The sequence below is a fragment of the Myotis daubentonii genome, chromosome 13 (genome assembly GCF_963259705.1).
Source record: "Myotis daubentonii chromosome 13, mMyoDau2.1, whole genome shotgun sequence".
Taxonomy (NCBI): Eukaryota; Metazoa; Chordata; class Mammalia; order Chiroptera; family Vespertilionidae; genus Myotis; species Myotis daubentonii.
The window spans coordinates 16,151,789-17,305,221 of NC_081852.1; the positions used below are offsets into that span (position 1 = coordinate 16,151,789).

The 1,153,433-nt window shown below is 45.6% G+C and overlaps 2 protein-coding genes and 1 non-coding gene across 26 annotated transcripts in view; 1 reads left to right on the plus strand and 2 right to left on the minus strand.

Annotated features, from left to right (window-relative positions):
• The first annotated feature begins 87,382 nt into the window (after window positions 1–87,382).
• On the plus strand, window positions 87,383–792,123 carry KCNMA1 (potassium calcium-activated channel subfamily M alpha 1). 24 transcript variants are annotated; one of them, XM_059662282.1, is made up of 31 exons: window positions 87,404–88,497; window positions 292,513–292,674; window positions 448,524–448,585; window positions 504,895–504,988; window positions 505,778–505,889; window positions 551,984–552,059; window positions 565,427–565,502; window positions 567,995–568,165; window positions 569,960–570,051; window positions 587,109–587,219; window positions 589,758–589,863; window positions 591,941–592,023; window positions 595,765–595,834; window positions 601,449–601,604; window positions 634,164–634,273; window positions 646,833–646,901; window positions 656,023–656,109; window positions 662,263–662,339; window positions 672,551–672,724; window positions 703,431–703,524; window positions 717,404–717,527; window positions 721,073–721,297; window positions 724,983–725,175; window positions 754,984–755,097; window positions 755,833–755,913; window positions 759,819–759,949; window positions 771,283–771,477; window positions 773,637–773,755; window positions 775,303–775,527; window positions 777,847–777,875; window positions 784,761–792,123. In XM_059662282.1, exons 1-31 carry the CDS (start codon window positions 88,135–88,137, stop codon window positions 784,913–784,915), a joined length of 3,936 nt encoding a protein of 1,311 aa, XP_059518265.1. In that variant the 5' UTR covers window positions 87,404–88,134; the 3' UTR covers window positions 784,916–792,123. The 24 variants fall into 24 exon arrangements, with proteins under 24 accessions (XP_059518264.1, XP_059518262.1, XP_059518263.1 ...); XM_059662260.1 differs by lacking the exon at window positions 777,847–777,875 and having other exon boundaries at window positions 87,407–88,497; window positions 784,761–784,934; XM_059662261.1 differs by lacking the exon at window positions 777,847–777,875 and having other exon boundaries at window positions 87,407–88,497; window positions 784,764–784,934.
• A 182,545-nt stretch (window positions 792,124–974,668) lies between these two features.
• LRMDA (leucine rich melanocyte differentiation associated) overlaps window positions 974,669–1,153,433 on the minus strand; it is a 1,007,721-nt gene continuing 828,956 nt past the window's right edge. Inside the window, exons 7-8 of the mRNA XM_059661903.1 lie at window positions 987,202–987,283; window positions 974,669–975,463 (exon numbers count right to left, since the gene is read on the minus strand). Of these exons, the coding sequence (XP_059517886.1) occupies window positions 987,204–987,283 (80 nt within the window). The 3' untranslated portion in view covers window positions 974,669–975,463; window positions 987,202–987,203. The remainder of the gene's footprint in view (window positions 975,464–987,201; window positions 987,284–1,153,433) is intronic.
• LOC132215099 (U6 spliceosomal RNA) lies at window positions 1,151,084–1,151,190 on the minus strand. The gene has a single exon (XR_009448451.1). It is a non-coding gene; the product is annotated as a U6 spliceosomal RNA (small nuclear RNA).

The window sequence follows — 1,153,433 nt, forward strand, 5'->3', positions numbered from 1 at the left end:
TATACATTTTACTAATTTTCTTTCATCTCTGACACTTCTATTATAGAGAAAGGACGAATAGTGTTATTAAAATATTTCTTATAATTAATTTCCTTTCCCGAATCTGTGCCTCGGGCCACTGGTATATAATAAAACTATTTACTTAAAAACATCTTAAGAGATTTAAATATATTTTTTATTGATTTTTACAGAGTGGAACAGAGAGAGATAGAAACATCGATGAGAGAGAAACATTGATCAGCTGCCTTTTGAATGCCCCCTACTGGGGATGGAGCCGGCAACCAAGGTGCATGCCCTTGACCGGAATTCAAACCCAGGACCCTAGTTCTCAAGCCAACGAGCCAAACCAGTTAGGGCAAGAGATTTATATAACCAAATACAACATCAACATTGTAAGAGACATTTGGGAAACAATTGAGATTTGAATACGGAGTTAGACTGGAATGATACTAGGGAATTGGTTAGGATGTTAGGGTGCTAATGGCATTGTGTAGGGGAATATGTGGCAATGCATGCTCAACTCTTCAGAGGTGCAGTGTCTAAAGTCCTTTGAAATGCTTCAGCAAGATACAGCTGATGCGCATGGCAGAATGTTGTAGCTTTAGGTCTGGACAGTGAGCCTGGCTTTTCATCCCCGAACAGCAGGCTGGTGCGTTTGAACTTCTCACACTAATGCTTAGAAAGGAGAGACTTTTATCCATCCTCAGTTGCCCTTCCTTCATGGAACCACCGGGACAGTTTGTGTCTACACAAGCAGAAAACAGATTTGAACCCCGCTTCCTATTTTTACCTAAACAAAGCCACAACCCACCGACCCAATCTTTCCCCACCCAAAGCCACAGAGGTTTTTCTGTATGGTAACATGTGGATCTGCCTCGTTCCTTTCACAGCTACAAGCAGAGTATTTATTGGCATGAAGGAACCATCACTTATTTAATATTGGTGACTTAGTTTTCCATAGCTTTTCTGCTCTTAAAAGCATTTATCTAATTCTACTCTTAAAGGAACAGTGAAGCCTCGCAGTGTTAAAGGAAACAGGCTGGTTGCTTGCCCCGTAAGAGAGAGGACCAGGTTTCGGGGCCAAGTTCACAGAGCTTATAAAACCAGTGCTCCTGGCAGCCCATCTTTGGGGACCGTTTCACCTTTGGCCTCTCAGAGACGGACCTGTCACTTGTCCATCACTTTGGGGCACTTCATCAGGAGTCAAATCACCTCAGCCATTGTTCTGGACCAACGATAGAGGTCACCTTAAATACCCATCTCTGGTTTTTATGTGGGGAATTTCCCAAAAAGAAGGGAGGATATAAGTGGGGCTGCTACTTCCTTACAACCATAAGCGAATGTCTCTGACAGATGAGGAACAGGCGGTGTTAGGATACACTATCCCTGGCCTCTCCCGCTGAAATATTGTAATTTTTTTTCATATCTCGAAGCACACAGCCTGCACCTGCAGAGGATAAGATACATTCCCCGGCTGACTCGGGCACCCCTTCTGCCCGACCGAGCTGTGTGTCCCTGAACAGGACATCCTGCTATCTCCCAAGGACGTCCTGTTATTCAGCAGCAACCCCCCCCCCTCCTCCCAAGGCTGGCACAGCCCCGACCCAGGCCCTGTAGGAGAGAACAGACACTCCCGCGGGGCTGACCCCCACACACTGGGCTCAGCCGGCTGTGAGAGAATGCAATAACATGTCTTAAACTCTCACAATGTCGCTTGGTCTGGCTCCTGTGGGCGCGGACCTAACAGGCAGGACCACTGCCTGGGAAGCCCAGCATCTCTGTCACCGCCAACGCCAATGGCAGAAAACGTGCCCCACACAACACACTGCTCTTTCTAAGTTAGGTTTTCTGCATGTGGAACCAGGAGGGTCATCCATGCTCCCACCTTCGAGGGGGCCTGAGAAAATGTGGGTTTGTAGCTTGGGAGGCGGGGCCCACCAGTGTGGGGGTTTCCCAAGTGGAAGGAAGGATATTCAAAGCATGCTGGGCAGTTCAGGCGTAACAGATGCACACCATGAATCCAAAAGTCTTCGGATAAGATAATGGTGCATTCATTACATGCGATAGGCAGCCGTTTCACAGGCCCGCTTTGAAGAACATGTAGTAGCATGGTGGAATGCTCAAAATGTGTAATACGAAAAGATATAGGAAACCACACATTGAGAGTGGCTTCCATTTTTCAAAGGATGCACAGGGGAAAAGCCCTAGAACACAGCCGGTTCCCCTGCAAAGCAGATGCCAACATGGGATTAGACATACAAGAGGTTTATTGGGGAAATGCCTGTGAAGGACCAAGGGGGTGGGTGGGCATGAGAGGAGCCTGGGAGCTGGAGTTAGATCCGCCTCCTGCGGGGGAAAGCAGGAAGGCAGGACTGAGGTGGAAGATCCTCAAAGCTGCAGTACAATTCGGAGAAAATCTCAGCCAGGCCAAAGGCTCTGAGCAGAAGCTGTTCTTCGGAAGAGCCCCATATTGGCAGGAGTGAGCCCGCGCTCCCGCTGCCTGGCTCAGTCGCTGCCCGCAGCAGCCGGAGCAGCCCCAGGGGAATGGCCTCTGGAGCCCAAAGTTGTCTGTGGGGAACTCTGTACCCACAGCAGGTCCTCTTGAAGGAGATCGAGTGGCACGTCTGCCTGGCCACCACAACCTGTTCATAGAATCAGGGGTGACTCTTGAGCTCTGACTCTGCACACAAGAAATATTGTATAGCAATCGATGGTTAACTGCCCAAGTAACCCGTTAGCTGCTCTTTTGGAATCTGTATTGCTGAGAAATGTCACGCACGCACACAAGGTACATAAATTACAAAGATATAGACGATTCGCATACATCGAGCAGAACCTAAGCAGCATTTGTGTGGGTGACCCCGTACCGCCAGCCCCTCTCCCTGGTGCCCCAGGCTCAGATGGCAGAAACACAGTGCAGAAGCAGGCGTGAGAGGCCCGTGTAGAAATGACTGCTAGGCTGTCTTTTACATTTGAGCCCAGTTAGCTAGTGGGAGCCCTTCTTGTAGGCACCTTCTCTCTCAGGGTCCACAGTGATAACGACGAGTTGAACAGTGCTGCTCTGCACGTGGCCTGCAAGAGTAACTGTCCTAGCAGACAGAAAAGAAAGTACCAGTTTACCTCTGACAACCAAAGCAGGGCGGCTCGAATTTGGCCTTACAACGTGAGCAAGAAGAACAGGCCTCTGTTCTGCTGGACAGTGTGGGATCCTTGGTAAGGGTGAGCGCGTCTCTGGTTTCTGTGCATCAGATCTGAGATCTTCACACTAGTTTTCTGTCACAGCCATGCATGAGCAACTAGAAGGGGTGGGTGAAAAGCTATGGTGTCCCGAGGAAGCAGCAACAAAGGCAATGACCACCGTTACATGGTCCCTACCATGTGCCAGGTACTTCCCTAAGTCCTTCATCGAAATTAACTTGCAGTCCTATTTGGTAAGTATTATTATTCCCCATTTACAGATGGAAAAACGGAGGCACAGAGAAGTTGGGACACTTGCTTAAGGTCATACAGCTAGAGTCTGTGCTCTTGACCCCCTTCCTAGCATGCCTGCTGGGAGGTTGAGACGTGGCCATCCTCAAACCGGACCTGGAGACTGGGCCAGGCCTCGGGGGAGGACGATGTCTGGAAGAGCAGGTGGGTGGGCTTCCCTAATCTCGGGACCTGAGGAAGCAAAGGGAAGTGGGAGCCAGAGGAAAGAGAACCAAGCAGGACCCGGAGCCAGTCCTGGTGAGCACCAGGGGGTCTGAGGTCCCCTTCCCTGTGGGACATCCTTAGGGCAGGGACAGCTGCCTTTCCAGTTCATACGCCCTGCCCCGAGGGTGGGCCCGCAGGGCATGTCTGTGCTGGCGAATGACATGGTTGGAGGCCGGATACAGCCAACCTTGCCTAAGTCCGCTCCCAACACGGAGGCAGTGTTATTGGTGGAGGGGGAGTTCTTGGGGTTCCGCTGGAATAAGCATTTGTGGAGGCCCCCACGGGAGGATGAGATATGGTAGAAAGCTTTATTGTCATGGAATTACATTATCGGGTTTCTAAAGTCCCATTTCCCTCAATCCAGTCACGGAAGACGTGCACCTGGGGTTTCAGTTGAGCTCGAAGCAGCCTGTGTCCAGAGTTTCTTTTCCATGTTGGAGCTGGGACCAGTCCAGCCTCCAGCCTTTCAGCCTGGACTCAGGCTATTACGTTCCATTAGTCCTTTGTGGGTGGGGTCCACACCACCAGTGGCCACGTGGGTGAATGCAGGAGAGCATGCCCCAAGCAACTAGAGTCCTGAGAGTCCCGGAAGCACAAGAGAGCAAATTCCTTTGTTCATGGATTAGATCTCTCAAATCTTCCAGTGCTTGCAGTGGCCACGCCCATTCTGGCCAACCATCTCCGTCTCCAGGTGTGACTGACAGACAACTATCGTCCCTATGTCACCCCAACTTCACTGGGTATGCGTCCATCTTCCCTCTGTCCAGCCCTCTCCCCGCAGTGTTTTGCCAGTGTCTGGCCTTCCCCTTGCTCCCCTCCTGTTATCAATAACTAGCTTAATTACATCGGTATCGGCAGGACTGACATGCGCCATTAGGGGAGGGCAGAGGGCTGTGGGCCTTTGCTATGCCATGACCCCCTGTACTACTAAATGAGGCCCAATCTGCAGACAGAGAGGCATCTTTCAGTTAGGACAGTGACACCAGGACTCAAAATGCCACCTCACAAGAGGCCCTCTGGTTTTAGAACTGGCAACGCATGGTACCCCCTCTTCCCTTTCACCCCTCCAGCCCCAGCCCAGCCCCAGACACAGGTGGTGGAGGCGGTCCACTTCCCCAGGGGACCTCATTGACTGTGAGAGTGAAAAGCTCCTTTAAAACACCCTTTTGAGGGTTTATTTTCAAGAACAGTTTTTTAGACTTTAACTAGAAGGGACTGCTAGAAATAGACATGTAGTCGGCTGTCTGGTGGAATCGATGTATCTTTTAAAATTTAATCAATAAAGCTGCAGTTTTTACGAGTCCTGCTACTTCTGTGTGTAGGCGGGAGCTCAAGTCAGGGTGTTTGCTTGGGAGAAACCTCCGGGGAAATCCCCCTTGGCTGTGTCCCTGTGAGATGAATGGGCAGCCTGGACCATACGCGGTAACAGGTCGCAGACAAAACCCCAGGTCCCGAGATTAGGGAAGCTCAGGTGCGCGCGCCTGTGGGGAGGCAAGTTCCTTGGTGTTGTTCGCAGCTGTAGGCCTTTGCAGCTGAGGGCTGTCACAAGGAAAGGTATCCAGGGAGGCGTTGTCATGGCCCGCGGCTAAGCCCCAGAAAGGCGGAGCAGCTGAGCACATGGGATTCTGATACCGCTTGTGTCTTCAGTGAGGATCTGAACCATCAAGAACACCATCCTATTTGTGGGCACAAGTGTCTCACTGTTTGGGTCAGTGGTCAGCAGCAACACGGTATAGAAGCAGCGGCAGCAAATAAACGGCAACACTGCGGCTGGTTCCTGACTCTCACCCCCAGAGGCCAGGGACCCGGCGGAGCAATCTCGGGGATTCTCAGGCGAGTTCAATGGCACAAGGAGTCCCCAGGGGGAGATCCTGGGCCAGTCTACCTATCTGGAAAGTGTAAGGTCAGGAGTAGGTCGACCCGAAAATCCTACAAAACGTGCTGTGAGCCTGAACTGACCGAGCAGGCCATGTGCTTGCCCTGCGCAGGAGCTGAGCAGCGCCCCCCCAGCCCCTGCCGCTGTCCTGGGAAGGCCTCGCACAGACCCTGAGGATGAGACACGAGACGTCTTAGGGGAGTGTGATGCTTGGCTTCGAATGTCAGAACCAAGCGCCAGGAGAGAATCCTGGAGGAAGATGCCAGCTTCCCAGCCACTGCACCTGTTCCATGGCCAAGTGAGGCGGGGAGATCCCAGGTGGGGCGCTGGCAATTGGCTGGGCTGCATGGCCCCAATACCATGTCCCTCACTCCAGTCCCATTCCTGGCTGGGATTCCAGGTGCAGCTCCACTACACGGAACTAGTCTGAGGGAATCACAAAGGAGCCCGGGACCCACTCCTTCCCCAGATGGTCCTCCGCGGCCCTTTGCAGGTAGGCAGCCCTTCAGCCTGGACTGGGGCCTTCCACCCGCTCTGTGGGCTCCCAGCCCCCAGGGTGGGACTGCTTCCGCCAAAGGGAACCCAGGATGAGGCAGAGTTCAAGTTGTCCTCTGCAGTGACGCTTGGGAATATATGTTTGGGTTGCTGAAGGTGAGCCCTGCTGGGAGGAGACGGAACAGCCTGCAATGGCCAATTAGTGCCTATTTCTTAAAAATGACAGCTAAAATGACTTCTTAATGACACTACTGGGAAGTTGAGGCACAATGAAGAGTTCTCTTTCTGACACACAGGAGAGTTCTTTTTTTTTTCATATTAAAATGTATAAATTCATTTTTTATTTTGGGGGGGCTATAGAAAGCTTTATTGTTCCCATCTGGGTCCAGGCATGGGAGAGGGCTTCAGGGTGGTTAGAAGGAGGCCTAATAGGCTCAGGCAAAAGCCAGACTCCAGGGGGATGCAGAGGGGCCCTCAAAGGCCTCTGGCTCCAAAGGCTCCTAGTCCTGCTTGAGGGTGAGCCTTTCGAAGAGATACACGCACAGCCCCGCCTGGGGGCCAGCCTGCAGAGGTGAGTCAGGTGCTGCCCATCTTCTAGATGAGTTTCACCTGCTCACCCAGGCAGTAGTTCTCCAGGAAGTCACAGAGCTGAGGTCTGTGTGGGTAGAACCTGGGCCTGCAGCTCCAAAGAGCCTGGTTCAGGTTCTTCTCCAAGGCCACGGCGGCTTCCATGGCGTCCTGAGTGTTACCCACTCATCTGGGGAAGGCCCTGCACACCCTGGAGGAGAATGCGGCCACCGCGCAGGTTTTGCCTCTTTAAGAGACGCTCAGCGCCCTCGCACTTCTGTACCAACCGGGGAAGAAGTGCCCACGCCCTCCAGAGCCACATGTCGTGGTCAAAGTAGAAGCCCAGAGAGAGGTAGGTGGGGAGGCCCGCAGGTGCAGGCAGGCCAGCGGTTGACCGCAGCCTGCACCTCGGTGGAATAACTGATGAATCTGGGAGCTCATGGTTGTTTGGCAATGGGAGTTAAGGTAGAAAAACAGTGTTGGCTGGTCTCAGAGGCCGAGGAGGCTGAGGTGGTTCCGAAGGTGGTGACTGGAAAAGAGGTTGGAGGGCAGTCGGAGGCTGGAAGAAGGGATGTCCCTGGTCTGTTCCATCCAAACACTGTTGAAGCAAGAGACAGACCTGGGACCGCCGAGGGCCCTGCCTATCAATTCATTTTATAAAAAAAGTCTTTTACAAGCAGAGCTGAAAAAAGCCCACATTACAAAATAAAATGTGCAGGCAGCCTGAGGCAGGATGAGAGTTCTTGGAGTTACTTCCTGAAACCAACCTGGAATCTGTTCAGCTAGTAAAGTTACATCCTAATCAAGTTATATTGATGAGAAGTGCTGTGCTCGCTGTTCGGCCGAAAAGGGCACCTGCCTCCTACAAACTGTCTTCTAAAACACACTCTTTTGAAAATGAAAACATTTCAAATGTTTTTAAATTCAGAAGTGTACTGGAAAGCTGCTTTGGGACTGAGGCTTCCCAAAGACGGCGCAGGCCCTCTCAAATGCGGGGGGAGGCCCTCTCCCTCTGTCTCGGACATGGACTTGCAGAGCTGGCGATGGGCAGGCTGTGCTGGGCCAGGGGAGCGGGCGTCGCTCCTTGCCTCTGGACTGAGCCTGCTGCGTGGCCCAGGTAACATCCCCTTTAACAATATGTTTGAGGGCACAAACAAATATCCATGTTATTTATGGAGTCACACAGTAGAGCTTGAGTATAAAATGATGCATGGGAATTATCAAGAATTTCCTGGTTACTCTTGGGGAGTTAGTAGGACAGGGGAGGGGCACAGGCTCTCAGGGCCGACAGCTGTTGCTTGACAGGGGCAGAGGGTAGTGGATAGCAGGAGAATCACAGTTGGAGTCGGGGGAAATCCGGGCCAAGGGGTGGGTTGTTTCTTCAAGTGTATGACGTCCTGGACTATGAGTTTATCTTCAGCCGGGTTTTTCTCTGTGAAGCCTGGCTTATGGGTTGGTCCTAAAGAAGGAGAGGGGCATGAGAACTATACAAGTGAACTAAAGTCAAAGTCAGGGGCCTGGTCTGTGCTGCCTGGCATGGAACTCGCCTGACCTGAGACCCAAGCAGCCCATGAGCTGCCGCTTTCAGAAAATAGAAAATGCCTGCAATGATCGATTAATAGCTCCTCCCCCACATCGTCTTGTTACCCCATTAACATAAAAGGAAAACTGGCCACGAGATCCATTACGTGAAGATTAAAGTTAACTCCAATGTTTTTCCGCTATTTCCCCATCACAGCACTTTTCCACAGAACCTATAGGTGCAAGAGCTCGACCTCTCACAAAGCTGGTTGGGGCCCCCCTTTCCTGTCTCAGGAGGAGAGTCCGCTGTTCTCTCTGGGGAGTGGCTTTTCTTGCTTATCCTCTTCGCTCAACAAAACCTATTCTCCCACGTTAACCTCCTGTCTGGCTCACGTCTTGAACTCTTTCCTACATGAAGACAAGAGCCCCCTTGGCAGTTTTCTGAGTTCCCCAAATACGAGGGTAGCATGTATGTACAGTACAAAGCCCATGAGTCCTAGACCACAGTTCAGAATTCTCCGGGGAGACTTTCCTCCCCAGCAGCTAGGCTAAGATAGACAGACCCTTTTCTTCCTGTGCAAACTTGTCTCATTTCCCCTTTAGCTGAGAGCATTGCTTTTAGAGCAATTTTACGTCTCTTAGTTCGAACACCCCCTAGCAAGGTCAAAGGCTCCTGTCTCTCTCCCTGTGTGGGCATTGAACATCAAGCTTCCTAACACAAGCCCCATCCTTCCACACGGCCAACCTGAGGCAGCCAGAGCAGCTGCCGATGCTGAATGCTCTGGTGCTCGTCCCCTTGGCATCCGGCCCCTGCAGGTTGTCCTGACCCTCTTGCAAGCTCAGCGATGCATTAAAAATATGTTTGATCAATGGTCCTCAGCATTTTCTAGGCGCTTTGTCACAGGAAGCTCTTGGGGTTCCCCTCTCTGTCCTTATGCCAGACTAGAAGCCTCATGGGCAGCAGCAGGATCTGACTTTTTAAATAAGAAGATCTGAAGAGGAAGAGTAAAATAGTAGAGTTTGCTCAAGCTGGGCAGGGAGTGTATGGTATTCATCCTCAGTATTTTTGGTTGTTGAAATATTTTATAATCAAAACATAATGGGGGCCTACTTCCTACCTAAAGTTCCTTTCTGTCTCCCATTAGGAGCTGAGCTTTACATGGTTGAACAAGTTTCCCTCAGCAGCAAGGAGGGCAGGGTTCTTTGGTGTGGGAATCTTCCGAGGGCTTGGGACTGGGTCATAGAAGTACAGGCACCTTCACTGCGGCCTCAGAGCCTCGCCTCAGGCCCTCGCCTGGATGCATGTGGGCCTCATTCGGCACTTGACAAAGTATCGTTTCATTGACCAAGAAGTGACCAGCTCTCCTTGCCAGATGGGCTACCTGTCCACTAATAGGAAGTGTGACTATTTATGGAAATGACTGAAAACCCTCGTGCTAACCACAGCACCAGCGTCATATTGTATGCTGGTGGCCAAGTGGGAATAAGTGGCAAAATTAATTTGATTGCTGCTACTTCTTAAAAATCTTAAATGATAGTTGACATACAATAATGCTGTTCTTTCTTCTTCTGGCTCTTCCTGGCTTCCCTTTAGGTGTAGAAGGTAGAGAAAACTCCTGGAGAGACCAGAGGCAGCCATGGAGACACAGAGGTCAGGACTGCTTCGGGGGGTGGGGGGAGGGGATGCCAGGCGGGCTGTGAAGCTGTGCAGTGGACAGCTTCTTCTTAAAAGTGTGCGGACACACTGCCTGGCCGGCAGGTAAGAAGAAGATCAAGCCCTCTGGATTTCAGATGGCCCCGCTTGGGTCCAAAATGCCTAAAATTAATTACCTTTTTTAAAAATTTATGCATTGTACACATTCACATACAAAGATCAAGAAGGGATATTATGAAGCGAGGACATTGAAACATCCTTCAGTGATAGAACTTAAACATGTCATACATGAGGCCACTCCTGTTTAGTTTAAGGTGCAAAAACAGCTCTAGTCAGTTCGCTGCTAAGACCAGGACTTCCACTTAGAATTTGGCCGGTTAGATGCACTTGGACATCTTGAAGTGTGCCCCACGCCTCCCTGGACCCCGGTGCTCCTCCTGATTGCCCACCCCTGCGGCCCTCCTTGCTTCCATTTCCCTTTCCAATGCTGGCCTCTTGGTGGAGCCATTCCAGGCGGAGGGAGTCACACAGGGGAAGTCAGGGAGCTTCCCCATGGGTCACCCCAGTTTTAATGCTGCTGCTACTGGGAAGGCTACCTCCTCTGTGTAGCTGAGGTTTTATGGGTTAAAGAGGATTAGCCCAGTATCAGGTACTTTCTAGTGGATGGGGTTTGGCTCTTATCTCCTAGGGCCAGGTCAGCCCTCCCCTCCCATCGTTTAGGATTCAGACCCCATCCCACCTCCTCCGGGAGTCAGGGGCCTTGCTCTAGGGTTTCTCATTCTGTGACCCGGCATCACTTTGTCTATACCACTCCTTTGACTCGAGCACCCTTGACCGCAGTACAGTCGTGGCCTCTGGGAGCACCGTTCTCTTCAGACGAGTCTGCTGTTCGGGGAGGAACACGAGTGGAGGGGGAGAGAGTGAGTGGGATAGCCTCATGGTGGCGAGTCAAAGCAATAATTCTGGAAAACAGGAGGCCAGATGTCACAGGCCACTTCCCAGTCTTGGTGGCTTTCTGTATACCCAACCGACCCTGCGCCTAACTCAGCCAGTTTCACCTCCATCTCTTCTCTCCTGATACACTCAGCTGAATTCTGCAAAGGGAGGGGGAACTTCATCTTTTACGTGCCTTTGACATCTAACACAGACCTGGGTGTGCCACATGCCACCAATAAGTGCATACTGAATGAATGAATGAATAAGTGAATACTCTGATTACCAAGTGGCAAATCTCCATTCCCGAAATGCCAGGCATCAGGTGAGCACCTCAGAATGCATGGTTCTCCCACCATCTCAAGCCCAAAAGTCTAAAATCCCCATATTTTCTCCTTCAAATCTGCTCTCCTTTTGACCTTCCCATTTTTCTTAATGGTACAGCCCTCTAATACTCCGCAGACACCGTGATCTTCTTGGAAATCTCCCCCTCTTGGTTCCTAACTCACCAAAGCCCGCCGAATTGGTTATTTCCTTTTAGTCCCACACAGCCACAACCTAGGTTCAGGCCCGTATCACCCAAGCCGGGCCTCCTGTAAAAAGCCTCCTGCTTCATTGCCTTTGCACAATACAACCGGGCTAATCTTTGTAAGCCATTTATCTATTCAAGTCACTCAATGACATTTAAAAAATAAAAACATCCATGGGTGCTGTGAGCAGTGAAATGCCATTCAGATGCCTTCGCCCGCACGGAAGCACTCCCCTCCCCGGTCTGCCGAGCTGGCGCCTCGCCTTCCTCTCCCTGCCTGCGCTTTGCAAAGCTCCTGTCCGGGTGGACGGGGCTGCTCATTGCTGCCCTGCAGGTCTCTGGCCTTCTTAAATCAGTTCCTCCAGCCACACAGCCCTTTTCATGCGCTCTTTCCAAATTCTGCCCTTTTTTCAAGGCTCACCCAGCTCAAGTGCCATCTGTTTGACACCTCCCTCAGGTACGTGCAAGGACCACAGGCTTTTTACCCTTGAAGTTCTTGAAACTTAGCCTTCAGTACCCCATATTCCCCAGCTCTGAGCCTTTTATTTGTCATCTTGCATGACTTTTCTCAATGTTCTCCCAGTTTTATGATTTCCAGCCCACCTGAAACCTACACCCATCTCTGCTTCTGACCATCGGTAACTCGTGTGCTGCTTGACTGATCAGTGAGTAGGGCTGAGTTTGCCTGCAAGTGTCTTACTACAATAGGACTGGAAACATGCTCAGAGCTCACACTGTCTCCTACTTCCTGTACTTCTGTTAGAATCAAACCCCCAAGAATATGCCGATGTAGATATTGTGCACGACAGAGCGCCTGGGTGGAGCCAAGGCAGGGAAGATCTGCCCCTGCATCAGTGGGCCTGTTGTGGAGAGGATTAAGTACAACAGGTGTGGAAGGAGGTGGGCAAAGTAAGTCTAGTAGGAGAAGTACAAAGTGCTCCGGGCCTGCCATCTCACCCACAGTGAGCCCATATCCCAGCAGGGCATCCTGGGTAGGCTGGGAGGGAGAGAACAGCAGCCAGGCCTGTGTGTGTGTATGGGGGGAGGGGGGTGGTTTGAGCCTCTTGTTGCCTGGCCTGCTGCCCTCCACCCCGTGGCCCTCCACCCCTACTGCCCCCCACCCCTGCTCCCCACCCTTGTTCCCCTCCACCCTGCAACCCTCCACCCCTGCAGCCCTCCACAGCAGCTCATGAGGCATTTATTCCCTGTGCTCCCAGCGCTCCCAGTCAGCTCCTTCCCAGCAGCTGTGGCCGGTAGAGAGGTGCAAGCGCTTCCCAGGTGCTAACTTCCCAACGTACAACGCTTTTAGGAGAGCACCCGCCACTTTTGTTTTTGTTTTTAAATCCCTAACTGTATCCACGAGTTGATTTGAATTTGTAAAAATCAATGAAAGCAAACACCCCACAGATCTATATGGTCTTCTCTGGATGGACAGAAAAAGGGACAGGAACTCAAGGAGAGGCCCTGTGAGTGTAGGGTCTTGAAGTTAAGCTTCATTAGCTTCAAGGCAATAATCTCTAGTCAATTACCTCCTTTTGAATTGAACTATTCCTCCTCTCCTTGATTCCGAACCCCTCACTATCATCTCTCTGATATCAGAGTGCCTCTCTATAGATGCTGAAAAATAGGCGGCTGTGGCTTGCTGCCTCGCTCAGGAGTCGGGAAATCACTTTCCTTTCCTGAAAAACTGGTACTGATGCTTCCTTCTACTAGTCAGAGTCTGTCACCCACCTGCTCCCTTCGCTGCCAGGAAGCTCAGAGCGACATTCTGTGCAGTGAGTTCCTCCAGCCTCCTTAGGCTAGTACTTGGCATTTTCTTCCTCTACTCCCTCACCACTACCTTCCCATTCCTTTAACCAGTGTTGGTTCTATTATATTTAATATCTGTATATAGGTCAGTCTGAAGCATTTGCCGAATCCCCCTGCCTCATGCCCCATGCTACTTCATCTACCCCTTTCATGTAACACCTGGGCCTGCCCCAGTCAGGGGCCCATGGGGCCGCTTTCCTCCCCTCAGGACTGAGCAGAGCCTTCTCGCCATCCATGGCCTCTCATGGCGGCCCCTCCCAGGCCTGGCAACAGCTCTGAGCCTCCTTCTGACCCACTTTCTGAAATATAGCTTCAGGAACCTCCTGCCTTTAGGGGACCCTGGCTCCCTAAACCCTTGAGGGGCCACCTGTTTCCCTCTCTCCCCATCTTCAAGCTTCTTTCCTGCCTCAGGGAGGGGAGCAGTACCCTGGCCCTCCTCTTTTGACTGGACCCAGTGGCAACTGGTGTTCTGGGAGGCTGGGCCAGGCTCAGCAAGCCTGGTTGCCCTGGCAATGTGGGTGGGGCTTAGCCTACCAGTTGCTGCTGACAGTTATTTAAGAACTGTCAGTTGGTCCTCACCAATGAGAAAGGTTGAACCAGCAACGACTTTTTAACTGAATTTCCCGGGGGGGGGGGGGGGGGGGTAGGGGTGGGTGGGGGGCGTGGCTTAATCAGAGACAGTTAAACTGGCATTCCAAGCTAGGTATCCTTTCTCTGAAAGCACATTACACTTTCTGCCTCTGATAGGCCAGTGCCACTTCCAGCCATCTCAGACCTCTTACCAGATGGCCAAACCTGGCCTGATCCTGGTCCTGGAGAAAAGAAATGGAAGAGGGCACGTTTTCCAAATTGTGGTCTGGGGATGTCTAGGATGCTTATTTTAAATGCCAGGTACCAGGCACCCCCTACGAGTGGGGATGGACCTGGGAAGATGGGTTTTTAAACAAGCCTCCCAAGTCCCAAGGGACTGACATTTTGAGGACCACAGATATAGGGGCTGGTATATCTGCACGGAGATATGCAGGGATGAGCAGACATTATAATCTCTTTTTCTTAAATGGTTCCAATGGTTACTAGATCACAACAGTGGTGAGAGCCTATCTGGAGCCAAAGTAGAAGGTGGAACAACCCAGCCGGTGTCAAGGACATCAGATTGAACTCATATCCAAAGCCCTTCCCCAAACAATGAAACCCGAATACTCCCAGAAGCTGTGGGCAAGCAAACACAAGTCTGAGGATTCCTCCACCTCATTGTCACTGCACTGTGGGCGAAGCATCTCCAAATAGCAATGGAGTTGCTGGATCAGTGGGGTTAGCCTTGGAGTAATAAGAACTTCCTGTGAGAAATCAGACCACCCAAACCGAGAGAGCATGCTTGGCAACAACTGGGTAAGACTACAGCCTGACAATGTGGCATCCACAGAGGCACAGAAAACACCGTCAGTTTTTGGACACACTGAGCAACACAAATCACCAGGCTCCAAATGCATAGAAGAAGCTCTTGACAGGTCCATGGGCTTATTCCTGAGTAACCCTGTGACAAGCTAAGTCTGGAGGGTCCCACCAGTGCAGGCACTTCGAAGGCACAGGGTGTGATCGCTCCTTGAATTCGGGAATTGGCACGATCATAGTAGTGCTGAGCGCTAATAAGGGTGGCACGTGAAAAGTTGGACAACACATTATCTTTGTGTAGCACCACACAAATCTTCCTCTATAACTCTCTCCAGACACCTAGCATAACTATCTTAGAAACATGGCATTGACCTCAGAAGAAGTATCACAACAGAGAACAAGTACTTCAGGCACATACACTGCTGCATATGCCTTCAGGCACACGGACAAGTGCCAGTTGGGGCTCGTGAGCAAGGACCTTACGTTGTGGTGAGCTTGACAAGGACAATTCTATGGTTTTCTTTACCTCAGTGATTGTTGTTCTGATTACACTGAGGGGCTTCAGCATCCCTGGTAAGGAGTCTAAGTTAGGCGCTTGCACACATTGACTATCAACCCTAGTCAGGTTTAGCCTCCTCATTAGCCGGGTGACATTAGGATTTATTGTTGCAATCCCTACAAGAAGTAACATAGAAATGAGCACTTCCCTGAGTGATATGTCTGGATAAGCTATAACAGGAGTCAACTTGAGTTTAAATGCTAGATCAAAGGTCTCACTGACATCAAGTAGACTATAAATGGCCTTAGGAACCCATCTGAGGGTTGGAGAAGAGTTTGGTATGTAAGAGGCAACTCTGATATACTTGGCTATGGAAGAGACTTGACCTCTATGTTGTTGCCCCAGGTACCAAAATGACACAAATATTAGTAGTCCAGGGAGAGGGGCATTATGGCTTAGGACAACCTCTCCAAGTGTTTGATTGATTGACCTGAATCAAGAAAAGTACCCAATTCTTTACCTTCTTGAGCAAATGATAAGAATATCTCTTCTGCGAGCCTAGGAGATGCTGCAATCTCTGGATCACCTTCCCGTGGCGGCATGTGAGTAGTCGTCTCAGTTGGCAGTTTTGAAAAAGGAATGTCTGTATAAATAGGGCTCTGAGTTAAGCTAAACTCGTTTTCTAAGATCTCCAGAGTGCAGGAGTTGCATGACAGTGTGAGGAGGAATGTTTCTCCTGGAAGCTCACGACCGCGCAGTATTGAGGCAAGGAGGTTAAAACCATGTATGAATGCTGCTTGAAAATGTAGTGTCTAGTCACATTGCAACTTGGCAAAGTCTGCCATGTAGTCAGAAATAAACATGACATGGGTCAATGTGATGTTTAAGGATCCAGTGAGTCCAGATCGATCATCTGAGGCTGTTGGTAGCCGGTGGGTCAGTGTTCCACCCAACACTGCTGGGTCATCAGGCAGAATCACATCTTTTTCCTCAAGCAGGCAAGATGACAATTGCTTCGAATTTGGGCCAACAGATCTGTGGAGCTTAATCCAGTCACATGTGGCTACTAGGTTTTCAGCCGTCTCGCCTATCTTTCCCTCTGGTAGACCTGTAATTGCTTTCCGGGTTATCTTAACAAATGTTCGTGAGCCTATTCCCCCTTTTAACCCAGCAGCATGGCTCCAGCAAAGACGCAGGCCTGAAGATTATTGATCTTCTCACAGATTGGGAAGTGGCTGAGTTAGAGTAGAAATTGTTCTCCTATGAAAGGCATGGTGACGCCGTGTAATTTCCTTCCCACGTTAGCTCAGCTTATCCCCAGTATCAACAGTACAGCCATGAAGAAAATCTAGAATGTTAAGGCCAATATGATTTAAGGGCCAAAATGCTAGTGATAATTTGGTCAAGGAAGGCTTTACTAGCCTCTGTGATAGACCTTAGGCTGACAGCCTGACTGTTGGGTGCGAGCTCCTCAGCCAGGGACTTGACCCTCCTCAGTGAGGGAAACTGGAAGAACACGTGTGTACAAGCAGGCAAATGGGACGTGCTTTATTGCACACAAAAGCAGCTGTAGTAGGCTGGTTGGTGACAGCTTATGTACATGCTCAAACGAACTCAAAAGAGGCACTTTGCCATCAGTATTTGCTATAGAAAGGCACGTCTGTGCAGTGTAAAGCTTGCGCCAACCTTGCACCTGCATAAAGTATCTTGGCCTTGAGTGCCCTGATTAGGCTCATGCTTAGAGTGGCCTTGAATTATCTGGCGTATTCTAGACAAGGCCCCATACTGACTTAAGGCAATGATTGTGCTTGGTTTCTGAAACTTGTCTAACATAGGCAGTACATAAGCAACATTGCTTTTATTGAACAAATAACTCAGTAACTGAGTGTATAAAGGTTCCATTGTATAGAAATCATATGGTGTATAAGCACTCCTCGGGCTTAAGGATTGAGTCTGCTTCAAGGGCTCTGCTCTCTAAAGTTTCCAGTAGCTTCTTTTTGCATTCTTCTTTGGTCGTTGTTAAAGGTGTCTTAACTATGAGAGTCTGATTGTCCCCTTGGCCCATGATGTCTCCAATGAACCCTAGTTCTTCCAGAACCAGAGCCTCCAAGCAGTTGCCATAATTGTCCATAATTTCCGTCTCATACCTTCTCCCATAGTAAGAGCACCTTGTAGAGCAGTGACCCCGTCTTCCCCAGGAAGCCCATCATCTCCTTGTTCTAGGGATTGAATCTGCCTTGAGTAATGAATGTTGTGACAGCTGGCATCCATGAACCCACCTGGAAGAAGCACTCGGATGGGAAGGGTCTGTCCAATTCAGCACAAATAGGATCCTGAAGCTCAGGCCTGAAGGCACCGCACCAAGACTCACAATGCAGGTTGAGGACAACGCATTTTGAGAGGTAATCTGCTGAGCTGGTGTGTCGAGAACATGACTCAGCTGAGTAGCAGGGGTGGTCATGGAGTGCATTCAAATATAAGGCATCACAAATTGCTTAAGGTTCAGTTCTGCCAGCACTTGGTAAAGTCTGATGCTGCAGCGGGTCTCAACCTGTGGGTCACCAACAACGAAAATATATCCTGCATATCAAATATTTACATTACAATTCATAACAGTAGCAACCATACAGTTATGAAGTAGCAACAAAAATAATTTTATGGTTGGGGGTCACCACAACATGAGGAACTGTATTAAAGGGTCGTGGCATTGGGAAGGTTGAGAACCACTGGTAGAGGAATATCTGCGGGTAACTTGATGTCTTTTTCCTTCGGCTCTAGCACTGTAAGGAAGTCATCTGCATTTAGCCTTCCCGACAAAAAGGGCCCCATTTTCTCTTTGAGGTTGTCCAAGCTTCCTGCTGAGAGGGCACGAATTAATCGCTGATGCCCTCTCATTTCAGAAAGCCGAGTCATCTTTGTGTTATGCATCACTCGCTAAGCTTCTGCATTGTAGCCATAAGTCCACCGATTCCTGTCTTCAGTCATTGCTTTGTCTGTAATGATATCGCTGAGGTCAGACTCACACTCAAGCCCATTATGAGCTGAGAACTCTAACTGCACGTGTTTAAAGTCCTTGTATCGCCAAGTCCCTCCCTTGGGCCATTCTCCAGAAGCTCTAGCAACGCTTACAGAGCGAGTAACTCCCTGAGGAGTGTGACCAGCGGCCAAACTGCATGTTTCCTCAGGTGACCATGTATGCACTCTGCCCTAAATGCAGCAAGTATACTCCGATTTTCCTGAACCGAGCTGTGTCTGCTACTTCTCTTCTCAGCCTGTAAAACTGCTGCTGACAGCCAGCAGCCAAGTTAATTTCAGGTAAGAAGAAGCATTTTGATACAGAAAACAATTCTAGGCACATTTGAGGATGATTCTTAGCAAGATCACGAAGAACAGTCGGTAAGGCAGAAGGAATAATAAGGCAGAAGGGATGGGGCTGTAAGCAAGAGTGCTCCCTGTCTATTGCTAGGACTAACGACCGAGAAAACTTCAGTATGAAATTCCCAAGCCTTTCACATTGGTACTCAGTCTCTGAGAAGGAAACTGTGAGGATCACTTCTTGCAAATGTAGATGTTTCTCTAATGTCCTCAGAAACTGTGTTGTTGAGGATGACTGGGTTATTACGCTGAACTCGAGTTGTTAGGTCGGATGAGGAGTTCCAAGCAGTGGATACAGCTGACCATATGCGCGAGGCAGCAGCAGCGAGATCATTTCTGCAAGCCTGAGGAGGATGGAGACTAAGATCTGGTCCATCCTGCGAGCAGTCATTTGGGTTGGATTCACTCGCAAGTGGGACAGGGCCCATTGCTTCCAGTGAGTAAGTTTCAGCTTCAAACTTGGCGGATAGTGATGCTTCTGTCTCCTGGTGTCAGTGAGACACTTCTTGCTGAGGTTGGTATTTCAGAACTACCAATTCGGCGCGGAGTTCATAGTATGTTTGCTCACTCCATTTGTGAAATAGGGTTACTTCTTGAGCTAAGGAGGGCTCTGTGTCTGTGGTTAAAGCAGCTGGAAGGAAGGGCATGTGAAATGTTGCGCTTGTAAGCGCTGTCTTTACGCACTGGCATGGATTTCTGGATTGAACATTGAGAACTAAGGAGAAGGATCCTGGCACCATCGTTTTGGTGGGGTCCACAAGAGGGTAGGCCGTGGGGGACAAGGCGTCCAGAAATTATAATCTTTACAGTTGACTTAAAAATGGTTTTTGTTGAGGAGTAACTTACATACAATAAAATACGCTCATTTAAAAGGGACAGTTTGAAGAGCTGTGACAAATGTTTAAACTTTTGTATAAACGTCATCATCACAATGCAGTCAAGGACATTTCGCTCAACACCCTTTGCAGTCAACCCCCACCACCTACCTCCAGCCCCACCCATCTGCTCTCTGTACAGTAAAGTAGCTTTATCTTTCTCAGGCTTTCATGTCGATAGGTTACACAGTATGTCTCTTTTGTGGCTCAGCATAATGTTTTTGAGATTCATTCATGCTGTTGCACTTGTCAATAGTTCTCTCCATTGCTGAGTGATATTCCATCATTTGGATATAGATTTTCTTTTTCCATTCACTTGCTTTGGATTGGGATATTTCCAGATTTTACTGTTATGAATAAAGTTGTTATAAGCATTACACAATGTATCCAAAGTTGATTTTTGTGTATAGTGTGAGGTAAAGTTTGAGATTCATTTTTTAAACCTAACTAGATAGGAGCATCTAGTTAATCAAGCACCATTTATTGAAAATACTCTCCTTTTCCCCATTGAATTATCTTGGCACCTGTGTTGGAAGTCAACTGATTATATATGTATGGAGTCCATTTCTGGACTTGATATCCCATCAGTCTGCATGGTTACCCTTAAGCCAGTTCCCCACTCTGCTAATAGCTATGGCTTTATAGTGAAACTTAAATCCAGGTAGTTAGTGTAAGTCCTTCCAATTCTAGTACAGGTTCTTTGCATCTCCATATAAATTGGTATCAGGGTCAGTGAGGAGAGGGAGGCTCCAGGACCTGCCATCAGAAAACCTGGACATGACACAGCCCCCAGCCCGCCTCTGGGCACCGGACTATGCCCACACACTTCGGGGGGCTAGTTGGAGTCCACAGGGCACCCTGGATTCCAGCACCCACATCCTCTGCACATCCTGTGCATGGCCTGCCCCTCTGTCTATGGTATCACAGCTATTTTCAACCTTTTTCATCTCATGTCACACACAAACTAATTACTAAAATTCTGCAGCACACACACACACACACACACAAATACATATTTTGCTGATCTGACAAAAATATACATAATTTTGATTCATACATACAAGAACTGTAGGATAATATCAAATATTATATTTATATTTAGAGTTCCTGAAATATCAGGAGAGAAAAAAATGGGGCGGATGAGATATTTGAAGGGACTATGCTTGAGAATTTTCAAAAAGTAATGAAAAATATAAATTCACAGAATTTGAAACTTAGGAAAACCCAAGTAATATCAGTTCAAAGAAACCCATACCAGCACACAGAGTCATTTTGCTGAAAACTAAAATTAAAGAGAGTATCGTAAGCACTGTCAGAAAAGATGGACACGTATTTAACAATACAATAATACGAATGATGGCTGACTTCTTGTCAAAGAGAGTAGAATCCAGGAGAAAAAGGAATGGTTTCTTTAAAATGCTGAAAGAACAAAATTATTCAGAACACATACTTCAAAAATGGAAAGCATTAAAGACATTCGCACACCGAAAAGAAGTTCTCTTGGATCTAGCAGACTTTCATTACAAGAAATCATAAAAGAAGTCCTTTAGGCTGAAGGGACATAATACCCAGTGAAGCCTGGATCAGTAGGAAAGAACACTAGAAAGGGTAAATAAGTGAGAAGGGTGTGTGCGTGTAATTATTATTGTCTTATTTGTGCAATAGGTATTGATATTTACCCACACAGGTACTTCTTTGCTCCATATTAAAGAATAATGGTATGTAGTGGTGAACTCTCTCAGGTTTTGTTTGTTGAATATATTTATTGTTGATTTTTTTCTGGACAAAGAACTCTCTGTTGTCAGTTACCTTCTTTCAGCACGTGGAGACGGTCACCCCACTGTCTCCGAGTCCCATTGTTTCTGTAGGGAATTCGGCTGTCAGGCTCTATGGCACACGCTGGGACTTGTTCTAAGGTTTCTTCTTTGTCTTTGGTTTTCTACAGTTTCTCCAGCAGATGTGTAGATGTGGGTTTCTTTTTAAAACCTCTGCCTGGAATGCCTTGGCTTCGTAAACATCTGGTTGGGCATCTCTCTCAGGCCGTTCAGGCTGTGGTAAGAAAGCAGCACAGCCCGGGAGCTTATAAACAACAGACATTTCATTTTTGCTGTCTGGAGGCTGGAAGTCCAGGACCATGGCCAGACACGGCTGGGCAAGTGTCCTCCTGGTTCCCAGCTGCACCTTCTCCATACACGGTAGAGGAGGCTAAGGGGAGCCTCTGGAGCCTAGTTTATAAGACACTAATTCCATTCATGAGGCTTAAGCACCCTCAAACACCCTACATCCTAATACCAACGTTTGTCAAAGCTCTTCAAACTGTCCCTTTTAAATGAGCGTGACACACCTGGATAGCTGTGACACACCTGGATGGCTGTGACACACCTGGATGGCTGTGACACACCTGGATGGATGTGACCCACCTGGATGGCTAGGTCTCACCTGGATGGTTGTGACCCACCTGGATGGCTGTGACTCACCTGGATGGCTGTGACCCACCGGATGGATGTGACCCACCTGGATGGCAGTGACCCACCTGGATGGATGTGACCCACCTGGATGGCTGTAACCCACATGGATGGTTGTGACCCACCTGGATGGCTGGGATCCACCTGGATGGCTGTGACCCACCTGGATGGTTATGACCCACCTGGATGGCTGTGACCCACCTGGATGGCTGTGACCCACCTGGATGGCTGTGACCCACCTGAATGGTTGTGACCCACCTGGATGGTTATGACCCACCTGGATGGTTGTGACCCACCTGGATGGCTGTGACCCACCTGGATGGCTGTGACCCACCTGGATGGCTAGGTCTCACCTGGATGGCTGTGACCCACCTGGATGGCTGTGACTCACCTGGATGGCTAGGTCTCACCTGGATGGCTAGGTCTCACCTGGATGGCTGTGACCCACCTGGATGGCTGTGACCCACCTGGATGGCTGTGACCCACCTGAATGGCTGTGACCCACCTGGATGGCTGTGACCCACCAGGATGGCTAGGTCTCACCTGGATGGCTGTGACCCACCTGGATGGCTGTGACTCACCTGGATGGCTGTGACCCACCTGGATGGCTGTGACCCACCTGAATGGCTGTGACCCACCTGGATGGCTGTGACCCACCTGGATGGCTAGGTCTCACCTGGATGGTTGTGACCCACCTGGATGGCTGTGACCCACCTGGATGGCTGTGACTCACCTGGATGGCTAGGTCTCAATTGGATGGCTGTGACCCACCTGGATGGCTGTGACCCACCTGGATGGCTGTGACCCACCTGAATGGCTGTGACCCACCTGGATGGCTGTGACCCACCTGGATGGCTAGGTCTCACCTGGATGGCTGTGACCCACCTGGATGGCTGTGACTCACCTGGATGGCTGTGACCCACCTGGATGGCTGTGACCCACCTGAATGGCTGTGACCCACCTGGATGGCTGTGACCCACCTGGATGTCTAGGTCTCACCTGGATGGTTGTGACCCACCTGGATGGCTGTGACCCACCTGGATGGCTGTGACTCACCTGGATGGCTAGGTCTCAATTGGATGGCTGTGACCCACCTGGATGGCTGTGACCCACCTGGATGGCTGTGACCCACCTGTATGGTTGTGATCCACCTGGATGGATGTGATCCAGTTCCCCACTCTGCTAATAGCTATAGCTTTATAGTGAAACTTAAATCCAGGTAGTTAGTGTAAGTCCTTCAAATTCTATTACATGTTCTTTGCGTCTCCATATAAATTGGTATCAGGATCAGTGGGTGGTGGACACATTCAGAACTTAGCATCTTTACTGTTCTGAACAATTCTCAGTCACCATTTCTTCCGTTGCCTCTCTTCGCATTATCTCTTTTTGGGGTGGGGGGAGTAAAACATCTGTGCTAGACCTTCTCACTGTATCCGCTAAGTCTTTATATGTCAGGAGGTGAGTATTTTCATGTCTCTGCACCATAGGGACTTTCTGAGCAAAACAATTAATACCTGAATTAAAGGAAGTTAAAGGGTGTTAGGACTGAAGCCATCTATTCCCAATTAAAGGGCAGTAAGACTTCTCCAAACTCCTCACCTCCCCAAGCCAAACCATTGCATACTTTCTGAGAAAATTCATTTTCATTTCAATGGGAAACGAAACTTGGAAAAATAGAGGATACATTCCACAGGATAGTGAATGACTGGAGAGCAAATGTTTCCCCTTCTGCCCAGCTCTCTCTCGCCAGAGAAAGGATGACAGCTGGACATTGTGTAGCCTGTACCGCCTGCTTGATTCACCATTTCAGGGCTTCTCTCCTGGAGTGCAAACACTGCACATGCAGGTCTCACTGCACGACTCCTATCCTGCCCTGGGCATCCTCCTCTTTTTCATCCACACCGTCCAACCCTTCTACTCAGCAGCTGAGTCAGGGGCCTCCCAGTGCTCTGGGTCACAGCCATCCAGGTGGGTCACAGCCATGCAGGTGGGTCACAGCCATTCAGGTGGGTCACATCCATCCAGGTGGATCACAGCCATCCAGGTGGGTCACAGCCATCCAGGTGGATCACAACCATCCAGGTGGGTCACAGCCATCCAGGTGGGTTACATCCACCCAGGTGGATCACATCAATCCAGGTGGGTCACACCCATCCAGGTGGGTCACATCCATCCAGGTGGATCACAAACATCCAGGTGGATCACAGCCATCCAGGTGGGTCACATCTATCCAGGTGGATCACAACCATCCAGGTGGGTCACAGCCATCCAGGTGGATCCTAGCCATCCCGGTGGGTCACAGCCATCCAGGTGGGTAACATCCATCCAGGTGGGTCATAACTATCCAGGTGGGTTACATCCATCCAGGTGGATCACAAATATCCAGGTGGGTCACATCCATCCAGGTGGATCACAGCCATCCATGTGGGTTACAGCCATCCATGTGGGTTACAGCCATCCAGGTGGGTCATAACTATCCAGGTGGGTAACATCAATCCAGGTGGATCACAGCCTTCCAGGTGGGTCACATCCATCCAGGTGGGGAACATCCATCCAGGTGGGTCACAGCCATGCAGGTGGATCACATCCATCCAGGTGGGTCACAGTCATCAAGGTGGGTCACATCCATCCAGGTGGATCACAACTATCTAGGTGGGTCCTAGCAATCCCAGTGGGTCACAGCCATCCAGGTGGATCACTACTATCCAGTTGGGTCCTAGCCATCCAGGTGGGTCACAGCCATCCAGGTGGGTCACAGCCATCCAGGTGGATCACAGCCATCCAGGTGGGTCACAGCCATCCAGGTGGGTCACAGCAATCCAGGTGGATCACAGCCATCCCGGTGGGTCACAGCCATCCAGGTGGGTCACATCCATCCAGGTGAATCACATCCATCCAGGTGGATCACCGCCATGCAGGTGGGTCACCGCCATGCAGGTGGGTCACGGCTATCCAGGTGGGTCACAACCATCCAGGTGGGTCACGGCCATCCAGGTGGGTCACATCCATCCAGGTGGGTCACCGCCATCTAGGTGGGTCACAACCATCCAGGTGTATCACATCCATCCAGGTGGATCACCGCCATGCAGGTGGGTCACCGCCATGCAGGTGGGTCACATCCATCCCGGTGGGTCACAGCCATCCAGGTGGGTCCTAGGCATCCCGGTGGGTCACGGCCATCCAGGTGGGTCACAGCCATCCAGGTGGATCACAGCCATCCATGTGGGTTACAGCCATCCAGGTGGGTCACATCTATCCAGGTGGATCACATCCATCCAGGTGGGTCACAGCCATCCAGGTGGGACCTAGCCATCCAGGTGGGTCACAGCCATCCAGGTGTGTCACAACCATCCAGGTGTGTCACAACCATCCAGGTGGATCACATACAGATGGGTCACCGCCATCCAGGTGGGTCACAACCATCCAGATGGATCACATCCATCCAGGTGGGTCACAACCATCCAGGTGGGTCACATCCATCCAGGTGGGTCACATCCATCCAGGTGGATCACAACCATCCAGGTGGGTCCTAGCCATCCCGATGGGTCACAGCCATCCAGGTGGGTCACGGCCATCCAGGTGGGTCACGGCCATCCAGGTGGATCACCGCCATCCAGGGGGGTTACAGCCATTCAGGTGGGTCACAGCCATCCAGGTGGGTCACAGCCATCCAGGTGGATCACAGCCATTCAGATGGGTCCTAGCTATCCCGGTGGGTCACGGCTATCCAGGTGGGGCACGGCCATCCAGGTGGGTCACGGCCATCCAGGTGGATCACAGCCATCCAGGTGGATCACAGCCATCCAGGTGGGTCCTAGCCGTCCAGGTGGGTCACAGCCATCCAGGTGGATCACGGCCATTCAGGTGGATCACAGCCATCCTGGTGGGTCACGGCCATCCAGGTGGGTCACGGCCATCCAGGTGGGTCACGGCCATCCAGGTGGGTCACGGCCATCCAGGTGGGTTACAGCCATCCAGGTGGGTCACAGCCATCCAGGTGGATCACAGCCATCCAGGTGGGTCCTTGCCGTCCAGGTGGGTCACAGCCATCCAGGTGGATCACAGCCATCCAGGTGGGTCCTAGCCATCCAGGTGGGTCACAGCCATCCAGGTGGATCACCGCCATCCAGGTGGGTTACAGCCATCCAGGTGGGGCACGGCCATCCAGGTGGATCACAACCATCCAGGTGGGTCCTAGCCTTCCCGGTGGGTCACAGCCATCCATGTGGGTTACAGCCATCCAGGTCTGTCACAACCATCCAGGTGTGTCACAACCATCCAGGTGGGTCACAACCATCCAGGTGGATCACATCCATCCAGGTGGATCACAGCCATCCAGGTGGATCACAGCCTTCCAGGTGGATCACATCCATCCAGGTGGATCACAGCCATCCAGGTGGATCACAGCCATCCAGGTGGGTCCTAGCCATCCAGGTGGGTCACAACCATCCAGGTGGGTCACGGCCATCCAGGTGGATCACATCCATCCAGGTGGATCACAGCCATCCAGGTGGATCACATCCATCCAGGTGGATCACAGCCATCCAGGTGGATCACAGCCATCCAGGTGGGTCCTAGCCATCCAGGTGGGTCACAACCATCCAGGTGGGTCACGGCCATCCAGGTGGATCACATCCATCCAGGTGGATCACAGCCATCCAGGTGGATCACATCCATCCAGGTGGATCACAGCCATCCAGGTGGATCACAGCCATCCAGGTGGGTCCTAGCCATCCAGGTGGGTCACAACCATCCAGGTGGGTCACGGCCATCCAGGTGGATCACAGCCATCCAGGTGGATCACAGCCTTCCAGGTGGGTCACGGCCATTCAAGTGGGTAATATCCATCCAGGTGGGTCACAGCCATCCAGGTGAGACCAGCCATCCAGGTGTGTCACAGCCCTCCAGGTGGGGCACGGCCATCCAGGTGGATCACAGCCATCCAGGTGGATCACAGCCTTCCAGGTGGGTCCTAGCCATCCAGGTGGGTCACGGCCATTCAGGTGGGTAACATCCATCCAGGTGGATCATGGCCATCCAGGTGGGTCACGGCCATCCAGGTGAGACCAGTCATCCAGGTGTGTCACAGCCCTCCAGGTGGGTCACAGCCATCCAGGTGGATCACAACCATCCAGGTGGGTCCTAGCCATTCCGGTGGGTCACAGCCATCCAGGCGGGTAACATCCATCCAGGTGGATCCCAGCCATCCATGTGGGTCACAGCCATCCAGGTGAGACCTAGCCATCCAGGTGGATCACCGCCATCCAGGTGGGTTACAGCCATCCAGGTGGGTCACAGCCATCCAGGTGGGTCACAACCATCCAGGTAGGCCAGTTGCGGCAGGAACTGGAAGACATTCAGAGTGAAATAGACCCAGGCTTCTCTGACATGATGGCTTTCTCAAAGCTCCTAAGGTGCTGATATATTTCAGTTTATTTCCATTTAAGTAGAGATGTGTGAGATTTGAAAGGTTGTTGTTGTTTTCCAACATGTCTTGACCTCCATAGATTCTATTGTCACTGAGCTGAAGCTTTTCAATTTAGATAATTTGAAGGGATTTGAAATGGAAATCAAGCCTACATTATTAAACTGAATAAATCTGAAGTTCATGAATCCAGCTGTCAAGCCTTCACTTTTTCCCTTATTTGATTTGCAATTGTCCAGGACCCTAGGAGGGGTCTGGCAGAGGCTTACCATGGAATGGGGACAGAGAACCGTGGCCCCGCCCATCGCAGGAAGCCGTCTATATATTTAACTCCTCAGTGATTCTAATGTGTAGTCAGCTTAAGAACCACTGTTTTAGATTGAAGAAAGCTTGGTCAGGATTTTGTAGCAAAGTGAATTTTAACTGAAGTTTAGCACCTTTGACTTTGCTATCTTAGGACTTCGATTTGCTTCTGATTATGGCTATACTTCAGAATTAAGGTTGATGCCTAAGATACAGAATGTTCAGTTAAATTTAAATTTCAGATAAATAACCAATAATTTTTTAGAGGAAGTTTGTCCCAAATATTGCAGGTGACATGCTTATCCTAAAAAATTTTTGGTTGTTTTTATGAAATTCAAATTTAGCCGAGTATTTGGTCTTTTTCTTTGCTAACCCTGTGACTACTTATGGTGACACCATAGGATGCATCTGATTTTCCGCGGCATCCATCAGCCTTGGGCCCTCGGTTGGATGAACAGGTTTGTTTATAGTAGATTTCAGCCTCCGATTGTCTCTACCCAGGAGAGAAAACTACACTTGTCAACCTGAAATAAGTCCACAAAGAAACCTCGCAGCTCTCCATAAGGCCTTGGCCCATCCTCACCTCTGCTGTGGGCAGCTTTTACTCCATATAGAAGAGGGTTCCTAATGGCCACAAAGAGTGTGATGGCCTCCTTACGCATAAAGAAGCTTCTAGCACTTTGCTTGTCAGTGAACTGAACTGTACACTCTGCAGCAGTCACCTGAGCCCCTGCTAGCTATGCACAGGCAGGGGAACTGACACCCCTTATCCTGCAAAAAACATACAATAGGGCATCTTGTTTTGTTTGTTTGTTTTTTAGTGTGTGTGTTTTAATCCTCACCTGAGGATATTTTTTCCATTGATTTTTTTTAGAGTGGAGAAGAGGAGGGGGGCGGGGAGAGAGAGAAGCATCAATGTGAGAGAGACACATTGATTGGTTGCCTCCTGCATGCACCCTCAGTTGCAGTGGGGGATCCAGCCTGCAATCCAGGTATATGTTCTTGATCAGAATCAAACCCACGGCCTTCAGTCTTCAGGCCAAAGCTCTAACCATTGAACAAACCAACCAGGGCAATGTGTGTGTGTGTTTAGAAAATGCTATTTCTCCCTGTAGTAGGCAGATGCAGTGGGGGTGAGCCAATTTGTACAAGTTGCCTAGTGAGGGCCTCCTGTGTGTAAACACACTTTGACCCCAAGTCCAGTTGCTCCCTGCAGCTTGGTTAGGTGGCCCTAGTGAGGTCCGTTGGCATGGCCCTGCCTGTGGCATTATGGTAGGAAAGCACCCCAAGGATTCCAAAAGGGACCCACCAGAAAGTTAACAGGTTGTGGGTTTGGAACCAACAAGGGGCTGGAAGCCCCACTGATTGAAAGCTCCCCACTGCCTTGCCTCCCCTATCCCCCTCCCCAACTCCCAGTGTGATCTAAAGAACAGTATCAAAGCACATGGGTGAGAACATAGAAGAAATTAAGCCTTGGGACCCCACTGTAGTTTGTACAGAAACCTGAACCAGTAAGAGCTCCCCACCAACAAACCACATGAACCAACCTTGTGGGATTGGCTTTCAATACTGACACCTTGTGGCAGCACCTGGCAATGACAGCAGAGAGCTTTGCTTGTTCTTTGTCCACGTGGTGCCAGGAGGCAGGACTGTGGTTATCTTCGAGCACGTGGGAGGGAGGGCCAGGGCCTCCTGTCCGCCAGGGGAGGAAGGTGCGGAGGCGATGATGAGAGGCGGCTCTACTGAATACACACCCTTGTGCTGCTCCTCTGTGAGAAGTTGGCAACTTACTGCATCTCTCTCTGCCTCAGTTTATCTGCAGAATGAGGATAGTGCCTATTCCCTAAGGTGGTGTGAGGGTTAAATGAGCTAAAGCTTGTTAGAATAGTGCCTGGCACATAGTAGGTGCTCAGCAAACGGTGGAGGCTGATGCTGTAGTTATTACTGTTAGGAAAGATGGAGAGAGATGAGGCTATACTGTCACTCAAGTGGGTGGAGACATATAGGCTCAGAAGGAGATATCATGATTCTCACTGAGCCGGGGATGTGGCTGAGTTTCAGAGAATGTAAGCGACTCGCCCACAGCAGACAGACATGATTTGAAGGCAGGTCTTCTCATCTGACTTGCGTTGGCTGGAAGCTTGACCTGAAAACCAGGTCTCCATGATTCTTCAGCCACGATCAGACACAGATGCAAAGTTATTTTTGTGGCAAATAAATCTGAAGCTGAAGTGAACCGCACAGGAGAAAAAGAGCCCTATTACTGTCGCCCCTGTCTCTCCCCTTAAATCCATCGTATCTTTTCCTTCTTCAGTGCCTCCGCCTTGATTTAATCCTCATCTCTTGCCAAACCGGTTTGGCTCAGTGGATAGAGCGTCGGCCTGCGAACTGAAATCCTCATCTCTTGCTTGGACTCTAATAGATCCTTTCCCCCTCCAACCTCCCCTCCATGCTGGGAAGGGTGACCTTCTCAGCTCCCCCCCAACCCCCACTCCCCCCCACCCCCGCCACCTCGAGCCTTCAGTGTCTCCCACGTCCTATGAGACCTCCAGGCTGTTTAGCTGCTGCAGTCGGACCCCAGTCTCCTGCTGAGCTTCTCTTCCTGCTGCTTCCCCGGGAGCTAGGCTCTCTTGCTTTCTGTTCCTGAAGCATTTGGACATTTCCACGGAGCCCCTCTCTGTGCTGTCGTGTAGCCCCGGAGACAGAGACCATCCCTAATCCACTGCTGTCCCCTTGTGCCCAGCATGGCACCAAGCTAGGGAGTGTTGCTGAAAGGGACTGGTCACCCCTGGGGCTCAGAGGTGGGCACTCCCTGAGCTCAGGGTCAAGTGCAAGTCCGCACTGTGCCATATTGATGTGCCAGTTCTATATCTCTTAAGAAACCTAAAGCATTGCAGTTTGGCTGTACACAAGAGCTCTCTAATCAGCAAGCAAAACAAAATAAAAAATATTGTCAGCATTTGTTGAGGTTCTTTGTGGGGATGTTGGTGAGCAACAGCTCAGGTTGGGAAGCTTAGACGGGGTCCAAGTGGCAGGTGAGAGGCCAGAGTGCGGGGGTGCTGGGGTACTCTGAAGATGTACGCGAGCACACTGGGGCCTCAGTGGCCCTCAGCCCTTCTGGTCCGCGGTGGTGCAGTGGAGACGTCAGGCGCTGCTAACCAGACTCCCTGGTTCAATCCTAGCTCAGTTGCACTGGCTGTTTTACAAGTTTACTCGTATGTAAATCGGGGTCGTGAGGGTACCACCCTTAGTGTCTTTGTACAGAGTTAACACCGACAGCGTCTTGAAGCTGGAAGCACTGTTAACTCTTATTAGTACCACGCAGGAGGCTCAGTCCTGTTCTGAAAACAGCACCATGCAGCCAGGTGCTGGGGAGGAGGGCTTCCTTCCCCGCACCCTCCCAGACGCCCGGAGCCCGTGCACACCCGCCAGCAGCTCTTATGCACATGAGGGCAGCTCTGGCTCGAAGAGACAGTCCTCTCCTCTCCCGGTAGAGCTGGCCGACGAGCCATATATTTCCTGTCGGAGTAATTGAAGCTGGACCGCCTGACTCATAGATCACCTTAATGCCTCTGGCCCCAGTGCCCTGTCTCTCCTGTCGCACCCCTTGGCATTGCAAGTTGAGCAACAAAAGCTCTCTGAGCTGTGAGTTACGTCTGCCTGCTCTTCCTGTTGCTCGGCCGCGCTGAAGAATGTTCTGTCTTGGGCCCTTTCATTACAGGCTCCGAGGTTCCCCCTGATATATTGTTTAGGTTGCATCAATCGCTTCATGATTTATAGGGTGCATTTCCTAGCACTTTTCCATTAGTGTCTCCTGAGTGGACTAGTTCAGGAGCAAAATGCGTCCCGTTTTCTCTTCCTGTGGCCAGCCGCTCCCCCGGTGGGTGGGATGGTGGGGAGAGCACTGGGCTTCATGGCAGGAGGGGACCTGGGTCTGGATCCCAATTGTCACCCATCAACGGCGTGGCCTCGAGCAATCCTTTATGTTTGGGGGCCCAGTGTCTTCTGTTGAAGGCGGTGTCCGGACTAAGGCTCCTTCCAGCTCAGGATTATCGGATGCTTCAGCTCTTCTCCCCACTGCTGACTCCGAGCTGACCACTCATTCGCTTAAAGGTGGGGGAGGGAGCGCCCCATCTGCTGCAGGACGGGAGGCTCGAGGTGCCAGGCAGAGCTATGAAGCCAGATTGCTCGGCCTGTGGCCCTCCCTCCCAAGATGGGCTCTGCTGGTGGCTGGCGGCGGCTCTTGCACCCTGGGATGCACAGCCGGGGAGGGGTGCTCTGTAGACGGTCAGGAAATATTGCTGAATAACGTGGCGAGTCAGTGGTAGGATGTGCCTGCTGAGAAGCCCAGCACTGCTTAGGCTGCTTAAATAGAGGCATGTACCTGGATGAGGGCGGCGATGGCCTCCCCGGTGCATGCTGCGGAGACCTCATCCAGAACCACGTTGCATTTTGATTGCTCACTAACGCTCCATGAGAGCTGGGACGGTGTTTCCCTTTTTTGGCTACTGTATTGCCAGTGAAAGCATTGTCAGACACTAGGCTTGCAAAGAGGGAGATCGTGTCCTCCCTTAAGATTAGAAGGAGGGGCGGGTGGGTCATCAGTGCACCTTGGGAAGTAGCAGAAGTAGCTGGGGGATATTTAACACACCCACCCAGCGACGCCTGGGAGTCTTCGCCAATCATCTGAGTAATGCACGCTGTTAAAGAGAACCACAATTCAACCGAGTAAGTTTTAGAGATGCCATCGGCTGTGTGCAGTGATTCATATACCAAGCAGCACCCCATCTAATAATTGGAAAGCAGCTCCCCAGAGCTGTACACGACGAGGAGACTTTTATAGACAGAAGGGGGCAGGGCAGGGAGGGCACTCGCACAGACTGGACGGTCTCAGGCACGATTACTTCCTCAGGGGACAGCAGGGGTCTCCCAGGCAGAGGACCTCGCTGGCGGCGACCAGGTCATCCCAGATTGACTGTGGTGGCGGTGACCCAGGAATCCCAGGTTAAGATTCCGCTCCCCGAGAGGCTGAAACTGTAACCAGTCTTGGTTGGGTGATGTGGGCTTAGCACCAGTGACGCCCTCATTTGGGGCCTGTTGTCACCTTTTCAATCATGTCTGTGCTTTCTCCTGCCCAGCTAGCGTCCATTCCCCTCGGAGTCACAGCACCCTGACTTGTGTGGCGATCCCCCCGAGTGCAGCCCCGTGGGCTTGCTGGTCCCATGGAGCGCAGCCTGGGTGGGACTTTCTCAAGGGGCTCAGGCTGCCCGGCTGAGAGTGGCCCACGACCCAAGCTCGGTTTCCCAGGAGCGGCGGCCCTCAAAGCAGCGGCCTGGACAGCAGCTCCAGCACCGCTCGGGCTTGTTAGAAGTGCCCCGTTCTGGAGTCCGACTTCAGAATCCAGAGCATGGTGTGGGCCCCTAACAAGCTGTGTTTTAGGAAGCCGCCCAGGACACTCTTTCCCACTTTGTATGGAATTTATTGGCGTGACACTGGTTAGCAAAACTATGCAGGTTTCAGGTGTGCAATTCTATATTATATCATCTGTACACTGTTTTGTGGGTCACCGCCCCAAGTCAAATCTCCATCCATCCCATTTACCCCCACCCAGAACCCTCCTCCACTCCCCCTGCAACCACCACACTGCTGTCTCTATCCATGAACTTTCTCTCTTTTTTCTTTTATGCTCAATTCCTCTTACTCCCCCTTCCCTCCCCCCACCCTCCCACCAACAGCTGTCAGCCGGCTCTCTGTCTATGAGTCTGTCTCTGTTTTGCTTGTTAGTTTGGTTTGTTCATTAGATTTCACATATGAGTGAAATCATATGGCACTTGTCTATCCCAGGGCATTCTGCTGTTAAAGGGGCCTCAACATTATCTGAGAGTTTAACTCATGATTTCACCAGAGAACAATTGGCACCCAACTGTCTGCTGGCGGAGGTGCGGGTGTGAAGGGTGCTGGGTGCTGGGATGGGTGTCAAGGGACCACCCAGGGATTCTTGGTCCTAAGATCCCCGGAGCCAAGTCTTCAGCTTTTCTTCAATGCAATGAGCTTCTCCAAATAAATTTAAAAACAACTTTTTTTGTTTGTTTCATTTAGGGAGAGTCAATTTTTGTTCCTTGGAATCAAAGAGCCTAATAACACTGGATGGGAAGGATCTGGTGAGTGAATGAGTCAATAAATGCCTGAGTGACAGAATCGATCTCTTCTAGTTTGAGCTCCGAGAGAATGAACCTCGGACAGGGAGAAGGAGGTGGGGAAGGTGAGTGACACTGACCCCAGGATGACGAGGGTGGTCCTGGACCAGGACTAGAACGGCACCAGGAGACCTGTTCCCAGCGAGACCTCCCTTGCTGACTGGCGGGGTGACCTTAGGGAGTCACGTGGCCTCCCTGGGTCCCAGTTTCTCTCTGGAGCAGGATCATTCTGTGCTCTTTGCTCCTGCCTCCCCTGTCGCTAACTTGAAATGCACTCCCGACTAGCAGCAGCCTTGGGGGGTGGGGGGGGGGGCGGGGAGGTGGCAGGGGGTGCTGCCTGTTGGGGTTGGGAGCAATTTGACGAAGTCTTTGTCTTAGTAATTTGGACCAGATGCTTCAGCACAGACCCTGCTGACTCTCCAACAGCCCTGCCTTCCCGAGGGCTGGGCAGGGGTCTGCGTGGAGTTAATGCCATCTGCCTTCCCAGAGGTGCCCCGTGGGGGTGGGGTGGGGGGTGGGGGCCGGGCACAGGCATGTAGGAGAGGACTCAGGTTCTGATGGATGGGCATTGTCTAGCTGGTATGGGGACTTCCTTGAAGTGAACCCTTTCCAAGGAGAGAGTGTCTGCCTGTGGAATGCAGAAGGCTGTGAAACTCACATGCATTTGGAACAGGAAGGGTTTGAAAGCACCAGATCCCCATGCTTCCTGGCTGTTGGGGGCAGTCGGGGGCAGGAGCTCCAAGCCCAGGCAGCAGAGGGTGCTGGGGGCCTGGGAGGTCGGCGCCCTGGTGCCCTGCCCGCCTCCCTCCCTCCTCGGTGCCTCTCTGTGGTCCTCCCTGGTCCTCCGGTCGCCTGGGCTTCAGCTGTGGTTTCTGCATGCTCCTGCTTTGCAGGAGCCCTTTTTGACGGCAGGTGACTACCACCAACTCATAAAAACTTGGGACGTCGGGGGAGTTCCCTGGCTCATGGAGTCAAATCCCAAAGGTAAACAACCAGCATCCGAAAGGGCAGAGTGCAGCTGGACTCCAGGCACGGCCTGGCCCAGGGCTTGCCTCTGCGGGCAGAATCCGTCTTCGCTTCTCTGGGTGATGGCTTCGCTGTCTCTCGCCGTGGCCGCACTCGTCCACACGGGGGGGATCTGGCTGCCAACAGGGCCCTTCGTTCACCTTTGGCAATTCCCGCTGGAGAGGTGCAGGATTTACTTCCTGGGTCCCATGTTGAATGAAAGAGAGAACTCAAGTGTCTAAAACAGAATCAAAGCTCAAAGTTGTGACTCTCCTGGCTCTGCCCAGGACGTGCTCCAGCTCTCGGGACAGCCATTTTCTCCCCGAGGAGTGGGGTGAACGCAGTGCCCAGACCGGAGGCAGGTGCCGTCCGGTGTTTGGAGCAGAGGCTCTGGGGCAGACTGCCCAGCTCCCACCTCAGCTTCGCTACTCGGAAGCAGTGTGGCCATGGGCTGGTCCCCCACCTCTGGTTGCCCAGCGTCCTCATCTCTAAACCAGGGACACCAAAGGCACTGCTCAGGGGTGCTGTGAGGATGGTGTGAGTTGTGCCTGGCAAACACGGGACAGTGAATGAGTCTCCCAGGCAGTCAGTACAGGCGCTGACTCCTTGCCACCCCCCAGCCCTGCAGGGTCTCTCGCGGCTGCAGCTTACGTGAGACAGACGGCGAGCTGTGGGTCATCCCGCAGCCGGTGGCCACTCCACTCCTTTCTCCCAGTCAGCGCTGAGAGGGGTGTTCGTAACAGGGATGAACTTGAATTGGTTTTAATTTATATTTTTAAAAAGTTGTTATTCCAGAGCCTTGGGTCCCTATTATAATTACTTTATTGATTTTAGAGAGCGTGAGGGAGGGAGGGACGGAGAGAAACGGATTTGTTGTTCCACTTATTTATGCATTCATTGGTTGATTCTTGTTTGTGCCCTGAGTGGGGATCGAACCCACAACCTTGCGTATTGGGACGACTCTCTAACCATCTGGCCAGAGCAGATTCCTGTTATCGAGGAATTGCACTTGAGAACAGATTCTATTCTGAGCATTGAGTCAAGTCCTCCCCGTCTATCATTTAATTCACCCACAACAACACAGCAGGGCAAGTGTTCTTCTTTAAAAATATATATATGTTTTGTTGATTTTTTTACAGAGAGGAAGGGGGAGGGATAGAGAGTTAGAAACATCGATGAGAGAGAAACATCAATCAGCTGCCTCCTGTACACTCCCCACTAGGGATGTGCCCGCAACCAAGGTACATGCCCTTGACCGGAATCAAACCTGGGACCCTTGAGTCCGCAGGCCGATGCTCTATCCACTGAGCCAAACTGGTCAGGGCTGGGCAAGTGTTCTTAATCCTCTCTCACGGGATCAGGAACTGCTCCTCACTGGGGAGGGGCAGGAGCTTGCTGGACGCCACACACCTGGCTCAGGGAGGAGCCGATTCAGACCCAGCCCGTCCAACTCTAAAGTGCATGCACTCAACCCGGGTCTTCAAGGCACCTTCTGCCTGGGAGCCTCAGCCAGGCCTTCCCTCCTGCCTCTCCCTCCCCTGCTCCCTGAGCCAGGTGGCCTGTTTGCATGTCTATCCTCTCCTGGCTGGTGTTTTGGCTTGGTCACCTTTGTGCTCCTTTGTCCTGGTGCATTTCCACAACCAGATGCTGAACTCTGTGTGGTGACTTTGTGCGTAAGTGTCTGACCCCTTCCATCCCTCACAGAGGCCAGGGATCACAGCTCTGGAAAAGCCCTGTGACTGGAGACCAAAGACCAGGAGTGCGTCAGTCCCGCTCACCACCAGGCGATGGCGCCCGTCTGCAGGTCAGGCCTGGCTCCCGCAGTGGCTGTCCCTGGTTTGGAGCTGGCAGGCAGCCTCAGGTCTCTTTAGTGCCCGCGCACCCCCTTCCCCCCAAAGCATCAGTTGTTGGCACTATCTGTGGTGCTAGGGAAGGAGAGAGGCCCGGGAGAGCACAAGTAGCAGAGAGTGCTGTCATTGCCACGCTCTGCCTGAAGGGCACGGAGCCTCCAGTGTCCCTGCTTTCCCGGGGCAGCCGGGATGTCCCTGCGGTTCTTCGGGAGCTGGGCTGTCCTGGGCTGGGCATCAGGGCTCTTCTGAGCCCGAGATGCTCTGAGCCAGGGCTGCACCCTGAACATGTTCAGTAAGAAACAACAGCTGAGGCCAGTCATGGCCTGGAGCTGGGATCAAGATCGCACTCTCCAAGGGATGGGAATCCCAGGAGCCTCCTCAGCAAGGTTCTCAGCCCCAGGGACAGCGTGGGGCTTGGTGGTGGTGCCTCAGAACCAAGGGAGCAGGCTGTCCCTTCGGGGTGGGATGATCTCCGGGGAGTCAGCCACGGGTGTCAGGGCAATCAAGGTGGTCTCTGCCCCAAGCTCCGTCCAAGCCCTGGAAGGACCCTCAGATCGATGGAAAAGCTGGTTAAACAACTCGCCAGCCCACACCTGGCCACTTACTCAGTGTTTGCAATGCTGTTATTAACGTGCACAATGCACCTCCAATTCACTTTCCTTCTCTTTGCGATATTTCCCACCTCCTGCCCTTCTCCCTGACCCAAGACAAGTGAGAATAAGAGCCAGCACTTAAAGAGCACCGGCTGTGCTCAGGCGCTGAGTGCTGAATGTGGATCGTCGCATGGAAGAGAGCGCTGTGTGAAGGAGGAGTCTGCATCACTGGGCTTTTACGTCGGTCCGAGGTCACACGCAGGGAGTGGTAGAGCCCAGACAAACCAGGGCTGTCAGTTAGACTCCAGTGGAGAGATATTTTGGGTCTTTATTGTCCAACGTGACCAGTGTTGTCCACCGACTTTGGGGTGCTGGCGATGTCCGCCCCAGGAGCCTGGACAGTTCCTTTTGTTTCCCCTGCTCTTGCCCTCCCCCTAATGAAACCTGGGGAACCCAAGTGTCCCTAAGAGAGCCATCGGCAAGTCAACTGCTGTGGCCTCCACCTTTGGCTGAGGTCAGCCCCTCCCAATCACAGCAATACTCAGCCACCCAGCCCAGGCCCTGCCATCAGAGCGGACCCTGGGGCGGAGGAGACTCCGAGAACAGTGAGTGGACATGGAAAGTTCCTCCTGTTGGCTTTTTTTTTCTGGGTGGTGGAGAGGAACAAGGAGGAATGGCGAGGGTGGGGGAGGAGTAATTCCTTCAAGCATCGGACTAGGTGAGTGAGCTTGTTTGCCTCATCTCCGTGCTCATTGCCCTGTGCCTGGCCAGGCAAGAAGGAGGCCAAGGTGATCCCAACGCCATGGAGACGTGCCCCTTCCCTTTGGGGACCCTCCCTATCTGGCACAAGACTCGCACTCTCCAAGCCTGCCAGGAAAGGAGTGATAACCCAGCCATCACAGTGAAGAGCAAATGTCTGTCAATGCTTCACATAGTTCACTCTCCCCAGAGCGGGTGAGGGGCGAGTGGGAGTTGCATTTTGACTGCAAAGTTAAGGGACCGGCCGCCACTGGTAGAATTTCAAATGCCAGTGAATGAATGTCTTGGGGGAAAGGTGTCCTGAGGCTGGATGCTGCTGCTTCTGGTGTTCTCAAAATATATTTTTTTAGATTTTAAGCTTAATTTATACTAGTAAATGCCTGCTTCAGGCCCGTACTCAATGGATTCTTATTAGATTCACTACCAATTTCCTTGGCGCTGTCCTCGGGGATCCCCGTGCTCTGCAAACACCGTGGCTTCCCCAGGGGTCTCTCCATTTGAGGGGGGTCCCCATGCAAATCCCCATTGCTGGGGGCTCTGTGCCAAGGGCCACCCCGCCTTAGCTCACAGGCTTGATGGGGACAGAGGGTGGGAGACCACTGTCACCACCCGCTTTGGTGTGAGCCCCACAGCCGTGGTTGCATCCCTGGCAGGACGTCTATAGATGCACGGCTTCTGCCTGGAGATCCACACAGGCCGTGTGGTCCAGGGGGAAGAGCACTGATCTCAGGGGAAGGAGACCTGGGTTTGAGTCCCGTCGCTGCCTGTCATTTTTCTATCATGTGATCTTGATACATTTCTAGCTCTCAATTTCCTGATCTCTGACAGCAGGTCCTTGGATAACGTTCTGTGACAACATTGGTAAGACGCTGTAGGAACCTAACTATTTTATATCACTTAGGCTGTGGCAAAAGTCGTGTGATCATACATCGTTTTGCTTAAAGTTGTTAAACCTATGATAATATTAAGCCAGGACTTACTGTTTAACTCTTGACTACTTGGAGGAGATCAAATGAGATAATATTGTTGTGCCCAGAGTTCGGGGTCCCCAATAATCCACCACCAGGGAGCCTCTTCCGATGCAAAAGCAAGGAGTCTTTAATCAATCCTAGGATTGGCTCCCAGCCTGTCCGACGCAGCGGTAAGGCGAGAGAGCGTGTCCCAGGAGAACAAAGGTTATATAGGGCTAGTTATTTGGGTGGGCTTAGGGGGTGACGTGAGTTGCAGAGATTGGTCATTTAGGTCAGGGTTTTTCATCAGGGTCTTAAGGCACAAAGGTCAGGAAGTGGCCAGCACATTCTGAGGCTTGGGCCATCCCCCTCTATAGCCTTATCAGGACCTTAGCTGCATTCCTGGAGCTTCATTGGTCCACTCAGGTGGTGGTTGGGGGAGTTAGGTCAATACCGGCATTCTTGTGGTCACTCAGAAAAGGAGGGGGCTTGGGCTGAGGGCCCAGCCCTACAAGGCAAGATAGGGGAGAAGGAGGGGAGCATGTTTCTGCTTTGTCCTTTCAAATATAAGTAAACACACTCTTAAACTGAATCGGGATCGTGTCTGCTGGGATGGTTTTAGTGAACAAGTAAAAGAAAGCCAAACCCCACTGGTTTAAATAATAAAGGAGATATATTTGTTCCTACAGTTGGAAAGTCTGAAGATTGGGCAGGCGTTTCTCTGTGCCTCCCGCTCTGTCCCCTCCTCCCCCGGGCTGGCCTCACCCTGAGGCTTGTGCTCAGTGGGTTGCAGGGTACACATGCTCATTACAACCCCAGTACAAGAGATTCCTGAGGAGGAAAACATTTCCCCAAACCACCCACCAAACTTGCCCTGGCGTCTCACAGGTCTGAACTGGGTCCCCTGTCTGTTATGGTCTCCGAGGAGGCCCCAGTAAGTCACACTCCTTGTCTCTATCTGAGCTGTAAGAGTGAAGTGTTACCTGAAGTCCTGGTAATGTTGAAGGCTCTGCCCTAGGGTAGGAACACAGAACCCCCAAACTAGGACCACCTGTTCTCCCCCTGGAGGTCCCAGCAGCTGGGCCGAGCATGCCCAGTTTATCCTCCCCATCCCCATTTGGGTGGGTACTTTGCCTCTCCCGGGGCAAGGTGGGTAAAGGGGCTGAGAGAGGTCGGAAACCACATTAATGGATTTTCCTTCAAAGGAGGGAAACATTAACAGCCTTCTCCCCTGAGCTCCTAAAATCCCTACTCCAGACCATGCACATGGTCAGGAGGATATGCGCAAATTAGCCTAGGTCTGGTGTAACTGAACTAATCAGCCTGGCAAGGGAGATGGAATCACACCAATTGGATTAGGACAATATGGGGCCAGTGGGAGGCTGTAATTAAGCTAACGTCTTCCCTCTCCTCAATTCTGTGGCTACTAATTAATGGGAGAATGGGAGAATGGGAGAAGAGACATGGAGACGGTAACTACCATGGCCACTGCAGTAATATGTAAAACATTATGTCAATAACAACAGTGATTTGTTTAGTGTTTGTTGTAGCCAAGCACCATCACAAGCTTTTTTAATCGCAAAAATCAAATACACGGCGACTTTATTTCTGGCCATGAGGGAGTAATTACACTGGCTCAACCCTCCTTCCATAAATAACTACAAAACCAGGACGATATTTGAAGAGTGGACAGCAGACAGTGGAGGACTGTGGTCTCTGAGAGAGGAGCCGTGTGACCGCTGGTTCTGCCTGGAGGCACTTCCCAGGGCCCAGCAGGAGGGGAGGGTGTGTGTCCTAGAACAGCAGCCTCACTGAGCTGGGGAAACAGTCTGGAATCTGTGGGGCAGAGTATCAGAGAGGAGAGAACTCTGCAGACGTAGAGCTCCAGAGATCTGCGGAAGGGCCCCCCTGCGGTGGTGAAAGTAATCTGGAGTTAGCGGCGCCGATGGTTGCACAACCTTGAGAGTATATTGGAATCCACTGAATCACACACTTTGAAAGGGTGGATTTGGTGGTGTGTGGATAAAAACCAAGTGTGTGTGTGGGGGGTGGGGGAGGCAAAAAAGGAACCCCTCGAGTCTCTGGCTGAACATTAAGCTGCGCACGTGCAGAGGGAGGCCCCAGAGGCCAAAGAACAGATACTGGGAAACGGACAGCAACCAGGGGCTGGATCATGACCTGAGCCCTCACAAAATTGGAAGACTTGAGTCCTGACCAACCAAATAGGGAAAACATGAACCCTGGGAGCATTCAGCATTGACTTCAGAAAGACCTCAGCTTAGAGGAGGGCCTCAAGGAGCCCCCAAGTATTGGCTAGTCCAGATGGACTTTATCAAAGCTTTGCAAAGGTGCTTTGAAAGTAGCAGGCAGACACACAAGTAATATAACTGTTGGAACAAAATAACATTTTAAAGGGAAGACAACAAATTCCAATACTCAAAACACATTTTTCACAATGGGCATTATTTAAGAATTTTTTAAATAAAAAGAGAAAAATTTAGTGAATAAAAACAGACCTAGAAATGGCAGAACTGATAGAGCTTGCAGACATTGACTTCAAGTAGCTTTTTAAAAATATGTTCAAGAACTTAAAGGGAAACATGAACTTAATAAGAAGACAGAAACGATAAAAAATTAACAAAATAAGAACTTGTACACTGAAAATAGAATATCTGAAATCAAAACTTTCCTGGATAGACATAACAGCAGATTAGACACGGCAGAGGGGAGATGACTGAATTTCAAAACAGGGAATATAAGCTACACAAATGGGAGTCTAGAAAGAAATAAAAACATTGAAAAAAATTGGCAGAGCCTCAGCGACCTGTGGAACAATATCAGCTGATCTATCAGACATGCAATTGGTTCACCAGAAAGATGATGGGGGCAGAAAAATATTTGAAGAAATAACAACTGAAATTTTTATAAATAGGAGGAAAAATATAAATATAGAAATATGAGAATTTCAACAAAGTATATGCAGAATAAACATGAAGAAAACCACACCAAGGACATCAGAGAACTGCTGAAAACTAGCGATAAAGAGAAAAATCTTAAAAGTGGCCAGAGGAAAAGAAATTGCATATGGTAGAATGAAAATAAGAATGACTACAGACTTCTCATCAGAAACAACACCAGCCAGAAGTTAATGGAAAATCTCACCAGGCTTCCTTTTGTGGTTCATAGAGATTAAGATACCTGCCTCAGTGACACTGCAGAGTGGAATTTAAACCCAGGTCTGTTGACTCTAGTTTTAGATTTTTTTTTCTTTTTCCCAATTTGCCTCTTTTTACCTTATGAGAATATCTGTAATTTTTCTCGTTAGGGAATTACATGATTATTGGTAAAAAAAAAATAAAAAAATTCAATATATGAAAGTGCTAAGAAGTAAGTAAAAATAACCTGAAATTCCTCTGCACAGTGACCAATCATTAAAATGCTGATAAATATTTTTTTTCAGGCATAGCAAGGCATAAGTGCACATATATGTATAAAATTTAATGGGCATGGGGCCATACTCCATGTTACTACCTAATTTCCTACCAAATATATATTCTCACCTTTTCCCTTGGTAACGGGACCCTGGGGAGTATGCCCAGTTGAAAAGTCCCCCTCTCCAGGCTCTCTGGAAGATAGGCAGGGCCAGTGGATGTGGCCTGGGAAAGCTGTGTGGCCCCGCCCTGAGATTCCTAGATCACAGGCATGACTGCTCCCCCCAGTGGTCATATTGTGGCCCTGTGGGTGGGAGCCACCTTCCTAGATGGCAGGACAGGGCATTCTGAGCCTCTGATGATTTCAAGGAGCTGCCAGGACAGCTGGGACTGTCTATCTCCACCTTCTTCATGTAAGAGCAGAAACCATTCATCGGCTTAAGCCATTGGGCTTAAAAAACCATGTATCCCTGTGTGCATTTTTAAACTGACATCTGACATTTTTTATAACCTTAAATCATTGCAAAGAGTGTAATTCAGACTCACTGAAACTGTTAACATTCTAAAACTGTCACATCACTTTAAAATGTATTTAAAGAAACATAAAGTTCACAGTAATTTGTTACCATCATCTATTTAAAAATACATGAGCAAAATCTTTAACAGTCAAATTTTAGATCATTCATTTTTATTCTTGAACTCTTATTTCCATTCTAAGTACATAACTTAGAGAATTTCATTTTAACATATTTTTTATGCTTGAAAGTATTTGACAGACTACTTTACCTTCTGTCTCTGGAATAAAATTACACACATCTGTATATATACACACAATTGAAAACATTCTTTTTTCATTCCTTGTGGCCATATATATATCCAAAGATTTAAAATTTGTCTGGGATTGAGCTATACTACAATCTCAATGAGTATGCACCTGAGCAAAACAATGTAGGTAAGTTAAGTTTTTATAAATAATAAACATAAAAGTAAAAAATTCAAAATCTATTTCTTAATGACATGAATTGAGCAATTTAAGAAATTAACTGGTTTGTTTATCCATGGTGGACTGTTACTTATTGCTAGCATGAGACAGGGCTCAGCTCATTTCTCTTCCTAGCGATTGTTTTCATTGAGGTAAGCACTAGGAAACCTCTCACATAAACAAGTAAATAGGATGGAACATGTTGTATTATAGCATTGCCATGTAATTCTTTGGACATTTTATGAGTTACATGCTGAGAAATCACATAATGAATCACATAAGAAATCTCTAAAACCATTTTTAACATTCTATCAGCTCATAGTTTGGCTAAGTCCTCCTTTAGTCTTGTTGAAAGTAAAGAAAGAGAAACCATTGATTTGCAAAGGATTTGCAACCCAGTCATTTGAGTAATTCACTTTCTCAACTTCTGGGAAGTTCATCAGAAAGGCTATGTATCAAGACCTGTCCAATGACCATTAATTACCCTCTCATTCCTATACAGTGGGGCATTTGTTTAAACTGACAGTCCCAAACATAAATTCCAGTCTACCCTTAGCAACACACTATTTTTGATGAAATTCTTTTGTCTCAGTGCAAGCTCTAAACATATTTTCAGGCAAACCTTTGAAAATGCCTACCAAATTTCCCAGATGGCAAAGGTGCTTCTCATTGCCAAACTAGTTAGCCAAGTCACGTTTACTTATTTTGAGCTATGACACACATTCAGGAAAGTTTACTCTGCAACCTTTATGGGTCAATAAAAAAGCAATCACACATGTAATTGTCACTTTGTGCTGGCATCCCACAAACCTCACCTCATTCCCCCCTCGCTCCCTCCTCCCCCCTTTCTCCTAGAGGGTACCACCACCCTGACCTTTAGGGGATCATGCTTTTCTTCCTTGTAATTTTGCCATATATGTACCCATCCTTAAGCAATTCAGTTTTGCTTGATTTTGTATTTTTTTAAAAATATATTTTATTGATTTTTTACAGAGAGGAAGGGAGAGGGATAGAGAGTTAGAAACATCGATGAGAGAGAAACATCGACCAGCTGCCTCCTGCACACCCCCCACTGGGGATGTGCCCGCAACCAATGTACATGCCCTTGACCGGAATCGAACCTGGGACCTTTCAGTCCGCAGGCCCACGCTCTAGCCACTGAGCCAAACCGGTTAGGGCTTGATTTTGAATTTTTATAAATAGAATCTTACTGTGTATGTCATCTTGAAATATGTGTCTTAACATTGAAATTCATGCATATACTTATAAGTGACAGTAGTGTGCCATTTTGGTATAGTTGTCCATTTTATGAAATTACCACAATATATTTCTCCTTTCTGTCATTAATGGCCTTTGGAGTAAGCTCCAGTTTGGGACTATAACACTCACGTTGCTATGAATATGCATTTGTTCTACCTCAAAGTAGAACTGCTAAATTCTAGGGTATGTCTGTCTTCAACATTAGGAGAGTGCCAGCCTGTTTTCCAACGCGGTCAAACCCAGCTAACGCTCCTTCTCTCAGTATGAGCCCCTGCGCTCCCATCCTTACCCACTCTGCGTTCATCGGTTCAAACAGTGTACTCTTGTACGTTTTTGTCACTTCTGTACATCTGTCAGTCTTTGTCCTTTTGTATTTGTGCATTCTGTGGGCATAGAGTGAAACCTCACTGTGATTTTAATTTGCATTTCTCTGATACTGAGTGGGGCTGAGGTCCTCTGTGATTGTCCGTTCAAGGCTCCTGCTTTTCTCTCTTGGAACGCTTGTTTCTTGCGGCTCTGTAGGAGGTTTTGTAGGAGTTCCCCTTCCTCCTTTCCTGCCCTTCTGGATTTATTTGGATATGATCCCATCATCAGTTACATGTGTTGCAAAGAGCTCCCACTCTGTGGTCCTGTCTTTTCAACCTTTCATGTTGTTTTTACGAACAGGAAGTCTTCATTTAATGGGGTCCTTGTTGGCTGTTGCTTTTTGTGTTCTGATTAGAAAGTGCGTTTCTAAATTGGGGCCGTCGAGATGGTTTGCCATATTATCTGCCAGGGGCTTCTTGTTTGCTTTCACATTCGGGTTGTAATGCACCAGGAATTGATTTTGGCGTGAAGTCTGAAGTAGATGTTGTTACATTTTGTTCCTCTCAGACAGATAGCCAATATTCCAGCTTTATTTATTGAAATATTATCTCTTTCCCACTCTCTCTCTTTTTAAAAATTCTTTATTGTTGAAAGTATTACATATGTCCCCTTTTTCACCCATTGACCTCTCGCAGGCTGCCCACCTCCCACCCCAGGCCTTTGCCACCCTATTGTCTGTGTCCATTGGTTATGCTTATGGGTACAAGTTCATTGGTTGATCTCTTCCCACCCATCCACCCTCCCCTGCCTTCCCTTTTCTTGTACTAACAGTTTATAAATATCCTAAATAATAAAAACCTAATATGCAAATTGACTGAACAGTGGAATGACCAGTGGAATGACTGGTTGCTATGATGTGCACTGACCACGGGGGGTGGCGGGGGGGCAGCTGCTCAACGCAGGAGTTTTCCCCAGCCCGCAGGCCACAGGCCAGCTAAGGGTGGTGCCAGTGGGGGCCCCGCCAATTGCCTTGTAGAGGGAGGCGACTAGTGGTGGAGGGCGGGGCCGGCAAGCGGGTGGCACCAGACTGGCCAAGGCAGGTACCAGAAGGGACCCCCCGATTGCCCCGCTAGTTGCCCCACAGATTGGCCCTGATTACTGGCCAGCCCTAGGGATCCTACCCTTGCATGAATTTCATGCACCTAGTATTGGGTGGCAAAGGCCTGGGGTGGGAGATGGGCCTCTAGTATTAATGATAAATTAGTAACATTAATTATTTAATGTAGTTGCAGATATACTTGAGTTTAAGTTTACCATTTTTAAATTTTTTAAATATTTTTTATTGATTTCAGAGAAAGGGAGAGAGAGATAGAAACATCAATAATAAGAGGGAATCATCACTGATCACCTGCCTCCTGCACGCCCCACACTGGGCATCGAGCTGGTAACCTGAGCACGTGCCCTGACCGGGAATTGAACTGCAATCTCCCGGTTCATGGGTCGACACTCAACCACTGAGCCATGCAGTTGGGCTAAATTTACCATTTTCCTAGGCTCTTTCTATTTTTCCTGCCCATTCTAGCTCCCCTTCCTTCTTCCCTGCTCTTTTGCATTTATTGAGTATGTTGTTATTCCTTTCATGCTCTATCATCTATCAACTTAGAAGTTAAACAAATTGTAATATTCTTCTGCTGTTTACCCTAGAAATTACCACCTTCATCCTTGATTTATACAAAAGCTAATATTGATTAGGAATATTACCATCTTTCTGGACAATGGAAGGTTATGAGAACATTTCAATTTCATTTATCCCCTTTTTGACTTACATGTTGACATATATTTAAATTTTTTTTATTGCTTAAATTTAAATTTTTTAATATTTTAAATTTTAGTGACACATTATTCTTCTTGTTGAAACAGTTTGTGGTCATTCTAATGATTTTTGTTGCTTTTTCTTCCTTCCTGCATCTCCAACTTCCAATAGGAATCACTGTTCTGTTGGAGAAGTCCCTGTTAGTGCTCCATTTGCTGGTGGAAAATGTCCTCAGATGGTCTGTAAATGTCCTTATTTTGTCTTCGTTTCGGGGGGTATTTTGTGCTGAGCACAGGAGTCTTGCTGCAGGTACTTTCAGTTCTTTAGCGCGGTCAGTCCATTCACTCCCACTTTCCTGTTGCTTCTGAAAAGTCAGTTGTTTGTCCAATGGCTGTTTCTTCTAAGGCACCTGTGGGTCGCGACCCCTTTGGGGGTCGAACGACCCTTTCACAGGGGTCGCCTAAGACCATCAGAAAACACATATATAATTATATATTGTTTTTGTGATTAATCACTATGCTTTAATTATGTTCAATTTGTAACAATGAAATTGGGGGTCACCACAACATGAGGGACTGTATTAAAGGGTCGCGGCATTAGGAAGATTGAGAACCACGGTTCTAAGGTTACCTGGTTTTTTCCACTTATCCACTTTCAAGATTTTTCTCTTTGCCCTTCATTCTCGACACTTTTACTATGATGTGTGACATGCTTTAGACCCTGTCCCTTACCACAGCCTGCTCGTTATGGGTTACAGCGATTTTTAAGCATGTGCCTCGGTGTCTTTCATCAGCATGGCAGCGCCTCAGCCATTGCACATGTAGATTCTCCTGTCGTCTCATCCTCGCCCTCCATGCTTTCAGAGACTCCAGTCACAATATGTTCGACCTTCTCAGTGTTTAGTCTGTCTCTAACCCCTTTGTTGGTATTCTCCCATGCATTTTTTTCTGTGTGTTTCTAACTGGATAATTATTTTCTAACTAGTTTTCTGATTCACTAATTCTCTGTTTAGTTATATGGATTCATTCATTGAATTATTCCTTTTAGCTGCTGTATTTTTCAGCTCTAGAATTCCTATTTGTTTCCTTCTCAAATATAATATGTCTTTTTTGGTAGAGTTTCTACTTTGCTAGCATTGTTATTGTTCATTTTAAAAAAATCTGAACAGAGGAAGCATAGATTTTTGAGGGCAAGGCCTTGTATAGGATGAACATGCCCGTGTCCTTTATTAGCTGTCTAACCCTCGCAAGTCATTTGTCCCTCTGACCCTCAGCGTCCTCATCTGTGAAATGCGGTTGCAATGCTGCCTCTCTCCCAGGGTTGCCATGTGGGTCATTCGGCTGAGGCGGAACAGTGCCTGGCGCTTAGCAAGTGATCAGTCAGCGATAGAGCCATCTCTTCTGGTGTCATCCTGGCTGCACTGGGCAGGCCGGGATTCCAGGCCTTATCTGACAGGTGGAACTAGACTGCAGCGAGCTGAAGTGACCCCTCTAGGTCACATGACTGCTAAAGGACAGAGCCTCATTCAAGCCCCAGTGCCTCTACCTGAGGTGATATGTCCTGGGCACAGCCTGGGAGCTCTCTGAACTGCCACCAAATGGAACTCTAAGTTCAGGGCCCAGAGGGCAGCCCGGACTCAGATATTATTTGATTGATATCACTGCTGTGGGTGAAAATGTGGTCACCATCTTCAGGTGGGAGCGGCAGGGGATTGGTCAACAAAATGAAGAGGAATTTTAGTTACACTGTTGTGAGAAGTCCCACTGTGTACTGATGCCCTGAAATCTTCATGTCTGTGCCAGGCACACTCGGGCTCAGGAAAAGGTCATTTATAATGTGAGACCCACACTGACAGGTCAGCACAGACTCTGGAATCGCACGGCCCGGTTCAAATCCCGGCCCCACGACCTAGGAGCTGAGCCGGGCGATGATGAAGGTGCAGTGCCTATTTCCTCAGGCGTCTATCAGTGAAGATGGGACCTGGTGAAGGCTGTGCAATGTCAGACACCTGGCACAGGGCCTGGCAAACAAGAGTTGCTTCACAGTTCAAGCTGGCGCTCTCAGACTCAGATGCCGACTTTCACACGTGCAAAGCATTGTCTTTGCCACCAAAATATCAACAAATTATTCTCCCAGGGGTGGACATGAAGGACAGCTCAGCCTGGAGCCCTGGTGTCTACACTCAGGCGCCTGTTGCCTTGGCACAGCTGGCCTCTGCACCTTGTACATCCCCATTCCCTGCCCCCTCTGCCCCAGGCGCTGTGCTCAGCACAATGAGGCTTTCCCCAAGGGTCTGCCCACTGGCACTGAATGTGCCATCCATCAGCTGGGGAAGCCGTCCCAGAGGGGTGCACAGGGGCATTGCCCAGGCACGAGGCCAAGGAGAATAAAGCCAGGAGACCCTGGTGGGAAGACAGCAGCTGTGGCTTCAGCAACGCCCTTTCTGACTGAGGGTGGAGCTTTCAGGGAACTTCTGAGACGTGTAATGACCGAAGGGAGGCGGATACACACACCAAGGTTTGATACAGCCGGTCCTGGGTAAGTCATTGTGTCCCTCTCTAACCCAGCCCTCACCTCAAAAAGTAGGAAAAAAGTACCCACCCTCCCAGGGTTTCATAAGGGTGATGCTCTGTAAATGTAAGGTCTCTCTCTCTCTCTCTCTCTCTCTCTCTCTCTCTCTCTCTCTCTCTCTCACACACACACACACACACACACACACACACACGGGATTGGTTCTTACAGGCTGGTGGGATGACAGGAGGCCCAGAAGTCCCTCTCCCCATGTGAATGCCATCCTGTGCGAGCAGCTCCCCCCTTGGCTGCAGCCCCCCGGGAGGAGGCGCGTGCTGGCAGCGGCAGCGAGACGAGTCGTTGGATACGGAGGTGAGGAGCCAAGGGTTCATCACCCACTCGGCTCAGGAAGGAGACATCTTCCAGGCGGAAGACTCAGGAGCAAACGCTAATCCCTCTCTCAGGCGACACGGGAGAGCAGTGCAGCAGGCTCCACCTCACTGGCCACGCCCTCCTCCCTTCTTGCTCGGTCCAGGCTCCACCCAGCCCTGACCTTGGGCTCTGACCTCCTGCAGCTTCCGAACTGACCCCCGGCCCCAACTCCAGTAAATAATAACAACAATAATAATAAGCTTTGCACGGAGTATTTCAGTTAATTCTCATGACATTCCAGCCAGGCAAGTACTGTATTGCTCCTGATTTACAAGCAGGGAAACTGAGGCACAGAGAGGTTAAAATGGACCACATTCCTACGTCAGGTGCCTGGGGAATGAGAATTCAAACCGGGCAGTTCACTACAGTCTGCATTTGTGCCACCACTTGGGCAGAAGGATGGAAGGAGAACACACAGGAGGGAGGGAGGGAGGGAGGGATGGGGCAGGAAGGAAGGGAGGGAAGAAGGGAAGGAGGATGGACATTTTCTAAGTTGTGAGGATGAAATGAGATGTTGTATGTGTGGAAGAGCTTTATAAAATTTAGTGTAAACATGGACCGGTGTTGCTGTTGTTAAGCCGAAGGTTGTCCCTTCGGGAAGAAGTCTGTCCTCCCTGAGCTGGGCCCGCTTTCCATCCAATGCTCTCCTCACCCCAGCCCCAGGCTTGTCTCTCTCAGGGACTGGAGGGAACAGGGCCCACTCACAACCTGTAGATTCAGGAGGTAAGGAGCTTCCTGCCCTTGGTGAGCTCTGACTTTGGGTGAGGCCCTTAGCCACCGTTGTACCCACTGTCTGCCTTTGTCTCAGAATGAGACACGTCGTGTGGCTCTGTGAGCACAGTGTGTCGCCAAGCCTGACTCAGTCACCAGGTTTCCATGGCTCCACGGCCACCTTGACAGATGGGGACCGCACTGGACAACACAGATGCAGAAAATTCCCTCCCCACAGTGTTCTGAGGGACAGCACTCTTCACTACTTACTTACAGTTCTTTTTCTTTTGAGGGAACATACGACGAAACTTATCACCCCAGAAAGCCCTCTCATGCCCCGTCGCAGCTAGTCTCTGCTCCCAAACTCAGAAGCAACTGGTCTTTTGATCATTTTTAAAAATTGATTTTAGAGAGACAGGAAGAGAGAGAGAGAGAGAGAGAGAGAGAGAGAGAGAGAGAGAGAGAGAGAGAGAGAGAACAGAGAGAAACATCTATTGGCTGCCTCCCGTACTCGCCCCGATGGGAAACAAACCTGAAACCTAGGCATCTGCCCTGGCCGGGAAAGGAACACACCACCTGTTGTGATGGTCCAGTCAGCTGAGCAGAGCACCTATGTCAGAACACACAGTAGCTGCCCAAGCAAGTCCATGACGTGAAAATTAGTAGGTCATTATGCACTTTACATAGGGAGGCTTGTACAAGGAATCCTTTAAACAGACAATCCCTGGTGACTTCTAAATACAATCCTATTTCTTCCCAGGGTGTGGTAAGGACTTAATAAGATGACCATGTTTCAATCAGATGCATTTTGGGATGGATTTCCTTTGGAAATCACTAATCTCCTTTCTGTCTCTATGGATTTACCTATTCTGAGCATTTCACAGACATGGAATCAACATATGTGGCCTTTTGTGCCTGGCCCTTTCACTTAGCATAATGTTTTCAAGGTCCATCCATGTTGTAGCACGTGTCAGAACATCATTTCTTTTTCTTTATTTTCTTTCTTTCTTTCTTTCTTTCTTTCTTTCTTTCTTTCTTTCTTTCTTTCTTTCTTTCTTTCTTTTATATATTTTATTGATTTTTTACAGAGAGGAAGGGAGAGGGATAGAGAGTTAGAAACATCAATGAGAGAGAAACATCGATCAGCTGCCTCCTGCACACTCCCCACTGGGGATGTGCCCGTGACCAAGGTACATGCCCTTGACCAGAACTGAACCCGGGACCCTTCGGTCCACAGGCCGACACTCTATCCACTGAGCCAAACTGGCTAGGGCCATCATTCCTTCTTATGGCTGAATAATATTTCCTTGTGTGCATGTGCCAAGTTTCATACATCCATTCATCAACATTTGGGTTGTTTCCACTTTTGGACGATAGTGAATAATGCTGATACGAACATTTGTGTACAAGTTTCTATATGGACATATGTTTTCATTTCTTGGGTATATACCTGGAGGTGGAATTGCTGAGTCATGTGGTAATTCTATGGTTAACGTTTTGGAAACCCTGGACTGTTTTCCACAGTATCTGTGCCATTTTACATCCCCACAAGCAGTGTATGAGGGTTCCAGTTCCTGACAGCCTCACCAGCTCTTGTCATTGTCTTTCTGTTTTACCCATCCCAGTGGGTGTGAAGTGGTATGTCCTTGTGGTTGGATTTATATTTCCCTAATGCATAGCTGGGATTTGACCTCGTCTTTCACTTCCCAAATCACTGCTTTATCCACAATACCAAAGGACAAAGATGAGGAGAAATGATTTGGGGGAAGAAAAGAATATTCTTCCATTTTCTTCTACTGTGTTTAGGAGATGGATTTGTTCAGTTCCCTGTGTGAAAGCTACATTGAACATAACAAGAGGATGGGACAGTATGTTTTATTTATATATTTCTTTTAATATATTTTTATTGATTTCAGAGAGAAAGGGAGAGGGAGAGATAGAAACATCAATGGTGAAAGGGAATCATTGATTTGCTGCCTCCTGCACTCTCCCTACTGGGGATTGAGCCCGAAACCCGGGCATGTGCCCTGACTGGGAATTGAACCGTGACCTTCTGAGCCACACCAGCCAGGCGAGACAGTATGTTTTAGATGATGCAAAAAGCTCAAACAAAAGTGACTTAGGAAGGCAAGGGCAGAGAGGACTCCATGAATGGGGAACCAATTCATTTAAGACGAAATGAATGGTAAAAAACAAGACAAAAACCATAATAGTACCCAATAGACAATAGACATTCCTGTTGCCGACAGAGTAACTGAGCGCAGTGCCTGCCTCCACTCCTCCCTCGAGCCCTCCCTGGAGGATCCCAGAGCATCTCTGCTTGGGCTGGGCTGGTCCCTCGGGGACACTGTGGCAAAATCAGTACTAGAATTGCTGCACCCGTGGCTGGTATTTCACAGGGCAACACTTGTCATCACTTTACAAGGGAGTATCAGCAATTTAAGTCTTTTCAAAGGTCAGTTACCATAGTTTTTAACCTTTGAATACTCAGTGCCTGGTATATAATAGGTTTTTGATAAATGTTTGTTGAATTCATCCATTTATCCATTTAACAAATATCCACTCAGCATCTACTTTGTGCCAGGCACTGTTCTAGGCTTTGAGGATACAGCAGTGAATAAAACGATTAAAAAGTCCCTGCTCTCATGAAACATACTGGCCAGTGGATGAATGAATAAAGTTTACAAATATGTGTTTGAGATAAAGAATATGAAGGAAATTTTTAAGCTTACATGCTACATAAAATAAAAACTATATTCACAAAGAAATAGTAATACTAGCATCACCACAGCTATGAGGAGCATTAACTGTGTGCTAGTCACTGTTCTGAGTGATACATGAGCATATGTATTACATATATATGAGGATTATATATATGAGGATTAAATGGAATTTTATATATATATACTAGAGGCCTGATGCAAGAAGATTCGTGCAAGAATGGCCTTCCTTCCCCTGGCTGCCAGCACCGCCTTTGCTCTGGCTGGAGCCGCCTTTCTGCCTTCCCAGGCCTAGAGCGGCTGGGGTGGTGTGGAACACCTGTGTCGCTCAGTGCCTGCGTATGCAAATTAACCTGCCATCTTTGTTGGGTTAATTTGCATAGTCACTCTGATTGGCTGGTGGGTGTAGTGGAGTGACACCAATTTGCATGTTTCTTTTTTATTAGTGTGTGTGTGTGTGTGTGTGTGTGTGTGTGTGTGTGTGTGTGTGTGTAAAGTGCAAATTCCTCTTAGTCCTCACAACAACCCCATGAGGCAGATGTTGTTATCATGATCTCACTTTATAGGTAAAAAGACTAAGGCATGGAGCGGTGAAGTAACCGGCCCAGGATCACATGGTGATTAAGCGGGAAAGCCAGAATTTGAACCCAGCCATTTGGCCCAGCGCCTGCGTGCTTCAGCACTAGGCCATTAAAGCAGAGGCAAGATGTCCTTCAGGACCCAGTTGATCAATCTGTCTGTCCCCACAGGGCTGTCCTCAGTCTGCACGGCCCATGCCCTCATGCCCTTGAACCTGACCCTCACAGACAGAGTACACTCCCTGGCAGCCTTCTTGCTGCCCTTCTTCTAGGTGGCTTGGTGGGAGCCTGAACTCATTCCTAGCAGCTACTGAATGACCTCATGGCTGTGGCAGGGGCCTAAGAGGCAGGACCTCACTCCCTGTGCCTGCCAGTCAGCATCCCCAGGAAGGGCCCAGAGCTGCTGGGAGCTGCAGGAGGGAGGGGAGCAAGGGGCACTGGCCTTGATCACATTTTCTCCCTGATCTGGGTGTGGATGCAAAGGATCCACATAATAAATCTGACAAACTCAGGGGAGGCCTGCATGCTAGGCCTTACAGAGTCAGAGACCTAAAGTAACCACACAGGATAGTCTGAACATAGAGGTTCCATCTTTACCTTAAGTGAGCCTGCCTGTTCTCTGTTATCTTTGTGCATCTATCTTAGATGCACGTACTTTTGAAATGTCAGGGTAATCTCCTTTCCCAGACCCCTCAGCGCACCGCCTCCCAGCAGAGCAGAGACCACCGAACCCTTTGTTGTTGTCTGGTTCCCTGAAGACCATCTCTCTGTGCTGCACATGTCAACCATCCTGTACCTACCCATGTGAAAGGAGTATGGGCCTCTCCACTTTCTCTTTAATCCAGTCTCAGAGATTCCCCCCACTTTGCTCTTCCCCACCTTCCTACTCTACCACCAGTGAATGTCATGTAACCCCCTTAGTCTCATCCTTTGATTCTAATGTATAAAATAAGCTGTAAAACAGCCATTCTCAGGAGCATCCTCTCAATCCCCTGAGATTTTGCTTCCCAACAATTGTCAGTTTGGCTCAAATGGACTCTCATAAGACTTTTTCTTAGGCTGGACGTTCTTTGGTCAACACAGGTCAGCTGTGAACGTCTGCTGGGTTTCTCCCTGTAAGAGGGGGGGCGGTCCATCAAAGGCTGATCTCTTCACTGTTGGTTCTGCCTATTTCTAACAGACCCTGGAAGTGCCTCTGAGCAGGGGCCAGGCCATGGAGAAGCACGCCATGGACTCCAAGAAGGCAGGCCGCAGTCATTCACAGCTATACTCCTCTGCCTAGCCCAGGTGGGCACATGGGAGGCACTCATGGAGTATCTGTTGAATGAACAGGTTATAAAGGAAAGTAAACCCTGTCTAGTTCAACCCTCTCATTGAACTGGGAGGAAACAGGCCCAGCAAGAGGAAGCGGCTCAGCTAAGCCAGTATTTATAGCCAACAAATGGGAGAATCAGAGGCCAGGCCAGGCTGCCAGCTGTGCACCTTAGAAGGGATGCTCTTTCCATAGCACCAGGAGGCCAGGCCCGTAGAATGCCTCTCCTCCAGGGAGTCCAAGCAGAGTCCCTGCCTCCCCCCTCCCTCTGATCTCCAGGAACCTCTGCTCATTAGCAGCCCGGCTTGGACAGCTGGGCGGCAGGGGAGAGTGTTAACCTTTGCAGTTTAAAGTGCTTTCACCAGAGGAGGGGAAGGAAGAGAAGGAACAGGAAAAAGGGAATAATGACGATAACAGTAATGGCTATGACTCATGGGAGACCCACCGGGGGCCAGGCATTGTGCACAGCTCCCTTTACATGTATTATTTTTAATTCTTTAACATTCCAAAATATATTGCTGCCCATGGCCAGATGATCCCGGTCACTGCTTAAAACAAAGCAAGTAACAGAAACTTTCTAAACAGAATGGAAAAAAATATGGGTGGGCCCAGGTACCCCAGACAAGTGCTCAGGGGACTTGTGCTCAGCCCACCTTGATGATGTGGGGAGGAGGATAACATTGATCATTGCTTTCCCTGTAGGGCCACTGGATGGGATGAGAAGAAATCCCATGCCTGCGATGAACATTTTTATCACCTTCGCAGGACGGGGACTGAGAACAGGTTGAGTTTGGTTTCAGAAAAATACTAAAAAAGGTAATGTTTCTTGTGCCTGAGTGTTGGCGTAAAATTTAAATATGCCATGGATGCCTTTTCCAGCATATTTAAGTGTCATATAACAATACTGTACCCACACCCTTTCACATTTCCTTCAATGATGTAGCCAAAGCCCTCTCATCTGATGCTCACTGCGGCTGAAGAGCAGGGTAAGAGGTAATTAAAAAATTTATGTAAACATGCTTTAAACATTTGATTCTAACTTGTAATACACGAGCATATATTCATCTGGCAATTTTTAAAACTCTTTTATTACAGAAAATTTTAAACATATGCAAAATAGGCAGACTAGTGTAATGAACTCCCTTCTGCCCATCATCCAGCCTCAGAAATTACTGAATAACGGCAAGTTTGTTTCATCTGTATCTGTCCCCCCAAAACTCAATTACTTTGAAGCAAATTCCAGATGGAATTTTACTTGATCCCTAACATTTCAGTCTGCGTCTGCTATGGACTAAACTGTGTCCCTCCAAAATTCACATGTGGAAGCCTTGCCTCTATTGTAATGGGGCCTTTGGAAGGTAATTAGGGTTAGAGGAGGGTGGGGCCCTCATGATGGGATTAGCGCCCTTTTTAGAAGAGATACCAGAAAGCTTGCTTCCTCTGTCTTCCCCTCACATGCATGGAGGGAGGAGAGGCCAGGTGAGGACACATTCAGAAGGTGCCATCTGTAACCCAAGGAGAGAGCTCTCACCAGGCACCGACATTTTGGGCACCTTGATCTTGGACTTGCAGTTTCCCAAACGGTGAGAAATAATTTAATTCCTGTTATTAAGGCATCCAATCTATGGTATTTTTGTTATGGCAAACCATGCTTACTGGTACAGCATCTCTAAAAGATAAGGATTCTTCAAAACGAACACATAACAATAATAACAGTATCACACCTACAAAATGTATCACCCGGTGAACGTGTGATGTGGGGCTAAGGCTCGGCTCTGTAGCGTGCGCCAGCCGACTGGGTCCTATATTGCCTTAAAGCGAAAACCACATCCTTCGTGCATTTGCAGTTTTGGTTCTTCAATGTGGAATGAGAATTTAAAGGTATTTTGGAAGATATGAGAACAGAACTCACCCCCCATCTTTTATAATCGTCTCACTCACACCTATTTAGACATCGTGTTTGCTTCCTTTTTAGAAACTCACTTTTATTGAGCATTTTCAAAGCATTCACCTTAGCTTTTACAGAACTGACTCTCATTTTTTGTATTAGTCTTTGTAATATTTGTTATCAATTAACAATAATAAGTACAAACTGGCATAAATAGTTTCGGGAACAAACACATTGATTCCTTCTAAGCGTCCTATGCAACTTGTTGGAGAGGGCCTTGGTATGCCGGAAGGTGAGCCGTGGTCATCACCTCGTGTTTTATGGAGGAATTAAGGGTATCACATGGTTTGGCAAGTCTGTTAGGTGAAGACTGAACAAGTGAGCTTCTTCGAATTTTGGAGACCTTTCTATATTAGCACAAATGGCTCCACAACATTCTTTTTATTTATTTATTTATTTTTTATTTTTTATTTTTTATTGCTTAAAGTATTACAAAGGGTATTACATATGTATTCTTTTTATTTATTACTTTTTAAAATATATTTTTATTGATTTTAGAGAGGAAGAGAGAAGGAGAGAGAGATAGAAACATCAATGATGAGAGAGAATCATTGATCAGCTACCTTCTGCACACTCATACTGGGGATCGAGCCTGCAACCCGGGCCTGGGCCCTGACCAGGAATCAGACTGTGACCTCCTGGTTCATAGGTCGACGCTCAACCATTGAGCCACGCCAGCTGGGCCACATCATTCTTTTTATATGCTGCATCGTAGCCATTGCACCATATGTCTTACCCCGTGTGTTTCTATTGGTAAACATAGAAATTATTTCTATTTTTGTCTCTTTATTTTGCTTTTTTGCTAATATATAAAATGCTTCAACAAGCCTCCTTATTCACATACCTTGATGTACTTTAATCCATATATCTTCAGGATACATTTCTTCGTGAGAAATTGCTGTTGAATAAAAAGATGTGTTTAAATTTTTATTGATATTGCCAAATTGTTCTCCAAAAATGTTACACTAATTTATACCCCACCAACTGTATTTAAAAGTGTGTTGCACACCCACTCCCCAACTATAACCAACCTTTTTCATTTTTACCAGTTAGATAAATAAAAAGTGATGTCTTTATTTTTTTATTTTAATTTAACTTTGAGTGAACTTTAGCATTTTTCATGTGTTTAATGGGTATTTGTACTTATTTTTTTCTATGAACGATGAGTTCAAGTCCTTTCTCTGCTTGTCTTTGTTAAATAGTTTTGTAAAAGTATTTAATTTGGCAATATTTGCCGGTTGATTTTCTGTTGACATAAACTTGCAATGAGGCCAAGATAGATGAGTGCTCATCAGAAATGTGCACTCTTTCTTCCGTTGTGTGGCGTTGGCCTGGGAAAAGGTGGCCAGATAGGGGCTCCATTTCCAGCCACTTTAGGGTAGTGGGGCCATGTGACTGAGTTCTAGCCAATGGGCTGCAAGCATGATCAATGTACATTACTGCCAGGCCTAGCACCTTAGGATTCCCACCACCTCCCCTCCTGATGCCCAGAGTTGAGGCTGAAAAGGCCTGTGCCAGGCTGGTCTCTGGATGAGAGAGTGCAGAAGCTGCCCTGTTCTGTAGGGTTAACTGAAACCACGGGGCTTTTTTAGTGAGAAATTGCTGTTGAATAAAAACTTTGCATTTTATGGTCTTTTTTTTTTTATTCTTCTTCTTCTTAGGTTCTATGTGTGGTTTTTTGTGTTTTTTTTTAAAAAAACATAGCAATTAGCCTCCCCTAACTATTACACAAAATACCTAGGAAATAGCTTTTTCTAACTTATATACTAAGTTTTGTATTGTTTGTTTTTTATTATTTCCATACCATTTACTTTTTAACCACACAGATTTAAAATGTTTTTATCACTATTTTTTTAAAAAAACATGACTTTTGAGTTTTGTGTTATACTTGGAGAGAATCTCCCTACCCCAGCATTATTTTTTAAAGCCATAGATGTACCTTTTCAGAACTTGTAAAGTTTATATTTTTATTAAATTTTTTGTTTCATCTGTGATTTATTTCAGTGTGAGATAAAAAATGGTTTCCAGCTTAATTGAATTTCCCACCCCCCTAGCTGGTTAGATAGTCACTCCCATTCCATTTATTGAATATTCTTTTTATTTATTTTTATTTTTTATCACTGATTTAAATTACATCTTTATTACATACCAAATTCCAATATACATTTGGGTTTATATATAGATTCTCCTGTTTTGTGAGTTTGTTCATCTATTAATGCATTGTGACAAGGTGTTTTATTTATTGTAGGTTTATAATAAATACTTAAAAATATCTGGTGAGGAAGCCTGTCTTTACTTTCCCCATTATTTCCCTGGGTATTCTCACACATCTATTTTTCCAGATGAACTTTAGAATAAATGTATCTAGTTAAAAGAAACTATGTCGATACTTTGACCAGGATTGCTTTGCATGAGGAAAACAAATTTTTACAACACCGACATTTTTTATTCAAGAAAATATGTGTTTTAAGTTATTCAAATATTATTAAAATTCCTCACTGGAGGTTTAACTTTTCTCATGTAGCTCCTGCACAGTTATTGTGAAACACATTCTTAGGTGTCTTATCTTTTTTCTTCTTACAAAGGGGATCATTTCTTCCCGTGTATTTTCTAACCGGCTATTGTTGTATAAGAAGAAACCACACAACTCAATTCTAGTTTTTTCCTTAAGTTTTCCAATGGATTTGTAGGCACTGTATAATCATATTATCAGCAGGTCATTTTAAATCTGCTTCCATCTGAGCCGGTTTGACTCAGTGGATCGAGCTCCGTGGACTGAAGGGTCTTGGGTTTGATTCTGATCAAGGGCACATATCGGTTGCGGCTTGATCCCTGGCCCTGGTTGGAGTACATGCGGGAGGCAACCAATAGATGCGTCTCTCTCACATCGATGTTTTTCTCTGTCTCTCCCCCCCCCACCCCCCTTTCCACTCTCTAAAAATATCAAAGGAAAAATATCCTCTGGAGAAGATTAATAAAAATAACAAAAGACCACACACACAAAAATCTGCTTCCTCCTTTGTGATATACTTACCTCTTATTTTTCTCTGTATCAGTTGTATTGGCTTACACTCCCAGAACAATGTTCAACAATGATGTTGGTGGCAGATTCCTGACCCTGAAGACCCTGCCAGGGTCTCCCTCACCATCCGTTGGCTATTATCAAACCCTCTCAGAGGAAGGAGCGGGGTTTGCTGGAGGTCTCTGGGGAACTCAGTCCTTGCTGGAAATCCCACACTCTACACACCAGTCACCCCACCTGCCTCGGCACCTCCACCCCTCCTGCTCCACCCCTAGTGGCGCTGATCTCGTGACATAGGGAGCCTCCCCTGTCTCCCCCGTGAGAGCAGCTCTTCCAGGGCAGAGGCAGGCCTCTCTGTTCTCTGCTGTTTCCCTCCAGCCTAGTGCCCTGCCTGTCACACAGGAAACATACAACCAATATGTGGTCAATGAACTGACACAATCAGATAGCCCTTCGCTGTCTCCTGTGAAAAATGCCTAATAACTGCCGCTCACAGTTTGCAGACTTTCTGGGAGCAAAGCCGTTCCTTTTCTTCTTTTTAAAATATTTTTATTGATTTCAGAGAGGAAGGGCGAGGGAGAGAGAGATAGAAACATCAGTGATGAGAGTGAATCATTGACTAGCTGCCTCCTGCACGCCCCTTACTGGGGATCGAGCCCACAATCTAGGCATGTGCCCTGACCAGAAATCAAACAGTGACCTCCTGGTTCATAGGTCGATGATTAACCACTGAGCCACACCAGCGGGGCAGCAACGCCCTGTCATATGCATAATCTTGCTTTATTCTCTCATTGAAAACTCTGAAAATCTTTCCTCGATTCTTCTTTCCCAAATACAGAAAAGGAGGTTCAGAGAAGTTAAGCGACCAACTCCAGGTTGTCCAGCTAACCCACAGCAGAGCGAGATTCCGCCGCAGCCGTCGGGTTCTGTCCTGGTGAGCTACTGCTCCCTGGCCATCCCTTGGGAAGCGGCTCTGAAAATTTCCATCTTGATAATGAAAGGTGACATTTTCAAAAGCTGTTGGCTGAGGGGAAGAGGAGCGTGAGGGAAGGCGTGCCCTTCAGAAGTTGCCACTGATTTTGCCCCTGCCAGCAAAGGGTCGGTGTGAGTGGGCGTCTGGGAAGGTGGGGTGGTGCTGGGGATGGTAGAGTGGGGGCGGGAGAGGGCAGGCCACCTGGACATTCCTCAGCTCCCAGTCCAGGTGAGCAGGCCTACCCCGTGGCCCCTGGAGCTGCGTCTGGCTCTCCTGGCTGGTGGTCCTATGGAGGGGAACGCAGGCCGGTGGGCACTGGGCAGCCCATCCTGCACACACAGGCCTATTCCAGCCGCTTTGGGATGTCCCGGAGGAGAGAACAAGCGGACCTACTATGTGCTAGGCCAGATGCTGGCCACCTCACACACATCATATTTCACTTAGTTCTCACCACAACCCAAGGATGAGCTGTAATGATGCCCCTAAACAGAGTCTCAGAGAGTGAGAGGCACAAGGTCGCCTCTCCCATCAGTGTCCGAGCTGGAATTTCAACCTGGGGGCCGGCAGCGCCATGCTCTTTGCCACCCTCCTGCAGGAATGGGTGGTCTAATGCCTACAAAGTCTAGGGTGGCTGTGCTGGGTGCTGGGTCCCATCTGGGGACAGCATCGGGGAGGCTGCCGGAAGGTGAACTGGAGGTGGCGGTCTGAATGGCGCCAGGGAAGCAGGCCGGAGGACACACAGCTCCGAGAAGGATGGGTAAACAGTTCGGTCTGGCTGTAAGAAGAGATGAGAGGGATTAAACCCAGGCTCTGTGTTAAAGGGTAGCTTCTGAGTCAGCAATACTGAAGGCCATGTGCCCTGAACAGCCAGCTTGGTGAAATAGTAATAGAGTTTGGCTACTTTTTTCACCCCCCTCCCTGAGCCCAGACTGGCTCCTGATCCCAAGAGGCCTTTCAATCAGCCACAGGTCCACCCTCTGCAGCCCACCTACATCTCCCAACCCCCACAGCGCGACAGCTCCCCTCCTGTGCCTCTCTGGATATTTTCACCAGAGAGGGTTCTCAGGGCCCTGAAGGCCTTCCAGGCTCTCTGTGGAGAGGGAATTGCATTTGCGGGGTGTACAGGCTGGTGAGAGGGTATCCCGGTAACCCTGACAATCTAAGGGATCACTTCCTATCTGCTCCCCATTCCACACGGTGATCTGTGGGAGTTAGGGTGCTCAGTGGACATCCTTTCCCGCCTTGATGCAGACTTGGAGAGAGCACTGCTGGTGGCTTTTCCCATCCTTGGCCCTGGGACAAGTCCTTCCAGTGGCATTGACTCCCTTCTAAACAAGCAAAGTGGAGCAGTAATCCCAAGTGGCTGCCTGCCATTGGGCGACTCAATTTCACTATCAGAATGGAAAATCTTCAGGAGTTATTTTGTTCCGAAGGGCTAGCCACTTCCCACCCCATCTCCATTAGTGGCTCCTTAAAAGGCAATCCAATATCCTGGTGAATATCACTTTGAAACAAAATCTGGTGTCCCCTGCCTTGCTTAATCCCTGTAAACCTCCTGCCCATTGCTCAGAGCTGACTCAGCACTGGCCCCCTGCGGCTGGTCCTAAAATGACTTGGCTCAGGAGGTGGGATAGAGTGAAAGTGGTGGCTTATACTTATGGATGGACAGCAAGGAGCTAAATCTGAGGTCATGGCCCCTAGGCACTTGGGCCCTTTAAATTGTAGACAAGCATCCGCAGATGTACATTCTCAGCAAGCATGACAAATCCTTCGTCAAGGTCATGTGAGGGCCTTGTCAAACTGGAAGATGAGGTATAAGTTATAAAACCAGATGTGGGAGCCAGTTCCCTTTAACCTTTCCCGAGGCCAAGGGCATCACTAGCGTCCTAACCTCTACCTGTTTGACCCCCAGTCCTTAACATACCCCAAAGAATGAGAGCATCAGGTGAGCACTATGAAGGCTGATCCCATTCCTTATGGGATTTACACACACACACACACACACACACACACACACACACACACACACACACACACCCTCGCCTCTCACTCCCCTGGCTAACTCCCTTTGACTTCTAAAGGAAAGTAAGACCCTGGAAGGCTAAACCAGTTCAGCGAAGTTTCTCAGAAAGAGCAGGCTTCCAAAGAGTCTGGATTGACCTTCAAAAACATTTAAACTAACTCCTCTTCTCACCCTCTGCTCTTTGCTCAATAACATAAAACAGTGCCCCTATCACCGCCTCAGAATGCCGGGAGCATTTAGAATGTGGTTACACCCTCCTTTCTTCCTGCTGTCACTTGTTTAGCTCCTTTTGCCGGGCCTGAGCCTTTCTCCCTAACTGGATTGCAAACTCCATGAGGGCATATGTTCTCCTTGCCTGTTACCCCCTGTACCTACAGCAGACATGGCACAAGTAGGCCCTCAGGAAATGCTGAATACGTAATTTGGTTTCATCTCAAAGAATAACTCCCAGTTGCTTAAAAAATTCCAAAGAAAGGAAACTAGAAGAAATATAATCAAGAAATTGGCTATTTTTCACAGGATGGTCTGAGTGCCTGCGTGTGTGTGTGTGTGTGTGTGTGTGTGTGTGTGTGTGTGTTTGCCCTCAAAGGGTATACATGTGGTACATTGGATCCAAGGCAGAATTAGGTTCATTAAGAAGATGCTTGCTGACCACGTGCATATCGGTGCGTCCCCACAGTCCTAGTAAAATTGTCCTCATTTGAGATGCCTTTTACTTCTCACATTGTAACAAGCCCACAGTAATGACAGAGAGCCGAGGCTGGAATGCCTAATGAGCTGTGGATTAAGAAATGATGCGATAGCATCTTGCAGATTGTAATTAACACATGGCCTCTATTATGTCCTATCAGAGTTGTATCTTCCTGCTGACAAGTAATTCCCCAGAACAATCACTTGTCTTTCAACATTTCCTTGTGAGGACTAATTGTGAAGAGCTCTGCCTAGAAAGACCACCTGGAGCAATTCGGGGAAATTACATGGGACCAGTAGCTGCTGGACACAATTACCTGGACTTGAATCTGGGGTGAGTGAGACCAAGCAAGGGGAATGAGGCTTTGGCCAGGCATTCGGAGAGCACCTGCCCATGGCTGCTGGATTCATAATGGATTCATGTTGCTCTAGAGTAGAAGAATAAAGTGCTCAACAGGAGTATTTGAAAGGACTTGAAAATCACTTTTTTCTTAAATGATACTAGTCATGATTATCTGTAGAAAAATTAGAAAATATAGATAAACAACAAAACCACTACCAACATCTTGTCATAATGATAGTCCATCATCATCACCACCACTACCATCACTATCACCACCATCATCACCATCAGTATCACCATCATTATTATCACCAACACCATTATCACCAACATCATCATCACCATTAACATCACCATCGTCATCACCAATACCACCACTATCATCATCACCATCATTATTATCACAAACACCATCACCATCAGCAACAATACCATTATCATCATCATCATCATCATCACCAGCACTACCATGATCCCTTTCACCAACATCACCATCATGATCACCAACATCACCACCACCATCATCATCAAAATTGCTACCATTTAGGAGCTTATACTTATTCCATATACTTTGCTAGGCACCTTAAACTTGTTATCTCTAGATCTAACAAAACTCTTGCCATATGGGCAACTATAGTTCCATTTTATAGATGAGAAAACTGACACACCTGTCTCAGTTCACACAAAACAAGAGCTATTAAAGGTGGAATTTCAATTGGAGTCTATGTCTAAAATCTATGCATATACTGCCAAGCCTATTTCTTTCCTCATCTTTCAGATGGGATGATGACCCTTTTTCTCCTGGATGCCATAAAAAGTTTTATACAGTGAGAGTAAATAAGATACTGGAGGTGAAAGCTTTGTAAGCTGTGAAGTCCAGTATAGAGTCAGGCCTTGCTAACCAGTTCATGGCATCCACCCAGATACCACGCCCAGCTGCCAAGTAAGTGAACAATATTCACTGAAAGGTGTTTAATTGGGTCTCATTGAGATGCCAAGCCCATGAGGGTCTATGCAGTCCCCCCTGGGGAAGGGGAAGGAAGGGGGAGGAACAAAGCTAGGAATGCGGGCATGACCATCAGGAGTTAAGGGGAAAGAGAGTAACTACCAGGGGTGGGCAAACTTTTTGACTCGAGGGCCACAATGGGTTCTTAAACTGGACCGGAGGGCCGGAACAAAAGCATGGATGGGGTGTTTGTGTGAACTAATATAAATTCAAAGTAAACATCATTACATAAAAGGGTATGGTCTTTTTTTTTTTTTTTTAGTTTTATTCATTTCAAACGGGCGGGATCCGGCCTGCTGGCCGTAGTTTGCCCACGGCTGAACTAGACTGATTGGAACAAAGCTAGCTCTGGGGTGTGGGAGTACCCTGATCCTTCCCATCAGCTACTCCAATTAAGTCTTTATTCAAAATCAAAACAATGTGCTTCATATGAAACTGCAGCTTCAAAACAAGTTCCCTAGCTCCTCTTTCAACCAGATTGTCAGCTTCTTATATAAAAATTCTAGATTTTTAAAAAATAGTATGCGGGAGAAGAGGAGAGGTATAAGTTTGAAGATGAAGGCTGAGCTCGGTTAAGGGTCGAATATGGGAGGTGGACCAGAGCCTGACCTGGAACAGTGTTCTCTCTGAATCTGCAATTGGCCTCTCAGCTCTCACTCTGCGTCTGTCTCTGCCTGCCTCTTGCCTTTCTCACCTTCCTTTCATTCTGAGTCTTAACTTTAGGAAACATGTAGAATTCAAAAGCTTTGTCCCGTGTGTGTGTGTGTGTGTGTGTGTGTGTGTGTGTGTGTGTGTGTGTGTTGAAATCATATTGAAAGTCAAAGGTAAAAGAAGCCCCGGCATCCTAAATGTCCACACACGAAACTAGCCAAGTGTCCTGCCAGGCTTGGACACTGAGTCCACTCCATGTTGGAGGTCCTGATGGCAATCTGAGAAATTAATTGAAGTTCTGTCGGGCAACTGTCCGCTCGGGCACCTCTCCAGCCTCCTGTGGCTTCTGCATTTGTCTTGGAAGATCATCAAACCAGGAGCGGAGTTTGACTAAAAGTAGGTGGAATTGACTCATAAGAGCCAACTCAAGCAGTTGCTACCCTCCATAAAAAGAGAAGGTAGAGAGGGAGGGAAACGGGGCAGAATGAATGAAGATAGTATTTGCTGGGAGAGGGCAAGGCTGGCTACATGCCCTCCAGCTGGGGCCAAGGCAAAAAATAGAGCCTGAACTTGACCTCCACTTCCACACATTGTGATGGTGTGTCCTCCCAGGGCCCCATCTCTCCTGGCATGCAGAAATAACCAGGCTGATGATATAATAGGAGACTATTCACACTGATCAGGTATCTTGCTGCTGGCTGTGGTCAGGGAACTGGGAAAAGTAAAGATCGAATGACTACTGTTCTTCTCATAGTTGTGTGGTGACACCCTATGGTGGACATGAGTGGCCATAAACTTTCTTGGTGCTTTGTTCTGTGTATCAAAGGCTGCCTCTGCCTGTATTCTTGAAATTGTTGCTGGGCTCAGTGGAGAAGGCATGTTGATGTGGTATTTGCTGTGGGGAGGTATTTTGAAGTAAAGAGTGATGTGGGAAGCATGGATAATGGGTAGAGGAGATTTTCTCAATGGAAAAGAATGAATGTTTAGGAAATTAAGCTGTTGACTTGCAAGTATTAGGATAATTTGAGCTGAAAAATCACATAGGACAAAAAATGTGCATACTGTCTAACTGAAGTTCAACACCAGGAATCGGCCAGCCTATTAACCACTATTAATTAGTGGGTCTCGACGCTGATGTTGTTGCTCCCCCACATGCTCTGGAGTTGGCAGGAAGCAAGTAACACTACTCTCAGCATCTCCTCTCCATTCTCTGGCACGTTGCCTCTCCATCTCATCACAGGGAAGTGAGAGACAGCTCTGGTGGGACATGGCCCCTGTAACGCGATGTTCAGAGTCTTCATATCACAGCTAAACTCTCCACCTATAGGTAGCACCCTCTTTGAGAGGGTGCTGTGAGCCTCCTTACTTAGATCCCCCAGGGATTCAGCTGTGGAGCCCTATCAAGTCTTGGCATCCTTGGCGCAAGGCTAAGCCAACAGACAGTTCAGTATTGGTGCCCTCACGCATCTCCACTCTGGAGTGAGACCTGGGAAGCCATTGCTTTGAGCCTCAGACACAAGGAATCCCTCATTTTTCATCCCATTCTCAGTCTCTGGGCCCATCAGATTCTACCTGCTCCTCAGCTATATTTCCTCTCCCTTCATTGTAGAGGGACTGCTCTCTCTTGCCTTCCTTGTTTCAATCTATCAAAGCACTTGATGAGGATCTAGAAACAAGTTTGATGAAGAATGACTGAAGAATGGTGGTATATTCCAACTGGGAAGAGGAGACGCCAAAAAGAACCATCACTGCTCTCTTCAATGTACTGATGTGTGTATATATCTGGAAGAGTAATGAGGTTCGGGTGACTCAAGAGATAGAATTAAGATCTATGGGTGGGAGCTGGAAGGGGACAGATTCCAGGTCACTATAAGGAAATCAGCAGCTCTATAGTTAGGAGCTGAGCGACCATTCAAGCAACTGATCCTGGAGGAAGTTAATCCACTATCATCATTTTCAGCATCAGCATCAGCATCAACATCTACTGAGCATTGACTGGGCGCCAGGTCCTCTGCCAACCACTTTACCTGCATGATCAGTCACTGTCCCTTCTACTTAGTGCCACCTTTTCTCTTGCAGCCTCATTATCCCCATCCCTTTGCCCCAGCTTTTGGTCCTCATGAGGTTCGAAACATGGGCCCAGGAATCTCCATAGGGCGGGAGAGTCTGGGAAGAGGGCAGTCCTGGTAGGGAGGTGCCTAAAAATGCCAGGGCTTAGAAAACAAAGTACTTGCCTGATGCAAAAATAAATTCACCCATTGTGTATCTGACAACTAGGCTTCATCTGTAGTCCAGTAACCAGATAAATGTGCCATCTGGCCCACCCTTCCCTTTCTGAGCCCCTCAACCCCACACACCATGAGATATATTAGCACCCCCACCTCCCACCCCCCACCCCACATGGAAAGCTGCATAGAGAAACGAGTTATTCACAAGTGTATGTAAAACTTAAAGATTTTGGTTTCCTTTTCCAGGGCATTTTTTGTGTGTGCATGATACCAGGCTAATCTCTCATAATACAATGAAAATCTTTGTTCCCTTATTATTAAAGGAATTTATGGTTCTGAGAGCAAGTGGGAGTATTTCAGGCGGCTTGGCAGGAGTCTTGGTTCCTTCAAACCACATGGACAGAGAAGGATGGCTAGCAGGGCAAGGCGTTATTGTTTAATGGGTACAGAGCTTTCGGTTTGCAGTGTTGAAGGCATTCTGGAGGTGGATAGTGGTGGTGGTTGCACAACGTTGTGAATGTAATCAATGACATTTAATTGCACACAAAAATGGTTGAAATGGTCAAAGAAAAGAAAAGAAACAGCGGCTAGGCATAACGTTTGGAGATATGCCGAATAACTAGCAGAGGGACCATGTATGTTGCTGGAAGGTGTGCACAATGATACTGCCTGATGCCAACAGCAGTTGGCAATATCCATCAGGATCTCAGGTGCTCATGCCCTTAGAGTCAGTGACCTCACTCCCGGAGGCCATTGCAGGACTGTGCCTGCTCTTGCACAGAATCATGATGGCTGAGGGGCTTCCTTGCAGCAGTGTCAGGAACCATGGAGACAGGCATTGGAAACAGCCCACACGTGGTTAGAAACTAGGATACAGCTACTCTATGGAATGCAATGTAGATGTGTGTGTGTGTGTGTGTGTGTGTGTGTGTGTGTGTGTGTGAGAGAGAGAGAGAGAGAGAGAGAGAGAGAGAGAGAGAGAAGATTCTTCTATACTAATGTGGAAAAAACTCCAGTGGGATCTATCCACAGTGAAGGCTTATTGTAAGGTAAAAACATCAAAGAGCAGAATCATGTAAATAGAATGCTACCTTTGTGTAAGAAAAGGGGGAAATCTGAATATATTCATGATGTATGTGCATAAAAGAACATTGGAGGATATATAGAAACTTAAGTGGTTGCCTGCAGGGGTGGTGGTGAGGCAGGGAGGCAGTGGACGACAGGGTGGGAGCTAGACTTCCATTGCATATTTGTATATTGTTTTGCTTTGATATTTTTAGCCGCATGAATGATTTAATGAGTCAGACTTTCTTAAAAAAAAAAATAAAGGCTAGGAATGCTCTTTGCAAATTCTAACACACTAAAGAGCTATGAGGAATTAACAATGAGAAAACAATAATACTCTAATACAGCGGTTCTCAACCTGTGGGTTGCGACCCCTTTGGGGTCGAACGACCCTTTCACAGGGGTCGCCTAAATACATCCTGCCTATCAGATATTTACATTGCGATTCATTACAGTAACAACATTACAGTTATGAAGTAGCAACGAAAATAATCTTATGGTTGGGGGTCACCACAACATGAGGAACTGTATTAAAGGTCGCGGCATTAGGAAGGTTGAAAACCACTGCTCTAATAGGTAGCTACCATTTCTCAAGTGTCTCCTAGGTGCTGGATGCTTGCCAAAAACTTTATATCTTTGATCTTTGATCTTTGATCACCACACAGCCTTATGGGCATAAGGATCTTAGTTTTTGGTGGATGGGGAAACTAGCAATCAGAGGAGTTCTGCGAATTGCCCAAGGCCGCACTTCCGGAAAGGCACCGCGCTGAGATCTGAACCCAGACCTGTCTGCTGCCTCGCTTCCCTTCGTGCCGTGGCTCTGTGGTAGGGGTGGTAGGTGGGGAGCTCTCTGTATTTTCCACACTGTCTAGTGTCCCCTGGCACTGATGGGGCCGTTTTCCGAGGAGAGAGCAACACTTCTGTAGTCGTCTTCTTGTGCCATCCTTGGAGAAAACCAAACACCTGGACACCACCAGGCTGCCTCAGGCCATGTGGTCAGTCTGTTTTCAGGAGATACTTTTGGTTGCACTTTTCCTACACTATCGGGACAAGGGCCATGATGAGGCATAATGCTTCACTGTGGTTGCTCCCAGCCTTCTGAAATACCCACCCAGGACCTCCACCACGTGGAGGGAGCCCAGAAGAAGCTGTTTTTGAAACGCAGCTTTAAACTGGTTAACAAGTTAGGAATAACTTGGCAGCGAAGGCAGTATACACACGTGTGCACAACAAAACCTTTTCCTGTGCTCATGCAACCTCAGAGCTGTGTGCTTAGACCTGCAAATAGGGCTGGTAATTACATGGTCCCAGAAGATACCCCACAGTTGAATGAAAAGTTGTTTGTAAAAACAATTAGGTCGCAGGCTATGTAAAACATAGGGTCCAGAGGCTCCATCTTCCTTTCACTTCAAAGAAGGGGCCGCAAGTGGAGAATATGTTGTGAAGGAAAAGCGCTGGCCTTGGCAGATTGGAATCTCAGGCTACACTTCCCAGGACACGTGTCCGCTGCTGGGTGCCCAGGTGGAAGGAGAAGCTTTCCAAAAGATTCCCTCGAGGAAGTTCACAGCTTGCAGTGCCCAGTGTGTTTCTGTAAATGGAGCCCAAACCACCCTTTCCCAGCACCATGCCCAGTGACTTGTCTCTCCCACACGGATTTTAAGTGAATGGTGCTCTGTGCCCAAAGAAGGAGACAATTGACCTGCAAATGCTTCCCCGGAGGGCTGCGTTAGAAATGTCTTGCGAAAGCTGAAGGACCTGTTTGTTTCAGGGTAAATGGCCTCATTGTGTTCTGTGTTTCTTATCTCAGCTGATTTCCCACCGCCAGCCTAGCATGTTTGGATGTAGGACTGTAGTGAGAAGAAGAAAAAGTCATGTTTTTTTGTTTGTTGTTGTAACTATCAGCTAAAGTGTCCCATCAGGCCATCTCTTCACCCAGGCTCTGAGCACAAGGTCACAGTTCAAGTCTCCCTGGCTAAACCAAGTCCCCTCTCAGAGTTTCTTGACCTCTTCCTGGTAAAGCTTGTTGGTGGCGACCTGGCTTTCCCTCTCAGTGATGGATGTGTTGAAAAGCAATGCTGCTTTCTGCAACGTTGTCAAGGGGCACACGTGCCGTGACGGTGGCGAGAACTCTGATAATCCAGTCCCTGAAACCGGATGCTCTGTCTGACCATCTCCCTGGGGCTTCCACCAGCAGCCTCAGAAGCACTGCAGGTCTCAGATACCACAGAGCTGTGGGTTGTCAGGGACGCCCAGAAGTCTCCCCAGCTAGTGACACAGTGGTAGTGGTTCTCCCATGGCCTATGCTGTGGGCAGCCTCTCTTTCTGTAGCCACCTTCAGTAAACCCATCAGCCAGATGCTGCTCGCATGATTTTGTGGAGTTTGTGGATCTTGCATATAGAGTTGCCAGCCTGCTTCCTGGCAGCTCTTTGAAGGAATTTGTTACCATGTTCCTAGTGTTGAGACGTCACTGTAGAGATACAGTTACATCTGAATCTTCTTACTCCGCCCACCCCCCCAAATGTTCCCAGGATTGCAGAGAGAATTCACCTGTCTTAGTGGTCATGTTTGATTTCAGGTGGCCCTTGGCAACAGTTTCAAATTCTCTTTCCTGTGCCCCACTGTGGGCTGAGCAGGCAAACCAAAACCCATAGATCCCCGGTGTTAAAGGCTGCTGCCTGGGATGGGCAGCACATCATCTTCAACATGACCCCAGGTCGCTTTCAGTTGGGGCCGGATAGAGAAGTGTCCTGTTCAACAAACACAACTGAGGTATAAGTGGAGAGACCAAGCTGGTCCAAAAATTTATCTATATTTTCACTGTTCAGAGGAGGGAACTCTCGCACTCTTTTCATCTGCTGAAGCAGCACAGGTCTTGATCTCTACTTTAAGGAGGGCAAGGTCTGGTGGCAGCAGCTCCATAGATACAGGAATATTGGTTTCCTATATAGCTTACCACTCCCCCATACACACTTGACCCTCTAATGCAGGCTTTCTCAACTCTTGGAACAGATAATTCTTTGTTCTCAGAGGCTGTTCTGTGCGTTGAAGTATGACTAGTAGTAGTCCTGGGTTCCACCTACTAGATGCCGGTAGCAACCTCCCCTCACCCCCACCTCCGATGTGACAGTGTCCCCAGACATCACCAAATGTCCCTGGTGAGGGGTGGGGTGGGGTGGCAAAATCACTCTGGTTGAGAACCACTGCTCCAGTGATACCAATCTGTTTAGAGTTCCCTGCACTTGTCACTCCACATGTAAGTGGATCTTTGCTCTTGTTCCTACCATCAGGGATGCTTCCCTCATGTCCAGTTCTTTGCCAGAAAACAGCTGATTTTCTTTCCACCGAGACTTTCTCTCCTGGGAAACCTTCCCTTATTCCCTCACCCCCCCCCCCCCCCGCCCCCAACCAGTGTTCCCACAGGGCCCCTGCATGGCTTTACCTTGGCTTTGACCATGTTGGAGTGATTATTGTTTATGCATCTCTATTGAGCTCCTAGAAATCCAGGACAGAGTCTTAGTCTAGTTTGAAGATGTAGAAATAATATACATAGAATAGTTACCTGTGGCCGGCAGAGTCCCTGGCACCTGGCAGGAATTCAATTGAGCAGGATCTGGGTGGCCAATATGACTGTGGGGTGTATCCTCTTCCAAGGCTTGGCACATGTGGCCACTTACGATGGTCACACATGCACCAGCCCCAAGTTTTCAAGTTGATGAACTAGCATGCCAGCACTATCTCTTGGGGGTAAGAAGTTCTCTTCTACTCTTGCTGAGGCTTTTCCTAAACCCTAGGGATTTGTGGATGCACTTCAGGAGGTCTGCAGAGTCACTATAAGTTTTGTGTATACGTGCAGAAAGGCATTGATTCTCTTTCTTCTGGTGGTGAAATCCCACAGTTTCATCAATTTTCTAAATGGCTCCATGAGTCAAAAACTTTTAAGAATAATTGCTTCAGCCAAATAACCTCAAACCAACAATCTAAACACCTAACTACTGGCTTAACTGAGTGCTGTGGCGAGGACAGGGCGACACTGGTCCACATTAGCTGTGAGACAAAGATGATTTCGGGGCTGACATGCACAGTACAAATGGTTAGTGCAAAGGGATTCTAAATAGGAGGATGAATTAGGATCCCAAGTTCATTGGTATCTGTGGAGGACCCCTGGGAGGGCCCACATGCTATAGGGTTGTTGGCTCTCAGATTCATTGTCCCAAAACTTTTAGTGACTATGAAGAAAAGTGGTCAATTGTCACTACATGCAATAGTTCCTTAAAAACATTTATCATAAATCCTGAGAACCTGCTCTGTAAGAAGTCCTATATCCATTGTTTGGAGAAAAAGTGCAGCCTTTTTTGAGGAAAAAGCTTGGTTTCCATCAGTTGTACCACGAAGGAGCTTTGGGCTTTGGACAAGTCACTTGGTCTCTGGGTCTCAGGATTTCATGTGTGAAGTGATGATAGTGAAATCCACTCTTGTGGAATCAGTCATTTTGTCAGTCTCCTTCTATTGGAGAAGTGCTCCTTCCCTACATTAGTCATGAGGTTTTGGTTGAGAGTTTTGATTATAATACTCCATGTTCTGGTCTGGGTAGACACTTTACCAACGCTGGCCCATCCACAATGGCTACCCTCCTGAGCTCACATGGGCTGGGGACTGGGGCTGCAATCAAACTTGACCACTCAGAATCCTTTCATGGGGTTTTTCTTTTCTTTCTTTTTTTCTTTTTTCTTCCATGGGGTTTTTCTTATGGGAGATCCATCTCTGTCCTTACTTTTCACTTAAATTGAGGTTGTTTTCTGCAACAAAATTGTACTGATTGACAAAGCACCTACATTGTGAGATTTATTGAAGATGTAGAAATAATGTATATAGAATAGTTAGCATGACACCTGATGCCTAGATGCTTAAAATATACATTTAAAAAATAATAGAACATAATGTTAAGAAGAATCTCTATTACCCCATCTTTGCATTTGGGTTGTTGAACTTTGTTAGGCACACTCTCTCTTTGTGTCTTTGCTCATGCAGTTTTCTCAGCTTGCAGTGGCTCCACTTCTTCACCCACCATTACACTTATGTCAGTTCTACTTACTCTTATCTTTAAGTCTATTTTGTCTGATAATAAAACAGCTAAACAAATTTCTCTTGATTAGAATTTTTCTGGTGCATCTTTCCCCAGTCCTTTACTCTCAACTTTCCTGGATTCTCAAATTATAGATGTGGTTTTGGGAAGTAGTACATTCCTAAATAGTTTAAACTTAATCAGGTAATTCTTTTTAATTGGTGAGTTGAATCCATTTACTTTTACTGTAATTTTAAATATGTTTGAATACAGTCTACCATTTTCTTTTATTATTTCTGTTTACCCTGTTTTATCTTGCCCCCCTTTCTGCCTTCTTTATTTTCCTTTTCATTCCTCTTTGGTTTGGGAGCTATCGATTCCATTTTTTATTCTTTCACCGGTTATTCCTAATATCTTACCTAGTTTACTGGACTTAATCTCAGGTTAATTCATACCTCTTATGAACAGTCTAAGATTCTTGATATGCTTAGCCCTGAGGCACTGTCTTTGTCTAACATGTTATTGTGTCTAGGATTTTGGCTCCATCTTGTTTGGCAGCGCCCACATTTATAACATTATTGTTGGTTTAGAAACAGTGCTTGTGTAGTATTTCCCATTCCGTAGTCAGTATTATTGCTCATTGATGCTGCTTTTCCGTTACTCCCTTCTGGGTTCAGTTTCTTGCCTCCTAGTGTTTATCCTTTAGAAATGCTTTCAGGAAGTGTCTGTTGGTGGCAGAGTCCTTCCATTTTCATTTGTCTAGAAACATTTATTTCACCCTCACAGCTGAGCCACAATGTAGTTCAGTATAGACTTCTAGGTTGGCAGTTATTTTCCTTCAGTCCTTTGAAGATCTGGTTCTGCTGCTCCTGGTTTCAGTTTTGCTGTTGAGAAGTCTATTAGTTGTCATTCCTCTGTAGGTACTTTCTCTTTCTCTCTTGCTGTTTTTAATATTTTACTCTTTAACTCTGGTGAACTATAGTTTGTCTACAAGGCATCTGTAGGTGGGTTTTTATTTACCCTGCTTAGAACTTGTGCTTCCTGAATTCTTGTTTTACATCAGTTCTCAGCCATTATCCCTTTGAATATTATCTCTCCCATTCTCTGTGAACTTTTTCTGGAACTCTTATTAGACATAATATATGATTGACATTCTCATTCTATCTCTTGTGTCTGCTGTGTCAGTGCTCTTATTTCTACCTTTTTGTATGGTACAATCTGGGTATATTTCTCAGATCTATTTTTATTTGCCTAATTCTTATAGTCCAACCAAGTCTACTCTGCTATTTATCCTACCCACTGAGTTTTAAAATTTCAGGAGCCATTAAAACATTTTTTACCACAAGTTTTTTGGGTCCCTTTCCCAAATTTGCTTGTTTTTTGTTTGTTTTATTATGTCCCCCTGCCACTTTCTACTTCTTTCATTTATACCTTTAATAATTTAAAGTTACTAATTTTATGTTCTCTTTCATATTCTTTTATCTCAAGTTCTTGGCAGTCTTACCTGATCTTGCTTTCCTTCTGTCTAGTGACATATGTTCATGATGTGATTCTTTTTCTATGGGTTTTGAAATTTTGGATTGTGACTTCATATTTAATGAGGTTTTATCTTTGGGAATCCTTCTCATCTTGAGTTGAGGATGTATATCTTCTTTTTAAAAATTGTATTCTCAGCAATTAATATACTTTCATTGCATGTTAGATGCCAACCAGACTCTTGTTAATGATACTGACAACCTACCAAAAAGATAGCTAGATCTCCCTACTCCCCTTTTGGGAAGGGGACCTATTTCTCTATCACATTTCCTCTAAGCAGTTTTTGTTCATGAGTCTATAAGATTTTGTTGTTGAGACATAGAAGAGAATGTATGGCCTTGGGAGAAGAAATGAGTAAGGGTCTGGAAAGGGAGGAGAAGAGATGGAACAACCCTTCAGTCACAGGAGGAGAGAGAACATTGAGAAAGCAAAGATGAGTAAACAAGAATGCGATCATGCCTGGGTTAAGATAGGGGAGCAGAGACAAGAATAACATTGTGATGAGCCACAGGGTGGAGGGAGGTTTCATTCTTATTCTTATTCTTATTCTTATTCTTTTATTCTTATTCTTATTCTTATTCTTATTCTTATTCTTGATTTTTAGAGAGGGGAAAGAAGAGAGAGAGAGATCGATGTGAGTGCAACATCAATCAGCTGCCCCCCACTCTTGCCTCGACCAGGGATCAAACCCCACAACCTTGGTATGTGCTCTGGGTATGGGAATCGAACCGCCGCCTTTTGATGTACTGGAGGATGCTCCAACCAACTGAACCACACTGGCTAGGGCAGGGGATGAAGACTGATACAGTGGGGATAGATTTATATAACCACTTTTCTTCTCTTGTTAATGATAACAAAGGACAGTAGCAGGCCAAGACTTATCGTGTGCCAGGCACTGTGCTGAGAGCTTTATCTGGTTCTTTTATTCCAGGGGCCCTCAAACTACGGCCCGCGGGCCACATGCAAATACAAATATTGTATTTGTTCCTGTTTTGTTTTTTTACTTCAAAATAAGATATGTGCAGTGTGCATAGGAATTTGTTCATAGTTTTTTTTTTTTAAAACTATAGTCTGGCCCTCCAACGGTCTGAGGGACAGTGAACTGGCCCCCTGTTTAAAAAGTTTGAGGAACCCCTGTTTTATTTGGTCCTCCTCAAACCTCATTGAGGAGGCACTTTTATTCTCCCAAATGTTCAGATCAGGAAGTTGAAATTCAAGAAGCTAAGAAACCTAACCCACACCAACAGGCAGAGAGCAGAGCAGAGCTGCCACCTGAACCCAGCTCTGGTGAACTCCTGGGCCTGAACATGTAGTCACTTCAGGCTGGGCCAGCACCTCCCCTGGGTTATGATGAAAATTCCTTTCATATACGTGGCTGCACCTCCAGGGAGCCCTCAGCAGTGTGGGGAGAGCCGCTGGGATAGGAGCACCCTGTATACTGAACCCGTCAATAGCACAGAGCACACAGCAAATGGTGGGTGGTTAATAAATATTGGCCTAATAAATAAATAATGTTTTTTCCCTTGCAGGGCGAGGAGCTGGGCCCTGGAGGAGCGCAATAGGACATGTTAGGCTGCCGTGTCTCCTCTTTTGCTCCTCCCTTGGCCTTCAGGTTCTGTGTAGCCACCTGGAGAGCCCAGTGTCTGGTCACTTTCCCGGGCAAGGAGGCCTGGCTGGGTGGCATTCTTGACACCAGTCACACTGCCGGCTGGTAATCGCGATGAGGAGTCACTGCTGGGCTGTTTGGACCTTCTCCCGGCTGGGTGGCAACTTCCAGATATTGTTTCTCCCAAGTCCTACTAATGCCAGCCCTCACCTTGGTGATAAGAATAGAAGACATCCTGAAGGGATTTCTGTCCCACCTCCTGCACTCACAGCCCGGCTCACCCCCAACCAATGCAAACCCCGAGGCTTTTAGGGCGGCTGTCCATGCTGCAGGCAGACCCAGCATCTCCAGGCTAGCCTCCCTAGGAAAGAGGACAGCCCAGAGCGATGGGAGTTTGGGGAATGGGGACGGGGGGGGGGGGTGAGGTTCACCTGCCAGGAATTTGCCACCAGGACTGCTGTGTCCTTCCTTGATGAGGGAAATGATTCGTTTCTGGCTGCTTAAGCTTTAGGACTCCTGTCCCAGCTGCCACCTGTCTGTGCTTTACCACGGAAGGCAGCACCCAGCAGAGGCCCTCAATTGGGGCCCCACTGTGTCCTTTGTCTTCCTGAATCTCTGGCTTTCTCTCTCTCCTTTAACTTTCCATTTAGCTTCTTCCCTGTCCATCTCTGCTTGCCTAGCTCTTCTCCCAGGCCACACACTAGCTTCTGTGAACTTATCTATAGCTCCTACCACCTCCCAACGCCTCTCTGCTCCAAAGGCCCAGCATGCCACCCACCCCGGCCATTCTCCCTCACCCCGCAGGCTTTGCAAAGGTCCTGCTCGCCTGCAGCTTGGGGGCTCACTCCACTGAGGTTCTGCCAAGCTCCTGCTGGGCCTCAGACAGAGGCTGGGGAGCTGGGCGGACAGGTGCCCGCTGGGTTTAAAGTCCACCGCTGGGGAGCGTTTCCTGGGCTAACTGGGATGCCCAGCCATGCAGGGTGCATAGAGGCCCAGATGACACGAAGGTGAGATCCCTGGGTGCCTGTCAGAGCCAGGGCGACTTCTGAGATCACCTGGGAGTGGGTCTCAATGGGGCAAGAGGCCCCTTGGGGCGCAGAGACCCAGATTAACACTTTAAAGAAAGGTCAGCAAGAAAGGGTTCTGAGACCTGCTGGGAGCAGAAGGCAGATGGAGGAAAGTTCACTGCCCCTCGGGTCGCCAACAGGCCCATCTGCTGACCAGGTGGCACCGGAGGGGCAGAGAGGCCTCAGAGGGAGGAAGGCGAGAGTGGATTCTAACTTCAGCGCGGTCATTGGTGAGCAAGTTTGTGTTACTTACTGTCTCTCAAGCCTCACTTTCCTGCCCTCTCAACAGAATCAGACAAAATGATTTCTCAAGTCCTCTCAGAGGGGCAGAGGGGCCGAGGCTGGGTGCCCAGGGAGGGGCAGAGGACGGATGCTGCTGCCCACCGCCCTGTGGAAAGGCCTAGAAACACCAGCTCTTTTTGTAACATTTGCCAATTTCCCATTAGCAAAGGGAGTCCAGGCCTCAGGGCAAAGGCTTTGAGTGGATGCCACCAAGTTCTGATTTTACACTGTTTTTACTCATTATGTCTAATTTTACCTGTGCCTTCTATTTATTTATTTATATTTTGATCTTATTTACTCGTTTTAATTTTGTTTATTACCATTTATTTACCTTCTATTCATGGCAATGCTGGTTGTCCATGAAAGTAGCATTCCAGAATTTCCCTTAAAATTAGTTTGGGTAAGTAAAAGGAATTAACTGGAGACCAATGCCCTATATAATAAAAGGGTAATAGGCAAACTGACCCTAATGGCAGAATGACTGGGAACAATCAGTCACTATGATGCACACTGACCACCAGGGGGCAGACATTTATGACAGCAGCTCTGGGAGCAGGCCTCAGCTGGCAGTCAGACATCCCTCGGGGAGTCCCGGACTGCAAGAGGGCACAGGCCAGGCTAAGGACCCTCCCCCCCCAACCTCCGCCAAGTGCACAAATTTTTGTGCACCGGGCCTCTAGTTAAGTAAATAATACGAAATACCATATGAAGATGCTGTAAAAACTGTGATGGCAACCTCAGAATTGTGGGAATGTTTGCACTAAGTTTGAGTGCTGATGACCCTGGAGGACCCATGGGAGAGAGCAGAGTGAGCCTCTGATGGTGCGACTCGAGGGCACTTCCTGTTCAGTCTTTAGATTTGTTCTCACTCAATGGTCTTCCCCATTGAACTTAATGAAGAGCCATTTCAATGGGCCACCAGATGACGAACCATGGGCTTTCTATGCTCATGCGAAAGGGGCTGGAATTCCCATCTGGGCCACTGTGCTTTAAACAGAATGCGTGTTTCCTGCTGAAATAAAAGCCGCTGATGCATACCAGCTAATCTGTCTCCGTACAGTGTCACCGAGACAATCCTGATGGAAGAGCCAAGCACAGGTCAAATAAAAAGCTAGAACTCTCCATCACCCCGGGAGTTGCCAGGGATGTCAGGGCAGCTTACGGGTTACTTTGTTCACCTTACACCTTTCGATTTTGTTATAAGGAGGGAGGAACAAAATGCGATGTATAGATAACCAAACGGATGTGTTTTGCACGCCTCCAAACCAGCATAGCACCGCACAGAAATGCATCGAGCACGGTGTCCTGGTGCTCCCGGAGGCTTTCTGAGAGCAAAGACTCAGCCACTGCCCCACTCTGTCCGTCCCTAACGGCCTGCACAGCGCCAGGGGTCTTTGTCAAAGGATCTGAAGTAGCTAAGGTTTATGCTCACGCAAGCTCGTGGCAGAGGTTCCGGGGTGGAAGAGCTGATGAGGCCCCCTGTGGGGCTCCCAAACATCGGTGGCCTCAGCACCTGGAGGAACCACAGGCCATTCGTCTCTGTGTCGGACTCGCCAGGAGAGCCAGGCAATTGGCACAGCTCTCCTTCTGGATTAGGACAGCCATGCGGAGTCCCCTGGGGAAATCCCGTTGGTGGCTCATTCAGGACGCAGGTCCTGGCCTCTGCTCCCTGTCCCCAGGCAGCATGGCTAGAATGGTGCTTCAGGCCTTCTGGGAATCTAACAGTGGTCTTCTGATGAAACATGGCAAGCCCCTTCCACAGAGACTTTTAATAAATTTCCTTCTTAAACTTGGCAGCCAGTTTATCGGATTGTGTCTCCTTATGGCTCATTCTTCTGCAACTCGGAGGATACTGCTAGATTGGGTTTTTATCTTGTTTTGAAAAAATATTGCAATGACAGGATTTCTTGGTTTCACACAGACAGCTTTGCCTCTCATAAAAGGACCATAGTTTATAGTTTGTGTGACACCATTAACTTCTCTCTTGTTTGGGAAGCCTGGGACCTGTGGACAGACACGGAGGCTGAAGAAGGCATGTAACTTCAAGGGAGGCTGGTCGTTCGGTGGAAGGAAGGCACCCGCTTCCGATAACATTATGCCCAAAGCAGACACCAAGGGGCGAGTCAGAATTAGGATCCAGGGAAACCCCCGCAGATGCCTGGATTTGGACTTGTCTCTTCTTATTCTCAAGAGGGCTTATAAGTAGGAAAGATGGTCTCAGTGTTGTTCTTACTTGCAAATGTGCCAGGAGCTACTAGGCAGCATCAAGCCCCGGCGCATCTGCACAGACACCTTTACCAAGTCATTGAGTCCTAGACGGCCCAGATCTTGAACCAGAGCTTTTGCAAAATCAAGTCAGGGACCATCCACGAAAAGGATTAGAAAGGCGGTTGGTCTGAAAATCAGAGCAGCAAGTGGGGTGGTACCAAGGAGAAGCTGGCCCTTCCAGTAGGAGCGGGTGGGCTGTTTTGCCCCGCCCACCTCCCAGAAGCCAGGTCTGTAGTACTGGCGCTCTGGAGGGGCAACCTTGATGAAAGGGAGATGGCGATTTGCAGATTGCTATTCTGGACGTCGTGCGGAGTGCAAGGGGATGGGATTCTAACCAGGGCACAGTGCATGAGTTAGGTCCACTTTGATGCAGGGGAATGAAGACTTTGTTCTTGCAAGTTTGTGTCTTGGCTGGCACTGGGGACAACGACTAAGGGAGATATGGTAGGACCACAGCCACCATCTTCCCCAAAGGCAATAGCTTTGATGGGTTAGAGAAGGGGAGAATTCTTCTGTTGGCGCCACATCCTGGCCCACACATTCTTCCCTCAGAAGTGGGAATAGGAGGCCAGTGTTTTGGGGCCAGGCTGGGAGATACTCCTCAGCCAGGTTGGCTCATGTGCACCCTCTCTGGAAGGCAGGTACTGGGTCTAGTATGTAAGAATATCAGTGAAAATCTTCTCCAGACGTCCTCTCAACTGTGGCTCACTTACGTGTAGTTTTAGGACTTATTTTAAAAGATGTTAAATTTTGGAATAACCAAAATGTCAGCAGTACGCCATCTAATGGAATACTCAATTCTTTTTTAAAAAGTGTTTTCTGTGATATTTAATGATATGGAGAAAAATGTTTACAATTTAATGTTCAGGAAAAATAGGATAAAAATGACATATTCAATCCAACCCTGATTTTGCAAAAATATGCATCATAGAAAAAAGTATGAAAGAAATATATAAAAATACTAGTAATTGTTATCTGTGGGTAGTGAGATTGTAGGGGATTTTTATATTTTTAATGAAAATGTTATTTTCCAAATTCTCTATGAGTCGGAGTTATTCTTATAGGCAGAAATAAATTTAAATTGAATTCTATCTACACTAATAAAAGAGAAACATGGTAATTGGTGTACGACCGCTACCCTTCCCATTGGCTAATCAGCGAGATATGCAAATTAACTGTCAGCCAAGATGGCGGCTGGCAGCCAGGCAGCTGAGAACAGGAGGCTTGGTTGCCCCAGCGATGGAGGAAGCCAAGGTTCCCCGTCTGCAGCTGTGGGGCTCTGAGCTCCTGAAGCAACAACTCCAAAAGATACAATGTTTCAATTATAGAAGCTAAAAGATGGCGGTTAATTTGCATACTCAGGCTCCAAGCAGAGCAAAGCCAAACAGCCCTGAAGCAGCAGGGCAGAGAGGCCTCAGGAACCTGGGATCAGCGGAGCTGACAGGCCTCCCGCCCGGGATCAGCGGAGCCGAGAGGCGACCCAGCCCCGTGATCAGCGGAGCCGCGAGGCCTCAGGACCCTGGGATCAGCGGAGCCGCGAGGCCTCAGGACCCTGGGATCAGCGGAGCTGAGAGGCCTCCCGGCCCTGGGATCAGCGGAGCCGAGAGGCCTCAGGACCCTGGGATCAGCGGAGCTGAGAGGCGTCCTCGCCCCTGGATCAGTGGAGCAGCAAGGCCTCCCAGCACTGGGATCAGTGTGACAGGGGGCAGCGACCAAACCCCTGATCGTCCTGCGGGCTCTGGGTGTGACAGGGCGCGGAGCCCCAACCCTCTGATCGGCCCTGCTCTGTGTGTGACAGGGGGGAGCTCCCCAACCCCCTGATGGGCCCTGCTCTGTGTGTGACAGGGTACGGAGACCCAATCCCCCTGATGGGCCCTGCTCTGTGCGTGACAGGGGGTGGCGCCACAACCTCCCTGTCAACCCTGCCTTGAGTGTGACAGGGGGCAGCGCCCCAACCCCCCAATCGGCCCTACCCTGAGAGTGACTGAGGGTGGCATCGCAACCTCCCGATCCGCCCTGCTCTGTGCATGACAGGGGGCAGTGCCCCAACTCCCCAATCGGCCCTGCTCTGAGCCCGACCAGGGGCTGCACCTAGGGATTAGGCCTGCCCTCTGCCACCCGGGAGCAGGCCTAAGCCAGCAGGTCGTTATCTCCCGATGGGTCCCAGATTGAGAGAGGGCACAGGCCGGGCTGAGGGACCTCCTCTCCCCCACGAGTGCACAAATTTTTGTGCACCAGGCCTCTAGTATATAATAAAAGCCTAATATGCTAAGTGTCCAACTTAGCATTTGATCATTTGACCAGTCACTATGACACGCACTGACCACCAGGGGGCAGACACTCCAACCAGTAGGTTAGCTTGCTGCTGGGGTCCAACTGATCTGGACTGGGTAAAATGGATTGAACCCGCCCTGGAGCCTTCCCGCAGTCCCTCCCCGGCCCCGATCTGATGGTGCACCGGTGGGGTCCCTCGGCCTGGCCTGAGGCCTCTCGCAATCCGGGACCCCTCGGGGGCGTGTTGGAGAGTCAGTTTCAGCCTGATCCCCGCAGGCCAGACCCAGGGACCCCACCGATGCACAAATCCGTGCATGGGGCCTCTACTATTTATAATAAACAACTCCTCAAAGTTTGCTCTCTGAGTCCCTCTCTTTCTCCTGGGAACCAATGCTCCTTTCTGGCAACCAGGCTAGTGCATGGTTTTAAGGAGCGGTCCACTGCAGTACTCCTCTGTCATTACAAATCATAAAGAAATACAGTCACAGGCACTCTCGTCACACCAAGTAACCTGACAGATTTAAACCTTCGTTTCCTTACCCATAAAATGGAAGAAGAGCTACTGCCCTTTCTTACATCACAAAGAGACTATAATGACTAAAGGAAGGGAAGAGATTTATTAGCCATTTAGAAGATAACACAATGGAAATTTAAGGAGCATTAGGTTATCAACGGTAGTTACAGCTTAGAAGATAGGACATTAAATCCTGGTGACAGTATGAGCCCTGTTACCACCTTGATCCCAACAGTTTCTATGTTGGTGCGAATGGCAAGTAGATATTATTATTGTGGTTTCATGTTTTTACAGCAGGACTTTCCTCTTTGGAATTTTCATACCAAGTTTCGGACTTTTAATGAACCCCTTTTTCCAACATTCACAACATAATGTCGTGCCAGGAAATGTCACCAGAGGGCGCTGCATCACTTACAGAGTCCACCTGGCTTTTCCACAGCAAAATCACTAAGGTGGATGTCAGGAGTATTGGAACTGGGTCCAGGCCTCAGATAAGTGAGACCGGGTGAACATTAGTTATGATGGTGGGCCAACATTTAATTAAGCAAGCTTCTTTGTTCCCCTTGCCTATTACTTGAACCACTCTGCCTTTTCCGTTTGTATGCTTGGGCACTTTTCTTTCTTTCTTTTCTATCAGTTGGGTTTATTCAGATTAGAGTTCTTTAGAAACTTGAAACTCCGGGCTGCTCTGAAAGCTGCCACATCATGTTCACATGATGAAGATGCTGACCTCCTCTCTGAGACATTTGTAAATGTCGTTAGAAGTAAATAAGTGGCCTGCATTGTTTTCAGAACAGAGGAGGTTGAAATTTCTACTTTAGTTGAGGCCTTCAGTTGCTTGTGCGATGGTCCTTAATTCCCAGTCTGCAGACACACCTACAAGAGGTGAAATGCCCTGGGATATTCCTAGTGTTTCTCTGTACTCTTCATGTGTCTGCAGCTGTGCCAGGCAGCGGGAGGGCAGCGAGTGGGCATGTGTGTCAGCGTTCAGAGGACCATTCAGGCAGCAGTGGCTCTGCATATGCCCTGGAGACCATCCTGGCTTGGCTGTGTGGGACCCCCCGGGCTGTCGTGTAATAGCTGCAGCAGCGGGCGGGGTAACTGGCCTCAGTTCTCATTTCAACGGAGAGAAGGGCTCTCGGGATATAGAACAGCAAAGTGGGGACAGGGAGCAACAATTTTCTGCCCGAACGCACCTCCCTCAGGGCGTGGTGCTTGCACACACAAGTGCTGGCTTGGGAGTGAGAAGCAATGGTCTGAGTTTGGCTGTCTGTTTTTGGGTCACAGTAATTACACAAAAGATCTCTATGTTTTCTGTTTTATCCTTACAAATGACCCTTGAGGTGTGTGTGTGTGTGTGTGTGTGTGTGTGTGTGTGTGTGTGTGTGTGTCAGTTCCTGTTTTTATTCAAATTTACAAATGAGAAAACACAATGAACAAAAGGTCCCCAGGTCCCTTTTAAGTTGGAAGTTCCATCTTGCCTGTGCAGAAACTCTTCCTCAATTGGTGAGGCCAGGTGCAAGGTTTGTGGAGGGGAAGAAAGCAGGAGGGAGCTGGGGAAGGCCTGGTGAGGTCTATTTCTGGTGGATGGTGTGAGTCTCATTCAGTGCCCACCAGTCAGGCCATTTGGGCAGCAGTGAAGGACTGAGATTGTAGGGATGGGCGGGCACTGACTTCCACAGCGAGGGTCTCTGATGAACACCAGCAGAGCTCAGGTTTTGATAACACAGAAGCTGCTGAAAGCTGCAATCAGCACAGGCAGGGGTGATGAAGAGAGCAGGAGGTGGTGTCTAGTGGCCTCCCGCACTCTCTGGAAGGATGATGAGACGAAGGTGATGGTAGAGGAGAAACACAGCTGGGGATCCAGCATTTGGGGGTAACAGAAGTCATAGCAACCAGTGGCCTGTTGCTAAGAGCCCCCGATGGTGTTTCAGGGGAACCCGGGTTGTGGGCAAGTCCAGGGAAGCCTGGAGGGGTTTGTTGGTTTGTAAAGCTCAGTTTTGTGGGGGAGGGAACCCATGATGGGGGTTTTATATCCCCTGGGGGAACTGTCCTATCCTTTGCTGCAGTTTTTTATGTTATGCATGTTTTGTTTTCAGATTTCAAATCTTGGACTTGACTTAAGGAAAAGCCTTAAATTTCCTGACATATATGGAGGCCCAAAGGCCGCAAACTACAGCCATTTAGAAGGCTAATAAATCAAGGAACCTCAAGGCCACAGTCATCTGCTTGCACATCCCCACAGCACCCCCACCTCCACCCCTCCACAGTGCTGGACAGACTCAGGGCCTTTGCTGGGTGGGACTGATTGGGCAGGGAGGCCTTCAGAGTGGCTGCTGGACACGGAAGACGAAGTTGGAGGTACCAAACGAATGACAATCCCATTTTCTGGAAAAGACTGCAGCTTCTTTTTACATACTGCTTTCGAGTACCAAACACCAAGAACTCTGTCTCATTCCATTTTCCCCTTTGACCTTGGCTTCTCTTTAATGGTGTGTGTCCTGAACACCATGAATACGTTCTGAATGAAGCAGGAGAAGCTGCAAACATCCCTTTCAGCCTCTCTGCCCAGCGCGGCCTCCTTTGCCAGGTCCTCTCCGGCATCCAGGGCCTTCAAGGGCGAGGGGAGGGGCTGAGCTTCGGCTCAGGCAGAGTAATGGCTATACAATGAAGGAGGCTAACTTCCCCCTCATCACAGGAAGGGCTGAAAGGAACCCGATAATTCCAATTAGACTTAAACTAATGAGCTGGAAGTGTTGGGGGAACCACTGTGGGCAGCGAGGGGACAGTGCGATCATCTTCCTTTCAATTAGCACTGGAAAAACCTGTAGCCCAGCTGGTAGCACACGGGAGCAAAGTTTCTGAGAACATCAGAAGGGGCACTCCCTCGGGGTAAAGAGATAAAGGCTGTGGAACAAACCCGGACTCTCATCTTTAAGGGGGGAGGAGGGAAGACCCTGATGGGGAAAGGTGGGCTTGAATGGAGCCTGGAGCACCCGTTCTCCTAGCTGCCCTCCTCATGTGATGGAGTCCAGCTTCAGTGGTTCTCAACCTTCCTAATGCCGCGACCCTTTAATACAGTTCCTCATGATGTGGTGACCCCCAATTTCATTGTTACAAATTGCACATAATTAAAGCATAGTGATGAATCACAAAAGCAATATGTAATTATATATGTTTTCCAATGGTCTTAGGCGACCCCTGTGAAAGGGTCGTTCGACCCCCAAAGGGGTCTCGACCCACAGGTTGAGAACCGCTGAGCTGGATAAAAGAAAGCGACTTTAGGGAACTCAACTGCCTGTTGGAGCCTGTGCCGCCCCAGGCCAAGGCCCCCCTGCCCATCCTTGCCTACTTTCTTAGGCAGCCTCTGTCGCTTCAGGAGAAAAACCACCTGCTGCTGTCAAGGCCGCAGACCACTCGCCAGCCTCCCAGCCTCCCAGCCTCCCCATGGCCCTGCCTCCACGCACAGGGCCCCGAGAATCTAGGAAGGGGGGACTGAGGAGCGAACTAAGGATCGGTGGGGGACGAACTAGCATGTGTACCTTGAAGAAGGGTCCTCCTCACTCCCGATCCCAAGGATCTAAGATCTTAAGGCGTGAGGCCTGTGGAATCCAGTCCACAGCTGGTCACCCCTCTCCTCCCCAGTGGGGTCTCCTTTGGGAAAAAAGGCCTGCGATGGGGGCCCACCCATCCTTTTCGGGACCTCCAGGGAGCTCTGTTGGGGGCTCAGAACACGGGGAAGAGTTGCGAGGTCCAGTGCCTGGGCTTAGGGTGCTCTGCCTCGGACACTGGGGGGTGGCAGGGGTGCATGCCAGGCCGATGCCGACGGGTCAACCGGCCCCCTGCCCAGCCCCGAGTCTTAGCGCCCCGCGCAGCCAGCGAGCCTCCTTCCCTCCCGCCCCGGTGGCTGAGCCGCGCCGCTCCAGTTGCTGCAGCTGCTGGCGGCCGCGGGGAGCGCGGGGCGCGCGCCGAAGAGGCTCGGGCGGCGACGAGGAGGAGCCGGAGGAGGCAGGAGGCAGCGCGGGCGGGGGCCAAGCAGGCTCCGCGGTGGCGACGCGCTCCGGGAGCGTGGCTAGCGGCGGCGGCGCCCGGCGACCGGCCGCGGGGAACCTGCCGCGGCCCAGTGCGCACAGGGGCGGGGAGCGCGAGCCGGGCGCAGCCGCGAGAGGAGGGCCGGCGTCCGGGCGGAGGGGGCCGATGATACATTATTAACGAGTTGCCGCCTCATAAGCTCAAAGCGGCTCGTCAGCAGCGCGAATTGCGCGCGGGGAGGGGGTCCCGGGCCGGAGCGCAGCGCACACGCGTGTCGCACGGCGGGCGGCGCCGCGCCGAGGGCACCCGGGCCCGCGCATAGAGCCGGGGCGCGCCCGGGGGCGGTGCAGACCCCGGGCGCGGGCGGCCCGCGGCGCCCCCTCAACAGCCGCGCTCCGGGCCAGCGCGGCTCCGGGAGAGCGGGGCGCGTGCGGAGGAGGGGGAGCGGCCCCCGCTCTCCATCCCCCTCCCCCCCGGGCGGGCGGGCGGGCCGGCGGCCGGGGGGAGGGCGGGCGGCGCGGCTGGCTGTATATATCTCCGCGCACCCCGCCAGGTCGCGCACAGCGCCCCGAGCCCAGGCGCCTCCCCGCCCCCCTCCCCGCGCTCCGCGGCGGCGGCGGCGGCAGCAGGAGCAGCAATATGGCTGTTGATGGGTGTTCGGGGTGGCGCTGGCGGCGGGTGGAGCTCCCCCGAGCCCCTGCGCCCGCTGCCCGTTGCTAGCTATGGCAAATGGTGGTGGCGGCGGCGGCGGCAGCAGCAGCGGCGGCGACGGCGGCGGCGGCGGCGGAGGCAGCAGTCTTAGAATGAGTAGCAATATCCACGCGAACCATCTCAGCCTAGACGCGTCCTCCTCCTCCTCCTCTTCCTCCTCCTCTTCTTCGTCCTCGGTCCACGAGCCCAAGATGGATGCGCTCATCATCCCGGTGACCATGGAGGTGCCGTGCGACAGCCGGGGCCAGCGCATGTGGTGGGCTTTCCTGGCCTCCTCCATGGTGACTTTCTTCGGGGGCCTCTTCATCATCCTGCTCTGGCGGACGCTCAAGTACCTGTGGACCGTTTGCTGCCACTGCGGGGGCAAGACGAAGGTAAGGCGCGCCCCGGGCGCCCGCCCCCTGCGCTAGCCCCGCCGCTCCTCGGCGTCCCCAGCATCCCACCTCCTCGCTCCTCGCCGCGCCGTGCGTCCCTCCATCCTAGCCCGCCTGCCCCTCGCCGCCTTCCCTGCCCTCCGCGCTCCCCGCGCCCTCGGATTGGGGCAGCGGGCGGCGCGCGGGAGGCGAGTAGCTGCCCCCCGCCGGTACGCCCCGGGACGCGGACGCCCAGTCCCGTCCCCTCGTTTACTGGAGGGGTCGTTTGCGGCGGCGGCCGGGGTGGGGGACGCGTGCCGCTCGGGCGCGGTGCCGCGGGGCAGGGAGAGCTAACGTGGAAGCCGGGGGCGCTGGGTGCGTGTGCCCCAGGGCTCACCGCCGCCGCCCGGCTCCTAGCGGTGGGCGAGGGGAGCACGGCAGCCCGCACTTCAGAAACCTGTTGGGAGTTGAGTTCGTGGAGTCAGAAGAAAGGGAAGATCTTTTCGGCAAAGGAGAAAACCCTTTGGACTAGGGAATCCCTGGGGAGGAACAGGGCCCGAGGAAGTGGGGGAACCTGGGTGTGGGCGAGAAAAGTTGGGGAGATGTACCCCAGTTTTGGAGGTAACTCAGGGAGGTTGGCACTTGAGGAGTGTGGCGAGGTCACACATCTGATGTCACCTCCCTCTTCATCCCTTAGATATTCTCGTGAAACACCCCCCCCCACCCCCACCCCATCTTCTGGGGCATCTGTATTCTCGCCCCCATGCCACCTCCTTTGGGTCCCTGGCAATGCCACCAGCAACGTGGAGCTGGGGTGGGAGGTCCGCCTGGGAGCCGCGGAGGCCGCGGTTTCACGCGGAGCCTCCTCTCCGACGTTTCCGGGGTGGCTGGATGTGGGGTTTGGCTATTCCTGGCGCAGAGACGCCCACCAGCACCGAGGCTCACTGGCTTTAGTTTGGTTGCCGGGCTCACTGCCTGGTCTGTCGCTGGGTCGCTACAGACTGACCGCTGCCCCCCTGCCCCCACTGACTGAAGGTTAGGGGGGCATAGAAAACTGCAGAATATAAAAGAAAGAACTGGAAAAAGTGACCCCAGCTGCCTTCTGTTTGAGTAGTTCCCATCCTGGGGGACCTCCCAGGGCCAGCATTTTCAGGGGGAGGGGAGATGGAGGGGGATAGGGGAGCAGTGCCAGGTAGAGGGACATCCCCCTGGGAATGTTCACACCTTTTCCAGGCAAGTTCATCCGAGGGCCCCTCAGACTTCTACAGGGCACAGCAACTTGTCGCAGGCTCCTTAGTCGCTCCAGGAAGAGGCAGGGAAACAGGGGCTCCGGGTGACACAGAGTGAACTGAACCCCGCTCTCCTCATTAATTATACATCCTGTTGGGTGCTGAAGCTCAGCTGTGTTTTGTGGCAGCACGTTCGTGTTTTGGAAAATACTGGTGTGTTGGAAATAAGGGAGAACAATTAAAGCCCTCACTCTCTTCCTCTCCCACTTCTCCCGGAAGCCTCCAGGTACTGGGCTGGCCTGTTTCCTTTGGAGTTACCGCCTCAGCGACAGAGGTTTCTCCTTACTTTGTCACGGTGGAAAACCTCCCAATTTCCAGAGCAGCCACCAGATTAAGCAGAACCCTAACCATGAGACCCTGAGACCATGTCCCTAGCGTTGCTCTCCCCTTTACCACCGCTCACTCACAGACCTTCTTAACCATACATTTACTCTCCTCTCCTACCCACCCCCCCCCAAGAGTCTTCATCCCTGAAGTGTACGTTCCTTTGCTGAGTTTCCGTGTCTGCCCTGAGGGGAAAGGTAGCTTATGGTTGTGTGCATCTAAAATGTTTTGTAGACTGAGTGATTTTGGTGAACTTTTTAACAGTTTTCTTATCCATAAGCGACTGAGCAATCTTGATGATAATGAAAACTTTGTTTTTCAATGAATCAAAGTAAGTTTGGGTGTTTTGTAAGTCCTGGGGATTTAAGCACTCTCTAACATCTTTCTACTCTAGGATATATACTAGTATACATAAGTGCCACTGCAGTGCCCGGGATGAAATGCTAATCATATCGTTCACATGAAGAATCTCTTTCCCGAGTGAAGACCAAGCACAACTTCTGTCAGTTTTCTCAAGATAATAGATTTTTGGCAATGATCATTAGAAAAATAAAATAATCCCTATAATTAGGCTATATTTTGTAGCTCTAAGACCTTCTGAGTTAACATAACTAGAAATTTCTACAAAAAAATCAGAGATGCTTGCAGTTGGTTGGGAAGATGTGAGGCAATGTAGAACAAGGTCTGGGCGCTTTTGAGACCATCAGAGTTCGTTTTAAACCATGCCCAGAATCTCTTACTACCTGCCTCTGGATTTGCTCAATTAAACCTTGTGTAGCCAGCTCTTTAACCAAGTGGTAAGAACTTAGGCATTTTGTAAGCTACTCTTTCTATCCTTGATGTCCATTGTAGTCATGAATTTTTTTGCCCTTCATTCTTTTTTCTTTCCAAGTATTTGGTATACAGAAGAATGCATTAGGCTTGAACTTGGAATAATTACTTTATTGCTGGGTTTCTCAAGCAAACCTGGGCTGCTTTTCCCCAGAGTTCTACTGGTCCTCACAGGTGTTCCCCCTCATCTTCATTCATTCCCAAGATGGTTTGGCCAGGAGCTGGGGTCCATTGGAAGGCTCGTCTTTTTAGCATCAGAAATTACCCTGGAGGTACGTTTTGGCAGGGAGCTGTGGAGTCACAGGCTTTGGGTCTCTGGGACCACACCATCCTTTTTGATCAAAGGAACCTGGGGCTGTGGGTGCATCGGTAGTACCTTTGGCCTCTGAATCCCAAACGGTGAATGACTCTATTATTTTGAAAAGAATTGTATGTGGGTTTTTCTTTTTAGGAAATAAAAAGGAACATGAATCACATTCCCCTCCTATTGGGACCTTGGACACAGTCATTTCAGTGCTATGCCCTTTTCTGTTCTTGGTCACATTGTGTTTTTTTTTCTGTTGCGTTTCATCAGAGCTCTCTCTTGACTGGGCCGTGACATTTTGAGGTCCAATCCAGAAGCAAACTGGAGTGAACAGGGAGCTGCTCCGGCAGCCTGAAGAAGACCGTGACCTTGAAGAAGTCACTTAACCTCTCTGGTCTCTCTTTTCTTGTGTTTAAAACGTGGTCTTTGAATTCTGTGTTCTCATGTCCCATCCTGCTCTCTGACTCAGTTTCAGGAAGTGGAAGGAGTTGAGAGACTGGGTAAAATTCTAGCTCAGAGTGTGTTTTGCGATGGTGCCGCCATTCCTTTAGGAATTCAGCCTCGGAGAGTCCCTGTGCCTTTCTCTCCATCTCCTGCCCCTCGTCCAGCACACAGTCTCCTTTTTTTTTCAATTGGTCTGGAAGCCGAGACCGACTTCCTGGGGAGCTTTGGTTTGCTGAGGGGCCTCTTGTGGTGTCCTCCCTACTGTCCTGAGCTAGAGCTGTTCCCCTGTAGAAGTTTGGGCTTGATTGAGGCTGGTCTGCATGTAGTGAATTATTGAGGTATTGTCTCCATGGTTGTGTCTGAAAAAACAACACGTGTTCTCTGTCAGGCTCCTGACTAATATAAATATCAGATCCCATTATGGCTTGGTAATTACCCAGGGTCTGGCCTGATGCATCCAATCATGGCTGGAGCCTCAGGGCCTCTGAATTCTCGATGCACATTGGCCCTCGTGTCTCATCTCGCGCGTCCTGGGGGTCAGCTGCATCGGACGACCTTCACAGGCTCCTTCACAGGATGAGATCACTTAGGCCTTGGAGAAGTTCTCAGTCCCACTCCAGCTGACCTGCTCTCATCCAGACAGCTCTTGCTTCTCGTGCCTGGCTCTCTTTATGGAAATACACACTGGAGTAGAGACTATAGTCAGACCCACGTGCAAATCCTGGATCTCACATCTATCAGTAGGGCATCTTTGTCTGGCAACCATGTCAATCCTTGAATTCTTCATCTGTAAAAAGAGCATAATGATGATTATTTTGTAGGGTTCTTACAAGGAGTGACAATAATGGGCAGGTAGCATCCAGCAAATGCCTGGCAGTTAGCAGGACTCCTGTAAATGGGACCTGCTGTAGCTCCACCGAGTGGTGAGTTTATTTTCTCTTGATGCCTTAACTTTTGGCCCCTGTAGGACACAGACTACAACAAATAGAACTTTTGAGCCAGAAAGAGTCTCAAACCCTGAATTCAGCCTGAGGTTGGGCATTTGGCTGTTGCAGGGCTGGCAGACTGGGGAAGGGCAGCCAAGGCAGGCTCTGTGGACGAGGCCTGGCACGATGGCTGGTGCATCATGGTGCGGAAGTCCCTGGATGAGCATTGACAGGATGGGGCTCCAGGAGCTGTAGACACATCAGAAGTGAAAGGTTTGTTGGGCAGGTGTGGCTGTCCCCCATCCCTTGAATTCTGGCTCCTCATGTCCCTTCCTGCTCTCTGATTCAGTGTCAGGAAGTGGAGGGAGTTGAGAGACTGTGGGTATAGTTTCAAGCTCACAGTATGTTTTGCAGTGGTGCAGCTATTCCTTTAAGAATTCAGCTCAGAGCCCTGTTAACCCCATTCTGGAGCTCACAGACCTGCTCTCCCAACACGGTAACAGTGTCTTAACCAGGATGCTCTCTACCTGGACCAGTTCTAGTGTTTCCCGAAGTGTGTTCTGTGGATCACTTGCCCTTGAAGTTACCTTGTGAGAAAATGGAGAGTCGTGGCATACCTGCGTGCCCCTGGGAGAGCCCAGGCTGGGGAATCCTGCAGGAGAGACACTGGTTAAGCTGCCCCTGACTGTGCTCACTGAGAGCAGCCGCGCCTAGAGGTCGAGCCTGCTGTGCATACCTGAGAGTCAGCCTGTGACCTTGGGCAAGGACCTTACTACTATGTGCCTCAGTTTCCTCACCTGCAAATTGGGGATTGTAATAGAGCACAGCCCTGTGGGGTAGGTACTCTCCTTAACCCCATTTCATAGCACTTCCTAGGAGGACACGGCGACTGTGAGCCATGGGCTGGCCCTGCTTCCGGTGCCCAGGGCCCTTGCCCACACAGGCATCAGGTGGAAAGGGAGAACTGCCCCGGCAGTTGGCCTGGGGGAGGAAGGATTCCTAGGTCAAGGCCAAGTGGGTCTCACCCCTGTCTTCTTCCCTGAATGGGGACATTCATTGGGTCCTGGTAGCAGGGGTAAATGCCAGCTTTGTCAGTTTCTCCTGCTTTCTCCCTGTCTCCTCACCCCCTCCGCAGGGCAGAGAGGCCTAGTGCCGAAACAATCAGGTTGGCATTGAATTGCAATGCCAGGACCTCCTTCCCACAGTGGCCAGCAGGGATGTCCCAGCTCACAGAGGCAGTGGCCACGCTACCCTGCCAATCCCAGCCGCCGCCACCACCTTCCTGGGACTCCGGGGCTGTGGAGTCCCATGGAAAAAACTATTTGTGTTGTGATGCCACAGCTCCCGGGGCCCAGCTGAGAACATTGGTCTTCATGGAGTCATGCATGGGGGTCACGCAAGATCAGGCCTGGAGCAGGACCTCTGAAATCGCACAGCCATTCTGTGTGCAGTGGGGGCAAGCGTGCCTCCTTTGTTGAAATGCTTCCCGAGTGGCTGGAATCCGGCCCTGGCCACGTGGAGAAGGAAACTCAAAGGCCCCACCCCCCAGAGGCAGGGTGACCTAGCATTCTGGATAGAAGGCTCAAGGAATATTCAACTGGGGTGTCAGCTCTCCACCTCCAAGGGCTGGATAGAGCATCTAGCCATCTAATCCTGGGGCTCCTCACACCTGAATATGCACACGAATCACCTGAGGAGCCATTGAAGTACAGGTTCCGATGCAGAAAGTCCACAGTGGGCCCCGAGATTCTGCGTTTCTGACAGGACACCGGCAGGGCCGTGCTGTGCAGACCACAGTGCGATTAGCGAGGGCCTGATCCGGGCCTCAGCCTTCAGGCAGCCCCTCCCTGAAGACAGGCCTATTTTTCAGTGTGGAAACTCCCCACTCCTCAGCGGTGGGAAGGGATGAGAAGCGGAGGGGTCACTGTGCTGGACGGCCGGGTTGAGAAGACTCAGCCTCTCTGAGGTGCTGCGGTTCAGCCTGGGCGCCTCCCGCGAAGGCTGAGCGTTTGGGCGCCTGCTCCCCAGGAACCCGCTGGCGCTACTGGTCTGGGGTAGGGTTGTGGTGGCCAGAGCAGGGTTCTGTAGATGTACAGGGTGTGGTCTGTGTGCGGCCACCATGTGGGCTCTCTCTCCTGCCAGCTGGGCACACTGCAAGGGGAGAGGCTTTCTGAAGTCCAGGATGGCAGCCCAGCCAAACCACCTTCTTGCAAAATTAAAGGCTCGTGGTATAGCCAAGGCTGTGCTGTGGTGATGCTCCAGGAGGCCAGCTGCTGGCCGCTCCCCCTGGAGTGTTCGAAGTCGGAGCAAAGCAATACTGCCAGCCTGGTTTTCCATCGGGACCTGGGTGGGCCTTCCTAAGCAGAGGTTCAACTGGAAAGGACTGAGCTGGAGGCCTGGTCACTGAGTGGGGAGAGCCGGGTGGCCCTGTGCTGGGCAGCCCTCCCGTGGCACCTCTCAGAATCCCGCTGATGAAATGGAAACTAGCTCCTCTCACCACAGCAAGGTCTTTCGCAGCTCACTCTCTCAGGGACTTTTCCTTGAGATGTGCTCTTTATGTTGTTCCATTGTCCAAGGGGAAGACCGGGAGTACACTGGACCCACGGACATCTCCAGCAGCCCAGATGGAGAAGGCTTAGTGTAATGCCGAGCAAACAGTCGGTGCTCAGATCTTATGGTTACCGTGGTTGTTGTTTCTGCTTTCATTGCACAGTAAGTGTGTGCTGCATACCGAGTTAGGTGCTAGGGGAGATACAAACCCCAGCTCTGACTTTCAGTTGACAGGGTCAGAAGGAAAAGAGCCCAGTTATCTTCTCATGGGGTATGCACATGTCTGATCTCTGAGTTGCCAGTGAACCCCTTGAGGGCGGGAAGTGAGTCATATAAATGCAAGCACGTATGTCTGTTGGGAGCTCGGTGGGGATGTAGTAGGTGCAAACACATTTTGCTGTATATATATATTTTTTTTTTGCGGGGAGGGGGTGTAATTTGTTAGAAGCTATTAAGAAACTCTGGTGAATGAGATGAGCTGATTTGGCGACCAAGTGATGCTGAATCACTCCTGGATTTTAATTGTCCACGCCGCCTGGTCTCTCTTGACCAGTGGCTGACAAGGAGTTAGTTCAGGACGAGCAGTTGTACACGAGGTGCATGAGTCAGGCAGGGGATGGAAGGGCAGCTTCCAAAGCATGGCAACTTGAAGATGAAATTTGCTTTGTGTTTGGCATTATTAGGTGATTGTCTTTGGGACATTATGTCTAATTGCCAATTTGGAAATGTAATCGGCACGCCAGGTCCACAACTCCGAGCCATCTCCCTGGAAGAGCTCATGACCTGCGTAACTAATGCTTTCCATGGCCCAAGGCGTAGTTATTCAGAACATCTCAGCGAGGGTGTTCTTTATGTTGTTCCCTTGCCCCCTACCAGGTTTTCTCAGGGGCCACATCCCCGTGTGCACTCTGGGTATTTCCAAGGTATTCAGCAGAAAAACCTACATTCCTTCCTTCTCTCCTTCCTTTTGCTCATCCTTTTCCCTTCGTCCTTAGTGGTTTCTGCCAAGTCCAGGTTCAGAGGGGCTGGAGTTTGGAGGTTAGTGGACAACAAGTAGGGGCTTGATCTTGCAAGTTTGGAAGTGCGTGGGATTACAAAGTCAGAGTGGTGGAAGGGGGCTTTGGGCCTGGTCCTGCTTCCTCCCCAGCCCCGCAGGAAGCCTCAGAACCCTGGTGTCTGGGCCACGCTGGGAGCCCTCTGCCCATCGCCAGAGCAGATGAGGGTGTCCACCATCTCCTGAGGCCACCATTCCATTGGGGATCCCCTGCCCCTTAGAATGAATTGAAAGATCTTTCTCCTTGCATTAGTCGCTCTTTGTTTTGGTTCATTTCCAGGACCCTTGGAACAAGTCTTTGTAGATGATAGGCTTCAAATTCTCAATCCAGCCCAGGAAGACCCAGAGGTGGGCGGTATTGAGGTGTCAGCAGCATTGTTGAGACATACAACACCCATAACTTGTATTGCTCTTGTGCAAGACACTTTCTCTCTCTTGGGGTGTCCTTTTGCTCCATTCTTTAAAGTTTGGGAAAATGGCCCAATCTGGCTGTTGGTTTGCCCTCTGAAATCTGTCTGGTCTTGTGCAGAAGTTGTGGGTGGAGGTTTTGGCTGCCCCCGGGCCATCAGGTCGCCTCTTCATTATGGCGCGTGCCTGTGTCTCCAAAGTTTATCTTCCTGCACAGTTTAGTGCTGGGCTTGGCCGAGAGCAGATGTAGCTTTGGGGCCATGCCAAGAATCCAGATGTAGAGTGTGGATCCTTTGTTAATAAGAAGCCCGAGTTTGGCTCTGCTTTCTGTGTGTCAGCTCTAACTAAAGGAGCGAGAACAGACAGTCTTGAGCCTCTTTTGCGTCATTTAAATGTAGGTGCCACCTAGAATTGAAGATCATGCCTGCCCAACTGCTCATCTTTTCTCTTCTCTTGGGCTTCCAGATACCGGCGCTGCCATTTCCCCTGTTGTGCAGAGCAGGAAGAAGCCAGTGTGGAAAAGAGAACATACAGGAGGAGAAGGCGAGGGAGGGCACGGGTGCAGGGAGGTGTTTACACGAAGGAAATGAGGACTTCTCTTAGGGAAGCTAGAGGTTGGATAAATATATAATTGGATGGATTTTGCTTTAGTCTCTTTGTCTTACTACATAAATGGTGACAGGGGACCTTACCCCCAAGGAGTGAAGCGATATAGAAAGACCAGTGGAAAGAGTGATTTCAGTTTTGGAAGGTTTTAGCTTTTCTAGTGGGAAGTCCCATCTGATTAGTTGCTCTGTGGGCCTGTGGGCCTGTGGCCCTGTGGCCCTGTGACCCAGGCACCAGGGTCCAGGCTTCCCGGGATCTTCCCTGTGGGCTTGTTATACAAGAGAACCTCGCTCCTCTTTGTGAGAAGTTTCTGATGGAACTTGTGACTTGGGGAGTGGACCCTTTGTGGCTCTGGCAGGTGAGAAAGTGGGTATGGGGCAGTAATCGAATGGAGAACCAGAGACAGGGCTCTGAGGCGTGGCAGCAAGATCTGAAAAAGGAGGGGGTTTATCCAGGTGCTGGGGTTTTCATGACCAACTTCAGCTGGCAACAGCTTCAGACATGGTTTTTCTTCTCTGTGCACTGGGAGCACTTTCCTCCCAGGCTTACAGGGGCTGTCCGAGGTGCCCAGAAGTCACGGCCACTCCCCCGGTGGACTGTGGCAGCACAGCTGATCAGTGGGAAGATTCTTGAAGGTTATGGGATGGCGTCTCCAGCTGAACCCAACAGAGACATCACGGGCTTGCCTCAGTCTTAAAAAAGAAACCCTTTTCTTAAGTTCATGTGCAACCCTATTTTCCCCATAAAATTTCTTTTGCAATTTCTGCGTTTTACACTTTTGTCCTTCACCCTAAATGCACAGTATATTCTTTTAAAAAAAATATTTTATTGATTTTTTTTACAGAGAGGAAGGGAGAGGGATAGAGAGTTAGAAACATCGACGAGAGAGAAACATCGATCAGCTGCCTCCTGCACACTCTCCACTGGGGATGTGCCCGCAACCAAGGTACATGCCCTTGACTGGAATTGAACCTGGGACCCTTCAGTCCACAGGCCGACGCTCTATCCACTGAGCCAAACCAGTTAGGGCCACAGTATATTCTTTTTGAAAATGTGGGCAGTGCAGAGAGGCACTGAAAGAAAAGGACACCTCACACCTCACTCCCGCAAGTGTGCCTGCTCTATCCAACCCGGAAAACAGCAAGTGGTGGTGGGGCTGGGAGCCTTGGACACCTGACACCTGTGCACTGCCGGTGGGATGTAAAGTGATGCAGCCACCGTGGAAAACAAGATGGTTGTTCCTCGAAAAATTAAAAAAAAATAGAATTATGACCCAGCAGATCCACTCTGGGCACAGATCCAAAAGAAGATATTTGTACACCTCCATGCACAGCAGCATCATTCATAACAGCCCAAAGGTGGAAACAACCCAAGTGCCCATTGGTGGATGTGGTGTATACATGCAGCGGAGTATTAGGGTGAAAAAGGAAGGGCGCATTGACACAGGCTACAACACGGATGGACCTTGGAAACGTTAAGCTGAGTGAAATAAGCCAGACACAAAGGGACAACTACTGTACGGTTCTACCTACAGAAGGTGCCCAGAGTAGTCACCGTTGATAGAGACAGCAAGTAGATTGCAGGTTACCAGGGGCTGGGGAATGGCAAGTTGTTTAATGGGGTTAGAATATCAGTTTTGCAAAATGAAAAAGTTACGCAGAACAATGCAAATATGCTGGAAAAAAAGGACACCTCACACCTATTAGTATGACTACTGTGTAAAAACTCAGAAATAATAAGTGTTGGCGAGGACGCGAAGGTTTCCACACACTGTGCACTGTTAGTGGGAATGTAAAATGATGTGTGCTCAACTGTACACTAAGAAATGGTTAAGATGGTTAATTTTGTCTATTTTACCACAATTTTTTAAAAAGGAAATTTTTTTTCAATTCCCACCTCCTAGAGATGACCCCCGTTATCTTTGGGCACATTTGCTTCCCGGACACATTCTCCACCACGGCGCTCACCTTTGTTGGTGGGGCGGCCGCCATCCTTCCTCTGAGCATTGGTAACTGGCAGTCCCAGGAGAAGTGCCAGGTGGGCCTGGTTCGATTTCGATGGCATCCACACTGGGAGCAGAAGAGCAGACGGAACAACCCTCGTTCTGCCACAGACTCTGGTTTCCTGGTGTTTATTCTTAGGGGAAGTGAAGGGACTACTGGGTTTTTTATGTTGATGTGTGCACGGCTATGGCGTCTTAGGCTGGTCACTGTCTCTGGGCCCCAGTTTTCTCATATGTTAACATGCTCTCCGACTCAATGATTTCAATACGCAGCCATTTCTTAAATCAGATTTTGATGCTCTCATTGTACCTGATGAACCCAGGAGTAACTTACTCAGGGCAGTGAGATCAGGGAGCAGTTCTAGAAATCACAAGAGTGACATGTGATTGACACCCAAAACTTCAGTATTGGCTTTGATGAGATGGCATATTTAAGAATTACAATCTGGGGACACAGACCCCATCGGAAATGCCATCAAACTTGTCATTAAAAAAGGTCTCAGAAGCAGGCTTTTGTGACTATATTGTTACTTCTAAGGCTATAGCCATACTACTATTGAGGTTTAAATTTTAAGTTTTGATGTGGAGGAAAAGTTAAAAAGGTCTTCAATTATAGGTCAGACTGTGATAGGCCTGGCTGTGTTGAGGTTGGGCATAAAAAGAAACATCTAATTAAAGAGAATGTCATGCAAATCAACTTAACTTTGATGCTTTTCTTAACCTGCCTCGGAAGCAACCCCAGAACAAGAATGTTCATCTCAGCCCTGTTCCACGGAGCATTCCAGCTGCCAGAAGGGGGGCCCAGATGACCGCAGCTTCTGTGGCCAAGGGGAGTGTCTGAAGGGGTGATTCTCCCATACTCAATCACTTCTGAACCCCCACCTCAGTCCACCCCCCCCTCTCGCAACTCATCAGTTGCTAGTACGGCAGAACTTACTGAATAGTCTCTTAGGTTACATACCATCAATTAGATTATGCTCCTGGGCCATGTATTAAATTTTAACCTGTCACAGATACCTTACACGAACACTTCCCAGAGCCACAGGGTACCAGGTGTAGCTTTGGGTATTATTGAGTGAATTGGTGATTCTGTAGGACTTGAGGAACCCCAGACAAAATTACAAAATTACTCCCTTAGCTTTTTCTGTCTTATAGTTTAACTCTTCTGGGAGGGGGTGGGGTGGGGTGGGGGTGGGGGGGAGGCAGACCTATCCTACAAGTGCTGAATACGTGATTTATGGACATGAACCAGATATGTATGACAGAGCATTTGAAAACTCGGGCAACCTCTTCATTTCCCAGTGACAGGCAGTGCAAGCACGCTATTTTTAATTGGCCCCTTCTTTAAATCAGGAGCTGAAATGTTACCATGCAAATCTCTCCTGAGTTGCATGGAAACTAATAAAATCATGAAGGCTTCTATTTGTATGCTATGAACACAGTCTGTAATGAAACTGAAACAGCTATCTCTAGGGATGATGCTATTTAAGTGCCAGGCAGGGCTTTGAAACGGTTTTAATGGTGGAAAGAGAAACTGGCGAGTGAGGCGTGCCTGTTCTCTCCTCCCCAGCTCACCAGCGCCTGCTCACTCTGCTCCTCTGTGCTTCCTGACCTCAGAGAGAATGAAGTGAAACAGAGAGCTCTCATCGCTAATATATCCTCTCTGTCACCTGCTGTAGGAAACAGCACTTGATTCTCAAACATTTCTTCTTAGCCTTTTCCTCTTCCTCCTCAGGCATCACATTGGTCTCCACACTTAGTGCTTTTTTGTTTTGGTAAGTCTTTCTATGTGGACTGGAGTTTTTTCTTTGGGAAAAAAATTTTTTTTTTTTTTTTGAATAGTTGCTATGCATCAAGCATCAAGCATTATGTTAAAACTCCTTATGTTTTTCTTATGTTACTAGGGCCCCAGTGCACAAATTTGTGCACCTTGAAAGGAACTGTGGGCTGCGAGGCTGTGGTGGGCACAGGGGCGGGTCTCAGCCCACCCTCCACGCCCCCGCCTAGTCCCTCCCGCTGCAGCCCCCAGTCCCCTTTCTGCTGGCAGCCCAGCTTCCATCACCGCAGTTCCCACACGTGGAAGGCACCGGCCCTCGCTTGCACCTGCTGACGGTGTGGAGTGATTGGGGCCGGTGCCAGCAGTGGGTGCCAGCACTGGGTGGGGCTGTGGCGCGTAGGAGCAAAGAATTTTCAGTAACCACCAGAGGCTCGCCCTGATGATAAGGACCAGCACCCCCCCTTGGTCTGGCACCCCTGCTCACCTGCTCCACCATCCCGCCGTGGCCTATGCCCGCCATGGTTCGCACACGCCCCCTGGTGGTCAGTGCACGTCATAGCCAGAGGTTGTTCGGTTGTTCTGCTGTTTGGTCTATTTGCATATTAGGGTTTTATATATATATAGATTTAAACATCAAGAACAATCCTATGGCGCAAACACGTTTATAATCCCCATTTTACAGATTAGAAAACTGAGGCATAGAGAATAAAATTATTAAAAAAGTTTTATATAGCAAGCATTGAATGCTTACTGTGTATCTGGTAGTTTCTAAGTTCTTTATTTGTGTTATCTTATTTAATCCCCACGAGAGCCCCATGATAAATATTATCACCCTCACTTTACAGACTAGGAAACTGAGGCATGGAGAGGTTGAATAACTTGCCCAGGGTCACACACTAATGAGGGGCAGAGGCGGGATTCAATCCTGGCAGGCGACAGTGGAGCCCACACATCTAACCCCTGCACTGTGTGCCTAGAATTATACCCCCTGCAACGGCAGGTCGGCTCCGCTCCGCTCAGCCCTGCACACAGTGAGAGAAGCTCAGGCCACAGATAGGACCGAAAAGAGGAGTCTGTGTTGAGACTCAAGCACCATCCCCAGATGAGATGTGAGATCCCTCTGCCTAGTTTAGAGAATTCTGTTCTATCGGGATAGAAACAAACCTTAAAGGTTACCTAGTCCTTTTAATCTCTCTAAGTCTGGCTTTCCTTTGCTGGAAAATGGGAATTACCTTTTCTACCTGATAGGCAGTGTGCTGTGTGCAGCCGTGCAGGTTGCTCACGGTACATCTCCAGGGCTGCGATGGCATTCACATCAGATAATCCAGTTGTGCTTTATGAACTATGTACCCATGTTCCTGCACCGAGGAATATGTGAGGCATGGAGTACATATTGGGGCATTTTTCTGACTGTTGGTCTTCCTTGATAAAAACACGATTTTTAACATTAACACATACATGGAAGGTATGAGGAGTAGTATGCAGAATTCAAACATATTTTTAAAATTTGAGAGGCGGGGGGGAGAGAGAGAGAGAGAGAGAGAGAGAGCGCGCGCGCGTGAGCACGCGCGCACATGCAGGAGATCTGGAGGATGGGAGATGTTTGACACCCACCAGCAGTCTTGCCCATTAGCCTGTGACCCTAACCATCCTGATGCAGAATTATGTCCACATGCCATTTGCTCATATCTCAAACTCTGAAACTGTGTGATTGAGAGCATGGGAATTCTATGAAAAGCAAATAAACATATTTGGATTCCCCGATCTCTTATAAATAAAGTACATTTCGGATGTCGGTGGGGCAAAGAATTTAATCTGCACACTCCGCAGAAGGCGGAGGGAACTCATTCAGTGGCCATGAATCTTCCCTTGCCTCAGGAAGATCGATCCTTGCCCTTCTCCACCTCCATGGCCTGGAAATGCATTATTGTATCACAATATGGATTTCTTTCTAGACCTTTGGGCACTGGGGCCTTGTGCCTGCTGAACCTCACGCGTGGAATGTTTGGAGGCAAGAAGTGAGCTGGTCAGTCCAGGAGTCCTTGTTTGCATGATTGTCCTCTTCTGAGGGCTCGGGGTTGTGTAAAACATTGTTTCTTCCCTGGCAACGCCCGTCACCACGTTGTGTGATTGCAGGGGTACCGTTCACATTGTGGTCACCAAGGATGCCCTGGAGTTGTGCAGTGCACAGCCCGCACGTCCACGGGCGTGGCTCTTCTAGGCGTCTGGCTGGGCTGGTATAATATTCTCGCCGAGAAATTAAACAGTGAGAGGCCCAACAGTAAGAGAAACATCAGTCACTTGAGATTCAGAAAAGTTGGCAAACACTGAGACTTGGTCAGACAGGGGTGGCTAGAGAGCCTGCGGTGGACATGGGGGTGTGAAGGTGGCCCCAGCCCCAGGACAGGCTGTTTCTGTGACTTCTGACCACTGCACAGCTGCTGACCTGGAGGAGGAGGCCTCCCAGGCCCCACACTTGTTCTTTGAGAAGAGAGAATGCTCAGGTACCAACCCGTGTGCGTCTTAAGGCCCACGGATGAGCAAAAACAGGTCCCCGCGGATTTAGAAAAGGCCTCTCCGTTGCCAGTTGTGCTATTTTTAGCTCGCTCCCATGGCGCCCGCTGTCCCCAGGTGTTTGTCAGCAGAGCATCCTGCGCCTGTATGGAAAATGGCAGTCCGAGCCCAGGCCACAGCAGTCGCTCTACCAGGCCTGGCAGCCAGGCCGGGTCTCTGAGGCTGGCAGCCTGCTGCGAGGGCGGTTGCATAACTGGCCTTTCTGCTGGTCATGGTGCCTGCTGGTCCTGGGTGAGGAGGTCGAGCCAGAGTAAACAGGTCCACAATCCACTGCCCCTTCCCAGGCCCTGGTGCGCTGGACTGCCGCGTAGTCCCAGTGCTGACCTGGCACGGTCAGCAGCTGGTTTTACTGCGGAGCTGCCTGGTCATCACCGCAGGGTGCCCGGGCCTGAGCCACAGGTGTTTTCCATCCACCTGAGTCAGGTCTGCTCTTTCCTGATCCTCCCGCTCTCTTTGTCCTCTCTGCCCATGTGAGCACCATCTATCTGATGCTCCTGTGGGTAGGGTCAGTCATTTTCCTCCTTTGATCTCATTTGCCTCCTCCAGGGGGTCCTGGAGACCGCGTAGTAAGGGGATCAATAAGAATGTGGCCAATAATAATAATGATTCTTAGTGTTCAAAGAATCAGTGAACACAGTGCCTGGTGTTCATGCTCATAGGCAGTCCCCTCTTTGAGTCAGGGCTAGCTCTGTGACTTGCTCATAACCAGTGGATTTGGTGGGAAGGATGCTGTGATTTCTGAGAGTATGTAGAAGGACCCGTGCAGCTTCCCTCTTGGTCTCTTGGAACATTGGCTTTTGAGAAGCCAGCCACCATATGTAAGAAGTCTGACCACCCTGAGACATCCAGGCCACATGGAGGGGCCCTGGAGGATGAGGTGCCACGTGGAGAGACTGCTCATGCAGTCATTCAGGGACCTTGGCTCCTTACACCTCTGGATCTGCCATCTTCTAGGGGGCCCTGCAGGTCTCTGCTGAATCCTCAGCATCCAACTGACACAATGGGAATGAGAAGGGAGGACCATGGGGTGTGGATCCATGGGAGTAGTCCTGGAAGTCATTCACCTCACTTCTGCCCACCCAGTCCAGTGATCCGAACTCAGTCACATGGTACCTTAGCTGCAAGGGATCCTGGGAAACGTAGTAGCGCACCCAGGAGGAATAGGGAATGGATTTGCAGAAAGGGCTCTGGATTGCCATGCTGGGGGGATACTAGGGGAAGGGCTTCTGCCATCCACAGCGGGCTCTGCTGTAGTTAATGATGACCATGACCCCGTAGCAACACTGGATGCTTATGGGGTACTGCCAGCTGTCCCATGCAGTGTGACGCACTCTCCATGGCTTCTCAGTTAATGATCTCAAAAAGCCTATGTTGTAGGTATTACTACTGTTATCTCTGTTTTATTGATGAGCTGAAACTGAGGACTGAGGTTTACAGTGCTTATGGCGCTTGTCCAAGGGGCATTGGTAAATAAGTGGCAGAGCTGCTTCGAACCCAGGATTTTCTGGCTCCAGATGCTGACTCTGAGTCGCTTCCTGTGCTGCTCTGGGCTTCCTTCAATCTCCCCTTTCGGGTCCCTGCCTTCGGCTTGACTCTGCTTCTTAAATGCCTTTAGGAACAAGGGGACCAAGGAGCTTCATTGCCTCCCACCCACATTCCAAAGAGAAAAGGGCATCTCGGCTGTGGCCACGTGACCATCCTTTCTCCTCCACCATGGTATTACCGGGTGGCGGAGTCACAGGGGCTCCTCAGGGTGGAAGCTTGGCTGCCCCCAGCTCTCTCCTGCTTTGAATATTCCCTGGAGTGGCTCTTTGCCTAGGTCACAGAGGTTCTCAACCTTCCTAATGCAGTTTAATACAGTTCCTCATGTGGTGACCCCCAACCATAAAAGTATTTTCACTGCTACTTCATAACTGTCATTTTGCTCCTGTTGTGAATCGTAATGTAAGTATCTGATATGCAGGATGTGTTTTCATTGCTCGCGACCCACAGGTTGAGAACCGCTGGATGTCACAGTAAGAGCGCAAGGGGAAGGGTTGGCAGAGGCTGGTCTTCCTCCCTGTGGTGAGGTGTGTCAGCCTTGGAGATGTGACGTTAGCCCATCCTGCCCAGTTCAGATACCATGTGTTAGCAGAGCGAGTTCAAGACTTCACTGCTGAGATAACAGGGGAGCGAACCTGAGTAAGAGCCTGAGTAATGGGGCTGCTTTTCTAAGACCCAGTGGACCAGAACCTACATGTCCAAATGAGCATCATCTCTCCTTAGTTCAGTGTCATTATCAAGAGCATGCCCTCTGGAGCCAGACTACTTGGGCTCAAACCATAGTTCTGCGACTTGCAGCCCTTGAGACTTTTGTCAAGTTGCCAAACCTCCACGTGCCTCAGTTTACTCACCTGGAAAGTGGGACTAATAATAGTAACCACTTCATGGAGTTGGGAGGATAATAGGTGTCATTGCTGAGAGTAGCACCTAATGCGTAATGAGTGCTATGTGAGCGTTTGTTATTATTTCAATTTGGTCACCTTTGGGTGACTGACTCTTTCTCTAACATGGACCATAGACCATGACTCTTCTTAACATGGACAGCCACCTTCAAGGTGGCCACTCCACCTTCCCTAACTCTTCACTCTAGTCCAGCGGTCGCCAACCTTTCGGACCTCATGGACCACCGGTTGACGACTGCTGCTCTAGTCCACCCAACTTCCGGAGGGGTGGCTGGGATGCCTGCCCCCTGCTGGCCTGCAGCGTTCCTGCAGCGTGAGACTGTATGCTGGTCATTTTTGCATCTGTGGTGCTTGGGGCAGTCGAGGCCCTCTGCAGAATTGCCTGAAGTACAGTCCCTCTGTTGAGGGCCCAAGAGGACGGGGACCTTTTTATGTTTATTTCTGCCAATGCACTTCCGTGCCCAGCATCACAGAATGCCGGGAACAAGTGCGGGCCTGACAGACAGGCTGAGTGTTGCATCCTTGCCTGGAAAGGGAGGGTCTCCCGGGAACAGGCCTGTGATGGCATCGGCGTGTTCTCCTGACTGTTCCTGGAGTGACATCTCAGCATTTTGCAACTTAGCTGGCTTTTAGGAAACTTCCCGAGGTGGTTTCCAGGCCACTGTAATGAATAAGAGAGAAAGCCAACGAGGGGAAGGTATTTCTGGTCTCCCAAATATGTGATTATGATGCATTGAATCTGAATTCTGGGCGGGGTGTAAATTTGTTGATGATTTCCAAAGAAAGTTCCAGAAATGCTTTGAGTTATTGCCGCGCTGGAGCAGACGTGTGATTCCCTGCCCCCGCCCCACCGCAGAGGGGCAGCACTCATTTGAATGCTGGCTTTGGTCTCTTAAACCCAGGCTTGTGAACTTTATAGCTGAGCTTAGAGTTGGACAAAGGCAGGCTGAATCCCAGCTCCATCTGGCACTCGCTCGGTGGCTCTGGACAATCCTCTTTACTTCGCCAAGCTCACTTTCTTCATGGGGGAAATGTGAACTCTAAAAACAGCTGCCTTGTATGGTTCTTGCGAGGATCTCTATGAGCACTCAGAACCTCTTAGGCGCTCAATAGATGGCGCCTGCTATGACAGGCGAGGCTGACTTGTTTTGGACCCCTCTCCTCCCTCCGTAGCCGTGGCGAGAATGCCACTGGGATGAGGAGGAGGCAGCGTGGAGCCAGGGGCACTGAGACGTGTCCACGCGGAGGTGGTGATTTTTCCGTGGGACACGACATAGGGAGGCAGAGCTTAGGGTTAAGAGAAAAGTGGGGCCAGAAATGCTCCCTCTCCTCCCCCTGTAGAAGGAGGAGGATGGGAAGAAACAGAGGGGAGGGGAGGGAAAGGAAGACTTTTGGAGTACCAGCGACCTCACTTTCCAACGGTTAATTCTGAAGGGCCTCGGTCTGCCCACCAGAAAGACGAGGTTGGATGAGGCGATCCTGAGGGTCTCTTATGGCTCCTGTTTTTGTAAGAACTTGGATTTTGCTCCTAAATGTTCTGCCCCGCCCCGCCCACCCTCCACAGCCTCAGGCAGATGGAGACAATGGCAGAAGGAACAAAAGAGGTAGGAAGGGATGGAGGGTTTGGAGAGTGCTTCTCCCAGAAGGCCGAGGGCCTGTGAAGAGGCGTTGGAGTCTGGTGGCCCGTCTGTCCCTGTCCTGGCCAGCCTTCTGTCCTGAGCATGCCCGCAGGGGCTGCTGAGCTGTGAAAGGGCCAGAGGACCTCTTGGGCTGTAAGGGCCAGAAGAAGGGCCTTCGCAAGCCTCAGGCTGCCCACCTGGGGAGGGGGGGGGGGCTTATCTCGTACTTGAGAGGTTTCCCTGTTTAGGTGCCCGTGTGACACACTGAGGCAGGCCCGGTGCCTACTCCCCGGTGGACATAACATCTGTTGTTGGTGCTCAGACTTGTTCCTCTCCTTGGGATTACATGTTCTGAGGCAACAAAAACATCTGTGTTCACTGACCCTTCCGGGAAGACTCTGGGCCGTCTTTCTTTCCCACCTCCCACCTCCTCTTACCTCGAGTTTATTTTGCCACATTCCTTCGGCTAAGCAAATATTTTGCTCACTGACAACTTGTCACACACCGTGCCAGGCTGTGAAGAGGATCCCTGGGTCATCGGTCATGTGGTGCTTTTCCTTGGGGGAACCCACGGGTGACTTGGGGCTGGGTGAGGGGGGACATGGGTGCTCCTTCCTCTGCTTGGGTGGTGAGGGGGGAGGGGCATGGCACTTGGGGCACAAGGACCTGGGCTCAGCTCTTGCCTCCTCCACTGATGGGCTGTGTGGTCTGGGGACAGTTGTCTGTCCTCCCCAAGCCTCAGCGTCCCTTGCCTGTAGGACACAGATCAGAGCGAAAGCTCTAGCTTGCACGCGAGAGGCACTCAGTAGGCAGCGGCCGTCGTTTTCACTGTTGAGTCCAGTGGAATGACGCCCCTTAACGGAAGCAGATGTATCCAAGTCCACTGTGGGCTCACCTTACCCCAAGCGCTATGCTAAGTGGGCGGGACAAGCTCCGGAGGGCCCCCCCTTGCTCTGCGTTGCCCAGCTCTTGTGCTAGATTGTAAGCTCCTGACTGTGGATCCTTCAGGAGTCGACGCGCTCTGGGCTGTGGGCTTCATTTACCTCTGCATCCCCGCAGCCAGGCCTGTGGAGTGGCCCAAGGTCGGCACTTGGTAGACACGGGGCACGTGAATGGACAAATGGGCATTCAACAACGCTTGCCGATGAGCTGACTAATAGGCCACACTGGTTTATGTCTTGGGCACTGAATCTCTGTCTTGTCTGCGGGTGAGGCTGGCCTGTCAGGCTGCCTTCACGGGGGCCCAGGTTTGGGCAGTGGCAGGGTGAGGGTGCCAGGGGTGGGCCTGAGAAGGTAGCCTCTCCCCATCCGTTTCCCAGCGGCTTGGCCTGGGGTGCGGAAGCCTCTCACACCCAGCTTCCCCAGGAGAAAGAGCACTTTGTCTGCTCTGCGTGTCGGACGGCGCTTCCCACCTGCAGACAGTCTCCCCCTCTGTCTGATGAAATGACAGCCCTTTTCTTCCCCATCCACCACACGTCCTTCCTTCAGTCCCCGAGTGAAGGGGCCTTTGTCAGGCCAGCCCCCAGCCGTCCTGAGAGGAGCCCAGTTCCTGGTCGCACTGTGCTGAGCCGAATTGCTGCAAATTGGACGGAGGAGGCAATTTTAGCCCGGACGCAAACATCCTGACAGAGAACAGAGCGCGTGTATTTGTTGCTGCATGTGGGAATGAACCCGGCATCTGTTTGCTGCTCGTTAACCCGCGGTGCACACTTTTGTTGCCTCGTGAGCCACCTGCAGCCTGAACTGCCTCCTCTGGGGACGGCCCTCTGGTAGCCAAACTCAGTGGGCCCAGAGGCATCCATAACCGTCTTACTTGACTTGTTACCCCCACTGGGTCTGATTTTAGACAGAAGCGTTGTTTTTGTGGCCAGATGGCTTTGAGTTCTTGAATGGGGTGCAGAGTGTATCGGAGAGGCACAGAGCACCTGGGGGTGGGGCCCGGGAGCTCCAGTCAACCAGGGTTTGGGGAGCTTCTGGGGGGTTTTAAACCCTGTGCTGTGACTGGGGGAAGGTTGGGGCCAGGGAGCTGTTTCCTGAGGGTAGAGTGAGTCATAGTTTGAGCGGGCCACTTGGCATCTAAAATTCTCACAGCAACCCAGAAGGGCAGGTGCCCTGCAGGAGCTAAGACTCAGAGAGGTCGAGCAATCACCCCTGAGTCACAGAGGCCCCCCAAGAGGTGGAAGGCACAACCCTATCGTGTGGTTAAGAGTTCCAGACCATTTGTAACTTACTCTCACAATTAACACTATACAAGCACCTATTGTATGCCTCTCTGCAGGGTGGGGCCGGCTGGTGGGGGGGAGGCCAACTTTATCTTTCTGGGAGCCAATGGCTTCAGTGGGTCTCTTTACCTTCATTGTTTTGTTTTGGGGCCATGAGTGTGTCAGGGATGCGTGGGAGGCAAGGAGAGGGGGTGGTGCCGAAGAGTGCAAGGTCAAGAACGTTCAATTTGAAACAGGCCTTGAAGGACGGAGGAGAAGGAACCTGCAAATATTTTCACTTTCATTTTTTACATTGAGGTCTACATATATCCAGGGTATGCACAGATCTTCAGTGTATGGGTTGGTGAGTTGCTACCTACGTATGCACCTGTGTAACCACCAGTTCTTGGAGGCAAGAGTCCACGCTGTGATGTGCATCTGGCCGAAGGATGGGATATATATACCAACTGTGAGCACTGGGAGGAATTCAGAGGAAATGGAGCTCAGTGATCTCTCCGCAAATCTGGTTCCCATCACAAGGGAAAAAGATGAATATCCACGCATCTTGATCTCTCTTTGCATCATTTACATTTTGCTTTATCTGGATTGCCCCCCCCCCCCCGAATAATTGATTCAGGAATCACATTCCTGCTGCATTGTGAGGAAAAGAGGGGAGAAGAAAAGAAGTTGAGGGGGTCCCAGAACGGGTCTGGGTCTCTGGCCGTGCACACAGAATGTGTGTTATGTTTGGAGTTTGTGGGACAAAGGCCTGGTGCTGGGTTCTGGTCTGCTTTCCCTGTACACAGTCTTGGAGAAAGGGTATTGGGGTCTGGACAGGCCCTGTGGGAACACAGGGAGCCAAGGAAAACCAGAAAGCCACTCAAACTCCATCTTTTTCTTGCTTGAACCCTTTCAGCTTTTGCTGTTGCATTGTTTAAATCATGTAATGAGGCAAATATATGCTTTCCTGTTTTGTGAACCTTGAGTGAGGCTTGCAGATTAGATTACAAACTCCTCTGTTGGATTATAAATTACAGAGCCCTTTTCTTCTCTTACACTCTTTCCCCGGCCTCCCTCGTCTTGTCTAAGCACACAGTAAATCACCCAGCAGTGCTGCTGTGTGCACTGATTTCAGGGCCCTCGATGAAGTTGCCTGTGGCTTCCCATTGCAGGCACATGGGATTGGGTTATAAGGTTATAAGGTAATAGTGCTCATCTCTGGACTTCTGGGTGAACATTGACCTCGGTGAAGAGCCTCGGAGAAGTTTGGAAAAAATCTCAGTAGCTCCCACTTTGAGAACTCAGATGTGTCAGGAGAGACTACGTAGCTGATTCAGTTGTGATGCTTTTGATGGTAAGTAGTGGGAATGCTGGTGACATTGACGAGCTTGATCAGTAAAGGGCTTCATTGGCTCATGTAACCGAAACAGTGGGTGACGTCAGGTGAGACTTAACCAGGCGGCTCGGTGATGTCTCTGGGACGCAGGTTCTTTCTGTCTCACAGGTGGCATCGTTCCGAGGCTGCTTCGCCTGAGTTCCCAGGTGCTGCCGCAGTTCCGAGGCAGTAAGTAAAGCACCTTCGTTAGAGCATTCCTTACACAGGCCCTGAGAATCTGATTGGACAGACCAAGGCCAGAGGGTCTGGTCAGGGTCCTCAGAACCTTAAAGACCCCATATGAAAAACAGGGTCTGCAAGGAAGGGGGATGGTGGGAGTTTCTGAAACAGTCAAACAAAGTCTCCCCTACATGTGATCAAATTTAATAGCGCCCAGGTGAGGTTGGCTCAATTATTACCCCAACTTACAGATAGGAAAACTGAGGTGCAGAGAGGCTAAGTGATTTGCCTGAGCTCCAACAGTGCAGGGTGTGAGCCAGGAGCTGAGCCCGGACAGCCTGGCCCGAGAGCCTGAAAACCTGACCACTCCATGGCGTTTCCCAGTGAGTCTTTTCTCTTGTTAATTGACATAAAATTCACCATCTTAAAGTGTACAATTTAGTAGTTTTAAGTATATTCACAAAGCTGTGCAACCATAACTACTAATTCCAGGACACGTCTGTCATTCCAGAAGGAAGCCTTGTACCCAGTAAGTGGCCACTCCCCACCTCGCCTTCTCCCAGCCCCTGGACAGTCTGTTTTCTGTCTCTGTGGACACTTGCTGTCCGTGGAATCACAATATAGCCTTTGTGTCTGGAGCTCTCCCTCAGCCAGGGGATTGTTTGTGACTGGGACGTGCTGTGCTTGACCTCCAGGATTCTGTATTCTTATCTCTCCCGTCATGAAACGGACAGGGCTGCTGGTGGCTGGGGAAGAAAAAGATTCTGTGTTTGTCGCGGGGGGTGGGTGGCGGGGCACCCATATCACAGATGGGCTCTGTGAGGGCAGGTGGGCCTTTGTCTCTGGATCCCAGTGCCTTCTGAACAGGTGCAGTGAAGGTTTTCCCTGCATTCTTGAGCACCCCATGTGCCAGGCACTGCTTAGAGCTCTGGGAGAACCCAAGGAAAAGGGCTGGATTGGGAGCAGGGATGGGGGTGGAGCAGATACTCAGCAATTGATCACTAAATGAATGAAATAACTTCTAGTGGCACAATGGAGAAAACTGAAGAGGGTGATGGGATTGAGGGACTGTGGTGTGTAGTCAGGACAGGCCTTTCTGATTGGGGGCAGCGTGCGGGGCCCAGGGTGGGACTGGGTGGCCTTTGGGCTGGTTGGAGCTGATAGTGGCTGCCACCTGGTTTCTGCTTTTCCCGAATGTGTCTTCGCTCATCCAGACATTCTTTTACCTGGAGCCTCTCCCCTGGGGTGGTTTGACCCTGGCCTGAAGGTCATGGGGAGCTTCATCTTGGAGGCTTTGGAGTTTGGGACTTTATCTCCTTCTGTCTTTTTGAAATTTGAGCTCAGACTTCTCATTGTTTCTGATTCAGGCCTGAGGTTGCTGATCAGCTGTCTTTTTTTTTTTTTAAAGAGAAATTATTCAAAGACTTTTATGCCTTTTCTCTTTAAACGTTGTCAGCCAAATTCAGAGACTATAGGTCGAGCCCAGATGAACACGTGATGTCTGTTTGTGGAGCTCGCTGGGTGGTGGGGTGCGGGTGGGTAGGAAGGGGAGGGTCTTCTCTCAGGGAGTTTGTAAAGTTGAGAGGAAAGATCTGGTGCGCACCATGCAACCCACACCCCAGCAGCGGTGGGATGGCTTGTTTTGGTAGAGACGCTAAATAAGGCAGTTCCAGGCAGAGGGGACCAAAGAGGCTCTGCCTTGGGGTGGGGATGAGTTCAGGGGTGAGCAAGACCACCACACCCCTGCCTTCAGGGCCCACTAATCCTGTTGTCAGGGCCTGGATCAAATAGATGATCTCATTCTTACACGCACACATGCACACATACATGCACACACAGACTCACACACACACGGGAGTCTAGAGGATGATGAAAGGCAGGGGCCTGTCCTCACCTGCTGCGGGCTTGGAAGGCCTTCTCTGCAGAACTGAAGGACAGGAGGCATTAGCCAGCCTGGCTAGGAGGAGGATGTACAGAGGCATCCGTGCGTTTGAAGTCTCGGGGGGCCCCAATGCAGCTTCCTGGGGGGAATGGGCTGGAATCTGAAGGATGGGGAGGACTTAGGGAGGCAGAGCTAGCAGGGTGCTGAGTGTGGAGAAAGCACCTTGACTGCTCCGTGGACGGAGGGTGTGTATTAGTTTCCTACTGCTGCTGTGACAAATTTCCACAAACCTGGTAGCTTAAACACTGCACATTATTCTCCGACCAGCCTAGAGGTGGGAAGTCTGCCGTTAGTTCCACTGGGCTAAAGTCACGGCATCCGCAGGGCTGGTTTCTTTGGGAGGCTGAGGGAGAACGCTAACTGTGCCTTCTGGAGCTTCAGAGGCCACCGGTGTTCCCGTCGGTGGCCCCTTCTGTCATCTCCAGAGCACATCGCTGCAGTCTCTGCTTCCACCATCATATCACTTACCGTCTCTGCTGTGGTCACACCTACTCTGCCTCCTCTTAATAGAGGAGACTCTCCCCACCTCAAGATTCTTTCCTTAATCACACGTACAGAGCCCTTTGCCGTGTAAGAAACTCTGGAAGGTTCTGGGGATTAGGATGTAGGCATCGTGGGGGGCATCTTAGCTGACCACTGTGTGTCAGTGAAGGAGGTTTTCAAGGGAGAAGAGGGTAGGGGTGTCGAAGGAGCATGCTCAGCAGGGGAGCAGCACCTTGCAGACAGGTGAGGAGGCCCAGTCCTTCATGTGGCGCTCGCCCGACTCCCAGCGCTGCCCTCCTCTGCCTTAGCTGCCCCGCACCTCCCCTTCTCACTGCTGGCCATTTCCTCGGAGTCTCAGAAGCACCCTCTCACCCTTCCTGACACCCAGCTTCTTCCCTACCCTGCTCTCTTGTTTTCCTTTTATCCGATAAATCCCGTGTTTGCCGAAAGGTTGCTAAAGATCACGCCTGGAGGCATCCCAAATCCAGCCTCTCACACGCCTCATTCCTGCCTGGTCTGGTTAGGTGACTCCGAATTCCTAGGATGGAGAGCTGATCCTGGCCACTGCCAAGGGCAGCTTCAGGTGGGGCCCTGGTCTCTGGGAAGGTCGGCTTCCCCAGAGGCCTTGTAGGGTCTTCCCCATGGACATGGTGCCCCAGGAGGCACGGAACGACCAAGACGGCAAGAGTTGGCTGAACTGGGTACACCCCCGATGGCTCCGCCTGCGTCAGGAAGGGAGGGCGACACTTCACTTGCTGCTTCCCTCTGCGCGAGTGGGATGGGGGTGGGGGCAGAGAGGGCTTAGGATGAAGGGGACTGCCAGGTGTAGACAGGCCTCCTTGGCTCTATGCCAGGGGTGAGCAAACTTTTTGACTTGAGGGCCACAATGGGTTCTTAAACTGGACCGGAGGGCCGGAACAAAAGCATGGACGGAGTGTTTGTGTGAACTAATATAAATTCAAAGTAAACATCATTACATAAAAGGGTACGGTCTTTTTTTTTTAGTTTTATTCATTTCAAACGGGCGGGATCCGGCCCGCGGGCCGTAGTTTGCCCACTGCTGCTCTAAGGAGTGCTGTGGCAGTGACTGCTGGGTCTGGCTTTTGTCTGGAGGAGGCGCCTGTACCTGGCCACCGCCTCCTTCCAGACGAGTGGGAGTGGGACTCGGGCAGGGCTGGGTGGCCCTCAGCTTACAGCCAGCCTGGCCTTTCAGCAGCTTTACCTGCAAAGGGCCTGAGCAGAGGGCCAGGGGGCCCAGAGGTCTGGAGCGAGGGTGGAAGGGGTGCCTGAGCAATCCTAGGCCACAGCCACTGCGGTGTGGCTGGGAGGGTGGGCACTCGGTTTCCCCTCTAGGCTGAGTGGGTATGTCCCTGAGGCCAGGTGGTGCCCAGCCCTGCTCTGCCACTATGGCTGCCTGACCCTGGACAGTTGGCCATCCTCTATAAATCTCAGTGTCCTGTAAAATGGGCACCTTCCTCATAGGCTGTGTGCCAATGCAGTGAGCTGATGTGGGTAGACACCTGGCCCTTAGGGAGCCACTTCCTCTATCATTACCATGTGTTGGACCCGAGGGCCTGCGGGGCCTGGCCTAGGACAGGGGAAGCTGGGGCCCACCCCAGCCCCGGCCATGGTGGGAGTGTGGGGAGGATGCTCCGGGCCACCCCTGTGACAGAACTGGGACTGTCCCGCGGGTGTGGGAGGCTGCCCTCTAGGCTGACGGGCCCTGTGTCGGAAAGCCACTCAGCAGAGGGCTGAGAGGCCGCCAAGTTCCGTCCTGGCATCCCCGACGGCCTGGCCCTGGGCCTCTCCAGGAACAGTTGAGAAATTGAGAGAGCGCGGGGTGGGCAAAGCCCATGTTTGGGGGCAGACAGATCTGGCCGGAAGCCCGTGCAGTCACTTCCTAGTGGTGCGTCTTCTCAGGACCTCGGTTTCCCCATCTGAAAGACAGGAATCACGCCCAGGTTTCTGGGGAGCTTTGAAGCTTAGGAGGGTTGAAGGGTACCATTCACAGAGCCTTCTGGCGGCGGGCAGGGCGCCAGGTCTCTGCTGTGCTGCCTGTGCGACCTCCTTCAGGAAGGGCCCGGCTGCAGCCCTGGCCGCTCACGAGCACCGTGAGCACCGTGAGCGCCTCTTCTTGCAGGTGCCTCCGAGGGCCTGCAGTGTGTGGCTCTGGCTGCAGCGGGTGGGGACCTGGGTGGAAACGCCCGCTGTGGTTCCCGGGAGCAGGAGCAGCTGGCGGCTTTGCTGCCCGATGGCTGTCTGTCTGCTGTTGGAGCTGCGTGTTTTTATGGCTGTTCCCTGTGCTCAACCTCCAGGCTGTTTTATGGCCGCTGTGTTCCTGCAGCCACGCCTCAGACGGGCCTGGCCTTTGAGAGCCTCGGGGGTCACGGTGGCATGTGGTGGGCCCCGAGCTGCCCGTGAAAGGGAGGGCTGGGTCGTGAGGTCGGGACATAGAGTTCCCGGGGACCAGGAGGCCTCGGAGGAAAGTGTTGCTTTTCCAGTTGCCACTTCCCATGGGAGCTGTCTGCTCATCTCAAAGGACCTGAAGAGAGAATTTGGTAACTTTTCAAAGCTAGTAAATGCCATGCCTGCTGATGGCTTTTTGAAGAGGCTTATTTTATTGTATTTTTCAATTTCTATTTCCCTGTCCTTGATGGAAAGGCACTTCTGTGCCCACGGTGGGTCTTACAGAGATGGTTTGGTGCAGGTGGTTAAAAGCATGTGCTTAGGACCCCACAAATCTTCCAGTCCTGTCCTCACCACTAACAATGTGACTGTCACGTGGACTTGGCGGGGGGGTGGGGGGGGCAGGCACTGAGAGCATTTACCTCCCCGAGGTCAGAAAGGGTCACATCCTGCCATGTAGGGGGTCCCAGCCAATCAGGAGCTGCCCGGCCGCCAATGCCAGTAGCTTCCCTGGAGACACATGCTTATGGGTCCCCAATAATCACTGGCACCCATTGCACACCTTCATGTGTCAGGCACTGTTGCAAGAGCTTCCGATGAGCCTGGTGAGGTAGGAGGGGTTGTTGCCCTTATTTTAGAGGCGGAGAACTGAGGTGAAGTCACTCATCCAAGGTCATACTGTTACTAAGCGTAGAGCCGGGATTGGAACCCAGGGAGCTGGACGCATGGTTCTGCGTGAGCGGGCAGCCCTGGGGCGGGTGCCTGTGGAAAGAGGGAGAGGTGGCACTTGCTGCTGTGTACTGGGAGGGGTGGGTGTGAGCTCAGGCTGGCATATTACCTCAGCAGGTCGCCTGCTGCCCCCACACTTTTATTGTTGTTGTTGTTAATCCTCACCCGAGGATATTTCCTCCCCATTGAACTTCAGAGAGAGTGGGAAGGGAGGGGGAGAGGCACAGAGAGAAACGTTGTTGTGAGAGAGCCACATTGTTTCGTTGTTTCGTTGCCTCATGCGCCCCAACCTGGGTGGGGATCCAGCCTGCACCTGAGGTACGGTGCCCTTGACTGGAATCAAACCCACAGCTCTTCAGCCTGTGAGCCGACACTCTAACCACTGATCCGACACTCTAACCACTGATCCAAATGTGCCAGGGCTGCCCCCATACTTTTGACTCCTTCCCTTCAATACTGGCCAGGACCCTAGAGGGTTGGGGTGGGGTCTCCCATCATTGAATGGATTTATATCCTGCCCCCCAAACTAAGAGAGATGCTCAGACCCTGTCCCCCTGAAGAGTCACAGCGTTTGGTTCTGAAGCCCTGGGTCACATCCGGAAGTGGGACATCAGAAGAAATCTGCCCCGCCTCGTGACTCGTGGAAACATTTCTCTCCGTCTTGGACTCCTTGCTGTCCCCTTGTGCTGTGGAAATCCACGCTGAAGTTGGGGAGAGAGGGAGGCTGGCCCTGCAGGACTCCTGAGAACTCTGGCATCACAAATACCAGGGCCTGGCTTTATTTTTAGCGGCTTGAGGGGCCCTGAGGGCACCAGGGGGATGTGAGTCCTATTTTTTGCTCTGCCTTGCTAATGGAACCTCCAGCAGTTTTTATGCCGGATTTGTCTCTTTTGAAGTCTGTCATCCCTGCAGCCCAAACCGTACTTGAACAGGAAGCGAGGTATCCCCCTGGTTTCATGTCCTTCCCCATCCTGGGCCTGGGGAAAAGCGTCGAGCTTCTGTACCAGATGAATAAATATTCCCAGAGGTGTTTCCTGGGAATGTTCCGAGAATGTTCCCATGCTTCATGGGAGGGAGGAGGGCAGTGGCCTGCCCAGGTCTGGGCAACGGAAGGACAGCCTGTGAGGTGCTGGTCCCACCCCTTTAAGACTGCCAGGAGCGAGGAGGATATGAGGGCCCAGTGAGGACATGACAGGTGTTAACATGTGGGGCAGGGAAGCTCCTCCTAACTTGGGACATTCATATTCTCTCTCTCTCCCATCAAAATTGAAACAAACAAACAGCTTTACTGAATTTTATTGCCATAAAGTTTACCCTTGTTAAATGGTTTACAGTATAGTCATCCACACATCATCTAGTTACAGAACATTCTAGCACCCCCAGAAGAAACTCTTTATCCCCATTCCCTCCTCACTCAGCCCTGGCAGCCACAGGCTGCTTCTGGTCCCTGTGATTGGCCTGTTCTGCCATTTCATGTAAATGGCATCATGCATTCTGTGGCCTGTCTGATCTCCATGTCAGGCTACAAGAGTGAGTCTCTGTACTTTTTTGTCTGAAGTAGACACAAGAGTTACCAGCAGGGCATCTCTCTCTTCCAACTGAGGCTTCGGTGCCAGGTGCAGATGGGAGACCCGGATGTCAGCGTTGGGTCAGGGGAGTCCAGTGCTGTGCATTTGTCTATGAAACCAAACTCAGGGGAACAATGGTGCGGTGATCTCTCGAGCTTCAGAAAAAGCATTCAACATAATCCACTTGGCACTTGATGAAAAAACATTGCAAACTTGGCATGGAAGGGGACTTCCTTAATTTGATGCTAGATAGCTACTAAAATCTATAGCAAATGCTATTTTTAATACTAGGTTAATGTGAGACACATTCTTTTCAAGTTGTGAATAAGACAGGAATGCCCACCATCACCTCTCTCATTCTACATTGAACTGTGGGCCTGAGCCAGTACAATAAGACCAGAGAAAGGTAAGAGAAACATAGCAATGGACAGGAAGAGATAAAGGTGCCTTTTTTTTTTTTTGGCTGATGATATGATCATCTGGCTAGAGGAAATCCTAGACTCTAAATCTATAAATAGTAGAAGCAATACAGTTCAGTCAATGGCCAAAGGTCAAGTACAAAAATCTATGGTTTCAATAAGAAAACAGTAATTTGGAAAGATACATGCACACCTATCTTCACTGCAGCGTTATTTACAAAAGCCAAGCTAGGGAAACAACCTAAGTGTCCAGCCATTGACGATTGGCTTAAGAAGATGTGGTATATGTATGCAATGGAGTACCACTCAGCTATAACAGAGAAGGAAATCCTGCGATATGCGACAACATGGATGGACCTAGAGGATATGATGCTAAATGAAATAAATCAGATGGAGAAAGACAAATATTTCTGCATGATTTTACGCATATGTAGAATCTAAGAAACACGCAAAACAAATACAAACTCCTGGATACAGAGCCAGCTCGGAGGTTACCAGAGGGGGAGATAGGGGGGTGGGTGGTGGGCGCAGTGGGTGAAGGGGGTCAGTTGTATGGTGAAGGATGGTAACTAGATTTTGGTGGTGACCACTTGGTCGTGTATACAGATGTCGAGTTATAATGTTATACACCTGAAATTTACTTAATGTTACATACTCATTTTACCTCAATTAAAAAAATTTCATGGCTTCCTGATAGACCAACAGCAATGAACTAGAAAGCAGAGTTGAGGAAATCAAGGCTCTATGTAGTATGGGGTTGTTGTTGTGTGTTGTTGTTTTGAGGCCCAGAGCACTTACATTTAGGCTAGAATGTAGTTTAGGTTAGGGCAGTGGTTCTCAACCTTGGGTGCACATTAGAATCACCTGGGAATCTTTTTAAAATCCTGATTTCTGGGCCTCATCCTCCAGAAATTCTGTTTCTTTTTTTACTAATGTTGTGGCCTCACCCCATAACAAAGAAACAGAAGAAACATAACAGGAGAAAACTGAAGCAGGAGAAGTCCTTCCTTTGTAATTTTGAATGAAGAGATTAGGGTAGAGTTTACTGAGAAAGAGACTTGTGTACAGAGACCTAAGGGACAGGTAAGAGACAGCCATGAAGATCTCTGGGGAGGAGGCCTGAGGCTGAGGGCCAGGTGGGGTCTGGTAATGAGCTGTGTCACCTGGAGCAGAGTGAGTGATAGGAAAAGAGGCAGGAAGTGGAATCATAGAGAAGGGAGAACTGGAGCAGGAAAGGTTGGATAGGGCAGTTTGGTTGGTTCATGAAAACGGGATCGTATGCTCTTTTTCCTCGCAGCCTGCTTTTCTTATTTAATACTACTTCATGAGCACCTCTCCCGGTCCATCGGGGGAGACCTCCTGTTTCATATGTTCATGTACCATAGTGGATGCAGCCATTCTGTTTTGACGGGCATTTGGGTGGTTGTCAGGTTGTTCCTTCCTCCACTAGCACAGTGCCTTCCACTCTGGGCTTTCATTCTCTATGTTGGAGTGCGGGGTTTCTAGGTCAAGGGCATATGCATATTTAGTTTTAACAGATATTGTTGGGTTTCCCCCCCAGAAAGGTTGTAGAACTGTTCTTAAGTCTCCGATGGCTGGCTTTGTCCCCAAGTGGCTAAATAGCTAGTCTGCAGAAAGGGCAGATCACACCTACGCAGAAGGACAGCTCCGGAATCCGTCGTCGGGTGGGAAGGTGTGGAGCCTGCTGCTGGCACCAGCATCATTTGCTCTTTTTGGGAGCTCGGTTGATGGTTGTGATGTCAAGAGAGACAGAAGATGAAAACACAGCTGCTGCTGCGCTGTTTGCATTACAGCTAATTTTCCGTGTGCCTAAAATAAGCACGACAGCGAGGAGCTGCGGGGACACGGATTCACACCTCGTCAGATCCGACTCGTGTTCCCGCGGCAGCTTAAGGCTGGGGCTGCCTCTGAGTGTCCCGTCCTGTGAGCCGGGCCTGCTGGGAGCAAGGCGCTGGGTGTGCAAGTGCTCGGCTCTCCTCCCGCCATGACGTTCCGGAGTGGGATCTTGTAAAGCTAGATGCAGCCTCCTCATTTGTTGAACAGCCGCATGTGTGAGTGAGTTGTAGGTACCGTTGGACACCAGGCTGCTTCCCACCTGTCACAGTTCAAACAGTGGATGAGGTCGTGCCTGAGCCTTTTCGCACAGGTGTCTGAGGCTATCCGTTGGGTAGATTTCTGGAAGTAGAACCCCTGATTCAAAAGGGACTTGCTGTTTCCATTTTGAGAGATGTTACCAAATCGACCTCCCTTGGTAGAGGGACCAGTGTCCCCGCCCATGGGCCATGAAAACAAGCGCCCTCTCCCCAAAGCCTCCACTACACAGGGTCTTGTCGCACTCTTTGACTTGTGCCCATCAGATGGGTGCGATGGTGAATCTCATTTCTGTTTTATTTGGTGTTTATTTCTCATGAGAAAGGGCAAATACCTGTTTAGACGTTCAGGAGCTCTTTCTGTTCTATGTTGGTGAACTGGCTTTCTAATCCTGTGCCCGTTTTTATTTCCCTGGTGGGTTGTTGGTCCCTTCTCTGGCCCCTTCAGGCTTGGCCTGCCCACCATGAGGATACTGGACACTGTGACCAGATCACCTCACCTGTCTGACCATTAGAGGTCGGTCCACAGCATCCTGATTGTCAGGAGTGAAGATCTAGGTGTTGGAGGAAAGGAAGGATGTCTAAACACCACACAGTGGATTGCACTTGCACGTCAACAGATGTGTCACCCTGACTATTCCTCAGACAGGTTAAACGCAGACATAGCGGAGAGCTGTGGGGCCCTGGCATCCATCAGAGTGGGATCATTTGTATATGGTCTCACTTTTACCCCATCACTGGTTTGCGGCAGTCTGAGGAGACTTGGCTGTTTGCTACTTTAACTTCTGTTTCCATTTGCTTGAATTTACAATAATCCCATTGTGAGAGTTTTTGAAGCAACGGCCCTGCCAGTTTTTATGTTAGTCCCGGTGGCCTAACCGCTGTCTCAGACAACCCCCTAACTTCAGTAACTTCACACAATAAAAGGGCGTCTCCCACCTCTGTAACATTTATGACGAACACCAACGTGGGTGTACCCAATGGGGCAGCTCCCCAAATGTCTGCTCAAGGGTTCAGGGTCATTCTGTCTGTGGCTCTGCCTTTTCTAGGTCCCGGGAGGCCTCCTCTGGGTCCTCTGCTGGCTGATGGGACAGGAGAGGAGAGGATGGCCTGTGGCAAGGTTTCATGGGCCAGACGCTCTGCCCACACTCCACTGGCCAGCACTGTCTTGTGTCCCATCCAAGTGGAGGGAGGCTGGGCAGTGGAGGCCAGCACGTGCCCCAGGTGGTTAGTTTTGATTCCATGTGCTTGGTGCGCCTCGGTCCCTGGGCGCCGTGCGGGACTTGTAGCTTTTCAGAGTGTCTTCTCCAGGTGACCTCACCCTGTGAAGGAGGGGTCAGAGGAAGGCCTTCCACCCCCATTTGGAGCCAAGCCTGCTGAGGCCCAGGAAGGCGGGCCTCCTTCGCAAGGGGAGACACATTGGAATGAACACAAGGTGCGTGTAGAGTGGGCTGGACACAAAGTGCTCACCGGCTGGCCCTTCTGACAGGACACGAGCACAGCACCCTCTCTGGGTGTGCCTGGGCCCCCCTCTCGCTGGGGAGAACGGGGCTGTTTGGAAAGGGGACCATGGAGGCTGGCCGGATACAGAGCCAGCTCGGAGGTTACCAGAGGGGAAGGTAGGGGGATGGGTGGTGGGCGCAGTGGGTGAAGGGGGTCAATTGTAAGGTGAAGGATGGTAACTAGATTACCTCTTACCCTGGTGAGTGGTAAGAGGCGAAGGTGTCTCTTGCCTGTTGTAAATTCCAGTCAATTGATGGGGACGACGGTACTGCTCCTGGTAGAAAGGCTCGGCCACAGTTGCCATATGGGGTAGACCCTCCATAAACCTGGAGCTTCCAGGAGCTGTCCCTCCCCTTGACTTTGGCCATTGTCCCTTTTTTTATCACTTGCATGGGACACTAGCATAGACGTCGGGGTTTCTTCCTCACACACCCGTTCCCTTTACTGAATTATTTTGAAACATCTGATGCTGCAGTGAGATCCACATGTGAGCTGTGATACCTCACCTGTTCTGTTTCGAGCGTCAGGGAACAAAGGTGGGATGCCGCCGCCACCCCTCTGTGTCTCCAGTAGCCCATTGGATGGATGAGCCAGGGCAGGGCTGGGCCCACTCGATGCTTTCCCCCTGGGTTTCCTTACAGTGTGAATGCCTTGAGCTGGTCACAGCTTATAGAGGCAGAAGCCTACTTGGTGGCATGGAGTGTGGTGGGAGCAATGACAGCATCAAGCAACAGAAAGAAGACGAGGCATCAGAAGGGTGATAGGGCCTGTTGGCATTGCCATTCCTCATTGAGTGGCTGCTGAACTTGGTTTGCTCATCTGCACAAAAGGAATACCTTTTCTCCCACTCTCACTGGGATGTTATGAGGATCACTAAGATGATGTGCACGGAAGTGCTTCATACATGGAAAAGCACTCTGCAATGTTACTTTATTAATAGTAACAACTGTCGTTTGCAATCCTTGTGATTCATTTGGGGTGGAAAACCGCAGAGCCGATCACCGCTGCCGTTACTACTCACACTGCCCTTCAGAGCTGCAATTGCCATGTGCGGTTCATTGCTGCTTCATGATCATGGAATGCTCATCCCGGAGAGAGTCGTGGGATTAACGCATTCAGCCGTATCACTTCATAGGTGGTGAAACTGATAGATACCTGGAGGGGAGAGACTTGTCTGAGGTCCCTAGAACCCGGGGCTTCAGACCCCCAGAGTGGGCTGTTACACTTTGTGGCTTGTGATGCCCTACACCTTCTTAAGAGACTGGAAACAGGAACTCTGATGCTTAGTCATGAGGTGGAGTTGCAGTGCTGACTCATGTCTGCTTGCTCACACTGGTCCCACTCCCAGCGCCCCTGCTCCAGGTTCTGGTCAAATTTGGACAGTGCTCAGAGGAGAAGCTTCGATGCTTGGGCACAGGGTCCAAGAGAGAAGGGAGTAGGAACTGAAGTATTTGCTGGCAAGAAAAGGAGACCTGGGCAATTCCAGAACATGGAAGGTGGGGGCGCCTTTGCTCCTGACCTTGGTCCCTGGGGGTCCTGCTCCCACTGTGCACTCTCTGACTCAGGAGGTGCGGCTGCAGGACTGCTAGGCTTCCTCTTGAGAGAAGGCTCAGGGGATTCAGTGATGCTGTAAGTTTCCAGAGAGCGGTCAGGCCGAGTCTGATAGGAGAGTAAGGATCAGTGGGCAGAAATCCTGGAAAGACCAGTTTTTGCCTCCTTTTCACTTAAAAGCCTCACTGCTTGGCTCCTTTATTGCCTCAAGGTCCTGTTCCCATGTCACCTCCGAGATGAGGCCTAAGGAATCCCTCAATTTCAACATGTGATTGGCACCCCCCGACATGTTGATCTCTCTTTCTGGACTGGATTCACCATCCAAAATAGAAAAGCTGCAAATTAGTACAGAGATTCCTGTCTACCCTTCACCCAGCCTCCCTAAAGCTCACATCTTAGATCAGCGGTTGCCAACCGGTGGTCCACTGGTGGTCCGTGAGGTCCGCTGTCTTAGACAACCAGGGCACAGGGCACTGCTGGACCCCAAGGGCTTAACGCTGGTTTAAACCACACAGTAAGCTGCAGACCTTCGAAGGTCACCGATTTTCTCACGAATGCCCTTTCCCTTTCGCAGGATCCAATCCAGGGCCCCACTGGATCTGTCTGTCACGTCTCCATAGTCTCTGCTAATGATCTGTGACATGACTTTATCTTTCCCGACTTTGACATTTGTGAAGAGAATGGTTTAGTTATTTTTGTAGATTGTCCTCCAGTTTGGGTTTGTCTGATGTCTCCTTGTGGTTGGCATGTATTGATTGTATTTGCTGTCCACTGGGTCTCTCCTGAACTGGGCTGTCGGCTCCCTCAGAGCAAGCGTCGTAGCCTGTCCGGTTCGCTGATGTACCCTGGTCCCTACCAGAGTGCCCGGCACACGTGCTCAGTCATTATTTGTGACCTTCCCAGTGTTCGCAGAGCGTGTGACCTGAAGTGAGGGGGACCCAGAGCAGAGCAGCTGGGCCCTGCCAGAGCCGCGGTGGCGGTGGGGCTGGATGGGCCCTGAAGCACCTTGAGCATCAGATTCTGTGATTTCCTAACACGGTGGTGACACGACCTCAAGGTCAGGAAATGCCACAGATATTAGCTGAATATATTAGCCTGCTGTGGAGCCCTGTGCTGGGCAGGTGGGGCCCTGATGGGCACCTGAGATCCAGGCTCTGAAATAAATGCAGATTCCCTGTGGACCACGAGCCCGGGGAAATGCACGGGAAAGGCCGGTGTCCGTGCTGCAGACAGCGGTCTAGGATCTGGACTCCCTGCCATTGGTTCCTGGCTCCATTCTGCTCCCGAATCACCCAGCAGACTTGGTTAAAACACAGATGCCTGGGTCTCACCTGCAGAATTTCTGATACACTTGGTCTATGGGTGGGGCCTGAGAATTTGCATTTTAAACAAGTTCCCAGGTGATGCTGATGCTGATGCTGCTGGTCCAGCGACCCCACTTTGAGAACCACTGCTCTGCCTGTGGAGAGGAGAAACAGGCCCCTGCCAGTTAGCAAAAGCCAGGAAGGCTTCATGGAGGAGGAGGTCAGGCTTAAGTGGAGTAGGATTTACCCAGGGGGGGTGGGGCTTGAATCACACACAGCCATTTTGCTGCCCCCGAATGCAGTCTGTGGGTGCTTTTTGTTTGCTTTTGCCCTGTTGGCTTCTGGTCTCACGGTGGCCTTGTCCAGCCTTCTCAGTACCATGAGCAGTCTTGGCCAGGGGAGTCTGAGACCCCAGAAGAGGAGGCTGACTAAGCTTTGACAGTTGACCTTGGCCAGCTGGGACGAATCCACTCTGAGGCCTGCATGTGTCTGGTATTGCACAGGCTGTCCAACTCTGTTTATTTTCCTGGGCCTCGCCCGCTGCCTGTTGGCACCGTTGGAGGTGTTGCTGTTGGGCTCCGTGGCTCTATTTCTGTTTTCCTGTCTGGCACCAGCTCAGCGGGGGCAGATGAGGTGTGTGGCCACCCATGCTTTCTTCCTGGCTTCACGTTCTTGGTCAAGTCGAGCAGGTGAGTCTCATTGGAGTCTGTGCTGGGAAGCAGATGGGTTCTTTACCGGAGAGAGAAAGTTTATGAAGATTGAGAAAGCCTTTAGGGAGATAAAGGATTAAATTATGTGTGGACTTCGCGCACAGTGGTGGTAAGAGGGTTTACGCATGCACCTGTATGTTTAAGCTTCCAGAATCATTTAGGAATTGCTATTCCTTTAAGAGGCATTCACACATTGATGCGAGAGGTGGGGACAGGTATCAGGAAGCTTGGAAAGACCATATTGTTTGTGCAGTTGGAAGACTGGGCAGGAAGGCCTGGGTTGTCCAAATCACGCAATGTTGGAGGAAGACGGACATCAGTGCGCCTCTGGCTCACCCCCATCACTTTAACTGAGACTTAGAATGGCTGTGCCTTGCCCTCCTTAACTGGCATCGCCTCAGCTCTCCCCGGCCAAGAACAAATTGGTCTCCCTCTCCTCTGTGCTCCAAAGTTGTTTTACTAATAACACACCTGTCTTGTTTTATAAGTAGTCATGGACAGGTTTATTTTACCCACTTAGATCAGGGGTCAGCAAATCAGAGCCTGTGGGTCCAATCCGGCCCACTGCCTGTTTTGTAAATAAAGTTTTATTGGAACACAACTGCTCCTATTTGTTTATGTATTATCCATGCTGCTTTTGCATTAACATGGCAGAGGTGAATAGTTTCCATAGAGGCCCAATGGCCTGTTCAGCTTAAAATATTGACTATCTGTCTGGTCCTTTACAGAAAAGGTTTGCCAGCCCATGTGTGAAAAGGAGAGTTCCTTGAAGGCAAGAATGGAGTTTCCATTTTTCTTTGCATCTTGCATTCCTTGCTTATAACAGGTGCTCCATAAATGTATTTTGTTACCTATTCCCCAGGTCATGCAGAAAACAGACAATTTTCATAATGGAAGATCTTCTATAACAAAAGGCAGTTATTTTATAAGGAATTAAGAAAAAGTCTTCACCAGAGGAGATGTTTTTATTGATTTTTAGAGAGAGAGGGGGAAACATTGATGTGAGAAAGAAACATGGATCAGTTGCCTCCTGTATGTACCCGACTAAGGATTGAGCCTGCAAGCTGGGTATGTGCCCTGACAGGGAATCATACCCGTGACCTTTTGGTGTACAGAGCAACGCTCCAACTGAGTCACATGGGCCAGGGCTTGTATTTAAAAAAATATTTTTTTTTAATTGATTTCAGAGAGGAAGGGAGAGGGAGAGAGAGAGAGATAGAAGATCAATGATGAGAGAGAATCATTCATCGGCTGTCTCCTGCACACCCCACACTGGGAATCAAGCCTGAAACTCAGGCATGTGCCCTGACCAGGAATTGAACTGTGACCTCCTGGCCACATGTTGCCCGGCAGACATGTTGGCTGGGCAGTAATTTTTTTTTAATTAAAAGTTTTCCTTATCTACACTAATAAAAGAGAAACATGCAGATTGACTATCCCTCCGCTACACCCACCAGCCAATCAGAGCGACTATGCAAATTAACCCAACAAAGATGGTGGTTAATTTGCATACACATGCATGGAATGAAGACTGAAGACAGCGTAGAAGGAAGCCAAGTGCTGCAGAAGGGAGCGAAGCAGTGGAGAAGGGAGTGGAGCCGAGGCAGCGGAGACGGGAGGGAGCGAGGCAGCGGAGAAGGGAACGAAGCCCGCCAAGGCAGGCCTCGCTCCCTTCTCTGCTTCACTCCAGTTGCAGGAAGCCCTATTCTTGCAGGAATCTTCCTGCAAGGGGCCTCTAGTTAAAAATAAGTGTTGACTGGGCTCTAAATTTATCAAAGATTGAGGCACAGCGCTGGAGCTGCCACCTGGCCGCCTGGTGTCTCCAGCTTTCTTCCCACTGCTGGACAGTTCTGTGCCAGTTTTCTCTCTGTAGAAAGAAGATAATATTATCTGCCTTGCTGAGTTCATTGATCTGGGGTGAGGATAAAACAGGATATTAAAGTATCTTACTAGGACCGTAGGCCTAGCTTCTGGTTTTCCTGACGATGCTACCCCAGCTTAGCACTGGACTTCTCTTTCTGAAACTCTCGCTCCCCTGCCACCTACAGGCTAAAGTACACACCGGGCCTGTCAGTCATGAACCTTCTTACTCTGATCCCACCCTACCTGTGTGTCCTGACCTTTCACTCCTCCGGTGCAGCTTCCTGTTGCAGCCAGCATCTTCTGCATGATGATGTCTCCTGCATATTTGTTGTACCTTTGCCCGGGACCCTTGCCCCAACTGACCGGCCCTCTTCCTGCTTCTCTGCTGCCTGTTCTTGAAGGTCCCCCTTGCGCTGATGCTGCTGGAGTCTTCTGACCTTGGCCTGCGTGAATGACTGTCTCATTTGCCACCCAGTGTAGTGTTTTTGTTGTTATTTCTTAATCCTTGTGAATGCTTGTTAAAAAGAACAGAAGCCCAGACCCCAGACGCATGGAGGTCAAACCTCTGAGGGTGGGACCCGGGCCTCTTAGTTTTTAACCATCTCCTCATGTGGTTTTGATCCTGAGGAACACATAGTTGGTCTAGAGTTGCTTTGCAGGAGCATTTATCTTCTTATGGGACTCTTTCTTGTCTCTTCAAATAAACTGGAAACACCTTCAGGGCAGAGCTGGGCCTCATTTTTTCTTTGCAGAATAGCACACATCGTGTGAAGGTGAGGCCGTGAGGCGATGTGCTGGTGAGATTATCTCCGGCAGCAGGCCCTGCATCTGGCAGACTCTCAGTAAATGTTTGCTTGTTGATCGATATAGATATGAAGGTGCTTGGGAAGGCAGAACCTGTTCTGAGAGCAGGGATCGCGCTCGGGAACTGGCCGGCTGTGTGCCTTCCGATTCTGCTGTGACGTCCTCAGGTTTGTGGACCTCGCAGCCCAGACACCGAGCGTCAGCCCCCTGAGATGAGCCCATCCAGCCGACTCCAGGTGCCTCTCTCTAGCTCTCTCTCTCTCTTTCTTTAATATTTTTATTTCAGAGAGGAAGGGAGAGGGAGAGAGAGAGAGAAACATCAATGATGAGAGAATCATTGCTTGGCTGCCTCCTGCACAGGCCCCAATGGGGATTGAGCCCACAACCCAGGCATGTGCCCCTGACCAGAGTCAAACCTGGGACCCTTCAGTCCATAGGCCGATGCTCTGTCCACTGAGCCAAACCGGATAGGGCTCTCTTAGCTGTCTTCTTTTTACCTTCACCTCCTAGGCTTATGCAAAAAGCCTCTCTTCTCCTTTCCCTTTGGCTTATCCCAGTAATGCAGAGCCATCGAAGTGCATGCTGCTGGGAAGAGTTTGTTTGGACATGTAAGAATGTAGAAGAGGGTTTAGCTTGGAGACTGAGTTCCGCTTTCCCATGTACAGCGATGGAGAGACGTGCAGATGGTTCACCTGTGCCCGCGAGTTCTACGGCCTGTCTTAGCAGCCTGAGCCTCAGAGAGGGCTGCGTGCCTCCTCGGGGAGGGATGGCACAACCTTGGTGTTGAGTCTCCATGCACACACAGTGCTCAGGCCTCCTGTCTGCCTCCCAGTGATGAGGCCAGAAGGTTATATTTCAAAAAAACACTTTCAAACAGCGCTTTGTTTCGAACCATTGGGCAAGGCTGTTTGGACCCCGAGGATGCCATCTCTTTGTTGAGGAACAGAGTGGGGCATAGATGGCCCATCAGAGTTGTAAACCGGGTGCTGGTCGGGGCCCTCTCACTAGAGCAGAAAATTCTTAGTCTGTGTGGAGAGGGATGAAACAATAAAAACAGAGTAAACCCACAGCGGGGGTCCGTAGTGAGGGCTGATGCAGCAGAACTACGCATTTCCTTAGGGATTTACAGCCACTGAAACAGATATGTGAACCTTGGCTTTGGCGGTAGGAGCACCAGTGGGGTGTGGGTGACAGCCTCCTTTCCTATTGTTTCCTTATTATTAGCACATGTTACGTGGAGGAAAGAAACGCAGGTTCTCAAACTTCCCGCCTCCCTCATGATTTCACTCCATTAGGATTCAGCTTAATTATTCCAATTTATTATTTTAGAGGCTTATGGCTTAATTTAAAAATTGAATGGGTTATTAGCTTTGTAATAAACAATAACACTGACTATTTACTGATGAGGGCGCAAATCATTTAATTTATTACGGCATCTCTGTTTGGTTCATGAAATGGAACAAAAGCTATTACTTACCAGAAAGTGGACTTGTTCGCTGCGTCCTGGGGATGTGGACAGTGGAGCAGCCCACGCAGCACCAGGGCATGATTCACCTGGAGCACAGGAGAGGCCGTCAGGAGTGAGGTAATACCTCAGTGTTGGACACTCGCAGCCATGTTCTCCATCGTCCCCAGGACCAAGAGCATGGGTGGGAATAGCTCAGTGACGCGACCCTGTGGCCCTGTGCTACACACAGACAAAAACCCGTCATCGGGTCTCTCCCTCCTGGCATCGGTGACTGACACCGACTGGCTTCAGGCTCAGTAGGGGTGAGTGTTACATAGCGATTTCAGGAAAACTTTGGACAAAAATGGGGGCCCTTTATTACACAGAAGAGAGAGAAAGTGTGTGCTGGTAAGCGCTGTTGGTTTGGGCATTCCATTTCATGGTGCTGTAAAGTGTGCTTTGGCAGATTGGCTTCTGTTTTTGATAAAAGTGAGGTTCTGGATGGCCGTTCTGGCTCACGTGCCCACGAGAAAGCGGCTTCAGAAAGGAGTTTGGTGTGTCCCCCCACGGATATAGCACAGCTATACGCATTCTGCCATCAGAAACGTGGCGCTGATGAGTAAAAGCAGGGATGAACTCAGTCTCTTCCTCAAGGAGCTCATGGTGTGTCGGGCATACACTCTACCTACGCAGAAGGGTGTGACTGAAGGTGGTGGACCCGTGTTCTCACTCATCTGGGGACTCAGGAAGCATGGAAGCTACTTCAGAGGTGGCATCTGAGCTCATTATTGAAGGACATATATTTTATAAACAATCAGATGCAAGAGATAAAGGGGAGAGAGAAAAGGTGGTAATGTACAGAGCATGCTCAAGCCAGGTTAATGAATATTTGGTGAGAGCCTGCCATCTGCACACTCCATTCTAGAGAAAGGACTCAGAGAAGAGCTTGGTACTAAATCAGCAATATTCCTTCACTTGTCTTCTTCACTTTTTGTATAGAAATGATTGAATACAATAAACATTGTCTTCAGTTGCATAAATTGACTTAATCGTGACAGCAACCTGATGAATGAGAACCATACTTGATATCAAATTCTAGAAGAGGAAACCGAGATGCTAGCAGTTGAGTGACTTGCTTACATTCATTCAGCTGGTTTGTCGTGAAGCAGAGCCGCATGCCTGCTAGACTGTCCCTGACCTTGTGCTCTTGATTGACTGTGGCCCCAGGCACCGCCACTTCTCACCCTGAGTGGCAGTGATTCACTTCTCTGCTCACCTCCCTCGGAAGAGGCAGAGCGTGAGCAGCTTCAGAGCAGGAATGCGTTTCTCTCCTCAGGGTCTCCTGTCATCCAGCACACTGTCTGGTGTGTGGTCTGAGCTCAGGAAAATGATGTTGAGTACAAAAGACTGGCTATGGAGATTTTTAAGGAGGGAGCAAGCACATCTTTTGGGGGACAGCTTAGGAAGGATGGGGGCGGGGAGGGCATTTCAGGATGAGAAGACCACAGGCAAAGGGCCAGAGTGGGTAAGTGAGGACTGTTCAGGGAATGAAAGATCCTGGTGTCCCTTGGGCAGGAGTGTGGGGTCCGTCCATATCCAGCTCCCTAGGGAGCTGGATATGATACTGGGAGGGGAGGTGGAGGCCAGGCTGTGGTGGGCCCTAAGTCCCTGGGAGTGGGGGACAGGCTTCTCTGTGGGACATCTCAGGGTCTGAAGGATTGAGTTTGACCTCTGACCTCTGAGGTGGTATCAGATGACCAGGCCTGCTCCCAATTTCACCTTTGGTGTCTCCATCAGAGATAGAGTCTGGGACTGACTGACCTGGGTCTGGATTCCAGGGAGCAATTCCTTGATTAAAAACATGTATTGAACAATTTAACTGTACCACCTTCTGTGTCTTGAAGGCGAATGCTCTTATTTGCATTTTGGAGTGTTGGTGTTTGTTGCTGGGGAAGAGGGGTGGTGGTGGGGACCCAGACATGGCCCAAGGCAGTCAGGGGTTCTAGAAGAACAGCAGTGTGGACGGACAGTGTTTCTCTGACCCTGTGTTGCTGACTGGCATGGTACCCAAGTCCTGCTCTCTGAGGGGTTTTGTAATAGAGCTAAGCAACTGAAGAAATCAACAAATTGTCACCAAATCAGATTCTCGTTAAAGTATGATAAAATATTACTGTGAAAGAGGAAACAGAGGTTAATCATCATACCCCATAAATCAAGCCCGCCCTCAATGGGTGTCATTTATGGATGAGGCTACTTTTCACAAATGGAAAAAATTTAAAAACTCTACATAGGGTTACACCTCCTTAGTGTCTACTGTCTGGGCGTGGTCAGGGCTTAGGGTCGGAGACCAGGATTTTAGGTAGTGGGGTTGGATGTGTTGACCTCTCCTGTGGAGCTAGTACTGAAGCTGAACTTGGAAGGTGAACTTGAATAAAGAATAACGCGCCAACACCTCATCTCCTCCCCTTGTCTTCTGCCACAAAACGAAGGAGGTTACTCCAAACCCCAGGACTAACCTTGATCCTGCTCGGCCTGTGTGGAACGTTAAGTCATTCGTCAAAGAAGGATGGACCAGTCTCCCTCAAGGATGGGCGTTTTATCACAAAGCTGAAGCTGATCACTTAGATTTCAGGTCTTAGAAATTCATATCAGCATAGGCGCTAAGGTCAAACTTTTATGATCATTCCTTCCTGGGATTAGACTCTTCGGGTGTTAGACCAGTCCCGGAGATGCTGCCCTCTGAACTGGAGTCCCCGTGTGAGAAATGGTACCCACCCAGCCTCCGTCAGCCTGTGTTTGCCAGGACCTGAATCCCAGTGGCCAGGTGTGTCCCTATTCATCTCTCTGTGAAACTGGGCCAGTGATACATTGACCTGATTTCTGATGATCTTCAACTGCTCAGAGTGGAATCAGTTCTGGTTGGGCCGGGATGGGGCTGACCAGGAGGAAGCCCAGCCTGGCACCCAGGGAGCAGAGTGAAGGGCAGACCCAGGAGGAGGGGCTGGGCTCTGAGTGGTCAGAAGTCAGCAAGAGCAGTCCTCTTGTGTGTTTGGTGTAGAGTTGTTGATTAGTCATGATTGTCCTAGACCAGTGGTCGGCAAACTCATTAGTCAACAGAGCCAAATATCAACAGTACAACGATTGAAATTTCTTTTGAGAGCCAAATTTTTTAAACTTAAACTATATAGGTAGGTACATTGTTATTAACTTGATTAGGATACTCCTAAGCTGGCCTTTGCTAAAAACGTCCTCAATCTGATTGAGGTACGTTCACTGAGGTCGACCCCTTCCAACTCTCCCATCCACACTCGTCTTGTAGCCAGTCTCACTCAACTCGTGCATGAATTGCGTGCGCCTCCCCGGAGCTGCTATCCCACGGCCCACCTGCGCGCGTCTCCCGTCGCCCGACCCACCGACACCCCCCACTTCTTCTAACGCCACTTCTTCAAAATAGACTCGCCCAGGCTGAAAACCGACTTCTGCGCATGGGCCACGAAGTTTCAATTGCACTGTACGTGCACGCCCGCACGTGGTATTTTGTGGAAGAGCCACACTCAAGGGGCCAAAGAGCTGCCTGTGGCTCACGAGCCGCGGTTTGCCGACCACGGCCCTAGACCCATGAGCGATATTTGTAGCCAAAAGATGGTTGGAGGCCCATAGCGCTGCTGACTGAAGCAGGAGGGGACGGAGATGCTGGAATTATCTCATCTCCCCAGAGTCGACTTTGCCGTGCAAGTCGGCAGATGGGGCCGGTAGCCCTTCATGGGGGCAGACAAATCACACGGAAAGCGTGGCTTCCCTGTCTGGCTGCCTGCCTGCCCCATGCTTTGGGGCCATGCCCGTAGCTAAGCAGTCACATGTCTATTAAATAAAGTTGGCAGAAAGTTCCATCTGGAAGCTAATAGGGAGCCAAACACCTGGGTGTCTGCCAGGGCCTCAACCACTCAGGTCAAGAGGCCCCCAAAGGGCAGGCGCTTCCTCGCAGTGTAGTTACGAGAGGGCAGTGCCGCTTGCTTGTCTTAGGGAGACCAGAGGGCAGCGGTTCGGGGCCTGGCAAAGCAGAGGCCGCTTCCTGGTGAGTGAGCATTTCTTCAGGTTCTTAGACACCAGCTTGAAGATAATGATATTGATTCTAATTGTCAGCAGTTGTTAAGCTCTTATTCCACTTATAGTAACTCGGTGATGCCTCCTAACAACCCTGAATGGCAGGCATTGTTATGTTGTTTTACAGAAAAGGAAGCTGAGGGATAAGGACAGTAAGAAACTTGCCAGGGCCGATCAGCCAGTGAGTGTCAGGGATCCAACCCCCGGCTGAGCAGCTCCGAGCTGTGCCCCCCCGCTTGGAGATGGGTCCTCTGTTGCCCTGCTGGGACCCGGTGGAGATGCGTTTGATCTTGCTGGAGAAATTGCCAGTCTTCTCAACCCTTGGAAAAGTTGAAAGTGCATCCTCAGGGCTGTATCCCGAGGGCAGGTCTCCTGGTTTGCTGAATTAAAAGGAAAGTTTTACTTTTTTATTGATTTCAGAGAGGGAGAGAGAGCTAGAAAGATCAATGATGAGAGAGAATAATTAATTAGCTGCCTTCTGCACACCCCCCTACTGGGATTGGAGCCTGCAGTCCAGGCATGTGCCCTGACTGGGAGTCGAACTGTTACCTCCTGGTTCATGGGTTGAAGCTCAATCACTGAGCCACATCGGCCGGGCTCCTTTTTTTTTATGGCAGGTTTTTATTTTTTATGGCAGGTTTTTTTGCCTGGATATGGGAGACTTGTCACAGCTTGCAGAACTGGCCTCTGTCCTAGATTTCTCTGACCTTGCTACAGCTCAGATGCTCTTTGAAGTCCTTCCTTCACCTGTCAAGGTGTGTGTGTATCTGGAGTCAGAGCCAGAGAGCTGGGCCAGGGCGGCAGGGCAGCCCTCACGTAGCCCCCTGCGCACATCCCAGTCACCAGCCCAAGGTTGTGATGGAGTAAATGGGGATGTGAGGATGAACATCTGTTCCCCAAGGAGGTAGAGAGTGGTGGCAAATTCGGCTCACGGGCTGATGGGCCCAGGCCACGGAGACTTTGTCCTGCCTGGGATAGAAGGCCAGACTTGGGTCTCAGACAGGTCCTAGGGTCTGTCCTGGCTTTGCCTTTTGGGAGCCTAGAATCAAGGGGGCACATCACTTCTAACTGTGTCGTAGTTGGGCTGGCAGGTGCTGGGGTCTGGTGGCCTGGGTGCCCAGTGAACCATGTGACTTGAGCCACTTTACTCTGAGCAGGGCTCTACCTAATGTGCAGGGGCCAGTGCCACGTGAAACGGGAGGCTCCTTGTTAAAAAGGATTTTGCAGTGGTGACATCAGAGCAGTGCATGGGGCCTTCCTAGGTGTAGGGACCGTGTGAACTGCAGGCCTCAGTTTCCTTACCTGCAAAATGGCTTGCTGTGATGTTTACAAAAGATGAGCCCGAGCTGGGGAGCTCAGTTGGTTGGAGTGTCGTCCACATACGCCAAGATTGTGGGTTGATCCCTGGTCAGGGCACATACAAGAAGCAACCAATCAATGCATCAATAAGTGGGACAACAAATTGATGTCTGTCTGTCTGTCTGTCTGTCTGTCTCTTTTTCTCCCTTCCCCCCCCCCTCTCTCTCTCTCAAATCAATCAGTAAAAATTTAATAAAAAGATGGTAACAGCCCTGGCCCATTTGGCTCAATGGATGGAGTGTCGGCCTGCAGACTCAAGGGTCCCGGGTTCCATTCTGGTCAAGGGCATGTACCTTGGTTTCGGGCACATACCCAGTGGGGAGTGTGCAGGAGGCAGCTGATCGATGTTTCTCTCTCATCGATGTTTCTAGCTCTCTATCCCTCTCCCTTCCTCTCTGTAAAAAAACCAATAAAATATATTTTAAAAAAAAGATGGTAACAAAACATTCGCTACCTGGCAAGGGCTTGATAACTGTTAGCCTTGATAAGGGCAATGCCAGAAATTTACAGCCTTTTTGGGGGCCATTGGCAAAGAACTGTGGAGAGTGAAGGAGCCCTCAGTAATGGCTCAGCTTAAGGAACGGCTCTGGGCTTTGTTCTCTGCCCTTACCTGCTTGGGGTTTGGGACTTTCGCCTCCTTTGCAGGGAGCCTCCTCTGAGGGAGCAGGACGAGACAGTGAGAGGCAGAGCTGCTCTTCTGCGCAGGCGCGGGCAGCCTGAGGATCACACAGGCCTTGGGTCAGAGAGTCCCTCATGGTGGCCGCGCCATCCCTTAGGCCATCTCTAGAGCCTCCCAGCATTTCTCCCCACCACAGGCCTTCACCAGCAGCCCCTGTGAGATGGAGGGGAGGCACTTCAGCAATGGATCCGGGTGACCTCTTCATTTTAAGAGGCAAGACTGAAACCCAGGGAAGTGGAATCCCTTTGTCACTGGGCTAATCAGAAGCAGAGCCAGGACCAGAATCCTGGTCTCCTGATCCTCATAGGAAAGGATCACTCATCTCCTTCTGCTTTTATGGGCGATGCCCGGAGAAATCGGTCCCCAGAATGGAGAGGCCAGTGGAGGTCGTTGGGAAACGTTTTGGACCAGCGTCCCACCCAAGAGACAGGCCCCTGGCTGAGAGTCCGCCTGCGTGTCACCAGTGCTCTTTCCTGGGTGTCCAGGTGCTCTGGCCCACACTGCTGGCCTCTGGTCCTGCCAGTGTAGTCCAGCTCCGGACCCGAGGGAGGCTGTGCTAATTATAGCCAGCCAGCCATGCTGGGAGCTATAAATAGGGTCAGAGGCACCTGTTTGCTCATTAGTAGGCATTTATCAAGGTACCTACAAAGGACTCAGCCACTGGGCTGGGCATGGTGTGGGCACAGAGAGCTCCTAGAAGCCTTGAACTGTGCCCTTACGTTGTAGTTTAGTCAGAGGAAGCCAATGGGAACAGGAGGGGGGTCCATAGTAGGACTTGGGAAACAGGCTGGCTCTTCCACCTGTGAGACCTGTGAGCCAGGTCAGTGTAAGGAACAGCTCAGATGGTCGGTCCATCCTTCAGTTTCCTCACCTCTAAATTGGAGGTCTTAATGACATCTACCTAATAAGGATGCTAGATTGAGTGTCCAGATAATATACTTTACATGTAGATTATGTATTATAATTAAACAATTATATATAGTTATTCCTTTATATAATTATATGTTTATAAATAAGTAATTTATGGCATATATATATATATACATATATATATATATATATATATAATCATTTAGAATAGCCTGGTGTCTTAAGTGTAATGAAATTGTTTGTTATTTGTTATTGTATGAAATGGCATGAGGACAACTGTGGACACAGCCAGCCCAGGAGTGACCATCTGGCATGGAAACCTTGGACTTGGAAGAAGTGCTGAGTCTTGGTTCCTTCCAGCCTTTGATGAGACAGAACAGTGTGCCAGTTAAGAGTATAGGTTTCTCTACCTGGGGTTAAATCCCAGCTCTGTGCCATCCTGTTGCTTCATGTTGTTTCCCATCTGTAGGCCTCCGTTCTCGTCAGGAAGATGTGGCACATAGTTATGAACATTTCTTGGGGTTTTGGTAGAATTAAATGAGGCGGTACCTGTAGAGCACTTCCCACAAGGCCTAGCACCTAGTAACCGCTGGACAATGGAAGTTATTGTTGTTAATACCTTTTCATTTGACGTTGGCAGGTCCAGCAGCATCTTTAGGCTGACACGTGTCACCCAGAGAACGGGGTGCAGAGGACTGCTGCCCTGCAACGCTGTGGCCTAAAGATGGGAGGCTGGGTCTTCCTCCATCGCAGTCCGCTCCTCCAGCTGTTGTGCCCCTCCTGAGGGGCCCCATGGCACCCTCTCCTTCAGTGCTGTTTGCTTCCTGCCCTTCTATCTTGTGCCCCAATGGGTTCTGAGTGTTAGCCAGTGGGGAGCTGTGTTTGCTGTGACACAGGAAGACGAGTTAAAGGGATGGGAATTGCTTGCTTTGTATGGAGAGAGATCAAGGGGTGGAGGTAAGGACAAGTTCCCTGGGAGCTGCTGGGAGAGGGACCTATTTGCCTTGTCCCGTGCCTCGGAGCAAGGACATGGGGGTGGACGTGTCAAGGGGCAGGTCTGTTAGGGAAAGGGCGAGTTGCCTGCTTGAAGTGAGAGGACAGGGAGGAACGTGGGCCCAGGAGTGAGGCATGCTGGCCTAGGCCCTGCTACTCAAAGTGTGGTGAGAGGACCAGCTGCGTGGGTCCCACTGCAGACCTGCTGAGCGCTAGACTGAGTGTGGAGAAGGCCCTAGGTGTGCACATGGAAGCTGAGGTGAGGCGACTGCTCTCGACCCGTGCTTCCAAGCCAGGAGCCTTCTCCCCAGCCCCCCGCTGAGCTCACTGAGGCCTTCCACGGGCCTGGAGCTCTGGTTCTGAGAGCTCGTTTCTTGCCTGGAGCCCCAGGGAGCGCCGGTCATTTCCCTGGACCGGCAGTGCCAGCCACACCGGGGAGTGTGTTAGAAATGGGAATTCTCAGGCCCCTGCCCAGGGCCAGTGAATCAGAACGTCTGGAGGTGGGCATGGCTGTTTTACCAGCTTCCAGATGGCTCCCAGCGCTGGTGGGACTGACAGCCAGGAGCGGGAGCCCTGGTCCTCAGCCCCAGCGGCACCCTGGAATCACTTGGGAAGATCAACAAGGCAAGTGCCTGGGTCCCCGAAGAGCCTCTGGGTGTGCCAGGGACACTGAATGTCAGAAGCTCCCCAGATGACTAATGTGCAGCCAGGATGGAGAGCCAGTCCTTAGGCCTATGAAATAAATGCCAGCATTCTTGGCTGTGAATTTGGTAGAATTGGGGAGCATAACCTGTTTGCCTGCCAGAAATGTGAAAGTGCTTTGGGGAACCCTGCGCCCTCCAGGTGTCCAGGTAGATAGGAAAGGTGTGCCCTAGATTCTGAGCTGGGGGAGGCGGGATCGGATGCCCGCTGTGGTCTCGGGGGTGGAATGTAGCGTGGTTGCTGGCTGATCCATGTACTAAGTGCCATAAAGGTGATACCCTACTTGATTCAATAGCTCCACTCCAGAGAAGAGTATCGCTAGTTCCTTGAGAGCCCAGTACTGGCATTCTCTTCTTCCCTGCTGCCCGCCTTTGCCTCCAGTGCCTAACTCTGGGGTTTGCCTTTAGTGGGGTCCTTTGCTCCTTGCTGGGGAGATGATGAAGTCTGCACTGCCCCAGGATCCCTTGGATTAGGATGGTAGGGCTGTTGGGGAGCTGGGCCCCCTCGTTCTGAGAACTGGTGGTGGCCAGAGTGAGGTTTAGAGAAATATTTACTCAAAGTAATCCCTCTGCTATGCCACTGCCCGTCTCCCAGGTAGCGGGGTAACAAACACAGAGTTCTGGTTGTAATTTATTGAGAGACCAGCTGAGCCTTCCAAGGGCTACGCCAGGGCGGGAGAGAGGTGGTGGCTACGGTCTCCAGCCCCAGTGACCAGGGCCGAGGGGCTCCTGAAAGTAGCCATGAATTCCAAATGTAAGGGTTGTCAAGCTGCATGTGCATCATAAATGCGGATTCAGTGTCGTCATGAAACACTAGACGTGGAAATTAATCATAATTTAATCTTCAAAATGAAATTACAGGCTATTCACCACGTGCCCAGAGGCACTGACCACCCATGAGCTGCGTGCCATCATTTCTCCCACTTGCCATGAGCAGCTGCTCCGGGGTCTGTGGTGGTCAGCCTCTGCATTTCACAGGTGGGGAAGCTGAGGCCAGAGGTTAGATACCTGCCCGTAGTCAGAGTGAGTGAGCAGCAGAGACAGAATTAGGAGTCAGGTCCCCATCATTAAAGCACATCTTGTAAAACAAAGAGTTTAGCGAGGACTTCTGGATTTCCAGTCTGGGATGAGTTTAATAGAATGCCTGGATTATATAATACCAGAAAAATAATGCACAGGACATTTGTTCTGAAAAGATTCACAGAAAATCAATCTAGCACAGTAAATGTGAAAATTTTCGACCATGTTCCACAATAAGAAACATATATCATGCAATGTGTATATGTGTATATTGTATATCTGTATATTATATATGCATATATACAGGGTATCCCCCCAAAATGTATACACAATTTAAACAGCTGATAGCTGTAGATTCTATTATATTTTGAAAATGAAATATACTCTGCCTTTAAATTATTCAAAGTGTGTATACATTTTTGGGGACTATATATATGTATATATACACACACAGGTACATATATACTGTATTAGGTGTATATGTGTGTGTGCATGTATGTATCTGTATATCTACTATCTACCTATCTGTGTGTATTTATATATGTGTAACATACACAATCTCACAGTAACACAAGTTAATGAAATAATGGCTGTTCTTAACACATGAGCCAACTTGATGTAGTTTGTTCTGTTCTATTCTATTCTATTCTATTCTATTCTATTCTATTCTATTCTATTCTATTCTATTCTATTCTATTCTATTCTATTCTAAAGTGTTGTTCATAATCCATTAGGTAGACTTCGTGACCAAACAGTGGGCTAAATCCTGCCACTGGTGCGCCTCGCTCTCTCACTGTGCAATAGAGGAAGCTGAAGCTTTGCCTCAGGTTATACATCTCTCAGCCACAAATCTGAGACCAGAATCCAGCCTTCCTGACTGCCACACCATGCACCGACCCTGCCATTGCACCTGAGACTTTGCTGAGAACTTCGGGCGACCTGCTGACATGTTCTGTGGTTTTGTGCCCACGGTTTCCGGCTCTCTTGAAGGCACTGCAAACCCGAGGCTTCTAGACTGAGCCAAGCTCTCTGGGCCCCGCCCGCCCCGGCAATTCACTCCTCTCCTGCTCACTGATCTCTTTTGAACACCAGAGCGTGGATTTTGAGACTGAGTCCCAAAGATTCGGGGCTGCAGCATTTCAGTGTGGGGGTATTTTTAGAGAGGATTCATTTACCCGGGTCTACAACCCCTTGTTCACAATTCTGAAATTCCCAAAGCTCTGAAAATGGAGGTTTTTATATCATTCATGTGGGGGACAAACCTACCCAGGGCTGATGTGAGGCTACAGATGGTCTTGATTCATCCCGCTGAGTCCAAATGGTCATGGTGTCACTGCAGAATTAATCGATAGCTTGTGTGACAGTGACTGCCCAAACCCCATGGGTTCACCCGATTAATTCTCCAAAATTTGAACACTTGGAATTCTGAAACACATCTGGCCCCGGGTTCGAGGTGAGGGATTGTAGACCTGTGGCTTTATTGGAATGTGTGAGTGTGTGACCGATTAATCAGTGGGTGCTGTTTGAGAGGAAAGAGTGGTAGATGGTGGCAAGCACAGAGGACCCGTTCTCAGAAAGTTGACCATTGGCAGCTATGCTCTGGGCCTTGGAGGGTTCTGGCGAGGATGAAGTGAGCGATGGCTGTGAAAGCACTTTGGAAACTATAGCGATCTGTAGCCATACAAGGTGTTCCATGTGGCCTGGCTCCTTCGGAAAACTGAACTGTAGTTTAACGATGCACTCACTTCTCCCTTTAACAAAGGCCCACGCCGCGGGGTGTGTGTGTGTGTGTGTGTGTGTGTGTGTGTGTGTGTGTGTGTGAAGGTGTCACTTTTGTTTTGTTTTGCCACAGATGAGGAATAACCAAGCAAAGAAAAAAGACAGGAATGCCTCTGCGTTCTTTGTGTATTCTTTGCACATCTGCCCTGCCCCTTTCCTCCTTCTGTCTTCCTTCTTGGTGATGTTTCCGATGCCCCTCCATAGAAACTGCTGCCTGCTCCCGGAGCACACCTTCCTTCACTATCACCCGCCTTGCAGGTCATCAAACCTCCAGGCGGCGGCTGCTTGTCTCTTTTCCGAGGAAGACCTCAACGTTTCAACCTCTGAGGGCCCTGGGGATTGTGGGCTCCTGAGATAAGAGAGAGGTACACAGTCTCAGTGTGGGACAGGAGAGGACACAGACCCAGGTCCTAAGAGGTCCTTGGTTTATGTCCCAAAGAGATCAGGCGAGGGAGCGTCAGACTCAAAACCAGGATTGCAAGTGCAGCCTTTCCGAAGGCCCAGGAGACCAGAGGGCGGGCCCTTGTGAGGTGGGAAGTTGGAAATGAGATTCCTGCATGAGGCCAGCCGCCAGGGGGTCTGCTGCCTCAGGAGCAGGTGGTCCAGCAGGCGTCTGCCAGAGGGCAAGGGAGCAGACAAGGGAAATACCCCGTTTCCCTTGGGCTTGGTGTTGGAGGACGCAGCACTGTCTTCTGAGAGTTTGTAGTCACGGCCCCCTTTGTGAAGTTCAGGTGTGAGTTTATGCTACCCGAGCGACCCAGGAAACCCCCAGCTGAGAAATTGATCTGCTGGAATTGCTGTTGTTGTTCATCCTCACTCCATTTTTAGAGAGAGTCGAAGAGAGGAAGGGAGGGAGGGGGAGATATATACATCAATGTGTCTCACAACGACGGGTTGCCTCCCACACACGCCAGACTGGGGTGAGGATGGAACCTGCAACCCACGTATGTGCCCTTGACCAGGAATGGAATGTGAGACCCTTCCGTGCGCAGGCCAACACTCTTAATCACTTACCAGCACCGGCCAGGGCTAATCTGATGTAAGTTTGAGTTGGGAGCACCGCAGAGTGTGTGTGATAATCAAATGAAAATTCTCTGGAGGGATGTACTCATGGCTCAGGCATTGAAAACTTCCTGTAGGCAAAGCCCAGCTACTCAGATACAGTTTTACCCTCACATTACAGAACACAGGGGGAGACAAGTCACCAAGAGTGAATGTCAGCAGAAACAGTACCAAAAGGGTCAGACCCCAGGGTTCAGATGTAAGACCTATTGGATATACAATGTATTTAAAATGTTAATAAAATTAAAAAAGTAGTTGAAAAATGAGCAAGAAATACTATATGAATTTTAAAAATCTGTGGGTATTTGAAGAAAAATAAAATATTTAGGAAATGAAAAACATAACTGAAATTGAAAATAGGATCTTTAGCATTAGGCATGTACATTTACAATTTCTATTTATTAGAAACATTAAGATTGGAAACTCTAGCCCTGGACGGTGTGGCTTAGTTGGTTGTGCGTCATCCCACCAAAAGGTCGCCAGTTGGACTCCTGGTCAGGGCACATACCCAAGTTGCGGGTTCGATCTCTGGTCAGGGTGTGTGTGGGAGGCAGCTGATTGATGTTTCTCACATTGCTGTCTCTGTCCCTCCCTCCCTCCCTCCTTCCCTCCCTAGTCCTTCCTCTCTCTCTAAATATCAATCAAAAATATAAAATATAAAAATAAACTTTTTTTTAAAAAAGGTAGGAATCCTGATTGAGGATACATCAAAGGCAACATTAAAAAAACTAGTTTGCACAGTTTTTCGGGTTGAATGCATTCTGACAGAAAGAACAGCAGTGGGAGGCAGACAGGCGTCCATAGCATGGCTGTGTAACCTTGGGTTACTTCTCAACCTGTCTGATTCTGTTTCCTCTTGTGGAATCTGACCCCGAGGTTCCCTCTATTACGTAGTCTTCCAAAGAGTCTTGGTTTTCCTTTTCCCTTCACTTCCCTTGTTCTGGAGACCACATAGTCTCCCCCACCTCTTTCTCTCTTGGGAAGGGTCCTGCAATTTCTCGTTTAATTAAATTGGCTCCTCAGATGAGAAAGGGGACTGTGTACATAATTGCTGATAGGGGCTCCAGGGACTTGTATATTACTCAAGAGTTACACAGGTTCATCGGGGAGCTGATGGGGGAGCCTGGCGGCTCTGTGAGGAGAGGGCAGGATGGCTGAGGCAGGCGGCCAGCCCAGGAGTCAGTTCCTGGCAGCGAGGCTCTGGCCAGGCCTCCATCCCAGGTGGTGATGGGTGGCGGGGTTCCCGATTTGAGAGGGGCCTGAATGGGGTTAATATGGTGACAGATACGGATCTTGGTCAAGCACAGCCTGCAAATCCTACCCCCAATTAATCTAATCCCAACCCTTGGGAAATCTGAACTTTGCATTGAGCTTGAACGCCATGGTAGGGCTCAGGCCCAATCTGTTACCTCGTCCCGCAAGCATCCTGTGTCCTGTACTCTCTGTTGGCTCTGCCAGAGGCGAGACCTTCCAGGACTGCCCCAGGCCGAGCTCCTGAAGGTGGGGAGCAGGGCGGACCAGCGGCTCCTGGGTAGGGATGCGCAGCCGGCAAACCTGCTTTGGACCGAGACCTTCTCCCTTCATCCTCCCTCCTTCTGTCCCTTCCCTTCTTTTCCTCTTATCACTATCTCCCCACCATTCTTCTTCTTTTTTCTCTTTCTCCTTTTCTCTCCCTCTTTAGCAGAGGAATGCCAGAACATTCTTTCATCCCAGCAAATGAGTACAGTGAGAGTTTGGGGGGTAGGTCTCTTCTGGGCTTGCCTGGGCCCAGGACAATGCTTGGCACATAGTAAGATTTTAGAAGCTGCCCCCTGGGGTTGTCCTGGACCTTGGAATAGCTTCTGGATCTTTCCTGGTGTGAGCCCAAGTCAGGACAAACAGAATCCTACTCAGGAGGGGAGCAGGGAACCTGAGCAGCGCTGGCCTCCCGGAGGAAATGGCCGGTTCCCCCTCCCCAGGGACATGGCCCAGCCCAGCCTTGGAACTCGGCTCGGTCAGGCCTGCGGATGACGTCACTGGCCTGCCGTGGGACAGCTGCAGCCAGCAGCAGGACACTCCAGAAATGCCAGCAGTAACTGGACACTTTATTTTCAAATGTTTCCCACAGCATCCATGCATGGCGAGAAGTGCTTCTGCTGCGGGACTTTCCAGGTGGCTGCCCAGAGCAGGACCCTGGGGAGCAGGGGCACCTGAAGTCAACCTCCACCTTCCCTCAGCTGGGCTTCTGGGGCCGGGATGTGGAAACAGTCCCCTGGGGGCTGCAGCTTCAAGTCAGCGGCACCCCACTTGAATAGGCCCCCTGAGCCCACGATATTCCTGAGCAATAATTTCAAGGCCCTTTCTTGCTATTTCATTTACAAAATATTTTCTTCTTATTTACCTAGCTCTAAAGCCTAATCTGCTCTGTGCAGCCGGGGAACTTAGGGAAATGAAGGGAGAGAGAAGCACAAAGAAGGATTTCAGAGAGGAGACTATTTTTTGGAGATGCAGCAGCTGCCTTCCCATCCGAAGTCTATAATGGGGAAGAGGCATCCGGTGGAGCTGTGTGCCCTGATAAGAGAATTAGGGCCGAGGGAGGCAGGCCTCATCCTGGGATTCCAATGGGGTGGGGAGCTCACATCTCCGCACCTGTGAGGGGCAGCCACAGGGCAGAGCTCTGGCTCACAAGCCTCAGGTATCAGAGGCCATTTGTGCTCTGGAGGCAACCTCTAGCCGAAGATCCTTCATCGCTGCACTGGCCACGCACCCACCGCAGGCTGGGTACTAAGTTCTGTACCGATGAACTCACAGGATTCCCAGGGCTGCCCCGTTGGGTGGGACTAGCATTAGCATCCTTCACAGATGGGGAAATTGACTCGAAAAGAGTCCAGTTGCCCCAGATCACAGGCTAGTACGCGTCAGGGGCTGAATTGGACCCCAGAGCTTCCCTCCCCCACCTCATAACCACCAGCTTTACTTCCTAATATTGTTTTAATGTGGGTGGAGCCCACCAGGCCTCTCTTTCACGCTTTCCTCTCCCTTTTTTCGGTCAGAGTCTTAGATGTCATATGAACATATTTGCTTATAAAATAGTTGAGAAAGTTGAGAAGATCCCACTGTGGGGAAATGTACTCAGCAGTGAGAGCTCTCTCTCTGTCCCCCCCTTCCTCCCCACCCTGGCCCGCCTCATCACTGTTTATCTCCTTTAAGGGAGAGCGGGCTAAGGACCTGTCATCTAAAAATGGACTGGCTGTGCTCAGAGGGACTCCGGAGGGGGAAGGTGCCCACGGCAGGAAGCGGTGCTGGGGCAGGGCAAGGGGACCAGAGGACGCTTGAGGTCCAGTGTGATGAGGACAGTCGCCGAGGGTGGCCCTTGGTGGCTCCTGCTTGGTGTAAAGACGGTGCTGCCGGAAGCGTGATGGGCTGTGGAGGCAGTGATCCCGGCCCTCTCGCCACCTGCCTGGGTCAGTGCCGCTGCCTCCGGACTGCGCTGCCAGGTTCGCTTCGCCCTGTCCTACATGCAGCTGCCGGACCCATCTCCCCAAATGCTGATTTCATGATGTCACTCCGAACTCCCTCCTCTACCCTCTGTGCTCAGAGGCCTAACCCTGCTTGCTTTCCCCACCCCCATTCCTTGTCTGCCCTCCGTGAATCCCACTCCACCTGGACTGGACTGGTGTACAGCATGCCCTGAACCAGCCCTCATAACACACTTGGCTTTTATCTGGGGTTCCCTCCTCCTCCCCTAGGTGTTCGGATTTCTGTTCATTCAGGGCTCCCTTCATTCACTCAACACATCTATTCTGAGGCAACTTGGTGCCAGGAAGAGGCTGGGAAAACTGAAACATACAAAACAGGCCCCTGCCCTTGAAGAGCTCTCAGTCTAGGGTAAGGGTGTGTATGAACGCACCTTTGGTCGACACAGTGAGAGCCACTCCAGGCTGTGTACAAAGCCTCCTCTTCCAGGAAGCCTTCTCTGATTGCTCTGTCACTGTGAATCACCCGTGGCTGGAGCCCTACCGATCTGTCTCTCTCTTCTGTTTTAGTGCCTTGTTTTCTGCCTGGAGTTATTCACTTTCTTTTGCTGCCAGTATCTCTTGGACTTTATCCTAAAGGAACATACCACTCTGTGCTGCACCATGTGCCTATTAATAGTAATATGTGTTTATATTGAGGTTAATACAAAGCACGTTCACATCCATGATTCTTCCTGATTCTCATGACAACACGATGGGTCAGGCAGGACAAATGTGATTGGCCCTAATTTGCAGAGTGGTAAGAAACTTGCTCACAGGCACCCATTAGTAAGTGGCAGAGCCAGGGCTGGGTTCTGGGATCTTGCCATGTGTCTGCCACACAAGTCTATGGAAGGACGGATGGATGCGGCCCCCTCACCATGCCCTTTACCCTGTGCCGGCAGCATGTGTCAGGGTGTGTGTTCAGGTAGGATGAGAGAGTGAAGAGGAGACTTCTGGGGCTGAAATCCAGGGGGTTCTTTAAGGATCAGGGAGGTATGGGGGTGACCAGGGCTGGTTAGATAAAGGGTGATTTGTACTCTTAATGCTTCTCATTCAGGCACTCACTCCTCCTCATCCTCCATGGGGCCTGGGAATGGCTGGGTGGAGTGAGAGGTGAGGGAATAGAGTGTGGGAGGCAGGGCTGGGGTTGGATAGGATGGATGAGCAGAGAGCAGGGGAGCAGTCAGGCGACCCATCACTGCTCCATGTAGGATGAGCCCTTGGGTTTCCTTATCACCTTATCACCCAGAGACGAGGAAACACATCAGGCCTGACCACCCAGTTTAAACATGTCAGAATTCTGTGGGGTTCTTTAAAGTATGTAGGGGAACATGGGACGAGTGTACAGGAAGTGGAACCCAGCTCCCTCTCGTCCTGGCTGTTGAATTTTGGTTTTGCTCTCATAGCAAAGGTGCTGCCACTGTGAACACTAGCTCGTCGGAAGGCTTGGGCTATTGAAGCCCAGGGGTTTGAGCTACCTGCGTGTTTTTAAAAAAATCTCACCTTGCTTTAACAAGAACAAAGTGTGTCTTTAGCCGACGCATGAATCAAAAATAGTTGAATTTTTTCTTCTTTTTTTTTCTTTTGCTCAAGTTTAAAAATAAAAAAGTTACCTTTGGGCTGAGATCAAGAATGGAAACTTTCAGGGCACAAGAGTAATGTTTTCCCATCTGCTCTGGCAGGGGACGCAGGCGTGTTGACGGAAGGTTGTGTGTAAGCCTCAGTTTGGGTCCCACTGCATCGCTGCTTTGCAAGGTCTACTTGGGTCGGATGTCTTCAACGAAAGGCCCCTCCCTCTCCTGGCACCGCTGAATATGCAGAGTCTAGGAGAGGCCTGTGGAATTGACTGTGAGCTCCTAGAATAGGCAAAGGAGGGGGTTTAATACTAACAGCAACTTTAGCTTCTACAAGGTGTGTTTCACATATAGTACAGGTTAGAACCCAAATGATCAGATGACTACCAGGCTCAGGGAATTGCTTTGGCAAGTGAGAATAAGACTGGGGACACTTGAGTTTTCATTAAAAAAAATCTGGGCAGGAAGCATCTGGACTGTCCTTGACTGCTGTGGCTAACTTTGAAGGGTGTTGTGGTTAAGACTTACTTTGAGATCCTCTACTCTTACAGTTCAGTATTAGTCAGGTATGAAGATGCTGTTTTATGTATGTCAATTTTACTGTTTCTGACAACATCTCCCGAGGAAGTATACATTTGTGCAACAGACAGCCTCGGATGTTAATGGTAAATTTAGAAGCCGCCTCCAGTGGATGCTAAAATCAGTCACACTAAATTCAGGTGCTTACTCAAAAAAAAAAAAAAATGAATACCCATGAGGCTGGCTCAGTCACTGATGGACACCCGGGCAGCTGAAGATCCGCTCCTCAGATCCCGGGATTGTGGCCTACCAGCTGTGGGCTGGGCCCAGACATGTGTATCATCAACACTTATTTACTGAGCAGAATCAGTATGGGTGGAGGAAGGGCACACCACCGTGGACGAACCCTCAGAGCACCATCCAGGTCTCCCTGTTTTCATCTGGACTCTGACACGTACCAGCTGCGTGACCGTGGGCCTGAGGCTTCACGCAGCAGCCTCAGTTTCCTCATCGATAAATTGAGGGTATTGAATCAAATGTGCTCGAGGATCCTTTCCAGACTCCCCACCCTGTAACTAACAAATCAGATTCATAGATTCAAGTAGGAGCTATAGCTCTTTTATCTGGGCTGTTTGCAGTGCTCACGATGGATGACATATTGAAAAACTCTCTTTCTGGTTACAGTAGTCACTGCCCTGAGCTCTGAATGTTTTCATCACTCGGGCTCCTTCCCTGAAAGCCTCCTGACCTCCTACTAAAGGCTCAAGGTCTTTGGCCTCGACCAACGTTCATTCTGATGGTTGTTCAGTATATTGACCTTTTCCTTTCGTATGAGTACAGTCTGTGGGTGGAGTCGACACATGATACAGCTTTTCTGGGTCCATGTTTCTGCGCCTGAAAATGGAGCTAATCATAGGGCAGGTTCTGAAGCTGGACCACCTGGGTTCAAGCCTTGGCTCTGCTACGAATGAGCTGTGTGATGTTGGGCAAGTCATGTAGCCTTTCTTATTCAATTCATTTCTTGCAAAGTGGGGATAAGCCCTTACTTTAGTGAGCTGATGGTGAGAGTGAATAATACACATCAAATGCTTAGAATGGAATAAACATGGTAGAAGCTGTTAACGTAAAAACGTTCAAGCCTGTAAAGAATTTTTGTGAGTTTATTTGAGACAAACTGTCGACAATTGCTGGGGAGCAGAATCTCAACGGATTGGGATAATGCTCCGGAGAATGTCGGCTTTTCACCTTGTTTTATACATTACAATCAAAGGAGGAGACGTAAGTGCGTTACATGAAATACATTGGTGATAGATTAGGGAGGCGGGAGAAAGCAAAAAGGGGAAACCTCTGGGATTGGATAAAAAGTAAAACGATCATACTTCTTTTACTTAGGTGGGTACAGATAGTTAACTGTCAACAATTAACATGATAACAATAACAATGAAGGAATTTATGGCTGGTGCCAGGCACATTAGGTTGTGCCCCAGGGGTTGGGGAAAAAGGGAAGTTAGAAGTTACTCTGACATATGTAATACCCTTTGTAATACTTTAAGCAATAAAAAAAAAAAAAAAAAAAAAAGAAGTTACTCTGACATTTCATATGTATGTTAATGTATGTTATCTTAGATGCAAAAACACAATAGGCTCAGTTAAGGTAAAAATTGACCTTGTCAGGGAAAATAACGGCCTAGGACATAACTACCCACTATTAACTGCTTTTAGTTACAGTTTTAATTTCAGACCATCCTTTGTGGTTACTTTAGGTCTTCAAGTTTGCAAGACGGCCATGCAGGCCTTTCCTGAGCTGGTCAGGTTAGCATGTGGCCTATTTTTTTCCCCATCCATAAAGCGATAGCTCTGGGTGTGGGCGATATTAATGTATGTCCCTGCATCACGAGCTTTATTGTATATCAGGAGCCTTTCACCTGTGCCTGGCTCTCACAAAGCACACAGTCCCCTCATTTTCCCAGCGGCCCCAGGGTGGAAGCACCCTTGAATCACATGAGCTCGAGGAGCCTTGCTGGAAGGGCCCCTGGGGCCCAGCGTCCCCACGTCTTGCTGGTGGGACTTTGGAGGTGGCAGAAGAGGATACTCCAGGTGGAGGCTGGGCCCAAACTGCACCTCACGCAGCCTGGATGAGGGGATGGGGGCCCCGACAGTGGGTCTCTCTCGGGGGTTCCTAGTCAGGGTCAGGACATCAGGGGCTAAGGTTAGTCTTCTGGTGAAAGTCACGACTGCATGAGAGGCCACTTGAATGCAGCTATGGGGACTGAAGAGCCAGCTACTTAGCACCCAGGAAACTCAGTACCCATGTCCAGAGCCAGAGCTTCTAGAGGAGGAGGGAAGGCCGGGGCCACGTGGACTGTAAACCACCCCACGCTGCACCTCTCTGGTGGCCTGGCCGTGGTCACCTGCCCTTCTGGGCTCAGTGTCCTCCTCAGGGATAGGACGGACCTAGCTAGATCGGGGGCTTACAGACTTGATTGTTTTCCTGGAGACCCACAGTCAGAGGTCCGTTTTCTTTTTCAACCCAATACACAGATCCATGTATAGACTGAACTTTTATGCGTCGGCACCTTCCACATGCAGTACTTGCCACTTTCTGTGCTGTGTTGTTCCGTTTTGGCTGAAATGTTTGTGAGCTGTTAGATTGGTTCATGACCTTTGCCTGGGCCACAGCTGGCTAGCACACCAGGCCACGTGATAGTCCGGAGCCCGGAGCGCTGTTGCTGATTCTGCTGGGACAGCAGTGGATGGAGCGGTGGCTTCTCTGTGTTTGGCTGGAGAAACACATAGTTGAAAAATTTGAAATATATAGTTGTTGATACCAAGCAGATGTTTTAATTTCAGAGGTGTAGCCAGGAGCTGCTGCTTCTGTTACTTTTCTTCCTAGAAAACGAGTGGGTATTTACATAGACTCAAAGGTGTGGATTCAGTACACGTAGGGCAGTGGCTCCTCCCCAGCATTCCCTAGTCCCGGTGGGAATGAAGGAGGATCCCTCCATGAAGAGGAGAGCTGGGTGAGCCCCTCTCACCCTGTGGAGGGCAGTCCACAGCGGTTCCCAGCTGGTTCCCAGGAGAGCTGGGTCCGTCCGCCTTCCCGCCAGTGAAGGAGGAGGGAAGGCCGGGGCCACAGTGGTCCAAGCTGCAGCACCAGGACTGGGCACACGCAGGGAGGGCACGCCCATCGGTGCACAGTGCACGGTCCGACAGCAATGCCATCCTGGAGGAGCGTCCACCTGCTGCACCAGGTGCTGACTCCTCTGCTACTGGATCATGGGAGGTCTGGGGTCATGGAAGGGGTCAAGGTGGGCACACAGAGTTCATGGGAGGAGGCTACTTACTAATATGTAAAGAGCGTTTCAGCCTCTTACCACTGTAGAGCTGTACCAGTGCACCCATCCCGTCTCTGCCCTGGGCATATGCCCTGCTGCCTTAGTTTGTTCCGAAGAGACCACCATAGACCCCACTTCATGGACCAGCTGTGGGTGGTCTGAGCACCTCTGAGCGTTTGGAGAGCGACTGGCTTTCTGGGGCTGAAGCCCAGGCAGCAACAACCCATCAGGCTTCTGAAGCCTGTGCCGGAAGTCAGTCCCTCCCACCCCGTCTTAGGGTGAAGTTGTGGCAGCGACTCACCATCTAAGGCTCATAGGTGGCTTACGGCCTCACTAAAGAGAGACTGGCTCATCAGAAATGGGTTTCTTGGGGAGGCCCTAAAGCCCAGCAAATGGGGCCGGTGCCAGGGGTTTTATCGAGACTCCTGCTTGACGCTTACTTCTGCGTCTCTCCTCCGGTTTATTTTGTGCCCTTTCCATCTTCCATGTGGACGGGCAGAGGTCTTACCTGGAACTGCAGGACTGCTGTTGAGGCCCCCTTTAGATGCAGCAGGTTCCTGATGCCAGGGGCTGGCTGTGGACAACCCCTTCTCCCGTAGGACACGGGTCATCTAAGGTGCTTCCTGGCATTCCGTTTATGCTGGTGAGCCATGGTTCAGAGTTCACGGTACTCCCTTCCCCGGCCTTGATAATCCTCCACTCCCACCTCCATCCCCCCACCTGGCCTCAGCATCACTGTGATCAAATGGATCTGATGGATTAGCTCCAGTGGTTCTCAACCTTCTGGCCCTTTAAATACAGTTCCTCATGTTGTGACCCAACCATAAAATTATTTTCATTGCTACTTCATAACTATAATGTTGCTACTGTTATGAATCATAATGTAAATATCTGATATGCAGGATGGCCTTAGGCAACCCGTGTGACAGGGTCGTTCGACCGCCAAAGGGGTCGCTACCCACAGGTTGAGAACCGCTGCTCTACACGGTGGGAGAGGCGTGGTGCTTGGCACACCCCGCCTCTGCAGGTCTGTTCTGCGAGGGAGGTGCCTTCCAGCAGCACCTGACCCAGGAGTTCTGTCGCACCCCTTGCGTGCTTGTTTTTGTAAGGCCAGAATCACAAACATTCCCGGAGTCCATTGAAATCTGGAGAAGCAAGAACTCACTTTCTGAGCTGTTTTCTACTCCTTACAAGGTGGCTGAGGATACCCACTTCAGAGGTTTTTGTGAAGGTCAAATGAGATAGAGAACTCGAGAAAGCCTTGCAAATTATTCAGGTCAAGGTGAAAGAAACTAATTTATTGTTATTAATTAGTATTGCTGTTGCTTAGCATTTCTTATAATTTGCACACTCCGATGTCTTATTTGACTGGTGCAATCTTTACATAATTTCAGACTGGGACGTTAGCTTACATTCTTAGAGAATGGTGTAAAGACAAAAAAAGTCATTTCCAGGCAGTTTGAAATTCTTTTTTTTTAAAAATATATTTTATTGATTTTTTATAGAGAGGAAGGGAGAGGGATAGAGAGTTAGAAACATCAATGAGAGAGAAACGTCGATCAGCTGCCTCCTGCACACCCCCTACTGAGGATGTGCTGGCAACCAAGGTATATGCCCTTGACCAGAATCGAGCCTGGGACCCTTCAGTCTGCAGGCCAACGCTCCATCCACTGAGCCAAACCAGTCAGGGCCAGTCTGAAATTCTTAACATGAGCAGATAACTTCATTTTTTTTTTAAACATGGGGGAGGGGGATCTCGAGGCACCCAGCCCCTCTCCTAATGGCACATTATTACTGTGTTTTCTACATCTCCTGTTCATCTCAGGAAACCCTAAAGAGGATGAGAATTATATTCTTTGTCACTGCCCAAGAGTCTCCCATGAACCATATAAACAGTATTGAACTGCACGCTTGTTTCTCATAAACTCAATTGGGCTAATATTATAGATGTGTTTCTGTCACCTCTGGTTGATTGAGTATTTGTGTTTGTCCACACATCCGTTATGCCCAGGACACATGCTATGGAGGAGGAGCTTGTGCCCTCTCAGCAGGAGAAAGCCCATCACTCATGGACTCAGCATTAAAAGGCTATTGTGGGCCTTGATTCATAGTGCTCCTGAAAGCTTTGGGGCAGGATTACACTGCCTTTTGGCAGTGATTGACAGTTGCCAAGATTGAAATAATGAGCCCAGGGCCCCGGATTCCCTACGAATCTCTCTGGAGTTAATTTCCTTGCATAGCTCTCCCTACCTTTCAGAAATCTGCCTCGTGTCCTGCTCTTTGCTCAGAGTATGTCACATCCATCTCCCCTCTTTGGCCAGACTTAATTGCCAGAATTATCTGAGTGAGTTATTTATATTAGTCTCCAACCAACCTGCACCTGCAGCTAGAGGGCCATCAAATAGCACACATGCTCAATTCCCTTGGCGGCTCTCAGACTCCGTCTCAGCCGGCCCACGGGAGATGAGTTGGAGGCATTGTGGTGTGAGTGTGCCTGTGATCTACCGGCCAGGGGTGGAGCTGGGGAGTTCCCCCGATGAGGGTGTTTTTGGCTCACAGGCATGCACTGCAGCATGACTGTTGGGTGTTGATGGAAGATGGTGCCCTGATGTTGGGCTTGAGGCACTTGGCTGAGTGTGCTCATGGCCCAGAGACTCATCGTGCTCATCTTGATCCTTTGGATGGGTCTGCCCATACCTTTAGGATCCTGGCTTCTACCTGGTGCAGCATGGTCATGCTTTGCGATGCGTGAGGAGTAACCTTATTGTATCACTGTCTTCATCATCATCATCATCAGTAGCAGCAACACGGACACTTTCAAGGAACACTTGAGAGGTGACAGAGGTCTGTCATCCGAGTTACGACTTTCAGTTCCCCCCAATCACTTTGAAAACCACAATTCCATTTTTAAAGGCGAAGAAACAGGCTCGTCTCAGTGAGGTTGGGTCACTTGCCCAACATGCCCCAGGTGGTAGGTGGTAGGAAGTGGCTTAGAACCTCAAACAGAAGCCCAGGCTCCTTCTCTCTGGTCATGCTGTGTATCCACTGTGGACTCTTGTCCAGTCTTTTCTTGAGAGGAGCTCAGAATGCTTTCAAAATCCTGCGTTTTGCTATTGCTACTGGATAGAATGTCAGTGTTTGCTTAAGTTAGTTCTTTGATAGCAACAGTTCATTGGGGTTGACCTGGTTGATTCTAGCATGGAACCACAGGCCCCCAAATGCAACCCAGATTCCTGGCTTCTCTAGCACTAACTTCATCTCTAGATGCCACCCTCCTGAGGCGTGTGTGTGTGTGTGTGTGTGTGTGTGTGTGTGTGTGTGTGAGGGGCATGGGGAAGCTAGGTTTGTAGCTCAGTACTGTTGTTCCCTTTTCATCTGTTTAGTTTAACCAGCAAAGGCTTATACCACATTCTCTGTGCCAAGTGGAAAATGATGTTTTTATATTGCTTCATACATCATTCTTAACGCCAGCGTGGGGGCTGGGATCTTGGAACACTCAAAGACACTCGGCACAGGCCTCTGCTTGAAGCTAGGAGAACCTCTTGGATTTTGCTGTTGCCGTTGTGAAGTTGGCTGAACTAGCAGAACTTAGAGTTTTACAGTTGTTTTTTACATTTGGTTCAGAAAGATACGCTTGAAAAACAAGTGTCATTGGATTGTCATTTTAGTAACTAAATTTATTTTCTTCATTAGAAGGAACATTAGCTATTCCTTGATTCTAATTTCCAGGTTCTTTCTTCCAGATCTTCATTTCTGGGATTGTTTTCCTGACCCATGGGGTCTTCAATCCTGGATACTCACTTTTTATAATAGTCTGAAGTGACTATTGATCCATAGATTTTTGTCTGGGCTCAAATCAAGTCCCGAGCGAGAAGCACCGAAGGCCCTGTGACTTTGTCATATAGTCACCTGGCCTGTGGGGAAGGGCTTTACTGATCTGTCCCTGAAGTACATCTTTCCATCTGTCTGTTCCCCAGGCACCCAGCTCACTTCCGTAGAATGAATGCCCCCCCACGTCCCCATTCTCAGTCCTGAGAATTTTTTGTCTGATACATCTTCCTGTGGTATACACCTGTGTGTATGTGTGTATGTGTGTGCGGATGTGTGCCTCAGACTGAAGAGATGGTGAGGGAAGAGGTACTGTGGGTAGAGTTTTCATGAGGGAATGGCTTTTTTTCCGAAGAGATATCCCGTTCCCATGGTGGGAGGAGCTAGTACGATGTCAATGCCAGCCAGCACACCCCCTTCGTGATGGGCTGTTCCTGCCTCTTCCTGTCTCCCACCTTCCCCAAGTTCCTCAGGAACTGCCTGTTCCAAGAGTGAGCTCAGGACGGCGGACTCCGTGGGCTTGGCGTCCCGACCACACAGTCAGGGCCTTTCAAGTGCAAGGAGTCTTTGCAGACGGCTCTGATTCCAGCACCAGGAAGGCCTCACAAAGTATGTGGGCTCATTAGTGGAGGCAAAGGTTCTTTTGGATGCTTTCTTGGTTGTCTTCATTTCCAAATTACAAAAGCGATTTCTGTAGATTCTTCCTCACTTCATCAGAGAGGACTTTGTTCTCCGGGACGGTGTTCAGGCAGCCTTGGGCAGTTTCTGTGCTGGGCCCTGCCACCTAACCTGGGCTTTCAGAGGGTTAGAGCGCCCGCAGACTCGCTGTGACTTAGCACCAGGGAAATTGTTCATCCTGCTTTGAAGACCTTATATGAACTTTTTAGTCCTCCTGCCACCCCCAGCAGGTGTGTGCACCGTGATTGTCCCTGCTTTCAGAAGAGGAAACAGACCCAGAGAATTAGATACGCTCATTAAGCTCACTCCGCTGGTAAACGGAGGAGGTGGGATGCTCACGTGGGCTGATGTTTCCTGGAGGTCTCACGTGCTGCCTTTCCCTGAAGCAGAGGCTCGCTGGTTCAGAGCCGCCCCTTTCCACACGGTCCCGCGTGCTTTCCTGCCCTGTGCACGCTGGCAGGACTCTCCCTCGAGGACTCTCCCATCTCTTCGCGGATAGTCTTCCTGGCCGGCACCCAAACCCCTTTATTGTCTCTCCACGTTTCAGATACGGCGGGAAATGACCCACTTGTCCAGGGAGTGTTTTCCCACTGTGGCTCCGGGAGGCCTGTGCCTCTGTCACTGACATTCGACCTCCTCCTTGCCGCTTCCAGCCTTTCAGTGAAGCTGGAAGTTGTAGGCATCTCTCAGCTTAAACCTGTGGTCCCCTCTGTGTAATCAACTCCCCACAGCATCCCCGGAAGGAGAGGGTGACCTGTGCATCCATGTCTGCTGTCTTAGGGATGGCTGGAGTGGATTTGCTGGCCACTGGTGACTGAGCCCCACCTCCCTCCCTCCAGAGCATAATCCATATAGTCACCCACTGTGTGCACATTTACATAATCAACTTGTGCAGATTTCCCCTGTCCTTTCATGGTGTGTGTGTGTTCTATTTAATATAAAAATGGTGTTTTCCCTCCCTATATCTTTGAATCAATTTTATACCCCAGGAGGGTGTCCCCTGAGTAGCTTGGTGTACCTTGACACCAAAATCTTGTTTGGGACCTTACTTTCTGGAGCAGAGCTTGTGCCGTGCTTGGGTTGAAGGCAGCATATAAAACTGACCCCACATGGACTGCCCTTTCTGCTTGTCTCAGGGTCTTATTCTCACAGTGCTTTAGCATCTTTCCTCACAGACTTATCAATCATGTCAAGATCTTACCATAAAACTGCTCCACTTTTGAAAATGTGCTCAAAGAGAGGAGAGCATGGAATGGTGAGCCTATTCAATAAATAGTGGATGAGAACTTCCTACACTTATGAAAAGAACAAAATCCTCAAATCCAAGAAGCAAACAGAACATCTCATTACGTCAATCCAAAGAAGCACTTGGGCCCTAGCCAGTTTGGCTCAGTGGATAGAACACTGGGCTGTGAACTGAAGGGTCCATGGTTCGATTCAGGTCAAGGGCACATGCCTGGGTTGCCGGCTCGGTCCCCAGTTGGGGACGTGCAGTAGGCAGCCTATCAATGATCTCTCATCACTGATGCTTCCATCTCTCTCTCTCTCCCTCTCCCTTCCTCTCTGAAATCAATAAAAATATATTTAAAACAAAAACAAAGAAGCACTTGGTATTAAAACTGTCAAAAATTAATGACAAAGAAAATACTCTCAAAGCATCCAGGGAAAAGAAGGAAGTGACCTACAAAGGAAAACCCATCAGATTTTCATCCGACTTCTCAGGAGAAACTCTACAAGCCAGAAGAGAGTGGAACCAAATATTCAAATGTCTGAAAGAGAGAAATAACCAGCCATGAGTAACATATCCAGCAAAATACCCTTAAATATGAAGTTGGAATAAAGACATACCTAGACATACAGAGGCTGAGGGATTTTATCACCAGAAAACCTCCATTGCAGGAAATACTCAAGGGAGTTATTCCACCTGAAACAAAGAACATAAGGTCACAACACTATGAGTAAGATCACCAAAAAACTTACCACATTAACAGGGATAATTTGTGACAACAAAATATAAAAGGTCAGGATGAAGATGAACTGGTAAAGGAGTATGACGATCAGATACACTAAAAAGAAAAAGAAACAACTCTGGTATATGCAAGTTTATTTTTTATAAACCTAATGGTAACCACACACAAAAATCCCCAAATCTGGACACACAGCTTAAAAAAAGCAGAAACAGATAGAAATGTGCTCTGAGCACGTGCAGCCCTCGCCTCTCCCCAGCCTTGCTGGCTTCTGTATGGATACGGCCAGGTTCCCCAGGGAGAGGCATGCCCGAATCTGAGATGCTTGCTGGGGAATGTTTTCCAAGGCTGCTTCCAGCTCCTCTGTTCCGTGGGTCTACATGAGGTCACACAGCTAAGACAGGCATGCTGACAACTGTGTAGATGGCACAGCAATATGTTAATCCCAGAGAAAAAGGAAGGGGAGGCAGGAGAGAACAGTGGGAAATCCCAGAGGGAGCTTGAGGTCCCGGGGACTTTCCATTACTTCCAGCAGTAGCGTGAAGGGCGAGCTGGATGCTGTGGCACTTCTCAGGGCCAAACACGCTCATGTCGGCGCTGCAGGCACCGGGAGAGGCAGCCCCAGCCAGAACCAGTATCAGATGGGAGCCTCCGGGGAGAGATGAGCCTATCTGGCCTGGGAGCGGGGCCAGTCCTGTCTTCCCCGACACCCCAACCTCCCAACCGGATGCGCCAGGGCTTCCCTAAAAGGCGGATTATGTCTCTGTCTTCTTTTCCTTTCTCCTGTGCTCATCCCGGGCCCTGGTGGTGAGCAGCCCAGACAGGAGCACCAGCGCCCGGCTCTGGAGAGTCTCTTGCATGGCTTGGATGGGGGTCCCCGCACGGCCCCTGAACCTGAATCCTTTGCTCCACACTCCATTCTCTTGCCCCGCTTAGCATCCCCCTCGTCTGTTTTACCCTTGAATACAGTAGCACTTTATCCTTCAACATTAGGAAGGGAGAAAAACGCTCCACGTGGGCCAGAGGTGGCCGTGCCCCTGACTCTCTCCAGTGTTACCTTCCTGTGGGGGGATTTCTCACTTATGAGGACTGCCACCAAGATACTAGTTTTCAGGGGGCACCGTTTTCCTGAACCGTATGAATGCAGCGTGTATGCATGGTTTTCCAACCTTTCCGTATTTCTTATGTTGTGTTGGGAACCTGGCCTGCCGCTTAAATGTTCTTTCCTGAAAAAGGGGATAGCGAAAGGGAAATCAATGGAAAGTTACATCGCCTTACAGGGCATCACTTCTCCTTCTTAGCTCATAAGCCCAGGGAGGCAGGGGTCCCTGCTCACTGCCCACAACTAGATATATGCCTTCCTGGGAATCCCCAGCCAGGACAATATGACCCAGGGGAAGGGCTGAGGAACCATCTCCTGGTCAGCTCAGGCCTAGGATACAGCTCTCCTGTAGGAAGCCGCCGTCTTGTTCGTGACTGAAACAGTGAATGAGAGCTTCCCTTCCCCACTCGGGGACACTTTCTCCTAGCTTCCTCTTCTTCATCACAACAGTCAGTTCAGCACCATTACCTGGCAGAGGAGACACCAGAAGGGGCAGGACACTCACATTCCCTTCTCAGTAGAGGCAGGGTGCGCAGTGGTTAAACGCGAGCGCCCAAGGCCAGGATGCCTGGGCTGTAGTCCTGTCTCTGCGTTTACTAGCTGTCACCCTGGGGGAGCGGCTTCCCCGCTCTGGCCCCAGCTTGCCTGTGTGTGGCGTGCGCGTATTTACGGTGCCTTCCTCAGTGCTGAGGACTGCCTGTGATTGCTGGCTTGATACTCACAAGGCGTCCAGAACAGTTTCCAGTCCGAGACTGTGGTCAGTGATTTCTTCCCAGCAGGTCTGCTCTGTGTGTGAATCCAGCCTGCAAACGGCCTGGTGTGTAAGATAAGGCCACCATCATGATACAGTGGCGAGCATCACGGTTTTCAGAGCATCCCCGTGCGCATTCCTCATGAGGTTCCATTCCAACCCGAGTGTAAGCTCCACGAGGCAGGACTCCTGCCAATCTTGTTTTTTCCTATATTATACTCAAGTTCTAGAACAGTGTCTGCACAGTAATTGTTAAATGACTAGCTCTGTGCATTAGGTATAACAGGTAGTATTAACCCATTTGACAGAAGAAAAAGCTGAGGTACAGAGATATGAAAGGAGCCTCCTGAGGTTGCATGAGGAGGCAGCAGCAGAGCTGGGATGAGACCCCAGGTCTCCTGGGTCCCGGTCCAGTGGTCCTGTCCCAGTACCCTGTTGCCACGCTCAAGAGTCATGCCATAGGTAGGCTGGAGCAGAGGCTAAATGAAAGGCGGCAGCTCTCTGGTCAGCGTCCAGATCCCACGCACCCTGCCCCCAGGGCCGATCTGTGTGCGTGCTGTGAGTTGGAGGCTCCAGAGCCGTGGTATCCGTTGCATGAAAACCTGCCAGGGCACAGCTTCAGGGCACGCTTCTCCCACCCCTGAGCCAAGTGGGGTGGAGTAGCTGCCTGCTCGCCCTCCTGCAGCAGGCACTGTCTACCTTAGGCCACCGGTGCTCGATGTGGGGCAGGATCAGGCTTCGTGGTCGCACAAGGTGTGATGGTCTGGCCTCCCCAAGATGGCGCACAGATCGCCCTTCTGAAAATATATTGAAGCACTGGGTACCAGGCACCCTGCCCCCTTTTTGTCTTCCTGTGGGGCTAGAAGAGACCTCAGGGCCATTTTTTCTATCCTTTGCCTTCCAAGCAAGACTGTACCAGATATACTCCCGAGATATTATTTGCTCTTTAAAAAGCTCCAGCCATCGACCCAACCACTTCTGAAAGTTTTTCTAAATAGAGGCTTGCAACTTTTTTTCTATAAAGGACCAGAGAGGACATGTTTTGGGCTTTGTGGGCCATGCTGTTGCAGCAACTCAACCATGCCTTTGTCGCATGGACTCAGCCATAGACAACACATCACAGATGAGCCTGGCTCTGTCCCAAGAAATCTTTATCTGCAAACACAAATGGGCCAAGTTTGACCCGTGGACCATCAGTTTGCCGACCGTTGTTTTCAATGATCATCGTTGGGGTCCGCCCATTTCCTTTGGTCTTTTTGGTCCTGGTACTACCTGAGTCAGAGAACCTATGAGGAAGGCGATCCATGTCGACTCCTCAGCCTCTGCTTTAAAACCCTCCTGCTCATGAATGGGCCTTGGAGCTAAGAAGCCTTACTGTGTGTGGAAGGGCTGACTCTCACCCCCAACCCAGTGGATCTGGCAGAGCCACAGAGGTGGTGCTGGGTGGGGGCCCTGTCTTGGCCGAGGCTGGAATACTGTAAATGCTCAGATTCTTGGGTTCTTGGCTCCATTTCCCCGCTCTGCCTTCCTAAAGCCAAGAAAAATGAAAGGCAAGGGCTGTCTGACTTGGGCATACTATTTAAGGTTTAGTGGGTAGAATAGAATATAATTGACCAGCTCTGTGCTTTCAGCCAAGCCCACAGATTTCTTAGTAACTCCTGGTGGGATTGCAGGTCAGTGGGGAAGCAGGCTTGGGAGAGGTGTCTGGATTCTGGCCTCCAAGGCAGAGCCAGCCTGCTCTTTTCAGCTCTTTTTTGCACAAGGAGATTTTTTTTAATGGCACTTTGAACACTCCCAGCTAAACACCCTTGCTGGGAGCATCCTTCATTTTGACAGAGGAGTGTTCTTCCGCTGCTCTGATGGATGATCCAGCCTGGGCTGCGTTCCTACATGGAGCCATGGGCATTCTTGAGGGAAACCATTTGGTGTGGCAGGAAGATCATGGTTTCTGGGACGATATTTATGTCTGCCGTGCATCGTCACTTGTAACGGCCTCTGGAAGTTCCTTAGCCTTTCTGAGCTCCAGGCCTCACCTGTACAAGGGGGAGAAGATACCCTCTCCACCATTGTTGGAGGACTGCATGGAAGCTGGTGTGCAAAGCAGCGAGCAGAGTGCCTGGCACATAGTAGGTGCCCAAGAAAGGAGAACAAAAATCCAGGTGTAACATCCAGATCTGGTTTAACATCTCTGAGGTTGTCTGTGTGTTTCCCTGACAAGTAACCACCCAGCAGTAATGTTCTGAAGTGTGATGGAGGCCTGACAAGGCAGGCTGTGCGTGGTGCACAGGCCTTGCTGAGAGCCAGCCTGTCCCTCCCTTCCCCACTGGAAGCCCTCAGCCAGCACAGGGGCCAGGCGGCGCCATGCCTGAGGCTCTTGGGAAAGAACCTTCTTGTGTGAGCTTTTGCAGAAGGAAGGGACAGGAGAGGCCAGGGACTCGGGTGTTTGCAGTTGCCTGCTTGAAGGGCGTGTCTTGCCCCTCTCCTTTCACTGGTGGTGTTGTCGATTCGTGGAGGCTGAAATGTTCCTTTGCTGTTCTGTCCAAACATGGTCTCCTTCTGCTTCCGAGTCCTGTGTATCCGTGCAGGGCCGAGCCCTGTGTATCTGTGCAGGCTCACCCTCTTCCTGGCGGGTGGACCAGAGCTCTCTGCAGGTTCTCCAGGAAGCTGGGTGCTGCCAGCCAGTGGGAGGCAGTAAGCTGGGGATTCAGTGGCGGCGGGGGGCCTTGAAGGCGTGGAGAGGGGGCAGGACGTGGAGAAGGAAGAGGAGGAGGAGGAGGCAGTTGAGAGCTCTCTCGCTTACGGCAGAGAGTGTGTGATCACAGCCAGCCCCACACAGACTTCCCTCCTAATGAGAAGGGAGTGAGAAATGTAATTTTAGTGTCTGGCTTTTGACTGATTCCCTGCGGAGGTTCCTTCTGGGCTGTGGTGTTGGGTGCCTCCCCTCCCTGCAAGGGACAGGCCTGCCGGGATAAATGAGGTCCCATACTGTCTGAGAGCGGCCCTGGGGAGGAGGTGGAGAGCAATGCATGTGCCTGAGGGGTTGGGGGGCTTGGGTTTCGGGACATGGAGGTGACTCCAAGAACACTGCAGAGGATTTAGGGACAGGGCAGTGGGGTCATCAGCCCAGCTGGGCTGAGCTATATTGGATCTCTGTTCCTATGCCGAGAAATGAAGCCACGTTTTCCAGGCCCTGTTCCATGGCCTGGCTGCCAACACAGGTTTGCATTAAAAAAAATTTCAGAGAGGAAGGGAGAGGGAGAAAGAGATAGAAACATCAGTGATGAGAGAGAATCATCAATTGGCTGCCTCCTGCACTCCCCCCACTGGGGAGAGAGCCGAAACGTGGGCATGTGCCCTGACCTGGAATCGAACCTCCTGGTTCATAGGTTGATGCTCAACCTGAGCCACGCCAGCTGGGCCAGGTTTGCATTTGGATGGAGGCTTGCCTAGCTCTGTTCAAAATCAAGGCAGCAGGGTCTTTCCTTGGGATAAGACCCTGCTGGGAAGTGGGCAGTCCTGGGAGAACGTGTTCCAGGCCAGGCCTGGGGCTCCTGTGCCCAGCTGCCTGGGGGGCTCCCGTAGAGCATCTTAGAAACATCGCGATTTCTTTTAAGTTCATCATCCAATGACTTTGTCACAGGGCAGAGAAAATGCAGTCTCTCCTTTTTCTTTTGCACCTGGTGTGGGATTGCTGGGTGGTGCGGGGGGGGGGGGGGGGAAGAAGGTTGGTCAGATGAGACTCACGTGATTTTTGTCTTCCTATATTGCAAGGCAAGGACATATGTAGAGCAGCTAGACTGTTCTGGTGTTTCCCAAGAGAGTGGAGCAATTCAAGGAAAAGTAGGTATTAGTGCCAGAAGATACAATAGCAGGGAAAGCAGTAGCCAGAAAATTAGCTGCCCTGTGAACTTGAAGTTGCCCTGCAGTGGGAGGGGACAGTTGGGTGGCAGCGAATGCCTCCTCACCCCCGAGATTTTGGCCACAGCTGGGTGATGGCTTCTCAGGAGTGTGCAGGGAGATTTCTGGGCGAGAGGAAGTGGTCCTCCAACTTGGCTGTGAGCATCGCAGCCACTGGGGAGATTTTCTTCTTAAAAATAATAATTGTTTTTGGAATATTTGCTTCAAATAATTCAAGCAACAGCAATATTTAGATAGAGATTTTAAGAACAATTCAAAACCTCACTCCCTAGAAATAACCCTCTGGACTAGAAGGAGAAGACCACGAAAGAATCTTTCTATGGACATCTATGGCTGAAGGATACAGAGACCATCGATTGGTAGGGTGATCTTAGAATAATAGGATCGCCCTCTATGTCCTAGTTTAAAAAGGAATATGAACCTACTTTGCTTAGGTTTTTAAGAGGATACATCCAAAAGCAGTGCTGAGTTGTGGATAACTATCTCTTCATTGAAATAGGCATTTTCTGAAAGATCTCACTAAGGTTATAAACAATATGAGGTTGAAGTCATTCCTTTCTGTTAACAACTACTTTTAATTTTAGACCTTGAGTCCTTGCTATAAAAGACGAAGAAATGAGCATTCACGCACTCCCTCCTCCCTGCCTTGTTTTAGTAATAGCATTGTTTTTACATTGTTGAGGTGGATAATATTTAATGAGTTCCAGAGTACTTTCTGAAATGATTGTTATTTTGGTCTTCAATTGGTTAGCTTTGATCTAACTTCTTGGTAATCCAACTTTCTGGTTTTATTGAACATATATTCTGATTCATTCCTCCTATTGCTTTAAGCACTGGTAGGAAATTTCCTCTGTTATTTTTGTCCTGTTTTCTTCCAGACAGGGCTCTTCATCTTCTATGTTCCTGATTTCCCCCCGAAGTCTGTGTCAGGTGCCATGATCTTGATCATGCTGAACCTGGGCAGCTTTGTCTGTTTCTTCTAACTGCTCTGATAGTGTGGGCAAGTGCTTTGTGACTCTTTCTGTAACCTCTGCGGTGGGTGGTATCTGAGCTGCACTTGGAGATGATTTGTGGTTCCTGGAGCATTATAGGGAACACGGGGGATGGAGGAGGGTAAGAGCGTGTTCCTTTGGACAGGAACACAGGAGATTTTGTTAAATGCCCTGTTCCAAGGTTCATTTTACTCTTAGGGGACGTGCTGTCCTCCGTGAGGGGATGTCCTTGACATTTAGATGATCCCCTCAATTAAGCCCTGAGCCTGGGAGCCTGTGCTGCTAGGACAGAGATTTGTTGATTTCGCGGTTTTGCAGCCACTTCCTAGTAGTTTCTCATTTGTCCCTATCAGGTCAGAAAAGGTAAAAAAATAACAGTAAGAGCAAGTTTGCTTCTCTCCAAATGTGCAGCAATTAGTGGGAAGTCTCGGCATTTTGGCCTAACAAATAGTGAATGCTTCCAGGGCGTGGGGTAGGGACAAGAACCTCACAAATCATGCCAAATCCTGTCCCCCACCCTCCACCCTGGGTCTTTAAATGTTGATGGCATTCCTTGTCTGATCGCTGGCTTTTTTTTTTTTTTCTTAATTATGCCTAGGGACATGGAGTTATTGTGATCTGACTCCATTTAGCTATCTCCCTCCAAAAGCCTTTCTGAGTATGTTTTAAAAAATGATGTCTTCCAGGCTTGAGTCAGACATATGGAATCAGATTCCCCAGGGGCAGAAACACAGAATATATTTTTACAAAGTTTCCAAGACAGTTGTAACGGTCAGCCAAGTCTAGGAGCCATTTTACGTTTCCTATAAGATTCTCTCCACCCCTAAGATTCTGTGATTCTAGTCTCTTCAAGAACCTGGGCGGGGGGAGGGGGCGCGGGGAAGCTCAGGGTTTCTATCAGCTCTTTTCTCAGATATTCCCAGTGTGGTTTCCTCTCACTGTGCAGAGGAAGGGGCCCACACACCTCCCCTTATTCTAATTTTTCTGTTTTGATTTGCAGGCAGAAGGGATGAAGTCGGAGGGTCATCTAGTTTATGCTTTTCACAGCAACCTAAAAGTACCCTTTATTTTAGTAGACTTGCCCTTGAGTATGTGTACAGGTCAGTTGTTCTCAACGCTCCCTGTATGTTGGAGTCACTTTGGAAGCGTTTAAAATACTGATGCCTGGGCCTCACCCTAGAGATGTTAATTGATCTGGGTAGGGACCAAATCACTGGCCTTTTCTTAGGGCTCCCTGCGGTGTTTTCGCTGATCTCCCTTTAGGATTGAGAACCAGTAGATTTTTTCTTTTTCTTTAGTGACTCATGACCCTTTCTCCATTTCCCTCACTCATACTCCAAGCCTTGATTATGGAATATGTATTTTCCACCCACTAAATATTTCCCAAGGTAATGCTACTTAGAACAATAGAGTGTTTTGGTCGAAAGCACGGGGTCTGGAGTAATGGAAACTTGTGCGTGCATCCTCTTTCTGCCCCAGCTGCTTGTGGGACCCCTGGCATGTAACCTAACCTCTTTGTTCCTCAGTCTCCTTCCGCAAAATAGGGAATTCAAATCCACCTTCCACTGTTTTGAAGACCCAAGGTAGTTTTGAATGACAGTAGTGACATGCCATACCAGCTTTATTTTGGTGGTGGTAGCCTGACATGTGCGTTTCTATCTCTTTATTGTCAGCCTTTTAGGAAAGTTTTCTTTTAGATATGTCACCTGTGACCATCACATAGTTGAATTTTGTTCAAATGTTTCATCTGATGATCTTAGCCTTTTAATAGGTAAACTTAATTCATTTATATTTATTGTAGTCACTGATATGATTTTTGAGCCTTTTTCCTACTGTTTTGTTTTGGGTTTCTGTTTCCAGTCCTTGTCTTTGCTCCTCTTTTCTTTTTCCTGTCTCACATTGATGGATAGTTTTGCATCCCCTTCGTCTTTCCTCTGCTGGTTCACAAGCTGTAGATCGTATTCTATTCTCTTTGTGATTGCACTAAAATTTTTAACATACGTACGTAACCAACATTTTTTCTAGGGACATTGAAAGTGATACAGGATTATTAATGAAATACTGTATGTGAAGTATCCAGCATAGTGCCCAACAGTCATTAAAATGCATAATAATTTTCAGTTCCTAGTGCTACTCTTACTACTACCAACAATGCAATTAATATTAATATCATGATCTTACCCAAAGGCCCACTAAGCATTATTTTTATTCATGAGTACATGATCAGGAAAGTGAACATCATGAAAGTTATCTAGGAGGCATTCTGGCCGGAGTAGTGACAGTTTTTCCCAAAGGAGGGCCTGCAGGAAAGGAGCGCTGAGTCCTGGTGCCATTCTTACCTGAGCTTATGACAACATCTCTTCACGTGAGCTTTCTCATTGGTAAAATGCCACACTGAGTATTCCGTGGGATAAATCTTGCAAAGCCCTAAGCATATCCTAGGTAGCTGTTATACCAAATGAACTTCCCTTTCAAACATTCCAGCCTTGACTCATTATCTTGCCTCATTCCCCTGACAGCCATTGCTTGTTGTGCATCCCTCTGGCTCTGACCCCCTACCCCAAAGCTCCTGGGCTGTGCATGGATGTGCCTGCTTCGCTCCATCTGGCTGGGGCTCAGCGGGCAGGAGGCAGCCTTGTGCTGTAAAATCAGTCATGATTCTGGAAGGAATTCTTGGTGAATTAGTGGAATGCTGGGAGGGACAGTCCAGATGGAGGTAGGTGTAAAGTAGAGCTATGCTGGATGGAGTTGTTTTTACACAACATATTGATCTCCTTGGGGTGGGAGAAAAAAGAAACGGCTCCTCGCCCCTTTCTGGAGGGGTGGCTGGGAGAGGACAGGTGGGAGTCTGTGGGCCCCCTCAGCTGGCTTTTTTTAGATGTACCATCAGGTACTGCAGCTGTATTCCCACTGCTCCCCTGGCAATGGATGCAAAGGGCACATTGCTAAGCAGGGCTGGGCTGGCAGCGAGCATTGCTCTGTTTTCCTCCTGCGGCCACAGCATTCCCAGAGGTAGATGGTGCAGAGGCTGAGAAGGGCAACACCCATGCCCGATGCCCACAGACCGAGGACAGAAAAGAGAAGTATGGCTCCCCAGTGCCCGAGGGGCCCACCTTTGATGGACCCTAGAGGCAGCAGTAGGGGGGTGAATTGGGACAACTGGGGGTGAGGGACCCTGCCAGAGTTGGGTCCCATATCACCTATTCACCCTTGAGAGGACAGAGTTCTGGTCCCCCAGCCTTGATTTTGCCTGACCTTCACAACACATTATTTGGAAAGCTAAGGTACTCCCTTAGTTGGGTGTCTGTTTCCTAACCTGTACAATTAGAATTGTAGGTATTTTAGTGGATTAGGGGTCAGAACATGAAACCTAGGTTTTAATTCCAGATCCTTCACTGTGGTGATCTTGGGAAGGGCGAATGAGAGAATCACCTTGCAGGCTCTGGTGGGGGAAAGAGTGAAAGAGAAGAGGGTTCCTTTGCTGCTTCGGGAACATCTGCTGCTTACCTAGGGTTAGGGCAGCAGGTATGTGAATGTGGCAATCTCAAAGTCCCTAGTCTCTTCCCAGTGGTCCTCCTGGACCAATCAGCCTGAATTGGAATCTGTTTAGGCCCCTGGGTAAATGCAGGGCCACAGCTGGTGACATGATGGAGACAGATCACTGTTCAGTGGGAGGAGGAACCTTCTCATAGAGCAGCTCAGCCTTGAAGATAAGTCATGTATGAAGCAGGGATGCTGAGCCAGGCCTGTGCTAACCACTTCCCATGCAGTATCCCACGTAATCAGATCTTAACAACCAGCCCCTCTCACGCGCATGGATCAATTAGATGAGGTGTTTTTGTAGAGCTGGAGCAGGATCTTGGAGGCCCCCTGTTTGGTCAGGCTTTAACCTTTAGTCTTTAGGTTGTGGCAAGATCCAGGGGGGTCCATGGAGGAGGGAGAAGGTGGCGGCACTTGTGGCTTTATAGACATGGGGCTCATGATCTGGCTGGGCTGTTGAAGACTGGCTTCATGTTGGCCCGGGAGGTTGGTGCCGGCTCTGTCCAAGACACACATGAGGAAATTAAGGTTCAGAGAGGTTAAGTGACGTTGCAAGGCCACATAGCTAGTAAGCTGAGATTTGGACTCAGATCTGGCTAATTAAGAGGTTCAGGTGGGGTTAACGATCCAATGATGGCTCTAGAGTTGGAAGGGGCCAGAGGAAAGGGTGCACAGGCCTGCTTCAGTTGCCAAAGAGCTTGAAGGGGGGGGATCCTGGCCTGAAAGACCACAGTGGGGATTTTTGGGTGCTGATGGCCAAGAGAGTAGGGCATAGCATATGTATAGAGTAGGTGTGAGTAGGCTGTAGAATAGCTTGTGCATAGCATTTGTGTGTAGGGTGGGGATTGTGTGTGTGTAGAGTATATTGGTGTCGATGCACACGTGTAGAGTATGTGAGTGTGTGTGATGAGGATTGTGTGTATGCATAGTATGTGAGTCTATCTGTGAGTGTGTGTGTAGAGTATATGCATGTGTATGTGCATGTGTACAGTATGTAAGTGTGTGTGTAGGATGAGGATTGTGTGTGTATAGTATGTGAGTGTATCTGTGTGGGTGTGTGTGAATGTGTGTGAGTGTGTGTGTAAAGTGCCTCCCCACAGGCCCCGCTCTTCCAGCAGCAGCGTGCTCATCTCTCATCTATCATCGTAACAGAAGACAATTCCATTCCCGCTGGGCCCACCAAAAAAATAGAGTGAGGGGGCGGCGTAAAGAATGTGTGCGCCCAGGAGGAGCGGCGGGGTGGGTTCCGATCTGAATGGCTCATTGTGATGATTTGGGTGACAGTGGAGTCAGATTTGCCACTGGCTCTTACTGGCTCCTTAGGCTCTGCTATGTTCTTCATAACAGATTGCTCCCAGTTTCTCAGTGTTGGTAGGGCTTACTCATTATCTATTCTTTTTAAAGCAGAATAGGAGGAAGAAAGGGAGATGGAGAACAAGAGAAACCGAGAGATTTCAGGTATCATCGAGTCAGTTCTGAAGTTCTAATAAAAAGAAAGAGAATTCGGGGTGATTTTTATTCTTCTGCAGTCATGGGAGGATCTCAATGTGGAAGACACTCGCTGAGCAAGCTCACGTGTCTCAGATGATGGGAGCGCCTCCTCAGGCCCAGCTCTGGTGCTTGTCTGTGCGGGGAAGGTGGGCCAACGGCATCCTCCATCCATGGCGTGGGCACTGCAGACTCAACGTGTTTCTGCCCAGCGAGCGGCTCTTTGGCGTCTGGTGAGGCCTGGCTTAGGACCAACTGAAAGGAGGGCATTTCTTGCCACTGAAATGAAAAGAGAAGGGGGAAGGTGGTGGAGAAGAGAAGCTTGGTTCTTGAGGGAAGTGAAAGATCTTGGGAGTATTGGGGTTAGGTGACACGGTTGCTTTCGGTTACTGGGGTTCTGTGTGTTCCCTTGCAGATTGTAGAATTGGCGATCCCCAGTGTTTAGGGCTGTCTCTGAGAAACAGCCATGAACGCAAAGTCCTAAGGGGCATCTTTGAAGGAAATGAACGAGAGTCAGGGAGGTTTTTTGGATTTCCTGCTCTCTGCCAGGCATTACACTAGGTTGTGCAAATCACTCAGAAGTGACTAAGACACAGCCTTTGCCCCTGGACCTCACACTGTGCAGTAACTTTGAGTTTGTTATGTGTTTCCTAGTCAGTGGCTATGCTGAATCATGCCTCCTCCCTGTATCCAGCAGGAAGCATTTGCCAAGACGGCTGTTGAGAGAAAGGTGCAGAGTTTGGCTGTGTTGGCAGGAAGCTGGAGATATGTTTTCTATTGAGGTTTTACCGTGGTGTTTTAGATAGTTGACTTTTAAAGTCCAGATGATGACCCTCCAAGTGACATCCCCCCCTTCAGTTGACATGGTTTCTAGTGTAATGGTGAGAGCATGGGAGACAGAGTGCCTGGTTTCAATCCCACCCCACCTCCAGCAAGCTGTAGGACCCTGAGCACGTTCTCACTTCTCCATGCCTCCACCTTGTTATGTCTAAAATGGGGGTGATAGTAATAGTACCCCCTGCTGTCCTTGAAATAGAGTGCGGTTGTAAGGAATAGGGGCATTCTCAGATGGAAGGCCCTTAGCTTTAGTATCCAGCACATTCTAAGAGCTAAAAATATTGGCATTACTATTACCAATGAGGAGATGGAAGCTTGGTGAGATAAGGTAACTTGCTTATGGTCACTTCCCAGGACCTGGTGGAGCTGGAATTTAAACTCCTCTTCAGAGGGAAGCCGAGAGTGGGGATCACATCCCAACCTTGGCCTCAACCTCTTCTGCTCTTATCAGCTAGACAGGGGAGGAGTTCTTGACTTTTGAGGTGACCTCTGCCAGAGAGAGGCGAGGCCCTCTGTCTCAGGGGACTCTGAGTCTTGGTGGCAGCATTGTGAGCAGCACTGGGAAGAAAGACGGCAGGATGTAGCTTTGGGAAAGCCCCGGCCCTCTGATTTTAGTAAGAAAGGCTGCTGTCTTCCTTCTGTTTCCAGATGCCAGCTACTCCGCCCTCACCTGAGGGACAGTTCTTTTTTTAAATATATTTTTCACTTAGAGTTGGCATACAACATTTTGTTAGTTCCAGGTGTACAACACAGTGGTTAGACATTTATATACCTTACGAAGTCATCACTCCAATAAGTCTAGTATCCATCTGACAACATACACAGCTATTACAGTATTATTGACTATATTCCCTGTGCTGCACTTTAAACAGGCACAATTCTAAATCATTGTCTCTAGACAAATGGTAGTTGCCAAAGTGAGTAATTACACAAAATGTACCTGCCAGTATGTTTTCCTTTGTCTTTTTTTCACAAAAATATTTTTATTGACTTTTAGAGAGAGAGGAAGTTAGAGGAAGGGTGGGACATGGATTGGCTGCCTCCTGCACTCTAGCCCGGATCCAGCCCGCAGCCAGGCATGTGCCCTGGAATTGAACCGGCAACCCTTTAGTGCCTGGGAAGACGCCCAACCAGTTGAGCCACACCAGTCAGGGCACCTTTGTCTTTTTTTAAAAACTGAATTAAAGCTTCTTCTCTCTATATTTTTAAAAGGAAGGTGGTAAGCTTCTTGAACCAAACCTGATAGGCCCTGAGAAATGTTGGGTAGATGAACAAGAATCACATGGTGACTTTAGATCCCTGAAAGGAATTTTCTGGTAAGTTAGCGTTGCCTTCTGGAATCAGGATCCAACTCAGTAAACTGATATGCTGTTGATATTGCAGTATGTATGTGTTCAGATTTCAAGAAACTATAAGAATTTCATGCCTCACCGTCATATACCATCTTCATGCAAAGACTGGCACTTGGGTGATCTCCGCAACCCTTATAGCTATAGGCTGTAGCCGTGGGTGTAGTTTGTAGGTATAATAATTTTTAGTTACAGGTTGTCGTTGTGGGTTATAAATGTAGGTTGTGGATATAGGTTGTAGGTTGTAGTTGTAAATGTGGGTTTAGTTTGCAGGTGTAGGTATTGGTTATCAGTTGCTGATGTAGGTTGTAGGTGTAAGTTGCAGTTTGTAGGTATAGGTTATAGGTGAGAAATAGAAACCAAGGGCTTTTCTTCTTTTAAAATATATTTGTATTGATTTCAGAGAGGAAGGGAGGAGAGAGATAGAGACATCAATGATGAGAGAGAAACATTGATAGCCTGCTCCTGTACCCCTCCCATGCCGGCCCTCCCCCCCCACTAGGGATGGAGCCTGCAACCTGGGCATGTGCCCTGACCAGGAATCAAACTATGACCTCCTGGTGCATAGGTTGACACTCAACCACTGAGCCATGCAGCCGGGCAAAATAAAGGGCTTTTCACTTCTCAGGGTCACATGCCTTTAGGAACAGACACATCTGAACCTAAGACCCAGATCTTTTGATGCCAGGTTTCATGATCTTTCTGAGCTTATGTTACTCCATGAGAAATGAGATGTGGTTCAGAGGAAATGCTTATAGCTTGCTGTTATAAATATAACTAAATGTTGATTGAGGAGGGTCCTTGTCTCTGGTCTCTCTACCTAGAGACACCTGTTGATTACCTTTTGATCCATTTCCTTTAAGCCTCTTTGTACAACTTTTCATATTATTGCAATTTCCTTAGCTATGATTGGACTCTATCCGATTTTGTATGCTGCCTCTCCCACCCTCCATTACTGTAACAAACGTTTTTGGTGCTGGTATAAGTCTGTAAACATTTTGTACGACTGCATGCTGTTCATTATGGCTGTCCAGCATTTCTCAGCCTTCTCTGGTGTGGGATGTTTAGGTTCTTGGTACTATTTGGCTTTATAATAAGACTAGCGGCCCAGTGCACGGGTGAGGTCCCTCAGCCTAGCTGACGATTGGGGCTGATCAGGGCCATCGGGGCCATCTGGTCCAGTCCCGATTGGGGCTGATGGGGGCTGCCTGGCTGGGGGGAGGGACCACAGGAGGTTGGCTGTGGGAGTGCACTGACCAACAGGGGACAGCTCCTGCATTGAGCGTCTGCCCCCTGGTGGTCAGTATGTGTCATAGTACCAGCTGGTCGTCGGGTCATCTGGTCGCCTGTCGTAAATGGTCGCTTAGGCTTTTATATATACAAGTAAGAGCAATCATCTTAGAGTGAAGTTTTCCTGAATATGGTATCTTTAGGTTTCCAGGGGGAGCGTGAGGCTGGGGATTGGTCATACCCAGGAGAGGTCGGGAAGGCCTGGTAACTCCCTGACAGGAAGCCTGGCGTGGCTCAAGTGTGCCCTTGGCAGGGGCTGCTGGCCCAGAGGCCAGCATGGGGCAGTGTAGTGGACCAGCCTGGGATAAATGGAGCAATAGGGAAGGGTTCTTTGACAAGAGTAGGATATTCAGGGGCCCCTTCATAATTGGGTGAATCTTGGGGGTAGAGGAGAGGAAGTGAGGGGCAAAGCCTGGCACGAAGAGGAGTGGGGTGGGATATGGAAGAAAGACTGGTTCTTGCACTTGAGGAGGTTGGGATCCTCAGGAGCCATTCTTCAAGCCCTGCGTGTTCCCAGCTCTCAGATGTTCTTCCTCCTTTTGTTTGGCTTTTGGAAACACAGCAGTCAAGGCTGGGAGAAGTTATTTGTCCAAAGCCATTAACCACTGAATGGGGCTGGGAAACTAGACCAGAGAGCTCCAGTTTCCCCAGCGCCATGTCTGTAGCCCCTGTGTTGGCTTGTCTTCCTTAGGCTCTCTGCTCCCTGGGGTCAGGGTTGTGTCTTACCTTGTTGGCTCCTCCACATGCACGACATGACCTTCCTAGGACACGATGGGCAGTCGCAGCCCTGGGTGGTTTCCCAGGGTGAAGAAGGCAGGGCCTGTCGTCGTGTGGATGGTCAGTTCACGTTCATCAGAAACGCACGTGCATTCATTCTACAAACCATTTTAAGCGCTTGCTATGTCTGTCCTGAGCATAACAGCCGAGTTCTATTACTGCAGAGGAGAAAGCCATCGACAAGAGTTATAGAATTAACTAGGGGCCCGGTGCACGAAATTCGTGCACTGGGTGTGTGTGTGTGTGTGTGTGTGTGTGGGGGGGGGGGTGTCCCTCAGCCCAGCCTGCCCCCTCTCACATACTGGGAGCCCTCAGGCGTTGACCCCCATCACCCTCCAATCGCAGGATCGGCCCCTTGCCCAGGCCTGACGCTCTGACAGAGGTGTCAGGCCTGGGCAGAGGACCCTCATTTCCCCCCATCACTGGTTCTGCCCCCAGCCCAGGCCTGATGCCTCTGGCCCAGGCATCAGGCCTGGGCAAGGGACCCCCAGACCCCTCCGATTGCTGGCTCTGCCCCTTGCCCAGGCCTGATGCCTCAGCCAGAGGCGTAGACCCCCATCACCCTCTGATCACCTGATCGGCCCCTTGCCCAGGCCTGACGCCTCCGCCAGAGGTGTCAGGCTTGGACAGGGGATCCCCATCTCCCCCCGATCACTGGCTCTGGCCCCCGCCCAGGCCTGAGGCCTCTGGCCCAGGAATCATGCCTGGGCAGGGGACCCCCATCTCCCTCTGATAACTTGCTCCACCCCCCGCCCAAGCCTGATGCCTCTGACCCAGGCTTCAGGCCTGGGCAAGGGGACCATCATATCCCCCCAATCCCCGGCTGCGCCCCCCGCCCAGGCCTGATGCCTCGGCCAGAGGAGTTGACCCTCATCACCCTCCGATCACCAATCACCGGATCGGCCCCTTGACCAGGCCTGAGGCCTCCGGCAGAGGTGTCAGGCCTGGGCAGGGGACCCCCAGCTCCCCGCGGTTGCAGGCTCCACCCCTGCTCAGGCCTAACACCTCTGGCCTAGGCGTGCGGCCCGGGCAGCGGGGATGCGCAGCTGCAGCGGCCCCGCGATCGTGGGCTTCGCTTTAGGCCCAGGCAAGGGACCCCTAGCTCCCGGGACGGCCAGCTTCGACAGTGCCTAGCTCCCATCGCTGGCTCCACCCCTACTTCCTGCTATCACTGGCCAGGGCAGCAAAGGCACCTGATTCTCCGATCATCGCTGGGGGGCAGGGCAAAGGCGGCCCCAGGGCCGCCTTTGCCCTGCCCCCCAGCTCTTAGCTCCCCCCTGGGTTTCTGATCACTGTCAGTGGCAGGGGGCTTCTTCCTGCTTTCCCTTTCCCCTCCCTGCATTGTGCCTACATATGCAAATTAACCGCCATCTTGTTGGCAGTTAACTGCCAATCTTAGTTGGCAGTTAATTTGCATATAGCCCTGATTAGCCAATGAAAAGGGTATCGTCATACGCCAATTACCATTTTCCTCTTTTATTAGTGTAGATAATTACAGGTGGTGGAAGAGCCAAGGAACAGAGGTGTTTCACCTTTTGAAGAGAACATATTTGGAGTGGCACAGTAGAATTTGGGAAACACCTTTCAGGATCACCCAGATGTCCTGGGCTCAGAAGTCAGGGTCCTAGGCTCATACTGTCCGGGGCAGGTTTTCATTAAAACAACTAGATTTTTCTACAGGGACTCTGGTGTTGGCTCTACTGTTGATCCTCTGGGATACTTTTAAGACGTGGTTTGCTTCTTTATGTCTTGTTTGCTTTATTTATAAGCAAGAGATTATATAAATGAAAAAAATTGTAGAATCCTGCTGTGAATAACTTAACTGCCCCACCAACTCACCTCCACTACCACCTGGTGTTGGAAACACACCAGGGAAATTCTAATTCTGCCTTAAAAACAATCAGAATAGCTCTGGCTGGGTGGCTCAGTTGGATGGAACATTGTCATGTACACCAAAAGTTTTCAGGTTCAATTCCCGGTCAGGGCACATACCTATGTTGTGGGCTCCATCCCTGTGCACGGAAGCAATTGATGGATGTTTCTCTCTCACATCAATGTTTCTCTCTCTCTCTCCCTCTCTCCCTTCCTCTCTCTTTCTAAAAAAAATCAATAAAAACATATCCTGGTGAGGATTCATAAAAAAAATCTGTACATGCAATATTTTAGTGTTTGTGTTTTCTCTTTTGAGTGGGATTTGTTCACTGGCTGGTTCTTGGTGGGTAAGACTTGGACAGAGCTGTTTTCCAGGGTTCAATGAGAAAGAAAAGAACTGGGAAGAAAGGGACTGACCACCCAGCAAACATCTGTCTTTTCATTTGCTGGTCAGTCTCATCTGCTGCCAGCCTTTTGCCCTACTCATTGGTCAGATGGTCCAGAGAGCCCTGCGCCCAGTGGGGGAGAAGCTGCCCCTTTTGCACATGTCATGAGAAGGCTCAGAGGCATCTTGTTGGAGTCAAATGACTTGTTAGCACATGCCTGCTTGGGGATCCGTCTGCAGCTGACATATTGTGTGACACACGGGGCTTTGCATGGTGCTGAAACGCATGGCGAGCCTCTTCTCTCTGAGCACCACTTCAGTGCATCCCCCTTCACTCCTTCTCGTTGGAGATTATTTCTACTGCATATTGACTTGTCACTGGGAATCGCTTCAGAGGGGTAATGAGCTGGGTCGTTTTCCTCTTCATGTTTCCTTGTTACTGTTGTTGAATTCGTATGGGTAACTGGGTTCTCCACTTACACGTATCGATTCCTGAATTTAGGGGATGGCCCTGTAATCGACAGGTTCCTCCACCCAGTGTGGCAGAGAGAAGGGCTGTACCTGCGGATGCTGACTCTGTAAGAGGCTGTGCGACTCCAGGGCCAGGGTGCTTGCCTGAGACGGGCACTTCTGTCCAGCCTGTTCTGATAAGCTGGGTGCCCTTCAGAAGGCCCTCGCTGCCTTTTTCCTGGCTCTCTTTCCCCTTGCTGCCCTAGCAGATGACATTGGGCGCTGGACCTCCCAGTTCTCACATTTTCCAGGCTGGGATGGAAGCCCTATTCTTTGCTGGCGTGGCGTGAAGGCCCCGGGCATTCCTGCATTCATGGATGACACCGCCGATCCACGTGCTCTCGCCATTGTTTGCCCAGGAGGCCTGCGGTGTGTGCTGAGTCACACGCGGGCACAGCCAGAGTCCCTTGTGACTTAGCTGTGTGTCTTCGGGAGGGCTGGCAGGGCAGAGGTGCAGCCTCTGGGACAGCCCGGGTGGGGGACACACGGTGACCTTGCCGGGGTGGGTGAGGAGCCCGTCCGTGGAGTGACCCATCTGGGCTCACGCAGTGCTCTCCTCTCCATTCCGTATTCTGGCTGTCAGCTTTGCTTATGCAGAGATGAATGACTCCTGTTTCAGATAATCATGGAAAATCTTACTGTCAGGTTCTTAGGACAGGATTAAGTAGAATAGGTGATAAAGGTCGTCAGCTTTATTTTTAATCTCTTGACTTTTATTCACCCTGTAGCCTGTGAACAGGCTGGATGCTTGCAGGAGAGGCAGAGGCTGGGGATTCCCAATCAGGCACGTCGGGTTTAAAGTCTGGCCCTGGTGGTTTCGGCCGCGTCACCTCCAACACTGGCTCCCGAGCCTCAGCTCGCCTTCTCCAGGATGGAGGTGGGGTGGGGGCGACAGCACTGCCCTGCCCGGAGAGGGCTGCTGCGGAGACAGCGAGAGCGAACGCTGTCTAGTGCATCTTCCCGGCACGGGTGGGTGCTTTCAGGTGGGGCACGGACGCCTTTCTTATTATAGTTGTGCATTTGAATGCGCTTGTGAAAAAATAGAACTAGCACATCAGAGCTCGTGATTTCACATATGTTACTGCTCAGGACAACGCTAATGTACAGTAAAGTGAGACAAAGTAGATTTAAAAAATAGGGTGCGGTGAGTTTTAGTGCAGGGCATGCCGACATGGCAGAAATCAGGAAGGTGGGCGAGTAGGACAGAATGACCCAATACAGGACACATGCTAGGAGGAGAATTCGGGCGTCTTGCCTTTTTGCGTGTTCCCGGTGCAGAGAAGGTGTAGGGTGCTGGTTTAAGAAGTGCAAAGAGCCCTAACTGGTTTGGCTCAGTGGATAGAGTAGCAGTTCTCAACCTGTGGGTCGTGACCCCTTTGGGGGTCGAATGACACTTTCACAGGGCTAAGACCATCGGAAAACACATATATAATTACATATTGTTTTTGTGATTAATCACTATGCTTTAATTATGTTCAATTTGTAACAATAAAAATACATCCTGCATATCAGATATTTACATTATGATTCATAACAGTAGCAACATTACAGTTATGAAGTAGCAACGAAAATAATTTTATGGTTGGGGGTTACCACAACATGAGGAACTGTATTAAAGGGTCGCAGCATTAGGAAGGTTGAGAACCACTGGGATAGAGTGTCAGCCTGTGGACTGAGGAGTCCCAGGTTCAATTCCAGTCAAGGGCATGTACCTTGGTTGCGGGCACATCCCAATAAGGGGTGTGCAGGAGGCAGCTGATTGATGTTTCTCTCTCATCGATGTTTCTAACTCTCTATCCCTCTCCCTTCCTTTCTGTAAAAAAAAAAAATCGATAAAAATATACTTTTTAAGAAGCTCAAAGAGAAAAGTTGACAGTAGCTCAACATTGCACTTTGCATCAGCCTGACAGAATGCTGTGCCCTCCCAGCCGAGAGTTCTGCTAAGTGATCCGAACAAATGGCCACTTTCCCTGATCCTTCCAGGACGAGTGTTCATCATTATAGAATTAGCCATGGAGCTAGAAGAGATCTTGGAGACCTCCTACTCCATTTTATATTATTTATATGATTAAAATTTATTTTACATAAAAAATGGACCCAGAGAGGCAGAGACTTACTGCAGGACACACATACAGTGGAGTGGCTGAGATAAACCATCACGTCTTTCCCCAAAGATCTGTCTTCCCTCTGTCGTGCTTAACCGTCACCGGCAATCGCTCCACTGATTGAAGTGTGTCCTTAGAACAGGAACTCGGACTGGGATGTGAAGTCCCGTGCTGCTGGGCTGTTCTGCTTCGTGACCCCTGTTTCTGTGTCTCACCTGCTGGTGAGAGGGCTGGAGAACCAACTGTTTAGACTGTGGGAAGAAGAGGAAGTGAATTTTACAATCACAAGGTCACACAGCTCCTGAGTAGTGGGTCTGGGATTTGAACCCAGGTAGACTGTCTCCAGAGCCTTTCCTGACACAGCAGATGATGCTTAGAGATGGGCGTGTCCACAGCCGAGGTCCCAGGCTGAGCCTGGGAGGTCTCTTGACTTGTGGTGGGAGGCTGTGTGTGCAGCATGGAATCCACATGAGCCCTTGGGTTTGAGGGCTGCCTTGGGGCGCACTCAGCTGTACCCTCACCCTTCCACCCTTCCATCCTTTTTCTCCTTGACTTTTCCTCCTTCCCGTCCCCTCTCCCAGCTGCTGCTAGCCTCATCTCTCTTCCTTTTAATAAATGAAAAGGGGCTATGGGCTCTCCTAGGAATAGTACTAAAGAAAGACCCTGCCCTCTGGTTGACGGGGTGAGAGGGAGAGAGAGCAAGTGCTCTCAGCAGACCTGAGGAGAACCACGGGACCACCAGCTCGGGGTGTTCATGGTGCTTTTGGGCCTCCTGCAGAGGTGCCCTGAGTTGGCCTCAGGCTCTGGAGTCTGAGGGCTCCCTGCCTTGGGGCTGTTCGCGGGACAGTCCGCTTCATCTGCGGTTGTGTAAGCGGCACCCACGGAGGATACTCCGTGTTGGGGTTATTAAGTGTGTGTTGAGCCCTCGTGGTCTCCTCTGGCTGAGGCCGAAGGTGGGGAACCCAGGGACAGGGAAGGCCCTCCTGGACCATGAAGAGGGAGCCCAAACCAGTTTGTCCTGTGGGAGCTGGCCCAGATTATGGTTTACAATGCAAATCTGGGAGCTTGCCAGGGCCATGTTAATACTGCATGAAGCAGTAAGGGGACCGCAGGCTTGAAACCGGAGCTCTGGCCTAGAATGGAACTGAGCAGGGGGCCTTGTCTTAAAGGGACATGATGAGCTCCCGGAAGCACGTGTGGCATTATTTCCCTCTAGTACTGTTTACTAGATTTGCACTTAATGCCCTCAAGGGCTTAAAAAGGAAATGGCAGTGTAAGATGGGAGGTGTTTTTACTGCACATGGTAGCACCATTTAATACTCATTGACTTAATTATTTTTCTTTTGTTACCTTGGTGAGAGGAGAGTTGGGAGTGGGTGAGAAGGGTAAAGGGGGTGTGGAGAGAGAGAGAGGGAGAGAGAGAGACGAGAGGAAGGAGGACAGCCATGTCTCTCTCTGATGCTTTGCTGAGACCTGCCTCAGCTAGTGAGCAGACTGAGAAATCTGGGACTCATTCACAGCTGGAACAAAATGAATGACACTGCAAGAGCTCAGAGCCACCAACACAACCCAGAATGCCGCCTTCTGACTCTGCTGCTCTCGTGATGGAGTCCATGGCTGTGCCCATTGTTGCCATGGAGAAGGGCAAGTCTGTGCTATTTCTTGTTGGAAATTTCAGGCCACTCATTTGTCTAGAAACTAAGCAACCACACAAAATATAAATTAATAAAATAACTACAAATAAGTGCTATTGGCTTATGAGGGAGGACGGGAAGGGATATCAGGGATTTATCTGAGGGGGCAACCTCCATCCAGAGGGTATCCCAGAACATTTTCCAGCATTTCAGGAAGATCAGCCACCTGTCTGTGCATAGCTCTGGTGTTGAGTGTGTTTCAGAATACTTTCATTCTTTTCACATTGGTGATTCTTACAGTAGTTGGGATGCTTTTGGCTGCAAGTAATGGGAAGCACAGACTCAAATAGGTTTAAAGAGTAAGGACTGTATCTCTCATAAGATCAGAGGTTGCTGGGGTCTGGGGAGGGGTGCTGCAGGTGTGGATGGCTCAGTGGCTGAGTGATGGCTGAAGCTCTGGCTCCTTCTGTTTCTCTGCTCGGCTCCTTAGGGACAGTCTCATCCTAAATCTGGCTCATCTCATGGCTGCAAAGTGGCTGCAGCAGTTCCAGGCATCACATCCGGACATCTCTTCTGGTGAGGGCCTTATAGAGAGAGGAACTCTTTCCTGGAGGCCTCCCCCGAACCCCAGTCAAGGTCTTCATCTATCTCATTGACCAGAACTAGGCCAATTGCTCACCCCAAGTCAGTCAGTGGTAGGTGGAATGGGAATTCCCACTGACAGACTAGACAGAGCCAGCAGCTGGGGAGGGAATGGGCTCAGCTTACCTGAGGCTCAAGGCGGGTAGGGAAGGGTGGGAACCTGAACAAAATGGGGCCATGCTCAGAAGAAGGAGGGGGCTGATGCCTAGCTGTCTCTTGCGTTCAGGAATAGCGAAAGGCAGCTCCCATTTTACCTGGATGCACAAGGCAACACTAAATGCTAGAACTTAGAAGGGAAATTAGAGATGATCTATTCCAATCCCTTAATTTTACAGTTAAAGAGACTGAGCCCCAAGAGTGGGGGTGACTGGCCCAAAGTCACCGCATCCACCCCGGAGCCCAGGTTCCAACCGTGCAGGTACCGTGGGCTTCGCGGGTATTCTGGCTGATGTCACACGGCTTGTGGAAGAGCGCCAGAATGCCGGGTTCGGGAAGGTTGGGAGGGCTTCTGGAGACTCCATATAGGGCCTGTCATTTTCATTAGTAACTTTACTGATCAGCCACTGGGTCTGTAACCCTGCACGCTCTGGGTGTCCTGAGAAGTGCAGTATAGAAGCTTCAAGGCATCCACAAGAGACCTAATTGCAGCCCACGAGGGCATGGTCAGAGCTGGGTATGTCTTCTCTTTTTGGGAGAGTTCTCATCCTTCGTATTCTCTGTAAGGCCCGGTTCCAAGGACTTACAACGGTGCCTGGAACACAACTGCTGCTCCATAAATACATGTCAAATAGCGTCAACTGAAACTGCATGGTGCCCAGAAAATGTTAATTTCATCTTATTTTAACCTGTACAAGGTGCCTATAAAATTTAGTCATGGTAACGATTCCTAGACATGATTGTCCAACAACAACAACAACATTAAACCACCCTCCTTCCTGAGAGCAAATCTCTCTGGCCTCATTGGGGGACCGTGGTCTTGCTGGCTGGGCATTGACTTGGTTAGGGAGTCAGGTGGTCTTGGTGGCACAGCCCCTTGGTGCTGAGGGAGGCTGGTGCTCATGTCTGTGAAGGTCTCCATGAGTGCCCTTGGCCCCAGTGCACAGAGCAGGGGTGGGCCTTTTTTTCTGACAAGGGCCATTTGGATATGTATAACATTGTTTGCAGCCATACAAAATTATTAACTTAAAAAAAATTAGCCTGCTATATTTGGTCAAAAATTTAATTCACTCACCCCTACTGCCAGACCAAATGATTTCACAGGCTTTATACGGCCCCTTGGGCCAGACGTTCCCCATCTAGATGGAGTGTGTCCTACTCTTGCCTCCTGCTTAACCCTCAGAGCACTCATCAGAGCCTCCTCTCACTGTCAGGGTGGCTCTGTGACATCTCATGTCTGATGCCAACTGCAGAAAACGTGGGTGGGGAGCAGTTCCTGAATAACGAGACCAGATCCCTCAGGCCCTGGGTGCCACCCTAAACACAGCCAAGAGGCAACTCACAGCTGCTTCGTGTCTGACTTTTTCGTTTTCTCCTCTAGAACCAAGTCACCAGGGCTGTAAATCACTCAGCGCTCAGAACAGCACACCCGTTCGTGCTGAGGTGTCTAATTCCAGCCTCTGGTTGCTCTGTGATCTTGAGAGTAAAAAACTCCAACCCATTTGAAGCAGCCTTCTTATTATTCTGAGAGAGTGTAGTTTACACACATCCCTGGCTTCCTCAGCATTGAGATGCTTGAGGCGGATCGGTCTGGGGACGGAGAACAAAGTTCATCAAAGCGGCTCCTCTGTGGAGCCGATGGAAATCTCTGCGTCTGTTTGATTACTCGGCCCTCTCGCTATCTCACCCCCTGCTGCTTGCCTTCGCACAGTGGAGACTTGTTCTCACTTTGTAGGTGGTAGCAGCCGAGTACCCTGTAGAGCGAACTCTTGTAAAACACACCCTACTCTCGCACTGACTTCACTCGGACAGTGAAGGTACCTGTCCTGGGGGGAAAGATCATTTAATCATTCCTTTTTCTTTAAATTGAACTATAAGATGAGACTGAAAAGTGAATGTACCACCAAGTCTGTGCATCCATGAAACTGAACACACCAGTGTAACCAACACCCAAATCAAGAAATAGAAGGCCATCATAATTTCTTGCAATAAACATGTAACTTGAGGTACGAGGCTCCGGTATGTTCTTACAGTAGCATTTCTGGACTCCAGCATCTTCCTTCTGACACCATCTCCCCTACGCGTCATCAAACAGTGGGCATTTCTCTCTGGCTTGCAGTTCCTGTCTTAGCCTCTGTCTTCCATATACCTCCACCTGACTTGGGATGGCCACATCTGACTGATAACCAAACCCAGTGTGTGAAAAGCCGTATTTCCCAATGAGACCAGCCGGGGACAGTCTCATTTAACATCAGTGTTGCTTTCATTTTTACTGTTCCTTCAAACGGGTGAGCTCTTCTCTTGCATTTCTATAGTAATTCACCTGTCAGCCCATAACTATTTATTAAGCACCTACTATGCAAAGCATTCTGGCAGATACTGTGGTGTGAGTGCAGTGGAGGCAAGATTCAGAGTTGAGTAAGGCATGGCTTCTCTTCTCAAGGTGTCTAGGTGGAGACAAGATGTGTGCCAGCTTGACCGTGATCTTGCTGTATACGTGAAATATCAGAAAAGAGCTGGGAGAGAGTTTGGGGGAGGAACCCCCACTTCCGGTCTGAAGGGGTGTTTCAGGAAGACCACGTGGAGGAGGGGGCATTTTACACTGCTGCTTGGAGATGCGACTCTGCCCCTTATATTTATGATGTGAACAGGAAAAGGAGTCTTACATGTTGAGAGTACCTGCTGCTATTTAATGCACGAAAATTACTCAAAGGGAAGATTTGGGGTTTATTAAAGGAAATGAGAGCTCTCTGCACTAGCAGTTCTGGAAGTTCAAAATGTGATCCAGCGGGTTTCCTTAAACAGTTGGTTGCCCTGGGACCCATTTCTTGTGCAGTTAGAAGCTTGGCAGAGTTTGAATTTTTGGAGATCACTCTCTGCTCCCTAGGTACCCCACTCCCTGCCAGCTTGCTCAAGCCCTGCTCCTGGGCAGCGAATGCTGGGAGGTGTGGGTGAGGGGCTGTTGCTAAGAAAACGATTCCAGCTTGCCTTGTCTGACATGCATGTTTAAATTAGCATCTTTAAAGGCAGTTCCCAACAGTTATTTCAATTTTGAAACTACTGAGGATTTGGCGGCAGGTGGAGGTATTGAGGGGGAGGAAAGGCGATCTGAAAAGGCAAAACATTTGGGGTGCTTTTAAAAAAGTTAAATGAAAGAAAGAATATCAGATGGGGGAATGCACCCCCGCCTCAGGCAAGGTTGCAGAGCCCCCGCAGTAGGATCACGGAAACGCCCTACTTTGCACCAGCTGCTTTGGGCAGCCCAGAGGAGTCCGTTGAAAACAGCTCATGGGAATGCATGGGAAGCCCTGAGTCCTCGTAGGCTCCCCCCAAAAGCACTGTATTGTGTGAGGACTTGGGATGGCCACATCTGACTGATAACCACCCCAAGGCTAAAGGGGTCAGGTGTTTGGGAATCTGGATGAGGTGCGGGAGTTACTGTCAATCATCCACCCAGTCATCACTCCCAGGGGCTGGGTGGCGAAGAGGAATCTAATAATAAAGGGATCTTGCTTAAATAGGGGTCATGATGCTCATGTTTATTGGGCACCTCCGATGTGTCAGGGCCTGAGCTAAGAGCTTCATGTCTTTAACTTGACTAATCCTTGCAGTAGCTCACAGAATTGCTTCTCTGTTTTCCACGATTTCTGAACTGAAGCACAGAGAGGTTAAGTAACCTTCCCGAAGCAGTCAGTGGCAGAGCTGGGGCTGAAATCCCGGCTTCCGCACTAGTGTGCACACCTTTAACCTTGCACTTTGCTGCCTGCAGGAATTAGGACAGAAACCAAGGCAAGCAGATGAGAGTGAGAAACCAGATATGGAAGTGGAGGACAAGAGTTGGGGCCCGAGAGACTTGCATCTACACCCTTTTGAAGGCTGTTTTTGGGTGAGGGTGACAGGAAGGTGTCCATCTGTCTCGGACATTATCTGGCCCTAGGATCCTGTCCACAAAGAACATGCCAGGCCATGGCATACCACAGGGCCTTTACACATGCTGTGCTCGCGGGCCAGGATCATTGTTCTACTTGCTTTTTGTGTGCTGGCTCCTCCTCATCTGTCCTGTCTTAGCTTAATGCCTAGACATGTGGGACAGAGAAGCCTTCCCGACCACCTAACAACGACCAACAAATATTTACGGTGCATCTGTACACATTGCTGTAGACACAGGCGTATGTAGCGAACAGACACAAACCAGTGCCCTCGAGGAGCTAACTTTTATGGGGGGGAGACAGAAAAAACACAAAAAACAACATATAAGTACAACCTTATTCATTTCAGCACCCCATTTGCTTCTCTCAAAGCCCTTATCACGATTTGTAATTATTTCTTGTTGAGTCCCATCATGAGGGGAGAGAGGGACCTTGGCTGTTTTGGTCACCCCTGTATTCCAAATACTGAGCCCAGAGCCTGGCATAGAGTAGATGCTCAGTAAATGTTCGCTGAATAAACAAATGAGAAGTAAAGCTCTTAGGCTTTTGGTGGAACCAGTGCACTGAGAAGTTTGGGAGAATTTTCTGCAACTGAGTCTTTTGGGATTTTGATATTTTCCAAAGCCAGGGTTTTTGGGGAAATGTTGCCCACACCAACATGGGACCTCACCTGAGCTCTAGTCCATGCCTTGCCCTCAGGGCAGTCGGTGAGAAGTTACTTGGATACAGCACATCATTATACTGGGGCCAGTGGTGCCCTTTCTTCTCAGTGAAGGACAGGAGGGAGGGCAGGAAGGAGGGTGAGGGAGTGAGCTTGACGTGCACTAGCTCCCGGAGCAGAGAGCTGAATGGTGCCTGGTGATCAGTCCCCCCCCACGCCCCCACCCCTTCACCCCCCGCCTGGTGGGAGTGCTGCACCCCAGGCTGAAGGATGGCAGAGGACATGCCATTCTCGTCTCCATTCCTATATCTGCATGGGGACCAAAGAGATCACATCTTCATAACTGAGATGTTACTACCATGAATAATAAGTGTTACAATAGGAGCATGTTGAGGGGTACTGGGCACCGTGCCAAGCCCTTTACCTGCGTCCTATCCTAGAGTCTTCATTTCCCTGTGTGATGGGAGAGCCAGCCTGCCAGGTGAAGCGACTTGCTCAAGGTCACACAGCTGTGGAGCTGGGAACCCAACCCGAGCCCGCCAAGCCCCCCACCGCACCTCACACAGATCCCTGCTCTCACGTGTAGTGTCACGGGCAGAAGGCCCTTCCGCTGTCAGGAGATCACTAGCTTGAAACATAGAAAAACACTGTTCATTTTGTGCTTCACCAAGGAAGTCCTTAACTGTTGAGGCAATAGCAGAATTCCTTTGCTTTATAAACATGCATGGCATTTACTGTTCTTGCTATTATTAATAAAAGCCACAATAACTCAGTCTTTGGGTGAGGGGGGCAGCAGGAGGGAGCTGAGTGACCTTAGTTGGATGTTAATACTCTTTTGCCGTCTCCTCTCAATGATCCAGGCTAACAGAATGGGAACCAGTGCCCACAAATAATCATAAACCCCAAAACCAATTACCTGCTCACCGGGGTGTTGGCTGACAAGTAGGAGCTAAGTCTTTAACGAGGCCGCCCTTCCCCGTGCCTCCCTTCTCCATGAGCTTTGGAGAGGGCGAGGGGAACCTGGGCACCGCAGGGCAGCACGGGGAGCAGCTGCTGCCCCAGCCTCGCGTCTAACGGCAGCCGCCATCGCGGGGCCGGTGCTGTTTTTCCCTTCCCTGAACAACTTGGGTGATGGAGCGAGTTGTCTTAATCCCCCTGAGCATTTTGCTGGCTGGCGTGGTCCATGGAAAATGTCCGCGTGCTGGCCCGGGCCAGGCGTGGCTTCGTCTGTGGGCTGACGTGGCGTGCGGCTTGAGGAATGGAAAGGTCAGAAAGCCTGGGACAAGGGAGGAGACGGAGCCAGCGCACTGTCCGGTAACGTTAGATGGAAGATGAAATTGTAGCGTGGAGCCGAGAGATGCCGGGCTGGGGAAAGAGACCTCAGCATTTTCCATGATTAACTTTCTAATAGTAACCGTGTGTGTACAGCCGGTGCCTAGCAACCGGAGATGATCTTCACTGAGTGTGCAGTAACACAAGTACGCGTGGCTTCCCACCGTTGGGTTTTCCCCATTTTGTTTCCATCCTCATCCTGCGCGAGTCACTGGGGGATTCGAACACAAGCTGGTTGTCCTTGATGCCGAAGCGGGAGACAGCTAAATCTCTCTCCTCTCCTAATGATCCCCACCCCATCCAAGCCTTCTGTGACCACAGAAACCCTCCCAGCATGTCACCGGGGACGGGTGCCTAGCGAGGTTACCCCGATTTTGAGGACAGAGTTGGGACCACTAGCAGGTCTCGTCCCCTCCGGTCCTGTGCTCTGGACAGCGGGCATGCCTTCTTCCCTCTCCACGTAGCGGGAGGAGGAGAGGCAGAGAACTCTCTTAGGTATTCGTGTCCTTGTCCTTGTCCCGTGGCCTGATGGGAGGGGCTGGCAGGGAACCGGCCTCCTTGCCTCGTAAGCCCCAGCTCAGCAGAAAGGCCAGCAGGTGGCCAGCACCTGGAGCCTGGCTGTCCCAGGCTGTGATGTCCGTCGGACGTGCGGCTAGTGGTACAGTGCCCGGTGCTGCACTGATGCCGCCCTCTGTGCCGCTGTTGCCTTGTATTCCGGGGGCTGTGTAATTGCCTCCGGGCCTGTACCGGAGGAGGCCTGGGTCCCCCTTACATTGTTTCTTCCCACGCAGCTTGCTGTAGGTCAGGGAGCAGGGGAGAGGGAGGGGATTTACTGAGGACCCAAGGCAATGCCCTCTCGGCCCCATCTCTGCCTCTCCAGCCGGAGTTTGCACCAGCACCTTCTCCTACCAACAGCCCTTCCCTGCATTCCCACCTGTGTGCACACCTGCGCGTGCTTGCCTTCTTTCCCTCTCTCTTGCCTTTTGAACACAGACCCCTGTCCACACTCACTCGTGCCCACACCCATCCTTCCCTGGCCAGGCTGGCACCCCTGCAGCTCCGCAGACACGCCTTCGAGGGTGGGCCTCTGCACCCCTTTGTCCATCCTACACTCAGATGCTCACCCTATACCTGTGCCCCTCGTAGGGACACCCCATCATATCCTCTTACACTGACACAGAGGGGCGTCCGACCAGCTCTATGGCACTGGGGCCACAGACAAGTGCAGAGGTTCACAAGGGAAAGTTCTGCAGGTGTCCTGCTCCCTATAGCAAAGGAGGAGGCGGAGGCGGAGTTAGGGAGGTAGGGGGTCAGGCGGTCCACCTGCGCCTGTATGAGGCTCAGAGGCCTTGGTTTCCTGCTGTGCTTCTGTAAGGCCCTTACCAGTATTTTCTCCTTAGATTCACCCCTTTGGCCAACATTTATCAGCCCCACCACGTGTCAGGCACTGCAGGGAACGAAGCAGATGCAGGCCTTGCGTGCACGAGTTGCTGGTTCAGGGTGGAGCAGAGGGTGCTCAGGCTGATGAAGGAAACAGGATGAGCCAGATGGTGACAGTGCAAGAGGACGAGTAAGGAGGGGAAGGAGAAGGTGGTGATGAGAGGGTGCTTTCATACAGGACGCGAGGAAAGCTCTGGGAGGTGAGATTGGAGCAGCTGGGCTTAGAGCAGAGCAGGGAGAGGGAGCAGCAGGTGTGGGGTGTGGAGTGTGGAGGAGCCGGGACAGGGAGCACAGAGAGGCCAGAGGGTGTGGCCATGGGTGGGGGCTGCAGGGGGTGTCTCCTTGGTGGGGGATTCTTAAACATCTGTCACCCCAAAGATTGTGGTTCCCCGAAGCCCCTGGATGCATGGGATTCATCTCAGTGGCCGCTGTGCCCCTCACATGGCACCTGGCACAGATCGGTGCCCAGGACCTTGGCTCCTTGACACTTTGCCTAGTTCAGTCCTACACGGAGCTGCTTCTGTGTCCTGAGGTACCGTGCTGGCTGCCGGGGATGCGGGATGGAAAGACCAGCCCTTCTCTGGCTACGCTGCCGGCAAGGGAGGCGGTCAGCCGGAAGTGTGAGCATCCTGAGTGCCCTGCGAGGCATGGCGGGCTGCTGGACCCCGGGGCTGGCGGAAGGAGCTTCGAAGGGGGTTGCTCTCTGGAGGAGCTGATACTTGAGCAGAATCTTCAGGAAGAAGAGGAATTAGCCTCGAGGGAGAGGAGGGAGAGGAAAGAGCCAGAGGGATGGCCCACAAGCATTTGGGAAATGACACCCAAAAGCATGGAGTATGGTGGGGGGTTCCCAGGCTTGGGCGCTCTCGTGCTGCCTCCTTTGGCATTCCTGCTCTGTGCTGGGCCAAGAAGGGAGCAAGGCAGCTCCCAGATACTCCATCTGTCATGGGGACAAGCCCTGTGGCTTCCCATCTCCCCCCAGCTGCCCCGCCCCAATCCGAGGGTCTGGGACCACTTGGAACAGCGACCCTGTCATCCCTGTCTCCATCCTGGTTCCCTCCTCAAAGGGTGGCAGCCGAATTTCCTGGCTCCTGGGTTGGGCCTCGCCCTCTGGCCTGTGCTGCTGTGTGACACGCAGGCCAGGATGGCCTCGCAGGGAGAAGCAGGGACGGATGGAGGCCCCTGGACGTGCTCCCCAGAATCCGTCACCCACTCTCGCTTTCCGAGGAACAGGCTGCTGGTCTGCAGGTGTGTTTGGTTTGGCTCGCACAGTTTTATAATATTTTGTTCTATTTTTTTTGCATTGATTTTTTTACATTTACAAAGTGGGAGGCTTTTTGAATTTAAAACTGGGTTTCTAGCTTTTCTAGGAAAAAAAGATTGAAGACGGACATTTGTGGTCTGGGCAGAGCCGTTGAGGCCCCTCCCGTGCAGGGTTCCTCACGTCCCTTTGTGGCCCGGCTCCCGGGCACGTGAACTTGCAGCCTGGTTTTGCATTAGGGAAACACACAGGTAGGCTCATACTCCGGCAGGTCCTCAGGGATGGCTTTTGAACCCTTTAGCATTTCCGGGTCATTCTAATCTCTCAGCTGGACGCCAGTGGGAGCCCCTCTCGGTTTCCATTTGCTCCAGAGCAGTTGCATTTTAGTGTTTATTAGAAATAATGGGCAGGGAGTGGGTGTGGGCTCTGCTGACTGGTGTAAGAATAGCGTCTGGACACGGTGCAGAGGTAGAAGGTCAGGGGTCTCCAAAACCTCAAAGGCTGAGCACAGAGCTCCGGGTGCAGGGGGCGGGCAAAGCCAGGGCCTCCTTTCTCCTCTTATTCCCACCACACCAGGGACCCAGTGAGTCTTTGTAGAAGGAGAGAAGACATGACTGGTACCCTAAGAGTCTGATGAGATGGTAACCCCTTCCTCACACCCCACAGCAGGGGGTTCCCCTTAGCTTCTAGCATTCGCAGGTGGTCATTTCCAGGAAGTGGGAAGCCTGGGGGCCTGCTGGGAGGAGGCAGGCCCTGGGACTTCCCTCTGGGGTCTGTAGTGAAGTGGGAGCTGTGTTCACACTCTGAGGAGGAGCCTGAAGTCACACCTCCAGGGCAAGCTGCTTTGATGTGGCCACTCATGGATTAGGTGTCAGATGACCACCCGGGGAACGTGCCAGCCGGGCAGCCAGGACACAGAGCGATTTGCTTCCGCCTTGCCAGTACTTTCCAAGGTCTGGTGTTTGCCTGCAGCTTCTAGTGAGGCCTAGCCAACCTCTGAGTGAGGGCAGACCAGGACACCTGTGGGTGCAGCAACCTGTAAGGTGGCTCTGCCAGGCCCTCCGGACCTTGAGCAAGGCCCGATGCACCAGGGCAGGCGGGGGGAAGCCACATGCTGCCCACCGTGATGTTTGCGGGGTGGCTCCAGGCTTGGGTGCCAGGGCAGACTGACTTTTCAGCCTGCAGAACTTCTAAAGATAGGCGCGGGTGGCGCTCTGCTGGCACGGGCTTGATGGGCCATCTGTGACTCACAGCCCCGCCTGCGTCGGGAGTGTGGGCCCCAGGCGGGCAGAGCTGCAGTGAGAAGGGTCCAGATGAAGGATGGGAGGGGTGAGTCAGTCCAGCTTGTGAGGCCAGGATCTCCTCCCAGACCACCCCACGGAGGGGCCTCTGTGCGCCTGTAATTTATGTGGTTGCTCTGGCTGGGTGGAGCAGGGGAGGCCTGAATAGAATAAAGGCATCGTCAGTACGGTTTGCAAGCCTCCCATATTTAAGAAAATATGTTGCTTGGTTTGTTTCTTCAATCACCATTTGAAGACCCTCACGTTCACCCTGACTTGTCCATCCTCCTCTTCCCTCCCCCGCCCCTCTTTTCTTTGAGTTACTTGCTTGGCTCTTTTGGGCACTTGTGGCGCTCAGATTTATGCAGCACTTTGTAAAGCATTTTCCAGGCAACACATATTCGCTAAGCTCCTTCTGGGCCCTGGACGAATTCTGGGAAGCAGCTCTCAGTGCAGCATTGACAAGCATTGCTAACGTCTAGGAACACAACAGCGTGAAGTGATAGTGTCTTTCTTTATCGTGGGTGGGACAGGCCTCTCTGAGCAGGAGACAGACCGCCAGGTGGACATTTGGGAGAAAAGCGTTAGAGCTAGTGGGCAAAGCTTGTGCAAAGACCCTGAGGTAGGAATAAGCTGTTTGTTTCAGAAACAGGAAAAAAAAAAAAAATAGCCACTGTGAACAGAGTTTAGGGCCCGGGCGGGGGAAAGTGCTACAGAAGGAGGTTGGCAGGGCCTTTTCTTGTAGGGCTTTGCAGACAGTGGTGTGGAGTCTGAATTTCCTTCCCAGTGTGATGGGGCATCGCCGGAGGGGTTTAGGAGCCTTGCATGTGATCTGACGAACCTTTCTAAAAGCTAGCTCCTGCAGCAGCGAGACCAGGGAGTGAGGGTGGGAGTAGAAGCAGAAGGACCTCTTTAGGGGCTACTGCATTTATCCTGGTGAGAGTAAGCAGGTGGCTTGGACTCTGGGGCTTAATTTCGATATACTGTCTCAATCCTTAGAGCGGTCCTGTTGAAGAGGAAAGAGGAAGAAACAGAGGTTCAAAGAGGACCAGTGACTTGCCCCATTGCCAATAAGCAGTCAGGCTGAAAATTGCAACCAGAGCCCGGCTGTGGTGTTTAGGAGGCCTTCTGCCCCTCTTGCGCGCTGTGACGCTGGGTCATGTGCTGAAGGCATCCTGTGAGCCCCTGTATTCGTCTGTTAGGGCTGCCATAATAAACACCACGGCCTGGGTGGCTGTTAGTTTGCAAATTGGCACCTGTACAAGGGCAGGCCGAAGAAAGAGGCAGGCACTCCAGCTCGGTAGGTGGCAGGTTTAATTAGCAAGGGAAATTACTTACTAAGCTTGTCTTGGCAAGCTGAGTAGACCTCAGCACTTGCTCACCAGAATCTTAAAGTTTATAGAGGCCCTAACTGGATTCAGTCATGTACACCGTCCAGATGGTCTCAGCAACACCTTACTCCATCCAGGCTACCTCCTTGCAGACGCCTCCCGCTGTGCAAACGGTGGGCAGAACATGCATCGCAAGGACAGGGGAGGGGTAAGGAGCCCCTGATTGCTCGGGTCCAGCTCACGGTCAACCAGCGGTCACGTCCTCTTAGTTACCGCCTGCATCAGTGGCTTAAACAACAGAATTTCATTTTCTCACAGCTACGGAGGCTGGAAGTCTCAGATCAAGGCGTCAGCAGGGTTGGTTCCTTCCGCAGCCTGTCTCCTTGGCTTGCAGATGGCTGCCTTCTCCCTGTGTCTTTGTCTTCACGTGGTCCCCTGTCTGTATGTGTCTGCATTCTCATCTCTTCTTCTGAGGACACTGGTCATATTGGATTAGGGTTCACTGTAATGACCTTGTATTAATCTAATGACTTCGTTAAAGACCTTGTCTCCACATACAGTCATGTTCTAGGTCCGTGGTCGGCAAACTGCGGTTCGCGAGCCACATGCGGCTCTTTGGCCCCTTGAGTGTGGCTCTTCCTAAGCCTTAGGAGTACCCTAATTAAGTTAATAACAATGTACCTACCTATATACTTTAAGTTAAAAAAATTTGGCTCTCAAAAGAAATTTCAATCGTTGTACTGTTGATAATTGTCTCTGTTGACTAATGAATTTGCCGACCACTGTTCTAGGTACTGTGGGTTAGGACTTCAATATATGAATTTGGGGGCACAGTTCAGCCCTTCACGGCCCCTTTCCTCACAGAGCCAGCTTGGTAGACACCAGGGAGCTTCGCTGTGGTTGCGCTGTGTTTTGAGCACTCTGGCCCGCCCTTGGTTTTCTCCAGGACGCTAACCAGCCAGCACTAGCAGGTACTTAGTGACCGCTGTGGGGTCTGTGTGTAGGAGGCCAGCCCAGTGCCACAAGCGTAGGAGGGCAGGTGGGTTCCGCAAAGAGAGCAGGTGCACTTTTTGTGAGGCTGTGGGTGGGAGGAGTGAACTACACCATCTCTCATAGCCACTCACTTTAAAAAGTGTCACCTGACGGCATGCATTTAAGTGCCAGGCACTCTCCCCAGCATCCTGCGTGCTTTACTTGGACATCACAGACATTCTGTGAGCTGGATGTTACTACTCTCATCCCCGTGTCAGAGACGAGGAAACTGGCTTGGAAAGCTTTAGCAGCTTGCCCGGGCTCCTCCGGCCGGCGGGGGCAGAGCTGCGATTCACAAGGCTCTTTTCTGGTCCGGAGCCTGCTTCTCAAGCTGCTCTGAAATGCGTCCTTTAAGAACCTGTCCCCGAAGAGAATGGATGTGTCAAGGTCTGAGTGAGACTCGATTTCTTTGGTGTTGCAGAAGGTAGGCGTCCTCTGTGTCTGGTGTTAAGCTTTTATGTGAGGACTTTGTACTGTCGGCCTCAGTGGTTCTCAAAGCGGAGTCACCTGAGAATTTGTTAGAGATGCAGATTATCAGGCCCTGACCAGGATCTGCTGGATCAGAAATTGAGGCCAGGACCGACCCAGCACTCTGCGGTTCAACAAACCCTCCAGGTGATGCTCACACTTGCTAAATGTTGAGGTCCACACCGACCCCCCGATACTGCAGGAGTTTGCATTTGGAAAGCCAGGCTTCAGTGCATGAGGACCAGCGCAGCGTCAGCTAAGCGGTATTTACTGGTAGGTGTGCTGTGCTCCTTCCTGTGGTGGCAGCTGTGGCCAATTCCAGAAATGAATAGGGATCAGTCCTTATCTGACATCTACTCTGTGTCAGGCACAGTGCAAGGCCCTACAATCCTAAGGGGTTGCATCATCAGTTTCAAGTAGCAGATGAGGAAACTGAGGCACAGGTGGGTGACACTGCTCTTCTTACAGCTGGCAGTGGTAGAGCTTGGATTTCACGCCAGGACTGTGTGAGCCCCACATCTCTTTTTTTTCTCGTTCTGTATCACCTCATGGAGCTTGGGCAGGAAGACGGGAGCCACTCATGGGACAGAGGACCGGACCCCCAAGGGCAGCTGTGAGGCGATGTGTGCTGTGTTAAGGGCAGGGGAGGGAGGCTTGAGTTAGCCGGCAGCACTGACGGATGAGGTGGGCAGCATCTGATGAGCCATTCCCCAGCAGGGCTCATTTTTGACTTTTCAATTGCAGTGGACATACAGTATTCTATTTGTTTCAGGTCTACAACATGGTGATTAGACATTTATATAACTTACAAAGTGATCATCCCATAAGTCTAGTACCGTCTGACACCATACCTAGTTATTATGGTATTATTGGCTCTATTCCCTATGCTCAGCACAGTTTTAAAAACAACATGAATTATGTTTTCGATTGTAAACATAACACATGCTCCTGGAAGGAAACTCTGAAAGTACATGAAAGTAAAAAAAAAAAAAAAAAAAAAAAAAGAGCATAGCCATTAATATGGCTGTTATAACCCGCTCCACAGAAAATAACAAGTGTTGGCAAGGATGTAGAGAAATTGGAACTTTTGGGCATTGCTGGTGGGTATATAAAATGGTGCAGCTGCTGTTGTAAACAGAATGGCATTTGGTCAAAATATTAAACAGAATTTTTCAGCCCAGCTGGTGGGGCTCAATGATTGAGCATCGACCAGCAAGCCATGGTCCAATTCCCGGTCAGGGCACATGCCTGGGTTGTTGGCTCGATCCCCAGTGTGGGACATGTAGGAGGCAACTGATCAATGATTCTCTCTCATCATTGATGTTTCTCTCTCACCCTCTCCCTTCCTCTCTGAAATCAATAAAATTATATTTTAAAAATAGAATTTTCATATGCTCCCACAATTTCACTATTAGGTATACACCCCAAAGAAATGAAAGCAAGGACTTCAACAGATTATTTGTGTGCTCTCGTTCATAATAGCATTATTCACAGCAGCCAAAAGGTGGGAGCAACCCAAGGGTCCATTGGCAGGAGGATGGATAAACAAAATGTGATATATACACACACTGGAATGTCATACAACTTTAAAAAGGAAGGAAGTCCTGACACAGGCTACAATGTGGAAGGGCCCTAAAGGTATTATTCTAAGTGAAATAAGCCAGTTACAAAAGCACAAATAGATTGGTCCACTTATATGGGACACCTAGGGCAGTCACATTCATAGAGAGAGGAAGTGGAAAGGTGGTTGCCTGGCGTGGGGGTTGGGGAAGGTGGAGGTATTGTGTACAGTGTGTACAGTGTGTCAGTTTGGGAAGCTGAAAAAGTTCTTGAAATGGGTAGTGGTGATGGCTACACTACAATGTGAATATGCTTAATGTCACAGAACTGTACACTTGAAAATAGTTAAAATAGTAAATTTTATGTTATGTATATTTTACCAGAATTTTTAAAAAGTATGAAAATGAAAGTAACACCCCAGAGATGATTGCTGTTAGTATTTGGATATATTTCACAGCAGCCTTATTTTAATGCAGTTAGATACATATTCGGTTCTTTCACCATTTCATCAACAATTCTCTGAAATAAACTTTTTAATGATGCATATTAGTTTCTTAAGTAGCTGCACTGTAACTTCATTAAATGCTAGGCGGTTCATCTCTGTAACATCTCCCCGTCGTTGGTCCTGGAAGCGAGTTTCGGATTTTCCCTGTTTTAGGCTGGGCTGCGGTTAAGGTCTGTGAAGAGTCGCTATCCACACTGCCAAGCTGCTTTCCAGAAAGGTCATGTGGCGTCCACGCAGCCTCACCAGGAGCGTGTGAGAACGTGTCCTTTCCCATCAGCTTCCCCGTTACCGAAAGGAAGCCTGGGGATGCACAGGGAGAAAGAGAGGCAGCGGGTCCCTTCAGATCTCAGAGCTGGCCTTGGGCAGGGAGTGGGCGCCTGCTTGGCGAGCCAGGACAGGGCTGGTTAGCTGCCTGACCGGCCAGGGGTTTGGGGCCCGCCCGAGGGAAGGAACGGCCAGTTCAGGCGTAGCCCTTGATATTGGCGCTGTGGTTTCACTAGAGATTTTTATCAGGGCCGCTTGCCAGTCCGGCTCTGGGCTGCTGTAGGGCCAGCAGTCTGCGGAGCTGGTCGGGTGGGCTTCACTGAGCCTCCTGATCGGCCCTTACATCTCCTTTCGGGGGACAAGGACATGCGAAAGCTGTCTTGTGTTGCTCTTCTCTGGTATGACGTTTTGCGGAGTGAGGGAACAGTGCCTGCTTCCTTTCTCATGGACGTTTTCTGTTCAACAGGGAACTAAGCTAAGTTGTAAGAATATATGTATCGTCCTGTGTTGTTTCATACAGCCATCTACCTTTGGAATGAAAATAATTAATTTAGAGGCTGCAAAGCATCTTCTGTTTTTTAACTTTTCATTTTTCCTTGTGGTTTGGAGAAACCAATGTTTGCTTGCCCCAGCCCATTTGGGAAATAGTGCCCTGCTTTTTATTCAGGGCCGACGGCATAAGCATGGGTCTGGAACGAATGGCCTATACCAGTGGTCGGCAAACTGGGGCTCGCGAGCCACATGCGGCTCTTTGGCCCCTTGAGTGTGGCCCTTCCACAAAATACTGACTTCTGCACATGGGCCACGGAGTTTCAGTCGCACTGTATGTGCGCGCCCGCACGTGGTATTTTGTGGAAGAGCCACACTCAAGGGGCCAAAGAGCCCCACGTGGCTCGCAAACTGCAGTTTGCCGACCACTGGCCTATACCGCTGGAAGTAAGCTCTGCGATGGGTGATAGGAGGGGCCTAGGAGATGGCTGGGAGCTGAAGGCTTCAGAGGGAACACTCTCTCTCTCCACATTTACCTCCCCCCACCCTCCAACACACGCACACGCACACGCACATGCACACACACATTTGGTACCTGGGAACATCAACTGTATGTCCTTGGTTTCTCTCTGGGTATAGTAAGCCCCAAGAAAGCTTCCTGAAGATTCCTTTTGATTTTGGATTGTTCTGGAAGGACATGTTTCCTGGCCCTAACCACGCCCAGGGGAGTGGGGCTCCCTTGAGCTGCACCTCTTGGATGTGGAGATGCCGGGAGGAAGCTGGGTGAGTCATTGGCGGGATGACCAGGGTCTGCTCCTGGAGGCTCACAGTTGGTGGTTTCAGAACCTTTAGAACAAAGTTAATTAGTTTTCTATCTCAACCAGAGCCAGTGGGCTTACATTCACCAAAGAGGGATGGGAAAAAGAGTCTCTCTCCTAAGCAGCATGGTTTTCAGGGACCAACTTTCCCTTGCACCTTTTCTAGTCTTTGCCAGATCCTCACGGCCCTCCCTCAGCTATTCCTTGAGTGCATTTCTTCTCTCCATTGCTTTTGCCTCTGGTCTAGCTCAGGCTTCCATCGCTGCCTGCCAGGACCATTGCAGTAGCGACTCTCGTTTCAGATTAGGCACACTCTGACTATCCAATTAAACTTTCAGAATGTTAGCTGATTGTTTCACTCTCCTCATCAGACGCTCTTTCATGGCTCCTCATGAGCCACAGAAAAACAAAAAGCACAAACATCTTTTCTTGGTGTTCAAAGATCTCTCTAATCCCTCCTTTTCCCCTCCTCTTTATGTTCCTGGCTGCCAGCCCACATCACTACTCCCTGTCCTTGTATCTCTATTTCCTGCCTCATGTTTTAGTTTATTCTGTCCTTTCTACTTCCTTGTCTGTGCATCTCTAAGTCCCATGAATTCTTAGCTTTGGGCCAAAGCCAGCTCTTTCTGGATGCTTCTGTTTTTGGTGCTCAAGTTAGAAGTGATCTCTCCCTCCTCTGACCAGCGCTCTCCTCCCCCATTGCCTTTTTTTAAAGCACTAAACTTTAGCACCTTCTGTTAGAGTTCTCTGGTCTTACTCCGGGAACTTTGTGACGCTCTGATTCATCATTGCCAGGGTGCATTGCCTTGCACATGGCAAATACGCAATACTATCCAGTGAATAAACGAACAGAGGGCTGAGGGTGTTCCCTGGTGATCAACCTTTATTTTCACTCTGCTCTATTTGCACTGTTTTCTCAACTTCACCATTTGGCCTGCCCTGCCTTGGACTGGTTCCTGCTGGTGACAACTTGCTGCCAAGGTACCTCTTCCCTTAAGAGCACATGTGTATTTCCAGGCACTAGCAAGGGGCAGCGGGTTAGTGATTCATGAGTAGGTGGGGGGTGAGGGCCTCGAGAGCTGCTGACTCAGCCGCCAGCCGCTAACCCGGAGCTCCTCTGGGCCATGAATGAGTGGATGGTATGAATGAACAGATGATCATGGGATCTCAAGGGATCCGTCTCCTGGATCTGTACTTCCTAACTTCAGAAGAATACAGCCTAGGGCCTCACAGGGAATAAACATGGCACATCTTCCTGGAGAACCAGTTCTTGAAGGTTTGAGAATATATATCCTTTCATATTCAGTCACATTTATCATGGGGAGGAATGCAAATATGCATACATTTTAACAGATAAAATACAACACTTTAAAGATGCTTCCTGCCTGGGGAAGGCTTCCCCCAGCTTCCAACCCAGGCTCCCAGGTAGAGAGAGGTCTGGTCAGTACTCTCGCCTTCAGGGCTGTGATGAAAAAGTTTGCAGGGATCTGGGCTAGTTCAGCTCTGCCCCTATCCCCACCACCCTGGCCGCTAGTGTCCCCATCTCTGCCTCCCCAGCACACGGCCAGCCTTGTGCAGGTGTGGACTGTAAGGCAGTCACAGCTGCAGTGGTGACTGTAGAGGGGAGGGTAGACTTGGCGAGTGCGGAAAGTGGGGTCCGAATCCCTCCTGATGTACAGACACTGCATCAGGAAGACGATGGGCAAGGGACAGTCGTGCTGTCTTTCCAGGGGAGAGACATGACTGCTGGAAATCTGATAAACTGTGAAAAGTCCACGTGGAATAGATGACATAGTGAAATGTAAGCCCGTGGGGATCGGTGTGAGAAACACACTCATTTCAAGCAGGAACAGAACCGTCAAGGGACAACTGGGAGCCGATGATGCTACTCAGCTGTACCCCCTTGTGGAGAGACCTTCCAGTGCCACCCCCGGTGGCCTGCACTCCTGCCCCTCCCTGCCCCCTCCCTGCTTTCAGTCCTGCTGGCCATTGCCTGCCTGTGTGACCTTGGCAAGTCACATGCTCCCTCCCTCAGTGCCTGACTCATTAAATGAATACCTGATGCAGAAGGGCATTGTGATGACAACTCATGTAAGAAGCTGCCTGACACCTGTGACGATTTTTCAGGGACCCCTTCCTGCACCAGGGAGTCCCACAGCACCTTCAGCAGTTCAGACAGGGGAGTGGACCTGCCATTTGCTCCTTTGGGATTCTGGAGCAACGGTTTAAAGAATGCCAGCTCCATGTGGGCAGAGACTTGCCTGGTTCACCGCTGTCTCCCTACCTGCTGGAACAGCGCCTGGGGCATAGGAGGTGCTGGGCCGGTATTGGATGGCCGGATCCCGGAAGTGATCTACTGTCTCAGGAGGGCAGTCGGGCACCAGAGGATGTGCGGATCCTCTGAGAAAGTTACTTGCTAAAATGTTGTGAATTTAGTGACCTCCTCAATTTGAAATGAAGCTATGGGGCTTTTCTGGATCTTCTTTGGGAGCTTAGAACTAAACTCTGTGTCTCATGGAATGCCTAGCTGGGTGGATGGGTGGGGGTTCCAATATATGGTTGTGTCTAGAATATAAGTGAACTGACCTCTCTCCCTCCAAGCTGCTGATATTGGGGGGAGAGGCGAGAGTGTGGTCTCTCTTTAAGGGATTGAACTACCTCTCTGAGCCTTGGAAGAAAGAAAACAATTGTGATGTGTATTAAAACAGTGTTTGAAGGGATCAAGAAATCAGTCTTTGGCCAAAATATATAAGGAACTCATACAACTTACCAAAAGGAAGACAAACAATCCAAGTAAAAAAATGGGCAAAAGACCTAAACAGACACTTCTCCACAGGGACATACAGATGGCCAAGAGACATATGAAAAAAAATGCTCAAATTCACTGATCCTCAGAGAGATGCATATTAAAACGACAATGAGATATCACCTCACACCTGTCAGAATGGCTGTCATCAACAAATCAACAAATGACAAGTGCCGGCGAGGATGTGGAGAAAAGGGAACCCTAATCCACTGCTGGTGGGAATGCAGACTGGTGCAGCCACTGTGGAAAACAGTAGGAGTTTCCTCAAAAAATTAAATATGGATCTTCCATTTGACCCAGTGATCCCACTTCTAGGAATATATCCCAAGAAACCAGAAACACCAATCAGAAAGAATGTATGCACCCCTATATTCATAGCACAATTTACAATAGCTAAGATCTTGAAACAACCCAAGTGCCCATCAGTAGATGAGTGGATAAAAAAGCTGTGGTACATTTACTATGGAATACTAAGCAGCAGTACAAAAGAAGGATCTCTTTTTTTTAAACAAATTTTTTAAATATATTTTATTATTTTTTTTACAGAGAGGAAGGGAGAAGGATAGAGAGTTAGAAACATCGATCAGCTGCCTCCTGCACACTCCCTGTTGGGTATGTGCCTACAACGAAGGTACATGCCCCTGACTGGAATCGAACCTGGGACCCTTGAGTCCGCAGGCCAATGCTCTATCCCAGGGGTGGGCAAACTTTTGACTCGAGGGCCACAAGGGGTTCTTAAACTGGACCGGAGGGCCGGAACAAAAGCATGGATGGAGTGTTTGTGTGAACTAATATAAATTCAAAGTAAACATCATTACATAAAAGGGTACGGTCTTTTTTTTTTTTTTTTTTTTTTTTTTAGTTTTATTCATTTCAAACGGGCCGGATCTGGCCCGAGGGCCGTAGTTTGCCCACGGCTGCTCTATCCACTGAGCCAAACCGGTTAGGGCAAAGAAGGATCTCTTAAGCTTTGAGACAGCATGGAGGGACCTGGAGATTGTTATGCTAAGCAAAATAAGGCAGTTAGAGAAAGACAAGTATCACATGATCTCACTCAAATGTAGAATCTAATGAACAAAGTCAACTGCTGAACAAAATAGATCCAGAGACATAGAAGCATGGAACAGACTGCGGAATCTCAGAGGGAAGGCAGGGGAGGGTGGGATGAGTGGAAATAGGTCAAGCAAAGAACTTGTATGCATATATGCATAACCCATGGACACACACAATAGGGTGGTGAAGGCCTGGGGCCGGAGGGGGGACGGGCTAGAAGAGGTCAGTGGGGAGAAAAAGGGAACATATGCAATACTTTCAACAATAAAGATTTAAAAAGAAAAAGAAAAGAAAAGAAATGGGTCTTTGGGAAGGCTGGCAGGATTCTGCTCCAGGTGGTTGCTTCAGCTGGGCCAGTGTTGACTCTGAGATAGGAGTCAGCTATTTACAATAGTCCCTCCTTACCCGTGGTGTCACTTTGTGGTTTCAGTTACATGTAGTCAACTGTGGTCTGAAAAAATTAAATGGAAAATTCCAGAAATAAACAGCTCATAAGTTTTAAGTTGCGCGTTGTCCTGAGTAGGGTGATGAAGTGTTGCTGTCCCGCTGGGCTGCCTGGGCCGTGAGTCATCCCTTTGCCCAGCATCTCCATGTGGTGTAGGTTCCCCACCCGCTAGCCACAGCAGCCGCCACTGTTGCAGCATCATGGTGCTTGTGCTCAGTCACCGTTATTTTACTTAATGATGGTCCCAAAGCACAAGACTAATGGTGCTGGCAGTTCGGGTTTGCCAAAGAGAAGCCGTAAATTGCCTTAAGTGAAAGGTTATGTGTGTCTTGGAGCACATCCTGCAGATAAGGGGGCGGGGGGCGCGGGCTGCTGTACTAGTAAATTGCTGCCACGCTCAGGTGTTTATTGATGTATTTTTCTCCTATGAATTGGGCCTCTTTCTCCAAGAAACTTGACAGCCCGGATAGAGTGAGTCTTTGGTGCCTTTGTATACTCTATATATTCATTACTAAAAAAAAAGGACATTGATCTCTACGATGAAAAGATGATAATTTCATCTATGAGCTATTCCTTGTATACTTCCCTGAGATTCTTTTTGTTGTTGTTAACCGTCACCTGAGGACACTTATTTCCATTGATTTTGAGAGAGAGAGAGAGAGAGAGAGAGAAAGAGAGAGAGAGAGAGAAAAAAACATGGATGTGAGAGAGAAACATTGATTGGTTCCCTCCCTCACATACCCCAATCTGGACTAAGGATCGAGCCTGCAACCCAGGTACGTGCCCTTGACCGGGAATCCAACCTGCCACCCTTCAGTGTGTGGGAAGATGTCCTAACCACTTAGCACACCTGCCAGGGCTCCCTGAGTTTCTTGAGGTGGCTAAGTTAATTTTTGTTTGGAAGATGGATTTCATGATTATATTTTTCAACCAAGAAGTCTGTTAGCATCCGGTCTCCTTCCCTGACCTAGAGGGTTTGGAGTTGATGTATCTGCAACATTTTAGCCAAAAAAGGTCTTACCTGTCTACACTTCTTTAATAGAGTTGCCAAGTGGTCTTGGACAAATCAAACCAAATGTAAAAGAATGTATTCTGTACTAATGATATTCATTATCATCAGCATCATCGTCCTTTTTATTATAGTGACTTCAGCTCGGTATCTCTTAGGGTGCTTGGAGCTCTGTGATAACCGAGGAGGAGGCAGTATTGCCTTTTTCCAGGTGGGAAAACTGAGGCTCAGAGAGTTTCGGTGGCTTTCCCAATTGCACCGGGTGGGTAAGTGGTAGAGGTGAAATTTGAACTTGGGGAGGTGAGAGTTCAGGCTTCGCCATCAGACAGGCCTAGTCCTCTTCTTGGTGTCCATGGGGTGTCAGAGCGGTAGGGGCCATGCTCGCTCCTTCCGGAGTAGACACAGCCTAAGTCCAAGGACAAGCGATGGTAGGTAGATGGTTAAACCCAAGCTCTGGTTCCTCCAGCGCATCATGGTGGAAGAGGGCAGAGCAAGATGAAGTGTGCAGAGAGGGCTGCCTGGAGGAGAGGGCTCTAAGGCTCTGAAATGCGGGAGATTTGGGGCAGGTAGGAGGAGGGGCAGGCATTTCGAATGGAGGAAGTAGCCTGAGGAAGGCAGCTGCTCAGTATTCTGGCCTCAGTCTCCCAGCTCCTAGGCATGTTGAACTGTGAGAGAAGCAGCACAGAAGGCATTTTTTTTTCCATGTAAGAGAAGTGCTGTAAAGAAAAGCATTTCCTGTGACAGGAGCACGATGATCAGTGGGAGTGCCAGGTAGAAGTTCTCTTCTCGTGACTTCTCTCTCCCCAGGCGCCGCAGCTGTTGCGTTCCATGGCAGCCTGATGTAGTGGAGTCCTCAGATGTCTGTTAGTCCTCGAAGCTGATGGTTCTGCTGTGTGGCCTTGGGGTTGCCTCAGAGCTCCGCTGTGCCTCCTAGGTCTCCCTGCCAGATGAGGGCTCATTTCCTTGGGCACCTGTCGCTCTAAAAGGCTTGAGCATCTGATCTGATCAGGCTGCCACACTTAGCAACAGTGACATCCCTGCCACATGGTAGATTGGAATTACAATTGTCTGAGGAGAAGAGTTGTCTCCTGTCTCTGGGACATTCTCACGTAGGACACGCCTGACTCTGGTCTGCTTACAGACACGGAGAATCTGCCCCGTGCCATGTGCCCGGGGCTCCCCTGTGTGCCGTCTTTGTCTCCTCTGTGGGGAGCAGGGCCTGGGGTCGGGGTTTGCTGCTGCCCAGCTCTGCAGACTCGCCAGGGAGGAGGAATGGGGCTGGGAGGCAGGGATGGAGGGCAGTGTGTGGGCAGGGGAAGGAGTCCTGAAATGACAAGCTCAGTGAGTCACTCAGCGTCAGCTCCAGCTGGAGAGAGTCTGGGAGGGGTATATGGTGCTGCCTATTGCAGCAGGCGAGGAACCAACCATGAGATGGCATCGATTCATTGTCAGGGGGCGGCACATCCTCCCTGGGCGCAGGCAGGAGGAGTGGGCACAGAAGAAGGTTCACTGAACTGGGAGGCAGGAGAGCAGGGGCTTCGAGGCAGGCTCTGCTGTGCATCCTGACTGCAGTTAGAGTGTTAGTGTGAGCTCCCACTGCAGGGACCATGAGTGCTTCCCAGGCGTGACCTCCTGCCACCCTCACAGCCAGACCAAAGGCGGGGGGGTCGGGCACTGTTACTTTTCTCAGTTTATGGATGATGAACCTGAGGCACAGGGAGGTTAAGCATCTTGTCTGAAGTCACCCAGCAATGACTAAATGGGGGTGGATTGCTCTTGGCATTGGGAGCCTATGGGTGAAATCACTGCATTAGTGATTCTCAGCCTTGAACCTGCATCAGAACCACCCAGAGGGCTGGGCCTCATCCCATACTTTCTGATTCTGATTGGGTCTGGGATGGGCCCGAGAACATGAATTTTTAATAAGTTTGCAGGTGATGCTGATGCTATGGGTTGGGACCACACTTTGAGAGCCGCTATTCTCTATTCTACTCATCTTCCCCACCGCAGTCTCCTCACCTGTGAAATGAGCGCGTTGGAGTCTCTATCACAAATGCCATCCTTCTGATCACTCATAATTGTGTTTCATCTTGGCCAGTTTAATTTATGAAAGAGCAGTAGCAGTTTGATAAACTCTTCCTACTACTGCTGTGTTCCTCTCACTTGTCTCCTTTCATTTTTGACAATTCTCTGTTACATGTTTGAATGCGTTCTTCATCAGTACATAAAGTCCTTGATGTTAGACACTCCAGATCATTGACTTTATCAACATAAAGCCCCTTGAATTGTCTAATTTAATGTTTATATCTTGGGGAAAATTTTTGTTGTTGTTAATCCTCACCCAAGAATATTTCCCCCCTATTTATTTATTTATTTATTATTTTTAAAATCTTTATTGTTGAAAGTATTACATATGTCCCCTTTTTTCTCCTGTTGACCCCTTCTAGCCTGCTCTGCCTCCCACCTCAGGCCTTCGGGAGGAAATGAGAGAGAAAGAGAGAGAAACATTGATGTGAGAATGTGAGAGAGACATACTGATTGGTTGCCTCCCCCATGCGCCCTCACCTTAGCCATATTTTGCTCATGGTTAATGTGCAGAATGAAACAGCGTCTTTTGACTCCTGACTCTGTAGAACAGTGATTCTCAACCTTCCTAATGCCGCGACCCTTTAACACAATTCCTCATGTTGTGGTGACCCCCAATTTCATTGTTACAAATTGAACATAATTAAAGCATAGTGATTAATCACAAAACAATATGTAATTATATATGTGTTTTCCGATGGTCTTAGGCGACCCCTGTGTAAGGGTCGTTCGACCCCCAAAGGGGTCGCGACCCACAGGTTGAGAACCGCTGCTATAGGATAATAACAGCTTTTCCTTCTTTTCATTCCCTACCCCTATAATGTTACATTCATGCCATCGTTGTATGGTTGGATATTTTAAATCTCTATTGTATTATGCTTGCATTTTACTTTTTCACATTTTTCTCTTCTCTTTAAAAAGTTTAATTTTAGGTTTCATTTTGATTTGTAATATATCACAGTTACCACAATTATCTAGACCGAATGGATCATAGCGTTCATTGCCAGACCTTTGTCACCATGGCCATCCCTATCAGTGACTTCCTTGTTTTGATTAGTCTTTGTCGGCAAAGGTTATAGAGCTTCACTCCTGGAAAATACATAGCCTTCCTGGAAAATTCATTCTGACTTACTGCGCTTCGTTTCTTCCAGCAGGAACCACAGCGTGGCCCTGTGGTTGAGGTTTGCAGGGGAGGAGTCAGAGTCTGGCCTGAGATTTCCTGTCATAGGTAACCTGCCATCTTCAGTGTGGATGCTTATACTTCATGATGACATAAACCAGTGATGGTGAACCTATGACACGTGTCAGAAGTGACACGCGAACTCATTTTTTTGGTTGATTTTTCTTTGTTAAATGGCATTTAAATATATAAAATATAAGTCTTTGTTTTACTATGGTTGCAAATATCAAAAAATTTCTATATGTGACACGGCACCAGGGTTAAGTTAGGGATTTTCAAAATGCTAACACGCCGCGCTCAAAAGGTTCGCCATCATTGTCATAAACTATACAGTAATCAGTGGGCCTTCGCACCTTTGGACCTAGGTCTGTCTTTAGTGTTGGAAAGTTTTCTTGTATTTTCATGATTTTTCTGCCTGTCCTTGATCTCTGTCATCTTTAACCTGCCACCTTAAACCTCACTGTGTTTCTGCTTATATCTTTCTTCCTCTTCATTTTGGGAGTGCTTCTAAAATTTGTCCTTCACGGCACATCCTTTCTCAGGGGGAAGTTCTCTTGACTTTCGTGGCAGACACAGTGGTAGATGGTTTCTCGATGTTTCAATTATCATAAGACTTGTTGTTCACTGAACACTTGATATGCTGTGGGCACTGTGCTAAGCTATTTGCTTGCGTTACCCCATATAATCCTTAGGACACGTCTGAGAAGCCGTGCTGTGAGTGTCCCCACTCTGTAGACGGGAAACAGATGAGCAGAGGTGGAGCCCTGCTCAGCCTCTCCCGGGTAGAGCATGCTGGGGCCAGGGTTCAGGGCTGGCTGGTTTCGCCGCAGAGCCTGTGCTGTTAGCCGTGATGACAAAATGTCTTTCTCACCAGTAACGCTGTTTCAAGTCTCTGTTTTTGAGTGCTACATTGTCTGCTTTTTGTGTTTAAGAATGATTTGACAGGTCTTTGACTGGCGGGAGAATTTTGTGTTTTTCATCCATGAACTGGGACAGTGTTGGCCTGTGACTAGGGAGTTGTGATTCCCCTGGGCCCCTTTGCTGGGCACCTCCCGCTGGTAGAATGCTCCTCCTGGCTGTTACGCCAGAGTGCTGGCTGATGGAGTGAAGACTTACAGGACCCAGCGAACTGTAAGGCGGGGCCGGTGACCTCGAGCCATGAGTAGTTCCAGAAGGGAAACTTAATCCCCGTGTTATTGCTTCTCTGCATTTGGTGAACCCATTACACCATGAGCCAACTGTTTGCATCTGGCTTGCTGTTTGACCTGGCCACCATGCCAGGTACAAACTGTGCTTGAACTTGTCCTTCTACTGGAGCTGCCACCTGCCACGTCAGGGACAAGGCCCTGCCCCCAGCTAGTTTACTCCTTGGTGCTCCTGCCATGTGATTCCTGGCCCTCCCAGGGCTGCTGATGACAAATGCTGCCGTGGATGCTCAGTGACAAGAGGAGCGGTGGGTGCAGCTTCACACCCCCGTGCCTGGCTCTCTGTCCCGTTCAGTCCTCCCCATCTAGGCAGCTCTGATGTCTCTTCTTCAGCGGCCTGTGCTCCTTGTTGCATAACCATTCTGCACAAAGTGAGGCTGCCCAAGGGGCCTCACTGCCTTCTCCCTTCATCACTTAAAAAAAAGAGAGACTCTTTTAGGATTCTGACACAGTGATGGCACCCATTCCTAGGTTTTGGAGCTGTTGCACGTTTCCCAGGCTTGCGGGGCTCATTTGGTTATGTCAATAGGAATCTGGGCAGAAAGGCATTGCAATCCTCGGCTCATGTTGCCATGGCGACTCATAAAGGGACAGTTCCCTCCAAAGCCTTTCTCCCCCCACTGCCCATGCTCGTGCGTGTGGGGATGGGAGACAAGTGCCCACTTCCTCCTGACTTCTCCTCCACTCACCTACTGGGCGCGCCTCCCTCTTTCTGCCTTTCTCCCTGACTCAGATCTCAGGTCTTACTTCTCAGGCGGAGGCCCGGGCCTCTGGATTTGACACTGAGTTGGATGAGGCCATTGCAGCCTCAGATTCTGTGACTCGGTGGCACTGGGCCTGGGCGTGTAGGTCAGGGTAAACTCTGCTCTCTTTTAGGAGATCAAGGTACTTTAGAATGAAGGGTGGGTCTTCAAGAGATCTCCCACACGGTCTCATGCTGGGAACTTGGGTTTTAGGAGCCTGGCTGGGGTTTCTGGAACTCAGGTGGGGGTATGCAGTGTCATTGGTTCACTGTGGTGTTGACTCATCGCCAGGAGGTGAGAGGAGCAGGGTCAGGAATACAGAGCGTGCCTCACTCGCCCTCAGGGTCACAAGCTTGGTGTATCACTTCTCTCCATCTGTGTCTGGCATGAGGCACCGTCGCATCCTTTAGGTTTACCTGATGGACAGTCATTTTTACCAAGGTACCGACACTCCAGAGCCATCAAATGTGATATGCAAATGGCCTTCGCTCCCAGGCTAAGAAAGGACGCTCTTTCCCCATTGGACTGTGATTACTCGTAAATGACAGTTGATCCTAAAGCACTGGCTGCTTGAGAAAATTCATTGAAGAAGGTGCAGGGTTTTTCCAGGTGAGAGGACAGAAACCAGCAGGAGGACGTGTACAGATCAGTGCTTAGCTCCCCAGGCCAGTGTGAGGTGTGCTCTCGGATGCTGCTCGCTGCCATGTTTGGGCCTCTGCACAGACCTTTGGTTTGTCTGGCCAGCAGAGTAGATGGCCATGACCGAGTGAGGAGGAAGAATTCAGGAAGAGCAAGTGCAGGGGGCAGGGCTGGTGAGGAGAGCGGGAAACTTGAGGAGGGGAAGACAGTGAGGTGAACTTGGGCGAGGTTGACTTTGAGGTACCCACGGGGCACCAGGTCCGACAGCCAGTAGACAGCAGGAGGGGGGAAATGTGCCCCTGGTGGGGCAGAGGGTGGCATGGTGCTCTAGTCACCTTGTGTTTTGACACTCCCTTGGCGGTTTTGAACTGTGGTCACCTTCCCTGTAAAATAGGAGTGTTCCTGGCACCTCACAGCGCTCTTGTGAGATCAAGTCCTCAGTACACGTGGTGTTGCTCTGTGCCCACTGGCCTGACAGAGAGCTCAGATCTCTTCTTTGAAGGGCGCTTTCTCTGGAATATTCTCTAGAACAGCTAGGAGGTGCTCTCGTACCTGGAAGTCCTGTCCCCTGGTGAGGAGGACCGATAGGGTTTTGTTGGCACTGAGGTGGCAGGGAAGAGTCTGGGGCCCAGGATGGCACCAGCGCTGGCCAGGCCGTGTGGTCGGCGGGCACAGCTGCATGGGAGATGCTTCGTGTGCCTCCTTCTGCAGCTGGGCTTCGGGCCTGCGAGGAAGGCTCTGCTCTCATCAGATTGATGCTCGCCGAGAATCTCGGCAGATGGCCTCACCAGCCTGGGTGCCTGCGAGCTTCCCGGGCAGGGACATTTCTCGAGACCGGCAGCTTTCGGGGAGAAACCACAGGGAACGAGGCAGAGGAGGCTCAGGAGGGGCTGGGTAGCGAAGTCTGGGACCTGGTTGCTGGGGAGCTCCTGGTCTGGTTGGTGAGATACTGAGATTGAACACAGGTTGCCTCTGAAAGTCAGATGCCATGCGGTGAGTTTCTTTGGGATTCACAGCCCTCCATCCCCTTCTGCTGAGGGTACTGCCATCTGCGCGTTTCATCCGCCAGCCCTTGGCTGTGTTTATTGCCTTCTCAGGTTAGATTTCATCCCCTTTATAAACTGACAAGCTCCCAGAGGGCACAGACCTCTCACCCTTGCTCAGGGTCGGCCAGCATTTGCACCGAGTTTACCTCCTGCCTCATTCAGCTGGCCGGTGGGATGTTTTATCCGTGTCGTCACTATGCAGGGGAGGAAACCCAGACTCAGGTATGAGTGGTCAGCTCATTGTTTCACAAGCAGAACTAAACACAGGGGTCCCTGGAAGATAGTAGGTTCACAACAAACATGGTACCTTGACTGGCACCATATCAGAGTTCTGTGTGTGATGGTGCCCTCAGCATGTCATAGGTGTCAGTCTTGTGCCCTCGGCTAGGACCGCAAGCCACTGGGTACAGGGATAACCTCTACGCTGCCACCCCGGGCTCCCAGCCCCGCCTCGGGCACACCTCCCCTCCTGTGTTGATTGACTGGCATGGCGTTAAACACGTGGCCTTTTGCCGGCAACTCGAGGAGGGCGATGAGCTTTATAAATCTGCCTGGTGCCTGAAATGGAGCCACACACTCCATTCACTCACACGTACTTGCGCGATGGGGCTTACATTCTCCCTGTCATCCTGTCTCCAGCTCACACTTGATGCCTTACAATGTGGACTTCTTCTCCAGCGCACGGTGGCATGTCCATCGGCCTGTCCCAAATTCCTGACCTTCAGGCTTTGGGTCCCCCCTGGGCAGCTTGCTGCCGTTGGGACACCAGGCCTGGCCCTCGGGGAGGCTTCCTGGGAGCTCTGCCCCCTTTCCTCTGCCTTCGGAGCACTGTGCCAGCCCGGACATGGGCGCAGAAGGGGGCGATAAGCCAGGGGTGCCCTGGGAGGGCCTGCAGCCAGGGTCCCTCATTTAGAAAGACTTTCCAGAAACCTAGACTTGATATTGACTTCCGTTGCAGGGCCTGCCCCATGCCAGGAATGGAGGGAAATGTCACATCACCGTTTCCAGAGAGACAAGACAGGCAACAGAAGATTCTAGTTAAAACTCACTCAGACTTGTGTTCAACCATCGGTTCAAATCTCCATCGGTTGGCTTTGACCTTAGGGGAATGATTTCACATCCGTTAACTCAGTTTCTTTGTAAACTTTTGCAAGGTTTTTGTGAGCAGCAGCATAGCACACAGGACATTGCAGGCCCCGGTGAATGCTAGGCTAAAACACTCTGGCCCCTTCCCTCCACTGCAGTGCAGAGAGCTGACCATAGACAGGGCCTGCTGTGCACCGGGCACCTTTAAAGCATTCGTTCACCCTTTCATCCTCATGGGAACCCCGGGAGAGACTGGGCACAGAGCATTGTAAATAGCTGTCTGAGATGCCAAGGTGCGGGTGGAGCTGGGGTTCGATGCCTCTATACCTTAGTTTCCTCATCTTTACAGTTGGGATGAGGGTGCCAACTAGGACGGTTGGGAGAACTCCTCGAGCATTACAAAGGGCTGGCAGATGCCTGGCTCTTCGTAAGCACTCGGTAACTGGCACAGTTCTCTCCACGTGGGGTGAGTGCGCGGGTGACCACAGGAGGCTTGGATGTGCAGTGCCCCGAAGGCGAGGCAGCTTCCGTGGTAGGTGTTCACAGAGCGAGCTCAGTGTGGGCTAGATTAGGGGGGTGGGAGGGGGTTCAGGTGAGGGGTCATCTTGGGCACCAGGGGGAGGGGGAAGTAGAGAGTGAGGGGCGGGGGAGGGGGCAGGAGCAGGTCTCCGTGGGAACGCTGAGTTGAGGAAGTTAGGTGGGACTTCGGGTAGGATTGTGGCCTGTGGGCTGTGCGGAGATCCCGAGGGAGTCGTGCAAATGGGGATCATTTCCGAGTCGTGGCCCGTGAGCAGCTTGGCTGTTAGGATGTCTCATTCATTCAAGTCCTGGCGCCCGTCCCTTGGGAACCAAGCGCTGTCACAAAGCAGGGCACGGGGTGCTCACCCATCCCCTCCGTCTGCTGTCCCAGGAGGGCGGCCCTACACCCTCAGTATATCCAAGGCTCTGAGTTTACTGCCTTTCAGCTGCTGTTTGTGTCACAAATGCCTATCCCACAAGGGGCATTAAAAATAACCCAGTGGCTAATAGCATTTCTCAAAATAACTGCTTGTAAAGTGCCCTGCTGGGGTGATTGGCTACTAAAATTAGACACCCTGGCATGTGTGTGTGTGTGTGTGCGTGTGTGCGTGCGCACGCGTGTGCTTGTGTGTGTGTGAGTTTACACCCATTTCCCCCACAGTTTGCGCCTTCTTGTTCTGTGGTTCCTTCTGTCGTTGCTGGGTGTCCCAGAGATGTGATTACCCGCTCACCCCCCGATGCCCTCTTCCATCCTCCATCCCTCTGCAAACTGGAGCGGTGGCTGCCCTACATTGCCTGGTGTCCTGCCCTGAGGAGAATTTTTAAGAATCTTGGGGGGCAGGGTGGCCTCATTGTAGCAGTGGCCTGATTCCTTGGTGTACCAGGTAATAATATCACACCATGGGGGCATCTTGCTCAGCACGCTGGCCAAGGGGGAAAGTGGGCCGCAGAACAGCAGGGCAGCCCCGCTCAAGGTGCCCCAGACCCAGGGCACGGGCATGATGTGCCAGGCCCTTGCTCCAGGCCGGGCTACCAGGCAACTCAAACCAATCATTTCTCCATTCGCTGATAATACAAAAGGGAATGTGGGTACCCTTAGAGCAAGTTACAGAACAAAGGGAATTAGCAGTGCTTGCGAAACACACTCACGCACCCCCCCCCCCCCACACACGCACGGATATGCACACACACGCACGCACACATGGATATGCACACACATGCACACACACGCACACGCACGCACGCACGGAGTTACAAAGAGTGTTTCAAGGTTAAAACAAGGTCAGGAAACATGTACAAGGTAGTGTGCAGTATGTGTGTGGCCCCCATAAAGCCTGGAGTTCTGTGTGGCCCAAGGAGAGAATGCATCCCTGACACCCTGGCTGCAGTACTGGGCCTGCTGGCCTTGGACGGTCCCCAGAGACCTGGGTCCTGGACAGGAAAACCTCTGAGTGTTTTACCCTAAAGGAGGCCCAGGGCAAAGGGAGCTTCCTCGCCCTGTGGGAACTGTGTGTGATGGAGTGTTACCACAGTGGAAAGAACACAGGCTGTGGAGGCAGGCGGGCTCTGTAACCTTGGGCATGTGGCTTCACCTCTCTGAACCTACTTTTTCTTTTTTTAATTTTTTTATTTTTATTTTTTATTGCTTAAAGTATTACAAAGGGTATTACATATGTGTCCATTTTATCCCCCCACCCTAGACAGTCCCCTAGCCTCCCCTATCCCCCAGTGTCTTATGCCCATTGGTTATGCTTATATGCATGCATACAAGTCCTTTAGTTGATCTCTTACCCCCCTACCTCCTGCCCCCCAACCCTCCCCGGCCTTCCCGCTGCAGTTTGACAATCTGTTTGAGGCAGCTCTGCCTCTGTATCTATTATTGTTCAAAAGTTTATAATGGTCTCTATTGTCCATGAATGAGTGAGATCATGTGGTATTTTTCCTTTATTGACTGGCTTATTTCACTTAGCATAATGCTCTCCAGTTCCATCCATGCCGTTGCAAATGGTAAGAGTTCCTTCCTTTTTACAGCAGCATAGTATTCCATCGTGTAGATGTACCACAGTTTTCTAATCCATTCATCTACTGATGGGCACTTAGGCTGTTTCCAGATCTTAGCTATGGTGAATTGTGCTGCTATGAACATAGGGGTGCATATATCCTTTCTGATTGGTGTTTCTGGTTTCTTGGGATATATTCCTAGAAGTGGGATCACAGGGTCAAATGGGAGTTCCATTTTCAGTTTTTTAAGGAAACTCCATACTGTCTTCCATAGTGGCTGCACCAGTCTGCATTCCCACCAGCAGTGCACAAGTGTTCCTTTTTCTCCACATCCTCTCCAGCACTTGTCGTTAGTTGATTTGTTGATGATAGCCAGTCTGACAGGTGTGAGGTGGTACCTCATTGCTGTTTTGATTTGCATCTCTCGGATGGTTAGTGACTTTGAGCATGTTTTCATATGTCTCTTGGCTTTCTGAATGTCCTCTTTTGAAAGGTGTCTATTTAGGTCCTTTGCCCATTTTTTGATTGGATTGTTTATCTTCCTTTTGTTAAGTTGTATGAGTTCCCTATAAATTTTGGAGATTAGGCCCTTATCAGATATGTCATTGGCAAATATATTTTCCCACACATTGGGTTTTCTTGTTGTTTTGTTGATGGTTTCTTTTGCTGTGCATAGCTTTTTATTTTGATGTAGTCCCATTTGTTCATTTTCTCTTTCGTTTCAAGTGCCCTAGGAGTTGTATCAGTGAAGAAATTGCTTCGGCATATGTCTGAGATTTTGTTGCCTTTGGATTCTTCTAGAATTTTTATGGTTTCCTGTCGTACATTTAAGTCCTTTATCCATTTTGAGTTTATTTTTGTGTATGGTGTAAGTTGGTGGTCTAGTTTCATTTTCTTGCATATATCTGTCCAGTTTTCCCAACACCATTTATTGAAGAGACTATCTTGGCTCCATTGTATGTTCTTGCCTCCTTTGTCAAATATTAATTGAGCATATTGGTTCGGGCCGATTTCTGGGCTCTCTATTCTATTCCATTGATCTATATGCCTATTCTTGTGCCAGTACCAGGCAGTTTTGAGAACAGTGGCTTTGTAATACATCTTGATATCTGGTATTGAGATCCCACCTACTTTGTTCTTTTTCAGGATTGCTGCAGCTATTCGGGGTCTTTTTTTATTCCAGATGAATTTTTGGAGAGTTCCTTCTAGATCTCTGAAGTATGCTGTTGGTATTTTAATGGGAAGTGTGTTGAATTTATAGATTGCTTTGGGTAGTATGGACATTTTAATGATGTTGATTCTACCAATCCATGAACACGGTATTGAACCTACTTTTTCAACTACTACCTGTGACGAAGCATGGCCTCCAGGGCTGTGGTGAGGATTAAATCACATAATGCACGCACCCTGCTTAGCCAGCTCCTGGTGTGTGGTAGGCACTCCGCACATTACCAGTATTTGTAGTAGCAGTTATGTTAGTGTTAAGCCAATAAAAACTGTGTTTGCCTGAGAAGTTCTAATAATCATCACTTTCCATCGGGGTGGGTGATTTCCTTTTGGGGCACTACCCAGTCATTGCTGTCTGTAAGACCATCGCAGGCTGGACTCACTCACTGGAATATGGTTCCGCCAGTTTCTGAATGCTGGGGTGGGAAAGGTGGGGGCACATTTACAAAAGTTTACGCGTGATCAAACTGATGTTAGATCCTATGTTAGATTCTTGATAGAGTTGGATATTTAAGAAGAATTTTTTCTTTTCTTTTTAAAAAAATACAATTTTATTGTTTTCAGAGAGGAAAGGAGAAGGGAGAGTGGGATGGAAACATCAATGACGAGAGAATCATTGATCAGCTGCCTCCTGCACGCCCTCCACCGGGGATCGAGCCCACAACCTGGGCATGTGTCCTTGGCTGGAATCGAACCCAGAACCCTTCAGTCCCAAGGATGACGCTCTATCCATTGAGCCGAACCAGCTAGGGCTAAGAGGAATCTTTTCTACAAACCCACATGTAAAGCCAAAAATGGTTGACTTTAAAGTTGGTAGGAACCTTAGACATCAGGACCTACGGTCCTCTAACCCACCAATTCTGGATCGGGCATTATTTTACCTCCTTCCCCACCCACCCACTATGGGACTTTTGGCATCACTGGGTGGCATGTTACTTCTATCTGGTGGGTAGAGGCTAAGCAGCCTACAATGCATAGGACAACCCCTGAAGGACAGTCAGCTGGCCATGCCTCAGTGCAGTGGCCTTTCTTCATGTTGACTGAGAACAAACTTTGATGTTCTTTGAGGATAACTACTTAGGGGAGTTACCACGTTGCCTGCCATCTGTGCACACCCGTGGGCCACCTGAGGACCCATGGATATACCTGGCCTGTGCTGTGCAGGTGCTCAATAAGAGCATGTTGAGCAAAGGCACAAGAGCGAACACAGTCACTGCATATGGCACAAGGTTCTGATGAAGTCACTGGTTCGCAAAGTTGAGCATCTTCTGCAGCACCTGGAGCCTTGTTAAAACAAGGTCCAGCTCCATCCTCAGCAGTCCTGGCTCCGCAGGGCTGGGGTAGGAACCAAGATCTGCATCTCTAACAAGTTCCCTGGTGATGGTGATGCTGCAGGTGAGGGCTAATTATTGCCCTTCTCAAATAATTTGCATCTCAATGTTACTTTTATTAAGTGTGTTTTAGGGACATGGTAGGCAACAACAACAACTATGCAATTTATTACCCAAGAAAAGATGTCAGTATCAAAGAAGCAAATCCCTAATGGCAGGATTTCAGGTCCAGGTGTATGTGGACTCACTGACTTGGATTCTGTTATATATGCCTCCTTCTGGGGCTGACCAGAGTGGAGACGGGCTCAAGCAGGAGGGCGCCCTCTCTAATGCAGCTGACATTTCACCTGCCAAGCTCTTAGAAAGCTCATTTCCAAGAGCCTTAAGAGGCCCTGAGCTGATGCTTACTTAGCCTGGGAACTGGGCCTGTCATGGCCCCAGGGAACATGCCCTCACAGCAGGGGGCAGAGGCCTGGGTACCTTTCTTCAGAACCAGAGGTGGGAGGGAAGCTGCTCCTGGTGACTGCTCAGGGCTATCTGTGAGCTCCAACTTGAAATCAAAGGAAAAGTGCTCCTTTTTCTGAACAGGGTCAGGAGGAACCCTCGGGCTCTGCCTGGGGCCTGGGCTGGCTTCCCTGTGACTTTCTCTCCACACACCCTGCGCTCCTCTTCTCCAGCTTCAGGAGTGGCAGACAGGAGCAGAACTAGGCCTGCCATCCCATCGTTAATAACAGAGTTATGCACAATAGCTCATACTGGCGGAGCACTTACTGTGTGCAGAGCACTGTTTGTAGAAAATACCTTCCATTCATTGCAGACTGGGAAGGCTCAAGAGAGGTTGGGAACAGTCAATATTGATGAGCACATGCTCGCAGAGGGTTCTCTGCGTATTTCACTTCGTTCAGTCTTTAAAACAACCCTCAGAAGTGGGGGTATAATTGACCCCATTTTAAAGAAAAGAATATTGAAGCTGTGGGAATTTGAGTAACTGTCTCAAGATCTCTCCAAAAATGGAAGGGTAGCATCAGGTTTAAATTCAGTGAGACTTGAAGCCTGGATTTTCCCTCTGTTGTTCTGCTCCCGAGAGTAGTGGTCTGGGGGGTGGGGGTGGGGGGTGGGGTTGGGGGAGAGAAAGATGAAGGTGAGGGAGACAGAAGGGCCTGTTTTGATTTGTGCTCAATCTGCCAACTCCTAGACCTTGGTTTCCCCATAGAGTCTATCCCGGCTACTGCAGCCTATGTTAGCTCCTCTTCTCACTCTCTATTCTGATATGATCTGGATGTTTAATTTAGTTTGGATTATTATTATTTTTATCTCTACCTGGATAGAATTGCAAAGCCCTTGACAGCAGGGATTGGCCTCAGGCTCCCTCCTGCTCTCCTGGGACACCTTCTATCAGAGGTCAGGGTGGGGATGACAAGCACCCATGCTCACCCAGGGCTTGTACCTGGTTCACATCTGGGGTGACAAGCCATTGCAGTTTAGTACCGTCAGCCTGGCATTCTGGGAAACCCTACACACCAAAACCAGGATGCGGTTGGTCACCTTATACCTCATTTGATAGGCAAGGACGTGGTGTCTGCCATAGTTATTGGTAGAAGCCGATCCCTGGCCTGCTCCCTGGTGCCTGGTGCCAGTCCACTGCTCTCTCCTCCCAATGCCGGTATAAGCGAGGCGGTGGTCTCCTGCTCTCCGCCTTTAAGACACAACTTGTGGAGGCAGCTGCTGTCTTCTCTTTGGGCTCCTCGTCCTCTTTTAGAGAAGTGGCTCCCAAAATCGAGAAGCTTTGGCTAAAAGGTCTTCACAGGACACTTGTGATGGGCTGGGGGCAGTATGTGCACTCTCAGGGCTTATAGTCAGCAAAACAGCTCACTTTTTCTGAACCACAGAGCACAGCGATTCTTCAGCAGGGGCGAGGGGGCGATGAACAAGTCCTCACGGGTGACCTGGCGGTGGGGACCGGTTCATTGTGCAGAGGGAACCACTAAATTCTAGACCAGCAGTCTCCGAAGTGGGGTGCCCAAAGCTGCTCTTGGGAAGATGGGAAGAAAACGTTAAAACATCTTTTTCTACTTACTTTTGTTATCCTTTAAGGTGACTATTTCTGTGTATATTTATATGTATGTAATGCTAGGGCAGAACGCACCTGATGCTCACGCAGACACATGTCAGGGCGTGCACCGATGGGAGCTGCTCATCTGCAGTGCTCTCCGTGCTAATGCAGAAGGCGTCTTTGATGGTTGGGGAATGGAGGTCAGGATCCCTTTCAGTAGGGGTGGCCCAGACGAGGAGCGGAGTGAGTGTTAGTGTAAATGGCTTAGAACATCCCTCAGTTGATGTGTATGTGATGCAGATGGTGCTTGCGTGTCTCAGTGGGTGATGTGTGCTCCGTTTATGGCGATGCGTCTCAAGAGAGCTGTTCTGTGCATGGGCAGGTCGCTTCCTGCAGCCACGCCTTGTGTGCACACCTTGTTTCATCACACCTCTGACAGGGTGGACCTGTTAGCTGGTGGGTGACAGGAGGCAGTGTTAGAGAAAGCAGTGGTTCTCAAAGTGGGGTCCCCAGACCTGCAGCGTGAGAATCACCTGGGAACTTTGGGAAATGCAAATTCTTAGGCCTTGCCTCAGATGTCAAAATCAGCCTGGGGGTGGGGCCCAGCACACCGTCATGAGCCCTTCAGGTGATCCTGATGCACAGGCAGAACTGAGGACCCCTGAGATACACTGGCAGGAGCTTGGGTTTGAGTCCTGGTTCGGCTCCTGTTGGTTCTGTGACCTTGGGTAAGTTACTAATGGCCCAGGGTCTTGGTTTTCTCATCTGACTTGTGAGGGTTGTAGCACCTCTCTCCCAACTTTAGTGTGAGGATTGAAATAGGAGATGACTTGGGCTGAGCCAGCTCAGCCAAGGGTTCGAAAGCCTGAGTGAGGGCAGCGAATGGATGAAGAAATGACAGACAAAGAGAATAAGCTGGGTCTAGGTGGATCTTCCTATGTCTGGCTGAGGCCACAGAGAGATCCAGAGGCAAGCTGAGCCTTTATTTTATAGCCAGAGGTAAACAAGGTAGTGGTTACCATAGTTACAGTGTTTTTGTGAGTTTCACTTGTTTTGGCAGCACTTGCTGCACCTCCCACAGCCCATTAGCTACCTAGGAAGGATCTAGGGAGCTCATAAGGTCAAGCCTAATTATGCTAAGAAGACTGTGCCCTCTAAGCTGGGACTTGTTTGTGGCTTTGCCAACAGGTCAGTCTGAGGCTTAACCCTATAGCTGCGCCCTACAATGACTGATTCAAAGTGCTTAGCACCATGTGGAACTCATAGAAGGGTCCATATCCAGCATCACTTATTATTTTGGTCACTAATTAAATTGACCTGGGATGGTAGCAACTTCCATAAGAAGGAGGCCCAGAGACATCTGGCTCCTAGTTCCTTCACTTCTAGGTCTGTTACCTGGGGCAAGTTGGTCTCTTTGTCTATAAAATGTGGATAACAACCCCGTCTAACAGGCTCAGATGAGATAAGGTGCCTAACGTGCTTTGTAATCCTATATAATAAAAACCTAATATGCTGAGTGTCCGGTCGTCCATTCAACCAATCAAAGTGTAATATGCTACTGATATGCTAAGGCCGCTCAACCACTCGCTATAATGTGCACTGATCACCAGGGGCCAGACACTCTGACTGGTAGGTTAGCTTGCTGCTGGGGTCCGGCCGATCGGGACTGAGCGAGATGGGCCAGACACGTGCTGGAGCCCTCCTGCGGTCCCTCCTGGCTGGCTGCTGGCCAACCACCCATGGCCCCTCTTCCCTGCTGGCCCGTCCCGATGGGCCTCCATCTGGGCGGGCCTGCTGGACCCCACCCGTGCACGAATTGGTGCACCGGGCCTCTAGTTTGTCAAATAATCAAATATGAGAAATTTCTAGATAATTAGTTACTGAGGTGGCTCATACTTTGTCCCTCTTGGAAAATATTTCCCTTCCTCCCAAATGATGAAAGGAAGTCAGAAGTCCCACCACACCAGCCCCAAAGGGCTTTTCTGCCCCAAGGACCACTTTGTGTGCTCTCTTTGCCATTTCTCTTCCCTCCCACCTGGATCCTACCCCCCAGATCCTGTCCTCAGCTCCTTCCCCCTGTGTCCTGAGGTTGATCCTTGACTAAAATGTCACCTGCAAGTCACGAAAACTCTGTGTGGTTTCCCGGAGGAAGGCGGGGTGGGAGACTGTCCAGCGTGTCCTTTTGTCACAGTGCTAATGGCTCCCGTGACTGTCCCAAGACATCAGATAATCTCCTACTCCCCTTCAGGGTTTCAGTGCTGTTTTGCAACGTGTCACCTCTTGTGGAGATAAGCTTTGCTTAGAATTTCACCAGGTTCTTAAGTGAGGAAAATGGGCAAACAGCTTTCCCTTCCCCACACCCACTTTTTCCGTGCCCGTGTCCAGTGACAACACATCCATCACCAGAGCCGCCAGAGCTGGCTGCAAGGGTTGCTGGAAGGTTCCTGTCTCCCCTTGAGAGTATGGCGGGCCCGTGAGGGTGTCTGCAGAGCAGAGATAGAGCCGAGATCCCGGGGGAGAGAGCCCTCCGCCCTGGTATTTCCCGGCAGGAGGCCATCGCTCTTCTCTCTGGGAGGAGAGGCGCGTCACTTTCCTCCCCGGCCTCAATGAGCCGCACGTTGATAAAGTGAGAACGGTGTCACAGCCACGCTCCTCATTAGGCCGATGATGAATAGGGACAGCAGGAAAAATGATCTGAGCTCTGCTGTGGCATTTCTCTACTTTTCCAGCAAACTGCCAGGACATCCTTCCCCTGGAAGGATGGAAGGGAGAGGATGGGAGAAGAGTTGAAGCAGGAGATTTCTGATACGCCATTAGTGGCACAGCCAATGAGCAAGAAATTAAAGCAGAAATCTCTGCTGGCTGCTGAGCGCCACCGTTTCTTCTCCTGGCCCCTCCACACCCTTGAGGAAATTCACTGGATGGTGTTGACCAGGTGTCAGCTGAATACTTAGTTGCCAGCTTTTACTATGATGGGGAGAGAGGAAGAGAGGGGAATGTGGGAAGGTAAGGGGTGAGAGGCACTGGGGGGCATGAGAGTGAGTTGGGGCAGTTCAGGGTTGAAAGCATGCTGCATGAGATTGGAGCATGTTGGGGTGGATAAGACACAATCTGCTGGAATTTCGTCTCGAAGATCAGCAAAGGTCTGGGAGAGACCTAGGCCTGGAGGAAAGAGTTTGAGGCTGTGACGCGCTCTTGCCTCCAGATTCTTCCTTCTCTGCAGACTCTAATGAGCCGTGAGGAGGACCTCTGTGCCTGCGAGTGTGGCTGGAAGGGCCGAGGGAACGGTCAAGGGCGGTCCGTGGTGCTGTTAGTTGGCAGGAAGATGAACAGGGTGACTTTGCCCTTGTTTCAGGTCACACATTTGTCTGGAAGCTTTATCCCATGTGTGGGAAAGAGACAGAAGGAGGAGGCTGTCTCCCCTCTCTGGGACCGGGCATTTTGGGTCACCCGGGCTCCTCCCTGACCTTGTGATGTCCTCAGCCTGCCTTCCCCACAACCTCTGTTTTTGGTAGCATCTCTTTAAGAATTTGGAGAACAGCAGCTGTGGCTCTTTGGCCCCGGGGTCCAGGAGGAGTGTCTCGTTGCGGTCAGGGCAGGCGCGTGGCTGGGCAGTGCCCATGGTGCCTCTGCTCCTGCTGCCTCCGCCAGCTGCTCCGACCCAGGGACAGTGTGGCCTCCTTGGGAGCGGCCCCTGGCACACACCGAGCCATAAAAAATTAAACTGCAGGGTTATCAAATATTTAATCTGCCTGATGAATGAATGCTTGCAGGTTCTTACGAATTCTTTGCTTTGATTAAATAAAATTGAAGGATGGGAACTGTCTTCTGAGCACTTGAGCAAAAGGCGAGTGAAGGCGGTTACTTCCTGCCTGGGGCCTGGTCCTCGGGAACAGCGAGTCCTGCAGGACCCACCTGCTCCATGTGCCATCCCAACTCTGCCCCGGAGGGTTGGACTTGGGCCAGGCTATGCTCAACGAGGGCAGTTCTAAGACCAGCAGCCCTTGCCAGTGTATGTGTATGAAGCATTATCCCAGCAGATCCCATCTCCAGTATTCTCAACCTTGGGTGGTCTCTGATCTTCATTTTCCTTACCAATAAAACGGGAATAATACCTTGGTTCTACAACTCTTGTGTGAGATATATAGCCAGTGCATCGTACCTAGCACCTAGGAGGTTCAAAGACATTCTTACTTTCAGTATTACTTTATTTCTGTAACATCGTGCCTGAGGTGAGTATCTTCTGGGATCTGGAAAGGCATGTTTTGGAGGAGGATGATTCTCTGTAGGTTGCTGCCCCAGTTCCTTAGGGTTATCAACTGACCAGCTCATTAACAAGCCCACTTTTTTTTTTTTTTAATCTTATAATCATTTTTTTAGAGTGAATGAAAAACTAAGATGCATTCCCTTTTTTTGGCTACCAAGTTTTTTTTTTTAATTTTATTTTGTTGTTTAAAGTATTACAAATAGTAGTACATATAAGCCCACTTTTCATCTACTCATTAATTCAAAGCTGTGGGGTTCATTCTTCTGCTAGATGCAGAAAGTGTAAGTCCTTGGACCCCAGCCCCTGAGGGAAATATGCATTCATTATGTATGTGTGTGTGTGGTGTGTGTGCCTTAATATGTTCATCATACAGGAAGAGTGGAGGTCCATAAAACTTGGGTTACTGGGCCTGGGGTTATCAGGGAGTGAAACCCGTGCATGGCAGGTGGCGGGGCCAGCACCTGGGTGAAGTCTGCAGCAGTCCCCGAGGTTTCCAAAGAATTTGGAGTGAGAGCTGCAGCCCCCTGTCTGCACATGCGAGCATCTTGTAGGCAGGCTTAGGCTTAAAGGGTACGTTAAAGGCTTCCTCCCCGGCCTGCATTTGCTGAGTGCCCTGGCCGGAGAGGGGCACTGCTTCCCTATTTGCCTGATGCTTGAATGGTACAGCAGAGTCAACATGCCCGTCTGAGTGCCTCTGGCTCGGCGGGAGGAAGATCCGCTCTGCTGCAGTTTAGGAGGGCGCCTCGCGGGTCGCAGCGGGTCAGACCAGAGTTTTATGACTGGGATTTGCCGGCTGGAGCCCTGGGTCACTGTGCCAGACCAACCGCAGGTCAGAAACTGGAATCGGATCCTCGTGGCCAGATGGGAGGCGGGCAGGGCCAGCCCTTCCCTGTCACTGGCCTGCAGCCAGCCCAGGTCTGGTGAGAAAAGTGAGGGACACATCCTGGTGTCTGAGTGCCCTGTGGTTATTGGCTGGTGCTCAGTCCTGCCGGGGACTAATGCCAACATCACAGTTGCCATACATCGGCATCCTGGTTGGCATTGGGTCAGTGGGCCCTGAAGGAGTACATCCGGCTTCTGTCTTCATTCAAGGCCAAGGCGCCCCATGGGACCATTCCCTGCTTTAACCTAGTCAATCAGTCATTCTGTGGGCAAGTATCTCCCGAGACCTGAGGTGTCAATTATGAAACAGTCTTTGGGCTTAGCTCTGGAGGAGGCACAAGGAATTATAAGGCAGGGACCCCTCCTCTGCCCAAAGAGCTCTCAGTGCAGCAAGAGAGATAACACAGGAAAGTTAAACAACTTGTACAGCCTCAAAGACAAGTCTCAGAGCCACCGTTTAGGTGTCCTAACGCAGGGTGCTCAGCTCTGGAAACATCCAGAGTGGGGCTGGCCAGCTGGGCACCGGTTAGCGTCTGCCTCCTCGGTCAGCACCTGTGTCTCTTGGTTTCATCAACTTCTCTCCATGAAAAGAGACACATTCTGTCTCTTACCAAATCCCAACAAGGGCCAGTACTGTCTGTGGACATTCGTCTCCATTTCTGAGTCCCTCCCACAGCCTGTGGAAGTCCTACAGGCACATTGTAAAGTATCTACAAAGAACAGAAGGGTGCAAAGCAGCAGAAATGAAGTCACCAGTGATCACATGCGACGGGCGTTTTTATTTATCTCCTCCCAACAACATTACCGCGCTTTTTCTTTTTGATGCCAAGATCCCAGAGCATGTGCAATTCAGTGTCTGCTTTTTTCATTAACATCATCTTTTTACCAGTATTTCCACGTGATATTGAGACTCTATAAACATATTTTAAAATGACTAATATCCCATGATATGGATACTCACTGCTTTCCCTTATATTCTTCATTTAGGTATTCCTTTTTTTTTCTATTATAAATAGAATTGCACTGAACATCTTTCTGCAGAATTATATACATCACTTCATTTGTTCGTTTAGTTTAAAAACTTGGAATATCTGCAGATTTCGAGACAATGTGCTTTTAGAGGGAGAGGACTTTTAGACACAGAGTGGGCACTGAGAACACTATGGGAAGACATAGGCAGGAACCGCCTGCAGCAGCAAACAAGCACATGTATGAGATACTTAAGAACATGCACTTAGTGATGCTGTAACCTGTAGTTGCTATCCCTGGCTGGTACTAGGACCGTGGACAGGTTAATTTTGGAGGCCCGCGTTTCCACATCTGTAACCACAGTGGGTTCTAAGCTGCCTCCGACCTCAGCAATCTGTGGTCCTACCTGCAAATGTAAGATCACCCCAGGGCCCCTCTTCCCCCAGGACTCACTGAGGCCCTTTGTGTTAGGAGTGTTCCTGGTGCAGCTGCTGGGCCTGGACCAACCAGTTCTCTTCCCTTCTCGGCCTGATCCCAGCGCTCGTTTGCTCAGCTCTCCTTTCCATAAGTCGCTCAGGCCTTGACTGCAGCCCAGCTCTCTTAGAAATCAGCACAGACTCAAAGAGTTTTATAAAATGTGAGCAGAGCCACCAAGGAAGGAAAGCTTCACCAAATGCTGCTATGCTAAGAGAGAGGTCCCCTATAAAGCTTGAGCAGGTGAATCTTGGACAAATGGGAGGAATTCCCACTACACTGAGCCATGATAAACTCAAAGAACTTATTTTCCTGAGAAGTGTTGAAGGCAGGAAGTTGCAAAGACTTTAAAAAGTGCCACAGAATGCAAGGCCAGGGGTGTCTACAGGGTATTTTACCTGGGTGATTTTATGTGGCAGTGCCCACGTTCCACAGACCCCAGATGGTGGCACCCAGGTGTGTGAGACATGTTCTCAGTTTATGAAAACACCAGAGGCCTGGTGCACAAAAATTTGTGCACTCAGGGGGGTCCCTCAGCCTGGCCTGTGCCCTCTCGCAGTCTGGGACCCCTCGGGGGATGACCACCTGCTGGCTTAGGCCCGCTCCCTGGGGGGATTGGGCCTAAGCTGGCAGTCAGACATCCCTCTGGCAGCCCGGAAGCCCTCGGGGGATGTCCACTTGCCAGCGGGGAGCAGGCCTAAGCTGCAGTTGGACATCCTTAGTGCTGCTGAGGAGGCGGGAGAGGCTCCCACCACCACCACTGTACAGGCAGCCATCAGCCTGGCTTGTGGCTGAGCAGAGCTCCCCCTGTGGGAGCACACTGACCATCAGGGGGCAGCTCCTGCATTGAGCATCTGCCCCTTGGTGGTCAGTGTGTGTCATAGCGACCAGTCATTCCCAGTTGTTCTGCTGTTAGGGTCAATTTGCATATTACCCTTTTATTATATAGGATTAGAGGCCCGGTACACAAAAATTTGTGCACTTAGCGGGGAGAGGGGGTCCCTCAGCCCGGCCTGTGCCCTCTCACAGTCTGGGACTTCTCGGGAGATAACGACCTGCTGGCTTAGGCCTGCTCCCGAGTGGCAGAGGGCAGGCCCAATCCCTAGGTGCAGCCCCTGGTCGGGCTCAGAGCAGGGCTGATTGGGGAGTTGGGGTGCCGCCCCCAGTCATGCACAGAGCAGGGCGGATCGGGAGGTTGTGATGCCACCCTCAGTCACGCTCAGGGTAGGGCCATTTGGGGGGTTCGGGCACCGCCCCCTGTCACACTCAAGGCAGGGTCGATGGGGAAGTTGCGGCGCCACCCCCTGTCACTCACAGAGCAGGGCCCATCAGGGGGTTGGGAAGCTCCCCCCTGTCATGCACAGAGCAGGGCCGATCAGGGGGTTGAGGAGCTCCCCCGTCACTCAGAGTAGGGCTGGTAGGGGAGTTGGGGCACCGCCCCCTGTCACGCACAGAGCAGGGCCGATCAGGGGGTTGAGAGCTCCCCCCTGTCACTCACAGAGCAGGGCCGATAGGGGAGTTGGGGCACCGCCCCCTGTCACACACAGAGCAGGGTGCATCAGTGGGTTGGGGCGCCGCACCCTGTCACACTCAGGGCAGGGCCGATGGGGAGGTTATGGCTCTACTCCGACACACACAGAGCAGGGCCCGTGGGGGGCGGTTGGGGCATCGCCCTCTATCACCCACAGAGCAGGGCCGATCAGGGGTTTGGGGCGCCGCCACTGTCACACTCAGGGCAGGGATGATGGGGAGGTTATGGCTCTACCCTGTCACACACAGAGCAGGGCCCATGGGGGGGGTTCGGGCACCACACCCTATCACACACAGAGCAGGGCCAATCAGGGGGTTGGGGCGCCGCACCCTGTCACACACAGAGCAGGGCTGATCAGGGGGTTGGGGCACCGCAGCCTGTCACACACAGAGCCGCAGGGCGATCATGGGTTTGGGGAGCTGCCCCCTATCAGGCACAGAGCAGGGCTGATCAGGGGGTTGGGGCGCCTTCCCCTGTCATGAACAGAGCAGGGCGGATAGGGAGGTTGTGGCCCCACCCCCTGTCACACACAGAGCCGCAGGGCGATCAGGGGGTTTGGGTGCTGCCCCCTGTCACGCTTATCCTGGTGCCGGGAGGCCTCGTGGCTCCGCTGATCCGGTGCTGGGAGGCATATTACCCTTTTACTATATAGGATAGAGGCCTGGTGCACGGGTGGGGGCTGGCTGGTTTGCCCTGAAGGGTGTCCTGGATCAGGGTGGGGGTCCCCCACTGGGGTGCCTGGCCAGCCTGGATGAGGGGATGATGGCTTTTTGCAGCTGGTCACACACCCTTCAGGGTGGGGGTCCCCACTGGGGTGCCTGGCCAATCTGGGTGAGGGGCTGAGGGCTGTTTTCAGGCTGGCGGGTGACTGAAGCTCCCAACCACTCCTTTTTTTTCTGGTTTTATTTATTTATTTATTTATTTTTTAAATTTTATTCAGGGCCAGCTTTAGCTCTGAGGCTTGGCTCCAGCTCTTAGGCCTCGGCTGCTGAAAGCAGGTATCTGGTTTGTTTGGGTTCTATATTCGAAACACTGTTTCAACTCCAGCTCTGAGATCCCAGCTGGCTGAAAGCAGGTTTCTGGGGTTTTGTTTAGCTTCTATATTTGTAACAATGTTTCAAACTGCAAGCTCAGAGGCCAGCAGCAGCAGGCGGGGAATGTTGGAGTCCTCCGTCACTGAAGCAAGCAAGCCTCAGGTTCGCTTCAAGCTGCCTGGCAGCTGGCCGCCATCTTGGCTAGCAGTTAATTTGCATATCGCCCTGATTAGCCAATGGGAAGGGTAGCGGACGTACGGCTAATTACCATGTTTCTCTTTCATTAGATAGGATGATCGAGCCCTAGCTGGTTTGGCTCAGTGGATAGAGCGTAGGCCCATGGACTGAAGGGTCCCAGGTTCGATTCTGGCCAAGGGCACATGCCTGGGTTGTGGGCTCGATCCCCAGTAGGGGGCGTGCAGGAGGCAGCCAATCAATGATTCTCTCTCATCATTGATGTTACTATCTATCCTTCTCCCTTCCTCTCTGCAATCAGTAAATATATACATGTATATTTTAAAAAAAGAAAACATGATCGAGACATGCTAGCACATTTAAACAGGGACTGAGAGACTAGCTAATTTCCTAAGGGTAACCATTTCCTGCTGAGGTCACGCCTTTACTAGTAGCTTTACTGGCTGAGAGAACTTAATTTTAACAGTTCACATAGAAGAATTAGATTCAGGGGATTGATCAAAATTCAGCTAACTCTTAAATGCCTGGAGGATGCAACTATAAATGCATACAATGAGTGTGGTTGAGTGGGAGTATCATCTGCCTGAGTCATAAATGACAGGGTGCTACCTCCTGTCCCTTATTGATCACACACATCATTAATCTATCAGGACACTTTTTCCAGCTAAGCCTAGAAGCAGGCTCAGAATCCTTAACACAGTGCTCCGAGCAGCCACTACCAAACAAATGGAGTTCATTTGCTCCTGGAGCAAAACCTTCTAATCATTCCTATGCATAAATGCATTCTTTCTCCTATGGGCAACACTATCTGGGAAAATAAATCAATGTCTAGAAGGTTCTTTGGTAAGCACAGTCACATGAGGCCTGATAAATTGTCTTTCTCTAGGGATATTTGCCCAAGGAACAGGGTGCCATCTTGAGTAAGACCAGGGAATGTGGGAAAACAGGATATTCTTTTTCTTATCAGGCATCAGAATGAAGATTGGTTCCATGTTATGAAAGATTGGTTCATGTCTATGTTACAGACATTTCCCAAAGGGCTTGTCGCTGTGTTTTATCATGTGTCTCCATAGCAACACCTGTGGGATGAGCAAGGTAGGGATTATCTCCATGGAAGAGGTGATGGAGGCTCAAGGAAGATAAATGACCCTCATGAGGCAAGGTATACAGCTCAGGGCTTTTCCTGGAAGCCAGGTGTCGCTGCCTCCAGGTGCCACTTCCCTTGGTGTTCCTTTAAAATATTTTTTGTAACCTGTCCAGTGAGTTTGTGCTAATGTGAATTCCTCTAGGGCAGGGTCATGCATTATTTATTTCTGTATCTTTGACTACTTTTCCCTTGCGATCTCAAATGCTGTGACTAAAACACAGGAAGTGCTCAAAAATATTCATGGCAGATACGTCAGCAGACAATTTATCATTCATTCAGTCTTTCAAGGAAGAACAGGCAGCTGCCCCTTCCCTTCCACGCTGGCTTTTCCTAGTCCCTTTGGTGGGGAGGGGAGTGCCTGGAGCTTTAATTGCAAAAGCAGCTCTGGCGGAGAGGCCCCCCTGGCCCAGGCACCTGTGCAGCAGATAATGACATTATCAGTCCTTGGGAGACTTTCTTCCCATAAAGAGACCGGTCCTTAAATCCTTATTTGCAGCTCCCGACAGCAGGAGTGACAAGCCACTAACCAGCTCAAGACGTGGGCTTAAAGCTGCTTGAGTCCCCAATAGAGAGTCCCTGTGCAGAAGGACTTCCGGGGGGAGTGCCAGCACCTCTGGTGCAAAGGGCAGAGGGCTGGGGATCAGGAGCCCTCAGCAGGTAGACACTGAGGCGAGGCAGCAGGGGAGAGGCCAGGGTGCACGTCCTGTCTAGAGGCAGGAGGGGTGGGGTGGGGTGTGGAGGGATGGGAAGCAGATTGGATTAGGAGCTATAGGGAGGCTGGGAGGCCGAGGAGCCCTGCTCCCCAGCCCCTCTCTGAAAGTCTTTGTTTTCTAATTTATAATCCATCTCCTTTGGGGATGGCCTTTTGACATGTGCTAATTATAAATTGTCCTTCCCTGCGTTCGGAGAGTTCTAATAATTAGAATTTCTAATTCTGGTCCTCTGAGCTTCTCCCAGCAGCTTTATTTTGCAAGAGGAACACTCCACAAATTTGCTTTTCTGCTCAAAGTCACTGTAGGAGGCCTGCATGGTGCAGCAGGGGGAAGGACCCAGATTTGGAGGAGTAGGGATGGAAACTTCTCCTCGCCACCCCAATACATGTCCTGGAAGACCTTCTCTTGGTGGTTTGCTCATTTTTACGGAGGAATATTTTCAAGACAAATGGACAGGACAGGGTGGTCTAAGGAACACATCCCGGGCTCTGGTTCTTGCCTAACCAGAGCCTCACTGTGAGACGCTGGTCAAGGGACGCTCCCCACCTCAGTTTCTTGCCTATAGACCAGGGGAATCAGCTCTGTGGTTGCAGGGCCCTCCCGGGTCTGAGAGTATTTGAATCTGTGAACTGTGGTGATAGTGTGTTCTGAATTGGAGCCTTCATAACACACAGCGATTCTGAGAGCCAGCTACACAACTTCATTTAGACGTAATTTGATAAGATATTAAACTTGTTCAAGGTCAAGCCCTGTGTCTTGCTTCACTTCCCCTAGCCTTAGTTTCTTCATCAGTAAGATGGGAGTGATAATGCTTGGGGGATAGTCTCAGTGAGGCATCCACAAGCCATCTTCATACTGTCAGTCTTGCCTTGTAGGGTCCGTCGGAAGAGGCCCATTGCAGTCCCTCCCCTGCAGCATCTCCCATAGGGTCACAGTAGTGAAGTGTCATTGGGCCTGGCAGCATTTGGTGTCCAGGACTGTGGTGGAGAGAGCTGGGCACTCCAGCCCCACCTCTGGCTGAGGACTCACGCGGTCTTGCTGGGGAGTCGCCTTGTGGGGACTCTGAGAGATGTGGACATCGGTCCTGAGAAGCTACGAGGTGCCTGCCCTTCCTTCTTGTCCGTGAATAATGGCGAGCTGGCTTGATGTGGTCGATACTGTACTGGTACATAGCTTCTATCTCCTTTATGGGTGCTGTGTGTGTGTGTGGGGGTGGGGTGGGGGGGGGTACCCAAGGCCATGCCGCCAGGAAACCGAGGAATGAGACAGGGCAGATCATGAACTGAAGCTTCTAGCTCCAAGAAACAGTCCAACAGCCCTCCCACTCCTCCCCCTCCCCCCACCTCTGTGTGCTACTCCAGAGGTCGTCCCACTCTGTCCCCCAGGACCTCTCCCTTCTGGGTTGTGCACCACAGCTGCTCTTGCTAGCTCCAGTCCTCAAGCCTTAGAACCTGAGTGTCAGTGTTGGATGTCATTTGTCATGTGGTCCAACTGTTTCAGCTAACTGATGATGGAATGGGACTAAGATGATTGAATGGTTCATGGCCACATAGCTTGTTAAAGAGCCTGGGAGGAGCAGCCCTCCCGCCCATAGGCCTGGGGCCCTTTCTCCTACACTCTTACACACCCTCCTGCCCTTATTTCCGGGAAATCCCATTCAGGCTCACACACACTGGTGCAAGCGAGGGCCAGGTCCTGCTTTGTTTGGCTGGGCTAGTCTTTCAGAAAGAGGGAACAAGAAAAATGTCAAGCCTCTAGACAGGACATGCACCAAACTTCCTGGCTGGGCTGCTGACCCAGAACCCAGGACTGGGTGGCTGGACAAGCATCTGTGTTTCAGTTCTGGAGGATGGAAGTCAGCTCAAGGTGCCGGCAGAGCTTTTTTCTTCTGAGCCCTCTCTCCTGGGCTTACAGATGGCCGTCTTCTCTCTGTGTGTTCACATGTCTTCACTCTGTGCATGAATCTCGTCTTATACCAGTCAGGTTGGCTTAAGGCCCACACACCCTAATCACCTTTTCACTCATCTCCTCTTTAAAGACCCTGTCTCCAGGTACAATCGAATTCTGAGGTACTGCGGTTAAGTGTTCCAAAATATGGACTTTGGGTGCATAACTCAGCCTCTAACACTCCCTCTCCCGTGACCTTGTGTGTGACTCACACCCTTCTGCTGTTTGGCCCCTGTGGGCACTCGTGTTTTCAACCCTGTCTTCTATTCGGAGTCTTGGTCAATGATCAAGGGAGACCCTCAGAATGCACCGAGTGTCCCAGGGATGCTAGAGAAGGGGCAGCAGAAGGGGCTGCCTTTGGCCACCCCCACCTTCATCTCGCTGCTCCTGGACCTGCTTGGAGTGAGGACGGAGGTCCCAGCCTGCTCATAGGCAGTCAGGACTGAGGGGGGAGTTGGCAGCCTATCTAGGGAGTGTAGCTGATTAAAATAATCATATTAACTGGCCCTCAAAGAGACATATTTATAGCCATGGTGACATGTCATTAAGGATCTAATTTGGATCAGGACTCTGGGAATTCTACTTTTAGGCCCAGAGGAGAGCCCTGCAGGTAGGTGACCAGGAGGTTTCCAGCAGCTTTGTGTTCAATCTGCTGAATTAGAGACTCTCAAGGTTGGAGAAAGGTCCTGTCAACCCATTTTCCCACCTGGTGCTTGTATCACTGCTCCAGTGTCCCCAGCGAGGGACCATCCCACCTCCTCTCAATGCCTCCAGCGCCAGGGAGCACATATCCATTCAAGGAGGTCCATCCTGTCCTAGGAAAGTCAGAGGAGTGTTCTTCTTTCTGCATCTTCCATCTGCTGGTCTGGTTCCACTCTTGGGAGGGACAGACAGTCTAAGCTCTTCAGAGACCGTGAAGACAGAGCTAAAGGGCTTCTTGACCTTTGCTGCCTCGGCTAAGAGCCTGTTTACCCTTCAGCAGCTCCTCTCAGGATAGAGTCCACCATGGTTTTTGAGGGATGTGAATGTTCTGTCCTGGGGTCCAGGACCTCCTTCAATGCCTGACTCACGGGGACAGCTGCAGTTCCGGGTCCAAGTGAGATATGGCCAGTAGCAGTCAACTGACCTTCATTGAGGAACTGTTGGGGAAAATGGGCTACTTCTAAAAAGAAATCACTCCTTAGGCACCTGTGCTATAGGTTTGGCAAGGAGAAAGGTGGAGGTGGAGTATTGATAGAGGGGGTTTGCCCCATGTGAGGGGCAGCGCCATGCCCTGTGGGGACCCAGGTCAGGCCACAGCAGGGTGAATAACCTAGAGCCATGGTCGGCAAACCGCAGCTCTCAAGCCACATGCAGCTCTTTGGCCCCTTGAGTGTGGCTCTTCCACAAAATACCACGTGCGGGCGTGCACGTACAGTGCGATTGAAACTTCGTGGCCCATGCGCAGAAGTCGGTATTTTATGGAAGAGCCGGTATTTTGTGGAAGAGCCACACTGAAGGGGCCAAAGAGCCATATGTGGCTCGCGAGCCGTGGTTTGCCGACCACTGACCTAGAGCATCAGATGGGTGCTTTCTCTGAGTAATGAGCTTCTGGGCAGTTCTGGTTTGTACTCCCCCCCATCTCCTGCCCAGCCTGAGGATGTGGGATCCTTCAGCCCCATTTGTAGGGGCCCCAGACAGGGAGAATGTGGGGTGCACCCTCTACAAGGTAGTATCCCTGGGCTCACAGTGAACACCATCAGTGTCACGGAAGGGTCATGTGCTCTCAAGACCCAGCTCTGCACCTGAACTAGTCTTTGTGAGACCTTGAGTGTGTGCCCTCACTCTTCTGAACCTTGAGTACTTCCTGCCCCCTTGGTGTTCTAAGATGAAATGGGCGATGCCTGTGGATACACTCAAGAGCCAAAGTTCTCCAAAATGTCACAGATGAAAGAGTTAGAAGCAGCCTTTGTGTGCACAGATATTAATATTTTAGTGCCTAACAACAATAACAGAACAAAAAGAAATCAATTTGTTTTCAGATGTCGGAAAATCAGACTTTAGAAGAAATTTCATGGGAGCCCATAGTAAGATTGGCTAATTGTCCAAACACCATTTTTTGTTTCTCCTTAAAATTCTCTATTTTCTATTAAAATCAAGAAAGCAAACTGTAGTGCATGGATATATAGTGTGTACGATGTTTCTATATGTATGATGTGTGTGTATGCAGTGTGTGCATGTATGTGTGTGTTTTGTCTATAGTTATGGAGTGTGTGTATGTAGTATGCGTGTATGTGTGTGTTTCTCTGTGGGCAGTATAGTCCTCAGACCCACTCCCACTCCCACCCAGTTTCAGCCTTCTTACCTCCTCAGCTGGCACAGTTGTGCTCACGACCTAAAGGATCACCACAGGATAATCCAAGGGTCAGGACCAATAAATGCCTGGAAATTTCACTTCTTGGGGGAAAAAACTTTTGGTGGCTCTTCTAGAGAAGTCCTTGTCACTTGAAATGAGATGAGAGTTTCCCAGCTTAGACCCCGGCAAGATGGCAGGTCCTATGGGCAGGCTTTAAAGGGATTAAGTTACCCCTTCAGTCTGATCAGGATTATAGTCCAAGTGGCTTATTTCTACTCTTCTGCTCGCTTGAAGCTAAAAATAAGATCCAGGTATTAGATTTTTCTTTTTTTGTCCTCAGCAAAGAGCAAGCTGTGTGAGCACAGGCCCTTTCCAAAGGGGAGTACCTGCCCAGAGGCCTGGTATGGCCACCGCGTTCTCCGAAGCTCTGGGTGCTCAGGATAAGGTGTGCCGCCTTTGGTTTGTGCTTCTGTGGCCAAGTTCTTCTGACATGCCCTTCCTCCAAGTGGGAACTTCATCTGGGGCACCATCATGCAATTCTGACACTAATCCTAATTTTGACCAACTATGGTTGTGGGCACCAATTACTATGTGTGGGGTTTCCCCCCACCAAGCAATACTCAGAGACACCGGCTGGGTGTCCTACAGTGCAACTCAATTCTTATACTGTTTACCGGGAGATAGTGTCAGATCCCACAGGTTAAGGGCCCAGCCCACAGACTCGCCCTCCTCCCATCATAGACACCAGTTGCAAGTCCACGTGATATCTGTGGATATCCTTGGGTTTGGTTAATTTGTAGAATGGTTCATAGAACTGACAAACATTTTACATATTAGATTACTGGTTTATTAGACAAGGATATAACTTAGATACAGCCAGATGTTCTGCTCACTTCTATGGCTATGCTCCCCCTCTGAGTGTATCCTGCGTGTGACTCGATTGGCTTATTGGCAAGGTCTCTCCTAATACCTGACATTGTGGAAAGACACACACGTGTGTGAGAGACTGCTTATGGATGCTCCCTTGCTCAGGACATATGCCCTCTCCTAGTGCACCCCTCTTCCCCCCCGTCTCCACATGTTCACCAACCTGGATGTCCTTGGACCAACTGGTTCTTTGAGTTTTATGGAGACTTTATTACACAGGCACAATTATTAAGTCACTAGAAGCCTGTTGCATGAAGAGATTCGTGCAATAGGCCTTCCTTCCCCTAGCTGCCAGCACCGGTTTTCCTCCGGCAACCGGGACCCAGGCCTTCGCTCCAGCTGCAGCAGAGAAGCCAAGCCTCTTCAGTCGTCAGTAGTCTAGTTTTCACTCTGTGCCTGAATATGCAAATTAATCACCATCTTTGTTGGGTTAATTTGCATAGTCATCCTGATTGGCTGGTGGGTGTAGCAGAATGACACCAATTTGCATGCTTCTCTTTTATTAGTGTAGACTGGCTGTTGGTTCCTAAACTCAATCATCCTCTTTTCCCACTCCTGAGGTGGGGACTGGGGTGGGACTGAGATTTCCAATCCTCTAATTAGAATGGTTGGTTCCCTTGGCAACCAGCTTCCTTAGGTGACAGGGGGCATCCCAGAGGTCATGTCATTAGCATAATAACAAAAACTTGATTAGGTGCTCAGCATTTAGGAAATTCCTAGGAGCCCTGTGCCAGGAATGGGGTTAGAGGCCAAATATACAGGGTATCCCCCCCCAAATGTATATACACTTTAATAGCTGATAGCTCAATTTTGAAAATTAAATGTATTGTGCCTAAACCGGTTTGGCTCAGTGGATAGAGCGTCAGCCTGCGGACTGAAAGGTCCCAGGTTCGATTCCGGTCAAGGGCATGTACCTGGGTTGCGGGCACATCCCCAGTAGGAGATGTGCAGGAGGCAGCTGATTGATGTTTCTCTCTCATCAATGTTTCTGACTCTCTATCTCTCTCCCTTCCTCTCTGTGAAAAATCAATAAAATGTATTTAAAAAAAAATTAAAAGTATTGTAATAAACACTGGCTTTATTATGATTCAAAGAGTGTGTATACATTTTTGGACACCCTCTATATTTCTTGTTATAAATCACAATATCACACATCCCCAGTCTTCCCTGTGCAACAACCAGTGTGACAGAATTCTGTGCTATCACCTCTTTGGATTGCTCAACCAGAATTATTCCTGGACCATAAACTTGATGAGGGCAGAAACTGAGTTCTTCTTAGTTTTCACTGTAGCCATGGCATCCTGTGGGCAGTCATTATTATGTGTGGGACAAGTGAATGTATTTCCATTGCTAAGGCCTCCAGAATTGGCCCAGGAACAGAGAATTCCACCCACTTCTTTCTCTTAGACCCATGGTCGGCAAACTTGCTCGCGAGCCACATGTGGCTTTTTGGCCCCTTGAGTGTGGCTCTTCCACAAAATACCACGTGTGGTCGCACGTACAGTGCGATTGAAACTTCGTGACCCATGCACAGAAGTTGGTTTTTGGCCTGGGCGAGTCTATTTTGAAGAAGTACTGTTGATATTTGGCTCTGTTGACTAATGAGTTTGCCGACCACTGTCTTAGACCCCTCCACACAGTCGGCACAGACCCACAGAGAAGATGGCCCTGGAGTTTCTGCCCCAGGCCCCAATCCCATGTCCTTCCTACAGAGGCCCAGAGAGCCAAAGGCACGAGTACACATCTGACCTTTGCCTCGTTGCTCTTGGTGACTGATGGGATTAATATGATCTTGGCAGCATCCATAGTCTTCATCAGCTATTAGCTGATTAATGTTTTTAACTGCATCCCCAGACAGCCCGCTCTTGATGTGGTTGAAGAAAGACAGAGGGGATATCAGCTACTTCCTGGCTTACGTGGCCCTATATTTGGCCTCGAACCCATGGTGAATTGCTATCCTTCCACTAAGCGTCAGCAGGAAAATCCATTAACAAATGAAAATTCCCTCCAGAGTCAGAGGGCTTTCGTTTCTGGGTTTCCAAATGACCTTAGTTTTAATCACCAATGCCATCCTGGTTTGGAAGCAGCCCAGTCACGGAATCGCTTGTTTGCTGAGGCAGCAAAGGACTGGGGTTTTCACATTCTGGCCAAGCTTCTGGGTTCATGGTGATCCCACTGGAAGCCTTGCTGGTTTCTGAAGGTCTTTGTGCTCCTCTCTTCATTGGCTTCTTAAGCATTTTCTCGGGCAGCTTTTAATAAGCTCACCCGCCCATGGGAAGTTTTCCATCACCTCCGGTCATTTTATTCTAGGCGCTGTGGATGAGAAAGGGGCCGCTTATTAAACCTGATGAGCTCAGGGGTGGTGGGCCTTACAAACCCAGAGGTGAAAGTAACCAACCATACAGGGTGGTCTGAACTTAAACATTCCCAACTAAATGTGGGTCATAGTCATGACTTAGGCCTATAGCTCCCTTGACAAAGGTCCATCTTGAACTGTGAAGATGTCTGTTGTCTTTGAGCATCTAAGATAACATCCCTGTGGAATGTCGGGGTAATCTCCTTTTCCAGACCCTCCAGGCCCAACTCCCACCAGAGCGGGAGACAGGACCCCTCACTGTTACTGGGTTTCACCACCTGCCATCTCTGTGCTGGAAATGTTACCTGCCCTGTACCCACCAATGTAAAAAGTCTGTGTCTCTGCGTTTTACTTTTTATCCAATCCCAGAGGTTTCTCCACTTTGCTCTCTCCCACCTCCCTAATCTATCACCAGTGGATTCCGTGTAACCCTCCTTACATCTCTTCCATTGATTCTAATGTATAAAATAAGCAGCAAAATTGCCGTTCTCTGGAGCAGTATCTCAATCCATTGAGATTTTGCTTCCCAGCAGTTATTGCAGTTTGGCTCAAGTACCCTCTTACAAGACTTTTTCTTAGGATGGACGTTCTTTTGTAATAAGCTCCCAGGAGTCCCTGCTGGTAACTGTTTCCATCAGGGGCCCTTTGTTAGACAAATTGAAAATGAGACACAACTCTCAAGCTTCCAACAGGCTGCATTATCATTGGGTTGCCAGGAGCGCTGTCCAGAGCCATGTCACTCTCCAGCTCACTTCAAAGTAAACCGTCTTGACCAGAAATCCTCCCCTGCCAATAAACTGGAAGAGGAGGCTTTCGATCCCCATAGTTTGGGGATTTGGATGAACAGTAGCTGCATCCTGTGCTCTCTGACTCTGAGGAACTGGAGGAGTCGGTGTTCCTATCTGGGCCTTGGAAAGTTCTGGGTGGGAGAAGGGGTGGGGGGTGCAGGCGGGTCCTAGAGCAGTGGTCTGTGGGAGTGACTGATGAGTGGGAGGGGCAGAAGGACAGTCCCCTGAGGGCAGGTCTGGGAATCAAACTGTTTTGCTCTGAGGTCCTGGGGTGAAGGCAAATCATGACACGTTTGGGCTTGCCTGGAGCATGTAATGTTCTCTGCTTCATCTGTAAGTCTCTGCTCCCACTGAAGAGTGAGATCAAACAGTTTGCCCAGACCAGGCTGGGTTAAGGCTGCTTGCTAGTAAGAAGTGTAAGAAACACATAGTAGCCCAACCCTCGTGGTTGAGCATTGACCGATGAACCAGGAGGTCACGGTTAAATTCCTGGTCGGGGCATATGCCTGGGTTGCAGGCTCAATCTCCAGTGGGGGGTGTGCAGCTGATCAATGATTCTCTCTCATCATGGATCTCTCTCTCCCTCTCCCTTCCTCTCTGAAATCAATGAAAAAGAAAACAACAACAACAACAACACAGAGAAACCCTGAATGCCAGGGACTGGGTGCTCAGCAGGACTCCGTGAGGAAGGGACTCTTACTCTCTGCATTTTCCCGACGAGGAGGGCAGGGCTCTGTGTTCATGTGCTCGGGCCGCCATAACAAATACCATGGACTGTGCGGCTTAAACCACAGAAATTGATCTATTACAGCTCTGGAGGCCAGATCCCTGAGATCAAGGTGTCAGCAGGTTTGGTCCTTTCTCAGGGCTGCGAGGAAGGAGCTGTTCTTGGTCTCTCTCCTTGGCTTGTAGATGCATCTTCTCCCTGTGTCTTCATAGCATCTTCCCTCTGCCCTGTCCTCTTCTGAGAAGGATCTCAGTCCTGCTGTATTAGAGCCCGTCTAATGGCCTCGTTTTAACAGAATCATCTCTTTAAAGACCTTAACGCCAGATGCGGTCATATTCTGAGGTATACTGGATGGAGGTTAGGGCTTCGACAGGAGTTTTTTGAAGGGGACACAGTTCATCCCATAGCAGGCACAGAGAGGCTAGGTCAGTAGCCCGAGGTCACACAGTTACAGGACCATGAGTCAGGCCTTCTGACTCCAGAATCCCCAAGTTCTGTGCACATTGGAAATAAAAATGAAGAAATTTCAAAACAGGGTTATGCACAGGGGGGTCTATTTTGAATGTTTAAGTGCATTAAATATAGAAGGTCTTTTAAAACGAAAATAAACCGAATGCAATATGATTATGCTATTCAAAGGACTATTACTTAATAGGTAAACTTAACATCAATTCCTATTTCACTGCCAGGGATGAGATCTGATAACAGGATAAAAGTCTAAACTTGATGGGCAAAGGTATCTTTCTCCCATTCCAGGAGCTCATCTCCCTGGATGTATGTATCACCTCATCAGGGTGGCTTAGAGGACTAAGGTTGAGGCCCTCTGTGAATGTAGAACTTGGCTAGTGGCCTCTTGCTCCTTCCTGCTGCTGTGGGCAGCCTTCCTGAGTCGATTCAGGACTCCCCAGTCTCTGAGGGTCTTGGACCACTGTGCTCTGCTTCCTCTCAAGTCTGGAAATGTGGTTATTGGTCTCAACTCTTCCAGGAAACAACAGTGACCTTGAAGAAGGTCAAATGCCTCAAGCTTACCTTCCCTGTGTGCCAATAGAGGTGTTGGAGTAGAAGGTGACTTTTATGGTCTCCAGCATCTCCAAATGGCCCCACAACTTTGCTGCTGTGACCTAGAGTGCTATCATCTGATCCTATGGCTGAATATTAAGCCAAACTACATTGTCATGTCTGAAACCTTATTGGATTGTCCCAATGGTGCCAGAACCCCTTGGGGTCTTCTAATCGCCCAGCATTACATCAGGCACTCAGCCAACACCATCGCAGATGACTGCACAGTGGATGAGCTTCCCATCATAAAACATGCAGTCAGGAGAGAGGGGCTGATTGAAGGGTAGTTATTTGATGTGAGCCTGTCCTGGCCTACCAGCAGCGTAGCAGTAGCCTGCGCAGTGTAAGATTTATTTTAGCAGATGGATGTGTAGGGCCAGGAGCCACATTGGGTGCTGATGCATGTCGAATTGAAGTGGCAATGGCTTTGTAAAGTGGTGTCCTTCCCAGGCAGGCCCAGGGGTCACCCTGAGATCTTGGGAGAGGCTCTGTGTTCTTCCAGCTGGGTTTTCCCTGGCACAAGTTTCTATCTTTTCTCTTCTCTCTTTCTTTCATCTTCCCATCCTTTTCTTCCTGTCTCCTCCACCCCCTGTTCTTTCTTCCTCCCTTTTTTCTTTTAAGGACTGTTGATGTGATTTAGGATTCATTTTCTCCAGGGTTTCCAAATCAAAGGGGATAACTTGCCTCGCTGTGGGCGCCACCATCCATACGACATAATTGGCACGGCCTCAGTTCTGTGCATGGACGTCACAGTGTACAGAAGTCTCTTGCATAGAAGGGTTGTTTGCTCATGTCCTTTAGTCTCTCTCACCTTTCTGGCCCTTTACTCTTTCGCTAGCATTATCTTTAGCCTCTCTTTGTGCGGTATTCGTCCTATGATTACTGCAGCCTTCTTGAAGGCTGTCACAATTTAACACGTGATGTATACGTTTGTGTGTTGACTGGTCTTTGTCTCTCACTAGACTATACTCTCTTTGAGGACAGGGATCATCCTCTCTGTCCTTTCCACTACTGCTCTCCCAGATCTTTGCCCAGCCTATGGCTTACAGGAGGTTTTCAACGCATGTTTGTGAGTGGAAGTGGGCTCGGGGGCTTTCTAAGCACCCTGTCAGGTAGGTGAGAGGTAAGGGGAAGCCAGTCTTCCTTTGGAACTACAGAAACAGGTGCAGGTAGTTAGATGGCTTGCCCAAAGCAGAGGACCCAGACCCTGGCTCTCTCATTGCACTCAATCAAAGGGACCACAGTGACACTCTCCTACCCATGGGGATCTTATTGCCTAGTTGGGGAGACCAGGGGAAGGAGGAGCCTGTGCTAGGCAGTGTGAGGGGTGAGGTCTGGGCAGCCAGTCTTCAGAGGGCCGAGGAGATCGGGGCTGGGGATGGGCAGATCAGCCCTGAGCCACGTGCCCGTCTTTGCCTCTGCTTTTAGCAGCTGGTTGGCCCCTGACGCCTTTGTCAAGGGTGTGCCTTTCCTGGGCTTACACTTGCTGCCAGCTGAGCCCCTGGCAGGAGTAATTCCTGGGTGGTCCTGTTCCTGCCAGGACAGATCTGGGTCCTTTCTTTCCTTCCAGCATCTCCATAAGCGGAGGCAGGGTGTGGACTGCTCAGCCTTGGGGAGGTGGAATGTGCATTAAGACCATGATGTTGTGCAGCGGAGCAGCCTTGGGCTGAGGGATGGAACAGGGAATGTGGCAGGGAGTGGCCCGCTTTCCTAATCTAATCTAATAGAATCTAATCTAATCTAATCTAATCTGTGAAGGAAGGGATCATTCCCAGGAAGGAGGAGGGAGCCAACACTCCTTAGATGCCTACTGTTTGCCAGGCTTCACTGAGGTGCTTTGTATATATATGGTATCTATTTAATCCTCCATACAGCCCTTTGAGGCTGATACTGTCCCCTGGTTATTATTCCCATTTGACAGATAAGAAAGCTGAGGTTCCCTGTGGCTCATCTTAGGTGGGCACAGCTAGTAAATAGCAGAGTCCGGATTGAAACTCAGGGTCCTCCAACTCCAAATTCCCAGGCATTTCCATTGACACCACAATGCTTCCTCAGGTCTGGGGAAAGCCAGGCAGCTCTGAGACAGAGGTGCCATCCTGGGGCAGAAGGAAGGCCCATCACAGATGCCTTTCCATTTGCAGTCAGGTGGCCTGGTGCCCCTGGGTCAGGGCGACTGCAGACTGCCTGGTGCCCGTGGGTCAGGGCAACTGGCTCTGCACTTATCCCAGAGCCCGGGAAGGCCAAGCAGTGTGCTCTCAGCACTCTTGGAACCAGCCGGGGGCGAGGAGCCGGCTTCTGCTGAGGTCTCACCGCTACTCCCAGCATCCTCAGAGACTATGTTGGGCACCCAGGTGGGGGCCAGAAGACTCAGGTCTGGCCTTTTCAGAACTTAGCCTCTGAATTACTAATGTGTTCCATTTTGGGTGTACTTAAGCCTCTATCTTGTTTTTGGTTTAGAATTTGGACCATATTCCTTTTTTCCCTACCCAGGTAGATTTACACCCAATTACAGTCCTGTGTGGAGGACAGGTGCTTGGTCCACTCAGCACCTGGAGCTAATGGAGGGAAGCAATGAATTTGATGAAACAAGATAAGCAATAATTTAGAAGCTTTTAAATCTAAACTCTGTAATGTCATTTCCTCCCATGATAGATTTATCTTTTCAATTCTGTTCAACTCAGGCCAAAATTAGCATGGCTTTTCCTTTTCTGTCCACACACCAGTCTGGGTTGTCTGTCAAGAGCACAGGTGCCCTGAAGTCCGTAGGAGTGTTTGCTTTAGAAGGCGGGGAGCTGGATTCTCGAGCTGACCCTGCCTCTCACCGGCTGAGTGACTTTGACCCACTCACTTAACCTCTCTGAGCTCTGAAAGCCTATTTTTTAAATCGGAATTCAGTATTGAGACCTGACTTTCTTGAAAGCAATGGACAGTGTGAGACCTGGAATTTTTAAATGGGATGCTCTGCCTTACTTAGCATGTCTCGGATTTGCATTAGCAAAGCTGTCCCTTTCTCATTTTTTTTCCCCTAAATTGAAAGCCATTAAGGTTTAAAATGAAACTAGGAGGCCATCTTCCTGGTCTCACTGTGGCCTTCAAGGATCATCTCCCTGCCTTCCTCCCTGGGCACTGATGACGTAGGAAGGGGGAAGGGAGCAGCCTGGTAGGATGCGGGATCATTTCTTTGCAAAGGCCCTCCCCCTTCTCCAAGGATTGCAGATGGAAAGTCAGACCTGAGCCTCCCGGATCCCAGGGGAGAGAAACAAGGCTCACTCGCATCATTGCCCCATGAGGAGATGAGGAAGCTCCAGCACCCAGAGAGGTCAAGGGGTTCCCACACAATCACACAGCAGTTTGAGGGCAGCAGCAGGGCAGAATTCAGGGGTTTTGAGTTCCCATCCAGGGCCTCTCAAGCTTCAGTGTTCTGGAGACTCACAGGAATGTCCTGGGGATCTTGTGGGGATTTGGGTGCCAAGGTCCACCCAAGGTCGCCTGAGAGTCAGCATTTCAGACGAGGGCCCAGGTGGTGCTGAGGCCGCTGGCCTGGGACCTCGCTTGGAGTAGCCAGGGGCTCGGTAAAGCTCCGAGGCTGGTCTTGCAGCCCAATCGGTGGGACCACCCCCCACCTCCTTACTGATTGCTGTGCCCCAACTCCTTCCCGAGTTTTCTCTCCTTGGGCTGCGAAGGCCTGGGCTGCCATCCCGTGCTCCCCGGCCATTTTCTTCGGGTTCATCTTGCTCAGGGTTGAAGTAAACGCCCCGTCTTACCCAGTTTCTGCGAGGTCCCCTGGCTCACGAGCCCCCTTCACGAGGCTCCTGCTTTAGGCACGCAGTTCCCGTCCCACGGAGATCCGAGTGCCTGAATTAGCTCCCTCTTGGAGCAATAAACCACCCTGAGTGCCAGCCTAGTTTGTATTTTTAGACCGAGCCCCATCAATTACTTAACTTGCAGAGCGCTCCTCTGCTCACCGGGGAGGTGCGGGGAAGGCATGTTCCTCCGCAGGCTTTGTGAGGTGCCCCCACCCCGCTCCCGTCGCGCAGGAGCGGAGTCCTCTCTCCTTGGCACTGCCTCCTTAGCGTTTAGTACGCAGCGTTTATTCACCCCATTTGGTGGATGCGGCAGGAACGCTGGGGCCCAGAGCAGGTGACAGGTCAGGCTCTGGCGGTGCAGTGTGACGGGGCCAAGAACAGGAGCCCTTCACCTCCGTCCTGGGAGGGGCCATGAGAAAGGGACGCCTTCCAGGTTGAGGAGGGCCGGGACTCGCCCTCTGAGCCACTGTTTTGCATGACGGTGGTCTGGAGGGAAGCCGGGTGGGGGCCATGTCCCTGTCTCCCTCAGGCAGTGAGCTCGGGCCCTTGGGTTTTATTTATGAAGTTCAGCTGGGAAACCCGCATGCTGGGACCAGGCTGCCAGGGCCACTTTAGCCGTGGTTTCTGCCATGCCCTTCCCGCCTTTGACTACACCCTTGACTGGTCTTGCCACCGACCTGGCTGGGGTTTTATCAGGGTTCTCCCACCTCCAGCAGAGGGGTGACGGAGCAGCACGCCACCAAGAGGCTGGCAAGGGGCAGACTGGTTCCCATGCTGGGCGGGCTGGTGAAGGCATGACCGGGGGCTCTGCCCATGGACTTAAGGCCCATGGACATGACAGCTTCTTTCGTTCTTCCACCAATTAAGCATGAGCACCAGGCAGGATGCTGTGGGTGTTACAGCGCCCTCAGTGGGGAGGGAGTGAACAGGACACAATCTCTTTCACAGCGATCTTAGACGCCTTCCTGGGAAAGCACGCTGTGCACATCTGTACGAGGAAAAGCTAAAGCGACAGGCAGTGTGCGCGTATGTGTGTGCCCCTGTGTACCTGCTTATGTGGGTCTGTGTGTGTGTACGTGGCCATGATTAGGTATATGTGTGAGCATGTGTATGATTGTGTTACTGTGCATGTGTGTATGTTTGTCTCTGAGTGTGCTTATATGTCAGCATGTGCATGTACCTGTATGTTTGTGTACCTGTGTGCTCATGTGTACATGTGTTATGTGTCAATGTCAGCATGTGTGTGCCTGTGTGAATACGTATGCCTGTGTGTGCATGTGTCTGTGTCTCTGTGTGTATGCACATGTGTAGTATGTATGCCCTTGAGAGTATGTGTACGAGTGTGTGTGTGCACATTCCTGTGTGTATGTGTCTGACTTTGTCTGTCTGCAACCCTGCTTTGGGCTGTGACTCTTGGTCCCCCTCAGTGCAGGGCACCCAAACAGCCCCAGGTCCAGGCTGCTCTGGGGTCTGCCCCCGATGCCCAAAACAGCGAAGGGACAGGGACACGTGTCCTGTGGACTGTCTCTGTCCTGTACATCCCCTCTGCACGGAGGATACTGGGTAGTACACTCAGGTGAAGGAAGAGGAAGAAACAGCAAACGGGACCAACTCCACTTCATTCAGCATGTGCCTGGTCTCACACTGGGTGCGCCAGAAACGCAAAAGCACGCCCGACTTGCCTCGTGTGGGGACAAATCTCTAACGTACTGTGCCCAGAGAGAAGGTGAGGCATCAGATAAAGAGCCTCTGGGGAGGGGGCCTAGCCCAGCCCTGGATCCAGGCTAGAATGGCCCCTGGAAATGGATAGCATGTGGTTGGCAGTGAAGCTTCCACTGCTGGGCGCTTTGTGCCTCCTCCCCCCGAATATCGTAGCTCCCTAAGTCCAAACTGACTTGCGATTCATGACACCTAGTGTCTGGTGGTGACCCTTGCTGTGTGACCTTGAGGAAGTTACTTGGCCTCTCTGGACCTTGCTTCCTATCTATAAAATGAAGACTCTGGGTCATCTCCTCATCTACTGGAACCATTACATTCTACAGCTGAACAAGTCTGTCCGCGAATGGCAGTCTGGGACAAGTGTCAGGACAGGAGAGCAAACACAGCACAGTGTTCTGAGGATGAGGCTGAGAAAAGAGGGAGGCTTTTGCGCTTAGCCCCGAAAAATAGGTGAAGCGGGTGGCCGGGGTGGGGGTGGGGGGACAGAGGAAACAATGCAAGAATCTGAGAGGCAGGAGGGCACAGCACATTTTAATTATTTATTTAACAAACATTAATATATCACTTATAGTTCTAAGCTAGAGATTGGCATTATTCTAAGATATGGCCTGCAGGGAAATCTGGCCCACTCCCTGACTTTATAAATAAAGTTTTATTGGAACATCCATGCCCATTCATTTACGCATTGCCTATGGCTGCTTTGGGCTCCTGGGCACGGTTGAGACATTGCTACAGAGACCTTATGGTCCACAAAGCCTAAAATTCTATCTGGCCCTTTACAGAACAAATTTGACCCTTTGTTCTAAGTCCTTTGCAAATATTGACTCATTTGATCTTAATAACGGCCCTATTGCGAAGGTATTATTATTGTTATTATTCTTGTGTTTGCCTTACAGATGAGGAAACTCTATCTTGGAGATATCAGAAATGTACCTAAGGCCCCACAGGAGCAGGAAGGAGCTGGGATGTGAGCCTAGGCGGTCAGGCTCCAGGAGGCCTGAGCTCCGGCCCCTGGGAGGGAGGACCGGCTGAGAGGGAGACTTGTGGGTGCTGGTCTTCAGAGTCTACCAGGCTTTTGATCAGGCCAGTGATGTCTCCGAGCTATGCTTAGAAATTGCCATAATATGGTTATTCGGGGACCCGCCTGCCTAATGGAGGCACTTGGTCTCCAGACTGTGTTGGTTAAGCTCCGGGTCATCACTGGAGGCGACATGTGCCACTCCCGCACTGCCCGGAGGGCTGTTCCCTGCAGACTGCCTACCTGAGCTTCTCGGTCAGTGTCTGCACAGTTGCCATGTGCTGTGGTCGGTGTCCTAGCTGCCTGCTGTACGTCATACACGCTGGGCTGTGTCTCTGAGTATGTGGTCCAGGGCAGAGCAGCTTCTTTTCCAGGCGGAGGATTTCAGGGCCCCAGTCCTATCGGGAAGGAGCTGTGAGAACGCCTCTGCCCATAGGGATTTTGGCGGGAGTGGAGAGGTGGGTGCAGGGGGCAGTGCTGAATGTGGCAGGCACTGTAAGCGCCCTGCCCCTGTCCCCAGCACTCTCCATTCCCATCCCACCCAGCTGCTCCCACCACCAGCACCCTCCCCGGCCCTGGCTGCCTGGAGCCAGAGTGAGCCAGGGCAGCCTGAAGTGCCAGACTCAGCACCCTCCGAGCAGCCCCATCCCAGACCCCATGGGAGTATAAACAGCGCAGGTTCTGGCCTCTCGGATGGCGCAGCTCGGATTCATGTTCTATACCAGCACCATCCACAGAACTTTCTGTGAGGGTGGAAGCGGCCTACATCTGTGCTGGGCAATGTGGCCGCCACCAGCCACCTGTGGCCGCTGAGCTCTTACACTGTGGCTAGTGAGACTGAGGAACTGAGTGTGCAGTTTTAGGTCATTTCAGTGTGAGCAGCGGACATGGCTGGTGTCTGCCATGCAGAGCAGGGCGCTTTGGCCCTCCACCCGAGGTCCCTAGCAGGACTGGGCCTCGGTGGTCTGCAGTGGTGTCCTGACGGCTCACAAACACTCCCTAACTGCTTCTTCCCTGGAGTCACCCCTCAAACTACTCGCTGGGGCCACACAAAATTGCCATTTTTTTAAAGTGTTAAATACTTTTATAAAAAGAGCCAGATATTGAACAAGTATAAAAAATGCTAAATACTTAAGCTGTGTATATAAACTGTGTGTGTATATGTGTGGGTATATATATATATATATATACAGTTTATACATTATGTGTATATAATTATATGTATATATGTATATAATTCAATGTGATGAACACCTTAGGCATATAAATTTTTTTTGTTTTTTTTCTCTTTTTTTCATTTTTTAATTGATTTAAGTTATTACATATGTGTAATATGTTATCCTTATCCCCATGTTACCCCCTATCCCCCCACTCATGTCCTCACCCCCATGTTGTATAATGAACAACATACACTGATGAACAAGGACAGATCCAGAGATGAAGAGGCATGGATCGGACCGTCGGGCCTCAGAGGGAAGGTATGGGAGGGTGGGGGTAAGGGGGAGAGATCAACCAGAGGACTTAGATGCAAGCATATAGGCCTAGCCATTTTTTTTTAAGCAAAAAAAAAAAGTTGAATATCAGTACTTTCATACTTTGCACTGAAATTTCCACCTCCGGTCTGCGGCTGGGCGGGACCCAAACTCATAGGATGTTGAGGTTTGTGTGTGCAAGTCGTGGGAGGTGGGGTGGGAGGGAGCCCTTCCCCGCCCTGGCTGGTTCTAATCCTGGCTTTGCCTCTGTGTGCGTGGCAGTGTGGCCTGGGGCCCACCACCGGAACCTCCCTGTGCCAGTGCCTCAGTCTTCAGTGAGGATGGTCTAGCCACCACTCCTGGCTCCGTGCCCACCCTACTGGCCTTGCAGAATGGTTCAGAGAACTAAGGGAGCATAGACAGGGCTGTTCGTATAAAAAGCGAGCACCATGAGAAGATGCCATTCTAGGGTTCCGTGCCCCACTGCACGCCCCCCCTGGGTGGGAGGATCCTGCTGGCGGCTGACGGAATCCAGACTGTGTGTGTCTTTGATGCTGCAGGACTGGCGCTCCTGGCTGCGTGTCCCCGGGAGCTGTCCTGCATTCTTGGGCCTTTTTGGCAGGGCACACTCCGCAGCCAGCCTGGGACGCTGGGAAAACTCACCCGGCTGCCCTGGATCGGCGTGCGATTTAGCGGATGGCTGCTCAGGGCTGCACATTTGTTCCCCACATCCAAGGAAAGGCAGTGAACAGCTTCACGAGGTGGTGATTTCGAGGCTTCCCATGTTCAGCTCTTTCTTGGCAGGGAACCGGACAGGCTGGGGGCCTTGCCCTTGGAGGCAAATAGATCTCCTCCAGCTTCCCGAACTTCCTAGGGGTTTGCTCCTCACGTCAGACCTGCGTTTCTCAGAAGCTCAGAGCCTCCCAGAATGGCCACGCAGGAAACCAGAAAGCAGTAGGAGTTGACGTGGGGAGAGCGGTATAAAGTGTGGGAGGAGATCAAAAGCAAGCAGGAAAGGGAGAAGCAGCCTGAGAATAGCAACTGCAGGAAGCTGCTGGCATCCCTAGGGCTGGAGGTCCAGGCACCTGGTGTCGAGAGGCTGGGATCCAGCAGAACCTGGGGACACTGGGACCCTGGAAGCCTGCTGGGTGGGCAGGGCCACAGAAGAAGGGACTCTCTGGGGAGAGCTGGAGACCCAGAGGTGGTGGAGCTACAGTGGACACCGCCCACTTGATGGGAGAAGTACCCTGGCTTCTTCCCCTCCTGCCGCTCAGGCTCTGCCTGTGTTCCCGTTGGCCAGACCCACCAGCAGGCAGAGGAAGGGAGCTGGGGCGTGTAGTCTGCAGAGGAGGGTTCAGGACGGGGTCTGAGGCAAATGGCCCACATGGGGCCTGAGCGAGCCCTTAGCTGAGACGTTCTCCTCCTGGGGCCTGTGGGCGAGCTGCAGGGAGTCCACGCACCTCCAGGAAATGTAGGCACTCTTTAGTCTGTTCGCATGTGCATGCATTTCACTAGGAAAAAGGGTTGCTATCTTTCTTCAGATTCTTAAGTTGCTCTGTACCCACTGAGAGGTTTGACATAATAAATATTGTAGCCACCTTGTCTCACTCATGGGAAATCCAAGGGCTCAGAGAAACACCCTTAGGTGCCTGTGCTCTTGCTCCAGGGTCCTTTCTGCAAACCGGCCGTGGCCCTTCAGTTGTCCGGGCTGAGCAAGCCTGTTGGGAAAGTGCCCTCGGTGCTCTCTGCCTCCCCAGAGCCAGCCGTGTGCCTCCTGCTCTCGGGCAGCCTCCCTGATCTCAGGCACTCAGACTGCCCCCTCCAGCGGATCCTGCAGCCCGTGGCGGCCATGCCACTAAGCTGGTCCTCGCACAGCGCGAGGCAGGCAGAACTGGCACTAGAAATGGGACTCTTTCTCCTTCATTCCGTCTCCCTGCTTTACTAAACATTTACATGGCACCTACCAGGTGCCAGGCATTTTGCTAACTGCTGGGGAGACGGTGCGGATCAGGATGGATGACACCCCGCTGTCATGGAGGTAGAGGTAGAGTCAGAAAATAAACAAGAGAACAAAACACAAACAAGTTCATTTCTGATTGTGACAAATGCCAAGGAGATAACAGAACAGGGCGATGGGATAGACTAGTGAGGGTGGTGTATGCGAGCTACTTTTGATGAGGAAGGTTTCTCCTGCGAGGTCATATTTAAGCTGTGATGTGAGGGCTGAGTTAGCTTTCCAAGATGCGGAGAGAAAGCATCTTAGATGGGGATCAGAGCTTGTGCAAAGGTCCTAGGGTGAGAATGAGGTCAAAAACACCATAAAATGGGTCTCTGTGGCTAACTGAGATTTTTGACTCTCTGGCTGGCCTTGTAGCGCCTCGGGCAGACTTTCTTGCTTTCGAGGGTGCATGGGTGGCACAGCTTTCCTTCCTAGCCATGCTCCATTCACAACAGGATGTCTGCCAGGTGGCTAGAAGCTGGCTTTCTGCTTCCTGAAGCAGTGGCTGCGCTGTGTGTGTGTGTGTGTGTGTGTTTGTGTGTGTGTTTGTGTGTGTGTGTGTGTGTGTGTGTGTGTGTGTGTGATGCCAGCAGGACAGCAGATTGTTTCTGTCCTGTCCATCAGTGGCACAAAAGCCTGAGATCAAAGAGCAAGGGCTTAATTTATTTTGTAGAGGAAATAGTGCATCCTTGGACTGAAAGCTCCGAAGACTAAAAGCTGAATGGACAGGGGGAGTTTGGATTAAATGAATGGGCTGGCCAGCTCTGACCCAGTTTCCACTCCACATGGCAGTGATGGGGGAGGGAATTGCTTTCCGGCTCTCTGCACTGACCCAGGGGCCGGCTGCTTCTCCAGCCTGTCCTTTCGTGGGGGACGGGCCTTCTGTGCAAGTCAGGCTTGATGGACGTGTCCTTGAAGGTGGCTCATGAGGAAGGGGGGAGGGTCACAGCATGCAGTGGCCTTGTGCCCTGCCTGAATTTATGTTGGCTCCTTCAGGCCTGCCTGATGCTACCCCTTCACCCTAGCAGGGAGGGCAGGTGCAGGTTAAGTGAAGGCCGCTTTAATTGTTTGTGACCTCAGATGTGAATGAATTGGGAGGAAAAGTTACTGCTTCTCTGGATTGCAAAGGAGCACTCAAAACAGGGGGTTCTGAGGAGGTCTGGAGCAGATGGGGCAGGGCGGGCAGGGGACATTCCCACATGGCTGTAACCAGTTCAGTGCTGCGACTCTAGTGAACAAGTCGTGTCCATGTGAAGCTTGGCTCTAGGAGTCCTGGGTTCACGTTCCTGACTCCACATTTCTTTCCCTGCATTATCTTGAGCAGGTGACTTGTTCTCTTCTAGAGGCCTCAGCTTTCTCGCCTCTAAAATGGGTGTAATGACTCCTGTCTATCTTACATCTCAGGGTTGCTGTGAGGGTCAAAAGGATACAGGGTTGAAGAGTATTGCCAGGCACAGAGTAGGTACCCGATAAGTATTTGCTTACTTAAATGAAAGAATGCATGAATAACTGAGGGAGACCAATGCTGATATGTTAGCCTAGAACTTTACAACTCGAAGGAACAAGGATTAACGTGGAGCGAGAGGGAGGAAGTTAGGGTGGATCCCGCAAGGTACCCGAGGAGACCACCTCCCAGGGGCGTGGCCAGCTCTCTCCGGTGCCCTCCTTGCAGGAAGATCAGCCTCTAGACAAATTGCAGATTGTCCTGCGCACACAGGGTGGGGAACTGTGAAGCACAAGCCTGAGGTGCATGGGTCTGTTTTTGGATTTCTCGTGACTGCTTTAGACAGCTGTTCATGGGCGGGCCTGGAAAGAGAATGGAGCCCATGAGAGGTGGAAGGCTCTACACGGCATTTGATGTATGTGCTACTCGTGAAATAGTCACATCATTAACCCCCAAGTGAAGAAGGAGTGGGCGAAGGCATGAACAGAAGCAGACACGTTCAGATGCAGTGAATACGGACAGACTCTGATGTTAACAGCCCCGATGAATGAGGAACGCAGCATCACCCAACCTAGGGCCAATCAGAGAGGTTCAGAAAGGCTGACACACTGGATGAACGAAAATTGGTAAAAACAGAGAAAGGCAGCCGCAGACTCTGTAAGGTGAAAGGCCCAGAGTTAGAAGACGAACGAGCCGGGCGAGTAACGCCACCGGGAAGGTGACATTGTTAGCAGACAGAGAAACAGGATAGAAGAGTGTTTTCTCTCTGTCCTTTCCACCTAGAATGACCCTCTTTAGAATTACAAAGATAGCCCAGGTCTCTGGCAGGGACTTGGAGCATCACTTCACCAGGCATCGTGGGCCCAGGTGGGTTCTGCGGCAGGTCTCGATGTGCACGGCGGATGTGATGGCAGGATTCCTTGGGGCATCTTTTGATTTTTCTCTTCATGACGGGCTGTGCTTTTCTACTCCTTTGCCTGGCATCCTGATAATTTGCGACCAGATGTCAGACACAGTACATCTTACCTTGTTGGCTGCTGGATATGTTAGTGCTCTGTACCTATTCTCGAGTCGTTCTGGGACACAGTTAAGTTACATGGAACTGGTGACCCTTTTGGGCCTCACTTCTTAAGCTTTGTGAGGCAGGACCAGAGCTGCCTTCATCTAGGACGAAGTTTTCCCGTGCAGAGGCAAGACCCTCCTGAGTGCCTGTGTTAGTGTGCGAGGGCTGCCATACAGAATACCACAGGCCAGGAGCTTAAGCAGTGTGACTTGCTTTTCGCACAGTGCTGGAGGCTGGAGGTGGGAGATCGAGGTGCAGTCAGGGATGTTCCCTCCGGGGCTTGTCCACTCAGCTTGCAGATGGCCGTTGCCTGGTTTGTGTCCTCACATGGTCATCCCTCCGCCTGTGCTGTCTGATCCTTATCTCTCCCTCCACGGACACCGGCCATATTGGATTAAGGCCCACGCTAATGACCACATTTGGTTTAATTATCTCGTTAAAGACCATCTCCAAATATAGTCACTTTCAGAAGCACTGGGGTTAGGCCCTCAACATAGGACTTTCAAGGAGAGACAGCTCAACTCATAACTATACTCCCTGGTGCCCGTGGATTCTGAGGTTTTCTGCTCCGGAGGTGGCCTCACCTATTCCTGCCCCGTGTGAGCCCGGGGAGCTCTCTGTGCTCCTCAGGGTGCTTCTCTCCCGCTCGGGCAGTTTCCTCCATGTGTCTGCTGACCAGTCCTTGGCTGAAGATGCTCGGGGCCGCCCTGCTGGTCTCTGCAGTGCTGTGTGCGCGGCTCTCCCCTCGGGTGCCCTGCCCTGTGAATTCCAGCCGCCTGGGCCCCTCTGGCATCCAGCTCGTCGAGACCCCTGCTGCTCAGGGGGTCCCCTTCTCTGCGCTGGGGTCCGGACACACTCTAGGCTGGAGGCTGGGGTGGTTGTGAGGCACCTCTGTTTCTCAGGGGTCCCTGTCCTGCCTGAGCTCCAGTGGGTGCGAACCTGGGTTTTTAGTTCTTTCAGGAGGGGAGTCAGTCCAGCTCCTGCTCTTCCTCTAGATAGTGGGGAGCAGCCTCGTGTTCTGGAACTTCTCGTTCTTGCTATCGTTTCTCAGTGGGTGCTAGAGTCGCCATTCTAATGGGGCTGGGCTCATCCCTGGGGGAATGCTTGATTGGCTTGTGAAGGCGGGTGCTTCTGAGCCCCTAGGGTATCGGGTGGTGGTCACAGGAGCCAACCTGGACCCCAGGTTAACAGGGCAAGCTGGCACTGCCAGGTATTGAGGAACTGATGCCGACCGTGGGGCTTCCTTTACTGTGACTTGGCCTAAGTCATGGCAGTAAGTTTTCAGTACATATCAGGATTTCCTTTGTTCCAGGTTTTGTCCGCACAGCAACCCTGCTAGGCAGCTGCTCTCATCCCAGATTTCCCGATGAGCCAACTACAGAGAGATGAAGGAAATCCCCCAAATCTAAGTTTGAGGTCAGGTCTGCTGGCCCTTAAATGAGACGTCACATTGTCCAGTACCTTTATGAGCATCTCGATCGGGGCGGGTCCAAGAGCTGGAACTTCAGCTCAAACCAGCAAAACAAAAACAGATCATACTCAAGACAACGCTCCTTCTTTGTCCCTCATTGAAAAAAGATGCCATCCAACCCTCAAGGCAGATGGAGGGTGAATAACTTATTCCTGGAAAAGACCTCGTTTCTAGAAGGGACCTTAGAGATTATGCAGCCCCCAATTTATAGGCGAGGTTAGCGGCAGTCGAGGGCCAATAGCTCTGTGGCAGTGCCATACCTGTGGACAGACAGGAAGTGGCCCTGGCAGGATTTTCCCTTCACTGCGTGAAGGTGCTTAACCTTGTGCCTGTCTACAGTGTATAACGTCCCACCGGGTGGGTGGATACAGCCTTGTTGATTACAAATAAATCATCACCTCGCCTCCTCATCACCATCAAAATGTCTTTCTCGCTCCAATTACAATTACATTAACCCACGTCATTCTCCAATAACTTTTACAGAACTTACCTCCCCCCCTCCCCTCCAGACTGACTTTCTCTAGTGAAAAACCCTGGTTAGATGTCAAGGTGCTCCCCCTTCACTGTGATCATCGCCCTTGATCTACGGTCCCCGTGTGTCTGGGTGACCACAGGAGGCACGACTAGTCTTACTTGGCTGTGTGGGTGACCCTACTGAATGGGGGCAGGGGCAGGCGGGGAGAGGATCAGTCTGGTACGTTCCTCCTAGTGGCCAGGTGGGGGGCCACAGGGAAGGGAGAGTCTTGCCCTTTTTTACTGAAAGAGCCCTTTGCTGCCTGGGAAGGCCTGCTCTGGTCCAAGCAATGAGCAGATACGGGATCTGTGCTTTCATTTTCACTGCTGTTAGCAGAGTTTGGTGGGAGGGAGACATCGAGTGGGGAATGAGCCAGAGCCAGGAGTGCTTCACAGAAAGTACTTGTTAGGTCTGGTTTCCTGTGGTGAAAAGACTTGTGAATTTCAAAAACATCTAGTAAATATCCATAGATTTGTTTACTGCCAATTTGTGACTGAGCTGTGTGCCCTGGGGAGATAAAAACAGGCACGTAGGTCTTTGGAAATAGAGGTGACTGGACGTGGTGATGCCTGGCGGCTGAGGGTCCCCAGCACGCGTAGTCCACACACTGCAGAGACTGCCCTCACCTGGCAGGTGAACGCCTGGCCTCTATTGAGTACACCCAGGCTTCTAGCCCAGTTCCCGTTCGCCTCTTCTGGAAGCCATCCTGTCCCCCAGGCTGGAAGTGAGCGTCCCTCCTCCGAACCCCACTCCCTTCACCCGTCCCTCTCCTGCTAGGGCTCTGGTCACTTTCTGTCTAGGACAGTGATGGCGAACCTATGACACACGTGTCAGAGGTGACACGCGAACTCATTTTGGTTGATTTTTCTTTGTTCAATGGCATTTAAATATATAAAATAAATATGAAAAATATAAGTCTTTGTTTTACTATGGTTGCAAATATCAAAAAATTTCTATAGGTGACACGGCACCAGAGTTAAGTTAGGGTTTTTCAAAATGCTGACACGCTGAGCTCAAAAGGTTCGCCATCACTGGTCTAGGATTTGAGTTGGTGACACACCTCCCCTCCTCTCCTGGACTGCACCCGCCTCTGAGGGTCAGGTCCAGGTCTGGGTCACCTCTGTGACCCCTGTAGTGCTTTGCACAGTGCAGATGTGACCGCCTATTGGTGGACAGATCACCTTCAGGGCAGAGAGGTTCCTTTTAAAAACTTGTTTCATGTCCTTCAGCCACTGTGTTGCTCAGGGTGGAAATCAAAGAAAGATTCTTCCCTGTTTAATTCTGGGGTGGGGGTGGAGGGCTCTCTAACAGGTGTCCAGGGCTGGTGGGGAGTGGTCTCAGCTGGCATATGAGGCTAAGCCGTGTGAGTTTGGGGTCGCTGTGTCATCTGGCTTTTTGTAAGGGTGTCAGGTGGCCCTTTTGTTCCCCTGGACTCAGGACAATGTGACCGCTGGGGTAGGTCTGAGGCAAGACATGACTGGTGAAACCGGAGATTTCTAAGGTCCTCACTAGAAGTAGTACATCCTCTTACTAGGAGGATGTTTTAAAGTTTAAAACAGGCATTTTATGGTAAAATTCATGTTTACGGTAGAAAAGTTGGGAAATACAAAAAAAAATATAAAGAGAAAGCAATCTTATCTATAATTCTGCAATTCAGAGGTCATGTTTTGGTGTCTTTTATTATTATAACAAAATGTTATTCTGGAAACATGATTGGATCATAATATATGTAAAGCTTTAACTATGCTTAGTTTTTAAAATAAAAGCAACACATGGCAAACATTCAAATAATTCATAAAGAAATAAAATAAAAAGTAAGAGTTGTTTGCCCACCCCCTCACCTTAATCCTTGAAACTTCTCTCCATAGTTACTTACTCTCCTGAGAGCCTTTGTTACCCTCCATGTGGGAGGGGGTGCATTTATTAGGTTTTTATCTGCATTGGTAGTTAGACTTACTTGTTACTTCTTAAACCTTAAATGCATATGTAATAAGCATTCCTTTCTGTTGCTGCTGCTATTTCAAGAATACTTTTAATGGCGCCCGCCAGTCCATCACAAGGAAGTCCCTCCAGTCTTCTCTGCTGTTGGACATTACGTTTCTTTCTGGTTATTAGAAGTAACAGTTCATAATAAAAACATTTTTTTTTTGCATGCAATTTTGTCTGTCTTTGCTCAGTTTTTCAGGATAGATTCCCGGAAATGGCATTATTGTAGCAAAGGACAGAAACGTGTACGGCTGTTGGTAGACACTGTCAATTATGATACTTTTTTTTTTTTATAGAAGTAGGACCATTTCTCTTGCCCATAAGTTCTTTCTGATGTTTTGAAGATTTAAAGAGTAATACAAGAAGACCTGCTGTTTATAACAAATTTAAATAAAATAGGAGCACATGGAATGAAAAGTAAAAGGTGCCCCTCCTCAACCTGCCTCCTCTGCTTAGAAATAAGCCCCGTTAGAGCCAAACCATTTGGCTGTTGCTGCCAATTAGCTGGGTGATGTGGATAACTTATGCAGTCCCCGGGCCTTGGTTCCTTTACCTGTAAAATGGGTGTGCCAGTCAACGCCCTGTCGGGATTGTGCCAGGATGAAATGGGCACGCGCAGAGCACCTGGCCAATGGGGGGCGCTATTACAATGATCATCTTTGTTGAATGACCTTGCTGTTCAAGCTGAAATCCGGCTAGAAAACAGTCCCCTCATTCTGATGAATGCCGGCCCTTCTCCGCAAGGTTGCTTTCAATCTGAGCTGAGAGAATCACAATACTATGCACTCCCTAAGCAGGAAACAGTGTTTCCAGCAGCTTGGGGAGCAGTGGACGTTCCCCCGCCCGCCCTCGGCTTGTGGCCTGGTGTGGTTGTCCAGGCCCTTTGAGTAGCAGGATACCATCATCCCTTTATCAGGATGGACACACCCTGGATTACTCTTCCTGAGAACGTTAACATTAAGGAGAGAAAAACTAGGCCAGAAAAGCCCTGGCTTGGATGGCCATTCACTGAGTGTCCCCTTGCCATGTCAGCCTGCTCAAAGTTATAGGCATGGCACCATAAATCCTGCTATTTATATTGCACTAAACTCGGCAAATATCTTTAGTAACACCAAAGGGGCTGTTTTAACAGCGTCTCTAATTGTAACCTTTTTAACATGATTTAGCCGCCAGGCCATCCTGACTCAAGTGCCCGCTGAGCGAGGCTGCACTTGTTGGCACTATTGCCGATGAGACGGCGCCACCTTCAAGGACCCAGTGACCACTGTTCTGGGTCCCAGGATCCAAACATCCCAGATGAATCATCTCCACCTGGTCCTCAGGCTACTCGTCCGAGATGAAAGAGCAAGTGCACTGGGTGGTTGCCAGGGAGCCAGGGGAAGGCGTGCTCTTCATGGCGGTCCATTCCAGGGCCTTGTTGTCCTGGGGTCTACCAGGTGGACAGCTGCTCTGAGTGTGCCTGGGAGAGAGGCAGCTCTGCCCATGCTCGAGCCACAAGTAGAAACATTAAATTATTCCAGCCGATTGTCAAATGTTTATTGAGCATCTTCTGCGGGAGAAACCGGATTATAGTAATAATGGCCAACCATTGACCATTGAGAGGAATGGACACTAGTGCAGACTGGGTTCCCTGGAAACAGACACTGAGTTTGGGCGCAGGATGTTTAATGGGGGTCAGTGCCTGTGCGAGGGCAGGAGGGGCCCAGAGAGACAAGTGAAGGTGATGCAGGCCCCACCAGGCCCCAGCCAGCCCAGCAGGGAGCTCCAAGTGCACACGCCAAGGTTTTGGGTTTGATCCCCTGTCAGTGCCCAACAGTGTCCATCCTTTCTGGCCAGAAGGGCTGGGCCTCTGTGCCCTCGCCTCAGGTAGTCCCCAGGACTGTCCCTGTGGCCCTGGGTGAAGCCCTTTCCTGTCGCCAAGGCTGACCTGATGGAGCCCCAGGTGGAGGCCGTCCTCCGGGGGTCAGGCCAGGGCCTCGCCACGGCCAAGAGCAGCTTGATGAAGGGGCTGGAGGGAGACCTCAGGCTTGGGTGTCCCAGGGCGACAGGCAGAGCTCCTGGGTGAGCAGAGCATCCAGGTGAGCAGTGCAGCATGAGCCAAGGTGGGAGGTAGGACCGAGCACAGCACAGCCAGGGCCGGTTGGAAACCTTCGCATCTTGGATGCGCAGGCAGAGGCCCTGTCGCCACGAGAAAGCCCACGGGGCCTGCGTGTGACTTCCCGGTTGTTTGCTTTCTTAGCCATCACCTTAGTGAAAGCCAAGCCAGGCTTGGCTTGTGTCTCCCCATGTGACCTGGAGTGACCTTGCTCGGTGTCCTCCAGCCAGTTTGCCTGGCGCCTGGGGAGATTACCTGCTTCTTCCTGCAGAGCCTGGACCAGGTGGGCAGACTCCTGGGCCCTCGAGAACCTCCTGGAGCCTGGCCGCCCATTTCACTCACAGACCCCTCTGAGTTGGGGGCAGAGATCCGGATGGAGCGCCCACCTCCCACTGTGGAGGGGCTGTCCTCACTGGCGTCTGGGAGAAGCTGGCAGCCAGGCAACCATATGGCCTGGGCATCTTGTAGCCCTCAGATGAAGACAGGCCGGTCTTGGGCCTGACAGCCTGCGGTTTTGAGTCCTCAGACAGCCCTGGGGGGAAGGGATTTCCGTAGGCAGTTGCTGTGTTCACGTCGCTGGTCTCCTTAGCAGGTGTTTGAGAACAGGGAAACAATATCATCTGGCAGGTGCTTCCCGCTCACATCTTCCTCTCACAGGCGCCCGCCCCTCTCTGCCTCCTGCCATCCGTCCTCTGGCTCTACTGCTCGTGTTGCTGCTTGGTGTCTCGGGCCATGCCTTGAGTCCCTGTCCCGTGAAGTTAGAGTTCCCCTCGAGTGTCCTCAGAAGCTCCGGCTTGGGTGTCATCATGGTATTTTGGGATTTGACGAAGGAGCAGAGACAGGGCGGCTCCGTGGCCTGTTGTGGCTCATCACCCCTTGGCCTTGACGGATGACTGTGGTGACATCTGTGGACAGTGAGCAGGCCCCTGGTGCGACGCCGTCTGATTGAGTTTCCTGAGTTATTCCATGTCGGATCGCTGGCTGCTAATTGTGCAGCTTGTACCTGGTGCGGAGTTTGGGTTTCAGGTCCCTTCCTCTCTCCCTGCTTCACTCCCTCCCATTCAGTGCTGAATTCTGTTAGGAAATAATTGATTAGTTAAAGTAACAAATATAGGCCTGGACCAGGTAGCTCAGTTGGTTTGAGTGTTGTTGGAATACACCAAGGTTTCGGCTTGATTCCCAGTCAGGTTACACACAAGAATCAACCAATGAATTCATAAATAAGTGGAACAGCAAATCGATGTTTCTCTCTTCTCTTCTCTTCTCTTCTCTTCTCTTCTCTTCTCTTCTCTTCTCTTCTCTTCTCTCTCTCTCTATCTCTCTAAAAATCAATATAGTAATAGAAGTGTCCAAAGGTAATGTTAATTACACATTTTTATTAAAGGATCTTGTTGAAATTGGTCATTCATTGCTATTTTTCTGATGTACAAATCTGCCATAGGAACCTGTGTATGTTTTTATTTTCCCGTGTGTGCTTGCCTTGTGTGTGTGTGTGGGGGGGGAGGGGGGGCGAAGGGGGGGGGTGTGGGGGAGGGCGTGGCTATTTTCCTTTAAACTCCCTGCAGCGCTCAGCTCCCGGGCCTGCATCAGCTCAGCACACAGGGTGTTCTTGGAGCTCACCTTCATAGAAAGCTGAGGTCGCAGCCATATTTTTTTCTGTATGGCTTCCCTGGGCTTTCCTGAAACTGAACAGAAACAGATGTTTTCCATCTCCCGGCACTGCTGGGGGTCTTGCTGTCGGGATCCCAGCGCTCTGGTTCTGTCGGGGACAAGCCTTGCACATCTTATAGTTCCTTGTGCAGCTGCCGTTGGGTTGCTATGGAAACCAAATCTCCTGGTGTGGCATGGGGCCTGTTCACAGTGCCTCATGTCCTGCTGCTCACCTGGGAAAAGCGGCGCTGGTGACACTCCTGCTGAGACCTGTGTTGGGAATCCCTGTGCCATCGGGCGAGGCTTTTCAAGGCCCTGGCCCTGGCGACCACAGCGGGGGTTGGTAGCTTCCGCTCAGAGGGAGCCTTCCCCTTTGGACAGGCTGCCCAGCTGTCCCTCCAGGCTCAGCAGTGCCCACTGGGCAGGGAGTCCTCGGGCCTCTAGGACTGCCTGGGGAGCCCCAGGGTCACTTCTGGAGAGGTTGGAACACGGGGCTGACGGCCACTCTGGGACAGCCCCCCCTCTTAACACGGAGACAACCGAGGCATTTGCATGGCATTTCATATCTCACAAACCAGCTGACAGGAGAGTGAATGTAATTGCCATGTGGCAAAGTAAAGTGGCTCCCAGTCAGCTCACAGGTGCCATTTCATTATTAATTCCAATCAGAGACATCCGTTGCTATTTAAGGATCTAGCTGCTTGGCACCTACACCGGCCTTCATCTGGCTACCTGCAGCTTTCGAAGAAAAGAGAGAAAGGTCTCCTCTCTTCCCTGCTGCCCATCCTTGGAGAACTTATTTTGGTGGAAACAGTGGATAATTCTCAGGACTCCAGTCTCCCCAGAGCAGAAGGAGCCTGGATAAGTCACACAATACTTCTGCATCCTGGCAAATCTCAGCCCTGTTAAGCAAGCTCCTACTGTGCGCTTACCATCTTTCTAAATTATATCCTCGTATTCTCAAAACAGCCCGTGCGTAAGGCAGTTTTTCATTCCGTTTCTCAGATGAGGAGATGGAGACTCAGAGAGGTTCAATGGGTCAGCAGCATTCAGGGAGCCAGGAAGTGGCCAGCTCAGATGTGACTCTGGCCTCTGATTGCAAAGCCTGATTCTTTCCTGTTCCACCTGGGAGCCGGTGCTGGGCCAGGCAGACTGGTTCTGGTGTGCTCAGGCCTCTGCACTTCACATGGCTGTCAGTCTCTCTGATGGCAGACATCTCCCCAATGGAGACCAGCTTGAATGAACTCCTCTAAGAATTGTCCAAGCCACAACTACAACCCAGACATGGCTCTGAAAATGCCCTCAGTGTGCTCGGTGATGGATCTGAGGTAGGCAGGTGTCTGTGGCCGACTCCATCAAGGCAAGCGCTTCCAGACGAAGAGGACCTCGCCCCTGCAGGCAAGAGTGGCTGGAGCCTGCTGCGGCCACAGAAGACCTTCCTTTTCGGAAAACGTGTGTGGAGGCAGGGACCTCAGCTGGAGACCAGTGCCCGTAGGGCCTTTTTCTCTCGCCTGGTGCCCATCTCTGCGTGTGTACCAACCCCTCCTGGATCCCAGCGATCCTCGGCTGGTCCCTGGTATCCTGTCGCTGGGTAAACACATTAGCTGAAAAGCAAACACGAGCTAGGAAGGAGGGCTCTCCTGCCCACTGGCCACCTGTGGCCCGTGTGGCCCCTCAGCCAGGACAGGAGGAGGGGGCCGAGGAGGGTAAACAGCAGGGTCAGACACTTAGGGAAATGTGCTCAGATTCCCACTTGACACGATCAGGAGTCCCAAGGAGAGATGCCCAATGTGCCACCTGGCTTCTGCTGGGGCGGGAAGGAGCAGGGGTGGGGAGAAACAGCCCATCATAGAACAGTGCTGAGCCCTGTGTATTCCGGGGTGGGGGCGGATGTAGCGGAAAGCTGCCAGTGACACGCCTTAAGGGTGGGGCCATGTGCCAGGCTCCAGGAGAAACCCTTATGTGCTCTCAATCTCCTGTCCTCATAACATCCCAGAGGTCGGTACCATTATTGTGCCCATCACACAGTTGAACGGACTGAGGCACTGAACCATTCAGCCCTGTGCCCAGTAAAGTAGCAGAACCAGAAGGCATAGCCAGGTTTTGTCACCGCAAACCTGGTCCACACACCCCCCCCCCCCCCGCCCCGGGTGTTGTGGGGTCTGTGAGGAGAACCTGTGAGCTGAGGCAAGGGAGGAGTAAGGTGCACAATGCAAAAAGCCCGTCTCGGAGGGTGAGGAGACCAGCGGGGCAGGAGTGACGGCTGGGGAGGGAGGTGTGGGGTGGCCCAGGTCCAGGAGGAGAGGGGAAAGGGGTCCCTGGGTCAAGCTTCTCCTTGTGGCACCAGGAGTCTAGCACAGGTGTTCCTGCCCTTGAATGTTACCCAGCTCGCCTCCTGGTTCTGGGTCAACTTAGGCCAGCTGATAACCTGGGAGTGAGATGGGGCCAGAGCATTGGCTGAACACGGCACATGGGTGGTAAGGTGGGAAAGGCCTGGGGTGACCGGAGCTAGATCTTGACCTCAAAGCAAATGGACCTTTCCAGCCTCCTGGGTGACCTCTTTCCTGACCCCCACTTCCCTTCTAAGAACTATGAGTGGCCGACCAGGCTCCACTGCCCGCTTGGAGGGGAGAGGAGAGGCCTCAGGTGACCCAGTGGCGTTTCTGATGCTGCCTCAGGCTCTGGCTCACCTGGAGGGAGTGGCCTGGCTGGGCTGAGGGAAACCCCGTGCTCCTCATTGTGCCAACTGGGGACCCTGTCTTTGTTTGCAAGACAGAGGAATCTCAGCCTATTGGCCAGCCTTCCTATTTATAGTCACCAAATAATTAGGTGGATGAACCCGTCCAGGATCCGAAGGGGCCACTGGCTGCTGGGCCATATGGTGAGTCTGCAGGGCCGCCGCACGGCTAATAGGAGAAGGAAGTTTGGAGCCTGTTGTGGCTGTTCACGCTTCATTTCTTCCCAGTGTGCTTTTGGTCAGAAGGATAAAAATAGCATTAAAGTCCTGCTCACTGGATGTGACCCTGGGGGACTCTTGGGGTCCTATTCGCTTACCCTGATGACACAGAATGCCCAGTTCCAAAGAGTCCTGGGAAGAAGAAAGATTTCAAGTGTCCCTTCCCTGGTTGTTTTCTGAGACGTATCATGACCTTAATCTCTTACTTTCCTTTGTCAAGATCCAAAAGCTCCTTGGCGAACACCTGCTATAATGCATCAGGTTCCCTCCTTGGCACCCCCTAGTGAGTCCAGTTAATCACCTGCAGAGCTGGCCATGATGCTTCTCCCCCACACTCCAGTTCCTCTGCGGCTCCCTGTTCCCTACCGGGAAGGCTCCGACTCCTTGGCCTGGCTTAACCCACATTTCCCCGGCCTCAGCCAACCCTTTCAGCGCTGTGCCCTGCTCTTCTAAGCACCTTTAGTCATTTGGGGTCCCCCACCTCTTTAAATATGGGCCTCCCTCTTTGCATTTTACTTCTTGTTGGAATGCTCTCTCACTTCTTTGCCTGTTCAGATCCTGCTCACCCTGCAAAAGCCAGTTCCTATGCAGTCTCCTGGGCTTCCTACAGTCTCAGAATGACCTCACTGTTTCTTTTTCCTGGACCTTTACAGCCATTCTGTCTGGTTGGCTGAGTTTGGCAGTTAATCATGTTCTGCCAGGCCGTATCTTTCCACTATTATCTCAAAGGGTTATTTAAATATTTCATCAACATTTAAATCTTCATATTTGTCCTGCCACCTCGGTTGGGCTGAGTCTTGTCGGCGGGCAGAGAGGGCCTTGGGCCTCTGTAGCAGGCAGCGTTGCATGGCAATGGCCTGGGCAGACTCCAGAGCCTGCTGCTGAGCGGCATCTTGCTCGGCCTTTTACTAACCATGTGACTGTAGGAAATGGAACTTCTCTGTGCCTCAGTTTCCTTACCTATAAAATGTGGATAAAAATTGCGCAGGCCTCATGGAGTGACTGTAAGGATTCAGTGGATGAACCTGTGCAAAGGGCAGGCTTCGAACAGGGCTGCGCGGTGTCTGCTGAGGCTCTTAGTGGGCCTGCCTCCCCTCACCCCGCCGTGGACACAGCACACAGGTCGCTGTTCTTCGGTTTTGGTGCAGCGTCGTTGGTACAGAGGAGAAAGCTCTGACCCAGAGAGGGTGGGGGTTTTCCTAGAGTCACACAGCAGGAAGTACTGCAGCCTAGGGCGGCAGGACTGAGACTCCAGTGCTGAGCAGCCTGGCCCCAAGGCCTTTCCTCTCACACGCAGCCCGCCAAGGCTCCTTACTTTGCAAGGGGCACCGAGAGAAAGCTGGGTTCTTCCTGGTTGACCACCTTTTCCATGGAGCAGATGGACTGGGGTTGGCCAGGATGCCACCACTCTGCAGGGCCCCAGGGGGGCCATTGGCATAGTCGTCCATGGAAATGGCATTCCCTTGAGGTGTGCAATGAGGCCCGGATGAGGAAGTCCCTGACAGTCCTCCCATCTCATTCCTGGGCCTGGTGAGGAGCGCAGGCCCCCTGCATGTGGAAAGCACACCAGCGTCAGAGCCCAGTGGTGCCGTTAAAATCCCACCTGACCAGTTCAGCCCTGGCCCCCAGTGCCGATCTCTCCTCTGTACCCCTTTCTCTTTCTGGGGGTATCTAGGCCCTGCCATCAGAGGGCCCATCCAAGCTCTGTGAAATCCTTCAGGCCTGGTCCAATGGCCTTGGTCTGGCGCCAGGGGTCCCAGGAGGACGCTAGGCACTGCACGTAGTACTGTTTGTAAAATCATCACACACCACGTTCCCCTTGGCGCAGGCCCTCTGAATCTTCTACCCATGAATGTTTTACACCTTTCCACTCCAGAATTTTAAAGTCATAAAACTGATGTAATAATAACTTTAAAAGTCGTTTAAAAATACAAATTATCTGCCTATATAGGCCAGAAAGAGAAGGGATTTCTGGTGCCTAAAACCATACCATTCCAGTCCTAATTCTTCACAAACACACACACACACACACACACACACACACACACACACACACACTTACTGAAGCGAGGTGGGCAGAAACTTTGGACACCCAGTTCAGCCAGCGGCCCGTGTTAACAGACATTGGAGAGTTTGTTAGGCTCAGGGTTCCCCACGCGCAGGGAGCACAGCATGGGGAGTGAGTGTGCCGGCTACAAGGGCAGGACCTGAGTCACCAGGAGGAAGAGGCCCTCTCACTTTCCCTGCCGGCTGATGATCAAGGAGAAAGTCTCAGGCTGATCCTGAACATGTCTCAGTGCTCGCCTGTCCCTGCAGCCACTGAGGTCAGGATCCTCTGCCAGTGGTGGCATCTCCTGGAGTTTCGTGATCTGGTGTTGCTTTGCATTGTGCTTATTTTAAAGGTTTTCTTCTCTTCTCCCCCACAAGTAATCCCAGTGTTTCACATATGGTAGTCTCACAGAGTTTCATTAAAATACATTCACCGAATTCAGCAATACACGTTCACTTGGGGAAGCAGTGTCAGTATAGTTGATAGCTCAGGCGACACACGGCTTGGGCGGTGATGACTGGCTGTGTGACCAGCACGGTTAGGACTGAGCCCTTCTGGGTTCGTCTAAAGGCCACCGACTCGGACTCCATCATCTCTGATCTCACCATTGACAGCACATCGGGGCAATGCCCAGCAGCAAAAAAATTCCTAGAAGGCAGGGCATCATCCCTTTCCTCCTGCACAAGGACCTTGGCGTGTCATTATTCATCAATTAAACACACATATCAGTGGGCCTCGGGTTTTTCAGCATCTTTGCTGGGCCTGGGGTCCGGGAGTAAGAGCTACCACGCCCGGGCTCTGGGGGCTCTGGGGGCTCTGGGGGCTCTGAGGGCACTGTGGCATGTCTTCATACAGAAGAATTGGCACTGGATTCCTAGTGCCCCAGCCACACTGCACACGGGCAGGCGGCCTCACACTGGGTGGACCGTTGAGCTGGCATCTCGCCTGGGCTTTGAGATGTGTAGGGAAGGGGCTTCGTGTTAATGGCTGCTTCTTCAGACCATGGCTGCCTCCAGCTCTATTCCACACCGTCCAGACCAGGATCCTTGGCCACGACTCAGCATTCTTCCCCAGCGTGGCAGGAAGGCCACTGTTCTGGTGCATCTGACATCCCAGCAGTCGGTTCTTCCATGGGGAACGTGGCCCGGAAGGAGAGACAGACGCACAGATGTCGGAGAATGTGCCTAAATCCCCCACCCGGGCTTCCCATGCTCTGAGGCCAGCCTCCTGTGTTACTGCAAAGAGGCTGGCAGCTAGGTCTTGTGCTGGGGGAGGGGAGAGGTTACATAAAATATTTAGCTGAGCTTCCCTGGGGGAGGCTATCTGTGGCCGGATGTGGCTCTGATTGCGTCACTGTTACCTTTGTGGCCTGGGTCCGGCTGGGGACAATAGGACATTGTGCTGTTCTCAGGCTTGATGCCACTGTGGGGATTGATGATGTCCAAATGACCTGTCAAAAACGGACATCACTTCTTTTGAAAAATTAAAGCAGACATTATGATGGTTGCCTGATTCCCGAGCCCCTGACCTTCCTCAGTTTGAAGTATGAAGTCAGTGCTGCTTCTTATTATGAACAGACTCCCCTGGACTGTCCCCCCCCCATTCTACTCTATCCCTGACCTTGACCCCTCCTTGACCCTCACTCAGTCCCTTACCTCACCCCTCTTGCCCATCCACCCCTGGCCCCTCTAGCGATCTCTCCTGCCCAGGTATAGGAGCAAAGTTGGTTTTGGGTCTTTTTGATCATTAAAGATAATGTTGAAAGTTCAACACTTCTATTTTTTAAGTTGTATCATAATGTCCCCGCTTTAAAATGACAGCGTAGGTGAAAAGCTGGGTTGAAAGTGAGTGCTTTTGGGTTCTCTGCCTTCTGGGCCTGACTCAGCCATCACCTTCCCATGTGATGCTACGTGGGCCTGTCACTTTCCCAGGACTCTGTGTTCTCATTGGCCATCGGAGGGGTTTGGGTCAGATGAATGAGTCTCTTTATTTCTGGATGTCAGTCTGCTCCTTGGTGTGATGGTGACGCTAACACTCATCTCTAAGGCCTCTTCCCGTTGCACGTTCCCTGGGTCTGACCCTGGATGGCTGTCCTTGGCTTCCACAGTTGCGAAATGAGGAAGTGAAATCAGGGCAACCACTGTTTAGATAGGTTTTATGAAGAAGGCACCATCATAGAATCTGATCGACAAGCGAGCAGGGCCTCCTCTGTCGTGTTTGGCACCATATGCCCAGCACCTAGAATAGTGCCAATAAAAATGGGCTGATTGAGTGGAAGAACACTGGGCAATTGTGTGAGATTTGTGCAAAGCAATAAAGAAGCTGAAGGAGGCAAAGTCCCTTTGGCTTATCTTTAAGCATGTCCTTCCCCCAGCACCTCAAAGGGGCGGCAAAAGGGAAGGGAAGGAGAAAGGAGAGTGAAGACATGGGTCTGAGTCCGGGATCCTGCCGGCATGAGAGGCATGCCTTTCCCATCTGAGGGGCCTGGCCTCCAGGGCTTTGCTGTCAGTTACCTAACAGCACAGACTCCAGCAGTTGCTGCGGGATTTCCTATTGCAGCTGTTGAGGCACCCGCTGGCTGCAGCTGCCCCTGGCTGAGCGCTCACCTCTGTATCCTTCAGACCCGCTGGAGCCTTGGTAAACCAGGATGGGGGCCCAGGCCTGCCCTGCACTGAGACCCTCCCCCACTTTCTGTCCCTGCACCCTTCTGTGTGGCAAATCACAAAGTACCAGAGCAATCCCTGAGATCCTCTTCCGCTCGCTGGCGCTGCATGGGTGTTGGCACCGGAGGCCTCGCAGTAATGATTACATCTCACTCCCACGCACAACTGGAGCACGTCACACCATCGACAGTTCCCCTCTCTGTATCATATTTTGTTTTGAGCCTGAGAATGGGAGCCCCTCAGTGGCCCTCCAGTGCTTGCTCTTGGAGGCCATCAGCCACTGCATGTGGTCAGGCCCAGAGTCACAGGAAGCTGGCACCTGGGTGTGCCACCTTCAGGAGAGTCACTGGGCCAGCTGGTCTGAGCTGGAAATTCATCTCCTATCTCTTGGAAATGGTGGAAAGGCGGAGATGGACGGTGGACACTTCCAGGGAGGAACAGCTGCCATCCCCCCAACATGTAGTTGTTCGGAGCCTGGGAGAGCCGTGGTGGAATCTGACCCAAGAAATCATGAAGAGACAGACAGGACAGGGGAGACTGATTGGGTTATTGATCTGTGAATTTATATCAGGCGTGTTGATGGGAAAGGCCTTGGCCTCTGGTGACGGATATACTCCTTCCAGCTTACTCTGTAGCAGCCACAATACAAAGATGCACTGTATCGGCACACAGGAGAGTTAGGTGAATCGGCTCTGGTGGGAATGGCACTTAGAAGGGTGGTGAGGGGTGCGTGGATGTGATGTTGAGAAAATGGCACCTCCCTGCCTCCTCCCCCAGTTTCGGTGATCACCACTGCAGGGAGTGCATCTTGATGGCTCGCCTGAAGAATATTCATGCTCCTGTTTCACCAGCCCTGGCTTCCTAGGTGGATGTTCTGATGGTGTTGGTAGAACCAAACTGTGATACAGCCCAGCGAGGATAGACCCCTGTATCTTGCTGTGGCTAACATGCCAAAAATCTGTGCAGGGGGAGGTAGACTGGGGATCAGGAATCCAGGCGTGGCACTGCCACTTACCTGTGAATAGGGCTGAGAAACGTGACTGGCTTTTTGCTTCAGCTGGTCAGGGGGTAGGTTGGGTTGCCTGGTATGTTGCACGCACGCACCTGCGCATACACACATGTATCGAAATCTCACAATGTCTTCTTTGGGACGTTAGCTCTGAAAGTTGTAAATAGATAAAAAAGGGGTTTTGTTTGAAAAAGTATGCAAAATACTAGGTTAAAATATGAGCTTAAACAAAGTTGCTAAATTGGCTTCTTCTTCTTGCAGAACCTTTAGGGCCTTTAACACACTAATATGGAGAATAGCTAAGGGGCGGGGGGGGGGGTGCAGTATTCAGTGATTCCTAAACTCAGTGGACCACGGAACACTTGTGTTGTAGAGGAGCTTACTGAACTCATGTTCCTCGGAATCTACTTTGGGAATTAACTAGTCCAGATCCGTGGTTCTCAACCTGTGGTGATTTTGTCCCCTACGGGACATTGGCAATGCCTGGTGACATATTAGTTTTCTAGACTGCGGACAACTGAGAAGGGAGGTAGGGTGCTACTGGCATCCAGTGATAGAGTCTGAGGATGCTGCGAACATCCTATAACACAGGGCAGATGCCACAACAAAGGCTTATCTGGCCAAAATGTCAATAGTGCCGAGGTTGACAAACGCTGGTCTGTGTAGTCCCCGAAGCCCCCACCCCCAGCTCTAATACTCGGGGGATTGGGTGGTTTGGTGATATTCCCCAGCTTGGTACACCAGTGTACCCTGCGGGATCTCTGGCTCTTGAATGGCATTGCTCTCTGGAGGGCAGGAGAGGCGATTCTGTCTCCTCCTGCAGATACTTGCCTGCTCCTGGCTCAGGGCCCATATGTCCACATAGCCACATGTTTGGCAAGCATGGTCTGGTGTTTATGGCGGCTCATGGGCTGGTGTCTAGGTGAGAAGAACACGAAATCTCCCTTCCCTGGGTCCTGTTTCCATCCTCAGTGGCCAAGCTGGGCCGCTCTCTTTGCTCTATTGCCTGAGAAACCTGGACTTCAAAGCCCACAGCCTGCCAGACGCTGCTCCCGCAGACGGAGCTGATTCCAGGAAGCATCCCCAGCTCCCAGAGTTTCTCATCCTTCTGAAGTTTTAAAATCACACGTGGATTTTATGGCTACTCGGCTTTTCCTGCTTCCCCCTTTCTTCCTCCTCCCAGCACACATTTTCTTCCAGTGGCCAAAACACAACAGGTGATGGAAATGCCATCGCGGGCTGACCCAGAGACCCATGTGGGACCTGCGCAATTATACCTGCAGCAGGCGCTGTCATGACTGATTAGCCTTTCACAGAAACGCATTTTCCTGTGGGCAGCTCCAGGGAAACCAGCCCGCCGTGTCTCCGGGTGCACTCCGGGAGGCCTCCGTCCTCCTCCTGGGCTCAGAAATCACGTTGTCTAAGGATTCTCTGCTACCACTGGGCCCCCTGAGGATCCCATCCAAAATGGACGGTCACTTCCTGCCTGCCCTGCACCCATCAGGGCTGCGCCTGTTCTCATCGCGGGGGGCTCGCTGTCCTTGGGGGTCTGAGCTATTCCCCAAGGAGCTTGCTCCTCCCTTGGGAGGCAGCGTAGGCAGTGATGGCAGGCTCGCCGTCCAGCTGTCAGGGACGGAGCCTTTAGGAGGGCCCCGGGGGAGCTTTGCTGGGAGTTCCCATCTCCGTCTTCCCATCATAGAGGAGGGAGTTTTGTCCTGCGTCCAGAGGTATCAGATGGGATCGAATGAGTGAAATTCATGCAAAAAGCTGTGTTGCTCCCTGGCTCTGGAGGAGAGTGTAGGAAACACCTTTTTTAAAAGGATACTCAGTGATGGGCGGCTTAACGGGTGAAGCCCTGGGCCCTGGCTTAGTTGGTTCAGCCATTTGAGTGTTAACCACGTGCTAGGGGCTGCTGCTGTTTCTTCTGCATGTTCCAGGGTCTGTAAATATGGAGACTCAGAGAAGGGTGGGAAGTCCCTTATAAGGTGTGTGAGACAGTTAAGGGGGCTGCAAAGACCTCCCACCATCCGTGATCAGCACCATTCAGTCTTATGAGCCCTGGCACTCCTCTGAGTGCTTTCTGCATCTCAGTTAATCCACACACTCACCCTCGGGGGGGGGGAGGGCGCGGCGGGGGGGGGGGCGGCGGGATATTAACCACCATTTCCAAGTGAGGGAACTGAGGCTCAAGGGAGGTTAAGAACCCACCGAAGTTCGTAACTATAGCAGAGCCAGGATTCGAACTCATTTCCAGCAGATTCTAAAGCCACGCTTTTAATTCTGTGCTGGCTTGAATCCAGCCTTTAGCTCCTAGTTTTTAGCTCCAAGCTTGTACCCAGTGTCCACCGCTTCAGCACTCCAGCCAGGTGCAGGGCTCGGGGGAGGGTCCCAGGGCCCATCCAGGCCGTGGCAGCACCATGGTGCTCACACTCAGTAGGCAGGGCTGTCTAGCTCTTCCCTGGGGGAGAGTTGCTATGCATTGTGCTCAGAAATTGCACGTGCCTCATGTTAGAAATGAACTCCCCGAAGAATTATTTTTCAAGTCATGGCCTCAACCCATTAAGTGGATTATAAAATCAATTTATCGGGTTGCAACCAATGCTACAGAAAGGAAGATAGGGAAGTACATCTCTTGTAATAAGGTTAGGCATTGTTCCGTGAGTCCCTTGTTGCAATTACTCACGTGCTAGCTGTGTATGGGTCATGATGTAAAACCTACTTCTTACTTTGGGGGGTGGTCACAGTGTGAAAGCACTGCCCTGGAGGGAAGCTTGGCATGCAGCAGGCGCTCCAGGGAGAGGCATGCAGGCTGTGCTCTGAGGCTCAGCTGGCGGATGGGTGGAAGGAGGCAAGGGCCACAGCGGGACTGGGCAGGTCAGTCAGCCAGGGTTGGCTGTGTACCTGTTCTAAGTTGGATGCTTTTAGGTACTTCAGGGGCTTCAGAAATGTTAGAGAGGAGACTCCTATTGGTCCTCAAGATTCTTCTTCTCCATCAGAGAGCCCCGGTTGCCCAAGAAGACAAGAGGATGTAACAACATCTACATGAATAAGAGTGGAGCGGTGTCATGGAGCCGTTATGAAGAGCATGGATTCCGGGGTTTAAATCTGCCTGGGTTTAGATCTCAGCTTGACTCATCCTCTTACACCTTTGTGACCTTGGGTAGATCACCTAACCTCTCTGCCTGGGTTTCCTCATCTGTAACATGGGCACAGGGATAGTACACACTGCGTGAGGCTGTTAAGAGGATTGAGTTGGTGTTTACTGAATGGTGAGGACCATGCCTGGCACAGAGCCACCATTGATACTTGTTTGTTACATAAAATGAGTCATTGGAGCTTTACTTGCCTAAAAGAAAGTTTTCCCAAGGCAAGACTAGAAGCAGGCCTTGAAAATCATTCCATTTAAATTCTTCTCATCATGACTATTGACAACTATTTTCTTGCTGTAAATATATCCCAGCCGCTGTGCGAAGTCTTCGACGTTTGTCCTACAGTCGGGTGAAGTGAGGAACATCATGCCCATTTTACAGATGGGGAGATAGATAGCGAACGAGGGGTCCCTCCAGGCCCCAGACCCAGTTGGTCTGGCTGAAGCCCGTGCTCCTGAACCAGTGGACACAGTGTGTCCTTGGCCTGCTGCCACTGTTTTTTAAGATGCGGCTGCTCCAGTCGTTTCCTTGTCCCGAGAAGGGGACTGTCCTCTCCACTGGGCAGAGGGAGGGCTTGGAAGCACACCAGCTCTGTGACGCCCCGGGCTCACCCGAGGCGTGACTCAGGCGTCCACTCCGGAGACCTGTTTCCCGATGGCTCCTGCAGGCCTGGTCGGTGTTGCTGAGGTCTGAGATGAGCCCAGGCCTGGCTCATCCTCTCTTAGGCTCAGAAGCCAAGTACCTGCCTGGACAGAGAGCCCATGGCAAACCCCGGCCCTTCCTCAAAATGCTGTTAAAGAGGCCTCTAACCTGGGTGCACAGCCCAGCAGAGACCCAGGCATTCTTACTAGTAAATGCCCTCCTGTCTTTGGAAGAAAGTCCTCAGAAACTGTAGGAATCCTTCGGGCTCTCGGTCATCTGGCTCAGCACAGGGGACCTAAGGATCTCAGCCTTGTTCACAGCAGGGGGGCCCTGGGCCCCTCCAGGGGGACCCACCCTGACCCATGCTTCCAGGTTGGGTCTGGGTGATTGGCAGTTGCCCAGGGGGAGCAAACGAGGACAGTGAGAAGGCAGGCCTTTGTAGACTTGCACTCAGCACCCCCGTCTCTCCCAAGCACTGTGGACACACATGACGGAGGATCCTGAACACCAGTATCATAGGAATGGGGGGAAAGCGTGGGGGAGGTGGAGTGGTCGTGAAAAGCTACCCACAGGAGAGAAAACCCAGGTGAGGGAACAAGGATTGGAATCACTACAGTGTGGATCAAGGGCATTGTCTCGACACATACCTGTCATTCCTGGAAGCACCCACTAGCCCTCCAACACTTGCCTCCTTGTTCATCCATTTATTCCTTCATTTCTTCATTCAATGAATGCCTCCCATGTGCCTACTCTACCCAGGCCCAGGGGCTCAAAGCCCCGGGTGTATAAGATCCCGTGAACACGGTAGCACACGGCCTCTCCTCCTGGGTACACGGTCTAGTGAGGACACCAGCATTAAACAAACAAATCCCCACATATCCGTGAATTTGTAACGGCAGAGTCCAACAAAGGAAACAAATGGGTTCCTGAGAGAAAGAGAACAAAGGGGCCCTGATTTAGACTGAGCCGTGCTGTGTGCATCTGTCGAAACCGTGCCCATCCTTCAGGGCTCGGCAGAAATCCCACCTCCACCCGCCTCCTTCATGAAATCGGCCTGTTCCACAGGCTGCCTCCTGCCATTTAACAGCCTCCACCACGGGTGGCCTTTCTCTCCCAGGCCATACCTGCCTTTATTTAGTTTTGGGCACTTGTCTTATTTGCCCTGATAGATCTTCAGCTATCAAGGAGAGGTTGTATTTTATTGTCTGAGAAGCTACTGTGAGCACTCCCTCTCTGAGTGACACACAGAGACATTGTGGAAGGAAGGAAGGAAGGAAGGAAGGAAGGAAGGAAGGAAGGAAGGAAGGAAGGGAGGGAGGAAGGCCTTCATTCCTAACCCCTGAGGCCCCCTACGCGGATGCAGCCCATCTCTTTGAGGAGACCACGGGCTCCACAGCCGTCTGCCTAGGCTCAGCTGGTCAGCTTTTGAGCTGTGTGACCATGGGCAAGTGCCTTGATTTCTCAGTGCCCGAGTCCTCATCTGCAGAGTGGGAGATCTTAATAAGGGTTATACGGATGAAAATGGTTAGTGCATGTGTGTTTCTTAGATTTGTTCTGGCCATAGTAAGTGATTGATGAGTTAGAGGTAATGTACCAGACACATCTCTCAGAATCCTCACAAAACCCTGCCAAGGGTTGCTAATCTGCTGCAGTGTGCATGGCAAATTCGATTTCAATACAAACAAAACAAACATAAAGTGAGACCAGTCTGTAAGCCCAGGACTGTCTGTGCCCTGTGACAGCACACCATTGCTCTGGCGAGATGAGATGAGTTCTCCACTCCATAGTCTAGGCTGAGATGTGGTCCACTCTCCTGGCTGAAGGCTGACGTGCTGTTCATGATCAACTGGACATTTGGAAACTGGATGCTGGCCTTGAAGGGAGGATGGAGGCAATTCTTAATGTCTGGGGGATGGTGTGTCTCTGCCCTGCCCACCTCAGCGAATCAGAGCCCTCTCTTATTTTCAAGGGCCTTGGAGTGGGAGAGGCCTCCTGAAAATCCCATGATCTGAGCAGAAAACATGGCTCAGCCCACCTATAAAACACCCAAAGGGTTTCAGTTTCCCACCAGCTCCCATGAGCTGCCAGCCTGGGTTGGCATGGATTGGAGAGGCAAGGAAGGCATTTGGTTGGTTCTGACTTTTTATGCTGTGGCCTCTGAGCTTGAGAATATAGACTCCTCACTCCCTGGTGTCCCCTTTCTGTCCATCAACAATGACAAGCTGTGTCCATATTCCCTTCTTGGCACCTTTCTAAGGTATCGGGCACATAACTCTGTCTGCCTATTTTGAGGATAAAAATTATAACCCTTTAATTTCCAAAGGAGAGGGGTATACTTTGGGACTAACACCAGGGTACTCAGACTGTGAAAATATATACTGCTAATCTGTTTCCGTATCGATTAGAGAAGGCATTTCTAGCTCAGACCAGAAGAGTAAACATTCTTTACATGTGACTGGGAAGCCCCTTGTGAGCATCTCCTGGTGAGAAATGGGACCTGTGGAGCCAGGATGGTGGAAAGCCAAGTCTCCTTAATTTATTCATTGACTTTTTAAGAAGTCAGTTATTTTTAAGAAGTCAGAGAAACATTTATTTAAGCATTCATTGGTTGCTTCTTGTATGTGCCCTGACCAGGGATTGAGCTCTCAGCCTTGGAGTATCGGGATGATGCCCTAACCCAGTGATGGCGAACCTATGACACGCGTGTCAGAGGTGACACGAGAACTCATTTTTTTGGTTGATTTTTCTTTGTTAAATGGCATTTAAATATATAAAATAAATATCAAAAATATAAGTCTTTGTTTTACTATGGTTGCAAATATCAAAAAATTTCTATATGTGACACAGCACCAGAGTTAAGTTAGGGTTTTTCAAAATGCTGACACGCCGAGCTCAAAAGGTTCGCCATCACTGCCCTAACCAATCGAGTTACCTGGCCAGGGCCTCATTGACTTTTTTAAATTAAAAAGTGATCACATGCTTTTTGTTAAAACCAGCCCCAGGGCTGGAGTCTAACAAAACATCATACTCATTAGGTGATCTAATTTCCCAATGAGACCCCCTGCTCAAACACCCACCAGCTAGAGGTGACAAAGGATCAGAGAGCTGAGCAAGTTATTCCCTTGAAGTTCATATGGACACCCACCATACTTAAGGCTTGGCCAGAGCTTCATCTTGGCTGTGTGTGTGTGTGTGTGTGTGTGTGTGTGTGTGTGTGTGTGTGTCTCAGAGAGAAAGAGAGAGTGAGAGAGAGGGAGAGCGCAGTGATGATGAGGGGCACTCTGTCTGGGGGAAAGGATGCTGCGCTAGGTGGCTTGAAACAACAGACATTTATCCTTTCACAGTTCTGGAGGCCAGAAGTCAAGAATCCAGGATTTGCAGGGTCATCTCCCTCCAAAACCGGTATGGGAGAATCCATTTTTGCCTTTTTGTAGCTTCTGGTGGCGGCGGTCCACCCTTGGCCGTCTACCCTTTGTAGTCCATGCCTGCTGGCCCACCCTTGGCATTCCTTGGCTTGTAGCTGATCACACCAGTCTCTTCCTCTGCCGTTACGTGGCCTTTGTCCTATGTCTGTGTTCAGATGGCATCCTCTTCCCTGTGTCCCTCTCTCCTCCTCTTGCAAGGACATCAGGGATATTGGATTAAAGACTCACTTGATTATGTCTGCAAAGACTCTGTTTACAATTAAAGGCACATTCACAGGCACTTGGGGCTAAAACTTAAACATAATTGGGAGGGACACAGTGTAACCCACTCCCTTGCCTTGCCCTGATGCTGGAGAGGTGGGTCAAGGTTTCTTCAGCTGGTGTGAGGAAGTGGACGGTTGGGTTTCTCCTGGGATTCAGGCCCTTGGAAGCAGGAGGAATCCTCAGGTGAAGGACCTATGCCTGGAAGGTCCTTTTATCAGATCAGTGTTTCTCAAAATGGGGTCCCCAGACTAGCATCATCAGTATCAGCTGAGAACTTGTGAGAAATGTAAATTCTTAGGCCACACCCCAGACCTACTGGATCAGAAATTCTGGGCTGGGGCCCAGCAATCTGTTTTAACAGGTCTTCCGGGTGATTCTGATGCACATTATAGTTTGAGAACCATTCTTCTAAGTCATTGCCTTTTTCCCTCACAGCAGTACTTTCTAATGCGGTTGCCCATGGTTACTGGTGGATGTTTTGGGTTAAAGTAGAAAGTTCTTCGATACAATGAGTTTGGGAAGCACTGTGTTGATCTGAATCAAACAAGTTTCTTTTGATATGCTTTATGCCCTGGACATTGACAATTTTGGGACGGGAACAGTGGCATTTCCAAATTTCATTGAAGAAAGACTGTCCCTCTTGTGCGGAGTATCCCATTGGACTGGCGTTCTGCACAGTACACATCACTAACACTGCTCTTGTCCACACAGCAAGGCATTCAGTAAATTTTTATGAATCACCTTCTAAGAGGCAGGCCTGGTGCTAGGGGAATACATCCGCGAGCAAGACAGAGTTTCTCTCCGTGGAACTTACAGCCTCGCGCAGGAGCCGGCAAACTGCAGGCCGCGGGCCAAGTCGGGCCTGCCATCTGTTTCTGTATACCCTGTGAGCTAAGAATGGTTTTTACATTTTTTAAATAGTTGGAAAACAATTTAAATGAAATATATTTCATGAAATGTGAACCTTACATAAAATTCAAATTTCAGTGTCCATAAATAACATTTTATTGGAACATAACCACTCTCATGTGTTTACATCTTGTCTATGGCCACTTTGCTCTACGGCAGAATTGAGTCGTTGCTATAGAGACCATACAGTGAATAGGCCACAGAGCCCAAAATATAATCTCTCTGACCCTTTACAGAAACAGTTTGCAAATGGTTTGAAGCAAAGAGGGGCTGACCAAGTCTTTGCAGGTGCCTTAAGTGTTACGGGGGGGAAAGTGCAGGCACCACGGGACTGGGGCTCTCCTTGATGGAGGGGGTGGCGGCAGGGGTGGGGCAGGGGCATTAGGGAAGGCTTTCTGGAGAAGGATCTTAAGGATGAGTTAGAAGCCTGGAATCTGACTGGATGGAGAGGGTTGTTACAGGCAAAGGAGGTAGTACGTGCAAATCCTTGGGTCAGAAAAGAGGGCCAGTCGTTGAAGGGAGGGAAGAAAGTCTAGTAAGGCTGGAACATAAAGGCGAGGCCAGGAGTGGCCCCACACGTGGCCAGATGCCAGGCAGAGGCCAGCTATGCAAGAACACCTAGGAAGGCCATGCCTAGGACTGTGAAATTGACCCCGAGAGCAGTGGGGACTCATTGAAGAGTTTAGGCACAGGAATAATGATCTGACTGGTCTACACTTTGGGAGAATCCTCTGGCTTCAGGGTGGAGATTGGATGGGGGCTGGAGCCAGAGTGGTTAACGTGCTAGTAATTAGGAAGCTTAGCAGTGAACTAGAGGCGGGGAGAGAGAGGGTGGAGAGAAGTGCGTGTCTGTGAGGTGTAACGGCTTCCTGTGAGGCTCACCCTCCCTCCCTCCAGGCCCGGTGTGCTCCTTGGCAGCCTAGGGCCTGCGAGCTCTTGGACTCTGCTTTCTTAGTAAACATCGAGTGCTTGTTGCATTCCTGCTGCATATTCATTAGGCACAGTGCTAGATGTAGACATTAAAATATATATACACACATATATTTTAATATATATGTGTGTGTGTGTGTGTATGTGTGTGTGTATATATACACACATATACATATTCTACAGATATGAGAACTAATAATATCCAGTTTCTGACCTCAGGCCTCTTTGCTGGGGGAGTGATGGTGTATCCACAGTGGCTACATGTAATGAGGCTAATAACTAGAGGAAGCAGTAACACTCTGAGGGCACAGAGGAAGTGTTGCGTGAACACCACTGGGAGATGTTCATTCCAGGTAAGAGATCTGCAGAGGCTTCCTGGTGGAGGTGGCCTTTAAATTGCATGGTGCAGGACGTGTCAGATTTCCAATGTGACCATAATGATGGACTTGTGGTAGCCGTGTGAGGTGTGTGCAGGGAAGGATCCGGGGAGCAGTGTGGCTGGAATGAGTGATAAGTGGAGGCTCATGGAGGGTGGAGAGCTGGTTTGGAAACTTGTCTCACATCCAGATTGCTTAATGTGCCTGACGCCGTAATCCAGGCCGTGGGGAGCCGTGCCGAGGCCATGAGCACCTCTCAGGGGCGGGCTGGCAGGGCCGTGGGAAGCAGGCTCACTGTTTCTCTGATGGCCAGGGCCCTACCTCCCTCACTTCAGGACCTCAGGGCATCAGCAGGTGCTCTTGGGTTTTCTAGCCCATTGATCCTAGGACTGTCTCATCGCCTTTAACTTCTGCTTTGACTTCCCTTTCTGGCTGGCGCCTGGCTCCTGGCTGTCTGGAGACCAGTCACTTCAGTGGGGCTTTTCTGGTTCCTGGTCCTGTTGTTCAGGCTCTGACTCGGGGTTATTTCCTTCATCCTGTGCCAGAGGCTACTTAACAAATGTGGGCGACCATGATGGGTCCCTGAAGAACAGTTTGGCTGACTCGTTTTTTAAAGTCTTTAAAAAATAGTGAAATAAAATAAATACGCAGAAAAGCATATACATATAAAAGTACAAGATGGTGAATAATCCTATGAGAATCAATGTAACCACCCACAGGGTCAAGAAGCAGACCATTGCCAGTGTCCCCAGAAGCGTTCCCATGTGTCCCTTCTCCCTTGGCTTATTGCTCACATTGATGGATCTGTGCTAAGAAATCTTAGTAACAACCATCTCTGTCCAGCTTCGGGTCAGAAAAGCAGCTGCAGAAGATGAGGAAGAGCAAAGACTGGGGACTCAGGGGACATTCTGATCTTTCTCCTAGAGCGGCCCACAGAGACAAGATCCCAACTTCATGAGTTGCTTGGGGGCAGACTGATAGTTGTCATGGAAACCTGGGGTGCCAGGTACCAGCTCAGGTGATGACCACAGTGCCCTTATCTCACTGCAGTTGCTAGATCTTCATGGTCGGAGACTTTGGAGATTTAGAAGTTACCTTCCTCCCCTGCCCACCTGGTGTGGCCCTCTCAGCCCAGGAGATAGAGCACTCACGGAGGAAGAAAACGTTTCTTTTTTGTCCAAGGGGAGGTTGTGGGTCCTCAGGCAAGGCTGTAGCAGGACTAACAACAGTTCAGAAATAATTCAGCAGTAATCTTGGCGTTCAGCTTACAGACATTTTGGGAAACTGCATGTTCTCACAGTTGTCGTGGGACCCCTTCAGGTAGAGTCTGCATGTGTGGAAGGAGGCTAGTCTGCACAGGCAGGAGGGGAGAGGTAACCTGCATTGGAGGAGCAGCCGGAAGGCTTGGCCGCTCTTCCAGGGGAAGGGCGTGTGCCCTCCGAAGCTTATGTGCATTGTTGCTCTTTAATGATTGGTGCATCACAAGTGGATTTGCAAATTCAGAAAATTGGGGGGAAGAGAGGGCTGCTGTGGGGAGGGAGGCCCTGTGTATGCACCGTTAGGCTTCCCGTTGCCTTGTTTTCTGTATCTGACTTCTTTGGGCTGCACCCGCCGCTTTGTGAAGGGGGCCCTCCTGACCGAGGTCCGGAGACTGGGAGAGGGTGTGGGTGCCCCCGAGGTAGGAGCCAGCAGGTCCAGACGCTCGGTGTGTGCTGTCTGGGTGGAAAACCGCATCTGAAGCCAGGCCGAATTACACCGGTTTCTAAGACATTCCTCAACCATGTTAGGCAAAAGAGTCCCCGCTGACGAGCTGGGGTAGGAAGAAACCTGATATAATTTTGGAAAAACCTTCGAGAAAGAAGGTTCTCACAGCTGCTTAGCCTCTCCTGACATCCAGGGTTGGGGGGGGGGGTCCCCAGGCCACAAGGAGGAGATTGATGGGTCTAAGGGTGCCAAGAAAAGGGCAGAGGCTCTGCAGTACCGAGGTCTCTCCGTTCCTCACTCCCCTCAGGGTTCTAGAAGGAGGAGAAGCAGCCATCTGAACCCGATAGAAATAGAAGTCCCCTCCCTCTTCCAGGGCTATTTGTTGAATTATTGTTATTATTTCACATTATCAGCCAGCCTGGACTCTCTTGAATTTGGCTGCTGTGTTGGAAACCTAGATACAGACTAGAGTGGGAACCAGGCACATAGGAAGCGGAGGTTTCGGAGCTCAGCCAGGCCTCCTCTGCGGGGGCGGGGGTGGGGGTGGGGGGTAGTGCACAACCCGAGCAGGAGGAGACAGGCAGCCATGTGGAGCCCTGGAGATCGGAGCCTGGGCCTCCACAGGGGGTCGCCATTGACACTGCTCCTCCTCAGGGCATCAGTGAGCCTGGTAACCCAGCCATCCATCTGCCTCCTCATGTCTCTCTGACTTGCTAGGCATTGATTTCCTGAATGGCGGTCATTGGCAAAGGCAGTGGGATGACCTAATTTTGACAGCTCTTTTGACCTGAAGCCAAGCCCATCTAAGTCCAGCAGATGGAAGAGGCTGAAAAACGTTCAATCGGTGAGGGCTAAGAGGACATGCTGAGTGAGGGAACAGGTTGGCACTGGAATTGGGGCAGGGAGAGGACTTTAATGGGCCCCTGGGATTTGATTAAGGAGATGAAGATGGGTGGAGAGCGATGGAGAGGGCGTCCCAGGAACAGGAGAAGCAGGCACCAAAGGGTGGAGGTCAGCAGGACCCAGCCCCATCAGAGAACTCTGGTGGGCAAGCAGGCTGAGAGGAGGAGGGGCGGGCAGGCTGCAGGCCCGAAGGCCAGGCTGGGAGGAATTGGGGTTCTGTGCTCTGGACGGTAGGAACAGGGGAGAATTTGTGAGATTCCAGAAAATATGAAAAGCGTGAAAACAAAGCAGAAGACAACCAACACCCAGCATTTGTTCAATGATTCTGTAACACACTGTCGGGTTCCCACTCTGGGCGAGGCACTGCTCTAGCTCTGAGCAGATGGGCCGCATGCCCCTGGAGCAGTGGAGCCTGGAGGAGATGAGCACAGCACGTGTGAGGGCAGGTGGTGGGAAGCGTGCAGAGGAAATTGCAGCCACGAGGGATAGAGTGACCTGTTTTGTTTGGGGCATTGGGCTGTAGCTTAGATTGCTCACAAGTCACCTTTTTACTCCATGTTGCTTCTGCCTGTTGACTTGGAGGGCAGCATTCACCCACAAGCAATTCATCCCATCTGTCCTCTGCTGGTACATTCTCTCTCCACTTACCCCTGAACGATGGTTTGGGGCCCTGGCAGCAAATGCACTGTTTCCAGGGAGGTGGTTTAGGCTCTCTGCTGAGGTGGCACCTGCGGAGCTGCTGGAACCCCAAGGGACCTTGTCTCTGTCCCTTAGGCTCCACCTCTCCTGACTCTGAGGCTGTCCCTGATGGATGTGACAGACATACGCTGGGGCCCATATAGAGGGGATACGGCCACTATGAGCATGGTCTCTCTGGGCCTTCATTTCCAATCTGCAGAGTGAGGACTCGGTGTGTGGTTCCTAGCTTCCCCTGAGATCCTAAATTAAACTTTAAAAAACATAGAGACTATCACCGGTGGCCAGCTTTTTATTTTGACAAGCAAGGGCATGAAAAAGAAACTGTCAAATACCAGCTCTGTCATCAGCATAGTTTCATTAAAAGGGCATATTCTTACCCAACAAAGAGCAATGGCACAGTGTTAAAGGAAAGGACAGTTTTCCCCTGGAGAGGAGTGTGGGCGGCTGTCACTGGCACATACATTACGTTGTGCTGCCGCATTTATTTTCAAACTGCTTCCTGGAGCCGTGGCCCACACCTCAGGGACCACAGGACCAGGGGCCGGTCTGTGAACCATCCTCCCACCGGAACCGGATCCGCTTCCCGATTCACAGGTGGCAATGGGCTTCCCTCCTTCTCCTGCCTCTCCCCTCTTGACCCTTGCACTGTCTCTCTCTAGCAGCCCCTTTCTGGAAGTGGGAACATTTCCAAATTGTCCTGGGCTGCTTTTCAGGAGCCAGGAGAAGGTGGGAGAGAGGAAGGGCCCATCGCCTCTGACAAGATGAGCTGGTCGCTCAAGGATTTAAACTCGGCATCTTTGGGTAGCATTCGGTTGTTCCTCAAACATGTTCACATCCTTGTTTTGGTTCAGTTTGCCTTTTTCTCCACCAACTTGAGTCATACAAGTTAACTTGGCCATGGCATGGACATGTCTGCCCTCTTTTATGAAAACGAGGGTGGATTTCCTGTAGTTATCCATATCATAACTAAGTTTCCTTAGTTATCCATATCTAGTCTATCTTGACTAGAAACCAGAGTAGGCCTCCACTTGGGTGAAGTGGACAGAGATCAAGTTTGCTGTTTGGAAAATATGGATTCACAACCCGATCAGTTTGATATTAGCTGATCAGAACTGGGGAGGTCGTTGTTCAAGGTCATACAAGTGCACTGCCTGGCACTTAGCTGATAATCACTGCTGTTTACTGAGCCCCACCGAAGGGCCTTGCATTCCTGCATCATCATGGTTGGTTCTTGCAGATGCTCGTGGAGGAAGGAGACTGAGGATAGAAAGGAGTCACTTGCTTCCCACTCTTCTCGGGCCATCTCTTGGCCTCGTGGGGCTCTCCACAGCCGCTTGTGTTTCTGTCCTGTGTGGCCCTTGGCTCTTCCTTAACGAAGGAAGGGAATGGACCACACAAGTTCTAAGGCCTCTCACAGCTCTGACCTCAACAGATCTGGGACTCTGAGATTCATTTCATTTTTTAAAAACTTTATTTGAAGGGCCTTGCGTGCTCTCCTTGAAATAAGAAGTTGTGCTAAATCACCTTTCCATGAAACATAAGACTCTTCCAACCAGGAAAGGGACTGGGATGGAGCTCCCTGGGCCTCAGTAAAGCCACGGTGCTAACCATGGATCTTCAGAAAGCCTTCCTGCCTCAGTTGTTCATCTTCAAAATGGGGATAATGGAGCTTATTGTGCAGTACTGTGAACAGGATTAACCAAGATAACATAGGGCATTCAGAAGATTATACCCATTAGGAATCCGTCTGAACTTTCGGCCCTGCCTCAGGCTTGCCTGGTGTGATTACAAGTTATTGCTCTACTGGAAAACAGTTGTGCTGTTTCTCTTCCGACCGGGCTGCTGTGATGGTTTTCTTGCCTGGGCGGTTCCTGAGCTGCTCTCCCCTGGCAGGTCAGGCTGCCCTGCAGACTAGCAGCAGAGCCAGGGCATCTTTGCAGGTGAGCAGGCTGACACAGGCCCAGCCCCGGTCACTCTGGCTGAGGGAGCAGCGCTGAGGTCTCTGCCGGTCCCATTCTAAGTCTCTAAGGCCCTGATGTGAACTCTGGATTGTCATTTTATGTTCCCATTTCATTAAGCTGATTGAAGGAAAAGGAAATAATAATTTTGCAGATGTGAGGCATTTTTAAAAAATATATTTTTACTGATTTCAGAGAGGAAGGGAGAGGGAGAGATAGAAACATCCATGATGAGAGAGAATCATTGATCGGCTGCCTCCTGCATGCCCCACACTGGGGATTAAGCCTGCAACCCTGACATATGCCCCGACTGGGAATCGAACAGTGAACTCCTGGTTCATAGGTTGATGCTCAACCACTGAGCAACACCGGCTGGGCAGATGTGAGGTATTAACTGAGATGTATGTGTTGGTTCTGAAAGTGTGGGATTGACATTAATTTTGAGCAGCACATGTGGCTCTCTGTGAGCACACCTCCCATGGATATTATGTCTAATGGGTCATTCCATTCCCAGGTTGGACCCCCCACCCCCACCCCCAGGCCATTTCTCTAGCTCCCTGTCCATCCCTGGCTATCCAGATTGAGATGTCTGTACTGCAGAGTCATTTAGAAGCTCATAGAGTGATTGCTATAGTGGCAGTAATAAGCAGCATTTCATAAGGAGATCCCATCTCTTCTTAGACTTTTTGCCCATCCCAAGGCAGTAAGGGACAGAAGAAAAACATGGCCTTCAGTCTCAGAATAGACTGGATTTAAATTTCAGCTCTGCCACTTACAAGATGAGTGACCTTGGAGATTACCAGGCCTCTGTGGGCCTCATAGCAGTCCTACCTTTCAGACTTGTAAGATGGTGCTAAAGCACCAAGCAGGGAACGTGGCCCATTGGCGCTCTGCCTTCCCCGAGCATTTTGCACCGCCAGACACGTGTTAGTGAGGGACTTACACTTCAGGTCTCAAGGTCAGGCCAGACAGAACCTTGGGGAGTGTTTGCACAGCCCCTTGAATCTGAGACAAGAAACGCGAGGCACAGTGATGGTAAGCGACTTGTTAAAGGTCAGCTGGCCTTTTCTGCTGTCACCTTTTTTCTCCCACAGAGACTGATGATGAAGGGCAGTTGTTCACACAGCTCAGGGAGCTCCCAGCAGCGAGAACCTTAGGAGGACTCTGGGTGGAGCCCCTCTCCTCTGCTGCCCTGCTTGCCCCGCCCCTGGGTGCCAGAGCCACCACTTCCTCCCTCCTCTCCCTTTGCAGAACTCTCATATGAGAATCCCAGCTGGTGGTGCCCACATTATGCTTTATTTGCTTGAGCCGCTTAAGGTAATCGGACTAATCCCTAATACGCAGGATTTTCGGTACCTGGGAGGATCCCCTGGCTGGGCCACCCGGCCAGGATGTGCAAGGGGCTCCCAGGGGATTTCCTCTGGGCCTGTTTGGCAGCAGTGGGAGTGGCTGGGGGATCCTTCTCCAGCGTTTGGGCCCAGTGAAGACCCGGGGCAGAGGGACCAGGACAGTGGCCCCCATGGAGGCACTGGAAGCCCCAGGGGTTTGTGGGTATTGAAGTTCAGGCTTTTCTGTCTTCGGCCAGCTGTGCCACGGAATGTCATAACCATTGCCAGGAAATAAAGCATCTTCTCAATGCTGAACTGGGCCTATGGATTTGTACTGAGTGGATTCCAAACTCTTTTTTCCCCCGCAGAAAACCCCTTCACAGAGAAGTGGTTTAGCACAAAACCTTCAATAGGTGGGAACTGCACAGTGTAGAGCTGCCCAGAGCTCCCCACCTCCGCCACCCTCTGACAGGCACTGAGCTCAGGGCAGCCGCATGCGGGGCTGCTGCGTCAGTTTTGACAGATGAGAGAGGGCAGGGAGCGGGGGATGGAATGAGGATGGGGGTTCCAGACAGAAAGAAGAGAAATAACTCAGAAGCAGAATCTGTCAGTGCAGACTCGGGGAAATGGCTTTCTGACAGCGACCAGGACAAAATAAGACACAAGAAGAGGAGAGGTGGAGATTTCCTGGGTCCTTTTTCCCCCAACAGCCCCCTGGAAGTTGAGCACCCAGGAATGTTCGGTAGTACCAAGGCCATAAAGGGGAGGATCCAGGCATGGGCTTCCAGAGATGGAAGTGTTCCTGGTGGTTTCTTCTCCGCCCCAGAGGGGTCAGGGGAGGCGTTCCTAGCAGACCCTCAGGGCGCTGGGCCGTGGGCAGCACCCAGGGGGCTGCATCCTCTCCTTGGCTGGCATCTGCGTGGGGAACCTCCGTGCTCAGCAAGAGGGCTTCACGGCCTGTCAACTCGGCCACGTTCAATTCCGTTCATTTCCAATTCGATGCTCTGCTCCAGGAAGGTGATTTATAGTTCTAAGCTGGTTCTTGGCCGAGAAAGAAACCGTGGTTCCCTGTCCTTGATGTAACCTCCCTCTCAAGGCCCAGGGACCTTGAAGAAGGGCCTCTGTGGTCCATGAGATACCCAGACTGCGTGGGGTGAATTGAGTGCTTAAGGTTTATGGTAATGAACCTTCCATGGGCACTTACAGCAGCCCGTCCTCCGCACACATTATCCCGTTTGCTCCTCCTGCTGTCCCCAGGAGGGAGGACGTCAGGACAGGTACTTGTCCCTTTTTGGTGTCAGACAGCTGGGTTTAAGCTCCGGCTGAGCCCTCCTGGGCCAGCCACTTAACCCTCAGGCAGTTGAGTGAGCTCGTACCTGCCTCACAGTTACTGAGATGTTGCTCAGAAACGACAGCCAGTGCTGTTGTCATCACTACTTATTAATAATCACTCTATTCTAGGTGTTGTGCCGGCCAAGAGTAGACTTCTTATTGGCTGCAGGTCTCCTCCCTCCCTCCCTCCCTCCCTGACTTTCACTAAGATGTGTCAAGTGCTTACTCTGAGCTCATAACCTGTCAGTGTTGAGGACACAGCAGTGAACACGAGACAATTGTTTTCTCTCATTGAGTTTACAGGCAGTAAATGATAAAGTATGCAGCTTCCAGATGGTGGTATAAACACTCTGAGGAGGCACAGAGCACGGGTGGAGTGATCAGGGTGGGGTGGCTGTCATTTTCAATGGGGTGGACAGGGAAACACTCACTAATAACGGTATCAATGCCTGAGCAAGGCGAGGGGGCAGCCACGTGGCCATCTGGGCAGGGGGAGCAGCCAGCGCCATGGACGGGTGGGCCTGGCGCATTCTGGCAGCACAGGGAGGCTGGTGTGGCTGGAGAGAGGGAGAGAGTGGGAGACTCATGGGATGATGGCAGGAGTGGGGCAGGTTGGGTTGGAAGGGTTGCACGGAGTGAAGTCTGTGACGTGCTGTGCTGCGATTGGGACGAGAAGGCCCAGGAGGGTGTCGGCACGGTAGTGACATGATGTGATTGACATTTTTAAGAGTAGTTTTCCTCCTGGATGATCAGTGCGGAAGCAATTTTCCAGACCTGGGATGAGGTGCCAGTGTTTGAAGAACCGAGACGATTAAACCTGGGACAGACTTCCTATCTGGGGGCAGCCTCAGTAGGGAGCACCAAGGGGGCTCTGGAATCCTCCTGGCTGCTGGCCCCCGACCCCCCGCTGCAGTCACTCAGCAGGTGTGGTGCCCAGGGGCGCCTTGGCACCTGGCTTGGCCTCACAGGTGTGGGTGGGAGCTTGCCCGGGGTGAGTGAGTCCAGCTGGGCAGGAGCAGGCGTGGTGGCTGCTCACAGGGAGGGTGTGGCCAGCATGGTGGTTACCTGGCAGGATTGGCAATCCCAGCATCTTGTTGGGGTGCAGGGCAGTAAACGGGCCCTGCTCTGCAAGGTGCAGGTGGGTGGGAGTCTGTTGAACCATATGCTGTGTGAGCCTGGCTTTGGGGTCCGGGACCCCTTTCTCCAGAGCAGCACTGCTTCCTGCTCAGAGCCAGGGGGCGGCAGTGCTGGCGATGCCCACCTTCACCAGGCGGTGGGCGCTTCAGAAAGTGCTGGGTTCCACCCGTGCAGCTTACAAGGCTGCACTCATCACTGTCCACAGAAGAGGTTTAGAGAAATTGTCCGAGGACATGCAGAGAAGTTGGGCCTGGACTAGGTATCCTTCCATCCTCAGAGCTCTTCCTGCACCCCACAACCCCACACACTGGGTCTAATTCAGGAAGGACAGAGGTAGACAAGGCCCAGGTCTGAGGGTGGGTCTGTGGGGTCCTGGGATTACAATGGGTCGGCTCTCTGGTGCTGGGTCAGGGCCACTCCTACTGCTGGGGAAAGCTAGTCCTTTGAGGACAACACGGGCTGCTCCCTGCTGTGGCCCCTGAACCCAAACCTGGGCCCCGTCACCTCTTTCCTGTGCAGTGGGAAGTGGAGGTTTGGGGACCAAGCGCTGACCCCCTGAGGCAGTCTCCTGGGGCCCAGCAGGACACCTCCCTGTGGCCCTGTCTCCTCGATCCAGTGGGAGGGTGATCTAATGGAACGTGGAATCAGAAGGGATCTCAGGGGTCACTTGGTCCAGGGCTCACTCTGTGTGGGAACCGCTGTCCTGGGGTGCCACACAGCTCCTGCTGGAACCCCTCTGGAAGTCGGGGACCTTACATCCCAGGGGCCCACCACCTAGTGAAAGGTCAAAGCCGTTAGAACCGACACCGTTTACCCCCCGCTCTGTAAGTGTTTATTACGGTTTCCCTCTGGGCCAGTGAAACCTGCAGTGGTACCGCTTCCACTGTATCCTCAGGGGCAGCCAGTCCCACCAGTGGGCAGTGGGCACTCCGTCTCGGCAGCTCTAACTGCCACGTGCCAGACACCACGGCAAGCTCTGGGCATGGCTTGTCTCACGTAAGCTGTGCCACCACCTTAATGGGCCGGCATGCCTGTCCCCTTCACACGGAGGAGGCTGAGGCTCGGGAGCTAACATGCCCATGGCAGTCCGCTTGTCAGTGGGGGGTTGGGGGTGGGGGGGGGTAGGGGGCACCTAAGCCTAGGCAGGCTCTCTGTTTCCCCTGAGATACCTGCTCTCAGTTGTCCTGTCTGTAAAATGGGGTGAATGCCACCTCCTGTTGGATTTATTATAAGCTCCCATCAGGATCATGCATAGAAAGCACCTAATTGGTAGCTGCTGACACCCAGTGTGGCTTAAGGAGTGGTGGCCGGTCACAATTACAGTGGACTTGGCGCCTTGCCTCTCCTCCCCGCTGTGTGTCCCAGCCACCTTCTCCAGAGCATGGGGTTACAGTCCCTGCTCCCTGTAAGGGGTGCTTGGGCCAGAGGGAGGTCAGAGTGCAGAGGCCCTCTCCTCTGGGCCAGGGGACAGGGCCCATTGGCACCAGGCTTTGTGGGGCTCCGGCCTCCTCCCTCCCTCTCCCTGCCACTCCCCCAGACCTGCCTCCCACCCTGTAATTAAGCTCACAGCATCCAGTGTAAGCAAATAATAACAAGGGCATTATCTCCCTTTGGTCTGTGCTTTTCTTTGCCTATCATAAAATAATTAGGTAATGAATGCCTGTGAAACAATAGGTGAGAGGGCTGGCCAGAGAGCATTATCTGCCATTTATGCTTGTGCTGTGAATGATTAATGCTGGGGAGCTGGGAAGAGAGAAGCAGCACTGTGACTGGAGAGGACTTGCTGCCCCCCAGCCCTTTTCACAGGACTCCCTCCTCCAGGGTCAGCCTGGTGGCTGGCAGCCTAACCCCACGGGTTGAGGAGCAGAGACCTAGCCCTTCAGTCACTCCCAGGACAAGGTCAGAAATGTCCCTGGGAGGCTCTGCTTAAGAGAAAACACAAAAACCTCTGATCTGAGGGCCTTCTCCCAGCCCAGCTCCTTCCTGTCCACCCAGACACTCTGGTTCTGGAAGAAACCGGCGGTTCTGTGTGGGTGCAGGGAGGGGCTGGGAAAACGGCTGGGTGTTCAGAGGCAGGCCCCAGTTCAGATCAGAGCGGGGATGACCAAGCCATGCCAGGATGAACAGGAGCGGGGGTTCTCAAAGTGGGGCGCCCAGACCACAGACAGGATCAGGATCACCTGGGAACTTGTCAGAAATACAGGTGCGGGGGTGGGGCCCAGCATTGGGGTAACAAGTCCTCCAAGTGGTTCTGAGCCCCCTCAAGTCTGAGAGCCACTGCTGGAGTGCCTGTGGCTGGAGGAGAAGCAGGAGGCTGTGGGAGTAAGTAGTTGAACGTGTATTAAGTGCCCGTGGGTGCTGTTTCATCCCCATCACGCCGGTGGGCAGGCAATATTGCCCCATCTTGCAGGGCAGGTCCCACAGGGGTGGGGGAGCTGAATCTGCACCCTCAGTTACTAAGGCTGCCCCTGAACCCAGGGCTTCCTCCTCCAGGACACCCATCCGTGCAGAGTCTGCACATGGCTGACACTTGGGGTCCTACCAGGCCACTGAGACTGGCCCTAGGTGGCTCAGGCATTGGGCTCCACAGATGTCAGCAGGTGGCCCCCAAATATACCAGATCCGCTTCTGGCCCCCTCTTGGACTGTTGTAGCTCTGTGGGGCCCAGCTCACTTGGAAATAAAACATGGGCACCCGTGTTGCTGGTGCTGCTTCTCTCTTCCCAGCTCCCCAGCCAGGGTGGGGAGAGCAGGCCTTGGAGCAGCTTCCCGCCTGCCTGCCTGCGGGTCCCCAGGAGGATGACTCATCAGTGCCTTCCAGTTCTCCTCTCCTCACTCGGCCCCACCCTTGCTCACTGCAGACAAAGACTTTTACCTCTGCCTTTGGTTTCCCTCACTCCCATTCACAGTGGTTTCCAGGGGCAGTTTGCATTCTAGCCCTTTCAATGATGAACATAATTTTGTTGGCATCTTTCGACATATCTGCATCTACAAAAATAATGTCAGTGGGTATTGGAGTAAGGGGCTCAGCTCAGTTACATTTTAAATAAATAATGGATACATCAACACTAATAAAAGAGAAAAATGGTAATTGGCGTACGACGATACCCTTTTCATTGGCTAATCAGGGCTATATGCAAATTAACTGCCAAGATTGGCAGTTAACTGTCAACAAGATGGTGGTTAATTTGCATATGTAGGCACAATGCAGGGAGGTGAAAGGGAAAGCAGGAAGAAGCCCCCTGCCACTGACAGTGATCGGAAACCCAGGGGGGAGCTAAGAGCTGGGGGGCAGGGCAAAGGCGGCCCTGGGGCCGCCTTTGCCCTGCCCCCCAGCCATGATCAGAGAATCAGGTGCCTTTTCCGCCCTGGCCAGTGATAGCAGGAAGTAGGGGTGGAGCCAGCGATGGGAGCTGGGCATGGTCGAAGCTGGCAGTCCCGGGAGCTAGGGGCCCCTTGCCTGGGCCTAAAGCGAAGCCCACGATCGCGGGGCCGCTGCAGCTGTGGGCCCCTGCTGCCCGGGCCAGATGCCTAGGCCAGAGGTGTCAGGCCTGGGCAAGGGGCCAATCCTGCGATTGGAGGGTGATAGGGGTCAACGCCTGAGGGCTCCCAGTATGTGAGAGGGGGCAGGCTGGGCTGAGGGACACTCCCCGCCCCCCCCCCCCCCCCCCCGCACACCCAGTGCACGAATTTCGTGCACCGGGCCCCTAGTTTTAGTATAAGTATGTCCATGCAATATTTGGGGGCATACTTATGCTGAAAATTTATTTGTTGTTTATCGGAAATTCAAATTTCTTTGGGTGTCTTGTATTTTGTTTGGCAACCCTAAACCCAGGTTCCATAGTTAGTGAGGGGCTGATACTCATAACCGCTCCCTCCCTCCCTCCCTCCCTCCCTCCCTCCCTCCCTCCCTCCCTTCTTTCTTTCTTTCTTTCTTTCTTTCTTTCTTTCTTTCTTTCTTTCTTTCTTTCTTTCTTTCTTCCTTTCTCTTTCTTTCTTTCTTTCTTTCTTTCTTTCTTTCTTTCTTTCTTTCTTTCTTTCTTTCTTTCTTTCTTTCTTTCTTTCTTTCTTTCTTTCTTTCTTTCTTTTCTCTTTCTTTCTTTCTTTCCTTTCTTTTCTTTCCCTGAGCCAGCTGTTTGCCAGGCACTCATTTAGGCACTCATGATACAGCAGTTGGGGGAGGCAGACAGTAAATGAAGTAGGTAAGTGGATTATAGAGTGTATTAGAGGTTTGAATGCTGTGGAGAAAAATAAAGCAGAACGGCTGTGCTGTAGGAAACCAGACTTGTAATTTTTAAAGGGTAGCCAGAGAAGACCTCATTGAAAAGATGATATTTAAGCCAAGACTTGAGGGAGCAAGTTGTGACCCTTTGTGGGAGAAGAGTATTTGTGGGAGAGAGGACACATTGCATGCAAAAGAGTTCAATTTAGGGCCCAGGGTGGGGCCCAGTTATCTGAGGATGTCAGCCTTATGTCCTCAAGCACATTGAGGACATGAAGGGAAATTGATTATCTCCTGTCAGTGAAAAGGTCTGGGGTGGATTTCAGGCATAGCTGGATCCAGGTGTTCAAATGATGACATCAGTATTTTATCACTTTTCTGTGCTGCCGTCATTCTCAGGGAAGGATCACCTTTCCTACTTTTCCCAGCAAAAGTCCTGGGCTTGAGTTGTATTGGGTTGGCGTGGATCCTGTGACCATCCGTGGCCCAGTCACTGTTGCTGGGGGGATGGAATGATATGATTGACCAGTCCCAGTTCCTGGAGCCAGTATGGGTCTCTCAGCCCCTTTTGATCCGCACAGATGGAGATGAGGACATGGGGATTTCCTTAAGGAAAAGATTGGGCACTAACGTGGGAAGGGCACGGAGGTTGGGCAGGTGGAGAGAGACCCCAGTCAAGACTCCTGCCCCGTCTCCTGAGCTGTGTGGCTTTTTTTTCTTTAAAACAGAAAGAGAATAATGTCATTGTTTCACAAATATACTTTAAGAATAAATAAAAGATTAAAAAAAAATTAAAAAACTGATTAAAACCACAACCCATCCTTCCTCCCTACCCCTGAACCTCTAAGCCAGTTCCTACCTGAACACAGGACCCTTTGATCTTTTGAGGTCTCCGTTTTTTTAAAATGTCTCAACCCTTGTTCTCTCTGTTGCCAGGAGGCCCAGAAGATTAACAATGGCTCCAGCCAGGCTGATGGCACTCTCAAGCCAGTGGACGAGAAAGAGGAGGTAGTGGCAGCCGAGGTCGGCTGGATGACCTCCGTGAAGGACTGGGCGGGGGTGATGATCTCTGCCCAGACACTGACCGGCCGAGTTCTGGTGAGTCCTCAACTCCCTCCTCACCGAGGAGGCCTGCTGCCTGGTCCATGATCCCTTTGTCCTGCTTTCTCTCTCATCGGCATGTATGGAGCTTGGCTTCACCCATTGGCCTCATGACCTCTGGTTCTTGGCCAGGATCATAATAGTGACCTGTAGTGACCAACCAGCCGAGTTTGCCTGGAAATGGGGTTACCTTGGACATGGGTCTTTCAGTGCAAAGGCAGGAAAAGTTCCAGACAAACAAACACAAATTGGTCCCTGGCCAGGCCATGCTCCAGACATACGTGGGCCCTTCCCTGGGGGAGCCCTGCCCATGGGCTTTCTTGGGTCTGCTCTGGGTCAGGAGTTTCCCTGAGAAGGATTTGAATTTCAAATAATTTCTTCTTATAATTCTGGGAGCTGTTTTATATGGGCTGCCCTTCCTGGCCCTGAGAATGGGGCTTGGTCACAAGTCACTTGACTCCTAGACAGAGTGAGTGGGGAATGTCCTGATGGCCGCATGGATCGAAGATCAGGCAGGGAAGCTGGAGAGTGGACGTCATCTCCCTTGACATTTCATGGCAAAGACTCAGCGAGGAGGTGACTGCAGATGGAGGGAGCTGGTGAACATTTCACCATCGAATCTACCTCATGTTTGGGAAAAATACTTGCAGACAGCTTGAGGGAAGGAGCAAGCACAGAATGCCATGCCTGAGTGACAAAGGTGGTGGCCAAGCAGCCTTCGGGGGCACGGGGCTCTGCTATCTGGGGGACCCCTCATGAGCTGAGCCTTCTAAGGCTCTGGGTATGAAACCGTGGCTGATGTCAGTTGGTAGCAAGACAAAAAGGAGAGAGATTTAAAGCTGGGATTTTGGAGGAAAGAGGAGAGAGAAACGATCCAGGCAGTTGCTGCATGCAGGAAGATAGAGAGGGCACGGTCCAGGAAAAACTGGCCGCTCTGGGTGTATAATGAGGTCCTGAAGGTGGCATGGCTGTGGGCTGTGCTGTGTAACTGCCACCCTTGTCTCCCTCCTACCCCTGCCCAAGATTCCAGTTGTCTCCATTGCTCTCTCGTGCTTGTATGTGAGTGGATTCTATGGGTGAAACGTAAAGACGTTGAATTCTGGGTCTGGGCATGGATGTGGGGGCGAGACGGAGGCAGTGCCTTCTATGTGTCTGGTGCTGATGGTGGATGAGGAGCAGCAGCCAGTTCGGTCACACAGATGTGCAGCACCCACGGCTCCCAGGGGCCATTGCAGACAGTTCTGAGGATCTTCATCAGCATCAGCCAGGAGTTACAGAGCATCGACTCTGGGTGTTCTTTTCAGCCCCATGGAGAGCAAGGACCGATTCGGCTCCAGTTGCCCCGTGGATGGAAGTTACTGAAGGGATGTCTGGAGGAGAAATGCCAGGAGGGTTGCGGGAGTGTGTGTTGGGGTCGGGAGCCCGGTATGGAGAATTGGGAGGATCAAGAAGGCCGTCCTAGGAGGGAAACCTTTGAGTTGAAACTTCTACTTCAGGATGCACCGAGCACACACTTGTGATAGAAAAAATAAAAATGTACCTGAGCTTGAAACCAAGAAGGGGCCACTGAGTGGGCCGGAAGCTGAGAATCCCGGATAAAACAGAGAACATTTGAGCTGAGCTTTCAAATGTGAGTTAGGATCTCGAACATCAGAGCAGAGCGGAGGAGCCCAGGAGAAGGGAAGGGGGCCAGGTGGGCTGGGGACACAGAGGCCCCCTAGGGGAAGTGAGCCTGGGAGGTGGGCTGGACACGGCTTGTCTACGCTTCAAATGCCAAGCAGAAGAATTGGGATGGACTTTTGTAGGAAAGGAGATTTTGAGGGAAGGGTATCATGGTTGGTGGTTGTGCAGAGAGAGCTAGCGGACAAATGGAGACTGAGTTGGGGAGGCAGGAGCTCAGAGGTCGGGGGTCAGTTGGGACAGTGAGCTCCCGGCACTGTGCCTGGACTCAGCAGACGGACCTGGAGAGGCAAGGCCTGAACTGACACAAACCTGTGCAGGCAGGAAGGTGGGTGTGGGTGACATTGTAGAAGGGGAATCACAAGCCAGGTGCACCCAGCATCTGCCTGGATACTACCGCTGACAGTCACCGGAGCGACTTGGGAGCTGGGCATATGCTAGACCCTGTACGTTATGATCAGATTGAAGGGTAGGGACCTTGTCCTATTTTTTTGTGTCTCCCGTTTTGTGGTGTTGTACGGGTTCATTACAAAGAAGCAAGCAAGCCAGGCTTAACAGTGAATTGATTTCCATTTTATAGCTGAGAAAAGCAAGGCACAGGAAAGGCAACGACCTGCCAAGTGTACGCAGCCTCCCGGCCAGGCATGTAGGCCTCGGAGTCCTGTGCGGTGCCCTTTCTGTGTCGTTACTTCCGAGTTGAAGATAATGCCTCTTCTTCTCTAAGCTACCGCCAGCTGTCGCTTTGGCTGTGACATTTTGACTTTCCTGTCTCTGAGCCAATTAGGTCCTAAGGCTACTTGGCTGGATTCTGTTCACATTTGCGTGGCCATGCACAGTCTGCCCGGGCCTGCTTGTCCAGGAAGCCAGCTGCTCTCCGAAGGCCTCCTTGTAGAAAATCCTGACCGGGCTGCTCTGGCGCCCTGAGAGCGAGCAGGTCCCCCGCACAGAGAGCGGCACCTCAGTCCAGAGGAGGCCTGTCCTCTGGGAGAAGCATGTCCTTGCTCTGAGCGAGGAGATTCACACGGAAGTCTCAGTGCACAGAGAAAGCAGCTCTGCCCATTCGGAACCCAGGCTGTGTTTGTCCTGAGCTGTCTGCTGGTTATCCTTCCAACAGCAGGACTAAAGCAAGACCAGACACCGGCTGTTCAGCTTCCCTTTTCAATTTTAAAAAAAGATACGTTTTGCCGAAATCAGTGTTAGTGACAGTGTGGTTCAGGGTGGGTACGTTTTTCTGTGAAAGGGCCAGATAGTGAGGACTTTAGGCTTTGCACACTGCAGGGCTTCTGACACAACTACTCAACTCTGCCTGTGCGTTTTGAAAGCAGCTGCCAATAATACTTGGGCGGGACTGTGATCCAATTCAGGCTTATTTACAAAATCAGGTGGCGGGCCAGAGTTATTTCATGGACCATAGTTTGCTGACTTTTGGTCTAGTTCATCTCCTTATTTTATAAATAAAGAAATTGAGCCTGACCAGCATGGCTCAATGGTTGAGCATTGACTTATGAACCAGGAGGTCCCAATTCAATTCTCGATCAGGCCACATGCCTGGATTATAGGCTCAATCCTCAGTGGGAAGCATGCAGGAGGCCGCCAATCAGTGATTCTCTCTCTTCATTGGTGTTTCTATCTCTCTCTCCCTCTCCCTTCCTCTCTGAAATCAATAAAAATATATTAAAAAAAAGAAAATAAAATAACATTGTATTATTTTTTAAAAAAAGACATTGAAAGTGAGAAATTGAAAGAAATTCCTTAGGAAGGAATTTTCTATGATAAGATAGCACAAGAGTGATAGTTCCAGAGAGAACGTTTATGATGGGGAATGTTATAGGCACACAGATACACACACTCACACCATCTACGTTAGTACATTGCTTCTGAATATTCATATTAATTTCCACGCTGATCTCAGAGTGACTGTCTCCCTAGGGCCTAGGGAAACTGGCGTGTGGCCAAGCATGACTTCACCTCGAAGTGTAAGCCGTGTCTACGCTGCCTGGGCTGCCCCTCGGCCCCGCTCCTTCCTGATTCAGTGTTCTCTCTTTCTCTTCCAAGACTGGTCTTGCTAATACCTGAGCAGAGATAGAGACTTTAGCATTGTTCTTTTGGTTATTTCCCTCACATTCCCTTAGAACTATACTGCATTTGAATACTTCTCCAGAATGCATCCACATGTGATCCGAGAACTGGAAACATATGCTACTTCCTTTACCTTGTGCAGGATGACTAGCTGAAGTAAGGAGGAAGGAAAATGCCAGTCTTTCCCTTTATCTTCCTAAATATGCCACATGTGTGGCATTCACGTTTCATATTAACGTGAGTTATGTAGCTGGCTATTCTATCTCATCTCCCAGGGCCCCAAAGAAAATATGTATCAAATACACCTTCCAAATAGAAGTAATCCTGTTGGTTTCCTAGAGTTACCAGAGGCGCTCACTGCCCATGACATTGGAGCGCCGGGCAAAGTGGAGGTGCACGTGGGCATACGCCTAATCCAGGGGTGGGCAAACTTTTTGACTCGAGGGCCACAATGGGTTCTTAAACTGGACCGGAGGGCCGGAACAAAAGCATGGATGGAGTGTTTGTGTGAACTAATATAAATTCAAAGTAAACATCATTACATAAAAGGGTATGGTCTTTTTTTTTTTTTTTTTTTTAGTTTTATTCATTTCAAACGCACGGGCCATAGTTTGCCCACGGCTGGCCTAATCGAATATGTGACAGCCATTGCCATCATTTCTCCCTTTGGGTGGCTTATGGTGCCGGTGACGTTTCTCATCCGCACCCCCTGCTTTTCTGCTTCATGGTGCCCGGAGGCCAGTTCACACACAGCTCACGCTCCCATCTTCCCCTCTGTTCCTCTCATCTAGGCTTCACTCCTTTTTTGTTTTTTTTGTTTTTTACATTTCAGACAAATCTGCATGACTTTTTTATATCACCTCCAAAGCCCTATGTGGCAGAAAGACTAGCGGCCTCACAGGCATGTGTTTCTACTGTGAATGCCCCATAATGAACAGGTAGATCCCGCTCTCTGCACAGTTGGGAGTAAATTGAGATTTTGCTTGAGTGTTGTTGTTTTTTTAACTCCCCTAAGTAAGACTTCTTTTAAAGGAAACAGAGGGTTATTCTCTTTCAGTACTCAATAATATCTTAATTTTACCCTGTGCATAAATAGAGTTTATATTTTGGGTATGAATCAAATAAAACAAAGAAGGGATGCTTTTTTATAAAATTATGAAACATGAGATTTTGTCTCCATCTGATGAAAGAGGCACCACATTTGTTACTTGTGACCCGGCATCACTGGGTTGAGAGAACTCGAGTTGGAGAAGTCCCTGAATCCAGCAGGTACCACGATAGGTAGTGAGCTGCCTGTCCCCGGAGAGGGTCAGAGAGAGGCAGGGTGCCCTTGGGTGGCATTGTTGGTCAGATTTCCTCCTAGTGCTCTAATTAGGTTCTACAGAAACTAGATCTAGGACAGTGGTGGCGAACCTATGAACTCATTTTTTTGGTTGATTTTTCTTTGTTAAATGGCATTTAAAGATATAAAATAAATATAAAAATATAAGTCTTTGTTTTACTATGGTTGCAAAGATCAAAAAATTTCTATATGTGACACGGCACCAGAGTTAAGTTAGGGTTTTTCAAAATGCTGACACGCCGAGCGCAAAAGGTTCGCCATCACTGCTTTAGGAGATGTTCCAGGATAGGAGTGGTTTACTGGAACCCGGACAGACTATTTATCACCGCCTGTTGGAGATGGCCAGTGTGTATCAGCAAGTAAGTCTCGAAGGAGTCCTACAGTGAAGAAGCAGAAAGGCTGCCTTTCCCCGGCATTTCCCATGCCTGTTTCGCCATGGAACTCTTTCCCCATGAAATACCCGTGGGCATCACAAAGAACACACTTGGGGGAGCATTGAACCAGGGATCGCCAGCTGGGGCCCGGGGCCCCGGGCTGGCTGACTGCCTCTTTTGTACGGCCCACAGCTACGGATGGGTTTTACATTTTAAAATGGCTTTTAAAAGAATCAGAAGAAGAATATTTTGTGACATGTGAAAATTATTTGAAATTCAATTCAGATTTCAGCGCTCAGAAACAGCGTTTTATTGGGAGGTGGCCATGCTCACTCACATATTTCTGTAGCTGCCTGTGCAAGCAAGGCACTGCAGCAGCAGAACTGAGTAGCATCCACAGAGTCTGAAATATCCACCAGCCGGAAATAGGTACTGTCTGGCCCTGTACAGAAGCTTGCCAACCCCCGAACTAAGTCAGCAAGTTCTGTTCTGTGACTGTCACCGTCCCTCTCTGAGTGGTCAGTGGGCGGCTCCGCAGTTCCTCATGGCACAAGGAAAGGCTAAGTAACATGTACCATCTGCCCCCTTTTCATAGAGACCTCCCTCCATAAGCTCAACTAAATGATGCAGAGAAATGGGGAGACAGAGGCCAGAGCCAGGGAGGGGGCCCCCGGGTTCCACAGCAGGTTCTCAGCTGGCTCAGCATAGATTTCCCCTCCCATGGTCAGTGGAATGTGTGTGGAAATTCTGTAGCAGGCCTCTCCCTAAGTCTCCCCCTCTGCCGCCTGCATCCCCTGGGTTCGGTGTACCCCAGGCCCCACCTGGCAGCCCAGCGTCTAGTCCAGCCGTGGGCAAACTACGGCCCGCGGGCTGGATCCGGCCCGTTTGAAATGAATAAAACTAAAAAAAAAAAAAAAAAAAAAAAGACCGTACCCTTTTATGTAATGATGTTTACTTTGAATTTATATTAGTTCACACAAACACTCCATTCATGCTTTTGTTCCGGCCCTCCGGTCCAGTTTAAGAACCCATTGTGGCCCTCAAGTCAAAAAGTTTGCCCACCCCTGGTAGTCCCTACCATGGCGAGCACCCACTGCAGGCCTGCAGGTGGGGCGTCAGCTGCTCTGGCTGCTGGTCTGCGCTGGCCTGCAGGTCACGTGCTGTGTGCCGGCCTCTCCAGAGCCTTCTGTAAAGAGCAGCTGTTAATTTACTAGCTGGTGCGTTGGCTTCTCTGACCTCCCCTGCAAAAATGAAGGACAGTTTCAATAATCAGTCCTCGACTGTCTGGGGAAAGGAAGAGCCGCTTGTTGCCTCCCTTCTCTGGGGTTTCGGGGGGCGGGGGGAGGGATTGTCCTTCCACCTCACCCCCGTGTCTGTTCGCCCACTTATATCCATGCATCCATCTATCCAGTCCACAGACTTTTGTTGCTGTTCCCCAGCACACAGATTGAATGTAGCGCCCAGTCAAGCAGCTCGGGCCAGCCTTCCCTAGCCAGGCGCCTTGCTCTGTCCCCTCTGGTTCAGCTTCTCTGTTGGGGCTGGGAGTTAAGAGTCCTGCCCCTTTGCTGACCCAGATCCAGCCCCTTTGGAGCTGGGCTCCTGCTCTCTTCTGATCTGTGTCTCTTTCTCATTTGGTTGGGACCACGAGGAGGTCCGGTCAACCACTTAGCATCCCAAGTCTCCAGTTCCTGCCTTGCCTCTCACTCTGGGACATGCGTCCTTGGGATGGTGTGGCCTTGGGGCGTGGAGGGCTGCTATGGGTGGGGCAATAGGGCCGTTTGAACCCAGCTTCTGCAGCTGCCCCAGCTCCACCACTCTCTAGGGCAGTGGTTCTCAACCTTCCTAATGCCGCGACCCTTTAATACAGTTCCTCATGTTGTGGTGACCCCCAACCACAAAATTATTTTCGTTGCTACTTCATAACTGTAATGTTGCTACTGTTATGAATCCTAATGTAAATATCTGTTATGCGGGATGTATTTTCATTGTTACAAATTGAACATAATTAAAGCATAGTGATTAATCACAAAAACAATATGTAATTCTATATGTATTTTCTGTTGGTCTTAGGCAACCCCTGTGAAAGTGTCGTTCGACCCCCAAAGGGGTCGTGACTCACAGGTTGAGAACCGCTGCTCTAGGGCTTTTACCCTGGGCTGGTCGCTGCATATTTTGGTGCCTTGGTTTCCTTGTCTGTTCAATGAGCGCAATAACAGTCCCAGCCTCTTAGTGTTGTTTTGAGGATTTGCTGCATCAATGGATGTAAAATGTCAAGAATAGTGCCTCTTTCATGGTTAGTGCTGAATAAGCATTAGTTATTACTGTTTTTGTTATAGTTGTGTGGGCCCAGTCACCATGTCATGGAGGAAATAGGCTGGTCTGAGGATGCAGGGGTGAGTGGAGCACACATCCTTTCCTGCTACAGAGATGGAACCGCCCCCCAGGCCTCACCAGACTCAGACGTCCCCTCAGATGGCCAGCTGGCTCTGGCATGGCCGCTGGAAAGGGGTCTGAGTATCCCAGGCCCTGCTTTGGGTCTAGCCAGCTGTTGATCTTTGGTCCATGCACACAATTCAGGCCCTGCCGCTTCTGCAGCTGGCTCAAGTCGGCCAGGAAATTCTCACTTGGTATAGCCTTCCCCAGCTGGCAGGGGGCCAGCGGGAGGGCTGGAGTCTCCCTGGGAGCTGTGCATGGTAGGCGGTGTGTCACAGGAAACGCCTTGGCAGGATGACAGATGAGTCTGCGGAAAGAGGGTCAAGTGCGCTCACTGTGGTCCCCGTGTCCTGTCCTCCCTGGGTGTGGGGCGAGGCGGACAAACACAGGACTGGTGTCAGAAGGCTTGTCATAAGACTATGTGGGGAGGTGTCTTCAGCATTCATTTTGGCGGGCAGCAACCTCAGACCCAGCTGATGGATGCAGGGAAGTGTGTTATGTCCCCACAAGATAAGGACACAGATCCTACTGCCCGAGCGAGGCCTCTCTGAGCTGTTCATCATCCCTGCAAACGTTTCTGAGGTACCTGCTTGGTGTCAGATGCTATTCAAGGCATTGGACACATGTTGGTCCTTCCAGTGAAATCTGCATAGTGAAATCATCCAGAGAGTTGACAGCAAAAATGTTAGGCTTGTATTTTGCTACAGTGCTCTTGGGTGGCAAGATATTTGAAGTGGCCTGTCCCTCAGTGCTTGGATGGTGCTGGGAGTCGACTCTTCCAGTCCTGATCTCATCTTCTGGACACGGGTCTGTGCTAATGTGTTTATATGACTAAGGTTAAACCCCTCCCTCCCTCCCTCCCTCCCTCCCTCCCTCCCTCCCTGCCCAGGCAGTAAAAGCTGGCGCCCCCTGGAGGCTCTGTAGGAATTGGAGCCTGCCATCTTTGGCTGGGAGAGTTTTCTCACCTGGCTTCCCCCCCACAGCCTTCAGAGGGTGCAATGGCTTAGCCCCTATTTGCCAGAACTTAGCCTAATGGATTGAGGCTCTCCTCAGGGCCTGCATGTCAGCTGCGAGGAAGTTTGTTTAGCAGGGAGACTCAAAAATAGCCATGACGATGATGACAAAGTCGCCAGCCATTGTCGGCACCGGAGCACGTGCTCAGGAAAGTCACGCTTGGGACCACACGCAAGCTGAGCTTCCCAGTTTAGCTCAGTGGGCTATGTTTAGGAGCAGCACGCTGCCTCGTGCCTGCAGCCCGAACAGCCCCGTCTGGAGCACTGGGAGCCCCATTTGTAGGGTCTCAGACCAGAAAGAGGCTTTTTCCCCTCCCTCCCTCCCTCCCTCCCTCCCTCCCTCCCTTCCTTCCTTCCTTCCTTCCTTTTCCTCCTACCCCCCCCTCCTCCTTCTTCATGAAAACGACTACTTCAGGGGAGTGACAACAACAGAAATCCACCCTTTGCCCTGAAAATTTCATTGCAAAAAATGTTCTCTAGTGTTTACTGGTGAGGAAACTAGGACAGGGCAGTTGCTGCTCTGCCTCTCTTAAGGAATTAGGGCACTCGGAGGCTCAATTAGAGGCGCCCAGCCTCTTAAGCACCAGGCCATCTTTTTGTCCATCCAGTTAGTTTTAGTGCAGACAGTTGGCCTGCGCTGACATGGAAGGTGTGGCAGTGCCGGGAAGCCAGTCCACAAGCCCGCGGGGACACACATCTTTCGCCAGGGCATCGCAGGTTCCCCTGCGCCGTGCGGGCCTGCTCCCTGGGCCAGCAGACCTCCGGGCCTTCCTTGCTTATTGACGGTGGGTTCATCCAGAAAGTGATGGGCTGGGTGCGCTGGCTCCTTGCACCTGGGAAGGATCCAGGACCCAGTGGATTAGTCTGGATGGTTTAATGCTTTCACCTTCCTAGAATGTTCCCAGGCTGCTTTAGCAGAGATGCCGAATTCTGACCTTTCCCCCGTTTCTCTTTTTAGTCTCTTTTTCTTTTCATTTCTTTCTGTGGCTGTTGGTGAAGCGACTGTCCTAAGGGAAACGGGGAACAGCTCATTGAAAAGGAGAGAGGAAAAAAAGACCCTGTTTGCACACCGCCCGTTCTCAAACTCAAGCTTTGCTTACACTAAAAATAGCTTGAAACGGAGGCCGAATCACAAAAAGGCAGAGTTTCACAGGCAGAGGCTGCTGGCCCCCTGGCTGCCAGGGAGCCTTTAGCCTCGGTGCCGACTGGCACAGGAAGGTGTGGGGTTAGGAGTCCCGGCGGGAAGGGTCCAGACACTCTCTGACCTGCTGGGTCTGTCTGGAGTTCATTACATCAGCGGGGCACTCACAGAGCTGGTGCCTGGGCTGATGCCCCAGGGGTGAAAAATCACTTCCTGCAAAGGAAAGCTGCTGTTTTCAGGAGCTGCTTAATCCCACGGGCACCTGCATGGGCTCCCAGGGCAGCTGCCAGGAGCCTATTGCCTCCCTCTGAGCCGTGAGGTGGGCAGCTTGGTGTCTTGGCCACCTTAGATCTCCAGGAAGAAAGCGTAGATCCCCAGAAAGAGGAAAACAACTTGTTCACCTGGGTTCATGCCACGTGTCTCTCTTGGGCTTGGGGATTGGTGACGGCTTCTGAGGTCAACTTGGAATATGAGAATAGAAATGCCAGTCACTGCCATCTGAGGGATGGTGGTCATTAGAAAACTGGATTCTTTAAAAAAAAAAACATTTTTATTGATTTTTTTTTTTTTTAGAGAGAGGAATGGAGAGAGAGAGAGAGAGAGAGAGAGAGAGAGAGAGAGAGAGAGAAGAGAAACATCAGTCCTCGCACACGCACCCCAACTGGGGATAGAACCGGAAACCTGGGTGTGTGCCCTGACCATGAATCGAACCGGAGACCATTTGGTGCATGGGATGATGCTCAACCAACTGAGCCACACCGGCCAGGGCAGAAAACTGGGTTCTAATTGTGGCTCTGCCATAACCTTTCTGGTAACCTTGGACAAGTCAATTCTCTTTCAAGGCCGTGGTGTCTCCATGGATAAAATGAGGGACTAGCAGTAGCCTGCCAGTGTTTCTTTGCAGCCCCAAATGTTTCTATGTTTTCTCATTCCCTGTACTGGGAGGCCTACCGTGCATTTGGCACTGTGCCAGGCATTAGGAAAGCTGCAAAAGGGGAAAGAATAGTCTTTTTTTCTTTTTTTTTCCAGCTGCTGGAGCCCAGGGGTGTCTGTGCCTGGCCTCCCATAGCCTAGCATTCCATTTGGAATACAATCTCAAATTCTCCCTGTGTGATAGGACCCCTGCCGCTCACTCCCCTCCTACTATTTTTTTCCTTCCGGACTCCTTTCCAGGGGGATTACAATCTACAGAGAAGGGAAGCGTCAGGTAGTGGGAGCAGGGCCTGTGACCATGGAGTTGGGTGGGAGGAAGGATGACTTGGGAGGAGGGGCCAGGTCCTCCTGGGAGGAGCTGGTTTCTTCTAAACCATGTCAGTCTTGAATTCCCCTCCTTGAGCCACCTCCAAACAGTTGAGGGTCGTTGAAGAAGCCATGTTGGTAACCCCACTAGCACCAACATAACCTTCGGAGCCCCCTTTGTGATTGAGTGGCCTGGGGAGCCCTGGGGGAGATATGCTCGTCCTTGGCTGTTTGCATTGCTGTCAGGATGGCGGCTGAAGCAAGTTGTCTCGTCCCTAAAAGTCCAGGCTCTTCCAGAGGCAGAAGCGGCTTCTTGTCTGTGTATCTGTAAACATTTCATAAGAGGCACATTTCTTTAAAATCATGACAGGCAGAGGCACCCCGGAGGGGCTGAGGGAAGGGAACACATCTGTGATGGGAGCTGGGTTTTATTTCTGGAGTGAGGTACCCAGGGGGCCGGTGGGAGCTGCCAGGAGAACCCCTGAATTTATAGTGAGAGTGTGAACACTGCGGGTGATGAGTGGGTTTGGCGCTGCTTAAGTTCCCCAAGTCACGTTTCATTTTAGGTGAACTTCTTAGATGAACTTAAAAAGCAGCCACAACAGCCCTGGAAGGTGTGGCTCAATTGGTTGGGCCTCGTCCTGTCCCATACATCAGAAGGTTGAGGGCTTGATCCTGGGTAGGGGGCGTGCAGGAGGCAGTGGATCAATCTCTCATGTTGATCTCTCTCTCCCTCTCCCTCTAAAAATAAATAAAAATGTTAAAAAAAACCCAACTTCAACAAACCCTCAATTGGCTGACTATTTCAAGTATTTTCGATTTAATTACCATGACTTAAGCTAAGACTGTCCATATCCTGGGATGCTAAATTACAAAACATCACTGTTCCTCTGACCTGTGCCCACTTTGCAAACCAATGAGGTCATCTGGCTGTTTTCCCCCCAAACTTCCAGCACCGAAGCAGGTTTCCATAGCACCCTGGCCTGGAGGAGGCTGCTGTGTTGTGGGACCAGAGTCACCTCCAGCACGCAAACCAGAGGCGATTCTGCAAGCCACCCGCCCAGCCTTCCAGTGGCAGTGGAGAAATCTCCAGAGAGGGAACAAATAAGTAACCAGATTCCCTTTCATTTCACTCTCCCTCAGACACAGCCTTTGGTGCTAATTATTTCTGCTGTAGATTTTATCAGACCTTGATTCCCCATCTTTCTGCCATAGGTGGTATATTTCAGAGGTGCAAAATGACATGAAAAACCATCCGCCTTCCTGAAAGATAATTTTGTGTACATTAAACAGACACATTAAGCCATTTACAAGTGAGCTGTTTGTTCTCAGGGATCTGGAGAAAATCTGAAATTCTAATTCTGGGCTCTTTAATAATTTTCAAAAGAACGGAGGGTAATAATCGAATGCCTTTGAACTTCCCCAGGCTATCTTCTATTCCTTGTTCTTAAAACATTTGAAAAGGAATAGAATTCTCTCCCTTGATGAATTCCTTAGGAGGGTAGAGGGGGCATTGGGCCCAGTAGGGGCTTTTTAACAGGATGAGGGAACATAAGGTAAAGAGGCTCAAGGAAGAAGTCCAAGGTCACTTTTGCAGCTGGAGACTCATATAGTTGAGTGAAGGGCCTTCAAACCGTTATTTTTTTCCTTCATAGCTTGGCTGCTAAGATTTGGCAAAAAGGCAAGGAGAAAAGAGAAGTAGAGTGTTGTTAAGGGTATTTTTTAAAAATTTATCTTTATTGTTGAGAGTATTACAGATGTCCCCTATTTTTCCCTCATTGGTCCCCTCCACCCAGTTCCCACCCCACCTCAGGTCTTCGCTACACTATTGTCTGTGTCCATAGATTGTGCACATATGCATGTCAGTTCTTTGGTTAATCTCTGCCCTCCCCACCCTGTATTTGTAATGAGAATACATGTGACATGTAGCATGTTATAGCTTTGGTGTCCAAGGATCAGCAGGAATCTAGTCCAGGGATGGTGAGCAAGTCGCATCTCCTGGGCCCATTCTGATGAATCAATCGGTGGTGGTTACCCAGAGTGCTTTGCTGAAGATTCAAGGCTCAGCAACAAAGAGTAACTGGGACTCTGCTCTGCAGGATGCTGTGCCTGTTAGTGATTTCTGCCAAGAGCGATGGATTGGAGGGTGGCAGGACCAGTGTTATTTATGCCTTATTGTGCCTTTCCCCCTCTGTTCTAGATCACTTTCCCTAAAGCTTACTTCATGTGTGATTAAAGCCAGGCGCTTGTCCAAGGGTACCCAGTCGGTCCCAAGCAGCACGTGGACAAGAACCCATGTTTCCTGACTCTGTCTAGTATTTGATACTCCAGCACCATAGGGTAGATCTCAGAGGAGCAGGGAGTTGTCAGCTTCCGGTATGAGCCTTTCTTTTCTTTCCTTTTTCTTTTTTTTTCCCATGCTGTAGCCTGGCTTCAGATTTTTCCTTCTGGAGATTTTCTTCAGTGTTTGGAGAAGCCGAGGGGGTGGCGTTCAGGTCTGCAGAGATTCTAGACAAACAGAAACACAAGCACCATTTTCCCCTTTGTTAGGGCCACTCTGACACTTCTGCTAGCACAGAGCACACACTGATCACCGCCCTCCCACTGCAGTATGCCTTCCCCTCAGCCCACTCCCCTGTCGCTGCAAAAAGCTTTCAGTGGGGGTTGATGTGTCATCACTCCCTCTCTTGCTTCAGAAGCCTCACCTTCTATTTCTTCCTGTTTTTCTCCCTTAATGTCTTCTCTCTTCAGGTATTCACGCTCACATCTTAATGGGTGTGCTTACAAAGATAAAAATACATTTTGCCTCTGACCAGAAGCATTTCTGCCCTGACTTGAATTTAAAAGTCCGCAAGAGTTGCAGGGTTGGAGCCGGGTAGCGTCCTCAGCCTCATCCTGGGAGCCATAAAAGTTGGGAAGATTTTATTGCCTCCATCAAGATGAAAATGGGATTCTAAGGCTTTAAATATGATCGATAAGGAAAACTTTACTTTTGTCAAAGCGAAGTTGATTTTTCCAATTTTATGTGTTTACCTATTGTGTCCACACCCTAGCATCTATTTCATTCTGATGTCAGACAGAGCCTTCTCAGGAATTTATGCAAAACGAGCTGGAGAGAGGATTTGAAACAATCGGTAAGGCCTGGAAGAAGGCCAACGAATTGTGTTCTTGGGCCATAACTTACTCCCCAACTCCTCATCCATTCCTTGAGCCCCGATTCCCGCCCCCCCCCCCCCCCCCGTCCGCCTCCAGTGCAATGGGAATTGCAGTAGAAAGCGCCATTGGCGGTGAGACCCAGGCTGGGTGGATTGTGGGCCTGTGACTCATGGGCCAGTATCACAGACAGGACTGAGGTTTGTGTTCAGGCTATCTTTCATGTTTGAGGTGGCCTGATTCTTTGTTCTTTATCCAGATCGAATTTGCCATCTTGGCTTCAGTAACCAGCCGCACCAAACAGGGAAGGCTCAGCTGCATTGCCATGCACTGCTCTAGGGAGCCCCTTGCACCCTTCACCTTCTCCGGAAACCTGTGCTAAAGGGCCCGTGAGCCACTGGTGGCCAAGAAAGAGCCCAGGGAGAGCTTCTGGAACTCGTGTCTGATTTGAATGATTTGGTGGGAAACTGATACCGATCTTCCCCCAAACCCCTTATGCTCCTGCCTCATTGTGCTGGTTTAGGTCTTGTGACCTCTTCCTTCATCTGCTGTACCAGATGCTGTATCACTCCCCTTTGTCCCATCTTGTCCCTTCCGTCAGCCTTGCATACCACTGCCAGGTGGATTCCTCCCCAAACCAGCTTAAGTTCTTCCATGGCTCAGGGACCTTAAGTAGCTTCCCATGGCCTAGAGCAGTGATGGTGAACCTATGACACACGAACTCATTTTTTTGGTTGATTTTTCTTTGTTAAATGGCATTTAAATATATAAAATAAATATAAAAATATAAGTCTTTGTTTTACTATGGTTGCAAATATCAAAAAATTTCTATGTGTGACACGGCACCAGAGTTAAGTTAGGGATTTTCAAAATGCTGACACGCGGAGCTCAAAAGGCTTGCCATCACTGGCCTACAGGCAGACTCCTCGTGCAGGGGTCAGGCTCATTCTCACTTGGCCCCACCCTCCTTCCAGGGGGCCTTCCCTCTCTTCTCTTCCATACACTGCATGCATTCAAATTCTACTCAACCAGAAGCTGCAGCACGGGGTTGTCTCCTCCTCCGTAAGTCACACTCCTATACACTGCTCATGTGCACTTGGGCAGGGGACCTATGTGACCTATTAAAGGTGGTGTTCAGTGGTCAGAGCACTGGATGTAGAGCCAGCCTGGCTAAGTTTAACTTTGCCTTGCCATGGACTAGTGTGACCTTGGGACAGTGTCCGGGACAATCATAGTACCTTCCTTGTAGGGTGATGATGAGGATTCAATGAGCTAATATTTATAAAGTGCTTAGAACAGTAGCTGGCACAGACTAAATATTATATAAGCTGTTTGTTTAACAAATACAGTAAACTGTAACTTCCTTGAGAATAGGAATCATGTATTTTTACGTTATAATCTCCTTATCTTGTACTGGGCTAAAACAGTCCTGAACCAGATTGCTAGGAGAATGGAATTTAAAAAGAGAAATTCGGAGAGGGAGAGGGAGGATGGGAATACATGTGAAAGCACTTTGTCATTTCTTCATTCAACTGATATTGTTGAGTATCCGGAAGGACCAGACTCTCTGCTCAGCAGTTGTTAGTGAGCAAAATGGAATGAGATATGGTTTTGATGTTCAAGGAACTCACAGTCTAGGGGAAAAGACAGAGATATAAGTCAATATCTAAATATGTTGACTATAACTGTGTGGAAGACAAGTGACAAACATTATTCTGTTCTCACCCCATGTTACAGATAAGAAAACCAACGCTCAGAGATTTTTTAATAACCTAGGTAAGGCCATACATCCCATAAGCATCAGAGTTGGAATTTTAACTGCTTCTTGTGACTGGATGGCCCAGTGCTTTCCACTGTACATGGTGCTTCTCATTCATGAACGAGTGAAGGCATGAATGAATGGGTGAAAGAGTGAATTGGAAGGTCCCAAAGACATGTGGCTCCAGGGAGAGATCAAACCAGGGATCTGCTGTAGAGGAAGCAGCAGTTCTGAGTCAGGTTGGGCAGGTGGTAAGCCCCCGAAGCCATAGCCATTTGTCCACTCAAGCATTTACTGTAGTGGACAGTTGGGGCAGTTTTTTTGCTTCCCTCTTTTGGGGCCACCTCACCCCTATTGTCATACCTCAATGCGTCCCCGCCTCCCAGCCATTTCTCTCAGAGGCAAAGGTGGTTTTGTTTTCTTCTCATCTAGTGGATGTGATGACAGGTGGGAAAGGGATGTAACCATTTCCTCTTTGATCTACCTTTTTCATAATGGGCCCATTTGGAAGCATTTTCCATAGGTGCCGGGCCAATGCCTTTCCACTGGGCTTCATCACCACCCAGTGATCAAGGCAGCAGGGAAAAGTCTGGAGTGAGGCTGGTTGGTCTCCATAGCAACCACAGCTTGCCTCAACCCTGCACACACACTTCTCTCTATCCACGTAGGCGTGTGCTTATTTATTATTGGCTCAATCTGGAAGTGCCTGAGCGGCTGGCTACGTAGGTACCGTCTCTGCCTCCACTGCTGAGGTCACTCTTTCCTTTTGGAGATGGACCTGCAGGTGGGTGGCCAGAGGCACAAGATTTGCCCCTCCAGGAAAAGCTCTCCTGAGCGGCAGATACCACGGAGGGCCCTGCAGTGAGTCACGCACTGCCCTGGGGAGCTGACGGTGACGCGCGATCCTTTCACAAACAGATGGCTTGTTGCTCTCTCCTGGGGATCCCCCTGGGCTGGCTGAGGGTGCATGGGCCTGAGAAGCTCCAGACATGGGCTGTCCCAACAGGAGCCCTAATCCCCTGTGGCTATTGAGCATTTGAAATATGGCCCGTCCAAACTGAGATGTGCTGAAAGTGTCAAATTTAGTATAAAAATTTAGTACAAAGGCTCCAAAATATTAATACTTATTAACAATTTTCATATTTATCACCAGACTCTCTGCTCAGCAGTTGTTAATGAGCAAAATGGAATGAGATATGGTTTTGATGTTCAAGGAACTCACAGTCTAGGAGAAAAGACAGATATAAGTCAATATCTAAACATGTTGACTATAATTGTATGGAAGACAAGTGATAAACATTCTGTTCTCACCCCATGTTACAGATGACAAAACCAGAAATGATAATATTTTAGACAATCTATCCAGAACCTAATCTAGGTTAAGTAAATTATCATATAAAAATTTACCTGTTTCTTTTACCTGTTTCTTTTTGCTTTTTTAAATTGTATCTCCAAGATGGATAGTGTTGATGGTTGTACAATAATGTGAATGTATTTAATGCTATTGAACTGTTACTCAAAAATGGTTAAATGATCACCTTGGCCAGTGGTTGAGAGTTGTCCCATGCACAGAAAGGTTGGTGGTTCGATTCCTGGTCAGGGCACGTACCCACTTGTGGGTTTGATTCCAACTCTGGGTGCATACCGGAGGCAATGGGTCAATGTTTCTCTCTCACATCTCTCTCTCTCTCTCTCTCTCTCTCTCTCTCTCTCTCAAATCAATAAAAACCTATTTTTTCAAAAGGTTAAATGATCAATCTTACATTCTGTATATTTTACCACAATTAAAAGAAAGTGAAAAGAAATAAAAAGTCTGATGGGAAAGGAACTGTCTCTTCCAGGCCCCTTTCTTAGGAATCTGGACTACTTTCCCAGAAGCCCTCAGGACACATTTCTGGCTCAGACTAACCAGATCGACCCAGGAGTGAGGCCAGGGCCTGAACAAAAAAAAGCCTCTTTGTACCATTAGTGGTTAAACACAGGGTCTGGGGTATTCCCCCCATTCACACACTCTGTAACCTTGGACAAGCTGCTGTACTGGGTCTCCCTTGCCGCCCCTGTAAGACGGGAATCATCGGAACACCTACTCCCTAGCATTGCGAGTTGAGTTAATTCACGTAGCGCACTTAGAACTGTGTTTGGCACCTAGAGAGTCACCTTCAGGGACTGTGTGGGGACCAGTAGCTGTTCTCCGAGTCTCCAGGCCCTCCCCAGCCTGCACACCCCAGCTCCTCCGGCAGGCAGAGTGCTGATGCCAAGACCCAGGGGCATCACCCAAGGGGAGCTTTTAATCAGATGTGGGGGTGAGTGCGTGACAGATCACCTTCCTTTTCTGGATGGTCCCAAGGTGGCTTTCCTAGATGAAGGGCCTCCTCCTGAGCATTGTATCCGCTTCCTGGGAAGGGAAGAGGGAGAAAGGATCCACCCAGAGGAAACCCTTTGCTGGGGGCCAGGGCATCATGGCAGGTCTGAGTGAATTGAACTGTGGCCTGCTGTGCTTCACGTGTATGGCTCCGGATAAGCGGGAGCTTGAAGCCGGGTCACCGAGCATCCTTGCTTTCAGAGCTCCATGTTATGACCTTTCTAGTGGTTCATGCCTATCAGAAGGGTTTGCTGAGGTGTCTGAGGGGAGGAAGGACCTGGGTTTAAAGTTTTCAAGTCAACCACTAAAATAAAACAAGTGAATATGTTATTGTCCTCACAGTTATTAGTTATTTGAGGCCAAGGGCAGACAGGGAGGATTTCCATGGGATGTGGGATATTCTTTATGAACCTTAGATCTTGGCAAATACTAGTCACAGCTCAAAGTGCTACTGATTGCGCCCTAGCCAGTTTGGCTCAGTGGATAGAGCGTTGGCCTGCGAACTAAAGGGTTCTGGGTTCCATTCCTGTTAAGGGCACGCACTTTGGTTGCAGGCTCCTCCCCGGCCCAGGCCCTGGTCGGGGCGAGTGCAGGATGCAACCAATCGATGTGTTTCTCTCACATCGATGTTTCTCTCTGTCTTTCCCTCTCGCTTTCACTCTCTCTAAAAATCAATGGGAAAATATCCTTTGGTGGGGAAAAAAAAACGTTTGCTACCCATTGGTTAGAGAAAGAGAATGTCAGGGCCAGGAGGTACTATAGAGGGTCCTGCAGAGAAGAAACTGAAGCTCGGAGGGATGTACACATGTTTACACAGCAAATTAGTGTCAAGCATCCCATTTTCTGGAGTTTTCCTTATATTTCCTCTAACTTTAAGTTTTGATAAATTTTCCCTATTTTAAATAACTTCTATTTCCTGTCCATCTCTTTAATTTCTTTGTAACACTTTATATAGCACATCATTTGCTTACTTATCATTTATCATCCCTTGCTCCCACTAGAATCCATACTAAGCCCATAAAAGTAGGGATTTTTGTCTGTTTGGGTCACTGCTGTATCATTTGCATCTAGTACCTGGAATATATGAATGAAAGAATCTGCTGAATGAATGGATGACAGCATAGTGGGTCTAATTCGGAGTTCCTTGGAAAGAAATAGGAAAGCCATTTCCACCCTAAATGGGACTCTAAGATCAGAAAGGCATACAGTTGCCCAGGACTAAGCTATAAAAATTTGCTTTCTATGAGATAATAAGTTTTGGGACATTTTGTTTTTTCTTTTTAAGTAGAAAAGTCATTTCACATCATGATGCCCACTACGCCACTTGTAAACAGCAGACAGGGTGGCTATTCAGGCCTCGTTTCTTCAAAGTGGAAGGCATCTTTCTTACTAAGTACCATTTGGGTTCCACTAGGTTAAGGGGAGGGCAGCGGGTGTGCCAGCGCCAAGCTGTGAAGGCCACATGATCCTTTATTGAGCATTCCTCTGAGCACTACTGTGTGCTTGGATCTCAGCTGGATGTGGACCTGCGGCTTGTGTGTGGGTGCATCTAAGGGCATACGTGTTCATGACTAGGATACTGAGGGACAGGATGAACATTTTCCGCCGGGTTCCTGAAATGTGCCTTCACTCTTCCCTGAGGGAGGCTGAGCAGGAAACTAATGCAGAGTCTTTTCAAAGGAGCGTTGCCAGGGACTCCGGATGAAAGGGCTCCTTGGTGAGGAAAGTGCAGGAAGGAAACCAGAATGCTGCTGTGATTGAACCATGGCTGGAGGAAGACCTGAAACAAGGGAAATGCTTCTCAAAATTCGAGTCCAGCCCGGCCGAGGAAAGGCTGAGCCCGGCTGTTGTGGCTCAGTGGTTGCGCGTTGCCCTATGAACCAGGAGATCATGATTCGATTCCTGGTCAAGGCACATGCCCAGGTTGCGGGCTCCATCCCCGGTGTGAGGTGTGCAGGAGGCAACCGGTCAATGATTCGCTCTCATCATTGATGTTTCTATCGCTCTCTCTCCCTCTCTATTCCTTTCTGAAATCAATAAAAATATATTTTAAAAAAATCGAGTCCAGGCTGGGACTCCTGCAGGAGACTCCCGGGGACCCACCAAGTGGAGTTGGAGGGCTCAGTGCGGAAGCCCAGAGGCAGGAGGGAGATGCAGTGTGTGTCTTTGGTAGAAACTGAAGAACGTCCTTGCGATGGCTATGAGAGGAGGATGCCAACTATGACCCCTTCAACCTGATAAAGGAAGCACTTGTAGATAATGAGATAAAAATTTCCCCAATGTTTGTGTTTAATCTATATACACACACTGATTTTTCTCCCTTTGAGGTGAACTGTAACCCCAGCTACTAACAAATGCTAATATTTATTAAGGTTTTACTAAATGGCGCAGATGATGCCTAGTGCTTCCCCTATGTTATCTGTTTAATCTTCGCATCCCTGTGATGAGGTGGGTATCATGTTCATCTCCATCCTATGGATCTGCAGGTGAGAAAACTGTGGCCTGGGCAGGTGAGGAGCTTGCCTTAGACAGTGGCAGCCCTGATGGAAATGCTGGCCCATGCAGACATGAAATGTTTGTACTGAGAAATAATGTAGCTTGGCACTATGAGACTGGATGAGGACCCGCTGCCCCAGGAGCTGGATGTGGTCTTGATGTGATTTCATCTCATTCAGGAAGCAGTTAGCAAAAGGTTACATACTCTTCAACTCCTGTCATTGTCAATCTATAGCTTTCAAAGCTTTTAGTGATTAGCTTCCCAAATTAGAGGTCGCTTTATGAAAGTTGCTCTGCATTTCTTGTTTTATTGTTGTTGTTTGGTTGGTTGATGGTTTCCTCTTCCCTGTGTCTGATTTGCTTCTGCATTCCAGAGGCCTTTCTCAATCACTCCTCTGTGTCTTTTCTATCATTCATGTTTCTCCTCCTAAATAGTTATCTAATTGTTTTATTTTCTTTACTTTCCCCTCTCTCTACCTCTTAATAACCCTTAAATGCCCATGAAAAAGAATTCAAGGTTGTTCTTATTGCCTGTTGAGTAGAAGAGTTTTATGCTTTAAAATTTTTTTGATGATTTTAATTCTCTCTTTAAAATGTAATGGCATGAAGTTGCTTTCTTACTTAATTAGTAACAGAAAATGTTTCCAATCCCCTATTGTACAGTGACCCCTGATGGGCGTGGGGCTAATGCTTACAATTCTCTGTTGACCAGTTGTGTCCCGAAGTTCCTACTTGGTCTTTTGTCTTTCTTGGTTATTAATAACTCAGTTGAAAATCTAAACACTTAAACAGACACCATTTTCTATAGTGTCAAGGGAATGCCTTGTTATTCCTCAAACATCAAATGAAACAATGCTCGCAAACCGAGAACTTGTGAATAGAAACCAGACAATTACCCAGGGTGTTATCAGCATCTCATCCTGGTGTTCGCAGTTGAACAATGGAAACCAGTGTATGTGGAGGGGCCATGGAGTGAAGCTTTCAACTGGTAGCAGAGGATGGGGCGAAGAGCTGTCATTTATAGCGCTACACAGATCGTCCTCCAGCGAATACTAATTCTGCGTGGAAATCACTTCCTTACCTTCTTCCTGCCAAGTGATCACCCGAGATTAGTTGGTTTAGAAAGATAGTAGTGTTTTATATTTGCATACACTGCTTTTCACTTGTCAAGGTGCTGTCTCCTACGCTATCTCATTTGACACCTGAACATCGTAGATGTCCTGAAAGTAATGAGACCTGGAGCTAGGATCACTCTTTTCAGTGTGGGAGCGGGGGATCAGAGAGCTTATGTCACTCGTCTTCTGATGTACATCAAGTCGGCTATGGCAGTGGACCTAATCCAGCTCTCCAGGCTCCTCGGCCAGGGTTGCTCCTGAGTGCATGTGGCGGGAGGAGGCTCACACTCCCCACTGCGCTGAAGCTGGAGAATGTGGAACTGGGCCGACTCAGTGCACCCGCTTAGCAGAGACAGATTCTCCTTCCTCTCCCTGAAGAGTCAAGACAAAAGCAAATGGCTTCAACTTTTCCTCGCTAAGCCTTTTCCCCAAACCTCAGGCACTTGTGAGAAGGGTGGGCGATGAGGAGGCGCAAACATACCTGATCTACAGAAAAGCACCGTTCTTACCAAGGTGCTGGGTTCCTGTGAAACCCTTTCACCTAGCCGGGGGGCAAAACATCTTATTTTCACGGCCCATTGGCTCCAGGGCACCCTGGGGCCGGGGCTGAGATGACCACTGCTGCTTCAGGTGGGTGAAGACTGAGCACTGGCAGAGCTATGACCCATTTGCTCAGATTTTAAGCACTTTAAATGCTGGGCACTTTTTGACTCAGTAGAGAAATAAAGCCCCTCTGCCTTGCTATCCCTGAAATTAGCAGCTCATCTCCAGCTCCAGGCACTGGGAAGGGCAGATGCTCACTTAAAGAAGTATCACATGCCCCAGCGGCTCTCACAACATCATGTGCCCCAGTGGCTCTCACAGTTATTGAGGACTCACTATGAGCCAGGCACTGAATGGAGCACTTGGTGGGATGTGGCTCGTTTCACCCTCACACCCAGAACAGGAGGTAGGCACTGTTGTAATCTCTGTGTTGCCCAAGGGACTCGGGCTCAGGGCTTGAGTGACGTGCTGAGGGCTGCACAGCCACCACGTGTCTGATGTTTGGCCCCTGCTCCCCAGGATCTCCAGGGAGATCTGAGACCGTGGCTTCCACACCCTTAAAGGCCCACGGTTCTCTGTAAAATGACTAAAACGTAGCCGCTTTGGTTATGTGGTTGGGGGGAGGCTGGAGCTTCACCCTCGCCCCCACGGGCCTTGCAGGAGTTCTGTGGAATGCCAGGGGTGTCCCATAGAGCAGTGTGCCCATGATCTGATGCCAGCCTTCTCTGAAAGCCCTTTGTTGTTGGTGGTGGTGTTGTTGTGTGTGTTGTTAATCCTCCCCCGAGGATATTTTTCCATTGATTTTTAGGGAGAGTAGAAAAGAGAGGGAAAGACAGAGAACCATCGATGTGAGAAAAACACATAGATTGGTTGCCTCCTGCACTAGCCCCTACCAGGGCCTGGGCCAGGGAGAAGCCTGCAACCGAGGTATGTGCCCTTGACCAGAATTGAACCTGGACCCTTTGGCCCGATGCTGTCTCCACTGAGCCAAACCAGCTAGGGCTCTGCAAGCCCTTTGAAAGGGAGGTCGTTTCCACCATGCCCAGGGGGCCCGTCTCGGTGGATGCTGCCTGTCAGGCCTGCACTTCCTCCTGTACAATCAGGGTGCCCTCCTCTGGCAGGAGGACCCAGCAGCTGTTTCTCTTCGGCCTATTTTTATGGTGCCAACCTGCCAGCAGACACTGTGGAGAGGTCATCTTTTCCTGGGGAATGTGAAAGGGAGCGGGCTCTCTCTGTGAGGACGTGACATGAGCTGGAGAAAGGGGTCCTTCGCAGCAAGCCCCTCGCTTCCGGAGAAAGCACGGTGTGGGTGGCAGCCCCAGACTGGAGAGGTGCGCTGGGCCTTCGAAGGCAGGTTGGTTCTGACACAGGTGAGCCCAGGAGACTGCTCTGGCTCGGCTCCTGTTGTGGACACACCTGCTGAGCTCTCACTAGCGCCCCCTGCTGTTTCAGCTGCCCCTTCTGTGCCAGGCGGCTATGCCCAGGCTCCTCTTACTCACCTCACTACTGGCATTTTAAATCTAAATGTTCCAATTTTTCATTTAGAAAGTGAAGCATTTCATGTTTTCTTTTGAATTAAAAAAAAAGTATGTGGCAGTTGATAAAATACTTATTTTGCAATTAGCCATTTTTCTTCTAGGGGAAAAAAAAAGTTTCTGGGCCTTGGGCGAGCAGCTCTGTTGGTGAGACCATCATCCAGATACCCTAAGGCTTCAGGTTCCATTTCCGGTCAGGCACATACAAGAATCAACCAGTGAATGCATAAATGAGTGGAACAGCGAATTGATGTTTCTCTCTCTCTCACTCTCACTTCCTTTCTCTCTAAAATCAATGAAAAAAAAAAGTAAGTAAATTGTTTCGGGCTCTTCTCATATTGGCGGGAGCTTTGCTTCTCCTTCAGTGACTTTCCAACCAATGGCCTCAGATGACCGTTCTTCACCTGTATGTTTTTATGAATCGTCCTGGGATAAAGGAAGTGGCTGTCCCCTTGCGGGGTTCCCTCTTGTGTGTTCTGCTGCTCCCTCTGTCTCCCGCCCAAGACTGGCTCCCAGCTCCATGGGGAACTGTAACCAGGCGGCTTTGCGGCGCAGGATGTCTGCAGAGCGTGAGAGATGCGGGCACCGAGGGCTGTGCCAGGTGCTGCTCAGAACCCCAGGAACACATCCGGGCCTCCACAGCCAGTCCTCCCCTCGGTAGCTCTGTGAGGTGTGTCCCAGCACCCCATGTGCTGATGAGGAAAGAGGCTCTGAGGCGTGGAGGAACTTGCAGGTCATACAGCTGGTAGGGGAGGCGCGGGGGTCCTACCCTGAAGGCTGTGTGCTTTTCTTTACTTAAAGTGGCCTCTGACAGGGGAGGCTGGCAACGGGAGAGCTGCACTGTGGGAGCTCTGTGCCTTCACTGCAGCCCTTCCGTGCCTCTGATGCCAGTTCTCCACGCTTCCTCCACGAAGCCTCCCCATTCTTCACCCACATGGCTCCCTCCTGGCCGCGATGTTTCTCTGCTGCCCATTATGATGTCTCCAGCGGCTGCACAGGTCCTATGAGCCGGCACCCTCCCACAGGGCAGGGTGCTGTAGGTGCGCCGATTCAGGCCTGGGGTGAGATTCATAGGTCCTAGTCCAGGAAGTTCTGTTTGGGCAGCTTCCTTGCCCTGATAGACGTAGTTTTCTACCCCACTTCTCCGGGATTCGGGGTCTTGTGAAACGCTGGCGCCCACTCAGCCCTCGTGGTCACGAGGCAACCTGCCGGCTTGCCTCTGGGGAGCCCAGCTGGTACAGTGTCCTCAGGCCTGTGCCTCCCCTGCCTCCTGTACCTATGGGAAGAGGCGTAGGGAGAGCAAGGCCTCAGCAAGTCAGACGGAGTAATTGATCCTGTGTTTGTTGAGGGGGTGGCTGGCATGGATGCCATTAGAAAGCATGTTTGGATGAAACCCAACAGTTCCAAGGCCTTGAATTTCAGCCCCTATGACCTACCACTTAATCAAACGGCCAAGGACGTGTTAAGCGGGAGAAATGTGTAAATGTTTAGAGAGCAGGGAGTTGTGAGCTGCAAATGGCCCTGGCGTGTTTATTAGAAACGAGCGGGCCAGAAAAGAAACCCCGATAGCTTTTCTTTCTTTCTTGGATAGAATTACCAAACTGATGGATGGAGGGAGTATTCTGGTTGTTAAATATTTGGGCCTCGAGAGTCTTTTGATGTAGCGCCTTGTGACAGCTGCTTGCAAAGTGAGCTCAGACCGGCTCAAATTAGCTCAGGGCCACGTGCTGGGAAAGGGAGGCTGGAGGTTGGCGTAGATTCCTTCCATGATTGCTGTAACTCTACCATCTAAGAGGTCAGGACACTGGTAGCTGGAGTGCACAGCCCAACCGCTCACAGCACCCAGGAAAAGGTGTCTGCCGATTTACCAACATGCAAGGTCTGGGTGAGTGTGGAGAAGAAGCATCAGATCAGGGAAATGTATCATTATTCTTAATGAGGTATTGACATACATCAAGACCGATCAATCTCTCAGTCTCTATTGGCCGCCGTCCACCCTTCACGCAGCCTGCCACACTGTCACTGGTCATTGTGCATGTCCCCCTCCTCCTTCCTCCAGTCCTTTCTGCCACCCATAGCCTTTAGCTGAGGATGCTCAAGTAACCTTTCTCTAAACCTGCTTGAACCTTTAGGGGCAAGCTCAGAATGGCATCTCTTCCAGAAAGTCTTCCTGGGCCCGCCAGCTAGAAGCAATCCCTGCCTCCTTTAAATGCCATTTCAGTCAGCTCGATAGATCCACAGGGACAGGGAGGACCGCCATTGTTTTGTATTAGCTGGGTGGATGGTTGGGAAGATGGATGAGTAGACAGGCGAGGAAAAAAAATGAATGGAGGCATGAATGTAGTGTCCCCTGATTAAAAAACACTTTCAGCTTTTGTAACCTCATCTGTAAATGGGTCTAGTAACAATATGGGACTAGTAACAATACCTCCTTATGTGAGAATTAAGTTGGATAGAGCTTGATACTTAGGGCTGGGTAAGTGTCAGCTGTCATCACTGTTCTTACTTTTGAAAATAACTCCATAAGGTGCTCAACTCTATGAAGAAATTATTCTTTTCAAGAACACTGGAATAAGACTGCTAGATTCCATAGAAAACCAGTTCACATCTTACAAGGCAATAAAATAATAAACATCCGGATTATCTTTTCTACTGAACAGGAGTCGTTTGTATTTCTACTGGGCCAAACCGCGAGCGCGCGCGCGTGCGCGCGCGCACACACACACACACACACACACACACACACACACACACACGAACATGCAACTTCACAGACTCTGAGCCTCTAATTGGTAGTAAACAGTAAGTCAAACATAGGCGCGTTCCCAGATGATGAATATTCCTTGGATAACGGTTACAGCGTGCCACCTTCCTCCTGATAGTAGAACCCAATCTTCTCACCACACCCTCTCCTTCTCCTTCCTCGTTTTGCACTCCCCATTCATGCTTGGAGCCTGGTTTTGCTTCCATTTCTTCATGGGCAAAATGAGGATTGTAGAACCTCCCTCATGGGCTCGTCAGCCCTGGACAGGAACATGGGAGGAGGTTACATAGTCCTGGCCCTGAAGGAACTTGACCTCCATGGGAGAGAAGACAGTTTGGAGCAGATAATTGCACCACCATTTGGTAATGGCTGTGACAGGCAAGAGCAAAGTATGCAGGACTCAAGAGTGAGGGGTCTTGAAGATTAAGGGAAGAGAAAAGGACCAAGACAAAAACATTAGATATGGGATTTCCAAGCCCCACAGTGGGGGGTTGGAGAAGAGGAAGGACATGCTTGGCCAGGTGAATAGCACACCCAAAGGTGCAGGGAATAAAAAGAGAGGTGCTGTTTGTTTGTTTGTGTGTTTATTTGTTTATTTATTTATTTTTGTTCTTATCTAAGGATATGTTTATTGATATTAGAGAGAGAGGAAGGGGACAGAGAGTGGGGTAGATCTGAACATCAATGTGAGAGAGAAACATCGATCAGTTGCCTCTCATACGTGCTCTGTCCTGGGATCAAACCTGCAACCGAGGTATGTGGTCTGACTGGGAATCAAACCCGCAGCCTTTTGGTGTATGAGACAATGCTCCAACCAGCTGCGCCACTGGCCAGGGTAGGTGCTTTTTATTTAAAGCATATTTGTTGAGCTTCTATCATGTGGAAAGTTCTGTGTTTGACCCTGGGGTGCGGGTAGGAGAAGAGGTAGAACACTCATCAGTGGAGCATAAAACAAGTCGTAGACTTACTGGAGTGTTTTTGGGAGATTGGGGTTCTAGGAGCATCTGGGGGGAGGATGGACGGAGAGGAGACACACAGGCTGGAGAGGTGGGTGAGCCCCGCCTGTGGCTGAGCAATGATGACAACATTGACCAAACAATTCAACTTTGTCCAGCACCTTCTCTGTGCAAAGCCTGTGGCTGCCCTCTGGCCTGATGAACTGCTCAAGAAGATTACATTTAGCTGGGAAACAGGGCACACTCCTGGGAAAAACCAACAGTGTACATGGTGGGTAAGATGACTGCTCAAGGCTTTGGGGGAAGGAGCGCGCTCTGACTTGGCAGTCTCTGGAGAGAAGATACTGCTGATTGGGTGGAGTAAGCAGAATAGAGGCATTCTAAGCAGTGTTTTCCCTGGGAGAGGAGTTGGAGTAGGTGCGGCGTGCCAGGTGGGGAAGCAGCTGCGTGTCCAGCTGGGGAACTGGGCGCCCAGATTGTGTCCGGGTTGGAGACTCAGATGCTGACCTCGGAAGGTCATGCACGGAGGGAAGAGGGCCTGGTGGGGGCCTTGGTCAGCAGAGCGAGCGTCTCCCAGCTGAGGGAGCAGCTGCCTCAGAGATCTGGCTGACAGTTTGTGGCCAGTTTGTGATTTTTATAGGGAAGTCAGAAATCTACATTTTTGGGAAGCCTGCTGTTATTTATTTATTTATATGTTGTCAACTAAGTAAAAAAATTAAAACCACTCCATGGGTCAAGAAAATGTGACCTGTGGGGCTCCAGTGTGTGACTTCTCTGTGGACAGTGTGGTCACGAAAGGTCCTTCCAGGCTTGGGTGCTTGGGTGGAGGGAAGATGAGGGTGCTGACCTGGAGAACTTGTCAAGGAGCCCCAGCCTCAGGGTCAGGGTCATGCGCAGCTGTGGCCAGGAGTTACAACTAATACTGAGCAGGGCTCACCCTAACCTGGAACCGCAGACCCAGAACGGAAGGGGAAGTAAAAGAAAGGGAGGGAGCTGTCTGATTCAGGGTTGGGAGGACAGTAGGAATCCAGTTTCCTTTCCTTACTGTCTTTGAGGAAGCTTGGCTGGTGCTGGCCTGTTCTTGTGAGGAGGGCAGGGGACCTAACCCTGTACCTAAGTGGGCTTTTTGGAATGGCTCTGGGTCATCATAGGGTGGGGCCTGTGAAAAGAGCGCCGGACTGGGAGTTGGGCGATCAGGGTTGTAGATGTCACTGCTGCTCAGTGAGTGCCCACTGTGTGCCAGGCCCTTCATGCATATTCTCACTAATTCTAATTCTCCAAGGTACCAAGTAAACTAGAGAATACTGTATTCTGCTTGTTAGAGGTCAAGGTCACAGAACTGGTCAATGGTTAGTCAGACTCCAAAGGCCAAGTCCTTCACATGGACTCCACTACTGTTTTGGTCTGTACTGAGTCCCTCCCTGTGCTCTCTATTAACCCACGGTGTGACCTTGGGTAGGTCACTTCCACCTGCTTGAAGAACAGCGAGAGAGGAGACCTCAGGGCTTGCCTGGTGCAACCTCAGCATGTCATGGTTCTGCAATGGAGGCATTTGTGTGCTGGGATTTTATGCTTCTAAAGAGCTTTGTTTAGCTTCAAACAAAGAACTGGGAATCCGAGATATGTCATCCTCAGGCAGTGGCAGAAGTGCTGATTATGAACTTGGCAGCCCTGCAGGAAAGGATGTGTTCTCGTCATTCTTGGAAGGGCTTTTTGTGGAAAATAGGTACATGGATGTCTACAAAATAGGCATTCCAGCGTGGCTGTCACTGAGGCCCCAACCCGGAAGCCCAGAATGCAGCTTTCGCTGTTCTCATATCTTTCTGACATTCTGCCCTTTGTGAGTGTTTACAACCCCCCACCCCCAAAGGACCTGCAGCTTCAAAGAGAAATATTGATGTGTTGAGTCTATTTTTGTCTGGCTGGGGTTGGTGCACATCCCAAACGGAAGCATTAAATTTTACATCCATTTTTATCTGCATCAGCTCCTCTCTCTCCCAAATCCACTAAAAAATAACAGAAACAAAAATAACAGAAACAAAGCTGTCTTCAAACAGCATTCAATAGGTTTATATTTTGGGGGCCATTGTATCATGCCCTCCATCCAGATGTGCAGTTAATATTTCCGAGGAGCTGCAGAAAAAGACACAGGAAAACTTCCCTTTGCCCTTAGAGATTACAGAAAGGTTTTTCTCTTAAATACCAGTCTGTTTCTCTGACTCAGCAAGGGAAGGAGGTGGATTTGAAAGCTATGAAGCAAGTATTTTGGGTCACAGATCTTATTGATTAGACTTATGCAATTGCGCATGCACACACTCTCTCTCCTCTGTCTCCTGCTGCCTCAGTAACTATCAGAGAGACTTCTGAAGAGGTGTCAGCCAGAAGGTGGGATTCTGGAGTCTTGCTCCAGGTCCTGGGTTGGATGGGGAAAGGCACTTTTCAAGTATAGGGGATGTGTTGGATCAACAGAGGGAGTTGGTCCATCAACCAATCAAAATTACTCCTTGAAAATTCTCAGTGAGCTAACACCCTTATCCTCAGGTGATCATAGCAAATGGGTTGGGAATAAATGAATCAATGGCCTCAATCAGACTGGTTTAATAAGCATGGGGCCAGAGCCATGGGAACCCAGATTCTCATAATCCTTTGCTGCATCTAGAGTAGGGGTTCACACCTGGCCGCTGCTCAGAATCATCAGGAGAACTTAGAAAAGTTCCAGTGCCCACGCCCACTTTCAGAGATTCTTATTCAGTTGGCCTAGGTGGGACCCAGGCATCCATATTATGTATCTCTTCTCAGATGGCTGCACTGTGATTCCTGCACCAGAGCAGTATGCTTCTTAAACGCTGATGTGGGGATCTTGTTAAAACAAAGATTCTGAAGACCAAAATAAATGACACAATATACCATGTTCATGGAATGGAAGTCTCATCAGTAAAGATGTAATTTCTTCCATAATTTCCATATAGATTTAACACAATTTCAAACAAAATCTAGGCAAGACTTTTTATAGATATAGATAATCCAATTTCTAAAATTTATGTGGAAAGGCAAAATAACTAGAATAGCTAAATAATTTTGAAAAAGAATATATTTGGAGGAATCACATTTAAAATTATGTCTGGCCCCAGTGACTCAGTGGTTAAGCATCGTCGACCTGCAAACCAGGAGATCATGGTTCCATTCTGAGTCAGGGCACATGCCCTGGGTTGTGGGCTCGATCTCCAGTAGGGGGTGTGCAGGAGGCAGCTACTCAATGATTCTTTCTCATTGATGTTTCTATCTCTCTCTCCCTCTCCCTTCCTCTCTGAAATCAATAAAATATATTTAAAAAATCATACCTGACTTTAAGACTTATTATAAAGCTATAGTATCAAACCAATGTGATGTTGGTAAAAGAATAGACACATAGCTCAGTGGAGCAGAATAGAGAGTCTAGAAATAGACCCAACAAAAAATATGGCTGAATTGTTTTATTGTAAAGGGGGAAAGGCAATCCAATAGAGAAAGTCTTGTTTATAAATGGAATTGAAATTGGACTTCTAGTAAAGGCAAAAAATTAACCTTGACCTAAACTCTACTCTCATACAAAAATTTACTCAAGATGTACAATAGATATAAGCGTAAAACAATAAAACTTTTAGAAGAAAGTATAGGAGAAAATCTTTGTGACCGTAGCTAGGCAGAGGTCTTAGAAATAACACCAAAAAGATGATCAATGAAAGAACAATGGACCAATTGGACGTCATCAGAATTAAAACCTTTTGCTCTGTTAAAGACACTGTTTTGAGAATGGAAAAGAATAGCTACAGAGTGCAAGAAAATGCTTGGAGACCACACATCTCATGAAGGACTTCGTGTAGCCTGGATATATAAAGAACTCTCAAAATTTAACAGAAAAAGCAACTCAATTGAAAAATGGACAAAAGACTTCAACAAATACTTCATCAATTGTCACTGTTGACAATTAGCAAACCGCTTCCTTGGAACTAACCTTAGAAGTTAGGAGTTCCTAAGGAAGGTACATTGAATTCTTCGCCTCAGCAAATTCTGTCAGAGTTTTATTCTTTTCTCGAAGCTCTTATGCACTATTTTCTTTAGATGCTCTATGTTAGACACTGGGCGGGATTCTTTTCCCCATCTTGCGGGTAATATCTCTGAGAACCTGGGAGGTTGAGATTATAGACTTTGTTAGAAAAGCAAGGAGGAAGCTGGTTTCTAACCCACCAGAGTGCCCAAGGTCCCCGAGAGAGACATGTGGCGTGGCCTACACTGTCCCAGAGCACAAAGCACAGGAATAGATTCTCAGGATGCTTTGGGGAGCTGGCTGTAAGTTCACACCCCAGGGTGAGGATAGCACTCGGAAAGGCTGGATGGAGGTGAAGGGAAGGGGCAGGGAAGGAGAGAGGGAACAAAATGTGGCTGTCACGTGTCGGTTCAGATACATTGTGAAGGACTGAAGGGTGCGTCTTTGTCAAGTGGCCAGTCTGCGGGAAGCCAAACTACCACCTGCTCCTAGTTGCTCTTCCTCCGCCTCCAACCAGAGGAGGTTGTGAGGAAAGTTCTACTGTTGGATGAGAGGCTCTTTAGAGTCAGAACATCTGGGCTTCAGCCGACAGCTGCCTGTTGAGGGATCTTGAACAAGTCAATTAAAGCCTCATCTCTGGAAGGTCCCTAGAAAGGGTCTCTGGGTCGCTGAAGGCTTGGGAGTGGAAGATGTCCATGTATTTCCATTGCCTGCCCTGGAGTGGGTTGTGGTACCTTTGAGGGAGGCAGCGAGAGGAGCCAGCGCCCCTCTAGGACAAGGGGCATTTGTTTTCGAGGTTGGGGAATGAAGTTGTGAGGCCTCTGTCATTTGCTCCAAGCGCCCCTGCCCTCAGTTTGCTTTGGTTAATAACCGCAGTTGGATCCTTCTATGCATTGGGCTCTTGCACCCCCGTTTTCATGGCACATGCCTCCCGGACAGTACCTTTCGTGCCGCTTACAACCTCAATTAATCCTTAGTTAGAATGCCACAGAGGCTGAAAGGCTTTTTCCTCTGTTCGCTTTTCTCCCCCTGGAGCAGATTGGATTTTGTGCAGCTTCATTGGAAAAGGAGTCAGCTTTGAGAGCAGGTTCAGATTCTAGCCCAGTTCCTATTTATTTATAGTCCAAGTTATTTCAGCAACTCCTGTCAAGTAAAAACTCTATTTAATCAGAGGCAGGTAAATATGCCACTTCCATTTCACTGCTGCCCAAGCAGCCTCTGCTGAAGTGTGGAGGGTGATGCCACCCAGATCTGCTCCTGCTGCTGGGGGCGGGGCCAGCAGAGTGAGGACTTGCTCCCCTATTCAGGCCTGGGCACTCAAGCTATTGTCACCTATGTTGTTTGTTGGTAAAAGCAAGAACTTATGAGCCAGAGGTTCCAATTCTGGTTTGGCCATTTGCTGGCTCCATGACTTATAAAAGTTACTTAGTTTCTGGAGTTAAAATTTACTTATTTAAATATGGCAGCATTACTAACTACAAATATAAATGAGCTAATGCCAGCCTCCAGTACAGTGCTCGGTAGATGGTGGTTTCTTTTTTTGTTGTTGTTAATCCTCACCCAAGGATATTTTTTCCATTGAGTTTTTAGAGAGGAGTGAAAGGGAGGGAGGGAGGGGAGAGAGAAAAGGGAGAGGGAGAGGAAGACAAAGACATATTGATTGGTTGCCTCCCACACATGCCCCAACTGGGGCAGGGATCTAGGTATGCACCCTTGACCAGGAATTGAACCTGAGACCCTTTGGTATGCAGGCTGTTCCTCTAACCATTGGGCTACCAGCTGATGGTGTTTTTTTAGTTCATGGTTCATGGAAGCTCTTTGAATGAATGAAGTCAGACTTTGCAGAATTGAGTGAATAAATGAACACATTTGTTCAGCAAAGATTTGCTGAGAATCTGCTAGGGTTGGACATTCTGCAAACGGTTGGAAAAATTCAGATATTGTCCCTGGTTTCACTGAGCTTAGGACGTGGTGGGCAAGGAGAAGACATTCAACTCAGAAGTGTATAAATATGCATATTGATAGGCCTGTTTCTGAAAGACCTGGAGGAAAGAGAAAAATGGGAGTACCTTGCTTTGGGGAGAATTCAGGGGAGTTGTCCTGGAGGAGGCAGCATTTGAGCTGAGACCAGAAGTGGGGGCGGGGATTCGCTGGACAAAGAGGAGGAAGAGCATGTGTCTAGTCCTGAGGCAAGAAACAGCTGCATGTATTCGAGGAAGGAGGAATAAGGCCTGGGAGACCGAGCCTGGTGAGCAGGTAGGAGCCTGGCGGAAAGGGGCTGGAGGGAAGGCCCAGGTGCCTTCAAGGCCATAGGGAGTGCTTTGCCCCTTACCCTGGGCACCACTGGAAGCCATAGAAAGGTTTTAGCAAGAAGTGATGTCAATCTGCTTATTAGGACCAGATGAAGTTTAATTGAATGCAAGGTTACTAAGAATACAAATGCCATTTTTATGGGAAGAGCTTGTGCACTCAGCCCTGAGAGGTTTGGCATAAGGCAAGAGTGGCCTTGCTGATTGTCTTTGGTTCTCGTTGACTCTCATCCCTGCTATGGAGCTGGGGACAGGTTCATAGATGCTACAACCTCTGGGGCCCATGGGGACCTGCTGGTCCAAAGCCATTGACTTTCCATGACCCAGGCCCATCCCGCTTCTGGGTGTGAGAAACCCTGGCAGTGGGAATCTGGGAAGTGCCAGTGGGGTCCTGAACTGGAATTCTAAGTTGATGATTTAAAGCCATTGTTGATTGGAAGAGGACCAGAGAAGGTGTGCTGTCAGCTGGAGTAAATTGGGTTGAGGAGACTCATACATTGTTCAGGAAAAAAAAATCTTAAGAAACTCAGACTACTCTCAATTAAAAATTGTCAGCCTGTTGGCCTAGCGAGCTGGATGCTTCTGCGTAGCCGTCCCCCCTGCACGATCCTTCGCACTAAGCCAGCTGTGCGTCTCTCCTACCTACAGGCGGACCCTGAGCACCGGGAAAGGGGACGTGGCCCCCATCCCAACTTCAGCCTCAGCTGTGAGTGGCTGAGCCCAGAGACCAGCAGGCTCTTTGCGGTGTTGCTCTTCTTTATAGGAGTCGCCCCAGAGAGATTGGTCCGATTCACATTTGACCGATGCTTGTCTTTTTTTTTTGAATTATATGGAGTTTTTATTTTTTTTAACTGTTTTATTGCTTAAAGTATTACAAAGAGTATTATATATGTCTCCTTTTTTCCTCTCTCCTTGCCCTTCCCCTAGCCTCCCATACCCCCCCTCCCCCCAGTGTCTTGTGTCCATGGGTTATGCTTATCTGCATGCATACAAGTCCTTTGGTTGATCTCTTACCCCCGCCCCCCACCCTCCCCAGCCTTCCCCCTGTAGTTTGACAGATGCTTGTCTTTTTATAAGAAGAGGGGCAATGGCAGAGAAAGACAGGGAAACTGAGGGAGGCAGGCTTAGCACCCGTGTCCTGCAAGGCTGCAGGCGCCTGTGAGCTGGGCAGCCAGGTGTGAGGCAGGATGTCAGGCAGAGTCCATCCAAAGACTACCTTGCATTTACTGCGCATCTGCTCTTTGCGGCTCTGCCCTTTCCTCACGCCACCCCATCTGTCCTTCCCAGTGGTGCTCCATTGCACAGAGGAGCAATCAGGCTCCGAGGGGTTACCGGCAGTGCTGAAAGGCAGGCACATGGGCGATAAGGGGTGGATAGAGACTGGATGTGTGTGTGCCTCCCAAATGCACATGTTGAAACCTAACAATGCATGTGGTGATAGTATTAGGAGGTGTGCCTTTTAGAGGTGATTAGGTCTTGAAGGCAGAACCCTCATGAGACGAGTGCCCTCATAAAAGAGGCCCCAGCCCTAACGGGTTTGGCTCAGTGGATAGAGCGTCGGCCTGCGGACTGAAGGGTCCCAGGTTCGATTCCGGTCAAGGGCATGTACCTTGGTTGCGGGCACATCCCCAGTGGGGGGTGTGCAGGAAGCAGCTGATCGATGTTTCTCTCTCATCAATGTTTCTAACTCTCTATCCCTTTCCCTTCCTCTCTGTAAAAAATCAATAAGATATATTTAAAAAAAATAAAATTCTTCTTTAAAAAAAAAAAGAGACCCCAGGAAGTTCCCTTGCCCTTCCCACCATATGAAGACACAGCAGGTGGCCATGTGCACAATGTGCAGGTGCCTTGACCTTGTACTTCCCAGCCTCCAGAGCTGTGAGAAAAAAAGTGGGCGTTGTTTAAGCCACTGATCTGTGGGATTTTGTTATCGCAGCCTGGATGGACTAAGACACAGGTATGGTCTGGATTTGAACACAGAGCTTTCTACATCTTTCGACGTTGTCTCACAACCTGCCCCAGCTCCCTGTGTATGCGTGCCTGTCGGGGAGAGGGCTGGCCATGCCCAGCTCCCAAGCATGTGTCCTGGAGCTGAGCTGCCTCTGGCTACTGCTGGGCTCTCAGAAGCAGGGGTTGGAGGGCCTACATACAGCCAGACGGGCCCAAGCACTTCCTCAACTCTGCACACGGAAGCTGCCACATGGGCTTGGGAAACGCCGTTTCTTACCCAACCAGGCTGCCTATTCTCTGTTCCCTTGGAGCTGAGCCCACTCATAGCTGAGCTGGGTCTCCACAGCTGGCTGCGGGCAGTCCTGGCTGCCCATTAGCACCTCAGCCTCCTCCCCTGTGCTCTCCTCCCCAAAGATCTTTCACATCATTATCTCAGGCAGGCTCCTGGCAGGCTGTCAGAGGGCAGGCGGGCAAGGAGAGCACACTGACCCCGCCTCACAGAGGAGAAAATGACAGCCCGCTGGCAGGCCCCAGGCAACACTGGGACTCTCCCAATCCATTCCTTCTTCAGTGTATCCTCCCTCCCCCCACAGCCAGGGCAGTGGTCACCCTGTCCCGCCTGGTGGCAGGCAGTCCGGAGCCACTCCCACTGGAGCCATTGCTACTCCTGATGGCCAGTGAGCTGACCAGCATCCCCTCTGGCGCTCCTCCGACTGCTGTACCTCCTCCCTGCAATTCCTCTGCAGTAGCATGTGAGATGGTGGTGCTAGCAGCAGTTCTCAACCTGTGGGTCGTGACCCCTTTGGCAGTCTAACGATCCTTTCACAGGGGTCGCCTAAGACCATCCTGCATATCTGATATTTACATTACGATTCATAACAGTAGCAACATTACAGTTATGAAGTAGCAACGAAAATAATTTTATGGTTGGGTCACAACATGAGGAACTGTATTTAAAGGGACAGAAGGTTGAGAACCACTGTGCTAGGGGGAACACCCTTCCTATTGCCTCTGATTGCTCTCGGCCTCTCGTTAGGCCTTCTGTTCTCCTGGTCTGCCCTCCTGATCTCTGCTGAAAGTCAGTCCAGGGCGGCCAGTCACCTGCTGCTGGGGGGAGATGAAACCCCAGACAGGTGGCGTAGGGGCCGCCCTGGGAGGCAGTCCCATGTTGGGAGCACACACTGGACTTCTCTAGACCGCTCTACCTACTCATTGTCCGCTAGACCACAGGGCTTTGGATTCAGAGTTGGGAAGCCTGGATGGTGTGGTGATGGTGATGATGATGGTGGTGATGATGATGATGATACTAATACTAATAACAGTTCAAATAGCTATCATGTGCCAATTGCCTATTTTGTACCAGAATCAATTTAGACTTCATTACATTTGATCTTAAGGACATCCCTGCAACACAGGCATTATAGTCACTTTACAGATGAGAGATTTAATGCTCAGAGAGGTTGGATGACTTGCCCAGAGTCAAATAGCTGGAATGTTACTGAGCTGAGGTTTGTGCGCACATCTCAGTGACTCTGACCCCAGAGGACTTCAGAGAGCTCCAGGGCCACTCGCTCAGAGATCCCCCAAGCTGGCGGGGCCCCAGATCATTCCAGCTCCCTCGCTCTGGCAGTAACGGGCTGGGGCCCCAGTGCACTAGCGCCCTGGCTCCCTAGACCCTCCCTCCCACCCTCTGTGTGCCTCAGCCTCAGCTGGGCTGCCTGTGTTGGAGAGTGCTGAGGTGTGAAGGATCAGAAGCAGCTTGACCCACCCTCCCCCCGGGTTTCCTCCGGAGGCCTGAGAAACACATCTGGGAAGCGATGGGAAGAAGAGCAGCAGCAGCAGAATGGGAGAAAGAACACGAAGGCCTCCAGTGTGCAGAGGGTGCCCATCCCCCCGGGCTCCGGGAAGCATCTGTCTTTGGAGGGGCGTAAAGGGAGAGTACCCACCCCGTACCGCAGACGTCAAGGTGGAGGGACCTGACAGCCTTGACTCTGTCCTTCCTTGAGACAATCAGAGACCAAAACAAGGAGGGCTTCCACAGATGGGTGCGCACATGCTCCTCCAGGGGCTGGGCCTCCCCATCCCAGGAGGCCCACAGAGGGGACACTTCTCGGAAGCCGCCCTCTCTGTCTGTATGGCCTATTCTGCTTCCTCCCAGTCTCCCACCCTTGCACTCATGTTACCTCCTCTGGGAAGCCTTCGATGGCTGCCCCAGAATCAAGGCTCCAGACCTCATCTACATTGGCCTGTGGATAATTCCTGCTCTGGTGGCTGGGTGTGGCAACGTGTGGAAGGAGACTGATAAATATATTTAATGAGATCTACTGCAGACAAGCCAATAGGGAAGTCCTGCTTTTGACCACGTCTACTTATAAAAGACCACTGGTTGGGAAAGACTGGTTTAATCCTGAAAGCTTCCTGGAAGGATTTTGGATGAGTGCAGCCGCCATGGAGCCAGGTGCGCAGCTCTGGGATGCTGGAGAACAGCACGGAGGGAGGACACGACCAGCTTTGTGGCTCTCAACTGGGCTGCTGGGAGCCCTGGGGCGGGCAGGTCTCAGCTGACCCGCAGTGCTCCTCCTAAATGCCCCCTCTTCAAAAGAGCCCTTCTACTTACACGTTGTCTCTATATTGTGCTTTTGCCTAAATGTTGTGTTTGGAAAAAGGCATCAGAAACGAACACGTCTTTATATCCTGAATGTGATCGGCTGTAAGCTCCCCATGATCCGCGTTGGTGTTCCAGGGCCCAGCTCACCTACTCATCTTCCTTTTATTTCTAAGGTACTCTTTCTTCAGCTGACATTTGAATTCCTAGGCTGCTCTTTCTGCATTTTCCCAGATTATGTTTGTGACTAATCCTTCTCATGTTGTTTTAGGTAAGGAATCTAAAACTGAGGGCCTTTTCCATAACTGTGGAAGTTTCTGGAATGTATAACACACCAGTTTGTATACAGGAAACTGAAGTTTAAGAAATACTAGCTTTTGCCTTAATTTAAATGATTGCATCTCCTGGGAAATTTAATTTTAAAAATGAAGCACATATTCCAATAAAAAAGCTCTGCAAGATAAACAATGAAGATGTTTGCTCAGAAATGCTTCTCTTTCCAGCTAGAGAGGATCCAGGGAAATGGGGAAGAGAAAAGTATGGGTGGAATCTATCAGGCCCGATTTTGCAATCAAGCTCAAATCTATCGTCTCTCCTTTGTGGTGGGTGGGCTCTGCATAAGCAGAGCTATGCAGACCCTCTCCTGAGGACAGCAGAGGATGCTGCCAGAATGACTGTCCCAAAGCCCATGAGGGTCAGGGGGCAAAGCCAGGACCCATTAAACTGAAAGAAAGTCTTACCAGGATGACTGCATGGATCAGCCAGGATGTTCTGTATGCAAGTGAGAAAACTCTGGTTTGAGTGCTTAAGCAAAAAAAAAAAAAAAAAAAAAAGTGTGTGTGTATTTGGCCATTCCAATAACGGAAAAGCCTAGAGGTTGGGTTTGGCTTCAGAGTTAGCTGATTCTAGACCCTTGGATGATGTCCTTAGTTCTCTTGCTCTCACTCTTTCACTCCATTTCTCCTCCATCTCACGCCTCTGCTTTCTTCTCTGCCGATTTCACACTGGGAGCAAGCTTTCTCCACGTGGGGTTGTGCAATGAAATCAAATGCATGCAATGCTCATTGCTTACCCTGAGCTCTCAGCGGGAAGGTACATTCTGTGTTGCATTCACAAGTTCCAGCAAAAGTCCCAGAACGGACTCTCATTGGAACAGGTTGGTTCCCATGCTCATTTCTGAACCAATCACCTTGGCCAGGAAGAGGAGTCTGGTGCTCTTCCTGGGCAAGCCTGGTGGACACCCAGCCCTGGAGCTGGAGGGTGGAAGTGGACCACAGGGACTGAGAGTGAGGGAGAGTGTTCTTGGCAGAAAGGGCAATGCATGCTCTGGAGGTGAAGACAATAACTGTTCGCTGTGATGTGGTTTGGCCAGGTGGATTTGAGGGGCCCATCGGGGGTAACCCATGATTGTCAGCTGATCTTCTTAGGTGATTTCTTCCGGTTTGGTTTCCTGTAAAGTACCTCAGTTGTTGGCATGGTCCTCCTGCCATCTTGCTCCTGGACATTGGAAGGGCATGCAGAGCCTGACTTACCAACTCAGACCTGACCTGGAAGGCAGGGCAAGCTCTGTGCCCAACGTCTCCACCCACAGTCACTTCCACCCTCTGGGCTTAATAGTAGTTTTTGGCCATCCATTGAGAGCTATTAGCTGCTGAATATTTTAAAAATTACCTATATATCTAATTTTACTACCTGAACTATTTAGTAATTAAACTAGTTTTTATGCTGTACCTATAGCTGTCTGTTATGTCTGTGATGCCATAGGAGACATATGATCAGCCCTATTTTCCATGAGAGAAAACAGGGTCAGAGTGTTGTGTGGCTTTTCAGAGGTCAGGCAGCCTGGTGCACCCAGCATGCTCATGTACAGAGTTTGGTGCATACAGGATGCCTGGGCCATGTTCTCTGCCCTTGAGCAGTATGTAATTGATGTGTGTTTATACTTATGTAAAAGAATAAGCAATGTGCTTCAATGGGAATAGAACATAAAACAGAAGGAACTGATTAATTTTGCCTGAGTGTAGTCTAGGAGGCAGAAAGGGACATTTGAGCTAGGCCTTGATGAGTGAGTAGAGTGAGTAGGAGTTTCCCATGTGGGTGTGGTACAGGGGGAATTTGTTCTTTTAACTAATAGATGAGGTTTTAAAAAATAATTTATTTTTATTGTTGACAGTATTACAGATGTCTCCCACTCCCCCCACCCCCTCTTGAATTCATGAGTTGTATATGAGATGGAGCTGCCAGTATCAGGGGATCTAATATCACCTGGAATCTGTCTTCTCATATTATGGGATGGCCAAAGTGATATATTTGTATTGGTTCAGATGCTTTCCTTGCAAAGAGCAGAAACCCCAACACAAACTGGCCTAAACGATAAAGGGGATTTATTGTTTCATCTAATTGACAAGCACAAAATTAGGGCTCTCTGGGGGTAAGGCTTAATCCATTGGCTCAACAGTACCACCAAGGGCATGGCTTCTTTCCATCTCTCTTATGCGATGATGTTACAGCAAAGGCCGGCTCCTGTTAGGGCCCTAGCATGGCTGACCAAGCCCCTGGAGCTATATGTGTCCTTTATCATGCCCATTAGGAAGCAAAGATAGCTTTATTCTAGCATTCCCAGCCGGAGTCCCAAGAGACACCCTGCTTAGGTCACATGGCCAGCCTTGAGCCAGTCATTGTTGCTAAGGGACCAAGTACATTGATGGAGTCAGTTTCCTGGAGCCACCTGGACCCACAGATAAAATTTTGGTGACAGATGGAAGGAGGAAGTGGACAACGGATGCTGGGTAGGCATCAAAAAAATTTTCACAACAGCATTTAAGCTTGTATGCTCTCTCTCTGTTGAGCCGTAAAGGTGGCATATACTCACCACTCATAGCCTTGAATGCTCAATCTGTGGCACCTCAGACTCCAGGCTTGATTTTGGGCATTCAGCCATTGGACTACCTTTTTGTCTCTGCTGGTTCCTCCTAACTTATCCTCTGGACAACTTACTTTGTCTTTGCCTTAGGGCACCACTCTCTACTAGTATATGGTGAATGCTGTGGACAGACCAGGGTGCTTCGGCAAGAAGGCATAAGTACCACACAAGATGCTCTGATTCTAGAACAGGGGTGGGCAAACTTTTTGACTCGAGGGCCACAATGGGTTCTTAAACTGGACCAGAGGGCCGGAACAAAAGCATGGATGGAGTGTTTGTGTGAACTAATATAAATTCAAAGTAAACATCATTACATAAAAGGGTACGGTCTTTTTTGTTTGTTTTTTTAGTTTTATTCATTTCAAACGGGCCGGATCCGGCCTGCGGGCCCTAGTTTGCCCACGGCTGGTCTAGAACTTTATAGCAATGGATCTCTCAGGTCTTTTACAGAGCTGCTTTTTCCAAAGAGGGTAAAAACCCGATGCAGCGTTTTCTAGAACGCTTCCTAAACTCCAAGACCACACTTTCCCCTTCCCACCGAAGTGGCTCCATTTCTTCTCTGTCATGAATGGCAGAGGAAGGTGGCTTTCCTTTCTCCTCTACCCTGATGAGAGGAAGAAATGCACAAGGCCCTTAGCCAGAGCTGGCAAACTGTGTGTGGATGATCACAGTGGCAGGGTGGCTCTGGGAGGGTGGTTGGAGGTAGGAGGCCTGGGTTTCAAGCCCTGTTGCTGACACTGTTAAGAGGCAGTGTGCCAGGGGGGAGATCACAGACTGTAGTCAGACGGCCCGAGTCTGAATCCTGGCTCTGTTGGTCACAAGCTGTGCCTGGGTTCACCTCCAGCTCCATCGTTCATGAGATCCAGATCAGGAAGTCGTCAGCAAGCGCTAATCTCCCATTCAGGCGGCTGTTTTCTGATGTTTCCTCTGGACATTTGGCCTTTCAGCCAATTTTGTTGGGAGGGTGATGACTGTCACTTGACCTCTTTGGCCTCCACTGTTTCATCTGTAAAATAGGGCGATTGTGAGGATTAAATGAGTTAAGGTGCAGTAAACACTTGACATGTCTAGTAAGCACTGACAGTATAATAATTACATAGAGCTTGTGGGGTTGCTGTAACTTTAAGACATTGCATATATATCGTCTGGCACATAGCAGACACCTGATAAATGTTGGCCATTATTAATAATTATCATGCTGATTGAACTGCTTAATAATAATGTGAGTCATTTGAGCAGAGTCTATCATTTCTGCAGTGCCTGCTGCCAATATTGTCTCCCTTGGACCGCACAGCTCCTCAGGACGGGGCTCCTTCTCCTACCTGGAGGGTCCCAGGGAGGGTTGAATGCCTTCCCAGGGTGTCGGGCAGGAGGTCACTTTCAGGACCAGACCAGGCCCATGGCAAGGAGCTCCCCAGTCCAGGCTCATTCCACACCTGCTCCCCTCCCCGTCCTGGAGGCTTCGGGGCCATTTGTCAGCCTCTTCTGAAATGCATGTGTTTCTCATTGGTAATATCCTGATTGTCCCATTAATCTCCTTTAAGCTTCATGAAAAATACAAAGGGCTGGATCAGGAAATAGTTACCAAGTTCTAATTTTGCATTCAGGCGGTTGTTTCCCATGGACGTGAAGAGACTGATGTTTCCCAGTTGGCATTTGGCTTCCCATCTAAGCCGGGGAGAGCTGTCGCCTCCTGAATTATCAACCAGTTTGCAAGGTTGCATCTATATTTCGCCTCTAATGTGTCTGCACCTTTTGTCGCTGCTGTATGTGCACGTGCCCTTCTCCTTAATGGATGTTAGAGGGAGAGCTAAGAAGTTTCTGTTGATGAGACCTTAGAGCAGCAAGAAGACTCAAACTTCTAGTAACCTCCTTGTGTGTATTCCTGAGTCCCTGACCACAAGCAGTGCTCACTACAGAAAGAGGCTTGTTTGTTCCTCTCTCTCTCTTTCTCTCTCTCTCTCTCTCAATATGGTAGCCACTAGCCATATGTGGCTATTTAAATTTCATTGAAAGGTCAGCTCCACCATCACTCTAGCCTCTTTTCAAGTGCTCAACAGCCACATGTGGCCAGGGGCTACCGCACTGCACAGCACAGGTAGAGAGCATCTGGGTAGGTGCAGAAAGTTGTGCTGGATAGCATTTAGCATAAGGAGAAGGGGAGGGGGACCTGGCACAAGAGTATTAGCATGAGCTAAGAAGTACTGCAGACAAACAGATGAACTATTCCTCTTAACTCTGTGCATGTATTTTTCCTGCATTTCCCAAGGACCAGAATACCAGAAGAAATGAGAGACTATTGTTCCCTGATCCAGCATGAACAGTCAATAAACAGGATTTTTTATCTTATAAAAAATACAAATGCACATTTTGTTACATAATATAGACAGTGAATTGGATGGCATATGTTTCATCCCGTTGGTGCTGGCATGGACGTGGCCGGAGAGCCAGTGTCGTATCTTGTTTATCTTATAGGGAAAGGGATCCAGGAAGACTACCCACTGACATTGCCAGGCAGGTCCAACACTGGTCAAACACCTCAATATTCTTGTCCAATCTGTACTTGAACATTTTTGGCTGTGGACCACTCTGGCGGGCAAATTTACTTATGAAGGATTCAGCCTACTAATTTGTCTCCCGAAAGCAGGCATCAGAAATGTCTGGAAGAACAGACTTCCTTTTGATAATATGAGGATGGTGTTTGCTGTTTGTTTTGTTGCTGAACATCAATAGATTACTCAATAGTACCAGGTCCAAGGAGATGAACGTCATTGCATGAATTTGGACCCTCCAGACCTAGTTCTGAAAATGCCTAATTTTAATGGGTTTGCAGAGTTTAATTCACATACTTGAACAAGGGTTCTGAACCCTTCTGTCCTTGGGAGTAAGGAAAAGCTGGTTGGCATTGGCTGTCTGGGCTAACAGGAAAGCAACAGTGAGGGTCTGCGGCTGCCCTGAGGTCGGAGATCTGAGTGGTAGAGCTGGTGCAGGGAAGAGCTGATGTCCTCGCGAGATGAGTGTATTCAGCAGTGCCCAGAGCCTCCGGTGAGAACCGGGTCTTTATGCTCCACATCTCTGTGGCTGGCTTACCAAACAGGCTTGAGTTGGTGGCGAATATCTGTAGAATTTCCCAGGGACCAGAAGTCTCAGGACAATCTTTCCCAAATGTTCTTGTAGCCTTGAGTTAATTGTGACTTCCTAGGACTTTCAACCCATGTTAGGGGTCATTGTTTTGGTGCCCTTTGACCTTTAGTTCCCTCACAGATTATTGAGATGAAAATTTCTTGTCTCCTGTCATTGACAAAGCTCTTGAAAAATTGGCAATACTTTAGATACATCGCATTAATAAATATAATAATATCGGTATATTTTCAGCCTTTTGAATAAAGTCCCCAGAGAATTATCCTAGTGGGCTCCAAACTTTTTTTTTAATCCTTCAAATTATTTGCTTAAGTGACACCTTGAATAGGACCCAAAATCCAGTACAGATAAAAGTGGAGTGTGCCTGGAAGGAGAGGAAAGGTGGAACCCAGATCACTGAATCTCTGTCCCCAAACCCTCCCGTAACCTTCAAGTCAGCCCAAGTCTCCACGAGTGACCCGGAACATCATCCACCCTGTCCTCACAGGCACCAGCCTGGGTATTGTGTCCTCCGGTCACCATGGTGACTGGGTACTGCCCCTGGAATTATGGAGGCAACCTAAGTAGAGAGAGCGGCCCTCACACTGCTTGGCCCAGTTCAGGGAGGGTTTGTAGTGACAGGAACGCAGAGGAAGGGACTTTCCAAGGTCATGGGTGGGTTGGGTACTGGATTCTTCCCAGGCCCTTTTCTAGAATAGAGCGCATCCTAATAGAACTTGTCTCACGGTTTCCAGGCAGAGTCAGAGTTCTTGAGCGCTGGCCTCCATGTCGCCTGTCTTCAAAGGGGCTTGTGCTCCCCTCGGGAATTCTGCTGTGAAGACCCTTAGGAGGCTTCTAACCTACCTTGAACTCAACTCTGCCCTGGTTTGCTTTGCAAACTCAGGTTTGAGCAGCTGGAAGCACCTGATGTGATCTCTATTTCAGGTTCATGAGACTCGTCTTGCTCCATTTGGCCTCTCACCCTGTCACCTGAAATAAAAGACTGCATTTACAGCATCAGCGGATGCATTTGGTTCCTGCGCAAGGATGAGTGCACAGTAGTCCTGCAGGACTCCTGACTCTGTGGCGTGCTATGTGCCCAGTGCCTTAGTGTTCTTGTCAGTGAAATGGGCACATAAATAAATCTATGTAAGACTCACTGGAAGATTAAAGCTCTTTAAAATTTTTGGTTAACAGCAAAATTTCCCAAATAAATGTTGATTGTAGGCTCAGTGAGATGGAATGGCTGGCCTCTATCTCAGGGCCAGTTACTGCCACACTCGATAAAATGTCATCACTGTTCCTGAAATCAAAGAATCCAAAGCTGAAGCTTCTTGTCTAACCCTTGCTAATGATTTTCAGATGGACTCTATATGCACAAGAACTGCTGATCAGGTTCTCATAGGGGAAAGCAGATGATGGGGAGGGAAGGCGCTGAGCGAATTTTCTGAACTCGGTTTCCCTGCTGACTCACCTAGTGGGCTGGGAGCCACTTTCTGAGTCTCCATATACACCCTGGAGCAGGGGTGATGGTTACTTTGGCCCAGTCACTGGGAGGATAGGGGAGAATTCCAAGGATTGCATTAAGAGAGGGAGTCGCAGAGCAAAGAAACTCCTCCTCAAGGGCCAATGCCATCCTAGTAACCTTACGAAACCTCTTCCCGCTTTTAGAATTAGCTCCAAGGCGTTTGGCACCAGATTTTAGATTTGGAGAGAGAGAGAGAGAGAGAGAGAGAGAGAGAGAGAGAGATGCTGCTTTTGCCTGGAATTCCAGTGCCTTCCTTTACAAGGCCACGATGCAGAGATATACTCTCAAGCACAGTGGCAGCCTACCCGTGGAAGGGAGGCACTTAATTTGGTTTAATTGTGGCAATTTCTAGAAGTCACTGGGAAATTCAGCAGCTAATGAACGTGCCCCTGTTCTGTCAGATCCCTATAGGAACATTCAATATTCTCTTTTCACACTTAATCAGCTATAGAGGAATATATTTCCGGAGCCTGCTGGGGATAAGAGCAGGGATAGAAAAACCTTCTTTCCCACCAGATGGATCCCAACAGCCCAGGTGAATGTCACACCTGTGTTAAAAAGGCCGTTGATTCTCAGCAGACTCTGACGAGGGCCTCTGCTTCCCAGCACTGTGCCAGGTTGACCTTCCCCCCTTCCCCATCTCAACCCTCTCGGGGGCGTCTGTGAGCCTGTCATTCAGACTGTGGCTTGTGGGTGGCCAGGTCTGCAGGCGGACACACCTCTGCGGATCTGGACCAGAGAACTAAAGACAGGATGGAGGGCATTGGCTACTTGCTTTCCCTTCTCTGTCCTTTTGCTTATACCTAATGTTCCCAGCAGCCAAAGGGAGGCTGTTCTATGTAGAGGAAATGACTCAGAGATGGTATTTATGACAAGATATTTCAGGATATACCAGTGCCCCTGGAGTTTGGGGAAGGCTGCATGCTATCTCCCTCTTGATGTTTTCCACGCACATTTCCATATTAAAGTCCTGTAGGAGCATGACCTGGCAGACTCGCCTGTTTAGCCCAGTGGTTCCCAGTGAGACCAGGACACTGGTGACCTGCAGGGTGCAGTGTAGATACGTTACTCACCGGGGCCAGCTCATCCTTCGAATAACGTTTGAATGCAGCTAGGTCAGCCGTGGGCAAACTACGGCCGCTGGCCGGATCCAGCCCGTTTGAAATGAATAAAACTAAAAAAAAAAAGAAAAAAGACTGTACCCTTTTATGTAATGATGTTTACTTTGAATTTATATTAGTTCACACAAACACTCCATCCATGCTTTTGTTCCGGCCCTCCGGTCCAGTTTAAGAACCCATTGTGGCCCTCGAGTCAAAAAGTTTGCCCACCCCTGAGCTAGGTGAACAGCAAGCCTGTGCGTTTTCAGCATCTGGTTTGGTTCCCTTGGGCAAATTACCTAACTGTGACATGCCTTGGTTATCTCATCTGTAAAAGGGGGTAATAAAAGTACCTACTCCATAGCTCTTCATAGCACAATTCCTGAAGTGTTATATGTCCTGTATGCATTAGCTATGGTTATTATCACTAATTATTAATCACTGAAAGCTTCCAACATGGCGCCAAGTGTTGTTAATGGCCTCTCTTGGTGTTGTAGAGCATGGGATGGTATAAGGATCTCATCTTGGGTAAAATATTGCAAATCACTTTGTTTTATTTAAGCCTCACAACAGGCCTGCAAGGAAATTGCAGTGGTCTCTGCTTTATGATGGAGGAAGGAGAGCATACCTAAGTGGTAAAGAGACTTGTCCCAAGTCACCCAACACAAAGCCAGGCTGCTGTCACCACACCCATGCTGATCCGTAGAGCTGCATGTCAACCAGCTCCTGATGGGGACCTGAGACATGGGCGTGCTGTCAGCTCTGTAGGAGGCACCCTCTACGTGGACCCTGGGTTCAAATCCTAACTCTACCCTCCCTCGCTGCTTGTCCTTGTGTGGGTTGCTTGACTTCTGTGGGCTTCACTCTTCTCTGGTATAAAATAGAGATGGTAATACCCATGTCGTATGGGTACAGTGGGCCTAACGACAATGTATGTGAGGGTCAAGCACAAGGCCTGGCATATAGTTAGTGCTCAGTAAATCTCAGCTCATAATGATACTGTGTCAGGCTTTGTATGAGGCTGCTTTACATGTGTGATCTCATGTCATCCTTATAGTACCACTGGGAGGTCTATATTTCCCGTTTTTCAGATGGGGAAATTGAGACTCTTTGCAATTCAGTGACTTGTCCAGGATCCTAAAGCCACAGATTGTAAAGTTGAGGTTCAAACCCTGGCAGCCTTACCCCTTGGAAATACCTTTCTCATCCCTCTCCTGTAGAGCCACGGGCTAGGTGGGATGCATGCAGGGTTTGGGCATGGATGTGTTCCTTGGTCAGCAGGGATCCAGCAGTGGACATTTTAATCATATGGGGGACAGGACTGTCATTTGGGCTGGAGGACACTGGCTAGGAAGCAGGAGAGTAAGGCAGAAATTTAGTGTTGATTTTCCAGGAGGGATGCACCGACGTGTCTCGGGTCTAGCAGTTCCATCAGATATGATGGCCCATTTGCATATGCATGTGTGGCTGGGGTTAGAGTTTGTGCCAAGGGAGTGACCCATGAGTCTGTTACCTGTGGAACAGTCCGGGTGCCCAGAGAGACACTTTTCTGCAAGATCTGAGGAAGTGCCCAGCCAGTCTTCCAGCTGACTGGGTAGAAACTCCACGCACTGCAGGATGACGGAGGGTTGGAGTGCATTCCTAATCTCAATTCTCCAGACAGATTCTAAGTAACCATTTCAAAACTGTGGACGCCCTTCAGCCTGAGGGACAAGAGAAAAAAAATGCCTGGAGGAACCAGATGCGGGGTGCTGGGATCGGGGAGGGAAGGAAAGCAAGGGAGAGCCAAGTTTGCTTCCAGGTTTTCTTACTCAGCTAGCTTTCAGAGTCCGAGGCAGAACCGGGCGGGTTGTTAAAGGGGTATTGATTTGGATGTGCAGAGCAGGTAGGATGTGTTTGCTTCCCTGACATGAAAGCTCACTTGGTTTGCATGATTGGGTTTTGAATTGCTCAGCGGTCCCTCACTGGTGCTGGCCTGGGTCTGTGAAGTCTCAGACTGCAGCCTTCTTGCATGTCAGGGTGGGTCATGTGGATTAGCAAGTTTTACTGCTCAATTGAAGCACTTTTCCCAGAATAGCGCTGTTTTATCTTCCTTGGCTCAGGGCCCTGTAAGCATCCCTGCTGGGGAGGGGAATACACACCCAAGGTTGATCAGTACATGACTGTGTCCAAGACTTGGGTCTAGGGCAATGAAGCCAAGTTGCAGCTGGGCTGTGGTGGGGATGGGGATGAAGGTAAAGCCACTCAGGGAGGGAGCGGACCCTTCACTCATTCATCCAGTCAGCCCTCACTGAGCCCCCGCTGTGTGCCAGGTGTGGTTCAGGGCCTGGGCACAGAGCATGAGGTTGGGCAGAACCATGAAGTCACATCACAGACAGTGAGCCATGGGAGCAGCGTGGGCGAGGAGGCGGTGCTGGATAGAGAGCCAGTGACCTGTGTTATATGGTGAAGCTTTCATATTAACCCACTTGGTTGTTCTCCCCTCTCAGAGCAGTTTAGTAGGAAAAGCAGTTTACTTTCTATCACTCCTCCCTTCCATCCTAGCAATTGGTGCTCCAGGCTCTTTATTATACGTCCCTTTGCGGGGAAGGTTGGACACAGGCATGAAATCCATAACTTCTCTCTGGGATTCAGTTTCTGGGCGGAGAAAGGAGGTCCTCTGGCCCGTTCGTGTCAGTCACTGGCTTCTCAGGGGAAGCATCTCCTCTGGAACTTTGCGTGTGTTTGTTCTGAAGGAGCCGGGCCCATGAGTTCAGGTCTGGCTGGCACCGTCTGCCACAGGGGAGCTGGGAGGCCTGAGCTGGGCAGTGAGGTGCCAGGGAGAGCAGGCTGATGTGGGGTTCACCTAAATAGTGTGAGTAGAGCATTTGGGACCATGCCTGACACAGGGGGTCCAGCAAAAGCTGAAAACACATAACTCCGGGAAGGAAAGCAGGAAGGCAGCCTTCATTCAATATTCATTCATTCAGTCTACAAATATTTCTTAAATACCTAAGTAAAAAGAACATGGATTCTGGAGCCAGACTGCCTGGCTTCAAATGCTGGCTATTCTATCTATTATCTTTGTAACCTGGGGCAAGTTTATTATTCTTTATGCCTCACTTTCTTCATTTGTAAATGGGAGAAACCGGAAACAGAAAATGGATGTTCTGTGAGGACTAAGGAAGACTAAGAGCTCCATGTGGTTATTGTAAGGCTATTTTTGTTCATTTATTCAAAGCTCTTCATTGTCTGGTGTCAGGATCTAGCCAGTGGCGACAGGCAAAGTCCCTGCATTACCCATTTCAGTGGAAGAGTCAGATGGTCAAAAAAGCCAATAAGCTGATAAATGATGTATTTTAAGATAGTGATAAGTGCTATGAAGGGAACAAGAGAGAATACTAGCAAGTGAGTGGTTAGGTGAGGACCAGTAATACATAGAGGGACAAGGGAGAGGGGAAACAGGCCCTCCACATAAAAAAGGTTCTGAAATAAGCAAGTCTTTGGAATTTTCCAAAAAAAAAAAAAAGAAAGAAAGAAAAAGAAAAGAGGGAGAGAGAAAGCACTCTACGTTTCTGAGAGAGGCAAGCAGGATGAGCAGCCAAAAATAAGTAGTTAAATAAAGATTGACTCTGGGCCAAACAAGCTTCAAGATAATTATTTTTCCCGGTAGTGAATTATTATGGCTCACAAATGAATTCATCTTTTTAGGTTTTCATCACCAAAGGTCCTTGATGGATGGATTAACCCTCCTTTTCACCTGACTTCTTTCACCTGATCCCCTCACCTCGTTGAATTGAAATTAAAGGGCCATTCATTTGGAAAAACCTATTAACTCCCTGCTCCTGGAGGCTCACTGGCCTCTTGGCCTGGCAGGGTTCCACCTCAAGGGCTTGCGCCCTCATGCGGCTCTGCTGTCTCCACTCGTGTCCCCTTGGGGCCTGGGGCTGGGTGGTAAGACGCACCAAATATTCCACCTGCGCCAGAGCATATCCCGCTCCTATGGCTCGGCAGGATATGGAACTAGGACATGGGCATCACTCTGGGCTGAGGCAGGTGATCCTTTTCCCTAGGATGGCACCCAGGGAGACTGGGTGCTTCTGAAGGTGCTGGACAGGGCAGCAGAGCCTGGGTCAGTCTGGGCCCTGGAATGGGTGGGTGCAGCCAGTCCCACCCCCTTTGTCTTCCTGGGTCTCTAACTTCCGGTTTCTCGGGACTGCTTACTCCCTGTATTCTGTAGGCAGTTGAAAGCCACATGAATTCTTCAGCCTTGGCTAGGCCTGCTTCTCTTAAAATTCACTTTTCCCCTCTCTGGCTTCTGTGCCTCTTCCTGCCCTAGTCACTCTGACCTCCTTCCCTGTTTTGACTTTTTTTAATCATAGTTGGACATACATGATCCTGTTTATACAGTATCTGTGTCCTCTTACTGGACTATATTCTCCCATCTGTTTATGCTCCACTGTATCCTCAGTGCCTGGAACACTGGCTGGTCCAGAGAAGATGCCTGATAAGAATGTGAATGAATGAATGCCAGCCGCCAGGGAGGCACCTCCCCTGCTACCCAGTCACAACTCCCATCCCCTTGGCCCCACTTCAGGGCTTGGCTGAAGAGCAGATTCATTGAGGCTGTGGAATGTGTGGTTGGGGCAGAGGACTTCCGAGCCAGACTGCACGGTTTTAAATACAAGACACCACCTGTGTGAACCTGGACAAGTGTATCTGCGCCTCCGTTTCCGCATCTGTAAAACCCACATAGTGGCATTATCTATCACATAGGATTGTTGCTCAGATTAAGTGAGTTATTAGATGTAAAACACTTAGAAAAGTGCCTGGCTCCTAGTCAGGGGCATGTGAGAACCTCCGTTGGTATCGATTGTAAGGGAGGAGAGGGGCCTGACCCCTGTCTGGCCCCTAGACACGCTTCTCAGTAACCTGCAGGCCTGGCCTCACTGCTCACCTGGGGTCCTCCTGGGTCCATTCAGCCAGAAGGTACAGCCACACCACAGTCCAGCCCTATGTCCAGGAGGCAGGAATGGGCCCAGCCTAGAGGAGGTGTGTCCCCGAGAAAAGCTGCCGGTTTGGATGAGGCCAGATGGTCCCCTTGTCAAGGTTGACGCTCTCTTGAGGTCTTGAGGCCCCTCCCCCGGCTCTGTCCTGCCCTCAGCCCTTCTGCATATTTCCATAATGTTATTAAACACTGATGTCTGCTGGCCAGATGAGTGACACTTCCCAGCAACGGGGCTGTGCTCTGCTCCTCTGGGCACGGAGGGCTTGTTCAATTATGTGTCACCCCTGTGATGGGCCAGTCACAGGCGCACACATTAGCTTTTGATTATACCCTTGTTGAGTTGCTCTTGACAGGAAGAAAATGAATTTACCTCGTGTCACCTCTGTAGTTTGCAAGCGGCCCGACTTCTGTGATGATAACACCTTTCACACTTGGTGAGTCCAAGGAGGACCCGTTGGCTGGGTGGCCCGTCCTCATGGTCTGCGTGCTCAGGCCCGGAGGAGGCTGGAGCTGGTTCCTCAGGGGATGTTTGCTTGTGGCTGGTCCCCAGGCTTGTTGGGAGCTGGCACTGCGGTGAGCAGAACCCTGAACTCACAGTCTTCGGACCTTGGAGCACTCAGGCCACTGAATTAAGTCACTGCCTCTCCTTGGGCCTCCCCTTCCGTTTGTAAAGGGGGGTTTGAGTAACAGAAGGTATCCTAGGCCATTAGTGTGAGCGCAAATGACCTAATCTATGTAAAGCACTTACAGTGGTGCTTGGCATATGGTAAATGCTATGTAGATATTTTTAATTAAAAATTAATTTAAAAAATATGTTGCTCTTGTTATTGTTGATGCTCTTATGAAAGAGGCAGGCCCCAGATTTCAAACACGTCTCTGCCATTTAGTAGCTGTGTGACCTCGGACATGTCCCCTGTGGGCCTTCGTCCCTGGTTGTAAATGAGAAAAGGGTCCCTCATGTTGCTGGGAGGATTTCAGTGGCCGGTAGCTGAAAAGCATTTAGAACTAACGGTGCCTGCACAGATGCGTGCTGAGTGAACGTTAGCCCTTGTTCATGACTAAAGGTGAGTTGCCTCTTTCACCAAAGGGAGAAGTTGGGGTGCTGGGGAAGCCTAGAGAGGCAAGCGGGAGAGGGGCCCCTGCATGGGGGGCGGTTTGTGTACACAGGTACTGCTTTCCATCTGGGCAGTCAGCTGATAAATGCAGCCGTGGAGGCAGCATGAGTCCTGGGGAAGGGGCATTAAAACCGCTGACTCTTCAGCACCCTGTCCCCACCACCCCTCCCACCAGTCCCCTTCACAGTCACTAAGGAACACCAGGGGGACTGGGGGACTCATCTTAAAAGAACCAGGACTGAGAGCTGGGGAAGGGCTTTCCTTGGACCTGAGAGAGGGCAGATTCCATCAGCCTGTCTTCTGAAAAATGAACAAGCCAACCCTTTCCCCATCCATGTCCTTGGAGTTGTTTGCTGCTTGATTTTTAAAGTCTACACATTTCCTGTCCCCAGTGAATTCCCAGTGGCAGTGGCAGCTTGCCTGGGAGAGCCCTGTGCGCCCTGGGCTGTGAGGTCCCAGACAGCTCGCTCTGGCATTTTGATCTGATCAGAGGTACAGAGGCTGAGCAGGGCACAACCTCTGGGTCCTTTCTTGACCTTCAGGGCTGCCCTTACTGAGCCTCTCAGGACATGAGGCACATCTGGGAATCTCCATTCTCTGCATTTGGGGCTCAAGGTTCATGGGTTCTACTCGCCCCCTGAGCCCACGGCATCAGTAAACCCGGTAGCTGCAGCAAGAACCCCTGTTTTCAGAGGAGCCTGGGCCCGTGTTCCGGGACCAAGACTGGGCCTGCATGGAGATCTTCAGAAACTTGAGCAGACTGGGCACATTTCTATGTCCCTCCACAGGGGCAATGAATGGGAGTAGGCCAGAGAGAGGAGATGCCGGATAGAGGCAGAGACACCCACAGGGAGATGGAGATGAGAGAATTAGAGTGAGACCAGAAATGAGAAAACTCTTAGAAAAAAAGTTGAGAAATTAGACACAGAAACTCAAAATTATGCAGACCCACAAAGGGAGGATAGAAATCATCATGATAGGGATCAAGTACTGACATACTGACAACATAGTATGTATTGGGCACTGAGATAGCCCTTTGCATATTATATTTCATTTACTCTTTAAAGGCAACAATACTATGATGTAAGCACCAGTTTCAACTTCATTTTATAGTAAAGAAAAAAAAAGGACATTAAGGAAGGTCAGGTATCTTATGTAAGGTTACACAGTTGTTGTTGTTTTTTGGGGGGGAGGGGGGAGTCAGGACTAGAACCCAGGCCCACTTGACTGCAGAGGGACCATGAACTCAGGAGTGAGGGTCAGTGTGGCAGAGTCTCCCTGACCACCCCCTTGTCCCCTGCATGCTCAGACACTGAGAAGCATAAGGCATCCTCTTTTGTCATAAAGGTGTGTTTGTAAAGAGGGAGGGCAGTTTGGTGAGTGTTATGCATTTTACCCTTGATCCCTCTGTCACTTAAAATGCTTTCGGTAACAACAGAGAAAAACATTTTTCTACACAAAAAGAAGTCTAAACATAGATAGTTGCTGGTGCTAGTTCAGCTGCTGTGTCATGTCAAGGTCGACCTCTCTAGGATGTTAAGATTCTCTTGACTTTGCCCTCAAGGTTGCAAGGCAGATGGGAAGCTTTAGAGTTTGTATTTTAAGGCAGGAAGAAAGAGGAAGGGCCACATCAAGTTAAGCTGTTCCCTGCTCCGTCTTATCAGGCTTCATACCATGCACAGTATTTGACATGGCCATCCATAGCTGCAAGAGAGGCGAGAAGGTGATTATTCTTCCTGGTGTGTGTGTGTGTGTGTGTGTGTGGTGCGGGTGGCTCATTTAGTTCTCATGGAAGTTGCAGGCAAGCCTTGACTTGCACCATTCTGAGTGGAGTTGGGGGGCGAGAGATGGAGGCTGGGTACTTGGCCCAGCTCCTTCCTGCCTTGCTGCCACTTGCTGGAGATGGCTGTGGGCACAGTCTGTCGTGTCTGGAAAACCAAGACTGGAGTCTCTCAGCTCTCCAGTGCCTCCTTTCTCTGCAGCCAGCTGCACCGCTCACATCCCAGGAGAGGCAGCGGATTAGATCAGTGAAGAGGCCGGGAAGGGAGTTTAGGAAGAATGAATGTGGATTTGACAGAATATTAAAAAATACCATCTTACTGATTTGGAAAAGACATGAGAGAGGAAATGTAAGAGATGGCTGATAAGAGGCTCAGCTGAGATGGGCATGAGAGAGGCCACATGTTTTTTTGATTGGTAGTAACACCAGACAAGTGTTTCTCAACCAATTCATTACTGCCTGCCTACAGAGACTTGTAAAAACCCTTTTCCCCTAATCATCCCCCAGTGAAATTTCAATATCTTGGATATACTCTGTATCTGTTTCTGTACTGTATGAGCACCCGTGCTTATACATAAAGGAAGTAAGGATTTTTGCACCCTCCCCCCAATACTAATTTTGCCCCCTTGGAGGAGGTGCCACCACCATTGACAATGCATGCCTTAGACAGGTCTCTGGTGTGAGGGGGCACATCTGAGTTCCCTTGGGGAGGGGAAGAGCTTGCCCCACCCTCTAAACTTAGAGCTTCTTGTAGTGGAGGAGAGCTGGGGGAGTCTCACAATTCTTGAGCACCTGTTATATGCCAGGCACGAGGCAGGCACTCTGGATACATCGTCTCACCTGATGGGTGGTCAGACCTGGGAGGCAGCAAGGTTCAGAAGTTCGCTCCTCCCTTGAAGAGGCCACACTTGCCCAGATGAACAAAGTTACACTATTCCTGTGACAGCGTCCACCTGTGTGTCAAATGGGCTCAGAGTTGGTAGGATGAGCCAAACAGAAAGTCCCTGGTGGCACTTTCTGGAGGAGATGAATGGGAACAGGCTTGAAGACCCAGAAATGAGGCGGGGAGCAGGTCAGGCAGTGGGGACAGTAGGGGCTTAGGAGGCTCAGGGCCTGTGTGAATCTGGCTGACGCTCTGGGAGCAGAGGGAGACCAAGATGGAGCCATCTAGGAAATGACAAGAAGCCACGGGAGGTCTGCTTCTCTTAGGGACTCTGATCAGGAGGTATTGAGCCAGGGATCCAGCTCCTATCCTCAGCGCAAGTGCCATGAGGCCCAAGGGCATTTTCTTCACAGGCTGGGGCAGGAGAGGGGGACATAAAAGGCAGGAACCTGGCTTCCTAACTCAGGGCTTTGGGAAAGTGAGTGGTCTTTTCAGAGTGTCCTGGTGCAGGAAATCTCTGAGAGGAAGGAGCCAAGTGTGTCTCCAAAGAGAGACTAGAATCTCCTTTCCTTTTCACTCCAAAGACCACCCCAGCCCCCCTCCCCTTGCAGGCACTTTCCAGCACTCCTGTAGACTTGACTGTATCAAAGAGGATGGGCTTCAGGAACAAAATACGCCCAATCTCAGTAGGGCAATGCCAGGAAGGTGTGTTTCCCACTCACGCTTCATGTCTTCCTGCTCTTCATGCCTTGCTCTGGAGTCTGCATTCCCCCAGAACCTTCACTCTTACTTGTGCTTCCACTGCTGCTGTAGTGGAGGAAGGGGCATGGGCAATTGTGCATGGCTCCCAAAGGTTCATGCCACCTTTTCAGACATTTCATTGGCCACTGGAGGTCACATGGCTTAGCCTGACTGCCAAGGGAGAGGGATCTGGCCTGGATGTGAAGAGCACGATGGCAGTGATGCAGAATGAAGATATTAAATTGATTTTCAAGGTCAGGTAGAAAGTGTTTTCCCCTCTGTTCTCTCTGTGTAGCACTCAAATTATCTCTCCATTAGTGCTCATATTATGTGTTTGGTAAATATGTATTTGTTGCTCTCACTAAGGTCAGAGCTCCTAAGGGCAAGGAGTGCGGTGAATGAGACCCACGGATACCTACTGAAGACTCGCACACTGTCTCTCAGGCATAGTGCTGGTACACAGAACCCAATCCCAGGCTCTCAGTGGCAGGTCTAGTGAAGGTCCCGATGAGTTGGCTCTGACTTCTGGAGCACTCTGGCATGCCTTTATCCTGGCACTGACTGGTTCAGTGGCGTGGTGATGGACTTTCTAAGTTAGCAATAGGAAGTATGGTGGAGGGAACTTCCAGAAGGAGGTGGATCTGAACCAGTGACCCAGCACAGGTCCCATGCAGGGCAGGTGTGGGATGTGTTCTTGGTTTTCACAGTACTTTGCTTTTGACAGCGGTTCTTTTGTCCCCATGGCCCACTTGTTCCTTTAGGTAGGACAGCCTTAGTCCTGTTTGACAGATGGGTAAACAGTCTCGGAGTTGGCTCATCCACCTGGCCAGCTTAGTTCCTGAGGACGAGAGCTCCTCTCTCTCTGGTGGTGCCAGTTGACCTGCCAAATTCAGGCTTCCCATCACTCAGCTCCCAACACCATCAATCAAATGTTCTCAGATTGGTGGAGCTTAAAAATGACAGCCATTTGAAATTGAGTAGAATTCAGTGTTATTAAAATAGCATTCTAAATTTTAATCTTGTGCATTGACTTTTTAATAGCTTCTACTTTCCCTGAAAATTATGAGACATGCTCACAGACATTCAATTTAAATACTGTCAGGCAAGACTGATTTCTCTTCTATTATTACCAGATCCTTCCTCTCTCTCTCTCTCTCTCTCTCTCTCTCTCTCTCTCTCTCTCTCTCTCTCTCTCTCTCCCCTCCTTCCCTTTTATCTTTTAAGTGCTGAGTTAATTTTTTACTACTTGGTGATTTTACAGGGTAAGAGCTCTAAGAAAGACAGCAAATCTTTGTTTACACCCCTTTTATTTATTTTCTTGTATTCTTTCGCCTTCTTTCCAGTGTATTCATTGATGAGGGAAGACAGGAAGCTAGATGATGGTTACTTTTTCTGGGGCAGCTTTTCTCATCACTACCACATTCTCATCACTCCCAAATAAGTTTTGTGATCAGTATTGGTTCCCTTCTCTTGTGCTCTTACAATGATTCTCTTCAGTTCTTGCAAAAGTCTCCCAGGAAATGCTGGCCCTTTGTGAAGGATGCCTCTCCCTCCCTGATGCATCCACTATTATTTTTCTTTCCCAACTCTTCCCTGAGTTCCTACCTGCCTGGTTTTCTGCATTCTCTCATTCTCATCCCAGTTTTGGGGTGGGAGAGCTGGGGGACAGGATTGATAATGAGGAGGGAAGGACCAGGGTTGATTAGGAGGGATGAGTGAGGGATTTGGAGTTAGACCAGGTTGGAATTTCTTTCACTGCCAATTGCTAATTGTGTGAGCCTGGAAAAGCCATTTAGCCTCCAGAGCCTCCGTTTCCTCACCTGTAAAATGGGTGGGTGACACCTGTCTCACAGGGCTATAGCGGGCCAGCGAGGAAATGAACATACAGCGCAGTGCTCTGCACTGTGGACAGCAGCATCTGTCCTAACAGGCCGTTCTTTCCTCTCCCCACCTGGCACTGCCTACCCCCCAGCCCATAGCTTGCGGTTCTAGACACACATTAGAACCACCCGAAGCCGTTGAACAGTGCCAGAATCCCCAGGCTTTATTCTAGAAAAAATTAGATCAGAATCTGGGGGAGTGTGCTAGTGGCATCTTCCTTTGCCAAGTTCCCAGGTAAGTGACGCACACAAGGGCTGGGAACAACTCTGAGTCCCCAGGGTTGCCTAAGGCCTGAATATACTTTGCTTTTGAGATCAGAGGAGTCTTATTTTAGTGCTCATGGGCAAAGACCCAGATCTCTCCTTAGAGGAATGGGGTTGTACCTTTTCCCACTGTGCCTAAAAGAATAAGGCACCACTCATCCCTGCAACCATCACCCTGGCTTCCAAGGGGTAGGGAGGGAGGGAAAGAAAACGGAGGAGGAAAGAAGGGCGGAGGGGTGACTTTCATGAGCCTTCTCCAGACTTTGCTGCCCACCAAGGTACTCCTCTGCACTCTGAAAGCCCTTTGGTGTAACCTTGAACTGCCCAATATGGTGGCCATTAGCCACATATGGCTACTAGACACTTGAACTATGGCTGGTCTGAATTGAGATGTGCTTTGTCATGTGCATAGGCAAAGGCTAAGTATAAAAATGAATGCAGAATATTCCATTGGTAAAGTTTAAAAAACATTGGGTACATATTGACATGACAATGTCTTGGATATATTGCTTTGTGTAAAGTACTACTAAAATTAATTTCATCTGCTTCTTTGTACTTTCAATGTGGCTAGGAGAAAAATTTCAGTTGCCTAGGTAGCTCGCATTATTACATTTCTGTCAGACAGCACTGTTTTAACCTCGCAGTAGACACAGTCTATGTTTCATACGTCAGTGTACCTGAATGCTTCCATCAGACAGGCAGTGTGAGGACAGGCACCTCAGCATCCTATTGGTTTTATGCCCCCAAAGACCTGTTATCAGAGTCCATGGTATTCAGCAGGCAGTGTTAAATGTTTCCTATAATTGCTGTTGGTGGTGGTGATGAAGAAAATGATAAAGATGATGAAGTAATGAAGTTCAACTGTTATTTTGGGGCCAGATTGCAGAGATTTTTGAAATGTTAACAATCTTAGAATAAGATTACATCTTAATTTCTTGAGTAATTTACACTGTAAAGATCCTTGCTACATAGAACAGAAATATCTTCAGTCATTTGTATTTAGAGAAGGACCAATTTTTTTAAATAGATTTTATTGATTTTTTACAGAGTGGAAGGGAGAGAGATAGAGAGTTAGAAACATCGATCAGCTGTCTGCTGCGCATCTCCTACTGGGGATGTGCCCACAACCAAGGTACATGCCCTTGACCGGAATCGAACCTGGGACCTTTCAGTCCGCAGGCCGACACTCTATCCACTGAGCCAAACCAGTTTCGGCAAGAAGGAGCAATTTTTTAAGAGTCTTACCATTAAGATGTCCAAAATGTTTAGTCAACTGTTTCCATGGGCCAGTACTGAACGGAATGAGGCCACAGCAGTGAATGAAAGAGCTAAAAATCTCTACGATTTGGACCTTGCACAGTGTATGAAAGGCTGAAGGCTCATCCAATCAGGTTCATGACTCAATGAGTCTAGTATCTCTCTGTTTGTCTGAAATTTGGAAGCTGGGATGAGGGTGATTAAATGACTTATTTCTGAGAGCCCTGTGCTTCTGTGGTTTCCATTTCCCTCCTTTCAATCCCTAACATGTCTTCTTCCACCTTCCTTGCCGCTGCCCCACAGATCTGTTCAGTTTGTGTTGTTCCCAACCTCTCCTGGCTCTGCGTGGTAACCCCACAAATCCCAAGTGTTCTATATCTGGCGCTCTGGGGAGCGAAGCAGATGGCAGGGCTGGCCATTCTGCCACCTGGGGAGGCAGGTGGAGGGGCCGCTAGGGTTACAGTAGCAGGTGGGGAGGTGGGGTTCAGGGCTGAGCCTGCAGGAGACACCCAATCATCCACTACCCTGGGCAGAACAGCGCATCTGGAACCAGCACCTCCGGCAGAAGGCGGCGGTGGCAGCGGGGGAGGCTCCCGCTCCTGAGTGGGGGTGATTGGGCGTTGCTCCATTTGTGGGCTATGGCTCGCTGCTCACCACCTCACATGTTTGCAGTGGCTTCCCTGAGTGACATGATTTTTGCCCAAGTGTTTCCTTGACCCAGGGCACTTCCTCTTGTCTCCCCCTCCTCCCCTGGCCAGCTCCTCTGTACCTTTTAGGTCTCAGCTTGGAGCTGAATGTCCAGAGTTCTGGGAAAGCCCTCCTCCTCTGTGCCCCCCAGCCCCGAGCACTTGGCCCACCTTGTCACTGCCTCTGTAATCTGTCTCCCACACTGGGCGGTGACTGGCTGGTGGCTTGTCTCTCATGGTATTTTTAGGGCCCTGGTGCTGTGAATAGTTGTAGCCTTGAGTGGATTAATTGAATTAATTACAGACATCTCTTGATTACTCACTCAATGAAAGGAAGTAGCAGCCCGGAACATCCAAAAGAGCAGATAATCCAAAGTTAATTCTTTAAGGCTCTGCAGTGCTCCATTGGATGATTTTGTAGAAGGGGGCAGCTTATCTTTTTGATTGTTGCCATATTTATTAAATAAAAATGAGGATTTTGTTGGTGTTTGAATACCAATGATTATAAAATGCCCTTCACTGCCTACCTCTTCAGCATTGTTTCATCCTTATTGTTTCTTGCTAGCCAAGATGGGAAGGATTGTTTATGGAAATGGATTGTTTCATTGATCCATTGTTACCACGATGACGTATATCATTGTATAAATTGAACGTAAGGATGAATGGGGTTTTCTAAGATATTAGCTATTACATCCTTCATGCTCAGACCTGCTGCCAGTCAGAGTCAGGAGCTGGGAGTATGCCAAGTGGGTTGGGTCAGGCCAGTATAGGATTGAAAAGTTTCCCAGATAAGGCACATGGGATAACTGAGCTCTCTGTCATTCAGGCATATGACTGATGGGTACATCAGAGCGGGTGGAGGGGAAGGAGATAGTAGGACACTGGCGTTTGTTTGAAGCCAGTGTATGTTCCTCCTCCCTTAGTATAGATCCCATGTGCCTTTACACATTGGTGAGAGGACTGGGCTGTCCTGACAGCGGCAGTGATGACAATAGTGTCTTCTTATTTAATCCCACCTCTGTGCCAGACAACAGACTCAGTTCTTTGCCCACATTATTGTTCACCCTCCAACATCCTGAATGGAAGATACTATTTCCACTTGATAGATGAGAAACTGAGTCCTCACAGGTAAAGTCACTTTCTCAAAGTCATGCAGCTAGTACGTGTTGGAACTGGGATTCAAACAGAGTTCTCCCTGGCTGCTGTCCACGCTTTCCCCACTACACCTTGCTGCCGATGAGCCAGCCTGGGCCGCCCTGAATTTGGCATTCACTGTGTAGCTTTGGCATTCCCTGGTAGCGGTGTGACTTTTGGAAAGTCACATCAATCTCTGGGCCTCAACTGCCTTTTCTGTATAATGGGGGTGCCACTAACTGCCTGATTGGGAGGAATGATAAGATTGAGGGAATACGGTGCACGGCAGTGTTTAGGAAAGTATTGTGAGTTCAACATCAGACGGGGTCATTATCATTGCCTGTTTCCCACCCTGACTGCTGGAGTTTCTGGGTTGTGGGTCGGAAACATTGAGCATTTTTCAAAGGAGCCAATCAACTGGGGCCTTGGTGTTGGTGACCTGCACAGCCTGTGTCAGCCGTGAGAGCCTGCTGGGCTCTTCTAGAGGCTGATGGAGTGGTGGAGAAGCACATGGGGATGCCTCGAGCATGGCTAAGCGAAGGGAAGAGGGGTTCTGCTGTGATGTGGACTGAGGGCACTTAGGTTCTTCATGGCTTTTAGGGGAATTGTGGCCTTTGAGTTTTCAGTCTCTCCCGTGTAAAGACATTTCTGAGTTGCTTTTATGTTCAGTTCAGTGGGTGGGTGAGTAAATAAATTTCCTCCTCTCTTACTTGGTCTGTCTTTACATTTTGCTCAGGAGGAAGATAGAAGGGAGCAGATAATTGGAGCAGAGAGAGGAAGGGCATCTGTGCAAACCAAGATGTAGGAGGGAAAAAAGAAGGTTTCTTCTCTATTAAATCTTATTTGGAATAATAATAACAACAAAGACAGCTATAACATTATTAATAATATATTTATACTTACTGAGTTCTTACTTTGATGCATGCACTTTCTAAATGATTTAAGTTTCTTATCTTATTTAATTTTTTAAAATTTATTTTCTCTTTATTAAGATATTACAAATGTGTCCTTATCCCCCCAATGTCCTCTCTTCCCCCCAGTCCTGACCTCACCCTCACCCCCTGTTGTCCACATCCTTATTTAATTTTTAAAATAACCTTATAAGTTGTGTACTGTTTCTATGATTATTTGTATAGACTAGTGAACTGAAACATGAAGAAGTGAAGGAACTTGACCAGAGTGTTCTCTTGATAAGTGATGAGTTAGGATTGGAATCCAGGCTGTTTGACTCTTCAGTCTTACTCAATAAATATTCCCTGCCACCTCTTTGCAGTAGGTAAATTAGACAATAGAAGAATTTACTCACTTCAGGTTAGGAGATTCATGTTTTTCAATTTCTTATTATCCAGGTCAGCAGAGGGGAGCCAGTGATTCTCCAAGTAATTTATGTTAGCTCTGGTATGCATTATGCGGTTCTTTTTGGTGACAAGTTTAGAATCAGGAGCACAATAGGTGGGGAAGCCAATTTACTAAGCCAAACACATTTATTCTCAACAATTGTGTTTATTTGAACATAATTTTAAAGAGTCTCGCATTCGGCAGTGTCTCAGAGGTGATGACTCCCCGTCAGCCTTTGTCCACTTGTCTCTTTTTCAGGACCTTGGACAGGGGCCTGGGTCTTAGAGTAGTAGACTATGTTAGTCTGCGCCCATGTTCTTGGCTCAGTTTACCTTCCACGAGACATTTTTCTAAGCCTTGCAGAAAGTCACACTAGCATGGTCTGAGCACACACATGGTGACAGCAAAGTGCATAATGCTTTAAACATTTTCCAAGGATAAGCTGCAGTCAGCAACTGACCTTTTTCTGCCTTCTCTGGACTTGCTGGGACTTGACAGGCTTGACCCTTTGCCTTACAGTATGATTGGCCTGCCTGAGCTTTTGGCTCTTCAATGTAGTTGTTGCCAAAATCAGAGAAATGAATAAGCACTTACCTTTTATTCAATATCATTAAATGCTGTTGCTGACAGTACATATCCACTTGAGCACTTATTGTGAGCAGGCACGGCTCTGACTGCTTTGCATGTATTATTTTATTTAATCACCACAACCACAACAAGTACTCAGGGATGCAGATAACTATTGCCTTTTTACAGGTGAAGAAAATGAGACCTAGAGACGTAAATTGCTCAAAGTAACCCAGTTAGGTCAAAGTAGTAGAACAGAGCTTACATTCTGACCTGAGGGTCATCCCGTGTCCACTCTCTTGGGGTCCTCAGGGTAGAAAGGGGGGATAACAAATTCCAAGCAGAGATGTAAGAGATGTGGTCGGCGTTCGATAGGATTTTATGCTCAGTGCCATGTTCTGTTTCTGATCCAGTCTTGTCCACACAAAAGGGTAGTGATACTCCAGAAGCCAGGGGTGGCTGGTAAAGTGTCCTCAGGAGTCATACAACATGGGTCCAGGAGCACACTATGGGTGTGCCAGGCAGAGGGTTACTAAGCACCTTCAGTGTGGATCATTTTGCCGCACCATTTGCTGCCAGCCCGCTGTTGCATGAGAGAATATCAACCGTGATGCTGCCTGGAGTCATCTTGAAAACAGAAAACATTTGCATGTTTCCGTGAAAACTGATGTCTTGGGACAACATAAATCTCAGTCCCTGCCATTTCCCCACTGGCACGCTTGCGTTCGTGCGCCCAGGCATACTGAGTAGGGACTGCCTGGATGGATGGAGGGCAGGTTCACTTCGGTGTTGACTAGTCTCATTAATAACCACAGAACTGCAGTATCATCACTAGATGGAAACTCAGATCCTTTTAGAAAGCTAATTTATTTACAGCAAAGGAATCCAAGGCCCACAGTGAGAGCTTGATCCCCCCATCTCTTTGTTGAACCTGCAAGTATCATTAATATCAATGACATAAATTATCGATATTATTACTCTTATCAATAAAGCTTCCATCAGGAATAAAGCACTGTGTTATATGCTCTGAAGCTTGTCAAGACAAAGTAAGTAGTGGTCCTTTCTTTCAAAGGGGTGATTGGTAATTTGGAGTCTGAGATATAAAATAAGGGGATATCACCATCACCACTGTCATCACCATCATTATCATCATTGTCAGAGATCACTATTTTGAGTACTTACTATGTGCCAGGCACTGTGCTATGTGCTTGATCTATATTGTGTCTTAATTGAAAACTTACAGATTAGGTTCAGAGGCATTAAGTAACTATTACAAAGCCTTCCATTACGAAGCTCCACATGGGGGGTGCAGTTAATCAGGTACACCAGGAGCTTAGAAAAAAACAGAACATGAGGAGGCTTCCTAGAGAAGGTGAGACTTGCAGGGGACTTTCAGCTAAGCCATGACAGTGAAAACAAGCAGGATAGGGAGGACGGTCTAGAGAGTAGAGCACTTGAATGGGTTTTGGAGTGGAGAGGGCAAGAGGTTAAAGCAGGGAGCAAAGTGGAGAGTGGTCTGAGGAATGCATAAATTACCTCCCAACAGCTGCTGGGCACATTCCCTGTTCCAGGCCCTGTGCAAGGTGGCACTGGGCATGCAGAGGTCAGAGACCACACCCTGCACTAAGGAATGGGGGAGAAGACCCCAAAATAGAGAACTATCATTCTGGCTGGGTAGTGGGCAAACTCAAGGGACAATGTGAGTTCAGAGGAATAGGGTCAACCTCAATTCTCAATGGCCGGCTAAGGGCTGGGCTTTGTATTGAAAGCCAGAGGGAGTGACCTGGGCAGGTTATCCATTTGGGAGATACTGCTGATATTTTGCTAGAATGGCCTGGAGACAGGAGACCTATTGGTGCTGTGTAGGAGAGCACAAGGTCCCAACTGGTACTTGGCCTAGAAGGTGGGTAATCTGTCTCCATGCCTGTCTCTCTCCTGTGAGTAGGATGGAGAGAACTGCTGTTGATGCCACGCTTCTGGGTCAGCTGCCTGAACTGTGGCCGGAAGGCCAGAGCTCCCACTGCCAGAGCTCAGGGCTATCAGGGCCTCTCACTCCACACAAAGGCTGTTTCCCCTCCAAGGCTGAACTGGGTGTGTCTGTGTGTCCTGTGCCAGCCACTCCTCATCTCAAGTCCCAGGGCTGAGGCTGGGTGGCTGCCCAAGAGAGGGCTCCTGGGAGGCCAGGCTCACCGTAGGGCAGGCAGAGAGGGACACAGCTGGTGCCAAGAGAAATATTAACTTGACATTTAGCAAAAGGGTGAATTCATTTAGCGCACTGCAAAACTGAGGTGTTTGCATCCTGAGTTGCCTTCTGTTTTTCTATTGTCTTTCCTCATCAGTGACCTGGCCAGGCTGTGGTCTTGGCAGTTTAAATCAGCATGATAATGAAGGGAAGGCTCCTAGTCAGTTCAAAGTCTGTCTCTCTCTCTCTCTCTCTCTCTCTCTCTCTCTCTCTCTCTCTCTCTCACACACACACACACACACACACACACACACACACACACGCAGTCCCCAGAAGTAGACTGATTGTTCAGAAGTCTGCTTCTCCCTGGATGCTTCCTTGGTAACCCGAAATTTGCAGCTTCAGCCCAGACAATTTGGATGCTTTGAAATGCCACCACCTTGGCCTGGCTTTCCAGCTACTAACAAACAGCATTGCCGGGCAGGATGGAGCATGGATCGAACTTCTGCTATGTACATTCAGGGCCGCTGAGGCCATGATGGCAACCACCAATATTGCTGCACAAGGACTTTCATAGTTTCGGGGCTTTTGCCCTTTGATCATATCCCAGTGGCTCTGTGACATGGGCAGGGCAGGTGCTCTTCTAGGTGACGAAGCTAAGACCTTGGGCTCTTGGATACTTGTAATGTGCCAGGCTTGGTACTGGGTACTGGATTCTTTCTTTGCATTACATCATTTAATTCTCATGAGGACCAGGTGGGGTGGGTCTAGTGGTCACATTTTATGGGCAAGGAAACTGGAAGAATTTGAGAATTTTCTCAGCTGGGAAGTGGCAGAGATGCCATATCTGCCTGACCTCGAAGCTGCTGCGCTGCTGGAGAGTGGGCAGTGCCCAGTGGGTGCAACCCTGTCCGGTCTTCATCCACTCCAGGAGTCTGCTGCGGTCCATGGTGGAGTTGAGGGTGTGCTGGAGAAGGAGGGAAATTTCTTTTGCTTCAATACCTACTCTGTCCCCAGGATCCTCAGAAGAGATATTGCTTCTTACCCTCATCTTGTGATAATTTTAGGATGAACTTGGAGCACAGACTTTAAGGGCTGGAATCCCAGAGTTGTTATGTAGATTACAACATCATGAAGTGTCCCAGTGCTGCTAATTGAGAACCACCATGGACAGACATTTAATGATGGCCAGATAACCATGGACTCTCCTTCCAAGGACCCTTGCAGTTGGGTGCCCTGTGGGCATAAATGACGTGTGTCTTTTCTACTCTGAGTGAGTGAAAAGCTCTTGCCTGCTTCCCCATGCTCTCCTTTACCCTCTTACAGTGATCACTGAGGTCTTGTGTTGAGATGGTAGAACCATGAGATAAAACCAACCTGAATCCTTGAGTCATCCCTTTAAAAGAAGTGACTTTGGAGAGCCACCAGGCCCAGAGTGACTTTGCATGCATGAGCAATACATGATGAAATGTTACGTCTTTGCAGCTTTAGGGGTTCTTCCTTACTGCAGCATAACCTCGCCTATCCTGATCAATGTGATGGCTGCTCTCCTGAGGCAGACACCCTTGTGGATGAAGCTTCTAGTTCTTTCCATCTGTAGGTTGCTTCTCCTCCTAAAGACTGAATGGGATTAGAACTTTCCAAGAATTCTTTGAAGCTTTAGTAATGATTTACTGAAGCAGAAAGAACATGGTTATATTGAGCCACAGAAGAAGAAAACAAAACGTACTTAGGACTGTTGTCTTCCTCCCAGAAAGGAATTAAAAACAGAGGCATATGGACAGGGGCTAACACAACACTGCCTGATCCGGTGGATGTGTTCTTTGAAAGTATTAATTATACACTCATGCCATTTAAAAATATTAATTTAAATGCACGCAGCTTGTAAATCTCTTCGCATTGCTTCTGCTGGATGACTTGGGATAAAGCTAGCTGAGAATGAATTAATTAATAACAAAGCTGCTGCCGGTGTTCTCACTGACAATATCCTCAAGACTCCGGCTTCTCAGAGCTGCTCTCCTGTCTGTGGGAGAAGTAGCTCATCTTCAGGGGAATTTCACCACTAAGCACAGCTATGCAACCTGATCCTTTCTTCTCTAGCAGAAGTCACACATTTGAGAATGGATGTGAATTTACTGAAGTTGTGTGTCGGAGGCTTCTTTGGCATATGTGATATTCAGAATAACATATAGGGTAACGTACTCAGGGCTTATCATTACTCTGAAGTATTTATGATGCTCTGGAAATTTGTAGAAATTGGCAATGTGGTCTCACTCCTCAGGGAGATTGAAAACTACTGAGAGACAAAACACACACATGTGGGATATAAAACTCAATAGGGCAGCCTGTGTGGGGACCCCGGGCAGACCCCGAGTGAGGGAGTGTTAGAGCGGGCCTCACGCTCTGTCAGGGAAGGCTCCAGAGAGGATGACGGTGGACAGGAGGATTGTGACTGCAGACTGCTCTGCTCTTTACCAGCTGTGTGACTGTGGGCAAGCTCCTTAACCTCTCTGTGCTTGTCCTCCTCTGTAGAACTGCATAAGGCTGGTGTGAGTTAATATTTTGTAAAGCTCTTGGAGACTACAAGGAATACGGAGCCACTACATAAAAGTTTGTTGTATGAACACATGACCCATGAGTCAAAGGTGGGGAGGGTTGGCGGATATGGGAAGGTGTGGTTGGCCACATAGAGGAGAGCCCTGAGTTGCGCCGAAAGATTAGGGATAGACAAGAGCCTGCTTCATGCCCTTCCCCAAGGAGACACTTGGTTTCCTCCGTTCATTCCTGTCCTTCTCCCTCCTCCCGCTGCCCAGCTCCCCGTCACTGTCTCCTTGGCTCTGTGCAGTATCTGATTCACCTCTGCACCCCGGTGCCCAGCACAGCACCAGGGAGAAAGATGGCGTCCAAATATCGCTCAACAGACCAATGGGTATTCTTTCATCAATGTCACTAGACTTAATGCAGTTCTATTCAGGAACTGACCTCTGACCTCCAGGTGCCACAAGGGGACATGAGGAGGCTGGCAGCCCAGAAATCCTTATCTTCCCCAGCTTCCCACCTACTGCATGTCATCCCATCACCGACCTTCAGCTGTTGGACTTTCCTCTGAGCTTCCCCCGACACAGAGGGGAGGCAGGTCACCCTTTGAGTCATTGCAGGCAGTGGTGGCAGGTGGGGCTGAGCTGCTGGGAGAGGAGGACCTCGCTCTCACTCTCCTGGGATGGGTCCAGCCTTCCTGCTTGTCCTCCTGAGGACAGCAGTAGTGAGAGTAATCATCGTCATCATCACTGTCATGGCAACAGCAAGTCACCCTTAGGATGGGTGCTTCCTAGTTCCCAAGCACGTTACCTGTGCTGAAGAGGGTTCCCAGTGCCTGCCCATGTCCCCAGGGCCAGTCCCGGAGGTCTCTTGAAGGTGGGGGCTGTTCTTTCTCTCTCTGTGAGCGGCAAGTCTGCGGAGCCAGGGAGTGAAGCCCCAGCAGCAACCCTCTAGTAGTGATGGTGTTGGGGGAGTGGATGACCCGACGTCCTCACCCTCGGAGGGACAGCCTCTTGGAGTTGTGCGCAGCAGGGACACCGCACTCCTCAGTGCCTTGGGTGTTGGTTTTCCCCTTCCCTTGTCTCACTTCCTTACTCCGCCTGCTGTTTCCCCGGTCATCTTCCTAATGACTCACCTGCACCAGGTCTGGGCCTTCAGGGCCGCTTTCCGGGAGGAGCTCCAGCCGAAGATGCATATCATCACCCCCATTTCACACATGCAATGGAGGAAGCCACTTGCCAAGGTGACACAGTTGGCAAGTGGTGCAGCCAGGCCCGACTCTGGCCTGGGCCCAGCGCCCCTTTCTCTAGTGACTGTGTGGTCTCTCTGTTCCCGCTGACCATGATTCTTGTCAGGCCCTGCAGGCTGTTTGCTCCAAGTCTTGGGGTGCTGAGAGCAGCCCTGCGCATCCTGGGGCAGTCTGGGCAGTGACACTCTGCTGGCCCAGGCAGAAGCTTCGCTCCTCCCCTTACTGCCAGGAAGCTGCCAGCCCCTTCCCCCTTAGCGTTTGTTGGCAAGCTACCGTAAAAGCGCTCCTGAATTAAACGTGCAGTGAAATGACACTTGAATTCTCTGGGGAACAATTCCTCAATGATGGATAAACATGTTAATTACTCAGAATATAACCTCCAGCTGCTGCTTCTCAGAGCTTTCTCCTCTCATCCCGAGCTTGAGACCTGGTGTCTCGAACTCTCAGGGAGCTGTCCCATCTGGGAGGCAGCGAGCGGGGAGACTCAGAGCTAGCTGGCTTGGGTTCAAACCCAGCTCTACCACTCATGACTTGTGGGCGCTTGAGCAAGCAGTTCGACCTTGCTGCGCCTCACTTTTATACCTTTAAAATGGGTTGATAGGAAGATTGCATATGTTAACATCTGTAAAGGACTTAAAGACTCAGACTTGTCCATGCTGTGTAAGGAAGTATTAGCTGCTACGATCATCACAAGTCGCCTGCTGATGGCCGCCTGGGTGCCCAGCTCTCCCTCTGCAGGGCTTCCTGAGTTCTTACTTCCTCAGTGACTACACTGCCTTGCTCCAGGTTCTCTTAGAAAACTTTAAACTCACTTTGAAAAATATGTATATTTTGATTGATTTCAGAGAGGACGGGAGAGGGAGAGAGAGACAGAAATATCAGTGAAGAGAGCCAATCATCGACTGGCTGACTTCTGCACACCTCCCACTGCGGATCGAGCCCACAACCCCGGCATGTGCCCTGACCTCCTGTTCATAGGTCAGCCACCGAGTCACACCTGCTGGGCTACACTCACTTTTTGATGTGGAGTGAGACCCATTTGTAAAGTTTTCTAGAACGTGAGTAGGGCCTGCCCGTCACTGCATTTCTGTATCAGAATTTAAAGAGCCCCACACTGAAAGCTGGGGCTGCACTTCCAGTGAGACGTGGCCCACATACCTGCATGCTGCTTTCTTATGGGAAGGTAGGACCACAGGTGAGCCAGATGCCACAGCATGGAGTATAATGGGGAGGGGGCTTCTCTGTGGTGTCCCCTGCTACACCCCTATAGTAAGGGCAGCACATGGCAGCACAGGTTTCGAAATCCAACAGACGTGGACTTTAATACCAGCTAACCATCTTTGCTGTGTAACCTCGAGCAATGCATTTAAGCCTCAAATTCCAACTCCAAAATGGGGATAGGAATAGTGCTTAACCGATGGGCTTGTTGTGAAAATGCAGGCAAAATCCTAAGCTCCATCACCCGAAAGCACTCAGTGTTAGCCAATGTGATGAGGCCGATGTTGCAGGTGGAGAACCTCTTTAAGATGGAGTGTGCTAGCCTAAAACCAGCACTTCCCTCTCTGAGCGTGTGTCATTAAATGAGGTGATTGGTACAAAACAGCACTTTCTGGGTACAAAACAGTGATGAAATGAGGAGCGACATTTACTCAGGGCTCTTTTTGTCAGGGACCCTCCGCCTTCAGCCTCTCCCCCCCCCCCCCAGGGTTTCCTTAGGAGAGTCTAGCCCTCAGGACGCTTTTGGCAGAATCTTCAGCTCCAGGCTCCCTGGCTGGGAACGGCTTACTGCTGCTGGATCACTGAGAGCACAGCCAGATCTGATCTCCGCATTTGGATGTTTATTAATATCACCTCGAATTTATCTTCCTTGATGGGGAAATTTTGCCAACATCTGATAAAAGCAAAATGCACAGCAGCCGTGTGCCAACAGGAGCGCTCTTCCTGTCATCAGCTGTCAGCAGAAAGCTGGTGCGATGGGGCTAATGAAAATATGGCAGGGGGCGGTGAGTTTTGTATAGTCAGTGCAGAATTTGAACTTCAGACCTCTTCCCAAGGTCCCCCTCTCCCCGACTGGGCTCTGAGAGGGTGTGCCTCATCCTCCAATACCATCTGAACACACAGTCCCCTCCAGACACTTCCATGAGCTCCACTCATCTTCCAGTCCAGAGTGCAACCCCGGAAGGATGTCAGTGAATGGCATGAGTGGAGCTGGTTGCAAATGAGACAGAAACATTGTGGCAGCGTGCAAGAGGGATTCGGCAGGACGGATCCGAGGTTGTCCTGCGGAGGAAGTGGGCCCGTAGCTTCGGTTAGCTGAACCAGGTGGGTGCAGCCAAAGGGGAAGACCTTTAGGCAAAGGGTCAGACCATGCTGTCAAGGCCGTCTTGAGTTGCCTTGCTGCAGACCTGGTGGTGGGAAGCCTGAGTGATCGGGTGTGTTGGGGAGGCTGAACTGATGTATGGTGCTGAGTGGTAGGGGAAGGAGCAGAGGGCTTTGGAAGCTTCTAGGGTAAAGGCACCGCCAGCCCATTATAAGATGTCCATGCCCCCGATTCGCTAATGAAGACACATAGCACAGAGAGAGCTTGCCCAGGTCCATGCAGCAGCGGTGGCAGGGCACGTTCCTACTTCTCCCTTATGTGGTTAACTTGGAGCCCTTTCTGCCTGCCAAGCACTCTGGTAACCAATGGATGTTCTCTGTTGACCTTCAAAACAACCTTGGGAGGAATTTGCTCTTGGTGCCTTTGTTTGACACTTGGCATCATGGGGCTGGGAGGATTTAAATGACTTGACTGAAATGACAGACTAGTAAATGGTGGATCTAGGACTCCAGTCTAGCTAGCTGGCCCCAGAGCCTTGCTCGTAATCAGCAGTCTAAACTAGTTCTTCTCAAAGTGGGGTGCCCGGAGAAGCAGCATCAACCTGGGAACTTGTTAGAGAAGCAAATTCCTGAGTCAGAAGTTCTGGAGGTGGGGCTACCCATCTTTGTTTGAAGAAGTGTGAGTTGCTCTAAACCATAAATCTGCCCATTTTACAATGTCTTCCTTCCCATGCTTGTAAACCAATTGGCTGCCTTCTCACACCTCAGAAAACTGACAAGGTCGTTGCTACCTCTAGGCAGCCCAGCTTCCAGTGGCCTGTTTTGAGCAGTGACATTCTTCTGGAAGCCTGAGATTGGCACAGGTTCCCCGGCCCCCCAGCGGGGTTAAGTGTGCCTCTGAGCATGAAGACAGCAAACCTGGCATTGCTGTACCTCCTGTTGGCCAGAGGAGATTTTGGGAGTCCTGTCTGCTTTCATGCAAACTTGGACAATTTGGTCCAGTCAAGTGGAAAATTAACAAACTGGAAAAGAAGGGGGGACACAATTCGAGACCAAATGTTCATGGCAAGCAGGGCTGCCAGCCTTGCTCTCGTGAGGCCCTGAAGGATCCCGAACTGGAGATGTTTTCCTCTGGATTCCAGGCACATTTTTTTTTGCACCCGCCAAATACCAGGCACTTTGCTTAGGCCTGGAAATAAAAAGATCAAGGGATGTGGTCCTTGTCCAGAGGGAGCCCATAGCCTACTGTGATTACATAGTAAGGGCCTCTCCATTGGGGAAAATACAGTGGCTTTTAGTAGATGCAATTGATGATGTCTAGTTAATCAAGTGTCGTAAAAATAAATCCCCCGATTACTGCAATGGCACTTCATGGCACCGCATGCGAATGAAGGCGGCACTTGTGTGATGGTGTGGGGTAAAGAATTGCAGCCCAGTGAAGGAGAGTGATGAAGACTTCATTATTTAATGAACCATGTCTTTGTGAACAGCTGTGGTGAAAACCAGCCAGGACAATTATGCAAGTTGGATTATGTCTCCAGTAAATTGATTCTACTTTATTTGATTAGGTTGGCTCTCCAAAGACCTCTTCCATGTTGGGTTGGGGAATAAAAAATCACCATTCAAACTTTGCTTCTAACTTTTAATCTTCAAATGCTTCTGCCTTCAAACCTGAAGAGGAAACACATGGTGGTCACTGTGATTTCAGCAGGAGAACCAAGAATAGTTATGTATTTGCAGGAGCTGTTAGCATGCTCTGTGCGAGACTCACACTCCTCTCTCAGTGAGCTTGCCCGTGGGGTCAGTGACGGAAAGTCAGAGACCGTGACCACTCCTCTGTGAGCCGGGCTCCAGCTCACCAGGTGGTTATCTCCCTTTGCACACAGCCAAATGTGGACATGCAGCTGAACATCATGAAAAGGAATGGGATTGATGTGAAACTCTTCCCAGAACCCCAGCCTGCTATTTTCAGAGTATTAGATAGCATCTAGTTCAGTGCATCAGTAGCTTGTGCAATCTATTTAATAGGTCATCACCACATCCTTAAAAAGATGAAATAGAGGCCCTGGCCAGTGTGGCTCAGTGGTTAGAAGGTGGGCCCACACACTGGAGGGTCTTGAGTTTGACTCCCAGTCAAGGGTATGTACCTGGGTTGCAGGCTCGATCCCCAGCCCCAGTTGGTGTGTGTACAGGAGGCAACCAATCCATATGTCTCTCTCACATCAATATTTCTCTCTCTCTCCCCCTCCCTCCCTTCCTTCCGTCCATTCTCTCTAAAAAAAATCAATGGAAAAAATATCCTTGGGTGAAGATTAACAATAATAACAAAAAGAAATATAATAAAATATCATAGTGTATGTTATTATACGTAGTAAGAGTAAGTATTGCTTCATGAAACTATTTTGGTTTGTATGTGTTTGCGTGATGTGGTGTGTTCTGAACCGTGTAATTCCCACAGACAGTCTATAAGTGGAACAGGTTGCTTCTGGATGAAATTCAATTTCTATAACAAGAGGCTCTCAGAAAGGCTGGAAAATCACTTGTTCCAGATGTGGACTCTAAAGTAGTGGAATCAGTGGCTTTTGGACGTATTAAGACATGTACACCTAATATACACTCCAATACTCCACAAGTACAAGCCTGGCTCATCTGTACTCACCCTTACTACATGGGATGCATTCTGATCTCCTTCCCTCTTCTCCTTCCCCTCCCCTCCACTTCATTCCATTATAATCTCATTTATAAAATGACGGTCAGGACTCATTAAATAGATTAATTTTATGATCCATTAATAGGTTACAATTAAAGAAACCCCACCAGATTAGCTTAATTCAAATTCCGTTTTAAACCCTAAATTCTGTGAATCCAATGTAAATCACTGCTATAGTATTAGGGTGCAAAATTCTATGTGCAGCAGACTGATCACGTTGTTGGCTGACTGAAAACTATGTTATTAATCATTCACTGATTCAATAGCTCATTTATTCCATTAATTACTTGCCATGTACTGGGCACTGTGCTAGGCCGTGTTATGTAACATATGCAAAGTAATACAACACAGCCCTATCTCCAGGAGTTCCTAGGGAGAGGACACTGATTAGGTGTCCTTGGGTTGTGAGGGTCCCAGCAACTGCTTGCCTTGGGTTCCCCTTGGGAGGGAGGACCCTTAAACTTCATCTCCAGCACATTCTCTGCGATGTTCCTCGGCTATTTGGCCCTAAAGTCTTAGTCCAAAAGTGGAGAGTTTAACATGTTAATAAAAACCAACTCAAAATGAGCACACAATTGAAAACAAAGGCTGTCAGCGTGGGAGGCCCTGGCCTCTCTTGGGCCCTCGCACAGGTACCAGGAGCCCCAATTAGTTTCCTATATAGAGCGCTCAACCCGTGGGCCGACTTGCAGGGACTAATACAGTGAGATTGCTCAGTGTTGGGAGCTCATCAGATTTCTTGTGTTTGACCAGCTTTGTGCTAGGGTTTAAGGAAGCTCCTACCTGAGGCCTGGAAATGCTCTGCTTAACCATTTCCCAGAAGAGTTAGAGGTGTGCTGGGCCAGGGCGGGGGAGTGGTGCTGGGCACCCCTGAAGGCTCCCTACATTGAGAATCCTGTCCCCAACTGTTCCATTCAGTATTGACCTTTCTGAGCTTCTGGACCCCGGAGGTCAGCGGGGAGAACAGCCATGCATCATTTTAGAATCAGGGACTGATTTTTTCATGATTCTTGATTTTATTGCCCAGCAAGACTATACACTCCTGGAAAGGAACAGCTGGCTGGCTAGGTGCCGTCACTCCGTGGCCCTGAGTTGCTCCTCCCTTGTGCATAGAATGGGAGCAAGTGTGCCCCCCAGCAGGCTCTTGGGGAGGCTGGGTGAGAATCTGCCCTGAGTAAGGGCCAGTCCTCTCTCCCTCCAGTCCCCTCACCACTTCCCAGAAAGCCAGCATGGGCACAGGGCTTGTACTTCCAGTCCCTGAACTCCCCTTTCTCTTCTCAGTGCAGCCCTGGGAAGCCCTGCATGTCAATAAACCTGGTATTCTTCACCCACATTTCTGTCCTTCCTCTCTACCCTCATCTCATGCTGCACCCCTCATTCCACTCTAGGCCAAATAACCACAATTACAAATGCTCCCCCAAACCCGAGGGACAGTGGGAGTCCACAGCTCCCTGCTTTTGCTCAGGGTTCACCTTTGCCTGGGGAGTGTCGCTCAATCCCCGCAGCCATCTCACTCCAGCACGCTCCTCACCGAGTGGAATAACCTCTTTCGGGGTTCTCTTTTGGGTTTCTTCAGTGGAGCAGTCATGATAAAGACCAGTCCCTGAAGGGCTATGCACACCAAAACTTGAGGGCTGAACCCACATGACTCCAGTGAGGTAGAATGCACACGGCTGGGTGGGGTAGCATGACATTCCAGCTCCCCTGCAATACTGAGGCTTGAGTGAACCCCAGCAGACCTGGGCACTGGGAACCCCAGGAATGTGTGTGATGGGCCCACTGAGACGATCTCCTGGAGAACAGACCATTGTGAGCTGGGGGACGGATAAGGCAGACAGACTCCTGGGCTGTGGAGTTGCGTGCTTAGTGATTTCTCTTACACCAAGGGCTGCGGACGAGGCCAGGCCATTCCAGTGACTGGTCTTGTTAGACAAGCCGCTGGACCCTGGGGCTTTGGAGCTGCCAAGGTTTGGCGGGATCATCTCTAGTCCAACTCTCTCCTTTTCCAGACGAGCAAGCCAAGGTCCAGACCTGGGGCCTGGCTGCCCAAGGTCAGTGAGAGCTGGCAACTTGTGGGGAGGCAGCTGTCTGGGCTCCAAGGGGAGGGGCCTGCTGCTGCTTCTCTCCCCCTGGTTGCCACTGTCTCCTCTTGGGTGTCCTTGTCTTTCCCTGGAGCCAGGAGACTGGGAGGAAGGAGCATCTATTGCCATGGAAACCAGAGAACAGCTACTCTCCCCACTGACTGGCTCCTCCCACAGGGGCTGCTGCAGGCTCTGCTGTGGGGCCCTGATTGGGGCGCCGGGATCAGGCACCTTGTTTGCTAGGAGGGGAAGCTGGAGGCAGAGCAGACATTTTCCCACAGAAACGGCACAGGCTTAGCAAAGTGGCCCTGGATGTGCATCGTGGCTGATCGTTCTCCTTTTTTAGACCAGTTTCTCCTCTGCCAGAGATCCCTGCAGGGTTAAAGGACCTTTTTTTAGAAAAGATCAGCCTTGAGCAGACTCTGGTCTTTAGGCGCCAGAACTAAACTTTTGAACTGACAGCAGCTCTGGCTGGAAAGGTGGTTTGTCGGACCTGCCAGAGGAAAACCTCAGATGAAGAGCTGGAGTTGGGGGGGGATGAGGAAATGTATTTTGCTTTCAGACATATGTAAGTCTCCTCAATTCTCCTGCTTTAAATTCTCACGCTTAAAAATCAACAGGCTTCCTGCTCATGTGGGACCAGGTGGGAAGGGTCTTATCCAGTCACCTCATCTACCCCCCTGCCTTGGGCCTGTTCTCATTTCCCTTGTTTATAAGACTCTCTGGTGAAGTGACTTCATATGCTCCCCTAATAATTTGTTCCATATCTACCATCTTTCTGGTATCAGGTTTTAAGATCACCTCAGTGGGCCCATCACACATTCCTGGGGTGCCCTCCTACTGCCTCCTCATCTTGTCCGTTCATGGGCCAAAACTGCTTGGAGGCGAGTAGTTTATGAAATGAGTGTGGACTCAGGCCTGTGTCAGTGTTCAAGTCTTGCCGCTTCCACTCATAGGCAACATGACCTTGGACAAGCCACTGAACAGTTCCAGAGCTGAGCTTCTTACTCTGCAGAGGCTCCTGTGAAGCTTATGGGAAGTAATACATGTAAATGTGTCTAACAGGGTACCTGACATTTGGTGATGCTCAGCAACTGTGCCATGTTGCTCTGGGTTGGCCTGGGGGTGCCATGGTATGGGCGCCTTTTAGATCTAGACCTCAGGGGCTAACCTTTTGGTTGTTGGATCTTGGGGTTGGTGGGGTGGATGGGGGATGGAACAGCAGGGGCAGCTGAGGGAGCATTCCTGGAGATTGGCCATTGGCTGTTTGCCAACCAGTAGAAGAGGTTTCACTGTTTTACAGGTCTGTTTGGCTGTACCGGTGCACACTGTCCCAAGTATCAGCCCTGGCAGTCCCCTTAGAGGTGCCACGCACAGCCCTACCTCCACACCTTTGTTTGTACCACCTGCACCCCCCATGTCTTCAACGACTTTTGAATCCCACCCATCAGTGAAGAACTAGCTGAAATGTAACCTCGTACATGATTCGGATTCAACTCCAAACCCATAAAGCTCATGTCCTGTGTTCTCTGTCCAGGAAGGTGGAGTGGGGAGGAAAGGTTGTTTCTGTATTGGCCAATTGAGTCATTGCTGAGTTGACACATCAGAGAGCATTCAGCCCCCAAATCATAGAAGAGTAAACTGAGGCTAAAGAGGGGCAGGGACTCGCCCCAGGCCATCCCGTCATCAACAGGTCTAGAAACTCAGTCTCCTAACTCCCTGCTTAGGCTTCTTGTCCTGGACCCATGACTGAGGCTGTTCCTTATCCTGGAATTGGAACAGAGGCAGCCCCCCCCCCCCCCCCCCGCACAGCGCCCCTCCCTGCACATGCTGCCGAGTCACTCAGAGGAGAGGTGGGTAGGGAAAAAACGCACTTTTGGGAGAGAATGCACACACCTCTTGGGGAAACTGAAGCCCCGCAGTGTCCCCACCCCAGTCCTCACACCAAGGCTGGGGTGCTGGGGAAATGAAAAGTGTTGGTCTAGTTCTTTCCCACCTGGGAAGGGAGGCTGACTTTAAGCCTCATGCTGGGAGTAGTAGTAGTTTTACTGTTGATTGGATGCCTTGCTTGGCTTAGCTTTTGTAGAGCTTGCCTTTAAATGGAAATTCCTCAGACAGATGTGTTGCTGGCGGTGTGGTGCTGCCAGCCTCTGAAGCACCTGGGTTATAGGAACACCTGCAGGGGGTTATTCAGTCCAAGGGGCTAGAAGACAGAAGTTGGTGTGTGCCTGCGGGTCTGTGATCCCCTCTGCTGGCTGCAGGTTTTGTCATTGCACCAGGGAGAAATTCTTCCTTAGGAAAGGAGCAGGTGCAAAGATGCTGATGTGGGGTCCAGCAAGGAAACACAGTTTTGTCATGAACATGATATTTATGCACTGGGTTGGCATGTACTTGGCCCAGATGGGGAAAAGACTGTTGAGATGGTCAGGCTCCTTGGGGTAAGGGACACAGAGTAGCTCCCAGAGCGATAGGGACACTGCAGGGTAGGGAAGCATGGAGCTTGGAGCTCATAGGACCAGAGTTCAAATCCTGACATTGCTGCTGTCTAGCTGAGAGGCCTTAGGCAGCACTCCCAACACGTGGGGCTGCTTTGTGGGTAGGGGCTTAAGGTAAATTTGGGTTCCTTCTCATGGGCCCTCAAGGATAAACACAGCTGAGTATGTGAGGAAAGTGGCCCATAGTTTTGGGCCTTCCAGCCTTAGCCATCAGAGTGAACTCAGGGCAGGACAAGGATATGTGTGGTGGTGAGAGACCCCTCCATAAAGCCACCCTTGGGCTGCCATTTTGGCCACAACTCAGTGTTAGGAAAGCACCAGCTGGCTTGCTTCATTCCTGAGTTCTGATGAGGCAGCAGCCGGAGCTGTCTTCCTTGCTGGTATCTGGAACAGCTGCTGGGATTTAATAGTGCACTTAGAGGAATTACCTGGAATCGCAGCAGGCATGAAGGAGTGGGAATGCGTTTCTGTAAGCCAAGCTGATGTTTGAGAGCAAGAGAGCGGGGTCTCTCCTTCCGTCGCGGGGGAGACACAGAAAGGCTGGCCTGTGATTGCGCTGTAAACACAGCGGTACTTTCATGTGGGTTGTACTCAGCATGGGGCTCAGGTTGCACAGTGTGTGAGAATGAATGAGAGGACCTGATTGATGGAGGACTTCTTTCAGAACAAATGCTCCAAGAAGCCACCATCCCTCAGCACTTGGGGAGTGACAGCTATGTTGACCAGTACCTGGGGACAGCTGTGGACAGCACAGGGCTCTGAGCCCTCCCCCTGCTCCCTTTTCCCTGTTTATCTGGCATCTCCATGGTTGCACTGGTATCTCCCTCTCTTCCAAGTTCAGATGTTCTTCCCTCAAGTCAACCAGCTCTATTTCCTGGTATTTAATTTGCACTCCCTGTGGCATCCCACTGCTGGGTGTTGTCTGTGTGTCTTCTAGTGGTTTAAAGTCTTCTTGGGAAATGTGATTAAAGTGCATTTTTAGACAACAATAAAGATAGTACAAATGACGGTTACAAATTGAATCTAAGCAGGCTGGGCTGTTATACATGTCCTTGGAGCATAAAAGGAGAAACTTCTGGCAGAGATTAGCTTTGGATGAGCCTTATACAACTAGAGCCCTGCATAGCCAATGGGAAATGCCCCGTGGCAAGGGTCAGGCTCCCTCTGCTGACCCCGCATGTGGTGCACTTTGAGCCTGAGGCAATAGCAGGGCCTGGGTTAAATAGAAAGAAGAAGGGTCTGCCTTCTGTGGCCTTCTGCAAGCTGAGAGTCCCATCTGGCTTGGGGACTGCCTGGGGTTGCCGTACATGTTCCATGGTGACCTGGCTAGGTGCTCACTTGACTTAGTACCAACACTGGCTGCTTCCTGGCTTCCAGCTGTGAACCTGGCTAATGAGACTGGCTTCAGGGCTGAGTCAGGGCTTGATCACCATGTATCTCTTATGCCCTGAGTTGTGCTGAGGACCAGTAAAACCCCTAGATCCCACTGTGGCCCATTCGTTTGCCACCTAGTACAGGCCACCATCGCTTCTTGAGTGCACAGCGGAAATCATGACCTGAAAATCTGCTCACACTCCCTCCTAGGCGCCCCCTCCCTATCAAATCCATTCTTCAGACAGTGGCCTGGAGCACTTTTTAAAAATGGTTTTCTGATTATGTCAATTCTCTTTAAAAATTCTTCACATGTCCGCATTGTACTTAGAAGAAAATCCAGTTTCCTTATCCAGGTTGTCTGCTCCAGAACTTTCCTCATTCTCCATGTGCTACTCATAAAGGAACTGAAAAACAAAAAACAGCTGGTTTCTACCCAGGCGGATCCCTCTGCTGGGAATGCCCCCACCTTTCGCCTGGTTCCCTCCTATTCATCCTTCCTGGATCATCTCTTAGCCGACCCGGATGGCTGCTCCCATTCCATACCTCACCGCTTGCCACGCATGTCCTTTGTAGCACCTTATGAGTTACCATATGTTCTCTGTGGACGCTTTGTTGTGGTTGCTTGATGTTTAATGTGTGTTTTTCCTCTTCTGTCCTCCTTCCAACCACTCGCCATGGCCAGCTTGTTGGCTACTGCTCAAGACCTAGCACAGTGCCTACAACTCAGCAGCAATCGGGGTGTGTTTGTAGCGGTTGTGGGTCCCTTGGGTTTCTAGCGCTTCCTCACAGGTTGCTGCTGGGTCCCTCTGACCGCTGGGGGTGAAATGAGCTACAGGCAGCTCAGTCAGATGTTTCCATCTTTAGATGAGCTTTATGCCCAAGTGTGTAGCAGAAGAAACGATTTCAACTCATAAATGAGCAAATTTGTAGTGGGAATCAGTGGGAGAGAAAAAATATCAATCCCCATGATGTCGTTTTATAGGCTGCTTTATAGATTGTAATCACCCATTTAGAGTTTGCAGGCTATTAATTTTGTTTGCAGAGGGCCAGGACTCTTGGGGACAGAATTACAGGGCTGTGGTGTCAAACACGTGGGAAAGAAAAAAGGAAGATGAGTTTGAGTGGTTAGGACTCAGAGCCTTTCTGCTAGCTATCCTCCTGGACATAATCTTAAAGTTATTTTAGAAAATATTTGTTCACTGTTCTGTTATCTTAATTCTACACTAGTCTCCAGGCCTCCCCTTCCTGGAAGCTAAGAGGTACGTGCATTTTGCATTCAACGCTTGGCAGAGAGCGTTCCCTTCTGAAGCTGAAGAGGCCAACAGGGCAGCCCTGAGCTGGGCAGAATTGGGTGCACTCCAACTCTACCCACAGCTTGTGGTCTTCAGCCAACCTTTGTGGCTGCTGTTAATTTTTTGACCCCCCTCCTTCTCCCTCTACACATTGTGACCACTGCCCACAATCTCAAAGGGCGATTGTGAAGATAAAGGAAATGGAATAGGAAAGGCACTTGGTACTCTAACAGAGTTGTAAGTAATAAAGTGGTTATGGTTGCTGTTTTAGGGTTAGCCTGGTACAGTGGGAACAACGTGAGAACTAAGTCATGCCACTTGGTCCTGGCTCTGTTACAGACATGCTAGGGGCTCTGGGAAAATTAGTCAGCCTCTCTGGTCCCAGATTCTGCATTAGTGAAATGAGAGGTTTGGCTCAAAAGCTCTCGGAGATGGTACTACTTAGAGTGTGGTCTGTGGAGCAGTATCACCTGGGGATTTGTTAGAAATTCAGATTTCCAGGTGTGGCCTCAGCCTTTTTGGCTCAGAAACCTGGGGTGGGGCCACCACCTGTGTTTTAACCAGTTCTCCAGCTGGTTGGTGGGCCAGAGAAGTCGGGGAAGATTACTCTATGGTAACTTCCGGTGCTGACACATCGTGTCCAGCGTGGGCCCCCCAAGCAGCGGCCACCCCTGGAGCCTTCCTCCTGGGGATCTTGGACCAAGTGGTCTTTGGAAAGAGAGAACAGAGTAGAGTATGAGATAGAGCACAGGGTCCTAAATCAAGATCCTGTGAAGATTTGAACCCAGGCCGCCCAATGCAGCGTCTGTGTGCGGCCACTGCAGTGTTACGGCCTCTGCCTCTTCCTAGCCTAGTGAACTTGGCCAAGTTACTCAAGCCCACGGGGCCCCTCTTCCTCATCTGAGATATGGGGAGGATGCTAGTACCTATATTACATGAGTTACATGAGAAAGTGCCCATAGGGGCCTGCACGTAAGCAGTGCTGAGTGTGTTAGCTGCTAAACTCACCGTCAATGTCCTCATTCATCATGGCTCCAAGGATATAACCACATGGCACTGGGAGTCAAGTAGAAGATAAAGGACCAGAACTCAAGTTTTCTAATTTGCTCTGTGACCTTCAACAGGTCATTTACATTTAATGAGTTAAAATGTCCTAGTTTCTCAATGGGAATGTTTCCTTTTTCCCTGCTATTTATTGAGCATCTATCAAGTGCCAACACGGGGCCAGGCACTGCGGGTGATGCGCGAAAAGGCAGATGCGGTCCCTGCCCTCACTCTGCCTGCTTTCTCTGAGCCCTGGCGTTCGAGTGGGATTGGATGAGATGTAAATGAGAAAGCCTGTCTTGGCTGTTAATGATCAGTTTACCACCCCAGATGCAAAGCACGTTAAACATCCTCGATTGTTCTCATGGAGCGTTTCAGGGATTTATTCCCAGGAGTCAGGCCCCAACAGGCCCGTTAGACAGACAGGAGGAGGAGCCTTACCTGGATGGCACTGAGTGCCAGAGGCAGGCATACCTGCTTCCCAGCGGACTGCTGTGCTCCCCACTCGAGGGCCCCCCACTCCGTGATTTGGGCAGTCCTTGGAGGTAACCCTCAGAAAGCCGATTTGGAGGTGACCTCTTCCTTTCGCAGCTCTTTTTTGGAGTTTTATTCTCTTCCTTCAGGTGCTCTATTTGGAGGTTTCCTTGGAGCCTCAATTTGGTGCATTAGGTGCATCTGTGGTCTTTGCCTCTGACCAGGTCATTTACATTTAATAAGTTAAAATGTCCTAGTTTCTCAATGGGAATGTTTCCTTTTTTCCGGCTACGGAGCTGTGGAGGGGAGGGGGAGGGAGGGCAGGGCCTTCAGGGGCATGTTGGTGGGCTTTGTCTTTGAGAAGCTATTTTAAATATTTACCCTGGAAGTTGCTCTTGGCCTTGCCCTCAACCTGACTCTATGCAGATGATGTCTGCCTGTGGTTTAACTCCCTGGGCAGTTAGACGGGTAAGGTCATGCCACTTACACTGATGTAATTGAGCTGCAGCCATGCCACCAGTCCCTGGAGCTCACTTCCAAAGAGCTCCTTCTGATTCAGGTCCGCGCTCCGTGCTCTGAGCAGTGGTCTGTTCCTCTGTCCACCTGGAGCTTAGCGAGCATCTGCTGTGGGCACTGTCTTTGCTGTACCTGGCTGCACACGGAGTCTGGGACCCCGGGAACCTGCACTGGTGGTGTGTCCCAGGGTACCTAGCAGTCACCCCTCTGAGGTCCTGTCCTATTTGTCAATGCCACTAGGAGGATGTGAATCACTTGCTCGTAAGCCCCTACCTTCTACCTGCTTCTCTTTGGTGTGGAGAAAGTCTCTCCCGTTCTCCTCTGGGTGGCCCCCAGGACCTTCCCTAGCACCCCATTTCTCCCATGAACCCAATCACATGAACCAGAAGAGCCCTTGTCCAGCCACCTGTTTCCCAGCTGCAGATGTCCCCTCGGTGAGACCACCTACTGGATATGAACAGCATACGGGGAGGACAGATGTCAGTTGGTTTTCTGGAAATTGTCTTGCTATACATTTTAGAGTCTGAAGAGCAGTAGTATCTTTAAGTAGCAGCAGTCAATTCTGCCCTTTGGGCAAATGCTAGCTGGTTGCTTGGGGCTGCACTGGATTCCAGTACTGAGTTACTCAGGGGCCAAGTTACTCAGGAAGGACCAAGATCAGGCAGCTGATGACCAGTGAGCCACCTCTGGGTGGTGTAAGACAAAAATAAATATTTCTTTGACCCCCACTTGCACCTCCACGTCGTTTTACCATCTCAGCACGTGTTGGCCCTGTCTGGAACACTCATTCTCCAGAATCAAGCCAACAACAAGAGGGCCTCCTCTAGGTGGCTCTCAGAGTTCCCTGCTCCAAGCCTGAAGGACCAGGGCCTGGAGTGTGGAGACCTGGTCCTCAGGGCCGCTGTCCTGTGGAGCTGAAGGAATTGTGACTCAGAGCGGATGGGGGACTTGAGTGGGATCATCTCTGGAAACCTCAGAGTCTCTTGAGTGATGCTTATTGGGTATTGCTAAGCGATCACAGATGGCAAGATAATATCATTTTCCCAGTGCCTTGCTAATAACATTCACTCCTTTTTAAAGACTGTCTTAGTTGAGGAAGATGCCTGCAGGGTGAAGATTGTGGCCTCATACTTTCTCTTTCCCATTTTTTCTTCTACCATTTCCCCCCCATATTTCTGGAGGGTGAGGTAGTCCAGCTATATGAGCCAGAAAATCAGGCAGCTGAGGTGTGATTTGAGGGACTTGTATGGTCCTGTGTCCCATTAACATGTCCCATTGATTCCTTACTATTGGCCTTAGCATTTCTTAGTATGTTTGTTACTCCTTTGGGTCAAGGTGTGAAGACATCTGTCACACTGTCAGTATTATCTCAGATATCAGGATGCTAAACTAATTTAATATGAAAAGCTGATAATGTTTTCAAGTCAATACATGGGATTGGAAATGAGTAGGTTCAATGAACATAACCCTCAATTTTATTGCTGATAACGAGAAACAGTATAATAACTATTAAAGACTCCATGAGCTCAACATCTGGAATTTGCTAGATTGGAAAAGTTACTTAGCCTCCTTTTCTTTAGTGTTTTTATGTATAAAATGTGGACAATAGTAGAACTTACATATTAGGATTGTTAATAGATACAACTTTTAGGTTAACATGTACTTAGAACACATCTTGGAATAAGTGGTTGCTAACATTCCTGCTGCCTAAGGTTACACAGCTTGTCTCTGAAGACCTAAAACTGGAACTGTGTTTTTCCCCAGGACCAAATGGATTTTAAGAAGCCAGTCACTTAGATATAAATGAATGTGACCTACACTTTTTGATGTGGTGCTGAGGACCAAGGAGGGCTACTGAGAAAGTCTCTTATCAGTGCATATTAGAACACTGGGAATTTTTATTTTTGTAATCCTCATCCAAAGACATGCTCTTATTGGATTTTAGAGAGAGAGGAAGGAGGAGAGAGAAAGAGAAAAACATTGATGTGAGAGAGAAGCATTGATTGGTTGCCTCCCATATGCAGCCCCACTAGGGATTGAACCCACAACCATGTTTAGACCCTGACCAGGAATCAAAATTGAAACCTCTTTGTGTACAGGACAACGCTTCAACTAATTGAACCACCTGGCCAGGGCATAACACTCAGAACTTTTTAAAATCCCAGTGCATGGGTCACCCTTCCCCCCATATCAATTAAGTCAGACTCTCTGGGAGTGGGGTCTGCTCCTTAGTATTTTTAAAAATCTCTCCCAGATTATTTTCATGTACAGTTAGGGAGTCAGATGAGTGGCCTACAGCCTCACAGGTCTTATGAAAAGGACCTTGTAATCTTGCTAAAATAGCTCCTGCACCTTAGCTCCACCTATTCTGATGCCCGAGGTGGGGCCCTGATTGGCATTGCCAGGCAGCTCCTAGGGGTGTCAATCCTGCTGGTCTGCAGGCCACACTGAGTGGCAAGGTTAGAGCCTAGCACAGGGGAATGAACCATCTTTGGTCCACACTAGAAGGGTGTGGAGGCCCAGGGGCAACATGGAATTTAACCTTACATCACTATGGATTTTTCTAGAATGGAGGCTATGGGTGGAGAAGTGGATGGCTGGGTCAAGTGGTAGAAGTTTGTCAGAAGTACCTTCAGTTTAGGAAAATGCCCTCGGTAGTCTTCAGACTCCGTTATGAGACTATGTTCATTAAGCACCTGCAGTGAGCTAGGCCCTGAGCTGATAAAAGAAGAATGGGACTTGCCCTGACGAGGTTTGTAAGACACACACCCTTGAAAATGCAATGATGGAGCTACTTAGACAGTGAAGCTGGAGAGAACAGTAGTAATGGTGAGAAGGAACAGCCGATTCTTGTTCATTCCTCTATATGCCATCATAAATGAACTCACCCAATATTCTAATCCTATATAATAAAAGCCTAATATGCTAAGTGTATGGTCATCCAGTTGGCCATTCAACCAATCAAAGCGTAACATGCTAATGATATGCTAAGGTTGCTCAACCACTTGCTACGATGTGAACTGATCACCAGAGGGCAGACAGTTGACCGGTCAACCAGTTGCTATGACGTGCACTGACCACCAAGGGGCAGACACTCCAACCCATAGGTTAGCTTGCTGCTGGGGTCCGGCTGATGGGGACTGAGCAAGATAGGCCAGACATGCCCTGGAGCCCTCCTGCGGTTCCTCCCTGGCTGGCCAGCCTCCTGAGTCCTAATCATGCACCAGTGGGGTCCCTCAGCCTGGCCTGCACCCTCTTGCAATCCAGGACCCCTCGGGGGATGTTGGAGAGCCAGTTTCGGCCCGATCCTGCAGGCCAGGCCGAGGGATCCCACTGGTGCACAAATTCGTGCCCTGAGTCTCTAGTAATTCTAATAATACCCACTATCTAACTCATACACAGTGGGTATTATTATTCCATCTGAAAGGTGGAGAAACTGAGGCCAGCTAGGTTAGGTTACTTGCCCAAGGCTACAAAGCTGTAAGTGGTGGACTGGGTATCTGAATCCAGATTGGTCCCAGGACAGCATTAGTTTAGTGTTTTAGACAAGGTTTAGAGGGAGAACAATACAATGATGCAAAAACCAGAATTCTGGACCAGAGCACGGGGGATTCAGGGGAGCACTCGTTCCGTGGGTCTGGATATGTGTGTGGGTTGGGGTGAAGACGCTTGGAAGTCAGGGGACCGCGGTTGGAACCCAGGTCTGCTGCTGATTTTCTCTGTGACCTGTGGGAAGCTTGAATACACCCTGCCTCCCGGTGACTGTGAGGAGGAATGAGGGAGTACATGTGGAGGACCCAGCCCAACTCCCACACACAGGGCGCCCTCAGGATGTGGCAGGTCCCCCCACCGGGAGTCTGGGACCAGAGGTTACTGGCTCGGCTTTAATTGGCTTGGATTTGCCACCATGCTGCCCAGACTCACAGGGACTCTGCTTTCGATGGATTCAAAACATTAACCCCTTGTAAAATGTTCCCGTATTGTGATTTAATATCATCTTGGATGCCTACTGTAGCTTTTTAAAAAACATTTAGTGCCCAATCAGATGGTTTCCAATGCTAAATACACATGGAAATGTGTGCACATCCTCTCTAGGGGGTCAATTAAAGGGATGCTGGAGCCAGCTCACACTAATTCTCCTTGTGGTTGGGGAAATGAGTCATGTTTACAATTTGCTGGATGTGGCCCTGAAAGGAGAAGATGGAGTGGAAACAAGGTCTGCAAAACAGAGAGAAGCTTGGCCTGGATGCAAGAGGGAAAAGAAAGGGGAAGAAATTCCTCAAAAGTGAATCTGCTTTACCTAGAAGCAGGTTTACCTAAGGTGTTAGGAGAAACTTGCTTCTGAAGCTTCTCCCCACTGTTCACCACGCCTAAGCCAGCATAAACCTTATCTCACATTCTCAGCATGGTTGCTTTAGAGAATTAAATCATTTGTAAGTCAAAAGATTCTGCAAAATTTAAAATGGGTTACTATCCTGGTATTGGAGCTTAGCTGGCTGGGAAGAAAGGGTAATTTTGAGGTAGATTTCTTCATTTCCAGCTTAAAATTGCCTTCAAGGTTTTATCCCCATCTCAAAATAACGATGCACTGTTGAATTTAATAATTGCCTTTTTGGAAGCTAGGGATAGGAGAAAACGCTATATTAAGTATGCATTAAAATATGCATTGATATTATGAGATCTATCTTAGCCTCACGATCATTCTGTGTTAGAGGATGTGTCTTTTGGGATTGAGCTAATAATAGTGACACAGTGCTTGGCAAAAACGTGCTCATTTAATGCTCACAGCAGCCTTACCAAACAAGTGCTCTTGTTCTCCCTGTTTTATGGGCGAGGAAGTTAGGGCACAGAGAGGTTAAGTAATTTGTCTATAGTCACAGAGCAGGCTAGTGCTGGCACTGGAATGTGAAGCTAGGTTTTCCGAGGTGGCTCAGGAAATGTGGTCAGAGCCAACGCTGCCCTTGCTCAGTGTCTTCCCTGCCCCAAAGCCTGTGGAGATGGCTTTCCCCGACCCGGGGCCCTGAATGCCCCACCGCAGGGACATCCCACACAATCGCTCCCCCTGGCCCTGTACAAGAGTGCCTGGCGGAGGGAATGAGTGGGGCTGGGATCCCGCTCGAGGCCCCTCACCAGGTGCTGTGCACAAGGGAGAGGAGTGGACATGAAGGCCAGAGAGCATGCCCTGTGCCCAAGCGTCATGAAGAACCGTTGACCCGGGCCTGCTTGATGGAGGAGGTCCTTCTAGCTCTGGGGCCTCTGAGGCTGAGCTTCCGGGACACAAGTCTCTGCTCTCCATGGCAGTTTGCTCCACGAGCTGCTGGGCATGGCAGAGGGTGGGCCTCAGGCTGACTTGGACCCACAGAAACCGCAGCTCAGAGTCCCTGCCGGGGTCCTCCTGGCCCAGCTTCTGCCTCCTTTGTTTTCTCCTTTTCCAAGCTCCTGGATGGGAAGGGAAGCGAGCTGCCCTCCTGGGAGCTGCATTCCAGAGCAACCTGGGTAATGGAAAGTTCAGGAGTAACTTACACTTGTTCCCAAAGCTTGACGGCTTCCAGTGACTTCCAGAAAGCGTCCATTTGGACCCAGAATTTGAAATAACATTTCACAGCTCATTGGAGGAGGGCCAGAGGATTGCGCAGCTCCGGGCCTGGGCCAGATGGGAATCCAGACTGCTGCCTCTGTTGGTGAGGTCCTTTTTGCTGCTCATCTGGGCTGTCACATAGCAGCCTCCTTAGGACGCTTCCCATGTGCCTTAAAATGCTGTTTCACGGGGACAGTTTTAGGTTGGTTCAATCAGCATATGCAGCATTGAGCGGGGATTGGAATGCTGGTTGTCTAAACGAGGGACATGGGTGCAGCACTAAGTCGGATGCGTGGGCTGGGGTGGCTGGGGTTGTCGGAGGTGTGGTCTCTATCACATCTCCAAAGTCCATTTCAGCATTCAGTCTCAAGTAAAATAGTCAGCTGGCTCTGCAAATACATACTCAGAAAGCCCCACGCTCCTTTGTGCCGTAGACTGCATGACTGGAGGGCAGTGCTGGCGAACATGAATGTAGAGAAGCAACAGCAACCGGGTGTCCCAATGTGTGACTGACTGAACAGGGGCCCCGTGACACTCTAGTGCAGATCCCTTGGCTGCCTGCAGGGCAGGGGTACAGGACCCCCTCTGCCCGGCCAGCCTGCCCCGCTGGGCACTGTGCAGACCTCCTGTAGCCTCTCCCCCACCCTGCTCCGCCCCGCCCACTGAGGGCGCCCCGCCTGCTGTGGGTGTGGTGGCATCACTCCAGTGGCACTGGGAACAGCTCAGATGCCGGGGCTGTTCCTCTCTCGCCCTGCTGTCTCCCAGGCAGGGAGTGGCAGGAACCTTTAGATGAGGGGACCTTTGGGAGATTCCTGATGTGGTAGGACCCAAACTCATCTGGGTATTAGAATCAGTTGTGTGTGTGTGTGTGTGTGTGTGTGTGTTTTCTAATAGAATAATACCTCTTCCCCTGTCTTTAGAGGGGCATTTGTGGCCACTCAGTTCTTTTCTTTGCTGACCTGCTTTCTCTGGTTTGGCAGAGCATTCTAGGTTGCAACTGCTGTTGAATTCTTGTGTTGTTGAATTCATGAAGCTGGTTTGGATATAGGAGTAGAGTTTGATAGTTTCTTGACAACTTCCAGGGCCTGCTGGAGGCCTTTGGAATGCGTACCATTTGCTGCCGTGAGTGTCCCTCCGTGCTGTTTGGTGTTGCTGGTGGGACTGCTCTGTGTACTCATTTGGGGGCCAGTTCATGCACACATCTCTTCACCTGAGCTTCCCTCTCGGAGCCCAGGCAGGAGAAGTTAACCAGCAGGCAAAGAGCAGCATCCTCTCTCCAGGCCTGTGACGTGCCGATCTCGGGAACAAAGCGGCCGAGGAAGGGGAGAGCAGTAAACCTGGCTGAAGAAGGAAGTGTGTTTCCTATTTCTCCTCCTCCCATAGGTAAAGGCTGCCCGTTCTGTACCATCTGCCTTAGAGCACAGACACATTAATTATGAGTGTACTTAGAGCTTTACTAGCCTTGCCACCAGACATGTGCCTGACAGTTTACAAAGTGGGTTCACATACTAATCTCCTTTGACTTAATGAGATGATCCAGTGGGTTGTAAATCACCAAAGCCACACCAGGACCAGGCACGGCAACTGCGGAGCTTGGGTGAAGCTGTCACTTGAATGAGAGAAATTGTTCCGCAAACAGAAAAAGAAAATAGCTGTAAGTTTCCATTGATGTTCCTGCTATTATAATTTTAGCTCTTTAATAATCTCATGTTTCAGTCACCTCAGATCTTTGGCAACAACGTGCTTGTAGATGGAATGTAGGCTGCGATGGTGGGCTTCACCTTGCATAATGTTGGGTGTGATAGGGACACCTGGTTTGGCTCTGTTCTTGGGACAAGAGACGGTGGGAACCTGTCTTGGTTATGTAGTCCTCCGGTCGCCAGGGGGAGGCAGTGATTATAAACCTCACCTCTCAGTTTCCTCTGTGTCTCAGCAAAGTCCTCCTCACAGGGACTAGGTCCTCAGTCTTCAATGTGGGGGGTGGTCTTAACTTCTGGAGCAATGAGCCCAGTCTGCATCCTCCTTAGATGTCTTGGGTACCAATCCGGTGAATGGTTCAGGGCAGCGGGCAGTTCAAGGTCACAAGGGTCTTTTTCAAATTCCCAGAAAGAGCTTTATTTCTCTCCACGTTAGCCCCCGGCACATTCCTCTGACATCTCACAGCCCCCGTTAAGTCAGTTGGTAGGCAGGACCTCTCCTCTGTTTCCTCCCAGTAGTCACATGCCTGACAAGTAGGACTGACACACGCGAAGGTGGAGATGCCATTCTGTTAGGAGAGCAGCAATGCAGCCAGATGGGTGCTGAGTTCACCCCGGTGTGAGGATGGGGACGGCGGCTGGATCCGACTAAGGGCGATGCTTATTATTCATCAGACTTCGTGTCGCCAGCAGAGCTATGGATAACCTGTCGTGTCTGCAGCAGGAGGATCAATCAGGGGTGATGAGTCACCATTTGGGGCAAGCCTGTGTGCATGTCCCCCTTCTGATGCATGGATTAGACTCATTTTAAGTATTCCCATGTTAATTTCCGATTGCTGCTCTAACAAATGACCGCACGTTTAGTGTCTTAAAACACACAAGCTTTACCTTCCTGTTCTGGAAGTTAGACGTCTAACATCAGTCTCACTGGGTTAAAATGAAGGTATGGGCAGGACTAGGAGGGGAGGATCTGTTTGCTGAGCTTTTCCAGCTCCGAGAGGCTGCCTGCATTCCTTGACCTGTGGCCCCTTCCGCACATCACTCCGACCTCTGCTTCCATTGTCACATCCTCTCTGCTCTGACCCTCCCGCTCCCCTCTCACGGGGACCCTGTGATGACATTTATCACCCACCTGGATAATCCAGGATAATCTCCCCAACTCGAAACCCTTAACCCAATCCCACCAGCAAGGTCCCTTTTGACAGGTAAGGTGACATCTACAGGTTCTGAGGGTTAAGATGTGGCCTCTTTTCAGAGCCGTTATTCTGTCTACTACAGCTTCCAGTCAGTGATGTCTCTGTTTCATTCACCAAAGCATTAGGGTATATCGTATTTGCTCTTTTAAAAGATAAAATATGTACTTGCAAAAAAAAAAAAAAAAAGAAAGCAAGCAAGCAAAGGAAGAAACAGTACAAAAACAGACGTATTTAGAAATGTCTTTCTTTGCCCCTGGTTTCAAGTGCTCCATTTCTGCTTCTCAGAGATGAGAACTGGGTTCATTATCAATTTCTAGAGTATCCTTCCAGTAGGAATCTATGCATATACAAGCATTGGCGCTTGCTTACATACATGTGTGTATAAGTGTCACTGGCCCATGTTTTTTTTTTTAAATATTTTTTTATTGATTTCAGAGAGGAAGGGAGAGGGAGAGAGAGATAGAAACATCAATGATGAGAGAGAATCATTGATTGGCTGCCTCCTGCACGCCCCCCACTGGGGATCGAGCCCACAACCCAGGTATGTGCCCTTGACTGGAACCAACTCCGGGATCCTTCAGTCTGCAGGTCCACTAAGCCAAACCAGCTTGGGCAACTGGCCCATGTTTTAAAAGCAATTGATAGCTCATTTTCACACTACTCTATTTCTTAGTGATCTGTTCGTATCAGGATTTATATACCTGCCATTTTTCTTTAATTGATTTTGAGAGCGAGAGAGAGATTTGTTGTTCCCTGTATTTATGCATTCATTGGTTGCTTCCGGTATGTGCCCTGACCGAGGATCCAACTTGCAATCTTGGTGTATCCAGACAACGCTCTAACCAAATGAGCTACCCAGTCAGGGCTACCTGCCCTTTTTAACAACTACATAGTTTTCCATTGCATCCATGTATCAGAATATATGTAACCAGCCTATTCAGACACCTCATGGTTGTTTCTAATTTTTGCTATGAAGAACAATACATCAGAAAATGCCTTCTTATATATGTCTTTGCACACACTCTGGGGTAAACTCTTATGTGTGGCCTTGTTGGGTGCCAGGCTGCATTCATCTTAAATGTTGATAGTTATTGCCACAGTGCCTCCCAAGAGGATGTATCAGCATGCACTCGGAGACCCTGGTGCCTGGTGGCCAAGTAACATGCTTGGCAGCGCCCTGCTCAGATGTGTCACTCACTGGTCACCTCTGGGGCACCTCCTCCTAGCTCTGTACGACCACACCGAACCTCAGTGCATGTGGGTTAAGTCTAAGACTTATAATCCCCCCACTGGGTGAACCACGGCAGACCCTGACCCAGAGTTGCAACCAGAATGGACACATGCATTCAGAAGGAGATTCAGAAAGCATCGCATTCTAAGGTACTGTGTCTAACGTTGGGGATGCTACACTGTGTCTCTTGAAATCCCAATTCCTCTTGTCACTGCAATCACAGGCGCCACACGGTGTCCAGACTGACTGGAGTCGCTGTTTTGGGAGGAACAGGCCTGAAACGTGCACTGCATGTGCCCGAGATTGCAGCCACGCCGGCTGGGGCCAGGCTGCTTGGTTGTGACACAGCTATTGTTTGTTAAAGAGATTTGATGCTTCATTAGAGAAAAACTGTGTACAGAAACCCGGCAGAGACTTCTTAATGGCATTCTGATGAAAGGAGCAAACAACCTAAATGCCAGATTAGTAGCATTTCGGGGGGAAATGGACAGTGGCACCTGCAGTCATTTCCCCCTTTCATCCACCTTGCTTGGCAGCCGAGGCCTGTCCGTTTGGGAAACTGAGAGAGGCTCCAGCTGGTGTAACAGGGACAGAACTGGAGCTGGTGTAGACCGAGGAGGCAGGTGAGGTATCCGGAGCCCCGAGTCCTGGAACGGGTGTCTGGACAGCTGCCTGGACTGTGTCAGAATGCAGAGCCATGCTGGGGTGCACGAGGAACCTTCCAGAATGGCAAAGGAGGGGCCACCGGTGCCTTTGAGTCTGTCAGCACACAGTGCTCACCTCTCTTCTCCGTTGGCCTCAGAGCAGGGTGGAGCCCCCCAAACCATGGTTCAGGAGCTGTGGTTGTCACTCTGTCCCTCTTTTGCAAGTTGATTAGGGGGGTGGTTAGTCATCTCTTCCGTGGGCGATGTACCTGGACAGGAAGCACTTCGGGGGAGGGGCATTTGTGAGTCTCTCTATGGACAATGAGGAAGCTCCCTGTACACTGGCCAGAGTGACTGGCGCGGTCAGCACACCGAGCCAGCGTTTGCACCAGGACCTTTGTCACACTGTTTTCTCTGTCTGCTCTTCCTTGGCCTTGCACAGGTGGGTTCCACTGCATCCTTCAGCTGTTGGGGGAAATGTCCCCTCGCCATCTGATCCACCCCTGACTCCTGCCACCTCGCTCCTAATTTCCTTCATAACCCTAACTCAACCAGGAACTATTATTTATTGGTGTAGCTCAGTGGTTCTCAACCTGTGGGTCGCGACCCCTTTGGCGGTCAAACGACCCTTTCACAGGGGTCGCCTAAGACCATCCTGCATATCAGATATTTACATTAAGATTCATAACAGTAGCAACATGACAATTATGCAGTAGCAACGAAAGTAATTTTATGGTTGGTTCACAACATGAGGAACTGTATTTAAAGGGCCAGAAGGTTGAGAACCACTGGTGTAGCTGATTATTTTCTTGCCCTGTGGGTTTCTCCCCACTAGGATGTAAGTTCTGAGAGGGCAGGGATCTGGTTAGTCATCTCTGACTCCTGCAGACGTCCGCAGCCGGTCAGGAAAACAGGTGGTTCAAGAGAAGGAACGTACTCAGGGTTAGGAAGAGGGGAAAGGCCACGGGGCCAGCCGCCACGGGGCCACCTGGAGGTTAGGAAGAGACAGACCTGAGCCGGTGGGACACAGGGAAGAGGTGGTGATGTGGAGGCACCACCTGGAGGAGAGAGAGAGGGGAGGGGAGAGGGGTGGGCCCACTCAGCTTCTCCCTTCCTCCTACCCGCCAGGCTCCCCAAGCGCTCCCAGCATTGAACCTGCTGGCAGGCGAGCCCCAGGGAAGTGGTCTGTGGGGTCAGCCCCTGTCACCCGGAACAGAGCAAGGGAAAGTCTGGGAATCGATGTGAGAATAGCAAATTACTGGTGCTTTGCTCTATGTTGAACCCATGGATGAATGGAATACAGCATTCCACACGGATCAGTTCCGATGGGGCCGATCCCTGTGAAAATGCCGGAACCTAAAAGGGAGGGGCTCTGAGGCCTGGGCAAGACTGTCACTCCCTGTGACCCTGACAGGTCCGGAGCCTGGTGTGTCTTCTCTCTCCGCTGCCTTAGCCGGGGGGAGCGAGAAGGGTTATTTCTGGAGATAACACACTCTTTCCTGAGCCCTTTAATCTGAGACCAAGGACGCTTCTGTATGTGCAGCGTTATGTTACTGGAGGAGTTCCTTTGAAGACCACTTTTAACTTTCATTCCTTTGTTCAGTTTTAAAATTGGTTGCATTTGGGACCCTTCCCAGGCCCTGGGTTTATTCATGGCCTCAGGGTGTTCAGGGGCCGAGCAGAGTTCCACACCCTGTGATCTCTCTCCCTGACTGGGGAGTTGATTCTCCCATTGGAGCCTCTGCTTGGCTGTAAGGTGGAGCTGAGAACACCTCAGAGGGAGAGTGAAACAGTGAGATAAACAGCCTCAGCACAGCACCGGCAAATCTGTGGCTCTGTCCTGTTCCTTTTCCCGGACATTGGGAGGCGGCTTCGAGGCCCCTGTTCCAGGTCCCCCACCCCTGGCTCATCCCAGCCTCTGCAGCGTCCTTCCGCCTGCTGACCGCCCTCTGTGGAAGAATCTGGTGGGAACGAGGGCGGTGGCGGCCACTGATTAGTCCATCTCCTTGCTGTGACGCGTTGCCCTGCTCAAGGAGTCATCGTGGGTTTCCCAGGACTTTCCCTTGAAGGGGTGTCTGCATCACAATAAGATCACTGTCCTCTGCCCAGACTGCTTATGGGGCGCGTGCTTTCCTGCAGCGGCTTTCCCCTTGAAATGTGTGGGTCGACTGGGCTTCACCCAGCTCTGTACTTCCTTGTGAGTGTTGGAAATCCCAGCAGGTTCGAAGCAGGGACTTGCACTCAAACCTCTAATGTAACAAGGACACTGACCTGTAATTAAGGCACTTCTGGAAGTTAATTTAATTGAATGGCAGGAAGGAAGGCAAAAGCCCGTGGGGGCTGGTGCTCAGTTCATGGGAAGTAAAGGCGCAGGCGGCTGTGGGTCCGGAGGAACGTGGTGTGGCCTGCCTGTGCCTGCCCACTCCCCGGGTTTCAGTCTGAGTGCTTCTTACGGCAGGTGAAGGGCCCCTTTTAAAGAACGCTGTTGCCCTGGCCACGTGGCTCAGTGGGTTGGAGTTTCACCCACCCCCACCCTCATCCCCACCCCAGTACAGCAAAAGGTTTCGGATTCAATCTCTGGTCAGGATGTGTATGCAGTCTCTCTCTCTCTCTCTCTCTCTCTCTCTCTCTCTCTCTCTTTCCTTCCTCCTCCTCCTCCTCCTCCTCCTCCTCTTCCTCCTCCTCCTCCTCCTCCTCCTCCTCCTCCTCCTCCTCTTCCTCCTCCTCCTCCTCCTCCTCCTCCTCCTCCTCCTTCTCTTCCTCCTCTTTCTCTAGAAATCAATAAAAACATATCCTCGGGTGAGGGTTAAAAAGGAGAAAAGGAGGCCGTATGTGTGGGGAACATCCTGTGTGCTGAGTCTCGGTCTTCTCCCATGGCCGCTCGTAGTCAGCCTCATGGGACACTGGTGAACACTGGCCCGCGGCTGTCACAGCAGCGCACTCTCCCCATCCATGCACGGAGCCGCGGAGTCAGGCAGGCGGGACACAGGGCTCTGCTTGCTGTGAAGGTGCCTGCCCTTCAGGCGGGAGTCCCCGCGCTTTCCTTTGCAGAGGCCCGCCAGGGTGCCCGGGAGTGGAACTCCCCATAGACCACAGTTTCCTCAGCCTTCATTGCTGACCTCAGTACTTCCCGATGGAAAGGACAAAGACCCTCCTTTTGAGTGTTGAAGGGACGCATCTAACTCCCACTGCTGGGTCTGTGCACTAGTAATTGTTTCAATAGAATGTAAGTGCATGGAGGGGCAGTCCCCACAGGGGCCCCTTTCCCAAAGGAGGAGGGTGAATTCTAAGGGGCAGTGGCCTGGGCGGCAAGGATGGGGACCCCAGGCCCCAGATCCTCAGCCTCCGGGAGGTTGTAGGGCCCAATTTGACTTCTTTCTCCACCCATTACCACTCTTACAATTTCTTCCATGTCTTTTTATTTGAAAAACACTTCAACATGTTATTTCACTTAATCTCCACTGCAACCATAGCCATTTAAAGTGCTTGTTAGATAACCAATATTATTTTAAATATGACCCAATTTTTATAAATACGAGAAAAAGCCATCTTCTGGAGAAAAACCTATTCATGGGCCTTTGAAACATTTTTATTATGATTTACCATGCAGTACAATGGCCTGTTTCATTGTGTCCAGTTCTGTGAATTTCAGTAGAGATGCATGCAGCCACCGTCATAATCAGGATGCAGCCTGCTCCCTCACCCCGGAAAGCGCCTGCCCTCCACCCAGAACCCCTGGCCACCACTGGCCCGCTTCGCCTCTCTGTTAATTTTGTCTTTTGGAGAATGCCAGGGCAGTAGGATCTGCAGTCAGCGACCTTTGGGACTGCCATCTTCTCTGGGCCTCTTTTGATTGAAGCAGCTATTCACCCTTTGGGGTCATCTGTATTATTTCATGATCTCCTCCTTCTGTGCAAGCTTGGAAGAGCTGAAGCCTTGCTTAACAGAGAACTTGGCTGGGAAAGTGGTGACAGGGACTAAAGGGTGGCTTGGAGACCTTCATTTCTGTCCCAGACACTGACACCTAGTGGAGCCTTGGTACCTTCTGGCTGCTGTGAATTTCTCGTGCTTAAGTGCGGGTGTGGGTTGTGTGCGGGAGGAAGGCCTGCTGGAACTCCAGATGCCTGCTGATGATCAGAATAGTACCCTCTTAGCCAAGTGTGCTGGCGCCCCGGGGCAGCGAGAACACGGGCCGCACAGGCTTGTGGTGGTGGCAGGCTTCGCATTAATGCCCTCGGGTGCCCCAGGCCTCTAGGCTGGGCTCTGCCAGGAGGATGGGGGTGTCTGCTTGGGGGCAAGAGACTGCTGGGCTCCGGGAGGAAAAGGAGCGGCTCCCATATGCTGCTGCCAAGGAGGTAATTGGGAGAATTGGTTTGGTGATTTCGATCTGACAGCCAACAGACTTCCCGGGCGCTGCAGGAGATAAGCCTGTCAGGGTCCTTCCTGCTAAGCTGGGCCCAGGATTGTCAGGGCTGCCAGGCAGGGTGTTGGGCGTCCAAAAAGGAGAGTGAGCAAGTTGCGGCTCAAAGCACCCAGGAGTCGCAGACCCCGTGGCTAAGCCGGATGGAGCCAACCATGTCATCTGGCCAGCAGATGCCAGTCAACGTCTCTTCTGGTCCAGCCAGTGGGTTCACTTTTGAGACACATGCCTCAGGTTGTGCTATGGAATTCCATTTTTTTTGTCTCTCTCTCTCTCAAGAAAAGTAAAAGAAAGCATGTTGAAATGAGGGTGTGAGTAGCCTTTTACCTTAAGCCTCAGCTCTCCTCTAATTGACAGCCTGTCAGTCAATTGGCTGCAACTGATGGCTGCTCTTTATTGTTACTGAGAGACATTAAGGTGGAATAATTAAGAGCAGAGCTCTGGAGCCAGACCTCACGCGTTTCATGTCCCATCTCAGTCTTGCTGGCTGGGTGACCCTTGGGCAGTTGTCAGCCTTTCGGAGCCTTGGCTTCCCCATCTGTAAACTGGGATGAGAGGAGGATTCACCCAGGATTGGCGTCAACATTACGTTAGTCAATAGATAAAAAGCAACAACCAAACACCAGCCTTTGGTTATAAGTTAATTTAAAGGACTCCATAGCTCAGCGGTTCTCAACCTGTGGGTCGCGACCCCTTTGGTGGTCGAACGACCCTTTCACAGGGGTTGCCTAAGACCATCCTGCATATCAGATATTTACATGACGATTCATAACAGTAGCAACATTACAGTTATGAAGTAGCAACGAAAATAATTTTATGGTTGGGTCACAACATGAGGAACTGTATTTAAAGGGCCAGAAGGTTGAGAACCAGTGCCCTAGCTGGACTCTTCCACCAGTGTTTCCACGTTCAGGTTGAACAGTGCTGAGCAGTCCAGCAGCCTCACTTTACAGAGAAGGCTGAGGTTTATGAAGGCTCCGTGGTGTGCCCTGTGGTAGATGCAGGACTGGCCACTACAAAGCCGAAACCTGATGATCTGTGCACACATTTGCTCTCGGGCACTTTGTTCATGGAAATCTCTTGCATTCTCATGCCTCGTCAAGAAAATAGTCAGTACTTTTTAGATCAACAAACCCAAGTCACTGGAGAGAGATGTTACTGCCTTCAGTAGAGTTTTAGCGCGAAGCATATTTTTGTGGTGCTTATGTATCTGCGTAACGATCGCCGTCTATGGTACCTGGAGTAGTTCACAGTGAACCGGGATGTTTGCTTAGCAAGGACTTTTTGTTCGCTGAGTAGCAGAGATAACAGAGTTTATTGCCACTTGATCCCCTTTGCCAGCCCATCTAGGTCAGCTTGTTTGTCTCTAGTGTTCTCTCCCTCCGTCAAATTGTTCCAGTGACTAACAACTGGGGTTAGTGATGACAAGTCTGTTAATAGGAGAGCTCAAGATAAGGCACCATGAACTCCCTCTGCCCGACAGTGCTGCCTGCCTGCTGAGTGATCCGGGACTTGTCAGCCCTTGGAGTTGCCGAGTAAGGTGCTGGCAGTGGGGCCCGGCACTGGCTGTGCTTTCAGCCCGCGGTGTCTCCACGCTCAGCCGCCAGCCCTCACCCCTTCCAGGAAGCCTCGCTTTCCTTGCACAACATCTCATGCCAACTCCCATCCAAAAAATAAATGCCCTTGACTTAGAAATACATTTTCTTAGACACACAGGTGTTCAGAGTTTTGGCTCTTGCTCAGTCCACAAATCAGAGTACTCCCACTGTCCACATGAGCCATCTGTAGTCAAATGTGGGGTCTCAGATCGGGATGCCCTGTCCCAGATGGAGTTTCTGGAGCAGACAGCGTCATCTCGCGTTGCTACAGTGAATGTGACAGGCGGGGGGGAGGCACGGCCCCATCAGAGCCTCTCTGTGCAGGTGTGCAGTCTCGGCTTTCCTGGAGCAGGCTCCCTGAATGCGAGGGCTGTTGGGGGTGTGTGTGTCTCTGATGATTTGTGTAGCTCGTCTGCCCCTTTGAGTGTGGAGAAGCGGAAGTGGATTGCACACACAAGATAGGGACTCCCTCCACGTGTCTGACTCTGCCTTTCCATTCATCTTATTGGAGTGGTGCAAAACCTGAGGTGTCAATGAGCTGTGGCTGCACGAGTTCGGATCTGCTGAGCAGACTGACTCTGGACACCGTTCTCTATTCCCCTTCTGTTCGTGCTGCACAGACAACGTTCTTAAGTGAATGTGGCATTTGTATTGGATGAAGCCGTAGCGCAGTATGAAACGTGATTACATGTCTACTCTAATCCTCAACAGGCAGTGCTTCCAACTCAGGGTCTTTTAAAGGACATGTGTACAGTGGACTCACACAATATTTGTGTCAAAGGCATTTGTAGACGGAGATGAAAGGTCCAAACCATTAGCTTAGAAACCTAAGCTCAGGAGAGATGGGGGTCTGACTGAGGAAGCATAGAGTTTAAGTAGTTCTCCCCCTCATATATATACACATCAACCCCTGTCAAATTTGCAGACTTGCTGATAAGCCAGTTATGTTCCTGCAACCAGGGAATGTACAGGTCTGTACATTTGAGGAGTTTCAGTGCCCCCCTCTGCAATGTTAGAAGTGACTGGGCTAGAATGAATCGGGATCCATCCCTCCAAGGGACTACTGGAAGTGTTCCTTGCTGCCCTGGAGCACGCTTGTTTATCCCTAAAACCCCACAAATTGCCATGGAAATCACTCTAGATGACATTGTGACAGATGGTGTCATCAGGATATTTTTTGGATGATGTGCTGGCCCAGAACCATGATACACTCACGTGTTCCATTTACCACAGGGAGAAGGTCTCCCCTGGTCCCATTGTGTCTCAATGCCTCTATGAACTGTGTATCCACCGCAGGCCTCAGGCTGTGCGTCTTTGCTGGGGTAATAGTATCAGGATGGAATCTAAATGATCTGGGGGTTCTTTTTTGCTGTGTATTTAAGGTTTCTTTCTAGGTATGGTAAGTGAGACGGGCTTTCCGTTTTTGGTAGTAACATAGAGTTCCATTTAAGAAGTAAATTTGGAAGGACGCAGTTTAAAGAAAAACACTTTACCTAATTAATTGTGCAGGTGGAGCCCATGCTGTCTGCGGGGACTGGGCATGAGTGGCTGAGGTCTGGAGAGCCTGGTGTGGGCACAGTGAGCACTTACTCAGGACAGGCAGTGGGGATGGCTCCTCTCTCTTTGTAAACATGGATGATGGCTACCCCTTACAGAGGCTAAGCAAGTACCTTTAATTTAATCATTCAAACAACTCTATGAGGTGTGTATTATTACAATCCCTTTGTTTTAAAGACGTGGAAGCTGGAGCTTAGAGATGATGAATGGCATTTACGAGGACACATGATGGTTAGGGGCGGAGCCAGCATTTGAACAATTTCACCCCGAAGTCTGGCACTTCATTCTTCTGCTACATCCCATTGCACACCTAATAACACCCCCGGGCAGGCAACCAGGGAAGTAGAATAAGAGAAAACTCTGGTCATTCCAGTTTACTACTTGTTGGCAAGTTGAATTTGTAGTGAGTAAAAAGAAAAACATTTAAGAAAAGGGGAGAGAAAACCCTAACCTAAATTCAAGTAGTTGAGACCCATATGTCAACCCCAGGTGACATCTTCATTTTCACCTATTTTACTATCTGTTCTGTGCTTCATGCTGGGTGACCAAGGAAACCCATGGATGTTCTGAAGTCCCTACTTGGCTCATTGACAATTAGAATTCATCATTCTTTCTCTCAAAGTCTGGATGGCCAACGCCTTTGGATTTGGAACGCTCAGTGTGGCTATATGTCAATATTTATACATTGATATGAAGGTTCTTTTAAACTTTAGAGGAGGGATCCTTTTGCAAGTGGAGTTGATTTAGAGTCCATCAGCAGTGCTTTTACATATTTAGCACGACCATTGTAGGATAATATATGCTTTCTATAAATATACACGATGTTCGACTCTGCTGAATGCATTTACTCCTTTTTATAAGTTTCTGGATAAATTTCAAGACCATCAGGATATTACTTAAGTTGGTAGGTGTTACTAAACCTCCAAGAACATAATTAACTCATTTTACAAATTGTTAATGCTTATAGAAACTCATGATCAATGAGACCATTTAGATCATTTTATGAGAAAACCGAAAAAGGCAGTTTGTTAGAGCTGGTCCCATTCTCTGAGATGGTGAGAAATAAATGACTGTTTATTATTAGCTGTTATAACCCTAATTTGAGAATTCTTTAAAAGGCAATTACATACGTTTACACAGAAATAATGTTGCCGTTTACTTCAGTGTTTTCAGCCTAATAGAGTCTCCCCTGAAAGATTACAAAACAGCCAAGATAGAGTTGATTCTGCTCTAATTTAAACATTTTACTATGCCTGTATCACAGCCATTTTAAGAAGTAAAAATAATTATCAATGATCAGGCTCAACCTCTATTCAGTTGCATTTAGTCCGCTCTCCAAGAGGCCTGGGGGATTTAGACTTAGGTATTTTAGTTCTAGCTACTTGGTGTGGGGCTGTATTTCCAGCAAAGAGACTCCAGTGTGCCCCCTTCTCTCATCACACACTGTAACCCAGTCACCACTCCCAAACCACTAGGAATCCTCCTCCTCCCAGGCCACACATTTTTCTCTCCTCCTCAGTGTTTGGGCTCTGGCTTTGCCCAGTTTTCCAGTGTATTCATACTCTTCTTTTTACAGAATATCTTACTGATTTTTAGAGAGGGTAAGGGTGAGTAAGAAAGAGAGAAACATCAGTGAGAGAGGGAAACATTGATCGGCTGCCTCCTGCACAATTCCTAGTGGGGATTGAGCCCCCAACCCAAGCATGTGCCCTGACCAGGAATCAAACCAACACCCTTCTGGTGCACTGAACAACGCCCAACCAACTGAGCCACACAGGCCAGGGCAATGTATTCAGACTCTTTCTTGTCACTGGTCCTTGCATATACTGCCCTTCCATTGAGTGAATTTCTCTTCTCCTCACCTCCCTCCCCAGCATCACACATCTCTTACCTGGACAGCACCTGCTCCTTCAAATGCCAACTCCAGTGCGACTTTCTGGGGACACTTCCCCTCCACCTGCTCTTTTGAAAGCAGCTCTCCTAGAATTGTGTTCCATCTTTTCATGCTTTTATCTCAGGTTGGGTTCACTGGCTCCGTGGGGGTGACTGTTGGGTGAGTAACTACCTCCCCCAGTAAACTGAGTGTCCTAAAAGCAGCCACTGTTTTGTTTGGCTCCAGTTGTATCCCAGCACCTGACTCTGCGCCCAGAGCACAGTAGGCTCTGAGCTAAGTATCCGTAGAAAACCTAAGTGGGTAGAGCTGCTCGCTAATGGCTGTGCTCCGTGGCCTGCCCTCCATGCCAGGGTCCAGCACGCTTCCATCCTTGAATTCTCACCGACTCATTTTCACCTAATGGGACAAGTATATGAAGGGGTGAGAGAATTCCTGGCATTCGCGGGGTTTTATCAAGAACCTGATAAGGAGAGTGTCGCCCCTTTTGAGCCGTCAGTCTGAGCACCTGGGTGTCACTGTCCTGACAAGCACACTTGCTGGCTGTGGGGACATTCAGGGTCTTTCCGGCAACAGGGCCACGGCAGCAGTGGACGGCTGTCCTGCAATGTTACTGCTTTCAGCCTCCTCGAGCCAGAGAAAGGTGGTTTTAAGTTCTGTCTAGATAGCCGGAGGTTGAAAGAAGAGGAAATACAAAGTCTGGTTGAAGTGAGAAAGAAGTTGCAGATGAAGTAAGAAAAGTGGACATTTTCCAACTACTCATTGTGTGGCAGGCGTGCTAGTCCACACACCCGGTATCTTCTTTCATTCACCCATTAGCACACATCAGGGGACTGGAATACCAACACACGGAGAAAGGGCTGGTATATAACCTCGGTCTGTTTGGTTTCAAAGCCTGTGTTTTCCACAACAACATGTTTCCACAAAGGGAGCTTCGGCCTTCCCTGTTCTGACTCCAACAGCAGGGAAGCTCATCCTGCCAGAGGTGGGAGTGTATTCTGCTGTAGGGGCATGTAGTGGGGGCCACTGGTGTTTCTTATCAGGCCATGTAGCTCTTGTTGTTGTGGGCTGGAGGCTGGGAGGCAGGGAGATGGTCTTGACTGCGGCAAGGGCAGAGTGGATGAAAAACGATCCCACAGAACAAGTCGGTTCTCCTCTGATTACCTGGCATCATCTGGTCAACCAAGTCCTAGCGTGTGGATTTAACTCACAGGATTCAGATACATCTGCCCTGTGTGCCTGCACACACAGGAAGTGCTGCAATGAGAGCCAGTGGATTAAAATTCAGGACATGCTTTCTAGAGCAGCAAGGCTTGAGTTCTGAGGGATAAATTTTTTTTTTTTTTTTTATTTTCTCTCACTTTTTTTTTTTTTTTATTGCTTAAAGTATTACAAAGGGTATTACATATGTATCCATTTTATCCCCCCGCCCTAGACAGTCCCCTAGCCTCCCCTATCACCCAGTGTCTTATGTCCATTGGTTATGCTTATATGCATGCACACAAGTCCTTTAGTTGATCTCTTACCCCCCTACCTCCTGCCCCCCAACCCTCCCCGGCCTTCCCGCTGCAGTTTGACAATCTGTTTGAGGCAGCTCTGCCTCTGTATCTATTATTGTTCAAAAGTTTATAATGGTCTCTATTGTCCATGAATGAGTGAGATCATGTGGTATTTTTCCTTTATTGACTGGCTTATTTCACTTAGCATAATGCTCTCCAGTTCCATCCATGACGTTGCAAATGGTAAGAGTTCCTTCCTTTTTACAGCAGCATAGTATTCCATCGTGTAGATGTACCACAGTTTTCTAATCCATTCATCTACTGATGGGCACTTAGGCTGTTTCCAGATCTTAGCTATGGTGAATTGTGCTGCTATGAACATAGGGGTGCATATATCCTTTCTGATTGGTGTTTCTGGTTTCTTGGGATATATTCCTAGAAGTGGGATCACAGGGTCAAATGGGAGTTCCATTTTCAGTTTTTTAAGGAAACTCCATACTGTCTTCCATAGTGGCTGCACCAGTCTGCATTCCCACCAGCAGTGCACAAGTGTTCCTTTTTCTCCACATCCTCTCCAGCACTTGTCGTTCGTTGATTTGTTGATGATAGCCAGTCTGACAGGTGTGAGATGGTACCTCATTGCTGTTTTGATTTGCATCTCTCGGATGATTAGTGACTTTGAGCATGTTTTCATATGTCTCTTGGCTTTCTGAATGTCCTCTTTTGAAAGGTGTCTATTTAGGTCCTTTGCCCATTTTTTGATTGGATTGTTTATCTTCCTTTTGTTAAGTTGTATGAGTTCCCTATAAATTTTGGAGATTAGGCCCTTATCAGATATGTCATTGGCAAATATGTTTTCCCACACAGTGGGTTTTCTCGTTGTTTTGTTGATGGTTTCTTTTGCTGTGCAGAAGCTTTTTATTTTGATGTAGTCCCATTTGTTCATTTTTTCTTTAGTTTCAAGTGCCCTAGGAGCTGTATCAGTGAAGAAATTGCTTCGGCATATGTCTGAGAGTTTCTTGCCTTTGGATTCTTCTAGAATTTTTATGATATCCTGTCGTACATTTAAGTCCTTTATCCATTTTGAGTTTATTTTTGTGTATGGTGTAAGTTGGTGGTCTAGTTTCATTTTCTTGCATATATCTGTCCAATTTTCCCAACACCATTTATTGAAGAGACTATCTTGGCTCCATTGTATGTTCTTGCCTCCTTTGTCAAATATTAATTGAGCATATTGGTTCGGGCCGATTTCTGGGGTCTCTATTCTATTCCATTGATCTATATGCCTATTCTTGTGCCAGTACCAGGCAGTTTTGAGAACAGTGGCTTTGTAATACAACTTGATATCTGGTATTGAGATCCCACCTACTTTGTTCTTTTTCAGGATTGCTGCAGCTATTCGGGGTCTTTTTTTATTCCAGATGAATTTTTGGAAAGTTCGTTCTAGATCTCTGAAGTATGCTGTTGGTACTTTAATGGGAAGTGCGTTGAATTTATAGATTGCTTTGGGTAGTATGGACATTTTAATGATGTTGATTCTACCAATCCATGAACACGGTATGTTCTTCCATCTGTTTATGTCTTCCTCTATGTCTTTTTTCAACGTCCTGTAGTTTTCTGAGTAGAGGTCTTTTACCTCTTTAGTTAAGTTTATTCCTAGGTAGCTTAGTTTTTTCGGTGCAATGGTAAACGGGATTGTTTTTATAATCTCTTTTTCTGAAAGTTCACTATTGGTGTATAGAAATGCCTCAGATTTCTTGGGGTTAATTTTGTATCCTGCTACATTGCCAAATTCATGTATTAAGTCTAGTAGCTTTTTGATGGAATCTCTAGGGTTTTGTATGTATAATATCATGTCGTCTGCAAATAAGGACAGTTTTACTTCCTCTTTTCCAATTTGGATGCCTTTTATTTCTTCTTCTTGCCGAATTGCAATGGCTACCACTTCCAGTACTATGTTGAACAGGAGTGGTGAGAGGGGGCATCCCTGTCTTGTTCCTGTTCTTAGGGGAAATGGTGTTAGTTTTTGTCCGTTGAGTATGATGTTGGCTGTGGGCCTGTCATATATGGCTTTTATTATGTTGAGGTATGATCCTTCTACTCCCACCTTGCTGAGAGTTTTTATCAAAAATGGGTGTTGAATTTTGTCAAATGCTTTTTCTGCATCAATTGATATGACCATGTGGTTTTTTTCTTTCAATTTGTTTATGTGATGTATCACGTTTATTGATTTGCGGATATTGTACCATCCTTGCATCCCTGGGATAAATCCTACTTGGTCATGGTGTATGATCTTTCTGATGTACTGCTGGATCCGATTTGCTAAGATTTTGTTGAGGATTTTGGCATCTATGTTCATGAGGGATATTGGCCTGTAATTCTCTTTCATTGTGTTGTCTTTACCTGGTTTTGGTATTAGGGTGATGCTGGCTTCATAGAATGAGCTTGGAAGTGTTCCTTCCTCTTGAATTTTTTGTAGTAGTCTGAGGAGGATAGGTTTTAGTTCTTCCTTGAATGTTTGGTAAAACTCCCCTGTGAAGCCGTCTGGTCCTGGGCTTTTGTTTGATGGAAGCTTTTTGATGACTGCTTCAATTTCTTCCATAGTTATTGGCCTGTTGAGATTTTTAGATTCTTCCTGATTGAGTTTTGGAATGCTGTATTTTTCTAGGAATTTGTCCATTTCCTCCAGGTTGTCTAGTTTGTTGGAGTAAAGCTGTCCATAGTATTTTTTAACAATCATTTGTATTTCTGTGGGGTCTGTTGTTATTTCGCCTCTATCGTTTCTGATTTTATTTATTTGGGTCCTCTCTCTCTGCTTCTTGGTGAGTCTGGCTAGAGGTTTATCAATCTTGTTTATCCTTTCAAAGAACCAGCTCTTGGTTTCATTGATTTTCTGTATTGTTTTTTTGGTCTCTATGTCATTTATTTCTGCTCTAATCTTTATTATCTCCTTCCTTCTGCTCACTCTGGGGTTTTCTTGTTGCTCTCTTTCTAATTCTTTGAGTTGTAGAGTTAGATGATTTACTACCATTTTTTCTTGTTTTTTGAGATAGGCCTGTAGAGCTATAAACTTCCCTCTCAGGACTGCTTTCAATGTGTCCCATAGGTTTTGGATTGTTGTGTTTTCATTGTCATTAGTTTCCAGGATGTTTTTAATTTCTTCTTTGATCTCATTGGTAACCCAATCAATATTTAGTAGCATGCTATTCAGCTTCCAGGTGTTTGAGTATTTTGGGTTGTTTTTATTGTAGTTTATTTCTAATATTATGCCATCGTGGTCTGCGAAGACGCTTTTTATGATTTCAATCTTCTTGAATTTGGGGATACTTTGCTTGTGACCCAATATGTGGTCTATTTTTGAATATGTCCCATGAGCACCTGAGAAGAACGTATATTCTCTGGCTTTGGGGTGAAGTGTTCTGAAGATGTCTATTAAGTCCATCTGATCTAGTGAGTCATTTAGGATTGCTGTATCTTTGCTGATTGTTTGTCTATAGGACTTATCCAGTGCTGTCAATGGTGTATTAAAGTCCCCTACTATGATTGTATTGTTGTCGATCTCTCCTTTGATATTTTCCAGGAGTTTTTTTATGAATTTGGGTGCTCCTACATTGGGTGCATATATGTTTACCAGGGTTATATCTTCTTGTTGTATTGATCCCTTTAGTATTATGAAGTGGCCTTCCTTATCTCTTGTTAAGGCCTTCACTTTGAGGTCTATTTTGTCCGATATAAGTATTGCTACCCCAGCTTTCTTTTCCTTTCCATTTGCCTGAAAGATATTTTTCCATCCTTTCACTTTCAGTCTGTGTGAGTCCCTTCTAATGAGGTGGGTTTCTTGTAGACAGCAGATGTATGGGTCATGTTTTTTTATCCATTCAGCCACTCGATGTCTTTTGGTTGGAGCATTTAGTCCGTTTACGTTTAAAGTTATTATTGAAAGGTACTTGTTTGTAGCCATTTCTTTTTGTGTGTGTGTGTGGCTGTTTTCTTTCTGAGCTTTTTATTTCTTCTTTTTATACCAGTCCCTTTAGCATTCCTTGCATTGCTGGCTTGGTGGTGACAAACTCCCTTAGTCTTTTTTTGTCTGTGAAGCTTCTTATTTCCCCTTCAAGTTTGAATGATAGCCTTGCTGGATAGAGTATTCTTGGATTCAGTCCTTTGCTTTGCATCACTTTGTAAATTTCAGTCCATTCTTTTCTGGCCTGATGTGTTTCTGTTGAGAAGTCATTTGACAATCTAATGGGAGATCCCTTGTATGTAACTTTCCGTCTCTCTCTTGCAGCCTGTAAGATTCTCTCTTTGTCCTGAACATTTGCCATGGTGATTATGATGTGTCTTGGTGTGGGTCTTTTCGGGTTCACCTTGTTTGGGACTCTCTGGGCTTGTGTGACTTTTTTCTTCCCCACCTCAGGAAAGTTTTCTGATATTATTTCTTCGAGTAGGTTTTCTAATCCTTGTTCATCTTTCTGTTGTTCTGGTACTCCTATTATTCGTATGTTGTTTCGTTTCATGTTGTCCCAAAGCTCCCTTAGGCTCTCCTCCTGTCTTTTAATTTTTTTCTCCAATTGCAGTACATTTTGGGTGTGTTTTGCTTCCTTGTCTTCTAATTCACTTATTCGGTCCTCCGCTTCTCCTAGTCTACTGTTGATACTTTCAATGGAGTTTTTCATTGCAGCTATATCACTCTTCATTTCCTCTTGGGTCTTACTTAGGTTGTTGATTTTTTCATCTGTTTCTTCTAGCTTCTTCCATATGTTATCGATTTTTTCATCTGTTTCTTCTAGCTTCTTCCATATGTTATCGATTTTTTCATCTGTTTCTTCTTGCTTCTTGCAGAGGTTGTCGATTTTTTCCTCCATCCGGTTTATGCACTCTAGGATCCTTATTCTGAATTCTTTATCTGTCATGTTGCATGCCTCTGTATTACTTAGCTGCTTTTCTGGAGAGTCCTCCTTCTCTTTCCTTTGGGGGTTTCTTTGTCTACCCATGTTTGATCTCACTGACATATCTAGACGTTGAGTTGTTCAGTGGTTGCTCCCTTGGTGGCAGTGACTCCTTGGTCTGTGGTTGCTCTTCGGGCGGTTGCGGTAGCAGCTGCTCTTCAGTTGGCAGCAGCTCCTCTGGTGGGTGCTGTTCACAGCTGTGGTGGCTCTTCCGGCTGGTGGGGCGAGGTTTCACGTACAGCTGCTGTTCCTCAGCAGAGGATGAGGTGCTCAGGAGGTTGCTGTTGCTTGGATCTGCTGCGTTGATTTAAAGGCACAAAATACAACACAACAAGGCACCACGTACCAGGCACTATACACAAATATATTCACGATATTAATAACCCCAATTAAAGGTGACCACCTGAATTAAGAGAATTAGGGGATAAGGAAGAAGGAAGAGAAAAAGATCAAAGAGAAAAAGGAAAAGAAAAGTAGGGACCAAAAAAAGGGAGTGCAAAAATGAAATTGGGAAAAAGGAAGGGGGAAAATAAAAGCGAGAAAAGAAAAGAAAAAAAAAAAAAAAGAGCGAAAAGAGAGAATGAAGTGGAAGAGGGAAGAGATTTTTTATATGAGGAGAATACTCCTATAGAACAGCCATTAATCCCAACAAATTCCAGCAACAGCTCCCTGGATATGAATGCAAACTAGAAACAACCAATAATATAACGATGAAAATAGAATGGTGAACACTAATCCCAAAATAAAATAAAGAAAAAATAAAATGGCACTTTAAAAAATGGTAAAATGGTAGCAGTAATAATACTGGTTAAAAATAAGAAGGTAGTAATTAAAAGGGTAAAATCAGGTGAGGGAAAAAGAAGAAAAGAAAGAAAAAAAAAGAAAAAAGAAAAAAAAAAAGAACAGAAAAAAAAGAATGAAAAAAAAAAATTGGTTTCTTAGTTAAAAAGTGAAAAAAGAAAAAAAATTGCAGTAGTGAAGGTCCTTCGTTTCTTCTATTCTTCAGTGTGGCTCGCCTTAGACCTTCCAGGTATTCAGGAGAGTGTTGAGTTTCCCTGCGATATACTGTTCCTCTGTGTTGTAAACCACAGTCCTTATTTTAAAGCATGCCGCATTTATTTCCCAGACTGCCTTATTTTGTGTTTAGCAAAGAGTCAGTTTGTGGGTCAGCCTCTGGGTGGCAGTGTTCTGGGGTTGGCCTCTGAGGCTATAGGGCCTCTCTGTCCAGTGGAAGTTCACTGCCCAGAGCTGACTGCGTAATAGTTAGTTACCGGCGCTATGTTGTTGCTGGGATTGAAAATCCCCCTATAGGCCAGACCCTGTTAACTCCCAGGGACTGATCAGGTTATCTTAATCCTTGATCTCGTACAGGGTGGAATCTGGGTGTGGCTGTGCTCCTTGCCTGGGGGCTGGGGGGAGGAGACTCCCTCTCAGGAGCGGGTGGCTGCCCCAGTCCGGGGCTCTGGGGTGTCTCAGCACTCAATTCACTACCACCTCTCCCGGCTCCCCCTCTTTCCCCAGTCTCTCCCCAGATTCCACTCCCCAGCACACTCTCCCTCTCTTCAGCTCAGGTGAGTGTCTGTATCCGAAATGTCCCATGAACAGGATTCAGTGAAAACAAACAAACAAATGCCGGCCGCGGAAACGGGGAAGGCTTGGTTTCTGTAAGCTTCTTCTCTTACCGGGACTGCATGGTCAGGTCAGCTCTTCAGGCTGCCCCCTTTAGGCTCAGTCCTCCGTGATCACAGAACCCAGCTCTCAATTTCCCTGGCGGCGCCAGGAATCCCGCGGTTCTCCTTTCCCCTGTCAGGGGCTGTGCCTGTCCCAAGGGACGCGGCTGTCTGCCACGCGGTCTCCCTCTGACTCTCTGGGCTCAGAGGTCTGGCAAACTTTCCTGCCCAAATCCCTGGTTTTTTTTTTACCTTACCAGGGGAGTTCTGCTCTTCCCGGCTGTAAACCCTCTCACCAGCTGAGCAATTTCGCCAATTCGGTGTGAGTGTTACTAGCTTCAGCTGCTCGTTCCATTTGCTCCGGGACACGACCTGGGACACGTCTGCCTATATCGCCGCCATCTTGGTTCTCCTCTGAGGGATAAATTAAGGTCATCTGATGAAGGAGGTGTGGGTGAAGGAGAGTCAGAGAGAACGTTCCAGACAGAGCAAATGGCATCTGCAAAAGCCAAGTGGGAGGCTGGAGGTAGGCACACCTGAGGCATGGAGGAAGGGCCAGTGTGGTGGGGTTTGTGGAGGGGGAGGAAGCCGGATGCCAGTGTCAGGCAATGCACAGGCTTTGTTCTCCTGCGGAGCAGGCTACTCTCCTGGAATTGTGTTTTGTTATGAGTTCGTTCCTGCTTCTGTCGCAAAAAAGAACGAGGGAGGAGGGGTAAGATCCAAGCAATAGAATGAAAGTGGGAAAAGGTTGGGAAGAAAGGCTGTGAAAGTAACTAAAAGGAAGAGTTTCCAAGAGTCTATTTTATTTTATTTTATTTTTATTTTTTTAAATATATTTTATTGATTTTTTACAGAGAAGAAGGGAGAGGGTTAGAGAGCCAGAAACATCAATGAGAGAGATCCATCAGCTGCCTCCTGCATGCCCTCCGGTGGGGATGTGCCTACAACCAAGGTACATGCCCTTGACCGGAATCGAGCCTGGGACCCCTGAGTCCGCAGGCCGACACTCTATCCACTGAGCCAAACCGGCGTGGCTCTAAGAGTCTATTTTAAAGACAGTGGCAGAACTAGCCAGTAATCAGGGAGCGGAGAATCATGCACAACCATGAGGCTGACCTTCCTGTTAACCTACACTGGGTCTTCCTTCCTTGAGCCCCTGGTCCCTTTATTGTCATCAGCATCATCACAGCCAGGCACACAGCTCAGGGTGTCTTGGGGGAAACTCCAACCCTCCACATTTGCCAATTCTGGACATTGCACATAAATTGAATCATATGATAATTGATCTTTCATGTCTGGCTTCTGTCACTTAGCATACTGATTGCAAGGCATATCCATGTTGTAGCATATATCCATCTGTACTTCATTTCATTTTTTTAAAATAAGTTTTAGTAGGGCATTTTTCAAATGGCATGATGGACATTCTTTTTTTAAAGAAAATTTCTTTTAAAAAATATGTATTTTATTGATTTTTTTACAGAGAGGAAGGGAGTGGGATAGAGAGTTAGAAACATCTAGAAACATCTATGAGGGAGAAACATCAATCAGCTGCCTTCTGCACACTCCCTACTGGGGATGTGCCCGCAACCAAGGTACATGTCCTTGACCGGAATCGAACCTGGGACCCTTCAGTCCTCAGGCTGACACTCTATCCACTGAGCCAAACCAGTTAGGGCTACTTCATTTCTTTTTACTGCTGCTAACTTCTTGACCCAGTCGTGGGCAGTCACCAATCCTATGGGTGATGGGAGCAGGAAGTGCAGAGTTAGCCAGTGTCTTCAATCCTGGTGGACCTTGGTGGTGAAGATCAGTTCAGCCTCTTAGATTCCCTTTGCCCTGCTTGGTAGCAGCTGCCCTCTAACTGCACATTCCTCTTAAGGTTCAGGGGCTTGGGCTACAAGTGTCGTCTATCCAGGGCAACCACCTACAGTTGGGTATGTTGAATTCTGCCCAAGGGTGCCTGAGTGAAGGCACAACAAAGGGCTCGAATAGAATCTGCATCCCTCTTGTCAAGCCATCTGCCCCAGGATGGGGCTGTGTCCATCCAGCGGGGAGCCTTTTCCTGACTCCCACCAGCTCTGTCAGGGCTGCCGTTGCTTCTTCCGATGGTACTCGGCCCTGCCTCTGGCATCTGTCAGAGCTGAGGTGTAGGTAGCCTGTTTTATATTTGAGTTAACAAGATGTAGGCCGTGACAAGATAGCAGATACAATTACGATATTTTCTAATTTATGAGTTTGTTCCCATAAGAAAAAATATGTCCCTACTTTGCATTCAGATATTTACAGCCCTACCCTGAGCGAGGGGAATTTTCAGCCTCTATTTTCTCCACCAATTTTCTTCTAACATCTCTGGCTGTTCCCATCTGTGTTTCTAACTTTGGGGTAGAGCATTTCCAAGGTGGAATTGGTGTTAAAAAATAATTTTCACAAAAAGGGTAAAATCATGGCTGTCAGATACTGAAATGAAACTATGTTCACATTTTTATTCTGCGTCTTACTCAGTGAGGGAACCAGGCAGGTATGATAAGCAGTGGAAAAGATCAGACACATTTATCCATCGGGAATATTAGAATGAATGTGCCATAGAGGCAAAGCTGTGTTTTCCACAGGGGGAGGGAGAAGTCAAGTGAGCCTCAATGGGAAAGGACAGAATTTACATGTCTGCAGACAAGACTTATTTGCCTTGCTATCATTTATCTACAATTTACAGAATTGTAAAATAGCTTCCTACAATCGGGAAGAGAAAACCAAAGGGGTATTCTCTAGTCTGACAATGCATCTTTTTCTATGAAACCACGTGTTTCTCCTGCACTGGTGATCTGTAGCACACTGCTGAATTTAGATAAGCTTTGTTGTTCCAGTTGAGATTCCAGGATGACAAGATTTCCTTTAGCTTCCAAGTAGTTTTTGGTATTTGGTGCTCCCTATGGAGGAACAAGACTGGACATTTTCAATGACAACGTGCCTGGCCAGTGTGGCTCAGAGGTTGAGCATGGAACTATGAACAAGGAGGTCATGGTTAGATTCAGTCAGGGCTCATGCCCAGATTGCTGGCTCGACCCCCCAGTAGAGGGCGTGCAGGAGGCAGCCCATCAGTGATTCTCATCATTAATGTTTCTATGCCTCTCTCCCTCTCCCTTCCTCTCTGAAATCAATAAAAGTATATTTTACCAAAAAAAAGACACCTGTGTAGGTGGTTGAAGAGCAAGGGTGAGATTCAGTGAGGGGCTTGGAGGGAGGGGCCTATTAGAACAGAGACCAGAGAATAAGGTCTGGATTTTATTCTTAAAATCATTACGCACTTCCTCTGTGACCTTTGGATTTGCCATTTATCTCCCTGCCTCTTTGAGACAGGAAAATAAGTGTTATTTGTAAGTACAAGGAGATTGCCTGATGAAAGGTACCGGTTAACCGTGAAGTGGTGTTATTAATTTGTTCATCCTAGCCTTTTGTATTCCTACTCTGGGTAGATGTGTGGTCCATCTCCTGTCTCCTCCCACCATTCATTTCCAGGGCAGCAGGTGGGGATCCCAGCATGGGATTACGTATTTTCAATGGCTGCTTTGGAATTTGCTCTTAACATTTTTGTTATAAAAAAAGCCTAAAACAGCCACCCCAGTTTCTTTCCTTTCCTTTAAAATGTTTAAGTCAATTGCTGATGGGATAATTATTCTAAATGTAGTCGAGTGTCACGTTGTTTTTTAAAACTTGCTATAAATTCAAAATTAGTCTTGTCAGAACTTAATGGAATTCTCCCGCCCTGCCAGGCGCAGCTCTGTTGGCCCAGCGCCAAGGTGGTGGAAACAAAATGCTGGAACTCCCCCCCCCCGCCCCCCCCCCCCCCCCCCCCACACACAAAAGAAAGTGTGTGAATGCTTTCAAGATCTGTGTCTAGAATGAACTGTTCCTGTGAATCACGAGGGGTCTTCAGGTATATTTTTGTTGGTGGTGAGAATGGCACCAGGTGTTATACCAGTGGAGTCACACCAGACCAAATACCTTGGTACTTGAGTTCTGGCTACGAAAGAATTCAGAGCCAAGACTCAAACTGTAAGAGAAAGTTTATTTAGAAAGTCACAGAGTTGGAAGAAGTGAGCCACAGAAGAAGTGGGCTCAGGAACAAAAGGAGGGCCTTGGAGCTTAGGAGAGAGAGGGGTAAAGGTAATCACCTAGGGAGGAGGTGGGGAGAAGAGGAGAACAGGAGAGGCAGGGGCGTGCTCCCAAGAGGGAAGGAAACAGAGTCCGCAGTCCTCAGGGCTTTTAAGGGTAAGGATTTTAGGGGAGGAACCAGGGGAGGATCTCAACAGAATATTCATCAGCTTTCCAGGTGTGTCCTTTCAGCGCCCTCGTCTCCCCTGATTGGCTGGCACCAGGACAGGGAGTCATTATCCAGTGCAGCTGGTCCTGAGGTCAGCCATGGCATCGCTTGTCTGGTTTTGCTGCTTTTCTGGGCCTGGAATGGAAACACACCTGAGGCCTAGATGTATTTGATGCAGATGAGAACCTCATTGTCCTGGGCATTTAATGCTTACGGGCTGTTCTCTGGCCTCCTTGTTCATTCCCCCTTTAAGGGGGTCTAATCCGCATGTCTAGGGACATACCAGGGGAGGAAAGGTTGGGGAGGGTCTGAACCACATGACCAGAGATATGCTAGGGGAGGAAAGGTCACCCATGGTGTGAGGTCCTTGTTTGCCCAGATTTGCCCATTGCTAAGCACCCTGGGTGACCTTGTGTACCTGGCTCATCATCCTTGTTCTCTGCTCATGTCTGTTTAACTGCCTGCCACATTTTCACTCTATGAGGAAAAGCCATTTATACAGGAACTAGGGGCCCAGTGCACGAAATTCGTGCACTGGGTGTGTGTGTGTGTGGGGGGAGTGTCCCTCAGCCCAGCCTGCCCCCTCTCACATACTGGGAGCCCTCAGGCATTGACCCCCATCCCCCTCCAATCACAGGATCGGCCCCTTGCCCAGGCCTGACGCCTCTGGCCTAGGCGTCTGGCCCGGGCAGCAGGGACCTGCAGTGGCAGCGGGGGCGGGGGGGGGGGGGCACTGCGATCGTGAGGGCTCCGCCCCTGCCTCTGCAGGATGCCTCTGGCTGAGGCGTCTGGCCCGGGCAGCGGGGACCCACAGCTGCAGCGGCCCCGCGATCGTGGGCTTCGCTTTAGGCCCAGGCAAGAGACCCCTAGCTTCTGGGACTGCCAGCTTCGACCGTGCCCAGCTCCCATTGCTGGCTCCACCCCTACTTCCTGCTATCACTGGCCAGGGCAGAAAAGGCGCCTGATTCTCCGATCATGGCTGGGGGGCAGGGCAAAGGCGGCCCCAGGGCCGCCTTTGCCCTGCCCCCCAGCTCTTAGCTCCCCCCTGGGTTTCTGATCACTGTCAGTGGCAGGGGGCTTCTTCCTGCTTTCCCTTTCGCCTCCCTGCATTGTGCCTACATATGCAAATTAACCGCCATCTTGTTGGCAGTTAACTGCCAATCTTAGTTGGCAGTTAATTTGCATATAGCCCTGATTAGCCAATGAAAAGGGTATCGTCGTACGCCAATTACCATTTTTCTCTTTTATTAGTGTAGATGTCTATAGCATTTGCAATGTAGGATGTTATGTGTCAACTCAGCTTCACTTCACAACACTGACCAGCAGTGGCAGGAAGACTATTTTTCCTTTAGCTGTGACACTTCAATAACTTCACTGACCCTCAGTTTCCCCTGGACCGAGGCAATGTTATTTTTATAAATTAAGTCATGTGGCTTTTCACTTTTACCGCACCAAATCCCACGTATCTTACTTCCATTGTTAAGTTGCTTTGGGGGACCCAGCATGGCGGGGAAATCTATTTTTGTCTTCATTGTCATGACCAGTTTCCATCGCACTTGGGTGAGGCTGGGTTTTGGAGACTGCTTTGTTATTTCCAGACAAACGCAGGAGTGGGGAACAGCTGCGGCATTTTAATCCAGTGCTCTAAGCATCTGTTGCTTTTGGGGAAGCTGTGCTAGGACTCAATTACTTCGCACAGTTATCACTTTACTTACTTATTTTAAATTTGATTTTTAAAGAGCGGGAGACGGAGTGGGGGGAGAATCATCGATGTGAGAACGAAACATCGATGAGCCACCTCCCACACGGCACTCCCCCAACCTGAAATCCTGCTAAACCCAGGCATGTGCCCTGACTGGGAATCGAACCAGCAACCTTTTGGTGCGTGGGGCGATGCCCAACCAACTGAGCCACACCGGCCAGGGCACCTTACTTACTTTTGATAAATTATTTTGACAGTCATTCTAGCCACACTGATCGTCTGCTTTCAATTCCTAAGATTTTTAATTATCTCTCCCACTGATGGTTCCATTTAACCATACACACAATCTATTGTTAGTCTGTTGGGTGTTCATTTTATCTTCCTGTGAGACATACATATTTGTTAAGACAGAGAATCATATTTTATATTTCTCTTTTATCCTCTAAAGAACCCAGAAAGTAGCTAGAGTCTCCATAGGAGTTGAACAAATTTTTTCCAGTTTCCTAAATGATAGTGTCATTGGCTAGACTTGGACTAAGCTGGGTAGTTTGTCACAACAGAGCACACTGACTACATACATGTGATTTGCAGGACTGATTCGAGAAATAGGCCAGGCTCATTTTTGAATGGGTGGGGACACAATGTGATTTAGCTGAATGGGCAGCTCCTGGCATTGATTAATGTAAGGGTAAAGCCCTTTAATTGTTTGGATGGTAAGGAAACATCTCTATTATTCTTCTTTGTTTTTCTCTTGGATGAACTATTAGAAACATAAAGATTTCAATAACCCACATCCATGCGTCTGACTGTAGACTTCTCAGGCAGCTTTGCAAATGGGCACCCTCCCTCTGAACCCTAATACTTGGGGTCAATTGTAGGAGCAGGGAGACCAGTTAGGAGATTAGTGTAAGAATCTGGTGAAGATGATGGTGCCTGGGAGTTGGTTGTTTCAGTGCGTGTGGTGAGACCTGAGATCTCCTAAACTTATTTAGAAGGTACAGCCAATTCCATGGATACATGACCAGGGCCCTTTTAATGATTCCAAAAGCCCAGAGGATGAAGCCCAGAAGGAATTCCACTCCCAGTTAGGAGACGCTCCTTGCCCCTAGAGTGAGGCAGATCTTGGGTGCTGGTGCCTGTGCTATGGTCAGTCCAGCTTCTCTGACGGGTTGCCATGTGGACCATCCAGTCCTCTCAGCTAGTTCCTGTCCCTCGGGGGGCGGCATCAATCATTCAGAAGTTTTAAAAAATGCATCAGCTAGCTGGACAGTCCAGGGCCCCGTGCAGGGCCCCCCCACATCATGGAAAGCTCTCAGGGCACAGTGTCTGCATTTTGCATTAGTTGACCTGTTTGTTGAGAGAGGCCTGGAATCTGAGCTCGTAGGAGCGGAGGTCCAGGGGATGTCCCTCCTGGCCGGGAGCACCCTGAGCAAACACTGCCAGGGGGCGGTACGGCCAAGTTAGCAGCTCCTCAACTCCTCCTCTCCTCCCTGGGAAGGAGGCTTTTCCCAGGGCAAAGCAAAGCTCTCTATGCAGCAAAGACAACCCGCTGAGCAAAACTCCACAGCTCCCAGGGCAGAGACCACAGAGAAGGGCTGAACCTGCAGCCCGCAGACAGCTCAGGAAGCGGTGGCGGTTATAGGGATCCCAGCTCTGCACCATTTACTGCTGCGGGATGTGGGGCAATGACCCAACAGCCTGGGTCTCAGGTTCCTCAGCTATAAAAATTGGGATGATAATAATAATAATACTTCGGAAATGTGTTGTGGGGATTAAATGCGTTAATGTAAGTAAAATGTTTAGGATAGTGCCTGGCGCAAACTATCATATATCTGTTTGCTGTTGTTAATATGACATTAATTTATTATGATATATTTATTATACAAGTTATTCTATGGTTATTCTACTATTTTTTAAAAAATATATTTTATTGATTTTCTACAGAGAGGAAGGGAGAGAGACAGAGAGTTAGAAACATCGATGAGAGAGAAACATCGATCAGCTGCCTTCTGCACATCTCCTACTGGGGATGTGCCCGCAACCGAGGTACATGCCCTTGACCGGAATCGAACCTGGGACCCTTGAGTCCGCAGGCTGACCCTCTATCCACTGAGCCAAACCGGTTTCGGCTATTCTACTATTAATATACTCAAAAACCAGGCCTTGTCACTAGCCGTTTGGTACCTACTCCCTGTGGGTTTGGCTCAGGTTGCTTACTGGATCGACCTGTGTGAATCCTGCACAGACCCCGCGCGTAACGGAAACACCTGGAATTGAGTACCTGCTATGCCTGGATCTGTGTGGGAACTTCACACCCATGAGCCACCAGCCCACAGAGTCTGCTTTAGAGGTGAAGGAACCAAAGCCCAGAAGCTTTGGGCCACACAGGCGGGGTGGAAATCAGGTCCCCTGACTCCAGGCCGACCCCTTCTCCACGACCAGTGCTGACGGTGCCAGGCCAGCAAGCGCTCCTTCCTGGCCACGTCCGCCCGGTGCTGGGCAAGGCACCCCGCGGCAGTTATTCCCCACCGGGGTCAAGATTCTGAGGTTGCAGGTCTGGGGTTGGGCCGAGATCTCTGCATGTTCGCAGGGGCCTCTGGGAGCTGCCAGTGCAGGTGGCCTCAGGGGTGCTTCACCACATTGGTGGAAGGTCCTCTATGGACGGCCCTGGCTCCGCGGGTCTAGTTTTGGAGGTGATCATAACATTAAACAAAAGTGGATGGCAGGCACCCCTCCTGGGCATGCGGGCTATGCCTGTTCTGAGATGCAGCCTAGATCCATGACACACACATGTGTCCTGTGTCCGTGCTCAGAGAAGGACAGTGTGGGGGCCCCGGAGTGGCAGGAGGAACTTCACGAATAGAGCTCCACACGAGCGGATCTGTGCCTGTGGAGAAGAGGGGTGAGGCCGGTGCACAAGAGGTGCAAGGAATGTGGATGTGGCAGGGATGGCAAGGACTCCCACGGGCATATTTCCTCGCTCTCTCCACGGAACTGAGGACCTTTCTGCAGAATCAACAGCTTTTCCACAGTGCCTCCTCCATGTGCACCGGGGACCCCGGGAGGAGAGATGGAAAGCGGCATAAGCTCCCCATTTGGTGATACCCATGGAAGACAGGGGATTGCATGAGTGGTTGGACCTCAGAGTGTGCTGGGCCTCCCTCGCCATTCCCTGTCTCCTGGTGGCAGGGTTGCATGCTCCTTGTACCCTTTGTGAGTAATAAGGGCAGACCAGGGCAGCCCCGCTGAGAACTTCCTGCAGAAGTGAGTGGTGGCCATCTGTCTTATAGGGTGTGTTGTGGCTTTATAAGCCCTGTGTTTGAGAGTAGCTTGGCCAGGTGTGCCCTCTCTTGGGGGGAAAACCACGGGGGTGTGGCAAATTGAAGGCAGGCCGGAGGGCTTTGCTCTTTCCATCCATCTAATGTTGCTTTTGCCTCTGACTCACAATGGGCCTCGGGCAGACGATTCCTCATGGGGGTCCCAGTTTTCTCCACTAAGATGCAGGCCCAGGGCTGGATGATCTTGACGATTCCTTCTCACAGTAACACTGAGTGACTCTTTAAAAAAAAAAAAAGAAATATGTTTTTATTGATTTCAGAAAGAGAGGGAGGGCGAGTGATAGAAAGAAACATTGATGAGAGAGAGAAACATCAATCTGCTGCCTCCCACAACTCCTACTGGGTTTGATCCTCCTACTGGGGATCAAGCCCGCAACCTGGGCATGTGTCCTGACCTGGAATCTAACCGGCGACGTCTTGGTTCATGGTTGGTGCTCAACCACTGAGCAGCACCAACCTGGCTTAGTGACTCTTTTGAATCCTTAGAACCATCCTGGTGCTCAGTTCTCTTTGAGAAGACTTCCTCCTTCACAGTCAGGTAGCTGAGCAAGGGCTCACATTTCCTGGCTTCCTTCCCCTCTGAGCCTCCTGCAAGGCAGGAGCTAGTCAAAATGTCAAGAAAGGAATCCCGACAGCCCCCAAGCCTTTGCTCATGAACTTTCCATTGGTAAACGCTCTCTGAGGTCAAAGCCGCCCGAATAGGAAGAACGGGCTGTCTATGTAGTTGACCATCCATGACCACCTGGTGACCGACCATGAAAGAGACTCTCAGGCGGTCAGTCCTTTCAGACACAAGATACTCATCGCCAAGGTGTTGCCCTAAAGCACAGATCTGAACGGGCACATAATCATTCACTGGATGTGAACTGCAAAGGAAGCAACAAGCATCATTTCTAGATGGAGAGAACATCCAGGAATGGCAGACAGCCTGGCAAGCCGAGTCCCACCCCATCTCCACCTTTAGCATTTCCTGTCTCAGCTTCTCTCCCTCCAGAGCCCCCCAGATCACTTGTGGCACTGAGGTTTACCATCCAATAGAAAGGAAACCCAAGGGCAGTTGGCTAACAGACCAAACTTACTCTATTTCCTCTGACAACCAGTGATTATCAATCACCTGCATTCTCCCAAAAGCTGTACACCTGCCTCCCTGGTGCGTCTCTGGGACAGCAAATGGAGCCAGGGTTCGCCAGCCAAGGTTTGTGCTGCCCAGTGTGCTTGTGTTTGGTTTTGGCCCGGGCTGCCTTTGCTGGATGAAATATAGTGGGCCTTCCACTAGGCATGGCTCAGCAACTCCCTAGTGTCTGTGCTTTATTGGGCAATAAATTAATACAGAGCACTGCCAAGGAAAGAAATAAATGGGGAAGACAGCAAATACATTTTTAACAAGGAAAATGGCTTTGTTTCTCAGTAGCATCATTTAAATGATTAGCTCAGTAATTGTGTAGGTTCCTTATTGAGGTGGGGAGAGGGCATCCTGATTACTAGTAAACACATCTCTGGGATGAGCTGTGTGGGCGTGCTCACTGCCTCGGAGGGTTTGGGGAGGAGGAGATTGGCATAGGGTCCCAGGTCCTGGGAGAGGCTTCCGTTTTCGTCATGGGCGATATGTATTGGGCCTGGGTTTTAAGCCTATAGAAACGTGAGGTTCCCAGCTGGCTGTACCTGCAGTCAACAATGAGGACAGTCACACTTGGAGGAGTTAGGAGAAATCTTTGACGATGGGTCCTGGTCATTAACTGCAGCCCATTGTTAATAATGGGGAGCTTCCTTCCCCTCTGAGCCTCCTGTAAGGCAGCAGTTAGTCAAAACGTCAAGAAGGGAATCCCGACAGCCCCCAAGCCTTTGCTCATGAACTTTCCATTGGTAAACGCTCTCTGAGGTCAAAGCTGCCCGAATAGGAAGAATCTGCTGTCTATGTAGTTGACCATCCATGACCACCTGGTGACCGACCATGAAAGAGACTCTCGGGCGGTAAGTCCTTTCAGACACAAGAAAGGACTTCATGTGTCTGAAAGGAGACAAGAGGGAAGGAGAAAGGACGAGACTGACTCTGTGAGAGGGCACTCCTTGTTTTCAGGGCAAATGCCACAAAGCCCGGGAAATTCTAGATGTCCTCTAATAGAAAACCTTCAAGGCTCAAGGGGAAGGCAAAGAGAAGGAAACACAAACCGCTCCCTCCCCTGGATGTACACATACACCTCAGATTGCTCATGTCTTGTCACAACTAATTTCTAGAAAGGGTCCTCTCCCTACCAGCTCCGCTGTATAAGGGGCCTTTGTCCCTGGTTCTCTGCAATACTCCTCGTGTCGGGGCTGTTGCCCAGCGTATGAAAGGAGATCGATACGTGTGAATCGATGGGATTATAAGTGGACTGTATTCCAGCCTTCAGATTCTGCCCACTGTTCCTTCACAGCGTAGCCACACTTCCAGCAGCCCCTCCCCCGGCTGCGACTGCCCCAACCCGAATGACTGGTCTCTCCCTGCTCACTGATGAACTCCTCCCTTTTAAACATTTTCTTAGTCCTTGCATTGGACCATCTTCTCCTTTGTCACCATTTGACATTAAAATCTTAGAGTATTGATCTTTTTTTTTTATTTCCATTCCATAAACCTTTTCGAGTTGTTATAGAAATTTTATCTGCATTTCCCTAGGAATAGATGAGTTGCATAAATGTGAATTCGTCTTGCAAGTACAACAGCTTTTCATAATAGACCCTTCATGTAGTAAGTGCATCCGAAAATAATTCAGCCTTTATGGATGTTCCCCGCTTTTGCCGATGGTTGGTCTGTATGCTTAATCACCCAAGAATTCAGCTTCCATAGAAATTGAATTTATTTTTGCATCTGACCAACCTCCTGATTGTATGTGTGTGTGTGGGGGGGGGGGGTGAGGGAGGAAGAAAATACAAGAGAGAGAGAGAGAGAGAGAGAGAGAGAGAGAGAGAGAGAGAGATAAAATATGGATGTATATTCATGTCCATAGCTTACTTTATTATAAATTTTGAGGACTTATTTATAGCTATCTTAGAAAATATTTACTGAAAGTGCTATCGGACTTGAAACTGGAGAAGAGGGAGACGGATCGATGCTTCCTCTGCCTCAGGGAATATATCTTGGTGATTTCTTATAAAGGGCCTTTCAAGCTTTCTCCTCTCTGGTGCTCATGTTTCCATGTATTGTTCTTGGTGTAGAAGAAACGGCAGGCCTTTGCCAAGGATTAGCTTTATTGGAACAAATCATTTGCAGTAGAAATGTGTTTGCTAAGATAAGTGCCGCTGTCGTGTGCTGTACTCGCGGCAAAGGATCTTACAGATGACTCAAAGCTTTTTTGAAACACTGCCATCTAATTAAAGAAAACCAACTTAATGATCTAACATTCAACATTATTCTTTACAGTTTTACTCTTGGACTGAAAAATAGTTAAAAAATAGCTCCGTTCGGTTAGAATGAGAAATACAACTTATTTACATATATATAACATAGGTAATATATACTTCATTTTACAACTTGTTATTTGTGGGAATAGTGCATGATGTGTGACCAAGAACATCAGTGTAGGGACTCTGCTTTAAACATCCCACGTGTTCCTCAACAAGTGTTCATGGAGGATGTGCCTTTGCTGGGCATGAAGAAAGTAACTACAGGACACAACCTCAAGGGGCTTGTCATCTAGCTGGAGGGACAAGGCACATACACAAGAGTAGTTAAGCATAGATATCAAGTAGAATGGAATGGGATGTCCTCAAATTGGGAAAAATGAAATGTGCTTTGAAGTGTCAAGCAAGGAGAGGCTATGGATGTATACCTCAAGGAGGGGATTTATTCATTCATACATTCATTTATTTATTAATTCAGTGATTCTACATAAAGCACCTATTTCATTGCAGCCTCTGATCCGGGTGTTGGTGTTATAGCAAGGACCTTATAGCGTTGATCTCCTCTTGAGGTTAAACAAGCGATGCACAAGCAAGGGAGTAAGCAGACAAACTGATTTCAGGGCGTGCTAAGCTCACGAGGAAATGAAGCAGTGTGCGGGGCCTGTGTGCATGCTCGCTCACACACTCGGGACGCAGCTTTAGAAAGGGGAGTCAGGAGGGGCTCCTCAGGGCAGCTGGCCTGAGCTTCAACCCCAAGCAGACAGAGCCTGCAGAGGGGTGGTGTGCTATCCCTGCCTCTGAGGACCAGGAAGGTACAGTGTGGAGGATGGGAAAGGAACAGACATTGGAGAACATCTCCTTCTACCTGAGCTCCTTTCCCCCCAAGGCCTGAGGTCGTGGTGCTTTGCACAAGGTAAGAAGTCAGTAAATATTTCCTGAGTGAATCAGTGAATGACAGTGGCAGCCAGGAGGTTGGTAGGTATTTTCAGGTGAGAGATTCTTTTCCATCTTACAGTGAGATCATTCTGGGATGAAGGATATCAACTTGCTCAGTGCCCAGTCAGCTGCCGAAGTCCTGGATATGTATTTATTTAACACGAGAGGCCCGGTGCATGAAATTCATGCACAGGTAGGGTCCCTAGGCCTGGCTGGCAATCAGGGCCCATCAGGGCCTTCCTGCTGTTGACTGGGGCCTTCCTTTGTTCCGTGCAGCCCCCTGGTGGTCAGCGCATGTCATAGCAAGTGATCGAACTCCCTGTCTCCAGTCGAACTCCCAAGGGGACCCTTTGCATATTAGCCTTTTATATATATAGATTAAAAGAGCACTTCAGACCAGGCAGACACTGTCTTGAGTGCTTCATAAGCATTAACTTATTTAATCATTATAACTACTGCAGGTAGATTGTCTTCTTACTCCCCTCTGGCAGGTGAGGGAACCAAGGCACAAAGGGTGGGCTACTCAAGGGCACATGGCTGGCAGGTGTCTGGGTGCAGTTCTGGCACTCACCACTGTGCTTCCTTTCCATGGAAGAGCGAGCACCCGTGTCACTCAGAACATTGGTGAGTGTCCTCTTCCCGGCCTGACAGAAAGAGAATAGGGATCTGTTTGTTGGCTGAGGGGTCTAGAGCTGTGCCGCCCACAGGAGCTTCCTGTAAGCTCTGTCCAATAAAACAGCCGCTGGCCTGTGTCTGCTGAGCACTGGAAGTGAGGGTAGTGGGGCTGAGGAAATGAGTGTTCACATTTTATTTAACTTGAATTGATTTCAATATAAACTTCAGAGCTGCAGCAGTGTAACATCTTTTCCTGCTGAGCAGCTCCGTTGTTTCAGTAGGACTCATTCTTACTGCGTGCAGCAGCCGCTGCATTGCACGGGACACTGTTGTGTGGTATTGCAATGGACATGTTGGGTGTATAGATTGTTTCTACTATCTCGTGACTCACTTTCAACATTAATTCCATGTTGAAGAAAAATATTTTATCTATGTTGGGTTCAATATAACATATTTTAAACATGAATATCACTGGTTAAATTTTTACTTTTTAAGATGTGGCTTGTGTTTCTCTGCATTGTGCAGTGTCTCCTGGGGTCACTGTATAGTTAGTAATTACTGGGGCTTGTGTTCTGGGAATCTCCCTGCTTACGAGGCAGCAGACCAGGGCCACCCTCTCTGCTGAAACTGAGCCACCCATGTGTGTCCTTATGCTGCAGCCCATCCTATGCCATCTAATGTGTTCCTTAGAAATAGCACCCGCTCTTTAATCTGGCTGGCTAGCATTTTGTTGCAGATTTTTGCATCTGAGTTCACTAGGGATAATGTCCTGTAAATTTCTTTGTTTGTAGTGTCCTTATCTGGCTTTGGTATCAGGGCAATACTGGCCTCATAAAATGACTTTGGAAGTATTCCCTCCTTTTCAGTTTTTTTGGAAGAGTTTTAGAAGACTGGTGTTCATTGTTCTTTAAATGTTTGGAGTTGTCTGGTCCTGGGCTTTTATTTGGTGGGAGTTTTTTTTTTTTTTTTAAGTATTTTTACTTGTTATTGGTCTGTTCAGATTTTCTATTTCTTCATGATTCGTTCTTGGAAGCTTGTATGTTTCTAGGAATTTATCCTTTTCTCCTAGGTTATCCACTTTGTTGGCATATAATTGTTAATAGTAGTCTCTTATGATCCTATATATTTCTGTTATTACTTGTAATGTTTTCTATTTTATTTCTAACTAGAGGCCTGATGCATGAAAATTCATGCAAGGGTAGGCCTTCCTTTCCCCAGCTGCCAGCACTGGCTTCCCTCTGGCACCCGGGTCCCGGGCTGCCTCACCAGCTTCCCTCCGGCATCCAGGACCCGGGCTTCCCTCCTCCTGCCACCCGCAGGCACCTGGGACCGAGCTGGCTTCTCTCCACCCCACCCCAACTTGGTTAGGAAGGATGTCCAGAATGATGTCTGGAAGATGTTTGGTCTAATTAGCATATCTCCCTTTTATTTTATTTCTAATTTTTTTTTTGTCTTCTCTTTTTTTCCTGGGTTAATCTAGCTCAGGTTGTTCATGGTTTATCTATTAAAAAACAACAACTCAGTTTCTTTTTTTATAATTAAATTTTTTCTCAATTATTGTTGACATTCAATAGTATATTAGTTTTAGGGGTACAACATAATGATTAGAAATTTGTATAACTTGTGACGTGATCACACCAATAAGGTTAGTACCATCTGACACTATACATAGTCATTACAATACTATTGACTGTATTCTCTGTGCTATGCTTTATATCTCCATTGCTGTTTTTATAACTGGCAATTTGTACATCATATGCCATTCCCCTTTTTCACCCATTCCCTCCCCCCCATGCCCTTCCCATCTAGTAACCCATCAAAATGTTCTCTATATTTATGAGTTTGTTTCTATTTTGTGTGTTTGTTTATTTTGTTTTTTAGATCCTACATATGAGTGAAATCTGTTAGACATATTTCACTTAGTGTAATATCCTCTAGGTCCATCCACGGTATTGTTGAAAATGGCAAGGTTTCATTATTTTTTTCAGGCCGAGTAATATCCTGTTGTATATATGTACCACATCTTCTTTACCCATTCTTCTGTCGGTGGACACTTAGGCTGCTTTCCTATCTTGGCTATTGTAAATAATGTAATGAACATAGGAATGCATATGTCATCTTGAATTGGTGTTTTGGGTTTCTTCGAATGAATACTCAGATGTGGATTTGCTGGGTCATACGGTAGTTCTATTTTTAATTTTTTGAGAAACCTCCATACTATTTTTCATAGTGGTTGCACCAATTTGCAATCCCATCAACAGTGCATGAGGGCTCCCTTTTCTCCCCATCCTCAGCAACACTTGCTGTTTGCTGATTTTTTGATGGTAGCTATTCTGACAGATGTGAGTGATATCTCATTATGACTTTAATTTACATTTCCTTGACGATTAGTGATGTTAAGCATTATTTCATATATCTATTGGCAATCTGTATGTCTTCTTTGGAGAAATTTTTATTGAGGTCCTCTGCCCATTTTTAAATTGGATTGTTTGTTTTTCTTCGGTGTTAAGTTGTATGAGTTCCTTATATATTTCGAGTATTAACCTCTTATTGGATATATTATTTGAGAGCATTTCTCTCATTCAGTAGGTTGTCCTTTTGTTTTGTTGATGGTTTCCTTTGCTGTGCAAAACTTTTTAGTTTGATGTAGTGCCATTTGCTTAAATTTTCTTTTCTTTCCTTTGTCCAAGGAGACATATCCAAAAAATATTGCTAAGGGTGATGACAAATAGTTTATTGCTTATGTTTTCCTCTAAGAGTTTTGTGGCTTTAGGTCTTACACCTAAGTTTTTCATACATTTTAAGTTTATTCTTGTATGTGTTATAAGAAAGTGATCCAGCTTAATTCTTTTGCACGTGTCTCCAGGTTTCCCAACATCATTTGTTGAAGAGGCTGTCTTTACCTCATTATATATTCTTGCCCCCTTTGTCATAGATTAATAGACCATACAGACATGGGTTTATTTTTGGATACTTTATTCTATGTGTCTATGTGTTCTGTGTATCTGTTTTTATGTCAGTACCATTCTATTTTGAGAGTTTGATATTAGTAACATGTTCTTTAGCTTCTATCTGTATCTGTGTTTTTCAGTTTTCTTCTTGTAGTTGATTTCTAGTTTCATGCCATTATGATTAGAGAAGAAACTTGCTATGATTTTCATCATCTTAAAGTAGTTGAGACTTGTTTTGTGGCTTAACATGTGGTCTGTACTGGAATATGTGCCAGTGCTTGAAAATAATAAATATCCTGCTGCTTTGGGGTGAATGCTCTAAAAATGTCAATTTAGTCCATCTGGTCTAATGTGTCATTTAAGGCCACTGTCTCTTGTTCATTTTCTGTTTGGATAATCTATCTATTGATGTCCATGAGGTATCATACTATGACTATATTACTGTCCATCTCTCACTTTATGTCTGTCAATTTTTTATATTTGGGTGCTCCTATTTTAGGTATATAAATGTTCACAGTGGTTATAGCATCCTGTTGGATTGATCCTTTTATCATTATGAAGTGTTTTTCTTTATCTTTGTTATAGCCTGCTTTAAAGTCTATTTCGTCTGATAAAAGTATTGCTACCCCAGTTTTCTTTTCCGTTGTAATGAAATACCTTTCTTAAAAAATTCCTTTACTTTCAATTTGTGTGTGTGTGTGTGTTTTAATTTGAAGTTGTTCTCTTATAGCATATGTAAGGGTCTTCTTTTCTTATCTATTTAGGCACCTTATATCTTTTGATTAGAGCATTTAATCTGTTTACATTTAAAGTAATGATTGATAGGTATGTAGTTATTGCCATTATATTATTCATGTTTTTAATTATTTTTCTTAAAGAAGTCCTTCTAACATTTTTTTTTAAATACTAGGTTTGTGATTATGAACTCTTTTTAGCATTTTCTTGTCTTAGAAGCTCTTTATCTCTCCTTGATTCTAATCAAAAGCCTTGTTTGGTAGAGTAATCTTGGTTGTAGGTTCTTGATTTTCATCACTTTGAATATTTTGTGCTAATCCCTTCTGGTCTGCAAAGTTTCAGTTAAGATGTCAGTTGAAATTCTTATGTGAACTTCTTTATAGGTAACTAACTTCTTTTCTCTTGCTACTTTTAAGATTGTCTCTTTATCTTTAATCTTTGACATTTTAATTGTGATGCGTCTTGCTATGGTCCTCTTTGGGTTCATCTTGTTTGTGACTCTGTGCTTCCTGGACTTGTATGTCTATTTCTTTTGCCAGGTTAGGGAAATTTTTCATCATTATTTCTTCAGATAGGTTTTCTATCCCTTGCTCTCTCTCTTCTCCTTCTAGTACCCCTATCATGCAAATGTTGGTATCTTTGATATTGTTTCAGATATCCCTTAAACTATTCTCTTTTTAATATAATTTTTTTTCTTCTGAGTAGGTGTTTTTCATTACTTTACCCATCTAATCACAGATTTGATCCTCTGCTTCAACTAATCTGTTGATTTCCTGTAATGTAATCTTCATTTCAGTTATTCTGTTTGTCTGTTTTTATGATTTCTATCTCCATTTTTATGGTTTTTTTTGTATTTATTTGTTAACATTCTCACTGAGTTCATCTACTCTTCCCCTAGTTCACTGGGCATCCTTATGACCAGTGTTTTCAACTATGCATCTGGTAGATTGCTTGTCCCCATTTTGTTTAGCTTTTTCTCTGGAGTTTTATTCTATGCTTTCATTTGGAACACGTTCCTTTGTCTCCTCATTTTAGCTGACTCCATGTGTTTGTTTCTCTGTATCATGTAGCTTTCCTATGTCTCCCAGTTTCGGCAGAGCGGCTTTATGTAATGGGTGTCCTGTGGGCCCAGTGGAGCAGACTGCCTGGTCACCTGAGCTGGGTGCTCCACAGGTGTCCATTGTGTGGGTGGTATGTGCCCTGATGTAGTTGAGCCTTGATTGCTGTTGGCATGTCAGCGGGAGGGATTGACCTTCAGGTTGACTGGCTGTGAGAAACGGCCATGACTACAGTGGATAAAACATGGTGCTGAGCTGACCTTATGAGGTGAGATTTGCTCTCAGGGCTCTGGTTCCTGCAGAGCGTTATTTGTGCATTATTTGTGGACCCGGTTGCATGATTTTCCATTATGGTCTGAACCCAACTGCTGGCTGTGTTCGTTCTGGGCCTCTTGGGGGAAGCCCTGGTGCAGGCTAAGGTCAGCTGCTGCCTGTGCTCAGCCTGGAGCCATATGGGAGGAATACAAAATGATCTGCAGGTGGTTGCTGCCTGTGCTGGCCTTGGAGGTACCTGGAAGAGGCTAAGCTGTGGACTGAGGCTGGTTGCCACTAGTGCTGGGTTTGCAGCTGTTTAGCAAGAGCTTTGGGGCATGCCAAGGCCAGATGCTGCTTCTTGGGGTTTGAGAGATTTTTAGGAAAGTTTGCTGCATGAGCTGCTATGGGTTGTTTGTGAGAAAGAGATTCAGGTCGGACACTCAACTTGGGTGGGACAGGATGTCAGAGCATCACCAGGGTAGTGATAGCCTTAGTTAATGGACACTCATGTGGTGCTTGCCTATTCCTCTCAGCTGGGTGGTGGGAGGGCCCAACAAAGGAACAATGTTGTCTGCCAGCACTTCTGTCCCAGGAGTGAGCTGCCCTGACCTTTGCCCCTTCAGTGAAGTTTCTCCTCTTATGTCCCTGGTGCCTTTCAAGCTGCTGCCCCAACTCTGGAGCTAAGAGCAAGTGAGTCTGTCAGAGAGTAAGTTCATGCCTGGGCCCTTTAAGAGGAATGCCTGGATTCCAGCAGCCCTCCATCTCACTCAGCCCCAATCCTTGCTGGTTTTCACACCCGGAAGTTATGGGGACTTTCTGGCATTAGAACCCTGTGCTGGGTATCCCAGTGTGGGGCGGGGACCCCTTACCCTTCATGGGTGACCTTCGCAGATGACATTTCCTTCTCATTTCTTAACCATCACACCGTTGGTGTGGGGCCTGCCTGTTCTACTTATCTGTCCCTTCTACCAGTCTCGATGTGGCTTCTTTTTTAAATTCTTAGCTATAAGGGCTCTGTTCAGCTAGTCTTCAGGTGGTTCTCAAGGGTGTTTGTTCTGTAATTTAGTTGTAATTTTGATGTGATTGTGGGAGGAGGCGAACCCAGCATTTACCTCCTCTGCCATCTGGCTTGGAAGTCCTCAAAGAAACTTGGTTTCGTTCATCTGTTGTATTGTCTGTACAGTCTCTGTTTCACTCATTTCCGCTCTAATATTTATTATTTTCTTCCTTCGGCTACATTTGGGCTTAGTTTGCTTTTCTTTTTCTATTTTTTTTTTTTGAGAAGTACAGTTAGGTTATTTGAGCTGTTTTTATAAACGTGTAGGCATTTATTGCTGTATACTTCCCTCTTAGAGCTACTTTTGCTGCATCCCATAAGTTTTATATTGTGTTTACATTTCTGTCTTAAGATACTCTTTTATTTCCCGTTTGATTTCTTTTTTGACTCACTTGTTGTTCATGAGTGTGTTGTTTAATTTACACACATTTGTGAACTTCCCAATTTTTCTGTATGGATTTTTAGTTTCATACCATGTGGTAGGAAAAGATACTTGATATGATTTCAGTCTTCTTAAATTTGTTAAGACTTCTTTGTGGCCCAACATATGAAACCCTGGTACATTGTTGGTGGGATTATAAATTGGTGTAGCCATTATGGAAAATGAGTTTTCTCAAAAAATTAAAAATAGAACTACCATATGATCCAGAAATACTATTTCTGAATACATAGCCAAAGGAAATGAAATCAGTATCTCAAAGAGATATCTGCACTTCAATATTCACTGCAGAATTATTCACAATAACCAAGATATGCAAACAACCTAAGTGTCCATGTATGGTTGAATGGATAAAGAAAAATATATACATATATACTAGTATATGTATTATTCAGCCACAAAAAGAGGGAAGTTCTCTTATTTGTGACAACATGATGAGCCTGGAGGACATTGTGATAAGTGAAATATGCTAGATACATAAAGACATACTATCTGCTCTCACTTATATATAGAACTTAAAAAAGTTGAACTATGAAAAGCAAAGAGTAAAATGGTGGTTGCCAGAGACTGGGAGCATGGGGAAATGGGTAGCTGTTGGTCAAAGGGTGCCAACTTTCAGTTATATGATGAATAGGTTCTGTCTTCCAGTATTGTTTAAGTATCCATTTTCATTAGTCGTTGGTTAAATTACCAGCCATCATTATGTAAAAGATAAATCATAAGTAAGGATATGAAATAGTAACAGTAACAATAATAAGACAAGTAATACAAATAAATAATACAATAATTAATAAATACTAATACAAGAATAAACTCTGTGTTTTGCATACTCACAACTGTAAACTTACTTTTGCCCACCCCTGTATATATGAAATCCTCATGCTGTATACCTTAAATATATACAATTTTTATTTGTCATTTAAGCCCTAATAAAGCTTAAGAAGAAATTAACAAAATAGTAGCCATTAGGAATTCATTTCCACCATTCCCCACTTTATTATTTTAGGTACAAAAGCATGACACAGCCCCAATCTCCCATGATTGCAGTTCAGTGTGGGGTCAGAGGCTAGATTGTTCTTTTCACTAAGAACAAATTTCGAGAGCATGTTGTGTTAGATGTCACTGCCCACAGCCTGAAGCACTGGCTTTAATGGGCTGCTTTGGATCCAAAATCTCAAGATTCATCTCCCTCTTTCTCAGAATCTAACGATTCAGTTGGAGTGGATGAGTCCCCATCATCCCCAGCGATTTAGTAGTCATGTCCAGTGTCAACCAAGACCCTAAAACAGGGGTGGGGAACCTTTTTTTTCTGCCAGGGGCCAATTGAATATTTATAACATAATTTGTGGGCCATACAAAATTATCAACTTAAAATTAGCCTGCTATATTTGGTCAAACATTTAATTAACTCACCCTTAATGCCTTGGCAAGGCCAGACCAAATGATTTCTCAGGCCTTATACTGGCCTGTGGACTGGATGTTCCCCACCACTACCTTAAAATAACAGCGACACTTATTCATCAAGGCACCACAAGGGTCATGGAAAAGCTACCAGCTTCTGTCAGACAATCTCCTAATCTAAGCAAACTACGTGTGTGTGTGTGTGTGTGTGTGTGTGTGTGTGTGTGTGTGTGTGTGAGAGAGAGAGAGAGAGAGAGAGAGAGAGAGAGAGAGAGAGAGAGAATTTGTAAGAAATAATGGAATTTTAGCTGTTGCCATTCAGATCTTGGTATGTCAGTTGCAGAGAACAGGAAGTTCTCCTGAAGTGGCTATGACAACACTACAAATTCCAAACCTTCCTTTGCTGTCTTCTGGATATTTAGCAGCACTGGGTCAGGATGCATTAGGCCTCTCCAAGGTCCAAGTGTGTCTTCAGTTGGATGGCCAGATTCTTTGTCATCTACACAGACCACCTTGAGAGTGAAATGGGATGCTCTTACTAATTATTCCAGGGCATCAGGAAACCTGGGAAGGATAATCAGCGTAGACATGCGGACATAGCACAGTGTGTTGTCAGGAAGCTTCCAATCTTGGCTTATTAAAGTGGCATCAGCAGCTGATATAATAAATGAATTCCTTCCCTGGTATTCCCGGTTGGTGATCTGAATCTACTTGAATATCCTCAGGGACAGAGAGCCCAGGACCACCTGTAACAGCCCATCCATTGTTGGGTGATCCTCCCTCTTAGATTGGGATTTCGTAGAAGAATTTTTCCGTGTAAGGTATAAGACCAGTAAATATGCTAATAACCAAGATGATGTTTACCACAAAGCAGTAAGCATACTCTCCTCGGAGATGGGAGAGCGGGTCGCTTGTAGTTTGGGGAAAAGGAGGGGTAGTGCCTACCCTTTGTGTCCTCATTTTGGTCAGCCTGTCAGGACCATCCAGGAAAGCCTCCCAGCCTGGGCGCGTCTTCACTAAGGAACTAGGAGAAAGCAGCGCAAGTCCACAGATTTTCAAAGGGGAGGTGTGATGGGGATGTTTGTGGGACAGTGGAGGTCTCATAGCCCCTAATTTGGGGAGTAGCCTTGGTGTCATACATTAAAAGAACAAAGGCAGAGAGTCAAACCTGGATCTGATGCCCAGCTCTGCCTCTTGCACACGCTCCCCATGCCTCCATTTCTTCACTCAGAATGGAGATAGCGCTTCCTCCTGGAGCACAGTGGGTCCTCGTTCAATTCAGTTTAGTCAGTTTCACCCACCCTCACCCTGCCCTGTTATGGTGATGGCACAACACCATCTTGGTCCCTCTGTTCACTCATGGGCCAGTGGTAAGAAGCTTTGGACGTGCTGTGTTTTTTATTTTTCTGTGTGAAATGCTTGTCTTGTTAACTCCTCATCCTCTTCCTCAAGGAAGTCTCTTTGGACCCCACAGTCCATGAAGCTCCCCTCTCCTCTCTTCAGAGTCCTCCATACCACACACAGTTTTTGTTAAATACATTCTTACTGATTTCAGAGGGGAAGGGAGAGGGAGAGAGAGGTAGAAATGTCAATGATGAGAGAGAATCATTGATCGGCTGCCTCCTGCACGCCCCGCACTGGGGATCGAGCCCGCAGCCCGGGCATGTGCCCTGACCGGGAATCGAACCATGACCTCCTGGTTCGTAGGTCGATGCTCAACCACTGAGCCATGCCACCGGGCACCACAGACAGTTTTTATTCTCTAGTATGACCATTGGTTGAGTGCCTGGCTCTCTTCTAGACTGTAGGTTGATGAGGGCAAGGCCCCCTTTGGTTCTCTGCTGTTACTTAGGCCTAGCACCAAGCTTGGCACACAGTAGTTGCTCAGCAAATGTTTGTGGAAAGAATAGTGAATGTTGGGGACTCACTTTCACCCCTCAAGGAAACCACGGGCCAGAGACTGAGAAGGAACCTGGTGTCAGCAGTCGAGAATGTGGAAAGGGCTTTGGTTAATGTCCACGCAGGATCGTTCTGGAGGCCCCAGAGCAGAGCAGTAGGTGGAGGGGGATTAGGGAAGGGGAAGAGTCTTCACCTCGTCTGGGTCTGAATGGCTTGATGTTTCAGTGGAAGAAACACAAAGGAAAAGAATAAGATATAAGACTTAAGTCCAAACACCCTGTTTAGTGGAAGTCACATTCACGAAAAATCTAGGAAGGCAACTTCACCTGACAAATGGGGCTGCCGCTGGAGAGACGTGCCAGGCAGACTTGTGTCCTTAGGAAGGTCTGTCAGCACTGGGCACAGGGAGGCCAGGTCCTGCCAGGGGCTCCTGCAGGGATGGAGCCTGGACCAGGGCCTGCTCTGCCTCCCCTCTTGCACACATCTGGCAAAACGCGCAGAGGCCTGGCCTTCGGTTTTTTGCTTTGGAAGCCACACGGGCAGTTTTTCTTCTCTAACACTGTTTCTTTCCAAAACCAAAGGAACTAGTTTATGGATGAGCTCAACTTCTCCACTCGTGGTACTTTCCGATTACTTTCCTTAGAGCCCAAAGTCTCCTCAGTCACACACCTGGGCAAGTCTTACAATCCTGGGTGGAAGTAGGGATTCAGAAATTGAAGTCTATTGGAAGTGGAAGTTGAGGTAGTGTTATTAGTAACAGTGACATCATGCCTAAATTTATGAGCTAGCTTTCTGTGGAGACGATACATCAACTTAATTAAAAACAAAAACACAACACCTTGTCACTAGAGCTTTGCAGCTGGCATCCCGCAGAATTTTAGTTGATGTGTGCCAGGAGATCCAAAAGGTTGGAAATCGCTGCTCTAGCCCATCAAACTAGAGTGTGAAAGTGATTTAGGATAACATTTCAAGATAAAGAATTCTAACCAATTTTTTCCTATCAAAAGCGGCTTCAGAAGTATCTTTATATAGACATTTGAAGGAAATTTTGTCTGAATAGCACAAATCTAAAATAACTAATTGAAACTGATTTTACATCCATATTCAGAAAGAAAGGATAATGTTTTTTTTTTTCATTTTATGATGGTTTACAACAGTGGTTGTCAAGATATGGTCCCTGAACCAGCAGCATCGCCATCACCTGGAACTTATTAGAGATAAATTCCCAGGCTCTTCCAGACTTCCAGAACCGGACTCTCTGGGAGGGGTTCAGCACCTGTGTTTTCAGAGACAGTGTGAATAATTCTGATGCACATTCAAGTTTGCAGACCACTGTTAGGCTAGGGCAGTGGTTGGCAAACTCATTAGTCAACAGAGCCAAATATCAACAGTACAATGATGGAAATTTCTTTTGAGAGCCAAACTTTTTAAACTTAAACTATATAGGTAGGTACATTGTTATTAACTTCATTAGGGTACTCCTAAGGCTTAGGAAGAGCCACACTCAAGGAACCAAAGAGCCGCATGTGGTTCTCGAGCTGCAGTTTGCAGACCACGGGTAGGACATAAATGTCTTGAAAGTCTTTTGATGCTGGGAAATTCATTTAGGCCTCTGTCATCCTGTTTTGCATAAGAATGAAAACTAGAGTTTGAGTTCAATAAAGCAGGAGCGTTCTACAACTCTGTATTCCCTGCCAGCTCAGCCCTGAGTCCATAGTGGACGCTCAGCAATGGAGTGGAAGGAATGAGGGGTGTTCATAAGAGTGAATTCTTGTGCATACAGATCCTTTAATGGAGTGGACGAGGAAGGGAACTTGGTGATCAGGCTGAGGCTGTGATGAAATGCATGGATGGATTATGACAAGAGAAGGTGATGCCCACCCCCCGCCCCCAACACACACACACACACACACACACACACACACACAGAAACTGAAAATCTGGAAAACTCAAACAAAAGACTTAAGGACTCTACCCCAGTTCTGATTTATTTTTAAAAAAACACAGCACACATATTTTTATTGATTTCAGAGAGGAAGGGAGAGGGGAGAGATGGAAACATCAATGATGAGAGGGAATCATTAATTGGCTGCCTCCTGCACGCGCCCCTACTGGGCATCAAGCTCGCAACCCGGGCATGTGCCCTTGACCAGAATCAAGCCCGGGATCAGTCTGCAGGCCGATGCTCTATCCACTAAGCCAAACCAGCTAGGGCTCTGATTTCTCTTTGACAACTATGCTGAAGCTCATAAAAATAGGAAATAAAAAGTTGTTCCTACATTTCTGGCCCCTACACTGCTGAAGTGCTAACCGTGTGCCTGGTCTGCCTGTCAGATATGCTAAAGTATGAAGCAGACACATGCTCTTCGTCTTTTTCAATGACCTTGAAAAAACACGGGGCATTCCAGACAGTGGTCTTTTCTCTTCTTTTGTTTCTGAAGGAAGTGTGAGGCTTACAGAGGCAGGAAACCTCGTGTTAGCTGATCATGCTCACCACCACCTCCCACTCACCCCAGCATGTGCCCGTGAATTGGAGCGTGGGGTTTTCTGAGTGTTAGTCTCCAGTAAGCTAGAACTCCCATTTCCCTGTGCGGCATCCTTAGCATCTATCCTCACTGGGCCACAGGGAGATCTGTGGGACGTAGGAGCTGGGGCTGTGTTCCAACCTTCTAAATTAGCAGCGATGCATGGTTTGTGGGGCATCCTAGCCCTCTCTTAGGGCAACATGATTGCATGTGCTGAGGTTTGTGCTGCTGATTGGCCCTGCCTTCTCATTTTCCAGGCTGTGGGAGTGGGGATTTATGAACATGGGGGATGCTTTGGAGCTTTCTACTTCCTTCAGGAAGGGTAGCTTATCTCTAAGAATTTAAGAGTAAATACTAATAAACAAACAAGAGGAGAGGAGATATGTCAGCTAGTTCTTTCTCTTTGGAGACCTGGATTTCAACCCTCTGTAAACCTTAAAACAACAACAAAAAGAGCCTGTTAGTTTCTTTATTTTCCCAGGTGGTGTTTGCCAAGACCAATCCTTTTGTCGTGGTCTGAGATTGATTCTACAAAGGAGAAAATGGAGTGTAATGCTTTCACCAAGCAAGTGAGCACGCACATCCATGGTCAAGCCCAGCGTGGGCCGGTGACTGATTTTGAAGCCTGGTCAATGTCAGCATCAATGTTGTCCTGTCAGCTGAATGGCTTTCCCATCTTTGGCCAACTCCCTTGATGCTGAGCGGCTTTGGTGGCACTGCTTTCTTGCGTTCACTGAAAATCCTTTCTGAAAGCAACACCTTTGGTGGCCAGATCATTGCTGTAGAAGATGGAAATTTTAGTTTGTTTCTAGGGGTGACTTCAAGGTTTCACCAAGCCCTTGAGGGGCTGTGGCCAAGTCATTACTGCAGCGTGGCCTTGAGGTTTAGACTTGGAGAGCAAATGCCTTGTGTCTTTTCCATCATCTTCTAGAGGAATTCGGTTTGTTTATAAAGTGGTTATAAGCCAAGGACACACTCTTTTTTTATTTTAGTTTACCCTTTTTTATTGTGGCAAAAGGTACACTCTTTTAAAACTCCCAATCATATCTGGGACTTTAGCCAGAATTGTCAAAAGACAAAGTAGGCTCTGGCTCCAGTTAGCATCTCTGATCCCTAAGAAATGTATAGCTCACTTTGTGCATCAGTAATAGACAAGGATGGGGTGGTGGTGGGGAAGAGGGAGATCCATGGAAAGTCTCTGGCTAAATGGAAATGGATTCTGGAAACTAAAAGAGAAATGCCAGCTAACTAAGGGCTGCTAGTAAGATTCTACATCTCAGAGGGGCAGAGGCCCTTACATGTAACACAACATGTAACAACGTTCCTGGAGGTGCCAGCTGCCTTTGAAAGGAGAGCCATCGGTATCCCTCTGAGCAGGTGACTGTTTGAGTTTGAAATGTGAATATACTGCTGGATTCTACTTGCAGGTTCTCAACGTTTTTCTTCCATTTCTTTCTTGTGATAAGACATGCATAAGATTTACTCATTTAGCCATTTGTAAGTGTAGAATTCAGTGGCATTAAGTACATCCACTATGTTGTACAACTGTCACCACTGTTCATTTCTGGACCTTTTTCATCAACCTAGAAACTCTATACCCATGAAACAGTAACTCCCCCTACCCCCGGCAACCACCATTCTACTTTCTGTGTCAATGACTTTGACTATTCTAGGTACCTCTTATAAGTGGAATCATACAGTATTTGTCTTTCTGTGAGTGGCTTATTTTAATTAGTATAATATCTTCAAGGTTCATTCATATGGGAACATCCTATATAATAAAGAGGTAATAAGCAAATTAACCCTCATGCCCTCACAAGATGGCTGCCTAAGACCAGGCTGGCAGGAGGGTTAGTGAGGGACGACCAAACGACTGAAGAAGCAGGCTGTGTGGGGCGACCAGGCTGGTGGGGGGGGGGCATGAGGGGCAAACAGGCCAACAGGGGGAGCAGTTGGGGGCGACCAGGCCAGTGGGGGATGCAGTTGGGGGTGACCAGGCCAGCGGGGGGGGGGGCAGTTGGGGGCAATTAGGCTGGCGGGGGGGGCAGTGAGGGGTGACTAGGCTGGCAGGGGTGCAGTTGGGGGTGGCCAGGCCGGCAGGGAGGTTAGTAAGGGGTGACCAGGCTAGCGGGTGGTGGGGGCAGTTAGGAGTGACCAGGCCAGCAGGGAAGGGGCAGTTGGGGGCGTTCTGGCCAGCAGTGCGGGAGGGGGGGTAGTTAGGGGCGACCAGGCAGGCAGGCAGGCAGGTGAGTGATTAGGAGCCAGCGGTCCAGGATTTTGAGAGGGATGTCCCAGATTGGAGAGGGTGCAGGCTGGGCTGAAGGGAGCCCCCTTCCCCCCAACCCCTGTGCATGAATTTTGTGCACTGGGCCTCTAGTCTATAATAATAAAAGCATAATATACTAATTAGACTGAACATCCTTCTGCATGAACTTCCTGAGGAAACTGGGCCTGCGAGGGAAGCCTGGGTGCTGAGTGCCTGCTGTAGGCCTGAGGGAAGCCTGGATCCCAGGTGCCAGAGGGAAACCAGTGCGGGCAGCCGGGGGAATGAAGGCCTACTCTTGCACGAATTTTGTGCATTGGGCCTCTAGTGTGTAAGAATTTCCTTCCTTTTTAAGGCTGAATAATATTACATAGGATGGATATATATATAGACTAGAGGCCCGGTGCACGATCGGGCCTCTGGCAGTCAGGCATCCCTCTCACAATCTAGGACTGCTGGCTCCTAACCACTTACCTGCCTGCCTGCCTGATTGCCCCTAACTGCTTCTGCCTGCCACCCTGATCACCCCTTAACCGCTCCCCTGCCAGCCTGATTGACACCTAACTGCTCCCCTGCCGGCCCAATTGCCCCCAACAGCCCTCCCCTGCAGGCCTGCCCCCCCCCCAACTGCCCTCCCCTGCCAGCCATCATGTGATGATGAGGGGGTGGCCATCTTGTGGTGGCCATCCTGTGATGTGAGGGTGTGAGGGTCAATTTGCATATCACATCTTTATTATATAGGATATATATGTTTATCCTATCTAATAAAAGAGAAACATGGTAATTGGCGTACAACTGCTACCCTTCCCATTGGCTAATCAGGGCAATATGAAAATTAACTGCCAGCCAAGATGGCGGCCGGCAGCCAGGCAGCTTGAAACTAACACGAGGCTTGCTTGCTTCAGTGACGGAGGACTCCAACGTTCCCTGCCTGCCGCTGCAGGCCTCTGAGCTGCAACTCTAAGCAACTATGTAACAAATATAGAAGCTAAACAAAAACGGGCTTCAGCCAGCAGGATCGCAACATTGTAAGCAAAGGCCAGAATCCTACTTTCAGCAGCAGAGGCCTAAGAGCTGGAGCCAAGCCTCAAAGCTAAAGCTGGCCCAAAATAAAAAAAAAAAAAAAGATAAAAAGGAGCGGTTGGGAGCTTCAGTCACCCCCAGCCTGAAAACAGCCCTCAGCCCCTCACCCAGACTGGCCAGGCACCCCAGTGGGGACCCCCACCCTGAAGGATGTGTGACCATCTGCAAACAGCCATCATCCCCTCACCCAGGCTGGCCAGGCACCCCAGTGGGGACCCCCACCCTGAAGGATGTGTGACCAGCTGCAAACAGCCATCATCCCCTCACCCAGGGTGGCCAGACACCTCAGTGGGGACCCCCACCCTGATCCAGGACACCCTTCAGGGCAAACCAGCCGGCACCCACCCGTGCACCAGGCCTCCACCCTATATAGTAAAAGGGTAATATGCCTCCCAGCACCGGGATCAGTGGAGCCGCGAGGCCTCCCGGCACCGGGATCAGCATGACAGGGGGCAGCGCCCAAACCCCCTGATCAGCCCTGCTCTGTGCCTGATAGGGGGGAGCTCCCCAACCCCCTGATCGCCCTGCCGCTCTGTGTGTGACAGGGTGCGGCGCCCCAACCCCCACCCCCACCCCCACGGGCCCTGCTCTATGTGTGACGGGGTAGAGCCATAACCTCCCCATCGGCCCTTCCCTGAATGTGACAGTGGCAGCGCCCCAACCCCCTGATCAGCCCTGCTCTGTGGGTGATAGGGGGCGGCACCCCAACCCCCTGATTGGCCCTGCTCTGTGCGTGACAGTGGGCAGTGCCCCAACCCCCTGATTGGCCCTGCTCTGAGCGTGACAGGGGGAGGCGCTGCAACCTCCCCATCGACCCTGCCTTGAGTGTGACAGTGGACGGTGCCCCAACCCCCCAATTGGCCCTACCCTGAGCGTGACTGAGGGTGGCATCACAACCTCCTGATTGCCCTGCTCTGTGCATGACAGGGTGCGGTGCCCCAACTCCCCAATCGGCCCTGCTCTGAGCCCGACCAGGGGCTGCACCTAGGGATTGGGCCTGCCCTCTGCCACCTGGGAGCAGGCCTAATCCAGTAGGTCATTCTCTCCCAAGGGGTTCCAGACTGTGAGAGGGCACAGGCCGGGCTGAGCGACCCCCCTCCCCTCCGAGTGCACAAATTTTTGTGCACCGGGCCTCTAGTCTTATATAATAAAAGCCTAATATGCAAATCAACTGAACAGCAGGACAGGGCTCTATGACGTGCACTGACCACCAGGGGGCAGATGCTCAAAACAGGAGCTGCCCACAGCCCACAGACCCCAGGCCAGCTAAGGCGGGTGACAGCAGGGAACCCCTCGATCACCCCGCCGGTTGCCCCACAGATTGGCCCTGATCGCTGGCCAGGCCTAGGGACCCTACCTATGCACAAATTTTGTGCACTGGGCCTCTAGTATATCTATATATCTACATATCCATATCTATATATCTATGTCTATATTTATATATCTATCTATATTTATCTATATCACATGTTGCTTATATTTATTCTTCTTTGAATGGACATTGGGTCACTTCCACTTTTTGTCTGTTGTGAATAAAGTTGTTATGAATTTGGGTGTACAAGTGTCTGTTTAAATCCCTGCTTTCAACCCCATTTTTGCCTTTAACATACTATAAAAACTGCCAAGATTGGAGAAACAGGACAAAGATGACCATAAATTTAGTCCTTGGTGACAGTAAGTGGCGACAGGCAACCTGACAGTGCTATAGAATTTTTCTTGTCCTATAAACCTAATTAAATTAAAACCCAGTTGGCCAAACCCACATGCATTTAAGCCAGATAATTTTTCCAAAAGCTCATTAGCTGCAAACTTGGGAGCTCTACCAGCAGATGCAAGTTTTTCCCTCAGATTTTTCAGTAATTAGACAGGAAAGACCTTTCACACTTTAGACCGCAAGTGGAAGATTTTATCTTGCTTGCCAATGTAGTTTTAATGCCCTTGGTAAAAATATACAGAAATCAACCTGTTGAGTTTTAGGATGCAGTGATGTAAGATTCCAGTGTCACTACTAGTAAACCTCAGTTCTCAGGACGAACACAGGTTTTAGGGAATTTTTTTCAGACTTAATGTTACAATTGCTTTCCACTTCTTCAGTTTCTCATTTCAGTTATACTAATTAGGCTTTGAAGGAACACATTCAATTCTTCTGTATGTTTAGGTTGTGCAAGATGAGATGGGCATGGTTAGTAAAATCCGGGGTGTAGGACAGGTGACCCTCCTGTGACCATCAGGGAACACTGTCCGCAGAAGTGCACACAGCTCATGCCCTAGAGTTATGGCAACCAGGGCCCGGTTTATGCTGCAGATTCTTCCGTAGGGAACAGAAAAAACAAGCTTCAGACCCTCTATACCAGTGATGGCGAACCTTTTGAGCTCGGCATGTCAGCATTTTGCAAAACCCTAACTTAACTCTGGTGCCGTGTCACATATAGAAATTTTTTGATATTTGCAACCATAGTAAAACAAAGACTTATATTTTTGATATTTATTTTATTTATTTAAATGCCATTTAACAAAGAAAAATCAACCCAAAAAATGAGTTCGCATGTCACCTCTGACACGTGTGTCATAGGTTCATCATCACTGCTCTATATCCATCTTTATTAGCTACATTCTCCTCTCCCCTCTCCAAAAAGGCCATTTATTGCACTTAATTTTGTATGTATTCCAGCAAATGTGTGATTTATAATAATCTTGTTCTTTGTAAGTTATACTCAACATGAACCCTATTGCCATGGCTGGTGTGCTCAGTTGGTTGGGCTTTGTCCTGTGCCCAGAAAGGTTATGGGTTCGATTCCCAGTCAGAGCATATGCCCAGGTTTCGGGCTCAATCCCGGTTGGGGTGTGCATTAGGCAGGCAATCAATGTTTCTCTCTCTCCTTCCCTCTTCCACTTTCTCACTAAATAGCAATAAAAATATTTTTTTTAAAAAAGGATCCGTATTATTTTCTAGGCTTCCTGTTTATCTATAGTAATTTTGAAATTACCTAATTTAAAAATGGACAGAGATACATTGCTAGGAATGAAGTGATTAATATATATTGATAGAGACCCAACTTTGTGATTGATTAGTAGAGTATTAGTTTATTATCTCTGTGTCCCTTGCAACCTGTGTGTGTGTGTGTATATATACATATACTAGTACACATACACACACACACACACACATATCTATACAGTGGGGCCTTGACTTACGAGTGTCCTGACTAACGAGTTTTTTGAGATATGAGCCGTCTCTTGACCGATTTTTTGCTTTGAGTTGCGAGCTAAAAGTCGAGTTACGAGCCAGCTTCAGATACCCCACCGCTAGTTGGCGCAGCAAATGTCACAGTGAACATCACAACATCAGCCCAGCATCACGTGTCTCACTTGTTCACTTTTTTTTTTAAATTAAATCTTTATTGTTCAGATTATTACATTTGTTCCTTTTTTTTTCCCCCCATAACTCCCCTCCTCCCAGTTCCCGCCCCACCCTCCGCCCTCACTCCCCACCCACTGTCCTCATCCATAGGTGCACGATTTTTGTCCAGTCTCTTCCCACATCTCCCACACCCCTTTCCCCCCCAAGAATAGTCAGTCCATTCCCTTTCTATGTCCCTGATTCTATTATAATCAACAGTTCATTCTGATCATCAGATTATTTATTCACTTGATTCTTAGATTCACTTGTTGATAGATGCATATTTGTTGTTCATAATTTGTATCTTTACCTTTTTCTTCCTCTTCCTCTTCTTAAAGGATACCTTTCAGCATTTCATATAATCCTGGTTTGGTGGTGATGAACTCCTTTAGCTTTTCCTTATCTGTGAAGCTCTTTATCTGACCTTCCGTTCTGAATGATAGCTTTGCTGGATAAAGTAATCTTGGTTGTAGGTTATTGGTATTCATCACTTTGAATATTTCTTGCCACTCCCTTCTGGCCTGCAAAGTTTCTGTTGAGAAATCAGCTGACAGTCGTATGGGTATTCCCTTGTAGGTAACTGAGTTTCTTTCTCTTGCTGTTTTTAAGATTCTCTCTTTATCTTTTGCTCTTGGCATTTTAATTATGATGTGTCTTGGTGTGGTCCTCTTTGGATTCCTTTGAGAACCAAGATGGCGGCATAGGTTAACGCCGGAGTTTGCTGCTTTGAACAACTACTTCAAAAGTGAAACCAAAAAATGGAAGGGACATCACCCAGAACCACAGGAACGCTGGCTGAGTGGAAGTCCTACAACTAGGAGGAAAGAGAAACGCATACGGACACTCAGAGGAGGCGCAGTGCTGAAGTCAAATTCTGAGGTGCGGAGTGTGCGGAGCGGGCTGGCAGCGGAGGGCGCGGTTGTTGTTTTCAATCGGGAGGGAGTCGCAGACTCTGAGCACCAGATCCGGGCGAGTCTTTAGGGACCCAGACTCAAACGGGAGAAGCGGGACTGTCTGGCTTCGGTCAGAGCGAGTGCAGCTTTCTCTCCGAGCTTTGCAGCCGGTGCTGGGACTCAGAGAGGCAGAGCCCCTGGGGACAGGACTGAGAGCCGCCATAACTGCTCTCTCTGGCCCACCCTGTTGATCCTGTGCGACCCGCCCCGCCCAAGCCCTGCACAGAGGCATTTGCCGGATAGCCTCAGGCAAAGGCTAGATTAGCACCTCCCTAGAGGACAGAAGTTCTCTCACTGCTGACACTCATAGCTGACTCTCATAGCCACTTGGCCTGGAGGTCAAACCCTCCCTGGAATTAGCTACAACAATCAAGATTTATCTATAAGACTTCGAACAAAGACCACTAGGGGGTGCACCAAGGAAGCATAACAAAATGCGGAGACAAAGAAACAGGACAAAATTGTCAATGGAAGAAATAGAGTTCAGAACTACACTTTTAAGGTCTCTCAAGAACTGTTTAGAAGCTGCCGATAAACTTAATGAGATCTACACGAAAACTAATAAGACCCTCGATCTTATATTGGGGAACCAACTAGAAATTAAGCACACACGGACTGAAATAACGAATACTCTACAGACGCCCGACAGCAGACCAGAGGAGGGCAAGAATCAAGTCAATGATTTGAAATGCAAGGAAGCAAAAAACATCCAACTGGAAAAGCAAAATGAAAAAAGAATCCAAAAATGCGAGGATAGTGTAAGGAGCCTCTGGGACAGCTTCAAGCGTACCAACATCAGAATTATAGGGGTGCCAGAAGATGAGAGAGAGCAAGATATTGAAAACCTATTTGAAGAAATAATGACAGAAAACTTCCCCCACCTGGTGAAAGAAATGGACTTACAGGTCCAAGAAGCGCAGAGAATCACTTGTTCACTTTTGATTTGACATATGAGTAATTTGAGTTATGAGCTCCGTCACGGAATGAATTAAACTCGCAAGTCAAGGCTCCACCGTATCTATATCTGTCTATCTATCTATCTATCTATCTATCTATCTATCTATCTATGCATATATATATGTTCATGCATTATTTATACATGAATTCACCTCCTCAGTTCAGACATGTGTTTTACTCCGTTTCCACAGATTCCTGGTCCTGATCCCAGTCTTCTTCACCTAAGGCTCTGACGTGCATCACTTTAATTGAACCTGTTTTTCCTAGAGACGCAGTTTCCCCGCTTCTCTCTGTGGAGGTTGCTTATTTCTTTACAGTCCAGGGACCCTTGGCCACCCTGGCCCTCCATCACCCTGCCATCCTGGTGTGAGACCTTTACTCTTGAGCATCCTGCCATCCACCGAGTCCTCACTCCGTCCACCCCCCCGATGCTGCCATCTACCTGCCTGCACCCCATTACTCAGGATGGTTTCCTGCTGTCAACCTCAGCTCTCCAGCCGTTGCCTGAGTCTGTGCACACGAATCTCCTATCTATCCCCCGAGTGTCCCAGACCCTTGACCTTCTCGAGGACGATGCACTTCAGCCAGCTGTCCTTTGGATCCCCACACAGGGAACTACTCAAGTCTGTGGGTCCATATCCTTCCATTCTCTTATGCTTTCACTGCACCAGTCTCCAAACTCATTCTTCAGTCTGTCCTCCAAATACTCGTGCAACAAACCGGGGGACACTGCTAGCTCTGGGAATGTAGTGGTGAGTGAAAACCGACATGTACCTTGTCTTTATAGAACTTGCAGCCCAGCAAAGGATAGAGGAATTAATCAAATGACTGCACAAAGAAATATAAAACTTCTGGGGTGCCAAGTGCTACAAGGTACAGACTATGCTCATAAGGGACCTTCCCAAGTTAGGTGGGCAGGGAAGTGACAGTATAGCTGAAATCTGAAGGATGACTAGTCTGTGAGGGGAGCTAAGTCTTCTAGGAGGAGGGACGTACTTGTGCAAAGGCCCTGCGGTAGGATTTTTTGGGTGCTGGCCATGTGGTGAATAAGAAGAACTGAAAGTTACATTAACTGGAGTCTAGAGAGGGAGAGTGTAAGATAAAGCCAGAGGGGAAGAAAAGGGCCAGTTTTCCAGGGTTTTGTGAGCTTGTCAAGGATTTTTTTTTTCATACAAAAGCCACAGACGTCATTTGAAGCAATTGAAGGGGGTTCTCTCCAATTATGTCTCGTGTCCTAAAAATCCAGTCTATTCTACACTAAGTAGTACTGCATTTTATATATTGCACTTTTGGAGGCACCAGATTTAAATGCCCACAATTCACAGGCATTTTATCTCGGCTTCCTCACATCGTCTCAGTCTTATCTGGAAGTCCCACCTATTTTATTTTCATGCTGTAATTCTAAAGACTGACTCCTGAAATCACTTTCTTTTTCCTTTATTTCGTCTTGAATACATCTATAGTTATGCTATTGTTTGGAGCCTTGGTTTCCAGGGAATCCATTTACAGCATTTTTGTGTAAACACTTGCATAAGTCAAATGAAATGCGCCACGATGTTAGGTTGGAAACTTAGGGGACCTTCGGATATCTAAGTGGCACTGTCAAAATATTGCTTTTATGCTTTACAAATCTTTCGTTACTTACGATGACAAAAATACCTTTTTTGGTAGCAAGATTATATATACTGTTGGGAACCATTAAGGGTGTAGGGATGAGAAAAACATGTTACTATGCTTGCCTTTATCCCTTGGAGAAACCACTGAGCTCAGAGTATGAGCGTTCAGGGTAAAACCTACAAAAATGTGGGGTTTTCAGAGATCACAGGGGCAGGAGGTGAGGGGGCTGGGCCAGAGCCCCCTCCTTTTCCTTCAGCCACGGCAGGGCTGAGGCACAGGCACCCCTCTGGCTTTGCGTTTGTGGTGCGGGATATCCAACTGCGTGAGCAATTGATTGCCTACTGGAAACACCAATGAATGGGAGTGTCCGTGGAGTTCCCACTTGTGATTTATGAAAGAAACAGCAACTCTGACACAGATTAGTAACACATCATTGCCATCATACTCAATTATTATAACGATGCAAAAATGGCTTACAGTTGGCGTAAAAGAGGCTGCCTTTTTAAGCCAAAAGTTTTTAGTTCTTTCACTGTAAGCAATGACCTGTCAAGGTCCCCATTTGATAACCATCTTTCCCAATCCCAGCATTTCACAGACTGGGAAACGGAGCCCCAGAGACATGAAGTGATGTGCTCCAGAGCGTACTGCTTCGTGGGGCAGAGCTAAGACTCAGAGCCAGGCCGCCTCCTGGTGGGAGTCTGTGCTCTCCCCCTGCGTCAGTCACGGGGCGTGTCAGTCACAGGGGGCGCCTGGTGTCGTCCTTCCCTGGGACAGCCAGGTGGACCGGGAGAGTCCGGAGCCCTGTCCTCCTCCTTGGTCTCCCCTTCTTCCCTTCCCCGTCTACATGTGCGGTGATGGTGGTGTCACTTCTCTGTCCCCCCCTTAGGCATCTCCAGGTGTCTGTCTGTATGCGCAGCATTTACCGAATTCACAGGCACCTCCCAAATCATTCAAGCTTCTGGATTCCATGCTTCAAAGCGAAGATGAGGCCTGGGGAGGCCCTTTTAGTTTTCTGTTTTCCTCTCTCTCCCTCGAGGCCCGTGCTCGGCATTCACTACCTGTTTGTTGGAGCTGTTAGACTCACCAGACCAGACGTCACGAGTTGGGTGTCGGAATGATGTTGTCTCCCATAAACAAAGTGTCCCCACATTGTTTTGCCTTAGGAGCTCTCATGTCTATTTTTTTTATTACAGTGGCTTTAATTGAATATAAATTCTCCCTCAATTAAAAAGTCATGCGCCTTCGGGATCACGTATAGGAAATTGTCCATGTTCTGAGGGGTGGCTGCTGCCAGTATCTGGCTAGGCCCCGATCAAACATGCAGAATCATTAATTAGGGCCATTTGTTCTGCTGAGAGCTGAGCAGAATGTGTAAGTCCTGCTCGGGAGAGAATTAATTCATCTTCCTCTCTGTACTTTGTAGAGTACTCCTAGCACGATTCTCCAAGCCTGCAGGCCTCGTGCATATGTTCTGATGGGCTAATTGCTAAGGAGACATTTGTAAATTAATCTCTGACTTGAGCTAAGTGGTTTCCCCTAATGGCTTTAATTCAGTGACTCCCATTCTTGGCCACACGTCAGCTTCACTGGAGGAGCTTGTTAAAAATAAGAGATGTCCAGCTCACTCCCCACCCTCAGGCTCGAGATTTCCTGGTCTCAGGACGGAGGAGGGCGTCTCTGTTTTTAAGGAAAGCACTTGAGGTGATCAAACACCTGGTCACAGTCACCTCTGTGAGCCTAGGCTTTAAATGCTTGTCTGAAGGCCCGTGGAGCCTCATATGTTGATTGAAAGCATTTGGGCCCAAACCTGACACTTGAAACCAGGTTCTAGAACGGGCAGCATCTCGCAAGAGTCTCTGTTCCTGATCCACTCCCCTCCCTATTCTCATCGCTGGGTCTGTCTTTCCTTGAAGAGCTCAGGTGCCCTGAGGGTGGATATTCCGGCTGTTTTCCACTTTCATGGACTTTCTGAGACATTTGGAAAATCTTCAGAGCCTGCTGGAATTTCCAGCATGCAGGTGGCTGTGCACATTCTCTCTCAGGCAGCTGGTATCCGGTGTTAGGGACAGGCATTCTTCTAGCACAGGGGTCCTCAAACTACGGCCCGCGGGCCACATGCAAATACAAATATTGTATTTGTTCCTATTTTGTTTTTTTACTTCAAAATAAGATATGTGCAGTGTGCATAGGAATTTGTTCATAGTTTTTTTTTTTAAACTATAGTCCGGCCCTCCAACGGTCTGAGGGACAGTGAACTGGCCCCCTGTTTAAAAAGTTTGAGGACCCCTGTTCTAGTACAGTGTGTGTGTGTGTGTGTGTGTGTGTGTTTTCTTGGCATTCTGTGCAAACACATGCTATGTTTGGTCTTGGAGTTTTGAAAATAGATTACGCACAAGCACCATTGTTTTAAAGACATCTCTATCCAAACTCTTGTGTTCAGGAATCTCACACTCTGCAAACATCACAGAGCATGCGGTGTTTCCAGTAAACCTAAGCGTATGGCAATGAGCACCATGCAGGTAGCCAAGGTGATTTGGTGAAACTGGACTATGAAAGCTGAGGAAGGCTGGCACCGGGGCCTGAGAGAGCACGCTCACGTTATCCCCTCGGTCTGACTGTTCACAAGCTCTTGTTTGCTGACGGTGCTTTGGGAAGCACCTGACCATTGTAAGCTTATTCTGTGACTCAGCTGCTGGAGGGCGAGTGACTTCCTCTCTCAGCTTTTACGCTTCTCGTGGCCTCATCTTATGTCGCAGGCTTCAGTGTCCCTTACCCCTGGGACTGTGGAAGTGCATAGGGAGACTCCCCATCTCCATCCTTCTTACTGAAGGCGCATGAGAGGAGACAGGATACGTAGGAAGAAGGGACACTTTGAGAACAAGGAGGGTATTGAGACCAGAGCCCTGTTCCTACCCCTCCTAGTTCTTCTCCATTCAGGTGTGTTCCAGCAAATCAGTATTGATCAGATGGTTGAGCACCGACTAGATGTAGCATAGGATTCATCTATGTAAAGAGTACTGCAGAAGGAGTGTATTTTATGACTCCAAGTGGACTTTTTCTTTTGTTTTTCCTAAGGCTTTATGCATAGCAGATGTGAAATAAATACTTGGATGATTATTTGGGGGTGCACTATGCCATAACTATTACCATTTAGGCTAAAATAGAATTATGTTGTGTGATGAAATAGATTTTTTTATATTTAGAGTAGGCTGCTCAGCCAATGGAGGATTTGTCAAAGAGATAGAATGTGTGTGTATGTGTGTGTGTGCGTGCGTGTGTGTGTGTGTGTGTGTGTGTGTAAGAGAGAGAGAGAGAGAGAGAGAGAGATCCTTTGTTAGGCCTGTAGAAGATGAATCTCTATTGGTTTCCTGTCTTCATGGCCAGATCCATAGGGCTAATGTGTTTTCCGCAGCACTTGGATCCAGGCTGACAACGTGATCACGCCTGACATGATCAAGAGGCGTTTATCAAGTTTAAAAACCACATGCACAGCCTCTGGCTGGGTGGCTCAGTTGGTTGGAGCATCGTTCCATGTGCCAAAATGTCACAGGTTTGACCCCTGGTTGGAGCACATGTGGAAGGCAACCCATTGATGTGTCTCTCTTTTCCATGTTTCACTCTCTCTCCCCCTCCCCCCTCTCTTCCATTCTCTCTAAAAATCAATGGAAAAATATCCTCAGGTGAGGATTCACAAACAAACAAAAATAATCACATGCACGGTTGTTTCAGTACGGAGAACAGACGCTCCGTCCATCTATGGTTTCATGCCCGGGGGCAGGCGGGGGGGTGGGAACTGGGACCGCCTGGAGAGGGAGCCTTCCAGCTGAGCTTTAGGAGCTGAGCACAGGCCCCCTCAGTAGCAGCCTCAGTCCCTGGAGACTTGGAGGCCACACGCCTCCTGGACTTCTTCCCTTCTTGCCTTATCAGAGAGAGACGGACATGTGAGTTTGCATCTTAAGAGGAGAGTAGGAGTCCTTCCCTCCTGTCACTGGCTGATTTGCTCAAATGAGCTGCATATTATTTCCCACAGCAGAGGCCAGTCGAGAGGAACTGGGAGAAAATAGTGTCAGCTGCTTTGACCACTCAAGCCATTGCAGGAGAGCGATGCTGAGCTCATTTCAGAATGATGTGGATGCCTTCTGCAAGGACTTCTTTCCTATTCTTTCCCCTTTCCTGTTTCTCCTCCTCTCTTCTTCCCTCCTCCCCTGCCCCACCTTGCCTTTCTTCTTCTTTCTTCTCCAGGTTTTAATGGAATGAGCCTGTGACCCCAGCTTGGCCAAAGCTCAGCATTCACACGCACAGGCACACACACACACACACACACACACAGCCAGATTGACAGGGCTGAGCCTTGAATCAGCTGTTCATGAATGAAGCAGAGGTCCTGCCCCTCTGTGCTGGCCACACCCCTTCTCTTTGAGGCATTCTGAGAATGAGGTCAGAGCCAGGATCTAAGGGCTTGTGTCTCAGAAAAAGCAGCACAGGTCAGAATTAATCTTCAGCTATTTGTTTTGCTGCCTCATTCAGCTCATAGAGGGGAAAGCAGAGGGTTGTTCATGGTTTTTGTTTTGTTCCTGTGCATAACTTTGCAAGGAATGAGTGAGTGAGTGAGTGAGAAGGGAGCGGCTCAGGTGGCTGCCAGGGTGTTTGCGCCAGCTCCATGGTAATTACTGACAGACTGCAGGAGTTTCCTTGGATCAACTGGGACATGTTTTCGTTTTTAAAACAAAATGGAAAAATAAAATAGGCCCCGGTGGTGTCTTAACACTTCCTCTCATGAGGAGAATTTATCAGGTGCTGTGGAACCACATAGTCCCTTTACAGGGTCCAGTTGTTTTAACCATCAGCTTTTAAATATGGAGCTCACCCTCCCTCCCTGTAGCTCCATGGAGTTTTGCAGTATTCTAAATGAATATGCAGATTTCATTTCTGCCAGCCACTGTGGTGCACCCACGAGTACAGAAATGTGTGAGCGATATTCTCTCTCTCTCTCTCTCTCTCTCTCTCTTCCCCGCCCCCCCCCCCCCCTCACACACACACACACGGCTTGATTTTTACCTAGTCTTTACATAAACTGGGTTTTATCTCTATGCACCAGCCAGTGCCAGAGGGATGTTCATAGATGCTCTGAGGAGACTGACACTTCTAACCCCTTCCACCCTTCTCCCCCTGCAGTTCCTGTAGGAGATTAGCTGGTCTGAAAGGGAGCTGTTGCCCCTGGCATCTTATGTGGTGGTGGGAGTTACTTTTTGTTCTCAAGATTAATCATTGGCTCTTAGCGCCTGTTTTATCTTTGAACACCCTTCCGGTTGGACCAGGACGCTCCTCCCTGAAAGGTCAAATAAACAAATGAGAACGTGGAGTGAGCAGAGAGGCTTCAGTGTCAGCCCGACCTGCTACATATTCATTTGATGGACTTTGGTGTGACAGGTGTCCTCGGAAGGGGATGCTGCGCTGTCTTTTCTATCAAAGGTGATTGAGTACCTTTGAGTGAAGCGTGTGAAGGAGAACAAGGATTGCCATGTAGCCGGCCTCACGTACGACCTTAAACGGTTTCCAAAATACCTAGACCTGTCCCCCCACTCCCTCCCCCATGGATATCTGTACAAGCAGCAAGTTTGTGCCCCTCCCGCATTTTATTATGAGTTTATTGAAATAAGTACAACTTGAGAGCAACATTATAGGATCATCTCTACCTAAAGGGATCGACTACTTTGCCCAGATGAACTGTCAGGTTCTGAAAAGACAAAGCTATAGCTAGACGTTCCTGGCTTCTAGGAATGAGTGGGAAAGAGAAGACGTGTGTGGTCCTAGAAATAATTGGACCTTTTAAAAAAAATTGCGTATTGAATTTATTGGGGTGACATTGGTTCGTGGAATTATATGGGTTTCAAGTGTACAGTTCTGTAATACATCATCTGTATACTGTATTGTGTGTTCGCCACCCAAAGTCAAGTCCAACTTTCTGTTTTCCAATTGGTATTTCTTGGACAGAAACAGAAAGTAAATTCATGGTTATCTAGGGCTTGGCTAGCAAAGGAGGATTAACAGGCACAAGGCATCTTAGTGAGACTATGGTGATGGTTGCAGAACTTGGTATAATTATTCAAAGTCATTGACTGAATTGTACATTTAAAATGGGTGAATTTTATAGTAGTATGTAAATTCCACCTCATTAAAGCGGCTAAAAATTGATATTCCTGTATTTAAGTTCTCTTGGAGCCTAACTTGCATATAATATGAAACATTGTATCACCCCAAATGTTTACCTGCTCTTTTCTCACTGAAGTGTGTGTCTTCACTTTGGTGGCGGAGAAGATTCACCCTGAGATTACAGGGCCAGATACAAGCCCCAAGCGTTAGGATATTAGAGTCTGCCCTGACCCCTGTTGGCCAGCAGTGAGGTTGCTGCCCACTGCCTGGTAAGGAGCCAGCCTAAGGGGAGCAAAGGGATAGGTTTCCAGGCAGACCCCAGAAAGCACCTGGCACCAAATTTCCGAGCTGCGGCTACATGTGTCATAAAATTAAAAAATAAAATCCCAGTGTTGTTCCGCCCTTAAGTTACGCATTTCTCTCTTGTTTTGCAGGTTGTCTTAGTTTTTGCTCTCAGCATTGGTGCACTTGTAATATACTTCATAGATTCGTCAAAGTGAGTATTCAAATCCATTGTCTTGCCCTGTTTTCCTGACACAGTTGTGAGTCCTTATTTACGTCGATCAATGAGTTGCTTTAGCATCAACCTTCGCAAGCGCCTCCTGAGTGTGGAAGACTTTTAGAGGCAGGCGGGGCTGTTGGTGCTGATTTTCTGAATGGGCAGCAAGTTCTCCCAAGGAAGGACTCTGCTGGCTAAGACAGGGAGGGTGGGGTATCGGAGTGCTGGGTATTGTTTATGTGTAAATAACTGTTTCCTGAGTATTTGCACTGAAGAGGCCAAGAGGGTCGGAGAGTTTTGTGCATTTGCAAACTCTGGGAAGTTTAAGTGTCCAACTGGCCAGGGTCTGAGCCATTCTTGCCGTGGTGGTTGGGCTCTTTGCTCGTTAGGGTTTCAATGCTTTAATCTTATTTGAGGTCAGTTAGAAAGCGTGATACTGTCCTTTGTACCTGCCAACCAAATACTCAGCCGAAGCATCGCTCGCTGGTGCTTCTTGACTCGAGAAGGAAGGAGATGGGACAGAGTTCATGATGACTCCCAGAGGTGGAGACCATGGCCATCTGAGAATTCCTAGAGTGGACACTCACACAGACCCTCCGGTGCCAGCTGAGTGGACTGGTGCTTCAGGGTGAGCCCGGGGTGAGGTCTGTGCCACAGATGGCCAGGCTTTGTAGGAGGCAGGAGAGGTCGCCGAGCGGAGCTGCCAGGTGGTGGCCAGTTCTGCCCTGGTCCCTGCAGGCGTCACCCTGGCGCATCATCTGTTCCAGGGATTCTGTTGCAATCCTGACGCTGACAGCATCTGGGAAACTGGAGCTGAGCGGGTCTGGCCGGCCTGTCTGTGGTGACATGAGCTGGACACTGGACAGTGGCCTTGAGCTCTTTGCCTGTGTTTTTCACTGTGAGAGAGTGTGTGTCTCCTTGAACCCTGTCCTTGGTATGGCTGCACATGAGCATCTGAGCTCAGGAAACACGCTCGATGCCCCTGTTGGCAGACTCTTGTGTGTCTGAATTCTGAGCTTAGCGTTCTTTCACTGGATCTCAGGATGGTGCTATTTCATGTCCGCCTAAACTCTGAGTTTCTCAGAGGCATCTGGTCACCAGCCAGAGGATTTTGTGACTGGAATGCCAAGGCCAAGATATCATGGTAGGGTAGATAAAGAAAACACCAGCTCCAGTCACCTGTCTCTGGGATCAGAAACATCAGACCATCTGAGGTCGTTCAGCCTTCCCCACGCACCAGCAGGGCTGCCCTGGCCCAGCTCAGGGTGAGGGTCCTTTAAACTTTCTCAGGAGAGGAGATCCCACACGCTCCTCTGGCAGCTCGCACCGACCAAGAAAGAGAAGATGAGCTTTTCAGTCTGGAAAACTCCAAGTGGCATGTCACTGAAGGTAAGCCCCTTGCAAATATCTCCTCTTCATCATTCTGACCATGACTGAATTGAAGCAAAGATCTCTAAAGCCCTCGGTCTTATTTCTCCATTCTCTCCCCAGGTACATCCTGGGGGGTGCATCCCCTGCCAGTTTCCATGCCAGGGCTCAGGAAATGGGTTTGGGCATGCAGTCTGTGTGCCCCAGACAGAGCAAGCCCTGACGTGGAGGTGAGTGTGGCTGTTAGAAGGACAGATGCCTCGGCCCCTTCTTTCCTCTGACTCTCTTCTTGCTCCTCTGTATTTCTGTTAAAATAAAAAGCTCTTTCTGGATGGGTCTGAATTGTGTCTTTTTTTACAGCGTCTACTGTGAGGCAGCCTTTTGTATTTAGATCCTGGTGGACTACCACAGGCAAGACCCTCTCCTTCGCTCCCCGCACTACCACAGGGCCCTTTGGACTTTGTTCTGGTTCTGCTAAGCCCTGGGAAGCTGGCATTGGGGGTCATCTCTGGTTCTGGTTCTGCAGAGAGTCTACGCCAAGAATGGACCTTCCATTCTGTTCCCAGCTTTTCCCAGAAAAGTGCCAACAATCCTAGAACCAAGACTGTCCTCACTCTCCCTGGGGACTGTTCTGGCCGCATCCTAAACTCGGTCTTTCCTCTCTGTCACTAGACTGTGTGGTTTGGCAGAGAGGGCCTCTGTACATTGGAAGACCTGATGTTTATGTTGCCTTTTCTGCTTTTCATTTGCATTTTTTCCTTTGGTGCTGGAGCCATACCCCAAGGTTCTGTCCCAGGGGTCACCTGATCTGCATAGTCAGTACCAAGGAGTCTGCCATCTTTCTGGGGACAGCCGGCAAGCATGCTCAGTTAAGTAAGGAGAGGAATTAAAACAGACTCTGTAAGATAACCTTTATGATAAGTCTAAAGGTTCAGGAATAAAAAAATAATCTATTAAAATAACTACCATCAAGCAAAGTAAACAAGATAAAGTGAGATTCTATCCACACATAAAAAGCAAATGGAAAGTAGGTAGGAAAGCAGGCTGTAAATTCTTAATATCCATCCTTTTTATTCAAAACTGTCATCAGTTTTACCCTCTGGTGGTTTTGCTGGCCATTGGAAAGAAATGGCATCTTGGAAAGAAATCTTTAAACTTCTTTTAGAATTTACACAAAATCATTATCCTGGAAAAAAGAAGTGTACAGTATTCTTCAGATGAATTTTAGTTGGTATTTATACCCTTCAAATGAATAAATAACTTAAAAGACAATCAATCTATAGGCCTTCCCTTGCGTGAACCTAACTGGGCAGACATTGTCAGTTAAATGGCTTGTTTTGGTGAATTTTAACCAGAGCTGGCCTCCCCAGATGGTGGGAATACACTGACAACACAAGTTCAAGGTGTGAGGCGCTGCAGGTTCAGTGTCAAGACAGGCCAGTTCAGGTTGCGTGAGAGGACAGGTGGGCTGGTGGTTATTCTACTTCTGTGTGGCAGTAGGGGAGGCCGGCACTTCTGAAAAGTGCCATAGTTGAAGGGCGCATGATCTTTTTAACCCTTTGCTGCTCATTTGGCTATCAAGAGGCTGTGGGTACGTTATTTCCAGATACAGTCTCAATTACACGTTTTTTTCTTTTCCATTGCTAGGCCAGGGTGATCCCTGAGCAGTTCTTTTGCTCTTAAGGCTTTGAGACGCCCTTCCTTGGGTATTACTTTTCCCGATGATCACCAGAGAGGAATCGCATGGGCAGCTTCAAGTGGTTGCTGTGAGCTAAGACAGGCTGTCCTCACGACTCCTGGAGTTGAAAGCCAATGAGAATTACCTTAAATTGTGTTAAAATTATGCTCCCACCCAAGGAGAGGTGTCTGTTTTACCAAATCTTTTGATAAACATAAGTGTTAATTCCTTAATAGACACAGAGATGCATTAAGCCCGCCACACACAGCAATCCCACCCCCCAGAAGGTACCCCTCAGTTAGCCACAGAAGACAGTTAGAGTCCAAAAGAAAATAACTCCATTTCTTTTATTAAAAATAGTTTTTTTTATTGATTTCAGAGAGGAAAGGAGAGGGAGAGATAGAAACATCAATGAGAGAGAATCATTGATTGGCTGCCTCCTGCAAGCCCCCCACTGGGGATCAAGCCTGAAAAATGGGCATGTGCCCTGACGGGGAATCAAACCATGGCCTCCTGGTTCATAGGTCGATGCTCAACCACTGAGCAACACCGGCCGCAGGAACTCCATTTCTTTTCCATTCTTTTTAAAGGTGCTGTGCCTGTTTAAGGCACATCTCACTCCAACTCCTAATTCTGATGTCTCTTGTTGTTTACGCCAACACTTTCTTCTCACACACTCTGCTATTCGGAGAAGCAAAGATTTTTAAAAAAATATACAGTAAGTCAAAAACAATTAAAAAAATAAAAGTGCCCTTGGGTGTCCTGTGGGTGATGATGTCATCATGGCTGATCCAACCCTGTCATTTTCCTCCTCTGACACAGGAGCAGTGATTCTTCCTAATAGATAAGGGAACAGAAAGCCCCAAGATGTCAGTGTGAGTGCAGGCTTCATGGCTTGCATAATGCAGCAGTTCCTGCTGCTTCTAGAATTTCAAGAGGAAGTTGGAAGAGAGAGCGGCTCAGGGCCCTGGGAATTTGCCCTTTTCCAGGGGCATTCTGGGAAAGGATGACTCACCTGTGAATATATTTATTCCTTTGATTCATGTTTAAACTCCGCTACTTTTTAGGCTGCAGTTATGTGGATTATGAATATTTAATATTCGTATACTGAAAATGAAGGTCAGATCCTGCTTACGTGACTTCAATGCTGACTCCTGTCTATGCAAGGCACGCTGCCTGCTGTTAGCAGAGTAAAGCTGAAAGGTTACACATTGTTAAAAATCTCCTTAATGACTTTATTTGCTCCAGAATGGCTGGTCCGCAGTGGGGGGCTACTTTTCTGTTCTTCTGTTGGCTTCTGCTGTCTTCTCTTGGCTTCTGCTATCTCCTCTTGGCTTCTGGTAGGGGCAGCTGTTTGGGATGTGGCCGTAAGGAGGGGGAGCGAACAGTACCCCCAGGCTTGGAGAGCGATCTCATGTAAGGGCTGGATGCCAGGGTAACAGCGGGATTACGATGTGAAAATGGCCTTGCCCTAGTCTTGAAAAGTTTACGTTTGTATTCAGTAATTCATTCATTTTGTATCCATTCATTCACTTGAAACATCTTCAGAATGATGATGCTGAGTATTTTCCACATGGTAAAAGTGCTATGGTTAGTTATGGTCAAAGAAAACTGTTTTTAAGATTGCAATCGAAAATGACCTGACTGTGTTTATGGTCTCTGGAAATAAAACCGGTCCCACTGATGTAAGAGGGATACCCAGAGTTTTAGCAGAAGTGACCAGTCACCAACTGCTTACCTGCCCCGTCTTCACAGGCCAGGCCTCTCATCCCTCAGCCAAGACACCCTCCTCAGGAGGGAAGGGAGGGGCCGGGTTGGAGGGAACTACATTTGCTGATCATGTGCTTTGTATGGAGTCCAGTGCTAAGCACTTTAAGAGAAATAACACAAGCAGTCCTATCAAAGTCTTCTAACTACATCATAGAGTAGGTATTACAGCATTCCCAGGTGAGGCCGAAGTTGCAATGTTTACTCCAAACCACGTAGCTAAGAAATTGTGGAGCCGGGGTTTGAATCCAGCATGTCTCAAAGAATCACTCTTCCATGTCAAGAAGTGAAATTCCAGCCTGTGGAAGCGACTAAATGGGTTTAATGAGGAGTTGCAAGAATGAGAGGTCCCTTAGCCTCATACCCCTTCCAGAACCCTCCCTCCCCCCTCCAGTCACCTGTCTGTTTGCCCTCATTCTCCATCTCCCTACTTCTCAACTTTGGGGCCACGTTTGAAAGTCAGCCGTGCTGATGAGGGTCCTATGACAGCTTTCTCCCTACGACATGGGATGTGTGGGACAGACCCCTGGGACATGTGCTGTCTGGTGTCTCTTTGGACCTTGATCTATTTCTTCCAAATTTGGTTTCCTAAGACTATTTTCTCTTCTATCGCAGGGAGTAGCAGCATTTTGTGCTGGACTGGGGTCAGGTTAGCAGAGAACAAGGAAAGATGTTGTTTCTCCGGGGCTCTTCCCGCTGAAGGGATTCTTCCTCGGCAGAAAGACCCTTTGCCCGGCCCGCTTACCTAGTCCTCTGTGACAGTGATTACCACGCTAACAGAGATAACGGGAGAGGCCCTGCTTCCCATTAGATTATTGTATCTCACTAGAGAGTCGCAGAATGTAGGCAGCTCTTCATTGTGTGCCTAGACAATTAGTGTTGTCAAACCAATGGACCCCAGGAAAGTGTGGCCCCAAAGATGTTTCCATGGAGTCTTTAAACGATTTTTAGGAGTCTGGCCTCCTCCTCCAGGTAACTGTGCACACAGGGGTTGACACAGCGCCTCCCACATGCCCACCCTCCTGGCAGGCGCCCGGCAGAGCTGGGAGGTCAGCGTAGGCCACCTACATGCTAATGTGTTGTAGACCGTGAAGTACAGTGAACGCTCCTGTAACTGTCCCCATTCGCACACCCCTTGCCCCGCAGCATGAACAGCTGGGCAGCCCCAGGCAGAGAGGAGGCTCTGTGCCCAGCTCCTTCACGGAACCAGGCCCTTCGAGGTAGGATTCTGAGAAATTCGCTTCAGCTCTCCGCCTTCTTCTCTCTCTTGAGAAGCCATGGCCAGCGTTTAACCTTTGTCGAGGAAATCAACCGGAATCACTGTGTGTGTAAAACATCTCCCTATTCTCTTTTTTTCCTTTTTAAATACGCCCCCCGATTTTCTTCCTCTTTTCCTGACATTTTTATTGCTGGGCTTTGGTTCGGAAAATTACGGGTAGGGAAAGTTCAAGGGCAGGATGTGCAGAGCAGCAATGCGCATCTGTGAAGGGAACACAACAGGAGAGCCAGCAGCTGTTGAAAGAATGGGGTGTCAGGTGGTGGAGGAGCTGAGCATGCTGGAGGGAGGCGGAGGGGAGACGCCTTAGGGGCAACGAGACTGTAAATAACTCCCAATGGGAAGTCCTTGTTCCCTTTCAGAATTTAACCTCTAATGGCAGCAATTGATCCTCTGACATGGGCGAGACCCTCACCCAACTGTTCTACCTCGTCTCGTTTTCCAAATTGCCTCTCTCATTAGTTGGGTATAAACGTGAAGAGAAGATGGGTGGAGAATATGCCAAGTGGGTAAGCGCTCTCCCTCCCCCACCCCCCCACACTTTGAGGGGGTCTCTGCTTCCCCACTTGCTTCACATTGTGATAGATAAGCATTTCCTGCTTATCTTTGATGTTTCCTTGGAACAAATCAGGGACTATGTTAGGAATAGAGGGAGGATGGAGCGGGACCTCCCAGGTTTGCTGCAAAAGGCAACTTTAGGATAAAATGTTAGAATTGGAAGAGGTGTCAGAGTCCACCTGGTGTCACTGTTCTCTGGCCTCAGCATCATCTCCTATGGGATGAGGACTAAGTGACCTGCTCAAGGTCACCCCAGTAGCCAGGGGCAGGGTTAGAGCCGGAAGTTGGAGTCAGAGCACTGCCCTCTCAGCCCAGGCCCCTTTCTATTTCATCTTTTGTTGTTGTTTCTCTCTACAAGATAAATAATGAACAAAGCTGTGACAATGAGTATTATCCATTGAATAGTGAAGGAAATCATGACCTTTTATGACAGTCCCGGAGTTTCATGCTGTTATCATCCCGGAACTTCAGGGCCATGGAGAATAGCGATCATCTCAGGTGGAATTAATCAAAACTGGCCAGGTGGCTGCTTGGGAAAACTTTAGTTCATCCCTTAGCAAGGGGCCTTGGATTCCCTGATTTCATGATTCTGCTACTCCTTCCTCCATCCCTCCCCCCTACTATTTCAGAGGGAGAAGTAAGAGTTCACCTCTATTGCCGAAACCGGTTTGGCTCAGTGGATAGAGCGTCGGCCTGCGGACTGAAAGGTCTCAGGTTCGATTCCGGTCAAGGGCATGTACCTGGGTTGCGGGCACATCCCCAGTGGGAGATGTGCAGGAGGCAGCTGATTGATGTTTCTCTCTCATCGATGTTTCTGACTCTCTATCTCTCTCCCTTCCTCTCTGCAAAAAATCAATAAAATATATATTTAAAAAAAAAAGAGTTCACCTCTGTTGTAGAAGGCTAACAAGGCTGAACATATTCGTATGGCCTGTTTGGAATTATTATGCAAAACTTTTAAAGATTTTTGCCCAATTGCTTATTTGTTTATCTTGTAAAAACACTATCTGATAACTATGAATCATATCTACTGTAGTTTTGAAAATTAGAATGAATTATTTCTTCTCATCTCCAGAATTTAAAAAGAAAGCTTTAAATGAGCTGTCACTGTCTTAGCCTCTTGTTTCTTTTTAAAAAAATGATTACTTCCACCTGGCTGGTATGGCTCAGTTGGTTGAGCATGGTCCCATGCGCCAAAAGGTCACAGGTTAGATTCCAGGTCAGGGCACATGCCCAGATTGCAGGCTCCATCCCCAGTAGGGTGTGTGCAGGAGGCAGCCCATCCATGTTTCCCTCTCTCTCTCTCTCTCTCTCTCTCTCTCTCTCTCTCTCTCTCCCTCCCTCCCACCCTCCCTCCCTTCTCTCCCTCCCTTCATCCCTTTCCCTTCCTCTCTCTGTCTAAAATAAACCCCAACACAATATAAAACATATTTAAAAAAATAAAAAAATGATTACTTTAGGGCAAATGAAGAGAATGCATCCCCTTGCAGACCCAGCTAGTTAGTTGTCTTTTCTAAACTAGCATGTGTTTAATCCACAAGAGGTATGAGAGGGCTGCATCTTCTCCCACTGGCACAGCCCAGTCCTTTACCTGAACCCAGTCCTTTACCAGCCAGGCGAGCCTTCATCTGCTGAGAGACCAGGGTGGGAGCCAGCTGGAGAGACAGGAGCTCAGAGTCCGTTAATGGAAACACAAGGGCAGAGCTCATGCTTAACACAGCCATGGTGCCGAGGTACGGGCTCAACTATTACGGCTTCCACATGGGATTTATGGGCTGCAGACGGGAGTGGAACTGTGACCTCTGTCTCTGCTTTTATCCCCTTGTCCTTCCTCCTGTCAGCCTGACAAGCTGCCGCTTTGGGGAGACCCTGGTCAGTGATGAGTCATTTGTGGTTTAGAAATAGAGTCCTTGCAGCAAGGATGCCCTTGGGACTTTCTGATGCATAAGTCACTGTTCCCAGAACTTGGGAGGTGGGAGTGTGTGTGTGTGTGTGTGTGTGTGTGTGTGTGTGTGTGTGTGTAGGGGGCAATCCTCTCCTACCTATAAACCGACAGGAAAGCATAGCATGAAGGGACTGGCAACCTGTCTCATCATCACAATAGGGATGACACTGAGAGCTGTGTACATGTGATCTCACAAACAGGTAACAGACCCCATTAGGTACAGACTTGTGTGCAAGGCATGTTAGGCGTGTTGCTAGGTTTGGGGGATTTTATATACAATGTAGAAGATTGGCTCTTTTCCATTGAGTGTATATATATATATATAGTTTACAAGGATCAGGGATGTCCAGACAAAAATATAGGAAAAATAAGGTAATAAAACAAGGTAACAAGTGAAATATATAATCAATGACTAATAGGAGCATTGCACATTATAAGTGCTGGAGGTTGAGAAGCTGAAAAGATAGCTGGATGTTTATGGAGAATTTTGCTCTGGGAGGTTTTGAGTTGAGGAGACAGAAAACTCAGTCTCGCCCGGGCCTAGGCTCCACAGGGGGGCTGCCATGACAGCCTGCACTCGGCCTCGTGGCTTACATTTTTGGCGTGTGCCGAGTCCAGAAGAAGCCTGACTGGAAGCCCTACTGCGGTTAAGGATTGAGAATGCTTCGAGGACAGCAGAACAGTCAGAAAAGCAGACTGTCTCTGGTGGCGATGCGCCTCTTCTCCATAGGCACATGATAAAAACCTTCGGAAATTTCCAGAAGGGGCCAAGTGGAAGAAAGCCGCCCCATCTTTTTGATACTTCAGCCAGCAGGCACTATGCCTTTCAGGGGCCTGGCTTATGAGCTTGCCACACGCAGAGCATCCAGGGATGTGGAGGGGGGAAAGCCGTGGCAGGTGAGGCTGTGCCATCCACAAAGCCCACAGCCCGGCCTGAGCTGTTTGTCTGAGCCTGGAGGGCCCACTGGGATTTTCATGAGCTCCGTGTGCCTTCTGGGTTCCTTTCTCATAAAGAATATGAACAGTTTATCTTATGGCTGTGTTTGTATAAAGATGAATATAATCCAGGCTGGATTCATTATTACATATTCATTGTTATGACAGTGACTTTTCTCTTCTGATTTTAAACAAATTAAAATGAAGACGTTTTTCTGGGAGGGACCCGGCACCGTGCCTGCCGTGCCTGGTGGAGAAGTTGGTGCTGTCCCCTCCTTGCCTGTCAGCCCGTTCGTCTGGAAGTTTTCACAGATGAGAAAACATGCCAGAGACGGATGCCTCCCACCACACCGTCCCCGTGCCGTCTTACAAAAATAAAAATAAACGTTTCATTGCAAACCACGCCTTATGCCTCAGCTTTGGGAAATATTAGCTTCTGCAACCCAACATTTTCCATAATGGCACCTGCGGATATGAAAACACAAACACCTAATCATGTTGCCTTTCTGCCCAGTTTTTAGGAAACATGTGCTTTGTCTACTCTTATATGTGAATATGAACCTGGTCTCCTTAGGAGAACGGTTCCCTGAGAATACCACTGTAAAAATAGCATTTCCTATTTCTGAGGTTTGCACACGCCAGGGGGCAGAGGCAGGCGGATGTGAGAAAGAGGGGAGCAGGTCCGGGGAGGCCTGGGGTGAGTGGAGAGCTCAGCGTCTCCCGATGCGCCCCCAGGCCCAGGGGATTGGGCCCAGCAGTACTGCAGACTCTTGCAATCAAATCTGCCCCCGTTCCAAAGAAAAGAAAGGAAGCTGGGCCGTACGTCGAATCTCCAGTTCTAAAATGTTCCCCAGGACTCTGAAACGTTTAAAGTGCCCTCAAGCCAACCAAAACACCGCTGCGGTCCACATTCGGGCCTCCCGTTTGCAGTCTCTGTTTTAAACTGTGTCTCTTTCTGGTCTTGAATTAGCTCTGCTCCCTGGGTGCCAGAAAATGTCCTTAATTCTTGGTCTTCTCTCTCCCCCAAAGGACCCCTTCTCTCTCTATGATGAGAGACCTTGGCCTCTAGTTGCTCTGTTTCCAGTGGAACACACTTTCAAAGGCTGCTTAAGTTGGTGTCCACTTTTCTCTAGGCAAATACTGTATGTCACAGCAATAAATCACCCGCAACTTACTGTAAATCCCCAGAGCTGCATAGCACGGACTCTACGTCATCCCTGAAAATAACGTGGCGAGGACCTCATAAACATACACTCTGTTTGTTTAAGAGCTGCGGGCGCTTTTTAAACATGGTTGCTAGGTGCACAAGAGTGTATTTTCCAGGACATAAATGGAAGCGAACATAACCCCCTTGAATTGTCAGATTCTTTCTGAGAAAGGAGGCCCAAAGCTGTCTGCTTTGCCATTGTGCTGACTTGACCAAAACAGAGTTGTGACACTAAGCGTGTAAGTGTTGACAGTTGATCAAGACCGTCTTCTGACTTACTTGGCTATACGGACACATGGTGTGAAACTTGGTTAATTTCCCGCATGTGTGGCTGTGAAGGCATGGGCTGACACAGATAAAGCCTGGCTGTGGACTTCGCCAACCTTAAAGTTTGCAATTTGCTGGGCATTAGGGTCAACACTTACTCATTCGATTCTCATGTTGTGGCCCCTTCAGAAACAAAATTGGAAACACCTCTGGACCTTTCTTCCCAGATATGGTCCCAAATCTCAGCTCCATCCACACCTCCCAGCCTTCCACTGTTTTACATGGAAACTTGGCGGTTCATGTTAGAGCAGCGTTCGCTGTGCTTGGGTACAGAGTCTAGAGCAGCGGTTCTCAACCTGTGGGTCGCCACCCCTTTGGGGGTCGAACGACCCTTTCACAGGGGTCGCCTAAGACCATCGGAAAACACAGATATAATTGCATATTGTTTTGTGATTAATCACTATGCTTTAATTATGTTCAATTTGTAACAATGAAATTGGGGGTCGCCCCAACATGAGGAACTGTATTAAAGGGTCGCGGCATTAGGAAGGTTGAGAACCACTGGTCTAGAGCTTAGGTATTGTCAGAGCTGGGAAAAAGATGATTGCTTCATGAAGACAACCCAGAATGACCCAGGTCCCAACTGTTTCATCATCTGGTTTCTGAATGGAAAACACTTGTCCCCCCTTTCAGTTGTCATGATTCTCTCAGGGAGAAATGGTGAGCGTGGCTCCAGGGCCTGCCTGCCTGTGAGATGCTGGAATCTACTGAAGGCACATGTCCTTCGGCCCCATGTTCCTCTTCACGCCCAGAGAGCCCATCTCTTCCCTCGAGAGCTGGTGTCTTCACCTCTCCGCCCACCACACACACCGAAGATGCTCAGCGTCCAGTGTGAGACCCACGGCATGCGATGTTGAAGCCCTGGAGGGAATTGTCGGGACGGGATGGAGAGAAAGGGGAACGCATGGATGCTCTTAGAGGACTCCACCTGGCACCGCTTTTTCCTGCAGCAGCACGAGGAAGTGGGTGAGGAGCGCAGTAAGGATTTCCCTCGTCAGGATGGCATGACCAGGCATCAGAAGGCCAGGCCTGAAGGAGCAGCATGAATAACTGAGGCGTGCTCCGGGCGGCCGGGCAGCCATCAGTGCCTTGGAGAACACTCCGTTATTGAGTGTGGGGGGGCCCTGGGGGGTGGGCCAGGAGGGGCATTCGGTGGCTGCCTGCGTGCGCATGCTTGGCTGAGGCACCGGTGAGGAAGACTTGGAAGCTACAGCAAGGAAAACCGTAGCAGGCGATGAGTGTGGATCACCAGGTGCAACGGCATCCCTTTGGGAATTGGATGAGGCCGTAAGGATTTCGCTGGTCAGGGAGCCTGGTATTGTCTGTGGACCCCAGGCTAAGGATTCCTGCTGGGTAGGGTTGGTTCACCTGCTCCTTCCTGTTTCTTTTGCCATGAAGATCACATGGCAGACAGAGCGCAGTCTCCACAGGGCCAGGAGCCAGCCCCTCCTGCTACAAAACACTGCAGTGTGTTTTCTCTCCTTGGGCAGGCGCCCCCTTTCCCAACTGCATTTGCAACCTTGAACGTGCGGGGGCGGTGCTGGCGAAACAAGGGAAGGGCGGCCCCATGCTTCCCAGCTAGTCTGTTCGTTCCAGGCAACACTGAACGCGTGTGGGGTGACAGGGGTCCCTAGGGCAGAGCCCGGACATGCTTAGGCTCCTTCTCCTAACACTGCGGGTCAGCACCTGTTTTTAAGGGAAGATTTCCTCCGTAGGCTGCCAAGCAGGGCTGCCAGTCATCTCCAGCCGAATTCCCACCAAAGATCCATCTGGGGCACCAGGCCCCGGCACTATTGGGCTGCCCAGACAGGTGCCGGCAGCTGCCACTTCTCCCGAGGGCTGTGTCTTACCCACAGCTGGAGAGTTGCTGGGGACCTCTGCGGGCTCCTCCCGCCAGGCTTCATGGCAGCTTGACCGAAAACAGAAGAGCGGCTTCGGAGAAGCCCGTCTCCTGGAAGCCCTGCCCCTTAGATGTCTTCCTGTCCGCACCTGTCTCCAAGCCAGCCGGCTGTGACAGTTTAATTGGTGAGCGGAAGGCGGGGCATGGAGAAGCAGGCAGGAGCGAGTGGCATCTGGGAAGAAGGAGACTCCCCTGAGATGAGCAAGGAGAACCTGACAGACTGACAGAGGGGCTGAGAGGCTGCGCAGAGGCAGGTCCTGACCCAGGCTTGCGGAGAGCGCTGGCTGGCTGAAGAGAACCCGTCTCCAGCTGCCCCAGCTGCCTCCTTCCCAGCTGCCTCCTTCCCGCTGCCTCCTTCCCGTGCCTCCTTCCCCAGCCAGTGTGTGCGCTGGGCACTGAGGGACCATGGGATGGGCTGGAGGCTGGGGCCCGGATGGGAGTGGGTACCAAGGAAAGGCAGTGGCGCCGAGCACTTAGCAGCTGGATCCGGAACCAGATCTTCCTGGGATTGGTCCTGCCCTGTCTGTGCTTTATAGCTGTGTGTCCCCAGGCAAGTGAGCTAACCTGTCCAAGGTGGGAGGTCTTTACTTTGTGACATGGGTGAAGATGGTGATGAGGGACAAGGATAATATACCTGTGGTCCTGGGTGGAAAGGATTAGGCGATCTATGTAAATGCTCTTAGTGCAGTGCCTGGCATGAAAGTGGTCACAGAAGGATTAGATGTTGTTGCTGTCCTTTTGAGGTGGGTTTTATAAACACACTAAAGTTAAGAAATAAGACCAGGGAAGCCCACTGAGCCTCAGTGTTCAGAGTTTTTCTTGGGGCTCAATCACATAGACTTGGGTGCCTGCCCTCAGTTTTCAGTCATCTTGGAGGTTGACAGATACCAGGTAACGCCAAGCCCCTCACCATTTTATCATGTTGTTAGACTTCCTGGTGTGGGCACCCCCCATCCCTTCACCTCGTTACTATCTCCCTGACCCAAGACACCCACCCAGGCAAAGACCTTTATCAGGCCTGACACCCCAAGGGCTTAGAGATTGCCTTCCAGAAGTGAGGGTCAAGACCACACCTGTCTCTGGGCAAAGCTAACATATTTACAGCAGAGCCAGTGAGGGCACTAGGGGGTCCTGTGAGCACAGGACTGAGTAGCAGAGGAGAGGGAAAGCTACTCCACCGAGTCTGGGATTTCCAGGGTGTGCCCATGTCAGCAGAATCACTGTTGAAAACAACGTGATTATCCATCTCCTCGGCCCCTGCGTACACTCAGGCTGGATAACTCGTCAGGCGAGCCAGCAGCTGGTAAAATGAAACTGGGCACAGGGGACAGGAAGTAAGTCACCCGGATGCCTGCTCCCTGTGTGGGTGAGCTGCCCTGGGCACTGCAGGCCTTTGATTGAACCCCATTTGCTTCCATCTCCAGGTGACCAGGACACCTCCTATGCCCTGTTCCTTTGCAGACCAGATAGACGGGCCTACAGGTGCCCTTGGCCACTTCGGTAAGGAGAACATCTGTCTTCCTGCTCCAGTTTAACTTCCTGCTGTAAGGCCTGATGAGGTCAAACGCAGAAAACAGCGAGACCGCAAGCTGGGGATAAAATGCAGGTCTGGCAGCCGCCAGGCCACGCTGCCCCCTTGCCACCTGACAAATGAGACCATCTCCAGCCAGAGACAGTTGGTAATTGTGCAATCAAATTAGTGTGGATTTCAGCTTAATGAAGTGCTTAATGTCCTGAATGAGGCTGAGCCCTAATATTTAGAGAAGCAAGCGGGACCCCAGGAAAGACAAGAACAGACCTTACTTAATGCCTGTTAGTATTAATTGTGCTTGCAAATGAAACCTTTTCAGAAATTCATCCTTCGTGTGAGGCCCGGTCCTGCTGTGTTTTTGCTACGGGTTTTTCCTGCTGGGGCGGATAAACAGGACAGTGGAAAGAACATTTTACTGGAAATCTCTGCTGAATTGCATGTCCTAGGGCAGATCTTGTTCATGGCATCTTGGTTTTCTTAATTGAAGAGCAAGAAACATCTTTCTCTGAAATTTCTATTTTTGTCCCTCAAAGTGACTTATTTTTTTGAGTTAAAGATTGATACTCTGGAGGCAGGTTGACCTGTGATACATCTTCCCTCTCTTACTCGCTGTGTGACCTTGGAGAGAACTTAACCTCCCTGAGCCTTAGTTTCCACTACTGTAAATTCGGATAATAATAATTCCTGTCCCTTGGTTCTAAGATCAGTCAGTGGGCTACTGTATGTAAAGCACATAGTACAGGACATGGACATATTAGCGCTTATTAAATCCGGTTGATGTTATAAATGTGAAATTATTTTCAGGATGAATTATGCATCACTACCTTGGTATCAGGAGTTTTTATTTTCATTAAGCTGATGATTTAGCTCTTGCTTAGAGAATTACTGATGATTCAGTAATTAACTCAATAAATATTTATTGAATGGCTATTATGTGCCAGACACTGTTTTAAGCACTAGGCACTTCCAATTGCAGTGTCAGAGGGAGACACGTTGGCAGATAAATAAGCTAATTTCAGTTGATGATCAGTGCTGGGAAGAAAATTAAGACAATAATGGGAAAAGCAGGATTTGTTAACTTTTTCTGTGCTGAGAACTCCTTTGGTAGGCTAGTGAAGACCATGACTCCCTTTTCAGAAGATCTATAAATGCATAATATAAAAACATTGAATTATAAGAAAACCAATTATATTGAAATACAGTTTTCAGAATGTACATGTGCCTATTGACTAATGCAGAGGTTCTCAGCCTGTGGGTTGCGGCCCCTTTGGGGGTCGAACAACTCTTTCACAGGGGTCGCCTAAGACCATCAGAAAACACATATATAATTACATATTGTTTTTGTGATTAATCACTATGCTTTAATTATGTTCAGTTTGTAACAATGAAAATACACCCTGCATATCAGGTATTTACATCACAATTCATAACAGTAGCAAAATTACAGTTATGAAGTAGCAATGAAAATAATTTTATGGTTGGGGGTCACCACAGCATGAGGAACTGTATTAAAGGGTTGCGGCATTAGGAAGGTTGAGAACCACTGGACTAATGCATTCTCACCAAGATCAGGCACAAGTTCTAATACAACCCTATAATTCTAAAATAGGATTAGTGTAAACGATATTTTGAGGTAATCTATATCAGTGATAGTCTTATATGTAAATAGCTGGGATTTTTGTTACTAACAAAGTCAGAGGTATCACTAATACTATTCTAGCTTCTTGCCCACATTCATGGTGAAAGGAATGCTTCATTTGAGTTAGAGGTTAATAAAAATAAAAATGTAATTTTTCTCATCCAAGTTCATAGATTCTTAGTATTCCCCAAGGACCTCTTTGGAGTCTGTGGTCTCTGGGTAGGAACCCTTGGAAAAGAAAGTGACTTTTGCTGTGGGTTGAGCTGTTTTTCAGAGATGAATAATGTGATTTCTGCTTTTAAAAAAGCCAATCTGGGAATTTAGATTAACAGAATAGGCTTGAGAGTCCAGAAATAAACCCATACATCATAGGTGACTGATTTTGGGCAAGAATGCCAAGATCACTTAATGGGGAAAGGACAGTATTTTTAAAAAATGGTTCTGAGACAACTGGATAGCCACAAGCAAAAGCATGAAGGCGGACCCTTAACTCATACCACAGACAAAGTTAACTCAAAATGGACCTAAGTGGAAGAGAAGAAACTTTTAAACTTTTAGGAGAAAACCTTTTAGGGGTAAACCTTTGTGGGATTTGGCCATTAATTTTTAGTGTGATATCAAAAGCATAAGCCACGCAAAAAAAAATAGGTCAATTGGACCTCATCAACATTTAAAACTTTTGTATTTGAAAAGGCACTATCAAAGTAGTGAAAAGAAAATCCACAGAATGGGAGAAAATGTTTGCACATCCTATGTCTGATAAGAGTCATATCTAGAATATATAAAGAGCTCTTACAGCTCAGTAACAAAAGGATAGCCAATTAAAAACTGAGCAAAGGATAAATCTTCATCAACACATGAGTTATCAGGTGAGTGCAAATAAAAACTACAATGAAATACTACTTCACACTCACTGGTATGGCTATAATAAAAATGACAGCTCATAAGGCTTGGCAAGGATGAAGATGTGGACAAATTGTAAGCCTTGTATGTTGCTGGCGGGAATGTAAAAAAGGATGCAGCAGATTTAGAAGGCCAACTGACAACTTCTTCAAAAGTTAAACATAGAATTACCACTCCCAAGTATATACCCACGAGAAATGAAAGCATATGTCCACTTAAAACTTGTGCTCAAATGTTCATAGCAGCATTATTCATAATAGCCCCAACGTGGAAACAATGGTCAATTGGATGAACAAAATGTGGTATATTCAGGCAATGGAATATTATTTGGCCATGAAAAAGAATGCAGTACTGACACATGCCACAACATTTATGAACCTTAAACATTTTTGCTAAGTAAAAGAGGCCAGTCACACAGGAATACTCATTACCCTGTTTATATGAAATGTCCAGAATAGGCAAATATATGGAGATAGAGAATAGATTAGTGGTTGCTTCGGGTTTACAGGGGTGGGATGATGGGGCATTGATAGCTAAAGGGCATAGAGTTTCTTTTTGAGGTGATAAAAATGTTCTAAAATTGATTATAGTGATGGTTATACAAATCTGTGAATATACTAAAAGCCATTGGATTGTAACCTTTACATGGGTGAATTGAATGGTATTTTAATTGTCATTCAATAAAAGTGTTACCAAAAAAGTCCTTCTGACTGTGATGTGGAGGATCAAGTGTGGGTTGCAAGATAAAAGCAAGGAGAATGTTCAGGAGCCGCTTCATTGGTCCCAGTTGAGAGGATGATGCCTGGGGCTGGGACGGAGGCATGCCTGCGGTGAGCACATGTGGGAGGTGGCATAGACACAGCGGGCTCTTTAGTTGAAAACAGAGAGAAATCGAGGGTGACTTCTAGGTTGTCGACCTTAGTAGTAGGCATTTTCCTCTCAGAAGACCTGAGTTTCAGTTACAGTTTGTGCAAATGTTGAGAAGGATTGGCAGAAGATCTAAGCACTACAAACTCTGGAGAGTTGGATTGCAAGGTGTTATCAACTTCATTGTGCCTTTTAACAAGGAAAAATACTCATTATACACACACTCACCACACCTTCACACGCATTATTTTGCATGTGAAGCAACATTGAAACCATGCATTTCAGAAAGCCAAGCCAGAGGAGGAAGAATGAACCCTTAGCTTTATGATTTCTCATGTCAGTGCTAAACTTGTTCAGTGAAAAGAGATCGGTGATTAGAGTAAGTAGGGAAGAACCTATTCAAGAATTTATGTATCATAAACATGCCCATCAAGCATAACCTCCTCCCAGTCACATGTAAAAGTCGTTAAAGAAGGGAAAATGTCATTTCAGAGTCTTGGGTATTACCAAATTCTGATTATGTCAGCAAAATAATGGCTAAATTAACCATCATTTCTCCAGTCACTTGGTCCCAACGGAAGCCCAGGCTCAGCAAATTGTCAGTCCAGGCGCATTAAAATCTGAGTCACTTAGGTCCTTCTGAGGAGACAGCGCGTCTTCAGTAATGAGCAGGCTCTGGGCACTAACGAAATAATCCGATGGTTAACTGAGGTTGCCTGCTTCACCTCAAACAGAAGCAAATGAAGTGGACTCTTCCTGAACGTGTAAATAGCTCTGTTGAGGGGAGTCGGGCTGTTCCATGATGTGGAACTCTCTGTGGCCTGTGTGCACGTAGAAGCACAAGGCCCTGTTCCCTGGGGTGGGGGTGGAGGAAGCCTTCCCAGGAACCTTAACCTTGAGCCAGAGGGGCAGGAGTTGATGCACTCAGGGGTGCTTGGCGAAGATATGTTTCCCTCAGCGTTTTTCTCCTTTTCTTCTAGTGACCTTGGAGAAACTAACTTAACTCTAGTTCCGTTAAATTAGTTGACAGAGGGTCCATTTCTAATCCTGATTGTGCCAACTTTACCAGTGTAACTCTAGGTGAGGCAGCTAGAACTCTGTGGCTCACTTTCCTTGACCACAGAGAACAGAGTGGATTAGACGATTTGTGAAACGGTCTTCTTCACTGTAGCACTCTTGGCTGTTTGTTTTAATTGGAAGAAATTCACATAGCATAAGATTAACCATTAACCATACCAGAGTGTGTGATTCAGTAGCATTTAGTATATTCACAATGTTCTGCAACCATCACCTCTGTGTAACTCCAAGACATTTTTATTACCCCAAAAGGAAACCCTATACTCTTTAAGTAGTCACTTTCCATCCCCACACTCTCCCTGCCCCTGGCAAGCAAGGATCTGCTTCTGTCTCATTGGACCTACCTCTTCTGGATGTTTCATGTAAATGGAATCACACATGTGACTTTCTGTGTCTGGCATCCCTCACTGAGCATAATACAGAGTGGGGCCAAAGTAGGCTTATAGATGTGAGTATGCAAAACACAGAGTTTATTCATTATTTTTTATTAATTATTATTTTTCATGTGAACATCCATGTGGTAGCATGTATCAGTATGCAACTCCTTTCTGTGGCTGAATAATACTCCATTGTATGGATAGATCACATTTTGTTCATCCATTCATCAGTTGATGGGCTTTTGGGTTATCTCTACCTTTAAGCTATTCTGAAAATTTGTGCACAAGTATTTGTTTGAATTTTTGTTTTTAATTCAATTCTTATATACTGAGGAGTGGAATTGCTAGGTCATCTGATAATTCTGTGTTTAACTCTTGAGGAACCACTAAACTCTTTTCCACAGTAGCTGCGTCACTTTACATTCCCACCAACAGTCTATGAGGATTGCAGTTCGTCCACATCCTCACCCATATTTGTAATTTTTATTTTTTGCTTTTGTTGTTTCACTTAGAGCCACTACAGTTTGTTTTTTATTTCTAGAGTAAAAGTAGCTCCTGGTCAGCATTTGACTCCCATCCTAGTTCATCTCGGGGTATGTTCCACCTCCCACCACAGATTTAGGGGCAGGTCAACAGAGCAACACGGGAAGAGCTCAGGCATTGGACTCTGAGTTGGGACTCACACCCAGGCCTGCCTCTTTCTAGGAGTATAACCTCAGCAAGTTAACATCCCTGTAAGTCTGGTCGTTCCATCTGTGAGATGGCCACGATACCACCCCCCCCCCCTCAACCCAGGGGCAAGATGTGTGTAACCTTCTAGCACATGCCTGGCAGATAGCAGGTTGAGGAAATGTTTATCCTTCACAGTGATGAGCACCAGTAGAGGGAAAGAGATGGATTTGAAACACGGTGCTTTTACATTTTTCTTCTTATTATTTTTGGTATTGGGCCTTATCATAGACTGTTTTCTTTGCATTGGATTTTCTGCCGAAGCATTAAATTAATATATTTATTCTGTTTCTGTATACCCCTTGATGGGGGTGAGGGAGATGAAGCTGCTGACAACATTGGGAAGATAAACTGGGGTAACTCGCGACCTTGAGATTCCTCAGGGGCATGAGTCACCTTTGTTTACTTTCCATTATGTCCATGGTCCGGATGGGCTTGGAGTAGTTATTGATCTTCCTGTTCCTTCCAGAACACGGCCTTCTTATCATTCTTTAAAAAAAGGAAAAAGAAAAATTGTTGGCCACAAGATGCTTCATTAACTTTAGAGGAGTTGACAACTATTTATATTACTATGATATAAGCATGCCTCCCTCCCCACAGACACTTTTCAGCCACATCTCCCAGGTAACACTCATTGATAAGTCCTGGTGATATAGCGTGCATGGTGGATTGTTCTTTTCTGGTCTCCAGAACTGAAGGTTCCCACACAGCGAGGGCTGAAGGCTGCGCTCCCCTTGGGGTTTGGCCCTGGTGGTTGTGAGGGTTTTGGACAGGTGCCTCGTGAGGAGGGAGGTGCCGCATGACCACGGTGGCCCAGTTGGAGTTTCTCATCACTGGAGGTGGCTGAGTAGTGGGAGAGAATGAGAAAAGCAGCGAGGGTGTTTAGGTCCGATGCCCAGTTGGCTCAGTGTGGTAGACAAGGAGATGCCTGGACTACTGATTTCGCATGCCTTCACATTGACATCCTCTACATATTTATTAAACATGTATTCAGTGTGGAGACAGCTTTGTGTGGGGGAAGAGCAGGGGAAGGAAGAAAGCGATTCCAGAGGTACCTCGGAGGCCTTGGCCCTTGCCTTGGCCATTCAGAGACCATCTGTTGGTCTTTGAATTTGTCCCTACAGAGTCTTATCTCCTCACAGGGGTTTCCCAAGTCATCTTCCCGATCGTGTGTAGTAAGTACTCTTGCTGAGAATCCCAGTTTCCCACCTTGTCACATTTCTTGGGCACCTAATACATTGACACCCCTCCCCCATTTTTTAGGAAACTGACCAGTTGGCCAACCCCCTAATTCTTCTCTGGCTGATAGTTTTCTAAAAACATTTAATTTAATGTTTATTCTGTGCCAGGCAATGTGCTAAGCCCCTTGTAAGTATCACCTCAATTCAGTCACATAGCAGCCTATAAGGTAGGTACCAATATTAACCTTATTGTACAGGAGAGGAAATCAAGGCACAGAGAGGTCAGAGTGACTTGCTTGAAGTACACCAGGAAGATTTGAATCCAGATCTTTAACTTTGATCCCTACGTTTGTCTTGGGCAAAATCATGTATTATTTCTTTCAAAGTCAGGGTTTCAGACCCCTTGACAGCAAATGAAAGCAGTTTGGGAATAATTTGATCCTAAAATGTCATACACATAAAACCTAGTGATTTATTTTGGAAATAGAACTATTATAATCATGAAGTATAATTAGCCATAGTGTAAATCTTTGTGAGAACTGGCGGGGCCACCCTCTAAAAGGTGGTTCCGTTTAAATTGGCTCCTAGGAGGCAGAGCATTTATGCCATAATTTGCATTTGGCTGTACCTTCCAAGCCATAAACTGACAGAGCTTTAGAAAGAGGAGACTCAAGTGCGCAGGCACCTTCTGAGGGCTGGCCAACCTCAGGACCAGAACCTGGGTTTAGTCAGAGACACTCTGTAAGGAGAGTGATTGATCTCTTTTCCTATCTCTTTTAGTTACAAAAAAAAAAAAAAAAAGCCAGGAACTTAGGGAAAATTTTCCATCTCCTGCTTTTCACGGTGGACCACACATTGCTTGATAATCTAGCTGTTTCCAGGCCATTGACGTCAGTGGAAACGGCATGCACAGAATCGTTAGCTAATATGCCACAGACTCCATGCTACGGTCTGGCAAAGGAAACGCTGCCCCAGACAAAGGGGAGGCTGGGTTATAGAAAAAGCAATAAGCTTTTCCCTTAATTACTCCAGAAGAAGGAGAATTCTGGCTTTTAAGGTTAACTAAAAGTAGGCAGAGAGCAGATTTGGTCGTGAGGGAGGCACACCCCTCTTAGATGCTGCAATCATTCCTCTGGATGGTGATCGTAAAACGGGGACCAAAATGAGTCTGCAGTTGAACCTCCGGGAGTGTGTGGCCATCTGATAGCCTCTGTTTTATCTGAAGCCCCTCCTGTGGGTGAATGGGTTCCCTCGGAGCCCAGATGATTTATTCCTCCTCTCTCCTCAGAGCATCAGGTCCTGGGAGGGGCGAGGGAAAGATAAATGACTCCCAGCAGCCCTGGTGTAGATTACTTAGTGCCACTTGTCAGTTCTTTTCTCCCTGGGACGGGTTTGGAATGAGATTGTTTTCGACAGACTGCCCATGATGAATGAGCAAGACATCGCTCTCAGTGCGATCCTCACCAAATCACCCTGATAGATGTTGGTGGCAGCGGGGGCCTTCCGGGTGCTGTTTCAAGCCTGGGGCAGTGGCAGGCTGGGCGCTCAGCTAGGGTGGGGCAAACAGGGTGCTTCTTGAACAGAGACAAAGAGGGGTGAGGATCTTGGTGTCTGGACTGTGCATTTGGTCAGCTCCTTTCTTTTCACAGTGGCTGAAAACCCCTGACTATTCCAGATCTGAGAGAGGTAGGTAGGCTAAAGGGACATACATCCGTCAGTTCTGGATTACTATGTTGTTTTCCACGTATTAACTGTTGGGAGTGAGGTGACTGACGTCAACTATAAATAGAACAGTGACGGGGACACACAGCAGGGCAAGAAGCCTCCAGGCGATGTTCGCAACCTCTTATTAGTCCATGACCTTTTCTGAAAATTCATAAAAATAGCATGTCCTCCGCCTGACTGGCATGGCTCAGTGGTTGAACATTGACCTATGAACCAGGAGGTCATGGCTCAATTCCCCATCTGGCCATATGCTCGGGTTTTGGGCTCCATCCCCAGTGGGGGTTGTGCAGGAGGCAGCCAATCAATGATTCTCTCTCATCATTGATGTTTCTCTGTCTCCCTCTCCCTTCCTCTCTGAAATCAATAAAAATATATATTTTAAAAAACAGCATGCCCTTCTTCAGCATTATTTGGCATTCCATAGGTGACGAAATATCTTGTCTAAAACACAGAGGGCACTCAGAGCAGCTCCAGTTCCAAGGGTGTTGTTCCCCTCCTTCACTCGGGCACTTGGCTGCCTGCCAGGTCCCATCCTCGCCTCCTCCGGAGGCCACAGGACGAAGGCCACAGATGTCTCTCCAGCGGTGGTTACACAACGGCCAGCCGCCCAGGCCAGCGTGGAGCTCCCGGAGGCTGGCTTCGGCAGAGTCACGCGCTTCTGCCTCATGGGTTCAGAGAGGCAGGGGAGACATGGCCCGTGGGGGCCGATGTGAAGGAGGGCTGGCTCCCAGGTGGGTGTGAAGCAACAGCACAGCCCGGGGAATGACTGGGGATACCAGTGGGCTGCTGCTATCACTTCAGAAGCAGAGCCTATTGAGAGCTTGCTGGTTTCTCTGGTCATGGCGGAGTCTCCTGGGGCAGGTGGAGAAAGGTGGGTCATGCTCCCCTCTGACCGTGTTCTTCCTGAAATGATACCCCCTCTTCCCAATAGTTTCAGCTTCTGTTTAGATGTACGAATGGGTGGACTGAGAAGAAATGTAGATGGCCAGACACAGCCAGTTGGTCAAAGCCAATGCCAGTCTGTTTTTCTGGAACCCCATGCCCCTCTGACTGTCCTTGCTCAGTGCCCAGCGAACTCTCCCCTCTCGCAGCAGACCGCAGGGAAGGTCTCAGGCAATCACCGCTCAGTGAAGCTGAGGTCAGCGGTCCAGCACTGTCCATTGGATTGACAACATTCATTCATCTGTCAGACAGTCATTGAACCTTATTCTGCATCATGTTCTGTGCTGGGTGCTGGGCCACAGAAGGGAATAGGAAAGGTTTCCTACCCTTAAGGGGTTCATGGTCTGACATGGAATCTGACAGCTGGTAGTACTGGCAACAGTAACGACAGTGAAAGTGTATTGAGTGCTTCCTATGTTCTAAGCCTTTTCTGCCTCTTAATTCGTCTAAGCCTCAGCACAAGCTCCTGAGGTGGGTGCTTTCATCACTCTCGTGTCATAGACGAGAAAACGGGTTTAGAGAAACAAGGTCACTCCCGACGTCACATAGGTAACGGGCAGAGCCACCATGACCCGAATCCCAAAACTCCAGCTCCAGGCGTAGCTGCCCTGCAGGGGTGGGCCTAGGGCAGGGTGACGTGAGGGGAGGGAGTGTCAGCCCCTCCTTGGGGTCAGGGGAAGCAGCCCTAGGGAGCTCATGCTTGTGCCCTGCGTCTTCCCACAGTGTCTGGTCTTCAGTGTCAGTGGGAAGCAGCCCTGTGTCCCCGATTTTCTGGGCTCTGGCTGTAGATGCTGGGATTACCCCACAGCCCTTTCCTGCAGTGTGAGGACCATCCCAAAGGGGACAGGTTCACCAGTGTCCTCCATTCAGATTCAGGGACTTGGGAGCTATGTGCAGGGGAAGGTTTGGCTATCCCTGTGCTCAGCTCCATCTTCAGGACACGACTTTCAGAGTCACAGTCATGCAGGATCGAAAGCCTTGCGGACCCGTTCTGAAGGAATGCATCTCCTCTCCCAGTCTGGGGTTATGTGCCTTGGGCCTACGTCACGCCTTGTTGGTTAGAACAGAAATTAGAATAATTGACTCCCTATTTTGGGAACAGACTCGTCGGTGGCTAATTAGATCAGCCGAACCCCAGGTGTGTCTGGGTCCATGGAACTGCAACATTCCGGATAGGCAGCAAATATGGCAAAAGGAGAGAGACAGGCTGAGACTGAGATCCACTGCCCCCGCCTCACAGCAGGTCAGGTCTGCAGCTTCCCTGATGTCAGGCGAAGCTCCAAGCAGTGAGGACTCCCACTCACTTGAGTACTGACCTACATCTCGTCCTGTGGGCTGTTTGGTTCTGCACGTGCGCCAGCACCAGCAAGACTTCCCACCTCCATCTTCACTCTGCCCAGCACCTCTGCCAGGTGACTGTGGCCTGGGAGCACTCATTGAAGCTGTGCTTTCTGAAACTACGCTGCCCAGAGAAGGGATCTTGTTAAGAAACCACCCCCAGAGCTGAGGAGAGGAAGGCGGCATGGCGACCAGTCAGAGCCAGGAGAGGGGGCAGACCACTTGCCTTTGAGAAATGGACTCAGGAGCCTCGTTAGCCCTGCGGTGGCTCCAGCCTTGGGCCTGATTCTCCTGCCTCTGGGTTTCCTGTCGTTATGTCTGCATGTCCAATCAAGAAGGTATCCAAAGAGCCCCCCCCCCCCCCCCCCCGTTCCGTGGCTCTCATTTTTGGTTCGTCGTTGACACGTCCTACCTCATCCTCTCACCTCCTTTTAAACTTGTTCTGGGGACAGATAGCTTCTCTAGCGGGGGAGTGAGGCTGATAGTAAGGACTTTAAAGATGACAACGCAGATGGGCAGGGATCACCCGAGTCATGCCAAGATGAACAAATGGCTGGGTCAGTGTCATTGGAAAACCAACACATACTCTGTGACAGCAAAGTCTGATGGGAAAAACTATGAACACTATGTCTTCCAAATTTCTCCTTACAGCCAACATTTAGATGCAGTTTCACCTGCATTAGCACCCCACAATCCAATTCATAATGTAACCTCGGCCAGAGATGGTGGGCTCCAATCCCTGACCTAATCTCAGCTAGTGAGGCTAAAGCTTTGGTTTGTTCGTTTGTTTTTCAGGGGGACAGAGCAGCTTTGCTTTGGGAAGTAGAAATGCAGAGAGATCCTCTTTATTTAAAAAATATATTTTTATTGATTTCAAAGAGGGGGAGAGAGAGAGAGAGAGAGAGAGAGAGAGAGAGAGAGAGAGAGAATGACAGAGAATCATTGACTGGCTGCCTCTTGCACGCTGCCCACTGGGGATTGAACCCACAACCCCAGCATGTGCCCTGACCAGGAATCAAATCGTGACCTCCTGGTTCATAGGTCGGTGCTCAACCTCTGAGCCAGGCCCTAAGATCCTAGGTTAAGCTAATTAGGGTCTTGGGAAGATTCATTCAAAGTAAAAGATTCATTAAGATTTTTTAAAGAGAATGAGTGATTGGAAGGCCCTTTCTAGAAATTTCCTTCTGGCTCTTCTGGAATAAAGAGCAGGATGCTGAGAAAGGAGGATGGGAGGATGAGTGAAGGGCAGAGGAAGCAGGATAGAAGGTATTGAGGAATTATCCAGCAAGCAGTGAGAGCAATTTGCATTGCGGATAATTAAGGTTGTTCAGACCCTGCGGACTTGGCTGAAGCACCATTCACAAGCACTTTCTTTGCAGGTTAAAATTAATTGGAGTGTTGGTTTATTTATCTTCTCCCTGGGTGAACCAAATGACTCATCTGATTTATAAACCTTCTGCCTACCCACTCTCTATTAAGATCAGTGGGGGTGAGCAAGTGATGATTTTGTGTTCCCTGGGGCCATTGTTTGTAGAACCAAGATGCTGGTGGCTGGGTCAGTGCCCGCTAGAGACTTCCCAAAATGTCTGGTTTTTATGGAAAGAGAAAACAGGTCATCTCATGAGTTTGGGTGTCATTTATGTCTTCAGGCAGACCATTTAGCAGAAACTAAAATATATGGCTAAGGGGTAAAAGGCCCCAGAGCTTGAGAAGTTTTAGATTTCAAACCTAGCTAGAGTTTCCAGCCCACCAGGAAGGCTATCTGGCCAAGCTCCTGTCCTTTGTGTTTAGAAATGCCCCTTTGCCACCACTGTGAGTGGCTCTTTTACACACACCAGGAGGACCCAGAATGTCTTCATACGGCTTCTTTCCTCTGCTGGAAGTTTCTAATCTCCTGAGACTTCTGGAAGAAATAAGGTAATCAAACATGTTTCCAGCCTAGCTCTGAGGAAGGTCAGGCATTCATCGCAGACCCTGTGGGCCAGTCGTTGGAGATGCTACAGAGGAGACCTGGCTCCGCAGTGACCTGGAGACTGCAGAGCACATGGCTAGTGCCGTGGCTCTAGATCCTGACCACGTGCAACAGGCTTTGGGCTCTAGCCCTGACCAGTGCTATGACCTTGACAAGCCAGCCTAGAGGTTAATTTGGTGTCAAATTGCCTGAATTTAAATTTTGCGTAGTCACTTGTCAGCTGGATGAACTTGGGCATGTTGCTTACCTCCTCTCTGGGCCTCAGTTTTCTCTTCTGTAATATGAATACAATAACATAAATGGTAACACAAATAAGGTAGCTATGAAGAGTAATTGAGTCAGCATATGAAAATGCTTAGAACAGTGCTCGTAAGGGGTTTTAGTTATTGTTATTATTTTTTAAACTCTCTAGGTTTCAGGTTCTGCACCTGTAGGAAGGAGCGGATGGTAGTGGAGTTGTCACAGGATGATGCGATAATGTAGTGAATGTGCCCAGCACAGTGCCGGGCAGAGCATTTGTGCTCAGTGGCTGGCAGCAGTGGGTCATAGCTCTGGTGACAAGTGACAGACCAGGGGGCATCCTGACACTTTCCTCCTGGATGAAAAGATGAGAGTGCTGAGAAACCTTGTAGGGGGTCAGAGCCCTTAAAATATGTAACTTCAGGACAAAAGACAGTCTCATAAAGTCTGACATCTGAGCTACTGTAGGGAAAGGGCCTTCTTAGAATTCTGGCTTTTTGAGGCCTGTGGTGGGTTTGGGGGACGTGGCACTGCCTATCTGTGAAGCAGTGGAAGCAGGTGGTGAGCTCAGCTCTGAAACGCCTTCTCCTGGGTCAGGGTGAACATGCCAGGGGAATCTGCTGGAGCCAGTGCAGGAAGGCGTCCTAGGCCTGCGAGACCTGTGTGCAGGGGACACCTACTCAACGGTGGTGGGAACAGGAAGCAGGTCTTTCAGTTCTCCTGTTCAGTCAGTTGCTTCTGGCAATCCAGTTGTTGTTTTTAATGCAACACTTCTGATTAAAATACGGTGTAAAGGCCATTTTATGACCTTTGACCACAGAAGAAGACCAGAGACCTAGTGCTTTGTAAGTGCAGGGAGGCCATAGGGCTCCCCTGAGAACGGGGTGCTATGGAGAGAGTGGCTCAGAGCTTTGGGGGACCCGAGGGAGATACTGTTCCCCTCTGAGCCCACTCCTGTCCACCTCCTCCCTCCAGTTTTGGTTCTGGAATTTGTTTCCAGGGTTCACCCTTCCTCTTCCTCTTCCTCTTTCTCTTCCAGGAAGCATCCCTTCTGCCCTCCCATTGTGTTGAGATATACAGTTGACCCTTGACTAACACGGGGGGTTATTCATACTTGGGTCCATTTATACTTGGATTTTTAAAATAAACACTGTAAATGTGTTTTCTCTTCCTTATGATTTTCTTATAACATTTTCTTTTCTATAGCTTATTTTATTGTAAGAATATAGTACATGATACATATAACATGCAACATATGCAATAATAGAGTTTATGTGATTGGTAAGGCGTCTGGTCAACATTAGACTATTAGTAGTTAAATTTGGGGAGTCAAAAGTTATACATGGATTTTTCAACTGTTTAAAGGGTCAGCACCCTGAACCTCCATTTTGTTCAAGGGTCAACTGTATATTTAAAACATTATGGAAATGACTCACAAATAGGGTAAATAGGTACATTTTAAAAGTCTTAAAAATCTTTTGGTCCCATGACATTTCTGCCCTCTAAATGTCTAGGGGGGATATGGAATATTTTTCTATAGGTGGGCACCACGTGAAAAGAAAAGAAAAAGTAAAGAAAAGAAAAGGAAAGAAACTCAAAACAGAGATTGGGAATTAACTATTCTTAGCACAAATTTTTCTCATTATCAAAGTTTCCATCACAAGATTTCATCAGAGTGTTCTTGTTGAATTTACAACATGATTGTTTATAAATCAATTTCATCTACACATAATTCTCAGCAAAACATCTGCAGCATAAATTGAGATGCACTTGCATTTCATACTACTTTTTTTCTCATTTAAAAAAAAATTTCCACTTTGTTCTGTCTGTGTCATCTTTAACATTGTGTTTTCATTTTTGCAGCTCTTGCAGACTTCATAGCAAACCCAAATCCTGAAGGTAGAGGGCTTGAGGGTGGCAAAAAACCACTCTTGTTGTTTTTAGATCATAAACCCATTCCTTTAATGTAATCTGAGTTAATGTTGGGAGGTGACCCAGGAGAAAGTGAGGGATGAGTGACAGGGGTTGACTTGGTATCTACATCTCTATAGCTAATACAGGAAAAGATAGTGTTCATTAAAACAACGAAGTTTACTCATTTGAACTTTTCCTTCATAGTGTGGTGGCCGAGTGAAGACGAGAGACACAGCTTCCAGGCCTAGCTCTGCTATGCACTAATTATTCACCCTCTGTAGCCCATTTCCTTGTCTGTAAAATTTGTACATAATGCTTATCTTGAAGGGTACTTGTGAGGATTCAATGAATGATGTATTCCAAGTCAAAGTCATATGCAAAGCTAATATTCAGCTTATAATACTCACTTGATAAATGTTCTTTTTTTTTCCCTTAGGAATGAGTTAATGGTTAATGAATTTCCCCTTACAGAATTTATTCCTATTTAGAAGACTTCAGGAATTGATTCCTAGAATTGAAGAGAGCTACCACATTTCATTAATTTAAAGATACAATTTTTCCATACTTTAATGTCTTTGAAAACAAAAAGTATCTTTACAATTAATAGCTTCTAGGGCTATAATTGGCAGATCTTTTTCTTCTTAGTGGTACATAAAGTAATGGTCCATCTTCTTATGGATGACAACTTAGATTCAAGGAAATTGAGTATTGAATATGTATAATGTATAACCTCCTCCTTCTTCTTCCTCTTTTTCTTTTTTTAACAGTTATTTTGAGATCTATCTCATATATTATAAAATTTACCCATTTAAAATGGTTCATTGATTTTCGATATGTTCACAGTTGTACAACCATCGCCACAATGTAATTCTAGAGCATTCTCATCACCCCCAAAAGAAACTATTATTAGTCACTCCCCATTCCCCGCTCCCAATCTTCCCTACCCCACTGATCTGTTTTCCGACTTTATGGATTTGCCTATTTTAGACATTTCACATAAATGGCCTACGAGAAACAGAGAGAGCTCCAGCCAGCTGGCCGCCTCTGGTGTCTCTTCTTATTAGAGCACTAGCCCATCATGAGGGCCCCACCTTCATGATCTCATCTAAACCTAAATATCCCCCAAAGGCCCATCTCCAAGTACCATCACATAGGAGTTCCGGGCTTCCCTGTGTAAATTTTGGGGAGACAGTTTATACGGGTATCTCTTAGCATAGGGTATCTCTATGTTTAACTTGTGAAGGACTTTTAGCTTCTTACTAGCTCTGTTCTGTCTCCAGCGCCCATAGTGACCCTTAGGAGTTTACTATGAGGCGCATCCCCTGCAGCGTATCAGTGCCAACGCCATGGTCATTCATTTGTTCATTCCATGGAAACGTAATGACCTGGTTAATCCTGCTCTGGGTGCTGTGAGCCAGTAAACCAGTGGACATAATCAAGGACCATTTATCATCTAGAGGGGAGATAGGCAGGAAACAAACAATGAAACAGACAAATATAAAAAGCCAGTGGCAGTCCGTAATCATGCTGTGGAGCTAAAAGAGGAGACCAGTCAAGCAGAAGGAGGCTGCGCCTGGTCTGGTGAGGCGGGAACGGAGGGATGTTCAAGAGGAGAGAGACATGTTGGACAGAACCCACGGGTGGGCTGGATTATGGAGTGAACGAAAGGAGGGATCAGGGGCCTCCTTGGTGTTTGTGTTGAATAACAGGTTGAGATGGTGCCATTTACTGAGAAGGGAAGCATTGCATTGTTGGGGGGGGGATAGGATGTTTGGGTACCAATTAGGACCACCAGCATGAACATGTTAGGTTTGAGAAGTCTGTGAGACATCGAGGAGACAATGTCAAGTAGGAAGTTAAATATGAGAGTAGAGCTTAGAAGAAAGCCTGGCCTGGACTTAACCTTTCAGGATGGTAGACAGGAATTTCAAATGGATGGAGTCATCTAGGGCAGGAGTGGGGGACGTCTGGCCTGCGGGCCTTGTAAGACCCACAAAACCATTTGGTCTGGCCCTGCCAAGGCATTAGGAGTGAGTTTATTAAATGTTCGACCCAATATAGCAGGCTAATTTTTAAGTTGATAATTTTGTGTGGCCCTCCAATGATGTTATAAATATCCAAGTGGCCCTTGGCAGAAACAAAGGTTCCCCACCCCTGATCTAGGGAAAGAGGTGAAAGTGGCCCCCGGTGGAGGGAGGAGTGTCCCCACATTTAGAGTCCGGGTACAACAGAGCAGCCTGCCTGGGAAACAGAAAAGTGTCAGAACCTGGTGGGGGCGGGGAGGATGGGGAAGTGTGCGGAAGGCAGTGTTTCCAGGAGGAGGAAGTGGTCTCCTGCCCGATCCTGCTGAGACATCAGGGAGGACAGGGGTCCAGAGTCCTTGGCAAGTTTGCGGCATGGGTGCTGGAGTCCCTGACAAGTGCTGCCAGCGCATGGTGGGCGTGGGCCAGGTGGGGTGACAGTGATGGGCTCTTTTGGGAATCTGACGGCAGTACAGACAGTGAGAGTCGGGTATGTGAGTGGGATGTGGGGTCAGGAGGGTTTTGTTTCATGCAATGGAAGACAGCTGGGCAAGGTTTACGTTTAGGTGCCAGCACTCAGGTAGTGAGGGAGAGATGGCTAGAGCATCACAGACCCTGAAAAGCTGAAACAGGGCTTGGGAGGGTGTGGCCTTAGGCAGGAGAGAAATGTGCTGCACTGGACAGGGAGGCAAAGCGGAGGCGCGAGGTGTGTGCGCGCACAGGCTGGAGGCTGTGGGGAGGAAAAAGAGTGATTTCGCTTATTATTTGTAATGAACTGTGCAGTGAGGCCACCAGCTGAGCGTGATGGTTCAGGAACGGACCTGGGAGGTTAGAGGAGAGGAGAGAAACCATGAATAGCGGCCTTGGGAAATTGGAAAGCAAACCAATTCAGAAAAATAGCAGTTTGCAGTCAGTATAGAGTGTCAATTGCTGTGTGAGACCATGAGTTTAGAGGGAAAGCAGTCATTTCAGCTGCGTGGTTTTATCCAGGGATTTTCAGATGCTCAGGGGTCTGTGTGGAACTGAGGAAGAGTTAAGTCCTTCATCGGGAGGATTTTTTTCTCATCGGGGATGGAGAATGGCTACATAGGGGTGAGGATGCAGGACTGTGGAAATTGGGCTGGACGAGGGGGTGTGGCAGGGAGCAAGTGACTGGCCGGGGTCGGAGATTTGGAAATGTCTCTGGGGTTAACGGAAAAGGCCAGTGTGGGATTTCTGAGCAGGTGAGCCTAAGGAGTAAGAAGTTGGGGTTGAAGAATGGGGCATTTGGGGTCAAGATTCCAGATGTGTTGCAGTTGCTGCTGATGCTGCTGGCCTTGAGAATAACCATGGACACGTGTGGGTGGCATGCAGTCAAGGGAGAGGCCGCGTTTCCGTGGCTCACCTGTCGCAGTCATCAGGAAGATGGCAGGAGGTGAGTGGGGGAAGACTGTGAGCCAGGAGCTTGGTCCCCAGGCCTCACCATCAGACCCACTGGTCATTGTATGTGTGGTCTGGAGGCATTTGACACCCTGTTTCTTGAACCCCGATTACAATTTGAATATACAGTTGACATGCCAGAACGCAAGTTTCAGAAATTCAAGTTCATCCCTTGCAGATCCTGCCTTATGTTTTAAGGATGGTTGCTTCTGCCCTCATGAGTACCTTCTTCAGGCCTCCTCAGCTGCCGCCTTCGATTTGCACAGAGCGCTGGCATCAAGGGGGAGGTTAGTGAGATGAAGGTGAATAGGAAGCCCAGGTCCAGAAGCTGAAAGCTACTCTGCAGGTCTCCGGCCTCCCGCGTTCCACCATGCGGGACTCGCACTGTTGTCGCTCTTTGTTGTCACCCTGTGAATTAGACCAGCTGTTACACATCATAACTGTGTCATTGCGCGTCACAACAAGGGGGCTGCGACAGTTATTATTGCACATTCTAATTATGTGGTTACTCAGTCTTTCATCAATTATGTAATTAGATTTAATTACACCAATTGCATAAATAAACGATAGTCAACTACTAATTACTTAAAATAAAATTCAGAACTGCCTATGTCGCCCGTTGCCCTGAAAAGGAGAATAGACAACAAGACAAGGAAGAAGGCTCATTTTTCCAGTGCGCCAGGAAAGGAAAGCAGCGAATTGGACAGATCCGTGAGCGTCATGCAGGGATCACCTCGCCTGCAAGTTTCTCGTCGTTCTTTGTGCCACAAAGTGTGGTGTTAAGAATTGTGGGTGTTAAAGTCAAGAACACTGATCGGACTTGGGCATGCCTTGAAGAGCATATTGCTGTCATTTCCTCAGAGGAAGTGGGGAAGGAGAGAGAGCAAGAGTGAGGAAAGAGATTGATGAGAGGGGGGGAGAGGGAGACAGAGGGAAGGGGGGCAGGGGAGAGGGAGGCGAGGGAGGCTAACGAGTTTGACATTTAGTAATTGAATATAGTACAGAATGATTTAGTGTGGAGACAGAATTAGTGCTGAGAAGATTCAGATTTACGATCTGAACCTCACTCAGTCCTTACCTAACCCACTGCAGTATTTCTGGCTTTTTCTCTCCTTCCCCTTGGTCCCAGTTCCCCAAACTCCTTCTGAGATTGTTCTCTGAAACTAGAACGTTAAGGCCAGGATCCCGTCATGTCATGTTCTTCGCAAGACCACACATTAATAGGAGAGAAACCCAGGATTTGGTACACGGAATAACTGTAGTATTTATCGTTTTCCACTTGAATTGTCTCGAGTGGTGGGAAGTGGTGGGAAGTGGTGAAGATGCGGGGCGATGTCACAGGCGCCCATTGTGTTCCTTTGGAGGCATCTCAGAAGGCGGTCCTGTCTGCCTGAGCCTAGAGCCAGAGCAGAGGGCAGCGGAGACCACACCTGTCAGCCTTCTCAGCCTCTCTGTGCCCAGGAGGACTAGCCAGTGCTTCCCCAAGAGGGAGGCGGAGAGCGCCCTGTGGGTGGGGGAGCTGGGAGCGTGAGCACATCTGGAGTGTGTGGGCCGCCGCATTTGCACTCTCACAAAGAGATATAATTGGAAGGTGCCATTTAAGCACACACATACTTAGGGAAAATTACCCGCTGGGCTGGCCAAGTACTGCATAACCACTGAGCGCCAGGATTGCTTAGCATCTGCCCCGGGCTCTCACAGTGGTTGACAGGACGAGAATTACTTCGAAAGTGCACATAATGGCTGGTGCATTACTGACACTATAAAAATACATCTTGGTGCTATTGAGGGTCAGGTTGGGGTTCAGTGTACTTGGTTAGCTCTTGACTGCACATTAAACATGAACAGACTGCATAGCTGCAATATTACAAATGAGGAGAGAGATGTGCTTTTAAGTCTCAAACAAAGGCTCGTTAATGCGGTGGGTTTGTCTCTGGGAGTCCTTGATCTGGACAGTCAAGCTAAGGGAGCTTGGCCTAGATCTATATATCGGTCCTTCGAATTTTCCAGAGCTCCAGGATTGTGTTTCAGTTATTGCTCTGCTATGATGGGCATTCATTCCTGCATGGAGGTGTAACACCTGTTGAGGTCAAACTGCAGCTGGGGAAGGTGGCACCTAGGAGAGGGTAGTCCAGGTCTGTTGGAAATTTGAGCAAGCGAATCCACTGAAATTGGAACTAAGAGAGAGGGGTCAGGCTGGAATTCTGTGGCCCATATATCTGTTTCCTCATCTCCCAAAATCCACCAGATCAAATAAGGTTAACCTGATATTATCAGTAAATTTGCAGCAGTGTGGCATTCCACCCTCTGACTTCCTTGTCAGAAACTAGGAGCCTGGCAAGCAGATGTGCTGGTACTATGCAGCTGCAGCTATTTCCTAATGAGAGCAGAAGATGCATAACCAGTTTACACACACAAGTTAACCCTCTGAGCTGTGATAATCTGCATTCTAGAGTCTCAGCCCAGAGCTGGTCATTCCCGGTTGGCTCTTCTGAACTGAAATGCCAGCGCAGAGGTTGAAGTGCAGTGTATTGGTGCATGAAGGCATGGGCGGGGGCTAGCATCACTGTCTTATGGAGGCACTTCCCTCAGTAAGCATCTATGGTATGTATACATGCGATTCTGGCTAGACTAGGCTCAAGGAAAGAGATCCTACATAAGTGTAGGAAACACCGCACAACCTGAACAGACATCTGCAAGGAAGGGAGGGAGGGCCGCCTCCTGGGTGGCCATTCATCAGACACCAGCCATTCATTCAGCCAGTATTTACCGTGTTCACGAGGTCACACGCTGGCTTAGCTAAGTGTCATTAAGGATTCTGACTTCAGTTGCAGTTTGCGCTCTCTAGGCCTATAAGCAGTTTCCATATTTATTGAGAACTTGCTATATGCAAAGATAAGCCCTTTGCAAACTTACCCCTCATTACTCTGCTTGGTAGCACACCTGTGATTTTCTCCATTTGATTGATGGAGAAAGGGAGCCTCAGGTCACATGTTTACTAATTGGGACTAGAATTTGAGCCCCTGGTCTGAATCCAGTCCTTTTTTTTCGCTCCAAAATTATACATCCTGTTACATGCCAGTATCTAATGAATCCCAGACAACTTCATTGCTATAAGCACACTTTACGTGTGGGAGACTTGCATAGGTGACCTCAAGTGTATTTAGGAAAGCATCTTTACTAATGCACATGGTGAGAAGAGCTTTGGATTAACGTGGGGCAGGCTGTCAATTTCTTTTTTACATAATCTAGAAAGGCAATTGACAAGGTAATGTTCTATTTTGCCTTCAAGTGAGATTGGAAGTATGTGGTTAAGTGTAAGTCAAAATATTAGATGTTAAGCATCTTCCCAGGTGAAGAATTATAGAATATTAAATTCTCAAGTGACTCCTTATGTTGGAATAATATAAGAGATGAAAATCCTTTGATGTGGGTACCAAGTCATATATATGATGGGGAACTGAGGTGGGAGCCCCCTCATGCTAAGGGAAACACTAGTAAACTATTGTTGACCCTAGATTTAATCTTAGCAAGGTTGAACTAGGACTTTAATCCTTTCTCCATCCCTCCTTCTCTTCCTCTCTCCCATTCTTTTATTTCTTCCGTTGGTTCCCCATTTACTTACTTATTCATTTAGCAACATTTCTGAAGTACCTCCCATGTCCCAGGAACAAGTTGAGGCCCTGGTGAAGGAGGGAACAAGACACTGTTCAGCTTTTGTGGACATTACCTTACAGGGGGCATGGAGAGAAAATTGGGGATTTGGAGGAGGTGAGTGTGGTTTGAGCTGAGTGCAGATGGGGAGAGTGATGGGCAGCTTAGACAGGAGCTTGGTTTGTGGCTTTACACTTAACAGTGTAGTCTGCAACAGTTAATGAGCCTTCCTTACTCCGTGCAAGCCACTGTGGAAGCACTTGCCATATTTTAACTCATCAAAACTTCACAACTCCACTAAACGGATTTTAAAACATCTCTACCAAGTGGAAAAGCAATGACTTCCGTGTCAGAGTGACAGCTTGAAAACTCTTTTATTGACTTAATAGTGAATTAGGACACAGTAACATTAAATTATTTTTTTCCGTTTCAAATAGTGACGATGCTGCTCTCACTTCGCTGTCTTAGCACTAGTAGGCACTTTTTTAATTGAGCAGAAGTATTGTATATTTAATGGGATGGCTTTTAAGCTTTAAGGTAAACAAGTGTTCTCCCTTCTTCTGCTGAAACTGGCTCTTTGGCAAATGGATCCACTGAACGGTTTTATTTTGCTTTGTTCACACTATGATATCATGTTCATAGTTTCAGCTGAGCAAAGGATATTTTGATTTATACAATTTTGTTGCTACTCATCAGAAATGGATATTATTAGGTTTTTGCTTCTCTACTATTAGTTAGCTAGCACATAACTATGGACATCATTTTATTTTTTAAGCTTTTTAAAAAATATATATTTTTATTGATTTCAGAGAGGAAGGGAGAAGGAAATAGAGATAGAAACATCAACGATGAGAGAGAATCATTGATCAGCTGTCTCCTATAGGCCCCACAATGGAGAACGAGCCCGCAACCCAGGCATATGGCCTGACTGGGAATTGAACCGAGACCTTCTGGTCCATAGGTCGACACTCAACCACTGAGCCATGCCGGCTGGCCTACGGGTAGTCAATTTAGAACTGCTTACACAGAGTATGATGTTTCAGTTGCTAGTGATTTTAAACGTCTTTACAGTTAACTACTGTTTAAGAAAATAATCCTTATTTCTTATCAATTTAATATTTAGGGATAGTGATGACTAGAAGGAGTTAGCCATCAACATAAACGCTAGTTTGAATGGGCAAGTTAAAGGGAAAGTCACTGTTAAATGATTTAAATGCTTGGGTCAGAACTGGCCCTTCCTGAATATCAATTTGCTGAGATTTTAGTTCCAGGAGATTTTACTCTTTGCACATTTCTTTATTTTTCTTCTGTTTCTATTAGAGGTGGCTTCTCAAAAAGGTAAACGGTTGACATGTTTTTTTTTGTAAAGTCGTTGGCATTCTGAGGCTCCATCTTTACCGCCACATTTTGGCCTTCACTTGACTCCCAGAGACTTGCATTATTCCAGTAGGTAGAGCAGAGGGCCACCCCTGGGTGATTGGGGGTTGTTTCAGAGACCACCCCGCCGTACCCCAAAGGATCTCTCCTTCAAACTTGCGGTTTATTTGTAATTCTACACTTGTACATTTGTTCTTGAAGCCTTTTTGTTGTTTATAAAAATTGAAGCCGTTCTTGTGATCAGCTTGTACCCAGGCATATGGCCTGACCTGGAATTGAACCGAGACCCCCTGGCCCATAGGTCGACCAGGCATCAGTGATTGGCTCCTCAGCATGGCAAGCTTTGGGCTCCGAGAGGGGAGAGAGGCTGGCAGACAAGCTACAGGAGAGATGGTCCAGGACTGGCCTCATGTGAAGTGGGGAGGTCCTGACGGCTTATTCAACACAGCTTGCTGCCTGACCCCTGCTCACCTGAGGTGACTGTGGCTTCCTTCCAGGAGCTTCCTTGTCACCTTAATGATCGATATTTATTGACCTTAGTCCTGTCTTGGGAGATTGTGAGAATTTGCATGTTAGATAATAACATCTCTGCCTCCATTGGTATTCCAGAGAAAGGGAGTGAGCTCATTAATATTGATTGGTATGACCAGTCTATCTTATACTGCTTTTGAATCTATTGGAATTGAACACAATACTATACATACAACAGGTGCCAAATCAGTGCTTGCGAAAGAAACCCATTTCTATGTTTTTTGAGGCTTACATCACCACCAATACAGCACTTGCATGCCACCAGGCTAAGGTAAAACCAGGCAGGCAAAATGATTGTTTATTTTGTTTTAACTTTATTTAATAGTTTAAGATTCACAAGACATTGCAAAAAAAAAATACAGAGTTTCCGTGTACCCTTCCTCCAATGTGAGCACTGTGTATTACGCAGCCACAGTATGTTGTCAAAACCAGGAAATTGACATTGGCCCAATACTGTGCTTGGGTACAAACCATTTTTGGGTGTTTGCCAGTTTCTGGAGCACTTTTTGGGAATAGTTTGAGGACATTTTTATCACATGTAGATTTGTGTTTTTCCTCCCTAATCAGAATAGAGAACTCTCCCATCGGCATAAAAAAAAACCTCCCTTATGAGAAACTGAATTTTTTAAAGAAATAAACAAATTGAAAAATAGACACCAACATTTTAATAAGGTCCCACTAATGAATTTTAAAATGATATTAATTTAAAATGACTTTGATTGAGGTTTAAAATCAACCAAAGAGAAATGGTTATTTAGTTGATTACCTGCAAATAGAGTGTGAGTTTATAAAGAATCACCTGTTTCCAAATGAAAGCATCCTCAAACCTTGGTCAGTTCTGCTGACCAAAATGCAAACTTGCTCTCTACTGACAAGTTCCTCCACGTGGCTGTGCTCGCCGGCGGTCACACACAGGTGCACACGGGAAGGCACGCAGTCCTCACTGTTCCCTGGCGGGAGGCAGGTTTGGGCAGGAGCAGCTGAACCTGCTGGCTGTGTCGCTGGGAACTATGGGCAGGGACCTTCGCTCTTGCCATTTCCCAGTTGGTTCCCATCCCACAAGCACCAGGAGAGGAGCCTGGGGAAGGCCAGGAGTCCCAGATGCTACTTTCTATCGTTAAAGCCTTTCGAGTTTGGGAGCCTGTTTGTTCACCTGCTGGGACAGCGGTAGGGAAAAACTGCTTTTGTCGGGTGTCCATCTTTTTACCCAGTTGGGAGAGAAAGGGAGAGGCAATAGGTAGTTGAGAATAAGCCACTCTCCTTCCCCTTCCCCCGTCCCCTGCCCCAGGACAGACACTCCTCTTCCTCAATTCTCCAGAGATCACATCTGCCTGGATTGGCTCTTTTGTTCACGTTAGTTAAGACCTAGTGCACTCTTCTTTGAACTTGAGCCAGCGGCTGTCCCACAAAGAAGCCTCCTGCTCAGCCGGACCATTTCCTGGAGTGCCTGCCAACAGCACAGGGCAGTCACTTTGCAGAGTAGCAGCCTGAGTCCCTACTGTGAGTTCAGTTCCCCATGTTCTCCTTTGTACAGGCCTGAGCGCAGGGGTCCTTGTCCCCCGTGTCAGCACTTGTGCGCTTGTCCTGGCTTCATGGAAACTCCAACTTAGAATGGACTTGGAACACGTGAAAATTCACCAAATAAGCACATGGTCATTGCAGTATATAAACAAAACGTCCCTGTTTCTGCTTCCTCAGCTGAGGGTAGAGTTCCCGCCACACTTGCTGAGCTAAGTGAGTGTCGAATATACTTTAAAGTGAAAGCACGTTATCAGAAATGGTATTTTCCCTCTTGCTGTTTTGACTCCAACCAAAGGAAAACTACAGCCCCCAGAATTCACATTTTCAGGCACCCTCTGGAGCTGAGGATGCCTAAACCCCTCAGGGCAGGACTCGGAGGGAAAGGCAGTTCTTCATGCTCCTGGAAGCCCAGGTGGACATAGCATTTAGTGGACAATAGTTAAAAGGCAGCTGGGTGTGATGGCATGGTGGCATTGCTAACTAAGCACTAAGATCTTTAGAAAATGAGCAGAGAAAGTGGAGGCATGGAAGAGGGTATCAGCTATAACTCTCCTGCATGACTCTGTGTGTTTACATGTAATTTGTCTATAATCGTTGCCATGTGTGTAGTATGTACAGGTACCCCCCCCCCATTCAAGGTACTGAAATTTGTTCATTATATGTAGATTCTAATTATAGCTTTGACTCTGCTCTCTAAATAACTGAGACAAAGGCTTCTTAATAGGCTGGGTCCTTTCAAAAGAGGAGGAAACATGCTTTTGATACAAAGACTTACTAGATGTGCGGGGCTGGGGTAGGAGAAGGAACACGTGGTTTGGGGCACTGCCTTCAGCGATGCCCTAGGTCTAATCCCTCTCCCTGAAGAAGTCCTGGCAGCATCCTGCCCTGAAGAAGGGGCGCGTCCCAGGATTTAGGATACTTTGTGCTGCAGTAACAGTTTTCATCTGAGTATTTGCATGAGTGATGTTTTTCCTTTGGAATTTATTTTGACTAATTGACCTCTTTTCCCCCACGTTCTCCTGCTTCCAGTTCCTTCTCCGAAGCATCACCAGCATTAACTTCCTACAACACAGAGATACTGAATGGCACCATTCTCCTGCATGTTCAGTAACTTGTATCCGTGCCCCGTTTTCTGTGGGATAAAGACGAGCCATGCTGCGGAGGCTTTCAGGTGCCCCAGCGTCTCCCGTGGGCTGCAGTCTCCCCAGTCCTCTGGGTTTCTTAGGCTCCAGTCATGCGGCGACCCCTCCACTCCCACAGTGCACTTTGTCCTCTTGTGCCTCTGGGTTTCGGCCCACGCACATCCTCTGCTTCAATACCTTGCCTTCCTTCCCTGACAGATTTCTACTCATCACCCACCGAGACCCTGAACAGTGAGGCAGAGCCCACCTTCTGTGTTGAGAGCCCCGATTCTCGCCTGTTCTTGAGTGCCAGTGATCAGAACAGATGAAAGTGGCACACATTCACCATGTGCCAGCCACTAACGCAGCAGCAGTTAGTAACTCCTTTAATTCTCTCAACAACCCGAGGAGGCAGGGATTTGCATTTATGGACGAGGAGACTGAGGTGCGCAGAGGTTAAGGGGCATGCCCAAGGTCATCCAGGATAGCTAGCGGAACTTTGAAAAGCCACTCTTGTGTCATGCTTTCAAACATCAAAATCCGGGCAGGCTCCTCTGCTACACGAAAGCTACTCCAGAGCAGGAACCAGCTCTGATTGAAGTTTACGTCCCTGGAGCTAGGATAGTGCCTGTCACAGAAGAGCCTTGGAGATGTGTGTTGAATGAATGTACAGACTATTCTATTTTCATTCAAAACCATCATCGTTTGGAAAACATGTCGTTCCACTTCAGCTTTTAAGGTTTTAATCCATCAGAGGGAATACATTGTGATCCAGTGGAAACAGCTGCGTCTCAAGGCGTGCGGAGGGCGGTGCGGGAGGAAGCCGGAGTTCGGTGCCTGCAGCGCTGCCTGCCCGCGCCCTCGCCCAGCCCAGGGCTGCTGGAGTTGGGGCGCTTTCCGCTCTCACTGAGCGTGTCCGGCTGAGCTAGCGCCCTGCTCATGCACATGGCCGAGTTCCCTCTCAGAGCTCTGCTCACACGTACAGGGGATGAAAAGGGAAAGGTTTGAAGAGGAAAGCCTGCTCTCCTCTCACTATTGCCAGTCAGAACCAGGAGGTTGTGAGTGAGGGCTAAACCACACCATCCTTCCAGTTGTGCTCAAGGTGTCAGGGATCACGAGGCGGAGGGGGTGTGGGATGGGGGTGAAGACAGTGTCCATGTGAAGCGGGCAGTTTCTAGAAAAGCAGTTCTTAGATGTCCCGTGTGGCCTCAGAGGGCAGCTCCATGGCCCCTTTCCTAGTCAATAGTATTGCTATGCCATTAAGAAGAACTTTAAAATGCGTTTTTTTTTTTCCTCCGATCAGTTGATTTTGATAAAAACACCTTTGGGGAATCTCACCTGTAACTAAGGTTCCGTGAAATGGTCAAGGCATGTGTGGGAGCTCTCTGCTGACCTGCCATGATGATGAGGTGAAGAACAGATGGCTCTCTGGGGAGTGGGTTCAAATTGAGGGTGGTAGGTGGCTTTCGGGGGTCTTAGCTGCATAGAGTTACCTACCCTTGTACCACCCCGAGCTTTCTGACTGTGGGGTTCCTTCAGCGCCGGACTGTGCCTCAGGTGTCACCATGAACTCTGTACCCAAAGTGTTCAGGATGTTGGCACTTTCCTGTCTCCTGTTTATCCGTCCAGCCCAGCTCTGCTTTTGTAACGAACTGTAACCGGAAGTCATGGTGTGTATCTTGATGTAACTGATGCCTTCAAAATTGTGGTTGATGTTAAAGACTCTAATGAGGTTATTTGTCAAAGCAGCACGCATGATACAAAGACACGCGTCCGAGGGTCAGCAGCGACACCATCTCATCAGAGCAGTGGCCAGCTCTGTCCTCCCTTGCCTCCCTGTCCCTCCCTCCTTGTCCCTAAGCTGCCCCTTCTCCCGTGTAACGCGGCGCTCTGTACAGTGTCCTGTTGATAGTGGTTTGAACATGTGCCCGTGTCTTTCATCGCTGAAGTAACTCACCTCTCTCATGTCGACTCTCACCCAGGAGCCGCACTGCAGACTCTTTGATGTAGGTCTTTCTGCATGGCAGCGAGGCCAAGCTGTGGTTTCCATTGCATGCTGCAACCTCACCCTTTCGGCTGTTGCCCCAGGTTAACCAGAGCCTTTTCCTGCACGGCCCGTGCATGCCTCGTGCTTCCCCCCAGGCCTGGACCCACACGTGTGAGCACTGGGCACATGCATGGAATGGAGGGCGAGCATTCTGACGACTGAAGCACTGAGACTTAGGGTTCTCATTGGACGTCCTTGTGGGTCCCCAGTTTGCTGTGACACCACAAAGGCCACCTTGTCCCTTGAAAATTCAAGACTAGAATGTTGGGAAAGAGAGACATAAATCTGTTTGTAGGCATGTGCTGAGCAGAGGTGAACAAGGAATCTAGAAGTGAGGGTCAGTTTTCCAAGTAACAACTTACCTAGTGATCCGTGTCCAAAGGGACTAGTATTGCAATACTTTTCACATCTTCCTGAACAATGTTACCTAGGCTTTTAAAAAATATATTTTTAGCCCAGTCGGCATGGCTCAGTGGTTGAGTGTTAACCTATGAACCAGAAGGTCACAGGTTCGATTCCTGGTCAGGGCACATGCCCAGGTTGCAGGCTTGATCCCCAATGGGGGGTGTGCAAGAGGCAGCTGATCTATGATTCCCTCTCATCATTGATGTTTCTATTTCTCCCTCTCCCTTCCTCTCTGAAATCAATAAAAATATATATATATATTTTTTTAAAAAATATATATATAATTAAATTGATATTTAGCGAGAGAGGAAGGGAGAGAGAAGGAGAAACATCAGTGTGAGAAGGAAACATTGATTGGCTGCTCCCTGCAAGCCCCCTACCTGGGATCAAGCCTGCAACCAGGGCATGTGCCCTGACCGGGAATCGAACTGGCAACCTTTCAGTGCAAGGGATGATGCCCATCCAACTGACCCACACTGGCCAGGCACCTAGTTGGGTTTTGTTTGGATCTAGTAAATGTTCAAATGTTCATATTAAAAAAAAACACACACCTCTTAAGCTAAATACCTAGGGAAATACAATCATTGGTCTTTGTCTTGGTTTATTGTGTAATTCAGATTTGATAGATGTAAAACGTTGGCTCTGCGTTCAGCATTACTGAATAGAAACTGATAATTTTTCTCGTTGAAATATAGTTTTGCCTTAGGGCTGCCTAATGACTTTCTTTAAAACTGCTTTTCTTTTTTACATGTGCTGGTTTCTTCTTTTCTCAGAATGCACTTTTATAAACGTGATGGTCAGAATCTGTTTTCTTACTGCAATTTTTGCTGTTTCCTATAATTAGATGCTTTACGTCATAGACATACCTTGGCTGCAACTCAAGGAAGATGACAGGTGGACATTGCCCAACTCTGATAATCCTTGGGTAGGAATAAACTTGTTAGAGAAATCCTGGTGGTACTAGCTTGCCAGGGCTCTCAGATTGACACTCTGCAGGAAGCAATCATAATGACACAAAAATGAAGGCTTCCTATCTTGTTTTGATTTTTCCTCAAGAATTGTGATTCCCTCCTGTCAGGGGGATGTAGTAGCTTGGAGCTGTTTCCATACTCCCCCTTCCTCTGTCCTGTTAAACCCATGCTATCACCCTATAGCAACACTTTGCTTGCAGTGTAATCACATGTCCTTTTCCTCACCAGTTTAAAGGTCCTTGGGATGGGAGCGTTGCCCTTTTCCAGAGGAGCGGGGAGGGATTCTAGTGCAGCCCTGTGAAGAGCAGGAGGTTCTGACCAGCGGGTTGAAATGCTCTCACTTGCCAGAGCTTCTGGCTTGGAGGGGCGGGAGGAGGGCGGCTAAAGAAAACAACTGGTTCTCCTTTGCAAGGTGCTTCAGTAGAGGACCCATTCCTCCTTCTCAGAAAAACAGTGCTTCCGGATAAAATGAACAAATGTCTGAAATCCCAGCCTAGAGAGGGCATTAGTGGGTCCATTTGTGCAGACAAAGGAGAAAATCATAAGAAATCAGCTTCCTAGGGCCTCCTGGGACCCTCAGAGAGATGTTTTAAGGCGATGGGGAAAATAGCTCTAGAGAAGATCAAAGGTATGGGGACAGAATGAAAAGGGGGAACTGCAGGGGCGGCAAGGGTTAGTGAGCCTGTCATTCATGCTGTTCTTTTCCAAATTTGGATCCTGGAATCAAGTGGACAGCACTGTAGGGTGGGAAGAACTCTTTTTTTCTGTGGCATGAGCAGGAGAAGTTTGATAAATAAGTGATTTCCAATGCCAACCAGAAGCAAGTGGGAGAGAGAAGAATGAAGGCAAAGAAAGGTTCCAGGGGATAAGTTATTTTCACAAAGTAGTTGAGAAGGAAATTAAATGTATACTTGAAGATCTGCTTGCATCATCATAGGATTTAAGAATGCCTTCCCATTTTCCTTGCTGATGATGACTGTTTCTGAAGGTGAGTGACACCTCTGAGTTTCCGGGGCGATGCTGGGCTGCACTGCCCAGTCGCTTTAGGGCATTCCTAAAGCGTGACTCCTGCTCGTGCTGAGGGACTCAGGGCTCCAATCAGCAATATCTCAGCTCTCTTTTTTGGCTTCGAGGCTGCGGGGCTCTCAACAAAGCTCCTAAATAGGAATACATACAAAACGTCCCTGCCTCAGCTGTCAGCAACAGCCAGAGCTAAGACACAGCTATTTTCATTCCGTTGTGTAATAAAGGTGTAATTGTTTTCTACGCCAGTTGTCAGGAAGACTTGTTCCAGGTCTTTCTCCCTGTCTCAGTAAAACGAAACAAACAAAACACAAAAACACCCCAGGATGTCTGAAACAAAGCTATCATAATTATCCTTTGGCTTCACGTATGGATTCACCTGTAACTGTTCCCGATGGCAGTGTCCTTGTGGTGAATATATGCGGATGTTCTGTGACTGTGTTTTCTATTCTTCAAAGTGGAGCAGCAGATAGAGGGAGTGACTGTTTCCTTACATAATGATTGTTTCCCAATGCTCTCGGGCCTCCTGAAATCAATACCAGGCAGGCCTTCGGTGTTAACACTCTTCGTAAGAGTAGCCATTTGAATGAGACCACTGAGGGGACTGTGTGCCATTCAGGCTGTGTCCAGGCGTGGCTGGGAGAGAGCAGGTTGAAACTGTAGTAGATCTCTTGGGCTGTTGGCCAAAGTTTGAAGTCCGTGGAAGAGAATAGAAAAGGCATCTGTCTGTCTTAGGCATCCTTGTTACCCCCATCTGATTTTCCTGCCAGTCTGGGACCCAGAACAGGCTGGGCCTGGTAGTGGAGTCAGTAGATTTGGCTTCTCCACTCTAAGTCCTTGCAGGATGACCCATAGCCAAAAGGCATTGTTAAGGTCAGGTTGTCCAGGTATGTTAGGATTATGTCAAAGTCAGGGAGGAAGGCAAGGGTGGAAGCGTAGGGCACAAGCTAAGTAGGGGACTTAGGGAATGTGTGACCAGGGAATGCCCAGATGAGTCCAAGGCAAACATTTGGAGATGAAGGCTCAGACAGAAGAATCGTGAAGTCTGTACCCAATAAAGGCTGGAGAGGACCACAGTGATCTGAACCCGTTATGCTGTGGGAATCCCAGTACACATGCTCAGCCTTGTTCTGATGGGACGGGCTTTGTAAACAGAGAGCTCAGGCTTCACCTTAGGAGCTCTGCCCTTCTCTGTGCAATTAGGCAAGTTTCTTCTCTGGGAAGTCTCAAGGCCCAAATCCCTTGAAACCTTGTCCCAGGCTCTTCCTCATGGCTGCTCTCTTCTTAAGAAAGGAGGACAGCGGGCAGTTGCTCCCCAGCGTCCAGGAGCTGACTCTTGGCTATTACAGTTTGGAGATTATTGTGCATGAGCTTCCTCACACATGTATGGCCTTTCACATACGGGAAAAAGGCCCTGAGGCAGAAGGTGCAGCAGGATGAGCCCCTGTTCTCGTTTCCTCAGGTCTCTGTAGGCCTGAGAGGAGGGTGGCTCCAGGGTCAGAGGTTCTGCTCCCGTGCCAGACATGTATCTGGCTTCCTTGTTTCCCTTTCAGACTTGGGACTTCTTCTCCTTTCCCTTCTTCCCCCCAATTCTAATCACCTCACCCAGGCTGTCCTATTTTGTGGGCGGTCCCAGAGTGGGGTTTGACAGAGAGTGTATGTTTGAGCCAGAGGGCTGTGTGTGTGTGTGCGTGTGTGTGTGTGTGTGTGTACGCTTGCGGTGGGTACACCCCCACCCACATGCACCACCCCACATCTGTATATGGCTATTTGAGCCTGCCCTTGAAGAGCTCTTAGTCTTTGTGCTTAAGCGTGAGTGCACTGAGTATTATTTGAACCCTCTACTCATCACGTCTTTACTAAACAAGTTTTACTGAAGGAGAGATGGCTAGCTCAGTGGAGGCAGGGACATGAGAGAGAAGGAGGCAGTCAGGACTCCTCAGACAGTTTAGTGTAAACCAAAGCAGCACTCATTTGGCAAGACTGTTCTGTATAGTAGCTTAACTCTGAATTATTACATAAAAGTTGCTGGCAAGTGTGGACACTAATTCTACTCTGGTAACAACTGTGATTGCAATAATTGTAGTCTGTAGACAAGCTGGAGAAAACAAGCATTAGAGGGAAGGTTGTTTTGGACATCATTCCAAGAGTCCAACAGTGAAAAAAATACATGATCTATGGACGAGAATTGGAAGAGCTATTTAGAAGACTGGTCCCTCCCCTGCTCTCCTTCAGGTCCATCTAAGCCAACCAGGCACATGAAACTCTCTCCTCTGCTGAAGACCACAGAAAGGAGAACACACAATCTCCTGTGGCCATGCCTGAAAATGACTCATGGCTTCTCTCTCATGAAATTTTGTATTTATGGCTGCCTTCATGGAAATATAATTTTCCGGGTATTTCTTCCTTAATATTACCCAAAGTTAATGCTCCAATATATACAACTGCACCAAAGCTCACTGAACATTCTATTGGGCATTTGAATTATGTTGCAACACCTGAGAAGTAGGCGATAAAGCAAATACAGATGGAAAAGTAAAGTGTGAAATGATTGATTTCTCTATCAGTTTTTATTCATTTGGAGATTGGTGTGTTGTTGATTTTTTTTGGCATTTTTCTACAAACAGTTATTGTCATTATCATTATTAACTTAGTTTTAAAAATAACTCCCACTTGTTCAGTGTTCGTTTTTTACTCATTATTCAATTTCATCTTCATCACAGCCTTTGAGGTGTGTATCTGTATCTCCAATTTACAGATGAGAAAACCACGGCTTGCAGAAATCAAATTATTTGTCCTCAATCACACAGCTGATAGCTGATAGATCTGGGATTTTAACTCTTCCACTGAACTCCAAAACTACCTAACTGCTAATTACTCTTGAGGTTAACTTATAATGCCCACACTTTGCTTTTGATTTGCTTATTTGGATGCATCAATGGATGAAAAGATATGGAATGAAGATGAGAAGGAGAACCTAAGCTCAGATAGCATACTGAAGACTTGTGCCAACGTTTAGAAGAGCTCTATGAGAAATTGACAGATTTAATCATCTGAGTTTCATGAAAACAAATTATCTGTGTGCTTCATTGAGAAATCCAATGTATAAGGAGCTGACATATTTTGTTCTCTCCATCAGCCATCTATGTAATTTTTTTTGTCTCCTAGAAGAATGCTTAATTATTGGAACGAATTACCCAGGGAGACACCCTGAGCCAAACAACTGCTCTGAAGTCTATTGCTGCTGTTCCAGGAGTCTCCATATCAATTAAGCTCAAGAAGACATAGGATAAAAAGAGTAGTGAGGGTCCATATACCACTTATCCATTTGTTCCAATGAATTTCAGCATGACCCTAATGAGGCATATGTTTGTGGTTGTTGGATCACAATTGAGTAGAGGCATAATTAGAAGCCTGGTGCTGTCAGAAGGATTAATAGAAGTATTGATACACACCCATAACTGAACGTTTCTCAGCAAAGCCACTTAACCATCTGGTTTGGGATCATGATAGATCAATACTGCAAGTAACAAAAAGTATTTTCTATTCACATTAGAACCATTGAAAGATCTAAAAAAACCCACGTGTTTTAAGATAAAACCAAGGGCTCATTTTGATGTTACTATCAGCAGTATTGACTACTGATTGAACACAAACTTACCCATCAGTGATAACATCTTACAATAACTACTACCATATGTTCTGGGATAAAGTCACAATGCTGATCAATAGAAGAGGGTTGATTCTGTTTGTTAAAATGATAAAAACCAAACAATTTATTGAATACTGACCCCATCCAGGATAAACACCAAAAGCACCAACATTAAAAATATAAGCTTTTAAGTCCAAAGCTCTGACATTGAAATGGGGGCACTGAGAGAAGCAAAAAGATAGTATTTTATAAACAGATTATTATTTTTCCTCAATGATTAATTAGTGTCATGTCATTCACACTGAATTCACTATTGTCATTAGTTTGCAAGATATTTTAATGAGACTTAAAATCATATGAGTAAAAATATTGATTTCTAATTTGGAGTACAGTTGGCCTTTGAACTATGCAGAGGTTAGGATCACTAATCCCCACATACTCAAAAATCCACTTACAACTTTTGACTCCCCAGATCTTAACTGCTGATAGCCCACACTGTTGATTGGAAGCCTTAGCAGTAACACAGTCAGTTAATACTCAGTTTGTATATTATATGTATTATATACTGTATTCTTACAATACAGTAAGCTAGAGAAAATAAAATGTTATTAAGGAAGTAATAAGGAAAATACATGCACAGTACTTTGCATATTTATTGAAAAATATCCATGTACTAGAGGCCAGGTGCACGAAATTCGTGCACTCGGGAGGGGGGTGTCCTTCAGCCTGGACTGCACCATCTCACAGTCTGGGAGCCCTCGGGGGATTTCCGACTGATGGCTTAGGCCCACTCCCTGTGGGCCTAAGCTGTCAGTTGGACATCCTTTGCATTGCCACAGAGGCGGGAGAGGCTCCCGCCACCGCTGCTATGCTTGCCAGCCCTGAGCCCCGCCCAGGGCTTCTGGCCGAGTGGCACTTCCCCTATGGGAGCACACTGACCACCAGGGGGCAGCTCCTGTTTTGTCTGTCCCTTGGGGGTCAGTGCACATCATATCAACCGGTTGTCCCATTGTTCGGTCTATTTGCATATTAGCCTTTTATTATATAGGATAAGTGGACCTGTGCAATTCAAACCCTTGTTGTTCAAGGGCCAACTGTGCATTGCAAAGACTTTCTTCGCTTTTAGAATTTCTTGGTCTTATAATATTCAGATTAGTTAGGTGCTTTTATTCCTATTTTGTGGGCAGGAAAACTGAGGCACTTAACTTATCCAATAAACCCAGATACTAAATTACTAACCCTCAAATCACTTAGATTTTCTCCCCCTGTTGCAGATAGGTTCCATAATCTATATGATTTCATAATTTTTAAAATTCTGATAGAATGGAATGGGATGCAACGCTTATTGATTGTCTAGTCCATAATTAGAAGAAGTGTTCAAAGTATCTAAATATCATTATCCATGACTATGTTCATTCTTGTTCTAGGATAGGAGAGGGTGAGAGAAAATTGGGGCATGTTGAGGGTCACCCATCTTTAAACATCTGGATAACTGGGAATTACTTCTCCGTAAGTAGAGAAACTTGCCCTCAGCTGATGGGGTTAAGCGTCATGATACCACTACTGCTCAGGATCCCAGGAAGGACTTCTGAGGATTTGTAATGTTCCCCATGACAGTCTTGACAGAGAAGGGTCAGATGTAGGCCAGATAGCTCAGCTGCCTCTAGACTTTCCCAGACTATTCAACAAATGAATGATTTTTTTCTAGAATAGTTTTACCTCCTCCATAAGTCAGTCAATCCTATCGTTTTTGCATAAGCTCGAGGTCAGGCTCTGTGAATAGCAGATACTATGTCTTATGTCTTTTTCTATCTCCAAGGATCTTGCAGTTCATCTGGAGAAGGAGGTGGCATGGCAGAAAGGATGTTGAGTCTCTGTACCACTGAGCTCCATGACCTTGGGGGGCGGGGTGCTGAACCTCTGCTTCTCTGCTGAACCTCTGCAGAAGCGAGATGATAACACAGTATCTATTTTGCCAAGTTAGGAGGACCAAGTGGAAGAGTAAACTCTATACAATCGCCAGGCATTATTACATTGAATTAAATAATGGTAATCGACATTACAAGACAGTTTACAATTCCTTGCTCCTAATGCCATAGGAATTCAGAGGTGGGAGAGATCAGTGAGGCATGAGTAATTTGCCGAGCCATGCTTTTCAGTAGCTTTGAAGGCTGCCTAGGGTTTGAGCACAGAGAGGGAGGAGCATCTGATGAGACCACAGCAAAAGCATAGCTTTAGAATTAGGAACATGTGGGTCACACTCAGGAAATAATGAAGGCTCCAGCTCATAGTAGCAGAGGGCTTGGCTAGAGCGTAGCAGAGTATAAAATGGGAGATGCAGGGAGAGGTGGGGTTTTAGAGCTTCTTCCCAGCCAGGCTGAGTAGATGCGTGAGGCAGGAGGGAGCCATGATGGTGGATGAATGACATATTTTAATTAAATTAATCTGGCCACATTGCGGAGATAGGACTAGGAGAAGAGTCTGGGATCATTAAGCTCTTTGTATTGATCCCTGTCTCTGGTGCTGTAGGCCTGAACTCTGGTGATCCATTACCCAGGTGGATATTGAAAAGTCTCCATCCAATTTCTAAAGGTACTAGCCACAAGAGTGAGGAGAATTTAAATATTGGAAATTATTTCAGAAAGTGCCTCGCTAGTCCCTTCCCTCTCTTGTGGTTATTTATTAAATCATCTCAGATGTTTGCTGCTGTTGTGCCTAAGCTGCTTAACATTTCTTTATCTCTTACAAATAATGGTCTTGATAACCTCCTCATCATTATTTTTCCTTTAAATATTGAACTATAAATGTGCTGCCCGGGCACGCTCTGGTGGTTAATTAGAATGTCATTGGTGAAGCTTGCATAGCAGTGTTGTAATTACTTCCCTGAATCGTCTTAATTCCCCCGCCCCCTGACCCCGCATCCACATCTGAAACTGAAAATATCTGTCCAACCCTTTGGTCTCAGCAGTTAGTCACATGGTATGCAGCTGGTTATCTGAGGGTGGTCTCAATGCCTCATCCTCACCGTTCAGGTCTGAATGCAGAGCTTCTCAAGCAGCAACCCCTGTGATTAGTGTGTCTTCCCGAGAAAGGTCTGGAGCAGTGGTTCGCAAAGTGTGGTCCCCACATGAGCAGCAGCCTCTGGGAAATCGTTAGAAATGCAAGTTCTCAGGACCTTCTCTCAGATCTACCAAATCAGAAGCCCTGGAAGGTGGGCCCACCAATGTTTTAACAAGCCCTCCAGGTGCAGGCTGAAGTTTGAGGACCGCTGTCCTGAACAAGTATCTTCACAGGATTGGACAACCAGACCCAGGGAGGCAAACAGACTTCAGAAAAACGCAGGGAAGTTTAGAGGCTGAGAAGAGAGGGCAATTACTTCCCTCCTGGAGATGATACAAGGCGTCCAGAGGAATAACTGTGGGAAGTGAGATTTTTGTCTTTCCCCCTTTGCCTTTGAGAGAAGACCTGGGACGCTATGGCTTGCCTTGTGCTTGGGAAAGACACGCCCTTAAGTCCGTCTTCAGGAAAGACTGTTCCTACTCATGGGCCTCATTGGATGTTGTGTTGTTAAATGGATGAAGAAAGAGATATATTTCCCACTTTGTGTGAATCTTATTTTCCTTTACAGAGAGAGCTAAATTCTGAAATATGATTGCTTGATGGTTAGGAGGAAATGGGAGGTTGTCTTTCAACCTCTATCTAACACTGAATATTCATCCCATAGGAGGAAGGCTTTATTGAAGGTGTCCCCAGGGGTCCTGGTAAAAACCCATCATTTGCCTAAGGTTTTAGTATCAGTCTTGATCCATGAACTATGGGGACTGAGGAATAAATAGTTCATCAGCTTACCATGTACCTTGTGTCCTCTAATTATTGTCATTAATTAACCAAGGACAGTTAGGGAAAGTCCATTTTCTACTGCCAGGATTAGAACTAGCGGTCCTCATCTTAATTTTTGAAACTCCACTTTTTATTTATTTATTTTTTAATTGGCAACACAGGTCCATTTCTGCCATGGGCATGCTCATCAGAATGGCGACTTAAATCTAAGTGTGTAACCCCGAGTCACTCTCCTTGATTGTTTAAAAAAGTGATTTATTTTCTAGCTCTTGGAATTTCTGTGTATCTCAACAAGGAACTCTCCTACTTTACACAAGAAGGAAGAGGAGTTTCTATGTAATTGTCCCATTCTACAACGAGCGTTAATCATTAGGATAAAATCTCTTTGGGAGGAAAAGAAATCCTGGCTGGCTGATATGGCCAACCAACCCTTCTGTTTGTTGAATTATGTATGTAGTTTCTTTTTGTGAGATCCATGAACTTCTCCATGAGTCGTTTCCATCTGGGGAACGTAGAACTTCCCCTCCTGGTCTCTGATTGTGTGAGTCCATGGACCAAAGGCCCTTGGAAGACTGATCTCGGAGCAGATCCTGGTCAACAGTTCTGTTGCCACTTGAGAAAATTCAGCAGGACATTTCTGCTTGGGCTCTTTAGCAAGTTAAAGAGCTAAAGGGGGTAGAAAACTGACTCCCTGGTTACTCTGGTCCTACCTGGGCCCCAGGGGCTGGCCCTGTTTCCCCCCCAAATTTCCTGCTTCCCTCCTGCTCGCTCCTTCATCTCAGCAGAGTGCTCATTTATTGGTGAGCTCCCGCTGAGGAAGGGCTGCAGCACCAGCGCATAATTTACTCCCTCTATTATTTCAGCTCCAAGTCTAGGACTCGAGGAATGATACGAAACAATGATTAAATCGGCTCTAAATCTGACAGAAAAAAAGGTCTATTATGGTTTCAACATTGTTCTTTGTAAATCAGAGGTGCTGCAGAGGTATATTTTTCAACACCATGTCCTTTAGCATCAGCCCTCTCATTGTTGCCTTTGGAAATGGGCAGCATGGGAGGGAGCAGCAGAAATGGCAAGGGGACACGGAACAGTGGAAAGAAGTTTCCGCAGCCTGATCAGCCTGATTCCTTATACTTTTTTGAACATCTGCTTCCATTGTTGTTGAACCAAAACATCCTCAATGGCATTGAGCTGACAGCTCTTCCCACACTGTTCTGTCCTCTTCCACAGTCTAGCAAGCACGTTCCCTTCAAGATGTATTTCAGGGTAACTACTAAGTTATCCATAAGGGCCAGGGGAATAATAGGAGGTAGGGAACTCACAGGACCCCCAAACATGCCATCCGTAACTCCAGTAGCTATTGTGAGGGCAATAGTAAAGTGATCACTTGGTCTTGGTGAAGTGATGGTGGGTTTCTCTGTCTTCTTGACTGAATACACGTCAGTCTTGATGAATATGAATCTATGCTGCACAGCGAAGTTGCTGTTGGCACACATGAAGATGTGAGTGTCATATTTACCAACAGAGCTCCCTGGTCTCACGCTCTTGCTCACCTCTTTCACCTACACTCACCTTTGCAACGAGATGCAAGGTCCCTTCACCCCTTGGGATCTGGAGTGGATTTCCGCTCAGCCAACCTCACGTGCTTTCTTTCTCTGCAGCGAGAGTAGCTAAGAGCTCCGGCACCTGGGGACCTTGTGGGTTTTGTTCTTGAAACAAAAAAAAATGCCATCATGGCTTGGGCGTTGCAGCAATGTCACATTAGCTCTAGATCTGCATTTTCCTTTTTGTGTTTAAATTGATACCTTTGTAGGAGAGCAGGCAGAGAGCTAGGCTCTGATGTCTGGCTTTTTCTCCTGTCTAAGCAAATTCATTGTCTTTCTTCCAAACCCCTTGCCTTAGTGAAAACCCAGTAGTTGTTGTTCCCTTTATAAAAGAACCATCTTTTTCAGTGTTTGTTTTCCGTTCAGTCTCCTTAGTTTGTAAATGCAAACGTAGATTACCCTTGATGCTTTGCTGGAGGTTTTTCATCCTGTTTGTGATTTGGGAGGTGACAAAGGGCATGTTTGACCTGTGATAGAGATAAGAATGGCTAAATCCAGTGCATGTAATAGGATCCCACAGACTGACCCACCCTGGCTGTAGGTGGGCTCCGCATTCCCGTACTGCACAGATTCCTGCCTGATGAACAGACTAAGCATTGTCCTTAGGGAAGTACAACTATACTAACTGGTGTGGCATACAGTGATTTCCAAAGTGGCAACCCTGGAAATCCTCCATCCCGCATTTCTCAAGCTCGCCCTCTCCTGGCCTGGAGGTCCACGTTGCTTTCCATCTGGGGAAAGTATTTTACTTCTCTTTTGCTCACCTCATTTCTTTATGCTCCTGGCCTGAGTGTTACCACGAATTTTCATTCACAGCTCTGAGATGCTTATGAGGCTTTCCTGCTTTCCACCCAGCCCCAGACTTGGGCCTTTTCACACACTGATCCTCGGAGCAGCTTGACGCGGGAAGGCACGCGGGAGCCGCGTACCAGTTTGTATAGTAGTACACTCTTGATCTGCCTACTCCTGAACAAAGTAGAGTGTGCCGGGGTCCGCATTCGCTGCTCGACACACACAGAGCCAGTTAACCTGCATGCCGACAATACAGATGAAATTAACCCTTAGAGTACTGCTTCAACGTTTTGGTTTAATGGCCTTGACTTTTACCAGTTGGGCAATGCTTCTTCCCGGGTCAGAATGCGGCACATGGATCCACACTTAGTCTCCCCAGAACATCAACCAGGACCCTCTCCTCCACAGCTTTCCTGAGACGCTCCTGGGTCCTTTCCTGCTCATCAGCTGCTGGCTTTCAAAAGGTTCCCAACACGGCCACCCTGTTTAATTGGCAATGGGCTCCACTGCCAACGTGCTGAAGGGTGTGAGGGACTGTATTCAGCTCTGGGACGTGTCCTCTCAAAGAAAGAAGTCAGTCCTTTAAGGGTTAATGTGAAATGAAGGCATTTGGTAGTGTCTCTTGCTTGTCCTTCCTCCAAGGTGTCTGCATGACCTTCTTTAAATTTTTAGCTCAAATGTTGAATGATGATGAAAATAATAGAGAGATACAAAATTATAAAAATAAACAACGGAACAAAAGACTGGATGGTTGAATGGAAAGACCCCCTGGCGATGCTTGCTTGATGATCACAGGGGGTAGGAAGACCGAGTGCTTTGTTTGATGGACGTTCACTGTGTCCTCTGCCCCAGCACCACCGCTGCGCAGCCTGCGGGAGACTGGATGGTGCCTCTCATTGACCCCATGCTTTTTCTTCTTCCTGTCTAATAGCCCCATAGAATCCTGCCAGAATTTCTACAAAGATTTCACATTACAGATCGACATGGCTTTCAACGTGTTCTTCCTTCTCTACTTTGGCTTGCGGGTAAGTTGGAGCAACACTGCTCGGTACCGCCGTGGGGGGTGCAAGTCTTGTTCCCAAGGGCCATCCTCCACCAGCGTCTGCTCTCGCAGGCAGACAAAGCCCAGTGTTCCCAGGGGACACAGCAGCCCTGTCCCGAGTGTTCGCCTGTGGGAGAGCCTTTTCCTTAGAGCAGCGTTTTTCTGAAGTACATGTTCATTGTGTTCACAGGGGGAGAAAAGGGGATTGAAATAACTATTATGCCTCCACTGGCCAACTACTTCTCTTCCCTCTATTCAAACAGGAGGGCATTGTTCCCTTAAACAGAATTTAAACAAGTGCTTTTTACCTTCAAATGTTTGTTTATCAGGGCTCGCTTAGCTGAATCCTGAGAGAACAGTGGAATCAGGGGGTAGCAGAATTTGGGGCTTGGGAGGGTTACACTACACCCTGTTTATGACAAGAGTGGTACAGAGGTAGATTACAGAGGTGTGTGTGTGTGTGTATGAATGAATGCATCCATATACGCTTTATTTACATTAGAGAGTCTTCCATCTGATGCAGTTGAAAACCACAGAAAAAATATACTGCCTGAGCTTTCTCCAAGGCCAACATAGCAAGCAATAAAAGAACAGCCTTTAGAAATGGCTGTCTGAATTCTAAGACAAAAATAGCATCTAATTGGTGTAGATATGAGAAGAATATAACATCTCCTTCCAGACCCCCACAAGAAACCAAAACATAGCCTTTGGCAGAGTATATTTTGAATGCTGGAACCAGGCTTCTCATTTTTCCCTCTTTTCTTTCCCCCAGTTTATTGCAGCCAACGACAAGCTGTGGTTCTGGCTGGAAGTGAACTCTGTGGTGGATTTCTTCACGGTCCCCCCGGTGTTTGTGTCTGTGTACTTAAACAGAAGTTGGCTTGGTAAGTCAGCCTCTCTTCCCTTCTTCCTCCTGCTTCCAGGGCCATAGCTGAATTAGAGACTCCAGGGTGGGTCAGAGGGCTGGGCTGTTCTGCGGGAAGGAAGTTGTGTGTGTTAATGTGAACAACTCCTGGAGTGTAAGACGCTGATGGGGACAGTTCTCGGAGCACCAGACCACAGGATTTGCACAGGTTGTGCTTCAGGTAATGCGGTTTTGTCATTGTGGAAGCTTTTTTATATATATAAAAGCCTAAATGACCATCTGACATGCAATGACCACCAGGGGGCAGACACTCCGACCGGTAACTATGACATGCAATGACCACCAGGGGGTAGATGCTCAATGCAGGAGCTGCTGAGCTGTGGTGACCTGGCAGCTGCAGTTCTCAGGTGATGCACCCTGAACCAGGGAGGAGGGAGCCTGATTCTAGGGTGCTTCACCCGAGAACTGCCCTTTCGCAATCCAGGACCCCTCGGGGGATGTCAGAGAGCTGGTTTTGGCCCAATCCCCGCAGGCCAGGCTGAGGGACCCCACTGGTGCACGAATCCGTGCACCAGGCCTCTAGTATATGAAAACCACAGAAAAAATATACTGCCTGAGCTTTCAGTATAACATTAAAAAATGCTTACATAAAGAAAATATTAATCATATTACCCTCTTCCCCCCTCCCTGCCTGCTCTCTGAGCTTCTCAGTGTTAACAGGCCCGACAACTTTCCTTCACATTCATTCCACCACAGAAAGCATGAATGTTCACACATGATAGTGTGCTAGAAGTGGTGGTCTTTGTACAAGATAATTGTGTGAATCACATTGTACAAAAATTTGGTTTTCTTACTAATAAATGATGGACATCCGTTCAGCACAAAATTCCATATATTTTTGTGCCCCAGTTTATTCAGCAATAACCCTAATGATGAACCACGCAATCATTTTCTTCTTCTACTGTATGCAATGGTCTAATAAACATACTCATCCACGTATTTGTACAATTTTATTTGCATAGATAGTTCTAGGTTTCTGGGAGAGGACTTGAATATGTATATTTTACTTTGTGCAGATGTTGATGGATAACATTTCAAAAATGTGTCAAGATATGCTTCTACTAGCAATATATTGTGATGTTCTTGCTAGCACTGTGAATTTATTATATACATAGTATCATATTTTAAAAATAAGCCTCTTTTATATGTAGCATATGCAATAATCACATGCACACATGTGTGTGTGTCCTATAAGGGTACTGTTTTCTACCAGTTTTCTCATGCTTGATTTGAGACGTGTTTGCTCAGATTGGGTGTTCCAGCCAACACAATGAGCCCATTGAGCTGCACGCAAATCTGAGAGATGTCTTCAGTATGACCCAGATGTGCTCTGCGGCCAAGGGTTCCAGACACCTCAGCTTAGCTGCTAAACGGCTTTGTGACCCAGGGACTCACTTTTCATCACTTGACCTGTTGTTTTTCATCTGTATACTGAAGGTTGGGCTAGGCGATCTCTACAGTTCTTTTAGCTCAGAAAGTCTCTACGATGCTTGTATCGATGGGAAATTTGGGGTCTAGGTTGTTGGGGAGGACTGGGAAGTTAGTGAAATTAAATCATCAACATTTTCAAAATTACATATGGACTGCTAACCAGGGCTTTTCCTAGCCATCCCATTGCAAACAGTACACACACACACACACACACACACACACACACACACACACAGCCTTAAACAAAGAGGCAAAGAATGAAGGAAGGGAGAGAAGGAAGAAGAGAGGAAGGATAAGGGAGGGAGGGGGAAGAGTGAGAAAGAGGGAGGAAAGGAAGGAGGGGGGAAAGGAAGAAGGATGGAAGGAAGAAAAGGAATGTGCCTTCTCTTCTTGGCTATGCTCTGTGCACTTAACAGTCACTTTTCTTTTCTGGACCCTCAGTTTTCCCATCTGAAAAATGGTAGGGTTGCCATAATTACTGCCAGTCCTCATAGCTCCTGAATTTGAATTTCATGTAAGGATCCATTCTACCCGGGGCCTTGTGGTCCTAGATGGTGAGGAGACCCCTTCCTGACTGTGGTGGAGACCCCTCTGCAGCCAGCAGGTCTCCCCCGGGTAAGGGTGTGGAGCTGAGCCTCTGCCTTGTGAGTGAAATGTGCCCTAGAGTGTCTTATGCCAGGAGACCTTGGGTGTTGTAAGAGCCCATGCCTTCTTGTGGATGGCTTCTTCCTGATTTCTGGAGGTGTGTTCTGATCTAGTGAGATCCATCAGAGCAAACAGAAAAGGGGGAAGAAAAAGGAAAGGGAAGAACATGGGATACATTTTGTATCTACTCTGGTTGCTCTTCAAAAAATGCTCTAAATGTGCTTCAGTTTGTTCATGAATTGAACAGTATTTATTAAGCATCTACTATGTGTCAGGCACTTTTCCTGAAATCATAGACCAATGACATTTTGGGCCCTGAAATAATGATAATGATAATTAGTAATAATAATAATAAACAACTAACCTTTCACCTCTTGTAGGAGAAAACACCTGTAATAACAACACTTCTTGTTCTTTGGTAACGAAGCCCCTGAGTGAGATTCAGTACTGGCCTGCCTGTTGTGGAAGGGAATGCAGTGTGATAATATTTCAAGGCGGTCCTCATGTCTGACTTAATACCTGGGCTATTACACTGTGAGACAAGTATTGTGCCAGCGAGCTGCCAGCGGTGAAATGAACATTCCCATGAGGCATGGCATGTAAACTAGAAGGAATCATCTCATTAAATGGGGCATTTCAGGAGGTGCCGCCTTCCTCTCAGGAAATGAAAGGTGTTGCCTTTACTGACTGAGGTTTGGGCTGAGCTGCAGGAAAGTGCATCTCCTGGTTCTCCCGCTCACACCTCCGTGGCCCTGTCCAGACAGAGGTCTGGGCTGCAGCTGGCACTTCGGGGCTAAAACTCAGGGAAGGCCATGACTCCCCACACTGTCTTTCCCACAGCACAACCCTCCCACGTTTGATTTCTTATTGTTAATATATGGTTGCCTATTATATGTAGTACTAGAGGCCCGATGCACGAAATTCGTGCAAGAGTAGGCTTTCCTTCCCCAGCTGCTGGCATCGGCTTCCCTCTGGCATCCAGGACCCAGGCTTCCCTCTAGCCGCCGGCAGGCACCTGGCATATTATGCTTTCATTATTATATATAGTGTGGTATTTACTTCCATTTTTGTGCATATTCTTTGTGCCCTTGATAGTGTATTACTAATAACAGCTAATATTTATTCTGGTTCTACTAAGTTCTGGGTGCTCTGACAAACATGAACTCAATCCTCAGCTAGGAATGATTTTCCCAATATTGCAGGTAAGGAAACTGAGGCTCAGAGAGGTTAAGTATCTGGTCCAAGGTCACACTGCCAGGGCGTGATGAAAGGTGATTTGTCCCAGATTTGGTCTGGCTTTATGTCCATCCGCAGGCTGTGCTCTTCTCCATCGGTCCTGCCCTGGAGAGTTTTGGGGTTTCAGGAACTGGGTTGGGGATGACCCAGCTGTTGCACCTTCCATCTCTTCTCACTCACTGAGGGCTTCGCTGGGGGCAGAGATCTTATTTAAGAACACACACCCTCATGACTTCTTCCCACGTGTCCTTTCCCACGCCCAGTTTCTAGAGTGGCCACTGGGACCAGGGAGACACAGGTGTACCTGAGTCCTGGGGCACCTTAGCCACTTGAGGACCAGTTCTGCCTCACCTGAGAGAGATGGGGGCTGCCACGCGTCCTACTCCACAGAGCAGAGAGGATCCAAGATGAGCTCTGGCTCCACCCCCTCAGTTCACGTCATGGCTCAGCCACTTGCTGATGGGTCACTCTGAGCAAGGTCATTGTTCCTGTCTTACCCTCCGCCTTCTCACCTGCACAATAGGGGTGTTAATAGCACTCACCTCATAAGGTTGAAGTGGGGATTCCGTGAGGTAATGTGAGTGAAGTGCTAGGTACATAGGAGGAACTTAATGATCATTCTGGGCCTCTCTTTCTCACCTACTTGTCAGACTTTAAAGCCCCAGGGAAGAGCCCTTGCTGGGTGTCTCAGTTGGTTGGAGTGTTGTCCCATACACCAATAGGTGGCAGGTTCGATTTCCAATCAGGGCACAAACTTGTGTCGTGGGTTCCATCCCTGGTTGGGGCAGGTACAAGAGGCAACTGTTTGATGTTTTTCTCTCTCTCTCCCTCTCTCCCTCTCTCTCTCTCTTCCTCTCTCCTTCTCTCTCTCTCTCTCTTCCTCCCTCACTCTAAAATACATATCCTCGGGTGAGGATTAAAAGGAATAAAAAATAAAAAACAGAGCACCAGGGAAGAAAACAAACCAGAATAGGAACCAAAATAAGGCAGCAGGACGTGAGGACATCCACGTCCACAGGCAGCACGTCGCTGCTTATTTTAATTCCTGTTCCCACACACCAGCTTTTTCATTTCTGTTTCTTTCACAAAATTATTCTCCTCCCTCCCTAAAATAAATAGGCCATGAAATGAGAGATGTGTCTTATTTTGAGACGTGAATGATATGCTCTGGGGAGAGCCCTTTTCTCTGTGTGTCTCATGCTTTTGGGAACTATATCCCTAAGGAAGGCCCGTGGGCTGTGGCTCCTTTGTGTGTTCATATATTTTTGTTGAGGGTCATCTTGTGTGGTTAAAAGAAGAAAGGAGAGAAAAAATATGCACTCCCTGGCCAGTCAATGAAACTGTTTTTCCGGAGCGCCTACTGTGTGCTCAGCGCCTGGAGGAGGGCCACCTGCCTGGCCACTCTGGGCCTCACTGTGATTCTCCACATCCTCTGGCCCCGCTTCTCTGACGGAGCAAGTCAGAGCCTAGTGAGGAGCCACAGTCATGGACCCTGGTCGATGTTAGGCCTGGCCTTGGCCCTTAGACTTTAGAACCTTCAGCAAACTCTGCTAGAAAAAGGAAAGAGTTAATGCCCTGCCATAAGGCAATTCAAACGACGTAGGCTCTCTGCTTATAAAATATGCCCGGGCAGTTCGTGTTTGTGTTATAAGGTGATAAAAACAGGTTTGGAAAAAGAGTACAGGTTCTTAAAAACAACAGCAACAAAAGGACAAAACATCGTTCCCGTTTGAGACTAAGGCTTCAATCTAGTTGTGGAACCAAAATAAACACACAGGCAGCAACAGCAGGTAACACTGCCCGCTATGTAATTAAGGCCCAAATTGCCAGGTACAGCCTGTCAGGGCCCTGGGCGTTCAGAGGAGAAAGAGCTGCTGTGGGCGGAGGAAGGCGAGGTGGCCTCTGGGAGGGGCGCCAGCGGAGGCTGTGGCGGGGGAGCCCGCAGAGTGGGAGACAGAGCCAGTCTCCAGCGTGGAGGACAGCGAGTGCCCACGGAGGACACCAGCCTGGATAGGAAGTGTCCTTTCCCTGTGCCAGGCATCAGCCTCACAACCTGGCCAGGCGAGGAGTGAGTTTGTTCTTGTTGCGGTAAAACTGCCACAAACGTAGGGTCTTAAAACAACACGCGTTTATTGTCTTTCACTCTGTGGGTTAGAAGTTCACACAGGTCTCTCTGGGCTAAGATAACAACGTGCTCTTTTCTGGAAGCTCTGAGGAAGACTCCATTCCCTTGCCTTTTCTATCTCCCGCAGGCCACCCACATCCTTGGCTCCTGGCCCCCTCCTCAAAGCCAGCCGTGGTGGGCTGAGTCCTCCTCACAGAGCATCGCTCTGCTCTTGCCCTCTGTCATCCCCTCTCTTGACTGTCTTTTCTGCCTCCATTTTCCACTTCTAAGGACCCTTGTGATTATATCAGCTGCTCACCTGGATAATCCAGATCGTCCCCCATCTTAAAGTCAGCTGGTTAGCAACCTTAATGTGTCTGCTACTGTGATTGCCTTTTCCCGTGTAAGTTACCATAGTCACAGGTTCTAAGGATTAACACGAACATTTTGGGGGGCAGGGCATGATTCTGCCTATTTTGCCAAAGAGGAAGCAGGTTCAGAGGGGATAAGTAACTTGCCCAAAGGCATAGAGCCAGGGAGCCTAGAGCGGGGACTCTGCACAGCGTGGAGGCCAGGAGCTCTGCAGGCGCTCAGGGCTGCGGCACCCTTGTCACCTGCACTGTCCCGGCCCGCTATGTGAGCAAGCCTGAGACCTCCCTGTATGCTCACTCCCATGTAGGGGTTTTTGTTTGTGTTTTATTCATTTATTTATTTTTCAATATCTTTTTATTGATTTCAGAGAGGAAGGGAGATGGAGAGAGAGATAGAAACATCAATGATGAGAATCATTGATCGGCTGCCTTCTGCACACCTCCTACTGGGGATTGAGCCCATAACCCAGGCATGTACCCTTGACAGGAATCGAACCTGGGACCCTTCAGTCCGCAGGCCAACGCTCTATCCACTGAGCCAGACCAGCTAGGGCAGTGTTTGAGTTTTAATTGTAGACATGCCTGTTTTCCATCCATGGTTCTTAAGCAAGTTACGCCCAGTTCTGGCACCCTTTCTGTGTGGCTGCAGCAACTGCGGGCACGAGTTAGGTCTGCATATCCCCTGCTTAAAAGCTCTCCTTTCTGAGAACTCCTGCTTTCTGCCGTTCTGAGTTCACTTAAAAGAGCAGAGAAAAGCCAGAATTTTGGAGTGCCAAGAGGTGGAGTTTTGGTGGCATGCCACCATGTTCCCAGGGGAAGCCGTGCATGGGGTCAGAACCTCACTCCCCTCGAGCGGGCATTTTCAGGGGCTCATCTGCCATCTCAGGGTCTCACTATTGCTCGTTCACTTCAGAAGGCGTCTGGCCCAGGGCCACTCTCTGGCTTGAAGAACCCCAGGTGAGGAGAGCTTAATACCTGGGCCTGACCCTAACCAGCCCCTGCATTTGGTGAGAATAATTGAGAGTGAAAGCCTTCGCTGGTTTCTGTTTTCGGACAGCGGTTATTTTCAGTGTGTTGAGATTTAACAAAACAAAAACAGAGAGTGGAGGCAGCCCCTTTTGGGCAGCCCAGCCAGACACACAGACCCAACTCCCAGCCTCCCTTTCCCCTCAGATCCCCTACCCCAGCTGCATCCATCTGCTGGTAGGCATTTGCCAGCTGCACCTTTCCTGGTACCCAGCCAGGAGTGAGTTTCTGCCCCGCCTGCCTCTCTGGTTACAGCCCTTTCCCCACTGAGCTCAGCCTCCCTCTCCTCCTGTGCAGCCTTCCCATTCTCCCTGCTGGAGTGAATTCCTCCCTGACCTCTGTTCCCTCTGCTTTTATGATCAGCGCTGCGAGAGCAGTACAATCACTTAGGATGCAGGTCCACAGTTCAGTGTGTCAGGGACCTTGGCCGTCTTGGCTTTTGCTGTGTCTCCGGTGCCTTGAACAGTTCCCCGCACATAATCTGTGCTTGTTGAATGAATGAATGAATGAATGAATGAATGAATGAATGAGTCTTATAATAATGATGATAATGAACCATTGTTCCATTGTTAATAGCTTACGAAGAGCAGACACTGGGCTCAGCATCTCCTGGGCATTATCGCAGTTAATGTGCACAGCAACCCCAGAGAGTAAATGGTTTGAGGCTGCCTTTACAGTTTGGGGGTCCAGGTTTAGGGGTAGGTAACTTCCCCAGGTGGTAAATGATCCAGCACTCAGGTCGGTCTGGCTCTGGAGCCCATGCTTTTAAAAGTACTGGCCAGTGGTTCTCCGAGTGTGATTGCCGGACCGGCAGCAGCAGCCCCGGAAATCTTGTGAGAAATGCAGAGTCTTAGAGCCCAGCCAGGACCCTGTGGGTTGGGAACTCTCCGAGTTTGACCCAGCAGCCTCCTGGTGATCCTGATGTTCACCCAGTTTTGAGAACCACTGTCCTTTGGCTGTCTTTTAACCACGCCCCCTCCCCCCCCCCCATCCTCCCCCCTTCCGCCCCCAGAGCTTTGAAAACTCAGGATATTGGGCCAAACCTCCAGCCAGCTCAGTCGAAGTCTCTGGGTTGGGGGCAGCGGGTGACCTAGGCTCAGCGTTTGAATGGCCCCCAGTTGCATTTGAATGCACTAAGGGTGTATGGCTCCTAACTGAGTGTGCCCCAATGCCTCCCTGGAGGATGCCTCCTGCACTTCGGTGGGCATGTGAGCGCCCGATCTTGCTAGAGGGCCCTTTCTGACTCAGGAGGCAGGGGTGGAGCCGGGACTCTGCATTTCTGTAGTCCCAGGAGATGCCCAGCGTTCAGGGGAGTGTGCTTGAAACAGCAAGGCGTCCCACCTGTGCTGTGCTGTCCAATGTGGTGGGCACTCGCCGCATTTAGCTATTTAGTTGCACATTAATCAAAATTAAACCCAAGCTCTGTCGCTCATCATCCTGTTGGAAGAGCTGAGAGCTCTACGTGGCTCCATCGCCCAGGAAGCCCGCGTGGGCACACAGCTCCAGGCCTGAGCCTGTTACAGAACACACCCCAGTTTTTCCTTTTGGGCCCCCAGGACAGTCTTCAAACACTGGTAGCTCGACAAACGTTTACGGAAGTGGTTTTTATTGAAAGGACCAAAGGTAAAATGTTTATATCTAAAAGAAGTAAATAACTTCCTTGAGCGGATGTAGAGAAATCATTGGTTACACTATCAAAATGAAACTCCCCATCACCTTAACCAAATTAAATGACTGTAGGAGGGAGAAAAAAAAAAGGCACAAAAGAGGCCCTGGGCGGCCCCCAGTCCCAGTTCTTCCCCAGAGCTCTCTGCAGCTGAAATGGACTTCTGGGCTCTGAAAGGGGAGGCCTCTGGCTCCCCCTACAGGCCTGCTTGGAGTTTGCTGGATGACGTGGGATTAAGTGGGACAGAGGAAGAGGGGGACAAGCCGGCTCAAACTCCAATGGCAGCTTATGCTTGCCAAAGGTGGGGGCGGCCCTGTGCACCCCCATAGGATGTGTCTGATGGCTGGACCAACACTGCAACCATGAACTCCCCTCCTCCTCCCCTCCAGGGGCTCCTGGCCCCAAGGCCCAGGTCTGGAAAAAAGGGCCTTTGAGAGCCGGGAGGTCACCTGCTCCCGAACCTCAGGCATCTGACATCTAGATTCTCTAAAGCCCCTGGTAACCCCTCCCGATAGTTAGTCGTTTTCTTTAAAATAGTGACAAAAACTGTGGCTTTTCTTTTGGGGCCCAGCTGTCTTTGGGGGTAGGGAGAGGGAGGAAGACAGAACATTCTGAAAGAGAAGAAAGTGCTTCTAGAATCGGAGTAGTGGTTGGTGCATGGGTTCATATTATATGTAAATGTGTATGTGATATGTTTGCATACATATGTGCATTGACATATGCAATGTATAATTATCCCAGGGAATGTTCCAAACAATACTATGAAATTGGGTCATTTTAATCCCATTTTATAGACGGTGAAACTGAGGCACGCGTGGTTCAGTAGCTTGCCACGGGTCACATAGTAAGTGGCAGAGCCAGGCTTTGGACCCTGGAGTTTACCTCCAAGGTCCACATTTCTCGATGCTATATTATGCCGGCTCTCAAACCATAATATTAATTAGCCTAAGAATTTCACTTCAAATAATTAGTCAGTGGTCTTGTTCAATCAGATCAAATACTGAATGCAGCTTCCCCCTTCCTCCAGTCTCCTGACAAAAAGCAGAGACTCCCTCACAGAATTTCCTTGGTCCCCCCAGGTGAGAAAGAAAATTGAGAAGAAAACTCAGTCCATTGGTGGCGGGGTTGGGGAGGGTGAGTTAATACAATTTCTGTAACTCACCAGCCTCCATCTTACTTGTTGTTAAATTTTAAAACATTTTTAAAAACATGTTTCCTCTTTTCTACCAGCCTCCTTTTCTGAGCTTCTTGGTTTATTGTACACAAGTGGTGAAATAAATAAAAACAATCCATGTCACTATGGTTGGTCCGTCCTGAAACAGTATGTTAGAGATCATGGGCTCTATTCTTTGCCTGAGATTACTATTATTTTTTTTTTGGAGGAGGAAACTCAATGGCACCATGCATCTTGGGAATAACACTGGATGGATTGCTACGAGGCTGCTGGAGAAATAAACGTCTTTGGTTCTGCCCCTTGGCTGGGCTCTGAGAGACAACAGCCCGGCGAGGCGGTGGGCTCCAAGTTCAGATACCGTCAGGGAGCTGATGGCTGGTCTGTAGCTGTTGTAGCTGAAACTGCTTTGAGAGAAATGACTCCCCTAGCAGAGATTTCCCGTTCCGTCCCCTTGATGTTGCTTTGTCGGGGACAGGCTTTAAATAAGATGCCCTCTGTGGATAGCAGAACTCTAAATCCTCCTTGAGTTGCACAGCCCTGTTCTATGCCAAATTGGAAATTACATCCCAAAACGAATGTCTTCAAGGAGCAAATTCAGCAGCCGGTTTTCGTAAATGCCAGAGCCTCTCCAGATGGCTGTACTTCATCGGGGCGTTACTGGAACAGCCTCCTCGAGCAATCTAAATCTCTAGGACTGGCGCCTGTTTACCTCCACATCATTTCCAAAGAGCGGTGCCTTGCTTCTTCTCGAGGGTTCAGGCCTGCGATGGGTTGGCCGGGCTAGCGGATCAGGTGGGGAGAGCATGAGCACCGGAGGGCAGCTCTGAGACTCCGCTGCACTTATCCAACTGAATACCTACTGTGTGCAAGCCTCTGTCTCCTAGGAGTGACCCTCAGAGGAGGAAGACAAAAAATGTTGCCTTTAAGATGTTGATGATTTAACTGGACGGATACTTTGTAAGGAACAATAATAAATGTATAGAAATTCAGAGGAGGAACAGAGGCAGGGAAGTGGGCCAAAATAGACTTCAGGTGTCTAGAAAGTAAGCATATTCCTCTGAGAGCAAAGCCACGGAGGTGTGGTGGGCAGACCAGTGTGTTGCCAAGAAACTCATGAGAAATAAAAATTCTTGGGCCCAGGCCCGAACCTATAGACTTTTGGGGGGTTGGTGTAATAAATTACCCAAGGGGTTCTTACATATGAAGTATAAGTATACGCGCAGTATGTTAGAATCACCTGGGGAGCTTTGGACTTCCCCTCGTCGCAGCCAGATAGACCATCAGAACCGCTGGGTGGAGCTCAGTCCTTAGAATGTTTCCAAGTGTCCTGGGTAATTCCAACAGGCAGCCCGGGTTGAGAAGCCCTGCAGAGGGGTGGGTCTTAACTCAGGGGCACACCTGAGTACCTGGGGAACTAAAGGAGCAACGCCAAGAACACGTAAGCTCCTCCCCAGGCCTGCTGAGTCCCAGTCTCTGTCCATGGGCAGAACATGGACTCGGCACCTTCTAGCGAGAGGAGCAGCTCTCCCCCTTCAGCCTATGTCAGAGTCACCTGGAGGGCGGCTGGAGTGCAGGTTGCTGGGCCCTGTACCCGGAGTTTTTGATTCAGCAGTTCTAGGGCGGGGCCTGAGGCTTTGCATCACCACCCGGTTCCCAAGTGATGGCTGCTGCTGCTGGTCTGAGCCACACGTGGAGAACCAGGGGTCTAACCTTGGGGTGAAGCTGAACCTCCTCCCGCCCCCGGGGCAGAGTCCCCTGTGCCCTACCCCCAGGGAAGATTCTCTTGGGGCCGGACCCCTCTCCACCCCCAGGATCATTTATCTTAACAAACATTCTTTCCCATTCATCCTACCTGGAGACACCGAGGTGCCCAGGGCTGGACCCGCACCCGCTCACCACAGTGAGGGCAGGTGATGGGTGGTGAGAGGAGCTGCATTTATGATGGAGTACATCATATCACTCGAAATAAATACCGAGTGCCACTATGGTGCCACTTCGCTCTCATATCACCAAATCCATCTTCTCTCTCTAAGGCTAAGTAAGAATTTCGCCACCCACCTCACAAAGGGATTCACTTATTTCTTGAGTGGATCGAAAAATGTCCCCCGGTCAGATTTGGGGCACAGTCAACCCTGCTCAGCCTCACAGCCCTTTCTATTCTCCCGCAGCCTTCCTTCCTGCTCCTGCTGGCTGCCTCTCTGTGAATTTCTCCCCTTTTCCCTCCAGCCAGCCTACCCGCCAGCCACTTCACCCCAAGCACAAACACACTCCATCTCCGTGACTGTGGTGGGTCCCCTGCCTAGCAGGTGCTCGCCCATCCTCTCTACCTACCCACCTGCACTCAGCCAGTTGCGACCGTGCCTCCTTGAAAACCGTTATCACCTAAATCACTCAGGGGTGGTCTTCTGATGTTGGCTGTATTTTTATAAGTAATATGTGCATGTCACAGCTCATCAACCAGATCATCAGGAATTGGCAAATCGGGCCCACTGCCTGTTTTCTTAGCGCGCAGCCACGCCCATTCACTTAGACATTGTCTGTGACACTGAGACAGAGGCCCAGGGCCCACAAGCCCCAAGTCGTCAGCATCTGGCTCTTTACAAGAGTGTGATCTGCTCCCTGCTCTCGGTTAGCAGCTACATGTTACATTCCTTTAAATTCCTCTGAATACCTAACACAGTGTTTTGCACATACTGGCTCCTAATCAGTTTTGATAAATTGGACATGAACTATTTCCTAGAATCGTTACAAATGAGATAGTAATAAAATGAAATCTTATTTTTGCTGTTAATATTGTTATAGGTACCATGTGTTATGGGGAAAGTATGAGACTAAGCTCTTTATGTACCTATCTCACTTAATCTTCTTAACGGCTCTATAAGATGGTAGAAACACCGGGACCTGAGAGAGCTGAATGATCTCATTAGCTGTGTGAGTCCAGCAAGTGATGCGGTGAGGATTTGAACTCAGGTCTTTGTGATCTCAGAGCCTGGGCTGTTAATCGCACTAGCTCTTTTATGTGATCAGAGACAGAAATCCTCAGAAACCCTATACCTGAGATCAGGCCTGTAAACCAAACTGACAAATGGTATAAAAGGAACTCGGAGGAGGCTGTGTCCTGAAAGTGAGCAGCGCCCCCTTAAATTCTGTGCCTTGCACGCCTCACTGCCTCACCCTGATTCCAGCCTGATTAAGGAACCCTATTAAATAGTGCCATTGTCATGATGATGATTATCTTCATCCATTCACTTAGCAAACAAAACAAATGCAATGTGTTGGTTGCTCTCCTGGGCTTGGAGTTTAAACCTTAAATAAGATATCTTGGCCCCGTGGTGGGAAAGGCAAGTGTATAAACCCCAGGTTGCAAGCCCAGATGTTTGCATGGACAGGAAGGCAACCAGCAGTGAAGCCTGCCAGGTGAAGGCTTCCATAGCTGGAAGGTGAATACTTGCCTCGCAGGGCAGCATTGACCTTTGGCTGTTCTTGCCTTGTTGACACCTCGCTGTCCAGCCGCACCTTCTCCTCCCCTTTCCTCCCCCTGCTCCCCTGCCTCCTCCCCTTCTCCCCCTGACTCCTCTGATTAATTCTTTTTGGCCACAGTGACTCTCCCCTTGGAAACTGGTATAGGTCTCAGCATTAATTCTCTGCTTAGGGCACAGGGCTTCCGGTGTCTTTGCTACAGGAAATGGTCATCTTGGACTGTTTTCATTCCTACCCCTCTATGATCCAGGGTAGGGCCCATGACTTGCTATCTGCTGGTAACAGTTAAACAAATACAAATTCTTAACATGGTGGGTGACTATCTCAGGACACTTAAAACACTCTAGCTTGAATTTGCAAATTAGGTCTCTTTCAGGAGGCATGTGGAGCAAATGTGCATTATCTGAGGACGTACTCTTTCTGTTTTTAAAAAAGTCATTTTGGGCAATAGCCATTGCTTGCCTCCCGTCAGTAAAAATACGCCTGGTCAGGTGGGGAGGAGGGACCCAGGCTCCGTTGTAAGCACAGGGGGACCTGTGGGGAATGCAGGTCCCAGGCTTTCCCTGCACTCACCTGCCCAGGGGTCTGTCCTCTTGGCAAAGCCCCCAGGGACTCCCTGAATTCCCCACTTCCACACCACTGCCTGGTCCCAGGCGCCTGCTGTGAGTGATTTGTTGTGCAGTTCTGCCACCTAGTGGGGGAAAGTAGTAATGAAAAACATAGAGACAGAATTCTCTCTCCTTGAATCCTGGCTAATTGACCTCCAAGGAAATAGGCCCTAAGTTTTTACTCATAGAAGATAATTGATCCCTCAAAAGGTTCCCAGACTACGTGTAAAATCTGGAAAAAGACAAATGTGAGGGCCTATGGCTAGGATTCTGAGAAGTAGGCCTATGTGGTCAGACCAGGTGTGCAGAACCGCTCCCCATACACAACCCAGTCTCAGTGCAGGTCCGAGGCGGGTGGAGGGGCGGGGAAGGTCCTGCCTGGCCCAAGAGTGAGGACCTTGCAGGGCTCACTGCCCAAAGGACTGTCTTCAGTTGCTGACATAGTTTTTCCAAACCCAATAGGCTCTTTTCCTTCTGTCTCTGGACTGAATTGGCTTTCGATTTGACAGAAATATCGAAGGCTCTGTCCCTTTCCTTTGCACATGTCAAACTGTCCGCTTTGAACAATGAAAGGACGCACAGATTCTGAGTCGATGTTTGTGAAACCTGAACAGAAACAGGAGCTTTGTTCATGCACTTGAGCGTGGTCGTACGCTGTGCCCCCCGGTGAGGCGGCACTGGTCCGTGAAGCAGAACGGAGTTTTTCATGAGGACCGCACTGTGTTAGCCTCACTGTTTCCTTCTCTTTCCTGGGAGGTGAGTTAGCATGAAATAACCATTGATTACCATTGGGTGGGTCCCACAGGCCATTTCTGCGGCAGGTCATAGAGCTTTTCATACGATTTGCTCTTCGCCACGGAGCAGACGCAGAATAATATGAAACGAGGCTCAAAAAAGTAGGGACTATTTTTGTCCTGAGCTGTCATGGCTTGTATCGATAGGGAAGGGAAAGCCTACGTGTTCCTGTTGTGACATTGCTGTCATTTCCTTTGACTTTTTGGGTGGACTTCATCTCAGCAAAATTGAAAATACATATTTCGGATGGTAAAAAGGATGAGACAGAATCTGGAAGAGAGGTGAGAGCCATGCTCGAGGAGGAAGAGAACTGGGTGCCCTGCTGCCCGAGGGGGGCGGGGGCAGGGTTTGTAAGGAGGAAATGTGCTCGAAGTTTGGCTCTGTTTCCGCAGGGCTGACAGGAGCCCTGGAAGCGTTTGTGGTTGGTCTGGGATCACGGATTATCTGGCTGCAGGAGCTGTAGAACCAGGCAATTAACAGGGCGAAATTAACAAACGGCCCGTGGTGCAAATGTCCTTTTGTCCAAACTACTTGCATGGGTCTAGATACCGAAGGAAAATGACTTATTCCAGAGTCTACACAAGCTACAAAGTAATTCAGGAGTCAGGTTTGCAGAGTTGCTTATGGTCCATGACCTTTAAAAAAATGATCAGAATGCCCTGGCTGGTGCCACTCAATGGTTAGAGCACTAGCCCACTCACCAAAGGGTATCGGGTTCGATTCCCAGTCAACAGCAGGTACCTGAGTTGCAGGTTCCATTCCCAGCTCCTGTTCCATTCCCAGATATCCGTCAATGGTCAATGGATGTCTCCCTCTCACATTGATGTTCCTCTCTCCCCTTTCTACCTTCCACTCTCTCTAAAAATCAATGGGAAAAATATCCTCAGGTGAGAATTAACAAAACACACACACACACACACACACACACACACACACAAGCAAAAGCAGATCAGGCACTTGTATGTGGAGGTGGGGGCAGCAAAGGGTGATGTGTATGTTGTTTAGCGTGGCCCCCCGTCCTGAAGTAGCACTTTAAAATGGGTGTGGCAAAAAAACCTTCATGGTTCTGAGCTCTAACGGCCAGTTTATGAAGTCAGGGTCGTTTCTTTTCTCTGCTGCTGTGTGTTCTGCCTGGCCGGCCACCCTTTTTGCCAAGGACCTTGAGCAGACCTTGGCTGAAACCCCGAGGTGCCCTCCCTGTTCCCTGGCGGCAGTGATCTGTGGAGCGGATTGGTATGGGCTGCATTGCCTTGGGCCGGGTTCATGTGTCATTCAGGCGACGACGCATCAGGCTGCAGACGCAGAGGAGGCTGCCGTCTGTCCATGGAAATGAGTGAATCAGACAGCAGATGGGGGCCAGCTCTCAGGACACGAGGCACTGCGGAGTGCAGAACTGGGAGGACTTGGGAACATTGTGTCCTTCATTCCACTGATGAGAAAACCGAGGCTCGGGGATGCCAAGGAATTTGCTCACGTTTCTTCCACTAATTGATTCTTTCATTTATTCAACAATGATGCCGAGTGTCTCCCATGTGTCTGGCTTTGGAGCTAGGTGCTGGAGTCACAAGAAAATGAGTGTCACACAGGGACCGGAAGTTTGTCAACCTAAAAGAGAGACACAACTGAGAATGAAGGGTCTCGGGCAGACAGAGGGAAGAAGAAGACAGGGCCGCTTTAGCGTTCTGGAGTTCGGGCACTGATTCAACCATCTCTCACAACTGTAGTGACTCTCGGTGTCTGGTGGAAGGTCACTACCATTTCTTTGCAGCCGTCAGACTTGTAATTGCAAAGGTCTTTTTCTCCTGCTGCAGACCCAGCCTGTGAATGTGGTCATGCAGGTGCCTTTCTCAGCTCCATGTTTTGTCCCCGGAACCCGGTGGAACACTTGACACATGGCAGATACTCAGTAATATCCACTGAGCGAACAATGGAGCGAATGACAAGGAGATCAGGGTGCCCATGTCCCGTTCTATAGGGTAGTTCTTATATGTCCAATTCTATAAGCTTCAGTAAAGGGCCAGATGCTAAGTGACTGAGGCGTTGGGGGCCACACAGTCTCTGTTGCAACTACTCAGCTCTGCCATCATAGTGTGGAAACAGCCATAGTCTGTGAAAGAATGGGCATGGCTGTATTCCACAAAACTTCATTCACGGACACTGAAATAGTACTTGCATACAATTTTCACGAAATATTATTGCAATATTTTTCAACTATTTAAACGTGTAAAAGAAAAGAAAGCATTCTCAGCTTGTAGGCTGTACAGACAGAGGTGATGGGCCAGGTGTGACCTCCAGGCTGTAGCTGATAACCCTTACTGTAGGTGTAGACTAAAGGTAAGAGTGAAAGTTTTATGGGATTTTAATTGATTGAGTCATTCATCTGCACAATCATTTATTAAGTACCCGCTCTGTGCCAGGCGTTGTACCAGGCACTGGACAAACAACAGAAGTAAGACACAGTGTCAGTCCTCAGATGGCTTAGAATCCGAGGGAGTCATCAGTAGCCTTTTAGAAAGACAGGAGAGCTTCATGGAGGTGGTGTTGTCTGCATCAAAGTCGGAGTGATGAGTACGTGCCAGCCGGGAGTGGCCAGGGAAGGAACCATGTGAGGAGAGGCTGGAAGCAGTGTCTTTTAAGGGACCTGAATGTGATGGAAAGGCAGCCCCGGGAGCAGGCGCCCCATTGGCCAAGAATTTAAGTATTATGTGAGGGGGGTTGACATATGCAAGTTTGATCTGGAAAACATCTCCTGAAAGTCCTCTGGAGTCTTCTAGTCACAGGAAAGCATGTGGAGAGTGTGTGGGGGAGTGGAGAGGGAGTTAGGATGGAGACAGGGACCATGTCAAACCACTTCAGCATCCAGGCGAGAAGTCCTGAGGGCTTCATTAGAACAGAAGCAGGAACTGTGGAGAGGAGGAGAAATCAAGAGGAATATTAAGGAGGAAGAACCTGAAAGACTGTAGCTGATGGATATATGGGGGATGAGGGAGTAGAAAAAGTCTAGAATGACTCGTTTTTGACTTGGATATCTCCCCATTAATGGTACCATCATCCACGTAGAAAGCAGTGAAGAAGGGCTTACAAGAGGGTAATTGGACCTCTGGTACTTCCTTCTTTGGTGAATTTTATAATTTTTATTATTTTTAAATATGTCTTTATTGATTTAAGAGAGGGGAAGAGAGAGAGAGAGAGGTAGACACATCAGTGATGACCAAGAATCATTGATTGGTTATCTCCTGCTAGCCCCCTACTGGGGATCAAGCCCACAACCCCTGGCATGTGCCCTGACCCAGAATTGAACGGTGACCTGGTTCATGGGTCGATGCTCAACCACTGAGCCATGCCAGCCGGACAGTCTTTGGTGATTTTTAAGGATTTCTCCGCATGAGGTTTAATTCTTATATCTGTCGAACAGGAATAATTAATTCTGTATTTCTTTTGGGAGACAGAATCGGTAGACCAGCCTCTCTTGGCAGTCGTCATGATGATTAGTCACCGGCATAAAGGCACAATCATTGTCCTCAGCAGGTCAGATCTTTGAAGGATGAGTCATGACTGGGGAGTGAGTAAGAACCCAGTCCAGTTAATGCATGTATACCAAAAGCTCTACAATCAATTGGGAATTTCTGGACTACAGTCGCCAGACGTCACAGCATCTTTCAAATGTTCCCTATTTACAGGTTGGAAAAATCAATGTGGATGGAGTGATTTTCCCACTGTCTCTACGTCACTTTGCTTGTCTGATGCTCAGAAATTTTCTGCCAGCTCTCTTGCTCATCCTGTGCCTGTTGTAGAGTGCTGGCTCTTAGAGAACTTCCTCAGAGGTTAGAGAGGAGGACTCAGGAAAGCAAAACACATTCCCAGCTCCTCTCAGGGAGCTTGGCCTTCCCAGTCTCCATCTTGTTCAAAACCAGAGGCAAAGATGTTATCTCTACATTGTACTCAGAAAACCATAAAACTCCCTCTCTTGTTTTATTTCCTAACGATGGAAAGTGATCCAGGAAAATATTAGTAAAAATGGAAGGTGAAATTAGATCCTTAAAAGGTTTTGTATAATACTTTCCTTATTTGTCTAGTTCTGGCCAGTATTAATTCAGGAGTCTGTTATACTCCAGCTAGTAGTTTATTTCTTCATCACCAACAATTTTGTGATCTTTCAGGACACTTTTGGGGATTCCTGAGTAAATGCCCTTACACAGCAACTTAATTGTCTGAGAGAGTTTGCTTATTAGAACTGTTGGGTCCACAACACTATCTGCATGGAAGAATAATTGCCTTAGCTACAGTCAGTTTCCGTGTTCCTTGCTCATCGAATTATAGTTCCTTTTACATAAAAGGATGCTTGGAACGGAGCCACCAAGACTGCCAGTTTTAGGTGCTTTTGACTGGGCCCAAAGTAATAACAATTTGAGTAGAGTCAGCCTGCCTCTTGAAGCCTGGAAAAAAGGCAGAAAGAGATAAAAGCAGGATTTGGGGACCCAATTTAAGACTAATGAACGTGTCATTAACAGATTGATCTAACACCATTCTTGTCATGCCGGGCACGCTGTGGAACGTGAGACACAGTTCCAGCCTACAGTAGCTAGTTATGGGTATGGGAGCTCAAAAGATCTTGTCTACGATGGGAGTTTAAAGTCTTTGATGAGCAAACATGACAGAGGAATGAATGAACAGTTAAATAATAACACAACAGTAAACACGAGAAGATAGACATTGGAATGCATACAAATGCACTCTTTACTGGATGCAACTCACATTTATCCATGTATTGACTACATGAGCTACACACATATCTGCACACACACATAATTGAGTTCAAGGTAGTAGGGTAGTAATTGGGTGATAGAATCTAGCATTCCTGACCTCCTCAGATCAAGTATCATATTGGCAAGATATAGTAACTAATATTAAAGCCAGTGGAATATACCAGTGGGTCTAAATGGAAAATCTTCCCTGCCCTGCTCACCTTGCCCTGAATGAATGAAGACACACATCAGTAAAATGCTCTCATTTCCCTCCTCACATCTGTCCTTGGAGGCAATCACCTGAGCAAGGACCGTGGAGTGGGCAGGTGGTGTTTCCATCAATGGGCAGTGCAAGCCAAGCCAGTGGCTGACCACACTGAGTGGATACAGTGCCTTGGACGGACTGGGCCTCTGAAAAATATAGGCTTGTAAGTCAAGAACGAGTGTTACTCCCTGTGTGTATTTCATGCTGAGAGCGAAAGTAGACCTAAATAAGGTGTTGGAGAGACTCGGTCTGAATGTTCATTTCTTAATCTGAAAGGAAGCTCAGTGCCAAAGGAGAATGACACAGGAAGGGGGTGGCCTCGGTGACCAACAGAAGCTGGGGCCGACTGGGACTGCATGGGCTTATCTATGTGTAAGACATACCACATATCTGTAGCTGTTAACTTTGTAAAAAAACCATTTTCCAACACTGTTGTATTGCATCAACTGTACTCCCCTCTTTGGCAGATGTGGACAACAATGTTCCAAGAGGTCTGTGGTTGGTCTAATGTCCCACAACTAGAGAGTGGCTGGGCCAGGGCGAGAATCCGGGGCCTCTCACCAGTCGCATTCCCTCTGTGATGTGAGAGCTGTAGCACACCCCTGCCTTCTCAGTGCTGAGTGTAGGTGTATGTTCAGATGCGGGGAGTGCTGTGGGGTTAGGAGCCACGTGTCTGAGTAGTGCCGTGAGTGGAAAGCAGGGAGATGTTGCCTGTTCAATGCGAATTGGCTGGGAGAGTCCGACTTGAGTTGAAACGGAAAGCATGGGGAGAGTTTGAGTAAATGGAGTGGAGGGGCAAGGGCATTCCAGGCGAGAGAAAGAGAGTAGCAGCGGGAGGGGTTTGTACACTGCTTTGGGGAGCCAGTGAGCAGGCCACTCTGCATATTTCTGAGTGTTTGTGTTGGAGGCAGCTGATGAATCCGCGGTGGTGAAAGTAAGGAGTGGATTTATTCCCAGGAGGGCAGGCTAGCGGGAGCCTCTTGTGGAATTGGGGGACTGGAGGAGAACCTTCCCTGTTAGCCCGTCATGGTCCTTCTCTTTGACCACCTCCTACAGATCCACAGTAGATGGAATTCGCCCACCTATCCACCTGCCCATTTCTTCATTTCACTTCACTTCGTTTCTTTCAACAGGAATTTATTATGCACCTATTTTATGTGAAGTCTTAGTGAAGTTACAGTGCTTGGTGGGCTGATGCACGGCTGGGTGAGCAAAAGAAAGGGGCAGGGCTTGTGAGCTCATTCGGGGGGCGAGAGAAGTAAGTAAAGAATTGAGTGCACGGGGCTGAGTATAGCACTGCCTGCTCTGGGGACAAGCAGAGAAGAGACAACTGGAGGTGCCATGGAAGGCTTTCCGAAAGAGGTGCCGCTTTGGTTGGTTCTTGGAGTCTGAAGTAGGACTTTGCCAGCTAGGAAAGGGGAGGATAGGAAAGTCAAAATGAAGGTTGGTGTTTGCAAATGAACAGAGGCTTGAAATTGGGGGGCAGGTTGGGGAGGCAAGAAAGTAGGCCCAACTCAAGCCGAAAAGGAGGAAGGCAATGATGGAAGATCCAGGAAAAAAGTTTCAATGTCAGATGTAACAGGACCACCTGGGCCAAGGTCATGTCTACATCCCCTTCCTGGGCACAAACGATGCTTCTCTGGGGAATTTTCTAATTCACAGCCCAACACTAAGCTCGTCTTTCTCTTAATAAGCCTGAGGGAACATCTGTCTAAGGCTGATGCCCAGAACTTCAAGAAGAAAGAAGGCAATTATATGGCATGGAAGAAAAGGAAGGAGGGGATGGTGATATAGACTTTCCCCCCTAAAACAAAAGCAAGCAATGAAATAAATATCCATTTAAAAATTATTTTTATTTTTAATTACAGCTAACATACAATACTATATTAGTTTCAGGTATACAACGTAGTGTTTAGACATTTATATGACTTATGGGTGATCACCCAAATACATCTTGTACCCATCTGACACCATAAATAGTTATTATAATATTATTGACTATATTCCCTATGCTGTAGTTGATATCCACATGACTACTATGTAACAATTAATTTGTACTTCTTAATCCTTTTACTTTTTTCACCCATCCCCCTAACTCCCCTCCCATCTGGCAATCATCAAAATGTTCTCTGTATCTGTGAGCCTGCTTCTGGCCTGCTTGTTTATTTATTTTGATCTTTAGATTCCACATGTAAGTGAAATTATATGGCATTTATCTTTCTCCAACTTATTTCACTCAGTAGAGTACCCTAGATCCATTCATGTTGGTAAGATGTCATTCTTTTGTATTGCCAAGTAACACTCCATTATATATATGAACCACTTCTTTATCCATTCATCTGTTGATAGACACTTAGGTTGCTTCCTTTGCTATTGTGAATAATGCTGCAGTGAGCACATGGATGCATATGCCTTTTCAGATTAGTGTTATGGATTTCTTTGTATAAATATTCAGAAGCAGAATTGCTAGGTCTTTCCTTGTCTCTTGTTATAGCCTTTGTTTTAAAGTCTATTTTTTTCTGGTCTAAGCATTTTTTTGTTGTTTCGGTTGCCATGAAACATATCTTTTCATCCCTTTCTTTTCTGCCTGTGTGTGTCTTTTGATCTGAAGCCTCTTGCAGGCAGCATATGTAAGGGTCTTATTTTCTTATCCATTCAGCCACCTTATGTCTTTTGATTGGCACATTTAAGTCATTTACATTTGATCTTTTCTTCTTCTTCTCCTTCTTCTCCTTCTTCTCCTTCTTCTCCTTCTTCTCCTTCTTCTCCTTCTCCTCCTTCTCCTTCTCCTTCTCCTTCTCCTTCTCCTTCTCCTTCTCCTTCTCCTTCTCCTTCTCCTTCTCCTTCTCCTTCTCCTTCTCCTCCTTCTTCTTCTCCTTCTTCTCCTTCTCCTTCTCCTACTTCTTCTCCTTCTTCTTCTCCCTTAACATTTCTTGTAATACTTGTTTGGTGGTGAACTCCTTCAGCTTTTTTATTTTTATTTATTTAATTTTTTTTTGGTCAGGAAAGCTTTTTATCTGACCTTTGATTCCAAGTGATAGCTTTGCTGGGTAGAGTAATCTTGGTTATAGGCTCTTGCTTTTCATCACTTTGATTATTTTGTGCTAATTCCTTCTGGCCTGCAAATTTTCTGTTGGGAAATCAGCTGACAGCCTTATGGGAGCTGCTTTATAATCTTTCTCCTGCTGCTTTTACGATCGCCTCTTTATTTTTAACCTATGGCATTTTAGTTCTGATATGCCTTTTTGTGGGCCTCTTTGGTTTCATCTTGTTTGGGATTCTCTGTGCTTCCCGAGCTTGTCTGTCTATTTTCTTCACCAGGTTAGATATTTTCCATCTTTATTTCTTCAAATAGGTTTTGAATGCCCTACTCTTCTAATTCTGGTACCGCTATGATGGAAACAAATATTGGTACACTTGATGTTGTCCCAGTAAACTATCCTCATCTTTTTGAAATTTTTTTTCTTTTTACTGTTTTGATTGGGTATTTTCTGCTACCTAGCTACCAAATTGCTGATTTGAGCCTCTGCTTCATCTAATCTACGGTTGATTCCCTCTGATATATTCTTCATTTCAGTTATCATATTCTTTTTTATGTTTTCTGTCTCCATTTTTATGTTTCCTCTCTTTGTTAAAATTCTCACTGAGATCATTGAGCATCCTTATAATCAGTATTTTGAACTCTGCATCTAGTAGATTGATCGTCTCCATTTTATTTAGATTTTTTTTTCTGGAATTTTGTTCTGTTCTTTCCTTTGGGACATGTTGTTTTGTCTCCTTATTTTGACTGCCTCCCTGTGTTTGTTTTTATGTATTAAGTAGAGCTGCTACATCTCACGGTTTTGGTAGCATAATGAAGTATCTTTTAATAGCTGGCTTAGAATGCCATTCTGGGGGCTTAGAAAAAAAATGTATTAGAGCTCTCTTCAGACCTTGAATGGTTTATGGCAGCATCTGAAATTGCTGGCAAAATTATGACCTTGTAATTCACCGCTGTGTCATATATTTTCTAGCACACAGTGTGATTTATATACAAGCCAGTTGCCTTGAGAAGGAATGGGTTGGAAAACTCACACAGCAGAAGGTTTATAAAGTGTTGTTATTTTTATGTATAATGTCTTTCCCCTAAACCTGCACTGATGGGAGGGGTGGTGTGCTGTTAGTCAAGGTTATTGGCACAGTTCTTGCAGGGCGGGTGGGGGTATGAGGATTACTTATACTTACACATTGGCTGGCCAGGCTGCAATGTTCAGAATACACAGTCCTCCCTTCCTCCCTATTCCCCTTACCTAAAAGAGAGCTGTCACCTAGAACCACTTTTTTTCCTTGAAATTACACCTGGCATCTATCAAACCCTTGACCTTGAATTGTGTTGAACCTGAGCAAGAAACTTAACCTCCCCTGGGATTCCTTCCTTCATGGGAAATGAAGGGGCTGTGCTGGACAGCTCAGCGATATATGGGATTTCCGGCAAGCTTTCTAAGTAAGCCTGGCTTCGACCCTGTTATGGAACCAGAGAGAGAAGGAGCTAGGAGCAGGCTGGGACCCATCGAAGGACTGTGGAGAATATCAGGTTCACATAGATCTCACTTCCATGAGAAGTGGTGGGAGAGAGAGAGGAGACCCTGCAGCTCAGGGACCAGGTGAAAAAGTCATGGATGTGAGACCTGGTTGTGGTCCAGTCTGGCTGACCTTGAACAGCTCACCTATCAAAAGGAGGTGAGCTCTTGCCTTTGCTACCTCTGGGAGTTATTATGAAGGCCAAAGGACATACATCTTTTAATCCTACACCAGTGACCAGCGTCGTTATGTTTCTCTTGCTCTGCCTATTTCATTTTCATTTTCCCCTCATGCATCCAGTCCTTTCACCTCCAAGAAGATTCTTGAGGGACCCGACTTCCTTCTCCCTGAAAGATTTCTGTGTACTGTCTGATTCCAGTTATTCATGACAGTTTTCTCTGAGCCCGGTAGAAATCTGATCACTACCCTGTATAGGACCTGTTTACACTTCTTGGCATGATCACATGCTTCTATAGGTCAGACCCTTCATTTTCCTGTCTCATCTCCTGCCTCCCCCTGACTCACAGGGCTCCTGAAGCAACAAGAACAGAGGCAGCCCATCGCTGAGCAAAAGGACCTTTCTGGAGCGTTTGTGATGCAGGTGACAGAGCCCAGAGCTCACTGCATTGGTCCCAGAGAAGGTGCCAGGACTCAGTGCCCATTAAAGGCACTGGGGCTTGGAGGACACTGCGGCTTCGTGTGCAGCCCTCCCAGGCTCTGCCCTGACCGGAGACCTTGGTTTAGCACAGTACATGGCATCCCGGAAACTATGACACTGCTTCCAACCCTTTCAAGATAAAGAGGCTCTTATTTTATTCCAACATGAAGATTTTATTTTATGGGATTGAGTCAAAGGAGTCTGGGCATCTTAGTGATATATTGTCAATTATTATTTTATAAATTTTATAAAAATGACACATTGTCATTCAAAAGAAATGGAAGCAACACAGGATATACAAGGAAGAAGATATCAAATAAATTACAGCAAACAACAAGCAATTTGGTAACTGGGTGAAAATAATTTTAGACATCTTTCTGTACGTTAGATAAATAAATGTTAACTAAACAAAAACGTATATAAAATGAGTTCCAATTATACATTCTGTTTTAAAAATAAAAATGTTCAATTTAAGTTGATTTGAACATAGGAAAAAAAGGGAAGAAAGATAGAGGAATTGCTAAACTTTGGTACCCTTTGGTTCCAAAGACATGCTGGCAATGACTGCGAGAAGGCAATTTGGAAAAATAATGAAGGGGGAGTCGTGTTTTCTTTTAACTCTATTTTTTAATTTGATGTAATACCATGAGCTTTCTGCTATGAAAGGAGAGAAAATTACCACACTTACATTTCCTCCCACATCTTTTCTCCTCACTAATTAGTTACATTATTTTCATTTTGTCAAGGTTTTATATCACGCTCCTCTGGATCTAGAGTTCTCATTTATGTTTAGTCTTAGTTAAGTCTTTTAAAGTGGGAGGTGCTCCCGCAGACCCTTTCTCTTCATAGCTTCTCCACACAGATTCCGTTCAGAGAGTATTGGTGGAGAAATTGCCTCCTTGGCCAGCAAGCCCTGCTCCCTCGCCTACCCGCTGGGTGAACTTGGGCGAGCTGTTTAACCTCTCTGTGCCTCGATTGCTGCGACTGTAGAATGGGGACAACTGCAGCCAGCTCATAGGCTTGTGGGGATGAAATATGTTATTTAAACCTGCTCAGCAAGGTACCTGGCCCACTGTTTGCTTCTGTGGAATCGTGCTTTTTGGAAGCAGTAAGGAGCAGGCGGGAAGCGTTCTCGATGAGAATCTCACACTCTTCCCTGAATTGTTCGCAGGGATCTTTTCAATCCCATCATGACGTTGACCTGCTTTAAGCTCTTTTATGCCTTTTCTTGTTCTTAGACTAAAACCCAGTCTGCTCCTTACAGCCTACAAGGCCTACCGTGGTGGGCTCCTGCCTTCTCCTGCGCCTCTCTCAGGCCTCCCCCGCCCCTTCTACTGCAGGCTGGACCCTGGCCCTTTCCTGGCCCCAGAAGGCTGCCTCCTGCTTTCTCTGGTGGGTGGCACTTGTTCCTGTTCCTCTGTCCATTCTCAAGGTCAGTTCTCAGCTGATCTGCCACCTTATTAGATAGGCCTCGTCTGACCACACAGGCTACAGTGCTCCCAGGGAAGGCTGTTTACTTTGGGATCACCTGAAGCAATTTGTAACTGTTCGTTTGACTTTTCTTTGTGTAGTCTGTCTGCCCCTCTAGACTGTAGCTCCTTGAAACCTGGGATCTTGCCTGTCTTATTCAGAGCTGTATTCTTAGTATATAGCACAATACCAGGCCCTGTAAATATTTACATTTATCTATCTATGTACCTATAGATAGGTAGCTATACAGGGGCCTCCCTCCCTACCTCTCCCTCTCTCTGTGTAGCTACCTATCTGTTTTTTCATAAATAGGTAAATGCGCACACACACACACACACACACACACACACCCCTTCTAACCTGGGAGACCCTTTCCATTCCAGACCGGTGATGACCTCTGAGTCAAAAGCTGTGATGTTCAGCTCCCATACTCCCCTCTATACCACCCAAAAATGCACCGTATCCAGGAATGTGGTTTGTGATAAATTTGGCAAGATTCGCTGACTCAATGGCTTTCCTGCCCAGTGTAACATCTCTCTTAACTAATGAGTTGCAATTAGCATTTCTAAAAAGAAATTGTTCCACAAGGTGAGGCCACTGAGATATAAAATCTTGTCCAAAGCTGTCCTCTGGGGTGGGTAGCATCATTCAGAAATTAGGCACCTTAATAAGCCCTGTGCCCCAGCACTCCAGTGCCCCCGGTCCGGCTGGACAGGCGGGTCTGAGACCACCTGGGGAAGTTTTCGGGAGTGAGGCAGGCTCCACAGCAGCATTTGTTCATGGTTCCAGAGGGGCTAGAGACATTGCGGGTTCATAAGAATGATTCTCACTTTTCTTCTTTGAGCTATTGAAAAAATAGTATTTCTTTGTTCACAAGTGACCTCTAGAAGCACAGTGACACAATTATGGAAATTTTATTTGATAGAGACATTAGAGATTATCTATTACTTATACTCCCAGTTCCTTTCTCTCTACCTTCCTTCCTTCCTTTTGATGAGAAGCCTAATCACTAAGAGGGAGATGGGCTTGATTAAGGCCCCGTGGTGCTGGAGGGCTCCCGAGACTAGAACCCACCTGGCTCTTCAAACTGTCACACAGATGTTCTTTCTGAGCCTCCAGAAATCTGAAGGCATTTTTTATTGTATTCTTTGATTCTCTCCGCAGTTCTGACATAAGAATGGCCATGAAAGGAAGTTTAATTTGTTAACCAACATGAGGTTTTGCATTATCCGTGGATTTCTGCCTCGTGGGCCTTGCCTGCTCTCCCCACTCTTAAGATATTCACAGTCTGTCCCAATAAATGATCGTGATGATTGATTGATGTGCTGTTTTTCATTTTTGCTCTTATTTTTTGTTATTGTTCCTGCTTCTTTAGAGTGGAGACCATGATTTATAGCGTTTCTGGCCCTGACAGCTCCCAGAAAAGACCACGCGTGTGATAGGGACGCAGTCACTTCTTGCTGACCATTTCTTTATCTGTATTTTTCCTCTCTGTTTCCTGGGTTTGCAATTTGTGCCCATTTATTCCTTCTCTTGTCCCCTCACGCACTCAGTGAAATGGTCCCAAGGAAGGCGTTTGAGGGTAGGCGAGGTCAGGGCTGGCCTTCCCCCCCTAACCGGATACTCAGACCTCGTCTCAGGCGGGTAAAGGAAGACAGCATAAGCAACCACGTGAGTGCTGTCCATCTGCATCCTCAGTTCCTCTATGGCAGGAGCAAAGCGCCCACTCATGCTGATGATGAAGCAGCGACTGACCTTATTTATTTTCACATAAATCACATCTGGGCAGGCATTTTCCTGGTCTGAGACCAACGCACCAAGGTTCATCTTATCTGAGGTTGTTTCTGTGTGTCTGAGCTATCTCCTGGGGGTCAGGAGTCGCCACTAACTGTAATCCATCTTCACCTGGGAAGTAACATGTTGCAAGGACTTTCTAGATGTCACCTGTTACCACGTGACCATTAAGCAGATGGCTTTGTACCTCCCTCACTGGTTCTGGGATAGGATGGAGATTTCAGTCCTCATCCTCTGTCACTCAGAATCAGTATGTAGAACCAGTGAGACCAGCATGTCAGTGCAGCCTGCCATTTACACTCGGATTTGTGACCTCCTGTACTCAGGGGCAGATTGGAGTTAGGGATGCAGGCTGAGATTGGAGACATTCTTTTACTAGGTAGTGCTAATGTGGGTCTGAAATAAAATCCAGACAGCACAAATCCTTGCCAGATACAGTATGGTAACTGCCTGAACCAGTTGGCAAAGGCCGTGAGCATATCAAAGGGTTCATGAGCTAAGCCCAACTTGTATTCATTTCCTCATTCCTTCAACACATATTGATTGAATGCTACCTGCTGCTGGGCACTGGGGGTATGAACAGAAGGAGACTGACGTTATACAGCCATTTATTTATAGGGAAAATGCTGAAATAGCACGTGAGCCAAGGACGTTGGAATCCCAAAGCGGGACCTGCTAACTGGTCTGAACAAGGTGGATGCTCTGATAGAGCTTTATTCAGGGCTTCTTAGAAGCACATGGTGGGTGACAATCCATCATTTTGGAGGGACCTTTTCTCCACTAGGCTAGAAAGGTCTGTAAGTCCTCCCATACCAAAACCAAAGACATGACTCACCTCCTTCAGTAAGGGGATCACATGATTTTATGACTTAACTAGAGGCCCGGCCTGTGCCCTCTCTCAGTCCAGGACCCCTTGGGGGATGTCCACCTGCTGGCTTAAGGCCCGATCCCCCCAGGGACCGGGCCTAAGCCGACAGTCAGACATCCATCTCACAGTCTGGGGCTCTTGCAGTCTGAGACCCCTTGCTCCTTACCACCCTCCTGAAATGGAGGAGGGACAGGCTCCCGCCACTACCACTGTGCTCGCCAGCTGTGAGCCTGGCTTCTGGCTGAGCGGTGCTCCCCCTGTGGGAGCGCACTGACCACCAGGGGCAGCTCCTGCATTGAGCGCTTTCCCCCTGGTGGTCAGTACGTGTCATAGCAACCAGTCATTCCGCTGTTCAGTCGATTTGCATATTAGGCTTTTATTATATAGGATGGCTGCCTCAGGCATGACAGATTATACACAAAGAAGGCAGAGGGAGACCTTAACCTCCCTCGAGGAGTTCATAGTCTAAAATAATTTAAAAATACCTGAACTAAGCTAGGAAAATATATAAGTACCATAAAATCAGCTGCTAACATGAGTGTTCCAGGGCTCAGAAGGAGCCACTGAGTGTCACTAACTTGCAAAATTCACTCTTCCATCCTTCCTCCAAAATGTCAACAAATGCCAGGTAATTAAGCCATAGCCTGCAGGCCAGATCTGGGCCGCCATCTATTTTTGGAAATCATGTTCTAGTGGAACATGGCCAAGGTCATGTGCTGACATATTGTCTCTGGCCAGTTTTCATGCTGCTGTGGCCAAGGCCAGTAGTTTCAACAGAGACTGTGTGGCTTGAAAACCCTGAGACGTTTATCGTTGACTCTTTACGGAAAACAGAAGCGCTGACCCCTGACTCCGATGACCCAAGTTTATCCTGGTGTTAATAGAGCATCAGAACAAAGCACTGCTGAGGTGCGCCTGGTGGCAAATTAACCCCACACACTCTTCATTTTCATCCTCTGGGTTGACCTCCAATTAATTTGGGTACCAGAATTAAACCCAGCTAACTGCGTGGTCCCGGAGGCCCTTGAGAAAACGTTTTCTCTGACGCAGACTCGGTGCTCTGTGTCTGCCTTTATAGAGCGCTCAATCAGGAGCGCCCATTCAGAGGACGGCCTCTGTTCTTGGTAAACTGTAATTGAAGATATAATTCACTGTGTTCCTCAGTCTCTACTCCAAGCCGCCGGCGCAGAACTCCTGCTCGAGTTTAATTTTAGGAAAATGTTGATCTCGGAATCGACTGTATGGATCTTCCCTGTTCGCAGAAATCATCACCCAGTGTGTTTATCTGTTGCCGTAGATGACAGAAAATGCAGCACCCATTTCAGAGGGAACTTAGTCATGGGTTCACTGCAGGTGCCAGGCCTGGGGCGAGGGTGAGGCGAGGGGAAGATACAGGTGCAAAGTTTAAGGAGGAACTCCCTTCAGGGGCCTGGCAAAGGCAGGGCCGGCCTTAAAATGGGTGCCTCCTTGATTGTGGTGCCCGAGGTGCCTCGTTTGCCTCCTGGCTGCAGATGCCTGGCAACACCATCCTCTTGACTTCCAGATGCTGGAGCCTCTCCTAGTTTGTTCCAGTAGAACACTTGGGGGGTCTGCTTTAATTTTCCTTTGGACCATGCAAACTGGCTCAGTCCTCCCTGCAGTCGATAGGGGTACACATCTCCGAATCAAACCCGTGGGCACTTCAGCGACCAGAGACTGCCATCTGTCCCCTGTAGGTCCAAATGCCAGGCAGGAGGGAAGCTCGGGCCACGTGTCAGCTTCCCCGTGGGGACTCAGCCTGGGAAGGAGGATTAGGGAGGATTATTCCAGTTCTGGTCACTGAGCTCAGGTTCTCACTTTGGGGAAGAGGAGGGGATGCTGGGCCAGGGCGCCTCATTGGTCTCCGGTGCCCCACGTGCTGTGCAGGACAGACGGAGGCTGCTACTGTGTAAGTGAGAGGAGATTACAGGGACAAAGATGTTGGTGACATTCAGTGCTATGCTAGCTAGTGATGAGGGGGAGCCGGGAAGGGGGGAAGGAAGGAGGGGCTAATTACAGACTGTTCTGTTTCCCCCTGGCCCCCCAGATGGTTAGTGCTTAAGAAGAAAGGAGGAAGGAAAGGAGGACAAAAGGAAGGATGGGAGGGAGCAGGGAAGGAAGATGAGATGGGCAGGGCTGGGGAGGTAGATTAACTACAGATTAGGCAAAATTCTCTTAAATATTCAAACCACAGACCAAAGCCTCCATTTCCCTTGCAAATTGAGGTCTCTGCAGTTTTAAGAAGAGCAGGAGTGTGTGAGGAGGCACTGGATTGAAATGGTCTGGGATTTGGGGGGTGGATTAGTGTACGTAGATTCATCCTCAAGGCTGCCTTCCCTACTTCAAATAACAGGCATTGGATGACTTCTTTGTAGGGCTGTTACCTGCCCACAGTGAGGTTTACATTTTTACTGCTTTCCTCTCCCTGCTCCTGCAATATTGTTGTTCACACTCACTGCCTGGGGGAAAGAGGGGACTGGCCTTGGTAATGAGAGGAGATGCTGAGAACTACCAGGCAGGAGAGAGAGAGAGAGAGAGAGAGAGAGAGAGAGAGAGAGAGAGAGGTGGGGTGGGTGGAGAGGGGTCTAGGAGCTCTACCAAGAGTGCCCCCTCACTTCTTCTTCTGGAAAGCCCCCATTCCCTCCTCCACCTCAGTCCTGCATGTAGGGTTAGCAGAGGACTGTGTACTGGGGTTCTGCGGTTGTGAGAGGGGGTCAGGAGGAGTTGGAGCCATTCTGTTTTTCTCTCTCATTGGGTATCATGTCCTAGTCCTCTGAGCCCCAATCTTCAGACAGGGTGACTGAAATGAAAGAAATGGTCCAACGGGCCCTAAACCTCAGCCCGTCACCTTCTATTCAGTACCCCGCCCCCCCACCCCCGCCCCCTGATTTGAGGAATGAGAGCCTTTTCTCCTTCCATCCCCTAAACCATGTTCCAAGAAGCTTATGTGGTAATTTCCAGAGTGAAGCGGGGTGATCCGCTTGTCAGACATAAAGGCTCAGAGTGCTGCCCCTCCCTCCACCCGCCTTGCTACAGCTGATGCCCTGAGCCTGCTGGCTTCTTGCACATGGGCTGGTGGGTGCGGGAGGAGAGTCTCTCTTCGCTCCACCAGGACCTACATGCTGGTGAGCTGAGGGCCTGTCTGCAGCACGGCCAGGGGGACACAGGCTCCTCCCGGGCCTCACAGAGTGTCCCCTGGTGCGACAAGTGATTTGAAAGAACCTGGAGCCCAGCCCAGCTCTCCGCTTCCGCCATGATCCCCAGTAAGATCCTGGTCTACCATCACCCACCCAACAGCACCAGCACAGAGGTCTACAGGCCCACCAGGCGCCGCAGAAAGTCCCTGGGCGACTTGTTCCATAAGGGCTACCGGGTGAGGTCGGGGCCTGCCACGCCTGAGGAGGGACCACAGAGCGGCTGGCGGTCCGTGGTGTCTGGCTGCAGGGTTTGCGCTTCTTGGGGTAAGGACCCTCCTAACCCAGCACTTACCCCCCTCATATCCCACATTCCTGGAGGCTGCCCTGGAAGGAAGTGCCCTCCCTTTGGGGTGCATTTCGGGGAGTCAGTGGATGGGTGACAGCCTCCTCCATCCCCTGTGCTTGGCTGGCCCCTGAGCTCAGAGGTGCTGGGCCAGGCAGAACCGCTCTGCTTCCTCTTTAGATGAGTGTGACGGGTCTCTGGGGCTCTGGAATGTTTTTGAGATATTAAAGAATATATTTCAGAAACGTAGGGGAAAGCTTGGCCGCGACCTCTTTCTGTATTAAGTGGTCATCGTTCCCAGTGAGTCACTGTTTTCAGAAGAGGCATTTAGAGCTAGCGACTATATCTGTTTATTCCTGGGACAACAGTGCCCTTAGTTCGTTTCCCTGTCCTCAGAGGGGCATGGACAGGTTGCTTCATTCTTCTCACCCAGCAAAGACCACAGGAGACTCCTCAGGGAGGATTTTCTTGTCTCAACTGCCCGCCACAGGCATTTGGTTTTATTTGGGCATCCATAAGGCACAGGCGTTTGCAGTAAGTGGTTTACATGTGCATTTCTGTACCTAAAACCCCAGCCTTAGGAAGCCTTACTTCCAGGAAGGTTAATGCAGCAGTAGCTTCTTTATAATGAAGTGTGACTTGCGGAGTCAGCTTAGGGTTGTGATGTGGACAAGTGCAACTCCAGCTACTGCTGCATCGTGTGGTCTTGTGTAGCAAAACCATGTATCACACGTGGCAGGTGAATCCTAGTCCGTCTTCTTCCTTGGGCTGAAGCATCGGCAAGGACTTCGCCTGGAATCTAAATTTCCATGACCTTAGGTGTGCTGGTCCGATTGTTATCCTCCCTCTTTCTTCGCTTCAAGAACCAGTTGCCTCGTGCTTTAAGCATTGACGAGGCCCAAGGCTAAAGCAGTGAGAGAGCTATCCAAGGGCGATGGCATTATTAAGCTAAGAGCAAAAGACCATTTCCTGAGAAAGAGTTGAGCAATGACTAAAACCACAGGTTTAACTTATTGTACAGTTTCCTTTTTACATTTCTTTTGAAAGGATTTCTTGTAAATGTATTCACTCGTTTTCCAAAGTGAATGTCATTGTGTGCCCCTCATCCCTGCGCTAGATGTTGTGTTCACAGTGGAGAGTGGGGTGTGAGGAGCTGGCTGCTGTGCGGCTGACATTCCACTGAGGAAGACAGGCGGGGATCATCCAAACAAGCACATCAGATCTGTAGGGAGTAATCCAGACCCCACGGGAGAAGAGGGCCATGGGTGGCCTGGGGCGATCTCTCTGAGCGCCATCATTTGAGCCAGCCTGGCAGTGAACTAGGGGAAGCACATCCCAGAAAGGAACAGAAGGGATAGCCTTGAGCTGGGAAGGACCTGGGAAGTGTTTGAGGAGCAGAGATAGTGTGGAGGGTGTGAGGACCAGGAGAATGGGCATGAATGAGTAGAAACTAGGTCATGTCCGGCGTTCCAGGGAAAGGCGAGGAATCTGAACTTCGCTTTTAGAGAGATGGGAGCCTGTGAGGCTTTTAGCTGGGAGCCATGTGATCTGTGCAAAGAGCATGCTGGCTGCTTTCTGGAGAAGGGGCGGCAGGGCAGGTGGGGAAGGGGGATTAAGTGGTGCAGGGAGACCAGCTTGGAAGCTCCTGGGCGAACTAGGGGGAGCAGTGGCTTGGACCTGGGTCTGGCAGTGAAGAGGGAAAGGATGAGTCATTTCATATATATTTAAGAGGTAAAATCAATGAGTCTTTTTTGTTTATTAAAAAATGTTTATATACTTTCTGGTCCCCCTATTCAAATAAAAGTCTTGAAGCAGGAGCAGCACCCCTGTAACTTAATATATGGAACAGTGAGTGAGTGGTGCAGACTCATTGCACGTGTATGGCATGAATGAATGAATGAATAAATGAATGAGCCACAATCCCAGTTTGAAGGTTTAGTATGTATCAGGCAGGAAGCGGGGCTGGGATCAGGTGGGGGACAAGTCAGGAGGCCCCGATTCACTCTGCTGAGGCTGAGATGCCTGCCAGTGGCTGAGCTGGGCGTGGAAGGTGGGGTCCTGGGGTGGCAGCTGGCTGCAGGCAACACTCCGGGACCCCCCCGTGTGCTGTGTCTGTCTCCGGTCCTGGGTTTGAGCTCTCAGGCTGCAAGATGACCTTGACCTTGTCAGACATCACAATAATAATTTGGAGGGATTGGAAACGACAGAGGTTTATTTGAACCTTTCAGCTTTTTGGATTTAAAGATTAAGGAGTGAAAGGGAATGGAAAACGGCAAATTGGAAAACCCTGGCAGGCTTCCCACCACGGGCTGCGACGTGTTTTGACTTTTGTGGTGTTTCTCAGTCCCCAATCTGGCTTTGTTGGCAGCAATCTCCTGAGTCCTTTCTTCCTGGGATAATGGGGCCCTGAGCAGTGAATGGTTTATCATTCACCTGTGCATCCCTGGGTCTCTGCCAATGCGGCAATTCCGCTTCCCTCTGAGAAGGCCCCGAACCCCTTAGCCTGTCTAGCGCCACTGCTAGGCCTTAGTTCTCAGGATGACGCTAACCCCTACTCAGGCCCCAGGTGCCAAGTTTGACCCTCTGAGGGGACAACTTCTGCTGGCCTCAGTTGCCAAATCTTTGATATGGGCGCAGGGCTCAGAGCCAGAACACCCACAACTCACTCAGTCTTGCCTTTATAACAACAGCAACCCAAAATCGAGAATGTAAATAGAAATTTTAACGGAAGTATAAGAAATTTTAAAAACAAGTGAAAATTAAAGAAATAAAAAAAAATCCTGCCTCTGTAACACACCACTTGTAACATTTTATGCTTTTCTTCTAGTTATTTTATTTTTCACATAGTTATATTTTTTATAGTTTTATCATAGGGAACTTTATATGCAACTTCTTTTTATTTTCACTGTTTCCAATCTGCTATTTTTTATTGTTGTAAAGGACACATCACATACAATCTTCTGTCTTCCCCATTTTTAGGTGCACAGTTCAGTAGTGTCTAGTCACCCTGCTGTGAAGTGGATCTCCAGAGCCCTTTTATCTTGCAAATCTGAAGCTCTTTACCCAGTAAATGACTCCCTTCCCCCCACCTCTCAGCCTGTTAACCGCCATTCTATTCTCTGCATCTTTTCTTTAACTTAACATCATACCCATAGCATGTTCTCATTTTACATTATTTTTCCAACGTGTGTAATATCCCATAAAGAAGATGGACTATATATAAGAAGACCTATTTTTTAGATATTAAGTTGCTTTCTATTTTTCCCGTTTAATGAATAATTTTGCAATAAACATCTTTGTTCCTGCAGCTTTCTTCCCCATATTTTGTTATATTTTCTTAGGCTGTATTCCCAGAAATGGAATTAATTTGATTTATAATGTGGAATCACTTTCAGAAAATGCTGTAGCAATTCACCATTCTACCATCAAATTATAAGACTGTTTCATTGCAGATCATCTCTAGCAAGCAGAACTCAAATACATTGCTAGTTAAGTAGAATAAACACATTGTTACTGTAATTCTGTTTAGTATGCATTTTATTTCAACCAAGTGTAATAATTTCTAATGATTGTTTACTACTTATTTATTTTCCTATTTCATGATGTGTCTGTTCATGATTTTTTTACAATCGTGAACTACTCGTATAATATTTTATGGACACGCTTTTGATATAACAATTTATCCTAACCATATCATACTTGATGAAATTATTTTGCTAGTAGATTATTATCTTCATTACTTTTTTGACATGTAGGATTTTGATTTTTTTATGATGGCTGATCTGATATTTTAAAGTTTTTATGACTCCTTTCACATCTAGAAATTCTTCAGAGGGCAACTAAATATGTAATTACATTTTTTTCAGTTTTTCTATGTTATTTATATTTAATTTTAATTCATCTCAATTTAATTTTAATTATGATGTAAGGTGACTGTTTAAATTGATCCTCATTGTTAATCAATCATTCCATCATTGTACATAATGTTCGTCTTTCTTTTGATTTATGGTATGACTTCTTTATCCTATATTAAATTCTTCTCTGTATAATACAATCGATTTTGCCTATCCTTTTGTGATTTTCTTATTCTCTTGCTTTGCAGTAAATGTGGCCTATATGATTTCTGCGTTTTGGAATTTTATGAAATTTCTTTGTGGCCTATTACATACTCAGTTTCTGTGACCGTTGAATAGCTGTTATTGAAGTTATTAAAAACTAGTGATATTATTTTTCTAATTTTATTTATTTAAATTAAATTTGATTTTTTCCATCACCATTTATCCCCTCTATGCCCTCTTCTACCTCCACACCCCTACCGCCAATCACCACACTGTTGTCCATGTCTATGAATTCTCTCCTTTTCTTTTTTGTTCAATTCCTCCACTAGCCCCCCACCAGAGCTGTTTGCCTACTTGCTCTCTATCAGTGAGTCAGTCTCTATTTTGCTTGGCACTTCCCTTTGTTCATTAAATTCCACATATGAAGAGAAAGACAAGTGCCATAAAGTCTAACATTATTAAACTAGCGTTCCTAGTTTACTGAGCAATATATGTGTCTATCTGTCCATCCATTCAGATAGATATCTATGAATATATCCCCCAGAATTAAATGTTATACAAATATTCTATAGATTTGCTTATTTTCTTTGCTTATTTTCTGGAAAATGAACATTGGAGTCTCACTGTGATGTGACATTGTCAAGTTTTGGTTTTTGCTGCAGTCTTGTCAGATTTTGTTCTATATGTATCTCAAAGGTATATTCTTAGGTGTATACAATTTGTTCACTGTTACATTTTCTTTGTGAAGTGTTCCTTTATCAATATGAAGTATGTCTCTCTTTCTTTGGTACATTTTCACAGTAGCTGCTACTTTATTTGGTATCATTATTGCTTTGTTTGCCTTTTTTTTTTGTTAAGCATTTTCCTGGCACAGATTTTCAGCCTTTCATTTCCAACTTTGCTTTGTGTTTTGCTTTCGGTGTTATCTCTTACAAACAGCGTGCATCTGGAATGCATTATTGCTGTGTTTATATTATCTGAGTGAGAGTCTTTGTCTTTTAATAGATGAATTTAATCCATTCAGTTTTGTTGTGTTTGCTGGGACATTTGGGCTCTTTTTGTTGTTGCAATAGTATTTTCCAATTAATATGGTTTTTTGTTATTGTTTTTCACAGTTCTTACTTTAGTTGGTTGATCTTTTTTTTTTTCATTTTCCCCCTCTGAGATTTGGAATTTATAATTAAAACTACATCCTTTTAATTTTCTGTTAAAATATGTATTAGTATCTCCCTGAAGCAAGACAAGAACTTTTACACATTTTTTATACCTCCACTGCCCTCTCTCCTCCACACCTTTATTTGCCATGTAATATCATCTAGAGATTTTAATTTTAGATCATTGTTACTATTTATTTTTTAAAATATTTTGCTAACACATCAGTTACTTTTCCTCTTTTCCTACTTTGCTTCTTGGATCTCACCTTTTCTGGATTTATTTTTCTTCCACCAGGCTAAGTAAATATTTCCTCGATCAAAGTAATTTCTCCTTCTTTTGTTTTCTTGTGTTCAGTGCATCTGAGAGAATTATGGTAGCACTTGATTCTCATTGCTTTGAGGGTTTTATATCCTCACATTGATGTTCTAAAATGTCACCAGTTAAAATTTAAGAAGGCCCACATCTAGGCATATCTGAGAATGCAAGTTACCCTATTGTTGTAGGAAACTTTCTTCTCGTGTTATTTTCAAATGTTCCTGCTTTCTGTTGCCTTTATTTCCTCCTGCTGGAAGCTCAATTACATAAAGTTGAAAATTCTACACCTTTCTTCCATGTGTCTTAACTTTACTTTTGTACTTTCCATCCTTCTGTTTCTTTGTGAAGAGATCGCTGTTTGATCGTCCAGCCCTCTAGTTTGCATGTAGCTATGTCCATTCTTCCGTTTACTTTGTCTTTTAAAGTTTTGATGTTTAGAATTTTAAATTCTAAAATAAATAGTTGATTTTTGTTGACATATTTTCTCACAAACTCTTCATGTTTTTCAATTAAGTGTTGTTAATTGACAATTAACAATTGTTAATGTTGTATCCTCAAGTGGCACTTTGATAGAATACATGACCGTCTTCAAAGAAAGTTCGACTTTCCTCAAATGTTCGGTGATTTTTGATTTTGCGTGGTTCTCTGCATTGGAGATGTTTCCGTTAGCCGATGTGTGGATGCTGTCCTTGCTTGTCTGAGGAGCTCTGGGGTGTGCCATAGAGCATTTTGGTCCAACAGTTGGTCTTGCAGCTGTGGAGACCACCTCTTTCTTTTAGGAGTTACCAGTTCACTTAGGAATTGCTTTACCCACTAAAATGCCCACGCTAACTGCTATACATTGGGTGGTCTTGTTTGGCACCCCAATCTGTCAGTTATTGTCCCAGGCTCTCACTTTCCAGTGCCAGTCACTCCATGTCATCTTTTGGACATTTATTTTCTTCTTCCTGATGATTTTCTCTCTCTACTACCTCAATCTTGTGGAACTCCTCATCGAAGGTTATTGACCAAGGATATTTTTGATATTCTGTTATTATCATGGGAATATACATATATTTGTATGTGTATATAAATATACATATATATGTATTTTTACTATATATGTTGGATAAACATGAAGTTCAGTTTCTCAGCTCTGTCAAGTGAATTTTTAACAGGGTATCCATATTTTATCTATCGACATATGGTTTTCTCTTATGTGCTGTAGCTGCCTCCTCCATTTTTTTTTAAATTTCTTTTTGTCCGTATGGGATTTTATTGAATTTTTTCCCCTGGAGTATTACTTTAGTGAGGCTCTGGGAGGAGGCAGGTACAAACCATTCTGTTCAATATGCCATGTTGAATCAGAATGCTCTGATCATGACTTTAATCCATTTATTAATTACATGTGTTGCTATTTTATGTAGAATTTTAGCGTCCCTAATCCTAGTGAGATTACAGTTAAAACTTCGGTTCTCGAATCTCTCCCATGTTGAACAGTTTTCTTCTCCACATCTTTTAGGTGGCATACAAAGCAGAGAATTCAGAGTATGAGTCAGTTGACCACTGTTAACATCTCAAGATGTTGTGCTGTGAATATTTTCATGTTGTTTTTGCTGCTTATTTTGAGCTCTTTTGATGATATTACATGGAAAAATTTTAATTTTTTACTGTACATTTTATTTCCTTTTTGTCAAATTTTCATTTACATTTCACGCTCTTTTTGTTTTTAAAGTATTTATAATTAAATAGTACATAAGACATGTACTGTATTTAGTAAGGTTAAAACAGAGAATCATTTGGGGGTCGGGAATGGATTAATTCATTACATTATTTCTAATGGGAAAAAATGATTTGGTTTTCAGACAACCTCCCACAACGAATTAAGTTCGAGAACAGAGGCTCTACTGTATTTTACTTTTGTGTTTTGAGAGTCAGTTTGGGTACCAGGTTTACGTTTACTTTACAACTGTAGTAGCTTTCCATCTATTTTTGTATTATAATAGATAAGTTTGGCATTTCAATAATATGTAAATGTTTTAAAGAATTTAAAGAGAAAGTATATAGGTGCAAAGTCCTTGAGGGGAAGCTATTAATAAATTTTTCAATTTATATTTCAATTATTATTCTATAGTGGTTTTCCTTTATATGTGTATCAACTTTCAAAGTTTACATTTTTTGGAAAGTCATCCCCTCTCACTGAGTTTTTCAGGTTTAAATAATTTAGTTTTTCATTATATAATTGTGCATTACTTCTTTTCTATTTGTTTTTTATTGGATCTCTCAGGATTTTATCTTATTTTGTTTGTTTGCCTTATTGTTGTTATTGTTTACCCCATAAAATGATTTGAAACTTTTTATCAATTATAAACCCTAAAGTAGAAATCATATTTCTCTAGTGTTGTTAAAATGACTTTTTCACTAAAATCTTAAACTGACTGCATTATTTTATAGACTCTCAATATACTATTGATTTCTTCTAATGTACAGTTAGCTAGCATATTTTTTAAATTAATAAAAGTAAAGACCCAGCTTCAGATTACTCAAATGAATACTCAGGGAGAAGGAAATTTGCTGTTTGAGGAGAATATTAAAACTTGGTCCTTTTGGCACAATATTAGCCACAATAAATGGATACATCAGGATGGATTGACAAGCTGGAGGTTATGGAGAAAATAATCAGTAGTTCCCAAGCTTGGCTGCACATTGGCATCATCTGGGCGGGGGGAGCTGTAAAAATTCCGATGCCCAGCTTGCACCCCAAACCTATTGCATCAGAGTATCTGGGGGTGGGAGGCATCAGCACTGTCTTATAGTCCCCAGGTGGTTGCCATGGCAACAAAGTCTGGGGACCCACTGCCCTGCAGCCTTGTGTTTTCATGCGGTCTCTGACCAGCAGTGACGTCCCGGAGCTGGTGAGAAACGCAGAATCTCAGGCCCCTCTGGACCCGCAGAGTCATCATCTGAATGCAGACAAATCCCAGGCGAAGGTCTCTAAAGCAAGGGTAGCAAACTAGGCCCCTCACTCTGCTTGTTGGAGTAACATTTTACCGTAATACAGCCATAGCCTTTCGTTCGCATATCTTTTACAGCGGAGTGGGTAGTTGTGAGACCCCTAAAACATGTACTCTCTGCTCATTTACTGAAAAACTTTGCAAAGCTTTCCGACCTCCTTGGCTCATTAGAATCGCCTCAGAGCTTTCACACCCTGGACCTGGGAGCCCAGGTCTATTGAGTCAGAAGAGGGGAGGCTGACGTGAGGCCAGGTATCAGTAATTCTTAGAGTTGCCCAGGTGATTTAAATGTCCAACCAAGGGTTAGAACCATTGCCCTAAAAGTTCAAAGAGAAAATGTGGATGTATTTTTATAAAAAATCCATTTTTATGTGGGAAGCAGCCATTTTTGAGTACTGAGGAAAAGAAAACAATGATGGAAAGACATATATTTGACCATCAATAAACTTTAGAATTCGAAAAGAAAAATTCACTTAAAGCAAACTTTTAGGCTTAAAAAAACACACACCTGAACAAAATTAAAAGAATGCTGACCTGTGGAAGATGATATATAACATATACTATCCTCATTTTAAAAGAGCTCAAATATATTAATAAGAAAAGATGAATACACAGGTGCACCAGCAAAAGCCACTTTACTTAAAAAATAAGATAAAATGACCTAGTAATTACATGGAAACGTAATTAAATTTATTAACATAGAAGAGCAAAATAAAATAGCAATGAGCCCCTATTTGGGTTGGAGCTTATCAAACAGGGACTCTTACCTAGTATACTCCCTCCATTTTTATTTATTTGTTTGTTTGTTTTTTTGTTTGTTTTTTTACCACAATAGTGAATACAGTGGGATGTGGGCAAAGGGCATTTATATCCTGAGGGAAACGCCAAGCGTTAGGAGAGTGTGGCAGGATGACCACAGTGCCGAAAGTGCTTGAGGACTGACGGTTGGTCAGTGTCTGTGCCAGGGCAGCTGACTACAAGCGTGGGCTTTGTGGAGACAGATTTGGGTTAAAATCTGGTTCTGTTGCTTACAAATTGTGTGCTGGACACTCTAGTCTGTTTAACTATTGTCTTCTTCTTTCCTATGGATTAAATAAGATACAGTTGAAGGTTTGGCATGTGGGGATAAAAATAGTACACTTCAGTCATAATTGATCATCAACATCATCGTTTCACCAATAATTTAAAATAACAATAATGCTATAAACCATGTACGTGTGTGTACGGGTGTTTCTATTTGTCTTGTTGGCTTTTCTGTTTTAGTTACTAGTATATAGATCCATATGATGACATTACCACTTACTGAGTTCTGCCAATGCACCCTCCTGTGTATTGAGAATACTTAGTTTCTGGTATTTCATTTCCAGATTAGTTTCTTTTTTGCTGTTGATCCTCACCCAAGGGACGGGTGACAGAACACTTTCTGGGAGGCAGAGAGAGTGGGCAGGCTGTAGGGTAGCAGCTGCCCGAGGTCCTCGCGAAGCCTCCATGCATTTCCTTGGGTTTGCAAAAGAGCGGGCTTTCTTTCAAACTCTCCAGTCTCCTTCCGGCTTCTCGGGGCCTGTGCTGGTGGTCTCCCCCACCCGGTCTCTTTCCTGGATTTCCTGGGGGCTGGTGTCCTTCTCCACTCCACCCCTCCCCAGACTTTCCCAGGCGAGTGCCCTGCTCCTTCATGGTCGCCATTTGGCTTCTCTTGTGCACGTGCTTTTTAAAAGGAATCCCCCCCCTTTTCCCCCTCCCCCATTCATCCAGCAGAAAGATGCCATTTACCTGCCATCACCCCAACCCCCCAATGGCTGTAAAACTGTCTGTCCTGCCTAGTTGACTAGAGAGAATGTTGTCCTGAAAGGTGCTGGTTACTCGCCAGGGTGGCTGTGAAACTGCTGTTTCCCGACTTTATCAGACTTTGTTTGCTCTCTTCTCTTTCCTTAATCACTAACTGTCGACTCTCACGGGAGGGAGAGCGAGGGGAGAGCTCCAGTTTTGGACACAGTAACCAGGGAAGGTCTCACTGAGATAGTGACACTGCGTAAACACCTGGAGGAGGTGAGGGGGTGCATCGTGCACCCATCTGGTCAAGAGTGTTCAGGCAGAGAGGACAGCATGTGCAAAGGTCCTGAGGCAGGAGAATGCTGCACAGCCAAGGTCACCGAAGAAGACAGCCAGACCAGAGTGAAAGTAGGAGGAGGACAAGGAGGCCAAAAGGAAATGGGGGTGCCTTGCTTTAGGTCCTTGAAGGACTTTGACTTTGTGTGAAATGGGGCATTGAAGGATATCCATTCCACCTTTTCACAGCCCGCTCTAGCTGATACGCTGAGAATAGACCACCAGGGGGCCAGGGCAGAAAGCAGCGAGGGGGCTGTTGTGAACTGTGCCTGAAATACGCACGCTGGAGGCCACCATTTCTCGTGAGAGTCTGGCTTCGGCAAGGATAAAACGAAGACTGATTTTTTAAACCTATGTTGAACTTTGTTAACTCATTTGTGTTCATGAAACCCTGTGCCATGGGTATGACCAGCACAGGCCTTCACATAAGCACAGCCCACTGCTGTTCTGTCCCCAAGATGCTGCTGCTCCCCCGGCCCCTCTGCAGGGACATTGCTCTCGGGTTTCCTCCCTGGGATGACTGTTCTCCTCTCTTACACATTATTCATCTTACTGGTCTCCCTGCTTGCTTTTGTTGGCGAACAGTTTACGTCTAGCAAGAGTACAGGACCATGTGGCTGCTGCAGCCATGTCTTCCGACCCTTATTTTCATATACCTCATCGAAAAGGAAAGCTTTTATTCTCTTTTACTTTAGTGAGTCCCTCTATAGAGTGGCGAGCTACAAACAAACAATATAGGCTGCAAATGCATCACTTAACGATAAGAAGGGAGAAACCCAGTTTGAAGTTTAGGTCATCTGTATTCTATTTTTGTTTCCATGAGTGGAAAAATATATATGCATGCACACACGGGATTTTCAGAATGAAACTGTCAGTGGCTAAGGCATGACTAAAGAGCCTTATGTCCTTGACTGGTTTCAGTGCTGCCAGTCTATCCCTACCCAGTGTTTCTAAATTTATTATTTTATCTCCCAGCAGCACGCGTCAATGGTGCTGTAGTGAGGTCAGTCATTAGGACCAACAGGACAATTTGATAAAAATACACTTTCCAGCCCCTGCGACTCATTCTGACTAAGGAAGGATTGAAAACTTCTTTGAAAATACTTTCGCACAAACAATCTATTTTCTGAGACCTCGGGTATTTGAAAATATCTTTTTGTTACCTTTACTGTTGAACAACGACTGTGTTGGGTGTACCAATCTGGGCCTAAAATTCTGGGTGCTGCCTGAGTGTCATTTAAAGCTGACAGTGCACAATATGATTTGAGTTGCATTAATGGTAACCCTCCCCCCACCTGGACACTTTATTTTTTACTTTATTTTAATGCTTGATATTTACAGGAAACAAAGTCATACTTCACAGCATTGGTTTCTAAGAGCCTGCCACCCATTTTCCCTTTGAGTCATTTTCTTTCATATCTAGAAAGTACGTTCCTATGATGTCCTGGCTGAACCGATGATCTCACCTGTACTTCCCCCTGGAACGCATTTTATTCCCAGGCTGGGTCTCTGTGGTCTTCTCTCCATTGATCTTTTCTTAAGCGTCATGTTGTCCCTCCCTGGCCCCATTGTCCCTGCTTCTGGGATGACGTCTCGGTTTTGTCCTCACATCAAGCTCAGTTCTCAGCAGTTACGCCAGCCTCTCATTAGCGTGGCTCGGCCTCTGCTTCGGAATCCCGAGTCTTTTCATTTCATCAGCACCCTTCTCATCTCTGCACTTTTTTGTTAAAAAAACAACAACCACCAACACCCAATATAAACATCATTTAAAATAGAAGACGATTTTTTTCTGAAAAAATCATTTGTTCGCGAAGGTGAATCCTAGTCAGATGAGAAGTTTTCCCTTTGAGCCATTGGCCTTTTTTCCCTTTTGTGCAGTAGGAACCCTTCCACGCCCTGGGCTTTCAATGAGCTTTTCCTTGGCACCTTATGCCTGACCAAGGAGTGACCTACCTGGGCCAGTGGGGAGCTGTTTAGGGGGAACGTCCGGTCTGTCCGCTTTCTTTGATTCATCCTGGGTGTCTAGCGACTCACTGCCGCTTCTTCCCGTCACTGCGCATTAGATGCCCCCTTACTGCCTCACATAGGGGGCAGAAAACGTCTCCCACTGTCAACAACTTAGCTCGCTTGGCGCTCAGCAGCACACAGCGCTTCAAGGCACTGAATGAAATGCTTTAGGGGAATCTGCAAAAGGAAACCCCCTTAGGAGAGGACGTGACCTTGAACAGTGTCTCAAACCCTTGGCCATCAGTAAGGCAGTTCTTGCATGTAGGCCAAGCATTAAAACCCACCAGGGACTCAGAAAGTTTCTGACTCACAGATCTGCTCTCAGTGGAAATATATATTTACCCTTGGCCAGCAAAACACAACAGTAATTTGAATTTTCTTTCATCCTTGGTTGTATTTCTTTCCCCTGTTTCCTCTCTCTTCTGCCACCTGGAAACACTGGCTCGTTCTCCATCCACGAAAGGTTGCTGATTTAGAAAGGAGGAACGTTTATCTTGACACTTGGTAGGAGTGGCATTACAGACTTTTGAATCCTGAAGTTATGGGGTGTGCGAGCTTAGAAAACAGTCAATGCAGTGGGCAGTACTCTTCATTGTGTCAGGACGGAGACTTTAGAAATCCATCAAAGACATCAGGTTATCAGATTTGTTCCTAATCTGCTCTTAGCATAAGGGTTACGAGGGTTACGCTGAGCTATTCCCAGTCATTTTCAGAGCCAAAATCCGCTCTGGCGACGAGGTAACTTTGAAACACTGCCTCAGGTGGACACGCGAGAGACCTCCTTAAACGGCTCTCCCGCCGGACCCTCCTTCGCAGTGGCTCCAAACAGCTTCCTTTAACGACTCCAATCAGCAGCTGAGATGAAACCAGTGAAGAATCGGGATGAAGGACTATGTCCAAAGTGCGGGCAGTTGAATCTCCTGCCAGGACTTCATCTCCCTTCGCTCCTGATAGGTGTAAATCACACGGTGCGAACATCACCACCCGCTGAAAATAACGCGTCTCTATTTCATTTCTCTTCCCAGGTTTGAGATTTTTACGAGCTCTCAGACTGATCCAGTTTTCAGAAATTTTGCAGTTTCTGAATATCCTTAAGACAAGGTAAGATGTTCTTTCCTCATTCCAGTCCCCAAAGGGGAATTGTAAATATCAGGTGTGTTTCGCTTTCATCACGATAACCTTAAAGTTCCATTATTCACAGAAAGAGTGATGCGCCCCACAGATACGGAGAAAGCCCAGAGTAGGACTTGGGGTGCTCTCTTCAGCAGGGCTAGGGCCTCCATGGTAAAGAGAAGAACAGCTGTGCCTGTGTCCCCAGTTTTGGGACTTTTTGGGTGGCTGGGAAATCAGGAAATGAGCCCAGCATCACGGGGCGAGGGGGCAGCAGGTGAGGGATACATCTGCTCATTGATTCAGAAGTCCTTGCTCCCAGTTCTAAATCACCCCTTTATTACATCACTACACGAGAAATTGAACCTGGCCGTAAAAGCAATAGAAGCAATGCTTTTGGAGAGGCAATCACAAACCTCATATGGCAAACAGAAAATCATTTCATTTCTAAGTACATTTCAGATGTTCATTTTATAGCCAGCGTAGCCCCTGGGGCTGGGGCTGTGAGTGGCCTTTTGGGGAATACCTGAACACTTCCTGCAAATGCACCACGGCTGCTCCTGCTGTGATCTGGAAAACTCCACTGGACCAGGAGGAGAGTCCCCCGAGGTCCCTTTCCCGATGACCTGCGGGTTCCCAGGGCTGGCCTGAACCCAGGGCTGTCTTGATGAATAAACGAATAAAAGAAGTTAGACGTACTCTAATGGAGAGTAAGTGCAGGCCATAAATTTCTCTTAGAGGAAATTACACTTTAAGAAGCTCACCGCTAATGTTCCATTTCCTCTTAACGTGTTTGATGAACGATTAGACACAGGGCCCCTCTGTGATGTGTGATGAACACACCTGCATTTGGGGGGCCTTGGATTTGGCACCGTTTTCTGGGTCTCAACTTCCCCAGTCTGTCACATCCAACAAATGTGCCAGGATACTGGCTTTCTTCTTTGGGCTTGGTGGGTTTTGTTTGTTTATTTTGGTTTAAGTCCACACTGATTTCTCCTCCCTCCATATTCATCTGTGGGAATGCGAAGTCAATCCATTTTCTACCAGCCAAACTAGAGTGAGCATCTAATCTAATGCCTTAGAAGTCTCCCATAGTGTGTCCCACCATCCTACAAGTCATACTCCACACTCCGCCCTCTAGTGGATAGTATGTAATATTACTGACTTAGAGTGAATATTGCCAATCTTCAATACTAGTAGCCCGGTGCACGAAATTCGTGCACATTAAAAGGGAATTAATTTCCCTAACCAGCTTGGCTCAGTGGATAGAGCATCGGCCTGCGGACTCAAGGGTCCTGGGTTGGATTCCAGTCAAGGGCATGTACCTTGGTTGCGGGCATATCCCCAGTAGGGAGTGTGCAGGAGGCAGCTGATCGATGTTTCTCTCTCATCAATGTTTCTAACTCTCTATCGCTCTCCCTTCCTCTTTGTAAAAAAATCAATAAAATATATATTTTTTTTAAAAAGGGAATTAATTAGCGGATATATTTTAATATTGCTATTTGTCCTTTCACTATAATAGAAATGTGAGAGATGAAAGGAAATTAGTAAAATGTATATGAAAATCATATATAAATTTATTAATAAACAGTAACAAAAGGATATAACAACAACAGAGGCATGATATAAAAACGACAAAAACATGATATGAAAACAACCATAACATGATATAAAAACAACAGTGATGCAAATAATGACTGATAAAGTGATTAAAACTATTCTAATATCTCCCTGTACACCACATTAAGAGTGAAAACACTTTCAGAGTGCTTGACTAATTTCCCTTGTGATGAAGTACTTAGAACTTTAACTGTAACATCACATGCTCTTCAAACTCAAGAGAAAGCAACATGTAAATGACCATGTGCAAAAACGGGTTCAGGTAGGAACATGCCTACTCTGTCTAGAGTTTGTCCTTGTGATTTATTAATAGTCATCACAAATGCTGGCATCATGGGAAACCGTCGTTGAATCAATTTAAATGGGAGGCCAGTGTCAGATGGGGACAAATTAATTCTTGGAATCAGAACAGCCTCTCCCTCTGAAGATCCTATTAATACTTCAGCATCGATAATGTTAGATCGTAATCTTTTGATAATAAATCTGGTACCATTACAAAGACCCCTTTACTATTAAGCTTTCTCAATAGCATGATGATTGCACCCACTTTCAATTTTAATTTATGACACGGCATTCCCAAAGGAGTAATACTATTCAGAAATCCGATGGGGAAATTTTCCTTTGTTTCTTTGTTATGGGGTGGGGCCACAACATCAGTAACAAAGAAACAGAATTAAAACTTTATTGTGGGAAGCCGCTACAGTGTTTTGGACAGGTTCAAGCCTTGGACTGATGAGAGGACACAGTCCTCTCATTGCCATGTGCAAGTCCCAGCTTGGAGGGCAGGGCCTTCCCAGCACAATTATAGCCAACAGCTGTAGTTGTAAGCTTGAACCCATGGTCCGAACACGTGGCCCCACGTGCCTGAGTGATGTAGGCTTGATAGAGTTCAGGTGCATGTAGTTGAGTAGGATTGAAACCCAGGAGAATGTTTGTAAACATCTTGGTGACGCCCTTACTTTGCCTCTTAGCATCTGCTATAAAATAAAGGCATGACTGTGGGCGTGGTCAATGTCTCCCAGAGAAGCAGTGTCCCACCAAGACCCGGCTTTCATTCTCTTGTCTGTCTTTTCTAAGCCTTTCAGCCGCCCCACTCAGGTTCACCCTGTGCTGGCGCGGCACACTTGAGAAAGATCTGCCTCCAAGCTCCCAGGGCGGGTTCCTGCCTCAAACCCCGCCCTTACAGGAAACAGCGCTGGGAAACAGCTTGGGGGAGGGCGCAGCCGTTGCCAAGACAACCCCTGTAGGACCGACTTCCTTCCACTTGGTCGCTGGCTGTTTGTCCATATGTGATGAACACCACCCATGGTTTTTATATAAGTAGATTCCTCAGAGGAATAATAACCCTGATTTCCACCTTCTTCTGGCTCTTGTATGCAATGGACACTAATGACTCTTGAAATTAAAAGTATGCACATCTCCAGCAGTCCCCCCTGCGCACCTACACTGGGCTTGCTCCACTGGACTGCCTTTTAGGGAGAATCGGTGCTGATCCCAGGGGTTGTATGTGGAGACAGCTGTTTCTCCTGGAGGGGACAGTGTGAGGTGGAGCCACCCACACCCTCTAACATGGCACAGTGTCTCCTCTCCTCCTTTCACAACTACCTCATCCATTTAGCAGTTTTAACCCTCTGACACCAGCACTTTGAGATGGTGTCAGGACCCCGAGCGATACCGTGGGGAGAGTTGTGTTCTCACCATCCTTGTATTAGCGGCTCCTTTTCTGGATGTGGAGGACTGATGAGCCATCTGCCCAGGGACCCCTCCCCCCATTTCCCAGCCCTAGGGCACAGTCCTTTTGGCTGTAGGCCACGGGGTTGGTGTCTCTGTTGAACCTTCAGCTGATAACCCTCCCGTGTGGGCGGTCCATTCTCCCGGTGCCCAGGGAGAGAGTGAGACAGCTGGCTGGGGAGAGGTGACTGTAGGTCAGGACAGAGCGGCCCCAGGCCGGGGTTATGAGGTGGCAGGCTGCTGGGGGGTTGGCTTCCCTGAACCCAAAGCACGTTTCCCAGAACTGCACCCCCCACTGAATGAAACCCCTTCTGTCAGGAATGTGTGTCATCACAACCCCACAGCTTGGATTGTCCCAGTTCCTGTTGCTTCGGTCACGGGCAGGTGACAGAGTCACTTCAAGCCCGAGTGAGAATGGGGTGAGGATGGCATCCTGGGGTCAGAGAGCTCAGTAGGGAGGGAGAGCCGGCTCTGCCTCTGGCAGTGTGGTGGATGCGGAGGGTAGGTAAGCTGGGCTGAGCATGAGTGTGGGGCAGTCAAGCATCTTTTCAAGACAAAAGCCTGTCTAGGTAAGCCTCGCAGAAAGCCAGGTGCCATTTTGGGGCCACTGGAGAAGGGGCGGTGAGAGGGAGGGGTGAGAAAGAGGGGGCTGTGAGAGGGAGGGATGAGAGGTGGGGAGGGACTGGCTTCCAGCCAGGAAGCTGCAGAAAGCACGCAGGTGGGAGAACATGGCCCTTGGGGTGACTTGGAGGGATTCCTGCTCCCGGATTTTGGGGTTCTGTGGTGGAAACAAGGAAAGCAGAGAATAGGGGGGCAGCCAGGCCAGATCACCAGGCACTGGCTAAAACTTTGCATCATCGTTAGAACTCTGGGGACTTAGAATGACCCTCTGGGCCTATCTATTCTCTGGGTGCCCGGCTGACCTGGCTCCTTGCTTCTGTGCACCCCACGCACAGATCTCCCACAGAAGGGACGCCTTGGTGTTTGTAGGGCTGTGGGCATTTTTTAGTGACACCTTCTGTACTCTGCTGCTTTCACGGGGACCGTCCAGGAGGGTGGAGGCCCATAATCACCTTTAGGGGGATTTTATCTGTCTTTCTCTGGTGGGAAATCCCTGCCAGCCTGCGGCATTAGGCAGGGATGGGGACTTTGCAAGTGTGATTTGAAGTGATGATTTGAAATTGCAGTTTCATTTTCTGTTCTTTGGGTGCTGTGCTTGGCCCAGAACTGGAAGAAACAGGGCAGAGAATTAATGTGGGGGTGGAGGGGAGAGAGAGAGAGAGAGAGAGAGAGAGAGAGAGAGAGAGAGAGAGGATTATGTGGGTAGCAGAAGGAAACCAGAGTGAACAGGATGGGAGACAAAGAACAGATGAAAGAAGAGATCAGTAATGTGACAGCGTCAGGGCCCTTCCCCAAACTGCCTGCCTACAGGGGAACCCAACATGCCCGGAACTGAAGGGCCTATTGGGGGCACCGGGAGTCTCCGTGTCTCTGTAGGACCGGTGAGAGGGTACTGACTCTGCGGTGAGAACTCAGTAAGCAGCTCTGGGTGGGGCTGCCCCCCGCACCTCAGTTAGTGCAGTAGATACTGACCATTAGCACACGGATCACATTACAAATAATGATTTTCTCCAGAGGAGACCCAAGAGAAAATCCAGACAAATTGTTAGACTAACAGATGGAGCAAGGTTCAAAGTCCCCAAATCAATTGCATCCTGTACACCAACAGCAAACGTTTATACAATGCAAAATCAAAACAGAACTGTGTTAAGTATCATAAGTAAATTTATCATGCTGTAGACTTGATGGGGAAAATTATTTATTAAAAAACCCAGATGCCTCATATCTGTTACTTGTTGCCCAGTGATGAGTGACCTTAAAACTCGGTGGCTCAGAATAATGATCACTTTTTAAAGATTTCTGAAGATGCTCTGGTCAGCTGGGTGGGTCCAGTCTAGGCGGGCATTATTGGTGGATGGCTGTGGTCAGCCGAGGGCCTAGCCTTGCAAATGAAAGTCAGGATTTCAAGGCCTTGATCATGTACTCAAAGTAAAAAGGCCTTGGTTCTGGGTGGTCAAGTCCTCTCCTGGGCACTCCAGCCGCCCTCCCCACAGCCAGGAGCAGTGCTCGGAGCTCAGCTGGGGCGGGGGAAGGGAGAGGTGGAAGGAAGCATGGGAGAACAGCGACGCTTTAGTGCTTAAAAGTATCCATTACACTTGAGACACAGCACGTTATTTAATATTCACACACTCACCACAAACTCCACACCCTGTGACATAGGTATTGGCAGATGAGGAAAGTGCAACCCAGCCCATTTCAGGAACTTCCCGTGGGACAGCATGTAGATGTGGGGGGGCAGGGGGCGGGCTGGACAGGGAAGCTAGTCCACTACATGTAAGGAACTGTCTAAGGACAGAGGACACTGGCCCTGACTGAAAATGCCATCTGCCTGCGGACTGAAAGGTCCCAGATTCGATTCTGGTCAAGGGCACATGCCCTGGTTGTAGGCTGGATCCCCAGTAGGGGGCCTCCCGGAGGCAGCTGATCCGTGGTTCTCTCTCATCATTGATGTTTCTATCTCTCTTTCTCCCTCTCCCTTCCTCTCTGGAATCAATAAAAATATGTTGATTTTTTTTTTAAAAAAAGGATAGAACACACACACATACACCATGGGTTGGCTAGCAATTAAAGTTTTTTTTTGAGAGGGAGGGAAGGGGGAGGGCAAGAGAGAGAGAGAGAGAGAGAGAGAGAGAGAGAGAGAGAGAGAGAGAGATTAATTCACTTATTTAGGCATTCATTGGTTTCTTGTATGTGACCTGACTGGGGATCAAACCTGCAACTTTGGAGTATCAGGATGATGCTCTAACCAACTGAGCTACCTGACCAGGGCTCACCTAGCAACTTTTAAAAGAAGGAAAACTGCCTGTTTTCTCTAAGTAATATATGCTTGTTGTAAATATCTCAACAATATAGAAAAGCATAAAGGATAAAGTAAAATTTTCCAATACCACCGATGGTTGAGGTAACATTGCTAATATTCTACTACATTGCTTTTCTTTTGCACATGGCATTCCATGATATACATGTACCACCTTTTACCTCAAAACACATCAGGGGGCTATTTTGAGAACTGAAAGCACTGTACTACATATACAACCTTGGAAATAGCTCCAAAGTTAAGTCTTTAAAATAGAGCATCCCATAGGGTCTCTAAGGGTTGTACAGGAAGAGGCCAAATAGCAAATGTCATGGATTCGACTCAGAGGGCAGGGAGTGGTTGAATGGTCCTCAGCAGAAGAATGTGATCAGAGTTATGTTTTGGGAAGATCCACTATTGCTCCAAATACATAAAGCAGCAGTTCTCAACCTGTGGGTCGCGGCCCCTTTGGGGGTCGAACGACCCTTTCACAGGGGCCGCCTAAGACCATCGGAAAACACATATATAATTACATATTGTTTTGTGATTAATCACTATGCTTTAATTACGTTCAATTTGTAACAATGAAAATACATCCTGCATATCAGATATTTACATTACGATTCATAACAGTAGCAAAGTTACAGTTATGCAGTAGCAACAAAAATAATTTTTTGGTTAGGGGTCACCACAACATGAGGAACTGTATTAAAGGGTCGCGGCATTAGGAAGGTTGAGAACCACTGACATAAAGAGAGGGTTTGAAGCATCAAAGACCACAGAGGATGAGACCAGTCTGGGAGCAGTTGTCCAGGCAAGAGTGTTAGGGAATGGCCTTAGGCAGTGGGAGTTGGCAGAGCAGAGGAGGGAGCTGGAGATGCTGAAGGGGTAGAAGGACAGACTTGATTTCGCATCATTCCGTGTTCAGAACCTTCACCTGAGTGGTGCTGTCCAGGGGACTTTTCAGGGGCGGTATCTTACATCTGCCCAGCAAAGGTCACAATAAGACAAAATAAGGGCATTGGTGCCCTCAGCCAGAAATAGAGAGGGAGATAGTGGAGGGGCAGAACAGGGACAAATATGTACTTTTTTATGGAGACTGGATGGCATTTTCAGTGTTAATCCAAACACATCTTGTTACATACACTGACGGCAAAGAGGACAAGATACACTGATCACAAGAACAGGAAGATCCGTGCCTGCCCTTGATGATTTGCTGCATCCCCCCCCCCCGCCCCCCCCCCCCCCCACACACGTGAAGTTGTCTAATTGCTCCTGAGAACTGCAGAGACCCAGAAAGGATCGTGGAAAACCCAGAGACCAATTTTCCTCAGATGAGTCAGGTTCTCATAATAAGATCTCAATCCATTCCTCCCTTGGGGCATGGAAGTGGGCTGGGACCTGAATAGTGCCAACTGTTCTAACCTTTGGGAACTCCATGTTTGGTTCAGAGCCCTGGGCTTGGCCATGAAGTCTGTGACTACGTCCAGTGGCCCCTTTGGCCATGCAGGGCACACAGCCCCATCTCTGCTATCACCCTCCCACCCCCCTTCCAAGGAGCCCTGTGCAACCCAGTGAGGTTCCGGTTTCAGAGGATGGAGAACGTCACCAAGAGTTAACCTTGTGTCTTTCACACAGAGCTATCTAGATGATTGCTGGTCATGGAGTTTAACTTGGGAAACAAACACCTAAGACCAGGGATTTGTAATGATGCTGATACTAAAAGGAATCAGATTTCAGGGCTGAATACGGACTCTCTTAGCAACAATGATTAAATGTTCTATGTACAGCAAGAGCCCCCTGAAGCACTATCGATATTGCAGTGACTAATCATTTAAAGATTGATCATTGCCGTATTTAGATGGGTTTTTTCCCAAAGCACCAAGAGGATCAGAGACTCCAAGAGTTTAATATCTATCTCAAGAGGCTCTACACCAGTGGTTCTCAACCTTCTGGCCCTTTAAATACAGTTCCTCATGTTGTGACCCAACCATAAAATTATTTTCGTTGCTACTTCATAACTGTCATGTTGCTACTGTTATGAATCGTAATGTAAATATCTGATATGCAGGATGGTCTTAGGCGACCCCTGTGAAAGGGTCGTTCGACCGCCAAAGGGGTCGTGACCCACAGGTTGAGAACTGCTGCTCTACACGGTTGTTGGTGGGACACTGCTTTGCTCAGGCACTGAGGGTCTGGGAGTCTGTACATGCATCAACTTGGTACTTAGTTATGCTCTGAGAAAATGGACTATACCCGCTTACCTGAGGTCTCTCTCTTTGCCCCTGGCTACCTGTTCATGGGTTTCTCACTCTCCACCGTCAGAGTGCACTCTACAGGGCTCACCAGGCAGAGGCGGGAGGGTTCTGTCTGGTTTGGCTTCCCATTGAGAAGCGGACAGTGTGCTCAGCACACTGATTGCGGGGTTGCCTCCCCTGCTGTGGCTCACTGGGTGGGTGCCTTTTATCCGTTTGCCTTATTTCCACTTGGCAGATATCTGGGTGGGGTGGCAGTTCTTCCAGAGAGAAGCCTCTGCAAGGCCAGTGAGGAAGCTGCCGGCTGCTCTGGGGAACAACGGGCAGGAGCTGCAGTATCTGCCAGTTCTAGGGAGAGGCTTAGACGGGAGGTTTTACACATTGTGAGGGCCAGGGTCTTCCTTCACAGCTACGGCAGCTACTTAGAGGTGAGGTGTGACCTGTGGTAGTTAGTGTCTGGAAAAGGGGATGGAGGCCAGGATTTGGCAGATCTGTGCTAGATTCATAGCAGAGCGTCCAGATTAACTGGTTAGCACACTAGTAGGTGGTATGGATCCACCCTCTTTCCACAGATGGACAGTCCCAGACCTGACCTATAGACCCGATCAATGTTGGGTTTTCCAAGAGCATGTTGGACATCTATTGTAGGCACATGGCTTTTAGCTGCACATGACAGAGTCCACCTCGCACTAGCCTTGGCTGACTGTGGGTCCAAGAGGGAACTGAGCATGTCCGATTCAGGGGTTCAGTTGCTCTTGTCAGGGTTCTGTCTCTATCCCTTGTCTTTTGGATTTCATTCCAAGGCAGGTTTTTTCCAGGGCAGGTGGCCCGCTAGAGCACGCCCACGTCTCAGGAGAAAGATTCTTTCCCGCTTCTAATAGTCTCTACCTCATCGCTCTTAGAGCTGGGAGTTCCTCCATTGGTCATCCTGGCTCAGGCCACTCAAGTGGAGGGACAGGTGGGGGCCTTTGATTGACACCCAGCCCATCCACAGGGCTTCCCTAGAAGAAGAGATGTGGGGTAGGCAAAGCGGTCCACCGGAACTCTCTGCACTGCCCTTCCATGTTGCTCTGGTCAGGCAGGCCTGGGTTTGAATACTGACCCCACCACCTACTCCCATGTTTCCCCAGGAAGCTGCTTACTCGCCAAGCCTCAGTTTCCTTACCTGGGTTGTGGGAACAGTGATAGCACCTGCATCAAAGGGAAACTCTGTATAGATGGAAAACTCTGAAGAAAATGAAGAACTCAGTACAGTGCCTAGAACATAATAATGTCGCAATAAAAGTTGGCCATTATTGTAGGCCATTATTGTAATCCGGCATGCTAGAAATGACCAAGAAAGATAAAGATAGAGTGGGCTTTGTTGTTTCTCTAGTCTGGTTTTGAACCATAAGGAAGTTGTTGTACACACTTCAAAAGATCATTCTTGCCCACAAAAGTGAAAATATCTGCTCATTCTTTTCCTGAACTGTCAGAACCAACTCTAGAAAACTAAGATCATGATCCTCTGCTCAGTTATGTAAAAGGGAAGAGATTGAGGGAAAAGGAAAGCTGGACACTGGCATCATGCCCATCCTGGCACCGACCTCCAGGGCGGGCTCCTCCTGCAGCCCTGGCTACCCCGTGGGCCACAGCCCCATCAACATTCCTCCACGTGGGGCCCCAGGAGAGATGTGGTCACTAGGATTTTCCTCTCCATTCTTTTCCGTGACAGGTGTAGAAGTTAATCAATATGTTGAGACAGACTTCCCCTTGGGGCAGGACTCTCCCACCCTTTTTCATCTCCTATGCTCAGAGTGTGGGTGAAGCCCAGTTTTGTCAGCAATCTGGGAGGCTTTCTAATGTGACTGGTGCTCTGTAGTGTGTGGCCAAGCGGGCAGGCCCTGCAGACATGCAGCCTGGGTCCAGATTCCAACTCTGCTGCTTGCTGTGTGAGCCTGGGTCAGTTTCTTGACCTCTGGATGACCTCGTATAGTCATTATGAAGATTAGATGAGTTAATATATGTGAAGCACTTAGTATGGTGGGGTGCTTAATAAAAAAGTGTTAGCCGTTTCTATTACGATGATCTTAAACACTTAGAATTTAAATGTTGGTTCCCCTTGAGAGAGAGAGAGAGTAGGGAAGAGGCAGAGATCAATCAGGAATGATGGGTGAACCACCCTGGGGGTTGTGTTGGACCAGTAGGGGGGACTTGAAGAGATAAAAATAGAGTTCTTTCCTACAGGGTGCTGTTAGGTATCAGAGTCAAATAGCCGCCCACAATCACATTGCAAAAGATGTCTAAGCCAGTGGGATCAATGACCAAGTGGCTGCGTGGTAAGAGCCAAGAGGAGGAGCCACTTTGCATGCAGAGGGAGATGGATTGAACCAGGTTTTGAAGAAAAGACTTGGGTAGAGGGAAGGACGTTCCTGCCAAGTAATAAACAGAGGCATCGTGAGCAGGAAGGGATAGTGTGAAAGAAGAGCCTAGAGCAGGGGTGGGCAAACTTTTTGACTCGAGGGCCACAATGGGTTCTTAAACTGGACCGGACGGCCGGAACAAAAGCATGGATGGAGTGTTTGTGTGAACTAATATAAATTCAAAGTAAACATCATTACATAAAAGGGTACGGTCTTTTTTCTTTTTATTTTTATTCATTTCAAACGGGCCGTAGTTTGCCCACGGCTGGCCTAGAGCCTCAGATGGTGCTGGGAATGGGAGGACAGAGGTGGGGCACAGCATTTCACTCAGCAGGGAGCCTGTGGGCAGGAAGTGACCTGCTGGCAGCAGCATTCAGGGAGCTCTTTGCCAGTGGGAGTGGACAGGATGACCCTTACTCTTAGTGGGATAGAGATGGCAGAGGAAGAGACCATTTCACTCAGTACATATTCATAGAAGTCATACTGTGCACCAGGGACTCACTGCTTCTGGAACCCAGACAGACAAGGCTCCTCTCAGGGAGCTTAAAATGTAGTGAGTTCCAGTTGACCCACTCAGGGAACATGGGTGAGTGCTGACATTATCTATATAATAAAAGCGTAGTATGCAAATTGTCCCCTCAACCGGAAGTTCGTCTGGGAGTTTAACCAGGGGTTAGGGTCGGCCAGGGGAAGGGAGGGAGGCCCCAGCCAGCAGCCGCTAGGAACCCAATCAGTGCACCAATTTCGTGCACTGGGCCTTTAGTTAGATATCAGGTTGTTGGGGAGCAGGATACTCTTATGGTCTCAGAGTCTCAGGGCATAGATTGCAGATGAATTACAAAGGACACCTTTTCTGGAGAGACTTGATGTTCCCATGGTAACCAAGTGACTACACCTGTGTGACTGAGTTGGGATTTCCTGATGTGATGCCACTGGAGGCAGATACTCTAACAGGATCTAATCATGGGGAACCAATCAGACAAATCCATAATTTGGGGTGTTCTATAAGACAGCTGAGCTGGTGCACAGAGATTAAATGTCAGGAAAAACAAACAAAAAAGGAAGTATAGGTGAAAGGAGGATAGAGCAGGGATTAGCAAATTATATAGCCCATAGCAGCCCATGCCTGCTTTGTAAATAAAGTTTTATTGGCACCTGTCCACCTCCATTCCTTTCCATGTGTCTCAGGCTGCTCTAATCCTACAGTGCAGCTTTGAGGAGTTGTAACGGGGACTCTATGACCCACAATGCCCAAGATATTTACTGCCTGACCCTTTACAGAAACTTTCTTGACCCCTGGATTAAAGCAACATATTAACCAAACACAACGCATGAACCTTGGTAGTTCCTGGATCAGGGTGACAAAAATGCAAAGATCAATACATGGGGAAACTTAAACAGGGAGTGCGTGTTCCAGGACCTTACTGAATTCCTGTTAACTCTCTGAGGCACAGCTGTTCTATTGGGATTGTGCTGCACAATGTCTGTCTTGGCTGTTGAATGCTGAAGTACTTAGGGGGTTGAATCATGATGTCTACAGTCTACTTGCAAGTGGTTCAGTCAAAAAAAGAAAGAGAGAGAGAGAGAGAGAGAGAGAGAGAGAGAGAGAGAGAGAGAGAGAGAGAGAAGAAAGAAAAGCAAATGAGGTGACAAAATATTAATTAGTCAGTCTAGGTCAGTGGTCAGCAAACCGTGGCTCGAGAGCCACATGCGGCTCTTTGGCCCCTTGAGTGTGGCTCTTCCACAAAATACCACGTGCGGGCGTGCACATACAGGGAACACTGTGGAGTGAAAGAAGATGTAGTGTTGAGGATTGAGAAAGATATGTTGAGATGGTTTGGACATATAGAGAGGATGAACGAAAGGAGATAGACGAAACAAGTATACAAGACGAGTGTGGATGGGAGAGTTGGAAGGGGTCGACCTCAGCGAACGTACCTCAATCAGATTGAAGACGTTTTTAGCAAAGGCCAGTTTAGGAGTACCCTAATTAAGTTAATAACAATGTACCTAACTGTATAGTTTAAGTTTAAAAAATTTGGTTCTCAAAAGAAATTTCAATCGTTGTACTGTTGATATTTGGCTCTGTTGACTAATGAGTTTGCCGACCACTGGGCTAGGTGAGAGGCATATAAGGTTCGTTATACTGTTCTTCCATTATTCCTGTAGATTGAAAGACTTTCAAAATAAAAGTTAATAATAATAATAAAAACCTTGAGCACAACTGGAGGGTTTACTTAGGGGCACCTTTCAGTAGCCCTGATGTGACCTTCCTACAGGCTCTGGCCTGGTCCACTTACGCCACCTTCGGGGCATTCCCCGGGGAGTGAGAGAAGCGCTGGGAGCCAGAGCCGAGCTTCCTGTCCGCTGAAGAGGCAGCCCCAGCAGGGACTTGTGATGTAACCCGGGCTTTTGCTTGTTGTCTCCGCACAGTAATTCCATCAAGCTGGTGAATCTGCTCTCCATATTTATCAGCACGTGGCTCACCGCAGCCGGGTTCATCCATTTGGTAAGTAGCCTCTCGGATGCCTTAGCTCTGGCTTTCCTGGCCAAGCCTCTGAGTCATTTTAGTACCTGCATTGCTTCTCACTGTGGAGAAACTTAAGCCCAGCTGTCCAGCGTAAGAAAAGAAGAAGCAACTGCACCGTTGCCTGGGTTTCCAACCCTTTCCCCCAAACTGGTTCCAGTGGTGAGTAAAGTTTGCACTAGAATCCTGCGTTTTCCAGCTCCCAGGTTGTGCCCTGGGACTTCGGTTCATTTTCACTCTGTCTGCAATATCCCCAATGAGCCACAAGATGGCAATGCTCCCTCAGCAAACGCCTGAAAATATCTTGGGGACATGGTTGGAAGTTTGCCCCACATCTTTGTAAACAACACATTCAGATCCCTCAATTTCTTTTCACTTCCCCCTTACAAAAAGCCACCTTTGGTTCTCTTGCCTGATGACTTGTCAAGTTATTCTGTATCTCAAAAAAAAAAAAGTTAATTCTTATAAATGAGCGATTCTTTAAAAGCCTTGTACTAAAGTGAAGCTGTTCTCACCCCCTCAGGGAAGACTTCTGCTTTTAGGGAACACAGCTATTGTAGGGAGCCTGTTTGAGACCAACACAAACTGTTACCCCTGAAAGAACCTTATCTGACTCTGAAGCTTTGAGTAGGGGTGCCCCTCCGTAGCGGAGCCCCTCTCTGCCTCAGGGGTGGAAGCTGGCATTTAGCTGCTTATCATTGGGACTTACCTGATTTTCACCCCGTGGAGCACAGCCCAGTGGAAGCCAAGCTCTCATTCAGTCACTAGATCTGAAGGTTCCCCACCTACTTTTTTATGCTGATGGGATTCTTGGCTGAAATCACCCTTCGATGATCACCCTAATTCTGCCAAGTGCTTGCATCGCAGATAGGGATGGGTTAGTCATTTTCAATAGCCAGTGACCTCACCTTCCTGCTGAGAGGAGCACCAGGACCTTCCATAGAAAGGGCACGCTGAGGATGGGCGATGTGTGAGCTGAGGACGGGTGATGTGTGGACCAGGCAGGTCTGGGAGCTTTCTGGAGAGGCAGAGATGGAGGTCTGGGGTCTGTGGACCTGTGGGCCTGGGGCCTGCCCTTGCACTGGCCACACTGAGAGATCACAGGCACTGGTCCGGGAGTCCCAGCCGCCGTCTCTCCCACTCTCCTGAAAGTATCTACAGTGCCTCTCCTGCCTGCCTCACGGCTTTGTTGGCAGATCAGATGTGATGAGAGGCCTGAAAGTGTTTGTGACATTTAAAGCAGAGACGGGCACACTGCAGCCTGGGCCACAGGTCTGCAAACCTGACCCGCTCCCTCAGTTTCAGTGTTACCTCTGGCCGGTTTCACCCACCAATACAGAGCTGAGGTGTCCCCACAGAAATCAGACACTGCATGGCCCGCAAAGCTAAAAGCACTTACTCTCTGGCTCTTTACAGAAAATGTTTGCTAGCCCTGGGCCTAAAGAGTCGTGCAAAAGCAAACTGTTCTCATGGGCCCCCTTCCGTGCTCCCGGGAACCGCCTGTGGTTCGCAGGGTGGAGCCATTGCTGAGGATCTGCAAAGCAGGGAGCCGAGCCAGACCCCAGGAGATGCTGCTGGGGGTTTGGGCGTGAGATCTGGAGGAGCCAGGCCCATGGCGGGGTGATGAAAGGAGGAACCCTCTGCGGGAGGCCCTAGATTTTCTTTGGGAGCCTGTGAGGGGGGCGCTGGGAGACCGAGCAGGAACTCGCTGAGAAAGGGCAGGGCAGGACTCTCTGGCCCCTTCCTTGATGGGAATGTCATAAAGTGAGGCCAGAGCAAGGCCTTAACATGCAGCTGGTGTCAGAGCTTTAACAATGTGAAGGGAAAACGGACTGGGGTCATTTACTTCCAATGCATGATTGTGCTCCTACCACTCCCTGCTACCTGCTCAGTCGTCCCTCACAGAACCCAGCCCAGACGGCCAACACTGAGGTTGAGGGGCCACCCCTCCAAAACATCCTGCTGGAGCTTCTGTGCTCCTGGCTAATTATATATATCCTAGAGGCCCGGTGCATGAAATCTGTACACTCAGGGCAGGGGGGTGGTCCCTCAGCCCAGATTGTGAGAGGGCACAGGCCAGGCCGAGGGACCCCACTGGTGCACAGTCGGACCTGGGGAGGGGTGTGGGAGGTTGGCCAGCCGGGGAGGGACCATGGGAGGGCTCCAGGGCGTATCCAGCCCATCTTGTTCAATCTGATCAGCTGGACCCCAGCAGCAAGCTAACCTGCCAGGTGGAGCGTCTGCCCCCCGATGGTCAGTGCACGTCATAGCGACTGGTCAACCAGTTGACTGTCTGCCCCCTGGTGGTCAGTGCACACCATAGAGAGCAGTTGAGCTGCCTTAGCATATCATTATCAGATTACGCTTTGATAGGTTGAACCGAGGACCGGACACTTAGCATATTAAGCTTTTATTATATAGGATATATATCGCTAGCATAATATTCCCTTCTTTTCCCCTGTCCCCTTCTCTAGGTGGAGAATTCAGGGGACCCATGGGAAAATTTCCAAAACAACCAGGCGCTTACGTACTGGGAATGTGTCTACTTGCTCATGGTCACCATGTCCACTGTTGGCTACGGGGATGTTTATGCGAAAACCACGCTCGGGCGCCTCTTCATGGTCTTCTTCATCCTCGGGGGACTGGTAAAAGCTCTTTGTTATGATGCTGATTTTTATGGTCATTAATATCTTCTATTATCCATCCCCAGAAGCTTTGTATTTTGATAGTGTGTTTCTGTGCTAGAAGCAAGCGATTGCCTTAGTGTTACAATCAGGCTAAGTTGGTCCGAGTGTGAGGGTGACTTGTCTGCATATTTCTTAGGTGTATTAACTTGTTTCCCAGAGACCCAGGCGTGTTGCCCTTGTCAGGGCCAGCCATTTAGCCAGGAGCAAACCTAATTGTCTTAAGAAAGTGCTGCTCACTTACTAAGTGAGTGTCTGTCCCTTAGTAATGTAATTCAGTATCTGACATTCTGCAAGGACAGCTGCTGTCCCCTGACCCTGGTGGATGCTGTCGATACTCCATAGACAGTTTGCGGTTTCAAGAGCTCTCCCGCCCCTTGACGGTCCCCCCAAACTTCCAACAAACACTGTGGCTGGGGCCTGCCCTAAAGAGTGGGGTCCCCACGTCGGAGATGGAGGCCCACTGGTCTTGTCCAGGTGGATGTCACCCCGTGCGGCACCTGGGGTATTTTTTCTTCCCCTTGTAAGTCAGCAAGTTTCCCTGTTTGCTTTTCTGCTCTATGCAGATCATAATGGTCGGTTATGCTGTCATTTTCAAGGGACATTTGGCAACACAGTGGCTGTGGCTGCATTTTGTCTCTCAAAGCAGCTTGCTCTAACTTTTGATTTTTTTAAAAAAATAAATTTTTATTTATTTTAGAGAGGAAGCGAGAGGGAGAGAGAGAGATAGAAGAAACATTAATGATGAGAGAGAATCATTGATTGGTTGCCTCCTGCACACCCCCCACTGGGGATGGAGCCCATAACCCGGGCATGTGCCCTGACTGGAATTAAACTGTGACCTCCTGGCTCATAGGTTGACTCTCAACTACTGAGCCACACTGGCTGGGCTAAGATTCAATTTTTTCTGTGTGTGAGATAAATGATGAAAATCCTACTTCACACACCACTTTCAGATATGTACACCACACACACACATTTACTCTATGCATACTCATCTCTCTGTTTTGTATGCATAGGGCATATACATTCAAAAATGTATGTAAATGTACATGTGTGTGTGTGTGCGTCAACCAGGTGTTCCCACAGTGTCTGTGAGGTCCCGGTTATCCAGCCACAGGCGCATTGTTTGTTGGACAAAACATGGCAGATGCGTGTTTCTCCTCGCTATCCTTTCGTCCCATGTGATTTCCTTGATTTACCTTGTGTGCTTTTTAGTGATTTTTTTAAATGCAAAGGTTTGTATTATTTTAACCTTTCTTTGGTGTTTATTATCTTTAATCATCCATAGGCATTGGTTGTCCTTTAGATTTTAACTAGAAAGGTCTTTCCCTGCAGTAATCTGAGTGTGCATGTGTGCACGTGTGTGCACATGAGTGTGCGTGCCTGTGTAAGTGTGTAATTTCCCCAGCATGCATCCCCCTTACTTATTTCTCTTCAGGAAGAAGAGCTAGATGTCAACTTATTTATCCCTGTCTCCTTTGTATTTTTCTCTTTATAGTTGCCTTTTGGGCAGTATCAGTAGCAACTGTGATTTTTTCAGTTGTCTAGGCTGGCTGGTGTTTGTTTTGCCTCGTGTGTTTTCAGGAGCTTACCCTTTTTGTGCCTTTTTTATAATCCAGCGTATTAGTGTGTACCTTCGCCGTTCTAATCCCTTTGTGTTTTCAGATCTTAGCATCCCCCCCTTCTGAAAAGGTCACCCCTTCCTTTGGCCTGTCTTTTTAGTCTCTCTTCTGTCTCCTATCTTCTCCTCAGGCCATGTTTGCCAGCTACGTCCCTGAAATCATAGAGTTAATAGGAAACCGCAAGAAATACGGGGGCTCCTATAGTGCGGTTAGTGGAAGAAAGTAAGTATCCAGAGGTCTGCTGCCTCCGCTGCGGGGTCCTCTCTGCATGCCATTGTTTTTTTTGGCTCTTGTTTCTTTGTTTCATGCATGTAGGCAATGTTTGCCCGCTACGTGCCCGAAATTGCTGCTCTCATCCTGAATCGGAATAAATTCGGCGGGACTTTTAACAAACATGGAGGCAGAAAGTAAGTCGGCTGCACCAGAAAAGATGTGGTTGAGTGGCTTCCAGGAGTCCTGCCTGCTCCGACCCACCCGGGCGTCTCTGTGAGGGAAGGGCCACGCTCTGGGTGGGGTGTGATGTTACCCGGGTTGTCACAGTGGGACCAGCCGCCCAGCCCTGTTCTCACTCACCGCTTCCCCCCCACGCATCTTTCCAAGAGACGTGGGCTGATCCTGGAAGGGGTCCAGCTATCACCGGGCCTGTATTTTCTGTTCTGGTCCCTAACAAGTAAACCATGCTCATTCATTCCTCACACCAACTGGCTCGGTGGTTACACTCTGGTCCCCCACACTAAGATGATGCCATTTTATGGGGTTCTGTGCAGCAGTAACGTGAGATCTTACTCCAGCAAGGAATTGTCAGGGAGGCAAGGTCAAGGTCACCTGGCCTGCTATAAGGCATGGCCACCAGGAACCAGTTCTCTTTAGCCGGGAGGCACAGAGCTTATCCTCACAGGGATTCATTACTCCCTTGCAATTCCTTGTGGGCAAGAAGTAATATGTTTCTGATTTTCAGGACACCACATGCTAAGGCCGAAGTGTCCTTTGTTTGGCTTTCCATATACGAATGTGTTCTCCATGAGCTCTCTTTCAACGTGTGCTCAGATCACGTTATCAGTATGTGAGTCCCTGATCCAGCAGAGATTTCCCTCCGAGTACATGGCCGGACCTCAGCTCGCAGTGCTCTGCCTGCCGCCATCTCTCCGGACCCTGCTGGAGGGAGGCCGGGCAGGCAGCAACCATCCATCCCTTTTTAAAAAGGACTTTTCTTGGGCATAGCTTTGCTTCTGAGGTTTTGTTTTCTGTTTTAACTTCCATGGAGTAAGAGGTACACACGCATCTTTCTCATTCAGCTCAGGACATTTGCGCCGGTGTGCACAGCCAGTCACTCCCACCCGATCTAGACGCGGAATCTTTCCATCACTCTTTCCCCTTCCCTATTACAGAAGTTCCTGCATTGGAACGAGGCTTCTTTCATTCATTTTCAGATAAACTCTTAAATAGCCGATTCTGTTTTTTAAGAGAAAATCAAACCAGCAGCATGATGTCCCCTCCATCCTCGCTGCCTCCTCCTCGCCCTGCAGTCCCAGTAGATGCGCGGACCCCCTCTCTGAGGTGGTTCCAGCTCACCCCGCGCTCGGGTGTCCCGTCATCCCTTCAGAAGATGAGGAGGCGGGTAAAACAGGGCTCACTTTCTTGAACTGCCCACAGGACACCAGTTTCCTTTCAAAGGAACAAAGGACAGTGGCTGAGAGGGAGCCAGTTGGCACCTGCTCCTGGAGCCAGCCCGTGCCTCCACCTCCCCGCTGATGGAGCCCTGCTCTCCTATTCCCCTAACAGCCTGAATGAGATTAGAACCAAGCTGCTCTGATTTCTGGGCCACTGGCTGCATCCAAAAGGCCAAATACGTCTGGAGATTCCATTGGTCATGTGCTCCATGCCAAGAGGAAAACAGCTTCTCTCTCGGTTCTGCCTTCAAGTGTGGACAGGTCGCCATAAAGCAGACGGCCTTCCGAGGGCAGGGCCGGGTTGGCCCCCCACCCGCTGTCCCAGCCGGCGTGTTCCTATCACTGCTCCCGAAGGAGGCAGTAAAGTCAATTGCCCTGAAGTCCAGGTTGAAAATATATCTTGACTCTCGCTCCAGGCAAAATCCCCTTCACCCACAATTAGTTTCCCAACCCCAGTGTGGGTGGGCCTGGTGGTTGACAGCTTTTGGTGACCGGTGACCGGTGACCGGCTCAGGCCCTCAGACCAGCGCTCACCCCCGGCCTGGTCTGATCATCCAGGCGCTTTCTGCCGTGGCATTTCCACTCCAACCCCCTCACGGTGATGACTTCAGATCACAGGCTCCTGCGGCTTTTGTTCTGCCTCCGTCTCTGTAATCTTTTATCACCGCAGCTAGCCTGCTTACTTCCCTCCCCCCCCCCCCACCCCCCGTCTCTTTTTTCCTGTTCCCTTTATGAAAATGTGCACTTTGCTTTTAATGTTCTCGCTGGGTCCCCAGTGTCCCCGGCCCTGCGGACAGAGAGCAGGTTCTGTCATCAGCACGGGGACTGTGCACTTTGCGCATTGTTTCCTGGTTCAAAAGCTAATTACTAAGTAGTTTAAAGAAGCCCTTGGTCACTTAGATCTTTCATCAGAAAATATAAGCATGGGAAAGGCACGGTAATAGAGGGCCATTAGCACCCTTTGTTTGATGTTGTTTTTCCAGTCAGTAGAACAAGATTGATGAAATGTTATGTTTGGCCAAAATTTGAGTTTTCATTTGGAATTCAGTGTTGAGAGAATGGGCTGTCAGAATCAATAAGTTCCCTTGCGCTTGGGATACGGGCATGTGGTAGTAATTAGCAATATAAGGTCTTTAGTTGAGCAACCAAGCATGGGTTCTGGCAGCAAACATAATGAGAAACTACAGTTGTTCTATTTCTAACGTCAGAAAGTTTCCAGATAAAATTAAATGCATTTGCAAAAGGAAAGCAGCTAAACTTTGTTGAAAGATAGAGTTCAGGCTCTGAAACTAGCACGCTTCGCCCATGTTTGTGTGTATGCATGAATGTATGTGCTGGACTCACGGACCTGCTTACATGCATGCTGCTCCCGAGGATTTAGTCAAGTGAGTGCTCAGAAAGTAATTAAAACATATACACGGTTAAGGGATTGGTTTATGGTTGCGTATGTTACTCAGGAATAACCTCCCTTTTAAAAATGCATCCTCGGAGAACTCAAGGTAACTTGTCACCCAAAGCCACGGAGACACACAACTTTGAAATCCAAAGATTATTTAGAGTAAAAGAAATTTGGGCCAAGAAGCTCGGGGGTTTGTTTAGGTAACACCCCATTTTAGAGTATCGGAGCAGAGAAGACTTCCTCGGCACCTCATTTTCAGTGTGTGTTTGGCAGAATGTAAACATTTCCCTTCACATCCCCAGAACACCTTCCCAGTCAACACCGTATCAAGGGCGTCCTCCAGCGCTCTCCTCGATATTCCACACCTGACCCCCCACAGGACAGCCGGAGCCAACAGTGGGGGTGGGCGGTGTGCGTCTGCGTGTGACACAGAGAAAAGCTACTTTTCTCTAATGTAGCTTGTGATGATGTATTGGGGCTCCTGAGAACAGGGACTTGGGTGTCAACAACCAGGGGTTTCAGGAATGACCAAGGAAGGCAGTTTTTCCAAGTGGGAGGTCTTGGGGACAGTTAGCCCCTCGGGCTGAGTCCCCAGATTTTATTCAGAAGAGTAGCCCACCTGCAGCCCAGCCGTCCTATGGTTGCTCGCCGCCTCTCCTTTCTTTCATGTGATGCCAAAGCCGCTCTGAGGTGGGGAGCACAGGGGTGAGGCTCCCATGGCCTTTAGGATCCCAGCCTGCTCTCCTTCCTCCCACAGCCTCTGCTGTTTCCCCCAGAGGTTTCCTCTCTGTGTGTGACTCAGCCCACTCCTGGTTAGTTTATGAGAACTGACAAGATCATGGTCTAAGGTCACATGGCCAAGGGCCATGGAAAATAATCGGCCACAGAGAGGAATCCATCTGCTAACCCCCTTGTTGGAGGCGGCCTGGACAGGGAGCCATCCAGACCTTCTATTTCCCAGGCTGCGCTTCTGGGGCCCGAAACAGAGGCAGTGTCTTCGGCCAGGTGTTTGGGACAGGGGAATGGGATGGCTTGGATTATTCCATGGATTCCGGGTAGCCAAATACTGAGAAGACACAGAGAGAGGGATGAAGAACAGGACAAGGCGTGGCCAAAGGGCAATAGGAAAGTGAATGTCATGTACTTGGAGGAAATGTTGCCGGCGGGATGAGAAAGCTGGGCCCCCTTCTGGCTGGGGGAGCAGTGGTCACAGACTAACCTGGGTCTAGCTCCAATGCATGAAAGCTGCCTGTGAAACTTACATGCCGTGGCTTCTCTTAGAACGCTTCCTCTGTACTTCCAGAAGAGAGAACGTGAATCACTGTAGTGCAAAGCCCTAGGGCTGCCTTCCATGATGATAGGAATTACTACAATCACTTGCATATTTTCTAATTCTCACAGGAACCTGTGAGAAAGGTAATATCGTCATCTCCGTTTGCAGTGGGTGAGGAAACTGAGGACCAGAGAGGTTAAGTGATTTGCCTGATGTCACACAGCCAGTGAAGGGCAGATCTTAGATCAGGGATTTAACCTGGGGCAGTCTGCGCCCCTGGGTCACGTTGCCTCTGTAGATCATCTCTCGAGACCCGTTCGTTCTGCTCTACACTCAGGGATCTTATCATTGTACGTGTGTCTCCACCACTGTCCATCAGTGGGGTGTCACCTTGGACCTGTCTCCTCCTTCTGATCATTTGTTACCTCTCAGGATCCTGGCCCCAAGGAGAGGGGACAAAACTATTTTTCCCCCTCATTCGGTTAGATGAGAAATTGACCTCTTGAACACCGCAACAATGAGGGTCTCTCAAGAATGGGCAGGCAGATCATTGATCGAAGTGAGATTTGGAGATTTCAGGCTCCATCCTTTTTGGGGTTCATTTCGTAGGTGACCAGCCATGGTAGGTGGTAGTGATCACCTCAGTCACTCCTGGGCAGGGCCTACCTGCATTCTATCTTAGGAAGAGCCCTCTCTGCCCTGGCAGACATATCTACCTGCTCCTTCAGTTCCTGAGGGCACGCCTCTGAGTCTCTGGTGGTGGTTTCCTGATTGTCCGTGAGAACTGTGGTAGCAGGCGCCCCTCCGGGGACATCGGCTCTGAGCGGGGAATATCAGCCCTGGGGCTGTGTCCCTCTGGAGGGAGGGGGGACCATCTGCCTTCAACCTCAGGTGTGTCCTCAGGGTTGTAAGAAGGAGCCTCAAAGGCACAGAGGTGGGGAGACCCTATTATGCTTTTCCATTAAAAAAGGAAAACAGGGTGACTTGTGGTTTTTCATGTAATTGCTTACATTTTGAAGAGTATTCAGTAATTTGGAACAAAATGTCAAGCTCTAAGAACCACTAGAGAGCCGATAGTTCCCTGCTGCACTGTCCGCTCCTGTTATCTCCACTGGTTCATTCATTCAGTTCTGGAGGTTCGCTGAGGGCCTCTGTGCCAGGCACACTGCTGGGTTGTGCGGGAACCGGGATCGGGATGGGTGGTGAGCAAGCTGCCCATGGAACCTATTCTGGTGGAGGTCACAGTCTCCAGGAGGTCACAGGCCATGAGCAAGGTTGTGGCCAAGGAAGCTACCAGGCACACATTTTAAAAGCCAAAGATTCTGTTATAGAGCAAAACAGTTATCATTTACCTTCAATAAAGTGGTCCAGGGAGGTGACACCTCGGAGGAGATGTGACAGTCGTTCAGTGGCCACTGAACCCAGCTTTCATTATCCCCAAAAGAAGTGAGCACCCTAGTTTTAAAAAATATATTTTATTGATTTTTTACAGAGAGGAGGGGAGAGGGATAGAGATTTAGAAACATCGATGAGAGAGAATCATCGATCAGCTGCCTCCTGCACACCCCCTACTGGGGATGTGCCCGCAACCAAGGTACATGCCCTTGATCAGAATCGAACCTGGGACCCTTGAGTCCACAGGCCAACGCTCTATCCACTGAGCCAAACTGGTTAGGGCAGCGCCCTAATTTTAAAATTCATATTTTGTGAGGTCTTTGCTTGTCCCTCTATGGGACCAAGTCTTAAACTCTGTCTCTCTGGGGTCCAGATGCCTGAGTGAGCTCTCCCATGACCTGCCAGGTGAGGCATCCGCATACCTGCCCTGGTTTTGATTCGGGTCCCTTATCAGACTCTGTCTTTCCTCTTATCAGAAATAGGCTCCTCATCTGCCTCTGCATCCTTTGTTCATTTCTGCTTCCAGGTTCTCGTCCCTTTTGCGAGGTTTCTTGTGTCAACGTGGAATTCCATTTCTCCGTCTTCGCTACACTCAGGTTTTGCCCGCCGTGGTTCTCAGCCATTTTTTAAAATTGGAGTTGAAATGACTTGCTGTGGAGGAACAGGGATCATTTCTTCACCAGGGTTCATGTAATCTACCCTTGATAGCCCTCCCCTCCTAAACGAGGGCTCACACGAGTGCCTCATTGTCATTCATTCCACATGTGTTTATGGAGTGCTCGCTACACGCCAGGCACTGGGGATAGATGTATTTCCACACACCCATAAAAACCTCCGAGGAGGCCACATCTGTCTTGAGCTGCACATCATATGTTATTTGACCACCAATGTGGTTGGGCAGTTCAAAGTCGGAGCTTATTTACTAGGAGAATTCCCCTGCTGGTTCCCAGAGGTGACGGCCTTCCTGCAGCTGCATGGCCATGGCCGAGCTTCCTGGGAAGGCCTGCCCCCAGCGCGTGGACTAGGACGTAGGGCCCTTCACGCGGCTGAGCACCGAGGGCCTTCTTCCCTTTCCCGTCTCTGTGGAGCTGGGCAGCACTCACTCTTGCCCTCCACGGTCTGCGTGGGGGGGCTGCTCTTGTGAGTGAGGTCCCCTATGAGATGTCATTTATGATTTGTGCCCCACAGACACCGCTCTGGTTGAAGTGTGACTGAAGTTTTGCTTTTTGCACAAACTTCCATCCCTTGACAAGTGAGCCCTTCAGCCCTCTCTTTGCAAGGCCCATGCGAGCCCCCGCCTGAACTCCCAGCAATGTCTTCAGATTCCTAGATTTTAAAAACCATAAATTAGCAAATCATCAACATATCACCAGGAAGGATCATCTGGTAGCCATTCGAGTCAGAAGGAAACACAGGCCCCAATAACTGATCTTCACAAAGATATGAAGAACCGTAGACAGACAGATATAGTAAATAGGAAGACAAACAGATAATTCAAGCTGACAGGCCAGCTTGGACTGATTAGGCATTCTGCTTTGATTAGCATTAAACTTTTAGGGGAGGAAAAAATGAGATTGCCCTAATACTTTGGAACAATGACCCCTTGACTACTTCTGAAATTCAGTACCGAGGGACAGATACCAAACGCAAGTGTCAGATGCTGTATCCTATAATGTCATGTGCCAGGTATTCCTTTGCAGCGAGAGGGGTCTTGGTGGGTGTGGATGTGGGCGCTTCTTTCTTTGCATCTGCTTTGGATTCTTATAAGCCACATCTTCAGTCCCTTTCAAACTTGAAGCTCGATTTAAAGAGACTCGGATGCATATTAAATCAATCTCCTGATGATACTAATGGAATAAAAGCGCCCCCCACCCCCCACACACACGTTCCTGCTGTTTCTCTTCCCTTCCACACACTTATCAAAATGTTCCAGCTATTGTTCTGAAAACAAGAATAGAAATGTAGGTGGGAGATGAACTGCATGGCTAAATAAAACTAAGTCATATGTAAGCCTAGATTTGCTCTTAGATATTCTTTCTTCCATTAAAAAAAGAAGTCTGAATATGAATTTTCTAATTATAATCCCTGAAGATTCTGTCTCTTTAACCTCACATTTGATGGAGAATCCTTGCTGGTAGATTTCCAACCCAAAGGATGCACGCACCCTCGGAGACCAAGCGGTGTTGTTTTCTGTCTCTGACGATGTCATTCATTTTGATGGAAGGCTTTCCAGATCTGTGTGCATCAGTTCTTAGTAGATTTGGGGTTCATCCCACAGATGCTGCCATCATACATTGAAAACAAACCAGGAAACTTTCTAACTGGCCAAGTCTGGTGTCTCCTTTTATTAAAAATCTGTAGGGGCTAATGCGATGTGAAACTCCTGGAAGCCTGATTCTGTGACGCGCAGGGATCCAGGCTCCACATCTAGTACTGGCATCGCATAGCAATGGCTGTTCCCATCCCCAGAGCCACAGGGCTGCTCCAGATGTGGGTGGCAGTCATCAGTAAAGGAACCTTAGGTCCCCTCTGTATACCTTTTCAATAGGGGACACAGGAGCAGTTCAGAGATACATGCATGCCCGTCTCTGTGAGGGGTTTCTGACCCTGGCCATTGACCGTGAAGCCCAATGCCGGCTAGCATCTAGAGCAAATCTAGGAAAGCTGTCATTCAGCATATTTGCTCCACGAACAAGTATTTGAGCCCCTGCCATGTTCCTGGCACTCTGCTATGTGCTGTGTTTAAAAGGAGGAGCTAGAGCCCAGCCGGTGTGGCTCAGTGGAGAGCATCGACGTATGAACTGGCAGGTCATGCTTTGATTCCAGGTCAGGGCACTTGCCCGGGTGGCTCAATCCCTAGTAAGGGGCATGCAGGAGGCAGCCCATCTATGACTCTCACTCATTGATATTTCTATCTCTTTCTCTTTTCCTCCCTGAAACCAATAAAAATATATTTAAAAAAACCATTTATAAATAAATAAGCTAGAAAGTGTGATTATTGCTATCATGGAGCGTACTTGAGATACCGAGCAATCAGAATCATTCAAGAAGCCAGTGGCAGCTAAGCGGAAGCTTGATTATATAGGAGTATCATCCCAGTGAAATGCTATTTTGGCAACAGTTTTATTCAATAAAATCATGAAATTATAAAGCAACATGAAGGCTGCAAGCATTTTAGAAGGAATGCTCCTGAAAGCATTTGCTAATTCCCAATCGTTAAATGTACCCATTGGAGTAGTTAGGGCAAAGGTAATGGCAGGTGACTTGAGCACCAAAAGCCTACAGATCTAACGATGGACCCAGTCACAGATTTGGAAGGATGGGAGCGGCTGACGCCACCCTGAGGTCTGCTCCATTCCATACCTTCCCTCCTCCTCGGCGAGGAAGCCCTGATGCTGTGGACAGCTCCCAGTGATTCCGTGTGTAACATGCCGGAGGCCTCGGAGGCCTGTGCCAGTGTGTTGCGTCTACTCAGCCAGGCTGACTAACAGCGTGTGCAACCTGGGGCAACACCCTTGGGTGTGGCTGGGGAGCAAGGCCAGGATGTGTCAACTTGATTGTCATTATGGGAAGGTCAAGTCCAATTGGACATGCCCTCAGGCCATGAGGCATGATTTACTAGGGGGGTTAGGGAGGGGGGGAGGGCTCACTTTGCAAATCAAAGCTATATCTCCTCTCCAGGGCGAGAACCAGTTTTTTGGACTCATTCTCTATTTCACCTTCGTCCCCAAAGGGGTAATCTTCTCTTCTCTTGGTCCCTCCTGTTCGGAAGCAGCATTACCAAGTGGAGAGAGACAAACTTGCTTTCATTTGAGTCCAGGAGAGTGCGGTTCAGTGTGATGATCCCTCTAAGCGCAGAGGGCTGACCAGGATTAGAAGTCAGGTCAGGGGAAGACTGGCTTATTTAAAAAATGGCCAAAGGCCTTCAAGTCTGCAGTAATGGGATGAATAAAATACAGAGGAGTGAGGGGTTGGGGAGAGAGACAAGGAAGTGCAGTTTGTGAGAGTCCGGCCATCATATTATTGCTTGCTTAAGAGAGTTGTGTAATTCCTCTTCTAGGAAGGGAGGAAGGAAGGAAGGGAGGGAGGGAGGGAGAAAGGAAGGAAGGAAGGAAGGAAGGAAGGAAGGAAGGAAGGAAGGAAGGAAGGAAGGAAGGAAGGAAGGAAGGAAGAAAGGAAGGAATAGAGAGAAAGAAACCAAAACGGTGGTGGTAATATCTGCATCCTGGGTTATTGTAAGAATTAAATGAGAAACTGAAAAGCAAGGATTGGCAGAGCTTGGTCAGGGAACCTTGATTAAAGGGCCCAGGACTGTACGTGGTTGGGGAGGAGTGATTCTCCAATTAAAAATGAGGTGATTATCCAGGGGGTAAGAGATCAACCAAAGGACTTGTATCCATGCATATGAGCATTTCCAATGGACACAGATAATAGGGGGTGGGAGCATGTGCTGGGGGTGGGTGCGGGTTGGGAGAGGTCAAGGGGGGGGAAAGGAGACATATGTAAAACTTTCAACGATAAGCATTAAAAAATGAGGTGCTGTTGACAGAAGGGGGTGCCTGCTGAACAGACAAAAGCAACCAATGTCTCCCACACTGAGGTTCCCGGAATTTAGTTTTAAGACTAGGAGTGAAACATTTGTTAGGCAGCCAGCCACAAAGACGTGGGATCACTCTTCGTGCATGGTCCAATTATGGAGGTCTGACTTGGGACGGTGGAGGTGCAGTCACAGATCCCTCTGGGCTGGCTCAGGTGCTGACCATCTGCCTATGGTAAGATGCACCCCCTTCATGCAGCACGGTCTGATCTGGTCAGGCCATTGAGTGTTTCCCATTGGGTCGACCAGTAGTCTGCCCTCCAATCTTGGGGTGTTTTCCAGAGGTGCCTTTGCTGCGATGCTGGGATGTCGTTGTTCAACCTTCTGCCCCATTTAGAGAAACAGCCAAGCAGCCTGTCTCCCCAGAACAGCTCTGTTGACAGCTGGATCCGATGATTACTTCATTCTCTTCCTCACTCGGAGGGAGAAGGCATTTCCTTCCTTTGTGATTAGCAAAATCCTAGATGCAGCCCTGGCTAGGAAGTGACCTCATCTCCTAGCCTCCTTGGGTTGTTTTGGTTGTTGTTTGTGTTTTCATTTGTTTTAAACAGAAAATGGTTAAAACAGGGCTTGGAGTGATCCGTGCTCACAGTTGTTTTGGTTTCATTTTTGTCCTTTTTACATGTGCTGTTCTCTCACACACTTGAAACAGGGTAGTAGACCTGAGCTGGTGGGATCAGGCACTGCTCTGCCAGGCTTGCAGCTGACTGTTCAATGTCTTCTACACTTACTATAGCCCTGGGTCACCTAGCCACATAGGCTCCACCACCCAGTTCATTGATCAACGTAGAATTCTTGAAAGCCCAGCCAGTTTTGGGGTCCTGAGCTGGGTCCCAGGGTGTGGTGGAAGGAGGGGCTCCCTCACCTGGGTTTACCTTTGTTTACAGAAGATGACCTCTTGGTATGGACATCCTTTGGGACAGTCCTTTAGGAGGACCTGTGGAGGCCGGAGCTAGTTTAGCATCCTTCCTTTAGGGCAGTACTTTGAGTACTGACCACTGTGATGTGGGTTTCGGGGTCTCTTGCCACCCCACCCTGCTTTCTACGTGATAAAACGCTGATGAATTCCTTGGACAAGAAGTCCTTCTTAAAATACATTCCCATCAAGGCAGCAGCTACCAATGGCGGGAGGCGTGGGGGGAGGTGGGACCAGAGAAACATGATTAGAAGGCTCAGCAGAAAGACAAGAGCTTCTAGCATATGTATTTGATATAAATATTATAGTTTTACAGAGACATCGAGATCAATATATGCCACATTTCATCTAGCTCTTTGACAAAGTGAGCACAGTGTATTCAGGAAAAGCTGTATAGGATTTTCAATTTACTCCGTATGATTTATTGTGACAGGATAGCTATGGTTTTTTTAAGTTCTTTATACTTGTTCCAGTAAAAATGGATATAGTATCTTTAAAAATAAACAGCCCAGAGCTGTGCGTTTTACATCGTCTTCCTCGAGTGAGGCTCTGCTAAAGGGAGATGTAGGACCGCCCTGTCCTGTGGGGCCCGATGCAGGCGGATCTGCCTCCGTCCTCGCGTTTTAGCTTTCTTGGGGGTGTGGGGGTGGGGTTGGGAGTTGTGGGGAGAGTAAACATGAACGGAATTAGGAAGCTGTTGCAGATGTCTAGACAAGATGGACGGATGGCATGAATGGGGAGGCGGGCCCAGAGAACTGGGACCCTCTGGGAGGGCTCTACTGGTCCCAGGTCACCCAGGACCGCAGCTCCTTCTAGCGGCACCAGTTGCTTCCTCTGCTTAGGGGACATCAAACCACAGGGCTGGCCTGCCCTTGCTCTGGCATTCACTGGGCACCGAGTCTCTGAACCGCAGTGTCCACAGCAGAATGATGCAGGCACTGGACTGTACACTCACCAAGGGCGGTTCTGACACAAAGATACATGTGAGAACGTGCGAGGGAGCCCGTCATGCTCACAGCCCTTTGCAAAGCCTGCTGGCTCTCAGCAACACTGCCTGACTCTTTTGAAAAGTGTGTAGAGTTTTTCCTCTCATGGAGGGAAGCTCACCCTCTGTGGCGCTGGGTGCCTCGTTCCCCACAGCCTTGAAAAGCTTCGTCTGGTGGCCCCCCTCTCTACTCTCCTCTTATGCCTCCAGCCCTAAGGCAGTGGCCCTGAGCCATCCATTCTGAAAGGCACAGTGGCATTGAACTCTGAAACTGAGCTCCCAACTGCACTGGGCGTCCGGCTTTCCTGACCCACTTCCAAGCAGAGTGATGGAGGATGATGTGTGGGAGGTGAAGGTGGTTATTGACAGCAGTACTTACGGAGTGAAGAGGCACCCATGAACTAAGCAACTGGTAGTTTTGTGGTGAGCCCTGATAGCGATCATAGTCAAACATTATTCTGATTAAGTCACGCTCCACCCCTCAATGCCATGCTTACTCCGTGACCCACTGGTGTTACCGCCTCTGGTTCATCCAGCCCGCATTTGGGGACACTCTCCCAGGACGGCCACTACATGAGTAACTGCTCTCCACAAGATACCATCTGCCACTATTTTGGCATTTCAGATGCCTCCTCCTGCATCTGAGATGGACCTTTTAATCCTAGGTACTAACATTAATTTATCTCAAAGAAGATTTGTTCCCAGAACTAAACAAAACTTTAAAACCCAAAAAGTACATCAGACGAAAAATGGTTACTGAGTTAGGTTGGTTGGCCATCTTCGCAAACCAGGGGGCCAGGCCTGCTAGAAGTCAGTGGTTGCCATGGCCAGCAGTTTAAAAATGTCCAGCTCTGGGTCCCGGCAGCTTCCTTGGTAAACTCTCCATTGTCAATGAACCACAGGATTTCTGTCTTCCTTTGGGTCCTCTGGCTGAGTAAGTCCTGAGCCTATAACATGTAAAAATGGACGTCTGCATCACAGCCCCTGGTGGCCAAATTGTGTGGCTTAACTTGAAACTTGGTTCAGAGTTCCTGTGCCTCTCAGCCTTGGCTGTCTTGGGCCGTCTGGTCCGGCTGACCAGGTGCAGCCAGAATCCAGTGACCCTGCATCTCTGTGGTGCTTTAGGGGCGTTTATCTCTCTCTGCTCCAGGCCCCACACTAAGCCTCTCTCCTGGCCCAGCGAGGACTCACCAACACCCCATCCTCTGTGTGTCCAGGAGGATCTCCTCTGGGTTCAGCCCAGCCTGTCGGGAGCAAGCAGAGCTGCAATACCGAAGCCTCTGCCCTTTTCACATCACCTCTTTCCTCTCAGCGAGAATGGGGTCAGAGAACAGGATCACAGCCTGGGCAAGTCCTTTTTATTTGCTGTGGGGTCTCAGACACATGACTTAAGGAGATTGAGGTTCAGAGAAGTTCCCTGAAAATATGCAGATAATCGGAACACGAGGTTGTTGAGGTTGTTTGAGGATTAGATGAGATTCTATGGGCCACAGAGCTTTTTATATGTTACGTACTGATTTACAGGTATCCCATGAATTTTACCATTTAATGCTTACCAGGGCCAGACCTTTTCCTAGGCCATTCACATGTATTATCTCTATTTAAATAAGTCCTCAAGATAACCTCATGAATCAGGTGCTAGCTCCAGCCCCTGAGAGATTCTGGCTTCATAATTGTGAGATGCAGAATTGGTCCCTACCTCAGACTGTTCCGTTCCTTGGTGTCTGAGCTAACACAGGGCTATCCAAATGAATCTCACACAGTAGATTGGTGGGTGTCACAGACCTGACAGAGATAATCTTGGATGAGGGTCTTTTTTGGCGTTCTCTGAACCATGTACTGTGAATAGCCATCACTCTGTGTCCAGAGATGACACGCCCTGCTCTCAGTCTTAAAGCATTTCAATTACATTTTCACCTACCAGGAAATGCTGCCTCTCTTCTCCCCTCCATGACATCCTTCCCAAGACGACTGCCCCTGGAATTGTCAACTGCTGAAAATACTCCTGGGAAATAAATTTGCCCCTTTCACCATCCATCCCGGGCACTCCCGCAGGGCCCTCCTGCTTCCTGGGCCACGGGCTGGTGGGAGCCGGCCTCCTGATGCAGATGCTGAGCTGGAGAGGCAGCTTCTCCCCATCCATCAGTCCTAACTGCATCCAAACATTTTCAATATGTGGGTTCCTTGATCGCGTTCACTGTATGGAAAACAAAATAGAGGGAAATGACTATTGGCACAAAACAGGGACGCGGTAAATCTTCACATCAGATAAGGGACAGATTGGAACAATATGGGTCCTCCAAGGTTGCCACCATAATGTACCTAATGCCTCTCCGCGGGCAGGGCGGCAATCTGCTTTCAATCAATCCCGCTTTTTTTGAGCAAAAATACCAATTATGTGGAAGGAAGATTTTTCCCCCTCCCTTTTTGATAAAGACTGCTCTCTACCCCAGAAGGCATGCTGTAGCTAACGGATATATATTTTAAACCGTCTAGAATGGTATTGGACAGCTCACACCAAATGAGAAAAGTCAATCCTTTTTGTTCCTTCCGTCTCCTGCCAGCATTCGTCTTACTTCTTAAGAGAAGTGAAAGCTAATTAAAGGCTTAAGGGATAATATTGATTGCATTGGAATATATTTTATATGTACCCAGCACATTTTCAACTAAGAGAACCCTGACTCTTCCTAAGGTTGAATAAATCAGCTGGCTGAGCTGAGCCTTTGATTCAAGGGTGAGAGGGTGAACTCATCCCCTCCCCTCCCGCTGTCCTGGAGACGATGGTTTTGGAAGAGGAAGCGGGGATGCTGGCAGATGTTCATTCAGCTCTTTGCGCGCAGGATAGGCAGGGTGGATGTTCAGGCCTCTCTCTGGCCCTCTCGTTGATTTGAGTCCCGCTTTGAAGAATAACCAGGTTTATGCTGGTGTAGTACTGTGGGCTTTGCAGTGCCTGGGGCAGGAGCTGGCTGGGGTATTAACCCCTCCGTTCCCTCATCTGCTGAAAGGGGAATAAGAAGCTTGTCCTGGATCACACGTCCTCGGGGCAGAGGAGGGAATCAAATCTGGCTTCCTTTCATGGGCCTGTGGAGGGGCCCGCACCGGGGACCATGCTGGTCTTGTTTTCCACCAGGAAGTTTGTGGGCAGAAAGTATCAGAATCGCCCCCACGCTGCCCCACTGTTATTTGTGGAGAGGTCGGGAGGGAGGTCCTGTTTCTCAGTCACTTTCTGAACACACTTGGCAAGTTCACACCCAGAAATCTTACTGAGGTCACGCAAATTCACGTGCAGCCTGTTTTGTCCTTATGCGTGCGCATGTGCTGCAGCAAGCATGTTAAGGTATGACGCGATAAAAATGCATATAATCCAAGTGTTTCATTCACATCATGTACGCAGGCATACTGTGTATTTTAGGAAGGTGCTGTTTGTACGGGTTTTGAGCATAGAATTTGGATGGGTGGTCACGGGACCTCCCTCACCCCGGCAGGCCCGGGCTCGAGCACAGTGATCTTGCTCACGCTCTCCTCTGAGGAAGTCACTGACACTCCTCCCTCCCCGGATGGCCTCTGGGCTCCGATCGCTAAGTGCAGCTCCGTAACAATAACAGTCCATAATGGAGATATTATTAACTGCACCGCGCGTATTATTGATTTACTCTTTGTTCTGCATCATTATCCTTTCACCAATGAGTTTACTGCATTATTCTCACATACTTAGTCAAGCACCAAATTACAAGGAAAGGGCAGGCTCTTGTAATGGCATCTAATGGAACATTGCATAAGTGATCATCATGCCTCCTATTATGAGCCGCCTCCAGCCAGTGCGCTTTCTGCCTTATTGCAGTGTGCACAGAGCAGTTATGGAGTGCAAGGGGCCTGGCCATTTTACATTTCCCCACAGAATTACTGTGCTTCTTGTTCGCCACGTGCCCATGCCTCACGGCCCTGCCAGGGATTCAGCCTCTGTCCCCCTCGGCCTGAGGCGCACAGGGATCTGGGCTGAATCCCTTGAGACAACTTCTCTACTCTAAGACAGCGGGTTTCATCTGTACAGCCAGTCCCGGCACTGGCACTAACTCTTGCACCAAAGTGCTTAGTCCTGATCGATCGAGCACCTTGTAGTGACTGTAAGTGGCCATAGTATAGCCTGGTGTCAAAGTCAGATTGGTCCAGGAGCCCCGAGATGTTGGGGGGGGGACTCTGGTTCCCACAGTTCTGGAAGAGGGGCTCCTCTCCTCCAGGCCAGCCACCGTTTCCAGAAATAGAAGTCCAAGGCCCCTGGGACAAGGCAGACGATGCCAGCGTCCCCTCTTTCTGGCTTCTCCCCATCTTGAGGCTGATTCCTTTGGCTCGGGGAGACATCCCGGCGCCCCAAGGAAGCAGCTGCCTGGGGACACAGGTCTGCGGCTGATCTCCCATTCCAGAGGCGCCCTGTCCCCATTTAGCCCTGAGTAATGCTCACTTACTGTAAAGTGTTACGTGCCCCCATTGTTGGAGGAGTTATGGCAGAAAAATGCAAAATTTTCCTTTTTACTGCTTATGGCCAACAGAGCCCATAACGTGTCAAGCCGCACATTAGCCACCCTGATAAAAGTTCGCTTCCTTACACACAAAATCATCGTTTCAGCAAGATTTGTTATCTCATTACCTGATAAGCTCTATGTCATAAACCAAGACTCATTCAGTAAATCTCCCGGGAGGACGCTTTGTGGGCAGAGAGGGAGAGATAGGAATCTGCAAGGGACTTGATAATGCAGCGTTTAAGCGCGAGCATAATGTCACTTATTGTTAAATGCATAAAACCACTTGGCCAAACGGTTGGGCTTTAATAGGATTTTGTGCAGCATCAGGTGAGACGCCATATGCCTTTTCTGCCGAGGAGCACCTGCCAGCACCGCGCTTTGCCTCGCAGCCTCTGGGGAGGGGAGCGGGGCCCAGGGAGCCCCCGGGGGCGATGCTTTCCTGCGGCTGCGCTTCCTCTGTCCTGCTGGGCATGGGTGCCTGGGTCGCGCTGGGCCACCTCATCTAACCAGCCTCTCCCGTTCAGGCACATTGTGGTCTGTGGACACATCACTCTGGAGAGTGTCTCCAATTTCCTGAAGGACTTCCTGCACAAGGACCGGGACGATGTCAACGTGGAGATCGTCTTTCTTCACAAGTAAGAGGCCCCTGTGGTTTTGAGACCCTCCACCCAACAAGACACCCCGAGGGGGCACCCTGAGTGTCTGCAGGAGTGGTGTTGTGGGGGCCGCATTGGGGGGCAGGGCAGAGTTGAATGAGACACAGTCCCTGCTGGCCTCATTGGAGAGGAAGACCTGAACCAGTGGGAAGGGAGTAACACATTAGCTCAGTGAGAGCAGCACCTGCCTCTGTGAAGGTCATTCTGGCAAATAACAGAGGAGTTTATTATGGGTCACACAGGTCATTACTGTCCCCTCAGCTCCTGGATCTCTGGGATCCATGTGTGTCCCCAGTGTCGGGTGTGGGATGATGAGCGGTATGAGGCGGATACCTTATGAGTGCAGGGGTGACATTGTGACCAAGGAAGACATAAACATAACAGGAAGCAGGTGTAAGGTACTAATAGCCACAGCAACTGTGGTTCCCAGAAATCTTCAGTGGGGGACCCTGTGCTCGCTGGTCACCATGCATACAGTTCCTTCTTTAACCAACAGGGAGCAAAGTACATGCTCTGGATTCCAAATATTTGATCTGAATCTTGCGTCAACCAATTACTTTCTGAACCTCTCTGGGCCTCAGTTTCCATATCCATAAGATGGGGAGATCATCATGGTTTCTACCTACATCCTTGGGCTGTTGTGAGAATGAAAAGAAGTAATCCATGTAATGTACACAGAGCAGAATCAGGCATGCAGTAGCTGCTCAATCCATGTTAGCTACTATTGTGAAATATAACATATATTAGGTCACATAATTAATTTAGAAATTATGTCTTATTATATTTGATTTACAGGGGAGGCAAGAAGGTATCTCCCTTCTGCTCAGTATTGTTGAGATTTTAAGCTTTGTCTCATCCCCTTTAAGTAAAAGGTAGTCTGCACAGGGATGGAGAGTTGGGGGGCTCAAGCATGTTGACATGCGTTGCCCCATCTTCTTTTAGAGATGGGCCGTCAAGGGGCCAGCCTTAGCCATAAGTTGCTAGAGAGACACAGTTTACATGTCGTGTTGGCTCGGTATGGGGTTGACCACTCAAGACTCAGTCCTGCTCCAAGAGCCCACTCTGGTTGATCTCCCTCCAAGCTCCCATGCTGTGCAGCTTCCTCCTTCGGGCATTTGTTCACCAATACCAAAGTGGTCACCAGGTTTGAGCACCAGTATTTTTCTTCTCAGCACCGGCTTCTCTGAGTTCTGAAAAGACTGGCCAGGCCATGGGCCCAGGAGCAGAACCCACAGAACAGCTCAGAGCTAGCTGCTGATTCCCAGTTGTGGGGCCCGTCTTCTCTGAGCCATTTAGAAGGTTCAAGAGCAGTGTAGTGTGCAGGCCTGCCCTCCTGTTGGTTGCACATTTCAAGATGAGCACATGTGCGACATTAGAGCACAACATTGATCTTACCTTCACTGACTGAAGTCAGTTTCACCAGGTGGCAGACTGGCCTGGGAAGTGCCCCCGGCTTCATGCATTACCCGGGGAGCTTCAGGAATGAAGCATGATCATACTGGATCTGGGCAATGGGAAAGATTTGTACAGGCAGTTCCTCTTCTCTCACCCAGGGCTTCAGTTGGAATCAAGTTGGTTTCTAATGCTTAGGGTTCCCCTGTGTTAGTGGTAGGGTTCCCCTGTATCCCCAGCATTGATTCTTGTCAGCATCATAGTAGATGGCCCAGTTAATTAACCTTTTGAAACTGTGTTAATAACATACCTTTCTCTAAGGTTGTTTTGAGGTTTAAATGAGTTAATACTTGCAAGTGTTTAGAATGGCATCTGCCATGCAGTAAATGTTCAAAACATGAAAAATTATTAAGACTAGGCACTTAGTAAATGTTAGTCGTGTTGACTAACACTATCCCTGGCACCAAGTAGGTTCTAACTAAATATGACCTCCCAGTGCCTAGTATAGTACCACGTACAGAGTAGGTTTGTTCATCTCTGCAGAATGAATGAATGAATGAATGAATGAATGAATAGGTCAATCAGTGTTTTAATCTTTGTCCTCCAATGGAAAGATGTCCTTCCAGTTCAGTCCTAAGAATGATGAATAGTGTACACCCCTGTGAATCAAGAACAGTACTGTGAGTAAATGAACTCTGGGTGTGGCTGCACAGAGGTGACATTTTTGGGGATGAGGAGTCCATGGGGTGGAGAAGCAGGGAAAAGGCTTTTGGTGGAAGGAACAGCACTGCCAAGGGAACCTTTGGCTAACCCTGATGTCACAACCTCAGTTTCTCTATTTATAAAATAGGGATTCCATGCATAATGAAGTCGAAGACATTTCACCCCATATGCCTCAGACTCGGTAAATGTCTGGGCCTGTTTATTTTACCTTGGTATTTTGTTTGGTTCAGGTAGGTTTTATCTCTCTTGAGTGCAAGCCTTTATTTATGACAAGCTTGGGAGCTGCTTTGAAGGAGAAAGCCCTTTCCCAGGTCCCCCTCTGTGGAGTCAAGAGAAGGGGGCCTGGAGGCTGCAATACCTGCATCTATCATATTAATGGCTGTTTCTTCTCTCCCTGCACAGCATTTCCCCCAACCTGGAGCTGGAAGCTCTATTCAAACGACATTTTACTCAGGTGGAATTTTATCAGGGTTCAGTCCTCAATCCACATGATCTTGCGAGAGTCAAGGTAAGAAGGAAGGAGCGACCTCTGCTTTTCCTCCACCTAAGAGGGGGGCACCTGACTCAGTGATGAAGGGACATGCCTCCCAGGATGGCTTAAAGTCACCCCCCAACCCCTAATGAAAGAAGTCAGATACCACCACCTTAGTTGGCATCACCCTTGCATAGGTCCCAGGGCTTGGTTCTACTGGCACCTGCTAGACCACCTGTGAGCATTCCACACTTGAACTTCTTGGAGCATGGAACTTCCTTTGCTAGTTCCCTCCGTATCAGTCCTGCTAAAGGAAGCAGACTAGTTGTGTGGACTCAATAGTCTCCCATACAACATAATAATCAAGCTATTCCCATCTTGAATACTTAAGTAGGACTCACTGTAGCTCTGAAATCTATTTATATCAGAAAGGAACATTAAGGGTAAAATCCTATATAATAAAAGGCTAATATGCCAATAGACTGAACGAAGGGACGACCAGTCGCTATGTCATGCACTGACCACCAGGGGGCAGACGCTAAACACAGAAGCTGCCTCCTGGTGGTCATTGCACTCCCACAGGGGGAGCGCCACTCAGCGAGAAGCTGGGCTCACCACTGCTGAGCACGGTGGCGGTGGCAGCACTCAGGATGCCCGACTGTGGCTTAGTCTCGCTCCCCTGTGGGGAACAGACCTAAGCCATCAGTAGGATATCCCCCAAGGACTTCTGGACTACAAGAGGGCTCAGGCCGGGCTGAGGGACCACCCTGAGTACACAAATTTCGTTCACCAGGCCTCTAGTCTAAAATAAAATTGTTACCAAGCCATGAAACATTTTGAGCTTCCTTCCTTCCCCCACCAAAAGATTAAGGTGTGGAACTAAACATACAGGTATCTGGTACTACTTTGTAATGGGCTAATTTTTCTTTCCAGCACCTGCAAAGGTAGAATCTTCTTAGAAAGCCCTTCTGAGGTTTATAAGGGGAAGGGTACAGCAAAATGTCCTCTGCCACTCTACTCATTGTATACCGATTTTGTAAGCATGCTCAGTGTTTGCACAACAGTAAGTGTATATTGAAATTGTGAAGCCACTGACATCTTAATGCTAACTGCAGTCACCACACCATTCAGTAACCATGTAATGGGCAAACATGAATAAGCCAAAAGGACTTGAGTAAATTCTCTGGACTATTAAAGAAAACCAGAGATACTGTGACATATGATGGAGGAGACCAGCCTTCCCTCCAAATGCAGAAGGGTCTGCTAAGTACAACATGTCAAGTGGGACAGACTGCAGGCCTGCGCCAGCATAAGAATTCTTACGGGGTCCAGTTCATCTTAATTTTCCCCAGATATGGTTCAAGTTATGGCTAATGTGGAAGCTCATGAGAACTTTGAGAACATGGTTATTGTTTTTGGACCTGATTTCGATGTAGGCAATTATTAGCCCTACTCACGAACCCCTCAAAGGAATAAACTATTTGGGGCTCATGTTCAGATAAGTTAGTAAGTTATAGTTTGAGATCTTCTGTAATACATCACTTCATACATACAGATGTGTTGTCTTTTGAATATCTGAATGCTAATTGGATACTGAACAGCACCGATTCAGGACTCTCATTTCCTTTTGTTTGACAGATGAGATGTGAAAAGGGTTTAGAAAGAACATTGGAGTCTAAATGACTGAATCTCCAACTCCTCAGTTATCTTGGTAACCTGAGTGGATGGGGTTAGCCCACCTAACTCCATTTCCCACCTGGAAAAATTAGGATGGTGGTGGGGAAAGGAGGTGGGGTAGGGGTGGGGCTACTAAAAAGCTTAGTTCATTGTTCTTTAAAGAAATATGAGAAGCTCACACATAAGACTATGCAAAATGAACAGTATAATTACTAAGGTACATGCTGTTCCCTCCAACAGCAACAAGATGAATTGTTTATATCATAACAAGACTTAGCAACCTACACTTTTGACACAAACTGTAATATCTCAGGATTCTTTTAAAAAATTTCCTTGCAAAGCACCAGGTTCCCCAAGAGCTGTAAACAGTGAGAGCCTGCCACCAAGCCTGGCTATTTATGTGTTTGCATCTGTGGTTTTCTTTTCGGTGTCTTAGATAGAGTCAGCAGATGCGTGCCTCATCCTTGCCAATAAGTACTGCGCAGACCCCGACGCTGAAGATGCCTCCAACATCATGAGGTAACCTCTGGGGGGTGGGGCGAAGGCTCTGGGCTCTGTGGCCCACTTGCTCCCCTTTGGGTCCTCTACACCATCTCCTCCATAAGCTACCTGCATAGGCCTGGTGGGTGTGGGGAGCTGAGGCTGTGCTGGGTGTGGAGGGCAGTGACATAAGGCATAGTCCATAGGAAGTTCGTCCCGAGAAGATGGGAGCTCTGGGTCTTGCGTTTGAGATCCTTTAGACAGGACCAAAAGGAAAGGTAAATTTAGATGGGAATGACCTGAAGTAAGGTGCCATGTTTCCTAAGAGGGAATGGACCTGAGATGCCTAAATGGACCGGGGATGTGGTCTTGTCTCAGGACCTTTCGAAACATCTGGAGATGTTCTTAGTTGTCATAACTAGAGTTGTCGTCCTGCTCATGTCTGGTGGGTAGAGACCAGTAATGCTGCCCAACATTCTATAAAACAAAGGCCAGCTGCACACAGGAGAGAATTGGTCTGGCTCCCAATTTCAATAGTGCCTGGGATGAAGCCCCATCTTAGAGCTTTCCAAGTGTGTCTATAGCACATGGATTCATTTCACCCCCAAAGAGGAGTTTGTTTTCCACTTATTTTGTTGCAACCCATCTCCCTGAATGAAATAGTGCTGTTTACTGAAAACTTTCTCAGTGCTTTCAATACTAATATGAATGATAAAAATAATGTGCTCTAGAGAATTTCTCAAACCTATTTGACTACAAGGCCCCTCCCCCATTTTTACAGAACATTTCAGGGGGCCACTCTTTGGAGAACACTTCCCAGTACCCTTCCTGCAAACGGGCTGAGCCTATGAGAGGCCATTTTCTGCCCAACTCCTACTCCTTACTGTTTCAGAAGAAAACTGATGTTCTGTTTTTGTTCTTTGCATAGACCCATATCCAGACATATTGTGGCTATGAGATGCCTAAAAGGTTAAGGTATTTTGCTCCAGATAATTAGAGCCCTTTTGAAATCTTACCTCCTGTAGCATAAACTGCAGAGTAGTTAAGACAGCTTGGAAGGGTAAAGAGAACCTTCTGGAGAAGAGATGACCTAAGAGAAAACATGTCACTCCCACTGTATTCCCAGGAACTCTTACCTAATTGTGAACAGCCATCTTCTGGGTCGAGACAAAGATTCCCTTCTCCCTGCAGCTTGGTTTACTGTGTCCTGGGAATTTGCCCTGACTGTCCCAACATGGGGGCTTGGGAAGTTGCCTTTGCATCATCACAAGGCTGGAACCTCCTTTCTGTGCCTTTAATCAGCGGCCCCAAGTGACACGTGCTTTCCCATCGGTGAGGTGGGGGAATTCCTCCATGCTTTTCAGATGAGAAAGGCCTTCCCTTCAGCATCTGGTCCTAGTGCCTGGCAAGCAACATCTGGAGCAATGTTCTCTTTCCACTCGCTTTTCTTTGGCAATATGACGAGTGCAGTTGTTTTAAGGAAGTTGAAGCGTGAGGTCTTGTAAGCATTGGGCTTGCCAGGCTGCAGGAGATGGTGGGGTGAGGATGTGCTCCCACACCTGGGTCCATCCCCTCACTGGTCACAGCTGGAGAGTGACTACAGCAGCCTCGGTTAAGGTGGCTCAGGCTGCCCTTTCCTTGAACTGGGATTTCACTCCTTCACCACGTTTTTGCATCATATGAAGTGATACAGATGTAGACTTTAAGGAACTAGGCTTTGTTATCTTAAAAATTTCATCCAGAGTATCAAAAGAAGATGAAATTTAATGTGTTGACCCCACAGACAAGTTTGAGGCTAGCACTACCTTTATTATTATTATTATTATTTGCCTTCAAAAGTGACTAATTGAAATGATAATAGCTTTGAAATGGACATTTTTCTTCATCACAATATCTCATAAAAGCCCTGACTGTGATAGGGTTAATGTGAAGACATATAGGATACCAGGTCGATGGGCATGATGCCAAGGCATGGAGATTACTGGGCAAAGGTAATATCAGAAATGTAACTGAGCCGTCCATTAGCCAGAATCAGAACTAAGGCCCAGGCAGCACAAGGAAATGGGAGGCTCGGGGTTAAAAATGGGCTCTGTCTTTCCCTTATTTGTATAATCCTCCTTCCTCCTTAATTTAATGAGACCAATCTGCCCCGTTTGAAATTAAAATGTCAAAGATCCATTTGAAATGAGCTAATGCAGAAAACTGGCCGAGGCTGTGAACTGAATTCAGAGGGCTGACAGAGGCGCCAAGTCCTTGAGTTATAAGCTTGGGCCAACACAAGACTTTTTCAAAAATAAAATGAAATCCTTCAAGTGCAGAAGCCCAGGGTGAACTTGTGCAGGAGAGGCTGACGTGTGATCCGTTTCCTAAGTGCACAAGTTGGAGCTTTTCAGACACAGCTGCTCCTGGCCGCCTCTCTCCATCTTTGCACGACACAGGGATGAAGGGCTGGGTTTCTGGGTGGGAAGTTTGTGGGGGGTGTCACCATAAATGCACTTGCATTTCTGATTAGGCTCAGGCATTGGGCCATTCCATGGAATTCCATTCTTGAGCCTTCCCTGTCACAGAAGGAAATGTACAGTGTCACCTCTGACAGAGTCCGTAATGACAAAAACCATAACTTGCACGTGGAGAGAGCTTTTAATGATTTCAAAGCATTTTCACATCTGGTCTTTCATTTTGCTGCTCAGACCAAGCCTGTGAAATAAATAAAGCAGGTACTGTTGCCCCCGATGTCCAGATGAGGAAACGGTCACAGAGAGACCAGGGATTTCCTGAAGGTCACCAGTTCGCCAGGGCACTAGCTGGGACTGGAATCCAGGTGTTTATATTCCTCTGCCCCTCCCCTGTTAGCACATAATTGTCAGGGAGGCCATGAGGAGGCCCAGGCAGGGGCTAATACTGCGTATGGACTGAGGGCAGTTTGGAGGGATTTTGTACTAGAACTCCAAAAGCCCTTACCCCTTATTCCAGGGCTCCTCAAACTACGGCCCGCGGGCCACATGCAAATACACATGTTGTATTTGTTCCCGATTTGTTTTTTTACTTCAAAATAAGATATGTGCAGTGTGCATAGGAATTTGTTCATAGTTTTTTTTTTAAACTATAGTCCGGCTCTCCAACGGTCTGAGGGACAGTGAACTGGCCCCCTGTTTAAAAAGTTTGAGGACCCCTGCCTTATTCTAATCAGGTCAAAGTCATCATTTAGATGCTATTCGCCATTGAAGGCTAAGTCAAGAATCCCATCCTGGGAGCCCAACTTAGAAATCATTTTTGTGAGTGGCCATGTGTGTGGCAATTAGAATCATTTGTCGGGTTGCTTGTTTGATCTGTCACTGTTGCCTCAAATTATTACTTGGAGAATTGGATCCACAGCAAATTGTTTCTAGGCTGTTCCCCAGGGTATGAGATTTCAAACCTCCTTTGGCCCCATAAATTGAGTTTGCTTTCTTCAGATGCCTATATAGGCAACACACCTTGACCCTGGCCCCAGAACTCCCTACCCCCAGGACACACATACTCACATACCACAGGCCTCTCTCTTCTTTTATGCCCAGGACACTTCTGTGGCCATTTTGTGGTTTCTTTTTCACACTACCACGAATATGGTAGTGGAAACACAATCTAACTTGGCCCCATGCCTGCAACCCCTCAGGATGGCCCTGGATGCTGGCCCCACAGTCACTCCATTGGGTTGTGACTAATTAATCAAATGAATCTTCCCATCGGACTCTGAAGTGAAGGTAAACCCTGCCTCAGCTTTCGCGTTTTCTTTTTCAGAGTCATCTCCATAAAGAACTACCACCCGAAGATAAGAATCATCACTCAGATGCTGCAGTATCACAACAAGGTAGGAAGTGAGAGCCGACTAAGGCTCAGAAATGCATATGGGGGTCTAGTCTCTTCTCCCTCGCCGTTCAGCCAAACACATGTGCATATGCATGCACACACACACGCACACACATGCACACAAAACAAAGAAATCCACAGGCCTGAACGAAGTGGCTGGTGGGTAAACCCTCCTTGGGACATTGCTTCAGTCCAAACACCTTGTCTGCAGTTGGTCGCTGGGAGGAATCTCCTTCAGGTGCCGATTCATTCATTCAGGAAGCACCCGTGGGACCCCCAGGTTCGGACTATTGCTGCACTCAGATCCCATTGCAACACTTCCAGTTTTATGTGCTTTACTAATTTCCTCAGTTTGTGTTTACTGAACACCTACGAGACGGTCAGCATTCTGCCTGACCCCTAACCCCATGGAGATATAGCAAAAGAGATGGCCTGTTTTGTGCACTCAAGGATTTAGTCCTTAAGGTGTAGCGAGTGTCCCAAATAGGGCTCTTCTGACTCCAGGTGAACCTGGGGGAACAGAACACGCGCTGGGTGGGGAATGTGGGACATGGCATTCTCAAATTCAAGATGAGAATTGCATGGTTGAATTCAGGCAAATTAGAGTAAACATAATGGAATCTTCCTAGTGTTAGAGCTCACAAGGGGGATGGGGAAGAAAACGAATGCTGGAGTCTGCGTTGTTTCCCAGAGCCCAGTGGCATTCAAAGGCAACGCTCCTCCACTCGAATGGTCATTAAACTCCCAGGAAAACAGCTTTGAGGGAGGGAAGGTGGCACCTTTGTCTGTTTGATATGGAACCAGTTATCCCCTTAATGAGGCTTAGAAACGAGGCTGGGCAGTACCTGGAACCAGGTGTCCTGTGTGAACAGAATAACTCCCTGCTGGGTTTTGAGTGAGTGTGTGACTATATTCCCTACAAAATAGGCAGTCAGGTGACCCAGAGAAGACCCCGCTCTGCCAAATGCACCGGTGCCTCGCCATTATTTCTTAATTGCTGGCACGGGCTGCCCCATTTTGCTGTGTGGAAGCCCATCAGAGGCTGTCGCTGAGTGTGGCCTGCTGTCGGCGACTGGCTACCCTTGGCGCTGCTACCCCTGCCAACCGTTGCCCGACCCTCGACAGGTGGTTCCACTGCAGAAAGTGTTGTGCTGCAGCCAGAGGGCTTGGTGGTGGGCACCCAAGGTCACAATGTCCAGTTTGTCCCTGGAAAACCCAAGGACACTGAAGAGACACAGTGAGGATATTGGTAACCCGCAAGCATCAATTTAGAGACGTTTTTTGACAGTAGCCCCTGTAGGTGGAGGTGGATTTTCTTAGCAAGGCTGTAGCTGGTGACAGCTTCTGGGGTAACGAACTCTCCTTCCATTTGAGATTTGAAACTGTATTTAGTGTGGGAGTGCTTGAAGCCGTTGTTTAGATTTTGGGCTGAATTCAGATTGAATAGGAAAATTAATGTTGTATGTTTACAAAGGGATGTCAGTTCCTTCCCTCCTGCTTCCAATGAGTGCTGATACAGCATCTTCAAGACATTAAGGAGGATTTCATCTGTGATTCCTGTCAAACTCCAAGCGGCTCCATAGACCCAGGGTCCAGATGGCACCTGGTCAGTGTTCACATGGACACGGTGAGCTCAGGGTCTCCCACAGACTCTGCACTGTGGCTCTTCAGGAACAGCAGTGAAGGTGTCAGCTGATCCGTGATTATTTGCTTAAAACACACTTTATTCGAGCCACCCCAGCCTGTGTGGGTTTAGAGTTAGGCAAACATCTCTATGAGATTCTGCCCTGGAAGATCAGTAAAGTTTCCAGGGACGGAGCGACTGGACACAGGGCCTTTCCTCTCTCATTGCCTTTCTCTCTTCCAGAGAAAGAATAGAAAGACCAGTGTCCATTATTAGTTATCTTATTCCTTGCAGAATTGCAAGCATTCTTCCCCTTGCTTTATAATTTTGCTCTGTTTCCTAAGGTCCTCCTACCTACCCTTTCAACATGTTTTTCTCCACCTTCTATTCAACATTCTTCTTCTTCTTCTTTGGGCACTTTCTCTTCACCAGAGATCTCCACCCATGAACACTTGCTTTCAGAAAGAGCCTGGTATGTGTGTATAAACTTATGTCACTGTCAATATATTGCAAGGGATAGTGAATTCCATAATTGGATGCATGCATAAAATATAAAGGCTCTCAATCCCCTGTGACGAAATGATACTGGTATTCTAGGACCTAGAGGGACAGAGGGAGACTGCCTGCTTTTTCTCCATGTAAACCTGCCCCTGAGTTTGTTATCATAATAATCTCAGACATTTGAGTTATATTTAATGGTTTTACAAGAGCTTTGACATCCATTCTGTCATTGAGTCCTCATCTGACCATCTGCGCATTTCAGCATTCAGTGTGACTTCAGACTGGGCCTCAGGCTCTGACTCCGAGCCGCTCTGCAGGGTACAAATAATGGTCACTTGGCAGCTAGTGAGCTAAGGGACAGAGCTGCCAACTGCCACCTTCTCTTTACGCAGAGCCACAGCCCACAGAACCAAACTGTGGCTCTGTAGAGTAGGACTCATAGAAGGATTGATATTCTCTAAAGTGGGTCTGTTTAATATCACTAGAATCCATGGAGGGAAACACTCACAGCTTAGCCATCTCTGAACATGGAAAGACTGTGGCCCAGGAAATGTTCTAATTCGGGTGTCAGTGGCTTGAGCCTCTTCAAGGAAAGAATGGTTTATGGCATCTTGGAAAGGTGTTGCTCCTGATGAGCTAGCTCTTACTGGATTTCCTCCCCCAGCAGACTGTAGTGAAAGGGTTCTTTTCTGAACTTGAAGCCGAGTCCTGCTGGCCCGATGGACATGCAGTTCTTTGAGCTTCCTCCTGTAAACCCTTACACTTGGGCAGTCATGACACAGTGTTTCCTCTGATGTGACCTCTTTGCTCCTCATGGCGGCTTCTCCAATTTTATTTTATGTGCAGTGAGAGATGGGACTGGGGCTGGGATTCATCTCTCCTGGCTTCCCAGGATGAACTGTCTTACGTTCCTTCTTCTTGAGATGATGAGTGGCCCAGTACAGACCCTGCCCAGCAGGCCTACTTCTCTAGGTTAGAAGGATTTGCCTCTAGGCTCCCATGCAGCAATGCTGGCCTTTCCACCGGGCCCTGCTGCCCTCAAATGAAAAAAGGACAGAGTGGCCAGACACCAAGAATTTGAATTCCTGGGTCAATCTCCTGTCTTTGCTTCATGCACACATAAATCCCTGGTTCCAGGCTTTGGCACATCCCTTGTGGCTCCCTGCCCTGCGATTGCAGAAGATACTGGGGCCAAGAAATGAGACTCATGCCTTTCCTCTGTAAACATGTAAACTATGTCTAAGGATCTCAAACCAGATGGGCACATGAGGGACCCCAGGCCTGGACTTCATACCCTGGATGGCACCTGGGGATGTGAGAGACCCTCTTGAAAACATTCTGTGTGTTTGTTTGAAGGTGCCATGAAGGTTATCTAGTGTCTGTCTGGGGCTTGATGACTTGATTGTTCATGACTTAGCTTTGATTTTCCTCATTCTTTTCAGGTGCTATTAATGCAAATTAATATTTTTTCTCTTAGACTGTTATGTTATTCTCTATGATGCCAGGGAAGTAGAGGGGAAGGTGGCCTTCTTTGGACAGTGAAGAGTAGGGAGAGAAATGGGATAAAAGGCAGGGCTAGTTCTGGATCGAGGCTACGATGTGTGGACAGTCTCTGATACTCAGCCTGAGGGAAATTGCCATCCTCTGTGGCCCACACGCGGGGCTGTCTTAAAAGTGCTGTCATCAGGACGGATACAGTCATCTCTCCCAGGAATAGACTCCCGCTGGGTTAGGATGCACGCGATTGCCATAGAACTGGATTTTGCAAGAAGGCATTTCACAAGAGTGGTGTTTCTGAAAGCAGAGCTTGGAGCCTGAGGGCCCACCCTTTGTTTCCACGACGGAGTCTTCTATCTCCTTCTAATACAACTGCCTTTGTTTCCACGACGGAGTCTTCTATCTCCTTCTAATACAACTGCCTATGTTGTCCCGAGAGTGAATGGAAGCCTTGTTGTGCTCCTCCTGTTTGGAGAGAAATCGTCATTTCAGGGCCATGGAGTCTGACATTGGAAGACCTAGGGGTTCTCTCCTTGCAAAGCAAGAGGTCTTTCTGCTGAGACTTGGACACTTACTGAGTTTTAGGGACAGACACCCTGCAGTGGAGGCAGCCTTCTCCATCTCTTAGACAAATTGCATCCTTTAGAAAGTTCCTTTATAAAACAAGCCAACATTACTGCTTTCAGTCCCAGTTCTGGCTCCTGGAACAAAACAGGACAAGCCTAATGTCTTCATCACAGCAGCACCTCCGCGATGGCGAGAGCTTCTTCAGGCCCCACGCTGCTGCCTCTCTCCTTTGTGCTTCAGAAGGGGTTGTCCAGAACCGACACCTCTCCTCGTGCTTGTCATGTTTTCTCTGCAAGTGATGCAAGTGGTCAGCTTCCCTCCTTAATCGGACGGTTAGGCTGGATCAGGTTTTCTGGAACCAGCCTGACCCTTTCACATCAGAATGGAACCTTCGTTTCCCTCGACCTGGAGACCATTTCTAACAAGCAGGCATTGGCGTTCTCTGCGATTTCTCACACAGTTGGCCTCTCTTAGGGGTTTAGTTACCCACACACTTAAGTTTTTTCTTTTCTGTTCCCTCATGTCTGCTACCAAGTTAGGTCTTCTCATTTTGAACTTATAGAATTGATTTTTCTCAACCTAAATGCTGTACTTGACATGAAGGCCTTTAAAATCTTTTCTGGTTGATCCCCCCCCCCCTCCCCATTTTTCCAACTCCGGAGAACTTTTGAATCCTGATTCTCCCAACCAGTGTGTCACCTATGACTGTGCTTCATGCCGCTTAAACAGAACTGGCTGAGCGTGCTCTGGGCCCTGATCTTAGTGCTGACCTAACTGTTGAAGAGGATCTGTCCACCTGCAACAGATGGTGACATGTGCACGCTGTGATTTGCCTGGTGATTTAGGGCAGTGCTTCTCAAAGTGTGGTCCCCCGCTCAGCAGCTCGCGTCACCTGGCCCTTTTAGCAATGCAGATTCTCCAGCCTCACCCTAAACACAGGGGATCGGGAACAGTGGGGAAGGGGCCAGCAACGTGCTTGTTCAAACCCTCCAAGTGGTTCTGATGCCCACTCAAGCTTGGGAGCCACTGATCTGGAGTATTGAGAAGGCAGATAAAATGAAATCTGAAGTACACAGGCATTGGATAGTATCAGAGTCTATTTGAGGAGCCAATGTATGAGCGACATAGTCAGACATCCTAGTAGCAAGGGCCTATGTCACAAGAGGGATTTGCCTCTGGACTCAATTTGGCTAAAGGACAAACCCTAGGGGAGGCCTCTGGCTTGGTAGGTACAGAAGCAATTTCCAGGGAGACTGGAGTCTGATGAGGAGATTTTAGTAAAACACCCAGCACCCGACCCAGGCCCAGGGAAGAAAGGACGAGCCTGGATCACCCTGCAGCTAGGCAATGCTGCGTTTCCCAGAGGAGACTTGAAACAATTGAACGTTTCACAAAGGAAGGTCTCATAACTGTTTCCTTCCCACAGGCCCATCTGCTAAACATCCCGAGCTGGAACTGGAAAGAGGGTGATGATGCAATCTGCCTCGCAGAGCTGAAGCTGGGGTTCATAGCCCAGAGCTGCCTGGCCCAGGGCCTCTCCACCATGCTCGCCAACCTCTTCTCCATGAGGTCATTCATAAAGGTAACGTCTTGTCCTATTAGAGCACATTAGCCCCGGATTCAATTTGTCGTGGGGTTGAGTAGAGAGCACAGCTTAAACTCAAACCAGATCGACGGGCTTCAACCACTTTGGTTGAGGAGAAATTCCTTGTTACGGATTTGGGCAAGAGGCCAACTTCTTTCAGAATTATGTTTTTATTTTTATTTGGCACATCCACGGCCATTAAATGATTGTTCAAAGCACAATCCTCTCTTTTTTTAGATAAACCACATGTTTATCTATCAACAAAGCCTCCGCTGTTAAAACAAAAATATGATTTATATACATTCCATATGGCACCAGAGCGCCTAAAGAAAAGAATTATCATTTTCCTCTTTTACATCAAGTGGTTGGTGGACCTCTCACTGTGCGGATAAATGTAGACCATGTGTTTGTGTTGAAGCCCAAACCCCAACAACATAATTCATTTATTTATTTCTGCACAATCAAGGAGGCCAGCGGGGCTGACATGCCACGGTTATTTGAATGGCGAGTGAAACGATGAACTGAGTCCTCAGCAGTGGTGCCCTTTCCGCCGTGAGCTAGGCGGTCTGGGCATGCTCATCTCCTTGTCAGCCGTTCACGCCACAGAGCTCCCAGGGCAGCCCTCTCGTGGCCCCTGCCTGCTGGACCTGATTCTGTCCTCTCCGGCCAGGCCAAGCATGTGTCCAGGACATTGGTTGAGGTTCCAGGCTCCTACTTAGAGGGTCCTTGGAGCTCAGGAGAATGAGAACGCCAGTCCTTATCCTTGGATTGTTCTCAGCCTCAACAGGCAAGGTGGCCGACCGGTGCAGTGAAGCTTGTCTAGTTTGGGTCTCTCTGATTTGGCATTGGTGCCAGTTAGCTCAAGACCTGGGCTTACATTGCCCTGCCTGTTACTCATTTCTTCACATTCACCTTCCTGAGTTGGTAGTGGTTGAGACGGGAAGTTAGTGAGTCACCAGGAGGTCCCACAAAAGGAGCCAAAAGCTCTGAAATCAGAGGAGTGAGCCCTCCAGCCTTCGCTGCCATTGTTGCCACACGCACTACCAGAGATAAGGTCTGGGTGGAGTTGAGGAGGGGGACCTGGATGCAGTGAGAGGGATGGGCGGGGAGGATGGGGATGCAGGTGATGGACTAAAACTCTGTATCAGTTCTCATCTCCGGCCTCCACGGATTGTTTGACTTAGAACAGGATATTTTCTTAGGCCCGTACCTGCTGTTCCTACCTCACTGACTTTATTTAGCCACTTTATAGTTAATATATTCCTCTATGGATAAGAACAAATTGCCTTGGAGTCCCTTCAATCACTTTAGCCATGGATGCCTTGATTAAAGAAATTCTTCTAGCCTCTACATGCCCAAAGACCTGCAGTTCACTGATGTCCTGGCTCAGACCCAGCTCACAAGCAAGGACATCGCATTCCTTTAAGTGGCTCCTTCAGTCCAGGCTGCTAGTCCACTGCCTGGAGGAAGCAGAATGCAGCAAAATGGCGGCGGCAGGGCAGTCTGTGTGGCAAGCCCCCGCCAGATGTAAGCTGGTGTCTCCCAGGCTCTTCCATTCAGCACCAGGAGTCCAGGCCCAGGACTGTCACCAGGAGAGCTCCTCTGGCTTGGCCATCCAGCTCTGGTGGTTTCTTCTGTAGGGAGTTTCCCACAGGCCCAGGCTTGAGGCCCGAAGGCCTGGCCTCCGCTCCCTGGTGCTGATGTAACCCGGCCTTGGCAGGGCCCCGCTGCACACGGGCCATTGACATGCGTATGTTTTGATTTTGCGGTGCCGGCGTGAAACTAGAGCCACCTGTCAGGAACATGAGTAAAGTGGATGTGACGCTGATTCTGCGGGGCTGTTACCAGTGGGGAGAAGGAACTTCTGTCCAGCTTCCCGTGAGACCCCGAGAGTCTTACCTCTGTGCGGAGGACGACCCTCCAGCCCAACTCAGCCCACTGCCAAGTTCCTATTTAGGAAGAGCCTGTGGGAGAGGCCGGCCCGGCCCTGGTGTAACTGAAAACACATTTCCCTCCCGGGGTTATGTTTCTGTGTTGCTTCTGTCCAGGGCCAGACCTCTGGGTTTGGGGGTAGCTCTCTGCATTTGACCCTGTGACATTCACGTGGTTTTTGTGTTGGAATTCGCTAAGCGCATGACCTGGAAATAGCGAGGCCTCCAGTCACCTATTTCTCTCGTTAACAATAGGACGGCCTGAATCGCATTGCCCCCATCCCCCTTCTGCAGCGTCATCTCTGCACTTGCCCTCAGGTCCTCTTCTGGCTCCTTTAGTTCATCACAAACGCCACAGTGACGTTCTCCTTGGAAAGTTGTACATATTCTCTCCCATTCCAGGGGTGCAAAGCCTTCCCTTGTTTTTATTTGGGGGCAGATGAAAAAGGAAATCTATAAATGGATTATTGTTTACAGAAATTGCTTCCTTCCCCGGGGTCCCCCATGTCCTACTCAGAGAATCCATCAGCACTTCCACGGGGACAGGCAGTCCTATTGGGGGGAAGGGGACCGGATGGGGCTTGACAACACTTGATCCCCTGAGCATACTTAGCGGTTCTGGAAGCCACAGGTGGGGTGTGAGCTCACCTCCCCCTTGCCTGGGGCAGGTGCAGTGTCTTTTTCTTGGTTCTGCAGCAGGTACTGTGTTCAGTCCCTCCTGAAAGAAGAAGGAAGAGGAAGGAGACTGAAACAGGGATGATATATCACAGGCACAGGACTAACCTCCAGGCCGTTAAAGCCAGGACTGCAAGTGAAGGTGTGAAAGCTCAACAAAAGAGAGAGGGCTACTGGTGGAGCAGTCACAAAAGAGACCCAGCCCAAAGGCACCAGGAAATATGGGGGAGCACTCTCTTATCCATATCCTTCAGCAATGTCCCTTTCAAAGAGCCTCACCCAGGGCCCCACGTCATTGCCTCTGAAGGCCTAACTCCCATACTGGATATGTTATCTCTGAGTAGATGTAAAATTTTGGAAATCTGTTTATGTTTTTAGCCCACATCTTTGGGGTAATGATTTTTTTTTTTTAAGTTTGCACTTAATTTGTTTCACTTGAGGCATGCTTTCTGCAGTTTGCGATGTGCTGGGATTTGTTTAACAAATCTACGCTAACTTTATAGCCAATACCTTTATGAAGGAGGCTCAGGTTGGCCACTCAGAGGGACCTCCAGCACTGTGGCTTGTTGCTAGTGACAGGTTAAGCATTTTGTCCACGACACCCAGTTTCTAACCTAGAGTTCTTCTAAGGAGTGAAGGCAAATGTTCTGGTTTCTGTGACTTATCACCGTCTACATTACCCACCAGGCCTGGAATGTCCTGCTCATTCACCGCTATCTGATCTCCCACCACCTGCCTTCAGGTTCAAGGGAGACTATCCTGAGTGTCTTCCGTAAGGACCAGGGCAATGAGCCGAGGTAGCCTATCTTCCCCCGCCTCATCCCTGAATAAGTGGCCACTCTTCTCCTCTGTTTGGCTTCCTCACTGGAATGTAACTGAAGATTCATTGATTAATTTATTATTTATTTATATTTATTTTTGGTTTTAGAGTCTTACCGTGTAATAGTTAACTTTCTCTCCAACGTATCTGGTTACAAGTCGGGGCTTGACCTGTTATTTTTGTGAATTGTGCTATTATTCTGACTAGGATTAGCTGTCCTTGGACATGATAAATTGTGTGTGTGGGGGGGTGGGTGTGTTCAGAGGGTGATTAATTCTTAAAATTTCTTTTAGGTATACGCTAAGTCTTGAAATTGAGCACATTTAAATTGTTTATAGGATTGCCAACTATTTTAACTCTACTAATCTACCATTTTATACACACACACACACATACACATACACTTTTACATAGCTTGGAACATGGCAGGCATTCTGTAATTATTTCTTGGTTGGATAAATCAGTTATGAAAATGGAGAAATGATGTAATATGCCTTTTAAATTTTTCCCTATTTTATAAGATTTGGAATTGTGAGTGAAATTTACTTAATTTTGATCACAATGCAGCCTCCTCTGTCATATTTTCTATTTATGAATGAGCAAGCACTAGGGAAATCCCTTGTTATTCAGCTTGTATCTGGCTGAGGTGGCTTTGCTGGACATAAAAACCATTTGTTCATTATTGTTATTATTATGTTGAGATAAGCTTTCAGCAATACATAATCCTAGCAATAATTGTAGCCAAGGGAATCATTTTTAATACTTTTATTTTGGGTTATGTTTATGTGTGTGTATGTGTTTGAATATATGCGTATATAAAAACATGGTTTAGGAGCTGGATATATAAATCAAGAATCTTTAATAATAGCTGAAGTATACTAGGTCCTAACTATGTGCCAGCCCTACACTGTGATTTATATGCATTATCTCACTTAATTATTACAATGACCCTACCCAAACTTGGCACTCTTATTAATTCCACTTTAAAGTGGCAGACACTGTGGGTTAAGGCAAGTTGAGTGGCCTGCATGAGGGCATAAAGTTGGATGAGGAACTCAGTTGTTCGAACCCAAGCAAACTGGTTCCAGGACCAAGAGGAAATAGAATCAGCGATAAGAGGGAACCTTAGCTAGCACCTTCATCTTGGCACAAATCTTTGCTTTCTGTAATTTATTTTATGGGAACTGGATTCAGTAGAGTTTCCCTGGGTACCTACCACACTCTAGGCAGTGTGCTAATCAGACTGTCAGACTGGCTACGAGGTGCTGAGAAGCTTCCAGAAGCTTCTGTTCCAATTAGGTTGTGTGGGCACATGTTTGCACAGCCCCATCCTGTGGGTCTTGTTGGCCTTTCTCCCTGGCATCTCTGCAAGGGCAGAGGTCACAGTATCAAGGCAGATGAGGGGTTAGCCTAGTGTGGGATGAGTCAGGGTGGGGAAATGAATAGGCTCCCAAGACTGAACTGACGTAAGGCACTGCTGTACTTGGGGGTAAAGCTAATTGGCTTAGGTGGGTGCTTCTGGGAGACAACAAGCAATTTCTATTGGCTGGTGGGTGTAAGCTCTTCAGACCAGGGGAATTTATCCAGGTGAGGGAGGTCTGCTAGAAGCAGGGCTCCACTCTGTGTGGCGGCGGGGAGGCCGATGAAGGGCTCTCTGAAGTGGGATCAGGGCTCCGACTGGTAAGGCGGGGACCAAGGTGGCTTTCAACTTCCAGGAGGGAACACCAATGCCAGGATAGAGGGTTTGTCTGGCAAAGTAAACACACGTGATGGGAGTTAGATAGTGAGACGCAGTTGTTGCTTATTCCACACACAGACAATGTCACCCTAATCACAGATGGTGTCCCTACAATGGACCTCTACAAATATCCTCATCAGTGGAAAGTGGCTCCCAATACAATTATACTCACTTCCTTCGTAATCTCATTTATCCTCTTAGCTTCTAGATATATAGATGAAACCCACGCTTCCATCTCCATCCAGACCTATTTCTTGAACCCAGTATCATCTATTCACCTGCAACTCCATATCTCTATTTGAATTTCTCATCTCTCAGACTTACTTCATCCAGAATAGAATCCCTGTTGACTATAAACCTGTTTCCTCCCATTGCACCGTTGGCTATGCCATCATCCATTGCTCAGACTAAAAACTTTGCAGTCACCCTTGACCCCTTTCTTTTTCTCCTGTACCACATTCCCTTCAGCAGGAAATCCTCTTGGTTCGACTTTCAAAATATGCCCAGAATCTGAGCACTTCTCATCACCTATGTACTCACTATCAGCTCCAAACCACCACCCATTATCTCCTAGCGCATCAGCCTTGTAACTGGTCTCCATGCTCGGACCTTACCCCTTCCTGCCCTCCTGTCTGTCTCCAATAAAGCAGGCAGAACAGCCTTCTGAAGCATGAGTCAAACCCCGTCATCCCCGCATAAACCTCTCCAGGCATCCCACTTACCAGAACAAAGTCCTTGCAAAGGCCTTGAGGTTTCGGTGGCCTCACCGGCCTCTCCTACTCCTCAGTGGGTCACACTCCCTTCAGCTGGCCCAGGGCTTTGTGCTGGCTTCTCCCTCTGGCTGGAATGCGCTTCCCCTGGGAGCTGCATGGCTTCCTGCTATCAAAGCCTCAGGCCTGCTCAGTGTTAAGTTCTCGGTGAGACCTCTCTCCAAAACATTAGAAATAAGTTTTAGAAAAGGGATTGAAAACAAACTTTTAATTGACACATAAGATACAAACATAAAGTGTGCATCTAATAAGTGGACAGCTGGTTAAATATCCACAAAGCCAACACCTAGAGAACCAGGACCCAGAGTCAGAAACGGCACATCATTGGGGCCCCAGGAGCCCCTTTTCGTGTCAGGCGCCGGTGTGCCAGGGTCTGCTCGGGGCTGTGTGGGGAGAATTGGCATCTCCGCAGCCGACTTCTCCAGTTTATGAAGATGGCGCACCTCTACTAAGGGGCTGCTTTATGATTCCAGTTTTCCTGGCAAGTGCAGGGAAATCAGGAAGAAAGTGAATACGCTCCTGCATTGCTCTGGGGCTTCTGAGGCCCCTACAGGGAGGAAACGCACTAATTCACATTCTCTAGGAAGGACCTAGATGTTCTTTGTTTCGTGGGGCGAATGAGGTTTCCGTGTGGAAAATATTGGAACTGCATTTTTAGTAAAAGGCGAAAGATTTATGCGATCTGAAGAGAAACCAGAGTATAAGGAACTGCATTTTTAAAAGTTGCATCACTGTCCCCTCCACATCGCATACATCACATCCTGAGCTGCACTCCCGCAGGCTTTGCCCTCAATGGCACTTTCTGTCATTGCCTCTTTTCCGTGGAACTGTGTGAGCACTGGGAAGTCCCAGCATCTAGCACAGCCCCCGACTCATGACAGGGCCTCAGTGCTGTTGAATAAAGGCGTACATTGGCCTCAGCCCAGCCTGGCCTGTCTTTGATACAGACAGCTGGGTGGGGCCCGGACCAGCAACTTATACTTGGGGTGATTTGGGTGCTGAAACGTCTTCTTCTGCTACTGTGCATGGCTCTCTTGCCAGACGGAAGAGCTTTGACTCCATGTACACTTACATGAAACTTGGCTCCATGAAACTTTGACTCCATGAAACTTGGAATTCAAAGCGCTATAATCCTTGGCGAGGACGTGTGGTGGCTGGTTAGAGTTGGTTATAAACCATTCTGAGTGGCAGAAAATCCAGGCAGGGTGCTGCTGGAATTCACAAATCATAATAGAAACGCTTGCCTTGAAATGAACCTGCTAAACCTCAGTGTCCCATCCAGGCGGACATCATTGAGCACCTTCTTTTCTTCCCCTTGAATCTGCTCTCAGTGGCTCTCTTGCCTCCCCTGTGCTGCCCGCGCTGCCCTAATGACTAACGCCTACCAAAGGGAAAGCACTTCCCTGAACACGGTTTCAAATGAAGAGAGACTTAATCCATGAACTATTAACAGGGATTCCGTTCCCCTCTGGCCCTGGTAATTTCTAGAACATTGAATTAAACAGTTCTCAGACCTTTACAAATTCTCAAGGCAAACATTATTAGCAAAGAGAAGCCCGTACCGCATGTTAGAAGATTGCCAGAAAATGTCAATGGGATTTCTGGATAAAACAAAAAAGGGTGAAACTCCTCCTCCCCATCTTCTCCCCCCACTTCTTTCCTCCCCTCCTCCCTCTCTCCCTCCCTCCCTCCCTCTCTCCCCCTAACATGATTAGAAAGTCATTTCATGTGTCTTATGTGTTTGGTCAATCAAAGGCAAATGTACATGATTGATGGTGACAGGGAACACATTTAACTCATTATTCTTTACTTTGCAGCAAAATGATTTGTGTAAACTGTCTGCCTAGCATTAAAGGTAAAACAAACTTAGAAACCCCAAAATGTTATATATTTGTCTAATATTTTCCTTTCGGTTTTATAGCTGTAATCACATATGGATTCTTTTATTTGGCACTTGGCATGGACTGAACACAGGGGAGGGTAGCCAGAAAGATTACATAACTTACCACAGCCGGTGCCCATGAGGACGGAGCAGACGCCACAGTGACCAGCACGCACCATGAAATCCAGAGGCTGCCACTCACCCCAGCCCCTGTCAGCTGCCAGGATATTGTCATTCATGTGGCACAACGCCCTCTTGGCCAAGCCTCTGGCCAAACATCAAAATGGGCTCTTTCAGGGATTATCGGCCTTTACCTAATTGCCTGCATTTCTGAGCACACCTGCGTGTCCACAGGCTGAGTCCTCCTGGCTGGACCACTTCCTATTTCTAACTTAGGTATTATTGGTGCCACTCACCGTCTGTGATTTTTCAAGCCAAATCTCAAAATGCTATTAAGCCATTAGGAATAAAATCTTAGGTTCCCTTATTATAATATTTATGGGTTATCATGCTCTAAAGCCGTGGTCAGCAAACTGCGGCTCGAGAGCCACATGCGGCTTTTTGGCCCCTTGAGTGTGGCTTTCCACAAGACACCACGTGCGCGCACACGTACAGTGCGATTGAAACTTCGTGGCCCATGCGCAGAAGTTGGTTTTCGGCCTGGGCGAGTCTATTTTGAAGAAGTACTGTTGATATTTGGCTCTGTTGACTAATGAGTTTGTCGACCACTGCTCTAAAGGATGCCAAGGGTAACCTATTCCCACAACAAGGATGAGGAACCTTTGAATTCCTTTGAGATGATTATTCTACATCCCTAGGGTAGATGCAAAATAAGGAATTACCACTGATTTGATACAGTGGGTATTTTATCAAGAATTTTCAAATGATACTAGTACCTAAGTGTGTATATCACGTTATAGTTTATAAGATGTGCCAATGCGAAGTAGCTGTTGTTTCTGACCTCCCTCATCTGTAGAGGGAAGGAAATGGGAGAAGAGGAAATGGGAGGATAGGATGACTGGCTTCTCGTTGCACAGCTGTATGGGGAATGGTAGTGCGAGGGCCAGAATCTACTATGCTCTTAGCTCAGAGCTTCGCCTGCTATTACACATTGCTTCCTCTATGAATGCTTCAAATAGAAACACTGCTTGGTTTTGTATTCAAGGCTTCTAATAATAGAGATCACTTTTCAGTACCTGACAGTGTGGTATCCTCAGTTTACCCAACCATATCAAACTGCATGGCAGAGAAATTAAGAAGCATTGCCAAGGTAGAAAGTGGATCATTCCCTTCTTGGTGCCTTAACCTGAAAAGAACTAGGCTGCCTGTCTTCCCTAGACCACAATGCCTTGCCACGTGGGAGAATTTGCTGCTCCAGTCAGTGCTGCCACTGAGCAGCGAGGGGGTGATGACCTATTTGTTGAAGATGAATGTAAGAAATCTAAAAGACCTTAGTCCTGACCATCTGAGAGAAGGAACGAGTGGGTCAGAATGCAGGATGGTGTGTTTCCAACACAGGGAGGTCTCAGTAAAGAAGGCGTGAGATCTAGAGGGTTAAACAGTGATGATAACAGGAAGAAAGGAACATTTCTCAGAGGGAAGGTAGAGCTAACCTTAATCTTTGCAGGCATCTTCCGATCATCATAAAGTATTATAGTAACTCAAACAATTTGGGCACAGGGAGTGGGGCACTGAATTGATGTCCTCTAGAGATTAGTAGAGAAGTCCAGTTCCATTCACCTAGAATTTCTTCTGGCCATTTTCCTTTATAGGAAAATGCTTAAAGTAGGTGTCGTTCCTGACCTTCCTCATCTGTAGAGCAAAAGATTCAAAAGTAATTTTAGTTGTCCAGATACTGCATCTCCTTCTTTAATTTTACCTTATATTAAACTGTATGTATGGGTACAAACTTTTCTGCATTTTAACACATGAATCTGGCCACTACCAGACTCAGAACATAGATCAGTCTCAGTGACTCCACTTTGTAGTCATAGCCTTGCTGCACCCCTGACCCCCATCCCCTGACAATCACTATTTGTGCTCTCTCAATATACTTTTGTCTTTTTGCAAATGTCTTGCAAATGGAATCATACAATATATAACCTTTGAGACTGGCCTTTTCAGTTAGTATCATTCCCTTGAGATCCATCCAGATTATTGTGTGTATCAATATTTCACTCCTTTCTACTGCTGAAAATGATGGCATTTTATAGACTTGCCTTGGTTTGTTTACCATTCATTCATTTAATGGCTTTGAAGTTGCTTTCAGTTTGGGGTGAATATGAATAGAGCTGATAAAACATTTGTATAGAAATTTATATGGACATAAGTTTTAATTTCTCCAAGGCAAATACTTAGAAGTAGAATCATTGGATTGTAGGATAAGTGTTTAATTTTAAAAGAAACCGCAAACGTTTTTTCAGAAATGGCTGTGCCACTTATGATTCACACCAACAATGTATGAGAGTTCTTGTTGCTCTGCATTCTTGTCAACACTTGGTATTGTTAGTATCTTTAATTTTAGTCACTCAAGTGTGTGTGTAGTGGTATCTCATTGTGGTTTTAATATGTATTCCCCTAATAGCTAATGATGTTGAGCATCTCATCTTATGCTTATTTGTCATCTGTGTATCCTTTTGTGAAGTGTATGGCCTATTTTTGTTATAGGCTTTGTTGTTTTAAGCAGTTTTAGGTTCACAAGAAAATTAAGTGGAGGTACAGAGATTTCCCATAACCCCCTGCACTCACACCGACATAGCTTACCCATTATCAACATCAACATTCTTTAACAACTGAGCAATTGATGAACCCTCTTTCCCCTAATCCCTGGCAAATAATGATCTTTTTACTCTCTCCATAAGCTTTGTCTTTTCCAGAATGTCATATACTTGGAATTATTATGTATGATTTATATATATAATCAATCATATGTAGTCTTATTAGATGGGTTTCTTTCACGTAGTAATATGGTTTTCCGGTTCTTCCATGTCTTTTTATGGCTTGATAGTTCATTTTTTAGCACTTAATAATATTCCATTGTCTGGATGAGCCACAGTTTTTTCATCAGTTCCCCTATTGAAGGACATCTTAGTTGCTTCCACATTTGGGCTATAATGAATAAAACTGCTATAAACCTCCATGTGCAGGTTTTTGTGTGTACATAAGTTTTCAAATCTTTTGGGTAGACACCAAGGAGTTTGATTGCTGGATCATATGGTAAAACTATGTTTAGTTTTGAAAGAAACCACCCAACTGTCTTCCTAAATGACAGTCCTAATTTGCAGTTCCACCAGCAACAAGTGAGCTGCTGTTGTTCCACATCCTCACCGGCATTTACTGTGATCGGTGTTGGGACCACTTTTTAAATGATGCTGTCTGGTTTTAACTTCGAGTTTAAAAGTGTCTCATATATTCTGGCTATCTGGTTGGAGATGGGATTTGTAAATATTTTCTCCCAGTCGGTAGCCTGTGTTTTAATTTTCTTGATACTGTCTTTCCTGAATCAAAATTCTTAATTTTGAAACATAGGAAGTTTTCTCAGCATGTTAAATGTCAAGTATCTATGTGACCTGACAATTGCCCTCACAGATATCTACCCAGGAGAAATGAAAGCATATGTATTAATGTCCCAGGGCTGCTCTAATGCATTTCCACAAATCTAGCTGCTGGTAATAACACACTTTTTTCCCCTCTGAAATCAGTTTCACTGGACAGAAGTCAAGGTGTTGGCAAGGCTGGCTCCTCTGAAAGCTGTTTCCGCACATTCTCGCTTCTGGAGGCAGCCTGCATTCCTTGGCTCATGACTCCTTCCTCACATCACTCTCATCTTTTGCTTAGATGTCACATCTCCTATTTCCTCCTAATTTGTCAAATCTCCACCTGCCTCCTTATAAGAGTACTTGAGATTTCAATTAGGGCCACGTGGATAATACAGGCGAACCTCAGAGATATTGGGGTTTGGTTCCAGACCACCGTAATAAAATGAGTTTTACAATTAAGTGAGTCATAATCTTTTTTGCTGGTGGAGGATCTTGCCTTCAACTTGTAAGAAATGCAACAGCTGTGAAGGGCAGTAAAGCAAAGCACAATGAGACAAGGTATGCGTGTACAAAATCATCTCACACCCACAGATCTTTAAGTTGAATCACATCTGCAAAGTCCCTTTTGTCATATAAGGTAACAGACAGTCACAGGTTCCCAGGATTAGGGCATGGTTATCCTTAGGGGTCATTATTTAGCCCACCATTTTCCTGGTCCTCAAAGATTTATATTGATCCTCACGCAGAATACATTCATCCCATCCTAACATCCTTAAATTTTTCAATCCTACAGCATGAGTTCAAATTCAAAGCCTCATGATGATTATGACTCATCAACTCTAAAGTCCTAAGTTTCATCATCTAAATCACTTATGGGCAACACTCTGGTATAATGCATGCTAAGGCAAAATTCCTTCCATTGGTGGAATTGTAAAACCAGAATGCCTTTAATGCATCATGGTAAGATGGCCACAGGACAACAGTGATACGCATTCCCATTCCAAAGGAAAGAAAATGAAAGGAAGAAAGGAGCTACCAGCCCCAAGAACCTTCACAATGTAATGAGAAAATTCCATTACGTTTCAAGATCTGGAAATAATCCTCTGTGGCTTAAAATTGCCATTAGGTAATGTGATTCCTCCAAGTGTATTCTTTTTCAAATTGTTTTGGCTAGGCTAGTGTTTTCGGCTTTTCAAATGAATTTTAGGATCAGATGGTATCTGCAAAAATTCCTACTGACATTTTTATTTGAATTGTGTTAAACATATAGAACAATTTGGGGGAGCATCAGCATCCACATGGATTCCAATCTATGAAAATGGTCTATGTATTTAGATAATCTTTAACTTCTTTCATCAGTGTTTTGTAGTTTTCAGCAAGCAGATTCTGTACATTTTTGTTAGATTTATACATGATTATTACTTTTGGGGATGCTATTTTTAATGGCATCTTTAAGAAGTTCAGTTTCTAGTTGTTCACTGGTGGTATGTGGAAATACACATTATTTTCCTGTATTGACCTAGTATTCTGCTGCCATATTGTGCTGGCTTGCACTTCTTGCAGGATGTTGCATACAAAGAGTGAAGGAGTGTGTCTTTGATTTGTCTCCACTCTTAAGAGGGACCAAATTCAGTGTTTCACCATTAAGTATCATGTCAGCTATAGGTATATAAGGTTAGCTCTTCCTTTGAGGTTGAGGAAATTCTTTTCTATTAATTCGATGACAGTTTTACCATGAGTGGGTATTGAATTTTACCAAATGCTTTTTGTACATCAGTTGATATAATCATGTTGTTTTCATTCTTTAGACTGTTAGTGTGGTGAATTGCATTGACTGATTTGAGATGATTGAACCAGTCACTAAGCATTCCAAGATAAACCCCAGTTGCTCCTAGTGTGATACACATACCCAGGCACACACATATGTACATACATGTATATACACATGTATAGATGTGTATATATTTATATTGATATATGGGTGGATTTGATTTACTAATGTTTTTATGAAGATTCTTTGTGTATATGCTTTCAAATGGATTTTGTTCTATATATTTCTTATACTGTCCATGTCTGATTTTAGTTGGCTTCAGAAAATAAGTAGGAAAGTGTTTTCCCTTCTATTCTCTGGAAGGGATTGTGTAGAATTGATGATATTTTTTCTTCAAGTGTTTAATAGAATTCACTAATGAAACCATCTGGACCTGAATTTCTTTTCCCAAAGGTTTTTAAAGACTAATTCAATTTCTTTAATAGTTATAGGTCTATTCAGGTTATTTATGTAATCTTGGGTGAGTTGTGGCAGTTTAAGGGGTTTGAGGAATTAGTTTAATTTAACTGAGTTGCTCAATTTATGTACGTAACGTTGTTCATAATTTCCCATTATTGTCCATTTAATGTCTGCATGGTATGTAGTGATAACCTCCCTCTCATTCCTGGCTTTGTAATACGTGTCTTCTTTCTTTTGTCTGTCGTACTACATGTAAATTTCGCTGATCTTTTCAATGAATCTGCTTTTAATTTTGTTCTTTTTTAAAACTATATATATAGTTAAAAAATGTTATAGCAGCAATGTTCATAGCAGCGCTATTTACAGATCTCTTTACCTTCCACATTTTTTGTTGGTTTTCCTTGTGTTATGCATTATTACATCTGCATACATTGAAAACTCATCAGACAATATTATAATTTTAGCTTTCAACCATCAAACATATTTTAAAGAACTCAACAGAAGTATAGTATTTTATATTTATTCTGATACTTCCCATTTCTGTTTTTCTCTCTTCATTCCTGATGTTTCATTTTTCCTTTTGGTATCATTCCATTCTTTCTGAACAAAATCCCCCCACCCCCAATTCCTTTAGAGCAGCCTGCTGGTAAATACTATTTTTCTTCATTTGAGAATGTCTTTATTTCACCATCATTCCTGAAGGACATTTTTGATGAATAGAAAATTCTGGGTTAACAAATCTTTTTCTTTTAGTACCTTAAAAGCATTGTTTTCCCCTGACTGGTGTGTCTCAATTGGGCATCTTCCTGTTCATGGAAAGGTTGTCGGTTCCATTTCCACTGGGAGGCATGCAGGAGTCAGCCAATCAATGTTTCCCTCTCACATTGATGTCTCTCTCTTTCTCTCTTCCTCTCTTTCTCTCAAAATCAATTTTCTAAAAAAATGTTGTTTTCCTTCTTGGCTTCATTAGTTCTGATGAGAAATCCGTAATTATTTGAATTACCGTTCACCTATAAGTAATGAGTTGTTCTTCTCTGGTTGCTTTTAATGTTTTCGTTTTGTCCTTGGTTTCCTGTCATCTGATTGGTTGAGCATTATTTCTTTGGTGGAATTTGGGAATTTTTCATTCATTATTTCTTCAAATATTTTTTCTGTATCACACAATTTCTGCCCTCCTTCTGGGTTTCCTATAAGACAAAAGGTGGGCATTTTTCTAATATTCCACAAGACCTTAAGGCTCTATTCATTTTTTAAATCTTTTTTCTCTCTATTGTTGAAATTGCACAATTTTTGTTGATCTAAATTTAAGTTTATGGATTCCCTTCTCTATCATCTCCATTCTGTTATTTGGCCCATCCAATCTAATAAAAGACAAATAGGGTAATTAACTGTACCTCCGATACACTTCCCATTGTCTAATCAGGGAGATATGCAAATTAACTGCCAACCAAGATGGCAGCCAGCAGTCATGCAGCTGAAGCGAACAGGAGGCTTGCTTGCTCCAGTGATGGAGGAAGCCAAGATTGCCCGCCTGCCGCGGCCCGGCTCTGAGCCTGAAAGCAACAGCTCCGAAAGCAACTATGTTTCAATTATAGAAGCTAAACAAACCCCAGATACCTGCTTTCAGCCAGCCGAGGTCTCAGAGCTGGAGCTGCAACAGTGTTTCAATTATAGAAGCCAAACAAACCCCAGATACCTGCTTTCAGCAGCCGAGGCCTCAGAGCTGGAGCTGGCTCTCAGCTCCAGTGACAGCCATAGAAGGTAAATAAATCCCAGAATAAAAAAAAGAAAAAGAAAAAAGAAAAACAGGAGAAGTTGGGAGCTTCAGTCACCCACCAGCCTGAAAACGGCCCTCAGCCCCTCACCCAGACTGGCCAGGCACCCCAGTGGGGACCCCCACCCTGAAAGGGGTGTGACCAGATGCAAACAGCCATCAGCCCCTCATCCAGGCTGGCCAGGCACCCCAGTGGGGACCCCCACCCTGATCCGGGACACCCTTCAGGGCAAACCAGCTTGCCCCCACCTGTGCACCAGGCCTCTATCCTATATAGTAAAAGGGTAAAATGCAAACTGACCCTAACAGCAGAACCACTGGGAATGACTGGTCACTATGACACACACTGACCACCAGGGGACAGATGCTCAATTCAGGAGCTGCCCTCTGATGGTCAGTTTGCTCTCACGGGGGAGCTCTGCTCAGCCACAAGCCAGGCTGATGGCTGCCAGTACAGCGGTGGTGGTGGGAGCCTCTCCTGCCTCTTCAGCAGCGCTAAGGATGTCCGACTGCAGTTTAGACCTGCTCCCCGCTGGCAAGTGGACCTCCCCCGAGGGCTGCCGGGCTGCCAGAGGGATGTCTGATTGCCATCTTAGGCCCAATCCCCTGGGGAGCAGGCCTAAGCCCGCAAGTGGTCATCCCCCAAGGGGTCCCAGACTGCAAGAGGCCACTTCTTCATATGTTTTGAAGTGCTGCTCAGAAAGTGCGTGTGCCATCTATCAGAACAAGTGATAATCTGAAGGAGCAAGGTCTGATGGATACAGTGGGTGGGTTAATACTTCCCAGGCAAGATCTTTTAATGTGTCTTTAACCAGTTTTGAAGTGTGTGATGGAGCGTCATCATAAAGCAAAATTACTTTGCTGTGTCTTCTGGAACATTCTGGTCATTTCACAATCAAAGCTTGGTTCATATTGATTATTTGTAGTCGGGAGCAATCAGTATTAACAGTTTCACCTGGTTTTAGAAGCTCATAATACATCACCAAACGCAGAACATTGTCTTCCTGATCCCACCAAATACAGAGCATTGTCTTCTTTCCGTAGCAATTTGGCCTTGCATTTGATGTTGATGGTTGACATGGATCAATTGACGATTTTGTGCATTTGGGATTCTCAAAATGAATCCACTTTTATTGCCAGTCACAATTCGATACAAAAAAGACTTCCTTTCATGCTGTTGAAGCAACATTTTACTGATGACTTTTCGGTTTTCCATTTGTCTTTCGTTCAATTGATGTGGCACCCATTTTCCTTCCTTTAAAATCTTTCCTATTGATTGTAAAGGATTAGAAATTGTTTTCCAAGCAATGTTTAATCTTTCTGCAAGTTGTTTTTGAGTTTGACACGCATCTTTATCCAATAATGCTTGTAATTGTTGGTCTTCAAACTTCTTTGGTTGACCTGGACGTTCTTTGTCTTTCACATCAAAATCATCACTTTAAAGCGTTTAAACCAGTGTTCACAAGTATCTTGAGATGGAGCATGTTCACCATAAGCTTCCTGAAGTATATGATAACTTTCAGGAGCACTTTTCTTCAAAATAAAGTAATGAATTATAAACTTCCCACAAATGTTCACTTTTTGGCATGAAATTCGACATTTTTAAGTGTAAAAATATGATGTTAACACCTTCAGCAAATTTGACATATTAAGTTTTGAAGCTTGTTGTCAATACAACAAAATAGCATACATATCAAATCACATATATATTGACGTGTGTAACTCCATCTATTGAAAAAATCCGCATTATTAACCAGTACACCTAGTACATTAATTATTGTATTTTCAATTTGAGAATTTCCATATAATTCTTCATTTTATCTTGTTTCTTTACTAAGGCTTCCTATCTTTCAATTCTTTATAAAAGTGTTCTCATTTAGTTATTGAAACATTTTTATAATAGCTTTAATGCCCTTAGTTAGACAGTTCTAATATCTGTGCCATCTAGGCTTTAGATGCAAGTTGAGATATTTTCTGATTATTCCTATGCCAAGTAATTTTTTGATTATATCCTGAACATCTTGATTATTTTATTATGCAACTCTGAGTCTTGTATAAATCTTACAAAAATGTCGATAATTTTATTTTGGCACAAAATTGTCCTGTTTGATTTTAGGCTGCAAGTTCTGACCAAGCTTCTATGGCATGTGATACCAATGGTAGTTGGGTTTTCAAAGCATTGGCATTGCTCTTTGAATCCGTCCCATATCCGTCTTAGACTGGGCCATAGACTATGTTATAGTTTAGTTCTCAAAATTTATCTATGCTGTGTAAGGTCAGTTCCATTCATGTACACAGCTCAGGGTGGGCCAAGAAATTCATAATCAATCATAAGGGGCTACTTTTCCAAGTCCTCTTTCTCTGTGGTCTCCAGGGAACTTTCAATTTCATGGGGTTTTCCTTTTTGATATTCTGACCAAAGATCTGGGGCTTTAAAAAATGTTGCTTTGCTATTTTAGTAACTGGGGACAACCAATGGGAGGACAAAGAGAGATAAAAATCAACATGACTGCCCTGGCCAGTGTGGCTAAGTTGGTTGAGCATTATTGTTCCATGCATCAAAAAGTCCCAGGTTCAATTCCCGGTAAGGGCCCGTGCCCAGCTTGTGGGTTCAATCTCCGGTCGATGGGAAGCAATGGATCCATGTATCTCTTTCACATCTTTGTTTCTTCCTCTCTCTTTCTCTCTCTTCCTCTCTCTATTAAAGTAATAACATATTTTTTAAAAGAAAATAACAGGGCTTTGCCCCACTCTCTTGGGGCCTCAAATCCTCTAGCCAGAGAAGGTTCTCCTACCTCCTTCCAGCTCCCATTCCCGCCTCCGCCGCCATCTCTGCTGCTGCTGCTGCTACTGCTACCACTACCACTTGATGGCTTGGTGGGGGGGAGGGGTGGAATGTGAGAAATTAATTTAAAAACAAAAAGATAAACCATGGTTTGCCCCATTTTCTCTAAGTGTTAGGAATTCCCTGCACTGCTTTTTGAGCCAGAACGAGAGCTTTTCTTGGAGCTTGCTCTGCTCACATCCTGGTGCTCACTTGGAGATTGGGGCTGCCTTAAGGTCATTGCAAAGGATACCAGCGGAGAAACAATGGTAAACTCACTGCTGATTTGGTGGTCCTTCCCATTCTGGTCATTTCCCCTAATCCGCCAGCTGCTTTTTACTTCTCAGAGCTTTCAAATAGGCGCTCCGTGCATTCTGTCCAAATGTGGTAGATGCAGTTAGTGGAAGATACAGGGTGGAGTGTGCCTACTCCATCTCATCCAGAAGCCCAGAGAGCACCATAGACGCCATATTCCTTTACAGCCGGACCAGGGAGATTATTGCCTCCAAGATACTACCATTGTCTTCATGTCAGCATATTTAATAATCATTCCCTTTGGGATGAGTTTGAGGTAGTCCACCTTTACATCACAGGCTAATGGTGTGGCAAACCCTGGGGCAGGGGAAACCAGCACCTCTCCTGGTAGAACAATGTGAGGTGGCTGTTTCAACTTCAGGCTCGTCTGGCTGATTTAGAGAAACTTTGGGACACCAGTAAAATGATGCCAAGATCAAATTAGGCATCTATCTGCCAACTTGAAAAATGGCATGAGATAAAACCTTTCAACTGGGTATAATTTTGTAGTTTTTATCATTAACTGCCACATGTGTTTCACGGTAACAAGTGTGATGCAGTCCCACTGATAAGGGTTTCAAGTTCAAAGAAATACAGGTGCCCTGCCCCAATACTGTGCTTCGTGTGCACTAGGCAATGGGGCGTAGGATGGAAGTGGATGGCATTAATTTACGTGTGAGTGAGAGATATCACTTCCTCCTTTTTCTCCATACTGTGTCAGCAGGTAGGGCATCTCTTCCCACTGAGAAGTAACATATATCTCTATGCCCATGACCTTGGTTTGCAAAAGCTCTTTGCTGTCAGTCTGACAACAGAAGTCTGTATTTCATCCTAGCCTCCATATTTATGGCATTGCTTTTTAGGACAGTGGATTGAATCAAGTCCCTCCATTGTCTATATGTGACAAAGGAAGTATCATTTCTTAAGGAGTTTCTAGGCATTTCTTGTTTTAGCTAAACTTTGGTAGTGAGATGGCCATTTATTTTAGTGGTTGGGTATCTTTTCTTCTCCTTGAAGAGACTAGTGAGGAAAGAACGAGTGAGAGGGGAATTTTCGGTGCTCCTTTCAGAATTCAGATTAGGTATTAGACTAGACCATCCAAAGATCTTGGCATGTATTTCCCTATTCAGATATACCCATGGACCACTGTGTTATCTAAATTTGCCAGCACAGCCCTCCCTTGGCCTGCCCTCCTTCCCTTGTACAGTGTGAGGGGACAGTTGTGTAGTTGTGCAGTGGGCCAGGAATGGGTAGGAGAAGAGTTGTAAGACTGATTTAGCACATGATTTGTAGCAAGACCGTGGACTATCACTCAACCTTCCTGAGCTTTATCTTCACTGTGAAAAGTGGTTGGAGACATCCTCAGTGTATGAGTGCGCCAACCCCCGTCTCCCTTCTTAGGAGAGGGTGGTACTATTTGGGTTTCTATTTGTGATGAGACTTGGGGCTGGGTTTTGCTTGGGTCACTAATGGGAGAAGAAAGAAGGATGAACCTAATATAAAGTTATCCTCTGGGGTGGCATAAAAGCATCCTTCCCTATAGTGCTTACAATTCTGTGTTGCCAACGTCTTTGTAAATGACTAATGTTGGGGGAGGTCCCTGGAACTCTTTGTGGCGAGATAGAGTTAGCAGGATTTTCTGCTTGAATACATTGTCCAGGGCAGAGGCATTGTTCATCAGCCTAAGTGACACCAGTCCTTTCAACTCTGCCAACCCCACTGTCAGAACCCACCCCCACCCTGGGGGCTGGAAGATTCTATCTGCTCAGACAAGAGAAAGCTGGGATGCTGGGTGCATCTGTCTGGCTTTTCCCAGGCCTCTGCAGTGCATGGAGACGCTCTATTCTTTCCTATATGTAATGAAAGCCCATCTAACAAGCACAGCCTTGCCCGGGACAGAGCCTGTGCTGGCTTACTGAGAGGAGACTGTGCTGGAATGAGTAACTTGTGAGAACTCAGAGCAGCAACCCCCTGGGTCCTGCCTGAAGGACTGAAAGTGCTCATGACCAGGGAGCATAGGGACAGAAAGGCCTCTCCCTGTCCAAGCCGGACCGTCACAAGTCCTCCCTTTCTTCTTGCCTCATACCACCTGCAGGGTAAGGGCTAGTCTGGCAGCTTTCTGGGGATACTGAGCTATAACAAGTGCTAAACTGATTCCAGAAATCCAACAAGGAGAAAAGTGTGCCCTCCAGGACTGCTCTGAGGAGGCATACAATTCGTGGTTGAAAGGAATGCTTTGGTGAATTCTTTGGGGTCAGAGGGATGGGATCCCTTCTCCCAGGAGACCTGTTCAGGCAACAACAGGTATTTTCTAACTTGCCCCCTAAAAAGGTGAATCCACGTAACCCCAGGCTTTCATTTTGGTGCAGGGAGTATGCAGAAGCGGGGCTGCACTGAACTGCTTCGGCCAGTAGAGGCTGAGGTCTCTTACCAGTGGTCAATCTTCTCTCTTATCTCCCTACCCGGTGCTCGGCCTCTCCTCCAAACACAATCTGAACAGGTATTTTTAGCGATAATGTTCGAACAAGCACCAGGTTACTAGCATGCCTATCCCGTGGACCAAGGATGCTCCAGGCATCAAAATCAGTCTCCAGATGAGGCTGGAAACCAGGAGCAAAGCCACTTGCTGGGAAAGAGAAGGAGAGATAAGAACAGAGTGAAGGATGTGGGCAAGAGTCAAGTCCCGGAACCAGAAGGAGCTAATCCTGTCGGGGCTCCTCTCAGAAAGCCAGGCCGAGTCTTTCTACATCACTTTAAAGGTGCTGTCCACACATGGCCCTTCTTCTATTTTGGGAGACCATCATTTCCTCCAAATATTTAACCTAGGTGTTGTCACCGTACCTATTCAGAGTGAACTTGCTGGCCACTGGGAGAGGCGGAGAGGAGGGAAGACATCCCAGAACACTGCTTTCTTCAGGAGACAGATTCAAGCTGCTTAGTGTTTCCCTTCAGGCCAAAGGGTCATCTCATGACCAGCGATGTTCCAGGCTTTTCTAGAATTAGCTAAAAAAATAGGAAGCCATGAATCACAAGCCCGACTTCTAACTGGCCTGTGTTCCTTGGAGTGAGCAGCAGGGATGTCATCATTGTCACGATCACCATCACCACCATCATTACCATCACCTTCACCGTCATCATCATTATCCCCATCCCCACCCCATCATCATCACTCATTATTACTTAAGTGATAGCTGACATTTATAGAACATCTATAGGGTGCATACTCAATAAATGCCATCTTTTGGTGTGATCCAACCACCAGAGCACCTGGCACCGGCACTATGTCAAACACTTCCCATGTCTCCCTTCATTCCAGCTGCCTTCCTCGGGGGTAGGTTCCACCGTTGCTCTCATTTTGCAGGTGAGGGGATTGAGGTTTGGAGGGGTCACACAGGTTGCCCAGAGGCACTCGGTGAGGTTGGCATTTGAACCCAGAGCCTGAATGTGCTTCTGTACTTTGCACATTGCTCCTACAGGCAGGATCATGGTCCCTCTGAAAAGGAAACTGCTACCCCCAGCTAAATACCTCAGCAATTTATAGGCTGCCCATTTTCAATTTCTGCACCAAATGTCTTTTTGATGAGGCCTAACACCCACTCTCGGGAGCGGCAGAGGGGAATTTCTGAAGTCATTTCTAACTTCCTGTAAAAATATTCTCTAGCTGGCAAGAGACTTTCCAGATAACAATGAATACACAATAAAGCGGGTGCCTCTGCCTTGGATACCTGGCTCGCAAATAACCCATTTGGCTCCCCCATCACCCTGATACCTACCGCGAGCACAATTTATGCTTGCGGCCGGAATGGCTCTGTTCAGCCAGCAAGCAAAAGTTTATGGGCGAACCCTTTGCTCTGAAATGAAATCTGGTCTCTTTGGCTCGCCTTTATTAGGCCGTATTGTACAGCGATAGGAGACATAAGTATTCAGAATCTGCTGTCACTAGAACGGGACTGAGTTGGCAAGTGCTTTCATCCTCACACTCAGCACTGTGTCCTAAAATGGGAGAGTTGAATAGAAATTAGGGATACAAATGAGGGCCATTTTCTGAAACTTTATTTTTAATTGAATTAAATATAGCTACATTTATTGTTCTCCCGTCACACAGCCCACATTGAAATGGAGGCGAAGCTATCAGTGGGGTCACTGGATCAATGGAGAGAGACTATGCTGATAAATCTGGATCCTTGAAATATTGTTTTGACTAATTACCACAGCAACCCAACCACTTGGATACCCATCTTGTACTTCATTAGCTACAATCTTGCTCTATCTGGCTCCAGTCTTTAGTGATACTCTTGGAGGCATTATTTTTCATCTCTAACTCGAATGCTTTGGCTGTGAGTGATTCTCCTTAATCTCTGGTCCATAAGGGCACGATGGAAAATACTTGTTGGCTGCCCTTCACTGTCTTTGGGAATAGATCCTGGTACTCAGAGTGTGGTCCATGTTTGGGCAGCATCAGGGTTGTGTGGGGAGCTTGCAGAAATGCAATTTTAGACCCCACCCCAGCGCCACAGCATCAGAAACTGCATTTGTCTAAGACCTTGGGTGATTCCCATGCACAAGCACTGGACTCAGAGCCTCGGAAGACTCGTTAAAGAAGCTCTTAAAAGTGCCCCCCGGTGAGATATCACCCCAGCTGTTAACGTCAGTGGATGCAGTGGGATTCTCGCCAAACTGCTGAAATTCTGAAGGTTCTGCAAAAGCATAAGCTACTCTAATGGTTTGTCTCATCCAAAGCAAGCTCATAATTCCTGTGCCGACTCCCATGCTTTTCGAACTTGTTTCATCTCCTCCCAGTTCTAAATATACAAATAAATAAGCCACCAATGGGTTATTCTTGGCCTCAATCTGAGAATTTAGAAGTAATGGCATTGCCAAATATAGTCTTTAATGGGCTCAGCCTATTTGCTGTTGCATTGTTGTTTGATTCCAATGTTGATTCATTGGAAACATCGGAATTTATAAAATGAAGACAAGGGACAAATGAAGGGCGAAGTCCCATGAGGAAGATGGCATGGGCCTGAGAAAGGGGGCTCCTCTCCGTCGGGGTGGCGGTGGGACTCCTCGCCAGCAGGAGGAAGGACTTCGGTGAAGTTGCTGGGGATGCACCAGCTCCTGAGAGTTCCTTCTTTCAAATCCAAGCCTCCATGTTACTGGGTTTTGAATTTAGAAAACTGTAAGCCACTTGCTAATGAGTAGCCCAAGATGCTCTGTGATGACAAAATTGCTCAGAAGAATATTGCTTATGGTCAGAAGTTTTCTGGGAAGTTTATAAAAGGACCCAAGTACACGTGCTCGCTGTTCGATCTCAAGAATGAAGAATTGTTCAGCATTTGGAGGCAGAGTAGGTTCATTCCATGGTCTGACTCTAAATGCTGTGAAGAGATCGGTGCTTGTGATTGGATGCCTGGGGAAATGGTGTGTGGCACTTTGTGTCTTCCTCCAGTTTTGTTTTTAAGCACCTCTTATAAGGGACCGTGCTGCTTGTTCTAGAAGATGCAACGTTCAGGGCACAAAGGAGGGGCTCATGTTCCCAATTCTGCTTTCTTGTCGTTCTTGTGAGTGGTTAGGAGACTCAAATGCTGTGATGGTGGCTTATGTAGGTACTGGCTGCTTCCTTTGGGCCAGGCAGTGCTCTGTGCACTCTATGTGGGTCATCTGTCCAGCCTCCCAGCGTCCCTGGAGGTGAGCACCATCAGTGTTCCGGTTAAGGCGAGGCGGAGCACACCAGCTGGGGAAATGCAGAGCAGCCTCGCCAGTGAGGAGGCGCCTACTGCGAACTTTTAGGAAGCTGGACTTTGACCACTGGGAATGGTCATAGAGAGAGCTGTTGGTGCAGAAGGATCAAGGGAAACGCCTTGGCGGGAAGTCAGGGAGAGCAAGGTTTAGATCGACGCTGCCCATCTCCATGAGCTGCTCCTTAGAAAGTGGCTTCTGTGACTAAACACCAAGTTTCCCCCTGGAGACGTACAGTTCATCCTAATGTGTTAAATACTCCCAAGTATTGCCTTAAATGTCCCATTTGGCTTTGTGAAATCCAGTGCTTCCCAAATTTATTTCATTCATTCAACCATATCATTGAGCTACTACTATGATCCCTGCATTGTTCCAGGCACTGGAGATCCAGAAAAAATTTTCTGCCTTCAAAATGGCCTCCATTTTAATGGGGACACCCTAGAACAGCGGCTCTCAACCTGTGGGTCGCGACCCCTTTGGGGGTCGAATGACCCTTTCACAGGGGTTGCCTAAGACCATCGGAAAACACATATATAATTACATATTTTTTTGTGATTAATCACTAAGCTTTAATTATGTTCAATTTATAACAATGAAATTGGGGGTCACCACAACATGAGGAACTGTATTAACTGCATTAGGAAGGTTGAGAACCACTGCCCTAGAACCTGCTCTTCACCAACTCTTATGTTCAAGGTAACACCCATTAGTCACTTACTTTGAAAAATCTTACTTGAGAACAATTAAACTCCACGGACACCTGGGGAAACTGTGGGAGGGAAGGTTGTGAGGGAGGGCGGCTAGCACAACCGCGGGCGCCATTCCTGGAGGGTCCTGGGAACTGTTTGCTGCCCACCCACCCAGAGATAAGGAAGAACACGAGAGGAAGTGCTTTGAAACCTAAAGCAATTAGCAGATAGATTTGATATCCGTTGAATCTCATGATGAAAATGTTGGACTTGTACTTTGCATGTCTTGTCTTTTCATTTCTTTCTTCTTCTTGTTTTGGAATTCGTTTTTGTTAGAGTTTTCCAAAGTTTTTGCCTGCAGAAGACTAGATATTAGAAATAAAAATAAAAGCCTGGTCCCTCACCTCACGTGGGCTGAGGAGCTCTGTCCCCGGAAATCCTGTGTGTGGGGCTGAAGTGTCGCTGGGAAGGTTGCTCGGCCTGCGGGAGAGCATGTATTTCCTGCTCCTTCTACCAGGTTAGAATTGTTTTAGGGGTATTTTAAGAACCTTATTATTTGAAGCTAAAATGAGGATGCTGTTAACTGTTAGCAGGATTGCAAAAACAAAGTCATATTTGAATAGACAGTAATTAGGCCAATCTTTAAAAAAGTCTGGCATCTCTTAAGCATACATTAGAGAAAAAAATAAGAGAGTAGAAGATCTTTTATGTATTGAAAAAAAGCACCCATTTTCTGCCACATAAGTAACACTTTCTTAAATAATTTCTAAATAATTATTCTTTAAAATTTTTTTTTATTGATTTCAAAGAGGAAGGGAGAGGGAGAGAGATAGAGAAACATCAATGATGAGAGAGAATCATGGATCAGCCATCCTCTGCACGCCTTCTACTGGGAATCAAGCCCAAAACCTGGGCATGTGCCCCAACCAGGAATCGAATCATGACCTCCTGGTTCATCAGTGGATGTTCAACCACTGAGCCACGCCGGCCGGGCAATAATTATTATTTTTAAAGGTTCTCGTATCATGCTTCCTTCTAACCATTCTTTTACCTCCTGTCCCTCTGGCCCTTTTTGTTTCTTCTGGAATAATCTGGGCTGGGAACACAGTGGGGAAATGCCATGTACGCTAATGCTTTCTGGTGTGGTCTGTTCTCTCTCTAAATACCTCATATGGACTCATTTTTTTCATAATGTGTGATGGAAGAAATCTTATTTGATAGTCTGCAGCCCACTTGTCTGGGAATAAGAGACTTGGCTCAAGTCTACCCCAAAATGTGTCTTTGGAGTTGTTTATTTATTCGTCCAGAGCTCAAGCAACCAGTTATCTGGCATTCCATCATCAAATCTCAAATAATTTGTTTTAATTGACATTGTCCTGAAGCCTTTGGAAAAATCCGAGATCCTTTTTTCCTGCCCTCACATTCTGGACAATGCAGTCTGAAATGGGCTATAATTGAGGGATGCCAAATGGTTATGGAGTCCCCAACGTGCAATGCTGCTATCGGAAGGGCCGCCGACCTGCATTCATGTCGAAGGACAGCCGTGGTGGGCAATTTGGAGCAAGAAAGAAACATATTCTGAAAGGTGCACAGTACCACTCGTTCCCCATCTCTTCTGCATCTTTCCTTTGATTTCAGCTGGGTCACCAGTTTCCCCCACCCCCCAGAAAGCAGTGCATGGAGGCAGTCCCTGTCCCTCCACCTGTGAGGACCTAAGCGAGCAAAATTCAAACGTGTTGTTTTTTAGTTCAAGTGTGTTGTTTTTTAATTCTGTGAGTTGGTTTGGGGGGGAAGGGCTGTAATTATACTGAAGAACTTAGAGGCTGGGAAGGGAGAGAGAAAGAGAGAGCCACATGCCCATGGATAACAACTGGGGCACATTTGTTAACATGGGAACTTAGAAGGAAACAAAGGAGAGAGAGAACCCAGCTGCCCAGAGATAAAGTCTTCTCAACATTCAGTTGCCCTCAACATCGTTCTTTCCAGCAAGAGACCCTTAGATGCAGCATGAAAGCAGATGTGTGCCAGGGACAGAGTGGGCTGCTCGTGCTGCTGAAGGAGGGGACAGTGACCCCACTCATTTTGGTCACCAGCCACACACTCATCAGCCCGGAGCCCAGAAATGCTGCTTCCGTTTATAATTGTCATCGGGGGCCTGACACTTTCTGTGGGCTCTCTTTTGTTTGTAAGAATAAATATGTTCTGATGGGATCTAAGGTACATTGGCCAGTTGATGTCAGTGCACTGTTTTAGACTGTCACACTATAAAGACTACCACATTATTAGAGGAAGAATATTAGCTGAGAATTTAGGTACATTTTTTTAAAAATTATAAATGTTGCCCTGGCTGGTTTGGCTCAGTGGATAGAGCGTCAGCCTGTGGATTGAAGGGTCCCAGGTTCGATTCCAGTCAAGGGCATGTACCTGGGTTGCAGGCACATCCTGAGTAGGGGCTGTGCAGGAGGCAGCTGATCGATGTTTCTCTCTAATCGATGTTTCTAACTCTCTATACCTCTCCTTTCCTCTCTGTGAAAAATCAATAAAATATACTTTTTTAAAAATTATAAATGTAACAACAACCTGCTATTAGACTGGCCTCCTACTACCAGTTTTGGGTAATGTTCGTGTGTGCGTTACAGCTCACCTCTTCTTATTGCAGCTATTAAAATAATGGTCATTGGTTTTCGTAGTTCCTTTCAGTTCATTGTTTTTGATGTACACAATAGAACATATATTTGGATTAAAACAGTGTGCTTGTTTTCAATTAAGCACGGATTGGAATGTGATCATCTTTGGAATTATTTAGATGACTCTGGAGGTAGGGATAGACTTTTACAAAATTATTTGGCTGCAATCAACATGGTTATTCTGACTCATTGCTGGAACAGAAATCGCGATGCTTATAACACAGCCCAGCCAGGATGGTTGATTCTCCACATTCACCAGGCTGTTAACATTAGAGAAACATAGTTTCACGCTAATCAGGGAAAGCATAAAATAGAAAAGGTGTCATTACCGACCGATCATTAGTAACACGTGCAGAATTGGAATCAAGAAGGTGTTCCTTCCCCCAGAGCCAAGGCGGATGGTTTCAGTTGGAAGGTGCCTTTGATGACGGAGCCATCAGCCCATGGATTGGTGGACAGCCATTTTCTTGGGGGTGGAACTCACTGGTTGAAAAATTAGATAATGAAGGGCCGATGAATAAGACCGTGAGAAGTGTAGACGAGCTGGCCAGTGGCTCAATTCCTTTTCTCCCCGAGGAGTCTGTGGGTTTTTGCTGCACAGGTCACCCACGCATCTTCTAGGTGCTTTTCTGGAACAGCTGGAGTTTGATGTGACAGGCGGAGGACAACTTGCTGCCTCAGGCAATGTTTTGCCTTTGACAGATTGCTGAATGACTGGCAAATTAATTTTGGCGCCTTTCCCTAAGTCGTTTAGGCCCCATTCCTTCATTTTTCTGCAGGGAAGTGTTCACATTGCAGTTAAAAATACGTTGACAACACAGATGTGGAGAACAGCATGTACTATTTTAGGAAAGAACTGGAGGCTGGGATGGTTCCATTGTATAGAATAGAAGAGATGCTGTCATATTCTGAGAGGAAGCCTGAAGTCTTCCAGCTTGAAGTGAGATCACTGTTACTTCTGCTGACCTCCCCCAAAGTCATGGGCTCCAGGGTTTAGGATTTTGAATCTTGGAGGGTGTTCTGATCTGATATTTCCCCCTTAGGTGCTTATATACAGAAAGTCTTTCCTGGCCCCTAAACTTTAGCATCACTGCTTTCCTATATTGACCCTGTCATTTCTAGCAAGAGGTAATGGTAGGTGATTAAGAACATAAACTCAGCCCTACCTGGTTTGGCTCAGTGGATAGAGCATCAGCCTGCAAACTGAAGGGTCCTGGGTTTGATTCTGGTCAAGGGCACAAGCCTGAGGTTGTGGGCTTGATCCCCAGTAGGGGGCGTGCAGGAGGCAGCCAATCAATGATTCTCTCTCATCATTGATGTTTCTATCTCTCTCTCCCTCTCCCTTTCTCTCTGAAAAAATAAAAAATAAAAAATTATATATATACCAAAAAAGGAAAGAACATGAACTCTGAATCCTGTTTGTCCCACTCATTGCTTTGTGACCTTCAGTGGGTTACTTAACCTCTCTGTGCCTCAGTGTTGTTATAATGACGAAACTCACTGTACCCTCTCTAGATCTCTTTGTACACTGGCCTTTCCTCTGTGTTAACCACAGTGTCTTAAACTGGACATATTTTACACTTACTTTTCCTTTCCTGAGAATGCATCTCACTGCTGCTGACAAAGATAAAAGGGACCTTCACTTTTTTTTTCACTTTTGCTTTTCCACACTAAGTCAGAGCTGCCATGCTTGAGACACAGAAAGGCAAACCTGAATAAGAAGTTACCATTGATACCCTGGCCTGGGGATGAGGAGTGAGGTTCTGCTGTCTGGGTCGGTGACACACTGCAGTGTCATAGGCTGGGTGCTTGCACCTGCCTCTCCTGATGGGACTGCTGGTGCCTGTCCTTGTTCCATCACAACTTGTCATTCTTGCCTCTAAGGATTAAAGCATCTCCGTAGTAGTGAATTACTGATTCTTCTGTTCTTATGTGGTACATAGGGTTTTTAAACAAATTTAATTGTGATAAGAATATATAACATACAATTTACCATCTTAACCATTTTAAGTGTTTTTTTTTTTTTGGGGGGGGGGTTATTGTTTCTTTTCTCTGTGTGTGAAACATTTATCAGAAACCAGAAAACATGTCGACCGATTCCTATGGAAACAGTGTTAAAGACATGGAAACCTGGTTAATGAATTTAGACTCCTCTGCTTGTATACCGAGAATTCACTGCTACCATATCCTCACTGTAGATACAACCTGAGAGTCTGCATAACAAGAGGCATTTTGCTTTCCAGAAAGTTAGGTATATTTTTTCCAGCTTTTTTGACTTTTGGTCCTTAAGCATTTCAAATCAGCCACAAAGGCAGACTTGCAGAAAAAGAAATGTGTAGAAGGTCAGTAAAAGTCAGATGTTTCTGGTCAAATATGTCATAGCTAGATATAGCTGGTGCTTTTTCTGGCAAAGAGAAAAATATGTGGAAATAAATACTGGTTTGAATTGATTTTATCAATAACTAGAACAGGTCCTAAGATACTTAATATGCTCAACAAATATTTGCTGAATGAACAAATCAGTGAAACAAATGATTTTTGCTAAGTTCAAAACAAACACGCATAATACTGTTGTTGCACAAAGAATCTGTTTCTACTTTCAAAGGTTTAGTGACTAACCTACAATAAAATTTGGTTCGAAGAGTAGTTCCATTAGGACACAGAGTCATGAAATTCCTGACCATACCTAAACGGACAATATGAAAACCACCTTAATTGAGGAATTACCACCAATAATAAAAAACGACTGAGATAAAGGTTCATTTCATTATTTTTGAAACTCACTGTAATATTTAAATTAGCAACATGTGGAACACATTATAAAAGGAATGTCCCTGCCCTGGCCAGATGGCTTAGTTGATTGGAGTGTTATCCTCTACCCCAAAAAGATTGTGGGTTCCATTCCCGGTCAGGGCAGACACCTTGGCTGCAGGTTCAATCATTGGGGGTGCATTCAGGAGGTGCATATGGAAGGCAAAGGATAGATGTTTCTCTCTCACATTGATATTGCTCTCTCTCAAACCAATAAACATGTCCCCGGGTGACGATTAAATAAATAAATAAATGTCCCTGCTAAAAGAACAAGCCAAATTCTTATTAGAATAGGATTTGCTGTTATAAAGTTCTATGAGGACTTATCATTGGCATTCCCTCATATGCTATCTTATTTACCAATGAAACGTTTTGATGGTATAGTGCCCCAAATGTTCTATATTTCAAATTATTAACTAAAGAGTGGGCTTTCTTCAGGTTAGTTGGAATGAATGATATTTGCTTATAAAATCAGGCATACCTTTTATTTGAGAAAAAAGTTGAAATCTTATGATTTGAGGAAATTAGGAAGTTTGTGCTTAGGCTCAACACATTGTAGCTAATTTTTAAAATCATACAGTTTAGCAGTAGAAATGGTTGAGTGTCTTGTTTTTAAAAGACCCCACTCTGGGGAAGACCAATTTGGAGATAAACAGCCGGCACCCAGCAGTGGTGCATGGCTAATGTGGAACTCGTGGGAGTAGGTTAGAAGCAGCTCCCACTAATGAGGTTAACCAACACAATCTAATCACCCAGACTGAGCACAAAGCAGGCAAACAGCCTAGAAGCAGGGAGCATTCAATTTATTTCTAAATTATTTCTGGTTTGCTTTTTTTTTTTTGTATTCCACAGTGTCACCAAGTAGGTGGTAAGTGTTCATTTCCCTCTGTTTCCAAGTCTCTTTCAATTTCAAACATTGAAGTTCCCTAGTTAACTTACCGTTGAACCGTTGGCAAGATGCCTTTTCATTCAACATCTGCACAAGAAATTATTAAGAACCACTTCTCGTTGGCAGGGAAGTCCCTCTCATCCTGCCCCTTATCGAACCTCCAGTGGCAATGAACTTGGGAGGCAGCATCTCACAGAGACCCAAGGACACAGCCTGCCTGCCTGCATGGGGAGCGATGAGATCCCCAAACTCCCAGAGTGGCTAAGCATTCTTGTTGTTACTCACTTTATAATTTTTAAAGATTGATTCCAAGGTAAAAAAAAATTTTCAGAAATTCTTAGCATGAAGAAGGTTGTTGGGAAAACCAGTTGAACTTGATTAATCAGGCAATGCCCCCCCATATTTTAATGGAAATTGGGGTAAGACCTCTCTGAAGCTACATGTTTGCTTTGTGGCATTCAGTAGGAGGTTGCGAAAATCTCCTCCCTCAAAGTAGAAATAGGTGTAGTGTTTCATTGTAATATAAATATGCTCATTGTAAAAGCCTTCAGACAATAGGGAAATCTATAGAGAAAAAGTGTCATTGTATATCTCAGATATAACAACCGTTAGTATTTTGGTATAAAGCTTTCTACATTTTCCCATGGCTTTACAAGCATTCAGATAATTATAGGGTATTTAAAAAAACACAGGATCAGACTATACACACTATTTAATGTGCCCTTTTACATAATTTCTATATTCACATATACATTTTCACCATACCTTTTCATTCTTTGTATTTCACACATGCCATTTGTGGTTATTTCCAATTTTTTTTATGAATAGAAAGGATGTTCTTATACATATGTCTTTATATACTTGCCTTTGTGTATCTTTGCTATGAATACTTAAAATGGAATTGTGTAAGAGAATGTGGACTTTTATCAATATTGATAACAATTTTAAAATTGCTCTCCTCCCAAAAAAATCACATCGGTTTACCTGCCCACCCATATGGCAGTGAGCACCCATGCCTCTCTACACCACTGGGAATCGACAGGTTGAAAAAGAAGTGATGCGTTAGAGGGGACGTACTTCTGGCCTGTGAATTCGGAGCCATGGAAAGCTTCACCTGGGCGACCGGTTTGTGTTCCTGGCTGTTGAGGAAGGTCACCATCGCATACCCAGTGCATGCATTTGTTTCCAGAATGGTAGAACTCAAGCTCTCCTTGTATAGCCTTCTGCCAATATCTCAAACCCTCCTCTTGCTCTTCTCCTTCAGATTGAGGAAGACACGTGGCAGAAATACTACTTGGAAGGAGTCTCCAATGAAATGTACACAGAGTATCTCTCCAGTGCCTTCGTGGGTCTGTCCTTCCCTACTGTTTGTGAGTAAGTGACCACACTCATATGCTCCTCGGGCCTCAGGGATATTCCCTGGGTCCCCCTCAGGAAAGATGCCCACTGCTGCCCAGCACAGTGGGGACACTGGACACTTCGGGACTGTGTCCTGTGGGCTCAGCTGTGGGCAGTGAATGGGAAGGGGGGTCGCTGAGTGGTCTCTGCCTGGGGGACTTCTGCTGGCCATACTTTTCCGTCCAGTCCTGAGAATCTCAGGCATGGTCCATCATTTGTACTAAATTAGGAACTGCATTTTCCTGCAGATCTTGAATTATGCTCCCGTGATGCAGGCGCATTTATGAAGGGGAGGTGTGAACCCAAGTCTCTTTGATTTTACTAGCAAATCTTGCTAGCCCCTTGATGAAAGGATTTTTAACCTCTTTCACTTAAGTCAGGTCATAGAGACATCAGAGAAGCCACTGTTCCAGGTGCCTTCTTGATTTGCTGAGGAAATGCGGAGCCACAGGTACCAGAAAGAGACCTTGAAAAAGTCCCCAACATGAACAACTGTTATGTTACAAGTAGAGGTCTCATGCATGAAATTTGTGCAAGGGGTTTGACCCTCACAGCCTCGGCTTCATCCAGAAGGTCATCCTATGGTCGTCCTGCTGTTCAGTCTAATTAGCATATTAGCTCTTTATTATATAGGATAGTAGGAAGGCTCAGCTTCTCCTGACCCTGGCTCAGCAGGACGGATTTGACAAGGGCAGCCAAGGGCAGCCCAAGCCATAGATACAACAGGTGTCACCTAAGGGGTGTGACCTCAGGAGCTTCAGTGTCCAGGATCCCAAGAAACTTCCACCACCATGATGATGCCTCAAATCCCCCCTTAGGATCTCAGATGCTGGGTTTAAGTGAAACAAGGGCTTTGTTCCCTGTGAAGACACCAAGCATTGAAACATTCAACCTGATCCATTGACCCCTTAGCAAGGGATTTGATAAGCTGTCTCACTGATACCAACTGGGAAGAAACAGGGGAATCTGGGGAGCCATTGGAAGAAAAGCTGCTCCCTTGTGCTTGTCTGCCTGCCTAGACACCACACCGACCCTCTGGAAAGGAAGATCTGAGGAGGGGGCTCTCGGCTTCCCCTGGCTCAGTCCTGTTCTGTGCACTGCGGGGAGGGGCCGAGCTTGGGGTTTACCTGGAGACGCCTGTCAGTGAGCACAGCAGGTGCGCTCTGTCTGTCCCTGGTCCAGACCCTGAGCAATCCAGAGTGGTTTGGCTGTTGACTGAAATTTCTCACCCTGTCTCTATGTGAAAGTTTAAATGCTAAATGGACTGGAAAAGTGAATAGGTAATTGATTCGGAAGAAGTTATTTTCTGAGAATGGATGCCCTGTTGTAACTCCCGTGGTCTCCTGTCTCTGAAAGCGATTTCTCTCTGAAACAGAAAGACATTAACCGTTCAGAGGCGCTGGCCCTGCAGCACTGAGGCCGTCCCTGGGAACTTTCTCCACCATGGAGTCAGGCCCGCCTAGCACAGGAAGCGCTGAGAATTCGGGACTTCCAATAGGAGCTGGCTCTATGAACAGCAGCTGTGGCCTCCGGTGCCTGGAGGAGGGGCAGTGTGGGCACACCGCAGGGCTGAGGGCTCCTATGGCATGGGAGGCATTGGCAGGGAGTCTTCTAAGCCCTTTCCTTGGTGGTTGATGTTCCCTGGCTTAACATGTGTTTACATCGAACATGAGTGCGCCCTTGAAAGCCTGCCTTCCCCCTGCTTCTCTGCTGCTCCTGGGAACCTAATCAGAGCACAGGCATGCTGACCTGTAGGGGTAGGGCTGCTCGCCCGGGAAGCTGCTAAATGTGACCATGAATTTGCCTATCACAATATTTCATTTTTTAAAGCAAGTTAATTGCCAGAATTTCAAAATAGAAGTATTGTACATAAAAAGTAGGTTTTGGCCTCTCCTGAAAATCTGATGATCCAACACAGGACTTGCATTTCCCCTGAGTGCTACTGGCTCTAGTTTGCTGTAGGGGGGGTTCGTGCAAGCCCTCCAGTCCCTGACCGTATATCCCAGGCCAGGTCTGCATTTCCAGCCCAGTCCTGGCCTGCGGACACCGGAGCCTGCATCGCTGACCCACGGGGCAGCGTGAAACCTCACTGCCCTTCGGAGCCAGCTCAAAAGCCGGACACTGGTGGCTGCTGAAAATCCTTCCTCCGATTGATTTTCAAGTTTAGAACATGTCCTGAGGAGGAGCGAATCCCTCAGACACACCTTGTTGTCAGAGAATTTAGTATTTGTTCAGTACAGAGTCTGGAACACAATAAACAAAAACCGTCTGATGTGAATGAGAATGTGTTCAACTTAGTGCCATTATTCGTTTAACACAACGATACGGCAGAGGTAGAAATAATCAATAAAGGAAGGACATTTAATGAGATTTAGGAACATCCCAAAACATTGAAGCTCTCCTCAAGCATTTGATTATCTAGAGGCTTAATTATCTGTGTTTTCTACTTTAAATTAAAGAAAAGCCATAATTCAAAGTTACCAGCAGTTTAATGATAACACTCTTCAATTCAGGTTAATTAAAGCACAGCCGTAATTAGAGTGTAGTGTTGTATATCACCGGGCAGGCGCATACGTATTTTCATTACAGTAAGAATTGGCTACTCAATTTCAAGATGACATAAAGGATGCCAAAGTATATTTTAAGCTGCTTCATGTAGACAAAAAAGAATTGGGGGATATTCTGGGTGTAATAAAGCACAGATCAAATACACAGATTTTCAGAGCGGTTTCTGTAATTATGCACCACATTAAAACAATAGGCAGCACATAACATCTTAAAGCATAAAAGAAATAAATGCGCTCTCCCCTCGGGCTGGCAGAATGCCCTCTGCAGGGTGGGATCGCAACACAGGAGAGCTCGCTGCTATCTTAGAAGCTGAGAGAGGCATTCTGGGGAAAGACAAGGGGGCAGGATAAAGGGGTGAAATTCAAGGTCTTTCCCCAAGAGAACAGAATGCTGGAGGAAGAGAGGCAGGCAGGGCAGAAGGCCGCCCAAGGCAAGCTTTTTAAAAATCTCAAGTGGAGAGATGCTCTCTCTTGGCCTGGGGAGGTGCAGCCATAGACGTTGACTTCTGGGCCTCAGCTTTGTTCCAAAAACAGTAACTAATTTAGATAAAATGCAATATCATTTCTAAATACTTGTTACATTTTCTCATTGAATCCTCATAATATTTCTGAGATTCAGTGTCACGATCCCTGGTTTATACACTGAACATGTTGATGCCCCTTCCCACGCCACCTCGCAGACAAGTTGCAGACCCGGTGTTCTGACGCGGGGCCTTGTGCGATGGGGAGCAGCTTCGAGTAGTTGCTAGATGAGGGCTGGCTAATTAAGAATCTCCTGGGAACTTATTAGATGAAGAGGTTTCTAGGCTATATCTTCAGATTTTAGTATCTGGGGTAAGGCCCCCACATTTGCATTTTTTACAAACAAATCAGGTGATTGTGATACAAAGTTTGATGGCTGGGAACCCTCATGGTCCCCACCCCTCCACACCACAGACTGGGGTAACCTCTCTTATTCACATCGGGCTCACACACTGGAATGTTTCTCTCTGATTTTAGCCCAAGCCTAGAGGCGTGGGTGGGCGTCACCTTGAAGCTAAGAGTCAGGCCTTAGTGTGCGCCTCCTTATCATCCTTCCTTCTCCGCGTAGTGTGCCCTGCACTCTCCAGGGACATGGGAAGGAGCCTGCTGTCTTGCAAGCCAGGCAGACCACCAACTGCTCTCCCCACTCCCTATGCTGAATCCAGATCAGTACAGCACAATAACGTGGAGTTCCAAAACCGTAATGCTCTGGGTTATGTTTCCATGAGGGATCATACCAGCAGGTTCAGGCTGGGGAGAACAGATACACACTAACTGCAGCAAAGCCCAGAGGAAGTTCAGGTTGCACCACTCAGAGCTGCCTCTTGGCCTCGTTGGAGGTCATGTGGGATGTCCTGGACCTTCCCCAGAATGCCCTTCAGATGTTCCTTTTAGGGGCCAGCACCCCCTGAGCGTTTCCCCTTGGCTTTGCCTAGCCGGCTTGTTCCTGGGCCCATGTGGCAGCAAGGTCAAGGCAAAGGAGCTTGAAGGAGAGGGTGCCATCCATTGTTGTCTGAACACTAGCAAAGCACTCATTTTCTTTTCCTTCCACTCCCCACCTTCCTCAGCAGGTGACTGGAGGGTGCACGTGGCTGGGTATGAAAGCAAGGGGCTAGGGTATGGGGCCATATTTCCTAGGGAAGTGCCCTGCCCTTGAGCAGTTTACATAATGGGATACTGTGTGATGCCAAGCAGTGTGAGCTATGGAGATGCTGGATACATGATTTGGGACAAACTATTTGATTTCTGCATACCTCCTCCCTTTGACCATTACCAGCTGCCTGACCTGGGACTGGGCGCTTACTCCCAGTTTCCTCATCTCTGAAAGAGAAATGACATTACTTATCTCTCAGAACCAGCTAATGTCCTTTTCCGCTCTTCCACCTCTCCATGTCTCCCCCGCCCCGCCCCACACTCTGTCCTGCCCCATCAAAGATGATGGAAGCACAGAGGAAGAAAAGAATTACCCTGGCTTTCTCAGGTTATATCTACCCCTCCCCTTTAGAAAATTCTGCCGTCAGTCATCAGCCAACCAATTGAGTAGATATTTTATGAATGTGGGATGTTAGTGCCAGTGTGCCAGGCCTGGTGCCATCTCTAGAGGAGCCTGCAATTAAATTCGATCAAATATATGCACAGTAAAAGATTAATAACAATAGTTATAAATGCCAAGGAAAGGGTTCTGTTTCCCTATAGCGGCTGCCTTCTGAGAGTTTGCAGTCTGGTGATGGAAACTAATTCCATCCACAGAGACAGCTGAGCATCTATTGATGAGTGTTTGTTGGATGGATCTACACAAAGGAGGACATGCTGAGAGTTACAGGGAGACAGAGCTTCCTGGAGGCCAGGCGGACCAGGATAAGCTTCCTGGAAGCGATGGCACTTGATCTGTGCCTTGTAAGGAGGATGGATTCTGAGCGGGAGAAAGAGGGAAGAGGGGATGCTAAGAGGCATGGGGTCGGGAGACTGGGAGGCACCCAGTACCACACAGAACTCCCTCAGCACTCTGGGCTCTTTGAGATTTCCCCAGGAGAGCAGATTGGTTTCCCCTTTAGATGAGAGGAGGAGAGGAAGCAGAGATCTTTGCTTAAAAAATCTGTTTTTGTTGATTTTTAGAGAGAGAGGAAGGGAGAAGGATAGAGAGGTAGAAACATGGATGAGAGAGCAACATTATCAATTGGCTACCTCTTCACATCCCGAGTCTGCAAACCGATCACGTGCCCAGACTGGGAATCGAACCAGTACCTCCTGGTCTCTGGGTCGATGCTCAACCTCTGAGCCACTCTGACTGGGCAAAGCAGATATGTTTTGACATTGATGTTTTCAGGGGGAAACCATGATAGTGATTTTTCTCATGAGAACTAGCAAACACAAGGATACACCCCTGCCTCCAAGGAGGAGAGTGCGGGCCCAGGGGAGAGGAGGGCTCGGGAAAGAGGGCGTCCCCAAGGAAGCCATAGGTGCCGAGGCTTGGCCACAAGAACACCACTTTCCAGTTCCAGCCTCACTGTGAGCATAGCAGTCCGTCATTTATCACTTACAAAATGTAAAAGCTTAATTGTATCAGGCTTTACAGCTCAGAGGGGATTAGGACCAAAGACGGATTTACAGTATAGCCGGCCTCCCTCCTTCCCCCTGTGGCAGTGCAGCAGCTAAGATTCAGGTGTGATGCGGAGAATTTAGTGCCTGGGAAACTTGGAGTTCTGAGCAGGTCTCCGCTGTGCTAATGGGTGGGAGCTGTGCCCTCAAGCCCGGCTCAATCGCGGCTGCTCCTGAGCTGGGTTCAGACAGCTTGGAGGCTGGGGCGATGCTCCATCCCCTTCCACCTGCAGCCGGGGTCCTAATGTTCAGGAAGTCATGCTCTTACCCTGTGTTGTTCTGCGCAGACAGGTCTTTCCAGGGAAGCCTAAGCCGTCAGACCTCCTGGAGGAAGCTGGGTCTCCTCCCCCGGGGGAGCTACAGCTGCGTTCACTGAGTCTGTGACAGCAGCAGGCTTCAGCGAAAGACGTCCAAGTTTGAACATGAGCAGAAAGAAGCCAGGAGGCCCCATTGTTATAAGATAGATTGTATTTAGCCAGGCTGCAGAAATGAGCATTTTATGTGAATTTATGGAAAGGTTCAAGCCTGAGCTTGAAAAAACGATCTCTCCTCAAAGAGCTGGCCCTATTCACCGAATTATCTGGGAGTATTGTTATCAGGACTAAACGTAGGAGCAGTACTCATGAGTTTTTCTACTACAGGGACCCAGAAGGTGACCAGTAACCCCTGTGCATGCTAGTGAATAAGCCAGTGATCCTGAGCTACGAACACCCTTCCCTGAAGGCCACAGAGGCAGTCCGGTTGGAAACGGGATGGATGCTATGCTACGGCTTGACTTGATGCTGGGTACTCACAGCAAACACAGAGCTTACGTTTCTGATTAATAATAATAAAGCTTTCTAAAATGTGCTCATTCACATTTTAGACCAATGTCAAGCCCATATCAAAGAACGTAATTATGTTTAAGTTCAGGTGTCTTCAGTGGGCGTGCTAGTGGAGATCATTGTGAGTGTGCGTCTTTGAGGGTTCTGAAGCCTTCTCGCTCCACCTGTCAGAACTGGAATCTGAGTAACAGCCTTATAAATGATGTCCATTTCCTTGATGCTCAGCCTTACAAAACCCCCTTTTTCATTTTTTTAAATTAGCTGTTTCCATTTTGAGAGCCTATCATTTTGTTTGTTTGTTTGTTGTTGTTGTTAATCCTCACCCCAGTATATTTTTTCCATTGATATTTAGAGAGAGTGGAAGAGAGAGACGGAGGGAAGGAGGGAGAGAGAGAAAAACATCGATGTGAGAGAGACACATTGATTAGTTGCCTCCCACACATGCCCCTACCAAAACCTGCAACCCAAGTACGTGTCCTTGACCAGGAATCGAACCTGAGACCCTTCAGTATGTGGGCCGATGCTCCAAACCACTGAGCCACAACAGCCAGGGCTCCAGATCCTGTCATTTTAAACCAAGGCTCCTAAATGTGAATCTGTTTCATCCCAGCCCCTCCGTTCTAAAGGTCTGGTTTCCCAAAGCCCAGTGTTTACATCGGCATCTACTATGATTACAAGGGTCGCTCTGGGTAGCTGAAGAGAGATGGGCGCTTTGGGGAGCTGGGGGTGGAAGGCACACTAAGCCCTGCCTCTCCGGCCTCGCCCACCTCGCTCCTGGCACCAGGCCATTCATTTGCATATTCTTCCTGAGCAAATTAGAAGGTGCGCACTCTAGGACAGGTTTCCACGCTTAATTCACACCAGCAGCAATGTTTCTAGTCCAGGGGGCTGATTTAGTGGCAGGCACAATGCATTTCCCTCTGGGTAGGTAGAAACAGTTGGACTCTAATTCTTAAGAGCCTTTGCTCGGGAACATCTGGGTTGAAACTACTATAGTTAACAGATGATGTGGGCAGTAAAAAAAGGGGGGTTTGTATAATGTCATTGTCAAATTGGACAGACCTCTACTTAATAATTACCAAGAAAGCAATCTAACTTGTTATTACAACAGTTTTATTGCAGATTGCTGGTTTAAAACCTTTTGTGTCAGTGGCATTTTTTTTTTTCTTAAAAAAAAAAAAAAGTCATTCCTATTCCCCTGTAATTACTTTTTGCAGCCAGCGACAACTTCCTGCATTGGACACATTGAGACATTTTATTTTTGAAGTCAGGGGTTAAATTCTTGCTAACTTACGGCTGATTCCATCCTGTTTATCACTCTGGGAGAGCTTTCCTACTTCTCTCCTACCCCTGCCTCACCCTCACCCTCAGCCTCCTTTCTCACCACACTATCCGGGATACATTTAAACACGGGAGCCTGAGTAAAGCCAGGGAGTGACTAAGGATTGGGTGAGCAAAGCCCATTTTGCTTTACGGAAAACAATGGTGCCAAATGATGCAAGTAAAACATTTAACCTCAGGACATCAATTTCAGGTAGTCTGCAGGCACATTCTTAGGAGCGAACCCCTTGTGATAGTTTGTAGAGGGTCTCAAGGAGAAATTGCTGTCCGTATCTTAGATTTGTGCTTACATCAGGGCGTCGTGGGTAGAAGGCAAAAATTAGATTCCCAGAGCACATTGCTGCTGTGATTTCCTTCTGCACACCCCCACCCCGATCTGTGTGCTTTTAAAGAACAAGACACGTGAGGAAGCATCTTGTTTTTGCGATTCTGTACTCACTCCCAAACCTTCTCTGCCTAAACGAGACTTTCCCAGTTTACCACTTTATCTCTTCTGTGTTATTCCAGCCACTCGTGACGTTCTACTCCCCATTCTTTCATACATTTATTTAATCGGCATTTATGGAAGGCTTATGCTTTGCACTTTGCAAAATGCCAGGGAGATAAAGCTTGCATCTCACACAGAAAAAGCTCAGTCTAGAGGGCAGAGAGATGTATAAATCAAGGATTACCACACCAAACCACATCCATTCCCCTGTTTCCTGGCCTCGATCTGCTTTTCCCCAATGGACCTCCAACAGGGGCTGCACCTCTACTGCAGCCTTAAGCCTAGTACCCTGACATTGGCCGACTCTCTGTGGCAGTGTCTAATGAAAAACTGTGATTTTTAACAAGGGAGACATAATTCTGCGAGCAGTGTAAATAGTAAGTTACCCAGTGTCGATATTTTGCAAACATCCAGGTGATGTTTTTAGAGCAGGGATTCAAATCTTCAATGCCTGTAGGGGGCAGGGAGCAACAAAGAGTGAACTGTGAGGTCTGAGACAATAGGGAGCGGTGGGGACTGTGGCACATTGGAGCACATATGTCTCATCTAAAGGGGCAAGTGCTTTGGAGCTCCAATCTCTGTAGTCATAGGAAATGTAGCTTCAGTGTGGTCATATCTTGTTTGTCCAGGAAAGCCAAAAACTAGTTTTTATATGAAATCACCTGTTGGTATCTAATGCCAGTTAAAAAGCAAAAGACAAAAAATGCTGTACTGACCAAACAGAACATGTCTGCACATTGTGCTTCTGGACACCCCTTCATGTCCTCTGCTTTGATGAGAAGCATCTGTGCAGCACTCTGCGTTGAGACTTGATTTCCACTTTTGACGTTTCTATATAAAAGTTGTTTCACTTGAACAAATTGCTTAATTTCCACCTTCGGCTTTTCTATATAAAGGCCAGTGGACCTTGAGCAAGTTGCCGTCCTGTCTCTGGACCTCAGTTTGTCATCTATAGGAGGAGTGCAGGATCAGCAGTCTCAAAAGGGCCTCAACATCTGTGGTCGTGGCACTGTTTGTATATAATCACTTTGGTTACATCCCTCTGTCCCTCTCCTCTTTGTCCCTTTGGCCAGTGAGCAAAGGATTGTTGTGGGTCAAAGGGCTTTTTAAAAAGAGGCTCCTATAAAGTAGTATAGAATTATCTGAGATAGGGATTTGAAAGTTATGAGAGAGGACTAAGAAATCTGCTGGCAAACCCCTGCTCGGCTACGTATGTGCACAAGGCCACATAGATTTTATCAACGTTTCTGCGTTAGAAAGCTCCTTTCTTCGTATGTCTAGTTGGTAAATGATATCATAGTAGTTTAAAGATATTATTCATGATCACTATGAACCATTTCTTCCCTTCTCACCTGTAGGATCAGGTGGTTAAATAAGGATCTTTGATCCCATGAACTGCCAGAGTCCCAAATCAGAGTGGTCGTTGCTCACAGACTATCAGCATATTGGCCTCTTCAGGATCATGCTAAGTTAAGATCAGATGTCTTGAGCTTTTGGCATTTAGCTGCTATTTACATTAGAAAATGGTTACTTAATCTTAGTAATTTGGTTCAACAAATACTGCATAAGCCAGCTGATATTTTAAACAGCTTAAGCTCCAGAAGTAACAGCCCCATAAAAGGTACGTGTTAGTGGTGCTCTATGGGACGTAAATTAAGAAGAGCATTTTTCCCAGCTGTACTTGGCCTGGTGTTTCAGCAAACTGTGTAATCAGCAGACATTAGAGTCTGCTGGCGGGAATCAGAAAACCTGCACATCACCGAGAGCCCCGGCACGCCTGCCTGGAAGTGGCCCTTTGAAATCTGACTGTCTGTTGGAAGCCATGTGGAGGACCGTGACCTCACAAGCTTGAATGAGCAATTGGTCTTATTCCCACCAGAGAGCAGGAGGCCTTTATCGGTACCTTACCTGTAAGTAGCCCATCCGCAAGTCCAGCACATCTGATTATGGCACCTTGCTATTTAAAACCAACCCAGGGCTTCCCGAAATCCCACTTGGAATAAGTTGCAGACTGCTTGCTGTGGCCAAAAAAGTCTTCTGATCTTGCTCCCGCCTGGTGTCCTGACCCAGTCGTTATCACAGTTGTATCACTGGCCCTCAGATACCCCAAGTTCCTTCCTGCCTCAGGGCCCTGGCACTTGCTGTTCCTACTCCCTAGGATGCTCTTTCCCAGATCCTCTCATTGCCTGCTTCTTCCCATCATGCTCCAGGGCCCTGTGCTCTAGTGGAACATCTCTAGAATGTTCCTCCTGGACCATTACAGATAACACACGCTTCCAGTTACCCTCCGTTTGCTTAGGAGTTTTATTTTCTGCAGCGTCCTTGTCTTCATCTGGGAATTTATTATTAATTCACTTGTATATTTGCTTATTGCCTCTCTCTGCCAACACAGATTTTTCTGGGGATGAAGATGTTGTGTATCTGTCAAGTAGTAGGTGGGGACCTTGGCAAGTTACATGAGCTTTTTGAGCCTTAGTTTCATCACCTGTAAAGTAGAGATATCCCCAGAAGTCTGAGTAACTAGGCTGATCTCTCCCTCTTAGGGATATTGTAGGGACTAAATGAAAGCTCCGAGAAAGGCCATGCCCCGTGACCCAGCATCTCCTCCCCCTTACAATGCTGGAGCTAAATGAACATCAAGTCACTTCCCCGCCTATCAGTAAGCCATCGTTTTATTATACAAAAGTATTTGGAACATAAGTGATAATGCCCATTGTAGAAACACCATTATATAGAATAGTTTTTATTTCTGTGAGCTTTCATTTCTGAGTATATAAATATGTTGTCACCGAATGGTATCATGTTGTTTACATATTTGTATCCATATAATAATATTTGTTGATCTTATACCTTAAGATAGTCTTCAAAATATCACTTTGGCCCTGGCCAGCGTGGCTCAGTTGGTTGGGCATTGTCTATGCACCGAAAAGTTACTGGTTCAATTTCCTGTCAGGCACATGCTCAGGTTTCAGGCTTAATCTCTAGTAGGAGGCATGTAGGAGGCAGCTGATCAATGCTTTCTCTCATCAGTGTTTCTCTCTGTGTGTCCTTCTTCATTATTCTCTCTCTAAAAATAAAATCAATAAAAATATTTTAAATGTTATTTTGAATGCTAATGTATTCCATATTGCATCATACTTTTGCCTTGTTACTGCATATGTAGGTTGCTTTCAATTCTTCTTGCTCTGTATAAATACTACTACCTTGAACATCTTTACGCAGAAAATATTTCACAGAACCATTTATTATTTTCTTAGAATTGAACCCCAATAAGTGGAAATCATTTATTGAGCTTGTCTGTATCGGCGGTTCCATGTGCAGTACTATGGGGAATTCCAAACCATTCCAGATCTCTTAAAGAACTTCTGCTGGTTGAGGAGACAAAATTCAGATACATGAAGGCACAGCCAATGTTAGGTTGACTAAGGGCTGGATAATGTGTTTGCAGACAAGGTGCTGGAGTTCTGAGAATAGAAAGGAAATCAGAGGGCAGCAGTAGCCGCAGAAGACCTACAGGGAAGGTGGGATTTGATGTGGGCATGGGAGGGTGGGTGAGGAGAGAGGAGATGTTCTGGGGGCAGGATCTGCATCAGTGAAGGCACCGAGGGAGGAAGAAGCTGGCCTCAAGGCAGCCTGAGCTGCGGGCAAGAGCCATGGGCAGATGAGGTGGGACAGCTTGGCTGGAGCCAGGAGTGATGGTGCCGCAGTCATGTGTTGGACAGTTACGCGGAAGCTAAGGATTATTACCATCATTCCGAGCGCACAGGGGTCTGCTCGGAACAACAATATAAGCCATTTATACAAAAGACCAAAATGGAATCCAAATAACAGGTCCAGCTGCTCCAAAAACCTCCCTCCCCCTGCAGTTAACATTTTACTACCCAACCGAGAAACTAATGAATCTGGCCCAGCACAGATCCCCAGACACCAATTCCTGCTTGGGTCTGTGTCTAGACAGCTAGACCTGAGTGCAATTTGCACTTTGAACAGTCAGTGCCTTATCGCTTGCAAGAAATCAGCCTTAATGGGGAAGCGGGAGGTGCCACCCCCAGCCCGTCCACTTGGCACAGCGACTGCAGAATGAGGCTCCCTTGGATAACGATGGGATTAGGAGATGAAAGGGTCGTAACAGTGCTGGCTGTGTGGCTCTGGTCCTTCAGGAGCACTGACTGGGAGGTGTCTCCATCTCATTGCAGGCTGTGTTTTGTGAAGCTCAAGCTCCTCATGATAGCCATTGAATACAAGTCCGCCAACCGAGAGAGCCGGTAAGTTTGCTGCGACTCTGCGGCCAGCTCACTTTGGTGATGGTGAGCATGCATCCTGGGAAGGTTCGGTCCACTTCCCTGTCTTGGGGATTATTTACTTGCTTGGGACCCTGAAGCAACACCTCTCAGACCCTAAGACACATTTCCAGGCATGTTCGACCAGGCACTGGCGTCTCTATCCCAGACCCACCCGGCATCGGGAGTCCCCTGGGCCTTGAGAGTGTTCCTCCAGGGAAAGGAAGGAGACCCAGCCCTCCGTCTGATGGTGCCAGCGTTCACTTTCAGCTCTCTGCATAAAAGAGGGGTCAGACACTGTCCTCTTACCCCCTTTTACTGTTGTAAGCACAAAGCACAAAGGTGGACGCCGACCTCATTGCCAGCAGGCAGGGGGCAGGGCCATGATGGGAGATACGAGCTCTCTTGATAGCCGAATTACAAGCAGCCTATTGTGGACCATATGTGCTTCTCCCGGTGCAACCGAAATCCAGGTGGCAGGATATCAGCTTCATGTAAATTAGCCGGAGGAGCAAGGCGCAGAGGCAGGGGCCCTCTTTATTTATTTATTTTGCACGTAATTACGTGCAAATGAGACTGATGAGGGACTGGGTCTGGCTGAAACAGATAACACCCCAGTCAATAGATGAGTTCACACTGGAAGAAGGAGGCATCACATTAACAAGGAATTCTGTGGATGGAACACTGTATGCATTACAGATAAAATAGAGATGATTTCTGCCACCCGTCTCCCCCATTTTTACCAGTCGTTTTGGGAGAAGGTAACTCATTGAGACATGGTCAGGCTTTTGTCCTCTGAAATGACATCCTGGCTTGTTCTTAGTTGTAGTCAGTACGTCTTCCTGTAGAGCAGACAGCTTCGGACACACACCCGAATGACCGTGCAGAGTACAGGGCCAGGCTAGAAGGTTCCTTGCTATGATCGTTTAAGGCATTTCCATTATTTGGATGAGTGACCTGATAACGCCAGACCTCCAAATGTTCAGTCTGTGTCTCCATGACAAAAAACGCTGGATTGTAAGCAAGTCAATCCAATGTTCTCTGCTACCTCAACCCCAGATCAGATTGCTCCGCGTCAATCTGATCAAACGTTCAGCTATTATGAAAATCCAAATCAACCCAAAGGAAGAAAAAGCGGTAGATTTGGTAGCCACGTGTAGAACATGGCTGTGGCAGTTAGAACATATGTACGTAGACCCATATTTTTCCTGTTGGCAAGTGAAGAATATTATTTGCAAAAAACCACTGAGAGTCCTGGCTATTCGCTGTTCAACTGATGACATGGATGTTCCTGGGACTGCTGCTTGTCCACGTTGTTGCCAATGCTCACCTGTACCTGGCGGGGGGGGGGGGGAGGGTTGCAAATGATATTCTTTGTGTTGCCAACTCAGTAATTCTTTGTACAATTCAGTGTTCTCTCTTTCTTATTTGTGCATCTTTCAACAAAGTGTCCTGATGTGGGTGATGCTGAATAGCCTTTCTTGAGCATTCTGGAAGCATTTCCTAGCAAGAGACTGTACTCTGAAACTTGACCAGTCCTCTTCCACCTGCCACTCTTTGGTCCCAAGGAGGGAGAGGACCAGGCTGCTAATGGTCCCGTGGGATGCCCTGCCCCCACTCTAAGAAAACGAAATCAGAGCTTTCCCCGAAGACACAATCTTTCCTTTGATGGACCCTCCAGTTAATTCACCAATCAGAGATGTTTAAAACAAAGCCACATTTACAGATAGAGGTTTTTAGATTTTTTTTTTTTTTTTTTTAAGAAAAGGGAGAAAAGAACTTGTCTGGCTTTGTTTTGGCTTTCTGTGTGCCGTTGCCAGCTTTAATCCTCAGATGTGGCTTGGTCTCAGTGTAAAGCTCATTGGTTCTGTGGAAAAAGGTGTGTTTGAAGGAATGTGGATCGTGCCTGTGAGAAAACACAGGGCTTATCAAACACAGTACCCATGTCTCTAAGAATCCAGTGCTGGACCCTCTCTGAGATAATAACTTTGATTTTTTCCCCTGCATTAAAACATTTCCCATTTTCTTTCCTCTAGCACCTTTGAAGTGACCAGGTGTTAAAATCCCGAGAGCCCTGCTCCTCTGTCCCACCCCAGTGCCCCAGCCTGTCCTGGATGACCTTGTCCTAACCCCCCATGATCCTGTTCTCATGCTTTGCTGAAAAACCTTGTTTTCACATGTACCCTTCAAATAATTTGAAACAAAGGTTTTATTCCTTCTTTTCCTTCTGGTGTCAATTTATTATCAAATTGTTTGATTTTAAATTCTTTTCTTGTCGTTTTGCAGAAGCCGAAAGCGGTATGCACTCTTCGTTAACTTTCCTCCCAACCTCCACCCTCTATCTTCACTTCTAACCGCAGGACTAACTATTTGTCAAGAATTCAGGAAGATAGAGATTATATATATGTGTATATGTGTATATAATCTCATTCCCTTGTCAGTATATATAGATATATATTTATATCTAACTATATATGTATATTTATATATAAACCCCTCCAACTAGGGGACATAAAAATTGAAAGTAGCACATTGCTTTTCTTGTTTGATTTGTTGATTCTTTTGGATGACGCACTAACTTCTTTGCAGGAAACCTTAAAAAAAACCCAAAACCCAAAAAACACAATCTTGTTTTCAATCATGGCACCAATGATGGGAACAAATGCTATTCAAGTTGAAAAGGAGGACGCTTCTCCCCAGCCCTCGGTGTCTGTTTCTGTCCTGTCCTGATGTGTCATGGTGTCCACCAGACTCTGGTTCCATTTGTCTGCATCCCACATCCACATTCCCAGTGTCCCCCGCCTCCCTGTGTCCACTTTCTAATTGGTAGAGCAGAATTCGTGTCCTTTTATCCACAAAACAGAGACCAAGCCCTTACACTTATTTCTTTTTCCTTAAACTTATTTAGATGATCAGATTTTGCATATGTGTTTCTTGGGCAGTACTCCGATGAGTACTGTCTATTGAGATGAACTCAGGGGCTTCTGTTTTTCTTAGTGTATTTGGGCATATTTCTTAATATGAAGTATCGCAACGTTCACCGTGTGACCTCACCTGTTTTGCTGCTGTTATATGTTGCATGAAGCATGACCGAATCCTCATCGATAGCTTTTTTTTGTTTTCTACCTTTTTGGGTGAATATTTCCAGTGCAGCTTCTTCAATGTGTTCTCTATCTAAGGGCGTGTTGTTGAAAACATACTGTTGAGATGCCTACTTATTCACCTTCTAAAGAGTTGTTTTTCTCTGTGGTTGTAATCACTGTCACATGTTTGTTTTGGTGTGTGTGTGTGTGTGTGTGTGTGTGTGTAACTCTTTCCGAAGTCAGGTTCTTTGTGGTTTTGTGAGTAGATGTGTGAAAATAGAGGTGGCTTCCTGTCAGTTCGGTATTATTGACATGATCCAACTGCGAGAAGTTACTGCAACACTTTGCATCGCCAAAGGGCCACAGTGGTTGCACCTGTGCTGTTGGCTTTGGCCTTGGAGTCCTTTTATCATGTGGTGAAGGCATGTTGTGATGTAGGCATGACTTGGCCTAAAGTGTCCCAGGAAGCGACTCAGGTTGTTCCCAGACCAAATATCCAGCATTGTCCTTGCCAAATGAACTATTTCTTCTCCCTCCCATGCGGCCACTATTTTCCTCACATGCAAAATCTATTTGAAAATGCCATTTCTAAAATTGTTGGGAGGGAATCAGGATAAACATGTCATTGGTGGGCCGCAGTGGAGGTCATTTGAGTCTGGCCGACTGGGAGCAATCTTTACGATGCTGTCTCTGTGTAAGTGCCCTGGGCTCCAGTGTGCTGAGCATGGAACCCACACTGTGGAATGTGTGTGTGTCTAGTTGTGTGGGACTCCGACAGCATATATTTTAACACCCAGAGAAATGAAAAGTCCCAGAAAGGCAGCAAGAGTTGAGATTTGGGATTTCTGGAGGCTGTGCCCTAACACAGCCCCTAAACTGCCAGGCAGCTGTACTCCCTGAGATGGGAACCAGTTGGTTCAAACAAAGTCCCACCCAACAGCAATCGCACATGACCTTGTGTGGTCAAAGAGGCCACTTTCAGGGGCATGATCACTCTGGGCCCAGCATGAACTGAAGTCATGGTTCTTATTCTCTTGTTCTAGGTAATGAAGTCCCATTAGCTTTCTAGACTCAGATATAATTGCAGTGTTACCAAATACAAAGTATGCTCTCATGAACGTGATATTTTTGTAATTGCTCAGGGAATGGTACATTACACCTACCAGAAATTGAGTGGGGAGGAAAGAGATTTACACCTGTCATATTTATCCGTAATGGAGAAGAGTTTCCTTAAAAAATATCTCTTTCAGTTGAATTACTAATAATGGGTTGGCTCTCAAATCAGCAAACAAGTAAAGTTCATGATAATTGGAGGAGAAATAACGAGTTGTTTCCTAGTTGTTATCCATAAATGACGGAGAAAGGGAAGACATCATTTTGCCCTATTAAGCCCCAAATCTTCACCCTAATCCAAGTTCAGCAAGAGATACCCAGTGAAATGCACTGCAGCTTGAGACTTGGCACTCCCTCCCCTCCCGAGGGCACCCAGCAAGTGATGTTTCCCAGTGGACTGAGCCCTGCTAGCCAGTTTCAGGAGAATGTGTCTTACATTTAAGAACATATTTCAGATCTAAGTGAGTGATGTTTTCAATATTGAAATCAATTGCTTCAATTCCCCGGTGCCTAGGTGCTTATATATTTGTATATTTACATATTTATGCTTAATGTCTCTGGGATATTGTTAGCTTACTTGCCACCCCCCAGAAGAAATGTGATCGTTCCTCCCATAGGCCTGACTGGTAGGAACTGCAGGTGGGCCTTTGAAAGATCAGCTGTGACTCCTTTTCTCCTTAGTAGAGAGGGAAAGCAACACTTTTAGAACTAAGACCAATGACTTAGGTTTTTCACTCATTCCACAAAGAGTTGAAAAGTGCCTATTCCATGCAGGGCTCCAAGCTGGCTGCTATAAGAAACTAATTTATAAAAGTAAATAAAATATGACCTTGCTTTTCACTCCTTTATGCACCTATGAGTTCCCTACAAAAGATATCTATTTATTTTATATAGTGAGCGAGGAACTGAAGAATAAGTCTAGATTCAAAACTAGTCTGAGAGCAAAAGAAAAAGCATAAGAATCCTTGGGGAAGGGACCACACCAACCCTTGGCCTCCATCTATCACTGAATCTTTTCAGTAGAAATTAACAAAGCATAGAAGGAAGAGGATAATTTATAGGGTCCTTGGAAATGAGGGCAAGTCGATCCCGCCAAGAATATGTCCCTATTGGAATTCTGCTAATTGATAGATGGAGTTTTTTCTTAGAGATTTTCTTGATTCTTCACATGACATATCTTGAAGTTTATCTCTGTTTGATAAGCAAATGAATTAGACAGAATTGGAGCCAGAGACTGATTTAAAGTGATGCCCAGGGAGGGAGACTTTTGGCCGTCATCAGGACACACAAACTTAACATTGACTATTTTAAGACATCAAAGATCTTTGGAAAGATTTACATATTCCCTTTAGGAGGTGAACAACACATTCTAAGGATAGTAGGCACTTTGCAGGAACAAAAAAGAGTTACTTCTGTTTCAGATGCTTAGCTTTTTATATTTTCAAGAAGACGGGGATCAGTACTTCAAACTTTCTAGATTTGGAACGTGTATCGAAGACTTAATGTCTGAAATATCAAAAAGAGTAATATATTTCCTCAAAGAGTCTTTGAAACTCTGTGCCCTTACACAGGGAGTAGTGTATACAGTGGTCCCTGGGTCAGACTAGCGTGCTTCTCTACCAAACCCATAAACATGCATGCAATCCAGCCCAGAGAGCCTCTTTATGTATCTAGATGTCTTTCCTTCAAGAGCTGGGCTCATTCTTTCAGCCTCATGCACCATGTAGAAATGATTGCAAGCCTCCAGCCCTGACCAGAAGAGAAAGAGGATATTCTGAAGTCACCTGGTCAGTGATGTCCTTGAAGGTCTTTCCAGTGTCTTATACAATCAGCCACGAAGTTTAAGGTACAGAGAGCTACTCTACTGTGTAGACAAAAGCCAGTCCAAATAAGCCCATCTACAGCTACTGTACAGGAACTAAGTCTCTCAGATACTATGGTCAGTGAAAAGGTCTTTCAGTGCCCATAGGTAGTTTCTTAGCACCAAAGACAAAATGGGGAGCTGTGAGGCTGTGAGAGATGATCTGCTTCTCAGGTGCTGTAATCACCTTGCTACTATTAACCGTGACTGTGTATTAAGGATTTCCTGTGTAACAGTCACTCGGCGAATAGTATGTGCTTTAATTTTCTTAGCAACACTATAAGCTAGTGATTCTGCAGCCCATTTTGCAGACGAAGAGAGTGAGGCTTAGCGCCATCCATATGCTCAAGGCCGGGATCTGAGGCCATAGGCCTGACAGGTGCACCTGAGTACTAAACCACCAGCAGCAACAGTACTGAGATCTGAACACAGATCTGCCTTACTTCCATGCCTGAATCTTCCCTCCACCCTCAAACTTGACCAGGGCCATCTGAAGGCTGAAATAAATGATCTCAACCTGCCGTCTGTGGAGTGACAATACCATATTCTTACTGTAGGCCAGTTGTTAGAGAACAGAGGCAATGAAAAGAGACTTTTCATTGCCAGGAACCTTGCTATCACCGCCATGGCATAGTGTGGTTGACCATTGGAGTGCAATTTCTGAAGCGTGTGATGTAAAAAAAGGAAGGAGGTTCTGTGTGAGGCTGTGTTGTGCATATATGTCACCAAGACATTGATGCCTCTCAAATTTCCTCTTTTGAATTGTGTTGCTGAAATCATGATAGGATTTGTTTTCACCAGGGAAGCTTTTTAACACTCTTAAATGAATACATGTCAATAGGTAGAATTTTCCAATTTTGAGGAAGTAGCTCCTTTAGAGTCCAGAAGTACGTGGAATTTTTCATTATGTCCTTGTCCATTATTCTAAAGTGTACAGTTAGTGCTTCACCCTGTAACTTCACCAAGTCATGGGCAGGATGTGTTCCATGTCATGAGGCCAACTAAGGAAAAGCTGATGATTCCATTGGGAATGGAATATCCTTTTGGCTTTTTTCCCCCCCTTCAAGAATAAATAATAAAAGGAACAATAACCAGTAGACATAGAGCCTTCTGTGCATTGTCACTGGAGACTATGATGATCATCATGCCCACCTTGTGGGTGAGGAAATTGAATCCTCGAGATGTCCTGTAACTTGCCCAAAGTCAGTCAGCTACTGAATGGCCATGCTGGAGTTTGGACCCAATTTCTGGTTGCAGAGCCAGGGCATAGAAGAACTGCCTAGCAGGAACGGGGGTAAAAAAGTATGCCAATCTGGAATGCTGCCCGTCTAAAATGTTGCATTTAACCGGGAACCTGGCTAGCCTGTATCAGCTGGGGTCCTTTCTCCTCATGATCATGAAAAGTCAGAGGGTGTGCGACAAACGTGAAGAGTTGGTGGAGGGTGATTGGGAGGGGCCTCTCCAGCGCTGCCCTGTGTGGCCCGCTGCTGCCTCACTGTTGTCTGGGGTTCCAGGGAAGAACAGTCAGGTCTTCCTCACGATCATGAAAAGTCAGAAGGTATGCGACAAATGTGAAGAGTTGGTGGAGGATGATTGGGAGGGGCCTCTCCAGCGCTGCCCTGTGCGGCCCGCTGCTGCCTCACTGTTGTCTGGGGTTCCAGGGAAGAACAGTCAGGTCTTCGTGGACTCTTGCTATTATTTAGTGTTAATAAGAGCAGTGACACGGGATTGGTTTCCTTCTGTCAGGCCTTGTTATGGATAATAGGGGATGTTCTTGTGACCACAAACCATTATTTTGCAATAACCATCTACTCCGTTCTCCCAACAGAACAAAAGTTCACCTGGGTCCTTCCTGTATTGCTACAGGCACACCGCCCTGTTGCTCACAGCACTTTTCTGCAATGATTTTACCAGCAGAAAAGGATTACATGTTAATTGCCATCCTCCATTTTGATCGTTTTAGGCAGTTTAGGACTTCCTTTAGCCTGATTCCAAACATCTATTACATGGAACACCTGATTTTCAGATCAGACTCCCTCCGTTGTATCTGTTGCTGAATTGAGAGTCCCTAAATTCCGTATCCATTGAGCCCAGAGTCTCATCTCAGTCTCTGAGTATGGTGTTCCTGGATTCTCCTTTTGATCTGCAGAAAATTAAATTTGTTTGTTTCATCCATTTATTAGATTAGGATACATTTATCTCTTCTGTCAGTCCAAACACAACTTGGTCAGCGAATCTATTTATACCACTTTGAAATAGGACAGTGTATATTTAGGTTCATACTTCCCTGCAGGGGAAGTCTTTTTATGGTAATTTGCATTTGTTTTCTAATTACAGTTTGCCCCAATCAGGATGTGCTAGACATGCACCTTATTCAAAGACTCTCTTACCTTTTTGTAAACGGCAGGCTGGGATCATTAAGTATTTCTGATTGCTCGCAGTTTTCTTTTTCACTGTTCTGGTGGACCCAGTTCTTTCCACACAGACCGCACATGGAATCTACTTCCATGTCCTTATCATGTCATGCAGATGTTCTGCTTGCTTCTACATTGGTATGGGTGTCTTGTACCATTCCCTGCAGTGGTATGTGGTGTGTATACATGTCTGTTTCTGTATGCATATAGGGGTCCCATTAATGCTCTGTCATCTAACTGAAAATCGGTGAGGCAATAGCTTTATTAGACTAATAACACTCAGTGTTGACCATCAACAGCATTTTCGAAGGGGTACATGATTGGGAATTTTGCTTCAAACCAGAAGCCCATGATGGCAACCCCATTATAAAAAACTGGCCCTGAAACCTAGATTTGCTTTGATTTCTGCAACTGGGAGTATGCCAACCTAGGACTTGAACAGCCAAGCTTTCTGATGGCGTTATCCAGTTAAGTGTGTGGGACAGTGGACCTCAAGCTCCAGACGAAATCGTTGGGGACAGCATTAGACTAGTGGGCCCCCTATACAATTAACAATACCGTGTAGCCTTCAAGGGTTTGCACAGAACATGACCTGACAGATGTGTCTTCTTTGTTTGTTTTTGTTCACTGAGCAGTATATTAATTAATCCTGGAAACCATCTTAAGATCCAAGAAGGTACTTTAGGATTTTTCATCGCAAGTGATGCCAAAGAAGTTAAAAGGTAAGAGTTTATTTTCGCCTGCCTTCCTTTCCATTCTGGTGTAGACATCTTCACCCCCTGAGGTGGCCATGCTTCCATATGTACAGGGCCTGAACCCCAGAACATCCTAACAGGCCTCTGGGCATCTTACTATCAAATCTTAGGAAGAAGGGATTGTGTTTTCAAATGTTTCCATGGGCTCCTCTTCACATAACCAGTTCCACATCTTTGAATTAGAATAACATTTCAGAGGTAGGAGGGCCTGCTTAGCTCCTCCTTCATTTCCTAAGGAAGAAACCAGAGCTCCAGAGAGCTCAATTGATTGTTGCAGCCCTCCGATGCTTGATGGCCCAGAACAACATAGCATAGGACAGCTGACTCCTCGGCCACTGCTCTTTACTTGAGAATTATCAGTTTTTACTTTAAGTGCCAAATGGAATCTCAAAAGGTTTGGATTAATTTCAGATGAAATACTGAACTGGCCATATTTCTATTTGTGGCCTTCTAGGTAAGTGGCTGAAGTTGTCAGGGATAGCCAGGATTTCATTGGCCTCGATGGTTTATGACACCTTTATTGGTACAGTAAACCCTCGATTTTTCGGACCTCGATTTAATGGACTTTGGGTTTAGTGAATGGAATTTCTGGTCCGTATGTCATATGTGAAAGTTAACACCCTACTAATTTTAAAATGCTTTTAATCTACAGTAGCTTATAATTTAATTAACAGATTATATTGTTATTTTTTAACAAATTTTAGCGAATAAGCCATATATTGGAGAAAAACACTGTAGTAATTTTGTCGACATAAGTAAATATTACATATTGACAACTATAGTCTATGTATTTAAATCCAAGAGTTGCAACTCCTAAACAATGTTCGGCGAATGATTAGCACATGATTACACCACCTCGCGAGGTGTAATGGGTTCTGTTGTCACATGGTATGACTTTCTGCAGCAGTTTTAACACACGTCAGCCCATGTTCCCATGTGCGCTAAGCCGCACCCAGCCCCAGCCTTGTACATTTGTTGACTCTCAGTGGCTGGTGAATGCATGCCTTTACTGGACCTACTGAGTTTAGTATGGGGCAGCCCTGTTCTGAGTACCAGGCACCAGGCATTGATGAACTCATTTCCTACTTTCAACAACCCTAAGAGACAGCATTACTGTTCCTATTTTACATATGAGGAAACTGAGGGACGGGTTGGTTAACTCACTTGCCCAAGCCACACTGCTAGTTTAAAGCCAGGGTTTAAAACCAGGAAGTCTTACATTCTTAATTATTTGCCAAGACTGAGCCTGACACGCTGAGCACAGAACTATGATGTTTGACAGCTGATGCTTACTCATCATGCGCTCTTGCAAACTAGCCACCAGTCATAACAGCTTTCAGGGGGGAAAATGCAGTGGAAAAGCAACAACAACAAAAATTTAAACCGAGCTATCCAATGGCTTAAATTTACTTCTGCAAAATTCCCATTACTCAGGTGTGGGTGAGGAAAACCTCTTTATCCGATTCAGGGTCCCCACTGTCTTAGGAGTACCCCCAGAACTGGGTCCACCTGAGAGGAACGTTGGGCGGGGGAACGGGACCTCTGGAAGAGAAGGTTGTGCTCACGGCCAGACGGAGATACAACGCTGGAAGCGGCATCTCCGGGCAGGGGGCTGGGGAGCACAGCAAAGAGAACACGAGACTCCCATTTGTGTAATCCTATTTCCTGTTGCATCTCTCACTAATGAACGTCACGAATACCAGGCTGTCCAAAAAAACAAATCGCCTCCCCTATTGGGGAGCGCGGTGTGTCTCATCTCAGTGCTTTATGGTCTCCACAAATACATGCTGACACAATCAGCTGCGCCGGCCTGTAAGTCCCAGGCTGCGTGATGTGTCAGAGCAGAAGCTGTCAGTTAGGGGACTGCAAATAGCTGAAGACCACAGAAAGCCACCGATGGGCACTGGAGATCTGAATGAAACTAAACTCGTTTTGTGCAAATGGAAAAGTAGATTATGACGTTCTCCTATTGAGTTTGCACCCTCTGCTGCAAAACAGCAACAAAAGAAGTTAACGGATTCTGGCTTAAACGTTCAGATGTAGTATTTCAGGGGGGAAAAAAAAAAGAAGATGAAACCATCTGATTCCAGTTTTAACGAGGTCACTCTGAGAGAAGCATTTGGGCCCTTGTCCTTTACTCCTGGCATTAAACATTTTTCTTTTTAAGTAACCTTCCCATAGTATTTAATGTGGGAGTCACAGAATGGTGCCTCATTGGCTCAGGTTTGGCTTATAGACATGATTTGAGCCACAATTTTTTAAAAATATATTTTATTGATTTTTTTACAGAGAGGAAGGGAGAGGGATAGAGAGTTAGAAACATCGATGAGAGAGAAGCATCGATCAGCTGCCTCCTGCACACCCCCCACCGGGGATGTTGCCTGCAACCAAGGTACATGCCCTTGACCGGAATCGAACCTGGGACTCTTCAGTCCCCAGGCCGACGCTCTATCCAGTGAGCCAAACCGGCCAGGGCAAGCCAATTTTTTTTTAAAATAAATAGTTTCCAAGCTGAAGAATTCCTAATATTACATAAAAATCCCTATTATTGGTGTCTCCTGAAAAACATGCACATTCAGCATTACTGAGCAGCATTCATTCATCCATCAAACGTCAACAGGTCACTCCCTTCCCGGGACACTGCACTAGGTGCCAGGGAAACGAGGGAAAGAAGTCCCTGCTCTCATAGGCTCCCTTCCAGGGAGGGAGAAGTACAGCTGTGTTTATTCATGGTGCAAAGCATTCATGCAGCTGGTCACTGATTTAGACTGTGTGTAAGTGGAGGTGGCTGAGAGCGAGTGACGATAGAGCAGAGATTGGGGTGATGGGGAAGAATCCATCATTGCGGAGATCTGAAGGGAAGAGGAGACATGATGGGAATAAGTTTGTTGTGTTCAGGGAACTGAAGGAAAAAGAGGGTGTCTGGGGTGTAGAGTGGCGCGGTGAAGTTAGAAAGAACGGTAGGGCTAGGTTGAATTTGTTATCAAATGGAGTCATGGGAGGGTTTTTGCTGGCAGTGATGCAGTCTGAGTTATATTACTAAAAGGCCTTTGCACGTGCTCTGCTAGAGTCAGATGCAGTGGAGCAGGAGGGGAAGCCAGGAGACTCAGAGGCTACGGGGTAGATTAGGTGAGAGGTGATGGCCTGGGCTAGACTGGTGAGTGGATGTGGTGAGAAGTAAGGCCAGCTCAGGATATATTTTGGAAACTTCATAGGACTCACTCATGAACTGTGGAAAGTGAGGAAACAAGAAGGACAAAGAATGGAGCCTAGAGTCCAGCCTTCCACAATTGGGTGAATGATGGGAAAATGGGAGGAGGAACAAGTTGGGGATGGAAGAATCGAAGAATCCTAATTGGGCCATGTGAAGTAGGGTAGATGGAGATGTTGTAAGGGCAGTTGCATCTAAGATTCTGAGTGCTGGGTAAAGAGGAGGACTGGAGATGTAAAGTTAGATGCTGTATCAGTGAGGGTCCTGGCAAGAAACAGATGACACACTTAAGTGGAAAAAGGGGAATGTATAAAGTTGTGGGCAGAATTAAGGAAAACCCACAAGGGATGGCGAAGTACCCAGCATTAGTAGCAATGGGGAGCCACTCCCAGCCCTAGTCAAGGGGAAGGAAGGCTGTTAGGACCAGCAGAGGTTGTGCTGTAGGAAAGGTTGCCTCGCAGGAGCTGTGTTCTTCTGTAGGGAGATGGTGCTGCTATCATTTTATAAGCTGGTAGCGAGGGGAATGACTCTTCTCACCCTTCAGGCTCCTGCTCGCTCCCCCATTAGACAAACAAAATGAGAAACCAGAGGGCAAGGGGACCCTAAACACCAGCCTTGCAGGATGCAGACCTGGCTTTGGTGATGTCAGTGGCAAGGCCCCCAGTTAAGGCTCCTAGAGGAAGGGGTAGGTGAGCGGGAGAGGACATGGAGAGGAGAGCAGAGAGGGTTGAGGTGGGAGGAGGAGATAGGACAAAGATCCTGAGGAGTGTACAAAGGCTCCTGGAATCCACATCCAGGGATTTAAAGTGAGATCAGTCAGCAAGGTTGTTTCCCCAGCAACACTCGGCTGCTCAGTGCAGGTGTGCAGTAAGGTGGGGGCTGTGCCAGGTGAGCATGAGAGAGGCAGAGATGGATGGGGAAAACAAGGGTACTTGAAAGGAAATGCCACTTGGCAAAAATCAGCTGGAGCTTACATACCCTGCCCTCTCCAGTTGGGAGATGTAGCTCTAGGTCACCACAGACTCACTAACTTCACCTGCCTGGCCCCTGTGGGGATTTTACTTTCAGAATCTAGCTTTGATTCATGAACTAATTGTGCTTTATCTGTGCTATTTCAAAGGTCTATTCAGGCTCCTCATCACCTCATCATCTCTTTAGTAGAGATGTGTTTAAGACCTTGGACACTGGGAATAGACTGTGTGGCTTTGAATCCTGGTTCTGCCACTCAGCTGTGTGACCTTGGGCAGGTGGCTTAACGTCTCTGTTCTTCAGTTTTCTTGTCTGTAAAATAGAGATAATAATCACACCTCCTTCAAAGGATTGTTTGAGGATAAAATGCATTAATGCTTATTAAATGCTTAGAACAGCACCTGGCCTAAAGTCTGTGCTCTGTAAATGTTAACTATCATTATTAAGATGAGTACGAACATCAAATGGGGGTGAAAAATGGGCAAAGAATGTGAAAGCACAATTGCTTCCTCCTGTCCTACACTTCACCCTTTGAAGCAGGTCATCACTGATTGGGTTTTTAGCCATTGAGGGCAAACAATCAGCTTCCTTTTATTTTTTTGTAAAATAGACGAATCCTGACATTTAAGGAAATAGTGGATGAGCTATTAGGGTGGAAGGAGCACGGGGCTTGAATCTAGAAGGCTTGGGCTGGCCAGGTAGCAGTACAGGATGACTTTAGGCAGTGATGACACCTCCTCCATGTATCAATGAGGACACGAAGACCCAGGGATTTGGGCTGCAAGATGTGAGATCTCTTCCAGATCAAAAGTCTTAGCAGTGGTTTCCAAATATGCCAGTCCTGCGAAAAACATGAAAAGGAACCTGGGAATAAGGTAGTTAAGAACTGTGTTTATTTCTTTATAGCCCTGGTCAAGGAACGGCCATGTTTCCCCCTGGCATGCACCTTCGTGGTGGGAGTGGTGAAGGTGCTGGGCCAGGGGTTTTGTTAGTCCCTGGACTCAGAAGGTTGTGAAGTTGTTCCAATGAATTTTAGCACCTCCCAGTACTGAGAGGACACAGGCCTCCGGCTGGGGCTGTTTTTCTAGACCCGGAGCATCTAAATAGCGCCTGGCTTTATTCTGCCTCATCCAAATTAACTTGGACATGGCCGGTGCACTTTATCATCACATATTGACACTTAAGTCAGATGAGGGGACATTCCCATTGACTGATTGCTTTCACTGGGCCTCCTTCTACTCACCCCAACCCTATGCTACCCTCCGCCCACCCCATTCCAGTGGTCAGCTGAGCTGGCTCCACAGTGAGAAGAAAGCCTTCATTTATTATATGAGCTCGAGGCTGGAGACTACGGGAGTTGGTCCAGCCAACTTTGCAGTAAATATGGGTGAGGAGATCTCAGAAGGAAATGGACAGGAGCCCCTCGATCCATCACTTTTGATTGTCCCTTTCTCATCTCCTGAAATGAAAGGCCGCTGTCTGAGTGACAAGGCGGACATTTGTATTTGACGGAGGAACATCATCCTTGTGCCCCTTTAATATACAGCTCACCAGACGGAGGATTTCCGAGATGGACTTCCCTTCCCCACTGAGGCCCAGGGCTGCTCGCCCCGGGTTCTGAGGAGCAGCCCCGAAAGCTGTGCTCCGAAAGGAAAGACGGGCGAGCCGACTCACAGTCACATCAGCAACCTTTCCCCCAGTTCCTTTTCAAATGAAAGTTTATTAAAAGAAGCACTAACTCAAATCACGGAGACCTGTGTTTGAAATAAATGGTCTTGCGGCAAACATTTCCGTCTGTAAACGTCTAAACCTTTGAAAAGATGAAAGGCAGTGGGGGCCGGCGTGTTTCATTAATTTGGCACCACGGAGGAGGAAATGTGGTGCTCATTTCATTGGGGCGGATTATGAAACATGTCAGTTTTTCCATTCTCTTTCTCCAGGGCATTTTTTTACTGCAAGGCCTGTCATGATGACATCACAGATCCCAAAAGAATAAAAAAATGCGGCTGCAAACGGCGTAAGTAGCGTTTCTTTCCCCCATCCCTCCCTCTCTCCTTCCTTTTCCCAAATTCATTTCCCTTCTCCTTTTCCTATGAAAGAAACACTAAACATCAAGAGCTTTCTTGAACATGTTTATGTTTCACCCAGCAGTTTAAAGAGACATGAAATAAATACCTGTCCTCGCTTTAGTAGAGCAGAGGTTGAAAGTTCACCACCGCCAACACCTAGGCGTAGACCTAGTGCCCTGTCTCACTCCGTCTCTAACAGGACGCCTCGGTGGGTGTCCGGTCGAGCGCCGTGAGTATGGTGTACGGAGAGGAGGGCAGCTAAGGCCGTGGAGGAGGGCGTTTCTGCACCGTGATTCCCAGTGGGTCTGGGAATGCCCAGGGTACGACGGCTGGACTAGGGCAGAGAGGGAAACCGAGGTGAGGACTCGGTCTCCCGAATGGGGCTGACTCTTCCCATTGGATGGCTGCAGGTTTCGGTACCAAAGGCCAGAGCTTCCAACTGCAGTACCTTCAGATTGGCCCAAGGAAAGACCTTGGCCATGGCCAGTGGATTTTGTCATTGTCCCAGGGACCAAGGTCAGACACCAGTGCTCTTCAGGGTCAACGAGACTGGGCCCAATGGCTTCTGTCACAGCCCACCCCAAACCCCTTCTGAAGCAGCCTGCCAGTGGGGCCTCTTGAGAGGAAGTCAGGGCCGTGGGCCGTGACAGCGGGCTTGGAGCGGGCTTTGTCTGGAGAAGGCCGTGCCGTTGGCGGTGATCACGTTGCCTTGCCTAATAGAGATCTCTCGCAACCCCAGAGGAAACGGTGATGATGATGCCTGCCTTCCTATGTGCAGTCTTTTCAAAGCGCCTTAGGATCATTATTTGCTTTGATCCTCACCATAACCCTGCATAATTGGCAGGGGGTGTTATTAATCCCGTTTTACAAAAAGAAGAAATTAAAGCTTCGAGGTCACTGACAGGATGAGGTTGCTGAGAGTGACAGACCCAGCAGACAGGTTCGGGCCTGCCCGAGGCCTCTCTCGGTGCTGTGTGCGACCTTTTGGTTAGGAGACAAGGCGAAGTGGGTGACCGTGGGTCTGATGAGTAGGAGTGCAGTTAGAAAGGACCGTCCCATAAAACACTTTTTCAGAGCAGGAACCAAGCAGAGACCCCCATTCCTGGGATATACCGACTGGCAGACACAGGGTTTATTACTGCACCCCTTGGGGAGGGGCATAGTAAATGCCAAACCAGGGAGAGGTCGGTGCCTCTGCTAGGGCTCGGAGAGGCACGCAGCCTCGGGCCGATCCCCAAGTACTCTCGGTCTGGAGCGGTGTCTGTAGAAATCTGCTCAGGCTGCTTCCTGAGTCTGGGGCAGCTGGGCCCACGGTTTGCTACCCCTTCTTCATTGACTTAACACACAGAGTCCCCTCCTCTCAACTCTGATACCCACTAAGATGAGTATTTATGGAAATCTCAGAACAAGAGCCTCTGACTTCTTGGGGCCTGAGAATTCTTCTGTTCTGACAACCAATCCGGAAGAGTGTCTAAGGGCGCTAGGACACAGAACAAACCCAGTCCATGAATCAAAAGGCTCTTCTCAGCAGGAGGTCCACCCCAGCCCTGCCTCACTGGCTGTGAGCTCAAAGCACAGCCCAGCTGACCAGGCCTCTCCCAGATCATTTCCATGAGGAGCAACTCTCCATCAGAGGGGGAAGTAAGACAGTACCAAGTGCAGGAGGCTGAACCCCTTGGTAAGAGAGTCTCGCAGTGGCGTGAGATGGGAGATGCAGGAAAGCCTTGAGGCCAATCATTCACAGAGAACCTGGTCCATGGGGCATCAGTGAAACGTACCATTGATTCCTCACTCATAGAGTTTGAGTACCTTGTTTGTGCAAGGCGCTATTCTTGATGCTAGGGATGGAGTGAGGAACAAGATAGATTCCCTTCACTCCAGTGAATGATCATAGAACAGTGGTAACAGAAACAATGAAATCTATTCAGGCAAAGACAGGGGCTGTGAAGAGATTAGAGACCACCTGAGGGTGTGAGGAACCCTGCAGAGATGTTGCTTCAGCTAGAAAGATCTGGAAGACCTCCCTTGGGAGGTGGCCCTGACCCTGAGGCCCAGTCCAGGGAGGCAGAATAGGGATAAAGGCCAGAAGTAGAAGTCAGTTTGCGGTGTTTGAGGGAAGGAAGACCCGCAGGGGAGCTGGTGGAATTGGAGAGAGGAGTGCGAGATGAGATCAGAGAGGAAGGCAGGTGCCATGGTAAGAAAATTGGGCTTTAGTCCTACAATAAATAGAGCCGTTTTTAAGCAAGGAAATGACATCATCAGTTCCTGTCGATCTCCCTGGTGACTGGACAGAGAGCAGAGTCGGGGGCAGGAGTGGAACAGAGAGATGAGAGAAAGCGGTTGGACTCCCGCTGAGCTCTTCCGCAGACGGACTGTAGTGGGACCCAGCAGAAGAATTTTAAGTCCCTAGAAATGAGGATTTGGCCTCTAGGACATTTTCCCATCTTGGTTCTAGGCAAGTAAACAGCAGCGGCCTTTAATATCATCCTGGACGGAGAGGCGCATAATTGTTTGAAATAATTTTATTCTCTTCATTTCCATTCACATTGGCTCAGCTAGAGGGGCCTGTGAGCTCCCATCATGCACAGTACAGATTACCACGGAAGGACTGCCTCTCCAATGCCAAGCCAGTGCGGCCGGGGTCTCACTCCCTTCGCTCTGCACCCTCCTCCCCACGTGGGCTCCTCCTCTCATGGCAGCCTTCAGCTGTGAGGTTCATGTTTGATAACAATCAGAATTTCCCAAATATTGTTCTTCCCAATTAAAAGGCCACAGCAGCCTGTGCCCCAGAGGGCAGGATGCAGGTGTGTAGGTGTAAATGGTAGTTAGAATAAATGAGCTATTAAACATGAGGCATACCTGGCAGGTCAGGAAATGGGGGGGAGCTAGGTTTTGGTTGCAAAGAAACTTTCCTTAGAAGGAACTGGAATTGTCAATAATGAATTAAATGCACATTGCCCGATGCCCTAAGTTGGAGAGGGCAGCCACCCACAGAGTCATTTGTCCAAATCGGTTAGGCCAGGTGTTAATAATCCACCCTGAGTGACACATCTCCACAAGGGCAGAGCTGGTGACAGTCACTGGTCCTCATTCACAGCTTCCCAACCCTCCTCTCCCAACCCCGCTCTTCCCTGTCCTCCCCACCTCCATCCCCCCGTTCACTTTTGTTCAATAACGTTGAACGTCTCATGTCATACACTCTGGAGAAATACCGAGTGTGGCCATTCCATGCCTGGCAATTCTGTGGGAGTACAGTTTAATTCTTGCATTTCTTTCCATTTCTTCATAGCTCTCCATCAAGGAAGAGGGCCACATTCGGTGTCTGGCCAAGGAGCAAGCGCTCAGAATCCATTTACCCATTTCCTTTTTCTGTATAACGAACCTGGTCTAATGATTGATATTTTCTCCCCCAGCCTCTAAAAGTTGGCCAAAGGGTAGACTCCTCGGGGACAAGTCATGTCTAAATTGATGTGTTTGAAGGAATTTTCTTGAACTTCTAATCATTGACATATTTTTGATTTATTTTTTCTCTTTGCTGCCTTGGAATACGGCCCCTACTCTATTTTAACCGCACACTGGTAGTGATCTATTGTGAGTAACACGGGTTCCCAGCAGCCCGGAGTCCAGTCCCCCTGTCTTTCTCTAGAAGAGACTCTTATTTTCTGTACAGCTTCAGTCTCTTTATTCCTTGTGGTATTTATGTTGCATGTAGCAGTGAACCATGCCCCAACTCCCTCACCCAACAGTCTGCAGAGCAGCCTGGAGCCGGAGAACCTGAGAGCAGGACCCCCTCTGTCCCCTCCCCACCCCAAGCTTCTAGCCAGCCTCTGGCACTGTCTTATTTTTCTATTTGAAAATAAGACCTTGACAACAGTGTTTCTCGTGAAGGCCTGTCTCAGGACCTTGAGGGGACACTGAGTAGGCCGAGGTAATTACCACTGTAGCTCCAGACACCTCATCGATTGGGGATCATGGTCACGCTTGCCTTTGATAAATTACACTTGGTCTCCTCGACTCTGGAGCTCAAATTCCTATCCTGAAGCAAACACATATACTACATATATACTTATTCCTGTGTTGTGATATATATATATATATATATATATATTATATGTACCAGTACTTTATATGTAAAAATGTACATTTTTATATATAAGTGTGGAGCTACTTTATAGAGAGAATGATGTATTTATTACAATATATGTGCCTCTCTATATGAGAAAGTGCGGGCTAGAGAGTTAATTGGATACCCCAGCTTTGTAAGTATCTAAACAGCCTTAATGGAGACAAGTATTTCTGCAGTGGTAATTATTTCTGACAATCTATGAAGTTCCCTTGTTTTAAACTCAAGTTCCTCCTTCAATCAGGACCCACTAGGACATCCCCAGTTCCTCTGTGAGTGCTAGTCAGGCATCTTGGGAGATGTTTACTGGTTTAGCAGACATCTACTTGTTGAAGGCAGAAAAGGTGGCTCAAAGAGAATGCTTCGTTTCACCCATGAGCTAAGCAGAAATCTGAGCCGTGGATGTGAGGCCCCAAGCCCCCTAACTCACTGAAGGAGTAGGACCCCTCCCACCCAGAGGCTGCGCCTTTCAGGGCCAGCGTCTCCATGTGGCTTAGAGCAATGCTGTTCTCCGCTCACCAGAAATGAGCGTGGGGTTTCCCTCGTGTCTGTGAGACCACTGAAGTCGAGGGGCAGCCTGCAGCCTGTTCAGGCCAGCGGCCATGGGATGTGGAGAAGACGGCTCAGCACCTGGTCCTCTCCGACTCCTTTGCAGCAAGAGGCAGGTTGGCTGTCTGGCTTGGGCTCATCTTCAGACTCTGAAGGTGTAGAATGCTCAGGGTACAAACGAAAGCGAGCAGTGACCTTCCTCAGTCCCACGCCCAATTCTGCCAGAAGCGACTGCGCGGGCTCCCTCTACCTGCAGAACGCCTCCCAGGGTGGCTTGAGGGCCACTTTTATATCCGCAGAGCACTGACAGAATCTAGTGATCTTTCAAAATCCGCGGGGAGTCTTGATGTCAATCAACAAACAACTCTAGTGCCAAATTCCTCTGCCTTCTCCCGCCACAATGTGGTGTTGAGAGGGCCGGATGGACCAGCTCGGGGGGCTCTGAGCTGCTGACATTAACCAGCTTTCCCTTCCCTCTCTTTCATTTTGGGGGAAAACCACCTGAAAGACCTTTCTTCTCCCTCCAGAAGCTAATAGGAGGAATTTTGCTCATTTATAGGAGTTGAAAGAATGCCCTCTGATTCCCAGTGTCACGTCAAGCAAATGCCTCTCCTTACACCTCAGTGAACTTCTTCTTCCCTGGATGTTTTTCCCTGTAATTTTAGTTGCTACGAGCATATGAGGAGCAGCTCCAGGCTGGAGGCTTGGAAGTAATCCTTCCTGCATTGGATTGATTTTAAACATGAGGATGTGATCTGACAAGTGTCTATGAATTGAATGGCAGATTTGTTTTTTCCTGCCACAGTTTCCCCCTGAATTGCTCCATTTAAAACCTAAACTACCCCCCCCCCCGCCCCCAGGAGTTGGAAAACTCCTCGGAGCCTCTCAGCCCAGCACTGCTTCTCCTGCCCCTTCCAGCCCACCCTGGAAATTAAGGATGTGCAATTGGAAATTGGCTGACAATTTGGTTGCGGATGCAGGAGGCAGATGGTGCTGAGAACAGGATGGCTTCCATGCCCTTCTTCTATGCCAGGCCTGGCTGAGAAGGGCGAGCAAGCAGAGAACCCGGGTTTGACAGCTCATTGTCAGTTTGATGCAAGGAAAGAGCAGTAACTAAAGCCTGTCTACAGCAGCCACGTCTCCACAGGCGTTCTTCCTCACGATCACGACCTTTGAGGATACAGGAAAAGTTGGCCAAGAGTACGTCGGAGAAATCTTCCAGTTTTATACCCGAGGAGGGAGTAAACCTTTGCTGGTGTCCATTAGGGACATACTTCTATGTTGTCTCTATAAATAGCATGAGGAAGTCATAATGGAAATATTGGAAGACAATTCACTTCCTTGTGGTGGAGGAAAGCACATAAAAGCTTTTTCCTCTCCAACCACAAAGCCATGAGGGCAGAGTTCTTAGGAGGGAGGTGAGACCCGGGGCCTATTTCTTGGCAACCACATAACCTCTCGGAACCTGTGGCACCAGCCCAAGAACAAGAACCTTCTGATGTGGGCCAAGGAGAGAAGCAGGTCCCGAGGGGCTGATATTTCTGCTCTCCCACAGCTCAGCTGGCCTACGGGGGCGGTTCATTGAGCATAAAGTTCCCAGAGCCCCAAGATGGAGCGACAAGAAGCTGCAGTGGCACACACCCACCAGATGCACTCTTGTCTCTCCCCTGTCTCAGGAAGCTGCCTCGGGGCTTTGAGGAGACCCAGCCAGCCACCCGGGGCTGCAGTGGGCCCATGGCTGCAGGGGGCAATGTGCCACTTTTGACCACTCTAGGACCATCTCCTAGCCCCTCTCAGCCCTTTGACCCTGCTGCCTCCTGAACATCTCTTGGGAGAAGCTGCTGAATTAAATGCCACTGCTCACATTTCAGTTCTTAGAGGCCTGCAGGGTCCTCTTTCTGCTCCCTTGCAGAGAAGGGCCAGCTAGTTGGGGAGAATGTTAACTGGCTGCCCTTCCACACATGTCCACTAGATGTCCTCAGAGCTCTACTTTGTATTACCATTGAAATCCTGGGGAAAACTCCCTCTTTGGAGGACTGGGATTTAGGAAAGAGCATTGGGTGACTACATAATAAAGAAAATAAGCAAACACCAAAGGAGAGAGGGAACTTTTCGTGGCCAGGGAGTAGATATGAAATTTACTTCTGTTTTAAATAAATACTGAAACTTTCAAAGTTTGCTCTTTGAAACCTAACCTTGGGAATTTTAAATGGCACTCTGTTATCTGAAATTAACCTTATAACCTGCATCGGCTCTAGAAAAGGAAACAATCCCAGAGAAATGGAAATAAAATACCAGTGATTCTGAAAATCCACAATTCTCTAAAATAAAACCAAAGGATTAGGAAGAGAGAGAGAGAGAGAGAGGAGATGAGGAGATAGTTGAGGGTGACGAGGGGTAGTATTTTTCAAATTAGGAGATCCATGACTTAATTTTGATGAATTTTATTTTACAACTGAAGGGTCTAACTTTATACCCAGAGTGTCCACATCTCCTGGAACAGCTACCACCAGGGAGCCATACCCTCGTCTGTTTTTAGTTCAAGAGCTTGTTCAAAAGCCTAGAAGGTTCCAGAGGAAGGCTCTGCCACTGGGACACCCTGCGAGCCTGCGGACGGCTCCACCAGATGGGCCTCACCTTTTAAGAAAATGGACCTGGAAGTGCATAGGTGAAGACACCTGACAGGGGGTCCGCGCAGAGGGGTCTTCCAGAGCAGAACAAAAGGGCCACCCTTGCAGGCGGGGCCCCTGGGTCTAGACATTGTCACTGGCAAAGGCTTGTCAGCGTCTGGGGCTCTATCTTTTTTAACTGTTTCTGTCTTGTCTTTGAGCCTCTCATTGATCATTCTTGCTGATTTATTTTATTTTATTTTTTGTATGTGTGTGTGTGTGGTGCTTGTTTGTCTCCTGAGATTTCTATTTTGTATTTGGAGTGAGTGTGAAAGCGATGACTGGGAAGCAATGACGAGTAATAGCATGTTTTCCTTTTTATGCATTTGCTGCTTTGGAATGTGACTGCTTATAATTAACGTTTAATCTTCTTATAGCAAATGGTTTTCTGCTGCTTGATGACCAGTTTCAGCTTGTTCCTGCATGCTAACAATATGAGATTTTAGAACAATGCATGGTCTCCAGAGGAGCCAGCAGAAACAGTTGCAAACAGTCCCTGAGAAGCGCTGGTTTAAGCTGTCTCCTCCTGAACCCTTATCAAGTAGGAGGTTTAAATCACCCATTATGACGGGCATACCTCTGACAAAACCGTTTCAAAACCATGCCACCCCCACCCTCCCTCCTCTTGTCCTTCAAGATGGTATATATATATAAGAACTTTCCTTCCCTATAAATGTGTCAGATTCTATTATTGAATATGAACCCAAAATGGCAGGATGAAAATGAAAACCAGGGACTGTTGCTAATGAGAAGCATAGCATTTCAGAGTTTGATGGGCTTCTCTTCTGCTACAGCATTTGATTAAAATTTTTTTTCAAAACAATTTATCTACAGTGGAACAAAAAATCATCTTCGTTTCCCTCTTCTGTGTAAATAACAAATCAATATTTCCAGTAAGAGAACGAGGAAAGAAAAAACAAGCGAGGGGTCTCCAAGTTGTACACCGGATCTGGATGCATTTAAAATAACTTTATTTTCCTGTCTTCCGCTGAAGACCTTTCTCCTCTCTTGATTTCGGTAACTGTTGCTTGGGGGTGTCTGGGCATTCACGCCGTACTTGCTAAATACTTCTGATTCAAATGCTATAGTAGAATCCCCCCCGCTCCCTAAAAACCAAGCCCAGGAATGATGTAGACCACACATTGAACAGGGCTGGGGCTGCTTGATGATGATCTGAGCAACTGACTAGCCAGGATGCTAAAAGCACACGTCACTTCAGTGTGAGCCGCGTTCACAGGAATGGAGTTGCTGCTGAAGAGATCTCTCATTCATCTCCCCAGTGCCTGTTCCTCACAATCATAACGTTCCCCCTGCTTGACAAATATACTGGATGGCAAGTCATAAAGGTCTTAGAACAGGACTTGACCCATTTGAGAGATTTAAACCCCTCTTCCTGGTGACTGTTAACATTCAAAGAGGGCAAAGCCACAAGCCATATTTTAAAGGAAGGGTGCAACCATTCTCCACAAAGAAAAAGAAAGGGGGGAAATATGACTTTCCAAATGGAAGGTGTGGACGCAGGGAATGACACCTCCCTTTAGTTCCCGTTACTCTTTGGCCCTGATGCTTGGGATAAATAACAATTCTTCTCCCCCCGACCAGGGAGGGAAGCAGGCCAGTTAGGCTCCGTGGTGAGCAAACTTTTTTGTCTGTTGTAGCTTCACACAGAGGTACAGAAGCTTCTCTCGTTGTACTTACCTGTAAACTGGCCTGGAGGGTAAAGGTGAAGGACATTGAGAGCCACTGCGGTGAGCTCCGGCAAGCTTTTTGTAGGCTTGCGCTTGAGTAGAGTCCCCAGGCAGCAGAACCAACAGTACTAGCTTTAGAAGCACTCTCGGTGCTGGGCGAGTCTCAATCTCTTCCGTGGGAGCTCTTCTTTTATTTCATGTTTCATAATTTTTAATCTATTTTGGCCACGATTTTTTGCATAAGAAAAATGATGATTAACCAACAGCCCGATTGCTTTCTGAATTTGGGGTGGGTGAGGAGAGAAAAGGCGATAGGATTTTCAGATCCTCCCAGCTTTGAGCGGAAAATACGCCACGAGTAGCTGAACGCATCCCAATAGACCAGCCTCTCCGGTGCTCTGGGTGATTTTTATTTTTGAACTGCCTTTAATGTCAACCACGCAGCGTTAGCCTTGAGTAGCTGCATTTCTTATGTGGACAGATTTGGATATTTGTTCTGTCAAGAGTAAATTTAAATTCCTGTAGGCATCACGTCAGCCCACTCTGGGGAAGTTCAGCAGAAGCATCCTCGGATTCTATATTAACACGTAATCGTTTCACATCTAATTTGATGAAAGCCTGTCCCAGGCTCTGCCTAATGCCCAAGAATGGATGGAAATGAGGAAGCCTACATATTAGCTAGTTTTGCATCTTGCAAAAGCCATTTATTGTACCCTGTCAGCAGTTCATTGATTGGCCGTGTGTATATTTTGTCCTCCTGTATTAATTGTGCCGGGGGAAAAATGTCGGTTACATCTTTGCTGTCTATAATGTGCTCTTCCTCTCATCCAAGACGCCAATTGTAATCAGCCTTGCCCTTTTCCTGCAGTCACCCTCTTCACCGAAGGGAGAAAACTCATACACCACAGCCTTGGGGGATTATGAAGGCAATTTATATTTTCGCTGCTTTCTTTTCATTGTACCACCAAACTGTTGCCAACAGTCACTGTGCATTTTTTTTCTGGGTCAAGACTGTTAATGTGAACTAAGACCTGTGTTCAATCCCTTCAGCTCCCTTCCAGCCGCCCTGCTGTGTGACCTTGCCATTAACTACCGCTCTTCCTCTCCTCTCATCCACCATGCGGTTATAGCCAAGATGTCCATCTACAAGAGAATGAGACGGGCATGTTGTTTTGATTGCGGACGTTCTGAGCGTGACTGCTCATGCATGTCAGGCCGTGTGCGTGGTAACGTGGACACCCTTGAGCGAGCCTTCCCACTTTCTTCTGTCTCTGTTAATGATTGCTCCACCAGTATCCGTGCCTGTAAGTTTCACCTGACACACGCAGTTCGGTGTCTGTGCTGTCCGTGGTATCATCCCCGTCTTGTGTCGTGCCCTGTGCTTCTGTCAGTCAGTCCAGCTGATGTCTCCTTCCCCGTGTGACCTCGTCTGTGGTGATATGTCGCCCCAGTTGCCTGTGTCACCGTGTATGTGCCTCCCTTGCCGTCTGCTAACGCATGCTTCTTGGAATAGCGCGTGGGACTGTGATGTTACAGTCTGGTGACAGTCTCCTTCTCCCCTTTAAATAAATATAGATGGAAATTAAGGTGACAGCAAATCAAATTCAATATTAATGCAGAGATGTGTGGAAATGCGTATCTTACTATTTGGGGAAAGCTTAGCCATTGGATTGGGTCGAAGGGGAGGAAGGAAAATGGTATAGCGAGAACAAGCCAGCTCTAGCTGTAAATTCTTTTTAATGAGTTAGACAGTTGCCAAAATACAGCAGGGTTTCAATGCAGAAGGATTTTTTTTACTGTGTCCCCCTAATCTGTACCTCGTCCCCCCAGTGCCAGATTGTGTCCTGTGCTCTGAAAAAAGTGTTCTCCCACCTAGATAAGCTGGTGGAGTCTGGAGCTCCCCTCAAAACGATGACTAATTCAAAGCAGCGTTCCAAATTTATCTTTCATTTTTCCAAAAATGCCGCCCCCTGTTGAAGGTATCTTGTAGCACTTGTGATTCCCAATAACCAAAACCGTAAGCAGCAAACCTCCATGAGTTCCTGGAGTGTGTCGCACGGGCCCTTGGGGTCAGCCTCTTTGGTTGCCTGCACGCTCAGGGCTGTTACAGGGCCCGTGAGGTCCTGAGCTGGCAGCTGATGGAGCTGAGCTGTGCCAGGTTCCTGAGACGGCCCTCATCTCCGTCCCCAGCCGGGGCTTTGCTGGTGCTTTGTGACATGATTCCTAGGCGATGTCCCTGAAAGCTCCCGCTTGTACAGAGCGACGCTGGCAAGGGGGTGCTCCTCCGAGGGCAGGAGAGGCTGTGGTTCCGCATGAGGACCTGGATGCCGTAAATGTAGCTGCAACCTTATCTTCACAGGTTTGGTAGCATAGGGGGCAGAAGACAGTCTTTTTGCGCTTCATCCCTTCCTCTTAAAAGCAACCAACACATTTATCGGTGACCTATTGCCATCTAGGGTCTCCCCTAAGTGTGCAAAGCCGTGGGATTAAACTTCCACCAGCTGGGTTCATTCACACTGGCAGCAAGGATGGAGAGCATTTACCCCCATAGAAAACTTGCCCGCTCACCTGTGCCGACATGGAAGGTGGTCCCAGCCCGGCGTGCCTGGGTGACGGTGACCCAGAGGCCCGAGGGCTGAGCGAGTCCTGACAGCACCGGGTGCAGTGGAGAAGTGCCCGAGGCCAGGTGCTGGTGTCCGTACTGCAGTTCAGGTCTGAGGCGTCATCGGTGCATTGAGCTGTCTTAGCATCATCTGGAAACGTTAGATCTAGGATCGAGAATCATCCTCTCAAACTGGTGATTCACTGCCTCCCGCGAACAGTGCCAAGGGACAAGACTCATTTGTAAAAGTGATAGCTAATGGAGGCTGCCTTGAGAGGGATTTGGGACTGTCTAAGTCAGGGGTCCTCAAACTTTTTAAACAGGGGGCCAGTTCACTGTCCCTCAGACCATTGGAGGGCCGGACTATAGTTTAAAAAAAAAACCAAAAAAAACAACTGAACAAATTCCTATGCACACTGCACATATCTTATTTTGAAGTAAAAAAAAAAAAAAAACGGGAACAAATACAATATTTGTATTTGCATGTGGCCCGTGGGCCGTAGTTTGAGGACCCCTGGTCTAAGTCTTGTCTTGACGTGGCTAAAAAGGAACTTGTTAGAAAGAAGGTCCCCTTTAAAATGTTTCTTACAGATGCCACAGTATGAATTCTTACCCCTTATTCTCATCGTAAGAGTTCTCTCTCGTCCTGTGACACTACCAAGGTGTACTAGGTCACAACCACACAAAGAATGCGTGTGCCTGTTAAGTGTGGCAAGATGCCAGCTTCAGAGACATGAGCTGGGGAGGAGGAGCAGCGGGGTGAGCTGCGGTGGCACCAGTTGGCCACATCACTTTGACTGACCGTGGAGAATGTAACTGTCAGCCACTGGGCTACCCTTTTGCCTAAGGCATAATTGCTGTTTCCAGATAATTGCTGGGCTCTCAAACCTTGGCCAGAGGTTCAGTGGAGGAAAGGAAGGAGCCACTCGGGCTCTGAACTAGGGCTTTGTGGTCATGTCTTGGCCAGGGTCACCCATTCCAGTCACAGCAAAACCTGGGTGAGGCCCATCGTACCCAGTGTGTGTAATTTCCATTTTTCCAGGAGAAGCCATAATTGGAGGGATTTCTCGGCTCTGCAATTTAACCTAAGTGTTGATGGAGGCCAGGAGAAGAAAGCTTGGGGTGGGATTGCCCCGTGCTCTCAGAAACATCCTGTGAGTGAGATTGTTGTCCTTCCTGCCCCTCTGAAATCAGCCCCACCGTGGAAATCAGGGGGCTTCGGGCTGCATGTGGAAGCCTTAACTGGTACTGACAGCTCAGGGGTAGGGGGGTTGCCTCCCCCGTTTCATCAGTCTTTCTGCCGTCGTCACTCCATCAAACAAAAGCAGATTTCATCCATGCCTGTGTGAGACCACTCACCTTTGACCATTAATAATAAGTTAGGAAAACCCATTCCAATTTGAGCCCCTTGATGCGCCCACATAAGCCCTTCTTCTCCAATTAAAAAACGTCTGTCTCTATGTGGAATTCTCCTGGCAGAGCTCCAACAGCAACCCGGCCTTCCCGCGCGGCTGGTGGGTTGGGTGGTGCCCGCTTGACAGAGCTGGTTGACTCAAAGAGCAGTGGTGAGAGCGGGCTTTTCATTAAATATGAGCAGATGTGAAATGTGGAGGGTTTGACAATTAGAAATGGCAGGAGAAGGGCCCTTGAATCAGAGTGAGGTCAGATGGGCGGATCAGATTACTTCTCTTACATTCTTTAGTTGTTCTGAAAATCATTTTGAATTAGTGTCAGCAGAGCCATGATGGGTTTTGCCCTTTGTCTTTTATGCTGGGGCTGTATTGTTTCCCAAGACACTCATTAAAGGTCATTATACGATTACGGAGCCTGCTTTGGTCGCAGTTTCCCCGTTGAGCCAGCGTGCTCCGGAGGCTGCCTAATTCGTTTCTCGCTTGCCTTTCGTCTCCTTCTTTACTCCTTTTTTTTTTTCTTATAAGGGGAAAGATTTCCGTTTTCAAGGGACATTAAATTGAAACACAAAGTCCCATTATGTGTTTTCTGAAGTGGGAAGGGAAGTAGCCGGCTCCCAGAGGAGTGGTAACGTATTAAAGTGTTCACACGGTTTTAGAAATCTGCCTGCCAACAGCAGGACCTGCCTGCTCCGCTCACCTCTCCTCCGAGGTGTGGCCCATTACCGCCCATCGGCTTCTGTTAAGTCAGGGGCTGCTCTACCTGGCGTCGCCTTCTATTCATCTCGCCAGAGATGTGAGGCCAGACGGTGGTGATAAAAAGATCTGCCAAGAGGAAGGAGTCCTTTACACAAGACTTAAAAGACAGTGTCAGAAAAGGAAAGCAGAGTGACCAATGAGGGTTCCACGCAAGGCTGTCCTGCCTGGGGCGAGACTGCGTTGTCCAGGGTGGTAGGCTGGGCGGCGTGCACCTAGCGTCCCTGTATGGTTATTCCGACTTTGTTTCCATTTCAGAGCATCCTTGGAAGGGGTACCAGCTCTCTTGAAACCACTCATAAAAATCTTTTTACAATCAGCTGTGTTCTAGTACCATCAAATATAAAAATATATGTCTAGCAACAGACACACATATCAATATAGATTTAGGTTCCAATCAGTTCCATTTCCCCTCGATAAAATTTTGTAAAATACTCCTTGTTCTTTGTTCAGAACTTACTCTTCTTATTTGTCTTGCCTGCCATCTGATTGCTAAGTCTAACCGAAAGGGACAATTAAAATTATGATGCAGTGACAACACAGGGCCTATTGATTCAAACCTGCTGAGACCGCCTGACAGGATGCTGGCCGCACACCGTCAGTGACCGTGGCATGAACAAATTAATCATGTGCTGGAAGAGAAACAGGCCTGAGACTTGCCCTTGGAAAGAGTTTCAGTTAAAGTACATGTGTGATCGCTCACACCAACCTTTCCATTTACTAATAGTTTAAACCTGCACAATTGCATAAGCCCTTTTCCAAAGCACTGCAGCTAATTTTAAATGGTGCATGACTTTTATTTCGGCTAGAAATTTAATGCAAGGAGGCATTCAACTCCAGTGGTTAGTTTGGGACGAGAAGTCTGATATAATTGGGTTGAAGGGAGACATACCAGAACCAGTTCAGTGTAATCTTGAGTCTTGTCAGATAATAAACAGCAATCAGCATATCCCGAGCAGCCTTTGGTTTGTCCAGGCAGAGAATTAACATCATCAATAGAACTGAAGTCACTTGAGTGAACTAACGGCATTTTGAAGTGCATAACATCAGATACAGGGGGAGCAGTTGGAAATAGCTCTAGGAAGGAAAATGGCCATAGTAGGACACACCCTGTGCTGACAGTCTCCAATGCCTGCTAAAGGGAGATTTAATTTATGCATTTAATATTCAACAGCCTATCATTATCTCATTCCTTTTATGTATAGTTTTGGGTGATTTCCTCCAGCTCCCCAATCCTAAATTTTCTTTGTTTAATTTTCCTTGTTTATTTTACTTCTAGTCTTTCTCCCTCCCCCATCCCTGTCATTCTCTCTCTCTCTCTCTCTCTCTCTCTCTCTCTCTCTCTCTCTCTCTCTCTCTCTTTCTCTCTCCCCCCCCCCCATGACACCCTTTGAATCATACTCTAGCTCTTGAGCTAGCAATGGCCCATGTCCTGCTTTGACCATTTACACTTTGTTTCGTGAAGGGAACACCAGGCAGTCGTTGGCCTGGGCAGCCATGTACCCTTCCCAGGAGACTGATGACATACCGGGAATGGCCTCTTAGGGCACCTTTGTTGGTAGCAGACGAGGCTACAGGAGCCAGTGCCTCTCACTTGATTTTGTGGTGGCCATGTCTAGCAGTGAGCCGACTGGAGCTCTGCCTTCCTACGTGCTCTTGAAGTCAGCATTGTGAGGCAGCAGTCAGGCTTGCGCAAAGCCTCCTGGGAAAGGAATCCCTTAAATTGCCCGTCTCTGATGAACTCCAAACAAACCGGGTTTTCATTCTTAGTAAATAGATGAGTTTTGTTGTTGTTTTTAGTTTAGTGTCCGGTGATGCAGTTGACTTGCATTTTGGGACCTTGTTGTGCCTCCCTCCACTCCCCCCCCCCCCCGGTAATTTTGTGGAATTCTTTAATATTAATATGCTATGAAGTGGCAACACATATAGATCAAAGAGAAAGCGAACGGTAGGCAAATGGCAGCCAATTTTTCAAAAGAAATCCTTTGAAACAGTTGGGAGACAAGAAGTGGAAAGGTCAAGATGAAGACAGAGGAAAGGGTCCGTGGTGTGTACCCCGTCACTTGGACACCTCCCTTTCAGGGACATGCTTTCATAGGTGACTCGGCTCCTCAAGGACAAACTAGGAGAGACATTATCGTGCCAGCAGTTAAGCCGATCAGGGTCCCTATGCAAGGTGACATGGGAATGAGGTTTGTGTTTTTATTCAGGACAGTGGCTGGTTGTCACAATACTCACCCTGACAGCTCCTACCACCAGGCAGCAGATTTTGTCTTACCTCCATGGTGGGGGACAGGTGGCCGGTTAGCTCTCCATCTTCCCCTCCTCCACCATCTCTGGCGACAGGTGCCAGGGCCAGCCCGCCTTTCATCGCGCCCTCTTGTCAAGGCTCTGCCTTGAGCCCGATCCTGACCTTTACTGAATGAAATAAAGTACTGATGAACAAGCAGAGGTTTGAATCAGAGCGGCTGGGAGCAAATGTCAAGTCCATCTCTGCTCCCTCCCCCACCTGTGCCAGGAGCCTGGAGTAGACCCCGTCTGGAGTCTGCAGTGCCTTAGGCTTTATGGGTCTGGGGAGACATAACTTATTAACAAAGAGTTATTAAATTTTTATCAATTTTACAACACAATGTAAATGCCTCCTATGAATCTACATTGTATTCATTATCATTTAAAACGTTAATTAAGTCAAAGTTGCATTTAATTTCTCTCTAAATGGGCCTCTGGGAAGAGGCTTTTAGGAACATCTGTGGGAGCGTGTGGCTCCCGGAGACAGGGAATCCCCCAGCCCGCACTCAGGATAGCCCCCGAGTTGATTGCAATCCCGAGTCTGTGGCTAATTTGTTGTGATGCGATCGGGCATTGTCTCAAATGACTGTCAGACCAATAACGGTGTAAAGCCGCTGGAGAGAGGCGTGGGCGCGGGGCGCAGGCCTCACTGCCTCCCTCCTGGTCCCAGACATGAGGGGCTCATCCACAGCACCTCTGGCCTCAGCACGCCTCTCATGCTCCCTTCTAGCTGGATGCTTCCTTCATCTGAGATGTATGTCTGTCGTCTGGCTCAACCATTTCAAGACATGTGCCAGCATGCTCCTAGGGAAGATCTTACGAGAGAGTGGGGCTCTGACTTGCAGTTAAGCCTAGAAGCAGTGAGCTCAGTGCAGGGTCATGGGAAGCACTTTTACATGGAGCAGATGCAGCGATTATGACCCGATGGTAGTCACTGGTGAGGAGAGAGGCCTACTGAGACCTGCTGAAACTGCTGTCCCCTTCTGAGGCTAGGTTGATGTTTTTGCCTTGTCTAAGTTTAGGCTACTCTGTAGATGGATCTGCTGTTATTGTCCATGCATTCCATCTCCCAGGAGCCCAGGCATTTTACCCGGGGGTACTAGGAAATGGGATAACTGCTGAACTGGGATTCAAGCTCAGAGTAGACTCAGTGGGATCTGTGGTCTTACTCTATGTGATGTACTCTGCCAATACACCGAGGCTATTGTGTACCTGTGTGTGCGCATGTGTACACGTAGACATGTGTGTGTGCTGTTAAATTTAACGCGCATAGCATTTGCTGCATTGCAGGCACTGTTCTATGTTCTTTTCAAATATTAATTGAATCCTTATCATGAGCAGCTGAGGCACCTGTAAACTGCGCGATGTACAGATGAGGCAACCGAGGCACAAAGAAGTTAAATGACCTGCCCAGGGTCACGCAGCAAGTCAGTGTGGGGCTGGGATTTGAAAACAAGCTGGGTGGCTCCACAGGCTGTGGAGTCAGTTGAGTTACACAGCTGAAAATGATCCATAGGCTTGTCTATTTCCGAGGAAGGAGGAAAAGATTAGAATTTCAGTAATGAAGACTCAAGATAATGAGGGCAGTGCTGGGAGAGAGCAAGTTGCAAAGTGCTTGGCTGTGCAAAGGCCCAAAGCTCACCTCCTGCTGGTCAGCCAGGGGAGGATCCCATTGGATATGAGATTCCAGATGTGCCTTGGAGAACAGGAGAGAGTGTTCTGCCAAAGCGTGGCAGTGGGGAGTTCGGGAGCCCCGGCCACACAGCTGGTCGCCCAGTTTGGCTGGCGCTTGAGTCCCGTGCAGCAGGTTTCAGGGAGAGGAGCCCTCAAGGGTAAGCAGGGCCTGTGTGGACAGGGGCTAGGCCATGCGGGTTTTGTTCTTCATCTGAAATACAACAGGAAACACTCAAGGAAGTGATGCCTGGGGCTGTGTTCTGGAAGGATGTCTATGGCAACTGTGGAAGAAGGGACTGGGTCTCAGGGGGCAGTTGAGAGACACCCAGTGTGCGGGTGAAGACCAGCAGAAGGGAGGCTGTGGCCGAAGGAGGCAACACCCAGCCGCTCCGAGAAGCCTTGGGGAGGAAGGCCAAGGCGTGATGGCCAGTCTAGGACTCTGCAGCTGAAGCACATTATCCACATGCAAAGCCAAGAAATTAAAATCTTCGTAAAGAACGTTCAGTTAATAGCTCTGAAGCCATTGAATGCCATTAGTTAAGTTTCATGAGCATAACTCTCCCCAGCTGGCCTGGCAGTCATCGCGATACCTGGGTTGCATCCGCCGCCCCTGGTCCTGTGGATCTGTTCCATCCATTTCCTTCTTCTAATTCGTATTCCTTCTTCCTCCATCACCATTCTCCTCATTTCCAGTGGGATTCACGTCTTCAGTGTGTTGAAGGCGAGAGAGGCCGCAGCTCTGTCGCTGGCATGAATGCCGTTGGCGCAGGCTGGGTGGCACAGTCAAAGCAAGTGGGGGCCGCCAGCTGGGATATGTGACCAGCCCTGAGGGTCTTGGCTCAGGCTGCATGCGGTAGCTTCCGATAGAGCTCCTGGGAATTAGCTTTTGAAACCCCTGTGTATGCCAACAAGACTCCTTTCCTCTCTTCTTTCTCAGGGAGAAAGCACGTCTCTTTACATCTCGGGAGGGGGAGAAATAAAATACTTCGCATCTCATTCTCTGAAAATCCACTGTCGTTTTCAACCATTTACCCTTCTCCAGAGGAAATCCAAAACACATTTCCTGTGAGGCGCTGCCACACAGAGTTCAGGGAAGTCATGTGGCATTTCAAGTCTATGGCACGGTTTCCTCCCAAACCAGCATGCTGAATCACCTAGATCAGTGGTCGGCAAACTGCAGCTCGCGAGCCACATATGGCTCTTTGGCCCCTTAAGTGTGGCTCTTCCACAAAATACCGACTTCTGCGCATGGGCCACGAAGTTTCAATCGCACTGTATGCCCGCACCCGCACCCGCACGTGGTATTTTGTGGAAGAGCCACACTCAAGGTGCCAAAGAGCCGCATGTGGCTCACGAGCCGCAGTTTTCCGACCACTGACCTAGCTAATCAGCGACTCTGCCGTCCCTGCATTTGCTTACAAGAGTTCTGTTTCCCCAGCCTACCATTTCCCCAGGAGGACTCTGAATGGACTAAGAGGAGCAGCATTGTTGGGCCCACATAGTTGAAATCTCAGTGAGAAAGTCCCTTTTGTAAATAGCCAGACAGGGCCTCGTGTGGAGGGAGGTTCTAGACATGCCATAGACTCTGGCTTTGAGAAGACATTCTGATGTCCAGCTCAGATGAGCGGGACGAAGGATCTGGAGAGTCCACAGTGGCCTTTCTTCTCTGAGCAGCTCATGCAGTCCTTCTCCTGAGGAGCTGTCCTGCAATCCAGAAAACAGCAAGAGAAACCCCCCTGGTCTCTCCTAGTAATCCTGAAAGCCCCCACTCCATCCCTTAAACACAGGGGGTGACTCCCACCACGTCTTCCTGGAGCTACAGAGAAAAGCTCTAAGCTCAGCGTGGAGGCTGTGAAGACGCGTCTGCACCGGATGGCCAGCAGCACTGAGAGGCTTTCAGTGAGGTGAGAAAGACTGCTCCTCCGACCAGAGCCTCGCAACGTGGACGGACAGTGAAGAGAGGGGCGTCTGTAGAGACAGCATGACCATCACCTGGGAGTGGAGCTGACAGCTGGCATTAAAGTCATCTCCATTTTGGCCGCTGCCGGCTTTCTGCTTTCCTTCCCTCCAAGGTCAGAAATGTAGCATGCTGGCATCCTGGGTTGGGCTTCATGTGTTGGCAAGAGTACTTGAATAGGAAATGGCCTGAAGGTTCCAGGTCAGTAAATATCAGATGAGTAAAAGAATGAGTAAGTGAAGGGATTCTCAACAATCAGTTAAAGGAAAAGTGGTATGTCAGAAGTAGGAGGGCCCGGATCTGTGATTTTTCCTAAAACTCTCTAAGTGGCTTACAATATACCTATATCTATACATATATTTTATATATATAAAGAACTGGGATAAAAGAAAATTAAGGGGGGAAAGGTAGCAAGAAAATCAAGGACATAACTGAAGGATCTTGAAAATTATCAACTAGTGGGTACAATTCGTATTCTTTGTGAAGGTAGATACTGGGGAAGAAGAAAAGAAGACAAAGACAGAAAAAAAAGTCACAGGCAAAAATTCACCAACATTTCAAGTGAAGAGAGACAAGGGTACATGTGTATGTTCAGCATCTGTCCTAGAAAATCAAGGACTAGTGACATTGCATTCAGTTTTACTAATTTTGGTGAACCTGATCATTTTCCTGTGAGTCAGGGTGGCACAAAAATATTAATGCATCAGGTGAAGCCATTATGAGCCAAGGGGCCCATTTGTCGAGAGCTGTAACCACGTGCAGGTGGCCACGGCGCATGCCCAAATGTGGAGAAACATCAAGGCCACTCCTGACTATTAGGCCCACTGACTCACTCGAGGCAGGCAGATCGGATCCAGCAGCGCCCGTGCCACAGTTCCTCCCACCTAGAGGTGTCCAAAGGCTGAGCGTCTCATTGCCAGGAAGAGCCGTTACTCTCTTTATGCTGCTTGAGGCGAGGGGGCAAGGGGCTTTCTCAATTGCTCGCAGAGACCTCAGGCTGCACCAAGCGTTCTCTTGTTTACCAGTGGGCTTGAATTGCTCTCTGTATTTTGCCAAGCTTGATCTGGCCTTTTCTGCCGTGCAGATGAGTAAATTTCCACATATGGCTTGTAACACATCCAACTGAGAACACAGCCAGCAGGGATGCTTCAAAGCCAAAGCCCTGAACAGGTGTTACTGAAAAAGGAGGTACACTGACCTGCAGAGGGGAGGTGCACAGTGAAGATGGCAGGATGCAACTTGCCAGGAATGCAGACTGCGAGGGAGGGGGTCGGGTCACGTGGCCTGGAAGTCTCGGGATGTGGATTGAAATGTGCAAAGGGCTAGTGTTGGAAGGGCCGCTTCACGGATTTCTTCTGCTAAGGGGAAGATGGGTGTCTGTTCGGCAGACATTCCTGTCTTTTCTCTGATATGCATTAGGGAATTAAATCCTGAAATGGTAGGAAACCACAGAGCAAGGAAAGCCAGAGATGGGGTGGGGTTTGGGAATGTTCTGGGGGCTTTGGAAATCATGCCTAGTACAGGTATGCTTTGGTATGTTCACCAAATGGATGCTCAGTGAATGCCCAGTGCTATAAGAGTAATGCCTTCATCATGCACTAATCTTTATACTTCTCACGGCCCTGGCATCTTCTCACCTAATCTAGGCAAACCCAGAATTGACATCTTGCCTTCCTACCGTAGCACTTTGGGCAAGTTTGAGAAGTCCTCTATTCCTTAGTTTCCCCATGTGTAAGATGGAGATGATAACAGGACCTGTCTCAGAGAGTGGTTGCAGCTGTGACTTAGGGTCTCATCATCCTACATCTTACTGAAACTGCCCCTATGACTTTTCCATCTCTAAAAGGGACATGGAGACAGATAGATACTCAGTGAGTTTCCTGTGTTCTTGGAAGAAGGCAGGAAGCTTGGAGAGCTAGCAAGAGGGGAACAGATGGTGGCGAGAGATGACATTTTTAAAAATTCTATTAAAATTTCTTGCTGGTGGTCTTGATCTCAACCTATCCTTGAGGTCTGGTTGGTGTTGGGACTTCCCATCATCACCTGTCCTAAATTGCTTTATGAAGAGTTGGGCGCTGCTTCTTGTTGATTTTCTCATTAGTGAGATTCGTTCTACGAGTGGGGCCAAGAGTGGGCCCCTAGACTTGACGTGAGAACAGTCTAGAGACGGGCTGAGTGCGTGTTGCTAGGGATTCTGCTCTCCTCTCTCTTCTTCCCTACTGAGGGCAGAGTCCCCTGGATGACCTTTCACACCTATTCACATGCTCAGTGCACTGCCGAGTTCAGGCACTCATTTCTTCTCACCTGCTCTAGCACTGCTACCCTCCAATTAATTATTCTCCCTTGCCACTAAACCTCCACCACATCTATTATTTTAAAACACATATTTGATCATGTTATCATCCTGTTCTGAAGAGGGAAAACAAAAACAACTTTAAATGGCTCCTTGTTTTCAGTAGGACAACCTCCAGCCATGACATTCAAGGCCCTCCACAGTTTGGCCTCAACCTGTGTGTCTAGTTCTGTTTTCCACGTAAGGGTCCTTCATCTAATGGATCTCTACAGATGTCTTGTTTTTGTTATTTAACATATTTCTGTAACTTTTTCCTGTGCCTGTGATTCTGTCCCTATCCTCCTCTGGCTGATGGGAGTCTACCCATCTTTTAAAGTAGGGGTCAGCAAACTGTGGCCCATCGACCAAACCTGGCCTACTGTCTGTTTTAGTAAATAAAGTTTTATTGTACAACAGTCCTGGCCACTCATTTGCATATTGTCCATAGCTGCTTTCAAGTGCAAACAGCAAAGCTAAGAAGTTGCAAATGAAAGCATATGGTTCACAAAGCCCCAAAGACTTACTGCCTGATGTTTACAGAAAAAGCTTGCTGACTCCTGCTTGAAACACAGCTCAGATGCTGTCATCTCCGTGAAGGCCTTTTACTGCCCTACTACCCACCTCAGATCAGAATGGATGGGTCTCTTTCCTGTAATCCTATCACACTTCTTGTAAACCCCGTTCAGAGCGCTTTCCATGGGGAGCTTTTTAGAAGTCAACAACAGACGGCTCTCAATGGTCTTTGGATTCTCAGTATATTGCACCCAGCAGCCAAGGCACACAGTAGGAATTCAACAGACATTTGCCAAATACTAGACACTGGGTTAAAAATGTGTTTCCACAGTTCATTAGGCATGTGTTTTAGGGGAACCCAGCGATCTTTCTTCTTCTTTGTTTCTACCATCTTGAACGAAACGTTTGTTTCTGAACAGCTGCTCCCTGTGGCTGTGGGAGCAGTTTTGAGTAGCTTGATCTAGAATTGATCACCACTTCTTTAGAAGGTGACACATTTCTTCCACCGCTTCTGCTGACAGGCACAGTATTTGGACACTGCAGTGGGTCTGGGATGCAAATGTATTCCCCTTCCATATGTCGTTGGGTATTTGAGTCTGATGGGCAGAAGAGCACGTTGGGAAGGCACGGCTAACCCATTGTTTCACCACATCTGCCTCTCAGGTCTGCACTTCTCTTCCAACTCAAACCAGCTCTTTCATCCACCTGTGACTCCTCATCCATGTGAATTCATCCCAACTTCTCTGGAGGCGGGGCTTGAGCCTATAACTACCCAGGCCCCAGCCATCTTCAGGGACCTTCTCTTGCTCTGCGAATGCACTGGATGATACTCTGGGAGTTAGATCTAGGCAGGGCCAGCCCCCAGCTCAGATCTTGGCAACCCTAAGTTCCACCAGATTCCCCCACACCCTCCACATCTGCCCCCTCCTGGCAACTCTGGCTCTCTACAGCAAGTGGTAACCAGTGCATGTGGGAGATGAAAAGCTTGAGACCCGTGTAGTCTAGTTCCTGGTGGTCCTTCCTAGAGACACTGGGCTCAAAGGAAGCCCCTCAGCATTTGGTGCTCTTTATACATATGCCTTACGTAATGTAGACACGTGGAAGAGCTGAATGTAAAGGGTTTCCGTCGGAAATAAGATGGAACGTGTGTGTGTGTGTGTGTGTGTGTGTGTGTGTGTGTGTGTGTGTAAGGGATACCCTTTAGGTTGCTGCATGAGCAATCTTTATTGTTGTTAGGGATGAAATCTCAATAACTTTCTGAAATTAGTGTGGGCTTCTCATCAGCTTAGTCGGCGCTCACCCTTCCCCTCCCCTTCCTCCGGGCTCTGGAATGGTATCAGCATGTAGTTTTGCTCGCGATCAAATCAGGGCAACATAGGAACTGTCATTTTTCATTTACTGGGGCCCTTTGATCCCATTTGGGGTTTATTTGTTTCAAGTGAAAAATACGAGCCCTGTTGCATACATCTATCCTGAAGAGTACTTTTTTATTTTTTTCTGTTAGAGATCAAATCAGAGTTGTAAGTAGTGTGGTCATTAGTTATCACCACCAGACTTCACAGCCTACACTTTATTTCTGTTCTCACAAAGTCGCCAACCTCCTCTGTTGCATAACGATCCCTCTCCCTCGCAGTGGAGCTATAATATGACTTTCGTGGGCGCCTGGGTGTTAATTTATTTCACAGTTTCCTTTGCAGATATAATCAGAGTCACCTATCACATTCCCGTTCCTTCCTTTTATTGTGTTCCTTTGCTATCTCGTTTGTGTGATCTTTTTCTGCAAATGACAGGTACTGTTTCTCTGCTCACTGTTTCAGTGACTTATATTCTCCAGCACTTCTCTATTGCCATTTAAAAAATATAACATTTTATAGATGTAATCTTAGTTATTTATAACTCAGGTTTTGTTATATGGGAAAATTTCCTAAATGATTCATTGGCTTAGGTACATTTTTTTTAAAGAAAGGTAAAATATTCTTTGCAAAAATATTTTTCTCAAAATTGTAGAGAAGGAAAAGCTCTCAGTACGATTATAATGCATTTTTCCTGACTTTTTTAGTCCATTGAAATATATGAAAATTATGTTTATGTAAGTGATCAAATTGTGGTATTTAATAACACGTTGTTAGAAGCAAAAGAGCAATCCCTTTTGATTTATTTGGATATTTACTGGTTGACTTACAGTGCTTTACATATTAGAATTGGTTTGTCAACAATTAACATTCTAGGTTTTTATATAACCCATACTTCAGGTAACAGAGGATTATTAAACTGCAACCAGTGTGTTAGAAATCTGCCGACTGGTAATAAAATTCTTATGTATAACAGCAGCTGAGAAATACTGCTGTATATTTATGCATAGATTGCAAGATAGATGCTGGCCCACAAACCAGAAGGGCTTGAAATGCAGATCGCCAGCAGGTGGCGCTGCTTTTCTATAAATGAAACCTCCACCTGGCTGTATTCTAGGGACTACTACCATTGCCCCCCTTTCTGCTTTTCTTTTCCAGATTCTCTGTCTCTAAAATGAACGTCTAAAACTGAGGGCCTTTTTTTGTTTTGTTTATTTACTATTTTGAGGAAATACACCTCTACTAAGACAATACCTCTCAATTGCTAAGGTTCTTTAAATCCAACTTGCTTCCCTTAATACTCATTTGGTACCAAGTCCTAGTTCAATAAATGTTACTATGGTTTTTTAAAAAATATATATATTTTTATTGATTTCAGAGAGGAAGGGAGAGGGAGAGGGAGAGAGGAACATCAATGATGAGAGAGAATCATTGATCCACTGCTTCCTGCACACCCCCTATTGGGGATGGAGCCCACAACCCAGGCATGTACCCTGACCTGGAATTGAACGGAGACCTCCTGGTTCATAGGTCGACATTCAACCATTGAGCCATGCCAGCGGGGCTAAATGTTACTATGTTTTTAAAAGGGAAGTACACAAAACCAGATTCTCACCCCTAAGATTGCATTACCCCCAGCATCTGATTACTATGTGGGAAGTCCCCATTTTTATCTAATACTTATTTATACAAGTTAATTCCTTAGGCTTCGTTCTACAACAGGATGAGAGACATTTTTATAATGTTGGGTTATGTACTGGATTAATGTGCCATATAAAAATAATTTTAATGTGATGCTCTTTCGTCAAGATTTGCTTTAGAATCCAGGTTAACCAAAGAGTGTTGCTTTGCGCCCTGGGCCAGCACTAACTTTCTGTCAAACAGAATCAGAGGATTGTTTTGTTTTGTTTAGTTTTTTGTTTTAATAAGATTGTCCACACAAAAAATAATCAGTTCATCAATTTGGGCATCAATGAGGAAAAAAAATACTATTAATGTGGTTCTCTTTTTCACCTCTTTTTTATTCTTTTTATTTTATATTTTAAAGACAAGACTCTGCCTTTTTACTAACTCTTATTTTTATAAAAGATAAAAATAGTCTATCTTCCCCACCCCCCAACTCAGCCTCCTTTCTTTTGGGCCACTTAAAAGTTATAAGGGTCTCAGATAAGAGACCTCTGATACAGGGTGTTGGGTGTAAATGTGTGCCTGTATGGGAGATAGTAGATTTATTGAGATGATGGAAGGGGAGAATTAAAAGGTTTCCCAGGTGACTCATTTATTTTTTTTTCTTTATTAGGTATGACCTACCAGATCATACAGAACTTTGAATGCAAATATTTTACACTTTTTGTAACTTAAAAATTTGAAACCATTCATTTTGATAATCTTATTGGAATTTTCTCTTTTGACTTTTTAAACTTCTTTTAGACACACTACAGTGCAGGTCAAGGATCCACATAATATAATGGACATCCTTACTTTAGTCATTCACATGATTTTGACAGAGAAAATCCTGAAGTGCTGTTGATTCGGTAAAACTAAGGAGTAGAGGATTGGGGAAACATTTCCTTCTCAGTGAGTTCATTTGAAAGCTCGAGTTTTGTTGAGAATCTTTTTTTTTCCCAGACTATGGATTGCAATCACTTTTCTCATTGAAGTCAAACCCTGACGGCTTTCCTCCCGGTTCCCTTTATAGGGGACGGGACCCACTCGAGTGTTCAAACAGGAAATAACCGTCCACAGTCAAGTGTGGATGTACCTGGCTGAGCTGTGAGGCAGCAGCCCTGTGAATTTCACAGGACCCCTTTCCAAGGCCTTAAATAACTTTATTTCCCTGTCAAATACACTCTCCAGAAAAAAAGTGAGACCTCCAGTGGAACTGGACCACTGCCAGGGGCCTCCTGGTTTTTAGTTTCACACACATGTGTGTGTGTCTTATCTGAGACCCTTATAACTTTTAAGTGGCCCAAAAGAAAGGAGGCCGAGTTGGGGGGTGCGGAAGATAGACTCTACCAAGAGGCAAACCACCCACTGCCCTCTTTGAACTTGAGTACTTAAATAGAAAAAAAACACAAAAAACTTTTAGAGGACTCAGATTATTACCCAATAGTTTCCAATTCTGTCATTTGGAGTTTAAACCCTTACACTATCTGTCCCTTATACCCCTGTCTATACCCTTAAATAAATCTTCCTGCTCCAGCCACATTGAATTCCTTACATTTCCCTAGATTAATATTCCCCACCTCCTTGCTTTAGTTCAGGCTGTTCCCTCCACCTAGGACCCCTTGCCTCATTGACTCCGTGTCATGGTTTGAGTGCCCCCAGTGCGCCAGGCCCTGTGTTTGATTCTGGGGATACACAGGCAGGCACAGCTGACATCTTTATCCCTTCGACTCTTGTTTCAAGTGTTAGAATTTTCCCCCGGCCACCCCAGACCTCCTAGCATTTACAAAGGCAGTTCATTTAGCCTTCGCCTGACACTATCCTGTAATACCTTTTAAACTGTTATTCCGTATCACTTGTGAATTATTTTATATATACATATATATAAACAGGGTGTCCCCAAAATGTATACACACCTTAATAGCTGATAGCTCAATTTTGAAAATGAAGTGTATTATAAAAAACTCTTCCCATATAATTATTCAAAGTGTGTGTATACATTTTTGGGGGATATATATATATATATATATATATATATATATATATATATATAAACCAAAGATCTTATATGCATACTAGAGGCCCGCTGCATGCAGCGGTGGGGTCCTCGGCCTGGCCTGCACCGTCTTGCAATCCAGGACCCCTTGGGGGATGTCAGACTGCTGGTTTTGGCCTGATCCCTACAGGCAAGGCCAAGGGACCCCACCACTGCACAAATCCATGCAGCGGGCCTCTAGTATGCATATTAGATCTTTGGTTAATCTCTTCCCACCCTCCCTGCTCTATGTTTTCATGGCTGTGCACTGAGCGTCTGCCCCCTGGTGGTCAGTGCATGTCATAGCTACTGGTCAAACAGTCGGATGGTTGCAGATATATATATATATATATATATATATATATATATATATATATATATATACATATATAAAATGCACTCAGAGGGAGGGTGTCCCTCAGCTCAGCCTGTGCCTTCTCATAGTCTGGGACCCCTTGAGGGATGTGCGCCTGCCAGCTTAGGCCCACTCCCTTGCCGCTGTGCTCGCAGCCATCAGCCCGGCTTGTGACTGAGCAGAGCTCCTCCTGTGGGAGCTCATTGACCACCAGGGGGCAGCTCCTAGGTTGAGCATCTGCTCCCTGGTGGTCAGTGCACATCATAGTGACTGGTCATTCCCGGTTGTTTTGCCATTAGGGTCAATTTGCATATTACCCTTTTATTACATAGGATATATATATCCTATGTGTGTGTGTGTGTGTATATATATATATATATATATATATATATATATGCAATTATCTCATTTCTACCGCTAGACTTGTGCTCTCTTATTGTGTATCTTTTAAAAGATTTTTTGAAAATAGGAAAAGAAAAAGCACTGCCCAGCCCCCACCCTCGAGATGTCTGTCAAATGGGTCTGAGTGGGAATCAAGCATCCTGCTCTCCTGCTCTGCAGTGCTCTGGGAGTGAGCCTGGTAGGAAGTGCTAGATGACTGTATGGACCTGGAGAGCTAGGAGGCCTGTTGCCTTTGGCTGGCTCCTGTGATATCTGTCAGGTAACAGAAGAAAGCATTAAGGTCAGAACCATTACAGATCAGAGCTGCAAAGGTCCTTATATGTAATGAATGCCAGCCCTGGAGGGGCAGTGTCTGGCCAAAACCTCACAATTGGCCCAGGCCAGGACTAGAACCAGGCTCCTCACCATGGGGCTGTGATTCTCCCCTACAGTGCTGCCCCTCGAGCAACTCAGAGATATTCATCAGGATCATCACCAGGGGCTCAGCAGTATGAGGTATTCAGAGATTTGTAAACTGCCAGAGAGGAGCTTACAAGTGTAGTGGGGAAGTAGGACACATGAAATGGAAAACATATTCTAATGCAAAAGAAAGAGATAACAGAGGGGTGTGAGATGGGGTGCCAAGAAAGGAGGGATTCTGTCTTGTTATAGTAATCTGGGAAGGCTACCTGGAGGAGGCAGCCTAACCTGTTTCTTGAAGAGTGGGTAGAATAGGTAGGTGAAAGGAAGACCTGGTGGGAGGGAATAGTGAAGAAGTCAGTGCCCCTTTACCCCATCGCTCCCCTGCCCCTCCCCCATCTCCCATGTGCATGCCCCAATTCCATGACCTCCCACCAGAAATTCAAGGGAAAGAGCCCATCATAAGCAGGCAGCATGGATTTCCTGTAATTTAGAGGGAATGGTGGGGTTTCTCCACATTTCCATCTGATTTTCATTTGTTATTGCCCTGAATGGTCCCAGCCTTCTCCAATTGAGGGTCGTTTAAACATTTTCTGGCTTTTCTTGTTTTTATGACACTTGGCATAGCCTAATTATTTTGACCTGAGCAGTTCATTGGGGCCATATGAAATACGGGACAAAGATGACAGTTGAACAGGATGCAGCGAGTGGAGGGGAGGTGGCGATTCTCATCCTGCTCTGTGCTTGGACACCAGATCTGCTGTTCGGAGCAGTGGGGAGAGAGTGGGTGCAAAGCCAGGAGGCAGCAGACACATTGTGGTGAGGGCCCACTGGCAGAGAGCTCCGGTTTCGTTGATTTTGCAAAGCCCAGATAATGATGATAGGTAACGTTTACCAAGAGCTTGCCAGAAACTCTCATAAGCACTTCTCATGTTTTCAACCCATTTCACAGTAGCCCTATGAAGGATGTGCTCTGATTATTTCCATTTTATAGGTGAGAAAACCGAAGTTGGTAATTTGCCAAATAGCCAGGTTTGGACCCTGCAGTGTAACTTCGGGACCTGTGTGCCTGTTACCTTCCTGCAGCTCATTCTGGGTTGACATTTGTAGAGGGAAGGCCCATATCTTAAAGTCTTTATGTCATTGAGTGTCGCTGGAGCCAGGGCCAGAGGCGTAAGAGGGGTGCCTACCATATGGCTGGGGCGCAGTAAGCAGTGTTGGGGGATTTGACCAGCTGGTAAGCTCGTGCCCCATGAGACAGTTCCTGAAATGGAAGCCCAGCCCTATGCAAGATCTTAAAGCAGAAGTTAGACATCAATATTTCAAGGACATCTTCAGACGGAGAGGTTGTCCCACGCACAGACCCTGTGAACCAGCTGGGGAGTGCCGGGCAGAGCACACCAGGACAGTCCCCGGGCTGTCAGTGTGTGGCCTCCGGTCATCTCCCTCCACCTCACAGCCTCTCCAGATCCTGGGTCCTCATCTGTCTGTGGGGATAACAACAGATCTGGTGACATTGCGGCGTTGAGTAACTTATCTGAGATCAGAATTCTAATGAGGGTCAGAGGGACCAGGGCAGGTGGCCCGAATCTGGAAGCTGGTATCCTCATGCTGTTCTCATGGGCAGAATTCTGACAGCAAGTGATCTGGATTGGAAGTCAGCAGACCTGGGCCCTGGTGTCAGTGTCATCTTAGTGCAGGCCAAAGAGGGTGAGGCCAGAGCATCCCTGCACCCCTGCCACCCCCGCTCCTGCGTTCCACACCTTGTTCTCTGTGATGAGCAGAAAGTGGCCCAGGCCATATAGACTGATGAGCATTTTAAAATGTTGCATGGGATGCGTCTGAGGATAAATTATAGTGGAATACAGATCATGATTTTGTAGTTCAAGAACACCTTTAGAAGGTGACTGTGCCCTTAAGAAATATACTAAATGCTGTGTTTAGCGTAAAATCACAATCTGGGACTGGTCTTACCTCCCAAGGTTAAAAGCATTCAGCATTTCTAAAGTGTTCTGGCAGAACATTCTTCATCGGGCCATGTGGTGTACCTGGGTTGCACTAAAGACTCATGCATTTTACCTTTATCTGCGTTCCAGAGAAAGTATCGGGGCAGCCATCTGGAATACATATTAGAATTCTCGGGGGCTTTTGATACAACTGGCTCAATGGAAAATACGGTGTTTATGAATGAGCCAATGGTAATAATGATATTAATAATAATAACAGCCCTTACCTGTATACCAGCTTATGGTTTAGAGAGCCATTCCACACATACACAATTCGATTCTAGGCTGGTCTCTATATTGAGTCACTGGGGCAAGCATTAACTTAAAAAATGCAAGTAACAAAGTGAAAATGGGAATGGACATGTGATTGACGTTTTCTGCCCGTCATGTTTACTTGAAGTGGTTTAAGGGGAGGAGAAACAAAAAGAGAAGAAACATAGCATCTGAGTCAAAACATATAAGCAAATAAAAACCTGTGCCCCAAAGAGGGAACGGAAGCCGGCGCCGTGTTAGCCAGGCGGTGTGATGGGAGGTGCGAAATAAAGGTCCGGGCGAGACCAGCGCCGCGCTCTGTTCTGTTTCTCACCCTGGGCAGGTGGCAAAGCTCAGATGCCCGAGGCAGCATGATCCTTCCTCCGCTCCTCTGGATGTCTGACAATTTGTGAATCCCTAAGGAAGCCTTTCTGGCAAGGGTCTGCCTTACCAATCTCATGCAGGCAGCATGAAGCGATCGAAAGAATAACACTTGTTTTGTATTCGTCTTACCTGGTTCGGCACAAGGGAGCGGATAGACACACATACAGAAGAAGAGACCTTCTGCGTGAAGACAGGCGGATGGCAGGGCCAGCACCAGAGCACCCTGGGAGCCGGACAGGCAGGGCCGGGACTGGAGTGAGGCATTTACCGGGACACCCAGTGTAAGGGGGCAGCATAAACCTCAGTAATTAAGATAGATGATGGTTTAATGCAATATTTTTTAAATTAAAAGGGGGGGAGTCACAATGGATAAAAAGTCAGAATTTTAAATAAAGCGAGGATAAATAGTGTTTTTAAAGCTGGGATCTAAGTACTGAATTTCACGTCAGTGGCAAGTATAACAATCAGCCCAACAGAAGACTGGCAGCTGCCGCCATTCTTATGGGCCCTTCTGCTGTGCCAGGAACGGTGCTCTGAACGCATAGGCATTTTTCTAGGTGCATTTCAGGGGGACCTGATTTGTCCTACAGTGATCACGAATCTACTTGATAATAAACCATATTAGAAAAAGAGCTCCTTTACAGGCTCCATAAATTCCATCACAGTCCATTTTGTCTTTGTTAAATGTGTGAGTCGAAAATTACTATCCCTTTTTTCCACAATGATCAATGTAGACACACAGCTCAGAAGGATCAGCATTTACTGAAAAAAAGATATTAGCATGCTTGTATCTATTAAGCCCCATTGCTTTGTAGGCTCCAGCTGATGGTTTTATTAAGTATACTGCAGGAGGGGAAAAATCAAGGATAATTATAAATTCATAAATACATAATTCATTGGCATAACGTGATTTTAAAGGGATGGATGCAGAATTATCTATTTCCTCACGAAAATAACAGAGATGTTCTGATTAAGCCCATAATCTAGTCTTTGTGAAACCCAGCCAAACTGATGGGACACATTTTCGTTTCTGAAACTACCTTTGATAAGAAATGCATTACAAACTCATCAGTTTGGCTTCCTGTTAACAAAGAGACAGCAGCCGTCTGGATCATTCTGGATTCACAGTGAAACTGCCACACCGCGTATCCTGCAATGAAAGCTGTGCAAGTTTGACAAGGGGCAGATGAATCCAGGAGTTACTGTGCCGGGGTTTAAATCTGTGCGGCAGCTGACGCTTGAAATAATCATCTATATATCGCTCTGAGCGAGCTGGGGAAAGGTTGAAGCTGTATATTTTCAACATATCTAGCCTAATGGTTAATCTGTTGTCCTGTCGGGGCTCGTGCAGGGTGGACTTGCAGCCGACACTGACAGCTTCAAGGAACTGCTCCTGGTAGATGTGGTTCGCCTGATTCTCAAAGTGCAGGGCGGGTGGCTGTAACTTAGCTGGAGATGGAAAAGGGGAAACTCGCGCTGGCTGGTGTGGCTCGGTCGGTTCGGCCTCCTCCCCTGTGCCGAAAGGTTGCTGGTTTGATTCCCAGTCAGGGCACAGGACCAGGTTGCGGCTGAATCCCTGGTAGGGGGTGTGCAGGAGGCAGCTGGTTGATATTCGCCACACACATCCACATCACTGTTTCTCTTTCTCTCTCTTTCACCCTCTCTCTCTCAAAACCAATAAAAAATATTTAAAAGGAAAGAAAGGGGGAAACTCGCCTGACTGGTTTCCCCTAATGCAAGGGCACCTGTAGGACTAATAGTAGGTTGGGTGGTAGGGGCATTCCAGTCACCAAACTACCTCTGTCCCACCCAACGTCACCAAATTTGTTCACTTAGAGTGGCTTCGTGCGTGTTTCTTTTTTGTTTGGTCATCCTGGAAGGTTGGAAAAATATGTTGTCCTTTTAGAAGACAGGGAATTAGAAAATTGTGAGAAGGTAAGTGAGGGGTCAGCAAACCTTTTCTATCAAAGGCCAGCAAATAAATATCTCAGGCTCTTTGGCCATGCAGTCTCTACTGCAACCGCTTGACTCATTGTGAAGGGAAAACAGATACAAACAATAGATAAACAAATGACTGGCCATGTCCCAATAAAACTTTATTGATAGCCACTAAATTTGAATTTTGTATAATTTTAATGCGCTATTAAATATTTTTCTTCTTAGATTTTGTCCCCCAACCATTTGAAAATGTAAAAACTACCTTGGCAGGTGTGGCTTAGTTGGTTGAGTGTCATCTTGTGCACAGAAAGGGTGCTGGTTCAATTCCGGTCAGGGCACAGGCAAGGCTTGCAGACTCGATTCCCAATAGGGGCGTGCCGGAGGCACAGCTGATCGATGTTTTGCTCTCACATTGATGTTTTACTCTGTCTCTCCCTCTCCCCTCCTCTCTCTCTCTCTTAAAAAAATAAATAACAATGTAAAAAAATTTTCACCCCACAGCCCATACAAAAACATGTTCAAGACAACAGTTTACTAATCCCTGAACTTGAGAAATATAAGAAGAAAGAAAGCAGCTTTTGGTGCCAGGGACTTGGCACATTTCATCCCTGTTCTGAAACCCTAACCCCCACAAGCACGCACTGCCCCTGCCAGGGCTACATGAAGGAGTCTGGTACTTCTTGGCCTCAAAGCCTTTACTAACTTGTTGGTGTAGGGAGTAGGCAGAGAAGGAAAGTTGAAAAGAGCCTGTTTTTATTGGACTCCTGTACGTTTTTTCCAGTTTAATTCAAAGTAACAGTTGTCTTCCATCTCCTACCTTCCCCGTCTCCAAACTCCACAGCCATAATTCAAGGAAATTTCTTGCATTGTGCATTTCAGTTGCATATTTGCTTATTCATCTCCATCTCATCTCTGAGAAGCCAACATCGAGTGGTCTTTGCGTGAGCCTTTTCTTTGCCCTTGAGCTGATGGAGACAGTCTGTTCCAAGGAAAAAAGAAAGAAAAGAGACAGGCAACCAGATGGAATTTTCTACCAAATGCTGAGCAGAACCAAGCATTGGGCAAGTTATTACAGCAGGTCAAGTTCTTAGTGAAGATATATGGGTTGAGATTCTAGATACAGGGACTTTGATGAATGTTGGACTCTGACCGAGATACATATAGAACAGGCTTATGGTCTGCGATGGGATGGAGGACTGTGAGTCTGGCATTTCCCTTTGATTCTAGAAGATTCGTTGGGCCCACAGTGTTTCTGTAGAGAACATTGCAGTGCAAGTCATGTAGATTCTGTCAACACACTTATATACTGTTTTTCTCTCTCCCATGTGGGAGCTGAATTCTTTCATTATTCTGTGTTGATGGACTCAAAGTTACACAATTCAGGTTTCCTAGGCAGTGAATAAAGCCAGAAACATACCCTGTGATTAACTTCTACACAACCTATTGTTCCTTAAAGCCTCCCTCCTCATTCTCATATTAGCTCCACAAAAGCCAGAGATGTGAAAGCTCCAACAGGCCTCCCCCTTCTCTGCCCCCTCCCCTTCCCTGCCCCTTCTTGTCCCTGCGCCTCAGCTCCCTACGGGCGGGTGGGTGCTCCTTGTGCCTGCGCCAGGGCACGTGGGTTACTTACAGATGCTTTCTGTCCTCACTGTACGTAATGGCAGGTTGTTGTTTTTTCTTTAACTTACACACTGTAGGTTTTCCAAATAAATGTATATCCTACTTCTCAGCTAGAAGCTGTAAAATCGTCCTGCCTGATAATGTATGTGATAAAGGCATTGCTCACTTGTAGGGAGTTATATATGCTCTATGTTGGAGATATTATTGTTGGCATTGCTTTTGAGAGGCAGCAACTTTCATCTTTTCATTAACTGTATTAATATTCACTGCGATCTTTTAGAAATAGCTTTTGGCTTGATCTTATCAATAACTCTGCAACGTGTTTACCAAAGTTCTTGGTGATACGTGTTCTCCCAAGGTTGTCAGAGCAGAAATGCTCCTTGCAAGGACATCACCCACATTAGTTGCCCACTGAGGCCCTGGCATAGAACTTGGCTTTCTTACCTCATTCTCGCTGTGCGTGGCTGCCCAACCTCGCTGATGGGCAGGTGCATGTCCCCCGAGGGGACTCATCCTGAAACAGCAGTCAGGTGCTCCTTCACAGGAAGTATAGGACCCAGCGCACCAAATGGGTTTCTTATTTGGCGTTTGTGTTTCTTGCTGCTAATTTTGCTCCATGGCTAAAGGACACACCCTCACCCTCTCTCTAGTCTGGTATGTATGCCAGGCAGCCAGGGTTCTGGGGTCTGTGATCGTGAGGCGGGAAATGTCCCTTCATAACACAGGCACCGTCCTGAGCTCCAGTGCCAGGGTCGCTCTAACGTGGCTGCGCTGTAAGACCTTCAGGTTACTTAGGCCAGACTCCCTGGCAGAAGTCTTAGGCGTCTGTATTAGAGGGAGGCCGGGTAAGCCTGGGAGTTATGTCTGTTGTGAGTTACAGATTGGCTGTAGTACTATGACTGGTAGGATTTTTCTTGGGGACAAAGTCTGATAAACCCACAGAAATCAAGACGCCCATTGTGCAATCTGTAGGCCAGCAGTTTTGCCCTCTCTGTACCCTCATTCACGTCCCAAAAGACTGAAAACACACACCCAATCTTCACTGATGTCCCTCATGACACAAGGATAAAGGGTGCCCCCCCCCCCTTAGGAGTGGCAAACCCACAACATTTAATGAAAGTTAGGCAGCGATATTACAACCAAGGGGCCAGCCAAGCCAGTGGTTTGAGATGAAAACCATAGTCTAACCTTACGGCTGATGACGCGGAATGTAATGATGGTTCAGTGGGCTGCGTTTTAGCAGGCTTCGGGAGAGAGGGGTCGCATCTCACTGCTGGACTAAGCTTTCCAAGTCTGTGTATGTGGAAAGGCAGAGGGGAAATCTATGGATTTGGAAATTATTGCACAAATAAGATGATCTCCTGATACATTATCCCTTCTGACACCGATGACAATAACACAGCAAAAATAATTTCCAGACGTCATTGGGGTAAAAGTAAAGAAAACTCTCAAGGTAGCTGTGAGGACGAAACTTCCATTTTCATTCAAAGCTATCATTCTGGTTCATGTTAAAACTGGTTTTCAACTTTTCCAATGAAGAACTGCACGAAGGATTAATTTCAGTTTTCTTTTCTCCTTACTGTTTGGCAGTCAAGGTGGAAGCTAGATCGCGCCACCCCAAAGACCCATTTGAGTGCAAGAACACAACCCACAATTCTCAGCTTGTGACCAAGCCAGGTGAAGGAGCCCTGGAACCCACCCCCATGCGTAGTAACTGCCCTGCACCCCTCCTGCTTCCCTTTAGCATGCTGAGCTCAATTGAAGAAAAAAGATGCACCACCATGGATTTCAGCATGCACGGAGCATGCTGGGCAGCAAAACGCCAAAGAGAAAAACCATAAAGACCAATAAATAATAATTAAAACTACCCTCCCGCCAACTCGCAGCTCGCTCAAGACTTCAGTCGGGAGCCCTGTTAGCTAGATGCCTTTTACGTTCAAGCCACTTTGCATGCCTCTTACTCTGAGTGATTCCAGTGTGAATATGACATTACTAATGACCTGCTAAGTGTGTGCAGATGTGGGTTTCTCCAGATGTGGTGATTAATAATGTAATGTGGAGATAGCCAGTCAACTCATGTTTATGGGTCGTTGGCCTTTTATTACATTTCTGAGTTTATTTGCTTTGAACTATGTCTTAACTCCAGCCAACAAACTCACCTTTAAGTCTCAGAGGGCAGCATCCCCCTAAACCCTGTGGAGGAAATGGGGAAGAAGGAAGGTGCCCCAGGCTGGAGCTGAGCAACGGGCTCATCGTATGTCGGGGCCCCAGATTATGTGGGAAAGCTGAAAGGTGAAATCATTGCCTGTTTGACTCAAAGGGCCCACAAAGGCATCCGTGAACCTTGATACACTGTTTGCAAGTTGGCTAGGCCAATAAAGAGAGGGATTTCTTTTTTTAAAAAAATCTAGTAAAATATATGATCATTTTGAACTAAGCCCAGAGTTCTGGCCAGTGTTTCTGGAAGATGTTGCCTTGCTTTTTGCTTGAAAACAGAATGACGATGAACAGTCGAGCAAAATGTCATTACAGATGTTCGACTCTGCATTCAGGCTGTTGGGATTACCACCACGTCCTCAATCAATTCCCAGAACGTTGTCTGGAGGTTATGTCATCGAAATAATGAACCCTCTTTAGTCAAGTATAAGCAAACATGTTAAAACATCGTTGTAACTTTAAATTAAAGTCTAGCGCCAGCCGAGGGATCCTAGCCTCATTAGACCTGCCTGACATTTTTCTAGCACGGAGTCTCCCCGACTGTAAAGCTGTTGGGTGCAGTGCCCGTTAGACGGGCGGGCGCTGGGAAGTTACGGCGGCACATTAAGTGTTATACTTAGGGATGTGCAGAAACAAGCCCTCGGCTTTTATGAGGACGCGGAGACTGGAGGGAGTTCAGCTCCTATAAAAATTCCACTTGGATTCCTCAACTTGTTTGTGTTTTAAAGGAGCTGGTAACTCAGGTTCCTTTAACAGATTGTATCTTCATGAGGCTTCCCCAGCTTGAAGCGGTGAGAGCCGGAGGCCGAGGCGTCCGGTAATGAGCCACAAAGCAGGCTCACCAGGAACCTGTGAATGTGTGTCGGCATGAGGTCAATTCATGTGCCTTTCTTGAAAGTATGTAAATTTCAGTCTCCCTTTTAATCCAGTTTTTATTCCTCTCATGTAGTCACCGGAGCCATGAAGTGGAAATTTTATTTTATAGCTTGCCTGAAAGTTTTCCTAGATTTGCTTTCTTTAAATATGCAGAAATCGGCGGTCAAGGATAATAATTAAATATGGTTTATACTCTACTTACGAGAAAGAAGGGATCACTGCTTCTCTTGTGGGAACTAAGCCATCGGTAATAGTCTCCATCGCACAGTGTTCATGTTTAAGCTGGGGACCTGTCCCCGTCTCTGCAGGGAGCAGATCTGCATTGCCAGGCCGTGAGTGCAGGAGGAAACCTTTGAACACGGGTTGCATTGAAGAGAACAAATCCCACTTTAAATGCAGTCTGATTATGATGGATGATCGTTCTGACTTGCAATGAAAATAAATAGTTTCCTTGCATAGAAGGAGGCATAGCTTTAGCAGCAGAACGAGGTGTCTCCCTGGAGCTGGCTAACAGGTATCAACTTGCAAGTCTTCCTTCCATCTGAACATCCCTGCAGGTAAACAGACAGCAACAAGGCGCAAGGAGAACCAGCTCTTAACCAAAGAGGGCTCTTTATTGTGGACCGAGTGCAACTGGGAAGACAAGCACTAAGCAAAAGAATCCAACAGCCATGCAGCGAGTGTGGCTTCTGTTCAGGTCTTAACTACTATGGACAAAATCATGGCAACATTTGGCGGCTTTGAGTTAAGTTAGCCAGAGTGGACTAGGTCCAAGAGCCTTTTGGATATTTCATTCTAACCCTTGAAAGGTTCATGTGATAGTGAAGAAAAGAACTTTCATCCCCACGAGTCCCACGGCCACGTACACACGTTACTTAGTCTGGCATGCTACTCAACTAACCTAGGCCCGCTGTAAGTGGTCCACATTAAAGGGTGACCTTGCATTACCAGTGGAGTCAGTGTAAGACTTTCTGCCCCATTCTAAGTGCAGAAGTGTGCGCATGTGAGCGCGCGCACGCACACACACACACACACACACACACACACACACTCTCTCTCTCAATCTCAGTCTCCTTGCCTTTCTGCCCCATTATTGCCTGGGATGCCCAGCCCTGTCCTGTGAAAGCAAGATGAATTCAGGTCAAGCTCAGAGTGCCTGTTTGCTCGCTGAGAGATGCATATCAACCCTAAGTGATTTTTTCTATACCATTTATGTGGCTGGTATTTATTTCCTTTAATCTTTTAAGTGCTGTTTAGTCTCGGTGTGATTTGCTGTGGATACTCATTTCCGATAAGATGCGATATCCTCCTAGGCACATAGTTCCAGCCTGGAGCTCTAAGTGACTGATACGGTCGCGGCCTGAGCACGGGCCTCGGGGGGATGGGGAGGGCGGCAGAGCGAGTGGGCTGTGGGCATTTACAGGTGCTTCCTTGCCTTTGTTTCTTCTGGAGTAGCTCTCAATTTGAACCACGTTCTTATTCCCTTACCCTGTGTCAGCCAGAATTTAGACCACCTTAGACTGGCAGTGGAAGGGGGGTGGGGTGCCAAGTGCGATACCCTGAAGCAGGTTCAGAAGGTAGTTAGTTGGATGACTGTCATCCCTTTGGAACCCTGTATCATAACACACTACACTTACTCAGGGTCTTCAGGGAAGTGCCATAGAATGCAGGTGCTGAGATGAGTCTTTCTGGACAAGATCAAGTAGCTGAGGTGATGGTTTCTTTCCAACCCATGACTTGGACACCATTAACAAACGTCAAGCATCTTCCGATGTCATCACTGCTAATATTTCTCTTCTTAGCTTTAAGGTCACTGCTGTGCACTCTGGGTTTCGGGGTGCTTCCTCCCCCTCTGTGTTGCAGTCAACTATGCGAACCCGAGGAGCCTACCTTTCCTTCTTGCCATTACAGCTGTAGCCTGGATTGTGGGGGTGCGGAGAGGGGGACTAGAATTTTCCCGCTGATGCCCTCGGGGGACAGGCTGGGTGTGCATCTGCTAATTTATCAAGCAACTCTCTTAAAAGAAGCATGGTGCAGGCTGATGCCTCTGCAAAGCTTGTGAGTGGGTGTCTTTGGGCAAAGGCAGTGGCGCGTGCTGTGCTGTGTGTGAGCGAAGCTTCACATTGCTTAGCGCCCTGTGTAGCTTAGACATTCGGGAAACAGCCTTTGGTTCCCAACCCCCTGTGCTGCCCTCCTTCCCTGCCCCTCACCAGGTCATCAGAGATATCATTCAATGGCAACCTCCTCCTTCGTTTGGGGGCTCTTCTCCTGCCCGGTTCTCCAACCTTGCAGTCCTGTCCAACTGTCCTGATAAAGTAGGAAAGGGTCCCACGTGTGCAGCCCCCTTTGGGGGAGGTGGAGGGACCAGGGCTGAGTGGGCTGCGGATTCCTGAGTCAGCACGCGCCCACGTCCCCAGTCCTGAGTGACTGAGACTTTGGCTGCGAAGGCCTCCAATCCTAGCCTCTCCCCAGGCTCTTCCTGGGGCGCAGGGATCAGGGACCAGGGAAGGGGGTGCCTTTGCAGAAGCAGAAGTCGCTGGCAGCTAGGGTGCTGCTATTTCCAAACAACTTGATTTCTGATTTTGGTTACGAGAAAACCCATTCGATTACCCAGCAAAGCCAAGTAACCAAAATGAGCTCTTGAGAGTAACGATTGCGTGTCCCCATCTATAGCACCATATTTTGTATGCGGATAAATCTCGCCTTCCTTTCTTTTTTTAGGGCAGGGTGCGTACACATTGTTGTAGTCTGTTTCAAGTGCATGTTCAAACGCTGGAGTGTAAAGAGGGGGCTTTTGCCTCCTCTGAGCCGGCTTCTCGGACTAACACATGGGTCTTTGTCACTGGGTCCAAAAGGCAGCCCTGAGCTCCTAGTGCGTGACTGAGCTGTGCGTGTGTGTCCTTTGATATCTTGCTGTGTTGCGCAGTCTGCCCTCACTCACCCTGTCCATAATCTCATGAGCTGCCTGTATTTCCAGTTGAAGATGAGCAGCCCTCGACGCTGTCACCCAAAAAAAAGCAGCGGAATGGAGGCATGCGGAACTCCCCCGGCTCCTCGCCCAAGCTGATGAGGTAAGGAGAGGGGCCCCAGGCCTGGGGGTCCCCTCTAGCTCCTCCCCTCCCTTCATCACCCCCTCCCCACCAGCCCCAGCCCAGTGCCACCCTTCCCAGCTGGCAGGAGTCTGGGAGGGATGGGGTCTTCCATGGCTTCTCAAAGGCTGGAGTATTTATTCCGTCAGCTTGTCAGCAGTTAATGATAGAGCTGAAAAAACGCTGTCATGAAAAACAGTTGCGAAAGCTGTTTGAAAAATACACAGGCTTTAAAGGCGGAGCTGTCATCCTGTCCTGTCCCCGTGTCGCTCCTAACCAGCAGTGGCACTAATGACGGTGGCAGCCAATCCGGGAACGCGTGGGCCAGCGCGCCTCCGGCTAGTCTTTCTGCTGGGGGCCCTGTGAGGACTGCTGTCTGTACTGAGGGCCATATGTGCGATGTATCCTCACAATCAAAAAGGAACCTGAAGATTACCCCCCTTTCATCCTGTCGCCTGAAATCAAATTTCTGTTAATTGATTTTGACTGATAAAAAAGTCCAATAATCTGTGGACTTGCCAAAGCAAAGTTCAAAAGTAATCCTGTTCTGCTCTGACCGAAAGCAGTATTAATTATGAAATACAGTGTGTGCTTTCTCTCTCTCTCTTCTTCTCTCTCTCCTTCTCTCCTCTCCTTCTCTCCCTCTCTCCCTCCCTCTCCTCCTTCCCTTCCTCTCTCTGCCCTCCCCTCCTCTCCCCTCCCTTTCCTCCCCTCCCTTTCCTCCCCTCCCCTCCCCTCCCCTCCCCTCCCCTCTCCTCCCCTTCCCTTCCCTTCCCTTCCCTTCATACTGTTTTCATATGCTATCTTTCTATCTTGATTATGGAAATAGAAAGTGAAACCAAATTTCAGCCTGTTCCTCTTCTTGGCCTCTTTATCTCTTATCTTCCCTTTTTTGTCTTCAATTCATCTGCCAATCTCAGTGCATATTCTCTACAATGCCCTCCCTCCCTAGCATCTCCGAGCGGCAGGGGTGGTCTCATACTGGCACTGCTCTCCCTAAGAGGTCACGTCATGGAAACACCCACCATTGCTAAGTTACTTTCTTCTTTTCATTTGCCTTGATCACTCTTCTCACTTTGATTATTGGACTCTGATGGTGATTTTTCTCTCCTTCCCCCGTATCCACCACATTCACATCTTCCTGGTCCTCCCCGAGCACCTTTCTGGGACAGAGGTGGGCAGTCTCCTCCGTGCCCTTGAGGACACAAGGCCCCGTGGAGGACTCACCAGCCTCATGTCCTTCCCATTGCGACCATCTCTTCCTGTGAGATGTTTCCTAACTAGTCCTCTGCCTTCCCCTCCGCTCAGCCTTGCCGGGGTCTCACTGATGTACATGCTTGTTTGCCGTATATGAGGAGGAATGACATGTGCCAACCGCCAAGCTTCTCATTGTGAAGCCAGATGTCCTGCTAGCATTCATTTCCTAGTCTCTCACCTGTAGGTAATCGCCTTATCTAATGCTAACAGTTTTGTCCGTTGAAAGTAGAGAAGAGCCCAGGCGTTTTTCTTTTGCCTAAATTTAGAGAAGCAAATAATAAATAAATAAAGAGAAGTGTCTGAAAAATCTGAAACCTTTGGAGCCAAATTCCCTGTCCCTGTTTGCTATGTAAAGGACGGCTTATTTCTTTGATCTTGAGTAATAATAATTCTGAGGAGTTATACTGTTTTCATATGCTTCAAAGCTGTGTCAAAGTTTTGCTGCTTAAGGGTCCTTCTTTATTCTGCTGGCTCTTGGGTGCCGAGATGACAGGTCCTCTGTACGGCGTGGAAGCTTTTTTAAGTCGTAGCCTTCAGCAAAACATCAAATTACCAAATCCAGGGTAACATTCTTCTACACAAATGCCTTTCCTGTAGATATATTATACCATATATATTAAATACTTTAGTGTTCCACGCTACATTTTATGTGCAATAGAAAGTGATGGTTGGAGGTAGCCTGGAGGGGACTTTTTTTTCCACCAGCAGAAAAAGCCAGCGTATACCGTATCAAGTATGGTTTTTACAGGACTTTCTGCCCGAAGGCCTTTGTAAATAAGTAATGATCAACAGATTGGCTGTGGGTTTTTGAAAAGCATGCCTATGTCAGTTTGCATGATGGGGGAGAATTTTCAAAGTGGGGCTTGCTTTCATTGCCTGTCAGCGAGGGGCCGAGGGAGGCCGTCATCCCGGGCCGGCGCTGTCTGTTCCACGGTGCATCGGGGCTGCTCAGTGTGGTCAGGCCTGAGCTGAGACTCGCCATGGTTCAGAGCTCACGTTTCTGGTGGTGGTGCCCGTGGGCTGCTGTGATGGCCAGGCCTCCTGTTACCCCATGCTGTTTCCCACCGCTCAGGGCCTCAGTCCTGGCTCAGCTGGGATGCGCTGTCCCCTGCTGAGCCAGAAAGTCTCAGACTGCTGAGTGCCAGGTGCTCCCCAGACCCTGCTGTGGGAGCAAGGACAGGTGCTAACCCCGCTCCATTTCCCGTCACTCCGTGTGCATGGAGACCACGGGCTCGCCCGGCTTGGAGTACCTGGCCCTGGCGATGAGGCTGCCAGGGCCTGTTGTTGCTACATCCCTCTTGTTGATGGAGAGAAACAGAGGGGCTCGTGCAGCACCTTGTGGCTTTGCCAGTCCATCCCCCGACGCCCCAATCTCCAAACTCTCCCTTTCTACTTTACAAAAGACAGGACTTCCAGGTCCTGTTCCTTATGATCCTGAAAAACCCACTCAGGAAGCTAAGGACGCAATGAAGTGGGCTTTTCGACACGCGTTTGGGGCTTGCCGTCTGAGCAGAAGCACTCTGTGCGTGTGGGCAGGTTTCAGGGGCCGAGGGGCCAGCACAGCAGTAGCTCCAAGAGAAGCGGGAGAGTCCAGACGGGCGAGGGTGGGATTTAATTCGCCACCGTGGCTCCTGCAAATAAAACAGGCTTCCACCGAGGGCTCCCTGCAAACCTCCACCGGCTGCACCACGGCTGGGCCTCCACTAATGGGTCTCCGTCTCCTTTTGTCCTGGTATCAGGCTCACCCTGATTTTTAAGGGTCACATCGCTCTGCGCCATCATTAGGTGAACAGCCTCGTTTGTGTGTCTGGATCAGACAGTATGTTTTTGAGCCATCCTGACAGAAACAACTCGCACAGTCAGACTGAGCCAAACGGCCAATGTCTGTGCTCCCAGCCAGGAGTCCCTGTGTCATCACAGGCGACCTGTGGCTTCACAGCCCCCGGGGGAGAGGGTCTTAGAGGTTGCCAGGACCCTGGCACTCTCCGTCCTTGCTGGTCTCTCAGCGTGGACGGCTTTTCGGAGCTGCTCCTGGCTTTCCTGCACACCCAGCATCCACCGCCCAGGCCTCCTCGCTGGTGGGCTGTGCCTTGTAAGATAGCTGGGATTCCTCCATTGTAAGGCCTTCCGGGCAAGAACTTTGTCTCTAAATAGCTAAGTCAAGGGCTCTGAATTTGGGGGTCTCACAAGCCCCACTGAACAGCCAATGAAAACTCTCCAGCGGGTCTCCTCAGGGAGAAAGAAGGGGCGCTGGGCACCATTTTGCCTACAGCTGCAGCGGCTTCACGGATTCCCGACACCCGTGCCCAGGTTACAGCCACACGCAGTTCCCGGTCATTACTTCTCGGATGCTGCATGGCTGCTGAGAATGCTTCCCCGTGGGCGGACCGCACGGAGGCCCTGCCTGGGCTCTCACTTCCTCTCCTCAGATGGAGCCCACCAACGCTGCGCATTCCGGCCGGCTGCTTCTCTCCTTTTCTCAGATGCGTTTCCATGCAGCCGGTGCTTAGTGAAAGCCTGGGGCATTCAGGTGCGTGGGAGATCTGTGAGGTGGAAAGTAACATGGATTAGGGTAGGTGTCCATCTGCAAATGCTAGTTTCATGTAGGAGACAGACAAGCCGATACAGCAAAATAGAGGAGGAGCAGTTTGGATAGCTACCGGCATGGGCCCCAAGGACAGAGAGCTGGGCATGGGCCCCGAGGACAGAGAGCTGACGTCACCTCCGGGCCTGTGTGTGTGTGTGTGTGTGTGTGTGTGTGAAGGTTCCATTTACCCTGGTCCTGACCGAGGAGGAGAACTCTCTATTGATGATATTACCTACCCTGTGCATTGCTTACTCGGTGCCACGCATCCTTCCAAGAGCACCATGCCTGTGAACTCGCTGACTCCCAACTACAGCTCCAGGGGGAGGAATTACTCCCCCAACCCCCACCCCTTTATAGATAGAGAAGCTGAGTCACAGCTGTAAATTCTAGTAAAATCCAGTAAATCTTAGCTAATGAGGAAGAGTTGAACCCATATTATTACTTCCAAGTCCACATTACTAACTCCTTCACTATTGGTCCCAATAGAGGGTAGAGGGGAAGTGGTCCGGCCATAGGAAGTGGCTTAGTGAACCCTGGAGCAAGGAGTCCTATGAGAAGAGCCTGGCACTCACTCCCATCGTAGGTGCTGGGGAACGCTCACAGGTGTTTGAGGCGGCAGAGCCCTAGCTTGTGTTTGGGAGTCACTGGTGGCCTCCCAAAGAGACCACAGAGACACACGGTACATGAATACAGAGATGTGAAGGGAAGGCCCAGCCCACCCAGCCTCTGCCAAGGTCCTTGGGGTGCCAAACCACACAGGGCTTGCTGCAGAACAGTGGGCTGGAAGCGGCTACGCGGTCTTCCCAAGGACCCACATAACGTGAGCAGCCCTGACGTCAGCTCACGCTACTCCCACTTCCCCAGGAGCTAGGGAATTTTGAGGAAGATCGAGGAGCCCGGGCTGTGAGGATTTGTGCACCATGGGTTGGCCAAAGTCAAAGTCCCCAGCCGGGCCAGTAAGGATAATGGATGACACCAAAAAAACAGAAAAATTGAATACTGTGAGGGAGCTTCATGTCATGAGACTGAGAAAATATTAGACATTTGTTTCCTGAATGGAAGGAGAACTGTGGTTTGAGGGAAACAGATCACCCTCTCGGGCATTTACTGATCATTAAGTGAAATAAACTCATCTGCTTGCTAAGTCCCATTCTGTCTCCTTTAACTCTTACCTTCCATGGGGTCTCTGTTAGGACTGGCAGCTTGACCGGTTCAGTAAGAGAAGATGGCAGAGTGGCCTGAGCCCAGCCAGAGTTGGGGGCAGGATACAGAAGGAGTGCAGGGACAGTGTGGCTAAGTAAATGTACCTCTTAATGCAGAAACAAACAGGAAGTCAACAGCCCCCCATGAGGACGTGTCAGTCCCCCCAGATGTCTCCCCAACACAAAGGTAGTAATTCCCTTTTCCCTCGGAGAATGGTGGCTGCCTAATAAGAGGTGACGCATGAGGTGGCCATAGTTCTTGATTGTTTACCTGTTAGGCAGAAAAAAAAATGTAATGAGGGTGAAAAGGACTCTAGTTTTGGCAGAGGGGCTAGAGCAGCCGTGGGCAAACTACGGCCCGCGGGCCGGATCCGGCCCGTTTGAAATGAATAAAACTAAAAAAAAAAAAAAAGACCGTACCCTTTTATGTAATGATGTTTACTTTGAATTTATATTAGTTCACACAAACACTCCATCCATGCTTTTGTTCCGGCCCTCCGGTCCAGTTTAAGAACCCATTGTGGCCCTCGAGTCAAAAAGTTTGCCCACCCCTGGGCTAGAGCCTGGCCTGGAGGTGTTTTCAAGGTGACTCCAGAGATGGTCATCTGGCGGAAGATGAGGGCAGGGAAGCCACCACTCAGGAGAGATGATGAAGGAGGATCCTTGCAACATAGTAGCAAATACTATACACCCACAACCAAAATACACCCAGAATGACACATTTATATTGCTGAAAACCCAATATCAGCCCTTTTGAGGTGACACCTGAGACCTTCTCCGGTCTCCTGGGGCCAGCACAACCAGAGACTCTGGAACATTCCATTCGCAGACTCAGTTACTAAGTGCTCCTCGGTGGAGCGAAAAAAGAGAGGGGGAGGAAACAAAAATACTGCATTTTACAGGAACTAATGTTTTATTTGCTTTTTATGTTTATTTTCTGATTAGCTCATTTATATGGAGGTCAGCTAGAGAGAGTCATTTGTGCGGTATCCTGGGTAGGGATCCCCATCAAGTGTTGACACAAGCTTTCAAGTTCTAGAGAGTCACAGGGTAGGCCACCTGGAGGTGCTTTGGTCACCAGTCCTATCATTTGCATGTGAGTAGAAGAGTCAGGACGAAAGTGAGGTATACGTGGCTCCTTCTTAAATTGTGCACTAGGCCCTCGCTTGCTTCACTCGAGCCCTGGCCTTGCTGAATAGAAGCATGGACTTCCGGTCTGCATATTGCCAACAGTGGCCAACTTTGGTAGGATTGACTCACCACATAGCTTCTCCGTCTGGGCAAAGCTTTATAGCAATGGCTCTCAAGCTTGAGCATGTGTCGGGATCATCTAGAGCAGTGGTTCTCAACCTTCCTAATGCCGTGACCCTTTAATACAGTTTCTCATGTTGTGGTGACCCCCAACCATAAAATTATTTTCGTTGCTACTTCATAACTGTAATTTTGCTACTGTTATGAATCATCATGTAAATATCTGATATGCAGGATGTATTTTCAGTGTTACAAACTGAACATAATTAAAACATAGTGATTAATCACAAAAACAATATGTAATTATATATGTGTTTTCCGATGGTCTTAGGCGACCCCTGTGAAAGGGTCGTTCGACCCTCAAAGGGGTTGCGACCCACAGGTTGGCGACCCACAGGTTGAGAACCGCTGATCTAGAGCACCTTGTCAAAGCAGAGCTTCATCCAATCAGTCTGGGCTTGGCCAGGGAATTGGCATTTCTCTCAAGCTCCCAAGCGACGCTGATGCGGCTGGTGTGGGGAGACACTTCGAGAACCACTGCTTAACTGAGTCAGGACAGTGAGAGCAGCCTGCAGCGACAGGGGCCTCCTCCCAGGAGTGTCCAGACTCGGCACTGGAGCACTAAATAGTTGCTTAATTAAGAACACCTGTCTTGACCACCGATGGACATCAGACTCAAGTCCTCCCTGCTGACAGTCACAGCCGCTGGCTCCAGGCACACTCCAGGCAGCCTGACTTGTTACAGACACTACAGAGTCTCTCTTCAGATCTCGATGCCCTAGTTCATATACAGTCCCTGTAAAGGGAAAAATAGTGCCAGATCCTTGTTGTTCTCAAAAAGAATTGTCGCAAGATATCAAAGGGAGCTCATGGGGCACATTTTCTGATCTCCATAAAAGGCCAGATGAGTTTCCATTGACTCGTTAAAAAGTGTTCAGAGACTAGAAATTATTTATTAGCTCCTCTTGGTCGTTGGTTGTTTATTGAGCATCTACTGTGTTCTCTGCTGGGCTCTGGAAATACATCAAAGAGTGAAATAGGAGTTTGCTGCCTTCAGTGGGGGCACCACCTACTGGGTGAGGCTGATATGCAAAGATTATCCCTGGAAAAGGGTGGCTCACTCTTTTAGGAGCTACAGGAAGGGAGAGACAACTAGGAGGGCAGCTTCAGGCAGAACATTTGAAGCAAATTTTGAGGCCTCAGAAATGTCCTTATAGTGCCTAATATAATACATACGCAGTAAAACTATTAGTATTTGCGCCTGGCTGGCGTGGCTCAGTGGTTGAGCATGGACCTATGAACCTGGAGGTCACAGTTCGATTCCTTGTCGGGGCACATGCCCAGGTTGCAGGCTCGATCCCCAGTGGGGGCATGCAGGAGGCGGCCAATCATTGATTCTCTCACATCATTGTTGTTTCTATCTCTCTCCCTCTCCCTTCCTCTCCAAAAAAAAAAAAAAAAAATATTTAAAACAAACAAAAAACAAAACCTGGTATTTGCCACTTGGTGAAAAGCCTGTAGATGGATGAGAAACTTGCCCTTTTCTTAAGCCTGCATTTTCCAGGGAGACCACAGCGTGGGCCTCAGTCTACATGGGGTGCTAGTGATGACAGCAGTGGTCTTTTGTGAGGAGAAATGAGGTCCAGAAACTCAAGCGAGGCAAAGAATACAATTTTAAAACAATCTGGTTGTTTTTCTATTTCATAACTTTCTGTTTGCTTGATTTCTTTTACTTTAATGTAAACTTCTGAAATCCAGCGTGGAACTCACTGCCACGGAAAAAAACTGGGCTTTGCTGTATTTGCCTGTAAGGGGAATTTTAAAATATAACAGCCCCCTCACAGCAGGTTTTCTAGGAAAGGGATTTGTGGTTTTGCTTTAGGCTGTTGTCTTCAAGGCAAGCTTCCTGGGTTTCTGCTGTAGCCGGGCATTTAGTTCACTCCCAGAGATGCATTGATGGCAAGTGGCATTCCTTGTTCTGCAAAACCTCAACACAGTAATCTCTTCTTCTTTATTTGAAGTCAGGCGTGCTTAATTTTATTACTTATTTATTTGCTTAATTTTAGCTGTGGCCTTTGAACCTGTGAGCTAAGATTCAAGTATAGATATGAAACAGTTAAGGTCCTGGGGCTCCTTATTTGCTATAAAAACGTGGCATTCCTGAAAGGGAGCCTCCAGACGTTGGGACAGGCAAAAGCTCCCCATTCCTGACTGATGATTGAGGCTCCCCTGAGCACAGCATCCTGACAAGGGCTCATGGGGCCGTCCCCACCCATTATTCATGCCAGCTGTGCGTTTCATAAATTCTCATGGTGCCGGTCTCCCCGTCTTTGCAGCTTAGGGCACAGTGGCCTGGGACACTGCAAAGGTCCAGCCTCCTGCAAGCAGGAGGGGCGGGATGGGGGCACACTGGCTTTCAGTCGGGAGACCTCTCAATCCAAAGCTTTGCCTTTCCGCCCACTCACTCCCTGTGTCACCTTAGCTATGATACTTACCCACTGTTTCTCACGCATACAAATGTTCATGAAGGGACTTTACTGGTATAATCCTCAAACTGCATCCATTAAGTAATGACAGTGATTGATGCTCCCATTTCACAGGTGAAGAAACTGAGGCAGGGCACACTGTAGCGAGTAGGAGATGAGCCAAGACTGGAAGACAGACATTTTGGTGCTGGAGCCATTATGCTATATGGTCACTGAGGAAATAAGTATTTTCCTGTCCTCCAGGGTATCTATCCCCAAACCACTCCGTTTGGAGAGAGACTCTTGGTTCTACTGAACAAATAAACTGGCAGGAGTCTGGGCTTCCTCTTCTTGTTGAGTTGGGCTCTCGTCGGTATTGCTCCTCAAATTAAATTCGGGTGTAAGTTAAAGACCAGAGAGAAGTTCCCACTCGGGTAGAGTAGATCTAAGTGTGTATGTACGGTGGGGATGGTGGTGAGGACAAGGGCACCGGCCCAAGCTCTTTGAATAAGATATTGTGTATATTTGGTATAGTTCCATTCATAAACTGATGATAGGATGTTCTTCTCCCTTAACTGAACAGGTGAGCTAAGGTGCAAGACGGGCCTCCAGAGCTGTCAGTGGGGTGATGCTGGACACATTGGGCCTATTCTTCTTCCAGCTGAGCTACTGTATGAGTTTCCTAGGGCTGCCATAGCGAAGTATCACAGACTGGGGACCACAACAGAAAATATTTTCTCTCGGTTCTGGAATGTGGAAGTCCTCGGTGGAGATGTTGGCTGTGTTGGTTCCTTCAGGCCATGGACAAAGGATCTGTACCAGGTTGCTCTCCTTGGCTCATAGTCTCTTATCGCCAGGTCTTCAAATTGTCTTCCCTTTGTAGGTGTCTGTGTCAGAATTTCCTCTTCTTACAAGGACACCAGTTATATTGGATTCAGACCAACCCTAATGACCTCCTTTTAATTGAATTACCTCTTTAAAGACCACACCTCAAAATGCCGTCACATTCTGAGGTGCTGGGGTTAGGAATTCAACATACAGACTTTGTGGGGGAAGCAATGCAGCCCTTAACAATTCAGCCCTATACAGCAGCATGGAGCATCTATTACCCTAAAATAAGGCACACACATTGGCCAAGTAGTAAGTAACCGATGAGACATGAGTTCATTCGGATGCATTACAGGGGAGTTGGGATTACCTTGTGAGTTGAGAAAATACGTAAAATAATTAGGATGTGAAAGGCAGTGTCTCTTCCTGGTTCTGGGTTCCATCCAGCTAAGTGTTCATTACGGGGTTGTCTGAGAGCCTGTGGAAGTCGTTCTCTTTGTCATTTTGTTAACCCATGGTGCTGGATGCTCGGTTCAGGGACGCTTATGTTGGTCCTCTTTTCCATGTGCAACAAACTCCCTGTTCCTCTCCTGGCCCTGACCTTGGCAATGTTGGCTGTGCTCAGTGGCAAATGTGTGGACTTGCTTCTATTGATACACTTCCAAAACCTCAATTTAGATATAGAAGTTCCCTGGACAACTGATTCTTCAGTCTTCACCAATGTCAGAGCTCCTTTCCCAGCATAAGCCAACGTAAAAACACTTGAAATCGCTATGGGAAAGACATGGTAAAGAAATTTATTCTGTCTGGACCAAAGTAGTTCAGCATCTCGTGGTGCTGGAATGAACCACGCTCCAAGCTTCCTCCCAGCTGTGGAATTCTGTGAGTGAGGACCAGCTCTAGCCTTAATGGCACCATGACAGTTGTCAGTCTTCCACGTTCTTAGTGCTCATCTTTACTCCAGCAACTTTCCTTCGCTTGCTCAATGCCCGATAGTGGTTCAATATTTCAGAATCCTCCTAGCCACCTCTTTCCCTAGCGAGAGCACACTGCTTCACACCTTTAAGGTCTTCTGGGCTTACCCGACATCTGTCATAAAACACTCTATATCCCAGCTGCTCTGGAATGTCTCAAGTGGTGAGAAACCCACTGCCTTGGGAAGCATCTCATTTCACTTTTGAAAAAGCTTCAATTTTTATAATAGTTCTCCTTTTTGGAAACTTGGTCTTTGTTCTACCTTCATACCATGCAATCAATGTTCCTCGTCTGCTCTGAGTCAGTCATACTCAGTCAGTTGATCCATCTCCCACTGGATTGTCATGCATATGTGGGGACAGCTAGTGTACCTGGCCCGAGTCCTCTATACCCCAGGTTAGGTGATACCATAGCTGACATCTGCCACCATGGTTTTAGGTGCCATTTTTTTTTAAAAAAATTAGGCCTCAATTCTCTGAGATGGTCTTAATGGCTACTAATGGATCAACAATTAAAATACGCTGAGATTCCTCCCACCTTTCAGGGCTTAGATCAAATGTTACCTTTCCCATGAAGCCTTCCTTAATGTTATGCAAATGCCAGGCAATTAACAGCTTTGTTCTTCGACAAATGAGAACATACCACCTGTACATTGCTTTGCTATGACACTTACCACAGTGTGTCACACTATTGATTAGCATTTTCTCTGTCTGTTATGTACAACCTTGTCTTTGATGAGGGACTGTGTCCTGCCCATTACAGTGTCTCAGATTCCTGGCTCAGAACAGGGGATTTATGTTTATTGGTTGCTTTGCTGAATCAAGAAACCAAAGTTCAGATTCCAGGTGCCATGGCTGGTGAGAAAATGAAATGCATTTGTTCTGGGAGGTTTTTGGTGGTTCTCAGATCTGACCCTTTGAGGACAATTCTGGATGCTTATCCTTAAATGAGCTAGGCCAGCTGAAAGACGTGTAGGGAGACAGGGTGTAGCATGGCACTCCGCTGAGACCTCCCAGGTGCTTCTGGGTGTCCCAGTGCCATCAGCTTGCAGCCCTGGTGTCACATTATACCTGCTGTCCCCAAACCCTCCTCATCCAGTTAGTGAGTCTTGTCATTAAAAGCTGCCTTTTCCCCTCTCATTGAGGAGTAATTGATCATGAGGCTTGTTTATTTACTTTTCTAAGATGGGGGTTGGAGGCCAGTGTTACCAAGGAATGATTTCTTCCCAGAAAGAAAAAGAACCAAGATGTGTGTCCTCTCTCCGAAAACACATATTGTCTAAAAGGAATTTTGGTCAGCTTGCTATCTCATTGGCTTGCTTGCTGGGTATCTATTAATCCCTGAGTGCACTGGGGGCGGGTCTTAGACTTTCCTGAGATAATCTTCCTTCTCCAACCAGTAAACAGGACTCTTTATGTTCAAGTCAACTTTATTAAGACCCTCTTGCACAAGTTCATTCTGCTCATTTTCTCAAGCCTTTCCTCTGTGGTGGTCTCTGCCCATCTGCTTGTCCAAGAGAGTGGATAAATATAGAACAATTACACATTCTTCAAGGACAAAAAATTCTAACTTTGCTCTTGCCCTAATCTGACACCAGTTTTTATCAGAAACTGCCTTTTTATTTAATCATTTTTGACTGTGTTCAGTATCTGAAAGGCGGCCTGGTGGTTTACAACATCTCAAGACCTCTCAAATACCCAGCCACTGAGATGCTATTCCAAGGGGGATGTTCTTCTCCATTAGGACCCGGCATGACAGTTCCTATCATAATTTAGTATGTTTGTTGGAGATAACTGTGCAGGGTTGCTTCACATGGTTTGTGTCATTCAGCACAGCCTGGAAACTAATTCTCAGGAATAAATAAAGACAGAGCTTTCCCATCCTAAGTTGGGTGGGAGGCTGAGATGGTCATGGTGGACATCCTGAAAGTGTAACTCTAGGTCTGTGGACCATGGAGGAGGGATGGCTGCCCCAGTGTCTGCATTGTGAACATGTAAGTGAGAAGTGTCAGGAAAATTTCAGAGGGAAAAATAATGTCAACTAAATAAAGGTCACCCTTTGATGTTTGAAGTAGATTACTTAAAAAGTAAAATCACTTTACAGTAAATATCTGGAATTTAAACCTATTTATATTTTCGATCTTGAATGGACAGTATTGTTCAGGAAAAACAGCTCCACTGCAGGGATGCCTGGGACATTGTTCCCACTATACATGGTCATTGTTGTAGCAACCCAAATGACCCAGCCCAAACCTGAGGCACAGAACCACTATGGGAGACGGAATCTGGACACAGATATGGCCCAACACGCGGGAATGTGTTTCTTATGCTGCCAACTTGTTAGACCTGCCTGATTCTATTGCAGTGCTAAAGGGTGTCGGTGTGGCTCTGCCAATCCATTGGAGGGGAGGACTCTGTATTAGCCTCCTTCTTTTCCACTAGTGACAAGGCAAGAGGGGGCGAATGCAGCCCTGAGAATTCAAGACACGTGTATTAAGATGCATCTGAGCTTGAGGCTCTCCTGCAGGGATGCCGCAGTTGGGAGGTGAAGGTGGGGTGGGGTGAGCACCATTGGACAGTTAGTGCAAATGCAGTTGTCAAGGCAAGGAGAGAGGGTGTTGCTGAGTATTGAAATTATGTATTCCAGATGTGGGCGTTTGGTAGTCAGTCTGCTCTGAAGTGACATGCTGCTGAATCTTTAAAGGGCTTCAGCCAGGGAGAGCAAAATCTGATTGGGCAAATTGCTAAAATATTTAAAGTGCAGCCTGTTAAAGCTTTTACTGCGAAGAGAATCACGTCAGAAGTTGTAGTCAGAAAGAGCGAGTAATTGGCTTTCCATCCTCTTGCCAGTCAGTCAGCATGAGACCCTGTTCCTATTCCTTCCTCTTCAGTGGCAATGCTAACAATGAACTGTGTGTGTGTGTATGCACGTGTGTGTGTGTACACGTGTGCACACGCTAGAGAAATTGGATAGCTGGTCAAATGAGAGGAGGACCAAGAGTGACCTCTTCATAAAAAGGGAGACCAAATCCACAAAATAACGCGAAGGCCATTGCAGCAAAGGGGAGTAGGAGAGGATGGCAGCATTATTACCTGACAAAGGTCTCCTGCACTTCCAGGTGCTGGTGGTTTGGGCAGTTGTCTTTGAAAGGATGGGTTTTGCAAGCACAGGGATGGCTTTCAGCGACAACCACGTCTCTGCATCCTTCATCTCCTCCGCCATGTAACTCGGGGGGCGCTTTTCATTTATAATTTATCACATTTTCCACTTCGGCTTTCCTGTCCTTTTCTCCCCAGGCATGACCCCTTGTTAATTCCCGGCAATGATCAGATTGACAACATGGACTCCAACGTGAAGAAGTACGACTCCACTGGGATGTTTCACTGGTGCGCAGCCAAGGAGATAGAGAAAGTCATCCTGGTGAGTGACAGGCGCGAACCGATGCCGTCCGCTCTGCCCCCAGCTGCGTTCACTAGGGCAGTGGTTTCTCTGACTGCAGAGTGGGATAGCTCAGCCCCTGGTGCTAATTACTTTTAATAATTAAAACTCAGGACACATTGAAGCAGCTAGGACTCTCATAAGAACATGAACCAAGAGTAGAATTCCCTCTGAATATTTATGGAGTTCTTACAATAGGATCACATGCCTTGTGAAAGGCATCATGGGAGGACATATGTACCCTCACTTCTGTGGGTATGGCTCTGGGGCCAGAGCCTGCCTGTGCTTTTTAGCAGCTGCACGGCCATGTACAAGTCACTTGACCTCCTTGCACTTCAGTTCTCTTTATCTGTAAGAAAATGAGATGAGAATGACCATCACTCATAGGGTTGTAGTGAAAATTAAAACCCAATATATCACTCAACAAAGTTATCTATTGTTATCATTATTACTGTTAAATGTCATGAAGAAATCTGAATACTGCCTGTATTGTTATGTGTTTATAACAGTAGCTTGTGTACATCTAGCTCTGCATATTTGTGATCCTTCTTAGCACAGAATGTAGACAGGTGGAGGGCTGATGTTGACAAATAGTGCTACTGATGAGATGGCCTCAATCTTAAGGAAATGATAATCTAATTGGAGAGAAAACAGAAAATATAACCATGAAACAATACATTTAAAGCTACACGTTAAGAGGCACAAAGTGCTATTCAAATCAGGGAGAAGTCTGTCATGCATTTAAGTGTCCAGGAAGTCTTACTGGATATAAACAGGTTGTGCTTCCAAGGGTTTGAGGCCATGAAGGCCCAGCTTGAGTCGGGCCTTGAAGCAAGCGAGACAGACACAGGACGCACACGTGAATCATTTCTCCAGTGGGTCTTAAAACTGGCAGAATCAGATTCTCCAGAGCTGAGTTCTTTTACAAAAGGTATTCCAGGTGGGGTTGTGGCTGATCTAAGCTTCTGGGGTCAGCATCTGTCCCTCAGCCACTCTGCTAACTGGTGCCTTCCCCACCTCCCTATTCTAGATGCCCTGCTCCCTCCTCTGGACCCAGTTTGGATTCCTCGGGCTTATTGAAGGGAGCTAGCTCCCAGGTGGTCTGGCAATTCAAAATAATTAGGAGCCCCATCACAGCACCTTACAGTCTAGTTGACCCTCTGCTGGTAGTACCCAGGCACACACACTTTCTTGCAGCCAAGATAATCAACTCCAGGTCTCCTCCATGAGGTGGTGATGTGGGCTGTGACTCCCAGCGGGTCCCCCTTGGCCACAGTTTATGAAACATTTCTTACAGCTGGTGTCTTAGGTGCTCCTGTGCTATTACAGAGGGAAACCAGTAATGGCAACAGCCCCTATTTTAGTCTAACGATCAGGGAGTGAAAGCTAGCTTTTCCCCTCCTTGGGGGTTACTATAATAACCCTGACATTGTCATGAATTGCAATATTGGCATTTAAACAATCAATACATGGGTCAGTTCTAGGGATTAAGTGGAGCAGAGTTTGATATGTGCAGTGGACATTAATATGCCTCCCTCGAAGCATTATAAGCCACGTGGGGCTACCCGGGCATTCAGTGGGTGGACAGGAAGGCAGGCAAGGTGGGAGGTATTGGGCCAGAAGGAGAGGCAGACAAAGGCCCGCAGCTGGCCTTCTTGTGTTGGTGTCTTTACCAGCAGTGAGCGAAAGCACCAGCAGTGGCTAACATTGGCGTTTCCCGGGAAGCTGTGTCCTCTTCTGATGGGGGTCATTTGATTCTTTCCTTTGTCTCCTTTGTAGATTCAGGACAGGGGTTGGGGAAGACACAGGCTGTTGTTTCTCTTGTCAATCTTGCTCTAGATCTTTTAATGATTTGGGGGAATCTTCCTCTGGTAACTACACAGGTGAGCCACGCCAGGCATGCTGCTGGAGACCCCAGGCTGCAGTGGACAGGGGTCAGTTGTAAAGGGTCATTTAATAAATAATTTAGGTTTTGTTGGGCATATGATCTCTGTCACAGCTAGTCAGCTTTGCCATGACAATGTAAAAACAATCATTGGCAAGGCCTAGATGAATAAAATCTGTTGTGTTGTAATAAAATTTTATTGGAATTTGGATTTCATATAATTTTCACATATTGTGAAATATTCTCCTTTTGATTTTTTTCAACCATTTTAAAATATAGAAATCAATCTTAGCTCACTAGCCATGGCCATACAAAAGTTGGTGGTAGGCCAGATTTGGCCTGTGGGCCATAGTTTGCTAATCCCTGGCTTAGGGATATTCTGTTCTACCTACTCATACAATGATGTACTTAGCATCTCACGGATGAGTCTAGAACTAAGAACTCACATTTCTTGAGACCAATATAGGATTTGATCATTTTATCTTCATTTCAGCAAGAGAGGCAGAAAACACAGCTCGCTCGCTCTCTCTTTTTTTTTAAATCCTCACCAGAGGATATGATTTTTTATTTTATTTTATTTTTTAAAAATATATTTTATTGGTTTTTTACAGAGAGGAAGGGAGAGAGATAGAGAGTTAGAAACATCGATGAGAGAGAAACATCAATCAGCTGCCTCCTGCACACCTCCCACTGGGGATGTGCCCGAAACCCAGGTACATGCCCTTGACTGGAATCGAACCTGGGACCCCCGAGTCCGCAGGCCGACGCTCTATCCACTGAGCCAAACTGGTTTTGGCGAGGATATGATTTTTTAAATTGATTTTTAGAGAGAGAGAGAGAAACACAAACAAAAAAACAACATTGATCGGTTGCCTCCCACACACGCCAGACCAGAGATCAAATCCACAGCCTAAGTATATGCCCTGACCAGAAATCGAACCTGCAACATTTTGGTGTACAGACCCTCCCTCCAACCAATTGATCCACCTGGCCAGGGCAAAAACACAGCTTATTTTATCAACAATTTAATAGAAACTAAGTCTTCCCAAATAAAATAAATATCTCTGTTTCCTCTGACTTTCCCCCTGAAAACCATTAAGAAAGATCTGCTCATAGGAAAGTATGGCATATCTTTTTTAAATCTTTTATAAAAAAATGTAGTGGTATGTGCAGGTATATGTTTCAATATATTTAGTACACCCAGTGTAATAGATCACACATACTCAAATTATAAATATATATATATATAGTATGTGTATGACATTGTTGAAATAAAAATTATAGCATATAATATCACATAGTAAGCACTCAACAAGTGCTTGCTATGTGTGTTTATTCTTTACACTCGTGATTTTTTAGTTATTTTTAAAATATATTTTTATTGATTTCAGAGAGGAGAGGGAGAGAGATAGAAACATCAGCTATGAGAGAAAATCATTGATTGGCTGCCTTCTGCATGCCCCACACTGGGGATCGAGCTCGCAACTTGGGCATGTGCCGTGACTGGGAATTGAACCATGACCTTGTGGTTCATAGGCCGATGCTCAACCACCAAGCCATGCCAACCAGGTGATTTTTTTAGTTCTTACCACAACTTGAGGAGGTCTCCTCTCGGATGCTCATGCACTTCTCCTTGCTGCAGACTCGAAGTGAAGCCGCCATGACTGTCCTGAGTGGCCACGTGGTGGTCTGCATCTTCGGCGATGTCAGCTCAGCCCTGATTGGCCTCCGGAACCTGGTGATGCCACTCCGCGCCAGCAACTTTCATTACCATGAGCTCAAGCACATCGTGTTCGTGGGCTCCATTGAGTACCTCAAGCGGGAATGGGAGACGCTTCACAACTTCCCCAAAGTGTCCATTTTGCCTGTAAGTCCAAGGTCACATTATTGATGGTGGTTTTTTTTTTAAATTCCTTTCATTCACAAAAATTCCCTGATGGATATAATAGTTGGAGCTTTGATCATGCCTCTGCTTCTTTATCTGGTTATGGGCCTGAGGACTCAGCCCTCCCTCCACGCTCCATCTAGGAATATCCAAACCCCGGGGACCTTATTAAAAGGAATTGGCAGCCCAGTTCAGTCGCTCCTCAGACATGAAGTTTAGCTGGTATCCAATGTATTAACCATGTCAGTGTCTAAACACTCTCTCATGCCTACCAAACCCAGTGCTGTGCGATAGCATGAAGCTTAGAGCAGACTTTACGTATGGAAATATTTGTATCACTTTATTTGTGGTGGAATCTTGATTGTACCACATTCTGTTTTTAAGTAGATGTATTTAACAGAGCTCTTTCTTTATTTTTGCTCTATGAAGGCCTACCCCTTCTGCTGATCAGCCTCTCCCCCTCACTCATTTAGCAGCCTGGTGTGTTTCCCTGGGTTTGTGTGTGTGCCCCCACATGCGTGACTGTGATATTCTTTTTTGTATGTTTGTTTATTTATTTATTTTATACTCACCTGAAGAGATATTCTTCCATTGATTTCAACAGAGTGGAAAGAAGGGAGAGAGAGAGAGAGAAAAAAAACATCAGTGTGAGAGAGAAACATCAATTGATTGCCTCCTGCTCACACCCTGACTGGGGCTGGACATGGAACCTGCAACCCAGGTACATGCCCGGACTGGAATCGAACCCGAGAACTTCCGGTGCACAGGGACCACACTCTAAACCACCGAGCCACACAGGACGGGCAACCTGTGATAGTCTTGATTATGAAACACTGCTACCCAAATCTAAAATGAAAATTTGGTACTTTACAACTTAGTGTGAAGACAGGGTATACACGATCTGCGAATCATGAAGCTACTTCCTAATTATTAATACATATATTTGCCATAAATGTTAAAAAATTGTTGTACATTTCAACATTTGATACAGTTCTCACTGTCACGTATCCATGCAAATATCACTTGTTTGCCACACATTTTTCTTGGAAGCTCACCTCCCTGGAATTGAGGAACATGAGTTTGATGCTACATTTTAGGGAGCTGGGTTTTTTCCCACTTATGGAGCTGAAATTCATTATTTCTATGAGTAGCTTCCAGAACCTCAAAAATAGAAAAAAAAAACAGTGAAGAAATAAAATTCAATAAGTACTTAATAAACTACCCACAAGTAATATGTATTAGCAGCCACCATTTATCCTTTCATATGCCTGGCATGATAGGTATTCAATAAATATTGAAAGACAGGAGAAAAATATAGACAGATGTCTTTTGGATGCTGGGCCCAAAACTCACTGACTTAATAAACACATGGAATTAAAAATAGTCACCTGCAGAAAGCCAGTCATGCACACTGAAGAGTGTAAATAGATACACACCTTGCGAATTTCAGACATCGTTGATTAGATTCTGTTTTTCCATGACTATCTTCCTCTGTGGGATCTTACACACAGAAAGTACCTTGTGAGTTTATTATGTTGCTGGGTTACATGAGTCTGTGTGTATATGTGACATTTGGTGTGTGTGTGTGTGTGTGTGTGTGTGTGAGTGTGTGTGTGGTGTGTGTTTCCTTTTGCGTGCCCTTGTACACATCCACCCACCTGCCTGCATTTATATGAATGAGCTTTTATATTTGCAGGTCCTTTTCAAACACTCCACAATTTAGCATACTCAAACACCACATATTTGTACAAAATGGCCCTTCTCTGTCTTCACATATTTCATTGTTTAAACAGTGCCTCACCGGGAGGGCCAGCCCCGAGAAACACAAAGGGTTTTATGTATGCCATTTGTATTTCTTGAATTTTGAAATCACACGTATACAGCTGTGCAGGGTTGTCTTGTGTCACAATTTACCGCTGATTCCCCACAGGGTGATAATTAAAGGAATACGGATGCAGGCAGTTGAGGCTTACGCACTGGCGCAGTGACTTGGGAAGTGGGTCTAACTTCTTTTGTACCAAGAGATCCCAGGAGGAGAGGGGACCCTTCTTCCCCTTCTCTCAAAAGATGATGCTCCAGAGTCTGGAATGAGTAGCTCCTCAGCCCCTTCGTCCTGAACGCCTCTCCCTCCTTTGCTCCTCCTGGTGGCAATCTCCTGGGGGCTGAGAAGAGAATCATGAATGACTCTAAGTCATATGAGAGGGTTGATGGCCTTGATCTCCGCAGCCAAGTCCAACCTTCTCACAGCCCCTTTTCCAGGAAGAACTAGAGAAAGGTACCCAGAGATACAAGGCGGCTGGCAAACCCTGTCCCTACACAGTCAGTAGGCGAAGGCTACTCGGGTCTCCACGCAGGCAAAGCAGAGGCTGGGGCTGGGTGTGAACTCCAGAGGGGGATCCCTGGGCGTTCAGCCCTGGATGGCCTGCTGTGGCCTGCAGTGCCTCCTGCTGAGGACACAGAGCAAGTGGGTTCACACCCCTCACCTGCGGTTGCCTTCCTGGCTTCTCTCTCATCACCTCCCAGATCTGTCCTCCCCTCCCCCACTATTTTGTTGTTTCAGGATTTTAAAAAATCCTGTTTTCTGCTTTATTTATTTTTAATTACACTAGGAATATACAAACGCGTCCTTGTTATAAAATATCAAGCAATCGGAAGTATGTAAAATCAAAACCAAACTTTTCCCTTCATGCCCAATCTTATTCTCCTCCCCAAAGGTAATTACTGTTATTAGTGTAGTGTGAATTTTTCCTGAACTTTCTCTTTGAATGTACATATCTTTATACGTAAATTCATAAACATATAGTTTCATTTTGTGGGGTTCCTTTTCACATAAATGATGTCATTGTCATACTTTTCAAATTGTGTAGAACTTGTTTTTTCCTTTTCCCACGTATTCCACTGAGCGAGATTCTTCCGAGGCGATGCCCGCATGGAGAGTGGTTTCAGTCCTTTCCTGGCTGCGTAGACTCCCGTGCTATGTATGCCCAATGGCGTGTTTAGCTATTCCTATGTTGTAGGACAATTAGGTGATTTCCTTTTTTTTTCCTGCTAAAAATATGCAATAAAATTCTGTGACCTGAAACTTCACTCCTTTCCCTCTCCCCTTTGTAAGATGCACGTAGCTGCCCTCCCTCCCACATCCTCCTAGGGCAGCCTTGTCTCAGCCCCATCTCCTCACCACTGCTCATTGGCCATTCCCCTTGCCTGCATCCGAAATTCTCCTTGGAGCTGCTGTCTTTTGCTTGTGACAGAAGTGACCTGCTATTAAATAAACAGGCATTTGAAACCCACCCCCTCGTTACGTCCTGAAAGCCTGAGGTTGCCACAGGACAGTTCCTTAAATCAAGACAATTTCCAGCAGGAAGGAGATGTAGAAGCCTGGCATTATTCCTCCCTCGTTTGTTAGTAATAGCTTGATTGAGTATTGAGAGCGAGCCTAAAATGCTGCCATCAGCAGCGGCTACCCTTTAGATTAGCACACAGCTCCTATTCCCCTGAATGCAGTTAGGCCAGCTTAATGTCAAGGCATAAAGAAGATACTTGTTAAATAATTTCCCAAAGCTCCAGCGCGATCTTTAATTTGTTTTTATTTTTTTCCTCTTTCCCTCTCGTCCCTTGGTCTCACTTTTGCTTCTCCTTTTTTTTTTTTCTTTCCTCTCTGCCAAAGGGTACGCCATTAAGTCGGGCTGATTTAAGGGCCGTCAACATCAACCTCTGTGACATGTGCGTTATCCTGTCAGCCAATCAGAATAATATTGATGATACTTCGCTGCAGGACAAGGAATGCATCTTGGCGTCACTCAACATCAAATCTATGCAGTTTGATGACAGCATCGGGGTCTTGCAGGCGAATTCCCAAGGTAAGGACAGCCTGTAATAGTCCTCTCCTGTGCCTGCAGGGGACAGGGGCTGGCAAGAGGGATATCCTTCACTCAGTAATTCACAGAGGCTCGCGTCGGCCTGCTGGCAGTGGAACCCGTGGTCACTGTGGTGGCGCTCAAAGGGGCAGGCGCTGCCTCTCCCGGCCATCCCAGGACCCAGGCAGGAAGATCCCCACTCAGAGCACGCTGCCTTCCTGGGGAATGAACCAGCCTTTACATCGCCACCCCTCAGCCTTCCCAAACGGTGGTTTTGTGACCAGGGTCACCAACTAAATGTCAGAGCACTGAAAAGACGCTGGCTGAGCAATTCACAGCGTTTCTCCCCAGAATCTGCCATTGCCACTGACCTCTGCGACGCTTTGCTATTGTGATCGCTGCTCGGGGGTGTTAAGCTTTATGTTATATGCCAACCCAGGGATGTGGCCCTGGAGAGAGGGGCTGTGTGGGCACCGAAAGTCATTTAGCAAGAGGTGGTGATCCTCAGCCCATGCATTGTCTACAGGGAGCTAAATGCCACCTCGGCTCTGCCCCAATCTCCCTGTCATTTTCTCTGGGACGCTGGGCAGGTAGCTACAAGCAAAGATGTCACCGAGGAGTCGCAGGCAGGCAGCACAGCAAAAACCCCGTAACAGCCTTTCTAATTAGGGCCTCAGCAGGATAGGCTGGGAGGCATTCCCCCCAAAAGCACCACTGAGGAGGCTTGCTCTGAGCGGTAGGATTATTGTCACATGTGGTCCACCGGATGGGTGGCACTGGGGGCCTGAGGAGGACCTGATCCCATCATTCCCGGAGCCAAGGTAGAGGGAGCACAGCCCACGGGAACCAGAGCTGCTGGGGCTTGGCACCATCTCATTGACGTGATAAAGCTCGGCTCCATGCAGCGTAAACCTGTGCCAATTCCGCATCGCCACCACCTCCTTCTAACCTCTGGTGGACATTTGCTGTGAGACCAGGGATAGTAGTTCCTCGAATCCTCTTCCTTCTGTGGTTCTGGGCTGGAGTCTGCCAGTGAGTGTGGGGCTCTGAGAGAGACCTGGAACGGGGAGAGCAAGGGAGGCAGCTGCTGCCAGACCCTGAGCGGATGTGAGGTTCCGAGCCAATCTCAGGGCAGCCTAAGAACCACGGCTTTGGTGCTGGGGAGTGAGACGCGGGAGCGGGCTTCTCTGGGCATCTGAGACTCATGGCATCTTCTGTGAAGCTCCAGAGAGCCTTCCACTTGGTGTTGCAAATGAAATGGTGAATGGTGGCCCATTCGACTTGCTGCCACAGCCTTCCCAGTGGTGGTGTCAACCTCTTCATACTCAGAATAGAGTGGCTTCTTTTCTTAACCCTGATGGGGACAGCTGGAAGCCCAGTTTGGACCTCTCCACTCTCTCATCCTCTGTCTCCCCTGCACCATCTTAATCTTGGTGTCCACTAACTCAGCGGTACCTGCAGGGCAGGGCAACATGCCAGGCTCAGAGGACAGCTCTTACCACACAGCTGCATGCTGGGGAGACAGAGAGCGGAGGTGACAAGGCTGTGAGCACACAGCAAGCTGGCCTAGGAGGTGCCTTTAAGTACTTGTACTTCCATATGGGTCCTCTGACTCCAGCAGGGGCACCACCAGGGACCTTGTTAGAAATGCGGAATCTCATGTCTACCCCAGACCTCCTGGGTGGGAAGCTGAATTCTAAGGGTCCCAGGTGACTCCTGTGCACAGCTTTCAGGCACAATCAATCTTCATGCTAAGGAATCCAGGTCCAGCGAACATGCTGACCACCCGGCCAGATGCTCCTCCTCTCCTGGCAGGACCTGCACGGGGACGGGAAGGAGGTGGAGGCAGAAGTGCTCCCTGTGGGTGGAGGGGGCCGAGCAGGAGGGACAGGAGAGCATCCCTGTCCCCAGCATGCCCACTTCCTCCCAATCCAGTCATTGGGATGTTCCAGGTCCATGGATCAAAGTCTTCATGTACAACTTAGTTAGACAGTTGGCCCTTGAACAGAGAGGTTTGTGCTGCAAGGGTCCACGTATACACGATTTTCCCCCCCAATAAATATGTACAATGCTTTAAATGTATTTTCTCTTCCTTATGATTGTCTTAATAACATTTTCTTTTCTCTAGCTTACTTTATTGTAATAATATATCTCTATGTATAAAAGGCTGATATGCTAAGTGTCTGACCATCCATCTGGTCACTGCTATGTGCACTGATCACCAGGGGCAGACACGCAATGCAGGAGCTACCAAGCTTCCAGTGACTTGGCAGTGGTGGTTCTCGGGGGACGCACCCCGAAACCAGAGAGAAGGGAACCCAGTTCCTCATGGGGCCATGTGATTCCACCTTTGGCTGTGGGTTATGTTGTTGCTGGGGCACTGTCAGCCCTGAATCTGGTTTACTGCACACTTGCATTTGCGTTCCACACCCTGTATGACAGCAACTTTGCAGAGTGCCCTCTCGCACTCAGGGACCCCTGGGGGGATGTTGGAAAGCTGGGTTTGGCCCGATCCCCGCAGGCCAGCCAAGGGACCCCACCTGCCAGAGAAACTCCACTCACTTTGCAAACGCCAGGGAGGGACCATGGGAGGTTGGCTCCAGGGTGTATCTGGCCCGTTTTTCCCAGTCCCATTCCACCAGCCACCTTCTAATTAATGTCCTTCCAATGTGCACAAATCCGTGCACTGGCCCACTAGTGGTATATAATACACATAACATGCATAATGTTTTAATTAACTGTAGATGTTGTTGGTAAGGCTTCTGGTCAGTGGTAGGCTATTAATAGTTAAGTTTTGGGGAAGTCACAAGTTATATGTGGATTTTCAACTGCATAGGAGGTCAGCACCTCTAACCCCTACATTGTTCAAGGTCCACCTGTATATGCATCTGAAACAGGTGTTCTTTCCATCTCTCACAAATCTTATTCTGGCCTCTTAGATCCTCTCAGATGGCCAAATGGGTAAAATATCATCCCTTTCCCAGATACCCACCCAAAGCTCAAAAGCCTTATTTACTGTTTTTAGCACAGACATAAGCAAGAAAAGTAGGTTTTGATGGGAGATAAGGAGGAAAGGGGGAGTTCATTTTTCCTGAATAAAAAAAAAAGAGAGAGAGAAGGGGACTTCTTTTGTACAAGCACATACGTACACATGTACACATGAATATATGTGTGCACACACGGGTGCACACATGCACACAGGAAGGCAGAGGATGTGCTCTGGAGATCTTCCCAGGTTCCCAGCAGCAGTAGAATGGAGGGCGTGTCCCCCAGTCACCAGCAAGCAGTTGGATCTGCTCTCAGTGAGAGACCTTGGGAGCTGTGGACACACTGAGCCCGTGTTTACCTCCTTTCTTGCTGTGACTGCTCTTCTCATTCTTGCTGCTTAGTTTCTAATAGTCTTCTCTGATGACACTCTGACCTTCCCAAAGACAGTCATTTGGCAGTGGGTGTTCACAAGGAAATTGGCTTCCTCCCTGAGGAACAGGCTCTATAAATTCACCCACTTCTGGGGTCCATCCCAGCCTCAGGGGCCAGGTGGATGAGCTGACAATGTCCTCCTTCAAGAGCAGTACTCATGGGACTCAGATATGTTGACTGCCATTCCCCTGGGCATTGGAAGGTCCCAGTGGATTGGAGTTACAGAGCACAAAATGAATTCCTCTTTCTCTTTCACTTTGGGAACCAAATGTAACCCCTCCCCCCAAGTGTTAACTACATAGATTTCTGGCCACTGCCACCCGATTGTCCTTGCTATTTATTCTGTAGTCCTTGTAAAACCCCATCGTTTGCTTGGTCCTGAGAGCTACATCACCACCTCTCTAGAAGGCAGAGGGGCGGACATGTGGACTCAGGACAGATGTGTGTGTGCCCTTGGACAGCTTAGTCGTGCGTCCCTATGCAACTTTCCTTATGGAGAGTTTTTCTATCCTGATACGAGGTAACATGAAAAATGTGTCTTAACAATGTGAAGGGAGAGTCCTCATCGGGATTTGTGTTCAGACACTTGGCACTGAATGCCACTTGGTCTCCTGGACAAACAAAACTTCATTTCCCCTCTTCTCTTTTCACATCCCTTGTGGTGTCGCAATCTGAGCCCACATTGTGTCAGAGCTGACCCAGCCTGGGGATTCTGGATGAGACACTTTCTAAAATGATCTGAGATGTGATGGCTGGTTGTCGAAAACAATTACAGAGAAGGTGGCGCACCCCATGCGGACGGTCTATCCGATGTGACAGTTGGGTCTATGAGATGCAGTTTTAATATACAGCAGGCAAGACTGCAGTGACAATTACATAGAGCAGGTGAAGCCGCTTCTTGCTGGTCAGCAAACATCAGCTCAGAACCACTTTACGGCTCTTTACCAGCAACTAAGTGCCTTTATTTACAGAGCGCCTGTCACTTCCCTCTGGCTGGAGAGCTGGTGTATTATTTAGCACACATTTATCTGGGGGAAACATTTCAATTTAAATCAGCTGGTACAACAGTGGCTCTTGCCAGACGTTTTCCCTGTGGTTCTAAAGGATAGGAACTGAGTCGGATCTTGGAAGGGAGGGCGAGCAGGGGAGGAAGGCCGTTCTCAGAGAGCCGCTGGAGTCAGCACTGAGAAGAGGGAGCACGTGATTGAGCTTCCCATTATCCTTCATATTGTTATGAAAGGAGCATCTTACAGTTTCCTCCTGCTCAACCTTAACCCGCAAGGGAAAGAAAGAGGAATAAGTGAATGTCCATTATGTGTGAGGCCCTCAAGTGTCAGGACACGGGGATGACATGGATTCAGCCACTCACTGTCCTTGAGGGGCTCAGGAGAGTGGAGGAGGCGCCCCCATAAACAGGGGCAGTGCAATGAGACCAGGGCCAGGCTAGAATGCAGGAGCACATCCTCGTTTTATACATTTCAAGGAGTGGAGAAGGTTGCCAAGAAGAGTTGAACTTTGAAAGTGAATTGAACACATGTAGCTAGTGTGACTGAGGAACTAAACTTTCCTTTAATCTTAATCAACTTAAATTTAAATGGTTTCATGAGATCAGTGGCTACCACATTGGACATTACAGGTGTAGGCTTGTTGCTTTGCTAGGGTCTGGATTTATAGGAAGATGATGATTACATCCATCTTTTTAAAAGATAACAGGCACAAAATGAGCATGGTTTAGAGGTGGAAGGAGATGGCGGCATGAGCTATATAAGAAGACTATTGCTATGCACTGCAAAGGGTGGGATGAGGGCTTACAGTACAGATTTAGTGATGTCAGTAGTTAGGAGAAAACAGCAACAGATGAAACTGAAACAAAAAAGTAGGCACTGAAGACCAGTCAGACGGGAAGGAGGTGGGGGTGGGTAAGGATGAGATATTGGGAATAAGTTTGCTTCAAGGTTGGCTACGAGGTGGATGCAAAAGTGATTAAGCAGAGGACCCAGGGGTAGAAACAGGATTGGGGCAGAAGATAAAGAATTGGGTCCTGGTCCATTTGAGTTGGAAGTATCTGTGGACTATCCAATAGGAAATTAGAACATGAGACTATAGGGATAAAGTTAGGTTAGAAGCTATAGACTTGGAAGTCATTGGAGAGTGGATACTTCCCAGGGAGATAAGCTCCACTAACTAACTATAAAGGGATAAATATGGGAAACATAACACTGAAGGGACAAACAGGGAGAGAATCCAGTGAAAAGAGCTGAGGGTAGAGACAGAGGAGTGTACCTGTGTGGTATGAAAGGTAAAGAAGAGAGCTGAAGAAATTCCAGATTAGCAAACTAGATTGTATCCTAATTACTTCTCGATACGTGTGTTTTCCTGAGTAGACTGTGGGCCCTTTAAGAGGTGAGGATTTCTCTTCATCTTGTTCATCTTCGTGTCCCTAGTGCCTCCAGCACAGGACCTGACAGTTAACGTGCAATGAGAATTTGTTGAGCTGAAGAGATTTGAAAGGAAATGGTGTTTAGCACTGTCAGAAACTGCAGAAAAGTCAAGTAGAGGGCAGGCCTAAAAGAGGCAACGGTACGTGTGTCCTTCAGGAAGTTGTTGATGACAAGCAAGAACAGCTGAGTAGCCAGTGGCCAGCAGAAACCGGCATTCAGGGGTCTGAAGTGTTAATTCAGATAAGATGAGAATTGGAGGCTGTATATTGCTTTTTGTACTGATAGAAGGAGAAATAGGATATTTCGCAAGATCTTGTCAAAGAAAAGGTTTTTTTTTGTTTGTTTTTAGAATAGGTAGAAATATAGCTTATTTGTTGGCTGCAGTAGACTGAGTTAAATCCCAAAGAGGGAAAGTTTGAAGCTATAGGAGAGAGTTGTTAAATGATAGTGAGGGGACAGAGAGAAGCAGGAGAAGATGATGTGACCTTCAAAGGGAGAAGGCTGGATGGGAAAGACGAAACTAGAGGGAGCAGCCAGCTTGTTTTTCCTTGAGGAGTTAAGGGAGTGGACAGTTGGGACAGGAAACGGATGAGAGCAGACACTGCAAGAAGCAAGGGAGAGGGAGGACTGGAGGTGGGGGAAAGCACTGGCGAGCATTGGTGAGCACCAGCTGAGGGTGGGACCATGAAGGTGTAATTTTCTATTCAGTGCTTGGCAGGAAGATCAGATAAAGGAGAACTGGCTTTAGCTTCAGATATAGATGCAGAGGAGGCAAGAGATTCTGTGGTGCTGTTGAGAGAATATTAAAATGAGGGGCCACCTAGTCCAAGATGGTAGAGGAAGAAGTCAAATCAGAGTTGGGGATTATAGACCAACGGTCCAAAAATGGAACAAGAAATATACCCCTGTGAGGTCAAAGAACAAAGGTGTGGAGCAAAGGGGTGGGAGAGCTGAGGGGTGGGAGGTTGATCAGTGAGAGGAGTACTTGATGGCCTCAGGGAATGAAATACAGAGCTGCCACAGAGACTGGTGATGTTTCCCTGGAAACAGTTCCTCTCCACGAGAATTCCGAACCCAAAGCAGAGCCCCTCTGAACACCACGGGCACCACCAACACCATCACCAACACCAGCCATAATGCTCATGCTTCATGGATGCCTGCTGCTGTTATAGGGTAGATGTTTTGGCAACCAAGACAATATGCATTTCTTCGATCATTAATTTTCACATGTGGCTGCACATTACAATCACTTGAGAAACTAAAAAATATTGAGGCCTGAGGTGCACCTCTGCAGTTGTCATTTATCTGGTCTGAGTACAATCTGGGCATCGGGAGTCTTTACCAGCTCCCAGGTGAGTCCCCTGTGCAGCCAGAGCTGACAGCACTGCCCTGGGTGCTCCTGAGAGGAAGTGTACTAGGTAAGGAGGTTACCCTTGTGATTGCAAAGAGGAGGAAACTGAGACTTAGAGAGGTTAAGTAATAGTTTTTAACCTGGGTCTCCTGGCAATCCTAAGTTGTAAACCATTTTGATTCTTTAGGACAATTCTGTTGGCTCAACTTACTGGTCTGCCTTTTTTCTTTCATAATTTTTTAGTATATATTTTAATCTTCTTCCAAGGCTATCTATTTTTTTAATTGATTCGAGAGAGAGAGGAAGGCAGAGGGAGAGAGAGAGAAACATTGATGTAAGAGAGAAACATAGATTGATTGCCTCCCACATGGGCCCTGCCCAGAGATGGAACCTGTACCAGGTATGTGCCCTGACAGGAATCAAACCTGAGACCCTTTGGTGCACGAGGCGATGTTTTAACCACTGAGAAACACTGGCCATGGCTTCCTTTCATATTTTTGGATAGGCTTTAGCTTTCCCAAGACTGAAAACCCTGAAGTGGAAAAAAAAGAGGTGGGGGAATGTGTTGGAAATGCCAGGCTCTAACAGTTTTCTGCTAACTGTATTTGTCAATCTTGTCCTTGTCATATGTCTCAAGGTGATAAGTAAAGGCCAGTGCATAGGCCTTCTTCCTGACCACAGCTTTGAAAGGTGGCGGAGCTGAGGTTCAATAGTACGCTGCTATTACTATACAGGAACATTGCTCACCCCAGAGCCACTGTGTGCTCCATTCAGAGCCTCTATTCAGTCTCTTTGAGAAACTGAGCATGTGTATTTCAGTGTCGATGCTGTATGTTGGATGGTGGTGTTGAAGCTCCTCTGTTGTTCCCTTCCCTGTTATATGCTCTGCATTCACCTGATTCATGCACCTGTCCTGAAGGTGCCAGTCCAGTTCCACAAATACGTCGTAAGCACCTGTTGTGTTCCCAGGCTGCGCATGGCAGGCATTGCTGGGGAGGCAGGGCTCATAGAAGACATCCCTGGTCCTTGCAGCCCCCTATGCAAACGCATCACTCTGCTTCGGAGTGCTGGCACATTACTGTGAGAATTACAATCTGTGGAGACTAACATTGGGGACAGGGAGAGAAAGAGAGTCGGTTTGATAGACACTGAAGAAATGCATAGGATTTCAGCAGGTGGAAACAAATAGGTCTGGCTGCAGTCAGAGAGAAGAATAGCAGTAGGGGGCAGAAGTACACGGGGACTGTTTGAAGGACAGCAATGAATATAATTTGGCTGCGATCCAGTGTGTGTATAAGACAGCAGGGACACATGAGGCTGAAATGTGGGTTGGGCATTGGGGATTTTTTTCTCTTTTTGAGTTAGGAAGCTGTAAATAACTTTTTATGAATTTCTGAGTTAGGAAGCTGTAAATAATTCAGTAGGCACTGGGGAGTTATGGAAGCTTGCAAAGCAAGAGAGTGATGGGATTGGACCCGAGCTTTAGGGAGATTGATCTGGCAGCCCCATGAAGCATTGCTCCAGCTTGGAAAGAAGAGGCTGCAGGGACACTGGGCGAGGACTGGTTATCCCGAGGAGAGCAGGGGCCTTGAACTGGAGAAAGAACCGGAGGTTCTAGCGTGACCCGTGGTAAATGTAAAACAAGACTGAATGTGAGCTTCCTGCTCAGTGATGCGGGACAGTGACGCCCATCACAGGAAGTGGCCTGGGGCGTGGAGGGACTGGCAGGGGGGAGAAGTAGTGTCAGTAGCGTTGGGTGTTAGCCTGGTTCATTTCCATGGGAAGTGCAGGTGGGCATGAAAACAGGGCGGAAATGAAGTCCCCATGCCAGGAGTGGGCAGAGCTAGAGAGTCGTTCCATTGCTCATGCTCTAGGCACGGAGGAGAGCTTCAGGGGAGTGAGTGAGAAAGGAGGGGGGACGGACAGAAGCCTGAGGAGTGTCTTGGCAGTGGGCAGAGGAGACCATTGATAGAAGCTGGATCCACCGGTGAGCCACATGCCTCAACTCAGGACATATGTCCACCATGTGGTTTTCCTTGCCTCCCTTACGTTTATTTTTCTATAATCTATGCCTCATGATAGCCACCAAGTTAAAAAGACTCACCATGGCTTACACACACGCATCAACAGCACACAGCATGCCTGATGTCCGCATGTAAATGGATGCTCTGCTTTGCCTGAGGGTAAGAGCCTCCATCAGGGAATGACCTTTTCCTTGGAGACATGCCTGTGGTTCTTCGAGCAATAGCGTTGATTGGGGGCACCTAAAGTCTGAGGTTGCTTTTACTGTTCCAGAGGAGAAATGTGCCTTCTGTTTTATCTTTGGGGAAGACCATGTGGATTAGAATCTCTGAATCATTGGATGACAGAAATCAGGATTGAACGAGCCCTTCCTAAACTGGAACTTTCAGACGAAACCCAGGGGATGGGATGGAATGAGGACCCCTGAGCATTAGGTTTCAAATAATCGCTGAAGACAGCTTGCATAAACCCCGCTGATGGAAATGTAATTTATTTTGAGCAGAGATTGTTTCGTCCTGGTGGGTCTGAGAGGGAGTGTGTCAAGAGCTATGAAGATGTGAAGGGAGGACTTGACAAACACGAGAACGTTGCCAAGGGGATGACCAGAATGGGGAATGGCTCGGGCAACATGTCACTTGCCAAGCAGCTAAGAGGGCGGGGCTAGCGGGCTGCAAGGGCCAATTTATCGTCTGCTCCATTGCACAAAGTCAGGATGGGTGGCTAATGATGAAGGAGAAGCAGATTTTAGTTCCACATAAGGAAGACATTTCCAGAACAGAAAGGGCTGCCTGAAAGTGTAGCGAGGGTCCTATCACCACATGTCCATTTGCCAAAGGAAAGTCACTAACATGCTGTTTGTGATGGGAAGGAAATTGGATGGGATGAGCTCTGTGGTCCTTTGTAACTAGGGTCTCTGGTGTTTTGATTTTGATTTTGATGACATAGGGATCTGCTTTTTTGATGACCTATATTCTTACTCCCTTGGGAGAGCAGGGTGTTTGCTGGGATTGGGGTCATATTGAGTCTTTTAGTGGAGCTTTCACATCCTTCTCAAATGGCACTGCTTTTGTGTGGGAGGTGGGGAGTGGCCGGCACTGCAGCGAGCAGCTGCACATCTGGCTTTGCCATTCATGTGACAGACCACCCCCATCTTCAACTCCCATGTCACCCTTCAACACCTGCCCTTCCCAGTTTTCTCCCTTCTTCCACCCTCCCTCCCCCCAAAGCCTCGCTTCCTGTACGCCCGCTTTCTTGCCAGCATACCTATACACATGTCCTCACACACATTCTCCCTCCTTGACATCAGAGAAGCACTGTTTTTCAGCTGCTCCCATGTAGCGTTTCACTACCACAATCTTCGCTCTCAGTTCTAGAACGGTGATGGGGGAGAAGCCGTGCCTCTTTATACGCGTCCAGCAAACCAAGCTCAGCGCTACAATATTTTTCTTTGCTTGTAACTGAAACTGCTGTTGGCTCCAGTCCCAAAAACCAGAAAGACAATTATACGTAACTGTTTAGAGATTTATAAATACCACACTGGAGTAGCCCGTAGGTAGTAACTTTAGACACCCAGCCCGATAATTTTCTTTTATTGGTTTGTGATTTAGATCTTATTTTGAGCCCTCTATAATAAGACTGGTACATTTCATTAAAAGCGCTTACTAAACAATAAAGCAAGTCTGACTCCGGGCTCCGGGCAGGTCTCAGGGGCCGAGAGGGGCAGCCCTGTGCCATTCCTTCTGTGGGCATCGCCAGCGAACCTCTGTGCCGCGGTGCTGAAGATGTATCTCTGAAAAGCAGCGATGGCAGCTGTTTTCTAAACGACTTCAGCTTTTTGCTACACAGCATCTCTCAGCACATGAGAGATCTTCTGAAGACAGCCATTTACTATTCCGGAAGAGATTCCCAGGGAAGGGAGCAAGGATAAACAACAGCAACGACAGCAGTAGCTCCAGTGAGAGATGGAGAAGCCTGGGCCGCTTTGTGAGCCTGAGGTCTGGAGGCCCTCTGTGCTTGCCGGCCTCCCTTAGGGAGAGGATGGGGGAAGAAACAGTGAAAATGGACCAAACAACCCTTTCTTTCCAATTGCATACAGAGCAGAGTCTCGTCCCCACACTGTGCCCAGCGTGGGACAACTGCAATGAAAGGAAATCTTAGCTTCAGAGACAGAAAACAGATGTCGCCTGGTGTTGGGGTTGGGCTGAACTCCGAACATCAGGCTTTCATGAGCTGCTTTAAAACTTGGGTGCCTAGTTAATGCTCCTTTAAAACAATTAAAGTTCCTTTTGTTTTTCAGCTGAGTCGTGGGTGCCCCAGGCACATTCATATGCAATATCTCATTTAATCTTCCTGTTAACCTGCTGAGACAGAGGTTATTTATCTCCATTTTACAGATGAGAACACTGAGGCTCAGGAAAATTCCACAACCTGCCCAGAGTCTCATAGCTCGTCAAGAGAGGACATGGAGTTGATCTCCAAACTGTTCCCAAAGCCTGAGCTTTTCCCAGACTGGTGCATTTCATTAAAAGTGCTTACTAAACAATAAATTTTATTTTGGCACAGTGTGGGGAGGAGACTCTCTCTGTATGCAGTTGGAAAGAAAGGGTTGTTTGGTCCATTTTCACTGTTCCTTCCCCCATCCACTCCCTAAGGGAGACCGGCAAGCACAGAGGGCCTCCAGACCTCACAGGCTCCCATCAGTCTGCCTCCCAAAAGAGAACACGTGTCTAAATCCATATGTGCTTTTCAAGGTCAAGGCAGGACACCTAGGGACAGACATCCAGGGACATGAAGGCACGCAAGTCATGCCATTTCAACTCTTAAACTGTTCCTTGCACCCAAGGGCTGGAGTTTGTTTTGAATGTTCTTGTCTCCGTGCATCCCATTGTGTGGGTCCCTGGCCCGCCCCATTCCAACCGTCAGAGACACTAGGGTTCTTTCTCCTGATCCCAGTCTTTCTTGCCACAACACCTAGACGAACAGGAGTAGAGTTGGGAGATGTATGAAGAGTTCTGCGTAGCCTGCTTCTGTGAATAGTATAATGGTTTGAGCTTTTCATCCCCTGTTCATATAGATCTTATTTTGGAGCTGTTGGGAAGACAGTGGAAAGTTTGAAACTCAGATGTTGTGTTGTGTGTGGGGGGGGAGGGGTTGTTTTGTTTTCTTTTGTCTAAAAACTTACACAACATTTCCAGGTTTAGTTTACTTATCCCACTCTCTAAGTGGAAGTTTCCATGGAAAGTAGTAGATAAAAGTGAACAAACCACTCCAGCCCCCAAGCCTAGGATTGCAGGTGGTATGTTACGCTCAAAAAGTTGTCCAGAAGAATTGTCCTGAGGGAGGAAACTGCAGCTGTAAGAGAAGTCTTGTAACCCATGGACACTTTGAGGCCCCTGATGAGACCACGATAAGGATGGGTTGATCAACAGTTGTTGTCCTGAGCTTCAGCGTGGCTTAGGCCGTGTGCCTGAGGTGCGTGTCCCTGTTCTTCCCATGGTCTTTGCCTTCATGATGCTAATGGGATCTGTAGGCAGATGTGACAGACACTCAGAAAAAGTAGCATGGGACAACCTGAGTGCACATGTTTAACAATACACAGTCTAAACATTCTGGAGTACTGTGTAAAATGCCTGATATGCGAATCATTTGTAATTTTTTGAGGCATGAAATTTAATTCACATGCTGTGAGGATAGTATGCATGCCTAAAGCTAACAACCAAGCCCAGCCAAATACCCCATGCGTTTTTGTCTTTACCCATTCTTTTATAGGCAAAAACTCATGTGAACTCTTAAAACCCTTTTTTCTTTTCTTAAAAATTGCCTTGCAAATAAGCCAACTGATTTATAAATGTCTTTAGTTACGGATTTATAGAATATCAAAGGAGATGAATGATCCTATAAATTTCAATGGAATGTTCTGGAAAAAGTTAGTCTCCAAATTCTAGAAGATCAGTATAGTAGACACTGAGCACCAAGGATTTTCTACCAGATATTGTGTCACCCGGATGTTACCACACGATCACGATATGTTATGAGAAGGGAGAGGTTGCTTTGGGTTGAGGATGGTTTGTGGTGTGAGCTCCAGAGTAAGTGGAGTTGAATTTGAAAAGGGCCAAGATTATCCCATGTAAAGGGGCAGATGGAAGGGGCCGAGGCTGGAGAAAAGGGAAGACCAAGTGTACTCATGAAAGGGCACTTGGTTATGCATCTACTAATGATATAACTGAGGGGCCTTAAGACTCTCGGGGTGTCAAATGACCACAAGGGGAAGTCACTGCTAACTGGGTAGGCCCTCAAAGCAACAGCCTGTTCTGTGTCTTACTAACCTCCCTCTTTCACCAACCGTCAGAAATATATTTAAATACTTCACACAGCACCTCGCATCTAGTAAATGCTTAGTAGAGGTTTGTGGAGTGAGCAAATGAATGATTTAATCCTGCTATCTGTTGTTTGCAGCCTTCTCTGTCTCAGTTTGCCTTCAAATGAGATCAAGCAGCATGATATCTTTATTAAATATCCCATCCTTTCCTTCCAGGCTTCATTCACTCTCCACTCACTTGACAGCTGAGCACTGGGAAAGTGTTACAAAGACCAAAGACATTGAACTTGTCAGTAGGAGCTGTGGTCAGATTTGTCCAAGCATTCTCTAGTGTAACTCATCTCATTCCTTTTGCTAGCTCCTGGCCTCATTGCAGGTCCTATTGCATAGTACCAACCCCGGGCCTAAGGATGCTGTAGGACTGGACCTACAGTAGTTCTATAAAGGGCAGGAAACATCTCTATTTCTGCTCCAGGAAGCTTTGAATGGCTCCGGAGAGCTTTCCTGGCCACATGGAGGTGGACACGCTTCTCAGCAGCAGGCTGGCCAATGGCGCTCCCATGCCTGGGCCTGGGGAATTCAGTGATGGCCTTCCTGCTCTAGTTATTGTGGTGAATCACAACAGACTGTCAGAGTGTGTAGGGGCAAGGAACCAGATTTTAAATCCTACTTTTGGCAAGTCATGTGTTATTTGACTTTGGATAAGCACTCTGTGATTTATTCCTCCCTCTGTAAAATGGGGCTTGTTATAGTGGCCCCACCCAGATACCCTGAGGGATTGTGTAAGAATCCAGAGGTGACGGCCATGGATGGGTTGTTAAAACATCAAGGTAGAATGAGCACTTTCCAGTCAAGTTTAAATCACAGCACATGTGAGTTCTGGAACTGGCAGCCTGGGTTTGAGTGCCAGCAATGCCACCTACTAGGCTGTAACAACTCTTGATACTCCTTGTCTCTCGGTTCCCTCGCTGAGAATACTAGTTGGAAAGTGTAGAATGGGTGTTATGAAAATGCAGGGCATTGGAGAAATGGGATGGTGGTTCCCAGTCTTACACCATCCTGATCGAGAAGGAGCGGGGAAATAAACCCCAGTGCGCATGGGGGGGATCAAGGCCGGTGGTACAGGTGGTTCTCTGGATGCTAATGGGCTTAGGAAATGGAAAAGTTTTGAAAATCAATCAGACCCTGAGTCTAAGGACTAGCAAGGATGGTAAATAATGAGCATGTCAGGGTTGAAGTTTCACACTTAATCTATAAGCCTACTCCTAATAGGCCCCAGATGATTATACATTCATGGTGGCTTTCTATTTATTGGGATTATATGAAGCTCTTCCATGTTTCTAAAGGAAGTCCAGGCATGTCTTTTTCTTACTTGTTTGCATAAAGGATCCTGAGGAATTTTTAAAGGAAACCCTCCTTTTTATGAGCATTAATTATACACCATGCAAGCAAGCGATGGCCTATATGTTATGAAATATTAAATCAAAATGCTCCCCACTCCCAGATGTCCCGGAGATAAATATGGCAGGATTTTGAAGCCCCTCTCGGAGCTGTTTTGCCTGCAAATTTATTGTTTTGTCTCCATTTTCGGAAAGCTCCGTTTTCTGTGAAGTATAGCACTCTGGGTAGTTTTTAAGGCGCGAAGTCCTCTGGAGTTGCCTGTGTCGGCAACAACTCTTATGTAGATGGCACACGAGGGATGGCGCGTTGATCGGCTCCTTTAAGATGACAAATGGGCAGAGAGCGTTATTGTCTTTGATTGCACGCCTTACATCATCTGTATGTAGGAATAAGAGGGCCATACTTTATCTTTAGCCATTTTATAAATATTTAAGTCCTTATAGTTGCCTGAAGATATTAAAGCATATTTTACAGTAGTCGGAATATAAATATTATATATAGCGCAAGATACCAAAGTAGTTTAATGAATTCATAATTTTCTCTTCACATTTATTGGAATGTGTTTTATGTTCCAAAAGTTCCATTTAAAGAATAAGATCCCATTCTGCTTTCTGACAACACACTAAGTGTTGGCTGGCGTTGCAGGCGGGGTCTGGGTTCCGATGTCTTTAGACGCTTTCATTAGGAGTCAGGGGAGCAGGAAGTCAGGGCCCTGGGATATATTTCCTTAATCCCTACATTTAAAAATACATATAAATAACTTTTGAATAAACAATTCTGGTGCTTATTTAAATCATAAAGCGTTCCAAAGAGAAAACTTTTTATAGCTTCTTTCCTCTATTTCAAGGAGATTAATTCACAAAAACCTAAGTAAGAACAATAAACATGTGGTTTGTAATTTTCCTGTCCTCCCCACCCCCCCTTTCGTAAAAGGGGACACAGACCCTGTTTGCCAAGATAGAGCAGGAATCTCGGCATCGACTTGGACAGTGACATCCCAGTGCGTTCTGCATATTTCTCTCTAAGACAGAGTTCCAGCTTCTTAACCAGGTTCCCAAAGGCAAGGGGGTGGCAGGGAGAATATGACTGCACCTCTTTTCAACCTTCCAGTGAAATAAAAAGACTCTCCTCTTTAATATTTCACAGAGTTTCTCCAGCTCCCAGCGGGAGTCCATGCTGGGTAATGTTTGCTAATTACCAACAAGGAAACTAGACATACAATGCTGGTAAATTACCTGACCCTTTCCATTTTAACGAGGCAACGAGGATTTCTCGAAGTGATGTTGTTTCACTGGCTAATGGTGTCAGCAATGTTGTAATTGTGGGTTGAGACACATTAGCTGAACAACCACATGTAGAAAGGGCTTTCTCTCCACAAGCCCTTCGGAGACTAGAACCTTATAATCATTAAGCCTTTGTCATTTGCATGCTGCTAATCACTTACTTTATTATCCTGCATATCCATTGTCTTTCTTTAATTGCTCTTTAAATTAAAATTAAAAATAGTTCTCAAGCCCACAATGGCTGGGATAGCATCTTGATTATGAAGATAACTTCAAGGAAATGGAACAACTGGTAATGTATTGCCAGGATTATGAGAGAGTCCCACTGTTATGTACGCGTCTACAAGCCCCAAGGGCCTCATTGTGGCAGTTTCTCTTCCTTTAGCCCATACTGTTTGTTTAATAAATGGTTATGGATGGCCTTTTCAGCCATTATAGCAACTTTGGAGAAAGTACATCCTTCTCATTGGTTTGGGCACTGAAATCTCATTCATTCTCTGGGCAAAGGTATAAAATTGAATTGAAAGGCAAGGTCTGCACTAGAGGCTCTGCAGAGACCCTCTTGATTCTCCTCACTAGTTTATTCTGTATCAGCTTACTTTAAAAAAACAAAAACCTTAGCATCATCAAGGAGACATACATTTCAGAGCCGGAGTGGGCCTTAGAGTCATTCCCATTTTACAGATGAAGAAACTAAGGACCTGAGCAGTTGCCAGGACTGTGTTCACCCAGCAGGATTTGAACCCGAACTGTCTGTTAGTGAGCGGAGTGGATGAGGGCTCCTGGAGGAAGGAGCACGTGTTATGGGCTACTCCTGAGAATGGACATGATGTCATGCCTTGAGTTGTAATACACAAGCTGCAGGGTTGTCATGGTGCAGGGCGTCAGTGTGTGTCTCTTGCCTACCTATATCGGTGTGTTTGTTGATGCAGACTGTGTGCCAGGGTATGCAAGAGAGGGCTTGTGTCTTTCATTTCTTAAAACAAAACAAAACACAATCCCATGGGTGACATGCAGTCATTCCTGAATATTGAGTGATGAAACCCAACGTTATTATGGTTGCAATATTATATATGAGGCCCCAGAATTGGGATGGTACAGTTTTTGGATCCAGATGGGATTGGGGCATTGCCCTGTTTGCCTCAATTTTACAGACGAGAAAACCGAGTTTGATTAAGACAGTGATTTCCCCTAAATTCTCACAAGAAGTTAGTGCTAAAACCCATGTCTTTTGATTCTCTGTTTCTCTGTCAGCATTACAAGTCTATTGTCATCATCATCATGATCATCATCATCATTGTTGTCATTGTCTTTATCATTGTAAATAACTTGTTACTTTTAAAGTGTCAGACATTGCTGTAAGCAGTGTACCTGTATTATTACTTAATCTTCATGACATATTACTCTTCCATTTTACAGATGAGATTGAGACACAGAATTTAAGTAAATTGCCCCAGATCACAACACTAGCAACTGAAAAATGCAGCACTCAATCTCGAGGAGTCTAGCTCCAGCCTTCAAGTTCTTAACCGTGACGTTATGGCTCATTTCAGGTTGTGGTCCGCAGATATTGATCATGGAGTAAACAGAGTTGCTCAAAATCAAGCTAGTACCGATCAACCTCTTCTTTTAATAAAAGTGTGTGTGTGTGTGTGTGTGTGTGTGTGTGTGTGTCTGCTGACCCCCAAGATCCAAGATTCTAGTTATATAGTCATCTGCCAGCATAAACATATACGCAAGAAAGCCTTAAAACTTAAAAGAAAAAATTTACAGTGCTCTATTTTAAAGGACTATCACATGTTTGGAAGCTGGGCTGCTATTTCTGCGAGGCGCTGTAGCGGGAGCCTTTCAGAGACAGCTGGCCCAGTGCTGTGGGTGATGGGAGTCTGCACAGCAATGCCTTGGATCACTTGGCAAATCCATCTTTTGCAACTACTTAATTTTCTGTGCACTTAAGATATGGATGTTTTCCTTTGCTTGTGATTTCATAGGTCTCCTTCTTGCTACGCTGGCCATTGGTCCGTACTAAACCAAACAACTGGGGCCCATTTGGCATTGGGTGTTTTAGATGTAAAAGGACATTTGAACTGCATGACAAATGCCGAAAAACAAAGCCCATGGCACTGAGAACATACAGAAACTGTTTATAATGTAAAGGTGGTTACATTTTCAGTCAATCTATCACTTTAATGAGCTCTTTGCATTTCTTTGATTAATGCTCACAAAAGGGGGAGAAAAAAATTGATGTAATGGAAACAAAATGGCACATAGTCTTGGCAGCACGAGGGAGGTTTCTGTGTGTTTTATGAGCATCCGCTTCGCATCACCGTCTTGCGCCTGCATGTCTACCTTCCCTGGCACAGTGCGCCCCCAGTTTACGGGAAATGCGATCCAGCATAAAAACGAAGAGACCCCGCACGAGAGGCCTTTGTCCTCTTGTGGTGCCAGCAACAAGGGAGAGCCCAGGACAGGAATGAAGCATTAATAATAATAATAAAGAAAAGACATACTCCATGCCATATTGAAATTAAGAATCCCACAGGTATGCAGGTTTTAAAAGAGAGAACATTAAAGATGCTGTGAAAACATTACAATTGATATCTAGTACTGACTATGTTGTTCGTAGTAATCCGTACGGTTTAAAATAGTGAATAATGGGCATGGGAAAGTGCAGGGGAGGGCACCATCATGAGTAACTAATGGGGGACACGTTAGACCCCGTGGCCTTCCTGGAGGAGGTGAAGGAGGGCAGGAGCTGGGTTGAGAGGGAAGAGGGGACGGAGGAAGAGTGGGTAAGGCGTGGCGGAAGTAGGGATGAGAATCAGCAAGGACCGCTCTCCTGTGTTGGAACCCAGCTCTCATTTCCCCCTCCTCAGCCATGTGCGTGGAGCACTGTGGGTTTCCGGCGCTCTTTAAAGCCACATGAGCACTTGGCACCTTGCTCTGAGACTGAGCGGCTCCTATGATGTGGTGGGAAGTTGCAGTAGAGAACTGGGAACCCTGTAAACTTTCTTATAGCCTTGTTCTTCTTTTCTTTGTCTTTCTTTTTTGTTTTAATCTTCACCCAAGGATATTTTTCCCATTGATTTTTAGACAGAGCGGAAGGGAGAGGGAGAGACAGAAAGAGAGAAACATCAATGTGAGAGAGACACATCAATTGGTTGCCTCCCTCATACAACCAAGCCTGCAATTTGGGTATGTGTCCTTGACTGGAATCGAACCCAGACCCCCTCAGTCCACAGGTTGATGCTCTTATCCACTGAGCAAACTCACTAGGGCTGGCCCTGTTCTTCTAATGTCTCTTCATCTGTCACCTTTGGCCGCTCATTTCCATCCTAGAACAGTGATGGCGAACCTTTTGAGCTCGGCGTGTCAGCATTTTGAAAAACCCTAACTTAACTCTGGTGCCGTGTCACATATAGAAATTTTTTGATATTTGCAACCATAGTAAAACAAAGACTTATATTTTTGATATTTATTTTATATATTTAAATGCCATTTAACAAAGAAAAATCAACCAAAAAATGAGTTTGCGTGTCACCTCTGACACACGTGTCATAGGTTCGCCATCACTGTCCTAGGACCCCCGTTTCCCCAACTCCTGAAGAAATTGGTTCTCTAATGATCTTTAGGATCCTGACAGCTCAACAAGGTAAGTCCGTCCACCATGTCAACCAGCTGCTGTCCGTCGTAAAGATAACACAAGGCTTTAAAGTTTCAGGTTTTTTCTTTTATTAGTTTACTAGAGGCCCGGTGCATGGATTTGTGCACCAGTGGGGTCCCTAGGCCTGGCCTGTGGGGATCAGGCCGAAACCAGCTCTCTGACATTCCCCGAGGGGTCCTGGATTATGAGAGGGCACAGGCCAGGTCAAGGGACCCCACCGGGTGCATGATTGGGGTCCCGGGGAGGGGCCACGGGAGGGCCCCAGGGCATATCCAGCTGGACCCCAGCAGCAAGCCAACCTACCGGTCAGAGCGTCTACCCCCTGGTAGTCAGTGCAGTTCATAGAGACTTATCGAACAGACAAACAGTAGAACACTTAGCATATTAGGCTTTTATTATATAGGATAATTTTGGTATTTTTTCTAATTGCACAAATAAAACATTAATTTTAGGAAATTTATATTCCCTATCATTGTATCACTTAGACATGAGAAGTTGACACAATAGTTTTGTTTCTTTTTTTTAAAAAATATATTTTATTGATTTTTTACAGAGAGGAAGGGAGAGAGATAGAGCGTCAGAAACATCAATGAGAGAGAAACATTGATCAGCCGCCTCCTGCACATCCCCCACTGGGGATGTGCCCGCAACCCAGGTACATGCCCTTGACCGGAATGGAACCTGGGACCTTTCAGTCCGCAGGCCGACGCTCTATCCACTGAGCCAAACCGTTTCGGCATTTTGTTTCTATATATTTAGACACTTCCCTCTTCAAAATAAATCATTCATATTAGTATATGACCTATGTGTTTCCAAAAATATTTTATTATGACCATTTATCCATGTCATTAAGTGTTTTTCTGTGGATGCACACTTAACAATTCTGTTTTTAGTGGATGCACACTTAACAATTAGTTTCCTAAAACTAAACATTCATGTGTTTTCAATTTAACATTGTTACTTAATAAGCACAAATGAAGAACATGGCAATCAGATCTTTAATAGAGGAAAATTGTGTTATACATATATTTTTAGGTGTGAAATTGATTAAGCCAAAGGGTATGTGAAATTTTAAGTTATTTAATTCATATAGTCAAAGTATGTCTTATTTTCAAGTTGTAAGATGAATTAAGAGGGGTAGAAAGCAATTGAGAAGTTGTGGAAGATTCACTCTGACACCCTGGGGAAGACATTAGACCAGGTTAATATTAGTTTTCATATTTTTTCCAAATCTATAGTCTTAGTTGTGTTTAAATTGTGATTTACTCCTTCCTCCCTCCCTCCCTCCCTCCCTCCCTCCTTTCCTTTCTTCTTTCCTTCCTTCCTTCCTTCCTTCCTTCCTTCCTTCCTTCCTTCCTTCCTTCCTTCCTTCCTTCCTTCCTTTCTTCCTCTGACCCCTCTGAGATACAGTAAGCCCTTTAAGCTTATCCTAAGGAAAGAGATTGTTTTCTTGGAGACTCTTGCCAATATATTTGTTCCATGTGTGTGAGAGTCTAAGTGCTGAATGTATCTTATGAAATTTAATGAGCAAATAGCTGTCGAGAACTTTGTTTAGTTTAGCTCAGACCCCAAATGCAAATTCTAAAAAAGATGAGGTACTTTACTCAGTAGGCAGAGCCATCTTTCCAAGGCATTCCTCAAATATAGTCTCTAGAATAAAGAACTATTTATAAATATCAGTGTTACTTATTGTAAATAGAAGAAATTGAAGGCCAGAGTATTGACCCACATCTTGTCACTGATCACGGGAAATGAACAAAATTCTTGGATGAAGATACAGTCAGTCAGTCACTTGTTTCAATAGGAAATAAGACCTGCATGCGCCATTTCACCAAGAACGGAGATTTTTCTCAGTCACTGTATTATTGAGGGCATTTGGTTGCAAGAAATAGAAATCCAACCCGTTAAAGCTTCAATAAAAAGCGGGCACATTTGGCCCAGGAGGTTGGATGGTATCAGACATCTATGCCGTTCTCTTAAATTACTTGCCCCATCCATGGTCACCACCAGCCCCTTCTCACATCCTTCTGGCTTTGCATCCACACATCTTTTGCACAGTGTCCCGGGGAAAACACAGATTGGCCCCAGCTTGGGGTAAGGCCCATCTCTGTGAGTCATGTAGCCAGGATACTGGGGACCATCTTGCTGACTCTGTGAAGTCAGGCTGTCGGCTTCATGTTACCATTCTGTGGCCAGGGTGGCACGGGGTTGTGCCCCCACCGTCACTACCAGCAGACACTGTGGAAGGAGTTGAAGAGGAACGGATAACAACCAGTGAACCCATTCTGGTTCTATGACCTTGGATACAGTCACTTCTCTGCTCTGAGCCTCAGTTTCTTCATCTCTAAAATGGAGCAGTTGATTCCAGGATTCCCGAATCTCTTACATGTCTAACATGAGTGGTTGGTAAAGAGGCACCGTCTTTAGGCTCTGGGTGGGGGACAGGTGTGAGCTCCAGGCACATGAGTGATTTTGAATAAAGCAGAAAACACAGTTGAAATTGGCAGAGGAGTTCCCCCTTCTGCCCTCCCTGACATTGACCTCCGTCACCCTGTTGGGGGCTCCTTCCCCCTTGGGCTCCGAGTGGACAGTGGTCAGTGGGCAGTGTCAGGATAAGCTGCTTCCTTGGTAATTAATGGCTTTTGATTGAGTCAATGCTGGTCAGCTGCCTCACCCTCATGACTCAGGACTCCAAACGGCAGAGCCACTCAAAGCTATGAAAACACATGGAAGGTTCAACTGAGTTCTTCCCTTCGCCAGGTTTCTCTTGCAGACTTTTCCACGAATCTACTTCCCAGGCCGATCTTGTGCACATGGCGTTCCCCGCACAAGTCAGAGAGCGGTTGTGCTGGTGTACACGGCACTTTCTTTACTTCAGGTGCTGAAGAATGTGTTGGAGTACGTACTGCAGAATGACTGCTGTGGCTATTACTGTGCTTGCTCAGGGGAGCTATTCAAATGCCTCATTTATTGGAGCTTAATAGATTAAAAGTCCAAATTGAGTCTCATGATATAAGCCTAATCAAGTTCCAATCTGCATAATTTTCCCATCAGCAGCAATGGGAAAGGTGGATCATTTATGTCTTAGCAGTTGCCAATCATGTGTTAAACCGTATTGTTGCATTTGCTTATCAAAATATTTGTATTGGTCTTCGCGCCATCTGACATTTGGCTTTCCCTGGCATTAACAGGAAATTTAATTCATCGCGTAGATGATGTAATATGAGATGTTTCTCTTGATTTTAACATGTCTTTATAGATCATTTTTAACGGTGATCTTTCCCTTTTACAACGTCATATTGAATACCTGTCTCAGCAAACCTACATGACTCGGCTTAATTTATTTCCCTAGTTTAACATAGCATATGGATTTCTAACCACCATTTATATGCACACAATAAAAGATAATTCGGCCCACCCTTTGAACCAATTCCTTTATGTTAAATCTTTGGGGGTGGGGGAGGCACTTACCTTCATTTCTCCATCTATTCTAGGGGACATGATTGATAGGAATGTTCATCTCTCTCTCCCTGGAAAGGCCTGGGGACTTAACTAGGGAAGATTTAGAAAGTACTTTGTGTTTTCCTCTATGGAGAAGTACTGTAATAAAGCATTTATTATAGGTGCCGAGTTGTGAGTGCTCTGATACCAAAGCAAGTTGAGCATAACTACAGTGGGTCCCCGTTGTGATCTGTTCTTTAAAAGTGAAAACAATATAAGGGTAATACTACCTTTGGTCTCAAACCTGCCTGCCAGGGTGGAGGGAGAGACCATTACATGTAGAGGGCAGGGAGCATGGAGCGCCATTCTATGTGGGCTCTGACGTCGGACACCTGCTACTTCCCACCTGGGTATGCTTGATGAAGTTATCAGACTGCTCGGAATTTTATTTTTCTTACCTACGAAATGGGAATATTTTCAGTCCCTACACTCATAGGGTTGTTAGGAATAAATGAGCTGGGCTCATGAAAAATCTCTGAGTACAGCTCTGTCCCTAATAAGAAGGCATATTGGTGTGGAGGTTGAGAGGAGTTTCTGAAGACAATTTCCTGGGTTTAAATCTGAGATCTGCTAATCCCTGCATTTGCCCTGGAGCAAATCACTTACCTTCTCTGTGCTTCAGTTTCCTCATCTGTAAATTAGTATTATCTACATAGGAGGGTTTTGCGAACTGAAGTTAATATATGAGCAGAATTTAGTACATAGTAATCACTCAATAAATGTTAGCTATTTTTTCTCAAGCTTATATTTAGGCCCACCTTCTTCATTCTCAATTATCTTCAGCTAGATCTAGAACATTGTTGTCTTTCCTTGACATTGAGTCTTTCTCATTTGCTAGTGCACTCATGCCTACATTTCCCCAGAACCCTTTCTAACGATTCTGCAATAGATCTTGTCTTTTTCTGCTTGCAACCACATGGTGCCGTGTAGATGCTGTGCCTGTGTGAGTGGGTGCAACAGTACCCAAAACAATGAATAAAAAATGAAACCTTGATGATCTTATTCCAGTGCCTCTTCACCTTGCACTTCTTAGGAACAGGTCAAGTGTTTATATTAAATTCTTTAATTCAAAGTCATCCTGAAACGTCTTTGTCTAATCTAACTAAAGGTCACTTAACCTTCCAGTGATTTTCCTGGCAGAGGCTGAGTGCCTCTAGCCCTGGAATAGCCCATATGAAAATGTGAAGTAGAATATTAGCTCTAGAATAAAACACTCCAGAGGGGTTCTGCAGGTGCTATAAGGAATTAAGAACCTTTTATACATTCTTCAAAATACCTAAAGAAAATCCTAGCTATCCCCATATCAAAAATCCTCCTTTCTTACATATTTTGGGCTATATTTTTATCACATTTCTTTGTGCATTTCCATTATTTTTCCATGATTTTCTCTATGTGAAAATTCCTTAAAAAAATCTATCTCACTGGCCTGTGTTGCTCAGTTGGTTGGGCTTCTCCCCACGCACCAAAATGTCGCTGGTTTGATTCCTGGTCAGGGCTCAGGTTAGGTTGCAGGCTTGATCTCGAGTAGGGGGCATGCTGAAGGCAGCTGATGGATGTCTCTCTCTCTCTCTCTCTCTCTCTCTCTCTCTCTCAAAATAAGTAAGTAAATAAATAAAAATACAAAACAAAAAACGATGAGGACCACATGCTTGATGCTTGTATGACTCTTTGGCTAGAGGTTTCGCTCTCTAATAGAGTTGACTGAGTATCCTTGTCCTTAAAAACAACATCTACCAAAAGCTACGTTAGTGTTTTATCTATAGAGAAAGGGTGGTGATAGATGCTGTGCCTATCCACAAATATTTATCGTGTACCTAGTAAAATATTAACATCCGTAGTCAACATTTTTGAGTACTTGCTTTATAGCAAGCATTGCATGAAATGTTTTTACATTTTTATTTTTTGTTAATCCTCACATGAGGATATTTTTCCCATTGCTTTTCAGATAGAATGAAAGGGAGGGAAGGGAAAGAGGGAGAGAAAGAGAAAGAGGGAAACATTGATGTGAGAGAGACACATTTACTGGTTGCCTCCTGAACATACCCTGACAGGGGGTTGGGAGTGAATCCAGGTATGTAGGTATGTGTCCTTGACCAGGAGTTGAACCCGAGACCTTTTGGTGCTCGGGATGACACTCTAACCACTGAGAAACACTGGCCAGGGCTGCACTAAATGTTTTGAGCACACTATTTGATGTTATCTTCACAACTACCCTATGTAGGAAATACTTTCACTTTATAGACAAAGAATCAGGGGCTTGGAGAAAATGTGTGCTATGCTTACAGTTATGTGGCTACTTAGTGGATGAGGCAGAGTTTGAACTCATGACATATGACTGTAAAGCCCACTCTGCTCCTTCTCTATTGGCCAGGCATTCTGTAGACAACCTGGGAAGTTTAGAGAAATAGAAAACCCAGTCTCGCCGAACCGGTTTGGCTCAGTGGATAGAGCGTTGGCCTGCAGACTGAAGGGTCCCAGGTTCGATTCTGGTCAAGGGCATGTACCTTGGTTGCGGGCACATCCCCAGTGGGGGGCATGCAGGAGGCAGCTGATCGATCTCTCTCATCGATGTTTCTAACTCTCTATCCTTCTCCCTTCTTCTTTGTAAAAAAATCAATAAAATATATTAAAAAAAGAAAAAAAAGAAAACCCAGTCTCTGGCTTGAAGTTCTCACACAGCATGTAGAGTGGCCATGCTTGACAAGGGGCCCTCTTGGGCCCATTTATGCCTGTGCCAAAAGAATAGAACAGACAACCTAAGCTGGCCACATGTGCCCCTGAGCATTGGAAAGGGGAGGGGACTTCAATTTAAGGAAATCAGGTATTCTTTGGAGGCCACCTTGAGCTCAAAGCTTGCCTCCCATGTCCATGACCAGCAGAGAGCAATGGAGACACATTTAAAGAATCAGGAGACCATTTCAGCAAGAGCCAGGGCTGTAGATCACTGAACTTGAATCTTTTCCTGATTGAGAATTTTTCACTTCATCTCTCTAATGTCAGCATTTTTACTCACCTATTCTGGCAAAACAAGTGGTTGTTTCTAAAATCTGTTTCCCAAGTGTTAGTTTAATTAATGAAGGGAGTGTTTCCCAGCTTCTCTATTCTCTAGTTGTATAGAATCCTATACAACTATAGTTTAGTCCATGTCCTAAGGGGGGTGGGGAGGACAGAGTCTATGTCTTTCCTCTTTCTTTTTGCTTTTAAAAATGTGTGAATTGGAAAGTTTCCAAAGAGAAAGAGATATTAAAGCTGCTGACGTTATCTTGCCAACCAAAGCACCCTGTCCACGGGGTCATGCGTAGGAGAGAGAAGGACCTTTAATGGAGAGGTGTCTTTGGACACCCACCATAGTTTGTCAGTTTGCAGATGCTAATGGAGCCAGGCTTGGTGACTGAAGAGGAAAATGGAATATGAAAGCAAAATGAAAGAGGCCCTTAAAGCAAGCATGTCATTTCTAAATGAAGGTTTCATGCAAAGGGATTGAGTCTTTTTACAGCTGCAAATGGGATTTTTAAATAAGATGAAATAAAAGGACACTTTGGCTCCTTGCAGGTTCTGTAATGAAATACAGTTTTCCTAATACCGTGGGACCCGCATTTCTCCCTGTTTCACGGTGCTATTCCTTGACGTACACACCCGTATTTTCTCAAGTCAGCATTTGATGATGGATGTCAAAATACAGGCCATGCATTATGCATATAGCATTGCCGATTTAAGGTGTTTACTTGTCAAGTTGGAGAAATTCAGAAACGTCACATCCACTGAATCTGCGCAGCTGTCACTTGCAGTTTTTCACGCTTTTGAACGAAACTTCTGATGAAAACAGTTTAGTTTCTCCTTCACTGTTTTGGGGCAAGAAAGCAGCTAGCATTCCACATGCATGTTCCTGGTTATGTGGTTGGCTGAGACACACACATTCCAGAGTTCAGAAAGGTGGACACTATGCTGTCATTGAAAATTACTTACCCTGAACATAGTATGTCAATATAAAGAATAAAATTAAGTGCAACCAGGGAATGAAAAGTAAATAAGACTTTTATCTTTCTGAAAGTATGGCATTCAATAGCATGAAATTTGTATATGGAAGACAGGAAAGAGGAAACATTTTTATCTTCTGGCATTTCGTGCATCATGCTCCTTACAAACAACAGGCAATTATTGAGCACCTGTCATTTCCTTCCTGAGAGGGATTCGCACACAGGTCACACCAGAGTCAAGCCCATCTTCTCACATTACTGCAGAGTAAGTGGGGAGACTGGTCACACAATCTGCTCGGAATTGTGTCCTTGGACACTTAACAAGTGACTTTGTATCTGTAAATCCCGAATTCATTGATGAGCCCACATAGCCGTCCTTCAAGGGCAAAGAAGAAAACCCAGAGTGAACGTGTCTGCCTGTCCTCTAAGGTAGAGGAGCAGACGGGGCCCTGCGGCCGGCACAGAGCTGATGTACCACTTGCCACATGCTTCACTTGGTTAAATGAATGTTCACTGTATGAATGTGTGAGGTATATTAATGTCTCATGTTCATGTGTATCTGTGCACATCCTTAAAGAGGCAGCCATTCAGCCTAGCTGGGGTGACTTCTCACCCTCACTAATCTTGAAGTTATGGCTGGGTTAAGCTCATCCTAATATGCACTTGGGATTTGGGTCTGAGGCCCAAAGAAACCCAGACCACAAAAATCATACACCAAGCGGGCTACTTTCCAGTTCACTGTGCCCACTTCTGTGTTAGGAGATCTGTGTTAGGCACACTGGGAAGTGCACGGGTCCACTCTGAGCAAGTGGCATATGCATCAGTCAGGATGATTTTAGTTGCAAGTATAAAAACAAAACCCAACTGATTTTAAAAAGCAACTAATTTTGGCTTAAAAAAAGGGATATATATATTATATACATATAAGTATATTCATATATATAAGTACATAAAACCATCCTACCTCAGGATTTCTTTTTTTTTTATTGATTTTTTACAGAGAGGAAGGGAGAGAGATAGAGAGTTAGAAACATCGATGAGAGAGAAACATTGATCAGCTGCTTCCTGCACATCTCCTACTGGGGATATGCCCACAACCCAGGTACATGCCCTTGACCGGAATCGAACCTGGGACCTTTCAGTTCGCAGGCCAGCGCTCTATCCACTGAGCCAAACCGGTTTGAGCAGGATTTCTTCCTACAGGAGATTTCATATACAAATATATAGATATGTAGATATGTATATAGTTTATATATAATTTATATAATTTTATATATGTAATTTACTTATATAAAATTATATAAAATCTTATTATATACATACTAGTATCATCATATATATAGTTTACATATATAACTTACGTATATAAAATTTATATATATAATTTATATGAAATCTTATTATTCTATAGATATAATCATATATAGATAGATATATAGATATAGATATAGATATAGATATAGATATAGATATATGAAATCTCCTGTAGGAAGAAATCCTGAGGTCAGTTGGTTTGGGCTCCAGGGCTGGTTCATCAGGAACTCAAGGACTGCTCTTCCTGTTGTTTTGTCTTTCATCATTCAGTTCAGCCGATATCATTCAGCTGACTTTGTCCTCAGCTGGTGCCCATCCTAGTTATGAGTTGGCTGCCACAGTTCCAGGCACTGCAGGCACAAAAGCAATGTCCAGTGAATTAAAAGAGAATCTCTCTTCCTATGTGATTCTTTTTAAGAGCAAGGAAACACCCCCTAAAAGCCCCCAAGAAGATTCTCAACCACTTCCCCTTGGCCCGAACTGTGTCAAAAACCTAGGTAAGCCTCGCTGGCAAGAGAGTAAGCAATCAGTAGGTTTATGATAACAAGATAGGTTAGGTCATGTTGTGTTGACAACAAACAAATCTCAGTGTCTTAAAGCAACACAGATTGCTTGTTCCCTCACTCAGAACGCTTTGTGGGTCTGGGCTCCTGTCCAGGGATGCTTCCCAGCCGGCTTCTCCACGCTTGCCGTGGTCTGGGAGGACAGGCGGTGGGTTGATTTGTACCAGAAGTGATGATATGCATGGTTCTGTTCACTTTTCATGGGCCAGAACATGTCCTATGTTGCCTGGTCACGTCTAACTTCTAGAAGGCCCTTGGGTATAATTCTCACGTGTGCCTGCGTGGAGAGGGGAACAAAACTCTGAGCAACATCAACAATTCTTGTAGAGACTGGTTTTTAGAGAACTATCAAAGTGGGCTACAATGATTTCCAATCGTCTCCTACTTTGTTCTTCTAAAAACAATTCATCAGAGTTTATCCTGGCAGTGCTAATTGTTGACCTATAAATAATGCATTTGCTACATTTTTTTTATTGTGTATATACCCTGAACTCTCATTATTTTCAAATTTTCCACAAAACTGAACTTTCTCCCTTTTCTTTTTACTTCCCACCAGGGTTCACACCTCCAGGAATGGACAGAACCTCGCCAGACAACAGCCCAGTGCACGGGATGTTGCGTCAGCCGTCCATCACAACTGGGGTCAACATCCCCATCATCACTGAACTAGGTAGGGGTGAACAGTAGCCATGGGCAGAATTTTTAGTTCTCTCTTCCAACCCTGTCAGATAAGAGGAGGTTGGCCTGGTTTTTAGCTCCTTCAGGATAGTAGACTCTAGTGGGGTTTGTTTAGAGGAGATTGAAGAAAGCATGTGTAGAAATATCAGATTAGCAAAAGGGAAAACTGATCTGTTTCCTCTGAGATGAATAGACAGTTTCCTTCATGCTGGTCACTGTTTTCAAGGGCGTATGTGATGATGGATTTTAAATTGGGGCATAAATCAGGGCAGGGAGAAGAAGGAAGGAAGGGCATAGCCCGTGGACTCCTGGTAATTCTCATGGGCAGCACCTCTGGACAGCTCCTAGAGTCAGAACCCTCCACGGAGGCTCCAAGCTCCAGCTCTAAGCAAATCCCATTTAGAAAGTGGAGAGAAGTGGCCGAATTTGTCATAACACTACATTTACTCTGTCCTCACTGGACTTCTCAGACCAAGGCCGTTTTCAGGGAAGGCCACTCGGGTCCAAAAGCGATGGGGTTTTGAGGGCCACGCTTGTTGGTCAGTGGAATCCCACTTTTAGCCTGACCATGACACTCCCTGCTTCCACTATAAATACTACCTACCTATGCTCCAGGTCCTGGGTCCCTTTACTTTAGAATGTTTCCTCTGTTATTCCCTCACTCTTTTCTTTTTCTGTACTTTCCTCCACTCCCTTTCCCCAACCCTTAAACGCTGTATCCAATTAGCTAAACCTGGCAAGTTGCCTTTGGTATCAGTCAATCAGGAAAAAAACAGTGGGACGCACATTCTAATGATAACTGAACTGGGTAAGAAGCACTGTTTTCCTTTACATCAGTATCTCTTTTGTTCTGTTGTTGGTGTTCCCAGCCATCATCAGCTTGTTTTTTATTTCGCCGGCTGTAACAGAAAGGCTACCCCATGGCACTGCTTTGAATGCGTTTTATTTGTGGCTCTGGTTGGAATCGACTGTCTTGTTCTGGCCTTTCTTAATGATTTCCCCACACACGGCACCAGGGAACCTTTGATCACACCCATCTGACCTGGCAGTTGTTTTCAAAGCATCTTTGCTCTAATGCATTTTCTTTGGCCTGGGCCTTGTGTGTTTTTGTGTGTGTGTGTGGTTTTTTTCTGTTTTTTTTTTTTTCTTTCTTTTCCACGTGTCTCCCTGCTCTCCCGCCTTCTCCCTTCTACTCCTCTTCCAACACACTGTCAGCTTGACTGACATGTCTTCACAGCTCTCGGAGGAAGTCGAAGGAAATATATAAAAATTTTAAGATAAGAAACCTAAGATGGTGCCTTCCCTCCAGCTGTTTATTTTCCTTTATTCTGACTTTATTTGCCTTTTTTCTCATACTAGGCCCTTTCTCAGAAGCTCTGGCTCTGAAGCTATAAAAGCAACCAGCTCCTAGGGGACTTTTCTTTCCAAGGCAGATTTCAGGAAGGGTGCCAAGGATGAGGTTAGCAGCACGGGGGGCGCAGCCCTGACCCCTCCCTGCTGGCCCAGAACCCGCTCTAGGAGATTCAGAGTGGACTCACCGGGAAGACGAAGGGCCGGGTCATGACTGCATTTGTCAAGCCCTTCCACGGTCCCCACGACTTGGTTAATACCTCTATGAAAGGCACCCATCAGCAGCCGGCCTCAGAGCTGGGGATTGATCTTCTAAATAGAGACAGCGAAAGTGCTGCTCAGCGGAGGGCTGGGCAGAGAGGTGGGAGCACCTGCCTTCAAATGACTCACAAATGAAACTAACATGCCATTTTCTTGGCCCCCAAATATATTTCAAAATAAAAGAGCAGCTTTTAACACAGTCATCTTGCTTGCAAGGTGTCTAGGAACTAAGGAATAAATTGTCCACCACTCAGCACCACATTATTGTAGACGTAGCTATTTATCAGGACAAATTCGCTCAGGTCGAGGAGTATCACACTATTTTTTTGTTTCCACCAGTGGAAGAGGTGTCTTTTCGTGTTTAGAGAAGTTGGCTGAGAGCCTCGGTTTCGGGAATGCTCTGCCCCAAATCTTAGTGTTGCCGGAGAGCCAAGGAGCTCCTGCAGCCCCGACCTCTGGTTAGAAAATCCATGCGAACGTGTCCATCTCAGAAGCCTTCAGAGCATTTCAGAATTCTCAGTGCCAGGAATTGCTTTTCCCATTTGGAACTCATGTGCTGCCAGCTAGCTAGGACATCTTGACCTGTGATTAGTAGAAGAGAAAAGAAACAGCTTGGTGCCCCAAATCTGAGGCAACAATTCAGACCTTCAGTGAGCATCGAGTCTCCTGAGGTCTTTGTCCTCACTAGATGTCTACCATTAGCTCGGAGAACTTCCCGTGTTCCCATGATGCCCATCGCCTGTGCCTTCGACATTAAGCCCAATTTTCCTAGTGGTCAGACCACCTTGGGCAATCATACAATCATTCTCTGACCACCTCACCTCCCCGGTCCCCCAAAATATTTACTATTTTCCTACTACATGTTTTGAGATGTGTTCTGCACACTCCAAGCCAGCAAAATGCACTTTGAGAACCACAGAGGATGCCAAGGTCAAATAAACTTAAAATTGTGTAGTGTATTCCAGTCGTCACCCATTTGGAGAGTTCCAATTGATGGTGAGTGGAAGTCTTACAGGAAGGACCATTTTAAAACTGTTCAACCTGCCTGTTTCCCAGTTGTATTTGACCTTGTACCTATCGAGGTGATTGTTTTAATCACGTCTTAGCACCTGCATAATGATTGTTCTGTAACATAGGATGAGGGTAACACTGGCTGTGCTCCTCCCGAGACCGGGTAACTCAAAACAGTGCACAGGATTTTCACTGAACCCTGGCTCACACCCTGAAGTCTGTTACCAGTGATTCAAACCCCAGACTGCTGAAAATTTAGACCCACCTCTCCTTATTTTGGCTACTTCCCCTCTAAGTCTAGTACCAGCCTTTCCTCATCATCATGAAAAGAGGTAACCGCTGCTCCTCCTTTTGGGGTGTCCATACACACTCCCCCCTGAGCTATTACAAATAATTAATACCACGTCCTCTGCATGTTGTCCCAGGTCACATTTTCTGATTCACAAAGTAGGAAGACTCAACAGCGGCCAACCCACGCATGCTTGCGGGTACATGGAGGGAGGTGGGGGAGCTACGAGTTGACCCTGGTAGGATCCCTGAGTAGGCCTTATGGGCTTCTGAAAGCTGGGGATTTCCATACATAAGGGGTGGACTGAAGGTTTAGTGTCACAAAGGCGATTCTGAGAGCAGCTCACATCCATCAAGATGCTGGGCCAAGCATAGTGGTGTCCTGGCAACCTCACGAGAGGGGCTGTCATGCCCCATCTACAAAGGGAGAAACTGAGGTGTGCAGTGATCATCTACAGAGGGAGTGAGTGCAGAGCCTGAACCCAAAGCCTGCTTGTCAGACCCTGCATCTTGCACTTTTACCCACGAGCCTGTGACTCAGTGCTGCTGCGACCATGGGACCCGGATGTGATACACTGAGGAAGACCAGAGCCAAGATTTCTCCCCATTAGAATCTTTCTCTAGGGAAAGTGTCATTTAAACATAATTCTGTGCCTAGCTTTCCATCCTATTACCATTTATTCTGATTCATACAATAAATAAACAAAAGTTAGAAAAGAATTGTTACCCAAAAAGTTACTTTTAGGTTGCAAACTATTCTAGGAAAGAGAATTAGCTGCTGGTACTTTAGGAAGGAATCAGAAAGAGGAAATCGAATCGATTCTTTTCCTAAAAGCACAATAATTATTCTAGAAATCACCAGTGCTCTCTTCCCCCACCACAGACTTTCCCCCACTGTTACTTGCTCTGCAAAACTGATCACTAAAGTCAAGATGGGAATGGAAATTAATTTGTCTTTAAATTTTAATAAGTTAAAGGCATCTCAGTGACACAGCCAATCAGTCTGCAGGCGCGTGTGCCGGAGGAGTCCTTGAGGAATCCTCAGACGGAATAGAACACTGCACCCGGGGCTGCATCTGCAGAAGCTGATGCGCGGGAAAGACAGCTGTTTAGGAGGGGAAAGGGAGAACGTGGGCATCCCAGCGCCTCAGACGGACGCAGAGCAAGTCTTTGTCAGCTGCTTGCTGGAGGCAGCCCGCAAACACCCCACGGGGGGTCGCCTTTGTATTAGCATGGCTTGTGGGGTGTCTCCCCAGATTCAGGGCTGGGGACACCAGCCACTACCCAGGCAGATCTCGGGGCAGGGTGTGGGCTGTGCCTGCCTGCGGGTGAATTCTTGGCTCTTTGCCTCTGCTGTTCTCCCAGTCAATTGCTCTTCCCTCTTAATAGGTTGCTTTCTTTTCCTTGTGGCTAAACTTACCACCCAGCATGGCTAATCCTGGCTACTCATCCTTGAACTATGCCCGTCTCTCAAAGGGCTTGGCTACCAAAAAACACTGCAGGGTGTTTTTCGGTCATGATTCTAAAACTATACCAAAGGACTGACCAGCACTGTCCGCTCGTCCTCCCGCAGCCTGCCATGGGGCAAGCCTGCCGGAATGCACTGCCCCCCGGGCCTCAAAAAGTTGGTCAGGGGGAGCAGTCCCTTGAGTCCCACGGCCCCACCCCCAGACCCACCCTCAGCTTCTCCCATGCTTTCCTTCCCAGCGACCTCACTGTTCCTCAACCACTAGCCTGCTCTGCCTCTGTTTTCGCTGGCGGTGTGTAGTTTTTTGAGCTAATTCTTATTTATGCTTTTTCTAGTGAACGATACTAATGTTCAATTTCTGGACCAAGACGATGACGATGACCCCGACACAGAGCTGTACCTCACGCAGCCGTTTGCCTGTGGGACAGCATTTGCCGTCAGCGTCCTGGACTCTCTCATGAGTGCGGTGAGTGGGTGCGGGATCCGGGAGTGGAGGCCTCCCGGATGAGGGGTGCGGGGCTGGAGCCTGAGCGGCCGTGGAGCCTGGAAGGGGATCCCGACGTTCATCGAAGTATCAAGCACATAAATGTTGATTAAAATTCTTGAAGGTTCAAGGAAAGCTATGAATAAATATCGGTGGACACTCGACCTGGTCTCAGGTTCAGAGAGAGATTCCATAAAGAAATAATACACATTTTATTTCAAAGTCTGAGCAATAAAGAGGGGAGATTTTGTGAGGAACAGGGTCCCCTAAAAAGGAAAGCAAGTGCAAAGGCCTTGGGGTGGTTGAACCTGACATTCTCAAGGAAGCCAGAGAAAGCCTGTGTGGGTGAACCACAGTGAGAGGGACGAGGGGGGGGGGGGTTGGAGGGGGCGAGGGAGGGGCAGAGGGAAGGAAGGTTGTTTTGTGTTTTTTTATCCTCATCCTAGGACATGCGTAGAGAGGGAGAAGGAGAGGGAGAGGGAGAGGGAGAGAGAAGGAGAGAGAGAGAGAGAAATATCAATGTGAGAGAGAAACATCCATTGCCTGCCTTCCATATGTGCCCCAACTGGGGATCAAACCTGCAACCCATGTATGTGCCCCGAACAGGAATTGAAGCAGCAACTTTTGGGTGTAGGGGATGATGCTCAACCAGCTGAGCCACCCAGCCTGATGGTCTTTTTATTTAAAGAGCGATGAGGAGGCATCCAAGGGTTTGGAGCTGGAAAGTGCTGTGATCAGCTTTACATTCTAAGCAGTGGTTGGCAAACTGCGGCTCGGCAAACCGCGGCTCGCGAGCCACATGCGGCTCTTTGGCCCCTAGAGTGTGGCTCTTGCACAAAATACAGCTCTTCCACAAAATACTGACTCCTGCGCATGGGCCACGAAGTTTCAATCGCACTGTACGTGTGCACCCGCACGTGGTATTTTGTGGAAGAGCCACACTCAAGGGACCAAAGAGCCGCATGTGGCTCGCAAGCCGCAGTTTGCCGACCACGATTCTAAGGGGTCTGCCTGGGTTGGGGTGTGGAGGATGGTTCAGGAGGCAGGATGGCAGCAGGAAGTCTGAGTAGGAGGCTCTCATAGCTCAGACTAGGATAGGGCTGCAGAGAGGAGGGGGTTGTGTAGATATCAGCGGTGATTGTTGGTAAAATTGAAAGGACTTGGGAAGAGATTGAATATGAAGAGAACAAAGTGCCAAGGGTGACTCCTAGGTCAGTGCCAGTCACTGAGACATAAATTGTGCGTGAGGCCCAGGCGTGCGGACCTGGCCCCGACTGTTCTTTGCGGCAGGGAAGGACTGGAGTGGTGGCAGAGGTGGGCTGGCCAAGGGACCAAAAGCATCTTTAGTTTCTCTATAACAATGTGCATTGTTTTATTCACTTTGGGGACTAAAAGCAAAGAGCAATTAAAAAATAGGTCTCAGCTAATGGAGCCATCCTGAACTATAAAAGCAGACATTTGAATCGATCATAACCTGCGGACTGTGACATGTTCCCACTGAGAGTCTTTATTTATTACATAGAAAAGGCTCTCTATTTTGGAATTCTCAAGTTCGCCATTTTTGAAAATGCAGCCATAGGCTGGATAAACAATGACCTTTGGAGAATCCATGAAGAAGAGTTTTATTGAACACATTAAGATATAAACATAGCTCAGAGAGATTTTATACACATACATTTCTTAGAGAGCTTAAGAAGGCTATTCCCCTGAACACGTTATACAACGGATATGTTAATTATGCGTTATTCTCATCTATTCATCAAAGACTATACCAGGACCTCTATTTGAAGAAAAAAAACAGCATAAAGCTTTTTAAGGCTTATTTAGGTTATTGTCTATTCCTGAATGTGGTCCAACTGCAAGTATATCTGAGTTAAAAATCAGAATTATGGATTTAAAAATAATTATGAAACAGCATTCATCTGAATTAAGGCTGACTGGGCTCCGTGCCACACAACCGCTTTCCAAGCCAAGAAGGAGAGGAAGTGGTCCCCGGGGAAGGGCTCTCTTGGTCTCCCAGGCTGTGACTTCCTGAGGCCTGAGGATCCTGAGCCCGGCCTTCCTTCCTGCTGGTGACGGGGGCTCAGCTTGGGCAGCCGCCTTCAGCAGGCTGGGACGGATGATAGAAGCTGGAGGACGTGCTTGTTGCACTACTGTATTCTCTGCAGTGGTTCCTCTAGTCTCCTGATTCAGTTTCCAGCAGATTTCTGTAATTCGTCTCTTTGAAAATGTCATTTTACTTCTGATCCCAATTAGAGAGATTATAGAAGGCTGTTCTCACTAAGAGATAATTAAGCTGTTGTTTTTTTTTTTTTTTCAGAATTGCAAATACATTATTAAATATTTTAAAATTCAAATTTATAAATTATTTATGTTTTGACATACCAGACATTCAGTATATGCCAGGCAGAACCAGATTACATCATTTTCAAGGCCACTTTTTCATAAATTATTAAGAATTTCAAAATGGTGGCAGCAGGGTATTAAACCAAGTGAGGGGCGCTTCTGAGCATGGACTTTGGGCAACGACACAGGCCACACACCCATGAAAGCAGCCCTGGGTTCAAGGAATAAAACTGATTTTGAGCCTCAGAGAACTTCAGTTCTATATAGCCAAGGGGACACATGTTGGCCATGGGGTGGGGGTGGGGACATATCTGGATTGAGCTGCACAGCTATCTGTCTACTTTATCACTGGGGAGTTAGTTCTTGGAAACTCAGATGAGAAATCACAGTGAATTGGTTTGAATTTAAAAAAAAAAAAAAACATCACTAATCTCCTTTGAAAAGTGAACTAAAGTGTTTGGGAAAGGATGGCTAAGGCATGTGTGCCTGCCGGTCTGTGGGCAGCTTTTCCTCTGAATTCCAGCCTTGGAAACAAGGGATCGGGAATCTAGTGCCTGTCATGGTAATTCCCAGCAGCAGCAGCTTTTATGGACGCCCAGAACTGTTCAGGCATGTCAGCTGTAGTATCTGATCTGTTGGGCAAAACATGAATAAACTTAGTCTAAGTGATGAAGCAAGACATTCTTAACCGATCCACTGATAGTAACTTTTCAAATAATTAACCCAAATGCCAATGATTCCAGGCCTTGCTAGCATTGCCGAGTGTGAACAAGTTTCACAGTGAGGTCTTGAATTGGGTCCTAGTTCAACAGATCCAACTGGATCTATACCTTCTGATAAAATCTTACCTGTGATTTCTTTGCATTCCACTCCAACCCTAATTAATTAGAGAGAGAGAGAGAGAGAGAGAGAGAGAGAGTCAAGGACTAAGACAGGGTAGACAGAAATATAAATTGAGAAGGTGAGACTCCTCCAAGAAGCAGGAGCCAGAGGTAAGCTTCTATCACGGGCATTCGCTTACAGGCAGCGCCGTGACATCCACACACACATCTCTTTAGATGATGATCTCCCTTTCCTAGCACACCTCCCAGAATTGCCATTTAATCACACGTCTAAACATCTCCTGAATATTGTCCTTTGTAACTTCACTCCTGCTGCTTACTGCTTCATTTGTTAAAAGAATAATGTTTTGATTCATCACAGGCAATCCTGGAACAGATAGGGATGTTGCAGGCATGGCCTCATGGTGTTATACTACAAATCAACAGCAGAAACACGTGGCAAGAGGGAATAATTATGCTGATGGGTTCATGCCTCTAAGAAGATCACAACTAAAAATTGTATTTTTCAGAACACCAGCTTGCTGCACACACACACACACACACACACACACGCGAAAGGAGCCCTCTCTGTAGTTACAGCTGAAATGGGCACACTTAGATTTCTTTTCCACACCGCTACCACTTCCCCCTAGCCTCATCCTGGATTTGAATTCCACCAGGACTCTTCCTAGAAAAAAAAAGTCATGAACTCAAGAGCCAAACTTCTTGAATGCTGTTCCCATCACCCCAATTTACTATCTCTGTTACCTTAACCTCTCTGTGCCTCCGTTTTCTTATCTTTAAAATGGGGTGATAATAGTACCTATGTCATGGGACTATTGAGGTGATGAAATGAGATAAGGTTGTAAAGTGATTAGTGCAGAACTTAGCACATGACAAGCTCTACATGTACTTGTTGTTATTAAGCAGTACATTTGGGCTTATTAAATGCCAGGCTGTGAAGAAGAAAGATGAAAACCCAGCCCTCACCTTGTCCCAACCTTCATTTTAGTACAAGCAGCAGTAACCAAGTCAGTACATGAGTACCATCAGGGAGGGATGGCTGATTTGAAGCACATGAAATAGTTTCAGTGGATATGGAGACCTGTTTTAGCCAAAGTGGTCAGAATCATGCTGTCTCAGGCAGTAACTTTGACACTGAAAAATCAGAAGAGATGGGGGAGCCATGTTTTCCCAGACAAAAGAAAGGCAAGGGTTAAAGAGCAATGATGAGCTGGGCTTTGTTTGTCTGAGGGGGTGAGTGAAGAGCTCAGTGGTTGGAATGTGGTAGACCTGGGAGAGGGATACCAGGATGCAGTCAGACAGGCCAGGCCATCGGCCACACCACGCAGTCTGAATACAAAAGGCCCCGTCTGGTCAAGTGCTAAGTCTGGGCTTAGCCACTTCAGTCTTGGTTAGAGGCTGCTCCTTTTGGATATTCCCGCAGCCTTAGAATGTGACCTTGGGAAGCTGGACGCACATGATCGACTCTCTTAATTGTACTTGCATGAAGGGCCGAACCCCTGAACTGTGTGTGTCATGGAGAAGACCAAGTTCTCGGTGAGCCCAGGCTGACCCAGTGCCGTGTGAAGTGATGCCCATTAACAAATGACTCCTCCATCCTGGGCAGCAAAGCCAGGGCGGTGTCAGCGTGGCAAACAGTAGTACGTTCTGTTGTCCTCAGAACATGCCACTCTGTCACATTGGAGCAGGCAGGCCCAGGGTTGGAAAAAAACACACCAAATAGTTCTCATCGCTCATGAAAGAAAAATACTAAAAATAAAATCCACACCATGAAAACTAGGAAATATAAAAAATGGCAGCTATGACATGGAAAATGACAATTTTAGAGCAATTATAAACGAAAGGCAAAGTGCCATTAAAGTTAAGGCAATGTTATTAAAAGATGTGTTAATTTTCAGTTAAATTTTCTATAAAAGACCAATTAGTTTAAAAGCCTTGACAGCATTACTGTGAAACATAAGCTCTGGTAATTATGCTGTGAAAAAATAAAAAGAGGAAGATGCTCCGACACATTGCAGACACGGGCAGACGGTGTCCGCAGAGCGGCTAGATGGCGCTGCGGGCTCAGAGTTCCAGGTTGCAATCAATGGTCCTTCCCCAGCATTTGTTGGTTTCCTCAATGCCCACTACTTGGTCTACTTACAAGACCTGAGAATCATCAACATTTAGAGGCCAAGGGGCCACACACATGACGTGGCCCAGCTCTCTGGTATCAGAGAGGAGAACACGGAGGCACAGAGAGGGGGATTTTCTACATTGGTCGCGTTGCTTGTTGGTTGTTCTTTTTATGAACTACCTTTTATTGAGTTTTCATTGTGCATTAGAAGTTACACAAATTATCTCATTTAACATTATCCTATAAGCTGGGTTTGTTTTCTTTCATTTGTGTGTGGGGGGGTTTTGTCCTTTAAAAAAAAAAAAATCTTGCCCTAACTGGTTTGACCCAGTGGATAGAGCGTCGGCCTGCAGCCTGAAAGGTCCCAGGTTCAATTCCGGCCAAGGGCATGTACCTTGGTTGCGGGCACATCCCCAGTAGGGGGTGTGCAGGAGGCTGCTGATGGATGTTTCTCTCTCATCTATGTTTCTAACTCTCTATCCCTCTCCCTTCCTCTCTGTAAAAAATCAATAGAATATATATTTTTTTAAAAATCTTTTTATATGGATGATAAATACAAGGCACAAGAAAAAGAACAAAAAGTTAAGAAAAATTTCCATTGTTATAGTTATTGAATGGCAAATCAGGGAATGAAAACCGTACTAGATGAGTTCCGCAGTCTGTACATCAGGGGTGCCACGTTGCCTGACCATGGTAGTGGGAAGAAGGACTCCCAAGTTCCTTAGACTCCTTAGGTCTCCTGATTCCAGGCACTGAGCAGGACCCCAGTTCCTCAGTTTCCATAAGCTCCCCCATGTCCATGTGACACAGGATATGCCATAGCAGAGGCCTCTGCCCAGAGCATCCCTGGAGACTAGTATGGCAGGGCTGGAGGTTCTGGGCAAGATCCCTCCTAAGGCTCCTAGGACAGGTGTGGTGGACAAGGCCATGGTAAGGCCCAGAGAAGACCACCAGTACCAAGCATCACACACACACACACACACACACACACACACATCTTACAGTCTTCCCTTTAGAATTGTTTTGTCAATTCTAGCATTTCTGTTAACCCAGAAGAGAATTGTGCCTTCTGGGTCAGGCGACCGTAGAGAGGTTGTTTCAGCTGGCACATCCTCTACATGAATAAAGTCTTAGACAATTGGCATTTGAGGTCCTAGCACCAGGTTCACTGCATGATGCTGAAATAGCCACTTCCTGGACAGAAAGACCACTGTATGCTCTGTGAGTGATCACCTAAAGTTTTTGTGACTTCCAATGGGACCAACTGGATATCCTTTTCCAGGGAAAGCACGGTCTTTCCACCAAGTTGCTCACATCACCGAGACCTTGACACATGCTCAGAGCACACCCATATGCGATGCTCAAGGTACTTCTCTGCAGATGAGCACAGAGGCATCGCAACAGGAGCCAGAGTGCTCTGCTACGGAAAGGCATCATTATTCTCTGCCGTAGCAGGCGGTGCTGCCCGCAGCGCTGCTCCTTGATGCCTGCATGGAGAAGTCAAGGACAGAGATCTGGAACAGACACATTGCCAGCTCAGAGGGCAGAGAATTGTGTCCAGAGCTGTCTTACAGAGTTGATCAGACACGTATGAAACCCTGCAACCCACCCTGAAATTATACTCAGTGATAATTTTGAAAGTGACACACTCTTAGAATAGCACACAATTACAGGCCAAACCAAGACCCAGGGATTAGTAGATGCTCAATAAATGTCAGCAACTGATTGATAAAAAAGATTACCTGGTTTCAGTATAACTGATTTCAGCACAGAAGGGGAAACAAGTCCTAAAGATCAGACAACACAATCACCTTTCATGTTGACCTTCTAGACTTATCGTTGCAAAGCAGAACTTACAGTGCTATTTGTTTAAACATCATTGACTGTATTTTTATTAGAAAAGTTATTCATACTCAGTGTGGAAAATTTGAAAAGCAGGGAAACATATAAAGAAGAAAATTTAAATGAACCAAATTCCCCAAACCTCAATGATAAGCATGGTTAATATTTTGGTATATCTCCTTCCAGATGAGTAGGTAAATCCAGTTTTATATCCAATTTTCATTTGTTTGTTGACTATTTGAATTTCTTTTGGGGAGAGAGAGAAATGCTTATTTAAGTTTTTTTGTCCATTAAAAAAAGAATGATTTGTCTTTATGTTGATGAATTATAAGTTTTTAAAATATATTCCAGATACTGGACCCTTATCAGATATATAATTTGCAAATACTTTCTCTTATTCTATAGGTTTTCTTTGAACTTTCTGGATAGTGTCCTTTGATATACAAAATACCTTTAATTTTTATGAACTTCGGTTTATCTTTTTTCTTCTCTTTTTTTGATTATGTTTCAGGTATAATATCAAAGAATCCATTTTCAAATCAAAGGTGATAAATATATATTCCTGTGTTTTCTTCTAAGTGTTTTGTAGTTTTAGCACTTATATTTAGGTCTTTGATCCAATTTGGGTTAATTTTTGCTTATGATGTGAGGTAAGGATCCAACTTTATCCTTCTGCCCCAGTTGTCGTAGCACCATTTGTTTAAGGGGCTATATTCTTTCTCCAGAATGGTCTCGACACCCTTGTTCAAAATCAGTTGACCATACCTGTACGAGTTTATTTCTGGGCTCAATTCTACTCCAATGATCTATATGCCTATCTTTATGCTAATACCACACTGTCTTGATTAAGTAACTTTGTAGTGTATTTTAAAATTAGGAAGTGTGAGGCCTCTAACTTTTTTTTTTCATGATTGTCTTGGCTTTGTGGCTGTTTATTATTTCATATGAATTTTACAATCAGTTTATCCATTTCTGTAAAAATGGTATTTCAGATTTTTCTAGAGATTACATTGAATATGTAGCTTGTTTTGTGGAGTATTGCCATCTTAACTATATTAAATCCCCCAATTCATGAGCATGGGATATCTTTCCATTTATTTAGATTTTCTTTAATTTCTTTCAGCAATATTTTATAGTTTCTGAGTACCAGTCTTGTATCTCCTTGGTTAATACTTATTACTAACTGTCATATTATTTGTAATGCTTTTCTAAGTAGGACTGTTTTTAAATATATGTATATTTTTATTGATTTTATAGAGATAGGAAGGGAGGGGGAGAGAGAGAAACTGATGTGAGAGGAAAACATCCATGGGTGCCTCCTGTACACCCCCTACCGGGAATCAAGACCGGAACGTGGGCATATGCCCTGACCAGGAATGGAACCAGCGACCTTCTGGTGCATGGTGATACTCAACAGACTGAGCCACACTGACCAGGGTGCATGCTTGGGTTGCAGGCTTGATCCCAAGATCTTACATAAAATATTGATTAGCTTATGTGAAGTAAACTTTCTGATAATCTCAACTTTGACTTGTTAGTATTAGGTACTCTCTATTTTTTAAAAATAGTTATTATGATTCCAAAACAATTTTTTTCTTTTTCTTCTTCCAATATTGACTCATTTAACCAGTCCAAAGAATGCTTTTTCTTTACATCTGAAATACTGTGGTTCCCTTTTAAAAATACTCACATTGGCTCTCCCCCCCCCCGCCCCTCCCCCCCAACATCTGAGCCAGGAGACATCTCTTTTTCAGTATACAAGATCATGGTGTGCTGTTGTCCACCATGTGTGCTGTTACACTCCCCCATTGGCCTTGCTCTGGATGGGTGATTACAATGCAAAGGCTCTTGCTAAAGTTCTGTGTCCAGCACTCACCCATGTAATATGCAGCAGGGCCCAGGAGGGGTCTCCTGCTTCTAATGTGAGGCTATCTGGCAGTGGGGACGAGTATGTGCCTTGGAAAACTTTGGAAATGTTTGTACATGTGCCCTGAGCCACATGATGGCCTGTCTCCCATTGCTGCAGCCATGTCCTAGGATGCAGTCCCCCCCCCCCACTCTGACCCTCACTGTGCCACTCCAGGGCCTAAATGGGGTCTAAATTGGGTTTTAGAATAGAGTCGGGCTAAGAAGTGCAGATTCAAGGATGAAATGAATGGCTTTGCTTCCCCTCCCCACCCCCGCAAAAAAAAAGTAAAAGACTTATAAAAGGGAATGAGCTGACTGTTCTTGTCATCATAAAGGCCCGAGTCTCTGATATCAGAGCTTCCTGTACGCACTTGTCCACTAGTAAGTGCCTCACATGTTTTGGTTATACTGTCCTTACACCACTCTATTATTACATTTTACAGATCATGAAATGAGGCAAAAAAGTGATAAGTAACTTTTTCAGGTCACCCAGTTACTGAGTGGTGAGGTCAGCATTGAATCCACAGCCTGACTCCCCTCCTTTAACCACTTTATGTTATCTGTCTATCCATCCACCTACCCATCTGTTCATCCATCCACCTATCCATCCATTTATCCATCTATTCATCCATCCATCCATCCATCCATCCATCCATCCATCCATCCATCCATCTATCAATCCATATACTTACCAATCTATCCAGACAGATAACTGATATAGACATGTACCATTATGTACACACACACACACACACACACACACACACACACACACACACACACACACCAGCATCCTTTCCTCCTTTACTCATCCTTGTTTTGCCTCTACCCTGCACAGCTGAGCTCTGGTAGAGGATACATTCTCCTCTGGGTCTGACTGGTTCTGAATAACACTCCTAGTTTCCTTTGATCTTGGAATTTTGTATCATGTGGGTATTTTTGTGAATATTTCAATGAGGAAAATGAACTCAGTCCCACTAGCCCTCATAGAATTATTTGCATGTACACTTGGTCTTACGACTGTGCTTATTTTACTAATGGAAAAAGCCCAGAATGACTAGGCAACTTCCCCTAGATGTAGACCTAGCGATGACCCAGCAGGGTGAGAGCCTGTCCTTACCTGGTTTGTTCCCTACTACGTGTAGCCTGGTAAACTGTTTAATGCAGCTGTCTTTCCTAACCTGCTCCCGAAGGTCCGTACATCCTCAAAAGCCACCGGCAATATTTGGTTGGATGTTATTTAGCCTGTTTGTTTTCTTCTTACAGGGGAGGATAGAGTGCAGACCTTTAACTGAGGTTTTATTTCTAATTAGGCTGGGTGACAATTGTCTTCATTTGAGCTTTTATTTGACATCCTTCTAATTTTTTTAAAAAAAACCATTGTTTTACTCTTGACAGACCTGGTATGTGTCAGATGTGAGACAAATGTACACGTAGAGGAAGCTTCTCTAATCAGCTGTATTTGCCTCAGACACCTGAGGTTATGGAAAAACCAAAAGTGCACACACCAGGACATGCACCTCACCATAAACTTCTCCAGCGTATTTAATTGATTTCTGGGTTAGACTGTTTCAAAGCGTGTGATTTGTTGAGCATGTGGCCTTAATGATGCCCTTGGTATCTGCTTCCAACATAGAAATTGTTTTGTGTGGGTTTTTTGTTTGTTTGATATCTTTTAGAGAAAGAGAGAAACATTGAATGCTGTTCCATTGTTCCGCCCATTCATGCATTCATTGGTTGCTTCTTGTGTGTGCCCTGACTGGTGATCGATCCCCTAACATTGGCATATTGGGACAATGATGCTCTAACTAACTGAGCTACCCAGCCAGAGCCAACCAACATGGAAGTTTTGCCATTGTTGGGGGAGGCAGCTTCTAGGCACATGGGCAACAGGGCCTCAGGGGCAGCCCTGCTTGGGTTAGCTACCTGGGCCAGGTGCATTTCGTTACACAGGTAAGCAGTATGTACAGCCCTGGCAACACCAATGATGGGAAACACCAATCATTTCAACTTTAGCCATTTAATAAAAATCCTCTGAATTGGTTTTTAAGTCAGGCTCTCTTGGCAGAACCAAGTAGGAGAGAAAATAATGGAATAATTGGAGGCTGCTGTCTTTTCACTTCCCACATAAAATTATTTGACGAGACAGGCCAGAACTTTAAACAGGAATGCCAAGAAAAGTTGTAATTTGGATGCCAGTTGTCATGGCTTTGGGTGTGTGCTTAAAGGACTTCCCCGCCTCTCTCTGTCTCTTGCAGACATACTTCAATGACAATATCCTTACCCTGATCCGGACCCTGGTGACAGGAGGAGCCACGCCGGAGCTCGAGGCTCTGATTGCGGAGGAGAATGCGCTTCGAGGGGGCTACAGCACCCCCCAGACGCTGGCCAACAGGGACCGCTGCCGCGTGGCCCAGCTAGCGCTGCTGGACGGGCCCTTTGCGGACTTGGGGGTGAGTGCACCGTGCAGAGTCACCTCAGCCTGCTGTCTGCTAGCAGCTTGGTCTGAATGAACTGGGTGCCAGACAGTGGCAAGCTAAGATCTGTTTTTTCTACCTTCTACAGCAGTGGTTCTCAACCTTCCTAATGCCAGGACCCTTTAATACAGTTCCTCATGTTGTGGTGACCCCAATCATAAAATTATTTTCGTTGCTACTTCATAACTGTAATTTTGCTACTGTTATGAATCGTAATGTAAATATCTGATATGCAGGATGTATTTTCATTGTTACAAATTGAACATAATTAAAGCATAGTGATGAATCACAAAAACAATATGTAATTATATATGTGTTTTCCGATGGTCTTAGGTGACCCCTGTGAAAGGGTCGTTCGACCCCTAAAGGGATTGCGACCCACAGGTTGAGAACCGCTGTTCTACAGTAAATAGGAAGTAATGTTTACAGTTTACTGTATATCAGGCCCTGTGCTTTACATGTAATCATTCATTTTGACTCTCAAGGCAGCCCTTAGATGTAGCTTTTATCAGACACTCTAAGGAAACTGAGGCTTGGAGAGACGGAAGACTGGCCCCATCAGGAATTTGCGTCAGGAACCCTGGCTTCAGAGCCTGTGGCTTACTCATTCCCCTGAGGTATCTCCTACTGAGAGACAGAAGACAGCAAGTGATGCCAACATGCAGTCAGTTAACCCAGAGGCCGACCACCACTGTGCTCTATCCCCGTAACCAAGCCCAACTGTACATGAATAGCCCAGAAGGAGCTTTTACAAACTACTCCTGCCATGCCGAGCCACCAGGTTGCTGAGATTTGATGTCTGCATAGGACCCAGGCACTGGTGGATTTCAAAACCCCACCACTAATGATGTGCACCCACTACTACTGGCCAAACAAAGAGCATCTCCTGTGGACCCTTTAATGTCTCTAATTCCAGATGCAGGTCTTCCAATATCTGAGGCTGACTCAGCCACTCTCCTCCACTCCCTCCCTGCTGCAGAGGGGACCAGTGCCAGCCCTCGGGGAGAAGTGTGCCGTCTCAACTCTTATTCCCAGCCCTACTCCAGGGATGCGTTCAAGGGGTGGAGCCACAAGTCTTGAGAACCAATAAACGCACTGCACAAACAATAGTGCCGCTCAAGGAAAGGGTCGCTTTCTCCGCTTCTTCTGAAGCCCTGAAACCGACTTGCACCGTATAATAGTTTGCTTATGGGCAGGGACCTATTAGACTGGGCATTTTTGAAAGGCAGCTTCCACAGTTAGTGGCTCTTTTCACTATCACCTACTTACTGATATTTTTAAAGGACCAAGACTTTAAATAATGGTGAAATCGGGCTCTGTGTGTGTTCTCTGATATGCCTACATGGAAATCCCAATGACAGGGAGGACAATGGCAGTCACTTTATCCCCAGGGAAGTCATTCTTTAGTGCCCTTCCTATAATGATAACACCAACCTGAAGCCACCTGGCTGCCCAAAGCCAGCATTGCCAAGTGAACGATTGAGCTTTAACATTCCACATGGGGCTGCAGACCCCGGAAGGCGGCTGTGAACTGATTAGGACTGTGAATTCCGGTTATTCAGCCCGCAGACCGCCAGCTCCTGGGGAAGCATTTTCTCTTCCACTCTTGCCATCTCTGAGGTCTGTAAATTGTGCTTTTCACACAGTCCTTACCTGGAAGAGTCTGTCACCATAGTACCTGGTGGGGTCTTTTCTTCTTGCAGTGATTTTAATTATCACTCGAGCGGCTTTGACGACACGGTCAGATCACAGTGATTGCAGCCACGCTGCGGCTAAACATAATCACCAACTTGCCGAGCTGGTTTCTTCTCCCCAGCTAACGTGCCTCTGCAATCCTCAAGCTTCACACCCTCCAGGTGAGGGAGAGGTGCCTTCTCCTCCGAGCTCTCGCTGCTACAGTGGAAAGCTCGAGAGAACCGAGGGAAAACCTCCTTATGATCAGCATCTAAAAAAAATCACCGATTTGGGGTGTAGGCTGTTAACCACATCGCCTTTTACAGCCACAGTCCCTTGGCACAGACCCTCCAACTCAGGAGACACCAAAACAAGCATTCCTGAAAAGGCCCGTTCCCCCTGGAACTCTACGTGCAAGCCAATAAAAATGATGCTTCTCTCCATTGTCTGTTGTCTCCCAGGATGGCGGTTGTTATGGTGATCTGTTCTGCAAAGCTCTGAAAACGTATAATATGCTTTGTTTTGGAATTTACCGGCTGAGAGATGCTCACCTCAGCACCCCCAGCCAGTGCACGAAGAGGTAAGTCTACTTCTATCTGCTCTCCCACCGAAATGCAGAGACATAAATGACCCTCCTGCGCCCTGAGGAAGGCAGAGGCCTGTATACATGCTCTCAGCAAGCAAATCACTCTGCTCACATGCGACGCAGCACTGAGTCTGGAGGTTACGGGAAGCTTTTTTCTTTAATTACTAATAGCAGGTGTGAAGACACTGTGGGAAGAATTCAGGTTGTATAGGATAGTTCTACCACCTAATTACAGACGTTTGAATAGGAGCGTCTCCTCCAAACTCCAGCCACTGGAATAATTCTGTTGGTACCTAATGTAGAGATATTTCATGCTGCTAGTATTTAAGGTAAATGATTCCTTTGTCATCTCTTAGACGCTTATATTTTTACTTAGTATATTTTTAATTGACTCACTCATTCCCTTTTATATATTTACTTTAACAAAATTATATACTTATCACCACAAGCAGAAAAATGTATGCGAGTTATATTTTTCTAATATGCATTAAGATAAATTCGTAGCAGCCCCATATTAAAAGGACATCCTAGAATGATCAAAACCAGGGTGTGTACCTAAAGCCCAGGTAACAGTGCTATAGAGTTGAGTGTTTCTCACCCTTGCTTGCATATTAGAATCACTGGGGGTGCCTTTAAAAACAATACTCAGATTAGTCTGACTTAACCTGCCCGGACTGAAAATAACATTGTTTAATGCCCAGAGATTGCTGTGGATAGCCAGGGTTGAGAATGATTGCTGTAGCCAGTGGGTTCTCAAAGTTCAGTGAATATGAGACTCACCTGCAAAGCTCACTAATCCACAAATTGCTGGACCCCATGCCCAGAGAGTCTGATTCAGTAGGCTTGGGGTGCGGTTGCTTAAGAATTGGCATTTTTAAGTTCCCAGGTAATGCAGATATCTCTGGCCTGGGGACCACACTTTGTGATCCACGGCTGTCAATGAAACAGTGATTATTTTTTTAAAAAAGTCATGTCCGGTGTGAAGCAGAGAAAGTCTGATCACACCAAGGAGCACAGTAAAAGCAGGACTGACTCATGGGCGAGGAGGTGTTTTATGTTCTTCATTTAGCCAAATCCCAAGCAAAGTAGCTTTTTAAAAGGCAAAGAGTGAGGAAGGACTAAGGAGATGCTACATTATGGTAAGCAAAGATCCTGTGATGTGTGCCTAGGCCTGTCAGAACGTTCTAGAATGAAAGACACAGTGCAGTCCATGCAACCACCTGCGTGCACTTGGGCTACTCAGGATGGGAAGTAAACCTGACATTGTTGACAGGGGCCCTTAGATCACAGGCAGCACAGTTTGGTTTTTCCATTACCGGCATTGATTCAGCTTCTTGGGATGTCAGGACTCATGGCTGGTCTCCTCTGTTGAGCTAAATAGAGGAAGATTTAGTTCAACTCGGAAGATAACGTTTAAAGCTTGGGACCAACCATCAGTCCACCTTCCAGATGGTCCGGTAGAGCTGGGGAACCAGGCAGAGTCAGGTGAAATCTCCGCCCAGTCCTCCTCACCCTGTGACCTCTCTGTTCTCCCCGGCCAGGTATGTCATCACCAACCCCCCGTACGAGTTTGAGCTCGTGCCGACGGACCTGATCTTCTGCTTAATGCAGTTTGACCACAACGCCGGCCAGTCCCGGGCCAGCCTCTCCCATTCCTCCCACTCGTCCCAATCCTCCAGCAAGAAGAGCTCCTCCGTTCACTCCATCCCATCCACGGCAAACCGACCGAACCGACCCAAGTCCCGGGAGTCCCGAGACAAACAGAAGTACGTGCAGGAAGAGCGGCTCTGATATGTGTATCCACTGCCACCGTGTGTGAAACTGTATCTGCCACTCATTTCCCCAGTGGGTGTTTCCAACAGTAACTCTCCCCGTTTCCGCCTGTAGTCCCCCCTTTTTTTTACACATATTTGCATATGTATGATAGTGTGCATGTGGTTGTCATTTTTATTTCACCACCATAAAACCCTTGAGCACAACAGCAACAAAGCAGAAGGACCAAAAGTTATTTGCGATAATAGGGGGACAATGACCCAAAGGCAGGCTCCAGACCTACGTAGCTCACTGCGGGAACGCGGTCGCAGATAAGCGCAGCGCTGGCGACCCCTGTCACTTAGGCAAAGCAAGTGAACTAGTTAGTGAAGCCGATGTAGAAGAAAAGTTCATTCTGACTTGTCGGGATTATCAGGGTGCTTTGGGTTTTGATTTTGTTCTTGTTTTCCTTCCTTCCTTTCTTTCTTATATATACACAGTCATATACACACACATGTTTATTTGAAACAAGCAACCGAAAAGGAACAAAAACATAGAGAATGTTTCCACTCTCTGGGCCGAAGGATCGCGAAGCTTTAGAAAAGCGTTCCCCATTTGTGTACAAGATGGCTAAGTCTCTGCTTGTTGCAAGAGCACATCTGAGGTTTTTTAGCTACTAACCCAGGGCTTCAGTCCCAGAGCTGGCTTCCTTGGGGAGTTCAGATGAATATTTCTACCCTCACTGTGGAGGAAAGAATCGTATTCCATTTGTGGATCTATCAAATTCTAGTCATTTAATTTAAGTGCAAAGAGGTTTGATTGCATATTAAATTGTTATTCTGTCTCCTTACGCTGCCATATGAATAGCTATTTTTTTTTCTTTCACTTTTGACATTTGGGATGAAAAGCCATATGTATCATAAATATCAGATGTAAGTCATTAAAAACTGCCTTCCTGGGACTTTTACATCTTTTAAAAGGTGAATTACTTACCTTATGTACAGAATAAATAATGCTCCGGAAAGAGCAAGTATTTTTCCACACATTCTCAGGGGACCTTTTTACTCCCCTCTGTTTGATTAGCTAGGGCCCCCATGCCTGGTAGGAGCGAGGGCTGGGGCCATGGTGCCGAGAGAGGAAGATAAAGCCAGCAGCAGATCATTGTTTCTTAGGAGCCAACATGCTAAATAAATCGGAATGTAGGAGGATCAAGCCACAGTTGACTCAACAGAGACAAAAGCCAGCTACCACCTTAAACTGTTGGTACAGCTGCTTGACGCTGGCTGTCCCGCAGCCGAAAGCTGGTGGGAAAAATTCCTCCTCATCAATTTCTTAATCGTAGCCAATTCACGTAGGCCGGCGAAGGGCAGTCATAGACAACTGCTCCTTGTCATTTTGAGCTGGGGAGGAGGAGGAGAGTACAACAGTGAGCCAAACACATTTTGGTATAATAATTTTTTTTCTTTTGTTTTCTTTCTTTCTTTTTGTCAGTTAGTAAGCATGAGAGGAAAGGTAGAAAAATACCCTCTTTTCAGTATACAGTTGTCAGATGTTTTATGCATGCAAATCACGCTTTAGGCAGTGCAGTAGTTGTTAAAAACTGGCCCACTCCACCTTAACCGAAGTCTTATACAGATGGGCTAGCCCTGGGCTGGTAGATACATATTTAAAATGTTTACTTTAAAAAAAAAATCACATCCAACAGAATAGGGGTGGAGGGGAGGAGGAAGATGCCATAGCTGTACCATCTCTGCAAAGGTGTTTTTATGGTGAATGGTTTGGGTTTAGATTTTGGATGCCCTGTTTCCCCAAGCATGGTAGTTTTGGAGATTTGCTTGCTGTGTGAATTGACAAGCACTTTTACTGACAAAAGGGTGAGGCTCAGTCAGAACTTCTATCCCCACACCAAAGGCAGGGCCGTGCAATATCCAAACCAGTGAAGGGGTGGGGCATAATTGCATACATGTATATTAAAAGGCCCTATGAGTGGTTTTTTTTCCAAATTATTTTTGTCCCTAGATATTGATTTATATATTATGTATAACTACCTATCTTTTTATATATAACTATATAAATATTTCTCTCCCTATACACATATATACACATATGTATATATATATATGTATATATATACACACACACACACACACACACACATATGATCTAGTTTGGGATCATGAAGATCTCTTCGTGCCTTCTTTGCAAAGGAGGTTATAAAGTTATGCCCTCAGAACATTTATAACTATAAGAATGTGCCAGTTAAAGTGCTCAACAGGAAATATGACAGTTTAAAAGCATTGTAAAACTCACATAGCTTACTTCTCTCTCTAAAGTGCAACAAGGATGAATAGAATGGGCCAAGGTATGACAATTAATGGTTCTGCATGACCTAGCCACTGCTGGGGGTTTTCTTCTATACCGTTGTCCTTGTGAAAACTTTTGTGAAATTAAAAAAAAGGAGTTATAAATTTTATTCTGTTATTGGTTTGTTTATTTTTATTTATATTGTTCTGTTTGTGGTTTTATTTCTTTTGTTTTGCTTTCCCCCCCTCCCATTTCCCCTCCTCCCCCCTCCCTCCTTCTCTTCCCCCCTCCACTTTCTAAATTGCTCAGCGCAATGAGGCTGTGCTGCTGCTACTGCTAGACCCTTTAGAGTTTATTTTGGTGTTCTTGGGTTTGGGGTTGGGTAATTTGGGGGGAACTTCTCTCCATCTGGCTTGCCTTTAAATTTGCACGTGGCCTCCCTGCCCACCTTGGTACCTTGCTCCAAGTTCAAAAGCATTTTCCCATCAAGAAACCCAGCTTCCTCCACTCCTCTCCACCCCCCCCCCATTACCACCACCCCAACCCAGCCCCCCATCAGTCTGTCCACATCTCTGTGTTTATCTTGGCAAGACCTACTAAATCGAGTGATGATGCCAGGTGATAAACTTTTCTGGAAAATATCTGCAGTGCTCCATTTGGCAAACCTGCTTCTCGGGTAATATTTCATCCTCCTTCTGATTGAAACCAGGAGGGTTATTGATGGCAAAAGCATTGGTCTCGTTTATGTTTAATCAGTGTGACCCCAAAATTAAAACTGTTCACCTGTATGTAGCAACTCAGTAGCTCACCCCCAGTTATCTGGGGGCTAACGATTCAGTTATTACCTAGGTCTCTCCTGCCACCTGCCTTTCAGACATTTGTTAATTTCCAACCAGAGATTGGGCAGATAGAGAGAAGTAGATCTAAAATGCCTTTTATATGCAATCTGTTAGCAGCTCTGATGAGATGATATTGTGACGGGAATGGAGTGGAACCAGGCTGTGACGTGAGATGACATTGGGGGTTTTCCCTGGACTTGGGCACACAATTGAGAGTTGACTATACTTGGGTAATGAATATGTTCAGTGATGAAAAAGGTATTATTATTATTCCTTCTATTTTATTAGCCAAACGACCATACTATACTTTCCTCCATACGACAGAGCCTCTCCCATTGTTTTCTGTGTGACTCCAAACTCCGTTCCTCCTTCAGATTCTCTTAGGGAGGAGGCATACAAGTTTGACGTCTCTCCTTTCCCCCCCTCTGCCCCACAAAAAAGAATCCAGTAGGTAAGGGTAAAAAGTGAAACAGTTATTTGAAGAGAACATATGTGCATTTAAACAGAGCAACAGGTAGAAGCTCAATTATCTGCTCCATCCTAGAAGGGAAGCAATGTGTAAGCCATTCAGGCCAATTTGCTTTAGGCTGCAAGAGGGGTAAACCTTAAAAGTAAGTGGGTGGGTAGACCAGGAGGCCTCCACCGCCTCCAAACTCGGATGATAATGAAATCGTCAGCATCCCTAATGGTTGCTACTCGGGGTCCTTCCTAAAGCCAGTTCAAATGGCTAAAGAGAAAGCTGGACCCTGTGTGTATATTTAGATTCATACCGCAGCCCAGAAAAGTCTCAAAGTCCATTATAAATCCTGAAGATTGTGCCCCAGAACTTAACGCACAATAGGTGCTCATTACATACTTTGAAATACACTGACCTTAGACATTTTTCTATCTTTCATTATTTTATAAACCATCTCTACCCCATTGGCTTATCTTGAAAAACACAGCAGATGCCCGTAGGTGCCCCCAGGATGCTGCTGTGCTGTTGGCACTTTCTTGGGCTGGGTACCCAGTGCCTGAGAAAGGGGAGCAGTCCTGCGAGCTCAGTGAGCGGAGATGGACTGTGTCTTCTGCCAGTGTAGCCAAGCTCCCAGGTGACCAGGAAAACCTTTTGCCTGGCTCTTCTTCAGCATGGGAAAAGCCTAAAGGTGTCTGCATCCCAATAGAGACAATTAAATCAACCTGCCCGGTTCCTATAGCAACAGGCTCCTGGAGGAGAAAGAGAAGAGCACAGAAACTCAGGGCCTGTGGAAGTCCAGACGGTAAAATCAATGTCTCAGCCAGCTCCTTGCCGCCCATCCTGCTTTGTCAAAACATGATAAAGAAGTAGCTGTGGGCACCTGTCACTAACCTGGTTGCCTGTCTCCCACCAGGAGGCTGCCCATTCATTCCTTGGGGAAGTGAGAGGGGTTATCTCAGCCACCTGCCACCTGAAAGGGAAGAGTGTGAATTCCGCCCTCGGGTGTTGAGGGCCAGGAGGGGGCAGTTTGCTCTGCCCAGCCCATGGCAGCATTAGAGTTTCAGGAAGAGGAGGCAAATGCAGTCATAGTGGACAATTGCAGAGAAGTGAGATCGTTTTCATCAACAAATTGCTCTGGTGCTGGTACAAAATGACTTTCATTTCTATAAAATAGCCACACTCTGCCCATGGAGAGGAAAGGAGACTGTGTGTGGGTGGAGTCCCCGGGGAGCCTGGGGGTCTGGAGGACAGAGGGTGAATGCCAGGCCGCCCCTCAGAAACGGGCTATGCGAAACCACACAGCATCACCTTCGAAGGCTGCACTCCTTGTTAGCTCTCACCGTCCTCCACTGCCGTCTATCCAAATGGAATCTTTTTTCTTTCAATCCCTTTCTCTCTAAGCCTCAGCTTGTGACACTGCGAGAAGAGGGGCAATTATTCCAAATGCCTTCCCTGTATCATCGTCTCCCCTTTAATGCATTCTCCTCTGGGGAGTAGTTATGTGAAAAGGCTAAATCCCACAGCGCTGACAACCCACGGAGCCAGCAAAGAGACTCAATTTTCACAGTGCAGCCTGTCTCTCTGCTTCTGGGTTCCCTGCAGTAATGTGTCAGCCCAGATCGGGGGCCTTCCCCACCGTGGCCTAATATTCTGGTGGCTGGAGGGAATGCTGACCTTATGCTGGACCCTTCCGTGTCAGTGATGAAAGTAGCAGGGGAAGATGGAGATGATTTGCAGGTGCGGTGGGGTGCCTGTGGAGCGAAAGCCAATATTTCAAAGAGGCAGGTACCAGAGGAGGGTAGGAGCCCTGACCTCCCCAGACAGGTCACCCCTGCTCCTCACCTTCCACATGAAGACTACCCAACCAAACCCTCCTGTGTTGTCTCTATTGCCGCAATCCTGATTCTTCAGGTCATACCGACCCCCACTCCCCCAATTTATATACCTCCGTTCTCTACTCCCAGCTCATTTGCAGTCATACTGAAGGATACTTCCCATCTTTATGTAGCAGAGATGGAGATGCTGTTGGTATCCTTGTGTGAAAGATGCAGAGTCTGAGGGATAGATTTAGTCATTGTCACCTAACTAGGAAGCGGCAGAGTGGAATGTAAAACTTAGTCTATCAATTGTGCTGCTATGGTATAATGCCTTGCTAATGTTACTAATAATTGCTAATAGTCTTAACAGCTCACATAGACTTACCCTGTATCTGGACTGGTAGTGAGTGATTCATGGACCCCAGCCCCTTTTATCCAAGCCACAGCAGTAGGACAATCCTATAGTAGGCCCCATTTCACAGAAGAGAAACTAAAGCTAAGATACATTTTCTAATAACTTGCTCAGAGCCATGCAACTAGGATGTGAGAGAGCCAGGTCCATCTGAGCTTAACCTACCGCCCCATGCCATCTCCTTGGCCTACACCGCAGTGCTTGCCCATGCCGATGCATCATGGCGTGGCTGGTCTGGAGAGGGGGCATCTGCCAATGGCAGTGCAGCTCTTTTACCGGCATCTCCCTGCAGTTGCTTCCAGGTTTCATCTTGTTCTACTTGGCCACTTGCCACAGACTGTGCAATGCCACTCCCGTCCTAACTCCAGCAGGTCACCTGTGTACTCCCAGTGAGGACGCCAGCCCTCATCCTCAGAAAGCTGATTAACAAGTGGGGCTGTTCTTCTCTGGCAGCAAGGAGGCCCTCTCAGTCAGACCTACTGCCCTTCTCATCTTAGGGCTGAAATAAAGTTCCCAGAAATCTCTCTGGCATGTGGCCCGAGGCAAGGACAGGAGATACACTCAGGGATTTGAATTTATCCTAGACCCCTACTACAGCAAGCTTTTGAATTTCTTCCCTGAACACCCTTCCTTGTGGCCAATTTTGTAGCCACCCATTGCCACAGCTTCTTTTTGGGAAGGCAAGATTCACTACACCAGGGTGTCATTGTCATACTTGAAACTCTCCATTGAAGCAGAAAGGCTGGCGATCAAGCGTGTGGGGCCCTGAGCCCTTCGGGAGAAGCTGCTCATGCAATGCCCCCGCCCAGGCAGTGCAGTACAGTGCTCAGAGCATGCACATGTTTCCACTTCCTCTACATCCTGGCTCACCAAGTCTCCACCCAAACTGAAAAGCCTGTGTCTCAGGCGCAAGGAGACCTCAGCTTCCCTCCCGGACGGGCGTTAACACAACTCCTTGTGTCAAAGCCGAATGGTCGAAACACAGGGGCTACTCTGCTGAGACTGTTCCTAGGGCAAGAAATTTAAAAGGAAGGAGGAAGCAGATTACATGAAGGAAATAATTCTCTCGTTCTTACAGGCAGCAGAAGGAAATTGATATTCTCGCTGCCGTGAAAGGTCAAAATGCCAACTTTGAATTGAACTGTAAAGACTAAATTCTGAACAATTATTGTCGGCAGCAGCTGTAAAAATTTCAGCAAATTGCAGCTGTCTTAGGTCTTTCACCCAAAAGACCTACTCATTTTCTTGTGCAGAGTTCACTCTCCCTACCAGCCTGGCATGAGCAACCTAGCACTAAATCCCTTTGCCAAACTAGTCCACATGGTGGCCAGGCCAACACCAAGGGAGGCCCAGGCAGACGGCGCTTCTAACCTCATCTTTACACATAAACCGCAGGAAAAAGTCATAGTTTGAAATTGTTTCAGCGGCCTGACAATGCTTTTAAAACATGATAACCATCACACTTTACTCCTCTCTGAAAGGTTAGTTTAATCGTAGATCACAAAAAATTGGTTTCCACAAATGCATAATGGTTCATCTATGTCACACTTGAACTAAATGGTTTTTTAAATGGAGCTGAAATTATTTTGATGTGTACACAGTCCTGGGTTTCTATACAACCTTTTTTAACCAGCCCATCAGGAACCTTGCCTCGAAAGCCTCATTAATAATTCAGATGTGCTGATGACTTTAAAAGATCTATGGAATTGAAGCTCAGGAAGAAAGAAGGAAAAAAAAAAAGCTCCGCTTGACAAAAAGATAAATGAATGTAGAAAGAAGCTGTAGGAGTCTGGCAAGCTGTAGATCATCTCAGAACAGATTGTAACTTTATCATTCTGTCAGGGGGAATAATTTAAAGCACTTAATCAGTTAGCTTCGCTGTGAGGATGTAGCATTATGAATTCCTATCGTCCAATCTGTTCAAATCAAAGTGAACTTAATTATAATAGGTGAGAGAGCCGGAGCAGGAGAGAGGGGGGTCAGGGAGAAGGACCCACAAGGCAGGAAGTTTTCTGGGGGGTAAAGCGAGCTGCTGAACAAAGGACAGTGAGTAAGCTTTCACCAAAGTACCCCCCACTTCCAGCCGTCGTGTTGACATTGAGGGTTTGAGGTACTTGACAGTGCGAGGCAAAGTATAGACCAAGGAGAAACAAGCCAAGTGGCCATCAGCTAACCATAGATTCTGGACACACATGCGCTCGCACACACACACACACACACACACACACACACACACACACACACCCCTCTGTCACACCAGGTGAGCAATTTTTGTTAACATGTCAGCTTAGGACCACCGACAAGGCAGCTATGAATTGCTCTGATAGGCAGAAAAGGCGGCCGGAGAGGTTACTGTCTCTTCAGCAGTGGGTGTGCTGAAGCTTCTCCCTTTTTCTTTTCTTATCCTAAGCCACTAAAAGGAGGCATATGATTCCCAAGTTAGACTGTCCTATTTGCCCAGTCCCTTCGTACCTATACACATGGTCTCTTTTTCCAGAAAATTTCAATCCTAGAAAGAGGTGGGGTGAGGGCTAAGTCGTGGAAACCAGCATTGGATTGCTAAGAGGATGCCAGGCCACTGCGTCTCAGCCAGGGCCTGAACGCACTGACCCAGCATTCTTCCTCTGCCATCTCTGCATCTAAGGTGGCAATGAAATGCCAAGTCTTCCTTGAGCCCCCTTGTCAACAGCTCCGGTCATTATAGTCAGTTCAGGCAGTGCCACTAGGAATTCTTTTCATAACTTTATACCAACACCGAGTTTTCTTTCTTGAAATTTCAAAATCCTCTAAAAACATTGGTGGCTATTCTACTTTTTACTCTCATTGGCCAGCAAAATCTGTGGGTTTAATTTAAGACCCTCAAAACTGGCTTGCAAACAAAATAGAAGAATGGAACAGTTGACATACAACTTGAAGTATGCGTTTTACAAGCAAAGCTAAGTGCAGGCTGGGAGACCGAGACCCTGTGTGAGATTCTACATCCCTCACTCTGCGGCAGAGACAGTGCCCCTTACGTTCCACTCAGATCGATGGATGCCCAAATCTCTCCTCTGGTACAATGACTATACCCAGTATTTGATATATTTAACATCTTCTTCCCACCAAAGCTTTTCCGGCCACTAAAGGAACCCCAGAGAACATGACCAGCATTTGTTTTCCAACGCTTCTGTATTCTCTGAGGTCCCCCCTGGTGCCTCAAGTCCTCATGGCCCCTTGGTCATCACTTGTTATGGCAACAGAGGTATATTTCAGGTTCTGGGGTTCTCCCTACATTGCAGTTTCTCTTAGCAATGACTTCATTGTCAGCTTCTATCTATTGCCTTTTTGCATTTTTCTATGAACTTTCCAAAAGCTTTACCCTAGAACTAATTAAGCTTCTCATTTCTCCTTCTTGTTCTCTATCCATTTTGCCCTTTAGCAGAAAAGAAATGGTTTACAGATGAACCGGATAATGCCTATCCCAGAAACATTCAAATCAAGCCCATGAGTACCCACATGGCTAACCAGATCAACCAATATAAATCCACAAGCAGCTTGATTCCACCAATCAGAGAAGTTGAAGATGAATGTTGACTCCCAGGAGACCAGAACTATTTTTTTAAAGCCTGACAAACTTCATAAATGGTGATGTGACTTTTCTTCCTCTTACACACTGAATCACTGGTGGAAACCTTAGGATAAGTGAGATTTGCAAGAAAGATAAAGTAGACAGATCTTTCTCTTTGTTTGCCTTGAATATTGCTTCCATGTATTTTGGAGAAGAAAATGATTTCATTTGTAAATGAATATACTAAAATAGTCATGTATAGCCTCTAGCATTTTAAATTATTTTTATTTATTAGAAAGAAAATATATTTTTTTCTTTTTTTTTTCATTGTCAAATATCTTCCCTAGATCTACACAATGCAAAATCAAAATGAATATGTGGCCAGACTCCTTAATGCATATTTCTCTTCTTTCTCTCTTTTACTTTGGGGAGAATGATGGTCACCACCACAATTAATTATAACGAAAGGAAATGGATTATTTAAAAAAAAAAACTTTCAATGGTTCAATGATGTAAACATGTATTTTAGTAAATTCAAAAAAAAGAAGACGAAAGAGGGAAGGATGGGTGTGTATTTTGGCTGCTCTGACACCAGCTCTTAATAAATGGAGACATTTATTTTCACAGTTGAAAGTCATATTTTTGTAGTTTTAGTTTTCATTCTGTATTTCTTATCCCTTCGTTCATATACTTAAAGGGAAGACCTCGCAGCTTTTCTACAATTGCCAGGTCAGGTTCAGCCAGCCACTGACAGCACCCGGAGAGGGGTGAGCACGCTGGGACGTGGACACTGAGGGCCAGATGCACAGGAGACGTGGCTCTGCCTGTTGTCCTAGTGGTGGGGACTCCTAAGCTGTTATGCTTCTCACTTCATAGCTCTGAACCACCCTCAGAAGTGATTTCAACCATGAAAGGGTCTGGGGGGCTGTCCCCACTCCCCATGTCTCAGAGATTTTACCCTGAAAGTTTGTAAACACTAATGAATCCTTTTGTGTAACAATAGGATGTGATACTACATTCATTCTTTTCACTGAATTTTGTGTTTTAAAGCCAGATATTTTCTATAATCAAGGAGATGACTTTTGCCAGATTTTAGCTCTTCGGGCTTTCTTTCAGTCGCTGGGACAAAACCCACAAACTTGCTACAGCAATGTAAAAATTAATAACAAAAGGAAAGCAACAAATGAACTTAAAACAGACTGTTAGGAAAGGCCTTTGAAATTTACCAGCAATGAAATCAAATGTATCAGCCACTTCAAACTGTGGTCAAAATTCGTTCTAGCCACCAGACACAGTTCCCACGTCTCAGAGCCCTGCTGTGGCTTGCATGCCCAGTGTACAGTGGTCCCGGCAGCTGTTATATTTCAAACGATTGAGCAAGTCTTTTAATTACAGGATTATCCATTTTTGATACAGTCAGCAGGGTCTCTGGAGAAGCATGGATGTGACAGTAATTTTTATTTCCTTAAAAATGTAAACTGTGGACACTTGAAGAAACCAAACTTACCAAAATATCCCCCAAAGTCCCATAATATTCCATTAATTCTTTAGGCCATGACCCTGTGGTACCTAGTACGTTAGTGCAAATCAGATCAGAGGCAAGCCATGCAATCACCATGGAAACATATGCCCACTAAGTCCTCCAATTACAACGTAGGCAAAATGAGCTTCCGCCTCTGTCCACTCCCTGCGGAGCCAACGTCCTCGTGCTTGTCGGCGCCGTCCTGAAGTGACTTGTCAGACTGTGTCGTCACATTCTGTAGCATTAGCTCTATAAAAGTATTGTGAATATAATGTATGTCCAATTGGGTTGTTTAAAAACTACTTATAACCAATCGCTAGCCTCCTCAGCAGACTACAATGACGTCAGCAGTCTCCATTCAGGCTTCTAGGCATCTCCTGGTTTCCACTGTGGGGCGGGTCTCTGGCTGGGTTTTGACAGCTTTCCTGGGAGCCGGGCCTACTTTTACATATGATTTTGCATTGGGCTCTCCTTAGCACATGCACACCAAGCCACGCTCTTCTTTCCTTCATGAACCCCGGTGGACTCTTCCCCACTCGTGTTCCTGACAGTCATTTCTGAATTTGTCCTGTTTGGTCTCCTTCCAGGGGGTGATGGTGGCCACCTCAATGACCTTAGAGGAACTTAGGCCACTGAGTCCCTTGTCCGCTGCCCTCTCCTCCTCTGGCCACACCAGTCAGTCTGAAAGCAGTAAACGCCCAGCCCATCATTGCTGGAGACTGGAATCTGAATTTTTTTTTCTTTTTTAGTAAAAAGCTAAGATGGTCTTCTACAGCAAAGGATAACACCCCCCCCCCCCTCCACAACCACTAATTATTGGGAATCCATTTTCTTCTAAGGTGGAGCAGGAAGCTCATGCTGTTTGCCTTTGTAATAATGAATTGGCCAGAAAATAAAAGCAGGCGTGTATTTAAGAAGGTTGCAAAATGATTGGTTGGTTGCTCCTTAGACAAAACCTGCTTCCTGGTAGGCTGGCAGTGAGATGAAAACAGAAGCAAGACTGTAAGGTCACTCAAGGACTCCTAGAAGGCCAGAGCTTCCGGGTTTGTTTCTGTTCGTTCAACTCTCTGGCCCTGAGGGCGTGCTCATTCCACCCACCAGAACAAACTCATCTTTCTGGATAAATTCAGTACAGAGCGATGATGGTCATCATTGGTACAGTCAGTGTCATAGGCTCTGTCTGATCTGCCAGCCGAGGTTGAGGTTCAGAAACGCTGTTTTACCAAACTACAGATTCTTGGATGCTTTGGGAATCAAAGACTCACCAACAGGCTATTAAAAAACAGAAAGCACCTACTTATTAAGGCATTGTCACTGTCATCATCTTTCTTTCTAAGAATGCTTTCACTTCGGCCTGAGAAATTTTATATTTTAAAACATCACCTTGAACCAATATAAAACATCTTAAATAAAAGTGATTGTGACTAAGGCATGTTGGGGGAACACTCAGACCTCTTTCCTTCGAAAGGTTGGGACATCTAATGATGTACTTTGTACAAATGTAATTGAAGGCTTGAAATTAACTGGGAATTCAAGCTGTTTGTTTAGGAGTGGAAGGGGGGGGGAGTGAAAAAACATAAGAAAATTGGGCACATTTTCATGTGAAAAGGTGAGAGTCCAACTTTCCTACTAATGGTTTAATTGGGGATTCTAGAGCTACACCTGCAAATACCTAGCTATGTGCTATGAAAATGTCCTTTAATTCTCTGAGTCTCAGTGACATCTCCGTAAATGAGAGTGATTTGTCTCGATGACTCTAATATTCCTTTCAGAGCTGAGGGAACAGGGTCCGAGTCAGGAGTGGGAGCGTGGGAGCATGGGACCCAGCCTTTGGGGACAACTTGCCCTGGGCTGTCAGGATGGCCCTCCTTGCTGCCTCTCCCAGGTGGTACTCCTGAGGGCAGTGTGCACTTCCTGCTCTGGGCACATAGCCGTTAGTTTCATTCTTTAACTTTGGAGTCTCTTTAGGCTCAAAATACAAATTTCAAAAGTCAAATCCTCGTGGACCACATTGGTTAGATGTTTCTGTGTATTCCTAGGGTTTTCTTTGCAATCTCCTTCCTGCCTGTTTTATTTCTTGCCTCAAGGTTCAGTTTTGGTCAATCCCCCCACCTCTAACTCGTATCTCCAATTTCCAATATGTAGTTAGAGGCTCATGAATATTGGATTTCTGACGTTTTCTTCATTTTTTATTTCTACATGGGTATCTGGGTTTTAGGAAGTAATCAGTCTTCCCACTTTATTCCATATTCTCTGTTTATTTGATTTTTTCTTCCATTAGTACACTAGCTATCTCTTTACTACTTGCATTAATATGTCTAGTTTCGATATATCATGCTTCATTTTGAAAGAGAACCCCAGTAAAAAAAAGAAAAAAAAGAAAAAACAAGAAAGGAAGGTGTAAAAGGAGGAAGAGATTAGAAAGAGAGAGAAAACAAAAAGAATACCAAACCAATTGACTGAGATGTTAACCACCTTACTCATAAGAGTTGAAATCCATTCAACTTGGATGTGGAGTTCCAGTGCAGAATCTGCTCCCTTTCTCTTCTGAGTTATATTCTGTTCTTAGTTGCTGCCTTTGCAGCGGTGGTAAAATCACCAATCACCATAGTTCACCAAAGGGCCTTTAGTATTTAGGGTTTGACTCATCCTCTTTTAAAAACAGAAGGGACTGAGAATTCACTTACAACTCACCTGGTAAATTACCTTTGTGCCCCTTTTTCACTTGGCCCATGTTCCTGAAGGGCATTTTTTTTTCTATTTAGGACAGATGACTTAACATTTAGATCCCATGTTAATTTGAGGAGGTGAGGTAGCCCTTTGGGTTTATTTATGAGAGAGTAATCATTAGAAATGATTTCTAGCTGATTTGTATTGGAGTGGCCATATTGGTTGTTTAAGCGAAGTCTGTTTTGATTGGTAGTTCCCCTTGCCGAACCCATTGTTAATATTTTAAAAATTGCCATACAACAATTCAAAGAAGACTTTAATCTTATTTCCCAAGCAACTGCAGAGCCTAATTTGCCATTCCTATGGTAAGCTTGCTTGGAACATGTACAGAGAGAAAGCAGACCATGTGCCTGAAGCAGCAGCCCTTTGTCCCTACAACAGTCAAAGGCTCCCTGATATCATAGCCTCACATGGTTAGACTGAGAGGCAATTTTCAGTTAGACTATCTGTACCAGACCCTCCTTTTTTGCCTTGTTTTTTTAGCAAGAAAATTGGCCTGATACTTCCATAGCTAGAGATAGGCCACACTCAAGACATTCATCACGGAGCTAGGAAGAAAGAACAAAAACAAAAAGGTATAAACAGCCTTTTAAAGGGCCAGCCAAGAGCACGTGTGTCATGGCAAGAGATAGCACTTTGAGTTGAAAGGAGGGCGAGGTTGCATTGACCTATGTGGGATGAGAAGATACAGAGGAATATACTGTTTGATGGCATTGGGAGGTATTTCAATAGGCGATAAGTGACTTGAGGAATGTGGAGTGTGTTTTCCAGGGAGAGGGGGTCTTAATGGACCATAGCTCATTGATAAGAATGTGATTTCAATATATAGACAATTTTTACTACAGTGACAAGTTCACATAGGGGAGCTGAGGGAAACTAGGATGAGATCTCCTGGAAGGGACGAGAGAATAAACAGTTTTAAGGGGCAAGCGAAGATATTGAGACTTGGTTTAAAAAGTCATGGGAAGCCACTAAAAGTTCTAAACAGAGAGCGATAAGCACTAGTGCCTTTGTGTTGTCAGGTAGGAAATTCTGAGATGTCAGTTCTTCCTGGAAGTCATCATGAGAGTGTGCCCAGGGCTGAACCTGTTCTCAGTGGCGTTGAGTTCTCAGGGTGCGCGCGCCAAGTCAAATCTTAACATTTTGAAGCTCCTATCTTCCTCCAATATGTGTTAGGCATCCTGATAGAGAAAGCAGCTTAGCTGGAGTTGTAGGACCTCATGTGTGGGCTGGGGGTCGGGACAATGACTATAGTTCTAGAAGAGGTTCTTTGTGAAAGGAACACTGGATTTGGATCTCAAGGGAAGAACCATATGGAGGAGTGAAGAAATGTTGGATTCGCCCAAAGAGGAAGAAGATGAGAGCTATAAATAAGAGAAGGTCTTATAGGCATAAGGAGTGAGGAGCTGAGGAGAGGATTAGGGAAGGATTGGCATGTCGGGTCCACAGCAGTGTTGGTAAAGTAGGGGCAATGGCTGAGTTCTCCAAAAGAGGAAATATGAAAAATCAACTGGCAGGAGACTGTTAGGGGGCCACACCCATGATTTTAGAAGCTAAAAGGAATAACATAAGTAGACACTCCTGGGATAAGGGATCTAGGGTACTGGAGACTCAGGAAATGGGAAACGTGAGAGGGAAACTTTCAGATAGAGAGGGAGAGTCATCAATATGATTGGAGATGAAGGGTATTGAAGATGGTGATCCAGTAGTAGAAGGACTCACTTGACAAGGCCAGGAAACTTGTTTGGTTGTCTTTATCCCCAGAACATTCATGAGGCCTGGCTCAGGGTAGGCAGTCAGCCCCTATGTGTAGCTTTGGGCTCCATGGGCAGTACAAGTCGGATGCTCTTCTAGGTCACTGGCATTCTTCCTGGAGAAGAAGTCAAAAGAGAGGGATCTCGAGGTGGGCCTCTTCTTTCACTTCCCTGTTCATATCACCCCATTGTTTCTCCCCCCCCCCCCCCGGAAACGCTGGTTTCAGGGCAGCTTTGGTGTCAGGGTTCTTAAACGCATTACTCACTTTGCTTTGGTGGCCTTTCTTCACAGGCAGCATGAACAAAGAGTTTCTTTCTGACCCGGTGAAACTGACCTTAATTTCTAAGTAGATTTTTAAAAATTTAAGTTTCCTTTGGTCTATTTAGCCCCTTGAGGATGTCTGTGTTTCTTCTCCTCCACCTCGCTTTTCTGCATAGCAGGGATGAAAGTGTCACCAAAGCTCTTCAGTGTGTCTGCCTCAGGAAGCAGTTCTGGGCCCACTGCTCAGGATCTTAGCAGTGCAGACGTGGCCCCGGCCCGGGCCTGCCAGAGGCAACCAGAACTGTCCTCATGTGGGACTCAGGCTCAGTGTGAGAAGGCGGCCAGCAAGTAAGGGAGCCCCACCAGCAAGGTGATGGCCCCTCACTTCCACCCTGATCCCCTGGCGGCCCCAGGGAGGCCTGCTCCCCTCCCCTCTGATGGCTGAGTACAAGCTGAGACACGTTTGACGAGAACTGCAATATTTCAAATATAAACCGAGATCTGCCTGAAAATCCTAATTAAAAATGTCCCACTTCGAGGCAGCAGGATCATCATCCCTGCCGAAAACTTCTGGCCCCTTGGCCACCACTTCACACCCACAGTAAAGAAATTCCCCACTTCACACCCAAACCTGCACTCAACATTTCTTCAGGGGACTAAGGGAAAACGGTACGCTTACCCCGAGGTCAGCCGGCATGTTCATTAAGGAAAAGGAGCGTGGCTTATTCATTGTGTTTCAAACTTTCGCTGGTTGGCATTATGGTTGTGATGATAAAGTAACGGCTGTGATGGAGCGGGAACGGGGGGACGGATGAATGCTGGTGCTCTGAAATGATCTACCCAACCGTCATCTGTAACAACCAGTGATCACTCTCTTGTCTTGTAAAAAGGGTTTGTACATAACTTGTACATGGTTTCATTTTGTATTTTTCGCAGATTAAAAATTTATGTATTTGTGTTCTAAAAGGAGCGTTTCTTGTGTCTCTGTAGCACCCACATGGCCATGGGGGATGGGGGACGGGGGGTGAGAGCGACAAAGTCCCTGAGTTCCACGCAGGTTGCTATGTTCTCTAGGATAAAGGCAAAGTTGGGGACTCATAGGATTTGTGGGTTTGCCTTTCCAGCTTTGATTGCAAGTCGTCTCCCACCTCTCCAAGGGCTCTGTCAGAGGTGCCAACCCAGGCCTGGAGTGGGCAGCGGGGAGAAAAGAGCCAGTCATTAGCTGTGATGCCTGAGACTCCCTATGGAGTGGGCACCACAGGCTCCTGCAGACCCTCCAGCATTCGGGCCTCTAGGGAAATGGGCAGCCTTTGGGTAGGCTCTTGAAGAGCTAGAACATTTCTCTCCTCAGCCACCTGCTTCCAAGCTACTTACCCTTTCTTGACATCTGCACAGTGACATCCTTCCCCCGCGTTTAGCTCATGCAAACCCAGGACACCCTGTGAAAGGCTGACTCCTCCTGCTCCACGCTCATCCCCAACAGAGCGATGGACAAAATTCATCTCAAAATGGGGCCTCTTAAATGACCGCTGCCAGTTCAGGGCCATGATTTAAATCATATGCAGAATCCTATGAGTCTGAACTCTTTCAGGGAGGCTGGCTCCCCAGATTAAGGCTGGTTTATCCTGAAGGAAGGGAGAAAAGCCTTCCAAGTTCTTTGCAGGCGATGCTTACAATGTAGTGACATCATGTATTCTAGGGATTCTCATTTGTTCATCAGCCAAGATTCACTGAACAGCTATTGCATTTACATTTCTCTCCCGGGAGCTGGGAACACAATAGTGAACAAGATCATGATCACAGTTTCAGTCTGGGGAGGAATGGAACCAACAAATAAACAGGTTATTGTCATGTATTAAAAATTGATCTATGGGGTGAGTACGGTATGCCACTGGGAACACATAAGACAGGCACTTAGCCATTTGAAGAACAATCTACCAATTGATTGATACTTTCAAAAACAAACCCCTGTTCTACCTAAGCCAATACCAGCCCAAACCAGAACTCATTCATGCACAGGGGTCAGCAAAAGCAGGCTTACCTGTCAGAATGTGCCAATTCCTGACAGTCTTTGCACTCCGGTCTCTCAACTTGCCTTTTCCAATATTTGCTAACAAATCTGAATGTTGTTGGGGGAATGTAATTGCAGAGCATATGGTCCCCATTAGTTAGGCAAACTCCACTGCCAAATCCGGCTCCAAGGAAGGAGTCTGCATAAAGGATGAAGTATTAGGAAAAGATCGACAGTGACAGAGAAAGCAAATAAAAGAGATGAGACAGTGAGTTACAAAATAGCAGGCCAGGCATCTGCAGCAAAATGAATGTGGAACATATTTTTCTATTTGTTGAGAAAACAATATATGTGAATTTGTGCTAAAAATCTCCCTGTAGCAAAAATCAAAGTGGACCATTCACCAGAATCAATGTTAACTGCTTTGCAATGTCAGATAAGATAGATTCTGCCTGGGAGAAAAACGGGGGCAGGGAGGGGGGGCAGAATAGGCAGTGTGCAAAGTAAATAAAGCATGAAACATCAAAATGTAAATACGGGCTCACCGCTATTTTAAATGGTAATGGACCAGGCCTTGGAGAGAAGAAACAGAGGCTCATGCTTACTAACCTTTCACATTCAGAGTCTGAAAATAGAGGCTAACAGTCAGAGATTCAAGGCATCAACAAAGACCTGGAAAAGATGGCTGAGCAAGGGGGGAGCGTGGGGTGTCTTGGAGCCAAAGGCAGTTCCCTGTCCAGACCAGGCTCTGAAAACTGTGGAGGAAGCAGACCAATGCCTGTGCCCAGACCCACCCTTGCAGCTCGGCCTGCTCTGTCCAAAGACCTAATGTAGGCACTTCACACTCACTGCCCACTTAGGCTCTTTGGTTTCAGTCCATTATAATGATCTCACCCACTTCTAATTTGACAGATTTTTTTTTAAAAGAAATTTATCTTAATCTGGTCTTTGCAAATCAACCAACTTTGTTTTTGTAGAATCAACACCCTCTTTTTTATACTTCCATTTCTATTTAATTAAATTGCATGCGCCAATGGCAAGTACACATCCACAATCAAGCCTGGGTCTGCTGGTACCCTCAGGTGGTGAAAGCACAAGGAGGCAGGTGGAGTAAGGAGCAGCCCTCAGGACATACAATGTCAGGGCACCATGGAGAGCAGGGAGGGGTCCACAGGGCACAGAGAGAGAGCATCCGCTCAGCCAGCTCACCGGTAAGTAATGCTTGAGGAAGAGGGGTTCTAAAGGAAACAACTAGAAATGTCCATCAGTGGAGGATGAGTTAAGTGAATTTATTCATCCATTCAATGGAGTACTAGGCATCCAGTAAAATGGCTGAGGTAGATTTATGTATATAGGGGTTGACAAGCTACGTCTCCTAGGCCAAATGTGGCCTGCTGCCTGTTTTGTAAGGCGAGTTTTGTTGGAACACAGCTGTGCCCATTCATTATATATCATCTATCGCTGATTTCCTGCTGGAACAGTGGAGATGAGTAATTGCAACAGGGACTGTGTGACAGGTAAAGCCTAAAGCATTGACTAGTTTACCTTTCACAAAAATGTTGGCTGACTCCTGGCCTACTCTGCATACAGGGAGAAAACATAATGTATAGTAGGATCCCATTTCTGTTCAATGATTAAGTATAGCTTATGCATTTATTAAAATTTGGAAGAAAAAAAAATATCAAGCCATAAATAGTGATTGGCAAGGTAGGGCAGGAGGCAGAGGGGGGAAATTAAGAGAAGTGTAAGGCGTTTGTGCTTTTCACTTAGACACTTCTATTTTGTCCAAGTTTATGTAGATTAAACATGAATAATTATAATCAGAAAAAAATGATTAGATTACTTCTTTTTGGGAAACATAAATAAATAAGGGCCCAGGGCCACACAGGATGTAAGGAGCTTTACCAGAATGGGAAAGAAGGTCTGCTCACTCCATCGCCCATTCCAGCGCTCCGCATCTCAGGGTTCCCTGTTTCCACGAGTTGCACACAGCAGGCAAGCAGGAGACCCAGGGACATTTTCTCTACGGTCCTGTGTTTGCTGCAGTTGTTGAGCTCTGGGCCTGCCAGGCTAGTAAGCATGTGTCTTATTCCACCACAAACTTCTTCCTGTCATTGTATATCCAGCAAACACAGCGCCCTCTATGCACCCACAGGAGGAACCTGCAGCTCTGAGTTGCCAAACCGTAAGCTCCAAGGCCATTCCCTCCCACGGGGGCTCCCCTGGGCAATGCCTGTGTGGATCATGAACTTATTCTATTTCAGTCTTTTTATCAAGGGATCTTCTCAAGAACAGATATGCCTTTCAAAGGTCTTCATTCATTTATTAAAACAAAAATGAATGAATGAATTAAAATAGATCATGCCTACTAGTGGCACCCATTTAAAAAGTATAAATGTAGTAAACAATAAAAGTAAACCTCCTTCCTATTCTGTCTCAGCCTTCGAGCTCCACTCCTTGTAGACAATGTTTCATGTTACTTTTGCACCTTCCAGAAGTAGTTTATGTATATTCAAGCAGGATCCCAGATACCATGCTGTACACCTTATATACACTTTATATGGATTTGTAAAAACAATATAATGTTCAGATTGTTCTTATCTATCCATCAGTCTTTCTAAGTGTTACATATTCTCTTTCCCTCTCCCTTCCTCTCTCTTTAAACAAATTTTTTTAAAGGGGGAAAAATAATTTATTTAGTCTTTCTCTTACCTACTAACATTTAGGTTGTTCCTCAGTCTTCTATTTCACCCACAGCCTCAGTGAACATCCTGTGCATGTATCTTTGTGCACAAATGTGAGTATAACAGTAGGATAAATTCCCAGAACTCAAATTGTTCTGTCATTTTTAAAAACACTTTAATTGTATTTGATACTGGCAAATTATCTCCCCCAGAGAGTGTCTTAAATCATAATTCTACCATCTATCACAGAGTCTCTGGTTTTCCATACCCTCTTCAACATGGGATATTATATGAACCAGGATGCTTTTGACTGCAAGTAACAGCATGCTCAGCTAAGAGTGGCTAAGGCATGCGTGTCTATCATCTGATAAAGTGAGAAGCTCAGGGGGGAGTCAGGCCCGGGGCTGGATGCAGGAACGTGCCCTCTTTACCAGGAGTCTCCGAGCTCTACGTTCTTGTGCTCTGCTGCTTCAGCAAGTTCATGATGTCTGTGCTCATGGTCCAACAGTCACTGCAGTTACTTCTGCATTCACATCAGGCATGACAGTGTCCTGTGAAAAACAAGAGGGCATTTTCTCTATGGGATCTTTTCATTACAGAGGAAACTTTTTCTAAGGCACCTGGTATACTTCCCTTCAGGTCCCATTGACCAGGATGGGGTCCTGCACCCAAATAATAACCAGAAAAGGGTCTGAAAATTATGTGTTTGACTTAGAGCCATCCTGGTTTTACCGGTGAGACTGGGCGTGGGACCACCTCTTTCATTAGTTGGGTTGGAGATCAAGCAAACAAACAAACAAACAAAAGAAGTGGTTACAGAGCAGCCACCAAATAGTGGGCCAATCTGGGAGTTGAACTTGTAAATTATGAAGAAAGTTAAGTATCCTTTCATATTTTTGTTGCCAACTTTTCCATTTATTATTTTTTCTTGTTGACTTTCCTATATAATTTATTTTAAAGTTATATATTTCTTTAATTTGTTCATTAAATTTTTCTTTTAAATTTAAAAAATAGTACATGCTCCCTATAAACAATAACAAGAGAATGAAGTAATTTTTTTACACCTATTTTATCCTCTCAACCTCCTCAACTGTGAAAGCAATGTTAAGATATGCAAAGATGTAAAATGATGTGGAGAAATGTTTATTTATTTATTTTTTTGCACATCAGGTCTCATACTATAAATATGAATATGCAACCTGCTTTTCTTTATTAAAATATAGAAATAATTAATAGACATAAATTTAACTTACCCTTTTAAATATTAATTTATAGTGATAAAAAGATACAGGATATTACTATTCCGTATCATGCATATACCTAAGTGAAGAAGCCACTCACTTTTATGACATTCACTTATTTCCTTTTTCCCCCAATCTGGAGTTTCCTTCCTTCCAATGGAACAGGTGACGCTGTCCTGAGGAGACATCATTGAGAAAGTGGATGGAATCAAGAGAGAGGCCAAAACTAAGAGTCTTAAGGATTGTGGTCTGTCAATTAGAGTTTTCCCTTTGTTCACACAAAAAAAGAAAACAACCCTTGACTATATGAAAATATATATATATATATATATATATATATATATATATATGCCTTCAAAGATAACCATTGGTATAAATAAAAATGGAATATATACATATGTATAAATACATATATATATATATAAATTTCATAAGTGAAACACTACATAAAGTGAAGCAAGCATAGGCATATCATGAAAAATTAACAAAAGGGACAGCAAAGAACTCATGGACACAGGCAGGAGTGTGTTGATTGAGGGGTGGGGGGTGGGGAGGTGGAGAAGGGTATGGGGAGAAAAAATGGTGACCGGGAAAAATAAAGAGGAAAAAATAAAAAAGATAGAAAATGGCAAATTTAAGACTGACCACATTGTATAAATACATAAAATGGGTTAACTTCCTTTTTTAAAAAAGACTTATGATGGAAAGGTAAAACCTATAAGTATGCTGTATAAAAATGTTAACAGAAAAGGGATTTAGAATAGTTGAAAGTGAAAGCATGTGTGTGCAAAGGCATTTTGGGCAATTTAGATTTATTTTTTTAATCAGAAGACAGTAGATTCTTAATATCAGAGAATGTTTAATTTTACATCAAAACAAATATCATTAAATGAAAAATATCATGGCACTTTTTATAATAAAGGTAGAATGCAATCATACTAGTACATCTCACAATCAGATACCAGACTTGAATATCACATCATCTAATTTCATAAAGCAAAAGGACAGAAAATGTAAGAATAAATATTTAGAAACAAATTAGTGTGAGATATTAATTCATTCTCTCATTTCATTACCTATCAAGTGGAATAAAACAAGCAGGGCTATAAAAGTAATAACAGTATTAATAAAAACATTCAAAAATTATAGTATACATTACTCCACAATAAATGCCATAGCCCCGGTAGGATTCCTAAATAGTTGGAGTGTTGTTCCTTATACCAAAAAGGTTGTGGGTTCAATTCCACATCAGGGTGCATACACGGGGTTGCAGTTGAGGGTTCAGTCCTTGGTCTAGGTGCATATGGGAGGCAGCCGATCAATAGTTCTTTCTCTCTCTCTCTCTCTCTCTCTCCCTCTCTCTCTCTCTCATCAATAGAAACATAGCCCTGAGTGAGTATTTAAAAAAATGGCATAAGTAGAAAGTATATAGATTATTTATTGCAAGATTATTAATAACTAGTAATAACATCAGAAAGAAAAATAAACCAACTAAAAATTAAATTGTTAAAGCAAATATTAAAACCAAATTGAGAAATTATCTAGAAAATAACATCTAAGGAATGCTGCTTAAATTCTGCTCAAAGGGAATGAAATAAATCCAGCCTACAATTCAAAGAGAAAGAAAACAAAATCAACTCTAGAGAAGCAAAAGAAATTAACAATGAACTAGACAATAAAAAAGTTGTAGAACTAATGATATGAAAGCAATGCTTTGAAAACAAAATATAACAAAATGATAAAAGAGAAAAACAAATTCATAACATAAAAATATGAATGGGAAATTACTACAAATACAGATAATATTAATCTCTAGTGTGCTCAACTCAATTAAAATAAATTTGAAAATTAAGATGAAATGGAAATCTTAGAAAAATATAAGAAACTATAAGAGATATAAATATAAATTTACTTACTAGTATTGCCATGAAAATAAGAGAGTATATTGTTGAAACAGTCACTCCTAAGAAACAACTTGTTAGGCCTAAAATTTTGCAGATGAATTCTACCAAAAATTTATAGAACAGAAATGTTCAATGCTACAGCAAAGCATAGAAAAAGAATGAATACTTCCAACTATTTTATGAAATGTTCAAATCATTGCTTATAAAACTGCCAATTACATACAAAATATATAGACAAATTTCACTTACAATATTGCGTTAAATATAGTAAACATTATAAAAATAAACCCTGTAGTATATATACAAAATGCATGTTTTAATATTAGGAATTATAATAATGTAACCCTCCATACCAATGAATCTGAGGCAAAAATCATGATATTTCTGTAAAGAGTGAGAGAGATTTGATAAAATTCAATATCTATCTTTGGTTGAAACTTAATAAATTAGGTATCAATGATTCTGTTTTTTGCTTTTTTCCCAATAAAAACTGCAATGTTGCCCTGTGTGTTTCAGTTCAAATTTTGATTTCACTCTACACAGAAGAGAGATTTAAGATAGAACAGCCTCTGACCCAAAGCCTCTTGATTTCTTATCAAGCCACTCTTAACATTATAAAAACCAGCATTGCACATAATGAGAGAACTCTAGAAGTCTTCCATTCGAAGAACAATTCAAGAAAGAACACCTAGCTGAACCGGTTTGGCTCAGTGGATAGAGCGTTGGCCTGCGGACTGAAGGGTCCCGGTTTCGATTCTGGTCCGGGGCATGTACCTTGGTTGCTGGAGCATCCCCAGTGGGGGGCATGTAGGAGGCAGCTGATGGATCTTTCTCTCTCATTGATGTTTCTAACTCTGTCCCTCTCCCTTCCTCTCTGTAAAAAAACAATAAAATATATTTTAAAAAAAGAAAGAAAGAACACCTAATAATACTTAACTTTATTTATTCTATCTACCTTATTTTATCAGACAACAAAAATAAGTGAAATGTCTTCAAATTTGCAGTGGAGGTAAGGTTTTTATAATTTGCAGATTATGTATGTCTATGCAAAACCCAAGAGAATCAACTGAAAAACACAAACAATTTATAAAAGAATTAAATAATGTGGCCAGGTAAAAAAATTAAACTACAAAAGTCAATAGCTTCCTAAATACAATTACAAAAGATATACACGTAAATATAATGTAAAAAAATATTAAATGGAAAAATAGCCCATATATAAAAGCAATTAAAAATAAAATATTAATAATAAGCTTAAAAATATATCATGAAAAGATGCTCACTTAATACCAGTAATCATCAGAGAAAGACAAATTAAAACTGCAGTGAGATACCAGTCCACTTCCACTAAGATGGCTAGAATTCAAAAGACCAACAATACCATGGGTTACAAAGCAACCAGAAATGTACATTGCTGGTAAGAATGCTATTTTGGAAAAAACTTTGACAATGCCCACTGAAGTTATACATGCACTTTCAGTAAATCCCAGCAATCCCATTTCTAAAAATAAAAACATATATTCATACAAGTGCTATAATTCATAATAACTCCAACTGGAAACAACTCAAAGTCTACCAACAGGCAAATGTAAAAGAGAATTGTAATGTACCCATGCATTGGATTACTACACAACAATGAAATGGAATGAACTAGTAATGTATGCAAGAAGATTAATGGTTTCAAATATTATGATGAACCAAAGAAACAGCACACACACAAAAATATATGTTGTATGATTTCACTTATGTGAAACTCTAGATATAAACACACCTACAGTTATAGAGAGCATGTCTGCATTTGTTTGGGGACAAACATAGGAGAGGATTGACTGGGAGGGGAACTTGGAGTGACAGAAATGTTCTGTATCTGAATTGTAGTGAGGGTTATGTGATTGCATAAATTTGGCACAATTAACAGAGAGCACAGTTAAAATCAGTCCATTTTATGATATGTAAACTATTTCTCAATAAATTTAATTAAGAAAGGAAAAGACGCCCTAACCGGTTTGGCTCAGTGGATAGAGCATTGGCCTTTGGACTGAATGGTCCCAGGTTCAAATCCGGTGAAGGGCATGTCCCTTGGCTGCAGGCACATCCCCAGTGGGGGGTGTGCAGGAGGCGGCTGGTCGATGTTTCTCTCTCATCGATGTTTCTAACTCTCTATTGCTCTCCCTTTCTCTCTGAAAAAAAATCAATAAAATATATTTAATAAAAAAAAAAAAAGAAAGGAAAAGACAGACGTATTATAAAGTGGCAATAATCAAAACTATAGTACCAGTTTTGACTTAACAGACTGATTAAAGAAATAGAATAGAGGGCCCATAAATTTCCCCAAAATACCTGGTAACTTAAATTAGATAAAGATGGCATTACTTAGTGGAGAAAAGGTGGTGATTCAACTGATACTGCGAGAGTAGTTGTGGGGGAGGAGGGCTAAAACTAGAGGCCCAGTGCACAAATTTGTGCACAGTGGGGTCTGCTGGCCCACCCAATGGGGGTCAATAAACGTCCTGCTGGCAAGGGGGAGAGGCCGGGGAAGGTTGGGGGCAGCTGATTAGGGCCCCCATTGGGCCAGTTGGCTGCCACAGTGCGCATCATAGCGACTGGTCGTTCCGTTCATTCCAGTCATTCTGCCACTCGGGTCACTTGGCTTTTATATACATAGATTATGTTCCCCTAAAAGAAATGTTGCGGTCTTAACTCAAATACCTCAGAATGTGACCTTATTTGGAAAAGTGTCATTGCACACATAATTTGTTAAGATGAGGTCATATTGGAATAGGGTGGGTCCCTAATCCAATATGACTGTGTCCTTATAAGAAGAAACATGTAAGATGACACAGATGTAAGAAGTCCATGTGATGATGGAGGCAGAGATTGGAATGATGAAACATACAAGGCAAGAAACACTACAGATTGTTGGCCACCACCAAGAAGCTAAGAAGAGTCAAGAAAGAATTCTCCCCAGAGTCTCAGAGGGACCCTGGTCCTACTGATACCTTGATTTAGCACTTCCAGCCTTCATAATTATGAGACAACACATTTTTGTTGTTTAGTATTACTTATTATGGAGATTAATACATGGCCTATTTAACTCTATGCAAAAAATAAATTAATCCAAGCTGTATAAATTCTAGATTTGCTGTATAACATTGTGTCTATACTAAAGAATATTATATATATATATATATATATATATATATATATATATATATATATATATTAAAAGGTAAATCTCATGTGAAGTTTTCTAATCACATTAAATAAGCTAACTAACTAAAGGATTAAAAAGAAATAGTATAAATAACAAAACATACCAAACATGAAAAGTAATTATCAGATTGAGGAAGGTATTTTAAGTATGACACAATATTCAAAAGCATAAATTAAAACATTGTTGTAAACAACGAAATATTTTTTAAAGTATTTTTATAAAAAATAAAATGTAATATATAATATCATAAACTCATTTGTCAAAAGACAGAGATGTTATTTGTATTTCTGATAATCACAAACAGGTAATTGTTCCCAATGTTCCACTTGAGATCAACTAGAAACACTATAAAAATTTTTTTTAAAGACAAAATATCTGCTCAAGGCAGGGGTGAAGTATACAGGTAGTGAAGAGTTAAAAGGCAAGACTTTTTCCTTTGTATATGCTACAGACACAATCATGTCTGCCAACAATAGCAGTAGTAGTGTTTATTTTCAGTTATTATGTTTTTATTTATTTCAGTTTTCATGAACTGCACACTGATTGTTCTATTGTTTTCTTATATTACCCTGGGGCTTAAACTGCTCCATAATTTGACCCAATTAAATTAAAGCCACTTTATAGGAATCATTTTAGAAGCAAGTCTTTGGGGTTTGTCTTAACCCTAGGAAGCATCTTCTTAGCTTCTCTCTCCTTGGTTCTTTCTAGTAAACTAGCTGCCCTACAGGTTAGCCATGCTCTCATGGAGATACCAGCCTCTTTTGAGCCACTTGCCATCAGAATCTCCATTGCTTTCAAGAGTGCCCTTAGTTCTGAGCTTTCACACACTCTGTTCCAAATAAAGTTCCCTCGGTGAACTTTGGAGCCAGCTCTTTGTTCTTGTAGCTGGGATGGGGACAGTGCAGGCTTCTGTTGAATGAAACACCTGCTTTATGAGCCTGGTGCAGGTGGAGTAGTGCCTCCAGCAGCTTTTTGCTTGCCCAGGCATGGAACGGCTGCCTTACAATCAAGCTGAGCCAATGGCAAGCAGGGTCCCAAGATTCTTAGTGTGCTACACGTGATCTAGAGGCCCTACAAGTCGGGCCTGGTGGGAGGAAGGGAGCCCTAATAATCTCTTGGCCCCACTCACCTGAAATTTAGCCTCCACTACGTGGAACTAGAAGGAGGCTGAGAAATGCTGGTGACCTACCTCTGCTAAAGAGATGCAGTAGCCTTTGAGGACTGGCTGGAGAGGGAGACTCAGCTTTGTGAACACACCCAATCAGAGGAGTGCTTCCATTATACTGAGCTGGGCAAGGGGAGGAGAGAATGGGTCGTGTATTTTCACTGGTCTTAACTGAAATTTGGTAGACTTTCTTAAATCAATGTTGCTTCATTTACCATATGCCCCTAGAACAAAGTCCAGAGACTTTAAATGTTTTTTTTTTCTTTTTAATAAATTTTGCCAGTTATACTTATTTCACTCAGAAGAGGTTCTGCATAATTCCTCACGCTGCCATTTGGGACACTGTCTTCCTGGGAAGGTCTTTAAAAAGTTCAGACACAAAAAAGTATAAAACACAAAGAGAAAAATAAATGCATGTAACCGCCTTAATATATTAAGAAATTATCTTAGCTGAAAAAAAGTATAGCAACAGTAAAAATATAGGTTATGTATTAAGAGACTTTTTTTTAAAACAAGTATAGTCGACAAGAACAGGTATGTTGAATATACAAACAATTTCCCCAAAATCAATAAGAGAGACCATAATCCAATGAAAGAAAATAAAAAATAGATATGAATTTAAAATTTATGGAAGTAGAAACTCAAATGGTCAAAGTATTCATACAAACATTCAACTTAAGGAATGATTTATTAATGCAAAAAAACCACGGTGGGGTTTTCACCCATCATCTCTAGTATATTTGAAGATGTACATAACCTACAATCAACCATTTTTCCTCCTGCGTAGATACTACAGAAGTCCCCTCCCAGATGTGCAGAAAGAGGTAGGCAAAATATTTTCAGAGAAGCACAGTTTTACATGTGGGGGGAAAAAAATTGGACACAAACTAGATGTCCATCAACGGAAAAACAGATTGTGGTATATTTGGCAAGTGCATTTCAATAGAGCAGTAAAAGTTAATGAACTATAGCCACATAAATCAATCTTGATGACTCACGCAGACACAGTCCTGAGGTAAAAATAAAAAATAAAAAGCAAGAAAGGAAAAATGAAAAAAAGCAAATTTTAGAACAACTATGTTTTGTACCAAGTTTTAAACTTATTTAACCATGTTATTCCCCAGGAACACAAGAATTACTGCAGATAGTGTAAACTTATAAAAATATGCCAAAGAATGGTGGGTGCGGAACCCTGGGTAGTAGGCACTGTAGAGGAGGGAGCAAACATGTGTTGGGAAGGGTACAAAACGGGCCTCAAATGTGTTGGTAATGCATTAACTGTTATGCTCAGTTGTACACGTTTCACAAGTGTTTATCTTAATATCCTTACATCAGTTTTCAGTTTTCATGTCTGTCATTTCACAAATGTTAACAGTCAAAATGTCTGAAGGGACAAAATAAAGGCTATGAGCATGATGGGGTATGAGCGCAAGAGAGGGACACACAGCCAGCCTGGTCGGTCACAGGCAGCTCCCTGGAAGGAGGAAACCGATGCTGAGTCCTGAAGGATAAGAATGAATTGAGTGCTTTCTTCTAGTTGGAACAGAAACAGAAAGACTCTAAGACTGTTCCAATTATGTCCTTGTTTTGGTTGGTTCGTTTGTTTTGTTGTTGGGCCTGCAGGCCAAAGACAGGCAGCTGACTTTCTCTATAGTCAAGGAGCTAAGAACGGCTTTTACATTTTTAAATGGCTACATTTTAAATGGTGGTAGGTGTCATTTGTCAGTTCTGCCTCTTGGTCTGCAAACCTAAAATATTTACTCTCTGGAATTTTAAGAAACTGTTTGCTAATTGCTGGTATTTTACATGCTTGCTTCCTAGTGATGCAGTGTGTATCTTCTAGATCAGCGGTTCTCAACCTGTGGGTCGCGACCCCTTTGGCGGTCGAACGACCCTTTCACAGGGGTCGCCTAAGACCATCCTGCATATCAGATATTTACATGACGATTCATAACAGTAGCAGCATTACAGTTATGAAGTAGCAACGAAAATAATTTTATGGTTGGGTCACAACACGAGGAACTGTATTTAAAGGGCCAGAAGGTTGAGAACCACTGTTGATGCTGGGAAACAAAACCACTAGGAGTTATAAAACTGATCAGGGCCTCAAAGGAGGAAGTGCAGCTTTATATTAGCCAGTTGCAAAGGACAGAAACATAACTAACACTAACTTAAGCAAAAGGTGTGAATTACTTGCTTGTGAGTCTGAAAGCCCATGGTGATGGCGTCAGATGCAACATGACCCAGGTGCTCGAATGATGCAAGAATTTTGTCTCTGTTGCCTACTCTGCTTCCTCTGTGTGGGCTGCCTTCTCAGGCAAGCTCCCACTGTGGTGGTCAAGAGCAGCTCCAGGCTTCCAACTGACCAGCTGGGCAATTTGCCATTCACGATTATTTTCAAAAAAGTCTGAGGGTATATATTCCTTATCCTGGATCAAATGTCCACCCTTGGATGTGGGGATGGTATTATAATATATATCCTTGGAAAATATGTCCCCAAGGTGTAGGAAGTAGTTTTCCTGGAGGAAAAGAACCTATAATAATAAAAGCATAATATGCTAATTAGATAGGATGTCCTTCTGGACTAAGCGGTGCTGCGAGGGCCCTGGCTGCCGCCCTGGCTGCCACGGTGGGGGGCTGAGCCCCTTGCATGAATTTCGTGCATCAGGCCTCTAGTAAGACATAAAAAGGAAGAATGGATACAAATGTCCCCTAAGCAATTGATGGCAGACACTGTTTTTGTTTACCCAACAGCTATTTCATCTTTACTCCCACCCCTGCCGCAAGATCCCAAGGCTGACTCTCCCCAGATCTTTGGGTGTAATACATTCTTCTCTACTTCCTATTTAGTCTGCTCACTTTGCGCGGTACTAAATGTTTGGGTTATCTCTGTTTTGGTATCAGTATGTAGCTTTGAATTCACATTCTCCATCTCCTTGTAACTCAATGACTTCTTTTCTTTGGTTTCTCAACACTTGTGAAAATTCATCTCCTTAGATAGTTTTTTTTTTAAATCCATATAAGAAATTATTGGGAATTTTGGCACCTGCCTAAAGCCAACAATTAACTGACATTTGAAACACCTACACGAAAAATAAACTTTTGCCTTACCACATTTTCAACATAATTAAAACATATTAAAATGGCAATCTACTTATTTAGCTAGTTTTACCAGAGCCCAATTTCCAACTAGGAGTAGGAATGGGAAAAGGAAAGAAAGAGATGAGGAGTAATAATATTTTGCCATATTTATAGTGAAAAGCTGGCTAAAGACACACTTCAATTCTAGATAACAGAAAAAGCCTTAGTTACTATCATCAAGGTGCCATCTAATTCACACAAAGTCCTTAGATCGTGCCAGGCATCAGGCATGGGCAAAACTTTCAGGTCCTGATATCTTAGCTTAATGCAGGAATTGTACCCAAATAATAAGTTTTGTGGGAAAGATAGAGATTGTTCACAGATATGGATTGCCCATATTTGACATCATGTTTGGAGACAGAGATGTAGGGATTTTAGCAGATGTTCCCCTTGAAATCAGACAGCCAATGGTTCCAGGCTGCCTGTCACTACTTTAGCCAATGGAATCATATATGAGTGTTTATTCCAATAATGTTGGCAGTGTGGAGGAGCAGCAGGGCATCCACAAAAACCTGCTTTGAAACCTCCCATAAACCAGCTGCCTATATAGGGTAGGACAAGGATTACATGGGGAAGTAGGCTAAGCAGGCTGGGGTGGGACTCCATTGTTTGGGCAACAAAATTGTTAATCTTTCTATGATAATAGGCGGTTCTTGAAGGTGAATGGACCACATTCCAAGGTTGACTCCCAAGTCCAAGGTTGACTCCCAGGTCCCAGGAGCTTAAGGTACAACTCCCAGCCAGGTTAGAACGTCCTTTCTTAAACCAGTACAAGACAATCACAGTTAACAGAACATGATTATATTTCTGTTAACATAAAAACATTCAAATCTGTAAAGAATTTTTGTGAGTTTATTTGAGTCAAACTGTCAACAATTGCCAGGAAGCAGAATCTCAATGGATTGGGATAATGCTCCAGAGAATGGTATTTGTTTGTTTTTTAACCTATTTTTATACATTATAATCAAAGGAGGAGATATAGGTGGGTTACATGAAATCTATTAGTGATAGATTAGAGAGGCAGGAGAAAGCAAAGCAGGAAATCTCTGGGATTGGATAAAAAGTAAAATGGCAGACACATGCTTCTTTTACTTACCTAGGTACAGGTTAGTTAACAGTCAACAATTAACATGATTACAATAACAATGAAGGAATTTGCGATATCTGTCCTGGTACCCAGGGCGGTTGGTTGTGCCCTGAGAGGTCTGGGAAAAAGGGAAGTTACAAGGACCCTGACATTTCAATGATATGTTATCATAGATGCAAAAAGACAATATGCTCAGTTAAGGTAACGATTGACCTTGTCAGGGAAGATACTGGCCTAGGAGGTGACTACCCACCATAACTGCTTTTAGTTAAAATTTAATTTGAGACCATCCTTTGTGGTTAATTTAGGTCTTTGAGTTTGCAAGACTGTCATGCAGGCCTTCCCTGAGCTTGTCAGGTTAGCAGGTGGCCCCTTTCCTTCACATTTTCCATAACCATGGCTAGTTCCCAATATTCTGTGTTTGCTTCTAATACCCTTTGATCTGAGCCAGACTAAAGTCAGGGCTACAGAACCAACCCATAGGCAGCCAACTCCAAAGAACATCTTCCAGCAACAATCTTCTCAGCCCCTGACACACCGCTCCAATCTTTACCTCACACCCTCCATGTTCCTGAGCCTCTTTCAGTTGCTTCAGCTCAGTCACATGTGGGCTATGACTCCATCACTGGCATTGGAAGTACCTCCCCACTGATGGGTATACCTAGTCCTGCCCATGTCCAATATTCTAGCCAGAAGTTAGTTGTTCTGGTTCAGGTTGCAGTGGCTCCAAAACACTGTGGGTCCTGTGTGATTGGAAGTCACTATTCAAGCAGTGAGGGTCCCAGCGTTAGCCACTTGAGACAACTATTCCAGCAGAACAAACACAGAGGGACAAATCTCAGTGCACACTTCAGAAAACCTGACTCCGTCTCCTCCAACTCATCACTGGGTACACTACCAACCTTCCCCCAACTCCCCCAGTACTGATACCAGGCCACACCCTCCACACAGCACCGTGCAGTCAGCAAAGCAGCTGGTAACCTCTGTAGTAACCTGCCTGGGTTTGAATCCTGCGCTGCCTCCCATGAGCCATGTGGCTGCTGTTTCACCTCAGTTCCTCAGTTTCCTGGTAGAAAAAAAAATGGGGCCATTAATAGTTCCTACAACCATGATTATGAAGATTGAGTGAGTTAATATTGGTGACTGTCCCAGACAACATCATGGACATAGTGTTGTATGTGCTGATCAAGATAACAGCCCATCGAATGCTGCCTTCCTTAGACATAGCTGTTCAGTTTCTAAGACATCACATCTGCATTCACAAAGCCAAAAAAGACCTGTCAAGGATAATGACAGGCTGATGAGGAACTGAGCAAAGAAAAACCTGGCAAGGACCAATCAAAAGGCCACTACATAGCCTATCCCAGGAAACAGCCTTGAACCTGTGCTAGCTCCCACAAAGGCCAGTATTGAGAACTTGACCCTGACTCAGAAACAGACAAAACCACAGAGGAGGAAGCACAAGGCTCAGCCAGAAAATTAGCAAGTTCTACCTGTGAAAGAGAGAGAGAGAGAGAGAGAGAGAGAGAGAGAGAGAGAGAGAGAGAGAGAAAGGAAAGAAGGAAGGAAGGAAGGAAGGAAGGAAGGAAGGAAGGAAGGAAGGAAGGAAGGAAGGAAGGAAGGAAGGAAGGAAGGAAGGAAGGAGAAAGAAAGAAAGAAAGAAAGAAAGAAAGAAAGAAAGAAAGAAAGAAAGAAAGAAAGAAAGAAAGAAAGAGAGAAAGAGAGAAAGAGAGAAAGAGAGAAAGAGAGAAAGGAAAAGAAAGAAGAAGAAAGGAAAAGAAAGAGGCAGGAGTCCCTAGCTGTAGCCACGGAGATGCTTCCTGGAGGAAGGTGGCTGACTTTTTATCAGATGTGTCACTCGGTGAAATAATTGCTGGCAATAATGGTGCAATGGCAGTCTGCTCAGAGTGCTATTTATCTGTGTCTGTTCTAGCTTTCAACTTCAAAGCGCCCACTGACTCACAGAGCACATCAAAATGACACCACTGTTGTTAATGACAGTGGGCTAACGCAACACACAGAAGTCAAGTGATTTCTCTAGATGGACAAAAGAAAAAAATCTCTCATGGACAAGCCAGGCTTGTGTGTGCACACCCTGTTGCCCAATTTTAATTCACGGCTGGGGAGCTGAAACTGGCTTCAGATTTATTCATCCTCAAGAAACACGAGAATTTGAGGAAGGTGAGGGGAGATGAGATACAGAGGAATAAAGGCAATGCAGAGATTATAGAAAGGGGATTATTTTTCTGGTTTTCCCAGTATTTTGTTTCCATGTTACAGGTGACCAGATCTCCTAGTGGGATCAGAAAACGCATGGAATCAATTGTGAATAAGAGCGCAAAGACTTCCATTGTCTTTTACCTCCCACTTATCCTACCATACTTTCATCTGACCATTTCCTTTCACCTTTCTTGTTCTGTACTGCAGGCAAGTGACATTTAGACCTGGCATCTTTAAGGATCCTCAGCAAACGATTCTAGGAACATTTCTACCCTACACATGTGGTTAGTGTGGCTCAAACAAATCAACCACACTCTCTTACACTCCTCAGGTTCAACTTCTTGATTTTTTGCTCATGTATCCTGCAAATTTCATGCGTCTTACATCAACACACCCCACCCTTCTCTTTGAATCTGTCTCCAAGCTGTCCATCAAGAGCACCCACTGAGAATGTGATAACCATGATGATGGGCTACTTTACATGCTTGTGATTTCCAACCTCACCTGGGTCCATATTTCTCCATAATCCATTTCCTCATCTCTAGTAAACTGCCTTTCATATTTCTATAGCAGCTTTCACAAGTTCAATACACATATAGCTAATTAGGGGCTTATTAAAACATATATATTGGGGCCCCCTTTTAAAAAGATTCTGATTGAATAGAACTGGGGTGGAGCTTAAAAACATGTAGCTCTAACAAACTTGCAGGTGATATTAGTCCATGGGCTGCATTTTCAGCATCACTAACATTACAGCTCCTGGCATATAGTAAATTTTCATTATATAAATACTTTAAAAACCTTAATTCTTTGTTCTTTAGAGTCCACATGTAAGTGAAATCATATGGTATTTGTCTTTTTCTGTCTGACTTATTTCACTTAGTATAATATCCTCTAGGTCCATGTTATTGCAAATGGTGAGAATTCATTCTTGTTCATGACTGAGTTATATTCCATTGTATATATGTGCCACTTTCTTCTTTATCCACTCAATTATTTTTGAGTGGGGAGGATTGGGGCTGGGTAAAAAAGGTAAAGGGATTAAGAAGTACAAAATAGTTATGGGATGTGAGGTACAGCATAGGAAATATAGTCAATAACATTGTAATAATTACGTATGGTGCTAATTATGTCTTATTGGGAGTATAATTTTGTAAATTATCTAAATGTCTAAACACTATGCTATATACCTGAAACTAATGTAAAAATATTGAATGTCAACTGTAATTGAAAAATAAAAAAAAAATGAAAAAAAGAGAGGTGAGGGGGAGGAGAAAAGGGGCAGAGAGAAAACAAACAAAAACAAAACTTTAATTTGTTCCTTTCTCCACTTTAGCAGGCCTCATCTACATGGCAACAACAAAAATTACTACGAAATACAAACTCTTTTTAACATCCCTTCCCCTCAGCTTATGTGTTCACCCAATTCTGACCTTTCCCTTCATGTATGGAAGGAGTGACTTCATTGCTGGCTTATTGAAGTAGGTGGGACAATGGGAGGTTTACGGATGAAGGCCTGGGTCTGGTCTTCAGTTGACTTACTCATCACCTGCCCTCAGCACAAGGGGGAAATAAATGTGGGAAAGGGACTTTATCTTGGTCAGCCCCGGAATTCTGACACAGCTGACTATTTTTCTCTTGACTCTAGAAAATGGGAATGTGCAGTACAAGTGGAATAGTAGCAAGAGCAAGGATTCTGCAGCCAGGCAGACCTAACCTTATATACAAGCTCGTCATTGGCTACCTTTGGAAATCACCTTAACCTCTTCTCCTAAAAGCAGTTTTACTGATTATCATAGATATGAATCTTTGGTCATAAGCTTAACCGTACAAGAAATATAACTTCCTTTATTTTTCTCTAATGTTTAAAGTCCTCATGCAGCTAGGGAGCAGATACTCATTTAAGAGCAGATACTCTTTTCTTTTCCCAAGGTTTTGTTTTGGATTTCTGATCCAGGGTTAGGCAGGATCTATCCATACTGACATCTGCTGAGATGCACAATTCCATCTGGTATTTTATTTTCAATCCATGTAGGTTGCCCCTGAGTCATGCCTCATTCCTGAACCCAAGGCCTCGTCATGCTTACCTCTATCTGAGCTGGTTTCATGCCCTTCCTGGCTGTACTGATGCCAGTCTGCTGCTTCCTGGCTTTATCAGGCTGTAAGAAACTTGGAGGGGTCCTCATGGCCATGCCACTCTCAACTTGAATTTGCCTACTGCTCTTGCACCTGGCTAAGACTCGAGGAATGCTGTCAGGCCGCCTATAGATCATTACCCTGGACACACAGTGTGCCATTTCTGCCTGCGGCCTTCCTTCTTTCCAGGGCTGTACCCGAGAATCAGAGGAACAACCCTCTTGGCATTCAGATTCTTTAAAGCTATTTATTTTTGAAAATTAAAATCCTAGGCTCTTTAAAGTCAAAAGCCTTTTTCTTCTACTTTATTTTTTAACAGTCATTTATGAGTCTATGAGAAATGAGTGTCACTTGGGAAAAGGTAATGGCTACAAAGAAATTATAGGAAAAATGTCAGTTAATATTTTAAAACAGCTCAACCACACGCACAAAGTAGGATAAGACTACTTTTAGGTTTACCATGAAGGTTCAATGCTGTCACATAGGTTAAGTTCATAGCAGTCTCTGATTTGAAACAGATCTTAGATAAATATTAGTTCCCTTCCATTAGTTTCTTCTACCTTTCCGACCATTTGTCTTTTCCTCAATGGCTTTCCTTCCTTTGCCTTTTTCTTCAAAATACAGTGGTTCCTTACTTTTTATGTATTTCCCTCTCAAAATGTTCTACCTTTTATGATCCTACTGAACACCTACAGACACTTCACGTTCATCTTGTCCAGAACAGCACCCAGTGTTGTCTCCCCGTTGGCCATCCTCTGACAATGTTGTTTTTCTAATAGTTACATGAAATAATGGCATTCCCCAGTTTAAGTATTTACAATGGTGCTTCATTTCCTATAATTAATGGTACTTAAAGGCATTGGCTATCTAGCACCAATCATCATGTGCATCATTAATCCTCAGTTCTTTTTCCTTCTCCTCTAGTCTTCACTCATATCCCAAATCAGTGCTCAGCAGAGTGTTATAAAAATAACTGGAAGGGGTGACCAATTGTGATTTGACACAAGAAATTTATTACTACTCAAAAAGTAGAAGTTTGGGAAAAAGTGTATATATCTTAAAATACATCAATCCTTTCATTCCCCATTTCAGCAAACGCCTTCTACTTGGCAACAACAAAAATTACTATGAAATACAAATTCTTTTAACTTTCTTAGAAGTTACATATAACAGTACTAGTATATATTACATAGAATAGTGCTTTCCTATAATAGTATCACATTCCTAATAGCAAAAATAAGAAACGGGGAAAAAAGGCTAAACATCAATAATCTACCTACATCATCGTGGTATTGATTGCATAGTCCAGTGCTTGGAACATAGCAGATTCTCAAGAAACAATTCCTGAGTAATGAATGTACCCATGGAGGCTTTGCTGGTGCCACCCTCCTCTCCACCTGGCTGGGTCACTCCTGATAGGTGAAGGTCACATGATGCCACTTCCTTAGGCACACAGTGGCTGGCATCGCCCCTTTCCCACCCAAGCCACCTTGTTTTTCACCTGGCACCATCACACTCATTTTTCAATCTCAGCTTAAATATCAGTTCCTCCGTTAAGCCTTCCTTGACACTCTTGACCATCTCTCCCTTCCCAGAGAAATCAATCATTCCCTTCTTTGTACTTCCACACCATTTGATGAATGCAATTCCAAATGCTTTAGCACTATGGACTCCTTATTTGGAATATGTATTACAACTTATTCAAATAATTCTTCTTTGAATTTTGGCATCGTCATGCATAGCAGGCATTCTGTGAATTTTCATTTGGTTTTGTTGGGTGGAAAACTTGAAGGCCGGAAGACTAAGAGCTGTTGACTCAACCACACACATTAAACAAGTATACCGTGGGTTTATTTTTAAGCAAAAACAATGGTTTGCCTTTTTGGAATGTTAGAATCACCTTTACCAAATAATAATAATAATAATACTTCCTGTCTCCTGTTGGCTCATCTGGCCTACCACAGAGAAAATCCAGGTCATTGCTCCCTAGGAGTTCCTGAGGAGCCAACAGACTATAAATCCGTGGTTTTCTTGACTCCAAAACTTCCAACACTGCAGTAAACAAACATGCATGTGAAGACTTTCTGTCCAAACTAAAGCAGTGATAGAGAGCAAGTGGCAGGAGTATGGGAGATGAGTCATGGAAGGTCTAGGAAATCTTGTCCTCCTGGCATATAGCACTGGAGAGCACCATGGGATGCCCATTCTGCAACCTTTCCCAACCTTGGCCATTGGTTACAGTGAATCATAGTTCTTGAGATATAACATTGGCTCCCTATCCCAATGAATGGCTGAAATATATGGTCCAAATTTTGAAGGTAAATACATTTCCCCACTTTTTTTGCACAAGGTTTTGACAAAGACAAACTTATCCCGACAAATTTTCTACTTCTAGCTAGAGATCATCCTTTGAATTCATTGTACACCTATGTCTGCCAGTTATATACTTCAAGGAAAAGAGCAACAACAAAAAACTCAAGAAATTTTTTAAATCAGTTTCTCAAGTTATTTGCACTAAGAGACTCAACTGAAACACTGTCCTACCACCCATTATGCACTCTAGCCCCCCAAAGAACACTATCCACAGTCCAGCTCATTGTCAAAGCCAAATCCTTCTTCATTCAAGATCTAATGGACAGCTAGAAGCTGGGCTATCACTTCACACCTGCCATCGTGTCAATCAGTTGGAGGAAAAAAATATTTTTATGTCAATCAAGTAATCTTTGGGGAGGTTGTAACCTGTTATGGTGCATTACCCTTTGGCCACTGTAACTTAAAGTGCCTTCAGCATTAAATAGCATGTGCCAGAGATAATTAGAAGCTAGTCTTAATTGTATTCACATATAAATGAAGCATTTAGCACTGGAGTGTTCATAGTATCTAGACAAGAAAGCTGGGGAGCCCATCTTCCCTGGTGCCACCATCAGCATTGCTATTAATCAAATGGAGGGGATTGAGGTTCAAAGCTATTGCCCTGGCACGGCAAATATTTAACACCAATGTGATTACTATTATCCTGTATTAATGTCCTGCCACCAGTGTTAACAAGGCCAGTATAGCAAACTGACTAATTCTCAATGCCCCTAGCATCCCGTGGTGAAAGAGATGGATGTTCTAGGAAACAGCCATTGTGGAAAACAGCAATATATAGGGCTGAGGCTGGCCTTACACATTTCAGTGGTTACAAAAATGTCTCCCCCCACCCCCTGTGAGTTACAGCTCACTAAGGTATGACACTGAATCACCTTATCTCTCCCAGTAACTGCTCTGTTGTGCCTGGCTCAGGGCATTCATTTGAATGACACCAACCTCAAAATCGGAATTTGGGCTCTAAATCTTGAGTGTGGGATATTTTTTTCTTTATGGGCCAGATTTCAGAGAGCCCCTAAGAAGAGAGAGAATCACCAACACACACCTGGCTTGCACTTGTTCACAACTCATCTTGGCCATTGCAACATCCTGTCCTCAGAATGACCTTACAGAAAAGAAGAGCTAACGGGAATAGCTACAAAAAATGAGAATGACGGAGGAGTAAATAAAACAACAGGAAGGCAAGCAGGGGCCATGGTGCCCAGACTGAACCAGAATAAAACAAATTCATTATCCTGTAAATTGCTCACACTATATGGGAGTCTATTACCCGGAGTTTGTGAGAACTGGGGAAGAGGGCAGGTAGATTCCTACTATATTCAGAGCCCATCGATCACTACAAAATCCCCAGAGCCAAGGAAATCTAACTCCTGATGGATTGTTCATGCTTGTAGACGGTGAGGAGAGAGCAGGTAAATTAACCCCCCAGATAGCCCTATCCATGGTGTGAAGTACATTACAGGCCTTTCTTCCACAATTGGGCTGTGAACATTTGAGGATAATTTGCCATCCTGAAGGCCCAACAGGGCCAGCCAGTGTCTCGTGCTCAGTATATTTCTGTTGTCTTCAAGAAGATTGTCCTGAAGTGTTAAAGCACTTTGCACATAGTAAACATGCAATAAATATCAGTGATTCAGTATCTGCACAGTCAGATTCTTCACTGAAGCTTCCACCTCCCATCATGGATGTATAATCCACATTGCAACATCCAGAAACTTTCTTATTCTCACATCACTCCTTCCTTCATTCATTCATGCATGCTTGCATTCACTCTTTTCACAAATAGTGATAGAGCAGTTATTATGCACTAGACACTATCAATCACATGTTCTGGAATGTGGTAATAGGTTTGACATCAGATGGATCTGGGTCTGAACCCTAATTCTGTGATATTGAGTAAGTTCCTTAATATCTCTAAACTTCAATCTCCTCATCTGCAAAGTGAGCATAATAATAATAATGCCTTTCCTGGGTTATTGTTATGGTTAAAACAGCTTGTGTAGTGAGAGATTTAGCAGAGCTTAACACATGGTAAGCTCTATAAATGTAGTGGCTTCAAGGCCTCACCTAAAGCCAGGCATTACTGTGACCCCTGCCCAAACTTACACAGCCCTTGTGATTTTTGTCTTTTCCTGATCTTCATTAGCATTTGTATCTGTTCTATCAAGTTTGTTTCTTGACTTTTCAATTTACTTAGTAGTCTTTCTTCCTTGACCTATTATTCGATTAAGCTTGACCTGTGGCTTGCCCCATGTTGAAACACAGTTGCAAAGGAGTCCAGCTTATGAGAAAACTATGAGTGGGGACTGAGTCCATATGAAGACCAGTGCAGGAAAAAGCTCATCTTCACAAAGATAGAGTGAGGCGGCAGGGAAGATGAGTAGAATTCTTATAGGGAAAAGCACGATGAGGCTCAGAAAGGAGAAGAATGGATGAACACCTGATGGCTATCCTGCAGACAGTGGGGCATATTTTGTAGAGTGGGAAGTCCCCTAGAGACAGTGGTCAGCAAACTCATAAGTCAACAGAGCCAGATATCAACAGTACAATGATTGAAATTTATTTTGAGAGCCAAATTTTTTAAACTTAAACTATATAGGTAGGTACATTGTTATGAACTTAATTAGGGTACTCCTAAGGCTTAGGAAGAGCCACTCTCAAGGGGCCAAAGAGCCTCATGTGGCTCATGAGCCGCAGTTTGCTGAGAGCATAGGAATTCCACGGAAGAAGTTGTGGGAGGATAGTGGTTCACAATACCTGGATGGGGAAACAGGAGATTTCCAGGTAAGTGATGGGGCAACCAGCATAGTTGGGGGCCTTTCATAGTCATGTTTACCCTATTATTTCATCTTCGATCTTTAACTCTTGTTGGCTATAGCAATGTTGGTCTCCTTGGCGAGAAAAGAATGTCTCACAGTGACTCTACCCCTGTACTTTCTGGGCCTCTTTGCATATCTGGATGTCTACTCATAGGCTGGGATCCAAAAACATAATTTTAAAGAATAGAATAATAAACAGCAGAGAGGTGAGAAAGAGGCAGAATGGCCCTGGATCTCTGTGTCTGGCTTTTAAAGTGGGATTCTTAACTTTCTGAAATTGTGAGCCAAATTTTATGAATATGTGCTTATGGGCATTTTTTTTTTTTTCACTAAAGAGAGGATCAGTAGATTTCCTAAGATACTCCAAGTGAAATGCAAATTGATCCTGTCCTGCTTTGATCCAAGGAATGATGTGGAGCTGTCTATGCTCCCTTGACATCCATTGACCATCCCCAAGGGCTGCCACCAGGGGCAGGAGAAGAAGACAGAGAATGCAGGGCCAAGCTCCCCTCCTTCCTTCCCACTTCAGTAAGCACAGTTGTTGTTGTATTTTTCACATTGAAATAGTTTTACTCCATTAAAAAGTTGGAGAAATAAACATGAAAAGATAAAAAGTAGGGTTACCTAGCTGAAGTCGTCCTTTAGCTCTCACATCCACCTTCACTATTATAGCCAGGCATCTTGTGCCGGGGTGATCAGTGTCTACAGGGTGTCTGTGGCTTCAGCCCTGGACTGGAACCATACAATATACTTTATCCTTTTTTAATTTTCCATTTCTCATTTTCCTCATTATATTCTTGCTGTGTCCATACTTTTTTCATTTATTTAATTTCTGGCAGCCATCCTGACTTCCCATGGGTGGCTGTATGTTCTCCACACCAGCTATGCTGCATGGGCTCTCCTTAGGTAATGTTGCTCCCATTTCAGGCCAGCCCAGATCTCTCCAGGCCTGATTCCTATCATACAGGTGGACTGTCCACTTGGCTCACTTGGGTCCTGGCCCCTATAGGCATATTTGGATATCGATATCCACCATGTCTTAGAAAATATAACCACTATCTAGATACAAGCCCTTCAAGCTCCATATCCATTCATCATGTCTTCTGAAACCCAGAGGGCATTCAAATCAGTGCCCAACCACAATTGCAGCTCATCATAGTGCTCAGCTACCTGCAATGCCTGCAAGTTTCAATAACACAGAAAACAAAAGAAGCTTATATTCACAACAACATGAAACTGGTCAAATACACTATGGCAGTGATGGTGAACCTATGACACGTGTGTCAGAGGTGACACGTGAACTCATTTTTTTGGTTGATTTTTCTTTGTTAAATGGCATTTAAATATATAAAATAAATATAAAAAACATACATCTTTGTTTTACTATGGTTGCAAATATCAAAAAATTTCTAAATGTGACACAGCACCAGAGTTAAGTTAGGGTTTTTCAAAATGCTGACACGCCGAGCTCAAAAGGTTCGCCATCACTGCACTATGGCATATTCATCCAATGTAATACTAGGTGGACAAGCAAACAGATACTTGTGAAAAATATTCATGATTAAATCCTAAATGAATCCAGCAAAAGTAAAATCCAATTATACAAAATCTTCCTGTGAAGTGATAAATAAAATGCAGATTATTTGAGATGTTGCAGATCATTGTGATTCTCTTGGTTATTTCTGACTAGAGGCCTTGTGTACAAATTCGTGTATGGGTGGGTTCCCTTGGGGTGGCCTGTGGAGATTGAGCCCCAGCTTGTGCCCCTAGCCTCACAGCCCCAGCTCGTGCCCCCAGCCTCACAGCCCGCAGCCCCACCTGGTACCCTGCCTTGGCCGGTGCCACCCCCTCACCTGCTCCACCATCTCGCTGAGGTCTCGCTCTCATCAGGGCCCATTGGGGCCGGCAGTGTCTCCACTGCTGCCCACTGACAGCACCGTGTCACCAATGCCCACCATGGTCTGTGCCACCCCTGGTGGTCAGCGCATGTCATAGCAAGTGGTCAAACTCCCGGTTGAACTCCTGGTTGAAGAACCGCCCGAGGGGAAATTTGCATATTAGGCTTTTAGTATATAGGATGCTTACAGGATGGCTGCACAGGGGGCACAAAGTGGAAGGGATATTGAGAAAAGGATACTGAGAAGAATCAGACGCTTTTTCAGAAGTGCCATGGAACAGTTACACTTAGCTCCCATGGGCAGCACTTTGACAAGGCCTGGCTGAAAAGTAGATAAAGAAAAAAGTTTGGCAATGGGGATCGGGTCAACCAATGAATGAGTGCCCCAGCTGGTAACTGAAGAGTGAGTGGCCCTGTCTCATTTCTGGGTTTGAAGTAGTCCGCCACAGTAACCGCTGAATTTGGTAAGACCAGAATATGAAGAGAAAGTTTCTTCTTCCTCCCTGTCTTCCTCCTTGCCCTCATCCTTTCTCCTCCCCTTTGTATTGTAAGACCTAAATTTTCAAGGGCTGCCTTGACAGCTTTGGGCCCCACAGAGCCCCAAGGACCTGGCTGTGGATTCCCTGTTCTTGCCAAAATGCCCCTTTTCCAACAGGAAAGGCTTCGCCCTGGCAGCCAGGTCAGCTGCACCCGACCTGGTCTTCAACCTAATGGGTTTCACCTCCCTGTCAGATTGTAAAATTATATAAGGAAGCCATTGACAACTCCTGTGTGATCTCAGGGTCTCCTCAGCCTCTTGTCACCACCAAAACCTGACTCCCACAGCCCCTGCTGGTTCCCTCCCATGTGCAATTTCTGCGTGGTCCTGCGCGACCTGAGGTGCCCTCCTCCCCTGGGCTGTGAGCATTAATGACTAATGCACTGTTGTCTGTTTCACCTGCCTGGTGTCTGCTGTCTTGTGTTTGGCCATCTACTGTTTAGGGTGGAGGATCCCTCCATTACCTATAGTGAAAAGGAGGTAATCAAAACATCCTTCAATCTTCCTTCCTTCCAGGCCTACATGCCAGGCACTTTTCTAGACACTGACCTTACAACAGTGAGCAAGAGAGACTTAGGCCTTGCCCTGAGGTGACTGACCATCTAGTCACAAAGATATTTGCCTTTATTGTGTTTGCTTCTCCAAGTACTGGAGCAGAGTGCTGTGGGGACACATGATAGGACAAGTCTAGAGTGGAGTATGTGAGTGCGTGCGCATGCTTGTGTGCACCTGTGTCAGAGAAATCTGTGGTGAGAGGGAGTTAGAAGGGTAAAATAATGGGACAGGAGGTTTTTAAGTTAAGCATGACTGCAGCTAAGAGCCTGAGGAGCTGAGAACATTGTAGAGGGGGGCCAGTGCAAAAGAACTGGCTCAGGAAAAGCTGGAGAGGGACACAGGGCTGCATCATGGAAGGCCTTCTCAACAGAGTGAAGAAATCCAGACTTTCATGGGTGAGCACTGGAATGCTGCTTTCAGCAATAATATATGGGTGGACATTTGCTTTTAGGAAGACCCCCATGGCTTCAGAATGGAGAATGGGAGGGCTCCACCATGGGGAACAGAAGAAAATCAGGGAGGCTGTGGCAATGGTCTTGGCAGAACATCACACCTGAACCAGCTGAGTGGCAAAGCTATGGGGGTATGTGGAGGGGCTGTCTAGGAGGCCATGGGCCAGTAGAGGGAGAGAAGTACGTGGCTTCTAAGTGACTTTACACTCAAGGGGGTTTGTGTCTACCATCCTCATAAGGGGCAGGCAAGTAGAAGTTACCTGCTCACTTAGGACAATGGTTCAATTGCCTATGGAACACGTTTTATATCAGAATTTTCTGCATCTGCAAGTGAAAAAAATATAACTGCAGTGGCTTCCACAAACTTGAATCTATTTCTTAGAGAGAGGTGGTTCATTCAAAGATGCTCCGCTTTGACGTGTCCCTCACTGTCACAAGATGGCTGTTGCACCTCCATCCGTTATGCACTCAAGGCAATAGAAAGAGAAAGTGGGAAAGGCAATAGAAAGAGGAAGTGGGAAAGGCTGTGCCACCAATATGTGTCCTTATGTCAGGAAAGAGAAGTATTTTATAAACGACCTCTCCCAGAAGACTTCTGCCTATTCCTCATGGACATGGGCTACCCCTACCTGCATGGAAGCTGGGATGACAAGTATTGGTTTTCTGGACTCTATAGAAGGTGTCAGAAAGGGAGAAGGGGGTTGGGAATGGCCACTCAACACCCAATCAGCAGTGTTTGCCACAAGTGCATTATAAGCCTGGGTTATAACTGAGGGGGGCAGGGGAAGTTGTGGAGGCAAGCATGTAGCAGAGGTCAGTCACAGTCATGAATTTTATGAAAGGTTTGCTGGGAAACTACTTTTAAGAAAATATATATGGTGCCTATGATTCCCCCGACAGCACGACTGAGTGATTTGCAATGTACTTGCATTTCATGGCTCTCGTTCCAAGAACTGTCACTCGCTCTCATGTCAGACACTTGAGTTGTTTCAAAATCACCAGGCTGGCCCACTATTAAATTACAGACACTTGCACACACAGAGATGTTTTAGGAGCCCCCAGTGTATGGTGAGAAGTGTGCTTGCTCTTCTCATCGCTGTGGCATCAACACTATTGATTTGTTTGGGCAAATGCTTTTTTGAAAGACTGGAACTCCAGGAAGATTAAAACTGCCCTCTGCTCCAGGTCTCTTGCCAAAGGTCTGGAGTCTAAATTCCTTTAAAGCAATTTTACACCCATGACATTATTTGATTCTCATGGCAATCCTGCAAAGCAGGCTCTGCCCACCATTTTAGAAGACGAAACTGACCTAAATAAATGAAATAATTTGCTTATGACCACCTAGTAGAGTGTGGGGTTCAGCAGCCCTGCTCTAAAGGAAGACTTTTGGGCTCAAATCCTTGCTCCTTCTAATGCTGGATGACTCAAAAGACGTTTGGGGTAGAAGTAAAGCAAAGCCACTGAGAAATAAAGGAAGACCAGCATTGATCACTGAACTATAATTATAGTTTAGGGAAATAGGAAAGAAGATGTTCTATATATCTCTGTGCTAACAAAGCACCTCAAAACGTAGTCCCACACAACACCAACTAATTTATTATGCTCATGGATTCTGTGGTTTAAGAACTCAGACAAATCCCAGAGGGGATAGTTTGCTCCGTGATGTCTGGGCCCTCAGCTGGGAAGAATTAAGGGGCTGTGTGTGGGTTACCCCAAGCCTGAGGGCTGGAACTGATTGAAGACTCATCACATATCTGGCTCGTGGGCTGAGATGACTTTAGAGCTGGACTCAGACAGGACTATTGACGTAAGCACCTATGCGTGGCCTCTCCGAGTGGCTTGGGCTTCCTCACAACATGGCAGCCTCAGGGTAACTGGCCTTTTCCACTGCTGCTCAGAGTTCTTCTAAGAGACTGTGTTCCAGAGAGCAAGGCATGAGCTGAGTGTCCCTTTGTGAATCACATAGCATCACCCCCCGGCCCCATGTTTCTCACTGCCTTTGATCAGGTTTTCATTCAAAATTAGCTGTCCAATCTGATTTGGCCTTTATAGAACACAGAAATTTAACTTTATACCATAGGCTTCTTTTCTTCTGTGGTGGGTTTACTTTCTGTGGGCTTCTTGGCTGCTGGTTTCTTGGTAGCTTCAGCCTTTTTTTCCACCAAAGGCTCTTTCTACCAACAGCCGTCTTCCCTTTCTTCTCTCCCACAGGCTTCTTGCCTGGAACCGCCTCCTTATCTGATTTGACTTGCAGCATTCTGCTGCTTTGTTCACCCAGAGCTTCTGTTTCCTGGCCTGGTAAAGAATGGTGTTCCAGCTCATGGTGTTTACAGCGGGGTTTAGCTTCAACATGATTATCAGGTTTTTCAGTGGATTCTTCTTCAGGGATCTGCAATGAATCTTCTTGCGTGGTGCTCAGAGGGCTCTTCAGATTGCTGGGCTTTTCAAGGTCCTGTATTGAGCTTCGTGTGCATGGGAAGGTTGTAGTTACTCTTGAGGGAGGCAGTTTTACTCCGGGTGTCAAACAGATCATCTAACTTGCGGGAAACACTGAGTCCAAATGCAGACACAGCCCACTTGTCCCCCAGGAGCAAGTTTCAAAATGTTCAGTTCACTTACATTAAGCAGAATAATTGCAGGGATGCCTCTGAAGGCTTTGATGATACCTTTGTCCTCATTGTTGATGATGCAAGGTCCCCTGTGCTGGATATGACAACGGGTTCTCATTTTGCCTTGCCAGCTCCATTCGGTGAGAGGCATGGGCCTTTTGGATATCATTCCAGGCCTTACGTTTCTCTTTTAAAATTGTTTAACCTTCACCTGAGGATATGTTTTTATTGCCTTTAGAGAAGGAGAGAGAGAGAGAGAGAGAGAGAGAGAGAGAGAGAGAGAGAGAGAGAGAGAAACATTGATGTGAGAGAGAAACATAGATCAGTTGCCTCCCCAACACTGGGAGCCTTGAACACAGCAGGTAAAGTGACATTTTTGTCAGCTGATGCTCCCTTTAGGAGCACAGTGGTATCAGTGGATGAGCATACACCATGGCAGGGCTGGAGATGGCCATGCTCCCCTCAACCCAGTGGCTCCCATGGGAAAAAGGCCAATTATGGTCACTTTCACCATATTCTATTGGCTGAAGCAGTCTCAAATGCAACTAGACTCAGGAGAAGGAACTTCCTCTTAATGAGAAGTGTGTCAGAATATTTGTAGCCATCTTTTAAAATCAGTGCAGAAGCCAATCTATATCAGTTACCTTTGTTTTAAATAGATACTGGGTAGAAAAATGCATTATGCTTTATTTTCAGAAGTTTCTAATCTTAAAATTTAAAACATTTTATTTATGTGGCCCTAATACTATCCCCTGTTAACTGTGTGACCCCGGATCTCTGAAGCCCAGGTTTCCATGCCTTTAAAATAGAATACCTCGCTTATTCTACCTTCTAATGCCTACCTTACTGGGCTTCTGTGAGAAGGAGATGAGGCAATGTACGCAAAATGCTTTGAAAGGATCTGTTTCACGTTTATTCAACACATCCATCTAGCAGTTATGTACCAAGCTTTGTGCTACCTGTTTCACAAAGATCGCCTCATTTAATCCTCATTTACCTGTAAAAACAGACACTGTAATTATTCCTCTTAAAGGATGAGGGAACAGGAGTGCAGAGAGGGCAGTGTCTTGTCCATGTCACATAGCACGAACATGGAAGGCCTGGACTTGAACAGAGCAATCTGGCTCTAGAGTCCAGACTCTCACCCACTCTGATGTATGCCCTCCCGGTAGAGGCCATACGTCATATGTAATTTATTGAGCACCCACAGGCAGCAGTGTGAGCCCAGGATTTTGGTTTGTACAAAGACTGCTCAGCTAGACCAGGAGTCTGCAAACTAGGACTGTGGTCCAAATGGGGACACTGCCATTCCTTGTGCATTACCCACGGCTGCTTTCATGCTGTACTGGCAGAACTGAATAGTCGTGACAGGGACTGGATGGCCTGCAAAACTGAAATATTTATTTTCTGGTTCTTTACAGAAAAAAAGTTGGCCAAGCCCTGCTCTAAAGGGTTGTTTTACCTGCAACGACCCTTTATCCTGGATTCCTTGGCATTTCAAAGATGTTGAACCTTTGTCTTGATTAATTCCTTAATTTAACACGTGTTTATTGAGTTCCTAATATATGGCAGACATTGTTCTAGACCAGTGATGGCAAACCTTTTGAGCTCGGTGTGTTAGCATTTTGAAAAACCCTAACTTAACTCTGGTGCCGTGTCACATTTAGAAATTTTTTGATATTTGCAACCATAGCAAAACAAAGACTTATATTTTTGATGTTTATTTTATATATTTAAATGCCATTTAACAAAGAAAAATCAACCAAAAAAATGAGTTCACGTGTTACCTCTGACACGCGTGTCATAGGTTCGCCATCACTGTTCTAGACCCTGGAACTATTTAGTGAATAAAAGAGATGTGGCCCTTGCCTTCAGAGAGTTTATGTTCTGATAGAGTGAAGTGGGGGAAAAAAGAAAAAGTAAGCAAAAACCAAGTGGTTGTAGGTTGTAGTGACTGCTATGAAAGAAAGAACTAGGGCCTGGCTGGTATGGCTCAGTGGTTGAGCTTTGATCCAGGAACCAGGTCATGATTCTCATCATTGATGTTTTTATCTCTCTCTCCCTCTCCCTTATTCTGAAAATCAATAAAAACATATATATATGTGTGTATAGATAGATAGATAGATAGATAGATAGATAGATAGATAGATATAGATATATAGATATAGATATATAGATATATATATATAGACTAGGGTAACAAGTAGCCAAGGTTAGGGAGTAGATTTCTTATAAATATAAGCTACTTTAGTTGGGAACCCTATTATCAAAGCTGAAAGTGCCCTAAAAAGAAAGTATGTAGAGAGGAGCTATGGAATTGTCATCTCTCAGAGAGGAATGGAGAGCTTTCTAGGAAGTTCAGAAAGATGGCCTCTCAGTGCAGAGCACAGGCCTCTGGATGTGACAGTGACTTGAAAGGGAAAGTAACTTGGATGCAGACATGGGGGAAGCAGACAGTGAGTTCAACAAAAGTTGAGGTTTTAGGGGAGGGTGGGGGTAATGGGGAGAGATCAACCAAAGCACTTGTATGCATGCATATAAGCATAAGCAATGGATGCAGACAACAGGGGGGTGAGGGTGAGGGCAGGACTGGGGGAATGGGGGGACAATGGGGGGATAAGGACACATTTGTAATACCTTAATCAATAAAGAAAAAGAAATTTGAAATGTAAAAAAAAGTTGAGGTTTTAGAAGAGAGCAATAAATGGAAATAAGGTGAAAGGTGAATGGGCAAATTTAGCCTGGAGACAGATTTTGTTTGGTTCACACATTGTATGAAAACTAACCATTTGAATGCCTGTGGATGGAGACAGTTTGGTTTTGGTTCCTCGCTTCCCCACTCCTGTTTGGTGTGTTCTGCCTTGCCTGTTTCTCTTGTTTATGTTTCCTGCCAGACCCTGGAAGCTTTGGGGATTGCAAGCACTGGCTTATCGCAATATGTGACAGACTCTTACTTGCATAAGGAAAAACTGTAAAGACAGAGAGAAAAGGATTATGAGAGAGGTATTCACGATTTGGAGACTGAAATTTTGATGTGATCAGCTGAGAGCAGAGGACTATTAAAGGAAGACCTGGAAATATGGGAAGGTCTCTTAAAAAGGGAATATTAGAACTCAAGATTCTTAAAGTAAAAGACTAATATTACAAGTTAAAGAGTGTGACACTGGGACTAGATAGCTCAGGAAGGGAGAAGTAAAGTGTTATACAAGCAGACGTATCACACATATATGATACATGTGCACATATAATCTGCATATATCCACATAAATAAATTTATAAACACACACAATTTGAAGTAATTTTAAGAGGCTACTTGGGTCCCAGTCGGTTTGGCTCAGTGGATAGAGCATCGGCCTGTGGACTGAAGGGTCCCGTGTTCGATTCTGGTCAAGGGCACATATTAAGGTTGCGGGATCGATCCCCAGTAAGGGTTGTACAGGAGGCAGCCGATCAATGATTCTCTCTCATTGATGTTTCTATCTCTCTCTCCCGCTCCTTTCCTCTCTGAAATCAATAAAAAATATATTTTAAAAAAAGTTAGAGGCAAGGAAATTTGAGCTTTTAAAAGAAAGAGGCTACTTGGCATTCAAATTTAAGACAATATCTCCACATAATCAAGATTATACATCTTTATGTTTTTTCTAGACACATGATGAAAAGAATCACTAGGAAACAGCCCAAATGCAATCAGCCGAGGAAACCCTTTTTATGATAAAACAACTTTTTTCTATAGAAAAACAAGGGCAATTGAATTAGTAAAAGCAACCCTATGGTTTCCAGGGAGCCAAAGACAATGACTGCTGCCTAGGCCGCTGTTTCCCATATATCTATTACTGTATCTTTTCTTCCTCCTCCCTTCTCTGCCACCTCCTTCTTTTTTTCTCTTCTCTCTCTCGATCTCTCTCTCACACACACACACTCTTTCTTGCCCCTGCAAACCACATCCTCAGCATATATAGAACAGAGAGAATGCTCAAACTTCCAAACAATTATAATTTTTTAAAAGGGAAAACATTAAATACCAGTGAGCAGAGCTTCACACTCCCACCACAGGCCTTTGAGGTCAGCAGGGATCATCTGAAAACATTGAAGAGAGGAGCTAGCAGCCAGCCTAAAATTGCTCTAATAGAACCACCACAATGCAAAATCCACCCTAAGTGTGAAAATGTAAAAACATTTCCTGCTAAATGAGAGCACTTACCAGAGAGGAAGAGTTTAAAATGTGTACTGAAAAGAACCAGATTTTGAAAGGCACAGCTGCTGGAGGACAAAAAAGCAGTTCTTTATGGCAATTGGGTGGTAAAAATGCATACTCCTGAAAGACAAACAAAACAAAACAAAACGAAAACAAGCAAAGGAACAAACAAAAAAACCTCAAAATAATCAGGCACACACAAACCTCCATCATAAATAGACACCCACTGAAAAAAAACGAGGTTTACTTCACTAAGAGAATGACATTGAACTAAGAATGTTATAATCTACCCCCAAACTAGAAAATAAACTGAAGAATAAAGACACCAAGTCTATGAGAAGTTAGTACAAAAAAATACATAAAACAAGAAAGCATCACTTTATATGGCCAAACTGCCCCCCAAAGGAAAAAAAAACCTAGAAAACAGAAAAATTCTGACCAATGCTCCATATTTCTTAAATAACATTAACTAAGCACTTGGGAATGTAAAAAGGGGCACACTGATTCAGAAATTGAATAACTAAGAACAGAAATAAACAAAAAACAGAAGAAATAAATTGATTAAATTAGAAAAAGTAAATGGAAGAGAAAGAAAACAAATCAGCTCAGAAATGAACACTAAATTACAAGGTGCCCAAAGGAATGGTAGCAAGTAAACATTTAATAGGGCATTGAGAAGATTCAGGAAACTAGCCAAGAAAATAAAAGTGTTATAAAGAAATAAATAAGGATCCAGAAGGAAGTGGTAAAAATAAAAGAGGAAAAGAAGGAATAATGTATGTATAACTGGGGTCTGAGTAGATCAAAACAAAACAAAGTAACACGAATAAAATCAGAAATATCTCCAAGAAAACTTTCAGAAAAAAATCTGTATTGACATATGGAAAGTTTACATTTGTTACCTAGATAATGAATCTGAATACATCAACTCCAAAATATATCCCAGTAAGACTATTAGACTTCAAGTATATAAAAAAAATCTGAAAGCAACCTGGCAGAAGGTAAAACAACTTATAATAGTAAAATAAGTAGACTGGCATCACACTTCTCAAGCACAACATAACAAGCAAGGCAAAAATAGAGCAGTAGTTAAAAAAAACAACAAACTCCATAAAATAGTCTGTACCAAGAATTTTCAAGCTATCAATGAAGTATCAAAAGTTATATAAAATGTTTTAAACATAGTAATACTTAGAATTCTATACCCATAGCTCTTCTGTGGAACTTTCTAAAAGAAAGGCTTCATTCATCCAAGAGTTATTGGGAAAACATAAAAAACAAACAAACAAACAAACAAACAAACAAAAAACTGACAGTGAACACTTTATTAAATAAATAAATACACATATACATAAGTACTATACAGTATATACATATATGTATAGTCTCATGTGCCTTAGCCAGTATGGCTTAGTGGATAGAGAGTTGGCCTGCGTATTGAAGGGTCCCAGGTTTGATTCTGGTCAAAAGCATGTACCTCAGTTGCAGGCACCTCCCTGGACCTGGCCCTGGCCAGGGCTCAAGCAGGAGGCAACCAATTGATGTGTTTCTCTCACATCAATATTTCTGTCTTTCCCTCTCTCTTCCACTCTCTCTAAAAATCAATGGAAAAATATCCTTGAGTGAGGATTAAATAAAGAAAAAGGAAAAATAATGTCCCATGAGACCAAACTATATGTGTCATATACAAGAGACATACCTAAATGAAGTGATTAGAAATGCATTACAAAAGGCATGGTGGGACAAAGGTATACCATTGTAATAAACATAAAAGTAGGTAAAAGAAAAACATCATATAGCAAACAAAGTAGAATTTAAGTTAAAAACACATTAAATGAAGTGCAGAAAGACTAAGTGCCACAATTAACAATAAAGATATTTCATAGAGATCTACGCATTTAATAACACAGCAATCATCTTTAAGAAGCAAAATCTATAGGAAATGCAAGAATACACTCTAATATAGGACATTTTGAGTACAAGAAATATCAATTGGGCAAGAAATAGTGAATAAGAATATAAAAGACCTAAAAAGTTTTTCTTAAAGTATATTATGAATATACTAGAGGCCCGGTGCACAGAAATTTGTGCACTCAGGGGAAGGGGGGGTCCCTCAGACCGGCCTGTGCCCTCTTGCAGTCTGGGACCCCTCGGGAGATAACGACCTGCTGGCTTAGGCCTGCTCCCGGGTGGCAGAGGGCAGGCCCAATCCCTAGGTGCAGCCCCTGGTCGGGCTCAGAGCAGGGCCGATTGGGGAGTTGGGGCACCGCCCCCTGTCATGCACAGAGCAGGGCAGATTGGGAGGTTGCGATGCCACCCTCAGTCACGCTCAGAGTAGGGCCGATTGGGGGTTGGGGCACCGCCCCCTGTCACACTCAAGGCAGGGTCGATGGGGAGGTTGTGGCGCCACCCCCTGTCACGCACAGAGCAGGGCCCATCAGGGGGGTTGGGGTTCCATACCCTGTCATGCACAGAGCAGGGCCAATCAGGGGGTTGAGGAGCTCCCCCCGTCACTCACAGAGTAGGGCCAATAGGGGAGTTGGCACACCACCCCCTGTCACACTCAGGGCAGGGCCAATGGGGAGGTTATGGCTCTACCCCGTCACACACAGAGCAGGGCCCGTGGGGGGCGGGTGGGTTGGGGCGCCGCACCCTGTCATACACAGAGCCACAGGGCGATCAGGGGGTTTGGGCGCTGCCCCCTGTCACGCTGATCCCGGTGCCGGGAGGCATATTACCCTTTTACTATATAGAATAGAGGCCTGGTGCACGGGTGGGGCTGGCCGGTTTGCCCTGAAGGGTGTCCTGGATCAGGGTAGGGGTCCCCACTGGGGTGCCTGGCCAGCCTGGGTGAGGGGATGATAGCTGTTTGCAGCTGGTCACACACCCTTCAGGGTCGGGGTCCCCACTGGGGTGCCTGGCCAGTCTGGCTGAGGGGCTGAGGGCTGTTTTCAGGCTGGGACTGAAGCTCCCAACCGCTCCTTTTTTTCTTTTTTTCTTTTTTATTCTGGGCCAGCTTTAGCTCTGAGGCCTCGGCTGCTGAAAACAGGTTTCTGGCCTTTGTTTACCGTCTGTATTTGATACAATGTTGCGGTCCGGCTGGCTGAAGCTCCGCTGAGTAAAGCAGGTTTCTGGGTTTTTTTTAGCTTCTATATTCGCAACATAGTTGCTGAGAGTTGCAGCTAAGAGGCCGGTAAGTCAGGCAGGGAACTTTGGAGTTCTCTGTCACTGAAGCAAGCAAGCCTCCCTGTTCGCATCAGCTGCCTGGCTGCCAGCCACCATCTTGGCTGCCAGTTAATTTGCATATCTCGGCCCTACTCTGTGAGTGACAGGGGGATTAGCCAATGGGAAGGGTAGCGGTCGTACGCCAATTACCATGTTTCTCTTTTATTAGTGTAGATATTAAATTTTATATGCTGTTATGGGTTGAATTATATTAGCCAAAATAAATATATATTGAGATCCTAACTGCCTACGTCAGAAAGTGTTACTAAAGAAAAGGTAAAATTTCCTCAACTTGCAAATGATATGATAATATACCTGGGAATCAATAACAGAACTAATATAAAAAATAATTCAAGAAGGTTACATGATATAAAATTAATATACTGAAAACAATGGCCCTTATACACACAAGCAATAAGGAGTTAGAAGACAAGGGTAGAGAGCACCATTTACAATAGCAGCAAAGAACATAAAATTGTTAAGAGTAAGCTCGACAGGAAAATGGCAAAACCTCTATAAGAAAATGCCTCCGACTTTTGAAAGAGACAACGTAAACTTGAACAAATGGAAAGATATTCCCTGTTACTGGATTGACTAAATTTTATACAAATGTCAGCACTCCCTAAACTAATTTATAAATTTAGCACCATCTCAATTAGCATTACATGTGTTTTATATGAAACTAAATGAGTTTATCCTAAAGTTATTGTGGAAAATAAGACATGATAGAATATTCAAGAAAAAAGAATAACATTTAGGGGGGGTGTGGAGGAGACAATTAGCCATACTACATTTTAAAACATATCCTAAAGCCTCTATAATTAAAAGAGCGCCAAACAGGCTCATAAATAGGCAAACAGGCTAGTGGACTAGAATAAAAAATAAAAAAAACAGACCCCCAAACATATGGACATTTAGTATATTATAACAGTCTTATCTCAAATAAACAGGGATAAGGTGGGCTTTTAATAAATGGTGCTGGGACCACTGGGTAACCAATTTAAAGAAAGATCAAATTAGATCTGCATCTCACATCGTACAAAAAAATTCCCAAGCATTTATTTATATCAAAAATTTAGATCCATAGAGTTTCTGTATTATGTTATCTTCTGTATAAGAAACGAGACAAAAATAGCAAAATATACATGTTAAACACAGGGAGTTCAGCAAGGATAGGTCAGAAACTTGTCTACAATAAAAAGAATAAAATAAGACTTCACTAGCCCATTTTATTATTAATAATGAATTGAATAAATTGTTTTAAAACTGGGGGAGAAAGGGTTGCTATTTCTTCCAGTTTCAGTAATAAACACAGAAGGAATGGAGAAAATAGAAAGTGGCCACAGTAATGTTCATTTCAGGTACGTTTCATCTATGAACATTAAAACAGGGGGTGGGAACAAATGCGGGGTGAGAAGTGGGATTATTACGTAGCCTCAGAGTAACTTCTCAGAAAAGAACAAGTAGAGATGACGGGCACACCCCTTTTCCAGAGTGATCCAAGTTAACATTACCAATTGTGGGATGATTTGCCTCAGTGGATAGAGCATGGGCCTGCGAACTGAAGGGTCCCGGGTTCGATTCCAGTCAAGGGCATGTACCTTGGTTGCGGCACATCCCCAGCTGGGGGCTTGCAGGAGGCACCTGATCGATGTTTCTCTCTCATCGATGTTTCTAACTCTCTATCCCTCTCCCTTCTTCTTGGTAAAATATCAATAAAACATATTTTAAAAAAAAGAATTGGTAGAGAAGGGTAAAACTTCTGAATTATGCATCAATGAGTTCTCAACATCATTTTTGTTATATTCTTGCCCAAAATGCATAACTTCAATTTAATTCTAAAGAACTATCAAACAAACCTATATTGAGGAACACTCTAGAAAATAGCTGGCCAGGATTCTTTAAATGTGCCAAGTCATGAAAGACAGGCCGAGGAACTGTTTTTGATTAATGGTTATGAAGGAGACATAATAATTAAATGTAATGTGCAATACCGGATTGGACCCCGGACCAAGAAATGGACATTAGTGCGCCAATTGATAGTTTAGGTAATAAAATTGTATCAATATCAATTTCTTGATTATGATAATTATATTCTTCATATTTACACAATCTGGGTGAAGTCCTGTATGTCGTTTTTTAACATATTTATAAGTTTGAAATTATTTTGAAATGAAAAATTAAAAAAAAAAACAAGCCTAGTAATCGAATTTCTCCATTGTGTATTGTGGCATATGCCTAAATGATGTGGACAATAACATTGTTTTCTTTTTCTCTGTGTAATTATGCAAAAAAAAAAAAAAAAGCCAGATCTAGTCACTGGTTCCTTCAATGTTCTTTTGATATGCAGCAGAGAAAAGAAATGAGAAGTTCCCTTCTCATCCTCTATCCAGGATACGTTTTGGCTATTCACTGATTTCCCCCATAACTTATTAATGAAATAAACATCACTTTTAATTGGAGAATCTTCTTTTAATTGTAATCTCATTGATGTTCACAGCCAGAAAGGAATGAGTAAGGCTCACCTTCCCTAAGCTCCTGAGTTAGCTGAGCTCTCGCGGGCCCCTCCTGTAAATGATCTGCACTGGAGCTCTCCGGCCGTCACAGTCTGATCAATAGTGGTGCTGCGCGGAAAGTTATGTCTTACAGGATGTCAATATTAACCTTTCAAGTGTGCATCTTTTAAGATTTATTCCTCAATAGCACTACTAAATATATTTCATATGCTGCAGGAACTTATTTCTTACCATGAAAGGAAACTGACATTTCAAAGCTAACTACCCTCCACCAGGACACTGAAACTCCTGGAATCAGCGAGACATCTCGCCTAACTGGGCTGACAGGGGCTGCTCAGTACTTATCCACAGAAGGTCTAAGTCTCCCTGGTAACCACCTCAAGGGCAAATATTTTTAAACCCACTGCAGCATCTAAGACCGTCTTGAGCACAGCATAAATGCTCAATAAACACTTCCAAATGGACTTCATCATGAATCTAAATGTCACCATTTTGTCATTAATTATTTAATTCTTAACTGTCTAACAGCTATACTTTAAAAACCAGTTTCTGCATAGCAGGTACTGACTGAAAGGTTTCAAAATTTTAAATAATTTCATTTAATCCTTAAACAAATCTGAAAGATAGATAATGTTATCCTTTTTATAGATAACTAAAAATAGGTAACTTCCCTATAGTTGCTTGGCTAATACAAATGGGAGGCTTGCTATTTGCAGCCAGGCATAGTACCAAAATGATGCTCAGTCTTTATGCAATGTTACAAGGCACCACCCATGAGGGAACGGAACTTAGAGTTCAGGAGGCCTCCGCATACTTCAGGTTCGTCCTGTAGTTAGAAGCAACATGTGCTCTTAATCTAACTATTCCAATAACTCAGCTTTCTAAGGGCATCTTGTGCCTGGGTAACAAGAAATAAAATTTGCAATTCTGCCCCAGGCACCAAAGTGCCAGTATTAGCTTCCTATTGCTACAGTAACAAATAGCCACAATAACTAACATTCTAAGAATGGAAATACAATTCTAAATTATTTTATATCTTTATTTTAAATCAAATGGTCATGCTTTAACTGTTCATTAATATATTCACCTACCCACCTCCTCTCAAACTCTATTTGATCTAATAGAACTCTAAAGCACAAAAAGAAAAGCTTAATACCTCTAAAATTATTTATATTGACCTTTTCTGCTGACAGTAAAATAAAGTTAGATATAAAAAAATGAAAGATAATAAACGAGTTTGGAGAAGAGCATTCCTATCTTTAACATTTGAATTAGAGAAGAAACCACAAAGAAAATTATGACGCATTTAGAATCCTGGTAGAAATGTTGCATGCAAAAGCTTGTGAGATGCAGCTAAAATCTTACTCAGAGGTAGATGCATGTCTATATATAAAGATATTTTAAAATAAAAAGATACTGAAGATAAGAGGTAATCCTGCAACTATGTAAGAAACAACAAAACAATAAATTATGAGTATATGTCAAAGTGAAATGAAGAATAAAATAAAGTTAGAAACAAACACTAAAGAACAAAGAAGTGACAGTGAGCACAATAAACTGAAAAGCTTTTTTGTTAAACAAACAGATTAAAAATAAAATAAATAAAACTTAGTTTGTATAGGTCAGGAAGATAAAACTAAATAAACAATTTTAGTTTAAAAAAGAACCTGAAGTCTAGATTCACTAGAAATTTTACAAAACCATTTAAAAGTTTGATAAATAATGAAATGGACAATAGACTAGAACATTAGAGATTGCTAATTGTTTTAAGAAAACTTGAAAACCTAAATAAATCAATAAACATAAAAAATAGAACTGATTTTTAAAACAATTTCTTCTCCAAATAACAACAAAATAGTTTTATAGAAAATTTGCTATCTTTCAAAAAAAAAACTATGTCTTATAAAATTTTTTAAGACAATAAAAAAGGGGAAAATGTCTTGCATACTCTCTAAGTTGCGTGTAACTTGGGTAATATAATCAGATAAAAATAGGTCAAGAAAATAATATTATAGACCAGTTTTATCTATAAATATAGCTGCAAGAATCCTTTATATAATATTACTAATTGTATTTCAGTATTATACTATTATATATATATGAAATATAAAATATTTTTATTAAATACAGTACTATAAATATGTATTTCTATAGAAAATCTCTCTCTCTCTCTCTCTCTCTCTCTCTCTCTATATATATATATATATATATATATATATGATGTATATGGTTTACCTGCTTATTTGGTTTTGAAAACTATGCAAGCCTAGTTCATTATTAAGAAAACTCTATGTATTCTACCATATTACCATTGAATATATTAAGTATTTAAATATTGCATTTAGGTTTTAAATTTATAATATATACTGTCATATTTGTTAAATTAAATCAATACATATGTTAAGAAATTCATTATGTATATTACATTATGTATATTACATTATGTATATTATGTATGGTTGAACCAAGCAAAGATAATTTTATATCAGGAAATCTCTTTATGTAGGTCATCAGATTAAAAGAGTAAAGAGAAGGGCATATGGTCATGTTCCTAAACACAGAAAAGAATATAATAAAATTTAATGCTCATTGTGGATTTTAAATGTCAATGGATGGTCGGATGGTTGGATGGTTGCTTGCACCAATCCAAAGTCAACAGGAATCCCCAACTTTGGGTGCAAGGAAGAAGGAAAATTTATTCAGCGCAAAACAGCTCAATTGTGATACGCCACAGCTGTGAAAACAGCATGCCGTGAGGCAGCCCTGGGGCCAGGTGGCCCTGGGGCCAGACCCTTCTCCAGCTAGGCAGCTGTGCTCTGACCTGCTCTGGTCTGCTTCCTTCTGCTCTGGCCAGACATTCTGGGGTTTCAGCTCCAGCCAGGGAAACAGTCTTCAGTGGAAAGGGAAAGTGAGCTCCCCGAGCCACAGGGGAGATGATTTATATAAACAAAAGTCCCCTCCTCTGGTCCCTGATTGGTCCTTCCTCATGTTAATACGGACTTCAAATTATCACCGTTTGATTGGTCCAAAAGGCATTGTTCTGATTGGTCAGAATGGAGCCTCTCTGGTTGGTGAAGAAGCTGATGAGGATATATCTGTGCAGCTCCAATTGGATGGGGAAAGCCTCAGTCTTATTGATTTGAATAAGATTTCAGAAACTCCTGAACTCCTGTATCAGGCATGGCAGGAACACAGCGCAGGCAGGTAGTTCAGTGCAGAAGACAGGTAATTCATTGCAGGCTTCTCCCTGCAGTATAGTGTGCATATGAAGACCCTGTGTAGAAAAGGCTGCTGGACTCAGTGTTTTTTGGTTTGTTTGTTGTTTTTTAATTTGAGCTCAGTTAGGCCACCAGGAGTCCTCCTGTTAGGTATCTTCTTTCTCAGGGTCCACATAAAAAAGGGAAAGATCAAAATGCAAAACAAAGGAATCCTTTTGTAATCGTATTAAATATTATTCTCAAAAAGTTACTGAAAGCAGCGTACTTAGTGGTGCAACTTTAAAAGAAACTTTAAAGTTAGAGGCAAATTTAGGATTTCTGCCATCACTGCTTCTATTTAACATTTTATTGGAGTTCCTAACCAACATAATAAGAAAGAAAAAGAAACAAAAATTGTAAGTATTGGAAATAATCAGGCATACTCTGTTGCAAGAATATTATTTTCTACATTAAAAAATCCAAGAGAATCTACAAAGCATTAGAAATAATAAGATTGTTAGAGAGAAGTTCAACATAAAAATTTAGTAATATTTCTATATACCAGCAACAACCAGTTCAAAAATATAATTTACAAAATATAACTCCCAACAGCAAGAACACCTTTAGATCATGAATAAAAGAAATACATTTTATTAATGGACATGAACCATACCTAAGTCAATGGAGAGAAATATTATGTTTATTTTTGAGATTTCAATATTCTCAAATTTTTACTTTCTCTAAATTTATGCATAAATTACATGCAATTTCAATAAAATGTGCCAGGAAAAAAACGACTCCTATTAATGCTAGAACACAGATGGCAAATAAAATGATCAAGAATGCTTGCCGTGAACTTGCTTTCAAATGCCAAACCGACCAACAGACTGTCAGCAAATACTGCCCTGGATAGAGCACTGTTTCCATGGCATGTGAGAACATCCTCAAGTACGAAGGAATGGAAGTGCAACAAGAATTCCGTGTTTTTTGGATTCTGTAGCACCCACAATTGCACCCTTTCTCAGAGCCATTGGGTTAATGCTGTATGCTGATAGCCACCAACTTCTGTTAAAGTTCTACTTTTCTGTGTAAACAAACCAGGAACTAATAGTGTGTTTTGTTTCCCTTCCTCCCTCAACCTGTAACCTATTAGAAAGAATGCAAAATTGCAGCAGTGATCTTTGATGAAACTCAGCAAGGTGGCTCTCAAATTCATATGAAAAGGTAAAAATTATAACAACTATGAAGCCAATTTTGAAAATAAAATGAGGGGGAACTTGCCTATAGAATAATATTTTATCAAAGTGATACTTTTTAAGAAATCACAGTATTCATGCATAGATAAAAAATTAACCAATAGGTCAGCGTAGCCCAGCATTAGAGACACAAATAATATAGGAACTCAGTGTGTGACCAGTGTGCTAATACTGATCAGCAGGGAGAGATTTCAACACTAAGTCAATGAGGTTGAGATAACTGGTTAGTCAGATAGATACAAATACAAATTTAGGTTTTTACCTCACACTTCATATTTTTCCCCCAAAGATTAAAGGTATGACAATCAAAATGTTAATTTTTTTCAGTAACAGTACAGAAGAATATTTTTACAGGCCTGTGGCAGGATCCCCTAAATAAGACACCGAACGCACAAATCATAAAGAAAGAGAGTTGATTACATGAAACTCTTCTGCTTGACCAAAGTCTCCATAAAAAAGTGAAAAGACAAGCCACAAACAGGAAGAAGATATTTGCCACATACATGACTGACACAGTTTTAGAATTCAGAACATACCCAGGACTTTTACACACCAATAAGTAGGAGCTCTGGGGTGACAATGGGCCATTTAAAAAGGAGAAAACAAGGTGACTAATAGCTGTGAAAAGATAGGCTACTTTATGAGTAATCAGGACAATGACAAATTTTAAAATTTAGATATCTCATAATCATCAGACCTGAAAGTTTGACAAAATGAAGTGTTGGCAAGAAGTAAAGAAATAAGTATTTCACATCCACTGTTAGCAGGAGCCAAATTAGTTTAATGACTTTGAAAAATACTTTGGCAATTCCACTGTAAGCCTATTCACCAGATAAACTCTTACACATGTGCACAGGGAGACATGTTCAAAAATCATCCTTGAAGCCTATTTGTAATAACAACAAATTGAAGGTGTTCCAAAAGTCCGTCAGCAAGGAAAGAAGACTAAACTTGGTGTATCCCTCAATGGACCCTTATGCAGCAGATGAAATGAATCAGCTACAGACAACTGTGTGATTATGGCATAAAAGTGGGTGCTTAAAGGAAAGGTTACAGAAGCATCCATACAGTGGGATGACATTAATATAAAAATTTAAAACACATAAAACAGTAGTATGAATTTTATGGATTCATATACATGCATTAAATTCTCAAAACTATACATGGTACAGGTACACAGAACTTCCTGACCGTACTCTCAAAGTTCTGAAAGAGACTAAGATTTGGGTGGAATATCAAAGGAGTCTCAATTGCCCTCAAGAAAGTTTTAGAGCAAAATCAGCAACCTGTTAAGATTTGTTAAGTATGGACAGTAGGTACATAAATGTTATTATACTACCTTTCTTCGGGTTTGAAATTTTTATAATAATAAAACATATGAAAAACAAAGATGAATTGCAAAACTGTATTCTGATCCTCTTTTGTGTAAAGTTTTAAAAAGTGTCTCTGTGTGTGTGTGCGCGTGTGCACACGTGTATGTGTTAGATTGAAAGGGCTCCCCTAGTAAGTACTACAGATGAAGTCACGTAAACTGTGCAGATTTCTTTTCCCACAGCTCTGGAAGCTAGAGGTCCGAGCACAGGATATTAGCTGAGGTTGCTTCTTCTGGGGCCTCTCTCCTTGCCTTGTCGGTGGCCATCTTCTCCCTGTATTCTCATATATCTTTTCTCCGAGTGTGTCTGTGTGCCAGGCTCCTCTTCCTATAAGGAAACCAGTTGTATTGCATTAGAGTCCATCCTAATGACCTCATTTAGCCTTGTCACTTCTCTAAAGGCCTTATCTCCAAATACAGTCACATTCTGAGGTACTGGGGATTAGGTCTTCAACCTACGATTTTGGGAAGAACACAATTCAGCCCATAATTCTGTGTGTGTGTGTGTGCGTGTGTGTGCACATGTGATATTTTCCCACCTTCTCATCTTCTCCTCTCATGTTCAGGGTCCCAGGCCTGATGCAATCATCAACTTAAGCTTGTCTGTTTCTTCCTTTTAGGAAACCAAGTCATATATACACATGGGCATCCCTTTTCAGCATCCCATGTCTATCCCCAACCCAAACCCCAAACATCTTGGTCCCATGACTGGGTACCTCCTAGAACCTTTCGTTCTTTCTTTGAGACATTAACTTAAAACACTTCAGACTAAGCCCCCAAAATTAACCATGCCAAGTGCACAGTGTAAAGCACAATGGATCATACTGCTGGTTTACTCTGTATTTTCTTTCTTAGATGAGTCTCCTTGTAAGATTTTTATTTCTTTTGTCTCAGTCTTTATGTCTGAAAAAAAGCAAGAAAGTAATCATTAGTGTGTAAGAAGTAAGAATATAAAGTCTATAAACATGGGCAAGTTCATTTTTCTAAAAAGTCAAATTAAAACGATCCAATTATAATACCACAAATATTGTAAATAAGACCATCTTTGTTTTGAATCTAGCTGAACAGTTTTCTATTCTACATCAATGTTATTCAGCACCCTTATGTACTGGGAATGAAAACAAATTCATGTCATTGACCTGAAGTGCTACAGACGCATTTAGAGAATGAGCACATTGTTAGAGGTGATGACTGAGGACATCTCCAAAAAGTGGTTTAAAAATGAGCTCAGCCTGTGTTGCTTGTGTCTAAACTCAAATGGATGAAACAGAGGGGAACCCCTTTTTGGCAAGACTTATTATTGTACAGATTTGGAGAAAACTCAGGTTAAATGATGGTCCCTGACATTGAACTGCTATGAAGCAGATCAGCCCTGTTTACCTCACTAGAGCAATACAAATGTTCCAACCTTCAGGAGGGAACAGGGGGTTGGGAGGAGAAGGGTGGATTTTAACTTGGAATTCCTAATCCCATGTATTAAAAATCCATATTATTAGCAATTATTCGGTGAGTATAGATAGGATACAAATCCCTAAACTTGATGCTTGGGGTACATTTAATGATCGAGAAAAGACTGGGACAAAGTGTAATATGCATTCCTGCAAACACCCTCAGCTGTCGTCCAGGATTATTAAGTACCTAGCTCTGTAAACTCCTACTTGTTTCTTTAAAAATTGTTAAAAGCAGAAATGCCAGCATGTCAATAGCAGAGTAATATCCAAATCATATATTATTCCTTCCGAGAGGCTGGAAAAAGGCAATGTGCATCCCCAATGAGGACAAGACTAATCGCAGAGCTAGCGCCAGGCCTATGGAGATTTCCCCCGGGAGCTCATCTTTTTATCACATGTCACAGCTTCTCCCAGCCTCAACATGCTCTCTGGAGCCAACCACCTTCTCACCACAATTCCGGGGAAAGAGCTTTCTATGAAATCTACCCAATATAAGGCTGACTTGGTTCTGGGCTGTGGTAGAATAAGACACCAAGAAAACATCCAGTGCTACAGAAGCCCGCCACCAATCTGAGGGCAGTGACTTGACTCATCCTAACATCCAGATCAACAATTGGTAATTCATGGTGATTACTTGATTTGGGGACTTATATGAAACATTACTGCCTGTCAACAGCCCAAGTGTCATTCCCCTCTCATTGCTTTTGGTCTTATTCATCCCTCTATGTGCATAGCTATGACTGCTTTGGAAACATGAGTGCACTCACTTGCACACATACCCCGTGCCCCCCCCCCCCCCCCCACAGATACACATTTAGAAGTTATCAACACAGTTTGACACTCTGCTTTTGAAATCCTACTTAGCCAGAGTAAGACACAGCACTCATAATCATGGAAGGCTGCAAGATTTGGCATTACTGCCTTTCTCCTCTACCTGGATTGTTTAGGAAGTGTTAACCCTGTCACTTCCCCATCATCTATAAAACAAAATATCCTCTCAGCTTTGCTCATTTTGACCTAGTCCTGCAAGTCTAGAGAAATACATTACTTTGTCCATTCAAGATGGGCACGGTTGATTCTAATGATGGTGGGCACCAAGCAGTGCCAGGATGCCGAATGTTGTGATATCACAGCAGGGCATTGGTTGACCTGACCTGCGGTCATCAGAAACCACGAGCTTCCTTTAGTGCCTGAGACCTCAGGAAGATAGGATGATGAAGAATGGACCCCATTTAGAGCCCAGTGTTTGCCACAGGATCAAAGAATCTTAGGGTTCATCAAGGTCCCTAACGGGTGGGTAGAACTCCCTGGTTCTGACCCAGCGTTGCATCAGTCTTGTTAGAAAAATAAATGTTCACCAAATTGGCATTGAATTGACCCGGATGGAGATTAAAATGTTCTTTGTATCCTTTCTTCTCCCCAGTTACATGGCACTCTCTCACCCCACACTCCTGAGAGAGCCAAGATGGACGACAAAGTGCTGTTAAATATCTTGCTGACAATCTATAGGAGCAAAGAGATTGTCAGCAAAGACTTCGGTGAAGGTTGCAGGGACAGGCGAGGGCAATTGTTTTCTGAAGTACAGTTGTCACTCTGTGTTAATAACTGCAGCTGACCTTTTCCTGACAAAGGTTCTTTGCTGGGTTCCACGTTGAGCAGCCAGAATGATTTAAAATTTAAGCCCTGACAACAGGGGACAGTCTATTTGAGTGAGCAAAGCACTGCACTTTGTTTGCTCCAGAGCCTTTGCCTGTCGTGGAAGCCCTGCAGAAGGTGAAAAAGGAGGATGAGGAATAATGCCAGGGCCGCTCCCTGGAGCACCCTATGCTTGGTAACTAAAGAGATTCATGCTTAAAACTACAAGTCAAATACTTTTAAAAATTCAACTAAGACACCAGTTCTTCTTTTATCTCAGGGATAAATGACTAAAAATGGCTAATAAATATCTGTGCATTCCTTTCCACCAGTAGACCTAGCCTAATCCCTCACTATAGATGCCCCCTCCATTAAAACTCATCTCCCCATTCAACCCCTTTTTAATTGATGTCTTGGTCCAATTCTTGTTGCATATTCCTCCTACCAGCTTTCCCACAGCTTCATTTGCACTGATACCCAGTATTCCTTGAGCTACGGGCACTAATCATGAGCTCTCTAGAGAGCTTTATGGTATATTATCCTCAGCTGCTGTTTAGCTAGGATCTTCTGTTTCTGCATGAATCCATCAAACTTGCTTTGTTTCTAGAAGAAAAAAAGAATCATCAGTAGCAAACTATTGATTTACTATCAGTTGCAGGCACTGAATTAGGTCTTAGAGAAAAGCAGAGAAGGGTCAACTATAAGCTTGGCCTTCATAACACATTTGGTCCAAAAATGCCTAGGTAGCCAAAGTAGAAGCTGGTGAAAGAGGCCATTCAAGGCTGAGGAGATAGTTTCCAACCTGAGGTCAGCAGGAAGTAGGATCCAAGATCAAGAGTTTCCTAATGCTGAAATCCTTTGAATTTATACGCACTCAGACTGAGGCCCAAGGCGATTTGCTATTGGCAAGGATTAGCAGAGTCAGGATGGTGTAAAACTAGTAAGAGCAAATAATAATGAATTATGAATAATGCGTTTCAGCACTTGTTAAGAGTCAGACCCTGTGCTAAGAGTTTTACATGAAGTAGATCATGTCATCCCTCTCAACAACCCAAGTGGTTGGTCTTATTGTTTTTCTCCATGTGCACCAATGCAGAAATTGAAAGATGAGGTGACTTTCTCAAGGTCACAGAGTTAGAGAGCCATGCTGAGAACCCAGGGCTCTGCCACCATAGTCTGTGGTCCGTTAGCCCGCTATTCTTATTCTAATTTCCTTCAAATAAGAAGAAAAAATAAACTAAAATGAAATTAAAACTCCTTACCTGAATCCATGATTTCCCTGCTCTTTATGAAATCTGACCCTGGTCTCTTTTGGTTCAGGACTCCAAGGGTCATTAAAAGCATCAGTCCTGCCCGGGCTGACTGGCTCCATTGGGTTGACTGTTCTCCCATGTACCAAGAGGTCATGGGTTCTATTTTTGGCCCAGGCATGTGCCCAGGTTGCAGGCTTGATCCCCAGTAGGGGGCATGCAGGAGGCAGTCAAATGATCTCTCTCTCTCTCTCTCTCTCTCTCTCTCTCTCTCTCTCTCTCTTTCTCTCTCATCGATGATTCTATCTCTTTCTCCCTCTCCCTTCCTCTACCTTTCTAAATTCAATTTAAAAAACAAAAACAACAAAAACAAAACACACAAAAAACACATCAGTCCTAGATAGGATCTTTCACCAAAGGACCTTGGTTAGCTCACTTAAAAAAATAAGAGGGTCAGACCAGATAATCTCAGAGGTCCCTCTGGTTCTTACAGTCTATGATTCTATAATTCCAAACAAATATTGCCATCCTCAAAGACTGTAAATTTCAACTCCATTCACAAGCCCTAAAGAGGAAGGAAGGGAAAGAAGAATTGATTGCATGCTTGTGCAAATTTAAGTAATAGAGAACCAAGATGCTACCCTTGTGAATTCCTGGGTGATATGCATGACTTGGAAAAAGAAGAAAAGTATTTCATGCAATACCATAGGGCACCCTTAGCTCAGCCTTTTATCCTGAAATAAAAATACAAGTGAGTTTTTCAAGTTAGTTGGTTGATGTATCACCTTGTTCCCCTCATCATTCTCATATGATTCAACAAACATTAGAGAGAAATTTTTCTGCTTAAATTCCTTTCTGCAACAGAAGTAAATATCTTACTTTTATCAAATACATTTCTTAAAGATAAAATACAGTTCTACAATGCTGTTTCAGATAGATTTGCCATAATTCAGGTACTCTCGTTCAAATAATGGACTATGAACATAATCCATCTTGGAGAGTCAGGAAGTACAGAACTAGGTCTTATTAAGGTGCTCTGTTATGAGGCCCAGTCACTGATACAATGAATTGTTTTTCAACTGGGTTGTGGCTGCCACCATAAGTCTTCGGCTTGAATGAAAAGGCAATTAAGAAAGGAAGTTGGAACAAGAAACTCAAACAAAATACTCTTCTTTTTCCAATGCTAACATAATTAAAATGGTGTTTAACTGCCAGTTGGCTAAAGCTAAATAAAAATGTGCAATTAGGACACCAGTGAGACCAACTATACCTCAACAAACCTCTTTCTTACTAGTGCTACTTGATTCTTACCTTTCTTTTTTCCAGAATTGTTTCTAAGTGGTACTAAATCCTGCATGTGAACAATGGAAAGGTTGCGTATCTCAATTCTCCATTTTTCAACCCTTTACTTTAAAGCTGGTTGGACCCAAAGGACATAAGACACTTCTTGCCACTTTATATAGGGCTGTTAACCTGAGAGTGTTCAAAACCCATAGCCAACTTACTTTCTATGCAACCATGGCCAAAAAAAAAAAAAAAAAAAAGTCTTAATCTTCCAGGAAGGCCAAAAAATTGCACTCCATCAAGGATTGTTGCTGTGCAACAAAGTACAAAAAAAAATGTAGCGGCTGAAAACAATACATAATTATTATCTCACAGATGTTTGGGTCAAGAATCTGGACATGACTTAGATGGGTCATTGACTGGACTGCAATCAAGATTTTACTGGCATAGGATCTGCTTCCTAATTCATTCAGTGGTTGTCCTCAGTCTTTAGTGCCTTGACAACTGTTGGACTGAGGGCCTCAGGATCTTGCTGACAGTTGGCTATAGGCCACATGGCCTCCCCAATATGGCAGCTTATTTATCCAGACCAGCCAGTCAGGGAGTCTGCTACCAAGATAAAGTCATAACTTTTGTAATTTTAATCATAGACTTGACATCGCATCACCTTATCACATTCCATTGGTTAATGATAAGTCACTAAATCAAGTCTGTTGACATTGACGGGGAGATTTCACAAGAGTGTAAATACTAGGCCCTGGGGGTCGCTGGGGGCATTTTAGAAGTCATGTACCACAGGACAATGAGGTTCCAAGACTTGACCAATTCCAATATGGTAATTAGAGACCAGGATTTAATTAAGTAGCCTTCTTCCCAATATTTACAGCAAAATTATCATCCTAGGAAGAATATGATCACCAGTTATAGGTGCCCCTTCACTTCTTCTGCTAACTACACATGAGGGTTCTTCATAGTTATTACTTAAAAACAGAATCTTTCCTGTAAATAGTTAAAATCACACTGTTATATTATTTTTCTCATAATTTACTTCTACTTTGGGCCTAAATTTCCTTACATGAGAAACAAGAAGTTTCATTAGATGGGGACTAAGCTCCCTATTCTTTGTCATAATGTGGTTATATTTCGGGGTCATCAAAAGAAATACTAATCAACACCTCACTGGATTTCTTATAATCAATATGGCCAGCTGGTTGAATCTAGTTTCCATCTGTTGGAGTTCTCTGTTCTAAGCTCAAGCTCAAAATAATGGTCTGAGGAAGAAGGCACTTAGAAGAATAATGGGGCTCACAGACTATAGGGAAGAGGAAAATAACTAGTCCGCTTGAAGAAAAGGAACCAAGGCCCTCCCAGGGCCTGTAGCAGTGGGTCCGTCACACTGGGACAGCAGTGGGTCCCTCCATGCTGCAGCATGGCACCACGCATCTTACATTTCTGTATATTTTCTATGATTAAGCTAGTATTTAATCATACTGGTCTCTAGGAGAGGGATTCTGATTAGCGTCAATTGAATTATCATCCTAGCCCTGTAGTCAAGGAAAAAGAGTCTTATCATTGCCAGTACCATAGAACCACATGTGTTGGGGGAGGAGTATTTCCCTAAAAGAGGTGATGTTGAATATATTAAAACAATTTACATCGCCACTTCCAGCTAGAGGGATGGCTGGGACAATGGACATTGGTAGGAGGTAATTTAAGAATATGTTATTCACATAGGTTCTCCAGCTGTATTGACGGGTCAACTTAGGCCACAGAAAATATCAAGGTTAGTGAAATTAGCTTTGTTCTACAAATGCCTTCACCAACAAGTAGTACTGAATAGTAGCTACATATATTCTACTAGAGGCCTGATGCATGAAATTTGTACAAGGGGTTCGGCCCCTACGGCGGTGGCAGCTGCATCCTCTGCCTTGGCCCCCACCCACCACAGCCGTCACCTCTGCCTTGGTCTTCGCCAGCCGCAGCAGCTACCTCGGCCCTCGCAGCCCCAGCTTCTTCTGGAAGGTCATCTGGAAGGTCGTTCGGAAGGATATCTGGTCTAATTAGCATATTATGCTTTTATTATTATAGATTGGAATGTAAGACCCATGAGGGCAGAAAATATTCCTTCAGTGACATATCACAAGTTCCTATAACAGGGCATGGCACATAGTTGACTTATTCAGAAATTAATCAATAAATACTGGTTTAATAAATGCATTAAATGTACATTGCTGGAACAAATGTGTATTGGTACAAGTGAACCATCCTATATAATAAAAGGGTAATATGCAAATTGGCCCTAATGGTGGAACAACCAGAGTGACAGCTCAACCAGTCACTATGAGGTGCATTCGGTCCCTCCCCTCGGCTGTCAGGCTCTGATCACCCAATGGTGAATGGGGAACTGGGGGTGGGTGGCGGGGGATGCAAGCAACACCAGGCCAAGGCCTCCACCCCGTCAGTTGCCCCACACACAGAGGGTGGCAGGCTCTGATGGTCTGATGGCAAACAGGGAAGCAGTGGGCGGGGCTGGCTGCAGGCACCTAGGGAAGATGGCCCTCATCACAGGCCAGGCCTAGGGGCCATACCCCACGTGAATTTTATGCGCCGGACCTCTCGTTCTATATAATGAAAACCTAATATGCAATTTGTCCCCTTCACCGGGAGTTCGACTGCTCAGTATGATGTGTGCTAACTACCAGGGGGCAGTGTGGAACATGGTGGGCATCAGTGATTTGGCGCTGGTAGTGGGTGGCAGTGGAGGCGCTGCCAGCCCTAATGGGCCCCAAAGAGAGCAGGGTCATGGTGGAATGGTGGAGCAGGTGAGTGGGTGGCACCAGGCTAAGGCGGGTGCAAGCAGGGCTGATCATTTCATTGATCGCTTCACAGATGGTGACCAGTAGCATCAGTAGGGGGGGCAGGGCTGCCATCCGGCTCTCAGGTGCTGAGGGAGCTAGGCAGGGGCCTGATGACTCAGGCAGAGGGGGGCTTGTGGGGGCCTAGGGGCCCAGGTGCTGCCCAGGGCCCAGAGGTCAGCTGGGACCTGCCCTTTCATGCCAGACACTCATACTTTGATTGCCAGCCAGGCCTAGAGACCACACCTGTGCACAAATTTCATGCACTGGGCCTCTAGTATTTCATATAGATGTTAGACTTTAACATCAGTTGAATAGGGGAAGCTGTGTAACATAAAAATGACCTTATGATAAATATCATGGGGGACTTTGTAACCCGCACTGTACTTTGACATTTTAGACCATTTTTCTATATAACTCCAACAGGGTTTTATGTTTTTCCTTTCTGAAGTTTCTTTGGTTGAGTACCATAAAAAGTAAATCCTTTGCATTTAGTGTGTCATTGAACATATCACAACAGGCCCCGGGAACTGAGAAAAACTAAGCACAAGGAGGCCCATTTGTGCCATCTTGTGCTCCCTCCAGGATATACACTTGCATCTATGCTGCCTTTTTGGAAAATATCAAGATCCTTAAAGATGTTCACACCATTGGACCCATATGACTGGAGTTTAGAAATTATCACTATGTAAGCATCTATAATGCAGTGTCATTTTTAGTAGCAACATTCAGAGCTATTAAAATGTAAAATAGAGAAAAGTTAAATAATTAATTTATGTATATGTCATTAAATACTCTGAGGCCTTTACAACTCTAAGAAAATGTTATACACCCATTTTACCAGAGGGGAAACTAAAGTTAGAGAAATTCGGTTTCTTATTCAGTGTTAAAGTGTTATACAATCTCTGCATTAGAAAGTGGACCTCTGGTCAGTCCAACTCCAATTTACTGTGAGAGTCTTCTCCATACTGCTCCTTGGGGTCCTCTGACATGCTTGCCTCCTCTAAGGTATGGTGGGGTAGGTGGAAGAAAAGCCCCTCAAACATGTCCACATCCTAATCCATGGAACCTGCAAATAGGTCATTTATATGGCAAAGAGCAATGAAGTCTGCAGATGGGATTGACGTTGCTAATCAGCTGGCCTTAAAATACAGAGATTATCTGGAGTACCTGGGTGGGTCCAGTGGAATCATAAGGGTCCCTAAAAGTGAAAGAGGGGAGCAGAAGAGAAACGGAGATGTGGCTGGAAAAATAGATGTGATGTTGCTAGCTTTGGAGATGGAGGGAAGGGGCCATGAACCAAGGAATGAAGGCAGCCTGTAGAAGTTGGAAAAGGTGAGGAGACATTTCTCCTCAGAGTCTTAGAGGACTGCTGTCCTGCTGACGTTGTGGTTTTAGCCCGGTGAGACCTATTTCCAACCTCTGACCTCCAGAATGCTGGTAATCAATTTGTATTGTTTAAGCCACTGAGTTTGTGGCAACTGGTCAGAGTAACCAAAACAAACTAACACAGGTGGGTAGCCAGCCACTTCTCAGAACCGCACCCACATTTCAAATCTTTCAAGGCAGTGTGGAGGAATGAACTAAATTTTTATTGACTCAGATCAACCTGAAAGGTAGATTTTGAAATACACTTCTGATGTCTCGCCTCAAATCTTTACACAAAAACACATTCTGATTCATTTAAATTATGTTTTACAGCACATCTTGGTACATTGTCTTGCAATTACATGCTGCTTTTGGCCACCTCAGTTTGGGTTGCCTCTCACATGTGGTGGTCCACAGTGCCTTGAATTTCTCTGCTTTCTTAAATCTCTTAGACATAGATATGGTGGTTAATTACATCACCTTCAGTAAGTGAATAGACTAAGAATTGATGAAGTTGAAGACCTACTCAAAGGCTTACTCCTAGTCTGCAGCCGGGGCTCCTCAGTAGGATCTAATGGAGAGTGTTTTCCTCTTATACAGTTTGCCAGCCTTAGATTGTTAGGAAGGAGATACTAGTAAAGGAGTCATCAAGTTATATGGTTGCATATTAATCATTAGATTTCAGAGTTGGTCATAGTTATGTTATTTATGACAATTTTATGCACCAAGTGCAGTATTCAGTAGCATATAGACAGTTACATATATTTAGGGGCTTATAACCGAAGAAAAGGGGGTTTGGTTTCTCTGTGTGCCCTTTGTTTACTTGCATGAACCTAAGATGCATTTCTAATTAAGTCGGGACATCATCCCAAGATGTGACTGTTGTTAAAAGAGCACAAATTAAACGGCAAGAACCGAAGGCGACCCGGAGTTTTCTGAGAGCAATCTTAGAGCTTGGAGAATTCATAAACCAAGTAAACCTTCTGACATAACTATAAAATGTGGTATAAACCCTAGAAAAAAATGGCCATCTTGAAAGGGTAACAGCACTTTTATGAGAATTCCAACTGCACCATGGCAACATCAACCCGTCAAAGCAAATGAAGGGTAGTAAAAGTAAAATTAAACATGATGAAGGGGACACCAGCTTGCTAACAGCTTTCCGAGCAGTAAAGCTTTCAAATGTTATCTCTTCATTGGTCTGTTCAATCACACATGCCTGCTACCAAGCTCCATCATATTATGTATCTTTCTCATCACTGCAGCCTGCCACGGGGTGATGGACTTGTCTTTATGTTCACAAAAGAGGGACAGAGAGAGCGCCCTTCCCCCAAGCAGCCCTCGCCTGTGTGCCCTCATCCCTCCTCTGTATTTCTTCTCTCCCGCCGTCCTGTCCTTGTCCTCACTTGCCCTTGTTTGGTGTCCAACATGAGTCTCTCTGGCAATAACAAAGGTTGCCCTGCAGCTCTGAGCTTTGGGGACTAAATATAGATCAAACCCCCATCCTACCCTCTGTCATCCAAAAGACAGATTCCAACGTGCATCTGACTCTGTCCTCTCTCTTCGCTTCCAAAAATCATCATCTTTCTTTCAGCATGCTCTTTTTCCTCTCAACTAATCCCTCTTCGCTATCCCTTCTCCCGCCTCCTGCAGGGAAAATTGTGAAGGCATTTTCACGTGTTAACGAACAGACTGACTAATCCTCTGGTCTGAATACCTCTGCCCTGTTTGCAGGGACCCAGAAATGTCAAGGTTACATTTATTCTCTGACCTACTGGGCCACCAGGGAGCCAGGACAAATTCTGGCCTTTTCAGTGCTTTAAACCCCTCCCGACGCCATTTCCCCTTTCCAGACAAGTAAGGTTCCCATTCATTGTGCATGCAACGTTTGCACATGCCAATCCTTCAGCCTTCAGAGCCTGGGAGTTATTCAACTGTATGGGAAAGGGAAAGAAAAACAAATGACTAATCAGCCAACCTAGGCTTCCCATAGCCCACGCAGTGACCAGGAGAATTCAGGGAAAAAGAAAAAGCCCGGATTCCATGCTGTGGTGCTTACAAATAGTCAACAGGGGGTAGAAAGGGAAAGGGGAAAACAACAAAAGAAAAGGCCACGTTGCTGCAGCCAAGTGTCTCATAAAATGGCCGTGTTTTAGCCTGAGTTTATTGTCTGTTAGTGTTAGTAACTGAATTGCTTTCTCTACTGTGGGCGAGTATGTAAACACATGTCCTTTTTCTACGGTCAACACTGAAGTGTGTTCCCAGTTAAATCAGCCCTTTGATTCATTCATCCATTCAACATGTACTTACTGAGCCCCAGCGGCTTGCAGGGTAGGACTGAGAAAGCATTTGAAATCTGAGAAAGGGCAGCCAGAGCTTAGGAATGGGTGCCTCAGGGCGAAGATCCCCAAGTGCTCTGATGGCTCCCACCATCTCTCTCTTCACACGTTTCTCTCCACATTTGCCTCCTATGAGTCCAGCTTCAGGCATTGGGTTGTCCTCCCTCTAGCTTCCATCCGGGTCCCGAGATGTCTGCCTTTGTCGATTTTTCATCTCTTTTTTCATTCTTATGGGGTTCCCATATGCATCCTACTTCCTGTCTAGAGTTTCTGCTTGAAGCACAGACATTTATTGCGGGGTGAGTGGAGGGATTAAAAGTACAAATTTTGGGAATCGTGGTTCCAAAAAGAAGGCATAAATATTCTGATGAATTTCATCATGTTGTGTGCTTGTGTACATGCACAAACACACACATGCATTTATGCATGCGTAGGAGTGTGTGTGCACACACACGTGCACTTACTACTCTAAGAAGAGGAAGGTAAGGCCTAGAAATGTTAGGTAACCACCCAGACGTATAGGGACGCTAGGCCTCAATTCCCTGAGAGAATCCTCAGGGAGTACTCGCTCAGCCTGAAACAGACTTGCTCACTCGTGTCTTGCACTTCCACTGCTCACTGTGATAAGCGACGGCCCTTGCCCAGAACAGGAATCTCCAACAAGAATGGAGGCCGACAGTAGCCAAGCAACAGAGAGTAGCATTTGCAGCCTAACTCTGTATTACTGTAACTAAGGCCCAGAGGAGGGGAAGTTGGTTTGGAGTCACAATAAACATTTGCATGATGCCAGCACGCACCCTGCATTATTCTCATCTTTTTACCTTGCTCACAAGCCTTACAACAACCATATGTGGCTACAGTTATTCCAATCATTTTTCAGGGAGGGTAAAACAGAGGCCTAGAGAGTTTGAGTAATTTGCCCCTTTCCACAGAGCAAGTTAGTGGCCAGCTGGGACTTGAACCCAGGCAAAGCTAAACTTAGCAGCTGTGCACTTAACTCCTATATCAGTACCGGTAGTTTCAATACACCTACTGCCTCCTTAAATCCTGTTCCACCTCGGTTGCCAAGTCCTCATCAATCCACCGTTCCTTCTAACCATGTTACCTTGTAGCCATTACCTTGTGATGTTTCATTACCATAACTGTGTCCCCAGTGACTTTAAGCAGGTTCTCCCATCTGTGCCTCCATACGCCCCCACTGAAGTCGATGGGCCACAGGCATTCAGCTGCTTTCCTGCGCAGTCCAAATGGACTCCTCCCCACAGCTCTAACTACTCCTGGAATTTTGCCTTCTGATGCAGGGTGTACAAGGGAGTCATCATGACACAATTACCCTCAGCCACGGCGCTGACAATGCAATCAACTGTCAGCAAATGAGCCGAGCTGTGCCTGCATGAGGCTGTCTGGACCACATTCTGCAAAAGCAGGTTGTTACCCCTGTGCCTTCGAACCGAACACAAACAGAGGAGCTCTCTTTGCCCCAGAAGGGGGGCGCTTCTCTCCAGCTTTCCTGCCCACATACTGAGACTCAGAGAGAAGCCACCAAGGCAGCAGGGAAATATCGCAAGACAAAATGCCTTTGTCCCATCTCTTCAGCTAAAACAGTGTTCTCAACCTTCCTAATGCTGAGACCCTTTAAGACAGTTCCTCATGTTGTGGTGATCCCCAACCATAAAATTATTTTTATTGCTACTTCATAACTGTAATTTTGCTACTGTGATGAATCATAATGTAAATATCTGATATGCAGGATGTATTTTCATTGTTACAAATTGAACATAATGAAAGCATAGTGATTAATCACAAAAACAATATGTAACTATATATGTGTTTTCCGATGGTCTTAGTCGACCCCTGTGAAAGGGTCGTTCGACCCCCAAAGGGGTCTGGACCCACAGGTTGAAAACCGCTGGGCTAAAAGGAGTTGAAGGTGTTTTGTACAAGTCTCCTGGAAACCAATTATAATATTCCCTGCACATCTTTTCAACGAAGAATGTGTTCCTGGTGCTACCTGGCAGGTTTGTCTTCTGGATAGTCAAAATGTAACCATCAGATCTAGTCAATGAGTAGGGCACTCAGGCGGGACACAACGCCCCTGACCAGGTAAGGTCCATTCCTGTTCCTTTTGTCTTTTTTTTTCTTAGCTATCTGATCACATAGCCCACCCATCCCCCTTCATCTCGTCACTCTTCCCCTCATTCCACACCCAACACTGTATTGTGGAAAATTTCCAACATTCAGAAAAGTTGAAAGGATTCTACAATGGACCACCTTCCTACTCCCACTTAGGTTTTATTATACTTGCTTTATGCCATATCTATCCATCTGTCTTTTCATTCAGTTATTGATTCATCTTAATTTTAAATGCATTTTAAGGTAAATTGCAGATCTTGGTACACTTAACCCCAATACTTCAGCACACATAGCATCAATTAAATTTAGCATTTATTTATAACCCTCTCTTATCTTATAGCTTTGATGGAAAGTTTGCATACAGTTCAATGTAAAAAACATTAACTGGACCCTTCATTACTTTTTTGTTTGTTTGTTTTTGTTAATCCTCACCAAGGATATTTTTCCATTGGTTTTCAGAGACTGAAAGGGAGGGAGGAGAGAGAAAGAGAGGGAGAGAGAGAGAGAGAGAATACATTTTGATGTATGTATACACCTGTGTAATCGAAGCCCCTATCGAGTTATACCACATGACCATCACTCCAGAAAGTTTTCTCACGCCACATTCCAGGCAATCCTGCACATCGCACCCCTCCCCCGAAGCAAACATGATTATGACTGTTTTCCCCACTATAGACCAGTTCTGTTTGCTCTAGAATGTCATACACATGGAATCATAGAGAAGGTCCTCGTTCCTGTAAGGTTTCTTCCCTCAGCTTTTTTTTTGAGATTTGCCCATGTTCATTATCAGTAATTCATTCTTTTTTACTGCTGAGTAGTATTCCCCATGTATGGATGTACCACGCTTTGTTTATCCACTTACCTGCTGATGAACTTCTGGGCTGTTTCCACATTGTGGCTATTTTAAGGAAAGCTCTATGAATATCTGTGTTTAAGTCTTTGTGTGGATAAGTGTTTTCATTTCTCCCTGGTAAATATATAGGGGTAGAATTGCTGGTGACAGGGAAGGTATATGTTTAGTTTTTTTAAGAAACTGCAAATCCTTTCCCCAAAGCGTTTATCTCAGTTGACACACTTGCCAGCATTGGAAGGTTCAGTTTGCTCCAGGTCAGCACCCGCATTGGGCGTTGTCAGTCGTGCAATATGAGCGATTCTGGTGGTGGGGCAGGTACCTCGCTGAGGTGTTAATTCACATTTCCAAGACCAGGAATGATGCTGAGCGCTTTTCCATGTGACTTGATTATCCATCTATTTATAGTCTTTTGCGAAGTGTCCGTTCAAACCCTTTGCCCATTTTTGGGGGTGGGGGATGGGGGGCAGAGGTTAATTATTGCAATATCAAACATTTAAGGACTTTGCTTCTTTTTAAACATTTTATCTTTACTGTTGAAAGTATGACCAATGTCCCTCTTCTTTTCCATTGACCCCTCCTCCCCACTCTCACCCCCCACCCCAGGCCTATTGTCTGTGTCTTATGCATATATGGATATAAGTTCTTTGGTTAATCTCTTCCTGCTCTCTTTTGCCCATTTTTTTAATGGAGGGCCTGGTCACAGATTGGCCTCTGTCGGGGGAGACAGAGCCACAGCCTTGAGCACGTGCTGCGTTAGGGAGACTTAGGGAGCCTTGACCCATTCCGGCTTCTCCACCCCCTGCCCAGGCTCAAAGGAACCTGAAGAGATAGTTTTTGAGTAAATGTTGGTTGCACTCCTCATTTGCTGGGTGCTGCCAACAGGCAGCAGGAATTGATGGCTTGTTAGCAAAGCCTGGCCCCTTTGTGAGATGTTTTCAGAATGATTGATTTACAATAAAGTGGTTCCTGGTGGGTGCATGCAGGTGGAACTGATGCGGATCGATTCCAGTGGCGCTAACTAATCAGCTGTTTAAACTGGCAGGGAGAGCGCTCAGTGACAGACACGCGCCACCATCATTTTCCCCTAAGATTACAAATTAACTTGTTGGGGTTTGCTGGGGTGTGTGACAACCTGGGGCCGCCCTCAGAGGAGGGGAGGGTGGCTGTGCCTTCAGGGCGGCCTCTCTGGGGTCTGCCTTTCCCATCAGGCTGGACCTGGGCACACAGCACGCTGGCTGGAGGAAAAGAATCTCATCTGAGAAAGTGTGAGGATTTTCATCCTCCAGGAAACAGAGTGAGAGGCAGCTGTTACTTTTGTCATTATTATTATTATTATTATTATTATTAGCTATTTGACCCCATAGCCCCCCATCCCTCTTGCTTATTTTCACCTAGGATGAACACACCGCTGCCAAATTCATTTTTCCTTCTCTGCTCTTGAAGAAACTCAAGATGCCCTCATCTAAGCTCTTTAAGGTGAGGAGGACTATTATTTTGTCTTGGCTTTTTTTAAAAAATTGATTTCAGAGAGGAAGGGAGAGGGAGAGAGAGATAGAAACATCAATGATGAGAGAGAATCATTGATCGGCTGCCTCCTGCACGCCCCCTACTGGGGATCGAGCCTGCAACCTGGACATGTGCCCTGAAACAGAATGGAACCCAGGATCCTTCAGTCTGCCGGCCAACACTCTACCACTGAGAATTTAATTATTTGCTTTCACAATATTATTTACAAAACGTGACCCTGAAAATTAAGAGGTTCTAGGCTGAAGAGGCCTGGTAAGGATTTAGAGGACAATGAAGATAAAGAGGGAGGTGCTGTAACTGTGGCCCCGCCATGGCCACCCACAGGAAGGCCTAGCCTAGCTCCACCTCAGGACCAAGCTTGGCCTCTTGCCCACAAAGCTTTTTCGTGTGTTATCTTATCCTTGAATGGGTTTGTGGGATGCACAGGAACCTCCACCTCTTCTCTGAGAAAGCAGAAACCAAAAGACATCCTCAAGCAGATGCTGAGAGTGGTGAGAGCTGACCCCCAAGGCAGGCCTATGGAATGTAGTATTTCCAGTCCCCTTCTGGAAGCCTGAATTAGCAGCTAAGTACTTTATGCGCTATGTGAGCTATGTGAAGTGTCTGGGGTGGCATTCCAATATTAAAAAGTGAATCTGTTAACACACTCCAAATTAACACTTCAAAAAGATTTGTTTCTTCAAAAGTTGATACTGCTCTGCTAAAGGAATAACCAGGTGAGAGCTGGAACTGGCTGCCTCCAAATACTAAAACTTAGTGTAAAGGTGTCATAATTAAATCAGTGTGGCCCCAGGGGTAAACAAACAGACAAATAAAATAGAATAGGTGGCATTGTAAAGACTCTAGCATTTGAAAAAGAAAAATGTAATAATGAGGTATCAAAACTGTAGGGAGAGGAGGGGAAAGATTAGTTAACAAAAGGCTCTACAGAAATGTTAAAAATTATTAAGGGGGAAAAATATAGTTATATCCTCAACCAATGCCATGCTCCAAAATAAATGCTATACATTTCAATATTTAAATGTAAAAAACCAAATCATAAAAATCTTCAAAACATTTAGGTCATTATTGAGTCTTTGGATTAAGACTTTAAGCAGAAAAGCAAAGCAGAAATCACAAATGAAGAAATTTATGGCTTTGCCCTGGCCAGGTGGTTCAGCTGGTGGGAATGATATCCCTTACACCAAAAGGCTGCAGGTTCTATTCCCAGTCAGGGTGCATACCTAGGTGGCAGGATTGGTCCCCAGTCAGGGCATGTATGGGAGGCAACCAATCAACATCTCTCTCTCTCTCTCTCTCTCTCTCTCTCTCTCTCTCTCTCTCTCTCCCTCTCTCTCTCTAATAAATATCATTGGATGAAGGTTCAAAAAAGAAAATATTTGTGGCTTTGATTTATAAACATGTTTTTCTTTATATCTGCAAAACAATACAAAGATTAAAAGCCAGCAACAAACTAGGAAGACTTTTTATAAAAATTATGCTGAAGGACTAATATCAGTTAATATACAATATCTTGTTTAAATCAATAAGAAAACAGGAGTCTCAATGGATATATTGAGGCCAAGAATATGAAGAGGTAAGTTATAATGAAGAAAATAAAAACATTAAATTGCCTTTTTTTAAGTTCAATAAAGAAAGGATTAAAAATGGAAATAATGGGATACTTTTCATCAATCAAATTAACAAAGATGAAAACATAATAATACTCAATGTTAGCGATGATATGATAAAACATATACTCGCATATACTAATGCTAAAGGTTAAATTGCACAACTTTTCTGGCCATTATGCCTATATGTTGCCCTTACTGACCTCTCCAGTCTTATCTTGAATTGCTTCTTCTTCACTCTCTATTATAGCATAAGGGGATTTTTTTTTCTAGTTGTCATCACGCAGATATTCCATATTCCTAGAAAGCTCTCAGACTTCTCTGCTCTTCCCTCCCTCTCACTTCCTTTGCCTCAGTTTCATTCCCCTCCTCTTTCCTCTTCCCTTTGTCCTCAGACTTCCCCCTCTCCCTTTTTCTTGCTTCAACCCTTCTTTCTTATTTATTCCTTTCCCCTTTTTTTTTTCCTCTTTCCCTTTCTTTCCATTTTCTTCTCCAAGTCACCCAGTTAAGTCTTACTCAGCCTTAAAGTCTCAGATCAAACATTACTTACTCAATACAGCCTCCTTATTCTCCCTAAAGGTGTCACATTAACTGGCTATGTGTGCTCACAACACCTTGCTATGTTCCCTTATAACAATTTAACTTTACATATCTGCGGTTTGATTAATATACTTCTCCCTCACAGAATTACATGGACTAAGCCATCTGTTTTCACCGTTAAATCCCTAGTATATACAGCAAGGTGCCAGAAAATAAGAGGGTTGATACCTATTGAATTGGATGTTTTGGCTGCTGACTTCCCAAAGGACCACTAGAAAAACTGTGGCCTAGGCAAAGCTAACTTTATTAAACTTACAGCAGTAAGGTGGAACCTACAGTGACAGATCAAGAATGTATACATACTGTACCTGGACTTTTTTTATGGTATTTGACCAAATCCTCAAACTATCTTTGTGGAAAAATATAAGGTTAAAATAATCAGTACAGTGGTTAGTACTTGGCTGAAGAACTATACCTAAAAGGTATGAAAAAATATATTAGTTACTACCTTCATTAATATATTAGTTTGGACTTATGGATATTCAGAATAACTATGAATCAGCAGCTGTCAGTGATAGTGTAATAAATGCTTATATTTTGTAGTGCTAATACCCTGATGGACCAAAGTCATAGTCAGGGTTAATTAAAACTCTGTATGACCTGAAACAGAAAATCAATTAATGCCTCTTAGATCACAATCTTTCAAAAAAAATCATGAGATTTGATGTTTTGATGATTTTTATCAGATTTACCTGAACAGCTCCTAGATGAAATATATACCTTCACTGAGTTATCTAAACAGAATGTTGAGTATCTTATTTTCTTAGTACTTATTTGTGTGGAATCTATTTTAGCCAATGCTTGTTAAGTTCAACACAAGTTCAAAAAACTCTTTAGTAATTGAGATAAATAGATGAGCTGGAGCTAATTATGAAACAGTTAAAGTCTATGAAAATAACAAATATACAGTGTACTGTATATCTAATTTTTACATGCCATTCACCTAGAATATCTTATTGTGCTCAGTTCACTCCAATCAACACCTAGACCCTGTTAGGACATCAGGCTGCTAACAAATAGATGATGCTATAAACAACAATGTTATGGATGTCAATTACTCTGTATGTACACATAACATAAATCTTCTTATATATATGGTAACCAGATAGAACATAGAGTATCAATTTTAATACCACAATATTATGTATTCTATAAAAGTTATGGGAAATATATTTTAATCCACTGAAGTGGTGACCTTTAAATTGATTCCTGAAGTACTAGGCAAAATTAGCTAGCCATGTGAGGATGGAAGCAGAAAGTTGTAGGCAGAGGGAGGGAAGGGGATAAATCCTAAAGTGGGAAGGAGAGTGGTATATTTTAGGAATGAAAGCAGGCTTTCATTGATAGCTGAGGAGAAGGGGGCAAGGGCCAGTCCACGTAGTGACTAGCAGTCTCATGACAAGAAGCTGGATTTCAGTCTAAGCAAAGTGGGAAGCCAGCAGAGGGTTTTAGGGAAGGAAGCAACATTTTCTGACTTGTTTTTAAAAGGGCTCCTCTTGGCTGTGGAGGGGAATTATGGAGTGTAAATGAATAAGAATGTAAGCAGGGAGACCCGTTAGAAAACTATTACATCAGTCTAGAAAAGAAATCATATTGGCTTGCACTCAAGAGAAGGCTGAAAGATGAAGAGAAGTAGAGGCATTCAGAGTATATTTTGCAGGTAGAGCTAAGTGGATTTGAAGATATGATAAAGCAGGTTGCGAGGGAAAAGGAAGAATCAGATGGCTCCTAATTTGGGAGCTTGAGTGAATTTAGTGGATGGTTTTACTGTTAAATATGTATTAAAAATATGTATTGAGCATGTACTGTGTGGAGGACACTTTTTTGGCAAGATATATTTTTCTAACTTCTAAAATACTTCTATTACTAACAGACGGTGGATGCAAATTACATAAAAATCTGTCATCAATATTTCCATTTTATTTCAAGCAAATATTCTAAGTAAGCATTTTTTTCTGTCTCTCTCATTATCTTTGTTATTGTAACATAGATCAGGAGTTGGCAAACTTTTTCTGAAAAGAGCCAGATAGTAATTATTTTAGGCTTTGCAGTCTAAGAACTCTGTTGCAACCACTCAATCCCGATGTTGTGTGAAAACAACCATGGATAATTCATTAAGAAATGCATGTTTCAATAAAAATTTAATTTACAAAACAGGCATTGGGCCACATTTGATCTGTGAGCTGTATTTTGCTGACCCCTGACATAGACTATAGATCCCTAACTAAGATCATTTAGAGCGGGAGAAAGAAGATCTGGTTCTGAAAAAACCAAATGCTTATTTGTTGATTGACAACAATGCACAGTGGAAGCTAAATTTTTTTATGTACTTATTTTTATTCCCCACTCAGTATTATTTTAAACTAGAGGCCCAGTGCGCAAAATTTGTGCACTGGGGGGGATCCCTCAGCCCGGCCTGTGCCCTCTTGCAGTCCTGGAGCCCTCGGGGAATGTCCGACTGCCACGGAGGTGGGAGAGGCTCCTGCCACCACTGATGCGCTTGCCAGCTGTGAGCCTGGCTTCTGGCTGAGCAGTGCTCCCCCTGTGGGAGCATACTGATCACCAGGGGGCAGCTCCTGCATTGAGCGTCTGCCCCCTGGTGGTCAGTGAGTAACATAGCAACTGGTCATTCAGCTTTTCAGTAGATTTGCATATTAGCTTTTTTATCATATAGGATAGTCATTCTTCTGATTTCATTATATAACCCTGATAAGACTATAAATCATGGTACTTTGCTCTCTACTACAATGGTAGGTCCTGACCCAGGTTGGCCAAAGTGAGTAGTTCTTTCCCATGGTCACAGTGACTGAGTTAGAGGTGGGTGCATGACTCAAGCAAAGACAATTAGAATCTTCCATGAACTTGATATATAGATTGTAGGAGATAGTTTTTTCGTTTTGTTTGTTTTTACTGAGGGACTACTAAGAAAGGGGGCTGAAAATCTAGAACTTTATTCAACTGGCTATTTTGCCAGGCATTTGGTCAGTGCTTATGTTCAGAACAACTCCAAGCAGAGATAGAATCAAGAGCCATGACAACATGGTTTGGGAAGTTTAATCCAGCTACCTCCAAAGCCAGCCACATCCCAGGACTTCCTAGTTACCTGAGACAGCAAATTCCCTTTCTGCATAAGCTAGTTTGAGTTGAGTTTTGATCAGTTACAGACAAAAGATTATAGACAAAAATATTACTTCATTGAATCTAGAAGTGGAAGACAATTAACATTTGAATTCCTTGAATGTCAAGCATAATACATGCTAATCTTAGTTAAACTTAAAATAGCTTATGTTTAAAGTTGAGAGAACAGGGACTCAGAGGTAAGTGATTTGCCTGAAGTTTCATAAATATTTGGTAGAATTATCATTTGACTACTGATGTTTCTGACTCCAAAGACATGTCATTTACATATACCATGTACTAAAGAAGCATAGAAATTAAATGAAAAATATATATATAATTTTTGGATTTCTCTCTCTTTCTTTAAACTTGTTTTTATAAGGCTCCAAAACTGAGGGAGAGGATGAAGATTATTTTTTCAGCATCAGATAGATAGCTGAATCTTAAGAAGTTTCTTTAGTAGATGCAATGTATGAGCTGTTAAGCAATCAATCATGGATTGACTTTCAAAGGTGCTTTGAATCTGAAAGTGGAATGTTTCTAGCCTAATTGTCCATAGGCTAAATCTGGAAAATGTTATACCTTTTTTTTCTTCTGCTTAAAGAGACCAGATTTCATGGGTATGCAGGAACCGTGGAGCCCAGCGTGTGATATTGTTCATTTCCATATCTCTAAGTGGCTGAGTGAGCTTCAGGGAGAAGGGCAGGTAAAGGATGTAAAATCCCCATAAAAGATTCATGCCTACGGAACTCTTCTGGAGAGTTATATGGAGACAGGAGTACAAGAGGATTTTCTTTCTAGGTGGAAAAAGGTGATAATTAAACATAATTTATAGAAGAAAATTAATGGTGATGGACTTGAATCCTTTATAGCAAATGTAAATTTCAAAGCTATTTTGTGTGGAGAAGCAAAAAGCTGTAATATAGGGCTGAGTGGTATATGCTGACAGTAATGGTCCTCTCGAGCAGTGAGTTATTAAAGACTTTCATCTCGTGGTTTTCAATAATGAAAAGGGAGGCAGTTTGGGGGTATTTTCTGAGATATGTTCCTTGTGTTGATTTAGCATCTGTGATCAGTAGGTTATTTTAACAGCTATGTAGAAAAAGCTACATTTGCTAAGGAGGAAAAAGACTAACATAAGCATGCTATTTTAGAAAAATGTATTAGTTCTTTTTGGACTCTAACAAACTATGAGCTTCGGAAAGTCATTTAATCTCTCTTGGGGCTTGGTCTCCCATCTTGTCCAAGCATTGTCCACAGATATTTCCAAATCCAATCATCGATGATTCCTTCTTATAATAAAAATATCTTCTTGGGAATGAGCTTTTCTTCTCCTTTTTAGGGAGTTTGCTGTGAAGAAAACTCAGGGACATTTTGCTTGGAGACATTTTCTCTCTCTCTCTTCCTTAATTTTTGAACTGGGTTCTAGAATCAACTCCAGGACTACATCTCTTTTGTTGGGCAACTTACAGAGACAGCGAAGGACTAGAGCCATTTCACAAAACTGATTCCTCAAGCTTTCACACTGATCTACAAAAGGAAGATTTGTCTGGACCCAATAGCTCAGCGTACCCAGTCACAATACAATGAGTTTGGAGCGTTCTTGAACGGTCCTGGCTTGTGAAGATTGGACCAGGAGGAAATGAGAAACAGACTTTGAAAGAAACAAGAGATCAAATATTTTTTATTTTTTATTGCATTTAGTACATTTCCAAAGGGTTTAATATGGAGGCTTAATATTAATATATCATGGATTTTATAGAGCTTAATAAATTATTCATGTTCTAGAGCAGAGATAAACAGTCATCTTACACTAGTGTGATATATTTGTCAAAACTAATTAACCAATATTGATTCACTTTTGCTAAAGTCCAAACTTTATTCAGATTTATTAGTTTTTACCTAATGCCCTTTTTTTGTGTTTGAGGATTCCCTCAAGAATAGAACATTATCTCTGGCCATCATGACTCCTTAGGACCTTACATACTACAACAATTTCTTATATTCCTTGTTTTTTTGATGGCTTAGGTGCCGTAGAAGAGTTCTGACCAGTCACTCAACAACATGCTTCTCAATTTGGGTTTGTCTGGTGATTTTATTCATGATTAAACTGGAATTATGGGTTCATGGGAGAGCACAGAGTTTGTAAAGTGCCATTCTTATCACATCATATCAAGAGTGCCTGCTATCGAATGACTTATCACTGAAGACATTGAACTTGATCACATGGCTGAGGTAGTGTTTGTCAAGTTTCTCCACTGCAAAGTTACTCCCCCTTTTCCATACTCCACTATTTAGAAGGATGTCAGTCCCTCTCACACTTATGGGAGTGGGGTATTATGATCTGCCTCCTTGAGGGGATTTCAATTTTTATATTAATATAGACTCATATTTATATTTATACCTTGGGTTATATTCTGGTACATGTAATTTATTTTTGTTGCTTGGGTTCTTTGGCTTTGGCCACCGGAAGCTCTTTGGTTGGCTCCTGGGTCCCTCTGAGGTAGCCCTCTAGGTTTTCTGTTTTGTTAAGCACGTCCTTACTCTCTGACACTACAAGATGCTTTAGGCCCAGCCTGTATATCCTTGCCTCCATCCTTAAAACTGCCATTTTCCCAGAATCCCTAACTTCTCTTATTGGTGAATGGCAATCGAGGAAGGGAGGAATGGGGGTTAATTTTTAATGGATACAGAATTGTAGTTTGAAAAGATTAAAAAAAAACTTTCCAGAGATAGTGGTGAAGGCTACATGATAATGTGAATGTACTGAGTTTATGCCATTGAACAATACACTTAAAATGGTTAAAATGGTAAAATTTATGTTCTGTATATTTTAACACAAGTTGAAAATGTTTTCTCTAATAAAACACCAGACTTGCCAAATTGTTTCCAAAATAGTTGTACCATTTTTCTGCCGGGGTCCAACCCCAGCAGGTCCAGGGGTCCCCAAAAGTGTGGACGGAGTCGGCGAAGACTATCCACCCTCTTCCTACGGTGGAGTCCTATCCATCCCGAGAGTGGGGCTTACCTAGGGGTCCCTGTTCGGGCGCCATATGCCGGGGTCCAACCCCAGCAGGTCCAGGGGTCCCCAAAGGCGTGGACGGAGTCGGCGAAGAAGGAATGACACGGAGACAGCGTTCAGTTGATCAGCAGCCTAGCCAGGATCTCCAGCCAAGTTCTGGTCTGGATCTCCAGCCAAGTTCTGCAGGTTCTCCAGTCAGGTTCTGTGTCCATGCTCTCTTGCTAGGTTCTACAGCCAGGTTCTGTCCAGGTTCTCCAGGCAGGTCCAGTCACCAGGTTCTAGTCAGGCTCTCCTGCCAATCTCCGCAGTCAGGTTCAGTCCAGGATCCCCTGCCATGCTCTCTCGCCAGGCTCCGCCTCCAGGCTTCGAGGCCAGTCCCTGTCCAGGATCCTCCGGCATGCTCTCGCCAGCGAAGTTCTTCTGTCCCTAGAGAACGTTCTGTGTAGGTTCTGTGCCTAGGCTCTGTCTCTCTTGGTCCTGTCTTCCAAGCCCTGTCTCCTTAGTTCTGTGTTCTGAGTTCTGTCTCTCTGTCTGGTTCCATCTGTATTTATACCAGTTGATTCAATCCTATCAATCTCTATTACAAAGGTTAGGGCATTTCTTATCTCCATTCCAGGGAGTAAAGATTATGTAGCTTAAGCATGATTGTTTGTAGTGATTAACTACCCGCCTGGCACTTAGTTAAGGAGTTTCATCCCCTCCCTGACTTCAGGGAAAAATTCCTACCTGGGGAAACAACCTTTCTAGGAGAGGCATCCCCTCCCTGACTTCAGGGAAAAATTCCTACCTGGGGAAACAACCTTTCTCGGAGAGGTGACCTTGGTTAAAACACAGCGCCAAGAAGGTGAGCAAACATATTAAGAACCGTATGCCATATATGCCAGGTCCCTTGAAACAGCAAGGATGGACCGGCTCCCGGCATTTTTCATTCCCACCAATCTTGAATGAAAGTTCCTGCTGCTCCATGTTCTCACCAGCATTCAGTTGTCAGTTTCGTTTTATTGTTAGCTATCCTAATAGTTGTGTAGTGACAGCTCATTATTATTTTAATTTTCAAAAAAATATGATGTTGGACACTATCTCATATACTCATGTAACATCTGTATATTTCTTTGCTGATGAGTTTGATATTGTGCTTTATTTATTTATTTATTTATTTATTTATTTATTTTTAAAATTTTATTGATTTCAGAGAGGAAGGGAGAGGGAGAGAGAGATAGAAACATCAAAGATGAGAGAGAATCACTGATCAGCTGCCTCCTGCACGTCCCCTACTGGGGATTGAGTCTGCAACCCTGGCATGGGCCCTTAACCGGAATCGGATCTGGGAGCCTTCAGTCCACAGGCCAACGCTCTATACACTGAGCCAAACCAGTTAGGGCGATATTGTACTCCTTTTTAACTGGGTTGTATTTTTTTCATATTGGTGAGTTTGAACAGTTCTTTGTATATTCTATATACAAGTCCTTTATCAGTAATGTGATTTGCAAATATTTTCTCCCAGTGTGTGGTTTATCTTTCCATTCTCTTAACAATGTATTTCAGGGAGCAAGTTTTAATTTTAATAACATACAACTTATTCTTTTTTTCTTTCATGGATGATTCTGTTTTATGTCTAAAAGGTCATCATTAAAACCAATAGTATACAAGTTTTCTTCTAGAAGTTTTATAGTTTTGCATTTAACCTTTAGGTCTGTATCCATTTTGAATAAATTTTTGTGTAAGCTGTGATGTCTGTGTCATAGACCATCCTTGACTTCCTGGAATGAAACCGACCTCCTTTACTGTATTATCCTTTTGATATATTGCTGGGGTCAATTCACTTGTATTTAAAAAAATACTTTGTCTATGTTTATGAGATATATTGGCTTGCAGTTTCCTTCCTTGTAGTTTCTTTACCTGGTTTTTGTATTCGGGTAGTTCTAGTCTCATAAAATCAGTTGGAGAATTGACATTATTTTTTCCATAAATGTTTGGTAGAATTCACCAGTAAAACCAACTGGACCTGGTGATTTCATTTTTGAAAGGTTTTAAATAATGAATTAAATTTAATAGTTTCAGTACTACTCAGATTATGTTTCTTCTTAAGTGAAATGTAGTAGTTTATTGGTTTCTTCTTAAATGAAATGTAGTACTTTATATAATTTAAGATATTGGCCCATTTCATCTAAGTTATCAAATTTGTGGGCATATAGTTGATCATATTTCTTTCTTGTTATCCTTTTTAATGTACTTTGGGGTAGCAGTAATGGCCCCTCTCTTATTTCTGATATTTGCAATTTGTTTCTTTTTTCTCTCTTACAGGTTTAGGTTATCTAGAGTTTTATCAGTCTTTATTAATCTTTTCAAAGGAGTATGTTTTGGTTTCATCTGTTTTCTCTATTATTCTTCTCATTTAATTTTTGGTAAATTCTGTTTTAGTTTTTATAATTTTCTTGCCTCTCCTTGCTTTAGGTGTAATTGTTTTTTCTCTACCTTTCTTAGATGAATATTTATATTATTGACTTTAAACCTTTGTCCTAACATGTGTATTTATCACCTTAAATTTCCTTCTAAGCACTGCTTTTTCTGTGTCTTGCAAGTTTTTATGTTATATTTTCATTTAGTTTAAAGTAATTTTTTTGGAAACTTATTTGACCTACTGGTAATTATTGTTTAATCTTCAAATTTTGGTCATTTTCCAGCTATCTTTCTGTTATTGACCACTAGTTTAATCCTGTGGTAATCTGAGAGTATATTTTGTATGATATGATTTCTATTATTTAAAAAAAAATTTGAGATGTATTTTATGACCCAGATATTACTTATCTTGGTGAATATTCTATGTATACTTAAGTACGATGTGAATTCTGCTGTTCTTTGATGGAATGTTCTATATATGTCAGTTTGATCAAGTTGATTTATAGTGCTGCTCGGGTTACTCTATCTTTACTGATTTTTGGCCAGCTTGATCTATCAGTCACTGACAGAGATGTATTGAAGGCTCCAAGTATAATCGTATACTTGTCTATTCTCCCTTCTGTCCTATTAGTTATTGCCTCATGTACTTGGTGCTCTTTTGTTAGGTCCATACATGTTAATGATTTTTATGTGTTCTTGAAAAATTGACCACCTTCTATTATTATGTAATATCTCTCTTTATCCATGATAATCTTTCCTGTTCTGCAATTTGCTTTGTCTTTAAAACAGTTACTCCAGGTTTATTTTGATTAACGTTAGCATGTTATATCCTCTTCCATCTCTTTATTTTAGTCCAAATATTCATATTTAAAGTGGCTTTCTTCTAGATGGCACATAATTATGTTTCTTTCTCCAATTTACTAGTAACAATTTCTGACTTATAACTGTTGTGCTTATACCCTTTACATTTAAATTGATTGTTGATATAAATGGATTAAAACAGACCATCTTTGTAACTGTTTTCTAAAAATTACATTTGTTTTTTGTTTCTTGTTATCTTCTTTTTTTCTCTTTCTTCTCTGATTTTAATTGAGTATTTTATGAGTCTCTTTTATCTCCACTTGGCATGTCATTTATACTTCCTTTTAAAATGTTTTTAAAAGACAAACCATATAATGTTGTAGTGATTGCCTGATGGTTCAAAATATATAGATTAAAAACAATCTAAATTTATTTTAAAGTAACACTACAACATTTTATATATAATAAATGCAGGGACCTTAGATTATTCCCATTTCTTCCAATCATCCTTTGTGAAATTTCTGTAATATATTTCACTTATCCATATGTTTTAATTACCCAAGACATTGTAATTTTATTGCTTTGAGCAAACAGGTGTTTAGATGAATTAAGAATAATAAAATAAAATATTTATTTTTACTTGATATTTTCTTTTTCTGACACTTTTTTTCTTTATGTAGATCCAAGTTTCTGACACATATAATTTTTTTATATGGCTGAAGAACTTTTAAATTTTTAATTGAATTGTTCTGCTGTTAACAAATTATCTAAGTGTTTATTGGTCTGAGAAAGTCTCTTTATCCTTTACGTTTTTTTAAAAAAGTATTTATTGATTTCAGAGAGGAATGGAGAGGGGCATGGGCTCGATTCCCAGTCAAGGCACGTACATAGGTTATGGGTTTAATTCCCACTCAGGACACTTATGGGAGGGAGGCGACCGATCCCTGTTTTTCTCTCCCATCAATGTTTATTGTTGTTTTTTTTTGTTTGTTTGTTTTTGTCTCTCTCTCTTCTGCCCTTTCTCTTTAAAAATCAATTTAAAAAAATAGCTACATAATGTAATACAGGTTTATTGTACCAACCATAGGATGATGAGCAAATTTTAGAGTGGGTGCTGGTGTGTGGAGGACAATTGCAAGGGGTCACACTTTAGAAGGTGCATTCAGCATTCTGTACCTCTTGTTAACATTTTGGAGCTCATGTTTTATCTTGCACTCAATCTCATAAAAAAATCGAAGAATAGAAAACCATCTAAGAAAATACAGGCTAACTCCAAAAGCACGTGGAAACTTGTGGGAAAATGCATGTACCCAACAGACTGCAGAGACGAAGACGCGGCTCCTCTTTATCCTTCCCACATGGCCTATATTCACCAATAACAACGTTTGGGTTCATTGAACCATGACCTGCAGTTTAAATTTGTTCCCTATGATATTCTCCGACTAGAAAGTATGTCGAGTAAATGTGGATGTGTCTTTGCTTGGAATTGTAACTTTGAAATACCACATCTTAGAGTGCATTTACTTAGTGTTTTTTCATGTGAAAAGTCAATACACACACACACACACACACACACAGGTGGGGTTGTGTCCCCAGAATGGTATACTTTTTCAAGAGCCGTTTTGGCAAAACAGCGTTAACTGAGCAGTCCCATTGTGAGCTATTCTGTAAATAGTTATAGTTCGTATTTTTTTAAAGTTTGGAATCAGTTAATTAGCAACAAATAGAGCAATGTAAAAAGCATAGCGGACTTTCATTTTCTTCAGTTGTTCCCCCAAGCCTCCTCCACTGCATATGTGGAAATGTCAGGAATCTTAGTTAATATCATTGTTGTTAAAATTATTTTCTTTTCATAATAAATACTTAGATTTAACATGTTCTCACTTCTCTATTAACGATAACTTCACACATACTTCTGCTTCTGTCTGCATTAATTCTCACTCCTGATATAGTTCATCCTCTAATAAGTAATTATTTTCAGACAGTCTAGAAGTTATAAACTTACCCTTAAATGACAGTATGTATGGGCATAGAATTCTAGAATCCAAATTTTTTTTTTCTGTACTTTCAAGTGCTCCACTGTGATTTTGTATTCAATATTGTTAATGGCAACGCTAGTGTTACCTGAATTCTGGAAGCAGGTTCTGAGGCAAAGATTTGAGAATAAGTAAGTTTTTCCTTACTGTTGATCCTAGAGGTGTACTTATAACATATCAGTACAGCAATGGTATAGTTGAAAATTCTAGTGTGTACTCTAGTCCTGCTCTGTCTTCCCGTTTAATCTAAAGATGTATGTCTTTCTTCAGTTCTTAGAAATCATCAGTTCTTTTTGGAATATTGTTTCCCATTCATTCTCCTTATTCCTTCCTCCAAAACATCTGTTACATATATATTGGGACTTCTGTTCTGTCCCTGTAATAACAGTTCAAAAATATTTAAAATTGGATTGTTTCTTATGATAAAATATTTGGAATTCTTTGTACATGCTGGATTCACTTCCTTTATGAGATATGTGATTTGTAAATATTTTCTCCCAATCTGTAGCTTGCCTTTTCATTTTCTTAATAGTATCATTCAAAGAGCAGACTTTCTTAATTTGGATAAAGGCCAATTAATCATTTTTTATGGTTTCTCCTTTTAGTATTGTATCTAAGAAAGCTTTTCTCCTACATTTTCTTCTAGAAGTTTTATAATTTTAGGTGTTATATTTCGATCTATAATTTGCTTTTGAGTTAATTTTTATAAATATTGCAAGATATGAATTAAAGTTCTTTTTTTATATTTATATCAACTTTTTCATCACCATTTGTTGAAATGGCTGTTTTTCTCCACTAAATAACTTTTACTCTTTTTGAAAGTCAACTAATCATGTCTGTGAGCATTTATTTCTAGTTTATTCTGTTTTATTGTCTGTATATCTTGACTTTTATATCACACTTTTTTCATTACTACCGTTTTTTGTAAATCTTGAAATCAGATAGTATAATTCCTCCAACTTTTCAAGCAAATTTTTTCAAAATTGTTTTAGCATTTCTAGGTCCTTCCCATTACTGTAAAAATTTTAGAAAAAACTCTTCAATATCTACCAAAAAGCCTTTTGGAAATTTGATTGGAATTTCATTGAATCTGTAATTCCATTTGGAAAGAATTGAAATATAAATAACTGAGTCTTCAGACCCATGAATATAATATCTCTCTCCAATTAGGTATGTCTTCTTAAACCTTCTCTCAGCTATAGAAAGGAAAATTTCTCAACCTGATGAAAACCCTGCAGTTGACGTCACCCATTAGACTGAATGCTTTATGCCTATGTGTGATAGGAAACAAATAAGAATGTCTGCTCTGACCACCACATCTATTTAATGTCACGTGGAAGGCCTTATCTAGTGCAATATGGTAAGAAAAAGAAGTAAAAGTGAACAGATTTAAAGGAATATGGAACACTATGCTTATTTGCAGACAACATGATCATGTAAGTAGGAAAGTCCTAGAAATCTGCAAAAGGGTATGCAAACTGGTGAGTGGTTTTAGTAAGATGGCAGGATACAATGTCAATATACAAAACTAATTGTATTTCTATGCACTAGCAATCAACAATAGAAAACTGCAATGAAAAAAATACTATTTTCAAAATCATAAACATGCAATATTTACAGATAAATAAGAGCTACGTGTTGAAAGCTGCAAAATATTACAAGAAATGTACCTTGTTATACATCTGGAGATTGAATAATGTTTTAATGTTAAGTTTTATGAAATTAATCTAGAGATTCAATGCAAATTCAATCTCAACCAAAGTCCCAGCCACATTTTAAAAGATATTGACAATTTGCTTCTAAATTTTATAGAAATGTACAGTCCAGAATGGTCAAGACCATTTTGAAAGTGAAGATCATTAGATCACTGGAGTATGTAACCTGTTAGCAAGACTTATTATTAAGCTACAATAATTTGAACAGTGTGACGGACATATAAGTTAGTGGAATAGACAGTTTAGAAACAGTCTCCCACTATGTGATTAATTTTTTTTCAAACACCCTACCAAAATAGGGTGTTTTAAAATAATTCAAATAATTCAATGGAGAGAGCACACATTTTTTTCCCAACAAATAGTGATGAAAAAACTGGACCTCATATTGAAAAAAATGAACTTTATCTTACCCTATCCTATATAATAAAAGGGTAATATGCAAATTGACCCTAACAGTGGAATGACTAGAACGACTGCTTGACCAGTCACTATGAGGCACACTGACCACCTCTTGGTCCCTTCTCTTGGCCGGCAGGCTCCCATTGCTTTATACAAATGGGGAGCCATGGGTGGGTGTTGGGGGATGTGGGTGACACCAGGGCAAGGCCCCTGCCCTACTGGTCGCCCCACACATAGAGGGCGACTGCGGCAGGGGCGGGGGCAGTGAGTGGGCGGGAACAGCTAACCTTTCAGTCCCTCTACCCCAGCCAGAAGGCTCTGATTTCCAGATGGCGAATGGGGAACCGGCGGTGGATGGTGGCGGGGGGCTAGGCCGGCTGCCTGCAGCTGGGGAAGATGGCCCTGATCGCAGGCCAGGCCTAGGGACCGTATCCATGCAGAATTTTGTGCACCAGGGCTCTAGTATTTAATAAAGAACTTACCATAGATCACAGAACTAAAATTAAGAGCTAAACCAATATGCAATTTTTAGAAAAATTTAATGGAGAAAATCTTTGTGACCTTGAGTTAAGCAAAACTTTCTTGATAAGGCACATGAAAAAGCACCAACCATAATAAAAAATAAAGTGATTTTATCAAAATTCAGAAATACACTGTTTTGAAAATGAAAAGGCAAGTCATACACTGGCAGAAGGACTTCTATTCAGAACAAATAACTCTTACAATGAAATATTAAGAAAGTACTTTTTTAAAAAAAGGCCAATTATTTGAACCGATATTTCACCAGAGGGTATATATGACTAGGTAAGTACTGGAAAGATGCCAAACATCTCTACAAAATTTAAACAGAAAATAAAGCTAGATGAAAAACCATTTCATACCCAATAGAATGTTAAAATAAAAATACTTTCAACCTAAGTGCTAGTGAGGATGTGAATACAAAGCCACTTAACAAAGCTATGTTGGACAACAGTGTGGTGATTTGGGGGGGGTGGGGGGTGAGGCAGTGGGTGAATCCTGAAGGGTCATAAAGAGGATAGATGGTGATTGAAAATAAATAAATAAATCAGAATAAGTAATACAAAAATTAAAAAAGACATTGGCAGTTTCTAGTCAAGTTAAACATACCTTTACCATTCAATTCAGCATTTCTACTTCTTAGTTATTTATTCAAGGGACATGGAAACACGCGTGTGCCAAAACAGTTGTCATCAAATGTTTATATCAACTTTGTTTTTAATATCTAAAATTTGGAAACAAACCAAAGGTGTATTCATTTGTGAAATGATAAACATACTAAAGCATATCTATTCAAGGAATACTACTCAGCAGTATGAAAGTACAAACTCCTGGGATAATCAACTATATAATAAATCGTAAAAACATTATGCTAAGTCAGTGGTTCTCAACCTGTGGGTCGCGACCCATTTGGGGGTAGAACGACCCTTTCACAGGGGTCACCTAAGACCATCAGAAAACACATATATGCCCTAACCGGTTTGGCTCAGTGGATAGAGCGTCGGCCTACGGACTGAAAGGTCCCAGGTTCGATTCCGGCCAAGGGCATGTACCTTGGTTGCAAGCACATCCCCAGTAGGAGGTGTGCAGGAGGCAGCTGATCGATGTCTCTCTCTCATCGATATTTCTGGCTCTCTATCCCTCTCCCTTCCTCTCTGTGAAAAATCAATAAAATATATTAAAAAAAAAGAAAACACATATATAATTACATATTGTTTTTGTGATTAATCACTATGCTTTAATTATGTTCAATTTGTAACAATGAAAATACATCCTGCATATCAGCTATTTACATTATGATTCGTAACAGTAGCAAAATTACAGTTATGAAGTAGCAACGAAAATAATTTCATGGTTGGGTGTCACCACAACATGAGGAACTGTATTAAAGGGTCGCGGCATTAGGAAGGTTGAGAACCACTGTGCTAAGTCAAAGAAGCCTGATACAAAAGACTGCATATTGCATTATTTCATTGGAATAAAATTCTAGAAAAGACAAAACTATAGTAACAGCAAGCAATTCAGTGGCTGCCTCTGGCTGACACAGGAGGGCATTGACTGCAAGGAGGCAGAAGGGAAATTGTGGGGGGGTGATTGAATTATTTTATATCCCGATTGTTGTTGTTCCATGACTTTATATATATATACGTGTGTGCCCAAGTCATGACATTGTACATTTAAAGTTGATTTTTTTTGGTATGTAAAGTTTACTTCATGAAAGCTGATAATAATAAAGAAAGGCTCAGAAATGATAGAGAAAATATAGACCCATTTTCCTTTGGGGAGAACAAGCTGAGGGTAATGTAACAGACCAGTTAATACTTTCATTACATCACATTCAGAGGCGGCTCTACCAGAAACTCTCCTGAAGAGTCCAGCTGTGTTCTTTGCTCCACACCAAAGTTCTTCTCATTTTCTTGCTGGCAACTTTTTTTTAAAAATATTACTTTATTGATTCCTTACAGAGAGGAAGGGAGAGGGATAGAGAGTTAGAAACATCGATGAGAGAGAAACATTGATCAGCTGCCTCCTGCACACCTCCTGCTGGGGATGTACCTGCAACCAAGGTACACGCCCTTGACCAGAATCAAACCTGGGACCCTTCAGTCCACAGTCCGGCACTCTATCCACTGAGCCAAATTGGTCAGGGCTTGCTGGCAACTTTTGTTTCCTTTTCCTTGAAAATCAAGACTAATTGTTCCTATTTTGGCAAAGAACCTTCAAAATGTCAGATTTGATTTGAAAAGGGCAAACAAATGCCAGGATTCTCATTTCCACATTTCTCTGGGGACACGGTATTCTGGGGGAAGGAGGTTTTGTGATTGGGCTGGTAAATTTCTACTCCTGTTTCCCTTGACACCTCCCCTCTCCATCCCCAGACCCCTCCACACACACACAGGGGTGCTTGCTGCCTGTAGGTACAAGACTCACTGCAGAACCCTTAGCTTTGGCCATCAGACAGGGTTCAGTGCAGCCAAGGACTTTGTGAATCTTTCCCTCACTTGCCTTTACAACTGTTAGGCCTAAAAACTGTCTAACTGTAAAAGTTTTATAACAGAACCAGACTTGTAGACTCAAGATAGTTCCAATTATGGTGAAACAACAACAAAAAAAAACAGAAGAGAAAGTGATCATTTTCAGCCACTCTTGTTAGCTTGCCATGGACCACCTATTAATGGCTTCATTACCAACACTGTCACACAGAAGGATTTAAAAGTTTACTTCTATTTGGAACATCTTTACCCCACAACTTTTATGACTTTCTCATCTTCCATAACTGTCATCTTCAGCATTTGCAGCCCTTCTCAAGAGAGAGGAAGTGAAATGTGTTGTGTGTATAATATAGGATGACTCAACCAAGTTGTTATCACTCACGGGACAGATGAGGAGTCCTAAGGTATTAGTTATCCCACTCTCCCTCATTCAGAGATAAAAACATAGAAATGCCATTTTAAGATTTTGGCAAGGTCTACATACTAGGAATGATAGAGAAAAATCAATTGTCCCAGTAACGTCTCTTTCCACAATAAAAAGGTAGGCTTGGGGTAAGCCATGGAAGCCTTTGAAATAAAACCACGATTTTACCAAATTCAATCTTTGTATTTATTTGGATAAAAACATCTCTTAGTGTTTTGGGTGTTCCAGCAGCTACAGGGGCCAAAGAGTCTCTAAACACATCTACTTGTATACAGAATAAGACTCAAGAAGATGGGGCACTGATTCAACAGCTAGATTTGTGTGTGGGATTTAGAGAACCATGAAACACTGAGCCACAACCCTTACAAAAGAGCTTTGAGTTTAGAACCTTGAACTCATTCTTTACCTTCCTCAGAACAAATGTGCATTCCAAACTCACCACCGTGTCAATGGCCCGTCCCTGGAATTGGCTTCAATATTCTCATTTCATTGTTTTCCCATATTGTGACTTTGTATGTTTGGAGCTCTGAAAAACATAATAATCGATTCTGGTCTTCGTATGAGATAATTAGTGTTCCACCAAAATTGAACCCCCAAGTCGCAATTCTACAGGAATTTGTGAAGCTGAGATATTAAAATCCCATAAGATATATATAGAGTAAGTCAATGATATTTACTGTTCACTATATTTTTCTCTCCAGCAACATATAGAGCTCTTTAAGAAATGTTCTTAGAAATATTGAACATTTTCCAAACTTTCTTACATGTACCAACCCTGTTATATGCCACCCTTGCAAAGTGACATGGGAACTTAAAAACAATTAAAATACCATTCCAGAAATATTTTACATGTGGACTCTCGGTGGCGAAACCATCTTTCATCCTTAGTGAGCCTATTAGAACTGCATGGAACCTTAAGGACGGTTATGATGATTAAGCACCACATTTAATAGTTGCTCCAGTAGCATCTTGACAAACATTTTAATTTTATATTTCTCAAGAAGAACCCATAAAACTGCATGATCTAAAAATTCTTAACAAATATATTAATAAAAATTTAAACATGCTTGTATTACTTATGCTATTTTTGAGTTAATTACATAATAATATTGCCTTGCCTCAGCCTTAATTAGATTAAATATTGATCAGTGCAATTTCATTGATATTTCATTAACACAGTAACTGTCTTGTTATACCCAGATGTAACTTTAAATTTATTAAAGAGTTTGACTGGAAGTGAAAAGTTATGTAAAGATACACAAAACAAGCTCTTTTAAACATGAACATGATTGGAAAGCTCAGCCTGGGAATTAAGGCAGAAAAGAAAAATTAAACTCTACCTAATGTAAGGTTTAACGTAACTAGATCAAAGGATGACAATGCAGTTTTTCCCCATAGGCTGTCAGCTCTAATATCATTTACACTAAGTTCATTTATCACTCTATATTAAGGACGAGGTTATGAAATATTACAATTATTCTTGAGGATTATGGCCTTTGTTTATTTCAAAACGAATCATCTAGATTTTAAACAGCATCAAAGATTTCTTAGCATGTGATGAAGGCTGTTTATTTTTATGCTGATGAGCTGAGAACTGTTTCAATGGGGAGATGTGTAATTTTCCCATGATCTGGAAAATAATTCATGGCACTTTTTATGTTGTCATGAACTGTCACATCTCTTGAGTTAAATATGAGCCCTGTCATTTGGAAGTCAGAAAACGGCTCCTAAATTTCTCAATTTTATTAGCAATTGATTCAAATCATTTCCCGAAAATAGTCTGAATTGACATGTGAATTGTAGTGGTTCCTCATCTTGGTGATTAATTAATCAAGCCATCAGGTTCACATTCAACTATTTATCAATCTTACGATTTCCTGCTTTTCAGAAAAATTAAAAAGCACTCTAAGATATTTTACGAGTTGTAGGAAACATTAAAAAGGAACCAAAAAAGTAATGTCTCTCCTAATTCAGAAGCTCCATGATGTCAATTTCTGTGAGCCAAGACGCTGAAAGCAGGTGATGGGGCGGGGATCTATACCCCAGGGAGCCATGTGGGCCCTTTCTACAGGCCTCAGTTGCTTCATCTGTAAAATAAAAAAAATTGAACTGAATAATCTCAGATTTTTTGCTCGCTTTTAAAATTGTCTATGAATCAAAATGTAATATGATTGTTTTTGTTACTTTTATTTTACTTTTATTGTCATTGTCTTCACATTAAAAGACAAGCAAACAAACAACTTGTGGTTAATGACAGCCTCAAAGACTTCAAATTAAAATTGATTGACATTCTCAGAACAGCATTGGACACTGTTCTGCAATTTGCATTTGAAATACTAGTTTTCCACTAAAGCCCACATTAGTCTGATCTTTTCTATCGGACTATTATAAGACGGGACCACAGTCATCAACCTTTCCAAGACGGGGCCACAACAAGATGTTTGTGAGCTGGGAAAATTCTGGCAAAGCGTCCTGGTGTTTGCCTATTTAATTTCATTCAAACTTTGCTGAGTTCAATTAATAGCCAGTTCTTTTCAAAATAAATGACTAGCCAACTGGATTCAGCCCCATTGCTTGCAAATTTGCTGTGTGTATAACCACAGAAAGAATGTCTCATTCTAAACAAATCCCTCTGGTATTATTTACAGAAAACTAAGGTTTTTCTCTTAAAGTTAATTGCATTTTAAGGGTTCTGGAACAGAGAGTGCAAGCCACACGGGAAAAAAAACCCTACCCACGCAGCTCAGGGCTGGGGGTGCTGGTGGGGGGTGAGGGTGGGGGATGGGATTCCCATCTCTTAACTGCTGGCCAGAGGTGCGGGGTCTAAAATGACAGAGACAGTTTGCCTGGCTGCATCCCTCAGGCACTTTTTGTTCAGGAAGGACAGGGGGATTCTTAGAAATGAAATGTCTTTGTCCTCCATTTCGTCTCATCCTCAGGGCGAGCTGTGGCTGGTTTGCCCTCCACAGTGCAAACTAGAGAAGGGGTCTTTGACAGAGAAAGGAGCACAGAGAAGCTGGACCACAGAAAAACCACCCCACAAGCAGTTTTCCTGGAGGCTGGCCCGGGCGGCTCTTTGAAAGCAGCTAGGATGCCTCTCATTCTGGGAAAATGGACCAGTGGCCCTGGGGCTTGGGGTTTCACCTCTGGACCATTGTGGCTCTGAAAATCCCCCACCTGTACACCTACACACACACACACACACACACACACACACACACACACACACACACACACTATTTATAGATGAGCCAGAAAAAAATAAGTAACTGGCCTACAGGAGAATGGGTTGGACTGGGAAAACAGAAAAGCTATTTGACAGCCAGAGCCAAAAGACCTTACATTCAGACTTTATCTCCAAATGAGGCTATTCATACAACTGCTGAGATACATGACTGAATTGGGGAAAAATAAAGTTTATCACATAACCAGATATTGTATTTCACTATAGAAAAATATTATCCATAACCCCTATTTTATCAGTTCTGTGATTATCTTAGGTGTAGCTCAATAATACTGCATTTTTTTTATTGTTAAGAGTTCATTAATTCAGCATAACAACTTGAAAACTATAACATGATTTTTATAATCCTGTTTTAGTATTTTTTTTAATATACCAGGAACCTCAAGAAAATGGAGATGCCCAGGCCTCTTTCAACCTCTCCAAGGCCTTGCACATGCGCCTGGGCATCCTCCGTTTCCGTGCCAGAGTCTTGTAGTAAAAGGAAACTAACAAATGGGAGAGGCACATTACAAGCACCGAATGAATGACCTAAACCCTGTAACCACCTTGGTGCATTGCCAGGAGACACCTCCAAGTATATTCCTAAAGAGAAGGAGAATCCTCACCTCTAGGTTATATCCTACTCTGGCTATTTTATTATAATGCACTTGTAATGCATAACTCTCCCAAGCCCTCTCTGGAATATGCCATGCTTTCAAACTCTGGGCTAGCACCACGAGGATGGAAAGGAATTGCATTTGCACATGTCAGCCTACCTCATCCATCTCGCCTCATTCAAACAATACACATTCAAGGTTCAGCAATCGGAGTTACATATTTTTCCTTAATGTTGTTGTAAGGTAATGGTTCTCTTATCTGAAATTCATCAGCCTGCTATAAATTTAAACTCCATTACTGCCAATAGAGAAAAGCTAAGCACCAAACCACTTTCAATAAATTTGCACTTATGCAATTGAACTGATACGGCCTCAGAGGAAAAGGTGAAGCTCGTCTTGAGATATTTAAGTTAGTCTGAGTCACTGCTTCGTCTAGTGTTAAATTGGATCCATCGAGAAATGTAGGGCAGCACTCATCAGCCCTGAGTTATAAGAAGAGATTTCAGGCTAAAAAAAATTCTCTAGCATCCATGATTAGACCATGTAATTTTAAGAAACCACTGGCTGGCTCTGTTACTTGGCACAACTAAATGCTACAAATGGAAACCCTGATAGATGCATATTTTTATGAACAACATTAATCAGACTAGGGCCAGCCCAAGTCCTGGAGACTTGTCATGAAACTATAAGTGAGGATGTCTAGACATTCAAAGTAAAGAGAGTACTTATAAAACATTTGCACAGGCTTCAGGATTTACAGGTAACACCACTTCTAGTCTATGTGCCCACCTGGGACACAACAATAGTTATTTACCGTCTTCTATTTCTGATGAGGAAACTGAAGCTCAGATATGTGGGACGACCACCTTTCCTGGGTGTGTGAACGCAGTGACTTGATGTCAATGTTTCCCTGGCTCTGTGTTTTGGGCAGTGGAAAGATCGAGAACACGCCCACTTCAGTAGCCTCAGAGGGCTGCCTGGATCTCTTAGTGAAGAAAGACTACTTGATCAGGAGCCAAAAGGATGAAATGAGCTGCCCACAGGGTCACAGCTGTCACTTCCTAGGAGAGGAGGCCTCCAGAGGCTGACCTTCTGAAGCACTGAATGGGGGAGAGGAGCCTGCTGGCCAATTAGAGTTGATGTTTTACAGGTGGAGGGCAGCATGACCCGGCAAGAGCTCCCAGGCTATTAAGGATTGGAGATTTAGAAATTTAAGATAAGTTCCACTTATGTTTGGAGAAAACATCTCTATGTGGACTGGAGCATGGGAAGTTTAATTCCCAGGATGTAATGAGTATGCTACATGTTGTGGGGGCTTAGCTGCCAGACACATGCACACAGCCACTCACCCTCCCCAACCCTTTTTCCATCCCAACCTCAGTGCCCATTCTAAGGCCAGAACTGGCATCAAATACCAGTTGCAAGAACTGAAAAGCATTTGCACTTAATTGGATGATATACATTATTCATGAGCCTTGGGTCTGTGATGATTTTGGCATTCATTAGAGGGGGAAAATGGGGCATTCGTTTTCTTGGTACAAAACATTTTGTATTAAACTTCATTTGCAATCCACTTTTCAATGTAAGGAATTAGAAATGCTTTTAAGCAAAGTTAGGAGCTATGAAATAGAGGGGAAACAGGCATCAGCAACTTCTAAAGATGGCCCAGAAAAGAGAAAGTGGTAGGATTTTCAGACCTCTCAACACTCAGAACTCTGAGGAGAGGGGAGGGACAATCATCCTAAAATTCAAGCAGGTTCATTCAAATTACACTGATAGTAATGATACATGCTTGTATGCATATACTTGGACTTATATATATAAATAATCTATATTTTACATTTGAGTATATATGCACATATATTTACAATTTATTTCAAACAATGAATGAGTTGTGGAGACTTTTTTTCTTCCTACCTCTACTTTTCCAAAACAAAAGGCATCATCTCCTGAGAGCTAAGTGAGGCCTAGTTTAGGGTTCTATCATGCCCTTCTCTATTCCATTTAAATTAAAGACTTCAAAACCTTCCAGAAGCTTCTGTAGAATGAAGTGAGTATGGCTAGTTTCCTTTTCACAAGTGTATCTAGAATCTCAGAATTGAGATAATCAAATTTAATCCCTTTATTTTGTAAATTAAAAAAAAAAAACAGGCACAATGGGAGGTCTGGGATCTCTAGTGCTCAGAGAATGAGAGGTGGAGAGAAGTGGCCTTCCTTGACAATGTTCATGCAACTTCCTCCCTGAATGACCACAACTCCCTGGGAAAGCCTCTTTCTGAGGGGCTTTGAGCTCTAGCAAATCTGGGTGCAAACATAATTGGACCTTGGGCAAACTTCTTCATCTTGTTATGCCACAATTATTTTTTTTTTATTGATTTTAGGGAGAGAAAGGGAGAGGGAGGGAGAGAAACATCCATGAGAGAAACATCTATCGGCTGCCACCTACAAGCCCCCTACTGGGGATTAAGACAGCAACCCAGGCACATGCCCCACCAGGAATACACCAGCCAACCTCTCAGTGCATGAGACTACACTCAACCAACTGAGCCATACCAGCCAGGGCTCAATTCTTTAATTATAAGTTGAAGCTGTTTCAGATGTTTGTTAGGAAGCATAGAAGCGATATCTACAGGTCAAGTCTTGAGGACAATGCCTGGCATATGCTCAATCTCCATAAAGGTTGGCTGTGATGGTCTGATTTTTTGTCATAAAGCCTGAACACACAGCCCACCTGCACATCCTTGCTGTCCCTTACCAGTTGCCCCACCTTTGTGACATTTGTTTGATTTTCTCGGTTAGACATGGAGTTCCTTAGAGCAGAGCCATCTTTTACTCCCTTAGCATCCCCATTGCCTGGCCTTAATCAGGTAGCAGGTGCTCAATAAGGATACCAGTTGTGTTTTACAGGGTGAGGCCATCTATAACGTGCTGTCTTTTCACGTGCCCTCTGCTTTCTGAAATCACTCTGGAGCCTCTGCTTTAATTCTGCGGAAACATCCCACTTACAAGATGTCAACAAGCAAAGTTCCCCTCTTGTCTCAGGCAATACCCACCAGGACCCAGGCTGGCAGATCCACAGCCCCATTTAATGGAGGAGGAGAGTGAGGTGTGGGGAGAAGGGAGCTATGTCCTGAAGTCCTGCAACAAAGGCGTGGCCCGGAACATCCTCTCAGGTCTCCCAGCCTCCATCCAGCGTGGGTGCCACCAGTACCCTGCCCTCAGTGGCAACTGATGTCAAATTTCTTTGAAGTTTCCCATTAAAAGTCCATTTGAGTCAATTCCATGTTAAAACACATGTGTTTTTAATGCACCATTTTACCTTAGGTTCGGAGCACCTCGCAGCTTTACACTGAGATTCAGAAAAATGGTTGGGTGCTCTCTAGCTCTAATCCCCAAATCTCAGCACAAGCCTGAATGTGTGATAACCCCACTCTGCTGTCATCAGGGCACAGCTAATGGGCCTCGATGAGGGCTGACCTGTCCGTCAATTTTTCTTAAGGAGCCACTGAGGATGCTTGCCTTCCCACCAAGCCCCCAGAGCAGCCGAACTCATTTCTCTTCTGTCCATGTGTGTTAATTCCCATTTCTGTAATGAGATACAGAAGAGAAAAAGGGGAGAGGACTGATGTGGAATCAGATTGGGCCTGATGAGTTATGGAGCCTGCCTTCTCATCAGCGATGTAAAACAGCCTCGGCTCTATTTACTGCCGCTGTCAGCGGGATCGATAAATAACGTTTTCAGTGACATGAAGAGGGAACGCGTGAGCTCAATGAAATGAAGGAGAGCCAGGGGTAGAAGCAGGCAATGCCCTTTTCCTTGTCCTGCCCTGGTAGGAGTCACCTGTTTGGCTGGGGGAAGTGGGGGTTGCGGGGAGAATTGGGTTTGGCTTTTAAGGAGGGAGGAGGAAGAATTCCTGGGAGGAACAGAGGGCTCCTGCTGAAAGGAGAGGCAAGGAAGGGCACAGTCCATTGTCACCATAACTTCCCTCCCAAGCCAAGCCTCACCCCCATCTGAACCTATACGCCACCATCAACAGACCTGGGTGGGCAGTGCCCACACCATCACGACCACATCAGAGAAAGGGAGTTTGGTTTATTGTTAGTACTTGAGAAGGAGTACAGGCTAAGGCGAAACCCAGAGGAGGCGTAGTTTGTCTGCTAAGGGCAGAGAGAAAGGCCTCGGGGTAAGAGGCTAAGGTGAGGTGACCTAGAGTACAGCGGATTCCCAGTGAAGTCAAGAGGTGACACAATCACAGAATGTCCACTTTGAAGGAATCGCTGAAGCCTTGTCCAGCCTCCCACCAAACATCAGAATCATCCCATCAGCACCTGTGAGGGGCTGACCCAGCCTCCAGGCTCAGGGAGGTCACTAGCTCTTTCCATGAAGGCCCTCATGCTGCAAGGGTGGCTGAAGCATCTGACCGGAGGCAGCAGCTCAGCTAACTGGTCTGTCTGCTCTGCATGGCTGTGAGACCGGCCCTCTGGGGCCCACTGAGACATCAGCCACTCCAAAGACCGCCCAGGGCAGCCCCTCAGGCCTCTGCTTCATGAACAGCTTTGTAACAAGATTCCTCAGCTGGAAGCAAGCAAAGAGGCTCAGTTTAAGGTTTGGCGAACAATATAACATTGAAGGCTTCATTTGCACTAAGTTCTCATCTTCTTCAACACTTCCCTGGCGTTTTTATTTGGGTTGAAAACTGTGGCAGTTAAGAGTCGTTTCTAAGTCTTAGCTATCTCAGACTCTGTGGCAGAAGCAGTTGTGATAACTCCAGAAACATCTAGGAAAAGGAGAGGGAAGGCCGGAGGAAGTCATATGTGTGGGAGTGGAGAGGATGGCAGGCGGAGAGAGGACAGAGATAGACAAGAAAAGAGAGGAAAGATGGAAATGGAAAGCAAGAGGAAAAAGAAAAAAGAAGAGGGGACTGAGCAACAGGAGAGGTGAGATGTGGAAGAGAGAGAGAGACTTCAGCAAATCACTGCTCCCATCCGGAGTGACCTTTCCTTCCCTAGCATATCGCTGGGCATGAAGTGTAGACCCCCTGACCTCTCATATCACTGGTCGTTCGGTTTGGACCCTCCACTGCCCTTTCCTCCATTGGTATGTCATAGACCCTTTAGAGGGGGGACAAGGGAGCTTGAGAACAACCTCATCTGACTCCATACAAACCTTCGCAAGACCACTCCCTTAAACATTATGCCCAAATAATCTTAGGAACAGCTGTGAGTGTGTATTGACTACAGAGAGAGTTTTGGTCAAACTATAGATAACATCTAGGCCTCAGTTGTGTTTCAGCTTCAGGCCCAGAAAAGCAGCAAAACCAGGTGGGAGTAACACCACCACCACCGCTTACATGAGGACCAGCTGCATTGACTAATGATCCCCTGCCCTGATGCTGGCCAATCAGTAGGCACCATGACCCTGAAAGGATGCACCTTGAATATTCTGTGGAGATCTTCCCCAGAGGCCTTCCCTAAAATCCCCACTTTGGAAACAGATAAAACCACTTAACATGAGGGACCCAGGACCTGGCTCTTTCTCTCTGGAGCATGCCCACATCTTTCCTCCCCCTTTTTCCTTCAAGGTGCATATCTTTGCTCTTCTTCTCTTAAGCTCCAAGGGCCCTTGGTTCTTTTCTTTTCTTTTCTTTTCTTTTCTTCTTCTTCTTCTTCTTCTTCTTCTTCTTCTTCTTCTTCTTCTTCTTCTTCTTCTTCTTCTTCTTCTTCTTCTTCTTCTTCTTCTTTTTTTTGCCTCCATAACTTGTTCTGTGAGCCCATTTTTTCTACGACTTTCTTCTTCTACCTCTGTATATTTCTCAATGAACTTTCACTTGCATTTGAGTCTTGGCTCTGAATTCTTTCTTAGCCAAAACTCAAGGACAAAGGTTTGACATTTTGGGCCATTCACTGTTAACATTCACACTGTTAATTGAGTGGAAAACATCAGGAAAAGAAACTCTTCTCTTGACACTGTGTTGAAAAGTGCCAACAAATAGGATATAGAATCAATATATTTCAGATTCTAATTCCAAGTATCCTTTGAGGAAATACAGTGGGGCCTTGACTTATGAGTGTCCTGACTAACGAGTTTTTTGAGATACCAGCTGTCTCTCGTCCAATTTTTGCATTGAGTTGATAGAGTAATTTGAGTTAACGAGCTCCTTAACGAGCTCAGTCTCAGAACGAATTAAACTTGTAAGTCAAGGCCCCACTGTATAATGAAATCCTCTAGCAACACAAATGTGTCATTGATGTTTCTATCTCTCTAACCCTTTCCTTTCCTCTATTGATATATATATATATGGCTCATATGCAAAGTGTCCCCTTGGGAGTTTGACTCGGAGACCAGGAGTTTGATGCACACTATGTGTGCTGACCACCTGGGGGCAGCGTGGAACAAAGGAAAGCCCTGATTGGCCCTGATTGCCAGCCAGGCCTAGGGACCCAACCTGTGCACGAATTTCATACACTGGGCCTCTAGTATATTTCTAAAAAGAAATAAGTGAAACTATATCACACACCAGAGAGAGAGAGAGAGAGAGAGAGAGAGAGAGAGAGAGAGAATGATGAAGTAAACTCAAGTGGAATGGGAGATAAGAAGATAGAGAAGACAGTAGATGGGGTAGCCTAAGGGTACCAAAATACAAAACTTTCCTACCAAGCTCATGGCTAAAAACTCTGGTGTGGAAGGAGTGGGCTGTGGGCCTAGCAAAGACCCGAAGTTGCTATCCTGCTCTCTAAATGAGATTATATTTTGATCTGGAATGGCAGAGTAGCACAAATATTTCAAGATAAAAAAAAAGAAAATCCCCAAAACACCAAAGGAAAAAAAAAATACATCATTTAAGCTCTGAAACATGAATTACACTTAAATTTTTTCCACTGCCAAGAATGTTTCATTGAGTACCTTAAGGCTCTGGCGGCTATCCCAGGATGACATCCACAGAGAGGAGGTGTGGAGAGAAGGAGTTCTAATCCTCCCAACCAGTGCAACCTCTAATGCAAAAAGTGACTCTTCATTTAGGCAAAGGTTAGCAAGACCCAAGGAGCTTTTTCCCCATTCTCATCAGATGTTGATCAGCAGGACTATTAATGTTTTCTTGTTCTCTTTCTCTCTTTCAAAACCTGGTATGTGTCAGGCCCCTGGCTTATTAACTGCTGACTTGGCAATCATTAGTTCCTGCTTTAGACGACTGCCCCATTTATCTTGGCTTAATACATTATCATGCCAACATAGGATGGGCTATGGGCATTCTTTTATTATGCTCAAGCAGCATATTGAAGCACGCTTCCATTTAAAGTGACACACAAATCTAACTTTGCTCACTCTTTAATTTGACTCAGTGGTAACACAACATGGGCATAACAGACGATGTACAGCCTCTTAGCAATTTTACTGCGAATCACTGTTAGGGACTGTCATCTTATTATTTATTTAGCTGAGTGGCATGAGTGAGTTGAGCATTTCCTCTGTGCCTGTATTTTGCTTCCTGATAATATATGTAGAAAGCACACCCAGCATGGCATAGGAATATGCGTGTCTTTCCATGAAGACATGTATACACACATGATGGTAAGAGTGAAAAACTTAAACAATGCTGGCACAATTGATTCTGCTCCAACATGCACGGCTATGATTGAATTTCTTCACTCATTAAAGGAAGCAGTCTGAAGAATAAGCCTTAAGAACTATGGACACTGCATCCGCTTTGTGTTTCTGAAGCTCCATCTGGGAGAAGAGATGGGTGAGTTTTCAGTTACCCACCAGTGGGCAAAATAGCCATTGACTTTTTTTGTGATTGTGAAGGCAACTTTTTCCCCTATTCACTGCTTTAGAAAATGATAAAAAGGACCTTTGAGAAAGTTCAGATTTGTTTGCAATCTCTACTAATTCAACCACAATAGCACTTAAATAGATCTGAGAAATAACAGTATATATACATGCACACATATGTACAGGCATCCATCCATCCACGTGATAATACAGTATATAGTTGTATGTGTGTGCATATGTGTATAATACATATGTATATACAGTCACTGTGTGAAGAAAAGTTCTATCTCATCTTCCATGTTCTTAAACTCAATTTTGAACCATTCTTTTCTCAACTCATTCCTTATTTGTCTTTCAAACAGCCTTGGGTAAAGGCCCTGTTGATCTTACCTTAAACTTTCCAGTTGGCTAGCTCCTGGCTGTAGCAATGGTGCTTCATTCTGTTGCTGTTGCTTTGTTTAATCAGGTTTGAAATGGGTTATAGGTTATACAGCTTTAGCCATTGTTGGACTCAGGTGCTCCAATGATGTTGACAGGGCTCTGGCTGTCTTGTCATGTCGGGATTCACTTCCCACTGCATGACTGTGTCATTCTCGATAAGCTCCAGGTGGTGAAAAAGATGGTTGTTAGCAACCCCAAGCCTTTACACTAATGGCTCATGGTCTCTAAAACAAAGAGAAACATTCTTTCAGTATCAAAATGCAGAATCTCAGGGAGGTTTCTGATTGGTTCTACTTGGATCACCCCCCAGTTACTGGACTAATCACGGACCTTTTTACACTTTGCATCTGGCTGGTGACTTGAGTCCAGCTTAGGTTCCAAGGCTCCCATGATGAGCAGCCCCATCAGAACCACATGGAGTGGTGTGTGTATTGGGGATGAGGAGGGGGGTAAAGCAGCTCCCATAGAAAAGGTGAATTAAAAATAGAAACCATTTCTCCTTACCTACCAGGTGCCTTGACTCCAATCACCTCAGGTAATCAGCTCGCCCTATTTTCCACTCTTGGGATTCTAAGTCCTTACCTCCCACCCAGGCCTCCACTACCTTTTTCCTAAGCATCTTCTAAACCACAGCTGGAGTTGCTCAGGGCTTTCCCAGGGAAGTCAAGAGTTAACCAGAGTCCAAGAGATAAAACACTTGCCTGGCCATTAAGCCTTAAAATAGGCAGTGAGACTTGGGCAGATGGTCTCCATTCAAGTCTTGGAAAAGTGGCCAGACATTCTATGTGCGCTCAATAAACATCAAACAAATCACAGACCCCACAAAGATGGGTTCTGTTCACGGCCATTGGAGGATCCCTGGAAGAAGAAAACAATTCTCCCAATTGTGTTTGCTAGCCCAGTTCCTCCTTCCATTTCCAGGTGATCGTGCCACTGAATTTAAGCTTTCCCTGGAATGACTTGTGGTGTAGGACATGGTGCTAAAATTCCAGGGTCAGATAAACTTGTACCAATGAGGGCAAATCACCTCATCTCTGTAAGCATGGCCTATCTTTTATCTGTATCCTGGGAAAAAGAATATTTATTTCATGTGCTAGTTCAATCACTTAACCTCTTTAAGCTTCAATTTCATGGCCTGTACAATGGGCATACGGTAATATTTTGCTCATAGGGTAAGTCAGAGTTTCCTACACTCTATCCATTCTGCCTTTCCTTCTTAGTACCATAATCCAAGCTTTGGTAGGTGTGGCAATATGCCATGATGTTAAAAAGACCCAGCCTCCCTTGCAGAAAGGTATGGCCAATGAGTTATCAGTGAAAATTGTCAAGAGTGACAGAGAGAAATCCTTTTAAAGGAGGCTGATGCAGCTGAGAGCTATACTGTTACCTTTATTTCTTCCTTTTATCTACAATTAGGATGTGATGTCTTCAGATTCAGCAGCTATCTTGGTCCATGACGAAAAGACAAAGAGAATTGCTGAGACCTTGGCTCTGACATCCCTGAGTTGCTAAAACAATGCCAGCAAGCTCTTCCTTCTAGACTTCTTGTTCTCTGAGAAAAAAATAAATAAATAAATCCTTTCATGTTCAATCCTCTGCAAGTAGGTCTATGCTACTTGTGGCCAAATGCAATATATAATTGTACAAGATTTTATAAGGATTCAAGGAAGTAATCTGTACAAAGCACTCATTACAAAATTCTGCATTATAGAATCTAAGGCACTCTGATTCTGTTGTTTCTGTTATTTGTCAATGAAACGCTTTCTTCCTAACTATGTCACAACTGCCACCTGGCTAATTACACATACACTGAGATTGATTTATTAGGTATCCTTGATTTCAGAAATGTTAAGATGGGCAAATCGTGGATCTTAGAATCAATAAAAAACAATAGCATTGCTATACTACTAATAATAGATAACATTTATAGAGTAATTCTTATTAGCAAATGGAACAGTGCTAACACATTGCCAGTTACATGGCAAGTGCTCAAAGCAGCGGTTCTCAACCTGTGGGTCGCGACCCCTTTGTGGGTTGAACGCCCCTTTCACAGGGGTCGCCTAAATACATCCTGCATATCAGATATTTACATTACGATTCATAACAGTAGCAACATTACAGTTATGAAGTAGCAACGAAAATAATTTTATGGTTGGGGGTCACCACAACATGAGGAACTGTATTAAAGGGTCGCGACATTAGGAAGGTTGAGAACCACTAGCTCAAAGTGTTGTTGTTTTTTTTCTGTACATTTTTTATCCCTTTTCTAATGAAAGGGTGTGTCTGCTCAAGAAGAGGCAGCCTCCTTCAATGATCTGTAAATGATATTAATTTCCAGGTGCCTTCAGGAGGTGGTTGCAATGAGCAGAGCTTTCTCACCACAACTTAAGCCCAGGCATGAATTTTGGAAAAATAGTGTGCTTTGTAGCAAACTGACTTTCATAGGGGACTTGACAAGGCTGCTCTCTAATTCCGGTTGGGTCTTCAGAGTAGATCTAATTCATGGGCTGGAATTAGCACTCCTGGAAAAGACCAGTCCATTGAAATATTCAGCCTCCTATTACCATCACCCTCCACCCAGGCCCATGGAGAGGCAGCCTCCACCATCAGCGTTTCCATGACGATGCAGTACATTTAGTCGGCAGCACCTCCTGAGTAAACAGTAATCCTTCAGAAAAACAAGAAGGTCATTACAGCAACTTGTCAAATCAATGCAGAGGGTGTCGAGGCCGATTAAGGCATCTTCTCTCGCAGCTGACACAGTGTCAATAGCACTGGGCCACTGCTGCTCAGGCAGATGATTGAAGTGAAGTGCCCATCAGTCAGGGCGTTGAGGTGGACTAACGATTCCCCGCGCTGCCTATTAGAGCGACATGACAACTCAATCCTGTTTGCTGGCAAAGCGAGAGCAGGAGAGAGAGGGAGGAGGGGGAAAATAGTGACCTTGTTGCTTTGTTTGAAGCTGAATTAAATTGACAAGAACAGCTAATCTTTACCTAGGGCGATTAACAGAATTAAGGACCACAACAAAGAAACCCAAAGTTTTAACATCTATGCAAAGGCTCAGGGATGTTTATGATGTAGGCAGCTCTCCTTTGGCATTCAGGTACGATCCACATATATATTCTGGCCAAGCCTTCTCCAAATGAAGCGTGGGTAATCCCATTAACATCCTGCCAAAGCAACGTGGAGGGACACAGGCCTTCACTGATACACCTCCTTCCTCATCAGCTGGGAAGCCTACTCTTCCCAGTGGTGCTGGCTTATTATTTCAGACTTATAAATCTGGGCCACAAATACAGAGTTTTTAATATATTTCCCTGGTGAAATCTTTTGCATTATTTTAAATCATCTAAGCCGGCCGTGGGCAAACTACGGCCCGTTTGAAATGAATAAAACTAAAAAAAAAAAAAAAAAGACCGTACCCTTTTATGTAATGATGTTTACTTTGAATTTATATTAGTTCACACAAACACTCCATCCATGCTTTTGTTCCGGCCCTCCGGTCCAGTTTAAGAACCCATTGTGGCCCTCGAGTCAAAAAGTTTGCCCACCCCTGGCTAAGCTCATGGTTTCATAGCAATTTTTTCCCCAAACCATCCAATGGTTCAGCAAAATAAGAGATCAAAAGTCCCAAGGAAAAAAATGAGAAGTTGGAGAGATTCTCAGACAACAATTATATTTTTCTCACTTACTGGAACATTCTCTTTGTGATAAAGTTAAAGGCAGGGGATCTAGCATGAACAAATTAAAACAAATTGAAACAATAATGTCAAGTGTGAAAATTTGACATATATGTATATCTCATATCTATACATATATATAGTTATATTTAACATTTACTAAGAATACTCTTCAATGGCCAAAATTAATAGTCATCAAATTTAAAGCCAGATAGTATATATTTTAGCCTTTGTGGATCTTATAGTTTCTGTTGCAACTACTATACTCTACAATTAGCATGAACAGAGTCATAGACAATATGTAGATGAGTAGGAACAATTTTTTTTGCCAAGAAAACCTTTATGTGCAATAATAGGCAGTGGACCAGATCTGGCCTGTTAGCTGCAGTTTGCAGGCCACTGATCAAAAGGATTGTAGTAATTCCATTCAACCAACTAATAATCAAGGAATGTTTTGTATTAGTCAGGCACAGAATTAGAAGTTAGAAAAAAAAGTGAAACAGAAACAGTCCCTGCATTTGAAAAACTTGTAGTGTAATAGAGAAGACAGTTATTTGAGGGTGTGAATATAATACATTCTGTTAAAGAAACACAAATAAACTTGATAAATTATTTCTAGGGCAAAATATGTCAGAGAAAATGACAGAAAACAGGAGGCTTTGGGGATAACCATTCAAAAAATTCTAGGTGGGTAAGGTGGAAAGGGCATTACAGATTCAGGGGATGGAGAGAGAGAGAGAGAGAAGAAATAGATAGAGATAGAGAAAGGGAGAGAAGAGAATTGGAGAGGAGAGCAGAGCAGAGGAGAGGAGAGGAGATAAGGAAACAAATAAGACAGGACAGATCAATGAGAGGAACAAGGAAGAGGGAAAAAATCAAAACTCTGGGAACAAATTGGTTGCAGAAATGACTAGAAATGGGGACCAGATTAAGGCATGTATATGACAAGCTAAGAAATTGATATTCATTCTTCTATAGGCAATAAAGAGCAATTGATAGCTTGAAGCTTGAAGCAGAGGAATAATGCAATCAGATGGTTGGGTAGAGACAAAGAAAATCTAGGCAGAGACTATTCCAGGCAAAAATAATAGAATCCTGGATTACTGTTGCACAGGGAACAGAGAGAAGGACAAATATATGAGAAATTTTTAAGTAAACTCTATAAAGCGCCCATGCTTTGGGATAGGGCAACTATGGCTGAAGGGTTGCCTTGACATCTGTTCCAAGAAAGTTGGTCTTAGGGAAATGTAGGACCTTGTGAAGCATTTGCTTGGGGCCAGCTAAGGGAACACAACCAAGTGAGAAATGTAGTCTAAGAGAATAACCAAAATATCAGCCTCGCCACCGTCTATAAGAGCAAGTATAGAAGACGATCCAAAGTTAAGGGAAAGGTATTGGATCACTGAGTTGACAACCTCAGGAGAGGTAGTTTGGGTCAGAATGCAGAGCTGGCAATATGGCAGGGCAAATAACTCGGAACTGAGGTGAGCAGGAGATGGTTCTTCACTTTGCTGAGGTGCCAGTGTAGGGGATTTAATAATATATAAGCTCTTATAGCCTCAGATACAATCAATAACACCAGGAATTATTCCAAGAATTCTAGATGGGCAATTTAAAGCAAAGTGAAGACAATAGAGGTAGTGAAGACAGAAGATGATGTAGGCAGAGTGACATTGAATTTACTTGGGGTATGATGAATTAGAAACACTACATGCACATGGGTGGCTTGTTGAATGTAATGATGTAGGGCTTAGAACTGGATATAATAATTTGAGACTAATTAGTATCTAGCTGTGGTTGCAACCATATAATGGGTGAAAATACCCAAAAAGAATGTGTCTGAATAGAACAGGGAGACAAAGAGAATCCTATGAAAAACACTGAGAAAGCTAACTCACTAAAAGAGATAAAAGCTGGTCAGAGAACTGAAAGGAAAACCACAGGGGAATATTTTTGGAGTGGAGATGGGGGTGCGGATAGGATGGCTAGCAGCAAATGCTACAAGGAAATGAATACAGTTAAAACCAGACAGAACACAGCAGTGTGTACATTCTTTTCATGAAACATTCTCTAGGATAGACCACATGTTAAGAGATATAAGAAGTCTTAATAAATTCAAGAAGATTGAAATCATATCAAGCATCTTCTCAGATCACAATGTTATGAAACTAGAAACCAATTACAATAAATACAAAAATTGAAAAACCATCAAACACATGAAGGCTAAATAACAATGAATGTATTAACAATGAGGTCAAGGAAGAAATAAAAACTTACCTTGAGAGAAATGGAAATGAACACACAACAAAGCAAAATCTATGGGACACAATGAAAGCAGTCCTAAGAGGAAAATTCATAGCATTACAGACCTGCCTCAAGAAGCAAGAAAAATATCAAATAAACAATCTAACCCAAAAGAATAACAACCAAAGACCAGAGTAAATAAAAAAAAGAATAAAAATTAGAATGGAAATAAATTATATATAGACCAAAACAAACAAAAAATAATACAAAAGATCAATGAAACCAAGAGCTAGTTTCTTAAAAAGAGAAGCATGATTGACAAACCTTTAACCAGACTCATCAAAAAAGAGAGAAGACCTAAATAAACAGAATCAGAAATGAACACAAAGCATTTAGCCCAGTGGGCACATAGTACACAATAAAAGTTGTCTATTATTATTATTATTATTATTATTATTATTATTATTACTTCTATTAACAACACTAAAAAGGTGGATGATAATCACTGATTTGATGAAATAAAAATATTACATATTGTATTGGTTTGGTGATTGTGTTGACTAAATGAAAAATTTATGACCTATAGCATGATGCAGTGAAAAATATTTTATTTACAATCAGGGTGTTATAACAGGCATGATGGATACGGTAGCTCTACCGAAAACAAGTTTGTTAGACAGTGTTCTGACTATTTGTTGTCAGGTTTGCTGCCAAAATGAAGATCCATGACAAGTCTATTTATAACTATTTTTAAAACTTGGGGCCATTCTACACTTGATGAAAGCTGCCTTTCTATTTGCCTCATGTTTCTATGTAACTTATCAGTTTATATCACTAGTCTTCTCAATCAGATAGAATAAAATGCTGCCAGGAATGGGCAGAGGAGAGTGAGAGTGAAAGCCTCCACTCCAAAAACAGTCTGAAAAATCAAAAGCTTCAGAGAAAATAAGAAATAATTGCTTTCATTATTGTCCTGAGCCCTATGGGCACATGTTTATATCCTTTAACTAGATAAAGCATTCCAGCAGCCAGAAAAAAAACCACTGCTACCGTGCTCTGCTATATGGAAGGGCCAGATTCTAGGGACGGTCCACAATGGGCATTTCAGAGAGGGATCTGATATACCTCACACACAGGGAAAAACATCCTACAACCTATCTTAGGGACAACCATGCAGAAGGCTAGTTATTTCTGCAAACAAAGAACCAACCACCAAAACAATAGTCTCCATAATTGGTGAAGGAGGATTTAATGGAACACTCGGTTTCAAGTAACAACTCCAGGGAGCTAGACCTATTTCTGAGGCTCTCAGGATTCAAGGAAGTAGAATCTCTATAATGACTTCTAGTTGGCAAGATTAAAAGTGGATGAAAGTTGAAGGAAGGAAGAGGTCAGGTTAACATAAGAAAAGGCATCTGTATAACCACAGAACCAAACAAACAGTTTGCTTGGTAAATACAGCTGGCCCTTGAACAATGCAGGTTTGAAATGCACAGATTCATTTATACACAATTTTTTTTTTCAATTGACCCACTCAGTTCCATGGACCATGGACATTCAATTGACCTGTGCAGTTCAAACTGGTGTTGTTCAAGAGTCAGCTGATTGTTGGGAATTCACATATATCAGTGATGGTGAACCTTTTGAGCTCAGCGTGTCAGCATTTTGAAAAACCCTAACTTAACTCTGGTGCCATGTCACATATAGAATTTTTTGATATTTGCAACCATAATAAAACAAAGACTTATATTTTTGATATTTATTTTATATATTTAAATGCCATTTAACAAAGAAAAATCAACCAAAAAAAATGAGTTCGCGTGTCACCTCTGACACGCGTGTCATAGGTTCGCCATCACTGACATATATGGAGGGCACACATAAATTTTATGCAGATTTTCAACTGCATTGGTGGTTGGTGACCATAATACCCACATTGCTCAAGGGTCAACTGTGAAGATTTGTTGCTTGCAATGGAATACCTGCAAAAGATATTACTTTTGAAGTTTTGAAATATCAGGGTCACAAACTCTTCATTAGAGTAAGCCAAGACTGGGTTGATCAAAGTTGTTTATAATTAGATAGGTAGCAGGATATTGCAAATCTATGGAAAAAAAGTTGTAGACAAATTTTGGGGGAAAGTGCTTCCATTTATATTTATTGAGAGATATCGTATTAAAGAATGCACTGCAGACTTTTTAAAGTTTATCTCATTAAATTTCACTAAAAATCAAAAGATGAGCACTATAATCCCTACTTGTTAGATGAAGATATGGATGGGTTAGAGTGGTTAAATAAGTCATCCATAATCTCATAGCTAGGAAACCAGTATTTAAAACCTACATTTATCTTATCTTGCTGTTTGGGCTCTTTTTGCTGCCCTCCATTGTTCTCAGTTTCTGTCACTGCCTAGCTGCACGATTTTGGATATACTACCCTACAGCCTCAAACTTTTATCCTTGATTACAATGATACATGGGGGACTTCTGAGTAATTGAAAATAATGGCAACTACTTAGGTCCACACTTTCCATATATCTTGTAAAGATAATAGAAAACAACAAAAAGTTGGACTAAACTAGACAAATCTGCCAGTCTCAGCATAACTAGAACCCAGAGAATTACCAAACTGTAAAATAACAGCAGAAATAAAAATCACCAAATGCCAGTGAGCTGTCACTCATCCTCTCACAAAAAGCTGTTCAAGATGAGCAAGGGCAATTTGAGAAAAACTACAAGAAAATGAGGAGATGGGAGCTGAAGGTGAACATAAATTTCTCTAAAACCATAGCCAGAAAGAGAACGTTCACTTTAGGTGTGAAAGTACTAAAAAATAAATCTACTGGCAGATTTGATTGTGAATGACAAGAAAGGTGCTTTAAAGTACACATAATCTGTAATGGCAGTTCTGAAAGGCATGGCTTCAGGGAGAGAAACAGATGAAAAGGAAGGAAAGGAGAGGACCCCCTTCACAATTGAATGATGAAGAAAAGAAGCAAAACGTAAAATGTTAGGGTTCTATAGGAGAACAAAATAACAAACAAAAATAGAGGCAACAGAACATCTATTCTCTCTCTCTCTCTCTCTCTCTCTCTCTCTCTCTCTCTCTCTCTCACACACACACACACACACACACACACACACACACACTAGAGCAGCATTGAATTAGAAACACATAAATCAACAAATCTTTAAAAATCAATGTAAAACATTAAAAAATCTATTTAAAGTTATAAAAGTTAGGGAGATGGGGGAGTTCACACATTTCAGTTGATGAAAAAAAAATCTATTTAAAGTTATAAAAGTTAGGGAGATGGGGGAGTTCACACATTTCAGTTGATGAAAATTCTCCCTTAAATAGCTATAAAGTAGAAATAACTTGTAAGACAACACTGCAAAGTTAATTAAATATACATAAGCAAGCAGTTGGACATATAAAAATCACCTCGAATCAGAAACTCAAAAGCAAAAAATAAAAATAAAAAGCAGGAAAAGAAAGAAAGATAGTTTATTTAATCAGGGAAAAAATATCAAAATTATTTCAGGGAAAAATAGATTCAAATGAAAGTTTAAGAAATGATATTGAATAAAAGTAGGGAATAGCTAAGATAATGGAAATAAAATAAATAAAGAAGAAGAAAAACAGAGAAAAATGTTAGTAATAAAAGGCAGGCAAAGAAGAAACAACATACATATAATTGGAGTCCCAGAATAAGAAAAGTAAAATAATTGGGCATATCTAATATTTAAAACTTTAATTCAATACTATTTATCAGAAATAAAAGAAAACTTGAAGCTAAACATTTAAAGGGCTGACCAGATTATTGGAAACTTAACACTGAGAAGATCAACACTGAGACACATCATATAAAACTAATAGACTTCAGAGATAAAGGAAAAATCCTGAGGCTTCAAGAATACACATACATACACACACACACATGCAAAACTGAAAACAAAAAACTTACTTTCTGAAACACTTGTGGGTCATCACAAAATTGATCCTATATTAAGTCACAAAGAAATCAGCAGTAAGTCTCCTAAAGTAGAAATATTAGAAATAATACCATATCTGATCATTATGCAAAAATTAACACTTAGATATCATTTAAAATATTTAAAAGCCTTCTACCTGAAATTAAAAAATAACCTCATGTAAAAGGACAATGCAAATGAAACCACTGTTTATCAGAATTTGTGGATACATAAAAGCAATGATTGGAAGAACCACATAGCCAAAATAAAACTCATAAATAAAAATGAAACAAGGAAAGTAAGGAAATTAAATATTCAGCTTAACAAAAATATAAAAAAGTGTAAGAAAATAAAGTATAAGAAAGCACAAGGAAGAAATTAACAAATATAAAAACAGAAGTTACTTAAGTAGAGATTGGGTAAGAGCATGGAGAGAAACCACACAGGCAGTTGAGGGTGGAGCAGAAGCATTGAGAAGCACTGTCCCATGCCAGAACCCCCAAACTAAACACAAGGTAATGTTAGTGTAGCCTGATACATAACATTAGAACCAGTAAAACCTAAACCCAGCTCCAGTCCTAACTAGATTAACTAAACTCTCACACTAATGGCTCGGCAAAAGAAGAATGCCTATTTTGAGGCATAAATATTATCTACCTCAGCTGATAATTGGTCTACACACAATGTCTGCCACTTTATTAAAAATGACAAGGTGCTAATAGGCAAGAAAATACATCTGCCAGCAAAAGACAAAATCATCAGCAGAATCAGACTCGAAGTTGAATCAGATGTTGGAAACAGACAGGACCTTAAACATAACTATGGTTAATATGTTAAAGGCTCCAGTTAAAATGGTGAACAACATACATAAAGAGTAAAAAAGGTGGGACATTTTTAGAGAACAACAAAGAAACTGTAAGATCCATATGAAATCCTATAAATAATCCTTGGTAACAGGTATGAATAGTGCTCTTTGTTGGCTCATCAGTACACTTTACACAGCTGAGGAAAGAGCCAGTAAGTATGCAGATAGGTCAATAGCAATCATCTAAACTGAAACACAAAGAACGAAATGAGTGGGAGAAGGAAAGGGGCACACAGGACACAGCACCCCCGAGCTGTGAGACAATAGCAAATGATCTAATATCAAAATAGAAAAAATTATCGAATTTAATAATTCTGTTTTTTTGTTATTTTTTAAATATACAAGCCACTGCTTTGAGGAAGGAAAAAAAAAAAACAACAACAAGCAAACATGGGACTTGTTAAGATACAGATGCCAACATGAAAAGGCTCCCAATGGCTGAAAGTGGAAAATTTTGAGGAATAAAATAAATCAATTATAACCCATGGATTAAAATAAGAATCCATGGCTTTAGTATATGGATATAAACTTATGTCTTGATACTTCTACAAATGTATACTTATAAAATGATATAAATGAAAGAATGAGATGGCTTTTCCTTATCACATATTTCCAACTATGTATATAGAAGGAAGTGTGGAAATAGAAAATCACCATTTGAGAAGTATCACAGTAATGGTTGTTAAACACAAGAATTATCAGTAGATGCTAAAATTAGTGGGTGATAAGAAACAGGATATTTATATGATCTTAAAATATCTCCACACAGTATACTTCTTAATTATCCTATCTAATAAAAGAGAAACATGGTAATTGGCGTACGACCGATACCCTTTTCATTGGCTAATCAGCGAGATATGCAAATTAACTGTCAGCCAAGATGGCGGCCGGCAGCCAGGCAGCTTGAAACTAACATGAGGCTTGGTTGCCTCAGTGACGGAGGAAACCAACGTTCCCCGCCTGCCGCTGCCTCTGAGCTGGCAGTTTAAGAAACTCTGTAACAAATACGCCCAACTTCAGCCAGCAGATTCGCAACATTGTAAGCAAAGGCCAGAAACCTACTTTCAGCCGGAGGCCTAAGAGCTGGAGCCAAGCCTCAAGCTAAAGCTGGCACAGAATTAAAAAAAAAAAAAAAAAAAAAAAAAGGAAAAAAGGAGCGTTTGGGAGTTCAGTCACCCCCAGCCTGAAAACAGCCCTCAGCCCCTCACCCAGACTGGCCAGGCACCCCAGTGGGGACCCCCACCCTGATCCAGAACACCCTTCAGGGCAAACCAGCCGGCCCCACCCGTGCACCAGGCCTCTACCCTATATAGTAAAAGGGTAATATGCCTCCCAGCACTGGGATCAGCGGAGCTGCGAGGCCTCCTGGCACCGGGATCAGCATGACAGGGGGCAGCACCCAAACCCCCTGATCGCCCTGCGGCTCTGTGTGTGACAGGGGGCGGGGCCACAACCTCCCTATCCACCCTGCTCTGTGCCTGATAGGGGGGAGCTCCTCCCCCCCCCACGGGCCCTGCTCTGTGTGTGACGGGGTAGAGCCATAACCTCCCCATCAGCCCTGCCCTGAGTGTGAGAGTGGCGGTGCCCCAACCCCCTGATCCGCCCTGCTCTGTGGGTGATAGAGGGCAGCACCCCAACCCCCTGATGGGCCCTGCTCTGTGCGTGACAGGGTACAGAGCCCCAACCCCCCTGATGGGCCCTGCTCTGTGTGTGACAGGGGGTTGCTCCACAACCTCCCCATCGACCCTGCCTTGAGTGTGACAGGGGGCGGCGCCCCAACTCCCCAATCAGCCCTGCTCTGAGCCCGACCAGGGGCTGCACCTAGGGATTGGGCCTGCCCTCTGCCACCCGGGAGCAGGCCTAAGCCAGCAGGTCGTTATCTCCCGAGGGGTCCCAGACTGCTAGAGGGCACAGGCCAGGCTGAGGGACCCCCCCTCCCCCCCCCGAGTGCACAAATTTTTGTGCACCGGGCCTCTAGTAAATATAATAAATTAATAACCACAATGTAGACACCTCGCATACAGCCTCTTAATGAAGTGATGTTAATTGGCAGTAATGGCACAAATCAACATCAGCCTCCTGATAATGTACTTAGAGAAGGTCACGTCAATTTTTTCAGTATTTTTGCCAGAAATTTAAATCAGAATGTAATCAGGTGGGGACATTAGACAAATTCAAATTGAGGATCAGTTTACAAAATAAACGTCCGATGCTGTTTCAGAAGGACGGAGGTCATGAAAAACACAGACAGACTGCCGACTGGTCCCAGACTGGAGGTGACACTAACTACGCAGGGGTGGGCAAACTTTTTGACTCGAGGGCCACAATGGGTTCTTAAACTGGACCGGAGGGCCGGAACAAAAGCATGGATGGAGTGTTTGTGTGAACTAATATAAATTCAAAGTAAACATCATTACATAAAAGGGTACAGTCTTTTTTTTTTTAGTTTTATTCATTTCAAATGGGCCCGTGGGCAGTAGTTTGCCCATGGCTGACAGGCATGATAACCAAATGCAGCTTGGTACACTGTATTGAATCCTGGACCAAAATAATGGCATTAGGAGAATAATTGATGATATTCTAATAAGGTTTGTTGATTAGATAATACTGTATCAATAGTGTTATATCAATTGTGCTAAGACTTAATTGTTAGAATTCTGTGTGAAGAGTATTTGAAAGTCCTTTTGAAATTTTTTTTTGTAAGCCTGAAATTATTTTTAAATGACAAATTATTCAAAAATGTAAAGTTAAAAAAATGACTAAATAAGCCTGCTGCCTGTGGGCAAGAATGTCAATGGACTTTTTAATGTGAAAGTCTCACTATTTCTCTCCCCTTTTGTAAACCTTTTAACCTTCTACCAGTGGTTGGCAAACTCATTAGTCAACAGAGCCCAATATCACCAGTACAACAATTGAAATTTCTTTTGAGAGCCAAATTTTTTAAACTTAAACTATATAGGTAGGTACATTGTTATTAACTTAATTAGGGTACTCCTAAGGCTTAGGAAGAGCCACACTCCAGGGGCCAAAGAGCCGCATGTGGCTCGCGAGCCGCAGTTTGCCGACCACGGCTAGACTACCAGGCCTGCCCCTGCCCACCTGGTCAGATTCAACTCATGAGGGCCAACACCTTTGCTCAACTCCCACCATCCTGAGCTCTAAGGAGCATCAGGCTCTCCAGGCCCGTGGGTGCCAGGGGCTGCATCTGAGCCCCAGCACCAGCGCTGGACCCAGTGTGTCCAGCATCCACAACAGATGGTTCTTAACACCTCCCTCTTCTAACATATGAACTGATTTTCGGTTGAAACCACATCATAGTCAATAATCATTATTTTCTTATTTGTTTACTAGTTTCAAAAACAATTGACAGGTTTAAATGTCAATTTAAAAGGTATTTGCAAAATCTGTAACATATTTCATTTGTGAACTGAAATCTCTCTTTATAACAAAACGATTACAACTTGTAGTTGCACTGTTTCCCTATTTTTAATTTTAAACACAAATAAGTGGTCACTAGCATGAAGTAACGCTAGTTCTGTCATCCCTTTGATCATTGTACTATCACTGCTTATTTGGAATCTACTGTTTAAATCCAGGAATATGTGGTACTACAGGCTTTGGAAACACAGGCTGATTCTGAAATGAGCTTGTCTGTGCCATTATGAACTTACTCTGGAAACAGACGAGTGTAGTCCGGTCTGCATGTGTGGAGGTTGGCTGTATCACTGGGAGTTCTCTGAATTAACTTCTACGTAAAATGGAATGTTTCTTAAGGACAGGAGACAAAAATGTGTTAATTTCCTATTTATGTGTATATTATTCAACTTCAACAATTATTTAGAATTTAGCCAAAAAACAAAGATGTTCAGAGGAAGGAAAATTTTATCACCAATATTGTTTAGAATTTATTATCCATGATGATAATACAAAGAAGTCTGTTTTCATTGATTCTATTATTCTTTTTAATTTCTCCAGAATGCATCCCCTCATTGCCTGCCTGCTGACAGCTCCTCCCACCACCCCACCTCTGGAACACGGTTGTATAGCACCCTACATTTTTTCTCTCTCATTGTATCTGCATCCTGCTTTCGGAGAGTTTGCTGACAGATCTATCTCATGGAGGATATTATGAGCTATTTGAGTAGAGCCCATGCTTTATTTGTTCACCTCTATTATCCCCAACATCTTGTGTATAATAGATTCTCAATAACTGTTTTTGAAAGAAGAATGAGTCAATGAATACATGCATACAAGAGTGGACCAAGCCATATATATATATATCTGGCAAAGGTAAAAAACCTCCAACTTTAACACAGCCCAGTCTTCGGACTTCCGAGTCTGTGTGGACTTCTGATGAAGTAGAGTAGGTGGTCACAACAAATAAACACTGCAGGAGTGCAAGGTGGTGAAGAACATGGTGTCAGACAAAGGTGGTTTATGGCTTACCTCTGCCACTTCAGTGCAGCTTTTGAAATGTTTACCAAAGTGCTTGACCTCACTGAGCCTCAGTTTCCTCATCAGTAACAGTGGGCAAAATCCCCACATTACATAGGGTTGTCCTGATATTTAAATGAAAGGTCTTTGTTGCCATGTCTCTGGCCAAGTCACCATACCAGGGCTCGGTAAATGATCGCTATCCCATTCCAAAAGTTTTCGCTGATGATTCATACTTAAACTCACTCCAAATTTATCTCCACAGTATTTATAAAACCCAAAGGACATCTTTTATGTAGCATGATGTTTCCTTTCAGAGAGGCAATATATACAGGGTGTCCCCCCAAAAAATGCATACACACTTTGAATAATTATTAATTCCAATGGGTTGAATCTGAAAAGAAAGAAACAACAACTGAGCTATCAAAAATGTGTGTGTGTACATTTTTGGGACACCCTATATTTCCATTTGGGGGTGTGGCAGTTGTAAATACTTTTTCATTCATTACAGGAAGATTCAGTTTTGAAACTCCAGGCTTCCCTTGATACTGCCAGTTCCATTCAGGGTACCTGGTAGGTGGCTGACAGAGGAACTGGAGAATCATTTCTTAAAACCCAGCTGGAAGTCTGCTAATATCCACTGAGGACCACGGAGCCCAAAGCCAGAATTAACCAGCAACATGTTCTCTCCCTTCAACAGATACTTCACTAGTGTCTGTTAATCAATCTGACCAGATTTCGATAATCACAACTTTTCCAACTTGCCATGCTTAGAGGAAGAGAAAAAGAGAGCACACAGGTGGTAGGTGTAACAATGTACAGATAATCAACATTTAAAAAAATATATATTTTTATTGATTTCGGAGAGAAAGGGAGGGTGTGAGGGAGATAGAAACATCAATGATGAGAGAGAATCATTGATGGGCTGCCTCCTGCATGCCCCCTACTGGGGATCGAGCCCACAATGCCAGGCGTGTGCCCTGACCAGGAATTGAACCATGACCTTCTGGTTCATAGGTTGATGACCAACCACTGAGCAACACCGGCTGGGCGATAATCAACATATTGAATTAGATTTCAGGTTTGAGCTTAGACCTCTCCTTGGTGATTTTATATTGAATTGATTGTTAACAGAATAAGTCTATTCTTTTTCTCATTACTTTAAATTGACCACAAAAGAAAAGTGTGATGTCTGATCACATTTGTTTCTTGGGAAAATTAACCGAAATGATGGAAGCAATAGTACCAGGCAGTGCTACCTAATAGAACTTTCTGCAAAGCTGAAATTGATCTCATCTGTTCTGTGTACTATGAGAGCTGTTAGCCACATATGCTTATTGAGCAGTGGAACTGGGCATGGCACAAGAAACTGAGTTTTCAATTTTATTGAATTTAATGAATTTAAATGTAAATGTCCACATATGGTTAGCGACTGCTGTAATGGATAGCACAGATAGGAGACCGCAACAAGAACAAGGTCCTCTGCATGTCGGCACGCTGTCAGCATAGCGGTGTTGAGGCTGCCTTGCTGTGAGGCTACCTGACTCTGCGCCTATAACTCCCCAGCTTGTGCTTCTCCCAGGTACCTGGAAGCTGCTCTCGCTGACCTCCAGCTACTGTTAACCCAATGTCTGCTTCAGGAGCTGCCCTCTGCCTGGCTTTCTGAGGCCTCTACAGTTGGTTTCTCTTATTGTTTTCTGCCCTGCACCCACCTTTTTTTAGGTAATAGCTTCCTAACTTTCTTTGGAGAATCACAGCACTGCATCCTCTGGCCTCAGTCATTGCAGAGATGGTCACGTGGTACAGGTCTACCCAGGGCGGCACCAATGGAATCACTGCTGGGGCCACTGTACTAGTAAAAGTGAAGCTCCCTTTTTGGGGAGGCTTGCTGAGTTAGAATGGAAATGGGGATGGTTGATGACCATTTGACACCATGAAGAGATGAGTTCAATATAGAGGAGAACATAGACAAAATTAAAGCACATTCCTGACCATGTTGCCTTTGACCACTTGGATCTAGGCTTGCCTGAAGATATGTACCCTAATACATTATTTTCTTGTCTCTCTCCCTCCCTTCTTCCCTTCCTTCCTCCTCCTTCTTTCCCTCTCTGCACAGCCTCCATTTTTTTTTTTTTTTTTTTGCTTAAGCAAATTTGAGTTGGGGTTCCAGAGATTTCAGATTAATATGATTCTGACTAATATATAGTTTCTATAATGAACTTTCTATAAGTGTGACAGCTTCCCCAAATCTCCTTTTATTTCTCAGTACTACAATAAACGTACCCTCTATCAGAATCAAGCACATCTTCCTACTTCCCTTCGCTGTGTCCTTGTTTTGGCATCTTTTCCATGTTTGGTATAAAGTTCTTTTTGTCGTGTTTTTAAATATTCTTCTGGGTTCATAATCCAGGTGAAAGCCCATTCTCCGGGACTTTTATCACCCCCTTCCCCCCTCCCCGTCTCCTCTGAGCTCTGGCACAGCACTTCCATCAGATTCCCTCTCCCGTGTTCACTGTGCTTTATGACTTTGTCTTTGTGCACTGAGACAGGAGCCTCCCTGAGGCAGACACCGTATGAAATCCATCTTTATCTATTGCATAGAGCCTCTCTCAGGGTCTAGCACAGTAGTGCTCAGTGGTTCTGATTGGACAATTGATTGATTGATTGATTGATTGATTGATTTACAGAAAGCACAGAACTCACAAACTACTGCTTTCTGGATGCCTAGGAAGGGAGATAGAGTGAGAGGCAGCCTTACTAAGAAAACCACCCAAACTCACTAAAAATGTGTATGAACCACCTTTTGTTTACATTTTGGTGAAAATTTCATTCACACTGTCAATCTAGGGTTGTGTTCTTTGTTCAGAATTGGATTGTTTTTATTCAGGTCTAAATTAGTAAAAATATGAAGAGGATTAATTATAGCTGAGATCCAGGGAGTCAGCCATCAAAGGTTGAAGCAATAAAAAAGTTTAGGAGAACCTACAGTTCATTTGTCTGCTAAGGATACCATCATTAGAATAGAATGAGTTTACAAAAAGACCATTCAGTGCCCCAAAGAAAGGCAATGTGGGCTAGGAAAAAAGCTAAAGGCATTATCTCTGTGCTCAGGACATCCCAACCTCCTTAGATGAAAAGTTAACATTTCTGAGATAACAATGAACTCTTGGAGGTGGTGGAGGGTGGGGGAGGGGGTAGACCAGTGGTGTAGAACTTAAGAGATGTGGAAGATCCCTGAAGACTGTAGAAGTCACTAAAAGTATCTTAGAGAAAGTAGGAAGTAGGTGGGTTTTGAAGACTAGATAGGAGTTGAATAAACAAAGGAGATGAAATATTCTTCTGGGTTCCTAATCCAGGTCATTATGATTATGTGGACATTAACAGAGAAAATTTAAAGAAATTAAATGTTGTAGGTGTTTAAACGTAATAAGAGAGCTTCAGAGATCTGCTATTTTACTGTTCTGATTGAGAATCATTTTAAATATTTTAATCAATCTGAGACAAGTCCTCCCAGTTTGGATGTAATGATGTGTATGCATTTCTAAGAGGGTTCCATTCATGGTTTAAGCATCATAAATGTGTATAGACCACATTTCCTTGCAGATGGTAGTAAAGTAACTTGCTTTCAAAAATTACTATGCTAAAATATGAGATAGAAGTAAAATTCTTAAGGGAGGAATACCTTTTTCTTACTCTTCCAGAGTCACCTGTGGGTTACTTGCAAGTTTGAGGTTCAGAAGTCGGGAGGACATGCATTCAGGGTATCTCTTGTCTCTGACTTCATCCTGAAAGGTCTCAGGAGGCCCTTAGGGAAAAAGGAATTACCTAAACTCTCAGGCTGTTTTAGTTCCCCCAAGGACTTTTACCTGGTCACTCTTTATAAAGTCCAGGTCAGAAAATGATCAGAGGAAGGAAGGAAGGAAGGAAGGAAGGAAGGAAGGAAGGAAGGAAGAAAGGAAGGAAGGAAGGAAGAGAGGGAGGGAGGGAGGGAGGGAGGGAGGAAGGAAGGAAGGAAGGAAGGAAGGAAGGAAGGAAGGAAGGAAGAAAGGAAGGAAGGAAGGAAGGAAAGAAGGAAAGAAAGAAGGACCAGTTTACCAGAGCCTAGTGACTGGGGTTTTACCAGATACTAACTGACATAGAGGAAGAAAAATACCTAATGCCAGGCCCCGCTATTCATCCAAATTAGGGGAAGGGGAATGCGCAAGTACAGCTCCCTCTAGACTTCCTGTCTCCCAGAAAAGAGGAAAAAAGCTGCGTTTTCCTGGAGGTCACAGCCCAGGCACAGGCTCACTGAAATGATGAAAATTAATTGCAGAACTATAGAATGCTTTCACTTCACCCACGTGTACTACCACGTCAATCAGTTCCTGTATATCAGCAATGCTTCTCAGGGAAAGCTTTGCTTAAAAGCTGTTTTGCTTTTAAGCCTCTAGTGAAACCCAAAAACAATAGGGGAGGTAAAAACAAAGATACTAGAGGATATTTTAGCTTCTGATACCTACAGCCACAGTAAACAATGAATGTAGCCTACCTCCTAGTCAGATAAACATAAAAACCACACGAAAGGCTCATTTACTTCCATATTTTTAACCCAATATATCACTCTTGACTTTCAACAAAAATTACAAGACATATTAAAAGGTAAAAACAACCCTTTTTGGAAACAAAACTAGCATTAAAACCAGAGTTAACTAGTGCAGAGATTTCGAATGATCAGACCTGAAATTTAAATAACGTTGACTAGTATGCTAAGGCCTGAATGGAACCAGTGACTACAGAGAAGATGGGTTATGTAAGTAGAAAGATGAAAATCTAAGAAAAAAAATCAAAAGGAAATGTGAGACTTTATAAACACTGTGAATTAAGAATTCTTTTGCGCGCTCATCTGGGGATTGAACACAGCTGAAGAATCAGTGAACTTGAAGATATATCCATAGAAACCTCCCAAACTGGAAGTAAAAAGAAAAATAAATTAAAATAAAATGGAATAGAATATCCAAGAACTGTGGTTCAATTGCAAAAGATAGAAAATGTGCATAATAGGAATACAAGAGAAGAATTGGGTGACAAGGGAACAGATGAAATACTTGATGTAGTAATGATTGAGAAATTTCCAAAATTAATACAGACAACAAAACTCTGATCCAGAAAGCTTAGAGATCACCCGATATGATAAATGCTAAGAAACCTACATCCAGGAATACCATATTCAGATACAGAATATCAAAGAAAAAGGTAAAATCTTGAAAAAAGCTAGAGGGTAGGGGCACCTTATACATGCAGGAAAAGGTTTAAAATTACACAAATCATGCAAGCAAGAAAAGAGTGAAGTAAAATAATTGAACTGATGAAAAGAAAGAAAATAGCAGCATAGAATTCTATCTTCTGTAAAGTAACCTTTCAAAAGTGAAGGATAACTAAAGACTTTCTCAGACAAACAAAAATTGAGGAAACTTATTTCCAGTAGGTTTACTTTGAAATACATGTTAAAAGACGTTCTTTGGAAAAGAGGAAAATGATATAGAGGAGAAACTCAGCTCTTCGTAAAGAAAGGAAGAATGAGCCCTAGTGGGTGTTGCTCAGTGGATAGAGCATTGGCCTGGGGACCTAAGGATCCCGGGTTCAATTCCAGTCAAGGGCATATAACTGGGTTTCAGGTTGCAGGCTTCTCCCTGGCCCGAGCTCTGGCCAGTCCTCGTGCAGGAGGCAGCCAATCCATGTCTCTCTCATATCAATATTACTCTCTGTCTTACCCTCTCTCTTCCACTCTCTAAAAATCAATGAAAAAAATATTCTTGGGTGAGGATTAAAAAAAGAAAATAAATAAAATAAAAAAGAAAGGAAGAATGCTAAAGAAAAAAATAATTGAGATTAAAATTAAATTTTTAATTTACCTAACAGATGGTGGTTTGTTCAAACTGATAATAGCAACAATGTATTCGGTATAATTATGGATAAATAAAATAAATGACAACAGTGTTATAAGAGATGGAAGGGAGGAAATGAGCAGACTCTGTTATAAAGAGCCTGCACTAGCCATGAAGGAATAAAGTGTTATTTCAAAGTTGACTTGGATTAGCTTTAAATTTATACTGAAAACTCTTGTGAAACCACTAAAATTTTTAAATAAAATTATATTTGATATGAGAAGAGAGAAAATGGAATCATATTAAATGTTCAATTAATACTGTGGAAGGCAGAAAAAGAGTGGAAGACAAGAGAGAGAGAAAGAGAGAGAGAGAGAGAGAGAGAGAGAGAGAGAGAGAGAGAGAGAACAAAGAGCAATTGTTCAAAATATTAAAATATGATAGCTATTAAGCCAACTACTATATCAATAGTAACTTTAAATGTGAATGGTCTAAGTATACCAATTAAATAATAGATTTAAAAAATTAATGAAGAACTATATGTTTTCTATAAAAAACCTGTTAAGGAATGGAGAAAGATATACTATGCTAAAACTAATCAAAGTTTGAGTAGCTATATTAATTGCAGACTTAGGAATACAGGCATTACATAATAATGAAGACGTTAAGTTTCCACAAAGATATAATAATTCATAATATGTATGTGTCTAACAACAGAGCATCAAAATACATGTGACAAAGACCTCCAAGGAGAAACAAATTCACTATTATACTTGGAGGTTTCATCATCGCTGGAACAGTAATTGACAGATCTACCAGGCAACTATATAAAAATAGATTTGAACAGAACAACACTATCAATCAACTGAATCCAGTTGACATTTATAGAATATTTTGTATAACAATAGCAGAATACATATTTTTCTTAAGCACACATGGAACATCTACCAAGTTGGACCATATTCTGGGCCATAAAACCTACCCTCACATATTTTTAAAAATATAAATTATAAAATGTAGTCTCTTAGGCCACAATGGAATTAGACCAGAAATCAAGAGAAATAGTTGGGAAATCCTAAAGTATTTGGAAATTAAACAACACAAATCTAAATAACACCTAGATCAAAGAAGTGTCAAAGGGCATTTTAAAATGTCTTGAACCAAATAAAAATGAAAATACAATATCAAAGTGTGTGGGATGCAACAAAAGCCGTACTTGGAGGGAAATTTATAGCATTGAATACACTTATTAGAAAAGGAGACAGATCAAAATCAATAATCAAAGCTTCCACCTTAGAAAAAATAGAAAAAAAGAAGAGTAAATTAGATCTAAAATAAGAAGGTAAGGAATAATTAAAAATTAGAGCAGAAATCAATGACATTGAAATAAAAAATCATTAGTGAAAAATAAATTAAAACAATAGCTGATACTTGGTAAATATCAATAAAATAAACATTTAGCTAAGCTAAGCAAGAAAAAAGAGAAAAAAAAACCAAATTACTAATATCAGAAATGAAAGAGGGACCATCACTACTGATCCAATGGACATTAAGGGGACAACAACATAATATTAACACTCTATTCCCACAATTTTGATAACAAATATGAAATGGACCCATTTCTTAAATGGCACAGTTCTTATCAAGCACACTCCTAGGTATGTATCTAAATGAGGTGAAGGTTTACACCCACAGAAAAACCTGCACACGGACGTCTATAGCAACTATATTCATAACTAACAAAACTTGGAAGCACCAAGATATCTTTCCAAAGGTGAATGAATCAACCAACTATGGTACATCCATAAAATGGAATATTACTCAGTAATGAAAAACTAAGTAGTAAATGACTTAAAGGAACTTTAAGTTTATATTACTAATTGAAAGAAGTTAATCATCAAAGGCTACAAACTGCATGCCTCCAACTCTATGATATTCTGGAAAGCTAGTTGCCAGGGGTTTGGGAATGGGAAGAGAGGGAGTGATAATTGGTGGAGCACAGAGGATTTTTAGGGCAATGCAGTTATTTTCTATAATACTGTCCTGGTGAATACATGATATTATGCATTTGTCAAAAGCCATGGACCTCTCTTGCACACTCCCTACTGGGGATTGGGCCCGCAACCCAGGCATGTGTCCTTGACTGGAATCAAACCTGGGACCCTTCGGTCCGCAGGCTGACGTTCTATCCCCTGAGCCAAACCAACTAGGACTAGAAGACCATCCTTTACCTTACTGTCCTGTAGTGTCACTTTTGTCATAAATCAAGTATATGTGTGGGGTGTATTTCTGGAATTGTTTCATTGGTATATTTTTTCTATTCTTGTACCAACATTTCACTGTTTTAATTACTATAACTTTATAATAAATCTTGATATCTGGTTGTGTAATCTTGTAGCTATATTCTTCAAGATATTGGCAATCCTTAGTCTTTGTATAAATTTTAGAATCATCCTGTCAATTCTACCAAAAAAAAATTCTTTTTAACTTTCTGAGATTTTTATTTGAATTGTATTGATTCTACAGATCAATTTTATGAAAATTGCTATCTTTACAATCTAGGAATATATCTCTTCATTTACTTAGGTCTTTTTAATTTCAATAATGTATAGTTTTCTATATAAAACCTTGACCATCTTTTGTTAAATTTATTCTTAGGTATTTGATCTTTTTATGCTATTGTAAATGATACTTTTAATTACATTAAAAGTATAGAAATGTAAAAAAAAAAAAAAAAAAAAAAAAAAGCCATGGACCTGCCGAAACCGGTTTGGCTCAGTGGATAGAGCGTCGGCCTGCGGACTGAAAGGTCCCAGGTTTGATTCCGGTCAAGGGCATGTACCTGGGTTGCGGGCATATCCCCAGTAGGAGATGTGCAGGAGGCAGCTGATCAATGTTTCTCTCTCATCGATGTTTCTAACTCTCTATCTCTCTCCCTTCCTCTCTGTAAAAAATCAATAAAATATATTAAAAAAAAACAACAAAAAAAAACTTCTTAAAAAAAAGCTATGGACCTGTACAACATAAAAAACTAACCCTAATGTTAACTATAGGCTTTAGTTAATAATAATATATCAGTATTGGTTCATCAATTGTGGCAAATGTACCACATTTGCAAGATGTTAATGCAAGATGTTAATAATAGGGAAAATTGAGGGAGTGGGAAGAAGGTGGTATGTGGGAATTGTCAGTACTTTCCAGTTAACTTTTCTATAAACCTAAAAATAAAAATACTTTAAAAATAAAATCTATTAAATTTTAAAAAGCACATGAAATTTTGGAATATAATTTAAGAATATCTAAGCAACAAGAAAGCCAAAGTATTACTTGGCCAAGGCCAAGAAGGAGCCATCAGACTTAACCCCCATAATTCACAGCACCCTCCGGTATGCCATTCATTTCATGCTTAAGAGCTTAAGGCAAGCGGGAGAATCTGGTGTCATTAGAAAGAGTCAGGAATATGACTGTCACATGAAAAGGCAAAATGTGTTTCCATCAGAGATGCTCTACTCTAAGCATGTTGTAAAAACATTTTATGGGCAGTCACACCTTCCTCAATATTTGTCAAGTCAATGTAATATGGTGGGTTAGGAGGAAAACTCGGGAGTCAGATGGCCTGTGTTTCATTTCTGATCACACTACCTATTTGTTGAACGATTCGAGGCAAGAATGTCATGTCTTTGTGCCTCGATGTTTCATTTGAAAAGTGAAGCTACTAATACTACCTACTTCATAGAATTAATTAAAATAAATTAATTAATGTGAAGTATCTAGAACATTGTCCTTTTGTAACATCTCCTTTTTGGGGAAGCACAAAGTACATTAATGTATTAAAGGCTCTGATAAGTCCTGTAGTAAAAATGTTCTGAACTGCTGATTTTCTAAATTCATTTGACCAGTCAGTCTCTTTTTCAATTGATGACTATTGACATACTGCAGAATGGATGTTAGTTGGAAAATACTTTGAGCAATGCTGTACCCAAACATCAGCCTTCTCTGCCCATTGTTTACCTCCTTGCCCTTTGCTCATCATTGCTCACATGACCTAATTAAGAATCACAATCTCTTTTCCAATAATCCCTGCATTATTGGGCTGAATTTTCTTTTAAAGAGAGAGTTATTTGGAAGAGAGTGACCCTCCTGTGTCGTCCTCTGGTGGATAAAATTTCCCCCTGCTGTTTGTGATATTCTCACCATCAGAAACCCTCAACAAAAGAATTGTAAATTTCTGGGTAGATGCTCAGCCCAATGCGGTCTGGTCTGTGTCACATAGTGAGAGCTGACAGCTTGTAAATATTTGATAACAATGGGTACCAAATACCATGTGAACCATTGGGGAGTTTCCCAACAAGAATGCTTGGGGTGTGGGGGTGGGGAGCAGCAAGTACAGGACACTTAGTTGGGAAATAAAGTGGAGAGGAAGCCAGCATTTCTAGAGTCGCTTCACTCCCCTTTCTGCTTAGAATATCCAATCACAAAATGGCCAAGTTCCAAGCAAACTCTAACTAAAGAAACACAGCAAATGAGTATTGGCAAAGCAACATGGTTCATGAAGAAAAGTGAATAGCCACCATTTGTTTGCCGGCTCATAGGGCTGCCTTTAAAAGGAAGTCCTGGTTTGAAGGATTGGATCCAGTTTCCAGAGCTAGGAAATATATACCAGACACAGCACACCCGTGAGACTGTCAGAAAGAATTAGAGCCACTCTGATTTGGGAAAAGGCACTTCTCTTGGTGGCAGGAAGACTTATCTTGCTCAATGGCATGTCAATGTTACCACACACCATAGTCATACATTCTGCAGATGAAAGACATTATCCCACCCAGGAAGATAGCAGTTACTCCCCAAATGAATCAGAAGATGTCATCCTCATATGGACACCATTTGTGGAGTGTTTATATGAAAACTATGAAATTTAATCGGCCGGAGAAAATAATAAAAACACTTAAAAAAAAGGCAAGTAGATAAAAAAATACAAAATGTTTATGGTTACCTTCAAGAGCTGTCTTAGGAATGTCATTATGTTTCAAATTGTGCTCCTAGGAACACCTGAATTGAGCATGAGAGTCTTAGAAGAAAATGTTCTATGGTCCAATTAGCTAAAGCATAGTCCTTGTTGGTAAATGACAACTTAAGCACTTTGATACTCCTAGAGTATAATTAAAAAAAAAACAAACCAGAACAGCCTTGTTTCATTTTGGTTTATCCCAATTTTCCTTACAAGTATATGTACTTAGAACTTCTACTAAAATCATTACAGTCTAGTACAGTGGTGGGCAAACCGCGGCTCGCGAGCCATATGCGGCTCTTTGGCCCCTTGAATGTGGCTCTTCCACAAAATACCACATGTGGGCGCACACGTACAGTGCGATTGAAACTTCGTGGCCCATGCGCAGAAGTCGGTTTTTGGCCTGAGCGAGTCTATTTTGAAGAAGTGGTTCGGAAGTGGGGGGTGTCGGTGGGTCGGGAGACAGGGCGCAGGCGGCCGCGGGATACACAGCGCGGGGGGGGGGGGGGGGACCCGCGATTCATGCACCAGTTGAGTGAGCCAGTCAGTCAGCAGTCTCATTGTGCAGTGGTTAGTGCTAGTCGCGTCTGCAAATCACGCGCGGGTGACAAAAGTACCTACTCAAAGCATAAAGTTACCTGTATTTTTCCAACCAGCTGCAAATCCTACAGGTATTTTTGTCATCAATTTAAGAATTGTATTTATTTTGTGTTGGTGGCTTTATTATTATAAAATGAAACATTTTTTTAGGTAAGTTGAGATGGTTTGGACATATAGAGAAGAAGAATGAAAGGAGATAGATGAAACAAGTATATAAGACGAGTGTGGATGGGAGAGTTGGAAGGGGTCGACCTCAGCAAACGTACCTCAATCAGATTGAGGACGTCTTTAGCAAAGGCCAGCTTAGGAGTACCCTAATTAAGTTAATAACAATGTACCTACCTATGTAGTTTAAGTTTAAAAAATTTGGCTCTCAAAAGAAATTTCAATTTGTACTGTTGATATTTGGCTCTGTTGACTAAGGAGTTTGCCTACCACTGGTCTAGTACATAGTAATATTAATCTTTAGTTATCAAGCTCTGTTAATCTTTAAACTAGGTCAGGTGACAAAGTTAACAATATCTGCCCCTCCTGGTTGGATGGGCTACAAATTGTCATGAATATGAGTGTTTTGAGAGGCATAAAAGTTTGTACAAATACATCTCATGCACCATGTTGCTGGAGACTTGCAGACGTGAGATGCCCTGATTGGCAAAGCTAATTAGTTGAATGAATTTAATTATAGCCACTGTTTGGTAGGCTTTCCCCAAATAAGATATTTTTTCCCCCTGAACAAAATGTGGAACAGAACAAAAAATGATAAAAGTTGTGGTTTATTTGAAGGGAAAAACAATAAACTCCACAAGCTTAGGCAAAGCAGATTTTCAACAATTAACTCATCTATTCCACAAATGTTTATCAGCCTTGCATAGTTAAGATTCTTTCTGTGATGAGAGATAGGAAGTCTAACCCAGGCTGTGGCACATTGCATTTCCCAGAAATGGCCACAGTCATATTTCCAGTCCCACGCGCTCTTAAAACACTGCCCTTCACCTACTCTTGAACCTGAGTTATTGTGTGAGTGCTCCAACCAATCGAGAATGGCAGAACTGGTGCTGAGCGACTTTCCATAAAAAGGATGCTGTTTCTGCCTGACTCTCTCTTATATTTGGGGTGGAAGTGGGATGTCCCTGGGGAAAAGGTGGCACCATGATGTGAGCAAGCCCAGATTAGCCCACGAGGAAGGACCACCTGAAGAGACCCATGTGGAGAGGAACCAATGCCTCCTGTTCATGACAAGCATCAACCACCATGCCTTCAGATGATTGCAGCCTCTAGCCCTCCGGCCACCACCTTTGACATCTAGTGGAAGCTTTCATGCTGAGCCCTGCCCAAATGGTAGATGTGTGAGCAAAATACATCTTACCATTGTTTTAAGCCACTAAAATGAGGGATTATACATCCATCTTCAGGGGAACAGGTCTCATAAAAGAAAATGTTCAGGAGTGTTGCAGGGGCTCAGACAATGACATCAGAGATCCAGTTTTTCCCCTCTCTATCTCTTGATCCAGTTTCCCTCCTTGTTGATCCTCTTCTCAGATAAGCTCTGCTCTCCAGGAAATAAGACAGTTGGAGTAGTGACTCAAATATTTCCAGATTTAGTCCAGGAAGGAATGGGCATCCTCCTCTATCCCAAGCACCGAACAAGAGTTTCACACTATCTTCCTGGCTGTGATGAGGTCATGTGTCCATCTTTAACCTCATCATGGGTCCAGAGAAATGATTGGCTAGACTTGCTTTATAAGCCCACTGTACTGAGGAGGAAAGCATGTAGTTCTGGGAAAACTACAGATACTGAGATTTAGGATTTAGGGCCAGGTGAGCTCCACACAAAAATCAAGGGTTACTATTGGGAAAAGATTGCTTAAATGCTAAACAATCTCAAGACAAATACATATTTACTTATTTTTTTGTTTATTTGTTTTTCATTAACTTTATTGGAGTGACATTCGTTAATATAATTATATAGGTTTCAAGTGTAAAATTGTATGATACTTCACTTATATATTGCATTGTGTGCTCACCACCCAAAGTCAAGTCTTCTTCCATCACTATGTATTTAATTCCCTTTACCAGCCCCACCCCCTTCCCTCTGGTAATTACCCTACATTTGTCCGTGTCTATGAGTTCTTGTTTGTTTCTTTTCTTAGTTCATTTGTCACTTTCAGTTTTACATCCGACATACGAGTAAGGTGGTGATATGAATTTGACCCCAAAGGCAAGGGAAGTATAGACAAAAATAAGTGAATGAGACTGCATCAAACTAAAAAGTTTCTGCACAACAAAGGCAACCTCCAACAAGACAAAAGGCAACCAATCAAATGGGAGAAGATATTTGCAAACAACAACTCTGACAAGGGGTTCATATCCAAAATATAAAAAGAACTCATGCAACTCAACACCAAACAAACAATCCAATTAAAAATTAGGCAGAAGACCTGAGCAGATACTTCTCCCAAGAAGGCATACAAATGACCAGAAGACAGATGACAAGATGCTCGGCTTCACTAGCTATGAGGGAAATGCAAATCAAAACTGCAATGAGATCCCACCTCACACCTGTTAAAATGGCTGTTATCAACAAGACAAGTAACAACAAGTGTTGGAGAGGTTGTGGAGAAAAAAAGTACATTTTTAAAAAGAAATTTTTAAAGTGTGAACTTTAAGCACTATTCTAAATAAAAAAATAAAAGTGAATGTTTTTTGAGTGCTTAATTTGCAAAAAGAAGAGTTTAAGTGCTTTATATGTTGTAATTAATGAAACCCTTTATACAGTGATGGCGAACCTTTTGAGCTCAGCATGTCAGCATTTTGAAAAACCCTAACTTAACTCTGGTGCCATGTCACATATAGAAATTTTTTGATATTTGCAACCATAGTAAAACAAAGACTCATATTTTTGATATTTATTTATATATTTAAGTGCCATTTAACCAAGAAAAATCAACCAAAAAAATGAGTTCGCGTGTCACCTCTGACACGCGAGTCACAGGTTCGCCATCACTGAACTAGGAGATGGATATTGTTAACACTATTTTACAGAAATGAAAGGAAGACACAAAGTTAGAAATTGACCAAGTCTGCATGATTAGCAAATAGCAAAGGCAGGGTTCAAACCAAGCTAGTCTGGTGCCAGAAGTTTCACTGTATTCACTGTACTACAGTGGCTTACAGCAATTTTAATATATGCTAGAGAACAGAAATGAACACCTGGTGTGTTTGCCTTAGAAAACCCTCTTTACTAATGGAGGACAAAGATATGTGACTATTTAATTGCAAATCAATGTGTACATTTCTCTAGTAAAAGTGAAGTGTTACGAGGGTTAGGAAGAAGGAGTAATACCCGCACTTAGAGTGGAGACTATACAAAAATATCGAAGTGATGACATTGAGTTGGCCCTTGAAATATAAATGGGGCTTTGCCTTGGGAAGGGGTAGAGGTAAGATGGATATTCCAGGCAGTGTATGCAAGAAAAGATGGTGTATTTCCTAAAAACTATCCAGAATTCTTCATTCTTTCAAAACGTATTTATTGAGTAATTACTATGTAGCAGGCACACGTGTAGGGGACTTGGAGGTCCATCAATAAACAAAACAGACAAGGATTGGAACTTACGTGCTATCAGCGTAAGGACAGTGCCCAGGCTTCAGCAAGAAACTGAATAGTCACATCTTCATGTCCTTTTCGGCAGGTGAGGATGGCCCTCTTATCCAAGATGTCTAGTTCTGATGTGTCTGTATTTCACTACATTTCCCAAAGTAGGAAAAGGCCAACTTTATCTCAGCTGCTTCCACCTGCAGGGAGCAAGAAAGTAATCAGGAAGGCCCTGCAAGAGGTAAAGAAATGAAAACCCTTCTCCCTTAGCTAGGTTCTGATCCAGGCTCGTACTAGCACAGAGCAGTATGGTGTGTGTGTGTGTGTGTGCATGTGTACACGTGAGTGTGTGGTGAGCGGGGGGTGTGCAGTTCTGCGCATGTGCATTGGCTGTGCTTCGTTGAAAAGGAGGTAATGGGGCTCCACTCCTCACTGGTGGCTCAGCAGTCCAAAGCTTGGAGAGGCTGCCTGGGCATTAATCATGCAGGGAAGAGGATGGCATTTTAGTTTTCAGTCAATGACAAACTTTATTAGAGAAAAAGGAAGAATCAGGCACATCTGTTCCTCCTCAGAGCTCCTCACAAGGCAGGAAGAGTTCAGTGAAAGACTGGAGGAGGGAAGAACCATCATCCCTTCCCCAGGGATAACTGAAGTGGTCTGTACTGTTTTATCAGGAAAAAATCTCACTCCCAACTGGCATCTCCAAAATTATGTACTGAAAATTTCCAAAGAAAGGTCACACTACTCAATGTGAATTTGAAAGATAATTATTCTTGTCATCTCTTTTGGAATCTGAGTTCTGGGATTTGATTCAAAACTTTAGTCTCAAAAAAATAAAATTGGGTCTATTGACGTTTTCTTCCTGAACCTTGAATAGTTACACTCAACACTCTTTTAAAAATCCTCCTCCATCACACAGCAATTCCTTCCTTCCTTCCTTCCTTCCTTCCTTCCTTCCTTCCTTCCTTCCTTCCTTCCTTCCTTCCCTCCCTCCTTCCTTCCCTTCCTCCCTTCCTTCCTTCCTTCTTTCCTTCCCTCCTTCCTTCCCTCCCTTCCTTCCTTCCTTCCTTCCTTCCTTCCTTCCTTCCTTCCTTCCTTCCTTCCTTCCTTCCTTCCTTCCTTCCTTCCCTCATTCTTTCCACATCTGTTTTTAGCCCCTGCTATTGGCAGGTCCTGTGCTGGGCAACAAAGCTATAGGATGGTGAGATAGACTTGGTCCCTGTGCTTGTGGAACTCAAACTACCTCATGACTTACCACTTGCTGTAAAATCTCAAGAAGGTACCTCCCTTCTTTGTGGCCTTATTTTCCTTAGAAGCAAAAGGAAGAGCCTCAACATCCTATAATATTGTGTTTCTATCATTAATGTGAATGAAACACCAGGAAAGAAAGAAAGAAAGAAAGAAAGAAAGAAAGAAAGAAAGAAAGAAAGAAAGAAAGAAAGAAAGAAAGAAAGAAAGAAAGAAAGAAAGAAAGAGGAAGGAAGGAAGGAAGGAAGGAAGGAAGGAAGGAAGGAAGGAAGGAAGGAAGGAAGGAAGGAAGAAAGAAAGAAAGGCAATATTCCCATAATCCAATACCTAAATTGAATAATCCCCACAGCCTTTCCCAATCTCCCTAAAGAGCTTCCAGTCAGAAGTTGGGGAAGGTGGGGATGGGCAATGGGCAGAATAATCTCACTGATGAATGGGAAGAACAGAATGCCTCTAGCAGAAAGTCCTATTGTCTTCCTTCTATTTGGTCCTTATTTTAGCAGTGAAAGGCTCCGTGAGAAATGCTTACATCAAGTGGGACCTACTCACCATGTGCTAACAGCATTAATTTTCATGGAAATCACATTTAGAGTCCTTCATAATTGGCACTTTTTTGAAGGTAAATATTACACGTTAATATATAACACATTACCGTTCCTCTCTCATAATCCAATGCTGTTTTTTGGTCTAATTTTTAAATTCAACACTAGCACGTTTAGAGAGGGCAATTGCTAACCTTCCCAGCTGAATTCATTGTAAGTCAATTGGGTTCTAACTGGCTGCTGCTTATCTTCACAGCTAGTTCTTCCCACTGTAGAAGCCCTGTGTCCACCACTTACTGGAGCTCTCCACTCACTCCCAACCTAGGCCAGGAGGTAACTACAAGTTCAATTTTGATGCTCAGTGAACACGTTGGCTTTGAACATGAGGCTTGGTTCTATTTAACTTACTCCTGAGGCCAAATGTCCAGTCCCAATAACTTGGTCTCGCTTTAATATCCTATTATTTTGGAACGATAGCTATGTTCTGCTTTAGCTGGAGTGCCCTGTGTGCAGAGCTTGAGTCTTGTGGCCATTATTTGGCTCTTCTTTTAGTTCCCATTGCAAACAGCAGCTGTTCACCTGCAGGTGAACTCTTCCCTGGACCATCCTGGACACTGTGCTGTTTGGGGTGCTCTGTTTCACCACCTGCTTGGACTTCCCAGACTGGAAGGGGAGACCATCAAGTTAGAGATAAAGGGCTCATCCTGTGGTTCCAATTTACTGCATTGAGTACACTGGGGATTAAATGAGGAGCAAGAAAGAAAGGTAAGAAAACTGAAATTAACATGGACTGGAATCTAAGGAAGAGAAAAGCGTGAAGAGAGACTTTTATAAGAAAGGAACATGAAAAGCTTATTGTTCCCTTTTTTGCTATTCTAGAGTACTGACAAAATCCTAAATGAGCAGGTTAAAGATGAAAAGGCTAAGCTAACGCAACTGAATACCGCGGGCAGAATGTTTTGAAGCAGTAGACACAGGTACAAAAAGAAACACTTTCAAGCTAGAAATAGATGAACTCACAGTGTAGTAATAATGCTTAGATAAGAAAATATGTGTGTCCTATTTTATCATTCAACAAAACTTTATGAAGCACCTACTGTGCATGAGCCCTCTGTTAGCTACTCTGATAAAATAAAACATAGATCTGTAGAAAGATAACAGAACAGTGCAACCGGAGATAAAGAACAATTTGGGAGAGATGAGGAATGTATACAAATGCTAAAATATTAAAAATCTTAAGTATTCACTTGTTCTGCATTTGTAAAGGCCGTGTTGTTTTTTTCAGTGGCACTTACCTTCAGGACAGAAAAGAAACACTTTATAGTAACTTCCATTGCCTTCATTTGTTTCAAAGCCACCTTCCTACTGAGTCCTCAATGCCACCTTCTTACTGACTCCCCGATGCACCAAGCTATAGAAATACAAACTTATGTTTCTGCTGAAATGGTGACCTCATGACTGGTAAGTTGGCCTGGCTTGCCTCTGATTTTAGTGAATGTCAAATTCTTACTGTTTCAAGTCTTGCTGGGCTCAGGACTGGCTCAACCTAGAGAAATAGGTAGATGCAGTGCTGGAGATCTAAGACTGCTGGAGCCCTGAACCAAGGTGCTTCATGCAGGGAGTTACAGCGTGAGCAGTTCAGCAGGTGGGTGCAGCCCCACCACAATCTTTCTCCCCTCTCATCCCTGGCAGTCGGAAGCTGGACAGGCTCCTAATGGCTGCTAATGAGCATGATTAAAACCTGATAATGACTCATCCTAGGAGAAAATGTTCAGCCCTGCAGAATATAATCTCTGTATTATCTGCGAACCGCTCACTGATGGGGCCTGGGATTGACGGGCGTCCATTATGTGAAGGGTGCAAGGTTTGCTGGAAATGGAAGGTACTTTCAAGTTGTCACAGACTGTGATGCTCTTCTGCAGACATGCAAAAAGGCACCTTACCTCTCCCACCACCCCCCTAAAGCCCCAGATCCTCCATTCTGGCAAGGAGAGCAGTCAGTCGTAGATTCCTAACAGAAATGTGTTATTTTCTGTGTAGATCTGATTAACACCGTGCTGTCGAATCTTTACGGTCAGGCCAGATTATATTACAGTCATGACAAGTAGTTAATGAATTTACATTGACTAATCCATACAATGCTAAAGATCTTTCTGTCAGGATTAATACCCTAAATGTGCAGGACACTGTGTGATTTGTGGCTCTGCTCCTTGCACCGATGCGACCTGTGGCTGGTGTTTTTAGTGTCCCATGATCAGAGCTAAGTGACAGGATCTGGACACTGGGATTCAGGATTGTTTGGAGAATTTATTTATTTTTTATTTATTTATTTTTTATTGCTTAAAGTATTACAAGGGGTATTGCAAGACCAGGATAGTGCTGCTTCCAGAGGTGTCTGGGTCCATGTTAATTTCAGTGGTAAATTTTCTTGCCTTTCCTTCTTGCTCCTCACTTACTCCCAGTGGACTCAACTTGTTCTCAAGGTTAACTGCCCAGCTCCTATAAGAGAAGAAAGCAAGGTACAAGATGCCTAATAAGAGAATAAGATCACCCTTGTTTGTTTTCAAAAACCACTTCCTTTTGCTTCTAAGGAAAATAAGGCCACAAAGAAGGGAGGTATCTTCTTGAGATTTGACAGGGTGATCTTATTCTCTTATTCGGCATCTTGTATCTTGCTTTCTTCTCTTATAGGAGCTGGGCAATTAACCTTGAGAACAAGTTGAGTCCACTGGGATTAAAGGAGGACCAAGAAGGAAAGGCAAGAAAACTTACCACTGAAATGAACATGGACCCGGACACCTCTGGAAGCAGCACTATCCTGGTCTTGCTCTTATCTGGGTCCCTATCTTCTCCCCACTGCTTGCTCCGGTCCTTTGTTTCCTCTGCTGTGTCAACTCAGCATGATTCCGACCTCTTGTCTTGTTTTGACCTTGGGTACCTGCCATCCCCTCCGCGCCAAACATAACACACTCCAGACTACTCACCTCTTCCAGATCCTGGCTCCACCCTAACCATGACTTCACCTGCGCCTCTAGCCTGCCTCAGTTCTAGCCACAGTGTCCTGCCACTCACATGCAGCCTGTCGATGGCCATCACTGGGTGCTGGTGGAAGGTCCCTGTTACACCCATCTGGATGGCAAACACCATAATCAACAGGAGAACATGCCAAGCATGCCAATCCATCGCCCCATCCAGGAGGTCTGCACTGAGTCCCATGGATCCGCTTTTCCTCAAGTAGCACAAGTGCTTGTCCATGCTCGATAAAAAGATGTTCCTGGTCCACACTTCAAGGATCAGGGATGCCCCTTGTCAGCTCTTCCCCAGCGGGGCCCTGTTTCTGGCAGCAGTGCCAGCACTAACACTTTCATTGTGGGTGATGTGGGTAGAGGCAGCCACTGTGGGATCAACTCTCTGAGAGTAGACTCTTCCAATGCCATAAAAATTCCTATAGCTTGATCTAAGCCGGTGAAAACCAGAAGATTTGGCTCCCACTGGCTCTGTTTACTCTCATATTCAGGTCGTTAGAGGTGGTGAAAAATGTATTATATTGACCAAATAAAAGCCCTTTCTGGAGATAATATCTGGGGCAGACCCTGTGAACAATTGCCAAGGGAGAGAATGAGCGGGTGGACTAATGGTCCTGGTGGCTGTAGTGTCCCTGTGGTCATTTGTACCTCAATTAGCTGTAAGCCCAAGGCTTACATACAACTTACACAAGTCCAGGAAATTTGGTTTATACTTGAAACGAATGCAAGTTATAGTAGAAAGTATGGAAATATCACTATAGAGTGGGGATCATGATGGGTGATTGAATTAGACCTATCAAAAGTTGCAATTCCAGGACACACCAGGAGGGAAGCTAACCTGCACTGAGGATATGATAGGTGCTGGAGTTTTGGAAGCATTACTGCTTTTACTCTCTACAGCAACCCTGTGGGATGAATAAAATTGTTCCCATTTCCCAGGTGAGGAAATTCAGGGTCAGAGAATCTAAGTAGCCAGATGACACATGTAGCATTGGCAGATCAAGAATTTAAACTTAGGTCAGCCTGACTATCCCATTGCAAAACATTATGTCTAGAGGATGTAGAAGATGTTAAACTGACGCAAAGATATGGAAGCTTCCTCTCTGAAAAACAATGTCACCACCCTTAACGCTCACCTTCATCTCTTCTCTTATAGGGGACAATTCAGTGTTTGTGAGCCTCAGCTGGCTCCTCATAAGTGGCTAAAACAAGGCTATTGAGATATATCAGACAAGCAGTGTGCTGTCGTTACATTAAATGATTATCAAAGACTAAGGTCTCAAGTGTACAAATGTTTTCTTCCGAATAAATCTGAGCACTTTATCTATATAACCATGTGTGTATTTATTCTCAGAGCCTCTGAAGGTTGGGTGGAGCACGCACTATCTATTTCCCTCTCTCATGATTGTATTTGCATCTTGGTTCAAACACCTTCTCCTCCTCCGTTTGCCTTTGTATCATCTTGTCCTGCCTTGGCAATTGCTTGGATCCATATCTACCACCCCTCTCTAGACTGCACGTGCCTAATGGAAAAGAACTGAGTGTTGTTCGTTTTTGTTCAAAGCCAATGTAAAATAAATGATGATTAAATTCACAATTGGGGAATAAACCATATTGCTCAATGAATTCTTTGCCCAGGGTTTCATGCTTAATATGTGCCACAAAAGCCTTGTCTTCCAGACTCTGAGAACTCAAATACTCACAAATATGCCTTGCAAGGGGTTTATGGAGAGCCCAGTGCTGGCATCTCAGCCCTGGGCAGCATAAGTATTAGTTGGCCCAGACCCAAAAGGTCAGATCTGGGCAGCTGGGCAGCTGAATTCCCCTTATTTCTCGCCACAAGAGGCCCATTGTTGCTCAATGAAACTAGTCAGTGGGCACCTTTTCCTTCTTTCATGCTTGTCCTTCCTCAGAAGGGGTCTGGCCCAGGGCAGCACTCCTACCCTGACTTATCTGAACTGCTCCCAGCTGTCTCAGTGGCATTTTCCATTTTTCAGGGGCTGAGCCATAGCCTGGAAGAGCATCCAGGTTCATGTCAAAGGCTCACCCCAGTTTGTGAATCCCAGCCCTGGGGCTGGAGCACCATGAACTTCCAGGAGGGCTCACAAAGGGCCCAGTTGTAACATTTGCTCTTCTTAGGAACACATTCCTTGTGTCCCAATTGTTTTTGGCTGAGGGAATGGTTGGCCAAGAACAAGGAGGCAGATGCATTTCTCAAATCTAGCCCATGTGACCAGGGCACTGCAGGAAACTCAGTGGGAGACCTCCCTTAAACGCCTCCCCAGGGCGACTTTCTTAAGCTCCTTGGAACTCCTGGCACAGTCCCCCTTTAATGTCAGTTTACTTGGAGGCTTTGTGATGTTTGCATGCTCGGGGCTGTTTCTCCCTGGTTTGAAAACTCCTGTCTGGAGCCAGGTTTTAGATTCTTTTTGGAGTGAAAGAATGTGTATCCTCCTTCAAGTAGAGGTGTTGAAAGGTCTTGCTTGTCCAGGGAGTAACTTCAACAAGAGGAAGAAAGCATATAAAAACATGGTTTTTCTTTAGGCCTGAGGTGGTTGGGAAAATGTTAGTTCTGGGTCTAACTTTGGAATCAGTCTTTCAACATTTACTCATTTGACTTCAAGTTATTAAACACTTACCCTTACATTTGGCATTGTGCTAGGTACCGATGTGCTAGAAAGACAAACGAGGTTCCTACTCTTGGGGAGAATCCAGGCAAGTTGCAAAAGCAAAATCTTCACTCTAGAAACAACAGGAGCACAATTGTCAAGCAATGAAGGCTACCCTACACATGGGTTCTTTGTGCGGAATACAGGGATTCCAGGGTCTGTCCATGAACTGAATTCAGTATGTAAAAGTACATGCATGATGTACATGTATATGTATGAGATATTTACTCTGGAGATATATATAGTTTACTGAGATCCTCAAAGCTTTCCCCAAATAAATGCCACGTATTAGAAGCAACTATTATACCGCATGTTGGGACTACCTTCCCATAACAGGCTCTCCAGATTAATAGGTTAACACGTACCAAAATGAGCAAGTTCATCCTGTCTTTTTTCTTATTTTTTTATCATCCGCCTTAGATTCTGAACAGGCAGTTGTACTTGCTCAAGTCTTATCGATCTGTAATTTAAAAGACATGTATTCAAATGTGGAAAGAGAAACTCTTTTCATGTCTGTGAATATGATTTTGTTAACAAGCATTTTTTCCTCCCCCAAAAAATGCAGTATCCTTGGTAAATGCTCTTTCCTGCCTTCGCCATATTAAGAAAATAATGTTTTATTTCAAACGAGAGAATACATAATGCACTACCTGTGCAACTGTGATGGCATTAAATCATAACCATGTACTTCCTCTTAATTTAGTCCTCTCCCTAGAAAAAAATGTAAGTTCCCAAAAGGAGGAAAAAAGCTATGTCTTAAAATGTTTTAGCGTCTAAAAGTTCTGAATTGAAGAGAGCCAACATTTAGTTTAATCTTCATAACTCCGTGGTCTCCCAGCCCCCTCTGGGCCATCTCTGGTGACAGAGGCATGCAGTAACTTCGAAGACCTCCATGCTGGTCCTGGATGCTGCAGCACATAGCCACAATGTGAGTGACACTTCCTGGAATTACGTAACATGGTGGCCCTGAGATGACTAAAATGAAATTCTCCCTCACCCGACCTGGCGGTGTCCTCATGTGCTCGACCTGGGTTCTGCCATCTTGGACCACTGGTTGGATCTGTTTTATGAGGGGAGTCCTTCCAGCAGAAGTTTCAGCTTGGAGTCTGTAGCACCAAAGAGAACTGAGTGAGCACATCAATAGAAGAATAAAGGAGTTTCGAGTTGATCCAGTGCTGGAAATAGAGAGACCATGGAGAATGACCATATACAGAGTGACCCAGAGCCTGTCAGGTAAGCACATGGCTGCTGGGAAACTACTCTTAGTTCATTTCTTTTTACCTCTGGTCTCTGGTTAGCTTTCTAGCTAGAGTACAGCACCAATAAACAGAGGTCTCAGATATAATGCCTCCTCAGATGCACCTACCATTGCTAATCACTTCCCTGGCCAAGGGCTGTAGTTCTTACTATTCCTAGACAGATTTCTCCCTCTCTCTTTAATATACAGGCACACACTTACTACTGTGAGAAGTTTCTAAAACAGAGTATAGAGTTACTGCAAATAGGAGCACAGGACCCATAATTTGAAAGGAAAGCTAAAAGTCAATCAGTTCCATCTGTGATCTGATTCCATCTATAATGTCTTGACCTGTATTTACCCAGCTTGATGATAAGAATGGCTACTCGTACTGCTACTGTAATTATGAAACATTGAAGTCTTATGATACATGCATAATATCATTTAACCTTCACCGCCATCCTGTGAGATTGGTATAGAGAATGTACACATTTTACAGATAAAGGATTTGTATCTGAGAAGGGTTGGCTAAAATTCCCAGGGTCACATAGCTTTTAAGTGGCAGTAGGCAAATTTTAACCCAAGTCTACCTAACTCTAAAGAGTCCAACTCTTACTCACTGTTCTCTCCTATACTATTTCTTGTCCACCTCCCATGACAGGGTCTTGCTCTCTTTCAGTGGTGCTAACTGTGAGAAAGTTCTTTCTCATACAAATTTTTCTCGTTTATTCATCCCTCCATTCAACAAGCATATATTGGGTTGTCTGTTCCAAGGACTGGACTCTATGTTCCCATATATGCAGGTCTTCCAGCTCTACTGCCCAGGGTCAAGCAGCAATTCTAGTTTTTTTTCACATATCTGGAGGCAACAAGGATGAAACTGTAACTTTGTTCTTCAATCAGAATGCCCCCAATTTCTTCAAAGCCCTTCATTTAGGGTGGTTTCCATTGCTTTCCTCTTGCTGAGTCCCCTCTCTAGCACATACTTCCTCTCCTCAGCAGCCAGCAGACCAATGTAGAACCTGCTCTGATGCTTGTGAGAGCAGGACCATCATCTTCCTCAAGGAGGCACTCTAAAAACAGTGGCCTCTGGTGCATCATTTCCAAACAATGGCCCAATTTGGGGACAAATAAAAATGACTAACATTCATTGAGGATTTACTATACACCAGCTACTGTTTAAAGTGAATTAACTCATTTCATTTTCACACCAACCTTATGAGATACGTACATGTATCATTCCCAATTTATGGATGAGGACACTGAGGTTCTAAGAGGTGAAGGGATTTGCCCACAGTCATTTGGATAACTGAACCCCAAGTGCCTTGTTTAAGAGGCCACATTTTTCCACTCCCAGTGCTTTAGCTCAGAAAGGGTAGTTCCAAGGACTCTTCTACATGGGCCAGGGCCAGGCCCCTCTCAGCACAGTCCCTTGTGAGAGCTTCCCTTTGCTCCCTGGGTCCATAGAGAGACGGCCAAGCTCAAACATTCCCTCGCTCAGAGCCCTTAGCCCTGCCTCTCTGTGTGTCATACTCAAAATCCCCACAAAGCCCACTTCTGCATCCCAAACCCAGGCTTTTCTTCTGTTTCTGAAGGCACATTGCACCTAATCTGAAAATATGTCATCCATCATTCTCCTTCCCCAAATCCTTCATTAAGAAAGAAAAAGGCAAAAATACTTCTTCAGTGACCCAGCTACACAAGGGGAGCTGGGCATACTTAGCAATCACTGAGTTTCTAAACACGTGTTTTCCTGAAGACAACAGATATTTTAAAGAAGTTAAACCATATCCAATTTTAAAATCTGCTGCAAGTCCTTCTTGTAAACCATTAGTTAACCTTTACTAGTCTTGCCATTCTTTATGAAGTCATGGTTTTTTAACCTTCTTTCAGATGTAGGTAGAATTTTCTTCTGAAAGAGAAAAACTGCAAACCTAACAGCTCCTTTATTCGTAATTTAAAGATGATTCTTTTTGCTGAACATGTATAATTTATGTTTGTGCATTAATTCTGTAATTAATGGTGATAAAGTACATCAAACATGTAAAGTGCTGCATAAGTGCTTAATTAAAATAAAAAACAAAAAAGTGATAATTAATTGTTCATCCCAAAGGCTAGACAGTATTATAGCTCACAGTGACTACCAATTAATATTCCTATTGTTAATAATAAGCTCAACTTTTTATGTAAAATAGAATATGTTAAAATTTTTTGATTAAACATGGAGTCAAAAGGAAAAAAAGTTTCTTAAAAATATTTTCATCATTATAAAGCCTCGGTGGGAAAACAGGTTTCATATTTGGCATGTCAAATCCATGGTTGAATTCAGCTTCATTACACATTTTTTTTTTTACTTAGAATTATACTATTACTAGAGGCCTGGTGCACAAAAATTTGTGCACTTGGGGGGAAGGGGGGGGTCCTCAGCCTGGCCTGTGCCCTCTCACAGTCTGGGACCCCTCGGGAGATAATGCCCTGCTGGCTTAGGCCTGCTCCCGGGTGGCAGAGGGCAGGCCCAATCCCTAGGTGCAGCCCCTGGTCAGGCTCAGAGCAGGGCCGATTGGGGAGTTGGGGCACCGACCCCTGTCATGCACAGAGCAGGGTGGATCGGGAGGTTGCGATGCCACCCTCAGTCACGCTCAGGATAGGGCCTATTGGGGGGTTGGGGCACCACCCCCTGTCACACTCAAGGCAGGGTCGATGGGGAGGTTGCGGAACCATCCCCTGTCACGCACAGAGCAGGGCCAATCCGGGGGTTGGGGTGCTGCCCCCTGTCACGCACAGAACAGGGCCCATCAGGGGGTTGAGGAACTCCCCCCCTGTCACTCACAGAGTAGGGCCGATAGGGGAGTTGGGGCACCGCCCCCTGTCACCCACAGGGCAGGGCGGATCAGGGGGTTGGGGTGCCGTCCTCTATCACCCACAGAGCAGGGCCGATCAGGGGGTTGGGGCACCGCCACTCTCACACTCAGGGCAGGGCCGATGGGGAGGTTATGGCTCTACCCTGTCACACACAGAGCCGCAGGGCGATCAGGGGGTTGGGGAGCTCCCCCGTATCAGGCACAGAGCAGGGCTGATCAGGAGGTTGGGGCGCCTTCCCCTGTCACGAACAGAGCAGGGCGGATAGGGAGGTTGTGGCCCCACCCCCTGTCACACACAGAGCCGCAGGGCAATCAGGGGGTTTGGGCGCTGCCCCCTGTCACTCTGATCCTGGTGCCGGTAGCCTCTCGGCTCCGCTGATCCCGGTGCTGGGAAGCATATTACCCTTTTACTATATAGGATAGAGGCATGATGCATGGGTGGGGCTGGCTGGTTTGCCCTGAAGGGTGTCCTGGATCAGGGTGGGGGTCCCCACTGGGGTGCCTGGCCAGCCTGGGTGAGGGGATGATGGCTGTTTGCAGCTGGTCACACACCCTTCAGGGTGGGGGTCCCCACTGGGGTCCCTGGACAGTCTGGTTGAGGGGCTGAGGGCTGAAGCTCCCAACTGCTCCTTTTTTTCTTTTTTCTTTTTCTTTTTATTCTGGGCCAGCTTTAGCTCTGGCTCCAGCTCTGAGGCCTCTGCTGCTGAAAGCAGGTATCTGGTTTATTTGGGTTCCATAATCAAAACAATGTATAACTCCAGCTCTGAGATCCCAGCTCGCTGAAAGCAGGTTTCTGGGGTTTTGTTTAGCTTCTATATTTGTTACAATGTTTCAAACTGCAGGCTCAGAGGTTGCAAGGCAGACGGGGAACGTTGGTTTCCTCCGTCACTGAAGCAAGCAAGCCTCATGTTAGTTTCAAGCTGCCTGGCTGCTGGCCGCCATCTTGGCTGGCAGTTAATTTGCATATTGCCCTGATTAGCCAATGGGAAGGGTAGCGGTCGTACACTAATTACCATGTTTCTCTTTTATTAGATAGGATAATACCACACTTTTCAAATTCCTATTCCCCCCCAAGGAATCCTGAAAATGCAGCTAAACCCAAGGAGAGTGGTCTTAGTTATAAATATAGGTTCATTAGTGTTTGAAAGGGCTAATATGCAGTAAGGCACCTACTGTGTGGAAGAAACTGTTCTAAGAGCTTTGGAAGTATTTTTTTGTTCACTTGACAGATTTATTGAGTACCTACTGTGTGCTAGACACTGGGGAAGGTACTAGGAATATAACAGGGAATAAACTCAGGTACAGATTCAACTCTCCATGGTGCTCAGGATCCAAAGGACACAGACATGAAAAAAGAATTGCAGCCCTGGTTGTTTGCTCAGTGGTTAGAGTATTGGCCCTTGTACCAAAAGGTCTGGGGTTTGATTCCCAGTCAAGGGCATGTACCTTGGTTTCAGGCTCCCAGCCTGGCCCAGGAGGCAACCAATCAATGTGTCTCTCTCACACTGATGTTTCTCACTCACTCTCTCTCTCTTCCCCCTCCTCCCTTCCTTCCACTCTCTCTAAAAATCAATGGGAAAATATCCTCAGGTGAAGATTAAAAAAAGGAAGAAGAATTGCAAACATAAGTGCTGCAAGGAGCAAGCACTCCTAGCTAGAGTTTAGAGTTCTGGTTTTCTAGATAAAACAATGCTCATATAAGATGGTAAATGACTGATTATCATCATTTAGTCTTTTCTACTTTTTTTCTAAGTTGTTTTTTTTTTGAGATTTCTAGTTTTTTAAAAATTACATCTTCATAAATAATCCCTCTGTTTTGACTTCATTAAACAAGAAAAGATAAATAGGTTAAATGGATATTATTCTACTTACTTTACTCAGAAAGTAAACTTACTGAAAATAAACCAACCAATGTGTGTGTAGGGAGTGTTATACATTCACCAGATAGCCTTACAAGTTCATTGGAATCCCTCAAGTTTTTTTTTTGTCAACTGCACGCAGCAGCATTGTTGGCAGGCCACTGGTCCTACCCGCCTTTTCCTTGACTGGCAGGGACTGGGGGACTTCTGCCTATAGAAGTCACATTGCTTAAAAACCAACTCTGCCATCTCTTCTGTAGGCTTAACTGCCTCTCACTGCTTAAGTCCTCTCCAGACGTAGTAGGCCGCTAAGGAGAGACAAATAATCTTATTTTGAAAAGTGAAATATAACTTCCTGTCACCATGCTAATGAAGCAATGAAGTTGAAATTCATAAAGTATTGTATTTAATGAAAATAATGCCAAGATAGGATGTCAGTGTGGTACATTCTAGAACAGCCCACACAGAGCTCTTCCTTTTGTATATACATTGGCACTGGATCTTACACTTATTAATATCAAGACTTAACCCTATGATAGAAAAACTTCTGCTCTCAATAGATGAGCATATCTTATACTTGGAGCACCCCACTGGACTCAATCATGGGCAGGTACTCTTCTCTCTATAATAATGCCCCCCTTTATTCAGCATCCCTTACCCTCTGGGCTAGGAATTTTAATTTGTTTCACAGATGGATGTCAAAGGATTAATAAACTCCAGAGACATAATTACATTTTATATATCATGAGTTTGTCCTTGGAGACGATACTTTTTTAAAAAAAAAACTCTCGAAATGATCCATTGATGTTTTAAAAATGCTTTAAAAGCATTACTCTTTTCAGGTTCCTATGGTGGATTCCATTAATGACCCAAATCTTCATTTTTTCTCTCTCCACATATTGATCATGTGACTGTGTAGTTTGTACTGCTAAACAAGTGGAGTCTATGTTCCTATTCATTGAATCTGAGCTCAGCCTGTGACTTGCTTTCACCAATGGAAAGAAGAAGAGATTTAGTGTGTCAGTTCCAAGTTTAGGTCCTAAGAGATCCTGTGTATTTCCGCTTGGTCTCCTTAGCTTCTGCCGTCACCATAGGACAGATGCCTGGGCGAGTCTGCTGATCCGAATAAGAGGATAAGGAATCCTGAGTTGCCAAAATCAAGATATCTCAACTAAGCCCTGCTCAGAGAAAATACCCACGGTAAATGTCACACGCATGAGCAAGCCCAAATGAAATGAAGCCAACCTGATCTTGATCAGGAATACCAGCTGATCCGCAGATATGCAAACCATAATAATAAATGGTGGCTATTTTAAGCCACTGAGTTTAGGGTAGTTTGTAACACAGCAATAAGTAACTACTCCAACTCCCAATATTTGAGGCAATATCCTGCCTGCTCTACAATCTCTGGAAAGATCCTTGGGATCTGATATTCTTATCAGTGCCAACGTGGCCTCAACTCCAATCTTTGATCAAATTTCTCTAGGTCTGTTCCCTAGACACAAATCTTAGGGACAACTCCATAAATTTTTCCTCCAGAATTATTTTGTAAGTGTTTTGTGGTGAGCTCATCTGATCCATTTTGTTCCATGCCTGATGACCACTGTCCATAAATTACTGTAGGCAGGACTCATGGAAAGTAAAGCCTTAACTCAGGTCAATATCAGAAGAGAACATTAGCTGAATGAAAATAGAATGTAAGTGCTATAGAGTTGCTAGGGCCAAAAGAGGAACAGGCACACCAGCTATGCTTAATGAGAAAATAAATACTTTGATATTTATACATTCCCTATTGTAATTCTTAAGGTCTTTCATTGTCTTAAGAGCAGACTTTCTCTGGCAACATGGTTATTTGGACACAATTCATCACACAACTCTTTCATCTACAGGGTCAATTTTCTCCCTTCTATAGCAGAAGTAGCTAAAGGAGAAGAGTCAGTTCAATTTCCCATAACAAATGAAACAAAAACTGTAGTGTCTCCAAAACATCCAATGAAACCTCCTTCCTCCACACCCCCAGTACTTCCCTATATGGTAGGCATGTGACCTTGAACAAATTTCATCAGGATCCAGGTTTCCATGTTTGCAAATGTAGGGGGCTGGAAGCTAGAGGACCTGGATGGCTTGTAATCATAAAATTCTCTGATTAGTTTTATCTACTCCACTATATTCATAGAAACATCAATTTTTAACTTTGAGAGAAATGTTCAAAAATATCCAGTGCCAACTCTTTAATTTATAAAAAAGCAAACAGCCCAGATGGATGAAGTGAGTGGACTGGGCCCACACAGCAAGTAACAGCAGAGCTGAGATGAGAGTCTCTTTCCTTTTCAACATTGTCTCTCAGTCCGCTTCCTTGAGGATGGGGGGTAATTTCAAATTCATCTTTCATCTTCAGCCACACAATCCAAGAATTTTAACCAACACTTAATAAATCTCAATAAATATTTGTTGACTTGAGTTGGGAATGAGTAAGCATTGGTTACATGTCCAGGAACCAAATTTTTGAGTCTGTTCAACCAAGAGACACGGCAGCCACATTCCCTGGAGATCTTCTCTCATGTCGGGGAGAAATATGAATGTACATAACTACTTTCTTAAGTTACATTTTGATCAAAGAGCTCAAACAGCTCCTTATCCAGCTCTAGGTTGACATCACTGGGTCTTCAAACACCAGCACTGCTCACCATGAAGGTGTAGTGGGCAATTTACACATCATTTCTCACTCACAGTTTAGATTTTGAGAGAAGAGATAGGCTGTGGGCAAGGGCATGATGGATTGGATTTCGGCTGACGGCCATTAAAAGTGCTTATTATTTCAGAGTGAACAAATATTTCTCTGAATAGAAAATAATTTATATTCACAAGGAAGGTAAAGCAGAGAAGTCAAGAAATGAGGACAATCAGGCTTGATTATTTGTCGTAGTTCCAAATATTCTCCTCTCCCATATTTTGATGAGGTACAAGGTTGAATTTGGTCTCCTCCTGGGTGGCATTGCTGTTGACATGATGAGACACAGAACCACACATCATTCTGCCTCACTCTCTTGGGAAACCATATTAAGAAAGCTCTACTGACTTTCAAATCAGGTACTTAAATCATATTTCAAGGACACTAATGAAGTTCCCATAGAAAGAACACCCTGTTCACAAACATGTTTGAGAAATTCTTGGTTATTTAAATTTTATTTAATTCTATAAAAATAGAATTTTTTGCATTCATCATATTGGAGACATAGAAATAATATATGGCATATATAAAGCTTAATGGCTAAATAAATATAAATTAACCCCACATCAACTTAAAAATGATAACATTGCCAATATCTCTGAATCTACTTGTGAATTCCTTCCTGCTTCCCTCAGAACTGCCTTCCAAATATGTGTACATATATGAATATATATGTCAGATATTTAATTATGCTTTTATGTAATTTCATGAAAATTGAATCATACTGTACATAGGCTTGAATGACTTGTGTTTTCTTTATTCATCATTATACATTAAGATTCATTTGTATTGCTATATATAACTGTAGATAATGGAACTGTTAATGTTCCATGATGTGAAAATCCTCCCACTTATTTATCTGTACTGTTGTAGATGGACATGTTAGTTGTTTTCCAGATTTTAGCTATTGTAATAATGGAATGAATAGCCTCATAAATGACTCCTATGACAGATATGCAAGAAATTGTCTAGTATGTACATCTAGGAGTAGAACTCCTGAGTCATAAGTAATGTGCATGTTGAACTTGACAAGATAAAAGCAAAATGTTTCCCTGGGTGATTATACTGATGCATTTCATGCTGGCGGTATACAAGAACAGTGCTGCCTTTACACCAGGCAAGACGTCTCTGCCCAGGCTGTGCCACAGGGATTGTGCACTGTGGACTGCCTTCCTAAACTTCTTTTAGGTTCCCTCCACTATCCAAGACTGGCTTAACCAGGAGTAGTGTGTGGGTAGGGCATTCTGGGCCTTATTGAACTTCTTTAGGATTCCTTCTGACCTTCTAACCTTCCACTCCAACCCACTTGCCCTGCCCACACATGAGAAGTCAGTTCCCAGACTCACATCTATAAGGTTGTCATGAGACTTCAAGGTAGGGACTTTGTTCCAGAGGTTTGCCTGGCTAGCTCATTGCTTCTGCTGGCCGAGGCATATTTCTTTTGTAGGATTGTGGGAGGTTGGGCTGCCAGAATAGTGCTGACAAGCTGATTTGTGGTGATTCTAATCATCTATATAGACACAGTTCCTAAAACGTGTATTTATTGTTTACAAGCTCACACACTCTAGGCGTGGCTTTGTGTAAGAGTTCCCAGTATTCCACAGTCCCATCACCACTTAGAACTGTCAAACTTATGAAGTTTTGCAACCTAGAGATATGAAATGGTATATTATTGTGGTGGTAATTTACTTATCTCTGATTACTAGTTAATTTGATCATTTTATGTTTTTATTTGTCATTATAATAACTTTTCTGTTCAATTTTTTTCAGTTCTTCAAAGCCATTATGTAAAATATAAATACCATAATATAATTATCTTAAAATTTTTTTAAATATACAGTTCAATAGTGTCAACTATATTCATATACTTGGTTTGGCAAGCAATACCAGAAACTTTTTCACCTTACAAAACTGAAACTCTATATCTATTAAATAAATCCACATTTTCCCCTTCCGCAGCCTCTGGCAGGTACCATTTTACTTTCTTTTAATATGAATTCAACTGCTCTCATATCTCATATAAGTGGAATCATACAGTATTTATGTCAGTTAACGTAATGTCCTCAAGGTTCAATCCTATTGTAGCATGTGCCAGAACTTCCTTTTTAAGGCTGAATAATATTCCATTGTCTGTACAAATCAAATTTTATTTATTCATTCATCTGTGGAAGGGCATTTGGATAGCATTCACCTTTTGACTATCTTCAAGGCCTTGCATTTTATTCTTTTGAATACATACCCAGAAGTAGAATTGCTGGATCATACAGTAACTCTATTTTAAATATTTTTAGGAACCATCATACAATTTTCCATAGTGGCTGCAGCATTTTGCATTCCCACCAACAGAGCACAAGGATTCCAATTTTTTCAAATTCTTGTCAACTTATTATTTGTTTAATAATTGCCATCCTAGTAGATGTGAGGTAACCTTTTATTGTGGTTTGTTTTGCATTACCCTAATGACTAGTGATTTGAGCATCTTTTAATATGCTTGTTGGCCATTGAATACCTTCTTTACAGAAATGTCTATTCAAGTTGAGCTGTAGGAGCTCTTTCATTTCTTTTTTCCTTTATTACATTTTCCATCACCATTTCTCCCCCATATGCCCTCTCCCATCTCTACCCACCACCTTTCCCCACAGGCACCACACTTTTGTCCCTGTCCATGAGTTATTTCTCTCTTTTTTCCCTCTTTTCTTGCTCAATCCCTTCACATACCCACCCACACCCTGCTTCCTCCACCACCAGGCCTGTCAGCCTGCTTTCTATCTATGTGTCTGACTCAATTTTGCTTCTTAGTTCAGTTTGTTCTTTAGATTCCACATATGAGTGAAATCACATGGTACTTGTCTTTCTCTAACTGACTTATTTCACTTAGCATAATGTTCTCCAGGTCCATCAATGCAGTCACAAAGGGTAATATTTTTTTTTCTTTTTACAGCCCAGTAGTATTTCATTGTCTATATGTACCATAGCTGTTTTGTCCACTCATCTATTGATGGGCGCTTGGGTTGATTCCAAATCTTGGCTATTGTAAATAGTGCTTTAATAAATGTAGGGGTGCACATATTCTTTGGAATTAGTGTTTCATGTTTCTTCAGATAGAGTCCCCAAAGTGGAATTACTGGGTCTTAGGGCAGTTCCATTTTTTGTTTTCTGAGGTAACTCCACATTGCTGTCCACAGTGACTGCACCAATCTATATTTGCACCAACAGTGCACAAGGGTTTCCTTAATATTCTGGATATTAACCCTTCGTGAGATATACGATGCACAAATATTTTCTCCCATTCTGTAGACTGCTTTTCTACTCTGTTGATTGTGTCCTTTGATACAGAAAGTTTTAATTTTGATGTAGTCAAATTTAACGATTTTTACTTTTCTTGCCTATGATTTTGCTGTCATAACCAAGAAATTATTTCCAAATCCAATGCCATTTAAAATTTTCTCAATGTTTTCTTCTATGAGTTTTATAGCTTTAGGTATTTACTTTGAGTTAATAAGGAAAATATAACTCATTTTGAGTTAATGTTTGAATGTAGTGTAAGATAAGGGTCCCACTACACTCTTTTGCATGTGCATATCCAGTTTTCTCAACTGGAATTGTTGAAAAGACAAACAAATGTTTTGGCATCCTTGTTGAGAACAAAGTCTATTTATGGGCTGTCTATTTTATTCCATTGGCCTATATGTCTTTATGCCAGTACCATACTTTGTTGATTATTGTAATTTTTTAATCGCATTTGAATTTAAAAAGTGTGAGACCCAATTTCATATTTCTTTTTAAAGATTGTTTTGGTTATTTGGGATCTCTCGAGATTCCATCTGAATTTTAGGGTGGATTTTTCTATTTCTTCAAAAAATGCCAGTGGGGTTTTGAAAGAGATTGCATTAAACCTATAGGTCACTTTAAGTAGTATGGACGGACATAAAATATTAAGCTTTTCAGTCTATGAATACAATGCCTGTCCATTTATGTGTGATGTCTTTATTTTAGCAATGTTTTGTAGTTTTTCAGTGTTTTTGCCTCCTGGTAGTTTTTACTACCTTTGCTTCTTTTGTTAAGTTTGTTACTAAATATTTTGGTTTGTCGATGCTATTGTTAAGTGGAATTTTTTTTTTTTCATTTCTTTCAGATGGTTCATTATTAGTATATAGAAATGCAACTGGTTTGCATGTTGATTTTGTATCCTGCAACTCTGTGTCCTGCAACTTTGCTGGATTTGTTTCTTAGTTCTAATAGTATTATTTTTATGGAATATTTAGGGTTTTATTTAACCATTTAAAATAAGTATATTTTCCTTTTAAATTTGGAGACACTCATTATATTTTCAGGTACTAATTCTTTATTGGTAACATGTAACCCAAATACTTTTCCCAGTATATGGCTTATCTTTCATTCTCTTTATGGTGTCATTGGAGGAACAAAACACGTATTTTAATGTAATTGAATTTAGCTCTTTTGGTTAGCATTTTTTGAATACTATTTAAGAAATCATTCTCTAGTTCAATGTTATGAGTATATTTTCAAATATTCTTCTAAATTTTAATTGCTTAATACTTATATTTAATCATTTAATTCATCTGGAATTGATTGTGTGGCATGAGGTAAATATATAATTTTATTTCATTTTTCCACAAGTAAAGCCATCTGTTCCCATACCAATTATTGACTAGTCCCTTAGTGATGTGACATCTTCCCTCTGGTGTATATCAAGTGTTCATTTATGCATGGGATTCTATCTGGACTCTTTATTTTACTCTAAATTATCTTCCTGTTCACAATATCGACAGTACCTTAATTATTTGGCTTTAAAATGAGTTCTGATATTTGGTAGGGACTGTCCCCTCATCTTATTCATCTTATTTAGGTGTGTCTTGGCTATTTAGGGGGATGGGGCATTTGCTTTTTTGTATACTGTTTAGAAACAGCCTAGTGAGTTCCTTACCAATCTTAGTTGAAATTTTTATTAGAAGGGCATTGAGGATCAATTTAGGATAACTGAATCTTTAAGAAACTTGTCTTTCATTTCATAACTAGGAAAACACTACATTTATTTAAGTACCTTTAATTTCTTTCATTATGTATTTTTAATGTTTCTACATCAAAGAATTGCAGATGTTTTCTTAAATTTATTCCTACATATTTATCTTTGTTGCTGTTATAAATGGTGTATTTTTATTTAAATTACATCTTTTAAAAATTTATTTTTAATATAGAAGATGCTTTTTTAAAAAATGTGGAACTTATATCCAGACACCTTGAACAACTCTTACTAATTTTTATAATTTGTCTTTAGATTCTTTTGAGTTTTCATTGTAGTCAATTATCTCATCCGTGTCAATATTATTTCCTCCTTTTCATTCTTATACTGTTTATTTTCTACCCTCTTTCTACTGCATTAGCTAGGATCTCCATTGTAGTATTTAATAGAAGGGGTGATATTGGAACATGTGTCCCCATATAACTTATCAAAGAATAATTTTAACTTTACTATTAAGAATGGTATTTGTTGTCATTTTTGTTGTTGTTGCTAAATATATTTTGTAAAGTTAAGGAAGGACTTCTATTCCTAAGACTTTTGGTTTGTTAATATTGTTTTCTTTCCTTTTTATTAATAGTTGTTTAATTTTATCAAATGATTTTTCTGTAAGTATTGATAGAATTAAATATTTTCTCTTTAATAATTATATATTTAATCTTTAAATGGAATTAACAGATGTAAGTACAGAATACATGCTGTTAAAGGTAGAAACATAGCAGCTCAAGGAACTAGCAGCTGTCAAACTGTTAACCATAGAATTATCATATGACCCAGCAATTTTATTCCTAGGTAGCTATGCCAAAGAATTGAAAACAGGAACCCAAATGAATATTTGTACATGAATATTCATAACAGCACTATTCACAATAACCAAATGGTGGACACAGCCCAGAAGTCCATCAATGAATTAATGAGTAAACAAGTGATATATATATATATATATCTATATATATATATATAGATATATATATATATATATAGTGATATATCACAATTATCTCATCAATCTGCCATAAAGATAGTTACATGCAACGATGTGAATGAACCTCGAAAACATTATGCTAAGTGAAAGAAACCAGACACAAAAAGTCACTTATTGTATCATTTCCTTTATATGAAACTAGAGTCCCAGTGCACAAAATCATGTGCAGTTAGGGTCCCTAAGCCTAGCCTGTGATCAGGGCCATAGTCTTCCCATTCGCCAGTCCCCAGTTCTGCCCCACTGCTGACACCAATCGATTGGAGCCTGAGGGCCGGGGGAGGTCACCAGTTGCCACTGCCACCAATTGATCAAAGCCTGGCTGCCCTAATCAGGCTGTTGCGGGCAATCTGGCCCAGATCAGGCCAGTTTGCTGGCCATAGTGGGTGTCATAGTGACCGGTTGTTAGGTCGTTATGGTAGTGACAGTGTTGCGGTCTCTGGCTTTTTACATATATAGATATCTAGAATAGTTACATCTATAGGGACATACTGGTACACACTGACACCTTCCAAGTGAGAGGCAGAACACACAGGACTTTGGGAAGTGAGGAGTGGTATTAGGAATTCTGACTTTGCAGAGAGCCTGGAGTGTGGTGCTAATAGTAGCAGTAGCATTGGCGGTAGTGTAATAGTAGCTGCTGTTGTTATTGTAATAATGGGTGATATGGGGCAGTCTAGCACTTGCATCTGTCCACCAACATACTCATACTTCAATGCTCCTTTAAGGCTAATGTTCATAGCAAGCCAGAAGCTCTGGATAGGAGTAAACACGGGCAGAAAGGTGGTCTGAGAGAAGAGCAGCTGGGAAACCATGGGAACACCTCCTCCAAACTCTGTTGGGGAGTTATGAGCATGGATCGTAGATTGCTGACCCTGCATTCTTCTGTGAGCACTCACTTCCTCCTGCTGGAAGAAGTCCTGGTTCCAGAGCCCAACTTCTTCTTTGCCTTTCTTTGCCCCAGTTCAATTTGATGGACTCCTCCTACCTCTTAATTATGGTCATTTCTATAACTCCCCAGGTACCTATGATCTAAGGTACTATATAACCTCTAAGGTACCTCTAAGGTACATGAGCCCCAAGCTAATGCTCCTTTTGGGGATAATGTATGTGTCTGTGTCTCTTTAAGGCTCGGGATGCATGCCACTGTGCTAATTCAATACGGGCATTGGTACCAGGAAGAGAGGTAGACTTGGGATTGACTGATTTTCCTCCTGTTTCTACCCAGAGCCTGCTCCTCAGCTTCCCTCTCCATGGGCTCCCATCACCCTCGGCGCCATCCATCACAGCTGCAGCTCAGCCCCGTGATGTATTACACTAACATATCATTAGTGCAACAGCAGAGCAAGGAGCTTTGATGATGTATTGGGGCCATACATCATCAGAATGAGTCACTCTGATGATGTATAACTCAAAAGATGGTACTATCCAGGGAAATGTGGACATACCATAAATCAAGGACAATGTTAAAGAAGAAAACCCAGGACAGCCTCGGAGGGAAATAAAGGTTCAGGGGTCTCCCGCAGTAGGGGTTGAAAGACAAAACTAGTAAATTCTTAACGGCTCAGATGGAAGCTTTCTGTTAGCTGTGGCATTCGTAATGACTAAACCAGATCATTGGCATCCCCGGGTGACACTTGGATTTCCTTTCCATCTGGAATTCAGTTTGGCTTCTGCTTTCCTTCGAAGCCCCGGTGTCCTGATGGAGATGCAGGGCCCATCAGATCAAACGCACAGCGCTCAGGTCTGGGCTCCATCTGGATCCTCTTGCATTCATCAAACATGGAAAGGATTGTGGGGCTTTGTCGTCTCTGACGGTTCAAGTTTACCTGCTCTCAGAAGTTCTCCGCCTGCAACCACTGATTCCTGAACTTCCTTGTTCTGGTGAAGGGGTGTGGTTTTGAAATTAGGATGCAAAAATAGAGCCAGGGGAGCCCTGGGTTGGCCGTAGAAGTTACAGCCTTTTAAAACATAGTTGAAGATCTCTATTTGTCAATAGGCTACCGTGGAGCTTGCTGAAATTTTCTTTGCCTTTCTTTCCACCAAATAGCAACAGAAAAGAGAGGAGCCCAGCTAACATTTAGCTCAAGACACACAAAATTCCCCAATTAGGTTTTTATGCTGTCAACGCTTCAGTTGGACTAGAAGTGTGACACGGGGGTCTGAGACCTCTGTGGAAGTCCCTGCCCTGCCACCCGCTATCTTTTGTTCTACCCCATCCACAGGGAGAGTAAATCATGGCATGTGTCAGCTTCCCTTCAGTATCCGCAGCTTAGAGGAAGGTGAGTGGCATTCCCACAGTTAAGAGCATAAGCCCCTGTATCGCTGATAGATAAAGAAACTGATAGATAAAGAAAGTCTTCAGGAAAGGGAGTTTCAAGCCATGGGGCAGCGGGGGAGGTAAGACCACACACAGGCACCATGAGAAAAAAGTTGACACTTATGTTTAATGCTTCATTTAACGCCGAACTGTCAGCTTGAGATCTGAAGGCCACGCACACTGATTCTCTCCCTCCACCCATCCAAAAGCAAATCAAAACCACAGCCTAGGTGCTTTGGGACTGGAGAATATCAGAACTCAGCCCGTGGCATATGGGATGCATTACAGGCAAGAAGTCTTCCTCTGGGGGCCCTACCTCTGCCCCCACCCACACTCTCACAGGGGAAGGGACTGCTGGCCCACGCTCCGCCAACCCTGCTCATGTTGCTGTGACTCATTGTCTTTGTTTATCAGAAACTCTGGTGCGGGCTCTGCCCTGGAGGGCAGCACAATTGGAGGGCCCTGAGGGGGAGAGGGGGGTGGTGCAGGAGAAGAGCCTGAGCCAACCTTAAAACACAGTGGACCCTCCTTGCCCTCCCCATGGGAAGGACAAGGGGGGCTGCACCACCTGAGCAGCAGTTAAGACAAAAGCCTTTAAAAAAAAATGTTCTCAAATAGCTGTGTCTTCAAAGACTTTTAAAAGTTGAAACAAAACAGATCTTGCCTCTGCTCTTTATTTATTTATTTTGATGGGGAGAAAGAGGAGGAGAATGAAGGGGAGTCATTTATAAGGGAGCAGGCAACAAAAGGGCCCCACAATGCCTGAAGGACCTTCTCACTGTTGAATGGACTCGCTAGTCACCTGTGTGTGTGTACACGGCTTCCCTCTGTCCATGTGGAGAAGAGCTGTGAGGCTCAGGGTACTGGGGGCCTGGGGTTGCATGTTCAGATGGGAAAGACAGAGGGAGGGCTACAGACAATGCCAAGGGCAGGGTTGAGGGAGCAGTTGGGACGTGCATGACAATACAACTCAGTGGTCAACATGGGCATGAGAGAGAACATAGAGAATTTGCCAGAAGCAACAGTTTCAGCTATCAGTGCATTTGCTTCACTCCAGTGGCTTGGATCAAGCTGCATCGTGGCTCAGCCAAAGACTGGCCCCACGAGTTTGGCCCCTGGTCCTGCATCTCAGTTCAGTGCTGTGCATCTACTTGTCAGACCTGCAAGACCCTGTGAATGGCAACAGTAAGAGTAGCAGCAACAACAGCAGCACTGTGACCGTAATTATTATACCCTTGTTATATAGCAGCAATGTGTTAAGTACTTGTCTTATATTTCAATCATCACATTAGCTGGAAGGGGAAGTTTTATGCGCTCCATTTTTATGGTTCTTTTGTGTGTTAATTCTCACTGGAGGATATTTTTTCCATTGTTTTTAGAGAGAGTGGAAGGGATTGGGGGAGAGAGAGAAACATCCATGTGAGAGATACACATTGATTAGTTGCCTCCCTCATGCACCCCGACCAGGGCCAGAGATCAAACCTGCAACCCAGTTATGTGTCCTTGACCAGGAATCAAACCCAAGACTCTTTGGTGTGTGGGCTGATGCTCTAACCACTTAGCAATACCAGCCAGGGCTATGCACTCCACTTTTAGATGAGGAAACTGAGGCTAGCACCATCATATATCTTTTCTTGGTCACATAGCTAGTAAACGACCTAGTAAGAGTTCAACTCAATTTCCTTTGGCGCCTAAGCTTCTACTTCTCGGTTCCATGTGACCTGCAGTGCAAGGGCAGACCTGCAATGTCACCCAGTCAGGCTTTGAATCCCTCTCTTAACTCATCCCCTTCTCAAACTGCCTGCCTTCAGACACACTTCAGACTTCCATTCCAAAACCAGGGCCACCCTCTTTCTAACACTTGAAGAATGATTGCATCTCAAAGCCTCTGTTGTTTTGTGTCTGAATGAAAGAGCAGAGAAATGGTGCTGAAGACCAAAGCCTATTTGCCCAAAGGCACAACATAGGGGAAGAAACAGCTGGGCTTCAGGATCTGCCTGAGGAGCTGCTCTTTGCCTGGCAGAGCCTGGGGCCTACAGCGTGCTTGAGTTTCCATCACTGGCTCTGGAGCTGGTCTCAAAACTGTCCTGGTCCTTTGATTACAGTCCACCCCTCCCAGCTTTCAGCGAGCCAGTGTCCCCAGAGTCCAGAGTGCCGCAGAACTACCCAGAGACAAAACAATTCAACTTTTCCTAAATTATCTGAATCTCCAGGATAAATAAGAATAATAACAAAAATCATAAAAACACCTTTGCTATGTTACTTTATGCCTCAACTCCCCCCAACACACACACCCCAACATCCACATAAAATAATGCATGGTTTTACAAGATAGAAGTGCAAGAACTAATAAAATATATGGTTTAATTAACTAAACTTATGCTGTAGTCCACATTAGAAGACCATGATTTAGCATGCGCTCTCATCCTCAGGACAGAATAATGCAAACAGCATAATTAAAAGTTGATGAGAAGTATATTTATTGGGCACACAGAAGGAAGAGACACCCAGATTTATGATACATAAAATAAACCTTTAGTTTACAATATAATTAATATTTTAAAAATCGCAGCGTGCATATAATGCAGTGGAAGAGTCCGCCTGGGCGGAAGGATCATTTCTCTGGTGCTGATCTTGGCCCCGTTTAATAGTAAATTATGTTCCTGAGCATACACAAATGTAACATGATCTATGATGATCTAGAGATGATGCTCATTGAGATGTCTGCAGCTGTGATAGATCATGGCTGGCGTCTCTGAAGACCTGGAAGATGGCTGAAGGGCCAATTATTTATCTGTGGCATGAATTCCACGGCTATTAGTCACACACACGGTGACGCAAAATGAGGGTATGCCACTCCATTTTCATCAATCTCCGCTCCAGAAAACCTCTCGTTAGCACCGAGCTGAGGGCATGAGGAGTTTGCAAGGGAAGAGGGAAGCTTTAGAAAAGCAAAAGCATTGGGTGAGAGGGACAGTTCAAAGCAAATAAAAGTATGCGGACACCCACAGTGGCCCCTAGGACCCACCAGCGTGTACACGTGTATGCCTCGGGTCACTGGTTTAACCTCATGTAATGCTCATAAGGACCACAGGTGATAGGCTCGATTTTTATCATGCCTATTGTGCGGATGCGGTAACTGAGGCCCTGAGAAGTTAGCACGCCAGGAAATGCAGGACAGGCTGTACAACTTATTCTGTGCCACCCAGGGCTCCCATGAAGGACCCTGAGAGAGCTGAGTAGTGTTTCTCTATAATTCAGTCCACACTTCCCCACAGAGTCCAGAAGCTTCCAGATCCTTCTACACAGATTCTGTTACTCCTCTCAGACATACCCCCAGACTGCCTCTCCGGGAGGCAAATATCTGCCACCTTCACCCCATTTATTTTGTACTTATCCCAGAGCTACTAGGAATGCCTTACAATGAACAGTCTCCGGGAATCTTGCCCTTGATCTCAACCTAAAGCATATTTTAGGGACCACGCTTCTTGCCATTTAATAGACTTATGTTTTCTTTGAAAAAAAAAAAAAAAAAAGGCCCTGATGAGTTAGCTTCTCTCTTTCCCTTCTAATCTTCCTTCTTTTCTTCCTTCTTTTCTTTCTTCCTCCCTACCTTCATAGTTTTTTAAACCCGAGGATTGGGTTTAAAAATATATTTGTATTTCATTTTTTACCGAAACAGAAATGTTACGTACTTGAAAAACAACAACCCACAAGATGGCTTTTGGGTACCCATCCAGTCTGAACTCCACAGGCTGATTTGTCTTCCTCACTCCACAGGCAATAAGGAATGTAGACACAATATTTATTAGACTATTACTCTTTCAGTTACCTGTTTACTTTGCTTGTTCTTTATCCTGGACCATTGCTATGGGGAGCCACTGAAGAATGTAAAGGAAGAATATCAGGCTAATCCCTTCTACCTAATCTACAGTTTCTCAGGCCACAGATATAGGGTGTCCCCCAAAAATGTGTATACACACTTTGAATAATTATAAAGATAGTGTTTATTAGAATACATTTCATTTCCAAAGTTGAGCTATCAGCTGTTCAACTGTGTAAACACCTTTGGGAGGCACCTATAGTTACAAGCCTCTTATAGAGAATGGGCAGATGATGCTTAGCCACAAGGCAGAACTCCGAGAAGCCTAGAGTGCCTGGACTTGGGACTCTGGGTCTCATTGCCTCAGCCACATTCTAGCCTGGGCTTTCTCTCCCAAGTGTCATAACCACGGACAAGGAGAAGTGCTGTCCATCTTGGGCCACACTTCCTGTGCCAACTGTACCTTACACTTGAAGTGGAAACTGGCATGGCTTCCTTAGCCCAAGGGGGACCTATTTGGCTTGAGGTTTGATAGAGAATTCACTAGAGTCTGACTGACCTCAAGTCCCAAAAAGGGCACTGTGTCCTGGGCCTGAGCTTTGAAGTCCTGTCTGGGGTGGTCAGGACAGCAGCCCATCCAGCTTTCAAATTGGGATTTGTCCTAGTTTTCAATGGAGCTCAAGGAAACATGGACTTGCAATCCTAATGTTGTTGGAAACACTCTTAGGGAAGAGGCATGCAAAAGAAATGTACAAAAATAAATTAAGTACAAAGTAGATAAAGAAAATAATATGAGTTTTTCATTATTTCACTCCTTGCGCTTTTTAGTGCTTATTAAAATCATTGCTAAATGATTTAATTTTGTTTTGGATAAAAGTGGATGAAGAGAATGAGAGATTAAGGAGATAAACTGCTGAACTTTCCATTTTGGAGCTGGTTACAGAACGAGGAATACAATGAGAAAATTAATGTGTAGGTCACTCTGGGGGAGCAGTCAACACCAGGCACTGCGACACCCACAATTTGCCTTATTTTTGCTTAATTGGCATGGCCTGCTCTGGGGAGAGCATAACCTAAGCGAGAAGGAGTGAGAAGAGAAATCACCTCTAGTGTAGCCCATGTGGGTCACAGATGATTTTTCTGAGTCATGTCAGATCAGGATGCTAATGCTCCAGCTGGCCCCTCTGTCCCAGCATTGAGGGTATCATTTACTTCCTGTTCGCACACATACACACAGACACGCTCCGGAGTGGTTTAGTGAAGGTCCCAGGGCTGACTTAGGGAAGAAGAGCTCGCACAGCATCTAGAAGATTCCTGGCCGGGACAGATAGCAATCTTTGCTTCTAGAACTAAATTTCTACGTTTAAGAGGACCTCTTTCATCCTATCATGGAATTAGTATCTTCTGGTTGCCCCAGATGCCATGAGATGCACCTGGACACCAGCATGGCTTCCTTAGCCTCAGTAGGGACCTATTTGGCTTAAGACTTAAGAGATAATTCACTAAATAAGTTTTCATGATAGATAATGTCCTAAAGAGGTCTTAGATTTTCATGACAAATAATGCCAGAACATACTGTCTTTATGGGGTAAAGACAATGGAGCTTAACATACAACTTTAGGACACCATGCCTGAACTCACATGGATCCTACCAATGGTGGAAATGTTGAGTTTTAAGAGAAGTTCCTAGAAAAGTATTTCAGGAAGGGGGAGACTTTTCACAATGCAGCATATGGACCACTGAGAACCCACATAACTCTACTAGCTCAGGTGGATGCCCTGGCTGGTTTCAGATGCTAGAAGGGCCAAGTATGAGCTCATGAAGAGTTTCTTCAGCAGTAGATCCTCTCGGGCCTCTAGATCAGTGGTTCTCAACCTGTGGGTCGCGACCCCTTTGGGGGTCGAATGACCCTTTCACAGGGGTTGCCTAAGACCATCGGAAAACACATATATAATTACATATAATTACATATTGTTTTGTGATTAATAACTATGCTTTAATTATGTTCAATTTGTAACAAGGAAATTGGGGGTCACCACAACATGAGGAACTGTATTAAAGGGTTGCGGCATTAGGAAGGTTGAGAACCACTGCTCTAGATCGAGTCCTGGGATCATGATGTGTTAATATGCAAATGTAGGCAAGGGCCTTGATCTCCTAGCTTTAGTCTACTTTCCAGTCTCACCTCAAGTGAGATTACGCTTTTGTTCTAAGTAACAGTCAGACCAAACTCTTTGATGACAGTCCCTGAAGGCACTTTGATTCTTCCACACTCTCTGCTCCCTGAGGCAGAGAGAATGCCCTCTTCCCTCTGGGTGTGCTTATTTATTACAGCTCATCCCAATAAGTGAGCACTGCTTATGCATGCAATATCCTCCTCACCAGGCCGTGAACATCTGCAGGGCAGGGAACACTGTCTTACATGGACATTGCAGATATCACAGGCCTGGCACATGGTAGGTCCTCAATCAATGCTGAGTTTGGATATAACTTGAGGAAATCTTACATCAATAGAAAGCAAAGGAGATAGATGATTATAGCAATAATTTCAAGGCAAGATAGACAGTATCACGACCTTTACCAGAGATACATGCCTTAAAGTTATGGCAGTTTAGACGTGATGCACTGGTTGAGCATTCACCTATGGAGCAGGAGGTACTGGTTTGATTCCCGGTTGGGGCATATTCCTGGGTTATGGGCTCAATCCCCCATGTGGGGCCTGTGGGAGGCAGCCAATCAAGGATTCTCTCTCATCATTTATGTTTTTATCTCTCTCTCCCTCTCCCTTCCTCTCTGAAATCAATAAAGATATATTATTTTAAAAAAAAGAAAGAAAAGAAAGAACTGAGAAGTGTTGTGTTACCTTGAAGGAACTCCCTTGGGTCCGCACATGTGTGATTCTGAGATGCAGAGATGCTGTCACCAGGGGGATCAGACGTGGATCAGGCAGTGCTGGCGCAGGTTGGTGAGCCCTGCATCATGGTTCACAAATGAACTCCTGGGTGTAAAGCATCTTCTCTTTGCAGAGAGGATGCAACATTTCTCCCACAGGGCCTCCTTCCCATGCTCACAGCCTGTCTATATTAGGTGCATGGAATTTGCCATGTCCTCTGCGGGAGATGAATTTTGCAGCTATTCTCATCTTTTCTGTTGCCCAGAGACTTCTACCTACTGCTCAGGGTGAGCAACATCATTAATCGGAGAGACAACAAGGGAGGGAGCTGGCGCTGACCATCAGCGGAACCAGAGGAGGCAGTAGCCTGGGCGGGTGCCAGGGACGAGCCAAGCAAAATCTTTCCTTTATCCTGAAGCTTCCCTCCCAGGAGCCTTTGGTCTCCATTACTAAATCCTCCGCAAACTGCAGTGAGGGCGAAAGCAAGCCCTTGCCTTTCCTAATGGATTTGGGCATAAATGAGGATTGTTCCTAGGTAACTCATCCTGCCCTACTTTCTCCCACCTGCTTTCTAACAAAGTCAATCAGAGAGCAAATAGAGTTGGGCTTTCAAAGCCAGAGATTTAAAACAGAGAAATCCTCCCCTTCATAGCACCTGCACTTACAAATATGTATTTCGTATTTATACAGCATATTAAAACCCAAAACCTACAGTATTGCAACATTAAAGTCCAAACATGCAAAAGTGAAGGGTTTATGGCATTGTTAGCTTGCCCACATTGTGCATTCTGCATAATGAACCTCACCTTGAAATTCAAGCCATATACCATGTGATGACGTTCACGTTCACCCCACCAGGCAAACCTTAAACCTTTTGCATTTTGTGAATTTCATTACCTCAAATTGCAATATTAATAACTGAAATGTGCAGCCAAGAAAATGCTAATTTTCTGCTTTTCCTTTCGTTTTTTCATTTCATCTATTTTCCCCTCTAATTAAAAAAAGGAGGAAGGGTAAAGAAGTAAAGAGGAAGGGAGAAGAAGAAACTGATGAGGTAGGAATCCACAATGTTAGACAATTTTACAGGAGGGGAAACTGAGGCCCAGAGGGAGATGTCTAGTCTAGTGTCACTCAGCTCTGAGGGGACCTCACAGTCATTTTCCTGCTGTAAACTCAATGCTCTGTGACTGCGTTTCTCTTCCAATTCTTTGATGAGGTCCCCATATCCAAATGGGGAAGGGATCCAATAGCAAATAAAGGAAAGTCAAAGATGAAATTTCTGCAAAGCAGTTAGAACTACTTTTCTTCCATTTACAATATCTGTTTATCATCACTTAGCATAACTCTGATCTCAAGGGGTACAGAATGACTTTAAATTACTGGCATTTGAAAAACACTCATGTTTCAAACAATAAAAAGAATGCATCCTCTCTCTGATTATATAATTCCCAAGGAGAAGAACATATTAAGTCACAAAACATCCAGCATGGACAGAGCCCCAGGGGCTATACAGTATAATCAGCAAATTGCCTTTCACCCCAATGACCTGGCACCCTTGCAGGGACAGTTGCTCCCCAGTCTCATGGAGAAACAAATACAGGGTCTGAGATGGAAAGCCTGTGGACAGGCCTGGCTTCCTATTGAGCAGCCTGTTGGCTGGACAAGCTGGGTCAGGCGGAAAAAAGAACTGGTCAGCATGACCTCGAGTCAGGCTTCTCAATGCATCGGGGGCCAGACTGCCTTGGCACTTGGGGTGCTCACAGAATCAGCAAAGAATGGCCTGAATGGGATTTTATTCCAGAAATTGGACCAGTGAACATGCCTTTGTTTCTTGCATCCAAAGATAATGCCAACCTTCAGTTGGCCCCACTGAAAGAAGGAGGAGAGAGGAGAGAAAAGCAAATGCAGGCCCACAATTCCAGGGAGAGAGTCTGCTGGATGCAAGGATCAACTTGAACTTCCTCACCCAAGTGAACAGAGAGTTTTCCTATGAGGGGAATTTTTCATTAGAGACCTCACTTCTCATACACCTTGGAGATCTGGGATCACGTTTCTAGTTTGTGAAATTGCTTGGAATCACAGCAAATTATCTGGCGCTGGAAGGCGGAAGGCCCTTCTGCCCAGGACCTCCCTCTGCAGAGATGTGTATGGGGCAGGGTAGAACTTCAGGGCTGCGGTCTAGCTCCTACGCCTGCCCACAGGACAATGAAAACCAAGTGTGACTAGTGGGGGTGGAGGGAGGAGAGGAACGTTACTGAGAAGATTTTGCTTAGTTAGAGGACTCCTTTGCAAATGACCCTGAAACCTAGTGGGTAGAGTGGAAACAGGTTTAATGAGGCAAAAGATGAGGAAAAGAGGAAACACCCAAGATTGTCAGATCAAAGCCAGAAATGGATGCCCACCAAACAGGAGACTGGATGGAGGAAAAGGGGTTTCCTCACCCCATCAATCCCGCTCAGAAGCGGCTTACCCTTTCTCGCTCAGTTTATTGAATCCAAAAGGTGCTTACCCCAGCCAACAGCAGCCGCTCTCCCTTCTCCCACCTCTCTCCTCCAGTCCCTGTTGTTCTCTTCCTAACAGATGGTAGCACACACGAGCATTTTTTCTTGCTTCTGATGCTAAACGTGATTTACAGGCTTGAGTTATTATTTATCATTATTCATTTTCTGTCAGCAGTGCATTGAAGGTTAATAGAAATGCCAGCATGCTCTCTGATTTACTTAGTAAAATATTTGTTCCAAGGTTTAGGTCATATGATTGGTGTCTGAGTGAGTTTCAGGTTTATGCATTATGAAAAGCAAGATGACTTGACCTTCAGCCACCAACACTAGCACCATATATTACTTTAGTGAATGACCTTCAGAGACCTAAGATGCCGTAGATGTATTCCACACGTTAGCCCCTCCAGATTGCTGGCATTGTGTACATACCAGCTGAGTTTACGCAATGTAAGCTGAGCCCTGGAACCCATCTAATGAATGGGAGGCAGATGAGATGTAAACTCAGGCTAACCCAGATCCTCTCTTTAAGATAATAAGCTGGCTTTGCAACCCAGCTGCACTGAGGCTGCTTGTACACATGGACAGTGCTAATCGCTTCACATTGCCTCCTGGGATTCTTGCAGTTTGGCCAAGAGAAGGAAGCAGACAAAGGACAACTCTGAAGGAAACTGGTCTTTTTTTTTTTAATATATTTTATTGATTTTTTACAGAGAGGAAGGGAGAGAGATAGAGAGTTAGAAACATCGATGAGAGAGAAACATCGATCAGCTGCCTCCAGCACATCTCCTACTGGGGATGTGCCCACAACCCAGGTACATGCCCTTGACCGGAATCGAACCTGGGACCCTTTAGTCCGCAGGCCGACGCTCTATCCACTGAGCCAAACCGGTTTCGGCAGGAAACTGGTCTTGGATGAGCAATTAGTCAGGGCCAAAGGGGATAGTGGGCATGAAAGGACTGGCCATACTGGTGTCAGTGTGCTGTGGTTACAGGCTGGTGGTGCCAAAGGAGGGAGGGGACAAAAAAGGAAGGGCTGTGAAACATGGTCTCTAGGAGCTTAAGGCCATAGGCAAAAGAAATCTAAATAGCATTACAGTGACACAGAAATGAAAACTATGTCAAAAGCAATGAATAATTATTTCTAAAGGACCAGTCCTAACTGTTACTGTGGAGATAACACAATATCCTGTAATGGGTTCAAGTCACGTGCCCAGATGTAGGATGCTTGAGCTTGAGTTGCAGTTCCACTGGGCAAATTGGCTGAACCGTTCTAATCCTTGGCTTTCTTGATTTTAAAATGAAGATAAGTGTAGCTTCCTCTTAGGCTGTTGAGAGGGTGAATTGCGGTAACACATCCAATGTGTCTAGCACAGAGGCTGGGGCACTCACTAAGTCTTCATCATTATTGTAACTTTGTGAATAGATGGTGAAGAGATTGCTGAGAACAGCTGGCAAGTCTTCATGTTTAAAAGGGACTTGATGTGGGAGTTAAAATCGAAAAGGAATAATGCAGGTTGGTGGAGAAAATGGTGTCCTGAAAGCGCAGAAAGCAGCTGGCTGCCAGAAACATGAACCAACCCTGGAGCCAGAAACGCTAGTCGGAATGTCTGAGAGCCCATGTCGTTGCCTGTTTCCAAACTGTGATCCTTCAAAAGGCTCCCCATGGCCCTTTATCTATATTTCACTAAATATCATTTACTTTCCAGTGCAAAGAAATGTCTCCAGGTTTTTCGGATTTCCTCGCACATGGTTTTAAAATGTGATGGTCAGCTGACAAGGAGTTTCCCAATCACTCCTCTAATGTGTCCTTGTTTCCCCTCCATCACCACCTAAACTCCCCACCTTACAGGTAGTATATTTAATGTTTAAGATCATTCACCCAGATTTAAGTCACCAGGTTTACATCAACTTTTCATGAAAATGGGAAGGACAGGTGTTTTGTTCCTTAAAATATTACCTTTGGCCCTGGCCAGTGTGGCTTAGTTGGTTGAGCATCATCCCATGAACTGAAAGGACGCTGTTTGATTCCTGGTCAGGGCACACACAGGTTGAGGGTTTGATCCCTGGTTGGGGTATGTTTGAGAAGCAACCTATTGATGTTTCTCTCACATCGATGTTTCTCTCTTTCTCTTTCTCTCCCTTCCTCTTTCTCAAAAAATATTAATGAAAACATAGATTTTTAAAATATTATCTTTTGTGTCTGCATGGATTGTTTTACTACTCCTGTGCCCTATCCATTTCTCCTGAAAGTGGCATGAATCCTCTTTCCTGCATGTAATAATACTAAAGGAATAGCCCAACTGGACAAGGGTCAGGGAAGCTGGCTTAACATCCAATGGAAACCCCACAACCAAGAACTAAGTAAAAGGCAGTTTTCTTCAAAAAAGCAAACATTGGAAATGAATCCAGTAATTCCCTGTCCATGAGCCCAAAGAAGAAGGCAATCTTATATTTGAAATAAGAAAATTTATCCCTCACTGGATACATTTCAGTGAACTAGATTCAATCTACAAAGAATGGAGGACTGCCATTGGTCATTCATTCATGCATTAATTCTAGATACAATGTTTGCCGGGGGAGGGAACAGGAAAGAAGTTCCCAAATTCAGGAAATTCACTCAGTCTAGTAGCCAAACTCATCCAGGTCAAGGCCATGACTGGGACTCTGTTCTTCATGCTGATCACTCATTATAGAGTCCCATAGTCTTTGCATTAGATAAGATCTGAGAGGTCATTGAATGGAATCTTTTCCCTTTGCCAGTGAGAATTGGGAAGCCCAGGTTTGTGGATCTGTAATTGTGGCAGAAACAAAGCCTGGAACAAGGATCTCCTGGCTTCTGGGGGTGCTCTTTGCCCCTCTCCACGTTTGCCTCTGTTTCAAAAAGTCCTTCTCCAAAACCAATCTTAGCAATAAGCTGATGATTGGGCTTCCGCTGCCCAGACAACACGCCCACTCTCAGGGGAGCCACCTTTCATCCCCTTGAACAAGAGTGGAGATGCCAGAAACCCTCGGCGTGTCAGAAATGTTGATGGCTAAATATTGCAATGTAATAGCAAAGGCAACCTTCAGAGGAACAATGAAACAAAGCAATTTAAATCTCATTTAAATAATTTTCCCCTTTTCCTCCAATTTTTACCCCAGACTGTTCAACGAGCCCATCTGAATTCTGAGGGCATGCTCATCCTCCCACAATGGGGCCGAGTGCTGGAACTATCCTTTCATTTAATTCCCAGTACTAGTTAGGTTATCTATTGCCACGATCTGTTATTGATTTAGTTTTTATTGCTCTTGGCTGTGCCAATCTTTTAGGACCCAGCTGATTTCCCCTTTTTGGGTTTTAGGCTTTATTGCTATCATTTTAATGACAGATATTAAACACAGGAAATTCTCAGCTGTATTTTCTCCAATGGGTTTAGCTGCATGTTGTATTTGAAGGTAAAATGATACTAAGAACTGATTCTTCCAAAGTCTCCTTATCCTATTTGCTCCATGAAACCATGCCAGGTATCTGTGGCAATTCTGAAAAAGAACACATGTATCTTCAGGCGAATTTCATTATCACAGTGCCAACTACATAGTAAAGTATTTGATAAATATTTGGTGAATAAGCTAATGAATGAAGGCTTCATTAACTCTTCGGCATGTGGACTTTCCCATGAATCTGCCGTTAATCCTCATTCTAAATGCTGAGAAACTACGGTGTGCAAGGAAATTATGCTAGGTGTAATTCAAAGAAGCTTATGATCTTATTTTCAATGAATTTGTAATTATTAATAAAAAGCAAGTGTGTACATAAAAATCAATATTATAAAGTGTGAAATGGTGATAAATGAGATTGTAAATTCACTAAGGGTATAAAAGAGTGAGATAGTCCCTTGAGTTGAGCAAGGGAAGAGAAAAGAAGTAGGATAGATGATGTAAGTTAAATGGAAAAGGGAACGATTTGACACTGTATTAGGTCTTTTTCAGCATGAGACAAAAACACAGTTCAAGTCAATTTATTGGCTCAGATGACTGGTTTCAGGCATTGCTGGCCTAAGGGTTCATATGACATCATGAGGAATCTAAAATATCTTCCCACTGTAAGAACAGAGGGAAAAATCATCTCTTCTACTCTACATATGTTCTGCTTTTTTACAGGTTTTTCAACTGAATGCTTCTCCTTTAATCTTCAAACACAGTTTGTTCAGTATAAGAAATAGAAAATTTCTAAATTTGTTTCTTGATATGTTTTCTTAAGTCTTGAAAATATATATTTAAATCAGGATAAAACCCCAAAACAACAGCATAGTCAAAAAAAAAAAGTTGGCAGATAAACTGCTTGAAAGTTGGCAGAATTCAAATGCATTCTGTTTATCAAGGATGAGCTCAGAGGGGGCCATTTTTCTTCTTTGCCACACACACAGCCTGAGAGGCATTACTCAATGAAATCCTAGCTCCTGTTGCTGGGTGCTTCTCCTGATGGTGCTTTCATTTCTTAATAAACTCAACTGTCACTCTAGGGCAGTGATGGTGAACCTCTGACACGCAAACTCATTTTTTGGTTGATTTTTCTTTGTTAAATGGCATTTAAATATATAAAATAAATATCAAAAATATAAATCTTTGTTTTACTATGGTTGCAAATATCAAAAAATGTCTATATGGGACATGGCACCAGAGTTAAGTTAGGGTTTTTCAAAATGCTGACACGTCAAGCTCAAAAGTTTCACCATCACTGCTCTAGGGTGTCCATTCGGAGAGCTGACCCTGTTAGAGGAGAATGAAATGTATTTATGCTTGACTATGAGATTATTTATGGATAGTGATGTTGACAAGGGGAAGTTATCATCTAAAAATATATAATAACCCCACAGAATTGGATTTTTGCCTAGTCAGCAAGCACAGAAAATATGTACATATTTATATTTAACACTAGCGGCCTGGTGATGAAATTCATGCACAGGTAGGGTCCCTAGGCCTGGCCAGTGATCAGTGCCGATCGAGGCCTTCTGGCTGTCAGCCAGGGCCTTCTTTCCCCTGGCTGCCATCCTTCCTTCGTTCCACAGCACCCCCTGGTGGTCAGTGCACGTCATAGCGAGTGGTCGAACTCCCGGTCAGTCAAACTCCCAGTCAGTCGAACTTTCAAGGGGACAATTTGCATATTAGCCTTTTATTATATAGGGTCACTATATGTATACATATTATATTTTAGTTAATATTTGTATTTAACATAATTATATATTTAAAATTATTGTACTATATCTTAAATTATACAAAAGATCACTTTTTATAATGTTTTTCTTGATATTATTTTTCTTATATGAGGACTTGAATGATGATAATGAAGGCAGCATACTTATCAAAACAACAAAAAGGAAATGGAATATTAAGCTCCTCCTTTTTCTGCTCTTTCTATTCTTACCAAAAAAAAAAAAAAAATGGTTTTAAGTCAGCCACCACAAGCCTGAGCTTTTAGTAGGCCTAACAGTTAGAGGCACTTAAATTGCTTCTGCTAGGAATAGAGCTTGGTGATTTTAGATAATTTAATTTAACCTGATGTTGTAGAGATTGGGGTTTGTTTTCTAATGGAAACTTGGTTTTCTACAGTCTGAGAAAAGAGGCTTTCTGAGCACTTGAAGTTTTAAAGAGCTCCAGTTAAATCAAAGTCATTCATCATTCAACAAATGTTTACTAAGTAGTTTTCATGTTCTATTCAGTGTTCCAGGAGGTAGAGACACATTGACAAACAAAATTGTTAAAAGTTCCTACCCTTCTTGGGCTTACAATCAAGTGGGAAGAAGTGTTTTCAAAATATAGAGAGGGATACCTATCTTCACTAGCAAGGGACTTAAGTGGAAGAGGAGGAAAAAGAGAGATCCTGGCTGAAGTGGGGGTGGGAGTAGGCTCTGGATACTTTCTGAATTACATAGAAAATAAAACAAATCAAGGTTAGGTCTTCAGTAAATGCTCAGTGCTCTATAGCAACTTTGACTCCAGGCCTGGAATTTTCCACCCACCTCTATGCATCTTCAGGTGCACTCCCACCAGTACCTCCACCAAACCTGTTTCCTAATCTTTCCAGCAGAGAGAGCTTGAAGTTGACAGTGATGTTAAAATTCTATCTCCCCCCACTACCCCCGCCCCCACCCTGCCCGAAGAGCCCTGGGAACAAGAAGAGCCCAGTAGAGAATCCAGATGTTTCAAATGAGACCTAGGACTGTCATCCAATTTAAGCAATAAGGAAAGCAATAATCACAGATCGTTATGTGCCCAGTGCTGTATGCATGCTCTACAATATTGTGGTTTTTTGTGTGTTGTTTTTTCCCCTCAAGGGGTATTTAAAGTTAGAAAATGGAAATCCAGCTATGACCATTTTTAGCTGTGACTTGAGTAAGAGTGTAAAACATAATGTCTTCTATTATTATTACTACTACTATTCTAAAACTATTACTTTTACTGCTATTATAACTACTATCATGATTACCCTTTGGATGCTATACAATTCACCCTACAACCTTATGAAATAGGCATTATTATACCCGTTATACCAAGGAGAATAACAAGGAAGAAAAAAATAAAGAAAAAGCAAAACGAAGATCTATTATTTTGTCCAAAGTTGTATAGCAGGAAAGTAGTGGAACTAGAATTTGAATCCAGATTTGTTCAACTCCAAAACCTATGACTTATTCAATAATCTATAATGCCTAGAGGGTGGGTAAGAATCTAGCTCCTTTAAAGCCATGAAAAAGAGAAAAAATGATTTCCCAAGATCCTAAACAGAAAATAACAACAACAACAACAAACCTCTTAGCAGAACAAAGAGGACCAGAGGGCATGGCTCTGGGACCATCTCAGACAACATGGAAAAAGACGATCCCGGTCCTGAGGGCTGCTCATATGCCACATGCTCTTGTAGGCCTGACTACAAATCTTGCCTTGACCCTCACAGTGCAAGCCATCACTGTTGGACCATCCTCTCAGTTCTGCTGTGGGGGTACATATCTCCAGGAAGGCCAAATTGTCCAGGATGTTCACTATTTAAAATATGTGGTCCTACTCTTTCACAAACCATGGAAATATCCTGGAAACCCGGATCTTTATGTGTCCAGTGCCTAAGAGTTTAGGCTGACTTTTATGCCTAGAAGTAGCTGAAATGAATTTATTTGGCTGATTTTGTTTTGTGTTTTGTTTGTTTGTTTGTTTGCAAATGACAGCTGATAGGGCAGGGCCCATCTTCCATTCAGTGGCTTGCTTGCAACTGTTGCTGCTGACCTAGCAGACGGGGTGCATGCTGCCTGAGTCAGAACAAGGAACTCAGGGCCTGCAATCCTGAAGCGGGGAATAGCCACATCCCGAAAGCTCCTCAAAGTAGCATGAAAATAACAACAAGGAACTACTTCACATTTATATGCCATCTGACATCAGATGCTCACAAACTCCTTGTGAAGGCCAGGTGTCTTACCGATGAGAAAGGGAATATACAAAGGAAGGGGCAGGGTTTTAGTATCTAGTAGGCAGCTGTTCTACCTGGGCTTGCTCACTGACTGCTCCCACAGCACTGGTGGATAGAGGTGAATTATCGTTTGTTTCTCACTTATAAATGAGGAAATCCAAGTTCAGATAGTCATAGTAATTTGTCCAAGGTTTGCACCCAATCACCTGGAACAAGGCTTCTAGCTCTTCCCATGGGTCCACACTGCCTTTCTTTCCCAGACACAGGGCTCCTGGACCCATTCCCGGCAACCCACTTTAAGGACAGCAGGCCTTGGTTCTCACTGTGGAGAAGTAAAATGTGGGTAGACCAGAAGGGCCTCCATGTTTAGGACCCGGATCAGATTGAGAAGGTCCTATCCAAAGGCTAGCGTGCAGTCTGAGCCTGGAGAAAGCCCGCCCCTACAACTTTAGGGTCAGTGAGGAAGCAAATGTGAGAGCTGATTCATACCACTTTATTATCGGCACAGACTTCTCTCCAGGTCTTGTATTCAGAGGGCCCCCATGGCTCCTTGTTTAATCATTGCCATCTCGCCCAAGCACAGACAACTTGTACTTGAGCCTTCTGTCTTTCTTTGGGGAAATCAACCTTCAACACAGTTCCCTACTTGGGGCAAATGAACTATTGCAATCAAAAAGAATTTTACCTTTTTATTAAATTCTTCCTACCATTATTATCTATCATTTTATCTTCCCGTGTGCTCAATGTATATATTTATTTTATCCTTACAATGATCCTATGAGCTAGTTTTTTTTTTTTTTTTTTTTTTCATTTTACAGAAGGGAACACTGGGGATTTGAGTTACCCAGAGCTGTTTAATAGGAAAGTGCGAGGCTGGGGTGCACACTCAGGTGCCCTGGTGGCACAGCCTTGCATTCGCAGCAGGCTGCTGTCCTTCGGAAGAACCCCATCTTGAGGTTTCAGCTCCAGCCTAGGCATCATTGAACTTGTCTTCAAGCACTTCCTTGGTCCATTTCTATCTGGAATGGAGAGTGAAGAACATCCCCACTGCTTCGGCCCTTGGAGGGGTGATTTGGGTTTATAGGAAGGTCCCCTATCTTCTTACTGCCTGACTGTCACTTGCAGAACAAGGACATTTACCCGGTGTTCTTGTCATTGAATCGCCCAGGTACCAGGAGAAGGGGGTATTGAGAGAGTCTGTCTGTGCCTAGCCTGAAGTGGAAGGGGAGAGACGCTGTCTGCGTGGTATCATTTCACCATGCCCCCCGCCCCCCGCCCCCCCATCACCATTCTAACCTAGGAGATGGAGCTGCATGTCCAAGCCGAGGGAGTGTGAGTGCAGAGCGGCAGCCAGGGAACCCCAGCAGGAGCTTTCTCCAGTGGACACTGAGCCCTTCAGCACCAACTGCCAACCACAGGCACCGGCTCAAACTCCCCCAGATGCAAAGGCCCTTTGTTCTCCTGAAGCTTATCTTTGTTGGCGAGGTTGCTATTGTCGTGGTCTTGCAAGGGAGGAAAATGCCGACAACTCCAGTTTTTAATATGGTAAATGTCAGTGTTTATGCCTGCGCAGGCTGGCCTAATTATCCCACGTCCTCTAAAATCTGCCGCGGTAATTACCGCGCACCGCAGTGACACCTCCTGCTAAAGGGAGAGCCATCAGCGGCAGGAGCTGGAGCCAGAGCGCACTCAGCAAACTGCAAGCCACACCGACAGCTGCTTCTGGTTTCCAAACAGTGAGAACTTCCTGAGCCATTTTCCTGGTCCCTCCGGAGTGAATGCCACTTTGGTTGAAAAGTTGGAAATGTTTGTCAGGCCCAGAACAAGGCTGTGAATGAATACTGCAATAATTTGATTTCCCACAATCCCCTCTTTTCTCCACACCAGGCACAGAAGCAACTGATGAGGCTAGGAAGAGAGAAAGAAAGAAGAAGAAAGAAAGAAAGAAAGAAAGAAAGAAAGAAAGAAAGAAAGAAAGAAAGAAAGAAAGAAAGAAAGAAACTATTAGCACCAGTGCTATCTGATATGTCTTTGCTATTAGGAGTATAACAGCCTTTGTGTTATCTGCATATGAACTGTGATACAAAGAGAATGAGCTGAAGAGTTGAGACAGCTCAAGAGAATAGCTTTTAAGCAAAACACTATGCTAAGGAGAGTGATAGTCTTTCTTTAAAGAAATGCCCATTAGCACACATGGGCGGTATTGAGTTGTGTTTGCAGGGGAGAGGGAATAGTTTGGCCTGGCTTCCGTGCTTGCGATTGTACAGAGGAGGAGGGAGAGACGAGCACGATGAAGAAGAAGAAGGAGAAGGGGAGTGGAAATCAATACATTCAGTGGAAGCAAAGTCACAGCAACCTTTAAAATAATAAGACAAATCCATTTATTTCACAAATGTCTTCATTTCCAAATGCCATTGTTTGGGGCACCGTGCTGTCATTGTCCATGACATTTTCGAAAACTTGGCTCTTAATCATGTAGGTGTAGCTGGAGTTCTCCGGCAGCAGCCCAGCTGAAAGATTAGACATTCACCCCACTGCTCTGGCAGGAAGATCGACTTTAACAGCCTTGTCCTGTGGGGTGAAGGAGGGAGCTGGCGGTGGGGGAGAGGCTGGGAGAAAGACAGGGCTTCAATATGGACGGGAAAGCTCAGCTGTATTGCTATATACGATGAAAAGTAATTACAGAGAAAAATGAAAGCTGTTTCTTGCTGTTAGCAGGAAGAATAAGAGAATTCTGTACCTTTTTAAAGCTCCGAGTCCATTTTGATGTAATTGGTTCTGGAATTATTTATGACATTAATTGCTGCGCTATCGACTGCCTGTCAGCGGCTCTGGCAGTTGGTCCATCTTTCTTAGCACAGACAGCCTGCTCAGCCCAAACCAGACTGACAAGCTAATTATACCCATCTTCCCCTTCAATGACAAATGCTGCTCATCGGAAACCTTTCTAGAAATAAGCTCTCATTCTTTCCCCTTTTTCCTGAGCCAGACAGAACGGATATCTCAAGGTGCAGATCGCAGCTAAAACTCAGCTCACAGGGCTATTAGCTCTGAACATCTCACTTGAGCCAAAAACCCTAAGCATCTTATGTTATCAAACTGTATGTCATTCCCTGATGCTAGTTTTCAGAGATGAGCAGGGCCCGGCCTGTCAGTCAGAGCAGGGCGGAGAGAGCCCAGCCGGCGGAATTAGCCCCGCTCTTCTTAACCATCAACCGCAGCCGCCTCAGGTGATGCTGTGGAGGCAGGGAAATGCCTTCTGTGCTTTGTACAAGCGGCTGCAAGGCTCCTCCTGAGGGGCCCCGCTGAGGGAGGCAGGGTGGAGAGTTTCCATGGCCACTTACATCCGAAAGCCCCTTTGGTTAAGATTTAAGCGTGTAAATGGTTCTTGTGTTTAGGGTTGATTTTGCATGCAAAATATTTCTAACTCCTCGGGATTCCTCCTTGTCCAGCTGGTGCAAGAACCAAGAGCTCGAGGGGAGAAAGATTTCAGTAACCGGCTCTCCAGCCTGCCTGGGGGCACGTCTGAGGCACATGTTGGCCTCTTTAGGAGGCATCCATGTTTCTTGATTTCGGTGAATGATTCAGTGGGACGGAGAAAAGGGGTTGCCCTTTATGATGTTTCTTCCCCACTAGGGGGAAGGGGACAATCCAATATATAAACTGTGGACATTTTACACACACACTCTCTCTCTCTATTTCTTTTCCTGGTAAAGTTTTTGGAAGAACCCACACAAAATTAACACAAAGCTTTAAAAATTGGTTCCTTTATAGCACTCTCTGCCTATAAATTGTGTGGTGCTGAGGGCAGCTTCCTTAGGCCATGTTTTTCCCTCCCAAGTGTGCAGAGCTAGTGAAATAGGTGGATGGGGAGGAAGATTGTCATGAAATTCTTGCCCCATCCCCACCCAGCCAAAGGTTTATTTCTGTGCTTCTCCCTAAAATTTCCAGAATAGGGCGAAATTTGGGTTTTTCTAAGGACCTTCTGCTAAGGGCAGGAGAGTCTGAGGTTGTGCCCCTGACTCATGGCACAGAGCCAGGCCCAAAGTGAGAACTCAGGAAGTGTCAGTTAAACGGACAAATTAACTGCAAGCCAAGATCTGGTCTGATTTGGTCCGGCTAAAGTGGAAATTGAGGAATGGCAAGGAGATTGGGAAGCATTTAGGGAAAGAATAGCGTCCTGACACTTGGCAAGAAAAATAGACTCTCGGTCAAGCTGAAGGAATAGGCTGCCTCCTGAGGCCCTCAGCAAGGTGACCTTGACTCAGGTGACTGTTCTCTGTAGGTAAAAACTTCCCTCCTCACTGGCAAAATGTCCTTAAAAAAACTGGAGTTGGAAAAAGGCTTTCAAATCTATAGCTTAGATTGTCAAACATTTTACAACGTGACAAAGGATGGTTTAAGCTTAGCCCTGATGAAGACTGAAATCATCCCGCAATTACAATAAAACCATCCATTGCATCCTACAGTCAGTAAACAGAACACAGACTCCAGGTTCTTTTATGTGCATTGAATTGTCCCATTTAGAACGTCACAACTACAACACGAGCTCCAATATGAGTGAGGACCCAGGTGTCTTTGGTTATCACTGTATTCTCCTCACTTCCATAACCATTTCTTGGTAAATATTGGTTTAATAATCCAGTGACATCAGATAAGATGCCAAGGCTTAGAAATTCCATATTATTTTCCCAATGTCAAGCAGTTCCTAAATGGCAGAGCAGTTTGCATTTCAACACAGGTAGCTCAGAATATTTTTCAGGAGTGCCCCTAACTCAGCCACTTGCCACGCCTACTGTGGCAGGTCGATTTAATCTCAGCTCCATCTATGCAGGTAGGGTTCAAGTGGAAGAATGGAGAAAGCTTTAGAAAAGAAAGAAAAACATAGAAAAAGAACCACCACCCAATGTAGATTGTTTAACAGACTTAGCTCACGAATCCAAAATAAAATCAGCCCTCACTAGAGCTTTGTGTTATATTATGGCTTATCATGCTGTATGGATTGGTATTTTAAGATCAATAAATAATTTTTTAAAAGTTCATTAGAATGCCCAAGTGATGGCTGTCTTTCTTAAATACCTTTGCTTTGTCTGTGAAAGCATCCTTTGGCTAGAATTTAGCAGTTTCGCAGGTGATATGTATATGTTTTTCACCTTTAAAAACAGTATTATCTAGCACTCTACCATTAGCTTCTGAAAATCATCCTCTAGGTGCTTCCAGAACGCCCTTGCAGAGGAAACACCATCCCTGACTGTTCAGCAGTCTTTGGGACGGCAGGGCGAGTGGACCGATTCCATCCAGTCAAGGTCAGAGAGGCTGCAGGGAAAGCTCTGACCTCGGTGGTGCTTTCTCTTCTTAATTTATGAATTTAAGGCTGCAGTGGGAGAGAGGAGGAAGATGGGCACCCCCTTCCCTTTTTGTTGTTAACGCACATCAACTTGCCCAGTACTCGCAGACGTTATCTTCACCCAGGACAGGTGGCTGAAGGGGTGGTCCACTCCCTCCTCACCCTGTCCTTTTAGGTTTTCAACGTTTTTGAGATACATGTAGAATTTTTTTCACAAGAGATCTAACAGAAGATGCATTTGTTTTTGACTTCTAATTAATCAAGATAACATCTCTCTCAACCATTAGACAGTAAAATCAATACCTCGGGCGGCTGTGCCGCCCGTTAGACTTCACACCAATACCTATTATTGGCAAATCGGTGATGTATTTAACCACGTTGTACTATATCATTTTATAATATGTGACTGATGTGACTATGTTGAGGGTGTGACGATGGGGTGATTTTTGCCCCTGGAAGCAGTAATGCGATTTGTGCTACATCTTCAGTCCTGGCCCCCTCCCTCCAGCAACCAAAGCTGGGGTGATGATTTATGTCCCCAAATAGCATGAAGCCACGCACCATGAGGATGTCAGAATCCCAGTATATGAAAAGCATCGGTAGAGCAATAATCCTGGATAAAACGGTGGGAGAACAGCCATAAGAACTGTGGGTTGTCGAGCTCCATCCATCACCAGGCAGTGGTGGCCTGGAAGGAGAGGGGCCCTCGCTGTTCTGAGGCCCTGCTCTCCAACTGACAGGAGGGAGGAAGGAAGGAAAGAGGAAGGAAGAAGGGAAGTGAGGTCCATTTCTGGAAATAGCACGTGGAGGATATCTGAGGTCTAGTTGAGACGGGAGAAATTTCTGGGGAATTCGCTGCAAAATCTGCATACATGGCATCACTTCAAGCATCCTACTAGGCCAGTGGTCGGCAAACTGCGGCTCGCGAGCCACATGTGGCTCTTTGGCCCCTTGAGTGTGGCTCTTCCACAAAATACCGACTTCTGCGCATGGGCCACGAAGTTTCAATCGCACTGTAAGTGGTATTTTGTGGAAGAGCCACACTCAAGGGGCCAAAGTGCCACATGTGGCTCGTGAGCCGCAGTTTGCCAACCACTGTTCTGGGCAAATCCACCAAGTCAAGGGCTCCATGGTAAGAGTGGGTCTTTTTGTTTAAGGCAATTTATTGCCTTCTGACCCAAAGCTGGAGCAGTGAGTGCATGATATGTTCCAGCAAATTGGTTAGACCCCTGAGGCCCTGAGTGACCAGCCAAAAAAGCCTGTTAGACAAGTGACTCTTCCACAATCTCTACATAGTCTTGTCAAATCACTCAAGTCCGCATCACTACCACTCTTTACTAGGGTGCCGTAAGTTTCAATCAACCCCAGTTTTCATCTACTTGTATTCTGTGAGCCAGACTCTTGAAGGCATGATGGGATCTGAAGAGGACCTCTGACTAAGGCCAGGAAGAGATTGTGGAAGTGACAAGACTGCAGGGGCTGAATAAAGGGACCTGCTGGGACACTGAGGCACAAAGGAGCTAATGCTAACCTTTAGCCACTCTTCCTACTGATCCTTTTCCAGAAAGCATCCTCTGACCCCCTCAGCTTTGCCTTCCACACCCTGGCTGTACTCGAAACCCCCTCTCAATCGCATGTCACAATAAGTAATCAGTTTCCTGTCTCTTCCTAGAGTGACTGTGAGAGTCTCATTTCATTCTATTCCTGGAGGGCAAAGCACAGGCTTGGTCCAAAGGGGGCATTCTGTCAAAGGTAGCTATTTTTGTGTGAAAATTCAATTGCCAGGCAGCACTCATCTGGGAGGGTAGGACACCACCAGTTAGATTGAGAGCAAAAGGATTAAGGAATGCATTTCCTAGAATACCTGCTGAGGGGTGGACCACACTTCTATAGCTCCAATATTTAGGCAAGATAGTTGCCATAGTAACAACATAAACAGCATTTATCATTATTGTGGAAGTGTGTGGTGTTGTGTGTATCCTTCTGAGGCTGGTGTTAACACCCTATCATACTGATGAGGAAACTGACTCTGAGTGGTCAAATAATACAGCCAGGGTCACACAGCATTTGAACCTGAGTAGGTCTGACCCTAAAATCTGTGCTCCTTCCACTATACTATGCCGCCTGCCATATAAAATTCTGAGGTGGCATTTTTTCCGTTTTCACTGACATATTTTACTTTTCTTCACATTCAGTTTCTTTCACAGATATCATGATGTTCATGACCTTGTGTTCCTTTCATTGGAAAGTCGACATCAACAGAAAAGTAACATTTGGGGATTGCTACCTTTTTAGGAATGCCACTAGGATCTGTTCTTTTGACACCACGATAGTGATTCAGCAACTCACAGACATTACCCAAAGGCTTATATGCTCCAACCCCCTACATGGTGGAGAAAAACCCATGGCCTATGTGTTTGATATAAACAATACATTTCTGCAGACACTGCCTTGCCTTGAACGGCCTCAGTTAGGTGCCCAAAGTCCTTCCCCAGCAACTTGAGCTCTGGGCTCAGTGAGAGACTTCCTTTCTATTACATCCCTTGCTTTGTATCTAAACTGATAGAAGCTAAGGGCTTATATGGTCTATGAACTCAGTTAAATTTCCTATAGAAATATTTTGTTTAAACATGGCCTTGGCTGGAAGGCTGAATCTGTAATTTGCAGCACGAGTTTGTGTGAAATAGGGCGTAATGCGGCCGGCCCTTTTCAAGGCACTTCCCTCTTAAGGATATTTTCATACTCCCACCTCACATTGTCTTGGGCTATATATAGTCTGTCCCATTTGAATAGAAAGTTTTTGTATCGACCACAACATTCAGTCCAATGCATTGCTCATAGGTCTGTGGGAATGAATCAGAGTTTTGATTAATTACCTGGTGTCTTAGCCTTGATGTCAAATCTCACCCTTAATGTATTACCAAGTGAACATGCATTATGGATTGAGAAACCACTCACCCACACAGGAAGTTGTTTGGCTGACATTTAATTTTACCACTTGTCAGCACCATGATATGAGAGATGAGCCATCTTTTGACAGAAAGTGCTCTAAATTCTCCTAGAGATTTGTTGGTGATGCACCAGCCTCTGCAGGGTATCTCACGATTGTTCTTACCGTCCAGCATTCATGCTTCAAACCCCGTTGGTTTAACTCTCTCAGTATTAGTCAGTAAAGTCAAAGGTCGTTGGTATTCCATAAAACATAGACTGACAGGTGGATCTTTGACTCACACTCTCTTCCGGCAGCCAGTGCACCGGGTCTCTTCCTCTGTGATTCCTGGGGGCTTCAGGTGACCTGTACTATGGTCCCTCCTTCCATGGTCCAGGCCTCACCCAGATCTCCTGCTCTAATCCAACCACCAATGTCAGTCATGCCTGCTTTCTTGCATCACTTCTTTATTTTTTTATTCATTCATTCAAGAAATATTAATTGAGCATCTACTTTGTGCTGGGCACCCTGCTAGATGCTAGGGATACAGTGAAGATTATGATTGACATAGCCCTTATATTTTCATAATTGTTAAAGTTTATTGGGAGATGTAGACAGTAATCAAGTACATACAAATAAATATGTAATTATAAATCATAAAAGCTAGGAAGGAAAAAAAAGCATACTATAAAGAAAATAGTAAATGGGACCTACTTGAGATGGGCTGGTGAGAGTCAGCCTGTAGGTTTCTCACTTCCGCATCCAGGGCTCAGCCCCTCCTTCTCTACCCTTGGAAAATGATCTTTAGCTGAAGAGAAGTGCCCCACCCAAGAAAACACACCCTTCCTAGAGCACTTGCACCCAATGACTGGTCCACATGAGGATACAAAGGCCCGACTTACTGCCTTAGGGCAGGATGACTCTGAAGGCTGTCCCAGCTCCAGAGTCCCATGTGGGATTGGGTGCAGCTGTATCCAATTCAACTTCTCTCTCTACCTAATCCTGCTCCCCTTGCTCCCTTATAAGTCTTGCTCCAAAGGGTATCCCCCAGTAATTCTGCATTCAAATCTCAGAGTCCCAGGGCCTGGTTCCCTGAGAACCTGCCTACAGTGCAGCCCATCCCACGAGGGGCCAGCAGTAGGAAAAATGGAGAGATATCTCTCCAGGCAGAGGAAGCAGCATATGCAAAGGCCTAAGAGAAGAAGCACCGGGAAGTAATTGTAGGTCAGAGGGCCTGTGGGTCCTGACATGAGCTGACACTATCATTGCTTTCAGGTAGCTCGCCTGTGCCCTGCCCATCCCCTCAAAGGAGATGCTCTGTTCAAAGGGCCACTTCCAGTCATCAAGGACAAAACCGGAGCAGAAATTGGCTGAAGTTAAGAAGTAGCAGCATATGTAGCCCAAACTCACCTTGAACTCCACAGTGCAGGTTGCAATTAAAATATCTACGAGGATCCCTGCCATTCTCAGATTTCAGGTCTACTAAGGTCACTGTGACTCTAGAATTCTCTTTCAATGTTGGCATCCGTGGTTGCCATTTGGAGAGGGAGACATTCACACCGCATTTGATTTATCATTCTGCTTGAGGCTCCAAAAATTTTCAGACTCAGTCTACATGTGCCACTTACTTTTATCAAATATTTGTTAGGTTTTTTAATGAATGCATCTCTAAAGTCTTTATGTTATTTGAAAATGCTCAACTACAAGTCAATGTGTCGCACTAAGAATTGTTAAACAAATATGTTCCCTGTTAAGTAGGCTGAAGGGCCAGGCTAAAGATAAGACACACATCTGCTGTCATCCATCATGCCTTAATGCCAGTTCACCATCACTTTGAGCTACGGTTAACCAAGCTGGGCTCTCCCACCAGGTGATCTTGGTGACCACCTGTTACTTTGGCTGGGTGAGAGGCCTAGCCATGGATTCTTATTTAGCAGAAATATTTGACTTTGGCAGATGGTTAAAAGAAGCAGTATTTCAAAATAATGCAACAGAGCAATATTTATGAAACTATTTGCACAGCGGAACCAAGAAGCTAGCTAGCTCTCCTCTCCCATTATAAATCACTCTCCAGACGGGTCAGAAGAGCAGGTTTGCCTAATATTTAACTCCTCTAGGATCTGCTACAGAGATTATTATATTAAAAAATTAAAGTCATCAGAAGTCACTGGTACAGGAAAATGCTGGCAGCCCCAAAATCACATGCAGAAATGTGGAAAAGAAGTGGAAGACTGAACCTCTTGACTTGGAGGGCAGTGCAGAGAATAAAGGAAGAGGATGAGCCAAGCCCCACCAAGCCAGTGGGACCCATCCTGCCTCCCCCTCCCCAGCCGGAGCACAGCCATTTTAGGTGCCTGATCCTGTGTTATGGTGGCTTGGCAACATTACTTCTCAGGAAAGGAAGTTTTTAAGTTTTCTGAACACTTCCCACTGGCTCTGTCCATTTGCAGTTACCATCGTGGAGTCAGGGCATGACAAGGATTGGGACTGACATACACCAAACTTTGCATGTCCCGGAGCCAGCCTCGACGGCTCTGCCACTGTCATGTCAAGCTCCATCATTCCCGGCCGCTCAGTGCCTGTGCCCATGACGCCTGTCAGAAACTTTCAAATGTGAGCTCATTTCTTCATCCCGATCGCCTGCCCGGCCTCGACAAGGAAGGGATGACATTTGGGATGAGGGAGAAAGGGGCAGTGCCCCCTCCAGCTGTCAGTTTGGGTTTTCTCTCAACATATCACAGTTCAGACCCAGTCGCCTCCTCATTTAGGAGTGCATGCAGTAGTAACGAGGTTTGAAGACAGTGTGGGAAAGAGAGAACTTGGGCACATCTCCTTTGAGGACGATGCATTGTGAGTAAATTAAACAGACAAAAGAGGACGGCAGGAGCCTAGCGGTGCCCTTTGGAAACGGGCTGCTTTGGGAGGCGAGTGGATGCACTCAAGTCATCTGCACACATGGATTCCTTTGCAATATTTTTCTCGTTCCATTAAAGTGGAAAAATTTGGCATAAGAGTTATCCAAAATAGCAGAGGTTTTCTTGGTGGGAGGTTTTAGTTTCTATTATTTCTCTTTTTTATTACACTCTCATTTTAATAAGGGATGGAGGGAAAAAGATATGGTCTGAATTAAAGCCAAACCTTCACAGTGTTGCAAGCTCCGTCTGGATGCATGCCCGTGATTCACTCTGCCCATTAACATAATGTGTCCGTTATGTTCATGGGAAGAGTGAATAAGGAAGTGCTGCTTCTGGTCCATCCACATTGCCCCCAGTGGCTTTAACAGGTAGCACCAGAGTTCTTCCACCCGCTCATTAGTAGGACACCATGAGTGTTTTGTTTCTCCTTCTGTCTGAGCTATTATAACACTGCCAACATGCCATAGCATAAAACTATCACTCTACTGCTTCATCTCCCATCAGTTTCCAATGCATTTCACCTCTGGCACTTGCCACCAAAATGTCACCCAAAACTTGTGTGTTGCATTCTATTCTATTCTATTCTATTCTATTCTATTCTATTCTATTCTATTCTATTCTATTCTATTCTATTCACCCCCCACAATAAATAATTCTCTTCCATTTACATCAGGAGATGTACCTTCTCAAAGCAGGGCATTTGGGTGGGGCTGATGGGTCTGGCTTCCCAGGAGAGTAGCACCAGGTCAACTAGTCCTGAGTCCTTGTGGTTGCTGAGCTGCCCTGTGAGGTCTGTGCACGCAGATGCAATAGAATGTGTTGGCTTTGGGTCAGACATGGTGTCATTTAGAAGTGCATGCAGTGGTAACTAGGTAACCCTCCTCTAATCCTTGGGCTGATGATCACCGTTTTATGCTTCTGTCCCTGGAAATAGGAAGGGAAGAAAGAATCATGACTTGCCTCACTCATGAGACCTTCTGAGGCCCAAATGAGATGATGATTATGAAATTATTTTGAAAACAAGGTCATATTAGTACAAAAAAAGGGGGAGGCTTGGCTAATAGTAAAACATAGCTTCTAAATTTTCTGAATGGGGTTCTATGACCTGGCTTTTCCTCACAGAAGCAAAGGGATCCAGGAATCACACCCGTATGGGGTTGGTGCCAACTGAATTCTGGAAAGCCAATGAGTGGAGACACACAGTTCAAGTTGTTGTCCTATATACCCTAATTGTTCTAAATTGGAGAAGTTTGCAGAAGCTTCCAGGTAACTTGCACAGAATAGGAGAATTATTTGTACCAGAAACAAAAACATAAGAAGACAACCATAGGAGCAACAGTGAAAGTGGGGAAGCCTGTCCAGGCTTTTGGAATTGGAAGAGGAAAGGGAGATGCATCCATAACTCTGAAAGGTTCCAGAAGGGCAGGACGAAGAGGCATGTCAACAGCTGAGCTCATTTACTCCTGTCAGCCCACATCCAGGGCAGCACCGCTTGAGGACCAGGACCTTAGAGAGGGGAAAGCAAACCCAGGAAGCAGATACTTCCCTCCATGTCAGGTGCCTAACCAGCCCTTATGGAGTGTGATGTGCAGTTCCAAGGAGAGGGAAGGACATGCTGGGAAGAATGTGGAAAATTCTCAGGTGGTCAGCCCCTTGCAAGGCCTTGGGCAAATGGGTATGGCCACAGGGTCTTGAGTATGAACAGGTAGGTCACCATGGAAGGAGGTGCCTGCACCCACACCATTAGCCTCATCCTGCAGCCAACAAGGTAACAGGACTCAGTGCCTATTTGTGAATACAAGGAGATGGGTGGGACCTGCTCTCTCCTGTGCTGAGAAGTAGCACCTCTTGCCACACCAAGGGAGGAGTGAATCTGATGTGGGAATTTGGCCTTTGTGTGTGCAGCTCTGCCCCTCTGGGCTCTCTTTGAACGACGTCTGCCTGCCTCCCTGCAGGACATGGATGTTACGTTGTGTTCCAGTTGCAAGGAGGCAGGTAAGCTCACAGGAGCTGAGCACCTTCACTGTGCAGCCAGCATACAGGCTGTACAACCTTAGGGGTGCCATTCCATGTCCTTGAATTTAATTTTATTGACAATAAAGCTGAGAGTTGGGTCCTTATCTAACTTCTATGCCTATTTATCTTTGCTTTGATTCTTGGGGGGAAGGGTTATTCAAAATCTAAATAGGAAACTCTTGCTGGTAAATCAAATGGGTCCTTTCTCTGGCCACTTCTTGGGGAAGTTGGAGAACATTGACATCATAAATAGAACTATGGGGAGTGATTGAAAGTGAATCACAGCTAAACTTGCAAAGGCAATGGATGGCTATAAACTATGCATTGACCTTGTAATAATTCTCCCTATATTCCTAGTAGGTACTATACTATATTGGAAATAACCTGTGTAAGTGATAGGATCTTATGTTGATGTATAAAAAATAAAATTTAGTAAGCATAATTGGGAAGTTCTCAACTTAGTTCTAAAAAAGAAACTTCACAAATATGTAATGAGACAGTATAGCTACACCTAAAGGAAGCTACATTAAATGTAAAGAAAATTAGGGTTTGCTAGTAACCTCTATGATCATAAATGTGAATGCCAATCAGAACTACAAACACAGCAATTAGAGTCCCATCCTATCTGCCCTGGTGGAATCACTCGAGAATGTTAAGGCCAAGCTGAATGTGACACTTTGAACAGGACACAGGACAAACTGGAGTCGGCCCACAGAGACAGTGCAAGGTGGTGAGGAAAGGGACCAAGGGAATGGAGAATGGGGTTATATATCCTGGCGAAAGGAGGCCTGTGAGGAAGAATGGTGGCCATCTTTACATAACCAAGTGGTGCTCACATGGAAGAGGAAGATAATGTGGCTCTCAGAGGACCGAATGTTGAATATAAAGAAGAGTTGCTAACAATTAGGTACAATTGGAATAGAATGCATCCGACATAGTGTGTTATTAGTTATTAGAGTCTAGTAAAGAGAATGCCCTGCATTAGGTAAGAATTGAATGCGGTTAGGTACTATGTGGGTATCCAGGTCTGATGTGCTGTGATTCTCGTAATTACGCATATGATACTTATCTAGCACAGCCTTGAATTGTTATAAATCTTAATTATAAATGTGGATTCTCTTCTCTTTTCCTACTAGTTCACTCATGAGGCTTAACTTACTGCCTTTTGCTTGAACATAAATATTTACTGAATGAGTGAATAGTAGACACTAAGTATTTTTGATTACGGTGATGAGAGGCTCAATAGTATTTGACTAGTGGATTACTAAACAAAGAAGAATATTAGGCATTAGCAGAGTTTTTTTCTCATACTATTTCTTAACATAAGCAATTTTCCCTAATTTGGTAATATTTCTCTTTAACGTTCTTTACTTAAGAGTTGAACACAATATGCTGAACAGCCTTGAGGCATCTTCCTGTTTGAAAAAGAGGAATATAGTTTACATTTTGCAAAGGATGCTCTCATCCATTATTTCTTTATAATCCTCAGAATAGCATGATGGGGTTGACATTTTCCAAACGAGGAAACAAGGCCCAGAGATAGAAAGGCACTTGCTCAAGGACACAAAGCCCGCAAGTAGCAGAGCCTGGACCCAGGACAAGGTCCATTCATTCTAAATTGCATGCTCTTTCCACTGTAAGTCAAATGCCTCCAACAAAGGTCCCGAGCAAGAAGAAAGGCCGTGTGCTTCCATCTGGTTACACTGCTCAGACCCACCTGCCCCTCATTTCCCCCGTGTGCCTCTCCCCTCAGTGCCCTGCAGTCAATAAAGACAATGGTTCACAGGAGACAGGGCTCTGGTTTGCCTGGATGCTGAGCTGACTGTGATGTTATGTGAATATGACCACAACATAACTTGTCTTTATAAATATCCATTCCTCGCAGGCTTGTGAAACTACTCACTTGAAGTCTGAGTCTGTTTGGCAGGGAGACAGGGACAGGGCAGCTGTAAGTTGGCACAGTGACCCTAGGCTAGTCCATCGCAAGGCACCTCGCTTGAAGGAGGGCTGGAAGCTGTTACAGTGGTTTGATACCAGGACTGCGGGCAGCTCCCACCTTGTGACCTGGGATTGCGAGGTGATCTGTGAAGAGAGGCTTTGAAATATCATTAGACATGCTCCAAGGGTGTGCTTGCTGCTGCTTAAGTGCTTTGGAAAGGGGCCTTCTAGTAAACGTGTTCAGTATTCTCCTTTCCTTTTCCATCACATCTCTCACCGTTTTTTCTTCCTTCTTGAGAAAACAGCCGAAAAATAACATGTTCTCATAATAATCAGATGAAGTCTCCTCACATTAATTCATTCAATAAACATGAGCACTTACAGTGTGCCTGATGCTTGGCTCAGTAATGAAAATATAGAACTAAAAATGGCTTTTTATGCAATCAGTGAGTTAAAGTCTAGAGGGAAAGATGGACAGTTAAAATAGAAGATTATGAGTACTATTACTGAGGTATTTGAAAAATGCTATAATTGGTATTACTGAAGAAATTCTCAGAAGCAGAGGAATATAAATGATAATCTCTGTATAACAAACGCTTTTTCAAACAAAATAAGAGCAAGACTAAATTCGTGAAAAGACACCAACATTTCAATGTATCTTTAAAAATCTCTTTTTTTAAAAAGTAATTTTCTTAGTTTGAATAAAAATTTGCAGCAGAAACAACTAGTGATCATTTCTGGAATAAAACTTCCCCTCCTAAAGGCTTTAATTATTGTTTAAATAATTTTGAGGGGTGGGGTTCCATAGACAGATTTATTAGAGGCCTCAGGTCTGGGACAAATCTACAGGCTCTTCTCCCTGCTAGTGCCACCAAATGTCCATTGCGACGAGTGTGGATTTCATTATAGAACAAAGTAATGCCATTTTAACACTTTATATTTTCCCTGGAGTTTCTACTTGCCTTTATTTTATTCTCGAAGTATTTTTTATATTCTTTAGGCACAGATATCCTCTTGGTTTTTCCTTTTATAATCGTCTTGAGTTAAATCCACTGTTTCTTTGTAGCCCCCTTCACACACTTCCATTACAGATCATTGCCCAGAATATAATCACATGGCAACTGAATGCAAAAATAAAATCCAATTTGTCATCTATTGATATATATCCTCAAGTAGCTTTCTGTGTCAGTTTGGATTAGCTGTAGCTGCATCTAAGAGAATAATTAATAATAAATGTAATGTAAGAAAGATAAAATTTTATTTTTCCATTACAAGGAGAAATTTGGCAGTACAGAGGGGCCATGGTGGGCTGATTTGTCATCAGAAACATGGTTTTCATCATTCTTTTTCATTATCTTCCTCCATGGCTTTCATTCTCAAGAAATCCAATAAAGTCAAAATGAATGTTAGAACTCCAGCTACCATGCCTACAAATCAGAAGAAATAATAAGCAGGAAACAATCTCTCTCTTTTATGAATATCTCCTTGCAGCCCCTTCACAACACATCTATAATAGTAAAAGTGTAATATGCTAATTAGACCAAACAGCCAAATGACCTTCCAGATGTCATTCCGGACATCCTTCTGGATGAAGCCACCATGGCAGGGGCCAAAGCAGAGGTGGTTAAGGGTGATAAGGCAGGCAGGCAAGCAGTTAGGGGCAATCAGGCAGGCAGGAGAATGGTTAGGGGCAATCAGGCAGGCAGGCAGGCGAGCGATTAGGAGACAGCAGTCCTGGATTGTGAGAGGGATGTCTGACTGCCAGTTATGGGCAAATCCTATGCCCAATACTATTATCCTCTAAACTGGCAGTCGGACATACTCTGAGGGGTCCTGGATTGTGAGAGGGTGCAGGCCGGGGCTGAGGGACCCCTCTCCCTTGTGCATGAATTTCATGCACCAGGCCTCTAGTCTACTATAAGTCATTGGACAGAACTTGATCATTAGCCATCCATAGCTGCAAGGGAGGCAGAGAAATGCAATTTTCTTTAGCTTAGCTGGATACGTCTAAGCAAAGGCTGTTTTCCATCGCTGACCTAGAAAAAAAAAAAAAGAATGGGTCATTATGTGGAACAGGTGTCTACCTGTTTCATGTCTTAAAATATCTTTACTTTGGTCTTACATTTTTTTCAGACTTTGGCAGAGTATAGAATTCCAAGTTGAAAATAATTTTCATCAGAACTTTGAAAGTACTTTTCTACTATAACCTATAATTCACTATAATGATAGAAGGTCAATCCTACAGAGGTATCACACTTATCTGATTTATTTAGTCTTTGCAAGTGTTTAGCCCTTTATCCTTAGTGTTCTGAAATTTAACAATGATTTTTCCATTTATCAATTATCATATCTTTTAGCTCTTCGAAATCATGTTCTATTATTTCTTTGATAGTTTTCATTCACTTCCTCTATCTTTTCCTTCTATAACTTCTATGCTTGACTGTTAGGCCTCTTGCATAAGTCTTGTGTCACTTATCTTTTCTGTCATATTTTTGTCTCTACTTATTTCCCTTCTACTTTACAGAGAAAGGTATCTTGGAAATGTTTTTCTTTAAATCCTTCAACCCAATTTTTCAACTGCAGTTTGTTTTTGCTTTGGCAGGTTATTGTAATCATCAAGATCTCATTCTTGTTCTCTAAATCTTCCTTTCTCATAGGACTTTGTGATGCTGTGAATGCAATATTAACTTATATGTCTCTGAGTAAATAAATAAAGGTTTTTGTCTGTTTTTCTTTATTATTTAATATCTCTATTTCCTTTGAAAACTTTGTTTATGTTAGAATCAATCTCTTGTCATACTTCAATCTTCAAATATGTCACGATCTTTGGTTTTCTATTCATATTTAATAATGAAGACATGTAAGAATTTCAGTTAATATAGCTCATGAAAGAAATTCTAACCACTGCAAACATTATGCAGTAATAGACCACACATGCACGAGCTTGAAAGTAGGAAAGGAAAGCTTGCAGCTTTCTAAAATAGAAAAAAAAAATTTCAAAACCATAGCTAAGTATTAAAATAAAAGGAAAGCGGCCTACTGGTATAGGGGCAGCAGATTTGGTTATAAAATAAATGCCTAGGGGAGGAAGTTTTAAGATCAAGGCCCTTAGACACAATGAAGTGACCTTGGCCTCCTGAGTGAGGCTCTGAGCCTGGGAGAACCTGGCGTGGAATCCAACTAACCGCCCTGAATAATATGTGACATAAGATTTATCCACACAAAATTGGAAACCCAAGTCTAGACAGCGGGAGATATGGAGTTAGAATCCACACTCCACTTCTAAGAAAGAGATTTCAAGCAGATAACAAGCATAATATCTGCTCTGGGATTAGTGATACCCACAGAGTCTGAGCAAAGACAAAATTTAAATTTGCCCCAAATAATTATTCTATAGAATAGAGCATCAAGTCTTATCATGGCAAAAAATAAAAAATCAATACAAAGGAGGAAAAGGAAGAGGAGAAGGAAGACAAGGAGGAGGAGAATTATAAATAAAAAATCATAATGAGATTTAGCAAGTACAACAGATAGAAAAATTAAACCCCATGAACTATGTAGGTAATAAACCAATTTGAAAAGAGAAGTTTAAAAAATGAAATCTGGAAAAAATGAATTTCTAAAACTAAAAAAATATAGCTACAATTTTCTAATTTTTGTATATTGTAAACCCCACAGATTTGAGATGAACAACAAACTCCAAACAGAATAAGTAAAAAGAAATCACAGCACATCATATTCAAGTTGCTGAAAGCCAGTAATAGAGAAAAATCTTAAAAGCTGCCAGAAAACAAAGCCTCATCATACACAGAGGGATGAGATTAGAATGACCACAGATCAGAAATGATGCAAGACAGAGCACAGTGAAATGACATATTTAACATGCTAAAAGGGAAAAAGTGTCAACCCACAACTCTATATCCCGTGAAAATATTCTTCACAAATGAAGGTTAAATAAGGCCATTTCTAAAAAAGCAAAAACTGAGTTTATTGCAATCAATGCCACACTACAGGAAATGTTAAAGTAAGTTTCTCATGCTAAAGAATAATGTTTTAAAAAACACACACACTCAGATTTAGATCAAGAAATAAAAAACACTGAAAACGGTAACTATGGGAATTATAAAAATATGTGTATGAAGACTTTTCCTTATTCTTAAAATTTCTTTAAAAGATAATTGGCTGTTAAAAATGTATTAAGCATTTTATAAATATGTAGAAATAAGCTATATGACACTTTGTAATAGTACAAAGGATGATGGCAGGAATGGATGCATACTGTGAGAAGGTGAGACTTTCATTGGAAGTAATATTAAAGACATACCATATAAGTTGAACATTATTATTGTAAACCCTAGAATAAAAAGATAAGTTGGAATACTAAAGCTACTATATGAATCATTAAGAAGGCAAGAAAAGACAATGTAAACACAGAAAAAAATAGTACAAATAGAAAGCAAACAGCCAGATGGTAGAATAAAAACCAAATATACTGATAATTTTATTACATGCATATTTGCTAAACACTCCATTAGAAGGCAGAGATTGCTCAACATTTTAAAAGCAAGAAGCACCTATATGCTATAAATGGAACAAATTTAAATACAAAGACATCGGTTAAAAGTAAGAGGAGGAAAAAAGATAAATCATACAAACATTGAGATAGCTATATTAATAACAAAGTAGTTTTCAGTATGAAAAATATTATCTGAAATATGGCAGGACACTTAAATGCTGAAAATGACAAATGCATCCAGAGTATATAATCATTCTTAATGTGTGCACAGCATCTATTAACAGAGCTTTACAATACATAAAGCAAAACTCACAGACTTAAAGGAAATATAAAAATTCACAATTGTAGTTGGAGATTTTATCATTCACCTCTTTGTAATTAATTTTAATGTATATATAGAATCCACAAAGGCATAAAAGCCAAACAAAAGTATAAAGCAACTTCTATTAGTTGACATTTTTGGACAATGTACCAACGATAGCAGTAGACACATTCTTTATAAGTACACATAAAACATCCACCATGCTAGACTATGAGCTAAGCTGAAACATTTAGAAGGATCAAAGTCACAGAGTATATATTCTCATACATACATACAAATAATAGGAAATCAATACCAAAAATAATCTGGAGAATACCCAAATATTTTGAAATTAAACAAGGCACTTCTGAATATCCACAAATCAAAGAAGATATCACAAAAGACATTATTAAATATTTTTTAAAGAATTATATAAAAATCACCACATATCAAAAAGTGTAAGGTGAAGCTAAAACATTATTTAGAAAGAAATGTATTGCTTTACATAATTATATCAGTGAAGACAGTTTTAAAATCAATTATCTAATTTTCCATATTAGCAAAGTAAGAAAAGAAAAGTAACTCAAAATAAGTGAATGGAAGAATAAAGTAAGAACCAAAATTAATAAAATTAAACACATACACACATGAGAGAAAAATCAGTGAAAACAAACCTTGTTTTCAGAAAACAATAAAAAAGTTAATTAACTTCTAATAAACTCCTGGATCATGGATTAGCAAAAGGACATTAGTGGGACATACAATAAAATGTTAGTAATGTAGATTAGAAGTATTGTCCAGTGAGTTTTCTGGTTTTGATAATGGTATTGTAATTATATAAGATGTTAACATTTAGGGAAGCTGGATGAAAGGTATATAGAAACTCTGTGCTATTTTTTGACAACTTCTTTGTAAGTCTGAAATTATTTCAAAATGAAAACATTTTTAAAAAGAGAGAACGTCTGTTTTTGAGAGACGATTAAGAAATCAAAAGGACAAGCTGATGATTGGGAAATATTTGTAATACACATATCTGACAAAGACTTGTATCAAGTATATATATATATATATAACAGCTCTAACCTGTTTGGCTCAGTGGATAGAGCATCGGCCTGCTGACTGAAGGATCCCAGGTTAGATTCTAGTCAAGGGCATATGCCCAGGTTTCTGGCTCAATCCCTAGTAGGGGGCATGCAGGAGGCAGTCAATCAACGATTATTTCTCATCATTTATGTTTCTACCTCCCTTCCTCTCTGAAATCAAATATATATATATATATATATATATATATATATATATATATATATATACAATATAATATATATATACAAATCTTACAACTCAATCTTAAGAAGACAAACAAACCAACTAAAAACTTGTAAAATGTTTGGACAGATATTTCTCAAATGAAGAGACATGAATGTCCAATAAGCATATGAAAACCTGCTCAAAATTACTAGTGATCAGGGAAATACAAATAAAATCATAATATTATAACACCACATTTAAAATATAATGGACACAATTTTTCTGTTTTGTTAACCCTCACCCAAGGATATTTTCCCATTGATTTTTAGAGAGAATGGAAGAGAGAGGGAAAGACAGAGAGAAATATTGATGTGAGAGAAACACATCGATTGGTTGTCTCCTGCAGGAGCCCTGCAATCGAGGTATGTGCCCTTGACCAGAATCTAACCAGGGACCCTTCAGTTTGCAGGCTGATGCTCTATCCACTGAGTCAAACTGGCTAGGGCTAATGGCTACAATTTTTAAAGGCTTATAACACTAAATGTTGGCTTACTTGTGGAGCAATTGAACGCCCATATATTGCGTTGAAAGTGTGAACTGGTAACAAGCTCTTTGGAAATGGTTTACAAGTTTTAAATGGAGCCTAACATAACATACGCTTAGCATATAATCCAGTAATTATACTGGTAAGTATTTACCCCAAAGTAAAAAAAGACATGTACCCAAAAACGACCTGAACAGAATGTTCATTGATTGTTCTAAATACCTTCAGCAATAGTAATGAAAACAGTGTGGCATTGGCATAAGGACGGATGTATGACTAATGACATGGAATAAAAAGTCCAGAAACAAGCCCTTGCATGTATGGTCAATTGATTTTCAACAAGGGTGACAAGATCTTTCAACAGGGAAGGAAGTCTTTCCAATAACTGGTGCTGGGAAAACTGGATTTTCACAAGCAAAAGAAGAACGTTGAACCTTATACTATATATAGAAATTAACTCACAATGGGCCAAAGGCTAAATTACAGAGCTAAAACTAAGAAACCCTTAAACAAAAACCTTAGGAGGAAATCTTCATGACATTGACTTTGGTAATAATTTATTGGCTATGAAATCAAAAGCACAGGCAAGAACAAAAATAGATAAATTGGAGTTTATAAAAATGTAAAACTTGTGAAACAAAAGACATTGTCAAGAGAGTAAAAAGGCAGCCCAGATAATGAAAGAAAATACTAGCAAATCACATATAAAATAAAGGATTAGCTTGCAGAATATAGAAAGAACTCCTCCAACTCCAAAAAACTAAAACAACTCACTCCAAAAATGGATGATGGGCTTTAATAGACATGCTCCCCGTATTTAAATGGCCGAAAGCACATGCAAAGATGCTCAGGATCACTGGTCATAAGGGAAATGCCTGTCAAAACCAAAAGGAGATACCACTGCACACCACTAAATGGTTTTATAAAACAACAAACAAAGAAAAAATACCCCTAATTGGAACCCTTGTATATTCTTGTTGGAAATGTTGCAGTTACCGTAAAAAACAATATGGTGATTCCTCAAAGAGTGAAACATAGAGAATTACCACATAGCCTAGCAACTCCACTCCCAAGTATACACCCAACAGCATTGAAAGCAGGGGCTTAAACAGATTCTTGTATCCCATGTTCATAGCATCATTATTCAAAATAGCCAAAAGATTAAAAACAACCCAAATATCCATCAAGATGGATGGATAAACAAAATGTGGTATATACATGCAATGGAATATTATTCATGTTTGAAAGGAATGACATTCTTATACATGCCACAACATGGATAAACTATGAAAACATGCTAAGTGAAATAAGCCAGACACAAAGGGATAAATATTGTATGAATCCACCTGTATGAAGTACCCAGAATAGGCAAATTCATAGATACAGAACGTGTAATAAAGTTACCACGGGCTAGGGGGAAGGGAGAAATGGGGAGTTTTATTTAATACATGTGGGATTTCTGTTCAAGATGATGAAAAATTTCTGGAAATGGATAGTGGTGAGGGTTGTACAATATTGTGAATGCATTTAATGCCATTGAATTATATATTTAAAAATAGTTAAGATTTTATGTTATGTATATTTTACCACAATAAAAGCATATGAAAAAAAAATCCCCAAATTTGAAAAAAAGCAAATGTCCACAAAGGAAAGGGGAAAAAAGAATTGTGGTATCTTCATACACTAGAGTACTTCTCAGCAATAACAAGCAACAATGTGGACAAACCCCAGAAATATAATACTTAACAAATGAACCCAGACAAAAAATAAGTATATGCTATATGACTCCATATATATGAAGTTCTGGGAAAAGCAAAACTAATCTATAGCGACAGGAACAAGCCAGTTGTTGAGTAGGGTTGGGTGTTGTGACTGTAAAGGAGTGTAAGGGGACTTTCAGGGGTGATGGGAATGTTTTATATCTGGATTGGCATTGTGATTATACAAGCGTATGTATTTGTCATGATTATTGAACTCTTATAATGAGGGCCTTTATTGTTCTATTGTATCTAAACATTCTTCAATGAAGTGGATAAAAGGAAGAAAGAAGGAATAAGGAAGGGTGGGAGGGAGGGGTGGAGGGAAAGGGGAAGGCAAAATTCACATAACCATAGCAATTAGAATAGGGTAATACTGATATAAGCAAGGCAATTACACAGATTGAATAAAACAGACAGTCCAGAAACAATTCCAAATATATACAGAAATTTAGCAATTACAGAAATGGATGGCATTGAAAAGGAGAAAAAAAAGAAGCAGAACAATAAGCCAGCGATGTAATCAAAAAGTTTAATTATGAGCCTGCATCACACCAACACAGTCCATTCCAGAAGGACTGAACACCTATATATTCAAGGCAAAACTTTACAACTTTTAAAGGAAACTGTAGAAGAATAACTTTATGATTTTAAGATATTAAAGAATTTCTCAGACACATCACAGCCCCTGTAACTCTCCCATACATATATCATAAAAATTAAGAAAGTTGATCACATCAAAATTGTAAATATCCTCCCCCAAAGACAATACATATAAAGTTAAAATGTATATACATCATAGGCTCTCAAAAGATATTTGCTAACACGTGAAAACCAAGTTACTGCATCTAGATAACAGGGCATCCCAAGAGTCTTAGTGTAGGTTGTAGCTTGAATCACTTCAGAACTGCAAGTGCTACTAACTTACATTAACAATATTTGAAAAGTTAAGTATTTCTGTTTCAAAGTATTGATATGTTTCTTATTAAAATTCAACATAAACACTGTCTTGGGCCACACATTACTCTAGTTGATTTTCAAACTTCATAAAAACGTTAACTCCGCTGTCGCTCAGTGATAGGAAGAACTGCATTTATAGTCTTGGCTTTAGGATCCTCCAGAGATGGAGGTTTGGGTGAACACACGGCAGACAGAAAACTGTCCCTTGCCTTCCTCTCTCATTGTTCCCTCAGCTCCCTGTGTGCCCCTGCCCACTGCGCCCACACTTTAATTCCACGCGGAGCTCTGCTTCTTCATCTCCTTTGGCATAATTCAGTTTATTCCCATTTGCATCAGCCCTACTTTAGCAGCTTACCCCACTACACTCCATACTTAGCATTTTCTCTCTTCTTTCTTAGCAAAACTCCCTTGTCCTAGGTTACATGTCCTCCAGGCCACATGCCATGCTACTTTAGAAAGAGTAGCCATGCTAATATGTATGAATAACATAACTTATTACCTACCCCATCCACGAAGTGACAAATTAACATTTAGAATTATAGTTACCCAAAGGAAAACACTAACACTGGAAAATTTCAGATAAACTTGTAGGAAGATGGGATTTTTGGACAGGTGACTTGTCTTTTAATGTTCTTCAAATCCCCTAGGTCAATGGTCAGCAAACTCATTAACAACAGAGCCAAATATCAACAGTACAACGATTGAAATTTCTTTTGAGAGCCAAATTTTTTAAACTTAAACTATATAGGTAGGTACATTGTTATGAACTTAATTAGGGTACTCCTAAGCTGGCCTTTGCTAAAAACGTCCTCAATCTGAGGGGTCGACCTCAGCGAACATACCCCCACTTCTTCTAACGCCACTTCTTCAAAATAGACTCGCCCAGGCCGAAAACCGACTTCTGTGCATGGGCCACGAAGTTTCAATCGCACTGTACGTGCGCGCCCGCACGTGGTATTTTGTGAAAGAGCCACACTCAAGGGGCCAAAGAGCCACATGTGGCTCACGAGCCATGGTTTGCTGACCACTGCCCTAGGTGTTTGCTGGTGCACTGAAAGTGACATGCAATACTCCACCCAGGGCTGATGGTTGGTTTGTCACACAAACATGTAACCAACATGTTCTGTGCTCTGGTCTCATTTCCTGTTCCAGGTCTTAGTCACTTTACAACATGGTATTTGTGCCAATTAGAGCTGCATCAGGCAATGGAAACAACCTTCTTTGGTGAGGCTTTCTCTGGGAGACAGAGCTGGGAGAAGCAGCTGGTGAATGTCACATTAGGTCAACTGTGATGGACAGACAACATGGCACACCCTCTATGGGCCCTGCGCGGTCCACCCTGGGCAGTGGGCAGTGATGCAGGTGTGACTGAGGCTGCTCGTGTAAGTCGTGACTACTGAACACTGCTACTGTTCTGATGAAAAGAGCCCTGTTAATCTGCATGTTAACAAAAAACAAAGATAGTCAAATTACTTCTTAGAAGAAGCAAGAAAGACATTTTTCCCTTGAAACTCTGCAAGCTACATCTCTGATGGAAACCCTCCCCACCCAACAACAGACACACACACACACACACACACACACACACACACACACACACACACACATAAAAATGGAAAAACCAAGCAAAAAAAAATCCCTCCATCAGAGTCTGTGGCTGGCTTTCCTTTACTCCTTGCTACACATGAGTATGTGAAAGTGCACCACACTCAGATGTGCAGCCTGATCGAGTGATAATCTCCTATAATGTGCCTCTATTTAAAGCCACAAACAGATGGAGGGTTTATGAGCAAGGCTGGTAAAAGTAAAAGCAAATGATTGTAATAGTTGTACTTTTAATAGGATTTCCCCACAATCTAAAACATTATTCCTCAAGGAACAAATTGTTCTATAAAATTATGTTCCTTGGGAAGAAGACAGTCCGCCCTGACTTTGCTGAGGCAACAGAAGACTCCAGGATGCAGGTCGCTCTCAAGTCAGATCAGCATCCTGGGAGAGAGGACTCAGGGACACCATGATCCCCAAAGAAAACGCTCGGTGGAACAGGGTAAAAAGCAGAAAGACCAAGGGTAGAAAAAAAGCATTTGAAAGATGTATGAGTTTTGATTGAACTTACTACCTTCTAATCCTCTCCTTTGTAAAACAAGGTTTGAAAAATGTCTATGGAGTTAAGATAAGCACACAACATGGCTTCCTTCTCTACCAGTGCAGACCAATAACTCCAGGCCAGCAAATCTTGCTTAACAAACAGTGGAATCGACAATGACCCAACATGAATTCATTACCATATTCCCTTTTTAAGAGAAACAAAACTCACTACAATCCTATCATTAAGATGAATATACTGTAGTGATGGCTTTTGCGTAAATTATAATTAAAGCTAATCTTAATTAAAGTTATTACACCATTTTGGAAGAACATAAGCAACCCGAAGAGAGGGAAACAATGTGGTCAATAACTCACTCCAAAAATATTTTTTGCCTCCAAAGCTCTCACTGAGGGAGACATTCCTGCATATGATACAAATGGTTCTGACATTAAGAAAAGTAAACAAGTGAGAAAAATAAAGATGGAAAAATTCTGTGGTCAGTTCACAAGTGCTTTTTTATTGTTTGAGGCAGGGTTAAAGCCTTTTATAAAGACAAGGATATATGTGCCGCGAGATTGGATATGACATGGGACTAGTCTAGCTGCCCTTGCGCAGAACTCTGGCTGCCCATAATATGCCAAGGACAAAACAAAGAACTAGGGTGGGACCCAATGCAGCTAATTTAAAGCATTATCCCAATGCTGTTTTATAGATCAAAAACAAAAAAAAAAGGTACTTGACTCTGGTTATTCATGGATTTGAGAAATAAAGGCAGACATTCAATATCCTCCCTTAATGGTCTTGAGGATTTTAAACTAAATATCTGATGATCAAAGGTTACATAATCTCCATGAGGGACTCCAGCCAGGCCCCATGCAAGTCATCCAAGGACTGTGTTGACTCAGTACCTGAGTCCATGTAAATGGGCTAGAACTGAAAAAAAACAAAAAACAGGTTCTTCTTGGGTGTTTCAGGGATCCTGACTCCCCAGACAGTTTAACAATAGCAACTCTAGTTATTTGGTACCTATAACTAGAAGGATTCTCTTTCAGGTTTTTCTGTCCTCAAACTAAACAAAACTGGGAGATACAATGAACACCAGGTCTTAATAGAAGCAAAAATAAATGCTATCATGTCAGAAGCAACCAACCTTTCCAGTATCTTCCAGAGCGATTTTACTGCTGTACTAATATATTAAATGACACTAAAGCCCCCCAAACAGTCTGATCATGCTTATTTTCCTTGAAACATTGGTGCTGGAATATGGTTCAAGGTGCACCAGCTGTGGATTTAATTTCTGAGAGGTCCTGAGAAAGATACCAAATTGAAAGGATTTGTGGCATCCATTAAAACTGTTTGGTCTGGTAGACATTTTCTATAGTCTTACCTTCTCTCTTATCTTCTGATGCAACACTTTCTTTTATCATCTTGCTACCTTGAACTAGCACCCAAAGGAGCAAGCTAGCTCCAAACACAACTATGGCCATAGATATAGTAGGAGGTATGTGTGGTTAGAAATGAATGAGTGAGTGAATTAATGAATGAATGAATGAATTAAAAATATTAAAAGTCCCTGACATACCCAGAACCTGGTGCTGGAAAAGATGCCTGACACTGCCAAGTATTCAAGGGAAGACATGGGTTTAGAACAGAACAAGGTCAATTCCATGCTTTTGTAGTCAGGGATTTAGGGAAAGCTAGTTACTCCAAAACAGAAAGCGTGACAACATGAAACTGGCCATACATGAATGGCCTGGCTGAGAACGTACACCTTCTGCTCTCTGAAAAACTGCAAACCTGTGATAAAGATACTAAAGAAGGGGGAGGGGCATGGAGAATATGAGATAATAATTACGAGGAATAAAAGAGAGTGGGCTTCCTCAAAATGGCAACTATTTCACTAAAAAGAAACCCCCAGGACAATGGTATCAGAGGGATCTCTACTCAGGAGGCAAGCTGAAGACAGTCTCTCTCACTTGATTACAGCCACTGAGCATGCTCACGGAGGCCCCAGGTGTGACCTCTGCTCCCCCGTGAGCCGAGGAGGGCCAGGCAATCTATCATGGTGTTCCTCCTGTCAGCCCTGGTGCTTCGCCGCTGCTGTCTGTCACCGTGGTGGATGAGACCTGCTTAAGGGCAATCATGTCAATCTCTATGTGACCACTCAGTCTAAGGCAGAAAGATGATGTTGACAGGCCTGGCGAAGTCAGCAGAAGGTACCAAAAGCCGAAGTGGTAGCCTTCCCACAGAGATGCCGTGTGGGCATTGTCTTTTTTCTTCAGCTTTTTCTTTATTTCTGCTTTCCCTTTTTGCTTACTGGTAAATCCTCATGACATGGGCTAAGGCGTACAGAACTTACCTTCAGAGCTGGTCATCCCGGATAAACCTGTTGCCCTCCGAGTTCTTCCCATAGTAAACATAGCGACACTTCCCCAGGACACCTGCAAAGAGAAGGAGACACGTCATTATAAACCACAGTCCAGCAGGAACCGAATAGGTGCTGCAAAGCAGAACACAACACAGTCCATATCCCACGGGTGGCAGCAGAAGGAGTAAGTCCCACAGGGAAGGACCCTCCCTTCTTGTCCTCACCGTTGACATTCAAATGAAATGTCAGCAGAGCACAGGCGCCCAGAATATCGTGGTTTCCCCCATGATGTCTCTTCCACATTTTAGAGACTTTTCTAGTTTGGCCAATTACTCCTCAAAAGAAAGCATAACCCTCTCCTCTCTCCAGGTCCCCTTAGCAGTTTCTAAAAATGGAAAATTAAGAATTTAAAGATGGGCCCAGTCCAAGCAAAAGATGTGGCACAGTCTTCCCTGAGTGTGACTGTTTTCAGTCCTCTGTCATGAGTCAATATTATTACCTTCCTAGAAGGACCTTCCAGTTCCCAGGAGGCATCAAGCACTTAAGGGGATGATTAAGGAAGAGGGTGGTGCTGACCACATGCCACATGGAAAGTCACAAGAGCCTGGACGTTAAGGGATCCTTCTCACAGGCTGAACTGTAGTCTCAGGTAGGAATGCATTTGATTTTTTAAAAATATATTTTTTTAACTGATTTCAGAGAGGAAGGGAGAGGGAGAGAGAGAGAAACATCAATGATGAGAGAGAATCATTGATCAGCTGCCTCCTGCACACGCCCACACTGGGGATAGAGCTCAAAACCCAGGCATGTGCCCTTGACCAGAATCAAACCCGGGGCCCTTTAGTCCTCAGGCCAACGCTCTATCCACTGAGCCAAACCAGCGAGACATGATTTCCAGTTTTATTTTAAATAATTGTATAGCTCCATATACAGCTTTCCTTTCACTCAAGGAAGTTATGTGAGGACTTAACTATGAAAAATACCCTTAGAATAAGGTCAAACCTTTTAACCTCAGTATTTATTTTAAATATCCATAAGAATTCACCTACCATAGTTATTATAAAAGCTTTGTAGGATTATTAATGAAAAATAAGTTTTTCCAAGAAAATATTTAAACTACAATTTGATTTTTGCCACCTTGTTTTTTCTTCTAATTTTAGAAAAACTTAAAAATCAGCTCCACAGCTGTCTTGTTACTAATAGCACTTGAGTCTCTGATGTGTGCATAACCAGAAAGAAAAAAAACAACAAAGAAATGTCCATAAAACATTAATTCATGAGCCACAAATCGGCCTATAAAAATAGCTACCTATATGTATGATTTTCCCCTCAGTGTAATAGTAGAAAACCAACAATCACCAGCTATTGTTTATTTGGGATAAATTAGCATTTGAAATTATCCAGGTCCTTCACATCACAAGCTCTAAGTAGTAAATATCTGGTGATTGTATAAGAGATATTTCTCCATTGCAGAACTTTAAACCTTCTTCTTAATTAAGGATTAAAAAATGACTCCGAAACTTTTAAGGACAGGGCAGATGCTCCTAGGTTTGAATGACTTGGGACAAAGCTGGGAATTGCTGGGGTCACAGAACCTGAGAGTTGGTGAGAGCATGATACTCTCCCATGGCCTCCAAACTGGTCTTGGTGATGCTCTCATTCCTTCTACTTTTTACCACATTCCCTTGGCCACGCTTTCTCCTCAGCTCCCTATCCCCAGTTTCTGTTTTTGAATTTGGGTCCGGTGCCTGGAAATACTGAGCTTGGATCAAACCTCCCCGAATCCTTTCTTCAGGCCCAGATGATTCTTTTAGCTATTGCCATGGAGCTCTTCTCTTTATTGGGCTTAGCTGTGTAGCACCTCGGGTGGGACTGACATTGTCCCCAGTGCCCAGGCCTGTCTGTGGGCTTGGCTGGTCAGAATCTGTTCCAGGAATAGCACCCCCTACAGGCCTGGGTGGGAGTGTCTCAGATGTTTCTGAAAACCCACAAGGGGCTTCCTTAAGCATAACTGACTCAAATTCACCCATGAAGAATCTGGAAGAATGAGGCGGAGACATGTTAATATCTCTCTACAGCACCAGGACAGCATGCATTTTTATACAAAAAAAGAAAAAATGGATAGGGCTGTCAGATATCATAAAGAGCACAGTCTTGCTCTTGAGTAAAAGAATGCAAGGCAGACACACACACACCACACGCCAGTGGGTGTATTCATTCCCTCCTGCAAACTTCCCAGCACATTCAGATTGGATTTCCTTTCTCTGCCCTCTCCCCATGGTAAACCCCAGCTCCAGATCTGGCCTAGATGAAAACTGGGCCTCAGATGCCATCCAGGAAACAGGCTGTTACTCCTGGAACCCGGGCCCTGACGTGGAGGAAGGTGACATGTTCTGAGCCATGCTCCCGGTCCTTCTCTCTGGTTGGCATTGATAAAAGGCCCATTTTAGGGGCTGCTTTGGGCCTGGAAGCAAGTCGGTTTATAGGCATCCTGGTGAGAGAGGCTGCCTGATGAATGCAGGAGACGCAGGGAGGTGTCAGAGCTTGGAAAACGAGGCAAGGACATGAGGTATTAATATTGTCAATGATCTCTTGACGGGAAAACAGATACCACACTCACTGTCAGATTTAAATAGACACCAAGTGCATTAATGACAAAAGGGCAGACTTCAAACAAAGGGGCTGTGTGGCAGGGAGCAGGGCTGGTCTCTGTGCGGGCAATACCCTGATCTGAACAGACACTGTCAGGGCAGGAGACAGGCCCAGGATTGTGTGTGGTGACAGAAAACAGAGATGCTGACAGAGATACCAGCGCCATATTATGCCAAGGATATTCTAACGCTGTCTGCGGCTCTAACAAAAGCTGACATCACTCCCTATCACTGGGGTCTCCTCCACCCGCTCCTGCAGACTTTCTCCCCAGATGTCTTTACAAAACTCGCTGTGGCTGTAAAGGTCCTGGCAGCCCTGTCTGAGAGCGCTGGGGTCAAGGGGCCTACAGATGACCTCAGTCCATAAATTTGGACTTTGCAGGAGGAGCCCACTCACCCCCCTCCCCCCGATACCTTGGCTACTGAGGGTGATCAGAGTGTCAACATGTGAGAAGCTGTCACCTTGAATAACATCCTTAAAGGGAAGCCACTCAGTCTGTGGGCTGCCCCAGGACAGCACAGGGACCGTCCAGCAGCGGAAAATTAAATCCACCTGCCCTGCTGGTGCTCCTCTGGGAAGAGAGGTGGTCTGGCCAGTGACAGTCCAAATCAGGCTGAAAGTTTTAAACTTGAACCACCTACAAGTACACAAGTGTCGTCTCCATTGAGACTCCTATCTGACCGAGCTCACAGTTGGGAAGTGATTACCCTCTAAATGGAACTTTTGTGCTAAATAAATTAATAAATGAAATTAACAAGGAAGAAAATAAAGACACAGCCCCATAGGTGGCCATAGCACTTTATTTATCACGAAGGTTATTGGTAACAGGAGGGTTTGCTCAGAAGTTAAGGCAGGTGGTGGCCTGTGACTCTCTTTCCTGCTCTCCCCATGGCCCCTCCTCCTGTCACGATAACTGCCTTAAACTGTGACAATTACTGAGGGAACACCTTGCTGGCAGAGGCATTTTGCTGGGGAGGCGCTCAGGCTGGGACTCAGTAGGCGGGGGTCTCCCTGTGCATCTCCAATGCATCCGCTTGTTTCTATCTCCTTGAACTCCTGTGTCTGGGGACTGGAGGGGGAACAACATTTAGTGGCATATGAAGTGCTTTTCGTTCTCTGGGGAGACACTGATTGGCCATAATAAGTGAAGCAAACTTGCCATGCATCAGGCCGGCCTGTAGCCATAGGCGTGTGGTTCCTTTCTGGGGGCCCTAAAAAAATGACAGTGCCTGTCCCCTGGGAAATCCTCTCCTGCCAAATGAGAGTCCTAATTTTTCTTAAGTAGCCAGCTCCGCCATCGCCATAACTTCTCACAACTATAATTATGGGGGGAAATGTTTGGGGAAGAATCTGCTTTAAAGAGGTCCTTTATCTTTTAAATGTTTCCCCCTCTGGAAAGAATGTTCTAATTATGCAGGTTAAGTTATGACCTTGGATCTGCCTTTCTCCTTGGCTGCAAGGCTGCGAGGGCAGGAATGGTTCTGGAGACACTGCTGGGGAGAACCCCGAGTGTGCGGGGTAGTGGGGGGGAGGGTGTCCTGGCCCAGGCATGCAGAGTCCAGCAAAGACCCAGGGCTCCCTCGCCTCCTGGAGGGCCTTGCACCTCCAGTTGCTAAGAAGAGGTGGAGGCCATCTACCGTTAGACCCAGCTCTGCCCCAACAGTCATGTGATCATGTCCACCGCCCCTTTCTTCACTGGGCTGGTTTCCCCATTTGTAAAGTGAGGGCTAAGGGCCAGGTCATCTCTGAGGTTCATTTTAGCTTGGAAGTAGAAGAATTAATATTTCCCAGTTCCTCCCTTATGAAGATGAGGATGGCAGGGCCTATCTTGCCTGATGTAATGGGCATATCCAATGGTGAGTTCATCAGAAATTCCATTTGGACTAAATCAGCTCTTGAAACCCATCAGGCCAGAGTCCCATAATGTATAGAAGGGGAGCACTGCTGGATCTCCAAACCCCCAACAAAAGAACACCCACCAACTTTCTGCAGTGCATTTCATGCTCTGAGCTGGGAAGTGCTTGCCACTACCTAGCCTGTGTCTTGCTAGCTTTGACTCAAATCTCCTAATTCCATAGTCAACAGAACTAAGACTAAATATCAGATTTAGTGGTTTATCATGTGCATTTTAGTTGTGACAAAATAATAGTCTTTATTCATCTATATATATATATAAAACCCTAAGTGACTGAACAATAGAACAACCAGTTGACCAGTCGCTATGACACGCACTTACCACCAGGGGGCAGATGCTCAACACAAGAGTTGGCTGCCAGATGCTGGGCTCACTGCTGGCGAGCCTCTCCCGCCTCCGCGGTCGTGCTACTGAGCAGTAGCAGCAGCAGCAGGCGCCTGGCCCCGGTTGCCTGCCACTTGCAGCATTACTATATCCCTCGAAACCAGCAGTCCAACTTCCCCCAAGGATCTCAGATTGAAAGAGGGCGCAGGCCAGGCTGAGGGACCCCACTGGTGCACAAATCCACGAATTGGGCCTCTAGTACAAATATATACACTTATTTGATGATGCAGTATAGGTTGGGTCAATAAATCTCTATCAGTAAAATAAAATATCAATTTTCTTAACCTTATTAATGTTAGCTTTGGTATTCACCATTTTAAATGCTATTCTCACCAATGGTTGTAAGAGTAGCTGTGTAATGACAAGCAGGTTTTACTCTGTTTGTGATGGTAGTAGTTATAATCAGCAAGTTCTACAGGGCAAGGAACTGAGGGCTGCTCACAGATGGACGCCTGTTCTTTAATCTGCAAGAGTGAAGGAAGGAGCTAGACCAGGGGTGGGCAAACTTTTTGACTCAAGGGCCACAATGGGTTCTTAAACTGGACCGGAGGGCCGGAACAAAAGCATGGATGGAGTGTTTGTGTGAACTAATATAAATTCAAAGTAAACATCATTACATAAAAGGGTACGGTCTTTTTTTTTTTTTTTTAGTTTTATTCATTTCAAACGGGCCGGATCCAGCCCGCAGGCCGTAGTTTGCCCACGACTGGGCTAGACTCTTCACGACCTCTGAAAAAGTGATGACAGTGTTAGGAAGAGGTGGGTGGGTCCATTGGCAGAGAGGGAAGGAGTATCCAGAAAATCTTTCTGGTCCCTTATGGAACGTTCTAGAACAGTAGTCCTCAACCTGTTTTTGGCCATGCCCCACTTAAGCATCTCTAAAATCCAGATGCCCCACCCCTGTGACATATAATTCTTATTGTTCAAATATTAACTCCTATTCATGTGGAGGAAGCCATAAAGGCCATTACCTTGATCTAAACAAGTTTCCAAAGAACATGGCTTCCATGAAAGAGAGAAATAAAAGAATGAAAGGACAGTTGAAGTACTGAGGAAGAAATCACTAAGAAACTGTTAAAAAATAATAGTAATATGAAGTGATATGAAAAAATAGCAAATAAAGTTGCAAAACATATAATAGAGAACTGAAATGCATAAATATGTCACAATATATATTTATATACTGTATATGAGGCCTCTAGAACCAAAAGAAATGCAAAAAATTCACTGTTAATAACTCATGCTCGAATTGCCCCCCTCTTAAAAATCAAGTTGCCCCCCTCCCTGTGAGGCCTGTGCCCACGTTGGAAACCACTGTTCTAGAACTATGCTTCCAGGTGACACTACACATCCCCATTGGCAGTCACCTCTACAATACTCACTCCTGCCCAGTTTCTAATAATACCCAGAGCCTGAAACAGTACTCATACACAGGATGTGTCCAGGGAATATTTGTAGACTAGATACATTAATATCATTAAAATGATCATCCATATACAATCTAAACAAAATCCACAATGTTAGGAATTTCAATTGTCAAACATTCATACTTTCATCTCTGGTAGCAGTACAGATGTTTGAAATGCTTTAAAAACACATCCAGATGAAATGGTTGCCTTACTAAAGAAGGAGGCAAAATAAGAGAAGGCAGCAGCTTCAGTTGCTAAACACGGGTGTTGTTTTTATGCTGAACACTTTTCTCCCAGGAAAACAAAGTGATCACCCGTGCACTGAAGGAGAGAAGTGCACTGAACGCTATCATCCAGCCCTAAGAGCTGTCTACATCGTCCACAGGAAAGGACAGTCCCCGGAAAGCACACTCCTCGCTCTTTGCTGTGTGCAGCTGTGAGTGAGCTGGGGCCTGGGAGGAATAAACACCCATGTTTTACAACCCTGGGAAGCGGCTGGAGCAGTGCCCCGAGGTCAGCCGTGTGATGAGCTATCAGCTCGCTGTGGATACCACACGGGATTGAGCAGAGCCTGCAGAGTCACAGGCGCCCCGCGCACATCCTGCTTCAGTGTAAGCTACTTAAATACTAAGGCAAAGTGAAAAGAAGAGAGTGTTGAAAGGCCTTAAAGGAAGGGGTTGCTTGGGAGCAGATTTTGTGCCAGGAGAGCCACGTCCATACTCCATGCCAGGCCCATCTGAGGATAAAAGGGGGACAGGCTCTTGTCCTGACCTCCCCCCTGTCTCCCCCATCCCCCTGGGGAGGGTAGAGAAGGCACAGGAGAAAGTGACACTTCCTTCCCACACTAGCTGAGTGGGAGTTCAGGCAAGTGTCTCAGTTTATGACCCTAATCTTGGGTTGGAATGGGAGGTCATGGTCGCAAAATGCTTGCTAACCCCCAAAACGTCTTCTCCACGGACCAGGGGCACACTGTCCTTGCTAAATCCTTCAGTGACACCTCACACAGTGCTGCCTAAACGATGCTCCCTAGTCTTGCAAATGCGTATGCTCCCTCAAACTCTTCTCCTTCCTTATACAAAACAACCCATGAAGACCAGTCAGCGAAATAAGCCAGTCAGCGAAAGGTAAGTATCACAGGATCTCACCCATATGAAATCTAATGAATAAAATAAACTGATGAACAAAATAGATCCAGAGACACAGAAGCAGAGAACAGACTGATGAATCTCAGAGGGAAGGCAGGGGATGAGGAAGTGGAGGGGGGGATGGGGGAGAGATTTATGGGAAACTTATATGCATAGATGCATAGCCCACGGACACAGACAATAGTGTAGCGAAGGCCTAGGAGGGGTGCGTGTGGGATGGAGGGAGTCAATGGGGAAAGAAAAGGGGGATGTCTGCAATACTTTCAACAATAAAATACATTTAAAAAAAAAGAGTGTGCAGGCCCTGTGGGGCTGACCCTGATAGTGTGCAGTGTGGACATTTGAATTCTGCCACTTGACCCAAGGGATGGTTTGGCTTGAGGCTTATGAATATAAACATGTAAACCAGCCTAGTAATTTTTCTTTCAAAAAGCATTAACTATTCAGAGCAAGCCCCATTTAACCAATTCACTCCTTAATTTTTCTTTATTTTTCTATACCTCCCCTCTTCTACCTTCTCCCACCCGCCCCTTTCCCTCTTGGTAATCACCATACTGTTGTCTGTGTCTATGTACTTCCTTAATTTTAAAATCCATCAAACCATATTCTATTTTTAACCTTTTCATTTTTACTTTATTGAAGTGCTTTTTGATGGAATCAATTCTTTCCCATGTAATTTGTACATTAAGATTAAAGTCCGCAGTCAGCATTTGCCAAATATCAAGTTTCACAGATTGTCTTCTAAGTCTCTTGGAGTACGTAGTTTATAAAGGCACATTTCCTTAAAGAAAATTTTGCATATCTAAATTGTGATGGGAAGACTTGCATCCTCCATTAAAGTTTAGTCAACACCTTTTATTGTGTGTAATTTTAGCTCATTTCAATTTTATTTTGCTTTTATTATTTCTACCAAGGCGATTTCCTTCCCAGGAATTTGTGCAGTTTTCAGTATGCCAACAAAATATAAATCTCAGTCACTTTTACTTGCTGCCAGCTTTATTTCAGGTTGATTATGTTTACCAGCAATATTTATCCTAAATTAAAGTAAATGATAATTTTTATTCATTTCTCAGCACAAAAAGTATGCAGGACAAAGATTAATACTCCAGACCCATGGAGTTATGACATGCTGCTTTCTACGAAGCACCAGTCAAAAACACACAGTATGGGCCACCCAATCGAGGCTGAGGGAGCGTCCATATATTGAAAGAAAGATAAAAACAAACGCCAGGCAGCATAGCCCTTTGAGAAGAGGGCATTGGGCCCCAGTGCCCCGACCCCTGCAGCGAGGCCTGGTGGCAGGTTAAACTTCCCACCGAGACAGAACAGATTATGAAGGCGGCCGGGACAAATGCTGGGCTTTGTCAAGTCTCACCAGCATGTTTGTAGGGAAGGAAACGCAGAAGGAAGCCGTCAGCAGGGAAAGGGTCTTGGCAGCATCTGTACTGAGGGTGATAGGAACGCGGGGCCCAGAGCCGGCCTCCAGCCTGGAGACGGCTGCACAAATGGCCAGGTGAGTGGGCAGACAAGGTGACATGTGACAAGCCAGAGCCCATGGAAATCACTCCGGGCTCTCAGGGCCACTGAAATGAGGCTTATCATCTTCAGAAGAAGAGAAGAAGGTAGGAAAGGCAGGAGAGGAGAAAAAGGCAGGGCAAGGTTTTCCCTCAATAATGTTAGTGGAAAATGTAAAAGCCGGGCCAAGTCTGAGATGGAATTTCCCCTCTGAGTGCATCCTTAGTAACCAGCTCCACGGTCCCACCTGGAGGCCCTGGTCCCCACACTCAGATTGCAGATGGTGTGGCTCTGCCCAGACCAGGTTGACCTGGCCATTCTAAGTCCTCGTCGCATCGAGGAAATATTAGGCTGACAGTTTTCAAAGTTATCGGGCAGCGGATGTTTCCATTGTGTGAACCCTGGAAAGGAGACAGTCAACATGCTTTTCCTCAGATGTCAATGCTTTAAAGAGAATTTCTTTTTGTATTGGGGGTAGCGCTGGTAGGCAGAGGCTGATGGGAAAGCATCCTAGGTCTGAGGTGGGCTCACTTGTCCCCTTTTTGGAACATCACTAATATGCATGGCTCTTACATACTGTGTTTCAATCAAATAGGAACATGTATGTAACAGAACACATGCCATAGTAAATATCTCCTGGCTCCAATATGCCCCCCCTAAAGAAACACTGCTGACTCTTCTTCGCAATCCCAATTTTGGTTTTCCTTCTCCGGTTACATGTTTGTGCCATCTTAAAATGAAGCCAGAAACAGTTTGTACTCTGACTTCCTAAACAATGATTTACTTATACAGTCCTGTAAAGATATGCACACAGAATGGGACATTTTCTTTAGAAGCATTTCTTTACCTACATTGAACAAGTCTCTGAGACAGAATTTAAAGAACTTCATTTTGGGTAAGTCCTTCATTTTATAGAGGAGGAAAATGAGGTTCCAAGTGACTTCCTGAAGGTCACAGTCCCAGACCCGACACCACCCAATTTTTGCTTCCTAGTCCAGCTAGTGTTTCTGAATTCCAGGACACAGCCTGCGGGACAAGATGTCAAAGAGCACCAACACCCGGACTTAAGCTGACTCTTACCTACTTTCCAGGGAGAAACTTGAATATTCAAGGCCAGTTTGGTGTGAGTGTGTTTGACATGGGGTTTGATGGGCAGAGGGGATTCCAAAGTGCCAAGACGGATGCAAATCAGGTAAGGTAGCTGGACTCCCTTCAGTGCACCTCACTGATGGAGGTCATGTAAACCAGGCTGTCAGTCAAATGGGCAATGGTCAGATGGTGTGGCTTCAGTTTTCCCTCTCAGTTTCTGACCGAGGGACTCAGAGATATTTCAGACAGGAGAGGAAAGAAAGAAGGAAAAAGTTCACCCCTCCACTGCCTCCACTCTTCCCCCCATTAATCTCCACATTCATCTTTTCCTCCTTCCCTCTGAAGTCTGAAGTCAGGAGCATTGCCACTAGAGGGCAGCATGAATTTAGGAAAAACAGCAGCTTTCTTTAAAAACAAAATGATTGCAATTACTCAGGAGGACCTTTAAAGCCACACTGTGCTTTTGGTCACCAATTACAGGTTCCATAATGATCAATATGTCATGTTTGTTCAGTCTGCGCTGAGGGCTTTCTGGGAATGGGGCTCCCAGGTGCCCCACCTTTTGGATTCATCTGGCCTCGAATTCAGGGCCTGATTTTCTTTACCATCAACTGCTCTAATTAATCTTCCAGGCTCAGGGGTTGGGGATTTTTTGCGTATCACCTGCATAAATGTAAAGAAGCATGCAAACTAATAAACAAAGAGAGATCCCTGCATTTCTTAAAGAAAGATAATTTTTCCTGTGGAAAACCAAAAAGAAGTGTGCCACCCATGGGAGTTTCCAATCATTATTTGATAAGCAAAAAACATAAAAATTAAGTTAAATTAAATTAAAAAGTGGTTCAATAAAGTATTCAAGAGGTGTATTTCATCCACACAAATAACAGCTACTTCCTTTTTAAAAAAAATTATTAATTTTTTACAGAGAAGAAGGGAGAGGGATAGAGAACTAGAAACATCGATGAGAGAGAAACATCAATCAGCTGCCTCCTGCACACCCCCCACTGGGGATGTGCCCACAACCAAGGTACATGCCCTTGACCGGAATCGAACCTGGGACCCTTCAGTCCACAGGCTGACGCTCTATCCACTGAGCAAAACTAGTTAGGGCACTACTTCCTTTTTAAGCCCTCCCTGCCCAAACCTACCCAGCCATTGCCTGCCCTCAAAAGTATTTGGCCCAGATTAGTCAGAAAAGAGACAGAAGCCACTCAAATGAAGATAAAATGATAATTCCAGCTTCTGCTCAGTCATCATTTGGTCACCTTCATTGGCCTTTGGCACATGAGCCAGCGAGTATTTTCATGCCAAGAACAAGTGACCACCTCCCTGTAGGAGTATATCATTATCATTATTTTAAAAATAGTAATAAAGGTTTGATAATCCAGGGAATGGCATTTTAAATTAGAACTTCCTAGAATTAAATTAAAAGAGTGGATTCAATCAGAGAAGGGAGTAAACAAAATGGGAGCTACTGGACTTGGGAAACCAGAGCCGAGTCCAGGTGTGTCTCTCCACTTCACCTGGGAGACCTCCCAATGGTCAGTGAAGCAAGTGTAGAATGGGTCTCACACACTTTCTCCCTTTCTGTAAGAGTCATGTGATTGGCCTGCCACAAGGAATGTTGGGTTCCAGTTAACTCATTAACTCATTAACTCATGTTTACCTTGAAACCTTCTGGAGTCTTCATTCACACATGAAACATTATGTGAAACCAAAGTCAATCTCATTGTCTTACTAGATACAGCACAGTGACCACAGCTGAGTATTTCTCTGAGTGTTTATATTGCGGCTGATAGAGCTGGGAAGTGTAGCTGGGTGGGAACTACTCATTGAACATTTCTCAAGGTCGTAGGGTATTCTTTCTACTTAGGCTCCAAAAGGGTAGAGGTGACAGCTTTCCATCCAGGCTTCACGAGCCCAGGGCATGTAGGCACTCAATATATTGTTTGTTTGTTTGTTTTTGATCATGGACTAAGTGAGAGGACCTCAGGGTAGTTCTTCTGACCCCCAGTGCTTACTATACATCCTTGGGCATTTACAATTGTCCCCATGGCAGTGGAACTCCAAGCTGGTCATGCAGCGGAATCACCTGGGAAGCTTGTGAAAATGGTTGCCGAGTCCCATCCTCAAAGTTTCTCACTAATGAGTCTGAGTTGGGCCAAGAATTTTCATGCTCTTGGTTGGGGGACCACACTTTGAGAAACACTGTTCTAGGAGACCAAAAAGGCCCCCTTTAAAAAATAGAACTTTTGACATTATCTTTTATTCTTGTAAAATAAAGACCACACAAATTTCGAGATTAAAAAAATCTGGTTGACTGAAGGTCCTAGTGCATCCAGTTTTACTAAAAAGAGGTTTTACTGTCTCCTCAACAAAATTCTGAAAACAAGTGGTACCAAAAGATTTAAAAAATAATGATAATAAATGGTTGCTCCAGTTCTTTAATATAAAACCAAAAACATGGAAGTTTAAATTTAAGTGATGTGTGGATTATATTAACAGAAGAGGAGTTTTTTGCATAAGTAGAAGGGAACTGAACCTGCAAACCATAATTTATGAAGTATAAGATTATAAAAAAACTCGCAGAAAAATTTCCCAGAAAGTCCTTAGTCTCCCTGCAAAGTGATGGAATCTTCTATGAACACACCTGAGCAGTGGGGACAGAGGTCCTCCTGCACAATTTGGATGGGAATGTTGGCTCTGCACTCAAGCAGAAATTTGCTTTTGGGGTCAGATCTGTTCCCATTAGAAAGCTTACGCCACAAGGGGGAACACCCACAGTTCTGTCTGGTTCTCCAGCCTAAAATTTCTCAAGAGAGTCACTGAAAGGTAAGACAAGTTGCTTCTTCTTCTTTAATTTTCAAGCTACAAAAAACAGATCTTCTCAAATCAAATCAAGCTGATGCAGTCACAAGTGGGTTTGTCATAACTGAAACGCTGCAGGGATGGGGGGGGAAAGATCTTCCTTTCTCAGGCACGTTAGGCCAGCCTCCATCTGCCCTTCATAAGAATCCAAACAAGCTTTCCCTGTGCTGATATTACTGTAATCTGTCCTAATTGCGGGACACTCTAAATTGCTTTCTCTAAAAGGAAAACAAAAGGAATCTACTGATATATGATCGAACTGAAAGAAGTTTGCATTACAAAAAAATAACCCAAAGTCTGTTGTTGCAGAAAGCACATCATTACTCTTGGGCACTAGCAAATCTCATGGCCAAATGCCATGTATATTTCATTATTTCCTGATCTTCAACTCCCCATCCTCTAGCCCGCATTACAAAAAAAGTACATATGTATGCTAATGCTAATGAAAGAAACTATAGGTTAAGTAAGAATTAATAGCAGAAAGCAGTTTAAAAGAGTACTATAAACCTCCTGTACATTATTATTTATTATTACTATTTTTTTGCCTAGGATAAAGACAAAGTAAATAGTAGAAGAGCATATTATAAGGGCCTCATTAGGGTTAGGCTTATTAAAACTTAATGAAGGCACCAGAGTCTCTCCAGCGGTATTAAGGGGGTGTACTTTTTGCCTATGGATGGAATGGCCGGGGTCAGGGAGACATTGCTGACAGTGGGTGGTACCAGGTGTTATCTGTCTCTGGAACATGCTACATTGATGGCTTGCAATATTACCCTTTTTTTATTTGGCTGGCTTGAATTTGTCAGGATTCACCCTGTGGTGAGGTAACATGCCTCCATATTGGAAAAAAAAAATTGCCTGGGAGCCAATGTGAGCCTCGCACCTAATAGAATACATCTGGCCCTGACAGTTTGATGCCCAGCTCTGAGCCACATTCGGCAACACAAATTAACAGAGTAGACATTGCCCACGCTGAGCAGGAAGTAATAACCTGCTACCTGCTACTTGGCCAAAATCTCATTATAAGCCATTAAGGTAATTGAGGGCCAAGACTCTGTGGATATTAGACTCCCCGAGCGCCAGTCGTTAGTTCAACAGAAGAAAGACTCCGAATGTAGGGGGAGGTGGGGCCGAAGGAGGAGAAACGGCTGTGGACCATCGCGCGAATTCCATCTACAGGGCACTCTGTGGCTCTGGGAGATTCATGAGCTGTTTCTCTTCTGCCCTGAAGCCCATGTACCCCTCCAGGGGCGCTCAGGACTCCAGGAAGATGACATAACCCTTGGTAGCCCTCCAACCATGCTCGGCAATTAAAATTTGGTTTAAATGAGTATTGGGGACAGCCACAAAGGGAAGAAGATGGCAAAAGGAGCCAGAGTGCTTTGTGAAGCATCAGGGTAGAAGCTGGTGCAGGGAAGGGACGGGGAAGCCACCCAGTCTCCTAGCGGGAGGCTCTCTAATTACTGCACACCGAGGAGCCCCCGTTGTTCCAGAGCCAACTGCTTCTCCCAAGCCTGGGCCGCTTAGTCTCTGCCCAGGGTTGGGTGGCTATGGAGAATGTGATGTGAGTTTGGGGAGGGAATGAGAGCAGAAGTCCAATCAATTAATCAATCAATCAAGCCGCTGATTTCCGGTACCTTGAGAATGGCTCTGGGCTGTACTAACAATGACAGCTATCAATAAACGTTTCTTGGAAAGAATTACATAGGCCAGGGAGAGGAGTAATTAAAATGTAATAAACCTAAGAAATCTCTTCTTGTCATTCTCCCACACATGGAAACAAACACAATAATAAGAATCAATGTCTCCAATCATGGGAACGAGTTGCTGCAAGGTTTTACCTGATATCTAATAAAAATCCCAAGTGCCATGTCTTCCCCGGGAACCCCTGGACGCCTGTTTAACAAGCGTCCTGGCATCCTGAAGTTCCCATCTCAGTCTACCTCAGGAGTCAGTACAAGGCACCTTGGCCCTGGCATCTTGAGAAACTCGGCATTTGGGGGAAAATGAGAACTATCATGGAGGAAACAAGGTGGGTTTGAGGGTGAGGATGTCTGTGAGCGTCAAGTCCACACTCAGAACACCCTAAGGCCACACACTCAGCCAGGCCAGCCTCGACATTTCTCCTCCCCGAGAGGGTTAAGCACAGTCTGGAGCCTCGAAAATGGCTGCTGTTGGTACTAGTGAGGCCTCCCTATAACTAGATCCTTCAGGAAAAAACAAATTAATCAACAGCAAGCTGAAGTGGGTTTAATGATTGCATTCTGCATACAATCAGCTTTTCCCTTTTCGAGGGCCATCAATATGTCAAGGGAAGACACATCTGAAGGATATAGCTCTTAACATCAAGGTTATCTATTCTCCACAAGGCTCCCACTCCTTGCCGGGCTGATACTCCACGCTGCCTGTGTCTAACATTTTCATCAACTCTGCAATCAATCAAGGTAATAATGTTGTGCAAAAAATCAATTAACAACGCAATTAAACTTTCCTTATTATCTCAAAGGGCTGAAATAATACCTAAAGGGAAGATAGACTCACTGAACGCAGACATCCATAATCCAATGTGAAAGTGAATTATGAGGTTGGACAGATGCAGGCATGTGCTGGTGCTGTTATTTTCCAGGGGTGATATCTCATTGTGGCAGTGTATCAGTCAGCCCCAATCCCAGACCCTAAAATTCCAAATTACTTTTAAGAAATATATGATGTGCAATATCCATTTCATATTCTCTTTTAAAGATAACCCCCTCCTCTCAAAAAAAAAAAATTGAACAGCCATATTATTCAAAGACAAAATGATCTTTCAACAAGAACATAAAATATAAAAGCTATAATAACATTTACATCTGTATAGCACACATCTCTGTAAATGCAGGTCATCTATTATACATAATCTGTAGCGCCTAAGAGGCTCAGGATGCGGCACAACATTTAAAACCCAAATGCGTAAATGTGCAAATCCCTATGGGATGGCTGTGGCTTCCCCCAAATGGAGGTCTCACTCATGCCTGCCTACACACACACACACACACACACACACACACGCACGCACGCGCACACACACACATACAAAAGCACACACATACAGGCACACACATGCAGGTGGAAACATCAGGAACAAAGGAAGTATTACTCATGAGAATGACTCTATTATTTAGCAATTACACTCATTTGCCCTGGAATGCTGTCCATAGGAATTGAGTATTTCTGGTCCGTTAAAAGGAGACAACTATTAACCTTTTGCGGCAGCAAGGACTGAGAAGAGTGTGAACTTTCCCACCGAAATGCAGTACACAGGAGAAGAGGAAAGGGGGCCCTGATATTACAGAGCTAATGGTAAAGCGACCAGGACTTGCTCAGTTGGTGTGCTCAGTGGTTGAGAGTCGACTTATGAACTGGGAGGTCACGGTTCAATTCCAGGTCAGGGCACATGACTGGGTTTCAGGCTCGGTCCCCAGTAGGGGGTGTTCTCTCTCATCCTTGATGTTTCTATCCCTCTGTCCCTCTCCCTTTCTCTCTGCGATCAATAAAAATATATTTACACAAAATAAATTTAAAAAATAACATGTCCAGGACCAACCTGCAATGGTGTGGCATGAACAAAAGTCCTAGAGGTAAAAGGGGACACAAGGACCAGAAGAGGAAGTTAAACAAATGAGCAAACACCAAGGCCACAGCCAGGACACAACAAGTGCTGATGGAAGATGGACATGATTTGAATACCCTCTTAACTCCTGGAAGTAAAAAACAACCAACGCTGACTTAAAGAATAGAGGCGGATATCCTATGCAAATGCCACACAAAATCCTCCATGGTCCTCTCCCTCCTGGCACCAGAGGCTCCCTCCCCATGGCAGAGTGTGGGGTTCCCGCCCGCATATACAGAAAGCCCAGGCGAACCCCAGAGATTCACAAAAGTCTGATGGATGAATCTAGGGAGGTGCCAAACCAGACGTGGGCCTCAAAAAGTTCTTTCAATCAGAAGAAGGGATTTCCCAGTGTTTCCTTATCAAACACGTTGTTACATGAGCTCTAGGCTTTGGTAATAAACAGCCATTTTCCTAACAGTGTGGATTGCCACATATCCCACCTGGCCTCCTGCAGGTATTGTTGCTTGAAAATATCATTGCTCAACAATAAATTCTTTTTTTGTAAGTTACTCACTTACAACAAGGAACCACCTTAAACCAACTTTCCCCATTTTCAGCACAGCCAGGAGTCAGGACTGAGCCCCGAGTGCAGATTTCAATGAGCAGTAAAACAAGGCAAATACACACAAATGCCCACTCCGTAATTCATTTAAAAAAACAAGGACGCGACTCAGGATGCACTTTTTGTTACAGTATTCCAACAGAGAAGGCGAGCAGGTTCGTGGCTCCTGCCATTTCTCTCCCAACCTTATTGTTAGGAGACGTAATTAATATGTTTTCATTTTCAATGACTACATTGTGTGTGTATCAACTGGAACTGCTCCTGCTGTGCGTCTGATTCCTCTGACGATGGGGTGGGTTGGATTTTAAATGATGTGTGAGCACTTCTGTTCTTTCGTGCTCTGGTTTATGTGTTATTCATGACTTGCATTACGGACATGGCTGATACACAGATGTAAATGTTATTAAATCTTTTGTATTTTAGAGGCTCTGTGAAAGGCTTCTTTGTTTTCAAATAATTCTCTTAACCACCAAAACTAACCAGTAATACATGACAATGTCTTGGGAGGTTGTTTTTTTCCCCACTGAATTTTCTGATGAAGAGATTTTTCTTCCCTCTACTATTATGTGTTTCATCAACATAAAAATGTAGGGTAAGTTGGCAGATGGAAGAGTTACATCTTTATCGTAACAGTCAAGAACAAATTCATGTGTGTATGTGTGCGTTTTGTGTGCATGAGTGTTACGTGTGGGCATGTGGGTGTTTATATGTGCATTGTTGTATGTGTGGTCTCTGTGTCTTGCTGTGAATTGTGCTGTACATGTTGTATGTGTTCTTGTGTGTGTGCATGTTGTGTATTAATGGGTTATGTGTACAGGTGGTATATGTGTGGGTTGGTATCGTTATACCAAATCAGAACTCAAAGTCACCCAATTCTCAATTCCCTGCTAAAGATGCAGCGGCCTTACTGAATTGTGGTGTCTGACATAATTTTTGTCTGTTTTCATTTTACTTCATCTTCTTCGCATTTCTCTGGATTTCAACAGAAATGTGGCAGAGGATTAAACTCTTCACACAGACAGCACTTAATCAGTCAGTGCCTCTTGCTGGCTCACTTTTTTGTTATTGATTTTAAAATTTAAACAATGCTCTGAGGCTGAACAATGCACCTCCACAAATACAGTGGACTCGACTAAAGGAGGTCAAGACAGAGATGTATATTTTGTTTTGTTTTGTTTTTTTATATATTTTATTGATTTTTGCAGAGAGGAAGGGAGAGGGACAGAGAGTTAGAAACATCGATGAGAGAGAAACATTGATCAGCTGCCTCCTGCACACCCCCTACTGGGGATGTGCCCGCAACCAAGGTACATGCCCTTGACCGGAATCGAACCTGGGACCCTTCAGTCCGCAGGCTGATGCTCTATCCACTGAGCCAAACCGGTTAGGGCCGGAGATGTACATTTTGATTGTGGGACTAGTAACCCAAATCCAAAGAGCTCTGAAGGATGGAGGATTCAGGACCTCTCCCATCCTCAGGGCATCTGGGTACCTGCTTAGTTTCCCACTGTACTTTGGAAGAGCAACCCTGGACAGTGTGATTGGTCCACAGATTAAGTTCTGGCTCCTGGTCTATAGTAAGTTTCCTGAGTAACTTGTTCAGTCTCTCCAGGCACTGGTTTCTTAATCTGGAGAAAATGCTCCTTGAGGTCTAGTTCTGCTGCGATACATATAACCTCTGTTAGCATCTGAGCAGGCTTTCTAAGCTGTGCACAGTGACACAGACCTTTCCACTCCCATGTCCCTCTGATCCGTATCCTGGTTTGCTTCCTTCCCTCCTAGAATATCCATGACGCTCATACTCCTTGCCTTTCTTAGGGTTTCAATTCCAGGATCAAAATATATAGCTGTCCTCTTTCAGATACCTGTCCTCCTTTTATACTTTTTATAAGAAGTAACTAGTTCTATGATCAACTAATCCATGTTAGGATATTAATAACTGATAACAAAATAGAATTCATAACTTCAGATAAAATATTTCATTTTTAAAAATAGATGCATTCAAAAATAGACCAACTGAATAAACCTCTTATGGATTCCAGATAAAATAGGTAAGTAAGGAAATGCTATGTCCCAGGCACAATCAATGATACCCAAAATAAAGAAGGAAAGGAAAGAAAGGGAGAGATTCTTTCTATATTTGAGCAACTCACAGGCCAGAAAGGGAGATGTCAGATAAAAATAACTGCAATGAAGTTTTCTATAATTATATTATATACAAAATGTTATGCAAAGAGAGAAAAAAAGAAGGCATTAAAAGAAATATTTTCTGTATATGTATTTCTCTTTTTAGTTGTGTTTTCACAAATAAAATATTTTTTGTGATATAATATTACAATTCTGTATCATAAAGTGATACAGAAGGTATATGGAACGATAATAATTACTTCTTAGAAGATTTCCATGACCACCTGGTATGGAGTGACTCTCAGGATACACTGTTAGGGAGATTTAGACGCAGAATAAACTGCTAAGTAAAAATACAAAGAGCAAAAAAAGTGCATAAACTTAGGTACTTTGGGCAAGAGAAAAGTAAAATAAGATTTAAAAGTAGGCATCTTCATATGTTTTGCAAAAAGAATCCTAGAAAGAATAAACCATTGACTAGTATTAATGATTGCATGTAAACGGTGGGTGAAAATAGGTCGGGAGGTATCAGGATCTAACTGAGACTTATCTGAGTACATCTCTTTTTATACTCATTACCATTTCACATAGAAAGAAAATGAATTTAAAAGAATGAAAAAAAAAAAAAGGCCTGGCCAGTATTGCTCAGTGGTTGGGCATCAACCCATGAACCAGGAGATCACAGTTTGATTCCGGGTCAGCCCCCATGCCCGGGTTGCAGGCTCAATCCCCAATAGGGGGTATGCAGGAGGCAGCCAATCGATGATTCTCATCATTGATGGATGTTTCTATCTCTCTGTCCTTCTCCCTTCCTCTCTCTAAAATCAATAAAAACCTATTTTAAAAAAAATAAAAGGATGAAAAAGCAAACCATAAAACTAAAGAAATCTGGAAAATTTTATCTAATTGTAATAAAATAGATAACACAATGACGCAGATAAAGAAATTAAAGTAATTTTGGAACACAGTAGTTCAACCACACATTTGAGTGAGGTATAATGGGTACAAACAAACAAACAAACAAAAACCTGCAAAGAAATCTTGAAAGCTACTTAGCAGGCTTATAGTCATTAGTGTTATTACTGTTAAAATTCTCAAGTTATCTAGCTTATATTGTAGAATAGAGAAAATGTGTAAATATTTAGAAGCTATTGGAAGTCAAGGTTTTCACTGTGTGAGGACGGAAATCAAGCCAAGAATGAGAGAAGATGTGGTAGTCAGAACAACGGTCCCCAGGATGTCCACACTCCAGGCCTGGGAACCTGTGACTATGCTACCGTATGTGTCAAAGGGGACTCTGCAGACTGAGTACGGGTATTGAGGTCTGGACGCAGACATTACTTTGGGTTATTTGGGTGGGCTCAGTCTAATCATCTGAGTCCTTACATGATGAGAAGCCTTGAAGGCTTGGTCAGAGAGAGAGATGGTCCATGGAAGAGTGATCAGGTTGATGTAGTGACATTGGCTCTGGTGGTAGGAGAAGAGGCCGGGAGCCAAAGAGTGTGGGAGGCCTTCAGAAGCTGGAAGACACAAGAAAATGGATTTTCCCAATGGTCTCCAGAAAAAAGAAGGAAAAAAAAAAAGCCTGGCCAGTATGGCTTATTATTCTGACACCTGGATTTTACCGCAAGGAAGACCTATGTTAGAGTGACCTACAGAACCACAAGGTAATAAATTTGTGCTGTTCTAAGCCAGTTTGTGGTAATTCATTATGGCAGCTCCAGAACACTAATAGAGAAGATGATACTGATTATGATGATGATGATGATGCGATGATGACTCTACTCATTTAAATTGGAGAGGTCTGTAAGAAATTATTACACATGTGTGCATGTATGTGTGCACACCTGTGCACATGTGTGTAGAATATCTAGCATGCAGGTACTGGTTTACAAAAATAATTTCCACTAAAAATGACCGTGGCTCCTTGAGAAATTGGCTATTTCAGGTTGTGGGCAGGAAATATACAAAGTTAGCCTAGAACTTCTTGCACCAGAAAACAGGGAACAAATTCAAAGGATGGTTTGAAGAAATTCTCTCTGGTAGTATTTGAATATCAAACATAATAACAACAGTAAATGATTTTCCACATTGAGTTCCACAAAGACTGTAAGTTGATAATGATACTTAAACACATAAACAAATAAATACAAAGGAAAAATAAAAAGCTCTTATTTAAAGAATGCCAGCTCATTAATGTAGAAAAAAAAGAGATAAAATTAGAAAAATCACCATACACCAATATAGTGATTCAGTCAAGTATTTTCAATGGTTGCTACAACCATTAGGTTAAAGATTATTATGAAAGAAAATATTCACAAAGCCTTAGGTTGCCACTGTTTAGACTACTTATTAATTATAAATGGGAACATAATGTGGTGGTAACCACATTAATCAAATGATCCATCTTAGCGTTGCTATGAAAAAGATCATTAAATATCAAGTGTCTCTCAACATAATGAAATGTGCCTAACATCACCTACACTTGCCAAAATTTTGAGCCTGAATCAAATTATGAGGGGGCAATCAGAAAAATCTGGAATGTAGGACATTTTATAAAGAAATTGACTTGGGCTTTTGATAAACCTACATGTCATGAAGAGCTGAAAAAGGTAGTAGGCATGTTCGGGATCAATAATTCTTCAGTTTTCATCTGCCTCAGAGTCACTGGGAGTGCCTGTTGCAACACAGATTGCAACACAGTCCACCTCCAGAGTTTCTCATTGGGGCAGGGCTCTGGAATGTTCACATCTGACATGTTCCCTAGTGATCCCAATGCTGCTGGTTGGGGTCACCCTTGAGAACCACTGGACTAGTATGCCAACTTTGATTGGATACTAGATTAAAACAAAATGACAACAGGCAGTTATAGAAAATTTAACTAAGGACTGTATATATTAGGTAACTAGGGACTCAGTGAGTGAATTCATGCACCTTGAAAGGAACTGTGAGCTGCGAGGCTGTGGTGAGCACAGGGGCGGATCTTGGACCCTTCTCTGCACCCCTGCCTGGCCCTTTCCGCCGCAGCCTCTGGTCCCCTGTCTGCCAGCAGCCCAGCTCCCCCCACTGCCACCTCCATGCGCTGACTGCGCTGGGCCCGCTTGTACCCATGACGACATGGAGCAATTGGGGCCAGTGCTAGCAGCGGATGCAAGTGGCACCAGCACCGTAAGTGGATGTGAGTGGAGGCTGCTGCCCTGATCACCCCTCAGGAGTAAGGGGAGATGGAGAAGCTCTGAGGGGCGATCGGGGCTGGCAGCCACCACATGCACCCACTGACGGCTCGCACCCACTGGTGGTGCCAAGTGGGTGGGAGCGGGGCGGGCACCGGTAGCAGGTGCGAGCACCAGTGGGACCACGGCACGTGGAGCAAAGAATTTTCAATAACCACCAGAGGCTCACCCCAATGACAATGACCGGTGCCCCACCTTGGTCTGGCACCCCCATTCACCTGCTCCTCCATGCTGCTGCGGCCAACACCCACCATGTTCCATTCGCACCCCCCGGTGGTCAGTGCACATCATAGTGACCAGTTGTTTGGTTGTTCTGCCATTTGATCTAGTTGCATATTAGCCTTTTATTATATAGGATGTTTTCGAATTATTCATTTTCTTAGCATTTTTGTTGCTTTGTAAGAAAAGGTTCTTGGAAGATGCATGCTGAAATATTTAGAAATTGAGTGTGATGACATTTGTAATTTATTTAAATGTTTTATGAAAATCTGTATACATAATCAGACTCAGATATACCAGGTACATATATAGAGTAAATGTGTAACATATTGACAGTAATGTTAGGTAAAAATATACATATATATTCAATATGTCATTATTTTGACTTCTCTGTAGGTTTGACATTTTTCTCAGTAATGACTTCAGAAGAAAAGGCTTATTTATCTTGGCATATGGTACTTGTAATTGTAGATTAGTAACCTCAGGAATAACTTTCAAATCTGTGTTAACTGTCTTTTCCTTCTCTTCCCTTGATGCCATCCAATGCCCTATTTAAGCATATCAAATGAGCACTGACTGACAGCTTTTCAGGCCTATGTGTTTTCACAAACAGCACTCTGTTGTTCAAAACAAAATAATTATGAGTCACTCCCACTCCAATCCTATTACTCTGTGTTTTCCTCCTACACAGACACATATACACACACAGATGCACACACACACACACACACACACACTCACATTCCACATATACAGTCCATCCTTTATTTCTTTTCTTTATTGATTTCAGAGAGAAAGGGAGAGGGAGAGATAGAAACATCAATGATGAGAATCATTGATTAGCTGCTTCTTATACGCCCCACACCAGGGCATGTGCCCCAACTGGGAATCAAACCAGGAGCTCCTGGTTCATAGGTCAGTGCTCAACCTCTGAGCCATGCTGGCCAGGCTTTATCCATCTTTCATTCTCCCCTTACAACATGTCTGACTGGTAACATTATATGTTTAATCAGTCATTGAGTCATGCCTTGTTCTATTACACAACTATTTACTGTGATCCTACTATGTGCCAGTCAGTGTTCTCATAGATGGAGATACAGCATCTCAGCTGTATGGACACCTCAGCTCATGGACACCACAATATAGTGGTGGAAGACAGGCAATAATCAAGTAGACAAAATTTAAAGTAAATAACTATAATAAGGTGCCTTTAACTGAAAATCGTATATTATAAAAGGGTACTATGCAAATTGACCAAACTGTGGAATGACCAGTCACTATGATGCACACTAACCACCAGGAGGCAGATGCTCAACACAGGGGCTGACCCCAACCCACAGGCCCCAGGTCCGCCAAGGCGGATGCCAGTGGGGGCCCCCGATTGCCCCACCAGTCACCCCACAGATCAGCCCTGATCACTGGCCAGGCCTAGGGACCCTACCCATGCACGAATTTCATGCACCAGTAAACCAGCTCTTTTTGCATATAAAGAGCTCAATAGTGGCTAACATGTAGTGTGCACTCAATTCTTATTAGTTATTATTCTTTATAAAAATTACATTTGCATATGATTAGCCTCTTTACAAAGAAGTTCACAACAATAAAATCACATTATCCTCACAACAATCCTTAAAATCAGTGAAAATTTCATTATGCCTATTTTAAAGAGGAGAGAAAAGTACAAGGAACACCAGAGGCTTGGAATGGCAAATAGGATTCCTCTAGTGTACCAAGCACAGCTGATGATAATGCTTGCATGTGGCGCAATATTGAAAAGTTTTCTGAGGCTTCCTTGGTGCCACTCATGGACTAGAGTCCAGTGATGGCGAACCTTTTGAGCTCGGCATGTCAGCATTTTGAAAAACCCTAACTTAACTCTGGTGCTTTGTCACATATAGAAAGTTTTTGATATTTGCAACCATAGTAAAACAAAGACTTATATTTTTGATATTTATTTTATATATTTAAATGCCATTTAACAAAGAAAAATCAACCAAAAAAAATGAGTTCACGTGTCACCTCTGACACGCGTGTCATAGGTTCGCCATCACTGGACTAGACTCTGTTAAAGTCAACCTGCTATTGAATGGCAGCGTTGAAATTAAAATAAAAAAGTAGCATCAGCTATCAGCATCCCTATTCCCCTTTTATCTTATACATGAACATCCTATACTACTGAGCATGGTAGTATGTCCCTGAAAGTGGCCACACATAAGGAATGCTGGAAAGTGGCTCCTTGTTAAAGAAAAAAAAATTGCTTTTTTTGGAGGAATAACCTTCTGACCTTGGCTTTTCTTCCTTCCTGCTACTTGGAACATGGAAATAAGGGCTGGTGCTGTAGCAACACTATTATGACATCAACCCTGGGGACAGGAACTAGTCTGTTGAAAAGTAGGACAAAAATAAAAGAAGCCTGGCTTCCTGATGATGGCATACCAGCTAAGGACAACCTATGTCTGTGGTTCATGTTATACTGGAATATCTTATTAAAGCTACCGCTCTTAGGAGTGTTGGTTGGCTGCAACTGAACACAATTCCTAACTCATGCAAATCCTTTTTCTCACTAGCATTACTATTTCTTTTAGAATTATTTTTATAAAGACCATGTTATTGTTTGGGGGTTGTTTTAAATACTTTTTAATTATATCTATGTGCTAATTGTAGAAAAAGGTAAAGTATAAAGAAAAATAAATAAAAATTATATATAACTTCACTGTCCAGGGCTAACTACAGTAAACATTTTGATTTTGCTTTTTAAGTCTTTTTTCTTTCCAAATGTCATAATATGAGTTCATATATATCTTTCTTCATTTTTATTGCATAAATATTTGCCTATCAGATTAAATATTATTTTAAACATCACTTGAATGCCTCATAACATTGCGTTCTGTGGATGTGCCCTAATTCACTCAGCATTCCTATCTAGTTGGATACTGTTTTCTGTGTTTTGATGTTATCAACATTACTACAGTGAACATTTTAATGCATAAAGTTGCTTTGTTTATACATTTCAGATTCTTTCCTTCGGATAGATTCCTATGTGTAGCATTATTAGGTCAACAGATGTAAATATCTTCTAGCCTCATGCATAGAGTCAAAATGCTTTTCAAAAATATGTCACCATAGACCCAATCCACTCAACAGTATCAAGCATGGTTATTTGACCATCTTCTCTAGATTAATAAATGCAAAAAATTATGTCTCAGGGGTGTTTTACTTTTCAAGTGTCTGATTTTGATTGCTTACATCCATCATCACTTGTGTTTTCTTTTGTGTTTTATGCATCTTTGTATCTCAAACATCTACCACATGCCCTGGGTCAGAGGACATACTCAATATGGCTTCACCAGAAATATGTGACAGTGACTCTTAATAAGTGCACCTGAGATGGCCTAAGGAAAGTTGACTTAGAATCATTAATGATTAGATTATATTTCATGGAGTTTTAGTGTTTGAATACTTACTGGTGATCCCTGATTTATTAACAATGATAGTTAACACTGAGCCTTTTCTATTGATTACACACTATTCTAAAAACATTAAGTGCATCGTCTCATTCAACCTTCACCAATAGTGGCAGTCTCCCTATTTAGGATTTGGAAGCTGAGGCAAAGAGATGTTACTTCAATGGAACAGGACTCTTGAACCCATGCAGTGTGGCTCTTGAATGAGTTTTTACTCAGTGTCTCTAATGAGCATGTGCAGTATTTTGGGGAATACCAAGAAGTGAAAAAAAACCATGGTCTGCCCTCCCAACGATCAGTGTGGTCATGTAGGTGCAATAAAACACAGTAAATGTGGACAAAAATGGTGATAGTAATAACCAATGTTTACTGAGAGCCAGACACTATTCTAAGCACTTAATACACTAAAAACACTCATGCTGTAGATATTTTTATTTTCATTTTATGGACAAGGAAACTGAAGCAGACACATTATGCAATGTGTCTGCACTTCTACTGGTAGCAACTGATAGAGCCAGGATAAGATTCTAAACAGACTCCAGAGCCCACCATCTTAGCCACTTTATATAGAAACTAGAGGCCTGGTGCACGAATTCTTGCACAAGTGGGGTCCCTTGGCTTGGCCGGCGATTGGGGCTGATCGGGGCGGGGGGAGGGAGGTGGCCATTGGGGAGGGGCGGTGGGAGGTTGGCTGGCCAGCCTCCCCCATCAGGGCTGATGGGGGGGGGCAGTCAGGGGGAGGGACTGTGGGAGGTTGGCTGTGGGAGTGCACTGACCACCAGGTTGCAGCTCCTGCATTGAGAATCTGCCCCCTGTTGGTCAGTGCGTGTTATAGAAACTGGTTGACTGGTTGTTTGGTTGCTTAGGTTTTTATATATATATATACTAGAAGGCCCGTGCACAAAAAATTGTGCACTGGCAGGGAAGAGGGGTCCCTCAGCCCAACCTGTGCCCTCTCAAGGATCATGCTGCCGCTCGCCCTGCCCACCCTGCCCACCCCGCCCAAGACACGGCAGTCCCGGATCCCTTGCTGGGGCGGACAGCAGCTCGGATCACTCTGACGCTCGCCCCGCCTGCCCCGCCCAAGACATGGCAGGCCTGGATCTCGCCTTGGGTGGTGCAGCGGGATCTGCCTGCAGTATGCAAATTAGCCGCCATATTTGTTGGCAGTTAATTTGCATATCTCGCTGATTAGCCAATATGGCATATGGCAGTGCCTACTCAACTGTCAAAGAGATAGACCAAAGTGTTATATGAACTTTCCATGAGCTGGAACAATTAGGAGTAGCCCTACCATCCTTTGCTAAGAAATAAAAATGGCAGTTAGAAACATGGAATTAGAGAAGAGGTTTAGAGTGGAATCAGGCAAATGTAATTTCAAATCCCGGCTCTACCACTTCCTAGTGTAATGGGAATAAACATTCTTCTGTAACAAGGTGGTAAAGATAAAGTGCTGTACATATGGCATATAGCAAAATTTCAAGTCTTTTGTAGGAACACAAAAATATGATTTCTCTTATGTAGCAGTCACTATGGACTGGTTCCCTTTTTTCTTGTTTTCCTCTATTATAAGACCAGGAACTCTAAGATACTTGACTTTGCCCACCTGTCCCCCACCAAGGTAGAGACAATGACATGGTTTAGACAATGAGAAATAGACATATGTAGACATCTTTAGAAAGTTGTCCACCCACCAAAAAATAATAAAAATTAAATGAGTGAATGCTTCACAAAGAAAAAACTGTCCCTCTTCACCCTGCCCAGATTGCCGAAAAGATGTGATGCAGAGTAGCTGCAAGTTTGAGAACATGGAGATGAAATTCACGTGATAAGGAGTACGGGACAAAAAGACAGAAAGAGCCTAGGTGTTGATTGGCCTGCTCCTTTAGCCACTGTAACAGGTCTGGTTTGCCTACCTCCACACTGACTGTGAAGTGAGAAAAAGAAACACATTTAGGTCACAATATTTTAGAATTCTGTTGCTTGCAGCTGGACACATGTTGTTCTGTTACACTCTCTACACCTTTTGCAGAGCCTCTGTGTCTTCCCAGAACATGGCAGACACATACCTAGGGGTCAGTATCCAATTCCAAACAGCCAAAGACTACTTTTGTAGAGTCAATGGTTCCATGTTCCTCATAGGTAGGCCTCAGGACATCAGGTTGAAGTGAGAGAGTATGAATCGAATCCTCTTCCCACTAGCAGTCAGCTAAGGAGAGCTGACTGGTTATGGACTAGAATAAAAAGTTGGGGTCACTTCATGAAATTTTAATCACCAATGACCACATGAGGCACTAGAACATGAGGGAGTATTACATAGCGGAAAGGGAAACAAACCAGCCATGATTCAAATTCTAGAATGGCTACATACTAACAGTGACTGTGACTTAAACTCTACAGACCTCCGATTTTGCCTCTGGGGATAATAACTCTTACTATCTAGGGTTAAAACTAAGACCATGTGTAGTATTATCTGTAAAACAACTATCATAGTGCCTAGAAATCATCATAGGTAAACCCCCCCCCAAATGGCTATAATTATGATTATTAAAGGCAATGAGAAGCATAGTCTGAAATTCACTTAACTGTGGTTTATAAGAATCTACTGTGGGCCAGGCCCTGGGATTCTAGGGAGACAATCATGTTTCTGCCTCCCCACCTCCTGCCCACCTGTCCCCCACCAAGGTAGAGACAAAAAATAAACACATAGACAAAATGAATCCATCATCTACCAGAATGAGAAGAACTAGGAAGACAATAAAGAAGGGTTCAGAGACTGCAGTGGGTATGGGCCTGAGAAGCCGTGGATGGGTGTCATCAGAGTTAACAGTGAGTGATGCTTTGGGCTTCAGAATAGAAATGTCTTCCCGTTTTGCTATGGGACAACAAAGGGCCAAAGAATCCATTAGTTTGGTTGACTAACCTAATGTCACAGAACGCTGATTTCTTCTGAACCTTAGGCCCCATTAGAACACAAGTTCTCGTCATTTAGTGTAGAAGAAGATGCTATTTGCAGATATTTTAATTGCCCTCACTTCCTTATCCTGCCATCCACCTTGACATCTATTGAACTGTTTTCTTCAAGGCTCTGCCATTACATTTGAGGACTTTTAGGAACCCTCAGACACCGCAGAGGACCTGAGACAATTGGTTGCCAAAGGACATTAAAACATGCTCTCCGTTGCTTAAAACGTTTCTAATTATTTGGATAATGTGTGTGCCATTTTCCAAGATCTTGTACTCCACCAGGTTAAGATAATTTGTGCTTTATTTTGGAAGGAAAAAAGAAAAGAAAAGAAAATGCCAAGCTGAACAGTATATATTTGCCTTTGTCATTCGACAATATTTATCTCCTTTCATTCCAGCCTGTTTCTGTCCAGCGGCGAGATGGCACCGCTACTGGCAAAGTCCATTCTCATTTAGCCTCCATGGTCCTACCAGGCTCGCAGCAGTGCTACAAAACATCGACTTGAAAAGTAATTAAGATATAAGGATTCCAAAAGAGAACACATGGTTATTTAAAGTCATTGGACACCATTCCAAAGGCAAGATCTATGGCGTACAAGGGCTGGGAGCCATCACGCTGCTTCTCCCCCACTTCTCACATTAAGAAGAAAGACTAATTATAACTCTCCAGCCAATATGACCTGGTAAAGAGTTTTCAAACAAAAGCCTGCAGGAACGAGGTATCGGGCAGATCCAGGCACTTGCTTGCCCTAATAACCATTAAAGTTGTTCCTAGTAAACCGTTTTACAGCGACATTAGGAATAGCAGAGGTTACGTTGCTCCTTAATGAATCGCTGCAGAACGTGAGCGCTCCCTCACGTCTCCCAACGACTCCTTGGTCTCGTTTTGTCTCCAAAGTGCTCCCCCCACCCCCTTAACATTTCATTTCCAATGACACGTCAGCCGTCTTTCAGCAACCTCAAAGGAAAGTTGAATGCGGGGCTCACAAAGTTAAGCTGACATTTGCTCCCTTCCAATAAAAAATATTTAGTCCATTAAACATAAATAGCTGTCATTATGATACATGGACTGAGTGCAAACCTCCCGGTTCCCTCTGATGTTTATTACATCCAAACAACTGCAGTGCCTGCATGTTTTCAACTTTAGTGTATTGATTAAACTTTTAAATGGCTGCCATATAACCCAGGGACAGCGGGAAGATTAATTTGCGTCAATGTTCATCTGTAATTCATTAGCCATTTATTCTTTACAACCACATGGGCTATCAAGGAAATGCAGGCCATTTTTCACTCGGCACAGGCTGAGAACAGATTCTGAAATTTGTGCTGCATACAAATAAGTTCCCTGGGCCTGGCCAGTTAAACTGCTTGGCTTTTCAAAAGTTGAAGTTGGGAAAAGGCAGCAGGGAAGGAACATGAAAACCCAGAAACCGGGGAAACACATACATCCTCAGGGTGCTCAGGGTTTCATGGACGTGGTCCCGTGTCTTTTCATCTGTGGCTTCTGGTTTCTTATTTCAGTTGGATTAAAAGAACAAAACTTGTGTCTGGGCAAAGGCCATAAATTAAACCGGTTGTCTTTTCCCATTATCCCTTTCCACCCCTTCTAATCTCTTCGAAAATGCTGTTTCAGGCAGAAAACCCTGCGAGTGGAGTAGACAAGAGGGGCTCGGAGCTGTCCTCTCAGGGCTGGGCACTGGAACCAGCTCCTCCTGAAACAGCCGACTCTCCCCCTGCCCTGAGCTGGGAAGGTGCCCAGCTGAATCGCGGCGTGTTTCCTGAGGGAAGAGGTAAGCCATCTGGCTTCTCCACGTGCCCTGCTGACCCCCTTGGCAGAACGCAAAATGCATATTAAAGGCCTACACGGAGCAGAGCGAGCGCCCTAGTGAAAGGCCCTTCGCCACACAAGGCACTTGTGGGGGAGAAGGAAGGAGGAGGCCCCGGGTGCTCAGGCCGGGGCTGGAAGAGAATAAAGCACACCAGGGAAATGTCTCTTCATCACATGAATAATGAAATCGGAGAGCTAAGCACTCGGGCCTCACTGTGGCTAATAACTGCAACAGTGAGCAGCAAAAAGAAAAAAAAAACCATGGTCAGGACATCTGGGGAGGATCGCTGGCAGGTACCCATTTGCAGGACCCGTGAAAACCAACCCGCAGATGCTCAAGCCACAGCTCTTTGCCCTGGTCTGCAGTGCCCACACAAATCCAAGCACCAGGCACACTGGTAACCTTTGGTAACAAAGTGCATGAAAGAGCCAACAGAGGAGGGCTTGGGGAGGAGGCTGTAAATTACTCGTTTATAATGTAACTGCTCAGACTGCTTACAGCCAAGGATGAAAGGGAGCCCTCCACAAAGGCCCCCATCTGGAATCCTCCTCTTCCCAGCCCAGGAGTCACCAGCACTAAGAATAGCAGCAGACACCTCTTTTTTAGGCCCTCTGGGGAGATGGGTGGGTGCAGGGGGGAGGGGGGATCATCCTGCATCAGAAAAAGGCAGCCAGAGGAGTTTTATTTGGCTTGTGGATGTGACGTGTAAGTGTCAAAAGGAATGCACATGGATGGTAGAAAAATGCACTTGGATGGAACCTCACCGTCATTAGATGTAGCCCCCACCCTGATGGGGTCTGTCAACTTCATCTGATTTTTTGTTGTTGTTGTTTTCAGTTATAAGTGCAATGGGCTTTGCGCCTCACAGGAGCTCGATAAATATTTGTAAAATGATTAATTCAACCTAAGCACACAGTTTCATTCATTCAACCACTCAACAAATATTTATCGACCATCTATCACATCTCCATCTAGAGATATAGTAGGAAACACTGTAGCTGCAAACTCTTAGCAATAGGGGTTTTCTATCACAATTGACTTTTACTTTCATGTGGAGCCGAGGGACTTTCTAGAATCCCAGGACATCAGTTTTAAGGGACCAGGGCCATGTTCGTTGCCTGATCTTTCTAGAGGCAAACCTTGAAAATGATAGTGCTTGAACAGCTCATGCTTGTGGATCAATTGGAGAATAACTAAAATAAAATGAATCTAAGTTGTAGAAAATTCAAAATACAGCCTTAGTGACATTTTCAAAAAATTTTGGTTCTAAGGATAAGTATAACCTCTGTAGGCAAGGTTAGGATAAGAGTGTATTTTTGGAGGTGGGACTCCACAAATAAGCTTACCAAGTGCATCTATCATTATTGACCTTGAGTTTGAGGAAAATAAAGAAATTTTGTGAAGGTTTCAATTAAAGCAAACAAACAAACAAAAAGACAACTATTCCTGCTACACTTTCTGGAGGTTATTGTGAAGCATGAAGAATAAGTAAAAATCTTTGTCTCTATGCTCATGAAAGGACCTTATAATTTCTTCGGGAGAACAAAGTTAACATATTAAAAATAACTAATACAGCTCCTCCAGCACAAAGACTTCTTTCAATGTCCATAGCATTTATGATCTGTTCCACACAGTTTAAACATTTTAGAACTTCTAATTATAAAAGCAATAAAACAAATCCAGAGAACATTTGATAAGAGAAGACATATTTGTATAGCTCGAACTCCATGTTATGAATTGTCTATGTTCCTTTACAATATTTTTAACATGAATACATAATTGTAACCCTAGTGAATTTAATGTTTTGTAGGCTACTTCAGCATAGTTTTAAGCTTTTCTATGTGGCTTCCTTGTATTTACTATTAGAATTTTAATGGCCACCCAATGTTCTATAGAGTCAATGTTCTATTATTTACTTCATCTTTGCTTTACTATCCATTTCTTATAACAAAAACCTGCAGTAAAATCTATGTTGCGTTGTTTTCCTCTCAGTGGAGAACTCTCTCCTTAGAATAGATGTCAAGAGTTGGAATCAAACGGGTAAAAGTTAAGTGAAGAGCATTTCAGGCTCTTACTACATGTTATCAGAGGACTTCCATCTATTTCATGTGTGAGAGTTCTGGGACCCAAGCAGCTTTAATTTCACTGGACATAAACATTTTTCTATTGATTATTTAAGAGAGAAAATAAAGTATATTAAACAACTTTGCAGCTAATTCTCTTTGACCTTAAAAGAAGATTCCTTAAGGAAACAGATTATAATACATAACAAAACAAAACAAAAAAGCCTGGCAAAGAACATTCTCTGGAAGGCCTAGAATTTGAAATGTGCCTGGCCTGAAGCAGGAATAATGAAAAGAATTGCCTGGCTGGAGTAGATGAGATGCTTGGAGAAATAATGCACGATAAATAACATTGGACAATTTTTTTAAAAACTTTGATTATGTCAGAGGGTAACTATTTCCGCTCTACTTTCCCCTTTCCAAAGTAATAGGTGTGTTTTTACTTTAAAATCCTACCTTAGCTCTCTAAGTTTATGGAACAAATGAAATTAAAAATAATATATCTAAAGGATTGGTTAAGTTTATAGTTTTCAACTTCAGGAAGTGACTCTGCATTTCATCTTAGTTAATAGATTTTTTTAAAAGAATAGTTGAGATCATTTTGAAATACAAGAGCATACATAATGTTTGTAATTTTCAAAGAAACTATCCAATAAAATGGAGGGGAAAAAGGAAGAATTGGAGTGAGTGATGAGACTTATCATTACCTCATAAATAACAATGCTACAATAAGTAAACAACCTGGAACTTGTAAAAAAGAAACTTAAAGAGAGATTAATGGTACAAAATAGAAAAGCAAAGAAGTAGATTATATTTTAAAGGAATTTAGAGTATGATGAAGTTGACATTTTACATCAGTGAGTATATGAAGTGCTGTTTATTAAACGTTAAAGGGCAAAATGAATTTGCAATCCTAACCACATAAATAGTCAAATGTAAGAAAAGTGACTATGCAATTAAAACAAAAAATGATTGGAAATTCTCCAATCTCTGGGGATGTGCTTAAAGTCAAAGGAAGAAATAATACAGAAAAATATTGTCAGATGTGGCCATGTGAAAAGTGAAAAGCCTCTTGCATGCTAAAAAACACCATAAAAAAGTAAAGCCCAAATTACAGACCAAAAGAAAATCTTTTTTTTAAATCATCTATAACAAAGGTTTATTATTTCTAAGGTAGTAGATATTTCTTTAAAAAATAAAAACGAACATCTCCACAGGGAAATGGACAAATAATAAGAACAATTGTTTATAATATAAACATAAAAATAGCTAGTAAACTTACTGAGCATGTTCAGCCATACAAGACATCAAAGAAATATTTTTAAAACAGGTGTTTCATTATTTTTAAAATGGCCATCTCCAGTGCTTATGATCATGTAGTAAAACGAACCCTATCACACTCTGTTGGTGAATGTTTGAATCGGTACAGTTTTGTGGGAAGGCTAAATGTCAACGTGTATCAAGCACTTTAAAGAAGTATAAAACAGCCCTGACTGGTGTGCTGTGTGTTGGCCCAATAATGTTGACCACCAAAGGGTCATGGATTTGATGGTCAAGGGCACATACCTGGGTAGCAGGTTCAATCCCCAGCCCTGGCCAGGAGCATGAGGGAGGAAACCATTCAGTGTATCTCTCTTACATCAATGTTTCTCTCTCTCTCTCAATCTCTCTCTCTTTCTATCTCCCCTCCTTCCCTTCCACTCTCTCTAAAAATCAATGGAAAAAATATCCTTGGATGAGAATTAACAACAGCAACAGAAAAGGGGAAGAAGGAATTATAAAACAAACCCAAACCAATACAAAAAGTTTCTCTTCCCCCTCCAGCTTCAAACTCATATGAATGGTAGTTCCCTCTGAAAGGTAGTCTGAGTTGGGAGGACACTTTACTTTTCACTGAATAGCCTTTTGATTTTAAAAGAAATACTTCAACCTCTGACCATTAAGAACAAAATATGCCATGAGTGGTTTTCATTATAAATGACCCATGCCACTACATATATTTATATTAAATATATAACATATATTTATGTATCTTAAATACATAATAGATATTTTTATATATTAAATATGTATTTATATTATATATATTTTATTCTCATTCAGCTCTAGGAATTTTTAATTTCCATTATTTTTGTCAGTCATGTGTTATAACTATTTTAAAAATCCAAACACAGGTTTTACTAGTTAACTTGTTATTATTAATCTATAAATGCAAATTATATTGTGGTCAGATAACATGTGGTTAATACCTAGTTTTTGAAATTTGTTAAAACCTGCTTTTATAGCTTCCAGTGTGGCCAATTTTTAAAGTGTTCCCTATGCTTTAGAAGAATGAGTTTTCTCTGATTGTGCACAATTCTATATATGTCCATTAACATCAGCTTAATTGTATTAATTTTCTATATATTTACTAATTGTGCCTATTATGACCTATCACAAATTGAGAAAAATATTTTGAAATCTTTGACTATTATGTATATTTTTTTCTACTGCTTTCCTACGATGCAAATGCTTGCTTTATATAGTATTAGGCTGTGACAGTTCATGAATTCTAAGACACACTATTTTTCACATTTAACATGAGTCCTTTACATCATTTCAAACACTTTTCCCAGGATTATTGCCATTCCCCCCCCCCGCCCCCGCCTCCTTCCTCCCCCTGCCCACCCTCAGGCACATGCTTTAGAAGTTCTTTTAACTTAATGTATGGATAGTAAATTCTTCACACCTTGGGCATATCACTATTTCTTCATTTTGCACTCATTTTTGAAAGATAGTTATTCTAGGCTAGTATTTATTTTCTATTAGTATTCTCAAAATATAATTACGCTGTTTCTTAGCTTCTATTTTAATACTGAGAAGTTTGCCTTCTGCCTTCACTCTAATTTTCATTTCTTGTAGGGAATTTTTGTTTTCTCTCTAGCTACTTACAAAATCTTCTCTTTGTCTTTGGCACTCTGCTGTTTTAATACGTTTGTTGAGGTGCAGCTTTTAAAAATTTATTTTTCTTTCTATACCATGTACATCTTATATGTTTACATGTCTTTCATCATTTTGAAGAATTCTGGGCTATCATTACTTCAAGTATTGCCCCGCCTGTCTTTTCACTATTCTCTTTTTCTGGAACTTTGATTTGCTGAATGGAAAAGGTCCTCTTCTAGCCTCTGTGCCACTAACCTCTCACAGACTTTCCATCTGTGTTACAGTCTGTATACCTTCTGTAGATATGCTCATTAATTTACTAATAATTCTAGTCAATGATTGAATCTATTCTTACCAGAGACTTAAAAATATGCTGAAAGATTATAAAAAATTGTTATACTGAAAATTTTATTTAGATAGTTTTCAAATCAACTGCGTTTTCTTTGTAGTTTCTCATTATTTTCTGTTTTATTTCATCTTTTGTCTTTAATCATTTCATACAAATTTGTTTTATAGTCACATTATTATAATGCCAATATGTAGTGTCCTTGAGATTTTAACTTGTTTCTTTCATTAACTCTTACTCTTCAGTAAGGTTTCCTTGATGGATAATTTCTGGTTGTGTGCTCAAATATTTGCCTTTTCTCAACCAGTAAAATTCTTGACAACCTAAATTAAGGATGCTTTCTTCCAGAAGAAATTCATTCTCCAGACCTCACAACACTTAATTAAACTTCCAGGACCCAGACTTAATAAGAAAGTGTTGGGTTCACATTCCCCATATTGTGGTGAGCACAAGGCTTTCCCTCCATATCCCAGTGTCTGGATTTGGAATAAATGTCTGCTTCCTTCACTGACTTCAGCTCAATGTTTTTCTTGATTTTTTCCTTCTTTGGTGATTTCTCCTATTTCTTGCTAACCCAGAAATAAATGTATTGACAAAAATATTTAGAAATAAGCTCTCTTAAAGAGGATGGGTATTTAAAGTATCTCATCTGTCACACTAATATGCATTTGTTATCTTAAATAAACTAAACACTTACGTTAGTGAAAATGATGGTGCTAAATTCAAGGTACAATTTGCCCCCAAATAATGACATTTAACTAATAAAAGTTTCAAAAAATTTTTAGTAGATACATGATTTGACCTTTATCTTCTAGATTTTAGCTTAAGGATTCAGAGATACTGTAAACTTAAATAAAGGTGGCCTATGGAGTTCCCAGAACAAACCCTTCCACAGAAAATTTTAATGTTATGCTAACTCCCCAATTTAAAAACCAAGGATAAAAATTCCATCACAAGTGAGGTTCCACACACAACAGGAGCGGGTATAGCACATCCAGCATAGAACATCTCAGAGCCTGTAGGGTGCATATCTAGCAGCCTGAGATATGTCCATGCAATGTATTGCAAAGCTCAATTTTCCTATGCCCCTGCCCTTTAATGCTCCAAGCTTGCATAATCATTCTAGAAGAAGGCGTTACAATAATGTATTGCACTTCCACTTAGGAAGTTTTACAGATAGGACTCTCCTGATTCTTGAGCAGGTGGAGAGAGTAGTCAATACTCAAGTGTATTTGAACAATAGCTCTATCTCCATAATTGTAGTTTTCTAGAAAGCCAATTTCTTCAGAATCCCACAAATATGTGTGCACCAGAATGGTTATTAACACCTTACTGATAATGGTGTAATACAGTGTCTGACTCTATTTTTGCTATTTGACCACTGACACCAAGCAGGCCCTATTCCTTCACTCTCTATTGTGTCCCACCGTCAGGGTAGGCTGGTAAGAAATTCCAGGTGCTCCTTCCCTTTGGCACCAATGGAAAAGTTCAAACATTAGCCCACATGTAGAAACCCTCTCCCTGGCACCACTGTCAACCACAATAAAAAATCAAAGCCATTTGCTCCTTCACTGAAGCCAAATGGACCGGCTTGGCTGCTTGCCCTGCTGTGCCAGAAAGCCTCATGATGTGAGTAATGAATATCTTCATACCCTCCTGGTACATGTGTGGTGTCATCAGTCTTGACAATGGGATCCAAGTTTGGGAGGGGTTTCCGCCCTCTGCTGGGCAACCACAAGACAAAATAACCCTGTGAGCAGGGTGGTCTAGATGATGACCACTATCACCACCATCATCTGGGGAGCTGTCTTCATTTGCTTTTGGCTTGGAGCAGGCTCGGCTGCCTGCCGCTTGCTGCCTCATGTTCATTTTTGAAGCCTGCTGCCTGGCATGCCCGCTGAGCTGCATTTGCTGAGTCCCACTCAGCCTCCCTTACAGATTTAACCAACTTAAGTCACAGTTGGCATTTAGGGACAGGGGTAGAGATTGGGGAGCTCATTAACGTAGTCTTAGGTCATGTGTCTCAGTCTGGACCTATCTTTGTGCTTCAGAATAAATGTAGTGTCTCAATTCCAGTATAAGCTGTGACTCATACTAAGTTCATGGAAACAACTGTTACCCTGAGATCACTGATTGGGTCTCTGAAGCAGGCATGGACCCTGTTCTATAATCAAGGGAAAAACCAACACTGATACCCTGTGCAGGACCTGGGCCGCTTGGGTGCTGCTTCTGTAAAGGAGTCACTTTATGATGTGCTGAGGGCCACAGTCCTAGAAAGAGGTCACTCACTAAAGCTCTATGGGGCTTTACAGGTTTCCACTCCTGCCTATGCCTCTGTCCACCAAAACCAAACCTGATCCTCGGAATTAAAGGGAAAGCACACCCACCTATCACATAGCATAGACCCTTGTTTCAAAAACAGCCTCGAATGCTTTATCCTCTCCTCTCTTAAAGGGCCAGGGGACATCTTCACCCTACCAGAAAACTATGCAATTGACCAACAAAGATTCTATGTTTTGTCACACTGAGATGTAGTTTATCAATATAAACTGTACTTAAGCCAGTGCCCTACATTTAACCCTGATGATACTGAATTGGCACTCTCAAGGGGGAAAAAAACCCACATATATAAATCTTAGCAGGATATAGCAAAAAGCATATGCAGCAATCATTTAAAAAAGGGTTGGGCAGTGAGAACTGGACTGGAAGTCCACAATTTGACCCATTAGAAATAAACAATTTACTGAAAAATTAACAATAGACAAGTAAAAAGGGTGTCAACTGGCTTTTGTGACTTAAAACATAAGTTCTAAATTAACTTTGATCTCTGCTGAGCTTCCTAAATTATAAAACATTTATGGCTTCAACTGATATTGAGTTCAAATTACAGTTGCACCTGTTGGGTCACTATATGTAAAGGTGCTTCATAGTCTTAAGGGAGTTATCAAAGTAAAATACCACATACAGGTATCCTTCACCTTACCCACAGAACCACTGACTGCCTTGTGCAAATTCCTTATGGTCTTCACAACCACTGCCTTCACATACTCCATAGTGGACTTGGATTCTCTGACCCAACAAGTAACAAATTGAAGTAAAATTAAACCTTTGGCACTTACAATCAGCTTGACAAAATGGGTCCCCATGGACCCAAAATGGGATCATCCCCCAGTCAGTTAAAATAGTTAATACATCCTAATATTGATTAAAAAAAGACCTACAGAAATTAATAACCACTATACACAATATATTTAGAGGAGGAGGTCATGGTTTCTACTACCCTCCCATTTAATTGAGCATTATTAGTTTTTCTTCTGTTGCTTGTGTTTTTGGTGTCCTAGCTAAGAAGACACTACTAATCCATGGTCATGAAAAACTCCTTATTTTCTTTCAAGAATTTTATAGTTTAGCCCTTACATTTAGATCTACAATCCATTTTGAGTAACTTTTTGTGCATAGTGTAAGAAAGACATCAAACTTTATTCTTTTGTATGTGGATATCCTGTGGTCCTAGCAACAGGTGTTGAAAAGACTATTCTTTCCACATTGAAATGTCTTGGTGACTTGTTAAAAATCAATTGACCTTAAAAACAAGGGTTACTTTTGGGACATCCAACTCTATTTCATTGATCTGCATGTTTACTGTTATGCCAATATCATACTTTCTTCATTACTGTAGCTTTGTTGTAAGTTTGATGTTGGGAAGTGTGACTCCTCCAACTTGGTCTTCTTTTTCAAGATCGTGTCACCTACTATGAATCATTTGCATTTCCTTATGAATTTTAACATCAGCTTGTCAATTTCTACAAAAAAAAGACACCTGGAATTTTGATAGAGATTGTGTTTAATATATAGATCAACTTGGGGGATATTGCCATTTTATTAATATTAAATCTTACAATCCATGAACATAGGTGTCTCTCTATCCATTTAGCTCTTCTTTATTTTTTTAATAATGTTAAGTTTTGGAGGTATATGTTTTATACTTCTTTTGTTGAATTTATTCCCAAAGTTGGGGCTATATCACTTGACCTGGTGGTAATATAAAAGTAGATTCCTTAGGTTTATTCTGTGACACGTCTGTTTTGTTAGTTTAATTAGGCCCTTGGATCTACTTTTATAATTTTCATTATTTTGTTCAACAAAAATAAGCATTAAAACAAGTTTCCTTCTGAAAAGCATGCGGTTAGTACAACCTTCTATAATAATAAAAGTGCAATATGCAAATCGACCAAATGGTCAAACGGTGGAACGACTGTCCGACTGCCACGCTATGACATCCACTGGCACCAGGCCAGCCAAGGCAGGTGCGATGTGATTGGTTAGGCCCGGCCATCGCCCCATGATTGCCTAGCAGAGGGAGGCCCAGGCCACCAGCCAGCAGGCTGCAGCCGGTGGGCGGGGCCTCCCTCTGTGGGTGCAATCCATCGCAGCACTGAGGTGGGTGAGTGGGGCCTCCCTCTGTGAGGCAATTGATTATGGGGCTCCAAGACTGTGAGAGGGCACAGGCTGGGCTGAGGGATCCTCCTCCCCCCGGCCCCCCAGTGCATGAATTTCATGCACCAGGCCTCTACTTGTAAAATAAACACATCCAAGTAATAACAACAAAACTGAAAACATTTTGATTGGCTTTGGTACTTAGGAAGTGCATTCACCTTTCTTAACATCTCCTTATCCCAGGCTCCCTGCTCCAGCTACAAGTAGGGGTCCCTCTTCTTTCTGCAAATTCTACTCAAGGTTTTCTAATTCTGCTGTCTGATTCCCAGGTCTCCCAGGAATTCTGCTGCCAGAAGTATGCTTGTAAAATGTAGTAAAATATAGATCTCTTCCTATTTTACACCCATAGCAATATTTCAAATGTTGCAAATCATAAAATACTCTTCATAAAGTGACTCTTGATTTATTTTCTAATGCTTGCTCACCTTGAACTCAATTCTCCAAAAATATCTAATAACCTTCAGGTCCCACACTTTCTTACCCCTGTGCTCCAGGATGCCTTTCTGCTTTGCATCCTCCTCCTCCTCTTCAGATCAAGTGTTCTTCCTACTACCTTTCTGGATTCCTCTCCATCCAAGTAGCTTCTTCAGTTGCCTCCTATGTGTCCTTATTGCATTTAAAAAATCTTTATGGTTGCACTGACAGCACTGCAATGAAGTAACTTGTGTGGTGAAATAATATTTTTGATATGTTTCCTTGGACCACCTGGTCAGTGGTCTTCAATGCTGCCTTCCTCTAGCCTTGTGATCATAACTCTGTTTTCCAGATCCTATAAATCTCTGTGAAGATGTGTCATTGAGCATTGCTGGCAGCAATGTGGGTGGAGCTAGATGCTCCTATTCCCAATTCATCAAGAGTAGTTCCATTTTTATCTACTTTACAACTTGGTCTTCAAAAGAGTCCATTGGAAGAGAGAGCCCAATAGATATTAAAAACATGAACTCCACAGTTTAACCTGAAAAAGACTGGACAGATAGAGTGTGGACTATGAAAGGGCAGATGCAGCAGGGACATGGGCCAGGGTCTTCCTCACAGATAGGACAGGGGCTGAAGCTCTGGCAGGGTAGATAATCACCTCCGGTCACAGGCTTTGCAAGTCCTGACTCACCAGTGATCCTGAGCCATCCATTTGTGCAACAGAATTTCAGAGCCAGAAGGAATCCCAAAATTATCTAATCCATCTTCCTCACTGTACAAGTGAAGAATGTATCCCCAGAGAAATTAAGTGGCTTGTTCAGGTTATCTGGACACACTGCAACTTTATGGCAGTCCTAGGGTTAGAATTGGTGTTTCCAGACCCATCTGTGCTCTTTCTACTACACTTGGTCTATGTGTAAGGTCCGCCCTCTCTGCGATTATCTGGAAACAGCGGTGCCAGCTAAAGGATTCCAATCACCATCACTCATTTTCCTGCTCCCTCATAGGGAATAAAATGACTTTCGTAATGACTTCCTGAAAAAAGAAAATACGCCACAAGTTTGTGTCTGAAACTTGTAAACATCAGGGGGCTTGAGACACACAGTTCCTTTCTCAGCCTGGCTGGAGCATTTGGGTCCTACACCTCAGCTCAGAGCTCTCTTTTCCTCCACTGCTTAGCAGTCCAGGCATTCATCTATGCGTCTGAGTTTGAGATAATCCAGATTAAGCTCATCCTCATCCCTTCACCTCAACACGCACATTCACTATTACTCATCTTGGCTTAAGCCTGTCTGCCTGCACCAGCAGAGACCTGAACGCTACACCTGCCACAAGTCCAAGAGAGAGGCATCGCAGGAATGAGATAGCTCATGGAATTCTGCCTTTTCACAGGCAGCCTTGATGTTTTCCAGTCAAACTGCCACTCTTAGATCTTTCCCAGGCAGTGACCCTAAAAGCTGTCATTCGGCACCAGCAAAGAAAGAACAAATTGAATCTTGCTTCCCCAAATTAATCAAAGCTATCATTCTGTAGGGCTTGCGCTTATTACCCTACAGTATATTTTGAGAAGTTAGGGTCTCCCGTGTCCTTTGTTAGCCTACACACCCAGCCCTCTGTGTTGCTTGGAAGTCGTCATATCAGCATGATTTCAAGAAAATCTTGAAAACGGTAAGAAACTGAGGTTGCAAGGTGCTTTAAAATGTGTGTTAATGTTCTTTGCCCTTTTTTGGTTGAAACAGAGCAGCTCTCACACCTTCATCACTCATGTCCAGGGGAGCAAATATGTTTCATTTGGTTGGTAATGGCTGCCTAGGCCCCATCTTACAAAGGATTCTGAAGCACAGAGAGGAAGTGACATCATAGTGATGGAGCAAGGCCTGGGCTATAGGAAAATATCCAGCAAATTTCCTGCATGGCTTTCATCCCTGATGTATGCAGAACAGTGGGGCTGTAGCTAGAGTGGGAGGGGGAGAGGAACACTCATTCTGTGGAGTCCCGAGGTAGGCTTCTAGCTTCCCCTGCAGGTAACACTGGCCTGGCCATCCAACACATACCGGCCTTGTTCTGTTCCACTCTGCCTGTCCCCACAACCTCTGACTAACACCTCTCTCTCTCTGTGTAATTTGACCATACTCCACAGCAAGGCATGCGTAGCTCTCAGACCCTAGACAAGATGAAAGCCACTTTACATCGTACATTTCCCCTGAAGATAAGCTTTAGAACAGTGGTTTCCAATGTGGGGCACATGCCCCATAGGGGGCAATTTGATTTTTCAGGGGGGCAATTTGAGAATGAGTTATTAACAGTGAATCTTTTGCATTTTGCATTTCTTATGGTTCTAGGGGCCTCATATGCAGTATCTAAACATATATGGTGACATAGTTATGTATTTCAGGTCTCTATTATATGTTTTGAAACTTTATTTGCTATTTTTTCATATCACTTCATATTATTATTTTTAAACAATTTCCTAGTGATTTCTTCCTCAGTACTTCAACTGTCCTTTTGTTCTTTTATTTTTCTCTTTCATGGATACCGTGTTCTTTGGAAGACTGTTCAGAGCAAGTTAATTTCCTTTTAGGCTTCCTCCATGTGAATAGGAGTTCACTTTTTGAACAATAAGAATTATATGTCACAGGAAGGGGGGGGGCATCAGGATTTTAGGTGGGGCATGGCAAAAAAAAAAAAATAGGTCAGGAACCACTGCTTTAGAAGGAAAGATTCCAGAAGGTGTATGTCCATAGCTCATATTTGGCCCATCAAAATTTATTATGAAGCTGGTACAAAGACTCTTGAATGTATGCAGAAATCCAGACCCATAAAGTTTATGGTAAAGTTTTTCACTCTGCTCCATGCCCCAAGCCAACCTTGCCACCAACCCAGCCAACCTCATCCAACTTAGGGGTTCTCAAACGGGATGGGGGTCTAGACTAGCAACATCAGCTTCACCTGGGAATTCGTTAGAAATTCAAATTCTCAGTCTTATATTACTTAACTTTACTCATACTTACTATATTTCCTCTCATGCTGAATCAGATTCTCTGAAAGGGTGGCTAAGCAATTTGTTTAAGAGTGAGAGAAATTGAGAGGGAGAGAGAGGGGAACATCACTGTGAGATCAAAACATCCTTCACTGCCTCCTGCATGCCCCCTACAGGGGATCAAAACTGCAACCCAGACATGTGCCCTGACCTGGAATCAAATCTACAGCCTTTCAGTGCACGGGATGATGCCCAACCAACTGAGCCACATTGACCAGTACAGAATTTGTTTTTAAGAAAGCCATCCTAGTGATTCTGGTGCATGCCCAAATTTGAAAAACAACACCCTGTTTTTTCTGCCTAATAGAACACTTTGCAATGATGGGAACCATGTCCTAAGTTTGTACTGTGCAATATCATAGCTACTAGCCACATGAGGCTATTGGGCACTTGAAATGTGTAAGTTAGGAACTAAATTTTGAATTTAATTCAATGTTAATGAATTTAAATGTAAGTAAGCAGGTGCGGCAAGTGTCTACTATATTGGTTAGCATAGATCTAGAAGAATAGTCGCATTTAAATATTTGGGTTTCTAGGAACTTCATGAGTATCTAGTAAAAAATGCATATATTATAATAAAGAAAATATGGTAAAGAATTTCTGGAGGTGCAAAGGAGTTACAGAACATTCAAGAAAATGTATTAATTATCCACCTAAAAATTTTCCAGCAACAAAATGTATAATTTATAGGTTCTAATTAAACTTTAAAAGTAAAGCATCTCTATGTACATCATGTGGAACTTATTTTCCAGACCAATGAAATCACAGATTTTGTACATTGAGTTCCAACAGAAGTGTTCAAAAATATTTCACCAAAACAGCAGAATAATTTTCTGGATTCAGAAAAGGCTGTGAAGCTGTGCATTGGGGAAATAAATATGTTAAACTTCTAAATACCCCTAAGATCACCTGTTTCCATCATTATATATTAAACAAGTTCAGTCTATGGTATGTGTTATAACATGACTAGGTCAATAGGCTAGGAGACCTAGTGTAGAAGTCTCCACACTTCTTGGATATCGGGTAATATGAATGCCACCTTCCAACGAAAAACGATTCTCTTATAAAAGAAATGATCTGTATGTGGAAGACAAACCTTGCCCACTGTCCCTGTCGTGATTTCTGATCTACCAAAGGGTTGTCCCGAACCATACTCTACAGTCCAGTCTCCTAGTCTTCAGTGTTCTTCTGTGACAATTAAATCTCGTCATCTTTGAAGGCTCAAATCAAATTATCTCCTCCTCTACCACACTGTTTTCCATTTTCCAAAATCGTAGACCATGCATCCAAAAAATATTCCAACATTTAAACAGCTACTTACATTTGTATGCATTATATTTTTCTCTTCCTCATTACACGTTTCTACAGGGCAGGGGCCATATCTTTTAATTTTTCTAAAAAATACATTTTTATTGATTTCAGAGAGGAAGGGAGAGCGAGAGAGAGATGAAAACATCAATAATGAGAGAGAGCCATTGATTGGCTGCCTCCTACATGTCCCTAGAGGATCAAGCCCACAACCCCGGGCATATGCCCTGACCAGGAATTCAATTGTGACCTCCTGGCTTATGTGTCAATGCTCAACCGCTGAGCCACAGTGGCCAGACTTAACTTTTTAGCCTGCAATTTTCTATTTCAATGTTGAGAAAAAAGCAGGTGCATATAAATACGTATGAGTGAATAACCTAACTCAGATTCAACTAGTATTTGAGCTCCCACAAATATTGTGCTGGACAATAAAATGTGTCTTTACATTCAGTCACCACAACAACCCTGAGAGGAAAATAACATTGGAGTCATTTTGAGGATAAGGATATGAAGGTTCAGAGATACTGGACAAAGTTTTCCATCCCAGTATGCAATTAAAATTATAGACATTAGAGTTAAGACACTGGGTTCAAATAGCAGCCCCACCTCCTCAGCTGTGTGACAATGGATGTGTTATTCATGTAAAATCTCAGTTCTTTCATTGAAAAAATGGAGCTCTTAATTGTACATAATCCCTGGGGAGGAAATAAATAATATTAGTGCTTATTATAGTATCCAGATCATGGCTTCTGAATATCTTTGCTGTATAAAAGTTATATTTCCCTGGAGAAATGACTGACACCAGGGGTAGGGCAAGTATAGGAAAACCTGGAATAGGGAATAAGGAACAGTGCCATAAATAATTAGAGTACATCAAAAATTATAAGAGTCAAACGGGAGGGTCTCTGATTGGAAAATCTTAAGTCATCAACAAAATATATAATGAGAGTAATGGATTATAGCCCATGGAATGAAATAAAGATCCATGAGGCCATAATGAAGAGCACTCTTCCTTATAGTAGAATTTCAACTAATAAAAGTGGAAGGAATGATACAAGTAGAAAAGTCACCATTTTGCAAATACCACAGTAATAACTGTTGTACGTAAGTACCACCAATGGATTCTAAAATTGGTGAATGAAACTATGATGAGAAACAGGATACTTGCACAGTCTCAACGTGTCTTCTCACAAGATACTTATTAAATACAAAGGCAAAATAGTAACTTTACAGCTGAGAAACCTGACAGGCACTACCTGAGCCAAGCTATCAAAGTTAGCATCAAAGAAACGGGACACATGGATCTCTTGTGCGTCCTGATATAATGCACTGGGAAGGACACAACATGCTTCTTATCAAATATACAGTATCTCTGAAGAAATACCTAGAATATACAAATTAAAGAATATTCCATAAAATAACGGGCCAATACCCTACAAAATATCAATGTCTTGAAAGACAAAGAAAGAATAAGGAACTCTTCCAGGTTAGAATGGCCTAAGGAGGCATGACAACTAAATGCAATGTGTGATCCGGAGTTGGATCCTACACTAAAAAATAGTATTAGTGCAACAAGGGCAGGAATTTAAATAAGGTCTTTAGATGAGATAATAGTATTGTATCAATGTTTGATAATTACATTTTGGTTATATAAGATGTTAACACTTGGGAAATCTGGGAGAATTCTTTGGTCTACTCTTTCAACTTTTGTTGGTTTTAAAATAATTCAAAATAAAAGGTTAAAGAAGCCTAGTGCCTGATACCTAGTAAAACTAGCAATTTAGAAACCCAAATGTCTATTAACTTATGAATAAACAAGTATGGTATAGTTATATAAGGGAATATTAGACTATTAAGAGGGACAAAGTACTGTTACATTATTTAAAAAATGATCCTTAAAAATGACGCATACTAAGTGAAAGGAGGCTGTCACAGAAAACTACAGCCTATGATTCCATTCAAATGAAATGTACAGAACAGATAAATCTGTAAAGACAGAAAGTACATTAGTAGTTGACAGGATTTGGGGGGGAGGTATTACAGAAAGAAGAGTGAGTGCTAATGGATATGAAGTTTCTTTTGGGAGTGAAAAAAATGTCCTAAAATTAGATAATGTAAATTATATCTCTAGATATATTTAAAACCATTGAACTATTAAACTTTAAATGGGTGTGTTTTATTGTGTGTGATATATATCTCAAAAAAAGCTGTTGTTTTTTTTTTAAAAAAAAACACACACACACAGAGTGTCTGATACATAATAAGTACTCTAAAAATGGGACCCATGATTATGATGATGGCAACGATCTCATTGTTTTCTTCTCACTGGAGCTCGGGGCCTTTCCAGCATTAACTTGTAAGGTTTCTCAGGACGTGAGTGGGATAGCTGTATAATAATGACTTAGTTATTTGTTATATTTTTCTATCCACATGAGAACCACACGACCTCTCTCTCCCCTAATTGACCTAATTGATGAAGACCAATGGAGACAGTAGGACCTGTTTCAGGTGCAAGGACTGATGAAGATGCTAAAACACAAAGGAAATTGTGACCTAGGGGAGAGATATCAATGTATTTAGCTTTTATAGATTTCTTTTTGTCTTTCTGTTTACTAAATAATTAATTAAAATGATTTAAATGATTTATTTTCACCTTTCAAATGGTTGTGTTACGGCCCGCATCCTTGTTCAGCCCTCAACCCATCAGGTAAGAAAGCGCCAGTGTGTTTGGTTCAGGTGCAAATAATTGACTAGGATGACAAAAGCTAAGACTTTTTATAGGAAGGGCCTGGGGGAAATTCTGTAGGGCTTTGTATGGCAGGCAGGGGGAGCTTATTTGATATACAGGTGGCACCTTGTACAGGACCATATCCCTCGGGCTTGCAGACCCTCCTAGCTCTGGAGGCATAAATGCTGAAGCCACCTTCTCTCAGGTCTCAGGGCAGCCTCAGAGAGCTGAGGACCGCCATGAGTCTGGAGGAGCCTCCAAACACAGTATTTGCCTGGGATTTATGAGAGGCCTTTGAGGCTTGCTCATTGCTGGTCACAACCCCAAGTCCTTGATTACTGTGAATGAAGCAAAGCCAAAGAAAACAATGCTGATGGCTGAACACAGGCAGAGCTAGCCCTGTCCTGTCACCATCAGACCCAAACAATTGTTCTGACTTGCAAACCCATGAAGTAGGCTTTTCGGAAGTTAACGAATGCCCATGGAGGTCTCTGGGAGAGGAAGCTCTGCCATCTGGGAGAGAACAGACAGGGAGAAGGTCAAAAGGAGTTGCTCTGTGAAGCTACATTCTTAACTAGTTTGTTCCGAATATCCTCCAGTCATACATGTGAGAAATGACATCCGAGGGCAAGGGGCAGCAGTTCAGAGATAAAATAAGTTGAAGGCATTTAAAGGACTTGCCAAGGAAAAGTGCTCATCTGATAAAAATTTAGCCAGGAAGGATGCCAAAAACCGGGAGAGACACAACTGAGCGATGCGATGAGGTGATTGCTGCTCCAGCTGTCAGACTTGTCAATGGTGTGGAGATGCCAGATTTTAACTCAAGTGCAATGTCAGCCCCAGAGCTGCCTCTACTTCCCTGCATGGTTTTCATTAAGAAAGCACTGAGACTTGGTTCCAACTAGAAATATACTATCTGGACCCAGTTCAAGATGTAAATTTGTTGGTTGGTCTGTCTCCTCTTCAAAAAATGGCATTGAAGTAGGAGAAAGAGGATGCAATCTGACACCTTCACCGTCACTCTACTGGAATGGAATGAGCAGGGTTCTGCTTGGGTTTGAGTTGTGGGAATGTTGGAAGACAAGGCATGAAGGGCAGGGTAGGGCTTGACTTGCCTTGAGAAAGGCAACATTTTCCATTTAGTTCTTAAAAGTCCCACCAGAAACCAATGGCATGAAAAGTGACAACTCTGTAAGTTTGAAATGTCAAACCAAATCAGGGTTCTGTGTTATCATAAATATTGGCCATAAACATAGGGCTAGGTACATGTGAACTATGAGACTGTAGGCAACACTGTATTCCACCTGCTTGTTTAAATTATGTAAGATAGAGAGATATAAGGAGAAAGGTTTAACATGTTTTTAAAGGAAGAAGACTGGGGCCATGAAAGTGCATTCCCCTCTCCTATTAAAGGGATGTCAAGAAATTGGCTATAGCAAAAGAAGGTATGTTAAAGCTACTAATACAATTTTGGATATTAAATGCTTATTTATTTTTGTTCAAAGAACTATGCTCCCATATGACTGACCATGATGAATGTGTTCAGTACACTGGAAAACAAGAAATTTACAGCCTCATCCACCCCCAACGTAGTTAAACAATAGAGGGAATATCTTCTTAGGCAAATTAAAAGTCACTATTACAATGTCAAAGTCTCTTTCTCCTAGTTATGTCTGCCAATCTAGTGCTCTCTCTAACTTCTATACTTAGCAGGGTACACCCAAGCCTTTTTAAACACCAACTACTTAGCCAGTCCTGCAAATTCTCCTTGCTGTGACAAACACCCAAATTTAGACCCCCCCAAGGCACTGTCCCCCAGAGGAAACATAAGGGCCAGAAAATTCAGGAAATAGTAACAAGTCCATGGCAAAGATAGCTTGTTTTGTGTCTCTTTTGCTTACAAACATATAGCGGAGTTTGGGATATAATAATCAATAGCTTCAAAGAGATACTGAGTCAAAAGATGGTTTTCTGATACGAAGACAGACCAAACTTATCCCCCACCAATTAAAACAACGAAAACACTGGATGAAATATATGAAAAACTAATTTCCAAACATTAGATGTATAGGGAGGGGGAACAAATGAAGTGATTTCTAGGATTACCTCAGTTAACTGCCTGAAGAGAATTTCCAGGTCACATCACAGGAAACAGGGAGTCAAGTGGAGGCCAGAGTCTCTTTAAATAGAGGAGGTGAAATTGGGAACAAAAGGGGAGAAAGGTGGCCAGAGTTCAAAGGGCAGGGAGAGAGCTGCACCAAGAGAGCTCCAGAAAATTGCAGAGAATCTGCCTCAGTCTTCAGCTGATCAGGGCATGTGTATCAGGCAATTACATGAGTCTGGGAAGAGAACCACCTAAAAGGCGCACAGGGAACAATTCCCAGACATTACACTGTGCTGTGAACGGTTTATGCTCCCACTAACTAGAATGGAAAATCTAGTAAATCATGGGGCTATAAGAATATAGGATCAATGGTAGGGGAAAATTATCCCTACATTAAGGCTGGTTTTATCCCACTAACAAAGTGTAAAAGCAATTCCACCAAAATATGAATTAATACTGAAAATTTTAGAAATATCCATCTATATATAAAAGTCTAAGCAACCAACAACCTTTCGACTGTCTGACCGGTAGCTATGACGTACACTGACCACCAGGGGGCAGACGCTCAATGCAGGAGCTGCCAAGGGACAGCAACTTTGCAGAGTGTCCTCTCACACTTCCAGACCCCTCAGGGGATGTTGGATTGCGGTTTCGGCCTGATCCCTGCAGGCCAAGCTGAGGGACCCCACCTGCTGGAGGGACCCCGCTCATTCGGCAGATGCCCTTCAAGCCCCAGCGCTGGCCCTGGTGTGGCTGGCCAGGGAAGGACTGCGGGGGGTTGGCTCCAGGGAGTGTCTGGCCCATCTCACCCAGTCCCGCCCTGCCAGCCAACTTCTAATTAATGTCCTTTCAATGTGCACAAATCTGTACATGGGGCCTCTAGTATAAACATATACATATGAATGTTATTCAGCAATAAAATTCTGCCATTTGCAACAACATGTTTGGATCTACAGAGTATTATGCTAAGTGAAATAAGGCAGACAGAGAAAGACAAATAACATATGATTTCGCTTATATGTGAAATTAAAACAAAACAAAACAGAAACAGACCCATAGGTATAGAGAACAAGCTGATGGTTGCCAAAAGGGAAAGAGGTGGAGAGATGGGAATAAGAAAAAAATAAAGAAATAAAGATGGAATGAAAACCTGAGGAAGGAACAAGAAGCTTTCAAAGAAGGCTAAAAGAAAAAAGAAAATAAAAGTTTCTTTTCTGTAATGTAGCTATTCATAAAATGCAGGAATAGTGATAAATGCCAAATACAAATACCATAATGAAATGTAGTAAAATGAGTTTATTTATACATATGCATTAATTTTTGTGTGAATTATATATTATGTTTTCTTTTTGTATTTATACTAGGGGCCCAGTGCACAAATCCGTGCACCTTGAAAGGAACTGTGGGCAACAAGCCTGTGGTGGACACAGGGGCGGGTCTCAGCCCATCATCCACATCCCCGCCCAACCCCTCTCATAGCAGCCCCCGGTTCCCTGTCTGCTGGCAGCCCCGCTCCCGCCACCGCTGCTCCTATGTGCTAATGGTGCCAGCCCCACTTGCACCTGTTGACGGCACAGAGTGATTGAGTCCAGTGCCAGCAGCAGGTGAGAGTGCCAGGCAGGACCACGGTGCACGGGAGCAAGGAATTTTTATTAACCACCAGAGGCTTGCCCTGATGACAGCAACCAGCACCCCGCCTTGGTCTGGTGCTCCTGCTCACCATTCCACCATCCCGCCATGGCTGATGCCAGCCATGTTCTGTACTCTGCCGCCTGTTGCCAATACCCGCCATGTTCTGTGTGCACCCCTTGGTGGTCACCGCATGTCATAGCGACCAATTATTCAGTTGTTTGGTTGTTCTGCCATTTAGTCTATTTGCATATTAGAGTTTTACATATATAGATAGCTTCAATAATTACAACCTAACTTAAAGATATAAATTATATAAAAATTGGGATCTAATTCCTAAAAAAATAGCAAGTCTTAAAAGTCAAGAAAAAGAAATAAAACCATTTCTATTTGCAGACAACATGACTGTCTATATAGAAACCCCAAAGAATTTACAAAATAACTCCTAGAACTAACAAGTGAGTTCAATAAGATGACAGGATATAAGATCAACACACAAAAATCAGTTACATTTTCTATATACTGACACTGAACAAATAAAATCTGAAATGAACAATACAATACCATTTACAAATTGCTGAAAGAATATGAAATATTTAGGTATAAACCTAATAAAGTATATATAGGATCTTTATGATGAAAATTATAAAGTGCTGTAAAATAATTTTTAAAAGACCTAAACACTTGGAGAGGCATGCCATGTTCATGGATTTGAAAACTCATCATAGAAACAATGTCAATTCTTCCCAAATTTATTTATAGGTTTTATGAAATACATATTAAAATCTAAATACATTTCTTTATAGACATAGACAAGCTTATTCTAATATTGATATGGAAAGGTAAAAGGAGCTAGAATAGCCAAAACAATTTTGAAAAGAGTAAAATGGGAGACATCATGCTTCTGAATTTTAAGGTTTATTATTATAAGTGCATTAATCAAGATAGTATGGCTCAGGCATACCTCAGAGATAATGTGGGTTTAGTTTCAGACTATTGCAAAAAAAAAAAATGAGTGTCACAATTAAGTGGGTAGTAATCTGTTTTACTGGTGAAGGGTCTTGCCCTCGAATTGTAAAAAATGCAACATCTGTGAAGTGCAGTAAAGTAAAGCACAATAAAACAAAGTATGCCTGTGTTGGTGGAGAGTTAGATTGATCAATGGAACAGTACTGAGAACCCAGAAAAAGATTTGATCAGTGAAACAATATAGATAACCTGGAAAAGGATCCACATAAATATGATCACTTAATTTTTTTACAAATAAGCAAAACAATTCAATGGAGGAGGAAGAGTATTTACAATAAATTGATAAATGATGCTGGGGAGAACTGGACCTTCATTAGCCAAAAAAGGAAGAAAAAGAAAAAGAAAGAAAAGAGAAAAAGTTAATCTAAACCTCATATTGTATTTATCACAAAATTAAATTAAGTGTAAAACATAAAAGTTTAACATTTTCAGAAAAGATCTTGGGACTCAAGAGCTAAGAAAAGAGTTCTTACAGTTAATATCAAAGAAAAATTCATAAAGAAAAATTAACATATTGGACCTTATCATTATCTTTTTTAAAAGATACAGACAAAAGTATATTCTCTGGCAAAAACAAACAAACAAACAAATAAATAAATTGAATTAGAAGTCAATAATAGAAAGTTAAATCCCAAAATATTTGAAAACAAAATAGCAAACAAAGCTATAACTTCAAAAAAAGTCAAAATGGAAATTAGAAAATATTTAAAACTAATTGGAAATTAAAACATAACATTTCAAAGTTTTGGGAATGCAACTGAGGTATTACCTTAGAACAAAGTTTATAGCACTAAAGATCAATATTAGAAAAGAAGAAAGGTCTCAAGTCAATAATTTCAACTTCTAAAAACTTTGAAAAGAGATTAAATACAAACTAATCAGCAGAAAAATAGTAATAAAATAAAAATAAATATCAATGAAATTGAGAAAAAATTAAAAGAAAGTTAACCTAAAGATTGTCTTGGAAAAGATTGATAAAACTATATGCCTCTTCTTAGACTTAATCAGAAAAAAACATGATAGAAGAGCATAAATTATCAATATCAGGAATGAAAGAGGTAACATTGACACTGACTCTACAAAAATTAAAAAGATGATAATGGAAATTTACCAAAAAATTTATTTCAATAATTTTGACAACAGAGATGAAGTGGAGAAATTTCTTAATTGATACAACATATGAGAACTTATTTAATAAAAATGTAAAAACTTAGCAACAATATGTATATTAAATAAAAAATTAATTTTATTTAAAACCCTCCCTAAGAGCAGGACCACAGGATGGCCACTTTTACTAGTACTAGTCAGCATTTTACTGAAGTTTCTGATTCGAGTAATATGGTATTAAACAGAGACAAAAAGCAACCATATTGGAAATAAATAAATAAAACTACTTTTACTTATAAAATACATGATTATCTATATAGAAAAATCACACAGAATGTACAAATAAAGCTATTGGAACTAAAAAAAAAGGGGGGGGGGTATTAAATAGGTAGCAGGATACAAGATCCATATAGAAAAATCAGTTGAAAATGAAAGCAACAAATAATCAGATATTGAAATTACTAGTAAACATAGGATAAAAATATGAAATATTAGGGATCATTCTGTAAACTGAAAACTACAAAACATTGCTGAGAATAACTATTAACACCTAACTAAATGGGAAATATGTTTTGTACATGATTGGAAGAATCAGTATCATTGCTATTCAAGTGGTTTCAAAATTAGTCTTCAGGCTAAAGCAAACTCCAATCAAAATATTAGCATAATTTCCTTTTACAAATTGGCAAACTATTTATAAAGTTTATACATGAAATATTTAAAAATAGCTAAAATAACTTTGAAAAAGTTGAACAATTTTGGAAAAATTAACCTACCTGATTTATATTTAAGACTTAATTTAATATAAAGCTAAAGAAATTAACACTATATTGTATTGATATCGAGAGAGACAAATAGATCAGTGACACAAAACAGAAAGTCCAGAAATATACTCACAGGTATATAATTCATTTTTATAAAGATGTCAAGGAAATTCAATGAGCAAAGAATATTTTAAACAGGTGGTGTAGGTGCTGGAACAATTAGATAGTCATGTACAAAAAAAATTACCTCATATTTGATACAAAAATTAACTGGAAAGAGATCATAAATATAAATGCAAGAATCCTATCTAATAAAAGAGAAAAATGGTAATTGGCGTACGACGATACCCTTTTCATTGGCTAATCAGGGCTATATGCAAATTAACTGCCAACTATGATTGGCAGTTAACTGCCAACTATGATTGGCAGTTAACTGCTAACTATGATTGGCAGTTAACTGCCAACTAAGATTGGCAGTTAACTGCCAACAAGATGGCGGTTAATTTGCATATGTAGGCACAATGCAGGGAGGCGAAAGGGAAAGCAGGAAGAAGCCCCCTGCCACTGACAGTGATCAGAAACCCAGGGGGGAGCTAAGAGCTGGGGGGCAGGGCAAAGGCGGCCCTGGGGCCGCCTTTGCCCTGCCCCCCAGCCATGATCGGAGAATCAGGCGCCTTTGCCGCCCTGGCCAGTGATAGCAGGAGGTAGGGGTGGAGCCAGCGATGGGAGCTGGGCACGGTCGAAGCTGGCAGTCCCGGGAGCTAGGGGTCCCTTGCCTGGGCCTAAAGCGGAGCCCACGATCGCGGGGCCGCTGCAGCTGCGGGTCCCCGCTGCCCGGGCCGGACACCTAGGCCAGAGGCGTTAGGCCTGGGCAGGGGCGGAGCCTGCAACTGCGGGGAGCTGGGGGTCCCCTGCCCAGGCCTGACACCTCTGCCAGTGGCCTCAGGCCTGGTCAAGGGGCCGATCCGGTGATTGGTGATCGGAGGGTGATGAGGGTCAACTCCTCTGGCCGAGGCATCAGGCCTGGGTGGGGGGCGGAGCCGGGGATTGGGGGGATATGATGGTCCCCTTGCCCAGGCCTGAAGCCTGGGTCAGAGGCGTCAGGCTTGGGCGGGGGGTGGAGCAAGTGATCAGAGGGAGATGGGGGTCCCCTGCCCAGGCATGATTCCTGGGCCAGAGGCCTCAGGCCTGGGCAGGGGCCAGAGCCAGTGATCAGGGGGAGGTGGCGGTCCCCTGTCCAAGCTTGACACCTCTGGCGGAGGTGTCAGGCCTGGGCAAGGGGCCAATCAGGCGATCGGAGGGTGATGGGGGTCTATGCCTCTGGCGGAGGCGTCAGGCCTGGGCAAGGGGCCGATCAGGCGATCGGAGGGTGATGGGGGTCTACGCCTCTGGCCGAGGCATCAGGCCTGGGCAAGGGGCTGATCCTGCGATTGGAGGGTGATGGGGGTCAACGCCTGAGGGCTCCCAGTATGTGAGAGGGGGCAGGCTGGGCTGAGGGACACTCCCCTCCCCACACACACCCAGTGCACGAATTTCGTGCACCGGGCCCCTAGTCTACACTAATAAAAGAGAAAAATGGTAATTGGCGTACAACGATACCCTTTTCATTGGCTAATCAGGGCTATATGCAAATTAACCGCCAACTAAGATTGGCAGTTAACTGCCAATTAAGATTGGCAGTTAACTGCCAACAAGATGGTGGTTAATTTGCATATGTAGGCACAATGCAGGGAGGCGAAAGGGAAAGCAGGAAGAAGCCCCCTGCCACTGACAGTGATCAGAAACCCAGGGGGGAGCTAAGAGCTGGGGGGCAGGGCAAAGGCGGCCCTGGGACCGCCTTTGCCCTGCCCCCCAGCCATGATCGGAGAATCAGGTGCCTTTTCCGCCCTGGCCAGTGATAGCAGGAAGTAGGGGTGGAACCAGTGATGGGAGCTGGGCACGGTCGAAGCTGGCAGTCCCAGGAGCTAGGGGTCCCTTGCCTGGGCCTAAAGCGAAGCCCACGATCACGGGGCTGCTGCAGCTGTGGGTCCCCGCTGCCCGGGCTGGACGCCTAGGCCAGAGGTGTCAGGCCTGGGCAAGGGGCTGATCCTGAGATTGAAGGGTGATGGGGGTCAACGCCTGAGGGCTCCCAGTATGTGAGAGGGGGCAGGCTGAGCTGAGGGACATTCCCCCCCGCCACCCAGTGCACGAATTTCGTGCACTGGGCCCCTAGTGAATACTATAAAACTTCTAGGAAAAAACTGAAAAATTTGTATTAACCTTTGGTGTGGCAGAGATGTCTTAAATATGACTCTAAAGGCAAGATCTATAACAGAGTAAATAAATTGAAAATTTTCAAGGTTAAATCCTTTATTCTTCAAAAGATACTGTTATGGAAATTTTAGAAAAGTAATAAACTATAGCCTTAGAGAAAATATTTGCAAAACATGTATCTGATAAAGGACTTAAGTCCAGAATATATGGGGCATCCTTATAACTCATTAATGAAAATACAACCCAACAGAAAAAAATAGGGAAATGATGTAAAGCAGACCTTTCACTAAAGTAGATATATGGTTGACAAATAAGCACCTGAATAAAGAGTTACACATCAGTTGCCATTAGGAAAATGTGAATTAAAACCACAGTGAAAAAACACCACACATACTTAAAATGGCTATGATTAAAAGACTGACTATACCAAGTATTGGTAAGGATTTGAAAGAACTAGAACTCTTATATACCGCTAGTAGAAATGTAGAATGATGTAATTACTTTGGAAAGTAGTTTAGCTTTTCTTTAAAACTTAAACATACCTCTATCATAAGAAAGCATTCATAGATGCTTTACTTAAAATCAAGTTAAAAATTGAACTGACCGCCGAAACCGGTTTGGCTCAGTGGATAGAGCATTGGCCTGCGGACTGAAAGGTCCCAGGTTCGATTCCGGTCAAGGGCATGTACCTGGGTTGCGGGCACATCCCCGGTGGGGGATGTGCAGGAGGCGGCTGATCGATGTTTCTCTCTCATCGATGTTTCTGACTCTCTCTCTCTCTCTCCCTTCCTCTCTGTAAAAAATCAATAAAATGTATTAAAAAAAAATTGAACTGACCTAAATATTTATCAAAAGGTAAATGAATAAACAAATTACTATGTATCTGTATAATGAAATATTAGTCAGCAATAACAGTTTAAAATGAGCTATTAATATATGCAACATAATTGAATCTCAAAGTAATTATGCTGAGTGACAGAAGACAGCCCTAAAACAGTACACACTGTATGATTGTATTTATATAATATTTAAGAATAATGAGATGGCTTATATTGGAAGAAATCAGATCATAGATTACATAAAGGTAGGAGTAAGAGATTACAAATGGGTGCAAGGAAAAATTAGGGGTGAAGCTTTAGTACACATCTTGATTGTGGGGATAGTTTTATGGGTGTATACACATGTCAAATTTTATTGAACTGTCCACTGCAAATATGTATGGTATAGTGGCTTTCAATAATAAGTCTTTAAATCTGTAGAAAAGAGAAAATGTTCATCTAGTGCTAGGAATTTTTAATGAAACTTCCTGGAGATCATCAAAAGTAAGTAAAAGTTTAGAAAGTAGGACCTGAAGTTACAGACAGTTTTCCTTTAGCATTTTTGTATCAAATCACTTGGAGTAAGGAAAGATAATTCATGTAATTTGAGCACCTATTTCCAGGTTTTTTATATATGATGTTATTGTTATTTAATGCTTCCTACTGGATTATTATCATTAGTTTAGAAAGGAGGAAACTGATGGCTAGAGAGATTAAATTTCCATGAATGTGGTAACAGTAAACAGATTAAGAATGTAAAGTCTGGAGCACAGCTTTAAATCCCAGCTCCATCTCAATAGCTGTTCAATCTTGGGCAAGTTGCTTAGAACCTCCATGCATTACTTTCCTCATCAGAAAAGGTAGATGTTAATATTATTTACTTTATAGGGCTATGGCATATCAAAAAAGATCAACAAATGATAGTTTCAGTTGTTATTTTTTCCCATACCTCATTCCCATAACAGATGGTAAATCATTGGAATATGTGTCTTAAACTCACCCTACTTCAGCCATAATAGGTTCTGAAGAGCTCCATACAGATATTGTAGCTGTACCCCAAATCCCCATACCCCAATCAATTCGCATTATGTCTCCTAGAGTTGACTTTGGCATTCTCTCAACTAGCCACAGCATCTTTACAGACATATTTTAATGCACCCCTTCTTATTCTTCAGGGAAAATTAGTCCCCAAATGCCCCCAATACCACCTCTAAAACCTCTCTTCAATTCCCCCTCTATTTTCTCTAACCTTGGCCCAACCGCAAGCCCTGGTATTTTTTTTTGTTTACAATATTGTAATCATCTACTGGTCTCTTTAACTTTGATGTCTCGATGATCCACTACCACCTCTAAGTAATGTCTTAAAGCTTTAGTATGCATAGACGTACGGTGTGCAAATCTGGAAATCAAGACTAAAGAGGCAATGCTAAGGCCTCAAAGTGCACACACATAACATTCTTCACAGGGGACTTGATGCAGCTGGACCATGAACCACACTCTGATAATCACTGTGTTACATGTTGTCATTGATTGAGGAAGAAAATATTCATCTTAGTAAGAGTAAATCGGACTTCACTCAGATATTGAGCATAAAATTCACTGAGTATTAGCTGTCCAAATAGAAGTAGTTAAACTGTATCCAGGTGCTTGAGGGCCAGTAGCATCTCCATCCTGCCCCTCTCCCCCTTCAAGCCCTGTCCAAAGCCAGTGTCATGAGCAGCTATGGCACTGGCAGCAGCATAATCAGCTCAAACCCCAAGCAACAACTTGTCTCTCTAGCCACAGTTACTGTAAAAAGTAGCTTCTCTTCTCCAAAGAGTGCAAAGGGAGTGTCCATTTCTTTCTTATTACCTCCTGCTGCCTCTTCCCAAAAATGGTGTGACAGTGCAGGCACCTAAAACCCTGACAGAAACCCAATTTTCTAGCCAAAGGAATGAGAAAAAGGAACTCCTGGGAATTATAAGTGTGGGGGAAACCCAGGAGAAACGAGAGCTGGATATGGAAATCCCCTAATTCTATGTACATGACACAAGTTGCAGCATCAACCTGAACTCTGTATGTGCAAAAAGAATAAAAAACAAAATAAACAAACAAAAGCATGGTAAAGGCTGTGAAAAGAGATTAGTGGTTGACAGAGGCCAGGGAGTGGGGACTGAGTGAAATGGGTGAAGGTGAACAAAATGTATACAAACTTCTAGTTATAAGATAAATAAGTTGTGTGGATATAATGTACAGCATGGTGACAAAGGTTAATAACAGCGCACTGTGTATTTGAACACTGATAAGGGAATAGATGTTAAAAGTTCTCATCACAAGAAAAAAATATAACTGAGTGAGGTAATAGATATTAACTAAATGTTGTTGTAACTGCTTAACAATATATACATACCTCAAATCATTATGTTATATATATTGAACTAATGCAATGTTATGTGTCAATTAAATTTTAATAAAACTGAAGGGGGCAGCCTTCATCTCTGTCATGAATGTACTAGGTTCACTCATCAGAGGAATCAGAACAAGAAAAGGTCATGTCAGGCCCTTTGCTAATGCCCAAGAAAGAACCCGGGGGCTGAACATATCAGGGCTTGAACACAGGGTCAGAGATGTGTCCTGTAGTGTTAAAAATTTTTTTAAAAAGTGTATTATATAATAAAAAAATATCAACAAGTCTTGACTTTCTGACTTCAATATCACTTAATATAACAGAGTTGCAGAAAAAGGAAGATTTCAAGAAGTCATCACAATTCATATTAATTTCTAAACTGACCACCTTTGCATCTTTTTAATTTATTTTTATTTTTATTGATTTCAGAGAGGAAGGGAGAGGGAGCGAGTGATAGAAACATCAATGATGAGAGAGAATCATTCATCGGCTGCCTCCTGTACACCCCCTACTGGGGATCGAGCCCACAACTCAGGCATGTGCTCTTGGTCAGAATCAAACCTGGGACCCTTCAGTGTGCAGGCCGACATTCTATCCACTGAGCCAAACCAGCTAGGGCCACCTTTGCATCTTGATGGGTCCCCAAAGTAGAGACCAATAAGCACAAGTAAGCATTTCTAATTTCTAAAGTGCTATGAGTTAGAACATCTCTTGTAACTTTTCCAAGTGCCATATTTTCAATTCTATCCCATTATGCCTACCATTAGTCACTGCCCTGCTGATAGAAGTCCTTATTTCTCAACACGTATCAATGATCTGTAACCTATTCTTTGAACTTGTTGAGAAATTATTTTTCACTGTCATTCTACTATGTAAGTTGATGTTCTCTTTAAGAGGACAACTCTATATTGAGTTAAAGAAGCCTCAAGACCCTATAACTCACATATATAAGATATCCACAGGCTGTTGAAGAAGAAATCTGTCAAACCAGTAAATCAGCTGTTTTGTTTTTATTTCATCTAGACAAAGCTGACCAGAGAAAGCCAAGGCAATGTTTGGAAAGACTGATGAATCTAGAAATCATCAGTCTTTGATTCACAAATTATATTTCTGGCTTTGTCACTACCATCTATCAATTATGTGACATTGCTTATATATTTAACCTACGTAGAGCTCAGATTCAACATCTGTAGAATGTGTGGGTTGGCACAGACATCCTTTGAGATTTCTTCCAGCTCCAACATTACATGACTCTAAAAATGATTGATTTTTTTTCACTTTGCAATTCAGTATTTTTGTCTCACTTAGAATATTAAATACTCAACCTGGGTATATAATAAATCTTGATGCAACATGAAAATAACACCACCGTATGGTTTTATAATAATGTGAGTATACAGCAGTATCGTATATAAATGGATTTCAACACTCATTCTTCTAATAAGACCTAATATGTCTGGGGAGAAAGTCAATAAAGGAGAGAGCTACTCAGGAATTTCAGTCTTCATCTAATGGCAGTTGAGAAGTAAAATAATAATAAGAAGGTACAATTTTCTTCTAATTTTTCTTTTTTAACCTCTCTGAGATTGTTTCCTCATCTATAAAGTTGGGATAATCATAAGCAACCTAAACCATTGATGGGGAATCTAGTAAGTGCTTAATAAAGTGCTTCGCTTAGAACTTTATTATTCATAAGAAATTCTCTGAAAATTATCATTGTTTTAGCCATGGAGTCTACTGAATTGGCAGTTTCTTAAGGAATCTCCTAATACCAAAATAAAACAAGTTGAGGTTATAACTGCCCGAATTTTGACAGGCCAGTTAATGGAAGAAGAGCAAGTCTTAGCATAAATGGTTCATAAAGAGTATATTATCAGTCTCAGAAAACAAAATGAGGGACCAAACCCCAATGCCTTGTACCATCCATACTTTTAGCTACATGAAATAAATCAAAGCAACTTTCTTGAACAACCCATGCTACTCTTGAATATTTCAGATTAATTTCTAGTAGACTACAAGCTAAAAATCATAGCATTTCAGAGTTCAACCATTCCTCAGCAATCAGCAGTTCTCATAAGGACATTTTGGACAGTTATTGTTCATCGGACTGTTCTATCCATTGCAGGATGCTAAAGGATCCTAGGCCCTCCCATTATCTGTGAAATCAGAACTGGTTATATAGTTCATAGATTCCAGTGCAGAATGAAAATACAAGGATTCCTTGACCAAAACTTAAGAAGTTTAAGATAGTAACAGGAGAGAACTAAACATTGGCCCTTCTAAGAATGGGGCCCTATGTGACTACACAGGTTGCACACCCATGAAGCAGACCCTACATGGGAGGAGCATTCTTGGTCACAGTAAACCTCTCTCCCCTGCCCTATATTGCCAAGTGCCCCCTTAAAAACTTTTTAGTCCAAGGTATTGCCTTATAGATAATAAAGGTAAGGCCCACAAATAAGAAAATTGCCCAAAGTCAAAGAAAATGCAAAAGTAGGATTGAATCCATCTATTTTTACTTCATTTTAGTTTTTTCAAATAAAAGGTTTACTGAAATAATAAGTGTAGCATAAATTTCACTATTTAAAAGTGTATGTTCAAGCTTCTTTAAATATTCACAGTTATGTAATAATCAACATAATTTGAGAACATTTTCATCCATCAAAAAAGAAATCTCATTAAGAGTAATTCCTCATTCTTTCCTCTAATTCCCTCAGTCCGAGGCAACCACTTTTTTCTATGGTCTTTTGTAGCTGGGTTCTTTCACTTAACATAATGTTTTTGGGGTTCATCCAGATTATAGTATACATCAGTACTTTATTTCTTTTATTTGCCAAATATTCCACTGTATGAATACTATATTGTATTAACCAATCCATGAGTTCATGGACATTTTTAGTTGTTTCCATTTTGGGGGGGCCATTAAGAATGATTCTATAAACATTCATGCAAAAATTTTCCTAAGTGGACATATGTTTTCAGTTCTCCTGGATATATACCTTGCAGTAAAACTGCTAGGTCATATGGTAAAGCTATGTTTAACCTTTTGAAAAACTACCAGATTGTTTTTCAAAGCAGCTTCACCATTTTCCATTCCTCTAAATCCTTGCCTTTACTTGTTATTATTGGTCTTTTTTGATTATAGCCATTCTATTGGGTATGAAGTAGTATCTCTGAGGATTTAATTTCCCTGATGGTTAAGTATAATGAAAATTTCGTTGTGTGCTTATTGATCATTTGTATATATTCTTAGAACAAATATTTATTCAGATCCTTTGCCAATTTTATAAGTGATAATTAATTGCCTTTTATTATTGAGTTATAAATGTTCTTTATATATGCTGAATACAAGTTCTTTATCAGATACACGATTTGCAAAAATCTTACCCCATTCTGTGGGTTGTCTTTTCACATTTTGATGGTATTCTTTGAAGAATATACATTTTTAATTTTGATAAAGTCCCTTGTAATTTTGGTGTCATACCTAGGAAAGCATTGCCTAGTGCAAGGTTTACACCTCTGTTAAGTGGAAAGACTTACACCTCTATGATCTTCTAAAGGTTTTATATTTTTAGGTTTTATACTTAGGTCTTTGATCCCATTTTGAGTTAATCTTGGTAGGGGTCCAACTTTATTCTATTTCATGTGACAACCAATTATCCAGAACCATTTACTAAAATGACTATTATTTCCCAATTGAACTGTATGGACAACCTTATCATATATCAGTTAACTGTAAATATGATTATTCAATTCTAGACTCTAAATTCTATTTCATTTACCCCTATGTATATTCTTATACCAGTACCACACTGTTTTAATTATTGTAGCTTTAAGTTTTGAATTGGAAAGAAAGAAAGTTGCATTAGAACTGTAAGATGAATTTGGAAGAGTAATGGCATGCTCACATCCATTCTATTATAAATTAACTAGAGGCCTGGTGCACAAAAATTTGTGCACTGGCGGGGGGGGGGGTGTCCCTCAGCCCGGCCTGTGCCCTCTCGCAGTCTGGGACCCCTCAGGGGATGACCATCTGCTGGCTTAGGCCCGCTTCCCAGGGGATTGGGCCTAAGATGGCAATCAGACATCCCTCTGGCAGCCAGGCAGCCCTCGGGGGATGTCCACTTGCCAGCGGGGAGTGGGCCTAAACTGCAGTCGGACATCCTTAGCGCTGCTGAGGAGGCAGGAGAGGCTCCCACCACCACCACTGTACTGGCCACCATCAGCCTGGCTTATGGCTGAGCAGAGCTCCTCCCATGTGAGAGCGCCCTGACCACCAGAGGGCAGCTCCTGCATTGAGCATCTGCCCCCTGGTGGTCAGTGTGTGTCATAGTGACCAGTCATTCCCAGTCATTCTGATGTTAGGGTCAGTTTGCATATTACCCTGTTACTATATAGTATAGAGGCCTGGTGCACGGGTGGGGGCCAGCTGGTTTGCCCTGAAGGGTGTCCCAGATCAAGGTGGGGGTCCCACTTGGGTGCCTGGCCAGCCTAGATGAGGGGATGATGGCTGTTTGCAGCTGGTCACACCCCCTTCAGGGTGGGGTCCCCACTGGGGTGCCTGGCCAGTCTGGGTGAGGGGCTGAGGGCTGTTTTCAGGCTGGCGGGTGACTGAAGCTCCCAACCTCTCCTTTTTTTCTTTTTTTTTAAATTCTGGGATTTATTTACCTTCTATGGCTGTCACTGGAGCTGAGAGCTGGCTTTAGCTCTGAGGCTCGGCTCCAGCTCTGATACCTTGGCTGCTGAAAGCAGGTATCTGGGCTTTGTTTAGCTTCTATAATTGAAACACTGTTGCAACTCCAGCTCTGAGGCCCGGCCTGCTGAAAGCAGGTTTCTGAGGATTGTTTAGCTTCTATAATTGCAACATAGTTGCTTATAGTGCAGCTCAGAGCTGGGCTGCGGCATGCGGGGAACCTTGGCTTCCTCCATCACTGGAGCAAGCTAGCCTCCTGTTCGCTTCAGCTGCCTGGCTGCCGGCCACCATCTTGGTTGGCAGTTAATTTGCATAGTGCCCTGATTAGCCAATGGGAAGTGTGTCGGAGGTATGGTTAATTACCATGTTTGTCTATTATTATATAGGATTTTAAAAAAAATTTAACTTCCAGATTGTTCATTTCAAGTATACAGTAATGCTTTTTTAAATCAGTTAAGACAAGAAAAGAACAGAAATGTGCATTTATATAACCTTTTATTTTTTTATAACCATATTTTCTGGTGTTCTTTTTTTTAATGTGGTTTTGAATTAATGTCTGGTCTTTTGCAGGGCATGTCTGATAGCAATGAATGCTCTTATTTTTGTTTTGTAAACAGAATCAATTCATCTTGTAAACAAAATAAATGTCTTTATTTCACCTTCATATTTGAAAGATAGTTTTGCTGGATATGAGATTCTTCTTTGGCAACTATTTTCTTTCAGCACTTTGAATATGTCATCCTACTGGCTTTTGACCTCCATTGTTCTAATATTAGAGAAGTTAATTGTCCCTGCCATCGAGGAAAAGGGAGTGAAGAGTTATTCCTTAATGGTTACAGATTTCCTTCTTGGTGTAATGAAAAGTTCTGGAAATAGGTAGTGGTAATGGTTTCACAATAGTGTGAGTGTAATTAATGCCACTGAATTGTACATGGTAGTTTTTGAGATTAGCCTTTCAGCTTTTTTTTTTTGAAGCCAGGAGAGCTCTTACTAGCTTTCTCTTTCCTGTGGTTCTCTCTGGTAAATTTATTGGCTTCTGGTTTAATTTTGTGCTCTCATAGAGTTATTAGCCTCTTCATAGTTGCTTGTTACCCAAATCTCCTGTATTTATAGAATTGCCCTTAGTCTTCATCTTCCCCGTAGTCTGTTTCCAACAAAGTCAGTTCCTTTGGGGAATGTTTCAGAGCTCTTTGTTCTTATGGACTGCTGCTCTTCCTGGAAAAAGTCTCTAAGCCACTGGATGGGGGCATAGGCTCTTGTCTTCTAGCTTCCTTCTCCCAGTGTAGAACTTTCACCCTATAATCAAACTGGGGAAAGATGGATGAAGGCCCCGGTGTTATCAGCTTTTTTCAAGTGGGGGAAGCCACTATCCTGTGAATAGGGGCTGGGTAGAGAAGGAGGCCCCCAAGGTTATGGCTGTACTCACCAGGCATTTAGCCTCTATAACTTGGAGCTGGAGGAAAAAAGAAATGCTGACAGCCTACCTCTCTTGGTAAGATACTCTATTCTTGACTGGGAACTAAAGAGAGAAGCAACCCCACCTTTTTGGCCACAACTGCTCAAGGGGGAGTTTCCAGCCAATGACGATGGGGGTGGTGTTGGAGGTGGAAATGAATCATAGTTCCAATGCCACAGGATCTCATTGTTCCTTTTAAAGGTTTTGTTTGTTTGTTTGTTATTGTTAATCTCACGCAAGGATATTTTTCCATTGATTTTTTAGAGAGAATGGGATGGGGAGAGACAGAGAGAAAAACATTGATGTAAGAGGGACACATATATTGGGTGATTGGTTGCCTTGCACATGTGCCCAACTGGGCCTGGGATCAAACCTGCAATCAAAGCATGTGCCCTTGACCAGAATTGAACCAGTGACCCTTCAGTCTGCAGACTGATCCTCTAATCACTGAACAAAACCAGTTAGGGCTCCTTTTGAGTTTTAATGGACGTTCTCAAAAAAAATTTCTTCATTTGTTGTATTCTCCTAAGATAATATCCAGGCATTAAATATTTTGGGTTTTGTGTTTTTTGTGTTTTTTTCATAACTCGTAGCAGGTATGCTTGTTTCGCTGGAAAACATGCCACAGAGCTTCTCATGCTGCCTTTCTGGAAATAGATTTCTCTCTTTCCTTTTTCTTAACAGCCCCTCCCCTCACCATTTTGATGCCTTGGGATTTCCACTGATGAGCAAATAGAAGTGTAACTTTAAAATCCCTCCTGTTCTTCCAAACATATGTCTTACTTAAAGCATAGTCATTGTCAGAGGAATATACCTGAAACTGATTAAGAAGTAGTAAAAATGACTAAACTATGTAATTACAAACTCCCTGATGAATTATCTTTCATGTGAAAAAAATGTTTGTGGTAAATTTCATCTTTCCTGGTCTCTGCAAGGTTCAGAACTTTTTCTGAGACTCTTCAGAAAGATCCAGTCTATTCTGCTTAAAGGCGTCCAAAAGCTTAAATACAACAGAAAATACCCTCCACCACTCCTTCTAAAGGGTCAGCAATTATTAATGAAAAGCAAGCCTCAAAACTTGCCAGCCAGTGATTAAAAGGCATTTGCTCCGGAATAGTCTCGCTGTCTCAAATAAAAGACGTGAAGGAGGAAATTAAATTCTTGAAGAAATAAATTTTGACTGAAGTGAGAAATCACACTAAGAAGCTAATTTAAGGGAGATGAAATTAATTTTGGTGACATTTATTCTATTTAGCAAAAATGGTGACAAAACATATAGTGGCTCTGTTAGCCAGAGATAAGAGGCAAGTAATTTAAGGCTGGGCACAGCTACAGTCTGCCGCGATTTAATCCCACTGCTACACGTCCCCTGTGACCTATCATTAAAGGTTTAAAGTAAAACTGACAATTATTATTAGCTAGTAATTGGATTTTGGAGATTCAGTATAAAGTTAGGATAATTTAAATGACTGTTGACACTGGAAAGATTATGTAAACGCTCTGAATCAGCTGAATTTATCAATTTATTTAGTCTTATACAGCTGAGCATACCCAGCACCAGGAAACCAGCAGAAGAGAGTGACTTTCTCGGAATTGTCCGCAGGGAACCTGCAAGGGCCTGGACTCGGATTTTCTGAAGGTAGCACCCAAACTTGAGTGCCAAATCTCCGTCAGGAGCGTGGACTTCAAACTCGCACCTCAGAACCATCCAGAAGTTTATCTTCCAACAAGGACTGACTGCGAGAGTCACACACCAGAAAATCAGGGCACCCCAGAAGAAAGATAAAAAGTGTCTCAGGCCAGTAATTCATTATGTGAATTTTTAATGACGAAGGCTGAAATTCAGAAACTAAAGATGAAATTAAAAACATGCCATCATTACAGGTGTATAACAATGTCCTTCGGCAGCCCAATTCCTACAAGGCTACACTCCATAAATACTGATGCAACCCTGCCTGCTCCTTTGACCAACCATAAGCACCATGTAAAATTGCATTATTTATGAAAATGCTTTACAAATTTAATTCTGCTAATACAATTGCATTAAAATCAGTAACAGCATGGCGTCTCCACCAACTGAGGCAGACACTACCCTATTATTATTCCCTTCACCTTTAAATGCTGTCTGAAAGGGAAGCTCTCCTTATACTCTGACACAATTATGTTCCCGATCTTATTGCTCACATTCACCAAATACTATTGGTACCCTCTCGTGCATATTTCATGCTTTCTGTAACTTAGAAAAGTGAGAGTTTAACCTTAAGCTATTATTATTATTATTATTATTATTATTATTGGTTTAGTAATTCCACTTCTAAAAATCTATCCTGAGGGATTATTTAAATATATGTGCTTAAATTTATCTGGCTGCATTACTGTTTATAAGAGCACCAAATTTAAAGCACCTAATGACTAAGAACAGGATGTTGGTTAAGTAAATTATGATTCATCCCTATGCAGCCATTAGAAATCATGCTCTAGTAGAGTATGGACATTGGAGATTTTTTCATATGTTGCTAAGTAATACAAGCAAGGCTACAGAGCAAGCTAGGACTAAAAAGGAGCTGAAAAAGTATGGTGGTTATTAAATTATTGTCTCTCGGCTCAAATCCACCCTTCAATAACATGCTCTGTAATGCTGGGACTGTGAGTGGCAGATGCATTTCTCCTTTAAGGCTGGACACCCGGTAGGATCTAACTGGAGAGGGCCTGAAGCCAGCCTGGAAGGCTGAGGAGGGGAAAAGACAGGTTCCTTCCAGTTTTTTTCCCATTCACCAGGCTCATTGTGCCCCCATCTTAGACACCAGCCGCTAGCACTAGCATCTTAAAGGGCTAGATCCCAGTCTGCAAGACCCCTTATCAGAGCTTCTAGGTCAGTGGTTCTCAACCTGTGGGTCGCGACCCCTTTGGCGGTCGAAGGACCCTTTCACAGGGGTCGCCTAAGACCATCCTGCATATCAGATATTTACATTACGATTCATAACAGTAGCAACATTACAGTTATGAAGTAGCAACAAAAATAATTTTATGGTTGGGTCACAACATGAGGAACTGTATTTATAGGGCCAGAAGGTTGAGAATCACTGTTCTAGGTTTTCTTAACTCTAATCTCTTCCTTTTAGTCCTCAAGTCCTCAGGGTAGGGGAGCTGCTTTTTGTAGTCACTGTCTCCATTATTTCAACATTCCCTCCTTGCTATTTTAGTCCTCCAATACTCATTTGCTCTGGGATGAATGGTGTCCCCCACACATTCATATGTTGAGTCTTAATCCCCAGTACCTATAATATGACTAGTATTCAGTTGATACTTGAATAACATTGGCTTGAACTGCATAGGCCCACTTATACACAGAGTTTTTTAAAATAAATATATAGTCGGTCCCACTGTAAATCGAAAACAGTATTTTCAAACCATGGTTGGGAATTCATAGGTGCAGAAGGCCACCAGTATTCTTTGTTGTATGCCATGTTACATAAGAAACTCGAGCATCTGCAGATTTTGGTATCCACATGGGGGGTAGTGTGGAGTGATTCCCAGGGGTGATTCCCAGTGATTCTAATGTGCAGCCAAGGTTGAGAACCACTGATTTTGAGTCAGGGACTTTAAAGAAGTAATTAAGGTAAAAAGGAGTTCATATGGGTAGACCCTCATTCAATATGACTTGTCTTCTTTTAAAAGGAGGATTAGGACACAAACACAGAGGACATGGAGAGAGAAGGCAGCCATCAACAAGCCAAATAGACCTCAGAGGAAGCCAACCCTGCCAACACCTTTGATCTTGAACTTCTAGCCTCCGAAACTGTGAGAAAATATGTTTCTATTGTTTGAGTGATTTAGTTTCTGGAATTTGTTAAAGCAGCCCTAGGAAACTATTATACTATTTAACTAAGTCCTATGTTAAATTTATCTCTGTCAAGTTAACTGGTATGCTAGTACTCAGAAGTGGTCTTAGGAAACAAACCCTCAGAGATGGAAATTCAGGGTTGTTTTTGACATATCTTTACCTTGCTGCCATTGTAAATAGTTGTATCACATTTTCATTGTAAATGACTGTGCTGACTGCACCAAGTGTCTTGGGTGAACAAATGGGTGCTGCAGTTAACCTCAGGGTGTAATAATGGCTGCAAGGACTGTGGAGCAGGAGGCTGCCCTGTGTGCATGAGGGTAATTACAGAAAGAAAATGACACAGTCACATCTTAAAATTTCAGCTCATGTCACAAGGGAACCAGAAAGCTTCTACGGCAGCCCTTAGTGAATATTTTATTTTGAGGGGGCCCATAGGCCCATAGCTTCAAATGTTTCTGACCCCAAAGATTTGGTATCATAGGAGTTGATGAGTTGAGCACTTGAGATCATTGAGAAACAATGAAAACAGACATTGCCCATTACCCAGGAGGCAGAAATTACACTGAATTCAAATTGGCAACTGCATCCGAAAATAAAAAATAAAAAGGAAGTCATGGCAATCAGGAAAAGTTTTTCATTCATAAATGTTTTTTGAGGGGGACTCTTAGTTCAAGGTCACTGAGATGCCACAGGCTTGAGTTATTTTCTTATGTATCTTTCTGAGACATGGTAATACCAGATAATAAGTATTTGCACAATATAAATTTATCAATGAATAAGCTGGAACATTCTGGCACTGATAGGCCACCAAGAGTTCTTGTCTGACAAAATAGAGACTTATCTCAATCCCCTTCATTCTCCCAGCTTTGACCTTGAAAAGTAGTTCTGTAGATATGGCCACTGCAGTGCTGTCTGCTTCTCCTGTATGCCCACAAAGTCATACTGAAACAATGGGGAGAGATGAGCTCTGCCTTAGGTCAAAGAGCACATCATATGTCCTATTTTCTTTCTGTGCCACATGTCCTCCAGGAGATGGTCATAAGCATGCAGATGTAGATGGTTACACAAAGATTCATACCTCATGACTTACTATGGAAATGAAGATATGAGGGAAACTTGTATAATGAAAATCCAGGATCATTTGGAAGTCTTATTTTATTTTAGGCTTCTAACTCAATAACTGTTTCAGATAGGGCTGCACATTTAGGAATTATGGAGATATTTGAGTTCACTTCATTCTTCTTGTTCTTTCCTTATTTTTGCTCAAAGGAATAAAAAACCAGAATGGCCAACAGATGAGCCTTAAGAGCAAGAAGGTTCATTTGAAAAGATGATCCAGGTATATAAGCACAAATGAATGATCCTTGGCTAAACTGTCCACAGGGTGCATGTGTCACCGGAGTTCACCATACTGCCCTAGCCTTATCTCATTTGGTAACTCTTCTCTACCTTGGAATGGCTTTCTTAAGTCCTTTGCTTATTTATTTATTTATTTTAAATATATGTTATTGATTTTTAGCAAGAGAGAGGAAGGGAGAGGGAGAGAGAGAAACATTGATGTGAGAGTGAAACATCAGTTGACTGCCTCCTTTATGCTCCCTTCTTGGGATCGTGTCTTACACCAGAGCATGTATGTTGACTGGACATTGAGCCAGCAACCCCTGGATACATGGGGCAAAGTCCAAACAACTGAGCCACATTGGCCAAGACAAGTCCTTTGTTTATTGTTAGCCTGTGGATAGGGTACCAACCTATTCTAATTCTTATCACCTTATACCTGCAGTTCCCAACACACCATGTCTCTTGCATCTGTAGCATCATTATGTTCATCCGTCTTCCTGGAATATCCTTCCCTGTCATCCTAACCCAGAACCGATTCCTATTCCTCCTTCAAGACTCAGAATAGACTTAATTTCCTCCAGGAGGCTATTACTACTTTTCCTCTACTCTCTTCCCAAATCCAAGGTATATACCTCAGATATAATTTATGCACATCATAGCCTTTATACACAAATGGACTCATTGTTTGCAAAAAAATATGAAAAACTTTAGAGCAGGAAATTCTGATATTCATTTTGTATCCACTTACTCTTAGTAGAATATAGGCAAACTTTTATTAATAAATATTTTTTAAAATTTATGCCAAGATACCCAAGGTACCTTACCTTTTCAACTGTCCTGACAGACTGAGGGCAAAATGAAGTACCACACAGCTTCTTTGGGAAGGAAGAAAATGGCTGTATATTATTTTATGTGCCATTTTCCCCATGAAGGAAGGCACCTCGTATCTACAATTTTCAAAAATATAATGATGATCTGTTCCAGCTCTGAAAGTTGCCAAACCATAATTACTCAGAATAACAGCCCAAAATAATAAAAATTATCTTTTTCATTCAGAACATTTATTGTGCACCTGCTATGAGCCAGGTATTGGCTTGGTTCTGAAGATACAGATATGAACAAGTGTCCAGTTTGTCTAACTTGTTCAGATATTACATTCTAGTTGGGAAGATAGATACTTAATAATTAGGCAAACAGATAAAAAAGCAACTTCAGTCAGTAGCTAAGGCCAAGGAGAGAAGAAAGCAGTGATGGAGCGGAGAGCATGTGGGGTGACTGCGCAGCTGCCTTTCTTCTCAGAATGTAGTTCTTCCTTTGAAGCCCCCCACTTCCCTTTGACAACTAGCAATTCTCTGCTGGGTCTCTGGCTCCTTCACTCATCTGCTCAAATATTCTAAAGCTCGCAGTGAAAGTGGTGTTGCTTTGCTTTGGTCTGAAAGAAGTAAATTACAAAGCGGACCTGTCATCACACTGAATCCCGTTACCAATCCATCTGCTGGTGAAGGGGAGTCTGTCTCCTCTGTGCTGGGCAGCTGGGGCCCTAGTGGTACCCAAAGCATCTAATAAACTTCAGCAGCAGGAAGAGGACCTTTCAGAATGCTAGCCTTGCCTTTTAATTTACTATCATTTCCCTTTCCTGCTTTTCCAACAAAATCCATAGGTCCCCCTTGTATCTCATTTCACTGTTGTGGCTGTTTTCTCCTGGGGTGGCATCAGCCCACATTACAGGTTTTCTTGCTCCTGCAGCTCCAGAGCTTTGCCGTGAGCCTACTTTGGATACAGAGATATGCTGACCAAAGAAGGGCATTTGGAGAGGGAAGGCTCACGCCTCATCCAAGAGCCTTCCCTACGCTGCACTCAGTAAAATTACAGCCAGGTAGACTGAGGGGCCTAGTGGACTAGTAACAAATCAATCTTAAGAGATCCTGAAGGCGTCCTGAACTAGTAACTTGTCAGCTGTATGCACTGCAACTCTGTGTGCTGCCTCGGTTGGGTGGAGGAATGAGGCCCTTGTAGGGTTATTGAGCGCAGCATTTGCACAGGGGAACAGCGGGAAGTGATTTAGCAGCCACACAGGTGTCTTCTTTAATTACACACTATCAGGAACAGGAGCTGAGCTCAACAACCCCCACTGTTCCCTCTGTGCTTGCCCAGTTGTCTAAGCAGGACATGCTAAGTGACTGGAGAGGGCTTCCTGGGGGGAGGGCTCTCCTCACTTGTGCTCCTAAATCTCAGCCTGCGTAGGAGGCAAGTCTACATAGGAGAGTCTCCACTCCATGCGGCTTAGGCAGAGAGGATGCAGGATGCCAGGAGAACTAAGGAAATAGGAAAATCTCAACTTGTCACAAGTGGAGTTGACACAGCTGGGACATTTTACCTGCCAAACTCCGAAGTAGCTGGAAGTGAAATGGGCAGCTTGAAGAGAGTTGCCAAAGAGGAGGTGGGTAAGGAGGGAGTGGAGGGATCTTTTGACCACTGGACCTGTAGACCTTCCTTACCAGCATCCTTTTCTCACCTATTCCCATCAACTAAAAGAACAAGGTTTATTCTACTCATTTTTCCCATATAAAGAAACTGAGGTGCAGAACTAAAATAACACCAAGTCAGGTCTACTAATTTCCAGTCTAGTTCTAAGAAACTTACTCCTTAAATTTTAGTGTGCATATGAACCATCTAGGCTCTTGAAAAAAATGAAGATTCTGGTTTAGGAGGCCTAAGGTATTGCCTGAGAGTCTACTTTCCTAAGAAGAGCACAGATGATTCTGTGTAGGTCACACATTGAGTAGCATGAACCCTCTTTACAGACATCTCAGAGGGCGAGGCCCTCCCTTCATAGTTTGATGAGGATTCTTTCCTCTCCTGGTTTACCATCTCGTTTGCCTATTCAGGACTTTATTTCACAACTATGCAAACTCGCTGCTTGCTCAAAACATATTTATGGTTTGAAAATCAAGGCTTGCTACCTATGAAGAAGAACATTTGATAAAAACCACTAAGTATGATACCAGGCCTCTTTATTTCATATGAATCATTCTGGAAGCACAGTACTAACAGGTTGGTATGGAAATCTGGGTGCTCACAGCCTGGTTCGTGCCTAAGCAATAAGCTATGTGAATTCAGAAATGATGTTTCACCCTCAGTGAAATTCAACAGGGATTATCTCCATATTCATTATGGAAGCACTAGTGATTTTACATCTCCCAGGCTCTTGGTTCATGATGGAAAGGCCTAGCCATGCATTGTATTGTGAGAAGAAGCTAATACTTGCTAATCTCCCCTTGCTGCTCCTCACAATTCATAAGCACCCCAAGTATCTATCCAGGAAAAGATATGTTTGCTTTAATGTGGTTCTAAATAAAAGGCCTTCTGTGCCTTTTGTGTCTTGTATTATGGTTAGAACTCTTTTGAGCCCAAACCCATTTAATTGTTGGATATCTGTGAAGTCTGTCCTAATCCTTATTTTATAAACAAATAAATGAAGCTTGAAAATTTTAAGTAATGTCCCCAAGATCATATAAGTAAAAATAGCAGAGCTAGGATGTGGATACATATATTATGACTATGAATATAGTACTCTTGACAGTCACTTTCTTTAAAAGTAAACATGAATACTGTGCCATCCTTAAAAGAAGGGACAGAGGGAGCTCTGCAATGCACTTATGAGCCTACAAATAGAAGGAAAGAACATTCCATGGGATTTTTGGAGAATGGAAAGATCAAAAGTGTTGGTAATACCTCCAACTCTGCCCATCCCTCTTCCCAAACTGCTTGGTTAATGCCATTCAAAGTGCACTTCTGTGTGCCCACCGTGTGTTGGGCACCTGGGGAGATTCAAGAAAAGTGGGAGCTATGCAGTTCCTGCCATCAAGACGTCTATAGTCCAGGTGGGGAACAAGAATCAAATCACAGGAAACATTCAGGTAAATCCATTGTGGGTAGTAATCTGCTGCTACTGAGAGCATTAATTAGCAAAGAATGTGTACAACATGTATCTTAACCTTGGTGGCACACTGGAGTTATCAGAAGAAATTATCAAAATACTGAAGCTACAGAGATTCGGGTTTCACTGATAAAGGACAAAGATCCTTAAGTGTGATTTTGCAGCATTAGCAATAACTTTTATAGATACAAATGATCAAGCCCAGAACTAATGACTCAGAAACTCTGGGTGTGGAGCCCAGTGAGCTGTTTGCACATGCCCTCCCAGTGATTCTGAGGAAGGGTGCAGGCTCAAGTTCTCCCAGCACTGACAGAGGGTGCAGCTGGAGTACTGGTTGTTCTTGTTTTGTTTGTTGTAGAAGCTGTCCAGGTGATTCGCCTGCACAGCAAAGTTTGGCAACCCCTGACACAGAAGATAGCGAAGAGCATTCTCTCAGAGAGAAGACCCCTGTCACAGACCACAGCTGAGTGAGAGACACATTATGGAGGACTCTGAATGTCAGACCATGGCTTTCTCTGCAAATCAGATGCTTTGTGTTCTGTCTCGCCTGAAAAGAACATAAGCTCTCCAGAGACAAAGGGAATACGTTTTGATTCCCGTGTCTCATTCTGTACTTTGTGTATAGAATGGGACACAAAGCAATTTCTGATTATTCAGAGTGGGAACAATTATGAGTTAAGCCTTGGGAAACTAGGTCTCCCAGGAAAAGCCCAGGGAAATGATAGAATGGCCAAAGGGAGCAACACAGGTGAACACATGAAACCGCGAAGTGCCTGCATTATAAACACACACCTCTGGTGCCCGCCCTAAGGTGCATGGCAGTGGCAGAAGTATCAACAGCAACCATTTCCTCTCCTGAATCCCACCCTCACTCAACTACAGGTTTTGCAGTGGCTTCAAAGCATGTAAAGCATTTATTAAACAGCATGAAATCCATTTAACGCTTCTCTGGATGCACTAATTAGGTTTTGTATTTGGGGGAAGAGCAATACAGAATGGAGGGCAAAACCTGGGCTTATTGACATTCTGAGCTTCCCTTTTGGATTTCCCCCACTCCCATGATCATTCTCATGAATGGGGGAAAGATTTCAAAACCTGGAGTCAAAAATAATAAACACTGGTAACAGTTATTAGCACATTTTCGAAGCTTCATAAGTTGCCTATCAATCTGTGGGCTTTTCCCTAACTCACAAAGTTCCCCATTTCCTCTAATCAGCATCTCCAGGAACATTATAGTTCTTCTGGAAAATCCAAAGGACTTGGCAAGGAGGTTTTGATTCCCAGCCAGCCCTTATTTGGTGCTGTGTAGAGAGGATCTGTTAAGTGTCATGCAATTAGCAGGCAGAGAAGAGCGCCGAGCAGGGGATATTTTTTTAGTTCACTGAATCATACCAAATCTGAATCTATTTACCAAAAGGAATAAGAAATGTGCCTCTGGCCGGGCTCTTAATGGGGGCCTGAGAAAACCTTCACATTTTACTGACTTCATATTGCTATTTGGTCTTGACACTTGGAATTCACAATTAGAAGAGTAGAGGCTGCAATGTCTCAGATCCAGTCAGGAGGTTGAGAAAAATGGTCTTATTGGTATCTGTGCAGTAAGTGCCAAATGTTATAAACACATTTTCAAAGCTTCATAAGTTGCCTATTAAGAACCTCCTTTTACAAAAACCATAGTCAAAGAAATTACACAGCTGGGGTTGTGACATGAATGATTCAACAGTGCAGTGGCCTGAGGTTATCTTTACACCTGTCTAGTGTAAAGTAGAGTTGAGGGCATCCCTTAAAGATAAATGCCCAGATGCTTAGGCCCTGTATTATTCCTGTCCAAAAGACAGAGCCTAGGGTTCCTCACATCCCTCTAACTCCAGGTACCATGGCCGGGAAAGAAACATGACATGGCAATTCGACTCCACATCAACTCCAAATCAATCCACTAACGAATTTGACCCAAGTACCAATAAATGTGTCTCTGTATAAACTACCAGCAGGTTGAGTTATAAGTAACTAAACAGCACATTCTTCTTTGATTGATTAGTATTAAAAATGAAAACAGTGTTAAAGATATAATGCAGGCTGGTGCATGTTCAGAGATTTTATTGCAATGTCAAGATTTAATGAAAAATTCAACAACCTATCCTTGTCTGAAAGAGTGGGGTGGCTCCCCTCCATAGGTCCTAAGACTGCAAATGTACACATTAACAGTGAGGCCAATTATTTTTAATTAAACAGCAATTTTTTGGAAAGCGCTAAGGGTGTGAAAAAAAAACACAACAGGCTATGATCCAAGGGAAATGGTCTAGAAAATGAGGCATTTCTATCTGGCTTGTTAGAGAAGTTCTGGGCTGAGGGAGTGTTCTCCCATTTCCCTCACTGTAAGATGCTTCTTACTCAGTACTTAACATGCCCACATCCTTCCCTGGCATATTGTCTTTACAGTATTTTTCTTTATCATTATAGCTCACATTTACTAAAAAATAAAAGTTGATGCTTACTTTTGGTGGTAGCTCTGTGCTATATGGTTGGGCAAATACTACATTAGCATATACTGAACCATTGCTCCTAGGGGAAATACAGGGTTAGGTTCCTGAAAGCCTCTGGTCACAAGAATTTTGTCAACTGAGCAATATATAACCTTGTTTTATGATTGTTCCATTTAAAGACATCTTATTTAGCGGACATTGTTGATTCATTAGCACTGAACTCATAGCCAACTGCATTATAACTCATGCCTGAACAACGCATATCTAACACGTATTTCCTCCATAAGGCACATCACAGCCTTCGTGCGCTTACATGGCACTTCAGCATGACCCTTTGAGGTGATTTTAAACATCAAAATCATCAAGGAAAAGCATAAAAATGTGAAAAGCATGACACGCAATAGACCATGAAAAGGACATTTATTTACAGTATGAAAGCAGTTTTACAAGGAGGCAGAATGTGACCTTAAATAACCTTACTTGGAAACATGCATGCTGGGCAACTCATTTTTTTTTTGCTATTCTGTGCATGTCCATGAAAGCCTGTGAAAATATGCCATGGGTATGGGTTTGAGGGTTACAAACACATATTAGTGAGTAGGCAGATTGCAAATATGAAATCAACTTTAATAATGAGGCTCAACTGTGCCTGATCTGAACTGAGAGTGACAGAGAAAAGTAAATGGAAAAGGCATTAAATTATGAAAAGTCAAAATTAAAACCCTGAATACTCCCTACCAGTGGGAGGTTGGCACTAAGTATCGTCTTAGTCTGTGGTGAAGAGAAGCCTGGAGGGATGCTAAGGACAGGCCATGACAACTCTTAGAGACAATGAAATGGGATTCTGACCACCCCAGACATGTGAGGAAATGCTGAAATCATTCAAGACAGAGTCATAGCTAAGACCACAATTAACATAGAACAGTAACTCATCTTCATTTTGCTGACTTAGCCTTTGTGTCCCTCAAACACTGAAAGACCAGGATCAAAACAGCAATAATTTTATCCCCTCGTGCAATGATGCTAGACAATGGACTACACACCCAATCTTGTGCTATAATCTGCTTCTGTCTGGTGTGTGAGGCCTTTTCTCACAACAAAGTGGTAAAATTTTCTACTTGATTTTGAGTTTGAAATGGACATAGAGAGAATAGACATGTTGCCCCCCACCTCCCTTGGTTCTAGCATGGGCCTTAAATCAACCGAAGCTGACTAAAATAAACCTTCCTTTGTAGAATCCAACCTAGCCCATTGGTGTTTTTATTAGAGTGTATTCCTGAAGCCCCTAGCTAGTATTAAAGTCTTATCTTATTTCAGCCTCTGTACAGACATTTATCTTGGGAGCTCACAGGAAGGGGTGGCTAATGTACAGGATTCACTTATTATGGTCCTAGGGTTAAACAACATTTTAAGACCAGCATTTCATACCAATCCAATATGGCCAACATATTTTATATTTTCCACATTAACCAAGGGGTTTTTGCATTGTGTTAGAAGCTAGACTAATGTCCTTTAACAAGCTTCCTCACTCCCTTTCTATATTGTTCACCAATTCTGATGGCCATAGACATTGTTTCAGAGGGCAGCAAAAAGTTTGAGATTCTAGGAAACAATTTCTTCTATAAACAAAATCTCTCTTACTCTTTCCTATAGACTTCATCTAATATTGATTTTGATAAGAGGCTGGGCAACGTGACCTTTAATGGCCTTTCCAACCCTGCCATTCTAGGAATTCTTGGAGAAAGTAGTGCTCCAAGGCAAAACTGTCCTCATCCTGGCTGCTCTCCCAAGCCACAGGGGGAAAAAAGAGCACAGAAATATAACCTGGCCTTGGCAGGACCAGATCCCTGCCCTGGATTCTCCATCAAGGAGAAACGTATGTGAAAACTCCACCCAAACTGTCTTGCTCTCAACATCTCTAACCCTTTTCCTGTGGCTGCGAAACATCAACATTTGTTCTCAGCATTTGAGTCCTCTGCAAAGCCAAGAGATTACAAACAGTCCTTGGGGTTTCCACCACAGTCTACTCCATCATTGGACACAACAGGGAAAGCCACACATCTGGCCCAGGGAAAGGAACTAAAAGATACAAATGAAAGAGGAGCCAAGGTCATGGAAGATGAGAACAGCTTGCCTCTAGCTGAGTGAATGCAGACCAAAATCACCCTAAAGTCTCATTGGGTTATTTTATTTTCTTTATGCTTAAAGGGATACATGGTTTTCTTTTTCAATGATTATTCACTGTTTCTTGGTTTTCTATTTGTTTGCTTGGTTTAGAAAGGCCAGCTTGGGACAGAACAGTGCAGCCTTTGAGTGACAAAAATCTACCTTCTGTGGGGGTCTGCTTTAAACAACAGGAAAATACATGATATGGCACTGCTACTTTAACAATGAAAGTAACACAATGAGTGCCTCTTGTATAGAACAATTTTGTCATTCCGTTTGCCAATGAAATCATGTTTTTGTATTACTCTCCTCTATCTTGTAACTGATTCATTCTCAGAATTATCCCAAATCAAAGAAGAATTCAAAATGGATGTTATTCTGTATTTAAGCTCCATACCATTTAAATGAATGTCATTGATAGCCCTTGAATGTGATTTAAAAATAACTGATCAATAAAGCAGTTCTTGTGTCAGTCAAGACTACTAGACTATAAATATGTCCTGGTTTTATTCAGATCATTCCTCTGAGTGAATGCTTATCATAGCTACCTCACAGTAAAACTCATGTTTCACTGTTGAAAGTTTTTGAACTATATGTAAAAAGAAGACCATGTTTGTAGCAGAGCCCATGGTAGGGGTGGAGGGCTTGGGCCTGCATTTGAAATTCATGTACACATTAGCCATGAGACTTCACTAATCATTAGTTGACAACTCAAGAGACAAATCTTGGCCATCCATGAAAGAAAGGCTAAATCTGAAGCAGAAGAATCCAAGCAAATCTACACACCATAAGGGAAGTGGCTTTAACCTGATGAAAAAAATTAAATGAGTCCAACCCCCTGACCAGAGGGGAAGCCGGGTCACGGCTGCTGGTGAACTATCTTTTAACTGTTCTTCATAAGCATTCCTCCTCTATTCCAGAGACCTATAAACATGTATATTTGGGATATTTCCTACCATTCATGTAACACATGTATTTATTCAGGGATTACGAGAGTCATGTACTGTGTAAGGAACAAGAGACTCAAATATATTGAAGTGCAGATCCTGTGTACATAGAGCTTTCTGTCTAGTAGAGAAGTTTCGCAGCATTATGAAAATTGGGAATCCTAAAATATAACCCCAATCACAGTGGCTAAAACTTACTGGCTATTTGATAAATATGTGTTTATTTGATGAATGAATGAATGAGTGGATGGATGAATCAAATATATGAAACATTTGCTACTAACTCATGAAATTATATTACTTACCTTTAAAGATCCTCTTGTCCCAAAGCCTTCCTGTAAAATTTTAATTAAATACAAACACCTTACCCTAGTTTAAAAAATATTTCCTGTTCTGAATCCTGAGGCCCTCTCCACCCTGGTCACATGCCATTTTCCTGCTAGGCTACTATGCCCCAGTGCTACAGGCTTTCTCTTAGATCTTCTACCTTACACCTTTGCACCAGCTCTCCTTCCTTTTATGCTTTCTGTTCTCATCTTCCCCTGGACGACATCTCTTGCTACTCAGTATTCATCTTACATTTCACATCATCTCCTTACTAAAGGAGTTGGAGTAGATAAGTTCTAACTTTATACTATTTTAGTAGTTTGGAGCCCATATATCCTCCTCACATCATCTCTACAATCAGGCATTAAGGTCCTGACCCAGAACATCAGGGCTTCTTTCATATTCCACATCCAAACTGAATGCTCCCACACACTTGTGTATATTTGAAGAACCGGAATAAGAATGAAAAACATTTCTTCAAAAATTTAATAATTGAACTATCATGCGATCTATCAATTCCCCTTTTAGGTATTTATCCAAAGAGAATGAAAACACTAACTCAAAAAATATATAAATCCCCATATTCATTGCAGTATTATTTTCAATAGCCAAGATATGGAAACAACCCAAGTGTCCACTGGTGAATGAAAGGATAAAGAAAACATGAATAATATAATGGAATATTGTTCAACCTTAAAAAAGAATGAAATCCTGCCATTTGCAATAACATGAATAGATCTTGAGGATAATATGCTATGTGACATAACTCAGACAGAGAAAGATATACCATATTACCTCACTTATATCTTGATTTTAAAAAATGAACTCACAGATACACAGAACAAACTGGTGGTTGCCAGAAGAAAGGATTTGGGGCAGGCAAAATGGGTGAACGGGGTAAAAAAGTACACACTTATTTATAATTTCCAGTTATAAATAAACAAATCATGGGGATATAATATACAGCCTGGTAAATAATACTGTATTGTATATATGAAAGTTGCTAAGAAGGTAAATCTTAAAAATCCTCATCATAAAAAAATCTTGTATAACTATGACAGATATTAACTAGATATATTGTGGTAATCATTTCACAACATATGCAATTATTGAATCATTATGTTGGACACCTGAAACTAATAAGGTCTATGTCAATTACACCTCAATAAAAGTATTTTTTTAAATGTAGGGACATAGGCAAACCTGTTGGATTAAGCCATGTCATAAGACACTACCCCCTCTGTCACCACTTTGATGATCCATCTGATAAGTGACCTCTGAGCCATACAGGGCTAGAATCTTAATCCCTATTTCTGATCTCTTCAGTTTCCCTTTCTATAGTATATCATCCATACTATATCTCCTCAATAAAGCAATGGAGAAAATTAAGGCAAATGTTGGTGCTAGATTATTTCTCTGAAGGAAAACTTTACAGATGGTTAAAGATAGAGCAATAGGAGAAGCACGGTCCTTTATGTAGCACTCAAAGAAAAACTGAAAAGTCCATCTGATTCTCCAGCTTACTCAAAATATTAAATTGTCAGTAAATGTATAGAAACTGAATTCAGAAATCCACACCATGGAATGCTTCCTATACATCCTAAATTAAAATAAATCACTTAAAACTTAAGAATTAGACTTCTAACAAATTAAAGTGGGGCAAAAGCAAAGAACAATTCACAAAAACGGCCTGTTGGTGCTAGGATAAAACTAACTAGTCCTATTCAACAATGAGCATATAGAAACACATAAATATATCTGCCACTATAAATTATGTGAAAAACATAACAATAATACCTAGGAAAGGAATCTTCTCTACTGACTCAGGTAAAGAGAATACACTTGAAAATTAATTTCTATATGAGCAGGAGAAAAATTTAGACCATATCTATTTGCTATACTTAAAAATATATAAAAAAAACACTGACTCTCTAGAACAAAATCAGGGTGCCAAAAGACAGACTGTTCTGAAATGAATGCAAAGATAATAAGGATACTGGCTGAATGAAGGCAATGGCTAAAGAAACCCAAAACTCAATGTTAAAATGAAAATCCATAGTGGTGGCAGTAAAACAAAAGTGAAACGATAAGAAATTAAGTGAATAATGTATAGGACAATTTTTAGAGTATTTCCTAATGGTTAGAGAAGAAAAAGACAGAAGAGAAGAAGAAAGACATGGAAGGCATTTAGAACTAACTGAAGAGAGGTGTTACTGAGCCAGAAATCATAACAGAGAACTTATCATTAAAGATCTAATATAAATATTTATAAAAGAACTTCGTGAGAACCTAATAAAATAATTCTTACATGACTAGACATATTAGGAAAGTTTCGTTTTATTTCAAATTTCAATGGTAAAATTGAAATCATACAAAATCAAAAGAAGAATAAAAGCTTATCTCTGAAGTAGCAAGAAGAAGGCTGGCCTCACCCTCTTTGCAAAACCAATTGTCAGGAGACAACTTAGACAGAGTAGTGACTGGAAAACATTGTAACCTGAGAGATTTATACCCAGTTGTTTATGTGAAAAGGTGGCAGGAAGATATTTTGCTAAGCTTAAAGTCATGAAAGATAAATCATTCATGTTTCCTTTCTGAAAAAGCACAAAAAATGAATACCTGTCAACTGATGAAGAGAAATAGAAATCAAGAATTCAAGCCTGTAACAGTTAAAGTATAAAAGAAATAGCAAAGGACTTTAAAAGCAATTAACTTTTCAGTATGAAATATGAAGAATTGTCATATGGCCACACTAATAAATTCAAAGTCTGATAACATGTTGCATATGAAAAAACAAATTTTACAATGAAAAAGTTGATTATCATAATACCAGATAAAAGGGGTAAATAACAAGTAAATACAAAGAAGTTAGGTTAGGCCCAGGTAATATATATTTTTCATTAGGCGTGAGTTCCTGAATTTGCTAGAGTAATATAATTTTAATATCCATTTGATGAAAAAAAGAATTACCACTAATAAAATGAATGAAAGGATTTCTAACTTACAAACCTCTACATAAGTTAAAAAGAAATACAGGAGAGATCCAAGATGGTGGCAGAGGAGGTGGATGTTATATTCACCTCCCCCCAGGATCAGACTGAAATTACAACTAAAATATAGAGCAATAAACCTGAATAACCAAGTGAGGACTAGCTGAATAGAAGACGTATACCCAAGGATTTACCGAAGAAGACACATTGAGACTGAAAGGAAGGGCAGAGATGCAAAAAGGGCTGGCCCTGCTCTAAGCCAGTGGCTGAGTTTCTAAATGGACATCTCAGCTGCAAAGGTTCCCCCTGAGAAGAGTGGGGTCCCAAGCCCAGGCTGGGCTCCCCAGCCCAGAGAGCCAGAGCCAGGAAGAGGCGCCTATGAAACATCTGGTTGTGAAACTCAGTGGGAATTCCGTCTGCCAGTGATAGACAGCACTGGGTTTGAATCTTTATAATCAGGTGAGTAGCGCTCACACCTACCTGATGACTCACTAAGAACCCACCTCATTCCACTTGAGTACCATCAGAGGCTCAGCTGAGCTCTACAAGCAACTGAAAGGCATAGGCAGGTGGAGGTGAATCTTGGGGTGCCTTGGGACTTTTGCTGACCTGCTCCCAGGACAGTGGTGGTAAAAGCTGGCCTTGGTGCACTGCTTGGTCCTTCCTGCACACACCCAGGCCCAGCAGAAGCAGCTACAAACTGTGGATCACTTTGTACCTCCAAACAGGTTGCCAAGAGCCAGTCACAGGCAGTGTCTGGCATTGGCCTGCACCAGAGTCCCTCCTAAGAGGCCCCAGATCCAACACATCTGGTTGCTATCGTCAATAAATCTACACACAAGTGTTGGTGAGGATGTGGAAAACAAGACCTCTAGTGCAGTTAATGAAAATGAAAATTGGTGCAGCCACCATGGGAAGCAGTATAGCGTTACCTCAAAAAAAAAAAAAAAAAAAGGAACTTCTATGACCCAGCAATTCCACTTATGGGAATATTTCTGAAGAAACCCAAAACACTGATTTGAAAGGATATTTGCACCCCTGTGTTCACTGCAGCATTATTTACAATAGCCAAGATTTGTGAGAAGCCCAGTGCCTTCAGTAGATGAGTGGATTAAAAAAATGTGGCACATGTATACAATGGAACACTACTCAACCATAAAAAGGAAGGAAATCTTACCTTTTGTGAGAGCATGGATGGACTGAAAATATTATGCTAAGTAAAATAAGCCAGAGAAAGACAAGCACCATATGCTTTCACTTATATGTGAAATCTAATGAACAAAATAAACTAACAAACAAAATAGAAACCGATTAATAGAAAGAGAGAACAGACTGAAAGCTGTCAGAGGGGAGGGGGGCTGGCTGCAAAAAATGAACGTATTAAGCAAAGAAAACAAGAACTCATAGACAAAGACAACAGTATGGTTATTGCCGGGGGTGGGGGTGGGGGAATGGGGCAGGTAGAAGAGGGTCAAGGAGGATAAATGGTGATGGAAGGAGACTTGACTTGGAGTGTGAACATGCAATACTATATAAATGATGTGTTATAGAATTGTACACCGGAGACCTATGTAATTTTATTAACCAATGTCATCCCAATAAGTTCAACAATTATTATTTTATTCTAGGATAAAGAACAAAGCAAGAAAGCATTAGAAAATGTGATAAAATTAAACCCAAATATATGTTACTGGTATAGCAATAGATGTAAATGCTGTAATATTTCCTAACAATTTGTGTTAAATATACACAGATCACCAAAACATGTAAATAAAATTTAAAAGATAGTTTAAAATTTAAAATAATTGTATACTTAAAAATCTTGCCTAAAGCAATTATAACAACAATGTTCAAAGTAGAAAGTCATAACCTGGGAAAAGAAGGTAATATTTTGTGCTGATAAATGGAATTCAATGCAATGAAGATATATGGGACATATAACTGATGTGGTTGATGACTTAATGATAAAATACCAAGATATAAACCTCCAAACCCCCAAACTTATCAGAAATAATGGGTTGAGAAACATCATACAGTTGTTAGCTTATGACAGATTAAATAATATTAAAATGAATAAAGCCTCTGCATAACATAAATACGAAGAAATACATAAACTTGCATATAATATATGTCCTTATACCTCCCAAAAAGAAAATACAGGTTCTTTTCAAACATCCATGGGATATTTTAAAATTTGGCTACTCACTCAGTATGCTTGATAAAGTTCTTAAAAGAAAATATATATTCTCAAACCTCAGTACAATACAAGCAGAATATTTTAAAAATCTAAGAAAATTCGAAATAAATCTATACATTTCTTAAGGAAATATTGGATCAAACAGTAAATAAAAGTCAATTACAACCTCTTTTTTAAAAGTTTATGGAATATAGGCACAGCAGTAATAAAATATGTAAGGCTGTGAAAAAAAAAAAAACAGCCTATAAATAAAGTTAATTAAGCAATCAGCCTAAGAAGTCATAAAATAGCACCCACAATAAAAGCTAAATAAGAAAAAAAGCATATGTGTAACAATTAAGAAACAGAAAATATCACAACTGGTTTTCTAGGCAAACCAATAAATGAGAGGAACCTAGTATCTTATTTTGAATAAATAAACTTTTAAAATTAGAAATAAAAATAAAAATATCTCAACAAATATAGGAATTTTTCAAAGCACAAACATATAAACAGTACTTTTTTTTTAAATCTATCCAACTGGTACATTTAGAAAAAAATTCTTAGTATTGGCTAGAGAATTATGCTACCATTGGAATATAAACTGGAAATGCCATTTTTGAATAGAATTGTTTCACTGTGTATTAAGTGCCTTAAAAATCTTCACACTCTTTTGCTCAGTAATTACATGTCAATTTATGCTATGAGAGATACTAAAAAATTTGGATGATTTATGTTTTTATAGCACCTCCATATGTTGGGACATTAAGGAGCTGTTAAAAAAATTGCTTTTGAAGATTATTTAATAGCATGGTAAATACACCCTATAATGTCTGGAGTAAAAGAGAAGGTTATAAAACTAAATATATAATGTGAATCCCACCTAGTGAAAAGCCAAATGCAGATGACAACACACTGAAATGTTGTGTAGTTGTATTAATAGTCATTTAAATATGTCCTATGTACTTTTCTATAGTTTCCAAGTCTATGATAATGAGCATAAATTCCTTTACACTCAAAATAAATTATTTAAATTAAATTTAATAGATTTCTGGCCAAGATGGCACTGCGAATTGACATATTCAATGCCTCTTCCTCAAAATACCATAAAAAAGCAATTTTAGCTGAAATTTCAAAAATTAAAAGTCATATTTGTACCCATACAAGACAAATATCTCCATACACCAGGAAAGTATTGAAACAGACAGGAAAGAACAAATACTGGAACTACGGTATTGTTGAACTCTAGGCCTAGAAATAGACAAAGGCAATGAGAAGGCTGTCAAGGACTGAACCCTGATTCAGGGTCACAAGCCAGACTCACAGCATGACTGGGAGCTGGTAGGGTCACCCACCCTATGCATGGGAGGTGCGGGGGTCAGACTGTGAGTTGTATCAAACCATGTACATGTGAGACAGGAAGGAACAGAGCAAGTCACACATGAGATTTGTGATAAGCTGCTAAGTACTGGGTGCAATATTACTAATACTGATAGGGGCAGAAATAGAATGTTGGGGAACCAGCTAGAATTGTAAGAAATATTAATCATGCTCTGTTAACCGTGATTGTTTTGTTCTGATTAAAGAAGGCACATTCTAACCTGGCTGGCAGCTGTACTCAGCACCTGGGAGCTCACCTGGAAATGCAGCCCATCCTCCCCATTGGGAGCTGCCTATTATGATGGAAAGATTAACCACCTCATTGCAGAAATGAGAATGGAGAATCGCCATCCCTTTGAAGACCCCAGCCCTTTTGCATACCTGCAGGCCTTTGGAAAACTTCAGCCTTTTTACCTGTTAATTGCCCATCTGGCATACTCTTTGGCTACTTTCCCAGGTAATCTTTGTTCTTCTACCCAATATAAGGAGCTGACATATAGTGGGGTGCAGAGCAGATTTTTGTGGATGACCTACTGCTCTCTTGTACTGCCAGCAGTATTGGAATAAATGCTCATAATGATTCAACCCTGTCTCTGCTTAATTGGCTCAAGTAGTGACAGGCAGCATGACCCATTGTTTGTCCGGTTACAATACCACTATGGGACAGGAATATCACTATAGGACAGGAATCTCAGGCCCCTGAAATAAAACCTGTTTCTGGCCTGAGATTCTTAGGGAGCTACAACAGCTCATATTCTCAGGGAGCTACTGAAAATTTGCAAAACTTGATAGATATTTAAACATTAAAAAAATAACTTCCACTTTTGATCAACTAGCAACTAAAATTCAAAACCAATAAGGAAAAACAGTACCAAGAAGATATTTAACAAAATCAACAACCAGAGGATGATTTAGCTCCTGAAAAGAAATGCCTACAGTAGTTTCTGCATGACCTCCTAATAAAGATATAAAGAGATAAAATATTTTTAAATAAGAAATTATTAAACAAAATGAAAAAGTTATACATGGAGAAAATAAAATAATCAATTAAAAATTAGAAGACAAACGATATAATTGAAATTTCAAAACTCGTATATGGAATAAACCCCAGAGTTTCTATATTAAAAGGAAAATTGGTGAACTGGATAATAGTAGTGAGAAGATCATTCTGAGTGAAGAAATAATGACGTAAAACAGAAAAGAGAAATTAAGAGGTATGGATTCACCAGCTTATCCCTAATAAGATTTCCAGCACTAGGCAACAAAGGGAATACTGGAAAACAATTTAAGGAGGTAACAATGGATAACTTTTCCATAACTGAAGAAAGTCCTAAATTCTTAGACTTAAGGCACACAGGAGCTACTGAGCATGGTAAAGGGCAAAGCAAGTGTGGCCAATGGGCTGTCAGTGGAGGTAACATGAGTCATTTCCCAGGCAACATAAGGAAGTGGGTGTAAGTTTTCCATGAGCTCTTTTCACTGAAGTTTCAAGCTGCCTTTTCTTAACATGAAAACAGCCTGGATCTGTGGTTCCCCATATGGATGGCAGGTGCCTGGAGGGTCACATAAGACATAGCGGACTTTGCAGAGGGCTTTTGTTGTGCTAATCTGCTGAGATTTTAGAATTGCTTGTCACCAGCTTACCTAATAGACCAACTTTATAGGAAACACAGAGATATGATCACAAAACATCAGGAAGACCTGAAATTTAGAAGATTAAGCAGCACATTTAGCAATCTTGTCATAAAAGATATCTAAGAAACCCTGATCCTACGTAATAGAGATTCCTTCCCAACCCCAGTTATTCTGCTGGTGCTCAACGAGTCCTTACACTATTCTAGGTCCTGAGGTTTAGTGGTAAATATAAGAGTCAAAATACCCATTGCTGGTTTTTGTTGTTGTTGTTTTTGTCTGTATTAGTTTTCATTCTAGTAAGGAAAGAAAAAGTCATATAAAAGGGAGTAGGTGATGGGAGAGTGGGAGTGTTTTGGAGTGCTATATGGACCAGAGTAGTCAGGGAAGGAATTTCTGATAAGACCTTTGAATAGAGGGAACAACACGTGAAATGCCAGACAGAGGAGCCTGCAGCAAATGTGCAAAGGCCCTGAGGCAGCAGCAGGTGACCCAGAGGAAGGGAAGGAAAATCTGCCATAAAAGAGGATCAAAGAGGTAAAGGGGAACTAAATAAATCATGCAGTATCTCGAAGACCATGACAAAATCAATGGAATTGACTCTGAAAGAATTGGGAATTTTTTGGAGAGTTTTGAGCAAAAGTGTAACATGACTAGACACATACCAGTATTTAAAGGGCCACTCTGGCTGCGTTGAATAAAGACAAATGTGTTTACCTGAGTGGAAACAGCTCAGAGGCCTGTATAATATTCAAACAATATTAGTGATATCAGCTGTGGATGTGGGTCCAATCGCCAAATTCAGGCTATATATATATTGCAAAGTAAGGAGTGAAAGATAATTCTTTAGATTTTGGCATAAGGAACAGAAAAAAATAGTGTTGCCATTTTCTGAGAGGAGGAAGACTATGGAAGAAGCAAGTTTGGGAGTTGAAAAAAAATTTTTTAAAAACCCCACAGTTTTAAGCATACATTATATACAGGTACAAAAATTTGCCATGTGTTAGAGTACAAATGAACCTTCCAAAATTTCCAAAGATTAGCAAACAGATCATGTCCATGACCACATGCAATTAAATTAGAAATAAAAAATGAAAAGACAGGGAAAACATCATGATTTAGAGACAAAAACAAACAAAACAAACAAAACAAAACCTCCTAAATGATATATGGGTCAGAGAGGAAACTGCAATGAAAATTACAAAATATTTAGACTTACAAATGTCAGAGTTGCTGCAAACAGTTGAGATGTACTTAAGGCAGTACTTAAAAATATGTAGGTATGAATGAATTTATTTTAAATTAAAAAGACAACGTATATAAATTAAACTGCAAATCTGGACGATAAAAGAATTGAGTAAACCCACAGAAATAGAACAAAAGAAACAAGAAAGAGCCAAAATTAATAAACTAGAAAAACATAAAAATAAATCAATGAAGATAATTCTTTCAAAATAACAGTGAAATATGCAAACTTCTAACATGAATGATTAAAAAATCAAAACACCAAAATAAACATAAAGATAATAGAAGATACTGATAATGACCAAAAAGCAAAAAAGTCTGGATACACTGAGCATTGGAAAGGATGGAAGGAAAACAGGAACTCTCAAAACCCTCTAGATTGGTATTTACTATAACTACTTGGGAAAGCAATTCAGAAATATATAATAAAATATTGCTGAAAAGACCAATTTTAAGTATATAACTTTAAAAATATTCCACACACCTGCACCACAGTATGGATGTAAATGTATGTGTATTGCAGCTTTTTAACAAGAGCAAAAAAAAAATGGAAATGACCATCTAAACAGAAATAAACAAACTGCTTTATATTGTTATGATGGGATACTGCACAACAGTGAACTCTATGCATATACACCAACATGAATAGTTCTCAAAAACAAAATTTTGATCAAATAAAAACAAGTTGTCAAAAGATGCAGTATAACATGATGTAAATAATTTTTAAAAATACTAAGACAATGTCCCATTGTATTTATAAATATTAATGCAGTAAAAATGATAAAAATGGACTTGTGTACACACCAAATCATGACAGTTTTGCTTTGGGAGAACAAGGTGGGGAAATGGGACTATAGAGAGGAAAGTGAGATACTTCATTTTTTTCTTAATATTTTATTTTTTAATAATAAAAATGATCTGAAATAAATATGATAATATGCTAACACTTTTTTCATATTCAGTGGTGGGTGGGGTGGGAACATGAGTGACATTCATTACACTTTTCTCTGTACTTTTTTTTAATTTAAAAAAATATTTAATGAAAAAGCAAACAAACAAAAGCTTATATTGCTTCCCTCAGCTCCAAGCTATCACCAGCCCATTCTTGGAAATGTATCAGGTCTTCAATTTGATCCTTGACAGGACTGGAATAAGATATTATCCAAGGAATGACACTGACTCAAACTTCTCTGGTTTGTTGAACCAGTCTGGTTTGTTGAACTTATTTCCTAGAGAATAAATCCCATCTATATTTCCAAGGCTTTCCCAGTGGGCAGTTGGAATGATGTAAGCTATAACATGGCTGTGATTAACTCTGGAAAATGAAGAATTTATTGCTGTACATGTGTCCTGAGTTTGGGTAACAGACAAATAAACATCCGTGATGACCTGCATCTGTGGGGTCAAAAGCAAACAGCTCCGAGGGGAGTGAGCCACAGAGAATGTTAATGCTTCAGAATCAGAACCTGCTCTTGTCAAGGATCCTGAAGCAAAGGTCCTGACTGTGCTGCTTAAACACCAGCAGAGACCTTTTCTAAAAGCATGCAGGACAAGAAATACTACCACTGCCTTTCAGGAGAGAGCAGAAAACTGACTACAGCAACTGTTGTGATACCAGCTTTCCGTTCTTTATAGCTCACAAAATGCAGGAGAAAATTATCTTATTTCAACTACCAAATCATGGAGAAAGGTAGGCTATTCTGGAATAATTAATGATTTTAAATCACCACATCCCCTCTAAGTCCCTTAGGAAGAGGACTTGTGCCTTAACACACACACAGTGAGAAAAACAATACACACACACACACACACACATATATATAATTATGGATATACTACTATATGTTTACATATACATACTGTATAGACTCACAAATACACATAGTGACTGCTCTTTCTCCTTCTTTCTGGTCTCAGCATTTTAAAGAGTTTGATCTTTGGTTAATATTGTTCCCACCTTGGATTCCAAAGCTTCAGACTTATAGGCCCTCCCATTTGCCTTCAACATGTGAAGAGGTGCGTTCTGAATTGAGAGCAACCTAAGCCCCTGCTTGGCTAGGTGTATAAAAACACCAAACACCCAAGCATCAGAATACAGATTCTTCAGGTCAAAGAGTACCAGGTGGAATAGACATGCTCAGTTAGCCACAGGCCCTTGAGTGAGCTACTCAGAAATGTGTTTGTTTTGCTGCACTTAGAAAAACAAATAAGGTTGAATCCATTCTTAAATTCTCTCACCCCTGCAGAACTGTCAGCTCTCCACATCCATGATGACCTGAGACTGGCCCACGCCCAGCTTTCATTTCTCACTTCTACCATAGCTTTAGCAATTCCTATCAAATAACATCTCTTGCTCTTTGTTCTGAGCAAGCACTTTGTACTCATTTGCTGGGCTGAGCTGGGAAGAATTCTTCAAATAAAGAGATGAAAGTAATTGTCTTCTGAGGGCAGGAGCTTTCTATGAGGTTCAGCTTAGATCAGTGGTTCTCAACCTTCCTAATGCCGTGACCCTTTAATACAGTTCCTCATGTTGTGGTGACCCCCAATTTCATTGTTACAAATTGAACATAATTAAAGCATAGTGATTAATCACAAAAACAATATGTAATTATATATGTGTTTTCCGATGGTCTTAGGAGACCCCTGTGAAAGGGTCGTTCGACCCCCAAAGGGGTCGCGACCCGCAGGTTGAGAACCGCTGGCTTAGATGAAGGTGATCTCTGCCAGGAGAAAACCTAACCCCTCTACTGCCTTTTCTATAATGCCAGCTTTTTGCCACAGAAGAAAAGCAAAGGCAAACATTTTGCTCAGAGACTAACTGAACAAAGCTTTGGTTTTATAGAACAGGGAACCAAAGGCCTAAGAAGTAAAGAACTGCCCGTTCTGTAGGCATGTTAAACACCAACAAAGAGAGCTGAGACTCATCCACTTAGTCTTCCATTTGGCTTTATTCCATCCAAGTAGAAGACGCCCATTGTCTAGCAGCCCATCTTCCATGGAATCTCTTCTTCCCCTATGATTATGCTGCCTTCCCCAGGGTCAGGTGTAACACAAAGTCTTTTATTTTCCTGTGATGTACAGATCATTAGCAGCCAGGCTTTAATTATTGAGATGTTTAATGAAATAAAAACCAAGAGAAGAAGCCAATATTAACCCCCAAAGAGTAAGATTAAATTAATTTTAATTTCCAAACTCTCACAGAAAGAAAAATAAAAAACACAAAACACTCTTCTATTCAAAAAGATTTCAAATAGCCATGAAGACAGTGAGTAAAGTGCCAAAATATCACCTTATGACCATGGCAACTTAAATTCCAGAGAGCTGATAGTGATGGGTACATGAAAAATTCCACCTGCCATAGCAAAGTTGTGGTTGAATAAATGTGGATAAAACACTTTAAACTTTACACTATACTGTACTGACAGCTAGCAAAGTGATATTAAAGACGGTTTCATCTGTTAAGTTCTCTTAGTTTTTCTCAATATAATACTAGCTATTACAGATATCATGGCCCTGTGTGTTTGCCATTCCAGAATCCCCAAAAGCTGACTAGTATAATCCACTCAGCAAAGTAGTGGACTAAAATAGAAAATTCTAGACAAGAGCCAAGATCTCATTCAGAGCACCTCTAAGCATCACTCATGTGATGCAGTAGGCAATGGACCGTCAAGTCAATGGAAGGATGCACATTATCCTGCCTGATCTGTAAGCATTTTGAAAATAGAATTTGTAAGACAATGCAAAATAGAAGACCCTTAACCCAAACAAATATGTACCTATCAGGCTTAGCATTTGGAAATGTACACAACTGTTAGTCTTGGCTAAACTATATGTTCAGGCCCAAGGAAACTTGTACCTAATTCTAGGCATGGCACTGTTATAGGAATAAAGACACAAAAATTCTACTCCTGATTTCACTGCTTATTAATCATCGGGCATGCTTTTGCCTAAGTTTTCTCATCCATTACATGAAATGGTTAGATTTAGTTCACCACTTTGTTTCCGCAAACTCTAAGACTGAATAATTTTATGAGACCTAAGCGGGGTAAACCTTCACTTATGCTGATCCAAATAAAGAAAGGAAAATCACAAGAAAGTAAAGATAATTCACCTTCTTTCTGGAAGTAAAACTTCCTTCATTAAAGGGCAGCTGAATTCCAAACAAAGAGCCTTTTCATTACATGAGCTTTGCCTCTGAAGCTCAGCAAATACATGTTAGAAATATTTCTAAGAGTCCCTGAAAAGAGAAATCAACTCTGGTAGAGATAAAAGAAACCTCACATGTGATTTACTTTACCCTCTCACTGAAAGGTTAGAACCCAGGCCTCTGCGAGGGAAAGCGAGACTGTGGAAAAGAAAATGCCTGGCAGTCATGGGACCCCAGGTTCAGGCAGTTTTTCTTTGGTTACTTCATTCTACTAACCGTCTTCGCTCTGACAAATAATGGTATTTTCACTGTGGAGGACCAAGGCACAGCTCTAACAATGAACTCTGTCTGCCAAACTAGACATACTTTCCAGACAATAGCCTTATACTAAGACTCAGGAATTGTATGGATAAGGGGATTTTTTATCAGAGTGATTGAGTTAAAAAGAAATACTTGTTGCCCAGCTGGTGTGGCTCAGTGGTTGAGCACTGACCTATGAACCAGGAGGTCATGGTTCGATTCCTGTCAGGGTATATACCCTGCTTGTGGGCTCGATCCCCAGTAGGGGGCGCACAGAAGGGAACTGATCAATGATTCTCTCTCATCATTGATCTTTTTATCTCTCTCTATCCCTCACCCTTCCTCTCTGAAATCAATATATATATATTAAGAAATACTTGTCTAGATCAGTGCTTTTCACTGATCTAAAACACTTTGTCCATTAAATTTGAGGATAACACTCTGAATGTGCCTGGATGCTTGAGGCAGAGATTAATTGTCTGGCCAATAACTGACCACAAGGCTGCTGCCCTGACTGTGCACATGCTGCTTCAGAAAGCATGGTGCCACCAAACTCATCTCTGGCTCATTTCTTTCTGTCCTTTTCTTTTTTAAAATTAGGACTTTTTTTAGAGCAGTTTAAGGTTCACAATAAAATTGAAGGGCAGATATGAAGATTGGCTATATACCCTCTGCTCCCACACATGCGTAGACTACACCATGATCAACATCCCCATGAGAGCGGTACATCTGAATTGACACATCATAATCACCCACAGTCCACAGCTTACATTAGGGTTCACTGTTGGTGGTGTACATTCTGTGGCTATGGGCAAATGCGTGAGGACATGAATTCATCTTCATGGTGTCCTGTAGAGCATTTTCATTACCCTAAACAACTTCTGTGCTCCACACATGCATCTTTTGTCCTGTTCCCTATCCCCAACAATCACTGATCTTTTGAACTGTCTCTGGTTTGCCTTTTACAGACTGTCATATAGTTGAAATCATACATGGTGTAGCCTTTTCAGATTGGCTTCTTACATTTAGCAATATGCATCTGAGTTGTTTTCATGCCTTTTCACAGCTTGATAGCTCATTTCCTTTTAAGCATTAAAATATTCCATTGTCTGGATGTACTGAAGTTTATATATCCATTCACCTATAGAGGAATATCTTGGTTGTATTCAAATTTTCGCAATTATGAATAAAGCTTCTATAAACATCTGTGGACAGGTTTTTGTGTGGGTATAAGTTTTCAACTCCTTTTGGTAAATATCAAAGAGTGTGGTTACTGGTCACCTCTGGATTTTACAACTTAAAGGTTAGGAGAGGCAGCAAATAAGACTTAATACAAATAACCATGTTGGCCACAAAATAAAAACAGCAAACCTGCTTCAGGTTAGGCAAGAATCAGGTATGCCACATTTATATAAAAGGTTAAAGAATTGGAGCAGGAAGTACATAATTAGGTAGAGGACTGATAGCCAAGTACAAGTCCTGCTGGATGGGGCTGGAGAAGCAGGCAATTCCCCCATTAAATGCTGAAGCCTTTCTAGTAAAGGAATATTTTAGGGGACTCCCTATTAGTCGATGGTTAATACATGAAAGATAGGGCTTTATCTTTGTTTAGCCTGAGTGTGTTTGTTTTTATTTAAGTTTGGATTTACACACACATTATCTGATTAATAGCCCCAACACTCCTATCATCAGACATCAGTATCTCCATTTTACAGATGATATAACTGTGATGGTCAGAGGTTTAGTAATTTTCTCAAGGTCTCACAGATAGTAAGAAAAAAACAACATGAGGATAAAAAAAATAAAACTGGCCATGTAACTACTACTGTTACTGTACACTGTCTCCAAAAGTTGGGAATAATTGAGAAGTGTATTGTGTAGTTTAGAAACTGATTTCAGTTAACTTGCTTTCTGTTGCCCTTAAGTGAATCCTAAGTCACTGAAATAGAAACAATGAGAGAGCGAGAGAATGAGAGAGAGAGAGAGAGAGAGAGAGAGAGAGAGAGAGAGAGAGAGAGAGACCTTCCCTAAATGAAAGAGTCTCCCTATAACGTAACTTATGCACCATCTGGGGTATGTTCCCTCCTCTGTAAATAATGAAGAAGCTGTTGATGGAAGGGACACAAGTGGAAGATTTACCAGTGAGAATAAATATGAGAAGAAAAGATTTTTAGGTTGGTTTATTAGGAGCCCAGTCAATTATAAGCAGCACATTTTGACACTGCTGTAAATAATACACTTCTGTCAGAGTCAGCTGATGGAGATTTTCTGTTCAATATATTGTCATAGACACATGATGAAGGGGAACCGTTGGATGGCATGTGCGGTACGCAGGAATAAATATGTGAATAATTTCACAGGCTTTGAGACTTCCAAATACTAACTATGACAGATATGAAGTACCGTGCATTCCCATACTAAGAGTAGGGGATTAATGATGATAAGTTGAACAGTATAATATCCATCTTTACAGCATACAGCTGTATCTGATGGTTATGCTTGAATGGACATCATTTGACCTGGCCTATTTCCAGTCATGTAATAATGAGCAGCATTTAACTGGGTCAGATGGAATGTTAGAGCTAAAATGGATCTGAAATCATCCACCACTACCCTCCCATTATATAAATGAGGGGAACAAGACCGAGTGAGGTTAATTGCCTTGTCCAAGATCCGTTAAAGATCATGCAGCAAAACTAAGAACTCTGTGAAACTATGAGAGATCTGTCCTTATTTTGGGTCTGAATGGGATGGAAGGGAAATGGAGGCCATGTTTGTGTGGTAGGTAGGTAGGTAACACTCTTAATTTGTCACTCATCCTGAACCGTGATTATAGAAGATGATTTATTCAACAATTTGAAATATATATATATATATATATATATATATATATATATATATATATATTCAATTTGTCCACAAATGTTACAATTCATCCCATTCAATATTAGCTAACATCATCTAAATCTTACATGGTCAATGAGCTTTGCCCAGGTTTCACCTCCTCCAGGAAGTCTTCCTGTATTGGGCTGCTCTCTTTCCCTAAGTAATATGCACAGGCATTGCCTACCACAACCGTGGTATCACTCACTCATGGTGTATCCTGGATTCTTTATGTCTTTAACTTAACTATCTATTTAGAGAGTCAGTACTTGAGTTTGAGGGCAGTAGCTCATGAGAAGCCCCAATAATGAGGTGAATTCATATGCTCTACTCTTGACCTTGGGAATCAGAAATTCTGGTGGGCAGTGGCAAGATTTTTAAAGAGCCCCCCAAGAGGTTGTAATGCTCCTTATAATTTGAGGATTTCTACACTAAAGAATGCTAAAGATTCTTAAATAGTGCCATATTTGGGGAAACCTCAAAAAGTCATGCCCCTACCTACACACTTGCATCAAACTCAGGGGGTTGCCACCGCTACCGTTATGTCTTCATGCCGGCAGGCATCTCTCTGAGGTGCTGAGTGAGGCCACGAGGCTTGGAGAGCCTGCATTCGGCAGTGCGGATCAGTGCGCACTTCTGACCCTCCTGTCCTCCAGGTGAAAAGAGTCTAATTATGAGGTCGATTGGTTGAATGAGATTGGGGAGCTCACTAACTTCTTGTAAGGAATCTCCTTTAGAGACAGTATCTTTCCTATTCATTAGCTCAGCCCCTGTCTTTCTGCTGGACCCTCACTCTAAGGATTGAGCAGTGCAGTGGGAGAAGAGAATTTCTGCATCAGAAGAGATTATGCATGAACAATAATGCACCCCAAACCCAGACAAAAATTATGCAATTGGCCCCAATTAGTAAAATAACTAGCAATATTAGGGAACAAGCTAATCACCTATTTAAATGTCCCATGTATCTCTCTTTGAGCATTCCTGCCTCACAAAATCTTCCATGAAATTAAAAACATGTTATTTGAGGCTTGTAGCAATTCCTTTTAGAGTATGAACGCTGCCTGTGTGTTTTTGTATCACACATAGTTTCAGACCAGGAGAAAAATGTGTCTTCGTCATACTCAAATTTAATTTAGCCAAAATATTAATGGAGTAAGCAAGCAAAAATTACCTTTACTCATGTTCATATTTTTTAAATGAAACCCTAAGTTCAAACACAAAGTATTCACTCTGAGCGTATTTATTTAAACTTTCTATCATAGTTCACTTAGGTTCAATTTTGACAATATGGTATATGTATATATGACAGGTTTGCACATACACATTGTATAAATACATATGTATAAATTGCCAGAAAATTGACAAACTTTATAAAAGATATCTTCATGCCTGCACCATCCAAAAGCCATCTAAATACACATTAACATATACATTTGGATTCAAATTTATGAAACAGCATGAGAAATAGCGTTCTTAACTCTGTAGTAATAAAGAATCAAGAAACAGATATTTTTTCAATTTCTTCCCATTACATTTTATGTCCACATTTAGATGTATCCGAGAAGATCTCTAAACTGACACCACTGTGAGAGGCCCCTGGGATTCACAAATATCATTTCCATGACACTCAGGAAACTGGGGGAAAGAGGAAACTGTGAGCGGCGATAAATTGGAGCTAATCTCCTTCTGCCACAACCTGAAATGATACTTGGCCAGGTAATCTCCCCATCCTCCACACCGTAATAAGAGCTTGTCTGTCTCCCCCAGATGCCCAACCTGAGGACTGGTATCTCCCCCAAATGCTTGTACTAGAAATTTCCTAACAGCCTCTGAAAGAAAAAGATGAAAAATAATGCTGTCATGCAATAGGCATTCTAAGTTTGAAGAAAAACCAAGGCCTAGTGTGGCAGGTCTGCAATAAATAACCCGTGGATCCTTTTAGGTCATAAAGCTAAACCAACCATAAAATGCACAGAGAGCCTCTGATGAGGGTCTTGGAAGCCTTCAGGAGCCCCACTCAGTGCGGCGCTGCTCTGCATAGCCACTGCTGGCCAAGCAAGGAAGTTCTTGAATCTGAACATGCAGGGCACAGTGTGGCCAAATGGTGCCCAGGGCTCCTACACTGCGATGCTGCATCTTAATCATGGCTTTGGGAACAGGTGACCTCAAGGACATCATGCTTTTGCACAAAGGGGAAGGGGAACCCCATTAGGAGCAGATGGTTGCTTTTGACTAATTGGTTGCCTTTGGACAAATCACTTAACTTCCCTGATCCTCAGTTTCCTCATCTGAAAATGAGTGGCAGAGCCTGGCCGCATGGCTCAGTGATTGAGTGTCGACCTATCAACCAGGAAGCCATGGTTTGATTCCTGGTCAGAGTACATACCGGGATTGCTGGCTTGATCCCCAGTGTGGGGCATGCAGGAGGCAGCCGATCAATAATTCTCTCTTGCCCTAACCGGTTTGGCTCAGTGGATAGAGCATCGGCCTGCGGACTCAAGGGCCCCAGGTTCGATTTCGGTCAAGGGCATGTACCTTGGTTGCAGGCACATACCAGTAGGGAGTGTGCAGGAGGCAGCTGATCGGTGTTTCTCTCTCATTGATGTTTCTAACTCTCTATCCCTCTCCCCTCTTCTCTGTAAAAAATCAATAAAATATATTTTTAAAATAATAATAATAATAATAGTTCTCTCTCATCATTGATGTTTCTATCTCTCTCTCTCCCCTCTCCTTTCCTCTCTCTAAAATCAATAAAAGTATATTTTTAAAAAATGAGTGGCAGAGCCCCTCACAATTGTGAGAACCAAACAAAGAAAACAGCTAAATCACAAGGTGGAGGATTGGCCCAGAGTGGGTGTCAGTGAGTGATTAGCCTCCTCCTTCCATTGCTGGTGGAAGTGGGACTCCAACCAATCAAGCAAGCCTTCAAGGGTAAATAAGGCAAGGCGACAAACGCTCATCTGCTCTCCTGGGGCTCCTTCTCAGAGTGCTTACTCTGCCTCCTCTGCTCTGACATTGCTCTGTCACACTTTGAGGTTGGTGCTGATGCCACCAGATTCTGTGCAGCTTCCCTTCCTCTTCCTGGCTTGCTCTACAGCTACCTGTTGGCTATTTTCCTCACCAGGTATACATCACTTGAGTGCAGAGATCAAGATTTAGTCAGACCCCTGGGCCCAGAGAACCTTGCTCAGAACTTTGAGCACAGTAGGTCTGCAATAGATATTGTATAGGATGGGTGCGAGAGAGCTAACTGAAAAGAGAGAGAAAAAAACCAAACCAATAAACTAAGATGTTAGGGGAACTTTTATCTTGACTCTGGAAACAAAATATCTCTTTAACCTTGGAGAAGTCATTTAATTTCTTTGGACATCAGTTTCCTCATCTGTAAAGATAATCTCCGTTTTCCTTTGTTGCTCTAAAATTCTATAACTTGGAGAAAAACGGCTGCAAAAGTATCTTTTGTTATCTGGTCTGCTAGGCTGTTAGAGAAAAAGAATCAGACAAACTGAGTTGGTCTCTTAGTCTAACTTTTTTTATTGTTATTAATCCTCACCCGAGGATATTTTCCCATTGATCTTTAAAGAGAGTAAAAGGGAGGGGAAGAGACAGAGAAATAAACATAGATTGGTTGCCTCCCCCATGTGCCCTGACCTGGGTCGGGGATTGAGCCTGCAACTGCAACCAAGGTCTGTGTCCGTGACCAGAATTGAACCTGCAACCCTTCAGTGTGTGGGCCAATGATCTAGCCACTGAGCAAAACTGGCTAGGGCATCTCAGTCTAACTTTTAACTCAATTCCTTCTAGCACTTTCAGCCCTTCTCGCCTGCCCTATGTATGTATGTATCTACATATCTATTTATTTATTTAGATTGTGAAGGATCAAGGCAATGAGCAAATTGCTAAGATTAAAACATTACTTGGTCTCTCTCATCACAATCCTACAAGGGCTGACCCAGACCCTCTGTCCACAAAGGGGAGAAAATATGCTTGCAAACCGGTGAACACTGGTGTGAGCCATGAGAGAAGCCTCAGCTCAGGTATATGGAGGGAGAGAACGCGGGGCACAGGGGCCCTGTTCTGGCTGTGGTCTCCCCCAGTGAAGCATCATCCACTTGACAAATTGAAGGCTTGGCCAGATTTATGACTTTTCTAAACTCAATCAGAACGAAGCCTGCTCTGACCTACAGAAGGTCACGCAACTGTATTGAATATTTGTCAGCATTCTGTGGCCAAAGATAAAGTGAGTGACTGTCCAAGACAGATTTAGAAATCTCCCTGTTGACTCCTGGCAACTGTGAGTGTCTGTCTGGGGTCAAAGGGCACAGGGTAGATTTCCCTTCCCTGAGCACAGACTCTCAGCACAGGGTCCAGAGGGGCCTGCCTGAAAGGCAGTGTCTTGTCACCAGCACTCAGCAGCTCATGGCGCAAGCAGCAGATGCGGAAGGACACTGCTCGCCCCCCCTCAGCACACAGGGTCCACGCTGCAGCTCACAGAGTGAGGGCAGCGGAGTGCAGAGTCACCTGGCAGTGGACACATCCACTGGCCACCAGAATCCAAGGGACCTGAGTGGTCACACGGACCACAAACCTGGCTTGACTTTCCTCACTTTCACCTTCCCCAGCCCAACAGCAATGGAGCCTTTTCTTCACAAGCTTATTTTTCACTTAAACAGAGTATTCATGAACGTCTTCCTTATGTGTCCTTAGCGGCTATGGGAATGAAAGCTGGCCTCCGATCCACTAGTTCCAGCAGCACACCTGGTAGCGCACTTGCTTCTGAAATGAGAACATTGAGGACACTGTCGCGTGTGAAACCACAGGCAGGGACTCCACACTTGGAAGGTTCCTCCCAGCATACAGAACGGATATGATGTTTCAGTATAACGAAAGCCTAGCACTTTTTCTTGTTTCTGAAGCAATAGCTGGGATTAAAGTGAAAATTGGTGAAGTAACTAATATTTCAGTAGTCAAAGCAGTTGCTTAGTCTACCCAGTTTCTTCCAAGGCCTAACAAACTATCCGGAGTATAATCTTTCTTTTCATCTCTTCAGTCTATTATTATTTTTTTATCCCCATTGCCTTTGCCAGAAAGATGAACATCTGAAGGGCCCAGGAGAGCAATCTCCATTCCTGAATTTTGCTCTGGATAACAGCTTCCAAGATCTGGTGTGGCCTCGTGAAATGTGGGCCACGAAGAAAGCCCCTGAGAGGACAACCCTCTGATCATTTTGTGTGAAGGCTATTCACTAAAGACAAGAGGAGAATGGGTAGCGTCCCAGAGCTTCCTACTGAAGGAGTGTGGCAAAAAAAGGTGATTGCAGTTGACCTGAGCAGTCAGTCTCCTCTGAATGTCTTCTTGTTGGAGCTCTTCTGAAGAGCAGTAAGGTAAAGTGCTTGCCCTTGGCCTATGTAATGGCTCTTACCTCAGAGCCGTGTGTTGCCTTTTTAGCACGTTCCTGTGGGCAGCCTCTCTCCCTGTGCTCTGAGAAGTGTCACGTAACACCCTCAGCTTGCTGACTGTTCTCTGGTGGCCTGAGTGAATTCATGCAGTTTCAGGGCCTTGTGAAAAAGAGACTGAGGGTAAGGCACAGGGACACCTCAATGGGACTCTCCTTAGTCTGATCAAGGGCTCAGTTGTAGTTCTGTCAGTGCTTTCCCGTGTGACCTGGAGAAGTCACTTCCCTTCCCCCAGAGGCTCTGCTCTCATTTCCAAAAGCCAGGCGTGGGCCAGATCATCTCTAATTCTGATGCAAATGAATATTTGATGAAACCTTTCTTGCTGTGAAAACTGGGAATGGATGTGTAGCATAGATGATTCTTAATTTATCCATACAATTAAACAGGCTACCAGAGAGTGGTCCATCAATGGGCAGAAAGATCATGGCGGACCTATTACAGCCTGCTTCTCATGGGACGCTTAAGAACAAAAAGAGTATGTGTCTTATTTATTATATAAAACCCATAAGTCTTATGACATCACTTAGCACCCAGCACTAGTGTCTTTCTTCCACTAAATGGTGAGTTCTTTGAAGATGGAAATATCTATTCATTGTTGCATTCTGAACATTAAGTCAGGGACAGGCTGATGATAAATGCTCAGTAGAGTTTATTGGATGGATGGATGGATGGATGGATGGGATGGATAGATGGATGAATGGATGGATGGATGGATGGATGGATGGATGGATGGATGGATGGATAGATGGATTAATGGATGGATGGATGGATGGATGGATGGATGGATGGATAACAAAGTAGGCACTTTGTGAAATAATCTGTGCAACCTCATTCCCATTTGTCCTTTTAAATGAAATAGAAAAAGCCAATCATGCTTTTTTTATTTTTCAGGGTTTTTTTAGGGGGTGTGGGTGGGGTGGGAGGATGTAGAGGAGGAGAAGAGAATGCACAAAGAGAAGGGGAAAAGAGAGAGAGAGATTGAAATGAAAACTGTAGCAAAGCCCAGGAGCGCTGCCTTTTTCGGTGGGCAGGAGGGGCTGTATGCTCAGCGTTCACTATAAGCAGGACATGGATGCTCTGGAGAAATAAGACACTCCAGTTCTGGGGTGAGAAAAAAAGAAAAGAGCCCAGAAGGCAACAGCAATTACCATGAGATGAATTATGCAAGGAAATAAATGATGTTTTTTATTCTTCTGTAACGAATCATTTAGGATTTTAATTTTTATGTTTTGAAAGAGCCTTAAGTCTTCAGCACAGGTGAGGAGGAGTGGGGTTAGCAACAAGCTTAAGCACCAGCCACGCATTTCGATGTGGGAGTATGTCAGAGGCAAGGGGTTGTATTTCTGCCTTGGTGTGCAACAGCTTTCTTATTTCCTATGCTGTCACACCCGTCATCCTAGTGACATGTGTGGTGAGCAGCAGACAAGGAGTTTTTTGGACTAGCTGACTCTAGGTGGGTGTGAATTTAATTCTGTGATAAATGAGAATGGCTACCTGGCGACGCAGGTAAAAAAACAGGCTGGAGCAATCTAGCCGGGGCCAGCGGAAAACACGAGCCGGCAACATGATCCATGGCCTCGGCCGCTCCTCGGGAAAGGCTATTTCTGTTCCCCCGATTTCCCCAGCGCCTTTCTTGAGAGCCGTGTTGATTACCAGATAAGCAGAGCCTTTGGTCTTTCACAGAATCAACAGCTTGGCAGCCACAAAGTGACAGGCGTCAATACTAATCGCACAAGCCTGTCTGTAACTGGACCCCGGGACAGGTCGTGCTACACCTGCCTGTCCAGGAAATGTACTCCAGGGCCTCCCCCATGGAAACCACTAACAACACTTATTAGCTGCTTCCTTGCCTGATAAGTGGTCTGCCTGCTTCTGGCACCATTATTATATTCATTTCAGCCTCTGTCCTGAAACCTGATGCCTTTGTACTTGGGAGGTGCGCAGTCTGCCACCTGACAATGATTTGACATGACACAGTGACAGAAAACAGGGAGAGGGGATGGGAATAAAGGACAAGGGATCCAAGCTGCTGCGCTGGCAGCTCCAGGCGGGGGTGCCCATCAGCACAGATACCTGTGAGCCGGAGTCCAGGCCCCACTGATGGGACGGACAGATCAGATCACTCATGTCATTCGCTGGGAGATAGCCATCCTCCTTTGCTGGCCAAGGCCCTGTGCAGAGTTACAGTGGCCTCTTCACCTGCACTTTTGAGTTTAATGTGACTCAACTTCTACCTTTCACCTCTCACTTCTATTCCCCTAGCGCCTTATTTCTCTCTTTGTGCCTCTTTCCTGGGCCTCTGGGACTACACTCAGAATTGTCATTGGGTTGCTGGACATATATGCTGAATTGCCATAGCAACCACGTGTTAATGCTACATTCATTCAAGAGACCATCTAGAGTGTGGAGGCGAAGGGAAGGTCAATGTCAGAGCCCTCAATTCCTGGAGCCCCTGCACTGGCACAGATATGGAAATGGCTAGGATTCTGAAAAGCAATGTCTGTATTAATTAGCAACGACAGTGGTAAGTCTAACCTGGGACTCACCAATAAAATGAATGAGGCTGACTAGACCACTGATTTTAAAACTTTTTGTTGTGTTTACAATAAAAATTTTTAGTTAAATGATATTTAACACGTTCCCAATATATAAAATAAGTAAAAATAGAGTTAAGAAGCCACAGCTCCATCCTGCTAAGTCACCCATATATGCCCCTTACACTGTGGATACATCTCTTTGGAATGCTAGAGCTCCACATAGCTCAGCGTGAAAACCAGAGAACAGGTCATTTCCAAGTTCTCTTCTAGCCAAATGTTGTTTTGGGAAGGCACAGGGGACAGGGAATGTGGAGGGAGGGGGCGGGCATATGTATCCTGTTGGAATTACCTTCTCTCTCCCATTTTGTTTTCTTTGTGCCATCGGCAGCCCTGGAGTTCGTGAAGGTCTGCCGGGAGGCAGAAGAGGTAAAGGGGGAGGGTGTGAGCCGGGCCGGGTTCACCCTCACTGCAGGTTGGAAAGCCCTGCTTTTCCTTTAACACCTACTGTACTGAAAATAGAGAAGAATGGGGGGGGGGGGGCGAGGGCGAGGTCTGCAAACAATTAGCCTAGACTCAAGTTTTAGAAAAGGAAGTTAGGTGCCAGATGTACCCATCAATATATTTGATATTGTTAGAATTGATTATCTCTTTATCATCATCAGGGCCACCACTACCACCATTGACTAATACGAGGCAGGTATCAGCAGTCATCAACTGGGGATTTTAATAGTAATAGGAAACATTTATAATACTTCATTAGGTGCTCTTCTAAGAATGTTACATTTGCAACAGCCCTACAGGAAGGTATACTATCTCCCCTTACAAAAATGAGGAAACTGAGGCACAGAAAAGTACCTTTCTTAAGTCCCAGAGTTTCTAAGGGGAAGAGCTTGGACTTGAACTCAGGCAATCTGACTGTGACGTCTGTGCCTCTAACACTACTGCCACCCAGGAATGAAGGCTACAGAGGAGTAGGGAGAGATGTGGACTGTGACAGGACTCGGCTAACTGTGAAGTCACTAAAGTTGTATTTCACTGGCATAAAGCTCCCAGCTCTTGGCCCTTTTTGCATCTATGCCCTTCTCTGTATCATCCCACCTAAGACATGTAAATTTACTCCCCCAAGACCTGGTTATTATGTTGCTTATTCAGGAAATATTTAGGTCCTTTCTATCCCCCGGATGTAAATAACTGATAACAGGTTAATCTGCTTTCCCAGGGAGAGTTGTGTTTTTTTACCAGCAACCAAAGCCTTGAACTAAAGAGATGAAGCTGCTTGTAAAATTTCAATGCCAGCATATGAATCGGGATTATGGACTCTTGAAATCATCAGTCTTCTCAGTGGCCCTGAAATCTACTCAGTGGTTTGGAATTCATTTGGGAAAACCTGACTGAATGGGGAAATGGATACAATCTCTACTCCAGACACTATTCAATGAAATAAACAACAGAAAGCTTTGGCCTGGGGTCTGCGGAGAGAGTGAGGGGTTGTGGGACAATTAGGGGGTTGAAATCACTTAATGACCCCATCTAAACCTATATTCTACACTGCCACTCTTGGGTCATCCGTGGGTTAACATTTCCTCAGAACATTCAAGCTCCTTCAAGTTATTTATTTACGTTTGGTCTTTTCTTTTACCTGGTAGAGGAAATGGAAGAAAAATAACACCCCCTTCCCCCAAAGCATTGGCCTGTGGCTCCCTAGGAGGAAATGGTAGAGTTGATGAGTCACAAGCCCAGCTCTCACTTCCAACTCCTCTCTCCTGCTGGCCCGGAGAAATCACTCAGCACCCATAATGAGAGGATGCAGAGGCTAATTTTACCCCATAAATCATAAGGCTAACGCTGGGCCTCGAAAGAGATGCCATCAGCTCCTTTTTCTTCATGGCTGTTAGATCCTCCTCAATTACTTAGGAACAGAGATTTAAAGACTGCAGAAGCCCCTTTGCCAACAAGAGATGCTATTAGTGTTCTTTCCCCTTGGAAAGATTCCCCTACACCCTGGAAGGCGCTGGGCTATTATCTCAGCATTTACAGGGAGGCTGTCTGCAAGGGAGCAGCAATTAACCACGCAGCTAACAGAAACCCTGGGGACTCGAAGCCCTCCCAGCGCTGCTGCCAACACTCCCGGGGTCGCCTAATGCAAGAGGAAATAGGGAAGCGCACAGAAATAGGGAAAATATACCTTATTTCCGACACATTTCTCAAGCTGTTTAAACATGAAACAACGTCCTACCAGGCTACAAGTTTCCAGCTGTTATGATATCATAAGATAAATTTACAGCTAGAGAAACAGCATGTTTGCTTTTATAAAGTATGGAAGTATAAATGTTCCAAGTGTTAAAACTGTCCAAACAAATTAATTCAAGTAAAACTAGTCGTCTCCGATCCGGTCCTCTCACATTCGCTTTCTTTTTATAGAGCCTGTGTGCACGCCTCTCTTGGGCCCAGAGGAGGAAAGTGGGCCTCCATCGTAGCAGGCGCCTGGCTGCCCCTGGAAACGCAGGGAGCCCCAAGCAGGTGGTGCCAGCCCAGATGCCCACTGCTGATCTGTTCACTAAAATCTTCAGTTAGCCTCTTCCCAATGGGAGAAGGATGCTGTGTGTGGGGCGGAGGCTGGAAACCCTATGGCGGGCTCCCATTTTGGCTGTTCATTGGGAGCTAAAATGAAGAAAGAGTTTCTTTCCTCAGTGACTTTGAAAAGAATAGAGTGGTGATTAACAGCAAGATTTTTTTTAATGAAACGCAACCCGTCATCCCTGTCATCTTCTGGCCATCCTCGCTTGTGCGCGCATCCCTGACAAGAGGAATAATAACGGTCATACATCACTGCTCTGCACGTCCAATCATCTAAATCTTCCCTCGCTGCAGCCTCTGAGACTCAATTACTTTATTGACATGCAATCTTCATAAGGGGAGAAATATTGTGCATGTAAGGTCACTTGGTTATGAAGACATATTATCATATTATCTGCATGAGGGTTGCAGGGCTAAGCCCTGACAGAGCTAATTATAATGGTACATGATAGAAAGCTCAGTACATATTATTCGCTTGGCTGCACTAAAGGTATGGTAAGTCCATGACATCATGGTTGTTTGAAAAAAATAATGCAACTTTGGCTTGGAGGCTGTAACTTTCTTTGTTAACTCCCCACATTTTTACTTTTGAGTTTTCCTGGACAATGAAAAAACTAGTTGGTGGGTTCCTCAGATCTCAGGAAAAGGATATGACGTGCCCATGTAGTGTATGAGTGTGGTAGTGTGTGTATGTGTGTGTGTGTGTGTGTGTGTGTGTGTAATTGCATGGTTATTCCTCCATCTACCACCAAGTTTCAGTCCATTTCCCAGCAAGTGAAATGAGAAGGACTCAAGGGAGAAAAGTAAAGGGATACAAATGGGTCAATTTGATAACAGACTAAAACTTCTCCTCACCCTCAATTAACCCCTTCTCAGATCCTTGCCCTTTTCTTTCTCTTGCTCTCCCTGGCAGAACCTTATCTTGCTAAGATTTAGTGCTCCTGAATGTGGTTTCTTTGTTCAGACATATCAGGTGAGTTAAGCGTTCCCATCAGACACATGCTAGAAGGTGCATGTGTTGCTAAGGTACAAAGCTAGTCAGTCATTCTCTTCTTTGTGTCCTCAGCTCATTTATCATCTTCACTCACACCAGGTGAGTCTCATATTCAGAGGCCAGATGAGGAGCTCTAGTGGCAATTTTGCAAGAAAGGAGCATCAAGGAGAGAAATCCGGACCACGTCCCCAAGTTTTCCAGCCTTTCCCCAGTTAACCTGGGGCCCTGAAGGAAAACTGGGGTGTATGGATCTAGGGTGAGCCATCATGAAGTCAAAATCAAACCAACCTCTATAGACCGGCCTAGGCCAGCATCTGATCATAAGCTCTGGACACATATTCTCCTTTGGGACGGGTTTGTGAATTTTAAAGAAGAGTAAAGAAGCCATTTAACACATCTAACATAGGCTGATTCCTAGATTCTCTCTCCCTCGGCAATGCACTGATTCAAAGTGGAAGAAACAGATAAAGCTTCCTAAACTCCAGAAATGGCCTCAGTCTTATAACATGAGTGCTTTGGCTCAGACACAAGGAGCACAGAGCAGAACAAGAAATTGAGGTTATCCAAATTCTCTCTTATTTAATACTCTAGTAACTCAAAATTCTGATGCTAATACTTCAGGAAGAATGGTAACAAAGCCACAAAGACATCCATATCTTTCTGAATTGGAGATTAAATTGTACATTGCATGATGCTGACATAAGTAAATTAGATGGTGGTCCATATGTAGTAGGAATGAATGGTAACTCTTTGGACATCAGAGTTTTGGATTGGCTACTTTGGACTGGAGAGATCGGTGCATGGCATCTCCACCTCCAGCATCTCAAATGTTTGCAGAAACAGGGAGGTTCACAAAGTACCTGTTTCCAAAAGTTAATAATTGAAATAAAATAATATGGTCAGTAGAAAGGGAGTTAAAATTATATGTTCAGTAGAAAGGTTTAGGAAATTAAAAATCTACTCCTTACTCAACCACCCATCATACTTGCTATAGCTTCGTAGCCAAGGCACAATCTCTTTTTATATCTTGGAGAAAGTACTTAGGAGAGTAAGATATTGTGAAAAGACTCTGGTATTGCCTAATAAACAAAAATCGTTTATTGGCTTTATGATCTTGGGAAATTCTCTGCCTTCTGTGCCTCAATTGCCTTTCTTTACCATGAGTAATGATATTATCTACCTCAAAAGACAATTAAGTGATGAGAAATAAAAGTGAAGGCATTTTGTAAACAGAACACATTTGGGAAATGGCAGTGATATTTACTGTTTCAGTCCTACCTGTTTTAAGCTGTTATGTAGGTCAACAGTGTAAGTAAATATAGACTGAAAAGTAAAACCCAACATGAACCCAAGCTATTACTGCAAGTCACTGATCACCAGACCAGATTCTCAAATATGAGAGCTCTTTGGATTTTCAGTGTCTAAAATCTCTTTCATTAGAAAGTGCTTGGCCATCCAGAGTCATTGGTGCTGTCCCAGACAACAGAGCATGTGATAGCAGTGGTGTAATGGAGGAGGGAGTCACAGATGACAACTCCATGCAGATGAGCCAGGACCTGGGGTCACAAAGGAACCCATCTGGTTATCAACTCCACATACCTGAACACACAATCACCTTAGAGGGTTTGAGACCAACAGCCTCCTTTTTTGGAATCAGGGCATACAATGTAACATCTTCCTTCCTGGACTAGAAGTCAGGAGACCCCCCAGGTCTATTGTTCTTGGACACACCCCCTTGAGGCCTCAGATTCTACATCTAGAAAAGTGATTTCCAGTGAATGGTTTCCTGCAATTAAGGTCCACTGACTAAGAAAAGCAGATACTGGAGCAATGGGAGCAGCCATTCTAATTCTAATTCTAGTCAAATTAGGGCTTGAGATTTTGATGTGAGTTAAAAATGAACTGTAATCTAACAAACAGCAACAGTGAATGTTTTCAGCAGTGCCATTCACTTTAGAAAGAGCTTCATACTCATTAATTTTTAAAATATACATATATATATATATATATATATATATATATATAGAGAGAGAGAGAGAGAGAGAGAGAGAGAGAGAGAGAGAGAGAGATTTCAGAGAGGAACGGAGAGGGGGAGAGAGAGAGAAAGAAACATCAATGATGAGAGAGAATTATTGATTGGCTGCCTCCTGCATGCCCTCCTCTGGGGATTGAGCCCACAACCCCGGCATGTGCCCTGACCAGGAATTGAACCATGACCTCTTGGTTCATAGGTCAATGCTCAACCACTGAGCAACACTGGCCAGACACTACTCATTAATTCTTAAATAATTATTTTACTTAAAACCTTTTGTGGTATATGAAACACCACTCAATTGAGAATCACATGAATTATTTCATAGAATATTCCCAATGACCTTATGAAATAAATATTGTTGTCATCGCTATTTTGTTGAAGAAATTAAGGCAAAGAGAAGTTTAAATAATTTCTTCAGGTCTAACAGGTAACAAATGGCTAAAGTTTATATTTTTTTAAATCCCCCATCTTTATGGAGTTTTGTGTACTGGCTTCATAGCAAAAAAAAAATAGAAGTTTACCTCCTTTTTGCCTTTTGATCATTATTAGATAAAACAGGTTATCACTTTCTTAAAGGGCTTTAAGTTTGCTGAGCTGGTGAGAAGTGTTGGTTAAATTCTTCAGCTATGGCCCTGGCTGGGTACCTCATTTGGTTAGAGTGACATCCCCATATGCCAAGGTTGTGGGGTTTGATTCCTGGTCAGGGCACATATAAGGATCAACCAATGAATGCATAAATAAGTGGAACAACAAATCGATGTTTCTCTCTCTCCCTTTCTTCCTCTCTCTTTCTTAAAAAAAAAAAAATCAATCCATAAATAAAAAAATAAATAAATTCTTCATCTTACTGCAAAAGTTCAGGAGGGCAAGCCCCTTTTCACATGAGGAAGAAACGTGCTATAAATGTGTTAGAAAGAGCAAGAGTTACAAAGAGGAGAGGTCCAGATACAAAGCTGACTGTGGTATGGGTAGAGGACCCTATGGCATTACTGAGAGCCAAGCAAATAACAGCAACTTTGACACTTCTCTTCTTCCACAGATATTTCTATCAAAGGCTTCTAGTCTTCAGAATATCGCTATTAATAAAACTCGGATATTCTTTAGCAAGACATTCACCTTAAGAATTAATACTTTCTTATCAAGATTTCTTTGATAATGACCCAACAGTGAGACATGAACTAGGGGCCTGAGTACAAAGAGGCTTAGCTTTATTCGACAGACTAAGGCGAGAAAGCGGCAGAGCTGGGTTTGTGCACATGCAAGGAACTTATATAAATGTTAGTTAAGAGGTCACAATTTTAAAGGTTAAACAGCTTGTATACCTCACTTAAAAAAATATTTTACAATGAATTCAAAATATGATGTGCTGTTTATAAGAAACATGTGTAGCCCTAACCGGTTTGGCTCAGTGAATAGAGCGTCGGCCTGCGGACTGAAAGTTCCCAGGTTCGGTTCCGGCCAAGGGCATGTACCTTGGTTGAAGGCACATCCCTAGTGGGAGGTGTGCAGGAGGCAGCTGATCAATGTTCCTCTCTCATCGATGTTTCTAACTCTCTATCCCTCTCCCTTCCTCTCTGTGAAAAATCAATAAAATATATTTTTTTTAAAAAAAGAAACATGTGTATGGACTCAGAGAATATGAAAGTAAAGGAATGGAAGAACTAATAAAGGTACAAGCCATAAGAGAAGATGCATGTATATAAATATCAAGTAAATTAAACATTAAAGCAAGAAACATTACTAAAATAAAGTAAGTTTTATATAATAATAAAAGAGTCAATTACTCAGGAAGATATAAAAAGTCTAAATTTATATATCAAATAAGTTAAAATACATGAAACAAAAAATGACAGAACTAAATGGTTAAAAAAAAAATGACAACTTGACAACCATAGTGGGAAATTTCAAAAGACCTCTTAATAAGTGAGAGAAGCAGGTGAAAAAAATCAGGAGTTATTTAAAATATTTGAGCAGTACCATGAAGAAACTTGATTATATACACACACATTCACAAATATACAATGAAAAATATTGCACATTAAACTGCAGACATTACACAAAACATTCACTCAAATTAAATATATGTCAGGCTCTTAATCAAGTATGAAATTACCTAGAACTTATTTATAAAAGATAACTGAAAAATTTTGAAGTATTTTTATAAATTAAGCAATGTACTTCAAATAATTCAAGGGTCTAAAAATCATAAAGCAAATTAGAAAAGATCTTGAACTGAATGACTATAAAAATATGACATAGGAACTTGAAGAGCACAGCTAACACCATGCTTAGAGGGACATTTATATCCTTAAATGCCTATGTTAGAAAATAAGGAAGGGCAAGAGTAGGGGTAAGACTGTGCTAGAGAAAAATAGAGACAGTACCAAATTACAATATCAGAAATAAAAAGAGGGACATCAATACAATTCCTAGAAAAAGTAGATAAGAGGATGTAATGAATAATTTTATGCAAATAAAATTGACATTTAAATCCAGTTTTAAAAATCCTTGAAAAATATAGCTTACCAAAACATATAGGAAAAAAACAGAATAGTCCTATAACTTAAATAAATTAAATCTGTAATTAAAGTTTTTCTCATAAAGAACACTCCAGGTTTAGATTATTTCAGCCATGAATTTTTCCAAATACTTAAGAAAGAAACCATTCTAACTTAAAAATATAGTATTCCAGAGAATAGATAAGAGGAAATTTTTCCCAACTTCTTTTTTGAGGATAGCAAAATTTGATATTAACATTAGACAAAAACATTATGAGAAATGAAAACTTTAGGACAACTTTTTTCATAAGCATAGATATAAATTCATAAATATAACATTAGCAAATAAATTCAGTATAAATATATGTGTTTATGTGTATTAATATAACACAATCAAGATGGGCAAATTCCAAGAGTGTTAAGTTGCTTTAATGTTTAAAATCAATATAATTCATCAAAAAAAAAGAGAAAAGACAAGCATAGACTGAGAGAAAGTATATGCAAAAAAAATCAAATAAAAAAGTATTATAAAAAATATACAAAGAACTCTTAAAACTGAAGAATGAGAAAAGGAACAACTCTATTTAAAAAATGGGCCGAAGACCTGAACAGACACCTTTCCAAAGAAGATATACAAATGGTAAATAAGCATATGAAAAGATGTTCAACATCATATGTCGCTAGGAAATTACAAATTAAAATAATGAGATGCCACTATACACCTATTAGAATGGCCAAGATCCAAACACTGAAAAAAAAAAAAAAAAAACGCTGGCAAAGATGTGTAGCAACAAGCACTCTCATTCATTGCCAGAGGGAACACAAAATGATTGAACCACTTTGGAAGAAAGTTTGGTGGTTTCTTATAAACTAAATATACTCTTACCACATGCTCCAGCAGTCATACTCCTTGGTATTTACCCAAATGAGGTGAAAATTGTGTCCACATAAAAACCTGCATTAAGATGTTTATAGAAGCTTTATTCATAATTGGCAAAAGGTCAGAGCAATCAAGATGTCCTTCAGTAGGTGAATGGATGAATAAAGTGTGGTGCATCTAGACAACGGAATATTATTCAGTGCTAAAGAGAAATGAGCTTCAAGCCATGAAAATACATGGAGGAACTTTAAATGCAAATTACAATTTGAAAGAAACTGATCTAACAAAGCCATCTATTATAGGATTCCAACTATATGATATTCCTATAAAGACAAACTATAGAGATGATAAAAGATCACTGACTACTGGGAGTTATAGGGGAGAGAGAGGTAAATGGAATAAAATTATCTTTAGGGCATGGAAACTATTCTGCAGGATGCTATAATTGTAAATAATATAAACCATTATTATGTTTGTTAAAATCCATAGGCTATACACCGAATATGAACTCTAATGTAAACTATGAACGTTGGGTGATAGTGATACATAGGTTCGCCATCTGTAACAATGCACCAGTGTGGTGGGGGATGCTGATTGTGGGAGAGGCTTATGTGTGGACAGGGAGTATATGGAAACACTGTGCACTCCCTGCTCAGTTTTGCTGTGAGCCTAAAACTGCTCTAAAAATAAAGTCTATTTTAAAATTCAATAAAAGGCATTACATTAATATAATAAAACAAGAAAATCAAATGATCATCTAAATAGATGCATACAAAATTTGGTATTTGACAAAATTCAACACTCATTCATGTTAACTCTTAACAAAATAAAAATAGAAGATTTTCCCAGTTGACTAAGGGTAGCAATAGTGCCTGGCTCCCACACCTTGGTAGTCCCATTCCCCAGCCACTCACAATATGGTTTTTACTTCTGTGGATTTAATAAAACTTTACCAGTTTTTGCTTTTTAAAAGTAGCTATAGAAATAATATATCAATTATTAAAGATAGTAGTAAAATTAAAAGCTGAGATTAAAAATGAGACAAATATATTTTTCAAAACCATTTGTATTTGATATTTTATGAGAGGTCTTAGCCAATGTTATAAAGCAAGAAAAGAAATATTAAAAGGTAAAGAATCAAAAAAATAGTTATTTACAGAATATGAGTTTGTATATAGAAAATATAAGACTGTAAATTCTTAGACTAAGTAAATAAAATTTAGCAAGGCTTCTGGCTTCAAGATCAATTATTTTTATCTCTAAGCACCAAAAAATAAATTATATAATTACAGTAAAAATGAAAAGCAAATAAAATTTGAAAAAATAACATACTAGGAATAAATCCATTTAATATGTATATGACCTACACACACACACACACACACACACACACACACTATAAAATGTTATCAAGATAAACTAAATAAGACCTAAGAAGTAGAAGGATATCCCCATGATCTTGGATTGGAAGATATCATATTGTAAACATGCCAATTCTCCACAAATTGGCCTATAAATTCAAAGCAATTGCAATAAAAATCACAAAAGTTGTTTTTCATTGTTGCTGTTATTAGAACAGATAATCTATTTCAAAAATTTGAAAGGAGATGTAAAGGGCCAAGAATAGCCAAATAAACTTGCTACATGACTAAGTATCAGGCCTTATTATAAATCTGGAGTAATTAAAAGATTGTGACACTGACTCAGAAGATATGGGTATATGAATGGAATTGAACAGAATAAACTCACATATAGGCAGATGATTTATAACAAAAGTAGTGAGGAATGAAAGTTATTTTTAGAAATTATCATATAAAATTAATCTTTGACCCCATACCTCACACCATATATGAAAAATAATGTTAGATGTAGTTCTAAATACAAAGATAAAATATAAGGCTTTTAAAGACCAACAGAAAAGAAGACTTTCATGACCTTTGTGTAGACAAAAGTTGCTGAAATAAGATTCCAAAAGCACTAACTATAAAGGAAAAGGCTGATACACTAGATTCCAGTATTAAAAGACTGATACAAAAAGAACAAAAGAACAAATACGATATTTTTCCATTTATATAAAATTCAAAATCAAACAAAACTAATATATGATGTTTTATCTATTGTCCAGAATAGGACATGAGAAAGTTTTCTTGTGTAGCAGTAATATTCTATTTTTAATGGGCATAACAATATCCTATAATAATTTATAAAGCCACCCACCATGATTTGCATATTTTCTGTATATCACAGTTCACTTTAGGAATTTATTTAAAATAAATTAATTAGCAATTGAATACAAAGCACAGTGTTTAGAACTCTTTCCCTTTACACTGGAAGAATGAGGAGCACCTGAAGGACATGCTAATAAAATAGATATAAATAAAATAGAAAGAACAATTTCATCATTTTTCCTTGTGCTGATCAGAAGGAACGATATAGACAGGAATTTACTTTAAATATGTATATATCAAGCAGGTGTGACCCAGGCTGTGATTGAAATAGACAGGGCCACCAAATGGTATCCAGGGAGATCAAATTGTTGATGCCATCTATATTTTCCCAGCTAATCCCACTAAGCCAGAGAAAAAACACGGTATGTTACCAAAATTAACCTGCAGTAAGGGGCCAGTCAAGGAGAAAACACAACAGTGGGATTACCCCAGAGATGCACTGTCTCCTTCACTATAGACAGTGCTTCATTACTATATTGTAACTGCTAAAATAGAAACAGATGATTGGTTGGTACAAATACACATCTGCACCATATACATGCACACACATACAATATACAAATCCACTCATAAACATATACAAACCCACTCATAAACATATACATTTCCTCAGTTATTTGCTAACTACAAGCCAACTGGAATCATGTTTGAGCACTGGGGAAATAAGGTAGGATGGGAGAAATAGAAATGCAGATTCTAGCATGAAGGCAGAAGTATTATTATATTTTCTCTCTATATCAGGGGTTGTTAAACTCTGACAGGTGAATCTTTTAAGTGAACTCCTTGAACTTTCACATCAAAATTGTCAGTCCTTACCTCTTCACAAATCTTAGCCACTGGCTAAGAATTTTTTTTAATCAAAATTATTTTAACAACTTGTTAAATTATTAAATTTATATTTAATAAGACCTCAGCTCCTGATCCAGGTCCTGGGCTTGTAGAATTGCAATGCCCTTCCAGGAATGCTGGAGGAGCAATTTTTTTTAATTGGGAAGGGACAGTACACAGCTTTATAGCAGAGCTTTGGGATAAAAAAGTGACCACTCATGTGACCATATAGAGATGAAGGGTAGTCTTCATATGGTCACATAACCATATAAAATTAATAACATACTCTCACAAATGTGATCTCCTTTGACTCTCATAACTACCCTGTGAAAGAGGGAACATGGTTGGCAATATATTCTTATAAAAATCAGGAACATCCACCTCAGAGAAGTTAAATGACTTGCCCAAGGCTACATGTAAGTGGTAGAACTAAAACTTGAATCTCTTATTTCAAATCTCTGGAACACTTGGTACATATACAGGAGAGCCTCACCAGAGATGGGACCGCATGATTTCAAGGGGTGCTCCAATCCACTCTGGAGCAAGGGTCATCTGTGGGACTACCTGCAGAGAGCCATAAATCTGCCCTTTCTGAAGCTTCCATCCTAGATCTGTCTTCCCAAGAGTTCCACCGTATTAGCTTGATGATTCGTCCTCAGGTGATGCCACCAGTGGATGGTTGAAGGTAGTTAGTGCACTTTGCCTTGAGCCTCAATATTTATCTGACCTGGTTCAGAGGGGCTATGCCACATGACCCCTGATGACAGCCAAGTCTAGACTCTACTACAATGTGATACAGATAAAAGGAGCCTCACAAAGCCCTCCTAGAACTTGCATCACAAAATGTGTGTGGGCTGAATAGAAACCCACTCTGACATTTCCCCTTCCACAGCACCAGGCCGGATTTAGGATTCCTCAAGAAACACTCTTAGAACAAGACATAGAGTCAGTCTGTGTCAGTCATCTTGTGTACGTGGGAACATGTGGTGTGCTTAGCTGTGATGTGCAATAAAGGACAGCCAGGCTGACAAAGTGTGGGAAGCATATGGCAGGGGTGGGGCTCATAGCTGTGTCAGGAATGCACACACATATGGTGATGACAATATTCATGGGATATTATCCTTATTCTCTCTTGAAAAACTTGCACGCACACACACACAAATGAAGATCAGAGAATGTTAACATGGAAACATGTTTTGGATAATATCTAGCCCAATGCCCTAATTTTATAAAAGAAGCCCAGGATGTATGGAACAGAATGTATTGTAGACTACAGACAAATCCAGGAAGTAGAATCTAAAACTCCTATTCCCACCTAAAGCTCTTTCCTTGATACCAACCTACTTCTCAAAAACTGACCACACCCAGCTATAACTCCCTTTCCAAAATGGAACTAAAGTTCTTCTGTGTGGAACCTCCAAGACACAACAAGGCATGAGAGAGAAGACTCAGACCCTTGATTGTCTTTATGTTAAGCCCTGGCCCTAAAACACAAATGGAGCCTCAGGAAGTTCAGATAGGAGCAGAAACCAGTCATCTTTGGAAACCCAGAGGGTCCTCAGATCAGTCTTTTAGAAACATGAGCAAGCATTCCCCCCAGCGAAGAAAAAGGTTACTACAAAGGCAGAAACACACAGAGCCTTATATCTCTCCTCCTAAAGGCTTCCAGGAGGGAAGGTCCTGGATTGCAGAAAAGAGAAGTGGTAGATTCTACATGTTTTGTTGGATTCCTTCATACTCACAGCCAAAGATCCAAGGGCTTGTGGAGTCTCAGCCTCCCTTTTTCAGACTTGGCTGCATAACTACAGATACTATCCCTTGCATTACATTCCTAACATCTTCAAACCAAATAGAATCCTCCTTTCCCAGTCACTTCTCTATTCTGGTAAGCAAATGCCCCCCAGTTTCTTATCCAGGCTGGTGATGTAACAGTGACCTTTGAAGCCCTCTCTGGCATCCATTGCAGGTAAACCTAAGTGACAACTTTAAGGTGCCCATGGGTGAGGTAACCAGATGAACCATGTCTCAACCAGTTTTCCCAGGGTTACCTGTCTTAGACACAAGAGGAAAACATAGAGAAATAAACTCTTCCCTTCTTTCTGCTTCTCAAATCCTTCAAGCTCCTTTTCAAGGCCCTCTTATTATAGCCTTCCTCAAGAACTAGAAATCTATCCCTTGATTATATCCCATTGAAGTATATGATGGTAAGTAATAAATGGGACTTTACTTATTTTCATATTATCCTGAAATTCTGAGGTCTTCGAGAATCCAGATCAAGTGTCAAACCTTCCACAAAACTTTCCTTAGTACCACAACAGGGAAATCTCGGCTCCTCTGGGTTCCCACAGATCTAAGTTCATACTTGTATGGCTTAGCACCCCCATACTGTACTACATTGTTACATTGATCTCATCATACACCCACCTCCTCCACCACACCAAACAATTTATCTTCTTTGCCTTTTAGTCTCTAGCCCAGGCCTAGAACTTGATAAGACTGTGGTAAAAACTTGATGGAAGGAAGGATGGATGGACATTTGTCCGTTGTTTTTTGTTTATTTGTTAGTCTTTATTGTTTTACAACTCTGTAACTCCCAACAGAACCTTTATGTCATTTTTTATTCTATTAATAGTAATGGTCTTTATTCAAGGATGAATATTGATGCTGAACTGTACTGTTGGCAAAGCCAACATATAAGATATGTTGGCATATGACACTGTGAAGTCAGAAGTGATGTCCTTTTAACAGATGAGGAAGCAAAAGCTCAGATAACTTAAAAGGTTTGGCTAAGTACATAGTAAATGGCAGAGATCAGACACAGAATCCAGGTAGATCCCAGTGGCTGAAAGCTTGGACTCAGGTTGCCCTGCCTGGGTTTGAAGTCCATTCTGCCTCTCATCAGACATGCAGCAGCAGGAAAGGTGCCTTCTTTGTATTTCATAGTCCTTGTTTGTACAATTGGGTAATAGTGTGCCAATCTCATAGGATCTTGTCATGATTCTGTGAAGTAGTCAGCTTAAACTCAATAAAACAGAAGTGCTTAGGAACTTTCTTTCCAAGGCACAAGCGCTCAATAAATGTTGCCGCTAATAATCACTTATTGGATCAACTTACATTTATTGAGGTAGTACTCAATAAATGTGGGGGTGCTCAACCATACAAGTGTGACCTTAGATCTATGGAAACCCTGAGAAGCCAAGATCTCCCTGTTGTGGTGCTGAGGAAAGTTTGTGTGCTGGGCATGAGTTTAGGTACTGAGGGCACAATAGTAATACAGACATAAATCCTTGTTCCTAGAGAATTTACTCTATAATGAGGGAAGACACATGATACCTAAAATAAATCAATTTTGCAATATTTCTGAATTTGAGAATCAGATGGCAATGCAGTCTGGAGCTCAGGGGAAAGTAAGAGCTGGAAAGATAATATTGGGGGCACCTGTGTACAAGAAATGGTTGTAGACTCCAAAGGCACTGATATTGTTGAAAAGAAAGAAAGAAAAAAGACAGTCTTGAGAAAAGAACACAATGAAGGGATGTGAAGAGAAGAGAAGGGAACAGATGGAAGTATAAGAGGAACTCAGAGAGTAGCACAGAAGCTAAGGGATGGCGGGGTTCAGGGTGATTGCCAGGCTTCATCTGCAGAGACTGTGCAGAGGATATTGGATCACCAACCTGAAGAGCAGCTGTAACTGCAAGATGAGGAAGGAAGTCAAGGTGCAAGGAGTGGAGAAGCAGGGGGAGGAGGGAGAGAGGACAACTGGGTGAAAAGAAAGGCAACGAATCTAAATTTCTCTTTTAATATTTGGCAGTAAACAAAGGAGGTGGCATGAGAGACAGAGAAAAAAGAAAATTGGAGGGAAAATGTTTTCAGGCAGAAGACAGGGAGCATATCTATGGGCATGGGGCATCACAGAAATATCAAAAGCACTTAAAGAAGTTTATGTAGCCCTAACTGGTTTGGCTCAGTGGATAGAGTGTTGGCCTGCGGACTGAAGGGTCCTAGGTTCGATTCCGGTCAAGGGCATGTACCTTGGTTGTGGGCACATCCCATTAGGCGGTGTGCAGGAGGCAGCTGATCTATTTTTCTCTCTCATTGATGTTTCTTACTCTCTATCCCTCTCCCTTCCTCTCTGTAAAATATCAATAAAATATATTTTTTTAAAAAAAGGAGTTTATGTAAGTTCAGAGTCTTATTAGACTGGGGATATGGAATCATTCCCTATTCAATTTCTCTCCACCTTTCCCCCCAAATAGCGAATCCACTGCATTGTAACCTGTGTTAGGACACTTGTCTATATTTATAGAATCAGAGACCATCTTCTCACCTAGAAAAATGCAGAGACCTCTAAGGAAAGGGACATGACTTCTGATTTTGTGTCCCTCCCTGCCAACCACAAACTGTTGAGTATAAAGCTATGTGCAAACTGAATGTGCTCCAAAAATCCATGACATTCAGGCTGACTAGTTAACTCTATAAACATGAGTCTGAGAACAGATGGGGCTCTGCACCTTCCTCCCTGAACTCCTATATCAGAAGACACCACCGTTTTTCTGAAGTACATGTTGTATGGACCTCCTCCAACCTAGAAGCAGAAGGAAAGATAAAATGACACCCCAAGATTTGTGTCAGGCCAAGCATTACACAAGTTGGGGAATAAACTACAAGCCAGACAGCAACAGGCACCTTACTCAAATATTACTCCAACATAGAGTAAGATTTCTTTTTCCTCATTCTCTAATGTTGGATTTTTAATTCCAGGCCTCCAGCTGGTAAGTCAAACAAAAATTGGGAAATGTTCAAAATTTTGAGAGAAATTCAAAGGGCAATTTGGTCTCATCAAAACAAAACTAAACCATTGGCAAACAGAGGCTGGTGACTTGTAAATGAACCAGGAGGCATCCCAATGGTGCCCTAAGATTTTGCAAACATTCTCTGTTCCCCAGCGGATTTCTCACGAAGCGAGGGCCAGAGCCTCCATCTGCTTTCCATCACTGTTCCTGCTATTGATTTCTGGCGGAGCTCTGCCTGGGTTACATTTTTATGTCTCCAAAGTGGTCCACCCCAACAGAGCACAGGGAGTCCTGGGCAAATGCCCCCAGCCTGGCGTTGAGTTGCAGAAATATGCACTCATCCAGGGGCGTGGCACCCCTTCCTGCCTCAGACATCCTCATGTTTTACTTCTCTCTGCCTCCACTCACTACTCCCAGAAAATGGAGACCAGCAATGTTATAATGAATGTGCTTTGAAGTCCCATGCTGGTCTATACTATGCCATAAATAGAATCTTGGACAGAAAAGTGGAATCTTATAAAGGAAGCACTTTAGAAATATCAAAGGATTTATCTGAAACAGAATAAGAATACTCCTTTAGGGAAATGATGTAGTTGACCTTAGGTAAACACTTTTAACCCAGTAACCGTGAAACATACCTGTAATGTGTGTGTAATCATCCTAATTATGTTGTATTTTAACAAAATCACTTACACAGTGCTGGCGCTGGTTTAGTGTAGCAACTGAGTTTTTGCAAATGATGTCATTTTGGAGGGTACATAAATCTGGGCTAAATCTGGTCTGAACCGTACAGACTACAGAGAGCCATCCTCGAAAAAATACCCTACACCCATCTCCACCAATGGGAGTGCAGTGACTTGGCCAGTGGGCGTGAGAACAAACTCGGCCTCCAAGTGGTACTGACATGTTGTAATATTAAGAAAAGTTAGCTTCTTTGTTTCAATCTGTTCTAATGAAATAATACCAAGCACAGAAAGATAGCTAAGCATGAAATTTCATCTCCTGGTTACTGTGATTGTGTGAAAGGAAAAGCCAGGTGAATGACTAACACCTCTTGTCCAAATTACATGTTGCAACCCCCCAAGTGGTCTCTCTGCCTCTACCCATGGATTGAAGCCAAAATGATCTTTTCAATAAGCCAATGTGATCTTTCAACTTCTGGATTTAAAACTCTTCAGCGACTTTTCCAAGGCTCTATGATGAAGTCCCCACTCTTTAACTTGGCAAACAAAAAAGTAATGTGAACACCAAGTGCTTCATTGTCTTGTCCCTACTCAGTTCTGCCACCAGCTCCTCACCCACGTGCTTGTTATTCTCTCTTCCCCTCCATACTCTTCTGCCACAACATTCTCTGACCAAACTAAAGTTCCATTCCTTCAACAGAGTGTGGCTCTGTTCTCTGGGGGATCGTACCTGCTGTTCCCTCTAACTTGAACGCTGTTCCACATTTCCCCCTGTTTAGTTGTGATACATTTGCCAGGTTTCAGCTTTAAGTCAGGTCTCACTTCCTCCAGGAAACCTTCCCTGATCCTTGCTTACACCCGGATTGTATGTTCCTCCTAATGCTCTCATTAAGTCTGTGTGACCACTAGAAAGCTCTTACACACTGAGGAGTTAGTGAAAAATTTTCTGTAGATGCTACCTACTGTAGTGACAGAAGTCAAGGTCATTTGCTTACCAGATTATTCCTAGCACTATGACCAGCACTCAGTAAGCACTTAACAGATGTGCTGCTGTTACATATTAGGAAATGCTAATGTAATTTCTGCAATTAATATTCAAATAAATGCACTAGTATGCAGTCAATAAAAGTGAAATTTATGGAGATTATATGACATAAAACCACCTGTATTAATGTTTACTGAAAAAAAAATAATCACAACGACATACCAAAATGCATGCACTTAAAAAGAAAATAGACTAAAATTGAATAAAGTTAACACGCTAAAAGTGGATTGCTTGGGGTGTTAGGAATATGCATATTTTTCCTCCCAATATTATTAAATTTTGTAAAATAAACATTTAAAAATGTAAAAATGTAATTTTTAAAAACTAATGTTATTAATTTATAACTATTAAATAAAATATTCTCATTGCAGAAAATATAAAACCACCAAAAAGTTCAAAGGAAAAGAATATGAAAACCACCTATAATTTTACCACAATAGAGAAGGTTGTAAATGTTCGTGTGTGTGTGTGTGTGTATGTTCGTGTGTGTGTGTGTGTGTGTCTGTGCATGTGTGTGTGTGTGAAGCTTACCTAAAAGTCGCCTGGACAAACTGACACAAAATGACTATCAATGAAACTGAACTATGAACTATGGAATCTTCTTAAAGTCTCCAGATAGCAGTAACCAGATGCAATTTTTTTTTCATTTTGTTTGCTTCCAACAATCATTCATTCAGTTATTCATTCTTAATATACTCTTTGAGCCCCTGCCATATGCTACTGAGCATCAGAAGGGGAATAGCCAACATTCTGGTGCCATCTCTCCATGTCTATAATATGAGTGTACACTAGGGAGTAGGTAAACCACCAGAGGGATATGGAGGGAACTTCTGAAAGGGAGAGAGAAATGAAGGGAATGCCCAGCAGAAGTGATGGTGAGGAGAACTGAGCAATGTAACCGGAATCCTGGGACTTTGAAGAAGAAAGAAGACCCTAGCAGAAAAATAAAAGGGAATATAAGAAAGCCAAACTTCAGAGGTGGTTTTAAAGAGCAGGTGAGAAACTGGTCAGATTGGCCATCAAACATTCGAGCTCTTATTTAGTCAAAATTACGTCGTGATGAATGGGCCCTGTATCTAAAGGAACAACTTGGTGTTTGTGGTAAATATTGGCAAGAATAACATATTTATAATGCCACATCCATAGAACATTTCCTTCCAGATGTTTGGAACACAAGCAATTAGAATTCTGCTTTTAAATAAACTTCACAGTGGTCAGAATTATGACTAGAAGGCAGGACTGACCAAAGGCAAGAGTTTTAAACAGTTGGGCTTGCAGTTAAGGGCCCTCTCTTGAGCTCTTTACCCAATGCAGCCAGTATCCGGTGTATAAGGGTCTCTATAGTTAACAATACTGTATTATATACTTGAAAGCTTGGTAATCAGGTAGGTCTCATATTAAGTGTTCTTAAAACAATAAAATATTTTATTTCTTAAAAAGCAATATATTAGTTGCACTAACATTAGCAGAAGCAGAGAAAATTGTGTTCTTGCTATGATTTTGAAACTGTGTTCCCACTCCTCGGTAATATGGCAGAGGGTGATTAAACTGATTATTTAGAAACTAGCTCTGATCAACTGAAATTCTATGTTTAACATATTGCCCTTCTTAATTAGGGCCTAAAGATCATATTTTAATTCAAAACAAATGTTCTAATATAGTCTCTTTCCAGGATATCATATGAGTGTGGTTAAATGGAGGGATTGCCCTGGCTGGTTATGAAGTCATTAATACTGAGTTCAGCTATCTATAAGGAAGATAGAGTGATATGACAGAAATAATGCAGGATTTAAAGACAGACAGATGGCTTTGACTGGCCACCTTCTAACTGTGAGATCTTGCACATATCACTTAATCTTTCTTCTGTCTCTTTTTACTCATCTACAAAAATGAGAATAAAAAAATACATTTTACAGGGTTGTTATGAGCCGAATAAGATAATGAGATAAGGTGAGTTGTTTTCATTAGCCAAATCTCAAGGTTAAGGAGGACTTAGGCGTTATTCTTGCATTGGATAGAACCTGGACCTAATAACTTCTAGCCCATTCATTATTCTGCCAAGTTCCTTGTGAGTAGAGGGAGTGTGTCCAACTCCTTTGACTATCCATAGCTCTGAAATGTTGATTGAATGAAAGAATAAATGTAGAAACAGTAATTTTTATGTTCCTTAATATTGAGGGGACCACTTTGTAAATGATATAATTGTTTAACCACTATGCTACACACCTGAACTAATAAAAAAAATAATATTAAATGTCAACTGTAATTGAAAAATCAGATTTTAAAAAAATTGTAAAGTAAATGAAACTAGGATAGGACGTAGTTTTTAACACCTTAAGCACCTGGAAAATAATTATTCTTAGGACATGCCAGCCACTCCAAGCATATTTTCCTGTCCTCCTCCACTCTCCATGGTTGAGCCCAGGCCAAGCGGCATACTCCCTTTCCTGTGAACCCTATTCCTGCCACATCTCTAACCAGCACTTGGTCCGCAGCCCTGTATTCATTCCTTCCAATTAGCATATGAACTTTTTGAGGCATGGACTGACTCCCATGTGTGTGTACTAGTATTTCAGAGAGGAAGGGAGAGGGAGAGATACAAGTATCAATGATGAGAATCCCTGATCAGCTGCCTCCTGCACATCCCCTACTGGGGATTGAGCCCACAACCCAGCAACCCAGGCACGTGCCTTGATTTGGAATTGAACCATCGAACCGTGACCTCCTGGTTCATAGTTTGATGCTCAACCACCAAGCCACACTGGCCAGACAAAACTTTGGTTTTATATGGCATGGCAAGGGAGGGCCTGGATGAGCAGGAGACTTGAGAGGAATCACCTGAAGAAAGGGAGGCATGAGCCACTCAGATATCCAGAGAAGAGATCCAGGCAGGGGATGGGCAGGGTCCCTGTTCCCCAGCATCTCCTGAACCACAAGGAAGGCAATGTGTGTGACCAGGGCACAGGGAGCGCGGGGAGGCCTTGGCAGATGAGGTCGGACAGGTCTCAGAGGGCCTCACAAGCCATTGTAAGCACTTGCTTTTTATTCTAAGTAAAAGCCAGCAATCAAATAAACACATTTAGGATTGGAGGGGTTTGGGGGTTTTATTTTCTTTATGGCTTGCTCACATACAGACATTTAAAAATAGCTGCTAAATGCTTCTTTTGGGGAATGCGAGGCACTCATAATAATAATAAAAAAGTGCCCTGGGCTTTCTTACCACTGGATACATCAAAGGGTTTTCACTAGTAATTTGGGGAGCGTCCGCCTCTGGGTGCCACTGCTGTGATTTCAAAATAGAATTATCTCGTGCTATGTGATTTCTTGAATCATTAGTTTTCCATTTTCTCTTCCTCTTTCTTTTCATTCATTTTTTGTAGTATATGCAAGAAGTTTCAGAAAATGGTGGCTCCTGGGCAAATGGGTGAAGGGGGCTGTTGAGAAGAGGGAGAGGAGTGGAGCCTCCTTCTTGCCGATTGACCAGAACTCTGGGCATTAGTCACTCAATGGAGAGGATTCTCAAAAACAATAGGAGAACTAAGGGAGGGAGCTGCAGAGGGGGAGGGAGGGAACTTAAAGGCCAGGGGGAGAATTAGCAAAAGAGAACCCTTTGCAGGCTAGTGGGCTATTTTACTTGCTTGAACTAATGCTTTCTTGGCAGCATGGGCCTAGAATAAGGGCATTTTTGCCCCACAGAGAAGAGTTCTTAGCAGAAACACAACTGTCTTGAACAAAATAGAACCCTGGCCCCACCCCTTTAATTACTTGGCTGACAGCAAACTCAAACTCTTCAAAATTATAATTATCAACAAGTCTAACTCCTTATGCACTAAACAGCACTTATCTTTGAAGATTAATCATATTAGCATTATTGAGGTAAAATAATGAAATTACTTAATTTCCTCCCCAGACCAAACCCAAATCCTTAAAGGAGCAGCCATCAGGCAGGGCACAAGGGATGCATCACTGGCCTAAGGGGCCCCCCAGGAATATCCTGCACATTGGAGCCCACGCAGTGGGGCCAGCAGACAGGTGGGCCCAGCGGCACAGGAACTAGGATTCTTGGCTCTCTTCCTGCCTTTGCCTGCTTCTGCCTCCCAAGATCAGTGAGAGGAAAAGGCTGGGAAACAGGATGAGAGGAAACATCTCAAGGATCGAATTCTGCTGCATATTGGGCTCCATGGGTCAGCTACATGCCACATTGCTATGCCTCATGCTACTCCAGAGCATCACTTTATAATGGAAACCATCCAGAAGATGGGTCCAGGCATGAGGGGCAGAGGAGCGAGCAGGACACGTCAGGAGACACGAGGACAGAGCTGTCTGGGGAACACAGAGCCCTAGAAGGGGCTCTCCAGTTGGGTTCAGAGAAACTTGTAGAGCACATAAAACATGTCTGGGTCCCAGATTTGAGGTATGAGGTGACAGTTTGTGATCTTCGGAACAAATCTAATAATTCTTGGGACCTGATGGGGAGGAAAATAAAATCCGATTTGTAAAGCTTTCTCCAGGACTTCCGATCCTTGGCCCACACGTGATTATTTATGTCCTCCCGAAGTGACATGTCTTTGTGCAAAACATCTCCATTTTCAAGAATCTAAAATGGCTATGTTGATCCAAAAGAAGGAATTAAATTAAGGTTGGAAACTACCGGGATAGCCCACTGCAATAAAAGCCCTCCTTCATGAATCCAGGTGAGAAATGCAGCCTTCAGACCTGGGCAGGCGCAGACGCCACCTGTCTCCTGGCCATGGCCAGCAAGGCCCGAAAGAACGCAGCTGAGTCCTACGTCTGTAAACTCACCCACGTCTCCTCTCCTCCATGGCCATTCGGTTCCTTCTGCTCAGGCTTCTTGTCTAGCCCTTGGCCCTGCCAAGCTTGTTCCAACCCCAGAGATTTTAGCCTAGCATTTTCCTCTGACTGGAAACTGTCGCATATTCCTTGTGGCCTAATCCTTTCCTCTCCTCCAGATGGCAGCTCAAATGTCACCTGTCAGAGAGGGCTCCCTAACGATCTTCTTTATGGTCATCTGCACCCTGCACTACACTCGCCAGCACGTCACCTCAGTTTAACTTCTTCATAGTCCTTCTGACTCTCTCAAGTCATCTTGCTTGTTGTCCATCGTTTGTTGCCTCCTCTGCCAGGTTTGGACCCACGGGCTGACTCCCAGTCAGGGCCAGCTCCACAATTTGCAGGGTCTCATACAAATAAAAACATGGGCTCCTGTTCAAAAGCAAGGGGAAAGTTTTGTTTTGTTTTGTTTTTCTTTTCTTCTAAGGCCTTTCTCTCTTTCCATCTGCTACAGTGTTTTTTACTTGCTATTTAATATTTTGTTCCAACTATGGAGCAAGTACAGACCCTCACAGGTACCCAGGGCCCATGACTTGGCATGCAGGTCATGCACACCCAACCCTGACTCTCCCTGTGTTTGTACCCAGGCCCCTTATAGGGTTGCAGGATACAAGGAGTGGATGGTTGAGAATCCATTCTAGGGGAGCAGAGAGACACAGACGGATTCTCTGAGCCTCCATCATGTACCCCACTGTCCAAATGGACTTCACTTACAAAATACAAATCCAGCAATTAAATGATTAATAATCTAAAAGTGGCAACCACAGAACTTTGAACTCAAAGCACAGGGCTCTCATCTAAGCAGAGCACCCATAAGTCCTGTCTTGTCTCCAGTCCCTAAGATAATGCCTGACATGTGGTAGGAGTGAAAGAATGAATGGAAGACTAAGCAATTAAATGAACCAATAATTCCACAAAGAATTCTTTTTTGCCTATATTGTGGGCAAACTGGCTTTCTTTTCATGAATCAGTAATTCTTCTTTGAGAGCATACCACCCTTGAGTCATTATATGGGTTCCTCTGGCAGTATATTAAGATAAACCAAGAGTAGCCTCCTTCTTTATAAAGTCTGTAACCCAGTAGAGCTACGACAATGCCCTCCAACAACTCCTCTAGGAGGTAAAAAAAGAAAAGAAAAGTGACTTATAGTACAAAACAAAGGCAGCTCAGCGATCTATGTAGCGGCAGGGGTCACAAAAGGTTTTATGAAGGTGGTGGCATTTAAGTGGGCCTTAAAAAGGTATGGGATTTAGTCATAAAGATAGCCCAGGAAAGGGTAACAATGTCAGCAAAAAGTAAAAGGCAGAAAGCCAGAATTACACACAGTAAGGGTAATGGTGCTCAGGAAAAGGAGCTGGAAAGCCATTTGGGTAGATAGTTCAAGGCCAACTACAGAGAATCTTCTATGTAATTATTATTTTTGAGTCAATAATTTGGCCATCCCAGTATATTAGGTATCGATGACTGTGTAACAAATTACCACAATCTTGGCAGCTTAAAACAATACATATTTATTGCCTCAGTTTCTGAGGGTCAGAAACCTGAGTATACTAGTAGCGTAGCTGGGTCCTCATCTCTGCTTTAGGTATCTCACAAGGCTGCTATCAAAGTATGAGCCAGGCTGGGGTGTTATCTGAGGCTTGACTGGCAAAGCTTCCAAGCCACATGGTTGTTGGCAAGATTCAGTTCCTGTGTATGAAGGGCCATAACTCCTCATTGTTGCCCACAGACCATGCTCAGCTGCTTGCCATGTGGGACCTTACTTCATCAAGGCAGGCAGGGAGAGAATCTTCTAAGAAGGCAGAAGTCACAGTCTTATGTATCCTAGTCAAGGAAGTGACATCCCATCAACTTTTCACAATCTATTGGTTACAAGCAAATCACAGGCCCTGCCCATACACAAAGGGAGTGGATTTCAAAAGGGTATAAATACCAAGATAGGGGTAGCATGAGGGCCATCTTAGAAGTGGCCTATCAGACTTGGGTAGGAAAGAATGAATTGGTGTAGAGACCAAAGGTGGAGAAACTAGCAAAGAAGCTACTACATAGGCCAAAGGAGAAATAATTAGATCCAAAGAAGAAAGAGTAACTTTAGGGAGAATGGGTATTTCCAAAGGCATTCTCAGTGGTAGAATTCACAGCACATAGGCCTTAGCAATGAGTTCTATGTGTGTGGTAAAGGAGAGAGAGAATGCAAAAGGAGATTCCAAGATTTTGAACTCAAGTGCTTGGAATTAAAGAAGTAGCTAAGAGAGAGAGAGAATAGAGGAGGAGAGACTGGTTACAGGTATCTGGGCGGGGGGAGGGGGGGTGAGAAGAGAAAGTACTGAATTTGAGATTCCAGAATACCATCCAAGGTGACCATTTCCTTGGAAATGCTGAATTTCAGAAATGCTATTAAGGCTGGAAGTCTATTTTGTCTGTATGTCACACAGGTAACAACTGACGATACGCAATTGGACGAAGAGATGAAACTATCTCAAGCTATTTCACCAACTTGGAATGAGGAAGCCCTAGCAACTTCCCTTCTCTTGTGCAAATTCCAGCCTCACTGCTAGGCTGGAATCTGGAAGGGCCAGAAGGAACCTTTAAGTCAAAAGAAAAACTTGAGTACGTCTGTGTAGTTCTGCAAAGTATGTAGTTCTGCAAAGAGCCAACTAGTTGGAACACTGGTCTTGCAAAGATTTTACCACAGATAAGGGTCTAGCTTCAGACAAAGGCTCCCAACAAATACACATATGTACACTAGCTTGTAAATAACAAAAATAATTTAATGTTATATTGCTTTCAGTATTTTCAAATCACTCTTCATTATTCATCCACCCACCTATTATTATTTCATTCTGCAGATGAGAAAACTGAGGCTTGTCCTAACCACAAAGGCAACAGTCATGACTAGATAGAATCTTTGCTTCCAAATCTTCACCCAGTGCTTGCTTCCTTCCACAATACAAAACCCCTGAGCTGGAATCTGAGTCTAAGACGGATTCTCCTTGCTTTTCATGTGCAAGGTCAAGTACCCACTTTATTTAGCACAAACACAAATGTGCACTCATACCCCATGATTCTCAGAGATTAATTAAATGTGGAAGGCTGAAAGACCCCAGGTCTCTAAGTAAAGAAATTATCTCGGATGCTGAATCAGATGGGAATAAGAAAACTGTGCTCTCTCCAGAGAAACCTTCCCCTTGTGGGAAAGTTAAGGAAACTCAGCTGGCTTCCCAGTTGCAGTTATCTAGTGTGGGACTGAGCTAACTTTCAAGCCAGACCAAAACTCAAGGCATTCCCCATTGCCAATCCATATCATAATCAATGTTGATTGAATGTCTGAATGTAATTTGAATGAAAAGCATTTCAAAGCACAAAGGTTCTGTTCTCAATAAGTTTAGTCTATATAATCAAATGCATTCTTTCTGGCCAATCAGCAGAGGCTTGGCAGAATAAAGGTCTTTGGTATGAGCAAAAAATTCCAAGCTTAAATCTTACAATTGCCCCTTTGAGGGTCGTTGACTCGGCAAGTTTTACAGTGGTGTACTGAAATGAATACTGCCTCTATGCAAAGCAACAGGAGGTCACATTATAATTAGAATGCAATCAGTGGAATTGGTTATGGCTTGGTTTTCTTCCTGAAATGACAATCCATGCCACATCTGCCATTACATTAATATTTTCTGCATTACTAGAAGAACAGAGGGAGGGGGTTGGGTGGAGGGGAAGCCAGTGTCTTTGCACAGAGCAGCTGATAGAGTTGTTTTAACTAGAAGTCCGCATGAGCTAACCAAGGCCCATACAGTTCACCTTTAAAATACCCAAACCATCTGGCAGGCTGTCCCATGATAAATCTCAATGATAAATGTCTCCGTTTTGATGTTACAAAGGAATCACAGACCTGCTCAGTTTTGGCACAGCTGAAAACATACTGGCAACGGTAGAATAGAACTCAGATGTCCCAAAATAGAGAAGTAAATCATTTTGACCTGCAGGGCATAATATATTTAGAGAAAACCTGATTGTAATAAAAAGGTTGGACTCATCACAGTTTCTGCTATAGGAGCAAGTGATATACTTTTTTGTAATGCTTTTTGGTTTAGTGAAAACTCCAGCATGTACCATTTAAAAGCCTTTATTTTCTTTCTTTCTTTTCTCTCCCTTTCTTTCTTTCTTTCTTTCTTTCTTTCTTTCTTTCTTTCTTTCTTTCTTTCTTTCTCTCTTTCTCTCTCTCTTTCTCTCTCTCTCTCTCTCTCTCTCTCTCTCTCTCTCTCTCTCTCTCTCTCTCTCTCTCTCTCTCTCTCTCTTCTTTCTTCCCTTCTCTTTATGTCTTCAGACACCTCCCTTGGCCACTTGTAAACTATGAGAGTCTCCTCTGGTTCTCAGACATCCTGCAGGGGACTATTGAGGCGAGCATGCCTTCAAAATGATTAATCCACTCGCCTTTCAGAAGTCTGTTTTGCTGGGCCCACGGCCACTGCCAAGAAAGGACACACTGTGACCACCAGCACCAGGAAGCAAAGAACAGCCTCCAAACTCAAGGTTAGCCTGGACCTGATGCCGAGAGGGAACCATAAAATAAATGATGTTGTGTGGCGTGGGAAGGTAGACTTTTATGTCCAGCCAAACTTCAGAAACAAATTATGGAGTGGTCAGTTGGCTTTATGTATTTCATCTTTCCCCCCACAATGTTAGGAAATTAATTAAACATGGATATGGAGTGTCAAGGGCAAGGCACTAAAGCTTTCCAATGCTAGCTGTCTCCCCTCCCTGGCCGGACACGCAGCTCCACAGCTCTTACTGGCTCTGAATCTTGGTGTAAAAGATCACAGACTAACAGAGGGGCAGCCAGTAAAAACAGGGCCTTGTTGGCTAAAGGTCTCCTGGGGAGCTGCCTGGGACCTTGTGACGACTGAGCAAAGCATTGTCTCTTTCCCCACTCTGGTCTGGATGGTTGCAACAGCTTGACCAATTCCCTCCACTGCTGCCCGGGTCACTTTCTGGTGACTAATGGAAAAGACAGATTTCCCATCTGCCCCTTGACAAATGGTTTAATAAAATGATTTTGCTCATACACCCAAAAGGGAAGCCAGAAATAGGCATGGGAGGTGACGTGTCTCCAGTGAAAGAGGTTTCAGTCTCACCCTCTTGATCTCCAGACAAATTGGGGGAAAATGGGAGGTCCATCTCTGTCTACAGAGGCAGTTTCCCCGGACTTGTGTGGAGCAGTGGAGACTCACAGGGGCCTGCAGCAACCGGAGTCTGCGATTTCTCAGGCTCTCTGGGAAATGAGTGCAAATAAATTCCAGGTAACTATTTTCAATAAAACTTAAAAATATATATATACTGACAGTCCATTTGGAGAAGAAAAGACACAATTTATTGGCTGTTGGCAACACAATTGGAGACAAGTTAGCCCATACTTCTTGTCTGCCCTGGGCCAAAAAACACATATCTAGTTATTTGACTGTCTTTTCATAAGTCAGTTGTAGAGGTGCAGAGAGGAAACGCCCACTGGGTCACTGGCATCCCCAGCTGTTTAATCATTTCTCTGGCTCTCACCCGAATCCCCTCCAGGTCACTGACATCTGGCTAGTTCAGAACTGTTTAGAAAAGAGCAAGGTATTTTGTCTGACATTCCCGAAGGTTCAGTGGAGGAGTAGGAAAGGGTGAGACGGGGCTCCTTACTCTACTGGGTAAGAGAGCACCTTTGAACAGCTACAGTTGAAAGAATTGCATCGTCACTTTCTTCTCCCACCATATGGTCTCTCCCTCTCCTATCTGATTTATGACTCCTGATTACCACAGATCCTTTGGCTAGGCCGCTTTCCAAATGTCTTCCTACTGTTGAATATCTGGGTGCCAATATTTCCCCCAGGGAAGAGAAGAGACAAAGAATAATGGTGCCCTTACTTCTGCTCCCCACCCCCTCCCTGTTACGCAGTGTTTCTGGTTTTGTTGTAACCATCTGGGGCAGGAACCCCAGACTGTTTCCTTTTCCCTGTCTGATCTTTAAAGCAAGACACGTTTAGATTACATTTGCCAGAAAAGCAGGTATTTTGAGTTAAAACAATACTAAAAAATAGTATTTAGTGATGTAATTGTGTTGCATATTTACAGCCAAGTTACCCTCCACTAGGTTCCTCAACAAAAGCCTAACAAAGGAGGACACTAATAAGGGTATGATAAGTCACAAGGAGCACAGAATGCCGCCTTTCTCTAAATCTTCAACCATGACAGCTTCCAGCCACTGTTTTCAATCAGAAATGCCCATAAGTTCCAGGGGAAACTACAACCCATGGGAAGATACTCAGACTCTCAACTGACTCACTAAATACAATCTATCGATTGGGTTCCAATCTCCTCTTTTCACAAGAAAAAATTTTATAACAGGAAGCCCTCCCCAAAATAAAATTTAAAATAATAAAATGCTGTTGGTAGAAAGCATCCCCAACAATTCAATTAAACATTGTGTCTTCACATTGATACAGAATTTTTGGACTGGAACCAGGATTCTTTGTCCGCCGGAGTCGGGGTCGAAGAATGAATCCAGGGACAGAGGGTAGTATAGCAAAGGTGGAGATTTATTAAACAAGTACAGACTCCCACGTGGGGAGGGGGAAACTTCCTGTTTCCAGGGTTTATAAAGGCTGCAGTTTCTGTGTCCTGATATCCCCTCTGATTGGTCAATATTCCCTTTCGAATTGGTTATTATAGTAACTCCTGAGGCCCTCCTCCCTCATTGTCCTCCTGTTCCTTCTGGACTTTCTTCCTTCTTCTTTATTTTGTAAATATAGACTTTTTTGGCTACTTCCAGTTCCCTTGTCTTATGGAAATATACTTGTTGCTGCTCCCTTGTCTTATGGAAATGTAACTGCACCTGGCTTCCTTGTGTTATGGAGATGTACCTTCTCCCAATCTGTAGTCCTGTGTGTTTTTTTCCCATGGACCCCAATTCTAAAAATCCCCTAAGCCTGCCTATATTCCCCTAAACTTCTTGTTTCAACACTGTTTTAGGAATACAATTATTTCTTGATTGCCCACAAGTGTTCGAAAAATATTCATTCATATGATAAATAATTACTGACTTCCAGGCACTCTGCTAGATATAGAGCTACAGAGAGTTTCAAAGAATTTGTTAATCTTGCTAGAATAATCTAATGTAAATCTTAGAGTAAGAGAAAATAATATGGGAATCTAATCTGAACACACACAAGAGAAAAGGAAAGCAAAAAAGCCACAAATGGCTCTAATTTATGTGTTATGGAGGCAATACCATTTTGGGAATGAATTCAAATGTTCTCATTAGTGACTATTGTCCATGTTATGAGGTGACAAGGTTTGTGGCATAGAAGTGCAGCCAAGGCTGCCCTCTGATGAACCGTGTCTATATTTTATTCCTCTCCTGACTACCCATGTTGAATGGACAGAGAGGCAATGACTACATTTGTCTTCTAAAAATCTACAGGGGAGGTTCTGGCTGAAATAGTTGGGCAGTGAATCCAAAGATGCGTATTATTTTTTAAAAGCAGCAATAATAAGGCAATATGAGTGCCAGCCAAGGATACAGTGAGGTGGCATAACTGAGCAGGAGCTTTGAAAGTTTGAAGCTGATCACGGACTAGAAACATGGTTTGATTCATTCAGACTGGTTACACTTGACACCAGAGGAGATTGCACTTACTTGCTCCCCCTGTAATTATTCTTCTGGGGTGCCTTATTTAATCTCAGTGATGTGGATCTATTTGCCTTTTCAAGGTCAGGGGGAGATGCTAGCTCTAAGTGGAGAATTTAGAAGAAGCATGTCTGGAACTCAAAAATCCACTTCTCTTCTTAGGTTTGCTCTAGTTCTGGGAATGAAACCCAAAAGAAAGCATAAAAGGATGAATCATATCTCTCTCATTGTTCAATTTAAATTTATTTTGTATGCCATGTGGGTGACGTCTCACATGCCTCAGGAAATCACAATGGGAGAAATCCCTGGAGGAGGCTAGGGTCTATGCCCACCCAGTGATTAACGTAGGCCTGGGCACACTCTCACCAACCAATTACGAAAATACAAAAAAAAAAAAAAAAGACCAGATTAAGGTTGACAATAATACCCTCTTTCTTATAAATAATAATAATAACAGCAGTAGAGGAATAGTGGTGGTGATGGTGCTGTGGGGGGGGGGGGGGAAGGGGGGAGGTATTTTTCCTCTTAGTTTACTATGAAAAATCACAAATACCTTCCCCAGTCTTGGCCCAAAAGGCCAGTATCTTTCCTGAAATCATCTGTCCACCAGAAAGCTGGGTGAGCTGACTCTGATATATAACACAGGGTCTTCATCCAAGGAGCCATAACTGGCTACTGTCTAACCCAGCCGTGGGAAAACTACGGCCCGCGAGCCGGATCCGGCCCGTTTGAAATGAATAAAACTAAAAAAAAAAAGACCGTACCCTTTTATGTAATGATGTTTACTTTGAATTTATATTAGTTCACACAAACACTCCATCCATGCTTTTGTTCCGGCCCTCCGGTCCAGTTTAAGAACCCATTGTGGCCCTAGAGTCAAAAAGTTTGCCCACCCCTGGAACCCCAGCGCAAGCAAAACAAGCAAAAAAAATTTTTTTAAGGTATTTTTACTGATTTCGGAGAGGAAGGGAGAGGGAGAGAGAAAGAGATAGAAACATCAATGATGAGAGAGAATCATCAATAGGCTGCCTCCTGCAGGCCTCCTACTGGGAATCAAGCCCAGAACCCAGGCATGTGCCCTTGACCAGAATCAAACCCAGGACCCTTCCGTCCACAGGCCAACACTCTATCCACTGAGCCAAACCAGCGTGGGCCAAGAAAAATTGTTAATCCTCAGGCAGGGGCACATTCTTCTCCAATATGATGCTTATGAGGAATCCTCATAATCAATGCTCATCTTTGTGGAATAATTTTTTTCACTACTTGACAAAATGTGATTGCCAGTGAAAAACAGAAGCATCTCATCATTTGTAGAAAGATAAGAATGAACGAAGATGGGACTATCAACGTAATATTAGAGACCAAGTTATATAAACTGAATATATTAATACAAATCATCACCAGAAAGGCCACTTAAATGTACTAAACAACCAATTGAGATTGTTCCTAACTTATCATCAATATTATTTATTAGAGTTCGGCCTTTATCCTTTTTTATCTCTGTCAACACTACGACTCATACTGAGACATCATTCTGAGCTAAGACTAAAGTTTAATAACCCAGACGATGGAGAAAAGTTTTTAAAATATCATTTGTGAGAAAGTATGAAGACTCCGTGGTGGGACCGTCTCTATAAATCCACAGACAGGTGGGATTTGCATAGACCTCAAAGTGCACCGAGAGCGGTTACCTTGAAGAAAGTATTTTATTATCTGATTGCCAATCTATTAACACTGAAAAGCTTCTTATGTCAATAAGAGATTAGGCTCCATGGAATCCATGAGGGATGAGAATCAGGAGCTGGGCCAATTCAAAGGCTTTTATTATTTTGATTAAAGAAAGAAGACTGGGAAGCATGAATAGCTTTCTGGTTGTTTTATTCCAGGCTGAATAAGGTCACCAAGGGAGAGTAATTTTCACTACCAAAAATTAGCCTAAACCTTAGTTTAATTTGCATGGCTTTCCACCCTAAGTGTGGATTCTGTCAAGCATAAACTCTATTTGCCAGACATAATGGGTCTTGGCAAGTCAGGAAATTGCAGTTTGGTCTCTATTACATATAAACCACCAATGGAGAAAATGCTATCAGGATTGCCAATAAAATATAGTTTGCTCCTTCCTTGTCCTGCAGGAACCAACACTGATATCCCTTCTGGTCATCTGGAAACAAAAATTTTTAAAGCCTCATCAGCTTCTAGTAAAATTATAGTCTGCTCATCATGGAGAGGATACAACTTATGGCACCCTCTGGAATGAGTTTAAGTTGCTGTAGAGGAAGAAGAGTGCTCCTTTCCAGATCCCTGCCTTTCTGAAATTCTGGAATGTTTGACATTCTGCCAATGTCCACCTCCGACACAGATTACCTTTACAGTATATTGGTTAGGTGCTCCATTCCTCTTCACAGCTGCCAAATTGTAGATAACTTTATCAAAGAATGGAGTCACTGCCAACACTCCTTTCAATGGTAACCTCTTTGGATTCACTGCCCAACTATCTCAGCCAGAACCTCCCCTGTAGATTTTTAGAAGACAAATGTAGTCATTGCCTCTCTGTCCATTCAACACGGGTAGTTAGGAGAGGAATAAAATATAGACACGGCTCATCAGAGGGCAGCCTTGGCTGCACTTCTATGCCACAAACCTTGTCACCTCATAACATGGACAATAGTCACTAATGAGAATATTTGAATTCATTCCCAAATGTACAAAACCAAGAGTGAACCCTAAGGTAAACTGTGAAATTTGGGTGATAATGATGTGCCAATGTAGATTCATCAATTATAACAAATGTACCACCCTGGTAGGGGAAGTTGATGATGGAGGAGACTATGCATGTGTGGGTCAGGGCACATGAGGAAATCTTTGTACCCACATCTCAATTTTGTTGAGAACCTAAATCTACCGTAAAAAATAAAGTCATAAAAATTACTTTTAACGTTTTATATAAACCTTTGATTGTATCCTTAGAATAGATTACTAAAAATAGAATTATTGAATCAAAGTATACTTACCATATTTTCACACTAATAACAATTGCAAAATTGCTTTCCAGAAATATTGAACTAAGTTACTTCTAAAAGGAAGATATTAGATAACATCATCATACAGGAACATTTAATAAGTATGTATGTATTACTATTTCTAACTCCCATTTTTTAATTACAAATATTTTATTTCTAGTAAGTTTGGACTTCCCTTTCTATTTCTAATTTTATCTATTCACCTATTTAAACCATTTTTTTACTGGATTTTTTTGGTAGGATTTGTAAAAGCTCTTCCTATAGTAGGGAGATTAAATTTTTGATTATAATTTTTCATATCTCCTAGCTTATTTGTCTTAATTTTGCATATAAGTTATAGACATAAAAAACTTATACATTTTATGTTACAAAATCTGTCAATAATTTCTTTTATGAAAGTTTGATATCAATCAAACATTTTTGACAAATTAGTACATTGAGACTACTTACAGTCTATCCTAAATTTCAAATACGGGGTGTGAGATTGTAACAATTAAACAATCCTGACGACTTGAAAATGTTAGAATATGTTCCTCCACCAAGTTCAAGGCTGCCAAATAAAAGTAAAATGGAACTACATTTTATCTTCTGAGGAGCTATTCCTAAGCTAGCAATGTTAGGAATCAATTTATGGATTACTTTATCAGATATTTTATTAGTCTAACATTATTCTCAGTATAGAAAATGAACCCATTAGTAAGTATTACCTTAAAATGGATGAGCAGCATTAGCAATGTGGAAGCTTGGGAGCACAGGTTCTAAATATTTTCCTTAACAGAATTCCTAGCTTTAGCCTAAGGATCATCCATTCATTTACACTAATAATAAATATGTATTGAACACTCATAGTGTTACCCAAGTATGACTAAGGACATAAAGAAGAAGAATCTTTATCCTTAACACCCTAACCTTCTTGAGTGTAGAGGAGATTAACATATAGACATATACTTGCTTTAATAATAGAGATAGCAAATTGATAAAATCATTTAAAATAATTTTCATGTTACTGACTAAACTGGAAGAATGCTTTCATTTTAGAGTTCAAATCACATGTCCAAAGTCCTTCGAGATTTTCTTTGCCTTCTTTTTTTTTAAGTTCTTTTGTTTCATATTTGCTGGAGTAAACTTTACAGAGACAAGATGAGTCAAAGATGGGGCCTTGCCCTCAGGGGTGGTAATGGGGGGGGGAAGGGGTCAATGGGGGGGGGTGAAGGAGACATATGTAAAACTTTAAACAATAAAATAAGATGAGTCAGCTAAGGTACATCATCAGCAGCAAATATTTATTGACTATATACTGTGGACACAATAGAGATATTAAGGAGTATGAGACGTGGTTGCTGCCCAGTAATAGCTTAAAGTCAACTTAGGAAAATAAAATGTGTACATATTAAATAATTATATTAACAAAAGGCAAATGGGCAGAGAATAATATAGTGCTGTGGAGAGTCAAAGGATAGTTCACTTTAATGAATGAAGGTGAGGTAGGGTATGAATGAGAGCAGGAAGATCAATGGGAATAAGACCATGGGGCCTTTCTAGAAGTGAGGGCACCCTAAGTGACAGTGAGGATAAAATTTCTTCTTGGCCTAAGTTATCTTCAATATCCAAGTTCACTTTTATTGTCTGAATAGTGGTCACAGCAGAGAAATATAGAGGTACCAGGTGTTTCTGGAGATATTTAGTTCAACCCATTCATTTATTTTAGAATTGGGAACCTTAGGCCAAAGAGAAGAAGCAACAAGTCCCCAAGATGGCATGTTAGTAGATTCAGGATACAAGTCTGCTACTTTAAGTTCTCTTTCTCTTCTAGAACTTGAAAAGCTAGAATAATTGAGTTCAAAGATTATAGCCAGATCATTCACTCTTACAAATTCTACCTCCTTCACTCTAAAGTCCTTTCTGAAAGTATCATACCTCTTGGGGGTTTCCAGGATACACTCCTGTGAGGAGGCATTCAATGAAGAACATTATGGACATTACTACATAAAATTGCTGGTATTTCTTCTTAGGGCTCCCCTAGACTGTTTAAGTAGCACCAACTGTAATACAGTACACTCGATTGCTACATAAAAGTAAAAGCAAAATAAAAGTTTCAGGTAAAGCAGAGCCATAAATCTAGAAATTTAAGCTCCTCTCCTCAGGCAACTGAAAGCCAATTCCGCATTTCCTCTTACTTGCTGACAGCCTCTTGGGCATTCAAATAGGAAAGAGTTGAAAGCCAGGATTTCCGATCCAATCTAATACTGGACAACACTTAATGGTTTAAGTAGATTAATAATACTCTTGCTATTGGAATTTTGTCTCTCACCACCTTTCACCGTAAGCTTTGCCTGTGCTTGATCTACAGGGAGGCTGAATGTTGAAGAGTCTTTTACCAGAACTGATCCTATTCAGCACCCTGCCTGGAACTGACAACCCAATTTCGACACCAATCAATCAGTAAGAATTTATTGACTGCTACCATGTACCCCATACTACCTACGATACTGGCAAAGACCTAGAAGAATCATAAAACATAGTCACCTTCTCAAAGGACTTAGATTTGACTGTGGTTTTCAATATTAACATACACAAAACAAATATACATTAAAAATATAGATACAAATGAAATCATTGTCAGTAGAAAGCTTGGGGAATAATGGGTGCTGATGGGGTTATAGAACCCTTAGTGGGGAGGAGAGTCCTGAACTGGTCTCAAAGAACACACAGAATGTGAACAGGAAAACAGCAAAGGAAAGAGAGTTCTAGAATAAAGTAATATGAATAAAAATATATCACCACTGAGGTATAATGAAGAGAAAGCTGTACTGGAGAGTACATAGCTGGGGTAGTAAGAAATCAGTTTGGTTAAAAAAAGAAAATTGGAAGTTATACAGATAGCTCTGGATATAGCATTTGATATAAACTATAAAATATTTTTTTCCAATGTGTCTTTTTCCTCTTAGATATCATTCAAATGGCTGAAACTTCTCTGATACCTGTAAATATCTTGCTAAAATACCTGACATATAGTCCATCATATATATCTATATATATATCTATATATACTAGAAGTCCAGTGCACAAAAACTTGTGTACTGGTGGGGGGGTATGGGGGGAGCAGCTGGGGGGTGGGGGGTGTTTCTCAGCCGGACCTGTGCCCTCTCACAGTCTGGGACCCCTCGGGAGATAACCACCTGCTGGCTTAGGCCGGCTCCCGGGGAGGCAGATGGCAGGCCCGGATACTGCACTGGGTCACAGACCCTCTGACGCACCGCCCCCCGACAACACTGCCCACTGCACACGGCAGGCCCGCGGGTGGGGCACGGGGCAGGCAGATCACGATCCGCCATGCCCCACCCCGCCAGCCACCAGGCCGCACACACAGATGGAAGGCAGGCAGCTTCTGGGGTCACACATGGGCGCCTGGATGGTGGCTTGCACTAGCGGCTCGCGCTGTCCCGCCCTGCCTGCAGTATGCAAATTAGCCACCATCTTTGTTGGCGGTTAATTTGCATATCACACTGATTAGCCAATGGGAGGCATAGCAAAGGTATGGTCAATTACCATGTTTGTCTATATATATATATATATATATATATATATATATATATATATATATGCAACCAGCCATTAGCTATGATGCGCACTGACCACCAGGAGGCAGGCACTCAAGACTCAAGGCAGGAGCAGAAAGCACAGGCATAGAAACATGGGACAGACTGATGAATCTCAGAGGGAAGAGGGGAGGGGGGAGGGTGGGAAGAAATTAACCAAAGATCTTATATGCATACTAGAGGCCTGGTGCACAGATTCATGCACTAGTGGGGACCCTCGGCCTGGCCTGTGGGGATTGGTTGGAAACCAGCTCTCTGACATCCCCCATCACTTGAGGGGTCCCGGATTGTGAGAGGGCACAGGCCAGGACAAGAGACCCCACCGGTGCGTGAGTCCATGCACTGGGTCTCTATTCTATATATAAAAAAGGCAAATATGCTAAGTGTCTGACCGTCCGACCAGTTGCTATGATGCACACTGACCACCAGGGGGCAGCTGGTACATTCAGGAGCTGCCGTGGCATGCATCGGCCATTTACATAGAAATGGCACTGTGGACCTGGCACCCACAAAGCAATACTTTGCTTCCCCCATGTGGGACACAGGCCCCACCACCACCCTGGAGCAACACCACACCAAATCACAGCTGATGCTGCTGAGACCCCATGGCACAAAATACAGCCTACAGCCCAGCCCAGCCTGGAAACAGTGGCTGTGGGTTCTGGGTGATGATGTCACGTAGCAACACCTGGCTTCCTCTCCCTAGCGACTAGCCTCCTTGCAGTTTCTTCAGCCCAGGAAGATGGCTTGCTTTATAGCCAGGTAAAAACATTTTACACTTTAACAAAATGTCTGAAGCATTTTCCAATGCCTCATCTCTTTTGACCCTCACAGAAGTCCTAGAGTAGGTAGATAGGAGACTCGGTGGAATCCTATTTCTTTTCATTAGCCAGAAAATGGAGATTTAGAAAGCTTATAAACTTGACCCAACTGAAAAGAAGTAAGAAATAGTGGGCCTTGAAAATGACTTCAGGTTTTCTCACTGCGCAGAATATAGTCAAACACTGCTGCAGTTAAATATTTTACCCTTTGTTCTCCCTGTGTGAACTACAATAATAATCTGCTTCGTGTTGATATTTACTGCTGTGTTGCTAACAATTACCTGAAAGAGAAGTTGGGGTGCTTTACTAGGCTGGAAAAAAGTTTAGCTAAATCAGAAAGCAGGTCTAATTAAGCAAATTTATTCTATATCTATAAAAGGCTAAGTTCACTCGTGCATTCATGATACATATACAGCTCTCACTGGTGCCAATCGCACACATGTGTTTCGATCTGTCATTGTTGATCTTGAATTTGGTTGACATTTCTATTATAGAGAAAGGGCAAATAGCGATATTAAAATATTTCTTCTAATTAATTTCCTTTCAATGTGCACAAATCTGTGCACCAGGCCACTAGTTAGTTAAGTAAATGAATGGATAAGTTGGTTAATAGATATGTATAAAGGAGTAAATTATAATTAAAGTACATTGATTCAAACATTTTTTTAAATATGAAAAGTGTGTAAAGTTTACTGCAAATGGCATGTTAACCTCAGCCCAACCCAAAGAACAAGAAAATCTTCATTCCATAAGAGTTATTGAACACATACCATAGATGTATCACAGTGAAGAGGATAGAAAAGGATTTTATTCTTTTGGTGTTTGAAATTTAGTGGAGGTAGAGGTAGAATGGGAAGGAAGGAAGGAAGAGAGGGAGGGAGGGAGGGAGGGAGGGAGGGAGGGAGGGAGGGAGGAAGATATACAGATATTCAGATATCAACAGGTGTTACAAAGAAAGTGACACACTGAAAACTGATGGCAAAGCACTGGTCAGTGGATGAGTTCAGCCCTTTTCAACTGAGAAGACCTCTCTGAGGAGTTGAAACTAGAGCTGAAACATCAATGGAGGGTTCAGAGGAGACCTTCAACTAAGGGCAAAGCATTGCCAGGCACAGTTACTGAAGAAACAGAAGACATGCCAGTACCACCAAGTATTCGCCATCGAAACTACCCATTCTCATCAGATTGTTTATTTGTCTCCGAGCCTGGAGATATGGCTGTAAATTCGGATCAGACCTCCAGATTCCAGAACCCTTCCCTGATTTATTTGTAGACAATGGAGACTGCAGCTTAAGGATTCTACTTGTTTTTCACCATGGTTAGTGCAGTGACTCTCACCCATAGAAAAATCGCTGCAAACAGTAATTGTCCTCTTTCTGTGGTGAATAGTCATTCTGAAAAAAAGTGCCCTATAAACAGTGCCTCCACTGCAGTATTTCTCTTCTTTCTCTTCTCCCCACAGCCCAGGAAAGAGTACACAGTGCCTTAGGGTACAAGCACATGATTCATGAAGATGGCTGCTCCTTTCAGGTCCTGGCTCAGCCTAGGAAAGAGCAGAAGCAGAAACTTCCCTTCCAGATGTGCAATGAGGGGAGAAAGTCACTCAGTTCTCTGGGGACAAAACAGTGCTTTGAATTTCAAAGACGATGCCCTAGAGGCCCCACAAGACTCACTCCACAAAAATGTTTGATGAATTACCATGGCAGGCATCAACGTTGCAGATTAATGACCAAAAGAGTTTAGTTTATATCTCAGTGGAAGAGGATAAATTTTCTCTTGGCTTTGAGAATCGGAGGGATTGAGAAACGCAGCTAACCACACCACCTCTCCCTTCATTCACAATGCTTTACCATGGATCATTTACTTTCTACATTCCCTTTCAGCGGGTTTTCATAAATTTAAGCGAAACAGACAGCATGTCTGTGTTCTGCTTCTTTTGCAATACGATGACCACCAAGTGATTAGAAATTGTCTTTGGGTTGGTGTAGTTGGTGGAAAATCATTGAGGTTTGTTGTGAAATTCATTCTCAACTCATAACTCAACTAGACACCGAGTGGCCATTTTCCCAACTTTAGACCAGGCTGTTAAAAAGTACAGGCATCAAATTAAAAATGTATGTCAAGGCCAAACCTCCATACTGTGTGTGTGTGTGTGTGTGTGTGTGTGTGTGTGTTTGTGTGTACATCTGTGTTTTATATAGTCTAGAGCAGGGGTGGGCAAACTTTTTGACTCGGGGGCCACAATGGGTTCTTAAACTGGACCGGAGGGCCGGAACAAAAGCATGGATGGAGTGTTTGTGTGAACTAATATAAATTCAAAGTAAACATCATTACATAAAAGGGTACGGTCTTTTTTTTTTTAGTTTTATTCATTTCAAACGGGCCGGATCCAGCCTGTGGGTCGTAGTTTGCCCACGGCTGGTCTAGAGTCTCTACCCAGAAGTAGTAAGGCACAAGCTAAAACCTGAGCCAAGGAGTCAGGTTTATGATTATTTTTTCCTGCCCTCCCCTATTTCTCTATCTCAATAAAACCTCATGCTTTCACATTATGTTAAACATTATGAAAAACATTTCCATCAGAAGAGATAATATTACTTGCCTACTCCTACATCATATTTTGCATGAAGAATCATTTATGTGAAATAACCATCTTTCTGTAACAGATACAATCTGTCTACCCTTATTCTAAGTATTTCTTGGGGATACAAGAAGAACACAAGGCATGATCTCCCTATTACCCATCCATTGAGGAGATAGTACATGGAACTTCACAGAATATTACCAAATGGTAGCTGAGTAGAAAGGCATGTGGGGTATCTAAGCACTTAGCTAGAAACCGGTCTAGAGGGGTTCTATGAAGCAGAGAGGATTTCCATGGGGCCTTGAAGTATAGATAGGAGAAAGGGAGAATCCAAAGAGCTAGAGGATAGAGAGATTCTGTCCTGAGCACAATGACATGGATGTGAGGCTAGGGAAGACAAGCATGTTTTTTCATGTGAGAAGGACTCGGTAATAAGGAAGGGACATATCTCCAGGGCTTGGAACACTGGGAGGAAAAGTTGAGCAGAAAATCCTTATGGGTTATTGAGAGAAGGTGAGTGAGGGGCAGAAAAATAAAGATAAAAGTTTTATTTTCCCACTGCTTGGAGTGGATTTTAAAACAAGTTGCAGGTAGGTGATGCCCATTACATTAGTGTTGAATATGGACAATTAGCAATTCTGCTTTGGTTTCCCATTAGAGAACTGAAGACTTGATATTTATCCCTTTTTCAATTAGCACAAACAAAAACAAATGTAGATAACCAAACTCAAGTAAATGACATTTTTAAATGACATAAAAAGGTTACTAAATGACACTCAAATGGTAAGGACAACACAAAGGTGACTTATTTTACAGTCAGTGGCCAATGTGAGGGATGACTTGCACCAGGTAAGAGCGCATTAATGAGCACCAGATTTGTTTTCTTGCCTTAAAACAAGACAGGCTTATGAAAAGCACACTGTGGCAAGTATGATGACCAGATTTTTAGAAAGCAAGCCCAGGCTGCATCCATACCAGACCCCCCTTCCCCCACCCCCAAAAATAATACATAAATAATTATGTATGTAGTTATTTTGAAATATGTATTTTAAAATACATTTCATAAAAATATGAAAAATGGGCCCTAGCCAGTTTGACTCAGTGAATAGAGCATGGGCCTACAGACTGAAGGGTGCTGGGTTTGATTCCGGTCAAGGGCACATACCTTGGTTGCAGGCTCAATCCCCAGCCGTGGTTCAGAGCGTGTGCAGGAAGCAAGCAATCAATGTGTCTCTCTTACACTGATGTTTCTCTCTCTCTCTTTCTCTCCCTCTCCCTTCTACTTTCTCTAAAAAGCAATGGAAAAATATCTTTGGGTGAGGATTAAAAAAATAAAGAAAAAAGATTTTAAAAAATTATATATTGTCCAATGTTATTCATCTTTTGCTTATATAAATCCTATTATTTAAACAAAGGTAGGATTAGTTAACAGTATCAATTAATAACAATTAATAAATAGTAGAACTAAATAAATAGGTAATGCGTGAGAAAAATATGACAACATTTTTATGTTTCTGTCCTATAACATGGCAATGTTTAAATTCTTTTTAGACTCTCTATTAGATATTTAAATGTTGTAGGCTATATAATAGTATATTCTTAAAATACATTAATATAAGACTTTATTTTTCGTTGTTAAGAGAGAGAAACATCGATGTGACACATTGATTGGTTGCCTCCCACACATGCCCTGAACCAGGGCCAGGGATCTAGCCTGCAACTGAGGTACATGCCCTTAACAGGAATCAAACCCAGGACCCTTCAGTCTAGGGGCAACACTCTATCCACTGAGCCAAACTGGCAATGGCATAGGGCAATATAAGATTTTGTAAAGGGAGAAGGAAAATATAATAGAAACAGATAACTACCTGCATTTAAAACAACAACATATTTCTTTCTCTCCCAATATATAGGAGAGTAGTTTTTTACTCTTTCTGTTTTCTTTTCCAATACTGCTTCTATGAACTGCCCACAACCTTTGGGACGCCCTTGTTTGCCTTTAGGTAGCGGTAAGACAGAATATATACTCAAACGTAAAATTGTGTTTGACTTGTGGCCATGCTCTTATCAAGCCCGCATTACAGTGTTCTGGTGTCAGTCCAATGTGGTGACATCAAGCTAAACACCCTGTCAACAACAGCATCACAGCACAGAATGCCTTGGCGCTCACTTACTGGCGAGAGCAGGATTTAGACTTGTGGGAATTCGCTTCCAGCTCTCCAGAGATGTCCCCCACTTTGTGGCCACATGCCCCCTTTGAGACCAGCAGCCTGTGAAGCAGGTCCACTGCCTCTATAAATTCGTGCGGAGGCCGTCCGTGTCCGACATGCCCATCATTTTTAAAACATTATGAAGTAGATTGGATGCCATCATAGGTTAAAGTTTTTCTAAGGGAGATGGTTTTAAAGCTCAGAGGTAATTCAAATTTGTAAATTCAAAACTTTCTCAACTTGTAAAATCAAAGTCGGATTCCAAGTAAGCTACTGTTTTAGTAAAGAAACTGAGAAAGACCTGTTTGATTTGGCTGTCCTCTGGTGTCATGTTTGTTTGTTTTTTTCCTCTCATTCAAAAGCAACCTTATTTCCAAAAGGAAAAAAAAAAGAATAATTTTCCCTCTGCATAAGTTCTTGTCATATCCTACGCATAACATCGGAATAATCAGGCATAATTCTTTTCTAGGCCCCCTGTGGCTTCTTCATAAATAATCAATGAGTTTTGGAGAAACAACATATACATTTCTGTTTTACTGTCATCTTTTCTCAATTCTCATCCTCAATGTATTCCAAATTAGAGAAAGACATTCTTCTCTCCCCTACTTTAAACATGATTTAGAGCATGCCAACATTATCACATGGCTCCTCTGGCTGGCAATAATGATAGCCATTTGGTAGGCACATACCAAAGAGGCTATCTCCTTTCATTTCTATTAAGTCCAAAATATCAAGTGTTCCTTTCATTACAAAAGCTTCAAAAGCACAGGTAAGCAAATCACTTTTTATTAGTCTTATAGACCAGGTGTACAGGGCATTTAGTAGGTGAGATTGTTTCATTTTATTTGGTAAGAAATTTAAACACTGAATAGAATCTGCCAATATTTACATTGCACTATTTGTCAATATGCAGAGAGATGAGCAAAATAGAACTTTTATTTAGAAAAGTTGTCAAAAATTGTTTGTTTTATGTTTTCTGAAGTTTCATTAAAATATTCATAGAAATAAAAAACTCTGTTTTTTAAGTCCAAATACTGAGGAGCTAGATGGAACATTGTTGCTGTGACCCAAGGAGTCAGTTGGAATATTATGGAAAGCTTGGTTGTTGGTCAGATCTGACAAAATTAACTTTACATTGTATGGGGCCAACACATTGTGACCCCAAATTTCCCTTTTGGTTCACCCGTAAGACATTTTAGCTACAATCTATGAATCAGCAAATATAACTTTAACCAATTTTGTAGAGCAATCAAGGGAGCAATATGATAATCTTACTTGTCTGTGTTTCAACAAACTGTTGTTGTCTTCTTGGGAAGGAAAAGAGCTTCTGACTGATGTAGAAGTATTTGTAGGTCTCATTGCACAATTATGAGATTCAAATTCCCTGTGTGCTTTCAATCCCTATCTCTATTGTGTCTAATTCCAAATTCTTTTCTTTTAATTTTTAAAAATTATGTTGTACATATTGTGCAAGCTGCTTTGTTTCAATTAGTGATTTATCCCCAATCCAGTTGCATGAGTCCTCCTGTCTGTCATTAACAGTCGTAGAACCTTCTTGTTCTGGGGCATCTAGGTCATGCTGGGGCTGGTTTCCTAATCACCCCCATTTTCATAATCTGAATTCTTAAAAGTGTGGTCACAATATTCACAATGTAATAATTAAACTAGCACTTGATAAAAAGCACAGCAGTTAATCCACAAAATCCAACACAGATGGATAGTTAACACTAACAAGTACACAGTTGCATTAATTGGAATGAAGCAGTAATGAATGATTCATTAGTGTGAACTTCAAATCATGGTTGCTAACAAGGGGACAAGAGTGACGTCTACTATTTGGCACCATAACAGCGTTGCTTTCGGCTCTATATTTTGAGCTGCCATGTGAATTTTATACATTTTTCCACAACCTTTGGTATCCATTGAAAAAAAACAAGACATTTTCTATCCCAGCGATGGGAGTCCAGGCTGCAGAACTTTCAGTGCTGAAACTAGGACCATCACAGGCAAACGGGGGCAGTTCACGCTCGCAGGACTTCAATGTCATTCAGCAGATACACTTGCAAAGTTTGAATCAGGAAAGAAGCATGAAGACTATCACCTTATCAAGACACAATGGAATATAGATGGAACAGGGTATCAACTCAGAAATGCATCTGGGAAGTGATGATCCACATTTGAAAATGGATTATAAACAGAAAAAGACGTCTACCTGAGACTGCCCAGCTGGGCCTGCCCAATGGTGGAGACATTTAGGATAACTCAAACCCTATATAACGATGGCTATGACTTTAAAAACTGTAGGAGGAGCAACATCTGGTCCAGCTGAGGATAAGTCACTATGTGTTTACCTTTATACTCATCAAAGCTAAGTTCTCAAAGTCTAAACCAATTATCAGGACACTCCAAACCCCTATTCTAATAATCTGTACTATCGTATTTTATTACTTCACTAGGGGCCCGGTGCACGAAATTCGTGCACTGGGTGTGTGTGGGGGGGAGTGTCCCTCAGCCCAGCCTGCCCCCTCTCACATACTGGGAGCCCTCAGGCGTTGACCCCCATCACCCTCCAATTGCAGGATCGGCCCCTTGCCCAGGCCTGATGCCTCCGGCAGAGGTGTCAGGTCTGGGCAGGGGACCCCCAGCTCCCCGAGGCTGCAGGCTCTGCCCCTGCCCAGGCCTGACACCTCTGGCTGAGGCGTCCGGCCCGGGCAGAGGGGACCCGCAGCTGCAGCGGCCCCGCGATCGCGGGCTTCGCTTTAGGCCCAGGCAAGGGGCCCCTAGCTCCCTGGACTGCCAGCTTCGACCGTGCCCAGCTCCCATTGCTGGCTCCACCCCTACTTCCTGCTATCACTGGCCAGGGCGGAAAAGGCACCTGATTCTCCGATCATGGCTGGGGGGCAGGGCAAAGGCGGTCCCAGGGCCGCCTTTGCCCTGCCCCCCAGCTCTTAGCTCCCCCCTGGGTTTCCGATCACTGTCAGTGGCAGGGGGCTTCTTCCTGCTTTCCCTTTCGCCTCCCTGCATTGTGCCTATATATGCAAATTAACCGCCATCTTGTTGGCAGTTAACTGCCAATCACATTTGGCAGTTAATTTGCATATAGCCCTGATTAGCCAATGAAAAGGGTATCGTCGTATGCCAATTACCATTTTTCTCTTTTATTAGTGTAGATTCTGAGTATTATAAGTAGGGCAGGAAGTCTATTAGTGACTCTTTCTTCTCCCCCCAAATGGCCAGTGCTGGCTGGCTGTTTCCAAAAAGATATTCATCTGAAAATAAGCCCATTTCTATGAGTAAGGAATTAAACATTTATTTAAAGGAACATTGGAGGGATGTATGAACATACTTGGCTAAACCCAGTGGAAGCATTACTGGGGACCATCCTCGCCCATTCATGAAAAAGGGCTTTAAGTTGTATCTAGAGCAAGGCTTCCCAAAATTCAAACAAAGAGACACTATGTGGATAAATGTGTAGTGAAATATATTTGAGGAACACTGGAATTAAAAAGTGTCCAGCCAGGTTGGTATTGCTCAGTGGTTGCACATCAACCTATACACCAGGAGGTCATGGTTTGATTCCTGGTCAGGGCATCTGCCCAGGTTGTGGGTTTGATTTCCAGTGTGGGGCATGCAGGAGGCAGCCAATCGGTGATTCTCTCTCATCATTGGTGTTTCTATCCCTCTCTCCCTCTCCCTTCCTCTCTGAAATCAATAAAAATATATATATTTTTAAAAGTGTCCAACAGGATTCCTTATCATACATCCCACATGGTTCTTAATAGGCTTATGTGCAATGAGCACCTTAAGAACAGGAAATCTTGCATTTGTTCCCCAAATGTATTTGATACTAAACTTTTAAAATCTTGGAACACTTCTCTGAAGCAGTATGCCACAAAATAAAGTTGGAGATACACTGATACAAATGTGACAAAATGTTAAAATTGGATTTTTTTCAGGTTCAGCTGAAGCCCCATGACAACTGGAACCAACTAGGCTCACACTGGGAGATGAGATGCTAGATCACCCAAACAGGACCTCTGATGGAGGGATCTCAGAACTAACTTTGCAACCCTTAGCTGACCACATCTCTCTATATTATAAAGAAGATGAGTTGGATTCAGGAAGTGGGGATTTCTTTAAGGAGAGTTTGTAGGTTTGCCTGCAATACTTCACCCCCATGCAGAAGGGTTAGGAGTACTTCTCTCATCTCAAGCAAGTAAGAAGGAGTTGAATGGCCACTTGGATAGCTTGGTGCATGTCCCCTGCATTTTTAGACTCCAAGTAAACTGATTTCTTATTTATATCTAAAAAAATTAACAAGTGAAAGAAAGACTATGGCTGAAGCTGCTTGCTAGGTAGCTCAATAGAAGAGGCCTGAATCAGAAATGTAACTGCAGCCCACTATGAGTAAGTCGAAGATCCATGCATATTTCTATGGAGAAGGCCAGGGCCAAGTGCAAGGCAAAGCACCCTGTGGTAGTCTTGGATCCTGCCTTGTTGGAGGCAAGGAGATCTCAACAGAGATAGGTCCCCAGATGTCCAGGATCAGAAGGAGGAGTCACAGTGAAAGCCTCAGGAGAGAGTTGCGGTCATCAGAGGGAGCTGCCGGGGAGAGGACCTGAAGCAGCTGGTTGTGAAGCAGCCTTTGAAGAGAAGAGCCAAACATCTGCCACTGGGAGAGCAACCCAGAGCCAGACGGGCACCAGCCAAGCAAGTGTGATGTTGCCTTTGACTTCTCTTCCCTCTCCCCACCCAGCTCACCTGGTGTGTGGGAACGGGGCAAGGCTGAATGAGTAAAGGGAGAGGCTGGTAGCCCACAGATCGTGCATTACCTATGGATGGACAGCCGAGTTTTCATTCTTTCCCTAGGCTTTTTATATTTATCATTGAACCAAGATGGTTTTGATTCTCAGTCAACAGAGGGCTTATTATCATCTAAGAGTGAGCAGCAAGCTTTGGGCACCAACCGAGAATTTATTCAGATGCAGAGGAAGATTTACAGGGAAGTTGTGAGGAAATTTTGAAAATAGCATGCAACACTAAACCAGCGTTTTGTTAAAAGCATCCATGGCTTCCTATAAGCTACCCAAGGAGCACCCTGTCATTTTATGACCCAGAGGCCCACTGCAAGGGGAAGGAACCACCACCTTGCATTTTCATGGCGCCTCTATGCCCAGCATTGCACCGACACTCAAACCCTTCACTGTAGCTGGGTAGGGTGACTTTCCATTTTACAGAGGAACATCTGAGGATCAAATCTGTGACTTGACTTACCTAAACTCTAAAAGCTCAGGCTGATCCAAGTTTTAGAACTCTCATCACCCAAACTCGTCAGTCAGGGCTTTTTCCAACATGCATGCTATTTTCTATAAAGAACAGGGTGAGAGGTCACTTACAAGCACTAGAATCCATTTCTGTTACATGATTGGAAATGACTTCTAGTGAATAAAACTGAAATAATTACAGCTGGTAGGTTTCTGCGATGGCAACATCAGTTTTGAAATAAGGTCAAGAGCAGCATAAAACAGTCTGATCCCAGGCAGAGTAGATTAAAGCCTTTCTCCAAACCTGGGTTGGTTACTCTTTATAGCTAGATGCAGTTTGATTTCCTCCCCTTTAATAATTTTAGTGGGGAGGGTCTCCTTGATTACACTAAAACAAAATATGTGTACTAGCAATTCTTCTGGCATAAAGCACGAGGCCTATTATTCTTCCTTCCCTTCCTTCCTTCCTTCCTTCCTTCCTTCCTTCCTTCCTTCCTTCCTTCCTTCCTTCCTTTCTTTCTTTCTTTCTTTCTTTCTTTCTTTCTTTCTTTCTTTCTTTCTTTCTTTCTTTCTTTCTTTTTCTTTCTTTCTCTTTGCCTTTCTTCCTTTCTTTCTTTTTTACTGGCACAGAATCTAAAAGAAAGCCTTGAGGTGCAAATGATCTGCAGTCTATTTAACATCATGGTTATTTATTTTTATGAGGCCTCATTTTTGCTCTTTACCCTAAATTATAGGTATATTCTTGGCTTCATTTTCCACTCTTCTGAAAGCGCCAAAATACATTTTTTCTATATTTTCAAACAATCTTCCATACTTCATCAATCAAGCATTCAACAAGCCATATACGATGTTCTGGACCAAGGCAGGGCTCTGGGGAATCCAGTAGCTTAAACCAGAGCTGTGAGGCCAATTCCCTCCCACATGTCTATCAGGAACATTCCCAGGATGCAACATTTCACAAAGATTCAGCACTCTGGCTCCATTTCAGAGGAGCATTTACATGTCCAGGTTTCCATACTTTCACATTTTTACTTAGCTTGTTGTGCCATAATTCTTTTTGCAAAATCTTAACTAATACCTCGTTTTCCTCTTCCCAGTGCCCCCTCCTAATCTTAATCACCCCACTTTTGCCTTTGCCCAGTAGGAGCCAAACTCTTAAGGCTGCTAGGTCCTCCAACATGGAAAAATTCCCTTGAAAATGTTTGTATAAACAAACTTTGCTAAGTTGCTGCAATTTTGGGTCAAAATTTCCTCAGCTTTTAAAAAAAGAGCAGCTTAAAGTAATAATAACCACCCCTAGAATAGCAATAATTATCCCTTATATCTAAAAATTATAGGTTTTAGACCACTCTGATTTATGGCAAGCAAAATAGTAAAGTGCTAAACAGATGTAAGATATTATTGTTTCCCCTTTCTCTGTCAAAAATCCCACTTAAATTTTAAAGTTGAGTTAGGCATCAACCAATGAAAGTGTCCCCTATCTCACAAGCAGAGATAACCCCTTCTTTACATGCCCCCCCCCCCGCCATGTCTTTGTTTATACTACCATAATAGCATATCTATGACACTGAAGTTATTTCCATACATATCTTCTCTAAACATTCCTTCAAGAAAAAGGCTGTCCATCTCCATGCCCTGGTCCAGGTCCTAAGAACTTAAAAAGTGTTATTGAATTGAGCTATCCACCCCTATAAAGAAGGAGGTCATGTTACCATTATAACATATTTAAGACAATTCAAACTTAACCTAAAAAGGTGACATGCTTCCCAACATCATAGAACTAGGTAAGGGAAAGTCAGAACTTGAATCCAGGTACCCAAAGTCCCCATGTCTGTGTACTGATATCACACTGTCTGTCCTTTATACAATGTTCATGGTAAGCTCCAAGCAACATATCTGTGGTCATTTTGTTTAACTGAATTAATAAAAAAAAAAAAAAACTTAGTTTTTAAGAAACAAAATTCTACCAACTTTCATGAAGAAAATTTCTTTATGCCAACAAACTAATTAGAAAGAGGGAAGGAGGGAGGAAGAAGAAAAATTAAGGAAGGAAAAAAAATGAAGGGAAGGAGGGAGCAAAAGAGAGAGCAAAACCACTCCATGTTATTAAGTCATGTCATCAAACTGAGTTTCACCTTGCCTTTCCAACTTTATTCACCACCACTACCCCTCATATGCTATGCTCCAGTTAAACTGGTCTAGTTGTGGCTACATTAAGGATGAGGAACTAAAACAAAAATGATTTGTATATTATTCGTGTATCCTGCAACCTGCTAAATTCACTTATCACTTCTAGTAGCTTTCTATAGATTCCATTGCATTTTCTATATAAATGATCATTTAATCTGAGAATAAAAACAGTTTGTCTTCTTCCTTTCCAATCTTGATGCCCTTTATTTTTTTTTTTCCTTGCCTTACTCCATTGGCTGAAACGTTCAGTATAATGCTGAGTAGAAGTAGCAAGCATATATTCATACATGAGTACATTATTTTTAATAACAAAAATGACTTATTTTTCAAGCACTGAGTGAAGTAAAGCCCATGGAAGTTAAAGGTAAGAACCAGTCCCCACCCTAAGGAGCTGAGGAGCTCTCTCTACTGTTAAGACAGAAAACAAGATAAGGCTGGAAAGATAAGGCCAGGCCAGATCTTTGAATAATAAAGGTAACAGCAGTGGCAGTCTTAGTACTTAAAGAGGATTAATATGGGCCAGGCACTGTTGAAAGTTCCTGATAGGTATTAACTCCCTTGATTCTTCCACCTTATCCCCTGTTAAAGCTAAGGAGTAAATAAGAGACACAGGAAGATAAGTAACTCGTGTCTCCATTGTCAGTGTTCTTAAGTGCTAGGTGAAATTGCCTTCCGTTACCATGACTTCATTAACAGGTATTGAGTGTCCACTCTTTGCTAATTACTATGTCACTTTCAATTAATTTAATTATCACAACAATCTTGTTTTATAAATGAAGAAACTGAGGTTCAGGGAGTTTAAGTGACCTGTTCAAGTTCACCCAACTAGCACAAGACTCAAACCCAAGTGCTCTGGCTCCAAATTCAATACTTGCCACTACCCCGATTCCTCTTCAAATAGCTAATATTTGTATAGCACTTTGCAGTTTTCAAAAATCATGACCACATTTAGGCCTTAAATGCCACTTAAAGGAATTGCGATTTTATTCAGTAGGCAAAGGAGAACCGCTGCCAGTTTTTGAGAGGAAGGAAAATGTGAAACAGAAAAGAGCTATTTGGGAAGGCTAGGGCAGCATTGTGTGAGATGGATTTGCTAGGGCAAATCTGGGAGCACAGGGGGTAGGAGGCTCTCAGGAGGCTTGAACTTCACCTCTGAACTGGTGAGTCCATCCCTTCAAACCCATTTGCCAGTCAGGAGAAGTCCTGCTTTAAGTAATGTTCCTGGAGGGAACTCCCAGAAGAGCAGAGATAATAAACGTATTTCTTATGCCACTTCTTTCTCTGCATTTAACTTTTGGGAATATTTTTGTTAACTGAGAAGAGCACACCAAGGAACCATTATCACTGATACAAGGAGAAAATGGACGGTAGATTTCCTCAGCCACGTCCTGTCAGTGTCAACAATTTAACTAAACATATAATAGTCATAACCTCATCAGTGTTAAATTCTCTCGGTTTCTGGCACATATCTCTTCATCTCCCTCATTAAGTTTATAGAGTGTTCTTTGGTACATTTGCTCAGTATGAGGATTTCAGTTTCGGCTGGCACAAATTGGAGTCCAATAGGGGAATGATTTTTCTGCCTTAAGTAGTTAGCAGAATAAAAGAGCATATGAAATGGACCCATGCCCAAAGCCAGGTGCCTGGCAAGTAATAACGGATGGGTTTGGCCTCACCCATCATAATCCTGCCCCATTCACCAGGGCTGGGTCCAACACAGATAGGCCATCCAAGCTCAAAACATGAATAGCATTATGTTTTCATTAGCTTCCTTACTCCATGACCGGCCCCACTAATCCATTTTCAGGGACTCCCTTCACTTAGAACTGGAGTCCTGAGGTTCTCATTCCCACACCCCCACCAGAAAGGTTGCTCCAAACAAACTCCCCAAACCCAAATCTCTCCCAGTCCCCCTTCACTTTATCCTAATGTTAACATCTTAGTATTATGTGCTCAACTATGTCAGATAAAATGATTATTAAAAACTCATTCAGATAATTATTTCAGTGATAGTATGCTTGACATGACTTCTCTCCCATGGGTAGCTGCATTTTAAAAAGGAGTACTGAGAGTGAGGAATGCCTAATCCCGTGGTCGGCAAACTGCGGCTCGCGAGCCACATGCAGCTCTTGGACCCCTTGAGTGTGGCTCTTCCTAAGCCTTATGAGTACCCTAATTAAGTTAATAACAATATACCCACCTACAAAGTTTAAGTTTAAAAAATTTGGCTCTCAAAAGAAATTTCAATCATTGTACTGTTGATATTTGGCTCTGTTGACTAATGAGTTTGCCGACCACTGGCCTAACCTATAGAATAAGTTCAATTGTAGATAGAAGGTACTGTGGAACTTCAGGGTGAGAGCTCTTTCAGCATCCATTGAAAATGTCCTGTGAGAAACAGCTAACTCCATCAATACACTCATGCCTCAGTTTCCTCTTGTCATTCAGAGGAATTACTGTAATAATGACCTCACAGGATTACTATAATATAAGGATATAATACTGATCTCGCAGGATTATTGTGGAGATTAAACAAGTTGGTTAATAATTGTTATGAACCTCTCAGGAAGCTGTAACGTAAGAAGTTTCTGATGATTTCTGTGCTTTGTCCTTTCTATAGGTAACCACTGGATCTACCTCTATGGAGTCAGAAGAGATGGGAAACCATCTGGATGGTAAATCTATCTGTTAGCCACACAGGATTATAACTTCTACCTACACTATTTGCTGGGTCCAACTATAGACAAATTATCCTATCACTAATTTCACAGCTACCTATAAAAATGCAGACCCTGTTTCTTGGATGGACTGCAGAGAAATCACCTTTGGTCCTCTGGTACCTACTTGCATGGTTGCCAGCCCCACACTGTGAACCAAGGCAGTGTGTGTAGATGAATTTAAGGACAACATGATGTTCCTGGTTCTGAGATAAATAACTGAGCCAAGAACACAATCCATGAGGAAAGATAAAATTTTCTATTGTTTCACTTTGAATGAGTGCTCCATTCCCAACCATGACAAATCTTTATATTTTATCCAAAATGGATTTTCACGGACCTTTGAATGCTGCTATCCAATACATTAGGGCACAGTAGACCTTCTTCAACTACTTTTCATTCCGAGTATCCTTAGAGTATTAGAAATATACTTGATTATCTGTGAAAGTAGTTAAGTTCTAGGTATTTGAGGGACATTAAATTATGAGAAAATGGGGGTCTCATAATTCATGATCAACATATCATAGAAAAGCAGTACTGAAGGATATTCTGAGATGTTCACATCAACCAGAGCCCATCAGTTGAGGCAAGAAGAGACCTCACCATAGGAAAGGGAGGAATGCTGCCCCTTGCCAATAATCTCTGAGGTGGTGAGGCTGATGACAGGGTGCAGAGCACACAACTCTGGCTGAGTGCCAAACATCTGGGCTCAAACCCAAGCAACCAAGTTATTCAAATCAAAGAAAATCTGATCAGCAAATACTTTCAATGCCTACTATGTGCATCCAGACAGCTGTGGTTAGAATGGATGCCATTTAAGTCCTACTCAACCCCCCAAACACCACTGCTCTTTGTTCCAGATGCCAGCTATTATATTAATTGAATATTCATGTTTTGAACTGAGCATCTGTTGGCATATGTTGATGTGCAGACAAAAGCAAAAGTTATAAATTATTTCTTCAGTACGTTAATGGTACTCTTGTAGAACTCCCTAGATGGAGGCTGAAGACAGTTTACCCCAAGCCTCCAAACATTTCTAAGGCTGCATCCCTTCTTGCCGTCCCCTGCTCTATCGGAATGCAGGGAAGCTAGGAAGGCCATGCTTGCTCCCATAACTCCAGGGGGATAGTCAGGTGAGAACACTACCAGAGGCAACATCTTTCTGAAATCACAGTTTGGCTGCCTCCAGGCTCACAAGCACTCAATGCCAGGAGGGAACCCTATGCATAATTTGGCATCTGTGGGGCTCTAAGAACAAAGGATATAATATCCCTTTTTTGCTGGACATCCTAGGGTTAAAATGAAAATTATGATTCTGCATTCTTTTATAAATCATGTTATTTCTGAAATAGCGTAAAGCAGGTGAATGAACGCTCAGTTGCCTCATTCCTGGCACTTCTCTTGTGAGAACTTCCAGGGCCTTTATTAATACTACCACCAAGTATTGCAGTCATAAAATTAACAAAGTTGAGGGATTTGCTCTTAGCTTGCTTTAGGCCATTCACTTTTTTTTCATTCTTCAGTAAGAAGAAACAGCCACTAAGGTGAGGGTTAGAAGAACTCTCCATATGTGATGGCAGCCTCTGGTTTTTCAAGATCCCCTATCTGTTGTCAGACAGGCTTTGTACACACTCCGGTTAGCACTTCGGTTAGCTTATGTTTGTCGTTCTTGTTCTCACAGAGGCCTCTGAGTTCCTCAACATCAACAGAGGCCTTACACCCCCATGACACTGAGCACAGGACCCACACAATAATTATGATATGGAGTTTGTAGACAAGGAGAGAAGGAACCACTAAGGCCAGACTTGCTTGCAGCCTTCCTAAAGGGAAACTGTAGGCAAGAAAATCTGAAAGGTGGGTCTCCACGTCCTAGGCTTTGCAGCTCCCTCTTCAAGGAGGTAAAATCAAGGACCCTTGGGTCATGTTCCTTTTGTACTTACCCGCCTGCTGGAGAGGCAGGTCTCTGTAGCTAGTCTGCTCAGTGAACCACTGGGTTTCCTCACTGTCCATGCTCAACTAGTCAAGAAAAAGCACATTAAATGTGCTGATGTCTGGCATTTCTGCTCTGAATCTCTGCTTCCCTTCCTAGGGACACAAATAGTCTGGACAACCTAGAAGAAAGCTTAGAACTCACATATCCGGGAATGCTGTTCACTACAGTGCTTTGGATGAATTAGAAAAAGCAAAACTCATAGCTTGGCGAGTGGAGCCTAGGCCAGATTTTCATCCTTCTGACTTGTCCCCTCGGTTTATGGAAATCTTGTGGTATTTTCTTACCCTTAAATCCAGAACCTGGATCATGTTCTGAACGGTCTGTCTCCTCTTTTCTGAGACCCACTCTGATATCTCTAGCTCTACAAACTCCCCTCGGCTCTATTCAAGAAGAAAGGTTTTAAGACAAGCTTCATCAAGACCAAGTTTCAACTCAAAAGTCCAAGGCCCTTTCATCCTCTCAACCCCACCCCCAGCCAAGTAATTACCTCACTGAGGAAAAAGAGGTTGGAAGAGGGATAGAGGTATCTATTCCTCCTCTTGTCTGTTCCATGTCCTGCCAATTTTTTGTTTGTATTCTCAACCTTCTTCTGCCTTTCTCACTTGACGTTTGTTTCATGAGTTCTCCAGGAACTGAATTTCTTTGTTGCCAACTTTGCCCATCTGCCCCAGAATGGAAGGACAACAAGCCACTGCTTCTACCCTCCCTGTGCTAACTCCTCCATGGAATTTTGTGACCCAGAGATGACCCTGACCTACATGCTGGAATTTCTTTACTGTAGAAGAACTATTTCTGCAAAAAATTTTGAAGTTGTCATTTTCATTTTAAAAAATAAGATGATAAAACACACACACACAAGCCATTATTTGTAAAATGCCTACAGATGATGAAGAAGAATGCATATCAATAAATACACATGCCTACAGATGAGTGACGGAGCACATGGGTATGTGTCTACCCACAGAGGCCAAGGCAAAACTTTTAGATGAAGAGAGTGGTTGAATACTAAGGAAAATGACAGGAATCAAGAGTGATTTCAAAGTTCTTCAAGCTTTTCCTTCTAGCAGTCCTTCCAGATTTAAAAAAAAAAAGTTTTCTCAGAAATCCTAAATTAGCTTCAGAAAGCAGTCACGTGGGTGGCAGAAATGCCGGGGTTACTAAGCAGGAGTCTCACTGTGGTATGAGAATGATTGCTAGTGAGAAAGGGAGATTTTCAAGTGTTCCTCTGGAATTGTTTAACTAAATAAACTCTGACACCTCTGTGCCTCAGTGTTTGATATCTTAGATTCTTTCCAGGGTCTGCTAGTCTTCTGTGGTTATATTATTCAAAAATTATGCAGATATTTGGAATAATGACTACCACATCCATGATGACCATCACTGTCACCACCATTATCAATCACACTGACTTCTTTTCTTTCTAGACCAATTTGCAACTACCCAGTTACACCTGTACCTTAAGAAGTGAACAAATAGTGGGTTTCCTCATTTTTCAAAGAGGAATATAGATAGAATTTTAGTCACTTAGTCCATATATTCAGGTGGTGCCAATTTCGAACGTCACAAGTACCAAAGAGCCCAGGGCAAGACTGTCCCAAACTCTAGTGATGGAAGACCCTTTTCATTGGCTTTCCAAAGCAGCTGTCAAAGGGAATGATGAACATTCCAAGAAAAAAAAAAAAAAGATCTTCAGAATGGTTGGTCCTAAGTTTGGGCCAGGTTCAAACTTTTCAAATGCTATTCCAAATATTTCTTACCCCAGTAATTTGGGGTTACATTCATGCTAACTCAGTGTCCCTTCCTTTCAGAAATAGCATGCATGCAACTCTTTATACTGTATATAACTTACACAGTTGGACATGTCATTCCTTTACTACACAAAAATTAGTCTCAGCTCCTCAATCCAAAAATATCTTGGGTAAGCAGTCTTTCTTTCTTTCTTTCTTTCTTTCTTTCTTTCTTTCTTTCTTTCTTTCTTTCTTTCTTTCTTTCTTTCTTTCTTTCTTTCTTTCTCTTTTTAAGTATAGATTCTTCATGAATTCGCATGCCATCCTTGCATAGGAGCCATGCTAATCTTTTCTGGATCATTACAAGTTTAGTATATGTGGTGTTGAAGTGAGCATGAGAAGGCCTTTTTGAGAGATGGAATGGTCATTGGCAATCTTACCATTTGGATCTGGAATCCCACAGACCAGCAATAACTTTAAGTGTCTATGTTAAGAGAAGGTAGCATGGAGAACTACTTGCATATGCTCTTTGTATGGATTATTCATCCTTTACCTCATCAGATACAGTTGTTGGCACATAGCATGTACCCAATAAATATTTATTGAACTGAATTAATCTCTTCTCATATTGAACAAATTTACTTTCACTCAAAGGGGGGCTCCATAATCTCTTGGTAACCTGATATTGTGCTCCTAGCAATTTCTTTAAGGGAGAGTTCTGGGCTTGGGATATTGCTGTCTTTGTCCCCACCTCATCCATAAAGCTTTCCCTGACAGTTCCAGTCGATTCTCCTCTCATTTTTATGACTCCCTGTTGTACTTATTCCAGGTTCCACTCGCTTTGGCACATGCATGATATCTTATCTTGCCATGTAAAATGTGTTTCATAAACACATCATCCTTCCTATGAGTCTGTACGTTTCTCAAGGGCAAAGGCCATGTTTGCTATTTATTTTGTACGTCCCATGGCACACAGCACAGGATGGGGCTCACAGTGAGCTCTGAACAAGTGCCTGTTAAATCGAGTTGAATTTTAAAGACAGCGCTTCATTGACGGTGATGATTCTGTTTCGGAGAATTATCAAAAGGCGGGATTGGCTGAATTCACCACTTCTTTCACCCAAATTAAGCCCATGGGCTTCTGCACCTGAAGTGCTAGTTAGGAAGCAGAGGATCGGAAAGCTGCTGCTTACTTTCAACGAAGAAGAGATTGTATATCAGCAACGAATTGCAGGATTTTGTATTTTAGTCACTAGTGATTCTTGGCCAAACCCTTTAGTGTTATAAGGAATAAAGAGTAACCCAGAGATATGTCACATATCAATTTCCAATTACTTTCCTGTGACACATTTCTGCCACTTGGGAAAACTCCCAAAGGATATGTTGTCCCTTATCAGCTCAGATGGGGCTTAACTTTCAGCCAAACAGGTAACACCCTGTTCAGCCTCAATGTTATGGTGTCCTCCGCTGACACTCGGATTCTCCCGTGAAGTCTTCGATATTGACTTACATGTCACCGGAGCCTGGCCTGAGTGTGGAAGGCCTCCTGATATTATACACTAGACTAGACCATGTGCTGGGTGGAATGGGGAGGACTCCAGCACCTGTGGTGAGCTGTTGTCACTAAGGTTCCCAGTCCTTCATTTGCACTGAGATGTTGAATGCAGTACAGCCTCATGCAGGTCTTTTGAATTTTCCACTCCAGCCATAAGGGAAAATAAAGAAGAGAGTCTTTACAGTCTTACCGTTGATACTCAAAACACAGAGGGCATTTCTCCCCCTTCAGATCACAGGAGGCAGGCCACAGGGTAACTGGCAAAAATCTGCGGTAGTAGGGATGTTAAAACTAAGGGGCTGCAAAGAACCAGATATCACATGTCCCCTTTATTACAAAGTAACGGAACAGAATTTGGAAAAACCAGAAAACATCTCCGGGTTCATAAATCAGCCCAGTTGGAGGGAAACGCAAATGGCCAGCACCTGGAACCAGCCTTCGACTGAAGCAGGAGAGCAGCCTAAAGAACCAAACTCGGGGGCGAAGGCTCCAAGCTGTGCACTGTGATTAAAGTGGAAGGTCTCAGTTGAGGCTGAGCAATTAACGTGTTCTCTCTACATCTCAGAACTCTCCACAGCATAACTATGCCTGCCCTGATTGTTCAGTTACCAAAATGCAAGCCAGTCTGGGAAGCTTCGGCCCTGTCTTCATCAGCCTGTTTCTGACAATTAGGGGAGCCCTGGTGTTTGTCAGGCCTCCTTCTGTCAAGTCATCTGTGTTGACTCTGCATGCATGTCTCAACCTTTCCGTTCCTTTTCAAGTTTGAGAACCATCTTAAATGAGGCAATGGCATTGGCCTCGTTCTGTCAAAATAAATAAATAAATAAATAAAAGTCCATAGCTCAGAGGATTGCAAATGGACAGCATATGGCCTGACTTGTTTCTGGTCATTCCCAAAAAAGTTCTGAGGGAATTGAATGTCCGTGAGATTAATGATTCCCTCCTGTCCTGCCTTTATGCTGTGGAATAGTTTTTCTAATCTCTTTCAGATCCTCTAAAGCATTTAGATCGAACCAATCACTTATCCTGAATCTTAAACTGAGACTCAAACACCTACTAGAATAAAAGGAAATCTCCAAACTGC

Coding starts and splice junctions, on each gene's coding strand:
- KCNMA1 (XM_059662282.1), top strand. CDS start 88,135: ATGGCAAATGGTGGTGGCGGCGGCGGCGGCAGCAGCAGCGGCGGCGAC. Junction 448,586..504,894: donor TACTTCATAGATTCGTCAAA/GTGAGTATTCAA, acceptor CCTGTCTAATAG/CCCCATAGAATCCTGCCAGA. Junction 662,340..672,550: donor AAAATGCGGCTGCAAACGGC/GTAAGTAGCGTT, acceptor ATGCGGTTATAG/CCAAGATGTCCATCTACAAG.